This window comes from Syngnathus floridae, chromosome 2 (assembly GCF_059516105.1).
Source record: "Syngnathus floridae isolate MCC-2025c chromosome 2, RoL_Sflo_1.0, whole genome shotgun sequence".
Taxonomy (NCBI): domain Eukaryota; kingdom Metazoa; phylum Chordata; class Actinopteri; order Syngnathiformes; family Syngnathidae; genus Syngnathus; species Syngnathus floridae.
In genome coordinates, this window is record NC_142414.1 from 25,175,001 (window position 1) to 26,127,500 (window position 952,500).

Genomic DNA, 952,500 nt, shown 5'->3' on the forward strand with positions numbered 1-952,500 from the left:
TGCTGTATTTTTCAAGCTAGCACTTAATGAAACCACATGGGTCCAAGCCATACCCTGATCAGGCTTAGGTCTCGACGACAGGACAGAAGGAACACTGTACTTTTCTTTGGCTACACGAGGACTGCTGCATCATCTCATTTTTCTGAAGATACAAGTCTCTTGTTTGATAAATGTCTTCATTTATTTACCTTTATAAGATGTAAAGATGTGGGTCGTTTCTATGTCGTGATTTATGTCAAGTCATGGACTACTGTAGTAAGAATGCGCTGTGTAAAGGCTTTGAAGGCATTGAAGCATTCCAATTTTCCCACTTCAGAAATTATTCTGGCAGATGGTCGTCAAGATATTGGAACGCGGTTGCTGTCCCCCTCCTCCGCTCACTGTTACAGGAGACAAAAAATAGATATTGTTTCTTATTGACTGTACAGTATTTTAAAGATGGAAAATATGGTGCATTTGTCCGAAGGAAGAAAAAAAAATAATGGAAAAATATGGGTTTAAATGGATGGTGCTTGTTCGTTTGGATCTGAGTTGTATATCGCCTATGTTATGTTTATTGAAAACTGACAACAACAAAAAAAATATGATATTGTGCATGACGTGTTTAGCGGTCATAATTATGTCCATTCGTGAATTGTGTATCAAATCAAAAAAAGATTAAAAAAAAAAACAAAAAAACAAATCCGTAGATGCACTTATTGTAAATGTGGTTAGGTTTAGTAGGTTTGACTTCAAGTTCTTGACTGCCTTACACGTTGGGTAGGGCAAGTGGCTCTTAAAGAAATAAAAGAAGACTTGTGGGAGAAGACACAACAGGAAAAAAAACAATAAAGGATTGTAGAATAATATTGAACAATTCTGAAATTGCAATTCTTTTGATGCTTGTGATTATTGAAGATGTACTTTAGAAAAATTTCATTGAAAAGACATGACTGATGTTAATTCTGTAGAATAGCAATGTATACCAAATGTAATCTTTCCAATGTAATGAAGAATTTATACATGAAATTGATATGCAATAAAACCGGTGTGCTTTTTAAATGGAATTTTCACCTCTTCATATTTTTTCCAGGTAGGGAACAAGAAGAGTGTTGTTTCAAGCATTTTGCTGTTTTTTGCTCCCCACCATATCTTGGACCATCTTTAGTATTAGGATACAAACAACTAGCATATGCATAACATTGTTGAAAAAAACAATCGGTATTTTTTTTCATGCCTCCAAAGGGGATCTTGAGGCATCAACTTTGACACAGCTAAGACTTTGCTGACAGACTCATTACCCCCATGATGACACCATATTCATTTGTATCATCAACATTAAGTTAAGCATATTGACTTGCTTATAAGAATCATGTGACTATTACAAATAGGAACATTAAGACACAACCCGAGAATGCAATTTTAGAGAAATTGCACCACAGTTAGCAAATGCAGGGTGAAAAAAATGTGAAACATTACATAGGAAATGATGTTAAAAGCTATTGAGCAATAGGGAATCATGTGGAATGATGAGTAATGGTAATGATACTTAATGTTATGGAAAGATGTGAAATAAAATTAAATGTGGAATCTGAACAGTTTAAGTTTAAAAGTGGAATAGTTTGATTCTGTTAAAATGTGAAAAGTAGAGCTGAAAGTAAGCAAAATCTGAAGAATAGGTTTTCATTTGGGAGTTGTGACGAAAAAGTTTGCATGAGCTCACCACATTAAAGTTAGAGTGGTTTGAATCAGTCCAAAAAACTGGAATGTTGCTTATAAATTTACATTAAATAAAAACTTAATATATAACACCCTATTGGGTTAGTGTTATATGTAGGATGGTTCCAAACTAGGGTTAGGGGGTTAAGGTTAAGGGGTTGGTTGGGGTTTGGGTCAGGGTTGGAATTTCGGGTTAAGGGTTAGGAGGTTACGGGTTAGGGGTTAACAAACCAGAAATTACTCCAATATTAATGGTTTCATAAAAAGATAATGGTACCTTTTTCCTTGCAGATTGACCAGATGAGGCCGTGCGGCGCAGTTAATTGGCGACTGTCCCTTTAAGAAGACGCTCAGAGGCGGAAGTGAAGCAAGCACTTCCACAATCAAAACATTACTGGTGCGCAATGGGCGAGTGTGCTTCCACCAAATAACATTTTGCTTTTCCGTCGAGGAATTTCCCTTCCGCCATGCTTCAGCTGAACGACACGGTGGAGCCCGAGAGTCCGGGAGCCGCGGTTCTCCACCCGGCCGAGGCCGAGGAAGGAGTGGAGGTCGCTTTCACGCCGCCGGAGGCCGGGCGGAGCCTGGGACACGGAGCCACTGCAGCCTGCTGCGGGCCACTGCAAACGTTGACGCCTTTTCACGTGCACAACCCCACCATGCAAGCCAAAGTCAAGGACTATTTTGTGTTCCGGGTACGACGTCCATTTCCTACGCTTCCATTCGTCATGTAAAGAGAGTGTTATATGATGATGGAATGATTGACTGACAATGGCAGTCCGAAGTAAGAGTACAGTACAAATATGTGGTGAGGTGTGGTGGTGGTGATGATGATGATGATGATGATGATGATGATGATGATGATGATGATGATTGTGAGGAAGCTGACTCATCATCTGTTTCATGCTGATGCTAGCCAGGTACCATCGAGCAGGCGGTCAGCGACATCCGGACTGTGGCGCTTCCCTCTGAGGATGGAGAAGTGCTGAGCGTCTGGCTTCTGGCTCAGTAAGTCTCATTCTTATCTTGAACCATTCGCTCATCTTAAGTAGCTCTGAAACTCTTTCATGTGTTATTTCTACTGGAAGCTGGTGTCAAACATTTCCAACTCAAATACTATAATAATATATAATTTTCACAGACGTCTGGGAGAAAGAAATGTTTTGACGAGAGAGCCGAGTTTTGATTCTGGCTTTTGAGGTCTGCACAATCAATGTTCTCAAAAATGCGTTAACTGGCTTGAATGAGTAAGGAGCGCAAGTGTGTTGCTGCTATCGAGTAGTGAGTTATCATGTCAAAGTAAGATGCCAATCATCTGTGCAGGATTGACCACTGGAATAATGAGAAGGAGAGACTTGTCCTCATTACGGACAGGTAAGACAAAAAGCGATGTACTTTCATGTCATCTTTCAAATAAAAGATCCGCCTTTTTATTTTTACACACAGTTAGCTAATACAAATATGTGCCAACGCTGCAACTTGCTTCATGTTTTGCTCTTGATATAAGCTGCATCAAAGAGGTTCTTTTGTTTTTTGGTCATCTGAGAAACTCAATGGTTATTGTTTGTTAGTTGTATGTGCATTAACTGTGTTTCATACCAGTGGGCCAGAAATGCACAACAGCTTGCTCATCAACATTTTTTGGCATAAGATTAATTTAGTTGTTTTAGTTCACACTTAATGAGTGGGCAGTTACACTGTTTAAAGAGTCTATTTTCTATATTATGTTCCCTTTAACCAAAAGTTGGTTTTCCTTCGCATGTGCAGGTCCTTGCTGGTGTGCAAGTACGACTTCATCAATTTGCTGTGTCAGCAGGTCATCAGAATCTCGCTCAACGCCGTCGACACCATCTCAGTGGGCGAGTTTGAGTTCCCGCCTAAATCCCTGAACAAGTATGCATGTCTCATTTGACCCTTAATCAAACTTTATGATTACCAGCATTACGATTCTAATTGATTTGCCTCCATTGCCACTTACAGTAATTGTTAGGTAATTTCGCTTTGAATCTTTGTATTACAATTTCTATTAAGTTTAAGAGACGTTTGAAACAAATTGTACAAATTGTTATGGAGAAATGCAGAGAAATGTCAAGACACAAGGTGCCAAAGACAGGCTTGGCTCAGTCTGCTGTAACACTTGATAAAAGCATGGAAATAAATCAACAACAAAATCAGAAAAACAGTGCAAGGAACTCATAGCAACAGTGTTTTTGCCTGGGGGAAAAAGGGCCCATCTATTTGAAGGAAGCATCATGTGTCTGAAGTAGACCCGGTAACTGGGGCACGACGGCTAGTACAAAGGTTAACATTTCAGGAGGCTAATAGCATAATTGTCATAAAAGTAATTTTTAACATCCTGTCACAAATCTATAAGAATACTAATGTGCTCAATAAAAGTAGTTTATTATTTTTATATCTCATGTGTAGATTGTGAAGCAACTGGAATCTTCTGAATGCCTTCCAGAATGACGTGGGCAATAACAGTAACAAGATGTTACTATGACCCCCTCAGTATTTACAGGGCATTGTTTTTACAGGAGAGATGGTGTTGGGGTTCGTGTCCAGTGGGACAAGCGTCCCCGGGCCTCCTTCTTAAACCGCTGGAACCCGTGGTCAACAGATATGCCCTATGCCACCTTCACAGAGCACCCCATGTCCCACGCAGATGAGAAGGTGGCCTCCCTCTGCCAGGTAATCCCTTCAGACTAGGTTTAATTGGACACGCTTTTTTTTTTCTTTTTCAAAACTTTGGGCTGGTAGTCTAGACTCGTTAGAACCACGTAGCTCTGTCCTGGTTGATAATAAAAGTCGTAGTCTACTTCTTTTTGTTAGCGATTCACAGCGAATGACAGGGTTTACTGTAAAGATCTTTTTTTTCATTGTGTATTTATTTCTGCTCGTCTGTACAGCTGGACAACTTTCAGACCCAGCTTGTACAGGCGGTGAAGAGAGCCCATAAGGAGAACCCTATCCCTGGTCGGGCCAACGGAGTCCTGATCCTGGAGAGACCCCTCCTCATTGAGACCTACCTGGGCATTATGTCCTTTATCAACAATGAGGCTAAGTTGGGCTATTCAATGACCCGTGGCAAGATTGGTTTTTAAAGACAGTTTCTCCAAACGGGGCGGCACCCTTGTTTGTGTTGTGTGCGCAGCTCGGAGATCGTACAAAATGAGCCTTCGCAGGTTGTTTGTAGCAGACAAATAGTCGGCCAGTTGAAGACTTGCATGAACTGTCTCCTCATTTGGTTTTAGCGCCCCAGTCCTTTCAAGAGCTACCATACTAGCATGGGCCCTTTGACTGTATTGGGTATGTGACAAAAAGTTGATGAGAAATACGACGGTGTTTGCTTCTGCCTTTTTCTTATATTCCGTTTTTGTCCTAAACTGGGTGTGTTGCAATCTTTTCCTACTTATTTGAGCATTAACTGTTAAAAGTGGCGTTCAGTGCCAAAGATGTAATGGCTGTGTGCCTGCAGTCATCATGAGACTCCTGTGCGGATTCTTGGAAAGGAAACTATTGTATATTTAGTCACATGATTAAGTGGAATAAGCCTTGCTAATAGGGGAATTGATCATGATGTGCTCTGTCTTTCTTAACGATTCAACTTGTTTACTGTGGAAAATGAGAGAATATTCTTCACAATGAAAACAAATCGTAGGTGACCTTAATAAATGATCTTATGTGACCTTTATCTCTTTTTTGGCAAATTTGCCTATAAATGGGGGCTACAAGAGTATTGTGAGAGCAGTGTTAGAGCAAACAGACTGTTTTGTTTTTATCATACTCCATCTTGTCCAGGGACATGGCCAAATAGAAGTTGTGCACTATTCAAATGTGATTGCACATATGATATACGCATATCGCTTTCAAATCTCTGTAGCTCAAGAATGGGAGGCATTTCAAAATGGACAAGAAATTGAAGCAAACAAAGTAGTCTCCTGCGACTGTATGAAGATTATAGCCATCAGAGGGCCAGCACATTTTTTGTCCATATATGGCAATTTTGTCTGTTAGGTAAGTGTCTTCCCCCAGTAGTGCTAATGAAAAATTGCAGCCCCTCCATCATTCAAGTTGTCCATCTCTGCAGTACATAGTCTTTAACATCTCCATGCTTAAAATACAAAATTGTAATATGAAAAGTACTTTGCCGAATGCACAGAAAGCCTTTTTTTTTTTTGTCCAAAGAACCCATTATGTCGTAAGCTCTCCATCAGGTCCTGTGATTCCACATAACTTGTACCTAATAGGGTGTGTATGTTCGTGTTTTCTAAGGCCCCTTTACAGTATTATGCCAGAGAAGCCAGCTTTCCAGCCACCTCTTGTTTTAAAATTAACTGCAATGAAACACCATTGAAATTATCTGTCAATTTTTATTCAAAATAATGTCATGACAAAGTACAAATGTTCAGAAAGTGAAAGCTTTGTCTGAGCCATCTACCCTCACAGTGTTCAGAACTATAATATATTTACATGTATATAAAACTGTGTTTTGTTTTTATTTATCCAAAAGAGGAATGTCAAGTTTTCCAAAACATTCAGTATAACAAACTTCAAGTAAATTGCACTTGTGGAGCAGAGTGCTGAGTTCTTCCCCATCAGTTCATTGGACTAGATTTCATGTTAGCACACGCTGGAACTGAATTTCAATTCTGTGCCTGCTTGCATCACTTGTTCTCATTGTCAGTGTTGATGTAGCACAAACACAGCTGGTCCTTCCCAAGCAGGATGAGATGATCCCCATGGCAGTGCCACATCAACGAGTGGACCTGGAAACCACCTGGCAGGACACAGACACCAAAGTAAGTTCTAGGAAATATATTTACTTGACAGTGACACTGGGATTCTTTGTACTTTATAATCACCAATCATTTTACCGGGAACTTGAACAGAAACGCATCCTGTTGGGGTCCATAGATAAATGTTTGTGTTGCCGGTGCATATCGCCAGCCGCAGGCGTCTTGGGTCCCACTGGAAGCAGCGCACAGCCGACATCTGCTCAAGCACAGCCTCAAGGCTCATCTTCTGCATGTTCCACACCCAGATAACACTGGCCATGTTATCTGCGGTCAAGAGTGCACATGTTGAAAGCTGGGTTGCAGAATGCTTAGCCCTGGTAATCAAATACATAAGGGGAACGTGATGGCTGACCATTTTTGGTGGCTAAGTAGCGACTGTCTGAGCTGAAGGCCAAAGTAGAGACACCAATCTTGGGGTTTGGTCTGTCTGGGTCTGGTCTGACCACAGGCATTTGAACTGGAGATGGGGGAATCTCATCTGGAGGGGACATAAAGAAAGTTGATGATTACAGAAGAATGGGTTTCACCTGACCACAGAGTTGCTGTAGCCAAATGGGTAAAATACAACATATTTAATTGGTTGTTGTTCTATAACAGGCAAATACTGACATACATTTGCTTTGATTGCCAAAGAGAGTCGAGTCCATTGTTAGGTTGTGTAGAGAGAGTTCTTCATTGCCAGCGGCTGACCTTTTCTCCACCTCCTTATACACAACCTGGCAACAGAACAAGTAGCTTTGGTTATAATTAAGCTCTTTGGCCTAATGCTATGACAGCAATGACGGAAAATACTTGCAACTTTAGTGGTGGTGATGACTGCTGGGTGTTCAAACTGTGCAATCTTCTTCCATGTGATGTGGTTAAGAATGCGTACCTGCAATGTGTTTACAGTCACTATCAATACTATTTGGACATTTGGTAGAAATAAACATGAAGACACTTCTATACAAGGTGTGACTTTCTAAATGTGTGTTCATACTTTTTCGTCATAGCTGCCAATGGCCAGGAACTGACTGCTGGGGCTCCAGGCCACACTCTTGACACCCAACGACCACTCGTAGGCGCTGTAGGTGAACAGCAAGCGGCCATCCAGAGAATACAGCAACACTTTGTACTGCCGAGAGAACATACTCATGAGGCGTTGTGCTCACAACAGGATTGGAGAGGTGAGTTTGACATTTACAAATCCTTCCCTTCTGAGAATTAGACCATTTACAAAAACAAAGTGGGGAAATAAAGACATACAGTACAGTGTAAAAAAACAAGGTAGTATAGAGAACGCCCATATATTTGTAAGAAAAGTGCTTTGCCACCATCTAGTGTCATCTATAGGCAATTACAAACCTTTAAGCAGGCATCACTGGACGTTATGCACGATAATGCATTTAGTATTTTGGATGGAAAAGTCAGCAAGAATGACAATTGCAGCTGTCAATACATTACAAGTTAGCCTACTGAGATGCCATTTGGCTAAGAAATAATTCAGGGTTCTGTAATAGTTTTTATTAGTTCACGCTGGTAGTGTTTAAGACTGAAATGGCATCACAAGTTTGTACTTTTCAAAAACCAGGCGATAACCAATACTGCAATATGCCGTTATGTTTAGCGTCAATTCAGTTTTGAGTTTTAACATCTTGTCACTATGCTTTTACATGATGATCGGAAGTTAACACGCCACCTTACACCCAACGCGGGAGTGTTGCGTGCATAGTCCATTACTCACAGACTTTTTCTTGGTCCCTTTCTCCCATAAATAGTGGCGTTCACGTTTTACATGAAAGCCCATGTCAATAATAATATCAAATTAAAATTTCAGGCTATGAGAAAAATCCTAAATCCTTTGCTCCATTTTTAAAATTATTCCCCGAGACTGTCACATTATTAGCATGAGCCTGGCAATAGAGCAAGCACGCCCCGACCCTGAGGACCTTACCTCCAGACAACTGTCCCAAACAGCCAGAACGCAGCCATTGGGAGACCACTCTAACCCCACAAGGTCCTGCGTCTCAGTCTCAAAATGCTGTAAAAGAATCATAACAATATTTACACTTGAACCAACCAAGGTGGCAAAAAAAAGAACGAGAAAGGTGCTAACTTCCAATACTAACCAAACTAGAATGTAAATCCTATTTGACTCAAGGCTATCAAGTTACGGTACCGTTCGGATAAAATTTGTAAATAGTGGAAAAGCCGAAGTTACGTTTTCTACTTACCCTGAGCAAGTGCCAATCATCACACACAAACACACAAACGTAATCTTTGCAGTCACGACGTTCCGCCAAGGCCATGTAACAGCCATCTCTGCTGAAATCAATACCTGCAGGTAAAAATGAACGGTGCAAAACAATCACTCAGAGTGAAACAAAATGCTAATCCGAATAAATGTGATTTGACTTTGTGAAAAATTAAACGGTGACTTCCTATCGGGTGTTAGGACATTTAAGAGTGAAGTATCCGGGACTTATTATTTACGGCAGCTGAGGGGATGCTTAGGTCATGCAAGGGCACGAACAGAGATGGTAACGGGCCATAATTTTTACCCAGGCTGTTGACAGGCCTGTTATGAAAAGCATGTCCCATTTTCTGAGAGGGGCACAGCTGTCTGCAGGGAGAGGTAGACTTTTTATACATAGCCCGCGAGTTGCTGCAAGGTAAACAGCATGTGATTCGTGAGCATGCTGCTGATCCCGTCCTCGGGTGCTTGTGGTAATAGACACTCGTTACAACAAAAATGATTGCCATACTCACCCTTCTGACAAGCTTTGGGATTCTTGATGTAAGACACTGCTTTGGTGCACAGAGACCACACGGTGATTCTCAGCTGTCAAGGCAGAAGAAAAGTAACAAGGGTGGCTCATCACATCTAGTAAAAGTCATTTCTACATATACAAAAGGTCATTTGACGTCATTTCCAGACCTATGATGAACTTTAAAAATTCAAGTGTGCCTCATAAATGTGTTTATCACTTACAGAAATGTGAACATGAAATAAGAGCACGAAAACATCATCAACAAAAACTTCTGAGCCAAACCTTAGAAAATGTACATGGTAAAGAACATGTAAGCTTGGTGCTTGGACAGTCCGTACATAGAAACGAGTCATTCATTTAGCATTTGGGAATGTTTGCAGCTTTCATCACAGTGTTTAAATGGACATTTGAACTGAGCCAGCGTCTGTCACCGATGCGGCCTAAAATGTCCACCCTGTTTGTTGAAGACATCTAGCTGTGCAGGTCTTCCAATAACACCCCAGTGCACACATCCTTAACATCCCATCATGACATCCAATACCAATATTGCTCAAAACAAAAACACATTTGACTCCTCCACATACAACATAAGAGATGTACATGTAAAAGCAATTACCTCAAATCGAAAAGAATTATATGTAACTGTCAACAATTAGGATGTATGGCAACATCCCAATATAGCTACAGTGCGATAACTCATGTGCAGAAAGAATCATTTAAGATGACTGCAAACTAAAGCAAACTTAATAGCAGCGGCATGAAATTAAGCATGAAAGCGATTTGCGCCTGGGCAAGTGATTGAGAACAGGCAAGTGTATTTGCTGCAATATATTCTCATCTGTCAGCAGAGGATTAGAGCGTAAGCATTCCACATAGAAAGCAGTCTCAAACCGATATAGCCCATTTCTCTTGTTACAGCCTCATGATTCTATCAAGGAACTGGAGCCTCTTCCAGCCAACATACACAAGGTATGCGTGAGCTCTTGTCATCGTGCTCATGTCAGCACTTTAGCCCAGCGGCATTGGTGACAGGTTAGATGCTTGCGTGGCTCCGGCCGTACTAAGAACGCTGATCTGACCACGCCAATCTAAAAGCAATAACATGAGTTGAGTGAGCTTAATGATGTCAAAGGGTGCAGTGGAGCAACACGTAGCGGGTGAAGGTGGACCCGTGGGGATGGCTGATGATCATTTTATAAGAGATTAATAAATGTTCAGAATGCAGGCGTTTTCAAGGTAGGTACAATCAGATCTCTGAAAGCTGGTATTGCTTTGCCTCTTCCAACAAAGTTTTGGGCTTGGTTGAACTGGGCGGCTTTAAGCGATCTCACCTCAGAGGCAGTTACGAGCTAACACTCAAGATACACTCAAAAAGCAACTCGTAAGATACAGTTGTTGTGTGGCAGTCTTAAGAAACACAAGTTTTATTTTCGATGGGATTCAAATTAAACCATAAGGCATTTCAGGATAGCATATTTTGAAAAAATGCAGTCATGCAGAAAGTCCCAGTTCAGTCTTTTAGTCGGTCATATTTTACCAAAAGAATTGCCGATATACGTGCAATAATGAAACGACACTTGACTAAAACACACGCATGGCTAAGCAGCTTTACCGTCACATAGTCAGACAGACAAATGTATACAGAGGCACGATTCACACCACAAGCAGCTGTCCCTAAACAAGTTATTATAGCAGGCTGTTTATGAGTGGCGCTGAAACTCAAGCCTGACACAAACACCAGTCTGGCACAGCCTTAATGAAACTTTGTTCAGGGGTGAAGGTAAGTTCAGTCGGCCCGTTGTCAAGACAGTATATTCAGTACGACTTTGGCTCCGTTAAATTCATTTCCAACTTGAGCGACAAAATGATGCTCTGTAAATAGTCAATCAAGTCTGGGACTTGAGTAAACAAACATTGGTGCAGATGGTGAGAAATATTGTGATGGAATACTGTCTTTCTATTTGGGAAAGTACGGTATCCATCAGACCTTAGTATAGAATTTTCAGAGGAACATTCCTATCTACACTGTATGCAATGCTTACAAAGCAAAATCTTACCAAATGTAATGTGGCATGAGATGAGTTTCCACGTATATTATTGCTGATGGCTACAGCGGGTTTTTTTGTAATGTCCATCTTTTTATTTTACAGCTGGAAGATCCAGACAGACACAAAGCAGACCTGCGTGCCACAGACACATGCACCGCCTGTATTCGTTGGCCCTCCAGTCACAGTTGTGTATTGGCCCCATGACACCTGTCAAATGATTCCCGGAGTCAGGCTCAACTTCGTATGCCACAAAGGGCGAGGGTCGCAGCTCCAGTATACGTATGTAAGCTCTCATCACTCGCACACCATGTGCGACTATGTAGTGAACTACCAAACAGCCGTCAGGAGTTGCAGGTTGGAATGAAAATCATTTTTGACACCTTCGTTGTTGGTTAGCAAACTTAGTTGGAGCTTGACCCGATAATATTTTCAAGGCAAATTAACTGTTTCTGGAATTATTCAAAAGACCTTGGCAGTTTGACAGCAATTCCTAAAGTGTGGTACAAGTACGACTGATGGTCTGCGGGCTCACTCTAGTGGTAACTCGGAAGACACACTGGCCAAGTAGGGTAGATTGTGGCTTATTTTCACATGGGTTAGTTGTGACGTTGTAATTATCTTCTCCACTGGAGACCGAAACTAAAACCAGGAAGGCACATATCTTCCTTTATGTGATCAGGGGTCATGTCCTGTCTCAGGAGAGGATAGCACAATGGGAGCTTAGATGAGCAATAATCGACCACTTTGCACAAACAACAAGTAGAAAATGTTAACATACGTACAAGCATCTTTCGGATAAAATAAAAAAATCCTAGCAGTGATAGATATGAACTTGTTCGAGAAGAGATTCAGGTAGCTTGTCTTATATATCAGAGTGAGGATTTGAAAGCATGGTAATTTGGGGCAACATATCGGAGTCATTTTGGGGTTGCAAAGAATGAGTCAATGATAAATGACCCCCTGGCAAATCGGCTGGCTTACCTATGCCAGAATTGCCATTTGTCATACTAGTGAGGAATGTTGTATTCGTCTGACTACGGTGCTCACTCTCATGTAAAAAAGAACAGAAGTAATTTCGTCTTTTTATATTATATTTACATTATTTATTTGGTTTGTACGTCATTGTTTCCAAGAAATGTGAAAAAGTGTAAAAAAGTAAGACATCAAGCCCCGGTCTCCAGTTCAGTTGTATAACTTTAAAGTTCAAAACATTTGAATCTAATCTAAAAGAACAGTAAAGTTTTTAAACAGTTGACTGTAAACTTTAAGAAGTTCATTTTTATCATTTTTATTCAATGTTTGTGCTAGAAAAATAAATGAATACATTTTTAAGTTGGGCATAGTGCTAATATTCAAGCTGCCTAATGTTGTAGCATCTTAATAATTAATGATTTTATTTTTCATCAATCTGGTGGTACAGGGAAAGCCAAGTATTTTTTTTAGATAGCACTTGGTGTAAAACAAATTTGCGAGTCCCTGTGTCAATACCACAGCATAAAACAAATTCATGTCGAAACTGGGAAGCTTGTATTTCTTCATGAAAAACACCAACATTTACTAAGGCCCTGAGTTTATTTTCTAATCACCCTTTCTCATACTAAATACTCTTAAATGCCTTTGCTAAATCTTAAGGCACTAAAGCTCACTAATAGACCAACCCATGCAAGCAATTCTTGGTCATTCTAATTTCTTCCTCCCCGATGATACCTACCTAGAGGCAACCATAAGACAACATTCGGATTACACCAGACCTACAAGATGTAAAAAAAAAAAAAATTTCCAGAGGCAATAAGAGCAATGTGACAGGATGCTAACAGTAGCTGTGCTCTGAAATCAAGCTGAATACATGCAGCAGGTGAGGGGGGGTGTTAAGGCTCTGGTGTCTGGCTATTTTTGATCCCCCCCCCCCTTCCTAGTAGGCCAGCAACAGTGGAAATCAGACAAGCATATGCATAACACTGCATGCGCAAGAATGCATGCCCGCTGGCACGCACCAACTTGGCACTTACATGGAATTCGGTGGTGTTGAGAATGTGACGTCCATCTGGACTCCAGCGAGAAGCGACCAGTCCGATCGAGCCCTCGTCAATTTTACAGTGCCAGTCGGGCTGTTCCAACGACCACACCTGAAGAGAAAGACGGTGAGCGGGACAGCAGGATAACCATCACTAGTAATGAGACCCTTCACACACAGAGTGAATCTTCCTTAACTTCAGTTCCACAAACTACTTGAAAACATGAAAGACTGGCAATGGATCCCCCTTCAGAGGTAAGATACAAGCCATGCAATTACAACAAAATGCATAATTTCATTTCATTGTTAGAAATCAGGACCAAAACTGTCTTGGAAATACTTTACAGCTGATAGAAGCAAAATAAACACACCAGCAACAGAAATGAGACATTCGCTTTCCGGTCTAAATAGAGTTCGAATACTGGCACCAGTAACTGTTGGGAGATTCACCGGCATCTTCTCACAGCCTACCTGCACCAGTCCTCTCTTGTACATAGCACACAAGATGAACTGAGAGTCAGATGACCATTCCATGTGAGATATCTGGTCCAGGCAGGTGTAGAGGTTCAGGATCTGCAGTGTAATCACGTCCCGTACCACCAATCTGTACTGCACGCAGGTAGCCTGTAAAATTCAATTAAAAAAAACAAGACAATTAAGAGAACTGATGGTGAATGTAACACATTAAAACTTACTAAGTATTTCCCATCTGGAGAAACTTTACAAAGTTGGTTGGATTGCTTGAAGACTTCTGAGAAATTCATGTTGACGATTTCTAGAAAAGAAATTCTAGTTATGACACCAATACCAGTTTGATCCAAGCATTCTCGCCTGCCGGGGGTAATTCCAAAATTCTACACGAGATGGGGACATACGCCCAAAAACTAAGAACTAGATACGGCTTTGAAACTATACACTAAACATGAGAACCATAACACCGAAACAATCCGCGTATGGGTCTATCGTTGAAAGAGGTCAACCACATTACCTCAGTTTAAAAACTATATAATCAGCAAAACGCTACAGGTTTCTAACTGACTCGCCCCCAAAAAATAAGTTATCAATGTGAGAAACGAAACAAATTTAAACCATAACTTAATTTGATCGTTTGTTTATTTGCCCACGGTATTTGAGAAGACATTCGCAGATTAACGGTAAACAAATCAACATGTCGCTAACGGTCAGACAACTTCCACGCTAGCTAAACACGCGTCACCGAATGTAGTTTGCTAACCTGTGTTATTTTCAAAACCAGGGTCGGAACATAATCGCTGGTAGAGGAGACAGTCCGGCTTATTATGCAGTTTAGAAAAGTTAGCTTCGTCTGATAATCATTAGCACACTGAAATAATCACAAGAGCTGGTTTGTTTGTATGCGTAAGTGAAGACACAGAAGTGCTGACCAATCAGCGCATGGCTGTGTTTATTTGTGCATTATGGGAAATGTAGTTTCTGGTTCTTTTTCTTTTCTGCTTAACGATATTAGGCCTACCTGTTATGAATGCGCTAACGCATCTACCCATGTAAACTGCAAGACTTCTTTTAGGTTTGCTCGAGTGCTGCTTTTAGGTATGCAAGATACCTATGTAAAACAATTATTTGGTCTATTTTAATTGCTTTTACACCGCCTAATTGCATCAATAAATGTTCCCGTTTTCCTCACCGTGAAACATTTTTTTTTTTCATATAACACTGGTCAGCCTATCATGAAAAAGAGCCAACAGGCATCCACCTGCGAAGATGGGGAAGGTTTCCCGCTTGTGAGCGCCCAAAACGCGCTGCCTACCGCCTCCCTTCTTCCTTTACCTCCTCCGAAGTCCTTTAGAAAAGCTCACAATTCCCAGAGCACCATGCAAATCAGCTTCCCTGTCCTTATCATTCTTTTCATTTTCTTTCTCCGAAAAGTCAATCCCCTGCTGTAGGTTATTCTTATCAAAGTTAGAGTTTGGTCGTTTGTTTTTCCTCGTTGTTTTCGTTATTGTGCTTTATATGGAGGCTGAGTCTCTGGTTATGTTCAACAATACATACTCTGCACAAAAGACAATTCGCATTGGATTGGGATAATAACACGCATCAGGTAGGCCATTTTATTTATTTTTGTTTGGCTGTAATATTAGCATAATGCCAAACTTTCCTTTAATCGTTTTTTTTTTTGTTTGTTTGTTTGTTTTCAGTTCACAGCAAATGCCAGAGGTGCTCTAAAAAAATAATTGTATCGATACAAAAGTCTCAGCTAAAGAATTTGCTGTCCTATTTTTGGGTGCGGGGTGTTTTGTTATAATCAACAAGATACTTTTTGCTTCTTTCTACATTTGTCAGTACCATAATAATCGCCAATATAAAAGGTTTATTATGATTTTACCTGACAGGATTCTTCAAATGCATTTTATTGTGCCGTCGTTGCGTAATTTTGCCAAAGTGTATATTAATGATTCGAAAAAAAACCTTTGTCAGTTTAAATAAAATTGTTCACAAGGGGTTACAGAGAATTGAATACAGATGTAGCCTATAATTAATTTCTTTTCATTTGGGAGTGCATACTTTTCCCCCATACTGACTCATGGGAAGCAGTGAGTGGTTGTGTATTAGGTACGTGTAAGTTGCCATGGGGGCTGTAACCCGGGAGTTAAGACAATTTGACATCGCCTATATCTGCCATTATGCTGCAAAGTTGCGCAATTTGTTGGTAACAGAAGTTAGCGTGCAGGGAAATAAATGAACTCCAGACTATCAGTATAAATTGTTATTACTAATTACTAATATTTTAGTCCAGACCTTTAGACATGCAAAATAAAAATTTCCGAATTAATTAAAAAAAAAAAAAACACGCACTTTCTCAGTACTTCTTATGTGACCCAAGGCCGAGAGACGCGATCTGCAACTGTTAGTTCTTTCATCCGATTGATTGAAATTATTTTTTGTTGTTTTAAAAATGTCGATTTTTGTTGTGCATAAAATAGGACACATCGCTGGCTTATCTCTAATCAAAGTTTTGAACGCTTGAACAATGTTAACAGTGATGCTGAATAGATGTTTCTTGCTGACATAATAATAATAAAACGTACATGATAATAATAATAATATTAATAATAATAATATAATAATAATAATAATAAAACATACATAATAATAATAAAACGTACATACATACGTACATACATACATACATACATACATACATGGAATATATAGTCCTATATAGTTATAAACAATTGGTTGCTTTAGTAACTGATGTCAGAGCACCTTGTAAGGGTGTGAATCATTTTGGAGAAGGTTGTGATGCTGAGCCTCCTCTCACTGATGAGTTGGCTGGTCCGGGCATGTCCAGGTCCCCTGACACCCTACATTGGATCCATCGTGTTTGTGTGTGTGTGCGCGTGTGTGTGTGTGTGTGTGTGTGTGTGAGCGTGTGTATGTGTGTGTGTATGTGCATGCGTGCAGGCGTGCATGCATGCGTGCAATGTAATAGGAAGTCCTAATATTTACAATATGTACAAATATTCATTTGTGTGTTTCACAGAGTGATTTGCCCTTCGCCAGACTATCCAACCTCCAAAATGTCCCAGACCTCAGGGAATGAAGAAGGAGGCACCTTTGACCACTTGTGGAGCTCCCTGTGAGTATTAGCCCAAACAGCTCTACCATTTCTATTTGATTTTGTACAATAAACCTAAATTCACGCAATGTTGTAAAATGAGATTTCATAACCCCAATGATCTAGCATGTTCACTGTTGCACCAAATATTGAGATAAGTTTGAGCTCAGCACCCCATCATGGACGGTAATGTTTTTGAGAATATTTTAAATATGCGGCCATTATGCGTTCACTACAAACTCTGCAATAGCAAAAATTGGAGGAACAAGCTTGACCGAATTGACCCTATTCACGTTTAACCGCATTTTGTGATAAAAACCAAAACGACTGTCTTTATGAAAATACAAAGACTAAGTTTTGATGGAGGTTTTTGGCAAGATATTATTTTAATATTTTCTACATGCACAATCTACTTCATAATTTTATTTTTTTCTGTGTTGCAATACAATTGATTTCTACCAGTAGCGTTGAACTCATCTGCATTACAGTGCTGTGCTCAGCAATTATTTCTTAATGTTTATGGTCAAGTGATTATCCACCATCTATTGGTTCCTCATCATATTTCAAGGTTCATATATTTTACTAAATCGGCGATCGGTAATCAGTTTCTCTTTGACAATTATTCTTCTCATACATACATCAGTGCAATTTCATTTTTAGTCTATTGTGCCTACAGGGAGCCTGACAGTACCTATTATGAGCTCCCACCAGGAAGCCAAGGAGGTGAGCGTCCCGTACCTTCTACGAGTACTTCAGGGAATCGTAGCAGTACTGCTGAGGTTTCCATGGATGTCTACCACATGAGGGAGATGAATGACAATGTCATGGTAGGAACCAGTTGCAGGATTGCACTCAGTTTTTTTTTTATTGTGACCACACATCCCTCAGTCCACACCCACCATCGCTGCCACACCACACCACACCAGCTTTTTATGGACTTTTTCACTTTTCCCTCCAGTGTTCCCTCCACCGATGATTTCCCTCTCTAGTGCTTCCTTTTCCCTCTTCTTTGTGTCCCCACTGAGATTTCTGAGAGACTGAGGAGTGAGTGCGTGCGTGCGTGCGTGCGTGCGTGTGTGTGTGTGGGTTGGGCTGGGCTGGGCTAATTAAAACTGAGCCAGGGATACCCTTGCTGAATCACTGCAGAGCCATCTGTAGACTAATGTGTCCAGTGTTACAAACATTGACCTAGTGACTCAGAATTTGCAATTTAACAGAGGCCATGACGTTGATGGATGCACCTCAATTGACAATTTCAATGCAAAACAAATATTATTGATTGATATTGACGTTAACACATGGTATCTTGCTTTCGATATGTAAGTTCACATGTATTGGTTAGATTGAGTCTTTTCGTAGGCAAGTCTGGGCCTGCCTAGCCAGTTAATGAATACTCATGACAGATTAAAAAGTGGGCGGGGCTAGTGTTTGTTGTTGCAAGGCTTATTGTGGGGGCCCATTCAGGTGAGAGATAGCAGGCAATGTTATGCATCCTCCATCAAGGTCTTGGCCATAAATGGTTCTTGCAGAATGTCTGCTCCTACTAAATTGACATATAACTGATTCTGGCACTATGTAAATTTTTATGGGGATGCTTTTTAACTCTTCCGGATTGCCAAAATGCTGTGTGTGCAGGTAAGTTGGAATACATTTTTGTTTCCATTAAATTTGTAGTGGACATAATTATTTTGTGTATAAGAGAAGATATTTCTAGCTTCTAACACTTGTGTATTTTTGTACACAAGCATGGGTTTTCTGGATTGACCAGTTTTATTTTAATATATATACTGTATATAACAATACAATGGGGCGGAATGGTAGGGAAATGGTTACCACATCGGCTTCACAGTTCTGGTGAGGTGGTTCAAATCCGGACTTCAGTTTTCCTGTGGGAAGGTAGCATGTTTTTTGTGCTTGCATGGAGTTTCTCTGTGTATAATCTATTGTCTACCACATTCCAAAAACATGCTTGTTATATTGAGGGAAAATCTACAGTTTTCCATCAGCGTGAATATGAGTGTGAATTGTTGATTGTCTATATGCCCCGTGATTAGCTGGCACGTGACAGCACATAAGCTGTCTCACCCAAAGTCAGCTGGGATAGGGTCCAGCTCTCCCCTAAACCTTGTGACGATAAGCGGTGTATACATTTGCAAAATGGACATGTGAATCTGACGTGCAAAAAAATGCTGGTCTTCTTTCCCATGTCCATGCTTGATATTTATGATACTATAATAATCTGCTTTAATTTCGACTGTTGCCTAATATTACCAACAGGGGGCAGAAAAGTCCTCTATACCTCATTTGAACTCTTGCTTCCATTCTTCTTTCATTTTACTGTAGTAAGGCTTGGATTGCATCCATACGATGGCACTGATGTCACTTTTTTTTATGTCATACTATATGTTGGGGATGCTACGTCCCCTATAGCAGTAAGACAAGACAATAGCAAGGGGAGAATGTTTCAATCTACTGCCTGTTGCAGGTATGTCCAAACCCAGTCCTTGAGAGCTGCTGTTCTGCATGTTTTAGATGTCTCCTTCCTCCAAGACATTCCCTATCATTTGAATCAAATATTTTGGAGCAGGGGGACATCTAAAACATGCAGAACAGAAGCCTTTGACGACTGGAACGGGACATTTCTGGTCTATTGTGCTTCATTAATCTTGACAGGTGAGTGTTGCTGTGGATGGCCATTCTCCATTTCTTAATGTTTTTAGACTTTTAAGGATCATCTGTGAGTGGCAGCAAGCAAAACGACTGCCCATAGGCGACATTACATATTGTTACACACAGACGCGCGTGCACACACACTAACATGCACACGCACTTGGTCACACGATGGCGTCAGAGGTTGTGGCTCTGTTTCAACTTGCATATCGAGTGTAGACCAACCTGTGTGCACATTCGCTTGTGTGATATGTGCGCATGGTTGCATGTTGGTGTCTTCTCACATACACTTCCTTGGCTTACCTCATTGCCTCGGACCACAGAGGTGGATTTGAAAGGTAGTAAACAATCAGGTGTTAGACTTGGGAAAATACTTATGTCGCACCATGTTGCAACCAAATATTATAATTTTGGTCATCACGTATTTTTCTTTCTTTTGGAAATGTTTTGACATTGGATCTCCTTAGTGTTTTTGCCTGAATTGTGTGACGAGTGACTGTATGTTGCACCTCGTGTCCTGAGTCAATAGAGCCACATATCAACGTGTGCATACACCCTCTCATCATAAAGTTTGCGTTAAGTCTGGAGCATTGACCTGTCTCTTTGCTTACATCTGATAAAATGCGGCAGGAGAACAAAATGAACTGTACAGATTCCCCATATGCTTCTCTGTCTCCAGTTTTTGTTGTCTCTACTTCAAAACAAAGAAAATAAAAATACTCTTTTTCAGTTTGTAAAAGGCATCTTGTGTTTGCTTGAATATTAGATTTGGACTTTGACCAAATTGTCATAATATTATCAACTAAACTAAAACAATTTCCCCCACTTACAATGTCTACAATGTCTATTACTTTTTCAATGAATAATCCATCTTTAATTCTTATTGAATTAAAAAACATTTATTGCATATGTCACTGATTGTTTTAATTAACGTTTTTCCCCATATGAAATTAATTTATTTGATTCGATTATTAGATGGAAGGCCTTTTAAATTTCAAAGTGTGCTCATTCATTGGTGGAATGATATATGCGAGTGTGCAGTATGTGTAATATCAAATTTCAATATCAAAATTCTCTCTCTCTCTCTCTTGCTTTCTCGCTCTCTTACTCACTCACATACACATGCCCAGACAGTGTTTACTTAGCTCAGGCCTTCACAAAGTGTTTTGTAGCATGCATCCACATGTGTCCCAGCATTGCAGTCTATGTCCAGGCATGTCATAATTGCTGTACCTTTTTTTTTTAGGCTCCCATCCCTATTTCCCGCTCTCCTCTCCCTCGTCTCTGTCTGTTTCTCTCTCACTCTACACACACTCATCCTCACCTTTGTCCTGCCTCTACATATACGTGTGTGCGTGCGTGTGTGTATTGTGTGTGTTTGCAAGAACGAGAGACAGAGAAAGAGCAAAGAGAGAGACAGAGACAGAGACTAACTGATGCGCACCTCACTTGAACTCTGTCTACATGCAATTGTCCTGCACTCATTTTGCTCTATTTGGACGTCCCGGACTGAAGTGTTCTCACATGTGGCTAAAACTTTAGAGGATGTACTACGTGAAAAAGAAGGTAAATATTCCTGGTTTAATGTTTTTTCTACAAGTTGACAGCAGTTCACATGTGAAAGTGTGTTTTTACTCTTTCAAATTAGTTGGCAATATTTTTGAATTGAAATTGAATAGCAGCAGTTATTGCTTCTCTTGCAACTTACTGCCACTGTGAGTCTTTTTTTGAGAGACAAATTGATTGAATGAGCACAAGGTAGGCTTGATTGATTTAAGATCAATGATTAAAGATGGGTCATGCATATATTTGAAGAGCTGTATGACTTTGTGTAGCGCCTCAAAAGGGCCCTGATAGTGCGTGTGCATGCACTTTGACAAGTGACACGAGACGCGCCTCAGAGCAATGACTCTTACTTCTCCCCAAACACTGCAATGGGGATGAGAGGGGGGTGGCACGTAATTAGACAGCACAGATTAGACTGATGTTTTCCAAGTTAACTCACATAGCCCCAAGGTGGTAAATGTGTGGATTGTGCTGCAACCACAACTGACACACACACACACAGATTTATCGCGTAGTTTGACATGAAGTAACTCATCACACTGCAGAGATGTGATCATTGTTACTCTCAAATAGGAATCAACTGTTTGAAAAGTTAATTGCAAAATGGAAAGAAGCTATTGAATTGCCTATTGTTCATCAAGTTTGCATTGTTCGTTACTGCCGACTAGAGGGAAGGAACCGGAAAAGGTCATGTCTCTGATTGAGCTTATGGGGGAGCACTAATGTTGTGTATGGGTGTTTGAGTGGTTATATTTGATAAGTGTACACCTCCCTATCTGGCCAATGGCTTCAACAAACAAGAAGTCCAGTTGCCACAGTTCAATCTTTGTGAATGACTGAGAATCTACACAGGAATATAGCACGCTGAAACCCGAGCTCTCTGCGTGACCGCAAGCCGCTGTCTCTCCAGCATCTCTACCTGTGTCCTGCCTCTGTCTCTCTCCTCCCTCTTCACCTCCCTCATTCTTTCCTCTGCTCTTCTCTTACCCAGTCCCAGTATAACTTGCTCAGCAGCAGCATGGAGAGTCTGGGGAGCAGGGCCAGGCCCGCCAGCCCCTACAGCTCGGAGAACGCCTCTTCGGCCGTGCCCACCCCCTCGCCCTACTCCCAGCCCAACTCCACCTTCGAGGGCCTGTCGCCCGCCCCGGCCATCCCCTCCAACACCGACTACCCGGGATTGCACACCTTCCAGGTTTCCTTCCAACAGTCCAGCACTGCCAAGTCGGCCACATGGACAGTGAGTACATGCACTCTCGATAAGCCTCGGCGTGCTTTCTTCATCCATTCTTTTTTCTCTTCTGCTTTGCCACTATACACCCACCCGTACACGGATGCAAACACTCAAGCGAGCACATGTGCAGGCTTGTCCTTTGCAAGACATCGTAATGGACCATCCAACGGCAACTCTAAAGTGACAAATTGCTTTTCAGGACTTGATATTGCAAAAATCACATGGTTCAATCATCATTGCATCTTTTTTTTTTTAAATCAAGCAACATCTATCTTTTGATCTTTCATTGGTGTTTGTGTTGGTTTGCTTAAATCCAGTCCATTTGTCACACAAAGTAATATAACTAACTATAATAATAACTCCAGATATTTATCTAAATTTAAAAAGAATATGCAAGTTTAAAAAAAAATCAAATGCAAGCTTTATTTTATTTGTCACATGGAGGCCCAAATGCAAGCGTGTCAAGGGTCGTGATGACTTATGGCATCGACATATTGTTTGGAATATGCAATTTGCCCTCCAAGTTTTTTTACAACAAAATAAACTTCACAAACTATGGAAAACGGTGCCAGCCAAATGCTCCTGTCCTATTTACTGTATCTTAGTTAGTAAGTGTGTTGGTAGCTGGGAAAGGTTGTAATACTCGTAAAAAGTAATTTTGTTACAGATTTTTTGCCCACATGAAAAGAAAAAGTCAGCACTCTTTATTTGCTTCAGTGGGGCTCCCAAAAATGATTTAGTGGGCAGGATCTGGCCCCAGGCCTTGAGTTTCCACACCAAAAACTACACGAGTAGTAATATTTTGAAAATGTAAAATTAGTCATTAGTAAACAACAAACACACAATACTTTACAAGTATTCAGATTTACCGAACTTAAATTAACCACAATTACATAAAGTTTCTTACTTGGCTCACACACACACACACACACACACGCACGCACGCGCGCACACACATGCACACACACATACACTCCCCCATACTCCCGTGAACTCTGCGGAAAGGTGTCACCTCCGCCTGTCACACATTAGACTTTCTTAAAAAGAGAAACGGGATACAAACTGGACTTCCATCACTCCGCTTGTGTCTGTTTGAGGGGCTCCTCCATGACTGTGTTTGCTGGAGGCAACCATGCATGGTGGGCTTCTTCACGCAGCTCTCAGTGATGTAAGAAGATCCCTCTGTCGACCGAAGAGTGTGACCTTTAACCTCCTGCTTTTATTCTGCTGTCTCTCTCTTCCTCTGGCCTTAACCCACTTAAGCCTGTCAGCTTAAGCACCATGAATTTCATTGTAGCCTGTCCTAAAAAACATTTTTCAAATTTCCTTTAAACTTTATTGCCCAAGGCGAGTGTCTTTTCACAGTTGAATGTGCAAGCCACATTGATGTTCTGTCTGTAAAAACACTGCAACGTCATTCAAAAAATGGTGGGAAGCCGTTTTACAAGATGCTTTGTAATCCGTCCTACAATTCCTGCATTCTTTGAGGTCTTCCAGTAATTTTCACAAAGAGAAAAAAAATCCAAACTTATTGCTAACAAAAAGAAACCCTTTATATATTTTAAATCTATCTGAACTCCTTCTCCCTTTTTTTACTCGAGCAAAAAAAGTTATCTGAATCTATCAATTTTAGTTTCCAAATATACTGCCGTGTACAGTGTGAATGATTTGGTTTTTTTCATCAGCAAGGACAGAAGTCTGAAATAAGATGAGAATTTTAAACTCTGAGGAGTGAGCAGTGTGTCTGAGTGAAGATAATAATGTTGAGGCATCAGAATAAATCAGTAAATGAATTAACTTTTCACATTTAAATTCTTATTTGAATCATCTTACTCCATCCGCACATGTACTGTAAGGGAGGCTGCTTTACATTTTGTTTACCCCAGATAAACTGCTCAGACAGGTGTGAAGTTGGGACTGCGGTTGCTTTTTTATTAAGGTGCTCTATTTGTAGCAAACTCATTCTCGAAGCAATATGTTTAAGGTATGCAGCATTTAGGAGACTATGGGCCCTATATTGTGCCCAGCACAAATTTATCCCAAAGTGCTGTCTGACTGTGTGTGTAGTTTTCCTTCTTTTGGTATTCTCGTAGACAGGCTCAGTTAGAGAGTTGACTTCAATCTCAGCCGCTTGTAGCAGCTCCCCTCTTTCCCTTTAAATTCAGTGCAGGTGAGGCATGTGGTCGACATGGCGGAAGCATAACAAAATCTGTTTTATTAAGGAACTGCAAGCTCTCCACTTGCGGATGGTGTAATGTTGGCTCGTACATAGTGGGCCTTTCGCGTCAGTATGTGTAATACAAAATAGATTTGCATTTGCATTGAATATGCATTCAATGGAGTGATTTCCACAATAGTACAGATAGTTTGATGTTCATACACTATTGTCATATTTCTGAAAGAAATATGACGATATCCAGCACACATCAGCAGAGCCTATAATCCATCTGCATTTTCCCGGATCAAATCCAGAATTGTGTTATACCATCTACGCCACAACTTTGACCTGGTTTCACTTGGTCTAAACCTTAGCCTTGTCTAGAAACTGTCAGGGGCGCCGAAGGCATGGAATAGAAAATGGAAAGATGTGCCAGTTTTCACACTGAGTTCATGGGCACCTCTCTCTGAAAACAGGGCCTTGTGTGTCCGCTTCTCTTGATTGTCCATTTTCCAGATTCCCCACCATAAGCAATGATTTTTAAGTGTGTAAAGTATGTGTGTGTCTGTATGTCTGTGCGCGCGTGTGTGTGCGTATGTGAGTGCGTGGGGGGGAGGGGAACTGGTTGCGATGCGTTATGGGGTATATGCTCCAGCATGTATTGCAAGGCAGCCTGTCAGAAGTTGCTTTTCCCGGCTATTAGTTCCTCTCCGTTAGGACGCAGGTCCAGACATGTCCCTGCAATGCATCTCCCTTATTCTTACCAAGCATCATCTGCAATACGAATATCGTAGCTGATACTCTCATGAACATCTAAAGAGATTTTAACTTTTTAATTGTTTGTCTCTTCATGAATACTGAGGATAAAACATGAATCATCTAATTATCTTCATCTGAAAGTTGCAAATTGTAACTTTTTGACCACAAAGCTGTTTAATAGTTTGACAGAAAACTACACACTGAGCAGTTTATCAAGCTTCATTTTAGATCTTCAAATTATTCATGAAATGTTTGTCTGTATACGGAAATGTATTGATGTCCCTTATCGACATGACAATAGAAATGTGTGGAACTAGGTGATTTGTCACCGGGCAAGTTGTTTCTTGTGTGTATGGATGGTGATCAAACAATTATCACCCTTTTCCCAGAAGCTTGTCAGGACCTGCCTTTCGTGGACCACAGTGTGATGACATACACCTAATACTGTAAAGATGGTTGGCATAACACCAAATATGCATTTTGACATCAATTTGTAGATGATTTTTTGCAACAGCAGAAATTGCCTTCGCTCAATGAAAATGATAAATCTGTCAATTCCTTTTCACTCTCTCTGGTCAGCAACATCCTGTCTTTGTTCTGAGCTGAAGTTGATCTATCACTCATATTCTTTTGTCTCAACGGCAAGTGACTTTTATTAATGCAGCTCTTCACTTTGAACATTGATGCAGGCTATTTCATGTGTTGTTGGTGTATGTGAACACCAGGCAGGACGGTGAACAAGTCGAGACATCTCCAAAAGCGTCTGAATCGTGAAAGACTGAGAAAAAAAACATGCGCAACTTTTTCATGCACTTAAAGATGTTCTATCATCATGATGTATTAATTTAGCTTGTTAATTTATCCAGGATCAATTAGGAAAAAAAACACAGGAAAGCTCAATTATAATCTTGTTGTGACCACAGCATATAGTTGACAATATTTTCGTAGGATTCATAGTATTATAATAATTGGCCCATTCATCTATTTTATATCGTACTTATCCTCATTATGAAGCCTGTCCTAGTTAAAAGTACGTAATAACAACTATCATCATTTGAGAAGGTGGGGTTGTTGAAACGTGTCAGGACAGGCTGGGGGGCCGTTACGTGGTACACAGGCATTTTCTTTGCCTTCAGTGTTGATGACCGTGTGTGTGTGTGTGTGTGTGCGTGCGTGTGTGTGTTGTGGAAAAAAAGAGGTGGGGGCAAGTGCAGTGTGTGCATTTCTAAAGGCTTAGTAAAGGCGTCACTGCAAACAACATGACAATTTGCCAAGAGAGAAATCACTCTTTCCCAACTGGGAGCCTTGTTCGTAAAATTTGGGGTAAAAGACAAACCTCTTAGTGAACACTTTTGAAGTGATGCACTCATCTTGATAGGCTGTGCTGTCCAATGAAAATGGTCCAATTTTTAACTAGTATTTGAGCTTGGGTGAAGGTATATTAATGTCTTTTTCTCCCTGGTGTCATAACTTAGCAGCGTGTTTATCACTCTACCTCGTGACTGGGTTCTGATCACCTATTTTCCTCTCACCGTGTGCATGTTCTTTGCTCCCCTAGTACTCCCCTCTGTTGAAGAAGCTCTACTGTCAGATTGCCAAGACGTGTCCCATCCAGATCAAGCTGTCCTCCTCTCCTCCCCATGGAAGCATTATCCGCGCGATGCCTGTCTACAAGAAGGCCGAGCATGTGACCGAAGTAGTCAAGCGTTGCCCCAACCACGAGCTAGGCGGAGAGTACAATGAAGGTATGACCACTCAATTTGAATAACAGCCTTTACTCACTTTCCCCAAGTGTGTGTGCCGTTAGTTGTTTCAGATGCAATTCAGATCCAAGAATCTGAATTAATTCATCACTGTGACCCTTTAAGTTTTATCGGCTGGTTGTTCAGGTCAAGCAGCCCCAGCCAGCCATCTCATCCGAGTGGAAGGGAATAACCTCTGCCAGTACATGGATGATCCAGTAACGGGCCGACAGAGTGTCTTTGTTCCCTATGAGACTCCACAGGTATGTGCTTCTTTAACAAACATTAGCATAAGATGCTAATTTAAGGTTTTTGTAGGTTATTTTATTTTTACAGCTCATTATGTAGCACATCTTTATATGTTGGAGCTCACTAAAAGCCTCAGGATAAGCCACATTTGGGGGTTAATTGGAGTTTTGTTTCTGTACAAAATTAAGCATCCAAATGAGATTGTCTTGGAAAATAACCAAACCAAAAGCAGCTTTCCTAAAATTGAAGAGCTCTACAACACTGCCCTCTAAAGGTTGGCTTACCACAAGTAGTGTCAAATTGGAATTTGACTGTGATATAAAATTGTAATTCCTCTAAATAGATTTCCAACACTATAAAAAGGTGTGCAGGACAGTTTAATTTATTATGGCATGTTGCAGGTGGGGACAGAGTTTACCACCATCTTGTACAACTTCATGTGCAACAGCAGCTGTGTGGGCGGCATGAACAGGAGACCCATCCTTATTATTATTACTTTGGAATCAAGAGAGTAAGCCCATCTTTTTCTAATGTCAGCTGCAGAACAATGAGTTGATCTTTACAAGCTGATCGATTACCACTATCCTTCCAATAATTTTCTAGTGGACAAGTATTAGGTCGGAGATCATTTGAAGGCCGGATATGTGCGTGTCCTGGTCGGGATCGCAAAGCAGATGAGGACCACATGAATGGCAATGCCAATAAGCGCAGTAAGTTATTGTCATAAATAACAATAATAATAATGCATAATGTTGGTGGTTGAACTAACAGGACTGAGGAATGTATTAAAGCTACTGTATGCATCTGTTGTCTACAGGTTTCAAACAGAGCCCACCAAATATTTCCAGCCCAAATGTAAACATTAGGAAGCGGCGGCATGGGGATGAGGAGATTTACTATATTCCTGTAGGTGGTTTTTTTATGTATATACAGAATCCACTTGGGAGAAATGTGCTATATTGTTATCACACTTGAAAATTCAAAAACAAACAATAGAGGCCAAACATTTCAAAATAAGGACACATCTGAAAGTAAAAATAAGAGCATTTCTGAGAATAAAAGTGACTACAAAGAAAAAATCATTTGTCTTCACCTAAACAGGGCCAAATTTCCATTTGTATTTAAATGTAGACATGCTCAATATTATTCCAATACATATACTTTTTGCAACCTTTTTGTTTGGTAGCATACTGTAAAATTTTCTTAAGTCGTCGAAATAAAGGTTAAGAAACACTGTCAGACAGATGCTTGTATACACCTTTAACAACAAAGCTATTAAAAAAAAATTGATAGCAAATACTATTGGGGTGCGTGTACAGGTTCGTGGTCGGGACAACTTTGAGCTGTTGATGAAGATTAAAGACAGTTTGGAGCTAGTAGAGCTTGTCCCTCAGCCACTTGTAGACTCCTACAGGCAACAAACACAACAGCAGTTGCTACAAAGACCGTAAGTTATACTTGCTCTCATACTTCCTGTAATGATACGACTTAGTCTGACATTTCTCTTGCTCTAACTGTAATTTTTTTTTTTTCAGAAGTCACATAGCACCACCCTCTTCTCCATTGTCAAATATGAACAAGCTTCACCCGCATGGAGGTCTCAGTAAATCCCAACCAGCCAACCACATGGCAGGGCAACAGCCACAACACCACCCCACTAGCCACACCCCCATGGCTCATATGAGTGAGTGAAAATGGTCAATAATGCTTTGAGAAATAATCAAGATTCTAATGAGAACTTATCCAGTGGTCTTGAGCAATTTGTGATTAAGACGCACATCTCAGTGCTTTTGTTCATATGATGTGCAACATTTATTATATTCCTGTGACTTGACTTGTCTTACAGGCCACAACATGCTCAACAGCCACCACATGCAGTCTAACGGGGACATGAACGGTGGTCACGGCAGTCAGACTTTAGGTTCTGCTTCACATTGCAGCCCACCCCCTCCGTATAACCCTGACCCCAACCTTGTCAGGTACCTCACCCTCCAATGACACTACTTCTCAATTTTCCTCGTGTCCGACAATTTGATTGCTTTGACGTTGGTGTCTTCCTGACAGCCACTTTTGCATATCAGTGTTTGTGCAGAAGTGATGATTGTTATTTTGACAAAGGTTTTATGTCCTGCAAACTTATTGTAGTACATCATGGCTACTGGTGTCATAAATGGCCCATTGGAAAATCGCCCTGTGCTGTGAAAAAAAGACTGTTGGTTAAATCAGTAAAGCTGATAGCTGTGTTTGAGCGACAATGGCCCTGCACAGTGTAAGTGTGTATGCCTACACACGCAAAACTTTCCAAAAGACATTCTCAAAGAAACGGTCAAGCCTTTCTTGAGATAGAATCAGAAAAGATGATCAAAACGGAAGCTTTGTTTTAGTCTACCTGGGCAGCCAAGCTGCAAATATAGTGTCATGTGTAGTTGGCAAGCCATTTTGTGTACTACCATTTTCGTATTCACACTGCACAAGAAAACATTTCATCCTTTTAATGTTGTAAATGCTCTTTTGACACGTATTTTGTTTTCCTGATATCATGTATGAATGCACTCATTTTTACTACCACTGACTTTTTATCTTTTGTAATTTTTCATGCGTAACATTTTCCCATCACTGTATGTTGCCCAAACTTTTATATTTTATGTATTTATAATAAAGAATCTTCACCAAAGAAAGAATGGCCTAATGAATCATTGATATTTAAGTGTGCTTTTCATTTCACATCAGCCATATTTGTCAAAGTGATTTGTTTTGTCTAGTTTTGTCTTCTCAATGTTAAACAATTTAACCTGGACTGCACTTTTTTGTGTCCCCATGCAGCTTTCTAACCAGCCTTGGCTGCCAAAACTTCATTGAATACTTCACCTCTCAAGGCCTCCAAACTATCTATCACCTCCAGACTCTCTCCGTGGAGGTAACAATTCTGTAACTCTCATTTCTTTCCTTCTTGAATTATGAAATTGTCATATTTGTCTCGATCACGGCGGCTTTTACACTTGTTTCACCATCTACTCGACATATTTGACATCTGTTTTTGAATTATTTCCGCTTGCTACCTGCTGTTTCTCCAGGAATTAGGCGCACTGAAGATCCCAGAGCAGACTCGCATTGCCATTTGGCGAGGACTCCAGGACATGAAACAAGGCTCTTCGCTCCAGCTGCCTGCCTCCTCGCACCACCACGACTACCATGGCCAACAACTTCTCCGCTCCAGCAGCAACATGGCCACCTCCACCATGGCCGCCATCGGGGCCGCCAGCGGAGAGCTGCAACGTCAACGCGTCATGGAGGCTGTGCACTTTCGAGTCCGCCACACCATTACCATACCCAACAGGTCGGGTGTCGTTGGGACTTCGGGGATGGTGGCGGGGTCTGACGAGTGGGCTGACTTTGGTTTCGACATGCCCGACTGCAAGGTGGCACGCAGCAAGCACCCCATAAAGGAGGAGTTCATGGAAAGAGATGTTCACTGATCCCACAAACAAGTCCCTACTCTAGTTTGTCAATGTTCTCAGCAACAGCCTTTTCAAAGACTGCTACGACAGGATGAGTGAACATGCGATTCCATAGCCATTACTCCGTGTTGCTTTATTGGATAGGCATTGTTATCGATGTGTATTTGTGAAACTTAGACAGAACCCCCAAGCAACCATTTATTCAACAATCGATTGTCCTACTGTGAAAATATTATCGGCCCTTAGTGAAAACATTGGATACCAATTGTGCACATGCTTCAACAGTATTTTCTCTGAACATCAGATGTGAAATCGGAGTTATGTCATTCTGAACGGCGCCCCTGTTTACCATGACGCCAGACAAAACAGTAGCCGTCATGTCCTTCCTCTTATGCAAAACCTTGCTGGGCAAGGTCTTCCTATGTTAATGCTTGATGAGTGTCTTCTAAATAACTTTACGGCACTTCTTTGTGAATATTTAACTGCAACATTCCAGTTTTGTTTCAGGACATCATGCACAAATTATTATGGTGCACAAAATGTGCCTCAAATGTGGCTTTGTTGTTGTACATATATTGAACTGGTCAAGGGAGGAGCATTTTAATGCTTTAAAAGTCAAACCTTCAATTTTGTGTTAAACGTGCGTGTGATCAGTATTAAGATGTATATAGGGACAATTTTGATAGTCTTGTTTCTATCTGTGTAAAGTTTATTCAGAGGTGTAACCAGTTATCTATTGCTGTTCATTGTTCAGTCTTTTCTATGATTAGGGTCAATGTTTTTCTTGTTAAGTGTAGATGTAGAAATATTGATTGTCTCCATGTGACGAATGCAAAGTTATCAACACAAAAGCAACTTAGTTTGTTTTTGAGTGCCATTAAAACTGGTCGTGGATAAAGCAAAGTCTTAACAATGTCGTTAAATTGTACGTGTTTGGTTTATATTGATTAAATCAGTGATTCTTCATCAGTGGGATGTGAGTGCTCTAGTGTACGCCGTTTTAAAATGTTTTAACTGTGATTAATGTTACATAGCACAGTTGATGCCATGTGCGAGCAAATGTATGATGTCTCCTAATAATTGTATTTATTTATTTTTGTTAAAGGGAAGGTGCGAATGGAAAATTTTGAAACTTAATGACGATATATAACTGAGCTGCCACTGATGCCTTCTTTAATACGGATGTTGCATTGAATTATTTGTTGATGGGGGGAATGCATTTTTTCCCCGTCGATTTGACATGCATTTGTTATTGGTAATTTTGCTGCCTGTTCAATTTTTGGAGGTCAGCGGGGATGTGTTGTGTTGGCTGGTCACACGGATACCTGGGGTCCCTACCCCAATTTTTTAAAAAAATCAGTAGTTTCCCTTGTTAACTACAGCTCAGTTGTATTCAACATCTAAGTACATTACATTTGCATTTTATTCTATTGATGTGTTTTCAAGTACCACTTTTATGGCTTATGACCAATATATTTGAACAAAAACATTTACGTACACATTTTTTCTTCCCTACGTGCAGTGTTAAAATGTACCGTTTAGGAATAAAACACGTTTTCTTTGATATAACATCCATTCTCTGCACCACTCATCCTGTTAGATCTGGGGATGCTGGAGCCCATCCCCAGAAAGGCGGAGTTGTGTACCTGGTCGCCAGTCAGTTGACCAGCATGGCACGTAAACAGTCATACAACCATTCAGACTCACTTTTACGTATTCCATGCGTGGAAACTGAAACTGACGGTCATGTGCAAAATGAGCCCGATAAAGCGATTGAACTTGCATCTGACAGCCTGTTTTCGAGGTTCGACTCGTCTGGTCTGCCGGAAGATCAATCCTCGCGGAAGTTGTGACGTGGTCGCATGAGTTTGGTTCGTGTGACTGTCTACTCGTTGAGGTAGAGCCGGGTAGTGACACAGCTGCTGTATCAGGTAAGAAACTACTAATTTTGTCCATTTTCGGAGCGTTTGTTAAAACAGTCACGGCGCGTGCCCAGGACGTTTTATTGAACAATGTAATATGAATTACTTTGATTCGAGAAATAAATACTGGTCTTATGTAAATACTAAATAATGTAGCGGGTCTAGCTCGCTTACTAGCTAGCACCGCAGAAGCTTTCCGTTTTTTCCGGAAGTGAGTTGTCATGTATTTTTCTGGGATTTGTAGTTCAAGGTTTTCATTGTGCAATGAATTGAAAGCGATGTGGTGTGTGTCGCGAACTACAGAAACAAAGGCTGGTTTGTTAGTATGTAGCACTTGGGAAATGTTGTTCTATGATGTATTCTCTCGTGCGAGCTGCCGAGTAAGAAATACTTTTTAAAAACTACATTACCCATACAATCAACAATTTAGGCCGAAGGTAAATGTACAGTTATGGCTAGTTAGCTTGTTCCATTCTCAAGCTAATGTGAGTAACACGAAACACTATGTATTTGTGCATATCGGTGTAATGCTTTCCTATCGCTTTGTTTGTTTGAGTAACATAGCCACTGGTCGATTTCTCCAATCAATGCTATCGGCGCACACGTTACAATTTCACAGTAGCGTCCTACTGTCGGCATTTTATTAGCTAATGTCACAATGTACCAAAGCAATCGCCTGAGTTACTGTGACTGTAGTGGTGCGTTCAATTCAATATAACTAGAGGCTCTAAATTTGTTAACGTCCCCTTTACTTCGTACTTTTTCTTGTTAAAGTGGGATGCATGATTTGACAATGAAGCGTAACGTATAAAAACACTGGTTCTGCATCATATATGATGGATTCCTAAGGGCGAGTAATACGTCTGTTTGATTGATTGTAACATTGTGGTCCAGATCACGTCCTGTTTGTCGAATGAAAACTACCGCTCTAAATAGTTCCACTGTTTTGGGGGAAACTGGTTGTGTTCAAAAACGAAACTCAACGAACCTACACTTGGTCTCAATTAAAGTCCTGTTTTTATTTACTTCGCCTTTCCACGCAGAATGTCAGAAGGGGACAGTGCTGGGGACTCAATCCATGGAAAACCATCTGTAGTTGCTGCCTTTTTCACACGGGTCGGACAGGTGAGCATTTGTCATGAACTTGCTAGCAAAATGGTTTAGTTGATTTGTGCTTGTGGCGAAATTGAATGATGACAATGCACAATGCACTGCTGCAAATTTCCCATCATTAAACATTTTATGCGTTGATGATCCTGTTTTGATTCATGCAGTTTGGAGTATTTTACTGTACTGTATTTTCCGGACTAAAAGTCGCTCCGGAATATACGTCGCATTAGCCATAAAATGCACAATAACGTGGAAAAAAAACATATATAAGTCGCTCCGGAGTATAAGTCGCATTTTGGGGGAAATTTATTAGACAAAATCCAACACCAAGAACAGACATGAACGAGCAACAACAGGCTAAACGATACGGTATGCTAAGGTGACATAAACACAAACGAAGAGCTGAGAACGGGCCTGACGTAACATTCAGAGTTATTCAAATAACTATTACATAAATAACACGTTTATAAAACCTTTTATGTCACTCCAATTCATTAAATCCATCGATTGTCCTTTATGTTAACAATGCCGGCTGGGTGCACGCCGCTGACGCTGGTTGCACTTCAAAATATTCCACAGGCCCATATAATGATATATAAATTATATATCAAATAACTATTATACAAGCAATAATATTATCAAACCATCTGTGTCACTCCAAATCATTAAATCCATCGATCGTCCTTTATGTAAACAATGCCCCCCGGTTGCGCGCTGCTGACGGCGCTTGCACTTATAAATATTCCACAGGCCAATATAACAATATATAAATTATATATCAAATAACTATTATACAAGCAATAATATTATCAAACCATCTGTGTCACTCCAAATCATTAAATCCATTGATCAAATTCCTGACGTCAGCCTTGTCGTTATTCCACAGATCTAGTATATAACTATATTGTAGCGTTAACAAAGTACCAGGAAAGACGTGGGTTTGGTAAACGGCTCTTTATTTAACAAAACAAGTTCAACGAGCCAACAACTACTGAACTGTAACAATAAAAACATATATAAGTTGCTACACAAAATAAAATATATAAAATAACTATAGCATAATTAGTTCACCGCCACACGGCCCCAAGCACCGGCGTGGACTTCCAGGCGTGTGATGGCGTGGACTTCCATCCCCGGAGGTGGTGCTTCCAGCCACGGAGATGGAAGAGAGCTCTATAGAAATGGACCAGGCATGCATAAAAGCCATGTCCGAGCCCCATCCACCGTACCCGTACAGCCACCCAGCCGAGCGCCGGCCCCCGACTTCCATCCACCGAGGTGAAAGAGTTCCGTAGAGTAGGACCGGGCATGCGTAAAAGCCATAATAGTTTTTCAAACCTTCTGTGTCACTCCAAATCATTAAATCCTTCAAACTCTTCATCCTCCATGTCACTTACAAACAAAGCCGCTCATGATCCCGGAAGTACGTGGGGCTCTTCGTCATCCCGTGATCGAATCTTTGTCCTTTCTGTAAACAACCGCCGCACCACTGACGTCACTTGAAATTCAAATTACAGTAATCCCTTGCTACATTGCAGTTCGTTTATCGCGGTTTCACTTTTTTTTTTTTGAATTATGACAATTTGTGAAAAAATTAACATATAAGTCGCTCCTCAGTATAAGTCGCCCCCCCCCCACCCAAACTATGGGGAAAAAAACGCGACTTATAGTCCGAAAAACACTATGTTTGTCATGTAGTCATAAGCTTTCACAAGTGTTTTGGCCAATAAAGAAATGATTAATTTAGAATAAAGGACTATTATGCTTGATGCTCCGGAAATGTTCAGAATTCATACCAAGTAAATTGACGCAATATATTTTCCAGAGGCCCCTCATGTGATGGTAACATTACATCCACTTCTTTGTGTTTTTGTGTCATGTGAAACAGATCTATCAGTCATGGCTAGACAAATCAACGCCATACTCTGCAGTGCGATGGGCCTCCACACTTGCACTTACTGCGCTGTACATGATCCGAGTGTACATACTCCAGGTAATGTTTTCCTTTCCAGCGTTTACAAAGGCAGATTAAATTTGTGACGTACAAAGGCAGATTAAATTTGTGACGTGGCCTGCTTAATTCAACAATCTAAAAAGAAGTGTTGCATAGTTTATTGGCCACTACTTTTGTCATTTGCCTGCTTCTGTAACTCTCAATGTAAAAACCTGTTTGTGCTGCTCTATTTCATGTTAGCATATTTTTGTTTCCTATCTTGAGATGCGAGACTTGAATGCCATCCAGCTATTTCTTGCATACTTACCGGTATGCTTTCCTAACCTGATTTTTATAAAAGGGTAGGCATTTACTGGACAAAGCTCTGCTCGTTAACAGGCTATATATCAGATCCACAGGCATAAGGCTAACCTTGTTCATGTCTTTTTTTCTTCTGTATAGTGATAGGCAGCTTCAAGTTTGTTTGTAAAAATTCACAAGTCACGAAAAAAAAACTTCTCACTACTGCATAGCTGAACTCTTACTTGGTAAATATCCAAACAAATAGCTCAAACACAACACCGCCCTGACAACAAACATAAGACCTGCATAACTGTTGACGAGTGACTCCTTGCCAAGTTGTTCGATGAAAGTAAAAGGGTAATGTGAGAACGTCTTCACTTCTTTTTGACTGTTGGCCATTCACTTTCATTTAAGAAACACCATCCAGTTCAAACAAAACTGCCGCGGCAGTTATTGTTACAAGTTTACAAGCTAGGAGTTGTTTTGTTTCCTTGTTTCTTTTAAACTGCAGCTGCAGCTGTAGCTTCCACGTCAGATGACTCCAACCAGCCATGAGTCTTGTCCCTCCATCTGCCTTGCAGTGTCAATATATTCCACGTACCTATTAGGGGTGTAATCGTACACGGCAAAATATCAAACCGTTCCGTCCGCTCCGCACGGGACAACACGACCTAATGGACCGCTGGATTTCAGTACTTCATTTTACATGGATCCATTTACAGGCCATCGTTTATGTGCCTATCTGAGCTGGTAAAAAGCTTTCCTCCTTCTGCAAAGTAATATCCGATCACTGGTGTGCTTGGGCCGGCATTTGCGCTCTTGCGCTGGCTGTTGTAACTCTTCGGCGGCTCCGTGCAGCCACGGTTGTCAGGTCTGCGTATCATCGATTACTTTGGGCTTCTTGTTTAGAAACATCACTTGTATATATGTTGGCGGCGGTAAGGTGAGGTTTTTACTTACTTATTCCAAAAGTGCAGCTGGTATTTTGTAAATTTCTTGCACCCAAACCCATCAGAGATCAGGAGCTTGCTCTTTTGTCTCACATTTATTTTACTGTACACAGCTGGCAAAACAGAGCACTTGTCGCACTTACAGAATCGGGAGAGAGTTGACAAAGTTGCGCTATGGGCACTCCAATTGAGCACCACAATAAGAATCCATTGTAATGTTTCTTCTCAAACTTTTGTCTCCATATAGTAAAGAGAATCACAACAAAATGAACTCTAAATTGTGCTTTAACGCTATGTAGTTAACGATCCTCATTGCAAGTAAACTTGTAAGACTTATGATTAGGGGTTATGATTTAAAGTGTCGAAAATATTATTAATTATTTCCAGATTTACAAAAATGCTGCTGAAAAGCAAAATAAAGGAATATTTCAATTTAAAAAGTGTTGTCTGTATCCACAAAAAGGTGTGGCGCAAATACCGACATACAGACCGTACCGTGGATTACCCATACCGTTGCGCCCCTCGTACCTATTGTTTAACCGTCCTTATTCATGACATCGGTGTAAACTGTTTGCAAAAGAACCTTTAATTTGATTTCCCACTGCTTTGCAGGGTTGGTACATAGTTACGTATGCCTTGGGAATCTACCATCTGAACCTGTTCATTGCTTTTCTATCACCAAAAGTGGATCCTTCACTGCTTGATGAAGGCAAGTTCACTCAATTTGTATCTTTGTTTTCTTTCCTCTTCTTCTGTGATTATCAGGATGTAAGATTCTTATTATTTGTAGTGCAATGAACTTCAAAAGCACTTTTCTAAACATTAGTATTTCTTATCAGACATGAATTTGCACTCCTGTCATGTAAATGTATATTTATGCATTCATATCTAAGGTCCTTTGCGTTGTTAACCACATATCGCCCTGCCTTCTCCACAGATGAGGGCCCAGCCCTTCCTACCAAGCAGAATGAAGAGTTCCGTCCTTTCATCAGGAGGTTGCCTGAGTTCAAATTCTGGTGAGTCCAGCAGCAGTCCACTAATGTGCCTTTGACTTAAAACTTTCCTTGTGTGGCTTGTTTTTATGCAAACAGCAGGTCACTTCATGGAGCCACGCCAAAGTAGTGTTTTGCATCAGACGCCATACATATGTAGGCTTGGAAGGGTCATCTTTGTTTCCCTGTGTGAAATATCCCAACAATTAAAAAGTAAATATTGAGAAACATATCAGCAGAACATAACATTTTGCTCATATGCAAAAGTTCTGATAATGAAATCCCGTTAGGTCATTGTTGATTTTGTTCCACACCAACTCCACCCTATGCATGTAATTGACAATGTCCATATCTTGACACCATATGGGTAAGAATTCACCAGGCAGTTCCTTGTTTCTAAATGAACTCTTCTCTTGATAGGCATTCAGCAACAAAAGGCATTGTCATTGCCATGGTTTGCACCTTTTTTGAAGCCTTCAACGTGCCGGTGTTCTGGCCTATACTTGTGATGTACTTCATCATGCTCTTCTGCATCACCATGAAGAGGCAGATCAAGGTAAAGATACAAACACTCACACAGTGCTTGAAATTTATGAAAACTGTTTTTGTTAAGATTATGCACGAGTTTCATTCAATGAAAACACAAGAAGACTTTATTCAAAATATGTTTGTTCATTTCCTTTTGCAAATTGCACTGATACCAGTGTTGGAGCAGATACTGCAGTCACACACTCGACTTCCCTTTTCAAAACCAAGTTGCAGGAGAATAACAAAAAAACGTAACACAATGTTTGAGATGCAGGTTTGTAAGAAATGATTGCATCAATATATGCTATTCTACCAAATGCCTAGATCTAGTCTCATTCCTCAAGTTCAAAAACCTTTTCAATTGTTGTCGATGTTGTACCACCACAAGGATTGCCCACACCGCAAACATTGCTATTGAACTGCTCTACTCTTGAACAAATTAAATGCAACATTTTATAATTTGGGAATATTTTTTTGTTTCAATAAATTAACATTAAGCAGATATTTTGCTTGGTTTGCTTATGGTGAGGTTGTGCCTTCATAGGAAATATTTTTACACTGTTCCGTTGAATCTGATGCATTTAATTTTCCTAGAATATATTAGGCCTTTCTTTAAGACTTCTAAACTACTGATATAAGTCCTTTACCTGCTGTTAACCCCCACTTTCTTTCTTTTCCAGCATATGATCAAGTATAGATACCTACCATTCACGCATGGGAAGAGGACATATAAAGGCAAGGAAGAAACAGGGAAACCTTTTGCTAGTTAAAACCCCCACTTCCCTTTGTCCTTGTATGAAATTTACCATTCACAGTCCATGGAGAGATAGGGGCTCAGATAATTTTTTGCAAGGGGACATTTTCATGATAAGAATAAAAACGACACCATTATTGATCCACGTTTGACAGTGTTGTAAGAGCATTCTCTCGGCGCAGATCAAACAAGTCTGCAAGTGTTGCCTTTGACCACTAGGATTGATGGGAGGGGGTGTTTTTTAGAGGTCTCGAGTCCTACATTTAGATTTGGCCAACATTTGTTAGGAGTCGGTGGGACTGGGACTCTGTGCTGCCGTTTGCCTTTGAAAGCCTGCTGGTTTTGTACGAGCTCACAGAGAACCACAATGAAAAAGCATTTACTCCCCCTCTTGTTAGCCCCCGTTGATTTTTCAATAATATAAATGGATGGATGAGTATTATGTCAGCAATTTGTTTGTTCTATGTGATAAAATTCAATAGTGCCAATCAGGACATGATTAGTTTGAAAGAGGATACATAAATTCAACAAAACCTTTCTAGATTGAACAATTCCATCTCGACAAAACTAATGTGCTCCTGCTCTGAAATGCTTCAGAGCGAAATTTGGATTTGTGGCATTTCACTTGAATTCACATTCATGTTAAAAATCCGACCTTGTTCACCTCTACTCAAATAATTTTGATCACCGTACTGTGTGGCTAGAAAACCATTTTGTTTGAAATGGCTAGTCCATGAATTCGTGTTACCTCCCATTTCAACATTGACTATGGATGTAGAGAGCCACGCATCATCTTCAAAGAGGCCACCTGGGTGCAGTTTTTAAAAGACTCCACGTTGGTGGCTACATTTGAGTGTGACTCTATTTTGGATTAGTTTACTAATCTGTGAATCAATTGGAGGTTTTGTCAAGTCTCGTGAGGCTCCGACATGTTTTCTGAGCACAGGGGTGGGGGTGGTTGGGGGTCCTTAAGAGAAGCAAAATTGAGTCCTGGCCTATTAGTGTTTCAAAGCCTACGTGCCATTATTCTGATTTGTGTAGACTAGCTCCTGTTCTCATTTCTAACCTGTTCTTCATAAAAACATGACATCATCATCATTCCAAGCAAACTGTTGTTCTTTCTTTTGCAGAGGAAACGTAAGAAAACTGAGATTGAGGGCTTTTATTATGTCAAACGGATGAAGTGGGTGGCGATCACACTTTTTTGGTTTTTTGGGTTTTTTTGCGGGGTGGGGCATCCCGGACAGACCTTTTTTTTTATATATATATTTTGTTTTCCAAAATCCTGGAAACTCTTGCCCTTACCGGACTGTGGTCAAGGGAGCAAAACATATTTCCTGTAAAAAGTTGCTTCCAAATGGTTGTCGAAAAGATCTGTAAATATATATCTTTAAATATGACAATTGAGATTTATTTTTGGTTTTTTTTCCCCGGCAACTATGGTAGATATACATTTGCTAGTGTTCAAATAAAGTTCAATTAAAATTGTTAAAAGCAGAACTGATGAATGGAGTTCCTGATTTGGAGCATTTGATCTGTTTCTTATGACTTGCATGTTATTGTTTTCTTGTAACTGTTCAGAACTTGGTTTTAATAACTTAAATGTATTTTTTTCCACCTCAAATGCTATTAAACAGAATATGTCCCTAGAACCAGTTCAGAAATACATGTGCATTGTTTTTGGTCTCGTCAGAGTCACCAAATTACTGTTTGGAAATGATGGATAAGGAGCACATTTCTATGAATTCTACACTTGCCTGCAAAACCGTGTACTCTGAATTAAATTTTATGATACTGACTACAATAAGAGAATCTGAACTAAATTGCTCTCATGAGGGAAAAGGTGCTTGCAAATAATTTGTGTCGGTGCGTATCACATTTGCAAGTGGATGTAACGTGGCTGACTGGATGAATGAATGTACTCTATTTGCTTGTGACCTCGTGCGTCCTTTGACATCATTTAACTTAAGCTTCCACTGCGGTTTCCAGCCTAGTACAATATTATGTTTGGGGAAAAAAAGCATGCAATTATATTTTTGACCAAAGTTGATAAAAACATGTAGTAGTTTGCCTTTGCTGAAATGGTTTTAACCTGAGTTGCAGAGTCTTCACAGTCAGTTGAGATTCTCTTTGCATACTGATTTGGGAGGCCCTCATCCTTTGCTGATGCCAATTCTAATCATGCATTCCAAAGTGCATGGAAATGTTTTGCCAATAGAAGCATCATGTTACTTGTTTAAAGCAGAAAGGTATCATACAGACAGCTTTACACAGGCTTGCGCAATGGAAGTGAAGAGAATGCGACAATTTCTTGTCTCTTGCTATGTGATGGAATATGTTTTACACACATGGTCTCAGTGCAGCAAATCTCAGTTCAACCTGAATGGAGACTATTTGATAGGTGGACTTTTTGACATTCACACTAGTAGCGCTGGCATCCACGAGAGACCAGAGGCCATCCGCTGCTCCAGGTGAGTGTCCAAACATTTGGCATAAAATTTAAACCAGCCGAACTGTGCTTGTGGTTGGCAATGGTATATTGCTATACCACATCGTATTGAGAGCTCTTATTTTGAATGATGAAAATGTCATAGTCAAATTAACTTCTCCTTCCAGTCAAGCCTTGAGTGTGTCAAGTTATCGGCGGTTTCAGCTGATGAGATTCTCTGTGGAGCAGATCAATAACTCAACACAGCTCTTGCCCAATGTGTCTCTGGGCTACAAGATATTTGACCACTGCTCAGTTTCCGACAATTTCCCCGGTATTTTGGACCTCATCTCAAACAAGGGATTGATCCGACCTTGGAGTGAAGAACGGCCGCATGTGTCTGCAGCCTCCAAAGTCGTAGGAGTGGTCGGCCCTTTTACAAGCACCGACACGCTGACGATAGCGCCGTTCTTCATGATGGATCTCATTCCACTGGTAACTCTACAACTAGTCTACCAATATAGCTTAGACAGTATTTGTATCTAATTCTAGTTATCATTCAGAGAGAGCTTGGGCTTCGAAGTTTTTCTACATGCATCATTCCCTTGCCCACAGCTCACCAATCGTCATTGGCGCAAATGGTGTGGATGCTTAAATTTGCACCATACATAGCTTTACTTGAAATTCTCAAGATATTCAGCATTCACGCAATAAATACACTTCTTAGACATAGAACAGTGATCCTTGATAGGCTAGCTTAAAGAGCATAGGACTATTGAAGTTCATATAAAAAGTTGATATTGTGTGTTCATTTATTGTGACTGAAAACTGACATCTCCTCTGTCACCCCTTTAACAGGTCAGCTACGGCGCTGGCAGCTCGGCCTTTTCCGAAAAAGCAAAATATTCATCTTTCCTGCGCACCGTGCATTCCAATCAAGCCAGCATCAAAATGATTGTTGCCATCATGAATCACTTCCATTGGGAGTGGGTGGCCTTCCTAAACAGCAACGATGCTTACGGCAATGACGGTCTGGCGCTCTTCAGGAAGATGATTAAAGATACCGACATTTGTCTGGCCTTCAGCATGGATCTCAAACACAACTCAAATTACTCTGAAATGTTCCACCGTATTGAAGTACAGAGAATAAAAACCATTGTAATTTTTGCACCCAAACTGCTGGCCGAGGCTCTCGTCGTGTCGGCGGTACAGTTGGGCGTCACCAACAAGGTGTGGCTGGCGATTGACACCTGGTCCTTAAGTGAGAAGCTCCCCAAAATGAAAGGCATCCAAAAAATTGGAACTGTACTGGGAGTATCTCAGCCTGTAGTAAAAATACCCGGTTTCACAGAATTTCTTCTTGCGTCCCAAAGCCAAGGTCCTTGTGACAATGCAGAGGAGCTTCAGTTTTGCAATCAGATTTGCAACTGCTCTATGCTGAGCGCACAGGATATCATCTCCATGGACCCGTCCTACTCTTTTTCTGTTTATTCCGCCGTATATGCCATCGCTCACGCCTTACACAACGTCTTGAAATGTGACACGTACAGGTGTCTGGGAAATATTTCCGTCTTTCCCCACACGGTGAGTGACGGCGAGTGAACTTATTGGTTCAAATAATTTAAACTGTTTACATTCAGAATAGTTTGAAGCTCTGGAAATGCTACAACTTCATTTTTATTTCACTGTTATATTTGCAACTAGAAGTAAACGGCATGAACTTTAGTTTGAAATGAAGTGTGCATGCTGTATGTGACCCTATGTTCTTTCTTTTAGGTTCTGGTGGAGCTGAAGAAGTCCAATTTCAAACTGCTCAACCAGCGCATACAATTTGACGAGCACGGGGACCCCAATTTTGGATCTTATTCCATCGTTTTCTGGAACAAAAGCGGGGGCATTGAGGAGATTGGAGTCTATGAATTTCAACCCTCGCTCAGCTTTGCTATCAACGACAGTAGAATTCACTGGCATGGAGATTTGGAGGTAGGCAACGTCTTCATCTTTTCTGACAACTATTTTTTATCACACTAGTTTTGTTTTATTTTTTAGCTGAGAGAGTGACAGTTAGAATCAATGCCTAATGAAACAAATTTCATTCTGTTCATGAGGCTGCTACAATCTTTGTCTTTTGCAGGTGCCAACGTCACAATGCTCTCACAATTGTCCCATTGGGTTTGCAAAGAAGCCGGACGGAATTCACAAGTGTTGCTTCACCTGTGAGGAATGTCCTCATGGAACCTATATCAACATCACAGGTACGTTGGTCTCAACAACCTCATTTGATATTTCATAGTATAAATGGATTGACCTTGTTGGTTATTCCATTGCATCATAGTACTTTGCTCTAAATGTTTTTTTTTTTTTATGATACAGTGTTGTATTGTTGCAATACAGTATACAATTAAATTTGATCTTTCATTTAGTATTATAATTATTGTCGTTCGTATACGTCATTGGCTGAAACAAGTTGCAGTGTTCAATTAGTGAGTCAAGGGTTGATTTAGCGGAACTTTGAATACAATCCACTAATCACATTTTTAAACTCTTCAAGACAACCATAGTTGTGCTGTTCATAAAACAAAGCACAATAAATAAATGGCTAAATAAATAAATTATGTCAATGACTTTTAGTATACAGGAAGTAAACAATAATTAAAAAGTAGAAAGTAGGAGACACCTTTCTAAAAACGTAAGTCTTTGTTAAAACAACAACTTAAAACCCTTACCACAGCTAGAAAAGCTAACTCATAATCCTTGTTTTAAAGCTAAACTGTGTCTCAAAAGCCTAATTTGAATCCCTAACCCTAGCAGTGTTGAAACCTTAACTTCAGAACGCCTACCCTTTTTCAAATACTAGTCCGATTTTAAATCCCCCATTTAAGGGCCTCATTCTAATTTGTGGAAGACAGCTGAGTCTGTTTCCAGATCACGCTAAAGATTAGAAAGTAGTGACTGGTTTTGTGTACACTCCAGAGGACGCATACACGTGTGTGGAGTGTAAGGAGACGGAGTGGTCACCAGAAGCCAGCACATCTTGCACCCTACGAAAAGTGGAGTACGTCTCGTTTGAGGACAGCACTGCTATTTTGATCTTGGCGGGAACATTGCTGCTACTCTTCCTGGGAGTCACCATGTGTGTTATCTTTGCCCTCAACTACAGCACGCCAGTCGTCAGGTCCGCCGGCGGCCACATGTGCTTCCTCATTTTGGGATGCCTCAGTCTGAGCAGCCTGAGTATCATCTTCTTCTTTGGAAAGCCCTCGGTTGTCTCGTGCGTCTTACGTTTCATGCCCTTTTTGTTGCTTTTCTCGATGTGCCTTGCGTGTTTTGTGGTGCGCGCTTTCCAGATTGTTTGCGTTTTCAAAATGGCCGCCAAGTTCCCCAAACTATATGGTTGGTGGGTGAAATATAACGGTCAGTGGCTCGTCGTCACAGGGACGTTTGTAACGCAGTGCGTCCTGAATTCAGTTAGCTTTTGGATTGCCACCCCCAAGCCGTACAATGAGACGACGTGGTCTCCAGACAAAATTATCCTGAGCTGTGAAATCAGTGCCAAGGCGGCCACCGGTCCGACAGTTATGCTCGCGTCTTTGTGCGCCCTCTGCTTCATTTTCTCCTACATGGGGAAGGACCTCCCCAAAAATTACAACGAGGCCAAAGCAATAACCTTCTGCCTGCTCCTGCTGATCCTCACCTGGATTGTTTTTGTGACGATTTGTTTGCTTTATAGGGGCAAGTTTGTCCAAAGCCTGAATGCTCTGGCAGTGCTCTCCAGCCTCTACTCCTTCATCTTGTGGTATTTCCTCCCAAAATGTTACATCATTATTTTTCAACCCCACAAAAACACACCACAGTACTTCCAAGGTATAATCCAGAATTATACCAAAACAATTAGTCAGTAGCACCCTGCAATAAATACCACCTCACAATAACCATTGATTGATTTGAAACAGTTGCTGTTATTATTTTTATAATAGACATTTGGTGTGATGTCAATTTCATTGAACAGCAGGGGGCAACGTGAAATGTCAGCCTCAATGAATGCCAGAAATAGGTGGCTTAATTCTTAAAGCTGAAACCTGTGTTTTAATCACACGTTGATTGTCTGTCAGTGCAGGGAAGCATAAAGACAAAATTCATGGTCTTACTCCAACATACCAATGGGAATTAAGCTGTATTTAAATGAAAGTCATTGGATTTTTGTGGATATTTTATGATCATTTTAATATGACTTGTTCAAGATCGTGTGAAAAATTTCAGAACCACGGAAAGACATCACTTATAACTAAAAGTGCATTAGTACGTTTTTCCTTCACTATTTTGTACTGAAGTTTCACCGCTGAATTTCATGTCATCATCGGCACCTTCCACACGACGTATTTCCATGTCTTTTTCCACCTTCGATTTATCGTATCACCACTTGGCTGCAGTATTGCACTACATCTTCCCCAATTTAGACTTAACCGGGTTTTGACGTGGTGGGATCCGCCCCACAGTTCCCAGGTCGTAGGTTCTAATCTAATCCTCGCATTCCCCTTTGTGGAGGTTGTCCTCGCCGGGCCGTGGATTTTCTCCTGGTACAACTTTGAACTCTATATTTACAGCTTCAATGAAAATATGTTTGTGTTTTGTTTGTTTAAAACAGTAGCATTCAATCAACATTGCACTATTTTTAACCTAGTTGCAAACCTTCAACCAACAATAATTATCATTATTCCTATGTAGGAATCCTTGATGAGCTAAAGTCACGCAGCAGTTCTGTGGGGGAGCAGAAAGGTTTTCCCCGCGGGGGTGTGTGGTCATTTCTGTGTTTCAATTGGCATTTTGTTGCGGCTATTCACCCCTACTGGACGGGGAGGATGAACCGTGAAAGTAGGAACGAATTGCTAAATGATGACACTTAACATGGCATATGGCGCCGTGGGGGAGCAGCTCAATGCTGACACCAACAAATTGACAATTTCATACCAATTTACGACTTACCATTTGCCTGCAGCACACGTTGCTTAACTCAGCGGGCATGATTTGGTGGTTGGCTCTATCGTATTCTTTATTAAACTTTTACTACAAATTCACCATCAATGCAATACAGCAGATCTGGTTTTTGTCAATCTTCAACCTTACACTTTAGTTACATTTGTGAACTATGGGTACTCGATCGGGTTTGATCCTCTGATCTTGTTATGTACTATTTCAACTTTTTGTGTTATTCTAGATTTATCAGTGCAATCCATCCTTTTCAAGGTTATTAAAAAAATTACAATATACAACGTTTTTGGCCACATGCTCTTCATTTGTTGTTGAGGAAGATTTTAGAACAATTTGCTCCTCATCAATTTAATCCTTAATATAATAACTTCTTTAAATGTCAATATATTTTTGCTATGTTGTGACCCTATTTTACCTATTTTATTTGATATGTTGGAAACTCTTTTAAGCTTTTATATGGTGGGAGACTCGCAATATGACTTACTCTCAAGACTTGTGTGATTTTATCCATGATACGCTTCACAGTGCTGCTGCAGCATTCCGTTCACGTTATACACTGTTCATGATTATGCATTTTGCTATACGCAGCAATTCTGTTGCAGCAGCACATTTGTGTGTCCCAAAAATAGCATAAGGAGCGAAGAAAATCGCAGAAACGTCTTTTCAGTTGCACCTTTCAGTTTTCCACCCTGGGAAACCCTTGATGAGCAACTGGTTCTTACGAAACAATAAAACGCTTGAGGTTGCTCCCATGTAGGATTTGTGTGGCGGGAAAAATATCATACCATATAAATTCATGATATGAGTAGAGGTTGATGCACGCAAAATCCCTAATCATTTTTCGGTCAATAATTAGTCTGTGAGTCACTGCTTAAAACCAACGGCATAGAGGGGGTGTATCAGTAAGAAATAAAAATAAATCATGAAAAAGTCACAAATCTATCGAATTGAATAAATGTAAGTTACAAAATGAGCCGAAATGTGACAGCATTACAATACTATATTTTATCTATATTACGATATTTTTGTTGCATATCAGGTTTTATAGCGCGTGCAGTTTCCGTCTCCGCAGTGTTGTTTTACGGAGACAGTGCACTAAAGGGCTGCTGCTTAATTTTAATTCAAATCCCGCTCAAGTGGTTCCAAGTAAATGGCAGATGTTTTGCAATTCAAGGCGCATCAATACCCACACCCATGCGCTTTAGTGTTCAACAATGGCATTCCCCCACTCACCCGCTCCCTTTTTTCTCCCTCTTGTCTTTCACTTGAGGCGCGCACAAAGGCTTCATCCTCCAGCGAGTTATAAAGTTACTTTGCAGTCAGTTCATTTGGAGAACCTTAAGCGATGTTAATGTGCACCTCTGCTCCTTTCATGCGCTCACCCGTGCACACACAGGCGAACCGCGACCATTGTGCGCCCAAAGCAAAGGAAAGAACTCTTTAAATAACCCGAGGAGCAGTCCATAGAAATTCATGATGCGCCTTCCATTTGATGTTTGATCAGAGGTGCTGTCGCGTGGCTTTGGCCCAAATCCTTTGTCTATATTTGTAATATGTATATATTTTTTATTCCACTGCATGCACCTGTTGGTGTATACCTGCTTCGTTTTGTGCACTTGTTGCGCACAACAAAAGCCCTTTGGTCACACCAGCGCAGACTCAAGTGCACCTGAATGGAAGGCGGCAAATCGATTTGCTCCGCTTTCGCTGTGCCAAATGTGGGCCTGCCCTTGTCTGGATGAGACAGAGCCACAGCGCTCATGGGAAGGAAAGACAGACCGTGAAGTCCTCATGACAATAGAGTCACTGTGGACTGTGGATGCGTTGATGGATGCACGGATGGATCAATGGATTGGTTTGCACAAATCAACCAAAAAAATGACTCAAATTGACCCAGGCGTGTCGGTCGACTTTCAGACCAGCAGTTTTAAGGGTGTGTATGATTTCTCACAATGAGGAAACATATAAGTATCAATACTCAGCACTCAATTTCTATAAATCTCCACCATGCCGGCGTCACGTTACATCTTAAAAAAAGGAAAGAAAAAAACGAAAAGGAAATGTAATGTAAGAACTGGTGAATGAGACACGTACACGTAACTAAAGAGCATTGGAGTGTCGATTACAGGCACTTTGTCTAACCATTGACTTGCAAATGTACCCGTTTTCTCCCCAGAAAAACGTAGTTTATTGCAGTAATAGCATAATTGCCTCACTAATTGTTGCTAACAAGTCCCCCAATAGCCCAATCCTTACAGTGAATCCGTCGGAGTCCCCGTCGGCACGGCTCCATGACAAAAGCCCTAAAAGGTTAATGAATGATCTGAGGCTCAAAGAGTAAAAGTGGCGCGAGAGCCGCGTCCTTTTTATAAACATCACTTAACTTGTCGGTAATGGCACATGCATTCTCGCTTCCAACTGGGACACAAGTTTCTCGTTGCGCCATTCTCATGGATAGATGATGACATGCATGGAGACTTTGAAGTGGGGTGCAGGGAGAAACTCTTTGAAAGCTTGGCCGATCGTCCCTTCCCTTGCCTGCATGTTAGCACTCCATTCTTGTTTGCATCGCTGAAGGAGAGGCAACACTAATTGAAATTATGGCGAATAATAAGCGAGGCGATGTCTCTGTTTGTTCTCTGAGGAACAACTTACAGACCCTGCCACGGTGCTGTGTCCAAAGCAAGCGTGAAAACTTTACTAATGTGACGTGGAAAGAGGACAAAAGACACCACAGAGCTGCCTTGGAGCGTAGTACCTCTGCCAGATTTCATACCGATTACGCACGCATTAAATTTGTGCCCTGCAATTATTCGGTAAATTTTACGCAATTAGTGTTGGGGGATTTTATTTCATTTTTTATTTTTTTACTTGAAGCAGGACACGCGTCATTTGCATAGCCGCGACGTGACGTGACAATATAGTCATCCGAATGTGATTGGCAGGCATGGAGTTAACATGTGATAACATCTCACAATTGTATCATCCGCCAAGATACAGAATGTTAACTCAAGTAGAGAGAGTAAAAGCTGATGCTAAAATATAATGCTAAAAAAATACACTTGAGCATAAATCAAATATTTGGGGCGCATTTGATCCGATAAAGTTCTGCATTTGTATTGGTAGGAATAAAATCTTAAAAGGTTTTTACAAATACTAACATAAAGGTTTTTAACACAAACTGACAAATAATACTGGGGTGAAGGTGCACGTGACCTGACAGGACTAATCAAATAAATGACTATACCTAAATATTATAAACCGCAGCATCAGGTTTTTACCTTTGAGATGCAATATTAAGATTATATACATCATGCATCTCTCCCTTAAATAAGAATTGTCAAGCATTAGCGACCAGAAAGCACAGGACAGGACTGGGACAATTTTACATCGGAAAAGGGTCGATTGGTAACTTGCGTCAAATGCAGGGGAGCCTATCCAGTATAATTTAACAAATGTACTTTTTTAGTCTGGTCAAAGCTTGCGAACAATATGTGCAAATTTAGCCCCATACACTTCCTATTAGCAAACTCACGTATGTCTAATTAGAGAAATTGTAACTTGCATGGGTGACATTAGTGCGTGTAGGTGCCAGGAATGGAGAACATTTTTTTTTGTGTGCGTGCAATTTGATGCAGGGAAGGCACCCCTCCGTCTTCAGCTGCATTGAGCGTTCATTGAGTCGCGTGACCCTCATAAAGTACTAAAGCCTCGCCCTCACAAGTCCAAAATGCGGACCCTTGCTCTTGAGTGGCTGATGCCGCGTCTCAAAGCTTCCCGACGCACTCATTGATATTTTCAAAGGCTGCTTTTTGCGTGCGTAAAAGATGCGCAATGGGCCACAGTGAAGTCCACTTTCCCAAGCCAGCTCTCCTTTCAGGGAACAGTGTGAAGAATCGCTAGGCGGGGGACCGAGGACAAGGGGCGGCTCACAATTCTCCTCGGTGCCCCTCTAACCCAAGTACATCCGCAACCCCCTCCAAACAGCTTGGTGTGGAGACAAAAAGTCATGGCGCTCAATAGCCGATGAATAGCAGAGTTCGCTTGCCCAAAGTCCCCTTTGCAATCCAAACAATTTGGTGCGTACCCACAAATATTGTCTCAAACAGGTTGTGTGAATCGAGCATAGTGCAGGTGGAACCTCAATCGGGCCATGTAGTAGCTACCATAAAATCAGGATGCGTGGCGGCACATCGAAAATTACCACGGTGCTGCCTTCAACTATAGCTGGCGTGAAACTCCCAAATTAAAGTGTCAATAGAAGACCAAGCAGAATCTGAATCATGGTCAATTATTTTTCACTTTTGGTTTTAACGCTACTTTTTTTTACCCCACACGATGCCACTGTAATGCGAGTCGTTTGCAATGCCGCAGTCGTTTGCTTAATTTGACTTTTCAATTTATAAATGCTGCACACAACAAAAACAACAACAACAACAACAACAAAGAAATGTGTCTTCTAAAAGATAGCTCCAGCTTGAAACAGGCTACTGGTGCGAAAATATGACACTTGTGATTTTTTTTTAAAGTTTTCAAATTATGGAGATATTAATTACCTTCTCTATTTCGGTATGTACTATATGTTCTAGGGTATTTTGTTGTTTAGGGGATGTCTATTATTTGTGAAAGGCATTTGTTTTTTTATATTTGTCCAGTTTCTTTAATTATGAGCAACATTTTATCTTCTCTTTTTGGGTGTGCGCTTGGTTTTGGCCGTCAAATGACAGCAGTGTTTAGCCATTTATCGTAGAAGGGATTGAGGGTGTTGGGCGTGGGAGGGACGGGCAGACTTCTTGCATTGAGATGTTAAGTGGGTGTGTCTATATAAACCCGCGCATGGTCCACTTTATCTTTCTGGCTGCGGAGAGGAAAAGAAAAACCCTTTAAAAAACAGGCTGAAGACAGAATGGTAGCATCTACTGACTGTGTGGACAAGTCCAATTCAATCACTGCAAATAAGGTACGTCTAAAAAGGTTGTGAATGTAATAGTAAAAAGTTTACTCAAATGCATTAACGATTTTATCTGAATTACCCAGGTATCCAAACCACTGATGGAGAAGAAACGAAGAGCTCGTATTAACAAGTGTTTGGACCAGTTGAAATGTCTTCTGGAGAGCCACTACAGCAGCACTGTAAGGATTTCAACCAGCAAATAGCATATAGCAAATAGCCGCTCCACAGTCTCACAGTTCAATACACATTCAAAACATTTTACAAAAAGAATAAGACAATAATAAACCCTGTCATCATGTTATGTTCAGGCATTGCTTTACCCTTCAAACTGTGGTAATATGTCAGATTCACATAGATATTTAAAAAGAAAAAAAAAAGGAAAGAAAACAACGCAGTTGAAGGCCAAAATATAATTTTATAGAAATTACCCAAAGCAATCCAAACTCATGAAACACATTTTAATATAACAGGCTTGACCAAAGTCCTTAAACCTCACGGAATACAAAACTAAGTCGCATTGCAGTCCACAAGACCAATTGATGGCAGTTATAAAGACAAAAAGCAAACAAGAGCACAATGTTCACAAATCTTGATACGTGATCAGGGGTGAAAAGAAGGAACAAATAATGTTAATTATCATACAGATTTTTTTATGTGTTGAAATATGAGCATTTTAACAGGAATGTTATTTTTTTTTATTTTTCTTGTACAGATTCGGAAGCGCAAACTGGAGAAGGCTGATATATTGGAGCTCACCGTGAGACATTTGAAGCACCTTCAGAAATCTCACACCTGTAAGTCTGCACATATTAATTGCAAAAATTTGACTTTGACGCATTGTTCACATTTGCAGTCCCATCCACGCGTGGGGAGGTTTCCGATTTCCAGAAAGGCTTTCACAGCTGCCTGGCCAACGTCAAACACTACTTGCTGATGGCTGACACAGTGAGCGACCAACAGCGCCTCAAGATGTCGCAGTTGCCCGGAAAACTGGACATCTCCAGAACCACGGATAGCGACACAGTCCTAGCAGAGACGCGTGGCTTGCCGAGGAAAGCCAAGAACGACAACGCGACCTCACATAGGACCCACGGCGCGTCTCACTTTCGCCCGAGTGAAAACACGCGAATGCCCATGCATAAAGGGGCCACACGGTGTGGGCTGGCCACCACCCCCACAATGGACGACCAGAGAATACGAGTTACGCTCAAGAAATGTCACCTCAAAAATCCCAGTGAAGTTGGCAACACCCAGCACAATATGTGGAGACCTTGGTAGAGACGCTGACCGTTTTCACGGAAACATTTATAATTGTTAGTTGTTACACTTGCACATTCTATTTTCGGAATAAAAGTGGCTATAATATGCGACTCTATTCTTGCATTTTTTCATACGCATACTATAAATACTGCAGTGTTCGCCGAGAGCGCTCACAGCAACAGTAATCTCCTAAAAACTTCACGGTATCAATTACACAGGCGTTTTTTATGTTGAGATGTAAGTAAACTTTCCGAGATAAAGTTTACCCCCTGGTTCTAAACTTGCCCTGTTTCTTCTATTATCATTATTATAGTCATAATAATAATAATCATCATCATCATCATTATTATTATTGCCGTGAATATAAATTGAAACAAACTAATTTAACTATAACAAATATATTTCTCTAAAAAGTTATTTGTAAAATAATCATTAGTTTTTCAGTGCTGTTTGTCAAGTTATGCGTAATGTAACAAAATTATTGGGAAACTTTTCATGCTGTGTTTTAATTATTGATTTGGCGTATTTAACTCACACTTAAATAAAATACTCATTTTAAATTGGTTAACTTATTTATTAGCAAATAAAAGAACAGCATTAAACCCAGAAGCAAGCTGATGGGTAGTAAGTAAATATCAACCTTACCGTACTGATGGAATGAGAGTAACTTCTGTGGCTGCAAGGAATGAAACAAAATTAATGGCAAGTTTGCTTTATTGAAGAAAAAAAATCGTCAGGTTGTACTTTATTTTATTTTTATTATTTTTTTTTTTTGCTGCTTCTCCTTGTGTTTGGAGTACCTTGTTTTCTCAATGATGTTATTAACTGCGTACGTGTGTGTGTCTTTATGGAGGCTCTGCACTGAAGGCACCTTGCCGAGAGGAGAATCGCTCTCACGCCCATTTGTCTTTCACACTAGTGTTGGCTCGTGATTGAACGATTTGTTCAAAAGAACGAATCTTTTCAGTGAACGACAGTGAAACATTAACTTCCTAAAGTGATTCGTTTTTCAGTTCATATAACTTCAACCAGTAGGTGTCGGTAATGCGCATTGGAGCTGGTGCCACCTCGCCGTAAAACAAAACGAAGAAGAACATGACGTAACTTCCCGTTCACGAACGAGTTGCGAATTGCATTTCCCGTTCACGAACTGGACGGATGTGAGTGAACGAGTCAGTGATTTGCATTTCCAGTTCATCGCACCGAGGCTTCCGCCAGTTCACATAGCGCAAAACCAATCCCACCGGTTCGGGATTAGGGGGTTGCCTCTCCACCGACACCACTCGAGGCCACCACGAAGGCATGGAAGGCAAGATAGATCGGAGACAGCCGGCGGCAATGACAGACAACTAAGCCGGACGGAAAGGAGAGATCGGTAAAAGAGTTTTTGTAGTGACTGGACTTGACTTGTACCAATATTTATTTACTGCTCTAGAAATGTCTATGACTCGACAAACAACTGCTACAGATCAATAAAAGAAAAAGAATACCTTTAATGAAATTAAGATTTTGAGCCGCTCGTCAAAATCGTCGTCAAAAGGTAAGTGAACGATTCGTTCAAAAGAACAAATCTCTTCAGTGAACGAGAGTGAACGAATCGTAGTAGTTTTAAAATAACGTGTATACCTATGTACGCCTAAATATTGTTATCCAATATATCTACTGCAATTTCACATTAGATTGCTGGTTTGAAATTTGCTTTTAATAATATTATTTTTAATAAATATTTATGTTAAAACTTGTCTGGTGTTTTATTCCTTGTTTCTTTATTCGCCAATTAAAACATAAAAATCAGCTTAATCATGCATTTTTGTATTTTCTTTACCTCGTGTAGTGTACCAAAATATCCCATAATTATCTGCCTAAATAATTGTGACTAATTTAAAACTATTCTACTTGTTAATACCTACAAAATAACATATTCTAACCGGAGATTGCATTGACCCAATTTTCACATGGTCCTTGTTTACATTTTGCATTTGACACTGACAGCTGTCAGTAAGTTTTATTTGTTATGGGTTTTCTTTTGTAAGTTTAACTTTGGGTACTTCGAAAGTGTCATTTTAAATTGTACTTTGCTAGGTGTTTAAAGTTAGGGTTAGAGCTAGAATTAGGTTTAGAGCTAGTGTTAGGGTTGGAGCTAGGGTTAGAAGTTGAAGGGGGCGGTAGGGGGGCGGCAGTCCGAAGTCTATGTAGTCACTACATAGACAACATAGACTACAAAAGCAAAAACTCAGGTTTGTAATTTCAAGCTTGTAATGTTCAGAATTTTATCTTATAATAAAAACCGCATTCTGGCGGTCAACATCATCTTGAGTTCAAGTCAACATGAAATTGGGGACTCGCAAGAACGCGCGTTGTGTTGTGTTGAGCTGGTTAGGGTGGTGCATTCACTGATATATATTGTTACGAATGTACATATATGACTTTGTACCTGTGTGTGCATGTGTGTGTGCATGTATGCGTGTTCGCGCGTGTGTCATTGTGTGGGTGGCGAGGGTGGCGTGCCTTAGATCACGTCCGCCACCATTTTCTGTGAGTAAATGGAAGAAAATGTTTATTTACCATTCTATGTTGCTGAAATGTTAAAACTGCTAAAAAATAAATTGGTTCACAAATACACCTTACTCTTTTTAAATTGCAGCATACCAAATCTGGGGGGGGGATTCACTGGGGAGCCAAGGGGGCGCTAGCCTGAAAAAGTTTGGGTACCACTGAGCTAGGGTTAGGGCTAGGGTTAGAGCTAGGGTTAGGGTTAGAGCTAGGGTCAGGGTTAGAGCGAATGACAGGGTTAGGGTTAGAGCTAGTGTTAGGGTTAGAACTAGGGTTAGAGCTATGGTTAGGGTTAGAGCTATGGTTAGGGTTAGAGCTAGGGTTGGGGTTAGGGTTAGGGCTAGAATTAGGTTTAGAGCTAGTGTTAGGGTTAGGGTTAGAGCTAGGGTTAGAGCTACGGTTGGGGTTAGGGTTAGAGCTAGGGTTAGGGTTTGACCTAGGGTTAGAGCTTGGGTTAGGGTTAGAGCTACGGCTAGGGTTAGGGTTAAAGCTAGGGTTAGGCTTAGAGCTAGGGTTAGGGTTAAAGCTAGGGTTAGGGTTAGGCTTAGGGCTAGGGTTAGGGTTAGTGCTAGGGTTAGGGTTAGAGCGAGTGTTAGGGTTAGAGCTAGTGTTAGGGTTAGAGTTAGGTTTAGAGCTATGGTTAGGGTTAGAGTTAGGGTTAGAGCTAGGGTTAGGGTTAGAGCAAGGGTTAGGGTTAGAGCTAGATTTAGGGCAAGGGTTAGCGCTAGGGTTAGGGTCAGAGCTAGGGTTAGGGTTAGAGCTAGGGTTTGGGTTAGAGCTAGGGTTAGAGCTAGGGTTAGGGTTAGAGCTAGGGTTAGGGTTAGAGCTAGGGTTAGGGCTAGGGTTAGAGCCAGGGTTAGGGTTAGGACTAGGGTTAGCGCTAGGGTTAGAGTTAGAGCTAGCGTTAGGGTTAGAGCTAGGGTTAGGGTTAGGGCTAAGTTTAGGGTTAGGGTTAGAGCTAGGGTTAGGGTTTGAGTTAGGGTTAGAGCTAGGGTTAGATCATGGGTTAGAGCTAGGGTTGGGGTTAGGGTTAGAGCTAGGGTTAGGGTTAGACCTAGGGTTAGAGTTAGAGTTGGAGCTAGGGTTAGGGTTAGAGCTAGGGTTAGGGTTTGAGTTAGGGTTAGAGCTAGGGTTAGATCATGGGTTAGAGCTAGGGTTGGGGTTAGGGTTAGAGCTAGGGTTAGGGTTAGACCTAGGGTTAGAGTTAGAGTTGGAGCTAGGGTTAGGGTTAGAGATAGGGTTAGGGTTTGAGTTAGGGTTAGAGCTAGGGTTAGATCATGGGTTAGAGCTAGGGTTGGGGTTAGGGTTAGAGCTAGGGTGAGGGTTAGACCTAGGGTTAGAGTTGGAGCTAGGGTTAGGGTTAGACCTAGGGTTAGGGTTTGAGTTAGGGTTAGAGCTAGGGTTAGGTCATGGGTTAGAGCTAGGGTTGGGGTTAGGGTTAGAGCTAGGGTTAGACCTAGGGTTAGAGTTAGGGTTAGGGTTCAATGCTAGGGTTAGAGCTCGGGTTAGGGTTAGAGCTAGGGTTGGAGTTAGAGCTAGGGTTAGGGTTAGCGCTAGAGTTAGGGTTAGAGCTAGGGTTAGGGTTTGAACTCGGGTTAGGGCTAGGGTTAGAGCTAGGGTTAGGGCTAGGGTTAGAACTAGGGTTAGGGTTTAATGCTAGGGTTAGAGCTAGGGTTAGGGTTAAAGCTAGGGTTAGGGTTAAAGCTAGGGTTAGGGTTAGAGCTAGGGTTAGCGCTAGGGTTAGAGCTAGAGTTAGGGTTAGGGTTAGAGCTAGGGTTAGGGTTAGAGCTAAGTTTAGGGTTAGGGTTAGAGCTAGGGTTAGGGTTAGAGCTAGGGTTAGACCTAGGGTTAGGGTTAGAGCTAGGGTTAGAGTTAGGGTTAGTGCTAGGGTTAGGGTTTGAGCTAGGGCTAGGGTTAGAGCTAGGGTTAGGGCTAGGGTTAGAACTAGGGTTAGAGTTAGGGTTAGGGTTAGGGTTCAATGCTAGGGTTAGACCTAGGGTTAGGGTTAGACCTAGGGTTAGAGTTAGAGTTGGAGCTAGGGTTAGGGTTAGAGATAGGGTTAGGGTTTGAGTTAGGGTTAGAGCTAGGGTTAGATCATGGGTTAGAGCTAGGGTTGGGGTTAGGGTTAGAGCTAGGGTGAGGGTTAGACCTAGGGTTAGAGTTGGAGCTAGGGTTAGGGTTAGACCTAGGGTTAGGGTTTGAGTTAGGGTTAGAGCTAGGGTTAGGTCATGGGTTAGAGCTAGGGTTGGGGTTAGGGTTAGAGCTAGGGTTAGACCTAGGGTTAGAGTTAGGGTTAGGGTTCAATGCTAGGGTTAGAGCTCGGGTTAGGGTTAGAGCTAGGGTTGGAGTTAGAGCTAGGGTTAGGGTTAGCGCTAGAGTTAGGGTTAGAGCTAGGGTTAGGGTTTGAACTCGGGTTAGGGCTAGGGTTAGAGCTAGGGTTAGGGCTAGGGTTAGAGCTAGGGTTAGGGTTTAATGCTAGGGTTAGAGCTAGGGTTAGGGTTAAAGCTAGGGTTAGGGTTAAAGCTAGGGTTAGGGTTAGAGCTAGGGTTAGCGCTAGGGTTAGAGCTAGAGTTAGGGTTAGGGTTAGAGCTAGGGTTAGGGTTAGAGCTAAGTTTAGGGTTAGGGTTAGAGCTAGGGTTAGGGTTAGAGCTAGGGTTAGACCTAGGGTTAGGGTTAGAGCTAGGGTTAGAGTTAGGGTTAGTGCTAGGGTTAGGGTTTGAGCTAGGGCTAGGGTTAGAGCTAGGGTTAGGGCTAGGGTTAGAACTAGGGTTAGAGTTAGGGTTAGGGTTAGGGTTCAATGCTAGGGTTAGACCTAGGGTTAGGGTTAGACCTAGGGTTAGAGTTAGAGTTGGAGCTAGGGTTAGGGTTAGAGATAGGGTTAGGGTTTGAGTTAGGGTTAGAGCTAGGGTTAGATCATGGGTTAGAGCTAGGGTTGGGGTTAGGGTTAGAGCTAGGGTGAGGGTTAGACCTAGGGTTAGAGTTGGAGCTAGGGTTAGGGTTAGACCTAGGGTTAGGGTTTGAGTTAGGGTTAGAGCTAGGGTTAGGTCATGGGTTAGAGCTAGGGTTGGGGTTAGGGTTAGAGCTAGGGTTAGACCTAGGGTTAGAGTTAGGGTTAGGGTTCAATGCTAGGGTTAGAGCTCGGGTTAGGGTTAGAGCTAGGGTTGGCGTTAGAGCTAGGGTTAGGGTTAGCGCTAGAGTTAGGGTTAGAGCTAGGGTTAGGGTTTGAACTCGGGTTAGGGCTAGGGTTAGAGCTAGGGTTAGGGCTAGGGTTAGAGCTAGGGTTAGGGTTTAATGCTAGGGTTAGAGCTAGGGTTAGGGTTAAAGCTAGGGTTAGGGTTAAAGCTAGGGTTAGGGTTAGAGCTAGGGTTAGCGCTAGGGTTAGAGCTAGAGTTAGGGTTAGGGTTAGAGCTAAGTTTAGGGTTAGGGTTAGAGCTAGGGTTAGGGTTAGAGCTAGGGTTAGACCTAGGGTTAGGGTTAGAGCTAGGGTTAGAGTTAGGGTTAGTGCTAGGGTTAGGGTTTGAGCTAGGGCTAGGGTTAGAGCTAGGGTTAGGGCTAGGGTTAGAACTAGGGTTAGAGTTAGGGTTAGGGTTAGGGTTCAATGCTAGGGTTAGACCTAGGGTTAGGGTTAGACCTAGGGTTAGAGTTAGAGTTGGAGCTAGGGTTAGGGTTAGAGATAGGGTTAGGGTTTGAGTTAGGGTTAGAGCTAGGGTTAGATCATGGGTTAGAGCTAGGGTTGGGGTTAGGGTTAGAGCTAGGGTGAGGGTTAGACCTAGGGTTAGAGTTGGAGCTAGGGTTAGGGTTAGACCTAGGGTTAGGGTTTGAGTTAGGGTTAGAGCTAGGGTTAGGTCATGGGTTAGAGCTAGGGTTGGGGTTAGGGTTAGAGCTAGGGTTAGACCTAGGGTTAGAGTTAGGGTTAGGGTTCAATGCTAGGGTTAGAGCTCGGGTTAGGGTTAGAGCTAGGGTTGGAGTTAGAGCTAGGGTTAGGGTTAGCGCTAGAGTTAGGGTTAGAGCTAGGGTTAGGGTTTGAACTCGGGTTAGGGCTAGGGTTAGAGCTAGGGTTAGGGCTAGGGTTAGAGCTAGGGTTAGGGTTTAATGCTAGGGTTAGAGCTAGGGTTAGGGTTAAAGCTAGGGTTAGGGTTAAAGCTAGGGTTAGGGTTAGAGCTAGGGTTAGCGCTAGGGTTAGAGCTAGAGTTAGGGTTAGGGTTAGAGCTAGGGTTAGGGTTAGAGCTAAGTTTAGGGTTAGGGTTAGAGCTAGGGTTAGGGTTAGAGCTAGGGTTAGACCTAGGGTTAGGGTTAGAGCTAGGGTTAGAGTTAGGGTTAGTGCTAGGGTTAGGGTTTGAGCTAGGGCTAGGGTTAGAGCTAGGGTTAGGGCTAGGGTTAGAACTAGGGTTAGAATGAAGCCTAACCCCAACCCTAGCTCTAACCCTAGCCCTAACCCTAACCTTAGCTCTAGGCCTAACCCTAACCGTAGCTCTAACCCTAACCCAAGCTCTAAACCTAACCCTAACCCTAGCTCTAACCCTAGCTCTAACCCTAACCTTAGCTCTAAGCCTAACCCTAACCGTAGCTCTAACCCTAACCCAAGCTCTAAACCTAACACTAACCCTAGCTCCAACCCTAACTCTAACCCTAGCTCTAACCCTAACCCTAGCTCTAACCCTAACTCTAGCTCTAACCCTAGCCCTAACCCTAACCGTAGCTCTAGCTCTAACCCTAGCCCTAACCCTAACCTTAGCTCTAAGCCTAACCCTAACCGTAGCTCTAACCCTAACCCAAGCTCTAAACCTAACCCTAACCCCAACCCTAGCTCTAACCCTAGCTCTAACCCTAACCTTAGCTCTAAGCCTAACCCTAACCATAGCTCTAACCCTAACCCAAGCTCTAAACCTAACACTAACCCTAGCTCCAACCCTAACTCTAGCGCTAACCCTAACCCTAGGGTTGGGGTTAGGCTTCATTCTAACCCTAGTTCTAACCCTAGCCCTAACCCTAGCTCTAACCCTAGCCCTAGCTCTAAGCCTAACCCTAGCACTAACCCTAACTCTAACCCTAGCCCTAACCCTAACCCTAGGTCTAACCCTAGCTCTAACCCTAACCCTAGCTCTAACCCTAACCCTAACTCTAGCGCTAACCCTAACCCTAGATTTTTATGTTTTAATTGGCGAATATAAAAACAAGGAATAAGACGCCAGACAAGTTTTAACATAAATGTTTATTAACAATAATAATATTAAAAGCAAATTTCAAACCAGCAATCTAATGTGAAATTGCAGTAGATATATTGGATAACAATATTTAGGCGTATATAGGTATACACGTTATTTAAAAACGACTATAAGTGTTATACTACGATACAAGTGTTTACCAGCTCAGTGGCCTAAGAGGAGAGTGTCCGCCCTGAGATTGGGAGGTTGTGGGTTCAAACCCCTGCCAAGTCATACCAGTGACTATAACAATGATACCCATTTCTTCCCTGCTTGGCACTCAGTGTAAGGGGTTGAAATGGGGCCCCCCCCTGCTGCTCATGATCATTGGGACTTTTGGCACTCGGTGTAAGGCAGGGGTGTCCAAGTCCAGTCCTCGAGGGCCGCATTCCTCCATGTTTTCCAAGTTTCCCTCGTTAAACACACCTGATTCAAATGATCAGTTCATCCTCACGTTCTGCAGGAGCCTGATCATTGAATCAGGTGTGTTTAACGAGGGAAACTTGGAAAACATGGAGGAATGCGGCCCTCGAGGACTGGACTTGGACACCCCTGATGTAGATAAACGATTTGCCAAGGAAAGAAAGAACCACACACTGAAACACCACATGAAAATGGCGGTGTACCTAATGGAGTGTCCGTTCACTGGAATGCTCATCACTACAAGCAAACAGTGCAGTTCACCAAAATGTCCACGAGATGGCAGCAACATCTCACAAGTGACGAAGCCTGCGGTAGTGATGCGCATTCCAGTTCTTTTAAGTGAACTGAATCATTAGAATTAGTTCACTCAAAAGATTCGTTCAAAAGAATCGTTCACCGAATCGTTCGAAAAAGACGAGAGTTCTTGGTGATTTCACTTTATTATTGTAGTTTATTTCTATTCACAGCAAGTGACAACAACAATCAGCTTGAACTTGTGCAAATCTGTAAGGAAGAATGGGCAACTACCCACATCTCCCCAATCGAGGTGTGCAAGCCAGGTGACTTTTGAAAACCGTGTTAAAAAAACGGTCTCTTGAACGTACATTTTATTTTCTACTCATGAGAGACATGCCTACCAAATTTTCTCAAAAGTGCTGCCTCCAGGAGCGGGTAACTATGAGCACTCCGATGTTACAGGAATGAGATCTTCGAATTGCTGAAAAATATTAAAGTTTGAAACAATACCTGCTGCGTCAGTCAAAACAAGGAACCTTGGTAAGAACGCGCTTGGTTCTTTTTGAATTGAGCCTTCTCGTTTACCGTAGGCACGCCAGTTGACGCAATGACGTATTGACGTACGTACCAGTGTGCGTACGCTTGACGTATTAGGAAGTAAACCAGAACGCGTCACGTTTTAATAAGTAAATATCAAACGTGTCGCGTTTCATTTGAACTAATTAGCGCCATAACCTGCACATGACTGGAGAAGTGAAGCGTGCGTTTAATTTACCATGTCGGCCAACTACCCCACGCCGCTGTACGATCACGCCGCGCGGGGAGACTTCAGCGAAGTGTACGAGCCGTCGGAGGATTCCTTCCTTCTCATTGACGCCCTGGAAAAGGATGCTGAAGAACTTAAGCGCATGAGGTGACCCTCAGGTGACTGTTCAAGATTTAGCTGAATGATGCTAACTTTTTTTTTTGCTATCAGTGGGCCTTGCCTGTGCGTGGAGGTGGGCAGCGGCTCCGGAGTGGTGTCTGCGTTCCTCGCGTCCCTGCTTGGACCCTCAGCCATATATTTGTGAGTTGCTCCACATCATCTCCTCTCCTCTCCATGTGACCAAGAATGTGTTTCCTAGTTGCACGGACGTGAATCGTGCCGCAGCGCTGTGCACCGCCAAGACGGCATCACGCAACGCCGTGTCGCTTGAGCCCATCGTCACCGACCTGGTCAGGCTCCACTTAGCACATCCGAGACTTAATTTCACATTGTGAGATACTGGTTTGACCACGATGTTCCGTTTTAGGTGGAAAGTATGCTGCCCCGCTTGATCGGACAAGTGGATGTGCTCCTTTTCAACCCGCCATATGTGGTCACACCGTCCAGTGAGGTGACTCAACCTGTTCAAGGTGAAAGGTCATGAAGATTACAGAACACAATGCGTCTGTTTTCTTGGTATGTCAAGGTGGGCAGCACGGGCATCGAGGCGGCTTGGGCCGGCGGGAGGCGAGGTCGCGAGGTCACAGACAGATTTCTACCAATCGTATCGCAGTTGCTGTCCAGTCGAGGGCTGTTCTACTTGGTCACCATCGCAGAGAATGATCCAGGTGTCTGGGATGATGCAGCTTGGTGAATAAATACTTACTTTGCAACTAACAATGGCAGCTGTTTTCATCCTTGGCATCCTAGAGGAGATCATCCAGATCCTGAGCGGACACGGCCTACGGGGAGAGCCACGCCTGTCGACCAGAGCCGGGAACGAGAGGCTCGCAGTGCTGCGCTTTCAGAGGTGCAAACATACGTGAACTTGCCGGCACTGGTAAGTGTCCTTTATCAGAATCTCGATCATCGTGAAGATAGAACAGAATCATTTCCATTGTTGTTTTCAAATTGTTAACCTGCGCTCTGTCACTAGCAAATATTTGGGTGAAAGTAGATTTTGGCGCTGATTGGAATAAGGCAATGAAATAAATACATGCAGGGGAAAATATATCGTCCTCAAGAAATATTTCTTTAATGTGCATGAATTGCATTTAAATGGTAAGCATTGCAAATTTGGAATGTTTTTTTCCCCCAATTTTGCTACAGTGTCAGAGTACGCCTTTCCTACTGCTGTTAGTTGGACCTACAGATGATGCGGCCGTCCTCACTGAGGTGGATGGCCCCGCTGGCGACCAGCTCCATGGCGGCGGGGAAGGCCCTGTGCTCGGCCTCTTTGATTCGGTCCGACAGACTTTCCTCCGTGTCGTCGCTCGACACCGGCACGGCTTCCTGCACGATGATGGCGCCTGCGTCCACCTCCTCCTGACAGACACGTGACGTTTCGTCTCGGCTTTGGCGACGCCCGGACGAATGTGGTTGACTTACTGCGACAAAGTGGACTGTGCAGCCGCTGACCCGCACCCCGGCCTGGAGAGCTTGCTTTTGGGCGTTCACACCCTTGAAGGAGGGCAGCAGGGAGGGGTGGACGTTCAAGAGTTTACCTAAAATGGGACAATGTTTTTATTTTTAGAATAAAAAAAAAAAGGAATCAAGAGTGATTATTACGTGTGCTTCAACTCACCGTTCCATTTCTTGACAAAAGATCCCGTGAGGATTCGCATGAATCCGGCCAGACACACCAACTCCACCCCAAATTCTTCGAGGACTCGGTCGATGGTGCCGTCAAACTCTGCTCGGCTCCCGTACAGTTTGTGGTCAACCACCTCGTGGAAATCAAACACATTTTGTTACTGTACACGGAAACCTCGTATGTCCAAATATGGTTCATTTCAGAGTTTTTCGATAATCCACACTATTGGTTTGTCTCCATGTTGTCTGTTATTTATACACATTAACCAATTTAAAAAGTTGAAAAGAGTTTGAGAACAAATCACATACTGAGTGAATGAAACTCTTTTTCATCAAAATAAATTACATATCTGTGTAAATGCTTTTAAAAATGTAGATTTCTTTTAACCCATACCTTGAAATTATTTAAACATTTAAAATATTTTTTCCTTTTAGCAGTTTTATTACTTTAAATGTCAAAGAATTTTTAATTAGTAATTAACTTTCTCTACCTGTTACGTTTCTGCTTTCGCTTTACCTGCGTGACACACATTGAGTTGTCCTACTGAAATAAAGCTGACTTGCCAAGACTTCTTTTTTACCAATTTTTGAGAAGCGAGCGTTTGGTAAACATCACAATAAAACGAGTACCCGTGTCTGGATGCCGGCCAGTGCGGCTCTCTTGAGACCCTGAACCCCCGGCTTGTTGGAGATGACAACCACGATCTCTGCGCAGCTCGACGGGCGCTTGGCCTGCTCGATCAGCGCTTGAAGGTTGGTTCCTGGAGGAGAGCGCCGATAATAATTATAATCTCCATGACTTCACATCGTAAAATAATCAACAAACCTGTGCCTGAGATGAGAACCCCGACTTTGGTCCTCTTATGAGGAATGCTGCTATCGCAGAGAGAACTGCCGTTTTTAGCGGCTGGACCGGCGTTCAGCAGGCTGTGTTTGAGGTTGCGGACCACCACGGACTCGGCACCTGCAGTACCGCATTTAAATTGTAATATCTCCCATGAGGGAGGTTCCAGAGGCTTGGGGTCTCACCAGGTGGCTTGTGAGCGAGCGCCCCAACAATCCAGGCCTCCTCCTGGGCTTGCAGCTGCCGCAAGACCCTCTGAGCGTCCACGGGGGCAACCACCAGCACGGCACCCAGGCCACAATTGAAGGTGCGAGTCATCTCGTGCTCACTCAGGCCACCCTCCTTCTGAAGCCAGGTAAATACTGGAGGGATGCTCCAACGAGAGGCATCTGGGGAAAAAAAAATACCAACCTATAATATAATATCAAAATAAAATGGCCAAGAAAATATGGTGGTGAGAGTAAGTTGGACCAGAAGGCTGAGTTAAGTTTCAGGGAGAAAACGATGAAATAAATGAACAATAATCTCCTTAAACTTGATTCCACGTCATGTGTGCCTCACCTAAATCGACAGCCAGCTCCTGGGGTAGAACCCGTGGGATGTTTTCCAAAAGTCCTCCGCCGGTGATGTGCGCGTACGCTTTGACAGCACCGCTGTGCAGGATCGGAAGGAGCAGACGACTGTAGATCTTCGTCGGTGTCAGCAAAACCTCCCCTGAAGGTCATTGTGACAATGACAAAAAAGTCCCGAGCGCACTTCTATTAAAAAATATATTGTATTTATCTTAGACTTCTTTTTTTTTTGCAAATGACAAACTTTTTTTTTAGTGTGATGGAAGTTTAAAGAAAAACTTACCAAGAGTCTGTCCCGGGTTGCCAAAAGGTGCTGGGGAGCTGTAGCTGAGTTGCGTTTGCTCCAAAACCTTGCGGACCAAGCTGAAACCGTTGCTATGGATACCGGAGGACGCCACGCCGATCAAGAGGTCCCCCTCGGCGATGTCCGCCAGGCGAGGCAGCAGGGCTCCCCGCTCCACCGCTCCGACGCAGAACCCGGCGAGGTCGTACTCGCCGGCGCCGTAGACGCCCGGCATTTCTGCCGTCTCTCCACCTGGATATCCACGAGGACGACATGGCAGCACGACGGAAATGCCGACGGCAAGGTCTTTGCTTACCTAGCAGAGCGCAGCCGGCCATCTCGCAAGCTTTGGCGATACCCGCGACCACCGTGGCGGTCACATTGACGTCCAGCTTTCCGCACGAGAAGTAGTCGAGGAAGAAGAGCGGCTCGGCACCCTGAGCCAGCACGTCGTTCACACACATGGCCACCAGGTCCTGACCCAAGCTGCCGTGCTGCCCGCAGGCCTGAGCAACCTGAATCAAATCAAACAAATCACTTTTTTTCAGCTTCACTCACAATACCAATGCATAAAGCTTTAAAATATACTAAAATAATTGAAATATCTAAATCACACCTTAAGTTTGGTCCCAACTCCATCAGTGCCAGAAACTAGAATTGGGTCGATGAACCCTGCCGCTTTAAGGTCAAAGAGTCCGGCGAAACCTCCCAGCTCAGCATTACATCCTGGTGAGGATAAAGTGTCAAAACACATAAATTCATTTTTTATGCATATAAAAAAACGGTTAATCTAAACTAACCCGGTCGGGAAGTTGCCCTGGCCAGAGGCTTGATGGTGTCCACGAGTTTATTGCCGGCGGCGATGTCCACGCCGCTGTCCTTATAGGTCAGGCCTCTGTCACAGATACGGTTAAATCACAGCTAAGTTGGCACGCCCCCTAGTGTTTGTGACGCTCATTCCGAGTGAAGAAACGACAACGACGTGATCATCCAAAGTTGGTTTATTCGTAAAACAGGTCAGAAGATGAAATGTTCAAACACACCTGCGTTGCTTCAAATGGGCGATGGCCTTGTGGGCTATGTCGCGGCGGTACACGGCGCCGGGGAAGCCCACGGCCGCCACGCCCTGATTGGCCGCCTGCAGCGCGGCCTCCAGAGAGGGGCAGACCGCTGTGACGGTCAGGACGCGGCCGCCGCTGGAGACCACTTGCTTGTCCTTCAGCGCTGTGCCTGCGTGGAATACTTGAATCCCTGCCTCCTCAACCTGGGACAGACCTGAGGAATCAATCATTGGATTTAGAAAATAAATATTTTTTTTGGCACTATTTATTTCAGGACTTGGTCTCCAACCACTCACCGGTGAGGAGCACCCCTTTGCTGTAAGCGCCGGGATAACCGGCACTCGCCATCACCACGGTAACGGCAGATTTGTCCCGGTGCCACTCGGGGGCGCTGGAGGCCAGCTTGCCGTTGACGGTGTTCAAAATGACCTCGTACAAGTCGCTCTTCAGCAGGGGAAGCAAGACCTGACACTCGGGGTCTCCGAAGCGACAGTTGAACTCCAGAACTTTGGGTCCCTGCTGGGTCAACATCAACCCGGCGTACAGAACGCCTGGAAAGTCACACGGCGACCGTGTTAACGAAAGTCGGTCAAACCGATTCGGTGATTGAATGTGCACTCGCCGACGTAGGGAGCTCCTTCTTGCTTCATGCCGTCCACCGTCTTCTGAAGCACAGACTCTCGGATCTGCGCCAAGAGCTCGTCGCTCACCTGCGTCGCACAAAGAAGTAAATTCTTTAGCAGATTTCGGTTTTGGCTGCCTAACTATAAAACAGCAGTGATTTCCCCCCCCAAAAAAAATTAAAACTACAGATGTGACTAGATCTTTTTTAAATACCTGGCTAAGAGGAGACATACCTGAGGAGTGGGACAGTAGGCTCCCATGCCGCCTGTGTTCGGCCCCCGATCGCCATCTTGCAGACGTTTATGATCCTGAGCTGGAGGCATGGGCGACACCGAGGAGCCATCGGTGAAGCACAGACACTGTAAACACAAGCGGCTATATTTATTTTCAGGTCATGAAACTTGATCGCCAGAGACTGAAATGAGTTTGAATATCGAATGTGTCTCGGTTCACATTTAGACTCCTAATAGTTGGCTGTGGGACAGACACATTTGGAGAGCACTGTTGTACTTAAGTGAGCAAGAACTTACAGATACTTCCTCGCCCTCGAGAAGCTCCTCCACCACAACCGTGTCGCCTGCGGCACCAAACGCCCGGTCCTGAAATGCAGTGATGGGGGGAAAAAAAAAAAAAAATGACAACAATCCACTTGCTCATCAATCATAAAATGCAAAATTACCTTCATGATGTCCATCACAGCACGACAGGCCTCTTCCTGGTCCTGCGCCACAATAACTCCCTTCCCTGCCGCCAAGCCACTGGCTTTCACAACCAGCGCCGGAAAGTCAGCCCTGGGTCACACAAAAAGGAGAAAATTTTTATTTTTTAACGTGACTCTTAATGGATTACCCCAAAAATATTTATATTTTATTTCTAATATTTTACTTTTAATGACACATCAAACAATTCTTTTCTGCTGTAAAATACCAACAGCAACAATGGAAATGTGTTTTTTGATGGGGAAAAAAAAAATGTATTGACAGATATTCTTCAAAGTCACAACTGACGTGCGGATATAATCGCATGCCGCCTCGGGATCCGTGAAAGAGCCGTAGCGTGCGGTGGGGATTCCGTGTCGCTCCATGAAGGCCTTGGAGAAGCTCTTGCTGGCCTCCAGCTGGGCCGCTTTGGCAGTTGGACCAAAACACTGCACTCCTGCCGCCATCAAGTCATCCACGATACCTGGGTGGCAAAACCGATGAGGAGGTTAGAGAGAACCAGAGGAAGACTTGAGGAGAACCGCTGAACTTACCTGCTGCGAGCGGAACCTCAGGTCCAACCACCACCAGCCCCACGTGATGGTCTTTACAAAATTGAGCCAGTATGGCGTGGTTATTCACCGACACCTCTGTCGCAAGAATGATGACGTTATTTTTTATCGTCCACACAAACGAGAAGTCCAATTTGATTTACCCGAGTTACAAATTTTGCCGCAATCGAACGTCCCGGCATTCCCCGGCGCCACTAGGACTTGCTGGATGTGCTGCGACTGGGCCAGCTTCCAAGCTAGAGCGTGCTCCCGCCCTCCTCCACCAACCACCAGCACCCGTTCAGCCATGGTACCTGCGAGATCGGAAGTTGACCTTTCACGACTCCATGCCGTCTAATTACACAAACGAAAGGTCGGGTGGCGAGGAAGCGCTGACCTTTATAGACGATCTAATATTATCTTGTATTGTTACGCTTGGATGGGCTCAATCGGGGAGAACGAAGACACAAAAGCTTCTCGACGGCTTTACTTGAAAAACTGTAGTAAACATTCTGGATTCTTTTTTACGCTTTCGCACTGCATCCTCGTGTTGATAATTCAGTAACGCACAACGGACACGAGCCTCGTGACGTTTGTTTGCCGTCATGTGATTTCATCAGTAAGACGCTCTGATTAGACTGATGCAATTTGGCTTCCTTTTCCCGAGCGAGCGCAACAATTAGGGGCTTTATGTGCAGCCACCACACTCGTTAACCTAAAAGTCAATAATTGTGGAGTAAGAGTTCATCCTAGGCTGAGTGAAGATATTTGTATCGAGAAAAATATATTGTATATGAATGAAAAAACTGAGCAGCATTGCTGGGAAGTAATGAAGTACAAATTCCTTGACTTCATTGTACTTGAATAAAATTTCAGACAGGTTTTTTCTTTTTTCTTTTCTGTAATTGCTGAGCCAAGTTATCCAATGGGGTTAGTCTGTCATTTACAGTAAAAGTTCATTTTTATTTTTGGACTTTAAGACATTTTATCCTGTTCTATTACCAAATTGCAGAAATTAAACTTACGCCATTTTTTTTTTTTAGACGCAAGCATTAGTACCAAGTGAAAAAAAAAAAAAGTATTTCTATAAAGTACCGAGTGAAAAAAAGACAAATCTATAGAAGAACTGAAAATCACTTGAGCAAAATAATCAAAAAGGAAAATTAGAAGCGACTTATTTTTGTACATTTAATCGTGTTCTATTACCAAATTGCAGAAATTAAACTCACGCCAATTTCTTTAAACGCAAGCATTAGTACCAAATGAAAAAAAAACAAGTATTTCTATAAAGTACCGAGTGAAAAAAAGAATAAATGAAAATCACGTTAGCAAAATAATCACAAAGGAAAATAAGAACTTGTAAAAAAAAATAACTAAGTAGGCGACGTGTTACATTCCCGAATCATCGCAACACCAACCTGTGAGTTTTGGACAAAGCGGGAATTAGCCGGAGCCCGGTCAGGAGACGGACGCGTGTTTTCAGCTTGCAGACTGAAGGAGGGGAAGGAAAAAAAAAAACCGTGGACTGCACGAACAAACCGGCGAGCCACACAAACTTTAAAATTGACGCTGGCTAAAAACGCACTCCCATATCTACACACCACGTGGATCCCGTTTATGACAAGGATGCGCTCAGCTGTGCTAAATGCTAACGCAAGTTAAATAAGTTCTTTTGCGTGCAACAAACAACAATGTAAGACTCTATATTGTTGCTATTGATTATTATTTCATAAAAAGTTCCGCATCTTACCTTACTGCGTCCAAACAGGCGTTTGGGGAGAGGTCCTCAACTTCCTTGGGGTGTCACAGCGTGATGCATCTTGGGACTTGTAGTTCTACAATCATTCTCGCCTAGCTTGATTCGACGATAGATATATTGTTTCCCTGAAATGATTTATTTCCGGTCATATAGATCCACAGGTTATAAAGAATAAAACAATAGTTACATTTTCTTGAACTGTACATAAAGTCAACAAATTTGAGCAGTAACAAGATTTTCAGACATGAAACGATGTGGAGATATTTGAATGACATGCATTCAGAAACTTTAAATAGCTTAAAGACTCTGAGATAGACTCACGAGGAAAACAAACCGTGCTATAGATGATATGTAGACTCCTCCAAAAGTATTGGAACAGCAAGGTCAATTCAGTTGTTTTTGATATCTACAGAAGACATTTGGGTCTTTGGTATACAACAAAGGACTTGCCGTACCAATACTTTTGGAGATGAGTGTATTCCCAGCAATAAAATTCACATTTTTGATAGCTCGTACTCCAAATGGTTTTCTTATAAACCTCAATCCCATGTATTAAATAAATTCCACTAAGTGTCCCTGGAATCTGTGTTGTATCATATATCTTTTCTTAAAAAAAAAAAAAAAAAATAGAGTTCAACATCTACTTTCGTTTTTTATGCTTTTGTCCAGCCAAACCGCTGGTGGCGCTTCTCTTGCGGTTCCGGCCTTTGTTCCCTCTGAAGCAAACTGAAGCGCTTCACTTGGTTCCAAGAAAACCGCAAAGGCCTAGCAGCCCCCACGAAGCGACGTCTCCCGTCTTCGTCCTATGATCCAGTTGGAGGTGAAGCCACCTCAGGCCAGCACAGGTGCTCAGTAGCGACCCCTCTGGTTGTTCCTGGACATTGTGAGCGGCAGCGAAACCGAGGAAAGTGAGGACACTTCCCAGTAGAGGGAGCGAGACAGAAAAAGCTGGTATAGGATGACCATGGAGATGGACTGACACAGAATCACGCCAATGGTGACCACCTGCACAAAAAGATTCTCAGGTGGATGCCACTCCTCTGCACGCCCCTGCATGCGTGAGAACATTTGCCACATCTGAAGCTAAAAGGCTGCCAAACCTTCTCCCTCTGGTGCTCATTGAAGACAAATGACGTGAGGACGAGGACAGGATGACAGAGGAACCACAGGAAGGATCCCTGCGAAGAAAACAAAAGAGTGAGGAGCTGCCGGGAGAGCCACGAGTCGTGCCTCGGCGCGGGTGACCTTGGCGAAGCAGAGGTAGAAGTCTCTTTTCAGTGTGCTCCTCTCAGTGGAGATGATTTGGTAGAGAATGGAGGCCAGCAGAAGGGCCAGCGTCACCCTCAGGGCGATGAGCAGAATGCTTGCCAGATTCCACTGGCTGTGATGTTGGCGCTCGGATGCGGAGTAGCGCTCCCACAGCAGAAGCGCCCCCTGCGAGCGGCACCGTCAACATCTCGGCACGGGACCACCTGAGCGAAGCGAGCTCACCTGCAGGAGGACTCCGCAGACGGCGACGGCCGTGGACGCCGGAGACTGTTCCCACTGCAGAGGTCGCGATTGAGGTTTCCGGCCTCGACTCAGGCTCCAGCTCACACACAGGCTCAGTAAGGTGTACAGCATTGACACTTGGGCTGCCATGGCCCAGACTACGCACAGACAAGATGTTACTTGTGTATGCGAGGTTTGATTTGGAGAAATAAAAAAAAATATGACATACACTCTGCGAGGTTGCCCATCAGTGGAATACCAACGCCGTCTCTGGAGTACCTGTTTTACGTCAATATTTCATGTTAGCTCCGCCCACACGAAATGCATTGAGTAGCTAGCTTTAGCTTACAATGCTAACGACAGCGGTTGGTCTTCTTTTACCTGGCCATGTGAATGTACTTGCAAAGGGCCGAGCATCCGTGCAAGGCCAGACTTGCGGTCAGCACCTTCAGGACCGTGTGCATGGGACCACCTTTCCTCAGAGCTTGGTACAGTGGCTTAATGTAGATACAAGACGCTATAAAGTAGGCCAGGAGCAGGAGGAAGTAAAACGTGTGGAGACCTAGACAATGCCAAAAACAAAATAATCAAGTATTTAGACTAGTTTTTCTTGTCTTAGGCTCATAAGCTACGAATCGGAGCTTGACTAAGCAAAAGGATATCTAACCTGCCTCCTCTGCGCTGAAATGCTCCAGAGGGTTTCCTGCAGAATCAGCATTAAGCAGCAGGAGAGTAAATCTGAGGTCACCATGAGAAGGAATGGCTGTATCCACCTGGAGATAGAAATCGTAAGCAGACTCAAACTGCAACTCTTGTCTTATAAGGTTTTGCGAGCGTAAAATATATGGCGTGGCTCAGTAAAAGTTGTAAACTCAGCCTTTTTTTCACTTACCTGACATGTGTATCGATCTGTATAGAGAGCGGTCCACACTGTCGGGGATGACTGCTTGAGAATCGTCTGGTTGTGTTCTTCTTGATTGAGAGAAACTGAAGCAAAGGAGGAAAACCACACAAGTGCACAATGAGCATTGAGTTAATGTTAAAATTAATGTAAAAAAAATGTTGTTTTATGTCAGAAAAATGCTATTAATCGCTGTAAAAAAATTGTGTTGACAATTAACCAAATAACCTCAGAAAATTGTCAAAACAATCACCTCAATATTTAGAATTTAAGGACAGTAATCATTCCTCATATGTTAATTTGTAGTGAGCAAATATGGAGAGTCCCAAATATTAGTACGGTTGTTTTAATATTTTTAGAGGTGGAAGCAGACGTGTGGAGAGATATGCATGTGAATTGTTATAACTGGTTTTGCATTTTTTTGGTGCAACTTCTTACTGATGAACTGGGCACGGGTGAGCCTTTCAGAGCAGCTGAGGTTGTCCCAATCCTCATCCACATTTGCAAATAGAAGCAGTTGGGATTCCTTCTCTGCAGCTAGTGAAGGGTTGTCCAGTTGGCAGACCAACAAACCATCAGCACCTACACACAGAATGTCAAACAGGGACAAGGGGAACGTTTAAATGCGTCTTTCTTTCCAACAGCTTAAAATTGTTTTTGGAAAAACTGTCATTATTAACTTCCATTCCAGAAATAAGTTGAGATGGAAATGAAAATCCGGATGATGACATCAGAGGAAATGAGGAAAAACTAATTTACCTTGATACATGAATTTTGTGATGAATTGGCCTTGATGCTGCCTCGCTACTTCGGTCTTAAAAAGTCCCGTTACAGTTTTCCCGAAAGCCTGTGCAGAAAAGAATACTGCAGCTGTAAGTGCGGTTATTAAACACGACATTTTACAGGCAGTATTTTTTGCGTTTTAAGCCAATAAATGTTAGCTCATCACTTCAATGAGCCACGAAACCAAGTGACATCCCTTCTGCGTCAAGCGACATGCATGGACACAAATAAAGCGGAAGTCAAAGGATAATACTCTTAAAAGTCTCAAACTAGTCCATTTAGGATTTTCGTGATGGTGCGAAGTGAGAAAATAATACAAAACAAGACACCTCAGCTAAATGTACAAACTTGGTTCCTCGTTGGTGACACTATATTTTACCAGGTGTCATTTTCTAAACGTTTATTTTGACAATAAATTTCGGAAATGTCGTTTCTATGTCAGTAAGCTTTGTGGTATGACTTTGTCCAATCACTGCTGTTGATAAAATGATAGATTTAGAACCCACCCAATCAAAAACGTTTTTTCGATAGAATATATTTTCAGCCAATCACAAAGCAGAAAATGGTCATATGGGGGCTCCATTTGTCCAGCCCCTTTTCAACGTGTCAACACTACCGTAAACCATCATCTACTGTCGTGCTTACCATCATGAACCTGTCCTGTCACAAACGTGTTTTTCAAGATTACGAAGTTAGAAGTGAAACCCAAAGACGATCGTGTATAACAATTTCAACATTAATACGCGTACGAGACTAAAAGTGAAGGAACTGATGGACTCCATCCGAACTGTTTTAGTGACTGGGGGTTCTGGGTTTATGTGAGTTGACATCACATAAATCATTCAATTGCAATTATTATAAATGTCTTTATTTACAGTGATTTGTTCCTCTGTCCATACAGTGGCTCTCACCTTGTGTGTTCACTGGTTCAAAAGCATCCCGAATGGAAAATTTTTAACTTGGATAATGTAAGCTTTTGTCATCAGTTTACTGTGTTAAAAAAAAAAAAAAAAGTAAATGCAGAGATTTATACAGCGACAAAATGTGTGTGACATCTTTTCAGCTAGATTACTGCTGCAGCCCAAGGAGTCTGGACAGCATTAAAAACACAGCTAACTACACTTTTATCAAGGTAATAAGTTTTTTGCAGTTACGGACAGTTACCCAATAACCCCTTCCGCCCCCCTTGTGCGTTAAGATGTTTAAATTCCAGCATTGTGTAACAGGGCGATGTATGTAACGCCCAGCTGGTGAACCACATCTTCAACTCTCAAAAAATTGACGTCATCTTCCACTTGGCCGCCAAAACCCACGTTGGTGAGCAGCAAGTCGAATTGTGGCAACCACAACACTATTTCCTACAATGGTCTTGTTGTGTTTTGCCTTAGATTCATCTTTCCAAAGCCCGGCCATTTTCCAGCACGTTAACATCCACGGCACGCGAGTTTTACTAGCAGCTGCCACTCAGGCACGCCACAAGCTTCAGTGCTTCATCTACGCCAGCAGTGATGAAGTGTACGGATCGAGTCTAGATGAGGTTCGGTGGATTTATTCACGTCGTCATTTTAGCGGTGGTATAAAAAGTCTACACACCTCTGTTTTGTAGGAATTTGATGAGAACAGTCCGATGAGGCCTTCCAATCCATATTCTTCCTCAAAGGCAGCTGCAGAGCGTCTGGTCAGGTTGTACTGGGAAAAATATAAGGTACATAGAAGAAGTTGCTTTCGGTAGAAATGTAACATAATTGTATTTGAAGGTATATTAATTTAATTTGCTGTCTTCAGCTTCCTGTCATCATCACAAGGAGCAACAACATCTACGGTCCCAAGCAATACATTGAGAAGGTACAGACTAGTAGTAGTGGTGTGCGAGGTTAACGCAAACTAACCAAATATTTACTCAATGCAATGACAAAAATGACATCCTACGTTAATAAAACTAATGATAGTTAAAATGTCCTCTTGGGTAGTTGCAGTGGATTATAATAACCGGTGTTGTCGTTCTCACAGGTCATCCCGAAATTTCTCACGCTTTTGCAAATGCGCAAGAAATGGTAGGTGATTTTATTCGGAAAATGTCACACCGGGCAACGTCCCAACTTTGTGCTCTGTGCTGCCTCGCCATAGTACCATTCACGGAACCCTCCCCAAATCTCGCCATTTCCTGTTCGTCGACGACACGGTCAACGCCTTCCTTCTACTTCTGGAGAAAGGGATTGTGGGAGAAGTCTACAACATAGGCTCAAACTTTGAGATAGCCATAGTGCAACTAGCTAGGGAACTTGTCAAGATGGTAGGTTGACACGGACAGCGTAGATAGTCTTGGATGTAAACACTAAAAATTTTTTAAGGTAAAAAACGTGCCAGATGCCGAGCTGAACGACTGGCTGGAATTTGTGCCAGACAGGCCAAAGGTCGACATCCGCTACCCTATCAAATGTGAAAAGCTTCAGAAGTTAGGCTGGAAGGCCGAAGTCTCCTGGTCTGATGGTATCAAACGGACTGGTACGGCAAGCACACACAACCAGGCCAATCTGAGACAGAATATTCATACCCGTCTGTTTTTAGTCAAATGGTACCAGGACCACCCGGACTTTTGGTCGGACACACCGGAGGGCCCGGGAGAAATTCCAAGCACGTTAGAAGATACCAACCAAGAGCCGACTGAGTGAAGTCATCCTGCAGTGTACCGCCTTGGACCAACAGGGGGCGCAGTTGACCAAAGCACTGTGAAGTCAACCTGAACACACTTGATATCAGAGGACATTAACAAGTGGTGGAATTTTTACCTCAATTCTTACCTCAACTGACCAGTTGTGTTTACTGTCCATTCCTCCATCCATCTGGGCTCAGGTCGTCCAGATCTTTTTTCCAGATCGGAAACACACGCTAGCAGCTGGGGGGTAAATGTACCCCAGGGGCTCATTCCTCTAATTGCACGTTCCGAGCTTTTCACTTTGCATGCTAGCGTCCGCCAGCAGAAATTCCATTGAGGAGGCAGAAATGTTTTGAGCTAATGAGACAATGTCGAAAGATCCCATCGCCTCATTGACGTTTGAGTTAAGTACGAGAAAGACGAGAATAGGTCGTGTGATGACTTATCTTGGATTTATCTGGGTGACAAGATGCATACTGAATGTTATCTTTTATTTATTCAACTTTTGAGTTAAAGCAATGATTGTAAATACTTTAGGATAATTTTTGTTTTAGGTTTCACAGGGCTCCATAATGGATGAGCAATAAAACTATTTTGGGCATATTTCGATGTGTGCTTCTTGTTCTGCGAATGAGGTAGAAAGTTTTGTAGTATGTTCTCGACATCGACGTATTGTATAAAAAAAAAAATGGACGACTTGCTTCTCACACAGCCAAAACGAACCAAAAGCAGTTTAGTTTTGCAAATCCAAACCTTTAATTGTGGTAAAATCACAATGGATGCACAATATTGTTTTTCCTTAGTGTAGTGCTCCTCTTCGTGCACAACTGCTAAACTAATACATAAAGCAAATACTAACTAGCAGGATTGTGGCGCTGTGTGTCCACCCTGAACTGTCTGGCCAGTCAATAATGGTGACAACATCAGGCTTGCTTCATGCACCGGATATTTTTGAATAAAACCAAAATATTTTTGCCTAGTCAATTCAGTCTGCGTGTTTTACCGTAGGGATTTTTTTTTTCTTCTTCCCCGGATTACCTTTTACAAAGAACTTAAAGGGCCATGAACTTATATTTGCAAAATTTAGTATATAAAAGGCTGCATATGGATGTGCCACCGACCGACGGAGGCATGTCCCGTTGGCCCCGTTGCATTCTGGAGCAAAGAGGCAAAGGGTGCCGCGACAGTTTTAACGGCAAAGGAGAAAAAAAAAAAAAAATCAAGTTATCGTACGTCGCTCGCCCATTGCCTGACTGGCCGGACGCTCAGCGGTGAGCGCAAGAGCACGCTGCGCCTGAAAATATGCAGATCACAACAACATAGCAATAGAACCACAGTAACTTCTGTGTTATAGACTTTTTAACATCCCCACTTGATAGATAATCACACAAAGGGTATCAACAGGAAGGAAAAGTGTCAAAACAAATGAACAACCGAAAAAAAACGGACTTGGAGCGAATCTGGACATGTTTGTACTGCATGTATTGTTTTTTTCTTTTTCTTTATATACAAAATGGTTTTTGTTTCTTACAATTTAATCCAAACCTTGGCATATTCGGTGGAAGTGTCTCAAATTATAATTTTTTTAGGGGGGGCCAATTGAAGATGGCTGCTAATGGTGTATTATTATCATCATCATGATTGGCATCGGAACCCGTTGTACAAACAGGTTGGTGGATCTGATACTGAGTCCAATGAGACTTTGAAAGTAATCGGTTTCTCTCCGTAAATCACATCTGCCGTCAAGCCGGCGACCGGCTCGAAACTGTTTGTTGTCATAACGTGACCTACTCAGAGAAACCCCATTACGCCGTTATTAAAAAGCTCACACTACCCCAGAAAAATAGAAATTTTCACTCATACCAATGACATTCAACATTCATGTGCCAGTGTTTTTGTTCACCGTCTTTTGGTCAAGTCACGTTTTTTTTTTCGTTTTTTTTTTCCTCAAACACTTGCACTAGGCTTATAAAAATAAATATTTCTCAAAAATGTTTGATAAATTACACAAACTAGCGAAAGTAGACTCAAGAACTTTGGGTGCAAACAGCTGAATCTGGCCGTTGTTCTGAACTACAACTCAAACCGGTCCCCGCAGAGATTCACATCTGCAACATCCTTTTCCGAACACACACACACACACGCACGCATTTTCGTACATCACTACCGAGTCGTCCTTCTTTTGGCAACGACAAACGTATGGACCACTTGCCAAGCCCGCGGAGGACCCTGTGCTACAGAAGAACTTTGTAAAAACCGAGTGGGATTTTTCAGTCTTTCTACAAACGGAAGGCCTGCAGGCCGCAGCAAAGGGAGCGTAGCACCATTAAATTGTTCCCCGACACTAAACACCTCTCAAGAGTCTGTCGAGCTATCACAGAAGCGCTGAATTTCCTGCCACCGATACAAACAAAACTCCACGGCGACACGGTATCGAGCGTAACCAACGTGTATTCGGACGATTGGTCTTGAATTTTAAGGCATCGAAAGGTAAGTGATTCTCTATGGAGGCTATGAGTGACGATCTTTACCACGAGATGGCAACGACGGACGAGGAAAAGCAGAAAACCTCACAGCTGTGCTAGAAACTGTGCAATCAGTGCTTTGAGCTAAATGCTAAAAATGAGCAGGCGGAAACCTGCTGGTTAATAAACAAGGTTGCAGGTTGGAGACATTTACGAGAAGTCTCCCGCAAACGCTTCAGTCTGTCAGGAAGAATTTCAAGGCACCGAGCACGTCAGTGTTCATGACAGCAAAGTGCGTACAAGCCATCTGAAGAGCTTTGTTGAAGTTAAATTGGAGTGGGCGGGGTTTGCGCCAGGTGTCACCAAAACCTGGGGAGGTGGAAAACGCGTGATTGATGGAACGACAATTGAACCGATTGTCATTTGCAAGCCAACCTTGCAGCTGAACTACAAGGACTGAAATTCGGAGTAAATTCAGCCCTACACGAAGGACAGAATCTGTCTGACAGCTCCGCAAACCTCATCTTGCCACTAGAGGGCGTAACCACCTCTCATGGGATTCATTCGGAGCTTCTCCCACTGCAAGTAAACAAAAGACTATCTCCCCAATGTAACGCAGATCAATAACACAAAAAGGACAGGGGGGGGTTAAAAAAATATCAGCATTAACTAAAAAACAAAATGCTTGAAAGACTCGTTTTTGCTTGACCAAAAACAACAACAACACTTGCATATGTCCAATAGTCATCACCCACAATTTTGCTGCATGGGCAATTTGGAGAAAATCTTTTTGGGATTAAATTATCCACTGAAGAGACGATATCAATCCCCAGCAGTGAGTGACCCAAGCACATTTCCGCTCGCCAAATTGCAACTATTTACATGTTATCTACATGCAGGATCCTTTCAGATCTCCACGTTAACTAAATACATTCACACCCTGATTTTTGCCATCACACTCCAAACACAAGGAAGGTGGAGGCCTGGTTCCACGGCAGGGCCACGTGCAACGGCGGCAAGTCCTCATTTCGCTGCGTTTTCGTGTCTAGCGGGGCACCTCACCACCTGCCCTATTATCGTCAAAGTGTGGTTTGCCGATCTCAAACCTTGAAAAGTCAACAAGCCATTCCGAACCTCTGCCGGGAAACATTTGGGCCCGATGTATGCATTCATCCCCCGACCGCAACTAATCCAAAAACACTCAACAAAATACTGGAATGACTTTTTTTCTTTTTTGTTCCTTTTGTAAGAGAAAACTCTTTATGTGACTCTCCAGGATAGAGTGAGCAGGGAATTTTGGATCTCTGAGTCTTTTTAGTTGTGTTTCCCCTTCAAAGACACTTTTGGCCAAAAAGGGCTTCAAAAGTTTGTGGGTGGAGGCGGAGTCAGGTTCCCAGAAGCATAAGGAGGCCAAGAGTTGGCACAACAGACTTGGGCACTCACCAATGGAACTTATTAATGATACAGAGTCCGATTCTCCCTCAGTGGCCCGATGACTGAAGTACCAACTTTTGGCGACTATGCGTGGAACGTCTCGACTTCATGCTCAAAGCAGAGCTGCAGGTTTGACATCCGAGTTCGAGAAGCACGAAGCTTTATGAAGAACCGGGGGTCAGATCATGAGGAAACACGTTTTGAGTTTCCTCACGGCAGTTTTACAAAGTTTAGTTTAGTTTTGCCAAGGTTTGATTTAGTTCAAGTCTAACTTGTTTCCTTCCAAAGAGAAATCAAGATAACAAACCCATACATGACATTAAATGTTTTTCACAGAACGGAAATAAGAGAAGCCAATGCTCGAATTCTTGAAGGCACAGTACAGAAACAAAATGATCTTCCTTTGTTGTTCATTTTTGCCAAGTCCTATGATTCTGTTAGCTGACGTTTCAAGTGAAGGGCAAATATGCTTGCTAGCCAATCAAATTTCCATACCAGAATGCCCTGGGTTCTCCTCAGACATCTTTCCGAGACGTCTGCACTTCTGCACTCGGGTTAAAAGAAAACGTATAAAATAAAAATTAAAACTAAGAGCGATATTAGCGGCCTCTCTTCCAGAAGGAGGCCTCAGCCAGCAGTTCCCTATGTCTGAATTTGTTTCATGTCTCAGTGCTGTTTTTTTTGTTTTGTTTTTCTTCCTCAGTCAGTGGACATGCATTAAACACAAAAGATGACTCGTGGGTGGGGGAGAGGCTCACTCGAAGGAAGCCTGTGTGACTGGGTCAAGGCATAAAAAAAAAAAGAATGGAGCCAGAATTGAAATACGGAAAGTGACGCAGAAAGCATCCCACGGCGGGAATGTTGGAAAAGAACCAAATGGAAGAAAAATCCCTTTGCCATGTAGACTGTCTGATGTGAGATTTTACCACAAAATAAAATTCCGATTACACTGTCCAGGGATGATGTGCGGGAGGGAGCTGTATGATGAGTATATTTATAATTGCATGCAGAGAGAGGTTTCTAAATGTTGACTAGGGCAGCAGATGGGCTGAAGACAACAGAGTTGAGAAAGGAAGACAGCTGAGTGGGGAGGGGACAAAATATGTGTGTGAAAGCGAGAAAGAGAGAGAGAGAGAGAAAAAAAAAAGTCTAGTTGCCCCACCAGTCAACTTGAGAGTGCGAGTAGTTGCCGCCGTAGCCGTCGCTTGTGTAGAAGGTTCCGAAACCACCTGCGGAGGCAAAATGGAGGTCATGTGAACGCTCGGCCAGCGCAACAACAACAGTCAGCAAAAAGTACAGCCGCACCTCCTGCAAAGCCACGGGCTCCTCCGTGTCCCGCTTGGTTCCGAACGCCACGCCCTCCGAAACCTCCGGCGTTGCCCCCGGCGGCCGTCTGACGATAGTCGCGTGCTCCGAAACCACCGGCAAACCTGCAAAACCAAATTCCAATTTTTGGAGGACGAGGCGACGCATCTACAGAATCCGACTCAATGAGAGGAAACTGCCTTGGCGGACCTCTTAGAGCGTCCGCGGTTGCTGCTCTTGTGCTGGTGCTCATAAGCCAGGCTCTCCAGCCATGAAGGAACTTCCTGTTTGGCTTCTACCAAAATGTCCAGCAGGTCTTTAGTGATGTTCCCGTTCTTGTCGTTGAAGAATGACGTGGCCAGTCCTGAAGAAAAAAGATGCCTTATTTGAAGCACGGCGACTCGCTATTTAGCGTCCGGTGACACAAACGGACAACCTTACCCAGGTTTCCTACTCGTCCTGTGCGTCCAATACGGTGGACATACTCCTCAATGTCACTTGGCAGGTCGAAGTTAATCACGTGCTTAACGTTGGAGATGTCCAGACCGCGAGCTGCAACCTGAGAGATAGCGACAGAAGCCTCTAAACCAGGAAACTCATTTTTGGTAACAAATATTTTTAAAAAAATTAATGATGATCAAAATATATTTTTTAAAAATTTAAAAGTGAAGACAATTAGTAATTTCAGTATTGACAAATAAAATTGATGCACAATTTGTCCTTGCGGGCCACATCAAATGATGTAGCGGGCCGTATCTGGCCCCCGGGCCTTGAGTTTGACACCTATGCTCTAAACCACATCGTATTTCCCGAAATTGAAATTTTACTTACAGCGGTAGCCACCAGGATGGGGCATTTGCCGGATCGGAACTGGTTCAGAGCCTCCTCTCGGTCCCTCTGGGAACGGTCGCCGTGGATGCTGGTGCAGGCGTAACCTTCTCGGTAGAGGAAGTCCTCCAAGGCGTCGGCGCCTTTTTTGGTCTCCACAAATACCAGAGTCAGCGAGTCCTTCCCTAGTCGGCCAAAAAAAAGAAACAACTGCGAATGAACTCAAATTTTTTTTCTTTTGGCCACCTCGGTTCAAATCCGACAGCTGCTTATGTTGTTGATGACAAGTGACAAACATGCATTGCAGGACGCATGGATGAAAACAAGCAGAAATACATGAAAATAATTGCACGAAAAAAATATGACCACTGATTGAAAAGCCGAGCAGATGACTTTTGGAATCCAAACGGTTGGCGTGTTGGACTACGGATCCGACTCATGCCGGGATGCACGGAACCGATGAGAACTAAAATGGCGATCGCAGGCGGATAGGCAAACTTGCCGTAACAAAAAAAATAAAAATAAAAATAACGTGGATGTGAGTTTCTCTGGTATAGAGCTTACCAGGCTTCTCCATGTTCTCTCCAGTATTGTCCTGCACTTCGCTGGGGATGACTTGGGATAAAACCACACCAAACCATCAACACCCAACGACCGCCCTCGCGCCAGTACAGCAACCACGTTGTGCGTCTTTTTTTTTTTTGTGTGCCCGTGTGTTTATGTGGAACGTCGCGAGCAGGATAGAAGACCGATGGTGCCTCGTGACCATCTCACCTGTAGCACTGAGCAGGTCCAGGAGAAAAGACCTCTTGTCGCTCTCTTCCACCCAAACCACCTTCTGAGTGATGTTCTCGGAGGTGGAGCCCACTCGCCCCACCGCCAGGAAGATGTAGTCATCCAGGAAATCCCTGGCTAGAATCTGTAGGGGCGAGCCGGAATGGCGGCTTTTGCTCCAGTGAGGTTGCTTCCACGTGAGCGTAGAGTCATGGCAAAGACGAACGGACGCACCTGGATTTCTTTGGGAAAGGTGGCGCTGAACATCATGGTCTGCCGGATGTCTTTCGGCGGCATGGTGTCCTGTTCGACGATGCGCCGGATCTGAGGCTCGAAGCCCATGTCCAGCATCCGATCCGCCTCGTCCAGGACGAGATACCTGGAGAAAAAGCAGATGTCCATCTGTCAATCAACATGTGCTCTAAATGTTTTGAATATCTTTTGTGTGATCTTCTGGAATATTTATTTAGGCCTTAATTATCTTTACAACTTCAATTTAATACTGAAATGGCAATAAACACAGCACTCTGACTCATATGAATCTATGGTCTCTAGGGGCGGCCATTTTGTCTTGAATGAAAACTTCAATGAAAAGCTCTCTTGGCGGACGGAGCTCTCGTGTCAGTCCGTCCGTATCTTACTTGCAATAGTCCAGTCCAATCTTGCCCCTCTCCATCATGTCCACCAGCCTTCCAGGCGTGGCCACCAGCAGGTGACAACCCCTCTCCAGATCTCGGATCTGCTGGCCAATGTCTGCTCCTCCGTACACGACGCAAGGACGCACTCTGGACCGGTATGAGAACTACAACACAGTAAGACGACATTTTTTTTCAAAGCAGAGTTTTATTTTTTACATTCTGTTATATGGAAACTTACCTTCCGAGCTTCGTCATATATCTGTAGCGCCAGCTCTCGAGTCGGGGCCAGGACCAGAGAAATGGGGTACTGCTTACGACGGCCGTATTTTCCATTCTCCTACAACACGTCAAAGAATTACCAAAGGATTTTAAATAAGCAGATGGAACTGCAGAAATAGTGACAAGAAGAATTGTCCCATTTAGATCCAATGTGTGGCATCCTTTTTTTTTTTTTAAATAAGTCAGTCATACCAGGGCAGCAAAAAAATTTGCAAAACTTTTTGCTCACAATAGATGAATTAAAAAAAAAATGCAGGCTTCTAATTTATATTTCAGATCCATCTTTGACTACTAAAAGATGAAATGCTGAGCTGGTGTCATTCAAAAAAAAAATTGTTTGAAATTTAAAGGAAAGATTTAAAAGACAAATTAATCAGGCTTAGTCTGCCAGTTTGGTTTAAGTACGCGTTTTTATAAATATTTTTCAAATATTTTCAGTTTACAGTAAAAACAAGGCCTTCTTTTGACGGGGAGCGCAAGTGAAACTAAATTCCATACCTGCCCAGACGCTTTTGCTGCATTCAGAGCATCTCCTGGTCCCTCTGCGTAGATTTGACTTAGAATCGGCAACAGGAAAGCCGCCGTCTTCCCAGAACCTACGCACACAACACGGGAAGATCTTCAACTTGCTTCTGCAATTCAAGACACAAACAGTATGTCGTACCCGTCTGTGCGCAGGCCATGAGGTCTCGCTTGGACTTGACGATGGGAATGGCGTATTTCTGGACAGGGGTGGGTCGGGTGTAGCGGCTCAGCGCAATGTTGCCCATGATAATCTCCCCCATGTCGATGTCCTGGAACTACACAAGAAAGGCGTGTCAACAGGTCACACTTGTAAACAAAATGTCAGGGGAAAAAAAAATAAGACCTTCCATTCGGACTTACACTCTCGATGTGATGAGGGCAGTTCTGTCCAGTGGCCTCGACGGGAATGTCGTCGTATTTCTCAAAATTAATCCCAGTATTGCTGGCGGAGAACAACTCACTAGAGGGTAGAAAAGTGGAGAGTTGAACACAACTTGCGGATTATTGTCCTAAGCGTATTTAACGCGCTCACGCCGGGCCGATCATTGGAGAATTACGTACACGTTCCAAAAAAAAACCGTGGCTTTGGAAATTTTGTGAGCTGGCTACTGCCTAATCCACGTAGGGTTACGCAAGACATTACCAAGAGACGGGATTTTTAGTGCTGGACAAAAACGTGACGAGATTTCCCTTAATTCACCAAACGACACAGCCATCTTGCGTTTCTCCATACGAAACCCGTTTCTCTGTTCCACGTACTGCTCGAGTCGTTCGTTGAGCGGCGTCGGTTTGGACCAGTCTCCATCATTGCAGGCTTCCTCCACCCAGCGGCTGTTTCCTCCCCCGCCACCACTGTAGCCACCATGGTCGAACCTAGCCAAAAAAAAAGAAAAGTCACACAAACGCAACCTTAATCATGATGCGACTCTAATTTCCGATCATCTCACCGTGTACGATTTGCGTTGCTTCTGTCATTAAAGAAAGCCGACTTTCCTCTGTTGTTTCCGAAGCTGCTGTAGGCGTCCTTGGCGGTGTTCCAACCACCAGCGTCTGACGAGGTCCCGGAAGACAACAAAAGGTCGTCAAGTTTCGCCGACTGCACAAATAATTACACGCGGTCCGAACGGGACGGCCACCTTTGTTTTCGTACAAGCCGAAGCCCATCGGCTGAGCGGGGTTGATGGGATTGAAGGAGCCGCCGCCTCTGTTGCCGCGATAGCCGCCCATGCCCCCTCGGCCCCGCTCCATACGAGGCGGGCCGCGGTTGTAAGCGTTCCCGGCGGTCATGCGGTTGTCGTGGTAGCCGTTGACAAAGTTGCCGCGGCCGCCATCCCAACCGACTGGATCGATTAAGACAACAATTAGTTCAGAAGTGACGGCGAGAGATTCCAAGTTGAGCCGAGAGGCTTCTTACAGGCGGCGGCAGGTGCGATGGTGTAGCCTGCCCTGGCAGCGAACACATTTCCTCCTAGAAGAAGAAGACGAAAAAGACGACGGTGGTTTCACCAACGGTTCGGTCGGTTACAAACGACACGATGTAAAATGGTGAGATAGCAGTGAAGCGAATGCATCAAGTTAGCTTTACAAAAACGTAGCATTCTGAGTCACGTTGGGGCCTCGAGGACTCAGAGAAAAGGATTTTGTTGGAAGAAGCACTAAATTGCTGCTCCTCACCATTTTTAGGACCATCTTTGTTCCGTAAATGTGGAGGAATGTATCTTCCTGCAGACACGAGAGAGACATCAGCCTCGTTCTAATAATCAGTAAGTAGGGCAATCAAAATCTAAAAACATCCTCAATGCAACAATTTGTGGCTGAGAATTCACAACGCCATGTTACGGCCCGTTGCGGTTGCCTCGGAGGCATCCCTAACTTTGATCAGAAGAGTTTGTGATTACCGATTACCGGATCAAACTTGCAAGAACATAGGAAGCGCTTACTGTTGGGGCCACCACCTTGTCCGTCTGCCACATTCAAGTCTAGGACAGCAAGCTGGAGTTGGAAACACACAAAAGTTTTTTTTTACATATATCATAAAAATACAAGGCCCTTGCTTGAACTTATCTAACTGAATGTGAGGAACAATATTTGCAATAGCATTAAGCCAAGTGGGTTTTTACAAGGCAATGCTGTGGCTGTTTGATAGACACATTGTGTCAATTCTCTTGGTTTCGTGTTCAGTTTGAATTTCAACTAGGAAAAACAAACAGGTCGACTTGTGACGCAATCGTACCTCAAATTTGAGCTTGCGTCCCGAAAAACATATAAATTAGATCACCCGTACAGTTTTGCAAAAAGGAAAACCCAATTTGCTGGGTGGTTCAGTAAAAAAAGAAAAGAAAAAAAAGAAGTTGGGTCACAGTCCAATTTTTCACCCAAATTAGGTTGTTTTCCACCCTTCATTTTTTAAAGTGTATGACCAAGGCAAATAGTATAAATTTTTAAAAAAAAAATCTTACTACAAAATATGTGCCATATCCTTTGTTTGTCTACCAATGCCAGCAACGTAAAGTGTCGGACTCAAACAATTAAATCTGTCATAATTACATTTTAATTATATTTAATTATATAATTATATATATCATAATTATATATTTTTTACTATTTGGCTTTGGCACAGAAACACTGACTTGAAAACATACATTTCAGCAAAACTGCCTGAATAACATCAAAATGTAAATCAATTTTAGAACACATAGCCAGTATTCTCCATTGACAATTTAACATTGTCAAAATGAATGGTTGGGGAAAAACGATCATTACAAAAATGATCTCAACCAGTGGTGTCCCAAGACTTTTGCACTGTGCCTGGATGCCATTTACCATCCAGTGCGTGGGTTTAAAATCAGTATTAAGTCCTTCACTGAATCATGTTATATTGCAAATGCCAGACATCAAATCTCATTTCTGTAATCTGCAATTTTGCGACTAATATTTAATTAACTGGGCAATACGAGGACTATTTTCGGAATCTTTTGATTTGACTGGTTAACCAAGCACACCGACAGTCGGATGGATGGCTTTTCTTAGTGACGCAGAATAATTGAACATTTTCGCGACGCATGCAAGCACAAAAAAGCTTGTTGCCTTTGACAGCAAAGTGTGACGCGCTGTCAAATGCAGAATTTAGAGCGCTCAGCTCCACAGGCTAAGCTTTAGCGCACCTCCATTTTATTTTGTGTCGAGCTGCAAGACAAACGCAGTGAGATAATAGCGGACGGGTGCGTTGCATATGCTCACCGTGTCGCGCCGACGGAGGCCGCCGTTATTTAGCTATCACTTTTTTCTACATCAAGCATCATTTTATTCTTCGCAAAAAGATGCGTTTGGATAAAAGTATTTGCGGGGGTGTTAAATATAAAGGTTACGTCAAAAATATTGAGGGAAATACGCATAACAGCTTGACCGGTCGTCACTCCTCGTCAGGAAAGTCGCAGACTGAAGCGCTCCCGTTAGCACGATAGCATCTCGCTAGCGGTTGTTAGCAAGTATGCTAACATCATTCTAAGACTTATTTTTTTTCCCTTCGCATGACGCCACGAGAAACATCAAACGAGCTGCTTACCTGTTGTTCTAGACCATGGACATTCTCGACGGACACATGACTCATCACTATGGAATATGGAGGAAAAATGTTGACGTTGAGAAAAAGACCTCTTTGTTTGCCGGGGTTCGATGTAATGTTATCGCCCCTTTGTCGCGTGCCTCGCCGCGACAAAAGAGATATTCGGCAGCTTTGCAAGAATAGTCGACACTTTGCAGAACGCACGCTGAAATTTGCTTAGAATTACACAACGTTGGTCACCAAGGTGGTACTTGATGCAAACCCAGCTGATGTCGATTTGTTCTACAGCTGGGAATGAAGATGTGTTAAGAAAGCACGCGTGAACAAAACAGAAAAAAAAAACATCCGGTGATGGTGGAAAATAAAGGTAAAATAAAAGTCTTGTGGAACGTTTAAAAATCAGCGAAGGTGAGCACAAAATAATAATCTTTTGTATTTTAAATCACCGGGGAGAATATGTTTATATTTAACATAGCGATAAAATTACCCGGATATGCACCGTATTTCCGTGAATTGTTTTTCTGCACGTTATCGCAAAATTCGTTAGCTTGTTTTTGCAATCGCAAATTTTATTTCTCAAGATTGAAAAATACAACAAGGTAGATTTTTGTTCTGGTGCCAGGTCATTTTGATTGTTTGCTGTTGAATAATTAAGCGCATGTGGCTATTATACGGTCAGAATTTTCTACCTTGTTCTCTCTGCAAAAGTGTTTCAGCTCAGCAATACTAATCTGGTGCGAATTGCATTTTAATCTGGTTTAAATCAGACCTTGTCCAATCCAGAAGGTGTACTTTTCTCTCTTAATGTCATTCAGTTCCTGATTTGTTACACCGTGAGTATATTATTATTATTATTATTATTATTATTATTATTATTATTATTATTATTATTATTATCATTATCAGTAAAGCTGTATCATTCATCACAACGATCCAAAAGCTGATTATAAATATTTTGATGGCTAATTTGTTGCAAAAACTGCAATGAGACACTAGATGGTGCTATTTGATTTCAGAACAAACAGCTCCTTTACCATTAATGCTTCATTTTTTCAAATCCAAATCTCCTCTAGTACTTTGTAGTATGTCTGAATATAATGACGAAACGGTCATAAAATGTCACATCATATGTGGTTATGTTGCCGTATGTAGCAGAAGCAACTCCAATAAATTAAGTTCTCTCTCACAACAAACAACGACAAATAATTATGACAGTGTCCATCAAAACTGAGCATTATTATGTTTTAAAGGCAACATTTGAAGGGAAATTAGATCCCGTTAGCTTTTAAAAGCGTAAACTGAGGAGTGTCATTGTAGATATAACACAAGGGGTCTCTTTAACATAATAATGTGACATAAAATTTAATCTACTCGATGAGCAAGCTAAAAGAAAAATGAATGCATTTTTTCCTCCATGGCAACTGTGCAACTCGCTGCACAGTAGATAAAGCGGCTGGGGTGAGTGTCTGTGATCCGTGGTATGCCCCCCATCTTTTCTCACGTACACACTTCTGCATGGACCAGAAGGGGGGCACTATTCTGCAAATAGTCACTGGCGGTGGCAGATGGTGGGAGGAATGAAAGGCAGATGGAAAAATCACTTCCAACAACATCGCTGTCGAGTGTTTTTTTTTTTTTTTTTTTTGGTCCCCTTGGGTTAATGAAGACCACGAAGGAAACTTGCACAAGTTGGATGTGTTAATTTAGATCCAGTCAATTATCTGAACGTCAAATAAACATCATTAGACCACAATTATTAATATTGCATTTTTTAAAGTCGCAATTAAACGTCTGCGATGAATGTATAGCTGTTGCTATGGTTACATGCGCGTAGAGAGAAATTCTGTGAAGACAACATGTCTGGGAGAGAGTGACAGTGAGAACACAAAGTGGCTGAGAAACCAGAGGAACGCACACAAACTTTGTGACCTCTGCAAACACGCGCCTGTCAGAATGAAGCAGACTCCGTGCGCGCGCGCGCTCATGTGTCAGACGCGGGGAGATGAGGATAAAAGGAGAATACTGGTTCTGCATAAGAAAGGTATTAGCCTTGATCTAGACGTAATTGCGTCATCGTTTTACAATAGAATGTACTTGGGGGATTTAAGACCCCAGATGTAATGCTCCTCGGCTTTCTATCAGTGGGATCTTTATATTAAGTCGCACATGCGCGCGCACAAAAATGCTGACACTCCTGACTCAGCATTTTTTGGAAGGGGAAAGCTTGTCAGATGCTTGACAGGGAACGAGCAACCCGTCCTCTCTTTCTTTCTTTTTTTTTTTTTACATTTCTTGAGTTGAAGTTACACTATCGTAATGTAAATTCTGTGTGCATGTTTGTGTGTTGTGTAGTAAATATAGTCTATGCTAATACCCTGTCAGCCATAGACGTCTATTAGACGTCTGGTCTATGTATAGACCTAATTTAGACGTCTAAAATTGGTCTCGGTATAGGCCTAAAATAGACGTCTAAATTAAAAACATCAAATATGATCATATTTTGAAATTTTAACGTCTGAACCAGGTGTAAAGTTGTTTGGATTTGTGTTTAACAAGCATATTGATCCATACATGTGAATAAGTTATTTCTGTCACCTGATATAGACGGAAATATACTTCCTTCCATCTTATATCTTTGCATCACCTCCAGATTACAGCCGAGGGGGGAAAAAAGCTTTTCTGGAGGGTCAAACTGAAAAGAAGGTGGTGGACTGACTGGTCAGGAGTCAGGACGGCAGAACAGAAAGCAATCTAATAGCCTCTGAATTGTAAAACTCGGCAGCACTTTTGGAGGAAGGAATAAAATCCTGCACGCACAATGGAAAAATTAATTGGAAATATGGCTGCAGGCACAACTCGTCCATTGTTGGAATTTGACCCAAGAGAACACGAAGCAGTCGGGACAAAAAGGAAGTTGGCATATGTTTCTGTTCACTTTGGCATTTCTTTTGATGAATAGCACCCAAAAAGAACAAGCCATGTTTAATATTCAAGATGATAAAGGCTGGAAAAGTATACGAAAGCAGCATCCGTATTTTTACGTCATAGAAGTGGTATTTGACAGTTGACAGGAAAGTGGGACGTTTGATTTTTGCGAGATTTTCAAATCCGAAAATCTTGCGGATTTTTTATGATTACAAAAACACTCCAATTTTTGTGTCAAATTTACAAGACATTTATTTCCCTTTAGAGGGACATCAATGACAAAATTCACAAAAAGGAAATAAATTGGCTTCGATTAAACTTTACCTGGTTTATGCAAAGTCTTTTTGCACTGCCCTTACATGGCTACATGTCTGATTTTTATTTTATTTGTTATTTTTTGTTATTGATTTTTTTCAGTTTATTGTTTGTTGTACAGACTTACATATTAAATATTTTTATGTTTTAAATATGTTCGAAATAAAGATATCAATCAATCAATTGTCCCCTTCCAAAAAGTTCATGTGAATAGAAATGTTTCCGCCACCCTGCAGACTTATGTGGTGCAAACAACTTAGTGGGATTTAGGAGATTTGTAAGGTATCATAAAAATAAGGGGAGAACCACGCGACTGGCCAACGTTAGCTTACTCGCATCTGGTAATTCATTGCAAAGCAGCCATGACAGAGTTTGAAAGCCTAAACAGTTGCAGTGATTTTTATTTGTCCGCCCGACTTTGTTTATTTTTTGCCAATATATCCAAGGATGTGTAATGGAATACAGTATTTTATGAGGCGTTGGGGCTGGCGCTCGATGTCGACGTGCTCCCTACCCGACATTGCTTCACTCTCGGGGTTTATGTGAGCGTGAAATCCCATGATTGATGGTGCGCTGGCCGCGTGAACACAAAGATGGCGTCACCGCACTTTCAAGATGACTTGATCCACATTTTGGCTGTTCCGTAGATGCTGAGCGTGACAAGGTTACATTTTATTTTTGTTAGTATTTTCCAAAGCATACACCAAATTGCGCTTAGCAGTTCTGATGTCTGTGATTCAAATGAACCTTTAGATGTTCTACCATAACTGATGAAATGTTTGGAGATCTATGGCGTTCCATCCTGGTTGGTATTTGTGCCACATTAAGACCAAACTCAAGGAGGTTTAGATGTCTATTCATGGGTTGCTCTGTAGGTCATCGGCAGTGTTGTCGAGTACTCGATTAATATCTAGTCTATTCTCAGCCAGAGACACGCCATTCAATGAGATGTCTGCCTCTTCCACGGATCGAGGGCAGAGGCAGGTCAAGCTGGATTTTATGAGCACGTTTACAATCCAACATGCTGAAATTGGAGACACTTTATGTCTGAGCAGCCAATTCCCGCCTCCGTTCTTTGCCCTTGATTTCATGAGACTATCACAAAAGTTGTGTTGTTTTCGCAAACTATGACTTAACAATTAAGTTGGTGACCCTTTTTTCATGAGATAATCACATAACGATGAGATAATAATAGTTCTTTGATGAATTAAATCTCGATGTGTGAATTTTTAGTGATGAGACGATTCGAGAAACTCACAATACATGCTCATTTGAAAGTAAGTTACAAGTTCCCTAGGAGTTTTGTGGAAAACTAGATTTATGGTCATTAATGGGCTACTAGCTAGCTTCAGGCTAAAGTTAGCATTGTTAGCTAATGTTCACCATGTGTGTGTGTCGCTAATACTTAAGTAAACTTTTTGGGGGTTTCTATCATGCATAGAAATGACTACAATGTAAGAAACTACTACGCATTTTCATCCACATAGTTAGTTTAGCGGGGTTGTCTTTGTTTTATGAACTAGTTATAGAAGACTAGGCCCAATCCCATTCTTTGCTCTTAACCCTAAAGCTTTGACGAAGACAGACTATTTTGCCCGACGCCATTTAAGCTAGCTCTATTGCAAGCGACAACTCAGAACACATAATTGTGCCAAAGTATGGATCATATAATCCAACTACAATAAAAATCCATAAATATCACTCACATATTTGTTTCCCCATTTTTTTCGCTCACCATTATTGTTATCACTTGTTGCCGAGGGGCCGGACTGTGTAGCCGTCTTGTCGTCGAGGTAAGTCGGGGTCTGTCTTCATGCTTTAGGGTTATAAATCACTTTTGGTGGCCCTACAAAGATTTACAGAAAATTGAGAAACATCTTGGGTCTCGTGAACATACGAAGATTGTGTTTTAGACTAACTGGGATGATTGCATAAGATTTAAAGTGAGAGGTTACTTTATCATTGCATGGTTCTCCAAAGTTGTTCATGGGGTCATGCACTGCGGAAGTCTTGACAGCTGCGTACGAGTTCAAGTGACTTTCCTCATCCCCTTTCACGTTAATGCTTCCCTGATGGCGTATTAGCTGCAATCTGCGGAATTATAGCTTTAATGTCAATAAAGCTGTTGTGATTAGCGCGGACGTGCGTGTCGAGATGGCGTAACCTCCGCAAAAATGGCGGAATTCAACTGTGACATCTTAATTCCACGATGTCGGATCAATTCCTCATATGCAGATGCTTTTTTTTTTTCCGTCGTACTAACAAGCGTGAGCGCCAATTAGCACAGTCCCCGATCAAGATGCATTCGTCATCAAGTATTAATAACCCTTAGATGAGGTAAGCAGTATTTGCAGCGTGAGCGCAAAACAGTTGCTGCGGGCCAGTCTCTCAGCGAGATATTAGCTGGCGGCACGCCACCGAGACAACCGAGACTCGTATTCACACCAGTTATTTACGTGCACGCGTGTGCATAACAAACCATGTAAGGTTAGCGCATGCCGGATGGAGGTGAGAGCGACAGCTCTGAGAGGCTCCAACCAACTACATGGAGAATGTTTGGAGTAGAGGAAAAAAAAGAATTGGATTCCTGGACCCCGAAATTTGGAGAGAAGAGGTTGAGGCAGGGGTGTCAAACTCATTTTTGTCACGGGCCGCATTGTCGTCATAGATTTTTTCGGAGGGCCATTATGACTGTCAACCCAAATAAATGTATGAGCACCTCATATTATATACAGTAAAAGTCGTTTTCAAATCAGACAAGTAAAAACTGGTCAAATATTTAGAAAAAAGGATATTAAAAGTGAAGACAATTTGCAATTCTAGTAATGACACACAAATTTGATGCACAATTTGTCTTCGCGGGCCACATAAAATGATGTGGCGGGCCGTATTTTGCCCCCGGGCCTTGAGTTTGATACCAGTGGGTTAAGGTGTTAATCCTGACACCTTTTTCTTATTGATTAATATAATTTAAGAGTTTCAATTCCTTGAATGGTGATTTTAGCGTCCTCTACTATAGTTTAAATATGTCAGGTGTCAAAAAGGTTTGGGGAAGTTAAAAGTGAGATAGAATGCTGACTAATTCAACAGGTAACGCAATTATGGAAGGACTGGTTAAATGGGGATTTATTTTATTTTTTTGCTTGAATTAATGAATCTTAGACTCTCTTTTGACTCTGAAATAGATAGCGTTGATGTTAGCTAGCAGGCTAGCTGTTAGCCTTTGTTAAGTGCCTGAAAGATAATCCACAGAATTTAACCTCACTAATTATTTATTTTTTCCTAAATTAAAGTAGGTTTTTTTTCTTGTTTTCAGTTCAGTTGAGGTAAATGTTCACTTGCTTTTCTGGCATCATAACTAAAACATGATAAAAAGATCTTAACTGACACAAAGTAACATTTGTTTTGGGCAGAACATAAAATTCAAGTAAGATCTGCTTGACTAGATAAGCTTCATTTTGTTTCCAGTGAGGAGACTCCACATGATGATGGAGCAGATGCAACTTGGGTGAACATTTAGTCCTGTAAGAAATTTCCTCACCTAGTTTGGGGGGGGGGGGACTCCTCAGAGAAATCCTCCATAGTTCCTCAAGCTCTCCGATGAATGTCTGAGGAACGACGCAGGAGGTGAGCACGACGAGCTGAGAAAGACAACATCTGAAATTGCAACGAAACCACATTACTAAATGATCCATGACAGGAGTGAGCACACAAAGCAGGACCAGGGAAAGTGGGTCAAGTGGACCCGGGGAGAGCAGGCTTGGAACCATGCGCACGCGTACCAAAACGCCACCAGATCCCACTTCTCTCCACATGAAATGCAAATGAAAGCAAGCCGGATGGATGGAGAGGTGCTAAAAAATCAAAGCTCGGGAGAACGGCCCAACCTCATCTGCATTTTCAATCGAGAGTGAGAGGCGAAGAAAGATGTGCAGAAGGCTAGCGAGAGAAGCTGCAAGACAAATGGAGGATGAGAGAATATAAACATAGAATATGAATCCCGTAAGACTAAGAAGAAGATGGAAGACAGTAAGATGCAGCCCAGTGTTGAATTATAAAACAGTAGAGTCGACTTTTTGAAGATCTTCCCAAACGATTGATGGCTTGCCGACAACCAAAGTGGCCCACATTTACTACATCGTGTGGGAACCGCGCTCACCATCACGTCATCAGATCATTTGGAAAAACTCATTTTCGACAAAGCCAGGGTGCAAAACACACTAACCCCACCCACCGCCTTATTTACACACCAATCCATCTCGTCTGCACGACACAAAACACACACGTCAAGAGGCAGCCATTTTTATTCGAACTGCAAGTCGGGGCAAATGGGGAGTTAGACAACAAAATGGAAATCCGCTTTTTACAAATCTATTTATTAAAAAAAAAAAAAAAAACATCTCATTGCAATGGAATGACAGAACACGAGACGTTTGTCATTTGTTAAATTTGGCACAGAATATTTAAATGTATTTTGAATACGAGTGTACAGTATAGAGCTCCATTTGTGCGGCTGCACTTTCACAGGCGCCGTCAATCAGGCCGTGAGGACTCTGGCTCAGGGTAAAAAATAATTAACGACCACATAATATTGCCCCTCCCAGTTTTGCGTGCTTGAAATACTACTTGAAAGCTCTATAAAAGTCCATCAGAGCTGCACACACGGATCAAAAGCAACCTCGCTACATTTGTGCAATCCAACTACGGCGGTGCCTTGAGATACAAGCGATCCCACGAGACCTCAACTCACCTCACCGACGAATTCAGCGAGGGGATATTTGAACACACGTGGACGGACGTTATAACAGTACTCACAGGTATTCTTTATCCCGTGCAAAAAAAAAACAATTACAAGAGCTCACTGGGTCATTTACAGCAGTTGTGAAAGTCATCTTGGTTTGTGTCTTCATAACTGAATTATATTGCCCCCCAGTGGCCAAGCTGCGCACACCAGACGGAGTTGCGATAGATTAATCAAGATACGCAATTCTTTACAGTATATTGAATTATGATCAGAGGTTTTATAAAGTACATTGCAGAGTGCTTTTTTTTTTTTTTTGAAAACTACACGACACAAATTGTTGCTTTTCAGGGGTAGGTCCGGCACGGATTAATGCCATTCCCATTCATTTCAATGGGGAAATATGATTTGAGATGAGCGTTTGGCTTGGTCGGGGAACAAATTCAGGTCATATTTCAAGGCACCACGCAAGATTTAAAAAAAAACACTCAACAAGGTCTACAAATATGGCAGTTTGACCTTGCTTCGATTACACGGGGCAAAGATGGAGGATGCATTCATTGTTGGTGAAATGATCTGAAAAGGTGCAAAATTAAATGCAACATTGAATTTTTAGGGGGGAGAAGGGTTTGGGGGGTGAACACATGACTACAAGTAGTGGATTGACAGCAACTTTTGGGAGTGTTTGATGTAACCCTGAAAACATCTCCCGCTGCTCACCGAGTGCTATAAAATACAACATGCACACTGGCACTGTGCACACAACGCACAAAATATTTCTCAATAAGTGACATCACACACGCACACACACACTGCATGTCTCCTTGGGATGCATAAAAATCTGTCCGACTTTTAAAATCTCTTAATTTTCCCAAAAATAGAGCCGAGAAGAAAAGGTAGTTATCGTCCATTCGTTAAGGTAGGAAGGAACACTCTGGGTCGCTAGTGCAATGCCTCTTGCGTGGGGGGGAGGGCGGCGGGGGGAGACGACTTGCTCCGGAACCGCCGCCGAAACGAGGCTCAGGCTGACTGAACAGTCCACGTTGGTCGGCCGCGGGATTTGACAAGAAGTTTTCCACAAAGCCCAACGAACACATTCTGATGGCGTTCAAAATGTGGCTGAAGTTTGCACGAGGGCAGCACCAGAGCTTTTCATTTGTTAGTGTTTGGTAGATATTTGTTCCCACATGGCAGTGAAATCTCTTGTGCCTGTAAAAAAAAAAAAAAAAATAAAAAAAAAATAAAAAAATAAAAAGAACAACTCCCTGCTCCTCCACTGCAGAGCTGAAATGCCTCTCGAGATACTTCCTTGAATTGGGCTCCCAAGGAAACACGCCCGCCGCCCGTTTTACTCCCAACGTCCTCTACTCGGAAACAACTGGGTGTCCCACAAGTCGTTGACGGGCGTGTGTCTGTTGGGCGTTTGCTGTTTCCTGGGAGCGCTGTAGTGGGAGGGCGCAGGGGAAAGTATTTGTCAGTCCATCTCCAGGTCCATCAATTTATTGCGTGAGCGGGGAGTGTGTGCGATGTCGCGGCAGCAGCACTGGGCGCAAACCAGGCCCAGGACCAGCGAGAACAGGCCCACACCTGCAGAAAGTACAAGAACTCAAATAATTTTTTAGGAATTCCTGCAGCTATTTTATGTGATACCTTCCACTAACTCAATATTTGCAATTTTTATGAACAGAGCCGCTTATTTATTATTATACATTGCAATGCCACATCTAAACGATGCGGAAAAAAGGATATACTCAAGTTTGTTTTACTGATGTGCAAGTCCCAGCACGACACACCAGAGATAAAAAAGCCCCCAAAGCTATAACTTGTGACAATTTCATGCGTACACGTAAAATACAACACACAATTCTTCTGAAGACTGTTCTCCATCTGCTTGCAATATTTCTATTAGTATTGCAGCATTTTGGAATGCACCCAGCGAGAGCGGCGCCACTGCCAACTAAGCAGATTTGACTGATTTGCGTTACTAAACTTCAGCCTGGCTCGTTCCGAAAGCCACAGCACAATAACAACAGGAGCTTTTTTTTTTTTTTTTTTTTTTGTGACAAGCGTGTATGAATACGATTTTACCTATTGATGCTGAAACGCCATACAAGAGAGGCAACTTTAGGGACTCCCACACTGCAAAGCAAACAAGAAAGCAGAAGAATTGGTGAATTTTTGTCTGGAACGCAAAATGTCACATGAAGAGTGCACACGCTCCTTACCGGCAAATCGGACTGTCAGGAAGATTCTGGAAGACGTCAACTCCCCGGCTTGGGTCCAGGCTCCCGTGGAGGCAGACAGGTACCAGGGGGTAGCCACACAGTGGTACTCGCCGCTGTCACTACGAGACAAAAACATGGTGGGATGTTTATAAATCACAAGCAGGGGTGGAAAAAAAAAAAGACTCAGCTAGGACAATGACCAAAATGTACAAAAAAATTACTGATGGGAAAATGAAGCTTCATGAAGCAGTTGTTATATTTTTTGACACCTCTAGATGGCGCTCTCTGTTCAACAATGGGGCTGCCACGCTAACTTTAGCCGTTTCTTAAACAGCCACTTGACGACTCACCTGTCATGGGCGCCGTGGACGTTCAACGTGTACGAGTGCGTGTCCTCACGTTCGATGGAAACGTCACTGGAAGAATTGCGATCCTCTTTACGCACAACCCCGAAGCGGTCCACGCTGGCTACTTGCGTTGTCGTCTGCCCTCCGCGAAGTCGTGTGAAAAACCAACGAACCTCATAGGCGAGGTGATCTGAAAGAAACACAGGCAGGCAAGTCTTCATACCTTGACGTTTCAATCAGACGTGTGAAATTGATTACTAATGAACAGGGCCATTTTTTTTATGAAGGTGATTTTTTTAATCTCAGGCTTTCCTGTTCAAAGGGCAGGTGTGTCTGTTATCCCTCCAAATCCCCTCGAAGCGGAGACATGCTGTCAAACCTGGCATGATCTGCGCTATTTATGCATCTTAAGAAAAATATTTACGTGCAAGAGTCACGTTTTAAAACGGCATCTCATTGTGGTATTTTGGACGCAGCCCTGACGACTGACACGCACAGATCCGTCTGAGTCTTCGGAGCAGCTTAATCATGAACATGTTCGTGGGGGGGCGTGGGTTTTTTTTTTTTTTTTGCTTCTCTCCCAGTGAGAGAAATAAAAGTGATGGATAGGCAGCATAAGAAAAAGGATGCCGCTGATGACAAATGGAGGCAAACAGGGATGAGAGAGAATTATGATAATAGATGTAATCGTTGGAAGAGAGGGGGGGAACTAATTATTTCTAGAAGGGAGGGAGAGCGAGAGAGAGCGAGCGAGCAAGAGCACAAACTAGTCATTAGTGTGTCAGGGACAGGAACTATTAGCACTGTGGTGCCTCCTACACACTGGCGTACACACACAAGATGCATGCACAAACATGCAAAAACACACACACATGCAAACACAGACACGAAGAACGAGATGACACCTTCGGCAGCCTCTGTCATTTTGGAGACAAATAGACAATGCATTTGCAAGCGACAACATGAGCAAAAAAAAAAAAAGGCAAACAATGATGAAAACTATTAAGAGACAGTGGGTGTTAGCGAGAAAATGATGGATGAAGAAACGAGGTGGATGAGAAGAGAATGGAGCAAAGGAATAATGATGAGGAAAAAAGTGAAGTCACCCGAAGCCACGTAATGAATCACATCTCAAATCCTCCCCGCCACGTTTGTTTCTTAAAGGGGAAATCAACCCCCAAATTATTTTTTACGATATATTGTATGTGCCCTTCCCCCACTAGTCTGAACACAGCATTCTGGTTAATATTGAGTTTGTGGAATATGAATTAAGCAGAAAAATTCTCCCGTTTTTATCCATAACAAGGGGGCGGCCATTTTGGCACTTTCTGTCAACTTAAAATGACATCACAGTTGCCAGTCAACAACCAATGACGGCTCAGTTTCGGAAGAGTGGTGACCCGTGATTGGTTGTGACCTGACACCTGGCAACTGTGATGTCAGTGGCAAGATGGCCGCCCCTTCGATGGATGAAAACAGGTGGATTTTCCCTGTTTAAATTCATATTCCACAAACGAAACATTAATAAAAACACTGCACCGAACATATTAAAAAGATTTTAGGGTTGACTTGCCCTTTGAATGGCTTTCAAATTCAAGCGCTGTGAAAAAAAAAAAAAAAGTGGCGGTACTCGTCATACACTGGCCTTTGATTTGCTCTTCAGACTGAGAGCTATCTTGAACACTCACTCAACAAAATGTCTTGACACCTATTTAGTCAATTGTGCCGTGTACTCGTACAGCTGCCACAATAAATGGATCCGCTTGACAGATGGAGCCAGGATTGATTATCATTGAGAGGATAAAATAAACCAGAAGATAAATGTAGCTGTGAATTACAAAACAAGAGCATCACTAAAATGGCTGTGACGGAGGGAGGTGAATTTTTCATTTCACATTTATGCGTAAAAAGTAACTACAGTTCTACAATAAACGGACTGAAATCCAAAAATGTTAACACCTTAATCTTGATCAGACATCCACCTACAGTGTATCCAGAAAGTATTCACAGTTTTACTTTTTCCACATTTTATATTACAACCTCATCCCAAAACAGAACAGCATAATAGAATAATAGCCGCCAGGGGGCAGTATAACACAGCACAAAGACAAGCAAAGAAGAGTTTCACAAATACTCTTTTGTTAGCCCATCTGTGGTGATTTGCTTGTTGGTTAGCATTAAGCTAACTGTCTACATGTGATTCTCTGCTTTGTTTGACAGCACCCTTCAATTGGTAGCACGAAGATTCTTTTGAGAAATATTCACAATGTGCCAAACTGCTAATTGTTATTTATTTAAAATGTTTGCACACAAGTCAAACACAAGAATCCTGTTGTATCAGCTTGTATGTCCAAAAAAATTCAAGTCAGGTATTTGCCTATGCGTTACCAAAAATATAAACGTTCTACTCTTGAAAAAAATCACAATCTGCCTTTCTTGTTAGTGATCAAAGACACATTTCGCACGGTAACACAGATCTGGTCTATGAAGTGAGCTTGCTTGTTTTTGGTGAAGGGCAAGCGTGGTCGAGGAATGGAGCTATATTTAGCAAGCTTGGGCTTTCTTGCAGTTTGTCTTCTCTTCCCCCATCCACTACCGTCTTTGTTCTTGACAGTGGCGATGACTGAGAATGCGCAGCGAGAAGGGGCGGATGGAGCTGGAGGATTTGGAATACTTAGTGAGTGTAGAGATTATTTTGTTTATCACTCAAGCCCAAAAATCATCAGTGGGGAGTCATTTTGGGAGGGGTGGGGGGACACCTTGAGCTTCGAGCACCGCTACTTCCTCCTCCAGGGCTATCCGAGAGTCATCCAGCAGGCTGACTCACTGCTGCGGCCCCATATGGACCCACCGTGTCGGTCCTGCTACATGAACGCACACATTCCTGAGTTGATAAGATGAATGCATTGCCCGCTGACTTTTTCCACAGCGATTTGATATGCTGGAAATTTTTGAACCGTACTATGGAAAGCCGATTGTGAGCAGTGACCTTGTTTTGGTGCCGTAAATGGGCAAATGTGCAAATGTTTCAAGTAGATTGAATAATTGCTTTGGTTTTACACATCTGGCGAGGGAATTTTTTTTATTGTCATATCACGAGTACGCCTACAGATTGATGACCTCCGAAGGTACAACATAACTGATTATTATACGGAAAATCATTTTGTTTTGTCTGCTTAAGATTAGTATTCATTTCTCAGGCATTTAACATAAAAAAATAATGTTGCCTTGAAAGTAAGTATATAATGTGAAGCCCAAAAATATGGACTCAAACTAAATAAATAAAACATGCCTTTGAGTATGACATTTACCACAAAATAATTGAGTTAAAAAGAAAATCTTTATAATAGTATGCTATTGAGTTTTTGAATGAAGCAGAAAAATCCTCCCATTTTTATCCATCTCAGGAGGCGGCCATTTTGTTTTGGCACTACCGCTTGCTGTCAATTGAAAATGACATCACAGTACCATGCAAAAACACAAAACAAATTATTTTATCCATATTTGAACTAGCATTTTTTTTTTTTAGTCGAATCCCTGATGTAGTGTATCTTAAGCATGATTTCAGATGCAGAAATAGAGGCGGGTCCAGTGAACCCGGGTAGAGTAGAACTTCAAGTGCAGGAGCTTGATTACACGCTTTAAAGTGATGCGCTGGCTTCATTAAGCGGAGAAGGAGCAGCGTCGTGATGGCAAGTGAGAACGCCGGCGCACCTCTAACTGACTATCTGGCTCTCGTCTGAGCTCATAAAACTAAAATGGCTGTCTGCGGAAATGAAAACAGCCTGATTGGATTTCTCCCGATTAATCCCCGGAGAAAACTCCGAGGCTCCAAACTGCCTGAAATTCAAACACAGACACGCGAAAGGCCGACAATTACCACACACGCTTATAATGAAAATGGCTGCGAGTTCTCCGCGCCATAAAGCAGGGCGGCGCTGGCAGAGCGGAATCCCGACAAAAAGATAAAAACACCATTTAGCCTCTCGGAAACAAAGCTGCCGGGCGGCGATACGTCCCTCATTAACGGCTGAGCGCTGAAAAAGATCTACAGTAGATGAATTCTGCTTCATGCCTGCTTGCTATGTGGCCGCTTAACTAAGAGTTGAATTTGATATTTTGATATGCTGTTTGAGGTTTCCTTCAAAGTCTTATAGCCTCCTTTCCCTACGCGGCTAATGGAGCGAAAATCATTGCATTCTTCTTGCTGTTCAGGATCCGCTGAACGTATTTAATTAATTGCGTCGTCACTCGTCTTTCTGTTGTTTGCTCTTAATTCACCAGTATGATTGCTTTGGAATTAGAAATAAATAAAGCCCGAGGCGCATGAAAGTTGAATCGGCGTACGGAAAAGCAGTTTATGCCACCTTGGTTGAAAAACATATTGCATTAACGTGACGGGAGACATTTTGCAGCGTGAACGGAATTAAAGCTTATTACTGTAAATCAGGTTGAGATGAGCGGTGATGATTTAACGCCGAGCGATTTCAAGGTGCCAAGTTGCGTCAATGAATCCATCCATCTGTTTCCGGGTTTTTTTTTTATGCTTATGTAATCACCCGCTTTTGAGGTTCATGGAGCTCATCCAGCAGCGGGACGGAATATTTTCCGAATGGCAGTTTTTTTGGACATTATGGCTGGCAAAAGTATTGGTGGGACTCGTCTTTTCCCTCTCAATGAGACGAATTTTGTCCCTCTCTCTCGACAAGCTCTTTCCTCCCCCCCCAACTCTGCAAACTTTTCACAGCGTTCTCAAGCCTCCTCGTCCTCCATTTACTGGCTGGGCTATTCACCACTGTTCACTTTAACAGCCTGTTTAGCGGCCTCCACTTTTGCCTCATTCGCTGCCTCTCCACATCAGCAGCTATTCTTTCGCTAGCTCGTTCCCGTCTCCCCGGCCGGCTAACGGAGCGTGAGATTGGCTAATTAACGGCTGCCTGTCGCCCTAGCAAAGACAGCTGGGTAATTTGGTGAGAGTGGAGAGGAAGGCGAGAAGGAGTCAAAGCAGCAGAAGCAACCAAAGGAGAGATGATAGACTTTGTGAGCCAAAGATGCCGTCGTCAGAGGCGTTCTCAAGCAAACAATTTGGCAGGTGTTAATCACCTGCTTGGAGAATGTCACTGAGGGCGAATGAATGTTATTCGCTTCCTTTTCCATGGGAGCCATATCGGAGGGAAAGATGGAGGAGCGGCAGTTGCACCTTTTGGACCTTTCTTGTAAAAGAGATGGAAGAAATGGTATCCAGCAAATAGCGAGGATTGCGATCATAACCGCTCTAACTTTAAGCTTGAAGTGTGAAAAGCCAAAAGGCTCGCAAGATGCACGGCGCTTTTATCGCCTAGTTTCACAAACGTATAAAAATAGGAAATGAAATGGAAAAGCGGATGTTTACGTGGACGAAATTCCATTAACCCGACCAGAGTTGGGATTAAAATTACGATCAGTCTGACAAACTCAGATTGAGGAAATATAGCGGAAATAGTCGAAGCCGTAGCGACGTCCATCGCTTCGTCCATTTCTACTTGAAATATTATTTTGCATATTCTAGGTGGCGTTAACAATTCCTAGTGGAGCTGCAATGTATCCTCCAGAAGGATAAGTCTCTAAAACTCACCGTGGAAACAAAGCCAAAGTGACAAAGCAGGGAATTAGCCGAAAAGACAAATTGACACTGCAGAGAATTTATACGAGAGAATAAGAAGAACAAAATCTCTCAATGATGACGTTAGCAGTGGTAAACAAACTCGCCGTGAGTCTTGAACACACATTGGCCTGACTGCCAGAACATGCCAGTCATTCCATTTGCAAAGGGCAAGTTAGCAAGTAGCGGCAGGCTGGGAGGCCACATCAAATCTCCAAATAAGCGTATTTGTTTTTTCTTATCTCAGGAAATTTGGAAGATGTTGCAAATTCGGGGAATCAGCTACAAGCCATGCTAATAAGCTACACGCTATGCTAATTGCTAACCTACGATTGACACGCTTGTGTGTTTAATAGTTTGTTTTCACATTAGCAAAATTTCTATTTTGACTTTAGAGATCTTCTCAGAGTAGATCTTGTCTTTGTTTTTTTCTTGAATCAATGTAGCTTTAGGTAAATGGCTCCTACAGGAAAAACTATCATGGTGAAGCGATGAGCGAAACTCCAAATGTGTGCGCACGCCTTTGTATTAATAAAGCTCATAAAAAAACAAAAACAAGCTCCAACAGGAGAGCATTGCATTCAGCGCTCCCTCAGGAATGTAACTGCCCAGTTGCTCAACTGAGTTACAAATGATGACTGATTATGAATGATTACAAAAACACCACCGTTGAACATTTAGTCATAGCTATTTGTCGGAAAATACACATTGTCCAAGAATTCAACTGACTGTACTCGGAGAGCGAGAGTTTGTCTCTTCTTCCACATGGTTGGAGAGAATTTTTGTCCCAAGTATTATTTGATTCCACTGATGGAGGAGGGCGGAGCCAATCATTTGAGTGGCCTATGTTGTTTTGTTGAAGGCTTTTTTTGTGCTTGGCAGTCAACATTGTTCTACCAGATGGACATGAGACTGAGTTCTACAATAGCTTGTTTGAAACTGATTAGGAGTTGATTTGTGTTGTCCGAGGAGGAAGATTCTCCTGTCAGGGTGAGAGGCGGAACTCTGCGGGTATGACTCATTTTTGCTCTATGACAACGTACAGCACTTTGTATGCAGCGGTAAATAATAGTTTTTTCTTTCATTGTAGATGTAAATAAAAAGCTAGTTCGGAGCCTTGACCCCTGGTGATTGTAGCTGGGGGCCGAGCTACAATCGATGAATGGAACATGGTGTGGGTGTTGAGCGAGTCCAAGTGTTTGAAAGCCTTGGTGCCATCATTGACTGCTGTACAGTGAAAGCTAACTGATATGGGAGCAGCAGGGAAAAGGAGTTTCAGCTAATGCTCTCAAAGCAACTTGTAACGATTTCATTTTTGCACTTAGAAAAATGTTGAATGCCTCGAGGGATGATCGTAAAGACTGATAATGGGAGTACATTAAATTGAGTTTCCATTTACCGTGTTTTCCGCACTATAAGGCGCACCTAAAAACCTCCAATTTTCTCAAAAGACCACAGTGCGCCTTATAATCAGGTGCGCCTTATATATAGACCAATATTGAGCTACTACAGCAGGCGTGTCCAAAGTCCGGCCCGCGTCCCAAATATATATATCTTATATATGGACAAAGTTTTAAAATGGGCTATTCATCGGATGTGCCTTATAATCTGGTGCGCCTTATAGTGCGGAAAATACGGTAGTATTTCTATACGGTGCAGGTTTATGAAATAATTTAATATCTGTCATGTCATTGCCTAAAAAAAAATTTCCATAAGCAAGTTGCAAATTGCGCATAACAGCCGCTAGTAATTGTCAGTGAAGCCAAGACACCTGAGGAAGCAAAAGTTTGGCAAGCTAAATTGGCACGCCTCACTTTGAGTCACATGACACCGAGCTGCTTGCTTAACATTCAAGCCGGTTCTCCACTCAATCTTCTGACCCAGGAAGTGACATTCACCTCTGGGAATTTTCATCTGCAAAACGGGCAGGAAAGAAACTCAAAGTCCCTTTTACCGACCTGACGCGTCAGCGCTTTCGACATTATTCAAGAAAAAAGTTGCTCCGAGGGGTTACGAACGTCAAAATTAATAATTATCATCTGAAGGGTGTAAGTAGTCAATGACATTCGCAGAATTGACTTCCTCCCTGTTTAGACGCGACATACATGACTTTCAAATGCAAAGCAACATGTTTGCATATTCTATGTACAAAGAGGAAATCCAAACAAGGCTACGGGCGACGTGTTTGAGTCATTTGCTGGAGGGATTTATGCTAGGAACCATTGGACGGCTGGTGTAGTAAAGAGGCGAGAAATGAGGAGGAATGTTGACAGATGGGTTGAGGGAGGCAAAGGAGTGGCACATGAGCTCATGCGACATGTTTACATTAGCGCAATGGATGCGTGAGGATGAAGGGGAGAGAGAGAGAGAGAGAGAGAGAGGAACTGGATGGGTCTTTAGTAAGCAGAAGGGGATGAAGGCAAGGCTACATGGGAGATGAAAGCAGTATGCCAAATATATTGCGGGCTGGTAGGGGGATGGAAGACACATGAAACAAAATCAATTCTTTGGAGCAGTGTTTGAAATAGTTCTGATACAGTCAGGTGAACATGCAGTGTCTTACGGTATTATTGGAGTACCGTATTTTCCGCACTATAAGGCGCACCTTCAATGAATGGCCCGTTTTAAAAACTTTGTCCATATATAAGGCACACTGGATTATAAGGCGCACCTTCAATGAATGGCCCATTTTAAAACTTTGTCCATATATAACATTTGGCCCGCAGGCCGGACTTTGAACACGCCTGCTGGAGTGGCTCAATATTGGTCCATATATAAGGCGCACCTGATTATAAGGCACACTGTCGGCTTTTGAGAAAATTGGAGGTTTTTAGGTGTGCCTTACAGTGCGGAAAATACGGTAAATGCAACTTGTCTTGATCGAGATCAAAATTGTCAGAGTCAATGACTTCATGGCGTCTGGGTGTGTACGTGTGTGTATTTGGCACTTTTAAACGCAGAGCATTTTTATTAGCGGTGCCGCCGACTGACAGGTGAGCGCGGCACATATGCAAATTGTTGTTCCGAGTATTTCTGTATCTGCGAGCGTGCACGATTTGGAACCACGCAAGAAAAATAACAAACATTAAGTGACTGATTTATGACTCGTAGTTATGAATGGGGGAAAGTCATTTTGCACAGCAGTGGGTAATCATTTTTTGATGTACTTATTATTTATCGTTGAGTTATTATTTATCATTGTTATTTATTATTTTTGTGCACACTCTGGTTGTTAGGACTAAAATAGATTTTTATTGAGGGTTGGGCTTCCGGGGATGACTTTAAATGTATGTAATGTAAGCCTGTGCGAGGGTGTGTGTGTGTGGTACCGGTCTTTGGTGAAGATCCGGAGATGCGGAGGGAACACTTCATCTTGGCTGTCTGCCACGGGTAAACAGTACTGGTGTCTGAATGGATAGCAATGGAGAAGGAGGGTCCTGAAAAAGAAACAAAGTATGTGGATGAGCTTCGAGACAATCATTAACATCGCTCATTTAATCCGACGGACATTATGAAGAGGTATTGATAATATTTTTTGCCATTAACGTTCACCAGTCTACATTTCAGTTCGGTATAATAACAATGAGGGTGATTTTTTTTCAAGGGTGGGGGAGGGGTGGGAATCCAGACACAAATTGGGGCCCCAAGGGTGGAGAATCGGACCCAGGTTGTAAAAACAGACCTCGACCCTTTGAAATTCTTTCAGACCGCAATATTGGGAAAAATAAATCTTTTTGGGATGGGAGAGGAATGTTTTGGCTTTGGTGATGTTGAGGTCACCCCCCCCCAAAATGAAGGATGAACACATAATAGAGCAAGATCATCCGAAATTATTCCTGTGACCAAAAAACAGGGAAAAGGGAAGCAGCAGTGTAGATCTTTGTAGCCGGGGTAAGTGGCCAAAGGGCTTCACTTTGAAGACGTCTCAGGGAGGGAGGGGGGAGAAAAATCCACAATTAGGTGAAAGAAGCCTCTCTCCTCAGAGAAAGATTTGCTTCGCTTAGCTCCTCCTCCTTTCATCCTTCAGACATCGTTGGTGTGTTCCTCAAACAGATGCACGTTTCCTTCATCTCCAACATTTGTTCTGACGGCCTCCCGTTCACATCAAACAAAGTCAAGTAGGCCAGGGATGCGTACGTGCAGAACAAACTTGTTTCACGCCGAGATCCATTGACGAGTGCGGCCGCTCGATTTGCGGCCGAGCCCAACCCTTTCCGTTTGACCAACGTACCGTTTTCTTGGAAGTCGATCTTGACTTTGTTGGACTCGGCGCTCGTGGCTCTGGTCCACGTTTGACCCGGTTGTTGCTTCGTCCACGCGGTGATGTCACACCAGTAGAAACCTCGATCCGACAACTGGACGCCTCCGAGGCGAAAGCGAAACTCAGATGGGCCGGACTTGGTCAAAACCAGACTGTCTCTGAATGGACGGAAAGGAGATTATTTTTTTTGGAGGGACGGTTACGGCACGCCACAATGGCGGCGCTACGCACCTCCTGTTTGGGTCTGTTGCTCCACCGTGTTGAACGACGCTGTCAGGGCTGAGGGTCATGATGGTCCTCACGTTGCTTTCGGGGCTTTCTTGCGATTGGACCAGCACCGAATAACCCGCTTCGCCGAGGTTCTGGGTCACCACCGTGCAGCTCATCTCAAAGGTAGCGCCGCCCACAGAAGCCTCACGGACACGTTTAGCCACCAGGTTCAGCGAGGGACCTGGGAATAACCGGCGGCGGATCAATGAATGGATTTCTCAGCTTTATGAAAGACATGATTCAGTCTGGAAAGGAAGGGAGAAGAAGGCACGGGCCGAACAGGAAGAGAAGCAATCACACCATGAAGCCATTTTGAGTCAGAGCAGATGTGCGTGCCCACAGAGCGACGCTATTACATCATGGCTCAATTAGCTCGAGTGAGGCCATAAAGTTCGGCGTGGGGAAGTGGGGGAGCGGACAAAAGATCTGTTGAGAGACTTCCTCTGAAGTTTGGAAATGATATCAATGAATTTTGGACATTCATTCATCAGATCCAACAGCAGGGTCACTATAACGAGACGGCATGGGATTTTTTTTTTGACACTCGACATCACAGGGTACGACTTTTAGTTTTGGGATAAATAATAAAGAAAAATTGCAGAATATATGACAGGATGATTAAAATAATCACGATTGAAAAACGATTTTTTCCATTGATATCAATTTAACCACTCATATCTATTATCGTAGCCTCGCGCCCTTTATCTCAACATGTTGCACATTTTATTCTTGAACGCTATTTGAGTCAAATACAAAGTGACCTTGTGGACATCATGTGAAATTCAAGACTTTCATTTTCCCTCGGCGAACATCCCCATCTTCGATGCATTTTTTTGCACTCAGTGAAGCTGTGACCTTATCTCTTTGTCATATTTATTATACATTATTTATGTATTATATATTGAAGTTCACAACATGGGGAACCTGATCTTTAAAGATAGCGGGAAGCCAAAATAATTCTCGTGATTAAATTTCACTTCATCGTGTAGCCCATGGATATCAAACTTAAGGCCCGGGGGCTAGATACGGCCCGGCACATCATTTTATACGGCCCGCCAAAACAAATTTTGCATCGGCTTTTTAAAAATGGAGACATTGCTAGCAATTTTTATCACCATTCATCTTTTTAAACTATGTCTCTGATTTCTAAACAAATTATTCCTCAGTTTGTCGTGAAGCCTATACTGTAAATAATATAAGGCGAGGGAAACTGCCGCCCGCGGCAAAATTGAGTTTGACACCCCTGCAATGAAATATGCAGAGATCTTGAAAATAGGAGACGGAGAGATAAGTCCATACGTTTGGTGTCCCATCGCACAGTCAGCGGCAAGCTCTGATGCTCAGCGGTCTTCACCGCATCGCCTTGGCTGTTGATGCTCCACGCCGAGACGGCGCAAACGTACTGGCCCATGTCGATCTCCTGTAGACGACACGCATGGTGTAACCGGCAAATTGAACGAGCCGTTATCGGGATATCGACGTTTCTCTACCTGCGTGCGCAGGAATCGTAATTTGAAGGTGTTGGGCTGGATTTTACTCAGTGTCATCATGCCGCTTTCCAGTCGGTCCGAATACATCGCACCGGGCAGAAGATTGCCGTAGCCGTCCATAGAAGCGACGGATTGTGAAGCCTGAGGTTCACTGGCAGTGCCTGCGGCAATAAAAAAAAAAAAGAAGCAATATTATAAAGACTTTTTCCCCATCACGACTTTATTTTTTATTGTGAGTGGAGTCGAAGTACCAGGAAGAGGAATGTGCTCCCACGTAACTCCCAGCCGGCCTCCCGAGGGAAGGTGTGTAATATTGGTTACATGGCAAGCCAACTCTGTCGGTTCGCCGGTCATCTGGGGGTGAACGATGGTCTCAATATCCAGCTCGAAGCTCGTTTCTGGGGAAAAGGAGAAAATGTTGAATATGCTGGAGATATTGACAAAATGCCAGCGACTCGAAAAGCACAAAAGTGTCTAATATGAATTCCAACTTATATTTCCTTTTAATGACATCGATTGTCAGGTGCACGATTTTTGCTATTATGAGCGGCAATTCCTTGAACAACATCTCGCTTCTAATAATAACACAGTTAGCTGCCTCTGGAGAAATGATTCCCATCCTGGTGGCACATTACTTTCATCTGTCAGTGCCAGGTTTTTGTCCGACGTGGGGCCGGCCGGTCGGACAAGTACAGAGCGGTGATTGCTGCTTTGTGCTTTTGGACCTGAAATCCAAATGGAACCGAGCCACAGGAAGAAAAAGGGACAAATAGCACGGTGGTGTGTGTAGCTCTCCGTCAGCACTCCCAGATTGCATCGTTACACTTCAGCAAACAGCAAACACCTGCCTGACGAGAGGTGATGGGCTTGCCACCTTGTTTGACGATCTCTCTCTCTCGCTTTTTTTTTTTATGCTTAACATCACACACCAAAAAAAAAAAGTTATTTCAAGTATATTGATGTGTTTGGCAACACAGGTTCGGAGCCATGTTGCACCTCATGCACAGTCACCATCTGCTTTAAGACGTAAGCACCATCACGAAGACACACACGCAGGTTTCACGTACACACTTTGACGGATGTGCGAAGCTTCCCTGGCAATTATTCATGTGCCACTCTCACTCACCAGAATGTCTTATTTAGTAAAGCAACACAAGCTGGAATCCCTTCCCCTGGATCAGAATGAAATTGGGCCAAAATGACACTCACAAAAGCTTGCAATTTTGCTTTTCAGGAAAAAAAACAAAGATCGTAGTAACATTCGACATTTTCAAGTACTTCATCAAAAAATTCAACGACGGATAACTTTAAAGATTTGATCTAATATTTCATGTTTCGTCGTTTCCGCTAATAAGATAGAAAAATGTAAATATTCCAAAGTCATCCACTGTAGAACAAATGAGTTTGTACTGTCGATTTAAAAAAAAAAAAAAAAAGAAACGATCGAGGGCAAGGAAAAGACTCACATATTTATTGTGCTCAGATAAAGCAGATGACACATGAATTGTTAAAAGGTGCCATCACTTACACGTCTTTCTTTTGTGTTGCCGGTGGAGCGCGTGGGTGCGACACACTGATTTCATCTGGGTTCTGACAACACCAACCACCCACCCAATTCGTCTTCCTTCACTTTTTTCGCATGTAAAACTGGATGTGCGTTTGCACAACACGCTTACTGAGGAAGAGTCATTTGGAAAACATGGCGGGCGGAGAAGGATGGCACAATGCGGTGGTTTCGCTTTGCCACATCGCTCGATATGTTGTCATAATGATTTAAATATTATCAGGTGCTTATGGCGTTTTTTTTTTTTCCTTTCGAGTTACAGCTGGTTTTTATTTGCCTATTGTGCCAATCATTAACTATGTTGATTCAGGAGCTTCACAAGCTTTATTTTTGAAGTTCTTATTTTAATGGCAGTCACTTAGCTTTCTAGCTACATGCTACAATTGTGGTGCAGTACGGTATTTTCCGGACTATAAGGCGCACCGGACTATAAGGCGCATCATGTCAGATTTTTAATCAAATCATTCTCCATTTTATCTTTTTTATTTCAACTTCAGACGCAACAAATTACTTTATAATCACAAAATAATGATCATAGTCTTTTTGATTCATGATTCATAGTCTTCAGCGGGCCACTTATGATTGATTTCATGACACAATGCTTCGGGCCAGTTTATATTGAGGAATTTGGTCCATATATAAGGCGCAGCATTAATGCATCATGTCAGATTTTTAATCTAAATCAAATCATTCTCCGTTTTATCTTTTTTATTTCAACTTCAGACGCAACAAATTACTTTATAATCACAAAATAACGATCATAGTCTTTTTGATTCATGATTCATAGTCTTCAGCGGGCCACTTATGATTGATTTCATGACACAATTCTTCGAGCCAGTTTAAATTTCGGAATTTGGTCCATATATAAGGCGCACCGGACTATAAGGCGCACTCTCGGCTTTTGAGAAAATTTTAGGTTCTTAAGTGCGCCTTATGGTCCGGAAAATACGGTACTTGGACGGTAAGCAAAAACACCTTGGTTTCACCTGGATTTTGAAAAACTTTGATGTGATGTGACTGAATAAAAACGAAACGAATAATCAGACTACCGCCATTAAGACAAACGCTGTCCATATTACAAAGCAGCCGTTGCTGCCAAAACAACCGAGTGTGGGATGCAACCTTTTGCGTTACGCAAGCGTCTGCGATTTGAAAAGTAGATTAGCGAGGCGGCTTGTGCTGTTCTGTCAACACCCGGCCTGTTAGAAATCGGGTGGCCATCCAGGTGCCAAGTATAAGCGTGGGGTCGTGACCTAGGCACACTTACACAAAAAATATGGGTCATATAAAAAAAAAAAACATTAAGCTACATCGCCAAAATAGCATCGATAGGAAGTCTTCTAATATGCTATAAGGGGGTCAAAAAGTTTGATGCTCTAAAGTTTGCTTGCACGCTAACATTTTGAGACATTAATTGACAACAATTCCAGCTAACAAAGCAACACACGTCAAAGTACAACCCAGGGTGAGAGGAATTACCCCCCCAGAGTGTGTGTACGAGTGACTGTGAGTTCCCCAAAAAAACAGTTTGTGTGTGTGTGTGTGTGAGCTCGGGAGGGTGGGTTGGAGACTCGCGTGTGTGTGCGCAGATGAAGGTTTGATGGAATGTATAGCTCCAGGCTACAACGTAGCAGCTCTACCAGTTAGAACAGTCCCGCGTCCTCAGAATGTGGGGCACATGTGTGCGTGTGGATACAGTACACGTACACAACTTGGCGCACACAAACATGTGCGAGCATATTCCAAGTCCTTTTGGGACTTTCATAAGTTAGTAGGCGGCTGTTGTGAAGCCTGAAAAGTGGCAGCAGGCAGGAGATGCACAGATGTCGCCGATGTGACCAATTGTACAGATTATTAAATGGATAGAGATGTTATTCTATCTCTCAATAATGTGGAAACCTATTATCTGGTTTTTATGGTACTCCACAAGTGAATATAAAAAGTCTACACACCCCTGTTCAAATTCTAGGATTTTGTCATCTAAAAACATGAGATGAAGGAAAATCTTTTTTGGTGAACTAAAAAAAAAAAAAGATTAAGCCCAAATAAAGCGGAAATGTCTGGTTGTATTGTCCTGCCTACATTTTTTTTGTTTTTGTGCAGAAGCCTCAAAGTTTTGTGCCAACACTTATTTCTTTTTGGAACTAATCATAGGTTTTGTGCCAACACTTATTTCTTTTTGGAACTGATCATAATCACCTACATCTTGACAAAGCGCCGATCTAGTAGTAGTAGTATATATATTTTTTTTAATTGTTTTTTTTTTCAGGAGCATCAAATATATGTTCTGGCTCAAAAGTTGAACCTTAATTGAAATGATAAATAATTAAATAAATAAATTATAATAATTTATTTATGTATAAATAAAATACTAAAAAAATAAATTAATTATATATATATATATATTAAAATATTTAAATGTTAAATATTATATATATATATTAAATATTATATTAAATATTAAATATATATTAAAATATTTATAATATTTTTTTAGGTGAGTTATACAAGTCACATCAATGGTGGAAAAGGTTTTGAAATTATTCATTTTTTGTGTGTATCACCTGGCATTGGGGGGGTGTAGACTTTTTCTATCCACAGTATTTTGCACTCCGGTAACATACCCAAATCATCGACAGTGTATTTAACAAAAAAGGAGGAAAAAAATAAAAATAAAATAGGCAAACGATGAAAAATTTGACTCACTGATCTGCGACACCTTCACCATCACCGGACTGGACGTCTTCTCAGCCGCCAAGTGCCATCGCCCTCCTCCCCCCGAACTCTTTCCTCCTTTCTCGATGAAGGCCCGGATGCGGCAGGCGTAAGCTCCTCCGTCCTCCGCGCTCACTTGCCTCACCGCCAACCGGTACTGGTTGGCGCCGGTCCTCTCTATACTGGCCTCCCCGTGATTTCCTTGCGCCGAGCCGGCCGACATATTGGAGATCACCACCCCGCTGCGTTCCATGGTGATGATATCCCGGCCGTTGGCCAGCCAGGACACCTCCAGGGACAGGGAGGGCAGATTGTCGGCAGCGACGGAGCAAAGCAGTGTCAGTTTGTCATTGGGGGTGAGGTGCAGATTCGCCGAGGGGGGCGAAGAAGACGAAGAGGCCTTCACAGTCAGGGACTGACCTTGAAAGGAGAAGAGCAGATGGTAGAGATCAGAAAAAAAAAGAAAGATCTCACACAGACTGTTGACACAGGCAGGTCTTGTAAACTTTAGTGCTGAATAATACAAATGTAACTGCACATAGAACTTAAAACCTTGACAACAGAGAAAGTGAGGAACAAAAATGAGTTCCCTCAGAGTGCAAATTTAAAACCATCAAAAAACGGCAATAATGAAGAATAAATCTTATTCAAGCTGAATATGATCATTTGAACGAATCTGTAATTGTGAAACTGATCTCAGCGCAAAGCCAAATTTAAAAAATATTGTGGCTTAAAATTGGACCCTTTTGTGCTTTTTCAATAAAATCAAGTCATGCAACATTTACCAAATATAATGTTTCCAAAATATAAATATATATATAAATATATATAAATAAATAAATGAATATATATATAAAAATAAATATATATAGAGATAGAAATATATATAAATAAATATATATAAATAAAAAAATAAAAAAATATATATATAAATATATAAATAAATACATATAGAGAAATATATATAAATATATATATATATATATATATATATATTTTTTTTTTTTTTTCTAAATTGATGTATGGCGGTATAAGAAAATGATCAACATCCATTAAACGAATATACTGAAGAAAACGACCAAAGACAAAGTGCCCCTCAAACAGAAGAGGTTCTGCAAATGTCAGATAAGGAAGAGCAATAAATGTATTTTTAACCCCCCTCCGCCAATGTCAAGGTGGAACTCGGACTGCTTTTTTCAAAAGACAGTCAGTTTAATTAAAAACTCTTGCGACTATCTTCAAACCCACAACTTGGGTCTCCAACGGCAACCTGGAGCGCAGCATGCTGGGAAAAGCCTTTGGATGGTGTCTGGAGCGGGACAAAATGAGACAAAGGCTACTCTGTTTGACTTTTCTCATCTTCTTTGCTCAGTCAACAAAGAGTCACGACGGACTCCTATGTGTACCTGAGTGTGTACTTGTACTGGAGATTCATTATAAATCAGTCGGGAGTGTGAAGAGGATATGGTGACCCAGAAGCATAGAAGATATGGTGGCTCCAGCAACAACAATGAATGTGTAGGGGGCCTCACTAAAACACTTGCATGCCCCGCCCCCCATTTATTTTCAACCACCCAACTATTTTCTACTCATTCAAGTTGTAGGTGAAGCTACCCTAGTTGACTTTGGTATTTAATTAACCTAAGAAGTTTTTTTATGTGTAGAACAGGGAGGAAGAATAGCAGGGGTGTCAAACTCATTTTTTTCACGAGCCGCATTGTCGTCGTAGCTTCTTTCGGAGGGTAATTATGACTGTCAACCCAAATAAATGTGTTATATACAGTAAAAGCTACAAAACAAATTCACAAATAACTCATTTTCAAATCAGATGAGTAAAAACTGGTCAAATATTTAAAAAATATATATTAAAAGTGAAGAGAATTTGCAATTCTAGTAATGACACACGAATTTGATGGACAATTTGTCGTTGTGGGCCACATAAGATGGTATGGCGGGCCGGATCTGGCCCCCGGGCCTTGAGTTTGACACCCGTGAAGTATCGTGACAGGAAATCCACAGAAACATGGAAGAACCACTCAGAAAGCAACCACTACTTCCTTCATTCTCAATAAATATAACTTTGAAAATACAAAAAGAATCACTTATTCTTGTGTGAACCTGTAATGACTAGTGTTCCTCTATTTTCATACTTTACGAAGAAGACAGAGGAAAAACGGTAGTTATGGCAACAAGCTTTTTCACAACAAGGATTTACAGTGCCAAAAGATGCATTCGACTCTCGGGAGTGTATTTTTGACTGCAGGTTTTTAGACTAAAAAGAATTTGAACAGAAAGTGGTTTCAATGCCCCACCGACAAAAAAATTAAAAGCCATAATATTGGTCTAAAATAAAAACGCCATGATAGACTGAAGCTGCAATAACCCAAAAAAAAATCTCTCACTGAGCTCAATGATTCATTAACTTCATTTCCACTATGTCAATATTGGAATCAGCTCATCTATTGACATTTCACTTTACATCTGACGTACTATAACAGGTTCAAATGTCAGAGGTCAAGAAGAGGGCTAAAATCGAACGGGTTCTTACCTGTCGGAGTAACAGCAACGGCTCCCATTTCCTTCGCGCTGCCCACAATTTGAATCCATCTACCGCCATTTTCATGTGTCCACTCTGTTCCGTTGCATTGGTAAATCCCTTCATCAGACGTCGTCACTCTGGAAATGACCAATTCAAACAATCCGTTCTTCCCGGGCGCCAAACGGATAGCTCCGTCGGCGTAACGCCGTGCGTACTTGGCCCCCGTCGCCACATCGCCCTGAGGGCCAAAAGTCAAAATGTCCTCCGATGTTCCTCCCCTCTTCAACGACCAGGTGACGGACAGGTAAGTGGGCTGGGTGAGTTCCCGGGTGACGTTGCAAGAGAGCGTGACATCACTACCCTCGGGGATGACAGGGGGCGGAGTCTGAGGGCTCACCTTGAGCGTGTTGGGGATGACTGGGAAAGAAAAAAAAAAAAAGCACAAGCAGTCAGGAAACGTGCTTTTAAAATTCGTATGACGGTTTGAAGCAGGTTTCTTTAACTGGACCAGTTTCAGGTTTTATAAATGCAAAAAAAGTAGTAAACCATCAAACCATACATATAACATTTAATAGATTCACAATTTTTTTAGTTTTTATATATATATATATATATATATATATATATATATATATATATATATATATATATATAAATTTTCAATAATTTATTTCAATGATTTTATTTATATTATATATTTATTCTATACATATATTTATATTTATTATATATATATATATATATATATTTATTATATATATATAATTATATTTATTCATATATATACATATAAAATAAAAATAAATATTTAATATAAATAAAATCATTGAAATAAATCATTGAATGTGAAACCTGATCTCCTTGTTAAATTCCAGAAAGTGCAATAAAAGCCCTTTGAGCATTCAATCCAAAATTTCAGGTTTTATAAATGCAAAAAAGTAGTAAACCATCAAACCATACATATAACATTTAATAGATTCACAATTTTTTTAGTTTTTATATATATATATATATATATATATATAAATTTTCAATAATTTATTTCAATGATTTTATTTATATTATATATTTATTCTATACATATATCTATATTTATTATATATATATATATATATATTTATTATATATATATAATTATATTTATTCATATATATACATATAAAATAAAGATAAATATTTAATATAAATAAAATCATTGAAATAAATCATTGAATGTGAAACCTGATCTCCTTGTTAAATTCCAGAAAGTGCAATAAAAGCCCTTTGAGCATTCAATCCAAAATTTCCACGCTCTCATTAGCATGTGTCTTTTTTTTTATTGTTTTGTGAAGGCGTTCAGATGTCTTCATGTCTCCTTTTTGGAGATGAAATAAAATCACTAATAAAAGGGAGACCACAAAAGAAAATGAAGAGAAGCTCAGTCTTCACCTACCTGTGCCCTACTTTTCAAATTCAAGGAGGATAAATGAGCCTGAGGGAAACGTGAGTTTTGGGTGACATTGGTTGGCTGTTGACCAAACATCTGTCCAACCTTCACGTTATCCTCTACTCCTGTTCCGTGTCGGTGGTAAACCGGCCAATCGTGGGACAAGCCAAACGTGTTAAAAAAAAAAAAAAAAAGTTCGCAATGATTCATGAAGCACAGCGTGATGTTTTGACAAGTTGGAGCAAGAAGTGCAAGATCACATGTTGAGTGGATGAAACACTCCCAAGGGGAGCGTTGCTGACGTCGAATTCTTTTACATGTGCGCTTTGGTCCCCATTTTTAAAAAGCTAATTAGCCAAAATAACTGATCTTTAACTCCTCATTAAGGAATTTTGTGTGAAATGTGAAAATAACGCGGCAGATGTGTGTGAAAACATGATGCATTGCGGGAAGCACGTTACGATGTTTCACCTCCGGGGGGGGGAACAACGCACACCCATTTACGACCGGGCACTACGCCTGAGCTGTAATTATGACTTTAAAGAGATAATAATGCTTGGTACTGACTATTCCATGGAGGTGAAACCAGCATTAAATATCTGCCTATGTGGTTGCTGTGTGTGTTTTTAATATTTTGTAAGTTATTAAGTTTTGCGAGAAGGGTACAATACTAAAATACATCTCACTATAAATCAAACCACTTCAAATTAAAAAATACTAAGAAATGCATGTCTGATGGTGCCAAATGGAACTGAAGAATATTTCTCTTGAGACAAATAAATTTCCAGCAGGTGCTGGATCTCATTAGCTTGAGCAGGATTTTGGAAAACAGCAAAAGTAGATTGACTCCAAAAAAAAACATCTGCACACCCCTGGTCAAATGCAAACAAGCCCGAGATACAAGTAATTCATAATTACTCTATTAATTTGACATAGTATATAATCTGTGTTAGTTCCAAATACAAGTCAGTGTTAGCTTAGTTAGGTGTGTGCTGACTGGTTAATTCTAAACACAGCCAGTTATCAGGGGGTGTGCACACTTGTGCAACATCATTATTTCAGTTGTTTGGTATTAGTTTTCCTCTGAAAAAATATTTTGCCTGCTCTAAATTGAGTAACACAGCTTGTATATGACATAAGATGGACACATTTAGAAAAAAAAAAAAAATTATAAAAAAAATTTAAAATAAAATGGGTGTGTGGACTTTTCCAATTCACAGGATTGCATACCTGTGTTCTGCACCTGACAGAAAGCAAGTGTCGTATCTGGTGATCGCTATCAGAGTTCTATGCATTTTATTGTCAAGAAAAATAATCATGATTTAGCGATGCCACAATTGCAGTCCACTAGTGGTCAGGCTAGCCGTGATGTGAGTGCTGATGACAGATCGCCAAGGCAAAAAAAAAAGAAAAAATACACGTTTGGCACTATCAATTAAAATTAGCCTGAACCGAGTTTTCAAACCCGTGGCGACCTCTATTTCACTTGTTTCTTACGTAACCAACACCCTCATCGGGGAGATAGACGCCGCCGTGTGTGTGTGTGTGTGTACGCGCTATGCACAAGTCTCGACTGGTACACACCCTGCAGCGGCAAATCCGACTCATCATCTCAGCTAACAACCAAGTGCCTCCCTCACACACAAACAACATGAATCTTCTTTGCCTCATGCACGACAAAGTGCACGCACGAACGCACGCGCACACGCACGATCCACATAACAGTTCTGCCAAGTTAATTCAGGTCTAAATTTAACAAGGTGCCAGGGGAGCCCAGCTCGGGAGCAGCTGAACATGATTGTGCATTATGGAGCTAAATAACCTGTTCTCAGGCATCATCGCTTTTTGTGTCAAATATGTTTTCGAAAAGCCAAACACGCATCTTTTTTTTTTTTTTGGACAACAATAGCTTTGCACCAATACAGCCCCGCCCCCCCTACCTCAGAATATTCCGGGTATTTACTTACTGGGTAACTGCAGGCCAGAAACCCAATTAATTTCAAAGGAAAATGCTAAGTAGATGATTTTCAAAATCTTTTGTCGTAAAATAGGCCAAATTATGAAGGACCTGAGCTGGCACACCAATAAATAAAACATATATTTCGAGCAGGCCATTGAAGAATAACAATTTCCTAGGTATCCAGGTAAAGTAAAGATCAGTTCCTGAAGACTGCTTGTAGAGGACTGACAACCCTCCTAAATGAACCCAGACCTCCATTTTTTTTCTTCCCTTGAAGCAAAAGAGGATTCACAGGCCTGCTCATTTTGGTGAGAATCAATCCAAGGTCAAGTTGCAAAGAGTGAAATGACTCTACAAAATACTGCCAAAGTGGGAAGGCTGGAGAGGGCCACAATTTCTACCTACCAGGAAGGCACAAAGGACCAATCACTTCCTAACCAGATGTTTAAAAAGGCTCAAAAGTGCTGAACAAGAAACCAACCGAGTGCAAGAACTCAACTCGTACTCCCCCCCCCCCCCAAAAAAAAAATCAACTCAATAAAAATTGTAATATTACTGAGGTACTGTGTTTGACCTCCATAATCATTCCAAAGCAGCCCCAAAAAGTATAGGGCAATATAAGAGTACAGGCAACTAAAACTTGTCCTCCATCTAGTGGTGACTTGTGATATTACAACTTAAAATTATAGTTATCGTAGTTCGGCACTTGCGGATTTGAGTCTTTTGCGGAGTCATTAAAAAGTTATATATAGATAAAAAAAATATATATATATATATATATACACACACAGTAATCCCTCGTTTATCGCCGGTAATTGGTTCTAACAAGTTAGCAGAAAGATGCTAATTCGCAATCGTGCTAACATGCAAAAACAGACTTCTAAAGGAATGTAAACAAACATTTGGAGCAATACTACATTGTCCTAAAGGTTAGACATATGTTTCCTAAATTTAGAAGTTTTATTTTGACTTTTTAATTTGGAAAAAAAATCTGCGAGAAACGAAACGCGAAGTAGCGAGGGATCACTGTATATCTACACGCACACACAGACACAACTATCAATCACTGTCACAGAGCATATGGGGACAAGTCGTATAGAAGATGAATGGATGGATGTTGGTATAAGTGATCCGTTTCCCGCGTGACACATCCATCCATCTTATCTGACGGAATTCATCGAGATTCTCTTTCAGGCAGCAGCGACTTAGCAAAAGAAGCGATTGCGGCTGCTGGTGTGCTTAGCTTTAAACATGTTCAGTAGAGCATTGCTAAGTCATGGCACTGGCTGTTAAATGAACCGTAGGCAGATAAAGTCAATTTAAAAAGTCAAACTAGCTAGGCATGGTCAAACGTTTTACTAATGGCAGCACTCACGCATGCATGCACACACACAAACACACACATCCCCCATACCGATGAGTTGGACTTGCGCCTCATAATTGCCACTGATGACAGAGTCGGTGCTCGGCGTTTGGCACCAGTAGAAGCCGGCGTCTTGTGACTTGGCCTCGGCTATCTTCAGTTCCACCACGTTGTCCTGGAGACGCATCACTGAGATGTCACCGGACGCCACGCGCTTGCTGAGTGACGCGTGGGAGTAACTGGCGTCAAAGGTTGAGATGATTTTCATACGCTGGCCGTTGGCCTCTCGGGACATCATCCATTCAAAGTCCTGCAGGATGACAAGCCAAAAAAGTCAGAGAAGAAGAAAAAAACATACAAAGAGTTTGTGGGAAAGGTCTCACCTGCTCACGAGGTCCCATGTAGTCATTGACATCGCATCGGATGGAGACTGGCTGACTCTCCACACGAATCAAGGGGCCGGGAGATACCGTCACCACCCGAGCCCAGCACCCATCTTGAGTGGAAAGCAAAAGAGCAATCAATATCAAAAATGAGTTTGATGATCAATGAAAAAGCCTTTGACTGACAATCGACAACCCGAGGTCAAGTTCACAAAAGGTTGAAAAACTTTTGACATTGTCTTTTATGAGACTGGTGCCATGTCATCACTCTTTTTTTTTTTTATGAAAATGTTTTGGGAATATTCTTTTGAAAAAAAGATGAGATAGTACTGAGAACTTTGAAGTTGCACAGAAAGTACATCAAATGTTTTTAGAATGGATTATTCTGTTCATTAATCAAATAATCAAATCCAATTTAATTTGCGTCAAAGTGAATTAAAAACAGTTCTCGCCCCGATCACCATATATTAAAATATTGTTTGTTTATTTGGTATTATTCAGTAACAGTAATGCAATATCACACAAGTAGACATTGTTTTACAAAAGTAAAAAGTCAAAAAATTAGATGAATCAGAAAATTGTTCCTTTAGAAAGCCTGACATCAGAAAATATTGACAATTTTTCGTTAATTTCCCCCCCAAACATTTACTTGATTATTAAATTATAAGACGATGAATGTGATAATTTGTTGTCGATTAATTGATTGCCACCTGAGATCGACGCTCCTCTCTAGTTTACACCACAACCGCATTACACAGTCAGTTGACAAAATAAACACGCATCAACATGCTCACGAGAGAAGAAAAAAAAAAAAAGCTAGTTGCAGCTGAAGGGAGAATTCATGTGAATGATTGTGTCAGCAGATTCCAATCATTGGCCAAGACGCAGAAAACCACAGATGATGTGCTGCTGATGAGACAATTAACTCATTTCTCCTTTCATTAGCGATGGCTAATATTGTTATCCGGATTTACACAGATTCTTTTTTGTCATTCTGATTAAATAAATCATTACGTCAAGCCAGATAATTCATCTTCTGGCTATCACAAAAAAAAAAAAAAAAAAAATCTTCCCACAATTTTCTCCTTTACATTTTTTTGCTCAACACTTTCAGACAATTAAACTGTATTTGCATGTAATCTGGTTGTTATAGTCAGAATTATGCTAACCTAAAATTTTCCCAACTACAGTAATCCCTCGTTTATCGCGGATAATTGGTTCCAAAAACCACCCGCGATAAGTGAAATCCGCGAAGTATGGTCACCAACAAGAAGTACTGGGCAGGCTAACAAGTTAGCGGAAAGATGCTAATTCGCGATCGTGCTAACACGCAAAAACGGACTTCTAAAGGAATGTAAACGAACATTTGGAGCAATACTACATTGTCCTAAAGGTTACACACATGTTTCCTCAATTTAGAAGTTTTATTTTGACTTAAAAATGTTTTTTTTAATTTGGACAAAAAAATCCGCGATGTAGTGAAGCCGCGATAAACGAAACGCGAAGTAGCGAGCGATCACTGTATATTATCCCATTAAGAGCCAACTTTTCAGTCATGTCAATCCGTCACAAGTTGACATCTTCAAAAAAATATTTCAAGAAGAATTATTCCAAATCATTGTTTACATTTGAGGAGTGGTACTAAAAACATTGCTCCGCTCCCTTTCACTTTCCCTCCGCAGCAATGAAACTCGATCTTCTGGTTTTTTCCAGTTTGACTTGGGATGACAACCGTGACCTTTTTTTTTTCCTCAAAATACAGCAAAAGATCAGAAATGTGATGACGCGACTGCAGCTCTCATTTTATAATGCTAGAGTAAAAGTTTTTAGCTTTCTGTCAGAAACTACTGTCCAACGTTATTGAATATATAAATCAGAGTATTCCTTAAAAACAGAACTATCACGAGCAGCCACTCCATCCCGGCCGGCCCGCATACATGAAGAGTGCATTTTTTTTTTCTTTTTTTTTTTTTCCGCTCATTGGCTGGCCTTGTCGGTGTCCATGGCCAAGTGAGTGCTTTCCCACCAAATTGGAACAAGGTAAACTAAGTGTTTTCCCACTGCTTTCTCCTCTTCTCACAAGTGGGGAAAGCCACGAGGATTAACCTTGCCAAGCGGATTGAATGAAAAATGCAACTAAAAGCTGTCTATCATGAGATAAAACCATTTCCACTCATTCGGCTATTTATCTTAGGTATTCCCTTTAATCAAAATCAAGTTTATATTTATAAGTGAGAGTACAGTCGATAAGAGAAGGCTAGCTTCGGGGGTTAATTTTTTTTTAATGAGATTTAAACAAGGAATCGTTGAACTAGCAATCTGCCAGAAGTAAAAAAAAAAAAAGGCAACAACAGCCGACTAGAACAGCTGAAATGTTTTGGAGGTTAACCAGAGGGGACTTTATGTGTGTTGACTCATTTAGTTTGAGTCAAACCAACACTTTTATTCCATCTTGATTATTCCCTGGTACCGATACGAAGTACCGATGCCATTACGATATTTGAATTAATACAATGACAGATGATCGTGATCAAAAGGTGGCAGTGTAGCACCAACTATTGGCAAACAGTGATTACTCTATGTCAGATTTTCTTTTTTTTTTCCTCTTTAAATACCGGTAGCTGTTTTTTGCATTCTACTCGATACACTGAAATGAGGCCAGTATTAGCCCAATATCGATATTAGGTATCGGTAATCACCCAGTTTAAAAGTTAATTCTGAATACAGCCACATGGTACATTTGTTTATTTTTCCTTCTCTCAAAAGTCTGTGTGAGTGAAAAGGTCAAATGGTGGAAATATTTTTCGAAATAATTATCTTGGTCTTTTTTTGTTGTTTAATTACAACTTGACATTTGAAGTGGGGTGTTTAGACTTTTATTATCTCGGAGCAAGTGAGCCTGAGGACACACAGCAAGGGTTCTAATCATGTGAAGAAACAAACAACAGGCATTTTGATGGAACCGGTTTGGCGGACAAAGTGGATTTGCAATCTTACTGCCTTGGCTTGACGCTTGTCTAGTACAATACATTAAAAAACATTTTTATTCTATGGAGTATGACTGAATAAGCATGAGAATTTTGTTTTTATTCTATTTTTGTATGTCTAATTTTTTTTAGCACTTTGTATGCAGCGATGGTTGTTTATAAAGTGCTCCGTAATTCAAATTGAGTTGCATTGATGAAAGAAATGGCAAACTAAATTAAACATGCAGCGAAAAGTGTTATTAAAAGGAAGTAAACATCAACTATCAGGTGCCAATGTTCTCTTTTGCAGAATGACACTCCATGCACCACAGGAGAGCTTGCGACATTTGAGCATCTGACACAACACTAAATTAAGCCAACACCGTCTGACACACACACGCACACACACACACACACAGCTCTGATGACTGAACATATGGTAATGTCAGTATCAGAATGGTGCTTGGCCCTTTGCTGCAAATCTGCCTGATGACTAAGTACAGTAGTCACATGGCCCTTTAGTCCAATTTGAGGGCTGAATTGACAAAGAAATGGTCGAAACACTGGGTTAGATCATGAAAAGCAGTCCAATTAGTGGGAAAATGGAAGCAGAGAAGTGACAGGTGAAATTTATTTAAAAAAAAAACCACAAATTAATCAAATCAGACCTGTTAGGCTTCTTTTTAAAGGTAAAAATGATAATTATGCATGTGTTGATTCCCGTATTGGCCCGAATATAAGACGAGGTTTTTTTTTTCATTGAAATAAAACTGAAAAAGGGGGTGTCGTCTTACATTCGGGGTCTAGACAAAGGCTTTTTTCAAACTTGAAAAAGAGGGGGTCATCTTATATTTGGGTGAATACGGTAGTACATATTTTTACTGAATGTACTTTGGGCTATGTAGGAGGACCTGAGAAATGGCTGAAGCTAGCCCAAATAAAAACGACTCCTTTTAGACACCACAATGCCAACATTTCAGCAGCCTGATATTGATCCATAGCAACAACATACAAATGTAATTGGAAATACAGTGATCCCTCGCTACTTCGCGTTTCGTTCATCGCGGCTTCACTACATCGCGTTTTTTTTTCCAAATTAAAAAAACATTTAAAAGTCAAAATAAAACTTCTAAATTGAGGAAACGTGTCTAACCTTTAGGACAATGTAGTATTGCTCCAAATGTTCATTTACATTCCTTTAGAAGTCCGTTTTCGCGTGTTAGCACGATCGCGAGTTAGCATCTTTCCGCTAACTCGTTAGCCTGCCCAGTACTTCTTGTTGGTGACCGTACTTCGCGGATTTCACTTATCGCCGGTGGTTTTTGGAACCAATTATCCGCGATAAACGAGGGATCACTGTATCCCTCACGGGGTCCCCAACTAACAGGCCTTTGCGTTCATTTTTTTTTATGATCTTTTTTGCGCTCTTGCAAAGGAGGACTCTAGAAATATAACTATGAAAGTAACAGCTTCAGTGTACTGTTATACTGTTACCTGTATTGTCGATTAAAACAAATTACTCAAACATTTCATTTACTTCTGTATTTACTAACAAACCACCTGCTGTCAAGGCAACCAGCACCTAATATACAACACTGAATTTAACAGCCCTGTCGGACTGCCGAACATAGCCCGAATGAAACCTGACTAGGATGTTGTTTAATTCAATATAGAAAAATCACTTCACACGTTTGTCGCTACTTAATAACTAAGTGAAGGATCTAGTTATAGTTAAACAGATTTAAACAGATTGGGAGGGGGGGAGGAGGGTTCTCCTATTGGAATTGAGCTTCCAGGGTGAAGTGGGGCTAACCCGAACTCATTAGCGTGCGGTATCGACCTAAACGCTTGCAATAAAAATGAAATGCGGCGGTCGCAAAGTGGAAACACATTTAAAAAAAAAAAAAAAAAAAGAAGACCATTCGGGAACTCAGACTGGCATCATGCGGTGGCGCGTATCTCGAGTTCATTTACACTCAACAGTCAAGCAAGCTTACCGAATATGAGCGTAGCCAACAGCAGCGTGAAGACGTAATTCTCCATTTTTTTCTCCGTTATTCCAATTTAGCCCCCCGCCCCACTTCTTTCTTTGTCCAGCGTGCGTGGGGGGTTAAAAGTGTCCCCCTACTGCCGCCGCTGTCGGACCCTTCAAGAAACTCTGCCAGGCACTTTTCGCACCACTCGCCGGGGGGAGCCGCAGCACAAACGGGATGCCCACTGTGATTCCAAACCAAGCCGATAAAATCCACACACCTCCCGGACCTACATGTGGTTGGGACACGGAACCGATTGGACTCTGGACGCGGGATAAGAGGCACACGAAGGCAGGTAGAGGAAGGGAGAGTGTGGCCGGAAGTTAGGTGGTTTCAAGGAGGAGTGGGGAGAGAGAGAGAGAGAGGGAGAGAGAGAGAGAGAGAGAGAGAGAGAGAGAGAGAGAGAGAGAGAGAGAGAGAGAGAGAGAGAGAGCTCACACTGGTTTTATGCTGCATGACGTATTAGTTTAATTAGCTTTTATGTGACACATATTGCCGGCGCAGCACGGTCTCCAAGTGATTTCCTTCACTGGCACAGTTAAAAATCTTTTTCCCCCCTCCAGGATGAGCAAACATGGTAGACTTGAACTTTTCAACGGCCTCTTTAAACATACGTCATCACTCACCTATTGGGTGGTTCAAAGTAAGGAGCGAGGGTCATATAGTGGCTGTTGTCTCCTTCACGCTTTGGAGGTTGGTGGTTCAAATCCTGCCTTTCTGTGTGGAGTTTGTATATTCTCATTGAGTTTATGATGTTACTGCCCCAAAAGTAGCTCATTAAAAAAAAAAAAAGTTACCCCCTACTCTAAATTGTCCACGTAATTGTCCATGCCAATGCTCGTATGTCTTTAAGTGCCCTACGATTGGCTTAAATAAATTCCTGATGACCTCAATTTAAAAAAAAGCAGCACGGAAAATGGATGAATGTATTTCATTGTTGATTATATTTTACTCAAATGCTTTATTGGAAATAATGCAATTGAAATATGAGTCGAAAAACCGTCCGTATTTGTTTTCATTCAACTAAACCTCTAAAGTTGGTCGGTGTTTCCAACCCAGTTGCTCAAGAACATGTTCGTCCACACCACACTCACTGAGACAACACTGAGTCACGACGCATGCAACCATAAGCAGGAGGAAGTGCGGCTAGTCAAACGTCACGCTCAAAGGTCATCTAATATTTGAGGATGTGAAGAGAGCAACATCAAGTGTTTGTGCTCGAGTGTACGCGCGCGTGCGTGTGTGTGTGTGTGGTGGCTCCTAACAAACACTCATGAGTCGATTTCCTCTCATAAAACCATCAAAATACTAAATTATATTAAATTAACACAACACTACCACCTAGTGGACATACTTTACAAGTGCAGTTTTTTTTTAAACCTGTGAATAATTCCACAAAACTTGTTACTGATCATTACCAAAAGTCTAAAAATTATGGGAAGATAACTTATCAAACTTCACAAGCAAGATGACCAGTTAAATCTATTTTGTAACAAATCAGCTTGGAGTCACGTGTAAAAAAGTTAACCACCACGCAGAAGCTCAGGACCGTCAACAAGTCAAAAACCACAAACACAACTTGTGCAAAAAATGTGATGCATCTGCTGCGCGTTCAGCTGACAACAGTGCAGAAGCGGACCAAAGTCACAAACCACAGTCACATTATTTTACTTCCAGCATTTCCAAAAAGTTCTGTACGAAGCATATTTAGTCGAATTCAAACACGTGGGAAAGGCAAAACTGTTGAAATGTAGTTTTTGTCAAATAAAAAACAAAAAAACTTTATTGAGATAAATGTTTTCACACAATAAATAATTCCATTAGAACTACCTTTAAAGTACTCTAATTTTATTTTCAAAGGTGTGAAAAGTAAGTAGGCATTGCAATATTTAGTATTGCTGAAATCATTAGCTTCTTTTTTTTTTTTTTTTTTTTTTTAAAAACTCACACCATTAATGGGAAGTTTCTTGTCATTTTGTGTTACTTAAAAAATCAACTTAAATAGTGTGAGATGATGATGATATTAATGACGTCTGAATTCTCACTTTCTTTGTGCCGGATGCTTCTTCCGCGGCTGAGGATGAGGAGGAGCCTGCTGATTTGCACCTGCAGGTCTGGAGCCCTACAAAGGAAGTAAAAAACAGCCGGCAGCCAGTGAACAACTTCAAATGCTGGAAACATTTTGAGAGCTCAGTTTGAGAAGCCCCTTTTGAGAAGCACTGACCGTTTGACCTTCGACCTGCTTTGCTTTTCTGACGTCGGCCTGAGCTTGGCTTCTCGACCGTTGCGGCATGCCGCGTTGACCGTGAGAATGATGAGGACACTGAGGTTGCCGTCTTTCTGGATTGGTCCAACGCAACCGAAGCTCCTCCTCATCTGTTGGAATCGATTGAATGAACGTGTTGTATATTTATTAATGATAGGCAGTGTTTTTATGACCTTTGATTCGTTTTCGTTTTTCTCGAACGGCTCGGACGCAGCAAACAATCAGGATGATGATGAGCAACAGAGCGAGACCTGATAAGGACAAAAAAGGAAGTTGGAAGATATGCTGGAAATCTTGAATGTTTCATTGGTGAAGGAAATTTACCTCCAGTGCCAGCCAGGATGCTCACCATGATCCTAAAATCTAGGCCAAATAATTCTTTGGGGAAGATGGAGCCTTGGATGAAGAGAGGAACGTGTCAGAGGAACAATTTGAGAAGAACGTCATCGTTTGCGCCATACTCACTTGAGTCAATGCAGTTTTGTTTCACGGCCTCGCTGCTCACGGAACTGAGTCGATTGGAAACTTTGCATGTGAACAAATCAGATTTCACATTTTGAACGATTTGTAGCACAGTCTGCTGATTTTTCTGGGGCAGAAGCTTGCCATTCTGAAACCACTCGACAGAGGCTCTCGGTATCTGTGCATTAAAAAAATAAAATCTTCATTTCCGTAATTGTCCTTGTTTTGGTCTTTAAAAATGCTTTTTTTGTTGGATCTCATTTTTCAACATTGGAAGAAAAACAAAAACACTCTTACCTGATCAGACATGCAAGTGAATTTCACATTAGGCAAGGCACATTCCACTTTCAATCCAGGCTTTGAGACAGGATCTAATCAGATTTGAAAGATCAACAATGATTCTCCAAAACTACTGGTACATAAAAAAAAAAAATTAAAAAAAACACCTGACAGGGCACTCATTGAAATATTTAGAAATTCAAATTAAATTTTTTAACAGCAGAAAATAGGTGTAGAATATTTTTTTTTTCCAACAAAAGCTCCACCAGCTGCTTTTAAACATAAAACCATAAATAAAGAAGAAGACAACATGCCGTAGGTGTCAAACTCAAGGCCCGGGGGCCAAATACAGCCCGCCACATCCTTTTATGTGGCCTGTCAAATTGTCAAAATTAAAAATTGTCTTTAAAAACCGAAGATATTATGAGCAATTTTTAATACCATTCGTCTTTTTAAAAGTATTCGAACAGTTTTTACTACTGAGTTTGTTGTGTAGCCTGTACTGTATATAATACATTAATTTATTTATAATGGCCCTCCAAAGGAAACTATGAATATTAAAAAGGAGTTTGACACCTTTTCGAAACATACCCACCCAACACACACAAATACAGCTTCTTGGCATCCGTGACAAGTGTGCCTTTCACATCATAAACCTCGGGGACGTAAGTGCCTTCATTGCTTCTCTTCAGGTTTGTCAGCCTCAGGGATCCATTTTGAAAAATGTCGTTTGGCTTCCCCATAACAACCATGCCATTTCTTTGGTCAAAGATTTTGGTTTTGTTGTGTATCCATCTGAGTTTTTCTGATTTTTGCAGGTTGTGGTAGAGAGGCACAATAAAATTTCCGCCGATGAGGGCGTAAGCTTCACAAGCATCTTGGGAGTCTACGGCACCAAAAAAAAAAAAAAAAAGAATAAGAACATTTAACGTTTTGTAGCCAAGCAGTTTTGCATCAGAAGTTATACTTTCTTGTTTTTAGGTTGGTTGCCTTACTTCCTGTCCTTGTTTTTTTTTTTTTTTCTTCTCAGACTTGTCACTAGCAGGCCATCTTAATAAAACAACATTATCATGCAACATATTTCTTTTCTGAAGATGACACACACAAAATAAATTAGAATTTACTTTTATGATGTGGAGTGGTTGTATGAAATAAAATCAAGTGGATGCAGATCCATAATTTACATCTACTTAACAATTGTATTCAGATCCAAATTAATACTTTTTGTTTGCAACCAATTATAAATAAATAAAATTAGCCAGTTCAACGCACCGATTCTTTTCCCAGTGAACAACACAAGTCTTAATTTATCATTCGCTTTACAAATTTGCCAATTTAGCACAAGGGGGAAAAAAATATATGTATTTTTAAATCAAAGAAGTCATTTTATTTCTATTCAGACATAATAACCATGTGAGATAACTTCTGTAAAAGTTAAAAAGTTACACATTGGCAAAAATTCCAAAAAATCGACCAACTGAAAAATATGTTAGCAATCATCACAGAATAATTTTGATATATTCTTTACCTGCACAGGTAAGACGACAGCCGAGAAGGAGAAGGGAGACGATTGATGAAGGAAGCATCCACACCATCACCTTCAACTTCATAGCTGACTGGCACGAAGAACAACTGCTGGGTAATATGAAGGTTATTTCCTGTCGAAGCAACCAGGACCTCATTTCGCAGTCTGCTCGTAAACGGAAGCGATCCAGGGCCCCCCCCATCTTGACTTTATTTTTTTCAAGTCATCTTTAGTAGTTTTTCATTCAATTCTTTTTTTTTTTAAATTTTTTGTCAGAATAACATGTGACTCAAAAAGAAGGCCGTTCACAAATGAACGTTAGGCAGTTAGCGATGTATGGAAGTAGATTGGGGTCAAAGGTTTTGTACTTAAAAAAAAAAACACATTTATACTTGAAAAAAGAAACCTCGAAACTGAAAATAAACGTGGTGAGCTTGAAACTTGAAAACACTATATTCAAACTAAAAAATACCTTGGCAGCACAGTGGTTAGCATGTCTCTGTATGCCCTGCATGTATAATCATTTATTCAAATATATTTTTTTATTTATTAAAACATCAAATAGTTAATTTTACTCATGCAATTTCACTTTTATGGAGGTAACATTCCAATTACAAGAGCCGTATGGCTACAGCTGATGGTTTAGTTGTACTACTCAAGTGGAATCGGTCAAGCTGGGGCTGTTCCTAATATTTTGGTAAGCAAGTATTTTGTTTTGGGATGCCATTTCCTTAAGTGTACCTAATAAAACCAAGTCGAGACTTTAACTGCATTCGAGTTAGCTGCCGTGCATGAATCAATGTTTAACTGTCGAGGATTTCTTTAGGTTAGTATATTTCAATTGGATTGCGATTTTTTTTTTTTTTTTTTCAAGAAGTGGAGACTTTCATTGAGTTCTCACATCCTGACTGCTTGTGTTCTTGAATGCGACACAGATGACCCTGTTATGTTAAATGGGCCTTTATAAATAGAACAGATATTTTTCCACTGCACGGGTCCAACATCCGACCAGAGACACCACACAAACATTCGGGGTCTTTTAGCACAAAAAAAAACTCGCTGGCACGATAACACCACCGCCACATTATTAACTCCGATCCCATCGAAAAAAGTATTTTTGAAATAAATCACAGCTTGTTGACGCTATGGTGGCAGGTGAATGAAAGACTAATTTATACTTTCTATTCCATAGAACACGTAGTACTGAGATTCACAAATCCATAAATATGAAATATGATAAATCCTGCTCGTATGTGCAGCAGGCCTGTGGGGATAATCCTTCGGTGGGCCTCTCCACATAGACGTTCTAAATCCGGAGTAGAGTAGGAGTGATGTGGGAGATTGGGGAGAGGGGTGGGATTATTTGGGTATTGGGGAGATTCGGAACCAGGCAGAGAATGTGTGTTAAGATGCCAACAGCAGCAGTAGGACCTCCAGAGTACACAAAGATGATCGGGTGGAGCCTGAGTCACCCTTTTCACTTCATCACAACAAGACGGATAAAAAATACGGAGGCAGGCTGGAAAATACATCTGAGAAATATTCTGACAGATTTATGCTGAAGATAAAGAATACATGGCTTAGTAGTCTTGTATTGTCTGTCTACATGTTTTTGCTGCACCGTTTGTGTTCAACCATTTGCTTTCAAACTCATTTTTGTCACGGGCCACTTCATAGTTATTGTTTATTTCAGAGGTCCATTATGTCAACACCTATTAATTGATGAGTATTTTTGAAGTCAGAGCCCAGTAAAAATTGTTTTGATATTTAAAAAAGATGAATGGTAAAAAAAATCTACAAATCTCTATTTTTTTTTTTTTAATTGAAAACAGTTTGTAATTTTAGTATTGCCGCATGAACTCGATGCTCGATTTGTATTTGCGGGCCACACAAAATGATGTGGCGGGCTATATCTGGCCCCCGGACCTCAACTTTGACACCTACGGTTTAAAGCAGGGGTGTCAAACTCATTTTTGTCACGGGCTTCATTGTAGTCAAAGTTTCCATCGAAGGGCCATTATGACTGTCAACCCAAATAAATAAACGCTTGTTTTTTCAAATCAGAGTAGTGGAAACTTTTCAAATATTTCAAAAAGATGAATTTTAAAAGTTAAGACAATTTGCTATTTTAGTATGACTTAAATTTAACGCGCAATTTGTCTTCGCGGGCCACAGAAAATGATACGGCGGACCATATCTGGCCCCCGGGCCTCAACTTTGACACCTTAAAAGGTTAAAGTATCACAATGCAAATGCTAATTAGCTTAGCATCAACTTATATTTAATGGCACCACTATATTCTTTTGCGATGACTTTTTTTTTTAAAGGCTATTAAACAACAAATGGAGTGTTGACATTTGATGTGGTCACGATTGTCTCAATCGTCTACGGTGGGAGACGTGCCGACGTGACAGAGAGACCGCTTCATTCTCTCTCTCTTTCGCTCTCTGTCTCTCTCACCCTCTCACTCTAGTTTCGGGTCAGTCATCTTTTCACCATGTAAGGATACAAAGCTGTGCAGCTCCGGAATAAAAAAAAAAAAAAAGAAAAAAAGGCCATTCTTTGCAGGAGCAAATAAGAGAAGATGTAAAAGCATGTGAGCTGCATTTGTTACGGCCTGCGTAAGAAGGAAAGACATTTTTATTTTTATTTTCAAATCACCAAGCAATAATAAACTTCCCAGCTAATTTCCAAGTGGCTGTTAAATATGTAGAACATAAAAAGTTGAGTTCCTCTCTTCGCACGCTTTTACATTCCAGCCGGCACTAAATCTCTCTTAAGTCTACACAAGCTTTGACAGCTTTGTCTCATGTACCTGCTGAGAAAACATTTGTATTATCTTTAATTCACACAGCACGCACGCTTAAACTAGCGTTTGTCGTCCTTAATGCATTTTCATGTCTGGCTGCAATTTCACAGCCGATCCAGTGGATTAAATTTTCATGTCCAGTCCACTCTTAAAAAAAACAAAAAAAAAGTCAGTGTGTAGTAAGAGTCAAACATTCAGTGATGGATATTTTATTTACATTTTTCGAACGATATTTCTGCGCCATTGCCAATTTTTTTTCTTACAAGTCCCTAAAATTTTTTTTATTTTTCATCTATAATAATTGAAATTGGGATATTTATGGCAACATTGTTTGTTAATGCAACGAAGCTATAAAGTTTTTTACTCCAAAGCAATTTTCTGAGTTATTTTTAACATATGTCTTAAGACATGGGACATAGCAAAGGGACAGATCATTCTGGAAACTCTTATTTCTTTATTGAAAAGCCATGAAAGGCAATTTAGCATAACCTAAAACATTTTGTTGAATGGTCCAACTTATTTTTACTCATTATTTTTAGTGACCCAGAGGTTTAAACAAACACACATACATTCCTTTTGTAAGTTTAAGAAAAGTTTACAAAGTGTAACAGTGACAACATTATTTATTCTTGTTATGGATTGGTCAGTTTTTTTTCTGTTTGAAGAGTAATCTCTCTCTCTCTCTCCGTCCCTCCCTCTCTCCCTCTCTCTCCTCTCCTGCTTCTGTTTACAGCCTTGAATATCCGACATATCTTGGTCTCTCAAACACCAGTTAGACCTGCTCCCATCTGAAAGGTAAGAAGCAACATCCTTGACTTCATCTCGATGTATCCGTCACTTTATTAGGCACACCTATTCAATCCGATGAGCTACAATAGGTGGTGTACCCTAAATTTTGGACTTTTATGAATTTATTAATGATCAATTTTGTCTGTCAGAGAAGAATTGATTCCACAGAATATTAATTTGTTGTTTGTACCGGTGTTAAATTGTACTGCATCATATTTTTTTTCGAAAAAAATAGCTCCAATAACTAAAGCTGATATCAAAAATATTGGAAACACCATATTTATTATGGTATTGCATCATACTAGATGTTTTTTCCTAAAAATAGCTCCTCCAGCAGGTTTCCAAAATATTGGAAACACCTCTAACTAGGATGCAGTACAAACTTTTAAAATTTCTGACATTGTCAACCAAAAGACTTTGCAGCGAGGAGAAAATATTTATCATTTCCAAAACAAGCTTAGTGATCATCATTGTCAAAGAGCTGCGATTATTTAAGAGTGGAAGAAACGTGTTTTGTGTCATAACTTTTCCATCATCACTTGGGAGTCCTCTCTGCAATGCGAGTAGAGTTTCCATAGCAGCTGAAAGCCACTTTGACGGAAACTATGAATGAGTCGAAAGATAAAGAACAGGAACCCGTCAGCTGTTTAAAGCCAGAGACAACAAAGCCCACCTCAGCTTCAACATGGCGGCTGTTCTTTTTCCAACGTCTTTGATTATTTCCTGATACAATCGATTGCGTGTGACTTTTTCGTACTTTCACAAGCAGCCACATGACGCATCACAGCCACGTTGGAGCGATGCCATGTGAAGAGCAGCTAACAATAGCAGCTTGTGTTCATGCCGCCTCTTCCTCAAGCAAAATAAACAAACACGCATGGAAGGCATTTTTTTTTTTTTTTAAAAATGCGTGACGCAATAATAAATCTGTCTGTTTGGCTTCCCCGGCAACTTGATGTTTGTAAACAAATGACGGCTCATGTTGCACACTCAAAAAAAAAAAAAAAAAAAAAAAAGTTGGAGGTTACATGAAGCATTTTTTTCCATCGAGAGCACATCTACTTTCTCTTTTTTCCGTCCCCCTCTCATGACGTCATCCCCCTCTTATTACATCACGAGCCACTTCAACAAGACTCACCTCTGGGTCTTAACAAAAACGACTATAATTACAGGAACTGCATAAAAATAAAATATATGACAAAATAAGAACGTTCCCCTAACTCAGGGGTGTCAAACTTTTTTTTCGCGGGTCGCATTGTAGTCATAGCTTCTTTCGGAGGACCATTATGACTGTCAACCCAAATAAATGTATTATATACAGTAAAAGCTACAAAACAAACTGACAAATAACTTGTTTTCAAGTCAGATGAGTAAAAAAAAGATATTAAAAGTGAAGACAATTTGCAATTCTAGTAATGACACACGAATTTGATGCACAATTTGTCTTCTCGGGCCACATAAAATGATGTGGCGGACCGTATCTGGCCCCCGGGCCTTGGGTTTGACACCTGTGGCCTAACTAAAACCATCTTTTTTCACAGATAATAAAATGATTTTTCAAAACTTCAAGGTTGCAGCATCAAGGCCAACTAAAGTGCCAACCCACAGAGAACTTGCTGAAAAATAAAGATTTCAAATCTATTTGGTCTAGATGGGAGCTAAATTTAGCAGAAGCCTCGAAAGCTCCTCGGATTTCCCGTCAACACTGAATTATTTTCCCTCATTAGCAGCGTGAAACTGAGGATTACTTGCACATTGTTCCACAGAGGAACAGCTGACTATCTTTAATCTTACTCATCGGCCCATTTCTGTTCCTGCCGTGACTATTCCCAAGCGAGAACTATAAAATCATATTTGGATGTTGTGGAAGAACTTTGGCTGTGTTCCTTCCAATGATTTCAGCAATGCATGAGCCAAGCCAGAGTTTGGAGGTGTGAGCACACCAACACACTTCAAGAGTTATCTAGCGAGGATTGAGGCGTTAACATGTCGAGTTATAATCAGCGACTCAAGAGTTGAGGGAGGTGGAGGGGAGGGGGGGGCAAATTTGAACAATAAAAATAAAGTCATGGTACATAAAAATATTTTCAATACTCACTAGCTAGTAAAAATAGCCAAGTGCAAGATGCTGGGTTTTAGCAGCTGCTGCTAATACGAAAGCATGCTCACTTTGTCACATTGGTAAAATCCCGCACGGGATCATAAAAGGGATTCAAAGCCTCCGATGAAAGACATTTCAAATGTCACCCCATGTGCTCGCATTCATCTCCCCATCAAGCTGGGCAGACTTTTTGGCGCGGGACTATGAAACGTGGAAAAGGCGAGGCCACTTTGACTTGACATTGTTGTCATCATATCCGTGTTGTCTGGAATGACGCATCGTCGGACCTCGGCTGGCGCCTCCGGCCGGTTCTCTTATCATGGTGAGCCACAGCTGAGGTCACATGAGCGAAACCGCGGATGAGTTCCAGCTAGCATGACGCTATGAAGCGGAAAATGCTAACTTTGATCAGCAGGCGGGTAACCCTCCTTCCTGTTTTCTTTCAGTATAAAAGCATCCTGTCTCAAAACCAGTCCAGACCTGATCTCCGCCACCTTCATGTCCTGATTCCCTCATCCAGGCTCAACATCACCACGAGACTTCAACGATGGAGCGCGTCCAGCACATCACCAAGTCGGCCATGCGCCGCGCGTCCCAAATCGAGGTGACTCCGCAGGCCAAGAGGAACCTGCAGGAGCTCTTCATCAACTTCACCCTCCTCCTCATCTGCTTGCTTCTCATCTACATCATCGTCCTGCTGAGTAGCTGATGTGTGGAACGGGCGACCTTTACACTTCACTCATCCACTTCATGTGTGACTGCACGTCTCCCTACGGCTACTCCAAGCCCGACTTGGTGTATTGTATACAATTTCAGTTGAAGAACGAGTAAGCCACAGTATGCACCACCTATCTGCAGTGTAGCGTTGGAAAGCTTGCACAATTACAATATGTGCAATGTGTCACGATAACTTTAAAAAAAAAAAAAAAAAAAAAAAAACTCACAGCTACTCTGGACTTCTATGAGTTGGTTTTTGTCCCGAGAAGGAAAGATGAAATCGTCACTTGATGCACACTCTTAAATAAAAAGTAACAATGGCGTCACAGAGAACATCATTTGCTGTTTAATTAAGTTAATTAATTAAGTTGCCTGACATAATTGAAATGGCGTGCAAAGCTTCGTTGTGTTGCAGGAAAAGCTAAGATTTGAAAAAAAAAATTCAGGATATGTCAACTTGACCCAGAATTTCTGAAAGCAAAAACAGTGAGGGGCAAATGAAGCTTCAAATTACTTCATGAAGCAATTCTATTTTGACTCCTCTAGATGGCACTGTTCAATAAAAGGTTTTATGGAATGCCAAGATATTATGCATCATGCATTCAGTTCAATGTTGAACTGAGCGCGCCATTTTGAGGAGTCAAAAATGATAACTGCTTCATGAAGCAAACTCAAAGCTTCATTTTCTCATCACTACTCGTGAAGTCAATCAGAAGTGATATCCAAGCACCAGTGGTGAGCGGCGCTTTAGTGAAAAGAATGCAAAGAGCAATGAATTTTGCAAAGACCTACACAGTCGGCCATATTGTTTGTTGTTGTTATGCCGGTTTAACGATTACAAAATGTTGAGATTTGAAAACGAGTGAAAATTTGATACATATGGATAAGCCTGTCTTGCTATAAATGATTCACCAAAATGGTTTGGTAGGAACTGGAAGCTTACTTTGAGCAGTTGATCGAGTTACTTACCATTTTGACATTTTTAAAATACATGCTTAATATCAATAAATTGCGCAATCCCCCGACCGCATTTCCGCCTTATAAATTAAACTACACTTAAAGTGTGTCATCATTACAGTGTGACTTTGCCTGAAGGTATTTTGGGCTAGTAATTTTCAAATACCAATATAACTTAGCGGGCCAGAAAAGTACATGGCTGGATGTTCTGTTAACTTCTAGCCTACCAAATAAACCGCATTAGTACAATTGAGTTTGGGATTTTAATTTTCTTTTTCGCACACAAATCAAGACACCAAAGCCAAAAGTCACAATCATAATTTTACTGTTTGATAACATACAACAGAAATGATATAAATATAAACATTGTTATAATTGTACATTTACGTCAAGACAAACAAAAGGATATAAGTCACAAGGATGATCCACTTTTCAACTCGAAATGCAAACGTTGAGCAGATGCGTCAGCACCAAAGTCAGGTTGGATCGAAACAGTGACGATAATCGCCTGTTTGCATTTTGACAAAGTGAATGGAAGCAAACCTCGGACTGCATTTTATATAACACCACATAAATAAAAGACTCCAATTCGTTGGAGTTGCCGTTTATGTTTCACAGTCGACCAACAGGTGGCAGTGTTCGATCGTTACGTTTTGAGAGAAGACTTTCACGGGACTCAGCATCAGATGCAGGTAAATATTTTGTATATTGTTATTAAAATGGAAACTAAAAGACGTTTCTTTATACAGTTTTTGCTCGTTGCGATATTTGGTGGAAGAAATGTTGGATAATAATTACAGTCCCTTCGGATGGAAGACGATGGATGTCAGAACAAAATAAAATGGAGAAAACAAGACAAAATTTGAGGTATAAGAGTGAAACTTGGTCTTAACTTTTTTTTTTTTAAGCCAGAGTACTCAAAGTTTGTGACGTTTGTGAACTCGTGAAACTATTCAAGCACAACAGACATGTAAAAAAAAAAATTGGGATGTTCTTCTTGGTCTAAACAAAGGCTTAGAAAACCAACAATTAACCGCCCATCCAAATGGAAAATGAAGTAAGAAAAAAAAAAGTGCAATTCGATGCAAAGAAGTAATAAGACAAGAAACAAATCACAGCTCAGTGTCGTCGTCACAGTGCGCAAAGTGGAACGAACCAACTGTGGTTCAGCATAGGGGTGTATGAAACAATACAATCTTTTGTTTTCATTGTTCTGTTCTCCGTTGAACCTTCATACAAGAATAAATTGGATCACACACGCTTGGGATTCAGACAGATACATTCGGAGATCCTTTTTCTTTTTTTCCAGATTCTTCTAAGCCTTGTTTGTTTGCTACAGAATAGGGAAACACCCAAAAAAGTGCCAGATGGAAGAAATTGGGCTACAGCAAATGTCCATTTCTGTCCCTCAAGGTGCAAATGACCAAACCACAAACTTAGACAGATTCAAGTTCAGTTTCAATCAATGTTTGAGTGTGAAAGAAAACAGAAGATGAGGTGATAGTTGCTGAGGCAGGTAAAACGAATTTAACAAAATGTGATTTAATCTGGCGATATTGGGAGAGGACTTGCCCAATGGGCCAATCAGGGAAGTTCACAAAAATAATTAGGTCACTCAGTTAATCTTTTGAACTTGGAGAAATGTGGAGTCAATTTTGATTTAAGCATCGTCTTTCTCTAGGTGATTCGCTTTTCTACCCGTTTTAACAATAAAACGATTCGTCCGGACAGATGATGATCATGCAGTTGGAAACTGTGCAGGGGACAGTATGGACATGTTCACACTTGAAGGGGGGGTGGGGGGTTGGGGGCTCACGAGAAGTGTGCAAACCTTCAAGTCAACTTTTTTTTTTTTTTTCAAGTGGTTTGAACACCGAGAGACATTTTGTGTGAGCAACAGCAGCATTAGACGTGTGTTTCTGTTTTGGCATGCTTCACCGTCATGAGTGCAGACAGAGACACATAGCAAGCAAGTTCAACGTGCCCCTCTGTGGAACCTGATCGATTAAAACGTGGAAGGCTTGGTAAAAGGTCAACATCCCACATTATGGGCGAAAAAAAAAATCTGGCCTTATGACAGACCATAGAAAAACAGTTTTTGTGTTATATTACAAATATTAGAATTCTAAGAAACAAAAAAAGGTGTCGATGATTCCCCTTCCCCCGGACTCTCACAGTGAGAAATTTGTCAAAGAGGACAAAAGCAGCATTTAAAAGATTCCCGCTTGTCAACTCCCCATGTCCAACGGATTATCGTAATCGGTCGGTAATAACAGAATGAAGAGGAAAAAATTCCCGTCTAGCCCATCCGTGACAAAGACGGCCGTTACGAAACAATTCCGCTACTCTGGCAAAAATCGAATTTAGTGGTGTCCGTTTTACGGAATTGCATTTGGACATCAAAAAGAGAAGTAGTGAGCGTACAGCTCGTCTTTTTTTGCAGCGTAATCTTTGCCTGTCTCCATTGCTTTGTGGTCTGACGCCGCTGCATTTGCCTCATGAAGGCTACGGGAGGGAATAAAAACAGCCGTTAAAAAGACTGGGAGGGAGGGGTGAGGCCGTGTCGTTCTGATAGATAAGTCTCGTGACGGGAAAATGAAGCTTCAAATTTAGTTTGACTCCTCTAGATGGCACTGTTGGTTTCAAGAAATCGAAAGTGCAATGCGTGTTCAGCTTAACGTTGAACAGAGAGCGCCATCGAGAGGAGTAAAAAAATATAACAACTGCTTCATGAAGCAAATTCGAAGCTTCATTTTCCCATCGCTAAAATAGTCCCAAACAAACATGCGCACGTCGCTAGCATGGTCGGAACACACATGCCGAGCATGCACCGAGTTGGTACGTGCGCCTCACATTTACCCAAACACACACACACACACAATGTCCTCCAGATTTACCAACATGCCATAAAAACATAGCACCAAAGAACATTTAGAAAGACACTCACACAAGTAGTTGTGCTCATAAATTGACAAACCCGGGCGGGAGTTGTAACACCTTAAAACTCCAAATACCTTTTTTGCCAGGGGGGTGTAAACTTATGAGAACAACTGGATAACCTACTAGTGCAAAATAGTCTAGCGGATTCAATTTGCTCGATGCTGTTAATGATTGTATCTAGATGATTTTTCTCCTGATTATTTTTGTCTGTCCTTCACAGTTTCCATAATGGATGCTCATAGGTCCACTCAGAGGAAAAAAAAAAAAATCACAGTCGTTATCTTGACTCTCACATTTGCTTTCAATTTGAATTCCCACCGGGAGTGATTTGTGAGTTTGGGTTTCGAATAAAAGCGAAGTATGTCTCAGAGGCTGTAATCTGGCGGAGAGATGGAATTAGAAAGTATAATGGCTGATAAAGTGGTGATTCCTTATCTCAGGCACATTTCAACTCGAGATCCTCTCAATGAAGGTGTCCGCATACAAAATTGGTGACGGGGCCTCTTTTAAGGGTTCGGGGGGGTGAGGATGGTTGTAAGGACAACTAAAACGGGAGGCAGGCAAATGGCGTCCGCCGCCCGCGTTATCTCAAGGCAGCCGAGGCAGCAAGTCACACGAGTTCTCACCTCCTACAACTTGCCTGATGCTGCGGCTCCTGAGGATGAGGAGGATGGGCAAGGGCGTGGCTTGGCGGGGGATGAGGAGGAAAAGGTGGCGGATGCTGAGGGATGTGAGGGAGAGGACGGAGGAGCGGCGGAGCTTTCTTAAGCCGGGGGAGGGAGCGTTGGAGGGGGGAGTGGGGAGGCGCAAATGGGCCCGGTCCTACCTCCTCCACTTCCCGACCCTCCGCTTCCTCGCTCGCACGACTCACGGCGGGAGGGCTGACGAATCGGAGAGCCGACTGGCTCGGGAAGCTGGCCAAGCGTTGGTCTGATTGGCTGCCTGGTTTCGACTACACACAAACATAGAGAGGCGTGTCGGGTTGGGGGGGGAAACTGCAAGAAAGCAATTTTGTATGGAGGTGCCTTTCCACGAGAGCATGCGACTTTTCTCGACACTGCCTATAGAGTGCAAATGGTAAACTCCCCCTAGTGGTATACCAAAAGAATCACTGCCTAGGGTCAGTTCAGTTGTATTTAATGTTAAAGCGCAAATATTTGGATATTTTCTTCCCCGAGACCCACGGTTGTAAAATTACAATCTCATAACATTGAAATAACTATTTGTTTTAAATATTGAGATTGTTAGAATTTAAATATAAACGTTACAATACATTTCAAATGATTTTTGTTTCAATTGAATTTCTCAATTGAATTTTTATTTCAGGGTTTTTTTTTATACTACATTTAAAACTGGTGTTCAAAAGATGTGACAGCACATGCATTCGGAATGTTTCCAGAATGAATGTCTCATTGAAACGCAGACATATTCCCCAAGAGGCCACAAGGTGTCGCCAAAGTCACGTCTAAATGGGAACCAGTGTCAGGGCAATGAATGTCGAAGTGATGAGAGACAAGCTTTGTCTTTTTTCTGGAGCATTTTTCCAAAATCTGTGAGATTAATTTTTAAATGTAATGTTGTAAGATGAGTTTGAAATGATATTCATTTATTTTAGGATCATGTATAGATTTTTACAGAGTACGTCAAATACGCAAACAGCAGGATGCTAGCGGAACCCTAACCAATTATTGCAGAGTCAAACATTGCCGACAATAACAAAATATTTAGTTGTGTATGATTTGTAAGACATGCATGATGTGCAAACATGCAGATACACAGCAGAACACACAATGCCTCTAAACTAGTGCATCTGGCACAGACTGACCATGTCTGACACGGCCACTGACCTTGATAAGAGGGTTGATGACCCCAACGTTGGCACTGGAGTTGAAGACTTTGCTGAAGCCTGTCTCTCTGTTGACCAGCTCCAATTGGTAAAACTTTTTGTCATCCTGTTAAAAAAAAAAAACAACAACACATTCGCACAAAGTGTCTGTTGGACAAAAACATGGAGCGCAAATTCAATTGACTCACCACCAGTTTTTTCACCAAGGCTTCTCTCTCGGAGACCATCTCACGGAGCTCTGCGATAAGATGCAGATCTTCAGGTCTGCTTTCTCGGTTCCTTAATTTCTCTTCTGTTCCCTCCAGACTGGATAAGTAGACATTAGACGCATTGAGGAAGGGGACAATTCAGAGATGCGTTCCTTTCTGGTTCTTACATTATTTGCAAAGCAGTGATCTTGTCTTTGAGAACTTCCTGAGCCTTGTTGAAGTCTGCCAACATGATATGAGTCTCTCTGTGATGGACCACACTAAGCTCTCCCAGCTCTCGCTCTTGCCTTTTGGCAAAGTCTTGCTCATGAGCCCTGACAAACCAAACACACACTTTTGAATCCCATTGAAAAACAGCTTACAGCTCAATCAATCAAAAAAATAATCAATTAATCAACTCTGTGTACAGGTATTGATAAACAGAAAACACATTATGAGGCGGTGGATTGAGATACAAGTTCAAGTTGTTCAGTGACTATGCTGACAATTCCAAACACACATCCCAAATCAAGTTTCCCCATTCAAATGAATAGAAATTCCATTAATCTGTTCCAGCACTCAGATGAGTATTTCAATGACGAATTGACAATTTAATAGAATATAATTAAATAATTTCTGATATATTTTCAGTCAGGTAAATTCATATGTCGGATTTTGTCCTGCAAAAGCTTCCGGAAAAGTTAGCACGCAGTACCGTATGTGATGATTAGCTTCGCTGCGGACCCGTAGCACCTCTTTGCCTTTCAATTCGAGTTCTCGAGTCAAGGTGTCAATGGTCTCGTTCAAAGAGTGGATCTCGTGGTCCAGATCTGTGATGCGGCTGTTACGGGAGCACACCTCCGACTGCAAGTCGGAGACGCGAACCAGTAGTTCTTGCTCCTGTACCACACAGAAGGCGGACGGGAAAAGTCTGGTTAACTTTCTGCAAACGTCCTCAAGATGATAATTAACAAGTGACCTGTTGGCGGCTCTTCTCCATGGCCTTCTCCAGCTCCCGTTTGGCATTTGAATTTTCTTTCAGGTGGATCTGCTTTAAATGCTCGATGGCCGTGGCGTGGAGGTGGTTGAGCTCAGCGCGGAGTGACGCTGCCAACGAAGAAAGTGGTCATCAAGAAAATAACCTTTTAAAACTAAATAACGAGGATAATGTTTGCATGTCGTCATTTACCCAGCTTAGCTTTGCCTTCATCTTCCAGTTCAAATCGCAGCGTCTGCAACTCCTGCTCTGACTGTTGTCTGAGGATGTCCAAGGTCCTCCTATGGGCCTCCTTCAGAGCATGAACCTCCTCTCTCTGCTCCTGCTTCAGACGTTCCTCCAGGGCCTAGCGGCGGCACGGCGCGAGAGGAGAAAGAAGGTATGAAGAGTGAAGGTGAAAAGGAACGGGGAGGAAAAAAAATGTCCCTATGACATCACAAACCTTCTAGAATAGAATAGGATAAAAATAAAATAAAATTAAAAAAATAATAAGCATATATATTTATAATAAAATAAAAATAAATAAAATAAAAACGAAAATAAAAATAAAAAATATGTAAAATAAAATGTAAAAAATATTAAATAAAAATAGAATAGAATAGCCTTCATCAGTCTGACAATACAGAAATTCCTTTTCCAGCAGCAAAGTGGAAAATAATGGCAGTACACACGGGTAAGAAAATGTAATCAAAGTAACAAACACAACTATGTCCATTTTTTATAACAGCCATATATCTCAGCCCGCAGGAAGTGAAATAACATTACAACAAAGAAGAGGGGTGCCCTCAAATCATTTTGTTCAGCGGGGCAGTCAAGATCTCATTAAGTATTCATTGTGCATTAAAAGTTGCTGCCGGAAATGTATTATCCCAGCGCATTACGCGTGAGCCCAACAATGAGCCATCGGGCTCCTTCAATTTTGGAGATCCATTTAGCAAGGAAATGAGGAAAATTAAAGAAGTAAACCACTTGACTTAGTCTGTCCAATCGCTGCAGAATTGGCAATTTCCTCAGCCTCACAGGCTTGGAATTTATTCTCTGGCTTCCCACAAAGAAATTGATTTTCGTAGATTCAATTGATCAACTCAGCTTTGGCATAGCGAGTGCTCCACACTATAATTTCCTTTCTAGAAGCAATGACTATGGATAATGTTGTGCTTCGGTATTTGCATGTTTCATTTGGGTTAAATCGAATTCTTATCGTGTGTGTGCGTGTACTATACTCGAATCTGGTGCTGCCGAGCCTCCTCCATTGTGCTCAGTGCACAGCAGTGAGCCTCTTGTAGTCGATGTTCCCTTCTCTGATGCTCTCTTTGCATCTCTGTGAAACAAACAAAATGGTGGTAAATAATCACAACACTTGAGTTTCTGAAAATATAGGAATAATATTACATGTGATATTTTATCGGTATGCAGTAATCCCTCGTTTATCGCGGATAATGAGTTCCAAAAACCACCCGCGATAAGTGAAATCCGCGAAGTACGGTCACCAACAAGAAGTACTAACGAGTTAGCGGAAAGATGCTAATTCGCGATCGTGCTAACACGCGAAAACGGACTTCTAAAGGAATGTAAACAAAGATTTGGAGCAATACTACATTGTCCTAAAGGTTAGACACAAGTTTTTTCAATTTAGAAGTTTTATTTTGACTTTTAAATGTTTTTTTAATTTGGAAAAAAAATCCGCGATGTAGTGAAGCCGCGATAAACGAAACGCGAAGTAGCGAGGGATCGCTGTATTACAAGTGAAATCGAATAGTTATGCTGGATGTACGTGCGGATAATTCTAATTTAAGACTTGACCAAAATTATGGTTTTCTATCACATTCCTAACCCTTAAACGTCAATCATCCAAGAATGCGCCCTCTGCTGGTGACACGTAGTACTGCTCTACATTTACACATTTCATTAATGGAGAACATCGCGATCATAACTTTCGAACCCAATGGCAAAAAACATTCCCATTTTTCAGGGTTATTTGACATCCAGAATGAACGTCAAAATGTCCGTTCCAACTCGATCAGCAGACCCCATTCAGGCGTTACCTTTGAGTTGCTGGCCGAGTAGCTCCCTCTCCTGGCTGAACTGAGATTGCAGCTGCTGAAGGGCAGCCTGTGACTGAGACAGCTGCAACTCCAGGGACTGCTTCAACAGAGAGATCTGCAGGCGAGGACAACGCACCAGGATTACAAAATGTGACCTGTTATTGGAGAAATATTGATGTGGGGTTTTTTTTCCATATTATTCATAGTGTGTTATTTTGAGGAGCTACTCTCTTAAGGGCCAGTGAAGGGCACGACTCGCCCCCATTCCTCCGGCAGTTAAGTCCTCTGCAGAATTTAGTGCAGCGCGACAGAAATGGGAAGCTGTAGCGTTAGATGGCTTTAACAAGACGAGGGTGAGGAGCAGGACTGGATGGGATGGGATTAGCCGGACAATGGCGATCACCACAGATGGGGGAATGTCATGCCTGTGTGTTCGTTGATACATCCATACGTCTGCGAGTCGGAGTTATATTAAATTTTGATGAGGTACCAAGTGAACATGGGATTAAGAATTGATATATATTTTTACTGCATTGGGGCCAAGTAGGTCAGCTCTGCAGACAGACATTGACATGCTTAGAATTCCGAAGCCTTGGCTGAGGTTGCTCTATGCCAGAGATTCATAATCAGGGTGATGTGAGAGATCAACTGTGCATAAAAAAATTGGTGAAAATATATATATTTTTTTTACAGAAATAAATTGATTGATTGACTGTAGCATTGTGATTTCCCAATCTGCCATCAGTAGTCAGCGCCTCCACCAACTGAGGCCAGATCAGGACGGGTCTCTCTTGGCGCTTGGGTTTGTGACTCAGCAGAGCTGTGACTTAGCCGGGAGGCGTGACGCTCGATATTCGGAGCGGCTCAAGCGCTCTCCTTCCGGAACATAATCACAAATGAGGCTCTTTTCTTGTGATTACAGCTAAAATGCTGCATATGGTGTCGCTTGGGGCAGGGGATTATGCTGTTTTCTCTCTTGCTGCTGCCAAAGAACATTAATAAACATAAATAGCAAAGGAGGTTTGACTCTTTACCTCGATATTTAATGTTGGAGTGGGAGTCTTTTTTGTTTTTTTTAAATGAATAATTTCACAAGCTCCCAGGCCTTTTGGCAGAGGAGCTTCATTTAATGTGACCTGGCTTGCAGCCTGGCCACGAGGACCCATATTGGCTAACATTGATGCTAACTAGCCGGGACATTTTGTTTTGTACCTGTTCGAGTAGGTCCTCCACCTTCCGCTGCCAGCCCTCCCTGGCGGCCATCATTTCCAGCTCCTTCTGCTGGGAGAGCTGAGTCAGCGCCGCCTGCTTGTCGGCGTCGTATTCCTCGTTCAGCTCCTCCCTCAACAGCCGCACTTCTTCACTAAAGAGCGAAGCGCATGATTTTTTAATAAGTCGAAGGATGCAGGGATTCCCGCCGCCTGTGCCGCGGCTCACCGAATGTTATTCGGTTTCATTTAAATGGGGCAAAAATTTGGCAGGAATATGGAATTTCTTTTCAAAATATTTTTGTCAGTGAAGATTTTACCGAAGCGCTTCTCTCCATTTTTGCTCCAAGTTGTCAGCCATCTTGTCCATCTTCTGCTTCTCCTCGGTTCGGATTGACATCACTCGCGCTTCATGCTGCTGCTTCTGGGTTTCAATCTCCTCCTACGAGCATTATGCAAATGAGCCTTTTCGGTTATTGTAAAGTGTGCACAATTCCTGTCGGCCATTTGTAGATTAATTTAGGTCCTCCATCATTATTAGCTCACAAATGATTCTCATTTCAAAAATTTCCGATTGCAGGACTTCTGAGTCCCATCTCGCTCACCTGCAGGTCGGTTAGCAGGTTGCTGGTCTCTCGGACGCGGGCTCGGGTGGCATCCAATTCGATCTTGAGCTTCTCCTGAGTCTCCTTCAAGCAGGTGATCTGGTTCTGTGCTGAGCTCACATTTTGGTCCCGCTCCCTCACCAGCTCCTGGAGGTGGGACACCTGTAAAGGTACAAATGATGTTTTTAGTCTTCTGACTACTTTTAATGTTATCTTGAAATATCTGGACTTTTTACTCCTTATTTTGGTCCCAAAAAGTTTCTTCAATATCTGCAGACGTAAAAAAAAAAATTGCAAAATCATAAGCTATAGTTTCAGGGGTTTTTTTTAAAAAGTTTTTTGTTTTTATTGTATTTCATGAATAAAAATGGGTTTTCAATTTCATTTTGATTTATTTGGTTAGTTTTTGTTCACTGTAATAACCCTGTTGAGATCTTGATCTTGGTGATTTATACGGCAATTTTTTGAAAAAACGGTGTATTTTTCCAGTTGTATTTTGTTCCCATGATTTCTTTTTCTTCTCTGTGTAAGCACGAGAAAAATTATGAAAAGAGGATCACAACTTTTTTTCCATTGTGTCAAGTTATTCAAAAGTGACTTTGAGCCCATTTCCGAGTATGTCCTTGTTGAATCAACCCGTGAGGAATCCAACCAACAAATCACTCCCCAAATGTGCAGTTAAGAAAGTTTTCAGATTCTTACTTCTTGATTGGCCATGTTGAGCTTGGCAGAGAGCTCCTCTTTCAAGTTGTCCAGCTGCTGCTGCACCCGGTCTCGCTGCTCCTCCAGAGACAAGCGTTTTATCTCAAACTCCTGACTCATTTTCTGGGGAGAAGATTGGACGTTAGAAGAGACGCCGCGGAGCAAGTGTTTACACTCGAAGGAAGCAGCTCCGAAAAAAAAAAAAAGGGGGGGGGGGAGATTCTGGGCACAAGGGATGAGGGGAGGATTGGAAGTTTTATTAAATTAATAAATTATAATATATTTGTAAAATATCATATTAAAACTATTTGTAATATTATATTAATTATTTTAAATATGCTTTTACAGGCCAAATTAAAAAATTTAAATCTCAAAAATCTGTATCAAAAAGATGCGTCGGGACACAAAGCCATTTGATTCAAATATGAATACAACTATATAATTAATTATATATGTATTCTGTATATTCTTTATTTAATGCGGGGGCCATTTTCTTTTTTTAGCAGCTCAGCTGCCACAACCTCCTTGATGATGTCCAAGCGAGACAGTTCTTTTCCATATCGGCTGACAAAATAGCTTCAATTAAATATTTCAGGCAGCCGATCACAAATCCTTTCTCCTTCCTCCTTTTAGCAGGATGAAAGCTTTGACAATCTGCATGACAGGTGGTGTTAGCCTAATCCGACAGAGAGCGCCTCATCAACATTCAGAGCACAGAAGCGCTTCTCCTCAAGGACCAGCCAATGATTCGACACGGCCAATAAAGCTGCCTGCCACCTGCAGGCGGATTGAAGAAATTCTGCTGCAGTCTCATCCAACTGGATTTGGAATTAATAGAGCATGAGAAATTAGCGGGATTGCTTTGGAAACTTTTTAATATCTGGCTCGCAGGGATTAAAAGTTTTGGGCCGATTAAATCCGCGATTTAAAAAATGACCACTCCGGTCTGTTAAATTTACGTCATAAGACAAACAGGCATCCATCGAGGCGCAGGCGGTATGAATTATTTTTCACCTCCATTGTATCCATTCATCCCCCGCCCTCGCTCTTTCTGATCCTTTCAGAAAATCTGACGCCCACACGCTTGCACAATGCTCAGAGGCAGGATTTGATGTCAGTGAAAATCCGTCAATTAGCAGTCAGCTCCAATCAGCCTTTGAAGCGGGCACGTCGCGAGACGACTCAAAAGATAAACCCCTTCAGAATTCAATCGCTTTGCTGTCGTGAAGGTGGGCTGATTTCCTGCAGGTCCAAGCGTGACAGCGTCACAGCCCAGCCGAGCGAAAAAAAAAAAAAAGCAGCAAGTTACACAACCCGCGAAACGGTGAGCAATGTTGTTTGGCCTAATTAAAATTGTGCAGTCACAAGAGAGGGGGGGGGGGCGTGCATTTCTTAGCCATACATTTATCTCGAACAAGCATTTGCTGAAGGGCAAACATTAATTGCTGATGCTCCTGCGCAGCTGAGAGAGATAGAAAAGCTCGTTCCCGCATGTTTTAATTACGGCGAACATGCCAGATTTCATCAGCCGGCGATGAGATCATGAGCAAGCGGCGAGTCACCTTGGAATATCACCTATATTGTAATTTTTCAAAAATAACAAACCTTCATGAGAAGTTTCTTCTCTTCCTCTTTCTCTTGTTGCGCCTCCTCCCGCATGACTCGGTGTTTCTCCTCCATCTCCTCCAAGGCCCTGACCTGAGCCTCCTTGTAGCGACGCGTCTCCTCCTCGTAGTGAGCTCTCAGTCTGGAGAGCTCCTTCTCGTAGCCCTGGTGCTCCTCACGTAGAGACTGAGGAGAAGAACGAGCTGTTGAGCTGTCGCGAGGACCATTTTTGAGACGTGCAAACGTACCTGCTCCAGTTTGAGCACTTGCTGTTTGTGCTGCTCGCTGGCTAATTGGTTCTGGTTAAGCAAGGCTTCCCTCTCCTGCTCCAGCCTGCCGATCTTCTCCTTTAGCCGACTCTGCTCTTGGTCCAGGTTCCTGATGGATGCCTCGTGGGCCATCTGGGTGGCCTGGAGGGATCCGATCTGACCTGGGAAACATCAAGCCAAGCAAAATCCACGGCTACTACTGTGTTGATATTTCAGAAGACTGGCGGTTAAAAATAAATAAAAAAAAATCAGAAAATTAGGTACCACTACAAAATCACTAAATTTCGCATTTCAAACATAAAATGATATCTTACTGCTTTGTATCTACGTCAAAGTGAGTGGTCGAGCTTCATTTAGCCAATTGTAATACAAAAGTAGGGTTTTGCCGCCATCTTGTTTCTACAAGCATCAAAAACCTACAGAAAGAATTATCGGCAGAATCGATTGATATCTTGAGAAATAATTTTAGGACATCATTTTATGGACTGACGAGAACCTTTGGAAAGGCTAAAGCTTAAAATGATCTGTGAAGTCCTGCTAAGGCTTGGCACGGCCAGATTAATTTTCATTGTTGATGATGTAAGCCATTGCAAGATCATATCCCAAACCACAGTCAAAGAAAAAAAGAACAAGATCTCAACACATACGCTCTGCCTTTCATTAAATAAAAGCACTGGTGGAAGGAGAGATACGAACTCCAGCCCATATTAAAAAATAAGAATTCATTTTCTCTACAATATTAAAATCGTGATGTATCACATGATTTTTTTTTTTTTTTTTTTCCGAGGACCCTTTCCCATGATTTTCTTGACAAGCACAAATTAATCTTTGGATAAACAATATCAGCGTTACTTTGCATAAAGATTTTGTTCTTATGGGGGCAAAATAAAAGCAAATAAGCCATAAATTAATTTCTTAGCCCTTGCATATGCTTGTATGTGTGTGTGTGTGTGTGTGTGTGTGAGCTTCAGGCAGGTGTCTCACTAGCTTTGTGGAGGATTTCCGTTGCCTGCTGTTGCACTCGTTCCCTGCAGCCCTCCAATTCGTACTCGGTGTCTTTCAGCTGCATCACCCAAATCTCCCCATCCTGGATGGCTTCTTCCAGCTGCTTGTGAAGGTTCTACAGCACACAGCAGATGAAACATTTAACACTTCAGCCAGAAATGCCCGCAGGAAAAGTCGTCAGGAAAAATAACGACTCAAGCAAAACGCAGACACCTGGAACGTCTTGTTTTGTACGTGGATGTTTTTTTTTATGACTCCCCGCCACTGCATTTAAATATTCATCTTCCTTTACCTTGATGGTTCCCTCAGCATTAACCAGAGATGTTTGCAGTCTGTTAGTCTTGTCCCGGTTCTCGCGCGCCTCCTCCTGGGCTCTCTGAAGTTCGCTCCTCAGCTTTGAGAGCGATCGCTGCAACGCCGCCTCCTGCGCCTGGAACTCCTTCCGAAGCTCAACCTGAACAAGAACATTCAGTGGTCGCATGGATGTTGTTGGAAGGCGGTTGATGGGGTTCTACCTCGGTCCTTTTCCAGGCCAGCAGGTTTTCGGTGGTGAGCTGGTGCGTTCGAGTCATGGCCTCCAGCTCACGTTCGTAGTACTCCTGAGCCTTGGCCAGTTTGGCCTCGTATTCCTCAACCACTCGGACTTTGTTCTTGGTTAGCTCTTCCACCCTCTCCATCAATGACTCCACCTGTTGATAAACACATATAAAAATAGGTTGTTTTTTTTTGTGCGTGCGTGTGTGTGTAAAGCCAAAAATCATTTTTTCCTTTTTCAAAATTTCGCCTTTGCAATTTCAAAATAGGAGTCTACCACCACTGGCAGAGGAATTTTTTTTTCCCTTGGGGGGGCCATGGGGTGTCAAAGATATATCAGGGTGTTCACAAAACAAAAATGTTAGTTTTTTCGAAAAAACGGATAAATATTTATTATACGCTCTCTACAGGCGAATAGGGGTAAATGTGGAAAAGAATTCCCCGGGGAAAAAAAATTAAAAAAATCGGAAAACACCCCTAAAGACAGCTGGGCGTCCAAAGCATTTTTCAGGGGTGGCCAATGCCCCCGCGACCCCTCCCCTAGCTCCGCCAGTGTCTACTACACTGTGATGTTAATTTGAGTCATTTTTCAGCCCGACAACAAAGGCAACTTTTCATTTTTAATATTTTTTTTTTATATTAGTTGATTGGAAAAGAAAAATGTGAGTGGGATGACATGCAACAACACCAAAACCCTATCCTTGTTGAATTAATCAATGAAACCACCGACACAGCAATTACCCAGTTAAGTAACTTGCTGCATAAACTATCTCCAAACGGGAAAGTTAGTGAGCTCTTCTCTCTTCCTTTCTGTCCCCACCTCTTGTCTATGGAGCTCAGCCAATTTCTCCTGGTCTTCAGTGGAGGTGGCGCTCTGGTTCTGCTGGCTGTTTAGGAGTTCCTCCACCTCCTGGCGGTGGTTGGACCTCAGCTCCTCCAGCGCTCGCCGCTTATCCGCCTCAAACTGGGCCTGAGCTTGGCTGAACGCCCGCAGCTTCTCCTCAAAATCCCGCCGCATCTCCTCCACCTAGTGAGATCACGGGAAATGTTCTATTCGCTATTTGGAGGCGTGCGAACTGCGAGCCCGACTCCCACCGTGGTTCACTCCAAACGTGCAAAAATATTTCACCGCAATATCTTGACATAAGCCGACATAAGCGAATGCTTGCAGCTTCTCTGGTCCGCCCGATACAAGAACGTTGACACAGACAAGTCACACAGGCATGAGAAAAAAAAAAAAGATATAAAAAAATGGAATGTAAAATGTCATGCCATGGGTGTAAGTCCGCTCCTTGATCCAAAGAAGGAAACGAGGGACTGCTTGCTGCTTTTTGATAATCCCAGAAAAACGATAATATGGAGGATGTGTATGAAATTGTGTCATTTTTTTGTTGCTGTTTTATTTTGATTTGCGTTGGCTTTAGCAATGACAAGCTAGTTAGCTAGCTAGCTAGCTAGCTAAGTGCACGCTGTAGTGGTAGACAAAGAATGTTGGAATCGTGCCAGATCAATACAGATGTCAACAGAGAAAGAAAACAATACAATAAGCCCGAATAGGTGGACGCACTTTTAAGCCACGGCAAAATACAAATCAGAAAAATTGAAATGGTGACAGCTTAGCCAAGCCAACATGCTAACCTCAATTTTGTCATCTATATAATTTTTTATTTACGGAAATATTTTGCGTCAACAAATTACTACATGTGTTAGAATTACGTGTTAATTTTTTTAAAACTAAATTAGCCGTCAGTAAATTACAAGTTAAAACAATTTTGTGCGCCAAACGTCAACTCATATTAGTTGTTCTTAGTCAGAACTATTTTAGCCCTGTTTGATTTATTTCATCATTCCACTTTTAAGTGTGTGTGTGCGTGTGTGTGTGTGTGTCAACCTCTCGGCTCATGGAAACCACTCGCTGTGTGTGTTGGGCTTCGGTGCAGAGCTGCGAATCCTCCATTCTTTGTCTGTACATCTCAAACTCTGCCAAAGCCTGAAAGAGTACAACCATCACACGCTGAGTTAGCCTTCTGTTGCACAACATTTGCGTCAACGGCAGTGAACATGTCGACAAAAAAAACAATCGTGCCCGCTCTGACAACGGCGGACGGTCGAGGGTAATTCATTCATTTTATGCGGCAAATAAAGCGTGTCTACTTTGAGTTCCTCGTTAATGGGTTTTGTTTTTCATTATTTCGACAGTTCATCTGAAACAATAATTTTTTACAGGTCTTATATCATTCCTTAACTCTGTTAAAAGAGATCTTTGACGTCTATAGCCGTCAATGGCAGTGAATGAATGAAATTCAAATTGAACAACGGTAGTATGATAAAATAGTTGCTTGTCATTATTTTCCATAATCTTTCATTTCATGTTTGATTTTTAGGTTAAATTAAAATAATCAAACACAGGGGGAATTGAGGGGCAATGAATAATTACCGTATTGGCCCGAATATAAGACGACCCCCTCTTTTTCAAGACTCAAATTTGAAAAAAGTCTTTTTGAACACCAAATTGAATTTTTATACAGAAATAATGACAGTACATTTGAAACAAATGATTATAACAATATATTCGCGAGAAAAAGGATGTTATTTTGCCTCATTCAAATCGTGCAAAAACTGTCTCCATTTTCTGTTATCTCTTCTCTTATTTTCTTCTCATTTCTTTCTTCCCGCTATTTTTTATTTTTCTTCTTCATGCTACCGCTATTTTTATTTTTATTCTTCGTGACAGGGATTCGCTTTAGCCTGGGGAGTTAAGTTCAGTTAACGATATCTGGCGCCAACTAGCGTTGTGAATGGGTACAATTTCTAGACCCCGAATCTAAGACGTCTTATATTCGGGCCAATACGGTACATTCTAAATATAAAATCTCAATGTTAAGACAAGTAAATGAAGTCTCGTGACCTGTCTCTTCATGTGTTCATGCAGCTCGACAGATTCTTCCAGACTGGCCAGCCGCCGCCGCAGGTCGGCCTCGTCCACCATCTTGCTCTTGTACTGCATGATCTTGTCTCGGGTTTCTGTCACGATGTGTTGCACCTAAGCAGAGAAAAAACGCAAGAGTTATCTTTCCAAGAGAATAAAACTGGACGGGTTGAAGAAGGATTAGAAATAATTTCTCCATCCATACCAAAAGCTTTATTGTCTCTACATTTTTCACAGCAATCATTCCAACATTGTTTCTCCTTACCTCATCCTCATGGGCTTCCTTCAACGAATCGATCTCCTCTTCGTGCTCGTCGTTCTTGGTGTTGAGAGCGTAGATAACCTAGACAACAAGATGACAGAGTGAGGATGGCTTGTGGGGCGTCAATTTGAAATTGATAGCTGCAACAATGCGCTTGCATTATGAACAGATGAGAAATGCAAACACAAACTGGAGACACCTCCTGTCTGGTTCTCTCGCTTTGTCTCTTTTTCCAGCGTCTCATCCAAAGAAATACTGCACACGTTTATGAAGATGTACTCGCCGGCATAACGTCAAAACACTTCCTCAGTCATGCTCACTTCCACAAGCTTAAGCTGGCGTTATAAGCGCTGAAGGTGAATGATATAGAGCTTTTAAATTCAAATAAATAAATAAATATTCAGACAATTGAGGCCTTCACCACTCCCCGTGAAGTTTCAACACAGCTGGCTCATCCAAATTGTGTGAAGAGGAGTTAAAAGTTCGAGTTAAAATTAAAAATAATTCTTACCGAGTATTTTTTTTCCATCTCTCTATATGAACCTTCAAGTTTATTCATTTATTGATTTTTTATGCATTTATTTATTTATCCATTTCATTATTTTTTTTCTATTTCAAGACTGTCACTATCAAATATTTTTAGCATCAATTATTCCATTGATTAATTGAATAATTTTTTTAATTTATTATATTTAATAATTTCTATGTAGCATAAAAGTGCATAACACCATTATTTTCTACCAATGTTCTGTTTATCAACTTGTGGTTTATTTGTTATTCTTAAAAAAAAAAAAAACTGAACATTTAAACAATGTGGGGGAAAAAAAATGGATGCATGTCAAACGTTTATTCTCTATTGTCGTTCTCAGGTCAAAGCAAAAATATTCTGCGATTGCTATCAGGATGTTGTTTGGTTCCAAGCTTCATGTTCCAAATATGAGGCCAGAAGAAAAAGATCCATTTTCAGCCTGGAGTTCAATGCAAGCCTTTGATGGAAGCACGCCCGCCTTTAATTATACATGATTATTGTAATGATGCCTGCTGCTTTCATCTCTTTTCTTCTTCTCGCCTTCCTCGCCGTCTCTCCGAAGGGAGGCGCATCACACGTTCGTGTGCGCACAAAAAGATTCCGACAATAATGCTAATGTTTTCATCGACGCTCTTCTCGTTGAATTTTCTTTCACGCTTTAATGCGGCAACGTTTCAACAAGCATGTTTTGATCCGAAATGAAAGAATGGACTGTTTCATGAAATACTTTCTAATAAATCAATTTATATTGCCTTGGAAATTAACCAGAAATTTCCCACCACTCATTTTGAATTGTCAAAAGTATTGTAAGATGACCTTTAAGTGTCAATCTTGTTGAGACATTTTTGACAAGCCTGCAAAATCATTCGAGGCACACTTGGATGGGTTTTTGTGGAGGAACCCTGACCTCAACCCCATCCAAATTTGTGGAATGAACTAAAAAGGTGACCTCACTAAAGTTCCTTCCACAATTTTCCCCAAAACATTTTTTCCAACAAAACCACATTCCTCTTGTGGAAAACATTATTGCAAAAAAGTCTGTGTGTCATGGAAAATAATCCAGTTTCGCTTTTTTCTCATTTTATGTTTAAGAAAATCATAATATATTTTAATTAAAAAAAATAGCTTTAGCGCAGAGGGAGAATAAGTCTTTTGTTCAACTAAACACATCTGTGCGTCAACTAAAAATGTGCTTGTATAAAAAAAAGCAAAGCACTCACTTTAAAAAGAGAAATGGACTATTTGTGAGAGTGTGTAACAAGATAAAGAAAAGCCCTGCCTGGCTAATCTCTGCACAATGACGACATAGCAGGAAAAAAAATAACCTCCCATTTGAGGACAGTGGGGATGCAAAAAAAAAAAATGTTGGAGTTTCACCACACATTAATAATCCTCGTCATTGTCTTAGTTACTTGCTGGGTCATTTGTTGTCATTATCGGACAAAGGGATTTCGCTCTGAATACAACCAAAACAAACTCGGGCAAAAAATTGGATTTAGCTCAGCCATGCACTTGGCAGCGAGGCTGTCACATCTCCCACATTCACAATTAACTGACCTAAATATCTTTGGCCTGTGGAGCAGGTGATAGAACCAAAGCGTTTTACGCTTGTCCCCCTTTTGTCTGCACGTTATGTAAAAAAAAAAAAAATGCATCCTCTGATTTGCGCTTGCTCGCACTGCAGACTTTGTTTTCACTGCCACCTCAAATCTACAACCACTTAAACTGCTCTCAGGTACAAAGACGGACAAAACCCCTGCACCCCCCTCCCCTCTCTAAAATTACGTAATCCCCTCCTGCATCTTTCTGGTTGCAATGGCCGCTTTGTGGAAAACGTGCACAGGTTAGGTAGTGAATTTGGCAATGAAGGAAATGGTGACAGTTTGGCATCATGGCAGATGCAAGCATCTTCATAGCGCCTGGACTATTTTCTTTTTAGCTGCATCTAACTTGAGCTGCCACACTGCGCCATAGTCACTCAATGAGATGCCATGACTTGTTTACAAGCAACGTCCCACGCCAAAAAAAAAAAAAAAAAAAAAAAAAAAAAGAAAGAGCATCACTCCACTACTCTACGCTACACCGAGCGCATCTCTCACCTTGGTCAACTGCGCAATCTTCTTGCTCATTTTCAAATGGAGATCTTGCGTGTATTCCAGTGTTAAACTCGCGTCGTAGAACATGCTGGATGTGGACGACGGGACGTATTTGGCTCCGCCACCGCTGCTGCTACTGCTGCTGTTGCTGGTGGTGGTGGAGCCGCTCGTCGAGTTTGCGTACACGGGTTGCCAACCTGCTCCAGTCGCCATTTTTTCTCGGGAATATAAATACAAGCGTTCGATCCGAAAAGGGAGAAATTGGATTTACGCGCGCAATTCTGCCATCGCGAGGCGGAAGACGCCAAGCGGGGGGCGTCCCATCGTACTACGCACCAGCTGCTGGAGACAGCGAGAAGCGGGCGCACGCCAGATGTTGCTTATCCGATGGCGCGCATGCACGCTCCTTTTTTTTTCCTCCAATGCGGCTCTCGGTGCCAAGTGTTCATGTGAGGCAGATGACGGCCGACATGTTGACGCAGGACAGCCCGGCCGGCGGCGTCCAAGTCCATCATCCAGTGATGCCTTCAATGTCTATGGGAAAGTACAGAAGAAAATCTCGTCAACTCTTATCATCTACGACACATAGAATATGAATAATACATTACTGCTTACTAATCGTATGTAGGATCAAATACAATTTAGAAATTAAAATGTTTTATACGGTAAATATTTAATCTTCAGTAGTTTACTGACGTCATAAACAGGCGAGCGTTTAAGCCGATGTTGACGATTGTCTTACACTGACATCTTGTGGCTAAAAGCTTGAAATGCAACAAGAATTTTAAAGCAGGGGTCCTCAACCATTGCCAACAAGTGAATCAAGGCACAATGACAATATTGAGAAACAAAGAACACGTTTTTTTTAGTTTTTTTTTAAGTAAGCCTCAAGCTAGTATAAAAATAGTTTTTAAACAATAAATAAGGTCTAACATTTGGAAGGGGTGAAAGAGGCTCCCCTCCAAGACTAAAATTTGAGCCATTGGCTCACGGAGGACATTGTTAAACCCAACATAATCAAAACAGAAGCCTTTCGGACTCTACAAATATACACCTAAGAAAAACAAAATGGCTGCCCACACCTGCAGCAACCTGAGCCAGGGCATGTTGCAGTTAGTTAGGAGTAAACCCAAAGGAATCGCAATTTAAAAGACTAGCTCCGCCATTTTACCTCTCCTCACCAATCAGCAGTCCACACCTGGAGAACACGGAACAGACGGCAGCACCACCCTCAGGCAGGGAGGAAGAACAGCAGAAGGAAACTACAGCAACACAACCGCCCCGCCAAAAAGTGACGCAGAAGAAGAAAAAGCAACTAGCAAGATAAACAAAGCAGCATTTAAATGAAGGATTTAACGCTGCAAATTATTCTCACGCAGCAAGCATGTTCTGTGTATGACTGATTTATGGGAGAGGACGATTAAAAATTAACGACCAGCAGAGGGCCCTATTTTCTCACAAAAGGAGCGTTATTTTAAATATGGGCAACATACATAAATTTATCTCACAATAATAAAGATAATGTTTACCAATGCACGTATGAAATACCCACTATCCAAAACTATTGAGCAAAAAACAAACATTAAAGTGCAAAAACTCATATTGTATATTTTTCACCAAAAACAACTCACGCAAAATTTTAATATTCTTAAGATACAGTTTGCCCTGCATAGCTTTCCAAAAAAAAAGTATATTCAGCCGAGTCACGTGACAGCATTGGGCACGACCCAGTGGAAGCCCAACTAAGACGTGTCTGCATCTAGCGGTGATTGCTGGTACTACAACTTAAAACGACAGTCTGCATATTTGCAGTTCGGCATCTACGGATTTGCATATTCACTCATTCAGCCTTTCCCCCCCGCAATATTCTTTCATATTTTATATTCCTCCAGGATTTTTTTCCTCCCTTTTCCCCAAGCTTAATGGATTTGTACTGACAGTCGAAAAAAAATGTCAAACTCCTCATCTGAGCACATGTGAAGGACACTTCGTTTCCTCCACTTTATCTCTCCATCACCCCCTCCACACCTCCCTCCAACCCCATGAGGCTTCATCAGGCAGGCGTGCTGTGCCGGTGTGCACCTCATGCAGATTGAAGAGAACCCTGCTCAAGCCCATGCAGTGCACAAATGCCCCTGCAGAATCCACATTTGGATTCAGCCAAGTGTTGGGGTGCAAGCGGTGAGCCACCACTTCTCCACCGTGTAACTATTTCACATTCACTAGGAAATATTTACAGAACTGATCAGCTAATTCAAAGTCATTATGCCCTTTTTAGTCAGACCATCAATCAAAGCGTGAAGGGTTGAGAATGACAGCAATTGAGTGAAAGGGTGATTTAGGAGGTGGGGGGGGGGGCAACCATTTAGTCGACAAGGAGAGAGGAGAAAAGGAGAGGAGGAGGAGGAGGAGGATTGCAGCAGCACACCCGTGCGTAAATGTGACCATCCTCCTTGTGGTCTCTCCATGCACCTTTCATCCTCTCCATCCTGCACGGGCGCTCTCTCATCACCTGCTCGGCGGTCGCTGGTCAAATTTGGACCGTGGAGTCCCGGGTGTCGCGGCTCGGCGCCCTCCTCCAGGGTTTAGGAGGAGGAGCGCCGGGAACCACGTCCAGATTTCTCCCGGGCTTCGTCAGCACCTCCGCCGAGAGTCATGGCTCGGAACGCCGGGAAAGACGCGGCTCGACCCGGTCGCGGATGCCCGTGATGCGGGGTCTGATTGCACCACAGAACACCTTCTTGGAAACCATCGCTACTCGCTTCGACGGGACACGTGAGTTGCAAAAATGTTTCACATAATTCGACGTCGTCACTTTAATGATCAACCAATGACAAGTGGCTTTGATTGGATTTCTAATTGAACGTGAATTGATGAATGATGGCACACTCGCAGAACGCGCGCGCACGCCCACAAACATTTATGAATTACTCAGCGGCACTTGAGCAAGTCATGAAGTAAAATCACACCCTGCAGGTCAATTACAAAAAATTAGCTTACTGTACTGTATTGCAGTAGAAATGCATGGGCTGATTTTAATTTATGATTTATGGCGTATTTATCATTCCGGAATTGTGCCAACTCCAAGTGGAATCGATCAACAAGGACTACTTTCATCTAGATGAAAAATTGCTTTTTTTATGGTTTTGCCCACTTGAGCTATTCCACTTTTGCTTTCCGGATGTATTTTCTTTCCAGAAGTAGAACACATTTAACAAATGCGGCCACCTCAACAACTGAGCATGGCCTAGACCTGGTCTGCAGGTTTTTAATTGGATGACCTTGATCTGACATGAAAACAAAGTGATACACACGATTTGGATATTGCACAACTTCTCATAAGCGCTGTCCTTTTATCCAAATGCAGTGTAAAAGTCATTTCTACACACAGATCACGAACAATCAACACTCAATTTGGAGTTTTGGTTGCTCACGTTGTTACGCAACACCAAACCGAAGGTGCAAACTCACAGGAGGAAACGTGTGGATGGATGCACTGTAAATGAAAAGCTTCTTTTTTACACATATTCCGGAGATATTACAGGAAGAAGAAGAAATAGAAAAGCAGCAGTGTGATGACATTTCAGAGGTCACACATGAGCGCAGGATTTCATGCAGTGTCAAAGATTGTTTGTCACATGACGACAAAAAAAAAATCTGCTGGTGATGATCTTCCAGCTTGTTTGACATTCCAAAGTATCTCCTCGGATCTCATGAGGTCCGCAAAACATTTTTTTTTACAAACCCATTTAATCATTCAAGATGTTTTTATATTCAATAGTAAAAATATCATGAGATAATAAAATAATAAAATAGTAAAATAATAAAATAATGATACAGTAAATGAATAATTAAACAATTAAATAATAAAATGACAACTAAGATAAATAAATAAATAAATAAATAAATAAATAAATAAATGAATAAATGAATAAATGAATAAGTAAATAAATAAATACAAATAACATACATACATACATACATACATACATATATACATAAATAAATGAATACATAAATAAATAAATAAATAAATAAATAAATACATAAATAAATAAATAAATAAATAAATAAATAAATATTGTCGGGGCTAAATGAGAAAAATTGGTACATTTAATGCTGATTTCTGCATTTCACAGGACAGGCAGCAAGATTTATTTTGTTTTTCTAGTCTGATTAAAGTCTAGCCGACGCATTTACATGAGCTTTATTGGTGCTTTATTCATGCACGAATGACTTTTTCCTCTCCCCCCCCCCCTCATTTAGTCACTCCACTACAGTTGACATCCTTCAAAGTGAACATTGGGCTCACTCCACATTCACTCATGAATGGACGTTAACGAACCCTCTGGAAAGAACGGCGTACTCGCTCACTCTGCTCCAGGATGAATTATGCACAACTGCCATTCCAGCACGTTCACGTCTACATTTCCCTCTCGTAATTAGTTTGGATAATTGCCACTGGCTTCCTAATACTGGCTGAGCAAAGTACCTTTGGAAAGAACAATAGAGTAGCAAAGAAGTGAACGGAGACAGTTCATTGGAAACCAGCAGGCATTTAGATTTCCCCAAGCAGAACTCTTCAAAGGTTTGAAGAATCCGGGATGACCCAAAAGCCGAGGCAAAGGGGGGAGCGCCGTGCAGGCACTATTAATTGCGTTTTCTTGAAATGACAACATCTTAATAAAACTGCACACAGGCAATCATTGTCTACAATTTCCCTACTGTTGATATGTTTAACTGTTTGCTGACTCAACAAAAACGTCAGGATCCAATTCTGTACACAAACGATAACATTTTTTTATTGTTCTCCCATAATAGTGATTTACAAAAGCAATCAGAGAAGCTCATAATAAAATCCTATCTTTGCTCTCCCCAGACAGCAACTTTGTGCTGGGGAACGCCCAAGTCCAAACGCTCTACCCCATCGTCTACTGCTCCGATGGATTCTGTGAACTAACCGGCTTTGCCCGCGGTGAGCTCATGCAGAAGAGTTGCACGTGTCACTTCCTGTACGGTGGCGAGACCAGCGACCACCTCACCTCGCAGATGCAGAGAGCTCTGGATGAGCGGCGGGAGTTCAAGACTGAAATCATCCTATACAAGAAAAGCGGTAAGAAAATCAAATTACGTCTTGCCTCAACGATGGATATAAAAAGTCTGCACACCCTTGTCCAATTTCCGGGCAGAGTCGCAGATAAACCGATACCCCCAAAATGTTGTTATGGTTCAAAGCTGAAATTTAGAATTCAATTTTGCATGTTCCAATTAACACTCAGTGAAAAAAAAACACAAAAAGAGACTTATCTCTGAACACAGCCACATTCCGGAGGGTGTGCACACTTATGCAACCACATTGTTTGAGTTATTTCAACGATTAAAGATTTCTATTTTCAAATCACATTACTTGTGGGGGAAAATGAATTGATCTTAACCAGCTGTTTGAACAGGGGTGTGTAGACTTTTTAAATCCACTCTCCAACTTTGTGTAGGTTCCAAGTTCTGGTGTCTGCTGGACATTGTGCCCATTAAGAATGAGAAGAGTGAGGTGGTTCTCTTCCTGGTCTCGCAGAAGGACATCACAGAGAACAAAGACCTGGACTTTGACAATGAGTCTGACACCAGTGAGCTCCAAAATCACACTTGAACCATCAAACAATTGTCGTGTATTGATCATCATCCATCCATGCTTTCCACGTTTCAGATGAGGAGACGGGCCTGGAGGTGCGACCCATCAGCCACCCGGCAGGCTTCACCATGGAGCGTCGCCGAAGTCGAGCCGTCCTTTACCAGCTTTCTGGACATCTTCAGAAACAAGATAAGACCAAGAGCAAGCTGAATATCAACAATGTGAGAATCTACAAAAGTAACGACTAACTTGGCTGAAATATAGCAAGTACGCTAACTTGACTTCACACGGCGTTCCTTCTGTCACTTGTTTCAGAGCGTTCTGGGAGCCAATGCCAACCCGGTGCCAGAGTACAAAGTGGCAGAGATCCAGAAGTCCCGCTTCATCCTCCTCCATTATGGCACATTCAAGGCTGGCTGGGATTGGCTGATATTACTGGCGACCTTCTACGTGGCCGTCACGGTTCCTTACAATGTCTGCTTCACAGCAGTGGAGATACGAGAGGACGGGGCTTCGACAGCACGAAACCCGCCAAGTGTCAGCGACATCTTGGTGGAAATTCTTTTCATGATTGGTGAGGGTCTGGAGTCATGATTTCATTTTGGCCTTAACATATACAAATAAATCACATGGTGTCTTCGGGTGTGTTTCAGATATCGTACTGAATTTCCGCACCACCTTTGTGAGCACGTCGGGTCAGGTCGTGTATGACGCCCGCTCCATTTGCATCCATTACGTCACATCCTGGCTTTTTGTGGATCTGATCGCCGCTTTGCCATTCGACCTGCTCTATGCGTTCAATATCAGCGTGGTGAGTCTAACAATGTTTCCCAACTATTACCAAACAGAAATGTAACATATAGATTACATTAAGTTATTAAATCATGATAAATCTTACTTCATTAAGTCATAAATTGACTTAAGGAGTGTTGAATTGGGTTTGTTTAGTAGAACACAAAATTACAGTCTTATGCTTGACGCTTGAACGCGCCACCGATATTCTCCCAGACAATAGGAGGCAGTAAAGAGCATCTACTGTATATGAGCAACACTTCAGTACAATCGAAGTATAAAATAATTAACTATCGTTAACAGTTTTGGAATGAACTGTTCTACACACATTTACTAAAACTAAATAAAAAAACAAAAAAGAAAACTATTGTACTTGCTCGTCCGCCATGATTTCCGCACTGAAGCTTCCGCGTTTAGAAATCTCAACACTTATACCGTGCGGAAATTGGGGGCGTGGTTGAATTAATGACGTCATTTTATAAACCAAGACATTCTGTTGGATGGACACTGGATTTTTCTTTATTGTTCTGACTGTCACTACAGGTTGCTGGCAAATGTAAAGTGCAATATAATTTATTATTATTTTTTTTTAATGTATTATTATTATTATTATAGATAGGTGACCAGTGACACATTATTTGTAGTAAATAAATCATTATCATAAAGTGAATTTGGGTATTGTTTTTTTTCATTCCTTCCATCTGTGCATCACCCAGAACTTCGGGGTGCATCTGTTGAAGACGGTCCGTCTCCTGCGCCTTTTGAGACTCCTGCAGAAACTGGACCGCTACTCCCAGTACAGCGCCGTGGTCCTCACCCTGCTCATGTCCACTTTTGCCCTACTGGCCCACTGGATGGCCTGTGTCTGGTACTTCATTGGCCGCAGCGAGATTGAAAGTAACAGCCCTGCCTCTTGGGATATAGGTTCGTAACTTCATTCCACACAAGCAAAAAAATTCTCTCTTAACTTATATGCAGTGTTAAGCTTGCCAAATTTTCCATTAGCATTTAGTTTCATGATCCAATTTCTTAGCATTGATTTTTTTTTTACAAGCTAAGTCAGGAGATGAGTAAAGTGATTTAATTTCATCATCTGGGGGATTTTAGGCTTTATGACTGAATAAATTGGTGAATGCAAAAAAAAAGTAATGCTAATCATACTAAGCAGTCAAAATCCTCCGCAGACAGGCCAAATAAATAATTTTATCCAGAGAGCATGCATTTGTGAGAAAACCTAATTATGGCGATCTGTCTCACCTCCAACTGTGTTAACGGCAAAAAAAAAAAAAAAAAAGAAAATAACAACAACAATGCTGTGAGTGCCTTGCTGTTATTCTTGGTCACATGAGTCAGTGATTAATTGTTTTGTGCAATGCTAATGTACCACATGCTAGCTACAGCGCTGTGTAACGTTATATTAAGTCAAAGTGCTAGACTGGCCTGTGGTTTGGAAGCCTTGGCTTTTCCCCTCCTGGGTTTAAGATTTCTTTGCGAACTATCACATAGCTGGCATCCGTTACACCTCTTTCAATTTCAAAAATCATTCTAACAGTTATCTTTCATGAACAAGCCCAATTGTAGTCATAGTTTCTTTCAGAGGGCCATTATGACTGTCAACCCAAAATAATGTATGAGCATCTCATATTATATACAGTATAAGCTAGAAAACAAACAAATCAGACTAGTAAAAACTGGTCAAATATAAAAAAAAGGTATTAAAAGTGAAGACAATTTGCAATTCTAGTAATGACACACGAATTTGATGCACAATTTGTCTTCACGGGCCACATAAAATGATGTGGCGCCCCCTATCTGGGCCCCCGGGCCTTGAGTTTGACACCTGTGTGTTAAACGATTCATTGTCAAAAGATTGAAAGGCAGATGACCATAAAAAATAAAAAAATAAAGAGAGCCAGAGAAGTAAGCCGCCAGCAAACAATGACAAATTGAGCACAGCCAAATTAGTGGCCCGGTTTAAAACATTTGTTTAGCAGGGAAATTGCTATTGACCTTTTACCCTTCACCCCCAACAGGCTGGCTTCATGAGCTCGCCAAACGTTTGGGCACACCATACTTCTCATCTCCGCTGACCTCCCTACTGGGAGTTTCCGATTCGCCTCAAACCACCGTGACACCAGAACTGATTAACTCCAGCCACTGGAACAGCTCTGGCCTGGAGCCATTGACCGGGTCGGGTTTGTTCGGTGCAACCCAGTGGAACAGCAGCAGGTCCCGTTTAAGGGCGCCAGGCATGGCGTTAAGCGGTGGGCCATCCGTGCGGAGCTCCTACGTGACGTCGCTGTACTTTGCTCTGAGCAGTTTGACCAGCGTCGGCTTCGGCAACGTGTCAGCCAACACAGATTCGGAGAAGATCTTCTCCATCTGCACCATGCTGATCGGAGGTGTGCGTAGCATCGGGCTGGGCAGACAACAAAAGTTCCCCTGCTGATTCTGCCCTTTTCATTTCTCGTCCGTAGCATTAATGCACGCCGTGGTATTTGGAAATGTGACCGCCATCATCCAGAGGATGTATTCACGCCGTTCCCTTTACCACACCCGCACTAAGGATCTGAAGGACTTCATCAGAGTGCACCGGCTGCCTAAAGCCCTTGAGCAGCGTATGATGGAATGTTTCCAGACAACTTGGTCTGTCAACAATGGCATCGATGTCAGTGAGGTAAAACATTTATTTTTCTATTTATTGAACCGATTAATGGCATTCCTGTTCATTTCAATGGGCAAAGATTATTTAGGATACGAATGTATTGAGTTCCTAGCGTGGTCAGACTACCGTATTTTCCGGACTATAAGGCGCTCGACTATAAGGCGCACCTTCAATGAACGGTCCATTTTAAAACTTTGTCCTTATAAAAGGCGCACCGGACTATAAGGCGCACCATTAATGCATCATGTCAGATTTTTAATCCAAATCAAATCATTCTCCATTTTATCTTTTTTATTTTAACTTCAGATGCAACAAATTACTTTATAATCGCAAAATAATGATCCATAGTCTTTTTGATTCATGATTCATAGTCTTCAGCGGTCCACTTGTGATTGATTTCATGACACAATGCTTTGGGCCAGTTTAAATTTAGGAATTTGGTCCATATATAAGGCGCACTTGAGAAAATTTTAGGTATTTAGGTGCGCCTTATAGTCAAGAAAATACGGTAAATGAAAGTTTGATCCCAAGGGGCCACTATACATATTTGTAGCCACATTCAAGTCAGCCTAATTTTGTATTGTATCCACTCTCCAGCTCCTGAAGGACTTTCCAGATGAGCTGAGGGCTGACATTGCCATGCACCTGAACAAGGAGCTGCTCCAGCTGCCACTCTTTGAGTCAGCCAGCAGAGGTTGCCTGCGTTCACTCTCACTAATCATCAAGACGTCTTTCTGTGCTCCCGGGGAATTCCTTATCCGGCAAGGTGACGCCCTGCAAGCCATCTACTTTGTGTGCTCCGGTTCCATGGAAGTGCTGAAGGATAACACCGTGCTCGCCATTCTGGGTAAGAAAAAAAAACTTTTGTTCTGCTTCACGTGATAATGATAAACCAGCGCACTGATTTTTCAGGACCTTGGAGAGTACCACTAGTTTTAAGACAAGCGAGAATGACAGCGAGAACGCAAAACAAAACAATCCCGTAGAGTTGCATGACCCCGCTGTCATACGGTGTTCCACAGGGTTCAATTCCGGGGCCTCAACTGTTTCTTATATTTTCAATTTCTTGTTTTAACTGTCTTTGTTTTATGTATGCAAAGTTGACTTTAGCCAAGTTACCCTAATGACGACAAATGCTATAGAATCGGATGGATAATAATAATAATAATAATAATAATAATAATAATAATAATAAATTTTATTTGTAAAGCGCTTTTCATAAAAGAATCTCAAAGTGCGACAGAAACAAGACTAAAAATAAAATCAAAAAAGAAACCAGAATAAAAGCATAAAAGCATAGATGGAGTTTTTGCAAAATATATTGTTTGCTTTTGTCCTTGGTGGAAGAAACTGATTGATAATCAGATACTACAACCGGAAAGTCTTTTCATATCACAACACAATATCAATTACCAGTCATTAAATGAATAAAATATACTATTGCAGAGCAGGGAATGAACAACATCATTTACATCTGCAACATTCCTGCCAAACCTTTCCATGGCCAAGTCCTGCAACACAACACTCGGAAATCAGCTCAGCTGTAGATATGAAACAAACTAGCTGGTTGTGTTTAGGGTGTAAATAATGAAGTGGGTGCTGCCCTCATTATTATTTTGGCCTGGGTATATGCACATGATGACACACACACTCACTGGTGCCTCCTGAGTGTTAATTCACAGGGGGTGTGTTGTTCTCCCAGAAACACAACTGCACACACACACACACAAATTGCTTTGGCAGTGCCGCTTTGGATTTACAGCTTAGCAGAAGGGATGCGATGCAGGAGGAGACAGAAAAAAAAAATGGAGATTTTTTTTTTCAAATTTCATCTCCATCCCTGAATGAAGAATAACATTGCAGCCGCTCCTCGTTTGCAGCATGAATGAAAACAGTAACAGCTCCACTTTTAACCAAGTATTTCTTTTCTCCTTCTAGGAAGAGGCGACCTAATTGGTTCTGACTGTCTGACTCAGGAAGAAGTAATTAAGACCAACGCCTGCGTGAAGGCTCTAACTTACTGCGACTTGCAGTATATCAGCCTTAAAGGGCTTCGGGAGGTTCTCTGTTTGTACCCAGACTACGCCCAGAAGTTCCTTACAGAGATCCAACATGATCTAACGTACAACCTCAGGGAAGGACATAGCGCCGAGGTACGGTGAGGCGGACAAAATTATGAATTTACTAGGTGGGGGGTACGCAGGAGACTCACTCCATATAGCCTGAGGGTTGCCAAGATGTTCTCCAACCAGATGGTATATGCCTTAAGCATGTTCTGCATCTGGTTTGGAATGCAAAAATCTAACTGTGTAATTTTCTCAGATTTTTTTTTAGGTAAACAAGAACATCAGTATCGGTTGCTAGAGGCTTCATAAAAAAATCGTTAACGATAACAACGGCCATTTTTGTAAACTGGCTCCCTTCTCAATTTGTTAGAAGAAGCGATGGAGACATTTTATATTCAATTCCATTTAATTTGATTAGTTTTTTTCGATTAAACAGGCCATGAATATTTATGCGGAAATATGGCAGTCTATTTTATAATTGCATTTTCGACATGCAAAAAAAAAAATATTCCAATTAATCGCTGTTATCACCATTCCAAATTCTGCTCCTGCAACGAAATAATCTCATTTTCTAAATGCCTCAAATGAAATCCCCAATCATGACTTGAATCCATCTGTTTTTATTTTTAAGATTTGTCTCAGCTTTCAGCCACATGCTCTTAAATGCAACACTTTGCTTTGGATGGCGTTACACGTTTAAAAAAAAAAAAAAAAAAAAGCTCAGCCATCTGGACTGGTGGTGGGTGAGGGGGGGCAGGATCAAGTCCTCTCCTTGACTTGAAGCCAACGTTTCAAGACGCAAGCTAAACACAATTTCTCTCATTGCCAGACGCTTACAGATGGCTCTCAGCTGTTGCGTGCACATTTTGCATCTCCTCGTCTTGCTAACGAAACATCTCAACTGACTCACACATGGGTAGTTAGTCTTTAGACTTGCTCTCCTGCTTTTTCCATCCAGTGTGGGGGGCTAAATATAGTGCTGGGGAGGGGGGAGGGGTCACCGTGGAGAGGAAGAGGTCACCCCTGACTGGATAATAATAGAACAACATGCAGATGAGCTGCCGTGACATCGAGATGAAAGGATGCTCCAGGGGGAGGGAGGATGAAATTTGGTTCTCCTCATGTTTACTACTGTACACACACCTAACCAAGCACATCATTGTTCATTCGGACATTCTCACACACGCTTGAGGAGAAAGAGAGAGAGACACATTTGCAGCGGCACGTGCAGAACGCACATGCGCTGAGAATGAAATCCCAAACACCCCCTCTTCTTCTCCCCCCCTTTCCCTCAGAGCAAAACCTCAGCTAAATTTAAACCGATCTAAAAATACTTGCTCGCACGTGGACTGGATGGAGAAGATCCAAATGGTGGCGAGGGACGGAAAACAGATGGAAGAGTGAATGGTGCTTGCTTCTTAACGAGAGCGCTCCTTCGATGTTAGTGAATGAAGTGGAGCTCTAGAGGAACGCTGAATGGGGGGGGGAAGCGTTCCTGCTCGGAAAAGCTCAGCAGATTTCGAAATCAATTTAATCAGTGATTGGATTCCATGATGTATCCCTTCTCATATTTCGAAATTTAGGCTGACTGCGAGAGCAATGGAGGGCTCGTGAAGAAGCTGCCCTCCATTAAGGAGGTGGAGGAAGGGTCGAATTCCGAAGGGGAACGCTCAGCTCTCCCAAAGATGCCACCGCTGGCCAGACTGGGCCGAGGTCTTCGCTCTCCCCTGCGTTCCCCTCTGCGCTCGCCGCTGCTCCCGCCGAGACCCTTCAGACCAGCGGGCAACCACGCTCGGCCAGCCGGCCTGCAGATTCCCGTGGTGAGCTTCAGCTGCCTCCAGCCAGAGCTTAGCCCTCGGTACGAAACCAATCATTGCTCTCCAAGCAGGCTGTTGAGTGTATCTTCATTTCATCTCAGTGGGATTCCAGTCTTGTTTTCTTACAGCATGGCCGATGTATAAGCAACCTCATCTTTTCAGAATAAGCCGCAGTTTGGCAGGTCTTCAAAATTCTTCAAAAAGAGGCTTCAGAGTTTGATTGCTAGTTCCAATTGAACTTTATTGACAAAATAAATCTCAAAGAATTACACTATGTACGTAAACTTTATTTTAGGAAACTATTGGATGTCCCTAGGTTGAATTAGCCAGAGTAGCTATCAAGCTAAGTGGCTAGTAAATTATCTCGAAAGCTAGCAAACCAAACTAGCTAGCTGGCGAATACTAAATTAACATTGCGTTTAAACCACGTTTCAATAATGAATTTAAATTTAAACAGAAAAGCTACATCTGTGAGTTTTTCAGTTGTTGCGGCTAAATGGCTAGCTAAGCTGTTAGTCAAAATGACGAACCGACCTTGACAGCCAACAATATGAGATGTCAAAATGTAAACAATGTGAGTTATAGTATGTACATTGTGTGCAGAAAAAAATTGTTCTTCCAGTGATAATTTGTGCCCTCCAGCAAGGTGTGGAAATTTAAATTGAAGAAGTGGATCAAAATCCATCGAAATGATGTCACGACGGTTAAAATTGGTCTTAGGAGTGTATTTTTGTCAAAATGCCGAATCCTTGATATTTTACCATTTACGCTTTCTGTATTGCTATTTTTTTGTTCACATTTCAGCTTTGTAGATGGCATTGAAGCAGAAAATCAAAGCAGTCCGGATGCAAAGTTTGATTTCTCCCCAGATGCCACTCGACATTTTTTATCCGACCCCGATTCAGCCACAGGTAAGCCATGAAGCAACACTTACTGCACAAAGGGATTGCGTCTCATCACTTTCTGCCTCCACAGACGAACACCACGAGGACGACACGATGCAGGCGATCACAAAGCTAAAACACGAGGTGAGACTTCTTGATTTCCCCACCATCTTTCCAAATTTGAACTCTTTGATTTATTTCTCTACGCCCGCACCAGATGAAGGCTCTTTCTCGCCAGGTCACCACAGTGAGTCAGGAGCTTCAGGAAATGACCCGACTTCTCAAACCGCTTTTTCACAACCCCTCCACCTTGCTGATCCCAAGCACCGTAACCCCGCCTCCTAGCATCTCCTCGCACACCTGCTCCCCTGCGCCGCCGCTTTTTACCCAGCACGCAGATGACCAACACCTTCAATGCGTCCTGATAGCTGAACCGTCATCCACTCCGCTCCAATTGGACGCTTGCAAGAGCACACAGTTTGACCACCTTCACTGTTCCGATTCACGAATCATCGCTCCTGGTAATCCTGCAGCTGGGTCACCTTGCTCAGCTCCCTCATCACTTCACAGTTCTCCACCTGAGCAAAAGTTGATGCCGCTCCCCTCCTGGTCCTCCTCCATCCCTTCTCTCTTATCATCCTTAACAGAACCAACATCCTGCAGTTTGTCCCAGTATCAGCTCCACCCTTTCTGCCATTCTCACCCCCAGCCGTCATTTTCCACACACTCACCCCACGAGCTCGACATCCAGAAGGTGACCAAGGAAGGCCTCCCAAGTCTGCCGGGAGAGGCATCGCACCCCGCCCAGCTTAGCTTTGTAGATGAGGGGCGGCCGTGAGTAGAAGCAACGAGCCACAAATCGGCACTGGACTGAGAGTGAGAAACTGCATGAAAATATGTGTGATACTGGCATGTGATTTTTACCATGTAAAAATGGGCCAGTGGAAAAAAAAAAACTTTCATCAACAAATCCCCAAACCACAAAACCCCATAAACAAGGCAACAACAATGCTCAAGGAAGACATAAAAAAAAAAACACTATAAAATTTTATGATCACCACAACACAACCTCAGTAGCGCAATATAAATCAGCAACAAAAAAAATCAATGTTTTTTTTTAAAGAAATGACAAAAACAAGTATTTTTCAATAACTTACCATTGATTAGGTTAGGCCAAATCCAGTCCAGATTCAAAACATCAGGATTGTTATCAGACTTTTGCAAAAACTGGTTTATAAGTTGATCATTTCAATCAGGTGTTGCAGGATGACCCCGCCCTCATCAAATTACTTCATCCTAAAGGAGCAAGGACTCCCCCAAATGGTCGATCGGGGTATCACATTCTTGAGTTCATGATCAAATTAAATCCAAACGGTTCAAACGGCAATAGGAGCTTAAGTTGTAGCATATGTATAGATATAGGGGAGAAATATGAATAAACAAGGTGGACAGCATTTACAATTGTGGGTATTATGATACTACCGTATTTATATTAGCATATTGTATAATTTATATTGTCATATGTATAATGTGTATGTTTGTTTTTCCAAATGTTTTTCATTTTATGCACATGATGAAAGGAATAAAACCAGAAGCAAACCAAATTACCGAGTAAATGGAGCATATGCTGCTCTCTAGCGGACACACAGTGTAATTGCAGCGTGAAATATGTTTCATTGCTGGCCTATCAAGCCTGAGACGCCAGATCCGAACTTAGTGCATTTATTGCATCATAAAGCAGACAAGAAAAATACAGTGTAGTGCAAACATACTCCACGATAGACCTGAGGAGGTTGATAGTCTCAGCCGTGTTTCAGGGCAATGCTCTACTTTGTATTGCATACAGAACCTCCTAGAAGAAAGTGTGCTTTGCGTTTTTTTTTTAGAACCATAACCACGTTTGGGTACGAAAGTTGATAAGCAGGACACTACTGAAGATGTTTCAGTGGCACCTTGAAGTTGGATCTCCGCAAACGTTAGGCAGCTCAGGCCCAATTTCATGGAAGCAAAGAATCAGCTCTGGCATTTTGGAAAACAAATTCTCGGCAGAAAATATATAAGCTGTGTGCTTGAGTCTCGTGAGCTCCAGTAGGATGCCTATCACGCTTTTATTTTATTTATTGTATATTATTAAGATTCTGAATCCTGTTTTAATAAATTGCCGTTAATAGGAGTACAAAGACCTTTTTTCATCAATACCTCATCCTGAAATTTTTGTAATTATATCTATAAACAGTGGCTTTCCAGTTTGGCATCCGTTAGCCTAAATATGTAACAAAAAAAAAAAGATTTGAAACAATCGGTTTGGATTTAAAAGAGGCGAATGCAACCAAAATTGTTCCACTTTAAGACCAAAATTGGAAAGATCGGGGTCCAACTTGGCAGTACCACTGTTTTCTAAAATGTGGAGAGCATTAAAAGAAAACATGCGTTCTCTTATCAGTTTGTGTGCAGTTGGATAATCATTCTAATCAGAACAATTTATAATTCTATTATGTCCATCGTAAATCTGTACAATGAAGCGTTGATAACGTATTTGATAACATTGGATGAGTCACGTGATCCTGCCAAGCCCTTCTGATGAAACTGCAATACAATGATGTCATGCACGTTACATTATTTACAATAATAACCAGCTGATGGGTGTTCCATGACAGGAGGCTAAATAAAAGAAAATATAACATTATGAATTTGTTTACACTGTAAAAATGCATTTCAAGTCATCAAAATGACTAAGTTGTAGTTTCATTCATGTCAGTATTTTTTATATAGATACTGCAATTTGCTACTAGGAGTAGATGGAAAAACTGTATCAACTCAAATATACCACAACAGGTTGTCATCCTGACCATGAATTATGATCACTTTTATGCTTCAAATGATACAAGAAAATGTTTTGGAATGATGTAGCCTATACATACCAAGTCATTTCCAATTTCACAACACAAAATCTCCAAAATCCATTAAAGTGCTTAAGGAAAAGTCATTTCGAATTGGCCATAAATCTTAAAATAGCATCAGATATCAAAGTTTACTCATGTTGATTTGTTGTTGCGGTTTTGTCTGACTAAGCATTTTTGGTTGTTGATATTAACGTTGATATCAATGTTGATTTATGTGACCCTGAATATACATAAACGCCTTTTGGTAGAAATGCTTTGTTTTGAGTTGCTTCTCTGACCTTTTTGGAAATATGACTGACGCCATGAAAGATGCAAATGAGTGAGTGAGGCGTTGGCAGTTGTACATCCATAAAAAGTGACTAATGGCTACCAGGAAGTTTGTTTCCCTTGCTAGTCTTGTGCTTGACATGCATGGCGGTGTGCAAGAAAGATATGTCATCCATGACTACATTACATTTAGTGTAGAAAAGAAACTATACAAAAAAAGGCTACCGGCGGATCGGAAGGAAATCAAGCAACTCGATAAATTCAAGATTCCGCCGCGTTGTGGGCTGCTAGCATGTCGACCGCTAGCGTGTCGACGCCTAGAAACAATTTGTGCCATTTTCAGGAATCGCGTTTGGTTCAACTGGAATGTCAGCTCGGTAGAGACGGAAGACGGAGTTAGTGAGGAGCTTTCACCTGTGTTTGTCGTCTTAAGCCCACGACACATGTTGACAGAGAAAAACGTGCGTGTCTTACTGCTCTTAGCGTCTGCCGTACTCGAAATAGTACTCGTGGTACCTTGGTACTAATAATTTACAGTATCAGAAAAGTATTTGTTAATTAGTAGTATAATGGGATACAACTACAACCACAAGTAGCGGCATTAGTAGAAATATCCACAATTATGATCTACTAGTAGCCACCACACTAAAAAAAGGTGTTGAATTTACTTCATCTTCTGTCATCATCATAGGTATATTTGAAAAAAAGTTTACTTTTAAAAATATATCTGATCCAGATGATTTTATTTCAGTAAATTCAACATTTCCCCAGTGCAGTACAAGCAGATAATCTTTGTAATAGTATTGTTAGCATTAGTAGTAGTAAATACTAGTGATAGTACTACTAGTAGTAGTGGATAGTAAATCAAAATTGGTAGTATAGTACTACTAGGTGCTATTCACGGCAGTTTTTACTAATAGTTGGAGTTGTAAAGACAGCAGAAGTAGCAGGCTACTATTACGATAATAGTAGTTAGTGGTAGTAAATGTAGTAGCAGTAGTATTATTACTACTCCCACTTCAGCGATTACTACTAGCAGTAGTAAAAGTAATATACTAGTCCTAATAGTACTACTGAGTAGTAGTCATTACAATTAGTGATAGTACTAAATGGCAGTAGTAGTAGCAGTTGTAGTAAAAATAGTAGTATTAATTCGAGTAGTGAGGAGTAATAGTAGTTGTTAGTAGTAGTTGAGTAGTAGCTTTTTGTTAATTGGTACTGGTAGTAGTTATTAGTTGTAATGGCGATGGCGGTAGGAGTAATAGTAGTGCTTGTTGAAGTGTTCCCGTCGAGCTTCACATGTGTTGTGGGCTTCATTCTGACAGACAGACAGACAGACAGACAGACAGACAGACAGACAGACAGACAGACAGGTGTCTCATCCTAACCAGTGTCAACTGTCAGTGTGTGTCTGTGTGTAGCAGAAGGTTATCAGAATGTGTACAGAAAGCGACCCTGAGTTGTCATGTGGCGTCGGGAGCAAGTGACTTTCCCCTAGAGGGCAGCGGTGAGCAGGATCTCCGTCTGTTTCACCCCAAACCGTATCTTGTGTCGCTTCCGCACGTTCCAGCTGCTTCTGCCTTTTGTCCCTCTTCTCACTCAGGGTGGAGAGAAGCTGCTGCTGCTACTGCTGCTGCTGCTACCCCATGGTGGCGCTCTAGGCTGCCCCGGGCCTTCCGCAGGAGGAGAGCACATTGCAACATCAGTGAGTTTTGGCCATCGAATGTTGCAGCAGAAGAGGAAGACTCACCGCAAGTGGTCACTCGATTAACTCTTGAGTCTCAGAGAACTAGGAAACATGGTAGTAGTTAGTTACTGCTACTATAACTACTACAAGCACGACTAGTTGTTGGACATACGTCGTCAACATAAATGCTATGATGATGGGCTTGCTAACATACCTGTTGACTGGAGTTAGCGGAAGGAGGGGTGACGACACTTTGGTCCTGGACCGGGTTGACGGGGGCAGAACAAGGTAGATGGGTGGCACGCCAGTAAATGTCCAGATACTCAGCCAGGTGTTCGCACGCGTCCTCGAGTTGATTCTCATCCAGGATCACGTCAAACATCTCCTGGTGGTGGGACAAAATAGGATATGTAATCTCCGTTTGGAAAAGAAATGCTTAAATGAAACTTTGGTCAGTTTGAGGGCTCAAGTGTACGTTGATGGTTGTAAAAAGTAGATGGAGCAAAAGTGACATACAGGTGGACACTGAGCAAGCTTGTCCCCCGCCATCATCTGGACGTTCAGATGTTTGCTCTGTGACTTCCCTCGAGATTTGATCAGCCTCTGCAGAACCTGACAGTGCAGCCCACACAAAAACACACAAGGAGTTACTAAAACACGCATATTGTGGAGGCCTATGAGGTGGCTTTGTGCTCTACTTTGGGCGAGGACACTTTGACGTAGACGACGATGGGGGCCAGAGAGGTTTTGAGAAGCTGCGATGGGTGATTGATGGTGTCTGCATCCAGGACGACTAGCTGCAGAGACTTGGCCAGCTCAAAGATTCTTTCGATCTCACTTTGGACCTCGGCTGAGAAGAAGAATTGTGTGAACACAAAGACATGGCTCGATGGTGATGATGTCATCACTCACCCAGGCTGGAGCGCGTGTTGGATCGCTCCATGATGGCCTTCTTGTTGAGCACCGAGCGCTTGGCCAGCGACAGGTCAGCAGTCACCCGTGTGATGGAGATCCTAGAAGAAGTGCTTCATAAAGTCACATGCACTCGAGGGGCCATAAATAAACTTTTATTTTTCTGTACACACCTGCCGTCAAACCTGTGCTTCAGGAAATCAAACAAGGCTTTCTGCATCATGTCCGTCACCTATAAGCACATCAAGACGAGTTAGGGAAGTCACGCTTACATTTTTTCTTACTTAACACCGTTGTGATTAATGTTTTATTTGTGAAAAATGAATTAAACAACCCAAATGTGCCTATTTTATCCAATTCAGGGTGGCGGCCATTTTACCACTTGCTGAAAATGACCAACCACTCACAGCTCAGCATTTTTCTGAAGCTGAAACGTGATTGGTTGTTGAGACCTGACACCTGTGATGTCATTTTCGGCAAGTGACAAAATGGCCGCCCCCTGAGATGAATTTTGTTGCTTAACTCCACAAACACAATATTAATCAGAACGCTGTGTTGGGACATATTACAAAGAAAATTTAAGGCTTGACTTTCTCTTTACATGTCTCACCTCGTAGCCTTTCAGCGAAGGCCCCACCAGCACCACCGGCCTCATGGAGGGAACAACATCATACGGGGGCACAAGTTCTGTCTACGCCAGACAAAAATCAACACATAGCAGAAACGAATTACTAAATGCCATCATCCGATGCATAGACAGAGCCACTTAAGACATTTCATTTCATGGAAAACACACCTGTTTCTGCTTCTGTTTGGCTTTCAGAACAAAAGGAGCAAACATCAGACAAGAAGAAGTGCATCAAGAAATCCATCATTAATTTGGTTAAGCAAAACCTTAGCATGCTTTGCTAACTGTGGTTTGTAAATGACACAGTGGAGCACTTTGAGGGGCTCATGTGGCGCATGCCTTAAATTTCACATCCTGTTAACATGCGGTACGCGGTACAGCTCTCGTTTGGGAGCCGACTAGCCCCTGAAGAGGACCGACTCGGCAGCTGGACTCTTGCCGCTCTACATACCTGCAGATGGCGGCGTGGATCTCCAACCCCCGGATGACGCGTTGCCTCCTTTCCTGCAGAGCGACAAAATGCTAAGTGTCATCTCGGGCGAATCCCCCCCAGGCGGCAATTTAGAGAAAATCGCAATGCAAAGCCGAGCGATACAAGAAGTAGGCGGGCCAACGGGAACCGTCATTAAAAGGTGTTGTGGAAATGTGGCTTTGGGGTAACGACAGCAGGCCGATGACGTAGAATTCGTCAACTGTGACGTGCGCCGCATTAAAAGTACACGCTCCTTCGTTTTTGTCTGGAACTAAATTGTTTGGATGAGACAAGCAGCAGCACTTCCCTCCATCTGTTGCCGTGTTTTAATATCCGTTGCTTCGAGCGATGTTTCTCAACATTCATCGAGCGAAGTCAGCTGAGTGACATGGCAGAGCGCTCGTATCGGAAGTTTGATCTTACAAGTCAAACCCAAAAAAAAAAAATATGTAATGATGCAAAACTAAATATCACAATACCCAGAATGTACTAATGCAGCTAATTTAACATGATTCTGCAATTACATTTGCCTGTGTGACCTCTGACCTGGCTGCTGCTTTCTGCTCCTGTTTGATCCTGATGGCCTCCAATTTGACGGGGCTGGGGATGAAGGTGACGTCGGCGCCCTCCTTCACCAGTCGACCGATCCACCAGTCATTGTTGTATTTCTGCAGCGCAGAAAATCAGACGTCACTTCGAGTGTCTTGCGTCAAAAAGCGGCAGGGATGGTCATGACCTCTCACCTCTTTTATGTGCAGAAAGTCTTTGGTTTCAAAATTAATGGCTGCGCCTTGGACCGGACAATCTTCATCCAGGGCCCCACAATAACTAACATTGGTTTTTACTGCAAAGGCCACTGGTTTCGACTTAAAAAAAAAAAGTATAAAAATATCAACCGAGCGTCATCAATCATAAGGACAAGTACCGTGATCTCACCTTGGCTCTCTCCAGCTGCAGCTGAGCCTGGCGCTCGGCTTCACGCCGAGGCGCCTCCTGATCGTCCTCCAGGGACAGGTCGGAATCCGAGGGTCGACTAGTATAGGAATCGGCTGAACCCTAAAAAAAAAGAATGGCTGCTTTCAAATACTGGAAGTGACAAAGGCTAGATTCACATTGGACAATATTTATTTTGTTTATTTTATTCTATATGTATTTATTTTTATTATTATATATTTACATATATTTTATTACTATTATTATTTTGTTTATTTTATACTATATGTATTTATTTTTATTTTATTTTTATTTTAATGCCACTGTGAGTACCGACACCTTGAAATAAGGCTGATACCGATACTAATACCTGGTATTGATACTCACAAAAGTGAATTCCTGTTCATGTGCCTTGTATTTTGTACACATGTCCTAAAAATAAATCCAGGGTCCATTTGGGGTATTTTTAGTACTCACTCTAGGGGGTCTAGTTTACTGCAGACAAAACGCTGACTGTTAATGGGTATTAAATTAGAACTACCGCCGTTCCAAACGAATTAGGGTTACAATATGTTGGTTTTAAAAATCCTCCTTTGCAAAAAAGCTCAACAGTGAACCAATCCAAGAACTTCAAAGCAGTTTACCTTTCATCACATCTTTTCCACGGACAACCTCATGAATTCAAACTAGAGCGGTAGAAAAGAAAGCTGAAATCATCTTTCAAGCCATTTAGCCTGTTATTGCAACCGCCCTGCCTTGCTCTTTACAAGCGGCGCCACCGGAAAACGTGTAACTTTGTGGCGACTTGGTCTATATATAGAAGCGGCGGCAGGGGAAGGGGGGGGGGATTCGTGACCGAGAGTCCGCCCGCCTTGCGGAGCAACAAAGACGGCCGGGGCGCATCACAACCTACCTTGTTTAAGATGAGTCCTGTCGCGCTGGAGTCAGACATGATTGCCCCCCCACCTCCCCTATGCTTGCGGAGGGGGGTGGGGGTGGGGGGGGCAGCATCAGCCTAAGTGCTTCACAGCTGTCATTGCTGCTTTGCCTACAGTCATTTCCGATACAAGAGTGATGCAGCGACTGTAAGGCTGCTTGCTCGGCATCAGCTCCACCCCGATGGAAAATCTCAAGCATCTGCCTTTGCAGCATCACACGTTGCTACTATGAGGAGCAGCCAATCGCTCATTCAGGAAGATCTGCTGTCACTTTTACCAATAAAAGGGGACATAGCGTATTTTCTGCACTATAAAGCGCACCGGATTATAAGGCGCACCTTCAATGAATGGCCCATTTTAAAGCTTTGTCCATATATAAGGCGCACCGGATTATAAGGCGCAAAACTTTGTCCATATATAAGATATATTTATTTGGGACGCGGGCCGGACTTTGGACACGCCTGCTGTAGTGGCTCAATATTGGTCCATATATAAGGCGCACCTGATTATAAGGCGCACTGTCGGCTTTTGAGAAAATTGGAGGTTTTTAGTTGCGCCTTATAGTGCGGAAAATACGGTATTTGGATGCGGGCCAGTATTCAGATTCTAATCACTTGAAAATGGTGGATATTCACTCAGCCCAGAAACTAAGTCATGAGCGGAGCAATGGAGGTATTACCGCGATGGCACAATTTGGCAAAATGGAGAACGGCTTGCTGACAGAAAAGTTTTTTCCAAAATAGGAAGCTGAATGAGGATTTACTTCACCCTTGAACAGCAATTAAAAAGTCAAATTTCCATTTTGTGTTCCCTTTTGAAAGGCACGTTGAAGACTGACATCATTGGTCTGCCATTAGTGATGCACAATTTGGCATAAGCTGCGAGAAGGGTGACAAATTCAAGATGAAGAGAGAAAAAGTGATAATAAGGCCAAGCTTAGAAGACATTTTGTGAATCTCTCTGGAATGGCAAACACGATTTGTTTTTTTTTTATGATGGCGCAAATTTCCTTGCTGCGGTCAGGCTGTTGTGTTTATGTTTTTACTTATGGCGTAAAACGTAATTAGCACTGATTTTATTACTATTTACTGATCATGTTCAACAAATTTTGCCACAGAAGGCTTTGGCCTGTGAGTGCTGTTATAAAAACTACGAATTGCTCTGTTACTGTCAAAACTATCAATGCTAACTGTTAGCATATTACTTGTTTGTTAGCATTAAGCTAAGTGGGCTTTTCCAAGGTAAAGATATCCATTATTGCTGTTTTTTCTTGACTTTACAATGTGCAATTCTCTTTCTCCTCAACTGGTAGTGACATTTAATATCCCAAAACTTCTTTTTTGGCGTTCAGTGTTTGCTAAAGTACTGCTTATTGTGTGACACCGATTGAAATGCTCGTATCTCAAGCAAGTACAGGAGAAAAATCGATCGAAGACAGCTCGAATCTGGAAAAAACACTCGTAATCTCAAGGTACCGCTGCACCATTACTTCCTTTAGTTTGTTTAGTAAATTAAATTACGGAATGTCTACGTGGACATTGTATCCTTCCATTTTTCGGCGTGTAGCACTTAAACGAAAACATGTATTCGCTCCTGTCTTGAATATAAAAAAAATAAAACAACCCAGGGCAATGACGATGCTACTTTGGTGTGCATTATGCTGCTAGGCCGCACGCTCTCATCTGCCTCATTTAAGGTTCCTTGCCTAAGAATGAAGTGCACTCCACTGCGGCTTTTAGCAAAACATGTCTTAAGGGCTTTATTCTGACATGTTTTTGAAATAAAAAAGGAACCTGAGGCCCATACGCACACACATTCTTTGGAGTGGACAATACAGGCCGGGGTGACTATTTTCATCATTAGGGCTGAACATGAAGTAGGAGTTGGGGGCGCAATGCCGCCAAGCAAGAGAACAATTGGCGAGAGAATAAAGATAACTAGGCGAAAGAGAAACGGGGAGAAAATAACATCACGAAATGCTCATTTGCTGCTTAATCCAATGTTAAACTAAGGAAAGGGAATGATGACAAGAGGAGGAGAATGGCAGCCAAATGTGAGGAGATTAGCACAATTTGTTTTATTCTTCAGTCAATCTAATTATAACTCAGCATCTTCTCTTCCTCGAGTTTTTCTCCCTCACCTCTCCCACCGTCACCTCCGGGAGGGAGGATTGTCAAAGTTGACTGACTTTTGATGAATTCCCACCATAAAAGAGCAAAACAAATTTGAAACAGGCTCAGCTATCTTGACTTAGTCCATCTATTTGTGAACTAGCTTCCCGTACAGTAGACACAAACAAGAAAAAAAAATAGAATATTACATTGCGCAGTATTGTTTTATCCTCCTGGTACTGTCATGCCGGGTGTGATGCTTTCTTTTTTTAGCACTTGTCACAAGAGGCCCCAAAAAACACACTGACGGAAATAAGTAAGGCAGCGAGAGGTGAGCATGCAGTATAAGTCCATATTGAGAAATTTCGATTTTAAGGGTCTTGAAATCCCAAGATGTGTTTTACACATTAAATTACTCGTGACATGTTACAGAATAGGAGAGGTCTATTGCAGAAGTAAAGTGACGAAAATTTCATATCGGAGCCACCTCGCCCTCTGCGCAAAGGGGAAGCTGAGGCAGCATTCCGGGTAGAGGTGGATCCTCGCATCCCCTGACGATGCAACCAGAGTCGGGTTGAGTGGATCAATAGGAGAACCGCACAAGCGGAGAAGCTTCATCCTGTCCTGAGTAGCTCCACCCTGTTCTTGCTCTAATGTTACCTCGGGGTGATCCTGCAGTTAATACGGCCCCCTCTGATCACAACGTATGGACACCAGAACATCGGTTAAAATATGCAAAAAGAGGGATGATAAAAAAAATACACTTTTTAAAATGGTTTTACCATTCCAGCCTGCTTTTAATTCATCTAAAATTATTATTATTATTATTTTATTATTTCTTTTATATAATATAATAATAATTATTATTATTATTATTATCATTATATAAAAGAAATAACAATAATAATAATTATTAGAAGATGGAAGATGGATGGATGGATGGATTATTATTATTATTATATATATAATAATAATTGTTATTATTATTATTATTATTATTATTATTATTAATATTATGTCCAACCAAAGAGAATTAAACATCCCTGATTTACACAACTAGCTTAATGCTAACAGATCATGTGAAATGTCCTAGGCAAGCTAACAGAGATTAGCATTGATGTTACAGTACTATAAGGCGCACCGGATTATAAGGCGCACCTTCAATGAATGGCCCATTTTAAAACTTTGTTCATATATAAGATGCACCGGATTATAAGGCGCATATAATAAATAACTCAAGGTTGCTCAAACGTGAATGCAATCACAATATAGTAACACTCAAAATAGTGAAAACAATATATCAATAACTCAATGTTGCTCAAACGTTAATATCACACAACACACAAAATAAACACGTAAAGCTTACTTTAATAAATTAGTCCTCATCCACGAATCCATATTGGTCCATATATAAAGCGCACTGGATTATAAAGCGCACTGTCGGCTTTTGAGAAAATTGGAGGTTTTTCGGTGCGCCTTATAGTGCGGAAAATACGGTAATGATGAATCTTCACAAAGCAGCAATATACACACAAATAGAGCATCCAACCATACATGGTATTACTCTAACGGCGCTGCAAACGTTTTTACTGTATAAAAAATAATAATAATGTGTGATGTCGTGTCATTGCATGACCAGCTTCGTTTGCAACCGCTAACAACAAGCCCACATGGTACGGCCGCGCTGACATTTTGCATTAGCCATCTGCAAAGAGTAACGCTACTGATGCAATAAGGACGAGGCAATGACGCGGAGGCTGGCACGCGCTGATGCTTGAATCAGCGAGCAAGCCGAAGATCTTCGCAATTCATTCTCACTGTTGACTTCATCCTTACCAAGGCCAACGTCTTTTCAACCAAGATCTACTTTCCAAGCAGCCAACCTCCTGAGATATAAAATCTTTTCAGAATTGATTTTTCCATTGATTAATCGGATAAGAAAATTTCATTTTGCATTAAAGCTTTTTGTCATATTACTTTTATATTCTATTTTTTCACTCGCTTTCCTCTTCTGCCTGACAGCATTTCCCCGACTTCCCCAAACTGCTATACATGAACGCTGGTGCTAACTAACTAGTCCACATGGAGCTGCATTCAGCTTTGCCCACTGCAGCATCCTTCACTAATTGCACGTGTTTGCAACTTTCGCTGACCCCATTCCGGCTCTGGGTTTGAGTTGGGCCTAATTGGTGCCTCTTGACGAAGGGGAATGTCAGACTTATCAATATGTAATGGCGCCCTACATAAGCGCATAACCTAATATTTAACGTTAAAGCATCCCAAGTGCTGGCTTGGAACATTTGCTGGTGTCTCCCAAGATTTTTTTTTCATGATGCACACAACACATTGGCCAACATTGGAACATCTTTGGTGAAAAGCGAAGATAAACATAAGCAGTGTTTTCAGGCAGGAATTGGAATGGTTAACAATGTCAACATTGCTGGTTCATCAACTTTAATCAAGGCATCGCGCATTGATGCATGCACGCACACACACACACAAAGAAAGCACTTTGCGCCTCACGGGACAGGCTTTTAGTGCTCCGTCTCATGCACTATTTAATTGACCCGGCACAGGAAGCCCTCGCGGTCCCAGATGCACTCCTTCTCCCTCAAGCAAGTACGCCCACCCACCCGCACCATCAGACATCTTCACACGATGCCACGGAATGCCGACCAAAGGCGTTCCCCTCAAAGTTTCGATCCAGAAATGTTTTTCACACATCATCCATGCGCTCCTGATCCACGGGTGGAAATGCAGCAGACGCGGAAGGGAAAGTACTTACTCCGTGGGAGGAGGTGGGAGAGCATCTCTCTCTTGCTCTCTCTTGCTCTGGCTCCGCTAGGCGGTCATGGTGCGCTCTCTCTTCCGAGCAACACTCGAGTGCACCGTTGCATGAGTGGACGCGTTCTTTCTCGTGGACTTGGCAGCCTAGCAGCCCCGCCCTCCACTGCTGTGACGTCAGCAAGCCTCTATCGCTTCTACATATCGTCCTTGCTCTCCTCCCTGACAAAAGAAACACAATTAAAGAGCAAGCATCAGCTTTCTACTAAGAATATTTCTGGAGGCGATACTGGCTTTTATTGATGTTTTTTTATTATCATTATTTAGTTTTTTACAAACAGTGATTGGAAAGTAATGTTTACAGTGCCAACAAATCAGTAACTTAAAGTAGAAATCAAGTCAACATTTTTAAAAAAAATATGTTGTATGTGCCCAGACTCGTTTAAACATGACATTCTGGTTCACATTTTGTTTGTGAAATACGAATTAAGCAGAAAAATGTGCTCGTTTTCATCTACCTCACGGGGCGGCCATTTTGAGACTGGCTGTCGACTGAAAATGACGTCACAGCTGCCTTATGATTGGCTGGCTTTCCACTCACTGTAGATGCAACAGCACTACGGATTGGTTGTGTGTAGTGTGTCTAGAAGTCGTTGCATGGATGAGAAATTTAACACTTTTAACTGTTTAACTAAATCATTTGTCTTTTTCCATGTATGCCAGCTCAAAATCCGCATCGTGTTTATGAGTCTGTGCTAAAAACAGCTCCATCCTTGTTCATCATTCAAGTATGAAAAAAAAAAAATATGAAGTGTAACATAAATCAATAAATGCATACAAATAAAAAAAGATGACTGTGCCAGTTGTGAAACTCACCAGCAAAAATTCATAATTCATAGAATGGGTTGCAAGGAAACAGTGTGGTGGTGGTGTGTGGAGGAGGGGGGGGGGGGGGCAACGAGAAAAGAAGGAGCAAGGCATCCATTCCAATTCCACATGAGCAGTAAATGTGAATAAAACATGAATGAATGGAGGTTTGAAAGTTAAACAGAAAATGGCTTCTGTTTTGGGAACTGCAGCCAAGCATGGCGTGCACATGTCAGTCTGTCTGTCCCATTTAAAGCCTCTGAGGGCAGAGTCCTGCTGCTGGTGCATTATGGATGCGCGTCAGCTATTTTAAGGCACCGGCAGGGTAGATAGAGGGTGGGGTGTTGTTTTTTGAATGTTTGGGAGGGGGGGGTGAGAAAACACCTGGTTGGTGTTGAGTCCTTTCATATCTGATGACTGCAGACTTGAGATGAGATGTTAAACATTGAATATATAGTGAGACTGTTTTTACACTTAACACACAAGGAAAATATGATCGGTTTGCATTATCGTTATGACAAGGCCCACAGGAGACAAACTGAAGCAAACAATTTAATCTCCTTTGTTTTGAGGAACTTTTCTCGCTGCTGGACCGAGCGTGCCGCTCCTTGTTAAACCACTTTCAACAACCTTAAACACAATCCACACCCTTTGACTAAGAAGACTTTTTTAATTTGGAATTGAATTTTGCAATTGAAATTTTCTCCTTAAAAAGTAGAGCATTGCACCAAATTTAAAAGCATCACATAAAATTACGTGAAAAAACGATTTTGCTAGAAAAAGTAAATCACATTTTTGAAAACAAAATCGGCGTTAAAAAACATTTTGGGACATATAAAGCCATCTCTGGAGATCTACAATAATTGGAGTTAGTGTGAAGTTTGTGACCAATGGCGCCACTTGCTGGAAAAAACAACAGCAAAGCGTGAGTAAATAAATATATACGTATTGCAGATTATAACCACTAGGTGGTGCTATTGGCTGTCTGATAGAGAAGGGGGTGAGCGAGAGTCAGAGAGAGAGGGGGGGAGAGGGAGAGAGAGAGAAAGAGAGAGAGAGAGAGTAGAAGCAGCAGACTTCAGGTCGGAGCTCGTAGGCTCACATAGCCGCATCTGCATCCGGATCAGGCTCCAGCGTCGGCGGCTACGTAGAACCTGGAGTCTCGGGGGTGGACCTGGAGCTGCTCCGCTGCGGGTGTTGGAAGATCGACCCTCGCCAAAGGTACACTCCGTGCGTGTGTGAGAGAGAACCTTGCGCTCAAATGCGTCAAAGTGACACTGGCGGAGAAGTGCTGATTAAATTTGCACCGTTCCGCGGTGTTGGCCACTTGACATCTCAGTCCAAACATCCACCGCGCGTCCAGGTCTTTGCCCACACATCCCCGGCCGTGCATTAAGTTGCCCCGCGGAATGTTGGGCTCCGGGACTCGTGAGAGGGCAGCGTGCACGGGGGGGCTGCACGACGGCGTGCACTCGCGGGCGTGCTGCCTGCTGCATGTGAGTGAGTGAACACGGAGAGCTGTCGACCCAGCGTCCTGTTATGTAATAACTGGCCGCCACCATCGGTCTGCCTGTTCCACTTCGCCGTATATAGGAATAGCATGCTTGGTCCAATGGTTGCTCTCACGGATGGGAATATCTAGATCATAGTTTGCATGACAGCAGGAGCTACAGTGGGAATGAGGATCCGATCATGCTCCTGGTGGTCTGCCTCACGTGCACCTTCCAAGTTCCACATGGTTTGTCCTCCTTCATCCAGAACAGAGATTTGCTTATTAGGTTTGGAGGTCGGTGTCATTGAAGCTAGCTTACGTGAGTCATAAGATCTCATGGAAGCATGGACAATTGAATGTGGCTGGAGAGCTCTTGATCTCTGATTGGTGCCCACTCCAGAGGCCTTTGTTGTCAAATGGAGCACACTAATGACAGCAGCAGATTGTTGCGATAGATGGCAGGGACCGGTCGACTGGTGAGAACCGATATACAGGTAGTTTGAAGGTAGTCCAGGTCTGATCTTGATCTGCAGCTGATTTTGTGTTTGTTTTTTTTCCCCCCAGGAGACATGAAGGCCTACAGAGGTAACCGATCGTGTGCAGGGCTCATACATTAATACTTTGGGAGACTGCAGAAAGAACTAACTGAGCCCACAAGGTGCACCTGCTGGCATGAACTAGCCCAAAGAGGAGTCTTAAATCCAACAAACCACCCAGGTAAGTAGAAACGTGCACCTGTAAAATCTATTTTCTTTTTTTGCTTTTCTTATTAGACTCCTCCTACAAAGACATATAAAGTAATGCTTCCTGTAGTCTGTAAAAAAAAACATATCAATTAAAAATGCTGTTAAATTTAACGAGTTGGTGTAATAAATCTCACAATGAATTCATTTTATTCAATATTTAGGGCTCTATTTTTATAGAAAGGCGCATTTGCTAGGTGCTGAATTTGAAGGGGATTGTAGAAGCTGTTTTAATGGCAGGACTGAAGTCGACTGTGTTCACTCCCACAAGGGCGCAAACACCCTTTTCTACCCACGCGTGTCTACGTAAATAACAAAAGAAAACTCCAACCATGCACACAGTTAAGCCGTGCTTTGTGTTGGACTTGCGTTTGGTACAAAAATACGGTCACGCAAGGGGAAAATGAAATCAACCGATAACAAAATGTCAAAACATTACACACACGTAATCACAAGTGTCTCAATTAGCATACATCGGCTAATCGCTCAGTGGCTAGCTACCTAGCTAGCTAGTTTGGCAGTTTGTTGTCACTTTTTAAAAACATCCACACCAATCAACTACACCAAATGAAGTTCTTTTTGATAATATAAAGAAAATAAAAAGAGTGAAAGTACTATTAAGCCAATCGCTATGGGACAAAAACAGAGAGTAGCAACCTACCAATATAAAACCAGTCAAGTGTCTTAACAGAAGCAAAACTTGTGCTGCAGTTCTCAGTCTATCATGAAACCCAAACACCCTGGCCAAAAAAAAATATGCTCAGATTTCTCTTAGAATGAGACCGCACTAACGTCACACTGGATATTCTTCTTGTTGTCATTCCACGAAGGTCCTTTCATAAAATAAAACCCAAACAAACATCTTTTGATGCTAGCTGAAATGACGTCGAGTGAGCAGCGCTGACGGCTCATATGTTTGAAGTTGTTTGAACTTTGAGGCATATTTTCCTCCCCAAATTTGGTCAAACTTCCAACTGAGCAATTTCACTGCTGCACAGCGGACCCCCCCGATATTGCTATCGATAACTCTTCCCGAAAAAAATATGTACATGAGAAAGCTAATTCGAGACCCGTTTTGTGAACGTATGTCTTGTTTGTCCCTCGACAGGATGTCGTGGGCCAGAAGCTTCTTTGTGGGCAGAGTGGACGAACGGAAGACAGCGTGGGGAGAGCGCAATGGCAAAAAGAAGAGCGCCAAATCCTCGCTATGCACTTCTCGCTACATGAGCTGCCTCAGGGACCCCGAGGACCCGGAGCCCCGGAATACGGTCGGCCACCATTACCACACTCGAGCGGGGACTAGCGGAGGGAACTTGGGCCTGCACTGCGGATGGCAAGAGGACCACTACGGGAAAAGGATGGGCGAAGGAGTGGATTTGGGGTTGAAGGCAGTAGACTTGGGCTTTGAGGATGGCGAACCAAAGGGGAGGAAGGAGGATGACTTTGGGGAATCCACCGAAGGCCGGTGCAAGGCCTTGAGCGCCACCGACTGCTGGATGCGAGTATTGTGGGTTTTTCACTCAAAGAAGTTCCAGTCGGCTAAACTGGAGCGTCTGTACCAGCGCTACTTCTTCCGACTCAACCAGAGTTCTCTCACCATGCTGATGGGGGTCCTGGTGGTGGTGTGCGGGGTCATGCTAACCTTCCACTGCATCCAGCGGGCTCCGGACGTGGCCTACGTCACCGTCCTCTGCGTGGCCATGACACTTTTCCTGGCCGTGATGGTGGTGTGCAACCGCAACTGCTTCCACCAGGACTACATGTGGATTGTGAGCTACCTTGTGATCGGGGTGCTGATTGTGGTGCAGGTGTATGGGCTGCTGATGGTGAACCCCCGCAGTGCCTCGGAGGGCGTCTGGTGGACGGTCTTCTTCATCTACATCATCTACACACTGCTGCCTGTCCGAATGAGAGCCGCTGTACTTAGCGGTATCACGCTGTCAGTCATCCACACGCTGACGGCGTGGCAGCGAAATCGAGAGGACGCGTTCATCTCGGAATTGGTAAGTCGCAGTTTGATTGGTTTTAGCCTCATACACTCTCTGGCACGGATAAAACACGACTTATTTATTTGTGTGTGGAGTTTAAATGTTCTCGCTGTGCTTGTGTGTATTTTCTGAATGTGCTCCAGCCTAGACATAACACACACTAGCTAACCAATCAGCGGCTAGCTCGCTAGGTGGCAAATCCTAGCTAGCTAGCTAGCTCAACAGTCTTATGTCATCGCTAATATTTTCAAAACAGATTCCAATTAAGCATTTTACACAAAAGATAAAAAAAGAAAAAATTCTGAGTTTGAATCGGTCAAGAAATGCGAAAAGAGGGAGATATGTAAAATATCTCTTTGTTTGGGAATCCCGCTGTGAAAATGTCGGAATGTTGGGGGAACGTGTTAAATAGTTCCCATGATCTTCTAAATGAGCTCAGCGTTTTGAATAAGCCGGGAAATGCGAAATGGTAAATGCGTAGAGCATCTTTTTCAATTTTGAAAGGTTATCGAGAAATGTGTGGAATTTTGCTCACGTAGGAATTATTATCCTGAATTTTTTGAACTATTTGGAAGTTTGAATGGTTTGAAAAATGGCAACAATATCCAAAAAGTGGGGCAATATTGATAAAAAAATGTCTTCCATTTGCATTTTTATTTTTTTCCTTCAGTTGCTGTTGGCATGTGTGAGCACGAGATAGTCGGCAGGCCACCGCGGCGGCCCGCCGTCGTCAACGTACAATGGAGCACAATGTCGTTACTGTCCTCATATGGAGACGCCCTACTTTCCCTCCGCATCAATATAGGACAAACATTGTTCCAGCTCTTTCCGCGCTCTTGGCATGTCAAAAGTAGATCCTTCCCAAGCTCTCGTCAGTTTCTCCAATGAGATTTCGTTTTTTGCGCTATTTATATATCTTCGTTATACGCTATAGTGCTCTACAGATACAGACAAAAAAAATAACAATAACTGAGATGAAAAATCTGGATGGATTCCTAACATAAAAGCAGAATAAATGAAAAAGTTGATTTATGAAAAGCAGCTGTGAGCACTTTGAGATGTCACGATAGTTTGAGCAGATATCAGCTGCTTGACTTTATTTGTTTCCGGGTCTGGAAACAATTAATAAGCCCGTGGGCTCTTCAAATCTCAGAGGGAAGTCGGACTGCTTTGAATAGATTTAGCTGTGAGACTATTCCGAGCTTTATGGCTAGATTTGCAGCTTTCTAAAGCAGGTAGAGCAGTAGGGTTGATTTTTTTTTTTTTCTGTTCTGTAAAAACTTCATTCCAACTGTCCAATCTATTGAGAAGGAGCTTTTCTGTCTTGTTTGTCAGAAGGCAACTTTTTGGGTGAGCTTTGTGGAAGGTGACTTGGGTTGAGCGAGCTTTGCGGAGGCCTAATCGTGATTATGGAGCGCCTTTATTCTCATTGTGGAGCTACACTATATCGTGATCATGTCGCTCGGTGCCGTTCGGTCCGCAATCCCCCCCCAGCTTGAGACAAGGAGGCCATTGTAGTCAAATGAAACAGGCTGGGATGCTGAGGCCGTACAACCCATCACAAAGAACGCTAGATGAGTCCTTCTATCTGGGAAAAGATCGTGACGATTCCCCCCGATTAATCGATGGAATAATCGGTAGGATAATTGTCACCATCTTACAGACTCGTAGAAAATAAATGACTGTTCATATTTGTCTGTCGCGACAACGTTTGGGTCGAACTTGCCAAGTCAAATGCACCGCAGGTTATTGTTTTTTTTTTGTTTTTTTTTTACCGAGCATGGTGATGAAGCAACCCAGATGACTGCAGGGCCACTGGGAATGAGACAATGTTGACACAACTTCGCCGGTTGAGTGAGCTTCCAGTATGTGCGTGGAGAGCTGCAGACCAGACAGCCTGGCTACAGGCGCACATTTACACATTTGTCGGCTGCCTCGCCCGGCCGGGTCACATTCGCTGCCCCCCCTCTTCCCCCCCCGGGCCCCGATAACAGTATGTTCCACTTCAACATGCAAATCAATGATGGAACGTAAGCTTCGCACTGCCCAACAAGATTGTTGCTCTCTCACTCAAGCTTAAAATAGATGTGGGAGGAAGGATAGCAACATTGTTTGGGCTTGTTTATGACTTGGATGAACCGTATCCAACGTTTATACGCTTGAGTCGCTATAAATGGCAGTGGTGGGAAGTAATCAAGTACAAATCATTTGTTACTGTACTTAAGAAAGCTTATCGGGTAGTTTTAGTGTTTATTTTTTGAGACAACTTTTACCTTACGTTTATAAAAAAAAAAAATCTGCACTTTCTAATTTGTCGAATTAGGCTTACGTTTAGTGATCAAAAAAAAGTTAACTAGAGGGAGGGAGAGTCAAGTAAACCATTGATTAGTTACTTTAGGTCTTGGGGGGAAAAAGGGGACAGCAGTGACACAGAGAAATGTAAACTAGGGCAATAGATTAGGAGAAGCAAGAGTTAGCTTGTTTACCTGCTAGTTGATGAGAAGCTAAAGCCAAACTGCGGCATGGTTTTGACTTTCTCTACCTCTGCAACCTACAAATACAATCTGAAAAAAAACATAGTGTATTTTTAGTCCTTATCGTGACCTAATTTGACTTTTATTTTGTTTGCCAGTTCACAAAATCAGCGAAGTTGAAACAACGCTAGCTAGCGCTTAGCTTAAAATAAAAATAAACAGCATGAGTTATAAATTTCAGTCTGTACTTTTTTTTTTTTACTTTGACTCAAGTGTGAGAGTCGAATCAATATTTAAACAAACATCTATACAGAAACTGTTTCATATTTTGATATTTTTAATATTTAACATTTCGGCATGCCCAGTGGGACGGTGAATTTCCAGAATGGCGGAATCAATATCTGTCTTGTTCTCAGTTTCTTTAGCTGTTTTTTTTTATTTTTTTAACCCAAGTCTTTTCCTACATAAGTATCTGTAGCTCCACTTAAGCACCGAGTGCGAGTACTTTGGCCACCTCTGGCTTTTCTCACAGCAGCGGTATCTCATTGTAAGCTCAATTTCACCAGGTATCCGTCTGTCTGGCTCCAGGCTACTTGGACTTTTGTGAATACAGAGAGAGCCCATTCAGCCTGTCACGCTCTCCATATCACACACATAACCTCACACAAACTTTGTGGCCCCTAGCGTCACATGGCTAGGCTCCCTGATCTGGGAAAGTAGCATTCTCCTTCTGGGACTTCATCCTCCTCCCCAGCTTTCTCTTGTTTTTCCCTTATTTGTATTTTCCCTGTGGAGATGTCCATGCTGCACGTAGAGCTGAGAAGATGTGAGAGTGATGACGGTTGGGATAAAAGTGTTTTTTTTGTGAAAGACCTCCTCGATGGAGCATAGGGGGGGGATGATGGGTGTAATGAGGGTGACACGGATGGAGGGTATGAATAGTGTGGGGATGACTCACCGGACTTCATAAGAGCTGCCTGTCTTTTCTGGCCTTTTTTTTTTTTTTTTTTTTTTAAAGAATCCTTTCTCAAAAGATCCATCTCAAACGAAGCGACCTTTTATTTCCCAGAGAGCTGACACTGAGCTCTCCACACTCACGGCCACTTTCATGTCTCATTACTCGACTCTGAGGGGGTTCGACGGACAGATGAAGATAAAGCGACTCTGGCAGCCAAGGAAGTTCACGTTGGAGGACAGACATTCTGAGGAGATTACCGAGTGTTGTCCTATCGTGAATTTGTAACCGCTACAAACTGGAAAGACATCAACTTTGGGAATCCGCGGCTAATATTCACATGCGCTAGCTAGCAATGATAGCATTTTCACTCACTGTGTACATGTAGTGCGTGAACAAGTGACTCCTCACTGCCACTAAGCTAGTATTGACAGTAAACAAAAATATTTTGAACATTAATTTACTTTTGTACTGAATCCATGCCTTTGTTACATCTCATCTAGACTACTATACAGTGATCCCTCGCTACTTCGCGTTTCGTTTATCGCGGCTTCGCTACATCGCGGATTTTTTTTTTCCTAAATTAAAAAAACATTTAAAAGTCAAAATAAAACATCTAAATTGAGGAAACGTGTGTCTAACCTTTAGGACCATGTAGTATTGCTCCAAATGTTCGTTTACATCCTTTAGAAGTCTGATTTCGCGCGCTAGCATGATCACGAATTAGCATCTTTCCGCTAACTCATTACTTGCTGTTGGTGACCGTACTTCTTGGATTTCACTTGGTTTTTGGAACCAAATATCCGCGATAAACGAGGGATTACTGTATATTATTAACCCAAAGTATCCTATCAAGGGTTAGAGATTTATTGTCTAAGCAGTTTACACACATGCGGGACCGATCATTTGAGCCTCTTCCTCCTTCAAAGTCAACAACGGCCAAAAGCCCGTGACAGGGGCTTGTAATATATAAACATACATGGTGTAAACCAGATTAGTCTGGTTTACAACAGCCCACCTGTCTCTCTTTTGTTCTCAGGCACCAGACACACTTACATGGGAGACATACATGTTCTGTTTTGAAATAGTATATGTATTTCCGTAACATACATATGAGCAGCTGTAGCCTTAACGTTCCCTTAGATGTCTTCAAAGGGATGATGTGATTTATAAAAGCATTGTTTGGGTTCTAACATAACCAGACGCTTGGGAAAAAAAAGTCATGTGGATTTACATTCAAGCAAACATATGATATTCTTTGGCCTGCGGCGGGGATAATTTTGGCTCTCAAATCCCAAACTGGCTGGTCCTTAGAGGGATCTCTTGACGGACGCTTTAGGAGGGCAGTACGGTATCAAAAGTACATCAGGCTGTTTGTTACTGTGTGTTGTTACAGCACGGGAGGAAAAACCTGTTCCTACTCTAGATTGTTGTTGGGTCAGACGGATGCGGGACTGATGGAAACTTACTGATCACTACGCTTAACGAGAAGATAGCCATTGATGAAATGTCACAGATTTGTCATTCATTTAAAGCGGTATTACATAAGAAAAACTTGACTGGCCACTGTAACCATTTATGCAATTAGTGTATTTGGCACACACTCGGGCAATGGTGAAATATGGACTGCTGATGTAATCTTTTTTTTTTTTTAATCTAGATCAGGGCTTCGAGGTCAGCTGGCCACACCCAAGGACACATTCTGTTGCCGAGTAATGGCAACACACTGTGATAGGGGTTCGTTCATGCGAGCTCATTTCTTTTTTTGTGAACGTCTAAGATTTTTTTGATACTGTTAAAAAGATGAGATGATCAGATTTCAAGTTAGAAAATGAAAGTGTTTCACTTAGATCTCAATGCTAAGCACAAAGTCCACATGAGATCGTTCCAGAGTTCACACCTTTATTGGCACTACTCACACAAACACTTTAATGACGAATGACAAAGTACGAGGTCGTATAAAAATCTTACTCATGTTTAGAATTCTGAAGTATGAAATTAAAGGTGGGGTTACAATTTCGTTGGGAAATAAAAAGATGTTTGTTATAGTTCTTAAATTGTCAACACTGGCCCCATTTTGCATCTCTAATTAAAAAAAAACAAATTCTGCACCGATGGAAAAACGAATAATTGAAGAATAAATTTTAGTGTTACAGTACACACAATTACAAATAAGTTTGGTAGCACCTGAGGGTTGCTTATCTATACTAATACTATCTTGGTTTTGCTAGTGCTGCTATTTTATTGAAGCTCGATAAGCCTTCTCTCTGACTAGTTATGATGGCGACACACTTTCATCATCGCATGCCATTATGAAGGGTCATGTTTGAGAACAGTCATGACTTTGGTCAGAGACACACACAGGGATTAGTCGAGTGGGGATACGTTCAAATGATGCTAGCAGTGTTAGCATTGGCTAACTTTTAGGCACTATTGTCACATAAAACCTCAAAACAAACATCAAAATTGAAGCATATGTATATAAATCCATATATTTGGACACGCCTGCTGAAGTGGCTAAATATTGGTTCATATATAAGGCGCACCGGATTATAAGGCGTACTGTTGAGAAAATTGGAGGTTTTTAGGTGCGCCTTATAGTGCGGAAAATACGGTACTTCTACTTAAGTCCAGACTACTTTTTCCACCTCTGATGTTCTGCTACCACCGTAGAAGAACAACCATAAGAACAGTTTGAAATCAGTTATGAATAATATATTGCTCTTAAAACATCGCCAACGAGAAGGAAAATAATAGCCTGGCCTAATAATAGCCGGGTGACTGCAATGCTCGTGGTTTACTAACAACTTGGCTCTGTGTGAAAGTAAATACGTCGAAGCTGAAGTGCCATGGCTGATGGCCAACCACCCAGCACAAATATATTTGGAATCCATTAGTGGCGTTAAATGTTGATCAGCATGGAATGCAAGCTCAGGCTTTTATAGCCTTGTTTCTCCATGAAGGTGAATAGTTGTGTGTCAGAGTTCAGCGTCAACACAAGACAACGGTTACGCTTATCCGTCCTGTGACCCCTCCGCCCATTATCTGTTGCATAGTTAAACAGGCAACAGCAAGTGTAATGGCGAGAGAATGCGCCGACGAGACCGTGTTGTAATTGACAAACATGATTGCCATCGCTGCGCAAACACGGAACAATGTCCTGCTGTTCAAATGCCACGCACGCACACACACAAAGCCAGTAAAGTACATCCATCCACAGTATATATATATATATATATATATATATATATATATATATATATATATATATATATATATATATATATATATATATATATATATATATATATATATATATTTATTTATTTATTTATTTATATATATATTTATTTATATTATATATTATATTTATTTTTATTATATATCTATCTATCTTTATTTCAAACATATTTAAAATTACATATTTAAAAGTATATATGTAATTTATGTTGACATGTTATGTTGTGTGTGTGTGTATATATATATATATATATATATATATTCCGCTTTCAAGAGCTCGACAGGATCATTTTTTTCAGATTATTCAAATTATTTTCTGTATGAAAATTAAATTTGGTGTTCAAAACACTTTTTTCAAACTTGAGTTGAGTTGACAGGGGGGTCGTCTTATAATCAGGGTTGTCTTATATTCGGGCCAATACGGTATTTACACTTATATACAGAGAGAGAGAGAGAGAGAACGAGACGGAGAGAGGAGTGAGTGAGCACTTTGGCCACCTTTGAACAAATCGCTTACCTCGTTACCACAACACCCCTTTATAACAACCCTAAAGCAAAAGGCTTGACAGCACATTCTCATATTGTCTGTGACTGAACATGAGTCATTTCGTCCACATTAACGAGGCCTCCCCCCCGTCTCATGATTCATCTGAAGAAGTCACAGGATCCTCTCTCTCAAGTGCAGAAACCTCACAAAGAATCACGTTGCCTTATCAATTATGCCCACTCACTTGTTGCAATAGCAAAGTAACACAAGACCATTTGGGAGAAAAAAAAAACGGATGTAGAGTACACCAAAAACAATTCATGTGATTAAATGTTTTTGTTGAAACATTGGGAAAAGCACTAAAATGCAGCTACGTCACTTTCAAAACAAGGGCGGTCATTTTATCTTTTATTAGATTATGCTTGCAAAATATTCAATTGGCCTGATTTTCTATTACTTGTTTTCTCCAACAGATTTGGAGATCTGCATGTGATCTACTAAGATTATCCTTTTCTAAAATCCCAATTTACTGGTATTGAATTGTGATTTCACTCACTCACGCATGCAGGGCAGTACCTCAATAATATTATAATTCCAAGTTTGTTGATCATTGTGAAAAAAAAGCTCAAAACTTTTAACTATTTTGTTATAAATGTATATTTATAATTATGATATACAGTAATCCCTCGTTTATCACTGATATTTGGTTCCAAAAACCACCCGCAAAAAGTGAAATCCGGGAATTACGGTCACCAACAAGAAGTACTGGGCAGGCTAACGAGTTAGCGGAAAGATGCTAATTCGCGATCATGCTAACACGCGAAATCAAACTTCTAAAGGAATGTAAATGAACATTTGGAGCAATACTACATTGTCCTAAAGGTTAGACACATGTTTCCTCAATTTAGAAGTTTTATTTTGACTTTTAAATGTTTTTTTGATTTGGAAAAAAAAATCCACGATGTAGTGAAGCCGCAATAAACATAACGCAAAGTTGCGAGGGATCATTGTATATTCAAAATGGCATTTTTGTCATCGTCATAATGTTTTGTTTGATTGAACTCATATTTGTGGGAATTGGTTGTATCCACCACTCCTGTGTAACATTACATTTGAAACTCGGCACCGTGCACTCGGAAATCCGTTCCGGAAGACGCCAGCACTAAATCCTTCATGGCACTGAAATGCTACAGACTCAAGGAAACGCAGAAATAAAAGAAGTTTTGTCAAAGCATGCATGACTCCTTCTTGTGATCGGCTTCAAGTCAGCCCCTCGGTCATTCACAAGCTCCGGAATTGCAAATGCATCCCTTTGATTATTATTGCTCCTCCGGAATGAAAATGACAAATGATATTTACTACTTGGAAATGTTACCATCCATGTTATCGGGATTCATGAAGGTTGTTTTTGGAGCATGTTCGTCTGAGCCCAAGCGCTCACGTGTTGTTCTGGTCACGGTATTGATTTGTATGCTTTGGACAGAGGTAAGAGTAAATATTGTGTATGATCAGAGGCGGGGACCGGAGTTGGAAAGTGAGTTGCTGCTGTTATCTGATGCTAGTGAAACTTAACTCTTGTGTTGTTATTCAGAGCTCCTCTCTCTGCCCATGTGCTCTCATTTAATGTAATTGAATCGTCCTATTTTTATGAGCCCTGTATACTTGTTGTCCGAGGGACTAAATGCACTCCAGTGTGCCTTCCGGTAAAATGCTGGCCCTGGTTTCGTATTGTAGATTGTGCTTAAAAGGAGATGGAATTTCTTGACGTTTATCTCATAGTTTCATATTAAATGGTCTGGACTGTGTCACATAGTTGGGATGAGTGAGTAAGGACAGCAGAGAACTTAATGTTGGTTCTTTGGGTAAGTTACGATCCGGTCATCAATCCATCTGTTTGTTTCTGCTTATCCAGGGTTGGGTTGTGGGAGCATTAGCTTTGGCTGGGAACTTTCATTAACTTGAATAGTATTCATACCGAGGACAGACAAAAAAATGTTATCTCATATTTAAAATAGAAGCAGTAAATTCAGTGATCCCTCGCTACTTCGCGTTTCATTTATCGCGGCTTCACTACATCGTGGATTTTTGTCCCCAAATTAAAAAAATATTTAAAAATCAAAATAAAACTTCTAAATTGAGAAAACATGTGTCTAACCTTTAGGACAATGTAGTATTGCTCCAAATGTTCCTTTACATTCCTTTAGAAGTCCGTTTTCACGTGTTAGCACGAGCGCGAATTAGCATCTTTCCGCTAACTCGTTAGCCTGCCCCGTATTTCGCGTATTTCACTTATCGCAGGTGGTTTTTGGAACCAATTATCCGCGATAAACGAGGGATTACTGTCAAAATTTGTTATCAAAAGTGGGGAGTAAAAATAAAGTCCTTAGAAAAATAAATATTCCAAAAATGTACAGACCCCTAAAATGTCAACTTTACTCCAGTAACCAAATGTGCAAGCGGAAATGAAGGGTGAGTGGGGTGGTGTGTGGGTGGGCTGGGAGCCAATTTGTAGGATGGCTGCTTTGTTGCGGACGAGGAGTGCACCCCCCTTAATGCTATAAAACGTTGATTTTTTTTTTTTCTGTGTCTAGCCAAATCTTAGCACTGGGACAAATGCATACTTGTGCATTCCCCATCAGATTTATGTCATCTACTGACATGTACATGTTGTAGCACTTGTGGTATGTGTCCCATGACAATACAAAAATTCCTCCATAGCAATCCATCCATGAATGATCTCCAAATTGCCTATATCATAAAAAACGTTTTGTTTAAAAGTAACTTTTTTTTTCGCGGGCCGCATTGTAGTCATAGCTTCTTTCGGAGGGCCATAATGACTGTCAACCCAAAGAAATGTATGAGCACCTCATGTTATATACAGTAAAAGCTACAAAACAAACTCACAAATAACTCGTTTTCAAATCAGATGAGTAAAATCTGGTCAAATATGAAAAAAAAAGATATTATTCAAAGTGAAGACAATTTGCAATTCTAGTAATGACACACGAATTTGATGCACAATTTGTCTTCACTGGCCACATAAAATGATGTGGCGGGCCGTATCTAGCCCCCGGGCCTTGAGTTTGACACCTGTGAACTAAAACAAAAAAGTGGATAATGGATGGGAGATTAAAACAAATCAACCATTAATATAAAATGTGAAAACTTTTTTCATACACCGACTCTATATAAAATAAAACATGACACCTCTTACCCTATAACACGCTACATATAACATTTTATATAGTAGCTAACACGATGCTAACATTTAGCGTAGCATGCTACATATAACACCATTTCCCATTCAATGACAAGCTACATAAAACACCCGCCTTACCATTTAACATGTTACATAAGTAACACTTACCACGACAGTACACGTTATCTTTTGATCGCAAGTGACAAGTATATGGCTAGTTTGCTTGCGTGAGAAGCTAACTCGACATGCTCCCTCTTGTCAAACATCCCAAACAAACACTGAGCACAAGATCCAAATAAAAGTTCTTTGTTCGCCAAAATCCGGTCACTGACTTCACTCTAACTTCCTGTGGATTATCTTCTCTTACCACGATGGGCCTTTCAGTGTCACAAAAAGTCAAGGGAAAAGGCAAGAGGCACATGGTGAGTGAATTCTTTGTTGCTGGCTCAAATGAGGTCAACTGAGGTCAAGGCGTGAAATGATGACGTTGTATTTGGTGTTCCAAATCCAAAACAATTTGAACCAATTTGTCAGCAACATTTTGACAAGTTTTGGAGTTGCTCAGTATCAAATTTTGTATTTGTGGAATGAATTCATCAAAAAAAAAAATGTGTTGATACCAATGAATTTGCTTAAAGCAAAAAATACAATATCTTCTTGAATAGTGGACTTTCCATTTATTGTCCTATCTTGATTGCATTACATCCAAGCCGCTGGCAGTTAAGCGGAATTTCCCAAACATAAAATTGCCCCGCAGGATTTTTACACCATACGATGTTTGTGTGGGAAAAAAATATCAAACAGAAGGACCGTTGTCCAAAGTTTTAGAAAATGGCTGGCATTCAATGAGTTAAATCCCCAAATTATACTATACTATAAAATAAAGCTCAAACAGTACTAAAATAAAGTCAAATAAATTTGGGTACAGACAAACCACACTACACCACAGCTGATGACCAGCATGGAGGGAAAGCATGCTAAGCTAAAATGGCGGTTACAGTTTATTTTAACCTGCAATTTTACAGTTCCTGGAAATGTTCTCCTGTTTCCCGCAGAAAGTACAGTCGAAGCTTTAACTCCTCTTTTTTTTACACTTTACAGGTCGAAATAATTCTTTCCGATTCTTTAATCATCTCAACTTGGGTTCATTGTGTTTGTTAGCGTTCATTGATGATGTACAGATGTGGTCCGTACGGAATTGGCCTCAGCCTTTGTGGCCCACTCGGTCGTCTGAGGCTAATTTTAGTTTGGCCGGAGCTGAGCTTCCAGATGAGGCACGCCCACCCCTCAACCACTTTTATGCTTTTCTTGTGTTCACAATTACATATTATGAGCCGCCCTGCAAATAATCGGCTTCAGACTAGCGTGTTGCCGCTCTATTTTTACCAAAACGGCATCGTCACGTTATCGGGGACACTTGTTTTGGGAAAACAACCCTCCTTTTTTTAAAATACCGCTGGGGATGTTTGTAATAAATATATTTTATTAGAAACAGGCAGGAACACCCTCAAGAAGACAGAAAAATGAAACCGATGCTCCCATGAACGACCCTACTAGGAGCAAATTAGGTTTCAGGCAAGTTTCTTGGAATGTCCGTGTTTATTTTTATTATTTTTCAGACAAACTGATGATGTTTTGGCAGCCCCAACATGGCTTATTGGTGGAAATATATTTACGAGTCCCCAGCATAACCCCATAACTCACTCCTGGGGAATTCTTACAAACAAGCCCCAATCAGAAGATATCCTAGACACACTAACAAAGCTAAATTGTGAAGCCATCTTGCCTTTGTATGTATATTTTTTCTTGAGATATTTTTTAAATAACCACTTAATATATGAAACGCACACTAATTTAATCTAATGTTTCCCTAATGGAACTCCGATGTTGGCAAACAATGTCCTCCCACTCTTCAGGTGCAGCCTGATGAATCCAAACTGGACCAGGACTTTATTTGATGGGCCCCATGTGGTTGTTATCATGTTTAGCTTGGCCTTTATCATCACAAGAGTTAATAATCAATTTTGTTGCTGCACCACCACCGGGAGCTACTCACAGACACTTTCCTCAAGAGTCTTTGGCAAACACACTTTATGATAAACTAAATATTTGTGTTGCGTATTTACACTCGGCGGGCTCTTAATTAGGTCCTCAATCTCAGCAGACTCACGCAAGACATTATTTGAACGATCTATTTCTTTTAACGGCAGTCTTATTGCGGTTATAGTTTTGCGGTAATATACAACTGTCGCTCTAAATTTTGTTTAATTGTTTAGCTAAATGAGAGGAGCAAATGTCATTTGAAAAAAAAAACATCTTAATACTTCTCAAAAGTGAGCATTATCGTCGCCTAAGCAGAAGTTGTATTAGTCCTTATAGTATGCATGTGTCCCTAATAAAGTGACCAGTAAGTCAAGCAATCAAATACATGGAAGGTGTTACAGATTATTATTGTTATTGGGTGAATTTTTTTTATGTTTCTAAGTAAAAGAGAATGCTCTCTGTTGTCAATGGCCATGCAAACATTTACCGTATTTTCCGGACTATAAGGCGCACCTAAAAACCTAAAATTTTCTCAAAAGCCTTATAGACCGGTGGGCCTTATATATGGATCAAATTCCTAAATTCAAACTGGCCCGAAGCATTGTGTCATGAAATGAATCATAAGTGGCCCGCTGAAGACTATGAATCACGAATCAAAAATATGGATCATTATTTTGTGATTATAAAGTTATTTGTTGCGTCTGAAGTTGAAATAAAAAAGATAAAATGGAGAATGATTTGGATTAAAAATCTGACATGATGCATTAATGGTGCGCCTTATAGTCTGGTGCGCCTTATATAAGGACACAGTTTTAAAATGGGCCATTCATTGAAGGTGCGCCTTATAGTCCGATGCGCCTTAGAGTCCGGAAAATACCGTATTTATCCCCGGGTTTGGATTTGAATAGGACATCCACATCGTGATTGAGGATAAGCGGTACAGAGAATGAATGGATGGATAATTTGAAGCTTCTCAATGAGTCTGTCTCATGGAAACACCTTTTAGCCATGAAACAGTTTTTCCCAATGCTTTGTTTGATCCCCGCCTGCAGGAGATGCAAAGGATTTCTCGTGTTTGCCAAGCCCAACTCGACTGTTTCTCCTTCATTTATTCTTCAAAAATGCTTCGCAGCACCTTAGCAGTAGACGCACCTTATAAGCCAATGTTTGGAAAGAAGTTGAGCCAATAATCTGAGGGCAGAGGAACGCTTTGGAGATTCTCCAGTCCAAATGTGAGTTGAGATAACAAGTCTTCAATGAAGCTTCGTTTACTGCGGGGGATTCGTTCCAGACCCAGCCGGGAAAATCCTCGATATCGACAGACCATATCATTTTTTTAAAAATAGATTTTTATTTTTGTTTAAACGGATGGATGGATGAACGGACGGGCGGGCTTTAACCTCGATATAGACAGACCATATCATTTTTAAAAAATAGATTTTTAATTTTATTCAAACAGCCGGACGTCCTCTTTTCTATGTTGTCTTCATCCATGCCGGTTGTTTAGGAAGTACAAGTGGCCGTTTGTTTCACGTAGGCTAGCTAACCTCGTTAGCGCACTCCCACTGTTCCGAGCCATCTGTTAGGGATCAATATGATCAGGTTAGGTTGGACAGGCCTGGCTCTCTCAATGAATTATAAACACCACCGGCCAAGTCCTAATTGAGTGACTATGCTATGTAAATTCAATACAGCACTTAATAACCGCTTAGCTAGTTGTGTAAACACATCCATTTTGTTTCTGACCTGACGGTCAGGGTTCGAAAATTATGAGAAGTGACCTGAATCCACAAAATACTGCGGACTTGGCTCGGATGTGGCAGGAAACAGCTTTTCCAGCTTCTTTTCAAACATCACAAAGAGATGGACTCCAAATATTTTAAATGCAATCATCTGTTCACAAAAAGCTGCTTGTGTCCTAACAAGCCAATTTCAATGGAACAACTAACAACAACAAACATCCCTTTGTGTGTATTTTAATTCAGTTCAAGTCAGTTTAATTCTATCTCGAGGGCACTAATTGACCATTTTTATGGAGCCGTTCAAAAAATGTTGTTAATAATCCCTCGTCTGCGTTCCGCCATGCTGTCAATGCCTACCACCGCGGAAAAATTCCTGTCTAATACCGTATTGGCCCGAATATAAGACGACTCTTATTATAAGACGGCCCCCTCTTTTTCAAGACTCAAGTTTGAAAAAAGACTTTTTGAACACCAAATTTATTTTTTATACAGAAAATAATGACAGTACATCTGAAACAAATGATTATAACAATATATTTGAGAGAAAAAGTTCTTTTGCCTCATTCAAATCATGCAAAAACTCAATTTTCTGTTATCTCTTCTCTTATTTTCTTTTCTTTCTTACCGCAATTTTTTATTTTTCTTCTTCATTCTACCGCTATTTTTATTTTTCTTCTCCATGACAGGGATTCGTTTTGATTCGCGTTAAGTTCAGCATTCGCTTTAAAGCTATCTAGCGCAATCTAGCGCATGGGTGTAATGTCTAGACCCCGAATGTAAGACGACCCCCACTTTTTTAGTCTTATTTCATTGCAAAAAAAAGTCTTATATTCGGGCCAATACGGTAGTTATCTGCAAACCCAATTTAGACGAAGAAAAATTTTTAAAAAAAGCAAGGAGGCACAGTCAGCACGGAGAATACAAACGTCCGTCACAGTAAGCGAGTTCAACTCAGGAGAGAGAGAATCATCGAAACGTTCATGTTGTTGCTCCCTTGTGTTTATTTGACTCCTTAGGTTTGGTTAGGCTTTGGAGTAAACAATGGAATTAGCCAGACGTCCGTTTTCTCGTCATGAAAGCTGTCACATGCTTTCGCTCTTGTTGTGGCAACATGTGGCCACCAATGTGTGTGTGTGTGTGTCGACAGTGTAAATATTCTCCCATAAGTGCTTCCCAAGTTTTCTTTTCACAGCTTCGTGCTTAAAGGTTTAACATCCATCTGGAGTCAATTTTATCGGCATTTATTTCAAGGCTGAATGTGCGTGTGTGTGAATCGTACCCTGAATCTCCTCCATCTGCTGTCATAAAAGTAAACGCACGCACGCTGGCGCCCACACACAAACATACACTCACACACACACAAACAACATGGCCGCCAATTATGAGGCTGTTTTAATCTTGAAACTAATAAACTTGATTTGACTTGGGACTTTTTGGAGATGTTGCTTGAGACTTTTCGAAACATGTGTAACTTGATCTCCATCTCTGTAGACTCAATATTAGACATAGTTGGAAATGCATATTGGTCCAGCTGTCATATAAATTATTATCATGAAAACTTGTACTTGTTTGTGCATAAATGTTAAAACACTTATAAGAAGAACTCAGAAGGTCATTATTCAGCCCCATTTTGACTCGGTGATTCCGAAAAAACACTTCATAGTGATATTGACCCTATTAAGACCGATTGAAATTTGACCTTTTCTCATTATTCATGATATGATCTTCAGAGGAAACGCTCTGTGCTGAGGTCAGGGGTCAAGTGACTTTCCCAGGCTGAAGTGCGTTTCTGAGCATGGAGGGGGGGGACACACTGTGTGTTTGTGTATTTGAGAGGGGAAGTCCACAGTTTGAGGCTTCGTTTCTAATGTTCAGGCGAAGCTGCGGTGATCGATGATTCGTCCGAGTCACGTAAAAAGTTGTGGTGATTGAATGAAATCGCACGCTTGTGTATTCATTCACGCGGACGTTGTCAGTTCCTACAAGAACTGACAAACAGATGGATGCTATCAAACACACACACACACACACACACACACACTCAATCACGCACAGCATAGAAGAGGAATGCTTTTAAGGTTGATGACCCCAGAAGGCTAACGCGATGTTCAATCCATTTTAACTGCTGCCATAGATAATACTGTTGGTCACACACACACACACACACACACACACGCACATGGCCTCGGCAATGCACCAAAAACTGCTCTGCTGTAACAGCTCATTGCTCATTTGATCACTTGACAGTCATTTGCTGTGGCACCACACAAAAGTCAAGCTCACCCCAATTTCCCAGGATTACATGTAGCTCCAGTGTGCGTTCATACTAGAATGAGTGTGCAAGTATAGCGAAGAAGCACATTGAAGTTTTTCAAATTGAACTTTTACTTATCAGGCTGAATTGCTGAGATTTTCCTGGAATTTTTTATATTGTTTCCAGAGGCATTTTTGTTGTTTCGGAAGAGAGGCCTTGTGGCGCAACGGTAGCGCGTCTGACTCCAGATCAGAAGGTTGTGTGTTCAAATCCCACCGGGGTCATGCCTTTTAAAAAGAGCGACTTGTCGACTTTGTCTCCCAGCTGAGAGGTCGGAGGGTTGATCCCCAGCCCTTATGACCACGTCCAAGTGTCCTTGAGCAAAACAACTAAATCCCATTTTTTTCCCCTGGACAGAACCTCCGCACATAAATTGAAGCCGTATCCATGCGTCCACTAATTCTGCAAGTATATCGACCATGTGGCGCAACGGTAGCGCGTCTGACTCCAGATCAGAAGGTTGCGTGTTCAAATCACGTCGTGGTCATGATCTTTAAAGATGGAGACTGTGTGGGCTGCTTGTCCCATCCATTTTTTTCCACTCCTTATCTGGAGCCAGTTTGCGCAGTCAGCATCTTCAACAGGGAAGCCTAAAGGAGCGATGCTAATTAGATGCCTGATCCATCTCATTTGGCTCCTTTCAATACGGAAGAGCAGCAGCTCAAGACCCTCTTGGATGGTAGATGACAGCCAAGTAAAGCACGCTGATCTCGTGGCGCAACGGTAGCGCGTCTGACTCCAGATCAGAAGGTTGCGTGTTCAAATCACGTCGGGGTCACTAATTTTAAAAATGAGCGCTGTGTGGATACATTTGAGAGTTGTTGTCTCCCAATACAGAGGTCAGAGGTTTGGTTCCCAGCCATTGTGACCACGTCCAAGTTTCCTCGAGCAAAACATAGAAACCTTAGTTGCTTCTCCAGTCAGTTTTTGTTCCCTAGGTACAGGCATCGAAGCCTGCACCTCGATAAACCCCGGACAGATCTCATGGCGCAATGGTAGCGCATCTGACTCCAGATCAGAAGGTTGCGTGTTCAAATCACGTTGGGATCAGAGTTTTTAAAAATGAGGATTGTGTAAATCAATGGAAGAATGGTTATCTCCCAACCTGTCAAGGTTTTAATAGCAAATATTGAAAAGCGCTTGACAAGGTCCTCGGAAATAGCCAATCATTTATTGGCGCCAAACTCCAGTCCTCGTGGGTCGCATTTCTGCATGTTTTCCAAGTTTCCATCATTAAACACACCTGATTCAAATGAGCCGTTCATCCTCATGTTCTGCAGGAGCCTGATCATGAACATGTTCACTTGACGATGAAGGTTATTTGTCTCTATATGTGCCCTACGACCAGTTCAGGGTATAGTTTGCCTGATGTCTTCTGAGATAGGAACTTCAAGTCTCACATCCAATGTTTGACCAGTATTTCAGTTCAGCCTCATATTTTAGCAAAGTTGATAAATCATGTATTGATCACACCCGATAATGACATGTTTACAGATAAGTGCCAACATTGTCATCTTCCTGTGCACCAACATGATCGGGATCTGCACCCACTACCCCGCTGAAGTCTCCCAGAGACAAGCCTTCCAAGAAACCCGAGGATACATCCAGGCCAGAATTCACCTGCAGAGAGAAAACCAGCAGCAGGTACAAAAGAGCAACACGTGCCATTCTCATTTGTCTAAGCTTTCCCAGGTCGACAATATGTTTAGCGGTATAACGCGCATCAGCGAGTTTCAGAGTAGCACATTCCCACACCCACACACACACACCGACGAGGCAACGTGACTCATCGCACCTTCTTAACGTTGCAAATGCGCCTCCATAGACGTTCTTCTTTCATTTCTCTCGCTTTCTCTCAGGAGCGCCTCCTACTGTCAGTGCTTCCCAGGCACGTCGCCATGGAGATGAAAGCTGACATCAATGCCAAGAAAGAAGATATGATGTTCCATAAGATCTACATTCAAAAACATGACAATGTTAGGTAAAGTCAGCACACCCATGCTTAAAAACATTACCGACAAAATGTCACATGATGCATATTACTCATGATTGTCAACTGACACTCATTCATTATTTTGTATTAGTTCCCACGATGGTTGCAATTCAATATCAGGGCTTTGTCTTCAATGACGCTAACATGCTACTATGGATCGACACAAGCATGGAAAAAAGTCCACGTGATGCAATAATTAGCTTTTTCGATAAGCGAAAAGATCATCTAAAATGAGATTTGTGATTTCTTCACGCTTTTACTTTTACAGGCCGAGCACTCTTTTCACCCGCAACTGAACCAGCCTGAACAATCCGCCTATTAGTCGTGCGATGTGCATTTAAGGTTGCCGTGGCGATTGACGATCGGGAACAAAGAAACGAGGTCGCTGCTTGGTCGCCGTTTAAATGTGACCCAAATTCTATAGTGTGGTGCCAGGTCATTATTTGTTTAAATGTGCCCAAACATTAACTGGTGACCGGTTTGTTCACATGGTAGCTTAAGTGCTACGTTAGCGCTAGCCATGCTTATTGTTTCTGTGTGTGTGTCTGTGTGTGTTTCCATGCAGCATCTTGTTTGCAGACATCGAGGGCTTTACCAGCCTGGCGTCTCAGTGCACGGCGCAGGAACTTGTCATGACGCTCAACGAGCTGTTTGCCCGTTTCGATAAATTGGCATCGGTGAGAGCCTGCACCACCGCAGAGGTCATGTGACCCTGAGAGAGGGGCATTGCGCAACACATCACTTACACTGAAATGAATCTGATGAGTCATCTCTTACATATAGATTAGTTATAGATTAAATTACATTACATTATATTACATTACAATTCATTACATTACCGTATTTTCCGGACTATAAGGCGCACCGAACTATAAGGCGCACCATTAATGCATCATGTCAGATTTTTAATCCAAATCAAATCATTCTCCATTTGATCTTTTTTACTTCAACTTCAGTCGCAACAAATTACTTTATAATCACAAAATAATGATCCATAGTCTTTTTGATTCATGATTCATAGTCTTCAGCGGACCACTTATGATTGATTTCAGGACACAATGCTTCGGGCTAGTTTAAATTTGGTCCATTTATAAGGCGCACTGTCGGCTTTTGAGAAAATGTTAGGTTTTTAGGTGCACCTTATAGTCCGGAAAATACGGTACATTTGATACAACAGCTGTCACAATTCCACCCCAAAGCAGATGACATCTGCAAAGGCAGTAATTCCGAATGTCCTGGCTACTACGCAGGAGAATCACTGCCTCCGCATCAAGATCCTGGGGGATTGCTACTACTGTGTATCGGGGCTGCCAGAACCTCGGGCTGACCACGCCCACTGCTGCGTGGAGATGGGCGTGGATATGATTGAAGCCATCTCGTAAGTCAGTCGCAACGCCGTTTCCTGTCATTTCTCTTCATGCTCTTCTAAAACTTCACATTGTGAGTACTTGAGTTTGTTGTGCCCTGGGTGATTGACAAAAAAAAAAAAAAATTGGGGAATGAACAATTGGCTTATTTATAAAGTAAATAAAAAGCGTCTTTATCATCAGTTACCAGAGGTGGGGGTGCCTCCAGTCACATGACTTAACTCGAGTTTGACTGAACTCGGCAATTTTAGAACTTGGTACTTGGTTGGCCGATAGATGCAGACTTTTTTACCATACCGATTAAAATCATTCTGACTGACCATCTTGAGTCAACTGTTTCCATGTGATGTGGTTTTTTTTTTTTTACATGCGTCACGAGATGAATCCGAAAAGCCGAAAAGACAGATGCAGAATCTGCAGCTATTGATTCTAGTAATCTAGCGATTATTTACATCGATTAATCAAGTAATCGGATAAAACATCCTTTTTTTTTTTTTTTTTTATATTAAGACTTTCCTCAAGATTTTTACTCTTGTATGTATTCTTTACTGCACAACCAACATTGTAACATTTTAAAAGATCAAATTATTCAAATTACTCGATGAATCGTTTCAGCCCTAATTTGGATCAAAGTAAACATAACATGATTTATTTTGTCAATTTAGCACAATAGTCGCCATTGAAGTACAGTGATCCCTCGCTACTTCGCGTTTCGTTTATCGCGGCTTCACTACATCGTGGATTTTTTTTTCCAAATTAAAAAAACATTTAAAAGTCAAAATAAAACTTCTAAATTGAGGAAACATGTGTCTAACCTTTAGGACAATGTAGTCTTGCTCCAAATGTTCGTTTACATTCCTTTAGAAGTCCGTTTTCGCGTGTTAGCACAATTGCGAACTAGCGTCTTTCCGCTAACTCGTTAGCCTGCCCAGTACTTCTTGTCGGTGACCGTACTTCTCAGATTTCACTTATCGCGGGGGGTTTTCGGAACCAATTATCCGCGATAAACGAGGGATTACTGTATTTGACCCAGCCTGGCTATTCCGATCGAACCATTAACATGTCGTCTGTCGGCAGACTGGTGAGAGAAGTGACGGGCGTCAACGTCAACATGCGAGTGGGCATCCACAGCGGGCGCGTCCACTGCGGCGTGCTGGGTCTACGCAAGTGGCAGTTTGACGTGTGGTCCAACGACGTGACGCTCGCCAATCAAATGGAGGCCGGCGGGAAGGCCGGGTTAGTTCCTCGGCACTCATGTATGCTGCCATCCATAGTCCAGTTTCTGATTCTGTGCATGTGTCTTAGACGCATCCACATCACCAAAGCTACTCTTCAATACCTCAACGAGGATTACGAAGTAGAGCCCGGCTTCGGAGGGGAGAGGAACGCCTACTTGAAAGAGAACAACATTGAAACTTTTTTGGTGCTCGGTTGCAGTCAGAAAAGGGTGGGTTGATTTGAAGACCTCCAAAAATGACGCAAAGGATCAACGGCTACAGAATCTTCTGCATGTTTGTTTTCAGAAAGAGGAGAAAGCCATGATGGCAAAAATGCAGCGAGCGCGGGCAAACTCCGCCGAGGGATTGATGCCGCGTTGGGTGCCTGATAGATCCTTCGCCAGAACCAAGGAGTCCAAAGTCTTCAGGCAGATGGTGAGATTCTTCAGACAAAACAAAAACAATTTGAATTTTACATGACCTGAAGTAATTAGAATGTGTTAATCTAATTTAATTTTAGTTAATTAATTCAGTTAATTTTATTGTATTATTTTTCCAAGGGATAAAAATAGTAATAGTTTGCCTTGAAAACATCAAAAAAATTTCCAATTTTTTTTTTATTTTTTTATGCCTCACAACACCAAAATGCAAACAGGCAAGTTTTAGTTCATTAATTCAGTTAATTTTATTGTGTTATCTTTCCAAGGGATAAAAATGGCAATAGTTTGCCTAAAAATTGTAAAAAAAAAAAAAATACTTATTTATTATTATTATTAATATTTATTATTTATTTATTTGTTTATTTATTTATTTATTTGTTTTTGCCTCACTACACAAAATTGCAAACAGGCAAGTTTTCTGCAACTTCCAAACCAAAATCCTTGAATAGGTGAATTTGCATATCCCGCCGGCGCCTCCCCAGCACATTTTTTTTCCCTGGAAAGTCTCCATGAACAAGTATCGTTGGCCTCCTCCTCGTTTCCTTTTCGTCTCTGCGGGATTTGCACCCTTGCGGCAAAGACAGTCTGTAATTTGCAACCTCCGAGCATTAATTAAAACATCGGCGTGTCTCCTGGGGATTATGTAGCTGCGCATGTCTGAGCTGCTCTCTGTAGCCACACCGTAATCTCCATTTGGCGTTTTTCAGGGTATCGACGAAGCATCCAGCAAGGACAAGTGAGTCTTTTTTTTTTTTTTAATGATTATTTTCTTTTGTTTTCTTGCTAACCCATGATGGAAATGTCCTTTGAAGCCGTTGCGCTCAGGAGGCCCTGAACCCCGAAGATGAGGTGGATGAGTTCCTGGGCCGAGCCATCGACGCTCGTAGCATCGACCAGCTACGCAAAGACCACGTCAAGAACTTCCTGCTCACCTTTCAAACTGCTGAATTGGAGAAAAAAGTACGTGCGGCCATTTTAGATCACACCTTTGCTTTCAACTTGGTTGTCATTTGTTTTTTCGTCGTCAGTACTCTAAAAAGGTGGACGACGGCTTCGGCGGCTACGTGGCCTGCACCCTTTTGGTTTTTTGCTGCATCTGTATCATTCAGATGATCGTTTTAAAAATGTAAGCAGCTCTCGCCTTTCCCATCTTGGACTTTTTATCAACTTGATGAGTTCAACATCCGCCCTAATGAGCTTCTTGAATTTTTTTCCTCGTCTCTTCCGCAGAACGCCGCTTATGCTGGGTCTTTATATTAGCATCTTCATCATCTTAACCAACATCCTCTTCATCTGTTCAATCTACTCCTGCATCAAAGTAAGCGAGACATAATCTCACCATCTGGCAGTCGCGCGATTGCAGCTAACGTGGCGTCCGCTCTTTATCTGTCTGTCTGTCCATCTCGAAGCTATTCCCAGTCGCCTTGCAGACGCTAACCAAGAAGATCGTGCAGTCCCGCGCAAACAGCACGATGGTGGCGGTCTTCACCATCCTCCTCCTCTTCATCGCTTCCTTTGCTAACATGGTACGCTTTGACATGTTTTGGTTTCACTCATAATTGATTCATGTCATTTTTCACGTAGCGCGGTGGGTGAGTGGTTCGGATGTCTGCCTCACAGGCAGAGGGAGATGACTCGAGTCCATGTGCACCTTGTCCCTGTGCTTGCACTTGTCTACCATATTTTCCGCACTATAAGGCGCACCGGATTATAAGGCGCACCTTCAATAAATGACCCATTTTAAATCTTTATTCATATATAAGGCGCACCGGATTATAAGGCGCATAGAATAAATAACTCAACGTTGCTCAAACGTTAACGCAATCACAATATAGTAACACTCGAAATAGTGACAACAAGAACAATATATCAATAACTCAACGTTGCTCAAACGTTAATATCACACAACACACAAAATAAACACGTAAAGCTTACTTTAATAAATTAGTCCTCATCCACAAATCCATATTGGTCCATATATAAGGTGCACCGGATTATAAGGCGCACTGTCGGCTTTTGAGGTTTTTAGATGCGGCTTATAGTACGGAAAATACGGTACTTTATCACCTAACGTTTTTTCTAATGTAAAATTCCTGATCTTCTAGTTTACATGCAGCAGAACTGAACTGAAGGACTGCGTAGCTGAGGAACAGCGGAACACGACGGTGACGCTCTGTCTGCTGCACAACCTCACCAAGACGGCAAAAGACGGCCTCAACGTGTGTTCCGGCCATGTCATACCTTGCCCTTTCCCTCAGGTCGGTCTCGTTAGTTTTCAATCTGCTGCTACATTATTCCGTATGTCTGAAGACAGCGAGGTTGTCCAAAAATGAGTCAGATGAATTTAATGTTGACTTTGCTGTGCATTGTGTGGCTGACCGGTGGACCGCCCTTACTGCAGTATTTCAGCTACAGCGTCCTGCTGACCTTGCTGGTCTGCTCGGTGTTCCTCCACATCAGCAGCATCGGGAAGTTAGCGCTCACGCTGCTCATCCAGCTCGTCTTTCTCCTGCTGGTGGAGTGGCCTCAGGTGGTCCTCTTCGACAACGCCGACCTGCTGGTCAAAGCCATCTCGCTGTAAGTCAACAAACACACTATATTTTTTTACAGCGCAATGACGGGAAAGCTAATTTCATGTTTTTGTTTTTTACAGGCCTGCTTTCAATGCAACAGCGGAACAGTGGTAAGTGGACTTGTTATCTTTCGATGCCTCTCTTAATGCTGATGATGAACTGGTGAACTCTTGCCACAGCCTGGAGAGTGTGACCAAAGTGCCGCTGAAGGTCATGACCCCTGTCATCCTGACCGTCTTTGTCCTGGCACTGTACTTGCACGGCCAGCAGGTGGAGTCCACCGCACGACTCGACTTCCTCTGGAAGCTGCAGGTATTTTTAAAAAAAGTTTTATACAAGTTAAAAAAGAAATACCGTATTTTCCGCGCTATAAGGGTTAGGGTTAGGGTTAGCCGCCTTATAATCCGGTGCGCCTTATAGTGCGGAAAATACGGTAATTAAATTGAGGGCACCTTCTGGACTTCTGTGACTCCCTCCAGTATCCAAATAGGAAGTAAACCCTCTGCCTTGTCCCCCCTCCCCAGGCCACTGAGGAGAAGGAGGAGATGGAGGAGCTGCAGGCGTACAACCGCCGCTTGCTCCACAACATCCTGCCCAAAGATGTCGCCGCCCACTTCCTGGCTCGCGAGCGGCTTAACGACGAGCTGTACTACCAGTCGTGCGAGTGCGTGGCAGTCATGTTTGCCTCCATCTGCAACTTCTCCGAGTTCTACGTGGAGCTGGAGGGCAACAACGAGGGCGTCGAGTGCCTCCGGCTGCTCAACGAGATCATCGCTGATTTCGACGAGGTATGAGGGTGATGGGCAAAATGATTCGACTTGGATTACAAGTTGGTCTTGTTAGAAGATGTCACTCTTTTTTAATATGCTTTGTTTTTGTGTGTTGCTGCACCGGTTGTTTGCATTTCCAGCTATGCTAATTTAAATTAGCCCGTCTATGAGGTTTTACATTATATGTTAGCATTATGCTAGCTTTCTTTTGATATTACATTTCTTGGTTGAAAATGTTGGTGTTTAGATGTTATTTTGTGTGGCAGTTTTATTGTAAATTTTATGTGATTATACTTTATGTAAAAAAGAAACCCAACCATTTTTTGGGTTTTGTTTATTAAATGAAATGTTTGATTTTCTTTTTTTGCATTCATAGTCCAGCTAAAAATATTTTAGCTGAATAATTGACTATTTGATGATAAATTTCAATTGCATAAGCAACTTTTTAAACTTTCAGTAGGTTCATCTTCCCTGTTATATTGTCTTATTGTTATTGTTAAATCAAACCTCTGCTTCCCAGATCATCAGTGAGGAGAGATTCCGTCAGGTGGAAAAAATCAAAACCATCGGTTCCACTTACATGGCCGCCTCCGGCCTCAACGTTTCCAGCTACGACCGAGAAGGTCGCTCGCACATCCTAGCGCTGGCCGACTACGCCATGAGGCTCAGGGAGCAGATGAAATACATCAACGAGCACTCTTTCAACAATTTCCAGATGAAAATCGGTAAGCTGTGTCGATTTTACAGCTTGGATTCTGCCATTCGTTTTACTCCAGTCGCCATTCGGAAAGTTTTTTTTTTTTAGTTATATGTTTCTGACAAATTACTGGGTTGTGCTCCTCAGGGCTGAACATGGGACCAGTCGTGGCCGGGGTGATTGGAGCCAGGAAGCCTCAATATGATATCTGGGGGAACACAGTCAATGTGGCTAGTCGCATGGACAGCACCGGGGTACCAGACTACATTCAGGTAACACACTTTTAGAAACACACACTAAGAAGTTTATAAATGAATTCCACTGCCACAAGGAAGAACATTGAGCAATGCTGCCACCTGTTGTACAGAACATTTTTCTCCATTGGAAAGGGACAAGCAGATCTTGAGGCGCTCCATCTTTGGGTGTTGCTTTTAATGACTAAATTTTAAAATCAAAGAAGAGCACAACTGAAGTGTCAGTATAGATAAAGTAGACCTCGTTTAGGAGCTTTCAGATGCTCAAAAGCTATTTTAAATTCATGTGGATGTTCTTTCCCAGGTGACCACAGACCTTTACCACGTGCTGGCCAACAATGGCTACCAGCTGGACTGCAGAGGACTGGTCAAGGTGAAGGGCAAAGGGGAAATGACCACTTACTTCCTGACCAGTGGCCCCCCTAGCAGCTAACCATGGACACCCCCCCTAAAAAAAAAAAAAAAAAAAAAAAAACACCCCACAGGGTTGACAAATGCTGTTAGTGTCTTGTCCCCTACACACACACACACACACACACGCAGGGCTCTGTTGGTGGTGTTTGAAGGCTTTTTTTTTTGCACAAGCGAGCACAAAGCCCAGTTGCCTTAGGACGGGAGTGTGCTTGTTGTGTGTGAGCTGTACAAGTATTTTCTCTGGACTCCTAATTTATTTTTATTTCTTCCGTGCAGATGGTTTTTTTAGTGATGTACAGTACAAAAAAGGATAAGCTAGAAATATTATGAAGGAAGAACACGACCAAAGAACAACACTGAGACTCTGTCCCAAGTATGCTCATTTAATCGTGTTTGTGCCGTCAAGTCACTGAGGGACACACACGCACGCACACACGTGGACGAAATCACCGCAGATAACGAGTGCAAACAATACGCTTGACGTGCGTGTGTGTGTGTATACGTGAGAGTGTGTGTGTGAGTGAGTGAAACAGACTGCTGAACTTTTCCTACGACGAAGCATACTGTAACTTTTCACTGTGAGTTTTTACTATATGCGATCATGCTTTCTTTGCATGGTTCCTATTCATCTCCAGAACTTCTGGTAGATCGCAAGAGGATCATGTCCACTTTGACGCCAATGTTATTCCAAGCAAAAAGATTTCAACGCAAAAGTATATTTTTTGAAGAGATTTAGGACAGAGCGCTTACACGGCGACTTTTTTTTTTTTTTTTTGCCTTGATGTGAACCAGTCGCAATGGACCAATTTTCCAGACTTGTTTTCGTCACCCCCTCAAACTGTCCGTCGAATGTATGTCAGAACAAAAACGTGATATGACCACTGAAGGACACGAGACACTTTGGGATTTCCGTTTGCTGCAAATGAATACAGTGTACTTGCGCTGTACATGCACTGCAATGTTTAGGAGCTGACTTTTTCCGTGGAGGTCCAAAATATTTATGCCTTAAAAGGTGACGCCTTTGCCTGAAAAGTCAACCAAATACCCCTTAATCGTTATTTCTCCGATAGGACCGCAGCAAAATGAATTATTTTTTTTGCCTTACTTGTGTGTCCCTTTCTTGTCTCTTGGTGCACTTCTACAGCACGACTGTAGCATCTATTTTACAAAATAAAAGAAAATTGTCCAACTATTTCTGTGAAATGCTCCACTTTGAAATTGCTCTCATTTAAATGCAGCTCAGATTCAGTAACTTGAGAACGCCTTCCTCTTCTCCTTTTCCCCAAATAAATCCATCTAAGGTTTCAAGAGGCCCGTGCAATGGAGAACGTGTAATTGCTTGCACATGAATTATGCATTTCTGGCCAGCCCGTGGCCAAGTTCTCACATCGCTCCATGCTGTACATTAATTAAGTCTCATAAATTCTCGTTAATCCCCTTGTGAAATAGCCGCCGTGTTACTAGATCACCATGTACTCTTGGCAAATTGATGGGCATAACAAAACAGAGCTTGTTTGACATTGCGAACGAGGCTCCAGTCCAATTTGAAACACAGGTGTCTTTTAGGAGATACTTTTCGCAAATCTACTGATTGATTATTTGGTTAAATGCTAATTATTCACCAAAAACATCCCTAAATTGGTGTTTTCCGTTCCAAGAAAACGACTGGGTCTTCAATTTGTGACGTCACAAAGCCACCCCCATACCGCCCTTCCAAACTAAACTGTCCCCGCGACTAGTTTATATTCTGATTTTTGGTGCGTCAAATAAATTATAAAATGTTTCCACATACTCCCTGAAGTGTCATCATGTAGAAGCCATTTCTATTTGGTGTTGTTTTTACTATGTAGTTTTGAGCTGTCCTACTTTGTGAGCGGTCACTGAACGTATCTTAAGTCTACTGACAAACATGTGACCGGAAATAAACATATTTTTGAAAATTAACATTTTTGCATAAAACTCGCGCGTTTGACCTGTGAGCGGATGTTCCGCTTCGTGCCAGTAGGTGGCGCGCTACCACCACTCCTGTGTAGGTGAGTGATGATCGTCGCTTTCTTTTTTTCTTTATTTAAACCGTCATTATTCTTGTGCAATGCGTCGGGTCACTTGTATAATGCAACTGTAACGATACAATGATGTTTTTATTGATTGTGAGATTACAAGAAAGATATGTAATCGTTTAAAACGCAGTTTTAAATGTTTGGCATACTGCGAATAGCAAATTGCTAACTTTGTTGTCTGCTAGCCAAAACATTGAGCTGCATTGCATTTGTTTACAGAGCAGCTTGACAACTTGTAAGATTTCCTTGTTTCAATGTTTACCCAACATTGTGGGTTCTATAGGGGACTTTTGTTCTAAAAAAAATAAATAAATACAAATGCAAGTTATTTTTTTACTAGCTGTCTGCGACCCCACATTTTTGGGTCCCCATTTGGCCAGTTGAGAATCACTGTTTTGGGTTTCAAGTGGCTAGCATGTTAGCATGTAGCAACCCATTAAATCCTTTATATTTGCTTTAGCCCTCTCTATACTCATTTTCTAATGTGCAACCCTTATTATTTGACCTTAGTGCTTTCTCTTGAAAGAAATATAAATATGTGACTCTAATGAGCACATGCGGCTTCGTAAATGCTAAAATGGATAATTTCATCCCAACTTATTCTGTTTATGTGTTTGTTTTTCTAAGTATCGTCTTTGTTTTTCTTTGAATATTTTAATATGTTAAACAAAGCCGGTCGGTGGCCGCTTTGAATGACACGTGAGTAAATAAATGATGGCCGAGAGTAAGAGTGAGTTTCCGTGTTCACTTCAGACCGCCAACATTGCAGCACTTAGATCCTGTTTCGGCAATCCAGGAAACAGGTCTTGCTGTAAGGCCCAATGGTGTGACGTAGAAGTAGCCACGCGTCAGGTGTCACTTCAGCTGGTCGGGTGGTTGGTTCACTAGCTTGAGCTAGCCTAGCTGCAGTCACGTGGGTCCTGCGGCTGGCAGGTGTGATGTTGAGCAATGCTGCTGCGTTGACACCTGAAGGGAGTCGGTTGAGCAAATGTCACCTTGATGACTCATTTGCCACCACTTCCTCAAATCACTTTACGCAGTCGCGCTCCACGTTGAGGCTGAAGCATGCGTCTGTTCCCCCGACGTCGCATGGCCCCCCTGAAACTGGCTGTTATAGGGGGGGCTTTCTTCATGTTGGCCTTGTTGGTTCTCCAGAAGGACACGGACACCTCGTTATCCACAGAACCCTCGCTGTGGGAACGGGTACCGAAGAACGACAAGGTGATGGTCCTGGTCCGAGAGGCTGCCAAAAACTTGGGCTTCCAGATTCCTCAGCCGGGCGCGACGGGGAGGATCGCTTGCTCCGTTGGTTTATACAGCAAGGATGAGCTCAAGCCTCACATCGAGAGACCGCCTCAGAACCCCAACGCGCCTGGTGCAAATGGAGAAGCCTTTGAAAAAAAAAATCTATCTCCTGAGGAGACCAAGGAGAAGGAGGCGGGCATGACCAAGCATTGCTTCAATGCGTTTGCCAGTGACCGCATCTCGCTTAGCCGGAGCCTTGGCAACGACACTCGCCCTCCAGAGTAAGATATCACTTGGTTTAACAATCTTTGAGTCCCCCGATTGATTGATATCCGCCATTGGTGTGACATCTCTAATTTGATTGGACGTTTCTATTGATTGGAAACACCAACCTTGATACGTAGCTAAAATACGGAATAATTCATTTAAATGTAGAATAAAAGTGAGGACGCTGATTATCATACAACTGCAAGTGCCTTACTTTTTCTTCTAATATTTCTAATGAGAAACGCTAGCAGTTGGCATGCTAACGTTTTGCCACAATACTAGCTGATTGATCGGCTTCATTAGCCTACATATTCACTTCAGGTCATATTTTTCATGGATGAAATGTTAACGTGTCCACTCTGTCCCAGGTGCTTGGCCCAGACGTTTTCCCGCTGCCCTCCGCTGCCCGACACCAGCGTGATCATCGTGTTCCACAACGAAGCCTGGTCCACGCTACTCCGAACGGTCTACAGCGTCATGCACACGTCACCTGCCATCTTGCTCAAAGAAATCATCCTGGTGGACGATGCCAGCACTGAAGGTGAGAGACCAGCAAATGAAAATGAAGAAAGCCACATTATCTGGTTATCAGAAGAAAGGAATTATTCGTGAACGTTTTTCAATTGCGGCAATACCGATACTTTTCAATCTCCTGGTACAGTTTTGCTGATATTGCGCCAATTGATGTGAAAAAATGGCCTTTCTCAAGAGTACCTGCAGAAGCACCTGGAGGAGTACGTCCACGACATGAAGATTGTCCGTGTGCTGAGGCAGCGGGAGAGGAAGGGACTGGTGGCGGCCCGGCTGCTGGGCGCCAGCATCGCCCAAGGCCAAGTGCTCACCTTCCTTGATGCGCACTGTAAGCATTTTACTTTATTACTTTTTTCAACCTCTGAAGAAGCGAACACAATTTAAAAAAAAAAAAAAAAAGATGCAAATAGAGACGACAGAAGAAAAAAATTGGTGATGTTGAGAAACGGTTATGCATAGTTTTTTTTCTTCACTGTGTCTAAATAGCTAAATCAAAATAATATTTTTACTTTTGTACGAAAGCAACAACATTTCAGAATTCAGTGTTTGCACTGAAGTAAAAAGGTGAATTTCCTGCAATATTTGCCAGATTTAAAAGTTGACAGTTTGGAACTTTAATGTTACATCAGACAAACAAAATTCAGAATAAAAGAATCTGATTATAAACCAAATTCTGATTTGATGTACTTGAAGGTGAGTGTTTCCACGGGTGGCTGGAGCCGCTAATGAGCCGTATTGCGGAGGAACCAACGGCGGTGGTCAGTCCGCACATCGTCTCCATCGACCTCAACACGTTTAAATTCAAGAAGCCTGTAGCCAACCTGCATTACCAAACCCGAGGTTCCTTCGACTGGGCCTTGACCTTTACCTGGGAGTCCATCCCCGCCGACATCTACAAGTTGCGCAATAATGACACCTATCCAATTAAGTAAGTACTGGCACTCCACGGCTAATTTGAGTTCTTCATTCAGTACACGTAAAAAGGATTGTTCGATTTTTGCTTCCTCAAGCGAAGTAGCCTACAGAATCAAATCGTTTTTATTCTGGTACTGGCTTCATCCATTTATTCCGTTTTTTTCTTCTTACCTGTGAATATTTCAGAACACCCACTTTTGCCGGCGGTCTCTTTTCCATTTCAAAGAGCTACTTTGAACACATCGGAACATATGATGAACAGATGGAGATTTGGGGTGGTGAAAATGTGGAGATGTCCTTCCGGGTCAGTCTCCCCCCCTTATTCTCTTTACAAATGTCATTTCATGGATTGTCATAGCTGTGTTATGTATGTCCAGGTGTGGCAGTGCGGCGGTCAGCTGGAGATCCTTCCTTGTTCCGTGGTGGGCCACGTCTTCCGCACCAAGAGTCCGCACACTTTCCCCAAAGGCACCGACGTCATCGTTCGTAACCAAGTGCGCCTGGCCGAGGTCTGGATGGACGACTACAAAACGATCTTCTATCGTCGCAACAATAGGGCCAGCGCCATGGCTCGTGAGGTGACCATTTCTTCATGTGGGAGGAGCTTCTAGACACCACTATGTAGATTTGGAGTTCTCCACAAAGGCGTCTACTTTTCAAATTTTACTCCGACAAAAGGAAAAGATACTCATCCAATTTGGAACATTCCTTCACAAGAAGCAAGTTTGTGACTTTTTGAAATTGTTTGCGGAAGTGTTGGCGAAACAAACCCTGACAACAAACAAAATTCGGATGAACAAGTTGTTTTGCTTCCAGGCAAGTGGAGGACCGGTTGGGATTCTAAACGGCCATTCCCCACCATGCCTGCCAGCAACAACAAAATAAATGTGGGGGGACACACCCACCGAGCTATAAATACTCCACACCTAAAAACGTGCAGAAGCTTTTTGTGTTAAAGGTGAATTGTTGTTAACAAACAAGGTGGACCGTTTGTTTGTTGTTGAACCGTTGCTGGTTGTTCCTTAGAAGCATTCACAGTGCTCCAATTTTGAAAGCATGCGACTCATTCGTCACATTAATTCTTTTGTATCTCACATCATGTATTTTTAGAGCGTACGTCTTCCATCATTCTGTTAGTGGGCGTGTTATCAAACTGGAACGTCTCCTCCACTGTGTGTCAAAGCCCAAACTGAGTCAAAAGAATCTCAGAAACAGGACGCTCTTTTGTCAAAATTGTCTTTTTATTTGTGTTTTGAAAATTACAAACACAAAAATGTTTCATGTTCTCGCTATGGGCTGCACTGCCATTGAATTGAAATGCGTTTGCGGTTGTAGCACGCATACGGGAACATCTCCAGTCGTCTGAAACTGAGAGAGAGCTTACACTGCAAGAACTTCTCCTGGTACCTAAACACCATCTACCCCGAGATGCACATTCCTGAGATCCATCCATTAAAATATGGAGCAGTAAGTCAGCTTTGCTTTTATTGCTGCAAGTGGATGTGGAGCGAATGTAGAGCTTCTCCCTCCTTTATTGTTTGCTTCCAGATAAGGAATGCCGGATCTAAAACATGCCTGGACGTCGGTAATACCAACCCAGAAGGGAAATCTGTTATCATGTATCAATGTCACAACCAGGGAGGCAACCAGGTACACAACTCAATGTACTCGCCGTACCTCCAAGTTGGACTTCATTAATCGACAACAAACCAATTATCAAATGAATGTTCTTGTATTTTAATAGTCGAGTAATTGTTTATAAAAAAATTTTTTAGTGGAGGTTCATCCAAATCTACTGATTTTCAGATACTCAAAAAGAATAATTCTCTATTTTATGTAATCTTTCATGAAAGCAGACTGATTTATCTTTTGTATTTAATCAAAATAAGGCATTTGCAAACATCTGCTTTTACTTTGGAAAATAATGGCTATCAAACATCTGTGTGTAATATTGCCCAACTATTGTTTAGTTCTTGTTTTAATCACTAAATAATACCAAATAAACAAAAATAACTGGTAAATAAAAAGTAATCTGGGGGAAAAAATGAACACACTTTAATGAAAAAAAAATTTTATTCGATTATTTGATTTATCAATCGATAAAATAATTAATTAAAAAAAAACTTTTTAAACACTCCATCTATTGTAATAATTATTTTACCCATTTTAATCATTTACTCATTTTAATTATTTGAATCATTTTACCCCCATGAGGCAACATTTAAGCCAGGAGGTATTTGTACTTTGTCACTTGCCAGCAGTGTAATGGAGGCCTCGTCTATGATCTTTCCCAGTACTTTGAATATACGGCCAACAAGGAGCTCCGCCATAACATCCGGCACGAGTTGTGTCTTCAAGTGTCACTTAATCCAGAGGCGGTGAAGATCGAGAAATGTACCCTGAAAAGAGGGGCCTCGAAGTCGTCGGCAAACCAGGAGTGGATCTTCACACAGGTCCGTTTGCCTCCATGTGTTTGAGCTTAGCGACCCGGTGCGATACAGTCTGACGATACTTTTCCTTTCCTACCTCTTCAGGAGAACCTCCTGAAGAATACCATCAGTGGGAAATGCTTAAAGGTGAAAGAAAAGGTGGTCATGATGGACAAGTGTAACGCTTGGAACGACAACCAGCGCTGGAGCTTCAGCTGACATCCTTCAAACAGTCCAACTGGACTCATGAGGTTTTGGCACCAGACTCACATAGATGCACTTGGATTGGCTGCTTTAAAGATAAGTCGGCTTTGGGTGCCTCAAAAGTGGTCATCAGAGTCAAGGCTATTTTTTCTTTCACGATGGACTTCCTCTGGTGGTGGTAGCTGTGATGATGGAAGTACAATAAGTTAAGTAAAATACTGTAATAGACAAGCTAGGAAGACTTTGGCCAGACGCTAACTTGTTAGTGGTTTGATTTTAACATGGAGATAGAAAACCTTCTGTTTTCCATTTTAAAGCATAAAAAGGAAGGAAGTGGAATTGAGCAGCTTTCTCGCAGTGTTATTTTTTTTTTTTGTCTCAGAACAGATATCAGCATGTTCAAGAAAGTCCCATTTCATTTTAGATTTTTGTAAGGGCCACAAGGTGTTCATATTTTGAATATTCTATTTTAAATATGTTTAAAAAAAACTTTTACAGCATTGTCTATCAAAATTATTACGCAATGTGTGTCATTTTTAATTCAGATTGATGATGAAGGCCTTTATTTGAAAAATCATATAACTGTTGGAGAAGTGGTTTAATGATATAATAATAGTTATAAAATAAGATTTGTATTCGACAACGACAAAAATCATTACCTCCAACTTCATGAGGCAACATGGCGTGTCAAAATAGAGAATCGACAAATGTCGGATTCCTGTTTGCTCGCTGTTTGTCTCGTTGACCTATGACTAAACGACAACTGTCAAAGGACCGGCACTCTGCTAAATGTTTGCTCAGCAATTGTATAGAGCAAGAAACATTCCTGACAATTGTGTCAAGTGGAGGTGTTGCAAAACCAGATCCGCCACAACGTGTATTTCCATCCTGCTTGACTAGTGCAAGCAACAGCAGTGTCACGTCTCGTCCCCAGGTTGCCATGGTTTCTCTTTGCGTCGCCCCTCCCCTCCTGTGTCACCTCAATCAATGCAACCGAGGTCACCTGCCTCGTGTTTCGGTTTTTCGTATTTAAGTCCTGTCTGCCCCTCACTCCCTGTCGGATCATTGTCATGTCTTGATTTCTCCATGTCCTGTTGTTTTCTTGTCTCACGTTCCGGTCGGTCAGTCTAGTTATTGTTTTGTCAGTTGTTGTCTTGATGTCTTTTTGGTTCCTGTTGTTCTTAATGTCTTCATGTCTTTTTTGTTTCACGTCTTTGTCTGTTGTTGGTTTTGTTAGTAAGTTATGTCAGTTCGCCGAGTCTGTCCTTGAGTTCTTCAATAAACTCTGGTCCATGCTGCATTTGCTCGCCCTGCTCCATTCCGATCCAGCTTTGATGAACACTCACACAAATGGAGCTAAGTGCTGTTAATTTATTTTAATACATGGAATGTCAAACGTATGTAGCCAAACATTAATTTATTTCAAAACATGGAATGTCAAACGTATGTTTTACATGGTGCCGTCTGTAAGGAAAAATTTTAATTTTGCCACATGGACAGGGTAGTTATTTTTTTTACTTGGCCCCAGATCCTCAAACATACATGTAAAACATTTTTTTAAAAAGCACAAACTATGTTAAAAAGTTTTTGAGGAGAATAAATGAAATGAAATTTTAACTAACTGGAGTGAGCCTAAAATTAATCCTATCATATTGTGTTATCCTTAAAGATCATATTGTAAAAATGGTTGAATAGTTTATATGGGAAGGGTGAAGATAATCATTGAGGAAATTGTATTTGGCCATAATTAGAATATTGTGGCTTGCTGGGTGAGGCCTGGATCTGAGATCTACCACAATGTTACGTAATAATCAGTGAAATAATGATATTGTATGTCATCAGAATTACAGTGAATTAAAAGCGAATCCTATTTAGTCGTAATTGCTTCCATCTGATCAATACATTTCGGAATTGTATTGGGAGGCTTGTAGTCCCCCTTTTCGCCAGTAGGTAGCGGCATAAGCCGTTTTTTTTTTCTTTCTTTTTTTTTTTTTTTTGTGCAAGGCGACGATGACTTTTCACTCTGCTCCTTTGCGTGCCTGTGTGTGTGTCATGTCTCCACAGAGGCTGAGAGCTGATGGACGTGAAAACGAAGGAAAGGAAGAACTCCGAGCCGTTAAGCCGCTCGGAGGTTTTCAGCCAGCTCCGGAGAGAACTCCATGGACACCTTCAATCCGATCATTCCAACATCTTTATCATCCTGGGCGCTTCGGTCAGTGCAATTTTTTTCTTAACCGATTTAATCTTCTTTCAAGAATATTACTTATTCACAGAAGGTCAACCCCTTCACCCAACAATGCAAAAAGAGGACTTTAGATCGCCTACAAAGTTGGAAAAAGTGGCGTGTTCGTATGAATGCGCGTGTATTTACTTGCAAATGGAATGTGGTCAAAGTCTGCAAGTCTGCTCCCCCCCTCCCCCCTCCCTCTCACTTTTTCTCACTCCGCTGACCTTTGGACCTCTCATTCATACCTACTCAACAATTATTATCATTTTGAATCAGATTTAGTCATAACCAATCTATTTGATTCCATAGGGAGATCTTGCTAAGAAGAAGATCTACTCAACCTTATGGTGAGTCTGATGAAAGAAAAAAAAATTCAATTCAATTTAATTTGTTGGACTCAAGTGTGTTCTCTTAGGTGGCTTTTCCGTGATGGCCTGCTTCCAGAAGACACGTACTTTGTGGGTTTCGCAAGATCTAACTTAACAGTGGAGGACATCAAGATAGCGTGCCTGCCTTACATGAAGGTAGCCTTTGTTGTTTTTTTTATTTCTAAAACTTGCCCTAGCATGCCACCAGGCAAGCAGTCATTCCGTACGTTTCTATCTTAAGGTGACTGATGGCGAGGGTGAGCGCCTCTCCACCTTCTTCAGCAGGAACTCGTACCTGAGCGGTCGCTATGACGACGCCGTTTCCTTTCGCAAGCTCGACGCTCATGTGTCCTCTCTGCCCGGCGGAGCTGAGGCCAACCGGCTTTTCTACTTGGCGCTGCCTCCAACCGTCTACCACCATGTCTGCACAAACATCAGCGCCCATTGCATGAGCACCAAGTCAGTTTACACACACACACACACATGATCGATGTGTTTCTGGTTCCTGGCACGTCAGCGAGGACACGCTGACAAATTAGAACGAATGGCCAAAATCAATGATCCACCTCATCACCAACCTTCATGTTCCCAGCAGAGGTTGGAACCGACTCATCGTTGAGAAGCCTTTCGGACGGGACCTGCAGAGTTCCCAGGACCTGTCGGCACACATGGCCTCGCTCTTTGCAGAGGAGCAGATCTACCGCATTGACCACTACCTGGGCAAAGAGATGGTCCAGAACCTCATGGTCCTCAGGTAAGCATGAAGGCAACTTGTTCTCTGTCATGTCTGAACATGGCAAGGAGAAAGGCCAGCTGAGGTTAATATTGATGTGTTCACTTTTATTTCTTGCAGGTTTGGCAATCGCATTTTTGGACCGATTTGGAACAGGAACAGCGTGTCGTGTGTGGTGCTAACCTTCAAAGAACCTTTCGGGACCTATGGACGAGGAGGATACTTTGATAACTTTGGCATCATTCGGTGAGCGAGCCGTGCTGGAGAGAAGTTTATGAATTTGACTATTGTGTTTTGTTTTTATCTAATTTTTTTTTAATATGAACGTAGAGACGTGATGCAAAATCATCTCCTCCAGATGCTCTGCTTGGCCGCCATGGAGAAGCCCACCTCCACCGGGCCAGATGACGTCAGGAATGAGAAGGTAACAGTGGGGATGGCACAATATCAAATCAAAACAAAATCGCTACAGAGAAATTAATTTTAACAAAATCATGCAAAGCAAAAAAAAAAACAGTTCTTTCTTCACACTCATGAACTTGTTCTTCTCAAGGTGAAGGTGTTAAAGTGCATCACTCCCGTGGATGCGTCCCAGGTGGTGCTCGGCCAGTATGTGGGGGACCCCGAGGGCGACGATCTTGCCAAGTTGGGTTACCTTGACGACCCCAGCGTCCCCGAAGGCTCCCGCACGCCCACCTTTGCCACCGCCGTGCTTTACGTGAACAACGAAAGATGGGACGGTAAAGAGGAGACCCTCACTTCAAAATATTTCTTTTACGTTTGTTGCATGGATGGTGACCACCATCACTCATTTATTTTTTATAAATTACATTAAACCCTCCCTTTCTTTTTGCACGATACAGTTTTTGACTGCCGCGACTAATACTCCAGAGCGACAAATATTCCAGAGCAACAAATAGCTGAAAAATCCAGTAATTAGTTTTAATTACTGAATTTGAACTCTAAGCCTTAAAAATGACTTTAATGAAAAATCTCAAGTTAATAATGCAACAATATTGCGTTTGTCAATATTTGAGATGTTTCTCTTTTGCTCCTTCTCAGGTGTGCCTTTCATCCTGCGCTGCGGTAAAGCTCTGAACGAGCGCAAGGCGGAGCTGCGGCTGCAGTTCACCGACGTCCCGGGCGACATTTTCGCAAATGAATGTCAGCGGAACGAGCTGGTGGTACGCGTGCAGCCTGACGAAGCCATCTACCTGAAGATGACCACCAAGAGGCCCGGGGGCCACTTTAGCCCAGAGGAGACCGAGCTGGACCTCACTTACAGAAGCAGATACAAGGTAACCTCCTTTTTTTTTTTTTTTTGATGGCAGCACGGTGGACAAGCGGTTAGCACATCTGCCTCACAGCTTTGAGGTTCCAATCTGGGCTGTGGACTTCCTGTGTGGAGTTGACATCACCTTCACCTTATGCCCCGCCCACATTCTTAAATCCCTATGTTAGCATGAATTCACGAACAAAAACGTTAGAGCCAAGCACATCCAAAGAAACATCTCCCGTCTGGTCCCGGCAGAACGTGAAGCTTCCGGATGCGTACGAGAGGCTCCTCCTGGACGTGATCTGCGGAAATCAGATGCATTTCGTCCGAAGGTTTCCATCACATGCATCACAGCTTGTCTGTTCCTGAAATGTTGTGCGCTCACTTTCTTTTCCTCCACTTTTTTTTTTCCTTAGCGATGAGTTACGGGAAGCCTGGCGAATTTTTACCCCGCTCCTCCACCAAATTGAAGAGAAGAAGACACGTCCCTTACCTTACAAATACGGGAGGTGAGTCATTTTCTCGTATTCCAAATATGATGCATCGGTATTTTCCTCAAAAATAATTTCACTTCTGAATTTTCATGTGCTGTGAAGTGCACCCAGAATCTCTACTAACCAATTTTTTACTTTCTTTTTAATTGACTGTGATTCTTTCTGTTCATTTCCATAATTTCCTATGGGAAAACTGTTTTACTATTGGAACACTTTTGGATTATTTGTGATGTTCCGCAAATAATCATCCCACTATGATTCTCGTTTGTTCTTTTATGCTCAGTCGCGGCCCAAGCGAAGCCGACGAGCTGGTGAGGACGGCTGGATTCCGCTACGAAGGGAAATACAAGTGGGTGCAACCTCACTTGTGATGCGCATCTAGCGCCACTATTGACACATTTAGAAACATAAAGGTCAATGAAAATGTCACTTCTATGACTTATTGTTGTCCATTTTGTTCTGCATACTTCACACATTCACCTCACTGCACAGGAAACATCTCAGTTCCAATGAGTGTCAGAAAAATTCATTTCCTGCACGACCTCGTTCAAAGTTCAGTTCATAAATTTTAAAAATTAACTTGCTCAGTTCATCATTGAAATTTTATCAACTAAGTTCATCGTTCCAAAAATAAAAAGTTCATAGTTCTTTTCTTCCCACAATCAAAAAAAATCCTAGTTTTAAACGCTATCCCTAATTTGAAACCCTACTCAACAGCAGAGGGCGCTATAATATAGAATAAACTTGCCAAATAGCTTTCAGGTCCCCCTGCCTCTCAAATGAGGATAAACACGCTGGGTATATATAAAAATAGTTTATTGAATTCACTGTGGTGGATAAAAATAGCATTTGGCGAACCGCTTCTCGAAAGACTTCCTTTCTTCTTTTGCCGCCATGGTTCTTCACATGAGCCCATTTTCTGGATGCATGGTCGCTGCGTCTTCAATGCCCCTTGCGTAAAGCCGCACCAGCTGCCCGTGAATCCTGATGGACCGACAAGAACATGCTGAATCAATCCTGTCAACTAAAAATGCATCAAGAACTTATCACGAGCTTGACAAAGACGTCACCTGCAGAGGATGTCAGTGAAGGGCAGAATCTCCCCGTCGCAGTTCCACACGGACGTCGTGGGAGCGCTGCTGCAGCACACTCCGCAGAGGACGCCGCACGTCGCTTTGGGTGGTTGCACGGGTTTGGTAGTCAGGTGCTGCTGAGATCCATTCCTGCTTAGGTCCTCCTTGTATTCTCTCTTCTCTTCCTCCTCTTCTTCTTCTTCATCTGGACAGGGTTCTCCCACCTTCTTGTACGCGTCGTCTTCTTCACCAGAGGATACAGAGAAGCGAATTGCCTTCACTCGGTGGACCTCCACAAACGGGAGATCAAACTAAGCACAATGAGGTAAATAAGAAAATCAGCAATCATATTTACTGTTAAATATGTAGAATTTAATTTGAATGTTATGTTTTTCACAAAAGTCTTTCACTTTCACTTATGGGAAAAGGGGATGACGTTATTCAAAACAAGTTTGCTTATTTTCCTCCCTGTAGGGAATTCACACATAACACAATGATAAAAAAAATTTAAAAAATAGAAAAAGAAATTAAAAAATAAGTGATTCCGGCAACCACTGTAAAATATTGACAATTGCAATTTAAATAATAATTTCAAGTATTACTGTAAGTCAACAAAATAATTCAAATGCGCACACTTTCAAAAACTACAAAGACAAATCATCCTGAAAACTAATTTTCAACGAATAGATATGAGGACTACTTGCTGGTATTACCTGGTCCTGTGAGCTGGTGTGCCTGTAGAGGTACTTGAGGAAGCCCAGCGGGTGCGAGTCCCAAACCAGGATGAGGTCGCCCGTTCCGTCGGCCAGGTGAGCCGAGGGCGAGAGGCCCAGAGGGCTTTTGGGACACGAGCACGACATGCAAGTCAGAGACACGCAGCGGAAGCGGCCCTCCACCCTCACCCAGTCACCTGAAGCGGAGGTACACATACAAAAATATTCAGACGGAAATCTTCCGATTATTCTTTTGGTTGTAAGGTGAGAAAAATAGACATTTACGATTCAATGCTGTTGTCAAGTGCGTTTGTGTGAATGTGTGCATGAGAAATTGTGTTACCCTCTGAGTCACTGCTGCTCTGGCTAAGGTAGGAGCTGCAGAGTGAGTTTGAATCTGCAGATTGGGGGAAAAACCTATCCCTGCTCCTGGAACACACATCGCACCTACACACAAAAACGCACAAACATGCAAAACGACAGACGTGTGAGTAGGCACACACGTTAAAATATCAAACATTTTCAATTCCTAATTGGTGACCCTGAAAGGCAGTGTGTCTTGTCCCTCGGGCTGGAAAGCATGGGGTCCGCCGGCAGGAAGTGAACCACGCCCTTGTAGCTTCTGTTGCTCAGGTACACCATAGCGCCTGCGCCGACGACACACGTTGATGAGGTCATTCCAAAGCCTTCACGTGCTTTTTTTTTGTTCGCCACTCTGCGCTCTTACCGGCGTAATCGTATCGGAGCGGTCCCATCCAGCGTTTTTTTTCGCTCTGGGCCAGCACGTCGCCGTAGAAGCCGTAACCCAGCAGGGACACGGAGTAGCGCACCAGAGTGTTGGAATGATGCACTGAACAAACGTCCAAAGGCTGAGAGTCGCCTGTAAACACAACAAAACCAACTCGGCGTCACTGTTTAGCCCTTTCGTACCAAAAGTTATAACTTGGATCTATCTGTCTATCTGTCTATCTCTCCATTTATCCATTTATTTATTTATTTATTTATTTATTTATTTATTTATTTATTTATTTATTTATTTATTTATTTAATCTATCTATCCATTTATCTCTCCATTTATCCATTTTTTTTTAATTTATTTCATTTAATTATCCAATGACGTGTAAAGCTGAAGTGACAATATCATTTATTAATTTAATTTAATCTAATTTAATCTAATCTATCTATCTATCCATCCATTTATCCATTTATTTATTTATTTCATTTATTTCATTTCATTATCCAATGATGATGTGCAAAGCTGAAGTGACAATATCAATTATTAATTTAATTTAATCTAATTTAATTTAGTTATTCTCTACCAATGATGATGTGCCAAGCTGAAGTGACAATATTTAATTTAATTATTCTCTTTACCAATGATGATGTGCAAAGCTGAAGTGACAAAATTTAATTTAATTGAATTGAATTATTCTCTTTACCAATGATGATGTGCAAAGCTGAAGTGACGGGATCGATGACCCCCACGGTGGCGTAGCACACACAGTCTGTGGAGCCTAATGAGAAGGAAAAAAGAAACAACAAAAAACAATGAAGACACTATACTAACATAATCGGTGTCGTTTTTTTGTTAGGCGCCGACCTGCCGGGATGATGCCGATATGGAGCGGACACACTTGTAACACAGCGGACGGCTCGTTCTCGCACAGGCCCGCCTCTTGTTGCGTGCGACCAATCACGCCGTGGAGCACCTCGCTGAACATGCCGTCGCCACCGACGCACACCACGCTGTGGCACGCACAAATATAAATAAAGGCAAGTCACACACACACACATATATACACTTACCCGTCGAAGCCTGTGAGATCTTTTTTGAGGAGGTGGTCTCGAGCCTGATTGGCTCGCTCTGTTACTAAACGAAAAAATAAAGAATGGCATCAGAATATGAATTATATGAGGACCATGGTAAAAATTGGAAACGATTAGGTGTGATCTCCTACCGATGACTTGAGAGCTGATTCCAGCCAGCTCAAAGAGAGGAGCAACCAGAGAGTCGAAGATTTGCTTTCCTTTCTTCTTCCCTCCAAATGGATTGATAAAAACCAATAATCTGCTTGGACGCAAAGGACCTGAAAGAGGATGGAGATTTTATTTTCAACCATACATGCAGTATTGGTTTGAGGCGACTGCTTACAATGAGTTTTGAGAGCCGCTCTCAGATGATTGGTCCATTGGTCTCTCAGGACCCGACTCGGACAGGTAAACTGGGTGTGGCCCAGTCGCCATAGCAACCCCCGGGAGCTCCCGCTGCTCACACGCTTCACGTAGAACACTGATGGGAAGGGAAACGAAATTAACCAGGAGAATTGCTTAATCATGGCAGAAGGTATGTGATTTCAAATCGATGGGAAAAAAAAGGGAGAACACACCAGTAAAGTCTTTGTCGGAGTCCTCTGCCGACTTGCGGGGCAGGACGCTAACTCGCCCCTCCTCCACGCCGACGACATCCGCCACCGACACCGAAACTGAAAACCAAGCGTAAGGAAACACGAGAAAGTCAACAATCTGCTGTTTTCCATTCAAGGCGTGCGGCCATAAAGTACGTTTGATTGACAACACTTTTGCTTACAAAGAATAATCAAAAGTGATTCTGTGGTCACAATTATTATTTTTTAGGATCTATAAAGGAATACTTATGAAAAGTCCACACACCCCTTTTCGAATGTAGTAAAAAAAAACGGATTATGACTAAATAACACATTTTAGAAAGTTTGCTTTGTACCAAAAATAAATCATTTAAATTAACCAATCATTTTCAAACTCCTGGCACCAGACAACACTCAGGTTGCTCTAGTAGGCTTTCCCTTACATTATTTTCTTTTCCTTACATAAAAGTTTCAGGAAGCACGCGCTATTTGGACGGTGTTGAGAGCAAGTTGGGTACTCCCATTGCAATCTCCACCTGACACCTCAGTTACAGGAGATCATCTATCACACTTGGGCTCGTTGATGCTGTTGAACCGGTTGTGCGTGTTTTGCCGCTCTTCCTTCAAGTGCTTATAGTTGACAACCTTATACTACTCTCCAATTACAAATAATACGACATTTCCACCACATGTCGTGGTTTACAACTGCCAAATGCAAAAAAAAAAAAGAAGTGCATGGAAGCAGATGCACAGGGGTTTTGATTCCCGGTTTATTTTGACTAGTTGTGGCAAAAGCATTAAGTGTATAATACTTGGGATTTTTTTTTTTTTTACTATAAATAAAACATTTCCAATCATCCACTTCCAAAACTTATCTTCCCGCAGTTTTCTGCAAACAAAAGTGAGAACATGATTTTTTTATTTTATTTTTTTAATGAGCTCGTTTGTTATAGACGACTTTAGAAAACGAACTGGAGAGTTTTGTGTTTGTCTGTGAATGCGAGGGATGAGTGAAAGTGCGACGTACTTGTTTTGTGATGACGGTTCTTGTGATCAACTCGGGTCCACTTGAAAGTCCAGCCGGTGAGGGAGGCTCGGTAGCGCCTGTTGGCGAGCCACAAGCTCGACTCCATCCGGACGCCACACTTGGCCCACTTGCAGCTTTGCCACCTTCTTCACTGACAAGTTGCGAGCAGGAGCCGCAATGTGCACATGCTGGACCAATGAGTGGGCGCGGTGCTGCAGTGTTGGCTCGTGAGTCAGATCGGTTCAAAAGAACGACTCTTTTCAGTGAACGAGAGTGAACGAATCATTCGTTCTTTTTTCAGTTCATATGACTTTAGCCAGTAGGTGTCGGTAATGCCCATTGAAGCTGGTGCCACCTCGCCGTAAAATAAAACGAAGAAGAAAGTGCCGTGACTTCCGGTTCACGAACGAGTCGTGAATTGTATTTCCAGTTCACCAACGAACGAATCAGTGAGTGAGTGATTCGCATTTCCAGTTCATCGCGAGAACGGATCAGTGAGGGAACGAATGCTGACTTTCCCGTTCGCGAACGAGTCAATGGGTGAACTGCCTTCCTTCCCGTGCATCAACGGATCAGTCAGTGAACGTGTTGCGTGAACTATGTAAGGCAGAATGTCGATTTACGATTTGCCAAGAAAAGAAAGAACCACTCACTGAAACACCACTCTTCTTGTATGCGCGTTTTCTCCAAGCTAACGGCTAACTTTATTGCATGAAGGGATGCGCTGTTGTTTTTTTGCGCTGCTAAATATTGTTTCCAATATATCTACTGCAATTTCACATTGGATTGCTGGTTTGAAATTTACTTTTAATTTTATTATTATTATTTTTAAATAAACATTTATGTTAAAACATGTCTGGTGTTTTATTCCTTGTTTTTATTTTTTGGGGCATGAAAACAAAAATCTGACATTTGGTTAACTGCTTTATATTGTCCACAATTTCTTCAATATGACAATATGTGTAGGTACACCTCATGGACACTAAAAATAGGTACACTACACGAGGTAAAAAAATAAATAAATAAAGAGAAGGTTGATTGCACAATAACAGCACATTTAATTATGTGCTTGCAACGGGGATCGAACCAAGGTCTTACCGAGAAAGAGCCCGTGTCACTCACCAGTGGACTATTTGGACCCGAAAGACAATAGTCGTCTGCACCGTTTTGTACTACTGATGTGCATTCCAGTTCTTAAGTGAGCTGAATCTTTAGAATCGGTTCACTCACCCTAACCTCCTGATTGGCTGTTTGATCTGTGACGTCACTTGGACACTCCATTAGGTACACCGCCATTTTCAAGTGTACCTAATAACAGGCCACTTTATTAGGGAAATATCATGGTCAAAGTTCACAGGTGTCAAGCTCTCGTCCTCAGGGCCGCATTCCAACATGTTTTCCAAGATAATAAAGTGGCCTGTTATTAGGTACACTTGAAAATGGTGGTGAACCTAATGGAGTGTCCATGTGATTCCCTCGTTAAGCGCACCTGCGTGAAAAGTTTTTGGTCACTTTCACGTTCTACAGGAGCTAAAACTTTTCACGCAGGTGCGCTTAACGAGGGAATCACACGGACACTCCATTAGGTACACTGCCATTTTCAAGTGTACCTAATAACAGGCCACTTTATTTGGGAACTATCATGGTCAAAGGTCACGTGTCAAGCTCTAGTCCTTGGGGCCGCGTTCCAACATGTTTTCCAAGTGACCCTCGTTAAGCGCAGGTGCGTGAAAAGTTTTAGCTTCTTTCACGTTCAAAAGGAGCTAAAAGTTTTCACGCACCTGCACTTAACGAGGGAATCACATGGACACTCCATTAGGTACACCGCCATTTTCAAGTGTACCTAATAACAGGCCACTTTATTAGGGAAATATCATGGTCAAAGGTCACAGGTGTCAAGCTCTCGTCCTCAGGGCCACATTCCAACATGTTTTCCAAGATAATAAAATGGCCTGTTATTAGGTACACTTGAAAATGGCGGTGTACCTAATGGAGTGTCCATGTGAATCCCTCGTTAAGCGCACCTGCGTGAAAAGTTTTTGGTCACTTTCACGTTCTGCAGGAGCTAAAACTTTTCACGCAGGTGCGCTTAACGAGGGAATCACACGGACACTCCATTAGGTACACCGCCATTTTCAAGTGTACCTAATAACAAGCCACTTTATTAGGGAACTATCATGGTCAAAGGTCACAAGTGTCAAGCTCTAGTCCTTGGGGCCGCGTTCCAACATGTTTTCCAAGTGACCCTCGTTAAGCGCAGGTGCGTGAAAAGTTTTTGGTCACTTTCACGTTCAAAAGGAGCTAAAAGTTTTCACGCACCTGCATTTAACGAGGGAATCACATGGACACTCCATTAGGTACACCGCCATTTTCAAGTGTACCTAATAACAGGCCACTTTATTAGGGAAATATCATGGTCAAAGGTCACAGGTGTCAAGCTCATGCCTCGGAGACGCATTCCAGCATGTTTTCCAAGATAATAAAGTGACCTGTTATTAGGTACACTTGAAAATGGCAGTGTACCTAATGGAGTGTCCATGTGATTCCCTCGTTAAGCGCAGGTGCGTGAAAACTTTTAGCTCCTTTTGAACGTGAAAGAAGCTAAAAGTTTTCACGCACCTGCGCTTAACGAGGGTCACTTGGAAAACATGTTGGAACGCGGCCCCGAGGACTAGAGCTTGACACCTGTGACCTTTGACCATATTTACCTAATAAAGTGGCCTGTTATTAGGTACACTTGAAAATGGCGGTGTACCTAATGGAGTGTCCATGTGATTCCCTCGTTAAGTGCAGGTGCGTGAAAACTTTTAGCTCCTTTTGAACGTGAAAGAAGCTAAAACTTTTCACGCACCTGCGCTTAACGAGGGTCACTTGGAAAACATGTTGGAACGCGGCCCCGAGGACTAGAGCTTGACACTTGTGACCTTTGACCATGATATTTCCCTAATAAAGTGGCCTGTTATTAGGTACACTTGAAAATGGCGGTGTACCTAATGGAGTGTCCATGTAATTCCCTCGTTAAGTGCAGGTGCGTGAAAACTTTTAGCTCCTTTTGAACGTGAAAGAAGCTAAAACTTTTCACGCACCTGCGCTTAACGAGGGTCACTTGGAAAACATGTTGGAACGCGGCCCCAAGGACTAGAGCTTGACACTTGTGACCTTTGACCATGATAGTTCCCTAATAAAGTGGCCTGTTATTAGGTACACTTGAAAATGGCGGTGTACCTAATGGAGTGTCCGTGTGATTCCCTCGTTAAGCGCACCTGCGTGAAAAGTTTTAGCTCCTGTAGAACGTGAAAGTGACCAAAAACTTTTCACGCAGGTGCGCTTAACGAGGGAATCACATGGACACTCCATTAGGTACACCACCATTTTCAAGTGTACCTAATAACAGGCCACTTTATTATCTTGGAAAACATGTTGGAATGCGGCCCTGAGGACGAGAGCTTGACACCTGTGACCTTTGACCATGATATTTCCCTAATAAAGTGGCCTGTTATTAGGTGCACTTGAAAATGGCGGTGTACCTAATGGAGTGTCCAAGTGACGTCACAGATCAAACAGCCAATCAGGAGGTTAAGGTGAGTGAACCGATTCTAAAGATTCAGCTCACTTAAGAACTGGAATGCACATCAGTAGTACAAAACGGTGCAGACGACTATTGTCTTTCAGGTCCAAATAGTCCACTGGTGAGTGACACGGGCTCTTTCTCGGTAAGACCTTGGTTTGATCCCCGTTGCGAGCACATGATTAAATGTGCTGTTATTGTGCAATTAACCCTCTATTTATTTATTTAATTTTTTTTTTACCTCGTGTAGTGTACCTATTTTTAGTGTCCATGAGGTGTACCTACACATATTGTCATATTGAAGAAATTGTGGACAATATAAAGCAGTTAACCAAATGTCAGATTTTTGTTTTCATGCCCAAAAAAATAAAAACAAGGAATAAAACACCAGACATGTTTTAACATAAATGTTTATTTAAAAATAATAATAAAATTAAAAGTAAATTTCAAACCAGCAATCCAATGTGAAATTGCAGTAGCTATATTGGAAACAATATTTCGGCGTATATATGCATACACGTTATTTAAAAACTACAATAAGTGTTATAAAATCAAGATTACCCAAAGAGAAGATAATCTCCCCGTTGTTTCATAACAGCGCATCCCTTCATGCAATAAAGTTAGCCGTTAGCTTGGAGAAAACGCGCATAAAAGAAGAGTGGTGTTTCAGTGAGTGGTTCTTTCTTTCTTTGGCAAATCGTAAATCGACATTCTGGCTTACATAGTTCACACAACACGTTCACTGACTGATCCGTTGATGCACGGGAAGGAAGGCAGTTGACCCATTGACTCGTTCGCGAAGGGGAAAGTCAGCATTCGTTCCCTCACCGATCCGTTCTCGCGATGAACTGGAAATGCGAATCACTCACTCGTTTTGTTTTACGGCTAGGTGGCACCAGCTTCAATGGGCATTACTGACACCTACTGGTTGAAGTCATACGGACTGAAAAAAGAACGAATCACTTTAGGAAGTGATTCGGTCACTCTCGTTCACTGAAAAGATTCGTTCTCTCAAACCCATCGTTCACTCACGAGCCAACACTAGATTTGTTGAACGATTTGTTTGAACGAATCTTTTGAGTGAACTGATTCTAAAGATCCAGTTCACTTAAAAGAACTGGAATGCACATCACTTCGGCGCTGCTTGTTCTTGTTTATTTAGAAGGCTGTAAGAATACCCATTGGCTGATGACGACGCAGAATTTGAATATGAAAAGAAAAGAGGTGGGGAAACATTTGGCCTCAAGGCAAGGAACATGTCATTTTGAAAACAGAAACACGTGTATGAAAGTACTTTTTTTTTTTTTTAATAAATTGATTTTCCTTGAACAACCCATTTCAGGAAAGCACGAAAAATTAATTAAACACATTGTACAGTAGTCTTGATAACAAACAATCCTAATTCAGTCCATCCATATCCGTATAATGCCCTCGAATGACACGACATTTTGGTTATAATAGTTTCATCTTTTTACTTTATTCCATTCTTTTACTGTACATATTCAAGTATGCTTTGGAATGCACAAAAATGGGGACGCAAATGAGCAGTTGTCGCATATGTCCACCAGATGGCAGCATTTAGCCCTGAGGAATTCGTCCATCCGCTTCTAAGTGTGTCAGTGGACTACAGTGGAAAGGCAGATAAACAATTAGCCTGAAAGATAAAATAAACTTGTCATTTGAAGTTGGAATAGTTTGTACTGGTCAGGAAACATGGAAGCGATGCAAGTAAGTAACCCTAAAAACTTGGGTGAGGGTTTTTTTTTTTTTTTTTTTTAATGAAAGTGAAATTTGGGATTGGAGGAATATGGAAAATAGTTGTCACGGGAAGATTGCAGAATAACGTGTGAATGCTCTTTCGCGTTGACAACGCGTAAATATATTGTATACATGTATATATACATTTTTTTTTTTACAAGTCATTTTCACAGCTTGAATATTTTGCAATTTCATTTTGTATGATTGTGTGCAGCTATTCCAACGCCTCAACACTCCCCTACCCCTCATGCCCTCTTTTCCTTTGGGACGCCTGCAAGGGAGGACGACGAGGAAGTGGGTGACTCTTGCAGCACATGCTTGGACACGAGTTCTTTGAAGACTGAGTCCATTTGGCGGCACACCTCCTGTTAAGGAGGACGAGACAATCTGGTGTGACTTAAACTCTTCTCCCCGTTGGCACAAGGGCATTGTGAACTGAAAACATTTAAGAAGGCAAAGGAGAAGGAGCGCAAACCTTATCTACTTTGACGTCATCCGCAGGGGAGGTGGTCACCTGTCTGGAGAAGGAAAAGATGGCAGGTGATGTTTGGATTCAAATCGTTTTCACTGTCATTAATGTAAATTGGGATGAATCCAGCGTGAATCCATTGTTAGCTTGATACTCACTCTCTGCGTGCAAAACCAGGAGAGTGAGTCCTCCTTGGCCAATTCTGGGGCCCGGTTGGAATCTGGAGGATGACCTTTGACCCGCATGTAGCCACGCTGACCCCAGCCCCGGCTGGTCCCGACGCGGACCTGCGGTGGTCCGCCTGGCCGCTCTTGGAATCCTCGCTGTTTTTCTGCAGGGCTCCTTTTGCCGAATGACTGCGATTGACCGGGTGTCCCGCTTCCACTTCTGTAACATAGCGTGTTACTTTTGTCTTTCACAAACCCGAATGCATGCGATAATCTCTCCTTGCTAGTCAAGGTCTCTTTGCATTTCTCAGAAAGAAAAACAAGCAATTGAGCTCACCAAGTTTGCAGTACTCTGGCTCGCCGTCCCCTTCCTCCACATTTAGCTCACTGTGAGGGGGGGGGGGAAAAAAAACTGCATTAGAAAGCAAAAAAAAAAAAAAAAAAAAATCTTCAAACAGCAATAAATAATGTGTTTTGGGGGGGCAACTGTCTCACCCATCATCTTGTTCCAGCGTCATGCACTTTTCATACACGAGGCCTCGCACCTCGCTCGGCCCGGGAAAGATGCTCTCGTGCTGGACGATGAAGTTCTTGACCAGGGCGTTGATCTGTGGCTGTAAGGTGACGGCGTCGTGCTGGTCCAGCTGCTGATCCTGGTTCTGTTCCCGAGCCCCTCTGACCAGGCTTGGACCGAAGCACACCGCCAGGTTGTAAGGCTGCATCATGTTCTCGTCGCTGTACTGCGACACGCTGGGGACGAATGGCGACGTTAGCGTGAAGCTTCTCATTTAAGGTGGACAGGTGGGCGGGGCTTTGCACTCACTGGTGAAGAAACGCAAACAGGTATCTCATGACAATGATGAGCGGCTCGGCGAAGGACGAGATGACGCTTTTCAGCTGATCGGCTCTCTCGCCGTCGTTTTGGATGTCTGACGGACAAAAGGAACTGTGAAACTATGGAATTTATGAAGGCCTCCAAGAGAAGATCAGTTTTAGGTCTCAAACGAAGACTCCAAATAGAACAAGGGGACGCCGAGGATGAAGAAACTCACAGGTGTACTCCAACAGCCGACTGAGGCTGTCTACGGGGAAAAGGGGATTCTTCAACTCTCTGAAATACAGCTTGAGCACTCCGGCAACCGAATCCAGGTCAGACGTGTGCTCGGTCAGAGGGTCTTCTCCTACAAAACAACAACGCTGGATCTAAGTAAAAGTATTTTGACCATTTTTTTCCCCCACTTTTCTTTTTCACAACAATTTCTAGCAGTTCCCCCTTACCTCGCTCGAATGCATCCCTCAAATTGTTGACTTCCACTTGAGAGCCCGGCACCCGAAATATGCCTTCATGGTGGAGGCCTGGTGAACGGAACCACAATTCAAATCGTGTGAACGCCTCTGACTCTCCCGAGAGACAATGGACGGGGCTCACCTTTGAGATTGATGTAGCGAATGCAACTTTCCACCACAACTGGAATCTGTTGACCTGACGCCTGCAAAACATAGGAAGCAATATAAAACAATGCACAAGAACATGCAGCGTATTTTTAATTTGACATTCCAGTATTTATTTATTTTTTTATATTGACAAAAATAAACACTTCTGTAAGACAACGCGTGTACTGATTTAAGGAAGTGCCAAATTTCATTACCTCCAAGAAGGACAGCATGTCACCGCTGAAAAGTTTGTGGTTGTGCACCAAATTACCACTGGAGGGATTTTTTCGAACACGTGCAGACTTCCCGTTGTGTCTGTACGGAGAAAGAAAGCCAATCATTTGCTTAGGTTGTTAGCCGTGGGCTTAAAACCGGATCAGCCGCAATCAACTGAGGTTGACTTACCTCGGTAGATGTTTACTTGACGTTTGGCCTAGGGTATGGTGAGAAGTAAACATTTAAGTACTCGAACAGGTCATTGTTAGAGAAGTTACATTTGCGCCACCTTTTTCCACCGCCACTTTAAGCAGGTCGTGTTTGGCTTGCAGCTTGGACTCCAAAGAGCTGCTCACCAGATATTCTTTGACTCTCTGGAAGACAAAAGCAGCTCTTGTCAATCATCTGTTCACAAAAAGGAAGATTGTGAGTCTATGGCTTAAAAAAAAAAAAACTCACAGTGAGGTAGAGGTTTTCTATGTCTTGCTGGTTTGTTCTGCGGCGCGCCACACTGGGTCGGACTAACAGGCTGTCTGTGCTCTCCTCTTGGCTGCTGTTGGGCTCCAAGTCCAAGTCGGCCATGGTTTCCAACAAAGACGACTGGGCTGCTAACATGCTCTTGTTTGCCTGCGGCGGTCGGGTGAAAGCCACATTTTGGATATGTTGGAAGTCTCGCCTTGAAGCGAAAGTCCTTACAGGACACCAGTGAGATCGGCCATGTTGGATGTTTGGAGAGAGTACCAATGAGCGTGAAAGGAAGGAAGAGGACGGACGGCGACGCTTTACCTCCCGCGATTCCTCCGTGACGGCTGTCAGCCTGGTCTGGATCTGTTTGAATCTGGTCTCCAGCTCAGACCTCATCTCGTTCTCGGCGCTAATCTCAGATTGCTACGAGGTCAAGCAAATGAGGAGGGAACGAGAGATCTGCGAGAGAAAAAAAACAAAGCACCACCCACCTGGTCGCCATCGTGGGGCTGGTAGGGGAAGCGAAAGGGCAAACAAAAAGTCACGTGGTGGTCCTGCAGGAGATTGTCTCGGTCCCGGCCCTGGTCCAGCCCGGACATGGTACTGTGGAGATGCTGCAGGCTTGAGTCCAAGTTCTGCTGGACCTGGCGCCGACTGGACAGATAAGCTTGCATCACTCGGCCCAGAGACAAGTGGTAGCCCGTATCGGCGCACTGCATGGAGGGGGAAGGCCGCGGCATGTCAAACAGCCATCACGTGCTAATCTAGTCATTTGGAGAACACGGCAAGGTCTAAAAGCGCTCGTCATTGGTTGACGGACAAGTGCGGACTGACGTCAATGAGAGTGGAGATGTCCTGGAGGTAGTACTTCTTCATGGAAACGTTAGCAGCATCCAAGTTGAGCAGGTAATCATTTCTGGCCTTAGTGCACTTCAAGTAGATGCCTTGGGCTTTTCCTTGCCTCTGTGAGAACATGGGGGGGAAAAAAAGAAATCACTTTCACGTGTGTTCTTCCATTGCTCCTTGCTTTCTGTAATAAATTTAAAGTTTTCGCGCTGGACCTTCAGATTGTAAAAAACTCCACGAGGGTTTGTCGGGTGTTTTAGAGCCCAACAGCCAATTTACCAAATTTCAAGAAAGTCATGAGTCAAGTCAAACAATCTTGTTCATTCGCAGTATAAATTATTGGAGTGATAAAAATTCCACTGATCATAACAACGAAAAAAATTCATTTCCAACTCTAAAAAAATATATGAACAATTTATAGCTTCAAATATTAAACAACTTAAGGGGATGAACTTTCATTTATGTACTTGCACTCTGAAGAAATTTCTTAAGAGATTTAAAAAATTTTTTTTTTTTAAATGTAAACCACATGACTTGTCAAGTCACTGAGTTCGCGTCACTTTTTGCCGAGCAAGTCCCAAGTCATAAAATCAGCGACACGATCAATTCGAGTGTGTCACGTCTGCTCGCCTGCCATTTTGTGAAAATCTCTTTTGTAAAGAAAGTGAGGAAGACGACAGGAGTTGACAGCACTTCACCTTCTCGATGAGCCTCTCCAGTTTCTTTGCGTTCTGCTTCTGCTTCTCCTCCTGTTTCTCCGCCTCCTTCAACTTCCCGTCTGCACACAGGTATTCGGCGTGGTACTGGGAGTACGTCCGCCACGCCTGCACCAGAGACACACGTGTCACTACGCACGCTCAAGAAAAACAAAAATGCAATAGAGTTTCTCACTTACAGTCTGCAGCTCCGTGGTCACCTTGAGCAGGCCGTCCTGAAGCTGAGTGCAGATCTCTTTACTCTGGAAACCGAGCAATTATTTGTATCCTGCTCACGTGGATATTTACAAACATGCATTTGAGTACCTTCTTGGCCAGCCTCTGTGTGTACTCAAAGCAATAGTTGAGAGGCTGGATGAGGAAAGAGGAGCAGTTGTCACTCAGCTGGTTATGGTCTTTGCTCTCCTGCCTCGTATGTGACAGCAAGGCCAACCACATCTGGGCCACGGAATGACTGCTCGCCTCTTTCCTGTTACCAGAAACACGGATTTTGAGGTTCTAATATGTCCCGTGTGGAGTTTGCTTGTTCTCCCTAGTGAGTTCTTCCCTCTCTCAGTCCCAAAACATTGAAGATTTGAAATTGCTCTACCTTTTGCTCCGGTTGGTGAACCTTTCGGCCAGTTTGTCCAAGGATCGCGAGTACTCGCTCTCGATCTCGCTCCGTCGCCGCAGGTAGTCGGCAAAATCGTGCAGAAGCTGGCTCTTCTGCTCCAGCTGCACGTCCATGGCTTTCAGTTGGTCGACCAGCTGACAGCGAACCTCTGACAAAGGCACAGGAGGGAATCAAAGACTACAGACAACCCCGATTTGCAATAGTAAAGTGTTTTACCCTTAATTTGTGTGTCATAGTCCACCGCGCCAGTCTTGTCCTTCCTGAGCTTCACATGGGAAGCCATGATTGCCCAAACCAGGTGGACTTCTGTGGAACAAAGACAGCATTGAAAAATCGGGTGATTTGTACAAAAGTCAAAAGTACAGGAGATAGAAAAATAAATAAATAAATGAAATACATTTTTATTTTTGATGGAATAATTCATAACAATTTCACTTGCCTTAACTCATCCCAAAATGAATATTTAATACAAATAATGTGTCCTTTGTTCATCTGTCTGTGCCAGCGACGTATAGTGACAGGTAGAACAATCGCAATGCTCTTCCACTAGATGGCAGAACCTTTGCTTCGACATTTCAAACTGACTACATAGGGTTGTGGGAGATTTGAGACGAAATCATCAGTCGGATGATTCACTGATGATTGTTTTCCGATTTGTCTCCATAGAAATAGTGTATGTCACTAAGCTCTCACGCCTTGTGGCACAAAGCATGAAAGCGTTCACCATAGCGGAGGAGTTAGTTTTGCTTGCTACTTCTGGTCTGCATGCCTGCTGAGGCAGTTCTGAAATGACTTTGCAAATTACAAGGTGATAGTTTCCTTTGCACTTTATTACAAATTTATTTGCAATTCATTTAATTTTGAAAAATGTATATTTGAATGTATTTATTTTGTCACCTTTTTTAAATCAATTAATTGTTTTACATGTATAAATATATACATATCTTTTTAATTATGTTTATTTTATTATAAGTTAAATCTAAATATTATATATTTTTTAATTAAAAAGACTGACTTGATGCTTTAAAAAAATTATTGTCTCAGCTTGATTTTTGCCAGGAATTATCAGCCTGTTCAGAGGGTTGATGTGTGTGCAAGTTTACATACACATCTAATAAAAATTTTGTGATGATCCCATCGTATCACGTCATTCTTCTGAGTAAGTCAACGAAACCTATACAGCTATACAGTCCCTGAACTCGACCACATGATGTGACACAGTAAATATAATACTAAAACCAGGAAACTTAATACTGAAAACATTCAGCAGTCCAGTCATTATAAAAATCGAAAACCATGACAGGCAACATCCTCGCCGACATTGGCCGTGCAGAGATCTCAGTTATTCGAATGTGAAGGAAGATTTACTTGAGTAATTGCATGAAAAAGAGGAAGAGTGCTGTTTTCTTGCATGACCAACACACATTCACACACACTTCCCCATTTAGAAAAGGCACACATGACTCTTCAACATTCTCTTCTGCTGAAATGTGTTATGGCTCTTAGATCGGAAAGTTCAGTTCAAACCACAAATGCGTGCAACACACAAACTCAAACCGCAACACAAATATGAACCCAAACTGCCTGTCATGTACCTTGTTGGGTTGAGTCTCATTTCTTATATGCTTTTACCCTCTTCCATTACAACTAAAAACAAATAAATTCATGGTGGTAGCTGCCACCCCAAACAAACGCTAAGATAATGTACAAATAAAAGTATATCTAATCAAATTATTTCTGTAAACAAAGCCAACTTAGAAGAAACATGTCAACTTGGTAAGAGGTAGATTCCCCAATCGCACCGTCATTGATATAAAGTCATGTAAGCCGTATGTCAGTAACCCCTTCAGTGTTGCCCTCCCTGGTTGGGGGCAATGGCTACGAATTTTTTTTTTTTTTTTTTTTTTAGTAGGAGCTTAGAAACCTTTCATTTACCACCCTGCCATTCCAAAATCTTAAGAACTAAAAGTAATAAGAGCAACTTGAACCTTGTCGCGTTCAACTTTTGAAGACGCCTTTGCCCCATAAACTACCATGTGACGACAGTCAAGCCCACTGACTCACTGTTGGTAGTAAACCAGGAAAAGGCGGCAAAATGGCAAAACCAAGAGCCGAAAGTCGGACTTGGAGCACTTGTAAAGAGGGCACGTATTTCTCAGAGGGCGTGTGTCTGCGTCCTACCTGATGAGGAGCAGGCTTGACTTGTCGCTTGTGTTGTGAGAGTGCGGCAGGCAGGGACAAGGGAGCCGAGTTACGCCACTTAACTCTCACCTCCCCCTCACATGCACAGATGTGGGTGGGGTGTGCAACTCATCCCTCGCTTTCTTGCTCGTTCTTTCGCTCACGCGCGCGCCCGTGCGCGCTCACCGTGAGTGTGACTCACGCTCTGCTTTCCCTTTCGTCACATTTGCACATGTGCACATGGGGAGTGTCAGCAGAGAACGTTGGGGGGCAACTGTTTCCCTGTATACATTTGATTTGCAAACACAAACACACACTGGTTAGTGGTCATCATTGAAATTAACTGCTGTTGGTTTTCGACAGCAGGTACAGGACCAATTTTGGAACTCGTGGCATTTCATTTTAAAAAAGGAAACATGGGAATTCATTATTTAATCTCCCGAGGTAAACGGTTCGCCCAAAATGAATGAGTCATTTAATCTAGGAATGCGCCACACTGGTTAGTGAGGCTATACAGTGATCCCTCGCTACTTCGCGTTTCGTTTATCGCGGCTTCACTACATCGCGGATTTTTTTTCCAAATTAAAAAAACATTTAAAAGTCAAAATAAAACTTCTAAATTGAGGAAACGAGTGTAACCTTTAGGACAATGTAGTATTGCTCCAAATGTTCATTGACATTCCTTTAGAAGTCCGTTTTCGCGTGTTAGCACGATCGCGAATTAGCATATTTCCGCTAACTCGTTAGCCTGCCCAGTACTTCTTGTTGGTGACCGTACTTCGCGGATTTCACTTATCGCGGGTGGTTTTTGGAACCAATTATCCGCGATAAACGAGGGATTACTGCACATCTATATTTGACGACTCTTTAGCACCAGTTAAGACCTTTCAGTATTTTATATTCGAAAATATATTGACAAATTATTTACTCCGTACATCAAGCACATTTTAAACATGAATTCTGCCACTTAAATATAGAAAACAAAAAAGTGCATAAATGTTAGAATTCTCAAGTATTGCAAACACAAATTAAATTTAAAAAATACTCGAATATTTGTTTTAAAATAACCAGTCCAGATTTTGATTATAAAATGCAAATCTACTACTTAGGAAGTTATTCTTTTTACACGCCGCTAGAGGGAGCCCACAGACTCACTGCTCTAAATGACAGCAACAGTTGTTATAATTCCTGAGTTAACATGAACTCACTTAAAATACTTACACTGATGCAGATATTTAAAATACTTACAATAACAAATATTTACAATATTTACATTCAGACAGATTTTATTTGATTTTGCAGTCAAAATAAAAGTGCAGCGCACTATGCTAATTATAGGAGAATGACAGAAAAGAATGATAATAAAGGACTCACCAGAGGAATCGAGGGCCTAAAAATGGTTTACATATGCCCACGGTAATGCGTATATAAAAGTGTGAGGTCATGACGGCACTTTATGAGGATTGATGTTTATGATGGCCTCGGGTATACTCGTGATGCGGCTTCAGAAGTGAATACATCAAATGCTGCTTTGTTGCGCACAATTTAACTGGCTGCTCTCAAGTACCATGACCAAGTTATTTTCCATTTCTGGTGGCTCGTATCAAACTTTTTGGACATTCTCTGGAACTCCTCACTCACTTCCTTCCTCTAAAGTGGATTAAGTTGCGTAATAGAAAAAAAAAGAAAAGAAAAAACGACAATTTGAAAAGGTTGTGTGATTTGAGGAAGTCCTTGAATCTTTTTTTACATGATTCTGACTTTATTTGGGATAAAAATAAATAAATAAAGCAAACTCAAAGTCAGGAAATTTATGGAGATTGAAAGAATCAGAGTAAAAGTGGGAATTTTTTGAAATATTCGTGGCTCAAACACCAGTTGCAAATTTTGCTGGTTCACTTGTTGAACAAGCTTTGGAACATTGAAAAGTTGAACGTTTGCATTCAAAACATTTCAGAAGTGTGTTGGGATGATTGTGCATTGAGGTCTAGAGTATCATTTTAATTTACAACAAAGATTTTTGTCTATCTTCTGTGTAGTGTGCATCATATAATATTTACTATTGCGGATCCAATCTGCGAGGACTGGCTGAAAAACTTACCTCCACTGGTCAAAGCAAAGTTTTATGAACAAGTTGCTTTGCCATCATCAGGAATTATGATGACGTGCTTTGCTGCCATCGTGTGGCCTCTCTAAGCAATTACAAATCTTTTCAAGGGGGGGGGGATTAATGATTTTCACTATTGGCTCGATTTTCAGAAAGGACTGACCTCAAAACAGGTCTTCATTTCCCAAAACGTTTATTCTAATTATTGCACTAGTGATGTACTATATCATATTTATTAGCTTCAGTGTGTTACATGGGCAGACCGGAGTGTATAGAAAAAAAAAAGAAAAAAAAAAATTGGTGTCATCATCCTGTCATGATTGTGAGCGCATTGTCGAGGGAGGGGCGGGCGGGGCATTAAAAAGGAATTTATTCTTTTCTATTATTTCCTTTAAAAAACAAACCCAAAAAAATGCCTACAAGCGTCATTGCGAATCCGAGGAGGAATCTTTGACATCCGTGCTCTCGGTGGCCTCGCTGACTTCGCTCAGCTCTTTGCTCTCTCCGCCGCTGTCTCTCTCGTTTTCTCTCTCTGGGTCACCGGAACCGGAAGGCGCCTCCTGACCCGGCACACGGGGACCAGGCTTTCTCAGCTACGGCATGCCACAGTTGTAGTCAAAATCAAAGTCTACGTATGTTCATCCAACCGATCACCACTTGACTCTGCCCCCCCCCCCCCACACACACACACTTGCAATCTTTTATTATTATTTTTTTTTTAATTACAATGATTGCACAGGTACCTCATCTGCCATATGGGCCAGGTCCCTCTTCATGGCATAGGCGTCCTCCCCGTCTGCGTAGTACTTGGGTTCTACTTCACTGATCCTGCGCAGAAAGAAGCATGATGTATTTCATGTCTTGAGGTTAAAAAAAAAAACAAAAAAAAAAACCGCATACCTAACCCTAAACTTTTGGAGGATTCAAATGAATTCAATGGAAACGGACTTACTGGAACTTGAGTGTGTTTGAGTAGAGATGTAGGGCCGCTCGGTTGCTGCGGTGAGGACAACGGAACGGTTAGTCACGGCGTCACGACGTTTTGAAGGACACACGTACCTTTTGCGTACGTGAAGCGAGACGTATTTGGCGTTGAAGTTCTCAATCATGGCGCGACTGGCCTGGTCCATCAGCTTCTGAGCCAGACCTAGACGTCGATGGGAGCGCTTCACCGCCTGGGAGACAGCCAAGGCCACTGCTTGCTTATTGTTTGATGCTTACAAAGCTTTTCCTTCAACTTGGACCAATTTAACTTTTTTTTTTTCTGTGTGGGTTGCACGAATGGTCCCAAAAACAAACATTACATCTGTACCTTTATGCTGAACTGACAGTGTATCAGATTTGAATCTACAATCAGGATTCAAATCTGAAATCCAATTCCATGACATGATTATGAGAAATATATGATACATATATTGGAATTTTGTCACTTGCAGCATACAATGTAAAAGCAGTTGATTTCAGTGCGTCAAGCTCTTACTCAGACGTACCAGCGATGTGATGTGTCCATGAGGAACATCATCTGGATCTTCCTCCCTAAAAAAACAAAAGTGATCCTATTAACACGAAAGATTGTTCAATTTAATGGCAGTGTTGTGTGTAACATGCTTACATCTTTGCTAGCACGTAACCCACAATTTTTCCATTTTCATCCTCTGCGATGTATGATAACTGAAAAACAAAGAACAGGACAGAAGTGTGATTAATAAAAAAATTATAAAAAAAGACCAACGTAAAATGAACAACCTGGGGCCAGGACAATCCATGGTAAAAGTAGTATTTCATTTGGTAGTTTTCTGGCAGACACAGAAGGTTACAGTGCTGCATGTTCATAAGGTCCTCCGGCTGAAATGAGAGATAGGAGACGCAATTTCATTCAAAGTTTAATTTAAACAAGCAGCACAAGATGTCATTAGACATACATTTGACCACCAGTCTACTTTAAACAAGTATCGGTACTCAATGTGAGTACTTTAGCCACACCTGCATGATTTATACTAAATACATACATCAGATACACTTTGCGTATTCTACAGAACGTACATAATGCACAATATCCAGAAATGAACACTTGCAGTCCAGTCATGGCCACAATGCTAATGAAGTTAGCAGCAGCAGAAGCACGTTTAGTCGGCTATTTGATGCGGCTAGCTGAGCTATACTTCAGCGTGAGCGACATGACAGCGACATGCTTACCCTGGCGTTTCGTATATTCATCTTGTTCAGTTTTCTGTGGTGCGTTAGCTAGACTGCAGCACTTGCACAACTCATAATATTAATAACACAACGCTTTCAAAGGGCTGGTTTAGCTAACTAGTCAGTTTTTTTGCTAGCAGAGTAAAGGAAAGGAAGTTGACGTAAAGTTTGCCAAAATAGTAACAGCCGGTTCCGGTGAGGTTGTGCGAGGACACTTCACAATAAAATCTGTAAGCTTAGCAACAATGTGAGTTTAATTTGAAAAGCCGTTTATAAATAAAATTAATTCTATTCATTGTTCATTCAACCGATACAGAAAACGATTTTGTGTTTTTGAAATGTTAATTTTTGGCATGACAAAAAGTGGCTTTGCTTGTTTGAATTGTTTTTGTAAATTTAAAGCAGTATTTAAAATGATTTCACTTTAGTATTTGTTTCGAACGCTGCAATGGTGCCCGAGTATTAAGGGGCGGACTACAGTGAGAATAATCAATGATAACAATTAAAAAAAATAAAAAAAAAAGTTACGCTAGCAGAGGACAAAAAGAAGTGCATTATTTTTGGTCACCGTTTGATGACGTGTCTAATGCGAGTCTGCGTCCTGCGGCGCATGCGCACTTGCCTGGCAGCCTTGTTTTGCTGATGTGGACTAGTGGACCCCCTTTCCTTTCCTTTTCCCCGACCCGCAGTCACTGAACAGCAGCGTTGTAGAAGAACTTTTCCAAAGCAACACTTAACCTCTCAACGCGTAAAGCCCCAAAAGCTACAATGATCCGGATAGCAGCTGCATTCCTCGCCCTGTTGGTGGTTGCATGCTCGGGTAAGCTAAATGATTGGAGCCGGTGGAGGGCGATGTTTTAAGAGCTTTCCAAATGCTATGAAGCTAGTTCGCTAATGAACTACCAGTCGAACTAGTGTTTCAATGAAAAAACGTTTGAGAATTTAGTCTTAATATCAAAATAAATATCCATGTACTAGTACGCTTTGCACCGGTTTAGAACATTTGTACATAGTACGAGTGAGGCTAAACTGTCCACTGCACGCTACTAGTACTGCTACGGACGTCATAAATGACACTAGTTAATATTTAGCGCTTTATCAGTAATACCAGAAGTGCACAGGGGTAAACTATTCAAGTTTTGCATTAATAGAAAAATAGTATTTTTACTAGTGTACCTTTTGAATTAGGACAAAAAGTACACTGATACAATGGATTTGGAACACGTGATATATATGAAATATCCACGTTATCAAATTGAAGGATGACATATTCCAGGTCAGATGTTAACATTCACCGAATACATACATCGTATCCCTTGACAGGAGAGACCTGCACGGAGCCGGCCATCACCCCGTCGGCCTACACCACCTCGGACGCTGTCATCGCCGCAGAGTCGGTGTTCATCGTGGAGCTCAGCCTGGTTTGTGCCAACGGAGCACAGGTAAGTTCTCAACAAGGCACCATGCAGACACACACTGGACTTCACGAAGAAACGTGAAGCCTTTGTTAACATTTGCTAAGCATTGATAACGACTGCTTACCATTGCTCACTGTCCCTAACTATTGTTAACTAGTAACATTAAACCATTGCTAACCACTGTGACCACCCGGCAGAGCATCACTTTGTATGCTGATGTGAATGGAAGACAGTTTCCCGTGACCAGAGGCCAGGATGTCGGCAAGTACCAGGTAAACCTTTCACACTTGACACGTTTCGATCATGTACTCATAAGTGTGTACTTAACTAGCTGTCTGAGTGCCGTGTCCATTTCCTCCCCATCCTAACTTGGCTTTGACTTGATCTTAGGTGTCATGGAGTCTTCCTCACAAGCAGGCCAGCTCAGGAACTTACCAGGTCAAGTTCTTTGACGAGGAATCCTACAGCGCACTGCGCAAGGTTAGCGCCAGATGCTAAGCTATTTGAGTTATTTATTTAGCTTTTTGGTTGGAATGAGAATTTGTGTCTTTTGTAGGCCCAGAGAAACAATGAAGATGTGAACGCCATCGAGCCTCTATTCTTGGTCAACGTGGACCACAGGGTGAGTGTTGTGTGCCGTTGTATCATCTTTTGACGCTGATTGTCTACTTTTTGTGAAGTTCGAAGCATGCGTCGTTGCAATGTGACTGATGTTGGGCCGTTGTGACTTCAGGGCGTGTGGAGTGGCCCGTGGGTTTCCACCGAGGTGGTGGCAGCCCTGGTGGGAATCCTACTCTACTACGTGGCCTTCAGTGCCAAGAACACCATCCAAGCGTAAAAACATCCACACTTGAATCTTAAAAGACGACGGCGGCTTTGGATTCAGAGACGGTCAGCAGTCTGGAGGATTTTTTTTTTGTTTTTGTTTTTCTATTCAGACTGTGTCTGTATGTGCTAACAGATGGACTTTGCATCAGTTATTTTTCATACTTTCAGACCACCCAAGCTGGATTGCTTGGTAAGCTGTCAAATCAATAAATGAGTGATTTTGGTCTTCCAGTCTAAAGTAACTCATTTCTTCTTAGAGTAAATCCTGCATTTGAGATGGCGGACTTCCTAGAATTGATTATCTTAGCATTATTGACATAATTGGCTTAACGGGCCATGGGTAATTGATGCATATTGAATAAATATTTTGTCATTTAGTAGAGTAATATTTTTGTCGTTTAATTAGACTAAGCAATATTTTTGTAGTAGTTTAATTAGACGCTAACCAATCATGTTGGCATGCTGTGAGACAATAATTGAATTTGACTTTGTTGGTCGCAAAATTTCCGTATTGACACAATCTATTTTTGAACATCCCTCTGTGCCAGTGGCAGAACAATTTCTTTCCTTCGTTGACAAAAGGTTCCACCCATTTCTATTAATTCAGGATGCAGAATGTCACCTCTTTTTTTAATTTCATTAAGCAACGTGTAAAAAAGGGTACAAGGCGCTCACGTCTCCTCCATAGTGTCCGAAACTCCAAGCTCACATGTTTTACAAAGGTTCTCCTCCAGGAATTGGCCCAAGCAGCCGTCAGCGCCGCACATGCACGCCACTTCATGTTGTCGACCCAGCGACATCGTGTATGCGTCGGAAGAATAATTCCACGTCAGTTCGGTGCCTGCCTTCACCATCCTGACACAAAACCACACGAGACGCATTCAATGACATTTCGGCTGCCTCACTTATTTGCTTCTTACCTGTTGGTGAAGAAGGCCACGATGGGGAAGTTGGGGTCATGTGAGTCAGTGAAGACGTTCTGAATAAAAAGATTGGGCTGGCAACTATGCTGCAGGAGATGAGACAAGACGGCAGAGCTCAATATCAAAGGTGGGTCGCTCCATAAAAAGAGAAACATGAAAATGGCCCCATGAAAAAGTCATCTTTGTTTTCTTGTAGTTGCGGTCCACTTACGTTGAGGAAGCGGCTCACGTTTCCTTCTTTTCTGGCATCCAGCAAATAAACGTCCTCTGACTTTCCCGCCATTTTCAATCTCCTTTTGCTGCCGTGGCCATCAGCGTTTGGTGACGTCAAAGCTTTCTTCGCCTTGTCTTTGCTCTGATTTGCGTTGGCCTCGGCGGGTCTCTGGATGACTGCGACGTGCAGCGGCGGCGAAGTCGGGGGGTCGGCGTTTTCCAGCAAGTCGTTTGCCTCCTGTACGGGGGGTGCCAGCCACTCGGTGACCAACTCCACCTCGTCATCGGACGGCAGGTCCATTCTGCTCAGCTTCAGTGGCGGAGGCTCAATGGGTCGCTGGACTCTCTGCAGGATCACGCCTGGGGGATGTCAAAAGGGCTTTTAAATTGAACTTTGGAAATTCAGATTGTTTTAAACACGTGTTGTTTGTGTCACCTGCGTAGATGCACACAAACGTGCCCACGTCCAAGTCGTCACAGCAGCGCACACCCCAGCCACAACGCTCCGTCCGGAAGATTTGAAGACGGACTCGGATTCCTCTCTGGATGACTCGATTCTGACAACGAGCCCGGTCGCAGCTGCACCACGGCCCGCACTCAAACAACCTGTTGATATGCATTCAAATCTTTATTGGCATTCATGGAGCGGTTACAACAAAAATTGAAAAAAATAATAATAATAATCATACTTGGGCTTGAAAACAAGTAGCACCTCATCAATGAATCTCAAATGATTGTGAATTCTAAATGCTCACTGATTGTTGACTGCTGGCTCTTGTTTGCGGTTAACTCACCCGGACGGCACAGGGTGGGAGAGTCTCTGATAGTTGTAGTGGTTTCCTGATCCCGTCATGGCGATGCAGGCGCAGCGTTGTTCGTCCAAGCATCCATCCGTACACTCGCAACACGCGTCAAACACGGGACGTCGGGTCAGGAAGCAGCCATGCGGCCAGCGCTCCTTCCTGTAGCGGAATTCAGGGGGCCGGGAGTCATCGGGGCCCACGCAAAGCTCCACTGGGGACGGCTCGGCTCCGCGACTCAGGTCTATCTCTGGGGGATGGCTGCCCAGGACTATGGGAGGGTCCAACTGCACCGCCATGTTGAAGGAGAAATTGTCCAGCTGAAAGAAAACAGCAATATGATCCTGTTTCATCGATCGTTTTTTTAGCATAATACAACAAAACATTTCATGAAAATGAGAATCCAAAGAATGTTGCAAAGCAGCTGACCTGGAATACATCATAGCTTTTACTGGCCAACAGGAAGCGTATCACGTCGGCATAGTTACGGAGGCTGTGTCCACAGGGGGCTTTGTAAATCACGTCCCAGTGGCTTTCATCTTCCTCCTCATCTTTCCAATCATCATCACTGGGCCCGTCCTCATTGGAGGACATCAGTGGCCTGGCCACCATCCTCTTGAACCCGCACAGCAGCGGTACCTTGAGCGGGTTCTGACTCCAATATGGCAGTTTGGACCGAAGCGTGCCTTGTAAAGAAGGCAGGCACATCTAGAAGGAGGAAAAGCAGATTCAGAAAAGGAAGGGAATGCTGGTGGTCATCTTGAACTTACCTTGGTGCACACGTGCAGCTTGTATGGTGGCTGAATGGGCAGCAGAGGAGGCAGTTGATCTTCGAAGGCAGATGGAGGAGATGTGGGTGTGGAGCTGCAGTGCTCATGCTCTTTATCTGAGCAGGTAAATAAAGGCAGGACTTTATTTGACATTCTTACATTCTGTGCAAAAAGTATTCATACTATAATAATCATATTTCAATTAATATCAAAGTGGAAATTACAGAACATTTCAAAATATATTCTTATGCTATCTGATGTTAATAAATGAATGATTAAGCCTGATTGCATGATTTAAAACAAAGAGGAAGTGTTTTTTTTTTATTTGTTTTACACCATTAATTTTGCATCGAAAAAAAATCGACTTTTAAATATGGTGTCATCATTTTGGAAAACCAAATCAAATACCTTCACACTATGTTTGTCCACTATTATCTGAAATGTCCACTCAGTCAAAAAAACAAAAAACAAAAACATGGCATGTACAATTCTAATACTTCCACTAATTTGAATTCCATTTTGGCAGACTCGATCAAATTTGACCTACAGAAAGTACATACACAAATTTTGTACCATCCACCTTAGAAAAAAAAAACCATCAATGACATTTGCTGTTAAATATTTCATTAAACTGCAAATTCACACAAATATATCGATGGGTTACCTGAACCAACGACCAACTGAATCACCGGAGAGTTGCCCAGCGGAGACAGAACCGTCCACTCCAGACAGTCGAATAGCTTCAAAGCTTGAACCCGTTCTGATTGAACAGAAGCAATTTAGAAAAATCTATCATAAAATTAAAGATAGGCAGATGAGCAAAACCTTTGTCGGTTGCCGTGTTGGCTCTCAGGACTTCCTTCAGGTGATCGAGCTTCTTGAATATGATACTAAACACCTGATCCACGTTCTCCTTGTCCCAAAAAGCTTTGGCCCGATCTAGGAAACACAAAGACATAAAATCACTTTCCCTGCATCATCAAATCAGTCAAACAAAATATAAAATTATGATAATAATTTTTCACATTGCGCGTAATCCAAGTTACTTTAATTTAACTAAATCACAATCTCACCAGCGTCTCGATGGTCGAAGGAATCTTCCATTTTAATTCAAGCGAAACATTTAAATGTTATTTTGAAGTATTAGTCGATCTGATGGACCGCTAAGCTAGCAGTCGCATTTTGACTTAGTTGCATTAGCAAAAAAGAAAAAATAAATTACAAAAGGCGACGTCTAATAAAATAGCCTTGAAGCGGATATTGTTTGTCTTAGCTTCAACGTAATTTGTTTCTCTGCATTAATAAATTCAGCCCAAATGGCTCAGACGTAATGTTGTGTTTCTTCAACAAGCACAGTAAACCGGCCGGCCGGCCACCGTAATTTAGCGGTATTTTTTACCCTGAAGTTAGTCTGGCAGACACCACTAATATTTGACGTTCATACGGTGTATAGCAAAACAAAATACAACTGAAACGTTTCAAATGTCTTTTAATCACTTCAAAAAAGTAATATTTATCCACCAATGAACTCAAGATACTTAATAAGCGGATCCCTTTATTTGCCGCTTATTTTCTCTTTTATATATCTAAAAAAATCTAAAAAATGGAGGCCTGCTGTATCTTAAATCCCCAGAACGACTTTTTTAGGTTGCCGCGTCTTTTTTTGTTTTTATTCTTTAAATCATGTTTAATAAAGATTCATTCGTTCATTCATTTTTATTTGGTTTTTATTCAAGATTCAAGATTCAAGAATCTTGAATCTTGAATAAAAACCAAATAAAATTTTATTCTTTAAATCATGTTCGAAATAAAGATTTATTCATTCATTCATTTTGTTTTTATTCTTTAAATCATGTTCGAAATAAAGATTCATTCATTCATGTACCTTGAATAGATGGACGTTTAGATAAATGTAATTTTTCATGGTACCTATATTTGATGTCTTACGACCTTCATCGGCCACCGTAGTAACTGTTTTCGGCGTCGATTGACCTTCGTCGGCCACAGTAGGAAATGTAAACTACCGTATTATACATGCCTACGGTTCGCGTTCATATTACCGGAATTTATGAATGTACTGTGCGGAGCGTGCTTGACATTCTGCTGTTTAGTCCGGAGAATCCACACAACGATTATTATTTTTTTTTAGCACAGTAGTTTTGTTAATCATCGAACGTTCTCGTGTGGGCGGTGCTGCCCCTGTCATGCTTTTGTAACACTTAAATGGCATGTTACACAACAACGTCTTGATGGAAAGTAAAGCGCGTCTTTGAGAGGTTAGCAATTTAGTTTTTTTTTTTTTAAATTAAGTGTGACGGACGCTTATAAATATATAAACTGTGTACGTTCATAAGTGTGCATGTGTGTTATGTACTCAGACTGTTTTATAACCTGTATATACAGTTTCAAAATGGTTTGGAGTACAAATTATGTTTAAATCCTTGACTGTAAACGTGAACGCATTGGGAAAACAAGAAAACTATATGATATACAAATAAATATTTAGAGTGTGGAAATGAATGAGTACTCAAGAAAAAATAATCAAATAGTAGGATTAAGCAACCTATCAACATTGCTTTCATTTTGAAAAAAAAAACAACCTAATAAAAATCTTTAAAATTCAAATAGAAATCTTGAAAAATGTCTTAGATTTTTTTTCGAAATTAGAACTCCCAAATTAATACTCAAGAAAAAATGTTTTGGTTAATTAATAAGGATAGTCTTTTGCCCTAAAATAATATGAGTGAGCAATCTTCCATGAAGATAGACTAACGAATACACAATATATTTTTAAATTGTTTAGGTTGTGCTCAGTTTTATGAGATACTTTCTACAAATGTGTACTCACTGGAATAAACCTGTCTGCAGCAAGATATTCTTTAACAAGAAACTTAAATTGGACGTGATGTATTTTATTGTCAGAAGCCACCATCGTACAATTTACTGGTTCTAACTCTCTGCTTTTATGATGAATAAAGTTCTGACAAACTTGTGGTAGATGACTGCACTGCGGAGGTCTGTGAGTGAGGCATTATGGGCAATGTGTGCTGCCGACGCCATGTCCATGCCCGTCCACTGGTATTACAACATCCGTGACATCAGAAGGGATTTTGGAGGATGGATATCTGGTTTTAATTCTCCCAGAGTTAAACATCCGAGCAGCATCCTCAGCCTATCCAATACCGGTGAGGATCAGCCTTCCTCTTTTTGTGTGTGATTATCAACAAGCATCTTACTGTGATCATTTGATGAAGCTGGTAGCGGGCGCACTTCCTGGTCGTCTGCACCCGACCGAGTGGAGGTGGTTGGTAACATCATCCTTCATGACAAACTGCGTTTTTGGAAAGCTTCCAGTGGTTCCATCCACTATCACCAAGGTACCAAGGCCACTTCCAGGTGGCAAAAACCAAGGCAGAACTATTGAGGGAACGGGGGAAATGGATGATAATAATAATACATTTTATTTATAAGGTGCCTTTCGAGGCACTCAAGGTCGTCGTACAAACATAAAATAGCATACACAAAACAAAACCAAAAACGTAAAAAAAAAAAAAGACCGGATTGAGTACTAACTTTGGCCTTATTTGCTACCGGTGTACCGTATTTTCTAGACTATAAGGTGCACCTAAAAACCTAAAATTTTCTCAAAAGCCTTATAGTCCGGTGCGCCTTACATATGGACCAAATTCCTAAATTTAAACTGGCCTGAAGCATTGTGTCATGAAATCTATCACAAGTGGCCCGCCGAAGACTCTGAATCATGAATCAAAAAGACTATGGATCATTATTTTGTGATTATAAAGTAATTTGTTGCGTCTGAAGTTGAAATAATAAAAATAAAATGGTGAATGATTTGATTTGGATTAAAAAGTTGACATAGACCTTATAGTCCGGTGCGCCTTATAGAAGGTCAAAGTTTTAAATTGGGTCATTCATTGAAGGTGCGCCTTATAGTCCGGTGCGCCTTATAGTCGGGAAAATACGGTAGTTTGAATTATATGAAGGCTTCGTTAAAAAAAAAAAAAAAGTCAAGTGAGGTCAAATATTGGGAAGGAAGATGCAACACAGGCTTTCTGCCACCTGGAAGTATCTCCCACTATTATTTCCCAAAATTGTGAATTGGTGGTATCTTCCAGGTTTGGAGGCAGGCAACAACACGCTAAATGTCCTGTGCGCCCTGCGAGCCGCTCACACGCTGGCCAGCGGTGACTTTACCGACGTCTCGCATCCGGACGCTCGAGCCGCCGTCCTCGCGGACTACGTTCACTTCTTGACCACACCCGGCACGCACGACGACACCTACGCCGAGTCCTACCACCGATCCTTCTTTTCCGAATGGCAGGACAGCAGACCGACTTCCAGCCAGGAGGTACAACATCTCCCCTCGGGGAAGTTCACGCTCAATCAATCACTGGGCAGCTGAAAATGAATGACTTCAGAAATGTAAACTGTTACACCGGACCCTCAAAACTCTGTGTTCTCAAAAGGTTCTATTGTTTGCGGAGAAGCGCTCCGAGAAGAAGCTAAAATCACCCCCGGACAGCCAGTTGGATGCAATCGGTTGCCTCCCCATGAGCCTTCCCTTCGTTCTGTTGTCGGCCTCGGCCAATGAGGAGCAAGCGGTGCGTACCACGCGAGCACCGTGAGGTCACACGCATCCACTCCTGAGTGGCAAAACCTTCTTTTCTACCACCATAGTGTGAATGTGTTTAATTTTAATCCAAAAGATGTTATGGAAAATAAATTACTTAAAAGGGGGGACGGGATGCAGTAATTAACATTTCAGCGGGTTCACGTGATGGTAATTGACATGACTGGATAATTCATTGTATTTTTATTGTTTGGATTAATGGTACACACATGCTGCTCTTTTGATGCGGGAATGCAAATGGACGTTAGCCATTATGTTATGTTAAATGACTGCTTCTCCAGGTCCTTGCTGCAGCAAATTTTGTGAAGCTCTCCCACCCCCACCCATCCGTGCCTGAGTACGTAGCTATCTACAGCAAGGCACTTCACGCCGCGCTCGGGGGTGCCGGTGTCCGCCAACAGGCCGAGCTCGCCCTCAGGACGTTGGGGGTGTGGGACGCCTGCGAGAAGTTCAGTCGGCAGGCTGCTAGGTACACACCGACAACTGCAGATTTTGGTTTTGGTCCGGCTTCCAGAAAAGGTTTCATTTGATCATATGTCCATTTGTTATTTTCTTTAGGTTTCCAGAAGCATCTGAAGAACGACTGCAGGTCCATCAAAGTGCCGTCAGTAGTCTTGGCCTGGCGTGCTACACAAAAGGTAGGTGATCATTTTCCTCCTGTTGTCTTTCCTAAATGTGATCTTGTTTCTGTCATATTTTTTCGTGACCCTCCAGGAGCTCTTTCCAGCATGTTTTACCTTGCCCACCAGTTTCACGATGACCCTGCAGCAGGAATCCTGGCCAATACTAACTGTGGAGGTTTGAAAATCATTTTTAAGAACTAAAATATAATCTGGATCACATTCTGATAATTACGAGACAATTATGTTCGTTTTCAGGAGAGAATTGTAACCGAGGAGCTGCACTGGGGGCCCTGCTCGGAGCGGGAGGAGCCTACACCAAGTCCACCATCCCGCAGGACTGGAAGGACCAGTTAAGGGATGCTCAGGATTATATCCCAGACATCCTTAAATGTCTGAAGTACTGAAAATCCAAAGAAACCACAACAGGAGTTTACCCCTTCCATTTTCTCTTTTGGTTTACAAATGCAAGGATCAGATTGGATCTGATTCCGTGTGAAACCACTTCAAGTATACATTTCCAGTGTAGTCATGAATGAATCAAAAATGTCAATAATAAATGAGAAATCAAGCTGATGTTTTTTTTTTCAATCGCTTCGAGTGACTTCTTTGATGCAGTGACCAAAACAGATTAGGAGCAAAGTCCAAAGAGACAAAACTAACAAAGCTGAGCCATATTTGGGCAGTTTACACACACGACGGTGTTCTCCTCTTTCAAGTCATTTTTTGACCTTTGTCCAGATCAGAATAAAAATGGCGACAACACGCAGACACACTAAGCCGCTCTTCTTCTTAGGGTTAGTCTTGGCTTGTATCCCAGCATGCATTGGGCTTCCTGAAGGTCAGTCCTCCGCCTTTTCAACCTTTCCAACTCTCCTTTATCTTCCTCCTTTTTTTTTATTTGATTGAAACATGGCTGAAATTTTGTGTTAGCAGATTGATCACGTTCAACCGAGTGTTGGATGAAACATCGGTGACATCGATACCCCGGGTCTCACCCGAGATCAGTTTAGATGATCCAGCTTCCTTTAAACCAGAAACAAGAATCGCGCTAACTTAGTTAAGACTTACTAATGACAGATGTGATTTTCGCATCTCAGACGGTTAGCATCAAAGGCTCAGACGGTTAGCATCAAAGGCTCTTGAATGGAATCAGACGGGAAAAAGGGGATTTCAAATATTTCCGTTCTGCTGCCACAATCCGGTGTGTTGAAACAGGCATGTTTTTGGAGAAACCCAACGCCAGCGTTTTCCTTCATCGAACCCGTCGAGCTAACTATTTCTGGGAGGAACTGAAACAAGGCAACCTGGAGCGGGAATGTCTCGAGGAGAAATGTTCATATGAAGAAGCAAAGGAGATCTTTGCTCTCCCGCAGCAGCTGGTCAGTCTACTTCTATCAGTAGATGTTTTTATCCATTGCCTTCAACTCATGCATTTGTTTTTTTAGGAGGTCTTCTGGAGAATGTACACAGGTAAGTCTGAACGCAGCTTGAAGGTTGCTTTGGATAAGCTTCCTGATGTTTTTGGTTTCTAGCCGAGAATCACTGCCTGTCATCTCCCTGTAAGAACGGCGGCACTTGCACTCGCAAGCTCGACACTTTTGTCTGCCAATGCACGTCTCGATTTCACGGATCCACTTGTGACAAAGGTAAGGCACCACCGGCACAGGCGTGATTGATTACCAACTGATGTATGATTGTCTATTTCTCGGTAGCACGCGTGACCGCCCATGGGTGTCGCTATAGGAATGGGGGGTGTGAACACTTCTGCAAAGAGTTACCCGACCGGACATACACTTGTTTTTGCGCACCAGGATACCGTTTGGATCAGGATAATAGTACCTGTACTCCACAAGGTAAGAGATTGCTAACGTTGCTTTAAGATGATTTCAGATTGGCGCTAAATGTTTGGTTCTGTCCTAGACGCTGTCCCGTGTGGACGACCGTTGGTCCACTTTGGGCCGAGAGTTGTCAACGGAGAGATTTGTCCTAAAGGACATTGTCCCTGGCAGGTAGGATTCATCTTTCATAGTGACAAATGACGATAAAAAAAATGATGACCTCCTCTTCAGGCTCTCCTGACTGAGAACCACCAGCATTCCTGCGGCGCCATCGTCTTATCCGATCAATGGATACTGACGGCGGCTCATTGCGTGTGGAAGAAACCAAATAACATCTTACACGTGGTTGTGGGTAAGATGATCGATCCAAAGCAAAGCTTAGAGCCGCTTGCTGAGGAATTTTTATCTTCTTTTTGCTCCTCTGAAGGCGAGCATGACCTTGAGACGGATGAGAAGACAGAGCAGAAGCGGCGAGTATCTAAAGTCTTGATCCACCGCAGTTATAACCATTCCAGCTACGATAGCGACATAGCCATGCTGAAGCTCCACCGTCCCATCAAAATGGGACTTTACGTAGTTCCTATTTGTCTTCCGGCTAAGAACAGCTCGTTCGTCCGCACGCTAGCGGCAATGCGGCAGTACACCGTGTCAGGATGGGGTCGCTTGTCACTGCACGGATCCACGGCAAGATTGCTCCAACGCGTGATGCTACCACGGGTGCCGCTGCAAGACTGTCGCCTGCACACCAAACTTAACATCACGCGAAATATGATCTGTGCCGGATTCCAAAAGGGTGGTCAAGACGCATGCAAGGGAGACAGCGGTGGACCTCTGGTGACACGCTACAAGAAAACTTGGTTTTTGACCGGGGTGGTCAGCTGGGGGAACGGCTGCGCTGACAACAACATGTACGGCATTTATACCAAAGTCAGCAACTACCTGGACTGGATCCAACATCAAATGAGCAGATGGTAAAACGAATTTGCCAACCGACAACATGATATTTGCTGGTGACTTTTGTTTCAATAAACTAACAAACAAGCATTGTTTTTTTTCTGTTGGTTGTTGCTCTAATTTTGTCCGGCTAAAAATGCGAAAATCTTGATGGTGCTGCGAGATCAGTGCTAGCAAAGCCTTTTTTCCTTTCCCTTCATTTTGTAGCATTTCTCTTATCTCCCCTGCTTATACATGAATGCAGAGATTAGATTTAGCTTTTTTTTTATCCAATCATATTTCAGCAATTTCTTCCTTCTCTCAACATGTTGATTTATTTGTCTTCTTGACCTAACATGAAATGATGTGAAAAAATGATTTTGTGTTTGGTTGATCTCATGTTCAAATATAAACTTCAACTTATCCAATCACATTTAAGCTCTACATGTGTTGCCGTGTCAATCGATAATAAAATGGAAGACATTGTGACAGCAGTGTTGAATGCTCACCAGCAGAGGGCACGGAGAAAGTTTCCCAAACAGCTACGATAAAGGAGGCGGAGTTTTCTCATCAGGCCCATCAGTTTTTACCAACGTTGGGGTTGATGGACTTCAGCCCCATACAGTGCAACCGGCGTTCCCATGGCGTCAACAGCGCGCTTGAGCGTTTTCGTAAACTTGCTCATCGTCTTAAGCTCGCCATCATTGGCCTCAGGTCAGGAGAAGTTCAGGAACCATTCGTGTAATCTCATCCTGAACCAGTTTTCAAACCTGTAGTGTGCTTGCTCCTCAGTCTTCCTGGATCCAGATGAGGCACGCAACGTGTTGGTGCGCAGCAAAAGGTTCAACTCGGGCTGGCTGGAGGAGCTACAGACGGGTGATCTGAAGAGGGAGTGTCTGGAGGAGATGTGCTCATATGAGGAAGCACGTGAGGTCTTTGAGCATCAAGAGACCACGGTTGGTCCTGCTTTTTTTTTTCCATACCCAATTCAGCTTCATCTCCAAGTGTTGATTCAATTAACCATGGCTTTGTGTTTCCTCAGGACGAGTTCTGGAGGATATACAGCAGTAAGCAGAATTAATACGTTGTTATCAAGCCCATCGAAATTGCTAAAACATTATTCGACATTATTTTACATGACAACAATTTTGGAGGTAGAAAATGGTGTCAAATTATGCCAATATTTCAAAACATCGGTACAACTCTTGTAGCATCAGTGCTAACAATGGTGCAAATTTAACAATTTGCTAGGGTTAGGGTTAGGGTTAGGGTTAGTTTTGTTAAGTTTGTTAAGTAGTCAACGCCTCTGTTCAGTAGTTAGTATTCGCGAGTGCGTTAGCATAGCCGACGACTGACACGGCTAGCATGTTGCTACACTTTAATGAGAAGACAACGTTGTGGACTTTACAATACCAAAAAAATTTTACACTGGATGGGTTTGTTCCTCTTGAACACTTTGCCTTTACAGAACTGCCTTATTAATTATTAATTACATTATTAAAAGTGAAGACAATTTGCAATTCTAGTAATGACACAGGAATTTGATGCACAATTTGTCTTCGAAATGAAATGATGTGGCGGGCCGTATCTGGCCCCCGGGCCTTGACTTTGACACCAGTGCTATGAACAAGTGACCCCAGCAGGTGACATCTCTCAGTTCCAGACAGCTGTAAATCGAGTCCTTGCAAGAACGGGGGGACTTGTTCGGTCCTGCCGACGTCTTACAACTGCTTGTGCCCACCCCCCTTCAGTGGTCTCAACTGCGAGCTGGGTAAGGCTACCTCACACGCGTCTTGGATTGAGTCAACCTAGAATCTCGTTGTACTCCGTAGACGACCGTGCCAGGCCAAACTCATGTCTGCTAGAAAACGGAGGCTGTGAGCATTTCTGTAATGAAGATGAGAGGGGAGAAGGAGTCAACTGCTCCTGTGCAGATGGATACTTGCTGCATGCTGATGGTCAGGGCTGCGTAGCTAAAGGTGAGCTGGTAGTTAGCATTTGCAAAGTTTTACGTGATGTCATCGTCAAGCGTCCTATCAAGTTCATATTTGCTTCAGACTCGATAGCGTGTGGCATGACCCCAGTCCTTCAAGATCCAAACAGAGCCAATCAACTTAACCCTCGCGCTCGGATTGTGGGTGGAAATGAGTGTCCCAAGGGAGAATGTCCCTGGCAGGTACTGAATGCTTCTGCACAGAAGATTCTCGCAGGTTCTGGTGAACTCTTTCTTGATGCTTCTTGTAGGTGTTGCTGGTTTATCAAGGCAAAGGTTTCTGTGGTGGAGTAATTATTAAACCCACGTGGATCCTCACGGCGTCTCACTGCCTGGAAGATGTTGATGTCCAGTTTCTAACCGTGGTTGCAGGTATAATATTTTAGGCTGGCTGGCTAACATGGTGACCTGTCAGTCAGAACGACGACTATGATAAAAGTAGCGCTGACGACAAACAGGTTTTACCATCAATTTAGTTTTTTCCATGAAAGAATCATTTTGAATGCCAGAAGCTTTTAGTTTCTATCATTCTTGGAGGCGACAACAACCTTCTCAAGCAAACTCATGGCCCAAACTATTTGACAGGTGAGCACAACACCATGGTGGAGGAGGGAACAGAGCAGATCATCCAAGTGACTCAAATCCTCATGCACGAGAGCTACGAAAAGAAAACGGCCGACAACGACATCGCCCTACTGCGACTGGCCTCTCCCGTGGTTTACACGCCGTACGCCGTGCCGGTCTGCCTGCCCACAAGATCCTTAGCTGAACGCGATCTGTGGGCAATCAGCATTCACACGGTGAGCGGCTGGGGGCGGCGAGCCGAGAACGGACCCACCTCGCATCTGCTGCGCCGCCTCGAGGTGCCTCGGATACGGACGCAACAGTGCGTCCAGGAGAGCGGCGTGCAGCTCACCGAAAACATGTTTTGCGCCGGATACCTTACGGGCCAGGGCGACTCGTGTAAAGGTGACAGCGGCGGGCCTCTGGTGACCCAGTATAAGAAGACCACGTTCCTGCTGGGTATCGTGAGCTGGGGGAAGGGTTGTGCCCGGCCAGGCCACTACGGGATCTACGCTCGGGTTTCCAACTACCTGCCGTGGATACACAACCACATGACGACGCCAATACAGCTCACAAACGACACGCAACTTCCACTGTACAACCGAACCACTTAAGCCAAACTATTTTTGTCACGGGCCACATCGTAGTCACTTTCCCATTATAATTGTCAACGTATTCTATATACAGTATAGGCTACAAAATAAATTGATGAAAAACTACTTTTGAAATCAGAGATGAGTAAAAACTATTTTTAAATGATGAATGGTAGTAAAAATTGCATTTTTTTCCAAAAGTGAAAATTTGTAATTTCGGTAATGATACAAAGTCGATGGAAAATTTGCCTTCACGGGCCACATAAAATGATGTGGCGGGCCGATTCTTGCCCCCGAGCCTTGAGTTTGACACCTATGACCTAAGCGCTCAATTACCCGTTGTCGTTCGCCCTGTTTGGTTGTCAACTTTATCAAGCTGATCCATGGTTTTTCTCAATATGGCCTCTTCCACGGTTTCTTTTTCACCTAAACATATTTTTTTGCACTTTTTGAAATGTTTTAAGATGGCACCAACAGAGGCAGTTTTTGCTTTGTGCAGTATATGCGGCCGCAAAATATGTAAACTTATCTTCATGAAATAAATACTTGGATGGGGAATTTGCACCTGCTTGAAGAGTCGGAAGGATTTTGCTCATAAATGTTCACATGACAGATTTTCAAGGCCACTAAAATAGGACATCTCTGTATTTAGGTGAGGAGGTTGAGGTTGATAGAAAGTGACTGGGAGTGTCCTGGCTAATACATCGAGCCAAAAAATGGAAAACTCCGACTCCAAGCAACAGGTAAGCAGTAAAACGCACAACTAGTATTAGGAAAATAGTAATCGAGGAAATAAACATACATTTACAGACATTAGGGATGAGCTAACTTTAGTTTGGCTTCTTAGTGGAAGGTCATGGCAAGCATATTCGGCACACACACACTTCTGTTGCATATTAATTTTAAAATAATCGAAGCTATTTATTTTTAAGGGAAATTATGTAAAAGGTTTGAGGTTTGTAAGGACGGGAAGAACCTCAAGCAGCATACAAGCAGTCCAGGCCATGATTCCAACCTATCGACTGTGAGACGGACACGTTAACCACTAGAATCATTCAAATACAGAGACGGACAACTTTCTGGACCTGCATTTTCCATCTCTGTCCAAATATCGTGTATGGTTCTTCAAATGTGTCAGCACCCAAATTGGCCAATGAGGAATCAGCAAAGACGATTGAATCTTTTCCGCGGTACGATAAAATAACGCAGCAGACCTTCAAGATCTGATGACCGAATGTTCTGCTAATGTTTTTGTGGAGCGATATTTTTGACTCCCAGTTTGACGAGCAAAAATCCAAATTCAGTTGACCTCTGCTTTGTTTACATGCAAAAAGAGGAACGTGTTTGTTTTGCTGAGTCCGAGGGTCGTAAGCGAGTTCTCGTTTAAAGGCTCTGCCTCTGGTTCGAGAGGATCTGAACCTTGATTTTTGGGAACCGAACGGTGGACATCATGTTGGCGAGAATCTGCTATTTGTTGATTCTGCTGTTTGACATCGCTGCAGCTGGAGGTTTGTCTCTTCAAATGCAAAAAGATGTCATCTTTACATGGATACGTACTTGTTCCTGCCTAGCTAACGTATTATGCTAACAACTTCGGCTAGTCTATGATGCATCATTTGACCGTACGCATTTGGTATCAGTGTTTGTGGAGAAGCAGGCGGCGGACGCGGTGCTGAGCCGATGGCGACGAGCAAACACTGGATTCTTAGAGGAACTCAAGCAGGGCAACCTGGAAAGGGAATGCCTCGAGGAGATCTGCAACTACGAGGAGGCCAGAGAAGTGTTTGAGGACGAAGCCATGACGGTCAGCCGGTGGTTGCCTTTGACCTTCAATTGCTTACATCAATTTATTCTAATGTTATCGTACGATTGATTTCGCATCAGACTTGAGAAACATTCCGAAGATTTTATTCTGAAGATATAATTGCCGTGTTTTTGTTGTTCTTTGTTTCCACAGAGGCAATTCTGGGATACATATGACCGTAAGTTGCGCTTAACTCTGACTAATTTCTCTTCCTGTTCTTTTTGGCTGATTTTGGTGTTCGGATTTATTGCGGTGTGAGGTCGGGACCCCTGCAAAGTCAACCCGTGTCTTAACAACGGCGTGTGCGTCAACACTGAGACGGGCTTCCGGTGTAAATGTCCCGAAGGCTTTGAAGGACGCTTCTGTCAGATGGGTACTGCAGGAAATAATGGAACTTTGCGTGGTGATGACCTCGCTCATTTTGCCGAACCTCTTTCTCATCTTTCAGTTTTTGAAGACACGCTCAAGTGTATCTACCACAACGGCCAATGTCAGCACTTTTGCGACGGCTCGGGGAAACGCCGCAAATGTTCCTGCGCTGATGGCTACATGCTGGGCGAAGATGAACGACAGTGCATTGCTCAGGGTGGGCGTCTGGGAATAATTTGAACATTTCAACCAATCACCTGTTGAAAGGAAATCATCTTAACCAATCAAATTTGATACTCCATCATTGCTAGCTTACACTAACAACACGGTTGCAAAACATCAGCGCTAGTTCACAAAAGCATTTTAGCCACTTGCTGGCCTAGATTTAGCCACTTTTTCCAACTACTATTTTTCAAAATAAGTGACAAAGAATTTGAAGTTCCGCTTAGAAACAGACAACATGAGCTGAATCACGAGCGTTGAACACTGCCCAAAAACATAGCGCTCATTTAGCAGTCCGTTCGAAAGCAGTCATGTACCGTAGTTTCCGCACTATAAGGCGCACCTAAAAATTTCCAATTTTCTCAAAAGCCGACAGTGCGCCTTATAATCAGGTGCGCCTTATATATGGACCAATATTGAGCCACTAAAGCAGGCGTGTCCAAAGCCCGGCCTGCGGGCCAAATGTGTATATCTTATATATGGACAAAGTTTTAAAATGGGCCATTCATTGAAGGTGCGCCTTATAATCCAGTGCGCCTTATAGTGCGGAAAATACGGTACCCTCGTTGGGAACTTTTGACCCGTGCTTACGAGCCACAAATATTTTGCAGAGGTTCCTGTAGCTCTATTTAAAATTGTCTTTCCGTCTTTCAGTGGAGTTTCCGTGTGGTCAGCTGGCTCCAAACAATCAGAGCATGATGAGTCAGACGAGGCTTGTCGGATCCGATCATGGTAACAAAGGAGAGTTACCCTGGCAGGTAGAGGCTCTCGTCCTAAAGTATGACTGACACGAGGTCTGAACCAGACCTTTGGCGTTAAGTGGGCCATACGACTGCATTTTGAAGATAGATAGAAGATAGCGTTACGCTATAACGAAAGTGGGATTTTTTTCGATTAGGTTCTGATTCAATTGAACGGAGCCAGTCACTGTGGAGGCGTTCTGATCCGTCCCAACAGAGTCCTTACCGCTGCTCACTGTGTCTCCAACATCAAACCTGACAAACTTATTGTGGTGGCAGGTAAAGGCAACTACATGATGTCATCCCAAACCAAGAACTTCCTTTGTGTCTTCTTGCTATGCTTTCATCTTAACTTAACGAACGGCCGAACACATTTGACTCGACTGATTGTGTTTCCAGGGGAACACAACCTGGACGCTGACGACGGCACGGAACAAAGAATCCCTGTTTCGACGGTGATCGTTCATGAGAATTACGAGCCAGCGACGGGAGACAGCGACATCGCCCTCCTGCATCTGAGTAGAAACGTGTCGCTAAATAGCAACGTGATAACCATCTGCCTGCCCACCAAAGAATTTGCAGAGCGTGAGCTACTGCTGCTACGCTACCACACCGTGTCCGGTTGGGGCAAGAGGACCGTTGGAGGAAACAACGAAGGCATCGTGTCCGTGGGGGTTCCCATTTCACCCATCCTCCGCAAGATGTCTGTACCCATCATCCAGAATTCCCAGTGCACTGACAGTTCCCGGTTCAACTTCACCGACAACATGCTCTGTGCCGGCTACCTGGCGGGTGACCAGGAGAGCTGCCGTGGAGATGATGGGAGCCCCATGACCACTCTCTATGGCTCCACCCACTTCCTTTCAGGTGTGGTGGGATGGGGGAAAGGCTGCACCATCCGGGGTTACTTTGGTGTTTACACTAAAGTGGCCAAGTTTGTTGACTGGGTGGAGTCTAGGAACACAATGGCACCTGACATGCTGCAACAGGTAGTCGTCTAATGATTTGTCATTGTGTTGTTGATAGTTACAAAGTTCAGGTCTGAAATAAAAAACATCTATATATGGTCATTGAATGTCTTGTGCTCTTAATTTTTTCAAAAACAAAAAAGCTATAAAATGAAAATTAGGAATCAACTAAGGGATTTTTTTTTCTTTCGCTTGTATGACAAAATAACACACCAGACCTTCATGACAGCTAAATGTTCTGTATAAATAAATACACAAAACATTTTAAGACCACAAGCGACCCTGGTCGGAAAATATACAATCACTTTTGCAATTCTTAATTCCAATGACCAACATCTGTTCTGGTTTTTTTTTTGTCTGACTTTTGCTATTCTGAATTATTAAGATTCAGATCGGAACTCCTCACAAAAACACCAATTCGACACAAATCGAGAAAAGGCCAGTTGAGGATTGAACGCGGTTCATTTCAAACTGATTTTATATTTACTAAAACCGCAATAAATGCTTCAAGTTGCATTTGAATGGTCTCACAGAGATAAACAAGAGTTTGCCACTACAATAATCTGTTCAAAGAATAAAACACCGATTTTTGTGACAAGGATGTGGCCGATATTATGAACTGTGTTCAAAATGTTCTCGTCCAACAGAACAAACAAAGAACTCAAAAACCACAACAGCAGATTAGTCTGGTTCAATTTCTCTTTCTGCGTTTTGTCCTGAGGATTTTTCTACATGCTATGCAACTTTGTTTCGTAATAATCATAATAATGTATTTTTCTGTTATTCTCCAGTCCTAACATTCATAACATTCCTTTTCCGTGATTAGTCTCAGATTCCAACGTGTGGTAGTTGTACAGTATGTGAAGCCAACGCAATCTCCTCCCATCCAGATGGGTCCACTTGAACACGTCGACACCCCTTCCTCCCCCCACAGAGGTCATCGGCCTCCCTTCCTGCCCCTGGCTGTGTATTCAGACTTCAGATCATTCCCTCGCCACTAAGAACTTCTTCTAGTCAACTCGCCACCCGACGTGATGTTTTGTTTTGGTGGAGTGTCGCTTGGCGTGCTGTTTTTCCACCTGGCTGCCGCTCATGGTATGTTCAATGGCGAGGGATGTTGGGGTGTAGGATGAAGTGTGTGTGCTTTGTGTGTTTAGTATGTGTATTTGTTTTGTATGCTTTTGTGTTTAGAATATGGAGTGTGATGTCAGCGTTGCCACACCTGATGAATGTTCGATCACCCGATTGGATAAAATTATTCTCAAACTGTTTAGAATTAGACTTTGAAAAAGAGTGATTATTTGATTTTTGTGTGTGTTTGTCTAAAATGCACATAAAAGATAAATTCTTCATATTTAAATTTTAGGCTCAGATTTTGGACTTTGAGTAAGTCGTTAGCACATTTGTGTAAGTGTTTGAATCCCGGATCCGGCCTGAAGTTAGGATTCTTTCTCCAGGTACTCTGGAGACTCCGTGTCGAACTAATTCATGAAGATGATTTCAATAACTATATCATGGCTGGATGGAGGTCGTGGCCTTTCTTGAATGTAGTGGCTAACAAGCTAACCTAGCTTTGCGAATGCTCCTGACCAAACTTAACATGACCGTTTTTCCATTTTTGATCATTCTTGTATTTTTAGTTACAAATTAAAAATGCGTCTTAAAATGTCATTCTCTCGCCGTCCTCAGTGTTCCTCGGCAACGATGAGGCCAGTCAGGTGTTGATGCGGGCCAGACGAGCCAACAAATACTTTGAGGAGCTCAAGCAAGGCGACATGGAGCGCGAGTGTCGAGAGGAACGCTGCAGTTGGGAGGAGGCGCGGGAGATTTTTGAAGATGATGATCAAACTGTATATGCAATTCCAGAAAAACACACTAACACCTAACCTAAAACAAGCCAATCTCAAAGTTAGCAAGCTACTTGCTAGCTCTTGCTAGCTCTTAGGTAAATAATGAGCTTCATGTAGATACTAGCTTTTTTGCTAGCCTTAAAAATTTGCTCGTTAAAATAGTGAATCCCCACCACTTATTCTGACAAGACTCAACTTTTTTACATACTCAACTTTTTTATATTTTGAAATATTTTAAAGTCCATGAACTAGCCCTGCTGCAAACAACCGCGAATAGTTGACATACGCTCAAAAGGGGTTTGCCATTGTGTACCGATGTCACAAGATGGCAGCAAATCACTAAAAACGAAGATAATCATAAAGTACCAACATCACGCATCTAGCGTATACACAATCATAAAACTGCCCAGTACCATAAATCACCATATTCAAAAGTTAGATATTCAACACAAACTACCTCAAACTTATTGAGGCTTAGCAACAGCATTAGCTCGCGGAGGGTGGACATCATAAGACACACTATGCGGAAATTGAGTTGGCAAATAACTGTATAGATTTTGGCAGAAAGACACTAATATTACCCACTAAGCATAAATAGTATAAATAGCTACAGAAATTGAATTTTAATGGACTTGACATGGATACTTGAAAAATCGTTCTGCCAGCTATGCATGCCATTTACTTCCTGATATGGGCACAAGAATTGTGTCAGTGACTGTGATCGGTATCGGCAGACTTTGTGAGTACTCGATATCTTGAAATAAGACCGCCATCATCTGGTAATATTCCGTTGGAAACCATTTTTGTTTAAACACGAGTGTGTCAGTAACCTGATGAAATCTTGTTGCGGGAAGCTAGTATTATTGCTATTGCTAGCCAGGTAGCCTTTTTGTGCACTAAATGTAACTTGACAAAAGTTGTCTTCAATTTACACTTTATAGTAATGCTTTTTGATTTTATCTCGTTCATTTTCAGAACAAATTCTGGGCCGTATACTACGGTAAGAAGTGAGAGGCTTTGCGGAAAATGTTTGTTGTTGTTTTTTGATCCAAATATTATGTGGTTGACCCAGACGGCGACGCGTGTCGAGATATACCCTGCGCCCACAGGGGACGTTGCGAAGACGGGATTGGCAGGTACACGTGCTACTGTGATCACGGCTACGATGGTTCCAATTGTGAAATTGGTGCGGAACGACTCTGCCTGTAGATGTGCTCATCATCTACCTGAGCAGCTTTTAAACCGTCTCCTCGCTATTTCGTTTCCAGTTATTCCTAAAATCTGCGAGAACCAAAACGGAGGTTGCCAGCACTTCTGCAAGGTGGAACAAGGAAACATTGAATGTTCATGTGCCGATGGCTATTTTCTGTCTTCGGATGAAAAATCCTGTGAATCCAATGGTGAGCAGCATTCGGCATGGGTCACATTTTGATACTCTGAGTCTCTTTCCTCACGCTGCAAAACTCTTGCAGAGCCCTTCAAATGCGGCGTTACAATTTCCACCAAAACCAGAACCACTTTCACGTACCTGCGCCCAAACATCACAGAGGGAAACATCACCGAGTTCAACCAGACCCACGTTGAAGGCAACGACACATCCGCTGTCAGTCTAACGGAGATGTCGTCTGCCGGCAACGACAGCAGTGATGAAATTATGTCTGAATATGTAGAGGAGGAAGAAATCACCTCTGACGTTGCAGAAATGAGCCGCATAGTCAATGGGGAAAATTGTCCACCAGGAGAATGTCCATGGCAGGTGCAGACAGTTGATCAACTCACATACCAAGGGCCTGATTTACTGCGGGCAGATATTGCGAGACGAGAATGGATCGATTTTTTGAAATCCCAAAATGATCACGGCGTACGGTCTATTCAGCAAACTTCTGAACAATGTCAAGGCTAACTTTTTCACCAGTCATAGCCTTCCAACAACACTTCCAAGTCCATCACTTTTTGTACTCTCAAAAATAACGGAGAAAAACATCTGAGCTATATAATCCGCTAAACCGCAGGTGTCAAACTCAAGGCCCCGGGGGCCAGATACGGCCCGCCACATCATTTTACGTGGCCCCCGAAGACAAATTGTGCACCAAATTCGTGTCATTACTAGAATTGCACATTTTAATATCTTTTTTTTTTAAATATTTGACCAGTTTTTACTCGTCTGATTTGAAAACGAGTTATTTTTAAGTTTATTTTGTAGCTTATAATGTAAATAACATAAGGTGCTCCAAAAGAAACTGACTAAAATGCGGCCCGGGAAAAAAAACGAGTTTGACACCCCTGCGCTAAACATTCTTTCACGCAATTTCGGATCTTAGTAAATCAGGCCCCGGGTGTTTCCACGCAATAGGTGTCTGTCCATGTGGGATGTCAATCCATAGTGAGTCTTTTTCCCCTCCATTTTGTCAACGCAGGCACTTCTCATGGATGAAAACGACAGAGGCTTTTGTGGCGGAACCATCCTCAACGAATACATCATCTTAACAGCGGCGCACTGCATGAACCACACGCGTTATATCTCTGTGAGGCTGGGTGGGTGCGACTGACCAATCAGAGTCCGTCCGAACTTTACTATTAGTGCTAAAATGACACAATTTCTGTCCATCCAGGTGAGTTTGACTTATTGGTAAACGAGGGGACCGAAGCCACTCACTACCTGGACTCGGCCCTAACACACAAGCTCTACAACCCAGACACTTTCCACAATGACATTGCGCTCCTCAAACTAGCTACGCCCATCAAGTTCTCCAAGTACATGCTGCCAGCTTGTCTTCCTGATCCGGATTTTGCTGAGAAGGTAAATGTTCTTACAATGAACTCTAAAATGTATTGTGAACCAGTCAGGCCAGAATTGGAGTTACATTCTCCAGCTTGAGGGAGGACTGGCTGACTCCAAATGAAATTGCATTACAATAATCCAATAATTTATATAAGGCCCACAAAGTGCTTCACCTTGAATTCACATTCGTCTACTGATGACGCAGTATCAGGAGGAACTTCAGTATCTTATCAAGAATACTTTGACATGGTCACAATGGCAACTTCTGGGTTGGAAGATAACAATTCTACCACTGTTCCACTGCTGGAATCCAGGGACAGGAAATACAATGAGAACAGCAGGGGCTCCAAAATGGAACCCTGTGGAACACCATACGACAACTTTGATGACAGAGGTCACCTGATGTTTGAAGCCTGCTGTTGTCATGTCAATTTTTTGGCATAGTCTTGGTTTCATGGTCAATAATATGCAAAGAGCCTGTTGAAGCTATCCCGAACTTTTTGTGAGTAGTGTACGTAAATTGTTATAAGTGGGCTCCGTCTTTTCCTTGCAGGTTCTCATGCTGCAGAAGGATGGTTTGGTTAGCGGTTTTGGCCGTCTTGGCCAAAATCTGCCAACATCCACCATCCTGCAGCGCCTCACTGTACCTTATGTGCCTCAGCAGACTTGTAAAGAATCCAGCAGTTTCCGTATCTCCGCACACATGTTCTGCGCAGGCTACGACAAAATAGCTATGGATTCGTGTCGAGGAGACAGTGGCGGTCCACACGTTACGGTATACAAAAACACCTATTTTGTCACTGGTATCGTGAGCTGGGGTGAAGGCTGTGCAAAAGAAGGCAAATATGGCGTCTATACTCAAGTCTCCAAATTCAACAAATGGATCCGACACGCCATCAAGAAGCTGTTGCGCAACAACAAAGACGCCAACAGGGTGAGGCGGCAAAGTGAACCAATCAGGAGGCTGTATTTATAAGACGGCCACAGCTTCCTTGGAGACAAGTCGTAAAATCATGCAGTTTGGCTTGAACGCCGAAGCTTTTAAATTTTGTGCATTTTTCAAAGCTCATAAATAAAGTCTGCAACAGCGTGTGTGTGAATGAATAGTAATTATATGAACTAAGGACATTCTAAGAAGAAGAATAGCCTTGTTAGGTTGCCATCAGGAGCTGCCCCCTTCCGCAAATAAAATGAACAAACAAGCTGCTTGTTTTGGGAGGTCGGAGTCCAAGAACATTTCCCGCAGACTATGCTTAATGTCAACACGTGAACATGTGATGGAGACAGACAAACATTCAGCAGGTGACCCTGGGACTCACGGAGGTCATGGAGGAGCGTGTGTTGCCCAGGACTGCGCGAGAGCTTCGCAACCGGGATGTGACGACACTCGTCGAACACTCGGTGTCATGGCGCTATCTGGAGTGTGTCTTCTCTCGTTCAACTTGCTGGCATGCGTCCTTCAGGTCCTCGGAAAAGCAGACGGTAAGAGTTCAACTTGGCGTTACATCTTTGGTTACACAACTTTTTGTTACCTCGTGGAACGTCTTGGTGCTTGTCCAATTAAAAACATGACACAAGCACCGCAGTTATTTTTCAATCCTTCCCGTTCAAGTGGAAGCTTTACCTCCAATTTCATATATTTAAATATTGGGTGATTATCATGTTTCTTCTGTTCTAGAAACAGAAACAAAAAAATCCAGGTAAATTTTTTTTGTTTGTTGAACTGTTTTTTTAAAAAATAGTTTACTTTTGGCATTACATAAGCATTACCGTAGCTTGTTCCTCAAATAAATTGGTCCTCAATTAATCCACAGCTTTACAACTCTTGTATTAATTAACCTTAGAGCACTTTGTACGATTTGTATGAACCATCGCACAGTGCGTCTGTTACAAATAACGCATTCCGATTATTGATCTTTTTGGCGCCATTGTTGGAAATCTCACCTAATTTTTTGTAATGCTCATCGTTTTGTCACGTGGCGTTTCAGTGTTTCTGCATGTGCCGGCTGCACAAAACGTTTTCCTGCGTTCCAAGCGAGCAAATCACTTCTTTGTGGAGGAGTTCCTGCAGGGCAACCTGGAACGGGAATGTCACGAGGAACGCTGCTCCTACGAGGAGGCCAGGGAATACTTTGAAGACAAGGGCGAGACGGTCAGCACAAACAGTAGGACAGCAGTACTTCAGTCTTCGACTTTTCAACATGTTTGTTTCTCCACAGGACAAGTTCTGGGACACTTATCCGAGTAAGTTTATTATCATGAAAAGTTGCTGACTGGTGGTAGGTCAAAATTAAGAGGGGAGGGTTAAAAATTGTTAAAGCATGTTTTACAATATTGTCACACCTACTTTGAGGTGGTAAAAGTTGAAGTTTCTCTGATGGGACCATGAGAAAATTAATTCTTGACCATTGGGAAAATATTGACATATTAATAAAGCAGCTTGGGAAGCAAAAGCCAAATATAGCAAAGCAAAGAAAAAAAAAAAGAAAAATACCAGAACTAATGCTTACCGAGTTTTGTTGAGAAGTCAATCAAGCGGCTGGAAACAAAAAGGCTTCACGTTTGCAGATGTCTTCACTCTTCTTATATATCTCCAGTCAATAGAATTGGTATATATTAGACAGCAATATTTACATCATTTTCTAGTTTTAATATAGTTTTGATTTCTGAATCCAACAGCATTCTTATTTCAAACTAGCAATGCATGTTGTTTGAACTGGATACAGAATGAGCACTTCCTGTTTCCTGAACATGGCAGGTAAACTGGCCTTGATTGGTTGCAGCCAGGCTGAGGTCACGTGACTTGCTATAAAACAAGCACATTTATGACTTTCTCATATCGACTGTCAATAATGCAATCTTGCCATTGTTATTTCCAATTCCAGCCATTTTTGTTTGTGACAGATAAGGACGAGTGCAAGCCCAACCCCTGCCTTCATGGTGGGAATTGCACAAAAAAGGCTTTCGGCTTCCACTGCTCCTGCTCGCCCCCCCACCACGGAATCACGTGCCAACTGAAAGACAGCCAGGAGAACAAAAGAACCCCGAAATTAGCGCCGCAAGTGGAAGCAGGTGAACCTGAGGGATGGTTGAAAAATTATCCTCTCAGATGCTTCTGCTTCAACATGTACCGTTTTTTAGGAGGGTTCCCGTGTCCCACCGAAGGCCCGAATGTTTGTCACCAGCTATGCACGTCGACTTCATATGCCTTCATGTGCTCCTGCGTGGCAGGATTCAAACTGCACAGCGATGGTCGAAGCTGCCTGCCTGAAGGTCTTCTAACAGCAACCGCCACTCACGTACACTTTTGACCTCTGACCTCAATCTGACATCTGGTCTTCCTCAGGGGACTTTCCCTGCGGAAGACTCCCAATCTCGCCTCAGAGAGCATCCATGTGTCACCATGGAAACTGTCCCTGGCAGGTGACATGAACATAACCATCTTTTTTGTTAGTTCAGCTGATATAACATGGAGGAAAATTTTAAAATTATCGACCGTCCACAGGCATTGCTGCTGGGAAGCGGCGGGACGGAACTTTGTGCCGGTGTCTTGTTGGGTCCGCGCGCCGTCCTAACTTCTGCCAGCTGCCTCCTACAGGAACCAGACCCTCAACCCTCCAATTTTTTTGTCATCGCTGGTAACAACGTCAACATTTGTCCGTCGAAATATCTACAAAACCCGATTAACGTTAGCTCTTTTCTCTTAGGTGCCACGGATAAAACAATGTCCGTCAAGGCTATCCATGTTCACAAACGTTTCGTTCGCAACCGGCACGACAACGATCTGGCCTTCCTGGAGCTGAGCGGCCCGTTGCCGCTCGGTTCCTTCCTACGCCACCTGTGTCTGCCCACCAAGGATTTCAGCGAAAACATCCTCATGTATTCCGGGAGAACCGCGCTGGCGGCAAGCATGAACCAACACCTGGACCAGAAGCTCATCTACCTGAGTTTGGACGAGTGTCGCGGCCGGCTCAACGTCTCGCTCGCCCTCAGCAATAAAATGTTCTGCGTGATGGGACGGACTGGAAAAACAGTGATGCAGTCAACCAAGACGGTTAGTAGCGACGGATTAAGATCAACAGCTCCGCAATGTGGCGGCGGCCTGTTGTCCGCTATGCCTCTCGCCACGGTGGAGCGAGGGACGGCGTTTCTCACAGGGCTCCTCATCGTGCCACCTAAAGGCTGTCAGGAGAACGGGCTGGTCTTTACCAAAGTGTCCCGACACCTGGTGTGGATCAGACAGCACCTGGAGGCCGTTCAGTCACATGACCAAACAACCTAACAGTCCAAAAGAAACTAAACTGAGACGACTCATGAGTGGACCCGCTCACCTTCTGGTGTCACATATTTGATCATCAAGGAGCTCCTCTTCTGTATATTACGAGCAAATCCATTAGTCACTTGCCAAATTGTAGTTCAGAGGTCATTTTCATCCTACACACAAGAAATTGTTGGATAACTCTCGAAATCAGAAGGACAACAGTTTGTTCAATCTAGTTTTTAAATCTGTTTGCAATATGCATTTAAAAGTGAGCTCAATTTGTAATTTTATGGATTGAAACGTAAGTGATGTGCTTAGCGGGCCACATAAAATGATGAAACTTTTGAAGGACTGATGGAGATTGTGGTCAGGAAGAGTCAAAATGGTGAAATGTGAATAGCCTTTTTTTTCTTTCCCCAAAACTGAAGGAAAAAATATTACCGTGAAAGATGTTCCTGCTGTGTTTGAATCCAGACAATAAAACCTGAACATTAAATCAATAATCAAGTTAAATGTCTATTCCTCAAGTCATAATGTTGAAGAAAGAGGAACTCACAGAACATACAAAGCTTTCATTTCATGTTTTACAGCACGTTACAAAAAAAAAAAAAAGGGTTTTTTTTGGGTTGATTTTTTTTAGGAGATCGAAGACAACGAAGGGAAGGGATTCTGTTTGCTGACCACGAGCTTCTGGTGCTGATGTGAGATGTAACCTTTGATGTGACCCTAAGAGCAGAGAAACCGTGTCAGCGTTCCTTCCCACGTCCGTCCGTCCGTGTCTGTGCGCGCGCTCACCATGTAAATCAAGTTAGCCAGGATACACTGCACCTCATCCACATCGACATCTTCTACCTTCATCATCTTCAGGGCCACCAGGAATGTGTCCAGAGGCAACTGGTGGGTCTTCAGCAGTAAGTACCTGACCAGAGATGAGAAGTAGAGCTCGGTATCACACCCTCGAGGGGGGGCTCACGTCTCAGCGCATCGCAAGAGTGACGGCGAGACTCACACTTTCTTGAAGAGGTTCCTGTACGTGATGATCTTCAGCTTCTCTAGGATAAGGAAGATGCCACAGCGGATGAAGAAGGTCTCGTGTTTGGACAGCGTCTCGTTCAGCAACAGCAGGTTCCCGTCACTGATTGGTGTACACACACACAGTAATTAGTTCAAAATGGAATACAAAGAGTACTTAGCAAATGTAGGTGAGGAGACAATCCAACATCAAGGATTGCTTGAATGTGAATTTTTTTTTTTTTTTTGGTGAGAAATAAGAATGTGTGTAACTATTTCATATTTGTTTTTCTTATTTGTTAATTTCATGGTTGACAATTGAGAGTATTTAATAATGTGTGCGACTACTTTCTCATTTTTTTTCCCTTATTTGTTAAATTCATGGGTGACAATTTACCGTCACCCTTTGAACAATAATTAATAATTCATTAAATTTGTATAGCGCTTTTCAAAAACCCAAAGACGCTTTTAAGTAATGCCTTGTTAGCGAGCTTATAAAAGGTACGGTATTAATTCCATAAATGCACAACCGACCTGACGGCTTTGGTGACTTGTGCAAACTGCAGGAGGTCGTACTTCTCCAGGAGCTGAAGCGTCGGCATGTGGCCCTAAAACGTTAACAAATGGCGGTTAGACTCTTTCTGACCACAGTTGTCAAAGTAGCTCAAGGGGTAAGCCTTCTGACCAGCAACATCTTGACAGGCAGCAGGTAGATGAGAATCATTCTCTTGTTCTTCTGACTGGCACGATGGCAGTGGCGGAATGAAAAGGACAAAAACTCCTCGGCTACAGGAGGGAAGGGCACAGATATTGCCTTTACGTCCGACGCTTATCCTGATTTGCTCTAATGCCATCGTGAATGAAGCTACCTGGTTTGAAATCACTGTCAAACATGGCCTTGCGGCCCACGTAGTACTTGTAGGTGACCTTCTGAGCGGGACTGTAATCGTTCTTCAAGTTGGAGCTGTCGATGGCCCTGATGAGCGGCTTGCACAAATGCAGTTTATTGATCTGATTCCCAAAACACACATTTGCAAAGCATCAATATACAACGCCACAGTCAAAAATGTAGATACAAAAGACTTGAGACCTTAAAGTAGATCTTGAAGAGCTGGTTGCTTAGAAACATCATGCCCCACTTCTTTGAATCCTCAATCCCGGCTCGACTGCAAGGGAAAGGTTGAATGCAGCGATGAGATCCAGGTAGGGAGAGAATGCCAAATCCAGCGGGTATAAAAAGTCTACACACCCCTGTTCAATTTCAAAGTTTTTGTTCTTTAAAGTAACACAGGTCATAGCTACACAAGTTTCGATTTCCTAAAGGAACATTACCTTAATATGGAACACAATTGATAAAAAAAAAAAGCTCTACAAGTTTGATGTATTATTATTACTGACTTGTCACTGGCACAAACTCGAAAGCAGCTCATAAGTTGCTCGGCTGCTTTTTCCAGCATTTCGCCCGGTTGACCTTTGCCCTTTTGTTGCAACTGCTGCTCTGCCTGCAACCACATACAGTCGATGTTCAGCTTCAATTAAGCTCAATGGAATCAATACATTGACCACAACATTTTTGATTCATTAAAAAGAAAGTTTTTTTGGGGGGGGCTAAAATGTTCACTTACATTGTTGGCAAATATTCTGAGATCCAGAGTGACAGTGAACATTACAGGCAGCGCCCTAAAAGAGACAATATGTTTGATCAGAGGGGTAAAAAACAAAAAAACAAAAAAACCTTAACACAAACCACACCACAAAATAATTGGTCAGAATCATTTTTTAGACACATGACCCGACAATTGGTGGGAAGGAGGTGGGGGAAGATGCTGAAACTGGGATTAATTCTTATTACATGCGCAACCTGCTTTAGCTGCCACTCACCAGTTTTCCTCTTTGTGTGACTGAAATGCTCTCAAAAAGGACGTGAGAAGTCAAGGAAGCGACCGTGACTTTTGTGAGACGAGATCATAACTGATTATTGATTGAATGCTGATGCCGTCAAAAAGGATATTGGACGACAATGGTCTGGAACTTGTAGGCTTCGACAAAGTCATGATTAGCAACTGCATATGTACACCTGGCAAATGAAATATACTACCGTGAGATACAGACTATGATCATTTCTCAATACGCCATGAAGCCAATACCTCAGCCCACCTGAGATGAGCAGCCACCATCTCGTCGTACGGCGGCTCAAGAACCTGTTGACATTTGTCCTCAGGATTGGCCAACTAAAACACAAACGTTGACCAATTAGATGTATTAACGTTATCATTCACGAATTGACTTTTTCTTAACAATGGTAGCCGTCCTAGCTTAATGCTAACGCACAATGCAAATCAACATAAGCAGGCTAACAAACAGCATCAATGTCACTGAATTATAAAACAATATTGCCTCACAAGGATAAATGTTATACCCTCAGCAAAAAATTATTCATGTCAACATGACTGCATCTTACTGAGTCAGTTGTGAAACTGTTTTTCATCGGTGTCTCTATTGCACAGGTGTCAAACTCAAGGCCCGGGGGCCAGATACGGCCCGCCACATTATTTTATGTGGCCTGCGAAGACAAATTGTGCATGAAATTCACGTCATTACTAGAATTGCAAATTGTCTTCACTTTTAATATCTTTTTTTAAAATTATTTGACCAGTTTTTACTCATCTGATTTGAAAAGAAGTTATTTGTCAGTTTTTTTTTGTAGCTTTTACTGTATATAATACATTCATTTGGGTTGACAGTGGCCCTCCGAAAGAAGCTATGACTACAATGCGGCCCGTGGAAAAAAAAAAAAAAGAGTTTGACACCCCTGCTCTATTGTATCCATCTATTTGTAGATTTCAACACACCTGGAGTCGGGGGTTGGCTACGTGGGGGTGTTTAAAGGAAAGCAGCTCAGCACAGTGTGTCCCCTTCTGGTTGTCGATAGCTTCATATGCCTGTAAGGAGGACAAGAAGCTTGTTGATAAATACATCCATGAATGTACTGTACTTCGGTTTCATGTTGTTGACGTCACCTGCTGGAGATACTGGTTGATAGTGATGTGAGCCATGATGCCTTCACCCAAGAACCTCAACCTAAGGAGAATCATATTAAAACCATGGCCAAAACATAAGTCGGCGTGTCAGAGGGTATTTCAATTTGAATAATGATGTATTATTTTATATTTCTTCATAACTGTTAGGGATAGGAAAAGGAATATCTCTCATTCAAGTGAATGGCTACCGACGTTTGAAGTTAAATAGACTGAATGAAAATCAATGTATCCGGTCTGTTAAATAAGAGCAATCGCTGAAAGCGATGATTGTCGTGCACGGTGGTGCTATGAAAAGAGCAACGTTATTTGAAATATAAATTGATAGCTTCGTCAGCGTTTTTTGTTTGTGTTGACGTAGTGGAGCACTGACTGAAATCGTTCTGGTCGCGCGGTCATGTGTCCTAAAAGAGTAGCGGCTAAAAGGCTAAAATAGCACATAATCTCACTGTTTCAAGTAAAATATTAACAAATTACACTCGATCTTGAACATCTGAACTCTATAAACATAAAGTCGTTGAATATATATCATAACGTACCTTTATTCCAACATTGTTTCGAACAAAATAAGTATTCAAACCAAGTTACCGCGGAATTAACATCCGGGTCGTACTAATATGACTTCCGGTATAGAAATCTTCTTCGATGATTTTTAGCGTCCTAGCGACATTGTGGGCACAGCAGTGCCACTATTGGTGAATAGTGGAAACACGACACGGATAAAGTGGACATTTTCATCAACTATTTTATATTTCCATCGAGTCCTACTTCTGAAACTACTTAAGACAAATCCACATTGTATAAAGTAAAAGTCTACATCAATAACTCAACACAGTTATTAGATTTTATTTATTATCATTATATTTTATTACATAGAAACATGGGAAAGCACTGTGCAACAGCTTAACTGGTTTCAACAAACACGACAAACATCATAATTTAAAAAAAAAAACACTAAATAAATTGATTTAGAGCTTGGCTGGGCAAACCTTTGTACACAGAGACCTTGTTTAATTTTTAAATCAGACAGATTTGTCAACGAGGTCAAGATAAATTTGTTAAAATGTGTATGTCAAATACATTCAGGTTTATTCCAATACATAATTCTCATTTGTATAATTACACAAATGCTTCCATCTTAATTTTCTGCCTATATTGGTGTAAAAATGTTTTGATTTTCTCTTCTCTTCAGACAATTTTCATTACCAAGACACCAAATCACACTTGTCAAATAATGTCAGAGGATGCCACACGACACCACAAAACACAAATAGACATCGACACAACTTAGCCGACCTGTATTATGACATCACAGCAAGCTAATGCTAGTATAAATGTTAGCAAATACAAATCCAGTATGTGCTTAAACTGCAGGTCTGCTTACCTACTGGCTTTGAAATGATGTTTGGTGCTCTGGCATCTACGTCATAGAGTTTGTTTTGGAATGGAAATTAGTCCAGCCTTGATGCCTTTTGCTGACAAAATGGGTGAGGGTGTGCTGTATTACTTTACTACTACTAAGTTTTTCCAGAAGAACATAATTTGTGCGTACACTAATGAGAGATGCTGATTAATGATGAATACAGATAAGGCCTGCAATAAATAATGGATATCCATTGGTCAAAGGTGAATTTTGTTCAAGCAATCACGTGCCTTGTTAGAAAGACTGGGCAGGGTCAGAAGCCCACCATGCTCCACCAGCTCGATTACCACTATGAGGTTGCATGACGTACTCGCTGCTCATTGATCCTTGCAAAATCGCACATGGCAAAGGGGAGGAGCTCATCTCACCGCAGCCAGTTGTCCATAGACAAGGATACTGGCTGAACACACACAAACGTTGGTATGAAATTGTGATCTGAAATAGTAGGCGGGGCCTCACCTGGAGTTGTTAGGGGCCAGTGTTGTAGGCATATTGTTGGTCGTTGGATGGGAGAAGGTCGAGCTCCACCCCTCTGGTAACACCTGAACACCTTGATATACAGGAAATCATATATGTTGAAAAATTCTAATAAATATTTTCTTGAAATTCGTGAAAGCATGATCGTAGTATTCTACTGCCACCTGGTGGCCAAGGCAGGAACACCTGAAGGAGCAGCACAATGAATTGCAGCATTAAATTGTGATTTTTTTTTTTCTATTTAATTGCAGTTACCTGAGGGGTGCGAGCAGTGTGGCAGGTAGCGATAGGGTGAGTGTCGCCCAGCGTAACCACGGTGCCGGTACCCGTGTTGATGATGGGATGGAAGTGAAATGCTCCCACCATAAGAAAAAGTTGCACCTCCACCCGGTGAACACAGAGACCAACCTGATGAGATGGCAGAGATTACATTTCAACTGTGAGATATGTCACACTACACATTGAAATAGAAGAATGGAACAAATATAGATAGAATAAATATATTAAATAGGTCATATTCTTTCTTTCACTCTGAAATTAGGAACTCACACGGTGGAATACCAACATTACCGTCCATTTGCTCTGCCAAGACCCGCCCACCCAGGTTCCTGGGTTCAGTAGAACGGAAAAAAAAACATTTGTTAATCATATAGTATGCTAACATCCCGGGTGAAAATTTTATGGGTTAAACACAGGGCAACTTGTTTGTTCACTCTCACCTGTCTTTTGTGTCCAGGAATGCTTTGGCGAAAGGATTATGTTTGATTTTCAGAGCTGTGATCTGTTAAAAAAAAAATAATAATAATAATTAAAAAAATTTAACTTTTTCTGGCTACATCTTCTGATGTGTTTATTAGAAAAAGAGTAAATATTTTGAAGGCCAAACACACATCAAAATCATGTTCAATGGTGATCACGACACATTTTTGCCTTTCATCAACCCCACATAAACTTTTTTTCTATCAGAAGGTTTTAAATGACACATCACGCATAACCGTACCTCTTCGTTCTGATAGGCGGTGACGGCGATGAACTGAGTCTCTTCGAAGGACACGTTGGAAACGAGACGATGCTGCGAGCCCACGCACACTATGTGCAGATGAGGTTCGTATTTATGAAGGGAGTTTAACATAATCTGGAAGACAAACAGAAAAAGTTTGTACAGCATGCATATGCAGACTAAAGTCATAGTTTTTAATCAAAATACTTTTCTTTAAATAAGCCCGAGAATACAATGCTAAAATTGTCCAATTATTCAATCTGGGCCATTTCAGAAAACACAACACAATAGAACAAACAATTTTCATTTTGAGAGGTTGGCTTCATATGCACCCTTGTTGTTGTTGTTGTGCCAGCTCCCCCCCCCCCCCCCCACACACACACACACACACCATGTTAGCTGGAGTGTTGGCTCTTTGAATTTAGTTTATCTTCGCTCTCATCTCTCTCAGACATGATGGGTAAATTAATTTCCCAGTAAAAACTATAATTATCATAATGCACAAATAAGATGAGCAATTATTCAATTACAGCGCAACTTCAACACCACATTACTGCCCGGTCGGTGTGTGTCTGAGTGTGTGTGCGGGATTCTGAGGGATGACGAAGAACCTCAACACAGGAAGTGCATTAAACCGCAGCCAACCAATTAAAATGTGTTTATGGCGTTCCCGTGGTTACGAGGGGGCACGCAGGTGAAGTGTGTCAGAAGAGCTGCTAAAGTGGATTATTACAAGCATTGCACTCTCTCCCACTCCAACTCAACAACAGCGGAACAAGAGCACAAAATAAATAAATGGCTATACAATTATGATAACCATTCATTCTTTGAAATATTCATATTGTGGATAATGGTTAAGATACTTAGAAAAAGCAAGAAAAAGAAAATCAATGGCTAAGTGAGTTCATTCTTGGATACCTGTCCTCCCGCATTGCGTTTGTTGGTTAGTTTGACCTTGTTAAAGGCCACCGTCGCCTTCATCCAATGAGCTCCAAAGTTGGGCGAGTCCGGATGCACGTAGATGCCGCCGCGGTCCCGAGCCGCGTCGCCTCCTTCTGCCTGGCCGGCTGTCAGCCACTCGCCGTTGACGAATTTCCAGCGGCAGCTGTCGGCCGGGATGAAGTCCAGGAGGAAGGAGTACATGGAACCCGGGTCCAGACCTGACACGTTGACCTTCAGGACAGGGAACATGCGTCTAGGACAAGCACATGACAAATGAGCAAATGAGAAATCGCTTTTGGTCTTTATGAATGTTGTTGATATAAATTGGATGACCCTCATTTTTTTAATATTTAAAATATTCAAGTCATGGTAATGTTTAGTATCATTTGTCTGCTCTACGTTTTGCCCCCCCCCCCAAAAAAAAAAAAGGTTACAGAGCTGCAATATGTGAATTTTAACTTTCAAACTGTGATGTTTTTTTAGCCTTGAATGGCTGAAGATGTTTTGAGATAATTGGTGTGGTCAAAGAAAAATAAAGACGTACTAGACGAATGAAAACATAAGTTAGGTGGAATAAAATTTTCAACGCAACAAACTTTAATAATCCTTTTAATTCGACTAAATGTTTTGCTGTTGTAGAAACAAATTAATAAGAGTTCCCAGAACTATAATATAATAATTTAAAGTTCTTCCAAGATAAATGACTGTTTTTAATCGCAAAAAAGTTGTTGTTTTTTTTACTGGGGTCTTCTCCCATCTAGTTGCAGAGCATGTCAGTAATGGTTCTTGCAGTCACTGTACATCATTGGCAAGATGAACGAGCAAGAAATAAATATTTGGAGTGAAATTCCTCCGGATTAATTCAGTTTTCACTACCATGTAGCTTCAGCCGTACTAAAATTAATTTTGTACATTTTTTTCTTTTCGAGCTCTCAGTCTTATTTACCGGCCAGTTTTGGTGACTATCATCTCGTTGGTGATGTGTTGGAACTTCCTCCACAGCTCGGCGTCCTCCAGGGTGACTCGGAGTCCCCTTTCTGTGGGGTCGCCCTTCTCCCACCCGGCTTGAAGCTCATTCTCCACCGCGGTCAGCAGTCGCGATATGCAGGGCTGCGATGAGGTTTCACCATCGTCCTGTCGCCGCTCCACTTTCATCTGCACGACACAATGGCAGAGTTTAGTCACCAATTCCATCTCCAGCTGACTTTCGGAATATCCGAATTTATTTGTATGTAACTGCAAATTTTGTAAAATTTAAAAAAAAATTAAAAAAATTAGAAAAATTTTAAAGTACATTTAAAGCTTTGACTGGGACTTATATACTGTAAAATATATAATATATCAAGCTTCTGAAAAAAAAATATGTTCAAAATTTGGTCCCTCATCTACAGAATAATCTACAAAAACAGAACATTTGATGATACTGATGAAAACAGAAAATATACAAAAATGCATGTGAATGAAGAAATTGTAGATATTAAAAAAAAAAAAAAATCTCAACACATGAGAAGATTTTAACAGTCGAGAAAAATCAGACTTACCTGAGTGCTGAAGAAAAACAATCACTCAAAGAAAATGGACTTGAAGAAGATGAGCGCTAACAAGTGTTTGGGTGGAGATGTGAAAGAGCGCAGTGAGCGACGGAACATAATCCGTCGGCCGAAGCTCCTCCCTCCCTCGCCGCTCTTGACTGAACAGTCAAGCTGCAAACACACCAACAATTACATTCAATGATGGATTCAAGAGCGCATCTATGTGCCCAAATTAAAAAAAAAATTAAAAAATCACATTCCAAAAAGGACTGCTTGTTAAAAACAAAAATTTGTCCTCCTACTTTCATGCCAGTGTCACTTGTTGAGATGCTCCAACAGGATGAAAAGACGACTTCCTCTTGATTTAGCTTTTTTTCGAAGTATCAACGGCAGGGACACACCAACATTTAAATGTCAGCAGAGAACATTGAATGAAACCACACACGCGCGCACACGTGGGCAGAAGTGTGAAACGGACAAGAGGTCAAACATCTGGAAACACACGACACCTGATATGTGCATGTGTGTCGTGCGTGCGATTTAATCAGCGGGGAGATTTAGTGGCTTTAGCCTGTCGGCGGGCATAAAGACGGCGTGAACTAAAGCGGCAGGAAAACATCGGCAGGCCACACATCAACATCGAAATGAATAAATTGACCAACTTAAGCATTTGAATAAAAATTTCAGCATCAAGGAAATGCTGTTATTTTATTTGGTTTGCTTTGAAGGACTTGTCACAATTTCAAATCACATTTTAAGCATTCAGAAATTTTTTGGGGTCATTTTTGAAATGTTCTTCGACAAATCTAAATATTCACAAAAAAGGAAAAGAAAATTTGCTCTGAAATATCTGGACAATAAAGCTAAATGAGAATATATTCCCCAGCAACAATACAAAGCACTTCTACTCTACCATGATATACAATTTGCTCTTAAATAAATTGCCAATTAACCAATAAACAGACTTGATCAAAAACGTAAAAACATGATATCATAATAAATAACAGAAATATGCAGAGGAAATAAAGTGAGCAGATTTTAAAATATAACATTCTATGCTGAAAGCAAGTGGAGAAAGTAACATACAGAATATGGAAATACAATTTGTCTCCATGGAAACCACACCTGGCCAGCATCCTGAATGGTCACTTAGACATTTTAAAAACACACAGAACAACATTTGAGGATGCAGTCCCTGAAATACACAAAGACGACAAATTTCACTTTTGTGTTTTGGACCACTTACAGCTTGGATCCATATATGCATGTATGTGCACGTTACCTGGCGAATGGGATGTAAGACAGGCCATACCTGCGGTAAAAAAGCAGAATTTAATTGTCATTTAATTGTAAAATAAGCTGCCTTCTTTCTATTTGTGTGCATTTTCGCAGTGAACAATGTCTCATGATGAACCTCTGATTTTAGTCAACAATGGGTTCCTTAAAATGTATCATATAAATAAAGTATTATTACTAAACTGAACCTAACCCCGCCAAATCGTGTGCACCAAAGCTTACCAGGTGAACGCCATAAACTGCAAAGCACAGAAGAGCAGTGCAAGGCCGTTGCTCTTCCACTAGAGGGAGACAAACTTCAGTAAATGTATGCAACGTGTCCAAATTGCAAGCCATATTCCGTCATCATATTCTCAAGAAACCTTTTTGGGTCTCCGCTGGGAATTTTTAAAATTCTTGTTATTTAACCAATTGAATTTTTCACATATGCTTGATTTTCTGTAACTGGGCTAAAAAATTTATTTCATTTTCCTGGCAAAAATACGGTTTCCTACTAACATACTGCTTTCAATCTCCAACTATATTTTCATATAATAACTCAAGAAAGAATAATATGTATATATTTATGTCATGCCTGCCAAACATTGAGATGAATTTCTCACCCAGAAAGCTGAACACAACGTCAGCACCAGACACACCTGCAGACAGAAATATATATTTATTGTTATTTCTGTTTTCAACAAAGTTAATGATGATCCCAGCAATTCTTCTCATCTCACCAGCATGATGACCGTGGCCAGTGCTCGTTCTTTGGCAAACATGTTCTTTAGCTGTTTCATCGGTCCAATCAGGAACATGGTGCTAAAAGCACACCAGAAAAAGGCACGTTGGACGATGCATCAAGAAAGCAGCGGTGGTGTGATTGCACGATGTGTACCTGGATAAAGCGCAGATGTTTCCCACACTGTACAGGACAGCGAACACAATGAGACCAAACCAAGGCAACCACAGCATACATGTACCCTGAAACAAATCACCAGCGCAAGAGTTCAAGGTCGACCAGAGATGTCCGAACTATTTCCATGACTCTGCCTGATTTTGAGCTACCCACGACAAGTATGACATCACAGGCAGGCACATCTACTCACCGTAATGGAGCATAGAACCCCAAAAATGAAACAGAAAAAGAAGCCTTTCATCCTTGTCCCCCAAGACAGTGTCGAAGCCTGATTGGCTCTCTGGAAGAGATGACATCATTATTTTGACTAAACACAATTAATTACAGTAACTCATTTGCATTATACTGCTTTTCAGTATTTCCAAAAATATTTTACTACTGCAGTGGCTGTTAGCTCAAAGCCAGAAAAACATGTTAGGTTAATTCAATGTTTGAATATTCAAAATTCCCTCTCGTTTGTATCTATCAGATCCCGCGTTTAATACGTCTATAATAAGTTTAATAAGTTAATAAGTACATAGTGCAGCCAGGAGGGCTCCAACTTCCTTGAAAAACGATAACAGTGACAGAGGGTCGTTGTTTTTCAGCGATCCTGACATTTTGAGCCAAAAAACTGCCTTGAGTGAGGATGTGACAAAAGAAGGCACACCCAGTTCTGACTTTACTTTTGATTCTTTTGAAATTCTAGCCTGTTTTTCATGCAAATATTGTATTTGCCAACTATGTCATTCCGAGTCTACGAACAGCGATTAATGAGGCACATTTTCTCAGCAGCCTAAGAGTTCTTTATCATAGTGCTTTACTTCCTTCTATATTATACATTATATTATTATAATGTTATTAATTTACAGACAGGTTTTTCATACACACAGTATTTGTTGTTATTAAGGTTATTTGCATTCAGATAAATGATATTTCAGCAACTCGATATGAAATAAATGTTACAACGTGGCTATAATATCAAACTGACCCAACTTCCAACTTACTGACTCAAAACAGATTTTTTTTTTTTTGGACTGATTTTGCTATACTGGTTATTCTTTTTTTGAGTAATAATAATATAGAGATCAACTTTTTACTTTGAAGTCATATTCCTCCAAAGTAACGGTACGCTTACCTGAATAAAATTTTTGGCTACTTTAATCACCTCTATTTTACTATTGTAAAAAATGTCAATTGGCTCACACTGTACTAGAGAATGGATGAGTAAATTCCCGTTAGATCGAGTTAAACAAATGGTTGCACTAAAAAGTACAAATGAACAACCCATGCAATAATTCCAAATTAACATCTGTTACGGTTGTATTAGTGGTTAGCCTTTAGAAGCTAACAAGAAGCTAAAAAGAGCTGCGCGACTTGACATCACCTCCAGTATTCCGGTCCCGTCCGAGTTATTATCCACATCTTCACCGCTCAGCACCTTCTTCAGTTTATCCATGAAGTTGCTCTCTTGCTGCCGACAAAAGCAACAACGTATCCGTAAAGTTCCCAGGAGTTGGTGGAGTTAGTTGGACGAATAAGAGGTGAGACGACGTACACCTCAATGTCCCCAACAGGTGGCCAGCTTCCGCTTGCAATACCGCCAATGACCTGTCGTGTCACTGTTTCCTCCTCTATCATATTTTCCAACTGTATGTAGTTTATCAGACATTTGTGACTCAATTAGGGACTTTTGAGATTAAAATAACATAAAAACAGGTATTTAAAAATGGTTACTGTCAATCCTCATATTTGTTTCCACCATTTGCCTGATTTTAAAATGCCAGCAAGATATTTTGATGCTTATTTTTTCTATTTTGTTTTGTTAAGTTACCAAGATTTTGACAGGTATAATAACACCAAGATCTTGAAGCAGTTTGTTCGCAAACGGAAATTTTTTCTTTTGCAATGCGTTACTCTCAATGACTGTTTGTGTGTTGCAATGTGTAAGTTTCAAATGTAGTCCAGTGGTGTCTTATGCTTCCTCTACTTTCAGCCTTTACCAGTAATTCATCGAGGCCTGCGATTGCACACTCGTAAGTCAAATTATTTCCCTGATTATTTTACATTTAAAAAAAAAAAGAAAAAAGTCACTTAAAGTAGATGTATTTAGACAGCAGATGGCGCTGTACGACCGTGAGATGTTGCTGAAAGGCGCCCAAACATTTACTGTGTTTTATGTAGTATATACCACGGAAATTAAAATTAAAAACAAATACAACTGAACAGTACTGCAGGCAGTGACCAAATAATTGCAATTGGTCGAAACCCAAGTCCTGACTTAATTTCACTTGCTCGAAATTTATCATGGAACTCATTTGACTAACTTGATTTTTGACAGTAACTTGCTCGAATTAGGAATGTTGGTACTTTCTGACACTACTTATGCAAAACATTGCAGTGGTCTCAATGAATGGAGGTGTCATAATTTGCAATAAAATGTAATCACCTGCGATCCTAAACAGGTTACATACCATAGAAAACATATTTATTTGCACTATTACCGTTATTAATTATTAATGATATAATCTCGTCTATCTATGGTAGCAACGTATCGTGACAGGCAGAACAATTAAATGTTGTTCCTCTAAACTCCAGAAGGGACATTATCGACATGTTCATCCACTTTTTGCGGCGTTTTTGTTTTGGGGAAATATAAATGAAATATTTGCTGTGGCTCAATTAAGGTTGGGAAACACAGCATCGATGAACACATGTATGACAGCCAATGTGTCCCACGTCCAAGTGACTAATTAGCTTTTGTTTACATGAGACAATGACCCACTTCTCGAATCCGTCTACCCCAAATAACAAGATGTGAGTGATAGTGGGGGGTGGGTGAGTTGGATGGTTCTCCAGGGTTCCCCCAGGTCACATGATCAAAACTATTCTGACCTGATTTTGAAGCTCCACATTTCTCAGGTTTAACCTGATATTCTTCCACACTGCTTCAGGAAGGTAATGCTGGCCCGCCGTACGTCTTGGACCAGGTGGGCTCAGTCAGCCGACACAAACTCACCTTTTTTCTGCTCTAAATCGAATTATTCAGCAATTGTCCACGTCACTGCCCTCTTCGCCTTAAAAAGACCCTTAAGCAAGAAGACGCCGTAACGTTCGCTCCAGTTGTGCTCCCTGGAGACGTGTAATTAGTGCTGCTTTGTGTGCGTGTACATGCATATTCGTGTTTATGGATCCCTGAGGCCGAATATTTCCTCAGTGAGATGTCTGACGTTGTGGTTTTAGGTTGTGTTTATTGTATGCGCAAGTTAATACCTCGTGACATTATGGGTAAAAATTAATAAATATGTTTGGAAGACTATAAACGTGTTTGAACGACTTTACAATATGTTTGAATGACAGTCAAAAATGTTTTCTCCACGCTTCCATACTATAGAAATCAATATCTCCAATAACATCCTGAAGTCGAGACCTTCCCAAGATATTTGCACCATCCTCAATTCTGTGAGCTCATGCTAGTTGATGTTTAGCCGTTGACACTTTCCCAAGGGTTAGCTGTTTCTCACAGCTTTCTACAAAAAGGGGAAGGGCGAAGGAGTGCTAAGTGAATCTGGTTCCAGAGGAGCCCTGAAGACGTGGGAGCCTCCTGGGCTGTCACTCTTTGTGATTAGCCACCAGCTGCCATTTAATGGCGCTTAACCTGTTTTCGAGCAAAAGACAGATCTCCTCCAGACTGATCTCATCCTGCCATGTCACAAAAAGAATGTGAGCGACCATCACCACTTTTAGACACCGCTATCTGCAGAGGGAGAGTTCACTTGAGTGGTTTTCCTCGAAGAACAACAACCAATTATAAATACAAGCTTTCTCTGGTGATTGTTGTGCTCCTGCATGCGACGAATGAATCACAACAGTCATCAGCACGACCTCGACCCAGCCTGCCCCCTCCCTACTCTGATCATGCGACCAATCACCTCGCTGACCTTGCCAGCCGTGGCCATTACATGACTCCGCCTCCTGGCACCAATCTCCCACATAGGTGACACTCATGACCAAATCAAACACACCCAAATTGCAACCCCCCCATTTCATCTTCCAGCATACCTCCGCGATGGGACGGATTCTTATCCGGCCAAGTACTCGGGGACATTTGATTTGACCTTTGACAGAAGGCAAAGATGTCACATTTAAATGACGTCTCGTATGAGTAGGATGGATTTAAATTGGACAGCTTGAGGTACACATTTCATTTTTTTGTCGATTCTTAACTGGCACAATTTGGATTTACATCACAGCAGTTATAAGGGAACGTTGATTGGGTTGAACATTGGCACTTATGTAAGAGATGTGTAAAAATGATGTCAGCGCTAAAATCCAAGCCGGTTAAAAACTCGGCAGTGATTTAATGTGATTTTTATGACTACATTTGGCACATCTTAATAACCTCCATTATTTTTGGGCGGGGACTGCCTTTCTTTACACATCAACCTGGCGACATCATTGAAGGCAATTACATTTGCTCCTGCATTGTAAATCCAATTATAAGCTAAGAGAAAAACAAAATGGCGAGTAAGCCAAGCTCTTCAGAAGATCTCACACGGCGATCCAGAATCCACACCCGGTCTTCACTTCGCCTTCTCCGCCTTGTTCACTCCATTAGCCGCGAGCAGCAGGCCGAGGGCCGAGCTCGTCGCTAATTATGCCACCAGAGCTCATTAGCCGAGCCGCTATCGTCTCTTTCCCTGCTAATGATGTCGGACGCAGCGCAAGGGACGCCTGCGCTCGCTTAGTTCTCACCAGCGCTGGCCATTCCATCAAAGACCCGAGTGAGTGTCCGGGGGGTCAACGTGCCAGTTGACGCTTCCTCTGGATGCCCGAACGCAAGCGCCTTCGTTAACACGATCGGTCACACGGTCGGACGATACCTGCAGCTCAACATGCTCTCAGACGTTTCTTCTGAGACAAGATGGTGAAACAAGGCGACTATTCATCTGGCACTCACGCCAGCGGAAGCCAGCGGGACGAGGCGGCGCAAACCCAATTTTAGCTCGTCACGTCTTATTGGTGTGACGGAGGCCGTGGGTAATAATTGGATAACGAGCATTTGAGACAAGTTGAGATCTAATTTACTTGTCTCAGAGTCAATGTTTGAGCGTCTGGAAGCTTCAAGTGGTGTCTGTCTTTGCCAAGGATGTCTCTAATTCTTTGGGTTTAACACCGGCGCTAGCTTATACTTACCTGCCGGTGGTCAAAGGTGGAGCAGTGTGCCTTGACATTCTTTGGCCTAAAAAGGGGGGACGGTTGTGTTCCGAGTGTAATTACAGTCATTCAGACCAACGCACACCTGCTTGCTGCTTTTTGGAAAGTTGATGTACGGTGATGGATGTCGTAAAGTGTCACCACCTTGACTAGCTATCCCACCACCATGCTAACCGCTAACGTATATTCAACAAATAATGCATCTATCTGTGATAGGCTGAACAATTTAATTCTTTTTTATGTGATAAAAGAGGCGAGAATTAAGATACATTGCCAATCATACAACAGAATAGCTTTGTTTTAATGAACTAAACTGTCCCTCATTTTACATTTGTGAGTAAATTGAGACCATTTCATTTACTTAACGTGCCATTTTTGTTTGGAAGTGCATGTGAGATTTTCCTGATGTAAAACATGCGCCTTGATTCAATAAACGGTTGGGAATTACTGAGACAGCGTTCCCACAGCAATTAGCATGTGGCCTATGATTGACCAGCAGGGGGCACTGTCACCTGATTTCAAGCTACGGATGACACTCCCGTGGCTAGTCTCCTAAAATAGTCACATGACTGAGCGACCACCAACATGTTTAAGCCAAAAACGCTTCTTGTCTTTTTTTATTGTGGTTAATGAAATGGGAAGCACGTTTTACAAACACTCCCCTAAAGATTTCAATTTGAGATTCTCCTAAAAGATTCATCTAATCTGTGAGTAAGGACTTTAAATGGTTGGACAGAGAAGCTTTCAAGATGTAGTAACATCTTCTAAAGGGACAAACTGGAAAGTTTCATCTTTAGGTTTGTGGAAGGTCACAGCTTTGTTTCTTAGGTTAATTTTGGACAATGTAATAGCTACCCTGCTAGTAGATAGTGTGCTATTTCAGGCAGTGGTTAAGAAGAAGGTTAAAATCATTATTCAAGTGTGTGTTTTGCCACTCAAAAGTACGCGTAGCATCATGGTGAAAAGGTCGCTTCCTAACGGGCTATCGTTTTCTTTCACGTCACATTTGCACACTGCCACAGTGTGTGGATATTAACTACACACTGTAAAGACCGAACAGGTACCAATTACTTTAAGCTGGTTGAGGAGGAATAATCACTTTAGATCCAACACCACAAAATAATCGGTAGCGATCATCTGACGATTGGGCCTAAGAAAGGTCGTTGAGCTCCCAATCGGCCCGATTATCGGTCTGCTAGTATCGTAAAGGCAGACTCCGAGAAGCAGGGTGGAGTGTTTGCGTTCAAACTCCCTATCATTGGTAAATGTACACTTTTGACTCACTATATTTTTAAGCCTGAAGCGTCGTCTCGCTGTGTGGCGGCATTCAGGAGCAGGCGTGCGTATGAGTAAACGCAGCTTGGCATTTGGAAGCTGATGAAAAGGTTTGATACCGCCACGCTGCTACGCTTTCACTGAATGGCGGCGAGTGGCACCAGCGCTCAGGGCGAAGACGGCCCCCCAACCCACCCACCCCCAACCCGACCGACCCTTCACGCATCTTTTCCTATCAGCTGGCCGAGCTAGCTAATGGCTTTCCCGCCACGTCCTTGCCACTTTACATGCAGTAATATGAGCGAACATGCCATTTCGTTGTGGATTTAAACGCCAGGATAGGTGGGGGTGGAAAGACAGCCATTTCAACGCACAGCGGTGCCTCGACTTACACATTTATGAGATTTTTTAAATACATGCTGTGACTTGATCATCTTTTTTCTTCGACTTATGATCAAAAACTTGGTGGGAGTTGGATGGTGGGAGAAGATGAAAACAACAAGAAGCAGTTAGTGAACAGTTTTAAGAAGCTGTTTCTCCCGGTTCAAGTTAACTGTCAGACTAATCTTAAAACAGAGAGAATTACACTTGTATTTTACCAAACCATATAATGTTGCCTAACAAAGGTCTGCTAGCTTAATATTAATACATAACTGTTCATACCGTTTGTTAGCATAATGCTAATTTGACTTTTCGAAGCAAATAAGTGTGTCAACAACAGCTCTTATCTTGAAAAACCCAAATTGACTAATTGTACAGTATAGTTTGTCATCTTGTTAATTATGTTAGCACATTAGCCAACAAAACAATATTTCTATAGTTATGAACACTAACAATATAACAATACTCGCTAGCATATATTCTTTGTCCTCTGCAAAAAATAAGTAAAATTACTGCATCTTATTTGCAACTGTCTTCTTTGAGTATGTATTATGTATACATTATACTGCCCCCTGGTGGCCAAGGCACTCACACTAGTAAGAGCAGCACAATATGAGATGCACATTTATATTTTGTTGTTTTTCTGGAGCCTGGAAGTGAATCACGCCATTTCCAGTCAATGCAATGATGATAATGCTTTGCATTACAGGAATTAAACGTGTTAAACTAAAGGTACCGCTGTAATGTAGACCAGGTAAGCATTAAGCCCCACCTTTCAGAGCTGTTCCTCCATATGCCCCCCAGCACCCCCACCCAGCCACCTTGCCACTTTTCTTTCTGTAATGGATGAAGGCAGCACTCGCCTTGCATGCAGGAAAGGTTTAATTAAATCATCGTCCAATCATAATCCACGTTGTTAATTAAACTGGATAATTTATAAGTACAAAAGCGACTATTTATTAGCTGCTGTGCGAAGTGCGGCTGAACATTGGCGTGCGCGCTGGCCATGCGCGCACGCCTACACTTGCAGGCCCGCTGGCCCTCCCCTCCCTTTCCAACCTTTTACTATTGATGCTCTGCATGATTGATAATGAGAGCGAGGCCGCGCTCTGCTCGTCTAATGGCCGCGCAATTAAAATTGCCTGTAAATGAGCCGCGGCTCGTTCCTGCTAATCTATGCGACTTTGATTGAATTTGTCAGCGCTAATTGAAAAATACTGCTATTTAATGTCACCACACATCAGGACGCCTTTAATGACATCGTGTCCCAGTGACCCTTGGGGGGGGTGGGGGCGTTCAAGCGTGCCCTTGACTCAGCCCATCAAAGGAGTGGGGGCATCCACTGGGAGATCCACTCGGGGTCGGAGGTCATGTGGCTACATATGATAATGCGGCGTCGGCGACCATTTGAAGCCGACTGACACTTCAATCTATTAGTTGAGATGTAATGAGGGTTTAAAATGTGTAATTTTCAATTTGGGTGGAGTTTGCATGTTTGGCCGAGCACTCTGACTTATTGGCATCTAAAAACACACGGTAAATATAACTGAAGTGGACTTGGAACACTAGAGCTTGGATTCCAACCCCCAACCTCACGATTATGAGGTGGATGTGCCATGAGCAATAATAATTTAACATAAAGAATGAAAAATGATCAAGTTAAAAACAAAGCGCTACAGCAAGGGCAGAGTCTGGTGCTCAAGAAAGGAAAACGGACCAATAAATATGGGAAATTAATGAAGATAAGCGGTATAGATTATGAAGAAAGGATGGATGAAGTGAAACTTCTTAAATCAATAATCACTCTGTGAAATTTCCCAACTTCGACCGACGCTCACACGCACGTGCAAGTTCAAAACAGTTCCAAATCCTTGTCAAATGCCAAGAGCCGGTTGTGACGTCACGACGCCTAGCCAATCGTCAGCTGGCTTTGTCCGAGGAGGGGCGTGGCGTCAACCAGCGCAATTAAACAGCGGGGAGCGCAAATTGAAATCGCCAAACGTCAGCGGACGCGTCTTTGCTTTGTGGAGGAGAGCGGAAACCTTTTGGAGCCACTTGGTTAGGGGGGAGACCACGGTGAAAGTTGAACGGCGGCTCGGATGGAATGCGTGTACGTTCGGCTCCCCTGAAGCTTCCCGGGCTCCGTCCGTCCGACCGAAGCCTCCCGGGCTCCAAGCGAAGCGTGCCGGGCTTCCCTATAGCCCGCGGGGCTCCGTGGCCCCTCCACCGCGCACAGTGCTCGTCGTCCTGTCACCGGCGTCGTCGTTCCTATGAGTGCGACGTCTAGCCCGCCGTTCGTGGTGATGCAGCGGCCACTCGGAAGCAGCTCCGCCTTCAGCATCGACTCTCTCATCGGGGGGCCTCCGCAGCCCAGCCCGGGACACTTTGTGTACACGGGCTACCCCATGTTCATGCCGTACCGCTCCGTGATGCTGCAACCGCCGCCCCCTCCGCCTCCGCCGCCCGCTTCCCTGCAGCCGGCTGGACATCCCCAGCACCCGCACTCGCACATCCCGGCGCTGCAAGGCGGCTTCTGCTCCAGCCTGGCTCTCACTTCCACGCTCATGGCCTCGCTTCCCGGAGGATTTTCCCCAAGCCAGCAGCACCAGGACGCGGGCCGGAAGCACGCTGAGGACGCCAAGAGTTTGGCTTCGATGCCGGCCAAAGAAGACGCGGATACGTCGGTGCAAGCGGCCGCAGGTACGAATTCTGATAGCATGGGGATTTTTTTCTTTTTCTTTTTATGATTTGAAATTGGAGGGAAGTTACTAAATTGATGTTATTATTCAGTAATTTAGTTTAACAGACGGAGGCCAGTTTCTATTGAGGAAATATGAGGAATTATGGTTATTGTCATTATTAATTATTATTAATAATATTAATTATTACTATTATTTTACAATTAAGGATGCCCTCCGCAGCTTTTGTAAGTATATGTCGCCAGCATATTTAAAACGGCACTGTATCAAAACAATGCAGAAAATCGGGTCAAATTGACCCACCTACTCTAATTGTTATTTTGACCCAGCATTTTGAGAGTTTAAGAAAACCTGGATGGGTGGATACTAACGTCACTTTCCGAATGTGTACTTTTGATATGGTGTCAGCGCGAGGACACGCGAGTCCGGACGAGTCCAAAGAGGACGATTGCGCGCGCAGAGACGAGAGCTTCTCTATGGACAGCGACGCGGACTACAGCTCGGACGACAACATGATGAGCTCCGCGGCGGCCGGGCTGGACGACAGCCTGCACCTCCACGGTTCGGCCGGGTCCGGCTCGGGCCCACCGGGAGGTGGTGGAGGGGGAGTAGGAGCTGGCGGCGGCGGGGGTAAGAACCGGAGGCGGCGGACCGCGTTCACCAGCGAGCAGCTGCTGGAGCTGGAGAAGGAGTTCCACTGCAAAAAGTACCTGTCGCTCACCGAGCGCTCCCAGATCGCGCATGCGCTCAAGCTGAGCGAGGTGCAGGTCAAGATCTGGTTTCAGAACCGGCGCGCCAAATGGAAACGGGTCAAAGCTGGCAACGTCAACAACAAGTCCGGGGAACCGTCGCGGAACCCCAAGATCGTAGTTCCCATCCCGGTGCACGTCAGCCGCTTCGCAATAAGAAGTCAGCACCAGCAGCTGGAGCAGAGCCGACCCTAGGACCCTCGAGAACTTTGTCGAGTACAACTGTCGAGAACTGGCCTCTCTTCAGCCCACTTATCGCTCGTTTAATTTGAAGAAAAGAAAAAAATAAATCAGGCCAAAGCTTAAGTTAAGACATGTAAATGCGTTTTTTCTTAAACAAGTGCAATGGAATCTAAATAAATTCATTTAGGACATTAATGTTCTAATTTAAAGGGACAACATTTGAACAAAATATAATCAACTCCCAACATGAAAGGAGGATGATGATGACACAATAGTATCGAATTGTTTTTTTACGAAGTTTCTTCTTTCCCCAAGACGCTGCTAGTTTATTTAAATCCTAGTGTGCTCAGTGAATTCCAGTGACGATAAAAATAAATACGTGTCAATCAAAAAAACCCCAAATAAGTCTGTCTTTTTCTTTGTGCACATCAGTTTCGTTCTTAAACAGCATCCATTTATGTGGACTTCAAAGTCAATATTTTAGAAATGAAAGTTGAGAGGACCAGTGCGCTTAAGGCCTCAAATGTCCAGAGGATAATAAATAATAATAATAATAATAATGATAATAATAATAATAAATGGACAGTTTTCCCATTGTCTATAAATGAAATCATCCAACGGCAGGAATGTCACATAACCGTTGTTCTTATAGAAATAGTTTTTTTTAGAAATACATTTTTAATTAACATATTTCTATTTAGTTTTGTAACAAAGAATGAAAAATGATAAAGGTACCTAAATAAAAATGAACTAACGACAAATTCCATGACATTCAGACAACGAATGTTTCACTTAAATAATAAAAATAAACAAAATTAGGACACGTGAAACATTCCATCCCTAAAATAATATGACAGTATGCCAAATAAAACAAGGCGCTCACGCGTGCATGCCGAGAGGAAAGAGAAGCGGAAACTTGGATCATATTCAAGTCACGTGAAAATGACAATCGAAATAAAACGAACAAGTTGAAGTCTCTCTCACTGACGTCAAATGCAGACACACCGCACGCCGGACATTTAAGGTTGAAGGCCTTTTTTAACGCTGAAAATACTCATCGAAATATGGAAATCGTTTATTGTTTTGGTTACCGGTAGTGTCAGGGTTTAATTTTATTAAAGAAAAGACGATTTTACTTCAGCGATTCTTTATCCCCATCATATTGGATGAAATTCCTTTTTTTATGCCAATTCTTTTACTAAATTTATTTTCAATTATAATCATGATAATTTGACAGCTCCAGCTTGATCAAATTTTTTGTTGCTGTCCTAAGTTATTTGTTGACATGTTGAGGATTTTGTAAACGTGACGTGATGATAATTTTGGCTTGAGGCAATCACGTCAGTCGGCTGAAAAATGACAAATGAACCCAAAGGGGATGTAACTCATCTCGTCTAAATGTTTACGCATGCGTGGTGCCAGTGGGCCTGTGAATTACTAAGAATGGTAAATTACTAAGAAGTTGGTCACGTTTTGTTACAAAAAAAAAAAAAGGGTGGACAAATGCAGTCTTATTAAGCTTCAAAAATACGTGTCTGTTTGCAACTAATATTGCAAATATTAAAATGCTCGGCTATAATATTTGGAGTTTTGTGAGTAAAACGTCTTCCACGCCACACTACATCTTACTGACAAAGCTATTCTCCAAAAACAAAACTATTGCAGCGATCCCTAATAATTTCACAGGTTGACAAGTCACCCACAAAAATCTAAACAAAAACCGACGTTATTGTTGCACTTACCCGGCGAGTCTTCTCCGGTGTTGTAATCCAAACACATTAACACAAAGTGTGTGCTGCATCGTGTTTTCGTCCGTGAAAAGAAAAAAAGGAGCCAAGCAGGTCCAAGGTCGAGGAGCTCTTTTTTTTTTGTCTGTTTTTCCTTAAATGCGGGTAGAAGGTGGCATTTTTGATGGCTCAAAACAACATTTTTCCACGTGCGAAAGAATTTTCAATGCAATGAGGGCTAATGACTGCTTCAAAAGGTGAGTGTAGCAACTGTTCAAAAACACCGCTCCATTAACTATACTCGTTGTAACCAATAACCGGAAATAAGGTGGCTAAAATACAGGTAACAACCAATCAGCTTGCAGACATTCCATGACCAAAAACAGGTGAGTCGTGATTGGTCGCTACCTGAGCACAAAGCAAACGTGACGTCATATACACATCAAGCGTCGTTCTTATTGAACAAGAAAAATAATAAACTCACCAAATTAATTACTCTAGAGAACAATATTAACTTTTGGGATTTTTTAAAACCTAATCTTTATTTGTAATAATTTTATGAATAATTTTTATTGTATGTACTTGCCCGGTCAGCCCAGCTCGGTGGATAGCTTCTTGTGAAATTAAGTAAACCAAAGTGAGTGAACATCATTCTGGTCTTTATTGAAAAGAGACACATTACAGTAGAAGATTCTCTGTTATCTTACTGTACATCCAACTAAACAATTATTAGAACCACAAGCACATCAATAATGTGTCTGAAGGAGAAATCAGAATATTAAAAACATGGATGGACTTGGAACGAGTTGGGGGGGGCAACCTATACAAAATACACGTGAGAGACGAGCTAACAAGCTAACTTTGAGGTCACGGCTAGCGTAAAACGGCTTTTGTCTGAGAGCTAGCTGCACTTCGCTTGTTGGCCCACATAAAAGTTTATTCACACTGGCTTTTTTTTTAAACTTGTGCTGGCATAGTCGAAGAATGTCCAGCACAGACAAAACGAAGGCTACTTCAAGCCAACGGTAGCCGCGAACCTTGTCCAAAATTAAAGTAAAAGCATCCAATTGCAAATAGCCTCAAGGCTACACGCTAATGCTAAGTGAATTTAGTGCATTTTTTTGACATAAATAAAATAGCATGAAAAAATATAAAATAATCAAAGTTATTTTAAGGAGACATCATGGTGAGGGCGGGGTTTCCACGATCACAGGTTGAAGGAAGGCAGGTGGGTTTCAACAAAGGCAAAAAAAAAATCAACGTTAGAGTGTCTGTGACTTCAAACTGGGCACACACATACCAATCGGGCCGTGTTTGCAGACAAATACTTAACCCAGATACTTCTAGAGAATCCAAAAGAACTTTCGATTATCTGGCAGCCTGTATGCCCCGTGGCACCTCTCACAGGCCAATGTTGGTACTACAACATACATCTGGACCAAGAGGAGAAGACTGTAGATTTATGTAGAGACTTTCAAGGTATTTCAAGATGATTCACATCCGAATAGCGTGACTTAAGCGGTTATTAAGAGGTCATGGTTGAACAAACTGCTCAGATATTAGCGTTTGAGGATTTTAGGATGAGGTAAAACGTAGCTACTTTACAAGTGAACGTTGGATTGCAAACTTTTGAATGCATAGGTTCGAATGATTCAGTGTTTCAGTACAGAAGCACGTGTGTACCCAGCTCAAGATTTATACACACGTTGAGGGTTGAGTTGGCAAAACAGACAAAAGGTTCCCTCCGTTACTCAGCAGTCACGTGGTGAGGAAACACAGCGAAGTAACGGCACATTCAGTCAAATCAACGAGATATGCGAGACGATTTTGGCCATTAAGCTCACTTTGTAGCCCTCAGTCATCCACTAATGCAGCCTTGCTTCCTAGTTGTCAGACGTGACACAGTGAAGCCAAAATAGAAGTAAATAAATAAATAGTCTCCGGGTTGGAGGTTAAACTTGAAGCCGTGGATAAATGAGCACCACCTTCAGTCTAGCGGTTGTCAGCACACCTCAAGGAGGACCGGTAAGATTGTTTTTAAATTAATTTGCACGCAAGAAAAAGCCCTTCCTAGCTCCGAGCTGAAAGGCCAAGCAGGAGAAGATTTCCTGGTGCAAAGCACCTGAAGAGGTTAGATTCCCTTTTTTGCTCCAGAAGGAAGTGACCCAACAAGTGGACACACATGAAAGCACGCAAACTCACTGAGTGTTAAAGGGACGGTGTGTAAATAAAAAAAAAAAAAAAAAAAAAATCATCAGTCTTTTTGAGTGTTGTTTTCGAAATGATGCTAACGTGGTTAGCATTCTCCACGCACGGGACTTTTTGTTAAAGCTGGAGCTTTTTTGGGACACGAGCACAGTACCTTCAAGCAGAGGTGGGAGGACGTTCATCGACTAGTCCAGTCAAGTCATTATTACTTGGCAGCGAGTCCTTCAAAGTCAAATCTTACAATCGTGCTCATTCACTCATTTTGCCACATTCCAAAACCTCAAACCCCGCCCCTTCCACCTCTGCCTTTCAAATGGCGAAGCGCTCGCGTTGGGAGGAGATCTTTGCGGTCTTCACCGTGAAGATGTGCGAGCACCATCTGCACGCTCGCGCTGAACCACCGTGCCCCTGAGCCTGATCCAACATTCCCCGTCCAGCAGTCCAGATAGCAGAAAGTCCAAACGTGCCAGATTTCTCCCCCTTACGTATTTGTCACATTTAACACGGGTAAATTAGTTCACAGGAGTTAGGAAAAAAAATGGAGCGGACACGGGACTGGGAGTGCCGCGCGGGCCGGGAGACGATATGCTTGGGGCGGGGAAAGTGACGCTGCCTGAGAGCAAACTGGCCTTGTAGTGTGTGAAGAGAAGGATGACACCGGCCATCCCGAGTCTGAGGTGAAAGTGATGCCGGTGCAGTACCCAGCATGCTTTGGGTACTCCCCGCGCTCGTCACCCGGTTCGACCAGTCCGACGGGCGAGGTGGAGCCGTTACGGCAGGTAGCGGGCGCTACCCAAAAGAAGGACGACGCTTCTCCCAACGGGGCCTCAAATGAAGGCGCTGCTGCCGGCGGCGCTGCTCGTGCTGCTGCAGCTGTTGTTGCGGTTGGCGTTGCGGCGGGACAAGTTGGGCGTGGCCATGAGCGGGTAGCGTTCATCCGGGCAGCCGTACTGGGCTAGCGTGTCCACGCACTCCTGGCTGTTGGCTTGTCGGGCGTACGCCAGGGCGCTGTTGCCGTGGGCGTCCCTCGCCATCAGATCCACACCGTACTGTACATGGGCACAGAAAAAGGTCAATTTTTAATTTTTTTTTTAAAATCAAGATACGCCCCTCGCCCTGAAAACGCCGCCGTACCCAGATGAGAAGCTGTGTGATGACCACGTTGCCTTTGTGGCTGCCCAGGTGCAGCGCGTTGCGTCCGTCTCCCTCGCCGCACGTCTCGTTGACTTGCTGCCTGGAGCCGTGCGCCAGCAGCAGCACGACGGCGCGCACGTCCTCCTCCACCGTCGCTCGCAAAAGCTGCTGGCCCAGCGACAGCTCGGCGCACGGCAGCGAGGCCAAAAACACACGCCGCTCGTACTTGGCCCGGATCCAGCGTTCGCGTTCTTCCCTGCCGAGACACAGCGAGAGACGCTCGGGTTCACGTGTGGCATGTCATGGCATTCTACGCGATTCCATGTCAGACCCCCGGTGGCTGAAATAAGACGCAGCAAGCGTGGACAGCATTGTTCCCAATCCAGTGTCATCAACTGCTGCCGTGTTTAATCCGGTTTCAATTATCTACCTAAATCCTACCGTGTAAACAGTCACTCATTCAGGCCCATGGGATTAGGGACACTGAGCCCCCCCCCCCCCCTTTTTTTTTTTAGAAAACGTGAGATGAAGGGGAACACAAAAGTGTCTGATCCTGTCGACAAAATTTTGATTGCCTTTAGCATATGGCGCTGTCAGGAACGGATTATTGTCATGGCACTAAAATAAAAAAATTAATTGGGGGAAAAAAAAAAAGAAAACATGTCAAGCCACTTTTAATAATTGTAATATTATCGTTGTTGATCCAGCTGCCAAAGTTTTTCCCTATCTACTAATCCTGCAATCTTTTTAATCAATCGGATAAAAAAAATCAAAATCAGTATTTTAAATTGACAGTGAAAAAAAAAAAAAAAATCTGGTTATTTTCTGTTACAGCTTTGGTCTGCACGATGTCAGAAAATAGGAAAACATGATTGCTGATAGCAAATATTTGCAAATATCTTATTTTGATGGAACGCGACATTCATCGGTCCGCTTTCATGGAGGGAAAAAAACATTTACTGTCAAAAATTGGAATTCTGAGGACTTAGAGAATTTGAACTTAATGTCTCTCAAAAATGACTCGAATCAATTTTCAAAATAAATGCAGATTAATTTGAGTCGATTAGTTGCCCATTAATTAATTAATTTCTTTTTCTCCTCGACTATTGACCCAGTGTCTTTTTTTTTTTTTTTTAACATATGAGAAGTGTGCCTCTTGACGTTCCCGTGCGTTAAGCGTCTTGAGATACCCTCGGCTGACTAAAACCAAAACAACCTGAACCAGACAAATCAACTTGTGTGCTGAGGTGACATTCCAACAATCGAGTCTGAGACTCCGTGTGGGAACTCGCCGCAATCTCATTAACTTCCCGGAGACGAGCAATAGCGGCTAGCATCACGGAATGTCCCGGAGGCTTTCTCTTCCGGTCCAGGAAGGCCGGCCGCCGAGAGCACGGCCCGTGACCCCCGGACAAAGCCCGAGGGGGGGCGGGGTCGCTCGGTGTGTGCCTGCACGCAGCGGGAGGCCGACCTTCTGTCCCCGAGAAGGCAAATGAAGGCCGGCGGACCAGGAAACGCATGCCTTCCTCCCCCCACCACCTCGGTTGCTAAGACCCTCTGTGCGTGTGTGTGTGCACAGTGACTCCATCATTACAAACTAACGAGTCTTGAAAACACACAGCTCTCGACAGTGGAGAGGCTAATTGCACTAATTAACCACAGTGTGTGTGTGTGCGTGTTTATATGTCCGTGTGTATCTTGTGAATGCGCGGCCTCATATTTCTGTGTGCTAATGTGTGTCTCTTTTCACATCCCATTAGGCAGAGCGCTGTTTTCCTGCACTCAGGCATGCTGGGTAGATAATTAAACATGAGTATGGGTGAGAAGGCATACATGCGCGTGCACACACACACACACACACACACAGGCCCAGAGGGGGAGAGTGTGCGTGTGATTTAAATTAATGATAAAAAAAAAAAATAAAGCACCCAGAGGATATAAACCCCCATTTTATGTGTTTACTGTATCTCTAGTGAGTCTGGACCGTCTAATGAATCTCAATTGAGGCTCTTACTTGACTTTTTTTCCATTTTTTTTTTTGGGGTAATTTTTTTTTTTTTTGGATACATTGGTCGACTTGTCCACCTGTTGACTGACAGTGTTGTCTCAGTGGATGCGGAGGTTGTGTGATTCCATCCCTTTGAGGGTCACACTGGGCCCACTGAGATTTTCGCATTTCCTGTTCCTCACATTGTGTGTGTGTGTGTGTAAATGTTCCTTGTGAGCACCTCCTTTGTCTAGGTGCCTTTGCATTCGCGCACACACACATGGCACACACAAACAGGGGCCAGAGGCCATTTGGCTGCTCCCTCGATGCGATTCAAGGGGTCACCTATCCATGACCCTCAAACACACCGTGATAATCACACCCAGCTAATTAGCATAATTACACACTAAATTAATTTAACACCACTTTAACTGATCTTTCCAACATGGGAAGTCCAGATGTGACTATTTACAATTTTGGTATTCTTTTGTCTGCCAAATGGCATCAATAAGTAATTAGGTTATTCTTTTGATTCAAATATTTATTCTGAATTTGTATTATTTATTTTTTATATTAAGAGGCAGAAAAAAATTAAGCGTATTTACCCCTCTTCATTGGAAACACTTTAATTCCAAAAGCTCACTCAATCACGTAAATCCAAAACCCCTCACGAATAAAGCAAAAGGGAATAACTGAGGGGTATTGACTTTCGAATTAAAAAAAAAAAAAATAAAAAAAAATGAAGGCCTTCAGCCTGTGTTGCCCTTTTCGTCCTGACCATCATTCAAAGCCTTCCCTCGCACAGTGGAGTCAATCAAAAATCAATCACCGCCAAAACGAGCGACATTCATACATGTCCGCTGCATTTTGATAACAACGCAATCCACCGCGGCATCAACAACACCCGATTGTCTAGAGCGATCTCACATTTGCACTTTTCCACTCTAAACTACAGTCCATAAAAAAAAGCGGCCTTCGACTTGCCGCAATTTACTCTTTCAAAGTAAAAGCTTTACGAGTTAAAAGGTACAACCTGCAAAAAAAAAAAAAAGCTGCGACTTGAGCTAATAGGCTTCTGTTCAAGGCAATCATTAATTACAGTTGGAGAGGGTGTGTGTGCGCCGCGTCAGAGGTAATGAGCGGTAGGAAACAGGGTTAAGAGTGACACCGTGTCAGTGGCTCCTCTTCTGGCCTAATTAGCCCTCTAATTAATAGATTAATAGATGGGAAAGAGCATCAGCTAACTGCCGAGCTAATGCGCGGTCGAGATGAATCACCGCATCACGTTTTTTTGTCACAAGGTGAGCCGCAGAATGTTCCACTCAAACCTACTGCACGTCAATTCGCCCGTGCCGGGGAGAAAAAAAAAAAGTCAAGACAAAGAACAAGGGGACGAGGCCGAAATCAATTAGCCTTTGCCGGACGGTCGTTAGCTGCCCTCCGATAGGCACGGATCATTAAAGGAGATGAGAGGGGGGAGGGGGCGAGTCCTCGGCGCAACTCGACGAGACGGACGGGTTAACCGATGCAAATGAGGAGAGGGACAATCGGGGGAGAAAAAAAAAAAGTATGTCGGCGGAATCTCTCTCAGGGTAATTTAACGAGCAGATGTGGAAAGCCACGTGAAACCTTTTTGGATCACAGCAGAAGGAAGTCAGACATGAAGACGAGAAACATGAATTGAAAGTTTGAGCTTTTTTTTTTTTTTTGCTAACAAACCAGGGAGGGCGTGTTGCCTTGGTAACATGAAAGTCTGCCCCAATGAGGAAAAAAACGGTGAAATAAAAAATGTCTCAAGTGTTTATCAGCACCTCGTGAACCCATTCAATCCAAACATATTACCCGCAAACGCGAGGAGGGACCCCCCCCCCGCCCCCCAACATGGTATGAGCTACTCGCTGAGTGGGCCAATCAGCCACAGGGTGGGAGGACGCTTACCGGCGGCGCACATATTAGATTACACGTATAGATATACATATTGAGATCCGCCCGAGTCGTGCATGTAGCGATCGTTATTTACTTCCTCGTTACCATGAGTCAGGCATAAAAAAAAAAAAAGCGCTTTTAGCCCACATTAGCGGAACCTCTCGCTGACGCCCAACCATGAAGGGAATCTGATTGGCTCGTGTCAGCCGGTTTAATGTCAATAGTAAATTGGAGGGCTCATTAGGCGAGTCGGAGGACGCGGCTGCGGGCGCCAGCGAGGCAGTCATGTAAAAAATAATGTCTATTAGGACTCATTTAATCAAGGATGAATTAGAATGTAGGCCCAATTATTTGCACTGGCCCGCCTGTCAGGAGGCTTCTTTCTGCCAGCGTGCGCTGTTTAAAATGCAGGCCGAGAGCGGGGGGCCGCGCATAATGGCCGAGGGATTAAGACGGGCGGCCCGCTCACCGTTGGGCGGAAGGGGAGCTCGGCGACACACGAGTTGTTCCAGCGAAGAGAAACGCCGCTTGGTTTGTGAGTGACTTATGAAATGTACTCCGGTAAATCTCGATTCTCGTGCGGGGGTTCCGAATATTCCTCTTCCGATGTGTGTTATGATCAGAGAACCGGGACAGCAGCAGCAGTATCCCCTCCTCCTCCCCCTGCTCTGACCCTGGGGGACAATTATCTCGTGTGGACCCCCCCCACCCTTTTTCCTGGCCGCCCCCATCATGTCCCTTGAGCCCAATCCCACCACCCTGCCGTGGCGGCCACCGCACCTGACACCCCACCTCAGATTAAAAGCAGCAGGTCTCATTTGAAATCTGTTGGTGGTGGGATGGCCATTTTAGGATTGTGGGTGGGGGGGGCATATTATTACTCTTGTATTCATTGACGTCCCTGCGGACAGGACCGCGTGGAATTAATAGCGGCTCAGCATCTGACACGCATGGGTCGCTGTGAAGTCATGCTTCCTGTCTGGAGACACCAACTTCACCTTCCTGGTCTGAGCATTTGTTTGGTTGGCGAGGCTCAAAGTGGGGGGGGAGTCACATGTTTTGAATGCGCGGAAACATGAGCAGAACCAGGCCAAGGCCAGCCTCTGGGAAAACCCGCCAAAGGTCATTATTTGGAAGAAGCGACATGGTCACCTCTGTAGTCTGGAAGGCAGGAGGCCGGTTTAGCGGCGCTGTCACTTGCCGTCCGCCGCCGTCGTTTTAACACGCCGCGTCAAGCCGAGCCCAACGAGGCCCAGGGTGCGGCCGGGCGCGCTGGTGTTGGCGTGTCACTCCGCACGTAATTAAAACAATGAGCTGCGACGCCAAGCCCACAAGCGCGGTTGAAGCGGCCGACCCCCCCCCCCGCTCCAACACGGGCAGCCGGCCCAAACTTAGCAGCCCCCTCAGCTGTGGCATCAGCTGTGGCGCCGATACCGGCGAGCGTGCCAGCTGAGGTGAAGACGCTTGACCGCGGGCGGTCGGAGGGGTTAATGGGAACGTTTAGAGGATGGCGCGGTCTTTTTTTGGCGCTCCGGAGAAATCCTCGCGAAAGAAGCCGACGGCGCGACCGAATCCTTCGTTTCCCTGACGCTAATGTGACCCCGGACGAGACAATGTTGTGGGTGGGCTTACGGCGGGCCGTGAACGGTGGGTGCAAAGCGGCGCTTGATAAAGAGATGATGACAACAGCTGGAGAGCGGCCTGTCACATATCTCATCGGACAGGGGCGTGATCTCCATGAACATAATTTCTCCCTCTGGCCAGACCAGCGAGGGGAGGGGAGGTGAGGAGGAGGTGTTTAATACAGGCAGCCATGCTAATGCACCTCCTTGGCCAACCCTCCTCCATTTCCCCCTGGGCTCCAACCAACCTACTCCCTTTGCCATCCTTTCTTGCATCATTTCTTCCCCGCTCGGTCATTAGGTGGCTCACCTTCCCTTCTTTCCACCTTCTCTCGTTTTCTCTCCTTTGCTCCCCACCTTTGCTCTTTTGCTGAGTCTCCTACTTTCCACCCAAGCTCCAAACAGGATGTGGTTGGGAGGCGTGAGCGTGTTGGGGGCAGACCTTGACAGACAGGAGGTCAGTGTAATTGCTGCTGGCCATATTTAACATTAAGATAATCAGGCCATTAATTACCCTTTGGATCATTAAATCAGCCACTTGCAAAATGAAATTTCGGCCTCTATTACTCACTTGAGAGACCATGTGAGGGGGTGGGGTGAGTGTTCCATCTATCTGTCTCACCCGACTCCCCCCCCTCCCCTCTGGCTTCCCTGTGATCCTTTCAATTGCCTGCACAACAAGGGCTGGCATCCTCGACCAAATATGGCGCCCGGCTGAAGACCGTGACAATGACCTCCCCCCTCTACTCACTCCACCAAAAACAAATTAAAATCAGTTTCAATAAATATTATCTTCGGCTATTTCCATTGCTCGCCATCCAATTATAAATAGCTGGTGTTTCTCGCGTGCGTTTCTCGCTCGGCCCAAGGTTCTCCTAGCACGCAGCCGTGAAACGAGCGTGACGTTCCGAAGGGTATGGATACAGAAGTCATGAACAGGGCGGGAGAGAAAATCAAGGCACTTAAGGAATGGCCTGATAAATACTATCGACGGGGCCGGAGAGGGATGCAGCCGCAGTGGAGCGCGGCAGCTAAATTGAGATAATATTGACTTGCTCTAATCTTTTCAGGGGGAAACATACATCAGATTAATAAATAAATAGCAACATGAGCAACAATAAAAGCATTAGCGCTCTGATGGACTAGGGTTAATGACACGTCAATACGCTCAGTGTGTGTGTGTGTGTGTGTGTGTGCAGTCGATGGCGGACTGATTGATGTTCATTTGCATTTCCACCGCGGCCGTTACACTTTTGCGCTCATTTGTACTCTTGCTTCTCTGTCAATAGCTCTCACCCAAACAGCGCCCCCTACCGGCGTTCCAGTGAAAGGGCAGCAGGTTTGCCTACCTGCTGGCATCCGGTCCAGGCTTCAGGTGACCCTGCGAGTTGGCCTCCCACACGCTGTTGGCAAACTCGTTGCCGATGGCCGACATGACCTTGATGAGTTCCAGCGGCCACTCGTCGAGGTCCAGCGAGCGTACCCGGGACAGGTGGGTGCCCAGGTTCCTGTGGATGCCCGAGCACTCGATGCATATCAGGGCACCGAGGTTGAGGCTGGCCCAGTCTGGGTCTGCAAAGTGGCAGCATTAGTGGCAACTTTGGAATTTATTTTTTTCTATTTCTCTCATGACCCGCGATCTAAAGAGTTCATTCAAGGAAACAATCTTCTCTACTCACTTTGAGAGTCACAGTCGGCACAGCGGCTATTTCCACGAATACTTCGGATGGACTGCAGCGCCATGGCCTCCGTCTGGCTGGTCAGACGAGACTGGAAGAAGGACGCCGACGTGAGTGCACGTCGCTGAGGTGCTCACAAAAGCACCCACCTTGTTTTTGCTGCTCTCACAGGACTGAAGACTGGCCAGGATCTGACCCTCGATGACCTGCACCCAGGCGTCTCGCTCCTCGTACGAAGTGGCTTCGAAATGCCACGTTTGACCCGTAAGTGATACGATGGTGAACTCAAAGTTCTCCTCTTGCTCTGTTGGGGGAAGAGAGAAACGAGTAATTCGAGGAACTCCACCAAAAAGAAATAAATAAAATGTGCATTTTGCATCAAACTGCACTTGGCCATCTTCATTTTCAAAATCTTAAAAGTACATGAGCACATTGATGAAACCACTCCAACTACTGAAAATGATCTTTGGAGATATTCGATTTGATTCGCCGATTCCGAAAGTGCCGCAAACGCCGGATGGAAATGATTTTCAAGTGGGCCTCCTTGTTTCGCGCTGCGAGTAAATCCTCCGTTTTGAGACGGCGCGGCGGCGGCGTCGACGAGCGTATCCGAGTGCTGCCAGACGGCCGCTCGCTCGCTATTGGTAATTACCGCCGGCGCTCTCGGCTACTGTGAGCGACATTCACGCAGAGAGGCGGCGTCGAGGCAATTTGTGAACTCTGACACCGGCAACCTTTAGCGGCACAAACAGAACAAACCAAATACAGGGAGGGGGGGGCGGCATGCATACTGTGCGCCTGTTGTGTATGTGACAGCGGGCCGCCAGGTGCAATGAGAGGGGAGGTGTGAGGGACACAAACGGGGCCTGGGGAAACACAAATTAAAAGCTTAAATGTCAGCGCGCACAGTATTGCTTTGCGACACAGGTCATTACTCTCCATATCAGCGGCCTTTTACTACTTTAATAACCTGGAAAATAGTGCGACGCAAACGCTCACGTGGACACAAAGCTCGGATAATGTCGCCTGATATCCCTTGGCGTGCCTTCCGGTCACAGAAAAAGCGAGGTGGGATCAACAGGTCATGTGACACGGGCCAGGTATAAAGTGGACCGCACACAGACAGCCTAAGCGCTCAGTTGACATCAAAAACCAAACGCTCACATATTATATGTCATTGGTTTGAAATTAGATAATAATTGGCCAAAATGTTGTACAATTTGACAATCAACACTTATTTAATATCCATCAAGCTCCATAAGCAGACTTCTTCTCACACTGGCGGAGCTAGAGAGGGGGCCGGGGAGGTCACTGGGCCCCCCTGAAATATGTTCAGATCTCCCTGGTGCCTAAGCCAGACATTTGACTGTTTTTTTTTTTTTTTTTTTTACATTTTACCCAGTACGGCATAGAGAATAAATAGCTTAATAGCATTTTTTAAAGAATATTTTGGGTTTGTGAGAGAATTTTTTTTTTTTTTTTTGCGGATTTTCTGAAATTTTCTTCATCTACTGCCACTGACAAATTCTCCTTTGTTTTTCCCCGAATAGCAATTGACGCATTATCGATCTTGGGGTCTCCTTAACACATTTGAAGGTCCAGAAATGACACACTGCATACGTCCATTTGTCGTAATGGTTCGTCTATTCTTGTCATTCAGAAAATAGTCGATTAATTATTCAATCTCCATGTTTTGTGTGCGTCTAAACAATAATTTAATGTATTACTTGTAAGTTACCAGCAAGAGATGGAGCGAGACCGTTCCCAAACGTTGCCACTGAGCAGCAACTGTCACGCCTGCTCTTCTTCCGGTAACCAAATCAATTGTTAACTTCAATTTTGACTGCGGCGGGTCTAATCAGGGGAAGCTGGGAGACAAGAGGGCGTGCCTCCCTCATGAATTACGCCGGGCTTCGCTCTGACACGACGATACTTCAGCCACCTGTCCGCCCGCCCGGCGTGACAAGCGGCGGCGAGCCGGCGGCCGCCTGAGAGCGCTCGCTGCTTAATGGCTAAATTGGGAAGACTGTAACGAATCGCTTATTGAATAATGGAAGTGACACGGCGGATAAAAGATTTCAATACCACAGATTATTTATAATATTTCACTTAAGCCTCTCTCGGGAGGGATGAAGAGCGTTGCTGATGAAACGAGAACAAAGAGCAGAAACAGGAGGAGGAGACGTGATGGAATTAGGAAATGATGATGAAGGAAGGAGGTGAAAAGAACCAAAAGACAAACTAGTAAATTTGTCTGTCCGACTATAATTTCCCTCGTCAGCTGCTCGATGGGGAAGCCAACGTTACATCTGCTACGGCTGCTCGCACATCTGTTCTGCATGCGTGCAAGAGATTTTGAGCTTCGTGGCCAAAACGTGTCAAAACACAAGCGAGGACGATGGCGGAAGCTGCCGGTGTTACCTTCGGCGGTACCGGCGAGGCCGTCCGCTTTGAAGTTGCTGGTGCTTTTCTTCCGCCGGTGCTTTTTGCGGTTGGCGTGCGGCGATGGCGGCGGCTCCATCTTGGGACTGGTTGTACTGGAGATGCTGGGACTGGAAGACATGCAGTCGCCCAAGGCCCCGTCTGGAAAGAGACGGACGGAAGCGCCTTAAACAGCTGGAACGTTTCATGAGACGTCGTGGAAATGGGAAATTTTGGAAACATTCCAAATTGAAAACTTTCCATGGAAATTACGAGAATGGACTTTGAAGGCAATATAATCAAGGAAAAATATTTGGGCTGCAACTAACAATTATTTTATGAATCGATTAATTTCTCGATTACTTTGACGATTGATCGGAATAAAAATATATTTTTTTTAATGCCCATCACTTTATTTAAAAATATGACGATTACGATTGGTTAAAAAAAATAGGTAAGAAATGTAGATGATCGTAAACACAGTTTGAAAATGTATGATTCAATACGAAGATATACTTTCATTAAGAACAACATAAATCAGACTTTTACTTTTATAAATCAAAAACTGTGACTCAAAACCAAAAAAAAAAACAAAAAATTCCGATGAACTCCCATGGAAAGTTTCCAAATTTGAAAAAAATTCTCAGAATTCCTTGAAGACACTTTGGATCGAAACAAAAACAAATGTTACAGGCTCTAGAAATCTTAATCATAAAATCATTCAGCCTTGACAAGGTGCACATTTTTTTTCCCTGCATGACTATGATGCTGATTGGAAAGTGAAGGTGGGCCGCATTTGTAGAACACGAGCGGCGTCTCTCTCCGCCCTCCATCTCGATCGCGGCTGCTGACAGCTGTGACTAGCGGCGGAATAAAATAACATTCAGTTTCCATCAATATCACAGCGCGGCGGTGACACTGACATGGCCACAGTATAAGTGTGTGTGTAGATGTAAAAACACACACACACACACGCACGCACGAGCTCACTGGCCGCCACACGGCAGACAGCCCCAAGGACGGCCATAACTTATTTTACAATCGTTTAGTCTCAGCTCAAGTGGAAAATGTGACAACTTATCTCTGCTGACAAGATGCCATCCCCGAGCGCGCAATTAACCGGCGTGGATTAACGGCGCTCCCATCTGCGCGCTGCGCTCCATCCACATCAAACAAGCCCCCCCCCCTTTCCTCCCCCACCAGCACGCAGCCTGGAGACTTCCTCCTTGACTTTCTCCATGATTGTTTCTCTTCAGCCCGTCAATAGTTTGGACAACGGCGGCTTGGCGGGACGATCAGCAGTGACTTTTCGTCCGCTCGCCGTGACGTCACTAATACACCTTGCGAACATTTCCGGTGAACTTAAGTTACGATGGGGAACTTTGGAATTATTGGAAATGATTTGGAGAAATAAAAAAAATTTGCTGAAATGCTGGCAGGTCAAAAGAAAGGCACGGTATAAAAAAAAAAAAAGAAGGGTGAAAGAGCTCGAGAGAAAGCCCTTGTTGGGTGTGTGAGAGCACCCCGCTGAAATCGTTTCACACCTTTAAACATTATTTGTGGAAGGAGGGAGGGCTGGAGGGGCAATATTTAAGATGTAACTGTCAGTGTCAGTCAAGATGATCGTCACTGCATTGCAGCATTCCGGTGTGTGTGTGTGTGTGTGTGTGTGTTGGGCATGGTCCACAACTGGTATTAACGCTCTGGCAGGTGGATCAAAACAATAAGTAGACGTAAAGAAAAAATTTTGAGAAAATGAGTTGGAACTATTTTATGGAAATACAATTTTTTTTTCATATCGCCTGGATTGACGTGCTATGCTAATTGTCACACGTGACGTGCTTAATGCTCAGTTCCGCCCACCGACCATAAATTTTTTTCACGTAGTCTTATTTTTGCTTGCCCCCCACAAAGTCAAACGTCTAAGCGACTCCAACTATCCCACCGGCTATCGTTATTTCTTTGAATCGTTGTGGTTACTAACCTGTGCCGATTCCCGAGTTGGCAATGACGCCGGCGTCGGTCCACTGGTCGGCACTGGAGACGGAATACGAGCGCTGGTGCCCGCCCATGCCGTCCGAGCCTCGGCTGTTAAAGGACATCAAGCTTATGCCGCTCGCCATCTGAGAGACCGACGAGCTGCTGCTCACCGAACCTGTCGAGACACAAAATCGTTTTTTGATCAAATCTCGGCGGGAAGGAACAATAGGGAACCTTCTTTCTGTGTGTGACACGACTTAATATTTGGGTGTGATTCCTCCATCTGACCTTTCACATCATTCCTCCTGACCTCTCGTTCTCTCTTAATAGCCCCCCCCCCAACCCATAAAGCCTTTCCTCACCGACTGCAGCTCATTTCTCGGTGCTGGCAGAGTAGATTCCGTCTCTGATTGCATTAATATTCATGACAATAATTAGTACACGAGTACGCCTCACTGAATATTCATGCTATTAGCTCGGCCTCCTGAACGCGAGTGTGTGTGTGTGTGCTTAACAAACAGACGCGTGTCTCCTTTACGACATCTTTTGTCAGGTGCTAATCATCACTCGCAACCTCCATTCCAGCTGCCTTTATTGATTTCAATGAGAGTCGGAAATGAAAATGTTGATTCTCGAGGATGTCAAATTGTCTACCCCCCCTTCTCCTCACCTGGAATGTGTCCCAGTTGCAGGCTGCTCATATCCTTGGTCAGCCCGTTGGTTTTGGGGCTGGGCATGACGGCGCAGGTGGACACGGCCCGCGGCGGCCGTTTACCCGGCACCTTCACCGTGGTCCTGAGTAGGTCAATCTCTTTCCCGTGGACGTTCTGCATATAGTCCTGAAAGGGATTACACAAAAAAAAAAAAACCTCCACTGACCCTTACATTTGTATTTGAATAGTGACGAGACTGTGACGAACAAAAACCGCACTAATCCCTTTAGATGGGCTCAAGTGGAGTCCAAACTCAAAAGAGGAGCAATGCTACTGATCATGAGGCCTGCTCTGATGTGTTTGGGAGGAACAAGGGGCACTTCTTCACCCCCCCCCCCGGTCCAACCCCATGGTGAGGAGGCTTGGCATTATCGGAGCTTGCTGGAGATGAGAGGTGCTTCGCCACTTTAATGTTGACAAATTGATTCGTAAAATGTATTCGGTAGAACATTTACATCGATGTCGTTACGTCTGGCGTTCTGTATTACTTTGACTGCTTCGAACCTTTTAATCCTCACACACTCGCACACACACTTCCTTTCTTGTCCGGGGCTGACAAAAGGCCAATTGAAAGCCAAGTGCTCTTGATGGCGTCTTAACAAGCCACTGGAGAGCCATCGAGCCGGCAGCCCACTGGGTAAAGCCCGACACACAAAGACACGCACGCGCATTTCGCCAACAGATTGACCGAGGTAATTGAGTCTCCATTTGCATCGGGGTACTTTCATCATCGGCCCAGTTGTCCTCTCGATTGCTCGGCGTCCGGGCCCCGATGTGTATCGACTGGATGCATCAACAGCAGGTGGCCGCAGTAGAAATGTGTGTGTGCGCATAAAAGTGCTGACACAGATGAATCCATACATAGATCGATGGAGACATCATGAAAAAGACAAATTAAAAAAAAAAAAAATCTGTTATGTTAAAAGAGGCGGAGTCAAGGGCGGGGCTACAGGTGAGGACGAAGGGCTCACTCCATCGTGACTTGACAAAGGCGAGAGTTGCCTCGCACTTTCCCGGCCGCCAATAAGCCGTCGTTGTTTCCATCCGCTTAATTAGCGACATTAATGTGATTTCTTTGCACATAGTATGGCAATTAGCAGCGCTGATTGAGTTTCATCCGATTAGCCTCTGCAAACATGCTAATTGACGGCGAGCTTCTCAGGAAAACCAGTGTTTTTGTGCCCCGGGCATTTTGCGTGTACTCATGTGTTAAGTGATGACTTTTCGCACTAATTTACTGCATCAGCCGTTCTAATCGCTGACGGAAGCGCGAGCTTTGCTCAAGTGTGTCAGGAGAAGGCGCCAGAGGGAATCGAACCCACGACCTCGGGGTGCAGTCGCTCGGCTCCGGAGGGCTTCCGACATCAAGTGACACAAGCACGCCAACAGATGACAGAACGAAAAAAAGCAATGGTGGCAGATCGTGTTAATTCACTCGTGGGTCCTGAAATTGGGAAGAATTAGCGTGACTGATGCTCACAGTTGAAACGTGTCAAGAGAGCGTGAGACAAAGTGTTAATTTTTTTTAAAATTGTATTTATTATTTAAAAAATATTTTATTTATTATTTTATTCATTATATTGACCTAATAAATAAACTAAATAAAGACATTTTATTTATTATATTATTATTCATGTTCACCTAATAAATAAATACATTTTTTTAATTGTATTTATTTAAAAAATATTTTATTTATTATTTTATTCATTATATGACCTAATAAATAAATAAATTAACTAAATAGACATTTTATTTATTATTATATTATTACTCATGTTCACCTATAAATAAATTTTTTAAATTGTATTTATTATTTAAAAAATATTTATAAAATATTTTATTCATTATATTGACCTAATAAATAAATAAATTAACTAAATAGACATTTTATTTATTATATTATTAATCATGTTCACCTAATAAATAAATACATTTCTTTTAATTATATTTATTATTTAAAAAATATTTTATTTATTATTTTATTCATTATATTGACCTAATAAATAAATAAATTAACTAAATAGACATTTTATTTATTATTATATTATTAATCATGTTCACCTAATAAATAAATACATAAATAGACATTTTATATTCATTTAAATTAGCCGAGTAGGAATTCAAGTGAGTGTGTGCGCATGTCTTACGTGGAGACTGGGGTGGTAGGTGAGCAGCCCATTGTCGCACAGCGTCACATACTTTTTCTTCCACTCCTTGTTGAGGGACTTGCCGCTCCTCTTCAGCAGCATACCCTGGAGACGAGCACGTATTGAGTATCGAAGCCAAACATGCAACGTGACTGCCCGATGCGGACACAACCATGTCGGAGGAAGCACACACTTGCACAAAAGATTTATTGCTCGCTATCTCGGTCATAAATGAGCGTCAGATCTTCAAATTTTTCTTTAATTTACAACAAATTGCTACAAATTGCCTCGGGACGAAGGATAGAGATTAGCCTACGCGACACTGCAATCTGCCTTTACAGAAGATATATGTAGGAGTGAGATTTACATTCAAAATGTTCCCCATCCCTAAAAAAGAAATCTTGTAGTTCAGTCAAGAGACAACGCTTCAATCAAAAAACATCCACTAACGAGTGCATTTAGTGCCATAATCACGCAATTGTCCGTCTCGGCGTACACGAGCGCCTTAACGAGCTTACGACATTGCCCGGCGTCATTTAATTGTCTGACTTTTTCCCTCTTCAGGCTTGTTAACGTCGCCGCTTCTCTGCTCGCCGCTCCTACGCGCATCAGCCGCGGCTGAGTGAGCAGCGAGGCCGGGCGACCGCCGCCCACACTTCATTTGTGCTCCGTTCATTAGGTGAGAGAGCACGAAGGTCGCGTAGATGGCGGGGAGAAAAAGGCACGGCGAGGGGGAGGAGTGACGGAGGGGTAATGGGAGGCGGCGGCAGCGGATAAAACTGTCCACTGATTAGCAATTAAAGCCGTGCTGCCACGCGTGTCATTCCACTGGACCTCAACAACATTAACACGCCGACACAGGATATTAATAGAGTCCAGCCGTAAAGGGAGGGGGAGGGGGGAGGGGGGGGGAGGCATGCGGCGGCAACACCCATGGAGGAGGAGACGAGGCGCTGCTCTCAACGCTCAGCTTTGATTAAGACAACCGGTGTTTGAGGGAAGAGCTGGAAATGAATTTGGGAGAGCCGGCGGTTGAGGGAGCGAGGGGCAGCGGGGTGACCCAACATTTCCGGCGCTTCGCGGTGAAATCAGAAATAATACATCCTCGAAAAAAAAAACCAAATAAACAATTCAAGTGAAGCCATCAGGTCCACTTTACCAAGATGTGGAATGACTTGATAAACCGATCGTACAAAAATCCCCCAATTTTTATTTATTTTGAGGTCATGTTGGGCTTGAACCCGCAAAACCCGATTTAGTCAGGACGGATCGAAACCAAACGTGGAAGGTGATTCAGAAATATTCAGAAGATTGTCGAGACCTGGGTCGTGAGTGCTCCACTGCTAACATTCCTCACGTTGGCCTCTCCGAAAGACTTTTTTGGGACAGGAGCTATCAGACTCGTTTGAGTCATCCGTCCTACGCGTGACACGCGATCGCTTTGCATGAGGCTAACCGAACGCCGACGGCTAACATGTTTCATTATGCGCGTCTACGGGCTCGGTGACACACGCGGCACGATTCGCCTTCGGGAGCCGCCTGGGCTGTCGTGACGGCGCGCAAGGTCCCCCGTGCGGGGAAATAAATATGTCCTCGGATATACTCACTTGGCACTTCCCCGCCACGTGAAGTATTGTGGCCTAGTGCTTAGGAAAAGGTCGATAGCTAGGGGGAGGGAGGGGGGGGGGAGATGGCGGAGATGATGTCATTTGTTAAACGCCCCAAAAAATGTCCAAAGGCAAATGACGAGCGTCACAGTTAAGCTCAGGTAGAGGAAGCCGGACGGTGAATAAAGACTGAGAAGAAGTAGTGCTTAGCAAAGGTCGCCTGTTGGCGGGGGGGCTGAGCGATGAGGTCATTCATTAGATGACGCATGGTACCTGAGGCTCGTGCGGCAGACAAAGATGTTGGATGGGCCTGAGCTACCTTCCACAAAACTGGGACGTCGCAATTTTCATGTTCAACTTTCTCGAGACTTAGCAATTAAGCCCAAGATTTAAGAATCGGTAATTATTATTTATTGGTTAGACTAGAATCTCATGGGTGTCAAAGGCAAGTCCCGGGGGCCAGATACGGCCCGCCGCGTCATTTCGTGCGGCCCCGCCGAAACAAATTGTGCATCGACTTCAGGTGTCAAATAATAAAAATCGTAAATTGTCTTCACTTTTAGAAAATAGAGAAATTGCTAGCAATTTTTTATTACCATCCATCTTTTTTAAATATCTGAGCAGTTTTGTATGGCCCTACTACGTGGGGTTGCATCTAAAACTGGACAGGGGCTCTTGCGGACCGGACTTGGTGACCCCTGTATTAGATATTAGAGCTGGACTATATATTTTTTTTTAAAAGCAGTACGTTTCGGATGGCTTTAACCAGACCAAGTGCTACTAGCGACATCATGCTAGCTTCTTTTGTGTGAAGCAGTAACGTTACTTTCCCGGTCGGCTCTTAACTAATAGAGTATTTAATCCCTCCATCACCCCGATGTTGCTTACACAATGGACGGGTCCAAAAGGAGATGGAGGCGGCGCTCGATGGCGGCCGAGACAGAGTAGGGACACGCTTTGCACAGAGCAGACGGATCAGTGAGGGGCCGCGGCCCTTTTGTTCGTGGAAATCCCACAAGAGCAGGGAGCTAAATTGGAGGTGTCACCCTTGGACAGCAGACTTGTGGGGGGGTGACAGTGGGTGGGAGGGAAGCTGGACGCTGCCTCCGCTATCGCGCCGGCCATCGAAGCTCATCCATCATGCTTTCAGACAGCGCGTGTGTGCTCGCGGCGAGATTGCGGGCGGCGTGGCCAAACGGTTGATATGTGATGGGCGGAACGGGATCAAACTTTTACAAACTTTATTGGAAATCACTGTGCTAAAAACAGATTTTGAAGATTGGGAAGAAAAAAAAAAAAGGTTGACTCAGGGCTGCTTTCCCCCGAAATCCTTCAATTTAGCGACGGGAGTCACGAATGACGAACCCAAAAAGCTTACCGCAGCGGTTAGTTAGTTTTAGTGTATTAACAGACATAAAACACGAAGAGCCTCGGGCCAGCGGCGGTCATCATGCGACGAGCCCGTGGCAAACAAAAAGTGGAAATGAGGCGTAATGAGTATGTTCTTTGATTGACGCCGGCGTGCCACGCTTTAATTATTCCTCCGACTAAAATGGGAGCGACGCCCCCTGCGAAAATCTCATTTGCAGGGGTGAGCGCGCGTGACAAAAATGTCATCATGGCCAAAATGGCTCCGAGCAGTGACAACCTTTCACGGGGAAATGATATTTTTCGGATCCGGCGAAATGCGGATCGTGTCACCCTCGTTAAAGCCTTGATAGCAGGTCTTTAATATTCACCGTCTTAATTAGGGCCACAGTTAATTTCATTAAATTCTTTGGCTGCTAAATGAAGCAGATTATGAGACATCTTTTATTGCCAAGCGTGAAATTACAGCCTGCGAGTCGCCAATGGCGGCCCAAACTAATGAATTACAGGGTAAATAACATCCGAATTAACCATGCAATTTAACTCCTGACAAAGCAGCAGGCGCCGAGAGGGGACGAGCACACTTGTCAAAACCAGCCAGCCCCGTGCTCGGCTTCAACACGGAGAGCCAATTACGCCGCTAATCGTTTCCTTCCAAGACAGAGTTTCGTCCCGTGTCGGGAAGTACGCCGCGTGTACGATTCGGAACGATCGGTGGGCGGGGTCACCAAAAATTCACCGGTACGTCCAAAGGTTTCCATTTTCACTTTCTCGTCTTGTTTTCTTATCAGTTTGTTTCTATTTTGGGCGAACAGTCACAACGGAAGTGATAATATTAATCCGAAAAAAAAAAAAATCTTATTCAATTGAAATATTGTTATCGGGGAAAGTATGTCATAGAGGATGAGATGATTAGGGAAATCTCCAGGCCCTCTCTCTTCCCGTCAGCATTCTCTTCATCAGACATCATTCATAATCATTCCTTACTGCAAGGCGCACACACGACTTAATGCTGACTGACACCGGTTTGCTTTTTTCATCCGGCCGCGATCTGCTCCTGCCATTATGATTTCAGGTAATGTCGTTGACCTGCAACACGATTTCCCTTCAGAGTTGCCGTCATTTTTGGAATATTTACGGGTTTCCCTGTTTTTTTGTAATTATTTGAATCCTGGCACGATTGGTCAAAATCCCAAACGTGCGTCTCCGACATTTCTCAACGGCAGCCTCGGGCTCCTTTTTTTCGTGAGAGTTTGTCGGTCCGTCACGAGTTCCTCAAACTCCTCGGTGAACTTGCCTGACAAGAGACTGGAGTGAGCCGTTTGCTTTCTCTGCGCCAATTAGCGGCTAATTAGCGAAGTGGAGCAGATGTGGAGGAGTAAACAAAGCTGGATGCATGCGCTGCATTCCAGGAGGGGAGAGGGAAAAAAAAAAAAAAAAAAAATGGCCCCACGGTTTATTATTCAGCGGGACATTTCACTCACCATTAGGTCTGCAGAAACTCATAGCGGAAGAATATTTCACCACACATCATTTTGCCAACAGTTGAAGGAAAACAGCAATCAGAAATACGATAAGTCCGTTTTTTTTTTTCCTCCGACTAGTTGGATTTGACCTCCCTGCGGCTGAGCGACGATAGCGTGACCAAAACGACCTCATCCGCTAATATGCGGATAAATGTGCATGCTTAAAAAAAAAAATCCAAGTGTGTAAACATAATAGGTGCGAGGGACCAATTAGGCCCGACTGTTCCTGTTCCTGCGACCCGAGCACTGCAAACGGGTATTTTTAATGAGCGAGCTTCTCACTCCAAAAAACGCTTTTCTTTAAGAAGAAGGCGGGCTGAAGCGCCGTCACCTCGAGTGGCCCGGAGTCGCTCTAATGAGATCAGGAGTGCTGACAGGTAAGCTCTCCCAGTTCAAACTCCCACAAACACCTCATCCCATTGATTTCCCCTCTAATCTTCATGACTGACAGCTCCTGCGAGGGCGCCCGATCGAGCCGTTTCGTTTGACCTCCCGGGCGAACGCGCGGCGGGACACGACGGAGAGAAACGTAGATTCCGACATCAAGCGGCCGCTTTCATTTCGACGGAGATAATGACGGACACGCGCGACATTTGTTTTACACTCGTGGACTTGGAGATAGCTCCTCTTCGAAACCGAGTGTTTACTCCGACTCAAAATGAACGCCGCCAAAAATCTGGACTCTGCCCACCGAGCCGCATTTTCTACATCACGGGTTCCCAAAAAGACGCCGGGAACGCCATCGGGAAGAAATGAGCGACGCCTCCGCTGCCGTCTCGCCGGCGCTCTCTCTCCCGGTGAGACGTCCCCTAATCAGAGATGCAATTTGTTCATTAAGAGATTACAAACGAGGCTGCGGCGCCGACACGAGGGTCATGATTAGCGCTCGCTAATTGCCTGATATGCTCGTCGGGAGGAAAGCCCGCCGTTGCCGCCGCGACGGCCGCAAATTAAGCGCCGACTCCGCCGCGGCGGCGTCTCGCTCGCCCTCCCCTTCCTCTCGCGCCTTGAAAAACGCTACGGCGGGCGCCAAAGCGCTCAGCTGCAGATGAGAGGGCGAAGGATGCAAAGGAAGCAGCTTGAAGTGCTACACGGCGGCGTCAAGTGGGCGATCAAGTGGGGGAACAGAGGGAGGGGCGGCGCCCGTCTCCTAATGATGCGCTCGGAGGACCCGGGAGAGCTCGGCGCTCTAATTGATGTCAAGTGTGTGTGATTTCACTCTTAATGAAGAGCTCGCAGACAGGAAGTCTTACCTGTTTGATGGGGATGGCTCGCCCGCTGCCGATGCTGTCGGCGCGAGCCTCCAGCCCTTTTTTATCCTTGTCCGTCTCGCTGGTCTTCCTCGACTGTGGAAGAGAGGCGAGGATGATCATTGGCGAATGCTAACCGTGTCGTGGAGGAGCCCGCCCGAGCGCAAACTGACGGTGAAGAGGTTGGAGCGACGCTTGGACTGCTTTCGGACGGGCGTGGGCGTATTGGTGCTCTGCGGGACGTCGATGCGCAGCTCCTTCTGGCTGGTGCTCGGCGTGGACGGCACCGACGACGAGTAGTCGCTCAAACTGCCGCCGCCGTTACTTGTCTGAAACGACCGGACGTTCGGAAAGTCAGTTTGGGCCGTTACACAAAACATCACGGTGTCATTTTGGAAAAAACGAAAAATCAAAAACGGACAGTCGAAATTAAGATATACGTAATAATGTGAAAGTATTGAAAGGGAGGACAATTCCACGTCCAAAATACTACACCATCACATTTACATTCTTCATCATTTTTTTTTTTTTTTTGTGATGACTGCAATTAATGCTGCAATTCAATCTCATGTGGACTGATTTTTTTTTTTCTCAAATTCAAATATTTTTGGTTGAAATGACTTAAGCTGTCACGATCCAATTACAATTATTACACTCCACGATTACAAACTGGCATCATCGTAAGAAAAATTTATTTTAATACGCATTATTTTTCCACAATGTTTGTTTATATTCTTGAATTAATACAGTACATTTACCTAGTTCTAACTTTTTTTTTTTAGACGTTTGGTCCATTAAGGAACTTACACAATTACCACGTTTCAAACAAATGTATCAAAAAATAAACAATCGTTTGAATAATCACGAAACCAAAATAATCATGATTCATGTTTTTGATATTTGAGCAGCCCTCGAGATGACTTTTTAATATGTGGAAAAAGTGACGTGCTGCCTCACTGACCTGGTTGACCGGGACGTTGGGCACCTGGGTGGTGCAGATGGACGAATGACTCGGCGAGTTTGGGAGCGATTTGCACGGGCCTATGGACAGCTGCTGCTTCTTCCGAGAGGCCACGATCTTCTGAGCAACTGCAATACAAAACGATATTTTTGATATCGATGTTTGACCACGGCCGTGAAAGTAAAGCCAGTCCATCTCTGCGGCAAAAGAAAACCCGTCAGCAAGTAGAACATGGCGAACGTGGACGAACGCTGCACACGCTCGCTCGAAAGGAGACGAGTTCAAACTTGACCGAGACTCTGAACCAATCAACGCGGACGATTGTTTTAATTGAACTCGTTAAAGTTGGTTGATGAGGAGCCCAATCGTAAACATTTACCTCCCGCTGACACGGGGCGAGCCAAGGGCAGACGCTGAGAGAACATCTCGGAGGGGCGGAGCTGGCAAAGCAAGTTTCACTCGCCATTACGACTTGTCGAGTTTGTCTGACGTATTTTCCGATGGATGAGACAAAAAATTTCCAGATATAATGTTAAGCATTTTTTTTTTTTTTGCTTACACATGCACATATTATAAAAATCTTAAGAGTTGACTTCCCACTTTAAGAACAGTTATTATAAGGATGCGCTAAACATTTAAACCGCACATTTAACTTCATAATTAACAATTTATCTCTCGCCATCAATCACAACCCTGATGCGAGAGGCGAGCGCTTGCGTTAACGTCGGCGCTCTTATCAGATTTATGGCCGAATGTCCCATAAAGATGGTGGTCGGGGCTGGTGGGCGGAGCCGCTGATTCCGCAGTCTGGAGAGTTCAACTGTGACATTTAATGCTTAAAAATATCATCTCGCAAGTTGCGCCGGTAAAACACAAACTTTAAAAAAAAAAAAACCACACAATTACAAAAACAAAGCGGACAACTTTTTGTTTTCATGGTCGACTTCTCCGAATAGCTAGCACATGTGTAGCCTGCAGGTGAACCTCACGTGTGTATGTGTTGCGCTGGATGAACATTAGCGAGTGCTCATCTCAGCTTGTTAGAGAGTGTGAACGATGTGCTCGCCTTCCACACTCTGACAGATGAGGACGAAGCCACAGACGTGTGTGTGTGTGTGTGCATTTGAGGCTCATGTCGCCGTAATTAGGCTAATTAAATTAGCACGCTGATGGACGAGGACCACAGCGTAGTCAACCTCGCCCCTGCCCCCTCCCTCCCTCACGCAGAGGTCACTTCTCCCAACCGGACGAGGCTTCACTTCTCATTACACGTCTAATGCGCTCGCACGAGGAGTCACAAACGAAAACAAATAAGCCAATCGGCAAAGCATTAGGCAAATGAAAAATAAAAAAATCTTTCAAATATGACGAGGCACTAATTTCACAGTGGCTGCCATGGCAACAAGACGGATCAAATTTGTCTCTCATCCATGTTGATTTGTAATTTTAAGACGGTCTCGCAAATAGCTTTTTTAATAGTTAAAATGTTCCTTTTTTTTTTTTTTTAAAGGGACACAAGCCAAGTCACATCATCTCCAACATGCATTCACAAATAATCACGTTCAAGAGGGGACAGATTTTTTTTTTCTAAACTTTTCGAAACAACCCAACATGGACGGAGCCCAGTTGGACACATAAACTGCAAACGTAAGTTTTAGTGAGGATCAGGATTGTGCGAACGTATGGACGCGGCAGATGTGGTCCACGGAATAGTCGCCCGCCACGTCTGGACCTGGCGCGCCTGTCCTTTAATGGGTCGGTGTTTTATGAATCCGCCCGGGGAAGGCTCTCGTCTCGCAGCGCCCCTCCTTGCCTTGCTCCCCTCGCTATGATAAAACTTAATTGCTGTTCGGTTAGAGCTAAATAGCTGAGCGGGTCAATTTCCCCCCTAATTGACGGGCGATTAAGAGTTGGCGAATGTGCGGCGGGGGAATGTGACCTTCCCACAAGACTGGACTCTGCAATCAAGATTCTCACCGTCCTGGAAGACTCGCTCCACGTTGAGGCCGTAGGTGGCGCACGTTTCGTAGTAGGTGCAGCGCTTCAGGTCGTTGGACAGTCTTCGGGCCCGGCTGTCGTCAATCACCCTCGGGTTGGACGAGCTGATGGCGTCTGTGGAAAACACCTTCGATATCAGCGAATTGATCCAAACTCAAAAATTCATTTATGGTTTTTGTCATTCACGCATTCATATCGAACATCTAGGCACTGTTTAATCAATGCCGAAGTCACAGTCGTGTCGATTTAAGATGCAGTACAAATTGTTATGTGGCGCCATCTGCTGGCGAAAGTGAGAGCTAAGAATCAAAGCAACAAGATTGTACAGCAATTTTTCTTCGAGATGACCAACCAACCAAACAACCAACCAACCAACCAACCAACCAACCAACCAACCAACCAACCAACCAACCAACCAACCAACCAACCAACAAATAAAAGTGCTCTGACATTCTTCAGTCAAGATAATTAATTAATCATCCATTTTGCTTGTTTCTACAGGGGCCACGGGCATGCTAATTTAACTAAATTAATATAAAGAAATTATTAGAATGAATAAAGTGAGTTACGATGTTGATCTGGGGAACTCCATCAGGGGAACGCAATAGGCCACGATAACGCTGTAGTGTACTGTTTGATGCCCTTTGTGTGGCTCCAAGAACTCTCCACTAGGTGGCAGCAGTGCATCATAAAAACATAATTGCAACACGTTTGTGGATGAATGTTTCAGACCTTGCGTGCCAACTAAGACCAGGGGCAGGTCGGCAGCGTTCCTGTAGTTGGCGAGACGGTTGAAGTAATGATAAACGGTTTGGAAGCTGATCTCATCCTCCAGACTGAAGACAAAGATGACTGCATCAACCCACAGAGCGAACTGCAGATGGAAAAAAAAAAAAAAAAAAAGCCAATGAACAATGTGGCTCATCACATCGTGGGCAGATTACACAAAATCGATTGTTACCTGAGCCTCTGGTGGGCCGCCTTCATCCCTGATGAGCAGCAGGTGACTCTGCTCATCAACCACCATCTCCTTCTTAAAACGTCCACCTAAAAGAAGCATTTTGCGCATGACATCATCAGATTACTCATCCTCCGTTGAGCCAACTGGGCTACTAGATCAACTACTTTAGTTGGAATATTATTGGATGGATGAAATTGGGTGTTGGCGACTTCTAATCAGGAGATGTTTGGCTAGGCCAAGGAAAGATTACTTCATCATTCATGATGGCTGATGATGATGAGACGGGGACCGAGAGCAAACTAAGATGGCGGTTGTATCATCCCGACGAGTTGAGCTTGGGGTTTCGGTGTAGTTAATTTGACACCAGGATGGTTTGTCTTAAAGAACCAATTCACGAGGTGATCGAACGGAATCCAAGCTGTCGTCGTCAGGCTGCTGCAACCGTGTTGAACTTAAGAGGAAGGAGAAGAGGATAGTTACCTGCATCCACGTCAGCTAGTAATATCGAGAAGCGAGAAGACAGAGAGGAGGAAAAAAAAAAACACAGGTGAAAGGTGAAGAGAGCAAATCTTCCACCTTTAGGCTGGCTAGCAAGAGAAGTTTGAGAGTGATGCATTCAAATGAAAACGAAAACATTGTCATTTGCCGTTTTCTAAAAATGAGGAAGCACCACGCCGTTTCCATTTGTGAATTCAGAGAAGGCCGCTCGCTTCCAAATGTGCGATTGATTTGCACACGCTTGGCGGTGAAAGACGTTCAATCAGCTGCGCACGCCGCTGGGCCCGCGATACTTTGTTGTCTGAGCGTCCGTGAACACACCGCCGAGCCGAGCCGCTACTGCTTTGCCGGCGGGGGTGTGCAGCCTCAGAATAGTTCTGGTTAGCGGCTTTGTGGCACTGTGGTTGCTGCAAAGCCGCCGTCTCAGCTCTGAATCAATCGGCATGGGAATGGAGGAGACGACGGCATATTTTTAGGCTCCAGGAATTTGAAAACAACACAGAAAGTGATTTTGGCCCTGCGACGGCGCAGCAAAAGTTTGAAGCGGCACACTCGCGAATCAAATCCATAAAAAATGATCACGTTTTCATCAGAGCCAAAAAACTGTTGGCTAGTAGTTAGTTGGGGGGGGGGGGGGGGTCTTTGAGACCTTTTGAGACAAATTTTTTCTTAGGGGCGGAGTCTGCAATGAAGGATTGGGTGCCCACCTTTTGGTACATTACGGCTCTTCTGCTTTGAGATTTTTTCATACAAGGTTTAAGACAAAAAGCTAGCACAGATGTTGGCAGACAGGGAGGTGCAGCTTGTGAGTTTTTTTTCTTCCCCCAGCGGAGGAGTACAAAGAATACTGGAAGTGGCGGTCAGAAACGGGAAAGTTTACACCAAAATATCCCCAGGTTTTGGCCGGCGTGTGATGCATGCTCTCATCGAAAGAAATAAAAACAGTTACGGTCAAAAAACCTCGTCAGAGGTTTTGACCTCCAGTTGGCGAGCCTCGATTTATGACTGACCCAAATTACGAGCTGTGAGATATAAATCAGTTGATTGTTGTGCTCGTACATCAAGTAAACCTAAACTAAAACTTCAACAATAAAAGCCTTTTGTTGTTATTATCCTGTGAACATTTTTGGAAAGTTTCTGACTACCGTAATTTCCCGACTATAAAGCCGCAACAGCTACATGTAGCCTTAAAAATAAACACAAACAGCGTCGAGGCTACTCTTTGCAAGTTATTGATCACCAAATTAATCAAATGAGTGATATGAAAATTCTTTACGAGTGTGTACTCAAGACAGTTTTGCTGATCTACTGTTTGGTAATTTCATAGGTCAGATGTGGAGACTACCATGAAGTTCATTAATAATAATAATAATAGTAAAAAATATAATCAAATTAACTGAGCCATAAGGGTATAAAGAAGCAGGTTGCAGTTCGGAAATTCCAGAACTTCTCTCTTTGTACCTTCGGGTGACTCCTCCTGGACGTACGTTCCTGTCAGGTATCTGTGGACCAACGCCGACTTCCCGCTGGCCAGGTTACCCACAATGCCCTGTTAGCGAGAGCACCTTATTTTCAATAAAGAGGAAACGTCACACATTTGGGGCGGGGAGTTGTGTCGGGGCAGCTCACCACTTTGAGTTCCGGCACAGAGCGACTGAGAGTCCACTCCTGGCTGTTCACAAATGCATCTGAACGAGAAAAAAAAAAAAAAAAAAAAGTTAAGCATTTTATGAAGCACTCAACTGAATAAATTGTGTCAAGGCATCATTTTTTGGATGGACTCGCACACCACCAAAAACTGTAGAGCATCGAATATTCTGCCAATCGGAGAATCTTTCCATGGAAATAAATGACGACAAATCACAAAACTGAAACTTGCCTCTAAATATAACTGTGGAAAATACTTTTGAGCGTAACCCCGACTAAAACGAGCAGATTTGATGCCAAATTGCCGTTTGTCGATCGGGAGCGAACACAAGGCTATTGAGATCCGATTTGTACAATCTCGACTTTATTTTTGGACCAGAGAAGGGCTCCTTTCATTTACCATGTTGAATGGAACTTTTTCAGATATTTTGGGACTCGGCTGCATTTTTTATTTTTTTATTTTGGACGAGGCTGGGTCAGGGGATGAGCAATGCATAACTTTACATATATATTTTTGCACTTCAAATAAAAAAATTGCGATCTAAAATATTTTTCCACTTTGAATTAAATTTTTGGTGATGTCACACAATTTTTTAAAAATGTTTGCATGCGTGTCTACTTAAAAAGAAAACGTCGGTCCACATACACGAAGTAGGCCAGTAGGCCGCACCCCTTCCAGACCTTCTCACTAATTCATTAACCGCAATCTGCGAGACGTGCTAAAAGCCCTCCAGGTACTGAAGATGCTCGCCCGGCTTGCACTCTCAACTCGTGCGACCATTCCAGGAAATATCTAGAACATGCCCTGACCTACAAATATCCATCATTTATGGAGTGATGCACGCCAAGATGCTTTGAGACATCAAACTTGTAACGCTACACTAAACCTTCGCTCCCCGCGAGGGGGGGGCTGACGGCCCGAGGATTTTGTGGAACGATTCCATTCGGGAATTAGATTCATATGATACGAAATGTATCCCGATATATTTTAAACTGGAACCAATCGATTCAGTTCCATTGGTTTCAAGTTATAAGCGATGTTCCGATTCAAATGGTTTTCCCGCCCCTCACGACGACTGCGGCCAAGTTTCCACACGTTCATCTTTATCAGTCTGGACGGAATCCAGGAGAATCCAAACACATAGGAGGACATTGTAGAGGTTTCCACAGATGCCCGCTCGCTGCCAGGCAGGATGTTGATTCAGCTGTTTCCTGTTTTTAGGGACATTTGCATTGATGCGTTCTCATATTAGCAACATTAAAGAGGACATCGTTCTGCCCGCAACGATTTTAATCATTTAACGATTTTAGTCTGTGACATTTTTTTGGTGGGAAATCCCAAGCAGGATTTTCCAAAAACCAAATCTTGTGCGAAATTTTACGAGGAAGCAGATTATTGACCTCTTACAGAGCTTACAACATCAATAATAGAATCGAACTTTGACCTCTACATGCACACAAAATGGCAGCACCGTTTTTAAAGCGGTCCCAAATCCGATCTGTGACCGGCACCGCAGGGAATCCAGGTGACTTGAAAATAGAAAACGAAACAAACTGGCACGACAATTGTGGCGAGCTGAGAGCGTCTCGTGTTGATTGACGAGAAAACCCAACAAAGAGGCTGCTTGGTTTGTGGCTAACAAACGACATTTTTACCGATCGTGGTGTTAAAAAAGCAATCGGGAGGACTCGGCGGGATGTCAAGAAACAGCTCCTATGCATAAATACAGTCTGACCTACATATCATGCCGACGCTCACCAGATCCACCCCCCCCCCCCACCAGCTTTGCACGCACACAGCTGGCACCATGCTAGCCGTTTTCATTTCATGCCGAATCAAACCGAGCCACCGTGACACATTGGCCGGCTGGTAACCGGGTTCACTATGCAAATGACGGCGAGGGTGTAAAGCAATTTTTTTCCTCCGATCGTTAGCTACTCAAGGGCGGACAAAGAGAAGAAGGGAGAGTGATCTCATCACCTGGGTGGATTTGAGCTTTATATACAGTAAGAGCTTTAAGCAGCAGGGGGTGGATTTCGGTGATGCGTTGTTTGCACGCCAGCACGGCTTGGCCACTATTACGTCGACGAAAACAAAGTGTACAGACGCAAATAAACGTATTATAGAATCTAAGCGGCTAACGGCGCGTTCAAGTGGTTTGACGTGTTGCAGGTGAAGCTAATGCTAGTATCGTTGGGTTCCTGCCTGCTTTTAAGCCAGGGAAGTCCAAACTTCTTTCAAAGAATGAATTTTTTTTTTTATTTTTTCAATTATAAAATCAATTTTACAGGGCCAGCGAATGGCACCCGCTCCATCGTTTGAACACACCTGCTCATCAAAGCCTCACGTACGCTCACCACGAGCTCTAATTTCGTCCTGAAGAGGACGTGGTGGTGAGGGGGAGGAGGGTGACCAACACAGACATACCCTTCACACTCTTTGACCTCCACACAACCTCTGGCAAGCCACTTGATAACTGCGGCAGATGGCTAATTGTTAGCTAAGTCGGGACGAGCGATTGCGCGTCCAATCACGTTCGTACCTGTAATCAAGCGAATCGTGGGAATTCCAGAACGAGGAAGGCGTGACGTAACCGAACTGGACGCAAATAATCGTCGACAACATAGAAAAACTGCAATGCCTGGAGTTCTTATCTGGAAACAATAATTTGAGGCGCCACATGTTTTATTTTAGTTGAAAATTGTAGCAATAGCAAAACAATAAAATGGACAACCATCGAGAATGAAGGATGCCATGTGGCTCATTTATTCATTGACAGAGACTCTCCACCCTTCGCTTTTTTTTGTCAAGGATACTGTATATATGAAATTACGAATAAGGGAAGGATGCCTTCATCTTTCTGATCAGATGTGTGTGCATGTGCGCCTCACGTTACTTCTGCATGGTTGTGGATGTAGGTCACACATACACACTCGTTCACACACACACAACAACAACATACTGTATCGACACACCAATGGGGGTCAGTACAGGACGCTCGCTGCTCAAACATTTATCCCACTAAAATGCTTTTGTGGAGAATATTCGCCCTTTGGAGCATTGGGGGAAAAAAAGCCCCTCACTTGCCAGATTTCCTGTCAGGGTTCATCAAGCCCGTTGGGAAGATTTTGAGGTCAGGGGTTGCCAGAGTTGCACACGCCAGCAGAGTGACACTCAAGTGTCACATTCTCTCAACTTAGTGTCTTTTTCTGCTTTCCACGTCAAAGTGGCGGCCGTGTTTCCCCAATGCCCGAAGGCGGTCGGGTCCCTTGACCTGCATCGGGCGGGGAGGTCAACGGTCCAGTTTGGCGACGTCTTGCTAAAGCGGTTTGGTATTGGCGGATCGTAATATTTCGGGGCGATTCAACACATACCGGCAGAATCGTACTCACACCTGAACACGTCTCTCGATTAATTTTTTTTTTTTTAGGTCACTACGGATCATGTTCCGCTAAAAAGTCCAAACTTACATCGTATGGCCTGTTGTTGTAAATAAACCTACTCAAAAAAAAAAAAAAAAAGTTTGTGGAGCCTGTTTTTCCAGCTGCATGGGAGCAATTCTTTCCACTGTCGCTCAGTGATTGAATGACAAACATTTTTCTAATATTTTCTATGGCATCCTATTCTACAAAGTCATTGGTGGATCTAAAATGACACTCGAGAGCAAAAGATGGGAACCGTGTGACTCGAAGCACACACACAGTGTAAATCAACACCACATGGCGAGCTGCTTCCTGTCACCAGCAATGTTTTCTGCTCGCCATTTGGCAGACAGAAGGCTTCTTGGAATTCTACTTCTGAACGATCCGAGTGAGGAAAGCGGCTTTTTATCTCGCCTTGACCCGACGATGCTAAAAGTGAACACCCGTACGAAAAGGTTGGCAGCTTTGACTTTCTCAAGATGCCCAAACATGGCTTCGAATGCGAAGCGTCCCCCATCTCGGGGCTCTTCCTCTTCCCTTATGACCTCATTTTTGCTATTTCGGTTTATTTCCACTTGTGTCTGGAAAATGCTGGTTATCTCAACGTTGTCACCTCCTCACATGCACGGACGGATGGGGTCCTCTTCGACCTGAGCCGCCCCGTGTTTGCACTTGAGATATGAACTCCGTGTAGCTCCAAGTAATGAAAGGCAAACAACGGGGCGGCTTCAACCAAACATCACCCTCCTGTCCTAAACAAACACACATCAACCCCCTCAAACACACACACAAACAAAATGCTTGTTTACCGCCTGGGCTTCCATTCACGCTCTCCGTGCTGGATTGCAGAGGAGTGGTTCTGTGCCGGAGGGAACGGACGGCGCCGGGGCTCCCCACCGGCGTCCAGGTACCGGTCCCGTCCCTGCGGGAGAAGATGCCGCTGAAGAAGCGTAGCAGCCTCCTCTCACCGGAACGTCCTCCTCTCCGAAGCGCCGCCCCGTCCTTGTGCGCGGCCAGAACCTGGAGGTCACTGTTGTCCAGCGTGCGATTCTTCCCGCCGTGCGCGCTCTCCCAGCTGCTGAGCTCAAACACGGGGTCCGTCTTGTTCAGGATGGCACCGACTTCCAGCGTTCGGCTTTTCTCCATGGTGCCGAGGCGAGGGCGGGCGGCGGGGCTCTGGAACTCGCCATCTTGGTTGACCTTCGGGCTTGCCGATTCCAGATCTGTGCGAGCAGAACTGTTTTGCTGTTTGTCCTTCATTAGCGCTTGCAAACGTGGCCGCTCGCTGCCTGTCCAGTGTCGAAAGCTGAAGCTGCGGCGCAGCAGGCCGGCGGGTTCCCGCTGAGGTGGCGTCTCGGGTGTCCCGTTCGGAGGTGACGTTCCGTTTAGGTGTGGCGTCGTCCCGCCGTGGTCGAATGACTCAGGGCTCTTCTCCAAACTCTTTGACTTGAAGAGTTTCTTCATCTTCATCACGCCGCTACTCACCACATTCCCAGGAGAGTCTGTCCTAGCACAGTTCTCCTCAAGTCTAGGTGGAGATTCCTGCCAACTCATGGACGCGGCGTTTTTTTTCTTTGTCATTTGGAGCTGCTGCTTGCGAGCCAGTTTGAGCCTCCCCAGCTCCAGCTGGCCGGTGCTATACGTCCTGAAGTTCCTCATGTGGCTTTGCGATGACAAATCATCAGATTCGTCCTCCACTTCTTCCACTTGTTCTAGCAGGCCACTCCGCTGGGCCTCCAGTGAAGCTTGGTGCCTGAAGGCCCTCACCTTCCCCACTTTTGGCTTGTCCGACGCATCTTGCCCATCCTCCAATGTCTCCTTCTTCACCAGCGTGAGGGAGATGCGGTACACTGTCTTCCTCTGAGCCGTCCCTCTCTCCATCCCTTCAGTACAGTTCCCATCCAGGAGGAACATGGCCGAATTGCCAAGTCCTGCCTCAGAAGCTCAGCACATCTTCGAAAAAGTCTCCAAGAAAATAACTCACATGGTTAAACGATCATTTCCTCAACACGTTAAACTAGTTGATGGAGCATTATTGAGTGACTTTCCGGTCATCCAAAGGCGCAAAAAAGAGGACAGGAAATACATTCCGCCTTCATCCCCATAGAGTTCCGTTGGCTGCGCAAACACTTCCCCAAAAAAGGGAGGAGGAAGAAGAAGAAGAAGAAGAAAAAAACAGCGTGCAGGTGTCCTCGCCTACAGCAGCTCGCAGCTCCACCTTCCTTCGTTGAGTGTCGCGCTGTCACTGCCGCGCAATTCCAAAAGTAGAAGCTCAACGTATTCCCCGGTGCGAACGCGTCTGCTTGCCACCGTGCGCGTGCATCCCCCGCTGCGCCTTTCACCTCCGCTCGGCCGTCATTCTCATTCAAATAAGCTTCATCTCAAGACGAGGGCCATCGTCAGACCCTTCACAACAATCCCGATGCTGTCGCCTCCATTGCGTTCAGCTGTGCGCGCGCGCGCGCACGCACTCGGGCAGGCGCGCACGCAGCGCGCACGCAGCGGCGCAGAGAAAACATGGAATGGATTTTACGCGCAGCATTATCAGCGAGCTACAATTTGCGATCTTTGACTCCCTCCCTGCAAATAAGCACTTTCCATTTAAAACAAAATAAAAAAGCATGAGCGATTTGTTACGATTTCCTCGCGTCATTTTCTTTCCTGCTGAGGCTGACCGAGTTGCTCTTTCGCCCCAGTCCGTCTGCCTGAAATCCATTTGGGGTTTTACTTTGTGCCGAAAGGGGGCGGTATTCTCTGTGCTGTCAGTGAAGTTTGTCAGCAACGCCCGGAGCAGCCTTGCAACAGAGCGACTGAATGAATTACTAATTTGCCAGCGATGAGGGACATGTACAGGAAAAAAAAAAAAAAACGTTTACCCCCGTGTTAAAGTTGAATTCAAAACGAGTAATTATGCAGTAGTTCAACATATGCTGAGTGTTTGGGCATCGTTTGGTGTTATTTGTGATCCCCCAAAAAAGAAAATCGGTGCCTGTTGTGTGGAGCCATGAATCGGCTTCCCTATTTACAACAGTTCTTATTTGCACTTATTGTTTTTGCATTGATCTTAACTGTTTGCAAAATGACAGCATTTCAGCCATTTTTTTAAATTGGAAAATATAGAATAACAAAAATAATTTAGTATGTCCCTTGCTGAAGAGGTCAGCGTTGGAGCAGGTGAGTCATCACACTCCTTGTGAAGTTCTCTAATCTCTGTGGTGAAGCACAAAATCCCCATGTCAAAATCAGACCCGCTGATACGTTCCATCAGCAAGGTCACCTTCAAGGTGCAACTTCAAACCGGGATGCCGTGAACGTTGGGAAATACACGCACACCTGAAAGGTTGCATCGGCAGGAGGTACATCATCTCCCTCCCCCCCGTATTGCCACACCCCCTAGAGACAGTAAAACTGGGTCAGTCAGTCAGCGATGGGAAGAGGGGGAGGGCACGTTGGGGAGTATCTATTGCTGCCAGGAAGAAGCTCATCAACACCAGTGCCATCAAAAACAAAACAAAAAAAAAACCTCATTGAGAGGAAGAATCACATTTCCACATTAGCAACTGTCAATTTGCATAGAAGAAGAAAATCAAGCCTTTCGCCCAACCGGTTTAGACGCGGGGAAATTGCCATGGTAACCAGCCGCCTCGCTTTGGGTGGTAACTGCTCCAAGAGAATTTCTGTCAAATGTAACTGTCGACCTTCATTAGCATCCTCTGCTCCGCGGAGGCTTCATGAAGTCTTTGAGGTAAAATTGTAGTTGGCGTTTCACAGCTGATCTGGAGTTGCAGATGCTCTCCGAGCAACAACAAAAGCGCAAATACGACAAATACATTAGTAATGTGTATGACCTACTTTTTGTGGCCCACATCTTCTCTGAGCTCACCACCAGAAACCCCCCACAGAGTTTACTGCCTTGAATGCTTGTAGGTTATTACAATTCTCTTTTCAGTTACTTCATTAAAAAAAAAAAAAAAAAAATCCAACAAGCATGAAGCTGACATCATTTCCACCGATTATTACATTCACATCCCATTTGTTGGTGTACTTGCTTCTCACCCAGAGAAGATCTTTGGAACAATTGACCTTATCACTTTGAAACTAGAATATTCTGCAATTTACAGGACACAACACATCCTCAGAAGTTTACAATTATTGTTCTATTCAGCTTCAGGTTAAAAGCAACATCTCAACGTGCTATATAAATAAAAATGTATCACTCCGAAACGCCAGCGCATACTCAGGCAGCACACGTTACTAACTGCTGCCCCCTGCTGAGCATCATTCAGTAGTGCACCTCGCCTGAACTATCGCCACAAGATGTCGTTGCTGGATATAAAAGAACGCTTCCTAAAAATAAACGCGTCTCGAAGCAAATACACGTGGACGAACGAGGGCACAGTGACCACAATGAAAAAAAAAAAAAAAAATGTCAGTAAGGGTTGGGAGCCATAGACTGCAGTGTGGCATGTTTAGAGTGTAAACATTGGAATAAAGACACACATCACTGAACCATTTTAAATGAAATAAGTAAAATAAGACCGACACAAAATACACAAAATACTTGTGCGGTGACCCAAGAGAACAAATTTCAGGTTCTCAAGTTAGAGACACTACCTGGGGCTCATGTTCTTCTGCTCATGATTAATTCAAACTGCTTGTGTCTTTTCGCAATCCGAGGGAAACCTCGTCCTTCCACATTTTTCGGCCTTTTCTGTTCCCTCCACAATACTTGCTTCTTGGAGGTGTGGCTCCAGGGATCAGATGACAGATTATCAAAAATACAGTCCACCATATAGTGAGTTGGCGATTTTCTCGTGCCCTTGGAATGTGAAGTGAGTGCTGGTTATCCCCTATAGTGCCTTCAGTGGCTCTTAAAAAATAAAGGAGTGAACAAATGATGGTCATTTCAACCATAGAAAATGAGTGTTGGATTTTCTTGCACAGGACAAATGTCTGATTTGTAGTGCAAAAATATCAAAACATTACAACAATGGTGGACATCAAGAGCTATATTTGCATTTCTTTTTAGCAAAACTGTTGAAATATTATATTATAAGCAATATTAGAATATTGGACGAGCAGTTAAAATCGCCTGAAGGAGGGCAGATTACATTTACGTCAGGCTGGTATCCGCGTCGTGGTATCGGAGCTTTTTTAACAAGTCGCCGCCGTCACAGGAAGATACGGGAGCATTGTTGCGCTGAGGACAGGAAGTCTATTTTAATACCCGCGTGCGATCCGTGTGGGACTAGCCTCTGCTATTGTTTGGGTCGGTGTCCGGTGCTTCCTTTTGGTAGGGGAGCGTTTGGAGAACAACTGCAGCTGCCAACATGACGCATATAACCGCCAGGACGGCAAAAGTCGAGTGTGAAGTTGAACGCTTAAGACTCACAATCGCGTGTAATGAACCGAACGGGCCGAGCCGCAGCGGCCGTGCGAAAGTGTTCTTCGGACGCGGCGATGTCCCGCTTCGGACAGTTGCGTCTGTAAAGGACACGCGGGCGGTCATCGAGATACTAATCGGCTTGTTTGTTTTGGTTTGGTCTTGCCGAGTGACGCTCGCGCTGCCCGCTCAAATGTGCTGATTGAGGCCATTAGGTGCTTCTATGGTTACAGCGTCAGCTTATGAGGCGAAGGGCTCTTTGTGGCTTCCGTTTGACCTTTCGCTTCCGTTTGTTTCATTTATCCTGAAAACATGATAGATGATCCATCGCGGATCAGGTGGACGCCTGAGCGACATCGGAACTACGCCGCCTTTCTGTTTGACCATCAGGAGAGAAGACAGATACTACTGACAAGATAAAGCGAGTAAAATCAAGAAATAATCTATATTGTTTGATTTATTGTGTGATATTGCTTAGCAGTTGTTTTTTATCACTAAGCAATAGCAAATAAAAAATAACTGGGGAAAATGAGTTTTTGGACGTAAATAAAATATATTCGATTAATCGTTGCGATAATCAATAGAATAAATCGATTCTAAAAAAATATTTGATTGTGACAGACCGAGTTTTCATTCTTTTTTTTTGTCACTGAAATGTCTATTACTCCAAAATGGCTGATATTATTACATTTTGAGTTGCAGTAAATACTGGCCCACCCCTCCAAACTACAAGATTACTGCGGAATATTCCGGACAATTTATTTCGTCTGGGTTCACTATAACGAGCGACATCGGCAAAGTCTGATTTGCAAAAATCTATCACGTCCAGATAGAAATGCCATCATTTATCAGAAACTAGTCAACGTCCATTAAAATACTGGAATTGGAATTCCTTCAAGTGTAGACGCTACCACCTGTCAACGGCGGACGTCTGGAGGCGGGACATCGTCGTTCATTGTCACGCAAAACGAGAGGATAGAAAGAAAGGAAAATGTCAGTTAAGCTTAGGCCCCTCATCTTTGGAAGGGGGTCAGGGGATTTGTCATCTTAAAGAACAACACCATTTAAGAGACAAAGACTCAAGACTCAGCGGGGTGCCTGGAACGACACGGATTGGACAGTGGGGGACCCTCAGCGGCACCGCCGCGCTTCCAAGTACGTTAGCATGTTGCTAAAACAACAAACACGCAGCAGCGGTAAACACATCAACATGAATAATCTCGCGTCTCGTGTGAAGCTCCGCTTGGCAACGAGCGTCTGGCGGGCGGATTAAGGAAAAGGAAAAGTGGTGTTTGCCGCTAATCCCGACTCTCTGACTCGCCATCAGTTGGTAACAAGAGTGAGTGACCTCTGACCTTGGTTTAACCTACAGGTTTAACTACATGCTACCGGGTTTGATGACTTCACAAGTGACAAAACTGGATTTAAAATGCCCATCGACATGTTCCCGCCGCCATTGCAATACGGCCGCTGCGATTCGATGGCCGTTACAATCCTCACGTCACGATTCCGCCGAGCACATCCTCGGCTTTATGCGCAGAGATGGGCCTGCAGGGCACCAGATGATGATGTGCAGAAAGTACACAAGCACTTAACGGAGAGGGGAATTGAATGTCTGCGCTTGGCCCTAATCTGCATGGGGGTGGGGTTGAAACTGCATTACGCACAAAAGGTGCAGATATTTCAGCTCGTACGTTACGTAAGCAACTTCCATCATTGCAAAGACGATTTTTCCCTCATGCTCACTCAAAGGTTATGGAAGACAACAAACGAAGCAGTGTTTAACGCCAACTGATGGTCCTCATGCAGAAATGAGGAAGACCAATCAGGACATGACTCATGGGACATCTGCATGTTGCTCCAAACAACCGCGGCAGTATTTGCAGAAAATGTGAGCTCCACTGGACCGATGAAATTAACTGAGATTGGACGTCAGAATATTGTACATCGGATCCATAATGATCTCCCATGTGAAGTTAAACCAATGGGTGGGTGGTTCAAAATTTCCTGTGAATCTCCTTTCCCTTTCTTGCATTTCAACATCACCTCCTTCACTACGCAAGAGCAACTACAGAACCTTTCATAACAAACTTCCCCAGCTCCTCCACATGGCCAGAACATCCCACGAAGCAACCCGACTTCCACAGCGTTCATCAAAAAAAATCCGAAACAGCTTTTTTCAAAACGTTAGAGCAATCCTACCTTCAATGGCGATGACATGCTCCCGGATCTGGGTCTGAAGCAAGGGCTCGTCCACTCGCTCCAGCAGCTCGTAGATGGAGTAGATGTTGGGATGGACGGACTCGAACCTCTGGATCTCGGACCGGATGGCGGCCGAATTGGCGAGATGCTGCTGGTAATTCATCGCTGATGGGGACTTCAGCCAGAGGGGTGGGACGTTTGCTGAACAACTGAAAAAGCAGATACAAGTTATATCAACATGTCTCCTATTCCTAATCATCATGACCACGATGGTACTCACAGCCACTGAGCAGTGCCGTAGCTACTGGCCGCTGCGGGCACTCGGTCCCCGCCGTCTCCCGGCTCCTGACTCGGGGGGGCTGACAGATGTGCAGCAGCCTGAGCAGGACTTCTCCATGTCTCGACTGGCAGAGGAGGAAAAGAGGAGGACATTAGTACCGATTTATAGAGTTCAAAACAAGATTCCAGAGCCACATGCAGTCATGACAATTACTCCACAACGGCCTTGCTGCTAGCGGGCTAGGGTAGCTGCTAGCTGGACCCCAGCTAAAGCTAAATAGCTAGCTGTGGCTTCCCAATTTGGGGGAACTCTCCAAATAAAGTCACTTTGGAGAAGACCAAACACGGCTAATATTTTATCGACACAAAACATCTGGTTCGTGAACAGCTGGTTGGTGGGTCCTACCCGGAGCGGTTCGTTCGCGCCTGCTTCCTCCCGAGCCTTGTCTTGTTTGCCTCCGCCACCCGAAGCTCAGTCTCGGGAACGCGCTTCGAGAAAACACTCCAGTTTCCTTCAAAGTGATCAGTTGGCCAGGTTTGTTGGGTTCTGTTCGGCCGCTGTCCCGTCCCGTGCACCGAGGTCCATCCCCGGTAGACTGGATCCACCGCACAAACGAAGGAGGAACAACCGTTATTGACCACAATGTGCTTCCTGCCCGTTTCAAAATAAACGTCCGAGCGTAGATCGCGTAGAGTAATTTCAAAACACAACTCACAGATATTAGACTCATCACCCAGCTTTGGGAAAACTCCAACTCGCGGTGTTACAGCTCTCCATAAACGACCATCAATCCTTCGACATATTCATTGGGGAATAGCGGCCAGCCTTCATCACGTCTTCTTCCTTGGAGACGAGCAACAACATCTACTTTTCCACTTCCACTGGGATTCGTGTGTTACGTCATATCCTTTAAAACATGAGTAAAAGTGTTGTCATATCACCAGAGGGAGCAAAAGCAGTTAAGTAGAAATGGAGATATTTGTGTTGAAAAAATTAAATAAATGCTTTCTGGTTTATTTTATTTTCTTCCACCTTATCAGGACCTACACACTTCACTTAAGCAATATTTTATTTACTTACAAACGGGACAGCCGTTATTTAATAATAATAATAATAATAATGAAAATAAATAATAATATTTATTGACCTGCCTCTTTCTGGCAAAACATACCAAAGCTGTACCTTGAAGTTTACTCTGTGGACGTGGCCCCTTACACACATCTCGGTTACGCCTCTTTGAATTTGGTAAATTGGTAGGTCGCTTTCTGTGTCTACAATAGATTTTCTGGTGGTTCACATAGTTGACTTCCATGCACTTGGCATGGAATCAAATGCCATTCAATGCCCCCATTCACAATTTGCCTGAGGAGAGTATAAACCTGCTGATAAATAAAATGTCACTGTCCCTCACCTTTTCTGCACGCACACATTAAACACACACATGCAGGTGGCTGGCATGTGCTGACTTTTAGCTTTTATTAGAAAATAGGGGATGACGCAAAGCAGACAAAAATCCCCTTAGTGTCTATTGTGTGTATGCTGGCATTTGTTGTCCATCCAGAAAGTCCAGCAGTAAAATTTCTACAAAGCCGCGTTTCTTCCTCCCACCCTGTCTCCTCGAACATTCGCGTTCTCCGAGAATGAAGTGTGTCTTTGTAAGTGTGTGTTTTGTACAGACTTAACTGGACAGTCACAATAAAGTCCAGTACGCTCAAGCGACACTCTGTATTAATGGAGAAACTGCGACCCCTGGTGTTGGTAGCGGGAAACAACGTGCCACGAGTACTACGTAGTATATATTGTTGTTTTTTGTTTTGTTTTTTTCAATGAGACACAAACTATATTGCATATTTGTCGAGGAAGAAGCGGACTGAAGTCATATTATTATACTTAGAGAAGAAACAGGCAAAAATTAATTAATTAATCCCCTCTCCATCATTGTTTTCAAAAAGAAGAGCAGAAAGGTGAAAATTAGTATATGATGAGATAGCTCGACGGATATGTTTATCCAAACGACCTGGGAATTATAGCAGTAAAAAAAAAAAAAGCATCACGGCTGAACAATGACAACTGCTTCAAAATACAAAACACAAGTGAGTTTCTTTTATTATCAAATCATGTTTTTTCCCATGTTGTGTAGTGAACACATAGATTGATCCCGGCGTGATCTATGTAATATTTAGAAGGTGACCGCTGAAGCGTGGGGAGAATGTAAAATATATTCATTATCAAAAGGTGTGAAACGACGCAGAAACCAAGCAAGCAAATGTCCACAGGTAAATTGACACTTTGGACCGTTTTAGCACAATCGGTGTTCGGATGACAAAAACTGGCCACGTTTTAGGCCCTGATTGAGAAGAGCTGTCTGGGTGATTGTCGTCCGTCAGCAGCATTTGTGTTCTCCGCCTGCTCTGTAAGTGCGTTAAAGAATGCAGCAGCGCTTTTTCTTCTTCTTTCCACTTGGCCCATTTTTGTCCATGCCCTCGGCCATTTTCTTCATGCGCACCTCACGCATCAAGTCGAAGAACACCTGAGAGAAACCCAGGATGATCAGAGAGCGTGCTCGACATGAGCTCCATCAGTGAGTTAAGATGTGGGAGTCTTGAAAATACAACCAATCCCACGCAATTCATTAATTATTAACTATTTTGGGTTTTATATTGGGTGTGTAAGGGTCCATCGCCATTTTTAGTGGACACCGAGTGGGTGTAATGAGGCAAAATACCTGCCCGTGTAAAGAAAAAATTACAAAATACAAAAAAAAAAACACCCAAAGAGCAAAAAGTCACTAAGGGTGTCTAACTTTTGCAACCCTATGTGCGTACCTTATCCACGTTGGCTCTTGTCTTAGCCGAAGTCTCCACATACTGAACGCGCCACTCGTTGACTTTTTCCATCACCTCCTCTACAGTGACTTTTCGCCGATCCTCCAGGTCCGACTTATTTCCCACCAGCAGCATGGGAATGCTTTCCTCTTCCTTCACACGCAGAATCTGTTCCCTTTGGAAAGGAGCCATTAAAATTGCTTGTTTGTGTACCGTATTTTCCGGACAATAAGGCGCACCTAAAAACCTAAAATTTTCTCAAGTGCGCCTTATCGTCTGGTGCGCCCTATATATGGACCAAATTCCTAAAGTTAAACTGGCCCGAAGCATTGTGTCATGAAATCAATCATAGGTCGCCCGCTGAAGACTATGAATCATCAATCAAAAAGACTATGGATCATTATTTTGTGATTATAAAGTAATTTGCTGCGTCTGAAGTCGAAATAAAAAAGATAAAATGGAGAATGATTTGATTTGGATTGAAAATCTGACACGATGCATTAATGGTGCGCTTTATAGTCTGGTGCGCCTTATATAAGGACGACTTTTTAAAATGGGCCATTCATTGAAAGTGCGCCTTATAGTCTGGAAAATACGGTACTTCAGCAGGTGGCAAAATGGCCGCCCTCTCAGATGGATTAAAAATAGATACATTTTGTCGCTTGACTCATATTCCACAAACGCAATATTCATATAAATGCCGAGTTTAGACGAGTGGGGGCATATTCAACATATTGTAAAGAAAATTTGAGCACACCTTAACTCTGCTGTGGACACAAAGGACTCGTATTCTGTGATGGAAAAAACGAGCAGGAATCCCTCTCCGCTGCGGAAGTAGTTGTCCCTGATTGCGGCGTAGTCCTCCTGCCCCGCCGTGTCCAGAATGTCAATCTGGACATCCTCTCCGTCTAGGACCACCTTCTTCCTGTAGCTGTCGGCCTTGGTGGGCTCATAATCTTCCACAAACTGCAAGCAAAACACCGTGGTGACAGACGGAAAACACAAGCGTGGCTAACTGGGAAACGGAAGTGTGGCAATCTTACCTCGTCATACATGAATTGCAGCGTGAGGGCGGATTTCCCAACGCCGCCGCTGCCCACCATGATCACCTTGTGGAGCGCCAGAGACGTCTGGTTCTTGTTTTTGCTCGAAGCCATGACACCTCACAGCGACACCTGCACAGACCAGTGCAAACGATCACACAGCCATTGGGAGAACTGCTTATCAAGATTTATTGAGTCAATGTCTAAATTTAGGATGCACTTGAAGTACACTTGAGTGTTTGCAGGTTCACTTTATTTAACCTACTGTAAACATTTCAACGCAATGTTCAATTGTTAATACAATTTGCTGTTTTCTAACTGGCTGAATTGCAACAACAGGTTTAAGTTCTTCATCTTTTAGTACAGTCATAGTTTCTTTCAGAGGGCCATTATGACTGTCAACCCAAATAAATGTATGAGCACCTCATATTATAGACAGTAAAAGCTACAAAACAAACTGACAAATAATTCGTGTTCAAATCAGACGAGTAAAAACTGGTCAAATATTTAAAAAAATTAAGATATTAAAAGTGAAGACAATTTGCAATTCTAATAATGACACACGAATTTGATGCACAATTTGTCTTCGCGGGCCACATAAAATGATGTGGCGCCCCCTATCTGGGCCCCCGGGCCTTGAGTTTGACACCCGTGTTTTCGTAAGTCGATTTTTTTAAACTATTGCACTGATAAATAAAGAGCATAATGTAATTATGTCCTAGTAATATTCATACAATTTGAGTAAAGTATGAATTACAATATTGGCTGTGGCCGCGATATTTAATGATCCGTTGATAAATTGTAATACAGTCAATGAATCTGCAGTTCATGAAACGAAACGGAATAGCAGCAATCGAGTTGAAATAAAGCGTCACATCGAATTCACGGTGAAAAAAATGGTAAGAGGCAGAATGAATGAATGTATAAAAAAAATGTAATGTTGGGATTACTCAAACAGAACCAATTCAAAGTTTGTGAGTAAACTGACAGCCAATCAACGAGTTTCGACAAGCCCCCACATAGTTTTTACAGGTTCCCGCCCTCAAATCAAAATTCGATTCTGATTGGATCTAAGCCTTTTAATGTACGCCCCCGAGACAGACGATTGGCCGAGACCAGTGACGCTCACGTGACATGCTGGTGCAGATAGTGCTTTCTCCCTCAGGGGGAACCAGTTGAGTTCAAACGACATTACACTTTGTTCGCAAAGCGAGACACGTAGTGAACTGTAACAAAAACACCAGCAAACTCACCTGTTAGTACTTCTTTCACTTGTTTGCAAAGTTACCCGCCATACAGCGTAGTGATAGAAAATCAAGTTGGACGAGCAGCCGACTTTTTGTGCCCCACCTTGTGTTGTGGCCGGAGCAGCCAAAGAAGGAAGAGCGACAAGAGGACTATCTCTTGACAGCTCAAAACGTTACCGCGAGAGTAACTCGCGTTGACTGTAAATTGATAAACATGCCACAGCGTTCACGGCCTCACATTTCATTATTAGGAATTTTACACCCAAAGTAATAATATTTAAAAGAAAAGTGGTTCCCTTTCTATATTTTAAAAATCTGGGAACAGTGCACAGAGTGACACATCTTTTTGTCGTTGGAAAAAGATACGAACTTTGACAGGATATGACGTCGCGTGACGCACCGAGGTGTTCATTGAGTTTTCTCTTCTTAAAATAAACTAATTTTTCACACTTTATCGAGGGAAACGCAGATTGATATTGTAGTTATATTTCTTATCAATAAACATTCGTCTTTGGTTGGTTTTGAGGCATCACGGTCAAGGATTTACATGTTACATTTATTGATAAATTATACTAAGAGCACCATTAGTTTAATGTTTGGGTGATCATTGGGGTAATAAGTATCTAGCGTTGCAGTTACAATACACTCGCCAAAAGGTGGCACTGTTGCACCACACTAGTTCAATTTAGGGTCTACTTCTGATGAATTATGCAAGTATCAGATATGTTGATCAAATTTCACTTCTCAAACTACTCTTGATTGTCTTTAAAAAAAGAACCGTCTAATAAAAATGAGGAAACGAGAACCCTCTATTACACTATTTAAGACAAGTTTTTAAGTTTCTGGGAGAAGAGCACGGTTTGAAATAATCTATAGCATAATTGTTATTAGATACCACAAATGCAATCGTGAAAAAGCAGTAAACTAATATTGCACGGCATTATCACACTCGTTGGATAACTTTTGCCTGTACGATAGAGACGGGTCAAGTCGAAGTCATTGTTCCACCGCTGATAAGCAGTAAAAAAAAAAATGCGAGGAACTTGTGCACCGGGTCTTGTTTCACGTGAGATAAAAAAAAAAAAAAAAAAAAAGAGGTTCAAGTGAAACGTGAGGAATCATTAAGAATTTCTTCTGAACCCCACCCACCAAATCACTGGCCACTCCCACCCGCGTAAAGAAGGACTTGGTGGTGTGGTGCGTCGAGGGTCCCAGATGCCAGAATGGACTCATTCGCTGGCACACCTCCTCCTCCTCGTCCACCTCGTCCTCATCCTCCTCTTTCCTCGGCCACAGTGCAGCAGCAGCAGCAGCAGCCGTGCTTGGGAACTTCTGAAGAAATGGCGCAACTTTTCAAATGGATTCACATTTTGTGGGATACTTTGAAGGGTTCGGGTTAGGTTTCCTTTTGAAGCGTGACTCGTCTTCATCTTTAGAACTGAGTGGCAAAGTGTTGGCGTGATGTAACAGAGCGTTCCCTGGACTTCACTTTGGACTTGATGACTTAAAGTGTGACCAAAGCGGGACCAAAGTTCTTCTATTCATTCTCAAACAGAAAATGACTTGTTGGCTACTCCGATTGGCTCTGCTCTCGACTTGCGTCCTCTGCATCCTCAGCACTGCTTCGCCCAGTACCACGAGCGAGGGTGAGGCGCACGCTCCGTCCCGGGATAGCTGCGCGTCTTGCGGCGTCGCTCAGCCGGAGGAGTCCGCGGAAACGGGCCGGCTGGACGCGGACTTGTTGGAGGCGGTCAAGAGGCACATCTTGAGCAGATTGCAGATGAGGAAGCGGCCCAACATCACGCACCCGGTGCCGAAGGCCGCCATGGTGACGGCGCTGCGGAAGCTCCACGCCGGGAAGCTGCGGGAGGACGGCAGGGTGGAGATCCCCAATTTGGACGGGCACCCGATGAGCAATGACGTTCTGGAAGAGAGCTCGGAGATCATCAGCTTTGCGGAAAAAGGTGCGTTGTCCAGTAGTTCTTCAACTTGGAGGCCAGAATTGGGGAACTTGCACAAAGCAATTTGCTTTGTTGTTCTTTCCTTATATGTTTATATTGGAAGACAATACAAGGAATAATTAGGTCGGTAAACTTCTTTTTTTTATGTGAAATATAAGAAAGAATTTTCAAAACAGCAAAACTTAAAATTCTATTCATTTGTTGCCTTGAAATTTTAAATTTTTCCAATCATTTTAATTTTTTTACAGAGCATGCGTGGCATCCTAATAATAATAATATGAAAGTGAATAGAAATGTGACTTTTTTGTCACACTTGTTGCTGACAGAAACATATGTTATGTTCACATGCTGGAAAAAAAGTTGGACACTCCTAAATCACTCCTGAAAAATAATTAGAGCCGTGACAGCCTTCAGATGTTTCTATCAAGAATGGTTGCATCAGTGGCTTCCAGCTGACTGCTCCAGTTGCGCTCGATCGGACCAAGCCAGTAAACTGACTGCCTCTGTGCATCTTCAGAAACATCACAAGAACGAGTCGTGAACGTGCACTCGCACCTAGCACGTGTGCATGTGCGTGTGTGTGCATTAAGATGTGCATCCAAGTGTGAAGCTTTATGATTATCTCGGGTTCTCAGTGTCACTCTCAATCGGCTCCGCTCAGAGTTCACAAAGTTCACTCTTGAATAATTGCCCTAATCTTCTTCACTTGTCAATCAGCATGTAAACTGTACCTGTGGGCTACTGTGCATGTTTGCTCTGGCCCGCAGATGAGACTGTTCATTTATTTTGGTCGCTGACCAGATGTTATGGTGTCCGTTATTAGGACTGTGAAAAAAAAACTCAAAAAATGCGGTCTCGCATCGCATTTCGCACTACATCAAAACAAATTTAATTGCAAAACTGAGAATCAACCACCGGGACAGTCCCAAAAAGGTTTTGCTAGGCTGGCCACACACTTGCAGAGGTCGAGGCTTGAGTAGCTCGGTGCTACTTGCGCTACAAGTAGCAACAAGCTTCAGCTGGCTTCTGTGGCTCAACACGTTACTCCGAAGTCACTAATCATCGCTGCCGAGAAAAAGCTACACTGTTCTGACAAATATCCCTCTCACAAAGGGATGACGGAGAAGCCATGCTAATTAACACTGCTAGCGTGTTTAATACTGGAATTAAGGGCCTGGGGGAATCCACTTTTCAGACATGATTGCTGTTATACAATGTGAATTGATTATACATATATATATTATATATATATATATATAATTCTATTATGTTTTTAAAAAAATATATTATTTATATAAATATATATTTATATATATGAAATATATATAGTTAATAAAATCCTTGCTTCAGGTCCCTTGGATTAAATTAACCTGAAAAAAAAATCCTCAATTTGAATAGATTTCTGTCAGAATGCCTTAAATCTTTCTTTAGTGGGGCACATAAAATGATTTGGTGGCCCGCATCTGGCCCCCAGGCCTGGACTTTGACACCCAGGACTAAACAATTGTTCTTAATATTCCAATTGGCCACTGGGGGGATCAGTCCAGATGAGCAACACAGAAGAAAAGCCCAACTTGCAAATTCTGAGGTCAAATGTCATCCTAATTTTATCAGTTCTCGTTGTGCCACTTGTTGCAGATGATCTGGTGATGTCCAAGTCCAGTTTGTTCTTCCTGATCTCCAATGAGGGCAACCAGAACCTGGATGTGCTACAGGCCACCCTCTGGCTCTACTTCAAGTTGCTTCCACCGCCCGTCGAGGTGCGCTCGCGGCGGAAAGTAACGGTGAAGGTGTACTACCAGGAACCAGGCCTGAGCAGCAAGTGGAACCTGGTGGAGAAGTGCGTGGAGCTGAAACGAAGCGGTTGGCACACCTTCACGCTGACCCAAGCCGTGCGCTTGGTGTTCGAGCAGGGCGACCGGCGGCAGAACCTGGACGTGCGCTGCGACGGATGCGAGGCGGCGGGCGTGGCGCCCGTCCTCCTCAACCGCAACGACGAGTCGCACCGGCCTTTTCTGGTGCTGCAGGCCCGGCAGGTGGACGCCAAGCATCGCATTCGGAAGCGAGGACTGGAATGCGACGGCAGCGGCGGTCTGTGCTGCCGCCAGCAGTTCTACATCGACTTCCGACTCATAGGCTGGAACGACTGGATCATCGCGCCGTCCGGTTACTTCGGGAACTACTGTGAAGGGAAGTGTCCCGCTTACATGGCGGGCGTCCCGGGGTCGGCGTCGTCTTTCCACACGGCGGTGGTGAACCAGTACCGCATGCGAGGGATGAGCCCGGGTTCCATGAACTCCTGCTGCATCCCGACCAGGCTGAGCACCATGTCCATGCTGTATTTCGACGACGAGTACAACATTGTCAAACGAGACGTTCCCAACATGATCGTGGAGGAGTGCGGCTGCGCTTGAGCTCGGAACCAGGTCTGGAGAAGTGCACGCTCTCACGTGCACTTGCGTATAAGCTTGTACATATATTTATGTTTGTTCATGCGCAGTGGTACCTTGACTTACGAGCGCCCCTAAAAATACAAAAGTGGCTGTTTTAGAACAATTGTATCGCCAAAGGGGCGGTTTTAAAGTTTTAAATTGCCTTACTGTAATTATTTATTCATGGTATTTATCAATTGTATTAATTATTTTTCAAACAACTAAAATGTTGTTGGTTTTTTGGGAGGGGAGCCAACCTCCTTTTTTTTTTATTGGCAGGTTATTTTTTTTCCCCCTCAGCGTCAATTATCCAAAAATTTTTGCTATAATTATTAATAGCTGTATAACCTGTGATGTCACTCACAAGGCCACGCCCCTTAAAGGAGACGCAAATACCACATTATGTGTTTTGGCTGAATTCACACAATCAGTTCTTTATGTTTTCATATTTATCTTTTACAATGCACTCCTATTTTTTTTTTTAAAGTGTTTCCTAAGTCAAGGTACCACTGTATTTGCATGGTTGTACGCTGGGAGTTGACCTCTGTGACCTCACAGCCAATTTTCAAATCACAAACTCACGCTGAGGCTCAGCTCCTCACACGGTTAAGAGCACTTGCGGATTGAAATGCCTCCAGTGAGCATTAGGTGGCGCCTCACCAGTCCAAGACACAAGTGCCACACAAGCTATGCAACATATTGAGCACACAGCAGACAAGCTGAACGCCAGCGACAAACTATCACTATCGGCAATACTTGAAACGTACGCATTGCTTTATCGCTCTCTAGTTTGCTCGACTTGCTCTGCGGAACGTTCGGCACGGTCACGCCTCTCTGGCCCCTCCCATTCGCAACCCCTCCCATTCACCGTTATTCGATTATTTGCACTGAGGAGCTGAGAAGCTGCCAACACGGGACATCAAATTAAAAAAAGTTATTTTTCTAAAACTGCATTCAAGGAACCAAAGAGGTACTGTCTGTATTTGAGTATTGTCATAAGAGGCCTAAAAACACTGTCATGTGGATCATCACCATCTTCATCTCTGCCTTGAAGATGTTTTTTTTTAATTTTATTTTTTTTTAATACACTTTTTACTAGCTCAATTTCTTAGATTCATTTAGAAGCACACATGTACAGTAACATTTCAATGTTTTCGTCATGGTGACTGTTGCAAAAAATAAATGTCTTATTATTAAATTAAATGAGTGGTTTGAGGTTCTTGGGTCATGTGACTCAGACATGCTTCTACAAAAAGCTTGACTGGAATGTTGGGATGGTTTGCGGTTTTCACAGCAGACCCTCAGGCGTCAATGTGGGTGAAGCCACTGATCATGTTAATGTGAAAGGCAATTAAGTTCGAAAGAAAACATTAAAAATGTTGGCACGTGCAACAAGAACAGCTAACTTGGAAGCCACTTAAAAGCTATCATCATCCTTGATGATGTCACAGGGCAAACCAAGTATTGTCAGATCTCTCGAGCAGTGTTTCCCAACCTTTTGTCATTCACGGCACACCTTTTCATTCGAAAAAATCACCACCAACAAAAATCTGTTAAGTGTTACACCAGCTTCGATATTAAAATCAGTTATATTACAACAAAAGACAAATTAGCGAGGTCTGCTAGCTAAGACCACACACTCGCATTATAATTATCGTAGTGACCTTCTCAGAATGTCAATTTTATCATTTTTATTGCAGGCCAGAGTTGTTTTTGAAGCATCGACGGAGGTAGCAAAACAATTTATTTTATTTTTTACAAACCCAAATTTTTCCTGAGAACCTTGATTAGATATTGATTGTATGGAAAAATCAAAAAAGTCAATTGTGTCACTTATTAAATTGAGCACGTTTTCATTGTTTGATCACATTTTGTTTAAAAACAATACAGTGCTAATTTAATAAAAAAATATTGTTGAATTAAAAAATAAAAATTCTTTGGTGGCTGTCCGTCAACAGATGAAAGGCATTTTAAATATTTAGATTTATGTTTCCACCCATATTAAAAAAACATTCACATGAGCTTCTCTGAAGACAAAAGTGCCCATAGGTGCACTGCCCGGCGAACAGTGGAGCTTCTCTCGCCCAAAGACAGTTGGGAAAGTCTCCAGCTCACCCGTAACCCAAACGAGGACAAAGGCTCAAGAAAATTCATGGACGTTGCTCGGTGTTTGGAGGTGAGGAATGTTAGTGGGAGGAACCTCAGCAAAATCATGAGGCTGCACTAAGTTGAGGCAAGCAAGTGCACAGACGTGTTTTAACACCATGCTACGGTTTTCCCAGAAAGCCACCACACAAGACTGACGGTTTGATTTGATTTATGCATCGTACTCGTGTGACAGGTGACTAGGCCACAAGCGTAATAAACCGCACACCCTAACCCACAGGTGTCAAACTCAAGGCCCGGGGGCCAGATAGGGCCCTCCAAATCATTTTATGTGGCCCGCGAAGAAAAATTGTGCATCAAATTCGTGTCATTACTAGAATTGCACATTTTAATATCTTCTTTTATAACAGTAACTTTTACTGTATATAATAAATTATTTATATATTTATTTGGATTGGCAGTCATAATGGCCCTCCGAAAGAAACTATGACTACAATGTGGCCCGCGAAAAAAAATTCCCTAATCTGACTGATTGTTCAAAAGTTGAATTAGCAAACAAACACGCACACATAGTCAATGCAGTACAAAGTAGAAAAATTCCTAAGCTAGTACGCCTGTATATATAACATTAATTTTTTTTCTAGTCACATTTTGATAGATATGGAAAAAAAGGCATGCAGAAATAGCTCCCTCACCCCCCTCCCTTTTTTTTTAATGAATCAAGGGGCCACTTAGAAGTACACCCTGTTCTAGTCTATCAAACGAGATTAAAAGTTTTCCACCTTCTTGAATAATTTAGCACATAATGGCGGGCCCTACCATAAAACAAATCCCATCAGTTTAAAAATCCAAGAAAAAGAAACAAGTAACATTCGGGTACTTTATAACACAAAGCCATTGTTAAGCCATTGATATTATCCCAATGAGAATTTAAATGGTTGTAGCCTGGCAACATGAACAAAACACCCCTACGGCTTGCCCAAACATGGTACAACCTGCTCCTCTTTGCTTTAAAAAGCCATTAGTGGTTTGCTATTTGGACCAAGGGAATCAGAACAGTCCTGGTCCAATCACAGCATGATTGCAGGCGCAAACGTGGCACGGCATCAAGCCGTAAACCGCCACGAGAGCGGCTCACACGTGCTCATTCTGGAGGAGATTCCACGCATCCAAAACGAGGATGGAACGGAAGGACTAGTTCATGCGGAGAGAGGAAGGATGTTGTGCGTCAGCGCAATCAGTTCTCCTTAGTAAGCTGAAAATATTTGCAGGTGTCCAGAAGGAATGGAATGTGCCACAGGTTCAGCAGACAACAAGTCAAGTCGAATAACAAACACATTTGAATTAATAAATTGGAATGAATCAAGTTCAGGTTGTACCTTCACGGAAGTGTCCGTTTGGATAAAATACCAATAAATAAATAAATAAATAAATAAATAAATAAATAAATAAATAAATAAAGTCGTGGATTCAGGCCTTCATCTTGAATTATTTTTCTGATAATATAGAAATAGTATTATTAATAATAATAATAAAATAATAATAATAATAATAATAAAACAATAATTAAAAATATAAATATAAACATATAAAAATATACACAATAAAAAATATATATATATATATATATATATATATATATATATATATATATATATATATATATATATAAATAATAAAATATGAATAAAAATAATTATAAAAAAAACATAACTTCTGGAAAAAGGCAGACTAGATCATCCAACTGGTTGTCTGAGCACATTTGGTATAGAGAGAGACCAAAATGGACTCTCACTTAAGCTCACGCTGACCAACAGCCAAATTTTATTTGCATAAGTTCAAGTTCAATAAGCTAGTTGCACACCGCACACACACTGAAGCAGCTTTGACTCATTTATCGAGCACTTGAAAAAATACCGCAGCTGCATGCAAAGTGCTTTACATAAAGTCAAAATCAGACAAAACGATAAACACCATAAAACAGTCCAAGCTCAGACTGGGCCATTAAAAAAAACTTTCTTCTGGTGAAGCTTATTTCGCATGATTATTTTTTGGGGGGGGGTTGTTAAATTCTTTGTCGTTGGCTCTCTGGCAAAAATGGGCTTGTCTTTGGAACTTATCACAACAACATTCCATCCTACTTCCATCTACTTGACTAAAGCTGTGCTCCGTATAAAACAATAGAGTATACTTTGCAAGAAAAAGTTCACCTTGCTACCTTCCCACAAATATGAAAAATAAGGGAGATTGCTGTTTCATAATGGACACAACCTGTACTTGCCAGAAATTCCTGCAGCTCCTTTTGTATTTTTTCCATTTCCAACAAACAGTCATTAGTAACATCACTACTTTTTAAAAATGTCTCCGCTTCCTGATGAATAGCTTGCTCCATCCAATTCTTTGAAAAACGTTTTGTGGCATTCTACATGATATTAATGGCATCCAGCTGATTTTTGGGGATGCTCACTTCTGCAAGATGCAACAAAAAAAATAAATAAATCTGGTCTTTATTTGGGGTCGATCAATCAGGCTCGATTTTTTTGACCATGAGTTTGAATGTAATTGGTCAAATCCGTGTGTGGACAATTCGAAGAGGGTGTGCGCACTTTTGCAACTGCATTATAATTATAAACTATTGCTTTTCATTTTCATCCAGAAATATTTTATATTTTATTGAATTGTTTCCATGTATATTAACAGCTCAGATTGTTTTTTTTTCTTTTACATAACCCAAAAATATCTAACATTTTTGTTGTGTGTGGACTTTCTCGAATGTTTGCACATCTAAGCGCCTCTAAGCATTTCAGGCAAGTGTAAACGCAAACGAAGCTCACATCAAGTTGACAGCAGCCCAAAAGCACAAAGTTCTTGCCGCCACAGAATGAGTGGAATGTCTCAAAAGATAAGTGACAACTTGTAAACAAACTTTACAGGCACATTACTTGACATGAGTATTAATTTTTCTGATTACTCTTGACCTTTAGTTGAACGTTAAAGAAAAAATTAAGGTTATATTGTTGTAGCGTTTTATTGTCTCGAATAGTTTTATTCAAACTGTATTTTATATTTCCGATTCTTACTTTTACGACAGTGATTGGTATGCAGCTGTGGTTGTTTTTAAAGTGCTCCATAAGTGAAAGCTGAGTTGAGTTTTATTGAAAACAGACATCTGCGTTTTATATTCCTTCCTTTGTTCAAATAGGCTCGTTAGTTTTCTCAACACACACAAAAAGTTTACAAAAAGTTGTAAACAGAAAGGTGAGGTCAGACAAGGTTGAAAACTTGGAGATTCATGGGCTGGAAAAAAAATACCGCAAACCAACAGATTTCGTGAGATAGGTTGGATATAAAAAGTCTACACACCCCAATTAAAATGCCGTTATGAAATGAAAAATGAGAGCAAGCTAATCCAAACCTTAACAACTCAACATTTTTTTGTAGCGGGAAAGTAAAATAGCTGAAATAATGCGGTTGCACAAGTGTGCACACCCTCCTAACTGCGTTTAAAATGAACCGCATTCTACCATCTGTTGGGGATGCTTTTCCCCTAACCCCAAATAAAGTGATCTCTTCCTGACATTTTTTTTATTGCTTTCTAGCAGAAGCCTGAAAATATTACCGCAAAACTGACTTCCATTTAGACATAATTTTACCCATCACATATTTTTTTGGCGTTTGTTTGGGAATTTTTGTGAGTTTTTTTTTACACTGTACACTGTCCACAAGGGCTAGCTAGCTAGGATGAGAGCCTCGGAGGCTTGCAGGTGATGTTTCCTGTCCTGACTCCCGCTGAAGATGAAAATAATCAACATGTGAAGGCGCTCCAGACCAGTCCAATTATCTGCGTTCCTTCGGGCCGACAGACGTTGAACCCCAAAGGAGACCCTCACTAACTCATGAATATTAATGAGCAGGAAAAACCGTGCATGTAAGCCTGATTAGAATTCACGGGGATGACGTGTGGCCCCGATGACTATTCATGAGAGGAAGCGTTTTCCTGCTGTCGACCCCCCCGAGTCCAGCACCTCCGGTAACAACTCCTTCATTCATACAAGCTGCCATCGTTTGTTACCTCATTAAACCCCACGCTCATCCCCAGTTGCGGGTCGGATTAGCGCCCATTCTGGGACGGGACAACAAACTGTAAGTGCACAGCAAACTTTCTGGAATGTGTCGGACAACCCCCCGAGAAAAGTAGGACACGTACGTTTGTAAACAAGACAAAAGGGCCTTGGTCAACACAACCACTCTTGGATAGATTGTTATCAAACGGTTTCTGTTTTGTTTCAGATTTGAAAAACACATTCTCATGTCAGATAAGAGATCAGTTTGAAGCAGGCGGGATTGTTCAAAATATCCATATGCAACATCTATCAGATCAGTACATTTTTTGGGACACCCAGTATCTATATAATTGGATATGAAAAGTCTACACACCCCGTTTTTTTTTTTTTTAAATATAATAAAACGAAGATAAATCGTTTTAAAACTTCAGTAATGTTCTTTTCAAGAGTACAAATAAACGATGCTAATTTGGTAGCACAAGTTTGGACACCCTGCTACAACGTGGTTGTGTTCAGACCCAACCAATCACATTAACTCACGTTAAATAACCCCCCCCCATAAACTGATTCTACCCTCTAAGAGGGTCATCAGGGATGCTCAGACATCCTAATTAGTGAGTTGATCAGCAGAGCGGATATTTGACAAATCAGTGAACAGCAAAGACAATAAAGTCTCAGAGCATGCGTTTCCTCAACTAGCGCAGATCTTTGAATGGCGGGCATGTTGCCTTCACAAGGCAGTGGAATGTTTTCGGAAACTTGATAGCATGGCGATATGGAACAACGCACACCGAAACCAGCAGACATTCAATATTCTTGTATTCATCGCCGTAGCTTCAGCCGTCTGTGTCTCGTCAGTCTTACCGCACTATTGGACACTTGACATGACTTTATGTTTGTCTTCTAAATGTATGTTTTATTTTTGTAATAGTTTTAGAGTGGTTACAAATACTGAAGAAGAATTAGTTGTGTTTTACCATCCATGTAGGCCAATAACTATGATTCTGATTCTGGACAGCTCATCTCTAAGTAGTGTTAATTTTATGAATAAAAACTGGATGAAAATATCAGATTTTTCACAAGACGAGACTAAAAGCCTCCTTTTTTAAAAAAGTTTGGTGATAGTTATTTATAACCTAAAATAAAATCAATGGCTCTAATGTTGCAACAAACTGGCTAATGCTAGCTAGCGTACTAGCTTCTAGCATGTAGCGATAGTCGCCACTTGTTGATATAATTTTGTTTGTACTTGAATTACAACAAACTGGCTAATGCTAGTTAGCGTACTAGCTTCTAGCATGTAGCGATAGTCGCCACTTGTTGATATAATTGTGTGTATACTTGAATTTGTTTAATTGAGAAAATTATACTAATTGGGCAACTACAGTTTGAGTTGAATCGTAAGTATAATTATAGAAGACAGAAGTATGAACCAATCTGAGACCTGGATGCAAACTAAAAACTAAAATGAACTAAAAAAAATTTAGAAAAAATAAACTAAAATTATGCGGTATAATTCAAAGCAACTTTGACCTACTACATTTCATACATGAAATATGTGTATAATATCTACTGACAAAAAAAGGGCGAAAAAATATTTTTGGGCTAAAATGAGATCAAATTGTTGACTAAAACAAGACGAATGAAATTTTGTTTTCTTGGACTAAAATCCTCGACTCACTAAAACTTGCCCGAATGAAAAACAGGATGAAATGATGTAAATGTGCTAAAAACTAACAAGCTCGATTCAAACTGGACTAAAACTGAGAGAAAATTCCAAAATGGCTGATGAAGTGAGTTAAGTCTCTGGGATTCCTGGAGCTCTGCTGCCTGCGGAAAACAAAAACCAGCTGCACGAATGCCATGAAAGGTAGCACTTCATAAGATAGCAGGTGAGACGCCTCTCGGCTCTCCCTAATGATGCAAATGCAAATACCGAAACGTCCTTTGCGGTCACTTTCCCGCAGCCGACCGGTTCCCATGTCACACGTACAGTCAGTCGTATGCAGGGGAGGCGGGCCGGAGCTCAGACCCGGATTAAGTGGGAATGGCGAGGGAGGGAATCCGAATGGCAGCACGCCGCCAAGGCCGTTTTGTGCCGGGAATACCAAGCACCGGCTCGCCGCTTCCGAGACAATGAGAGCCAAGGCGTGCGACGGCAACTTAATTTTCAAAGAGTGAGAGGCGAGCGCGGCCCTTCTCTTTCAGCGCCGAGCAACGGCAGCATAAAGACACATTGTGGAAGAGGCAGAAAGTGAACCGTCATGCGTGGGTCACCAAGCTGCGGCGTGACATAACGCCAAGCCTTCGCAACCTCCGAGAAGACATCAGAGCGAGCTCCGGAGCGAGGTCAACGCTTGTGTGACATGGGTTCTCGTGTCCGAAAGTTGCTCACGGACGGACGCCGTGGAAGTCCTGTAGATGTTCCACTTGCAATTATTTGCAAGCTAAGTTGCTTTTGATGTGATGGAGGTGCAGCAAAAAGTGGAGCTTTGTTTCAAGTTGGTACAACAAAGTGAGGGACAAGCGTGATTTGTATGGTGGGGGGGAGGCGAGGGAGGGAGGGTGGGGGGGGCGAAACAGGGAGGGAGATCATTAGCATAACAAGTACAGCGCAACCAAAAGCCATTTTGCTTCCTTTGTTTCAGTCAAGCAGCTGTCATTTGCAGAACATTTTGCATTTTGGATTCTTCTATGCTAATTTTCAGGAGGGGGGGTGGAATGTTCAACAATAAGCGCTCGGGCATCGGACAGAACCCTTTTGATGGCGCGGCCCGCAGGCGCCCCGCGCCGTGCCAACCCAAACAATAGCTTCACGCTCCCAGCAGCACAACTCGGCCTTCAATGACGTTCCCAGCGTAGTGCGCCCCCCCTCACCCCCCCATAGACTGTCATGATTGTCATCATCAGATTCGTGACATTGGAGCACCAGTTTGAAGGTCACGCCCGTGTGAGTCTTCATTCGTGATCCATAAATAACACATTTGATTTATAGCGTGCGTTAAAAATAAATCTGATGCTTTACAAGAACAGACAAGCAGGAGCAAACCACAAATTACAGCTATGAATTGAAATCAGAAGCACTTTTGGAGTTTGAGAAGACTTTTGAAGGTTGACAAGGTCACGCAGTTCGAGAAAGTTAGCCACAAGTTTCCAAAGAAGCGTTGAAGCTGATTCTCCATATTTTTAAAAAGTTTCTCCATCAAGTGATCAGAAGTAGTTGCAACTCTTTGTGCTTTTTCTCCTCAAATCTGGGACAAAGTCAATCATTTGGGTCAACGTGTAGCCGGAGGAGGTTCTGACAATCAAACGGCGGATACGCCGCCATGTTATGCTGATGAGCAAAGTCCACACCAGTCCGTCCATCTTGCGTGTGAGCGAGCAAGAAGACCAGATTGTTGAAATTTGAGGAAGAAAATAAACCTCTGTGGGGTCTTCTTTGTCCATTGAAGATAAGAGAGGAACATTATTAGGTCGAACGTTCTATTGAGGCTTGGAAAAGAAGAAAGAGGTGAATTTGCGCCGTGCGATGGTGTGTGTTCATTGTACCACTTGAATTGTAACAGTGCGTCGCCCCGGGCCATGGCGCTCCCTCAACGGGAAAAGTCAACTCAAATTGGGTTATTGGAGACCTCAGGCTGAGGAACCGGGCCACCAGGAATCCAAAATAAAGCAGCGGCCTCTTCTCCCGCTAAAATAGAGCGCAGCTGGAAACCAGGTTACACCGACACCAACCCTGTGAGGGGGAACGGCGTCCTAACGCCGATCTCCAAAAATACCGACCCAACCGGACCTGCTTCTGAGATCTTCAACAAAAGAAAGCGGTTTGGAGGTCATTTCTTGACCCCCCGAGGCCAAAATCAATGGCATGGTTGGAGATTTTAGCAGTCCCATCGGAGAATCACAATAGAACATCTCGCCGCTGACCGGACCAAAGAAAGCCCGAGGAAAGGTCACGGCATCCTCATATGTTGTATTTTTATATCAGGTCTCGAAATAAATCGACGCCATGAGAACCGTCGGCTCTTTTGGACTTTTAAAAGCGCACTTCTGATTCAACTTGAAACTTCATGTCTTGTGGCTATTTATTTTTCTAAAAAAAAAAAACCTCAACTCACCATTGAAAGTCACATTATAACGTTTTGGGCAAATTTGAATGCAAATATGCATCAACCTGTATACAATCTAACAATACTCACATGCATATATTCTTTATCCTCTGCAAAAAATGACGAATATTTCTGCAGCCCGCTGAGTCACTTAGAGTAGTCGTTGCGTCCTCACAACTGTATTATACTGCCCCCGGTGGCCAAGTCGTACAAACAATTCGTTGCAATTAATTGTTTCTTTTCATTCGATTTATTTATTTTAAAAATATGGTGTTTCATTAACCTAGGGAGTTCTATTTTTGTTATTTAAAAAAAAAATGGGGAAAGATAATTTGAGTGACGGAACAAAATAAATAAATATTAAGACACCACTATGGATTAAATGTTTTCTCGTGGAAGGCCAAATTAAAAAGGCGATGGTTGATTATTTTGAGGGGCGAGACATAACAAATAAATGTGCAGCAGAATTCGTGACCAAATAAGGTCAGAAACGGGCTTACCCTTATGTCAGCAATGGTTCCCGCTTTTTTTCCTACACTGGATAATCAGGCATGACTTTAGCATGTGGCTTGGGATCATATCACATGTTGGTGTGTGTGTTGAGGAGGGCTTGTCCAAACATCTTGTCCAGCCCAGTGACAGTGGGATTAGAAGCACCTGCCAGGCAGACAAAGGCAAACCCTAAACCAGATGAATGAAGTGCCACTAAACAGAAACTCCGCCCCTCCAGCAAATAAGCGCCCGCCCCACCCCGCCCCGCCCTCCTAATACGACGTGGTCGCCATACTTGTCGGACAGCAGATGGAACAAGTCAACTCTGAACAAGAACTTTTCTCTTCACAACTTCCTGTCGTTAAGTCAGGCATATGAGATGATGCAACAGCGGACCCCCTAAGTTTTTTTTTAGTGGGGGGGTAAAGTAATGGCGCTATTGGGTTTCCATCTGCCGATGTTTGTCCTGCCCCGATACTGGACACAGTTTGTGCTGCTGATTGGTTGATGTTGTCGAAAAGTTATTTTTTGGCTTGCAAATTTCAAAGCAGTCCAGTTGTCATTTCTGGACCCATAAAGTTGCTCACCCAGGTTCATCATCTAACAATTTTCACAGTTTCAGAATGAAAACTGAAAGCCAGAAGGGATTTTTTACTGGAGTAAATATCTTCTTAAAAATATGAAATGGAAGTAAGGAACGAAGTACGTTTTTGGCAATCTTGAAGGCTTCAGTGCTTCATTTGAGAGCCCGGGGTCATTGCCCCTCAGGGTGCTTTCTCCATCTTTGGTCTGGCTTGATGGCTCAAACACCTGTTGTGAATTTCACCTTTCAGCTCCTTGTTAAAGAACAACAAGTGTGAAAAGCACTGAAATATTCAGCAGGTGGCCATGTGGATTCTAACTTCTACAGAAGGTCAGCTGAAGTTCACCATTAAAGCGTGTCATGCATTTTCGAGTCATCTTGACTTTTTCCGGGAAGTCGTTTATATACCACCCTGATTTGTGACCGAGGGTGTATTCAACTAAAAGTAGCGCTACGTCGCTAGGACATTAGATGGCGGACATGTTTGATCCCAGCTTTGCCATTGATTTGTAGCATGCCTTTGAACCGCGACTCTTTCATGTCCGCCATCGGGCTGTCTGAGTTTATCTCTCGCTTAAGTGGTGGAGTCTCACTCATCTTCTTCATGTTCTAATCCTTTGCCCAAGCTAAACCTTGCGATGTCACTTGGGGTGCCTTCCAGGTGTATGGTGAGGATAGCAAAAGCGTGAGATGAAGAGTCCGTAACATACGGACTTAGTTGACCTCTTCTGAAATTTGATCCGTCAGGTTCATTGAGGTTTTTTGTTTTTTTTTTCCGCACGGGACTGGGCTGATGTGAATGCGGGGGTTTCGTTTGGTGGGTTAAAGTAGCTCAATCCACCGTGAAATTAAAAATGATCACGTGTTGTGGGAAATTATCAAATTATCACTTAGATGATCCAAAAATGATTGAAGCAATGTTCATCTAGCTAGAGGAAATCTGGCCCGCTGTGTAATTATATTTGGCCCACGAAGACAAATTGTACATGGACTTTGTGTCAATACAGTAATCCCTCGTTTATCGCCGATAATTGATTCCAAAAACCACCCGCGATAAGTGAAATCCGTGAAGTACGCTCACCAACAAGAAGTACTGGGCAGGCTAACGAGTTAGCGGAATGATGCTAATTTGCGATTGTCCTAACACGTGAAATCGGACTTCTAAATAAATCTAAACGAACATTTGGAGAAATACTACATTGTCCTAAAGGTTAGACACGTGTTTCCTCAATTTAGACGTTTTATTTTGACTTTTAAATGTTTTTTTAATTTGGAAAAAACATCCACGATGTAGTGAAGCCGCGATAAACGAAACGTGATGTAGCGAGGGATCACTGTACTAAAATTGCAAATTGTCTTCACTTTTAAAAAATAGATGTTTCCAGCAATTTTTAAAAATTTTTACTGACTCGTGTCTGATTTTAAAACTAGTTATTCATCAGTTTGTTGTGTAGCCTATACTGTATATAATACATTTATTTAGGTTGTCAGTCATAACGGCCCTCCGAAGGAAATTATGACTACAAAAATGAGTTTGACAGCAAAAATGAGTTTTGTTCATCTTCAGCAGGAAAGCAAAAGGTCTCTCATGTGATCTAAACTGGAGTTGGAGCCTTTTGCCAGCGTTTGACTCCTGTCATGGTGGCTGACCGCAACCATCTGATAAGCTTTCTCCTTTTACATGTGCCTTTATGGGCCCGTCAACAGAGACAAAGTGGCCTCACCTGACCCGACCTGACCTTGAATGTGTCCACTGAAAGAACCATTTTGATCCACAGCCCGATTGCTTTATGTACAGTGTGTGGAATGGAACAATGAAAATGACTTTGGATTAAACCATTATTATAGGTGTGTGAGTGGTATAAACAGGCTGTAAAATTGATTGTAAATTAAAAGAAAATTAGAATGAAATAAAATGTATTTTTCTTAGTAATTATAACAGTCTAAAACTCACAGACACGAACTCTCTAAGTCGTCTAAATTAGATTTTTGGTGGACTAGTACAACCCTACAAATCTCTGTGCGAGAACAACTCCCATAAAGAATCCAATGAATAGAAGATCCATGTCTCCTTAACGCAAAATTTTCTCACGACCTCCATGTTCACCTTCTACCATTTGATAAAAAAAAAAAAAGGACACCAAAGTCACAGCAGGTGAGTGCGACACCACACAAAAAGTTAGCTGCACACATTTAGCAAAAAATGGATGTGATTGCTGCTGACACGGTTGTCCTGGTAACTCACGTCCGAAAAAAGTATTGATCAACACTTCAATGCTGCTCTCACCTTCCTCAAATCCAACCACGGCAACGTGGAAGCATGCGTGGCTAACGGCGGCGGGATGGAGCCCCTTTGTTTGAGAGGACGCGCAAAGACTTCTTTGGCATGGTTGTCCTCCTTTTCATCAGGAGCTGCCTGACATGCATAATATTCTCAGGGCGGGCCAGTTAAGATTCATTTTAAAGTGTTTACGCGGGCTAAACAATAGGCGGCGGTCACGGTTTTTACGCGTGGATTTCTTGCAGCGACGGAGGGAGACACAAGTGGCAGCTGGGACACAAGAGATGTTCTTAAAGATCACTCCTTTTCACCGGCGCCTGTCATTGGAGCCTGCTCGTCATTGTGTTTGAAAATGAGCCAATTTCCATCAGCCAATGTTTGAAACAAGCGTGCGCGGCGGGAGACAATCGTAGACACACAAAAGACGGCGCTGGATTGTCCCAGGAGGACATTCCCCTTGCGGCAGCGCACTGATTTTTGATCTCAGTGTCATACTGTCCATACAGTATAACATTTTCACAATGAGTGACGGAGAAAAAAAGTCAAAACTTCACAAGAAATCAAAGATTTGACAGGGAGGTTGAATTTTCACCTCCTGTTGAACTTTCCCAACGAATGAATAGTTTGTTGCATGCTGAGGGCTAAGCTCATGCGGGGTATTATTATACAAGTAACCCGACTTACAAGATTTTCAAAGTACAAGTCACCACTGAGTGGATTTTACGCTTTGACTTGACAAATGCTGTGTGGTTGCAGAAAGATCAACTCACGTGAAATGCTAAATAATTGATCAAAAAGTTAGCTTCATGCTGTCAAAGGAAATATACCACACAAGTAGCTTAGCTAACTGATAACCATGCTATTTACAAGCTCACGGTTAGCATTGAAAGGCATAGTTTTAGAAGCAACGGTACAGCTAGCTTAATGCTAACACCATAGGCGCGCTAATAAATGGCCTCTACGATGTGGCGGGATTAAAAGACTAAGCAAATATTCACAGGTATATTTATTTTTTATTCTCTATGGAAAATGACAAAAATATTTCCGCATGTGACTGAAGCACTCTTCTTCGTTTGTCTGCATGATTGCCTCCTGGTGGCCAAGAAAGGCACACCAGGAGGAGCAGCACAATGAATTGGATTGCGGCATTAAATAGTGACGCACAAATTGTTTTCTGAGGGGGAGGCCGAACAAGAAAAAATCACATTCATTTCAATAAGATATGAGTTTTTTAAGTTACGAGCTTGCTCAGGAACAAATTCAACTCTCATCTCAATGCGTCCACTGATGTCTACCAGCCAATCCTGCCATGTTATTGCGTGACCAGAGGCTATCTGAGGATACCCAGCAGCTTGCATCAGAACCGTAACGCATTGGGACTTGACGTGTTCACGCAGTCACGGCGGCGTTCATGCACACACACGCGCAAAGCCCCTCCCCCGTCACGCACACAGAAGAGGAGTAAGAGCTTAGCGGCGGAGCGGAGGATGTCACGGACCCCCGCAGTGCTTCACACTGCGATTGAGTGATGCAGTGAGATGGGACATTGCATGACTGGGAGCATAATAATGTGTGTGTGCATGCATGTGTGGCACTAATGTACCCGGCGCGCACACACACACGTAACTGGAGTGGCCCCCTGCTGCGTTCCTATCAGTGTCAGCAGTGAATCAGCTCGCTCAAGCAGCAGCAAATCCCCCCAAATCTCACTCCACTGACCCTGTACGGACAATAGCCCGCATCTAATTAGTGGCACATGCACTGGCAGCACTCCCCGAGCGCGCCGCTCTCCGACCCGGGGCCCACCTTCTCAGAACCTTCCTAAATAATTTGTACGGCGAAGACACGTGAGTGGCCAAATGTGTCTGCCAAGACGGAAAGTTTGGCACGCAAAGCTACCCTTGACTTTTTTTTCCCCCTTTTGAGTCTGTAGATTGGGTCTAAGTTGTGATTTGAGCGAAGGCTTCATCTTGGGGCCTGCGTCAAAATGTTCTTTTTGTTATTGTTGCTGTAAGACTAGCGTGGCGGAAAGAAATTTATTGCAGGAAATGAAAATGAAGTAGGGAGTATTCATGAAGATGATTTAGAGCAGGGGTGTCAAACTCATTTTTGTAGTCATAGCTAGGAGGGCCATTATGACTGTCAACCTAAAAATATATATAAATAATATATTATATACAGTAAAAGCTACAAATCAAAATGACAAATAACTCGTTTTCAAATCAGACGAGTAAAAACTGGTCAAATATTTAAAAAAAAAGATTTTAAAAGTGAAGACAATTTGCAATTCTAGTAATGACACACGAATTTGATGCACAATTTGTCTTCGCGGGCCACATAAAATGATGTGGCGCCCCCTATCTGGGCCCCCGGGCCTTGAGTTTGACACCTGTGATTTAGAGAATCAACGTATTCCCCATCCACGGCTTTTTTTTTTTTAACAAATTGCTGGCTACAAGAGTGATTGGCGGCAACTTTCTGCAATTAAAAAAAAAACCCATAAAAATACAACAAAAATAAAAAATGAAAAATACAATGCGTCTTTTTTAAGTTGATGGCATTGCCTGGATCGGAAATGTTAAAATTTCCTCACAAATGTCCTAACATTAGCCAAGCGGGAATTTTATTTTGAGCCAACGCAAGCTAGCTCTAAATACATTTAGTCGAATTTAGCGATTAAGGGTTAGGGCCGGTAACAGGTGGATTTTTTTCCCGAAGCGTCACCAGTCCTGATCCTCGGGATCCGATGCCCTGCATGTTTTCTATATATTTCTAACCCTAACCCTAACCCTCCTTCAACACACTTGATTCAGGACACCCTAAGGATCAGGATTGGTGACCTCTCACCCTAGCGATAAATTACAACATATGGTCAAATCCGTACTGCACAAGCTTCTATGGGTCAGAACCGTAATACAAAAAAAATGAAATATCAGACAATTATCGTATCTACTCTACTACTTAAGTCGAGAGTATGCGTACTTAAAGTTGTCCCGTTGGGGGATAGAAAATATTTGACATGCCAGGATATTCCCACTGGCAACGTACGTGCTGCGTGGGTGGCGACCCTGATAATGAAATAATTGGCCAATGAGAGCAGCAGGAGGGAGGGGCCAGGGTAAAAATGTATCAAGTGACCTGGAAACAAATACAATAGCAACTTTTGCCTCTTAAGTCGTCCGCGGGAACAATGGCGTTAGTCATCGGCGGTGATGACATCATCGGCCGGGTTATTAGCGATAACTTGTCCCACATTCCTGCCAGCATTTCGACCAGGAAGTTGTTTGCTTCTAATTAGCGCTGACATCTAGAACTAAACGGTTTGGACTTTTCTATAACGATGAGAAAATTATCGTCTTCAGTTATTATCTGGAAGATTTTATTATTATGGCGTCACCTCGTCAGACGTGACCTTTGGTGAGATCAAATTGTGGGGAAAAAAAATGATAAAGAAGGTATTATCATTCCATCAAGCCGCCAAATAAAAACATTTGCTCATTTTGATTTTTTTTTCTGCACCTGTAATAGTTTGCGTGCATCTCATATGACGGTCAGAACGTCATGTGTGTTTTTTAGGGCAGGAACATGTGAACACATGTTCAAGCTGGGAGGAAACCAGCGGATTGGAAGAACCATCTGCTGGCAGAAGATGATCTGAGGATATTGTTCTCCCCAGGTGGGGATGGAAGGGGGATGGGGGGGGGGGGCTTGTAGGGGCCCCTCAGCCCCCAGCAGAGGAGGGAGGGAAACGGGCAGCTTAAGGAGCACAAGCTCGCCGTAATCTTGTTTTCATTCATCGCACTCTGGTAAGCGATTGTTTTCTTTTCCCATTTTAAAATCGGTTCGATCACATCGGAGTTTTTCATGAGTCAGCAGAATTTGAGCTCCGCACGTGAAATCGTGGTTTTGGTGTGTAAACAGAGGTCGGCAAGTTGGAACCTCCTGATGTGCGCAGCTTGAGCATGGTGAGCAGCAGCGGGGATTACTTCCAGTGCTCCGCTGCAACCTGTAATTAGGATCTTCACCATCTTTCCTTGCCTGCCTCATCCTCAGACTCCCCCCGCCCATCAGCCGCCGCCGCCTCCTCGGTGGCGAATGACGGCGGAGTGATGAAAAGGAGGAAACAACAGATTGTTGATGCTGACCTGTCCAAGGGAGCACAATTGTGGCGCGGGATTGAAAATCTAAATCGGCATTAGGGGCTTTTGTTGGGTCTGAAGCAACAGACTTGGCACGAAGGGGACATTGTGCACGCACACACACACACACCCTGAAAACACTCCCTACATCCACGCCAATGCAAAGTCAAAGTGTGTGTTTATCACAGCTATAAACACACAGGGAGAAAAGTCTTCCATTTGTTAAAAGCCCTGTAAACCAAAAGGCAAATATGTTTTGTAAATTTGACACACCACAACTGAAAATCTAATATGACGCCTCAACATGATGGGAAATCGAACCACTCTCAAATGTGGGCGTGTCCACTCAACTGTCAATCAAATGCAATTACTATGATTTGAGAAATTAATGCCGCTTGGTCCTGCATCTTTACGAAGTTTCCACATCCAAGCTTGCAAAATCCAATTCTGAGCTTGAAGACAAACCAATCTCATCATGTTCCTCCCTGTTATAAGCTAGCACAGCCATTTAATGACGGCCCCCAAAAACATAGCAAACATTTTGTCTTTCTATCAAATAGTTAAATCAATTCAGTCAGATAAGTGATAAATTCTTATAAAAGTAGAGGTACTCATGCTACATCAGCGAGAAACCATTTAAGTCACACCTAATAAACAATTAGGAACACAGAAATGGACTTTTCAGACATCATTTTCAAATTTACGGATTGAGAAACAAAGCTATGAATTGACTTTAAATGAGAAGGCAAGTTAAAAAGTAGTCTAAACATTATTATTATGGATTTGTGGAATATGACTTGAAAAGCAAAATCCATTTTTATCCATCTCACGAAGCGACCATTTTGTCTCGTTCTTGCAGTCAACTAAAAATGACATCACGGTGACATCATCAGAATACTGTGTTTTGATTCGTTGTTGGGGGTGGCGTGTTTTGACTTTTTGTTTTTCAAGTCTGTTTTGTTTTGGGCCGAACACTTTGAACGAAGCGAGAAAAAGTTTGAAGCACGTGTGACGTAATTTGTTTATTTGTTTGCGTAGGTTGCTTGTTGTCATATGTGAAAGCATAAGGCCGCTTGAATGCGGATAATCTTGGCCTGGTAATGCGCTGGCCCAGATTGCGGCGGACTCTATCGAAAAGATCAGATCAGTTGTCCCCAAACAATGGCTGGCTGGCCCATATAGGTCATGGCGTTGCCACGAGCAGGGCAAAGCAAACTTTGTTTACAGTGCAGTCTTGGTTTTGAACGCAAAGTCAACAGATTCAAATTGGACCACGGTGAGACCTGTTGGAGCGCAAGCGGGCGGGGCCGTCATATGGCGGCAGATTAATTCAACGGATGCTGCTCATCAAATCAGCGCAAAGACGCTTCTTAGCAGATTAATAGCTGCAACATTAAGCCATTCAAATCTTATCACAGAGTAATCATCTGTCAACCGTTCCATCCAGCGAAGTCACTGGGCGCCTGTCAAGCTAAGTCCTGATTAGCATTAGCAGTCAAGGTGACAGACTGCTCTGCTCCAACCTCATTCATAAGATGATGTTCTGAGCCACTACGATTGACATTAAGTGGTTACCCGTCTGTGGGGCATTTGATACCGGGCCGCACAAATGAACCCAAAATCAATTTCAGCTGTTCTAGTGGGCTGTTCCTTTTTTTTTGCTAGCTAGCAGAAGCTTGAAGGTTTTCTGCTAACCTATTTCGAACTGCTCCTAATAACTTCCACTTTGTCTCAGACCCAGTTTCAGCTAACCAAACCAAAACCAAAACCAACCAAATCTAACCAAAACTCTAACCCTAACCCTAACCCAAACCCTAACCCAAACCCAAACCCAAACCCAAACCCAAACCCAAAACAAAACCCAAAACAAAACAAAAAAAAACAAAACAAAACAAAACAAAAACAAAAACAAAAACAAAAACAAATTAAGTTAAGTTAAGTTAAATTAAATTAAATTAAATTAAATTAAATTGAAATAAAATAAAATAAAATAAAACAGCTGCTTCAAACATGCTACGGTGTTCTTTTATTTGTTTTTACTAATATTTGGAATCACGGCTAAAAAGTTCCGCCTCGGTTCCATCGGACCATCACGCATTTTAAATAACCGAAAAGTGCTCCCCCTATTGGTGAGCGCTGAGGTGTTGGGTGATAGGAGGGTCCGTGTCGAAGCAACAAAATACACCTCGCGATTGCCTTTGTGCGACTTTGATCTGAAGTTACTCTCATGGCGGTGGAAAATATCTCGCTGTACATTTGTGTCGTTGCCCTCGGTTCGGGTCAGAGCCCGCACTCCAACTGTGGCGGGCTTTGTTCACTTTTCAAACAGACTCGAAACACAGTTGCCACGTTGGCAGCGGTGTGGCTTGCACACGGTAACTCAATCCCGAGCGACTGCTTTAAACTTTATCTGCGCCAAGGCGGCTTTTGTAAAGCGTCACACAAAGCGGAGCTCTGTGAAGACTTTCACCTTTCAAGTGACGACACCAGATACGTTTCCTTTCTCCACGTGAGAGCGTTCAACTTTGTTTCTCGGGGTTCTTCATCAGGAGGAGGAAACACCGATGAAGGGAAATCTGCACGAGGGAAACAACGTCGCGTGATGTCACACTTTGCCACAACGAGAAGACCTATTTAACGGAATATTCCCGAATAACATTTAAAAACCGATATCTTGCGTACAACGTCAAAAAGTGGACCGCAACAGAAACACGGATTTGTACGCGCTCACATGAAAGCAGCGGTGTCTGTAACACGTTAGCGGGACTAGCAGCGCGGTGCTAATCAGCTTTGTTTGGACCACTAAAACCAATCTGCCAGGATCAGACGTGCCAGCTGTCTGCACGACAGGACCATTGGATCACAGTTCGAACTCTGCGGAACCAGAAAACCCGCGGGCCCGCCGTCTCGGGCCGAAAGAACCGTCGCGAGCCACATCGCACGTCACACGAGAGACGGCTTGACGCGGTGACCGGAGCGGCTTAATCTGTTGGTGGATTTAACAATTCATTAGCTGATTAGTATAAATCGATTAAGGCTGCAAATGAAAACAAAAGGGAAAAACACACAAACAGCCGAGGTCAGACGGAATCTGCTGGCCCGACGTCATGTCTGAGCAAAACCTGAGGAGCTCTGCGACCACGACTCATTCACACGGCCATTCAGACCCTCTCCGATAATGACTCGCGCGCGGCGGTTCAGGTCAGGGCGAGGTTAAAGTTCACCAGGCCAAAACATCCTCTTCCAATTACGGGAAGTACAAATTTAAAACGTGACCAAGATGTTACGTACAAGGCAGCTTTGTATTTAAAGCGGACTTAAAGTGACTCATTTCTCGGACTCCCAAGCTTACAGCACACGGAATCCCGATGGTACCCAGACCACAGTTTTAAGACCCCTGGGCCTAAAAGTCCAAAAACTCTGTTTTCACTCAGGACTAGAAACCAAAATGTTTTCCCCAAGGAGTAAAATTAGCTTAAAAATGTTTCATTTTGAATCCGATCGGCCAGCTTGGCAAGAGTCATAGTTTACAATTTTTTTTTTTTGCGATTCATCGTCATTTGCAGCAGCATATGTCAAGCACATGTGAATTCGAGTCCAAATGAAGTTCGCACGGCGTGTCTCGGACACCCACTCCCAGACTGTGCACATGTTCACAGTTTTTTGCATATAGTCGGTGGCAACATGAATCGATTTTCTTTTGGCATCGTGACATGAAAAGTGCTCCCCCTTGTGGAGACTTAGTGATTTTTCCGAATAAAAGTTGCGGTGTGAGGTTTGTTGTTCGAAGATCTCCGTGATTATTATGAAAGTTGAATGGGCCCAACAGGACTCTTGTCGGTCGTTGAAAACGTTTCCTCCCGTTTACGTCTCTAGTGGGCGTGTCCCCCGGGGCCGGGTCACAATAGGGTTTTTGTTGTCGTGAGGTGCGGCCGGTGAATGAGGCTTTTGAATCTACCTACGTTGATCTACCTGATGGACCCTTTCCCCATGGAATGCCAAAATTGTTGGAGGCGGATGGATCAAAGCTCCAGACTTTTAAATCAGCAGTTCTTTCTAGCCCGGTTTAACATTTAGCGTGACATCATCAGTTTCAGCCAATGGAGATCACCCTTCAATTTTTCTTCTGTTGTTCTCCCTCATCCTGGTCTTCTTTTCTCCTTTTCTCTTTCTTGCCCTCCTTCCTCATCCTCCTCTTCCCCCTTACCAGATGGACACAAAGTGCCCCCCGCCCCAATCTGCATTGTCTCACTGGACTCTTACAGAGATAAGCCTCAAGGATTTCTAGGCACGCCAACCTCGTGAACTTGACCTCTGGATGAATTCATCACAGCAAAAGCTCCTTCAACTACCCCCCGTGAGGGGTGTGTCCCTTGCCCATGTGACTGTGACAATAGTCAATAACTGTCATTTTGTAACGCAAATGATCATTAAATTTATCTAATTTTTAAAATTAATTAATTAAATTAAAATTAATTTAAAATGTATTTGTTTTTCCCAATAAAAAAAATAAAAATTAGATGGTGCTAGATTCTTATTGGATTAACCTGCACCATTGCTGTACCAAAATTCAGTATACACTGGATACTCGCACACGTCAACACAACACAAAACATTGTTTGATCGAAAACACACACATAGAGAATTATTATCAATTTAGAGGCAGAATTTTAAACATCGCTTGTATTTCATCAGTCCGAGGAAGCCATCTTTAGTCTATGTCCGCTTTGTGTAAACAATACTGTATGTGTGTGTATAAAGTACATGATATATTTTGTGTGGATGTTAAATTGTCATTTGAGGTCATGGCACCTTAAATGCAACCTCACAGACTCGGGAGAAATATATCAAACGCAATCCTATTAGTCTGGATTCTGACTGTGCACTTTGAATGTAAAACTCGGTTGTTTTATGGTCTCGGAAAGAAAAAAAAAACTGTGATTAGCAGCCGTAATCCTCGGCGAATGTTTTACTTTGCTGGAACACGTAAATCTTCGTGCTGCAGCGTGTGGGAAACCCAAAAGATGTGTGTTATCTGCCACGGCTGGATTAAAACTACACAGATAGACCAGTCCACAGGAAGGAAAGCAAACTATCAATATAAATATCAAATAAATACGGAATATACTGCCAAACAGATTTTTTTCGCAGGCCGCATTGTGGTCATAGCTTCTTTCGGAGGGCCATTATGACTGTCAACCCAAATAAATGTATGAGCACCTCATATTATATAGAGTAAAAGCTACAAAACAAACTGACAAATAGCTCGTTTTTAAATCAGACGAGTAAAAACTGGTCAAATATTAAAAAAAAAGATATTAAAAGTGAAGACAATTTGCAATTCGAGTAATGACACACGAATTTGATGCAGTTTGTTTTTGCGGGCCACATAAAATGATGTGGCGGGCCGGATCTGGCCCCCGGGCCTTGAGTTTGACACCCGTGCTGTACACACACACATGCACGCACACACACACACTGCAGCTGTGGTCAGTCAAGAGGAACGAGGCCCACTCAAGGCCGCCACTGCCAGTTGAGATTGAAACCCTCGACTTAACCTCTCAGGCCCGAACAATCGCCGCACTTTGACTGAGTGGACTCATGTGACCCAAGTGGCCTCCGAGCCCTAAAGAAAAATGCCAGCGATGACATGGTGGAGCACCGGACTGGCTTCCGAGCCTCCGCGGCTGAGCTGCGGGGCGTCTATGTGCTTGCTTCTTACTCTCAAAGTTCTTGTCACCAGGGAGGCTGGCTGAGGGGGCACGTCCGCACCACCTCATCATTCCTCCCGGGACCCAAACACGTTCCCCCTTTCGAGGCACTTGAGGGTGGAACATTTGTACGCTTTGCATCAACATTTTTGACAGAGCGTGCCGTCAATCAGGCCTCGGACCGCCTCGGTGAAGACGGGTCGCAGCGGATCCCGCAGAGCGAGGTCTTAAAGAGCCAATAGGATCGCAGAAAGTCGGAGCGTGGGAGGCATGTTGAGGACATTTCCCACCTTCAGACCTTTCTTTCTTGCTTCCTTTGCAAGAGAACCTTTGACCAAGGTGCTGGCTAAAATGTCAGGAGGGTGCAAGTTTCCCAGGATGCATCTGGCTCGATGTATTCATGAACGACCAGTACTCACAAAGAGCAATCATTGTTTTCAGTGAAAAAAAACAACGTATATATATACATATTATATATATAATATATATTATATATATATATATATATATATACATTATATATATATTATATATATATATATATTATATATTATAAATATTTTTTTTTTCTTCTTCTTCTTCATGAAGAAGAATATATATATATATATATATATATACACACACACACACACATTCTTTTAATTATTTATTTAATTATTTAATTATCTATTTATTTTGGAAATATAAAAAAATTATATATATCTATATATTTATTTATGCATTTAATTAATTATTTTTTTAAAAATATAAATATATATATATTTATTTTTTCAAACAAAACTAATTTTGGGAGGACTCAAAATTAAACTCGCAATTTGCTTTATTTATTTATTTATTTATCTATTTTGAAAATATAAAAAAATAATATATATCTATATATTTATTTATGCATTTAATTAAATATTTTTTTAAAAATATAAATATATATATATTTATTTTTTCAAACAAAACTAATTTTGGGAGGACTCAAAATTAAACTCGCAATTTGCTTTATTTATTTATTTCAAAAACGTTTCTAAATTTAGTTGGCCTGACTCACTACGCTAACTTAAAGTGGGCTGCTAATGGTGATAAGATTAGCGGAAATAACGTCCACCCACACGGGTTGCCTCCTCGTTTGCGTACCACAGCAGCCTTCCGCAGCCTTGGACATGGACTTGAGATCGGGACAAAGATATTTTGGTCAGTTCCATTTGGAATAGGGATTGTCAAACTGCAAAATTAACCTTCACGCCAAATACTTTGGGCAGTCGATAAGCACGCTACGTGGCCGTCTCTGATGGCCGTGATGTGCAGAGTTGTTATCTTGCAATCCACGTGGCCTATATTAGGACCAGGCCTCTCACCCAGCAGGGGTGCAGTTGGGGTTGTGTTCATGCATATGTTCTTTGTTGTGTAACTTTGTTTCTTAGAAATGTTAACTTTTACCATGCTTGTCGGAACAGTTAAATATGTCAGTTAAGAAAAACATTTAATCTTACGTGAAGTCTAAAAATACCTGATTTAAGATAAAAAAAAAAGATTGTTTACATTATTTTTTTTTTTAATGCCCTTCACACAGACATTAGAGCCGCTTTCTCATTTTTCCCCAGTTCGTGTTTTTGGGAGTTTTTCCTTGCCCTCCTGGGGGTCAAGGTCAGAGGATGTCATTAATATTTGTCAACCGAGGGCATCTGAAGCCATTTTTGTGACGAGATAAATAAATTCGACTTTTCTAACCATTTCTTAAAAACACCCTTGTAGTTGAAACGAAGGAAAACCACATTTCCTCCATCCCAGACACATTTTGAAACGCAGACGCTCATGAACGTGAACGTCGGGAATGTTCTGGAGTCTCAGTCCAGTCCGTTGTGTCTCATTTCCTCCTTCCCACGTGGCCAACAAGTTCCCGTCTGCCCGGCAGCCACAGACGCACACACATGACATTGAAAGTGGCGCGGAACAGTCTGGATAAAGCTGGGGGGGTTCAAGGCCTGCTCTGAATTACGCGGCGGCGTTGCACGCACGCATCTGGAGGCTGGAACGCGTTTCCTCCGCGACCCCGTTTAGGTGACTGGGCCCCGTCTCTCCTTTCATAAACGTGTGCTGGCGGGACTTGTATTATCTATTAATCCTCCAAACTACGCCCGGAGCTGCCATTAATCTTTCGTCCACCTCCTAAAATATCATGTGAAGTCAGCGACCCCTTGCCCTCGGCACGCCGCTCGCAATACATCAGCGATCACGTCAGCATCGGAGATCCTCCGTGACACGCGGAGGGCCACTCCCGGCCTCCGAGGGCCACTCCCGATTTCGTCGCGCGGAGGGGAAGATGGCGACGGGTTCTCACGTTCCCCCGCGGAAGAGAAAGAGAGAAGCTGATTGATCTCGGAGCGGCCAATCGGACGCCACCTGAACAAAAGGTGAACTTGAAACGTAGCGCGACGGGAGCGCAGCAGGCGCCGAGCAGTCACATCGCCGCGGGCAATGGGCCTGACAGGTGGCGTGGTTTGGCCCGACCGAAATGGATTTTTTTTTTTGCCAATTCCAATAATTGGTAAAATTTTCATAACTCTACTTTTTGAAATATCTTATTTTTAATGCTTCCGACAATGTAAGTATAAATTACAGGCCCAACCTTTGCTCCAAAAACTTTGTCCTTTAGTATTTTACAAAAAAAATTTTGGGTAGGAGGGAATATTTGTTTGAAAATCGGCAAAAATCATCTGGCTGATGCAAGTTTCCATGGCAACGCAGGATAGGGCTGTCCTTCCTATCCTTACACGCAAAACGATAAACACGTGTTTGTGTCCACATTTTTGACACGACGTCAAAGTGGAAAATGAATTATCACCAAATGTTGAAAGGCCCATATTTAGTTTGGGATCGGTCCAACCGGTGTAGTTGAATCCTTTGAGGGGCGGAGCAAGCGGCGGCTTCTGATGAATGGGTGTCAGCGGCGAGTGTGACAGAGACAGTGGGGGAGTCCGCATCCTGCCGCTCGCTGTTTGATGCTACTGACAGATCTCTGTTGGCTGGCGGCCATGAAGCCAAACATTCACAAACATTGACAGGCGGGCGGCACCCTGCCCCGTATGGGAACCTCACAGGCGATGGCGGCCCTGACTATCATGTCATAATCATCACAGATATTTTAAAAATAGATTCTTACGGGCAAATATGTATATATGTTTCGACCTAAACGGGTAAATATTTTCGGATCTTGAAATATCAGGCCGCAACCCACCGTGAGGACTTTGGTCTTGACACAAGAAACACGATGACAAGCGCCCCCTAGTGGTTGATGAGAGAAGACAACCGAGCTGCGTGTAAGGCGCATGGAGTAAAAAAAAGACGGCGAGAAGGCGCAGTCAAAGCAAACAGACGAGACGAGACGAGAAAAAGACCGGGCCACGGGGTTAAATGTGAATCCGACATATCTGATTTAATACGCATTGCAGCAGAAGAAGAGCAAGCGAGGGGGGTGTCTACCAAATAAACTTTGCGGATATTAAAGGTCAAAGGGTCGTCTAACGTGTTTTTTTTGACGACCAAAACAGACCAGATGAGATGGAGGGACGTTTCAGGTGGAATATTTACCCACAATGCGGAACTAACATGAATGAACCCAGATCATGTGACATTGACGGGAGATAAAGTCGACACACCCTTGTTGGAATGTCAGCTTTTTGTCATAAAAAAAAGACAAATCATTTTAAAAGTTTGTCCATCATTAAATGTGGCCCGATATTTTTTTCCCCCACGTGTTTGACTTTCCAGCAGATGGCTTAAGAACACCGACGGGTATTTACAACGATTCATTATTTCTTCTAACGTGACACCAAACACAATCACAGCTGCTCAATTTTCCATCCACCTGGAAACGATTGTTTAAAAAATCATTTCGGTTACACAGGTGATAGATCACATTAATGGTGGATAGCCTGGAAAGAATTTCACTTTTTCTTCACATCACCGACTTTTAATAGCCCGTATCTAACATGACCCCATAACTAATATATAAGCAACATTGACTTGGAACATATGTAACCAAGATTTACACATTTGCTCTCAACATGAAACTTACCAATAATAACATGTGACATAAGGCGTTCCACTCTACGAGTTCACAAAGTTTGTCTGGTGGCGGCGTCTCTGGAGAAGTCATCAGTCTCAGATGGGGATGATTAAAGAAATAGTATTGCCTGAAAGTCCGATTATTTCCACATGGCCCTTTTTAGTAACAGTTATGATTGCGTCTTTTATTTTCATTTCATTTGACTGCTGGTTTTGTCATTATTGACTTGGAGTTGCCAGCTGCAGATGGCGGCGTGAAATTCAAATGTTTGATTTATTTTCAGTCTGTGACTAAAAACGGCAAAATAAATTAACACTCTGGTGTATACTTGTCAAATAGCATGAGGGAGCGAGGGAATACATAATAACGAATAACTAATGTTGCTGTGCACTACGGACATTTTTCCACTAGAGGTCAGCGTTTCAATAAAGAGGAAGCTGGTAATTCCTGGGTTGCAGTACATCATTTTGGCCACTGAGGGGCAGTGTTTTATTACTTAAGATTAAGGCCAGCCAACTTAGTCAATTCGACTTAATAGTTGAATACTCGCGTCCATATTGAACAAATAAAGAAAAACGATTGACTATATTTGTTTTTCTTCGACTGCTGATTCACAATTGAACCAATTCCAAACCGCCTTTCAGGATTTTACATTGAGCGGATTTAGCGTCGTTTATGCAATTGTAAAATTGATTCATTTTAAAATAAATTTATTCACGTAATAATGAAAACTATCGGAGCAGCTAGCAATATAAAATATAACATTAAATTTACCGGTCCTCTAAATTAATTCAAATTCATTTAAAACATTTTTGCTCACGCATGAAAAAAGCGATTCTAACGTAGAAAAAATACAGGCTAAATTGAAAAATAGGAATAAAATAACTAAAAGAAATGCAAGCTTGGAGTTATCTTCACGATGCCTGCACGGTGATTGGTTATTGATGATATCCAAACAGGAGGGACCAGGGGGGCTTGGAGGTTTTGGGGCGGGCGGGGGAGGGGGGGGGGGGGCTCTGACGGGGTTTCGTTTAGAAGCAGCGCGCGCTGAGTCGCCAGCTCATGCCATCACCACCAAAAAAGTTTCACCAATCTACTTGCAGAAGTTGCGAGCTGCGCAGCTCAAAAGTCTGGTCCACAGTGAACCGAATAACGGCGAACTTCTGGATCCATTTGGAAGACCCCCATCCGCTCGTCGTGCGCTTTTCACTTGCGCAGAGAGGCAAACTTTGACTTGAAAACGCGTTTGAACCGGAGATTTAGTTGCCGGGAGAAGAAAACCGGGATTTTTGGTGAGTCCTATGCCTGCATGACCAACTATCAACGCATATTCATTAGAAATGAAAGACAAACTGGAATTATTCATTATTATCATTATTATTATTATTATAACAGAGCACTTGTTATAATTTAGTATAGCTACATCAGTTTTTTTTTCATGCAAACAAAATGTGTGCTGTTTCATGAGAATCCAAGTTATAAATACAGTTTGAGTTAAAAAGGACATTTCAATCATTTTATAAATCACATGTTACTTGGGTGTGATGTGTGAATTTAGTGTAACAATCAATTCTGTGTATTTGTAAATTAGTGCAACAGTGAGTTAGCGGTTAGTTTCACAGTTTTCTTTGGAGGTTCAAAACCGGGCTGTGGCCTTCTTGTGTGTGATTTGCATGCCTCAAATTCCCAAAAAACATACATGACTGGTTGAATGATGACTAAATATTCGGTTGATTTACTGTGACTGACTGGCGACCAGTTCAGGGCACACGTGTGAACCTCATGAAGATAAATGCGAAAAATTCATCAGGCTTTTGACAAGTGTACATGTAAAAAGCTGAAAACTGGAAAAACAGCATTGCGATCATTTGGTGAGCTGGCTCCATGGAAATAAATCTCCACAGATTGGAAGCATGTGATCCAAACACACATTTGAAACTCTTCACATGCACTGGATGTGAGGAGCAAAAGATTTGACAGGACTTGTGAAGACCTCTGGAGAGCGTCTCTTTTTCTCCCGCTTCCCTCTAAGCAGAGCTTTGATGCATACTGTATGTCATAATAAGACAAAACATGTGTGTGTGTGTGTGTGTGTGTGTGTGTGTGTACCTGCACAAAGGAAATGGAGAACTGTGGTCAGTCGTCTTTCTTTATCCTGCATGAGGCAAACTTGTCTGACTCCTGGTGAACAACAAGGTTAATATAGTTAGCAAAAACTAACAAATTAAATTTAACAAAACTGTGTTTAAAAACTAAAACAAAAAATGCATTTTAAAAAACGACATGATTGTTTTTAAAAACTTTAATAGTGGAAATGTTTTGGGTTTTGTCGTATTTCTGTACACAAAAAGGAAGGTCAAACTGTCATTTGTGAAATCCGTCAAAATGGAAAACCAACTCTAATGAAAAATCCCAAACTGTTTTAAACCTGTTTTTATCGACGTGCCCATCAGAGAAATTGTCTCTGAATAAAAAAAAATAGTATTTTATCGTCGATACGTAGTTTGCCTTTAATAATAAACGGCACAGTGCTCATACTGAGAAGAAAAATAAATCATATCCTATCAAAGCAACATTCCCATAGCGATGCTAATGTTGTAAAATGACTAATCAATAATGGCAAATTAGCTGACAATAACAACTGAAACAATTTGGGGGGTTTGTTTTGCCCTTCACGTCCCCCCCAGGAAAAAAAAAAATCATAGCTCCGCCAGTGGCAAGTGCAGATAAGTACTGTTTTGTTTCGAGTAATCACGTAGCTAGCAAGCAAGCTAAACATATCAAAATAATTCAAAAAAAGACATACTTAGTTCTTCAAGCACCATCATAATGATTAAATACAGTAACATACTGGGCCAAGTGTTCATGAAAAACAAGCTAATTATTTTATGACTAAATTTGTCAACACGTGTGATGCGCAGGGTGAACATTAACAGCTCTTAAAAATATAAGAAAATAAATATTCTATAAAAATGTATAGCGCATTAATACAAAATATCTAAAAATTAAATAAACATGACTTGCTCATGTATTGTACAACTGAACTGTTTGTATGATCTCTTTGCCGCGATTCGATTTGAAGCTGAGAATGACAAATTGATTCTTTTTTTTAAACACATTAAATTTGAAAATTGCTCAAGAACCACAAGTAGCTCTGAAGTGCTTGTCAGATGATGTTTGATTGGTCCTATAAATTTCAACGTCATCTGCTTGCCTGTTTTTGCACACCAGCCGCATACGCAATAAACAACTCGCTTCCTTCCAAGCCGCAATCTATTTTCGACTCGGGCTTCTTTTACGGGACCGCTATTATTCAAAGGAGAATAGGTGGCGGGTCCGACCATAAATTCCAGCAAGTGGCCCTTGCGAAGGGGATGCTGGCGAGGAATTGACAGAGATTTTACTCTAGCGCGCCGTGACCTTTTGGGCTGAGACGCGTGCTCGTTTGTTAGGGTGACAAGAGCGCCGTTCATAATTCAACGTTGAAATTCATTATTATTTCCCCAGCCCGATTGCATCTGATTTGTAATCTGGATCTACGACGGTGCGCTGGCAAGACTGGGCTTTGTTGCATATTTAGGTGTGTGTGTGTGTGTGTGTGTGTGTGTGCCACTCACAGCTGGGTCGCTTTGCCGGCCTCCGTGCCACGCCGGGAACTTCGGTTGAAGCTAAAATGGCAAAACAAACCGAGAGTAAGAACACCCGCAGTGGTGCAAGGAGGAAGCAGCTTGTTAGTCATTCAGATCTTCAAGTAGAACCATTCCTGTAATTAATTTTGTATGTTGAAAAGTTCGGTGGGTTTTTACAAGCTTGATTTATAATCAGTGAGATGATTGAATCCGATATTCACAGCATTACATCATCAGTGTTTAATACATCATTTTGTAAATATCTGAACTTTTTTTTTTTTCTATGAGTCCTCGATTCACTTTTTGTTGTTATAGGAACTGAAAGGTCAAATTGTGCACAATAACATTTACATTAGTCCTGACTGGTGATTAGTCCAGGATGGATCCCTGAATCTCTCGGATTCAAAATGGAGATGAAATCCTGGAACTTTTCTGACACACCTCATCCAAAATGGAGATGAAATCCTGGAACTTTTCTGACACACCTCATCCAGCCCAGGGAGAAATTTTCAAGAACTCTTTCTTTTCTTCTAGTTAATTGTTTAATCTATTGTATATTGTTTATTTTCAAAGCAACATTTAAGCACATGCAAGCCACTTGCTGACTGCTAAACTCTCCTTTCAGATGCTCGACCATGGAAGCAACTCGGGCTGAGGAGAAGAAAGACAAAATGGATGGTAGCGGTTTTGGAGACCTCCTGAAGAAGCCACTAGAGACCAGAGGTAACGTTCAACTTTAAGGGGGAGACCGTGAATGTTGTCTGTGAGCGGCTATGGTGGGCCGGGTGATGAAATAATCAAATATGCGGATGAAAGAAAAAGCGCTTGTGGCCTCACAGTCAGGAGTCATCAAAAAAGCGCAAGGTGAAAGTGCATGATGAATGCTTAAGCGCTGATCAATAGGCGACATGGCCAGAGAAGACAGGTGAGTGGACAACTCAAGGACTGATGAGCGCCACAGTCATGATTCAAAGATTTACACACACGTGGGATGAAAGACAAGCAAAGTCTAACTCAAAATTAACGCATGTCCTCAAGTAGATCGTGAATATGTGACGATAAAACTCCAGAAAGCAAAAAAAAATTTAAATACCATATTTTCCGCACTATAAGGCACACCTTCAATGAATGGCCCATTTTAAAACTTTGTCCATATATAAGGCGCACCGGATTATAAGGCGCACCTTCAATGAATGGTCCATTTGAAAACTTTGTCCAAATAGAAGATATATACATTTGGCCCGCGGGGCGGACTTTGGACACGCCTGCTGTCGTGGCTCAAAATTGGTCCATATATAAGGCGCACCTGATTATAAGGCGCACTGTCGGCTTTTGAGAAAATTGGAGGTTTTTAGGTGCGCCTTATAGTGTGGAAAATATGGTAAATAAAAATAAAAAAATAAACCCAAAATATTATCTAAAAATGTTAATTAAGATTAAATATGTTTTTTTTATGGAGGTTGAGTGCAAATATGGAAAAAAAATATCCAAAAGTCAATTATCTTGCCAGGCACCTGGGGGGGTCCAAATATTTTAAGGGGGGGGCAGTGCCCCTGCACCGCACCCTCTAGCTCCACCAGTGGCTGTCTTTGAGGAAGAGTGCCAAGCACTTTTCATCATGATTGAATAAGATTGAAGAACGTGATTTAATGAGGGAAGAAAAAAAAAACTCCCGAGGGAGCAATGGCGAACACGACTGCGACAACGCCGCAACGCTATTAACACCACGACGTTAAGGCATCGACCGCCACGCCACTTTTGAAGTGTAAATGGGTGGTTGTGATGAAGAAGTGGCGCTTTTACAAGCCAAGACGGACACAACCTTGTTAAATATTTCAACGAGGCCAATGCCGGGGGCAGCAGCCGTGTTGCTTGTGGTATTCTGAAGGTCATGTGACACCCACGCAGAGACCCGTGTGGTTCCTGGAATGATGAGAACTTGGAGAGTGTGTCAGATGTGTTTTCTGACATGGACAACTTTCTCAAATTGGCAGCTCCATCCCAAAATTGATCGATGATACTTTTGTCAATCCAATACTTTGCCGACCCCAATTTGAGAAACTGTTCTGAACTTCCCCCTTTTGCGCTTTAATTTGAAGCGGACGACATCACAACGCCTCGGCCGCGGCCAATCAGGTAGCTTCTGACAGAGTCATTACTTACGGAATTTCTGGGCATTATTTTTGTTCTCGCCAGGCGGCGCCTGATAAGTGAGCCAGACAGGGCGAGGTCCTTGAGGCCCAAACTAATATACGGCAGCCGTTTTTATGGAGGAGGGACCCTACCTAAGTCTTGCCCACCTCGAAGCCTCCGTGTCGGCTGTTTTATATTCGCGGGCCGGGTTATTTATTTGGAACAATTTCCTCTCTATCACAGAACGCGGCTAATGCCCAGTTTTAATACCTTATTTACACATGGAAACGTGTGCGGAGGGGAGGAAAATGAATGGAGCCCCGCTCGCCGCTCCGATCTGTTATATCACAGTTTAACAATCTGGATTGCTAATAGAACCATTTATCATGGAGCACTCGTTTATTCCACGGGAGCGGCCCAGGTCTCGGTCCCAGAGGCCTATGGAAATGGGGTGCATGTAATGAAGCTCAAGCGAGAGTCACTTTGTTTAAAATAAAAAAAAAAAAAAGTGGGGATGCGGCGTTCCGAGTCAATTAGAATGGACCCGGGTGCTCACGACCGACCCCTCCCCCCACCCCCCCAACGCGGGATGCCACGCGACCCTCCTCGTTCAATTGGATTTTAAGGAACAATGAGGAGACGGCAAATAGAAGTGGCAATTGCGGAAAAGTGGATACCCGGAGACCCGCCTGCAATTATCAAAAAAAAAAATCCCAAAATCTAACTGCACTGGAAAAAAAATAGAGATTTTCAAGTTTTAATTCAGGAGCTAAACTTAGTGAAACCTTTTAGTCGATCACACCGATCAGACCGAGATTTCTTGAAATCGATTAGCGGCTGTCTCGCACGAACTTGCAAGGTGAGTGGAGGCGGGGCCAGGCTGCTTTAAGAGAGCCGTGTTGGCGATAAGGAGGATAAGATTTGGCGAGTTATTGATGATAGCGAGCAGCAACTGGAGGCCGGCGCTCTGCCGGAAGTGCTCGGGGTGAGGAAGGGGCGATCGGACCTCTGGCAGAGAAAAATGCGTATGGTCAAAAGAGAGGAGCACTTATCTTCCGGCGAGGACGGCGGAAGACGGAGAATAATAGCCGCCCCGCTCAGGGGTCACCGGGATGTCTCATTCTTAAACACAGACTCAAAAAGTAGCTAACATTATTGAGCAGGAAATAAACAATACAGTAGAGTAATCATACACTATAGCACAGAGCCATTTTTTGTGTGTTTAAAAATTTCAATGATTCGTGTATGATGCTAGATTAGAGATCATATATTATATTGATTTTATTATTTATTTATTTTGATATATATTTTACTATCTATATTATTCATTTTATTTATTATTTATATTATATTTATATTATAAAATTTGTATACATGTATATATATTAATAAATTAAATTAATTAAATTATATTAAATTACTATATTTAATTTATTTATTACATTAATATATTACATTAAAGAAAAACACATATTATATCATACTATATTATATGTTATATTATATTATAGCAACAAATAAATTCTTCAGATTTTATTTTGTAGTAGAGAGCAGATTTTGAGTATCTGAGTAAGAGTACACATTTTGTTCAGGATATGTAATGGAGTGAAAGTTTCAATTAACAGAAATATCAATGACAAAGTAAAACGTAGAAATGTCAATATTTTTGTTGGCCCTGGTGATTATGACAGCAGTAAGCCAAATTTCCTCAGTGTGGTTTGCTTTTTAAAGGTAACACACACACCGGAACGCACTGGAAAGTTTCCTCAAGACCGCTATAAACAGCGTAGGCAAAAAAAAAAAATCAGGACGACGTCAAAGTTAATTTTATAGACAGAGGCCGATTGTAAAAGTTGTTGCGTGTGCTCGCACCTGCACAGAAAAGCCATTAGCGCCTTCAGACTAATTGTTGTGCTCTTGTGCTTTGTCTTGTGGCTGTTGGTGGCATTAGCTGGAGCTAATTAGCCACCAAACCAGGCCAAGCGTGGAGTGAAATAAATAAGGTTGTTATTTTTTTGGCACTCTGGTTTCAGTCACCATGCCAATGAAAGCAACTTTACGCAAGTCATTGTGAGTTGTGGAAAAAAACAAAAAATCAAGTCCAGTTTCTGAAATGAATGCATTTGATTGACAGGAGAGAATTAGACTATTATTTATCATTCCAGGTCAAAGGTTATCTATCAATTCATCGCCTTTGGATGTTATTCTTAGCTCCGCTTGCCTTGCAGTGCGCAAAAAGAACTGGGTCTTTGTTTAATTCCAAGATGGCACATTGGAGTCATTTTCCATAATCCCAGGCGCCCCCCTGGCGAGGGTGCCAGTGGGCTAATATGGATGTTAGCTAGGGAGCACCGTGACAGGCCCACAAGCGCCATTTAATTGATGCTATTTTAATTATCGCTCTCGTTCCCCGCCACGCAGGCGTCTCTTTATCACGTCGCGTACGGGATGATGAGGTAATTACTTAATCTAGACAAACCTGTGTGTTAAGCAGCGCTATTAAGGCCGCCGGTCATCAATCAGCCTCGCTGGAGGTGATTACGCCACGCCGTAATCACTCTTTCAACATATGCATTCTTCTAAGTAGCTAAATTATACAAACAACGCAGCGGCGGAGGAAGCCCATTGGCCGTTACGATCAGCGGAAATCGCCTTTTGATTTTATGACCCGGCAGGACTGAATTTGGAACGGGACATAACTTTTTATACAAAACCAAGAAGTGGAACGTGAGTTCGGGCATGACAATGAAAAACAAACACTAGCTTGCGATGATTAATAGGTGGAGCCTAAGCGGGCCGTGAGGGGGGGGGGGGGTCCACTGGGGGTGCATCAGGTAAGCCCGCCTCTGCAGCTCGCATTGTGTCCCTCCTGCGGCGGCACGACAATGGAAATGTCTGGGTGATGGAAGGAGGAGACCCCGCCAACTGCCGCCGTGCCGCTTGGATGGGTGGTCTTCGGAGAAAAAGCCAAGCTTGAGGTTACAAGTGTTTACCTTACCCTTCGACCACTCGATAGTATTTCGCAAAAGGATGGAAAGACCTTCTCGAGGTTTAGCTGGTCCACGCTTTAAAAAGTGCGGCGTGATCAGTGACAACACCAACTCAGTCGGAGTTGAGAGAATATTTGTGTGGCCGTTTGGGGAAGCGCTCAGTCTGTCAGCTTGGCGCAGAGTGAGAAGAATGGACCGCAAATGCTGACGAGGAACCGTAACTCCCTCGATGCTTAGACGAGAGCAGATAATGATCCATGACTGTGACCTCCACGCCGCAAAGTCCCAGGTCACCTTGCGAGTATTGTGTGAGGCCGAATGTAAAAATTCTTAGCCTCACTTTGATCATTTATGACTTTCCAATCTTTCCTTCTGTGCTTCTTCACAGCCTCCCCGCACATCTTCTCATCCTTCCACAAGCCCATGGCCATGGACACACGGCATCATGACGGTTGCCACTCGTACCACTACGAACCGCACGCCGTCCACACCGTCCACAGGTGAGTGTAGAATGAATTCTTAGACTTAGGCACCGCGACCCTTGTGAGGAGAAGCGCTGAAGGAAACGTCTGGATGGAGTGCTCCTCCATTGCAATGCGCCTGGCAACAGCCATTTATCACACGGGCTCGGTTTTGTGTCGGGCGGGGCAGATGTTTGGTGTTGGTGTGGAGGTTTTTACGCCTGTCCTCAGACGCGGCCCCGTTGATTAATGTGATTTGATCTTGACAGTGGACCCCTCATTCATCAAGACCTTGATCTAGCTGTCCCTCCCCATCGGCAGTGCCAAATTCACCTAATTACAACAGCGTTGAGCAGTAAATGAATTGTTGTGTCATTTGTGGCCCGCCGTGGCACTTTGTTACGATGCCCGTGGCACCGTCAGGGGTCTCCTGCTCCGTGATTGCCCAACATGACACCTCGGCGTCATCATGCGGGGACACTGAAAGCGGACTCAGTCGAGTCGAGTCGAGTGAGGAGCAAACGGAATCAAATGACTCAATTTTCCGTCCCTTTTGGCTAGCTAGCACATATAACAAGACGATCCGCAAACAGCTAAAGACAAGGAGGTTATGTGGTTCATAACTCAAGGTCCAAAAGTGAGGGTGCTCCCCCTGGAGCTGTACTAAGCCCACTTGTGATGCGTTTCCTCAAGAGTCCCTGCCTAGGATGCTGATGAACTGTTTCCAACCCAGGCCCGTAGAACTATCAGGCAACCTTGATCTCTCAAATTAGTTAGCTAAAGACAAGGTTCATAGCTGAAGATCCAAGGTGCTCCCCCTGGAGCTGTACTAAGCCTACTTGTGATGAGTTTCCTCAAGAGTCTCTGCTTAGGATACTGATGAACTGTTTCCATCCCAGGCCCGTAGGAATTCCAGGCAGCCCTGTCATCTCTGATATCTCTCTGATCCGTCTATCTCCTGCGTCCATGGCGACCGGCGACTCCCCCTTCAGCCCCCCGCACGTTTACATCAACCCTCACATGGAGCACTACCTGCACGGCGGCCCTACGTTGTCCATGATCTCGGCAGCCAGAGGCCTGAGCCCCACTCACAGTAAGTCTGACCAAAGTTGAACTGGCAACCCTGGCAGGAGATTGTTTTTGCGCCGTGTGTTCGTTCGCTGGATGGTATGAAAGTCCGCCAGCTGAAACGGCGAGCGCGTATAACCTGCTGCAATTCGATCAAAGAAGGTGATTTGCAGGCGGCGTGGAATTAGAACACAAGATTGCGAGACGGCAGTGGACATAAATCTTATTCTGCATTCTGTCATTGTTAACGATGGAAAGATTCAAAGTGCAATAAAGCCGCTAAAGATACCAAGCCGGCCGTCTGAGAGGGTCCAATACTGAATTTGTCTCCGCCTCCTCCTCAGTGGCTCATGACCATTTCAAAGATGGCAGCCTGTTTGGGCTCCCACCACCTTCTCCGACCGGAGTGAGTCTGACCAGGGAGTATTACCAGTTGATGGCGAGCCACCACGGCTCCTACGGTGAGCTACTCATGCAGGGGGCGGGGCTAGCCGCAGGAGCCCACCTCTCAGACTACATGACCCCCATTGATGGTAAGTTACTTCATCATCATCACAAAAAAAATCAAGATTTGATTAAGCATCAGTCTGAGAGAAGCGATATTTTGAAAATCAGGAGATAGTTAGGCGTGCTAGCTAGTCTGCTGTTAGCGGCTCGTTTCAAGGTCAAACCGTAAGTTTTTTACTTAGTGTCCTCACCAGGGCGACAACATGCAAGGACTAAACAGGAAACTGTAGATGAAGTGTTTTCCATACTTTGTAAAAATCAATCAACGCTCTCCTTCCCTCCGAATTGGAATCAATTCTCCGTAAATTGGCCTCATTAAACACGACGCTGCGAGCCTGTCCACGGCTCTATCTTATCTGAGGTAATTATGTGGAATTTTCAATTAGCGACGTCTGAATCCTAATGAGGATAATGTTGGACTTTAGTTGCAGCCGTAATGCAAAGTTAGATGTTGTAGCTTCTCATGTCATGCCAAACTGCCTCAAAATGAGAACATCACACCTATTTGGTTCCTCATGAAAAGTCTCGAGAAGAACAAGGTGACTTCGAGGCTTCTCCTGTCGTCCGCAGTGTCGCGACTGACTCCGAGGTTGAGCAGGAAGAGAACGCTGTCCATCTCACCTCTGTCCGACGCCAGCGTGAACCTTCAGACTATGATCCGCACCTCGCCCAGCTCACTGGTGGCTTACATCAACAACTCCAGGTCCGGCTCGGTCGCCAGCAGCTCTTATGGACACCTTTCCGTCGGAGGACTTAGGTAAGCAGGGTCAACTGGAAGCTTGTCTTCAGAAGTTTGAAAGAATGAAGATGTGACTCGGGTATGTTTGCATCCGCAGCCCGTCCTTGGCCTTCCCTCATCCCATCAGCCCCGTGGCCTACCAGCATCTTCTGGCTCTGGGCCACACTCCGCCACTCATCCAGCCAGCGGCCGCCTACCCCGGCTGCCAGCCCGGGCTCGGATTCTCATCGCCGTCCGTTCCGGTCCACGCCAACGACCTGGCGTCCCAAGTAGGATAAATCCCTTGTTTGGATGATTCAATTTGATTCATTGGAATGGATTCAGTTTCTTCAGTCAAATGTTCTCTTCAGAACCCCTGCGGAGAATCAGTCACCAGCTGCACAGTCGACCCCGTCATCACCAAGAGGTCAAAGGTGAAACCCGAATCCAAAGCACCGAGTTCACTGGTGAGTGCATAGTTCCTCCTATGACCTCCTTGAGAAACATGGTTCGGATTTAGGAAAGTCCACAGCATAAGAGCTTTGCGTCGCCCCGCACCCTCATTACACCCCCCCCCCCCCCCCCCCGCTCTCCCGGGATCGTGTAAACTGTGCCAGTGTACTTCATTTTCATGAAATATTGGCCAGCGGCTTCGCCGTCATGTGAGGATTTTTTTTTTTTTTTCCCGTGACAAATTTCTGCCCGCTTGTGAACGGCGAGGCAAGTTTGCGCGTGATGCATGAGCGCGGCGCCGCGCGCAGGCGTCTTGGGGCCGGCACAATTGATGAAGATCGGGCGCCCGGGGCCAGACACAAACATGCTGCAGTCAGCATGTTCACACGCACGACTGCACATGCGGCCGCTCATCATTTCGATGAAGACTCACACTGACCAAAATGTTCACCTTTGACAAAACGTGACCGTATCTGCAGCGAGAAGGAATTTTTTTTTTCCGATCGCGGCTAATCGAACGTATTGTCCAGTCAAGTAATCAGATTATTCTCCTAAAATATCCAACTTGATGATGTCAATATTTCAAGGGGTAGAACTTATCTCCAGCCACAATAGTTCTCACGAAAAGGCACTGAAGAACTAACAAATTGTGGAACATGACCATGTTCGCTTCTTGTTCTCGGCCCATAGCCGAACAAAACCAGCGTGCCGACGCAGAACCATGAGAGCATCTCAGAACTTAAAGTGGACCATGACGAGTGCAAAGCAAAGCCGGAAACCCCGTGCGAGTCCAACTGCCACTGGGAGGGCTGCAGCACAGAGTACCAAACCCAAGAGCAGCTGGTCCACGTAAGTCTCGGCATCCAGAACTCTCATGGTGGTCCGGTGGGGGTCACTTTGACCCGATGGACTCGTCCCGCAGCACATCAATAACGACCACATCCACGGGGAGAAGAAAGAGTTTGTGTGCCGCTGGGATGAATGTTCTCGGGACCAGAAGCCCTTCAAGGCTCAGTACATGTTGGTGGTTCACATGCGCCGCCATACGGGAGAGAAACCGCACAAGTGCACGGTGGGTAACAGATGCGCCGAAAAATGACCGGACTTGACCTTTGCGTCTCATCTGTCCGCCGTAGTTTGAGGGCTGCTCCAAGGCCTACTCTCGTCTGGAAAATCTCAAGACCCATCTGCGTTCTCACACCGGGGAGAAACCTTACATGTGCGAGCACGAGGGGTGCAACAAGGCTTTTTCCAACGCTTCGGACCGAGCCAAACACCAGAACCGCACGCACTCCAACGAGGTAAAACCCATTTGGGCCTTGTCCTTGTTGTTTTTGAACAAATCAGATGTTCATTTCCCACAGAAACCGTACGTTTGCAAAATGGCGGGTTGCATCAAGCGCTACACGGACCCCAGTTCGCTGAGGAAGCACGTGAAAACGGTCCACGGCCCAGAAGCCCACGTCACCAAGAGGCAGCGGGGCGACCTGCTGACCAGGCTGGCCCCCAAGGACAACAGCGAGAACCAGACAATCCAAGAGAAACGCACAGACAGCAGCGCCCCCGCAGGTGCGGAGGACTTCATGCATGTCAAATCCATCAAGACGGAAAATTCCGTGGTAAGACACTCATCCTTTGGACCATTACCGTCCTAGAAAGTAGTTGATCTGAAATCTGTCATCTCTCTTTCCTTCCAACCAGACCTTGTTAAGGTGAGCTCACTCAGTTTTGGGTTTGTTCCCATTTCAAGCCATCATATGCCATTTTATACGTACCATGGTGCACTGCTATCATAATTTACCATCAAGTGAAATCCCAATATAATTTTTCCTGGCTTTAAAATCGACGTGGAAGGCAGAAGAGCTTCTTTGTGGCTCGGCCCTAATTAATATTGAAGGAACATGTAATCATTAGCCGTATTAGAATACCACACATCCGTGGCATCCGGCGTGAAACCTACAGTGGAGAGGAGAGCCGTCACACAGTCTGAACATGATAAAAGCCACAGCAGGAATTAATATTCACACAGTGGGAATTGCTTTTGCTGCTCTCTGCAAACAGAGTCAACCATCAAGCTGTGATCAAGACGGCTTTTTAGCACTGAATATATTAGCGCCCGAGAGGCAACTGAGAGTTCGTTCGCACGGAAACCGCTATTGACTTCTCGTCGATTCTTTTAATTGGGGAGAACAAACGATGGTAAGGTGAAGTATCAGAATCCATAGATGGTATTTTTGCGAAACAAATCTAGGTGCCGTCGAAGGGAAGATCGGGCAGAAGAAAACATGGTGGCTCGCCCCCTTGTGATGATTGGCCCGTTGCTCTGGCTCGGGCTCAAGCCTCCTTTCATCCTGCCCATTTCCTATTCACAGACAGACTAAGATGGGCTGTAATCTGTGAAGCGCCCCCACCTCTTCAGCCCCCTTTCCTAAGAAAACACTCATTATTTACAATTAAGATGGCCGAGGATAAAAGACCCACTGCTCTCCGTATCATGTTGGAGCAGAGCTCGGTTGATTGGCCTTGGCTGTCATCGTCCAGCACGACAATGACTCATCATCACCACCACCACGGATCATCTGTGTTTGCAAGCGGGCCAAATATCGATGAGCTCATCTGTGTTTGCTCATTTGTAGATGCAGCAGTCCAGCCCTGGTGGTCAGTCACTGCGTAGCAGCGAACCACCACCGCATGGTGGGGCCACCGACAATGACGGTGGAGTAGGAATGGAAGGCTTGAGCGCTGGAAGCCCGCGGGACTTCGACTCGCTGTGGAGTCTTTGGGTGATTCTAATGGCGAAGAAGCAGGATCAGCGAATGTCAGCATCCAGGAGCAGCTCAGCTGTCATCCATATCTGGAGGATATCAAGAAGAAGAGGAGGGACTTCTGCCAATGGACCGCCAAGCCAACATTTGCCGCTGCCACCGGTACCAGCAGGCGGTGAGTGGAAACAAATCGATGAAAACGCTCATCCAGCATCTCACTTTGTTGCCTGATGTTCCTCAGTGTTCCTCTGGCAGAGTGAAGGTATTGGTCTTGGGTCTGCTGAGAAGTCTGAACTCATTCGACACCCTCAGCCTCCGGTCCTCAGGCAACTCCTCTTCGCTACTCCAGTCAGATCTTGAAACATGACCGACGATATCTTCCCGTGCTCGGGCCAATCCGTTGGAGCCTGACCTCGGGCCTCTAAGCTCCAGTCACTGAAGGTTTACAACTGAAACCTCTGCAAAATTCCTCTCCAAGCTTGTTGGGATTTTTTTTTATAGACCATCAAGGCTGCAAGGAACCAGATGGTAGCCTAGCACCTCAGACGACGAGGGCAATACAGTACCCGCTAATGCATCCACCACCTCAAGCATGTTCAACTTGAAGGACGGAACTGAACTATCTCCGAAACCATATCAGCCATACCCCCAAAAGAACCCAAAGTATTCGGCAGACTCCTTGCCAACGAAATTACAACACCCCTAGATATAATAGTCCGACAGGGACCAAATCGTTTTTCCTGGAATAAGTATGGCCAAGGAAGGGAAGCATGGCTCCTTTTGGAGTCCTTTAGAAAAAACATTCCTGAAACTGATGTGCGGCACCAAAGTGTCCATTAAGAAGAAGCCGTCGTTACTGTTGCTGCAATCTGCTGTCCACAATGTATTCTTTTTGACAAGCCATATTCGGAAGTAGCATGTAAACAACAGAACTTTTTCAGCAGTCATGCAAGTGCCTGGCTTAGACACACGTGAAAATCATTTTGACTTCCAAACACACAAAAAGCACCAGAGCGACCATTTTTCCAACCATGTCTATATCCTGTGACAACATCGAAGACCTGGTTTTATGCAAGTAGCATATTTTGAAAAAGTCTTCTGTAGTCAACCGTTATGGGATTTGTTTTGACAACAAAAGAGCTTGTAAGACATGATCAGTGATCTCTGGCCTCACAAATGTTCTTCTGGATGACTGGAATAAAATTCCAAAGACACACAGACTTAAATGTTTTAGCAAGTTAGCAAAAATGGGGAAGGTGTTGCGCAAGCTAACGGCTAACAGTTGCTTTGTTGAAACAATCCACTGTCTCCAGTTTTCAACAAAAGTTAGTCTGGTTTCAAATAAAAAGTTTCTTCACTGTGGCCAACGGACTTCTGCCAAGATTTTATGATACTAATTAGAGCTGTAAATACAATGGGGACGGTTTTTACAGAAATGATATAGCATCTATAAAAGCGGTAGCGCAGTTGCTTTAATCCCACCAGATAGTCTCTCTTGGTTTTAGTGCAAGGCTTTTTAATTGACTAGTGGTTTCTAATCTATCTTGGAAATTATTCCCAGCTCTTTTTTTTCATTGGTAGAAGTCCGAAAGAAAAAAAAAAAATCGGAAGTTCTGAAATCAGTTTGCTTTTCATTCATTATAAATTCAAATGACAGTTGAAAAACATCGTTTATTTCGGCCATTGTAAACAGAATTGTTTTTTCCGCATCTTCCCCAATGAATCCGCTTTGAACCAATTACAGCCGAGGCTAATTAAGTCGGTAGAAAGTCCCGGAAAAAGAGGAGACGGTTCTGCTGAGTGTCCAGAAATTGGCCAACTCAGTCCTCACAGCTTTCTTGTTGACCTTTTCCAAGTCAGCTTTGAATCGTTTTCCTTTGACCTCATCCTACCTCCCCGACATCGTGTCAATTGCGGTTGGGAAAGTGATGAAAAAGGACGCTAACGCGGGAGGGGGGGGTTAGTCGAGCTGTACTTAAATATGAGCTGTGACAGCGCGGCCCAGAGGACGGCGCGCTCAAACGCGCACAACAAAGCGGCGCTCGCACTTGCGGGGAGGCGGCGCTCGCCGCTCGCAACGGGAACAAATGATGGGAGTCTGTCAGGGAACTCAGCCACGGACATGTTTGATCTCAGCTTCCTTCTTCTCTTAGAGATGGGAAGTGGGAGGGAAAATAGCCGCGGGCTCAAGTCCAAGCAGAGGTGGCGACGGGCTAAGATCTCGCTAACAACGCTCTCGTTTATTAATGACAAGAACTTACTTGTTAAGAACAACTCATCGCCGCTCGCTATAAAAGCTTCATCAACACTTTTTTCCGCTTCTCGGAACGTTCAGGAAATGATTATTATTGTAATAGTCAACCTGCTCCTCAAGGCCGGCGCCGCGATTCATCTGACCCAAATAATTCATTAGCTGACAAAAGTGCGTTTTCACTTCACGGGCCGCGTTAAAAGAATTTCAATCAGAATCGCGGAGACACACGGTGGGCAGAGATCCAGCCTGCTTCAATCCTCCACCGTCTCCCGGGCCTCTTCATTAACTCCGCACACAAACAAGATATTTCTTGTAGCTCCAGATAACTCCATTTTATTTATGGAGCACTTTTACAAAGAAACACAGTTGAAAAGAAAGTTCCTGTAAATACAGAAGCTGACATCTTAAGTCGAATCTTCTTTTGATGCATCCACCAATTTGATCTTTCAACCTTCTTCCTTTAGATCTTTAGCCTGATAGCTCCATCCTCATCCCGGTATATCGTAGATACTTCTTCTGGATGTTTCCAAACCATCTAAATCTGATCTCTCTAAATGAGTCCATCTAACCTTGGTTGTCCCTCTGACACGCACAACCAGCTCAGTTCAAATAAATGTTGACGTCTATAGTCGTCATTGGGAGGGAACGAGTGCTCCGGGTAACACCACCATCATCACGTGTGACCCGGCTCGCAATCATAACCACATTACAAACGTGTTGGGCTAACGAGGCTGGATGGATGGCGCTGGTGTCAGCGCCGATGATGGATAGTTTTCGGCACACGCCGACGCCTCATTCATTTCGATTAGGGGAATATGGAAACAACCTCACGGGTTCAGTTACTGATCCATTTCACTTGCCCGGTTGACGAGTGCAGTTCTGGATCGAAGTTTGGGCAGAGCAGCTAGATGCTACGACGCGGGCTCGGTGTCTGATCAAATCAACGCGAGTGGCTAAACGACGTCTGTCAGAGATGATCTAAATCACCTTGCACTCTTTGCATGGTGGCCCCTGAGGGACACATGAATTATTGAAGACGCTCTCATTGCAAGAAGGTCCGCCTCCCCATGTCAGCGCCTACTCAATATTAACGAAGGACCTCGGAATAATGTTCATCCTTGGAATCTGGGGTCGCCGCAGATGAGTCCGAAGGGATAAAAATCACCCGTATGGTTCTTTAAGGACCTGCCGCCTCCGGTCTTTGTAGCATGTTTAACTTTTAGCGTCGGTACACGACAACGAGGGCCGTTTAGCAAACAGCGGTGGAAGAAAGCGGCGCTACGTGGCGAGTCCTGGCAACCCCGGTGTCAGGCGCTAAGACCTCATGCATATTTATGATGTGTGGTTTAGCAAAATAACAGCTGCTTTACAAAAAGCGCACCATATGTTTGGCTAACTTTGTCATATTAGCGGCTCATCACGGCGGAAAACAACCCAACGGCAAAATTTTAGCTCTGAAAGACACAAATGCGGAATAGCTAACTTTAGCGCACTTTTTGACAGTGCTAACAAGCTGAAGGGAAGTCACTTGAAGAAAAATAACCAAGCAAGATGTGAGGCTGAGGTCAAGCATGCTAGAATGGGGGTTAGCCGCTAGACACCAAATTGTGTCTGCAACCAAAACGTCACTATGGGCGGTCACCAAAATTCTGACCGGGTCAGATTCGGATCCACGTGCGGACATCTTGTCTGCATTTCAGGCGGCAGCTGAGGGAGGTCAGCGCCGCCGCCACCTTGCCGCTTAGCACCTTCAGGTCTCTCCTCTCGGGGCTGAGAGGATGGAGGTCCTCATTAAAACCTCCCACGGCTGTGAACTCTCATCCTTATCAGCCAGTCCACCTTCTGGAGGTTTCCAACCTGGAAAGGTGTGCTGGGAATGACAGGTGCTGTATTTTGATGAGAGCCACCACCAGATAATTGTAGAAGTTTGAGGACTGGTAAAATATGCAGCCGAGTTTTTTTTTTACCCCCCCCCAATCTTTTTCAGCTCAAGACCCCAAACTTAATAAAAATACTTAATGTATTGCCACAATATGAATACATATATTATTGATAAAGAACATAATGGGCACAAATTGATTTACAACAAGTCGTCGTACTTGACGATCAATAGAATAGCTTACAGCATTTTACTTAATTGGCAACCCAATCAAAATGGACCCAGACCAAATCTGGGTCCAAGACCAGTTCACCAAGTCATAAAATTGTGTTTTACCGAAACACTATTTGAGAATCTTGTTTGTGACAAGAACATGGAGATCACAGGAGCATCAAACATTCAGCACCTGATGCAAGACTGATGTTTCTCAAAAGTTGGATTCTTCTTCTTCTTCTTCTTCCTCCTCGGCAGGCATAGACATTCTGTTCTCTGCGTGGAGCATAGTTTTCCCCTGCAATTAGTAGCGGGCGGGGAGTGGGGGTACTTCACAACCCTTCCAGGCTTCTTGTGCTTGGACTTAACAGTCAAGTCAATGCCGCCATCGCCTTCTGATGTAAGACTTCAATTGACGTTTCTCTTGGCTGGTCCAACAAAGTGAGCAGAAGCAGGCGAGGCGTCCCGGCTGCCACATTACAGAATATTTATGCTCGGCACAGCTCGGCCTGTCAGCGGCTAATCATGACAAGGATGATGGATGGTGTTTATTTTCTGATGATGGAACGCAACCCTCGCCTGATGAAAATTGGAAGAAAAAGGACACATCACGCCCACTCGGTTATTAAATTATCAAACCATCATTTGCATTGATGGCAGCTGAGAGATGCCTTGTGGGGGGGCGGGGAGCGGGGTGACCGAGGCCAGTCCACCTTGGACATCTCCCGTTGTCCTTGCCCCCCCCGTTAGTCCGTCAATTGATAGAAATTCTCATCGAGGTGTGAATGGTAGAATTTACAGAATAGCCGAGTATCGTTATTAAATTCCCAAGCGGGGAGGTGACACCGTGGAGGAGCCTGGAAGTCTATCGGCTAATGAGCTAGCGCCTCTCGTCGCGAGGACCGGTGGGATATATTCTAGCTCATTGGAGGATTCAGGCAGATATATTTTTAGTGGCTCAAACATGAGTTACAAGACAATGCAAAATCTATTTGAGGCGTGGTTTCCAACATTCAGCAGACACAGCATTTGAGAACGGAGACAACGGCTTGACTTTTTGTGATTTTATTTACGCGCTATATTTTTAATCACTCAAATTTGCTTGCTAGCGAAGCTCTTTTAAATTTAAGACTCATTTATTTACATTTTTATACACGTTGTTTTAAGACTGAGAACTTCTAGAATGAGGGTAAAAAATTTTTTGTGCCATCAGCCTCAAAGTTAGTCAACGTGGATCGGACGATGTGAAGATTTTGAGTGGATGTTTGGACAGAACTTAGCTGAACAGCATCACGGGGATGAATAATGAAGACCGACGTCCTCCCGGGTGGACACGAGGTGTCAAGCGGACAGGTGTCAGTGCAGCTCGCGGATGACAGTCAATGAAGTTGTCTCCATATTAAGCAGACAGTTGAGACCTCTTAAACGGGCACGGTGCGAGAACCTGCCGGGTCTGCATCTCATCAGCCGGGCCTGTGGCGAGCGGTGGGGATTAGGGGGGGGATGAAGTCTTTGGGCCTCTCCATGTCTTCACAAGCGCAAACTGGAAGTGACCCCGCGCCTCTGCCAGCCTCGCCAACCCTTCTCCCATCATGCACCGGGGCCGCACGCAGCTCCCATGAGCCTCGCCTCGCTCCCTGCCATCTGCCGTGATTTATAGAAAAGGGCCGATGATTTATGGGCCAGTCATCACACAATGAAGTTGTTCTCTTTCATTTGCGTGACCTGCCGACCTAGCCGCCACTCGCTGCCAGGTTGGGGAACGGCACGCTAATCATGCACTATGAGGGCTTTTAAACAAGCTGGGGAAGGAGGGGGGCTTGCAAATAGACCCCCTTCATGAAATTAATTCTCAACAGCATGCACGTGCTGATGAAAGACAGTAAGTAACACAAACAAGCCTCTCGCCACTAAGAAAAGGTCCCATCAGGCCTCAATGATGCACGAGTGTGTTTCAAGATGAAGGTGCCAGCTAGTAGGACCTGCTCACAACAACCAACAGGTCCTGTATAAGGAAATTGTCAGAAGCTACAAAAGGTATCTTCAAATGAACAGGAACAGCCACCTGAGATTGAAACATTCCTTCAAAGAAGTTTTAAATGGCGCAAACACACAAGATCTCCAGAATATTTCAATGGAAAAATAGCAGGGCAGATCTTCCTCATAAACTGCATTCTACAAAACTTGTCTTCACTGGGTCCACAGGTGGGCTGAAGCCTTGCCCAGGTGAACCCACACCATAAAGGACAGAACAGCCAAAGAAGGCCGCAACTTGGAGAATAAATACTTTTTCATTCATCATTGTGGGTAAAACTGCTAAAATAATGCAACTAATATCATTCTTGTATTGTAAGCGGTAAATGCATGGTGGGCAAGAGAGCGTCCATTTTGTCAAATTCAACAATTTGGATACAAAAGAAATCAGTTCATACCTACACCTTCATGAAATGACATTATTTGATCACGTGTTATGAATTATTATTGTTATTATTCAGTAAACTCGGATGACTTACGTGGGTTCCAAAGGCCGAAGTCGACGTAATTGTGAAAACCGGCCCGGATGAGTTTGTTTGAAGGGAATCTGGGCAGCAGAGTTTGCCGCCATGTGAAAGCAGCTGTCGCGGTGCATCCTGGGACTTGTAGTTTAATTCAGTGGTTGGGGTGGCCTGTATAAGTGTTGAAACAATTCTACAATTTTGTACTAATTAAAAATATATTGTACGTTACCTACTTCCCAATTTCGTAAAATAGCAACAATACGCAGTGGTATATTTTTTTGTTGAGGATATTTCGACGACAGCGTATAAACTCAGTTAGAATATGCAACGTCAGAGTTTACGAACAAAGAATAAGCCGATAAATTTTTAAAATGTTTTACCAATGTAAACATGAGTAAAATAGGATCATAAAAATCACAAAAAAAATTATCCACCAAGTCCGTTCGTTACATTGTTGCGACACTTCGAGCTCAAAGCGCCATCTGCCGGTGGAACGCAATCATTGCTGACTGATGAAGAAAAGGAAACAATGACAAGTCTGATCTTTTATTTAAGTTTCACTTGTGATGTAACAAATACTTGCAGTAGTCTGCGGAATATAAATATAGTCATGTGTGACGGGTAGAAGCATGCGTGTAGGTGCAAAGGAATTTCATCAGCAACATACTAACAGGTTGTCTTTACTCGCAAAGTTCATGTTTCTCCAAGGCGGACTTAGTTCAGGAAAAAAGAGGCTTCTAACTAAAGGCACGCGTATAAGATGAAAGTGAAAATGGAACATTCAAACAAGGCCGTGGAAACCGTGGCGGCCCGTCGCTCACTTTAAAAATGTGTGATGGCAGGATGTGCATCTCATTTTGAAACCAGTGATTCGGTCCCTCGAAAGTCCAAAGTGTCATTTTAAAAAGGTCGGTTTTAGTCTTCATTCTCCAGATGAGTGTTTCATTTTCACGTCTCACGTCACAATGACCTCCGCAGGCGGGCTCGAGGTCATTGTCACCTCAGCGAGCTTTTCCACTGATTGTCAACCTCACATGATTTCAAAGTTCAAGAACAACTTTTCATAACTTTGCAAGTATTTCAGCTTTAGTGCTATTGACCTTCTTTTTTTTTTGTGGAATTTCGAAAAACATTTACAGTGGTCTGAACTTAGTGGTTCAACAGTAACTGGACTATTCTGCTAAGGGCTGCTAAGCTCGGGACGGCACTGCAGAAGATGGTCGGTGATACATTTTTAGGTGTGTTGCCGAGATTTTTTTTTCTGACAGAGAGCAAAATTAAAAGACGTGCGTAACGGTTTGTCACGAGAGAATCTCGGGGTCACTCGAGTGTTAGTTATATTTGGAAGCACGGAATGTTTTTTTTTTTTTTACGAATGTTGTACAGATGTACTGCTGGACTCCAAAATGCCGTAAGCTTCAAATCATTGGCCAGCCAAGTGATCCTCTGGAAGACACACTCCAGCAGGGGGCAGCAGATTCAGCTCCTGGGGACTTTTGCTTAGCCACTCATCTTCTGCTTCCATCAAGCTCACGGCAGATTTTTTTTGCTGTGTGATAGCAGGACGTATGAAATGGCAGAATGAATATCAAAATGGCGGGTGAAGGTGTTGAAAGCAGGTTAGTAGGAAGAGATGTCGGAGGAGCTGCTGCTATTGCTGGTGGAGGTCTGGGCCCTCTTGATGTACAGGTTGAGCAGTTTCATCTGGAGAGGAAACATCAGCACAGGTTGAGGAGCAGCTGGTGGCTTGCCGTGATCGGTCGCTGGCGGGAATTACCTTGCTACCGGTGAGCTGAGACAGGAAGGGCTTGAGCTCCTCGCCGATCACGGCGTAGATGGCCACGAGGCAGAAGACGCTGGCCTTCCTCACGCTGCTTTCCGTGTCGTCGTAGCCCTGCGCCGGCAAAAAGCATTCAACCCACGGAAGCCAGACGGCTGAGAAGATTGAGCTGGATTGAGAAGTTCCGCTTCACCTGCAGTAGACCCGGAATGATGTCGTGCAGCAGCTGAAGCAACGGCTCCTTTGTGATGCGTTCCACGGCCCTGGTCTGCATCTTGATGGCGGCCAGGTTGATGGGATAGTCGGCCGTCTGCACGATGGGGCAAAGCACCTTGATGCACTGCTCCGGCTGGATGGAGCAGGCCAGCGTGGACGCCGCCTCCTCGGACGCGCGCACCACCTTCGACACACGGATGCCATTAATCGTCCCGATGGAACACAGCGGCACTATTTGTGCTCACCTCCTTGTGCGAATCTTTATGAGCCTCCAGTGTCTTCATTATGGTGAGTTCGGCGTAGTTCTTGAAGCGACCCGGTTGGTTTCTCAGGATCTCCTTCAGGACTCTCAAGGACAAGGCCCGGATCATGTGCTGAGCAGAGTCCGAAATGAAAATGCTGCAACTTGACTCAAAGTGGCTCAAAACGCTCAGCATCAAAAAAAGGTTCAATCTCATTTTATCTTGGACCTGGTGGTTCTTCTACCACTTACGTCTTTATCTCCTAGCATCTCCAGGAGAAGCAGCAACATGGTCTTGAAGTGCTCGTCCCAAACCACCTGCACGTCCTCTCGTGCCACCTTGAGAAGCTCCAGCAGGGTGGCTCGGCGCTCCTCCACGCTGCGTTCCTCGGTGGCACACTCGCCCGCCGGGCCCTGCGAAAGCTCCTTCAGCAGCTCTCCCACCAGCTGCTCGGTAACTCCTGCCAAAGATCACGTCGTCAGCCCAATTCTGTGAGTTGTGACTTCACAATATACATCTACCTGGGATATTTCTGGGGTTCTGGATCTTGTTTTTGGCAGACTCGTGCTGGCGTCCTGCAGGTGACGACAGGAGATGAATTTTAGTCTGGTGTCAAATCGTTCTCGATGGAACGCTCGTGAGTGACGCACCGTTGAGCCGCAGCTCCATGCTGTCGTAGTTGTGCGGGTTGTGTTCTCGGAAACGCTGCAGCGTGAACGAGCGTGGCGAAGGGGTGTTCAGTAACGACGTCTTGTTGTCCAGAGCCGTTCGCCCGGCCTCCATCGAATCACCGTAAAGTTTGAGGTTAGAGTGCGAAGGAGAACCACCTTCAACCTATGGAAGAAGAATCGATGATTAGTATCGGGGGGGTGGCATCAGTGTAGAAGAATAAGATGAACGGTGTGGTCCAATCACCCCAAGGTCCCGCATTCCGTCTCGCTTGTACAGCTCCATGTGTTCTTCTTGGCTTCGGAAGCTGAAGTTCTGGATGGCTTCAGTGACGCCACGAAGGGAACTGTAGATCTCTTCAGAGTTCAGGTTCTCACTATCGCACTCCAGCATGCTGAGGGAACATTTCAATGGATGACAAGATCTTGCGTTCATTCATACAATAAAAGCCGCCATGCGTTTAGAACCGACTGTTCGACTCGAAAGGCAGCTTTCAAAATATTTGACGCCACCTTCTGCAGATTGGAAAACGTACCTGGGAGAAAGCCCTCCTTGCGAGTAGGTGGTGGGCGATGTCAGCGGGCTGCTTCGGCTGCTCGACTGGCGCGGAGTCGTTCGACCCGCCGAGCTGCCGGGAGACGCCTGCGAAACACGTTGGTCTCAGGAAAAAACCGAAATACGCATTTACGTGTGGCGGGATGGCGTTACCATGGCGATGCCGCTCGTGCTCCTCAGGTGGTTGTGTAACAGCTTGGTGGTGCCATCTTGGAAGGTTTTGGGCAAAGCGCCGAGGAGCATGGTGAACTCGGGCGTGTTGAGTTCGAACAGGGCGATGAGCACCACTTGGGCCGCCTGCACGAAAGCATGGAGGCACTTTTTTAGACTCACTGCTCACCATCTCAAAGCTGGTGCTAAAATCATTTGATGAAACTGGGCAAGGAGTTGCAAAAAGTCTTGGAAACTTTCCATGGGAATTCAAATGCACAAAGCTTTATTTAAACTTGAATATGATTCGCAGCTAAATTTCCCATGGAAACAAAAATGGAGAAGCAGATGTAAACATGTCATGCTGTTTTCTACCTGCTTGCACCTCTCCTCCAGGTTGCCCTCTCCAGGCAGAGAGGCCACGGTGCCGGCTCGGCCGGACAAATCCTCCCAGTTATGAAGGGTCTGGGGGTTTGTTGAATGAAATAAATGCTGATTGCGGAAACAAATCCAGATGTGATAACAAAAAACAAAAAAAAAGCGTGCAACTGAACTAGAACAAAACAAATATGGAGAATGTAGAAGAAACTGTGGGGAAAGAGGACGGCGATATCCAAACGGGCCTACCTTGCGGACATCGGAACTTTTGGGTTCGGTGGTCCACGTGATGATGCGCGAGACGGCCAGGCGCGTCTCGCTGGTGTTGACAAAGTCGGCCGGGTCCATCCGCCGGGCTAGCGCCTCGATGTAGCGCAGAATGGCCACCTTGACCTTCAAGTTGGGCGTCTGGGTCTGATCCACGATGAAGCGCATCAGGATGTTGAACTGCTGCTCGTACGGGAAGGATTCGCTGGAGGAGACAAACAAACCAAGCGTCTCATCCAACTGTTCCAACTCGTTTCCATTCCAATCGCGTCTTATCCACACCAGGTGACATCCAGCGCCTTTTGAACTTTGGCCTGGACGGAGCCCAGGAGGTCAGCGCCCATTTTCTTCAGCAGCTGGGTGAGGAGGATGAAAAGCCAGTCGAGCAGATCTTCCCGGTGCAGAACAATGAAGTCCACCAGAGTCTCCAGGAACATGCTGAAGACCTGAGTGCGTTAAAGGACAAAGATCAGTGTTTCACGTGGTCGGTGAGCGAGCAAGCGATGGAGAAGAGCAAAAACTTACTCTCTGGTGAGTCCACACAAGTGAGGAGCCATGCCAACATAAAATGACAAGTTAGTTGTTAAACAAGACCTGATGGATGATGCCACCATGACTGGGATGGACGCTTTGTATTTCATGCGTGTTACCTTGCTGTGAGGATCTGCAAACATCCTGGTGAAGATCTCGCAGAGTCTTTTCAGCTCCACCCGACTGAGACAGACACACGGGTTGGATTTTATAAAATGCTGACTCCCAAAAGGAAGTGAGATAATCGAGCTTGGTTTTTTTTTTTTTAGATGTTCTCAAGCCTGCCTTCGAAGTTCCTAACCTGAGCATAATATGGCTCCTCAGCACGTTCTGCAGTCCCAGCAGGCCCTCCTTTCTCTCCGACCAATTGGCGCTGGCGCAGTGGTTGAGGATTTCAGCCACGTCGTCGGTATGACGCACGGCGCCGTTGCGGGAGCCGTACGAGCGTTCCGAACAGGCGCTGGAGGCGTCGCTGTTGGCGTCGTCGTCGGAGAACATACCCGGCGATTCAAAATGGCGGCGCACTGAGCGCTGCTGCAGAAAGAAGAGTCACACAATTTGATGCTGCTGACGTCTTTTCCGAGATCGGTCGGGCTTCTCATGCGGTGAGAAATATCAGCAGCTATCGTATTAGGACAGAATCACAGATCCATGATCTGATTGACATATGACGATGTTTCATGCTCATGCACACATCAACACTTGTACCTTACTCCTCGACTCTCCTAAGAGCTGAAATGTACAAAAGTCCAGGAGGGAGGAGATCAATTTTCCGACGTACGTCATAATCGATTCCAAGAAACATTTTTTTCGGAAAGGCTTCTCACCAGAGCGTCGGCGACCGCCGCTTCCACCTCGGTGCCCGTGTTGAGAATCCTCATGGCGTTGACGGAGGCCGAGATCCGAGCCTGGTGGGACAGACGGTCTGACGGAGAAAGAGAAAAATTGTCAGTGGGTGCGAGGAAGACAAACTGGACCAGCTACTTTTTAATAAGAAAAAGTCAAACTCAATAAATGCGAATTGCTGGAGCGGATCAGAGATTAACACCATTGATAAGACAACAATTGATTTTGAGTCGGAGCGATTGATCATAGTTCCACACACTGAAGCAAAAGATGACACCCAACCATGCAGGAAATAAAACGACCGGGACAAAGAAGAGAATGTTCAGGAGAGACATTTAGCAACGGTAGTATTTGATTTCTTGACGTACACCTGCTGGGCGGGCGGGGTCACCGATGTGAGCGAGCGCTTACTCACCCAGGGGGGAGAAACCCCTGGAGGGGCTGGTGTCACGGCTGCTCTCGCGACTGGTTTCGCGGCTGCAGCCCTGACTCATACTGAGACGAGGGATTCGGCTCCGTGCTGGAGTGGTGAGACACAGACAGACAGACAGGCGGGCGGACAGACAGACAGACAGACAGAAGCGCAGGGCGAGAGTTTAGCGGCAAGCGTCGGCTCTTAAGCACGTTGAGCTATGCGGGGGAGCGTTAGTCATGCGAGACAAGAAAGAGAGTGTTAACTGCACGGGAAGGAACAACACGTCTTGGCGTATCTTTTGCCCTCAACGAGAGACTCATTACGCTAACATCTGATGTGAATTGTGGATTTGCCGCCGAGATGATTTGCAAGCGGTCCTCACCAGAGCCCGATCTGGTGGGGCTGGTCTCCCGACTACATCCCTGGCTGCGGTGGCCTCGTGGGCGCCGACTGTGACTCAGCCCGCCGCTGGCGGGAGAGTTGCCCACGGGCACCCTGACCATCCTGCCGTGGGTAGAGCCCAGCATTCGTCCCGGGGAACCGGACCTGCTGCCGGCTAAAGCGCGGAAGTTCCGATCAGACAAGTCGACGGCGTGGTTGTTTTATTTCGGCGTCCTTACGTTGGGACTGCGAGACCACTTTCCCTTTGCTGCGGCCCCGACCGTCGGGCACTGACGGACGCTTTCCCGTGCTGGTCTTCTGCGTTCGGACGCGACCTAGAAAGTCCGAAGAGAGGCACGTAGCTTAGCATCTGCTTTAACAAACCGTCTGACCGGCAAAAGAGCTCAGGAGAGACACATAAGAGGGTTAAAGGTCAGGAATTGGCAGGTGGACCGGAAAACTCACCGAGCGAAGCGTAAGATCCGGGAGGGAGCGCGGAGGCGGAGCTAAAGGACGAAGGGGAAGCTTGCACCGCCGAGGCTACCGTGGGCATCCGGGTGCGGGCGCTGGCTGCCGCGTTGACGTCCACGTCGCTGCAGGAACGCTGGAGGGTGCCGGGGGAGGAGGTTCCGGTGGGGGGTCGAGACGATTTGGACGCTTTGGCTAAAAAACAAAAAAATGATCAGGAAAAAATGTTGAACTACTTGATGTGGGCTGGAACACTCAGTTTGTGATTAGGTTGAAACGAGATCACGCTCTTACGTTTGGCCACGTTTCTCCCGGCGTTGCTTCTCGGAGACAAATTTCGACTAGAAACGGCGACGGCAAAGCAAAAACGTGAAAAGACACAAAAAGGAAGAGCAGCATTGAATAGAACTTTAAAGATCTCACTTCAGGCTCTCCTGTGAGGAGGATGAGGAATGATCAGATGGAGGAAGTGACATCAAAGTATCACCGCTCCGCAAGTGAGCCTGCAAAGCCTTTTGATAAGACGACTCCAAGCGCTGGAAGAGTTGCTCCGCCTCTCGACTGAAGTGGCTTTGGAAGTTCCAGTAACACCTGCGGGGACGCCGCCGGATGTCATTTTGGGACTCCGAATCAACAGTGATGGAAACAAAACAAATGTTCCGCACTTACTTCCTGGCCACGGAGCGCACCTCAGCATCTGCGTCGTGAATACCTTTCTTTAGCGTTTCCATCAACACGGCGACGTGCCTGCCGGGTCACACATCAACACATAGCTGTGTGAACGACTCTCCAGGACACACACACACACACAATCCGAGAGCTCCCCTGGTATGAAGGTTCAGCTCACATTTCCCCCATGCGGCAGTGATGGCGGCAGCCATGCAGAAATACAATGTGTCTTTTACACAGGCAGCCTCCCCTCCCCTCCCCCCTGGCAGATTTAGTGTCATGTTACCATAAAAGAATAACCCCCCCCTGCCGATGTCAGCGCTTTCACTCGGTAGAATTGTCACTCTTGCTGCTTTTACTGGGGGACTGCAACTAATGATTATTTTAATAATTAATTTATCGGTATCTTATTCACTTAAGAATCAATCAAGTAGAATATAAGACAAACTGAGGATCAAGCTTCGCATCATGTGCCCTCTTTCGTCATCACACATCGCTCATGTTTCCTCACCTCTCCAGAGAGTTTGTGTGCCACTCCTTCAGTTGAAGGTCCAAGAAGTCATAGCATCGCCTGGGACACACACAGACACAACAAATTTATTATTAATTATTGATTTATTACATATGATTAATTCTATTCTTTTGTTTGAAAATAAAATATAAACATTAAAATTATATATATATATATATATATATATATATATATATATATATATATATATATATATATGTTTGAAAATAAAATACAAACATTAAAATAATGTGTATGTATATAATATGTATATATATATATATATATATATATATGAATAAATACAAATTTGAAAATTAAATATAAGTATTTCTAAACTGACACAGGCAAATTTAATCTTTTCAACTTTTTTGTTGCTAACCTTCTGACAGCCACAGACTTGGAGATGCAGTTGCTGGTGATGATCGGGATCAGACGAGGGTAGTGTGTGTGCTGCAAAACACACACACACACACACACACAGTCAGTTCATTAGTGCTATGTTGCGCTCATTTTGAGAACATCCATTTTCAAGAAGCGGTGAAGTACTTTTAGTATGAGGCGGATGGCAGCCACACCGGAGGTGGCCATGACTTTGGCACTATTGGGGACCAGGTTCAGGAGACTCGGCATGATGGCCTCGGCGGCGTGATCAAAGCGGCTGCCGAGCACTGAGGATAGGTATCTGCAGAAGACAAGCAACTTAGACTTGACAGAACGTTTTGTGTCAAGTCCATCAAGATTTGAGGTGGTCATACCCCAGAGTGATACAGGCTTCCCGAACCACCTGCGAACGCAGATCCTTGGCTGACAGTACGAACGCCGACTCCAGGAGGCGGAGCTGCTGCGGGAAGCCGTCAAACTCCGCCGCTCCGGCCAACATCAGCGAGCGCACCTTCTTCAGCTGAAAGGGTCCGGACCAGGCCATGAAGCGCGGTCGACGACATCGACTCCAAAAATGACCACTCACCGCTGCAACTCGGAGCTCCCAGTCGCGCTTGTCATCCGAGAGCACGTCTCGGATTTTAACCATGGCCTCCTCCACCTCCCTGTTGGAGTAAATCTGACGGAGAACATGCGATCAGCTGATCGTGTGGCAGACAAACATGTAGAAAGTCTCGACTCGAACGAACCTGCATAGTGGGAACGTCCTCGAAGGCCTGAATGAAGTCAGCCTCGTCCACCGCGCCAGCAGTGGACCCATCTCTCCCTGCAACCGACAAAAACACAGTTGACGTGGTGACCTTATTGATTTTTATCTCAGTGGAAAAAAGAGAAAGATCTGACCTGCTGATTTGGAGACGGGGCGTCGCAACGAACCCACGCCGGTCTTCCTCCCGGCCAACAATTCTCCTTTGGATGAGGACGAAGAGCAGCCACCGTCCAGCGAATCGCCATCCTCAGAGTTTTTATCTGGGGCAGGCGGGAAAGGTGAAAGGTCACACGGGGAGATCAGGCACAAGTGTGCATCTCAACAATGTGGCGTGGGCAGGCGTGCCGTGCCCTGTCTGCATTTCTAATGAAAACGTTCCACAAGCAAGAGGACAAGCACATTCCTCCAGCCTCAATCACAACAATCAGTCTTCTGTCACCGGTGATGACAAACTCATTTCGAGGACAGACCACAAACATGGCTAACAAAGGTCAGCAAACAGAAGCCATTTTTTGCAACTCCGCCCGACGTGCTCACACCCAAACACGCAACGGCTCTTTTCCCTTCCTGAACTGTCAGCCAGAGCACAAAGATGGGGATGCTCCTCCCCTGGTGTCCAAAACTACACAGTATGCTTTAAAAAAATAAAATAAATCAGCCACACACAGTCTACGAGAGCCAGACTGCCAGGCTTCATCACATCCTTTAACATCTATCAGCCCCTTCCACTCCATCATTCATCATTTGCTTCTCTTGGCAATCAAGAGCGCTCACAGGAACAGATCCGCCTGCAGACCAGTTTCCTCAGCATGCCGACAGTCAGGTGGTCCCGGCAGTCCTCCGCGGTCCTCTCATCTCCGGGAGGGAAATGGAGTCAGCCCGCTCGCCCCCCACCCTCTCATATTGAAGTCATTATTCCCGAGCAACACATGGAGACCACACGCCGACCTCAGCAAACACGCACGGCGGCGTGGTTGGTGATGGAGAGAGCAGGAAGTGTGGGTGGAGACAATGGGAGGTGTATGAACGCGAGATTCGCTTGTGGGCGGAGCCAAACAGAGGGGCGGCCATTGTGTGTGCGCCTCCGGGAAGGAGGATGGAGAGCGAGTGTGTGTCAGCAGCCGTCGAGCAGCTATCACAACACACACTGCAAAATGCCTTTATGATGACAAAGAAAGTCAAATCCCACAAGTGTGACAAAAAGTCTCTCTTTCCTGAAAGAGGATGAATGGCAACGCCCTGAATTTACCGCAAACGACCAGCAAGGGGCGCTGTTACTAAGCTGTGACGCGTCTAACAAATCCACCAACGATATTTTACGATTTGATCACGTCACTGCCAGGCATTATAAAAGCAATCATCTCCGTGGTGGAATGATTACAATCCCCCACGCGTCCTTTTTATGTTTCAAGTCAAATCACGAACATTGCAATTAAGAGAAATGACAAAAAAAGCAAACAGATGATTAAATCCTACCTGACACAGGTGACAGGACCATGTTCCCCGACCTTTGGACCTCATCAAATTTACTAAAGATGACATTCAACCTGGGAAAAAAAATCGGCATGTTAATGGGCCGCTGTGAATGAAGCGTTGGCGTATGGAAACACACCGCGACTGAGGTAGGCCCTTCTTTCCCAGGTCGATCCTCACTCGCTCACCAACGTGGCGGTAGATCTCAACCAGACAGCCCATGGCTCCATCACGCACCTAACAAAATGATTGTATAGGTTATTATTTACAATATTATGTTACAGTATGGAATTAATAATCTGTGTTCAATTCCTTCTGTTGCAATAATAATAATAATATGCAAAAAAATAACTTTAGCAGGACAAAATATTTTCAGAGGAAAGTCATGTTGTACCTGACTTGTGGGATCTCCCAGGAGATTACAAATGTGAGGAACTATTTTGCTAAGTGTCAGGCTCTGCGAACCAAACCTGAAAACAATTGTGGAAAAAAAAGACGATATAAATATTAACAAGGACTTTTTCCAAAGAATGAAAATGATTTGAACTCAATTTTAATTGGTAAAGACAATTCAAACTAAATATAAGACAAGGAAATTGTTGACAAATGACTTCTTCCAAGAGTTCCATCATGATGTAAGCTTACACATTTAAGGTGGAGATGAGGCAAAGGCAGAGTCCTTCTCGAGTTCGGTTGTTCTTATGTTTGAAGCCTCCCATCATGCGCTCCCAAACATACTGACATGGCAGAAATAAAAGGAATTCATCTTCAAAAATGACACTTGACATTCTACTACGTGCATGCAAATATTATTTCCGCCTCACCTGTGGGTTGGCAGCCTGGTCCATGATTTTAAGTAGAAGTGCTTGGTCCTGGTCACGCACTTGATCCTTGGCATCTCCTAGACGATCCATTAAACTGGGAAGAACTGGGAAAAAAAAAAAAAAACCCAGATGATTTGTAGTTTTATTTCTAAAATGTTTCAAAGTGTCAAAAGGCTCACCTGTTCCAACCTGTGTCCTGAATTTTTCCTGCAGTCTGCTGACTAATGCGGACAGAAGGTCCATCCCCAACAAAACCACCTAGTACACACACAAAAACACCCCTTGAATGACTAAAACACACATAAATAAGACAATTTAATATTAATTCACGGCATCAGTACAAGAGCTGATTATTATCAATTACTTTATTATTATCATAATTATTATTGTAGTAATGGCGGTGATATAGATACAGCATTTTTTAATTATAAAAAAGACATTTTGGTCTTTTGTCCACTTTGGTTAGTACTTTAATCATCTACAAACTTACTATTGTATATATTTGTATTTACAAATTTCAACTATTTTTGAATATTGTGTATTATTTCAGTGATAAGTTTTGTTTTTCACTTTTTAGTGGAGTCGCCTCATTCCATAAAATGCATCTAAAATACCACCGCTAGAGGGCAGAAGCGTAAACGAGATGAAAGCTACGCAGCATTGTGGGTAACAATATAAAACCAGTACTTTTAGAACAGTGGAGTTCATAATTAACGCTTGTTTCTTACAAACACGATATTATTACCATATCTTGGAGTTTACAAGCAAATAAGTTAAGTAAATAAATAAGTCGGGTGTGACGTCATCAAAAACCGTGAGTGAGTTCTTTGCCCACATTGCATTTGTCTCCTACCGGGATCGCGCACGCGCATCAGTCCTCGTCATGGGGTGAACGGGAAACTCAATGAACGTCTAGTGAGAGTTTCCCTGCTGACACCATAACACAACACTTACGCACCTCCCGAATCTCAGATTTGGGTTCTGGTGCAATTTTTGGAAACTCCTGCACATCTCAACGTGCAATAAATACCCAAGAAGTCAATGAAACAGCCACCTACTGGTAGACAGGAGAACTGCACTAACAAATAAACACACTTTCCACTCTTCGTGGCATTTCTGATGAATTCCGATTATTCCATGACGCCTTTTGACATGTAAATCCAGCCTGAAAACATTGACCCACTGTCTGCCATTTCATAAATTAAAAATAGTAATTCATCATCTTTCATTTATTCTGTCAATCAAAATTTTGTTTTCACTTGTCGCTTTTGTGTGGGGGTTTATCTTGATTGTGATTTTATCTGGTTTTTGAATAATCCTTTCTTTGCCTCTTTGGAGCACTTTGGATGTCCTTTGGGTAGAAATAATATATAAATACACTTGGCTTGCCTCTAGTGACCATTATATAAAAAAATATCAAATAACAACAAAATCTACTGGCAATTTTTGAATTGCCTTTATGGGCAGGGAGGGAAGAAAGAGAGTGTCAGCGTGCTTAATTCTTGCACGCCTTGTCAAACACGTGCACACACACACACACGACCAGTGTTCCCAATTTGGCGTGTCTGAAGCTGCAAAGGGGACAAGGCTCTGGTGGCTGTGAGCTTAATTTATCACCACCATTAGCCCGAATTCATCTAGGACTGGCACTTCATCGTTCTTCTCATGAATGTTACAGATCACTTATTCCAAGCCGCTGTGCCGTATAAAACTTATTTACTACAAATAACGTGGCTCTCTATCGGTCAATGTCAGCCACTTGGAATGACAAATCTATTTAAGAATGTCAATCTGATGTGGATTAAGACGGTAGATTCAAGTGTGGAAAAAACTGACCTTGAAGTGACTGGAGTTGACCCAAGAGCTGGCCAACGCCTCCACCATTCTGTCCAGGGTACCCTGGTCCTGCTCAAGATCTGGACATTTGTCCTCTTGCAGGATAAGATCCACCATCTCCTGGCCCGCCTGCAGCCTCTTGCTCAGGTCCTTGAGCATCACCTGCTGCAGCAAATATTCCGGGGCCATCACCTCCTCCTCCTCCTCAGCCATCGGAGGGGAATGGACGAGCGTACGCCAACTTCCAGCGAGCTCCTCTTCCCACGTTCAGTCCAACAAAGTCCTGATAGCGGACGAGTCTCTCTGTCGTGTTTTTAAGCCAGTTACGGTTTTAAGGAGGCAGCTGGCGTTACTGGCAGAGTCTCCGTGAATGCCATAATCCTCCACTTGATGGTCCAATTCGCTCTCCTGTTTGATTCTGCTTGAGGACATGAAAAAATAACTAAGTTAGTGAATGAAGGTTGATAGTTAAGTAATGCTATGTCCATTAAAACGGGATTTTAAAAAAAAATCATAATACATGAGCATCTGATAGGTGTTCAAACTCCCTTTACATTTAAATCTGTTTTAAAAATTATATTTTACAGCTGTTTCAGTTAGTTTTAAATAAATCGAATACATTGTCAATATTTTTGTTCTTCACGTGTGTGATTCTATTATTAAAATGTAATCTTATTTGTAATTTCTTAACCTGTATAAAACACAAGGGATTTGCTTTATGTAGGAATTCTCCATACAATACACATAATATGCCCTTGAATACAAGTTTGGCTACTCGTGACTGTCGGGGTGAACTTATTAATGAGTTCTTTTGAGAGTTAACAGGATAAAATTCAAGTACTTGCGCCACCGTTAGTTGTCTCGGATAGTTTGTTTAGCCGCTAGCTTCCCCGCTAGCAAAGCAGCTAAGCACCGTACGCAGCCTTGGAGCTGAAGTGGCGCAAGTCAGGATTAGTTTAGTTACATTTTAGTTGGATACGCGGCGTGAATTACTCATATAATTATGCGGCGTGGCGTGTATATAAATTATAAATGAATACAGTGACACTCTGGAAATTTACGCACTCACCGGATGGACCAAAGTCAGAAGTGGCGACGCTGCTTCCGTTCATTCAAATCGCAGCCCGTCACATCTTTGGACTCATTTGCAAACAATAATCGAACTATTTACATGTCTTTTAAACCGTTATTATTCCGAAGTTAAAGGCAGTTAAACGCAAGAAAATAGCCATTTTCCAGGCAAAAATAAAAGTTTGGCCTGCATCGTGTGCCGTAGGAAAAGTAGCTGGGAATGCTGCAGAAGGGCGACACCTTCTGGCAGGATCTGGCCGGCCGGCAATGTGGGCGGTCCAGCTGTCTAACCTTTTGTTTGATTGGACGATTTACTATGACGTCAAGACGCACTTCCTCGTACGTCAGCTTCCTTCCACGTTCAAACTATTGCCATAAATCTTGGATATCTCTCCCAAAGTCAGATCGGGATAGATAGACTCCAGCTCCGGGACTTGAATGAGGATAATTAGCTACATAAAAAAAAAAAAAAAGAAAAAAAAAAAAAAGAAATGATGGCTTGATTTTATCTTGCTCAATGTCATGGCACGGACAGCCATTAATCCCGTCTGAGTGATGAAAGTGATGAAGTGCTAGATAAACCTTTTTTTAGTTTATAATAATAATAATAATAATAATAATAATAATAATAATAATAATAATAATAATATTAATAATAATAATAATAATAATAATAATAATAACAATAATAAATTATTATTATTATTTATTATTATTATTATTATTATTATTATTATTATTATTGTGTACTGAAGGTGAAAGCAGAATTGGTGAATTATTATGCAAGCATGCACCAATGAGTGTCCGAATGGTGGGTGGGTTTTCTGTCAGATGCAGGTGGTCCTACACACATTGGGCTTTTCCATGTCACTCTGTCAAGACATCTCATTTTCATTCCCGGAGCCTGTCATGACCCACCGCGCCTACAAATGGCCACAAAAATAATTCATTTTTTGGTAAATGGCAAAGTGGAGCGAGCAGAGTTTAGAGCAGACTGCACGACTGAAGATGTTAAAGGTAAGGGGGGGGGGGGGGTGACTATAATTGCAATTTACTCAAACTATTTCAAACAATCTTGTTTTCTTTCAAATAAATTGCTTAAAATGAAAGTGTCAAAGACTAAAACGTGTACTAGTCACAAGTGGAGTCTGGAGTTGTGTGGAAGGACTTGAACTCCATATGGTGGCGACAGGTCCTCAGGATAAAGAGCTTCATTCTCCGTGACACAGGAACAAATTATGTAGCAACCATCTCTCTTAATCAACCAGAGAATTGGAGAAGATATGCCATCCTGGACTTTGTATATTATTAACTCGGGATTGGTTGCAGATATGAAGCTGCTCATACTCACCTGTCACCTGCAATCACCTCTGTAACGTGGCAGACCTGTTCCGAGCGGCAGCGGAGGCATCTCCTCATCACATCCTGAAGCTGTACAAAGCCAACGGCAGCGTGGTGAACATCTCACCCATGCTGGAGCCCAACAGCCAGGACTCGTATTACCGGCTGGAGGTGGTGGCATCTGATCTTCAGAGTGAGTGGCCATTTTTTGTAGCAGGACCAACATTCGTTGTCTTCTGGAACTTTTGCTCGTCACCATCGTTTTTAAACGATTTTAAGCCCGATATCTTTTTGTGAATACAGCAAACTTTTTGTCCAATCGTAGGCATCGGTGTAAAAAGTGACGTGGACAACATGGAGCGCAGGTGAGTCCGTCACAAACGTGAAAGACAACGAGAGTCTCACTTTGGTGTCTGCGGCTTCAGGTTGTGTCACCTCGAAACCAAAGTCCAGCAAGATGCAGGCAACACTCCAGAAATTATCGATAACCTCAAGAGTCAGGTGGAGTCTTTCAAACGAAAACTCGAGGTTTGTAATCCTGCTCGGAATCTGCTTCTTGCTTCCGAGCTGAAACATTTTTTTTTTCTTGACAGAGCGTCAAGCACCTGAGCTGGATGGGTTTGTTCAGGGATGAGAGTCCACAACAGCTTTCAAAGTTCCCAGCGAAAGCCAAAGGGCTTCAGTTGAACATAGAAGAGGAGCACCGGGAGGTTCGCAAGAAGTTCCTCAACATGAGGTGACCGATTGGACACGCAATAAACCGGACGAAATTGTCGTTTGCTGCTGAAGAAGGAAATATGTTCAGAAGTATTTACTGTGGATTTGGGCTCTTCAGAATAGTCCCATGTTTTGGGTCATTATCCTACTGGAGAACCCAGTTGACCAAGATTGAGAAAAAAAAACGTAGAGGAGATTTGGTTATGTCCCGGCGCTACTCTGATACTTCATAACCAAATCTCAAGACTATCTAGATTCAGAAAAGCTTGGTCTTAGATCCAAGTGATGGCTCCTGGATCCAACAAGATGATAATCCAAACACACTCCAGATAAGTTACAAAATAAGTTTTGATTTCAGCTCGCTGCGGGTGATAGAAGAAGTGAGACAACAACTGAAAACTCCCACGTTTGACAATTGGTGAGTGCCAACACACTCGGAGCGTGCATCAAGCCCCGCCCCCCACACCTATTTGATGCATTGTTGACAGGCAGTGGGAGGAGCCAGAGATGCTGGTACTCCTCCAGGTGATGTTCACCGACCTGGACTTCCTGACAGTGTTTCACATCGAAGTGGATGTTCTCCAGAACTTCCTGTTTGAGGTCTACTGCCACTACAACAACATCCCCTTCCATAACTTCCAGCACTGCTTCTGCGTCACGCAGATGGTACGAACACCAAATTTAATCAATTCTATTTATACCATAGCAGTAATTCACAACGGAAATTTGAATTAAAGTATCTAAGGGGGTTGCAAAAAAAATTACAAGCCCCAAAGATTCTTCAGAGAATGTTGATAAACATTGACTTTGTGTTCCTACAGTGAATAAATGTGGAAAAAGTAATTCCAGGAATGACTAAATAAATAAATACCCAAAATTCAATTATCCAACTAAAATTCTTCAGAGAACATTGACTATGTGTTCTTACAGAGGATGCGAGGAAATGTGGGGGGAAAAAATCCAGGAAAAAATAAATAAATAAAAATTGGAAAATACCAAAAACTCAATTATCCAGCCAAAATTCTTCAGAGAACACTAATAAACATCGACTATGTATTCCAACAGCGGAAATATGGGGGAAAAAAAAAAAAAAATCTGAAAATACTCAAAAAAACTGAATTAACCGGCTTGGCACCTGGAGGGCATCCAATCATATGTCTAGTTGGGGGAGGTGAGTGACCCAGTGACCCCCCTAGCTCCGCCAGTGACTTAACTGCACAAGCAATTGGTGATGCAGTCTAGGAAAATCTTTCAGAAGAAGAAACCTCAAAGAGAACCCAGACTACATTGAAGTTGGGCTAAGATGGTAGCTAGTGAGAAAAAAATCTGACTAGATGGGTGACTAGACCAATCGATGACAACCTAACTTGGAGTAGACCCCAGAACATCAAACTGTGCCTCTTCACAGATGTACGGACTCATTTGGCTGACAGACATCTGGAGCAAACTAGATCCAATGGACCTTCTGATCTTGTTGACCTCTGCGCTGTGCCATGACCTGGACCACCCCGGCTACAGCAACGTCTACCAGGTTGCCTTGCTCCTCTCAACTCCTTTTCAATCTTCTGCGAGATTGTTTTCGACATTTATGTCCGAACGTGACAGATCAACGCCCAGACCGACCTGGCTCTTCGTTACAATGACATCTCACCGTTGGAGAACCACCACTGCGCGGTCGCCTTCGGCATCCTGGCTAAGGTGTAACGTTTTGTAGCTTTGACAGTTCTTGAGAGGTTGCTCAAGGTTCTTTTGTCCGATCTATTCAGGAGGAGTCCAACATCCTCAAACACGTGACCACGGAGCAGTACAAACACATTCGAGCAGGGATGATCAGGTAATAACTTTCCATCTTAACATCTCTTAACTTCTCAACTTGACGTCATGATGGTTCCAGGTGCATCCTGGCCACCGACATGGCGAGACACAATGAAATCCTCAATAAGTTCAAGACCATCCAGCCTGTCTTTGACTTCAAAAACAAGGATCACACTGAAGTGGTAAAGACCTGAACCTTCTCATGGATCATTTCTCACTGGACATCATGAAATGTCAATCTCATTTACATGCTGAAGATTTTTGGTCTTCCATATGTAGTTAATGAAGATCATGGTGAAGGTGAGCGACATCTCCAACGAGGCCAGGCCGATGGCGGTGGCCGAGCCCTGGCTGGACTGTCTGCTGCAGGAGTTTTTCAACCAGGTACTGATGGAATTATGTGATCATCAAATTTATCATTTCTTCAATACGGTGAGATGGCAGCAAAGCACTACTTTTGTCTGAATGAATCTCCTCAACTCATTTCAATGAACTCCTTGACATCAGGAAAAAAACTGTTTGGTCTAAACGAGCATGTCTGGACTGCAGGGGGACGCGGAAAAACTCAAAGGGCTTCCGGTGACTCCATTTATGGACCGGGACAAAGTCTCTAAGCCGTCTTCCCAAACCAGTTTCATTCGCTTTGTCCTGTTGCCGCTCTTCACGGAGATCACCAAGCTCTTTCCCTGTCTGGAGGTAATAATGGTCTTTTATGAAATGAAACGTTCTAACTTCTGACCACTTATGGCGTTTTTGTAGCAACATATTCTGGAGCCAGTGAGGCGAGCCCTGGAGTACTACTCGGACCTGGAGCGAGCCACTCAGCAGGAGGCGGCGGCAAACAAACCCTGATGAGCAAAACGTTCAAAATTATGATTTAGCAAATGTGTGCCAGGGAGGGTCGTGTTGACATAATCACAGAACCCAAATGTTTAGCATATTCAAGATTAACTAAACATTTTATTCTGTATCACTGTATTTACATGTTTTAACCAAAGTGCAAATGAATGATAAACAAATAATCCAGGTGTATTGAACAAAACACTTTGAACTCATATAAATACACAAACATGCCAGAAATTATTTTGGCATTTCAAGACAGGACATTTAGATCAACATTTGCAAATGAGGAATTCAGCATGACAGACGGAGCAGCTGACTTTTTTTTTTTTTTTTCCTCGTCACAACAACAACAACAAAAAAAAAAGCATTAAAGATGCCGCCTCAGGCAAACATCTCAGTTCTTTTTTGTTTTTAATCACGAGACAAATGAAATCCTGCGGAAGTGGAAGCGTGCAGTTTTCCAGTGTCCAGTGTACTTGGTGACAATGCAGAGATTAGATGCATTTGAAGATTAAAATAATCAGTTAAAAATAATGATTATTTAACAGTCTGCCCAACCAATGCCTCCTTTGAGCCTTCAAAAAAAGACACGAGCACAGATAAAGTGGTACCTTGACTTACGAGTTTGATTTGTGACATATTTTCTTTTACAGCGCTGACTTAATATACGAGTTCAGCCATTTATTGCACTGAGTGTGCGCTAAAGTCACGCAGATAAAACTGAAAAAAAGTTTCACAACTACTGTGAGTGACTTAGTAAGCACAATCAATTTGTTTGTCAAAAAAAAATTACAAATATGATTGTGAGTAGTGTTGAATTGTCTGTTTACATGTGTTGCTGCACTGTTTGTGTTCAAACCTTCATTGCTTAAAGCGCCACTTGTATATCAAAAACAGAAAAATGTCCAAGCAACTCATATCTAAAAAAAACAAAAACAAAAACTAACAAGTTGGTTTACTCATATCTCAAGGTACTTCTGCACAGTACAGTAAATAAAGTAACGATGGGCGGAAATTGTGGCATTTGCGTTGCCATCTAGTGGTAGCGTATCTGAACTTCGTAAACATTCATTAGAAAAAAAACACACAAAAAAAACGACGAATACAAGCATTCACAGTACAAGCCTGTTGTCACTCACGCCATGTTGAGCGACGGACGGACCGTTGAGGCTGGTGTGTCCACAAAGGGGAGGGGCTAATTGAACATGATGGACTCAGGATCCTGGTTCATCATTTGCGCCATGTGACGCAGAACGTCCTTCTTGGTGATGATGCCGAGCAGGCGCCTGGCGAGAAGACACAATGAGCCCGGGACAGAATGAACTTTATGACGCCTCCGTCTTACCCGCTGCGCGTGACCAGACACTGGCGGAGGCCTAGCTTGCGGAATATGTCCACGAGCGTCTCCATGGGGGTGTGGTCGGTGACGGTGAAGGGGCTCAGGTTGAGGATGCGGCGCAGCTTCAAGGGCTGCGGCGTGCTGGCCGGCAGCTGCGGCGTGTCCTCGGTGAAGTAGACCACCGAGCTGCTCACCACGCCGTCTTGTTTTTGACGGGCGGTTTCTGTGGATTCGCACAAAAACAAATTCGACATTTTCGTCTACGTTACAATTAGGAGAAGCGAGCGGACTCACTGATGGCGAGCGTGAGGTCCCTGCGCTGCACGAAGCCGATGAGCCTCTCCGAATCCCGAGACACGACCACGGGGAAGCCGTTATAATCCGTGTCTTTGATCAACATCTCCACGTCCTCCACAGTGGTGGCGTCCTGCGTGAGGACGGCCAGCGGCGGGTCGCTCCGACGGGGCCGCATCACGTCGGCGGCTAAGGTGCGGTGCGTGAACTCGTCTCGGACATCAAGGTACGGGTACCCGTTGAGCTGGATGTGCGACTCGTAGATGCCCTCTTTCCCGAAGGCGTCCGCCACCCACTTGCTGGTGACGGCGGCCGCCATGAGCGGAACGATGTACTCCAGGCCGCCCGTCAGCTCGAACATGATGACCACCAAGGACACGGTCATCCTGGTCACGCCGCCTGAAATAATGCCACGCCATGAAGAAGAACGCACCTCGCTTTGGAAAAGGAGATCCTCGCTTACCCAGACAGGCAGCGGCGCCCACCATGGCGTAGAGTCCAGGTGTGACGCAGTCGGCGCCGGGCCGGCACCAGCTTTTGAAGATGATCCAGTCGTGGTGGTGGTACGCCATCTGCTCCACCGCGATGCCGACAATCCTCCCAGCGATGGCGCCCACTGCCATGCTGGGAATGAACAGGCCTGACGGGATCTGGTGACATCACACGGCGGTGTTTTCAAGTCCATTTTTTTTTTGAAGCAAATGCAAACTGAATCGAACTGACCTTCATGCCGAAGGTGAAGATGGTGATGACGATTTTAAAGACGAGAGCGAGCGCCAGCTGCCACAGGGCGTTGTAAACACCCCGGCCGGCCGGGCGGTCGGGAATGTCGTCCACGGGTCGGCTCATGTTGGGGTTGTTGACGTAGTCGCAGAGCTGCGATGACTCCAGCGCTCCGCAATCGTTGAAGAGCTCAGAGATGAGCTCGCTGGTGCTGCGCCGGGTGTACGGGTTGGGATACGCCAGCACGGCGGTGATGCCCGTCACGGCGATGACTTCCAGAACCGGAAACTTCCCCAGCTGGGTGGTCTTCCTTCGTCGGCACCAGGCGATGTTGGCGCGGATGAAGAGGGTCCCCCAAAGGCCGCCGAAGACGCCCAACAGGATGAAGGGCACCAGCTCGGCCATGTACCACGGCGTGTGGTACTCCACGTAGAAGAGCACCAGGCGGCTGTTGCCAAACGGGTTGATGGAGCGGAGCGTGAAAGCGGCGACCAATGCGGCAAAGAAGGAGCGCCATAAAGTCTTGAGGGGGAAGTAGTAGCTGACCTGTGGGAGGGAGACAAGAAGGTTGTTTTTCAGTCCGAGGACCAAGCTAATAAAAATAAATTAAAGAATTAATATGTTGTGTGTGTCCCCACTAGTCTAAAAGCGGCATTCTGATTAATATTGCATTTGTGGAATATTAATTAAGCAGCAAAACTCATCCGTTGTGATCCATTTTAGTGGGCGGCCATTTTGCCACTTCCTGTCGATTGAGAATGACATCACAGCTTCAGAAAACTGGTGAGCTGTAATTGGCTGCGACAACTGTGAAGTCATTTTCAGTCGACAGCAAGCAGCAAAATGGCCGCCCTCCCGAGATGGACGCTGACTGATGTGCACTGCCACCGCGGTTGCAACTTTTTTAACCCTAGTTCGAAAATCACACACACTTCTGGTTGGTGGAAAACTAGACGTACCTCTTCCAGGCTGAAAAGAACCCCGCCGATGGGTGCGCCAAAAGCCACCGACACGCCGGCCGCCGCTGCGGCTGATAACACCTGGAAAGCCGACAATGTGAGCCTACGTGTCCCGACGCATCGCATGGACGGCGATAAGTACCTCTCGCCGTTTCCCTTCGTTCTTGCTGTACTTTGAAAAGAGGCTGCAGAAGAGGTTCCCGCAGCAGCACGCAACATGGACCAGGGGACCCTCCTTCCCCAGACTGAGCCCCGACGACACGGCGAGAACCAGCGTGACCGTCTTGATGAGCAGCGTCCATTTTCCCAGGTAACCGCGGATGATGAAGCCGCTGAGGATGGTCTTGATCTGAAAACAGGTGGGTTTTACCGGCAACGGTCGGCAAAGTTACCTCGCCCGTCACTTGCTCACCTCCGGGATTCCTGAGCCGCAAGCGTACGGCGCAAACACTCGCACCAGCGACACAGCCAGGAAGGAGAAGAAAAGAGCCCACATGACGTAGAGCAAGTAGTTTAACACGTATGCTCCTGCTCCCTAAAAAAAAAAAAAAAGGTCAGATGTGATTTTTTTTGTTCATAGTCACAAATTAATCCAAAATCATTTTAGCTAATAAAGGCTAAATTAGGTGACCAGGGATCATAGAACAAAATGATGTAGACATGTCATATTGACTGACCTCAGAAGTGCCTGTCATTAGCTCCGCCCACTTCTGCCACTGCGGACACTTGTCACGGTCGTCAAACGTCGTCTCGTTGGAGGTCCAGCAGCACTGCTCGTGGCTGTACCAGAAGGCGGACAGACACACACCCTCCTTCAGGTCCGTCATCCAGTCCACCGCCAGGTCGATGACTCCCGCCAGCGTACCTGGACGAGACGCGCTAAATTCATTTTGTGCACTACCTTCAAGGGTTTGACGTGGAGTTCCACGTGCTCTTGACAAACCTGAAAGAAGTCCAATGAGCAGCATCACCACCCATCCTGACCAGGCATCCAGCAGGCTCTTGGTCAGCTCCCAAAAGGACTCCTTACTCTTGCTGGTGATCTTTGAGGGAACAAAAAATGATGAGCCAAGTTTTAGCGGAGGTTAGAGGCAGAAGCACAAGAACAAAACATCTCCAGCAACCTTGCGGTGGCGGTCAGTATCCCTAGACTTCTCCCTCAGCCAATCAATGGTGTGGAAGTCTTCATAAGTAGCCACGTCGGGGAAGGGCTCCTCCAGGAAGTCCATCAAGTTGCCAGCTCCGTTCATCTCGTCTATGGGTGTGGCGCAACTCACACCTGTAGATGGGCAGCACGGTGGGACAGTTAGAACCCGGGGCGCCGTGAAAGTCGCCGGCCATTGCACACGTTGGCCTCCCAAGCATGTTGTTGAAATGTGGGAAACCTACTCACGCAGGCACGGGGAGAACATACAAACTCCACACAGGTTAGACTGGAGCAGGGATCGAACCCTCCACCTCTGAACATGTCGTCCTCCACAAGTCATTTGATAAAACGAGTTGGTTTATTTTGCCCGTGAAACTGCCAAGCTTGACCAAGTTGAATTTCTAAAAACTTTTACTTATTACAATAAATATGAAGTTCAAATTGCTTAAATGTTAGTCTTCAAAGCACTTTACGATTATATCGACTCTAATACCTCTTAAATTTCAATGTGTGACAGAATATTGATATTGAGAGTCCAATCATATATCATGAGTCAACAACAAATTTATTTTAATCTAATGTAGATACGTTTACGTCACAGATTGGTGTGACTAATTTTTATTTACAGAATTCTGACGAAAACTAAAAGGTGTGATACAGCACAGTACCTGTTAATCTCACTCGCAGCATATGTTTGCCATTTGCAGTTATGACCAGTTTTGCCTGCGTGAACAATTTATTATTCTATTTCTATGTCGGTTTCTACAACAGCCTTAAAGAAAATAAGAGGTTTAAGCAACAAATGCATTAATGAAGCTACGTGCAAGTTTTAACAATAACGCTCGACAGCTAGCTCCTTAGCATATTGGATTACCTTCGGCGGCCTCCATTTTAGAGTCCGTCCGGGCGCTCGGGAAGAGAATATTCTAATATGGTTATATTTTATTGGTTAAAATATTTGCCATTTTAGCTCCATGCGTAGAGGTTAAATCCGTTGAAGTAGGAATCGTTTCCGGCTTCCTTCTCCAGAAGCCGTCAACTGAGTTAGTATCGCGAGATTAGCGATACATGACAGATGAGTCACGCTGCCTGAGAAAAACAGATCGATGAAAAGATCTGGTATACAAGGATCCATCAAGAAAAAAATATTAAAAACTCGAGGAATTATTCAATTTACACGACACAAGATATTTTTTGGGGGTGCCAAAAACTATACAATTTATTTATTGATTTTAAAAGTAGTAATCAATATGCTCAGATGAATTTGCCTTCTTTGTAATTGCTAAATTTCTATTTTGTCAATATAGATGAGATGGAAAAACTACATCGGAAACATTTTCACAGCTTCTTCTCCTCAAACAACTTCTCCCAAGCCGGCATGATGTATTTGTAGATTTTCTCAATCTGCAACACACATATAGCAAAATTTTGGACTTTAGCATCTGCTGCCTCACACAGTAGCTCAAATTTGATTGGCATTATCAAAATATTGACCTGCTCTGACTTTTTCACTCCGTATCTAAAGAGTGTCGCCTGGTGTTCACTGTTGTGGAACAAAATGTCAAAGGTCACTTCTTTTCCCATCATGTCATCAATAGCCTGCCTCACGACATTGTAGAAATCTCTGGCCGGGTAGCAATCATCAAGCATGTTGTTCACCTAAACACAAAGATTTTTTCATTTGCATGTTTAAACCGCTCTTACAAACCACGTGGCGGTACGTATCACCTTGTACTTCTTTCCCAGCAACTCAATCGGATCTAATTTCACTTCTGAACGTAGCGCTCGGCCATAGAGGGGAATCTTGGAGTCAGAATCTATGAACGTATGAAATTCTTAAAAAATGAAGTTTGAAATTGAGACAAACGTACAGTGGACATAAGGCAACATACCCCTGTTCAAATCAAAATTTTGCGAACTTAAAAAAAAAAAAAAAAAATCAAGGTTAATCATTTTAAAACTATTTTTAAAACTCCATTGTTTTTTAAAATATTTTAGCACAATGGGGAATTCTAAGAATGCACCGGATTGACTAGTTTTGGTTGATTTTGGCAATTGAACAGGGGTGTGTAGACTTTTTCTATGCACTCTACCTCGAGATGTCAGGTGAGCCACGTAGCGGACGCCATCCCTCTCCCCATAGTAGATGGCAAAATGGGAGAAGTACTTGTTCCTGGGATACTCCACAATGTCTCCAGGGAAGAGCTGGCCTGCGTAATGTTTCGGCAAAGACTGCACGGACAAAAGACCAAAACATTTTGGTCGAAGAAATGATAGACGTGAGGTTCATGACTCACCTGGCCCATGATTTAAAGCTGTCCGTGTCACCGGTCCTGGCTGAAGTGGCAATTTCACAACATGGCAACAATAGCTAGGCCAACATTTGTTTATGCGGGTGTGTTTTGGGAGTTTCTCAGGGTCACCCATGGCTGAGTCTTCTTCACTGCATACAACCCGTGAAGCATCTGTTTCCTGCTCACGGGTGTGAAAGAGGAACTCAGCTCTTTTTCATTCATAGCAGATATATGTAGCTCGGCGCAAAATCCAACGAGCATCTTATTATTTTAATTGGGAAATGACATCAGAATATTTCAAAAGTCAACAGGAATGCTGCCAAAATTTCAAACCAGAAACAATCAAATGCGCACCAAAAATACTCAATTGAGAAGATAATCGGACGGAATTGATATCAACTTTACAGTCTTTAGTAAAGGCGTCAGAGTTGAGCTGTTCCCTGAGATGGAGTGACAGAAGTTCCAGAGTTCATTGAAACCACCAATTTTCAAAATCACCATCTCTGGAAAGTCGAAATTAATCACGCCCTTGGTTCTCCTGATGTTCTTCGACCCAGCCGAGGTCATGTTGTGCCCCCGGCCGGTCCCAGTTGTCCACGCCGTGTTTCCTCTGATGTCGTTTGTAGTTGTCCAAATGTCCCGTGGTGTAGTCGCACTCGCCGCAGGCGTACGGCTTCTCGCCGGTGTGTCGCAACATGTGTCTCTTCAAGTTCATGCTCTGGTTGCACGAGTAGCCGCAAATGTCACAGTGGAAGGGCTTGGCGCCCGAGTGGATTCGCTCGTGGCGCCGCAGGTTGGCTAGGTTGCCGCAGGCGTAGCTGCACGACGGGCATTGGTAGGGCTTCTCGCCCGTGTGCACCCGTAGGTGGCGCTTGAGGTTGTCCAAGTGGGAGGAGGTGTAGGAGCATTGCGGACAGCGGTGAGGTTTCTCCGCGGCGTGGATGTGGGCGTGGCGGGCAAGGTGGTGGGGGTAGTGCGATAGAAAGGGACACAAAGGGCAGCGGTAGGGTTGGTTGCCACCCTGGTGCGACTCCAGAGGCCCGAACTGACTTCTTGAACAATCAACGCCATCTTTGATCAGCGGGTCCAACGAGCAACGATGACACACCTAAAAACAAAACAAGGGTTGAAACTATTGATTTTTTTTCATGTTGACTTCTTGATGATTTCACTGGTCAACACATTTTTCAATTTATTTTTAAATCCCAGATTGTAAGTAAACTTCACTCAATGGATTTTTTTGTGCTGATTCCAAATCTGCCCAGTTTTTTCTCAAGCATATAATAATAATAATAATAATAATGATAATAATAATAATAATAATAATAAAAATAATAATAAGAAGAAGAAGAAGAAGAAAAAGAAGAAGAAAAAGAAGAAGAAGAAGAAGAAGAAAAAGAAGAAGGAATACAGTGATATTGTATATTTACTTATTTATCATATATATTTACTTATATTTTGTGATTAAGGCTCAGGTTCAACAACAGGTGAATCATTTTTCTGACACATCATAACTATAAATTACAAGTCATGGTCGAATTTGAATTGTGGAAGCTTTTCATCAGTCAAACTAAAATCTTAAAAACCTGATGCGTCAGAAAAAGAATATTTTAAAATCAACACCGTAATCATTTCAGACACAAAGACCCAGCTCTGATTTAAATGTGGTGTGTTTTTATCAAGATTTGTTTCTAAATGTGTATTTGAAATAAATATAATAATAATAATAATAATGATAATAATAATGATAATAATAATAATGATAATAATAATAATAATATATCATATTTATAAGGTGCCTTTCAAGGCACTCAAGGTCGCCATACACACATATAATAGCAAGCTTAATTAAAAGAAAAAGAAAAGAGAACACACTTGCGTATCGCTGTCCTCCACGTCGATGGCGTCCAGCGTGAGGCCGCACCGCCGGCAGCACAACGGAAACAGCAGGACAGGCAACGAGCCGGCGGGCGAGCTCAGCCTATCCTGCGCCTGCAGGTAAGCCGACTCCTGAGAAACTTGCCGCATCCGGTTGGAGGCGGCTAGAACAAAGACGAGAAGGAATTGTCGGGTGTGTGTCCAATTCTGACACCGGTGACCGTTTTCTACCTTTATCGCTTTTCCCGTTGACTTTTCTCCCACCGGCTCTCGTGGTCTCCTTGCCCCTCCTCGGCCGCCGATCCATCTCGTGCATGCGTTGGTGCCGGCGCAGGTTGCCGAGGGAACTGCAGGCGTGACTGCACTGATGGCAGCGGTACGGCTTTTCTCCCGTGTGTGTGCGTGCGTGGCGCTTCAGGTTGACCAGCTGCGTGGAAGCGTAGGGGCAAACGGGGCAGCGGTACGGTTTCTCTCCGGCGTGGATGTGCATGTGGCGTTTCAGGTGATTGGAGTAACGGGACGTGAAGGTGCACAGTGAGCAGGAGTAGACTTTAGGAGGAAGCTCGCCAGTCGTGCCCATTTTACTTCGTTTCTTCCCGTCCGACGTACCGACGAAGGATCTGTCGGCCATCTTGGCGTCCGCCGCCTGCCTGGATTTGATGGAGGCCGCACCTTGGAAATCGCTTTCGCAGGTGAGACAGTAGAGGTCCGACTTAAGATCACAGTCCAGTCCTGCAGGGTGGTGAATCATTTTAAAGAAAACATGTCAGTGAATATTTTTTTTTTTGCAAGGGAGGAAGTGACGTTACCATGATCAAACGCTGCCCCCAGTGGTGTGTCACAAAGAAGTTGACCACAACCTTTACATGAGAGGAACTGCGGGAACGCTGTTTCTGTGAGTCCTGAAACATCTTCCTCCACACAGAGAGAAAATAAAGTCACATCTCACACTTGAACATCCGGGTTTTAACAATCCGTGTGACTGACCGGAATCGGCATCCAAAGCCAAAATTTCAGACTTGCCAAAGCCCAAGTCTCCACTCAGCCGAAGTAGACAACCTGTGTTGCCTGCCACGTCGCCATCTTCCAACTCCACTTGGAACAAAACATATGAGTATCAAAACAAGGTATCGATACTCGCGACGGCGGCCGATACTCCTGTGGCTATTTTACGATCAGTAACTAGAAATTTGAAATTAGAGCAATAGAAAATTGCCAAAATTTGGATATATGTGTCTGTGTTTAAAATGTCAGTTATTTGGGGGAAATTTTATGTATCAAAAGGACTAGAAGTATCGTTACTTAGTATCGGTGATTACTCAATCATTGAATACTCGTCCTGCCATTGGTCTGGAAAAAAAATATCGAACATCCCTATTCAAGACTCATGTTTATACAGGTATGTGTTTGTACAGCTTGGCGAGGAGGTGATGGCAGATTGTGTCTCACTCAAGCTTAAATCCCGGAAATGTATTTGTTGTGCGAGTGAAAGCTCAAGTGCATTTTTTGATTGTGATGCTGTCAAATTATGAATCGTAGCAAAACTGGTAGTTGATCTAGTCTGGTTCAGCCATGACTCATGGTTAGCTTCTTGACCTGCTTAATGAATACAAAGAAAAAGTTCTGTTGCCATCTGGTGATATCTTCATAAAACTGACTTGCCTTATCAGTATAATTTTATGAAACAGGAAGTATAAGATAATGCAACGGAGAAAAACCAGTGATGATGTGATAAGTGAAGAAGAGGACAAGTCAAAGGAGGAAACACTTTAGCTTTTTCAGTTTAGAGAAACATTTAGCCAAAGTTTCTTCTGCTAAAATAGTCCAAATATTACATATGGCATGCAAGCAAAAAGAGCCAAAGTCAAATAGGAAGTGATGAAGAAAACAAAAGGGGGGGTTAAGGTACGGAAGTGGAAACAGGAAGAAGTGTGAAGGACAGACAACGTTCAGGTCAGGATGCGATAAGACACAAAGAGGAGGAAGAGCAAGTTAAATCAACAAATAAGTTGGACCAGTCCGACCAGTTCCTGTTCCCTAAACAATACAATTTACAATAAAATTTAAAAAAATTAAATAAAGAGACAAGGAGCCCTAAATCTTATTTTTTTTCGTGATTGACACGCACAAAAAAAAAACTTTGCGACAACTCACATTTAACGGGCTGCGGATTGGATTGTTTCCTCCGCGGCATTTTTGCCTCCTCGCCGCGGGGATCCTTTGCGGCAAATTCGGCTTGACAGGTAAATTACTCCGGCCAGGGCTTCGGCTCCGTCGGGTCGGACGGTCAATTCTCCTGCCTGGCTGCCCGCGAAGTGTGCGCCACCATCGTCATCATTGTCGTCACCTCCTTCCTTTTCCTCCAAAGGAGCGACGAATAAATCATTGTCAGCAAGAACCTAACTATGCAAAAATATGTCACGAGCGTAACTTCTTCTTGTCACTCATCAACACAAGGTGCCAAATAAATATATCACTGAGCGCACTCGGGCTTTTTCTCTTAATACTTTCTCCAACATAAACTGCGCCATCTTGCCAAACACACACCATAAGTTCCATAAATTATCAACACTAAATGAAAAGTGACGTTTGTAGGAGAAAACAAACCTGGAACAATGTTGCAGGAAGAAAACACGTTTGCTGCTCCTCAAGCGCGCACACGCCGCGCAGTTGACTACCCGGTGACGTCAGAGAAAAGTGGCGAAGTGGATTGTGGGTCTTGTAGTCTGTGCGTCCTCAAACAGTGGTACGGGATTGAATCGTGACGACGATTGTTATTAAAAACACATTTCTTTCTTAAATGGACGGGAAAGGTCACCAATTTCACCCCCCCCCCCAATAAATAAAAATAAAGATAAAATATTGCCTTTGTCCTTTTAATAAGGAATCAACTAGCTTTCTCGATGTATTGTGGTGGTGGTGTCCCTGCCTTGGCCACTAAGGGGCAGTATAATAATGCAAACAAACGTAAAAGAACATTGGAAAGTGAATAGGCCTCTTTTCCATGATCGTTTTCCATCTTTATCTTTCTTTCCTTCATGGTTTCCTTTAACATCATCTCCAACTGGCTTTGGTTAACTCTTCCGTGATCATTCTTCTCCTCACCCTTTTAACTTCCATATTTTCCTCGCTGTCACTTTTATGATGATTGTTAGTCAATGTGTTTTCTCACACACTCTCCATCCTCTTCACCTCCGCCATTGCTCTTATTTCTGGCCACGTGTTCAGCCTCATGCGTCATATATTTACAAACGTTTTGTAAGACTTTAATCTCTCAAACGTGATCTTGCTGCACTGACGCCAGCATTTAAGTCTCGAAGCAGAATTTGAGCTTTAAACCTCACATGCGACAACATTATGCCACCAATTATCCCACTGGCAAGAAACCTGATTGTTTACAAATAACGCTGAGAGAAACTCGGACGGAATGTAGTATTGGAAAGTAACGGACGCCATCACAATATAGATTTTTACACCAATGTTCCACTAGGGGGTGCTACATATGAGGTGATTATGCACTGCAGTGGCGTCTTTAACAGTAATGAATTAATTAAGCCATAAAAAAAAAAAAATGAATGAAAAATGAATTACCTGACGTGTTTCGGCGTGTACTTCCGCCATGTCAGGTAATTCAACCTAAATAATTTGTCTGTGATTAAAAAAAAACAGTAAAATAAAAACCTGTTTTATTTTGCAGCCAATCACGTTACACCAAATCCTGCCTCGAATTCAAGTGGGATCTAAATAGTCATTCTTCGCAGAGGATAAAGAATGCAATGAATAACTGAGTGCTGTTATCTGTCTCTATATGTTGCTGCACCATTTGTATTCAAATTCTTGTTTGTTAAAGGGTGAGAATTTGGTGGTTGGGGAGGGGGACACCAAGGAAAGGTGTCCCTGAACCTTTTTGCGCTTTCCTGGATGGGTGACCTATCTGAAAATGATCCACTAGTTATTTTTCCCCTCATTTATTAATGACAAAGCAGTCATTTTTATTTGATCATAAAAAGTATGAATGGTGCATTCAAAGACTAAATTGCGTGCCTTTGTCTTTCCGCATTGATGTCCGTTCATCTATTTTTTTTCCAGTCTCATTTGTTTCCTGTTCAATTTCTCTACGATTTCCATTTTGCTTCCTGCTGCGCCCTCCAAGCGGCGAGCACTTCGTCATCGGGTTCCTCGGCGGCCGCTCGGGCTCTGATCCTCTGCCTGGTTCGGGCGATGAAGGCTTCGGCGTCTTCGTCATCATCGTCCCCATCGGCGTCCCGCCTGCGTCCGCCTGCTTCGTCGCTTTGTGAATGATTTGTGAATTTCCTCGTCTCATCATCCTCGCCGTACGACCGAGTGGCTCGACCGTGGCCGTTATTGATGGAGGCGGCGCCGTTCGTTTTCACGTCATCGTCCTCACCGGCGCACGAGAAGTCAAACTGGGAGGCGGAGCCGTCCAAGTCGTCGTAGGGATCTTCGGCGGCGGCAACGGCAGATCTTCTGGGTGGAGGCCTGACGCTTTTCAGCCAGTCGTCAACGCTGGTGTTCTTATCAACCTCCAGAGCGGGATTAAGATTTAAGCATCCAGAGAGGCCAAACGTCTTTAAAGGTTTCGTTTTCTTTTTCTTTGCCTCTTCGAGGAATTCCTCCTCCTTCCTTTTCTCCTCCTCTTCTTCATCTTCATCCGCCTTTGGTTTCTTTTTCTTGAACATAGTGCTGCGCTTATTGTCCTCGAGGATTTTCTTCTTCTCGTAGGTCGCCATCTTGCCTCTCATTTCGGATTTGATCTCCTTGTCCATGGCGTCCAGTTTGCCCAGGTTGACCTGGTCTTGGAAGAGGCTGAATAGGGGGACGCTGGTGGTGGTGATTTTGGTTTTCCGAGCATCCGGCAACGCGGAACTTCGCCCGCTGACTCCGCTCGAGCCGCCCGTCGAGAAGACGGACGCTGGCCGCCCGCGACCTTGCGAGATGTTACTGGAGTAGGAGCGCCCGCTCAACACGGACGCTTTATCTTCATCTCCAGCACGGCCCGAAATGGCGCTGGGCGGGGCGCCGAAGCTCACCTCCGACCCGGCCAGCGACGGAGGCGGCAGGCTCATCTCGCTCTGCTTCTGTTTGATCGTTTCCGTCACCACATTGGCGATCCAGTTCTGGATGCTGGCCAGGTTGACCATCGGTTCTCCCGATGGACCCTGGACCGTCGGAACCGGGAGGATGGGGGGAGGCTGAAGACCTGAGTGTGAAGATCTTGCACCGCAGGCTTGCGACGCCGACGTGAGGACAGACGACTGTCCGCTGATCATGGACATGTTGTCGTCATTGACAACGCTGGGCGTTCCGCTGACGCCGGCTCCGGCCCAGAAGGCGGAAAGCGGTATCGTCCCGCCGCTAACGCAGCTCTCGTTCTCCCAGCCGCACACGGACTGACTTTCCTCTAAGGTCTTTTTGGAACGCTCCAAGATCTCCTCTCGCCTTTGGCGCCGTTTAATAGTCGCAGAATCCTCACCCCGACTTATTTCCAGAATCTCATCCACGTTCTCCTCGCCAAGTCGCCTCTGCTGCCTCCGTTTCCAAGCTTGATAGGCCGTCAGGTTGACATCTTGGAAGGACGGCGGCGTCGCCTCGGCGCCGTCGCTTTTCTCCTGATCGCCAACAGAACTATTTTCTCCATCCCCTCGTTCTTTCTTGTTCCACCCGAAGTGAATCCGCTTAACCCGCCAGCGCTCCAAGGCCGTCATCTTCTCCTTGTTCTTCTGGCAGTAGTTGTACATGGACGACGAGTCCGACATGATGCTCTCCACCTCCTCATCGACCTTTTTCTTTCTTTCTCGTTCCCGTGCCGCGTCGCTTTCCTCGCCTTCGGCGCGATCCGTTTTCCGATAGCGAGCGGCGGCTTCTTCCTCGATCTCCCGCAGCCGCTGCTTCCAGAGGTCGGCGTAAGTGGTGCAGCTGGAGGTGGAAGCGGCGTCCGTAGGAGGTCGTCTGACGCGACGCTTCAAACGTTCCTTCAGGGCGCGCACGTCCTCGCTGGTGACGCTCTCCACGTCGGCGCACGCCCCAGCCTCCACCACATCCTCCTCGTCGCTGTTCAGCTGTGCCTCCAACCAATCATCGCTTTGATACATCTCATTTCTACGCTGCCACTCGTGGATCATCTGATCCAGACCGTCCTCATCCTCATCACTGTTTCCCAACCGCTCGGACAAGACGGATGTGTCTGGAACATCACATGACGGTTGGACCTCAGGTCTGCTCCGGAGATGCTCAGCCAATGCGGAGGAGGCCACGCTGCTCATCACACTGGTCCCATCTTCTTCCTCCTCCATCATGATGGAGCGCGCTTTCACCTCCACCATACTTTGGTCTTCCTCCCGATCCGTCTCGTCGTCTTCACTGGCCTCGCCGAAAATCCGAGCGCGGGTGCGCGCGTCGATGACGGAACACTGGCTGAGCGTGTCGTCGTCATCGCGTTCCTCCAGAAGGTTCTCGTTGAGCTCTCGTAGTTGTTTGAGGAAACCCTCGTTGGGGTTGATGGGCCGTTTTTTCCTCATGGTTGTCAGAGCTTCCATGATGGTCATGTGCTGGAAGATCATGAGGTAGGACGCCACCAGGACAGCTGAGCGGCTGACGCCCATCATGGAGATCACAGCAACTTTCCCTGCAAGCATAAGGGGGCGATAGTGAGCATTCCACGAGACTCAACTACCATCAATTTGGACCTGTCTGGCAATGATTGAGTTAAAATAACTGATTTTTACATATTTATAGCCACCTCAAATTAAGATGATGTGGAAAAATCCCCGAACTCTGCGAGCACTTTGTTTTCAGCTGATGAACTCGTCACGATTTAACGCTTACATAAACTGCAGTCAAAGATAACGACTGTTTATGACTAGAACAGATTTCATTCCTGGAAAACTCAAGTTCATTTCTTCTGCGTGATTGCAGGCTCACCTTTGTGGGTCAACAAAGCTTCATCCAAGAACTCAGCGGTGGGCCGGAAGTGTGGCGAGATATCAGCGTCAGGGAAGTCATCCACCTCGATGCCCATGTACTGCACCCCCATCCCGGCGTAGAAGGTCTCCCCCGTGTAGACGCCGGTTCCGTGCGCGGCGTTAAGGATGTGCGTGATTCCCATTCGCTTCAGCCGGCCCTTGTTGACGGCGATAGATCTGAAAAACACGCAAAATATTACCAAACAGTCCATAATTTATTTCGCAATCCTCCTCGCTAACATCTACCACTAACTTCTCAGCGATAAAAATATTCGGAAACACTTCATCCACAGGCTGGCTGGGGTGCTCCAAGCGATCTTGAACCATGGCCCTCTGGATATCCAGCACGCAAGGAGTGTTGTAGGGACTACGATCATCAATCATATCCCGTACTCGATTGTAGAGATCCTCCACCATCAGATGCTCGGCTCTTTCGAGCATGGAGTCCGGGACGGATTCAGCGCGGACACCTCGAGGCGGCAATTCTGCGGAGGACCAAAAAATTCGCTTTGACTGAATTCCATTTGAGACGTCAATTAGATTCCACAAGCTTTATTTTTTTTTCCCCAAACGATGAATTTCCAGAAGATAGACAAGCTCATCCGCATGCAGTGTTTGACATCTCATTCAAGTCATCCCCTCAACTCATTAGTAGCTGAAGAAATCCAGACAGTCACCTACTTAAACTTAATTGGCTCATTGAACACAAATCACATTCCTCTTCAGATTTACTGGGCTTATGGCATCTTGATATGAAATCCATGTTTTATCTGATGGCCTTTCAATTATCTTCTCACTGCATGTGCTAGGCGCCGGCATCCCGCCGGCAGCCGGTCACAGCAGGAGCTCCAGTCGCTTATAAATCAACGAACACGGAAAGATTTCTGGATTCTTTCAACTTCAGATCAGAGAGACGAAAATCTTTGATTTGTTCAGGCGGTGACATTTGGTGGATATGTCGGGGACCTCTACGGATGAAATAAGCACTCACCCTCATTGATGATCTTCTTGGCGGCGATGGCGGACGACAAGTGGATCGGCTCCATGAAGATACTGGCGGCATCCGAGCCGGTTATGGCGGAGAACCTGGACTCTGACATCATGGAGAGGCTGAGAAGCACACAGATCGAATCATCTTGCGTTCAATCGGCTCAAAGCGATTCAAGATATTACCTGGGCGACGAGCATCGTAGGTAACGAGACTGGACCCCGTGGATGCTACTCTCCTCGTCGTCGCCGTTCGGCACCGTCTGATTCTCCTCCTCGTTGGCGGACGCCATGTCAGGATTGTTGATGGCCTCCTGTTCAGGAGAACCTGAACCACCCACAAGGTGGAAACGATAAAAAATCTTTTTTCATGATTCCCAAACACTGATTTAAAATAAATCAAACTAATAATCCAACCTGAACGTTATGACTAACTTCGATCATATGATAGTTTGTTTTTCGCTCCACGTTTCAACTCGATGATGATATCTACATCGTTCCAGGCCTGGCAGCAGATCTATTTTTAACCGACAGCTGCGTCACAAACTTCGAGAGCAAACTTAAATGACCGAACACGAACGGACACAAAAAGGTGAAACACAAACAAGCGTTTCGATATGTCGTCTTTTTATGTAAACAATAAATTTGTGTTTGTCTTACCTTGGCAGCCGGCGACGGTGTCCATCGGAGGAGGTCTGCTTTGAGGAGCTGGCGGTGGTCCGGCTAAAGTTAGAATGTCCCTCCACCCCCTCGTGACAGCACTATCACTCGACCATTCAGGGGGGGGTCCGGACACCCGACACCCACTCACCAAGAGGATCGTCACCTTCCTCCCTTATTTCCTTTTCTCATCTTTGCTTCCTTTATTCTGCCCTTACTTTTTGAACCAGCCTCTTGAACAAATCCTACATTCTTAGAAGATTTTTTTTTCCTTACTTTGGAGAACAAAAAGCTCATCAAGAGTTCTAGTCTTATCTAACTTCTCAGAGAACAACGTGGCCTTTGTGAGTCAGCTGACAACATTGTCTGCTATTGATAATGTAAATGCCGCACCATGAATTGCTCAAGGCGAATGATGAAAGTTAGCAATTATTTCCGCACGTGTGGATCAATGTGGCACATCTTTATTTGCCCTGCACAAAAAGCCCCTACAGAGGCAAAAGCGGAGTGGCTGAAAACCTGAGGAAGAAAGTCCACATCGAGAAATGTCAACGAGCACAGAAGACAAGAGATGGAACTGTCAGAAGAAGATTAAAGGCAGTAGAAATATATGAGTCGTCTGAAAAATTCCAGGACTGAAAAGCTATGTTTGAAATTCCGAGCCTTCTCTACCACACCTTCTGCTCATTACGGCCATCTTGATCTCCTGTCCAAAAACATGTTTTTAAAACAAAAATAGATTACATGACACATTAAAAACAGTTTGGTCATTCAGCATTTAAGGATCTTAAATAATAGTTGACAATAAAAGCAAGCACATGTGGTCAGAGGGTGTCACGGTAAAATTTGGACTTTCCATCATGGGGGGGGGGGGTTGAAGGAGGCGGGGCTAAGTGGCATTTTCATATCACAAATGAAAATAGCGTGACGCTATCTGCGAGGGGGGGGGGGGTATGGATGCTTCAGGCTCCCAGCATCTTTCCATTTTTTTCAATCCACATGCTTGTGACGCTTCATTTTTTGTCATTGGTTTTCCACCATCATCATGATGGAACGGGCTCCACGCAACTTGCAGGACTCCATCCAAACCCTTTCCACCATTAGCGCTCAAAGTGGATGCTGCCAATTCCTCTTCGAATCTGACAAAGTCAAGTGATTCACAAAAACAAGACAAACATCTTCTGCTTTTCTGCACATCTTGCTCAGCTCTCTTTGGCTACGTCGGCATCTTTCTTTTTAGCCTGATACTCGGCCAGCTTCTCCTCGTCTTGCTCCTTGACGTGGAAATTAGATTTGGGGGGTGGCGGGAGCTCGCAATACGCCAGCGGCGGGCACGGCACCAATTGAAGGCCATCGCTGTGGTTCATGAGCTGCACGCAGCTGTAGAGATCCTGCGGGGGGCAGCTGGTGGAGGGGGCAGCTGGGGGTGGGATGGGCTGCCCCATCATGCTGTAGCTGTCTTCCGGCATGCTAATAATATTGGGCCACGGGAAGTCTTGAGGAGGAGACGTGCAGTACGGGCTTTGCCTGAACGGCATTGGAGGCTGGCTCACGTGTTGATGAAGAGCTGCGGTAGGCGTTAAGTCGTGAGGGGCGCCGAAGGTGTCCGTCACCTGGCTGGGGGACTCGATGGGGATGGTGCAGTCTTTGCTCGAGGTGAGATAGATGCTGTCGGGGCTCACTGGCTCCCACACATCCGTGTCCATGAAGATGGGAGCTAAGTAGCTGTGGAAATTACTCAGATGCCGGTTGATTTCTTCCAAGTTCCCCTTCTGAGGACACAGAGTAAGGGGGAGGGCAAAAAAAAAAAAAAAGTCAGTGAGGAGCAGCGATGGGGAAAAAAACAAGTAGAAATACTAATTGATGAAAGTCAACTGATGTCGTCAATATTTTTTCAGTACTGTAAATAAACAACAAAAAATAAATACAGTAAAGTAAAATAGTAAAGTAAAATAATAGAGTAAATTAAAGTAAAGTAAAGTACAGTAGAATAAAATAAAATAAAATTAAATAGATTAGAATAGAATAGAGTAGAAAATAATAAAATAGAATAGAATAGAATAGAATAGAATCGAATCAAATCAAATCAAATCGAATCGAATAAAATAGAATAAAATAAAATCAATGGGCCCATCTTTTACCGCCAATTAGATTTTCAAGAAACCACAACGTCTGAGGGAAAATAACCAATCAGGTTGCCCTCGTAAGCATGCTCAAAACAGACACATCCCTACAAGGCTGTGTACTGAGCTTGCTCAAAACAGACACATCCCTTGGGCTTCAAGAACTTTGCTGAACCTGTGGCGAAATACCCACCTCAGGGGGGAGGATAAAAAATGCCCATTCCTTGTTTGCTAACAACAGGGTATAAGACTAAACCAGAAATGTGTTCTCTGTGCCTACTGTGATAACTACAAGAGAAAAGATACGGAGAACAGAACATGCGTTACCTTTAAAAGCAGCGGGTCAATCCCGATGATGCGTGGTTTTGGAATTTGTGGCCAGAAGAAGTCTTTGACTCTGAATGGTCACACAGTTGGATGTGAGATTTCAGGGAAGGATACCGAGGAGCATTTCATCGCGCATAAAAAAACAATGGCATTGTGAATTCTCACCTCGAACATTGCGGAATGACGCGCACGGCGATGGCCAGCAGCGCCACCATGCTGATGCTCGTCACCAGAATCAACACCAAAAGTTTGTCTGCTTCAATGAAAGTCAAGAAGACCAAAAGCGAAGACCTTCATTTACATTTTCATTGTCAAATTTGATATTAGTTTATTCTTAACAGTCTCTCGTGTCATTTTGATGTGGATTTATTTTCTGTTTTCTGCTTCCAGAACATGAAATTGAGTTATTTTTTTCCTCATCATATTTCAGACTGCAAGTGTTGCCAAGTCAATCTAATCTGCCCAGGCTCCTTGCCCGTGATGATGTCATCATTTTTCTTTCCCCTGATTATTTGGAATCTGTCTTCGCTTTAATTAAATCCAGCAAAATCACGTTACATCACCTGCACCACAAATTAGACTCGCTTTTAACGAGTCTAAAATCTAGTCTATTTTTCTGTCACCAAATTGTTGCCGCCAAGATCAAACCTTATTTTCTGCTTTTTCTTTGTCCAAAATACTTTTGAGTGACTCCAACCCAAGTTTTCGAAATTGACTTTTTGTGAGTGATGAAAGGAGAGCATTTTATTTTTCATATGGTAATTTGTGTGTTTACATAATTATAAAACACAATAGTCACCGAGATCTGTCATAATATTGGAAATTGGCTGGCACGCAAGAGGTTCCTTGTTTTGAAAAAGGCTGGCTTTGAAAGTACCCGATTAAATTGCCACTGAAGGCCCAGGTAGCAAATGCAATTATGTCCACCCCCTAATTGCCTCACACAAATCATACCTGCTGGCGCCTGGCTCGGAATGCTCATCAGCAACGGCTGGCTCCAATTGCTCCACAGACCGTAGTTGAGCGAGCGGCACCGTACGCGAAGCACGTAGTCGTTAATAGGAAGGCCGAGTAGCTTGACTTGAGGCTCTCGCAGCGACTGCTTGACCTGCAGGCCGTGGAATAAAAACTCCACTGGAATCCCTGAGAGCACTTTGCCGACTCACGTATTTAAAATTTCATTTACCTTCCACTTGCCAGGCTCGCTAACTTGTCTGTACTGCAGTTCGTAGACCAGCGTGATCCAGCCGTATTTGAGGTCAGAGGGCCTCGGGTACGCCCAGGTGAGGAGTACGTCGTGACCCATCTCGTCCCCGCCGGCATCCGTCAGTTGGTAAGTTAGGTTGATCGGCGCTTCGGTCTGAACTGGAAGATGGACGATAAAGAAAAATATTGGATGGCTGCAAGCAATTAATTATAAATGATTATACTATAAACATTTTAAAAAAGAACTGAATATTTTTTTTAATGAGCTGCGATGAACCACTAATAATTGTTTTCCATTTTATAAAATAAATAGTTAAAACCGGTAGCTGCTCCCTCAAAACTAGAAAAATATATATTTTTTTTAAATGTAAATAGGTGAATCCGCAGGTACCAAAACACCTTTTATATTACGCCAACTTATTGAATCACTTCCAGTAACTTTGAAACTCTTCTTTGATTGTGTCTGCATGACTCTATTATACTGCCCCCGGTGGTCAAATCAAACTCTTACATTCTTCACATTCTTATTAATTATGTTGTTATTGTGTTTATAAAATACATTACGATTGGCTGTAGTGCAATTTCTCTTATTAAAAAATAAATTGAATTTTTTTTCCCCAGTGTAAGCTTCTATTCATTTCAATTGTGAGTCTTTTGAGTTGCAGGCATAAACAGATTAGCTTTTTTAATTTAATAAAATTAAATTGAGTTCAGGCTACGACTACAAGTTAAATATATCATTGAATTTTTTTTCAGGTCGACCTTTGTACGTGCGGCTTTTTGGCGACAACAGTGACCTTGACATCAGATTTGACCTTACCGATGTCGGCGACATCAAAGCAATGTTGAGGTGAGGTAAAATTTCGGCGTGCCGTTATGGCCGTGACGTTCATGCAGTAGATGTTCCATATGAACGTGTGGCTGCTGTCAAAAAAGCAGCTGTTGGCACCTCTGCTCTTGTAGTCGGGACACTCGTGTTTGGGCTCATTGCTGAACGGAACAAAAAAAATCATGTCAATTCCTCCACTTCGTTTTGTCATTTCCAAAAATAACAAGCGTGTCCATACTCTTTAGAATAGGTGAGCACGTAGGTCACCTCCTCTCCCTCCGTCAGGTTGCTGAGCGGATGCCACCAGCAGGTGAACACCTCCATGTTGGGCGATCGGCATTTGTAGATGAGAGGCCTGGTTGCCACGGCAACCTCCCCGACTCGCTGGGAGTCTTTCGGTTAGATAAGTAAGCGGGCGTTATGGTCCGTTCGAATGCACATGTTAACATTCTTATTCATTCGGCCGTGTGAGCTGGACTTGATGGAGGTTAGCCATGTCAAAGTTACGTGTCAACAAACACACACCCGCGCCGAAAGTCCGAGCAAGATTGATTGTCATCCGCAGGCGGTGGGAACACGACGGCCGATATGAATTGATAAACGTCAGAGAGTCGAACAAGCGGAAGTGAGACGTTACCTGGCTTTGAGTTAGTCTCGCAAAAACAAGATTGAAAGCTATGAAAATGTCATTCATGTAATAAATAATCAATTAAAATGCATTTATTCGTTAATTCGTTATTAATTTGTCCACTTAATTGATTTGATGATGCAACAACGTGGAGGGACTCACCTGCTGCTTGTCTGTCCAGCTGTTGCATTGTGTTGCAGGCCAGTGAGGCGAAAACCAGGCAAAAAAAAAGCAGCGGCGGCGGCGGCATCCCGCTACTGTGGCGGCAGCGGCGGCGGCGGCACACGCTGTCAACACAAACAACAATGAACTTCTGGCAAATGTGGGGAAAAGTTGGACAACCGCAACGGGAGCATCCCACAGTCATGAGACGTATCACAAGGATGAACACCCCCCTCCCTCCTTCCCCCTCGTTTTCGTGTTACTAATATTAAATGACGAGTAAAGAAAAAAGTTTTCTTGAAAAAGCAACAACAGTAAACGCAGCAGTGCTTGTTGGAAGATTACAACTCTTTTTTTGTTGGAAAGTCTTGTCCTCCAGGAACTATGCTCTCGTTTTCTCAGACTTTTTTTTCTTTCTAATATTCCAGGAAGATGTTCTTGTCTGACGCATTCATCATCTGATTTAATCAAACAGCACCTATGTTCCACGCAGTACAAAAATCTTGTGTTTTAAGCCTAAAAAAATTGGAAAAAAATGTAAATTACTGACATTTATACAATGTTAGCACAACAAAGCAAGCCAGTTGCTTTGATTTATATACTATATATTCAGGAAAGACAATTTTCGCAACAGCTTAAACTTAAAATGTTATCAAAGTTTGTTGCCTTGAAATTTTGAGTTTAAAGAACTTTTTTTTTTACAGTTTAGCTCATTAATGTGATTTAGGGTTAGCTCCTTACTTAAATCAGCAACAGGAGCATCCACAATGGAACTGGGGCAGTCACCAGGTTTCAAATGAATCTTTGAAATTGACCCAGTTGGCCAGCATGGATGCTCTCCAAACCACAAAGGTCACATTGTGGGTCATATCACGTCCATTTTATGCAATCAAAGCCGCCATGGCGCTAGCAAGATGTCAAATAATGTCATTCGCTTCGAAACATGCATAGCCACGAGTCAGATGTCTCAGAAGATTGATCTAATAAAGAGAGAGGGGGCGAGAGAGAGAGCGAGAGAGTATTTTGGAGACTAAAACTGTAATTTGTTGACATTCATGGCAACGATGTTAGCTAGCACAACAAAGCAAGAAAGTTTTTTACTTATATTTGGGGACATTTCAATGGCTAATACAGTAATGCCTCGTTTATTGCGGATAATTGGTTCCAAAAAACACCCGCGATAAGTGAAATCCGCGAAGTACGGTCACCAACAAGTACTGGGCAGGCTAACGAGTTAGCGGGAAGATGCTATTTCGCGAACGTGCTAACACATGAAAACGGACTTCTAAAGGAATGTAAACGAATATTTGGAACTTGTCCTGAAGGTTAGACACGTTTCCTCAATTTAGAAGTTTTATTTTGACTTTTTTTTAATTTGGAAAAAAATTCCGCGATGTAGGGACAGACCGAGCGTGACGTCACGCCAGAAGCGTCACTGCATGTGACGTAATGAAATCGGCGCAGCACATGTGCGTCGTTTTATAAAGCACACAAAATCAAAACACGTGCACTCACTTCATATTTTGCAAATTTCAACAACACTAAAACATTTCTTTTGTTACCAAGCTCCTTTTTCAATTGAATGGAATCATTTTCCTTGACTTTAAATTCCATCGGTCTGATCCATTGTCATTTGCTAAGGCAATTTAATATTTCACAGTCACACGAAGCAGGATTGCGAAATGAGTTTGACACTTCAAATGTGTTTTCAAGTTCATCCTACACGTTGATGTCGGCTGGTGACTCATTAACAACTTCTGCACGTGTACTGTAAGGCAACCTCGGACAGCCCATAAATTAAACAGCAGGGGTCAAAGTACAGACATTTACTCAATACCCCCTTAATCTAACAATTAGTCAGTGTGCCGCTCCACTCGTCAAAGAGCCTTTGTGTCCATAATCACCCAAATGCCAATTTCCATCGTTAATTTGCTGGAACGCAAATGTTCTAGCAATGTGCTTGGAAACGCCTCGAGTGTCGGTGACCTCTCGCGGTTTCCACTCACAACTCATGTCACATGTGTCGCTTTCAGACAACGCTTGTAAAAAAGTGATTAAGTTCAATTAGCAGCGCCCCCTTGAATAAAAGATTCAAACATCCTGCTCGAGACAGGAAATTGCAGATATCGAATCAGATGATGGCCATCGAACGATTTGGCAGAAGATGGACATTCCAATACGGCGTCTTTAATCTTCAGCATATGGACAAACGTGAAATGACGCGAATGCCGTCAGCAGACAAAAGGTTTTCTGTAGCAACAGGCCTAAGGGTCACGAATGGAACCTATAGTTGGATGTCACAAGATGAAATTGTTGAAAGAGTAAAAGCAGGATGATAAATATACAATACAAGCATGTGTGTGTCATGAAATCCAAATCATGTGATGTTTTTTTTTTTCCTTAGAATGAACTGCATGTACCCGGCGGCGGCTCTCGCTTTCATAAGGCTTCAAGACTTGCTTATGTAAGAATGAAGAGAAACGCTTTACTCATTAAACTCCACTTACTGAATGTTTTGCTTTCAGAACCGGCACTGTCCAGTTTGCTTCTCCCCAAGCATCTTGTCTTTAAAACTATCACATGACAAAAAAACACTGAAGCAAAACATCTTCATTTCATTCCACTTAAGTGACAAAAACACTTTTGTCTTCAGGGAACAACTTTCAAGTGTTCTTACATTGGAGCTGAAATGATTCTTGGAGACACGAGGTCTCACTTTGTTGATGTTGGACCTGCGCAGAGCCAATGTTGCTAAATGATCATCATGAGAGACTTGGAGAAATTCTGAAAATCGTTCGACCCCTGTTCTACAGCATATCTCGCTGGGGACGCTGGAAATTACAAAGATGCCATGAAGGCATCAGAAATCTCAGCAGAACCATCCAAAATCTTAACAGGGGTTTCTAATGAGGTTTCCTTGAGTGCTACAGGTTAAGTCATTCTGGACCACTTTGGGGGGGGGGGGGGGGGGGGTCTCAGGAAAGACAACAAGAATCTGAGATGAACATAAAACCCAACGAGAAGACTCACTCAAAGCCCATTGAGGAATTTTTAAAAAAATCAGATAGGAAAAAAAAAAATTGGTAATTGACAGTGATGGCTTTAAATTAACACTGATGACAAGCAAAAAAAAAAAAAAATCCAAGTTACACCACTTTTTCTACAACCATTTGTTATTAGTTCTCTTGTAAATAATGTTTTTTTCGGGGTGACGTCATCTTATAATTAAAAGAGAATGAAGTTAATTGAGTGGACTCACCTTGCCTGTAGAAGTATTTGTTGCCTCTTCGCTGGTTCAAATTCCTCCAGTTGGTTCCTCTGTTGATGGAGCAGCTGCTGCTTGGCTCAACTCAACTCCCGGAGGACGCGTGAGCGCGCCTGACGAGCTGCGCTTGGAGTGCGCGTGCACATGTGGGCGGGTTCAGTGCCCAGCCCCCGGCTCGAACTTTTGGCAATGTGACGTGAAAGTTTTGTTGTTGTTGTTTTTTCCCTCTTCTTCCTTTTTTTCCCCACGATTTTGAACGCTTATTAATCATTTTCTCATTTTTTCTAATAATTTGAATTTCTGTGACGGGTCAAATTTGCGTATCAATTAGCAGTAAAATGGGCCGACCCAGGAACTCGGGTCAAATTGATCAACCTGAAATTAACCCAACATCCTGGGTCGGTTCAATTTTTCACCCAAATTGGACTGTTTTTAATCCAGTATTTTTAAAACTGTAGTACGGTCGTCGTTCTGCTAGAGGGCGCTGTATAAAAGCAGTCTGGTTCCTTATTGCTGCAAATTAAATTGAGTGTTTGTACTCACGTTGCTGATAGCTTGGAGATGAGATAAGTGTTTTCCGACCTTTATTAAGACAGGGTGAAAAAAAGAACTCATCCAAATGTCACAAAAAGTAATAACATCGAAATAATTACCTTGACTAAATTTACTCCTGATTAAACTTCAGTCAACTCTGGGCCTGGAGTGTGTATCTTCTACCATCTAGTGGAGGAGCATTTTATTATTCTGGCTGTCACGATACGTCATAATTATAGAGAGATCAACGTGCGTTTATTTATTTTGTATGAATTTATGATTTGTGAGCAATAATTTCCAGACCAAAAGAAATCATATTGGAGTGAAGAAGAAGTTAATAAGCTTAAACAAGAATGACGCAAATCTCGCTGCCAGCCTCAGGGACAAATTGCCTGCATTAAAAAAAAAAAAAAAGTAATTACGAAACGAGAAATAAGGACGCCATTTACGTATTGATTGGAGCCATCGTGTGAATTGTCTCTTTGCTTGTTTGAAACAGGAAATCTAAAGCAACTTTGTGTTTGCTTGACGTTTTGAAATCGGCCACTTCCTCCACATCTTTAACATCCGATGTCACCTTCCTCCTCAACGGTCACTTAAAAAGATGAGCGCACACCACGTCTGTCAATCTGACGCCAGGTGAAATCAAAGAGTGCTCAAAACGGATTTCTTCTGTCATGGACGGTGGCAATCAACACGACGTGCTTTCATTGCCTTTAGTATAAATAAGCCGCTGGTGAAGAAATCCCCGAACGTGACATCACGTAACTGATGATTTCAGGAGCGCACTTTTCAGATCCACTTCCCTATTTGCGCCAAACAAAAAAGGTTGAACGGTAGAGAGCGTGCACTCATTCGCTCTTCTGCTTTGCACCAGCACCACACTCGCGCCAGCCCGGACTCGGCATGGGGAACTTGGCAGCCAACGAGGGACTCTCCATCTTTGTCATTGTGAGAATTATTTTGCTTTGTTTTAAAGGTCACGACGCCAAGGAGGAGTTTATTCATTTAAATGTATTTATTTATTATTCCATTTATTTATTTATTTATTTTCTTTTTTTTAAATTATTTGATTTTATTTATTCATTCATTCATTATTTCATTTATTTATTTAATTAATTATTGATTTTCAACTTTTTTATATTTTGATTTCACTCATTTAATTAATTAATTTTATTTTTCATTTATTTATTTATTGCTTTCAAGCAGAATCCTGAACACTGTTTTCTTTTTTTTTAATTATTTGATTTTATTTATTCATTCATTCATTATTTCATTTATTTATTTATTTAATTATTGATTTTCAACTTTTTTATTATTTGATTTCACTCATTTAATTAATTAATTTTATTTTTCATTTATTTATTTATTGCTTTCAAGCAGAATCCTGAACACAGTTAAATTTGACAGCCCTTCCGGATAGCATCTATCCGAATCCCAAAGGGGTGTCCATCCCCACCCAGTCCTCCAGGCCATCTGTCCTGCATGTTTTAGACATCTCCATCCTCCAACACACTTGATTCAAATGATCACCTCATCTACAAGCTCAGAGGAAGCCTGGTAACGATGCTGATCATGTGAATCGGGAGGAGGGAGACATCGAAAACATGCGGCCCTGGATGACCCGAGGCTTCAGTTGGAAAGCAAAAAGAAATAAAAATTCAAATTTGATTTAAACTTTGGTTCATTCTAAACACAATCTCATCTCACTTCAATAATTCCGCTGTTTATATTCTCAACGCCGACAATCACAAATGAGCAGCCTAATTCATTAAAAGTGCGGGAATGAAATCTGCGTTATCAGATGAACTCAGTGTACTTGTTGTCTGCTTCAGCTGGTTTGGCTTGCCATTAACGCCTTCCTCTTCGTCCATTTCTACATGGCCTTTCTGGTCGACAAATGGTTCTACACGCGTGTGCTACTCGGGGTGAGTCCGCCGTCAAACGTCTCCCACTGGGACGATCGTCTGATTAATTTAGGGTGTTTGATTTACAGCACGCTTTGTCGTGGGCTCGAGCTCCGGCCGCCTGCCTCAACTTCAACTGCATGCTCATCCTGCTACCCGTCTGCAGGAACCTTCTCTCCTTCATGCGCGGCTCCATCCAGGTAGGAAAAGGTTCCGATTCGATTCGGCTTCCGTGAGTTTGTCGCTAACTAAAACGAGTAATCAGTTCTGCAGCCGCACAGCCGCTCGGCAGCTGGACCGGAACATCACTTTCCACAAGCTGGTGGCGTACATGATCGCTTTCCACACAGGTGGGATCGCTGTCGACACTAAGCGCCACGTCACCTCTGACCTCATCCTGTGGTGATTTTTTTTTTTAGCCGTGCACATCGTGGCGCACTTGTTCAACTTTGAGTATTTCATGGACGCTCAGCTGAACCGCAACAGCAGCCTTCTGCCTTTCGTCCTGTCGGAAATCGGTAACGGAGACAACGCGTCTTTCCTCAATCCCATCAGGTCCAACGAAACGGTGAGTAAAACTTGTCGCACCAAAAAAAGGCAGCAAATACATTTTTTAAAATTTTTTAACAGAATCCAACCATCGTCATGTTCACCACCATCGCCGGCGTGACGGGCGTGGTCATCACGCTGGCCCTCATCCTCATCATCACGTCTTCCATGGAGGTCATCCGTCGGTCCTACTTTGAGCTCTTCTGGTACACCCATCACCTTTTCGTTCTCTTCTTCATAGGACTGGTACTCCACGGCTTTGGGTAAGGAAATCGATGGTTCACCATCTTCTCGGATGTTCCTCAATATCCGTGATTTTCCGCTCAGGAGGATCGTGAGAGGTCAGACGGCTACCAGCCTGAGGACCAACAACCCGCTAGCATGTGCAGACCACTTTGAGGACTGGGGGATGAATGAAACAGACTGCGCCATTCCAGAATTTGCCGGAAACCCGCCAATGGTACGCAACCTCCTGACTTTGATTGGAATTCCGTGCCAGACTATTTCATCTCGCATCTTTCCAGACCTGGAAGTGGATCGTGGGACCAATGATCTTATACGCGTGCGAGAGGCTCGTTCGACTCTATCGATCCCACCAGAAAGTAGTCATCACAAAGGTAAAGTAGAAACGTGACCTTGTGATGTCATCAATCTGACGGGGTGTGTCGACACAGGTGGTGATGCATCCCTCCAAAACTTTGGAGCTTCAGATGAAGAGGAAAGGTTTCCACATGGAGGTGGGCCAGTACGTCTTCATCCAGTGCCCGTCTGTCTCCAGACTGGAATGGCATCCCTTCACCCTGACCTCAGCCCCCGAGGAGGACTACTTCAGCGCCCACATCCGAATTGTCGGAGACTGGACTCAGGCCTTGTACGAAGCCTGCGGAGGAGACAAAACCGAGCCTCAGGAGGCTTGGAAACTGCCAAAGTATGAAAACACTCTGAAATTGTCACTGATTATGTTTGATTGCGGCTAGCGCTACGTAGTTGTTGGGGGAAAGGCGGCTCTGGCTCATCTTCACGCTAGGTGGCCAATTGTGATGCTGTAATTCTTCCCACTTAAAGAGAAGACGGAATAGGATGCGAGAAAGCGTCAATCGGAACAATCGGATCTGAAATGCTCCGCCGCAATCTTGCTGGGAAATATAAAATGTTTCTCAATTTGGACCAGAAAATATCAACCGGTTAGGCATGCGGAGCGAAATGATTCATCCTTAAAAAGTTCCTCCCCAAAAATTGGAGAACATTTTTGCTTTAAATGGGTTCGGCGGGTTCTTCCAGGGTGGCCATCGACGGGCCTTTCGGTACCGCCAGCGAGGACGTGTTTCGGTACGAGGTGGTGGTGCTGGTGGGGGCGGGAATCGGCGTCACGCCTTTTGCGTCCATCCTCAAGTCGGTGTGGTACAAACGGATCCAGAACAAGGATGTCTTCACCAAAAAGGTAAGAGGCTGACAAGAAAAAATGATTTTTCAAGATGGCGTGAGAACTTCAAACATTGCAACCGGAACTCTTCTTTGTGATGATCACCATCATGTTGAACAACATAAGTTCCTCTTGAGAGTCCGAACCAGAATCTTCTCTGTCCCTGTCCAGATCTACTTCTACTGGCTTTGCCCCGAGACGCAGGCCTTTGAGTGGTTCGCCGACTTGCTGCAGTCGCTGGAGAGCCAGATGGCGGCAAAGAGCGTGACGGACTTCCTCAGCTACAACATCTACCTCACCCGCTGGAAGGAAGAAGAGGTGTGGGAACTTTTTCTGACCTTCCAGCATGGTTTTGTACTGGTCTTGCACTTTCTGGTGACACCAGCACAAAAAGACCATTTTTTCCAGGAGGATGTCTTGATTTATTTATAGGCGGCCCATTTCTGGGTACACCACGAGGCGGAGAATGACCCCATCACAGGGCTTAAGCAGAAAACTCTTTACGGAAAACCCAACTGGGACACAGAGTTCACTGGAATTGCATCTAAGCATCCTGGGTGAGATCACGTCCGTCTTTGTTCATTGATCCAGATTCCAAAAAATATCAGTTTTGGAATAAGCGTGTTGAATTTACGCTTCCACAGAACCAAAGTCGGAGTGTTCCTGTGCGGGCCACCACAGTTGGGCAAGTCGCTGGAGAAACAGTGTTTGTCACACTCGGAAGCTGACGTCAAGTTTATCTTTAACAAAGAAAACTTTTAATGGAGTTGAGAATTTGTCCGAGGTTAGTCTAAAAATTATTGGCCGGAATTATCTTGAGGAATTCAGAATTAAGAGCAACTCAGATAATCTGCATAATCAAATCTGTAGTGTTTCAATATTATTTTACTCGCGCTCTTCAAAAATAAAAGCCCAGAAGCTTTGTTGATGAAGATTTTGAGGAAGCTCTGACATCTACCTCCCACCAGATGTTTTGCAAATATGCCGCTGTTGCACAAAAAGCAAAGAAATAGACCTGCCGGTACTTTCCACGTTGACATTGTTCTGCTTTAGCAATGCTTCAATCGTTGGTTTCACAACCACTTCTGTTTTTCTTCATTCAATCGTTATTTTGATTTCACCGATGTGACACGATTTTCACGTACAAACAAGAAAACTTTCACTTCTTCCTTCAGAGTCAGATGCAGAAGTTCACCAGAGTGATGTAATAAATAAATATACGGAGTAATAAAAATTAATTGCCTTCAGCAACAGCTTGGCAACATTTTCAGATTATAAAAATAATTTTGGGGTATGGCTATAAACTTGGCAAATTTACTCACCATTAAGTCTATACAAATTGATTTTTTTTCTCAGTAATGCAAAATACTATATGAATAAAACGCTAAAGTTGCCAAAAATCTAAATATGAGTCACTTATGATCAAGCAGGTAAGATTTCAGTTAAATAAACATTTTGAGTTTTATCTTTTCTGTGGAAGAGTTTGCAGTTTTTCATCCTGTCTGTTTAAATCACTATCATCAATCCCCAAAAGAAGGTTTCAAACTTAACTACAAATACAAATGAAAAAATTTAAAAAACCACCAAAGGGGTGAAAACTGTTCAATAAATCTTTAACAAATAAAGTCGGGATGCTTGTTCTTTTAATTGGAAAACATGCTTATCAAGACAAATATTCCTTCTGACATTTTACATGCCTAAAATAGATTAAATAATAGAATCGAATAGCGTTGTCACTTTAAGATGTAGAACAAAATTTGTCGCCGCTCATTGTGCAAAGTTTGGAGCTGCATAAAGATTGTGGTCATTATTCCTTTCAATATTATGTACAGTACAGCCCAGAAAGTTCTACACTTACTGTGCATTCACATCCGGAGTGGAAGTGGCACTTTTGTGGTTTTCCCAGAACGACGTTGCTCTCTACGCGATTGCAACGGCAAACACGCTGACCACGCAGTACATGGTGCGGCTTTCCCATCTCACTGTGGAGCTACCTGCAAACATACGACGAGTACATTAAACAAAGTCATATAAGTCAGCCTGATTGTCCTCACGTACCGTCCGTGGTTGTGTCCCAGTAGCAGGAGTTTGCTGTGTGGAGTCCAGCACCAGTTTTCTGCATCAGGGAGCATGTAACTATAGACAAAAAAAAATACATATAATTAGGCATGACAGTGACCCTTTTATTTTAGTAATAAAAATGGCATGGGGCAGGGTAGTCACACAGACACAACTGGAAAAAAAAAATCTGAGGATAAAGAATCTATGCTAAAGAGAATTATATTGTCTATATGCTTTGTGGTCATTTGTGTTCTTGTGAGAAGTGTTGGAGCAACATCTTGTATCCCAAAAATGTGCAAATCAATTCATTCAATCATCACAACTTATCATATAAGTCAAGAAACCACTATATTTCCGAATCAAACGTACCGATAAATTTATACTGTTTTCCCAGTTTGACCAGTTGTATGAGGCAGCGCTCTACGATAGCAGAGGTCCATTTGTTAACCAGATTCTGGTTGTAGTCATCACCGCCCACTACAGTTTCAATACACTGAAAGGCCAAGCAGACAGAGAACATGTCAGATGATAGCACGGGATGCATGAGTCAACAGACCAGAACCATGAGAGCTTCTTTGAACGCCTCAGGCTTCATTCCTTTGAAATAAAATGTGGCATTGAGTTAGTTATGGAGGAGGGGAAACTAAAGTCCATTGCTGTGTCATCCCACAAATGTCAAAAATAGTTTCACACAGTAATATACATATTGGAAAATTTCAAAAATATGAAAAGAGATTACCTCTTTGACAATGTTATCAGCTTCTTCAGTATTGAATGAGCCCTGAAAAAGCAGCATATGATGAGTAGTGTAATATTGTACAAAATATTTTTCTATCAAGCAATGGGGTTTGATAAACGCAAATACGGGTAGTTTTTTGAAACAATTATCTGCGATAAACGAGGGATTACTGTATTATTGAAAATTACGCGGCACGAAAAACCATGAAGCGGATCTTAACACTGTAGTAATAGTAGTAGTAACGCTTTGCTATCCATTAGGAACTACGATAAAAGTGTAATAGACTATGTCACGACTCGCAATTTAAATTACATCAAGTACACAGGACTACGAATTTGGAGCCTAGCTAAACTGATATTAGCAAACAAGTATTTTGCTATCCCGCCTTGAATAAAGAAGGAGAAAACGACGAACCTCGTTATGATATTCGTCCATCTTGTCGTTTTTAAGTTTTGGAGTGGTCACAAAAGTGTTTGTTGTTTGTTTACAACAGCAGAAAATGAAGGGGCAAAATAAACTCAAGGCGTAGCTTTCCGCTATAGCTAGTCAACGACGTGCGATTTGAAGAAGACGCCCGATTCACTAGTGACATCTGCTGGTAGGAAGACCGTCTGGTCATGTCAACTTTTAAACCTGTCATGACGTCATAACGACTTTTAAAATATTTGACTTCAGCTGATATAAAAACAACGATTTAACTCTCATTCGGGTGGCGTCATTTGTAGTAGAATATATATTTGCAAATGTAAAAGCCGCCATATTCAAACGAGCCATATTTAAAGGGATAGATAACTTTATTGATCCCTGGGGGGAAATTTAAGATATTTGATCCCGACGTGATTTGAACACGCAACCTTCTGATCTGGAGTCAGACGCGCTACCATTGCGCCACGAGATCCGTGAGATAAGTCAGATAAATTCCAGGACTGTTGTCACAATTTATTAAGCGTACCCTGAAAAATGTCATAGCATCTGTCCATTTGAATGACTGTTGGTATTTATTTGGATTTCTATCAGAATGCTTTTCTGACATTCCCTCTCATCAAATACATTTTCATCACGGAATAAAATGAAAAATGTCATGAAATTCATCAGTGGCCTATGTTGGCATTTATTCAGATTTCTATCAAAACGCTGCGCTGATATCATCTCTCACTGCAAAAAAAAAACATTTCAGCAATTCCACCACATACAGCTCATATTAAAAGTGCAAATGTGCTCCAAAACGTAGAAAAACAAATAATATTCAGTCGGACGAGACAAAGATAGTGTTGAGCTCAGAGGAGGTTGCAGGCTCCAGAGGACGGCCTTCTCGGTGGGTTCCTCTGTGAGTCAGCAGATGATGGAACCCGCGTCTGGGCCTGCTGAGAATTTGAGCTTGACCGTCGCCTGAAGAGCGACAGCTGAAACAGACCACATGAGTAGAAACGGTCCCAATAAGTTAATATTTATATTCTTAAATATCAAAGTAATTAGTGTGTCCCAAAAATTATTTAGTCATCACCTTCATTTTGGAGCCTGATTGGTTCTCGGAGACGACGTCTGCCGTCCCATTGGCTGGTTGAGTGTCACCAAGTGTCGTTTCTTCAGCGGAGGCGTCGTTCCCGTTGACTCCCGGCGTGGTGTTGAGAAACTCCGGTGCTTGGTCGCGTGGTTCCTCAACAGGTTCTTCCGACGGCTCGTCAACATTCCGTAGCGTTTCCTCCCATCTCTGCGCCGGCACGTCATCCTCGCTCCGATCGGACTCCTCTTCTTCCTCTTCCGCACCTTCGCTGTCAGTCTGATCAGATTCGTTGGCGAAATCCTACCAAATGTTGGAGTAAAGAAAGGAGAGCAGTTGAGGAGCATCTGGCTTTCGGTTGAGCTAGCAGGTCGGACGAGGGTTAAGCTACAACATGCAGGAAGGACCATCAGAAGACTCAACTAATGTGAGCGGAACTCAAGAACCAACAGAGGAGCCGTTATCAAGGCCTCTTCAGGAATTGATGGGAAATAACTAGAGGAAAGGATGGAGGTCACTTGAAGGTTGAAGGAAGAAAACGAGTCCCACCTGCTTTCTGAACGTGGCCAATCATCCTGCGGCAACAGCGGCATGTGATTCCAGATTGAATTTTTGCACTACTCAAGTGGCATTTATAAAGTAAGTGAAATAAAAAAAAAAAATCTAAAATTGACATCTGAAATCATTTCATCGCCGTCAAGGTGCTGACCGACATTTACAAATTATATTCGAATTTATTTACTTCAGCGTATCATTTTTTTTCCCTCTCGGCCAATCAGATTTCAGCTTCCGTGTGTTGTCATGCTAATGTAATCTGCCCACCTATTTGTGCAATAAACAATAGTTTTATATTTATTTTAAACCAATTAGATTTCATATTGATGGACGTGCCCTGATTAGATCAAGCACGATTCATAATTACGCGTAAGTTTGACGTTTATTGTAGTTCGACCAATGTTGAGTTGTTTGAAGGCGACAAATTTGAAAAGAAACTTTGAATGCTTTTTCATTTTTCATTCTCAAATATGCAAATTGCCAATAATGCTCATCAGTATTATTGTTGACAATATTTCTTAGCGGTGGTATTAAAAAGTGGATGAGGTCTGCTATTAAAAGAGCATTTATTTGAAAAACAAAAAAAGAAAAACAACCATTTTAGGTGTGTGGAGTCCCAATCAAAGTAGAAGACGAATATTATGTTCTGCTTATTTCAGGTTGAGATACTGCGGAAGAACATCATCCCAGAAGTCTTCGGCCTCTCCGGCTGCCTGACCTTTGACTCCTGACCTCCGTTTTCGCTGACTTTTAGGGCTTGTCTTTTTGACCTCTTCTTCTTCCTCTTCCTCCTCTTCATCTTCATCCTCACTTTCTTGCTCCTCTTCTTCACTCTCATCATCACTCTCCTCCTCCTCCTCCTCCTCTTCCTCATCCTCTTCTTCATTCTCCTCATCCTCACTCTCTTCCTCTTCACTCTCATCCTCTTCCTCATCTCCGCTTTCTTCTTCTTCCTCATCTCCACTTTCTTCTTCTTCCTCCTCCTCCTCTTCCTCGGCCTCCTCCTCATCTTCTGTTTCACTTTCTGCTTCCTCGGTGCTTTCCGCCTCTTCCTCTTCACTTTCCTTCGAATCTTCCTCCTCACCCTCTTCTTCTTCCTCACTTCTATCCTCCTCCTCCTCCTCTTCTTCTTCACCTTCTGATTCTTGCCCTGACTCATCCTCCGCTTCTTCGGTTTCTTCTCCAACAGCCTCGTCTTTGCTCTCTTTTTCCTCATCCTCCGTTTCTTCTTCTTCTTCACCTTCTGATTCTTGCCCTGACTCATCCTCCGCTTCTTCTGTTTCTTCTTCAACAGACTTCTCTTTGCTCTCTTTCCCTTCATCCTCTGTTCCTTTTCCAACTGTCTCTTCTTCTTCCTCCTCCTCATCTTCTTCTTCAACAGCCTTCTCTTTGCTCTCTTTTCCTTCATCCTCTGTTCCTTTTCCAAATGTCTCTTCTTCTTCTTCTTCCTCCTCCTCCTCCTCTTCTTCTGTTTCTCCTTCAACAGCCTTCTCTTTGCTCTCTTTCCCAGCTGTCTCTTCTTCTTCTTCCTCCTCCTCCTCCGCTTCTTCTGTTTCTTCTTCAACAGCCTTCTCTTTGCTCTCTTTTCCTTCAACCTGTGTTTCTTTTCCAGCTGTCTCTTCTTCTTCTTCCTTCTCCTCGTCCTCCTGAGCACTTTCACCTTCTTCTTCCTCATCTGGCTTGAGAGTGTCACCGTCGTCTTTTCCGGCGACTTGCTCAGAAGTTTGACTTGCCTCCTCCTCTTGCTCACTTGCACTTGTTACCTTCCCAACTCGGTCTTCCTCTTCCTCACCTGGACCTGCACTTGTATCTCCGTCCTCCTCCTGCCCGACTGAGTCCTTCACGCTCGGTCTTCCTCGATTGGTGGAAGGACTGCTGCACGGATTGCTATCAGAAAATGTCACTACGTCAGCGCTGACAAGATGGCCGCTGTCAGACGGCGACGGTAAAGTGAAGGCCGCCAGCTCCTGCAGCAACGGAGCAGCAGCAGCTCCAGCCAGAAGATGCAAAGACGACGGCGCTTCTTCGGCGTCTCTGGACTCAGCCTCTTTTTTGTTTCGCTCATTTTTTGATGTTTTCGAATCTTTGGAGCGGATTTTCTTGGACTTTGCTTCCGCCTCAAGGCGCTGTCCTGGGCCCACTTCACATGCGTCACTTAAACTGAAGCGTGAACCCATTTTTTTGACTTGGATTGGTTTTCTGCTGCGTTGTTTTGAAATGGCTTTTTGTTCTGGTTTTTGTTTCTCTTGCTGACTCCTGGCCGTTGCTTTCTTGAACTCTCCCAAGCCCTCCCGAGGCTTCTCAGAAGCCGTCACACGGTTCTCCTTGTTCTCCTTGGTCATCTTTTGAGAGCGAGCGCTTGAGCTCCTCGAGAGCTTTCCGGGCGCCGCTTTGCGAGCAGCCCCGACCTGACGGTTATGTGATAAGGACGTCGAAGAGAACCCGGGCCGCTCCGAGAGCTTTCTATCTTTTAATGGCTCCTCTTTTGGACTCGTTATGGTCTTACCGTGTTTACCCTTCTTCTATCCCGGGAACCAGAGAGAGAAAGAGGATAGAAAAGAGGCATGCATTAGCGAGTGAGGAAACGCAGGACAGAACAATCATAAAACCTGAAGCTACGCGTCGGCTGTTCTCGAGAAGCCGAAACAAAAGAGAAAACCTCAGCAGAACGTACGATGGAGAAGATGTTTTGTACACAAGTGTCATTAGAACACGTGCAAGTTACCTTCTGAAGCGGAGAGAGTGTGAGTGTTTTATCACCAGGATCCATTTTCATCACATGCGTCTGGCGGAAAGCACAAGCCATAAGCGGAAATACGAAAATCTGTCCGCTTGGCGGCTCGGGATTTGGTTCTCTCACCATGTTGAGGAAGTCTGTGGTTTCTCCCAAACCTTTCACACTGTCCGTGTCGCTCAGGCTCTCCACAATGTCGTCAGCCTGGCCTGCAGGCGCTTCTAATAATGCAAATTATTTTTTTTAGTTAGCAAGCAACAACTAGCAACATGCTGGAGGTGGACCAGAAATGAAAAGGTACTTCATGTAATCCCGTCTTTAATTATTAATATTGGATGTCGGTGAAGAAGATGGAGTGAGGTAGATACCCTTGTTGCCATGTCGATGAGCGCTATGGAGCACCTTTCTGTGGGCCAGTTCTGACGAAGGCAGGTTGCTGTGGCTGGAGGCGGGAAGCTGGAGGTGCTCTGATTTCACGTTGGCTGATGTTCCAGACCGGCCGCCAAACTGTTCCGGTGACTGCTCCTTTGACGGTGCCGTTGAGAAATTCAGAACAAGCCCAAGAACTTATAGTACATGTGTCCAACGCACCCTCTCCCTACGGCGGACACGGGCTGGGTTGGAGGTGTCGCCCGTGTCCCCCAGCAGCTCCACGTAGGGCTTCTCCAGGTAGTCCTCAGTCACGTCGTTGTCTTCCAGCAACACCGCGCCGCAACTCGGGTCTCGGGGTCGCGCCAGCACGACCATGTGACAACCGCCGCAAACTGCCTGGAAATTTGTGAGAGCTTTGCGATGGCAACACATGTGTGAAGGAGAGCACGTACTTCCTGGACGTGGCACTTGATGAAGCGAGGACACAGAGTTGGTTTGAACTGGTTGGTGAAGTTTTCTTCTCCTAGGCCCAGTTTGCCGTTTCTGCCGTCACCGAAGGTGTAAAGAAGACCGCTGTCTGAAAATAGAAGCAACCTTGAAAAACACAAGAGAGGCTGGGATGGGAAGATTAAGAATAAATATAAAAATGAAATGCCAAAAAATAAATTCATTTAATTCATAAAAAAGATATGATTGCAGAGCGAGTCTGTAAAAGTGAATTTTAAGTCAACAATTTAACTTTAAAGGGAAACTAATAAAAAAATAAATGTTTAAAACACGGTGTTCTACTTAATATTGTATTATTTTTGAAAATAAAATATAAATAAATAAAATATTTACTTTTTGTAAAATAATTATCAACATTTTTGCCTTTTTTATGACATGTCATTTACCAAAACCGACTTGTTTATGCATTTTCTGCAGTTTTTAAATGAGTGTCCTATTTTTCAATAAAAGGATGCAAATGAAGACATTTTAAGCTCCGAATCAACGATGAATCCACAAAGTAATGAACGAATGATTTGATTATCATCCTAATTAAATACAGCCCGAGTTTCAAATCTTTCAACGTCATTTCAAAGTTTTAGGTTTGGTTCCCATTTAATTCACGCAAAGCTGTCAGTCACCTGTGATGACCGCTGAGTGGTTCTCGCCGCATGCCACTTGACGCACCCGACCTTTCTTAAAGTGCTCGATTTGGCGCGGCAGGCGCAGTTCAAATATGAACGTCCCGTGGCCCAGTTGACCGAACTGCCCCAAGCCAAAGGCATACACGCCATTCTCTGAAAAACAGCAAACAATATTTCATGCTAGCAAAAAGTCTACAAAACCCAAATCTTGGTTTTCTTTACCTGTAACAGCCACGGTGTGTCCGCCACCGCAGGCCACATGAGTGACCGGCTCAGGCATGCTTTTTACGAGCTGGGGGACTCGATGACGAGACAGCTGATCCGTCCCCAGTCCCAGTTTACCGCTGTCGCGTTCCCCGAATGTATACAAAGCTCCGTCCTCTAGCAATCACAAAAAACCATTTCACAAGAACAGCAAAAAAAAAAAAACGATTTTGGGAAATAGCAAATAATGGGCATGACACCGCGTATAGAACATTTGAAGTTTGCATGAGCTAAATTAATAAATCAGGCAGCTCACCTGTCACATAAGCAGAGTGGTAGTATCCACAGGACACCCATGCAATGGGTTGCCCCGCACTGACCTCCTGTGGCAAGCACGCGTAGCTCTCCTTCCCCAGGCCCACTTGACCCTCTGAGTTGTCCCCCCACATGAACAGCTCACCGCTCTCTTGAGATGGGGGGAAAAAAAAAGAACAGCCATCACCATTTACAATTATCTGCTTCTTATTCTCAGCTGTAGCCGCCATCAACAGCTGACGTGTCACCTCAAGTGTCTCACCAGTGAGCGCAGCTGACGTGTTTGAACCGGCAGCAAGCATTTTGATTGGCCCGTAGGAGTCGAAGAACTTCAGTCGCTGAAACGACGTCCGCTCGTTGCAGTCGCCGAGGCCCAGTTGACCTTCGCTGTTGCCGCCCGTGGCGTACACGTTCCCCTGAGCTAGAGAGGAAAGACAAACGTGGGAAAAATGGCCAAAAATTCTCGATGTGATCACGTGATGCTGACCTGTGCAGATGAGCGTATGGTTTCTTCCACAAGCCACGAGCTGGACGTTCTCTGACTTCAGAGCTGAACACAAAACACACGTGAAGTATCACATTGGCTCGGTATGCTCATCACAAATGGATTAAAAGCAAACCTCTGACACAAGTGGGCTTGTTGACGGTCACTTTGGACCCCAGACCGAGCTGTCCCCAATTGTTGCTGCCAAACATGAAGAGTTTGCCATTTTCTGTCAAGACACACAATAATAATAATAAAAAATAAATAAACTAAACAGAGAATACTGCATTGTAAAAGCCACGGCTATTACTACGCACTTACCTGTTATTAAGGCAGTATGTTCATCCCCACAAGCTATTTTTCGAGGAACATCATTTTTCAGCCAAAATTTACTGGGAATGTTGTCAGCAAATTTACTCTTCCCAAAAGTGAAAACTGCTCCCGTTTCTGCAAGACGATAACAGAGGGATTCTTAGCAGGGGGTGTCAAATAAATGAAAGACTAAATGAGCGCCATTTTTTTTTAGTTGTTACACATTGTATTCTATTGTATCTGAATATTAAATGAGCGAATAATTTGCCGTAAAAGGGTTCGTTTAAAGACTTTGTGACTTTAAGGTTGCTTCCAAACGGGAATTTACTCGCTGTATTTTACTATTTGGCCGCTCTATGTACAGCTGAGAGTAATTTGAAGCGAACACGCGTTATAAGAAGTTTTTGATTATTATTATTTACCAGGTATCTCGTCCATCTCCTCCCCTGCCATCTCTGCGGGACTCTAATCCGCTTTACTTGGCCTCTTGGGCGTGTTTACCCCCTTCTTGTTTGCGACCCGCTAACCCGGAAGTAAACACAACATTGCCTTGGCTACAAACACGTGATCCTTAAAGGGACAGTACATATTTTGAACGTCGTGGCCGCGTTAACGCGCGTGTGACGTCACGTTCACTTTAAATTAAGTTTGTGTGGACATAAAAGTTCTTTTTTACAAGCTAAGTGAGGTTCATTTGATTTCATCAACAATCATAATTGGAAAATGCATTTTCCAAAGAGATCACGTGAGAATCTAACTAATTGTTATAATTCACGTGTTGAATTAATTCTATTTTTTTACTCCCCTCTCACAGCTTTCATATCGACTTCATATTTCTTGTTGAAATATCAAAACAGCAAATTTTCTTCAATTTAAAAAAAATATTGATATATGGCAAGTATTTTATGTCTTAAAAAATTAAATATTTGAACAATTTTTACTACACTCTGAAGGAAATCATTTCTTTTTAAAAAGGCATTTTCAGTAGCACTTTGAGATTTTTTTTAAAATGTAAAGTGCATCATAAATATAATTTATTATTATTATTATTATCATAACTACAATGCATTCCGCGACAAAAATGACTTTGACACCACCGTAAAGCTTAAAATGATTTATTGCCAAATATTAAAGTGTGTAGTTGAATAAGGACAGGAACAATGAACCGATTCATTTGACAAACTCCTTGTGAGGTCTTAATTGCAGGTCACCCAGCAACGGACATGTTGGTTCACCTGAGCTGTCGTTATGCAACCTTACAATTGGAGGAGTGCAGGATAAGCATGACATTGCATTTTGAATTATTGTAATTGATTTCACAGCGACTGGACAATTACTACGCCATGCAGTGAAACACATTTAAATATAAAGAATCACAGAATACCTAACAGAGACACAGTTGTTTTTTCAATTAGTACTCTTCTCCCTCTTCCTCTTCTTCATCCCCGATGGTGTCGGTGCCCACCTCCTCGTAGTCCTTCTCCAGGGCCGCCATGTCTTCTCTAGCCTCGGAGAACTCGCCCTCCTCCATTCCCTCGCCGACGTACCAGTGCACAAAAGCCCTCTTGGCGTACATCAGGTCAAACTTGTGGTCCAGTCGGGCCCATGCCTCGGCGATGGCCGTGGTGTTGCTCAGCATGCACACGGCTCTCTGGACCTTGGCGAGATCTCCCCCGGGAACTACAGTCGGGGGTTGGTAGTTGATACCCACCTTGAAGCCGGTGGGGCACCAGTCCACAAATTGGATGGTGCGCTTGGTTTTAATGGTGGCGATGGCGGAGTTGACATCTTTGGGCACCACGTCTCCACGGTACAGCAGACAGCACGCCATGTACTTGCCGTGGCGAGGGTCGCATTTCACCATCTGATTGGCTGGCTCGAAACAAGCGTTGGTGATCTCGGCGACGGACAGCTGCTCGTGGTAGGCCTTCTCTGCCGAGATGACGGGGGCGTAGGTCGCCAGGGGGAAGTGGATGCGCGGGTAGGGCACCAGGTTGGTCTGAAACTCTGTCAGGTCAACATTCAGAGCGCCGTCGAAACGCAACGAGGCGGTGATGGAGGAGACAATCTGACCAATCAACCTGTTGAGGTTGGTGTAGGTGGGACGCTCGATGTCCAGGTTCCTCCGACAGATATCGTAGATGGCCTCGTTGTCCACCATGAAAGCGCAGTCCGAGTGTTCCAAGGTGGTGTGCGTGGTCAGAATGGAGTTGTACGGCTCCACCACAGCAGTTGACACCTGAGGAGCCGGATAGATGGCGAACTCCAGTTTGGACTTCTTGCCGTAGTCCACTGAGAGACGTTCCATCAATAGAGACGTGAAGCCTGAACCAGTTCCTCCTCCAAAGGAGTGGAAGATCAGAAAACCTTGCAGTCCGGTGCATTGGTCCGCCTGCCAGGGTGAAGAAGGTCATGAGGCAGAAAACACGGTTAGATCCGATGAAGCTCACCAGTTTTCGAACCCTGTCCAGAACCAGGTCAATGATCTCCTTGCCAATGGTGTAGTGACCACGAGCGTAGTTGTTGGCTGCATCTTCCTTTCCTGTGATCAGCTGCTCAGGATGAAAGAGCTGACGATACGTTCCCGTACGCACTTCATCTACAGAAGCATATTGTTTTGCAAAATTTTAAAAGATGGAAGGGTTTGTTATATCAGCAAACTGCTGGTTTCTCACCAATGACCGTGGGCTCCAGGTCCACAAAGACTGCCCTGGGAACGTGTTTGCCAGCGCCGGTCTCGCTGAAGAACGTATTGAAGGAGTCATCTCCACCTCCGATGGTCTTATCACTGGGCATCTGCCCATCCGGCTGGATGCCGTGCTCCAGACAATACAGCTCCCAACATGCATTGCCAATCTGGGCACCAGCCTGGCCAACGTGGACGGAGATACATTCACGCTGCAAAAAGAATGTCGAAAAAGGTCAAGGTCATTTTGTCCTAGGAACGCAATTTGAGAATATCGAATCGGGAGATGTTTGTGTTGACCTCACCATGACTCCTGAAGAGATCTTGTTCACCTGAGACGAGAGCTCGGGGATGTTGTTGCAAGCAAAAGCGGGACGCTGTTTTATAGTCCGCTATCGCCTGGCAACAAGCAGCCATGTTGTGGCAACCGAAGGGAGCTGCGGAAGCAAACACGATTGGAGGAGGAGACCAGAAAAGCTCACACAATTCTGACCTCTTGACAATGGTTGTTGTTAGTAACCAGCAACGAGCTGTGCGGTGAAATGCGACACGGAACTGCTGCCGCGTCTTCTTAGGTTTCACATCTGCCTTAGAATTCAAGTACTGGTTCAAATACTCGTCCAAGAAGCGATTCAAAGATTTAAGATAGAAGTCCCAACTGAAGCCAAAGAAAAAAAAAAAAATCTGACTTGTAAGAATGTTTTTTACTCTCACAATACCCATTGTGATAAAAACTAAAATAACATAACAAATAAAAACAAAATTTTCCTTCTTTGATTCACATTCTTACAAGAGTGATCTTATGTCAATAGTTTTTTTTTTTGTTATTTCAAACAGTTCTTTTTGTCAGACAAGGAAACATTTTAACCGACTCTCACAATACCCACTGTGATAAAAACTAAAATAACATAATAAAAAAAAATAAAAAATCCCTTTTTGATTCACATTCTCACAGTAGTGATCTTATGTTAATATGTTTTTTTTTTATTTCAAACAGTTCATTTAGTCAAGACAAATTTTAACCGACTCTCACAATACCCATTCTGATAAAAACTAAAATAACAAATAAAAACAAAATTTTCCCTCTTTGATTCACATTCATACAGTAGTGATCTTATGTTAATATGTTTTTTTTTTGTTATTTCAAACAGTTCTTTTCGTCAGACAAATTTTAACCAACTCTCAAATGTTTCGGCTACTTCCTGTAGCCTTCCTTAGAAGCGTCACAAGATGGTTGTTGTCTTGTGACGCTTCTGAGGAAGGCCCAAACATGTAAAGTAGTTAAAAACTTTTCCCTATCAGACTAAAAGACCCGTTTAAAATAGTAAATTAAAGAATCCAGTATGAACCTTCACAAACAATCAGAAATGTTGTTAAAGCGCAAGCTAGCATTAGCTAGCTGTGTTTTGTCAGATTACAGAGATTTTTGAACATCACGTTGTTCGTGGCTTTTAGGCCGTTACAAGACCACAACTCATGATCTCAATCGATCAAGATCTCAACTGTGGTTGACTTTACCGCTCTCAGATTACGATTGAGAAAAATAGGGTTGAATTTCACAACGGACTTGATGAGAGCGCCACTTCCATATTGGGTGACACAGTTTAACACTCGCTCTTATTGGCACCTCAAAGTCCTAAAGTAAACAGATCATGTTCACCGGAAGTAGAAGATGTTTGCTTTAGTGCCAATTGGGATATTTGACTTGACTCGTGCCTTCCGAGGTCGCCTAGTAACAGGCGCCATTTGGCTAGCCTGGTTACTTTTTGTTGATTTACACAGTGCAGGGATGAGGAACCCTGGTCCCACAAGATCCGGACCAGGGAGACTTGGAACGAAATCTAACATATTCAACTTGATTTTGTTTTGCGTTACTCGACACCCCTTTAGTCAATTTTCCATACCATTTGTAATAATCACTCGACACGACGGGACAGGCTTCATCAATCTTTAATGATAATCAGACTAATGGAGGTTTTCCACCTGACTGAACATTGGCCAAAAACGTATGTGTCCTTCAAAAAAAAGAAAAGATAATACATGAAAGCGGCAATACTGACATCAAACCAAAAGATGAAATATCAAAAGTTGGAGATTTTCTTTTTTCTATTATTCAGTGAAATCCACAAGTGGCCTCCGTACGAGCTTTAATTTTTACGCGACGTTCACGGACACACTCAATGACTTGCCGTCTTGTTACCAATATTTATGTTCGACACAAATGATGATAAAATACAAAGAATAGGAACTTCCGTGTTTCAAGACTTTCATATCAGATGCGTTCAGTTGGCTTGAATCTTGAACGAGTTCTTCGGACCCCATTTTCTGACTCACAAATTTTCCTAATTGATGTTTTAATTCCAAATAGTGAGCAAAGGAGGAATTTCAAAGCTTCTGCGTGAAATTCTCAGGGAAGACACCTTTGGCTGAAATATCTTGGTTTTGAATCCAAAGCGATTCCTGCACGCCCATGAGCCAGCCGTCGTCCTACGAACATCAACAAATATTAGAACCGCCACGTTCGGATGTCCCGCAAGCCAATCCGGAGTGACATCACTAACTTGCTCGTCCGGGTTGTCGAAAGCTACAACCAGCACGATGTCTCCCACGTTGAGCTCCAGCTCGTCCCCGTCAGTGGCAGCATATTCGTGGATGGCTTTGACCTGGAGCGAGATGTTTGAGTCAGCAGAAAAAAAGTCACGTGATCAATGTGACGGCTCACCTTGTACAGGAAGTCAGGAGGGAGCTTGTAGTCTGAGCTGTTGGATTCAGAAACCTGACAGGAAAGGAAAAGTCATGTGTGCAGGAAAAAAAAAAATTAAAAAATTAAATTTAAAAATATTGCTTGAACCATATTATAGCATATTGGTACCAAGGGATTATGATTTGAAGCTTGGTGATGACAAGATGGCGTCAAAACACTGCTTTTGTCTACATATAACTCAATTCAACATAGTTCCTCAGGATCAAGATGGTGGCTAAGCACTACTTTTGTCCAAATGACACTTCTCAATTCATTTCACCAAGATGTCACAAAAGGGTGCAAAAGCAATATTTTTTTTCACGTTGAAGAAGATGAAGCTGGGAATGCCCGACAGTAAATATGTATGGGACTATTAAATGTGACTTTGGATCCTTGCTGTGTTTTATCCTGAAGTCCAATGTGAAGTGACCCCGTCTCATGAGGTCCTACCTGCACTTGTTCATCATGGGCCCAGCCCCCCTGACCTACGGCGGCGCCATCATAGGACCAAGCGGGGTCAGCGTACAACTCGGCCCCCCGTAGGGGCTGCCTGTCACACTGGGAGCCTCCGTCATTAAAGTCCCATCCACCCTCAACCTGCTCTTGGGGTTCCGCTTCGTCCTTGACAACAGCCTGGTCATGCTACGGGGGTCAAAGGTCGTGGAAGCAAGAGGATGTTGGCGGGAGGTGTTTAGTTGTGATGAGTGTCAACACATGCGGGAAAGGAGAAAGCAACTTTGAATGAGAAGCTTACGTGCCGTTAAAGTCCAAAAGAAGGGAGACCGTTCTTACCCACGAGTCCCAAGATGGCGCCTTCAAGCAGCAGTAAAGACAAATGCATGCATGATCTTAATGAGGCGGTTCGATGACATCACGCTTGCGGAGGATGCTAACAAAATACAAACTCGTCATCACTGTTCTTAAATACAATGTCTATAATATCTTACTTGACTTGAGTATTTATTTATCTTGTTACTTTTGTTCCGCTCTGATGTCAAAATAGTTTATTCAACATGCAACAAATAACAATAATAAATAATAATAATAAATAATAATGTAAACATAATTAAAAGATAATCTGATTCTATAAATAAAATTATACTACTTTAAAACAACGCCTGCAGCACCTCTCCTGTCTTTTTGGCACCTGCTATTCCATCAGTGGCCTGTAGGTGGTCTAAAATTTGCAGTCAGATTCCCTAGAGGTGAAGCAAAGGGGGTGGCCGCGAGGGCTGTGGCCCCTTCTGAAATATGCTTACACCGCCCCTGGCCAGATACTTAACTTTTGGGTATTTTCTGACTTTTCTCGGAATTATTTCTAAAATTATTACTCATCCCCTGTAGAGAGCATATAATAAATCTTTATCAGCATTCTCTGAAGAATTTTTGGTGTTTGTAAAATATTATTTTTGTTTTCCCTCAAGGAAAACATCCTAGCTTTGCCATTGCAAAAGAGTTTGCAAAAAAGAGCTCATTTCACATTGGCATCGTTTAATTCCTTCATGTTCCTCAGTGACCTAAACCTACCTGGAGAACTGGACATGTGATGGGCTGTATAACATCCCAATCCAGCAGGTTGACCCATGCAGAGGGCTCACACCGCTTTACACACACGCATGGACACATACGGGGGTGCACACAAGGGTTAGGGTGGGATACTAAACATCTGGCACACTACGTGGGTTCCGTCCAAGCGTCTGACCTGTGTCGTTGTAGACTCTGTGTTAATGTCAGACGTGTTGTCGACAAGCGGCTCGTCATGCTGCTGAGGCCGGCTGGGCAGCGAGCTGGGCCTCTTCCAATCACGAGCACATGCAGAAGCACAAACGTCAGCACGCATTTTTTGTGGTAGGTTTTAAAGCAACATTAAAAAAAAAAGTTGGGGTCGTCATTCGTCAATGTTAAAAGAAACCATGGGATGCTACACCATGAGGTCCAAGTATAATGAGGATTTTTTTTTTTGTTACCGTCGGTGGCGAGCTGGCTGCTTCGTTGTGGTTGGTTTCCTCGCTGCAAGACACAAAAACGAGAGGAGACCAGTTACACAAAGATATAACACGTACCTACAAAATGACATCACACAAATGAGCACAACCACATCATTGAAGAAGAAAAAAAAAAACACGACTTCTTGGGTAGCTGCAGTCATTTTTCGCAGAGGATAAAGAATATATGCGTATTTTTTGTGTACATTGCACCTCTTCGTTTTCAAATATTTATTTACGTTGTGCGTTAGCATGACGCAAGCACACGTTCAGTCAAGACAAAGTTAATTCCAAGCGTAATTCTTTTATGCTTAGTCCAGCACTTAACTTCAACTGAGTGTCATTCCCAAACACAAATGAAAATGGAGTCAGGCCATGCAGCAAGTTACCTCTTTGCCTGGTCGTCCACCTTACCAGCTGCACCATCATTTCTACAGTAAGGCGTGAGGGACATTACTCTCCGATTCGACACGTTACCGTGATGGCCTCTAAAGTCGGACGGACTTACTTGAGCTGCCTCTGCTCTTCAAGTTTGGTCATGATGTCATTCAGGTTTTGACTCAGCTGAGGGAGAGCAAGGAGGATCATGAAGAGGTTGCGATCAACTCATGGACGGACGGGAAAGTTGGAAACTCACCTTGCTCATTTCTTTGTGGAACTTTTCTTGATGATTCGCCAGATTCTGGAATGTGTTAACATAGACGCCAACACGGCTAACACAAACAAACACACCAGACAAAGTAGTGATTAACTTCCATCTTGTGGCATTTTTTTTTGGTGGCTTTTTGCACAGGTCTCGGTTTCACCTGTCCCACAGCACTGGAAGCTGATCTTGTAATTCCACGTTGAGCTCTTCGAAAATCTTTTGCGAGCGACCCAGCTCTTCCTCGGCCTACATGCACACACAAACGATGATCCAGTGATGCACAAGACTCCATGCATATAATAATAATAATAATAATAATAATAATAATAATAATAATAATAATAATAATAATAATAATAATAATAATAATGCACACAATGCTCCATGCATATAATAATAATAATAATAATAATAATAATAATAATAATAATAATAATAATAATAATAAACAATGATCCAGTGATGCACAAGGCTCCATGCATATAATAAAATAATAATAATAATAATAATAATGCACACAATGCTCCATGCATATAATAATAATAATAATAATAATAATAATAATAATAATAATAATAATGTGTTAAAAATAAAAATGCCCCACCAAATTGGAGCCACTTCAGGCACTTGCACATCAACTCGCAGGCAGTGACATGATGAATTTAGTTTGAATTTAGGGTCAACTTAACTTAACTTAGGGTTAACTTTAACTTCATCACCTGGTTGTAGGAGAGGTTAGTCTGAGCCACCTGGTGGGCTGAGATCAAACCCTGAGCCCAGCTTGGTGCCGCCATCTCCAACAGGGCCGCAGGCTGGCCATGCAACGCACACCATGCAGGTAAAGAGGAGGAAGACGGATGGGGGGGTCAAGGGTTAAGAGGAGCGGAAGTGAGTAGGGTGACGACGGGCAGGAGGAAGACAGAAACCGACAAAAAGTAAATCTTTCCAAACAACTGCAATCGTGTTAGTGAGCTTTTTGATAACACTAAAGAAGTAACAAAGCAACATTTCACAAGCAGCCAACCCTGGAGAATTTCATGATTTATTTCTGTCTCTGATTTTAGCAATTTATCTCTCAAAGACAAAAAATCTGAGGGAGCTTCTGGAGGTCATCCCAGCTGGATGTATTAGGAGACAAAAACCTTTCAGTAAAACCACAACATGCTAACGTAGTTACCTTAGCGATCTTGGCCTCATCCTTTTTCTTGCCTTTCTGTAAGGACGCAAAGTGGTGCCTAGCGCTGTCAAAGTCCACCATCTTGCGGTCTCGCTTTGCAATGCGAGCCTGAAGGGGGCGCAGGTGAGTTGGTGAGTGAAGTCACCACCAGGATTATTATTTTCAGTTCTGTACCGTATTTATATTAACAGAAAAAGTTGTAATATTGTCACATTTAGACTTTTAAATACCTTGATATCTGGGAACTGAGCCAGGTATGAATCAACGGAGAGCATCGAGTTGTCTGTGATGTTCTGATGAAAGTCCAACCACAGAGTGTCTGTGTCCTACAAAACACACACACGAGACATTATTTTGATATTCTCCTTTAAACTTCTACAAACAAGTGTCTTTGTTTCCTGGTGGTTTATTCGGATCGAAATTCTGGTTACTACATTCTGAACCCATCTACGTTTTACCTCCAAGTTATTGTCCAACTCCTTCTCTATCATCTCCTTCAGCAGGAAGGATACGAGCATGCGGTTAAAGCAAAGAAAGTGACAACAGAGTGAAATAAAAGTGAGAAAAAGGCGGGGAAGATTGGCTTAGGAGGGCGGCTCAGGTCAAAGGTCAGGATTCTCACCTCCACCATGGCGTCCATCTCTTCTTTGCCGAACCACTCGGGCTCGTACATGTCGGCCAGGCAGTCCTGCAGCCTTCGCGACGCCTCGTGCAAAGCTGAAAAATGTCAGAACAGGTGGCAGACTCATGAACTAAAGTGTGTTGTTCTTTCACTTATCATAAGCTTGTTTAGGGCTAACATGATAGCAAGCTAACGTGTGTTAGCTAACTTCGCTATTACCCAACATTAGTTGCGAATCTTTATTCAATCAACACCTCTTACTTTTTTTTTAACAAAACAAACTATCAATACACCTTCACTTAAAAAAACAAAAGCTTGAAAATTCTTATTTAGGGCTAACATAACAGCCAAGCTAACATGTGCTAGCTAACTTCACTATTACCCAACATTAGATCTTTATTCAGTTCACGCCATTTACTTTTTTTTTTTTAAACAAAACAAACAATCAATACACCCTCACTTAAAAACATATCAGGAGTTTTTGGTGAGGAATTAGCATTTGAACATGATTAAAAGCTCCAAAAGTGGATTGATGGCTCCTTTATAGCAAACTTAAAAAGACTTACTCAAGTGATATTCCACTAGGTGACTTTTATTTCTACCATTGTTGTTTTCTATTCAAATACTTTTACCCAAGTATGATATTCCGATAATCGGTCCTGTCCAATAATCAACAGATACTCTGGCTTACTCTTCACTGCGGTCATGTACGCTTTCAGATCCTTCTGCAGCTTGGTGCCTTCTCCCTGAAAGTGAGAAAGGTCAAAGAGCGACAGAGAAGTGAAACATAAATATGCTATGTATGTTGTTGTGAATAAAAACGTGAGGGTAAGGACCATCTGCTTGTTGAAGTTGGCCACCATTTCCTCAAACACGACATCTCTAGTCTCATCCGCTTTGCCGAGTTTCTGTAAAACCTGAAAAGCACAGCGGCGGAGACAAAATGTTTTAGAATTTGCATTCAGATCAGTTATGGATTTATTCTCTATGAAGGGGTGGCCAGAGCTTGCCCTCTGGCCACCTCATAGCGCCGCCACTGCCTCAGAGCTTTGAGGTAGGCACACAAACCCATATTTGGTTGCTATCAGCTAATTTTGCAATTTTTTTTTCGTTAACCGGGCCACAAGGTTAATGAAAATGTTTTGATAGCATAAATACCTGTTTTGATTAAAAAATATATATATTTTGTGTGCCGGAGCTTTGTTGTTGTATCAAGTTAGTAAAACACATATTGCATACACTATTTGTCAGTACATATCAATTTTTACTTTTTTTTTTGTTTTACTTTTGCACTGATGTATTTTTTACAATTTTTTTTTTTTTGTCTACATATGTCAAGGAATTGAATCGGTCTTTATCGCACCATTTATCGTTCTACTTGAATACAGATTGCGAATCCTTCTGCCACCTCTTGTTGTGCCATACACATGATGCCTTTTTAAAAATCACCTTTGACCTTAAGATAAAGCCAGATGTGGCTGTGTCCACAGTCCCAGCAAGCCACAACGAGCCTGTCAGGGACTTCCCCACAGCCGGCTCATATTTCGTCCTCTTACGCTACCGTGGGGATTAACATGAGTACTGCATATCCAATCCAAGGCGCTGAACACCAACATTTTTAAGAGGTGTTTGATTCATAAATGGGTCAATTAATGTCCTGGTTAGATTAAAATTGCCATTCAATAGTCTTTTTAATCATGATTATCACATTTATATTCAGTGAGACCAAAACAGCAGCTAACACCAGTCCGAATCATCAAACAGGAAATGGCCATCGTGTCATCAGCAGGTCACACCAGAAATAAAGCCAGACTGTACGAGTCACAGAAAGACACAAGTATGCCCTTGGAAATGTAAAAGAATAATAAAAATAATAATTTAATAACTGTGCTTCAACCAGAAATTTCACCCAAAAGTCCAATCCACCAAACATTTTTTTGGGAAGCTCAGAAGCAACTAGACAAAGAACTGTTTACACTGCCGATCATCCCTAAGGACAAGCTCGAGTTTTCCAGTGAAGCTAACGAGCAAATTTTGTAAATGTGTCTGTAAGCCGGAGTTTCCGAAGAAAGCCCAGAGAGAACATGCAAACTCCGCACAATGCAGGAAGGTTGGCGCTGGGAGTCAAGCCACCATGCTAGCTCATTCTCGAAAACTAATCATCAGGAGCTCCTGTATGTGCGGGTTCAATGCCTCACGCATGACCGCAATGTGCCCGTGTTCAATTTCACAAGCCAAAAATACACACAGACACTTTGTGGTTATAAGAGAAATGGGGAAGCAGGATTGGGGGGGGGGCTATTAATAGTCGTGCATCTCCCCCCTCGGCCCCCTTTCTGGCACGGAGGCATATTGGGACTCCAGAGGGACAGGTGTGCACGCCAAGCAGGGTGATAGATTCACGTGACTCATCTTGGAGAGGTTGAAAACCAACAAGGCCAAAGACTTCATGTTTTTTCTTTTGGCGAACGCGCAGCCAGGCCGATGAGCAATGAGGGCTTTTGTGTCTGCAAGGCAATGCCAGGCAACAGACAGCTGCAGTCCAAGCCCCCCCCCGACCCACCTACCCAAAACGACAGCCGCCCGCCAACACGGACAAGTCTTTGACCTTCGTCATCACTACCCTAAAAAGCTGCTTTCTCTCATCTTACTAAACATAATTTTATTTTTTTTCCACTTAACACTGTCTTTGTTTTGGAGTTGAAACAAGTCAAGTCATACTTAGCATTTTATATTGTAAAGCCAACCCACTATATCTATCTATCTATCTATCTATCTATCTATCTATCTATCTATCTATCTATCTATCTATCTATCTATCTATCTATCTATCTATCTATCTATCTATCTATCTATCTATCTATCTATCTATCGCTAGCTGTCTAGCTAGCTAGTTAGCTACCAACTACTGCTTTGATTTATACATTTGAAGGTTTAAGGCATTTTAAGGGTACTGCCCCATCTTCAACGTTTCTCATTTTCCACAGATTTTTTTTTCTTAAATTGTGGTTAATATTTGTCAGCTATAAGCATGTGAAGCCCTCTGAATTTTTTCTGAGCTGCTTTATCTAAATAAATTTGACTTAAATTGACATCAAATTTGTCTTTTTCCTTGTTTCCTCACTCATCTCCTTAGTGTTAAGTAGTAGCACGTGTCTCCCTCTACTGGACAGAAGCAACACTGCAGCACTTTGAGGGTCTTTTTTTTTTTTTTCCATAAGGGGTTACAAGGAATAAAATTAAAGTGCACAAATGCACACAAATGCGTTTTTAAAAATAACCAATGAGTAGACTGATTTGATGCACGTGATTAACCTGACTAATTTAAATTGAATATTTGAAATTAGGCCGGAGGGGGGGTGTCATGTCAAATGAGTGAAAGCTTGTTGTTTTTTTGTCATACCTTCTCTTGCGCTCTGCTCAACCTCTTCTGGACCGTGCTAGCCAGTTTCCCAGCGGTGACCCCCTTCCCACTGTTCCCAGTCTCGGCCATGACTCTTTGCGTTCTGGGCTGAGGCGGTACCAAGTCAGTACCGAGCGACAAGTGTCTCCCGTAGATACAAAGTGTGCGTAAAAGCAACCGGACGCCAATTTAGCTCGTTGCGCGTAACTTTAATCCCGTTGGATCTTCTTAAAGGAGCAGCGTGTTACTTAATCCGGATTTTGTGCAAATCCACTCGAACAGTGGAGATAAAGTGGTCGCGGAACCGAACAGAGCGCTTCTGCTCTGCTAATTCATGAAGACTTGCACTCTAAATGTGGACCTATTGGGTTTCCTCCTCATCTTGCTCTTAAAGGCGTAGCACTGTTGGTATTATTAGGCGACACCTGGCGTGAGCGGCTTTCCGATCCGTGCACGATGCTTGTTTTGTGCACGCGCACTTTTCCAGTCAAATGGGACGCGCATGCAACATCACCACTAGATGGCAGCAACGCAAGAATGCTTTCATTTAAAAGGGATTTATTTCCACAAAAATAAATACTTTCTCCCACCATAACTTCTTGTTCCATGAACAGGAAAATCTTAAATACAAATTGTCCTAAAATACATCTCAAAAGAGAAAATGTTGCATATCACAGGAAACACTTAAAAGTATACGGAATAAAAATGTAAATGCAGCAATTTTGCAGTAAACATCACGTCTCTCAAATATCGTTAACAAATCTGTCTAAATTTGTTTTAGTGAGTATTTTGGCAAAGTAGAAGTGCTCACTAACTTGAACAGTATTTACGAGAAATATCTCTTTTGTGCACTTAGAGAAAGAACAAGAAAAAAAGCTTGAAATTCAGATGGGAGCAAAAAGTTTCTATTTTTGTTCAGTGTAGTTAGTGTGCAACGTTTCATTTCAGTAGGAAATCATTCTTGATTACATTTCATGTTGATTTTTTTTTTTATCCATTGTTCTATATCAAGACCAGTTCACAGCTATAATCCTTAAGTCACTTCTTTTTTCATTTCTCACGCAGCTTAGCAGCGATCCATCACATGGTTCTGTTGGCTCATCTTTTTCCCAGTTGTGGTCCTCACCTGGAGGCTGCGGTCAAGCCCAGTGGGTGGAAGTGCCCAGAGTCCAACAGCATCCTCCCCAGCCAGTGTAAAACCTCAGCGTACCAATGGACCCCATCGCCACGGTAACCGCTGCTTCCAGCCCAGCTGTGCATCAGCCTGAGTGGCGAGAAGGCCCGGTGAGCCAAAGAATGCCCTTCTACTACCGCATAGCAGGATGCTACCACCCCGTCCACCACTAGGGTCCCCTGCGCCGTTAGAGGAGCGAAAACCCCCTTCCTCTCCGTCACCGTGACCCCCGTGATGCGGGAAAGGGTTCCCGACGGGCCGTCGGCCACCAGCACGCACTGGCCCGGCCGAGCATCGCAAGCGTACACCGTCCTCAGGGAGCCGGGGGTGGGCGGCCCCCCTTCTGAGCAGTTGCCCTTTGACACAAACAGCAAGTGGGCGGCGGTTAGAGAAAGCCGCGCTCCATTTTTTGTCTTCAGGGTGTAGAAGAGCTTGTGCGCCGCCGGGTCGCGGTCCAGGAAAGTCAGGACTTGGCTGTACACCAGTTGGGCGCCAGACAAGGTCAGGACAGGCTCGCCGGGGCGAAGGTCACGGATGAACTTCTGGAGGCCGTTTTCCACAGTGACCAAGGCGTCGCCCGGGAAACAACCTCCGGACCGGGCTGCCACTGAGTGGTCTGAAAGACAGCAAGAGGCAAATATGGCTGTTTGTTGTCAGGGTAACATTTAGATGCAGTTACATTTTCCCTATTGATTTTATTTGTTGCTTTAATTTAGCATTTCCCTCCTAAAATTGGTTACAAACAATGGATTTATTCATGTTTGAGTTATTTGTATTCATTTCTCTAATTAAACAACTTGTGTACTGTAAAAAATAAATAAACTAGTCAAAACAAAATTTTATTAAACAAAGTCATTTGTCGTAATAGTTAATTGTACATAAAACACTTTGTAATTCATCATTTTAAATAAATAATTTTTGAATTCAAGCGGACATACAAACTGATGAGCCTGGAAAAGACTTGCATTGTAATTTAAGATGTTGAAGCGCCCTCTGCTGGTTGCAGAAAGACAGCATGTACTGTATGATTTTTTTTTAATTATTATTATTTTTTAAATTATTTTAACATGCTATGAAATAATAATTTTTATTGATTTAAAAAAAAAATCTCAAATATTTCAAACCCTACTTTAAACTAACCGAGGTGTTACTATGTACGAGGAAAGCGGCAGGCACGACCCTTGGTCTGATCAATACTTTCTATCCTGGACTCAATTAAAGAGGACAAAAGAGAACCCAAGAGGATACCAACTTGATTGGTTGCCCTTGCAATCAGGTCAAGGACTGCATCCTCGCAACCCGATCTGGGAGGAAAAAAGAGAAACAAGGAGGAAAAGAGGGAAAGAAAAGGAGAATCTCAGTTACTACTTTACAGACTGTCATATATGCTTGACCTTGAAGTGGTGTGTCTGCTTCTGCAAGCTTGCGTCTCACACACACACACACACACACTGGAGTTAGTTTAGTAAGGTTGCAGCAGCAGCAGCAGCAGCTTCATGGAGAGGCTAGTGGGATGCAGTAAGGGAAGAGAGGAACGTGCAGAGGAGTTGGTGGGCTGAGATGGTGAAAGCAGGACAGGACAGGACAGAAGAAGCAGCGGTCCAGCTTGTGTTGTCTGACCTTGGCACGTGTTTTAGGCAAGTGGGCTTGAAGCGACATAACATTCATTGTGTTCTGAAAGTGACAACCTTGATAGAAGCCACTTCTGATTTACAGTCCTCAAATATAAAACAGCCAAACCTAACGATGAATCATTTGATCGGATTTATATTGACGTAAAGCCATCGAGTGATTCGGACCAGCACCCTTAGCTCGGACCGTCCATCCGCAAATCTACGAGGGTTGACCCCGAACCTCACCTGACTTGACACTGCAGTGGATGTGAGCCTTGGATTCGTAGTAGACCCAGTCGAAGCCCGCCTCCACCGCCAGCCGAGCCAACATGGCGTATTTGTTCCTATCCCGGTCGGAGGTGGTGATGTCCACAGCCCGCCCCTCGTAGTGGAGCGACTCCTCCGAGTGGTGGCCGTCTTCGTCCCAGCCCTCGGTGACCCGCAGCCTGACCCCGGGCCAAAGGTTCATCACGGAGATGGCCAGAGAGTTCAACTTGTCCTTGCAGCGCTGCGGCACACACACACAAATTTTAGATATTTGCCTTATGCGACCAAATCTACCGTAATATTCAAACTACGGGGCAGGGGCCATTTGCGGCCCATTGTTTGATTTTAATGGCCCGTATCGATTTTTTATTTTTATTTTTTTAAGAGGGGATGTTGAGAATTAATTGATTAGGTGCTTGGCTCAACTGACGATCCAAAGTTTCACGTTTGCTATGACAAAATAAAAGTTGGGCTTGATTGGCACCCAATAAAATTGTAACGTTGCACTTTATGATTGACGTTTTTGTAGGTGCTGTGTGAACCTCAGCTGTCCGGTTAAGCAAACACAAAGTGAGAGGGCCTATTGACTCCCCCCCTTCGTTTTGCCCCACTCGGAAGGCTGCTAATAAAGTTGTCGTCTGGCCGGCCGCTGCTTGCGAACACCTTGACCCGATTGTTCACGCCAGGAACAACAAGATCCATTTCCTCTAAGGTGAGACGCCATTGGCTTAAAGACAGTTTGCTGTTACAGCAGAAAACGCTCAAATTTAGCTTGACCTTAAAACTCATGTTGCCATGTAAACACTGCATACGAGATTAACAAACGCCTTGGACAGGGGTGTCCAAATCACAGCCCGGGGGTCATTTGCGGGCCACTGTTGATTTTTTTTTTTTTGCCGCACATGGCAGATACTAACTTTTTCCATTTTCTATTATCTTTTTCTATTTCTACACAAGGACTTCATCATCATCTGTCAAACATGGCCGCCTTTAATTCCAGATTGTGAAAAGGACAGACGATACTGGGATTGGCGGCCTCCACATTTCATTTTTTTGATCACACATTTGTCAATCGATGCAAAGTGGACGACAAGAGGGGTGGTCCCATCCCTTGTGTAACAATTGTTAAAAATAAAGAAAATAAAAAATCACAAAAAGGCAAATATGGTCAAATGTTTCCACATTTTTGCTGATACTTGAAATACTCTTCAAACATCAAGTTAGTGCATTTTATTTAGAACAGATCATGTCTGTCTGTATGTTGACACAAACAATTTCGGATCGGGGTTACGGTTAGGTTAGCGACACCTCAAGTGTGGAAAAAGTGGGATTAAAGCCAATAAAACATGGCGGTTGTGATGAGAATAGCCCGCGCCGGTGGCCACAGTTGCCTTTTCACAGGTCGCGTGTATTCAACCATGGCTATTTTCCTCTATGCGGTCAAACTTTATAAATTAAACGCTCCATTTAGCACACACGCACAGCGGTTTGAGCACCAAACCGCTGGCTGTCCAAACATTGCACGCGCAAACTGACAATCTTTTTGCGCACCTTTTTTCCTCTGATGAGTGCGTCAACGATGTCTCGCTCTCAAAGTCAAAAGTGTTGACACGTTCTTCTCTGCGGTGATAACATGAATTTGACCGCAGTTAAGTTACACGTTTGTGTCGCTAAAAGTGATTTAGTGAGCTTTGGGAACAGGAGCTTCTGTATGTGCAGGAAAAAGCGAATAAAAAAAAAGGCAAGAGGTGAAAAATTCACTTTCATTACGGCTTCAAAGTGTCCAAGTGCGCTCGCTATTTCGGTCCGAGCGCGCTGAGAAAACAAGCTAAAAGTAACACAGAACAGTCAAAGACAAACAGGCAGGCTTGTGTGCTGCGCACTGGAGCTCGTAAATTACGCGCTTTAAAATAGTATACAGCCTAAAATCATTCCGTGGAATTCAAACTAAAATTGCGCTGCTTGCTAAAAGAACGCCGTTGCATTTTTTTTGTCGGAATTATGAGTGCCAATAAACAAACCGAAGCTAAACGCGGACGGCCACTTTTATTACAGGCAATAATCCTTGCACGTGTTGGTCGGAGAGAGAGAGAGGAAAAAAAGTATCGTGTAAAAAAAAAAAAAAAAAAATAGAAAACCGGAAGTCACAGAGGTGAACTGGCATGTTCGACAGAAACTTGATATGTTTATACGTGACAAATGAAGTGCGCTCAACAGCAAGTATTTTTATTTTTTTAAAATATATTTTACAATTGCTGGCTGACAACTATTGGCCGCGGGACGTTTCGCGACTGCTTATATGGCAGCAAAGACACAACAACGCGCTCTCTCGGCCTTGAGTCAACAAAGAATGTGAAGAAGAAGAAAAAAAAGATAACGCGTCTCAAGACTGGTCAAAGTGCACCATGCAGCAAAGTTCCATGCAAAGCTTCACAATATTCGGAACGGAGATGCCCTCTCACCTGCGTCATCATGCGGTCTGCACCTGTGTTCTCCTCATCCTTGAAGATGATGTCGGGGTTGTAGTTGGGCGTGAGCTCCCTGAAGCGCTCCGAGTTGCGGGTGATTTTGCCTTCGTACCTCCCGCTGGCCCCCAACGTCTTCTCGGCCACGTTGGGGCTGAACTGCTTGTAGGCGAGCGGTGCCAACTTCCGCGGCGAGCGCCTCTTGCCGTAGCCTCGACCCGGCCCGCAGCCCCCGCAGCCCGGCGTCAGGAGCAAGGCGCACCCGGCGAGAACCGCGAGCAGCCTCGGGAGAAGCATTCCAGCAGCCCGGGGCGATGTCCTCCACCCCGGGCAGGTGGTCAGAGGGTCAAATGCTGAGGCCGGACACTCGGACTGGGTTCTTCAGAGCGGTGGTAAAAGAGCAAGACGCCCCCCCGAGTCCCCCGAAGTTGCCATTCCACGCGCGTAAAAGAAAGTGCGCGCCACGGACGAGGTGCAAGGGAGGAACCTGCCAGCGCGCTGCCGACAATCGAGTGTCCCGAGGGCACTTGGAGGCAGGGGCATAAATAGGCGAGGTGAGTTTGTCTTGGCAGACGCCTTCAAAGCTGTCTTAGAGTCAGACACGGAGGCGCGCGGCGGTCAAAGGGTGTCCCCGCAGCTCAATGTTTCAATGTGCGTGGAAGTCTGGTGCCCACCCCCATCTCCTCCCCATCAGGGGCACCGGCGTGCACATCCGAGCTGCCCGCAGGTGAGGAACGTCCTCACTCGTCACGTATGAAACAAGCAGCAAAGAAAATCCGCCTCCAGCAAAACACACACACGCACGATTTATACATCCCCAATCACTCCTTAAGACCCCCCCCCCCCCCGGCACTTTTACATAGGGCGAATCCACAAGGGGGCAAATTCCCCATACAAACGCCAATGAGTGACATGCCTTTACAAACTATTTCAAGTTTTTTTTTTTTTTTACCTTCTCGCTGCAAATCACTTAAAACAGTTCAAAGTCTGTCATTTATATTAAACGTCCATTATTTACAATTTATATTTATTTAAGAACGCACTGACTGTCGACTGAAAATGACGTCACGTGCTCGCGTGTTAAATCACAGTTGAGCTCGCGGAAACACCTTGATTGACATCTCCTGTTATCAGCTCTTTATGTAAATCGGAGGTCACCAACGCAAAAAACCCTGTTTGATTTTGTAATTTCCGAGTTCAGTTCTTCAAATGAATCAATCTACTTTTTTTTCCATCAAATAATAATTGAGTCTCGACTTAATACTGAAAAAAAGTTTAAAAAGGGTGAAGCAAACAAATTGGAATTGGGTTAAATTGTTTTAATAAGTATTTTCTACAGCTGATTCAACTAAAAAATGATTTATTGCGCAGTTTATTAGATTAAATAGAAAATTCATTCATTAATTTATTTAAAATATGAATTCTCGGATTAAAAAGCCTACCTCCCACGATAAAATCATTGCCATTGATTCTAATAGATTAAAAGCTGTTTAAAAATAATTGATTTAAAATGGCGCTCATCGGAACAAGCCCACCACTTTCTTCTTCTTTGCTTTGGAAGACGTTCGCTCAGCACGGCCGCAGGTGATGAGCTGCGGAACATCAAAATGCGTGCGTTCAAAAATTCTGATTTGATTCTATAAACTGCCCCTTTCATTTTTTTATTCTTAATATATGTATATCGGTAATATACGATTATTATTATTACATTTAAATTTAATATGCGAGAAAAAAAAATAGGGAAGATTAGGAGCCATTGCAAAAAGCTCACCTAGAAACTTGCATCTCTATTAAGAAAAACAAATCGTAAAAAATTGTAGACTGTAATTAAATGCTTTTCTTAAGTCCGGGCTGATTTTCCAGATGGCGCTATAACTCCCATTTTACAATCAGCACCTCGGCCTCGTCATTTAATAAAAAGTCAACATACATTGGCGGAGCTAGGATTTTTTTTTTTTTTACTTGGGGGGGCCAAGGGGGTCTGCAAAATCTGAGAAAAAATTTGGAAACTACAACAAAACCTGGGGGGCTCCCCCTCTAGTTCCACCAGTGTGTATACGTACAAGAAAAAAATATTTGTTGTTAAACGTGTGTTTGTGTGGATACGGCCTGACCGCCATACCTGCTGTGCCGGGGCTGTGTGGACGATGTGGTCTCTTGCTTCCGCCTCTGGGCTGCTCGGGTTCTGCTTGTCGTCAGCTTCTCCTCCTTCAGCACACGCTTCAACGCCTGCATGATGCCGAGGCCCAAACACGCAAATGTTCTTCGGGCCTTGCCAAATTTGACAAACCTTTCAGCTTGAACGTCAATGGATTCAAATCACCTAAAATGATGTTTTTATACCCCAAAAAATATATACATTTCTAAAAGGAAGTGAGGAGGACAAATGGCGAGCATCAAAGGATTAAACAAAAGGAGTTCCAGCCCAAACCTGAGGAAGTTGCGGGATCCGGATCTGCTGCAACCAACTGGTCCTGCTCCGACAGTTTGCGTTTGCTTCCGTGTGCGACGATGGCAGTGTAAAGTTCTCGGAGGTCATCTCCGAAGTTCTTCGCGCCGTGATCGTCAGAACAAACCACGGCAAGAGTCTAATGAGGAGAGATGACCAGTCATTTAATGCCAACCGGTGGAGGTAAAAAAAAAAATCATTGTTTTCATTGCACTGAAAATGGGATATACTGATCAAAGCTGCAAGCAGAAGACAGAAAAGCACTCCAGTCTCGAAGTCCTTCGATGGATCGCACACACTCTCCAAATTAGCTCCTCAAATATTGACCATGTGAAATTGGTGGTCTTCTGCTCCCTTTCAGGGCCAAGGGGGCTCCTCAGCACACTCTGGTCAGGCTTGGAGGTTTCGCATTGATTTATTTTTGTGATTTGTTTGTTTAAATACATGGGGACCGGGGGACTTAGTTCTGCTTTGGGCACAGAGAAACCAATGTGCTGAAAGGATGGAGGGCTGTGTAGGGGAGGGGAGTGGGGGGGGGGGGGTTGCAAGCAGAAAGCCAACCTTATACTGTATTTTTATTCACAGCGCCCCCTCCCCTCACTAGCCGACCTGTCCTTCAGCCCCTTTTAGATGATCTGAGACGCTGGGCTCCATTTGTTCTGAACATATGATGCTTGCTTGAGGATGATCACACCCTGGTTTAGACTATAGTCCAGGTCCGGGGTCAATGACATTTCCATTTTCATCAACCAGACAATTCGGCTCTTTTCTCTTCCGGTGAAAGGACAAAGTCCTCAGCAGCTCACCTGGTAGCCACGCCCCTAAATCCTGCCTCCTGTGGTGGGGAAGGTGAGGTGAGGAAGGCTCGAGCCTGTTGACGTTTGGCTATTATTAGCAAGTTAGCAGCTCTGATTTTAGAAGCTGTTGTTTTCTTAAGGGGGGCTGCGAGGAGGGGGTGTGGGGGGGCAGCGGTGGTTTCGCTGGTGCCAGCGAGTCTCACACTCACTCACTTTGTCTCGTCTCTGTTGACGACCTCATGTTTACTCTTTTCCACACGATGTGACCTCAACTTCCCGCCCCGAATCAAAAAAGTCATTTATGGCTCGCTGCTTCATCCCTGAACTAATGAGCAAATTCGACAAAGACGAAAATCAACAGACATCTTGTCGACAATTTGTAGACTGCCCACCAAGGAGGTTAGACGACTAGGTCTGCATCTCCTGTTCAAGGGTTCAAGAGCTATCTTGAGGACAGGAAGTAAAACGGAAACCTAATGGCAGTGGCATGTGGGATCCCGCACGGGTCAATCCCGGGCCCCTTTTTACTCAGCCACGTTGCCCTTTGATCAGTTAATAGGCAGCGATAATGTGTCCTACCATGACTACGCGGACGACACTCAAGATTATCATCTCGCTGACAGCAGGTGAATATGGACCTTTAGACTCTCTCTCCGCTTTATCGTTCCGCAACTTGACTCGGACGAGCCTGGAATCTCTGGAGCGAAAAAGTTAAGGATTGGCTTGGAGCTCAAATTTAACAGCCGCATTAAATCTATTGTCGTCAGATTTTTATTATGTTCAAAACACCGAGGAGTGATTCATCCATGCATTTTTATCAGTACAAATGAGGAAAGGCCCAGAACTTTGCGCTTGCCCCGTTCAAATCCTTTTCCAGCACTGTGCAGCGGCGCGCAAAGAATCTTGGCATATGGGAAGCCACCGAGAATAGCGGAGGTATTCCGTCCCAAAACAGGAAAAACAAGCCCCACAAAGAATTTTGTGGCCTGCATTTGAAGGAGAATTTAAAATCGGGAACGCATTTGAACGGTATGTGGATGTCATCATCCTTCAAAAGGATGCTGGCCTTGGCTTTTAGAAACAGCTGAAGTTACGAAATTAGGAAGTGACTTCAAATCACCATGGGTCACATGGAAGCCCTCCAAGAAGCTGATAAGGACAAGGGGGAGGGGGCGAGGCGGGCTCGTTCAGACCGAGTCAACGTGGACCTGAACAGGATGGAACCGGCACCACGGTCCCCCTTCAATCTCCTCGTGAAAGTTGAGATGAAGCAAAGGTGATTCATGAACGGTCACCGACCACGTTAGATGCGGCGTGATGCCCGTTACTATGGTAACCGAGAATAATGCCGGAAGGGAAGAAAGAAAAACACACAAGCGTGTAGGCCTCGATAAATATTACAAATAAACACCCATCCTTGCACACACTCGGGCACGGAGCTAAATCTGGTTGTCTCTTTAATGCAACATTTTCGAACAACCTTTCGATTTCGCTTGGCTCTGAAGGCGGCCTTGTCACTGGCCGGTGGAATTTGCCACCAGAGTCCAAAGACCAAGTCTTTGTCTGCGCCTTCTTCTGTGGTGTTTACCCACCGAGGCTTGCGAGCGAGCAGCCAAGAAGGGAAAAATAGCAAACGTTAGCACCGCATGCATTTGTCTACCACCAGATGTAATTTTCCATTATCGCTTGTTTTCAAGGCAACATCTGGAACAAACAATTTTTTTTTTGTGTGTTCATTATCATTGAAGTGGACCAAAATACAGCCGGTGGCCTGAAATAAACTTGCCATAAAAAAATAGTCAGCCTGCCACACCTTGGACATTCCTCAAGTCGATATGAAATGTTAGTTCATACGCGCACACGTACACGAAGAGTCTGAGGTCAACAAAGGCAGAGACAAGAAATTCCACACCTCCATTGAGCAAACACTGAGCTGCTACAGATTTGAAGCCAAGAGACAGCGCAAGGTTTTCTCCTCGGCTTTGTGACGCGAGTGCGAAGAAGATGAAACATGGCCCGACGGTGACGCGTGCTGGCCTCTCACCTTTGCCAGGAAACCGACTTTGTAGGTGTGCCGCTCGAAAATGTCTGTCTGCAGACGCGCTGCACACAAGAAGAAACGCTCGGCGTTAAAGTTGGTCGGACTGAAATGGATAGCGTGTTTTCTCGCTGATCTTAGCGGCGTGCTAAGCCATTAAGACAACCAGGCAAACATTTTATATATATTTTTTCCCAATGCAAACAACAAAATGAGTGTCTTACTCACATTGTAGTACAGGGCCAAATAAAAGTCAATGTAGGCGCAATCAAGCTATGTCTGCCATCTAGTGGTTAACAGTGGTATGACAACTTCAAACTTTAGTTGAGCGTTTCTCAACTTGCATATTCGTTGATATTTATTTTTCAGGTTTTTTTAATATATAAATATATATATATTTGGTTTTTTTTCCTGTTTTACCAGGATTGTTTGCCCCAATACCCCCAAAAAAGTTGTACCTCTGCTGAGTGTGGCTCCATTCTCCTTGTAGTCTTGGATCTCGGCATCCTTCGTGACCAGCAACTCTTCCAGCTCTTCCACCTGCTGCTGCAGCACGTGGCTCATGGACACCAGGGGCTGCACCAGATGAAGACATACCTAGGAGATAAAGAACTCCACTCATATTCCATCGCATAGGACCTTCAACCTCCTCACGAAGTACAAATTCAATCAAAAGCCAAAGGTACCACATCAACTGGAGCGGGGGTGCAGCGAAACTCCCAGTAGAACGGCAGCTCCGCTAGCTTGCTCTTCAGCCTCAAGCACAAGTCGCCTCCTTCAGGCCGCATCACGGTGATGCCAACTTGGTTCTCGCTCGGCTGACCGCTGCCGGACAGACAGGGCCGCACCACCTCGCACAGGTGCGAGAAAAAGGCTTTGACGGGGGCTTGCAAACGCTTGTTCAGCTCCTGGCACAACCAATTGGCAAACAAGCGCAAGTTTAGAAGAAGGGAAAAATATTTTCATGGAATCGCAAATTTATAATTCATTTTATATTTGTTTATTCAGAATGTGTCCACCTGAGCGCGGCTCTGGATGGCTGCCGACTGCATGGTCTCCTGCCAAACGCAGCGCATGTCAGTTAGCAGGATGTGGTACGTCGTCTCTGCAAAGCAGCTCTTGACGAGCAGGTTGCAACCATCAATGGCGATGGGAAGCCACGGATGCTGAAGGAGAACATCACTGGAGGCTTCAGTGGTTTCCATCTCGATCAGAGCCTAGTGGGTTTACAAACATTCGCATTTCTTTAATGCAATGAGGAACTAACCCATAGAATCACATTGGAATCGGCTGTTTAATATTAATTTTTTTTATTCTTCTTTTCCAAATTACTTACTAACCTTGCAAAAATGTCGTGCTGGCGCTCAGGTGATTGCACGGTGGCAGCTTCTGTAAACAAGCCATGTCATCTCATTTCATTTGTAAAAACTAAAACAAATCTGGTCAGATTCTAGTTTGACATTAGTAATCAGTGTACTTACAGTTCTGCGCAGGCCAAATTAACGTCATCTCACACAAAAAATGTCGCAAACATTATTTCCATTTCGAAAACAAAAACATTGCTAATTTAAAATGACATATGTGCTGCTATCTATTTTTCTACCTCTGCAGCAATTTTCTATTACTACAATAAAAGTAGCTCAGTCACTTTTAGCTACAGCAGCTTGTATAAAACAAATATATTATTTAAAAGTTTAAAAAAACAAATATTAGCTGACGCCCCAGAAGCTCGTCTGGTTTGTCTATGGCTGCGACGCGTAAAAACACCGGCGTGAAACAAGACAGTCGTTTATCGTTCCGCTTTCATGGCCTGGCTGTCTATGCGTTTTTCCTACTTAAAGTAAATCAAATTTTCATTTTAAAATTATGTTTTCATTGATGATCATCTTCCTTCCAACTTAGCCAAGTTGTCCCTTTAAATCACGTCGCCATGAGACAAAATTGCAATTTAAATGTAAATGTGAAAAAAAGTCACCTTCATTATTCATTTGGTGCGAAAGTCTCTCTAAATAAAATGTCAATGAAGTCTATTAAATTCCTTAAATTTATGATAAAAAAAACAAAAAAAATGTTTGATATTGTTCACAATGTACACAGGCCAAGAAAGGCCTATTGTGCATTCTTGAAGCACAGACAAAGACAAGCAAACATATTGCAGCACTTACACACGAAAATATTTATTTATAATTTCACAGTTATAAAATAATTTCCTCATAGAATAGAATTTCTTTTTTTTCCATTTTCTAAAATGCGTGAGGTATACGACAATACAACCAGTTCAATGGTACACGGACAAGGACACATTTTCTGAAAGTATCATAGGTGGGAAGTCGACTTCCAGCAGGATGACAATAATCACAGACCAATATATTATATTTTACCAATATTAGTAAACCGTACAATGGTGTTAAATTTTCCCAAGCATCTCTGTGTCCAACTTCCTGAGACATAAACTTGATATATGAAACGGCAAAATTTACAACCACACGAGAACAAGCTGAAAGGCTCTCACGAGAAAATCGTCACACCACCTTCAGGCTGGATTTGTGCAGGTGCAGGTGACACCTGAATTTTAACTTGTGGTATAATTCTAAAAGGTCGACACGAGTAAATCGCATCTGAAAATGTCGTTTTTAATGAGATTACTCATGCATTATTTAAATGTCAGTTATAGCTGTGCACCTGTCCAAATCCATCCGAAAGGTTCCATTGACATTTATTTTTGATGATGTAACATCACTGTTAATTTCAAGGCAAAAGGTAGTCAAGAGCGAAAAGGAGGTCACACAGAAGTCTGGTGTCGCTTTACTGAGGCAGAACTTTAAGGATGGCGTTCACTTCCTCGGCTACAGCAGTCAGGGCAAATTCAAATTGGTCCTGAGAACACAAAGTCGGCTAATGACTTTTGATACATTGCGGTAATTGGGAAAATATTATTATAGCATCAAATAAGAACAGGCAACATCTTCAAATTCTGTTATCTGGTTTTATTTGTAAATGTTGTCTTGTAAACAAATGCTCACCTTAGTGCGAACCATCCCAGGCCTCTGGTCACGAATGTGCTCCAGCGTCGCAGCAATGTCGATTTCCTTCACACCTACAGAACAGCCAAAAAAAAAAAAAAAAAAAGTAATCTTGCTCTAGACATTTTTAATGAGGACAAATAATTTGAAATTCAAAGCTCACCTTTAGCCATCCGATTTAAAACCATGTCGATCAGGATGTAAGTACCAGTCCGGCCTGTTCCGTTGCTATGGTGACAAAGACAAATCAAGAAAACCATCATTTAGCACCATATAGCTTTGTGTATGTTCAATTAATAAAAAGTTTTTTTCCATCTCTATTTCATTTGAATGATATCAAACCTGCAGTGGATGATGATCGGGCACGAGCGTCCACGGTAGCATTTGTTGACCTTCCTGAGGAGAAAAAAGAAGAAAAAGGTTCCATTGTGTAAGGTTAAAGTCTTACACTTTGGATTTATTTATTTATTTATTTATTTATTTATTTATTTATTTATTTATTTATTTATTTTGATTCAATTTTATTTAATTTTATTTAATTTTATTTCGTATTATTTTATTTTATTTATTTATTTATTTATTTATTTTGATTTAATTTTATTTAATTTTATTTAATTTTATTTCGTATTATTTTATTTTATTTATTTATTTATTTATTTATTTATTTATTTATTTATTTATTTATTTATTTATTTATTTAGTCATTCATTCATTCATTCATTCATTCATTCATTCATTCATTCATTTATTATAACGTCACTGAGGTTATACCTGCGGAAGTCCAGTAGAGGGCGCGTGGAGGAAGGAATTCCATGAGCCGGCCAGCTGAGGAAATGGAACTGAGTCAGGGTTCGGGTCTCCTGCGTCTGAACGTTCTTCAGGTAGAAGCTTCGCACCAGGAAGTCGTTGCACCAGATGTGCTCGGACACCAGGTTCACCTGGAAATAGTGAGTACAAATAATCCATGACTGAACTTCTACAGATGACTACTTTTGCACACCTCATAGATATGGTAGAGCGAGGAGCCTTCGTCCGGCCAGTAGCGGTCACATTGTTTCTCTCCCTCCTCCACCAGAGCTGTCATCATGACGATCACCGTGCAGCCCGTCTCCCACACCATCTGCACACAGCATTTATTTTCTGATATTTTTTCAGAAGACAGACATCTTTATTTATTTATTTTTGTAGTTTTTTTTTTTACTTCTGACTTTGCCATAATTGCTTTGTTGCTTTTGACATGGATGATGACCTCACCTGCCAGAAGTCCGAGATGGTATGGGACAGAGGACCCTGGGTGGCGATATAGGCCGGCATCCGAGGGTCATGATCAATCTAAAAGGATCGAGGATGAGACGTTGGCTAAGTTTCCATGGAAACCAACAACAATAATATTCACCGAGTGCTTCTGGGTGAAATTTCAGTGTTCTATTCGGACTTAAGTTCTCGAAGTAGCTACTCACGATGGTGCTGGCGTTGATGTAGTCAGAGCGAGAAGGGTTGATCTCCGGTTTCAGCTTCACCCTGGCATGATCGTCTAGGAGAGCCAACATACATTTATGATCGCTCGCATGAAAACGGCCGCTGAAAACGCCGGCGAGGCCTCACAAGGCAGCGAGTGGCTGAAGCGGTTCTTCTTGGTGTTGGTCTTGCTCTGCGCCACAGCAACGCTGCTGGGATCCGCCTGGTAGGAACACAAAGCCTCCCACTCCTTCAACAGACGGTCTTTGTTCCTCAGGTGGTCTTCCATGTATGCCTTTTGAAAAAAAATCAAATCAATTACCCCCTTTCACTAGGTTAAGTTTGAAAGCGTACCAGGATCATGTGACCGGTGGAGATGTCCATGTTGGCTTGGGCGGGTTCCTCGCACCAGGAGGGCGTGCTGCTATGGGAGCTGGGACTGGGTTGGGCTCCGTCGCTGAACTGGGACGACACGCTGCTCACTCTTGAGTCGGCGCCTCCGACGGCTCCCGGCCCTCGCCCGCCGGCTCCTCCGCCCGGCCCCCCCACGGCGCCCAGGGCGGCGGCTTCCAAACGTCCGAAGGCACCTTTGGACGCCATATGCTGGCGACACAGGTCCTGGTGAGCCAGTTTTGCGAGTCTTATTGCATGTCACAAACATCTCTTGGGCTCCTCAAATTCAACCCAAAATACCTTTTTTCGGGGCTTCCCCACCTGATACTCCTGGTGGCTGAAGCTTCCGCCCTCAGCCCCGAGGCCCAGCTTCTTCGCCGCCAGTCGCTGGGCGTGGCGACGCAGGCAGGTGACGCTTAAGGCCGCCGCCAGGATGCCGCCGATGCAAGCGAACGCCACCAGGGTGGAGGAAAGCCAACGAGAACCGGGTTGGACACGCGTAGCCAGGGGTAACACTTTGCCATGAGTCTTCACTTGCTGGAGAAAAAGCACAGAGAAGAACTTTGAAAAACTTCTCTAACTCACATTGGAGTTTCCAATTGAGCTGGAGAAAAGAGGGAGTTGAACCCAGATCTCTTGACTGCGAGGCAGACATGCTAACCAGATATCTATGAGCATGCTTGTTGCTGTCACCTGGTCGTTGGTGTTCTGCAGAATCTTCTGGCTTGTTTCAGGCTGCAGGATGCTCTTATCTGCAAACAACCAAGTGCAAACTTATAAAAACTTAATTGACTTATGAATATGTCAATGTGGCGTAATATGAACCTTCTTTCTCCGACAGGTTCTTCACGTTTGGGTTGCTCCCGTAGGTGATCACTGGATTTAAGGCACTGGGAAAAGGATGGAGCAGAACATTTGTTTAAAAAAAATCTAAAATATCAGCCTTTAAGTGTTTGGTTGGTGGTCTTACGCTTCCGGTTTGTTCTTTCCCGGTTTGGCCGCCATTGCAACGCGAGTATCCTGTTGGACCTCCACTGAGGACTTCTCAATTGGAAGAACATCAGGGGCAGCCATTTTGTACTCCTCAAAACCCTCCTTGATCTGATGAATAAAACATACGATTACAATTAAAAAAATAAAATTACAGACAATGTCTGCGCGTGGATGAAAAATGGCCACAAAAAGCTGAAAGGAAAGTAAAAAGGCAAAATGCTCACCTTCTTCCCGGTGCCGATATTGTTTCCATAATTTTCTGGAAAAAAGGACACATCATAAAATTAGCGATAATTATTTGCGTGTATTTGACTTCAACGTCTCAATATGTCCATCCATCATGAGACCTTTGGCTGCTTTGTGGCCGAAGGAGCTCTCCAGCTGAAGCTGCTTGAGCAGACCCGGCAGTTTGTCTCTCTGCTCGGGGGACAAATCTTGGACGTCCAGCCCGTAGCGGTTCAGCAGCTTATCCAGACGCTGAACAGAGCGAGCTGCAAAAAAATAAAAAATAATAATAATAATAACTAATAATCTAATCTAATCAAAAAACTATTTTTTGAATTCTTTATTGGACTTTTCTTACCATCTAATCCCGCCAGAGGGTCAAACTTGGACACCATCTTGCTCTGCGGCTCCCGGTTGAGACCTCCAATTTGAGAAACGTAATCTTGGTCATAATCGGGCGGGAAGTCGAGCCCCGGGAAGGAGGATGCTAATGCTAACGAGTTTGCAGGCGCCCCCCTGTGGCGGGAAGCAGCCTGGACAGCGGAGGAGGGTGGAGAGGCGAGATAATAGGACACCAAGTTCTGGAGAAGTTGCTCGTCTCTATCCAGAGACTTTCCTCTGGAGCGGAGAGGTGAGTAGCGTTGGAACGGAGAACTTGGATGATCTTCCAGGGAGTTGAGGGAACGTTCAGCCTCATCCTGAAGAGAATAATTAAATTTATTTAGGTGGCACCTTCACAAATTTCCATATTTCTCTACCTGTTGGTAAATGTACGAATCCAAGAGGGGCATCTGCCCATGCATGGAGGACGAGGAGGGGTCAAGTGTCAGGTAGTCTAGGTACTCTTGCATCATTTGAGGGTCATCATCCTCCTCGGGTCTCGGAACCCTCCGCTGACCGAGCAACCTGGAAAGACAGAAGGGAAAAGATGGACTCAAAACATCTCTGGGATCTTGATGGGCAGGTTTCTTACTGTCTGCGCTGGTGAAGCCGTGAGGACCTCACGGAGGGGATTTGGCTCAACTCTCGCCCGATTGTCGCCTGGGTAACGTCATCCCACCAGGTCATGCCTGCTCAGGCAGCCAGCGCATTTCTTAAAGGTGCATTTCTACTTTTTGACACAAAGCAAAGGTTTGGTTGGGACTCACCTTGTGACATCAGGTCTTTAAGAACCTCCTGCAGCTTATGCAGAGCGGGTACGGAGACCAGGTACTGGACCGGGTCGTGGTGGGGAGCCCAGCACTGTCCGAACAAACCATCTGCATGCGACAGATGGCAGGAGATATAATTACCAAGAAACGGAAAGCGAGTTTTACTTTAGATGATTTGTATTTTACGTGTTGTTGTTGCATCTATTATTCTATATTTATATTTATTTATATGATTTATTATTATTTATATTATTATATATAAATTGAAAAATAAATAAAAATCTATATATACTATATATATTATATAAAAATAAAATTTTTATCAATTTATTTATTTAATTTACTTTAGATGATTTGTATTTTACGTGTTGTAGTTGCATCTATTATATATTTATATTTATTTATATGATTTATTATTATATTATTATTTATATTATTATATATAAATTGAAAATTAAATAAAAAATCTATATATACGTACATATTATATAAATTTTATATAAATATGTAAATATATAAATCCAAATAAATTGAAGCAAAAAAAAAATCTGAATAAAAGGCTCGTATCTTGAAAAAGATATATGTCGGGTCACTCATATCTCAAAGCGCTACTGCATGAGAAAAAAATATTAAAAATACATGAAAATCCTGCATGTTTTGCAAACTGGAATGAATGGCTTAAAAAAACAAAACTGATATTGCATTAATATATTGATTTATTGCATATTTTCCTGACAACCGGAATAAAATCTTATTGGAAAAGAATATCATTCACAACTATATTTTAAAATAAATCCACTTCCGCTGCACTTTCACACGTCACATTAACATTCACCGCAGTGGTGACATGACTTGATGACTCATCGCAACTCTGCTCCCACTATCGCTGATCAAAACAAACGCGGGCACACACACACACGCAAGAGAGACACACAGTTGTCAGGCAGGTGATGTCACCGTCACCATAGTAACAACTTCCGCCGGCCGCAATTGGCCGATCGCCGCTGACGGTTGTCGGCGTTGGGCTTCCACCCACTCGGATTCTTTGCGTATGCTGTATTGAATTTTATCGCGCAAACAATCCGCCTCGCTTGTTTTAGTCCTGGCGAGGTTTTATGCCGAGTTGGAACATCGAGAAAAGCATATTGGCAACGTAAGATGGAGGACGTGCAAACTCACCGTCAGTGCACAGCTGATCTGTGGGGCAAAGCCTCTTCTCAAATAAGCAACCTGGAAACAGAATTTAATCTAGATCAAAAAACTGAGATTGTGCTGCATAAGTAGAATTTATAATAAGACACAAATAAATCCACGTGTGTGTTCCACTTGACCTTTCCGAATCTTGCCAGGTGGCAAACAGCAGCAGATGTGAGGCCACTCACTCTGTTCTCATTATTCACACCTTCATTAATCTTCCATAATTAATCCTGCGTCTAATGTCTAATGGGAGGGGAGGGGGCGAGGAAGCAGCAAAATATCCTTTTCCTCCCAAGCCAATCGATTCATTATTGACGAAACCAAGACATCGGGGCGTCTAGACGACGAGAAGGCCGCCACGAGAGAAGATCACAGGAATCTAATTGGGCCCCTGAAGAGCAGAACGGCTTCGGCATTTGCTCACAAAACAAAGAGCAGTGAAATGTGAAATTAAGAAGAGACTGTGGGTGCTCAGAGGACCACGACAGCTGTTGTTTTGTCTCGCTCCAAGCAAGATGGTGCCCCCGCCAGACGAAGCAACAAGTTGAACTTTGGACTTGGTGATCCATCCATCAATGTGATGGCACCACAGTGTAAGAGCAAGCCTCTTGTTGCTCAAAGACATGGCCGAGTACTTTTGTTCCTCCATAAACACACACGATATCGACTCGTGCGCTAATGGACTTCTGAGTGCCTCATTTCCACATTAATGATCATGGGTGAGTGATTGATACCATGAGACAAACGTCACTGCAACTGGTGGGCAGTGATTTAAAAAAAAAAAAAGATATTTTCTAATGAATCCCTTCTTCAAGTGAGCAGCTTTCCAAGATGGGAGAGGAATTTATTTTCAGCTAAATCAAAGCTCCAAGTTGATGCAAAGTCATGGAAGGTCCATTCCTGGTACTTTGTGAGTCTAACTCATTAATTACTCATTGTATCTAAGTGGCTAATAATATTAATATTCTAATAATAATATTATTAAAATAAATTTACTTAGATATAAAATACCTATTTTGGTTTTTGATTAATTCAACCTAACTGCAGAACTGATAGTGGTACTTGGAGCACAAGTATTTTTTATTTATTTATTTTTGAGTGTGGAGGGGAAGTTTGGGAATCACAATAACATTACGTTCTCGTCTTGTAGTATTTCACATTTTCAAAAACTCTATTTTATCATGTCTTCCTGCTTGTTGCGTCCCTGTGCATAAGAAAACCACAAGCCACCATTTGCATCATCTGCACACCCCGCAACACTTGACCATTTGGATTAAACCATTTACAATAGCTAAGCTATTTTTGTTCAATTAATGTTTAATATAATGCAGGGAGTCAATTTTTGAGTGCGCCGGAGCTCCTCTTACCGTGTCGGGCGGCCGAGCTGAAGCGACAGGAGGCGTTGAGGAGGAGGAGGAGGCACAAGGCCACCCACAGCCGACAACGCTTCATGGTCCAGCCGAGATCCGCTGGAGCGAGGAGGGGAGTGAGCTGCTGCCGCTGCTGCTGCCGCTGTTCCCTCCCGTCTAGCAGCTTCCCATTGTCGAGAAGAAGCTAAAAGACGCTGCTCGCCAGCGCTCCTGCCTCTCTTGTGCTGCTGGGATGAAGATAAGAGGAAGCACGTTTGCGGAGCATCACCAAAAGGGGGCGCCAAACAACACGGTGTATACAGGAACCCCTTTTCCATGTTCACCTTATTCTCACGGCTTGAATTATTCAAATAGGGCTGCTGTTAGAATTGTAAATTTGCATGGGGAAAGGGGAATTTGTTAGAATTTGCTAACCTTGGTGAAAAAATCCGAAGAAGACACAGAAAAAGGAAATTGATGATGCCATGATTGGTGCTGCCAGGCCCTCCTGGGAGAAAAACAAACTTCAATGTCTTGCTCAAGGACTCTTCACAAGGACTGAACCCACTTTTTTTTTTTGGTACGTCTGTCACTCGAGCCAAAACCTGCCAGAGACTGAAACTGAATGTGAAAAGAATTTTTGTGCTAAATTGGGAGAAAAAAAAAGTCATTCTTACATTTTCGATCGCCATTCGAAAATGAAAAGACGCCACTGATTATTATGTTAATTAAGCGGGCCTCGTGTATGAATGTGCACAAATTATAACTGTGAGAAAATACATTTCCACCTATCCTGGTGAATGTCAACACCTCAAAGAAAAGCCAGCGTGGTGATTTGTGAGCATCGAACAGTAAAATATCCAAATGATGTCACTGTGAAATGGAATGGCGTGAAGTGCTGTGTTTTCATATAAAATCAAGCAATTGAGTCTTTCAATGCCCTTTATTGCAAGTACCATTACCCATTTCTAATCAAACAAGTCCGTTCTGATTTGATTCCACCTCGTGTTGATTATTCCCATCCTCCTGCTTCTAATCGACCATCACTGTGCTCCTCACACGGGGAAACAACTCAAAGAAAGCCTGCGAAAAGACACATCAGTGGGCATTGTCACGGAGTCGTTGCGGTGAAGAAAAAAAAAAGAAAGAAAAAAATAAAAATGTCTCTTTTGCTGGTGGCTTCAAAAAATGGGAGTTACCTTAAAGAGGGTGGTGCTTTGCAATATGCTGGAGGTGCAGCACATCTCCCGGATGGAGTGCATGGCCAGCTGGGGAGCGCCCATGTCAACTACGGGCACACCGAGGCGAGCGGCCAGGATGGGGCCGATGGTGCTTCCGCACGTGCTGTCGTTTCGGACCAGCACGTCCTGCACGAGACGCAATTCGCAAAGTGAAAACGAGCAGCGTACGGGATAGCAAACGTGACATTCAGCCACCACAACGGTACCTGAAGAGGAACGGCGGCCTGGCTAGCGACTTCCCGGACAATGGCGGCAGTCACGGCGGTGGTGGCGTAGCGTTGGTTGCTGTTGAACTTGATCACTGGACCCTGAAAGAAAAAAAAACATAAATAAAAGTCAAACTAAATAAAAAAATGAACACAATGTAGCTTGTGACGCCTTACCTTGTGAAAAGCCGGGCGATGGTTCTCCTCATGCTTCTCGCTGAAAAAAACGTATATATGATGTATCCCCAAAAAAATTATTCAGTTTATTAGTTGGTGGGTAAAACTGACTGGTAGTTTGGGTGCACAGCATGAGCCATGTCGGCGCTAATCAGGAAGGAGCGTGGCGCCGCCTGCTGGAAGGCGGTGGGATTGGACGAGGAGGAGGCCAGGCGAGTGAGGATGAGCTCCGTTAGGTTGGACTCCGCCCCCTGAGTGCTCTGCGAGCCCACCTATACCACGGAATAAAGGAACAATTTTGAATTGAAGGTTGACTCATAATAGAGTGGAAAAAAATATTTGAGCATAATCCGGATTCACACATGCAAATTCCAGGTAAATCTAATTTTAGGGGAGGGTGGGGATAAAATGACTAAGTCAATTTGGGAACATTTATAGAAGATAATGACAACAGTCTAATGTGAAGGAAGATCAGTCATAGCATCACAAACCTCTTCGTTGTCAAAGAACGTCACCATGCGGATGTTGGGCTCTTGGCTTAGCGAGTCCCCCGAGCAGGACTCAATCAGCCCCTGAAACAAAAGTGGACCACATCAGAAACGGAGCAATATGGCTCTAAAATAAAAATCTAATTTTCCCCTTTCAAAAAAAAAAAAAAAAAGAAAAAAAAACAGTTGACATTATTCAACGGTTTTAAATTTGGGGATTTTTTTTTTTAATTCATATATCCTAAAAACAAATGCAGGCTTTTTTGGGGCTGAATTGACATGAACCATAATAAATTCCACATATTCTATTCTCCTTTACAGAAAATATAAATAATCTAAAATGTCATGTTTTTAAATATTTATCAATTTAATAAATCAACAAAAACATTCCCTTGGTGATTATTATGTTAATGGCAGAAAATATGAAAAAAAGACATTAGTTACTGAATTTTTGTCAACAAAATCCTGCATACAAGATACTAAGTTTTGAATTTTTTTTTTTACTAGCTGTCTGCAAGCCACTTTTGTGTCCTCACCCACCAGACAGCAGGTGCTTAGATGTGAGCGAGTCAGACCTGCAGGGCGCAGTAGCAGCTGTGGAGGTTGTCCAGGCGAGGCGAGTAAATAAACTCTTCATACACACCTCCCAACGCCTGCATACAAATAAACAAACATTACATAACCGCTCACAAGTTTACTGGCAATTACTACGAAAGACAGGCTCACCCCGGGTTGAGTGTCGGCCAGACAGAGCTCAAAGTCCATCAGGGCTTCGGGCTCCACTTGGAGCTCGGAACACAAAAGCTTCACCAGTGCCGGGTGATGCTTGTCTGCCTGAAGACATTCAAGTCCGACATTCTAATTAGATTCTGATGTTGTCAGAAATATGTCGCGTCGTCGCCGTTTTCACCGTGCTGGCGGCGTTGACGGCATCTCCAGATGACGCACTGCCCGTCTCCAGCTCTTCCTGGACGGCGGTGGCCAGAATGGGCACGCTGAGGTGACAAACAGTAGTTAGGATAAGTTGCATCCCACCATTTCTCATCATCCTTTCAAGATACTAACAGGTGGTTCTCCTTATTGGGGCCGAAGGAGTCGTTGATGTCCCTCTGCAGGTGAATGGCCAGGTGAGGGATCCGGAGCAAAGGTCGGGGTACGTGCACCAGCCGGTGGAGCAGTCGGCCATCTCCCTGCCAGACCATTCGTGGAGGGTTGTGACTTTTTATAAATCTATCATCCATGTTGAATATTACCTTAACCATGACACGGCCCGCGATGGTCAGGTCACGGTCAAACCAGGTGTTCCAGATGCCGCCGCCGTAGCATTCCACGCCTACTTGAAGGCAGCCTTGCTTTGTCTTCTTTGACCTCGGCTTCACCTGAAAACCAAGATGTGTCACCCACGTTGGCTTTAAACATCTCACGTGTGTTGACGTCTCACCCGAAGACAGGGGCTGTCTGTGTGGGCTCCAATCATGGAGAAGCCATTCCCAGGGGAGTAACGCCCCCCCACAGCAAAGGCGATGACACTGGAGAAGTTCCTGGTCACAAAGTACTGCAAAATACACAGAAAGTCCACTTTTGAGAAGATCGCGACCATACCATGCAAAGTACAACTTACTTTATTGGATGGCTGGATGTCCCATTTATCCATCTCCTTCAGTTCCACAAATCCCGCCTCCAGCAGACGCTTCCGGCATTCTTCCACCACTGAAGAAGACACATTGCACGGTGATTGCGCAACTCTCATAATCACTACGCTGTATGAAAAGTGCCGGGAGTCAAAGTGCAATGGTGAGAGACAATGAAAGATCATTGTAATCTTATCTCAATCTCAAAGACGTAGTTTGACCTGCTCACAAGTCAATCGATAAAGATTCAAGTTATTGAAGAGCACTGACTCCCAGCTTGTGTGGTGTTAATCGCAATGTTACAAATAGCCAACATCTACAAAAAAAAATAAAAAAAACAAAAAAAAAAACCATTTCAAATGCATCTAAAATTCTCTAGAAAAAAAAACGATTAAATAAAAATAAATACATGACCTATTCTAAAAAATTCTAAAAAACGATTAAATAAAAATAAATACATGACCTATTCTAAAAAAAACGATTAAATAAAAATAAATACATGACCTATTCTACCATCCAAGTGGCCGACATCTAAAAAAATAAGCATTTCAAATGTCTCTAAAATTCCCTAGAAAAAAAAAAGATTAAATAAAAATAAATACAAGTCGATCACCCACGTGTTTCATTTTAATTTTAGTACATGGCCGAATGTACAATTATAATTAACCAGTGAATACATTTTAGTTACATTCTTGTTTGGGGGACTTTTAATAAAAATTTAAGAGAAGTAAAAGAGAAGTATTGTGAAAACAATTGACTGACAGCTCATCAGATTTACCGTGATATGGAGACACGCCTCTGTTAACAAATTGTAAAAACTCTTTCGCTGCTGACTGGACGGCTTCCTTGGAGCTCTTCATTATTACGGACTGTAAGAGAAAACAATGCACATTAAAAAAAACATGTTAAACAAGCAGGATCATTTTTATAGTCCAAGCTTAGGTCCAATAGCATTGCATGCTAACCTTTGCTAGCAAAACTGCACGTCACTTAAAGTCGGGGTTGCGGGCTCTGTCAAAGCAACACTGCCTCATAATGCAATAAAACGAATTATTTTAAGGGAACTTACCTGCATTGAACTTTGAGACCAGTATAACTGAACCGGGAAGCTACGGCGGAAGTAGCATCAAAGAGGAGGAGCCTGCTTACAGCGCCACCTAGCGCTCGGGAGGGTTACTTACGCAAAATTCCGTCTGAGGCCTTTACATTTAAGAACATCTGAGACAAGTCCAAGCATGAACAAAAAGAGTCGTGTTGAAACAAGTTACAATTATGTTGATATTTTTACTAGCATGCCAAAATATCACATTCTTCCATTTTTAACCCTTAAGTGTCTTCTGATGTGGTTTCTGAGTTGTGCGAATGCTTAACGAATCGGTTTGACAAAAGAAACACAACTTAACAGTCAATCAGGAGATGTGATCCACATCACCGGAATTTATTATCAATGTGTTTGTGCATGATTTTATCTACATATTTCTACATATACAGACACGTTTGAGAACATGTTATCAAGAGTAGACAGATGGAGGAGATAAATGGCTTTGTGTGTGGGAAGGGCAGTGTGATCAACACGTACGTGTGTGTAGCAGTGTGGATACATATAATAAAAAAGAATGACATCATGTGTCACCATGACAACACATTGGCCCACAGGAAGGCATGCTTTAATGTTAGAATTGACTACATCCCAATAGATTCCAACCAGAGGATGGAATTAAATAAAACAGAGGAAAAAGATTGGAAAAATCGGACTTGGGTGCATATAGAAGACGTTGAGGGGTTTTGGAATCACGATTAAGGGTGTGTGTCAAAAAGGGAAGGGCTCATGCAATCATCTCATACATTCACTCTTTGCTTTTATAAAGCCTTGTATATATATATATATATATATATATATATATATATATATATTTTTTTTTTTTTACAGAAATTATGCCATTAAGGGGATGTTCACAGCCTTGTCTGCCTCGCTGTCACTGTTGTTAGCAAGCTGCTATCCAACAGATGTTGGAATGTAATGGAATAAACACAACGTGCCTTGAAGTGCATGTCAAAGGTCATCAAGTTTGCAGTATGCGGGAAATGATCCAATTCCACAAAAGTGGTTCAAAATTATGATTCTTTTTTTTTTTTTGTGAATAATTCAGATTTGTTCATCCTTCCTGCCAGTGACAAATAGTGACAGGCAGAATCATTAAATTCCCAATTTAACCTGCTGCTATTCACAAAATAAAATAATAATGAACAAAACAGAGCCGCATTTTTAAAAAAAGATATATATACAGTAATCGCCACTCCATCGCGGGGTTACGTTCCGGACAAGAAGTGAAATCCGCGCTCTAGAAATATCTTATTGAAATACTCTAGACATACTTTATAGCATTTATGGCACTTAAAGTTCTTTCAACATATTTCAAATAATATAAATGCATTTAAAACACATAAGAGAGAAAGCAAGAGCAATTGGTAACACAAAAATATTGTATATCAGTGTAGTGAAACCTCGATGTGTTTATAGTGAACAAATACTTTTTTGCAAATTAACAAACTTATATTCTTGAAATACAGATTGATAATCATGCCTCATAAAGATGTATGAGGATTACAGATGATGACATTCAATGACACTGGTCAACAATAAATTGAAGCACAGATGACTTGATGAGTCCCTAAATGTAGTTTTCAAAAATGTCTTAATTTTTTTTCCCTGCCACATCAGGCTTTTGAGATATTTTCCCTTTTTGTCCAAGTTTCACCCGTAACACTTTGCCATGTATTGTATTTATAGCAATGGTGCTTCAGGAAAAAAAAAATCTTAATTCATAAAGCTTACCGACTAACTATACATTATCATATACTAACTATATTACATAAAATTATTAATATTATGGAAACCTGATGTGCCAGAAAAAAAACAAGGGCTGATTCCAAATCAGCGCAAAAAAAAAAAAATCTAAAATCTTTACTTGTATCTCTGAATAACAAAATGTGTAAAAGTTAATTTCCACTCAAACAAAAATATCAATGAAATTTGCTGAGCTCGAACCCGGAACCAGCGATGGAGGGCGTCTTATTATACATTTCTGTTTGGTAGTGTGTTGTGAGATTTTTTCAAATGGAAAATAAATGGTTGAGAAACTCTGACCTTGATCTCGAAATGATCTTTGGGGATTTGTGACAAATGCAAGCTGCAACTTCCGACGCTTCCGGCACGTGTTGGGAGAGTCGCGGCAAGGCGCCGCCATCCGTATGGCTTTCGAGTACGTGCACGCTCGTCACAGGTCCGTCCAGGCCGTGGTGAGGACGGCGAGCCGAGCCCTGAATCAAATGCGACCCTGTGTGAGCACCCCGAAAGTGGCAAAACAGCCCAAGAGGAGCAAGGCACCCATTACAGCAAAATCCACTTGAAGACAAAATGGTCCAGCACCAATTTGAAAGGTGACAGATGGAATCCAGATGGCACAAGGGGCCTGCAGACTGAGGATCATCATCTTGTGAAGATGCTTGTGCCTGAGGTGGGTCTGCGTTCTGATCCCTGATCTGATGTGAGGCGCTGAAACAGATGTGGACCCATCACACGGTGGCTGCTGTGTGTGTGTGTGTGTGAAATCGTGCAGTGATGCGTGGATACAACTCGCACCGGTGTGCACAAGTGTGTGTCTCGACTGAGTCAAGGTGATTAGGCTCGTAGCGGAGGTCCGGTAGCTCCAGCTAGGGGCGCCGTCGAGCCGGGGTCGTAACCCAGGTCCACTGCGGTGTGCGGCCCGCCAAACAACTGTCCTGGGAAAGGCTGGGCCTGGACCTGCCGGTCACGGAAATTCTGGATGTAGCTCTGCGTCAAAAAAAAAGATTGCAAAAGAATCAGACCTCTGTTATGATAGAAAACTCAAGGCTTAGTTATACACAGTAATTTTTTTTTCCAGGTGTATCCACACTACAAATATAATCAAAATGTAACACTTCTCACAGTCATAGATTCTTTATCCTCTTTGGAGATTTTGTGTTGAAATGAATGGATTAATTGCATTTGACTATTTTCTACATTGGACGGGAAGGCAGGAGATGATTTATGGTTTGTGTCTCCCACTTCCTTGTTTTTCACCAATCACACAATCTGCTGAGTACAGGGGGCGGGGTCTATTCTAGTGGAATTCAGGCTTCCTGCCCACCCAAACATTCTGGAAAAAAGCCTAGGACTGTTTGGAATCTTCCATAGCTTCTACTCACAGGTGAGAGAACATCGGTGTCATAGCGACGGATTGGATTGGGCTTGCGGCGATAGACGGGATCCTGGTGGAATTGCTTGGCTTGGTTTTGGCTGGAGGAGGAGCCCAGATGCTTCTTCTTCTTCTTTTTGTGGCGGTAGCGGTCGTCCCGCTGGCGGATACGCATCACCTGCATCCTCCTCTGCTGACGGCTGATGATGACTGCGGAAGGAGGAACGGGCCTCAGTTAGCAAAATGAAGTTGCTAGCACGGAAAGCGCTAAAGGTAGACTATTTGTGACCCAATTCAGGGGCTGGACCTTTTGGTGACCTTTCAAGACTCAACCCCTGAATTAGGGCGAAGCGAACACCACGTCTCCTCACCCTTAGTATGCGAGTAGCCCTCGGCGGTCACCTTCCACTGGACCACCACCCCCAACAGGGTGAGCGCAGGCCACACCCCCAGCACCACCCAGGTAAGCCAGCAAACGGGCTTCCCGGGGACGGCTTTCATCCGCTCGTACATGTAGAGAACGAGCGCAAAGAGCTCCACGAAGTAGTCCAGGGCGACGGTGATGACGGCGGCGCCGAAAACGGCGGTGGACAGCGTGGTGAAGATGCGCTGCCACTGGAGGGTGAGCACGGCGAAGAGCATGCCCAAGCCAAGCAGCACGCCTAGAGGCACCCAGACCGAGCGTGGCGGGCTGTGGGAAAGCTCCTCCATTCCCACCAAGGTGGCGACGGCCACCAGCAGGCCGAGCAGCAGACCCACCATGAAGAGGCCCACGCTACGAACCAGCATGGTGACCAGGCCGCACAACGTGCCGATGCCCAGGCCGATGCCCACCGAGGCCTCCACGCTCAGCTGGGTGTCCAGCACGCGCTCCTTGTAGCAGAGCATGAAGATGACCACGGAGCCGAACATCAGGCCTGTCAGGAACATCACCGCCTTGAAGCAGCGGTAGCCTGAGGAAGGGAGGGACGGAGGGAGGGGCCACCACAAATGGCTTAAATGGACAGAAGAACATCTTTGTGGATGCAAACGGGCTTATATTGCGTGTTCACCGCAATTCATTTCAATATCTACTATAATAAATATATTTATATTATTATTATTTATATTATTCATATATTTATCTTTAAAATTTAAATATATACTGACTTAAGTTAAAAAGACACATCTCGACTGAGAGACAATTAAGTCATTGATTACTGATGACTATTTTAAAAGTAACTAGAGCCATGATTTTTCTTTTTCTTTCAAAAAAAAAACTGTCCAGCCAAAGTGTGGTGAGTGTGAGGACAGCCAGAACTTCAACTCACCAAAGAAGCAGTAAATGACCCCAAAGAGGCAGCACATGGAGCAGACTACGGAGGGAACCACCTTGTAGCGGCCGGCCGAGTCTTCGCACCCGTTGAGCGGCCGGGTGCTCAGCTCCAATTCGGGGAGAACCTGCAGCGGTTCCAGGGTGGTTGTCATGATGAGCAAAAAAAAGAAGAATGAAGAGCCCAGAAATGGAAGATGGCAGGCCGATCAGATGAGAGGCCGGGGAATGCTGAGAGGATGGAGCGCCGGCCGGCTGCGTGCCTTCACCTGTGGATGAAACACGTGCCTGTGACTGCATTGACGAGACAAAATGTGTAGTCACCACAACAGATTGTCTGTCTGTCTTTTTTGTGTGGTGGCGTTAAGCCATTTGGTAGCGCAGATGCCATCATCCTCTTACATCAAAATCAAAAAAACCTCCCAGATGAATTTCGAGCCCGCTCTACAACATAAACACTGACCCCTTTGGCCTCTCCCTGTCTGTTGCTACGACAACGGCGGAACGCTGACAGACAAGCCGTGATCTGTCTCCTCAAAATGAAAGACGAGCGATTACCATGGCAACAGAACCAGAGCCAATCAGAGGCTTGGCATGCAGCCGTGCACGGATATATCGTCGATGCGCCAGTGTGGCGGTTATTATTGGACAAAAACAAACCATCGCCATACAAATATGTACATACCATAATATCAAGCAAACGCAAGATTGCCACGCCAGCAGACACACACAATGCAGTTGGAAGTAAACAACTCTTGTCCTTAACTGACTCGTGCACGCAGCTACCTCCCTTTGTGCTCTTCAGTCGCCATCTGAAGTCACGGGCGAACAAACGCCGAGTGGCTCGGACGAATTCTCACCGATCACTTTTATTCAGACCGGCCGATGCGGATCAATACGAGGCTTCGGTGGAAAGTGTCACGTGTACGACAGGCCTGAGCGTGACACAGATGACAACGTTCTATGGGAATCCGTGAGAATGGAATTTACAAAAGTGAATTTTGGGGGTAATTCCACTGTCGACCACTAGATGGCAGCACAGTAGTATTTTATAGTGTAAATAAGAACAAAAAGTAGTTTTAGTTTGAATTTACCACAAACTTCCTAAAAATCAACAGAAAATGCCGTTTATAACCTTCTGCACGAGTAGAAAAGGATTTTCACGATCTACTTTTCGTCAACCGCACGATTTCTGCCTTCGTTAGAATTTTGCACAGCTGCAGGTGGTTCACAGGCCACCCACCTCCGATCATCACACTGTAAGCGCCAACCTCCTCCCACAAAGCCTCCTCTTTTCCAGTTGCTTTTCAGCCTGACGAAAAGAACCAAGACGCCTCCGTGCGGCGTGAGCTGAGGAATCTCAATGATGCTTGTTGCCACGGACGACGGCTACCGTTTTTCAAGGGAACGAAACAAACAAAAAGCCGCATGGAAGTCTTGCAAGGATCTCATGCTGGGAAGGGGGAGATGATGTTGCATGACCCGACCAAAAGTGACAACCTGAATTATATTAAAACGAATTCATTTTTTTTTTGAAGGGGGGGGTGTCTTTACTCTTCAATAGTTTTGTGCTGTCATTTTTATGCAGAAGGAATTTTAAAAAAAAATCACAGCATGTTTTTTTGTATTCTTCACATCCTTTGTTGTTGTAGACAGAATCTTAAATATGTGCATTGAGCATGCAATATTTTATTATTTTACTGTAATATACATCCATTTAACAACTCACATGCAATTTTGCCCATTCTTTCAAATCATTTTAGTTCAAATCAATTTAGAATTGCTGTGGTCTTATCTAGCAGTGAAGAAAATTTGTGGGCACTCTATTCTATAAATTTATTCCTGGATTAGTGCAATGCGTTATACTTTGGAGCCCGCCAGCAAATGCTGCTAGAAAATTGACAAGCGCACAAAGCATCTGGAGCCATTGACACAGCTGCACGTAGGCTTGTATGATCTTTTTTATAAAATATGGATATTTTCTCATGAATATTTTGGTGTGTCGCTGTACGGCCTCGATTCTGTAACGAAGCTGATTAAAATGGATTAATGCTGTCAAACCGCCTTCTGGAGAGGCGTGAAATGCTTTGTGCTGCTTTCACGGACCGCTGGGAGACGTCAGTACCCCCGTGTTTGTGCCTCACGTTGCACTGCCATCCATCCATCCATGCTGGGCCACGCACCTTCCCTCGACGACGAACTCATCGACCGCGATGCGGCCATCCGGTAAACCCGGATCGACCTCCATCCTAGCCTGACCTCAATTCAATCCCGAACATAACGATTGTTTCTCACCAATGTCCTCAAAGCATCCGTTGTTTGACAGCAGGTGGTGCGAAAGACGACGGTCAGGACTTACCATCATCAGCTCCGACGGGGTGACGCGCCACCCCCGCGGCGTACTCATGACTTCAGAGGGGGCCACCGCAGCCCGAGCCCCGACCGTGTCATGAACACCCAGTCCAACAAAGGGTGTGTTCCGTCCGTCGGTGTAGGGCGAGACGACGCGTCTCTCCCGTGTCGGTAGATCCGGATGGGACTAGTCCTCCATGACTGGAGCGGTTTCAAATACGACGTCGGAATGGAGCACCGCGGGGAGGTCCGCAACCAAATGTGGAGCGGGCCCCGAGCCCGGATGGACGGACGCGGTGTGTCGCGCTACCCATGAAGGTGGCTGGCAGCCGCTCGTGACCGCGCATTGCCTGTTACACTGACGTGTGTGCAGCTCACAAGCGCCACCTACAGGCTGATAGTATAAAACACCCTCCGTCTTTAAAAAAAATAATAAAAATACTTCACTGTAAGGACGCACAAAAAACAAACCTCCCCTAAAGAAGGACCCACAAAAAATACCTTAAACCCAAGACAGACAACAGATGAATCGTCACGGTCATCACCGTGGTGTCATTTTTTACTCGACAGCTAATGACAAAATGGCCGCCCACTGAACAGGTGGACGTTGCTATTTGAATTTTAATTCTTATTCCACAAAATGCTATGTTTGGACTAATGGGGGCTCCTATTACATATTCAAGTCAGCAATAAAGTCATTTGAATCAACTTGCTAAATACCAAAACAAAATCAGTCATTCGACTTTATGGCAAAAATTAAGGATTATACAAGTTCGGTGCCTAGCAAACAATTTCAACAACATGTGTGTTACATGATTTTCTAGTTAGGAATACATACAGTATGAAATGTGATTTTTTTCTTATGAGGGCAATGTGTTGTTTTTATACACTGGAAAAGGTTTAACTGGTTATAATCTGTATACAGTCATTAAGTTAGTCAGAAATTTGAGTTGAACAGAACGAATAAAGTGATCAGTAATGAGAAAACTAGTTTTTAAAAAATCCTTTTTTTAGTTGTCTTTGTATTATTAAGCACCACTTTCTTCTTTTTTGCTGCGTATCGTGTTTTCGGTTCGATTCCTTCAAGCTCGGTGCAGAAATCGAAGATTGATGGGCTGTGCGGGAATAAGCAGCGTCCGCGTTTTGGCCTGGACGGGGGCTTGGTCGTCTCCCCCCGGCCGGACCTCGTAGCGCTGCATCAGCTGCAAACCGCAATTCAGCGTTCTTGACCAAGTTCTTAGCTATAAAGATTGTGGTCATGTGAGCCAACATGGCGGCGCTTACCCTGCACAGAGCAAAGTACATCTCCATCTCGGCCACCCTCTTCCCCACGCAGCCTCGCACGCCTACGCCGAAGGGGATGAAGCTGTACGGGTGGTGCTGGAAGAAACCTGGCGTCACCTTGTGGCCGGGGCGAAGCCAACGCTCCGGCACGAAGTCGTCGGCACGGGCGAATTGAGCGTGGTCGCGGCTGACCACGTAATGGCACAGGTGGAACTGGGTCTGGAAGCAAACGAGTGTGTCTTTAAGATCTCAGAGAAGCATCTGACTGTAATTTCAATAAACATTTTGTTGCTCCTTTTTGGCGTGTGGATTTTGGCCACCTGGTGGCAGTATAATACAGACGGAAAAGGATATGCATGTCGTCAGTCTAAATGTGTTGCGCCACCATTTATGTTCAATGTTTGTGTTTCTAAAAAATTACAACACAGCAACATTTATGGTATTTGTTAGCCCGTCTATGGCATTTCACATAGTCTGTTAGCATTAAGCTAGTGGATGTTTGTATCAAAATTCAAATGAGTTATATTACAACAAAAGACGTTGAGAATGTGCTGTATAAATAAAGTTCTATTCTATGTATATATGTGGAATAATTGAATAAAAATAATAAATAAATACACTATATTTCTTAAATTGTGTTTTTTTTCTAGTAAAAGGGTGTTTTTTAAAAAAGGTTTTAGACAGTGTAAGGAATAAACTATTGAAAGTCATTGTGATTAAAATCCAAAATAATCAACTTGAAAATTAAAATGAGTTATATTACAACAAAAAACGTTGAGAACGTGCTGTACAAATAAAGTTCTATTCCTATATATGTATATATATATGGAATAATTGAATAAAAATAATAAAAATAAATAAATATACTATATTTTTTAAATTGTATTCTTTTCTAATAAAAGTGAGTTTTTAAAAAGGGTTGAGACAGTGTGTAAAGAATAAACTATTGAAAGTCATTGTGATTAAAATCCAAAATAATCAACATGACTTTGTTTACTGTTTTAGACTAGCTCAATAAATATCGTGACAAGAAGAAATAAATAAATATACTATATATTTAAATTGTATTTTTTTTCTAATAAAAGTGAATTTTTTAAAAAGATTTTAGACAGTGTAAAGAATAAACTATTGAAACTAATTGTGATTAAAATCCAAAAGACTCAACATGACTTTGTTTACTGTTTTAGACTAGCTCTATAAATATTGCGACAAGAAGAACTAGGCAACAGAGACAAGGAATCCTTCCTTCTAAGAAAAAAAACGTGTCTGTACCTTCTTTGGAAACCAGTAATTGTCCACCATCACTTCATTTTCTGTAACAAAGCGTCCGTTGCCAGGAACAACAGGATACAAGCTGGAAAGGAAGAACAGATAGGAGAGTCAGCTCATACCAGAGACTGGAAAAATAACATTTGCTGCACGTAGAACCCAGACTTGGTTGGACGAGCTCACCGTAACGTTTCCTTGATGACAGCCTTCAAGTAGGGCATCGCTTGAAGGTCGTCCATTCCGGGTTTACGTCCGTCGCCGCACACGGCGTTGACCTCGGTGTAGAGTCGATCCTGAGCCTGCGGGTCCCTCGCCAAGTGGTACAAGGCCCAAGACAGCGTGTTGGAGGTCTGCCAGCATATCAACAGGTTCATTTTGGTAGGAGATCATTTTACAGTTGGAAACAGATATTGCTGAGAGTGAATGTTCCGGAAAGAAAAACAAGTTTCAGCCTGATAAGCGATTCACGCAGCTGCTTGCGGGCACAAGTTTTACTCAATCTTGCTCAAAGTATTTGGCTGCAGATTGATTCGCTCACCAGGAAATAATCTGCTCACAAGAAATTTCCCTGTAATCAAATGTTACAGCTTTTGTTTGAATCCAAAAATGAAACTCGAGTTTTTATTCGAGGCCTTTTTTTTTTTTTTTTTTTTTGCTTCTATTATAACAAAGACCAATTGAATGTGGTTGGACCACATTCCACATGTTTGGTGAAGGATTCTGAGGACATTATGGTGGCCGAGAAGTTTAAACCCAATTCCACACAAAATAGCAAATATAACGTATTTACAAAGCGAATGAAACTATGTTTTCGATGTCATGCTTCCCTTTAAATGCAGTGGCCTGTTCACATTCCACACCTTCCACAATGACTTTGTGTTGGAGACGAGCAGCACCACAGTGACATAATGAAAACATTCCCCTTCATAAATTAAGTTAAAATCCTGATTCCTTTTTTTATTGTTATAAGCAACACTGGACAGAATTTTCCCCTTACTCCAAGAATACACAAATGTGCGAACTAGGGCAAAATTAATAAATCGGGTGACATTCACTCTTTCAAAATAGGCAAAAATCGGCAGATTTTTTTGTCGATTTAGTGTCAAATTACGAGAGATAAAGATTACAATCAAATAGCCAAAAAATTGACCAAAAAAATGTCCGATTAGTGCAGATTTTTTTCACTCTGGTGTAGATAACAAATACAATATTGTCATTCATATATTTATTGTCATAAATTTTAAGTAAATATTACGTTTTGTTTTATAAATGACCTATTTTGAAAATTAATCGGCTAATTTTATCCCCCCCTAAAATGATAACCCCAATGCGAACAGTAAATATGCAGGAAAATCGCCGAGATGATCGTGTAAAAGTATCGGAGAAACGTTTCTCACCGTGTCGACTCCGCCCAACAGCAGCTCGGTCACGCTGATGTAGATCTCCGATCGGGTTATCTTATCGCAGGACAGCAGGTAGGTCAGGTATAAGCCTTGCGTGGGCTCACCTCGCTCCATCTGGTTTTGGATTTCAGCCAGTCTGCTGTCGATGAGCTTCTGCGCTATAGCGTCAAAGTTCACCGTGAGCTCCAAAACCCGAACAACTTTCGAGGTAGTATCTTCACCACTCGTCCAACCTACCAGTGTCATAGAGGTCATCCCAGGCCTGGATAAATCGTTTCCAGAAAGGCAGGATGCGGCGGGTCCAGCGTGGAAAGATAACAACAATCTCAGACAGCGTCAGCATGTCGTTGACGGCAGCGATAAAGCGCTCCGTGTCTTTCGGAATGTCCTCCTGGAGGCAACCCAGCCTGGTCTCAAACAAAATGGACGAGATACCTGCATTCGAGTAGAGCTTCAGCAGAGCTCACCCCCCCCCCCCCACCGTTGTCGTCACCGCCGCGCCGTCTCACCTTCGAAGCCGAACTTGTAGAGCTCGGCCGTCACGTCGGGAACGGAAATTCCGTCCGGGCTGCGGGCGCGCAGGAACTCGATGCGTTGCAGGAGATCTTCGACCACCTGGTGGATGATGGGAGCGTAGGCTGACACTTCCTGGAGCTTCAGCATCTTTGGGTTCAGAGCGCTGCGGATCCGGTACCATTCTTCTCCTTTGCTAAAAAGTCATCATGATGGAGTTTTTTGGGGTGGAACTTAGTCTCAAATTTTTTAAAACTAATTTTCACGAGATGTTTGCAGCCTGGACTCACTCTACATGCAGGCCGTAGGCTTGTCCCCTCAAGTCTCGGTATTCCTTCCAGTGCGGGAGCTCCGCTCGCACGGGGTAGCGTCCTTCCTGATGGATCACCTGAGCAATGAGCTCCGGACTGGCCACATTGACGAGATCAAAAGGGCCGAACTTGGAGCGCCAAATGGGCCCGTAAAGATTTTTTTGTGCACCCTGGGGTTAAAGGTCAGGTGAAAGAAAAATAGGTTCGAGATTACAAACAGCATGCAATTGATATAAGAATTTTTTTATATTTTTGGCCTTCAAGGGTTTTTCCACACAAATATATGACTGATAAATAAATAAATCTCACGCTACTTCATCGTAGTTTTCTTCGGCGGGCCATTATGATTGCCAACATCTTCTATATAAAGTATAGGCTACAAAACAAACTAGTTTTGAAATCAGAGACTAGAAAAAACTTCAAATTTCTTAAAAAGACGACTGGTAATAAAAATTGCGAGCAATATATCAAGTTTTTTAAAAACTGAAGATATTTTTTAATTTTAATATTGACAGATGAAATTAATGCAAAATTATATTCGTAGATTCTTTTTTTCAGACAAAAAAAATAATCTACGGATAGTATTCAGAAGACATTATAAAGCTAATCGAAATAATGCAAAATTAGTCTTTGCGGGCCACATGAAATGATTTGGCGGGCCGTATCTGGCCCCCGGGCCTTCTGTTTGACACCGATACTCTACGGCCATAACTAAAATCAATTAATAAGTGTGCCAAGGATGTTATAGATAGAAAAATGGCAATCTAGGAAGAAAAATCACAGCAACGTCCGACTTTGTTTACGCCGCCGTCGTAAAACGAGAAGTCAATGTTCCATTAATTAGATATCCATAAATAGAATTTAAGCTACGTGATAACCACGGAGCTATGCTCTGTATGATTTATTTAAAAATAAATACATATATGAGCATTGGAAAATCGCTAAGTGCATGTACGAAGTGCGTATATTTGTACAATGACCTTCAATTATGCGGTAATTAGACAGGACGCGGTTTTGAAATATAGGTCCGTCGAATCAAACTCCACGAACTGAAAATTGGGACGGTGGTTTTGCTTACCTGCAGCAAGTGACTCTTGTCCGCATAGCCTTTGAAAAATAACCAGAAAAGAGTTTTGGACAAAGAGGGTCCGGGTAAGTCATCGATGGTCTTGAGCTTGGCCGCTTCAACTTCAGCCCTTGCTTGGACAAGTGTTCTGGTCCAGACGGCGACCGAACCTCCGCGTCCGAAGAGTGCAAAAAGGCGAGGTGGAGAGGGGGACATTTGTTTTCTTGTTGTGGGCTCTCTCTTCACTTATTTAGTTCGGAGAACGGCTGGGCTACGGTGTTTTTTGTTTCCTTGATTTTGGGCTTTGGGCGTCAAATGTCAAACTGTTGCGTTTTGTCACCCAGTGGACATTATGTGCAACTGCGCCACAGATTTTTTTTTTTTTTTTTTAAATTCCATTGCAGTACACACAAGTTCCGAGAAGTGTGTGTGTGTTTCAGGGTTTAATATTATTCTTGTAAAAAAAAAATTGGGATAATTAAATAGTACTAACCTTCTCTAGAAATTAGTTATAGTTTTGGTGTGTTTTTAACCTATTGTACGTCTTATCCCTGTTATTAATTTTTCTTATTTCTTTCATTTGTATGACATGTATTAGGATGCATATTTCTCTATCCATTGAAATTTTATTCATATTTCTGGAGAATGCCAATTCGCAAGCCCCTGGAGTTTTTTTTTTAGACATTCTCTATATTTATTTAATCTATGTGCATTTTAAATGTTTTTATACGTGGAAATAAACTAACAAACGAAAAAAAAAACTGCAATGCTCAATTGTTATTTTTTTTTATTTTTTCGTTGATGACCTGCATATCCTGCTATTTTTTTTTTTCTCACAATGTCTTTGTGGTTTGTTCAGTCTAGGGGAAAAAATAACGGTGCAAGAGCCAAAGTGGATGAATAACAGTTTATTTATGCTGTGTGGCTTCGACAAAACCAGTCTGAGAGACTGGAATGTTAATACATTGGGTTACATTTTCATCTGTGAGGTAGAAATAAGGTTGCAATCACTTCTGGGTCAAACAATGACATAAATGTACTGTTTGAAGAAAACCATCCATGCACAATAGCTGAAATCAAAAATGGACATATTGTATGTCATACAAGAAAACTCAAACCCCAAAAATGAAGAAAAAAAAAATCTTGTTCATAGTATTGTTAAAGCCACAACATTTAAATAAACTTTTATCATACAGCATTTAATAAAATGCAATGAGCCACTTCTTCATGCACAACGATGCGCTATAAAATGATGGTTAATAGGGCAGACGGCATAAACATTAGAAAATTGCTTAAAAACAACATGCACTCATTTTAATGAGATCACATGTACAAAGGATAAATTCGCACAAACACCTTTACAAACAGTCTCAATGAGTTTTAAACCCAAACATTACCATTCATATATATTCTTAATTTATTTACTGTAGATTTTCATTGTCATTCATGGATACATTTTCTGACCCATCGTACAAGCAGGAAGCAGCTGCATAAGTCTTGAGACGGGCTTCCAAATCTATATTTTTTGTCTTTTTCATTTTTCTTAAAATTAGGGAATCCTGCCCAAAACGACTTAAGTACACTTAGTATGCAATGAGCAAAATTGTAGTTCTCGGAAAACATACAAAACGCTAAAGTTCAGTCAGGATTGATGTGGAAGAACGCCACAAAAATTGACCGATGTGAACAAACACCAGCACTAAAAACGGTGGCTACACACAAGCGACATGGTATGTAAAAAATAAATGTTTTTTTGATAAATAAACGTACAAAATGGAGACAAACACTGATGGATGTAAAGAAATCATGATTGTCATAAAGGGAAAAGTGATGGGGCGATTGCACAGGATACAGCCATGAAATACAAAAAAAGCACTTACAACCTCAAAGATACTGTTTTTAAAAAAAAAAAAAAAAATCCTATACATAATTAAATAATTTGGCCAATCGAGTGGAAGCAAAAAAATGAAGAATGAAAGCACTTTGCTTCCAGAATAAAACTTGAGGTCTGTTGTGCTGCTGTTACACAAGTACAAATGTGAACCTGATAGATGCTCACTTTCTTTCCAGTTGTCAGTCACATGTATTCATCGGGAAAATAATAATAATAATTAAACGAGAGATAAGTAAAGCCATTGCGATGCATATTTAAATTCCGAAAATTGCTTCCACCAAAAGCGCATGACCAGGTAAGGCAACTCATACGTATTAAAACATACATTTGAAATGCAGGCAAAGGGGGAAGTTGGACGTTTGTCTACAAACTATCTAGTCAGACTCTTCTTCTCTTGACGTCAAATGGAAATTTGAACAACCAGTACCTGAAATGGAGGACACCATTCTCCCGTCACTCGGCGGGGTCGACGTCCTGGCTGTTATACTCGGCCGTCTCCATCTTGAGGATGTAAGGAATGATGCTGTCGATGGAGACGTTGCCGATCAAGCCGGTGAAGAAGAGCTCCTCGGTGATGTTGGAGTTCATGAGGCGTAGCGCCGGGAGACGGGTCAGGATGCGAGTCAACCTGGAGACGCCCATAAAGACAAGTTTTTCTATTTTGCAACTCTAATTGAGGGCAAACTCCGAAATGTTTGATGAGGATAAAGAATATATGCCGGCGAGTATTGTTCCACTTTCCATCCGTCCGTATTTTTTTGTACCTGTAGGTGTCATCTGGATATGTTTTCTGTACATAATCCTGAAGCTCCATCAAGGCTTTCTCCTGAAACTTCTCCACCTGTCCACCGCAGTCCACACCAGGGTGATCTGATGACATCATATGAATATTTTTTTTAACCCCTTTTTATATTCCTCACATCTTTTGACCCTTCACAAATGACTGACCGGGACTGAACAAGACGATGGCCTTCAGGTAGGCGTACTCGTAGTTGTCTGTCTCCAACTTCGTCATGCTGTTGCAGAACTCCTGGAACTTCCAGATGTGCTCCATCACCTGCTTCACCCGCTCCCCTGACAGCTTGTCTACGGGACAACGAGGTTTGGGTCAACCATGCCGGATCACCATCAAGTGTCTTGCACTCTTATCTTGTGATACGGTGGTGCCTTGAGAAACAAGCGACCCGTCTTCCGAGATTGGGCTGATTTGTTTTTACTTTGACTTGTTAAAAAAAAAAAAAAAAAAATGCTATCAAATGACAATATAGTGACCACTTGACCTCTTGCTAACATCATCAGCGTCGAACTTTTCTACCAATTTAGCCACGGATATTTGAACACAAATGTTGGAACAACACATGTAGACAGAATATAACAATACTCACTGCATATATTCTTTATCCTCTGCGAAGAACGAATACTATTACTGCGGCTTACTGGGGAGCTGAGATCATCTCCATGTACAGTACATCTGTATAATAATACATTTTATTTTTTAAAGCGCTTTTCTAGACACTTAACAGTACAAGGGTTGAAGACATACAAAAAGAAACAGATACATATATTTAAAAAATTTGATATTTGCGGGATTTTTTTGCTAGAACAAGTTATGGGCATTCTGATCATTTCAATGGGAAAGGACGATTTGAGAAAAGAGCGTTTTGAGTTACGCAAGTGGTCACGTGACGGATGAAACTTGTATCTCAAGGCACCATTGTGTATCCATTTGAAACCGACATGAACATGTGCCACCTCTGACAGCATCAATGAGTGCAAGGAAGTCATTGATGGTTTGTTCACTTAAGTCGGTGTATCGGATTGACGGAGAATCTCGCTGGTCGGTAATGTTTGCAGATGACATTGTGATCTAGAGATTGACAAGTCGGCGGAAAAGAGGGACCGCCAAAGAGAAGACTCGGCACAACTTGCAGAAGACGCAGAGGACAGAGCAGACCACAATCTGCCCAATGACGGCTCGTGTTGATTTGCCGCGGCGAGCCGTCAATGGCCGAAGGGAAAGAAGAGGAAGGACTAAAAAAACATTTTGGGATTCCGGCCTTTGGCTCATCACTACAAATTTAGTCGTTTTGTCCTACTGTGCCATGAAGAGGCGGGTGGTCCATACCATCCTGGATGCTGCTCTGAAGATGGTTGACGATGGCAGCCAGGATGGTGGACAGGTTCATCACATGAGCGCATTGAGCGAGACCCAAAGTGAAGAGCTCGTTCCAGCAGGCTCGCACCAAACCGGTGTTTTCTTCCTGCCTGGTAAAGACAGACGTGATAAGGCGCTGATTCAGAAACATCTGAGCATGGCCGACAAACGTGCGTGTCTTTACCCAAGGGCTAAGAAGGCGGGGATGGATCGAGCCCAATGCATGGAGAGGAAGAGAAGCCTGGAGGCCGACTCGCAGATGTAATGTACGTTCAGGTACTCGGGCATGGGGCTGGGCATGGTCAGCTAGAAGGACGACGTAAAGACAGCGGTTTGTTTGACGCGTTCCTTGTACTGAATTTAAAATGACAGCAGTGGATTGACACACCCACCTTAAATTTAACATGGCCGTCGGTCAGCAGAGGCCCTTCCACCTCAATGATCGGGGTCTCCTGGTCTTGGCCAATGAGCTGAAAGGTCGTCTCACTGACGCACTTGTCAGTTATTACGCCCGCTTCAGGTGGATTGAGGACTTTGGCCAGAGTGTCAAAGGCACTGCGAACAACACATACAAAAGTCTGTACATAAAGAAGTCAACCCCCAAAATATGTTCTGTGTAGCTCAACTAGTCAAAACACCGTGTTGTGATTAGTGCTTTATTGGTGGAATATGAATTAAAGAGGCAAAATCCACCTGTTTTTGACCATCTCAGGGGGCAGCCATTTTGCAAAATGACATCATAGTTACCAGGTAACAACCAATCACGGCTCACTAGTTTTCTGAAGCTGAGCTGTGATTGGTTGTGAGCAAAGAACTGAAAACTGTGATGTCATTTTCAATCTGAGATGGATAAAAACTGGGAAATTTTGCTGCTTAACTCATATTATGCAAACGCAATATTAATCGGAATGATGTGTTTATACTAGTGGGGGCACATACAACTAAAGAAAAATTCTGGTTTGACATCCCCTTTAAGTAGACACTCCACTTTTTCTGCCTCTGCCCAGCAACACATTTACGAAAAGCAAAATCATAAACTTTGCGAACTGACCGTGTAATCTCTGTTGTGTTTTTTTCCACATATTGGCACTCTGACGAATCTCCATTTTTCAAGTTCTGTTTTAATGAGTCGCTCAGGCTGGCCAGCGATGTCACCACGTTCGCCAGTGTCCCGAGGTCACCGTGTCCAGACTCCATCTAAAGACAACAACAGGAAATGCTTCATATTTGGTCCTGTTCCAAACCTGTGGAAATAGTTTGGCTATTTATGCACAATCCAGCACACTGAGACACGAAGAGCGATGCGATGAACCGATATGCACTTCTCTCATTCACACAGAAAAATGAGGTCAAAGGACCCAAAGAAGAAACCGGAGCTGTACCTTTGAGTCAGACGTCAACACCAGCGTTCCATCGCTCTGCATGAGCGGCTGCTGGATGTTAACCAACATCCCCTGGTCCAGCAGGCTCGATCTGCGCACGATATGCCGAACCCGTATTGCATATGAAACATATCGAAATGTCGAGTCCCGCCGCCGGGGTATTTGGCCACTCACCTGGAGCCGTCCGTCTCTGTGTCCGAGATGAAGGTTGGTGTGGCGATGAGTGGACTGTTAATGTCCTTGCGGATGTAGATTTTCTGGGTGGAGGGTGCGCAGTTGACATGTTTCTCTCTGGGGACAACATCGGCAGGCTTCCTCTCGCTCTGAACGGCTGAGGACAACGAGCAAAATGTTAACCATCCGTTCTCCAAACCGTTTAGGGGTTCTTGGGTGCCTTGAGATATGAATTTATCTCAGCCCTGAGTTCTTGACTCACAGTCAGTCTTCATCCCCATGTTGAGGCATTTCTTCAAGCGACAGAATTGGCAGCGGTTGCGGTGGTGCTTGTTAATGACGCAGTCCTGCTTACTGCGGCAGCTGTAGGTCAGGTTTTTCCTGACACTCCGCTTGAAGAAGCCTTTGCATCCCTCACAACTCATCGCTCCATAGTGACGACCTGGACACATGTGACATGACACTGAGACTCACTTTGAGCAGATTGGCGTAATCTTAGACTGGGGATATCCGAATATAAGACAATCCAGGGCTTGACTATGGACTCAAGTACCTGAAGCCTTGTCTCCGCACACCACACAGTACTCCACGGTCTGCGTCCGACTCAGATCGCCTGATTGAGCGAGTAACTGCTCCACTGACAGTGGATCTGTGACAATCTAAGAGCAAAAATGTGTAGTAATTAATGCAAGAGCATATTTATTTATTGTATCTCTAAAAAAAAAAAAAAAGCAAACAAGTGCTGGCTCATTTTGTGGAAGCTATAATCTGCTTTGACATTTTTTTTATTGATTATTTTTTCTGTAATACCCTAAGATGCCACTAGATGGCACTAAAGTGGCTGTCTGTGTTTAGCAGACACCTGACCAAACTAGCAAAACAGGCTAGCTTGCTTCCTCCCTCTGTAACGGCATTTCAACAGATTGAGGAAGATTAATCTTGTATGTATTACAGCATTTTCACCTGTATCCTTCCTGGCATCAGGCTGTCTGAAGATGTAAAGATGAGCTGCTTTGTGTTGTGGTTGTCCGGAGAGGTCAGAATGAGCTTTCCTGCCCCAGAGCTGTCCGATGTGGTCAGAATGAATTGCTGCTTGGGAGAACTTGAAGGGTTCATGGCAGTCACGATCTGAATCTCCTGACCCCTCTGCTGGTCAGTTACAATCTGAGGAAGGAGAGCGACAGTGCGGCAGTGATACCAACACCGGCACAAAGTCATGCAGGAAAAACGGAGGTGGAAGATACGCTACCTGTATCTGCTGTGATGTTGCTGAAGCCTCACTAGACACGACCTGAAAGCGCTGAGGTGACTGACTCATCGCAGAGTCTGCAGAGAACAATTTGAAATATTGGGGTCTTCATCGCAGAGTTAAAAAAAAAAAAGTGCATGGATTGAATAAAAAAATAACAGCGTGGAGGAGACTGCACTAGAAGCCACACTCACCTCTGCCTCAAATTCTACTTTCTGCTGAGGGAGCAAATTCAGGTTGGCCGTCATGATGATGATGATGTAAGGTCATTAGTGAGGACTGTTTGGAACAATGCAAGGTGCATGATTAATCACCCACAAAATAACACAAGAGCTGATACAATACTTGAGCTTTTCATTTTTGTACAAATCCAGCAGTTTCCCAATCTCGTCATCCCTATCAGACTGCGTATAAACAAATACGATGAAATCCACACACTCTAATAATCTTATCTATCGGGTTTGTTTATGATGAGAAAACTCAGGCCTTGCCACCCGGAAGTAGCGGTGACGTCATTGTGAAACTGTCCTATAAGGGGAGGGGCGTGGAGCTCCACCGGAATTTAGCGATTGGTCGAACCCGATTGCATCAAAACGTGCTTTCGCTACCACATTGCGAATCACAACACAACAAAATGGAGAATTTGGCAAGCTGCCAGTAACACTGGGGGCGAATTGACGAATAGATGTCAGCACATTGTTTCTCACAATCACATTACTGAAAATGTTTTGGGTAGGGAATAAATATTTGTCGAGTCGGTATTATTCGGTATATGCGGGAGAGTCCCACGACATTTCCGCCCCATGTCGCCGGGAAGGCAAAGGTAAAAAGGTCGAGTTGTCTACCGTTAGCTTTCCAAGCTAGCATCACACGAGCACAGCAGCAGCGTGTTCGTCATCCCTACAACAGTGACCCATTAACAGCTCACGTTAGGAACCACCGTACGTCATTCATACGTATTTAAAACCGATTGAGCCTCTGGATGACTCGGCCGTGTCGCGGGACGCGTTTATCGGCTCGAGCTAGCATGCGAACCGGGAGATTAGCGCCGCTATTTTATCATGCGCAATGTCTCGAGGCTTTTGTGTGCTTTTCAAGCACAGTGGCCGAGCCTTACCTCAATGAGTGGTCGAATGAAGATTTCGGAGCTAGGTGGTATTTTATAAAATGGATTGTTTTGCTTTTCTGCTGTTAAAGGTCATAGTTCGTGACCCGTTGATGGTTGGAGGTTTTTCTTTTTTTTCCCTCCCCCTTTCTTCTTCCTCTGTCGCGTCCTGGCGCTCCTCCTCCGGGCGCGTGCGAGCCAGACAGGTGACGTCATCTTGTCTACCAGTAAAAAGGCACGTGTCGCTCGGGGAGAATCCGGACATCGTTCGTATCGTCGATTGGGAATCGAACATCGCATTCCAATAAATGAAAAAAAAAATCACTTATGATTATTTTAACATCTCAGAAAATAAGAATATTGTGATAAAGTTCTTTATTTTCTGAAATGCAATTAAAAAAAACAAAAATGTCATCCATTCTGGATTCATTACAAATCAACTGAAATATTGCAAACATTAGATTATTTTTCAAGTGTTTTTCAAGGCTCAAGAGTTAATTAGATGATTCAAATGATGAGTTGAATACCCTACTTGTATACTTTTTCATGATATTCTAATATTATGAGATAGGATATTTGAATTTTCTTAAGCTGTAAGCCATAATCAGCAATATTAAAATAATAAAAGGCTTGCAATATTTCAGTTGATTTGTCATGAATCTAGAATGTATGACATTTTTGTTTTTTTAATTGCATTACAGAAAATAAAGAACTTTTGTAGGAATGGGGTCGAAATACAAAAAGTCCTGCCTAGCAACAAAAACAGATATGCTCAAACCTCATTGAATAAAGTACATAAGCAGACAAGTATATTCACATATTAAATCAATAAAAGAAAAATTTTAAGTATATAATTATACCTACACACCAAATCAATGAAGCAGACATAATTAGACATTTTTGATAAGTGGTAATGAGAAAGGTTTTTGATCTGATATATATTTCTAAGCACTTTGAAATAAATGTTTTTTGATATATTGCCTAAATAGCTTAATGACCCTTAAGGAACTATTTAATGCATGCCTGATGATTTTCTAAATCACAGACACTGCCAAAGTCTTCTAAAAATGTTCAGTACTCGATTATATCTTATGTTTTGACTAATGCTAGACGCCACTTTTCGATTACAACTGAACGTTCTAGACAGAGGGAAATATTTTGCCTCACAAAAAAAAGATATGGTTGGAAGCATGATTAAACTAAGAATATAAGCAAGTACATGGAGTCTCAAAAGACCAAACAAAAACATGGTAAGTGGTGAGTAGAAACTTTGCATAGTCAGGGAACATGAATAAATTGATGATGTCACAGCCAAAAGCTCTCATAATTCTGTAGAAAATAACAAAATTGAAAAAATGATGAATGGGCGGTGTGTGACAGTGGGCGAAGTGGATGTATATGTGCAAGAGTGGTTTACAGGAAGGACACTTGGAGATAAAACCGGTAGAAGTGCCAGAGGAAGAGCGCCAGGAGGAAAAACAACCAAGAACCCGGTCGCCAAGGCCGAAAGACGGGATGGAACACAACAGCCCCCCACACACACCGAATCGCCCATAATCAGCACCCATGGAATCAAAATCTCCTGCATAGCACAAATTGACATTTTTCAATTGCACTACAGAAAATAAAGAACTTTATCACAATATTCTAATTTTCTGAGACAGTCCTGTATGTATGAATAAATTACTATCCTGTGAGATGGATCAGACAAATATTTTATGGTGGTTAGACAGACATTTTATTATCTAAAACAGACAATTAAAAAAGTACCAACTTCAAGCCTGTACTATATAATTTTATTTAGTTTTAGAAATTTGACTATTTAAAAAAAAATAATCATTTTTACTTATTTCAGAGTCTGTTTTGTATATTCAGTTATTATACAGTTTTTTTTTTTTTACATTAACACGAGTTGGAGCAATACTTTCACCCGAATATATTTTTTCTCTGCAATTTTCTGCACAACGAAGTACGAGTTCTTTTACATTACATGTTGACCACGTTTTTTTTTTTAATCCAATCAACGTGCACCATTCTTCTACAATATAGCAACTCTCAAACTGAGGCTACAAAACCTTCAGACTATTGAGCAATTTAAAAAAATAAAAGTCAAGCGAGCATAAATCAATCAATCAAAAGAAAACAATAGGACTGTAAAAATAGGGTGTACTCTGCATGTAGTACCACCAGATGACCACTAGAGCGTATGCCTTCATACTGTACCACGTTTCAAAGGCTTTCGATTCGGTGTGTTTATGATGAACGCGTTTCATGCGTGAGGACAACACGCAGCACGTTCCTCGAGCGATTCATAAAATCAGGTTAGCCTCCTTTTCTTCCATTATCATCATTCTGGGCCATTTTTTCCGTGCTACATCATCACTGCGGTGGACTAGAATGCGTACACATCGGCACGTTTCCAATAAATGTGTCGCAATCGATCGTTTAATCGATCGTGTCGTGTGCGCAGCCCATTTGAGTGCTGGCCGGCTGCAGCATCCGCGGCGCGAGAAGAGGAGCGGCCACCGCTTGGAGTGATGATGGTCGTCCGGTGGCTGTGGATATGCGTGCCCCGGGTGGGGAAACGAGGGGGCCGCTCCGGATTGTTATCGTGTCTCTGCGCGGCGATCGTGATCGCTGCCTTTTTCGCCCTGATGTTTGTGGACGTCCTCGAGTACTGGATCACGTCCTTGCAAATGAACGCCGCGCCGGTCCCCCACGTCGGCATCTTACCCCCGCTCAACGTCCCTCCCACCAGACCCGAGGAGTTCCTCCTCATGCCGAGTCCGCTGGTATGCCAGCGTGCCAAGCCTTACCTCATCACCATGGTTACCTCGGCCCCTGCGCACCATAGGGCGCGCCAGGCCATCAGGGACACATGGGGCGGAGAAAACAACGTGATGGGTCTGAGGGTCATGACCCTCTTCATGCTCGGTGTACCATCTGACCCGGGACTGGCGAAGATGCTCATCGAGGAGGCCAGGCAGCATGGGGACCTGGTTCAGGGGCGTTACCTGGACTCCTACTCCAACCTGACCCTGAAGACTTTAGCCCTGCAGAACTGGGTGCGCCGCTTCTGCCCCCAGGCTCACTTTGTGGCCAAAGTGGATGACGACGTCCTGTTCAATCCCAGCGCACTCCTGCATCTGCTGAATAAGAGCCACAGCCCGTATGAACAAGCCGACTTGTATCTAGGCAGGGTCCATCTCCGCGTAGCTCCGGACCGGAACCCTGACAGCAAGCACTACGTCCAGAAGGAAGCCTACCCGCCCTCTGTTTTTCCAGACTATTGCAGCGGAACCGCTTATGTTCTATCCCGCTCGGCCCTGCTCAAAATCTCCTTGGCTGCCTCGACGTCGCCTCTGTCCACGGTTCAACCCCCCGAAGATGTATTTGTGGGTGTATGCGCCCGGGCCGCTGGCGTAATTCCCACGCACTCGCCCCTCTTCTCTGGCGGACCGGCGGTTCCGTACGGACGCTGCTGCTATCAAGCCATGGTTTCGGTGCACCACATCGCGCCGCAGGATATGCTACGCTACTGGGCTGATATGCACGCGTCGGGACCGTGCCTCTGGTTGAGCACGAGGGCGTCGCTGTTGATGTGCAAAGTCGGAGCCTTGCTGGGATCAGCGCTGGGCTTGGGGAAGGAGGCATGAGTAGGACTCGTATATTTGCAATTTGGCAAGACTTCACACAAAAAATGACTTTTGTGTAGCCTTTTTGTGAATTGGACTATTTGCAAGAAAGCGTGAGGAAATTGAGGTTTGAGCATTAGCATAAAATACTTGTCTTACTTGTTCGTCAACCTTTGTGAGCCAAGGCACATATTTTAGTTGAGGAAATAAACTTTTAAGCCTGTTTAAATGTATGAATGTAAAGCACAGGACACATTATTTGTAGCTTCTGCCATTTGGTAGCCACTAAGATTTAAAAAAAAAAAAAAAAACACTCCAGTATTTGCAAACCTGTAGGTAAATTTTTTTTTTCTGCATTTTTGGCACTAGTAGAGAATATTTGTTGGAAAATCAAACATTGTCAAATGTGTTTTCTCATGAAATGGAAAGCTCGGCTATCGTAATATTATCGGTTAACACGAATCGAATATGGCAACACGTGCCACAAACCTCGCCGGAATTTATGGTGAGAGCAAACATTGACTGAGGGTTGTGCCAATGAAGCCATATTGGGAAATCTACATTTCAAACTCCCCAATTCAATTGTTACCCCAACAAAGAACAAAGTGTTTTGACGTTCAGGACATTTTTTTTATGAATGCATTATGAACAGAATCATTCAATAAAGGAATCGAAACCTTTCACAATTCCCGACTTTACAAAATGTGTCACGGGCGTCAAAGCACGCTGCTTACATCAGCACTGGGTGTATATTTGTAATAATTAACCAGTGCCAGGAATCAAACGTGAGGAAGTAAGGAAATAAAGTAGTGGCTGCCATTTGACTATTTTGTGTCTTACATTTTATCTCAAAAAACAAAACCAAAAAAAAAAAACCTGATGTGATCTGAGAAAAGTAAGGTGTGGTCTATAAACAATTCCAAAGTACAAAGGCTCTTTGCAAATGCACATAATTTTAAAGTGATTACGTCAAGTCATAAAAACCTTTTGGAGCCACTCAGGCATTTACACTTTGACCTCCGTTTATCAGTTCACTGTCGACCGAAGCGCTTTGACGCTTGAAAATGAGTTGAGCTACGAAAGTACGAGCGAAAGCCGAAGCATGTCATTTTCATGTGCAGACAGGATGTGCCTTGAGGCATAAACGCAGATCTCGCTGCTCATTAAAAAAAAAGCTCGTCAGACGTCATTTCCTGTGTGTGGGTTTCTGGCATGGCCTGATATGCCCACACAGGGTGGGGAGGGGAGGGGGGGCGCCTCGCTCGGAAAAAAGGATGTCGCAGTGCACAATGGCTGCGCTTCTATTTCTGGAATCTGCCCAGAGCGGATTTTTGGCTGGCGATGGCCGCAAACGTCTTGTCCTTTTCTCTCCTTTCTTGCTCCAGCTTCATTTTGTCCTGCATACCTTTCACGATCAGATCCTGCACGGCGAAAGCGACAACGCGTTGAGCGCCGACGCAAACATTTGATTGCCGACGGGTTCAAAGGTCACGGCACTTACCCTCTGGTCAATATTAGCCACCTGCCGCTTTCGCCTTTCCACGTTGCCTGCTGAGCTGCGACCTTTTTTCTTATACCTCGGGGCGAATTTCTCCCTGGCAAGAGGATCAAAACCCTACGAAGAAAAAGTTTTCATTTCTACTCAGCAAAGAATCTTTAAGCTCGACGTGGTGCATTCCAAAACTGACCAGGGCGAGCACTCTGTCTTGGTGCCTCTGCTGGAAGGTGCCGAGGTCGACCTTGCCGACCTGAGTGGGGTCCAGACTGATGAGCTCCGGCTGGATCTTTTCCAGCAGGGCCTTAACTTCCCATTCCTGCCTCTGTTTGACACTGCGGAACGGATTTGAATCCAGGGCGTCGAAGTTTGGCTCGGCCGCGCCTGTGGAAATGAAAATGAAACATTCGTAAATTTCAGATATCTGAAGGTACCGCTGCCCAAATATGGTCAGACCTGGCACGAGCATGCTCGTGAAGCCTTGTCCGTGGCCGATGCCGAGCACATCCTCGAAGGGGCAAAAGCGTAGCTCGCACACTGGAGCCTGGGCTCTGTGGGCCATGTAGGGTTTGGTCACCGGAGTCCTCCACACATCCCTGTACAACTGCAACAGAAGGGGTGCGTTATTTGATCCAATAATGACTGCACAGTCTGCGTTGTGTGTCTGTTACACACCGCCAGGTTTGTGGCCATTTTTGCATGAGCAAATTCAGACGTGACTCACCTGGACGACATCACCCGTGGCCGCCGAAAGCAGCCCCCGCTGGCTCAGCGACAAACAGGAAGCCCCGGCGGGGATGAAGTAAGATTTGAGAAGCTTGAAAGTCCTGACGTCAAACACCTTGAGTTTTTTGTCCATGCCTGACGTCACCATGTAACTGCCAAAACAGATGACGAGAGTTGGCGAAAAAATAGAAGACCATACAGAGACACGATAGTGTTCCACCAAAACTATTCAGACTTTGCCAACTAAATAGTTCTACTTTAGTGATCAGCCCTTAAACACCACAAGGTGGCGACAAAGCACCTTTTTTAATTTAATATGAGTCTTTTTCTGTACAATTTTGTTTTTAAATATTGTTTTAATGATGTACTATATCCTAGAGGGTCTCAAAACACGCTTTCAAATTAAATCTATTATTCTTAAAAGAGAATTGATCCTACTCTCATATTAGTCAGGGCTTTGCCCTTTGGCAACTTGGGGCCAAGGAACTATTTTCAGGCGAGCTCTCGACTAAGAGACAAGTATGTGTGGGAGGAGCAAAGTTTAGCTCAGGCTGGAAAACGTTATGAATCTCATCGGCCCAAGTGCATTTTTTTTTTTTAATAAGGCAGTATTTTTAAAAGGGAATTTAAGATGAGTTTGAAATGGTATTGGACTATCTTTGATCTGTGTGGTATGTTTACATTTGAAATCATGATAAAAATAAGATAAATATAAAAAAAAATGTATGATGGTCAAATGATAATCTATTGATCACAATGCTCACTTTTAATGTGAATCTGTAACTTCTGTTTATGGCTCCTGATTACAACTATTTCAACACTAACGTACAATTCCCATTGCTGCCATCTAGTGGCGGTAATAGGCACTTAAAGTGTAAACTACTTCACAGGTTTTCACCAATCACAGCAATTGCTGCGCAGTAGTCTATGAACAGAAAATCACTTGTTTAAAAAAAAATAAAATTAACATTTAACTTTATCCGGAGTTATGACTCACGTTCCCGTTTTGTCCACGGCGACAGAGCGCACCCCCGCCTGATGACATAACATCTTAGCGAGGGGTTCTTTCTGACTGGGAGCCCAGAGGCTGACCGTGCCGTTGGAGTGGCCCAGATGGATGACGGCGTTGTGGGGGTTCTGGCACATCACGTCCAGGCGGCCCTTCTTGGTGCAGATGGTGGCGACGTCTTTTCCCACAGAGACATCGAGATACTGCAGGAAACCTGTCGCGCTCTGAAACAGAAGGAAAAAAAAATCACACAACATCATGTCAGGATTTCAAATCGTGTTTATATTTCAAACTTACAGCGGTGGCCAAGAGAAAATGGTAGGGCAAAAACTGCATGCGAAGGACGTCGTTGAACTTGCGGATGCAGTGAAGCTCAATTCCGTTGGAGTCGTAGATGTAGAGCCACTTCTTCTGAGCCACCGCAAACATGTGTTCCGTGTGAAGCCATCTGAAATGTGCACATTTGAGTGCATTTTCAAACAACTACAAATTCCTTTGCAGTCTGCAGAGGTCTTACCGGACATCACGGATCGACTCCATCACGTTTATCTCGCACATCAACTGTTTAGATTGCCAGTCGACACAAGCGATGTGGCCTCGCCTCCCGCCGAGCAGCAGATGACTACGTAGAACCAAAGAAAAATATTCACCTGTAAATTATTATTCATCTTCTGGACTGTAACTGTCATGAAATCGCTTTTTGTTCATTCTGACTGAAGGCATATGTTCGAGACAATGACATGGATGATAATGGAAATGATCTAATTGGATTATTCTGAGAAAAGTGTTTGGATGATTAACTGACACTATTAATCAATAACACCAATACAACCGAAACTGGGGCACCTACCGTCCGTTTTTGCTGTAATCCATTTGGTACGGTCCAAATTGAGACAGATTCAGGTCAAAATACTGAGGACAAAATAAATGTAAAGAAAATATCAATGAGCTATTTTTAGAAAAGACCCCTCCCCAAAAAAATAAAAAATAAAAAAAGGCCATTATATGTGAATTTTAGTGGTAATTAAAATACCCAACCAGACCGATGCCCCACCTTGGTCGCCGATGTAATATCCACACACTCTGCGATATCTTGCTGCGAGATCGTACACGTGTCCTCGTCTTCGTCCCCTTCGAGGAACCTGAGAAAGTCAGCGAATGAGGTTAGAACAATGTCGCCTTTCCGGCCAGTCTTTCCGAGCCGCCAATTTTACCCAGCTTCCTCCGTGAGGAGAACGTCTAAGCGGGCAGCTTGTCTTTGGGCCATTTTTGAGACTTTGTTCGCACGAGCGACGGCATTTTTCATCTTTACGTTGTTCTTGATCACCTGGGATTCAAAAAGAAGAAGGCTATGGCCAGCAGCGCAATAGAAATACCAAACGGGAATCTCAAAGTACGAACCCTCTCGTTCGTTTTCCCTTTCCTTCTGTACTTTTTTATACTGGCTTCTGGAGTGGAAACAGGTCCTGGGAAAGGATCGTCGTTCTGAGGGAGTGACAATAATTGGGTCGGACAAATGTGAAGTAAAACCTCAGGAGAACGTTCACACAGTGAAATACGTCAGTGATGATTTTTTTAAAAAAATTTTTAGTCACTGCTCTTGTTGTAATCTGAAAGGAGCCAACTTCATATTTATGACGATTCGACATGCCTTACCTGAAATATAAAGTGTTGTCTTTGGCCATTGTCGTTTGGTTTCTTCCTCTTCTGGTCTGACCTGATTTCGCGGTTCTGCCGTTGTGCAGGAGCAGCTTGTTCTCCATCGTCCGTTCGTGCCCTCCTCTTCTGGTCTGACCTTCTTTTGAGGTTCTGCCGTTGTGCAGGAGCAGCTTGTTTTCCATCGTCCGTTCGTGCCTTCCTCCTCTGGTCTGACTTTCTTTTGCGGTTCTGAGGTTGTGCATCGGCAGCTTGTTTTCCATCGTCGTTTTTATCAATCTTCTCGTGCCAGTAACGAACTGTAGGCTGTTAGAAAGAAGGGTTAGTGTAGTTTAACAGCAGGCATGCGTGGGCTATCCTGAAAATCACTGTTAGCAAGTAAGTTAAGTAGCTCAATGCCTCGCTTCTTTAAAATTCGTCTTGGTCAACATTAACCGAAGACCCATGTAAGTGTAGTTGTGGGCTATCGTCCTTGTAATAAGTTACCTTTTTCGTTTTCGGCACGTGAGAGTCTGTCGCCACGGGTTCGACGGGCGCCGCCATCTTTGTTGTGTGCTCCACCCCCACATTTATTTTCGTGACGTCACTTCCGTGATGACGGCCAAGGCGCACCCTCTCCATAAAAGTGTTGTTTATGTTTAATGTATATCATAACGTGTCACCTATTTTCAACGAAATAAAAAGTGAATGCTTAAAAATAATTATTGTTATTACAGTGAAATGTAGGCAAGGTTACACCCTTTGAGGAAAAACGGTAAAAATGTAATATATTCTTACTTGGGCTATACTTAACAACAAAACAAAACGCTTACTTACTAGCAGGGCCGGTTTTTGCTATGAGCAATGTGAGCGACCGCCCAGGGCGCAATCCACGTTGGGGATGCCGTAGACGCCTATAGCATAGACGTCTAATAGACATCTATTAGACGTCTATGCTATAGACGTCTATGGCATAGACGTCTATAGCATAGATGTCTATATTGTTACACTTTTATATATATATCCACATGTAATCAATTGGCTTATATGAAAAATTTACAATAAATAAATTTTAAAAAAATAAATGCAAAATGTTTTTTTTTTTTGGGGGGGGGGGGGGGGGTCGGGGGCGATGGATGGTTCGCACATTGGCGCAAAAGTAGCCAGGACATCACCACGCCACGCCGTTTTGGATGAACTGGTTTGTTTTGCAGTCTACCACGGCATTAAAATCTGCCGTGATGAAACTGTTCATGCTCACTAACATGCTCTTGCATGCTTGCTTGAGGAGCATTTCGACTTTATACCTACAGGCGGGAGGAGTCTAGCGTGAGTGTGACTCTATGCATAATTCTTTATTATGGCTTTTCAATTGCTGATAGTAAGTACATGTTAAATCTTTTTGGGTGCTTGGCTTCTACATCATAAACTGATTTTATGAATATTTTACTAGTATAATGAGTGCACTGCCATTTGAATTTCTAACATCACTTGACGGTATAGCCGGTTTGGGAAGTCGAGAGATACAGTGTGTATAGTTGAAAACAAAGAACTATTTAAATATATAAATAATAAATAACTCTGGTTATTTTCATAATAATAATAATAATAATAATTATTATTATTATTACTATTATTCGAGGCTCCAGCACGCCCGGAACAAATGGTATAGAAAATGGATGACTGTATTATTATTATTATTATTATTATTATTATTATTATTATTATTAGGCTCTGGAAGATTGCATTGAATGATATATTGGTAATGAATGTCAAGTTTCTGTGATCATTCGAGAGTCTTTTTTAATTGCATGAGCAATTACAACTAAAAACAGACTGGGAGGGATTACACGAAAACTAACAAGTGTGGTGGCATAAATCCGAATAGTTCATTTTAAACAAATCATTTTTGTGTATTTTGTTGTTTAAAAAAAAGAGATGTATACCGCCCGGAATTCCTTCTCCACAAAATTGCCGTAGGCACTTTGCTGGTCTCACCGACTTGTCTTGACTGAGCTGAGTCATAAACTGCATTTTAAATGAGAAAAATGTCACAGAGCCAAAAACCTCACAAAAAAAAAAGAAAACTGACAAATTTACGCACCGAGTGAAACCTGAGTTTATTTAAGCAGAAAGCCACAAGTATTCTGTTGAATGAATAGCAGCAAGTGGCTAAACAAGTCAGTCATTGAGGCGGGCTGTTAAACGAATTTTTCTTTTGTTTTTGTTTGTTTCCTTTTGGAGTGCCATAATGAGGTCCCCAATGTATGACAACAAATTGGTGAATAACTAGTTTTGAAATCGGAGGCAAGTAAAAAGTGTTCAAATATTTTTAAAAAATGAACGGTAACAAAAATTTCTAGCAAGTGAAGACAATTTGCATTTTCATTATTAACACACAAGGTCGATACACGATTGCGCAATTGAATTGAGGAATGACCCGATGCCTGTGCTTACCGTTTTGCTTTAAACCGAAGACCAGATGGAGGCGCCACCTCGACCAGAACTCTTTGACTTCCATGGCGTCCCCATGACCAGATTCTTCACTGACAACTGGGAAAACGTCAAAACCTTCAAGGCCAAACCAGATGACATCGTCATAGCCACTTACCCAAAATCAGGTGAGGTTTTCAACACGAATCACAATTCAAATTGATCACTAAAACACGTTTTCGGCTTACTTACTGTGTATTTTGATTATGACGTCAGGAACTACTTGGGTCTGCTACCTCCTTGATCGCCTGTTTTTTGGAAAGACGAAGCCGGAGAAAGAAACATCTCTCCCTCTGTATATGAGAGTGCCATTTCTGGAACTCTGCATTCCTGGTCATCCCAAAGGTTTGAAAAAAAAAAAAGTCTTATCTGTCTCACATACGTATCTCTACATAGATTTGACAATTGTTCTCTTCCTCACGAAGGAAAAGACCTGGCAGACCAACTCACAATCACTCCTCGTCTCATTAAAACTCACCTGCCGGTCCAGCTTGTCCCCGAAACGTTTTGGGAGAACAACTGCAAGGTAAAAAGTGCGCTATGTCTGCATTCAACCGTGGCAGGTAACAAATGAAAAGCTGAGATTCGTCGCTGTCTTTTTCGAGCAGACAGTCTACGTGGCTCGTAACCCGAAGGACGTTGCCGTGTCCTTCTTCCACTTCTGCCGCATGAACAGCATCCACCCCGCACCGGGAGACTGGGACGGCTTTTTGCAAAGATTCATGGAGGGCAAACGTGAGGACTGTGGGATTTTTTGCTCTTCCATCCTTCTATCCAACATAAATCTTCTCTTCTATGGCTTCAGTGACGTATGGACCTTGGCATCAGCATGTGGTCGGCTGGTGGGAGAAGCAGCAAACGTATCCAAATCTGCATTACATTTTCTATGAAGATCTGACCGAGGTGAAATGTTAGCAATAGCTTCACTAGTTAAAATGATTTAAAGTCCTGGTAAAATGAAAACAAACATATCGTCTAATTTTGCCAAATTTGAATGATAAAAAAAGGTGTAAAAAATTAAGCTTTATAATCATGGCAATGTATTTTCGTTGTGTATGCTAGCTAGCTAGCTAGCTAGCTAACTGTAGTTTAACTCCGCCCTATGGCTCCAGGTCAACTTTTCCATTCCTAACACTAGATAACCAAAAAAATCCAAGTGTAAAAAAAATGAGGCTTCAAAATCATGACAATGTATTTTTGCCGCGTAGGCTAGCTAGCTAGCTAACTGTAGTATGTAAATATATGCTTCATCCTATAGCGCCAGGTCAATGTTTTCATTCCTACCTAACACTATATAACCAAAAAAGCCAAGTGTAGAAAAAATGAGGCTTCAAAATCATGACAATGTATTTTTGTCACGTAGGCTAGCTAGCTAGCTAACTGTAGTATGTAAATATATGCTTCATCCTATAGCGCCAGGTCAATGTTTCCATTCCTAACACTACATAACTAAAAAAGGCCAAGTGTGGAAAAAATTAGGCTTCAAAATCATGACAATATATTTTTGTCGTGTAGGCTAGCTAGCTAGCTAGCTGACTGTAGTATGTAAATATATGCTTCATCCTATAGCTCCAGGTCAATGTTTTCATTCCTACCTAACACTATATAACCAAAAAAAGCCAAGTGTAGAAAAAATGAGGCTTCAAAATCATGACAATGTATTTTTGTCGCGTAGGCTAGCTAGCTAGCTAACTGTAATATGTAAATATATGCTTCATGGTATAGCTCCAGGTCAATGTTTTCATTCCTAACACTACATAACCATTGTACTGACATGGCAAGTCTCGCTTTACATCATTTCCGAGTGGGTAGAGCATGTTGTGAATTGAAAGGCAAATCTTTTGATGCAAGCCTTCCACGTGCGCAGAACGTGGGACGCGAGATCGACAAGCTGTGCACTTTCCTCGGCTTGTCCGTCTCGGCCGAGGAGAAGGAAAGCATCATGACCGCCGTGCAGTTTGAGAACATGAGAGACAACAAACTGACCAACTTCACCAACGCCCCCTTAATGAATCTGAAGGTGTCTCCTTTCATGAGAAAAGGTACGAAACAAGATGGCCGCCGGTTGGAATGCCTTCTGAATTGATTTCTCTGCATTTTTGAAGGGAAAGTTGGTGACTGGAAAAATCATTTCACTGTGAGCCAAAGTGAACGTTGTGATGAGCACTACAAGAAGTTTATTAGGTCTCCTGGACTACGCTTTCGCACCGAAGTGATTTAACAAACCGGTTGGTCTTTCAAGATGTCGCCAAACTACACCGGCAAGCTTTTCTAGATTCCTCTTCTTGTCGACAGTTTTATATAATGTCATCAAACACAGTACACGTGAATTAGGATCTTTTCATGTTTCCATTTTTTTATTTGAATCCAGACATGAAATTCGGCAAAATGAAATAAATGTTAAATGACCCAAATAAAAAGCGCTAATACTGAATATCTGCACTACACATGGATTTATTTTCTATGGCGTGTAAGCTTAAGAGGGAGGGCAACACTGATCACACTTGGAACTTTCTCTCTGGTCTGGAAGAAAATGAAAGGGAACAAACGAGACAGGATCATCTTTGAAATACACTGGAATGGAGACCACAACACAAAACCATTGGACGGAAATCACTAAACAACTTAAGCATCGCTGGGAAAAGTCGACGTCATCCTGTCATGGTCTGATTGGCTAATATAAATCATTCCTGTACTGATAATTAGCCAATAAAATAAATAATTATTTCATGTATGTCTTCTTTTGCATCGTACCAATTGCACATGCTCACTCAAGCTCCTTCCTGTACACTGGGAATATTTTTTTAACCCAAAAATACTTGTTTTAATTTTCAAAGGGAATCGAAAGATTTTCATAATATCAATCAATATTTCAATCCTTAGCGCAGCCAAGAAAGTCCCGATATCAAAACAACAATACAGCACAGTCAGCAAAAAAAACCTTCCGATTGTCTTTCACAGTGACAATCGTGACTATGTTTCAAATATATCTTTATTCAACATAAAAATAAAAGTATTTACATTGTTGCTTCTATAGAATATATTTGAAAGACACTTTTTTTTTCTTAATCTCGAGTAATAAAATACTTCAGTCTAGTGCTTTGATGAAAAGTTAAGTGCAGCCATAGTGTGTTCATGCCAAGCCAGATGTTAATTCTCGGCGCAGTCCTAAAAATCTGTGGCGGGTTGAAATTCAGCGTTTCTATTTGAATTCTGTTATGCTATTGGTGTTACCCAATTCTGATAATCTACTGTTAACCGCATGTAAGCATAGACTACATGTATAAGTGTGAATGTGGTTGTGATTTAAATCAATCCCGTCAATTCCAAAGCAGCCCTGACAAGCAGTAGCATGTTTAGGGCTTACAAATACTTGACAAGTTAATTACCATCGGCTGCGGGTTTACAGAACCATTACAAGCACGAAAAAAAAAGTCATGGATGGCACATTGTTACATAACAGAGGAAAATTGAAATGAAAACTCTGGAACAAAACGATTATCGATATGGACACAGAAACAAAAGTGAACGACAAGAGCTCAGTTTGTCTTTTATCCGGAACAATGATGTTTGGCGATGTTCTCAGGGAACCATTTGATAATCTAATTAGATTTTATTAGGAAGCTTAATGAGTTCAATCAGGAGGGACAATCCCTCGGAACGCAATGTATGCGTTTTCCACGATGTTCTCAAATAATTGACATCATCTACACCAGGACGTTTTTCATTTTTAGTTTATTATTTTTACTATTTTAGCCTCCAGAATCAGGTGCTGGATTCGAGTCAATGGTAGACTGGATGTTTTACCTCGTGTTGGACTAGCATCATATTAGCTTAGCGCTAAGCTAGTTTGTTTGCAAGCTCCCTAGCCAAACAGTCCTCAATAAGATTATGTGGCGGTCGTTTGGTCTCCTCATGCTTGTGTGAGTTTTCTCACATATTTTAAAATAATGCACGTTAGATTTATTGAAGATTTTAAATTGTGAGCGTGAATGCTTCTTTCTTGATATCGGCTAGGCTCCATCTCACCCTTGTAAGAATGAGCGAGACAAAAAATTGAATGCATGGATGGATGTTTTGTTTCATAAGTCAATAATTTCACTGCTCACACTTGCAGAGTCGTCATGTCGGCTGACTTCCAGGTAACTGCGTGACCCGATGGGCCTTGTGGCCCTCCCCCGCCCCTGCTCAGAGTCTGGTGTGATGAAGGGTCGCGTGTCGTCCACTCCCTCCTCCCCGAGATGTCCCGTTGATATTCTGGTGGGGTGAAGCGACACGGGGCAAGACACGGACGAGGGGACGTTTCCCGTCTCGTTCCCGGCCCACCTGTGACCCTGATGGGAAGGTGTGGGTGGAGCAGTCACCTGCCTGCTAGGCACACTGCTGAGAACGCTGCCCCCTAGAGGCATGGAGGACTCTGTGGGAGCCTCGCTGCTCTCGGAAAACGGAGGGTCACTGTTTCTACGCAGCCAGAGCCCCGGTATGACTCCGGATCCGAGGGAGGGCGATTGGGAATTTTGGTTAAAAGGTTGAAACAAGCTACCCCCTTCGAGGAGGTGTTCTCGGTGCAGGGCCTCATCGATGCTGCGGGTGAGGTTAATGGGGGACGGGGGTCGAAGATCAAAGTCACACATTGAGAGGGAGGGGTCTCTGTCGGTCTCCAGACTTCCACTGACGGAGCGTTGCGGAGTCCGTCCGAGTGCCTGCATTTTCAGCAGTGAGCTTGTGGCGTCATCGGATATGCCGCGTTCGGCCGAACGACCTCTGTGGTTTCGTACTCGGTTGCTATCTTTGACGGACTGAGCTTGCGAAGGTGCTTGATCGTGATTATGGTTCCTGATGAGGCTCTTTGTGATGTCCACTCCAGAACGTTCCTGGCCAGCCCAGTTGTTGGGCACCTCTGCTTGACCTCCAGCTCCAACACCGTTACTATCGGACTTTCTGCACGGTTTTCCCGTCAGACTCTGGACTATCTTGGACCAGCACGTGTGCCGCTGAGAGGAAGGTCCAGAATGGCCGGGGGACGGCACGTCTCCCGCGGTTCCTCCATCTCCTGCTCCCCCCTCGTCTCTTCCTCTGCAGCAGTGGGGCCTCCAGAACACCCACGAAGCTAAGAGAAGGAGGCCTAAGCCCCAGGCCAGCTCCAGTAGTCTGGCCCAGAAATGAACCAGCCACCAGCCCCAGTTAAAGCTCATCCAGTCCCCGAGAAGTCCATAGAGCCAAAAGGTGGCATGAACATGTAATCCACAGCAAAGTGCTCCAACAACTGCACAAACCGCCAGCACCTTTCCAAGAATGATCCCTTCTTTCCTACTACCTGTCCAAGCCTTTCTCCTGGCTTCTTCGTTGAGTCCGGGGTGAGAAATGGGAGGGCAACGTATTCGTGGGAAGACATAGAAGAGGAATCCCAGACAGAGACCCAGACCCCAGCATAGGGCGAGAACCTGCAGCGTGACAGGCACCACGGGCGACAGAGCTGGCGAAAACAGATCTGCTGCCAGCAGCAGAGTGCATTGAAGCACAGCCAACACGGCCACAAGGGGAGTACGCTCCAACGTTGAAGGTAAAACCGTCACTCCGGCCGCCTTCAGGGCCAGCAGGGCCAAGGCAGCCTGGGTCCAAACCAGCAAGTGGAGCGGCAAGTTGTAAATAGCCGCAACTGCCGAACGAGGGAGGATTTTATGCGTCCCGTAGGGATCGATCAGGAATAGAGCTGCCCGGAGAGCTCCGACCAGAAACAACAAGGCGTTGGCCAGCACGAGAGCCCCTCGATGAGGACAGCTCGAACCCGGGGACAAGATGAGCCCGAGAGCCGACCCGGCAAACAAAAGCAAGAAAAGGCTCGCCGAACCGTAGACATGTAGCTCCCACGCAAAAGTAAGATTCTGGCTCAGGTCACCCCAGTAGATGAGGCTTCTATTTGGGGAGGGTGCGGGGCTGGCAGACGGGGGCGACATGGAAGCCTGATGAGGACCTACAAATAAAATAGAGCGAGTCTTCGGATCAATGAAGCTGGGTAGGGTGACTGGTGCGACGCTGGTAGCCAAGATCGTCGGGTTAGCTGAAAAAAAGAACCACATAAGTCTCATGTTAGCGCAAGCTAGCTGTGGTCGGTCAGTTGCTAAAATCAACTAGCAAGTGTCTGGTCTTGTAGAAATAGGACCTCGCTCTTAAAGATATAGTCCGACCTTATTCTCTTGCCAACTAAACGCTATGCTAACGCCACTAGAGGGGTGTAGCTGGCCATCCATCACTGTACCATCTGGTCCAATCCAGTCTCATTATTATGCTAGCTTGTCATGTAGCGAACCGCTTGAGGTCTAAATATGATTTCACCACAGGACGATAACCAAATGAAACCTCTAAACTAGGAATGCGAGTATCATGTACTGTAAGTACTTCCTATGTGAGGCCGGATAAAACCAGTTCTGAACAAATTTCAGCCAACTGGGATATTACAGTCAAGTTATGTCATTATGTAATTCAACTAGACTGGCAAAACATCCGACGTATATAATCACAGATATAATCGTATCATGCTAATCATGTCATTAGCGTACCAGACGTAATGCAGAGCGGGTCCTACTTGGAAATTACGTTTCTTAATGAGGGTTACGTTATGGAATGAATTGTGTAACATCTTTATTTGTCAATTTATGGAGATGTAAGCGTCTATATTTTTGGACCTGGAAGGATGTCAAACAGGAATTTCTCATTTTGCCCACTTGGCTAACGAACCATTGTTGACTTCCAACTTCTTCTTCTGGCCAAGCTATTGGGTTGACCTCTTGGTTTCCGTTGACTTCCTTCCTTGCAACTTTCAGGGGTGTGATGTGGACACATTCCACAATGCACAGCTGGGTGTGCTTAACGTACCTCCAGCTTGAAGTGTTCCCCAAACCACACGCACCGTTGGCGTGGATTGAATGAACACATGGAAGTCGTGCAAAATGATGTCTCCGTTACCGTGTTGTTCCTAAACAATCTGCCCATGTGTCACACTTTCCATCTGCTTTTTTTCTATACATCTGCTTTTCATTATTCTCTGAGTTTCTATCGCTTATTCCTTTACCACACATTCACCCAAGGTTTCTGTATTCCCAACAGTCTTTTTTTTTTTTTTTTTTTTTTCTTGAACCCACTTTCCTTTTGTATGAATGTTTTTCAAGGATTCCAGTTATTTCCTTTCCATGCAACCCACCCTGCTGCCATCTGGATCTACCTTCAAATACCTTTCCCTTTGCGTTAAAGTAGTCTTTGGTTGTCAGAAAAGTATTTTATTTTTTATGAAAATGGTCAAACAAAGTTCTTCAGTTACCTGTTGGCTGCAGAGTTGTCCGTGTTCGGTTCCTCTCCAAATGTGTCGTTTTGTTTGTTGCTTTGGTTGGTCTTTTCCGATCCAACTCGGAAGCGAGGAGCGTTCCAGATGTAGTTGTCGTTTCGGTTACTTTCTCGGTTATGATCTTTGGGAGTGAAATCTCGTTTGGATTGGTGACCGGCTGTCTTGGAGTCTGCGGTGGTTTTCCAGTAGATCTGACCGTGGTGGCGTTGGAGGATTCGTTTAAAGTCACTAACCCCTTTTTTCTGTCAATGGGAAGTTCCAAATCACCTGAGAATTAGAAGAAAATATAATGTCAAGTCCAAGTGTTGATTTGAATGTAAATGACTGAACAGGGTTGAGTTCCTCACCAGCAGGGGGCGTGGCCTGTGTTGCTATTTCAGACGGAGCTGCTCGAGAGACAATTTGCGTGGTCACTTGCGGCTCCGTAGCCCGAGCGACCACTGATGAATTGCGTACATCAGCTATTTTAGTCTGCGCTTGCGCTCGATACTGAGCCGATTCATCGATAGTCGTCGGCGCAGGCGCGAGCAATTCCTCCTTTTCGAGAATTAGCGTTGTGCTACCTGATCCGAGTCCTTGCAATTCACGTGTGTCTTGAACTCCAGCAGTCACCGCTTTGTCAGCGAGCACATTTTCCTTCGATGTTTTTCTGAGTGGCGGGCTACTGGAGTCCATCTTGGGCCCGGTTGCGTTTATCCCACGGCTCGTTGACATGGTGGAGTGTATTCTCGGCTTTTGCTGCGCTGCATTTGTTGTTGTCAGCCGATCCCGCGTTGTAACCTTAGCTGGCACGCCACTGCGCCCGCCGGGAGGCAAAGAGGACCAGGATCCATCTGTCTGCTTAGTGGTGGCTTGAGAGTCTTTGGGAAGATCCGGAGGAGAGAAGGAAGGCGACGTGCCAATGACGACCTGGCCATCAGATGGACGGAGGGAGGAGATGAGGAAGGTTACTAAAAGGAGTGGCATGGAAGCCATGGCCTGAGTGGTGAGCAGGGGCTTCTTGCTGTTACATCATCCTCACACTGGGCTTCTGTTGGGGGAAAAAAAAAAAAATTGCTACATTTTACGATCCAAAAACATGACTTCACCAAATGGTGTCAACAAAATGTGCTTCGATTTTGTGTCAATACTACAATTGCCTTAAAATACAGATGTTTCTAATATATTACTATTCATCTTTTTTTTAAAAAATGAATAGTTTTTACTAGTCTCTGATTTCAAAACTAGTTAGTCATCAGTTTGTTGTGTAGCTTACAATGTATATAATTTGAGACTTTCATACATTAGGACAGGGGTGTCAAACTTATTTTTTTCGCGGGCCACATTGTAGTCATAGCTTCTTTCAGAGGGCCATTATGACTGTCAACCCAAATAAATTATATTATATACAGTAAAAGCTACAAAACAAACCGACAAATAACACGTTTTCAAATCAGACGAGTAAAAACTGGTCAAATATTTAAAAAAAAAAAAAAAAGATATTACGAAAAGTGAAGACAATTTGCAATTCTAGTAATGACACACGAATTTGATGCACAATTTGTCTTCGCGGGACACATAAAATGATGTGGCGGGCCGCATCTGGCCCCCGGGCCGGGAAACATGCAAGACAAAGGTCCTTGCTCACCGTATCACTAAATTACGCAAACTCGGGATTGACTACAGGAATACTGAAAACAAATCTATCTCTTAGTTGTCTCGGATTATTCTGTGGATTTGCTCTGCTGAGTCAGCAGTCACATGGAACTTCTACGGGGGGGTTTGCAGACCGGCACGTCATACAAAGGATGCGTCAAGTCGGTTTCATGAAAACTCCCGTTCCCAAAAACTCTCAAAGCCAAATATTGCAAAATTCACCAGAGTTGTGATTGATTGTCAAACAGGCGTCGAGTTTTGTTGTCATGCGGTATGTCAGAAATAAATCAATGAAATATTACTCACGGGATTTGACAGTTTTTCATGTCATTTTGATTTATGATTTCTTCAAAGTGATGAAATAGAGCTTATTAAGAACCCACCGACACAAAGAAACACCTCAAGTCTGAAGGTTTGCACAATCCTCAAAGACCAAACTGATAGCAGCTGCCCTTCGCTCGTCCCAAAAACGATTTTCTTCCTTTTTTTAGCACACGGCTTACGTAAACCTTCCTTGTTCACGCTGGCCTCTATCTTTGACTCACTGAGAGAAACGCCCCAGGCAGATTGTGCAGAAACTAGAGTGTGTAACATTAGGAGCAGAAATGATTCCGTGTGGAGGACTCATTCTATAGCCAATGAGTCACCAAAGGTTCATTCACCCCCGTGAAGACTCGATTGCACGTTTCACGCGAATGACCTCATTCAATTTTTTTATTTTTATTCCACACTTGGAAATAAATGACAGCTCCCAAAGTCAGAAAACGAAAAGTCACAGACAATCGTAATGGAACAATCGTTCATGCTGAGGCATAACAGTAGCCTGCCTCTGTGTTTATTTTGCTTCCCGTCTCAGTTCTTCGACTTTCAGGCTGACTGGCTTGGGTCCAGTTCAACTCCCTTTCCTCTTTTCCACTTCTCTTTCTTGCACAATTCCAGCCCAGCGATACAGCATTCATCGAGAATCATTTTAGGACAAGGGTGGGTAGGCGGGTGAAAGTAGTGGCCCAGTGATGAGATGAAGCTGACAGCAAAAAAAAAAAAAAGGACCGCGGGGGGATGAGGGGAACGAGTGAAGGTTTAAATTTAGAGCAGAAAGGACAGGCTGGTTAAAATTAAATGACAATAGCCATTTAAAAAACTGAATGGGCCATTATGGACAAAAAAGGGGTGCTGGTATCAAATTTTGTTTTAATATCTAATTTCAGTGACTCTTCAGATAAAAATTGATTTTGCAATATTGACATTTCCCTCGTTAAGTCTTTGAGTGTGCCCGGTGAGTGACGTGGGTGCCAGCCAATGAGAACGTTACTAGCTAACTGTTAGCCGGGATGTTTATTTTGTTGAATGAAGCGATTGAAAGTGCATCGGCCGTTTTGTCCGTTGCAATACTTTGAAGGAACGTTCCATTCCCACTCCGGTGAGGTTTCCATTCCCCGTACACGCACGAAATGGCTGGCAGCCAAACGGAAACAATATCATCATTGAGAAATGGCTTTTAATAAACACATCACCGTCTTGTTCCAAAGCACTCCAGCATGCCCAAGCCTGAGTGTTTAGATGAATGAATCTTAAAAGGAGAACAAGACGTACTCGTGGACCTCCTGAATGTTTCTGTCTGGCTCAATGAGTTGAAATGAAACAACCGTGCAGCGTTAATCTGAACAATCCCCAAAGAGAAGGAAATTGGCACATTGGCTTCCGTTTTGGCAGATGGGTGCAGCCAGCCTGAGTATTTCCATCATGTTGTTCTCCCCGGGGGTCAAAGGACACATCATTCTGCTCAAGCGGGGTGTGTGGATGTTGTGGAGATGGCGTCACGCTCTCTTGCACAATATGTTCTTTCTCCAGAACAGGAAATGCTTACAGACAATATGGAATAGTACAGCAGCGAGAGATTACACGATTGTGATCACATGACTAAGTAGCGGAACAGGGGCTAATCTCGTTAACGTTGATGTCATTTCTAATACGAGTAATGTTGGTTAGTTCATACGGAACAGACGGGAAGGTGTGTGTGGAATATTTGAGAGAATTTTTTTTTCTTCTCTGCCAGCGTCCAGACAGCCTGGCAGCAAAATGTTTCCTTTCATATACCGAGAATGTTTCTTAGGACACATAAATTTGTTGGCTGTCAGTATTTTACTGAAAAAAAGTTTGAAATTGTTTTTTTTTTTTGTATTTACTAAAAGTAGTTGTGTTTTGACAATTTTGAGCAGAAAATGTTTATCACAAAACACATCTGCTCTATTTGAATTTTATAATTTATAATTTTAAAGACACCGAGAATGAGTTAGCGGAAAGATGCTAATTCGCGATCATGCTAACACGTGAAAACTTCTAAAGGAATGTAAACGAACATTTGGAGCAACACTACATTGTCCGAAAGGTTCGACACGTTTCCTCAATTTAGAAGTTTTATTTTGACTTTTAAATGTTTTTTCAATTTGGGAAAAAAAATCGTCGATGTAGTGAAGCCGCGATAAACGAAACGCGAAGTAGCGAGGGATCACTGTATTTTGATCTCCGAGTGCCCATCACTTAAGCTAACTCCACACTTCCTTCAAAAACATCTCCAAATCTGAGGAAAGCTACAATAGAAACTCAAGCTAGCAAAGCTGGATGAAAAAGTGGCTGTTTGAATATTCCTGCTGGCCCTTAGCAACGTCGTGTAAGATTTGTTTGCACTGCCTTATGGACTGTAGGTGGACACATGAAGCTGTGAAGCCCAGCGAGAAGCGGGGAAATGGGAGGGAGACTATGTGCGGTTATCTTGGTATGTGGGGTAGTGGGGGGAGGTCGCGGCTATGACCGTTAAAAATTCCACACCTTGGAATAACATGTGGATTGCCTCCATAATATTCTCCAGCTTCTTCTATTTATTTGACAGATTTGCTCCTTTAAAGACCGCTAAAAATTCCATTTATGTTACGCCGTTTTAAATCTCGAAAAATAAACGTGAGGATAATTGATTCTCCTGAAGTGCTGATAGGCAACTATCCCTCAAATGCCGCCCGCTGAGCTTTTAAGGGAGTCCAAAGCCGTGTCTTGGAGGGAGGGGGGTCGGATGTGCTCCCTTCCAGCCGGCAAGGTCGCGCCGGCAGAGGAGACGAGACTCCAAACGCTTTTGATCTCCGTCCGAAACGGATGTTCGTCTTAAAAGTGCTGAGCCTCACCACATCAGATGAAAGGTCACGGAGGGTGGGCTGGTTTGAGTACCCTCCAAAACACACACAGCAAATATTGACTCATGACGGCAGCCGTAGAAGGCTTTTCCAGAAAATTTCATTGTCTACCAGGGGCGTAGCCATCATGGGGGAAAGGAGGGGGGGTGCTGGCGTGCACAAAATGCTTATCGACTCACATTCGGTAGCTCATCTCCATTAAACAAGTAAATAATCAAACTGGTTGAGTTAAAACAATAAAAAGTAGCCAGGCCAATATTCTTTCCATGGCCACACTTATAACTGAAGGTAAATATTCTTTTAAAAAGTTCTTCCTAAACAGAATTGCTCATAAACTGGATCATTCGTAAACTGGGGTTCCATTCAATACCTACGAGTATCGTTATATTGTCTGTCTAGATGCGTTGCTGCACCATTTGTGTTTAAATATTCAATATTTTTTGTGTTACCACACTGCCACATTGATGCTATTTGCTAGCCTGTGTATGGCGTTTCCCATTATGTGTTAGCATTAAGCTAGTGACTTTACATGGTTTTAAATATACTGTGAGTAATACGTTTTGTTTTATGATGATGTCTTCTTTCTGGCTTAAGCAATAAGACATTCATTGCCAACTAAGAAAAGCTGCTGAGCATTTTTCCTTTTCTGTTATGTTTCATATCCAACGCGAAGCCATTCCCAAAATCATATGCGTAACTCATGACGGTTATAGACGACAAAGATATTAGCGTAATTTTCGGACTATAAACCGCACCACTTGTGATTCAGGGTTCAAAATTAGCAAAAAAAGTCACGGCTTATAGTCCGAAATTTACGGTAACTGGGTTGGCAGTGAATGAGTTAAGAATTCAGGTGTCCAAATCGTGGCTCCCACATTCCCAGTGACGCGTACCACAAATGAGCACGCAAGACAGCTGCTAAATCTTGTGCAAGCGCCAAAACACTGTCGGGGGAAAAAGACATCACAAGTCGTCAAGTGTTGGCCTGCAACAAGGGAGGGAAGCAAAAGTCTCACTCGCTTGCAGCTGGATGCAATAAAAGGTGTTAAGTGAAGTGTTGTGCGGCAAACATTTGCCATTGAAACATTTGCGACGGCTATTTCATAAAGCCCAGGATTGTGTTTTAATGCTAAGTGCCCTTTGTTGCTATGCTTTTATTTCTCAGTGGTGACGTTTTAAGACTGCTTGTTTAAAAGCCTCCAAGGTCAGCCATTATTGTAGTCCAAGCACTCGTAATTCAAAACAAAAGGCTTATCTTCTCTCCTCTTCCAGCCAACTTGTCCATGAGCGGCGGGTAGGACTGTCGAAACAAGCTGTAAATCTTTACTGAGCTGCTTTGAAGGAAAGATGAGGCCTCCTTGTCCTGCCAGTGGATCTGGGCGTGTTGTTTTTCTTCTGAATTGAGTTCATCTGGCGGCTCACGCTAGCCGTCCAGTAGCACGTAGAACCAGTTTCCTTTCCCGAATATTCCAGACTAAGGTTCATGTGAATCTTCGGCCACGTTGGCACCCAGACAAACTCGTGTGTTGTGACTGCACACAAACACAACACGGCGTGCACCTGCTAAAACGTCGACGCCCACTTGTTGCTAGATATTTCCACTCTGTGTGCTTGGCATGCTGTTTTAATTTCCTGAGTTATTATCGGGGCTAATTTGGTTCCTTGTGAAACCTAACAAGCTGATGCAGAATTGCCAGAGATGCTCTCTACTAAAACATTCTTTATCATCCTTAACTGCTTTACAACCCATGATCCTTTTTCCATTTTATCGGAATCTCGGAATCAACTCATAAAAAGGTTTCTCAACTGCTACGATATTCTGCCCGTTTGACCTGGGATTGGTAGTCGAGCACATTTCAACAAGATGTTGTAAAGCAACACCCTTCTCAAACTGATACAGTATAAAGAGTAAAAACGTAACGCAGGTTAAAAGGTGAGGCCATTGTAATTGTGGCGCACCACAAACGTAACACAGCATGTGAGCCAAACTCGGATTATTAGCCAGGGCAATTATAAATTTCCTTAATCGGTTCAGCATAAATATTCATGACCTATTTAATAGAAATGGAAAATGAATAAAAGGAAATGCTGCGCTCATGCAGGGATGTCACATTTAATGTGACGGGTCACTTTTACTGCAGTTTTTAATTGGCTTTACTTGGTATGTCAGACAGCACTGGTATTTTTTTTTTAGATGATACAATATAAATAATTAATTCGTTTTAGTTTCATTATATTTTGAATTAATCTCTCTTTTTATCCATTCTGATTAATTTTGCATTTGCGGAATGTGAATTAAGCAGCAAAATGTTTGTCCATTGCAAGATTTTTTCCACTGGCTGTCAATTGGAAATAACATCACAGTTGCTCAGGGCTCAGGAAATGAGTCATGACCAATTGCAGCTCACCTGTTTTCTGACTTTGGTCATGTGACATTTGCAAGCTGCGCCGTAATTGGCCAATACCTGAGCCTTGAGCAACTGTGATGTCATTTTCATATAATACAATATATTCCAATAATTTCTGAATGGACTTAACATTTTTCCTATATTAAATAGTGTTTTTGATGCCTGGAAAGGACTAATTTCAATGAGAAACATTAATTTCATATACAGCTCAATTTATTTCCACCCAAATAATATCTTTAGATTATTAAAATTTGTGGAGGCCACAACTTATTCCCCCACCGCTTAATAAAAAAAATACACGGAAAAAAAAAATACACTGCTTCCCCCCATCAATATTCAAATGAGAGAATCAAGTAGTAAAATATTCCAACGAGTACAATGGTGAGAAATTGACTCCAGTAGCCTCCTATAATGGCCACGACGCTTAGTCACATTGTATCACTGCGCAAAAGTGACGCCGCACCGCAGCCTCCACGACAAAAAAATATTTATATTTGACGTACCTGCTAGCTGTGCGCCTCCTCTGCGCCACGACGCCGGTTAGGACGTTCTCGCTGCGGGGCAAGTGTCCATAGTCCACGGCTGATTACTGGAGGAAGACGAAGAGGAGAGTGAACGAACGCTCGCAGCTCGGCTCTGCTGCAAGCAAGCGAGCGGCTCGACCACGAGTGAATGAGCACGACTGGAGAGAGAGAGAGAGAGGGAGGGAGACGCGCCCCCTCCCAGCGCTGCATCTCTCTCCATATGCCCAACTGTCCATTGCCCCCCCTTAACCCCCCCAGCAGGAGAGCGCAATTACTCACCATGGAACCGCAGCCTACACATTACGCAAGCTTACCAACCCCGCACGGACGCACGCACGCACAAAGCTGGCAAGTGGATCGTGACGTCATATATTGTTACCTTACGGATTTAATTCGACTAAGCTCCTATATTAAATCAATGTTATCTATTTAGTGAAATGCTATCCAAACAAACCACTTTTTTTATAACAATGGTTCAATTTTTTTCACAAGTACCACCATGAAAAAAAAAAAAACTACAGTGATCCCTCGCTACTTCGCGTTTCGTTTATCGCGGCTTCACTACATCGCGGATTTTTTTTTACAAATTAAAAAAACATTTAAAAGTCAAAATAAAACTTCTAAATTGAGGAAACGTGTCTAACCTTTAGGACAATGTAGTATTGCTCCAAATGTTCGTTTATATTCCTTTAGAAGTCCGTTTTCGCGTGTTAGCATCTTTCCGCTAACTCGTAAGCCTGCCCAGTACTTCTTGTTGGTGACCGTACTTCGCGGATTTCACTTATCGCGGGTGGTTTTTGGAACCAATTATCCGCGATAAACGAGGGATTACTTTACCACCATAATTACCAACAATAAAAAACAGGAACATAAGTAGTGAATCAAAACAAAATGGACTTTAGGAAATGCTAGAAGTCTTTTGGGATAACATTTTGTTTGTATTTCTGCTGAAAAAAATGGTGGATGCTGGTCTCTGTGGCACCACTAGATGGCAGTACATTTAACACAGTGTCCCTTTAACACTGTGTGCTCTGATGTCAGACGCCGCCACTCCTATCATTCGATAACGACACTCAACTGCAACAAAACTACTTTTTATTACTTAATTTTAGCAGCTTATTTCCAACGCAAAGCAAAAAAAAAAAGATAGTGATGACTCAAAACATTAACATTTATCTCTGGGGGCTCATTGTAGCATACTGACATTATCCTGCAGCACTAAAATACCCAACCTGGGTTAATTTGTATGATTCACATGACTAGAAGTAGCCTCAACTGCATATTTTAATTGCCGTCTGTGTTTGAAGGGTACGAGGGTAGCGGATAGCGTTGGTGCGCATCAGTGGAGAACAAGCTGGAATATGAGCTGGCTCCCATCTTTCTGCATCATCATGCTGCACCTTGGCCTAGTGCCTGCTTTTCAGCCCGCACCTGCTCACCTTCTGGGGTGCAATAACACTCCTGTTGGAACACGCATGCATAATATAATGAGAAAGAATCATATACTACAATATACACTGAGCAGCTATGTCGTTATATTATGCGAGTGGTGATTTATTTTTTAAAAAATTTATTTCACAGAAGTGGAAAAAGTACTCACAACCAGGCACGTGCTCACGTAGGCACTAGGTGGTGCTCAAGCACATACAATTTTTCCTCTAAATTCATCAGTATTTAAAGAATAAAATATAATATAATTAACCTATTAACTCCCCTCTTGAAAATATATACATAATTTCTTTTAATTATTTTATTGGTCACAGGTTAGCAAATACTGGCAAAAAAGTTTCTGAATATTTATCGGTTTTTTTTTCAATTTTATAAAAAATTGCCATTTCAACAGGGGTGTGTAGACTTTTTTTTAATCCACTGTAATCCTCTTTGATCGATGTACTATTGCATTGATTGTGCAAACAGAAATAAATGCAAAAGTTAAATAACATACTGGTGACACGTGCTTTTTTTTTACCTGCCCCCAAAATGTCTGTCTATGTGTCTGACTCACACTATACTAGAAGAAAAGACACTTTTGTAAGCAAACATCATATATATACAAAAGAGTAAATATACCAACCACATTGTTAATAGCTTGCGGCTTGTGTGCAAGTGTCCTCTTTGTTGGTGGCACACGCGTGAAGCAGAAAGCCACAGCCGTCGTTATTTGTGTCCGTGCAGTGCCCGATATAATCCTAAAATAACCCGTGCACGACACAGGATTGCCGTAATGCCATTACATTGTAACTGAGCCAGCAGGAAACGCCGAGCGGGGTTTAAACATGTTTTTCAAAAACAATAAACATAAACAAAAAGAACCTAATCATTCATAAAATGTATTTTTCTTCTATTATTATTTTTATGAGGACTTTGGAATCATCTGTTGTGTGCTTACCTTCTATTTTCATGGAACCCATTCATTGAATATTTATCAGTGTTTTTGGAAAGAAATCTTGAAAAATTGTTCCACACTGTCAATCAATAACAAACCCGATGATTATTTTAATGGCGCAGGTGTATCTAATAATCCACGCGGTAAATCATATTCGACTGACAGCTATTCTGTCATTTCAATTGATCCGGCTATCGGCGATTCAATTCTGAAACAGGCGTAATTGGCTCCTCCTCAGATTGTACAAGGACTCGGGCCTTCATCACAGTCAGTTGCAAGAAAGTATTAATTGCTGGGAAATTTAATGAGGCCTCAGGTCACGAATAACAGCCAAAATATTCATACGCCAACTCATCAAGTCAATTCTGTCAGTGGGTGTCTAGACTGCAAAGATTAATTGGCGTAACCAACCGAAAAAACTGGCTCCAGCTACATTGGGTTGACCACATCTAAGGTGAATCAACATTATTTTATCCATCTTAGGCAATGTATCACACACACTTGAATACATCTGATACTATTCGGCAGTAATAATATTCATGGTTTTAGAAACTACAGAGTTTTAACCATCACTTGAGCAAAGTGGAATTTAACAAAAATGGTTTAAACTAACTGTAGCTAAAAAAAAATCAAGTTATTAAACAAATGTGATTTGTTGTTTGTCCACCCCGAATGGTCGTCACCATCGGTGCTAGCCTGGAGATGAGTGGCTAAAAGCTAGGCTAACCATTTTGGCTGCTAGCAAGCACGGAAGCTAAGACAGTGATCCCTCGGTACTTTCGTTTATCGCGGCTTCACTACATCGCGGATTTTGTTTTCCAAATTAAAAAAACATTTAAAAGTCAAAATAAAACTTCTAAATTGAGGAAACATGTGTAACCATTAGGACAATGTAGTATTGCTCCAAATGTTCGTTTTCATTCCTTTAGAAGTCCGTTTTCGCGTGTTAGCACGATCGCGAATTAGCATCTTTCAGCTAACTCGTTAGCCTGCCCAGTACTTCTTGTTGGTGACCGTACTTCGCGGATTTCTCTTATCGCGGGTGGTTTTTGGAACCAATTATCCGCGATAAACGAGGGACCACTGTAGTTCATTGTCGTCAACTGAAAATTGAAAGTAACAAATGACAGAGAACATAGAGAAACAATAGACATTTTCATAATTACCCACTAATTGTGCTTGTTCCAACATAAAGGAATTATAATTCCTTGGTCATGTACTAATTCAAACTTGGAAGTGACTGTTCAGGATTTATGAATCCAGATGGGCAACTTTCACGTTTTTATTTGGCATGACAAATTGTGACGCCCCCTGCTGCTGAAGTCATTCACTGCAGTAAAACAAAGCTGATGAGAAGAGATGCCCCATACTCAAGGACAAAGAACCATCTCCCTTATATAACGCTGAGTTGTGCGTTAAGTGTTCGGACATAGCCTTCCCTTTCAAATTCATGTGCCCACCATCAGCATGCATCCACCAAAGCCTCCCTATTTGTTTCATTTTTGCTGCTCTCTTGACTCCATTCTCAGTCTGCTGTTCCTCTCTGCCCTGAAGCAGGCCCCCAGCCCGTGTTTGGCTTAAATGGAGTGGGCATGAACGCTGACTCACATTCATTAATGCACATGGCTGCACACCTCAGCACATAAACAGCACCTCTGGTTGGATGACACATAAACATAACACATGCAAATGTATTCAGGAAGAACCCGACTCCTTGCGTTGAGGAGGAAAATGGAATCTTAACTTGTAAGCCGTGAAGATGCACATACTGTATATTGTTAATGTGGCACAATGGCTGCTGTAAAAAAATCAAATAAAAGGCCAGCTGACTACGTCGAACCAATGCTAATAAACACAAGCGCACTGATGGCACCCAATTAGAAACGCACAGAAATGCTTTTAAATATGAACACAAACGCCATAATGTACATATTAATAGCACATAATGCATTTACTCGGGGAAATCACGTTGAAAATAGTCGAGCAGATGACCCGTAAATGACATTAACGTGTAAAACAGTAAGTGTATACTGCCGTCTAGTGGCCGCAACAATGTTTGCCGATTTACTTTCTATTAGCTGGAACTGTTTGCGGATTGAAATTTTCATTTTGTATTCACCCAAAAAAAAAACCTCGATACAGTACTATTTCTTTTAATTCATGGAAAAATAGAAACAACAATGATTACGCAAACTAGCTTATTTAACATAGTTGTATCAAAATGTAGAAAAGTCCAGTATCATACTACCTGCTCCTCCTTCACGGACATCTTTGCCTTTGTTTGCGACGCTGACTTGGGTTTCCTGTTTTTCACAGTCTTCATATTCGCTCTCTTGCACGTTCCCACACTTTCAGTGTCGGACTCTTCCTTTGGCCTTTTCAGATGTGGCGTTTCTTTCAGCTTTTGGAATTTCTTCAGATCGGCACAGAACAACACCTAAAAGATGGAACGTCGCTCTGTGGTTAGAATGGATCAAATGCGTGGAGATGTTCAACGACACATTCATCGACTTACAGACTGTGCCCACCCGGCGTAGAGACCCCACAGATCTCTGAAGAAATCACCTGCGTACAATAGTACCCATAAGTGAGGTAAAGCCAGTTGAGATACTTCCAAAATACGCTCGAACACAAACCGAGGTCTTTGTGAAGCTTCTCCGTGATGCTTTTGGGTTGGTTGGCCGCGGCGTATTTATAATCGCGCTTGGCGATCTGCCACACGTGCGTGTCGATCGGCACGGCGTCGGCCTTATCTAGAGACATCAGACATACGCAATCTGCCACCTGAAGGAGAACACATCGGGCAAGTTTTAGCTCACGACAGAGTGGTTGCTCATTTCGTCCGTTGTACCTTAGTGCCCACCCCAGGTAGGGCACGCAGAGCATCACGGGCCTCCGAATACGGGACCCTGCGAAGACCTTCGAGCCATTTGGAACCGTGTTGGTCCAAAATCTGTTTTGCGCTCTGTTGCAAGAACCGAGCTCTGTATCCAAAACCGAGTTCCCTCAGGCGGGCTTCTACGCTGCTATCTACAAAACGCAAAATACATTCAAGTTGGTTATGACACCATATAGAGTATATATAAAAAGTCAACACAGCCCGGTTGAAATATAGGTTTTTAAGATGTAATAAAATAAGACACTTTTTCCTCTATTGATGTGGCCATGAAGGCTAAAAAAAAAAGTCAACAAAAGAATCCAAACTCATTTCGAATTTGAATGTGATTTGTATTTTGAACACAACCTTGCCCTCGTTGCAAGAGGGTGTGCACACTTATGCAAAGACATTTAATTTTTTTTTTTTTTTAATTTAATTGTGTGGTAGGGGTGTGTAGACTTATTTTGATCCGCCATACCTAGATTATGAAACTTGAATAAAAGGGGTTTACATTTGCAATCTATTTACCATACTAGTATTATTAAATTGATCTGGCGTGGATTTTCTCTGCAAACTCTTGTTGAAGATTTAAAAAAAAATGCTATGGCAGCACAGGTCCGGAACTTGCAGAATATTTGTGCACCTGCTAATGCGGACAGCGAAGGAAAGTCGTAGTAGGAGGTTTGATCCAGCTTGCAGAGCAGGTTTCCCCGAGCCTCGCACAATCTCTCCACCATGCCTTGGATACGAGAGATGTGGTTGTTGGAGGTGCAAATGAAGGAGAAAAGGCATTCTGTGGGGTCCTGGCGGAGCATTCGTACACCTGTGGAATGAAAATGTGAATGTGTGATGTTAATAAATGAGAGCATCCAAACACTGACCAGTGAAGATATCTGCAATTTTCTGGAAATGCTTGTCCGCTGCTCCCCATTTTCTGTACAGATCCTTCAAATTCACATCCAGCTGGAGGTAATCTCTCAACATGGCCTCGTCCTCCTGCTGGTTTACAGCCATGACCTCCTTCTGTTCCTTTTTCACGGCTGCATTGCATTTCAGCTGTGACATGGTTTCCTCGCCATCCTTCTCCGCCATGAGTCCTCTGTGCTCGTCTTTGGGTTTATAAACATGGTACCACAAAGTGTCCTCGGTCTGAGTCAGAGTCCACACTTGTCCTCCCATCACTCCAGTCCAGTGGCCGTCTGCCGTCTCCCTCCAGCTGTGGAAAAATATGCGGGTTATCTTTGGTTTGAATGGTTGTTCGTTGTAGACGGCAAAGTATGCAGACAGGTAGAACAATTCAATGCTATACCACTAGATGGCAGTAGGTCAGTAATTAAACCGAGTACAGTAATCCCTCGTTTATCGCAGATAATTGGTTCCAAAAACCACCCATGATAAGTGAAATCCGCGGTCACCAACAAGAAGTACTGGGCAGGCTAATGACTTAGCGGAAAGATGCTCATTCGCGATCGTGCTAACACGCGAAAACGGACTTCTAAAGGAATGTAAACTAACATTTGGAGCAATACTACATTTTCCTAAAGGTTATACACATGTTTCCTTAATTGAGAAGTTTTATTTTGACTTTGAAATGTTTGTTTTTTTATTTTGAAAAAAAATCCGCGATGTAGTGAAGCCGCGATAAACGAAACGCGAAGTAGCGAGGGATCACTGTACTATCGACATTGTTTGAGAACATTTTTGTTTAATAATCCCGTACGATTTTACCAATGCAAACTGCAGTGTGCCTACTAGTTTAACTGACGTACCGGAATGATTGCCCACACGCAAGAGTGAGATCCAATCGGAGCTCTGACTTCTCACAGGTTAGAGCCCTCCATGTTTTGACTCCCGATGACAGAACCGCGTGGGTTGCCATCATTTTACGCATTTGTTGGCATGCATCTAAAACCTTATCACAGTGAAAAGAACCTCGACTTGCATATTTGTCGCGGTTGTTTACAGCCGGTCTACCGGCGGAAGTTTGATGACGTCAGAGCGGAAGTTGTCAAAAAATCAAGCTACATTTTTCGTGAGGGTCGATGGAGTGATATACTCGCCTGTTTTGTGTGCAGGAGTTCGATTCCCGCATATAACACATACAAATAAAAAGCTAAATTTTTCGTGGTGTGGTTAACCGCATAAAGATGAATGCACGTAGTTGCCTTGATGGTAATAATGTTAAAAAATATCTCAATGGATAATGCCTGTAAATTAAGTCGCTTTCTCAGATAAAAGCCCAAATTTTACTAAAAATCGTTAGCTGTGTTGTTTTAGCGACGGTGTTATTTCATGGACAAAAAAAAAGTTGCACACTGTTACACTCACGCATTACGCGTGCATTACGGAGGAAACGTTGCGGAATGACAACACAACACGTGTCTTGTGTTCCGTTTCAAATTGCATCTAAAATAAGTACAATTTATAATCCTAAATTCATACTAGAAAAATGTCTGGAATGATTTTCTGACGCAATATTTCTCGTATAGTTTTGGAGTTCCTTACCACTTATATGACATAAACGTTGTGATTGGCCATATTCCACTTAGTAGGCGGTGCTTATATTAAACCATCACACGATTGGCTGACGTTGTCAAACCCGCCACTTCCAATTGGCTTATGTGTTTTTTTGTCCATCCCCCTTTGGGGAGAACAGGAAGTAGTCTCCGTCCCCCTCTCTCTCTCAAAGTAGCGAGCTTGTTGTGCGGTGGTGTGTCGGTGTTCACCTGAACCAGTTGGAGAAAAGTAAAAAAAATGGACGATACATCGAAACTTTTCCTTTCTATTGGACTTAGTGAGCAGAAAGTGAAAGAAACCCTGAAAAATTCAGCCTTGAGTACCACCTTGAAGAGCGCAATCGTTCAGGTTCGACCCCCCCAGATCCATTCGTGGAATTCATGGCAGGGACAGCTGTGACAGCCACACGCTGATCATTTCTTTTGCTACAACAAACTTTTAAAAAATATATTAATTTAATTTCTCGATGAGTACGGACATGTATCTGTTTACTCGAGTGCTTTGCAGCTTATTTTGGCTCACAAAACGTTCATTTCCCAACATATTTATTGGTGATGCTTGTTTGTTGCTGATCTTTATTGTTGTTATTAATGAAGATCACAAGTTGTGTTGTTGATTATTTCTGTTGTGCTTTCAATCATTTCCTTAGGCTCGCAATGTCAATGGGGCAACAGAAGTGGACAAAGCAACGGGGACATTGTTGTACAGCCTGGCCTCTCGCCTCAAAGATACAAAACGTCTGGCGTTCCTTGCAGAGAACATAGCTCTGCGTAAAATCTCCACGGAGCAACAACTTGCTGGTAATGTGTGACATGCTGCAACACCTCACCCAAAAGCAGGGGCGTATATTGTCATCTACTGGCCTCAGGCGAAAACACTTATAGGGCCATCTACATTCTGCACAGACACCAGATTTATCTTTAAAACACGGTTTTTGGTGTTATAGTTCTTAAAATCCTTCTTGAGGATTCTAATTAAACAAGTTTTTCATGTCGACCACTTTAATATTCGCTGAGTAGTTACTAAAAATCATCACTTGTGGTACTCGCCACTTTGTTTCGACGATTAAAACATCTTCAGAGGTCCTCGGGAATGGAAAGTCTGCTGCTACCTCCAGAGATGAGTCACACAGCCTCATAAATCAGCTTTATTGAAATTAATCATTACCTAACCCACACTGATAATCTGCTTTCGATATCAGGCCAGATTGATATTTGACAGAGAAGGCAAGCCGTATTAAAAATTGTTGTTTATCTCACCTGCTTGCACTGAATACATATCTGACTGTTTCTATTCTGCAACATTTCTGACTGCAGCTGCTTTGGAATTTGTTAAGACTCACCCTGAGGAACCCCTTAACCAGAATGAGTTTAATGAAGCCTGTGGAGTGGGTGTGGTCATCACGCCTGAGCAGATTGAAGATGCCGTAAGTACTGCTGGTGCTCACCTGAAAAACTTTAAAACTTGGATGTGATTAGTAAACCCGATTTTTGTTGCGTAGGTGGAGTCTGTGATCAAGAAGCATAAAGAACAGCTTGAAAAGGAGCGGTATCACTTCAACATGGGCCTGCTAATGGGTAGGATCGCTCACCTAACGAGGTGGATATTTTCGAACCAAGCGACATTGCGCAATCACAAGGCTTAAATGGCGGTTTTGGTGTTTGTTGCAGGAGACGTGCGCGCCGCTCTAAAATGGGCTGATGGGAAAGTTCTCAAAAATGAGGTGGACATGCAGGTAGGTCTGGGAATTTTGGAATGAAATGTCACAAACCTCCAACTACCCAAAGGAAATAACTCCGTATTTGGTTTCGAAAGGTCCTGCACTTGTTAGGCCCCAAGACAGAGGCTGACCTTGAGAAGAAATCGAAGGTAAGGTAACTTTCGGAAGTTTTTCCTCAACTAATAATCACGACAAATGTCATTTTCAGAAGTTAGCTCTCGTCATTGTCTTGCTGAAATAAAACAAATATTGACATTTCAATAAAGTTTTTCTCTGAATACAACACAGGCCCCGAAAAATAAAGCTGAGAATGAGGTGAAGGCGAAAAAAGAAGAGGTGGCACTTAATGGTAAGGAGTCTAACTCCACCTAAGTTTCTTATTTATTTATTTACTTTTTGGCCATGCGTATTGTTTAGGTGAGGCCACGTCAGCGGAAGGCAAATCGCTAATGGAGCAGCTCAGGGGCGAAGCGCTGAAGTTCCACAAACCAGGTGACGACCACAAAATGAGATGCGGCAGATTTCTTCCATACTAAGCATCACTTCTGCATCCCTCATAACCCAGGCGAGAACTATACGACCGAGGGCTATGTGGTCACGCCAAACACTATGAACTTGCTCAAAAAGCACATGGAGAAATTTGGTGGACAGGTGAGATCACGCGTGGAGAAGAAGCAAAAGAAAAATGAAATAACCTGACATATTCATTCCTGTAGATACGAACCCGCTTCCCTCCCGAGCCCAACGGGATCCTTCACATCGGACACGCCAAAGCCATCAACTTCAACTTCGGTTACGCGAAGGTACTTCGTCCTTTCCTCCATGTCGGTGTGGATCTCCTTTCACACTTGCACTTTTTTGCCAGGCAAACAACGGAATTTGTTTCTTGAGATACGACGACACAAATCCAGAGAAGGAAGAAGAAAAATACTTCACCGCCATCAAAGAGATGGTCGAGTGGCTCGGTGAGTTGATGACGATTTTTTCGACAGGCATCTTCCAACTTTACGGTTTTGCACAGGGTACACTCCGTACGCAGTCACGCACGCGTCGGACAATTTCCAACAACTCTACGATCTGGCACTGGATCTCATTCGCAGGTGAGCGCAACAATTCTGCGTGTTTGCAATAGCATAATTAGAATAAAGATGATGATTTCTTTTTTTTGTCTTCCCTCAGAGGTCATGCGTATGTGTGCCACCAGAAGGGGGAGGAACTGAAGGGTCACAATACTCCTCCGTCACCTTGGAGAGACCGTCCCGTCGAAGAATCTTTGGTTTTGTTTGAGAGGATGAAGAAGGGAATGTTTGCTGAAGGAGAGATTACACTCAGGATGAAGACCGTCATGGAGGATGGGAAAATGGACCCGGTGGCGTACCGAATCAAATACACGCCGCATCATCGGACAGGAGATGAATGGTTGGCTGCTTTGATTTTGATTTACTTTGAATTCTACTCTACTGGATTCCTGAATGTTTTTCTCCAGGTGCATCTATCCCACTTATGACTACACCCACTGTCTGTGTGACTCCATTGAAGATATCACCCATTCACTCTGCACCAAAGAGTTTCAGGCCAGGTAGACATGGATCACTTTTTTTTTTTTTTTTGACAATCATTACCCTTCTTGGATGAACGTTTAATTCATTCGAAGAGACCTTGTTGTTGTTGTTTTAATTTATTTATTTATTTATTTATAATATTTTATTCCTGACAGGCGTTCATCATATTACTGGCTATGTAATGCTCTGGACGTGTACTGCCCCGTTCAGTGGGAATATGGCCGCCTGAACCTCACCTACACGGTGGTGTCCAAGAGGAAGATCATCAAGTTGGTCGAGACAGGAGTGGTCAGGTAAAATTGCAAAATTAGTGAATTGGTTTCTCTGTTATTTATTTTTTAAAACAGAGGACATTAAGGACAAATAGCCTCAAAGCTCCGTTCGAGAAGAATCGATTTGATATATTCTGTTGTGATTGCAGAGACTGGGACGACCCTCGCCTCTTTACTTTGACCGCACTTCGGAGGAGAGGCTTCCCACCGGAGGCCATCAACAACTTCTGCGCTCGGGTAAGCAGGAAGACTGAAGTATTGGTAAGAGTTGCTTCCAAAACCTTCGTTTCTGCCACGTTTCTAGGTGGGAGTGACCGTTTCCCAGACGACAACCGAGCCGCATCTTTTGGAATCGTGCGTCAGGGATGTGCTCAACGAAACGGCCCCGCGAGCCATGGCCGTGTTGGAACCTCTCAAAGTCACCATAGTAAATCTCCCTGAGGGCTCAAAGGTATGCTTATGATGGGCAAAGATCTTCAGATTCAAATACGGGCAGAATTCCCACAGATGTACTTTTCCATCGTCTAAATATTTTTTGATGATGTAATTAGCTGCCATCCCCTTTTGTCTCAGTCAGAAGTACAAGTGCCAGACTTCCCCGCGAGTGAGTCCAAGGGTAGTCACACTGTGCCATTTAAAAGCACCATCTTCATTGAACAAAGTGACTTCAGAGAGGTTTGACACATACTCAAAAAAACATTCATGGCTGCATAATTCTAACTGTGGATAGATTAAAGTATTTTTATTTTTTTTCCAGGTGATGGAGAAAGGCTACAAACGTCTGACCCCAGAACAACCCGTTGGCTTAAGGCATGCCGGGTACGTCATCGCCGTGAAGGAGGTCATCAAGGTACGACTCAGCAGGATTGGGTTTTTTAGATGACGTTATTTCGGGCAGCGCATGTTCTTAGCCGACATGCTTGGTCGCAGGACGCTAAGGGCAAAGTGGTGGAACTCAAGGTGAGCTGCTGCAGTTCGGATACAGCGGAGAAACCAAAGGCCTTCATCCACTGGGTCTGCCAGCCGCTTGTGTGCGAAGTGCGCATCTATGAAAGATTGTAAGTTGGAATTTTAAATGGCTTCCAGTGGATAGAAACAGTCGGCACATTCCTGTGATCTAAAAAAAATGAGATAAAGCATCAGACAATAACACTATTTGGTTTGTTCTGATGAGAACATTTTAGTAAATTGCTCTCCAAAAAAAAAATCCTAATACAAGGCATATTAAAGTTCTGCTCTTACCATGTTCACAGATTCCTACACAAACATCCAGAGGATCCAGCTGAGGTGCCCAACGGCTTCCTGAGCGACATCAACCCAGTGAGTGACACTCACATGGACGGCCACACGATGTTTCTTGAGTTCCCATCATTGGATTGTAATAATTACATTTGAAAAAAACAACTTTTTTTTCCCCTCCTCCACAAATGCAGAATTCTATGCAAGTGATCAACAGTGCCTTGGTTGATACCTCTGTCAAGGGAGCAAAAGTTCTTGACAAATTCCAATTTGAAAGAGTCGGCTACTTCTCCGTGGACCCCGACAGCACGGCAGACAAGGTACATCCAAATAGATGACTGATGTGAAATATTAGAAAATAGAATACATTCATAGCAATAGTAGAAACTCGATTTCTTTTTTTTTTTTCTCAGTCAGCACCTTTTATCTGCTTCTTTTTTGTATTCACCGTCTCCTTTGTCATTGCAGCTGGTCTTCAACAGGACAGTCACCCTCAAAGAGGATCCCGGGAAGATGTAAACATCTGATTGCGATCAAGCTACGTGTCCCGCTTCCCAAGAGCCCACAGATACATGCCAAAATCATTTGCATCACCTCATGCAGAAAGCCAGCTGCGGCTTTGGTTAAGATCGAAAAAAAAAAAAAAAATCGTTTGAAATTTACACAATAGTCACCATTTTACTGGTGACTCTAAGTACTTTAGGATCTTTGGTATCAAACTTTGTCATGTGAGTGTGAAATTATGAGTATTTGTAATCGCTCACGGTTACCTTTTTGTTTGTGCAGTACAATACCTGAATTTCATAACAATATTTTCTCATGTCTTGTGTAATGCTGTCAAATCCATGACGCATCGTTTCTTTTTGTCGCAGAGGGTGCTCTCGTGTATCAGGGAAAATTAAAATTTATTAGAAAACAGCAATTTGTGTCTGTGTTTCAATAAAGAACAAATTCACCCTCATGAGATGCCATTTTAATGATTGCAGTTAAGATCCATCAAGGGGAAATTCAAAATGATATTAAAATGGACAACTGGGCCAGGTCATGCATATGAGATAGCCCAAATAATAAAAATGTTTAAATGTGTATGAAACATGGTTTATTTCGCTAATATAGTAATCCCTCGTTTATCACGGATAATTGGTTCCAAAAACCACCCGCGATAAGTGAAATCCGCGAAGTACAGTCACCAACAAGAAGTACTGGCCACGCTAACGAGTTAGCGGAAAGATGCTAATTCACGATCGTGCTAACATGCAAAAACGGACTTCTAATGGAATGTAAACGAACATTTGGAGCAATACTACATTGTCCTAAAGGTTAGACACATGTTTCCTCAATCTAGACATTTTATTTTGACTTTTATATGTTTTTTTAATTTGGAAAAAAATCCGCGATGTAGTAAAGCCGTGATAAACGAAACGCGAAGTAGCGAGGGATTACTGTATAATCATTTGTGCTGTGTTAGTATTATTTATAGTTTATTTTGCATTGCTGGAGTAAGAATAAAATCAACTGGCTTGAAGAAATATAAAAAATGCAAGCACAGACGTAAAGAACACAGCTGAACATAAAGTGAGGGTAATTTGACAACATTCGTACAAAACTATTACAAAAAAAAAAAATCTCTTTGTATCATTTCAATGCCAGTTCACAAAACTAAAGGAAAATTTAAGTGACAAAACTTCCCACCACTAATGGACATTAACCCCCAATCAACCGGAGCTTAACAAGAACTATTCGAATTGTCCCATCATCTCAATTAGACGACCTTAAAACCCTGAGATGGCAGTGAACCACTAAGAACAAGTGTCTGCAATTTCAAGCTTTTAAGGTGGACCGCTAACTCGCTTCTCCTCTGTGCCGCTCAGTCAGCGTGTGGCGTCTTTAACGAACGCCAAATTCCGCGACAACATGGCTTCCAAATCTCGCGAGAGCAGGGCAGGTTTACAAATTGCCTACCCATTGGTCTGGCGGTACTGTTGTAAAATGGCGCCCAGCGAAATTTAAGTAGTCAAGAAAGAAAAGAAACTGCCTCCAAACGTGAAATAAATTACAAAAAAGAAAGCGCCTAGCCATAGTGGAATAATATTTACTTCCTTGACGACAAAGAAGCGCTGTTTCGAAGTGGGCGGCCCGAGACTTGCCGCCGTTGAGGAAAGGGAAGGTAGCTGATGCTAGCGAGTCTGCAAACCTTTGCCTGCTAGCTGGGCAGCAAACAAAAAACACAGTAGGTGCATCTTCACCAATATCGGGATGTCGTGCCACTGCATTTAAGAACCACATGCAAACGCAAAAATACTGTTAATGTCGCTGAATCGCTCGCCATTTATTGCTGTCTGAAGCAAACAACATGCGGCTAAAGGCTAAGCTGGCGTGTTGAGTAATCGGCTGCAAGAATATCACGTTATGGTGTCCTTTTCTAGTTGTTAGAAATAACTGTACAAGAAATCGGGGTTATTAAAGGTTTATTTCCGTGGGCTGCTGTGGCCCGTTTGGAAAGTGAGCGCGCTTTTGTCCCCAGCTCGACTCCACGCAGACAGAATTAACCCTTTCGTATTCTCCTACTTGCTTGTTTTGAGACGCCACAGGACGGCCGAACGACAAGCTGCGAATCTGACAGCAACCGGAGTTGAACCGATGGTTGCATTTGGTCCTGGTTGAGGTTAGAGATTCCAAATTAATCTTGATTGGCTGTCAATATAAAACATGTTTACAATCTGTTCTTGTCAATTGATAAATAGCCGGATGATTGTTTTTTTGCATTCAAGTTTATTGCAAAAGAATTTTCCCGATGACTGTTTATTAACAAATGATCGTTCTTTATTTGTCATTATTTAATGATTAAATAACTCACTTTTTTTATGTGATCTATATGAGACTAGTACTTCAGGTTTAAATTTATTCATTTGTTTATTCAAAGAAGTTACGATTAGCAGCCGATGATAGCCATTTCTTATTTTGATTAACCATAAAAAAACTCCTAATAAATATCTCCAATACCCACTCCACTGTTTTTCTCTTTCACGTAAATCCAAGGTGCTTGTCCTATTTTCCGCCACAACTTTGTTAATTCTAATTAGATTTCTTCCAAAGTCATTTGCAGCTCTGTCCTTAACATGATCACGTGACTGATATAAAAAGGGAAAACATAAGGCATTCAAATTATTTGACTATCTTTGTAACGCTGAATGACTGATATAGATTCAAACCAGAGCTTATGTTTTGAAAAAGATCGATCACATACTTGTGACATCACAGATTATTTTTCTTCTCATTCTTTCCACAGCTACTCTTTCGTGAAAGTGTTGGCAAGTATGAATAATTCCCTGGACGGCACAAGCTCCTACGAGGAGCTCGTGCGGCAGAAAGCTCGGAGTATCCCCCAGCATCGTATGAAAGAGTTCCTCGAGTCCTTGGCCAGTAAAGGTCCGGATGCACTGCAGGAGTTCAGCCAGCAAAGTGAAGATGTCACAACCACCACCACCACCATGGTGTACCAGCCCGAGGCAAATTGCATTTACACGGACAGCACCGAAGTGGCAGGCTCGCTTCTGGAACTAGCGTGTCCGGTAAGGGTGATAATTGCAATTTGCTCGGAACCTCGCGTGGTCGGCGGGCAGGGAGCCATCAGAGCTGAGCTCTCCGTCTCTGGTGCAGGTTCAGGTGCAAGTTCAGCCTCAGCAGCAGATCCAAGAGTCAGCAGCTCAGCAGCAGAATGACGACCAACAGATTATACAGGTCCGTTGAATTGAATTTTTTTTCTCACTTTGGGTTTTGTTAAATTGCCGCTCCGATGACACCATCCCAAATCAGGTGCAGATTGGCCAGCAGACAGGTCATATGCTGGGTCAGGTCCTCCAAGTGCCCTCCGGCTCCCATCAGCAGCTTCAAGGTGTGACGACAGCGCAGCTAATTCAGCCGGGAGATCTCACCGAGGAGCAGCACCAACAAGTACTAGCATTTTCCGCCTTTCTTGGCGATGCCGATCCCAACAAAATGTCTTTCTTTTGCGTTCAAGCTCCAAGCCCAGTTGGTGGCGGCTGTCGCCGGGGGACAGCAGATCCAAATTCAAACAGTGGGGGCCCTCTCGCCCACTCAGCAACAGGACGGCGCCGAGAGGAGGGCTCTGGGAAGCGCAGCCCAAGGCGCGGGGGTCCTCCAGCCCGCAAAAAAACGCAAGGTGGACATGCCCATCACGGTGTCGTACGCCCTACCTGGTCAGCAGGTGGCGACGGTCCTCGCTATCCCACAAGGACAGGGTCAACAGCAGAGTTATGTCTCCCTGCGGCCAGACCTGCTGACCGTGGACAGCTCACACCTTTACAGTGCTACGGGCACCATCACCAGTCCCACGGGGGAGACCTGGACCATTCCCGTCTATTCGGCTCCCGCGGGGGCCTCGGGGCGGGAGCAGGTCACGCACATCGCCATCCCCCAGGAGGCCTACGGAACTGTGCAGGTCACCAATTCGACAAGCGTCGCGGCGGAAAACGACAAGTCGAAAAACTCTTCCAGTCAAAGTCAGACGGCTCAGGCGGTTTCTAGCATAACCAGCACGGCGGGGATGGGCGGGCAAGAGGAAGTGGTGCACACGTTGGCCGCCAACACGCTTTTTCCCGCTCAGCTGATGAACGGAAATATTCACATCCCGGTGGCCGTGCAGGGCTACCCGAACGCCACGCAGTCGCTCATCTGGGACCCGCAGCAGCAGGTGTTGCACACGCAGGGTCTCACAGGGCAGGATGGACAGCAGCTACAGGTACACACAACTTAGTAAATAGAAAAAGTCTACACACCCTTGTTCAAAAGCTAAGTTTTGAGACCAAGGTAGAGCTTGTCAAAACTTCTCCCAAAGGTTAGAACTTTTGAATTTTGAAATTGAAATATTTATTGTTTCACTTGGAGATTTTGATTTCCTCTCTCAAAACGATGGAACAAAAAAATTCGAGTCTCACTCAATGTTATGGACATTCCAACAGGGGTGTGTAAACTTTTTATCGCCGCTATCTAAAGACGAGTGGCCTAACCGTTACCAACCATACGTGCAGGCTCAGGCGATCGTCGCCGAGGTCGACGGACAAGGCCAGCAGCAAGTGCAAGTCCAGGAGCTTCTGCTTCCCGCCACTCTCAAACCAGAGGAGGGGCTGGACGTGTGGTCCGCTTGGGCTCAGCGGAAAAATACCGAGATGGACAAATCCGAGAACCATAAATTGGCTCCCATCGGCCGTAAGCACGCGATTCGTTTTTCTCGTCGCCGTCTTCGCTTCAGCTCAGTGAGTTACGTGAATTTTTTAGGACGCCAGGCGCTGCGTTACCAGGAAGACTTGGTGTCTTGCGCTGTGGCCGAGCTCTGCGTTGGTCTTTCGTTAATGACCACAGAAGCCCGTGGCCTGGAAGGAGAGCCCTTCGAAGCAGATGTCCTTTACTATGTCTTTCTGTGCATACAAAAGGTAGCTGGGCTGACGTTTGCCGCTTTGTTCGTACGGACCGCCATTTTATATCCACGCTCTTCTCTTGCAGTACCTGTTTGATAACGGTCGCGTGGATGACATCTTTTCAGATCAGTACTACGCTCGCTTTGCTCAAAGCTTGCACCAGATACTCCAGCCCTGGACGCCGTCTATCCATCCGCTCGGTGAGAACAAAAATGTGTGGACCATTTTCACATTTGTTGCGGGGTTTTGAAATATCATCAAACACTATTACCGTATTGGCCCGAATATAAGATGACCCTGATTATAAGACGACCCCCTGTTTTTCAAGACTCAAGTTTGAAAAAAGACTTTTTGAACACCGAATTAAATTTTTATACAGAAAATAATTACAGTACGTCTGAAACCAATGATTACAACCATATATTCAATATATAATAATATTTTGCCTCATTCAAATCATGCAAAAACTGTCTAATACATCTTAATATCTGTAAACTAAAAGGCAATCACATTTGTAAATGAATGGCTTCTGGTTTTTGAAATGTAAATAAACCTACTGTTTCTCCATTTTCTGTTATCTCTTCTCTTATTTTCTTCTCTTTTCTTACTGCTATTTTTTCTTTTTCGTGCTACCGCTATTTTTATTTTTCTTCGTGACAGGGGTTCCCTTTGGCATTCGCGTTAAAGATATTTGGCGCCATCTAGCGTTGTGAATGGGTAAAATGTCTAGAATGTAAACGACCCCCTCTTATTGCGATGCAAAAAAAAACCCGTCTTATATTCCGGCCAATACGGTATTTCATTTTATGAGACTATCACAATTTTTTTTTTTTTTTAAAACCCCTGACCCATATGCATTGAACGACCATTGTGCTTTTTATATCCCCGCCCACCCAGGCTATATAATCCCCAGTCACGTGACAGAGGAGATGCTGTGGGAATGCAAACAACTCGGCGCTCATTCGCCATCAACGTTGCTCACGACGCTGATGTTCTTCAACACAAAGTGAGTCGTCACGGAGCCATTTTGTCGCCCGCACTCCAGTCACTTCTAACATATCCTCCCTCATAGGTATTTTCATTTGAAGACAATCGAGCAGCATTTAAAGGTTGCCTTTTCCAAAGTGCTCAGACACACCAGGAAAAGTCCAAATAATCCCAAAGACAAGAGCACCAGCATCCGATACCTGAAAACGGCAGAAAGGTTCATCGGACAGAAAGGTAAAGAGAGATCGGTTTGACGCGCTCATCGAGTTTTCAAAGGCTGATAACAAAATGACGGTTTGTTCAGTCACAGACGACATGTACTTGGAGCAACTGGAGGACCCGGAAAATCCTCTCCGGTGCCCCATCAAGCTGTACGATTTCTACCTCTTCAAATGGTAAACAACAATGTAATCCTTCAAAATGAAAATCGACCATCCACCATAGTTGAGCCTGCTCAATAAAATATAAAATGTTTGACTACCTTTTTAGCAGTAAGGTTCTTCTGTCCTTTGTGTAACACGAATACGTTTACGTTCCACTCACACGGTCGTCATTTCGATTTTTATCTGTCTCTCCAGTCCACAGAGCGCCAAAGGACGTCACGACACCTTTTACCTGACGCCGGAACCCGTGGTGGCCCCAAACAGCCCCATCTGGTACTCCACCCAACCCATCCCAAAAGAGGAATTGGAGCAAATGCTGACCCGCATCCTGGTCGTCCGTGAAATCCAAGAAACCATCAACATGGCGGAGAGCGTACGCTAATTGGACCGAGGAAGGGGGGAAAAAAGCCACGAGACCGCTTCATTTTCTTCAGTCGGCCTTTTGATTGCTCATTTAGGGATTCGTTCTGGATTCCCTCCTGTGTTCTCTGGCGGGTGTGTTTCTTCATGCACACTAACTTGTTCATGTGAAATGTACATACAATCAATACCGGCAATTATTTGTCTTATCTCTTCTCTTCCCTTTCTTTTGGCCAAAGGATAATCGGAGCTGATCTCTCTGCTATCATTTGTATATTATTTTTTAATTTTTAATCATTAGCCTCCTATCGGTTGTTGATATGCTTTCCAGAAACAAAATTGTAATATATTTCTTTGCTGCCTTCCTTGGAGCTGTTGATTTTTGTGTGCTGTGTCATAATGATCATTTGATCATGAAGCCTGGGAATTCCTGTGATGTCTTTGTTTTTTTTCCTCCCAACTTTTATGTCTGTCCACAAAAGGGACTTGGGACTCTGGGGATCTTGCTCGACATTGACTATTGAAGCCCCCCTCCCGTATTGGAGTACAAATATTTCTGAGCACTTGCCAAACAATGGATATGAGGTTCCAGATTGATTTTCCTCCCTTCAGCGCATCACCAAGCCCAAACTGATTATGAATTTGTTTTTAACTCATGTACATGAACGAGTCGAACGACTCGACCATCCCTCAATGCGCACTCCCTCACTCACTCCTTCGTGTGTCAAGACTGACTATGCCTGACGCGTTTCTGAAATTTATTTTTTGTACAGCTGCTATACCATCTTTTTGCCTTTTTTTTAGTAAGTCCAGCATCACTTCTGCACTTCCTTAAATACTTCTAGCCTGCATTGTGTCATAATAAAACACTACACAATGATTTTTTTTTCCAACATATTTTTAATTGAGGAGAAAAAGTCACAGTATAAAAGTGACGGTATACAAAAACAAGTGTTTTGATATTGAGATGAATCGGCACCTTTAGCTGTTGAGACAAATGTGCACTTAGCCGCATTGTTCGCTTACGGCAGTGTTTGGAAAACAGGTTAGACATGCTTGGCAGGTTGATCTCATATCTTCTGGTTGCTGACTTTGGTTTCCATGTGCCTGAGCAGGAGTTGCTCCATTCCTATAAAAGTTTTCAGATGTTAATGCTGAAAATAATTTTTTTTTAGGTCCTTTGTCAGTCATGGCCCTCTAGCCCCCCCCCCATGAGGTTAATATCTATGCGGCCCTGGATGTATCTACGAAGGTAGTATCCTCCGCAGGAGCTTCCCAGGTTGCAAGATCTGCTGTAACGGGCTTTGTTCTTGGCCCGCTGAATGTTTCCGTCGATGATGACGATTTCTTCTGGCCAACTCTCGGTTTTTGTACTCCAAGAGGGTTAAACTGTCAAGGTCAAAGGTCAACAGATGTCAGAGAGGAATTGTAATTTTAATAAGTTTGCTATTCATGCCAAAATATTGCTTCTGTTTGCTCACCAAGATGACTTGCCTCCGCTTATCCAGTATAGCAGACACTGGTGAACAAATATGTACTGCTCCTAAAACGTAAAGAAACAATTTGTTTTAACACCCTTCCATTTTAATCAACCAACAAGCCATTTATGAATCTGAAAATTTGTTTTATAAAGCTGTTATGTCCTTTAAAAAAAATATTTTCATTTCTCTTGGCTATGCATGTCAGCCATTGGATCTTTCTTGTTTCTAACAAATCAGATTTCAACTTTGCAAATCACACCTTTAGCAATTTTGACCCAATAATTCAATTAACTCATAATTGAATAATCTGTATCCTGGGTTTTATTTATTTTTGGGGTGATTTTGTTACATATTGATTTTAAATTGCTTCAGTTACGTGTTATTTTTGCATTTTTGTACAGTAGCATTTTCATTAATACCGTGTTGGTATTACAGTAAGCCACAGGGGTCAAACTCAAGGCCCGGGGGCCAGATACGGCCCGCCACATCATTTTATGTGGCCCGCGAAGACAAATCGTGCATCAAATTCATGTCATTACTAGAATTGCAAATTGTCTTCACTTTTTTTTATTTTTTTAATATTTGACCAGTTTTTACTCGTCTGATTTGAAAACGAGTTGTCAGTTTGTTTTGTAGCTTTGCCTGTATACAATATGAGGTGCTCGTACATTTATTTGGCTTGACAGTCATAAAGAAGCTATGACTACAATGCGGCCCCTGAAAAAAACGAGTTTGACACCCTTGCAGTAAGCGATAGATGGGGTCATGACCTGCCACTTCAATACAGTATGAACAAAAAAAATTGCATTTTTTATGCTGCACCCATTGCTCTTCACTTTAACAACTGTGTGACTACATATAAAAAAAATCCCCCCCCCCCCGAGCCTCAAGTGGATTTACCAGCATTTGAACCATCCCCATCCGATGTAATCGTAAATCAGCCACGGCCGCTCGTACATTGGGCCGCACGCCTCTCACGCACAGTTGCATCAACCACAGCAGAGCGACAAAGGTCCCCGATCGTCCAACACCTGCACTGATATACACAGCACAATGAGTACAATCCTCCAGACGGCTCACCACTTCATCACACCACCACCATATCGCCAGAGGTCAAACCTGCAGTGCACAACAGCCGGCCCCAAAGGCGGAATGGCGTCCAAATGCTGCCGCACGTGATCTGTAAAGTTACAGAGCGAGGACGGGTCTTTGGGCACGCCCCGGTCCGGCCAGGATGGATAGTGGTAGTGTGTTATGATCCGATCTGTTGGAAAGTCTCTCTGAAAAACACACAGCTTTAATGAACAGAATCTGAGCGAGAGATGCACACCTCAAAGTAGCAATAAGGAAGATCGATTCTTTCGAACCTGTCTGAGGTTAATGGTGGAGATAAAATAGTCTGGGCCTTGTTTACGTGCCATTGTTGTCACTTGGAATGGTCCGTGATAAACTGTTCCTGGTTCCAGAGACCAATACTCATCACATAGTACCTGCACCCATAGAAGCGTTTGACTTGATTAGTTATTCGGGTTAATCGTACCAGATTGATGGATGGTGTACACTTCCTGGACAAAAAGATAATGTGGCTTTAAATGATCAATTAGGGAATGACATTCTGTTGCATGACAACTGTAGTGATTGATTACCTTCCCAGTATTTTAAGCTGTCAGGAAATTATTGAAGACTACGGAGGTCAGGAGTTTCTCAAACACCTTGACAGTGTGTTGTAATTGTGGGAAAAAATTTGGATTTTTTTTTTTTAAAGGGAAAGGAGACAAATCAGAAATTCCTAACCACCATAACTGCCTTGGGAGGTAAGCCACAAAATTCAACTTCTCATAATTAGCATCATTTCCTCATGCCCATTCATCCCGCAGTTTTTTTTTTTGTCAAGTACAAAATTAACTTCGCAGTTTCATTCTGCTGCAGCCACACCTTTTCTGCACTGCATCCTTGACACATTCAAACCGCAAATAAACATCTCTCTCAATATATATCTTCTTATTTTTTTGTCTATTTATTTTTTCACAAGTCTTAGAACTTACTTGGCTATCCTGGCACCTCGAGTATTTGTGCCAAATATGTATTGGTACAATAAAAATTAATTAAATCCTTGAAAACTCAACTTTGAATATAACTTGTAAGAATAACCAGAAATTAAATTAGCAACACAGGAAAATAACAATGCACTAAAATAACATCGATAGAAAAAAGCAATAAAATAAATGTTGGCTGTTCCTGCAGTGCGCACGTTGGCCTCATCGGGGCAGTGTGGTGCTGTGCGTGCATTGGGTACACCTACAATGCGATAGCAAGAGTAGAAGGAGAAAGTTCAATTGGAGTTTTTTTTTTATAACATTTTTTTTTCGCTAGTTGGGGAAAATATGTGTCTTTGAGTATTGTCATACTATCTTCTTTATTTGTTTAAATATTCGTTATTTGAAGGACTGCCACTCCCGGAAGTCAATGGTAATTTCGCATGAGCAGGTAAACGACATGTTGATTGATTGCTTTTAGCATTAGCACTTTCAACGATTTTAAAACCTAGCATGTCTTGTATTTCAATTTACAATGTGTTAAACTCTTTCAGTTGTGTGTTTATCTTTACAGTAAATACCAACGGGGGTGTCATTAAACAGTTTAAAGCACAATCGGAGTTGGCAAAAAATATGGACGCCACCTGCTCAATTAATATGACTTCAGCAAACAGCGCTGTTTGGCACATTATTTGTTATATTTTCAATACTGAGAGAGTCGAAGTCGAAATGTGGACAAGCAGGAGCAAAGAATCCCGGTCTGCTGTGTCAGCATCTCTGGTGAGTTAGATTTAGTTTTATTGACAGTTTTTATATAGATAAATATGTGATGAGAACTGATACTGATACTTTTTTTGCTTTAGCAAGGGTCAAATACGCAAAATGTCCCTTTTTCTTCATTAACGCCACATGCTTGATTTTGTACATTCTTACACACACACACACACACGCACACACACATAATATTTAGTTATATTATTTCTACATTATTTTCTGAATGTCATTTATACTATTAATATAGTGTTTACATGTTTGAAACTATTATTTAATGTTCTAATGATAACAAATGCACTTACCGTATTTTCCGCACTATAAGGCGCACCTAAAAACCTAAAATTTTCTCAAAAGCCGACAGTGCGCCTTATAATCAGGTGTGCCTTATATATGGACCAATATTGAGCCACTATAGTAGGCGTGTCCAAAGTCCGGCCCGCGGGCCAAATGTATATATCTTGTATATTGACAAAGTTTTAAAATGGGCCTTTCATTGAAGGTGCGCCTTATAATCCGGTGCGCCTTATACTGCGGAAAATATGGTATATGGTTTAATATACACTTATTGATACACAAAAAATGTATATATGTTAAAAATGAGAGGGTGACACTAATTCGTGGATTTTCACATAATCGCGGGTGGTCTTGGAACTAATTATCCACGATAAACGAGGGATTACTGTACTTGATTTTGTTCATTATCACACACGCACACACACAATGTGTCTCACCAAGTCCCTGTCCCTCAGCGCTGTCACCATGGCAATTATCCTGACATTCTGCTCCCACACCATCCTCCAGAAAGCCTCCATGGTCTGGCGCATGGGTGCCTGGGTGCAGATGAAGTCTCTCTCAGATCCTCCACCCTGAATGCAGATGTGGAGACACATGTGTAAACCACTCGGTGGCTTTTCATTTAGGTGAGTGAAGAAAGTCTTACAGGTACAAAACTGGCGTTGATGTAGTCGGTGTTGGGGAAGTTTTGAATGGTCAGCCTCACACGGCAGTGGTCATCTGTAGGTGGACGTTCTTGAGAAAAACAAACTGCTGAACCTAATGTTATGTTAAGCACTTACATGGCAAGATGTATGGGTATCGGTTCTTTTCTCTATTAGCCTCCAAGTCCGCCGTTTTGGTTGGAAGATCTTTACCGACATCTTTCAGCTCCTTCACAAAGACATGATGAGATGTTTATTTTGAGTCCAGACAATGAATGGAAGGGATCAATCGTCATAGTTTTCAAATGTGTGACTTTCAAGCGTTCATAAAAGAAACTGTGACTGAGAAGAAATGTAGGATTTAATAAGAAAGGGTTCTTGCTTGGACGTGCAACAAATGTTTGGAAGTTTGAACTTACCTGAAATTCCTGCTTGAAGCCTCTGTTGTCAGAAGCGGCAAGGGCCTGACATGTAGACTCAAATTCACGCAGGATCTCTGCTCTTGAGGCGGTCTGCACTCTGCAAAACAAACCCGTTTTTAACGTCATTGAACATCTGCAGTGGATATCAAAAGTCTTGCACAAATGCTATTTTGTTAATATGAAAAAAAAGAGATCAAGTAAAACAATTTCAAAACATTTCCACTAATGTGACCAACCTATGCAACTCAATTATATTATATTATATTATTCATTTTTAGATTTGCTAGTTTGATATTATATGCAAATTTTTTGAGTTAATTTTCAATGTATTTATTTCTGTATTACCATTTGAGAATTGTAATTTATCTTAATCACATGACTATTTTTGTGTCTTGCGCTCAACAAATATTTCATAAATTAAAAAAGCTAATTAAAAGCTTATCCAAAACAAAGCTTTTTTTTTAAAAAAAAAAAAAGAAAACTAATAAAAATAAAAAAGGCCCAAAAAACTAACTGAATAAAATAAAAACTAATATGAATTAAAAACTATTATCAAAAATTCCCTAGCTATTTTGACCCTGGTCCCCCACACTGCTACAATCTAAAGCACCTCTCATCAATGTTCTCGTAATCTTGTCCTGACATTTTTTGTTTTTTTTCTTGCAGAACTTTCATGCTAATTGCGACTGGTTTTTGGTGAAAAGAAAGGAAGCCCTGGAAGCGTGATCCTGCTGCCATCATGCTAAAGGTATGTTGTTGAGTTGCGTCAACCATAACGTTTAGAATTAGGACCAAAAAAGTTCACACTTGCTTTAGTCAAATTACAAAACATCCTCCCACATGCCCTTTTATGGAGGATAATTCAAGTATGCTTGAGCAAATCTTCTCAGCTCTTCCACCAATTTTGCTGACAATAAACAAAAACAAAACATTTTCTCTTAACGTTGCAGTTGATTTGACCTCATGTCGCTTCTTCAAGTGGAGCTCTGAATCAAGCAGGATTTTGAAGAGTGATTATTCTCAGTTTCAGTCTTGATGCTCTAAAAAAAAAAAACACATCTCAGAAAGTATCCTAAACATCCGTGCGGTGAAGAAATAGAAACAGTTACCGTTCTTTGGTGTCTCTCTTTTCCAGTCTTTGTTTCTTCTCAGTGTACCTCCAAAAAGTTTTGCTGTTTTTAAAAGAAAAAAATGTGAAGTCTAACTCCTCATGTCTCGCAAAGCCCCGCGTTGCGCCCTACTACATTCTTAGAGCCGAAGCGTGACAGCTCCAAAAAGAAGAAAAACCTGCTCCAACAAGTTTCTAACCCCAAACACCGCCACGGTTTCATTTACAGCTTTTCAGGTGGTATCTCTCGAATCTCGAATTACCTTTTGAGAAGAACGCGTCCCTGAAGCTTTCTCGTGCGCTGCCGACCGACGATAAACCACCAGACTGCTTCAAATCTGTTTTTAATCATTTTTTTTTGCAATCCAAGGCGGAAAGAGAAGTGGTGAGATGGGTGGAGCCACAGGCGCGCTGAGGAAAGGGAGAGGCCATTTAGTTTACCGTACGTCCGTCTTTGAGGAAAATGCCATCCATCTAGAAACACCTGTAGAGTCTAATAAGTTAGCATTGAAGATAAATTTCATTTGAAGGAATTTTTTTAAGCAGCCATTAAAATGGAATGCTTCTGGCATTTGGTTTTTCTTTTTCCTCTGCTTTAGAATATCTAATAATATATAGGCCAGAAGGGACGGTCAGGTCCAGCACGGCCTTCGCTGCTGCTCTAAAAAATCTCAGAACATTCCTAATCTAAATTCTAACAAAAATCCATGACAAACAATGAATAAACTCCATCAGACAAATCTATTAGAGCAGTAGGCAGCGTCATTGAGTGATTCACATCATGAGTGACTCCATCGACTATTTTAAGATTTAATGGAGTTGTTGGAGGTGCTACTTGAAGAAGATGAAAGGTACATTAGCACCAGAAAGACTGAGTGTAACCTGTGACGTAACCATGATGAAAATAATCTTTTGACCCAACCGCACACGGTTATTATCGACACACCGATCCCCCTATACTTACTCAACGAGGCTTAACCAAGCGCTTCTATGTGGTCTCCACCCACTTGGCCGATAGAATTATGCATTTTCAACGCCGGGAGTCATTTGCAATTTTTCACATGGCCGTCGAGCGGCAGTGCGAGTCTCCCTGATGACAATCGTAGAAATATTTGTAGGGTTAGCAGCTCCCTCCTCGAAGGTCAAGAGGTTGGCAGGCTGCCACATACCAGCAAAAAAAAAACTCGATAAAAATCAGAGTCAATGTCACTAAGTTCATTTAAATTTCAAAAGTACATGAATTTGATTGTGCAGCTTTATTGTGCTGCATTGATTTAACCAGCTTGTTTTCTTCCATCTTCTGCACACACTGCAGCATTGTGTAGGTGTGTTTATGTGTTTGTGTGTGTGTGAGTGAGCTCGGGAACACGTTTGTGTGTGTGCCCTAGTGATGGTGTGATGATGGTGACTCATCGCTGTGTGTGTGCGCCGTATATAAGCGAGAGGGTGAGAGGCTGTATATAATGCTACTATTGCCAGCACGGGAATACTGCAGGCTCATATAGCAGCCAGTACTGCTCCATTTTCTTTTGCAAAATAGTTTTCTAATTAAGTGGATACCATGGAAACAAGTCAAGCACAGACGACGGGTGTGATAGAGAAATAACCATGTCATAAGAAAAAAACATAACAATTGTGCACTGTATAAACTCCTCCGTAGTATCGACCTTGGATTTTGCTTTCTTTCCAGCTCAGATGGTTTTTTTTTTTTGGTTTTTTTTTCCGAGTGCATCTCCCGCAGAGACAAGGACAGTTGACTGGAAATTTAAAAGCTTCACCATCTGCTACATTACCAAAACAAAGGCCTATTCTGTTTTTAGATTCCCTTATTATTATTATTTTTATTTTTTTATTGTTATTTATTATCATTATCAGCATTATTATTATTATAAATACAGCATTAATGCAAATGTTTATTATTTATTATTATTATTATTATTATTATTATTATTATTATTATTATTATCATAACAGCATTAATGCAAATGGTTGTCCAAATTATGTGCAATTTCATAGAGGTCAATCATGACCAGCAAGATCACGTGATCCAGCAAGTGGAGATACTCAGTTGACCACACAAAAAGTGAGTTCTGAGACCCACTTTTGCTTCAATGCGGCACCGAGATCTAAAATTAAAGCTTTACACACATTTCTTGGCTGACCCAAACAGTGTGGAGCAAAACAGCAAATGATGGATCACTGCAGCACTGGAGTCAAAACTGAAGAGATGAGGAGGAACGTTCACGTTCATTATTTTTGTGCTCGGAACCTTGTTGACAGTGACAAACACCAGCCCAAAAAAAACATAAAAGCAATCATGGGCCTCAGTCATTGACACAAATGTGTTTCCTCTTCACTTTTGTCGCCAAAACATCCTTGCATTTACTTAACCTGCATGTGCTTGTTGTGTGTCAATGTAAAACTGCTCCACAAAATGTTGCCATTTCTTTAAACCAGAGATCCAAGAAAAATTTGAGATTATTTTTTTGGGTGCTGATTCTGAATCTGCCTTTGTTTTTTTCTCGAACACAATAGTCTATTTATTTATTTGTTTATTTATGTATTTACTTATTTAATATTTATTATTGATTTATTTGTTGTTTACTAATATTAAGCTATGTTTTCTATCTGTTGATCTATCTGTGTGTTTATCTATCTATCTATCTATCTATCTATCTATCTATCTATCTATCTATCTATCTATCTATCTATCTATCTATCTATCTATCTATCTATCTATCTATCTATCTATCTATCTATCTATCTATCTATCTATCTATCTATCTATCTATCTATCTATCTATCTATCTATCTATCTATCTATCTATCTATCTATCTATCTATCTATCTATCTATCTATCTATCTATCTATCTATCTATCTATCTATCTATCTATCTATCTATCTATCTATCGCTCTCTCTCTCTCTCTCTCTCTATCTATCTATCTATCTCTATCTAACTAATAATAATAATATACCAATTCATGAATTAAGGATTAGTTTCAACATTTTATGTTATGAGACCCTTCAATTACAAGAAAAAAATGAAAAAATCTATCCATCCATCCATCCATCCATCCATCCATCCATCCATCCATCCATCCATCCATCCATCCATCCATCCATCCATCCATCCATCCATCCATCCATCCATCCATCCATCCATCCATCCATCCATCCATCCATCCATCCATCCATCCATCCATCCATCCATCCATCCATCCATCCATCCATCCATCCATCCATCCATCCATCCAATCTAAATAATAATAATAATATATACCAATTTATGAATTAAGGATCAGGTTGAGCAAGATTTGGAAATTATACAACACGTGGCAAAATCCATCTGTTCTATCCTTTGGTGAGGCCCAAATCCTCACGGAGAGACATGTCCCGATGCGCTTTGATATACTGTAAACTCAAGTGAATAATTTTATTTTATTTTTTTCTTTGACACGTTTTGATTAGCCGCGCCATCAAACGAGCTCGCAATTCACTGGTGCATTGTTGCAAATCGACATGTGGCGCTTGACTTTCATCTTTTGAGTCATTACCAGCTCATCGTTATCCCTCTCTCGCCAACTGTCTGATTGAAACAGTCCAACTGTTTGCGACCGTTTTCTTTTGCAGGTTCCTCAAAGCGGCCGCAAAACCAAAGCCTGGCAAGGAGGAATCACAGCCAGAGTGGCATAACAAAGGCAGAAAATACAGCAAGGGGAAAACCAAAGATCCCTTAATCGGAGAGCATGAAAGGCAGCCAGCGATGGATGAGGTAGTGTGTCAGTTGCACACACACACACACACACACACACACACACACACACACATCTGGGAGAAGTTGTACTTATAAACAGCTAGACACAAACACTCGAGATTGACAGGGAAGAGTTTGGAAATTGCTCGGAGACCCGCAACGTTTGTTTTCTCTCGCCTTGATATTGATGTGAATGTTCTTATCCTGAGGCGGCTCACTTTGATTTGGACGTGTTACCATCTTTTTGCTTGTTTAGCACACTTTAGCAGCTCGGAAAAATGGCAAACAAATCAATGATGCATCAGCGTGCGATGGAAGGAGCGTATGATTTCCGCTGTTCAAGCATTTTGAATATAAAAAAGAGCCCTTGTTGTGCAGGAAAAAAAAAAAGACGTACCAAATTGAAACTCAAACATTAACATAGATATGATCTTTACAATGTGGCAATACACCAGAGGGATCTTTCATCTGATGCGGCAGCCATTTTGAATCCACAATTGCCAAAAGCAAAGGTTTTACTTGGATACAATTGATTTATCAGATGTAAAAATTCAGATTTGTATTGAATCGAAACGAAATACTGAGAGCCACTCGCTTGGTTTTCATCGGAAAATCTTAGTTTTGCGTGATACTGTATGGTGAGAAAATATTGATCTTTTCTCCCACCTCATTTACACATTCCAGCTCCAGCGCAAAAGATAAACACGTGTTTGCTTGTTATTGTTTGGCCGCGTGTTTTTCACACCCACCCGGTGGACAAAATGGCCTCCTTTTCCACTTCCCAGTTGCAGGGCAACCAAGGCCGCCTGGTAACGGAACAGATAGATCAAAAACTTGTCGGCAAATAACAATTGCACAAGCTTCCCATTGAGTCGCCGCTGCACGCGAATCTGTAATCGTTCCGCAGATGCCATGGAAACGTATTGAGGACAATCATTTTCACAAGATGCTGTGTGCCTGCCGCTCGGAATTCAGCTTGCTCTCATTCGTTCATTAAAGACACAATCATGTTTGCGCGTAAACAAAGGAAAATTGATTTTACCCGATCACAAATGCAGCTGTGTTCGACTTGATTTTCAGGATTCGCCGTTAAAGGTCCGACACACGACGGAAATACGCCTCGTTGGTCGTTGGTAGAAGTACACTTTATTTGAAGTATGTGACAACAACTAAATGACATGCAAGAATCCCTATCTCTACATGATATTATACAAAGAATGATTCTCGAGTTACAAAATATAGAGATATTTAGGACCATATGTACATGACATTTACATGACTATATCCATCGCTTTAATATGTGTATTACTATATAAACATTTAATAGCTATTCTTTTTCATTTCCGTAAGATTCTTATTTGCATGAGTGGTTATTTAGTTCTTTATTGTTAGCATTATTATCTTGATTCATATTTGCCTAGAAGTTACTCTCAAAAAACAAAGCATGTCGCAGAAGAGAAAACGGGACCATACCTGACGTTACTGTGCCTGAATGGTTAAGGAGCAGAGGGGCCACCCGCCCGGGCCAGGCCGGGCCGGCGCTCTGTCCTCGGTAAAGCATGGAGAGTCGGCTATGCAGAGCACAAAGTTCAACAGACTATTTGTACACGGTGCTAACCGGGCTAGCGAGCTAACGCTCCATTCCAGCAGCGTTGCGATTCCACTGACGACACGGCTCGGAATCCAGCACGTAGCCTTCGCTAGCCCGCCACTCTGACTTCCGCATTGTCCACATTGATACATTGAACGCCAAAGTTCGATCTCTGAACGCTGACATCACTCCAGTTTTCTTAATGTACCCGGTAAAGCAACTGTTCGATCTTCCTAGAACATGGACACATGCACAGACAGTCAGGAACGAGTCTTATTTACCTTGACCACATTCGTATTTCGTAGTCAAATTGAGCAGTGCTTCGTCGTCAGGTTGGCATCCAACGTTGTAAACATTCCTTTTGTTTTGTTTTGTGTTGTGTAAGACAACCGAGCTTCCTCTTGCGGTTAGATCATTCCGTGTAGGTGTACACAAACACTACCCGAGTTGTGTAACCTCACAGCATGAAAAATAGGCCTAGTGTCTCTTTACGTCCACCCCTACACACATACTAGCTGTCACTATCTCACACTCAGCTACCCACTCTCTGTTGCTTTTATGGTCTCCTCATCTGTCTCTCTTACCTCATTCACCCCTCCACTTATACCCTGTCTAAAATTTATGAAATGATGCAGTTTTTGCTCTTCCTCCTCTGGCGGGCGTGCAGCTGGCCGTGAATGGGTCCATGCAGTGGTCCGTGGTGGGCGCCCATTCCAGAGGGGCTGTAGCGATGGCGTAGCTCCTCGTTGTTGATGTAGCACAGCGGCACGGGCCGAGGGATAGGTTCGCCCATGAAGTAGCCCTCGTTCTCCTCCGATTCGGAGGAAGAGGAGCAGCTGGAGCACCAGGGGTCCGCGGCTTCCATGTAGCCATCGCCCCAGCATGGCCCGCCCAAGCCGACAGGTTGCCAGCCAGCGTTTTGCAGGGTGAGATCAGAAGTGGTGCGGGGACACGGTCGGTGGGGCTGCTGTCGGCACCCGCTGGACTCCGGGCCGAACAGCTCCCGGGCGGCGTGACCCGAAGGGAAGCGGTCGTAATCCTCCTGGACCCGATGATACGGCGGCTCCGCCATTTGAGCCGGTCGGTCAGCCACCAGATGCAGGGCGTTGTCCGAACGGGAGCGACGGGAGCGTTTGTGGTGGCGGGCGCTGCGGTGCTGCCCCCGATGGTGTTTGCGACGTCTGGGTTGAGCCTGTTGTTTCTGGGACGCCAGTTCCTGCCCGCTTATGAGTCGACGGGGCATTCTGTCGCTCATGGGAGCCATTCGCAAGTTGCCGCTGCTGCCCATCACCCCGACACGACCTTTGCCGTCAAAAGCCAGGGGCTGTGGGCCATCCCAGTACTGCAGTGGGTAGCCCACCCTGTGCGGGGTGTACATGTTGTTGTTAAACGGACGAGAAGAGGACAGAGACTCCGTGCTATGGAACTGGACCGAAGAGCTAAGAGTTCCCATGTTGCTCTTTTCAGACACATTTACACCCGAATCCTTGCTCAGATCAGGCATGGAGAACCTGGATAAATTCTCCTGACGCTTGGTGACCCCATCCAGAGAATTGCCTGCTAAAAACAGAGCACATTTCACATTAGCGTGCCATTTGGAACTAGGGCAGATTGTGCACACTTACCTGTAGCATTCGACACAGTGATGGAGTCCATGGAGCCACGGGGTGTCTGTTCCAATGGAGTCAGCGGCTCATTGAAGCTCATGGCATTGATGGGGTTCCGTCTGGTTAGTGGAGGCCTTCCGTCTCTCTGAAATCCATGAAGGCTAATGCTCCTCTTGTCAGGGAATCCTTGGTTCTGGCTCGACATCTCGTTGAAACTCATTTGGGTGCGTAGCTTGTTAGGTCTGAACTCATCCTGGCTGTGGTGGATCCAGTTATCGTTGAAGGAGTGCCCCCTTAGAGCAGCCATAGGTGTCCTCTTTGAATTGCCTTGCTCTTTCCCCCAGGAATCAGGCCTCTTTCCTGGGTTGGCGGGACTCTGGGCTGGAGGATGAACATTTGCGTTGGGATTGTAGCCCTGCCTGGCGTTACACTGACCCAAAAGATGAACGGATGTCGGGGTGGGGGAGGATTCTCGCTGGGGACCCTCAAAGGCACCAGGGACATAAGGGTCATCTCTGCTCATCCACACCTGGTTAAGGCTCGGGGCCCGACTCGGAGTACGGCTCGGTGTGCGGCTGGGAGTGCGATTAGGCGTCCTGCTCGGAGTCTGGCTGGCCGATACGCTTAAGCGATCCATCTGAACGGTCAGTGGATCGATTTCAACCGACAGACGGTCAGGCATGGGTGGCGGAGCTGAATGGCGGGTCTCCACGTTCCTCCGTTCCTGCTCGGCATTCCTGCGCTCCTTTTTACCAATCTTGGTGCTGTGGCGAGATTCACGGGATCGGGCGCTCTGGAAAGCGGAGTCGGACGAATCAGACTCATCCGGATCCTGATTCAAACAACAAAACAATCAGCGGCTGCGAATAAGTGTGTTCTCAACAGTGTCGTGAGAACTAGTACCTGTCCAGCGCTGCAGGACCGTGAACAGAAGATCTGTCCCTGCTTTGGCAGGAAGGGACGACCGAGCAGAGAACGTTTGCAGTGAGCACAACAAAAACATTCTTCAGTTGCGTGCCAGTGCTGTCCGTCATACGTCATCTGGCCTTGGTCAATACCTTTAAGGAACAACAGAGAACATTAGAAATTTGATTTTCATAGTATGATGAACAAGTAGAACATCTCCGACCTTGCCGCTGATCTCAAGCAAGTAATAATCATTCACAGATCCCATCTGGATACAAGAATGGGTCACACTTAATAAGCATCTACGTCTCATTGCACTGACTCCGCCTCCCCACAGCTGTGGCTTACAATGCCCACTCTTGGATAAATGTCCTCAATCAGAGGTTTGCTTGGGTGTGATTTTAAGAAAAGGCTTGAGACAAGGTCATGTGATGGAAATCAAATCCCACATCGCTTACCTATATGTTCCCCGCACGCGTCGCAGTACTCTGCGTAAAGGGACTCGAAGCAGTTGCAGCAGTGCGGCCGGCCGTCCTTCATGATGTAGCGCTGGCCACCCAGGGTGGTCTCGCACTCGTAGCAGCAGAAGTGCTTCATGTGCCAATGTCTGCCCTCCGCCTCAGTGCATTCATCAGCGAAGATGATCTATGTGGAAAAACACCGTTTCAATTCAAAGGTCATTTCGGACTATTCTATTCCAAGTGAGATACTTTTTTGACACCTGACTGCTGAATTTCATTTTATTTTCCTAAAATCTATTCATCCATTTTCTGTTCCACTGGAGCCTATCCTATCCCAGATGACCTCAGAAATTCTGAAGTCTGTAAGCATTTTTTTTTTTTCATCTCCACCGAAGCCAATCAGCAAAGCATAGATTGAGTATTTAGCTTCGTTTGTGCTTAAACGTGAGCTTCAGATATGATCGTTATGAAGAAAGATGATGTCACTACATTTGGTTTTCTTGCTCCCCTTATTCCAAAAAGTTGCTAGCAGCCAAACAGGAAGTGACCCGGAGGCTTCTTTTCCCCAGTCAGCCAATTGCTCTTTTATCGGATAGGCCCTCCTGACCTCGTCCTAATGGCTCTCTCAAATAGAACTTATTTGAGGACAGATGTTGGGGGCCACCAAGGCATTGCATCCTATTGTAGAACCCAATGAATACGTTCCTTGTGCCTTTCTGTGTGAAAAGACCTTATTACGAGATCTTGTTCGCAGTACGAATAAAGACAATCAATGTGACTCATTTCTTCCTTGAAAAGTTTAAAATGAAGGGTTATATTTAAATTCAACCGACTCTTCATTATAGTGCACTCACCTGCTGTTAATTCTACCATAATAACAATCATTACCGAAGAATTTTATTCTTATGTGAACGTTTTGGAATGATTTGACAAAAGAAAATTACAGATGAATGATTTTTGGTATAATTGCGTGAAGTCAAAATTTCAAGGTGACTCGGTGCCCGGATTTATATTTCCAAACTTCTCTCGTTATAAAAGCAGTCTCGTTGTTATTACTACAACACGTTAATGAGTGATTTTTTTTTTTTTCCACGGAGAATTTGTTGTCGTGACTTGCCTGCTTGCCTCGCATACGGTACATCAAAACACAAGCAGATTTTCTGAGACATGGCAAGAACACTGAGCCATCTTTTCACACCAGACTAGCTCCAAGCAGTTCCAAAAATCAGAGCCTTTTCCAACAGCGAAGGGCACCGGGCCCGGAGAGGCGCACCTCATCACAGGCGCAGCAGCGGGGCTTCAGTCTCTCGGCGTGGTGCCGACCACAGTAGAGCTTGCCGTCCTGGTAGAAGTAGATGAGATCCACCAACATTTCCTCGCACATGCAGCAGACAAAGCAATTTGGGTGCCACCATTTTCCGTGACCCGCCCTGGCGGCAAACACCACGATGTCGCCTCCCTTTAACTGACCACCGCACTGGTTGAGAGGAAAGAGGGACGCAAAGGGTTACAGACTTTCATTAAAAAAGTTCCCCCCCCCCAAATGTACCGTATTTTCCGCACTATAAGGCGCACCTAAAAACCTCAAATTTTCTCAAAAGCCGACAGTGAGCCTTATAATCCGGTGCGCCTTATATATGGACCAATATGGATTCATGAATGAGGACTAACTTATTAAAGTAAGCTTTACGTGTTTATTTTGTGTGTTGTGTGATATTAATGTTTGAGCAATGTTGAGTTATTGATATATTATTGTTTTCACTATTTCGAGTGTTACTATATCGTGATTGCATTAACGTTTGAGCCAGGTTGAGTTATTTATTCTATGCGCCTTATAATCCGGTGCGCCTTATATATGAACAAAGTTTTAAAATGGGCCATTCATTGAAGGTGCGCCTTATAGTGCGGAAAATACGGTAGCATATTTAGCGTTAGCATAAGCAAAGGTATTGTATGCGGTTTCTTTAGCTGTAAGTGTACTTCTTTTTTTTGTCTTTTCTGTTTAGCTCCAAAATGGGAGCGATGTACATGTATTATAAGGATTGTAGCATGGCGCCATTGATGCTATTTAGCGTTAGCATAAGCTAGCAAAGCTATTGTATGGGGTTTCTTTAGCTGTAAATGTCTTCTCTGTTTAGTTTGACAATAAATTTAAGCTGGGCGTATTGTAAGGATTTGTAAATCGAGTCTCTTGCATCTCAAGGTACATTTTCCTCGAGTCTTCATACCTTATCGCAGATGCCCCCGTTAATGGTTAAGGGGAAAGGCCGGACGTTGCCTCTACCCAGGTTGTCCTTCTTGCGTTGGTTGCTGAACAGCTTCAGTTCTCTTTTCTCTTCCTCTTCCAAGGAGTTACAATAACGCACCTGGACAAGACAGTTCAATCCGAAATATATACAGGCACCAACAACGATGGCTTTAAAAAAAGGATTTTGTTGTAAGACTTGCAAAATGCTTTACCTCGTTGTCATGCGGTGGCAACTGATGCAGCAGTTGTTTGATGCGGAATTTCTCCCCCGGGCTGTTAATGTACGGGACTTTCTCTTCTGGTAGAGAGTTGTAATACTGATGCACCTGATACAGACAAAAGATGGTGGCCTTTATTATTTAGAGGAATATACTTGACAAAATTGCGAGAAGGGTAAGTAGAAGTTAATTGGATGCAATATTCACTGTGAAGATGGAGGAAGGAAAGAAGTTTTTACAAACCCCTTTGAGGCAACTATTGAAATAAAATCGGGAAGATTAAAAAATGTGGATTTGAAATGTTTCATGGGAATAAATAGTAGTTAACAAGTGTTAGGCTTTTAAAATGCTGTTTTTAAAACAAAAAGGTCACTTGATATTGGCCTTTTGTTCCATCTTCATCTTTATTGGCACGTTATTTAAGGGAGTGCTTCATTTTCACGACAGCCGTAAATCCTTTCCGCATCTGGAAGTGGGTTAGACTCGATGTTGGCTGCGCCGTTGTGGGAGTGGTCACCTCTGACTTCAGTCATAGCCAATCAAAGTGGCTCCCTTGAGCCCACTCCTGATCCCCCATGTTATATTATTTTTATATCTACCTAGATATATTTTTTGTGATGAATTTTTATATTTCGTTTTTAGTATGCCCTCGAAATGAATCTAAACTTGGCACAACCGCTTAAAGCAACACACACACTTCTTCGGCAATCGATGAAATGAGCTTGGTCATGCGTACGATTAAAAGCAACCGAAACTGCAAATGAGCCCATTCTAGCACGCTAACGCACAAACTCCTTCGCGCACATTTTCAATTAACTATCCGCTCGTTCATCGACATCAAACACTTTCATCCCTTTGGCTTCCATTTTGATCGGCAAGTTTCAAAGAGTGAATCCCTGCTGAAAATAAGAATCATCAATTTGTTTTCGATGCGATGTCTTTCTGTCAAATTTCGATACAAATTGCCCAGTTGCTTCTGGGGAGGAAATTGCTTCTTCGCTCGAGCGATCCGGCGCCATTTGTTCGCGGCATCACAGACTCTGTCGAAACACTGTAATCAGTCAATCAGTATGGGGTTGCTTTTCATTTGGCCACGCTTGTCACTCCGCCTGAATGTGAACTGGGGTTGCTACACAGCTTTAACATTGCCTCCTCAAAACAATGTCATTGCAATTAGTCTTCCACGAAAAGCCTGACAGCTTAGTTGTAGGGATTTGATTGACCCCGCCCCAATCCCCCACCGCTGACGACAAGCCAAAGACTCTTAAAGCACCATGAAGGGAATCAGCGAATTAGCCATCATAGTGTTATTCGGAAAATGCCACACCGATGGGCCAAATAATTAAATTCCTCTCTCTGAATTCGTTCCAGTCTGGTTCCAGGACAGAAACACATTAGCTAATGGAGCATGCGAGAGCGGCGGCACAGCGGTGTCAAATGTGAGATGAAAATCTCCTCAGCGTGGAACATGAATAAGGAGTCAATTGGGCGTGTACCTGTTCCGGGCTGAGGCCGGGCGGGACCCAGGCGTATTCCTCTAAAGCGCAGCCGGAGTCATCATCAGAGGTTGAGTTCCTCTGAAAGTCGTACATCAGCTTGGTGATGGTCTTCTCCATCTCCAGAGACATGGCTGTCACAACATGCTCTGTTGCACACCTTGCTTCAGGGGAGGTTTGCACACCTGGTCGCCACCGAAGAAAAAAAAAAAAAAAAGCAAAAGGGAGTCAGAACTATAAAAACGGGATGAGAGGAGATGGAGGCGCTTTAGTGTTTATTTTCTTCATTTACGAGGCAACATGCGGGCCACGCATATTTAGTGGCAAGCGATAAAAGCACCAAAACGTTTGTGGAGCCCGCCAAATCGCACTGCCAATTCTACATCTGCCCACTAACACAAAGGAGCCATTTGCCTTTTTATATTTAACGGCTAGATTGAGATTGCTGGCGCTGATGCAATGGCTGGCCAGCAAAATAAGTGAGACAAGATGGCACTGACATTTTATGTTATGAGAGCCTTCAATTACAAGAAAAAAATGAAAAAAATCTATCTATCTATCTATCTATCTATCTATCTATCTATCTATCTATCTATCTATCTATCTATCTATCTATCTATCTATCTATCTATCTATCTATCTATCTATCTATCTATCTATCTATCTATCTATCTATCTAAATAATAATAATATACCAATTCATGAATTAAGGATTAGCTTAGACATTTTGTTATGAGACCCTTCAATTACAAGAAAAAATGAAAAAAAAATCCATCCATCCATCCATCCATCCATCCATCCATCCATCCATCCATCCATCCATCCATCCATCCATCCATCCATCCATCCATCCATCCATCCATCCATCCATCCATCCATCCATCCATCCATCCATCCATCCATCCATCCATCCATCCATCCATCCATCCATCCATCCATCCATCCATCCATCCATCCATCCATCCATCCATCCATCCATCCATCCATCCAGCAGATCGATCCTCTATCCGATCGATCATCTATCTATCATCTATCCATCTATCCATCCATCTATCTAATCTAATCTCATTTTAGTTAGCTCGCTAGCCAGCTAGCATTGCTTATGCCAAACCCCCGCGATATTAAAATGATCTCGTCAAAAGCGTTTCCCCAAATATGACAGCGGATGTCAAGCCGATCCGCCGGCCCCCATCCAAGCAAAGCTGAGAACGGTTTTATTCCTCAAACACAAATGCCGCTTATTTCTTTGTCAGCAACGATTACACGTTTGCAACCTTGAAGCTCGAGGCTGTTCTTTTTCAGTCGAGCAACGACAACGGCCCCACTGGCAAGCAAACAACTCGTTTGGCAGCCCCACATCACTTCCAATGTGACTTACCAAAACAAAACTCGAGATTACTCAGCGGCTGAGCACTACGAACATTTTAACACGTTTAATTTCCAATCCTGCAACTGACCTTTCACTTCACTTTGTCTGAGCTTGTTTCCCGATACAGATTAGCTTTCACTTACAAGTGTTTTCGAATTTAATTGTCATCACAAAGTGGATAAACGTCGTGAGCAGATGTTGTTACTCCACAGCTGCCGTCTGAACTTCATCAACGTTTTTCCCACTTGACACCCGAGTTTTCGAACAATAACCAAAGGTCGCCATAGAAGGCTACCAACCTTTCTCAAGCGACACAAAAAGCCAGCAAGCTCGAAAAGTGAATCTCCTCAAGGAGACATGAGTTGGATCGATTCATTCTTCCGAAGCGAGTGGGTGTGTATTTTGGGCGGAGGGTGTTTTTGACTGATTGCCGAGAGTATAGATTGGACATGTTGTGTGACAGTATATGAAATTAGGATCTGCAGACATTTCTCAATTTAATTTCTGACAAGGTCGCTGACGACGGAGGCGGGATCGATTCCAGCTCAGTGGCGGTGCGCAAGTGGGTGTGGCCGGCGAACAGTTTGACATCGGCAACCCCTCGCGGAGCCGAACGGGAAAATGGAACGGTTAGACAATTTCTGACAAGCGAAACGTCTGCCACTTAAGTGTGAGCCTCGCGCCTGGAGATGACATTTGTCGGGATTACGTGTTATCTTCACTCAAATAACTGTAACATTTAAAATCCCTCGTTCCCCCGAGAGCTTCCAATTTGTGTTTATGATTCATCACCGCGTCGAGAAAGTTTCGAAGCGACAAAGCCAACGTGTCTGATGGCATTAATCATAAGCACTTATAGTGAGTGTTTTCAACAATGACTTGCTGCCTTAATATTATTACACAAAGTCTCGGATAGTGCCTTGACATATGACTTCAACTCATTCCGTCACTCTGCTCGTATCGCAAAACATCTTTTCCCATTGAGATGAATGCAGCTTCTGTTTGTTTTTAAACAAGAAAAATTGATAATTGTGCATCATACCATAAATGAGTAGTGTAAAAAAAAAAAAAATCAACTTTTTCTGGTGTATATGACGATAGAATCAAGTCATGAAGTTACAAAGACGAAGCATTTCATAAATCCGATAAGTGATTCTGTAAAATGCGGTCATTTTGGTCATTTCTTGGCAGAGGATAAATAATATATGCCTGTGAGCATGAATTATATTCTCTATGCTACTGATGCAACTTTTGTGTTTAAAAATCCCTTGCTTCCATGTCATTCGATAGCATGTCAATGGCATTTTGCATTGCGTGTTAGCATTAAGCTAGTGGTAGCGTGTGTGTCTTTTTTGTGATTCACTTAGCTGCCTTTTGGAATGAGTTACCGTGATGCCCTTTAAGACTTGAGTCGTAAATGACCCTAAAGAAATGAATCAACTCGTTTAATGATCATTTTGTTATGCGACCGAATCGTTACAATCACAACATTATCGTCTCATGCCGAGAAGTACAAAAACAATATGATTAAAGATCGCTTGACTAATTGCAGCTCATTAAAAGGATCATTTCATTTTAAAGCCGTGTGTGGACATCGAAAGTGGACTTGAGTGAGAAAGTAGCGATGGTGGATCAGTTGGGGGAGAGACAGAAAAAGCTGAGTTGCCGTAGCAACTGGTTGGTGTGGATCATCTCGGTATGTGAAGACATGTACGCGTTACTGATTTAACAAGGAAGTGTGTGCGTAGAGTGACTTGTGAGGAAAAAAAAAAAAAAGCGTCTTCCGTGTTCCTCGTCATGCATTATTGGGGGTATATAATGAGGGACCAAATGCGTATCGTGTTTTACACATCATAAATTCCTATTTAATCTTTCCATTCATCATGATTTTCCTCGCCTCCCCGTTAGATCCAATCAGCACTGCTTTCATTTACACATGAATTAACGGCGATTAATCAACATCATCATCTCTGAGCCCGTGGGGAGATGAGATTCACGGGAGAGCAGGTATTTTTTTTTTGGGAAGGAAGATCAGCTACAATTAAAAATTCTGCAAGAGAAAAGGCGTCAGAACACATAATGGATATGCAAGGGAGGAAAGTGAGGAGAAAGAATGGAGAGAGGGTTGGAGATGCAGCGCTAAGAGCAACGCTTTTCCCTTTTCACGTGTCATGCTTCACCCACCTCCCTCCTTGCCTTCCTCCTCCCATCCTCATGTGCCTCTGACAGCCTCTGTGTGGGTGTGCGGGAGAGAAATCCATGGAGAGATAAAAAAAAAAAAAAAGCTCTTATTTATGTAAAAGATGACATTAGAGGAGGTGCTCGGCTGAAGCTCCCAACCTGACCGATGCTCTTTTTTTTTATCTCCATGTGCTGAGAGAAGCCCTTGCCCAAATGGACAACCGAAATGTTGATTTGGAATTTTAGTGTCTCTTACTATCATATAACAATTTGACTTCCTGTTGGGAAAAATATTTAAAAAAAAAAAAAATATATATATTTAACATTTTATGTATTATAAATATATATATATATTATATAAAATGTTTGATTATTTTGATTATATGATTATAATGATTATAAATTAATATAAAATAAAAAATGTCACATAATAGAAAGCATTTGAACAAATTGCCCTATCTAGCGCTCCTAATTTAATTATCAAGAAAGGTGGCCATTGTAAATGAGAAAGTGTTCTCAATTGGCTTACTTGGTAAAACATTGAATAAAAAAATAAATAAAAAAATAAAAAATGAAGAAACCACCTGGCCTAAAACAACCAATCAGAAATGAATTAGAATTTTAGTTGTTGTTTCCACAAATAATATTCAAGCCAAGATAAAACTCCATTACAAATGAGTCATGCTACTAATTTAGCACCCGCAGCTAATGTCAGCTTGTTTACAGCGCTAATGCTAGCTTAAAAATGCTAGCACTTCTATTTGTTTCCATTACGAATGGCAAATCTCGTCAGCAGTTTGAGCACAACGAACTCTCCATTGAACTAACATTCCAAAAAAAGAATCAGTGACACTACAGATTGCCCATTATGCTTGAGGATAAAGTCATTTAACTTTTCTAGCTTTCAAATGTGTTCCCACCTCTCATGTAATGCACAAAAGAGAATGCAAATCATCTCGACTGTTTATTGGTCGTCAGCTAATCTCAGAGCTGCATGTAGGCAATTATTCCATTGTAAACAACCGCTGTGTGTAATTATCGTTCCAACACATGGAAATTAATCGTCTCTCTCCTGGTGAGGGTTGAGCAACATTCAGGATTTATGAATACTCTCAAAACACTCGCTTTGGTCTTGAAATAACTTGTCCCGATTGCCAGCTAACGTAATACAAAGTCACGACGTTCAGCCATCGCTGCTGGTGATAACACGGTCTCCGGACGCGACACGACTTCTAAAAAAAAAAAAAGTGTGCAAGCACGGTACCGAAAGAGGTTTTTGCTTACTTCGCATTTTCTTGAAATGTTTATGCGCTAGCAGTGGTTCGGCTGCCCCGAGGCCCTTGTTGCAAAACTGTTGAACATCAAACGATTCACCAAATCCCAAAGCAAGATATCAAACCATTGCTCAGCTGGGCAACCAATAGAAGTCGATTTTAGAAAGCTTTTCGTAACGATATGATGAGTTGATGAGCGGGTCGAAAATTCAATTGTGTGTGTGACACCATTTTGTGTGGGAGATTGATCTGGTAGTGTGAGAGCAGTTGAGTAAATTGTGTTTGTGTGAGCATCTAAACGTTAGAGCAGGGGTGTCAAACGAATTTTTGTCGTAGTCATAATTTCCTTCGGAGAAATCGGAGACTAGTAAAAACTGTTCAAATATTTTGAAAAGATCAAAAATTGCTCGCAATATCTATTTTTTTTTTTTTAAAGTGAAGACAATTTGTAACTTTAGTATTGACAGATGAAGTTGATGCAGAATTTTTCTTCGGGGGCCACCTAAAATGATTTGGGGGGGCCGTATCTGGCCCCCGGACCTTGACTTTGACACCTTTAGAGTGTATCAGTTGTGCTTGTGAAAATTAATTGGAAAAAAAAAATCTTGTGTATGAGAGGTAATCCTGGATTACGCCCCTTATAGACTCCATTTTCTTCCCAAGAATTAAATTCCAAACAACACAACATTTGGTGATTCTGCTATAAATAAAGCCATTAAGTGTAATTTTTTATCCCCCCGTTTTGCCACCTTATGAATACACAGTGCGTCTATTTGGAGATCCTCCCTCCTGACCTAGCGCCATCCTCAAATGTCAACCCCTTGGCATTCCTGCCTCCCTTTCTGAACTCACTTATGTTTGATTAATGATAATAACTGCTTTGAGACGCACAATCCTTTCACTCACTCCTTCGACCTTTGTACGCTGCGCAGTGATCCGCCAAACACGATAATGGCCGCATCGGAGCCGGTAGCCTGTTTGAGTAAATACGTTAACACCCGCAGACTCACTTTGATGATAAAAGGCCAGCGGATTGCGGGGTAACCCTTATTAGGTTAGCCAGGGGAGTCATTAGAAACTTTTCAATGGGGTGCCCATGATGGGAAAGAAAAATACAAGCTGGATCAATTTGAAATCAAAAAATATTATTTTATCATCTGTTTGTTTTTGTCTCATAGTCTACTTCTATCTCATGCAAACTAAAAGATAATCAGTGATCATTTTGTCAATCAAATCAAATAAAAAAAAATCACCATGACAAAAATAATCATTCTTCACAATTTTAAATTTTGCTGAGAGTGGCCATGACCAGCCCTAGCTCCGCCCCTGAGAACAACTTGTTAAAAATTCCTTTTCTTCCCCAACGTAATCTTTTAAGCATTCTTCATTCCTCCATTTTGTTTCCTAATCCTTCCGCGCCCGGAAGACGAGTCGGGCATGTTGTGCGTGCAACCGACGTCTGTGTGTGAAAAATCCCGATCGAGATCGCTCGCTACGAGCAGCCTCATCTCGCCTCTTCTCAAAAGTGACCCACCTTCCTCTCAACTCGCAATTTCTAAACTCGACCCACTTGACCAGCGCGGACTCCCTGACACCAAAACCCGAAATCCATCGCCTTTGATTTCAACAATAACCGTCTCTCATGTAGCACCAATCAACTCATAATCCCGTTATGAGGATTAAATCCTTTACTGTGGCTTATATGGATCAGGACTAACAAGAAATTAATTGAAGAGGGGTTGACCCGCTAGGAATTCTGGCTCTGCGGTTCATCTGGCAGAACAGACTGAGAAAAATCTCCGAGTGACTGACAATACCGTCGATATAATTGGGAACATAACACACTCGAATTGGCCGCCCGCATTACTCACAGTAGCTGGAAGGACAGATTTTTTTTTTTTTTTTTTGGTGGATCCTGTATCCAGGATCCTCTCCAGGTAACGTGTGACGTGCTAATTGCTGGAGGTGTGTTCCTGAAATCCAAAATAGGGTTCTCTTACTTGCAGCTGTAGAACAAGAAGCTGAAATGCTGTAATTAAAGGGTGACACATTCAGCCCCTCTCCCACTGCGTGTAGGATGGCCGCAAATAGAATTGCAGGCTTTCAGCACGCTCTCCAGAACCACGCTTCTGACGAAGGGGGAAATGGATTCGCCCCTGGGCTCATAAAGCCCCCCCCCCCATACCCCATCAGATCACTTGACAAGCATAATCAGGTGTAATGGCGGGCGACGTGTTGCTGCGGCAACGCCAAGGTAGCCGCTGATGGCGCAAAGTCACGCGAGGCGACTTTCGACCCCGAGCTCGTGACCTGTGCGGGGCCGAGCGCTCCCTTGACTCCCGTTCACGCACACAAACAAATCCTCTCGTGTGAAGCCATTTACGTGTTTTGCTCGAGGGTGTATCTTGGTGTGTGTGTGGGAGAAAGAGAAGAGAAAGAGTCTGTTGCTATGCATTTTTACACGTCCTCCCACTGCTCACAAAAAAAAAGAAAAAAAAAAACACACATCATTCCGGAGAAGCCGATTGGAGCGCACACTACTTATTGTGCGCAACATTCAGAACACTAAAAAAGCTCTCAGGGACTTGAAAATGTGAACTCTTTGAAATGCTTCTGCCCTTTGCCCAATTCCTGAATTAGAATCACGACAACGTCACCGCCGCGGTGTTTCGATGCCTCCGAGAACCGCTTGACTTTCTCGATAAATGAATGAATGCCGACCTTCTTTAAAGCGCAATGATATTTTTTGGGGGGGGGGAAATGGACAGCGGGAAAATGAGAAATACAAAAATATCTGCTTAATTCAATTTGTGTGCTTTAGGAACGGAATTTAAGCATGTCTGGATTAGCCGAATATCTTTTGGTGACAAACTAGACTTGACAAGAAGTTTATACCACCGACTCTACTTTTATTCAAATGATCCACCCCCCAAAAAAATCTTTTCCCAGAAAGGTTAACATCGTAATAATAATGAATTTGGCTTCGACCCAAAATGAAAATGAGCAAAGAGCCACTTCGGGTATGATTCATTCCAGCTGTCATTGTTCAGTCCCGTTTTTATTATTATTTTTCAAATAGGCTCTTTTGTGCTCCCCGAGTAATCAAGTAATGACTCACACTCGTTGTTCCAACATGAACAAAGCGTACAAGTTGACTGTGACATGACCAAAACAGACAATGGCGGCAAGGAAAAAGATTTTGACGCCATCGCCAGACCTTTCTGGAAACAACTGACATGCTTGCTGTGTCGCTTATCTCACTGAAATTCAAAAACGTTCACGGAACGAGAAGAACGAAAAAAAATAATCACTCCAAACTTTTAACCCGGAGCGGTATCGCTCGTGTTGCCCAAGCTGGCCCGACTGTTTTTTGCCCAGCGACAACAGAAGGCAAACAAGGCAAAGCCAAATAATAAACCCAAATTATAGTCATGTAATTAAAGCTCTGTCAATCAGGCATTACTGAATATTCAGCTTGGATTATGCTGCTTTATTAATTTAGACAACCCGTAATTTATATAATATATATATAATTAAATTATTTATAATCATAATTAAATATGAACAAATATTATTTAATATATTTATCAAAAAAAAAAAATATATATATATAATAAAAGTATCTATAATTATAATTAAATATGAATAAATATTATTTCGCCATAACAGGCTAAGTGTCTCCAGATTATTTATTTGGGGAATGCTAAAGTGAATAACGGCAGAAAAATATAGCGGCTAGGCTACGTTGTGTTATCACTTACTGTTGCTTACACGTAAAGTATAGTCCTAAAAAAAAAAAAAATCCATAGGGTTGACAAAGACATGATCGCATAACAATAATCACTAATGAGAAAAAAAAAAAAAAAGAAAAACACGTCTGTATAGCTGAAAGGCAACAACAAGATGTCCTCCTGAAATATTCTCCAGCACAGTATTGGAATCGTGTGTTAAACTGAGCACAATTATGATACCCACTCAATTCCAGATAAGCGCTGCGTTCACTTTGGAAAAATAAAAGAAATATATAAATGAAGTGGATAGATAAGAGATTTAGCCGAGGGAAAGGACAGAAAGTGCGATGCCGATTACTTGCGGCGGGCGGCATGAAGCGGCTAAAAGGATAACAATACAAAAGAGGAGACAAAGCCTCGGCGAGGGAAAAGTTTTCCTTCACGAGCGAACTGCAGATTCGAAAGCAGTCATCCTTGAAGCGTTTGAATACGAGAGCAGCTTCGCAAAGCTCCGTCTGTCTGGAGCCAAGAAAGAAAAATGCTTCGCCGCTTTATAATTACACCGCACCCATATTCAATTTGTCGAGTATCAAAAAAATCAATTAAAATGTGTCTCTATAGAATGAGAACATCTGAAGAATAACTCTGATCCTTTAACTCACTTCCCATATTGATTCATCCCCCTTGATTCATTTGGAATCAACAGCGCAGACGTCATCTGAAATAAACATAGGCTGTTTCTTCTCTCTGTAAATGTGCAATTGAATCTCTTGAGTACAGAGAGAGGGAGTTGCGCAACCAAGCCATTAGTGACTGATGGAGGCCTTGTCTTACTGATTTTCGAGCCGCCGCCGCTCATCAAGACGGTGGAACAAAATCCGAGTAAGTCCAGGGTGATTCAAAACAAAAAAAAATCATCAAAACCTTGATAGGTGACTGTGTCCGATAATAAACTTTTTAAATTCAAATTGTGGCTTATGTCCCCAAAAGACTCAAATGGAACATTCAAATGTATTACAATGTCTTTTTCTGGCAAACGAGAAGCCATCCGAGTGTTTTGTGGACCATGATGATGTCACGCTGAACTAACCTTTTGGGGATAAAATATCTCCCGTTTCACTTTATCCTATTAGATGCAAACTTACGGCCAGCCTGGCAGACTTTGTGAGGTCACAGTGACTTTGTAAATTCTACTTTTACAAGTGAGACAGAGAGAGAGAGAGAGAGCTGCTCCCTTCCGAGTGCAAAACATTACAAAATTTAAAAAAGTATAAAATGAAGTTTAAGAATAAAAGTGAAAGATCTTATTTACAGTACAGCTATTAGTCTAAGAATGAAGGTTAAAAATCTTATTGACAGTTCAATGTGGGGATATGTATTAACACGAATGAGGTTTGTACAGAAAGTAAATAATAAATATTTATTGTTCGTAGTTTTTAAAGGTGAGGGATGGTGAGATGGGAGGAGAGGAAAGCTCAATTCAATTCTCATTGCCTTAGGCCGAAAACTTGGTGTACATTGTGAGTACCATGGTAGTAGCGAGGCTGCAGGCAAAGTTCTAAATCAGGGAAGGGCGACTGAAATGATAGAAGAGGGGACAATTTTTTATCAGCACTATTGAGGGGGGGCACATTAGGACCACAAAGACAAATTGTGCATCCAATTCGTGTCATTACTAGAATTGCAAATTGTCTTCCCTTTTAATAATATCTTTTTTTTAAAATATTTGACCAGTTTTTACTCATCTGATTTGAAAACGAGTTATTTGTCAGTTTGTTTTGTAGCTTTTACTGTATATAATATGAATATAATATCATAATGGCCCTCCGAAAGAAGCTATGACTACAATGCGGCCCGCGAAAAAAAATTGTTTGACACCCCTGACTTATGTAGTAAAATGAAATCCCCAGTTAATGCAACATAGCATGTAGCTACAATTAAAGCTAGCAATGCTAAGCATTTCTCCATAACATAAATTGATAATAGACTAAATAACGAGGGCCAGGAAGTCAGTTTTGACCACGTAGTGGTAAACAGCAGAGTTTCAACAATAGCCAATCAGTGTGCAGCCGCAATCTCAGTTGTAAGAAAAGAAAAAAAACATTTGCAGGACGACCAAGCGCATGGCAAAGCAGCAGGTGCAACAGCTCCAAACCATAAAAAACACACAACCAGTCAATCATCTATTTTTCTTCCTGACAAAAATAGCAAAGAAAAAACAAAGCGCTAATCCAGCAAGGTTCCGGAATGTTTACATTTGATTCAAAACCCAAATTAGTGACCATTCATTTTCTGTACTGCTTTTTCTGCGCCGTGCCGGTGATGGATTGGCGGTTTCGGAGCTTCGGAATGATTTAAGGGCCGGAGCTTGACGACCGTGCCGCCATTAGTTGAAACGTATTACTAAAATAAATCCAAGGGAGGCATCGGTGTATCGAGTGAAGAGATATTTTTTCGTGGCAGATATGATGCAGCTATCAATATGAATCATCGGGGGGGATGGAATTCATAACGGCTGCCACCAGGGGAGGCTTAAGATCATCCATCTTACTTTTTTTTTTTATAAACAGTATCAAAGAATATCTCATCTCAGATTGACTCGAGTGACATATTAAAACGACATTTATGAAAGTGCTGAGCGGTCGCGTGGAAGGAATTTTTTATTTTTTTGGACATTTATCGTATACAATTGTACATGCGTGTGGGCGGAACATGTTCTTTAACTGCCGGCTCTTTCCAACGGCCTTTGAATGAGCGTGCCTACGCGTCTAAAAGAACCTCTAATGATGTCACCGGTTTGAAGATAGAGCAAGTCGGCAACCTCGGGGCGGCGTAGCACCTCAGAAGATTACCTCGACTCCATTAACAATCGTGACCGAAGGCGGACGCAATATTTACGTCCCACCGGCAAGGCCGGGCGAACGTGGATCAATCCGCATCTTCGGCCGCTTTCCTTCAACTCCCCGCAGGATGCAAATTGTAATTTATTTTTTGGACAGTGTCCCTCGCGCCATGCGTAAACTGCTCATTGATCCACTCAGCATTTTCTGGGCTCCAGAGATAGAAGAGAAAATGCTGATGCGCACGTTGCCGCAAAACACTGCGGTCAATCACATTTGAAACGTCGTACGAGGAAAAGGACTTTCCGAGAGACAACACTGAAAATAAAGTTAGATGCTGTCATCTAAGATGAGGATGTACCGCCTAAAATGTTTGGCACCATTCGAAAGAAGCAGGGAGACAAGATGTATATAAAAATATTATATTTAGTTTAATCGTAGATCGTAGAATTGAAACATTACGTGACATGAGTAACGACAGTAAAGCGGAAAACTAAATAAGCAAACTGACGAGATAACGAAGAGCACTTGGACAGGAAATGGAGGTCGCTGATTGGTCGATACAAAGAACAGGGCTGATGACAACATGGAAAAAAAAACTACATAAACTGAAAACTGCTGGCTCAAAAATTTGGGTATCTTGTGTCGATCTGACCCAAATTGTTCCTGAAATCTGGCTTGTTTTTGTGCAAAACAATATAAAAGTGGGTCGGTCCAATATTTTTATGCAATAGTTTTAAGAGTGAAAAAGTAAGACAAAATATGAAGCAAAGGAAAATTGAATCAAAAAGATGTCATGTCATTTTGTTCATCTACAACAAAACTCCATTCAACTTGGCATTTCTTTTGTGTCGGTATCAGACAATCAGCAGGTGAATTGAAAATTCAAAACTTAAATCTTATTATAACCAATCTAGCATAATTATTGCTCATTCAAACTATTTGTCTTCGAATTTCAACGATGACTCATTACAGAAGACAGAATCCCCGTTGCCCCACATTTAGTCTGTCTTTGCCTTTTGAATTATGAAAAAAGAAATGTTGACTTTCCAGCCGACAAGAACTCTACTTTAAATTTGCCTATTTTTCTATTTAATCCCTCTTTCTGGTGAGATTTTATTTTTTTAAATATTCATGATTTTGGTTTTTTTTTATCTTCATTTATTAATTAAAAAAAACAGATTAGCAATTACTCAGAACTTGAGCCTTCAAGAACTCTACTTTAAATTTGCCTATTTTTCTATTTAATCCCTCTTTCTGGTGAGATTTTATTTTTTTAAATAGTCATGATTTTGGTCTTTTTTTTTATCTTTATTTATTAATTTAAAAAAACAACAACATAGGTTAGCAATTACTCAGAACTTGAGTACCCACTTAAGTAATTACTCGGAGGACTACCTTTTTACGTCTCCTCGACTGCACCCTTATGAATATTCAAACGTGAAAACAACAAAGTGGCCCCGGACACACACACACACACACACACGCAGAGGCCCCTCCCCTACCTGATGTGAAAAGCTGCAGGTGCACCCGGGTATCATATCACACTCTCGCAATCTTTGCCACATCTTTGTCGTCGTCTGTGGCGACTTTGTCTCCGAGATGACACCGTGGGCTCTTTGTTCTGGCACTCCGGTGTCGGGTCTGCAGTCTCGAGCGACGTCAGCGCTCGACGCTGCGGGGCTGGAGAAATCTCTGCAGCCAGCTCGCATTTGTACATATTGAAACGGAAGATACGACCATTTATGGCTTAACTGGATTGGCTTTGATTACATTACTCTACCGGTATGACGCTAATCAATAGGGGGTGGTTTAGAATTGAGCTTAAAGAAACTGTGCGGGGAACGAGTTGCTCTCCATCATAACTTCTCGGGTGAGAACAAATTCCCATTTTAATTTCATCCGGCACAGCGGGACGAGCTCTCGCCGTCCTGCTTGGATAGGCTGCGGCGGTGGAAACAACTTTCATCTTTTGTTCTGACACCTTCAAGTATACGCCGTTTCAAGTGACTGTACCAGCAGCCATCGCCATGGCAACAAAAGCAATCCTTAACACGGCACAAGCGACGGTGATGGGGGGGGGGAAACAAAAACAAAATATAATTACAGCCGCTCGTTCTCGGTAGAACTGCATTATTGAATTGCCGAATCTCTTCGTTTCTGTCTTGTTGTGTTTTGATTTCTCTTCGATAAGCAAAAGGTCACGGCGTATCTATTATTAAATGTTCAGGTCATGGGAGTGTGCATTATTAATAACCCTAGTGTCGTTTCTAAACGCACAGCGGGGTGATTCTGAAAGGAAAACACTCCATCAAGATAAAACAATTCGAGGGAGATGATGTGAGAATCTCCGATAACCATATTGCAGCGAGATAGAAAATGTGGAGCTCATCTGAGACATGTGGAAATCTAGCGAGTATTAACAAGCTAATCCAGTCAAATGGCGTAACACGTCCTTTGAGGGAGGCGAACAAATAGCCTTTGTTGTGTTGACATCGTTGTGTAAGATTTGAGCCAGCCACCTGAGCTGTCAGCATGTCAGGCACATAAAAGCAGCACACAAGCACAAGCGTACTGTGAAAGCACCGTATGGGGCACGGCGGCGAGAACTCGGAGACACCCGCCCACCCTTCCTGAATCAGCCGTTTCTGTGGTGACCGGAGCGCTGATGCGGTGCAGGTGGGAAGGAGGGAGGGAGGGAGGGAGGGAGGGGGGGGTGCTGGAGTGCACGCTCACTCCAACTGAAGAGACAAACAAACATTCCAAATCTGGTGGGAGCGCGGTGAAGGCGGGGAAGGAAGGAAGGATGGATGGATGGATGAGTGGATGGATGGAGGGAGGGAGGGATGCAGATGGATGGATGGATGGATGGATGGATGGATGGATGGATGGATGGATGGATGGATGGATGGATGGATGGATGGACGGATGGATGGATTGGTAGATGGATGGACGGATTGGTAGATGGATTGGTGGATGGAAGATGGATGAATGGATGGATGGCGGATGGATGGATGGATGGATGGATGGATGGATGGATGGATGGATGGACGACTGATTGGTAGATGGATCGGTGGACGGAAGATGGATGAATGGATGGATGGATGGATGGACGGACGGATGGATTGGTAGATGGATGGATGGATGGACGGATGGATTGGTAGATGGATTGGTGGATGGAAGATGGATGAATGGATGGATGGCGGATGGATGGATGATGGATGGATAGATGGCGGATGGATGGATTGGTGGATAGATCGGTGGAAGGATGAATGCCTGCTAAAAAGACGGGCCAGGGTCAGGACAGAGCTGCGACTTCATCAACATAACAAAAACCCTTGACAGGTTGACATTTTGACGGCGCAGCATCTGCATCCAGACTCACAAAAACTCAGCGGCAACGCTCACTCACTCGAGAGTGCAGCCGACATCACGTACGGCTGTGAAATCTCATCCGGTTACGAGGAACCTTTTCCTAACACCTCCCACCTTTCATCTTGAACCCTAAATCCGGCCCGCCTCGTTGAAATTTCAAAAGAGCCCACTCCTACAAGTTGCATACGCCGTTCTTTCTGGCCTTCAACGCGCTGCCATTGCTCAACAGATGACATCCCGTGATGCAACAGCGTCGGAGACAATCATCCTAACATGGAGGAGAAGTATCTGGATTACGATACCCGATAAGATACGAGTTGCTCCTCGCTGGCGTTATCAACAAACGCCACCTCCGCATCCAACAGACGAAAATCAACAAGATCATCTCAAACCACATCGACGCTGATCCCTCCAATATTTTCGGCGTTCCACAATCTCGTACCGCGCAGATTGTCGGTGCCTCGACAAAAGCCTCAAACTAATCTGAAGCAAAGCAGGCAAAACGGGAAATGTAAACAGCTCGGGATTTACCAGACGCTTGTTCCAAGTGTGTCCACACGCTGTGTGTGCACATTGCTTCAAACACTGTGTCCGCCTCAAGCGCAGCATTAAAAAAAAAAAAAAAAAGAAGAGCTCACCGTCTTTATGTTTCCCCCCCCTTTTCGCTTTGTGGAGATAACGCTGGCAGAGCCACTGCTCCAATCCTTCCCACTCCACCCACACTGGGGGGGGGGGGGGAACGGGATATCGGACACGTTGGCTCTTATCTTCGCCCGTGTTTTTCCCCAAAGTCCCACTGGTCTTTTTCACATGTCACTCAAAAGATAAACAAGCTCCTTCCATTTTTTCTGCCTTACGATGGATGGATGGATGGATGCACCTGTTTCATCGGGGAAAAACTTTCAGCGGCGGCATTTCCTAACTGATCTTAACCAGCCCGTTTGTGCTCTTTGTTATTCGAAAAAAAAAAGGCCGACGAGCGTGTCGAGATGCCGCTGAGGAGACTCACCTGTGAGTTGGAGCGAGTCGCTCACGCTGGACTCCGAACGGCTTTACGTCTCTCCCTCCTCGCAGTCCGGGAGACGACGACGAGCTTTCTGCCCGGGCTGCAGGGCTGTCATCAGTCTCTCTCCATCCCTCCCTCCCTTCCTCCTCCTCGCTTTCTCCCCTCCACCGCTCCCTCGCTCTCTCTCTCTTTTGCACTCCTTCACGTCTGGGGAAAAATGCGTTTCTATGAAGTTGTCACCGTTTGCATGTACCTATGTGTGATGGTTCAAACAAGTCACGCAGAAGTGGTTTAAGTCCACGCACGCACACACCCACCTCCTGTTCCCCCTTCACACCTCCAAGCCAACCATCCGCCCTCGTCCTGCCAGCCCCTCAAAGCCTGTTCAAATGAGTCATCAGCTTTCATCCAATGGTGGCAGTGACACTCAGACTCGGATCAGCAAAACACCAGTATTTATGTTCTCGTGTGCTGAGGGGAAGAAAAATCAAACGGAGCACGGGGCTTCGCTTTGCCCACAACACAACCGAGCCCATAAATTTGGCATAATGTACACGAATGACATTTTTGGAGGTGTTGAACCAAAAAGTCGACCAGTCATTGATGTTCGGTGACCAAAAGTACCGTATTTTTCGGACTATAAGTCGTGTTTTTCTCCTCATAGTTTGGGTGGGGGGGCGACTTATACTCAGGAGCGACTTATATGTGAATTTTTTTCACAAAATTCAAAAATACGCGATGTAGTGAAACCGCGATAAACGAACCGCGATGTAGCAAGGGATTACTGTAATCTGAACTGCAACTGCGGCGCATACACGGCGGTGTTTTACATAAAGGACAAAATATTCGATCACGGGATTTAATGATTTGGAGTGACTGATTCTTTGATGAAATTGTTGTTTATAATTATATGGGCCTGTGGAATATTTTGAAGTGCAACCACCGTCAGCGGCGCGCACCCGGCATTGTTGACGTAAAGGACGATCGATGGATTTACTGATTTGGAGTGACACAGATGGTTTGAGAAAGGTGTTATTGATGTTATAGTTATTTGGATAACTGTCAATATTACGTCAGGCCCGATCTCAGCTCTTCATTTGTGTTTATGTCACGTTAGCATACCGTATCGTTTAGCCTGTTGTTACTCGTTCATGTCTGTTCTTGGTGTTGGATTTTGTCGAATAAATTTCCCCTACAATGCAACTTATACTCCGGAGCGACTTATATATGTTTTTTTTTCACTTTATTGTGCATTTTATAGCTAATGCGACATATATTCCGGAGCGACTTTTAGTCCGAAAAATACGGTAGGCTAGATTTTAGACTCACTGAAAGCAGGTTTAAGTAGTGGCGCAGGGAATCAATTTTGGCGATTTCATTTGTAGCTTCCATGAAATCCAATTTTTTTCTGGAATGTTCTGCTGCTCTTGCTGATATAGCAAATTATTGTAATGACTTTGTAAGGTGCTTTTCTCTTAGCTTGCCAAGACTTGACAGTGTTCCCTTACTCACACACATCATTACATGTGGAAATAACATGCATGGAGCCTTCCGGCTCCATTAAGTACTAAAGTCAGCAAAAGACACTTCCGTACAGGTCTTTGGAAGTTCAAACAGAAACAGGGGGCTTAGCTCACAAGGGGCTTAGCTCAGCTCGGCCTCATAAAACTACAGATGCAAGGCAGGAAAGAACCGAGCTCAGATTGTTTCTTGTTTAGGAATCCAAATCCAGTCCGCTATCAATCCATTTTCTACCTCTTAGCCCAATCATAGTACAAACCCACACACTCTCACATGACTTCACAAAGAAAGAGCACCCGCTAAGCAAGTGCGGCGTTGTCATGCAAAGCAATTAGAAAGGACTGATCATTCCTGACAGCTACAAAAATGTTATTAAGCTCAAATGACGGCCCTTTGCTTCGGTAGAGTAGCAATTATGAGGACGATGGGGCTGTCATTTCACTACAGAGGCAATCAGATGGAGAGTATCCGTTACAGGTAACCTCAAAAATGTTAAAAAAGATAGGTAGATAGATAGATAGATAGATAGATAGATAGATAGATAGATAGATAGATAGATAGATAGATAGATAGATAGATAGATAGATAGATAGCATTAGCATTTTAGTCATTTCCTTTTCACCAACTTCACCATAAAAATTTCTTTTTAAAAATGCTGTGGATTACACTGCGATATCGAAGTCAATTAAATTACCGTATTTTCCGCACTATAAGGCGCACCGGATTATAAGGCGCACCTTCAATGAATGGCCCATTTTAAAACTTTGTTCACATATAAGGCGCACCGGATTGTAAGGCGCACCTTCAATGAATGGCCCATTTTAAAACTTTGTCCATGTATAAGATATATACATTTGGCCCGCGGGCCAGACTTTGGACACGCCTGCTGTCGTGGCTCAATATTGGTCCATATATAAGGCGCACCTGATTATAAGGCGCACTGTCGGCTTTTGAGAAAATTGGAGGTTTTTAGGTGTGCCTTATAGTGCGGAAAATACAGTATATAGGAAATAATTTTCTAAAACAATTAAATAAATAAATTGGAAAAGGACAACAACAACAAAATGAGTCTATAGTCGTATAAATAATGTTATGGAGCAGGAAAAATGTGTTAGTAGTTTCCAAGTACTGTTGTTTGAAATTCCAGAATGGAGTTGTGTATTTGTGCCTGGAGCCTCACCTTCAGAATCCCATTTTCACCGGCGGGCTTTGCAAGGCTGCAAAGGATCAATCACAGTAACCTGGCCAGCTTATCTGTTCGCCATCAGAGAACCATTTCACCCGTTTGTTTGTGTTTGAGTAGTTCATCAGTTCTCACTATGAGGTCAGCCGTGATTCATGAGTGCAGCAAAGAATAGAAAGGCAAGACTTGGAAAGTAGGAGGGGGGGGAAATAAAAACAACAGGAAAAAAAAATCGACAGGATGAGTTTCTTCTCACTAAACTAAAGTGCAAAGGCGGCACAGTGTTTTATACGAGCTTAATTTGCTCCTGAAACTTGGCATTTTTTGCAGCCTTAACAACTGCATTGAAATCCTAAACTGTGGCCAATATTCAGAATGTCATGTAAATGGTCAGCATTGTGCCCTCTAGTGGATAAAACTAGCAACAACAAATATGTTGATAGAAAAATAGGAGTGAATATGATTGGGCCCACGGGCTGTATATTTCACACCCCACTATTTTCGCCTTGTGAGTTTTTTTTTTTTTTTTTGTATTGTTTTGTGTCAGAGAACGACAAATCTGTCAATCGCAAACCTCCAGATGTCCCTTTGTGTGGTTACGGAGGTCACAAGGTCCATCGAGATCAATTGGGCCTTGTTAGGTCCATCTTGGAGGTCATCAGATAGAAAGCCCTCATGATCCAAAGCAACTTTTTAACCCCTTTTTGCATTTTTAGGCACAGTGCAGATACTGTGGTAACCTTTTTTTTTTTAAAAAATAATTGATTGGAACTATTTTCCTCACGAATTTCAGCTACTTATTGCCATGGTTGATCGTTTGTCTGTCTCTCGCTTGCTGCACCACAAATGGGGACAATAAAGAACGTCGATGAATGTCGAGATTAAGAGGCATCAACAACAGGGAGGAGGGGGCGAGCTTCCCACTCACTTATGACACCATCCTTCAACGACGGCAGTGGGGGTGGAGCGCAGACTTGTTTTGAGTCAGACAACTTTATTTTGAAGGTCGCCTTGGTCTTTAGATAAACAAGAAAGCGACTGAAATATCAGAAACTGTCAGCAAGGTAAGAGATTTTCTGAAATAAAAAAAAAAAACCAATGGTCTGAACCACTTAAAAAGCATTTTTAAAAGAAGACAAGATGAACGTCCTAGGATCACCTACATCCGTCTAGCGTCAGCTAAGGCCATGATTCATCTCGGTGCTGTGAGTCCACGAGACTAATGAGCCATTGTGAGGTTGGAGCGACGCGAGACGAGGTCAATGGAGGAGGACGATAATGAGGGTGACAATGATGTGTAGCCTTGATTAGAGCCTGCGTGGCGCTAGGTGACCTTTGATATCACCTGGTGACCACTTCCACAATGTAGCAAGCACTTAGCTCTTCGCTAAGTGTGAGTGAGAGGCCTTAAATGCCCTACGCATGGTAAAAAAAAAAAAAAAAATACACAAAGCATCTGTGTTGATAGTCTTTTTTATTGTTTCTAGCCACCTGATCTCGTCTGCTCCCTTTGCGTCAACCCATCGGATTTCTCCGGGCACTCGTGTCTTTGGGTGTGCCTCGTTGTCTCGTCAGTTTTTAGATCCTGGTTTTCTTTCACTCGGTGAATCTCCTTTTTTTTTGGCTACTTTGGATTTCTATCCTTTTTTTTTTACACTTGTCTTTTTGTAACTCAACAGTTGTAATTTCCTGCCTGAACTCTCCTAGGTACACATTCATTCCTTCTTTTTTTTTTTCTTTTTCGCTATTCTCAAGGACCAAGACAAACGTGGATGGATGAAAGTCAAGTGCAAAGATTTTATTGGCTTGTAATCAAAAGCAACTCCTGGTGGGTCGAGCTAAAAGCAGGTACAATTCACACCACTGGCCAAAAGTGTGAAAGAGCTGCCATCTCGTTCTCAGCAAACATACCCGATAACAACAAAAGATGTACAGCGTTTATTTCCTCTGGGCCAAAACACATTTTGCTGTTGGAGTGTGAGCTTTTCTGGGTCACACTTGTTTTTTTATATATATGACCTTTTGCATGGAAGCAAAATATATCCGTTTCCAGCTCGTGCTATTTTGTGCCTCACAAGTGTGAATGTTTACAACTCAATCGAGTGGGGCGATGGGGTGACGATGTCCCAGTGTCCCTTTTCTAATTACCTGTCCGTTTCCGTGCGGGTTTTTATCTGTTAATGTCTACCGACGTGAACTCGTGAGGTGCTGAAAACAGAATTTATTCTTTTTCAACGACTGCTCTTAAATGCAGGACAGAAATATCGACCAAAAAAGATGATTATGTAGCGAGCGTACAACAACTCACAGGTATAGGTAATTGTTAATCATCATGGTCACTTGTTTTTCAACACCGCTGTGGATTGATTCCAAACTTAGCGTTGCAAAGATGACTATGTATTATTTATAAATTGAATGAAAACACTTTGGGGAGAAGGAATTGGATCAGACATGGAATGACCACGTTAAATAGAAACCTTGTGCAGCCCGCTCTCCCGTCCGTCCCTTTTCGTCTGATGCCATTTTTATTTTTCGTGGAATTGTTCAAAGAAAACACACAGCCTTAATGTGAATACATGTCAGCCTTGCGTTTGAGTTTGTGTGACTCAAGTCTTTCGAAAAGTCGACCTTAGAAGCTGCAGAATTTCAAACAAGGGCAATAAAAGACGACCAAAAAATAAAAATTGTTTGGTTTGTTGACATCAAAGTGCTGCGCTGTAGCGGCTAACCTGAGGCTACGGCTGAAATGTAAATAAATTCTACACGTGAAGGCGTTTCTGCCCTTGAGACTTCACACCTCAATTCTGCTGTGAAGGAGAAGACAAAAATATTTGTCAGACATTCTTCATTGTAAGGATGGAAAACATACATTTGTAAATTTCGGTTTCAACGGAGAAGCATATAAAAGTAATCCATCACAATTAAATCACATCGTTATCTTCATAGAGCCAATTTCCATAGCTCTTTTCCGTCTACATTTTTACTTTCATTAAAAAAAAAAAAAAAAGCTTTTCATAGCAACGGCTAAAAATAAAATCATAAAGTCATTTGGTACAAATTTTGTCATCACGACCACCTGAGCAGAGCACCGAATGAAATCTTGTCGAAGCCCCCACCTCGCCGTTCGACATCATTTGTGCAAGATGATGTTTATTTTAGCAACTGGCTAATTCTGGCCTGTCCCCATCTTTGCAGAGACTGTCGAGAGGCCCATCATATTTTTGGCCACATAATTACAGAGAAATGAGCTTATCTGGGCTACTCATTAAATGGGGCGAGAAGGAAAAAGCCAAAGTAGCACAAACGTGTGCTACAGAGAAATTATATCAATGCAGATTTTACGTTAGCATCATCTGGGTTAACACAATTACATTCCAGTAAATAGAGCTGCTGTTTGACAAGCTGTTTTTATTTTTTTCCCCTTGATACTTGGGATGCTTTCAAAATTTAGATGCGTCTAACTGCCGTAAATGAATAATTGAAAAACATTTTCAGGCGAGTGTTCCCAGGCACAAATAGCGCCGCCTGTTTGCGTTTGGGGTGAAACAAGGCGCCTTTCATCAGCAATAGGAAATGGACGCAACAGGGCTCAGCGGGCACTGTGAGATTGCATATGCATAATGCACGAGCAAAGAAATGCCAGTCAATGAGTAATTAATTTCCAAATCAAAATGCAGAGCCGAGTAGACCACACTTCAATTGTTAGTGGTTCAATGGGTTTTCATGCAAGTAATTATAATCATGGTTGTATATTTTTTTCTTAAAATATTTCCGTTTTTCTAAATTGTTTTGTGTACATCCCATTGAATGTGTTTTTTAATTATTATTATTATATAATTATTTTTATATAATTATATATATTTAATTAATATATCAATAATATGAATTTAATTATATATATATTTAATTATTATAGTTATATAATTATATAATTATTCTAAATTGTTTTTATGTGTTCTGTTTTGTGTACACCCCATCGTATGTGTAGTTTTTAATCGACCTTTTATCAGTAATATTTCATAACTGGTGAGTTTTATTTCAAATCCAATGTGAAGCTGTATGAATTATTGAAAAAAAATCAGATGATAAAACTTTATGACCTTACTGTAGTGCAGTGGACCTTTTTTTTTTTTTTTAATCCCACAAAGTCTTGAGAATGGAGTCAATTACTTTCTGTATGTGGATAAGAAAAAAAAAAAGCCGTCTGCTCCACAAAGAGTAGAATCAGGTTGGTGAGCAGATGGAGCAGTGAGCCATGCGAGCCTGTTCTCACCGGTCACGAGCCTCATCCATCATCTGCTGATCTCCCTTGCTCATCATACCTGAGTCTCATTAAGGAAATGAAAGCTTAATTGGAAATTGTGTTAATTTTCCGGCATGTTAGAAACTCAATCCCGGTTTGCATCTTGGCCCAAATTCCCGCCACTCGTGCCACAACATGATTCATGCAAATGCGTAATGAACTGGAAAGCTAAAAGTTTGTCTTCGTCACAACATACGTGAATCGGAATTGTGATGCGCATTAAGAAGATAGCGTAGACCGTAGAAGATTATTGTTGTTGTCATCCTGGACACACACAATGAATATTAATGTGATTTATAATGAAACACAGAAGGCCAAACTATTATTCATAAAACATCCCCCCATATCCGCGCCACCACCAATTTCAATTCGACCTTTAATATCTGCAGCTTCTACTACAAAGTAATATGTAGCCCACTTTTTCAATTCTTCAGACCTTCCAGCTTGCTATCGATGTTATTCAACTGGTGAAAATGAATAAATCAATCAATCAATGAAATTATACTCACCAGAGAAGCATTCATATTTGCAGCATTGTTTTGTATAACTCATAATTTGAAAAGACGAGATACAAAAAAACTATTCCACATGCTAATGTTAGCTTAGCGTTTCGCTTTGCCTTCACTCAGTATTGCTGTAAAAAAAAAAACTCCAAATTCGACACTTTGCTGATTTCCTCGTCACTCTTGAGTGACATCTGCGCCCATAGCTGTGGCCAGCATCCGAAAAATAAATCGAGGCCTCGCACGTTCTCCTCTGTTGTCTTTTGTTAGCATATCTTGTTAGCATTCATTGCGGCGTAGCTCATTTTGACTTCAGGGGTTGGTGATGGAATATATTTATGATATAAAGTATATGACTTTGGTAGCTGTATCATGCTAAATTGACTTTTTTGAGCTTTTACTATTTTTTTTTTTTTATTAGCTCTTACATTGTGCTAAATATTCAAGTTTTGAGTGAGCATTGATAGCCACTACTTTTCCAAGTGCATTGCGGGTCATTTTGAGTGCCCTACATTTCTTCTCCCTAGATATTTGGACACCCCTACAAAATGACGTAACCCCTTTAAAGCACACTGTATCAGGAATAATTTGCAAATTCGACACTGTTGTGATCCAATTTGGAAGACTGCCATTCGTTCAGATGGTTTTGTCGGCGACCTTCACAAATGTCTCAAGTAAATACAAACAAATCCAAGCAAACTATACCGTCCAAGTTGGGGATCAAAAATATTTTTCTGTTTGTTTCAGATATATTTCCGTCAACCTTGGCTGCTGTGTGTGTCTGTCTGTTTTGGAGATGATTAGGGATCAGAATGAGCCTCCGGTTAGAGACGCCCATCCAGCTGAGTCTGGCTTGTCCTTCAAGGTCAGCGTGATGCAAGATTCTCCGTGGTGCTCACATCTACCCAGACTTCAGCTTCGTATCTCAGGTGAGATGTTTCTGTCAACAGGCTGCTCCAAAATAAAAATAAGAACAAAAGACAGCAAAATGGGGTCACGTCTAACGAAGGTGTTTGTTGGGCTCCGCTCTTGTTTGAAGTCCCGCGAGTTGGGTGGCTCTTTAACATATGAATGATGCGCTTTGATAAAAGCAGTTCTGAAAAGTGGCTGATGATTATGTGCGAATCCGAAGCGCTTGTTGTGTGATCATGTGCAGATGAGTGTGTGGGAGGTGTGTGCGTGTGTGTGTGTGTCTTAAACCGAGGACATGACTCGCCACACTTGACGGGGAGTTCAGCCATCTACACATGCACAGTGGATTTATCACTGTAGCAACGAGAAAGATGTTGAATCATGTCGTAGACTGCTAATTTTTTTTGCAATTCGGGTACACAATAGGCTCGAGCAGTCTGAAAAACAAGCACAAATTGTTCTGTGTGCGTTGTGTGCGTCGTGTGTGCGTTGTGTGCGCGTTTGCACGTGCTCAGTGTCAGTGAGTTTAAACATAAAAGACCAGAATGGTGAGAAAGGAAAAGACAAGATTAAGACAGATCAATGGATTGAATGGTGAAGACAAAAGAAAGCAATCTGGGTGCAGTGATTCCACTTAAATTAAAAATAAATTGAAATGAATGATAAATTAAATTAATTAAAATTAAAAATTAAAATAAATAAAATGATATTAACGGGGGGGACTGCAAATTTAAGAAAATAGTAGAAAAGTTAAAAGTATCAGTAGAATGTGTGGATGGCAACATGGAATTTGATAAATATTTTTATTTAAATATTTTGAATAAATAGGTGGATAGTGTAGATTAAATATGGTTAGAAAGGTAAGATTTACGTTAGGTGCGATATAAATATGAGCTATTGTTGTTATATAGTCTGCAATGCAGCAATACTGTATATTTCGCCATATTTATGAATATTTATGAATTATATTCAGCAAGAGTATATGATATTTATATATGTATATTTAGTCATATTTATAAATATTTATGAATTATATTCAGCAGGAGGTCGAATTTTTTTTCCTGAAAAAATCACCGTGACGTCATAGCCTACGCATCGTAAAATGCGTATTGCGCAATCGTCGGGAGTCGCTGATGTACACTGTGAGTTGGATTCCCGAATATGACGGCTTTTATAGGTAACACTTAAAAATTAAAAACATGTCAAAAAGTTGATGTGCGAGAAAAAAGTAAAGATTTATTTGGTGTCAGCGTTTTAAAAAAGCGGCGTCACGTAGCTTTCTCTGAAATGTGCTGATGATCAGCGTTATCTACGAGGCTTCAAGTTCACCTTTGACCCCGTCTTCTCTGCACTCTGGCGAGTGACTCAACCAGGGTGTCATTTTTTTTTTGTGGGAAATAATGGCCTTAAGAAGCTTTTCAGACTTGACACAATGAAAAAATAAAATGAGACGCGGCAAAGTGTTGCTTTGGGTTAGGGTTAGGGTTAGGGTTAGCTTCTCGTAAAAAGCCGCTGTCTTCATTATTTAATCATCAGAAACCTGTCGAATCAATACTGATGCAGCATGAGCTTTTTTTTTTTTTTTTTTTTTTTTATCCCAGTAAACAGCTCCCACTGCTGGCATAGACGCCTCAGGCAGGCGGCACACGATGCAGCAAAGACTTTCAACATCCACCATTTTACATGAAACTGCGCAGGTGGAATCATTTTTATTTATTTTTTTAAAAAATTAGATTGTGTTCATTCACTGCCAACGCATCATGAGAACTGGATGACCAGTGCTACCTAACCAAATAGAAGGCATTGACAACCCCGACACCAGCTGCTGTTATTTTTGTTCCGATGATGTATAAGATGGAGTGCGCCAAGTGTACTGTGGGGGCTGATGGTGTGGAATGTGCCATGTCCTACTTGCAGCCTTCCCTCCTCTCTACCGGTCCTCAGTGAGAGAGAGCATCACACTCTTCCCACTCGTTTGTCCTCTACAAACTTCACTCATCTTTGGATGCAAAAAAAAAAAAATGCTCCTGGACTTTGGTTGCTTGCACCCAATATAAAAAAAAAAAAAATGGTGGGAAAAACTAATTCGCCCCATTGATAACCCTAACCCTAACCCCTAACCCTAACCCCGACAAACTTCATTAGTTTTAACATTCTAGAAAGAATAATTAGAAAAAATACTCATTTTAAAATGCAGCGGTATAGATCTGCACTACATTTTCCTCCGTTCTGGAACAACCCAACTACTGTACCGGATACTGAGAAAGACCACTAGAGGTCAGCAAAGGCAGGATTTTATTTCAAGTCCTTTAGATTTCATAATGACTAAAAATACTGATTATTGTGAAGTGTGAACCTCTTCACCTGGGCCTTCCTCGAGTGCTTGAGAGGGTTCTGTGTGAGGACCTGCTTCCTTTCACAGACCATGCATGCTGGATTCAAGGTTTCAAGTGTAAATGAGAGAAAGTGAGTGACATTTGATCGATCCAGAATGTGGGATGTCTGTGTGAAAAACAAAATCGATTCACCGCTGCAAAATGTAGACCCAACAGCAGTTGAGCAGCTTGAGTGGTTCAAACTAGAGTTAGTGTTAGGGTTTCAAAGTAGGGTCTCAATTAGGGTTAAGAATTCAAAGTAGGGTTTAAAACTCGGGTTAGGGGGTTTAAAGTAACATATCCCACTAGGGTTAGTGTTTAAAACAAGGGTTGGGGTTTTTAAACTAGGGTTTCAAACTAGTGTTAGGGTTTCAAACTAGTGTTAGGGTTTAAACTAGGGTTTTAAACCAGGGTTAGGGTTTCAAACTAGGGTTTAAAACTAGGGTTAGGGTTTCAAACTTGGGTTAGGGTTTCCAACTTGGGTTAGGGTTTCCAACTACAGTTTCCAACTAGGGTTAGGGTTTCCAACTAGGGTTTACAACTAGGGTTAGGGTTTCAAACTAGGGTTTCAAACTCAGAGTTCCAACTTGGGTTTGGGTTTCAAACTAGGGTTAGGGCTTCAAATTTTTGTTTCCAACTAGGGGAGGTGTTGGAGGTTTTATTCTCATCTTTTCAGGTGAAATATGTGCGTTGATGAAAATATTTGTACCTTGTTTTTAACTAAATTAACACCACTTACTGTCACCAAATACATTTTCTCATGTATTAGGAGGAGTTCATCTTCTATATCCCATCCCTGATGTGCAAGCTGCACTAACTAGAAGCCTTCCACAAGTCAGACTACCTCCCCTCCTCCTGATGCTGGCATCTGGCCTTGACCTTGACAAAAACCATGACACAAACCATAGAGGCAATAAAAAAAAAACGGTGTAATGAGGCCGAAAATAGCAACAGGGTACTGAGCGAGAATGACCCCCCGTCCAACGTTAAACCCTTGACAGGCCTGTGAGAGTAACACATCCATAAGCCCCAAATCTCTTTAATACAACACCCATTAGGAAAGTGCTGAGCTCTTCAGCAGCTAAGACGAGCACTTCAGCACTCAGCATTCACGGCCCGTGCTCTACATACCATCCACACTGAAACATAAAAGGAGATATTTATAGAGCCGTTTGAATCGCTGCTCCGTTCGTGATTCGATTCACAACCACGGGAAGAGTATTCCGTGTGAGAATCCAGGTCACACAGGTTAGCTAAATACGCTGGCGATATACGTAGCGTCAGAGGCATCCTTGTAAAACACTTCATTTTTATTTTTATTACGTTCCGATTCAATAATATGACGCGGTCTCGGGTATCAAACACTCCTTTATTGTCACTTTTGGTTTTTGTAGCACCCCACTTCTTTCATATGCCTTTAAGCATTTTCAATAAAGGTAAAAGTGTGTGTGAAATGCTCTATAAACATTTTATTGGTCATTTAATTTGATTTCCAACTGCTGTCTGTGTTTAAATGTGTAGTTATTTTTCTCTAAAGTGTATTTTCTAGGCGTCAGTATTCCAGACCGGAGTCGATAAATTGAATTTAGATTAATGTGAGATATTTCTTTGACTGTTGTAGGATTCAATTTCAGATTTGCTAAAATTGATTAATCATGAAAACTGAGGTTCCAGCGTATTTATTTCTCAGTTTCTGGTTAAACGGGCTCAATTTAATTGGACCTTGATTAGTTCATGTGAAAGTGAAAGCAGATACTTGAACTTTGGAGCAACCAGTAAAACACATTCAAGCCCAAAAAGCATTTCATCTGACAAGATAAACGATTGGTGCTCCTCATCAGGAACGCACGAGTGCAAAGACCTTAATATGTTGATGAGTGGTCAGTTCTGTTTGCAGTCACGGCTGGATTAGATATTAAACGTGGCCTAAATCACTTTGTGCTGACGGATTTGGAAAGCCGTAATCCAAGGTGCGCCTTTTAAAAGGCAGCGCCTCGCCACCGTGGTCCAATCGTAGCCAGGTCCCTTTCCGAAGATCTAAAAGAAACGCCGCACGCACGAGGGCCGACGCTAAGCGCCAACCGCAAGCATGAACGGCACCGAGGGACCTTATTTCTACATCCCCATGCTGAACACCACCGGCGTGGTCCGGAGTCCTTATGAATACCCTCAGTACTACCTTGTCAACCCGGCGGCCTACGCGGGTCTGGGCGCTTACATGTTCCTGCTCATCCTGCTGGGCTTCCCCATCAACTTCCTCACCCTCTACGTCACCATCGAACACAAGAAGCTGCGGACCCCTCTGAATTACATCCTGCTCAATCTGGCCGTGGCCAACCTCTTCATGGTCTTCGGAGGATTCACCACCACCATGTACACGTCCATGCACGGCTACTTTGTGCTCGGACGTCTGGGCTGCAACGTGGAAGGATTCTTCGCCACCCTGGGCGGTGAAATCGCCCTCTGGTCCCTGGTGGTTCTGGCTATCGAGAGGTGGGTGGTGGTCTGCAAGCCCATCAGCAACTTCCGTTTCGGGGAGAACCACGCCATCATGGGCTTGGCCTTCACCTGGATAATGGCCTCGGCTTGCGCCGTGCCTCCACTCGTCGGCTGGTCACGGTACATCCCGGAGGGCATGCAGTGCTCCTGCGGGGTCGACTATTACACTCGGGCCGAGGGCTTCAACAACGAGTCCTTCGTGATCTACATGTTCGTCTGCCACTTTGTGGCTCCGCTTGTCATCGTGTTCTTCTGCTACGGCCGTCTGCTCTGCGCCGTCAAAGAGGCGGCCGCCGCTCAGCAGGAGTCCGAGACCACCCAGAGGGCCGAGAGGGAAGTCACCCGTATGGTCGTGCTCATGGTGATCGCCTTCCTGGTGTGTTGGTTGCCCTACGCCACCGTGGCCTGGTGGATCTTCACGCATCAGGGCGCCGAGTTCGGACCGGTTTTCATGACCATCCCGGCCTTCTTTGCCAAGAGCTCCTCCATCTACAACCCGTTGATCTACATCTGCATGAACAAGCAGTTCCGCCACTGCATGATCACCACCATGTGCTGCGGGAAGAACCCCTTCGAAGAGGAGGAGGGCGCCTCCACGACCACCTCCAAAACCGAGGCCTCGTCCGTTTCCTCCAGCTCCGTCTCTCCTGCGTAAAAGGGCCGTCAAACCCGATCGACGCCGTCTACTGTCCAAGAAGAGTTCTACACGACTGAAGGCTACCGTCTACTTCAACTTCTTTTTTTGTATTTTCACCAACAAGTTGGTTCAAACTAAAGACAGTTGCAGGGAAGATCCGTTGTTTCCGTGTGTACAGAATATTCCACGACGAGAGTTTCCCTTAGCTCGAGGGAAATGTCGGATCCTATATTGATAGGGCTTATCTTTGAACGTAGAGGCATGTAATCAAAGGCAACGTAAAATAAAACGCACTTTGCAAATGACTCGTTATGTTTATGTTTTACTGACTCAAGTGATGATGTAGTTTCTTGTTGCAAGGAATAAATGTGAATACCACAATCGGAATGTCTTGAATCACTTTCTGCTAACTGTGTAAGAATTAAAACGTTGCATTTGGAGTTGCGTCTCGACACACCCTGGGTCACCTTCAAGGACGTGCGGTCTACGCCTCCCCTGCCATCATGAAAAGAGGTAAAACACATTAAATTGTTTTTATTATAAAGTCATTTCCCTTTTAATTTCAATAGTTTTGTATCATTTTGAACCAAAATCGCTGAATTTTTAGTTATTATAATACCGAAGACGATTCGCTCGGAGGAGCCAACTTCCTGTCTAGCCTCTTCTGAGGATTGCGTAATCACACGGCTGCTTATGTTGACAGGCTATGCAGTCTCTGTCTTTATGTCGCTGTTAAGTGTTCAAACACGGTTGCTATATTAACTAATTTCCGTAGTTAAGATGGTATATATAATAGTTTTTTTTGTCATCTGTCTGTAACGTCGTGTTTCTTTAGATGAACAAAACGGAGGCTACGAAAAAAGTTCTCCACCCTTACGACAGAGGGTGCTAGTGATCCCGGGATGCTTCATGCGCCTACCTGTAGAATAAGAAATCTCCAGTTCAAATTTACAGTGAACAACTGAGGACCAGTCGTCCATTTGTTTTGTTTTTACATTTCGTTTCAGAAGGGAGGATTACATATCCAAACGATTTTAAACGATGGAGTTTCGGTCGAAGCAGGAGGTCATCAGTAAAGGAAGAGCAACTCCGGAGTTAAAATGTTTGGGAATATTTGTCATTTTTCCACACGTCCTGAGTGTTAGTCACCTAAATGTTGAACAGAGGCTGTGATGTACCGAAGTCAAATTCCTTGTTTGGCACGCTCAAACATGGCGAATAAGAATTCTTGAAATGTTTAAAAGGTTTGACTGGGACAACGGGACTTCGGAGCAAACGGAGTGGTACGCACGATCGAAAACAAGTTTTTCATTCCATGTGCTTTATTGGGTGTTTTTATGTGTGAAGACTGCTGATATGAGATTTTAATTAAAATAGTTCAAATTAAATAATGAATAAGCCACACTAGAGCAGCGTTCCCCAACCTTTTTTTGTGACACGATTAGGTGCTGGATAGTGTTGGCTCGTGAGTGAACGATTCGTTCAAAAGAACTAACCTTTTCAGTGAACGAGAGTGAGCGAATCACTTCTAAAGTGATTCGGGTTTTTTTTTTTAGTTCATATGACTTCAACCAGTAAGTATCGGTAATGCGCATTCAAGCTGGTGCCACCTCGCCGTAAAAAAAACGAAGAAGAAAGTGACGTAACTTCCCGTTCATTCAAATTTTCAAGAGTTTTTATTCATGAATGAGTTGTGAATTGTATTTCCGTTCACCAACGAACGGCTCTGTGAGAGAATGAGTCAGTGATTTGCATTTCAGGTTCATCGCGAGAACGGATCAGTGAGGGAACGAATCGTGACTTTCCCGTTCGCGAACGAGTCAATGGGTCAACTGCCTTCCTTCCCATGCATCAACGGATCAGTCAGTGAACGTGTTGCGTCTCCCTCCTGGCGTGAACTATGTAAGCCAGAATGTAGATTTACGATTTGCCAAGGACAGAAAGAACCACTCACCGAAACAGCACTTCTTTTATGCACGTTTTCTCCAAGCTAACGGCTAACTTAATTGCATGGAGGCATGCGCCGTTATGCAACAACGGGGAGAGTATGCTTCTCTTTGGGTAATCTTTACTACTTTATAGTAGTTTTTAAATAACGTGTATGCATATATACGCCTAAATATTGTTATCTAATATATCTACTGCAATTTCACATTAGATTGCTGGTTTGAAATTTACTTTTATTATTATTATTATTGTTGTTGTGTTGTTGTTATTATTATTTTAGTAAACATTTATGTTAAAACTTGTCTGGTGTTTTATTCCTTGTTTTTATATTCGCCAATTAAAACATAAAAAGCAGACATTTGGTTAACTGCTTTATATGACAATAGGTATGTTTTACGTTGTTATATGAGTTGGTGTCCCCCAAAATAACAAATGTCGGCATAACGGATTTATTTTTCAACCTTTTATTCAAACACAAATACATTCAGTATAATAACACCATCAACTACAATCCAACAAATACAAAATTAAAACATCAATATCACCGCTGTCTGTCGCTCACTCGTGAATCTTCGCGAACGAACCTGAAGATGGCGGTGCACCTAATAGAGTGTCCGAATGACGTCACAGATCAAACAGCCAATCAGAAAGTGGGGGTGAGGGCGGGTGTGGCACTTTTTACTTTCATTTAAGCTTTGACCATGATTTTTCCCTAATGAAATGGCCTGTTATTAGGAACACCTGAAAATGGCGGTGTACCTAATGGAGTGTCCGTGTGACGTCACAGATCAAACAGCCAATCAGCAAGTGGGGGTGAGGGCGGGTGGGGCACTTTTCACTTAAACCAGGGGTCTCAACCTCCAGTCCTCGAAGGGCCACGTTCCAATATGTTTTCCAAGTGACCCTCGTTAAGCGCAGGTGCGTGAAAAGTTTTAGCTTCTTTCATGTTCAAAAGGAGCTAAAAGTTTTCACGCACCTGCACTTAACGAGGGAATCACACAGACACTTCATTAGGTACACCGCCATTTTCAAGAGTACCCAATAACAGGCCACTTTATTAGGGAAATATCATGGTCAAAGGTCACAAGTGTCAAGCTCTAGTCCTCGGGGCCACGTTCCAACATGTTTTCCAAGTGACCCTCGTTAAGCGCAGGTGCGTGAAAAGTTTTAGCTTCTTTCACGTTCAAAAGGAGCTAAAAGTTTTCACGCACCTGCACTTAACGAGGGAATCACACGGACACTCCATTAGGTACACCGCCATTTTCAAGTGTACCTAATAACAGGCCACTTTATTAGGGAAATATCATGGTCAAAGGTCACAGGTGTCAAGCTCTAGTCCTCGGGGCCGCGCTCCAACATGTTTTCAGAGTGACCCTCGTTAAGCGCAGGTGCGTGAAAACTTTTAGCTTCTTTCACGTTCAAAAGGAGCTAAAAGTTTTCACGCACCTGCACTTAACGAGGGACTCACACGGACACTCCATTAGGTACACCGCCATTTTCAAGTGTACCTAATAACAGGCCACTTTATTAGGGAAATATGGTCAAAGGTCACAGGTGTCAAGCTCTAGTCCTCGGGGCCGCGTTCCAACATGTTTTCCAAGTGACCCTCGTTAAGCGCACCTGCGTGAAAAGTTTTAGCTTCTTTCACGTTCAAAAAGAGCTAAAAGTTTTCACGCACCTGCACTTAACGAGGAAATCACACGGACACTCCCTTAGGTACACCGCCATTTTCAAGTGTACCCAATAACAGGCCACTTTATTAGGGAAATATCATGGTCAAAGGTCACAGGTGTCAAGTGGCCTGTTATTAGGTACACCTGAAAATGGCGGTGTACCTAATGGAGTGTCCGAATGACATCACAGATCAAACAGCCAATCAGAAAGTGGGGGTGAGGGCGGGTGGGGCACTTTTCATTTTTCGTGAAGCTTAGACCATGATTTTTGATTATTTGATGTATAAAAAAAAAAAAAAAAAAGATCAGTGTGTGTGTGGGGGGTGCTCAGTGCCCCCCCCCCCCCCCCCCCAGTAATGCACCTCACCGCACGTCACTGGTCACCTTGGACTTAGAGAATTTGTTCTGGCTGGTGGGGGTAGGGGAGGGGGATTATTTATTGTTAATCATAATACAGTACATGACTCAACAGCACTTATCACGACGAGGATTGATGTGATTAAAAGAAAGGTGACACTCGCCAAAGACGTTCAGGATAAAATGACAGAGGCCATGAATATCTAAATCGGCTTAATAATTAGAATATTATAAAACTAACGAGCAGGTGTTAATGTGATTCTGATTCAAGTTTCCTGAGTTTGGCAGAGTGCCAAGTTGGGAGTGTTATGACCTTCAGGTGTTGCCATAGCAACCACTATAGAAACCAATCTAGTCTGGAATACAGATTTGCAAAAAAAATAGGAGTAGGACGAAGTCTCTATGAATTTGTATGGAAAACTTTATTTTGATAATAAAAATAGCATTCGCAGACTTCTTTTGATAGCTACATATACAGTGTAATCCATCTCAAGGAAAGAAGCTGGATAAGTCAACATCTACTTGTACTTAGACTAATGTTATGTATAGCTACACGGATCAAATAAAGCTATGAACAATGTCATATTTATATATGCATAGTTTTATAATAAAAAAAAAAAAAAAAAAAATGGCCCATATACATTTACTGCTCTTATCAACACATCCACAGTCTGGAGCACATTAGAAGAAATAATGTTTGAAGAAACACAGACTGCATACAAGTGCTCTATAATACAAAGGCAGGCTAACCATCGAGAGATTCAAACAAACAAATAGCTTGAGCGCTCATTCGAAAAGGTCTTTACATACCTGATCCAGAGTAAATCAACATAGTTCCCATAAATCATCAGGTCCATTCAGAGATTAAAAACACATGATCACGTTCTTCATAAATTTCTCTTTTGTACATGTAAAAGGCAACATTTTTATTCCTCCACAGGTTCCTCATCATCACATAGGAAAAATCTTTACAGGATGGCCCAAAAAGGTGAACATAAAAAAAATAGATTTTTTTTTCTTCTTTTTGTGTGGACGACAGTGGTCATGTACTGAAGAATAGAACCATGCTTTAGCCGGGAAAGGAAAAGTCAAACCAAGAGCTCGACCTTCTCGAGAGCTTCGGTCTTGTGTCCTAATTAAGTGTGCCTTCAGTAGCCGATGCAATTTGTTGACAAACAAAACAAAACAGTGAACACGTTGAAAAACAGCAGTCAGACTCCAGTGCGGTGACAATTGTGGCTCAGCATGGCAGTTTGGTCGTCTCCTGTGCTCGGAATCACAAAAAGCAATTCATGTATTCTCATCTGAAATGGGCTTTGTGATTAGATCTTGCAATTTTATTTCAACAACATGCTATGGCTGCTGTGAAGTAGGGGACATTTTTATAGCACATGCTGGCCAAGTTAGCATTATTAGCATTAGCAACTAAGATATTGTTTCTATCTTATTTGATTTGAATGAATTTAATTGGCTCATAGCAACACGCTAATTAGAAAGCTGTCCGATTTCTTAGTTTGGGGAACAAAAATTGTATCAAGCATGCTTTTCCAAAATACAATTTTACCATTTCACCACGCTCACTCAAGAGATGTGCCAAATTAAATAAAAACAGCCATCAGACACACCAAAGAAATAAATTATTTATGAAATCAGCACTCTACTTTAAATCCTCCAGTTCTTCACTTTTGAACATTATCATATTTTTTTCACAGTTCTTGTAAGCCATTGGTGATTTGTGCTATTATTTGTTCGTTAAAATAAAAAAGTTGGGGGAAAAAAAAAAGCACAACTGGAAGCATGTCATGTAGCGTGTGCGTGGGGCAAAACATTTCGACTCAGCAATGCAGACAAAAAGCAAAACCACCAATTTCATACGCAGGCACAGACAATACTTGGATTATATACGACGACGTGTTCATGAGCAACGCAACGATGACAAAACAACCAGTGTAAGCTGATGGGATTGTACTCCTGCTGTTTTTAGGAATCTCTGGATGAGGGTCACAACGAGTCAAGTCGACCATCGGGGAGAGGGGGTCTTTGTGAGTCCGGTTCCAGTGTGAGGGGTCGGCTGCGCTCTAGATGCTGAGGTCTTTGGGGCATTCTTTGTACAGCTTTCTCTTGGGCTCAGGGAGCTGCTTTGGGCTTTGGCAAAGAGTGTTCTTGTTGTGGCCTGTCTTGTTGTACGCAGCATTGTTGTGGGCAGCATTGTTCTTCATCATGCTGTAGTAGTCTTTGAGTCTGGGTGCCGCCATCGCCGCATAGTTCCGCTCATCTTGCCCGTAGTTGCTGTCGGGGGAAGAGTCCCGCTCCGTTCCAAAACGTCTCTCCGGCGTCCCGTTCGCCCGATGTTGCTCGGAGGAAGCGTCTCGCGTCAGGTTGCCGTTCTTGGCGGCTCGATGGTAAGCGCCGACCCCGGGGAGGGACGAGGACTCGGCGCCGTTGTTGGAGCGCGCGGGGGAGGCGGCCTCCGAGTCCTTGAGGAGCCTTCGCTCCAAGAACTTGCGCTCGGGGGTGAGGAACCCGCCGTCGTCGCGCTCTCGCTCGGGCGTACGATCCCGTCGCGCTCGCTCGGCCCTGCGATCCATCGACTTGGCCCGCCTGCGGTCGGGGGAGAAGCTGCGCCTCGGCGTCGGCGAGCGGTCGAGGGAGCCGCGGCGCTGCGCGTGAAACCTCCCGTCCAAAGTGGAGCTGCTGTTTGAGAGCCCTCGGCCCCTGAGTTTCTGCGCGGCGGCCGCAGCCTTCTTCCCCGAGTTGTCTTTCCTCAGCGTCTTCAGGAGCTTGGAGATGCCGCTTTCAGACTCGGACTTTTTGAATTTGCGCCCTCGCATCTTCTTGTTGCCACTGCTACCGTTGCTGTTATCTGGAGACGGCTGTCTGGGGGTGGCGCTGTGATTGTTATTCCAGGTGTGGTGAAGGTGAGGGGTAAACTGTCGGGCTTGGTAGTCCATCTGATCCCACCCGGCCCTGTCCCTGTTCCTGTCTCGCCCACGCCCAGCCTCCTCCCGGCGTGATGGTGTGTGAAGGTCTGGTGGATAACTGGAATCCAATGAGGTGTGATATCGGCCGTTGGCCGGCGGCGTTCTCACTTCCGAAGTGTTTTGTGCCCCGGGTGTGGGAGGGTACCCGTCATTGCTGCCGTCTGAAGGAGAGGACCAAAAAAAAAAAGGTTCAATAGAGGGACACGGCTGTAGTGACACGACGGAACCACTGGGCGGGGATTTAAAGCGACTCATGCATACGAGTGCTCATTTGCATGTAGCGGGTATGGCTCACACTGATACACGAGAACCTTCTCGACACGGAGGTTGCCCTGAAGCCACACACGGCTTCAGTACATTTTGCCTCCGGGGCTGCAGGTGAGATACAAGAGCGGGCGAGTGCGGGGTTATCAATGACACAGCGCTCATCGGGGGAACGGACAAACTAAAAGAAGGCGGGTTCGAAAGATTAGCCAAGTTGCTATGACGGCGGCATCTGATGAGCGAGTTAGTCCTGCTCCTTTCCATCATAATGTGGAAAGTTGGACTCCAGGCACGACATGACAGGAAGCTTGACACAAAGAAGGATGCAGGTCGGGATGAGCTGATAAAGGTTGTGGGAAGAAATCAAAAAAGATGATGGGAAGGAGGAAGGGGGGGATCATGACTGACTTCTGGCTACAAACCGTGGTTTGATTTTGGCCCATTAGGTAGAAACAGGGCTCTCCCATCTTGTCATTCCTCATTGTACCCACAGCGAGATGAGGAGCCATCATCGCTGGAGAGAGCGAGCGGGAAGGAAGAGCCCAGGCAAGAGAGAAAGGTCAGAGAAAGGAGAGGAGAGGAGAAAAACAAATAAAAACAGACAAGAAGCAGATTTACATTTCAAACTAGGAGATAGTATAACACTTTCAAGAAGAAGAGGAAAAGTTGAGGCAAAAATTCAACCTGAGAATAGGACAAACAATGACAGGAACTATCCATTAGAAGAAACGACCACTTTTGGACAGCTATAAAAGCTCAGATCTCAGCCCACGTCGGCCATCGTTCACAATTTGAGAAAGTTGAGAGCTGAGGAAAATGTCAACCTACCGTACTCGGGTACAGATCCGTCCCCGCGTTTCAGAACGAGCCGTGCCCAGCGCCCTCCGTTCTTGATCAGTTCAATGGCACGTGAATGCTTCATGTTCTTTGTGCTCTCGCCGTTAATCTCCAAGATTTCGTCTCCCACCTTGAAAAGAGCAATTTTCTCTTTGTGAGCGATGATGACGAGCGGATGGAAGGAAAAAAAACCCAAAGAACGCTCGGCTAACTTTTCATACCCGCATCTTGCCATTCCTGACAGCAGCTCCGTCTTCGGCTAGTCTCAACACATAAAGGTCCATGTTGTATTCTCGGCCTCCCCTCAGGCTAAAACCAAAACCTTTGCTGTCGCGTTCAAGGTCCACCGAGTAGAACTCGTCCTGCGAGTTACGGAGAGAAAAGATCAAAACATTTTCTTTTGTGCAATAATTTCAAAGTTGATAAGTGAAGCATTCCTCACCTGTGATGTTTGTGTAGGTGGAGGAGGAGGAACGCCTTTCGACTTGGAATTATTCCTTCAAAACCATGGCAACAGTGTTTACGATTTACAAGAAATATATATATATAAAATATAAAAATAGATAAAACATTGCTTAGTATTTAGAAAAAAATAGATAAATATGGATAAATATGTAAACAAAAATAGATCAAATATAAATAGATCAAATAAAAATAGATAAAATAATAAATATAGCTAAAACATTTAGTATTTAGAAAAACAGATAAATATAGATAAAAATATATACAAAAATAAATAAAAATAAAATTAAAAATAGATAAAATAAAAATAGATCAAATAAAAATAGTTCAAATAAAAATAAAATATAGATAAAACATTGTTTAGTATTTAGATAAAAAAATACAGGTAAAAATATAAACAAAAATAGATCAAATAAATATATCAATTCTCTATGTGCACCCACCGAGATTCTTTGGACTGTTGAGGAGTGTGTGTGGTGGTGATAGTAGCGATCTTCTCAGCATTGGTTAGCAGAGAAGCATTGGAAGACTCTGGGCGGGGATCAAAAAGACAACAAGTTGCAGATACTTTTGAAACAATGTCTCATTTGGGGATCGCAAAATAAAGTTGGACGTGATAAACAAAGTCTTACCATCACCGGGGATGATCCTGAGCGAGACGGTGTTTCCAGCTTCCTTGATCAGGTTGACGATGTCCGAGTGGGACTTGTTGGTGATGGAGCAGCTGTTGACGGCCAATATCCGATCGCCCACTTTCAGCTTACCGCAGCGGTCGGCCGGGCTGCCTTCGATGATGCGGCCTATTTTGTGAGGCATGGCCACGCAAGCATTTCCAGCTTTTCAATGTGTTTGTTTATGTGTTGATTGATTATATTGATCAAGGAGGAAAAAAAGAGACAAAGGGAGACAGGAAGACTATCAATTATCTTAGATTCCCCGCAATCAGTTCAAGCTAATGAAATCCCCGTACATGCAAATGATTCCACAAGCAATCCGTCTGACGTGTAAATCAAATCAACGACACACTTTAGGAATCAATGACATCACAAGATGTATTGCCGTCCACCAAGGGCCATAAATATTTTGTGAGGCTCCTCAAAAACATCTCAAGTGGAAGGTCTCACAGGGTTATTCAATTCCTCCATCCTTCATTCTTTTGACATTTGTATCGTGTCACTCCGTCCAGCTACCTCACGGGACATTTCAGGATTTAACACCACATCTGCTAAACACAACACCAAACCCGGGTCACAAGGTGACGATGATTTACGCTTCGTTGTTCCCGCTGAACGACGCCTCGTAAAATGTATTCGTTTTTAACGTTATTTTTATATCTCGACTGGCAATTCTATCGGGAATGTGTCAAGCGCTAGCACATGAAAGTCCGTTCCACTCACGCTCTCTACCGGAGCGAGAAGACGGCAAAACCAAAAAGCCTCAAAGGCTTTGGTGGTATTAAGACGGGTTTGTTGACGAACCCCCCCCCCTTGCTAAGTAACATCATCGTCCCGTGGGAACCTTCGATGCCATCTTTCTGGCAAAGACCTTGGCGTGACTTTGGGCACACGGAGGTAAATCAAATCAAATTTGTCGGAGGAATAAGCTCATCACCGGGCTGAGCATCTTTTGATCGTTGCAATTTTTGTTGTTGACGGCCGTAAGTGAGGTCCGGGAATCGGCCGTGATGATGTTTACGATAAAGCCGCAGCCGGCCTGATCCTGTCGGAATGAGCGCCGCTCATTTCTAAATCCCTAAGCTCATGATAGCAGGGTCGGTGACCTTGGTATTAAGCGAACACCGGTCAAAAAACCACAACGGAGGCAGCGCCTCTTTGCTGAATTAAGCAGCCGGGAAAATAAAATAAAAATAGCTCAGAGACCCAAATATGGCAGCTTTGAAGTAACTGGTGCATAATGATGATGAATCACAGAGTAATGATTTTCCGAGAGATGCCCGAAAGCAGATTAAAGTCAAATCATGACACCTTTAATTGGCTTAATTGGATTCACTCACCAAAGGTAGTGCCCGCGTCGGGCCTGGAAACGGAGGACACGATGACAAAGCCGAAGCCCTCGTTTTCTCCGCGTTGGATCTCCACGTCGTACGGCTGCAGAGAAGCGGGAACCACGGCGCTCCCGCTGCCGCCTCCCCCGCCGCTGCCGATGCCGCTGGTGGAGCCGCTGCCCGAGCTGACCGTGTTGAGAGAGTTCTGGCTTCCTTGCGGGGTCCGCTTGCCTTCCGTCAGGCTGGGCGCTTGAGTGCTGCTGTGGTGGGAGGAGGCCGGCGATGGCGGGATGTCGCCTTCCCCTTTGGAAACTAATGACAAAGCCAAATAAGGCGGCTGCTCTCGGGGGAGTGGTGCCTTGAAAATGCCCACCTGGGAATCCGGGCGTCTTACGTCGGACCGTGAGGTTGACGTGACCCTGCTTAGCCGCCTGCTGCATCAGCTGCACCACCAACTGATGAGACTTGCCCACCACCGCCGTGCCGTCCACGCAGATTAGCTCGTCGCCCGACCGCAGTCGTCCGTCCTCGTCCGCTGCGCCGTACTTCACAATGTGACCGATATAGATCTGCAACAAATCCACGTTAAGGAATTGCACCACGCAAAAACTGCAACATCCAGAAATACTTACCGGCTCCCCAGGCTCATTTCCCCCAAGAATCCGGAAACCGAAGCCCGTATCCTTTCGCCAAAGGAAAATGTCCTGCTCCTGGCAGTCTGGCACTGAAAAACAACAACAAAAAGCAATCATGAAAATGTGCCCGAAAGACGCACAACATTGATCAGTTTGCCTTTACGGTAATCACCGAATGCATTTAGTAGCAATTGATAGCGTCTGACTTCCATTTGGTTTAATTAACACACATCCACGGTTGTTTGTGCAATTATTGATCAACAAAGCGTGTCTGCTTGGGATTGCGGGCGGGCGGGCGGGATCAACAGCTGCTCCTCGCCTCATTGAGCAACGAGTGGATGAGCATGCAAACTCACTGGCTGTGACCTTGTCACACTCGCAGATGTGACGGATCACTAAGAACAATTTCCTTACAACGGCAAATCGCAAGCCTCTGCTGACCACATGAGGTCATTGAGATTCAGATTTACGATTTACTCTGGTCCGCATTGCCACTACATCATGTTAGCGTCGTCGAAGCCATTAGCTTTAGCTTGTTGGCTCGTCCGGTCCCTTGCTCAGCGTCAATTGAAATCAGGGGTGTCAAACTCGAGGCCCGCGGGCCAAATCTGGCCCGTAGTGTCATTATATTTGGCCCGCAAAGACAAATTGTGCATCGACTTTGTGTCAATACTATAATTGCAATTTGTCTTCACTTTTTCTAGCAATTTTTATTAGTTCTTCAAAACTAATTATTCATCAGCTTGTTGTGTAGCCTATAATATAAAACGTCGAACGTCATAATAGCCCTTCGAAGGAATCTATGACGAATTTCCTTTTGTCTTTCCGTCATTCTCGCTGTTTTTAGTATCGACATCAATTTTAACTCACTTTTTTTGGGAGGGGGGGAAAATCTCCTACTTCAGTATGAACTCTGAACACACAGACAGAATTAGGCCTCTTTGACAATCTCTTTGTGTCTTTCTAGTTTCTCATCCCTCCCCACATGACTCTGGATCTCCTCCAGGGGTTATCAAACACACGTATATTAATCAGCAGCAGCTTAAAGCGGGCCTTTCTGGGCCCGGTTAATATTTAATCAGCAGCAGTCCTAGATTCCACAGGCAGCCATGATTATTAAGCGCCCCCGCTTGCACTACTGCTCACGTCGACTGCGGGATCTGTGAGCGAATAATGCAATCACATCAAATGGATGTGGATTGAGGGTTCCCCATTTCAGAACTGATGAGGCCAAAAACGCTCAGGACCTTTTTGTGCGGCAAGACTGACTTCGAGCTCCTAATGTAGCATTCTGTAGTATTCCTATCAGCGACCGTTTAAATATTTGGATCTTTATTGGGCAAGATTAGCTTGAGGCCGGTTGATTCGTGACGTTGATGTCGAACTGGAACATCGTTGTTGTCATGGTAGCCCAGTTCAAGGCTCCAAAGGAGTCGTTTCCGTTCATACATATTGAATAGCAAAAGTGAAACGAACTGAGACTTTGACTTTTGCACAATAAATGTTCAATTTAGCTTTGATTTCAGAAAAAAAAAACGAGAAGAACTAAAAACTGCTGTTCTAATCACACACCCACACACATCCTTACAAGAATGTGCCTGAGTGACTCACTGACTCTTCCACACAAACGTAACTCAGTTGTGATTCACTCGACAATAATTTGTTAAGCGCACCCAAAATATGGAGCACACTTAACTCGATGGCATAAATATTGACACTCACGTCTGCTCTCGTACATGCTCCTCGACTGAGCCCAGATCTTAAAGGGGTCCGGCTTCTTCTGGAGGGTGAGGGTGCCATCCGCCGGGTCCAGAGGGGGCAAGCCCGGCAGCGGCTGGGTGGGGGCGGCGGGGGTTGGCACGGCAACCTCACCGGGCATGGCGTGGCCGGGAGAGTCCGTGTGCGTGCTGCGGTGGCTGCACACGCTGTGCTGGGAGCTGCTCTGGCTATCTTTCCTCTCGAGCTGGTGCTGAATTGCAGAAGAGAGGACGAGAGAAAGAGAAGTCGCTGAGACGTTTGGGGGCAAAGTGCGTCAGTTTGAGAGTGCAAATGTAGTGGGTGGAAAGGTGGCGGCGTTCAAGGCTGGCTCTTTTTCGGCGTCAGCGCTTAAGTGTCTTTCACTCGGAGTAAAAAAAAAAAAAGACTTGGTTGCTATGGTTGCGAGACAAAAACAGTTGAACAATTTTTCTCAAGGTTGGCCGCATTGTAAAAGCCCAATTGTAGAAAGACGAATGACATCTCTCAAACGTCAAATTCATCACACGGTGACTAAAATCATTCATGGGTGAGACCTCTCAAAGTCTTTGTGACAGACTTACCAAAGATTTTTGACTCAGGTGTAAATCTATTTAAGGGTGTGGTAAAGATTAAAAAGAAAAAAAATGGTGATTTCCAGATTGTAATCAATGACAGCGTAATGAATATTTTTAATTATTATTTTTTTAATTTCCTCATGGGTGCAACCACTTATCGTCATCAAGTGAGCGCCTAAAATTTTGCACGGTAAGCGTTAAGATTTCTTTTTTTTTTGCTCTGCAAAAGTTAAGCTCAACCCCCCCCCAAAAAAAAAGGGCCCACTTGGGACCAACTCTTCTAAAGCAAAATTCTATTTATTGTATTAATAACATTTTTTTGCACCTATTTTGGTACAGAAGCTGGATTAGTGTATTAGTAAAACTGATTGGCAGAACTTTCAGCCCATGGTTGACCTAATGCCCCCACCCCCTCCCTCCCCCTGAGCTAGATACGCGTTTCCGCCCACGCTGACTTAGGCTGATCCCAGCAAGTCTTTTTCTCTTTGCATCACGCTTCTCTCCCATCCAGCAGGATTAGAAACACACAGCTGGCCGCTACTGAACAATTCAAAGAAGGCTTTGCATGACTCGAGTGGAGTGGCGAGGACGGAACAGAACAGGGAGGCAAAAGAATCAAAGAGGAGCGGCGGTGACAGGACAAAGAAGAAATGGGAAAGCGGCGGGAAATATTTCGACGTCAGATCTTTCCGGGCGCATGCACACGACAGAATATCTGCAAAGGGTCACACTCACCACCAGTTTTGGACTCCTCTTGGCAGGCACCACTCCTGCAAAGCAGCGGCAGAGAGATAGAGAAATCATTAATGAGCTCTCCACTTGGCCGCCGTTGATAAGAAAAGTCCCGAGGGCCGAAGCGATGGACCAGATACTTCCCGCAGTCCAGGCAGGTCACGGGCACTCGTCTCGCTCCTCTCTGGATGACTCTGCCAGAGTAACAGCGAGCTTCTCGTCTCCTCGCTGATCTAAGTGATCTCCCCCGCCCCCTCCCGCGCGCCGATTCCCGCTCCCCTCGGCGCTCGCTCTTCGCAGAGGAGCTACCTGCGTTTGACAGGCTGACTGATGGCGGCCGCCGCTCGGGATGGCCATACTCGGCCACAGGTCTCCACGTGAGCTCCGACCGCCCACCCCCAAACCCCCCTCGGCACGGCAGCTCGAGGTTCATATCAAAAGCCAGGCTGAGCCGCGAGCCTCGCTCGACTCCATTGGCCATTCCTCTTCATGCCTCTCTTTTTTGCTCGCCTCCTTTACTCCCCCCCCCTCTTCATCTGCTTTGCCACCACTCCCCCTTTCTCATACGGCAGTTAACACACGAGATCAATCTCATTTGTGCTAATGAAATATTAATACTATAGGCAGTTATCAGGGGAGAACGTCGGCGGCAGTGTTGGGAATAAGCCGCGGTCCCGCTTCACCGCTTCATGTTCACATCTGACACACCTCAGCAAATTAAGTACTTGGATTTATACACATGCTACGAATGCTAAGTGACTGCCTAGCCTCCCTTGACTACATACTACACACATACACGTATATACACAGTATATATACACATATATATAATATATATATATACACACACACACATATATATAGACACATATATACATATATACACACACAAACATATATACATATTTACACATATACATATATAGTATACAAACACATACACGCACATATATACACATGTACATACATATACACACATACACACACAAAATGACAGTCGTTCTCCCTGGCTGCTGCCATCTATTATTACAGCAGCACGTGTGTGTGTGTGTGTGGGACAAAAATAGACAAATGAATGCATGAACGAAAAACACGGGAAAACAAAGATCATACAACTGAGGCTTTTTTTTTTTGTCGCTCTAACATAACGCTTCCAAATGTTACACCGTTACGTTATCTCAATGTGGGTCTTATGTGACCAATTTATGCAATTATGACATGCACAGAAAAAGAAATCTAGTAGAAAGTCACAGCAACGTGAACAACGTGCAACCATCTTCAAGCTTTTACTGCTACACTGGCAAAAAAAAAAAAAAAAAGAAATCATGAAATGTTAAAACTGTTGCTGCAAAGCAAGTCTCTCCACATGATTCATAATTCATCCTTGCTACTTCCCCTCTCTGACTCTCCCAGCTTCTCTTTCTCTCTGCCTCTCATCCGATTATGGGATGCCGGCGACCGCGCGTACGTAGCTGCTGACAAGTCTGCATACTTGCAAATGTCCCTCAAGGGTCACATAATAAAACATCAAACAATTCAGGTGAGCTGACCCGGGGTCACTTGCAAAGGTCAACTCAACAGAAACATTTCACTTTAAGTCTTCAGACTAATTGAGAGGTCACCAACAGGATCGAAATCTATCAATGATCAGGTAACGACTTCAAAAGGCTCCGCCCACATTGCCCTTTGCCAACATCTGCAGCGCCTCAATACATATGAGATGCAAATCTTTGCGTCCGCCCGACGTAGATGAGTAATTCAGAGCTGATGAAACATTTATGAGCGTAGCATACTCGTGCAGCTCTGGTGAATTCATGCACGTGTGCAATACACGCTTTGTGTGATAGCAGCGTGTAAGATTGAAAGGGGGAGGGGCAAGCACTTGTGGGCGGAGCAACCTTTCGGCCTTGTGCAAATTCTCCCGTCGTCTTAAGAACTTTTACTCTTAGACGCGTCATTGGCTCTATTAAGTCAAGAGGCAGTTACGATACACACCACAACTACTCATAATATCGTAAAATAGGTGTCATGCATTTGACGGCTTTCTGGAAATTGCCACTGTCATGTTTTTTCTTTTTAAAGCACAGTTTTATGCAGTACACCACCGGTGCTTATGATTAATTTATTGTTGAGCAGAGTCCCAAACCACTATGCTTGGTGACCCAGAACGAAAAAATATTTTATTGAGTTGATCAAAGAGGCGCTATGAGCCAGGATTACAGCGCGCGAGTTGCCACGTTTATGCTAAGGAAGATCGGCACGACGAGACTTTTTTCTTTTTTTGCACATTTGTTTATTATGCTACAACTGCAAGGAATTATTCCTCTTTCCTAACCTGATGTATGACAAAAATGCTATTTTATACATGAGACCTTAATATATTTTATTTTCTATATAATATATATAATTCTATATAATTTTCTATATAATATATAATAATCTTTAAGATTTAAATATATATAAAAATATATATATATTTTTATTTTCTGTATATTATTTTTATTTTATATTTATGTTCTGTATTCACTCTCATCGTACATCAGGAGGGTGTGTGGGAAAATGAAAAGTGAATGTAAATAAAATTCAGGGATAAAAACATACATTTTCTTTATGCTCTTGCGCAATAATTTTTTTTGTAATGATTAATTTTGCATAGAGCAGAGGCAACTGTAAGGTTGCGGTTGTGCGCTCATCGTTATTCAAATGACAAAGGGGAATACGGTGAATAAATTCAACGTGTGCAAAAATAGCACGAGCGGCTGCAAAAGAGGATGTCGCACTCCAGCGGTAAAGAGTCAAGAAGCAAAATTACAAAATCATCTGAGGGATGGAGGCAGAAGCAAATCGGTATACTCCTCTTCCGCAGCTGCGAGCTAAAAAAAGCACGTTAAATAAAATATAACATTTGCCATTTGTGTTCCTGTTGAGTTGAGATGCCCATTATGTTTCACTGACTTCCTGCATGAGTAACGCTTCCCTTTTGTCTGCTAACATTTGTCCTCGCGCCATTAAAGTTGCCCTAAAATACCGCCGCTCTCTCGCTTTATCTCGACATGTGATCGTCTCGTCCCCTTTCAGCCGCCATCATCGTATTTCACTCCTCTCGCGCTCACTAATTTACTCTGGTCTTTTTTTCTGCAGGTTTCTCAGGGGACAGGTGCACCATTGTCATGGCAACTGTAGCGGGAAGACAAGATGGAGGACTCATTGCCGCTTTGCTTTTTGAGGGGAGGAACTGGTGTGTGAAAGAAAACACCAGATGTTGTTATCATCGTGTATCAGGGTTGAACTTTATAGCATAGCTTAGAAGTTGTTGTTTTTTTTTTTTTTAACTGTAGTAGTTTAGCATCCACGTTATTAAAAATAATAACTTCCCATAGATTGCAATGGGGGAGGCAGCAGTCAACAGTATGTTAGCATTAAGCTAGCAGATTAAAGGCTAAATAATGTCGTTGCGCTCCTCAAACGTGCTTATTTTATTTTATTTATTCAAAATCACCCCCACTGGTCTTTGGTCCACGCTGCCACGTCGATGCTATTCAATAGCATGCCTATGGTGCGTTTCATTATGAGTTAGCATTAAGCTAGTCTCTTAAAGGCTAAGTTATGTCGTTGTTGCTGAACTGCATACAATTATAGAATATTCCAAATGACAGTTGGCCAATTTTAAGAGTAGGGCAATATGTATCTGAAGGCACCAGTGTAATCCAATTTATTTTGACCGTGAACGGGCTTCATTTATCAACATTTGGAAGACGTGACGCCCTTTTTGTGCATTCGGTCTCATCAGTTGGCCACTCAACTGGAAACGCAGTAATGACACTGCAGTGTCAAAGTGAACAAAGATGATTTACAGAGTCAGCTCTATCTCCCCCAAAGGATACTACAAAATTCTGTAATCTTATCCTGGATTTCTACGCCATCGTGTTCTGGCCAGATCTCGCTCGCTGGCCCGTAATGATGCTGACATTTAACAAAATATAGTTTTGTTATTGGAGCAGCAGCACACAAGGTCAACTCATTAAAGGGCATAATTAATGTGGGGCGCTTACACCAAACCTGCCGGTAATTGAGATCCGGGTCACGACGTTTAACAACGATGGGGACGCAAATGATGGACTCCGTCCGTCGGCTACGTTACCGCCGGGAAAACGATTCTGGAGTTAACATTTAATTAAAAAAAACCTGTTTTCTATTTGTGACTTCAGGGAGCTAGTCCTTAGCAAGTTAGCAATGTTATGCTAAATCAAGTTGTAAATTCCATTACATTCAATGCAGATCTTTAAGATTAAGATGTTCACTTTTGTGGAATTGATAAGGAACAGAGGAGCATCGGGGTTTCAAGAGCATTGAAGCCCCGCCCCCAATGCACTCCTTCCATTCATCCGTTATGTCATGAGCCACTCTCCTCCTCACCACTCCTACTTTCAAGCCACGTACTCGCACATTTACGACTCAGGCTCCTTCTAATCTTTTTTTTCCGAGCCGCTTGCCATCAGATAAAAAAAAAAATCGTTTCAAATAATTTTCTGAACACAGTGAATGCTATAGCCGTACTTACCTCTTTGAACCAGCATTGTGACTTCACTCCCTCGCGGGCATTTGCTCAGCAGGTCCACCACCTGGTTGTGGCTCATGTTCTGGACGTTTCTTTTGTTGACCTCCATCAAAATGTCCCCTTCCTTGAGACCCCGACAGCGGGGGTAGTCCACGATCTGCTTAACGCGCTGCCCGCCTCCAGTCAGGCTGTCTGCGATGGTGAAGCCGAATCCTTTGTCCCCCTTTTCCATGTGGATGGTGATGAGCTCGGGCTGGGTGGCGATAGACGAGGCCAGCGTGACCACGTCGCTGCTGTAGCCGTGCAGGCTGTTGGACAAAGCCTCGGCGGACGGGCTGTGCGCCCGCGGCTCTCTCTGGCCGTTGAGCGGTCCGCTCGGGTTGGAAGGCGAGTCAAAGGGTTCCTGACCGTTGACGATAATAGGCTCCTTGTCCGAGATAGCCACCGAGGTGACCAGACTTGTGTTAGGGTCGTCGGGGTCGAAGGGCAGCGGGTAGCCACGGCATAAGGCCAAGTCCACCATGGAACCGATGGGGATGGATTGGAAGATCTTCACCACCTGAGCGTGGGTGTAACCCAGCACGATGGTGTCATTCACACTGACGATCACATCACCTGCGTCACAATGAGGACAACGTAAGACGAGGCATATTATCTCAATTTCCACAAATGAAAATATGATATTAGTTAGCCTAAATAACACATCAACTTTAACTTTAAGTAGGAAAGAATTATTTCAAGACCCCTATCAAATAATTCATATTTGATATTTTAATATATATTAATTGATCTTTGCTGAGATGATGACATTTCTCCAGTAGAAATCCATCAGGCTCTTTGTTCCAGATGCTTTCTGAGAGGCTTCAAGTCTTGAGTTCAAGTTGAGCTTGGGAAAGAAAACAGTGCCTCCTACTGATACCAAACGTGTACTGCACCTGTTTCCATCTTTCCATCCACGGCTGCAGGTCCGTCCAGCACCAGACTTTTGATTTGGAGGAACTCATCCGGCTCATCGCCACCGACCACAGTGAAGCCGAATCCGCGTCGGCTCTTCTTCAGCTTTGTGTTGATGAATGTTCCTTTCAGCTCTGCGGGATTCCTGGTGAAGAACGGCTTCCCCCCTGCACGGGTGGTTAAGAGTCATCGATCAAAGCTGAGGTTCGAAATTAGACTGGATAAGATGAACGTGAAACATTTACGTTTGGCTCCTGTAGGGACCGGAGGTAGAGTTGGTGGGACTTGAGGGTCCCTGTAGGTCTCCAGGTGGTTTGGAACGTAGTTTACAAGCGGCGCTGCAGCTGAAGAGTGCTCCTCTATCCACTCTGTAGAAAAAAAAAGTTTAGGTCAGGACTCACGTGTGCAGCACCAAGTTGTATTTTTATGACACACATGACAAAGATACAGAAAAAGGTTCGTGCACCTGCGTTCATTGTAATTTTTTTTAAATGTATATTTACGCAGCAATTTTTTTTTTACTCTAAATTTAACAGGCAAATAAATATTTCAACATGAATTTTGTTGCAGTGATTCCAAGTCTGCCCTTGTTTTTTTCTAATAATAATAAAAAAAAAAAAATTTAATTTTATTAAGTGTTAGGGTGAGCAAAAGTTGGATTTTTTTTCAGAATCTTCAGTTATAAATTACAACGCATGCTAAAAACATTATTGCGCAAACTTTATGTATTATATGCATATTTACGCAATTTTTTTTTTACTCTGAATCAAACACCCAAATAAATATTTCAACATGAATTTTGTTACATTGATTCCAAGTCTGCCCTTGTTTTTTTCTAATAAAAAAAATAACAATAATAATAATTTTATTAAGTGTTAGGTGGATTTTTTTGGAATCTTCAATTATAAATTACAACGCATGCTAAAAACATTATTGCACAAGCTTTATCATTCCACAACAACTAAATGACATGATCCTAAAAACCTGATTTGAAATGAAAAGTACAGACATCTGAATATGAGCAACTCAAGAATGTAAAGTAAGAACCAAATTGAAATGAAATGCAACCTTTGATGGCTAAAACGAAAAGGATGAACAGCCACACCGAGGCTTGGGACGGCTCCAATTGACTAAACACTTCCAATAAATTTGCCCCAATTACCAAGTAAATGTCTTCAAGATAGTCAATTCTAGCAGCCAAAGCCCGGTGAGCACCGGAGGCTCTCACAGACACACAAAAAAAAAAAAGAAAGCAAAAAAGAAATGGGCAGGAAACCAACCTCGAATGTACCGCTCACCTTCTGGAGGCTGCGGCTGCTGCTGCTCCTGCAGGATTTTGCGATGCCGCGCCTCCACCACTGGGTTCTCGTACTGGGTCTTCCTGTTTATATGACTGACACCGAGGGGAGGGGGGGAGGGGCCTCATTAGCTTTGACAGCTCTCAATTTTAAACGCGTCGTCAACTATATTTATAAGAGACAGCTTGATTTCCTCTGGCTGTGCCAACAAGGTGATTTACTTACTCGACGTAGTAAATTCCGTACACTGGGTCATCTATCCTCTCCCATCCCGGTGGCAGCTCTGAAAAGAAACGAGATACAATCGGAGCGTAAAATATTGACCCACAATCAGTCGAGCAGTCAACACAGTGACAGCTACAGGACAGATTGATTATTTGAGTGAACAATTCAGGCGGAAATAATCTTGAGCTACAACCGTTTGTGCAAAGCTGTCACACCATAAATGAAATCAGGGATTTGATTTTGTTGTCATGTCAACGATCAAGCTACTAATTGGCGTGATCGTAAACACTGACATTTGTGTTAGGAATTATTGATATTTTTTTTCAGGTGAAAAGATGGACAATACTGGCATCTGCTCCGCATAGCAGTGGAAGAAAAATGCCATATTTTTGTCAGATGCGGCAGCAAATATAATGAAAAATCCAAGGGCCCCAGAATAGATCCTTGTGGAACACCAAACGACAGAGTGAGCTAGGCTAATACAAAAAGTCCTGCCAGCACAAATAGGATCCAAATTACTCTCGAACGCTACCAGTGATGCCAACCTGGTGCTGGAATTGGGCTAGCCATTTCTAGAGATTATTATTTGAGGTCAATTCTTCATATGTCACATTTATAGAATTTTATTTTTGATATTACAGATGAATTTTTACTGCTACTACTCAACTCTCCATGCACCATCATACGGAGTCAAAAGTCTCGTTTGTGATGAGTGAAGCCCGCTTCTGATGTTGATACAGAACAGAGACATCCTACCTAGATCACTCTCCAGGTCCTCTGTATGTATCCCCTCTTCTCCAAGGTGAAAGCAGGATGGAACAAAGAAAAACAAAATGAAGAAACAGAAAAGGGAAGGGGAGTGGAGGAGAAACGGGAAGGAAGGAATCCGGATAAAGTAAAGATGAAGATGAGAGTGGTGATAGGGAGAAAAATAGGGAACGAGAAACCCCTTAGAAAGTTACAGTATTATACGCATCATCTAAAAAAAAAAAAAAAAAAAAATCTACAGTGGTGGTGTGCTACTTTATTCCCTGCCACTTGATGGTGCAATTTCCCAACGTGTGTTTCTTTGTAAACATTATTCGCCAGCTGCTTGCCAATTTTTCTTCCCCGTTAGCTTTTCATTATTTGACACTGCTGAAGTTCTGCGGCAGCTTACCATCATCGTCGCATTCTTCCAGAGGCCTGGAGGCTTTGTCTCGACATCGAGGATCCAACCATGATGTGGTCTTTGTGTTGTGGCTGGGAAAAAAAAACAAAAAAATAGTTCAAAAGAGATTTTTATCAAAAGCAATCGGTTAAAATTTGAAACATGTTTGCGTATTTATCAAGGAATGCAGGCCTCTGCTGCGAAGACAAAAACACAAAGAAAAAAATGAATCCATAATTCTTACTCTATGAAGTAAAGTTCCCCGTTCTCAGTATACGCCATCTCCCAGTTTTCGGGCAGCGGCCCCAACGCGTCTTCCGGGGAGACCTGCGGTTCGGCCAGGGTCTGCTGCCCGCTGTCCGCTGTGGAGATGGCCGCATTGTTCAGACCGCAGGAAGGAGCGTTGTCGCGCGCGGGGTACGGCCGGAGGATGCCGCCACCGCCACCGCCGCCGCGGCTCTCATCCTGGTCGCTAGGGTTACCTGCGCACAACAAAGGAGAAGGGAAGAGACTACGCACTAAGGATCCTGGGTAACAAAAACAGGCAGGACAAGGAAAAAACACACAGAACAAAAGACGGTTTATAACTCAGTGGAAATAAGAGAGCCATTATTATGCAACATCCAAAGCAAGCCCCCTTTCCCTCCATTGATAGTGTAAGAAAAGACCCCAGGAATATGCAAATTTATCTTCTTTCCCCAACTGTTTTTGACTCCCACCCTTGTTTTTTTCTCATTCTCCATAAGCTAGCTTTCTCAGGCCCCCACACCATCTCATTTAGCAGCTCCAGCCCAGCAGAGTCCCAAGCACTTCCGTGCTCCTTTCAGGCCTGATCAAAATGCTAATTCGACATTCTGGCAGGCTGGCAAGTGGACACAAGGAGGGCACACATGCAGAGTTTTCAAGAGAGGTGGGAAAAGCGAAGAGATTGAAAGAAACTGGAACTGATGGAGAATTGATCTTTCTTTAAAGTGAAAATATTTGCGGCACACCATGAAGAAGAGTTTTGTTAACAATCAAGCCAAATTTCAATGAAAAAAAATCAAATCAAGACCTGTCTGCCGAATGTGCTAAAAACGAATGCTACTTTGTCTGGCGGCTTTCTTATACTCACACAAACATCTATGTTTGAGCTACAAATATTTATTTGCTAAAAAATGCCAATGGTTGCAATATATTCCACTTTTCCACACCACAGCGAGAAGCGCTAGCCACTAGCTAGCCACCAGCTAGCGCATGAGGTGAATGAGTTTGAAATTATTGCATTTTTTTTCTTCCTCCATTTTGTCATTACATTTTTTTTTAGGACCTCTTAAGCATTTTAATCAATACATTAAATTATATTACCATAAACAATATCAACGTTATTCTATACACATGCTAAAATAAAAGCAAAAAGAATAATAAAATACAAATTATCTACTTCAATTAGTGTTGCTAACTAACAAAACAGTTCGACTCGTTCACAGTAACCATGATTGGCATGGGCTTGAATAATAATGAAATAAAATTTAAAAAATAAAATAGTTCCCCTCCCCCTCCTTGCAGGCAGATGGCAGTGTTTGTAAGCTTATGTGCAAAGAACTTATCCTGACAAAGACATGATGTAACCACTAGACACAGAAAATCAAAAAGCGCACATTATCTTCCTCTCCGATGTCGGACAAACACGTCTCGTATGTGTACGCTCCACTCGCGGCGGAGGCGAGCGCCACGAGTGACAGCTGGTGAGACAAAGCGACACAAAGGCAGAAGATGCTTGGTACCTGTGAAAGCGTTGTTCATTTCCGAGGCCTGGTTGTCATCGTCGTCGTCAGCAGGCACTACTCGGACGCTTTGCATGTCATTGTAGGACTTGGTGCGCTTGGGGGTGGACTGCCGGGAGCCTGCATCTCGGAGAATCACTGTCCCAATGACGGGCTGCCTCGGCGGCTTGGGGGTCCCATAATAGTTACCTAGGCAACAAGGAGGACATTAGCATGCTTGAGAGGGAGAAGGAGAAAGGCTCAAGAACAGACAGTAGGTGCAGAGAAAAGAACATTTACCAGTCATCGAATGGAGAGAAGACAGAAAGCAGAATAATTCAAGCAATTGTAGCTCAGTTGCTTAACTTAGCGTTAGCCTAGCTTGCTTTAAGTGATAAACGTTACCTAGATTTATGTCATTTGTATAGAATTCAATCAACATGTTTTTTTTTTCCATTACTGTAACTCTGGAAAATGATGGGAGATTTATTAAAAATGACACATTTTTTATTGTCATTACTGTAACTATGGAAAATAATGAGATTTATAAAAACAACACTGTTTTTGATGGTCACCTTGAATCCAATGAAAGCACACAAAGGATAATAGTGGACCTTTTTTTTTTTAAATAATAGTGGACCTTCTCAGACTATTCTTACGTTACATTTTGAACAGGTCAACTGAAATCAAAACGATCATCAGGTATTAGAATTGCTCCATTTGTCGGCGGGTTTGAAGGGCAGACACTCGATAGAATTTAGTTCAGGGCTCCTTCAGAAGAATCCAGACTTTTGCTCTTCGCCATTCTTAGGTGTTTTATTTCATTATCCACTTAGAAGACTGACAACCAGTGATTGAAATCTCACATTGTGAATGAAGCAAGGCAGCATAAGTACAGTCAGGGTACTCCAAATAATTTTTTATTCCCGAGTTATGAATAAAGACCATCTCCCTCAGTTTGCCGGTCCGAGACTCCCGTGGTGGACAGGTTTGTGACATTGTCGACATGTGTCAAGCGCCAACACAGTCGTGGACTGCTGCCAAGCAGATTAGTGTTGTAACATTGTCTCCCGGACCACAATCACAAAGCCTTCCCCTAAAGACACACGCTTACCGACTTGCGTACACACATGTCGACATTCCTACATGTTAAGATTTAGAGCATGGGAAAAACATGGTCCTAATCGTGTCTAATCTGACTCAATTGTCCAATCTGACAGCCCACCTGCATGTAGACCAAAATTAATTTGGATTACCGTTCCGCTCGTTCTTACTGCGACCGATCGGAACACCTGCCGATTGGCACGGAACGTCGTCCTCACCCTCATAGGTTCCGATTTCGAGCAGTGTGCCGCTCTCTTCGAGTTCTAGGAAGTCATCCACTGACAGGAAGTTGTAATCCACCCCTGGCACCTCTCCGTCTCGGGGGGCGCGCGTGGTACCTGAAGACGAGGAAAAGACAATTAAGTTTGGTGGGCGCCAATAAATTATTGCAATTTACGTCGAGGATAAAGGGAAGGAGGGGGTGGAGGCAAAAGGGAATTTGCTGCCAGCAATAAAATTCTATTGCTTGCGCATCAGAGACACCAAGACAGGAAATGAATGAGTGCTAGGGGGGAAATGATTGGCTCACAGCATCACAGGAAATGGCAGCCTGCTCAATCAGACGATAAAATTAAGATCACCTCTGGCGGCCAGCGCGTGCTAATCTTGTTTTACAGTAGAACCGTTTGGAATTGCTGAGCCGGGAATTTACGATTGCACGAGCAGGTTTCAAATTCTGGGTGCAAGCGTACTCTTCATAATATAAAGTATGATAGCGGTGGCTTGAAATCGATCTTTGACCGTGCTTGTAACTCAAAACATTCATTTCAAATCATCTGTCTCCAGTGAAATGAATAGAAATGCCATTGATTCGTTCCAGCCTAACCAAAAACAAGAAAAAAAATTATGTTTCATAGATTGTAAATACATACAGTAATGGATTTCAAGAATTGAATAGTTTTTGACATTTTTTTATTTCAGTGTATTTTATGCTTCATTGGCCACTTGGAGAAAATTCAAAATTTAGTAAACCGCAATATTCTTCATAGAGGATGACGAATATAAGCTAGCAATATTATTTGTCTACATGTTCTGCTCCAGCATTTGTGTTCATTCAAATATCTGTTGCTAAAACCGGTCTTGATACTGTGACACTAATATTATCTGTTAGCATTGTCTGTTAGCATTAAGCTACACTAAATGGACAAAGCAAAGAGATTTTTAATGCACAACATATAATTTAGACATCAACTGCAAGTGGATATAAACTGCTTGAAGCCTCTTTTAGGAAGAATGATTTCATATCTGCCCGACCACTGCTTGTTGTCAAATGAGTTGAGTTCAACGCTTGTCATTTTTTTGCTCTCAAGTCAAAGCAATTAGAAATTAGACAAAACAGGTAACCGAATGAACCATGTTTTCCAAAAAAAAAAAATCTGAGAAAAAAAGCTTATGTTTGACATAAGACCCAAGTTTTAACCTCACCAATGTGTACAAACACCTCATAAAACGGCTTATCCCCTTACTAATGCTAAATTGTAGCCATTTAGAAGACAAGACAGCGATCCCCAAAACAAATAAATCCCTCACGTAAAACTCCAAAAACACAACAACGCATCTACCCACTTTGCATTCACCTCAGTGGCGCGAGATGAAAGTGAAGTTGTCTGGGAGTTTGACTGGTAGGACTGGGTGGTCCCATAGTGGGAGATGCTTCTAAGCTCTAATGAAGCCGTCTGCTGTTCTTTCAGGCTATTCCCCACAGTGGAGGGCCCGAATGGGATGAATAATTCGGGTGTGCTTATGTTGTAGAATATTGACAAGTACAAAGCTCCAGGCTTTCGCACGGTCTTACATCAGAACATAATTAGCGAGCAACTTCGTATTGTCTAACTTGTACTGGTGATGTTTTCTTAAATCTGTATTAAGGAGCCATATTCAGGACCACCGTTCGTGGTATTGATGAATGCATTAAGGGGGAAAAAAAATTGAAAAACGGGTTTAAAGAGTCTTTTCCACAAAAATGGGACTAACTAAAGAAGTTAATTAAAAATGTATACTTTTAAAACATATAAAATGTTTTTCCCTTATAAATCTGCAAATACTCCATTCTATACAGTGCATATAAAAACCCTTTGGCATTTTTCACCAATAATGCAACAAAGTCAGAATAAAAACTTGATATAATGGTGTTGCATAAGTGTGCACACCCTCTTACAAATGTGGAGTGTTACAGAGCCTGACAAGACATGATAGCAGAGAACTGGAGCAATGCCTCCTTAACAGTAATATCAAATAAAAAATGTAGCCCAACATGCCAGAGAACACATGCAAGCTTTATGAAGCTAGCAAGCAACATGCAGAGTCTTTCCACCGCTTCAAACGAGAGAAGAGCATCTCAAGGATTGCACCACTGTCCACCGATGGACCTTGCTATAAAAAATGCAACACATCTTCCAGCTTGGAATAACAACAAAACGCTCAACTCCGATAAGTAGGGCAGGTTTACTTCTTGTGACTCAAGAGCAAAATTGGCGTAAGTGAGTAAATGCTATGTTTTGAACGTATTTTTCTTTTGCAAATAATTTGTTGACTAAAGTTGAAATATTTTTTTTTTACTGCACAACAACAACTGATCAGTCCCAATCAGACGTCACCACAAGACCAGTGAAGAAATTTCACAAGAGACATATATATTGACATCGCAGCGGCAAAGTGATTTGACGTCGGTGATGACAAGAAGCGTGGCTTACACTTGTCAGATGCTTTTCGATTTTCCACACCACTTGACGGGTTGCAAATGCTAGCCGGCGACAGGCGAAATACACCCTGAACTGGTCTCCAGAGAACTGCAGGACACAACCATTTACAGTCCAGGGGTGTTTCATTTTTTTCGCGGGCCGCATTGTAGTCATAGCTTCTTTCGGAGGGCCATTATGACTGTCAACCCAAATAAATGTATGAGCACCTTATATTATATACAGTAAAAGCTACAAAACAAACTGACAAATAAGTCGTTTTCAAATCAGACAAGTAAAAACTGGTCAAATATTAGAAAAAAAAAAGTAAAGACAATTTGCCATTTTAGTAACGACACGAATTTGATGCACAATTTGTCTTCGCGGGCCACATAAATTGATATGATGGGCCGTATCTGGCCCCCGTTCCTTGAGTTTGATTTACACTCAGTATCTGCCAAAAGGTGTAACAACCGAGAAGGACAACTATGGCGGAATCACGTGACACCCACAACAACCACAACACACGAGTACTTAATGGGCATGTGAAAACCCGAAACAAACAATCCGCACTTTCTCACCGCTCGCTGTCTGACAAACAGCACCTCCTGCTCGTTGCTTTTCGAGCATTTCATCTCGTCTGTACATCGTGTTAGTCCATGAGCAGCGTGTGCTGGACGCAGGTACGCGGGAAGGAGAAGCGTATTGATGTGAAAGCTGCTAAAAGGATCAGGGAGCCCGGGCAACCGAGTCCATTGCCTTCCTTCCGCTTACGTCATCAACATTGTCACCTTCAGGTGCTGCGCAAGGGGTCGTTTTGCGATACATGACAGTGATCCCTCGTTACTTCGTGTTTCGTTTATCGCGGCTTCACTACATCGCGGATTTTTTTCCTAAATTTAAAAAATAATTTAAAAGTCAAAATAAAATTTCTAAATTGAGGAGCCATGTGTCTAACCTTTAGGACGATGTAGTATTGCTCCAAATGTTCGTTTATATTCCTTTAAAAGTCCGTTTTCGCGTGTTAGCACGATCGCGAATTTGCATCTTTCTGCTAACTCGTTACCCTGCCCAGTCCAATCGACTCAAATGCTTCGTGGGAAATGCTTTGTGTCTTGTCCCAGCTGTATTTGTATATGCTGTATTTCTAAGCGACTATAATTTGCATTTTTCAGTTCACAAAGTTAATAAAGCCTTGGGAATGCGTTGAGATGGCGTCAGAATTAAGCCTGCATTATTCATATGAAAACGAATTCTCCAAAAAAAACATATCAGTCATAAAACCCCATTGTATATTAAATTAATATGCAAAGTAATGTAAGTTTTTTCTTTTTATTTTCTAGTGGTTCAATCAATTTGAGTGCAACCGACTGTTGTGTGCATCAAACAGGCTCCTCCTTGGCCTGCCTCACCATAAAATATTGTGCAAATCATTTAAGTACTTTTGGTATCATCTAGTTAACAAACAACTGCAGATTTAAAAGAATTTATGAGACACATCATGACAGGAGGTTTCTTTATACGGCAATTACTCAAACGACCGATATAAAAGCACCGGCTTTGAGATGTTTAGGAGGTCTGCATAAAAAAAATACAGAAGAAATCTTGAGCATTCCAAACGACGTCAAGGAGAGGAGCGTGCAAATACATTTATAGTTTATTCAGTGCTCAAACTATAAAAACATCCCAAATCATCTTTCCTCATTGAAAGGAATTGAAATGTCATTAATCCGTTCCCAAAAACACAATAGAACTCTATAATATTGTATTTAATTTCAGAAAGTATTTTTTGCTTCAGTGCAATGGATATCGTGCTACTCCTCATACACTTAAAATTCATATCTCAAGATAGCCCAAGAGGGGTTGAAGAGTGAACATTTTTAGTCATATACGGTCAGGACATCTGCCTGCCAGAAGCTTCGTGTATATTTACAATTAAAAAAATTTATACGGCAAAGCCATCGATTGCATCAGCGTTTTTCTATCCTCTGATTGGTTGGCAGAGCAAGCAAAACGTATCTCTAACGATCTGCACGCAATCTATTTTTAAGCAGCGTCTCTGGTGAGCATGATGTAATGATGTGACTTATTTCCGTCATGTTTTGAAACACTGATTCTGCTTCAGGTGATGTTCATTGCGTTATATTACATTCTTATACAATTTTGATGGTTTCTATAATCATGACAAGACTGACGGTACGATTTTTTCCCCACGTTACACCCAAAACAAAGCTTCATGTAAATTCTTCAAAGAGTGGCACATTTCGAGGTAGCTGTATCTGGCATCAGACTGAAGACCATTTGGCATTTGAATCATTTACAACCCACAGCTCAATTTGAGAGTTTGGTCTTGATGACTCTCTATAGCGTGACATCACAAACGCTGCTGACATAAATGAACATTTTCAATCATGAGTATTTTCTCCAAAAGTTAAATATGGAGCTGAGAATGCTGCTTCGAAGCTGACTAAATATTTCATTTTTCCCCACCAGTGACATCATCATGTGCCTGTGAGAGCAGAAGGTAGCTGGCTAAAGGGTCCAAATGTGACCTACTAATGGGCTATGTTATAATTCCAAAGAGATTTTTTTTTTTTGAAGGCTACTGTCACACTGCAGATCAATTCCGACTGTTTTGCCCTTGTATGACCTGTATCAGATTTTTTTTCATACAGTATTCCCGTATACTGTATTTCCCCCATGTGATCTCCTGCACAGCTTCTCAACTCCTCAGATGTATGCCAGACATATTTCTTCCAAAACAATGCAATGACAAGCCCACAACTTGCCGCCACACAAGTTCAGGTGGAAAAATGACCCCTGGAGTAGGAACAATGGTGTACTCTGCTGTCATCTGATACCTTCAATGGCCTTCCCGCTGTTTATGGTGCGAGGAGCTTCCACTCATTGTCTAACAAAGGCACGCACACGTGCAGGCGAACATCTGCTGTCTTGAACCCCGGGCGGGAGGGACAAGAACTTCCCATCTGACCCCGAGAGTGAGATAAACCTGATGGAGGGAATATAAACTACCATGATGAGTTTGACAAGTAGAACATGCAAATGTGTACATCATCTCACTTTGCATGTTGAACTAAGTGTCGCATTTGTTTCTAGGAAAAACACATGCAGTGTGTTGGTGAAGTGTGTATTTTGAAAACAGCGGCTCAGAGGTGACGTGGGGTGAGATGACGTACAGCGGAGGAAGGGCCAAAAACGCAAACAGCCACAAAGGGAGTTTGCAAAAAAACTCTCCTGGGCCTCCAAGATTGTTACTGGAGCTTCGTCGACACAAGAATCTGAAGTATTATTTTACAGTATCCCCGGTGTGACTCTTCATAAGCTTCAGGTAAGTTTCTTCCATGCACTTAATAGACCTTCATAACTCGGATGCTCCAAAAAAAAATGTCTCCATCTTCAATATCAATCAAAAGACACTTGAGGCTGGTTTGGATTTAATGAGGTGTGTCAGAAAAGTTCCAGGACAGGACGAATTTCAAATCCAAAGTGCAATTTTTCCCAATTGGAGTCATAATCCTCTCGAAGCCTAACAGTTTCCCAACGTTCTCTGCCACGCCTTCCTGCACTCTTAGAAGGTCCTCTCATTCCTCACATCTTCAAAACGGGCCCCCTTGATGACCCTCTTGACCTTTTGCAAAGCCAAAAACATCACAAGGAACCAGTCCGGGTTGAGTAGGCAGGTTACTCCAGCAAGATGATGCGTTTCTGGGCCAGGAACTGTCAGATGCTCAGGGCAGGATCTCATCGTTGAAGTGCTGCTTGATCATCCGGCCCAGTGAAAACTGGTGGTTGAAAGATATCTTTTGATGGAACAGTCCTGGAACTTTTCTGACATCAAATGAGTTTCCATATTTGAATATGGTCCCCAATTGTACCCTCCCCTCTAAATTCTTACTTTTGTTCGTGCAAAAATGAACTGAAACACAAAGCTCAAATGAAACAGTTGCTTTGCTTTTAAGGATTGTTTGAATAAAAGGGATGATGGAGTTGCCTATTATGGTTGAACAGGAGGACGGGAGAGAGAGAAAGGCCAGACACACAATACCGCTGCCGCCCAAACACAACAGGCCATTCTCTCAGCTCGCGCCACAACACTCCACACAGCTGAGTCCCGGCTGCTATTCTCCTGCTGTTCCCCCCCGACTCTCTCCCCTTTCAATACGGGGGTGAGGAATAAGCGAGAGGGGGGGCTGAACCGAAATAGCGGGGTCGTCAAATGGAAATCTGGTGAAATTCAACAAAAAATATTTTCCTTTCACCTCAATGGATGAAAGTTCTTGGCGTGGAGACCAAGAATGATATTTTAAAAAAGAGTTTAAATGTAGGGAGTGAGGAAAAGGGAGGGGGCGAGGACTATTTCCTCCAAGCAACGTGTGAGTGTCATCAGTGTTTTACTTTAGACCCTAAACAAACATGCCAAAGTCACACACACATATGTGCATCCGCCATCTCACTCAGTTTACACTCGAGAAATGTTTTACCTCTGAAAACACCTGCACAAAAAAAAAAAAAAAAGCCCGCAGAGAGAAACTGCCCCTCTCTCTCTTCCAATCATCATCCCGGAAGCCGAGTAAAAACGCCACCGAATTACCTCAACGCCGCCGCCTCTGCATGATATTCCAGCGATCTACTCAAGAGGATAAATCCATGTTGAATTGTGCTCTCCGCGTTCCCTCCATCAGTCACGCGCTTGCAAGTGCTCCAGATTCCGTCTCATTCAAAGCAGGCAGCTGCCGTTTTTCTTCAGAGCTCCCCACAAGCGGAGCAAATTCCAGGTCCGGCCCAGCTTAGAGGCTTAGCCAATGTGAGCTCTTCGCACTCCAGTTCCCGTCGGTGGCCAATGGCTGCGGCCCGCGCCCCCCTCCCGCCCACAGATGCTCCGCTTCTCGGTCTCACTCTTCTTCGTCATAAATATAGACTCTTGACATTACCTAACACATGGGCTGTCCTGATAAACAGCCTACTTTCGTGTGAGAAAGACCTCTCCAGGGGTGAGAGGCGGGCTAAAGAAGAGTGTGGAGGGCAACGGGATCAAGGATTAGCGTTAGGATTCGCTATTCTGCATGGGAGGGGAGGGCACTGTCACATACTGCAGATTGAAATTAGCCGATTATCAGCATGCTGAAGATCGGCCGGCGGGAAGATCGGTCTGGCCGGCCGGACTTGTCACTTTTGGATTCTGCTTTTGGATTTTTGAGTACGGTGCTTTGACTAAGCTTGATGTGGAGATTACCAGAAGAAATCTCAAAAAGACTTTTTTGATTTGCATGGTCCCACCTCAGTTGACCTCGAGTAAAATAAATCCAGTAAGTATAAAAGATACTGGATATTGTTCTTGTGTGATTTCTTTCATACCGAATTACGATAGCAAAGCTTGATAATCCTTCACGAAGTAAACACAAGTAACTGACTATCTGTGGCTTATCCATCCAAACAACAGGTCTTCTAGAGCTGTCACTATTCAGTGTTAGAATCGATTATTATAATCGGGTAATCGAATAATCGGTGATATAACTTTACAAACATTAAAGTCTATTTGAAAAAACTTTCATGACTACTGTTTATTTGGGTTTTATTGGTATTATTTTGTTATTGAAAAACAACTTAACACCAGGATTGATGGTCATTGTTTTCCAAAAGTAAAGGCAGATTTTAATTCACTGCTTTCATGATTATATTTTTTTGTATTTGAGGAACTGAAAACTAACTCAGATTCAAACCTTATTCCAAATATAACAAGCACAGATCAATCCTTCCTTCCTTCCTTCCTTCCTTCCTTCCTTCCTTCCTTCCTTCCTTCCTTCCTTCCTTCCTTCCTTCCTTCCTTCCTTCCTTCCTTCCTTCCTTCCTCGGTCAAGTGCTATCTTACCTCAACATAAAAGCTGCCTAAAATATTAAAAATACATAAACATAACTCAAGTCTGATGAACGTTGCTGGTTGGCTGTTTCAAGCTCAGCAAAATGAACGGGATTCTCTTTTGCGTTCCAAAATGTGACAAGGCAGTAAAACGCTTAGCTGCATCCAACGCCCGATAATAAAAAAACATGTCCCCCACTTTACTCTGCAATTATGACAACCTTGTTTCAATAAACAAAGGTGATCATCACTTCATTTGTGTAATAATGACAAAGCAAATACAGCATAATCATGAAAATATATGCTCATTCTTTCACAGCTACGAGCCCCTCCTACTACACGAACTATAATCTCCATATTGAAGAAAATTAAAAGACAAACATGTGAAAGAGAATCTTTGTTGATTACGTAATTCCTGGTCACCAAAAGTGTCATCATACTGTCCAAGCAATCAAAATAAATGCCAAAGCAACTCCTGTTCTATCCTGAAAAGGTTACAACAACAAGGTTATCCTTCTCAAATCTTTTCCAAACACACCTTTAATTCTGTCAAGTCTTCTTTTTCTTCCCTCGCACAAAACAAGAGTCAAAAGGGTTCCACTGCGATTGGATCAAATCAAACCGGTGTTTAGTGTGAAAAAAATCACAAGATGACTTTTTTTTTTACATAACACACTTGACACACATACAGTGAAGAACAACAAAACAATTACCGTGATCCAAATTGTATATTCATAAGCCCAGAGAGTGCAAAAAGATTGATTGCATAACAGCTTTTATTCCAGTTTACCTTGCATTAGGTCACAAGTGCACTGAGCTGCTTGTTAAAGTTACCTCCTTTAAGATACGCTAGCCATTTTAAATTGATGCAGTGCAGGGACACACACAGAGTAAAAAAAAACCAACAACCAAAAAAACCCATGTCAACCACTCTTATAAATTCTGTTCTTTCATTGGATTGTGCAGGTGTACCTAATGATGTGTCCGCTGAATATAAAGACCATGTTACAGAACACACCGACGTAAAGTTTGTCGGAATGCGTCATAGGATTACAAATCCACCTTGGGTGATCCCAGATCATTTGAACCTCCGCTCTATTCCATTTCCAAATTTCAACCGAAAGATCTCTCCGCACCTCTCATTTGTTTTCCATTGAGTAAAACCGCTCTACTCCATTTGCCATTCAAAACACTCGTGCACGTTCTATGTAAACACACGGTCGACACCTGTCACCGCTCGGCAAAAAAAAAAATCGGATTCCTCTCGGAGGCATCGTTTGATTCGAGGTGACGTACTGTGTGTATTCTGGGCCTGCTGGGGTGAATATGATGACGAACAAGGAGAAGCCGGCGCCGGTTCCGGGGCCACTCATCCGTTGTAAGAATGAATGGCCGTCATTAGCATGAGGCTCCCCGGCAGCACCCTGCAATGCAGCGACACACACACAATGGCGAGTGCCACGCTTCCCCCTACCGTTCCCCCAGAGAAGCCCTTTTGTTTGGGCAGCATCTGGACCTGACCTCCATGCATTTCAATCTGCTGACACCGCCCCCCCCAAACACATACACGCTCCATTCCCTCTCAGCTAGCTCCTGTTCCCTTTCCAGTCCTCTCCAAAACCTGCCTTGACGCAAATCCCCCCCCCCCATGTCTTGCTTCCTGAAAAGACGCTCTGTGTACTTGCGGGCCTCATACAAAGCCTGCAGGGTGAATCTGAAAAACCCAAGAGGAAAATGCACCAGGGCTACCGGCCATCTGTCCTCTTGGGTTGGACATGCTTGCTCAGAGTGTGCCCCCCCCCCCCCCCTCACATGATCCCCCCCCTCCGATTCCCTTAGCCTATATACACAGCATCGGCTACAAACACACACACGGCTTCTGCCACGCATACATCACATCACATACTGATGGCGGATGGTGAGCGTAGAGGAGACGGAAAGGAGGAGCTGCCACTTGCCTGTGCGCGGAGAGGATGCAACTCAAGATGTAATCCGTTTCTTTGTGGGGACGGCAAAGAGAAAAAAATACGCTCCGGCATTCATTTCCCTGAGACCAGCAGTGGTGGCAGAGAGGAAAACAAGGAAGCGAGGGATCGAAGGACAAGAGGGTGGAGGGCGAGGAAGAGAGGATGGAGGAAGACGGAGCAGCTAGCAGCGAGAGTGTCACAGCCAGCAAGCCGCAAGGACGCCGCCACTCAGGAGGAGGACTTCAAGTCAAAAGGAGGACTGACAGAGAGAACATGAGCGAGAGTTGAAGCGGGAGAGAGAGAGAGAGAGAGAGGGGGAGGGAGGGAGAGATCAGATGGGGGAGGGAGGATTGGTCGGCTGCGTATGGGCTCAAACGGCGGGATAACGTTGAGATAACCCTCATCCCCGAGCGGCAGCTGTAGACGTGCGCGAGAAATAATGGAAGGTAGGAAAAGGAGGGAAGAAGACGCCACCTCGGTGGAGGGAAGGGCACCTGTTCGAGTCAACCCAAGGGGGGGGGGGGGTCAAGCACATGTGCTCAGAAGAGGGGGAGCAGACGCCCTCGCTTTCACCGCCTTTGTCATTCGGCCTCGTAACATTTGCACGTGCGAGAAAGTTGGAGAAGAAAGAAGGAGGGACACCAAAAAGAATGGGAGGGAGGCGGGGGTCAAAAATAAAGGGGGGGCACCAGTCCTGGAACTTTTCTGCCGCAGCCCATATAATGATTGTACTTTGTTGTGAACGACAAGAAAATAACATCTTGATTAAACAGCGTTTTTGAATTCAACGAAAATGTCACCGTCTTTTTTTTTTTGTGCGCCAGCCACAGAGGCCTTTTCATCTTTGTAAGAGCCCAGCATGTTTGCCACGTAATCACGCAGGAATCTATTTTCAATAAATCAGAACATCATAATCCCCCAGCAGGGCAAAAGAGGCGGATTTACCCATCACATGGCAGAGCGAGAGAAAGAGCAAGAGAGAGAAAAAAGAGAGAGAGAATCACAAAACTTCAAGCAGAATTGACTCGGAAATGAAAATGCTACACACACAAACATACACAAATGGTTGGAAATAAAAGGAAGTTGTGTTGTGACCATACTTGACTAATTTAACAACCATTTTCCCAATTGATTCGCTGTGCTTCTTCTCCATGCAAACATTTTTTCGTTCCGCAACACACCAAAATAAGTTTGCCAATGACATTAATGGCAATCAATGAGTTTGAATTAATGCTCATGTTTTTTTTTTCATTTATTAGAAGCAGGAAATGTTTGATAATTTTATACCATCCGTGAAAAGGGGGAAAAAAATGGCCCAAATGGATTGCGGGTGAAAGAAAAGCACATGAGCAGGAATAATAGATGAACAAACAAGATAGGAGCCAAAGAAAGTGGGTCGATCGGCTGAAAATGAGGAAAAGATGCTCAAGTCGCCAAATGGATGATCCGGCGTGACAGAGTCCGTCATGTTGCGGATGTCGTGTTACTCACAAGGCACAGCGTGGCGATACAGATTGGCCCGGATGGTCTTCTGCAGCTCATGGTCAGGGGAAGACTTTTGGAAACGCAGACTCAGGTAGTGCTTCAGGTCTTTGTTTAGCTTGTTACCTGCGAAGAGCAGACATAGGCCGAGTTAGCACATGTGGACACTCAAAATGTTCATTTTCACGCCAGACCAAACTGTAATTATCGTAATTTTAATCATGCTAAATCATCAATGTTGTTTCAGGACAGTCAGTTAAAAAAAAAAAAAAAAAAAAATGTGGGACATATCTGCACATGTTCCGCATATGTTGAAATGTACTGATAAGCTAAATGCTAAAAACATAGCTTTTTTTTTTCCCTGGGGTATTTGCCTTCTGCTTCCAAAGGGAAATCACGCACTGCAGATATAATAATAATAAAAAATAGTACCAATAAACAATGCTTACTTAATTTTCAAACGTATTGGTATAAATGTAGGCCAAATGACACAAGCCGCGTTTATTTATTTTTTAAATCAAGTTCAGTTTGGAGCAATAATTGTGCATTGAATGAATGAAATGAATCATTTCGAACATGATTTAAAGAATAAAAATAAAAACAATATACTTGAAAAGGAGTAGGAAGAAGCCTAAGCTTATTATGTCCTACCCCTATCCATCACTTAGTTCCAAGTGAGAATGGCCATCTTATTATATTGCCTCTACAATCATTTTTCAAAAAGTTCTACATGCTGCTCAAAAAGTCTCTCCACGCTCCTGCCGGCTACAAACCGTACAGTGCACGCAGATGAACGTTTGTAGTAATCGAGTGGGTTGTCCTACAAACCAGTTTCTCATTGGCTAGAATTAGCGGGCCCTCTCTGCATCTGCCCAATGACAGGTGGCGACGATACCGGCTGAAGTCTGAACACGGCACGGCCGCTCACAATGGAGCCAGATGGTCAGGGCTCGCTCTCACGCCAGGCTCTCATTTAGGACCATTTAATGATCTCCAAATTTATCATCCAAGTCTGGGGGAGCTGGCAAGCCCTTCTTGGGGGGAGGAGCCATGTCCTCATGTTGGCCTTCCACTGAAGAGGGAGATTTTCTTCTGGACAGGAGCTAATATGGAGGGGAGGTCATACACTGAGCCAAAACGCTGGTGGTAGAAACTCTAAATGTCCACCTGATCAATAGATATGAAACGGACAAATACAGTATTATGAGCAAGATTTATCAGGATTAAATCCTGTGGGACTCTAAGTAGAAATTCAACCTTCAAAAAATTAGGGGCCATGACAAAAATAAATCAAATTGAAACCAAGGGGTGAGCTAACATGGTAGAGGGGGCGGAGCTTAATCCAGTGGGGAAACGAGACAGCCGTTGGTCGTTGACTTTGCTGTGTTTTTCCAGTCTCACCACAAACACACACAAACACACAACTGTGTAGCTCACTGCAAGCAAAGCACAGTCAGGTAATTGTTACCTAGCAACCAGCCGGTGCTGACGAGCATCATTATGGTCCCTGCTAGGCAAGCGGCAATCAGATTGTAAAGAAACACACACTTAATATGTGCAAACCTTTTTTCAGTGACAGTCCACACTGGTTTGCCGGATTGTAAAAGATAAAAGGATGTAGTTTACGGCAAATACAAAATGGTGACTTCACATGTTTGCATCGTGCATGATGTCAGCACTCCCTGAGACAAGGACCTCTGTGAGGAACAAGCATCTCCTGTGGGGATGCACAGCGAGTGTCACGCTCCGTCAGTGAGAGAGTCATCAAATATTTAATATTTATGAGGATTAATGCCACGTGGATCACAGATTACACACGCGCACGCACGCACACACATGCGGAGTCGAACGGTTGAACCCCACCGGAGGTCTCTGCGGAAGTGGAAGAACAAATTCATCTCACAGTAGATGGCGAGACTCAAGTTTAGCATTAGAGATTACAAATAATGGGGTGAACAGAAGTAAACAGAAGCATTGTATAGAGGGTTTGAAAAGTCTACACACCCCCGTTCAAGACAGGTTTTTGTTCAATGAAATATAAAACTGAGCTAATTAAAAATTGCAATGATGTTGCCTAAAACCGATACAACTCAAATGACACAAGGGCAACTATTTATGTAAATAGCATTATATGGAAAAACAGGAAAAGCCTACCAGAACATCTGAACTTTATTTGGAATTATCGAGGCATTTTAAATTTTTAACATGAGCTTGAATGTGATTGGTTAATTCCAAACAAAGCCACATCCTCAGTCATCAGAGGGTGTGCATACTTGTGCAACCACGTTACCGCAGCGGTTTATTTGAACTTCTCTTCTAGAATGGATGTCTTTTTTCCCAATTGAGCTGTACAGAATGAGTGATTTATCTTTGAATATTTAATTGAAGATTTGAAGCATTTAAACAGGGGTGTGTAGACTTTTTATACCCGCTGTACATATTAGCTATCCTTTGCTCAAACTTGATTTGCGGCAGCTCTATTTGCATTTGTGCTGCTGCTTTTACACTGTTAGTTAGACCTATGTACTTTACAGGTCGCATGTTTTTGGGGACATAGTGAACAACAAATATTGAGTGATTATCGATTAACTGATTTTATTCAGACTTTTGGCCAGACTTCAAATTGATATATCCACCGCGATGAGAATCATCTTCGGTGTAAGCATTCAGGATGAAGATGGGATCTCGTAAGACATTCACGATGACCCGCCATCATTCATGAGCTTGGATAAACAACGATAAAAAATCGAGAGTCGAAAGCGACGCTGCGCTCCTCCCTGCGACGTTTGCGGAGCTGGCGGCTAAAAGACTGTGTGACACAGACCGTTATGCTCCTCAGCCGGAAGGATGCGAGGCCGCTGTCCCCTCACAACCAAGAGAGAGACGGCTTTAACCCAAATAAGAGTGGATTATACCATCCGCCATGCCTCCGGTCAACATTACATAACCTTAAATCTAGTCTCATTTTAGGAGAGGGGATGCTTCGTGCCCGTTCAAATACCTCACGAAATGCTGATTTACGCTTCGGCCTCCTGTCAACGCTAAGACGGCGAAAAAGCTTTCGGAGAGACATTTGAAGCACAAAGTAACATAGTCATCGCTGTAAATCACCGATGAATCATGCCGGTGGATATTAATAATCATTTCCTCGGTTTGATCATCCGGCATCGAAACAAAACGGATGAGTTAGGCAGTGGTGCGTGTCAGCGTGCTTGTTGTGTGTGAAGCTAAGCTCAGCCTCAGCTGCTCATCGGCATTCAGCAGCCGTCGTCCGACTCAACACTGCCCTCTGTGTCTCCCAGCCTCGCCGCTCATCAAAGTCAGCTTCCTGCAGAGCCGTTGCCACGGCAACCGCGGCCCAACCGGCTAAGGAGAGGCGCAAAGTGCAGTTTTTATAGAATGCTGCCCCCTAGTGGTCGGTCGTAATTGACCAAATAGGCTTCGAATGGGATTTTGTTTTGATGATCTTTGCCCCCACACATACTGAGTAGAATATGTGACAGTACACAATTTGAATTATTATTATTATTTTGATTATTTATTTGATTATCTAAACTGTCATGTTTGATTTTTTAATCCATGTACATCACAGTTATGCTTGTTTTTTTATAGTGCTCTTTAAAAAATTTGAGTTAGAAATAATGACAACAATACAACCCACATTGATTTTGATCTTGTTTGGCCCAATAATGATAAAACTACATCTGAAAATAAACAGCAATGTGTGTCATTTATGTCGTATTTCCCTTTGGCTGAGTGAGATAAGGAAGTGGAAATGCAGGCTGTTTAAAGAGTAAATCCAATTGTTTCAGTAGCTTCCTGTAGGTCTCAGGACATCCTGCCAGTCTCCTGTTACTCAAGCAAATGTTTCACTCCGTATTACCTAACAGGACAGGGAGGGGCTGTCTGGAAGGGGTCAACATCAACAGGGATGCAATTGACACACATACTCCCATTTTATTCTCATATCATAAATCCAATCCTCATTGCCTCGTTTCCAGTCGCGGCCCAAAAATAGGACAAATATTAAGCGTCTTCCAACTTGAAGTTAAATCTGCCGTTTTATTTCTGGTTTTGGTGGGATGGCAGAGTGACGAGGGAGTGGAGAGGAAAAAATAACAATCACAGAGAGAGTTTAAAGCGGGCTCTTCTCCCCTTCTCTAATTATAACCAACCACACCCTGGGCTGCTTTCATCTGGTTCTCATCCAAAGCCCGACTCAGTGGGCTTGCGGCATCATGCACAAAAAAAAAAGGCCCAAATGAGAGCAGAACCCGTTTTTTTATGCTTAGTTTTACTTCCATACTCATATATATGACTCAATGCAGTTCCACTACAACGCTCCAATTAAATTCACACCAATCCAATGACATCGTTTTTACAATCGTGAACTGGCAACACGACAAATGAGCTGAAAAGCCAGTTTTAACCACATTGCTTGCTTCGCACATTTCTAATTTCCAGTACACGCTGCTTACTTTGCACATTTTCAATTTACAGTACACGCATTAATTGTTGACAGTCAAAATAAAGTTGGTGTCGCAACTAAAGAAAAAACAGCAATTAAACAAAGGAATGTCTCAGGTAAAATATCCCGACAACTAAGAATGATTTGTATTGTAATACGGACGGTGAAGTGCCCACTTGTGAGTTTTTTCCTCACCGCTGGGCTGCTGAGTCAGAATCAGAAGCGCATAATGGGAAAACTGGTATGACGAAAGAATCGCAGGCAAAGACGCGCGCATGCGCATGCGTGCATGAAAAGCAGAGGCGGCATGTTCCGCTCCAGTGCGCCGCATCTGTTCATTTCTAAATATAACCAGAGGAACCCGTGCTCAACGCTCCCTCCGCTCTGTCTTATTATTTCAGCGGGATGGTAAGAAAAAAAAAAAAAAAAAAAGCCACATCAGAGACAAAGACATGTTTCGTCACTTTAAAAAGGAAAAAGCTTAAGAAGGCCGAATGACGCTGCCACAGAAAATACAGAAGATATTTATGATTTATTATTATCTTTGGAAAAATCCTCAAGAGTAAAACAGACAACGTGATGGATAGAAAGCAGAAATGGGTTTATGGGGATGCCATCAGTTCCATTTGGCTGCCTACTCAAATGTCATTGGCTGCCTGGGCGTCACAGCAAATCTTGCCCCGAGTTATCCGTTTAACTGCAGACAATGAGATGGACTTGAAATCCTCAAGAATACACGACTGCTTGGATGCATGCGGGGCGAGAGGAAATGCAGATAACAACACCAATTTTTCCAATTAAAAAACTAACTTGTGCGGGGGAGAAAATAGTTCTGGTATGAGAATATTTTGTCATATTTTTTTCAATAAAAATACATTTTATTGGGAAATAAAAGTCACAATCTTACAAAATGTAACCGTATTTTGTCAAAATGACATCCTATTATGATATTAAGTTTAACAAGGGAAGAAAGTATTTATAGTTTATAATAATATATAAGTAACAATAAATAGGTAAATAGAAAAATAAATAGAAAAATAAATAAATAAATAAATAAATAAATAAATAAATGTTTTTTTTTTAAAAAAAAAAGCCTTTCCTATAATGTCAAGCAGAAAATGCACTTACTCTCAGATTTCCTGATGGGCACTTATCGTATGATGATGCAAACTACACTTGCCTGTAGGGAAGTAACAATGATATCTTTCAGCGATATGGGTGTTGCCAAGAAGACGAAATAAAATGCAACATGATAGAAAGCATCCTGCTACTCTAACTTAAAAAAAAAAAAAAAAGAAAAAAAAGCACACCCGGCCAGAATGCTTTTATCATTTGACAGTTTTAAAAATACGCTTACGCTTCCATCTTCATTTTCTGCTTTGTGATGATTGCCTGGTGATTCATTTACAGTGATGCTTTATTGCCGAAACACCCGCAACAACCTTTTAACAATTCAGCGAGGCTCTCTAATGAGACCAGATAGCCATAAAACAAGAAAACGGAGTAGGATTTGTATCCCTGACAAAAGGAGCATTAAATAAATTAAGACAAATTAAAAAAAAATTTGCTGACGAAGCAAATACTTCTCTATTGACTCCACTCGAGCGTCACTGATATTTACAACATTTACAGGAATTTAGGGCTGCAGTGCAGCTGGAAGACACAGCCACTGATTTTATAGGCGGAGGCATATGTCACATTGTGGTGTGTGTGTGTGTGTGTGTCTGTGTGTGTGTGTGTGTACATGCCAGGAGGAAAATATCATCTTGGCAGACACACATGCTCATTACAAAGAAAGTCTCCAAGCATCCATGTTGGACATGTGATGGGGAAACGGAAATCTCAATCAAAGACACACAAGCGCCGTAACACAACAATGTCTTCTGGGTATTATGCAAATGTATCCAGCTGCACACACAGCTGTTTATACGCAACACATCAATCCCGCTCCAATGTGCACATGGGGTCGCCGGGCTCGCTCTACTAATTGTTCGACAAAACTATCCGTCTTCGCCGTGACGAATACAAATTAACACGATCGTGCATTGTGCGAAGGCTTCTTGGCAAGAATTTGAAAGTCTGATGGAAGCTTTGATAAAATGCTTTGACACAACCAAGACCAAATAGAATATTACTTACAAATAGAAAAATAAACTATTCAAATAATTCAATTAAAATGTATTGCACAAAAGTAAATGATATACCTAAATAAAGGTTTAGATGTACTTTACTAACAAGTTAAATACAACTGAACAGTGCTTAGGCAGTGATTCTTTAGCGAACCACTAGAGGGCACCTGTGAGGCACATGATGAGAATCATTGGCATACACTCATCGCAAATTTGATAAGGGACATTGAAGTGTTATCAAATGTAGAATTTTTATTTTATTTTTTCAGGCATGACACTTTTTATCATCCTGCAAAAATGATTGAAGGCGGCAGTTGTTAGCTGTTCTCACCAAGAAAATGGAGCACGACAGATATTTGCACATGTAGGGCAAACATGCTGCACCCCCACTATGTGCATATCATGAAAAATAAGCCCTGACATCTTTGCACAGTCTAGCTAGCAGAAAGGGTTTGGAAGTCAGGATGTTTGTGGTCAGCAAAGGGAAGCCATTTTTAAAAAACCTGTCTAGAGCTGTCCAGTCTGGTGTGACGTTTGAAAAGGCTTAAATATTCGGAGAATTATTTATTTAGAGCACGCTGGACGAAGTATAGATTTAAAAGATATATCATTTTTCTCTGCTTTTGAACATTTACTTTTCAGCTAGACTTTTAGACCACACTTTCTGAGAACCACCCATATAGAAAATGTCCATTTGGTGGAATTAATTCAAAAAGTTATCTCTTAAGCCACCTTTTTTTTTTTTTATGGATGCAGTATTTTCTTGACATCAAACCAATGTTCCGCGAAATGTTGCATTGTAACATCTGCAACACGACTTGATGCCTCCTCACACAAGAAGCATTCTTTCAGATTAACGTGGCATCAGCTGATGGTACATAAAGCGTTTTATACACGAGTAAAGCGGGACTGGATCAGGTCAGCCTCTCAAGGGCTTACCAGCAACCTGAATCTGGAGAGATTGACACAATATATGAAGAGTGGATGGGAGCGAGATCAGCCGAGAAATCCTCTAAGGATCATCTGGTAACCTTACTCAACTATTTTTTACAGAGAAATACTCTCATGTGTGGCTGCACTTTAGTTTATCAACAATCATATAAACAAATACTTACTAAGTACTTCATCCTCTAAAATCCTTCTTGATGTCAGAAGGCCATTGAAAAATTGGAGCGTGAGACCACCACGATATTCTATTTGTATTTGAAAGGTGTAATTGGGACCAAAAGAAATGACAAACCTAAAGAAATTGACCATAAATAGAACGGATTCATGTGGGAAAAAAAAAAATGCGTGTAATGGTGCGTAATCCTTTCCAGATGTGTGAAACGACGAGTCGCACAGCTTAAATGTCAATTTAGCCACACTCTTACACTCTTGATGCTTGATTGCAGGTCGGACTAAAATCTGTGTGTGGGGGGGGTATAATAACATTTGAAGAAATTACCAAATGAAACTCTCATATCGTACAATAAATTATAGTAGAGGCAAATCTTTCAACTATTTTCGTTCCCAGTCACGCTCCGTGTGCATAGGTGGAGTCTTCGTTTTTTAGTTATTTTTGTCACGCTGCGTAGGTAGAAATGGGCGTTTGCGCCGTTATGGGAGTGAACACTGCCAGTTTGTTTTGGATGGATGGACGGCCGAACGGACGGACATATTCTTTTATGGGCAAAATTTAAAAGACGGTTAAATGGCTACAAAAACAAAAATAAAAGTAAAAATAACCTGAATAATAAGAATAATATTTTACTTGTAAAGTCTAGGTTAAAAATAGAGAGGGAAAAGGAAGCGCTTCCTAGCAAGAGGAAGGAGAGCAGCTAAGAAATACGTCGATTGTCAAGCAATCCGACAAGCTTTTTAAGTCCACCCGAATGCTGTCAGTTGACCATAATCAAGTCGGACAAATTGCTCCTTTTTAAAAAATAAGTCGCTCGCATTCTGGAAGAAGAACATCACACGGAATCTGTGTCTGTAATGCTCTTACATCCTCACCATGTGTCTGAGCTGCACACAAGCCAACCATTTAGTCTAAATATACAACTCCCAAGTGGCCAAGAATAAAACATAATGTGCATTGGTGGCTGCTCGTCATCATCAAATACCTTTGAATTATTCCATAACCTGCAAAACCCAACCAGCCCAACGAATTTTTCACCACCAAGGGTGTCAAACTCTGGCCCGCGGGCCAAATTTGGCCCGTTGTGTAATTATATTAGGCCTGGGGAGGAAAAATTGAGCATTGACTTTATGTTTTAATACTAAAATTACAAATAGTCTTTACTTTTACAAAATAGATTAAAATACTTTTTTTTTTAATTTGAACACTATTTACTAGTCTGCGATTTCAAAACTAGTTATCAGTTTGTTGTGTAGCCTATACTGTATATAACATTTAACAAACATTTATTTAGGTTGAAAGTATAATGGCCCTCCGAAAGAAACTATGGCTACAATGTGGCCCGCGACAAAAATGAGTTTGACGCCCTTGCTCTAAAAAAACATTATCATTGGAAACTGGAGTCTCTGAAGTAAAGTTGTAAACATTTCTGTAATGGATTTTTAAATAAAGTATGTGCCAACGCTACGTGACAAAAAGATAAATAAAACCTTTGAAATTGGATTTAAAGCCTTTAGCTCCTCTGTGAAATTAGATTTCAAGCCTTTAGCTCCTGTGATTCCTAATTCTTTGTTACATCAGAAAACGATAAGATGAACCTTTGAACTGTCACTGGATTCCGCCGACGATAAAACCGCTATGCTAGTAGGTCAAAGTCCAATTTCTGATGGCAAACAAAAACCACACACAAGTATGTGTCGACAACACAAATTCCATTAAAAAGCAAACTGAAACCAAGTTGAAGAAAAGCAACATTGTCACCCCCCTGTGACAATAAACGTTTGGCATCCCAATGTCAAGTATTATTTACAAAGAGATAAGTCAAGTCCAGAGCACACACACTGTAGCTAGTTTAATGTTCCGGCCTTTCCCATGGAATGTTCCAGCGTGCCATTCAGGTGCTTTTTTTCCTGCATTCCTCTATGGGAGCACACCTGGAGGGCTCGCTCCCTTTCAAACACACCAAGATTTCGTCTCAAGGATGATGAAGCCCGTGTAATTTGAGCCACGTGAAAAAAAAAAAGGGGGACGGATTGCCCCGCAGTACCTCATCAGGTCCGGGATATCACGGCTCATGGAACATAAAGGCTTCCGATGCACAATTAGGCACAAAGGAAGAGTTGTGAGGCTGGAAACGAGACGAGAGTTGTTGAACATAATTAGAGAGCAGAACAATCTGCTGATTCATGCAGGACACTAATGACAAAGCCACAAGGAGGCATCAGCGAATGCTTCAAGTCTGCAAAATGGAGCCCAGCAAAACTTTCACCAGGTTTGATCTTGAAAATCAGATTGCCGAAACCTCTTCCCATGTCTTTGAGCTTCAGAGCCCAATGGACGCCCAGTACAGTCGAAACTAACCTGAAACTCTTATGTAACCTCGTTAATGATTTCCCCGGAGACACTCGAAGCTTTGAGATGTTGTGCTGGCGTGTTGAGTGATCATCTTGGACAGGAACACGCCGGCGATATTTTCACATTTCAGTAACCACTGAGGGAGGCATGATGAGTTTTAACAAAAAAACACAACCGACTGGACGGAGGAAACAAGATAACACAGCATCTGTACTTCTTAGATGCGGAGGCTGCAGACCCTGGCGGATCCAGATCGCGAAGATCCACAGCTGCCCACAAGATGGGCCGGGCCCATGTAAACAATATAGCGCCTTTCATTTCCAATTGATGGAACACAAAGTACAGCAATACTACAATGACCGGAGACAAAACAAATAACACAAGATGATCTTACTGTGCACTTTTGGCCTCATGTGTGATGACCCTGTGTGTGTGTGTGTTTGACAAACAAGTGCAGGGGGGCTGTCACTCTCATTTCTTGCCGAGCTTGTGGGACTTGGGAGGTGCTGTGGAATGAATATTAGGAGCCCCCAAAATCACTGGTGATCCCTCGCTACTTCGCGTTTCGTTTATCGCGGCTTCACTACATCGTGGATTATTTTACCTAATTAAAAAAAACATTAAAAGTCAAAATAAAACTTCTAAATTGAGGAAACCTTTAGGACAATGTAGTATTGCTCCAAATGTTCGTTAACATTCCTTTATAAGTCCGTTTTCGCGTGTTAGCATTATCGCGAATTAGCATCTTTCCGCTAACTCGTTAGCATAGATAGATAGATAGATAGATAGATAGATAGATAGATAGATAGATAGATAGATAGATAGATAGATAGATAGATAGATAGATAGATAGATAGATAGAGTATTGCTCCAAATGTTCGTTAACATTCCTTTATAAGTCCGTTTTCGCGTGTTAGCATTATCGCGAATTAGCATCTTTCCGCTAACTCATTAGCATACATAGATAGATAGATAGATAGATAGATAGATAGATAGATAGATAGATAGATAGATAGATAGATAGATAGATAGATAGATAGATAGATAGATAGATAGATAGATAGATAGATAGATAGATAGATAGATAGATAGATAGATAGATAGATAGATAGATAGACAAAAGCAAATTTCATAGACAAAAGCAAATTTCACTTGAAGTGGTGCTCTTACCTTGACGCACAGTCTTGAAAATGATTGGCCCTTTGGTGCACGTGATGACGGTTAAAATGTCATAGAGGGGTAATCCGGATACGGGTAGCCCTTCAACCTCCAGGATCAGCTCCCCTTCGTTGAGTTTGCCCCCTTGGTAAAGGACAACATCCTCTCGGATGTGTCCAATGTGGGCAAACTGTCCATGTTCAGCCCCACCTCGCAGCTCCACGTTCAGCTGGCCGTACGCGTCGCGCACAATTACGCACTCGTTCACTTTGGTGATCCAGTGGTTCTTCTTTTGGATGACTTTTGCCATGGTAATCCAAGTTTAATCCACTAGTGCCGCCGTGAGATTTACTAGCTTGTTGATGCATAGCCCAGAGGTAGTTGCGACACTCCAAAAAGTTCACAGTATTGCCGGCTCGTTCCAAGTTGGAGCCGTTTTACGCACGACCCGAGCGGAGCCACGCTGCTTCCTTCCCGACGCTCCAATGTCATTTGTTAGTTCCTCTCTTGTTGTTTCCGCTTCTTGAACAACAAACACGCTCTGATTACCCGCGGTGGCATCTAATCCGCTCCCCGACCGTCCCTGCTCTTCTTGCATCCTTGTTCGCCATCCACTGCCCACCTCGTTCATATGTTGTTTTTTTAAAAACTTTAAAAATAAGAGTTCCTAAGCCGGACAGTGCCTTTAAGCAGGTAGCACAAGTTGTGTTGTGCTGTGGTGCACGAAGCGTGCAGGATGAGTGGACAAGGAGCGCGCGCGTGTCCGCCTCCTCGCCTGTCAACGCTCCTCCCACCAATTTCCAAACGGATTACAGCCCCAACAATGAGCCCGACTAAGAGCTTTTACTTTTTCTTCATAAATAATGCAGATGAAAGATGTTTTCTTATGTAGGCTGATGTACGGGAAATTGTTGGATCAAACTCAATGGGTGTCACAACGAACCAAGTACTTCAGGTGTTTGTGTTTAAATATATAATTTTCTGCTCCCTTTTATTTTTTAATTACCTGCATTAAAAAAAATACTGTCTTTAGTCAAAATAAACCGGTCAGTGACTCATCATTTCTTTATCAATTGTCATAAAGTTGCTGATCATTTTCACTTTGTCCTTTTATGATATTCATTTTGGCATAAGACCGATTCCATAATGTATCAGTTGCCTAATATTCTTTTTTCTGTTATGTCAACCTTTATTTTGTCATATAGGCCTGATGACTTCCGTTATATAAAACTCGGTTAACTTTGTGAGAAGTTGTCAGTGCTTCGAGCTTTCTTCCAGGTAGAACGTGTCGTTTTCTGTTTTTAATACTTCATAAAGACTTTAACTGTTTTTACTTTTCTATTCTTTGTTAAAGCACTGATACCAGCAGTACTTTAAATACATAAAATGCCTTCCAAAAAACAAAAGGATCATTGTAAAGACCTCAATACCCAAATAAAGCAATTTTCCTTGAAATTACATAAAGGTAATGGGAATTTTAAATTTTTCCTGTTCATAAGATGTCACAAAAGGGCAACCACGGTTGGTATCGGTACCTTCCCATCATTCCACAAAAATATCACAATTGACATGTACAAACAGGAAGTCTGGGAAAAGTCAATGAAATGAAAATATAATTGTTTAGTGTGACTGATGGTGTGTTTGGAGATAAGCGATAGCCGCAGTGTCAGGTGACAAACACGTCACGGTTAGAAAAACAAAGAGTCTTTCCCTGTTCCAGCTGAAACTGGGCCTGTGTCAGTGTTACGAGGGCAGTGGCCTGAATAGGAACGTTTGAAAGGCAGCTTTCCATCCCATTTCCTCTCAATGTTAAGTGCCTCGACATGCGTGATGGTGCGTCTCTTACTTTCTGTTGGTTTCTTCTCACCTATCATGTTCCTCTCAGTCAGGCTTCTGTTTTCCTGTTCTTGATCCTGCGCACTGGTACTGTATGTGCTTACAAAGCCAGATAGAAAAGACGTTCATAAAGTTGATTTAACATGACATGGTTAATTTAATCAATGGTCCATTTTGATCAAGCCAATAAAAAATACAGATGCCAGGTCTCACGTTGTGTCTCACATACAATGGCCCAGTTGTAATACTGTGCTATACCCACCGGCGGTGCTAGAGGGCGCACCACGTGACAGGAGTGTTAATTGACTTTTGGGTATTTTATGATTTTTCATGGAAATTTTTGCAGACCTCCTGATATATCCTTGGGCCACACATTTTTTTTTTTTTCATGTTGAGTTCAAACTGCACTTAGTATAAATAGTTTCCTTCAGCACTGTATTTGTTTTGGGAGTGGCAATAATCTGGTAACCAAATGAAGAGTCGACAATCCAGAAGAGTCAAATATTAACCAGCTAGTGAAATGTCGTATTGATTCGTCTTGGTGACCAGAGAATAAAGAACAAGTGCCAATTGTCAAGCCTCAATGTGTTCTTTATATACTTCCTTTGTCAGGCTATTTGCTGACACAATGTTTAGGGCCTAAACTTTAGGCCAATCACTCTATAAATGTCTGCTTTACTTATCCTATTACGCCCTCGTGTGGTTGTTTACAGAATGCAGCAGGCTGGATTATGAGAGCGCGCTCTTCATCATCCACTTGTTGAATGTTGCTTTGTTTTTAAATGCAATGCTGCACCCTGTTGGCCAAATACGGTGCAGCATGATTATGCAACAATACATATATGCATCTATTTAAATATTAATTGCTGCAGTTTTGAAGAGGTTTCATATTTCCTTGGTCGTGCCAGAAACATTTTGTGAGGGGGTGAATCAGGTTTGTTTGTTTGTTTGAGAAAGATAACTTCTCTTGACTCCCATTTTTTTCCAAACACCTCTGCTTCACGTCACTCTTATCAAGATGGAAAACAAAAAGATAAATCAAAATAATATTTATTGTGTTGGCGCTTTGCACGATGGCATCAATTGCAACACCTTTGCTCTCCTCTCTTAAACTTCAATCACTGTTTTCCTCTCTGAGGTCAAACAAGGATCAGTCTCCAGAGTAAAAGACATCTGGGATCCTGATGACTGGGTTTTCACTCGACGCGAGCGGCTCCAAGATAACATATGTTGCTCTTACAAAAAAAAAAAACAGTAGAAAAACAATTTATCTTCCTGGAGTTGTACTTTTTCCCATGGCCACCAATCGAATTGCCTCACAAGGGGTGTAAGGCCACACGGGAATGACGTTGAGCTCTCCCTCGGCAATGTGGGAAACGGCAAGCTGCTATCTATTTAGCTTGGGGGTCAAAGGTCAGATGTCAAATGTGAGCTTGTCCCCAATTGCAGGAGAGATAGGCACAGCTCCCATTCCAGCTACGTTAGCCATGTTTTCTCTTATACTGGATGAAAACATTCGAAATAAATTGCTTGACATCTTTAGATCTCGCTCATGTTATTTAGTTCGAAGAAGTCCACTGAGCTTTTTTTTTTTTTGCTGTTACTCCTTGTTTGAACTTTAGTGACCGCCAATTAGCTTGTAGCACATGCGCTGCTCCTCATGGAGGCTGCTCAAGTGAGAGTCCGCCCAAAATAATATTTGGACATGTGCTCTGTTGATTTCGGTTGATTAGGCACACACACGCACACACACACAAAATAAAAATGGATCAAACTGCTCTTACATAGAACAATTTTCAATTTACTTTGACCCATTCATTCTGTTTTTAAATAAAATGTATTTATTTATTATATTATTTATTTATTTATCTAATCAATTATACATTTTGTAATTCATCAATCCCATTTTCAATCCCATTTTCTATTTAAAAAACACTGTCACTTTCCATCAATGTGCTTCTTAGAAAAAGAGCAGAATGCCAATTTTAACGACGTGCAACTACAGCAATCGAATTAGAAGCAGATTTCTGCACAGACTCCAACTCGTGAAATTCAGTTGACCAAGTTCAAGCTTTTATAGCACTTCCAATGTTGGGAAAGACATTTATTTTTGTGGTCCAGTCCATAACAGTGGAAAGCTTCAAAAATATTCTACTCTGCAAAAAGTAAATAAACCAACACTTAAATATCAAGTGTGTCCGGTTGTGTTGTAAGAGAGTTTGTGCGTGTGTTTATTTGTCAGCGTTAATGTGCCATGGAGAGAAAAGTTCCCTGGAATGTACAAAGTGATGTCATTTTTTCTCACATGTATTATTTGTTTTTGATTTCTATTTAAAACAAAAGAAAATTCCAGCCCTGATTAAAAAAATAAGATCACATCTTCCTAATCGTTGAACACCATGAAATAAATCAAATCAAATCCTCCACTTTGTAAGTAAAAGCCATTTGTCAATCTAAGCGCCCCGGCCTTGTGCGTCATGTAGCCACGCTATCTTCTCCTGGAAGGTCTGCCCTCAGTGATCTTATTTTCTTAGAAGCCGACCTCTGACCTCCAGCATGGCCGATGAGAACCTTCCGTATCTGCTCACTCCACCGGGTGGTCAGTACAGTACCAGCACATGACAGGTCAGATACTGTGGGAAGACTAAAACCCGCTGAGAGCGAGCCTGGAATCAAGAGGTGTTAGTTAGTTGCAAACCAGTTGGACATGGCCAAAATCATCATGAAACGCTCACCGTCCGCCAAGCTCACTTGCCAACAACCTCAATCAAGACCTTGCAGTGAATTCACAGATGTTTGCTCTTTAGCGTTCATCTGAAAAGGCAATGCATTAAATTGGGAGTCACTTGGAAGTGAATCCATTGAAAACTCCATTTAAATCTCAGCAATCTGCAAAGCTCTACGTAACCCCCCCTTCGCTAAATAGGATTCATGAGGTCAAAGTTCAGACATCCCACTGGGACCTGTTATCACAGCACGGGCTACGTGACCAATGGGGACATCCCAGGGGTGGCCCCTTGGAAGGCTCCCATCCAAAATCACCGTGGCCTGCGGGTGAAGAAGAGAGCCCCGATGGTATAAAACAGGTGGCATGAGCACGCAAGTCTACCAGAGCCTCGGCTTCCACCATTGCGGGACGCACCATTAAGAGAAAAAGGGGATCTGAGTGTCTTCAATCTTTGAAATTTTCCTTTCTGTCTGCAAGAAGCCGCCATGGCAATGTGGACAGTCTATTGGGCATGCTTGCTTGGCGTGTTAATGGCAATGAGCACGGGTCATACTTTGAGAAGGTAAGAAGATTCCTTTTTACACAAACGAGGTCATAAACAGACATCAATGCGAGAGGGGTCTTGAGTTTTCATTAGTGCTACTCACAATGGGCCAATTTCTAACCAGATGCATGCCAAAAATACTGTTTTAATACTAATTTATTATTTTTAATTTTTTTATTTTATTGTTATTTTGTTCGAAGAAAAAAAAAGAAAATAGACATGTAATTTTTTCCATTGTAAAGGGCTCTCCACACAAAAATCATCAATTAAGGCCAGCAATAAAATGTTAAACAAAAAAAACATGAAGTGGAAAAACTCATTTTGGTCACTCCAAATTGTAATGTTGAAAAAGGTCCTGCATATCTTTCAGAGTCAGCAAAAAATATTAGTCCTACTCACATTGTAATAGTTGAAAAGCAACTGTCTGCCATCTAGTGGTGACTGTTGATATTACAACCTTAAAACTACAGTCAACCCTGGAAATTTGCAGCATATGTGATTTGCATATTTGCAGATTTTATTTATTTTTTTTACTATTGTTTCATCTTTTGGATTCAAGGATTTTGTCACCCATATCAGCATTTTTTTTTTTTAGAATTTTGGGAGGTTGTAAAAATAAGTTATACGCATAATTTCAATTAATCAAGGAATAATTAAGAGTGTGGTACCATGCGGCTGGCCCTCCTTGAGATATTGATATCGCTACCACTAATTCATTCCAACAGTGCCTTGTGAGTAACAACAACAAGGAGAAAAAAAGTTTTTAAAAGGAGCCACATATTGCAATCCGAACACTTTCTTAATCATTACTACTCCGTGGAAATCACATCCAACAAAGCTGTGAGGGTAGACCACACAAATCTCAAAAGCCAAAAAAAAAAGAAAAAACCAGAAGTGATTTTGTTTACAACTTTTGCTTCCTGCAGCTTGGCCTTTAAAAATTTTTTTTTTCTTTCCCTGGCTAGGGATCAGACAGTTCAGTCTGTATTTCATTAGCGGCTACAAACTGGAACGATGACCATTATTTTAGCATGTCACCCTATACGGCCTCACGACGATCATTCTGTTTGCTGTTTGTTTTTCTTCGGACTCACGAGGATTTCTTTTCCCGCTTGTCTGCTTTGCTTCCAGAATAAGCTTGAAGAAGATGCCGTCTATCAGGGAGACGCTGCGGGATATGGGCGTTTCTCTGGAGCAGGTGTTGACTGAGCTAACACAGATGAACGTGCAAGACTTCAGCAATGGAACTGCTCCCACTCCTCTCACCAACTATTTGGATGTGAGACATTTGCTGTTAAGGAATTCAAATCACGTGAAAATATGTCTGTAATCGGCATCATCGTGAAATATCCGTTTCTCTTTTGCGCCAATAGACACAGTACTATGGAGAAATCAGCATCGGTTCTCCAGCTCAGATTTTCAACGTGGTGTTTGACACGGGCTCGGCTAATCTGTGGATTCCCTCGCAAAGCTGCTCCCCTTTCTCCACGGCCTGCTGTAAGTCGATCAACAAGCACGCATGCGGCAGGAGAAATGTTTGTTTAGCGCGTGCGCGGGGGTTCCCGTGACGTCGGTTGACTCAAATGAACTGTGACCTTTCAGTTACTCACAACAGGTATGACGCCTCCATGTCTCGCACCTACATGGAAAATGGAACAGGATTTTCCATCCAGTACGCCTCGGGGAACGTCCGGGGATTCCTTAGCGAGGATGTGGTTGTGGTGAGTCAACGATCCGCAGCCCGTGATTTGCGTCGCCGTCATGTGACAACAATGATTTGTGCAGAAACTACATGCACATATATCATGAAGGTTCACCATCAAGGACCACGTTTAGATTGCCAATATCACCAATTACCACTAGATGGCGCATATATGTACATATACATAAATATATATATATATATAAATGCACCTAAAAACCTCCAATTTTCTCAAAAGCAGACAGTGCGCCTTATCATCAGGTGCGCCTTATATATGGACCAATATTGAGCCACTACAGCAGGTGTCTCCAAAGTCCGACCCGCGGGCCAAATGTATATATCTCATAAAGGGACAAAGTTTTAAAATGGGCCATTCACTGAAGGTGCGCCTTATAATCCGGTGCGCCTTATAGTGCGGAAAATACGGTGTGTATAGATAGATAGATAGATAGATAGATAGATAGATAGATAGATAGATAGATAGATAGATAGATAGATAGATAGATAGATAGATAGATAGATAGATAGATAGATAGATAGATAGATAGATAGATAGATAGATAGATAGATAGATAGATAGATAGATAGATAGATAGATAGATAGATAGATAGATAGATAGATAGATAGATAGATAGATAGATAGATAGATAGATAGATAGATATGCGCCATCTAGTGGTGATTAGTGATATTCCAACCTAAAACTACAGACTCATCTCATTCTCGTCCTTGAAGGTGGGTGGAATCCCCGTGGTCCAGGTTTTTGCCGAAGCCACCTCCTTGTCCGCCATGCCCTTCATCTTTGCAAAGTTTGACGGCGTCCTAGGGATGGGCTACCCCAACGTCGCCATTGACGGTATCACTCCAGTGTTTGACCGCATCATGTCTCAACATGTCCTCAAGGAGGAGGTGTTCTCTGTTTACTACAGCAGGTAAGTTGAAGTCTCACTTTTATTGGTCCAGAAAAGAAACAAAACAGAGGTAAATAAATAATAAACTCTGTAAGCCTTACAGAATTTATTATTTCTTTATTTCTGTTTTGTTACGTTGCCAGCACATTTTTTTGGACACAAGATAGCTCAGCGTGGTTAATTCAATTGAAAGTGAATGAAACATTTGATTGCAGTTACAAAATGCAGGACATTTAGAAACAAAGTAAAGAAATCAAAGCCGCTTACTAAAATGACTAACAGAATTCTGGGATTAACATTGAACAATGAAATGGACTTCAAAAGAACACAAAAAAATCCCTCCGTCAATCCATTGTCAACATTACTTAAGGTCTCAGGGTGTGTGTGTGTGGGGGGGGGAAAGGTCGACCTGAACTGGTCGCCAGCCAGTCGCAGTGCACAACTTTGAAAAATCACCAACTCAAGTCAATCGTGTCATACAATACATTTGACCCGCTGCATCTTCATGTTTGAAGAAACCAAACAAGCAGCTGTAACAGCAAAATCGCTAAACCAAAAAATCTGGCAAAAAAATCTCCTCTGCTTTGTCACACTTAAAGTATTTGATAGGATTCTGGAAAGAGGAAAGAAGCCATCAAATGATGTCTCAAAGGAGGGCAGTAATATTTAACACACTACACCCTATTAAAATCTTTATTTTATTTTTCTATTATTTTATTAATGTTATTTATGTATAGATTTTAAAATAATTTATCATATTATTATTATTATAATTAATGCTTATAATTAATCATTATAAATAATATAATTTTAAAAGGGTGTAATAAAATCTTCCTTTTATTTTTGTATTATTTTATTAATGTTATTTATGTATAGAATTTAAAATAATTAATCATATTATTATTATAATTAATGATTATAATTAATCTATTTAAATAATATAATTTTAAAAGGGTGTAATAAAATCTTCCTTTTATTTTTGTATTATTTTATTAATGTTATTTATGTATAGAATTTAAAATATTTAATCATATTATTATTATTATTATGAGATCCAAAAGGGGCAGATTCAAAATCATTGCAAAAAAAAAAAAAGAATCAAGGAAAATTTACTGGCACCTCAAATTAAAAAAATAGAGCAAAATTTTGTAGGCATAGCTCCATATATCTTTGTGCGTTGATTTCAGGGATCCCCAGCATTCTCCTGGTGGAGAGCTGGTTCTCGGTGGCACCGACCCAAACTACTACACCGGAACCTTCAATTATATGGAGACCAAAGAGATGGGCACGTGGGAGGTTGTGATGAAAGGGTATGTTTTCCCAGCCTAATCGTGCAAATAGTTGACACGTAACATCTGTTTACTGCCCGTTTGCTCATTTACTCTTTTAGTGTTTCTGTGGGAACAGAAATGATATTTTGCGAAGAAGGTTGCACAGCTGTGATCGACACGGGCTCCTCCTACATCACAGGCCCGGCCTCGTCCGTTTTTGCACTGATGAAAAGCATCGGAGCCCAGCTGGATGAAAGTGGGGTAAATTTTTCGGTTATTCTTTTCTTTCAACACGTCCAAAATGGTTTCATGCTGAAAATATTTTCCCTGCCCACCATCTCACCATGACTGATGTTTTTTTTTAATCATTTTTTTATGTCTATCAGTACAAAGTCAACTGTGACATTGTGAAGACGTTGCCAAGTATTGCTTTTCATCTCGGTGGCCTCGAGTACTCGCTGACGCATGAGGATTATATTCTATGGGTAAGTCAAATTTCACGACATTCAAATGTCAATCACGGACGCTTTGCTGTGGCTCCAGCAATCCCAGATCGAGGGGGACGTCTGCATTGTGACCTTCAGAGGCTTGGACGTGCCACCGCCGACGGGTCCCGTTTGGATCCTGGGAGCCAACTTCATCGCCCGCTACTACACCGAATTTGATCGTCGCAGTAATCGGATCGGTTTTGCTGTAGCGGTCTGAAAAGACGGCTAACGCTATTTGCGACTTCCTGCTAGCGTCGGCACGTCCTCCACATATAGCCTGTCGAGGGACCGATTTGCTTCTTCGCTTTTTTGTTGCACTCAACACCTTCTATTTATGAAGCCTTTGTAAGAAGACATATCTGTGTGTCTCGCCTGTAGATGTTAAACTGAAATAAAGTTGTGGGAATTCCATTTTTTGATTCCATCATGTGAATCTTCTGCGGTTTATTTCAGACAGTCTAGCTTTGTTATTGTTGTATGTGGTTCAATAGAAATCTGAGACAGTTTTTGTGGGGTAGGGTTAGTCATGTGTTCCCAACTAGCACATTCACAGTTTAAAAATGTAGCGAATGTGGATCCATTATATATCCATACATGTGTAAAGTTTTATACAGGTTATACTCACTGGAGAGAAAGCTCATCAGTTGTCTGAAGCTAAGCCGTGATTGGTTGTTGACACCCGGCAACTGTGATGTCATTTTCAGTTGACAGCAAGTGACAAAATGGCCGCCCTCTGAGATGGAAAAAAAACATACAACTTATTATCGTCAAGGAAATGTTTGTTGACTTCCCCTTTGAGTAAGGCGGGGATCTGTTAGTTTGTACTCAACTAGTACAACAATTATGACAAAAAATTGCATCAGTCAGTCTGCAAAACAAATATGCTGTATTGTGACTGATTCAAGCAGTCCTCAAAATGATTGGTTCTCCACTCTTCAAAAATGTAAAACCCTCTCAAAAAAGTAAAAAATGTAGGTTAAAAAAAAAAAAACTAGCAACCTTATCAGAATAGGGAGATATCCAAAAACATTCAGGCGTAGCCCAAAAAGAATATCTTAGCTGTGATTGTTATTTCTGGACAAATATGGATAGAATCGTTGGCCTGTGTTTTGAACTTGACATTCCTCTAGTAGAGCCACCCACAAAGGATACTTTATACTTCACGAAGAGCAAAGTGCTTTGGGATTTGTTCCTTTCTTCTTTTCTCTTCCTGTTCAAATGTGTGGTTTTCCTCACCGCCATCACCGGGTACTCACTCATGACAAATATCGGTAAAGTGCTCAACTGAGATCTGTTTATTATTATCTATTGTTTTTCCGACTCAAACTCTGCAAAGCCTTCGCTTCATGCACAAATGTGTGACTTTTGACATCGTGTACATTTCCAAGCCGCAGCTGCGATTACTTCCTGAAAAGCTCTCTCGCTGTCATTCACTCTCTCACTCTCTCCTTGGCAATCTCTCCGAAAGTATTTGACCCACCGTCACGACGTAAAAACTCAATGACTGCATCGTAAGTCACCTTTGGGTTCTCGTCGACTCAGAAAGGTGCAAATGGTCATAAAACAAACCATGCAACGCAAACCTTAACCCACGGTGATTGTTTTAGCCTTAAAAGCGAGAAGCTTAATGGTACCTCGTAAAATGTAAAAAATCTTAACTCAAGGCACATGCTGTGTTTAACGTTGATACTGTGACTTACTTAAACATTGCACCTGCTGGATAGCCAAAGAAGGTCTAAATACTTTTCTCCTACCAAAACGTTTGTCTACTTGGCTCAAAACCAAGTCGAGTGTAACAAGAAAATATATACGGAATTTTTACTCATTATGTCCGTTAGTCATGCCTTAAGACAAATGACGTGACTGCTCATGACACAATCTAACATTTCATAAATCACCGCAATAGCCCCTTTGTGTGAAACATATAAACGTATCCATATTGTCTAAACATAAGTCGAGCGAGTCATGTTGCCAGTGACCTAAAAATAAAAAAAATCACTTGATTTGAAAATAGTCAAAGTATACTTTGTATTTGTGAATCCGGGAAGTTATAGTCATGGTTGAATAAAACAGAAACACGCACATATTGTATACCCTTCTTAATTTTTTGGTCATACATCTGAACGGTAGCATCCAGTTGGGTCCCTCGGCTAACGCTATTAGCCGCTAGCCAGCTAAGTATCCAGCATAAAAACTGTACCATGACTGGAGAGAGAATGGACCTAAGCCAAAAGTCAAAACAAATAATCTAGTTAGGAAGTTTGCCATCCTATGTGGTCCGACCGATGAAAAAGTGAAGCTCCCTCCACTGTTGAAGTTGTCTACACCCGTCTAGCACAATGTGATACGGATGATAAAACGTTCAGGAATCTTTGAGCAGCATCAACACCGCCTATCTCCCGTCGCGTTTGCAGATGCCCACAGAGTTTTCAGTTCACTCTGTTATTCTTTCTCACCAAAATTTCATTGCGGTCAAATATGTGATAACAAAACTATTTGTGGAACAGAAGGGTGCCTGGCCCTTGATCATATTTTTTGCCCTGCAAGTTCAGATGTGGACAAGTATTTGAAAAGAAGGTTGCTTTCCACTGAGATAATTTCACAAACAGATGTTTGATTTTGTGATGCCGCATTCCCATCAAATCAGTGTTAAACAGGTTCTGGTGGAGCTAGCTTTATTAGCTTTGCAATTATAACTGGCATTCTTTTTTACTCGTTCGCTGCGAAAGGAGATCAAAAATACATTTGGATGGCAGTCGACAACCGATTATACGGATCTGAAATAGAAGCCGATATTTTCTTTATATTCGGCCCCTTCTCGCTCTGCTTCAACACAGATGAGATATCCACGTCCGGAAAGTTTGGTTTTAGCTAAAGGTGCTTCGACTCAACTGCAAACAAGACGATTGAGTCGAAGCACCTGTGGCTAAAGTTTTTGCCCTCTGGACCTGGAACAATGGTTATCGCAGAACTTATCTGGTTCGGTGAAACGAGAGACTCTTGTTTGGTGACGGAAAATCAACACGGTTTCACAATGTCGCAACGATTGTTTTGATCTGAAGTACGTAGGAGACAAAGCCCGGGCCCAAGCTACATCTACTGGTAAAGTTTCTCCGAAAACGAATATACCGCAAGAGCAAAAATCAAGTGATCACGAAGAATTAATCTCGAGTTCCAAGCGACTCGTTTCAATAAAAGCAATTCTTGCAGCTCTCAATAAACAACGGCTCAGTGTAGCTTTTCGGAGTTCTTGGAGGAGAACAAGTTGTTCTGCTGGCGGACTTTATTACTCATGTGGCCAATGAGATCTGGAAGACTGCGATTGGGAGGACTATGGGATTTAGGAGGTCGCTGATGCGTACCAACTGGTCAAGCGAAATAAGGCTTTGGTGGTTGTGGAAATTCTATTCCACCGGGTTCTTGGGAGGAGGAAGTCGTCATTTACACTACGGGGTTGGAGAGTAGCTGACCTTGACTTGGTACATTGTGAGTCAGCAGGGAGAGTACTCTGAAGACCTCTTTGAAGTCGTTTTTGGCCTTGAGGTAACTGATGTTGTTAAAAAGCTCCTCAGTTCAAGGGCTGTTAGCAGTTCCTGGATGTTGTGGTTGACTCGAGTGGTGGTTCCCCTTTTGAAGAAATAAAACCTGAGGCTGTTTTAACTCCTGGGAAATCAGGCTCCTCTGTTCTGTTGGCTTTGTCAAGCGGTAATCTTCAATTTGAGCTGAAATGGCTCGCGGCGGAGTATGAAGGTTTTGGAATAAAAAACATCACCTCGGAATCTCACATGGTCAGAATATAGTCCGGATGTCCTCCAGATCCTGCCAAATGGAGGACTGTAAGCAACTTAGGATCTTGTGACCAAAAAAAAAATGGAGCAGGAGAGATGAACAGGCAGACTGATGAAAGGTTTGCAGTCTTTTTGGAGTTTGTGGTCTTTTTGGAAAGCTGAGCCCCAAAAGGCGCTTCATTGATAGGTCAATGTAAGTTCCCAACCTTATCTATGGTCATGAACTGTGGGTCGTGACTGAAAGAACGATATTACAAAGGCAAGATGATGTCATAAATTTCCTCCATAGGGAGTAAGAGTAGAGATGGGGTTAAGAGTTGAGCTACTGCTCCTCCACATCGTGGGAATGCATCGGGACCCCACAGGAAGATGGATGGATGGATGGATGGATGGATGGATGGATGGATGGATGGATGGATGGATGGATGGATGGATGGATGGATGGATGGATGGATGGATGGATGGATGGATGGATGGATGGATGGATGGATGGATGGATGGATGGATGGATGGATGGATGGATGGATGGATGGATGGATGGATGGATGGATGGATGGATGGATGGATGGATGGATGGATGGATGGATGGATGGATGGATAACACTCACAAGCAAACTTATATATACCTAAATATTTTTTTCTGGAACAAAACAAATGGCCCCGCACCATTCATAGATTGACTGGTGAGGCTTCTACCACTTTTCTATTATCTTCAAAAGCAACTCTGTCCCCACACGAAAACCACCAGACCCTCTTGGCCATTTAATGTTCATTTTGGCCATGATGCATTCTATACAGTAAAAAGGCCGTTGGTAAATTTTACATGAAGATTTCCTTGCATCAACGAAAATGCATTTTATAGTCCACATACAGCAAAAACGATCGTGGCGGTCAGGGAAAAAAAACGAGATCTTGTCTGTGAGACGAGAGATGGGAGGTCTGTATAAGCGCTGTCAGCCCGCTGAGACGGTTAGTCTCGCTTTGGACTCTGCAAGAGGAGCACTTGAGCCAGTGCCTTCGAAGCGCGCCACATGACGACGTGCAAAAGTCCCCCAGCAGGAGAGTCCTTTCTGCGGAGTGAAACTCAATATATGAGAAGAATCGCTTTGCTTCAATGTGTGTGACAGAGGATTTGTTTCCCATTGTCAAACACATACCAGATGACCTTCCTTGTGCCAACCCTGACTCAGAGCAAGGCTAAGGTAGGTGAGAACTTATCGCTTCTCTCTTCCAATGCATTTGCATGTGGGCTGATGACTTGAATTGTATCTGATGTGTGATTAATGATACATGCAGGTCAAATGATCAATTGTATTACATTACTATCATTTTATTAGGTGGACTCTTGTGTCTTAGTTTGCAATCAAGAAGGGTTTTATTGCTATTCTGATGTTTTCCCTGCTTCATGAATCACATCAATTTTATCATTATTAAATTAATTATTATTATAATAATAATATTAATATGTTATCATCATTATTATTATTATTATTTATTTATTTTCAATTATGGCTGTCCATTCTAGCAAATACTTCACATCCAACTTGATAACTCATTGTTGCAGGGCATTTAAAGTTAAATAAATTTAAGACCGGAGACAAAGTAGGAAAGCCTCATCATCCCTTGTTGGTTATGGTGCTTAATAATACACAAATAACTAGAAGGAAATATGAAGTGGCTTGTGTTTGGCCCACGGTGGCTTTAAATCTTCGTCTTTTATGTCCTAATCCATCTCAGATGTCGGCCGGGCTTCAAATAAATTGTTTGTCTGCCACCCGTTTATTTACCCTTTTTGTTGCAAAAGCCAAATTAAATGCGATGGTCACGTGGCAGAAAATATTTGCGAGGAGAGTGTGTGTGAAGCACATGTGTTTGTCACCATGTTTTCATGATAAACTTGAGTGAAATGTAGTCCATCTGGCACCCATTTCACAGTCACACTTGCCAAAATGCATTTGGTAGTAGGCGTCATTGAGCACGAGGAAATACGTTTTTTTTTTCTTCTTCTTCTTCTTCACATTTTCTTACGGCAGTCTTGTGTATTTTGAAACCGTGCACCGTTTAGCATCACTCACTGACAGATTTCCAGCGAGGGGCACTCTGCAATTCTCATGAACTCACTCGTTGTTATTCAAGACAACTCGTCCATGTCAAAATATGTAATATTTCAAGTCAGAATCATTCGAAAATGACCCCAAAAAATGGTGCTAACATGCAATCATTCATTAAGGTGTAAATACTTAGAAAAGTGTCCAATACTGTTTTTAACAGATTTTTGAAAAACACTACTGAACAGTCTTCCTTTCACAACAAACACTGTTGCTATGGTTACCGTGACAAATGGAACGCTTTACAAAACGTAGTTACGTTACAGTCTATTGACTGCCAAAGTATGTTAGATAACAAGTTAATAATAACATTCAGCAGATAATAATAACCCTGTTTATTAAAAGGACATCCAGTTTTGCCATTTAACTCATTCATTGCCATTTCTGTTCAAATGAATTTTTGATGTCTATCACCGTCAATGGCAGTGAATGAGTTAATTTAAAGTGCATTTTTTTTTAACAGTGACATTTAAAAATAGTTTGATTTTATAGAAAATAAAGTAAAGACAAACTTTTGGACTTACAATAATTATGTTCATTATGTATATATATATATATATATATATATATATATATATTATACAAAAAAATATTTTTTTTTACTTGACATATTGTCACTGGCCCAACTTACCATTTTTATTCACATTTTTTTATAAATATAATGATTAAATTAAATTTAGGGACCTCCTGTAGTCACATGACTGACTGGGACTTTCTTTTTAAACTTGAATGCATACTGTGCATACTTTTTTAATGTAATATTATTAAAACTAGCTAACACTCGAGTGCACAGCATGAGCAACAAACGTTAATATTTTACTTTTAAGCTGACACACTCCATTGTGTTCACGTTGAGGAGTCAACATGCTGAACACGTCACATGTGACGTCACTCCCTCACACTGGAATGTGAAGTTGAAGACTGATACAATGCTTCGCTATGTTCAAACTGTAAATACCAGAATTTCTCTTTCTTGCGTCTTCCATAAAGCATTTGCAGCGTATCTTCAGTGGAGGATGATGATCTTTGGAATCATGTGGCCTACTGTTGTCTGATTACCGGACTCTAATCATGTTATTGACTTCATACGATGACGATCAATGAATCAACAAAGTTGAGGCATTTGCCGGCGGGTACCATATTGGTGATCCCTAAATTGAATGCCGTCGACAAGACCACACCGGGAGGAATGTTGGACTTTGAAAATGTAGCCTAGCCCAGGTCAACTTTAAAGTACGAGTGATGCATGGCAGGAGATTTCCTGGAAAACAAACTTGTGGCATGGGGATCATGCTTGGAAGAATATGACGTTTTGACGCATCTTTGGCTTCTTTGAACGATACTATAAATCTCATCTTTTATTAGTGCTGCAAAGGTACAGAGAGAGGCCGCTCTTGCACACTCTCTTGCTTTGTAAATAAAGAAGAGTCTGGTATAAAAAGCACATATGGTTCAGCTTGGTGATAAAAAAAAAAAAAAAAATCAACATTAAGTACACCTTGGTGATATCATAAATCTGATTTAAAAAAAAAAGAACCTAACACATGGCCGAGCATCACTTGAGCGTTCACAGCCCATCCGGAGCATATTTGCATGTTCTCATCCCTTCCATTCCTTTTTCTGTAACTGATTGCCCAGTTTTTCAAGGTTATTCTAACATAATGTGGATATATTGGCGGTAAAATAAATAGCATGCCAGAATTACTTTCCAAAGCAAATACTTCACTTGACAATATGTTTCTTATTGCGGTCAACCGTTGTCGTATCAACATTGCATAGTTTGAGATGGTTCTCATTCGGGGGATTTTGTCTAACTAGTTGCAGTAATTCATTTGACTTTGGGAAGGCAGATTTCTGATACAGGGATCTTTACTTTACATTAGTGATGAAAAATGAAGCTTCAAATTTACTTCATGAACCAGTTGCTGTATTTTTGCATACCTCTAGAGGGCACTCTGTTCAAGATTGGGCGAAAAGTATACTCACATATATACAACTTCTTAAATTCATTTATCTAAAAAAAATAGTAAAAAATAAAACTAATTCATGAAGCACATTTGAAGCTTCATTTTCACATCACTACTTTACATAAAAATTAGTAACGCAAGAAAACGTCAGAACATGAAACAATCTAACACGTCTGCCAATTGATCAACACAAAATAGACTCATTCTTCTGCCTTTAGACAAAATGACCCATTTAGAGTGTACTAATAAAACCTTTTCGACGTATTTGATCCCATTTCAAAGTCATCCATGAAGCATTCAGGGCCTAACTAAGTTTGTCAAAGGCCGCCTCAAACGCACAGAATTGTTATTAAATAAATGTCACGTAACCTAACTAAGGGAGTTCACTGGCAATGAAACGCAGTTCTTAAGGCAAGAAACACAACTTGGCTTTCATTCCATGAATTACCATAATTAAGTTCAGCCAATTCTCCTCAAAGACAAGAGCACAATGTCGCTTTTGATCAAACGCAGACGGTCATTTTCCGTCCTTACAACACACAAAAATGGAGTCGCCACACAAAAATAAAAACTTGAATGAAAGGTCATTTGATGTGCAACATGTTACGTAAAGTAAAGCAGACGAGTTTGTGTTGTTTTGTCCCATCTTGGATCGCGTGCAAGATTTGTTTTGCACTCACATGGTTTTTTTTTTTTTTTGACACAACCGCCGAGCTTTGTTGTAAAGGCTAGCATTGTGGCTTTTCGCAGAAATAAAAAAAAAAAAAAAATCTTTTTAGAGGTTTAATCTTCCTCCGCGGTTGAAATTAATCTCTCAAGGGGGAATTTTAGTTTTATCTAAACGACTAAAGATTTTTAGTAGTCGCCTATATGGGATGAAAGTCAAGCCAAAATATTTTTTTCATAGGAATAAGGAATAATAATAATAAAAAATCCAATTTACCGTTACGGTGAATGTCGTAACTAGTTGAAGCTTCACACGATTTTTCTCCGATGATCTCTTCTTGCGTTCCATCAGCTAGCCTGTTGTAAAATGGAACAAATATTAAGCGTTTCTCGGTTTGACTGTTTTGATTTCACTGGTGCTAGATCATATTTCAGGACCAACGTCTACATCTTATGAGACAAGTATTATGACAAGCATGTTGTGAGGCAAAACAACTGGTGAGCTGTTGTGATATGAAGAAAGTTCTTGTTAGTATAGGCCTCTTTGGCACGTGATTAGCTAGCTAGCTTGAGCTACGCCGTTGTCTTGCTGTGACTTTTCTTTTCATATAAAAACATTTTGGTAACAAAGAGGAGTTTCATCACAAGTCCCGTGATCCTTGGCATGAATAATTTCAGACACGCAGTGATCACAATAACCAAAGTTAGCATGGCTAATCGCTATTTAGCATCTTCTAAGAGCCGTACAGATGAGGACTGCGTCATCTTTTTTGTTTTACGATGAATAAATATTCCATAACACATTTCAAATGGACCACCATTTTAATTAAAAAAAGGGAAAATATAAAATGCCTTACTGTTGGTTCACATATGACAAACATGGCACAATAAATCAACGAAAATAAAAACGGCAACTGGCTCGGGAATTTCGTGGCGAGGCAGTTAGCAATGCTTTTGTTGAACAGTAAAACGCAAACACGATGCGCAAACTCACACAGAAGCTACTGTTGGCCAAATCCAAACGCATATGTTTACAAGACATTGCTGAAGTGGTTACTTGGTGGTTTTTGTGACAAGCCCCTCCACGCCCACAGTTTAAATTAAATAAAAACAGGAGAATCGTGGGAAACAATTTTACGCTACAGCCACATTCATGTAATGCAATTACTCTAACGAGCATGATACATTTGCAAACAATTTATACTGTCACTTTAAGTTTGTGGGAAACATATATTTTTTTAATGTTTGACTCACGGGAGAGCTTCACTTTCTTCTGCCCAATGTGTTCTCTGCAGCTTGTGAAGGTTGCTTGTTTCTCATTTAGTAGCCTGTTGGCCTTAGCATGGCTAGCTTTACTAGCACAGCAAAGAATTTGCAGGTGCTTTTCCTCTTTTTCCTTGACTCACTTTGTTTTCACCACCCATGTACTTAATCATGCTTGACGTACATGATTACAACTGCATGCGGTGCATTCCTGGAAGGCTTGTTTTTCTTGGAGGTCGGTATATCATTACAATTACGCGCAATTTTGTCTGAAAGAAAATGCATGCCGCGAACAATGGCGGGTCATTTGGAGTGACGGAACCATCTTTTATATCTTTACGAAACGTTCCCACAAATTGGAATACGTTAATGAAAACAGATGCATCCAGTTGCTTTTTTTTTTCATGTGGGGGAACTTTCATTTTTGTCCAAGGGCTTTCATACATCATGCAAGCACATGAATTTGATGTTTTCAATTCATGTTTACAAATATCAAATGTTTGATTTTGTCAGTTGCAGGTAAAGTGTCTGTGTGTGCTTATGTTCCTGAGCTTCCCGCTGTCCATGGCTGAGGTCCCTGGACCATGCAGGCACTCCATAACTAAGGACCACCTGCTGACACTCAAACATCTGGTAGGTGTTTTCAGAACCTTAAAGTCAGGGAATTTGTGCGCAAGGGCCCCACGCACAAAGGGATCCATTTTATAAAGATCGTTATTGGGAGAAAAAATAAATAGCATGAATTAAAAATGAAGAAAAATGCTGTAAAAGGTCAGTAATGACGTTGCGTTGATCAAATTAAGACTCATTGGCAGAAAGTATGGACATGATGCTTTTGGTGCACGCAAATGCAGCAGATGGAGAGATAGAAAAGGGAAAGGAATCTAAAAAATAACATTAGAACGGAACTTAATAATGAATGGATCCTTTGGTGATGGTTTCACAGCGGTTACATTTAACAGCACAAATAAATTCCTTCACACACCTCGGCCAACACTCGAGCCGGCAGTGCAGCTCCACCACAAACCTCTGAATTTGAAACACCGCTGAGCTATAATGAGGAGCGGAAAGAAAGCCAATCAGATGACACACGATTGTTTGTGCAATAAAATCTAGCAGAATCAAACAAAGGAGCTTGTCGAATGAGAAATCGTTAACATGTGAAAATAAAAAATGGAAGAAGATAAAGCATCTAAAAAGAAGAGGGGAAATAAATCCTCTTTTTTTTTATCTATTCTGAGACGGGCTGTTGTTGAGTGAAAAATAGAATCCCGCCAAGCGCCGGAAATGCATGTGACTCTCGCAACCAGTGTGGGAGACTTGAGAGAGAGATCTGGTTTTAATACTCAACTTTGGGACCCATAAAGTTGGTCACAATCAAGCAAGTGTCAACCGACTCCATTTCAAACATGCTCATTAGTAATTATTGATGATACCCATGCTGATAATCATTTAAAAATGTAATTAATGACACAAGGGTGGTAGTACTTTTTCTTTTAACTCGATTAGTGTTGGGAGGAGTGGAAGGAATGGAAGTTTTTTTTCTTTTAAACAAACTGCTTAAATACTTGAGTGGTAAAAATATTGTTGTGTCGCCACTTTGTCTCTACAGATGGATAACCAATTGAGGAGCGGGTGCTCGATAACCTACACATTCATAGAACAGAAATCTTTGGTAAGGTACTGTTTTTATTTTATGTGGAGGCTTGTTGAAATGGGTATTTGACCAAATCAACATTACAATGTTTTTTTAATCCTAGCAGAGAAATATCAACATGTCAGTCGAGCAAGTAAACACCCGTTAAAATAATTCAGAGATACTAATTTCATTAGCCAGAATAAATTTCCTCGATTCCAGGGATAGGGAAATCTGGTCCCACGGGAGCTATATCCTGCCTGTTTTCCAAGTCTTCCGACAGCAACATCCAATTCAAATGATCATGGTCGTTTCAGGTTTCGACAGAACTCTCTGATTGTTTGGATCAGGGGTGTTACAGCAGGAAGACACATAAAACATGCAGGATACAGCTCTTGTGGGATCAGGCTTCCTAACCCTTGCTCGATTCAGTCAAGAGATTGGAGACTCTCTTGAGAAAATTCTTTACTCTGATTTCAATGTCAATGTTGAATTGAGCAAAATGAAGTCATACTAGATGTCTGTGTGGATGTAGCTTAACTTCCCAGAAAGGACACCACAGTGTTCTATCCTGTCCTGTCCAGTCCTGTCCTGTCCTGTCTTATCCCGTCCTGTCCCGTCCTGTCCTATCCTATCCTATCCGATCCTGTCCTGTCCTGTCCTATCCCGTCCTGTCCCGTCCCATCCCGTCCTATCCCATCCCGTCCTGTCCTATCCTGTCCTGTCCCGTCCTATCCTGTCCTGCCCGGTCCTATCCCATCCTATCCTGTCCTATCCTGTCCTGCCCGGTCCTATCCCGTCCCGTCCTGTACTGTCCTATCTTATCCCATCCCGTCCCATCCCGTCCCATCCCGTCCCATCCCATCCCATCCCATCCCATCCCATCCCATCCTATCCTATCCTATCCTATCCTATCCTATCCTATCCTATCCTATCCTATCCTATCCTATCCCATCCCATTCCATCCCATCCCATCCTATCCTATCCTATCCTATCCTATCCCATCCCATCCCATCCTGTCCCGTCCCGTCCCGTCCCATTCTATCCTATCCTATCCTATCCTATCCCATCCCATCCCATCCCGTCCTATCCCGTCCCATCCCATCCTATCCCATCCCATCCCATCTCATCCTGTTCCATCTGGTCCTATCCTATCCTATCCTATCCTATCCTATCCTATCCTATCCTATCCTATCCTATCCTATCCTATCCTACTGAGGCCGCAAATTAGTTGAGATTTAATCATGAGGCAACATTTGGTCTTGATCGCTTCAAGATGATTTTTTTTTCATACAACGGACAGACCTTATTTACACTTACTCCTGCAATTAGGCCCATCCTTCATTTTAATAGTCCTCCTCCCTGACAGTGTTCATTCGATTCTCCACCAACAGAGCAAGTGTTGCTTTGTGAAAGCTGCCTTACCCTGGATATTGGAGCTCCTCACCACCCACTTCAAATACAACAGGGGTTCGGTCAACTATCGCTACGTTCAGTCTTTGAGAGCTCTCATCCTCAACATCTACTCGCAAAAATGTATTCCTCAGATCAACGAGGAGGTTGAGGTGAGTCACACTAGAACATGCATCACAAAAAAAACTTGGAGGAACCAATCTCAGAAACCATGCAACGGTTCCTGTTCCAGGACAAGCCCGAGGGTTTTGAAGTGCTTTATAGAGGGTCTCCCACAGAGGCGCTGCAGAGAGCTTCGAGGGTGCTCTCTGTATATTTGGAGTTGGTAACAAAGAGCGACACGCCGCTGGACTGGAATTGCCAGTACGAATACTCCAAGATGTTCGGCTCCAGCACGGAGCAACCGCAAGGGTCTTCCACGGAAGCCTGCACAGGTGGGATCATTGATCTTTTCGGGGCTTCTCCCAAATTACTCGGAGATCACAGATTGTGTGTAATCTTCTACAGACAGTTATGTTACGAGGTCAGTGAAGGCTTCTCAGAGAAGACCACTGAGAGACCTGTACAAGCTCGGCTTCATCATCACCTCCATCTTCGGAGCACTACTGCTCATATTTACTCTCGTCTGTCTAATCACACAAAAGGTACCGGTGCTTCTCTTTTGCTAACCCGAATCTTCTGTTTCGCTCCCATCGGCAACGTGACCCTCTCGTGCCTAGGCGTGTCGGTTGCGCTCGTTGACAAAGGCCCGTTGAGGAATGCAGCGGAGCAATTACACAGTGCATTCCATATTAAGGGCTTTTCGGAGACGGCTCATTTAAGATAACGTGTACCATGCTACAACAGAGCCCGTGGTCCTCAAACGCCTGAATGTGCTTTCATCTTTTGCTAAAACCGGAGAATCACAACTTAGTCATGGTCTTACAAAATGGAATGGAAGCGGTGGAAGCTGTGTCGTCAAATGAAAGAAAATCTGCAGCTGCAGTCAATTTATATTTTGTTTTTTGGAGATAGGCGGCGAAGAACGAGAACATGTAATTACACGAAACGATACGGGATCTGGATGGAGGGTAAAAAGACACAGAATGTTCTCAAACATTTTATGGTCAAGGTGTAGGAGATTGCGCTGGTCAGTTTGTCAAGTTGAGTAAGCTCTCGCGCTTGCTCTTATTGTTCCCTGGAGGGTTTGGGGGGGAGGGTTGAAATCAGTCTTTTGCATTTGCGTTCTGCGTCTGGCAGTGTTGTTTTTGGCAGCCGTTTTAGTTTTTATCTTTTGAACAAAAGCGATTATTATTCCCAGCCATCTCTATTTACTCCAGTTTTATCACATTTTTTAATTTTTTTTTAATATTATTATTATATAATTTATTTATTTCTATTTAAATTATTTTTAATGAATGATCATTTATTACATGAGATTTATAATGAGTCATAATTTGTGTAATAATAGTTCCAATAACTATCAAACAAGCCAGACAAAAATATGAGTGCCCAAAATAAAAAATCCATGTGATTTTTTATTTTGGCAATCATATTTTGAATCATAAAAAACCCATGTGATTTTTTATTTTGGCAATCATATTGTTGTCTGGCTTGTTTGATAGTTGAGGTCGTTATTGGAACTATTATTACACAAATTATGACTCATTATAAATCTCATGTAATAAATTATTATTACGTAAAAATAATAATTTAAATACAAATAAATACATGGATTTTTTTATCACTTTGTTGTTAAAGGTTGGTTCTTTTATACATGAACTACACGATGGAAAATGAAATATATTAAGAGCACAACATTTTGCACGTATTTTGTCCATATTTAAAATATCATTTTTGTCATCCACCGATCAAATTTTGCGTGCCCCCTCCTTCATTTCAACTCTTGTTCGACAGCTTGGATTCATGAGTCGAAAATCATCTTAACTAATTTCATTCCGATATAATTAAGACTTCATCGTACAGCTGTGTACATACTTCTTCCGAGGAATGTTGTCAAATTAGATTTACTTGATCCCATGGCCGCACAAGTATTTACTGACCCAAAAAATCAAATCCTCTGACTGTTGCCTGTTATTGACATGTGGCAGTTATTTCACAATAATAAAAGATTGAAAAATGAAAGAACATTCGGGGCATATTTTGGCTTGATTCCATCCTCCCTACTTCCACAATCCCATCTGCAGCCCCGCTTGAGACTCTTTGAATGATGTTTGGAGCGAAAGTTCACCTTGCGACTCCCGTACGCAAACGTATGGTCAGAATTCACTTTGACGTGCTTCCACTAAAATATTGCAGCCTAATTACGAGTTCCCGTCTTTTATCACGGCTTGGCTTTAAATCATCAGTGAGATATGTCAAGTCTGACCAACGCGACCTTCAAAACATATTGCTATCGCTTTACTGCAGGCAAACCCAGGACAGCGTGAAAATCCAAACATATGGATCATTTTAGAATCGAAATCGAGCCAAAGAAACAACGGCTTTGACTCGCCCGTCTTTCCCAGCAGGCTCACCTAGGCTGGAACCCGGGGGCCGACAAGAATTATGCATTAACTAACTCCGTTTTCTCTCGACTACTTTCTTGGCATGAGTTAACCAGCCTGCAGGTGATTTTGTGTTTCAATCAAAAGGTCTTTATCGTTTTATATTATTCTGTCACGTATTGAACTTTCTGTTGGTCACTGCTCCGGGACAAGATGAAGCCCGCTCCAGCTTCTGACTGGGATTCAATTCCACATTATTGTCATGTCTGGGTGGGGTTGGGGATCCAAGTGAAAAAAAAATCACAGACAGTGGCCATTATTCTGCCATATGTTTGTTTTTGAATCAGATTTTGAGCAAAATGGGATTATAAAAAGTATCACGAGTGAATGTTTTGATTGGTTTCATTTATCAGAGTTAATGATGTGTCCTGATCTTTTTGTCAATGTAGAAAATGGAGTCATTTGATGACTAGCCGCGTACGCTTTTGCACATTTGTATCGAAACAATAACATTCCAAAGAGATGATACAAGACTTCAAACAACCGATTGATTTTTTTGGTTGCTCTTGTTATTTTGCTTCATCAACAAGCCGCAAGACAAACATCACCACTCGTGTTCAGTCATTATCCTAAAAAAGCCTTGTTATTGTTGCCTGAGGGCTTGTTTGTTTTTTATGTGTGTTTATGGCTCCCCTAATGACTCTACAAAAGTAAATATTTTGCACCCCCTCCCCGCTGTAACCTTTATTTAGGTACGCTCATGAGCTGTAATATATAGAGACATAACTTAGTGTCTTGTATCATTTCTAAATATTGGGCAATAAAATAATTTGGCAAAGCTCACGCTCAATGCTCAACAAAATAATTTGCGTGTCTGTGTGCATGAGAACAAGAGAAAGAAAGTCTCAAAAGTCATGAAAAGGATTATTTACTGCCTATTATCTTTCTCTCCCTCCCTCAGACACACTCAATGAATTGAAAATGACATCTTTATCTTTGCTTTAATGAAAGATGGTGTGGTGGAAATCTAGCCAGTAGTCATAGCCCCTGATTTACATCCGATGAAAACTGTCTACCACACCCTAGTTCAAGTGTCAAGTGTTCAAGTATACAAAAAAAATCTCGCCAAGATAATTAATCTTGAATTGTTTTCCACCATTGATATGACTTATAAGTTGCAACTATTTCTATATATGCACACACACACACTAAATCTTGATAAATGTGGGAAAATGTCTTCTAATTTGATGAAGCCAAGGTTGAAGATGATTTTGGAACTGCCACGGATTTTTGCAACCAGATGATCGAACTTGTTTACCTTTTTATCTTCTGGCAGAAATATTTATTTATTTTCTCCCCGAGTTGAATTGCACAATGGTGAGAAAAGTTATAAATGATTTGAACTGGGGGTGTGTAGACTTTTTTTGACTTACCGTATGTTTGATTTTAATGAGGTGGTTGTCTGCGTTGTATCGAAAGTCGTCGCATTCGACTAATGATGTCCTTTTCATCACAGAGAAGCCACGTTCGTCACAGATTGGCATCTTGTATGACTTCTAGGTAAGAAGAACACAATGCACAGTGACTTGATTAGATTTTGCTTCTCCCCATTCATCTTGTCATTTTATTTAAAGCAGAGAGCAGCAAGACACAGAGATGGCGCTACAATAATGTAAGTAAATATGATTCCTACGATAAGACATTTACAGTGATCCCTCGCTACTTCGCGTTTCGTTTATCGCGGCTTCGCTACATCGCGGATTTTTTTTTCCACGTTAAAAAACGATTTAAAAGTCAAAATAAAACTTCTAAATTGAGGAAACATGTGTCTAACCTTTAGAACAAATGTCCAAATGTTTGTTTACATTTCTTTAGAAGTCCGTTTTCGCGTGTTAGCACGATCGCGAATTAGCATCTTTCCGCTAACTCGTTAGCCTGCCCAATATTTTTTGTTTTTGCGGATTTCACTTCTCGCGGGTGGTTTTTGGAAGCAATTATCCGCGATAAACTAGGGATTACTGTATATGCATATCTTAAACGAGTGGGAAAACACGAGTTTTACAATTTAATATTGAGTTGTTAAAGTAGTTTGCGGGCATTTTTGAGAACACATTTTCTGTAATGGAGTTGGAATGATGGCAGAGACACGTTCCAGTGTGTCAGAACCCACTATCCTAATTTTCCTCTATGGATTTGATAGCGAACAATAAAATTCTCTCTGTCTTACACATAATCGTCGGCTTTCATCCCTCCCTCTCCACCTAGTTGGCGTTTTTTTCCTAACCAGCTCCATAAATCTTCTATTTGGTCTTTCCTGTTTCCTAGCTGCATTGCCAGCATCCTTTCGAGAGCAATAACTAATTATGTTGATTTGTAATACTGATTTAAAAACTGAAATATTGACTTTGAAAGCTGCTGATGAGACGCAGGAATTTACCACTGACCAAGCCTGATCCAAAAGCAACATGTCATCCTGTCAGACATTTGAGCCAAATACTTCAGAACAGTGGTCCCCGGCTACCGGGCCAAAGACCGAATGGCTGGCGGCCATTTTGGACCACGCTGCGGCAGACCACACAGTTAAAAGAATAATAATAATAGTAAAACAAAACGTTTACGGTTTATTTATTACCCGAGGCTGAAAAGTATTTTATTTTGAAAAATTACTGGGTTCGATCGTATATGACGGACACTTGATGCATGACTAGATGCTAACTGCTTCTGTCGCTAAAGCACAAGCTAGCAAAAAAAGGTTTTAAAAAAAACACATTTGGAAAGTTTTAAAGGGGGAAAAGGCCCAATAAAGAAAAGTGTATTTTCACCCATAATAGGGGAGGATAAAAGTTTGAAAGTATAACGGGAGTGGTACAGGAATGCTTTGGCTATGCACCTCACCCTCGTACATCAACGCAGAAGTATGTCTCTGGCAGAAATCATTTTCCAACACCTGAAGATCTTAAATTGTCAAACAGCGCAGGGCATGCGATGCTTCTTCAGTGTGATCTATAGCTGCCAGGTTGATTTTTTTTTTTTTTGTATTTGCAGTTTTGTCAGCCCGCAGCGGCAGATCGAGCCCTCGTGAGGACCTGCGGTTGATTCACAAAGAACAAACAACATTTCATTGCAGTAAATCTGCCGCGCTGACTAATTTAACTGAACGTTTCCCTTTGACGGGGGAACAATGACGGACATTTGTTGAAGAAAAAAATTCTGCGTATATTATGTGTATGCATCCTATTACAAATACATTTCAAGCCCACTAAAAGTATTTCTCCACTACACACGCTGACTAACGTATCTCTGTTTATCGTCTAATCAATTGTTTGTATTGTTGTTCAAAAAAGTTATTTATTAGTTTGATTCTATACAATTTCTGTATAATAAATGCAAATCCATATTGTACATTTTATTTACAAATCCATCATGTCTATTTGTATTGAGAAGAACTCATGATTCGCTTCAAGCCTAATTTTTGTTTGACTTCATTTTCTATGAGAAGTCCAAAAGACAAAGCTTACTGTATATAATTCGATACGATAAGTCCTTGCTCGGTAGCGTACCACATAGCTCATCAATTTTTGGCCGGGATATTGAGGACAAACGATTCCAGCTGTACAGAAGAAACTGTCAAGTTGCTTTTGACAAACCCTGGAGAACATTTTGTTTTTGGGTTAGAAACACTCATTTCCAAATTTAAAAAAAAAAGAGTTCCATACAACGAAAGTTCAGTTTTAACAGCTTGACAGGATTTGATAGGAAAATGTGTTTGTACAAGCATGAAATTTTACTAAATAGTGCAATGAGTGAAAATTACTGAAAGGCGGAATAGACGTGTTGTACAAGTGTCGCAATTGCATTCCCAAACGTTGTGTTGACTTGGTCTGTTTATTTATTTATTTTAAAAATTCAGCCACAAAGATTAGAATGAATCACTATGCATCACAACTGAACTGGAACATTCTTACATACGTGTAATACGGGAAAATATGTTTTTAGCTTCTACAAAAAAGCCAACACGTGCATTATAATATGATCTACAACACCACTTTATCACTTTTGGCAATTTTCCAACACACAATCAATCACACCACATCGCTCATGAACTTTCTCCCAAAACTGAAACGTTTAGATATTTCCTTTTTCCTCATTGCTTTTTCTCTAATTATAATAACAGTTCTGCCTCAAATACAAACACGTGCGATCGGTTGCACCTGATTCAAATGTATTTAACAGACATATTTTGTGATTTCTAAGTAGAAGCTGGGGAAATGCCCTCGATTAACCATGAATCACATTTTACTCATGTGCAACCAATGGACGTGATCAAATTATGGCATGTGATACAACGAAGCTACATCTTCCCTTCAGGTGTACATAATCAAAAAAACCAGCCCAAAAAGAATTAAAATAATCAAAAGCGTACTGGTAGTCACTTTGAATTAAATAAATAAATAAGTATATAAATAAATACCTGCAACTAAGAGGTAATATCAAAAATATATTTTTTCCACTTGCAGTGAAATTGGATGAAAGTAGCCCAAAAAAAGAATCAAAATAATCAAAAGCGCACTGGTAGTCACTTTGAATAAAATCAATAAATTAATGAATCTAAATAAATAAATAAATACCTGCAACTAAGAGGTAATATCAAAAATATTTTTTTTCCACTTGCAGTGAAATTGGATGAAAAGCTACTTCAGAAATTCTCTGCTTAAAAAGACAGAAACCTTTAACAAACTGTACTGGTTAAACAAAAATGGAAAAAAAAAAATTTCCAGTATGATTCAGAGCTTTTTTTTTTCCAAGTGTGCATCATCCAGACCAAAAAATAAAAATAAAAAATCACGTCCTCAATTTGACTTGCTTACTTTTTTTTTTTACATGGTGCCACATGATGGAAGCAAAGCTCACACACGCAAACAAGATGTAGGCCGAGCCTGACCACAGCAAAAAAAAAAAAAAATGTCACCACTCTTGGTGATTTATTCATTGTGAATGACTTCTATGACTGTCATAAAGGATCCCCACTGTGCAGCCTGCATGAGACACTGGAGAATATACAGCTGCGGCATTTCCTGTTGTCGGATTCTGGAATGTTCCGTTCAATGGATCAATAATAGAAACCCTGAAGGAATGTGCCTTGGTGAATCACTGACCCTGGTCCCCACAAACTATTCCAAAAAATGACTTTGCTTTTTTATGGTTTCTTAAATGTAGATCAAACTCGAGCTCACACTAAGTGAACTTCCTTAAGTTTGAATATTTTTGTTATGTCAATAAACACTACATTTTGGATAAAATTTTACAATATCATGTCATTTTTAAGCTTGTGAAAGATATTTGAGCAGGTAACTTGAGTGCCAAACAATTAACTGATTAATAATGAATGTCACTGATTAATTAAAGCCCTAAAAGCTACACACTAATGTTAATAATTCATATTAATTAATGAATACCTACAAGCAGATGTACGTATACTATATCCTATTAGTTTTTTAAGCAAGATAATAAATAATAAATAATAATAACTTGAGTTTATACAATACTATGAAGCTCTTCATTTAGTTTTGATGTTTTGATAATAATAATAATAATAATAATAACTTGAGTTTATACAATACTATGAAGCTCTTCATTTAATCAAACCAAAGCTCAGCATGGAGTTTTAATGTCTCTTGGTTTGGTTAAAAAAAACAAAAACAAAAACAAAGTAAGGACTTAAGAACAAAATGTTTTCGAAGCTCTATTTAGCTGGGATTCATTAGTCATTGGTGGGAGAACCTCAGGGAGCATCACGCATTAATATTTGGACTGTCACTTGACAAATATTTTCTCTTTTCAGTGCTGTGATGTCTTTTTACGTATCTATTCTTTGTAAGCATGGAATTTAATGTTAATATTGTCCCCTCTTCGCCATAAAATATTTTCAACATGAATTCTTTTTTATTATTATTTTTAAATCAAGCGGCCACTCATGTCCGCAGTAGTCATGGCTTTCTGTGAATATGTAAGATTTGTGTTTAAGGATGAAGCCGTTCAGATATTGGAAATATACAGATTTAAAATTAAGTCAGGATTTTGTGAGTAAATTAAGATGAGATTCACCTTTCCTACTTTGTCATTTAGTTTTTTTTGCTGGTGGGCTGAGATTTTTCTTGCACAAAATGGGTGCCTTATCTCGATAAAGTTTGGAAACAATGTCGTAATAAACTAACCTCGCAAAGCAGGTTGGATTCGTAAACATACTGGAATGTTCGACTATTTTGCCAAGTGTCGTGCTGATATGATTCTGGATCACTCCGTGTATTTAGAAGCAATATAGACGAAAGGGCGATTTCATTGGTTTGCACGTTTCGCAAGCAGTCTGGAACAATAAAATATACCATAAATAATCAATAAAAAATGTTCTTTGATAAAAGCCAAGCACTGGAGCTGTTTTCAAAGACACTGGCACAAGCTAGCACCATTTACTTTAGCATCATGCTTAGTTGTGTATTTACTGTTCTTGGTCTCGGTTTTGGTCGAATGAATGTTCCCCCAAAAATGCGATATTTATATTCTTGCGTGACTTATTGCGGTAATCTCTTTAGTGAAACAAAACATGGATTGTTAGTTGTCTATTTACTGTTCTTGGTCTCTGTTTTGCTTGGATAAACCTTTCCCCAAAATGCGCCATTTATCTTCTGGAGTGATTTATTGCGGTAATCTCTTTAGTCGAACAAAACATGGATGATTGAGTAAACATGAAAACTTTGGTGTATTTTCATGTTCCAAACCATAATGATGGAAGACCTCTCCTAAATATTTTTAGGAACAAAATTCACCTGCTGGGTAGCCAATAAAGTTCATTTGGCTAAAGCTGCCTCATATCTCAAGTTTCTCTCCTGTCCACGTTTTGAAATTTTTTGAGAACACACACCTGCAAATATGCGATCATGCACAGAATTGGTCCATTTCCTGATTGCTGCACTGAACAGCACAGATAATGCCCCCTGTGACTCCTTCCATGTGTGCTTCCCTCATTGAAGACTAAAAGCAGACCAATAAAATCTGGACCTGAAGCAGATGTGGAAATTTACAGGTTCCATGGACACTAAACATGGAAAGCTGGTATTGATCCAAACCTGGCCAAAAGGGATCTGCAAGAAGAATAGAAGCTGGAAGACGCCCAATTGAGTAGACAAGTACTATGCTCAAAGAAAAAAAAAAGAATAAACACTAAAGTATCCCCATTTGGGAGCGGGCTTCCCTGGAGAGGATTAAGCACTTCAGTGATCTTCCTCACTGACCCCCGTAGAATAAATAATGCGTATTAAAAGGGTCAGTGACTCTGTGCAAGTTGAGATTTCACAGCTGTTGTTCCAATTCATCTTCTAATGACAGAATCAAATCTCATATCCACTTTGACATACACATGCATACTTTTACAAAGAATTTTCAATCTCTCCTAAAACATTGGACCTATGGTATGTTCTTAAAGGTCAAGATTGAGATGTGTTTTTATCAGAATATCTGTCAGAACTTTTCTTTTGGTCATCTGTTGCTCATTGTGAAATCGCATGACAACAATAAAGATGCTAATTGATTATCATCTCCTGTCAAGAGCCAAGTTATTCATCAACACATCTATTTCAGTTTTGGTTAATAAAACTATTTGTTTCTAACGACAATAAAAAAAGGAAAACACAATTTTTTACGAACTAATATGCACACAACATCTTCATTTTGAACGTGAAATAAAGGGAAAAGATTTCATCTTAAATTGTAATCTATTTTGGGATTGAGGCAAGTCACAAACTTTCTACTGAAGCTTAAAAAAAAATCAAATTCACAGAAACATCAGGTTCATCTCATGCATTAGATCCTTGAATTTTTTAGTTGTTTATATTTGTAAACCTACAATATGATTAAGTTTTAACATTACAATAATAAAATAAAAATGTCAGGTCAAAAAAAACAACATTTATTTATTGTCAGTGTAGTCAACAAACACTATTTCCAAAAAGTAGGTCATTTATGTTTGGTAAAATCCAGAATTACTTTATTTTATGTAAAAACCATTATTTATGTTATGTAAAAAAAGAACGCCCTGACTTTTTTTTTAAATAAAACCATTATCCTTAAATCAATAAACACACCGATGTTGTTTTTATGCTAAGCAGAGGTGCTTGTTTGTTGAAAGTACCTTACACAGTTTGAAAACAAGTAATCATTAAACTAACTGACTTTTAAACATAACTTTTGAAATTAAGTAATCAGTCAAGTGACTTTTTTAGGGTAACTGTGGCAAACACTATATTTGATGGCATCCCACTAGAAAAAGACAAAAATCTCACTGTCAGAGCATGTGATTTTTTTTTTTTCTGTCACTGTCCCACCAAACATTTGCGCAAGTAAATAAAAAAACATATGAGCCTCCGAACTAGAGACCTAAACTTTGCATCCAATTTGGCTCACAGGTCCAGCAAGCAGACAGATACAAACTATGACGTCAGAGGTTTTTTTTTTGTGATTACTTATCATACCTGAGCAATCGTAACAACCTTTAATTCGCTAGGCCACAACTGGTTGCAAATTTGTTGCTCAAAACCACTGATGCCAATTTAGATTCTATGCAGATTAAGACTCATTCCACACGTTGTTTTCTCTGGAAGCGTTTTTGGTCGATTAGTGCTCTATTTTTAGCCTCGGCGTCAGTACGCCGGATTGGCGGAACTAAACATTGTGCAGTTGTTTCACGACGGAAGTAAATACGCAGCGGACGGTTAAACGGAACGCACCAGTATTTGCAATCTGCTTTTATTGTTATTATAATTATTTCCTTACTGGCATGTAATATATTCTACGGTGTTCTTCCCCTCCGCCACATATTTCATTTTTGATAAGATGTTTGCCAAACCGTTTCGTGTTAAATCCAACATCGTAATGAAAGGATCCGACAGGTGAGTGACAGCGACAGACTGCTTGTTGCTAATCTCAACTGCGTCCACAAAAAAAGCGAAAAGTCAGTTCATCAGTCACCATTTTTGGGAAATGCATGATTATTCTGCTATCTTTAGCATTTAGTGAATTGTAAATCACTGGGTTCTCCCACACAACTAACGCTGTATTTAATTCAGGAGGAAGCTCAAGGCTGACATAGCAGCAGCCTTCCCTTCTCTGTCCTCTGATGAATTATCAGAGCTCGTCCCAAATAAAGAAGAATTCAATGTTGTGAAGATTTATACACACAAGGGAGACGCTGTGACAATATACGTCGGTCATAAAAACCCGCTCTTCTTCGAAATGGAAAAACAACTTTATCCCACAGGTGATTAAAAAGCCTGCTAAGCCACATGGAAATGATGGAATGCTCAAAGTGATGGAGCTCAGTTAAAATGTACGTTTTCAATATTGTAATAGTCTATATGCTTTGGCGCTACCCTGCTGCCCTGCCTACATTCAGGACGTGGCCCCCTGTTCTTCACAAGTTGGTCGGAGGAGCTGGTAGGTTTCATTTTGAAGAGCTTTTTTTTTTGTTGGAAGGCTCAACAAATTTCATCCATCTTCCTGCCCACAGATCTTATGCTTCCTGGTGTGGTAGTGCCTTCTGACGGACTCCCGGATGTAAAACGGGGTGACTCCTGTGCTGTCACACTTGTTAATAATAAGTATGTGGATTTTTTTTGGTTTGTTTTCTGGAGAGCTTATTTGACAGAACTTGACGATTTCAGAGCTCCTGTTGCAATTGGCACCGCTGCAGTTTCCAGTGCGGAAATGCAAAGTTTGGGCATGAAAGGACGAGGAGTGTGTGTCTTGCACTCGTACATGGATCATCTCTGGTGAGTGGCTTCCTTCCACAAGCCACAGCTTCAGTGATTGGAATTTTTATCATTGATAGCATTACTGATGGATCATTCCCTCCCAAGCGCGGTTTTGTGGTAATGCAACTGACTAGATTAAATATTCCGACATTGTAATTTAATTTGTTGATAGATACATTTTAAATTGACGTCAATTGTTTTAATTCAATCTGGGAGGAAATTGGGATTTTAACATTGGAATGTTTCAAATTTGCAAATCGAATGCAGCCATTGGCTGCGCGATGGTTGGAATCTTTAATTGGTGGTTCACAAAGCTTTCATTTTGGGGGGCTGTGGTGAACACACTGAGCTTTTTGATTTGTTTTCCCGACCAGTTCTTTTATTGCACTACTTTTTGACAAACCAAAAATTTCACTCCCTGATCAAACATGAAATTAATGTTTTCATATGTACCCAAGACTTGAAAATTGTAGCCAAAGCTAACTGAATAAAGATGCTAGTATCTTGTTTGATGTCCCTTGCCCTGAATCCAAAACAAGTTCAGGCAACAGATGTTGTTTTTCTGATTTTTGCTCTCCTTTGTTCTCTCAACACGACCCACTGTCATAAGACTGCAGGGTCTTCGTGCTTGTTATGTAGACATTATTAATTAATAAAGCTTCAAACATGCCTTTGGCCCCTGGTGGTTGGAAAAGGCCTTGTTTTGATACGCAGTAGAGCTGAGCACGCATTTGGAATGAAAATCAGGTCAATTTGTGACAAAATTGTAATCTTGATTCAAATTCGATTAATCGTGGAGCCGTTTGTCTGACTCTTTGCCGTACACACATTAAACTCTTATCTCAAGGCAGCACTACATTAAGTTTATATTAAGTCACGTCTTATCTAATTTGTTATTCAGGGCTTTTGGAGAAAAGTCCAGTCCTCCCACGTTACGAGATGCCGAGGGTGGAGCACCTGATCTGAATGATGACCAATGTCTGGCTGAGGAACAAGAAGATGATGAGGAGGAGGAAGAGAAGGAGGAAGCTGAGCATCAAGCAAGCCAGCTGGTCAAAGATCAAGCCTCCCCTGCTGTTGCTGAGCAGGCGGAAGGAGAAGTTGAAAAGGGCAATGAGGAAGAGGAGGAGGCCCACCAAGATGAGAAGTCACCACAAGGTATCAGATTGAGGTCCAAAAAAAAAATCTTCACTGTCCAGTGACTATAAAAAGTCAATCGCTTTCAAACTCATGTGGGAGTCAGCTCACACCTGCTTTAAGCGCCTCGGATTCAAACCAAGTATAGGTCAGATGTTCTCGTGGGCTTTTCTCGCCCATTTTGTGCTATTCGGAACTGTTGATCATTCCCATCTTTCGGAACGAATATTTTCTGCCACAATCATTTTAATGCGCCTCATCTTCACGCGAGATTCCATTCAAATCCAGAAAGTCGCTAATTGCTTGCAGGCTACGCTGCGAGGCACATGAGCACATGATCAAGTTTTGTCGCTCAAAGTGGATAATGCTATTTGCTAATCGCGGTGAAAAGGGGGGCAAATAATGTGACCCTTTTCGTGTTTTGTTTTCGCAGAGGTCATGGATGCTTTGCTTTGGCAATGCTTCCTCCTGGCACTCAAAAGCAAGGTGAAGAAATCAGAGCTCCCTCTGCTGACAAGCACTTTTCTCCGCAACCACATGGTCTCCTGCTGGTAAAAAGCTCGTTATTAGTCACAAAGTGCACAAGAGGAATTCTCTTACTTTCCCCACATTTTTTTTTTCTTCCTCTCAGCCCGAGTGGTAAACACTTAGATATAAAAAAATCCAGCTATAAAAAGGTATTTCCGAATGTGTCAGCCTGCACATTAGTCACTTTATGACTCCGCTTGAATCCCACAAACATTTCCTCTTACTCAAATCTTCAAACAGCTTTCCAAGTTCCTACACGTCATGCAGCAGCAGCACAGCCTCGTACGTGTGAAGGAACTGACCAAGGGCGTGGAGAGCATCGTAGAGGTGGACTGGAAAAGCCCAGAGTGAGCTTCCCAATTACAGACACCCTCCGCTCGGACCCGGGAAAGCAAACTTCAATTTGTCGCTTTTCCGCGTGTCAACTCGTAGACTCCGCTTCTCGGCTCCCGTGGAGACGGTCGTTGAAGCGGTTCCACAAACGGAAGCGCAGTATCATCCTCCCGAGATCACCGCGTTATACTCGGTGTCGACTCGACTGCAGCCTCTTTTTCAGGACGCAAACAAAAGGTGTGTGCAAATGTGTGTTTTCACCGCCAATGTCAGGAAGCATCCACATGTTTTGCATTTCCTCGAATTAGGCTGTGACTCGGGCGGTCGGCCTGGGCTGCGCTGTGGTAGACCTTAACCTCCCCAAAACACTCCTCAAGAGGGTTGTCGGGGAGGGGGATAAAGTTACCACCGCAACCTCAACTTTTTTTTTTTTTTGCGTAAGGTCTCTAAATCACTCCCGCTTTGTTGATTTACTTCCCTCAGATGAATAACTCCGTATGAATGACAAGGTGTAGGAATGTTGCTTTTTTTTTTTTTTACAATCATGTCTAAACCATTAGATTACTTGTACATGTAAGTCATGGGTAAGTAAATGCTCTTTAGGGTCTCGTGACTTTCATTTCACCAATGTGCAAATTGTGAATGGTTTTATGCACACGCGGTCCCATTCCGTCATAAATGGAAAGTTTGCTCGTATCAGCTTGCAGCTGCTTTTATATTAACTAATCGGTTCTTCATGGTGCAAATTAGTGAAAACGTTGCTCTCAGACTTTGGTCGGTGATGTATTTTCAATGTGAGCAGCCATACTGTTAATTGGGAGATTTCAATGTGGCCTCAACTAAAACCAAAAAGATATTCCGTCGGAGTTTAAGCAAACCTCGCCAAGCCCTCGGCAAGAGGTCAACACGATGATTGACGCCTCAAAGGTCTTACCTTTTGTCTCGGACCCACAATGTTCTCTGGCGCTCCCACAGGAAAGGAGTGGCACTGCAGCCCGCGGAGGTGAGAAGCATCGTCACGGAGTATGTGAAGAACAACGACCTGGTGGATGAAACCAATAAAAAGTAAGAAGCGCATCAAAAACCTTTCACCCCACACAATGCTGTTTATTTGATTTGAGCAAGTGAATGATAGAAAAGTATTTGCATTCCATTCCTTTAGTCAGCAGGCAGGAGTGAAACAAAACTTTTGTTCCTGGCAGTCCGTAATAAACATTGGCAGAGTTGAGCCATAATAAGGCCACTGCTTGCTTTGGGGTTCGGTATAAGTGAAGGACAACAGAGTTCACGTCCCTGGGCCAAGTGATAATCGCTTTAATCAAATCAAATGCTACAATGTGACTCTGACTCTGAAGGGGCACTTGTGTTCTTTTTCAGGCCACATCATGTCTTTTTATTTCACGTGCCAACTAAATCGGCGCTACGAGATGATAGCGATTAGCCGGACATGTGCCCTGCATCCAAGTTGAACATTTTTCGGGTTTGTTATCTTCCAAACAGTTACGTGAGAATCAACCCAACCCTGTGTGACTGTTTGCTGGAGAAATCAGAGTACCAGGATGTAGAGACACTCAAGTGGGACGAGCTTTTTAGCAGGTAACATACTGGATTTTACATTGCTACAACTAAAGTCGCACATCCACAGTTTTTTTTTTTTTAAGAAGACAAAGCAGGCCACATAACTGTCAGTAAAATGGCAGCAAGGTATTTTAGCCGGGAGCAATTTGCATTGTGGAAACAAATGCACGTTTTTTTTTTGTTGTTGTTTTTTTTAATTAAAAACATCTCACTTCCCTCCTAACCGTCCCTGAACCCGTTTGTGGGTCTTCATTGACTTCCTTGATTTACAGTGATGCAGAACAGTCTACTTCTCTGGACAATGTCTTAAGATTTCTGCCACAAAAAACAAAAAAATGATTATCAACAGATCCAGAAACTGACAGACTACCTGGATGGAAAGCTTACCACTATATTAGTTGCAGATTTTTGGGGGTTTGTTTCAAATAAAAGTGAATATGAATTTTTTTTTCCACCTAGTTACGTAAAAATTCCAGACAGAACAGTTGCCCATTATTTACACAAATATAAGACTGACTTCTACTTCATGTAAGTTTTATTCATTCATTCTCCTGCTTTTGAGTTGAATTGCTGTGAACACTTTCACATTTTTGCCCGCGAGACAAAGCGACAAAAATCGACCGAGCGAGGGCTTGTATCTTCATTTCACTTTACAATGAAAAAATGAATCCCATATTGACAATCATTCTTAAATCATCTTTTATTAAACGAGCAAGATCTGTAAGTAATAAAACAATTCTTGCTTTCCAGACTCTCTCTTTAAAGTGAAATTCCATTTGAACTACAAAAAAAAATGCCTGTCAGCGATAAATGATGCATATGAGATGAAAGTTCACGGCCTTAGCATATCATTTTAATGAAACTCTAGATTAAAAAAAAAAAAGATCTTTTACCCTGCTTCTGAATATGCGAATAAACAAAATAAACCTCTCTTTGTTACAGAACCTTGGAGAGAATGCAAGAATGCTATCAAATCGCGTATCCTGGACAAACACCTCAAATAAAGAAGGGACATATTGAGCCCATTGATGTCTCTGTGGCTTCCCGAGGATCCAATAAGAAGGTCACCACCGTCTGAGATTCCAATTCATTGATACCCTTTCATTATATCCATTATGTCTTTTGCAACTGTGGTCAAGTTAAAATAGACTTGTTTTGGTCTTAAAATTTCCTCTTCCAATGCATTCCCCTGGAAATTGAATTTGACATCCGTGCTTTATGTTTTCGAAACAGTTTCTCAGTGCACATTTTCGCTGCTCTGTGTTTTTTTTCTTTTTTAAACTGTCTCCCTGATTGATTTAACTCTGATGATTTCCATATGCTACATATAGGTGACTGTAATAAAAAACCTGGAGGTATACGCTTTGGATCCTTCCGCCGTCGCCACCGCGTTGCAACGCAGAGTTCAAGCCAGTTCGGTCCTGCAGGCCGTCCCGGGGGCCAAAGACAAAGTCCTGGTCCAGATTCAAGGCAACCAGATTCAACAAGTCGGACATTTACTGCTAGGTTTGGAACATGTTTTACAGCTTATACAAGTGTTTTGTTCTCGTGTGTAATCATTCTGGCTCGTCTGTCATTTCAGATCATTATGGAATTCCTCGCAAGTACATCCAAGGGTTAGAGAAAGCTTCGAAAGGTGGAAAGAAGTAGCAGCAGTTTAACGCTATACCTGATATACTGTCTCCATGGCTTACAAAGACGCCACACTGTATGTAAACATTCCTCGGGGCCTTTTGTGTAATATACGATCGTCTTTTCACAGCACTCGACATCGGCTGGTGCTCCGCATACGTTTACACGTTTAGCGCTGTCATCTTAAATCAGGCAGCAATCCCAAATGTCTTTCAAGTGTTTCATATCATGGGAACAGATTTTAGCCTAAAAAAAACAGTCAGTATTTCTGAAGGGTAGAATCATCACTATGTAAAATAAATATTTTGTCAACGTAGAATGTGTTTTGCATTTATCATGTCAGTCGGGGAGACGGTGGTGCCAAATAGAGGAGATGAGGGGAAAACCGTGTCGGGAAATGTTCACCCTAATTCCGCTTTTGGATAAGATAACCGGAGACGTGCTATACACATCGTAACCCTGGGCCAATTTTTAAGACAAAGTTGTTTTTTTTTTTAAAACAAAGCACTTGGATTCATATGAGAAGGAACGGCAGCACTGGTTAGCACGTCTGTTCCTGTGTGGAGTTTGCATGTTCTCCCCGTGCCTGCGTTCGTTTCATCCAGCTGGTGGTTTCCTCCCACATTCCAAAAACATGTGTAGTAGGCCTATTGACCACTTCAAAGTCCCCCACACAGATTGTGTCGCTCTCAAAACAAGATGGATATTATAATGGAATGCATCTAGAAACTGAAAAATGATGGCACTGGTTAATGCTAAGAGTCTTAGGCTGTCTTGTATTAAGTGGTTCAAAATGAATTTGTCACATGGAAACTAGGAGTGAATGTACGGAAGCCAAGACTGAGGGGTGTCTCAGATAACAGTACTTGGCACGCAGTTGAATTGTTGATCAAATTCAAAAGGAATCAAAATTGAGTCCAGATTCCGTATGCTCAAAAGAGAGAGTGGTTGGTGATTGCTGTATGAGGCGGCCATTTTGCATTTACACAATAGCAGCGTGTTTCTGAGATACTGTATGTAGGGATTTGTGAAACCATTTTATTTCTTTATTCCTATTGCAATCTTACAAAAACAAGTGTAATCGCTTGAGTAGTTACGATCATTTTCTCAAAGGGTACCTAAGGGCTCAGCTGGCAAACATCACATGACCAAACCTAGACATCAGGTGAGGTCCTGTGATGTCATTTTCAGTCGGCAGCTAGTGACAAAATGGCCACCCACTGAGATGGATGAAAACAGGTGGATTTTGCTGCATAATTCCAATTCCGCAATATTAATCAGAATACTGCATCAATACATTTGTGTTGTTGTTGCCTTTGGGCATTTCATTACCTGGTTACTTGCTGATAAAAGTTGGCAAACAATTTCCCCCCCACCAATTTCTGGAATGATGGCTATGCCCCGTGAGTCTCATGAGTGTGAAAGCGTGGTCTCATGATGAGACTGGATAGACAATTTTATAGTGACTTGAAAAAAAAAAAGGCAAACCTTGGTGGGGAGGTCAACGCAAACGATACAAGGACTCCTTGAAATGCATCATCAGCACAAGATCGCTCCTCCCGGCGGGCTTTGCTGGCTGCTGGTGGGGGCCTGTTTTGAAACAAGGAATGGAGAGAAGGAACAGCATAAATGGAAGGAAAGGAAAAGACCAAACGTTTACTGACGATAAGTGTCAAAAAGACATAAGCAAGCAGATTAGGTGAGGATGAATCAAAATTGTGTGAATGGTTTTCTGTCAGTCGACATCAAGTGGCAAAATGGCCGCCCATGAGATAGATACAAATTTTGCTGCTTATATTTAGGTCAATGTCTGTTATTCAAGGTGCATTAAAAGACAGAAATTGTAGATTTTTACGAAAAATTTGAGATGCAACAACTGTTAATCAGTTTCAAGTGCAGTACTGTACAGTAGTGGGATGTGTCATCTTTGTCGCCATCTATCGCCTACTTTATGACATTACAACCACCACGCTGGGTGAAAAGGATTGACCTGTCTTTTAGCGGCCATTTGATGTAGACTAAAAAGCTAGCTTTAGCTGTGATACATTTATGAACAATTTGAATGTGGAAAATAAAGGAGAAGAATGCCAAAGTGGCCCTGGCTTCCATTTTTTTTTTTTTTATGAAGCCTTTGAAAGAAAACGTTTCAGGTCATACACTCGTCACAACATGGCACTTCAAGTAAACTCAGCAGATGTTACCAGCCGAGCGATGTCATCATGCTGAGAGGATTTGACTCCTAAAACAGGATTACACCATTTGATGTTTTTTCCTGATCAAAACTGCTTAAGCACTTTGATTAAAGACCAAAAAATATGAACAGTTATGAATATTTTTAGGCTATAGTTACATCACAGCAAAAGTGACATGGCGGAAAGATGGTGGAGCGATAGTTGTAGGCCAAGACAGCAACATATATTATTTATATTATTTAGCCACAAATAAAAAAATGCGTGGAAATTCAAAATGTGCGCAATTTATGTTTGCGTACTGGTTATGTTTTTCAAAACTCTTGTACTGTTTAATACAGACAAACTGGCAGTGATGGTTGGTCAGTAGAGGGCGCACTGACAGTGGTCATCACGTTAAACACAATGATAATAAAAATTAAAATATTTTGAAATATATGTATGTGTATGATATAAAGAAACAGGCAAAAAAATATCTGGATAATGATTAGTATATCGAATTGTTTTGTTCATCTCTGTTGTCCGTATTAACGACAATTGGAAACGACTTTCTGGAGCGCGCATGTTGACTTGTTAAAAGTTTGACGTGCAGTAGATCTTCTCGGGCCTAGAAGAAGATCTACTAGAATCTAGGTAATAAATAGAGCACAACATTCTAGCATGCCAGGATGACCCATGTCACAACCTGGGTTGATCCAGTCTGAAAATCCAGACTGTGTAACAGCAATTGAGAAATATTTAATTCCAAAGCCCAGACACACCCAGTGCACATGTGTATTATTTTAAAATGATGATATGAACAAGAGGAGAATCCACTTCTGTGTTTACTTCATTGACCTCAAGTGCGCTCTTTCTGGTTGTTTAGATAAAATCCAGATGTAAATTCCTTTCATCAGATCTTCAACGACCGGCATGTATCCATAAGAATGTTTTTTTTTCTCAAATAGCAGCTAAGCAAAATCATACCATGGTGTCAATAATGATGATTTTTCATCCCAAGGAGAAACTTAATACCGTACAATCCTCCCATGCAGACTCCCCCATAAACTGACTAAACTTGAACCCCACCATCTATTTTAGACATGCTGACTGTCAAGACTGGTAACAAGATTTCAGGTGACATCACCACACACATGGGCACACCACAAGGATCCGTCCTCAGCCCCATCCTCTTCACACATTTGCAGAGGCTGGGTACAAATACATTTACTCCTTTACATGTACTCAAATAACTTTTGGGATATCTAAAACTATCCTAGAGAACAGGAAACAAATAGCGAACACGGATTTTCCAAGTTCTCGCACGATAATTAATCTTGAATGACTCTTGCATATTCATTACAAGTGGGACTGATTGCATCATGATGGAAACGACTGATTAGTGTTTAATGAGTATTTCTCGGAATTTTTTTTTTTTTGATAAACATCCCCAAACTGGAATACAAAAGAATTATTCAAACAAACTGTCACATTGTTTCAGAAAAGGTGGCCAAAAGATGATAAATGAGCCCAATGTGGTAATCATGTGTAATTCGAATAAACCAAGCACGGAAACTTGTCTTTGGGTGTCCTGCTTGGGGCTGAAGTCTTTACAGAACAAGATCTCAAAAGAGTCCTGAATCTTCCTTTTTATTAGAGTGCTGCCAATAATGAAAAACAGGGGAAAGCATTTTGACATGCTGCAGTCTTAAGCGGTGAGTCCTGGTTTATAGACATCTTGAAAATACAATGACTGTCGTTTTCACTTTTTGGTTTGAATCCATGTGGCAAGCACATGTGCCTGATGGGTCGCAAAGGATCCGGCTTTCAATCTCACGTTTAGCTCTTATGTGTGTGTCTTTAGCACATTCCAAACACTCACAGGGGTGAATGTCATTGTGAATGTTTGTGGCACAAATGGGCTACTTAAATGTTGGAGGGGCTTAGAAGGTTTTGTGCTGAGTACCACTGATAAAAAAAATCGTGGCCCCCTCCAGCAACAAAGTTTTGAATTCATGAACAAAAATCAAGTGCAAATTAAGTAATTAAGTGGAACAATATTTACAATTATTTGTAATTTTTTTTTTGGGGTGAATTCAGGGATATCTTTCATGCCGAAAGGGCCCGCAATAAGTGTAAAGGTTTTTTTGTTCTACATCTGTCCACATTTTCGTCCTCTTTTGAACTGAGTCAAAGTGTTAGCTGTAATTTTACTGTTAAAACATCAGTGAGTAGTTCCATTGGCAGCTACCGCAAACATTTAAAATGTTTAAAAACATTAAAATTTAAAAATGTGTGTGTGTGTATGTATGGATGTATATATATATATATATATATATATATATATATACACACAAAATTTTTTTGAATTATATATTTTTAATATTTTTTATTATATATCTTTTTATTTTATATACGTATATATCCATCCATTTTCTGTACCGCTTTATTTATTTATTTATATATATAGATATATATATCTATATCTATATATATGTATATTTTCTTTGACACAGTACTTTATAGTGATACCAATTTTCTTACCCATTAAACATTTTTTTTAGGTGTGACATTACGGTTAAATGTCTGCAAGCTGCCAGAGGAGCTGGATCATCTGAAAGCAGAGTCTATGTTTGATCACAAAAAAAAAAATGGATTTCAGCCCAATGCTCCATGGCCTTAATCTGCAGGATTAGCGCGTCGGAAACTTCACTGCCGTGTTTTTATTGTCTGTCGCGTTCGTGTGAGTAAAAGGTCTTACATGGCGTACTTAACGCAATTGTATGATTCTCCGCCGCGTGTGTCGCGAATGCCTCGGAAGCGGCACAGGTGGGCTCGACGGCATGAACGGCGACATCCTGAGCCACATGTGCCGCAGACGAGATGCAGGCTGGTTAAGAGCTAAAGCGGCTTGGCCCAGTTGAACACGGATCTCGGGCTCTCTGCCAATCAAAGGCTAGCCAATAACTCACTCTGGCTGACACGCTGAAGAGAAGCTTGGCCACACGCATGGTTGATGTACTTTACAGCTGTAAATTTTGCATACGGAACCCCGACCTTAGTGCTATCAAACCGCTTTAGGATAATTACCGCGCTGCAAAAACTCTTTGGCTTCGTACGTTCTTCTGGATGAATGCAAACAAAAACACAGACACACCCCAAAGTCTTCCAATGGATGAACGGTCGGCAACATTTTTTATTTATTGGTCTACAAGGGTTTCACTCATCAACAGGGAAGTATTTTCCGGGAAAAACAATCTTTCTCTGGCAAGTTAAGCTGAGCAGGAGTGAAAAGAAAATGAAAGATTCGGCCAGTCACCTGTTGTACACTTTCAATGGAATGCTGCAACAATCAAAATGCTCAAACATGCTTCTGTGATGATAGCGTTAGATTGCACCCTTCTAATTGGAAATCAGCCAAGTGTGTGGAAGGCGAGATGAAAAATCACAAAAACACGTTCAATGGTAGCAAGTTGTTCCACTCCAGTCCTGTAGGTGGCAGCGATGCTAACGCTAAGCAAAGCCGAGTTTTATCAACGATAAGGATTAGAGGCGGAAACAATTAAATGATTCAAATTTTGGAAAACAATCACAATGTTTGCCTATTTTCTCACTTGAATCATTCATAATTTGTTGGCGCATTTTTCACATTGTAAATTTGGTATTACGTCATGTTCCTGAATAAAGGGGTGGAAATTAAAATGTGTTTAATTCAATTCAGCGATGAATTGACAAAATCATTAACAGCTACAAGCTGATTAACGATACTGTCCAGATTTAGGATTTTTTTTTTTTCCTGTGCCGCTCTATTTTAATCAGTTATGATAAATTGATGACCAATTTGAACACTTTTCCCACTGGAGTTGTTCCCGTGAATCAGCTTTGCGTTCATGTTGTCACAGAGGAGCAGGAGGACTTAGTAACATAGAGAACGTCAGGAGGGACCGAGGTGGGTCATTGAGGATAATGGCAATGTGGACATCTGCCAAAACGAAGAGATCATCTGACCACAGCAGCAATGGCTGCAATGTGACGTAACACACACATGCTCATGGGGTAAAGGCTTTGGGTTTTCATCTTTCCTCCATCTAACGTGTGTTTTCAAGAGATCTTGAGCATCGTTTTCACAGGTTCCTCTTCCACACCTTGTGCTCCTCCAGCTTCCATTTGAAGTTGCCTTAATGTTGCCTAGTCGGGTTTGGGCCTGGGGACCTGCTTGGCCAGTCCATCACCATTCTTCTCAGTTTCTTTAGGAGGGCAGTGCGTGGTCATTGTTGTTGACACAGAAGGAGAGAGACTTTTTGGAGTTATACAAGCTCTGCAGCCTGCAGCACTTCCCACAGACAATCGGTCAGGGCCGTGCACGGAAATATGAAAAGAGAGATTTGAGGTGGGGGTCAAAATAACAAATGAAAAGGATGCATAACAAGTGATGTAGCAGGAGGGCGGGGGGGGGGGGGGGTCTTTTCTTCCCTTTGAAAAGACATCAAAAGCAAAGTCTAATCTCGGGAGGCGGCGCGCTGTCGTCTGATGCGGCTCTCTTTGCATCCCCGTCCTCATGGTGACATGGATGACCGTGCGTGAGCGAGCCAAAAGAGAAGGACGGGAGGGAGAGGGATAATACCTTGTGAATGCATGAATGTAGTGCTTGGGCTTAAAGTGACTTGAGGGCGAGTGGCACACGGGAACAGGGAGAGCGCATGTGTCATCAAGGCGGTCAACTCGCCCCCGTTGACTCCCGCTGCCCCTCGATTGTCCTGCTGAACAGCATCGAGCAAGTCCGAGGGGATACAAAGCCGTTCTTTAGGACTGAGACGTGTGCCACGGAAAGAAGATGCTCAACAACGTGACAACGGATGGCGAGGAAGGAGAGGGGAGTCCTAACAACCAGGGTGAGTGACGCTGGTGAGAGTGCTGCGAGTGCGCATGTGTATTATTTATTTTTATTTATTTATATATATATATGGGTTTTTTTGGCTTATTTATTTATTTTTTTTTAATTAAATTATTATTAAATTATTAAATTTTTTATATATAAATGAAATTATTAGATTATTAAATTATTATTTATATATATATATATATATATATATATATACACATATACATACTATATACACATACATACTAAATTATTTATATATATATATATATATATATAATTTTTAAATGAAATTATTATTTTTTCCCATACTTCATCTAAAAAATGAATGGGCCCTTACATCATGTCTATTTTTCTGTATGCGGCCCTCAGAAAAAATAAGTCTGGACAGCCATAATGCAAACTAAAGAATGTGCTGGAGGAGAGTCAATCACATGACGCAAAACAAAAGTACACATTAGTTTTGTAAAGTAGCAACTGACCTGGTCACGAGTTGAAGCACATCAAACCAGGTGCACTGACATGCGGGTGGATCGCAATCAGTCTTTGCAGGAGTAGCCAACACGTGATGAATCCCGCCAGGGAGATGGCCCTTGATTATTCCCATTCATTCCTGAGTAAAAGAAGCAGGCGAGATAAAAAGTCGAGACAGATCCCACGAGAGGCTCGGGTGATTGGTTGCAATCAATAAGATTGACTGGAGCGACTGCAAGGTTAAGTAAGCAATTTGTCAGCGCTGAACCAACAGCGGTTCAACAACCGACTACCAAACTTTGAAGATCATTTTACCTTGACTTTCCCCTTAATTATCCTGCTATGCGATACCAGAAGAATGGAACACCTACCTGTCATCCATAATTGCACGTCATTTTATTTAAAGATACTTACGGTACAATAGACATTAAAAGTCTACACACCCCTGATCAAATACCTCTTTTATATAATGGCAAAAAATGAAAGCAAGATAAATCTTTATTGAACATAATAAAGCAAAAACCTGAAGAAATGATTTCTAGCTAAAGACTGAAGGGTGTGGGGATTATTTATTTATTTGATTTTTCGCTAACACTCATTTGGAACTTTGTTTTTATTTACACTTTGATTTATTTTTAATACTGGCAGCTGTGGTTCTCCATACATCACAATGACCTCAAGGCTAAAAAAAAAGTTTCAGGATTCAAAATAGTGGAGTGGAGGTTAAGGCCGGTGAACCTACAGTATGTGGCAAAACTCCAGATGATAAGACAAAAAAATAAACAGGTCCAAAATTGAACATCGCGACTGCAAAACCTGACCTTTCACAAAATTATAGATCTCAATAAGGAAATCATCCTCACTGATTTTTTTTTTTTTTGTTGGATCAGCAATAAAGCTGTAGTCCGTAAGAACCTACATTTTAGGGTATTACCAATTTTTCAAAAGGTTCAAAGCCCCTCAAATTATCTGCAGCAGCTTGTGGAAGAGAGCAAAGGTCATTTCAATGACAAATATTTGTCAGCGTTTATATAAGAGCATAAAATGGCAGCATGTGCGCTTAATGTTGGATCAGGGGTGAGGCTTTGCTTCACTGTTATGCAACTCATTCAAATGAAAAATTAATTAAAAATATATTGAATACACAGAAATGTTTCCAAATAAATGTAATTGTACTGGAGTTAGAGTGAAATACACATAAAAGACAGCCATTTTCTTACACAACCTACAGCTTGCTACCACCCGCTGCTTTAATAACCTCTGGTCTGAAACCGTTTCCAGGATTCATCTTTTATTTAAAGGAAACAAACTAATCCACTCGCCAGATGTCCACGAGCATGTGAATAGGAATCCATTTCTCCGATTGCCCAGTAATAATTTTCATGAATGAGGGAAAAAGCCCCATCAAGCCTCATTCGCTCCATTTAGCTCAATGCTAACAAACAACGCTAACCACCAGAGCTAAGCTAACGAGTAGCATCTGCGTCCCAGTGTTACAACATTTACGAAATGGATTTGAAAACTACCAACACATGTGCTCAGACATTTTAACAACAGGCTTATTTTCTTTAACCTCTGCGATAAATAAGTAATAAAACTGCTTCTTACCAGAGGTGTCAAATCCGGGTCAAGAAAGTAAAATGCCGGTTTAGCCACAGGTGCTTGTAATCAAGCTAGCCAGCTGGGAATGCAAAATTTCATCAAGGAATGTGCGGAGGATAAATCTTGTCAAGAGATGTTCAGTAATCCTCACAATGTGTTTTATTCCCTCTTCAATTACTCCACTTGAATGTGGAGTGTGTCAAATCGTGACTTTAATCTATGTCGAGCGAGTAGGTCAGAAAGTCAAAGTTGGATTACAGAGGTCTTGACATATTCTCTTCATTTATACAATCCATTTCCTGTATAGTGGATTAAAAACGTGGTGAGCGCATTTGCCTCACAGTTTTGAGGTTCTGGGTTCGAATCTCGGCATATGAGGTTGCGCTGAAGTGAGGATTATAAATTACAAATAAATAAATAAAATAAAAATTAAAAATGGAACGACTCGTTCATGGTGTTAAACTCAAGGCCCGGGGGCCAGATACGGCCCGGAACATCATTTTATGTGGCCCGCGAAGACAAATTGTGCATCAAATTCGTGTGTCATTACTAGAATTGCAAATTGTCTTCACTTTTAATAATTTATTTTTAAATATTTGACCAGTTTTTACTCGTCTGATTTGAAAACGAGTTATTTGTCAGTTTGTTTCGTAGTTTTTACCGTATATAATATATTATTTATATATTTATTTGGGTTGACAGTCATAATGCCCTTCCAAAAGAAGCTATGACTACAATGCGGACCGCGAAAAAAATGAGTTTGACATTTTTATATTACAAACAAATGGCCCAGTCATAAATCATGTTTACCTCTGAGTCATCACTTGGGTTTCTGTCCTGGTTTGTTTCAGTACTTGAGAATATGGCTTGGCCTTGCTTAAATTCCAAAGTCACTTCCAAGTCACTGGGATCACTCATCTGAGAAAGTTTGTCTGCCATCCAGAAGGAAAGCAATGAGGAGTTCCATTTAATCCTCACACTGAGCTACGACACCAGCCATTTTGCATTTCCGTGGTTTCCGTTGCACGACAATATTGTCTCAACAGACGTGAAATTCGATGAGGTATTTGTGGATCTGACGTCATTGATGTAATATTGATGTAATTCGAGCTCGCTGATTGGTGCATTTTTTTGCTCACATGCAAATGTCGAATTTTGCTTTACTCTGAGGCCTCGGGCAGCTGCTGGATAATCCCCCGGGGCCGACGTCCTATTAAGCTTTTAAAAGCTGGAATAAAATGTCCATTTTGTAAGCGCCGTGTCAGATGAAGGGTACAAATCTGCATCGCATTTTAAGTTCAAACCTGCGCTATCAGAAATATTTTTAACATGGGGCACTCTGGTCCTGGTCAATGTAAGGTGTTGAAGGAGCATCCTGCTGGAACAGAAGATGGCAAAGGTCCATCCTCACACTTCATAGACTTGATTACAATTTTGCAATTTTCGGTTGTCACCTGCTCACAAGCATTCCTTCCAACATATAAACCAAAATAGGATTGACAAAAAGGCAGAGATGAAGTCAAGGTCATGCACATGAGAGTGTAATCAATATATATATTTAAAGACATACTTGTCATTGATTGGTGTCTCAGGTGATGGAAACCCCAAGGAGAGCAGTCCTTTCATTAACAGCAATGCCTCTTGTGATGTGGAGAAGAGCCAGCAGTACGACGGCAAGAACATGGCCCTCTTTGAGGTCGGAGACATTTTTTGGGCCTGCAAAAGTGTCGGAGAGCATACATGGATAGCCCTGTGTGTGTGTGCGTGTGTGTGTGCTTGCAGGAGGAGATGGACACCAGTCCGATGGTGTCCTCGTTGCTCAGCAGCCTGGCCAACTACTCCAACTTGCCAACGGGGAGCAAAGAGCATGAGGAGGCAGAGAACGAGGAAGGCGCACGTCCGTCCAAAAAAACTGTCAAGGTAGAGAAGTGAATGCAAACCGCACAGCAAGAAAAACAAATCTAAATTTGCTAGTTATTAAATTTTATTTATTAATTTATTCATTTTTTGGTCTATTTATTTATTTATTTATTTATTTATTTAGTAGTCTATTTATTTAGTTATTTATTTTTTATGTATGTATGTATGTATTTATGTATTTATTTACTCATTTATTCATGTATCCATGTATTCATTTATTAACGTGATTCATGCATTCATGTATTCATTTATTTATTTATCTTTATTATTATTAAAAAAAACAAAAAGTGACCATTATTTTCCTTTCATGTTGTTCCCCCGTTTGTGTTTGTCAGGCGCCCCAACTGGGAACTCTGATGGGTGTTTACCTGCCATGTATTCAGAATATTTTTGGTGTGATCCTCTTCTTGCGAATGACCTGGATGGTCGGGATTGGAGGCGTGCTCGGTTCCTTCATCATCGTCTTCATGTGTTGCTCCACAGTGAGTGGACGTGCACATCGAACATTCCTAAGCACTGAAATGATCAAATTTGACTAAATTAATTTAAAAATATATTTCCTGACTTGAAGTAATGTATTTTATTAAGTCATCTATCTATGTCTGTGAATTTTAGGCAAAAATATTCAATTCACATTTTTTGATAAATAAAAACCAGACAACTCTCATCACTTCAGTATTGTAAAATATTTTTTTTTGCTGAGCTATTTTCAATAAAAAAAATATGTGCCTTGGCTCAATATTGATTGGCAAACACTCCTCCACATTTCGGTGATTCATGTCAGCTTTGAATAGATCATTTGGATTTATAACAGAAGCGTGTTCTCGACACAAGATGACGTTTTAAGCTACCATGCATGATTTTAATGTGCATTATCCCGATGCTGAAGGTGACCTGCTAAATCCTGATGTAAAAATATTTAGCCACTAAAGCCAGCAACAAACCCACCGTGTCCTTCTGCTACATCTGTCGCAGGCTGCTGGTGTAAAATGAAGGTTTTTGTTTATATTCTATAAAGTTCTTGCGACCACAACAAAATAGCAATATAACTGAGCATTTCCTGAGAATTCCACTTAAATCCTTGCAATCCATGAAACGCTTAGAAAAGAATGTCTCCCGCAATGTCTGCAGTGGATAGAAATGGATTTGTCGGGAATTGCGAGAGCACGTTTTCCGTTATGAGTTACCGGCAAGCATTATTAGATAAATTAGCAGAGTAGGCGAGACAACAGTTGGTTAATTGTCGTCAGGGGCGGAGCTAGTGTAGGGGGGGCCGGCGGGGGCACTGCCACCCCACCCGCCAAAATCAACATTATCAAAGAATGTTTAGGTTTGTAAAAAAAAAAAAAAATGGTGGGCCCCCTGAGATATGCCCCGCCCCCAAGAAAAACATCCTAGCTACGGCAGTGATCGTCAAAGTACTTTCCTTGAATTGACATGTTCTTCTGCCGGTTGCTCCAATTTTATTTTTGTATTGTGTTTCAGACGATGCTCACGGCCATCTCCATGAGCGCCATTGCTACAAACGGAGTGGTCCCGGGTGAGAAGATGTGTGAAATGGCTAATATTTCATTCTGACTGACTGACTGAGTTTTTGTTCTCCTAGCTGGAGGTTCCTATTACATGATCTCCCGCTCACTTGGGCCTGAGTTTGGTGGAGCTGTTGGGATTTGTTTCTACTTGGGCACCACGTTTGCCGGTGCCATGTACATCCTCGGTTGTATCGAAATCTTGCTGGTAAGTCAGCAATGATGATGATCATAATTTGTAGGAGAAAATGACCTTGTGCCACCTTTCTCCATTCTCCTTCCCATGCCTTGAACCATCTTCCCATCTGTCAGATTTATATTATCCCTCAAGCAGCTATCTTCAAGATCGAAGGTCTGGAAGGTCTGGAAGCAGAGGCGGCCCTCCTCAATAATATGCGGGTGTACGGAACCATTGTTCTAAGCTTCATGGCTCTGGTGGTGTTTGTGGGGGTGAAGTATGTCAACAAACTGGCGCTGGTCTTCCTGGCTTGTGTCATCCTCTCCATCGTGGCTGTCTACGCAGGAGTCATCAAGACCGCCATTGACCCGCCGGTTTTCCCGTCAGTCCAATGGACATTTCTGATGATGGATTTTGTGCGAGTGTGTAAGGTGTCATCCATCTCCTTGACTTTGCCTGCAGGGTTTGCCTCCTGGGAAATCGAACTCTTGTCTCCAAGGGATACGACGTCTGCGCAAAGGTGATCGAAATCGACAACGAGACGGTCACCACCAAACTGTGGCGCTCTTTCTGCGATTCCGAGAACATCAACGCTACTTGCGATGACTACTTCAACGACAATAACGTCACAGAGATACAAGGCATTCCGGGGGTCACCAGTGGGATCCTGGCAGGTAACAATCATCCCCCCCATCCCCCTCCAAAAAAATTCAAAAGATCCAAATGAGGAGCTTTGTTCATTCCTCTTCCAGAAAACCTGTTTGGTAATTATTTGGAAAAAGGGATGATTGTAGAGAAGAGAGGCTTGGCATCCCAAGTGGACCCTGACAGTTCTGCTACCGCCACGAACCGCTTTGTGCTGGCTGACATCACCAGTTTCTTCACACTCTTGGTGGGAATTTACTTTCCATCTGTCACAGGTTAGAAGCATGCTTGATATTATTAATTAATATTAATTTGACAGTTTGGTGGCTGAATCTAGACTAACATTTTAAAACAGCCGAAAGCTGGTCTAAATTGTGGCGCAGGTTGTGTCATTCGATTTCTTAAAGTTGGCCCAACATGCAGTACAAATCCAGGTTTTTTCTCAGGTATCATGGCCGGTTCCAACCGCTCTGGAGACCTACGTGATGCTCAGAAGTCCATCCCCATCGGCACCATTGCAGCCATCACCACCACATCTACTGTTTGTATCCTTCACTAAGCAGCTGCAGTTTATAAAACGCATTTCTTTGTTGTTATTCGCTCAACATTTCAAATCATATATTCCTCAAGAGACTTTTGAATCAGATATTTCCTGTGTGGTGCTCTTTGGTGCTTGTATAGAAGGTGTGGTCCTGAGGGACAAGTACGTGGCGCTTGTTGGACGCAGTCCTCCAAAGTGTAGGTAAACCCGTAAATCTTTTATCTTCATCTTTCAGGTTTGGCGAAGGAGTCAATGGGAACCTGGTGATTGGGACTCTGGCATGGCCGTCTCCTTGGGTTATTGTTTTTGGATCCTTTTTCTCCACCTGCGGAGCCGGACTACAAAGTCTAACCGGAGCCCCACGCCTCCTCCAGGCTATCTCCAGAGACGGTATCATCCCATTTCTTCGAGTGAGTAATTTGAGTTCCGACACTACAATGTTTATTCTGCGAGATACGATTTTCCAATGTCTCGTTATTTATCCCTGCAGGTGTTTGGACATGGTAAAGCTAACGGGGAACCTACCTGGGCTCTCCTTCTCACGGCTAGCATTTGTGAGATCGGCATCATCATCGCCTCTCTGGATGCCGTCGCACCCATCCTCTCGATGTAATTTTGTCTTCTCGACAAACATAGCACACATAGTTTGTGCTAACCAGGTCATTTTTCTTTTTCAGGTTCTTCTTAATGTGCTACATGTTTGTTAACCTTGCCTGTGCGCTGCAAACTTTACTGAGGACACCCAATTGGAGGCCGCGTTTTAAGTTCTACCACTGGTGAGTTACATGTTTCAAATTTATGACTCAACGTCTGGACATGGGATTTAGTTACTAAGCCGTGAGCAGAATTCCAACAATAAGAACAATTTGATGAAAAATGCAATTTATTTTTCCCCACAGGGCTCTGTCGTTCCTGGGTATGAGTTTGTGCCTAGCGCTTATGTTCATCTGTTCCTGGTATTATGCCATGGTTGCCATGGGAATTGCCACCTGCATCTACAAATACATTGAATTTTGTGGGTAAGTAAAAGCTACCGTTCAAAAGTTTAAGGTCACTTAGAAATGTCCTTATTTTTTTAAATAAATTATATATTTTTTTCAATTAGGGTAACATTAATCAGAAATACACTGTTTACATTGTTAATATGGTAAATGTCTATTCTAGCTGCTTTTTAATGAATTAATATCTATTATAATACATGATAATTATAATAAATACAGTAACCCCTCGTTTATCGCGGATAATTGGTTCCAAAAACCACCCGCGATAAGTGAAATCCGCGAAGTACGGTCACCAACAAGAAATACTGGGCAGGCTAACGAGTTAGCGAAAAGATGCTAATCGCGATCGTGCTAACACGTGAAAACGGACTTCTAAAGGAATGTAAATGAACATTTGGAGAATTACTACATTGTCCTAAAGGTTAGACACATGTTTCCTCAATTTAGAAGTTTTATTTTGACTTTTAAATGTTTTTTCATTGGGCTGGGAGACGGAGCAAGTTGGAAACGTCCGTCATGAAATAAACCCGCTAAACGAATAAATGACTGTGTAACAGCGCCGAGAAAGAGTGGGGCGACGGGATACGCGGCATCTCTCTAAGCGCTGCTCGATTCGCTCTCATGAGGTTGGAAGAAGGTCCGCCACATACCAAGAATTGGAGGTCAGTCCCAATCAAGTTGCCGTCATTTGGTGAGAACGATCCTCAATGTGTTCATCGCTCCACCCAGGCCTCAGATCCTGGTCCTCGTCAGCATGGACGCCGAGCAGAATGTCGAGCAGCCTCGTCTGATCTCGTTAACCAATCAGCTGAAGGCGGGGAAGGGCCTGACTATCGTTGGCACCTCGGTCCAAGGAAAGTTCCTTGACAACTATACAGAGGCTCAAAGGGCAGACCAGGTCTTTGGCACCCAACAAACATCTCAGCAAGTAAACACAGCATCTCTCTAACGTTAATATTTTTTTTTCAAGTCTTTACGCAAGCTGATGGAGACAGAGAAGGTGAAGGGCTTCCCCCAAGTGGTGGTGTCCTCCAATCTGAGGGATGGGACCTCCCATTTGATCCAGGTTGGAGGACTTGGGGGCTTGAAGCACAACACTGTGATGGTCAGCTGGCCACGTAACTGGAAACAACCCGAGTTCCAACAACAATTCCGAGATTTCATTGGCAAGTCGAATTACTTGAATGTTTCTGAACTTTCTGGGATGTCATCTACGTTGCTCTTCATTGCTGTCTTTTCCTAATGTTTCTATGTAGAGGTGGTCCGGGAGACCACAGTAGCCAGCTTGGCCTTGTTGGTTCCCAAAAATATCTCCAGCTACCCATCCAACGGCGAGCGCTTCACCGAAGGCCACATCGATGTGTGGTGGATCGTCCACGACGGAGGAATGTTGATGCTCCTCCCCTTCCTGCTGCGTCAGCATAAGGTGATACATGCAAACCCACAATTTTTTTTTTTAGGGTCTTCATCTGGCAGTCTTCTTTCTCCACAGGTGTGGAGGAAGTGCAAGATGCGCATTTTCACCGTGGCTCAAATGGATGACAACAGTATTCAAATGAAAAAGGACGTTCTGACGTTCCTCTATCACCTACGTATTGATGCTCAGGTGGAAGTGGTGGAGATGGTGAGATGGTGATCTTTGGTTTTTGTGCTATTATATTCTCCTCATCATGCCTTCCAATCCTAGCACGACGGCGACATCTCCGCCTACACGTACGAAAAGACGCTGGTGATGGAACAGCGTTCCCAGATCCTCAAGCAGATGCATCTGACCAAGAATGAGATGGAGCGAGAGGTGACAAAAAGCTTGTGATTTAAATGAACTGAATTGTTTGGGAGCTAGGCTGGAAAGCTTCCATGGCATTGCTTCATATTGTTACAGATCCAGAGTATCACAGATTCGTCCCGCGGGTCCATCCGGCGTAAAAAATCCTTGGCCTCGCGTTCGCAACACAGCACTGACGAAGGAGCCAGAGTGGCCGAACATCCGGAAGAGGAGGTACAGATGATCTTCTAGCTGTCAGTTTCTTTTTTTCATTGGGTGCGTGTCCCCACCAGGCGCAGCTTATTCACAGTAAGAACGCCTCGACACCGGCCAGCCCCACCAGCCTGACTGCCCCTGCCGGAAGCACCTGGACCGACAATAAGGGCAAGAATCCGGAGACGGGCAAAGACCCATTCAGCATGAAACCGTAAGTGGTTGTCACGCAAAGTCAACTGCCGACCTTTGTTGAATTTGGACTTCAATTTTGTAGTATTTTTATCTTGGAGAAATTTTGACTTAATAATAATAGAAGAATAAAAATAATAATAATAAAAAAATTATTAAAAATAATAATATTAATAGAAATAATAATAATAATGATAATAATTAAAAAAATAATAATAATAATGATTGTCATACAAAGTCAACTGCCGACCTTTGTTGAATTTGGACTTCAATTTTGTAATATTTTTATCTTGGAGAAATTTTGACTTAATAATAATAAAAGAATAAAAATTATAAAAATAATAATAATAAAAAACTAATTAAAAATAATAATATTAATAGAAATAATAATAATAATGATAATAATTTAAAAAATAATAATAATAATTTTCATGCAAAGTCAACTGCCGACCTTTGTTGAATTTGGACTTCAATTTTGTAATATGACAACTTTTTATCTTGGAGAAATTTTGACTAAATTATAAAAACAATGAAAATAATTTAAAAAAAATAAAAACAATAAGAAAATAGAAATAATAATGATAATAATTTCAAAAAAAAATAGTATTATTAATAATCCATATAATTTATAATGCAATTTAGATTTCAAAGAAATCTCAAAGGACTTCAATTTCAAAACATTTGTCTAACCCAACACGACATACACATACATAGATTAGAATCGTAGTGAACTACATCCATTTCATTTGATAAGCATTATGCAATAAATATTTGATATTTGACTTTAATTTCATCCCACTTGAAACATTGGTCAAAATATGAACATTTGTGGTGAAAGTCATAATTCTAACACACAGACAGTTCAAATCGATCTTTGACGTCTACATCCGTCAATGGCGCTGAATGAACCTCAATTCAGTATCTTAGCGTCTCTTCTTTATATTTCAACCATTCTTTTTTCCCATGCCGCTGCAGAGAATGGGAAAACTTGTAAGTATGAGCGTATCTCACCGAGACCAATTTAATCCCAATGGCCGCTGTACGTTGAGTGTTATCCTCCGTCTCAAGGAACCAGACGGACGTGAGGCGCATGCACACAGCGTTGCGACTCAACGAGGTCATCACAAAGAAGTCCAAGGAGGCAAAGCTCATTCTGCTCAACATGCCCGGCCCCCCGAAAAACCGTACAGGGGAAGAAAATTGTATCCTTGCAGGCTTCTACTCTGTTCTTCCATATTGACGGAATCAGCCTTGACCCAGATTGCCTTCCAGACATGGAGTTCCTAGAGGTCCTGACGGAAGGTCTCAATCGGGTTCTCCTCGTCCGCGGAGGAGGACGTGAGGTCATTACCATCTACTCCTGAACATCCCGAATATATTTTCCTCGAGTTCTGCCCTGGCAAAACTTTCCTCAAGGATGAAGCGGCAATTTCTTTACCGCTTCCGTTCCCATTCCTCAACGACGAATGTTTGGTCTTTTCTCATTCTCCGATACAATCGTGTTGTTTGAATGTTTTCAATATTTATTCATCTCAAAATGTTTCTTCCTTTTTGTTGTCTTGAAAGGTTTGTATGGAGGCACACAAGTCATGTGACGATAGACTCAACGTGAACTTCGTAGTCATTTATATGGTCGAGAGTTGGCAAGCAATCAGACAGCGTTGGAAAGTTTGGAGATAAAACCTGATACACTGATTAAAAATCAACAGTCGACAATATTAATAATGTCGTATTATCTGGAGGAAGGTCATTTTTCGTAAACTTTGAGCTTGCGATATCAGAATGTTGCATCACATTGCCGTGTGTGTGTGTGTGTGTGTGTGTGTGTGTGTGTGTGTGTGTGTGTGTGTGTGTGTGTGTGTGCGTGTGTGTGTGCCAAGTGAGAGAGAGAAAACCCGTTGTGTACAGAAAAGTAAATTGTAAATAAATAAATACGTCATGTTAGACTTAGAAATACAAACTGTGTGTCAATTTCTTTTGTGTTATTTTATTTAATTAACAGTTATTGCGTTAAACATGAAGGAAAGGCGTAGATTCATTAAATTACTTTGAAAAAAAATTAAAAGTCTGTTTAATTTACAGACGTATTGATTTTTTTAAATTTTTTTTTATTGAATTTGACTTTTTTCTTCGTATTGAATTTGACTTCAACCAATTAGGTTCAAATGGGGTCAAATCAATTCCGTGATACAAAGTGGGAATTTTGTTAAATTCAGAGTTGGTACTAAAAAACTACTGGGTTAAAAATTTAACTAATTTAAACGTCCCAACTTTGGGTTGTATTGCAAAAGAAAAAATCAAAATTTTTAGGATGTTTTTTACAATTTTTTTTTTTTTTTTTTTGCACAAAGTAGGTTGTTTTAAGAGTGAAGAAATCTCCATGAACAAGCGTGTAAAATGTGCAGCCATTTTTATTACGGGGAGTCAAAGTTCAAACGACCGAATAACTGCACTTGTTTGAGCAGGTGCCGACTTGAACGTTGTCCTCTCTTATCTGCGCTGACGATCATCTCGGCTTAAAATGAAAGAAGCGTCATTTGCTGGAAAACCTCCGACGATGAAAGCGGCGGGCGCCAGCAGCCTGCGCTTCAGGCTGCCCGTGTTTGTTTTTGCGGCCGAGGCCATGATGGTGGGCCTGTTTGCCGCTTTTGTCACATACGACCGCCACGCCGATGCCAGATTTCAAAACAACCAAACCAAGCCCATGGACAACGCATTATACAAGGATTATCCTTTTTTCGCCGACATACAGGTGATGATATTCCTGGGCTTCGGATGCCTGCTGGCGTTTTTCCGACTTTATGGATTCGGTGGGATGGTTTTTAACTTTCTGGTCGCTACGTTTTCCATCCAATGGGCCATTCTGGTGCAGGGCTACTTCCAGTTCAGCCACGATGGGAAGATCCAACTTGGCGTGATCAACCTCATCAATGCGGAGTTTGCCTGCGCGGTGGTACTCATCTCCTTCGGGGCAGTTTTGGGGAAGACCAGCCCGCTGCAGCTGCTGGTCATGGCTCTGCTGGAGGTGCCGGTATTTGCCGTCACCGAATGGGCGGTGCTAAAGTATCTGAAGATAAACGACGCTGGGGGCTCCATCCTGATTCATCTCTTTGCTTGTTATTTTGGCTTGGGGGTCACCTTTGTGCTGTACAGACCGCGCCTCAACGAAGGTCACACAAAGGAGAACACCAGCTATCAGTCGGACATCTTGTCTCTGATGGGCACCTTGTTCCTCTGGGTCTTCTGGCCCTCGTTCAACTCGGCGTTGACCCCGAAAGGCGACGACCAGCACAGGGCTGTCCTCCACACCTTCATCGGCCTGTGTTCTTCCACCATCACGGCCTTTGCGCTCTCCGCGCTCCTCAACAAAAAGGGGAAACTCAGCATGGCCGACATCCAGAACGTGACCTTGGCCGGAGGGGTGACAGTCGGGGCGTCCGTCGATATGATGATTTCGCCCGCAGGAGCGTACGTCCTGGGAATGCTGGGTAGCATCGCGTGCATGCTAGGCTACAAGTACCTGAGCCCCCTCTTGGCACGACGCTTCCGAATCCAGGACCAATGTGGAATTCATAATTTACACGGTCTAACGGGACTCATATCTTGCGCCGCTGGTATTTGTGCAATAATGATGGCGAGCGAGGAAGTCTACGGGCCGAGTTTGTATGACACTTTTAGGCACAGAGCCCCAAAGGAAGGGGACCCCAAGTTGCTTGAGCTCCAGGCATTAATACCTGGTCTGCAGCCAGGTTTGGGTCGGAGTGCTAAGGAACAGGCTCTCTTCCAGGTGGCAGCTATCTTCTCCACTATAGCAGCGGCAGCCATCGGAGGCATCATCACAGGCCTAGTCTTGAAAATCCCTTACCTCACCTCACCTTCGGATGATTTATGTTTTGATGACAGAGTATATTTTGATGTGCCGCTTTACTGTTACTCACCACTTAAACTCAGTAAAGACACAGATAAAGAGGAAACTGTTGCCTAACATGCAGTACTGTTATTGTGGAAATAATGACAAAGAATTTGTAAGTGTGCAAAAAAAAAATATATATATATATATATTGCCGTACTAATGTAATATTTATTTTCAGAGTCATGCTAATGTTTTAAAATAAATTTGAGACAATTATGCGTATGAGTATTATGTTTGTCATAGCGACATGTCACACATTTGGATAGTAAAAAAAGAAATAAAATGGAGACGTTACAATGTGTCCGAATGGAATGATTCCTTAATGCGATTATGAAGGAGTAAAACAAGAAGTATTTGGGCCATTTGTTCAGTTGCTTAGATTTACACAATTACCCCCCAGAATTTGATTGGTTTCTTTTAAAGAACAAAACAACATTCTTAATCAAAAGTCACGGAAAAATCAGCTTTAGCAGCCAAGTGGAACTTGAATATGAGGCCAATTATTAACGAACATGCTCACTCTTAACTGCTTACTGGTGTCAGCATATCTGAGGAATCGATTATATTGATGATACTTAATTAAATAGCATCAATTAAATATGATCAATTATCAATTCCTCAGAAATGCTAGTCCTACTTGTGCAAAATGATATTCCAAAATGTGTCTAAACAGTTCCATCAAGTAACCATCCTAACGCAAGCTTGCCAGTTAATAGACACAATAGTGACATCTAGTGGCCAACATCCGTATAGCTGCAGTATAGGTACAAGGACCATTCCAAGACCAACAAGTGCATGTTTTGTGCAAAACACTGACACTTCTTAGAAATGTCTCAAGTTCAACATCCAGGCAATTCTCACAAATGTTCATTCGGGCCGGATCTCAAACACAATCGGGGAATATTTTATCGCTGTCAAATTTCAAAACAGGTCAGATTTGACCCGATTATTCGAGATACGTTGATTGTGGCAATATTTATTTTATATTTTATATATATATTTCATTTTAGAAAAGAGCCGCTGCTAAATTAACGAACGAATGAATTAATTAATGAATGAATGGGTGGATGGATGAACGAACGAACGAATGAATGCAGCACCCCATTGACAAATGTGACGCGTGAGGCAAAAACGCAGTCCTATCCAGTAGGTGGCGGTAATGCACCAAACGTTGATTTACCAAGCGCCAAATAAACTAAAAACAAGGCGAAGAAGAAGCACGACGCTGAATGCTGAATAGGCCACGACCGTGCCTGTCTTCTCGTTTTTTCTTTCGTGTACTAAACCAAAAAAAAGTCGTCTTACGTAAGGCATTCAATGAAATTATTTATGCCACTTTTAGTGGGATCTATCGAAGAGGAGCTACCCAGAAGATCATCTACAGCGGGACGCTGGCGTTGATATTTTGACTTTTCCTCTCATTTTCACCAATTCCACACGGTAACGTCATTGTCTGCTAAGCGAGCTAGCCAACAGCAGTTAGCTTCCTGTTTTTTTTTTTTTTTTTAATGAGCATCTAGAAAGCGTAGAATTTTATAGGCATTTACGCTAGCCTTGTTGCTTTTATCGCAATATACCTTCGTGTACGTTTATTTACATTGGTGTCGATATCCAGTTGTAGACCAAAGCGAGGTCGTTGTCACAACGGGCCCCAAGCAGCTAATTAGCATTAGCATTTAGCTACAACCGCCATTGAGCCTCTCGAGACTTTGTAGCATGTGTGATTCGGCGACGCATGCTCAACGTTCGTGTTTACTAAATTGTTATACATCGTTTAACGTTAAGCGCCATGGTGTGGACTTTTTCGGCATTTACAAGGCCTTAAACTTTCCATTTAGTGTGTAATATTAAATTAGTTGTGGTGCAAACGAGTAAACAAGCTTACTGTGATTTTAGGATCGACATGGCTGATGATTTTGATGTTGAGGCCATGCTGGAGGCGCCTTACAGAAAGGTGGGTTGAAAGGTCAAAGAAATGATGATGATGTTCTACTCTTGAGCCGTTCATAATACTGTGACCGTTTACATGAATGTTGTGTGGTGTGTTTGAGTAAAAACGCTGTAAGTTTATAAATAAATCCGCATCTATCTCTCTTTATAGACTCCCCTAATGAATATCTCACCTCTACTCCCATGAATTCATCTTTGATTCCACTGTGAACTGTGAAAAAAAGGAAGGTAGTTATTGTGCATATACTGCTGTACTGTGGTTCACCGTAGGACTAAAAAGAGATTCAATCCTAAAACACCCAGGCCCTATTCGGTTACAACAAGGTCAATACCAATGAGCGATAGGCCCGTCTTACCAGGCCGGCAAAGTTGGCAGTATTCAGCTTTATAATCTGCAATTTCAACAGATGGTAAGATTGTATCACTGCCTCGAAACTTTCGGAAAGAAGTTGGTCTGAAGTCGTACACCCATCCCTGTAAATCAGCAAAGGATTTCTTAAGAATCGTGCCAGTTGCATCTTTACATGATTGAATGTGTTTCTTTTGCTTATAAATATGAATACTGCCTCTTTGCCTCATTCAACTTGAATGTGTATCAGCATCTTCATTTTGCATGCTACACAACACCAGATAGCAGTGCTTTCCATTTATAGAGTGGCTTACGTTAGTCAAGACGCTATCAATGGCACACCTTACGATAAACAGTATCTTGTGGAAGATTTTTTTTTTTTTTCAATTTCTTTTTCTTGGGCGTCAATATTACTAAGAAGTGTAAATCCCTGTTTGCTTCAGGGCAAGATGTGTGACAGAGGTGGCATCGAGCTCTTACAGTCCAAGAACGAAAATGGGTGAAGATCACTGGACTGACACCAACCACAAAGGATCTCTTTTAGCCAACCCCCCCGCATCATGCGTGGTCACATGATTAGGCACAAATAGTGACATTGGTACGACTTGCAATTAGGGGGAAGGGTTGAGAAGAGCTGCCAATTGTCAGAGCCTCATGAACTTCGCTAAAAGTTGTGTTGGGTCACCATCTTTGATTAAGAGTACTTTGCAGCCAAGTTAAAAACAGAAGGGGGCCGAAATTGGGGGGATGGACACCTGTCCAGGCACGGCAGAAGGACATTTGGAATTGTTATTCTTAATTGTAATATTTCTGCATTTTTCTCTGCTCCCACCCCTCCCCCTTTTACCATGACGACTTGAAATGTTACGTCTGCGTCCTCACGATGTTCTTCTATCGACCTTGCTTAGGATGAGGTCAAGTCTTCCCATGCAAATGGACACGATGGACAGAACAGGAAGTACGTTTCGCCTTTGCCGCTTTGAACGAACCGAGCGGCGGCGCCACATTAACCCGATTCTCTGTCGAACGGCACGCAGGAAGAGGCGGAGCAAAAGCAGAAGCCCGGCCTCCAAGAAAAGGAGGAGCCGGAGCCGAAGCAAAGACAGAAAAAAAGCCAAGAAGAGGAGCAGGAGCCGGGAAAGAAAGCAAAGCCGCAACCGGGAACACCGGCGCTCTCGAAGCAAAGAGCGAGCTGGCCGCTACAAAGCCAGAAAGAGCCCAATGTAGGTGACCCGCAACAGTCGTAAAAAAAAGTTTGCAACTCACCGACTTCTTCTCCAAGTAGCAACTCTGATTGAAATGATCTTCGTTTCAGACGGAAGCGTTCCAAAAGCCGCACTCCTCCTGTCAAGAAAGAGAAGAGTCCCATCAGGTACAAAGTTCTACTTTGTTATGCTTATGCTCAGGTGGGCTTCAGATTTCGCAGGAGTCGGGGGATTTTGGCCTTAGTGTCCTCCTGTTTCTTATGCTGGTGCAGGATTACCGGTAGAACTCAGCCCGAATGATATTTGAAAGGCTGTAGTGAATTGAGGTTCTCGTGTGTTTTTTAGACAACCTATCGACAACCTAACACCAGAGGAGCGAGATGCCCGCACAGTTTTCTGCATGCAGCTGGCTGCCCGAATCAGAGCTCGAGACTTGGAGGATTTCTTCTCGGCTATTGGAAAAGTGAGTTACTTCGCATTTTAAATTTGGGGGAAAATTGAGGTCTGGAACGTTTTTTTTTTCGTCACGTAGGTAAGAGACGTGAGAATGATATCAGACCGCAATTCCCGGAGATCGAAGGGGATCGCCTACATTGAGTTTGTGGAGTCGTCTTCCGTGCCCCTGGCCATCGGACTGACGGGCCAGCGGCTTTTGGGAGTGCCCATCATTGTCCAGGCATCTCAGGTAGGGGGGGTGCCCACATTTTGCTGTCTCCAAAATGCTCCATGGATATAGCTAATATTTCACACGTGCGTCGGCAGGCCGAGAAGAATCGAGCTGCCGCAGCGGCGGCCAGTAATCTTCAGAAAGGCAGCGCGGGTCCCATGCGGCTCTACGTGGGCTCGCTGCACTTCAACATTACTGAGGAAATGCTGCGAGGGATCTTTGAGCCCTTCGGAAGGGTCAGAACGGACTTGAATGCACACGGGAGGCGGAGCTTGAGCCGATAAATGATACTCCTCCTCTTGTGTCCGTGCAGATTGAGGGGATTCAACTTATGATGGACAGTGAGACTGGACGCTCGAAAGGATATGGCTTCATATCAGTAAGTGGAGGTCCTTTTCACATGTTGGTAACTGTGATGGCTTAAGTTTCAGAAACGTGCACGTGATCGAGTCAAAGATCAATACCTGTTTTCATTTCCAAGTTTGCAGATGCCGAGTGTGCAAAAAAGGCCCTGGAGCAACTGAACGGCTTTGAGCTGGCCGGCCGGCCGATGAAGGTGGGCCACGTCACGGAGCGCTCGGACGCGTCCACCGCCAGCTCCTTCCTGGACAACGACGAGCTGGAACGGACCGGCATCGACCTCGGCACCACTGGGCGACTGCAGCTCATGGCGCGACTCGCTGAAGGTTTGAAATGCAATATTTGGATTTAGAGTTTGGATTATTTTTTTCGCCTTGCATTGACTGTGCGTTTCGGTCCTGAAGGAACCGGTCTTAAGATTCCCCCAGCTGCTCAGCAGGCACTTCAGATGACTAGCTCGGCATCTTATGGGAATGTGGCGCCCCCATCGAGTAAGTCACAATGACCACTTAAATTGATCGCACGATTGGTTGCTCACCATGAAGCTTTTGCAGCTCCCGCACCAAGCCAAGCTTTGAACCTTCCCTCTCAGCCGCTGGCCACTCACTGCCTTCAGTTATCCAATCTCTTCAACCCACAAGCGTAAGTAAGCGTTACAAAATATTGACAACGTTACCACCGACTGCTGACCTTGCGTGCGTTTGTTCTTCTTAGAGAAAACGATCCCAGCTGGGCCATCGAGATCCAAGATGATGTCATCGAGGAGTGTAACAAGCACGGAGGAGTCGTTCACATTTATGTCGACAAGAACTCTGCTCAGGTGGGAATAGTTTCTTTTTCCCACACGGACTGTTACCAGGTGGAAAAAGTCTGCAAAAAAAAAACATCCATTATTTTACAAAAGAGTAAAAAGTGGCTTCCCGCAACAGCTAATCGACAATCAGCAGAAGAAGTCATACTTCCTCAACAAACATCAGCTTTGTGTTCGATTCTACAAGACATTTTAAACAGAGATGAGACTCTTCTTTTAGTAGTGATGAGCCGTCCATTTTGTTTTTGCGCAGGGTAACGTGTACGTCAAGTGCCCCTCCATACCGGCAGCGATGGCCTCCGTAAACGCGCTTCACGGACGCTGGTTTGCAGGTACGTGACGTTTGAATCCAAATGAGCACAAGTATTCCCCGACGGACACGTCTTTTATCCGTTTTGTCCCGTAGGTAAAATGATCAAGGCGGCCTACGTTCCCTTACCGACATACCACAACCTTTTCCCGGATTCAGTAACAGCAAAGCAGCTTCTAATGCCGACACGTCGATAATGAGGCGTGCTTCTGATCTTCAAACATTTTTTTTTTTGCATTGATTAAAATGTTGATGAAAAGGCCTAATTGAAGTTGTTTGGCTCAAGTTCATATGTACGCCCTTAAAAATGGGCACTTTGAGTTTGCTTTCAACTTTGTGGCTGTGTGCTGTCAACTACCACCGAAGAAATCTTACAGGTCTGTTCTTTTGAAATATTCCTGTCATCTGCTTGTTACCTTGAGTATTTGTTGATTTAAAACAAATAGCAGGATTACTTAACATGTGTTGGAAATTAGGGTCTCAAATACCAAAAGTATATCAATGTCTACAATAATGCTTTGTAACTTTTTACAGCCATAAATTCATTTTTAGTATGAAGGCTCTCAATAAACCTTTTCAAAACTCAATTGCTTGATGTGTTCTGTTCATTCACGATTGCAATTTACTTCAATCCAAACTTTGAAATAAAGTTCACGAGCAAAGAGTGACAGAATACAGCTTGGAGCATAATATTAACTTGAAATTCAAGGATTAAAACCTGAATAGGGTGAGTTCAGCACATGTGTCCAACTCAAGAAAATATGGATAATTTGAATATGAAATACAGTATTTACCATTTTCAGCTGTTTCACCTGGACCTATCACCGTTAAAAATTGTACCTGTATTGTTTTGTGACGCAATTTGTTATAAACAAAATTTCAAGCCATTGTCAGTTTTACTTTTAATTTATTGCAAATGATCCCTAAATTTGAGTGAATTGTTTTACTTTGGAACTAAAGTATTTGTCATAAATGTCTGTTTAAAATCTGGTTTAAAAGAAATTTTATGTATCAAAGTTAATAGTGGTTACTTGGTATCATTGGTTACTTAATAATTAAGTAATTGTGCTGGTATTGGTCTGAAGGAAAAAAAAAAAAAAAGTGGTATCGAAACTCACCCGGAAATGTTCCATGTTTGGTTTGTTTTACAGTCAGCGTGCTGCTGGAATGTGTTGAAATGACTCAAGACAGGTTTAATGCCTATATTGTGAACTTTATATTATAACAAAAGATGTTACAAAAAGAAAACAGCTTGCCAGTTCCAGCCCTCATACATTTTTCGTTTTTCCTTCCGTTTTGAAATGAATTTTACTCCTCGAGAAACTTGTCAGCACCTGTAAAGAAAACTACATTGTTAGCTTTTAAATAAACATCCAGATGAGCAAACAGGCAAATCATTTGATATCAAAATTTTTGTTGAAGCGAATTAATAACATTCATTGATGTCAGGATTGCACAAAATTAATACTGTAAGTCAGACATGAACACTTGAGGGAGGGGGGGGGGGGTCACATTAGCATCCATCCACTTAAAGAACTTTAACCGAATCAACATGGCTGACCTTAAATGATTCCTCCCTTTTTTGGGGAGCAGACCTTGGCCTGGTGAGCTTGCAAGACAGCAATGGCCTCCTCCACCTGATCCAAAAGAACCCAGAAAAGAATGATTTGAATGTTCTTGCACAATCAGGGAGCAGTGTGACTTCCTGCCTTGGAGTGAAGCGATTCCGGTGATTCCAGCATGTGGAGCAGCTCCGAGTTGTCAATCTCCAGCAGCATTCCAGTGATTTTTCCGGCCAAGCTTGGGTGAAGGGCATGGATCAGAGGGTACAGACGCTCACCTGTAGCACATTGCGCAATATTTCTTCAATTCAATCATTCACAAAATGCTGAGCAATTGATGGTGAGGAACTGGAATGTTCTTCCAAGGCCAAACCAACTGAATCCATTTTTTGTGATCCATATTTGATAGCACATAAGCAATCGCATAGCGTTTTTGTTTGTATATTAGCGATTGACTACCAAAAAGCTGCTTCTGGTCCACAAGTGGAGCTGTAGCCAACATTGAGGTGGTGAGTGGCTCCAGTCCTTGAGCATGCATGGGTGGCTCCAACACAGGAGCAGGAACAACCTAAGGAAATTTGTACATTTTGTATTTGTGAACAGCTGAGACGAAGAAATGAACGACAGATTTAATTTGGTTGATCGTCAGCCAATTATGGTAGGGAGATGTTTCAGGGTTTGGTGACTTGGCTGAGTACCTGTAGTCTGGTTATGGCTGGCATCGAAACGACCCGCTGTGGGTTCCGCATCGCCGACGAGTACTTGAATTGACCGCTCCTTGACGCAGCGGACAGGTCAGCTCGTCCACATGCCGTCTGGGTTCCGATGTTAACTGCTCAACGAAAGGTGTGTTTAAAAGCGCGCCACCCGCATCCCACCCGGCACATACGAGATGCTGTGACCGACTTGTCTTTTGCGTGGAACTGCAGACGCGCGGGGCCTGAGTCGAAGCCTGTCTCATCGTAGCGATGGGAGTGGAGCCCTGGCGAGGGGCGGAGCCGGCGATATACTGGGATGAGTACGGACCTGAAAAGATGCGGGCAGCGGCGTTTGTGTCGAGCTGCGCCTTTGGCGTTTCACGAGCCCGAGTCATCACCTCACCCTGAACTCTCGGCGGCTGTCCTGTCCAGCGAGGCACGAATCTCATGTTGCTGACGGCGTTTTGCTCATAGAAGCCGCGCGTGGTCGTCTGCTGCCAGATCAATTCAGGTGAAACCACCCAAAAAAAATAATATCCCAAGAAATCAACGTGGGCCTACCTGCGGCACAGTCATGTAGTAATTGGTCTGATGGTAGGAATCAATGACGGGACTGTTCAAGCTCCTCAGAGTGGCCAGTCTCTGCATGTATTTGTTGGTGAGAATGGCTTTCCGCTCCTCCCGCCGCTGAGCCAGCGCCACGTACAGGGGCTTGGTAGCGATGATCCTGCCGTTCATCTCCGTTACCGCTTTCGTGGCCTCCTCGGGTGAAGAAAAGCAGACAAAGCCAAAGCCTTTGCTTTGGGAGCCGTCGGTCATGACCTGCGGTAGGCGAGAGGTCGAGCACAATCCAGGAGTTTGGCACTTGGGTGGTTTGACGTACTCATCTCACATACCTTTGCACTCGTTATGGTGCCGTAGGGGGAGAACTCCTTCCGGAGAATCTCATCATCGATGCTATCGTCCAAGTTCTTCACATACAGATTGACACCCTGAAAAGAGACAGTTGTCAAGTTAACGGCCGAGACGGAAGTGATGGCAATGTTTTGAAATAAATTAAATCATCAACGACCTGATAGCGCTGGATGCGGTCCTGCTTGATTTGGTCAAACCTGCGCTTCAGCTCTCCCTGACGTTCCAGCCGCTTTTGAGCCCGTCCGACGTAGAGGAACTTGCCGTTGAGTTCCTTGCCGTTCATCTCCTCCACAGCCTGGCGGAAAACAAAAATGTGTCACCAAGAGGATTTTGCTTCAACAATCACACAGCAGTCGAGTTGTGGTTTAATCATGACTGTTTCATTTCATTTTGTGAGCTTGCTCAAATTCACTTTTATCATTCATTAGAGTCTTTCAAAAGACTGGATGCATCAGCTTCTTCTCATTTTCTTCAAAGCCAGGGGTTAAAAAAAAAAAAAAAAAAGGGAACTCTGGCAAAATAGCTCCATGAAACCAGAAAAAGCAAATCGTCTCAATCCATCAGCTAACAAGTCGAAATTTTGCTAACCACCCACACAAAAAAATCTTGTGTGTTATTATTGCAGTCTCACCATTTTTGCCGAGTTGCTTTTTCCCTGTTGATGTTTGAACATGGACATACTGGCACAATTAAACAAGCAACCAAAAAGCCAGAAAGTAAAATCATGGACATGAACTGGCCACAGAAACTTGCCACGCTACCTTTTGCGCATCCTCGTGGTTAGCGTAGTTGACAAAGCCAAATCCGCGTGAACAACCTTGCTCGTCCTTCATCACGCGTACACTCAGAGTCTTCCCTAAAAGAAGCATCCAGAGATTGAGCTCATTTAGCACAAGCAAAAGTTCCTTTGGATCCTCACCAAATGCAGAAAAGTCATATTTTAGATTCTCATCTGTGTAGTCTTCGCCAAAGTTCTTTATGTAGACATTGGTGAATTTCATGGCTTTACTGCCGAACTCCTGCTCTCGGTCCTTGCGGGACTTGAAGTGGCCGACAAAACTGAAAGAAAAAAAAAAACAGAATTATTACAAAGCTGACAGATCAATGGAAATCAGATATTATTGTACTCACACTTTTCTATCATTCAACAACATTCCATTCATGGTCTTAATGGCGCGGTTTGCGGCTTCTTGAGTCTCAAAGTGAACAAAGCCGTAGCCTTTTGAACCTTTTTCATCACAAACAACCTAGACGGGAAAAAAACTGCATTTACGATTTAGACAATTCATCAATTTTAGCTTCTCTCCATTTTAAACTCACAAAACACTTTAGGAACACACACACAGGCAATATAACGATACTAAATTGAACAAATTATTTCCAATCTGTGAAAAATGCGTTACATTAATATAGCTTAATTGCAACTTAAGACATTTTGAGCTCAATGAATAATCGCTTTTGTTAGTCGTGACTTCAATCAGATTAATTGTGACTATTATTTATTCCAATATCACCCAGCCCGACAACGTATCAATTTAAACCACAACACGGCACTCACCTTGCAGGACAAAATATTGCCAAAGGCTGAGAAGGTATCATATAATGCCTTGTTGTCAATTGTGTCATCCATGTTCTTGATGAAGATGTTGCCCACGCCAGACTTTCTGAGGCCCGGGTCACGTTGAGACCACATTATTCGAATCGGGCGTCCCTTCAGAACATCGTAGTTCATTGTATCCAAAGCACACTCCGCTAAAAGTCCAAAAAACGTTGGAGCGAAATGACATCAAATATTTATACCGAAGTCTGTTTGAATTTGCAAAAAAAAACAAAATGGAACTTCACCATCCGCTGGTTGCTGGAAATTTATGTAAGCATATCCCAAGGACCTCCGCGTGATGATATCACGACACACACGGATTGACATGATTGGCCCAGCAGGAGAAAACTTTTGGTACAGCATGGCCTCCGTAACATCTGGATGCAGGTCCCCGACGTACAAAGAGGCAAGGGGATAAGTCGGTCCACTGTTGTTCATTGTAGATGTTGGCTGGTTTGAGAGAGGAGGAAAAAAACAAGCACCCAGTTTATCAGCCATGCACTAAAGTCAAACAGAAGCTTTGGTGATGTCAAATATTTGTTTTCATTTAAAAAGGGGCAAATAAAGACAGCCTAACATCGGTGACGGCAAAATTAAGTTATAAATAAAATAGATTCAATGTGATATTTTGATTAGCATGGTTTTCTCCATCACGTGATCGCAAATATCCATTGTCATCGAAATTCATTTAGGCCTTTTTTTATACTTTTAAGAACTAAAACTAATGATTGCCTTTTGTCACTTATACTGGCCTAATTCAAAATTATGGTGTGATGGGAGTAAAACTGTGAAGCTTAAAGTATTTTGATGCGGTTCTACAATAACAAACGATACTTCAGTTGAACTTTGCTAGTAGCCCTGACGTATCTTAGCAAAAAAATTAAAAAATAAAGCTAAATTTAATATTAAAAATTTGGTTTGAAACTAGGTGCGGGTTATTAGAGGACTTTCAACAATTTATTTCTTCAAGGTTAAAAAGGAAAAACTAGCGTTTTAAAAATGCCGCGCCCGAACGAAGACTACATGTGCTAATCATATGTTAATGATACTTGACGTATTCGTGGTTCGGAGTGTCTAATTCGTAAATAAAAGGATAAAACCACAAAATGTGCTGTTACTTACAGCTTTTAAAGAGCCCAAAAGTTGGATTTCGTTGGACATTAAGAGTTTCTCTGGTCGAGACGGAGCACATTTCCTCAAAAGCGGGAGGCTATATTCGTTTAATTGCTGCGGAGGAACACCTGCACGACTTCTCAAAGTCACTTAATATGGCTGCCGACTCCGCAACAGAAAGTAGTCCTTGAAAAACCGCCATTCAAATAGGGCCCCCTAGTGGCGTTCACATGCAAAGCACAACTGTGGCCAAAGTTCCGTTTGAGCTTGCTTTGACCACATTATATAAAACGACAATGGCTTATCTTAAACGAAACTTTATTTCACTGAATTGGTCTTTGACACGTTCCTATGTATTACATGTATAGTGAAACTAGAATGGTTTTAAGATACATAAACACAAAGCTAGAGTTACACCAACCATTGTTTATCTCCAAGTCATCGTTGCTTTTTAAGAACTATTCTAAATTTTCACAACCACGTGTGTGCACTGGGTAATAGACTGTTACAGAAGCAATTTTTTTTTTTTTTAGCCATAAGACTTGTCAGTAAAAACAAAGCAAGTAAATACCAGATATACAGACAGGCTTCGTTCCACATTCACTAACTGCATTTTCATCAAGCATAATGAAATGGACTTTTTCTTTTTTTTTTTTTAATGAACAAAACATTTCAATTCCTTGGAGCATTGTCAGAAGAAACAGCGTAATAACGTGGAATGGTGTCTTCAACTACAAGATGTGGAATGTAGTGGTGATACACAGTATTGTGACACTGAGCCTCTTTCCAATGAGATGAAATTGCACCTTCACGTGATTTTCGCGGGTCATCGTTCCGACTTTGTCTGATCTCAACTGGTATTTGCTAACACCGATGGTAAAAATAGAATCGAGAGGCTACGCCGGACACAAAAAGCATTTTGTTGCCGAGACAACGCCTCAAGATGTCATTCTGAAAGCAAGATTGATTAAAGTGAGGTCAACAACTAGTTTTCTGTGGATATTACACACAAAGGATAAAATAACCTGCAGCCACATTAGACGGTACGCATCACTTACGAGTGAGTCAATCTACTTAAGTTTGCAAAAGAGGGGGGTTGGGGGGCGGGGGGGTAATGCCTTTTTTTTTTTTTGAGAGGGAGCCTCGCGATGCAAATGTCTGAATAATGTGAAACGTGATCATTTAAGGGGTCCCTTTCGGTCGAGGCGCATTCCACTCGGATGTCAGTGTCACAATACAGCCTGCCTCCTTACTTTCTGTATGAGCCCACAGCAGAATTGCAGTTAAGTCGAATATGGGATTGTACGTGATTCCGGGAAAAAGTCAAAAAAACGCAAACTGCTCTTGGGGGGTTTGTGAAGCAAATGGAACACCTACCATCACAGTGTTTGCCAGTTTCATTACCATACAATAAAACCCATACAATAAAACCTGTAAATACCATGATGAATCACAATAATAAAAGTAACAAAAAAGAAGCAGGGGGAGGGGGGAAAATGAGCCACAAACGAGCCGGGACAAAGGAATTTGGAAGGACGATTAGAATTCACGACACCCCCCCCCCCGTACACAAGATGTCTCTCAAACAAGTGCGCGCACACAATTTTTTTTTCTTTTTTTACACTCTCACCCGCTCCCCACGAACGTGCAGACGTACACACAGAGCTAACGAAAAACAATACGAATTTCTACAAAATGACTGAACGTACTAACAACTGAAAATGACCCTGTCGCCTCGCAGTGAACTGAGAGGGGTAAACTAGTTGGTCAGGAGCAATTCAGGCTGCTTGTCATACAGAAGAGGGAGGGGCTGATGGAGTGGAAGGAGGGAAGGGGAGAGGGGGGGGGGGATGTATATAAGCTGTCTGTGTTTTAAGATAAGAGTGTATGTGGATTAACAGTGCAATTCCTTTAGTTTTCCCCTTCTCCGGTCTCCCCCTCGTCGCCCTGATTTTCTGATGTCCACAGCTGCAAAGAAACAAGAGGCACATTTGAAGTTGTCATGTCAGAGCTGTGGAGTGAACGACGAGGCGCCATCGGACTCACAGTCAAGTTGTCCCTTAGTAGCTGCATGATCAGGGTGCTGTCTTTGTAAGAGTCCTCGTTCAAAGTGTCAAGCTCGGCGATGGCTTCATCGAATGCCTGAAAAGGAAGGAGATTTGTTTCTTAAAACGGGAGCAAAGAGTACGTCGTACTCGATCGGTCACTTTACGCCGATATAGTTTCATACTTAAAATGAAATTATTGGTAGGGCATAAGAAGTCTCATTTAATATAGTCAGTCTTTTCCCCATTCAAAGTTGTTAACAATAGTTCTTTGTGGCGTGAGCATATTTGCCTGATCAAACATGGCGCAAGATGGGCGTGACCACAGCCAACCTTTTCATTTGTGTAGCATTTGTTTGCCTCAGTATGTCTCACTTTTGATAAATAGAACGTTTGTTTTGAACACTTATCACACCTCTGTTCGATTATTGTGTTTTTGCTTTTAAAACGAGTCTCGCCTTAGGAGTCACTCGTCAGGCTGCCAACGCTGCCCTCTGTTGGTCAGAGTTAAACATTGCATCCTCTTAACCAGTAATACTGCATTAAAGTCCCCCCTCGTTATAATTATTTTTTTTTACTTCTCTAGAGACATTTTGCCTCGATTGACTGCAGAGGGCACTTGGTGTCATCAAAAAAAAAAAAAGTTCACACCGTCTTTGCCAGACTGCAGGCCTTTTCTGGGTTGTTCTGGATCTCATAATAGAAGACAGAGAAGTTGAGGGCCAAGCCAAGCCTAATGGGGTGTGTTGGCTGCATATCCCCCTTGCTAATGTCGAAAGCTTGCTGGTATGCTTGCTGGGAATTATCGACGGTATCTGGAGACATAAAATTTTTTTTTTTTGTTATGGTTATTGAGAGTTTTACCAAACAATGCTAACAATCACATCCTTCCTTACCCTTCTTAGCATCTCCGGATGCCACCTCAGACAGGTATCTATAATAGTCGCCCTTCATTTTCAGATAGAACACCTTGCCTTCGGAACTCCCGGCGTTGACAATAAGGTACTTGTCCAGAAGCCCCTGAAAAATCAGCGTTTGAGATCGTCAGAGCAAATGAAAGGTCAAAAACGGCATGGGAAAGTCGAACTGTCTTACCAGCACATCGTGGCAGATTTCCTGCAGCTCAGATTCGATCTTCTCCCGATATTCACGAGCCATCTGCTTCTTCTTGTCATTGCCTTCAATTTTCTGCTCAATGCTGGAGATGACGCGCCAGGATGAGCGGCGCGCTCCGACCACATTCTTGTAGGCAACCGAGAGAAGGTTGCGCTCCTCGTTTGACAGCTCCGTACTTTGCTCCGTCACACTCTTCATGGCTGCGGCCATGTCGTCATAGCGCTCAGCCTGCTCGGCAAGCTTGGCATTCTGTACCAGGTCGTTCTTGTCCATTTTCTAGTTTGGAGGATAGAAAATGTTAGTCAATGTAGATCAATGTAAAGTCCATCATTCTAAATTAAATGCATTTTTATTATTGTAGAAATGTCTGCTGTGGAAAATGAATAACTTATACTTAATTGTTGTCAAAATTATTACGAATAACGTACTTTTTAAAACTGGACACTTTATATTAATTAGTGACTTTGTACTTTTGTATTCACTGTGTTTTAAAATCTTGGCCAATTAAAATGATCCTGATAGTATTCCCTTATATATTGATTTTGCTTAGATTTTTCGCATGGGAAAAAATATGTGCACTGCTTTGTAAATTTAGAGAAGCAGTGATTTCTTGAACCCATCAAAAAATTGTACATTCACAAGTGAAATTTAGGGAAAATTGTCCAGAAACGACTACAATATCATTTACGAAAGAAGGTATTTGGTCGAAGAGTGCGGATGAGCGCCGCAAACTGGGCCCCTTGGCAAGTGGGTCAACCTTGCATTTGCTCAAGTTAGCCTCAAGCTAATTACAAGCGCACTACCCAATGGTGTCCGTTAGCTCAATTTTGGCAGGAAAAAAAAATACCAGTCTATAAATAGCTGCTTATCCCGATTCCTTCTATGTAGGAAATACTCGCACGACGAGCTAATTAACATTTTACCATTCAAAAATGAAAAGCATTTCTACAAGCACCCGCATCCATTTTAATGCTGTTCAAAGCTAATGTTGCTAACGGCGCTAGCGTAATGACACATTTGATTAACAGATATTAACGACGTAAATCCGTTTGTTACATTTCCATTGCCATCGAGCATTTAATAAAGGAGACCCAATGCTAGTATGGATGAAATTCGTCCGATGCATGTCGTTCAGCTAACGGAGCGGCCTGATGTACCGAATATCTACAACGTTCCGTTAGCTAGGCCACAGAAATAAGGTGGATTTAAAAAAAAAAAAAAAAACTAACGCAGTCACGTTCTTGACAATTTGTTACAAATATGGAGATAACGGTGCACGGCGCTGCTTGGATGAGGAGTTAAAATCACAGCGGTGGTTTTATTTTTTGGAAATATGAAAACCTTTTTTTTTTCCCCGTCCGCTATCCAACACAACACGGCCCGCTAAGCGAGCGCCCGTCAGTACAAAGTGTCACGGAATCGGAACGGAGGCTATGGTGTCGTTGGCTGGCGAGCTAGCCAATAGCATTAGCAGGCTAGCTAGTGTTAATGCTAACGCTAGTTAGCCTTTGACGAAGCCCAAGCTAGGTTGATGATGATGGCTCCTCAAAAAGGATTCAATTGGCCGCGACGGGGGAAAAAAACAGCATCGGAAATTGGCATCTGCACATAAGACTGTGATTACAGCTACGGTCTAAAATGAAAAACGTCTTCCCCGAGTTGGACACACTTACAATATCGGCGACTTTTAATCCTGATTATTCTCAACTCTCCGTTAGACGTTTTAATGCCTCCGTGCTCCCGTCGCGCTCGGCGTATATCTCAGGGCAGAACCACTTCCGTTATGCCGCTACTTGCATTTCCTCTTTTCTCGCCACACATCTGCCTTACGTAAGACATTACGACGCTCATGACAAGAAATATAGAAATCGGATTGTCCAGCTCGTCACGTTGTGTGTGTTTTTTAAAATCATTATTATTCGATTGCTAATCTCACGAGACGACCTTGTTATATGAACGTCATTTTACTGTTGTCTTTGTACCTTAAAGTCAGACAGTTTATTGGTCACAGCAAAGACATTTCAAAGGTCAAGGTCAGCAATCAGATCTTTAATTAATCTTCTTTTGGGGGAGAGTTTGTTTAAATTGGAGGACATTTCTGCCTGCCAACCGTGCATTCAAAGAAAAACACGCTTGTATAAATTATAATTGTCCTGAGTCATAACATCCATCCATTTTGTACATTGCTAATTTCCACTGGTTTCAAGGGTGACTTAACGAGTTGCTGCTTGACGAGAGGTAAAGTACACCCTGGATTGGTCGCCAGCCATTCACAGGGGCACGTATAGAGATGAACACAGCTACATTCGAGTGAGATCGTTTTCTGACTTTTATTTTTTTGAAAGTATCCAGCAGAAACCTTCATAAGGGACAGGGAAGACATGCTAATTCCATTCAGGAAGCCCTGAGCCTGGATTCAAACAGTCTCAGTGTTTGAGGCAGCTGTGCCACAATGATCACTCAATATTATGCAAAATATCAATATTTGTTTGTCCCTCATTTGATATGGGTCATTCCTGACTATCTGTGCCAATCTGTACCCATTTACTGAAAACATTTAATCATGACACAAAATTAGCACAATATAATACCTATTTTTCTATTGGTCATAATTAACTTGGTTTTCTTTTTCTTTTCCACCCAGATGTCCTTTTAAATGCTCCAAGGCACATTTTTACTTTCAGAGCTATATTTTAGTGATGGTATAATGAAGCTTTGAATTGAATTCATTGTTGTATTTTTTTTTTACTTCCATTCCTAGAAAACCATGAAACATTATTTTAAGCATACTATTCAAAACAATTCAAGCTTTATCATATACATTGTTGATCACAAGAAATGACCAAAAAAATCAACTTAATTTGTCATGTATAATATAGTATATAGCACTTTATTATAGACATTCTTTGCAGGTCTTTGCAGGCGCATTTTATATTTAAAGTCTCATCAACACACCTCACAAATGATTATAAACATACAATGTCATTCATTTAAAATGTGAACTACATAAATGAGAAACTGTGCATGATCGTCCCATAACTTGATGGATTTTAGATGTGTGCTCCTGTGGCAAAATTCCAAAGGATGTGTCCATGATGAAATGTATCAAGTCCACACAAGCGTCCTTCACTTGGCTGAGGGCTCATTCACAGCTGTGCCACCATCTGCTACTTTTTGCTGGTACTCCCTCTCGGATTGTTTTCTTCTGTAGACGTCATCTGATAAGAAAAGAATGTAGATGAGACAGCAATCAAGTCAATCATAATGTTCAGGTGATCCCAGGACATGTTCTGCTACCCACCTCATGACATTTCAAACAATGAATGCACAAAATGCTACCGTTGCAACATTATAGTCAGCCTAAAACAAAATGTAGCTGAAGTAAAAGTTATGATTTGAAATTCCAAATAGTTTGTGTGTTTTTTCCCCTCTTACTCCTCTTATTTGTGTGACCTTGCCAAGTTGCACTTACAGAACGTTTCTTTTCCTATTCTCACGTTGATCATGATCCACTCCATGACACCTCCAATGCAAAAAAAGACTGGAAGAAATCGATACGGACCAAAACGACGTTTCCCAGGAAAGAGACCCAAAAAATACCGTAGTGTTGTACTCCTTTGAAGCATCCCGAACAACCGTATAAGTTTAAATAGATATAAATATGGTATTGCAGTATGGTCGTTTCGTAAATGCTCTTCCCACAAAAGGTGCGCTTGTTTTATTCTCTCACCAAAAAAAGAAACACGGGCGTTATAGGGCTGATTGTGAACGTGTCTTCGAAACGCAGCAACAGTACTTAAACAGTGCAAGCGCACCCATAACTGACGTCATATCCGGCAGCCCAGCGTTTATTTTCCGTTTAAACTAAACTTCTAATATCCAAGCGGGATTAATTCAATTATTGACAGTTTAAACGGTTATATTTAAAATAACCTCTGGCCGCAGTTGTAAATAAGAAATTGTTAATTGTTTGCCTTGGTAAATAAAGGTTAAATAAAATAAAATTTAAAAAAAAACTAATATATTTTATTCGTTATTGACTAAATAGGACTTCCTATACTAGAGAACAGCAATAAAATTTTATTGCAAGTGACAACCGAATTGTTGAATTAAAAAAAAAAAAAAGTTCAACCTTTGATATACTGGATTTATTGATGGCAATTGTAACAGCATGACACAAAACTGCAAACATACATCTAAACAGATACTTAAACACATGCAACAACTACACAGGACAGAAGTACCATTAAGAATATAAACAGCTAAGAGCACCATGGGCTCACCAGAATTGGCTTCCAAGGTCGAGTATATATATTTATATACAAATTTATTTCTAGACGGAATAACGCACGAGGCAAAATGCAACATTTCAACAAAGTGCCACTAGGAAAAGGTTTCCAAGAGCCCTCAAACACAAGAAGGTTGTTGAAGCCCAAAACGAGCATCCAACACTTCCTATTTTTGGCTTCATCAAACGCACCGCACAGCAAGACAAGGGCAAGTCAGACATATAAAAACATCCACGCGCAGGCAGCAAGTCGGCCATTACAACTTTGCGGGGTAATAACTGTGGAATGTATTGCTCATTTCAAAATGTAAAACATACAAACATTGGCATTACATATTGCCTAATATCTTTATCATGGCTCATTTTGTTTCTTTTTCTCAAGGTCTCCTTTATTCATCTTCACTTTGTTCTCAGTCATGTCTTTTTGATCATCTTTTAAACTATTACTTGTTTGACACATCAGAATCGATCGTGGCCAAAAAAAAAAAAATCCCTTTATGATATGACACGGCGGCAACAAATCAATCTTCCACTATTTGAGCCGGTCGACAGAAAGTCCAGTGATGCTCCACCGTGTTCTCGTTGGCCCGCTCGCTCATGTGGTGCACACGCGTGTTTCGAATGGTAAAGCCTTGTTTCATGATGTAGTCCATGAGATGAACCCGCAGGGACACCTCCTGGTGATAGTCACACGGCCCGAAGGTGAAGGACACCTGGCAGTCTCTGGTGTCCATCATGTGTTTGTTCCACTTGGTGAAGTTGTTGGAAATGCCCTCGAGGAGGGCGTGGACCTTCGTGGTGATGGTCAGCTGTGTGATGATGACGGCTACTGGGTTGGAGTACTTGGACAGTTTGCGTGTGCTGGAAAGCTCCACGACCTGCTCGAAGATGTCCGGAGGGTACAGCGGCTTGGGATCGCTCAGGCAATGGATCAAGGGTTCAATTTGATAGAAGTCGGCTTCTTTTCTCAGAAGGTCTGTCTCTGTGAAGTCAGCCGGGAGGGTGAGCTCCGACGTCCGCAGGAAGTTCAGGATGTACCTGAAGAGCGTCCCGTCGCGGTCAATGAAGTAATTTCCCTGGGAGTCGCGGGCTGTTGGGAAGTCTCCCCGGAACATGGCGCCCAGCATGGAGTCGGGATAACGCTGCAGCGTGGACAAGCTGGTTGTGTACAGGTGACCTCCGACGTTTAAGGTGACGGGAGTAGTCATCTGAAGCAAAGGTGAGAGAGGGAAGATCTTTTTGATGCATTTCGACAAGCCAAGGGAATTAAATCAGAAGGGCTGCACCGATATGAATGTCGGTCCCTGCGTCTCGGGGGAAAAAAAAAAAAAAGCTCCGATGCTGAAGCACTGATACCACTTTACCTTACAGGCAGGTGGAGTAGAAGCCATGCCAGCTGTGTTGAAGAACTTAAACCAGGGTTGGGCAACTGGTGGACTGCATGCATGACCACACTTTGAGTGGCCCCTTAATTAATCCATTTAAAAAAAAAAAAAAAAAAGGGGGGGGGGGGGTTGAGTTTGTTGTAATGTCAAAGGATGTAATGTCAAAGGAGTATCTGTACTAGGTATCGGTACGTACTCAAATGTAAATACTTGAGTTTGAGTAAACGTGGTATCTGTGCTTCCCTGTTTATCTAAAATCGACTACATTTTGATTTCTTGTAATGATACCAATAATGCAATTTATTTTTTAGGTGCACAGTATTCAATCAAACAGTAAAATCAAGAATGTAAAGACATGCTTGGATGATAGGGCTTGCAAGTCTCACTTACCCTATGGCCCCAGCCTCCATTATCCATTTGTAGACAAATACCCACTTGGTCAGGACCCGAAACAGAGCGACAAACGTGGTTTGGCTCAATTCACTTCCAACTGTAAAACAAAAAATACAAGCCGGTTGAGTAATGTGATTAATTCATGTGATGTAGCAGTTCAAATTTGTTTCCAAATTAAATGTGCTTATGACATCACATAGCATCAAAAGACAGTAAAATGATAAAATATCAATACGTACATATGCTTAACCTTATTTGAATAGAGGGTGAGGATTGGTTGTCCAAAAATAATTTCACCCCCCCCCCCCATAAAAAAATTAGGTCATGTTAATAAAATTATTTAAGATGATTTTATTGTATTTTTTAAAACATCATAATGTTTGTTTTCTTAATGTTTTTAATGTTTATTATAAGGCATTTTGAATTGTCTAGTCGACTACATGACATGAAGTGTGCTATACAAATATGTCTTTCCTAGTTTTGGAGCTGAAACACATAAATCGTATTTCCATTCATTTCAATAGCAAACAATACCTCGGTTCAAGTTTCAAACGTTCCCATGGACTTCTTAACTCGAGGTTCCACTGTTTGGACAATTTAGATGATTCAATAATCTTAAATATGCGCGTTTTAGTAATACGCGAGATCATCCACAGAGGACGGTACGGATTCGAACCCCCGTCCTCAAAACTTTAAGACGAATAATCAAACCACTAGTCCACTATGTCTCCCACAATCTCTCTTTGCCAATGCAAGCGAATGCTGCTTCGATTTAAGCGCAAAGCATTGCAAATGTGAACTTTTATTGCTAAGGCTACTAGCTAGCCCGCTAGCTAGTGAGGCTAGCGAGCTGATGTTACGGACTCAGAATTCAAGTAGCTCATTTGAAATGTGAGAGAAACGATGAAATTCGAGCTCACCGACTGGCTCTTTTCGATTACGTCCTTTCGTCCCAACAGAGGAGCCCGAGCGAGGTTGACGTTGAGCGGTGCTGATGCCAGCCAGTGAGTGATGTTCACCGCAGCCAAGCAGACATGCACGCGCAGTCGCGTATGCACGCGCACGGATTTGTCCTGCCCGTTTACACGCAGCTTTACGGTAAAGCCGATTTCAAAATAAAAGGTACATCGTACCGTATTCTCTGTGTATCCCAAGTCAAATATAATCAGATGACTTACTAATTTCTTAGCAGGAATTAATGAATGATCTACTTAGCATATTTAGACAAAGATGTAAATTTTGGAGAGCTTTGTCTTTATCCATGTTTTGAGGTCAGGGTTCACACCTGGGCTCCAGCTTTCCTGTGTGGAGTTTGCACAGTCTCCCTGTGCTTGCGTAGATTTTCACCAGCACCCTCCCACATTCCAAAAAAACATGAATGTTCTCTGTGACTTGCTGGTGGACCACCCCAAGGTGCACTCAAAGTGCCCTAAAGTCTGAAGCTGACATTTGAACCCAGAACCGAGAGGCACATATGCTAACCGACAATATTTACCCAGTTACTAAAACTGCAAAGCTGTAATCATACAACAAGAGACTATGCACATGGATTTTATAAATTACCGTAAATTCTCGACTATTGCACAAAGTTCTGCAGTCAAATCAAGCACAGTAACTTTAACCCCCACATTTTCTTTCTCTTATTTATTATTAACTACACAAAACCCCAATTTAATTTCAGGATGATTTCTTTGCGCCTCCTCTCGCTTCTTGCTGCAGGATGATGAACTCGAGGATGAGTTTGGCTGTGCGACAAGGCTTCTCCATCACCACAGAGTGGCCACAGTTCTCCAGCAGGTCCACTCTGCATCCTGGTAACATTTCTGTAATGACCGTGGCTCCAGACACATCCACCACCTGAAGAAACACCCTTAATTGGAATTAATTGGAATTAATAAACCCTGGCAATGGATTTTTTAAATGAATTAATCAAATGTTGCACGTAATCTTCGATCAGTGGCTCATTAAGCGGCAAAATAGAGTTTACTCGACTTTACCTACCTGATCCCGTTTGCCCCATATCACCTGCACAGGTGCAGTGATAAGATGCAAATGTTCCTGTAAAGCATATCTGGATTTCTCACTCACAATCTCGAGAAACACTGTTTAACAAAAGGAAAGGCAATCACTACTGTGTTTCATGGAGACACCAACATTTCAGACCATTCGAATGAACTAACCTTCTTCATAAAAAGAGTTGTGAGGCTCTCGGACATCCACAAGTCCTTGGAGAATCTAAAGAACATGAAAGCTTGAAATGTATTGAACACGTTTTTAATAAAAAAAAAAAAGACTGAATCTGACCTGCTGAGGTATCTTAAAGCGAACATGTGAACACAGCCTGAACATGTCCTGCATCTCCTCAGGTGTGGTTGGGATGAGTGGAATATTCAGTGTGTAATTGCTACGCTCCAGATCTTGCAGATGATTATCAAACTTGGTCTCACATGGATGTTTGATACCTTTAGGAACATCATAAACTTTGATATGAATGGCTACACTATATGTGATTGTTTTAATGAGCCGCCCAAGAATAATTCAGTTGGCATGACAGAATTAGACTCAGTGGATCAAAAAAGAAAAAAAGACAACAAATTTGGTTTAGCACTAAATGATGAAAGATCATCTGAAGGTGTCGTGCTTGTCTGATTGGATCTCAATGCAGCATTTGATGCAATGGCCATGTCTACATTATTATTGGCACATACAAGATATTTACCATCTGGACAAATGAGCGTCATGCTGCAAATTTCTCTTGGGTAAGTGGCGGCGTACACCCCGGCGACATTCCCCCCCATGGAGGTCCCAACCACATGGAAAGGTTTCCGGTTCAAGCGAATGGTTCCCACAAACTGAGAAAAAAATGATGCACCAAAACTGACTTTTACAGTGAAAACATCTCATCAGCCAAATATATTGCGTTGTATATTTTTTTTCCAGTGTAAACCTGATGAATTCTCCTGGCCTGCCCCACGATGGAATAATCCTCTGCGTTGGTCCGGGTCGTACCCTCGTGGCCTGGCATGTCCACGCATACGATGTGTAGATGTTTTGGCAGGTACTGATAAAAAGAGCATAGCTCAGTATATTATGTATTATTTTTAACCAACACGATATTCCCGTACTCTTCAAACCTGGTAACACCCTGAGACAAAGGCCGGGATGCCTCAAAGAGAAGTACCGTATTTTCCGGACTATAAGGCGCTCCTAAAAACCTAAAAATTTCTCCAAAACCAACAGTGCGCCTTATAGTCCGGTGCGCCTTATATATGGACCGAATTCCTAAATTTAAACTGTCCCGAAGCATTATGTCATGAAATCAATCATAAGTGGCCCGCTGAAGACTATGAATCATGAATCAAAAAGACTATAGATCGTTATTTTGTGATTATAAAGTAATTTGTAATTAATGTAAGTAAATGTAAAGACTTGTTTTAACACATTATGTCAACCATTTTTCTGTAAGATGACTCTCACCATGCTACCATGCTAACCGCTATGTAGCCTTGAGGCTAAAAAAAAGTCAATCAAGCTGTCAGCTACTTTCAGTTTTATTTTCACTTGTCTTCACACATTGTTAAATCAACTGTTTAGCTTTTATCTCAGCAAAAACAAACAAAGCTAACAGCTCAGGTTTGTGCTGACAAAATAAACAAAAATTGGTCTTGCATTTTAAGCATGACTTGTCCTTGACCTCCAACATGGAGGATAAACAATCAATCACATTGCCACGTCACTTTTGTCTGACCTTGACAAGTGTGAGCCAAGTGTCTTTGTGAGTCGAGAAGCTGTGCAGCATCAAAATGGAGGGCCTCATTCCGGGCTTGCCTCGGCAGGAGTAACAGAAACGGTAGCCTCGGCAATCTGCATAGTGGACCTGGAGACCCAGAGTCCTCCTCCAGTACCTTCACAAGAGCATCAGAATTTCATACATCACAATTTTAAGCATCCAAACATTCTAATCCGTATTATCCGTGACCCCTTTCTAAATCATAATAAGAAACAGCACGAGTAACTTATCGACCTTACCAATAGTAGACTTTAATGAGTGCCGAGGGCCACAAGAGGAAGGAAGCCACGAATGCCAAAAGTGGAATAGCCAGCGTTCCCCCAGCAATTATCAACAGATTCACAAGGTCTAATTCAGCTGCCATGTCTTTCCTGGGTTAATCATAATGATTAAGCGTGTGATTTATCGTAGGATGATTGATCAAAAGTTTCACAAAGCTTTCCAAACGAGGCTCTAAAAAAAGCCGACTTACTATTCTGTCGATTTTCCTTCCTCGATTGTCGTCACAGGGCAGGATGAACTCTTTAAATCATATTTTTTTCATAACTTGAAAGAGTGTCAATTTGAATTCCAGAAATGTAGAATAGCTTCATCCCTGCGCTAGGCAGTTAGCCCTCGCAGATTATCCCGGCTCTAGATAAACTTATTGATTAATAGTCATCACCAGGGAAGAAAACTGGGCCACTAGAATATTCGCTCGTTCTTTTAAAGTGAACGCACAAGTTGGAACTTTACAAATGATGCCAACATTTTGCAATTTGCTGTTCAAAACTTGTTCATGAAATACGGAATTGTGTTTGATTGGGGATTTTTGAACGATTTAGGATTCAAGTACTAAATGCACCACTGGGTGTCATGAGTGTGCATTTTACTGATGAAGTGTCGCTTGAGGCAACCAGTGTGCTACCTCTATCCCACTTGAGCTATCAAAATAATGGTTTTACAAAATAGTTTTGAAAAAAAACAATACGCACATACTTGCATAAGCTATTTTTAATAATGCTTCATGCTGACTGAATTTTTTAAACACATCTCGTTTAATTGACGATCAAACAGCAAATACAATGTGTTGCGTAATAAACATGGAGTTGAAATAATCCAGTATATTGTTGGAAATTGTTGTATTCAAGCTACACGGCTAAGAATTAGCCTGCTATTTGCTGATGGCGTGCAGAACTGACATTCTGCTGCAACCCTGGACCTCTACTGATGACCTACATACAGAACAAACTGGAGCAGAATAAATGGAGGGATGCGAGCCCAGCATCGGAATTTGTTCTTTTATTTTGGTGTGTCTAGTGTATTTTGTTTGTTATTCCACGAACTGAGCTCCAGCCACAATCTGGCTGTCACATGACAGGGCTAATTCAAACTCAGGCTGCTTTTTGTGCTAAGAAAGTCAGCATTGTTGCGACATCTGAAATTCAGTAACGCATGGGTCATTCTGTTGAGAAATATTCGGCTTCCTCCTCAAGTGGGAGTTCTGCCCACTTTGCGGGACGGACTGCACCGAAAGAATAACTCGGTCATTTCGGAGCTTCATATCAGTCCAGCTGTTGCGTGAACATAGTTTGTCCAACTTCGGATAGCAACCTTGCTAATTGGACTAGCGGCACTGCTTTTAATTGTCTGCAAAGTTCCAAAACTGGAAGTTGATGAGGAGGCCAAATATTGATATTTTAGAATTTGATGAGAGAAGCATAGCAATCTTGTTTTTTTTTTTAAAGTGTTTAATTCACACAGCATTGCACAACAGTGAGAACAAAACAAACTCACAATGCCTGGAGATAAAACTAGTCGTCAGATATTCCATCAGCTCTAAATGGAATGAAGGGTCGCAGTGTTCTAATGAGCTCACTAGAATCTTTTAACGTGACGAATCCTGAAGTGTGAGTCATGTAATCCGTGTTAAAATATGAGGCATCTAAATATAAACCATTGGTTAAGAAAAAAGGCTTGCTCACTGGCTTCTTACAAATGCCCAAAATGTGCAGAGGGGGTGGCCAGGTCAGGTCAAGCCAAAGATTTATGCTAAATTCATACCAAGACAGATTTATTGCTTCTTCCAGCTGTCCATTAAGGTTTATTGGGGATTGGATGTTACGGCAGATATAATTGACATCCCGTAAACAGTTTGTGCAAAGTGCCCAGTGCTTATTTTTTCTGGCCCATTTGAGATGTTTATGCTAGCATGTTGTTTAGCCAAGTGTGCTAGCTAATGCTATGCTAGCGTGCGGTTTCGGTAAGTATGATAGCTAATGCTATGCTAGTGCGTTGATTACGAAAGTGCTATCTTTTAATACCATACCAAGATTCTGTTCACATTAACATCAAACCACATCGAGTTTCTCCGACTTGGCAGTTAAGCAGCGCATAGCTTTGACATTTTCAAGCTACCTCGTCAAAGCCGAACGGTAAGCAAAGCTCCGCTATTAGCATAGATTGGTTAGCTAATAGCGCTATCAGCATTAGCTTCTAATAGCTAATGCAGATCTGTGGCATTAATTGACAAGTGTGAATTGAAAGTCTTAATGTGTTGTGTGTTGGTTAATTCTTTATTCTTTGTGTATTTTGATTGACGAATATCAGGAATCCTTTTTGAAGACACCGTGAACTCGTTTAAATTGTGAACAATAAATCTCCTTTAATGGGCTCATAATTGGTGCATGAGGTCAATAGGTCACTTTATTGAGTGCTTATTGCGTTGACAACTACACACACTATCTTATAAGAGTCTTGAGCCATCCAAATCCTTCTATATAACTACAATTAGTCTGTAGACAACATTTACATTCATTAACAAACAACTTACAGCTCAATATTTTCCAAAATGGTCCAAAAGATAGACCGCTAATACTTTGCAAACATTTATAGAACTTTCTTTAATGAGCACAAGTGTGAATAAAAGTTCCAAGATGTTGATAGAGTGTTACATATGACACCTTCTAATTAACAGTGCAGATAATAGTACGTGTCGCGCATGTCAGTTTCAGTGCGGAGAAATCTAGCTTCATTGTGTGCATGTATGTGCGGCCCTCAGGTCTTAAAGAGCGCAGCAGCAGTCACAGCCGTTAGAGCCACAGCAACCAAAGGCCCCCAGATCATCCACGGCTTCTGAAACAAGTGGTGGCACAAAAATGGAAACATCAGCGTCACCATGTGAAAGCCGCCCTCTGGCACAAGCATCAATGGAAAGCGACCGGGGCGGTGCGACAGAGAATGTCAGTTCGAGAAAAAAAAAAAAAAAAAAATGAAGATGAGCTCATCCAAAAGTCACTGGGAGAAAAGCTTGTTAGTATCCAGACAATCTCATTTCACAAGTCTTGAAAGGTTAGATTGCTGCTGCACAGATTTTTTTTGTTTGTTTTCCCACTGGAATATTTTTTTTTTTTGAAGGAGGAGGGAGCAAAGGGGTTGCTTATTAAGCCATGCGATGATCTGGAGGATGAAAATGACAGACGTGGGCTAGGAATAATGTGTACCTTACTACCACAATGCGCCGAAGCACCATAACAGCAAAGCCAGGACAAGGCCGATGACTATGGCTTGAACAGGCAGCATTAGGGGCGTCTACAGGAGGGAAGTGATATGATCATAATCAACTAACTATTAATAGAGGAACACCCTTTTGGTAAGTTTTTAATTTTTATGGGATTCACACGGCTGTCAATGTTGTCAAGCAACAGGAAACACACCGGATGAGTGATTCTGAGACATTAAATCATACAAATGATACAATTCTTGGAAATAATCAACTAAATCAAACATTTTATATTTGATAATCGATGTCTCAATCTACCGGAGCGAGATGAAGCAACCTGAACGCACCTTTGTTCCTTTCTCTTGCAGATCTTTCATGTTGGCTTTACACTCCTCCAGTTCAGTCACAAGTGACAACTTCTCCTGCTCCATCTTCTCATAGTCGTCCTTCAGGTCAGTCAACTCCGTCTTGGTGGCCTCATACTATAAAAAAATGGATTTGAATTCAATTCAATGGAAAATGGCTAGAATATTTTAGCTAATGCTAACTCGCCGAGACTGTCTGGCTGCTTTTACAGCCCAAATGACTTGAGACAACTTGGGTTCAAGTTATTTATCACTAGCTCTGCTTAAGTTACCTTTAATGGGGCTCGTTGAATGTGTTTAAACCATCGTGCTTGAGTTTGATTACTTACTTGTGTTTTATGAGCGTACTTTTGTAAAACATGATATCAACATCTTTTTATATCGTCATTATTATTATTTCAACAAACTTTCCATCTCGAGCAACGATATATTTATATGACTTCAAAGCCTTGATGATGCAATCACATACTCACGTGCCAGAATGACAAATATTCTCAGGTTGTGACGAGTGCATGTAACAACCTATTATAATTAAATACGGTTTCTGGAGATGGTTGTGGAAAGATTACTAAGGTGGTGAGAGTTTCATAAAAGCTTTGCGTACACACACAAAACTGGTTTCTCCTGATCAGCAGGGCACTTGAGAATTGGCTGATCACAATTAAGACGATTCACCTGTTTGTGCTAGTCTTTCGTTTTTGAAATGACTCAAAACAACACGTTAGCTTTCCGCTAAGCGTATTATTGTTTTCGTCCAGACGAGCATTCCGACTGCCTGCTAAACCTGTCGTGAAAAATCCCTGTCTGCTTGTCAGGATGTTGTCACAAGATGACAAAACGAGTCGTGCCCGTTTGGAACATCAAACACAGTTAGCAGTGTTAGCACAAAACTGTTGCGTAACCCGGGTATCATAATAAGATCTAATGATTTGATCTTGATGTCATCTGAGGCTACAAGGCTCCTTTCACACGTTACATTTTCTTTTCATTTCTGAAAAAAAAAAAAAAGATTAGGATCAAATCATCAGATCACTACAATCATAATAATTTTGTCGTAATGTATAATGTCATTTTTAATCGTGCATCCTTGTTGATGAAAGAGAAACGACACTTGGCGAGCCAATCAAATGACTCGTAAATATTTTTCACACGGTAACTACTTTACAGCGCAAAGATAAACCCGCTGCGGTGAGGATAAAAATAGCCTAGCGAGTGTTTTTATGTGTGAAGCACTGCACGTTTTGACTAGTGAGACAGACAAAAATTACACAACTTTTCATTTTAAAGGCATTGATGAACTTTATGACCTTGGATGAGCGATTCCTTAACAAGGTGTGAAGAGATTATCGGGTTTGCTGCGGGGGATTATCCAATTACACCTGACTTGTTTTGAAAATGATTTACTGACCACCAATAATGTATTTTTGCCCATCTGGTGGCAGGCAGAACAATAAAATTTTACTTTTGGTGACATTTTTTGTTTGGAGGTGTGGTATGAGTTTTCTTCTGGTGTCAAGAACAGAATCTGCCTTGGCTTACTAAAAACTGAGAAGCTGATTTTATCCTCACCTGTCTCTGCAGGGCCTCCTTGGAACGATCAGCTTCCTCCAGTTGGCTTTGTAGCTTGCTGCTATCCTGTTGGTGCTGAAGCTCCAAAGCTGCCAGCTTCTTTTCCAGCTCCTGCTGAGATCTCTCCAGAACTTTCAGGTTGTTGCTCAATTCTGCATTCTGGCCACGTGAACTAGCAGCAAACCAAAAAAAAAAATTATTTCAGCAGATGGTGGTTATGACCTTTGTGACGTCAAAGAAACCAGACAGGTGATCATATCCCAAAACATGGTTGCCTTTATGAATTCTTTTTAAGATGGTGAGAACATGTAGAAGGCGAACTTCTGGGATGGATTCAATTGGCTATCTCTCATAAGATGCGGTGAAAGCCTCCTTAGCACTGACCTGAGAAGCTCTTTCTCCAACTGCTGCTGTTTCTGCTGCATTGCTTCATTTTTAGCACAGAGTGCTACACTTTCTTGCTTCTCTTTCTTTTGGGCCTTCAGGAGTTCCTCTTTCTCTGCCCTGAGGGAAGTGCACTCACTTTGCAGATTGCCCTTTTCTTTCTGATGCTTATTCACCAATTCCTGTTTCTCCGATCGCAGACTAGAACACTCCTTCTGAAGGCCGTTACACTCCACCTGCATGGACTGCACTTCATTTGCTGTAAAAAAAAAAAAAAAAAAAAAAGACCCAGCAAATTATATTCATGTCCATAAGTTAAAATTTACCAACAGATCTGCAAAAAATATATATAAATAATTTAATAATTAATAATATGATTTATAATTAATTTAATAATTAATCATTTAAAAATAATAATTTTTCGCACTCCTCCATAACTATGCAAAGCTGAATCATCAATCAATCAAAACTATCCTAAATACTGTAATGCCTTGAGATACAAGTTAATTTGTGCCATGATCACACACACACAACTCAAAACAGTCGTATCTCAAATCGTTTATCACCATTGAAACAAATGGAAATGTTATTAATCTGTTCCTGATGCCCCTCCAAAAGACATACTTTTATGTTTTTGCTGTTTTAATCAAGAATAAAGACACTCTACAATATTGCACTTTATAAAAACAAAGAATAACACAACTACAAGGTAAAGCATTAAGTAGTTTGTGCCTGCAACTATAGATGCTAAACTTAGCTTGTCAATGGGAATTGACATTATAAGTTAGCATTATGCTATTTGAGGGTAACAGTTTTGTTATTTTAAATACACGTGCAATTCTGTTTGTTTTATGTTTAGTCCGACGGTAAATTTAAACCGAGCATGTCATTGAACAGCTGAAAGCTTCTTTACTGCCAACAAGCAGCGCTCGTAACTCATGCTCGCGCTAGCAAGTCAGAGCAAAAATATCAGATGATTGACGGCTCATTAAAATAAAAAAGGTCGCGTAGACCGTATCTTCAGGTACCATTTGTTTGTTAAAATATGCAGATTTCGGAAATGTGTAATAATAATCATGAGATTGTCAGGATTTCATTTGTCCAGCAGCCAATGAGAATGAACCGATGGATTATTTTGAGGAATAACAATACAACAAATCTAGTATCACAAAATGCTTTTGCAGTCGGAGGCACCTTGTATTTCTGCTGTTTTCTGCCACTGCTTGCCCTGCTGCTGGAGATCCCGCTGCAGGTCATCAATCTCACGCTCGTATTTGCTGGCAGTCTGACGCCATTTCTCCATTTCCTTGGAAACCGTTGCCAGGTTGAACTCCACGGCGCCGACGTCATGGTCCCGCTCGGCGGAAGCTGCCTCCAGGAGGCGTTTCAGCGTCTTCACCTCGTCACGTGAACTTTCTAGCTCGTCACGTAAACCGGAGGAGACGTCTGTCTGCTCTCTGAGGATGTCCAGTTCATCTTGGAGCTGCCGCAGTTGCCCTGTTTAAAGTCATCTTATTATTTCCAACAGCGCTGGTAAGAATCTTTTCAAAATGTCACACATAAAAGGATGCACATCATATTTTCTGTATTGAGCAAGTCGACTGGAAAAGATTTTACCTTCTAGCTCCATGCATTTGTGTCTCTCCATGTTAGCCTGATCCTGGGCCTTCCCAAGTTCATCATTCAAGCGCTGGATTGTTTTTTCATAGTCGCTTGAGGAGGCCATATTTGAGCGGGTGAGATCATCTGCGATAAAGAACAATGGTCAAAATCAAAAGCGCTATTCTAACAAGAGAGTGGGTCGGCCGTTAACGTAAACGTTCCTATCTTCCCACAGACGCCGTGGAATGTCAAGGCTGAACATTTGTCGCGGTCATAACCAGGAGAAGACCATGGCGTTGGGTGTCATCATAAAAATAGAAGGGTAACTTAAAGGCTCTCCTTTTTAATCTGCTCCAGTCCCAAATATGATAATAACCAGAGCTGACACGCCAGTTAATTTCCCAAGATATTAAAACAAGCCTATTACGTAAGCTAATTGCCAACCCAGAAAAAAAAACGAAACGTTAAATTTCCTATCGGATCTAGTCCGTCAGTCATTCTGTTTGGTATTGGCCGAAAACAAGCTCTGCTTTGCGCTTCCCAGCGAATATCTTGATCCACTAATCTGTGTTGGCTAGAAAAAGAGATGACCTCATCTTGGACATTTTAGCAGGGGAGGAAAACGAGTCACAACATTTCGAAGCACGCGCGCCATAAAAGGATGCAGCTGACGAACGCGATGAAGTATTTGCCATGACTCTTTCACATTGCCGTCGTCTTAATGTACCGCACGTTCACAGAGGCGCCGACGGATGACATCGATAAATCCGAGGCAAACAAGGGGGACGACTGGAGGCTGGTGGCACCCTCCGGCTCAAGCGCATGACCAGCCTGCTTGTGCGCCAGACAAAGGCCCGGCCGGGCAAACTGTGTCGTGTCCAATCTGTTTGCATGTTCGCATGCATATTTATGAGTGAGAAAGTAAGTGGGCTCCTTGTTATTAGTGGTGGTCTTTGTCCAGTTGAGAGAGAAGTATGTATAAATAATACATAAATAAGTCAAATAAATGAAATTAAAAATCTACCACAATATCTTTAGCTGACCTATCACGGTCGGAGTGTCAGGCAATCCAAGTATTAATTGGATTAGAATGTATAAAAATACCTTTTGGTGAGATAGGATACTGAGCATCGTGCTGCGTGATGACACACACAAAAAAAAGTAGAGGAATTTCTTTTTTTAGCTCAAGTGCTGAAAGCTAAAGTCATGGCGGCGGCCCAGCTGCCCTGTCGCTTTCCACCCCAATGAATGACACGGCCTCTTTTAACATATATAGAATGAGACTAATCAGTAGACAATGCAGATCATATGGGCAAAGAAGGTTATATAAAAAATTGATTCCGGTAAGACTGAAACACTGCGGGGAGGATGTCACAAACGCTTTCTGTGTTGTGCAGTGAAGCATTGCAAATGCAATCCTCAGGCAAAAATGAATCCACTCGTGAATCTTCTTGAAGATGGAGTCATAATATCACATTATTCTATGATTTTTTTTTCTTTTGAAAAGTCATAGTTAGTCTGCTGACATGTTCTCTGGTCAAGGAGACTCTTCTAATAGGGTGTTGACACATGACACATATCAGATTGTAAAGTCATGGCACTGCCTTTAATTGACAATTCAGAATGATTTATAATTTTGCTTTTCTTGGTTTCAGTGATCGGTCAATGTCATAATTCGTGTGTGGTCAAAGATAACAAAATATTCTGCATTACCTTTAATTCGTGATATGTTGCTCATTGGGTCACTCATTTCCTTTTCTTCCGTGATTTTATCTGCATTAGAATGAGACAAAATAAAAATAGGGGACAAAAAAATAAAGCACAGATGGTGGTTAAAGATTTGAACTACATTAACAACAAATCCAACAGTGCATGTTTATTCACGAGCAAGTTGCACCGTGAGGATATTAATTAATCGCAAAAAAATTGTCAAACTTAATTGAAATAGTTACCTCAATAATCCAGACCAGGTTTGTATTGCTCTGCGGCTCCAGCAGTCCTTGACATGAAGAACTCTTCAACTATCAGATTTTTTCTGATGCTCAACGGAATAGTCCAAACGGGGACCTGGGGCGGGGGGGTAGGTCTCTGCACTTAATGCCAGATCTCGCTAATTTTGCAACAAAAAAAAAAACGAGCGACAAAATTGTGACCCAAAATATATTCAAAAGCAAATAAGTTAAGTCTAATTAAAACGAATTGCTCCTTAATTGGTCAAATAAATCCCCTGAAAAGATGGCACCCCTCTGTTTTGTTGTGGTGTTGGCCTGCCCCTCCACACTAGGTCATGCATCTGAGTCCCGGCCGGCATCACGGAAGCTCCAGCTGCATACTGACACTGAGAGGTTTTGTTTAGAGTGGCCTGCTGATGTAAAACGTCACGGATGATCCTCTTCTGTCCTCTATATATAGTTCAACGCAAAATTATAAAAGCAGTCATAATAAATTGGAGATTGCATTTCATTCTGTTGACATACACTTTTATTTATTTTGCAAAAAAAATCCCTTCAGACTGATGTTAAATTTAGTGCCATCTATAGCAGTAATTTGCTTTGCTATTCATTTAGGCAACTCCAAATCATGTCGGTTTCTTCATCTATCTTTGCTCACCGCATATAGTGTGAGGCAGAACAATTTAATATAGTTCCACTAGATGGCAGTAGTGAGGTGATTAAGCACTTTGCAGGCAACTCAGGTGAATTGAGGGAGTTGAGAGTTCAAACATGGTGCATCAGCATTTAATTGTTATGCTGCAAGCTAATAAGATGCCATCAGATTTGAAGTTAGCCCAAATTGTAAATACTTTTAAATCCAGGGTAAAAAAAACAGTTTTATCTCCCAATGCCTATGATTAAATTCTTTTAGAGCATTTCCATAAGCAACTTTTCCAAAATGATGTTCTTGTGTTCACTTTGCATTTGTCTATTTTCAGTTTTTTAAATATCTTACATTCTTTAAAAGCTATATGTTGTCTTTAAATGGATATTTGCAACTACTATGTGAAGCACATTGAGTTTGAAGCACATTGAACCACATTTGAGACCATTGGAGCACATTCAAAAGTTGACCCAGAGCATGACCTCCTAAACAATGTCAGATGTTGAGCAGTGATAGGTCATCCGATTTTACACACAGACCTTGCCCTTAGTTGGATCCTCATGAAATGGAGATTTAGGATGAGACGTTACTAATCATTGACATATTTCGGTCAATCATCAACTATTGCAGCCTTCACTATTTTCAGTAGATTTGCATATATTTGATTTCAAAACCTTCCTGCTAATTTAACAAACAGGATTCTTCCCTAGAACATAAAAACACGACACGATTCTGTGCGACCTTTGGGCTCACGTTGATGTGTATTGGTTCGCACTGTTGTGTACCAGATTATTATCCTCACTTGACTGATTGTTTGACTTTGCTGCTCTGCTCGTGCTTTCATTAAACGTCACCAACCTGTTTGTGCACCACCAAATAGACAGCAAAGATTCTCTCTTCACATTTCGAACCTAGTTTTTGCAGGTTCATCTACAATCAGCGACGGATATGCACCCCAAAAATGATCATCGACGGTGTGGTGAGGGGATGCTCTGTCCAGTAGCAACACATTTCAATTAGCCACAGAATCACAACGTTAGCCATTGCTTTACTCGAGTCTATGCTATCTAGCCTTGCAGTACGTTGTAGCTTTTTACTGGTGATAAAATCCTGATATTCCAGTTTGGTCCCAGGCTCCAGTCAGATTCTGAGTTTCAGTGGAATCCTCGGCTTCAATCGGTTCCTACGACCACAACCAGTCAGGAGAGCGGTGCTATGCAGCCGTATTGTTGTGTTTGACTATTTGCAGGATCACCAAAATGATATTCTAGTGTGTTGCAACAGTGATGAGGAAACACTGCACGTGACTTTTCTTGTCTGTCAACTTGGCAGAAGTAAGGAATTTATTAGGCTAGACCAAGGGCGTCAAACTCGTTTTTGTCACGGGACGCACTGTTGTCATAGTTTCCCTCGGAGGGCCATTATGACTGTCAACGTCGTCTATATACATACGGTATAGGCGACACAACTATCTGATGAATTTTGAAATCAGAGGTTAGTAAAAATTGTTCAAATCGTTTAAAAAGTCAAAATTGATGGCAATAGCTCAATTTTTAAAAAGTGAAGACAATTTGTAATATGGGTAATGACAAATTCGATGCAAAGATTTGTCATCGCGGGCCACATAAAATGATGTGGCGGGCCGTATCTGGCCCTCGGGCCTTAAGTTTGACACCAGTGGGCTGGACAGTCACAAAATAACAAACACAACACAAAATAACACAGCAACACACTGTATAACTATTTGAGAGCACTTTTTTTTAGATTTGCTAAAGTATAGCGCCTGTACTCGTCAAAACATAGCTAGCTTAGCAAATAGCTAAGGCAGGTAAGGCTAAAGCTAGCCGGCGTTTAGCTTGCACGGTGACTTGGCGGAATGGGCGGGGCGAGCGACTTCCGGCAAGCTTGACTTCTATGAAGGGGGCGGCCGCCCGCTCTCTCACGAGCGTCATTGAAAGTTTTAACTGTGGGTGTCGCCTTTTACGTGTCAAGCTAGCCGCCCTGCACACTTTACTCTTCTGAGTTAAGCGGCGGTAATGCCTACTTAGCGCCCAAGCTGATCTTTTTAGGAAGGAGGAGGAAGCGTAACTTTTTTTGCGACTGAAAACGCTGCCTTGACTCGAGTACAACTCCTGCTTCCCCCGATGACGTCCTCGTTCTCAGCTTGGTTTTGGAGCGAGAATTTTTGGCTTCCCCAAAATGTTTCCTGGGCGGATCTGGAGCATCCACCACCTGGCGTGGATTACCCTCGGGTGGGAGACTTGCTGTACGCCCTTCCGCTATCCGTCGGGATTTTTGTACTAAGGATTCTATTCGAAAGGTAAAACTCGAGACTTCCGTCGACATGTTAACAACACTCGCATTAAGTGCGTGCAGAGCTATATTACAAGTCTAAATTTAGATAACACGAGTGAGATGACTTCAGGTCAACTATATCAACAGAAAACGGTATCTAACAATGTGTTAATCACGTGGTGCATTCGGGCGTCTCTTGAAGAACACCATGTTGTTATGATTGATAATCCCGCGGCCTGTAGAATTTAAAAACAAGGGCTGTTTTCTTTTAAATTGTCGAGTTAAGTCAGGCCCTGACTGTGCTTCTCCCAAATCTATCTTTTTTTCCCCCCATATTGGGGAAAACGATCAACAGGGTGGGATTAAAACGAGTCGGTTGAAGCCGATTGTCTTGTGACATCCATTAAGTTTTTTGGTCCAGGGAGATCCTCCCGTCTCTATCTCCTCACATGACAGGTCATTAGGTGCCACATTCCCAGGGATTTCTTCTTTCCCATGCCTTCCCCAAATCCTCTGCTATGTTCTCCTTCTAACACTTTGTAAACTAAAGAGGCTCACCAGATTGGCTAAAGGTTAAGCTATTCCTTTGCTAAGTAGTTAACTCTTGCCCTGTTTGAATGTCTTGCTTAACTACAGCATTTCTGTGTCCCTTCCCCCACTTTTTTTTTTTTTTTTTTTTGCTGCCTGTGTGTGTAGGCTAGTGGCCAAGCCCTGTGCCCACATACTCCAGATTCAGGCGGGAGTGCAACGACAAGCCCAGCCCAATGCTGTCCTGGAGAAGCTGTATCAATCAAAAACGGTAGTTATTTCGATCAATGTTGTGATCCCGTGGTACCCCCGACGAGCCCGTTGGAATTTTGGACTTTTACGAGATGTGGTCATTCCTGTCTGGTTGTTGTCCTCGCTAGTGTCCAGATGCAAAACAACTGGAAGGACTTTCCAAGCAACTGGACTGGGATGTACGGAAAATCCAGAGATGGTTTCGCATCCGGCGTAATCAAGACAAGCCCAGCTTGCAGACAAAGTTCTGTGAGAGCATGTGAGTTTCAAAATGTGGACATTTTAATCATTCATAAAAAAAAAAAAAATGAATTTTTTTTTCCCCCCTTCAGGTGGCGATTCACATTTTACTTGGGGATTTTTATTTATGCCATTCATCACTTATGGAGGGTGAGTGGAGCTGAAATGATTATCAAGCTGTTTTATCACATTAACCCCGATCGACTTGTTTCTTTCAGTCGCCCTGGATGTGGAATACCCGACGATGCTGGGACACGTATCCCTTTCAGGTTCATATCGACTTTTTCCACATGCTGATATTATGAAATTATTAAAGGTGTTTTTTGTTTCACCCTTTTCCAGCATCAGAGTCATCAACAATTGAATCATTATGTGGCTGAGCTGGCTTTCTACTGCTCCCTGATGTTTTCCCAGTTCACTGACATAAAACGTAAGGTGGGTCAGCACAGGCACGAAAAACTCCTATCGTCACCATTTCATTTCATACTTTTCGTTATTGTCGGAGTGTATTCGAATAAGCCGATGACGGATTTTCTGGTAAAACAGGTTGGGCGACGAGACAGTAGCACGTGGTCGCTCGGCATTTTGCCTCTCGTTGGCCGTTAAGCAGAGGTAGCGAGTCGTGCTTCCTTTAATTGGTTACATTTTCTCCAGGAACTTGTGGGGACAACTTGTTCTTTTCAGAGTTGCTTAAATGCAACATTGTTTGGACTTTGTTAAGAAGTAACATGACCTTTATTGTTACATTGAGCAGCTCGCTATTTTTATCTGCGAGTTTTTGTTTGTTTGCTTTGTCTTGTCGCCTGAGTCTGTTTCAATTAACTCATTCAATACCACTGACGACTATCGACGTTTAAATTCTATTATAACTGACTGAGTTAACTATTTGTGATGTTTGACTCCATTCATGCCATATTTTAAAAAAATCAATCAATCAAAAGGTCACACGTTTTATTTGAATAGTGGATATTCACATGAAGGGATTTGTGTTTTCGTATCATTTTCACACGTTCCAAAGTGATCCACCCATTTTCTCCATTTCATCCACGTCAGGATTTCTTCATCATGCTCGTGCACCACCTGGCCACCATTTTCCTCATCACCTTCTCCTACGCCATCAACATGTTAAGAGCAGGCACTCTGGTCATGTGTGTGCATGACGCATCAGACATCTTCCTTGAGGTAAAGGGAGGATTTTGTTGAAGCATATTTTTGTTGATTTTTTTTTTGAGTCCGTTTACAAATGTTGTAGTCTGTTTGCCAATTTGTGGCATATCCAGAAAATTGTTTAAAAAGTCCTAAAGCATACAAATTTGGAAATTATACACATCGTAAATGTGCTTGGCCTCGGAATTTGTAAAAAAACAACAACCTCAAAATGCAATTTAGTCATTTAATAAGGAATGTTTTTTTTTCGTTATCATCATGCATTTTTATACGACTTTTACTCCAGAGCGACGTTTAATCCGAAACGTACGATATCGTGAACATTCCATATGACTGAATGGTTCGACTGTTTGAGCTTAACGTGATTGTTACGTTGGTATGTTTGACCGCTGAATCATAAAACCTCAGACTTTTCTTCTGATAAGTTTTCATGACGACTCTGAGGACACCGACTTTATCGTGATGCTGATATCATTTCATTGCCTACCAATAAATTGTGATCTGTGTCATTGAGGGACACAACGAGCCTACACGCTTACATAAGCACTTTATTTTTGTTCAAGTCAATCCTATGCTGCTTTGTTTTCTGCCTATGTTACTATTTTACTGTCTACTTTTGAGTCTCCACCCCCCACGTATATTTTTAATAAGAAATTGCTCGTTTGCCTTCACAGGCAGCCAAGCTCGCCAACTACGCCAAATACCAACGACTGTGCGATGGCCTGTTTGTGGTGTTCAGCATCAGCTTTTTCATCGCTCGCCTCGTCATCTTTCCTTTCTGGTGAGGCAAATGTTTATTTTCGTGACAAATTATAACGATGAATTGGCGGCCTATTGATGGATTCAAATATCTGTACGCATGTGTTGCAGGATTATTAACAGCGTTCTATTTGAGAGCTGGGAGATCGCGGGCCCATACCAGGCCTGGTGGGTGCTGAACGGTTTACTTTTGGTCCTGCAGACTCTTCATGTTATCTGGTTCTACCTCATTGCACGCATTGCAATTAAAGCCATATTTAAGGGAAAGGTGAGTTGGGCTCAACATCACGTGTCCTGTGTAGCATATTCTTCACGTTTTAATATTTCCCAGGACTACTTTTCTTACGTACGCCACATCGAAATGCAAATACTGACCTCTGTGTTTGAATTTATGACGTCTCAGGTGGCTAAAGACGAGCGCAGCGACATCGAGAGCAGCTCCGACGAGGAGGTTCATTCCAGCGGCGCTAAACACCCCAATCAGGCAAGCGGCCCCACCAGTAACATCAATGGAGAAAAGCGTGACCGCTGAGGACAAAGTGTGGAAATTCACGAGGGTGGATTGTTCACTTCCGTTGTGCCTTTGCAACTCACCATGTCACTTTTGACCATCGTAGAAGATAACCAAAGAAAAGACTGTGTGCGGGATACAGCTGATCCTTTTTACACGTTGTGATGTTTACACCTGCTTTACGCTTGCAAAAGTGACCAGAAAAAAATGTCGGAGCAAACAATTTGGGTTTGCCTTTTCGTTGTGTACGTTTACGTGCGTGCGTGTGCGCTAGTGTTTGTCAGAAATTGCGAAACAGATCGACACAACTGTCAATACCATTTCATAAAATGAATTACATTTTATTACAGATTGTACCATTTTTTTTTTCTACAGCTAAGAAACAAATCCCAGAATCTTCCTTAACACTTCAGACTTTCAGGATTTCCAAATACAAAATATATTTGCTGTATAAAACACTCTTGTACCAAACCAAACAAGTCATGTTCTAGGAATTGTTGTAATTTTTTTGTAAAATGTTCAGATGAACTTGATTTTCCAATTTCAAAAAAACATTAAATACATTTTGTGATTTGCAAGCCCTCTTTTTGTTTGGAATCATAAACACTGCACTTGATTTTAAGTTTTGAATTGCTTTCGAAGTATTAACACAAGACTCCATTTCCGATATTGTAAATATGTTCACGTTTTAAGGTCTTTACTTTTAACTTTTAGTAAGTACAACACTTGAATTACTTCTACATGTATTTATTCATTTATTTCTTTTTAAAATACATATCTTGTATCTAAACGTCCTCGGTTTCGAGCAGACAAATGCTTGGCAGAGCAGCAGTGCCCTCTGGTGGCCCAAATTATTTTACAGCTTCAGCCATTTCAGCGTCAAGGAATATTAAACTATCAAATGAGCGCAATACACTTCTACGGACCTTTTTAAAGTGTTTGCAAACAATAAATATATTAGTCAGCGTACTTGCGGGTAGCTGAAAATAGTTGGTCAATCCTAAAACTAAACGAGAAGCTTTCTAAAAAAAAAAAAAAAAGAAACTCTTAATTCTGTGTCACATTTTGTAGCTCCTTATGATGACGAAATGTTTAAGATTGTCATTTTATGATTTTTTTTATGAATGGAAATTTAGCGGTGCACTTTGGGCTATTTGCACCTTTTTCAAATATGGTTTTGTTCTGTAAACTAAACTGAACTGAAATTTTATTTCATATCAGAGATTCACATTTCGTAATGAAGGGGTAGACTTGCGCATGCGCATATGCAGTGTTTGGCTTTCCCGTCCCCTCTGAACCTGACAGCCCGTTAGCTTCGTTTAGCTTAGCTGCCGCTGCTCGCCGGTTGGCAATGATACAGCAAACAAGGACTCCATAGGACACACGAGTTGTGCATGACTCCGCTTTTTGACACAGGCGCCATTTAGTTATCTTTGTCAGTTGATTTCTGGTGGAGTGTAAAAATCGCCAAGTTTGTTTTGGGGAAGAGGAGGACGTCTGCGCGAGGAATGGACTCGGCGACCGATTTCATGCGACATAGGTTGGACAGCTCGGAAGCTTCGTAGACCACCTGACCGCAGCCAAACTATTTACGGCTAAATCTTCTTGCTTGCATTTGGCTCTATCTGTGTGATATAAAATATGAATTAAGATACGATAACTGTGTTTAGTGAAACTAGTTGTTCCCGCTGACCTAACAGTGCTAACCAGTGGCTAGCAGGATTTCAAATCAATTTTTTCCAATCTGTGTTTTGTGAGGCGGGTGATCGTGTGCAGTAGCTTCTGAGTTAGCACATCCTAACTTGAAGGACTAGTCATTTTACAGATGGAGCTTGAGCATCATAATCTAGCTAGCATGATAGCTGAGCGTTAGCTACTAGTTGAGAGTCAAAAGCCCACCGGTTGTTTTCCAAGGATCCCCCAAAACCTGAACCCTCCTGTTGGCAGGGATGCATCATCAGGACTTTTGTGGAGACCCACCCCCTACTGGTAGCAGGAAAACTGTGTTTCATTACCGCAGGGGCAGCGGCAGCGGGGCACCTGCCTCCTCCAGTGGTTCTGGAGTAAATGCGCTTGAAGACAGTCCCCCTGCCGGAGCCTCCTCTCCGGGACCCCATCAACAGCCCGCATCCCAAATGCCTGGAGCTCAGGTGAAGAAAAAGAGTGGCTTCCAGATAACAAGTGTCACCTCTGCACAGATCAACGTAAGCGGCAGTAATAGTTTGGCCGATGACACCGAGAGTTATGACGACCTGGACGAGTCCCACACCGAGGACTTGTCCTCTTCCGATATACTGGACGCGTCAGTGTCCCGAGCCACAGACACTGGCGTACCGGAGAGAAGTTCATCGGACGAGACATTAAACAGTCTCCATGGTGTTGACACCCCTGGCCTTGTGTCGCCCAATGAGCCTCCGTATCCACATTCCAGCCAGGGAGCCCAGAAGCATCCCACCATGGTGAACGGGACAGTACCCCATCATTTTTATCCGCAGCAGCACAGTCATCAGCATCACTCTGATAACCTGGGAGGAGGTGAAACGTCAGTGTCAGCTCCGTTGGCTACCTCAAGCCAGCCGCTTTCCAAAACGGGGGCGACCCCATCCCAGAGACCACTGGGGTTGGATAGCTCCAAACCCATAGGAGCAACAACACAACCGTCAGCCCCTGTTGTTGGACGGACAACTGCGGACGCACATCCGAGTCTCCCCTCTGTAACTCCGCTTCCCCCGTCCGGCCAGTCGGGTTTTGACCACACCGGCGTGAGTGGACCACCAGCTCCCGTTGGTGGCGCAACAGGCCAGTCAGCCAGCGCGTCCAACACTCACTCTCAGACTACTACCGGCTCTCGTTTCCGAGTGGTCAAGCTGGACACCAACTCCGAGCCCTTCCGCAAAGGAAGATGGACGTGTACCGAATATTACGAGAAGGATATTCCACCGGCTGCGACCTCTGAGGCACCCAAAGCTGCAGAGTCGTCTGCAGAGACTGAGCCCGCTAATTCGGGCGTAAGTCCGAGTCTTCCAGCTGTCCAGCCGCCTCACACGCTGCAGCCTTATCAGCTGCCGAACCAGGACTTCTCCGGTCCTCATACGATGCAGAGCCCACCGCAAGCTCCGGCCCAACCCAGCACCCTCGCCTACGTGTCACCCCAGGAAGTAGTCGGTGCAGCTCAAACTAAGATGCTCGGGGCAGCCGCGCCACAAGTCGGAATAAACCACCCCCCTTCCTTGGTGTCTCCTTACGCCGTGGAGCAGCACCAGGCTCAAACCACGGGAGGTTATGTTGCACCTCAGCTGGGTGGTCTACAGCCAGACTTTATCCAACCCACCGCTCCGTTCCAAACCCAGGTGCAGCCTCCCGTGGCGCACGTGAGCGTGTCACCGGGCTCAGCGGTCACGGCAAAGCCACTTGGCAGCCTGGCACAGCAGTCGCCCCATCAAGGTCATGTGGCTCCATCTGCCATGGAAAGCTCAGTCGCCGGCCCGCCGCCATCTCGTCCCCTACATCTGGCTCCATCAGCGCTGGGGGCCCCGTACATGCCTTTGACTGCACTTCAAGCCGACCTCCAGCCCCTTCTCACCCCAGGCGGCGCCCTCTACTCGGCCCCTCTGGCAGGAGGGAGCTCCCTTAAAACATCTCAACTGGAAGACGCGCAGAAACTTCTGTTCCAGCACCAGGGCCTGCTGGGACTTCCCAGGCTGGGCGCCGCCGGAGTCGGAGCGACGGCTGCCGACGCCGGCGTCACTGCCAGAAGCCTGGCCCACATGGGGATGTCCGTGGAGGCCAGCGCTTTTGTCGCCGCTGCCGCCGCTGCTGGCTTGAGGACTCCGCACGCTGAAGGAGAGGAGGACAGGTGAGATGAGATCTATCGGCTTCTTCAAATTCTCACATCTATCGAAATAAATCGGTCACGCAATCGACGACCAAAAGAATCTAATTAGATCATTTGTCGGTAACGCAATCGACGACCAAGTCCACCTAGCTACTGTGTCGATGCTTTGAGACTTTGTGCAAACTTCAAATATTCATCTTTGATGTCAGCCTTTTCGTCCAAACACTCGGGAATTCATTTTCTTTTCTTTGCCACCAAAACATCATTAAGATTTTCCGCCATTAGTCTTTGCGTGAGCTTGTATTGCTAAGCGTTTATATTTTTATCTATTTTTTTGCTTTGGCTCCAGATTGTTCGCGTGGAATAATTGCCACTTATTCTATCGGATCGCTTTGAGCAGCAGGCATGTTGGCAGCTTACTCGATATTTTCTGGGAATTGAAAAACAAGTGTGTTTGAAAAGCAGCAGGCAAGGGTGTGCCCTGTCCTGTACCTCCATGCCGTCCTCGAAATCTGTCGGCAGGAATTTGAACCCGCCGGCGCTGATATTAATTCCGCTTTTGGAAAACAGCTGCATCATGTCACAAACATCATTTTTACCCTACGAGATGTTTGACAGCAGTACCAAATGGCAAAGTCTGCCTGCTGCCATCAACCATAAAAGGTCCATTTGTCATTTTTTTATCAGTTTTATGACCATTCAGTTGCGTGGGACAGTTTCTATTGAGTGAGTCATTGCACAAGCTGTTGTGTTGGCTTCAGTTTGTGTTTAAACACTGAACGTTTACATTGGGCTGAACAAACGAGCTTGTGTATGTTTTGCGGCTTTTCCCTAATATAGTTTCTTTATTTGCTTGTTTGACTGGTTTGGGGGGAGTGGTCTTTGTTTTTTGTGCTGGGGATCATTTTTTGCATTCTTTGGATTCTCTGTTTGGGGTTTTGGAACACTTCTTAGGCCCCAATGAATTATTTTGTTGCTGTCGCTTAATTACAACATGTTATACTTACTACGTATTCGAACAACTCGACAAAATGGCGAGCTCGCTATTAAAGGACACAATCAAAGCGGATCGTTTAATTCCCTCCACAGCCATGTTATTCCAGGATTCGCCACACGAGGGCAGTGTCGGCCCTTCAATGCTTCCACTGTGCTTTATATAATAATCTTAACGTGGTTTTTTTTTTGGAGTTGCTGACCTAAATGTGATTTTCTCACCGCTTTGGGGGTTTTCCCTGCACGCAATGCGAGAACGAATCAAATTAGAATCGGGCACTTTGAAAGTGTTTCTATCTTACTGTCAAATTAGTGCTGATTGATTTTAAACTCTTGCATGTGCTTAGAAAGACTTGCCTCCTTAAATTTGGCTTAAGTCTACCAAGAAAATTCGGTTGGAATTATGCTGTATTGAGCCTTCACAGATTAAGAAAAAAAAAGCCTCCCGTGCCAACAAGATGACATTCATGTTTGCGTGCCTCTCCTTCCTGCTTCTCCTTCTTTCTTCATGTTGATGCACTTTTGGATGTTAAAAAAAAAAAACACATCAATTTCTCTGTTTAAAAAAAAAAACCTCACCTCTGTCTAAAATCAATACTTTCTGTTCTACCATTGTGATTTCTCTGTTCTAATCTTCAATTTGCAACCATCTCAAACTTCTTCCCAATGGAGTTTTAGCCACAAAAATGCATGAATTATTTATCCCCAATTCTTGGCATGTTGGTCTCCTTATAAATCGAATGTCTTCCTCTTCCCTCTAAGATGAAATCCTTGCATGGTTTCACTAAAGGGGCAAAAATGTTGGACTTTCGCTCTCCTCTGGTGAACCATATGGCAGCGGGCTGGTTACGTAAAACATTGCGTGCTGGCTCCAGAGGCTCTCGTGAGACGCCTTTGAGATTTGGGCTTTTGCTTATCTGTCTTTAGTGTGTGTCTTGCCAACGGCTGAGGGCGGGCTTGATCCTCGATTGCAAACGGAAGCTTCCTCTTTCTTGCCACAGTTGCTCTCCATCTCTGGAATTTCGTTCCTGTCCTCATCACTCATTGGCTCATCATTGAATATCATTAGGTGTACGACTTGAGGACAAGTTATGGAGAAGTTGACAGGGGAGTGAGCTAATCACACGGGAACGCTCGTAAAAGGAGGGGAAAAAAAAATGGACGCCAGTGTGAGCTCCATTCTTCACCCTCGAACCATATATGGGTCAGCCCTTTATAGTGTTTTGGACGGATGGCCCTGGAATGAAAGAGTTCCATTTGGGCTTCCTATGAAGTCACGGCGTCACGGTCTCACCGTATTGGTTGAGCCGAAGCACCCGCGCCGTCTACGATTGGCTGAAAAGTGGACCTATCTCAACATCGCCAAGATCTCCCTGAAACCGGTTTACAGCCTTTTGTTCTGACAACCGTGTGCTCACCCTCTTTAAAATAACCACACACAGTAAACTCCTACTTTAATAGAAAAAAAAAAGAACATTAATTGAATTATTAATTGAATTATTTTCACCTTGCTGCCACATTTTGAGGCAAGCTGGGTAAACTCTTGTCTTGGCTTTGTCCGCCCGGAACGGCGACTGACTCGCATGGAGATGCACGTGAGGCTGTGTGTGTGTGTGTGTGTGGCCAATGTATGTGCACTAATGCCAAGTGACAGCGCAGCTACTGGTGCACCCGCTAGAACTTAAACATAGACGCGGTCCTTCCCGTTTTGAACATCCGAGCTGGATGTTAAGATGTTTCCTCAGTTGGCTTTTCCACCCAAAACCGCTTCGAGCGTTGCAGGCTTGGGGGTGTCTCAATATTTCTTGAGAGCATCTTGTTGGAAACGAGCAAGCTGGGCGGGGCTTGTCGACGATGATGCGTGCTCTAACTGGGTATGTGGTCAAAAAGGGCTCATCGCATTGGATGGATTGCTCTAATCTCTACTGACAGTTTACATAACAACACAAGGGGAGGTGATGTGAATCCTACTGGAGTGACGTCACACTTGAGCCTCTCACCACGCGACCAGTCTTGGATTCAGACACACGGCCGCCGTAGGGGGGTACACGCGCACCCGCTCCTTTCCCCCCGTCCTCCTCGGGCGCAGTCCCGGGACTACGTAGTGGGTCAGACTCCCCCAATGTGAAGCGCCGAGGGGGAGTCAGGGGGGTCGGGTCTGGAGGACGCAGTGGTGGTGCTTGTTTTGGGTGAGGGGTCGGGGTGGGGGTGCCGTATGGACTTTTTGTTTTTACTCTGAGCATCAATGAGAGAGAAGGGGCTGGCCCGGGCCGGAGGAGCGCAGGGTCGCGACGCCATGGCCGTGAAGCTTCTTTTCTGGGAGCTGGAGAAGCATCTGAAGAGGTAACGATGGAGTTCTTTTGTTGTGCGCTGGTGCCGTTCAACTGCAATTATGTCGGGGGGGGCTTTCAAGTTCGACTTCCTGTCGCAATGTGTCAAAACAAACCCTCAGCAAACGCAGACCCCGACCTGTCTGATCTTCTTTATGCATGTGCAAGCCGAGGTCCCCATCTTGGTCAATGACTGGCACAGCAGAACATCATGTTCAGCTCTCGTGTTAGCGTCCTTATTGCACTGCCCCCTAGTGGCCCAACAAAGCATGTCACTCATCAACATACAGTCAAGGCCCTGTCTGCTCTTTCATGGTATTCATGGATTTATCATATTCATATTATTTGTGTGAAAAAGTCATTTATTCCCCCAATGTTTATTTTGAGCTATTTCTTTAGAATGCCACAAGATGGCGCCCAACACCTAGCTAATGGAAAAGTAGTAATTGGTGGCGATACTGTCATATAAGGTGTTGTTAGTAGATAAAGGAGAAGGTGTTGGAGGCTCTGATGGGAGGATGTGGTTTAACTGGATCCTCCATTCAACTATTTGTGCTCTTTGTCAAAAGCGTTGCCATAGTGATGGCATCAGTCCTACTAACTAGTGACTGATGCAGAAGCAGTGATGTCATCATGCTTTTTATGATTTGATCAGCTCCTTGGGAAATTGATTGTTTGGTTTCAATTCCGTTCATATTTGCACGGCTTTAATGTTTCCAAACAATAAGCAACTGTGATGTCATTTTTAGTCAACAGCAAGTGGCAAAATGGCAGCCACCTGAGCTGGATAAAAATGTGTGCATTTGATTTGATGCTGGATTCATATTCCACAAATGCAATATTAATCAGAATATTGCATTGAGTGGGGATGCACGCAACATATTACTGTAAACAAAACTTTTGATTAATTACACTTTACGAAACAATTTGATTTCTTTACACTCTAATGCTCTTTAGATTTACAACACAGCGTTATATATTTGCCAAAAATGTGTAACCAGAAAATGTTTTGAAGAGGGCACGAACTGATTAATGGCTTTATTTTCGATTAAATTATGAGCAGGACTGACCAGAAGGTGGCGACATTTTCTTTAAGTGTTTCTTTTCAACACCATCAAATGCGTTCATGTATTTCAATAAAAAAAATACTATGCGTGACAATATAAGGCTATTACAACTCGGTATCTCTATTAGATGTCCTGCATAAAATTCTGCTTTCCCCCAAACTGATACTGCCGCGGATATTGTTATGCAAATGAGCCTTGCTTCCAGCCAATCAGGCGGCTGCTAGCGCCCCCCCCTCCCGCACGCATTTTGCGGCCAGGCACTTGTCAGCCCTCCCTCCCTCGCTTGCACCTCAGTCTTTGTGCTGATCTCGGCGGCCGCGGAGCTACAGAATGCGCTCCGGTTTGACATTTGTTCCGCCGGACGTCTTGTGAGCCGGGCCGAGCCGCGGTGGCGCGTTGATGGACCGGATAGCATGAATTCGCAGTGTTACACGGTGGCGATGGACCTTGGCGTTTGCCAACTGCGCAATTTCTCCATCTCGTTTCTGTCCTCCGTACTCGGCAAGGAGAGCGCGTCGGTCAGGCTTGACAGGAGGTAATTATTTCTTTTGCGCTAAAACGAAACACTTTGCGTGCGCTTTTCCTGCGCTTGGTTTTTTTTTGTGTCTGGCTCCTTTGTTGCGTTACCTGCCGCAACAATCGGCCCGTCTTGCGCCATACTAGCGCCTTTCAGACCATCCAGTTGGTTAACGATGTGCTTTAAATTCTGTTTCAGCTCTTCGGGTGCAAGTGTCGTGGCCATTGACAACAAGATTGAGCAAGCGATGGTAAGTAGTTGTCCTCAGGCGCACCATTACCTCGCTCGTGTGAGCTTCCACTGGCGTTACGTAATGCCGAGGCAGGTCCTGCCATTATTTCCTCCTCGTGTTTTTCGCGATATGACTTTGGGGGTAGTTAAATAACCGGGATTATTTAGAATAGTTATTTTAAATGAACCTAGCCGCCTTAATAGGGAAAGGGCATCTGTGCATCAAAAGTCAGGAAGGTAATAACTTTATTTGAATAAGGCTCATCCAGAAACCGGGATGAAGAATAAGATTGTGGCCATGCACTGTCACGATTTGGAAAGATGATGTGGGCCAAGATGAGATTCACACGCTGTATCCCCTCCTCCCACATCCCCATCCCATCCTCTCCTCTCCTCTCCTCTCCTCAGCAGCATGTTGCTAGGCAGGCAGCGGCCTCCCCTCCTGTCGGTATAAATAACTTGGCCAGCGATTGGCTCCTCCCACTCGGCACGGGGACATTTTGTTCCCTGGCTGCACAAAGAGGAAGGGATGCTCAGATTAAAACGTGCTAATCCCCCTTCGGCCATCGTCGTCATCATCATCTCGGTGACGCTGGGCGGACAGCGTCCCGGGTCAAGCTCGCTCGGGATGTTGAGAGACGTAGCCGAGTAAAGGCTGGCAATTTTTAGAAGTTGAAAAGTTTCCAGGGGAATTAATAGAAGAAAAAGTAGGTTTTGTGAAATTGAGGCCTGGCTCTTAGGGAACGTAAATATCCATCCATGGGTGGTGTGTGCATTATTGTTCACTTTTGAATGAGTCAAGATGAGTTTGAGTAAAATTCATGTTTTTATTTATTTATTTTTTTTGTGCAATGAAAGAATTGATTGTTCAATAGAACGTTCCAAATGTGATTAGTTTCTAACGTCAGTCATATTCTTCATGGATATCGTCTGTGTTCACTGTGAGAATGAATTTGTACTTTCTCAAAGTCACGGGCCGAGGTTGTTTTAACGAGTCCCCCCCCCCCCCCACCCCTCCTTTTCTCAGGACCTGGTGAAGAGTCACCTGATGTACGCCGTGCGCGAGGAGGTGGAGGTGCTCAAGGAGCAAATCAAGGAGCTGATGGAGCGCAACACCCAACTGGAGCAAGAGAACAACCTTCTCAAGAACCTGGCCAGCCCCGAGCAGATGGCTCAGTTCCAGGCCCAGGTCCAGACGGGCGGCTCCCCCACCGGCACCGCTCTGCCGCCTCAGGTCCCGAGCTCGGTGGGAACCGCGCAAGCCCTCCCCTCTGCACAGAACTCCGGCTCGTCCGCCTGAAGAGAAAGGATCTCTGTACTGTGACCCCCGCCACCAACTATGCCACCATCCCGAGGATCCCCATCAAGTTTTTTGTCGCACATTAATTTATTCCGCCTTGTCTCGTGACTTTTACCTGCTTAGACAATCACAGTTGTCATGGTGATGGGCAGGTGGTGGAGCACCAAGCGGGCGTGAATTGAAGCCCAGTCAGTGTGGAACATGTGCCAACTTCAGCCCTCCACCTCGACCCAGCACACACATTCCATTTTTTTTTTTCCCCCCCACATGCACATGTCGCTGCTAACGTTAGATGAACTTTACTGGAGGACTTGCAACCCCCCTCGGTTTGGGATTCAGTCATTTCAAGTTGTGATGGTCTGGGATGGCACTTGACTTTGTACTTGGAGGGCCCCGTATTGTTCTCTGGTGTCACGTTGCCCCCCCCTCCTCATCGGCCCCTCCCCTGTTGGAAAAGGAATTCAATATTTATGCAGGGAATCAATGTTGTTGTTTTTATAGGGTAAACCGGGGAAGGGTTAGGTTTTACTTTCTGTTTGCTCTCGTCGATGTGATTTAATGTCCCGGTGATGTACAAAAGAGGAATAACGGAGAAGGAGAGGTTTGTACAGATCAATACACATGTCCACTTCTGCAAAGTGCCTGGTTTCTAACCATAGATACATATATAGTCTCTTTTCAGTTGGTGTACATATATTTGTGTATATATCTATCTATGGTTTGCCAGGTGATGAAGTACCTGTGATGTCAGCTACTCAGGATGGGAACAGATGAGGATCGTTGACCTCTGCGCTGAACTCTGTCTCTCCTGCGGTGACTGTATTGTCACTTTGCTCACTCAAAACAATAGCGACTGTTTCTCTTTGCCGATGTTTGTCTCTTACATTGTTTTGTTGAAGCGATGGAGGATGTTTTACTTTTTTTTTGTTGGTCTTTTTGTGCAGCCAAGTATTTGTGTTGCTGCCTGGACTCAGAGGACATACACACACACTCACCTGGCAAATGGAGGAATGCCTCGTAGAAAATATGTCAATGTTTTGTGCATGTTCCTCAGCCCATCACAAATGTGACGTAACGATTTGCACTAGACAGTTGCACCTCAAATAAAAGTGAAAACAAAGAAAAAATGGACTGTCTTTCTTCTTTACTGGAAATACAATTAAACAAGCAAAAATCCATATTTTAATTGCATCACACCTTGCTAAAAAAATAAATTCATAAACTGCATTCATGTGTGTTAAAAGCCTTTTTGGAAGTTACTTGGTTCAAGAGTTCATACTTTTTTTTTTAATCTATAGATTTGCAAATATTTAGTCAATTTCACTTTGTCATGGGGTGTTGTGATTTTGGAATAAAGCAACATGAACAGATGGATATGTATAATGGCATATTATCATTATTTATTTATTCATTCATTTATTTTTAATATTAGTGGTATTATTGTCTTAAATCCAATTTCTTTGTCACCGACGCTTCAGTCTATGCCGTGGTCCTTATTACGCATGCGCATCACACACCAGAACGTTGAATCTCTGCGATTGGCTGCATAGGAACAAGCCTCCGTATAGATCGCGTGTTGGCCACGCCCCCAGGTCGCTCAATGTCACGTGGACCGTGCACGCTTATTTCTTGATCGGGAACGCGCCTCAGCACGCGAAGACGACACGTTTGGATTCGGATTCCAATGCACACTTAAGATTTGATTTGATCTATTTCGACATCATTCAAAGCCTACTGTCATTTATATTTGATAATAATATAATATAATATATATAATATAAATTTCTTAAGATGTATACCATAATCAGCAATATTAAAATAATAAAAGGCTTGCAATATTTCAGTTGATTTGTAATGAATCCACAATGTATGACATTTTTGTTTTTTGAATTGCATTACAGAATATAATGAACTTTTTCACAATATTCAAATTTTTGGAGACGGTTCTGTATAAATGAATCGGGAACTCTATTCCGAGTCAAAAACTAATAAAATAAAAAAGAAACATTTGTCAATTCTTACATTGTAATAGAAGATTATGCAAATTCCAAGCGGCCTGTGCTGAGCAATATACTGTCGAAGAAATGCTGACTTTGGTCTACCCTGACACATCTTGGTCTAATCTGCTCCAAGGATCATATACTGAGGGGGTCTGGCACTTTCGCAAATCCCATTTCATTGACAAAGGGTGTTTTCTTAAAGTGTGCTACTGCCGTGATCTACACGACGCACGTGGATTATCCCCAGCTAATGCTTGAGACACAAATAACATGGCGTGGAATTGTTGACAATGCATTGCCAACCTGAGCATATTTTACATTAACAACAAATTTCAGAAAACATCACAGGCACTTAATTATGCACAATTGTTTTGGTTGCCGCAATATGTTACTGGAGATGAACATTAATTGGAGATATTTTTCAGATCATTTCCACACCTGATAATCTCTAATGACACACTGGTTGAGAATCACTGATTTATTATGTATGACCTATTGTAGCAGACAAATAAAGATGTTCTCCCAAAATCAGCTTATCATCATCGCCTGGCCCTGACCTCCTGCTATGCAGTTTACAATGCTGAGCGAGCAGGTGGCTTTTCTGATTCCAGCCTGGACAGACCCCAACGAAGACAGATAATCCCAATAATCAGCGCATCGCCGACATGCTCCATTTATGCACACACAGGAACAGCACTGCTGCAAAATAAACAAAAATAATACTAAACTTTATTTAAAATGGCCTTAGACAAAGTGGATTTGAATTAGAAACAGTTTGGAACACAGATTCAGACAACGGCAAAAGAAAAAAAAGCCTTAAATCATCATTCAAGTTATTGATCCTCTTTTCTCAATGGCTACCGAGGAAGTTTTTGTTTACTAGTTGTGCCACCGGGATCATATCACGCCATTCCGGAAGGACGTGCGGCGTCACGGGGAAAAAGTCGATACCCATTATCGATAAGGACAGCGAATGCTGAGTCACTAGAGGGATGTTTTTATTCACAGCTCCATGCAAAATTAGCATAACAAGGATGTCAAGGTCAGTTGAGAACTGTGACACGAATTAAATCCAGTTCATCACGTGTCAGATTTTTTAGGCCAATGGCTGACGATTTGATCCGCCGGTGTCGTTGTTGTGAAAAGCGTGCAAGCCACACAAGTGCAGAACAAATCCGTGACTGTAAATATGCTGAGCTGCCGATGTGTCGCAATGAGAGCCTCACAAAAAATGTCCTTCCTCCTAAGTCTAGACCTTGCCACCTCCAAAAATAGCCTGACCTCCACTCGGGCGTCAGTGAGACGTCTTGCTGGAAAAGTTGTGCCATTCTGAAGCCATGAGTAAATTAATTTTCATCATTTTGAGATACCCAACGACCCTTCTGTCCACCTGCACTTTGCGACACAGCCACGAGAACTTGCAAAGCCTGTCGGAGAATCTCTCAAAACAACCTCCGACTTTGTGGCTAGATCATTTGACACAAGCGAGTGAAAACAAACGCTGACTTTCCCTAAAAGTATATTTATTCTGTAATCATGTTTCAACTCCACAAACAAGCCTGCTCTCAATAGATTATTTTTGTCGTTTGACGTAGTTGCTTCCACTGGTTGATAACGACGAATACTAAACTCTGATCATTTAAAAAAAAAAAGTTTTCTTCTGTCTTTGAATCCTTCCTGTCCTTGAACAATCATCTGGCCTGTGAGTCCTACCACGCAAATATAAACATTGGCTTTCACTGCTTCCTGTTTGTCAGCTATTTTTGTGTCGGTGGGATAAATAAGTGAACAAGGACATCAAAATGTCACCTCCATATTTTGGAATTTAGAGTCTATGTAGCTGGAAATTGGTGGTTGTGAATGTAGCCAATGACTTACAAAACTGGCAATAAGCACGAAATTGAAAAATCATGAGTTTGACAAATAAGCCCCAAAAATATTGCTCATCACACGTTTTCATGGTGGCTTCATAAAAATACTTCCTTGACCTTGTGGAGGTTTATCAAGTCTTGATGAGTCTTTCAATCAGAAGCGCACAATGTAGGACAGTTAATCAACACATGCTGAGTCAATATTTAGGTCAACACCACCGTAGACAATGTAATATGGCAATGCCCACCCCACCCTAACCCTAACCCTAACCCCCTCCCCCCCCACCATGAGCACTCACACTTAAAGCTTTGAGAAGCACAGGATGTTCCAGCGCAATCCGGACTCACACACACAAACACTCATCCGACTTGTGTTTGCTGCCTGGATTACACGAGCCATAAAAGCACACGTACAATTTTATTTTTAGAAATACTAGTTTTGCTCGTGTCCGAATTTTCAGGGTTGATTTTCATGCTTTGTGTGGCAAGAATTTGAATGACATGGCATTTGTGTAAAGTTTAAAAAAGAAAAAAGAATATATCATCAGTGTTTTCTGGAAAAATTAGGATGTGTGTGTGTAAAAAAGTCAATGTTTTGCATACCCACTGAGATATCATTGCCCATGGCCCCCCCAAGGAAAAAAAAAAAAATCCTAGCTCCGCCAGTGACTGTGACATTTGTGATGTGTGACGACAATAAGCTGTTAATAAGTTAACAACATCACAAAATTGTCAGTTTCATGCACCCCAATTTGGAAAATAATCCCACCAATGCAAAATATTAGGATACAGAGATGCAAACCCAGATTGATGCCTCAAATTCCTTCAGAATTGAGCATACCTTTGTTCTCTCTATCAGGCAGGAAATAAGCTTTTTTTTTTTTGCTTGCTAGCGTAGACAATCCAGGAAGTGATGCTCCTCCCACTAGCTGTCCTACTTTTTGACATCAAATGATCCTCTTCCTAGTTTGTATTTTGTGGCATGAAAGGCATCCCACTGTTGTCTGTTCCTTACACCCGAAATTATATATTTGTGAATACAGTTGATTTCCTAACTCACCTTTTAATGATGCATGTTGGTTGTAAAATTTTTGGCTCTTTATTTCTCTCATCGTCATAGTGAGTCAGCCGAAGAAAAAATGCACTATGACTCACACAATTACAGTTGTTATAAAAGAAAGCTCCCTTGTTGGGTCAAAGGTGAGGCCTTGGCAGGCTGCAACCAGGCCTATCAAGGAGCAGCGGGAACAATTAAGTCCAGTGCTTATCGGAGCTGCACCCATTCGAAAAATCCAGCTGATGCGGTTTCCGGGCATGAAAGCAACGGACAACCCTCGTTGACTGGGAAGGTCAGTGGCGGGATTAACAAAAATAATAGCACATATTAACTCATTCATGCCAGCGTCTATAGCTGTCGATGGCAGGGAATTAATTAATTGAACAAATCTGGTGTAATAAGGGGAAATTGTGGAATTTTACGGGTTGGGCCTCAACAGGATGGAGTGGGATAGTGCTGTCAGATCTGAGTGCTTTAATGAGGGCAAGCCAAAAAGAGGCACGGTATAGCTAGCAGCTGGATCCACTCCAACAATGCACCATTCAGGAAATGCCCCCCACCCCCAATTTTTTTTTTTTTGCTAGAATAAGATATTAAAAACCGGCACTTGTATTTATTTACACAACTGGTACATTGACTGTCCTATTAAAGCTGCAGGTGCAAGAGCAACCACAATAATAGATTTTTTTTGTATTCTTTTTTTTATTCAATGAGGGAAGCCAATTGAGAACACTTTCTCATTTACAATGGCGACCTGGATAATTTATTGTGATTCAATCTAACATCAAATCTTGCCTTCATAAAGATGATCTTGATTAAAATGTGATTAATCCGTCTTACACTTCTCAATTTAAAAAAATAAAAACAGAATAGCATGAATACAATGTGCATTAAAGTAACGCTGAAACTTTATTGTATTTTTACAGAACAGAACAAAGAACCCATATAAGCGTTTTGACAGTAATGTGCAGAAACGGCAATTCTATTAATTATTGCAATTTAGTTTTTGCGATATGCTCGACGTGGCACAATCTTGTTAGCCTGCAAGTGGGACTGTCACTTCGCTTTGTACCAGGCGAACCATTCAGGCGGAAGCTGGAACAGTGTGTACCAAAAACATATCGACAGTTGAAGCTTTTGTTCGGATTGCTGTGGTTCCGATGAGCTGATGAAAAAAAAAAATCCTGTTTAATTCGTTCAGAGACAAAATGTATTCTGGGCATATCGATGTAAAACAATATTCAGCAATAACAAGCAAATATATATTGTAGATATTTAAACGCGATCGAATATTAGTCACGTCAGGGTTTTGACCGTATTAGATGATGCATTTATTTGACATTACTGCCCTCTGCTGGTTGGTTGTCGTAACAACTCGTGCTACATGCCAAATTTGATTTAACACTGAGCAGAGTCATTGGACGATCCCAGCTGCCTTTGGAGCTCAGCTTTCCGTCTCTCCATCTGGTTGATATCTCTGGTCAGTAGCCTGCATAGATCAGGGACAAATCGGTGAAACTCCAACATGCAGGTAAAACAAAAATAATATTAAAAAAACTTGAAGAAATGCTCTATTAAGTCTTTACCTGCGGGCAGCCTGGGTCTTGCTGATTTGACAGTGAAGGTGTTTGCTGATGGCGTCAAAGCGCTTGGTTTGCCCCTAAGACAAGTGTAAATACACTGAATACTTTGGGTAGCCTTGAATGTTTCTTTCGCCCTACCTCAATGTCTTGCTTGATCTGAGCATGGGTCTCCAATTCTTTCTGAAGACTTTCCCTCTTCTGCACTATATTTTTCATCATTTCTTCAATCTCCACTCTCAATGCAGCAATCTCTCTCTGGAAAGATAAAATCCAGCTATGTGGAAATAAACCCAATTGTACAAATTTACCTTTGCTGATTGGACATTGACTCCATGTGGATTTTTTAAATCCTCCTTCAGCTCCTCCTTGGCCTTCTTTAGATTCTGGACAAGTGTCCTCTTCTCTTCGCAAGTATCAGTCTGGCCCACCGCACGCAGAACCGCCTGCCTGTGGTCCTCCATCTTTTTTCGATAAAGGTCAAACTGAGCCCGTTGCCTGCAGGCCTTCTCCTCCCCTTCATTTATTTGCTCCAGGAGTTTGGTGTTTTCCACTGTGATGGAGGCACATTGGTCACGTTCAGCCTGCAGCTTCTGCTCTAATTGTATCATGTCGTCCTCCACGATAAGGAGGTCCCTTGCTGTATGTTTCAGCTTCTTCTCAGCCTCATCGCTTTTCTTCTGCACGTCCAATAGAGTCACCTGATAAAACCGAACTCTATTCAAATACATCCAGATATATTCTTTTATTCATTGCAACTAAAATGAATCATTTTAATTATCATGATTGACTGAAAACAAATATTGAGGGGAAAAAAATACTAAAAATATATTTTTTAAAGGTGAACCTGTAGGGTTTTGAGAGTCTCGTTTTCTTTTTGTAGGATTTCAGTCTCTATGATGTTTCGTTGGTTAATATTTTCCAGGACTTGGTCTACTGACAATTGACTCTGAACTCCTGAAAGTTAGATAGGAACAAAGTATTAATTTTTTTCTAAATGGAAAGATAATGTCCATAAAAGGAACAATATCAAATTTAGCATTGTGATTAGAAGGTAAAATGAATGCTAGCGCTAGTAGATGGCAATGCTAATATTGAAAAATAACTTCTTATTTTTTAAAAGAAGATAGAATATTGATTAAATTCTCAAAATGTGTGTAATATTAATTTGTATTTGGTCTCATACCAGCACAGGTGGAAGGATTTGACATTTTATCATCAGCTAGATGAGTTTTTCTCTCAAGGGCCCAAAATTGCCGGTGAAACTACGTCCGCAATAAAACTACAGCTCCCAGAATACTTTGCGGTGGCATGCCCCTTCATTTGCCAAACTACTTCCGGGTTACCAATGCCATGTTTCTGTTTGTTATTGAAGCTGTTGTGATTTTACTCATCACTTTCATGTCCGCTAAAAACTATACTGCCAAATGTTTTCTTGTAGTTTGTCCCGCCTGCGTACCGTCTTACCCCGCGTAGTATACAACAACCTTAAAAGAGGACGACGGAGGACAATATCAAGTGTGACAGTTGGAAAGGCACAACGCCATGTTGGTACATTGGAGACAAGGCGGTTCTTTCACGGCTTGTACGAAAACGATTCTGTTCGAACTTATGTCCGACAGCTCATGGACTATCACAAAAGCCTTGACCAGAAGTTGCACCGCTCAAACGTGAACGAAGCTGACAGGAAATTGATGGTGAAGAAGTACACTGAGCTGCTACCTTTGGCAAATGTCTTTTATAATGTTGAACAAGCGGTTAAAGATCTTGACGAAGTTCGGTCCATTTTGCATTGTAAGTAAAAAATGGTCAAATATTCATAAAAAAGATATTAAAAGTGAAGACAATTTGCAATTCGAGTAATGACACACAATTTGTCTTCGCAGTCCACACAAAATGATGTGGCGGGCCGTATCTGACCCCCGGGCCTTGAGTTTGACACCTATGGCAAATGTCGTACTTTTTCGACTATATTCACACGACATTTTTTCTCCCTATGACTGTAGCCCCGGTTGGGTCCAAAGATGAAGAAGCAGAACAGTTTGCTCAGCTGCTGAAAGAAGAGGAAGCTCTCATCGCAGACAGGATTTCACTCTTAAAGGAAGAGGTACAGTAGGCTGAGCAAATGTACTCCTGTCGAATATTCAATGCTTGAGTATATTCTCGCTTTTGCTCTCTAGTTAATCAAAACTCTCTTGCCGACTGACCCTCTGGACTCTAGTAACGTTTTCCTGGAAGTCGTTTCAGGACGAACAACTGGAGGTTTGTGAATTCTCATTTATGGCTCAGTTGTATTTATGAAACATGCACTTAGAAGAAGTTTTTTTTTTTCTGTTTTTTTTAGGTGATATATGTCAACAATTCACCAGAGAAATGTTTGACATGTACCAGGGTTTTGCCGCTTACAAGAAGTGGGATTTTGAGATGTTGAATTACACTCCGGCAGAATACGGTGGGTTTACTATATTCTGTATATATTTCGCATGCTGAGATACACTGAAGAACTTTTTCCTCAGGTGGTTTGCATCACGCAGCCGCACAGATAGCCGGGGAGAACGTGTACAGACATCTGAAGCATGAGGGGGGGACGCATCGGGTGCAGAGGATTCCCGAGGTGGGCCTTTCCTCCCGGATGCAGCGTATCCACACGGGAACCATGACTGTCATCATCCTGCCTCAACCTGTTGAGGTAACTCCTCAGTAGCTCCTTCAACGGCTTCACGACGACGGATTGATCTTAACGTGCGCTCCAGGTTGATGTCAGCATCGACCCGAACGAGCTGCGTGTGGACACCTTCAGATCTCGAGGTGCCGGGGGTCAAAGTGTCAATACGACCGATAGCGCGGTGCGCATCGTTCACCTTCCTTCGGGTACGCCATTACGACGACTGCCAAGCTTCTCCAGACTTGTAATTGCGGTATTTCCTTTTCAGGTGTCACAGCAGAGTGTCAGCAGACCCGCTCTCAACTGAAGAACAGAGAAACTGCCATGCGTGTGCTGAAGGCCCGCCTCTACCAGAGATTGATGAGTAAAGAGACGGAGCAGAAGAATTTGGCACGGAAGCAGCAGGCAAGCTAACTCCAATTTCTCATTCGGGTTTTGTCGGACTGAATGAACTTAATTCAAAGCGAGTTTGTATTTGTAACATCTAGCGTGTGTCGTGTCCACGGCAGGTGGGAACACGCTCGCAGTCCGAGAGGATCCGGACCTACAACTTCAGCCAGGATCGTGTCACTGACCACCGCAATGGCTACATTTGCAGGGACATTAAGGTTAGCGACAGACTTTAAAAAGAAAGTCACCCCAGGGACGACGTCAGTCATGTTTCTACATGTTCTTCACGTCCACGTCAGGAGTTCATGCGAGGGGGCGAGGCACTCGATGATCTCATCACTGGCGTACTGGAAGAAGCAGAAAGGGAGGCGCTTCTGGACTTGGTGGCCAACAGCAGAAGCAGCAGCGCCTATTCTTCTGCAGACTGACCCACATTGCCGTCGAGTTCGGGTTTGATGGTTTTCAACAATATCGAAAAAGACGTGTCGTGTCGTCACACTGTCTTTATTTTTACATCGCAGGTTTTGCTTGTGGAAATTTTTATTATTTGCAGTTTACTGTACATTGATTATGCCTGTGATTAAATTATTTTCCCTAAAATAATGTGATTACAGTATTTTCCCTAAAATAATATAATTAAGAACCTTTTCTCAGTAAGAAATGGTTACAATTAATATTTGGGAAGCATTTTTATGTAAAAGGTGTCTTGTTTATTATTAACTTTGTACAACCTGTCCCAAGTGGTCACAAGCTGCCAGCTGATCTGTACATCTTCAAAAGTAAGTCAAATGAAACTGATAATTAGACTCATTTACGATTCACCAAACTAAAAAGAAAAAAATTTGTGGCTAGTCATCATTGTCTCTCTGTCGAAAGCTTCTGGATTTTCCGTTCTGTGTTTTGCTTTTCTTGAAAGAAGTGCTTCCGCCTTCCATTCCCAGTGACGTGATGATGCGCTCCTTGAACTTGGGTTTCGGTTCCGGCGGCAACTCTGTCATTACAATCTCCTCGTCTACTTTAGGCAATTGTAAGTCCACGTTGGCGCTGGGGAGAGAAAAAGAGAACAGAGATAAGGTACTGAAATGATTCATGTAAAAGTCAAGACAGGTCCAGCTGCTGAATTCTGAATGGCACACGTACTATGGATCCTTCTCCTCCTTGATCCGTTCCCAAGCCCCGTAAGGGTTCTGCGATTTTGGCCTCTTTGCTTTTGTCACCTCTTCCTCTTTTATCACTATGGGTTCACTTTGGATCTCCTCTTGCTTCTCCTCCTTGACATCCTCTTGAGGCATATTGTTGCTTGTTTGGTCATCTTCTCCCTCTGCTTTCCTTTTCTGAAATAACCCATCAGGAAATTTGACGACAAGAGTGAGATAAATTGAATGTTCTTCATCGTTATTGTTCTTACCCTAAAGCTATCTTCTGGGACGACGGACGGCAAGCTAGGTCTTTCAGTCACTTCTTCGCTCTGCGACAACTGAGCCTCCTGACAGTCGTCTCCAGCAAGTTCCTCCTGAAGTGTTTTGTCACTGCCAGATGCCAAGCTGGATTCGGGAGTTTCATTGGGGTCTTTTGGCTTTTCCCATCTGGACTCTTGAGAGGTGAGACAAATGTGACCAAACGAGATGAAAATTAACTGACCGTTTGAGTTTATATACAATATATAAATATACAACCTCCTGTTTGTGTGTTGTACCAATATCCATATCCTTCAGGGCTGACACTTTCCATCCAAACACTACCTGAAGCGCTCTAGGAAAAAAAAAAAAAGAGCAATCAGATAAAATTGCATTTATAAAGAATGTTGAAGCAAAATACAAAACTTTAAGCACCGAGTTTGAGCTGCCCCGGTAGCCTTTGGGTTTGTCCCACTGAGAGTCTGTGGCAAAATAAATAAATCAAGACTTAGTGAGAGGACATGGCACAAAAAAAAGACCTCTGATCATGCTCACCTCCAGTTATGGTGTTGTAATAATATTTGTTTCCGTCATCTGTCTGTACTTCAACCCAACACAGATTTTGCTCCCCATATGACTTTTTGGGTTTCTCTGTGTTCTTTTGATATTTTTTCCAGTATGGTGGTGGCTCGCACAATACTATGGGAGGTGCTTTAGGCTTTGGCAGTACTGCGGCTGAGGCACAAGGACCTGAAACAAGAAAACACTTTTTTGAACATGTTTTATATAGAGCTGATATTTTCCCCATAATTCCACACACAGTTACCTGACTCCATTTCCAGTCTTTTCAGGTCTTCCTCATATGCCTTCAGTGCAGCCTCCTCCATCGCTGCAAACTGTTTCGATTTACGGTTTTCTTGCTTCGCTTGTTGGACACTCTTCTTTTTAATCTACGAGCACAGAAAGTTAATGTAACCAATAAGATGTAAGACTTCTCAGTCTGGTTCTTATCTCTTCTGCCAGTGATGATGGTGATGCCAAAACTAATTTTTCATAGCTGCTGGTATTCCAACAAAGTTTACACAAATGTTACTTATTGATTAAAATACAAAAAATAAATATAATACCTCGGAAATTTTGGCTGCCACATTTTCTTTGTGATTCTTCCCTCTTTCGTGAAATTCGATGCTCTGCAATGCAAAATAAACTTGAAGACTTGAGAGCATCTCATGGACACTGTCATCGGCAATACACAAATAAAATGAAGGTCACTTACGGGTTTATTGTCGGCAATCCAACACTTGCAGTATTGGCAAAATTTCCTCGGTTGTGACTTCCAGTAGTCAGCCCTGAAAGTAAAAAGGGAAAAGATTAACACCCTACGCTTGAATGTAGCCTTGACAGCTATGTGGCTAATTGCAAAAATATAAATAAATATTCCCTGAAGCCTAACCCTGGGTTATTTCTACCATACACGTTGAATATTAGACAGTTGATACTCACATTGTCGTATTTGAGTGAGACTGTAAGGCAGGAATGAGTTAAAACAAAGAAAACGAGACTTGTGCTGTATACATTTGAACAACACCGTCCATTACTGATGACGTCATCACCCAGCGCCTGTACCCACATGTACGGTCACGGCATAGCTCGATATATGTACCTGCGTGTGATATTACATAGACAAATCAATGCGTAGGTACAGCGTAAAAGAATAAAACATTTAAGTGCAATGATATATATTTTTTTATTTTATAATACATAAAGAATCCATCAGGCTTCAACGTCCCATATGGTCTAGCGGTTAGGATTCCTGGTTTTCACCCAGGCGGCCCGGGTTCGACTCCCGGTATGGGAACACGTTTTTTTGTCCATTATGAAAATTATCGTTGGAATAATCTTCCGGCCTATTGAAATCAATCTCAAAATGAATTTTCAAAGTACTGACGTTGTGAAAAGTGCGCTAAAAAATATTCGACATCGCCAGTATAAAGTGGCATCATGGTAACTTCCGGTCGGCGTGTGAAGTGGTTATGCAATATGACATTTCCGGCAGGAATGATTAAAACGTGACCGAGCAAAATGCTCAATATAAAAATACTTAACTATAATTATACATGTTTAATTATTGGACATTTTTTATCTATCTATCCATTTATCCATCCACCTATTTGAGATTGTTACACAGTCTCCATATCTCTATCGATTTACAGTATCTGTAACAAACAAATCCGAGCTGTTAGGGCTTTGACGTCATCACCAGGCGCCGAAGAGACGAAAAAGGTTGGTGCCTGGCTACACGCCCTTTTGAATTGTCCTGTAGCTGGAGTAGGGCAACCGGGTTTGGGTCCAACTGCGGGGCTTCGGTGCTGCGGGGCTCCCCATGATCAGCACCATGGCTGGGTCGTCACACCGCGTCACGCTCGGGCCGCTGGTTGCTGCCATCGACCAGGGCACCAGTTCCACACGGTTCTTGGTAAGACTGACCAAATGACAAGCGGACACGAGTGGCTTAACCTTATTTTTAATTCTTGGCCATACGTATCACAGAAGGGGCTGAAAATATTAAATAATTATAAGTAAAACTCAGCCCTCCACGTATTTGCTTGAAAATCAAAGTCATACAAATATGATAACTGAATAAAATCCAATGTGACGTCAGAACGTTCGGCAGTGTGCAAGAAGTGTAACTCCCAGTCCAAATGTTTTCCAAGGTGCTGTGGCACTAAATATGAATATGTGTGCTCTTTTGGTAGGTGTTCAATTCCAAAACGGCAGAACTCCTCAGCCATCACCAGGTGGAGATAAAACAGAGCTTCCCCAAAGAAGGGTCAGTGTGTGCTCAAATCCTCCAGAATGAAGAATTCAAATCCTGAATTGTGTGTTTTTTTGGTGCCTCTCAGATGGGTGGAGGAAGACCCCAAAGAAATTTTGCAGTCTGTGTATGAGTGCATGGAGCGCACATGTGAAAAGCTCACGCAACTCAATATCGACATCGCAAATATTAAAGGTATGCAGCGCTGGGACTCTTGTAAGTAAATTTTGCACATTGAGTGACATTTTCATTTTGTTTCTTCCCAGCGATTGGAGTGACCAACCAAAGAGAAACCACGCTCGTTTGGGACAAAGAAACCGGGGAGCCGCTGTACAACGCAATCGGTAACGTTTCTATCCTTACTGTGAAAAAAAAAACAACTTACCAGTATTTATTTCTTATTTTCCAGTTTGGCTTGACCTGCGGACTCAATCCACAGTTGAGAGTCTGATCAACAAAACACCAGGGAGGAATAAAAACCACTTGAAGGTGAAAACCTCACTTAGCGTTTTTCTGGTGTCCTTTCTTCACCCATCCCTAATTGTGATATTTTTAGTTCTTAAAAATTGACCCAGAGACAGAATAGATGTGTTATGAAAAGGTAGAAGAACGTAAATTGATCCCCCTCCTTTTTTTCCACCATCTAGCATAAAACAGGCCTCCCCATCAGCACTTACTTCAGCGCGGTGAAACTTCGCTGGTTGATGGACAATGTCGACGACGTTCACAAAGCTGTGCTTTGTCACCGCGCCATGTTTGGCACCGTGGACTCTTGGCTCATTTGGGTGAGACGTTTGTCTGTCGGTTATCTTTCTTTTCTGGTTCAAAGAAGGTGAAATTATTCTTCAGTGTTTAACCGGAGGCAAATCCGGAGGGGTCCACTGCACCGATGTGACCAATGCCAGCCGGACTATGTTGTTCAACATTCACACAATGGACTGGGACCCGGAGCTGTGCAAGTATGACACCTAGTGGTCGCATGTGTCAGTGCACCACGATCCCTTCACTTGTGCTTTTTCTTGATCCCAATCAGATATTTTGGCATCCCAATGGAGATTCTGCCCCGAGTGAGAAGTTCTTCTGAAATCTACGGCCTCATGGTGAGCCATCATCACAAATCTTTTTTTTTTTAAATATTGCCAGGCCGAAATAACCAGAGCTGTTGCGAGTGCATGAACGTTGTCTGAGAAACTCTTGTCGGCATTATTTTGTGTGCCATTGTCTCCCCTCTCTCACCGGTAGAAAATAAGTTCTAGCTGGGTAAGTCATTTTGTAACTCGCCATTTTCCTCATCGCGCTAAAGTTAGTCACCCGGCCGCTTCCGTTCCGCAAGCTCATTTCCAACTTCTATTGCTGAGCTAGTTGGCTGGCGCAATTTTGAAGAATGCAAAATGTGCCATTCTAATTGAATGTAAACATTCTTACGCTGCCATTTGGAAATGGGCTGTTTCGCTTTGCTTCTCATGTGACCTGACGCTCGCCATCTTCTGCACGAATAAATCTCTTCACTCCTTCAACGCACCTCACAAAGGAGTGAAGACATTGATCCATGTCCACTTGAACACTGCTCTGTTCAAAAATGTATCCTTGTCCCTGCGCTTTATTTTTTTCTGATAAGATGATATTTTTGTTTATTTGTTGAATATTTTACAAGAATTTATTTTGCTGGGCATTTTCCGAGATATTCCTTGTTAAAATTGAACATTGTTTGTGGGGAAAGCGAGAGCTCATACAACCTGCGCTATTTAAATCAATATCACCATAAAGTGCCTTTGAGACGTCCCTCAACATTTTCCATTGAACTTCATATTTATTCTATAAAGTAGATTTTTTACTCTTTCAATTGCATATTGCTTAAACACCCCATTCACTTGAAATAAATGAATCAATAAACCGCATTTGACAATGTACAAAGTTATAAGTGAATTTGCTGACATCCAACTACACACAAATGATGGCAAATTATAAAATGGTGTATTTTTTTTCCAAACTCAAAACTTGTATAACTAAAGAATTGTGATGAGGACACCAGTGGCACCGTATAGCGATATGAACGTTTTTAATATTGCTTTATTTTAATATTGATTTATTATTTGCCTCAATGTGGTCAAATAATCTGGGCAAGGTGGTTTCACATGAGCACCAAAGTTTTGTGTTTGAGCATTTTCGCAATAGAATGGACCTGGGCCTTTCATTCAATGTCACCCGTGAATGTGCTTTAGTCTATTATTATTATTAATTAGTGACAAGAAATAAACGACAGTCCTCTCAATAAATGTTCTGTGATCGTTTGGCAGAAATCAGGAGCGCTTTCTGGCATTCCCATTTCAGGGGTAAGTATTTATTTTATTTTTTCAGCCCATGCAAATGGCCGCCAATGTGATGCTTGTGCTTTTCCTCGTTAGTGTCTTGGCGATCAATCGGCAGCGTTGGTTGGGCAGATGTGCTTCCAGGACGGGCAAGCCAAAAACACGTAAGTGCGCACGCCATGTGGCTAAGATTAAAAAATATATATATTTTACCCAAGTAACATTGTTCCATTTTGTGTTCTAGGTATGGAACAGGCTGCTTTTTGCTACGCAACACTGGCCCCAAGGTGTCGCCACTGAGCTGCAAATGTCTGGAGCTTGTCGTGTTGCCCTCAATATTGAGCAGCTGTGTTTTTTTTTGCAGCCTGTCATGTCCGAGCACGGGCTTCTCACCACCGTGGCTTACAAACTGGGTCGAGACAAACCCGCCTGCTACGCCTTAGAGGTACCAGGAAGACAATTGTTCCGTTTTGCATCCTTGTCCCACACCGTGTGTCGTTCTCGCCAGGGTTCCGTGGCCATCGCGGGAGCCGTGGTCCGTTGGCTGCAGGACAATCTCGGCATCATCCAGTCGTCCGAGGAGCTCGGTATGTCGTTTGATATCGGATATCGAGAGTTCGTCGTACAACGTGTATTATTTTTGTGCGCAGAGAAATTGGCCGCGTCGGTCGGGACATCCTACGGTTGTTATTTTGTTCCAGCTTTCTCGGGTCTTTATGCGCCGTACTGGGAGCCCAGTGCGAGAGGGTAGGACCCAGTTTGGAACACGCTTGAGCGAGACTTTTTTGGTGACGGACATTTTCTTTGTGCCACAGGGTCATTTGCGGCTTGACCCAGTTTACAAATAAGAGTCACCTCGCTTTCGCCGCGTTGGAAGCCGTCTGCTTCCAGACACGAGAGGTGCCCACACACACTGGAACCCTTTTGCTCTTGCTCTTTTGAAGTTGAGCTCCCATTTTTTTTTTTTTTTGCAGATTCTGGACGCCATGAATCAGGACAGCGGCATCCCACTCACCCAGCTGCAGGTGGACGGGGGTATGACGTCCAACAGGTTGCTGATGCAGCTACAAGCCGACATACTCTGCATCCCCGTCGGTAGGCCTCGCCTTCGCCCTCCGCATACTCGTCGTCACCCTTTGACCCCAACCATGTGAATGTTTTTTGTCTTTAGTTTTCATTTGTCTTTAGTTTGCAAATAATCCCCTTTCTTAATTTCCCCTCAGTGAAACCATCCATGCCGGAGACCACCGCTCTGGGCGCAGCGATGGCGGCCGGCGCAGCGGAGGGCGTGAGCGTGTGGAGTTTGAACCCGGACGACTTGAGCGAAGTCACGTCGGAGAAGTTTGAGCCTCAGATCAACCCTGAAGGTATGTTTTCAAAAAGTCCACTCCGCTGTCCATGATGTGACGTTTTTCCACACGTGTGTTCGGCAGAAAGCGAGTTTCGCTACGCCCGCTGGAAGAAAGCCGTTCAGAAGTCAATGAACTGGGAGACCACCGAGCTTCCCACGAACGGAAATGGTAGGGCGGTTGGATTTGATTGGGAGGCTCCTCACTGTGACTCGAACGCTTGTTATCTGGTGGTCAGGTGAATGCAGCATCTTCTGTAGTACCCCGCTGGGCTTCTACATCATGGGCAGCATGCTGATGCTCATTGGAGCCAATTACATCGCAGGTGAGTGTCCGTCTGTTTCATCATGAGAGCGATCGGGGAAATTCCTGAACTTTTTTTGTGTTATCTCAAGGGCGCAACTAGTCTCCTGGCAGCCAGCGAGGACAAAGACCTACTGTTGATTATGCCCCCCTCCCCTCCACTCCACAACTGACAATTAATGGGACCTTCCCTGTATTTTATTTCTGAACTATAGCGGGAGTACGTATGCAGTTTGTGTTTTTCTTACTGTTTTATGAGCTTGCTTACTGCCAGGTGACTCTTGAGCCAGTTTCGGTACATGATGAATTCTGCTTCTTCATTGTTTCCCCAAATTGGCATTTTTCTTCCAAGTATTTTTTGTGCACTTTATACGGTCTTTTAGTTTTTTTTTTTTGGGGGGGGTACGAAGTCTATATGTTTTTCTATTGGAAAAATTCTATTTATGTGGAATCCTCTCGTGAGCGGAATGGAATTCTTTTGTACACTTGAATCCCGTCGCTCCAAAATCGATGAACAGAAAGCACTTGTTGAAAGAATGTAGGTCAGTGTTTGTATCTAAAAAAATGTAAAAAGTAAACATTGTAGACTGGGCCCCAAAATGGAACAATGTGTCAGGAGGGTGGACAATACAGTCATGTCTCACTTTCCCTCACTATGATCCAAAATCATAAATAAAATTGGCTCTAATATATATATCTTCTTTCTTTTCAACTCTGTCTGTATACATTGAAGTCAGTTGATTGGCAAATTATAACATAAAAATGGAAAAAGTAAATATTCTGGCAAAATGTGATTTCTGTTATTTAAAACTCTAAACCTAAAATTTGTAATTAAAATGTCCTGATTCACCTTTATTAATTAAATTCAATAAGCTATTAGTGATAGAATATATTAAAATAAATGTACGTATATATTTACAATTTTTTTTATTTACATTTTTTTATAATTATTATTTTTTATAATTTATTTACATTTTTTTTATAATTATCATTACATACTGTTAGTGATGTATTAGTGAGAATGACTTATTTGATGATTTTTTAACCTCTCCAAATGCCCAGGCACATCTGTACCTTTAAGAAAAAAAAAAAAATCCGGCCCTTGAGCACAATACAATGCACTTGGAACTGGCTCCATAGAGATTGGTAAACAAGGAAGTACAGTGTGGTGTGGCACGCTTTGGACTTATTTCCTCATTACTGGGACCAGGCATAGACAAAAGGTAGGCACAGATGGAAAAAAATGCTCAATCGTCAACCTTCTGCTTCTTATATTGAAGAAATGTACTTTTGTTTTGCTTGGCAAGGGATTCATATCCAAGTTAATCACTGCACAAGAGCTGTCGATGAGTAATGTTGGCTCTGTCAGCTTATCAATACAATCTAATCATGCAGCCTCAAAGTGTTGCGTCATTCAAACATTTCTTTATGGATTTATTTTCTTCTAAATGCTAAATATAAATGGGAAACCGAAATCCAAATGTTAAATGTAAATGTATGATCCAGTGGTCAGACTCTCTTAAATAACCTTTGTATGGAAGTATATCTGTGCCATCAGAGTTTTAATTCCAATTTCTAACGCAATTTTTTTTCAGCATCGAAATTTCTAATTTAGAATTTTTCCAGCATCAAAATTCAATGTAAAAAAAAAGAAAAAAGTCAACATCTCAAAATGGTCAACTGTAAAAATATTTAACCTAAAATAATTCAGTATAAAAAAGTCAGTCTAAAAAATTTACAATGAAAAAAAAATTAAACTGGAAAAAAAATCTGCAAAAAATTGCCTGCCAAAAAATCTGCTAAAAAAAATCTGAAAAAAAAATCTGAAAAAAAAAATCTGAAACATCTGGGTATTGTATTAAATAACACTTTTCAGCATCAAAATTCAATGTAAAAAAAAAAGTCAACATCTCGAAGTGGTCAACTGTAAAAATATTTCATCTAAAATAAATCAGTCTAAAAAATTTACAATGAAAAAAAAATCAGCAAAAAATTGCCTGCCAGAAAATCTGCTAAAAAAATCTGAAAAAAAAAAAAATCTGAAACATCTAGGTACTGTATTAAATGTCACTTTTCAGCATCAAAATTCAATGTAAAAAAACAAGTCAACATCTTGAAATGGTCAACTGTGAAAATATTTAACCTAAAAGAAATCAGCGCAAAAAAAGTCAGTCTAAAAAAATTTACAATGAAAAAAAAATGAAACTGGAAAAAAAAATCTGCTAAAAATTGCCTGCCAAAAAATCTGCTAAAAAAAATGTGCCTGCAAAAAAAAAAAAGAAAAAAAATCTGCAAAAAAAAAAATCAGAACCATCTGGGTACTGTATTAAATGTCACTTTTGTGAAAGTTGCAGGACTTCAAACAAAGTTTCTCCAAACACAGGTAGAAAATTTTCCCCTAGTCATGTCTAGGGCTGACCTCCAGAAAAGGAAACGTTTGCCAGATGAAATCCCTGTTAGTCCACCGAAGATGCCTCCTTGCGCTTACCTGCCTGGTCCTGAGCCACCCCCTCCCCAGGAGTATCAGCTCACATTATTTCAGTGGCAAATCCAACAAGAAGCACGCAAGTATGAAGGCGTCGCTCCCGAGTTGCTGAGCATGCAAGATGGCGATGGTGACACGTAAGTACACCTTCATTTTTCTCCAGCCACTTTGATGCATCTTAGGAATGTCTTTGGACATTTTGTCACTGTTGCAGATGTCTTCACATAGCTGTGGCCCAAGGCAGAAGAGCTCTGGCCTACATGCTTGCTTCCAAGATGGCCGTCTACGGTGCTTTAGAGGTGAAAGAGCACAATGGGCAGGTAACGGAGCTCCTCTCGGTCTCCATCGAGTCTCTTCACAATTTTACAAATGTGTAAAAATGAACAGCGTCGAGGTACGAGTGAAAATATGCATGCCACCTTCTTGTTCGCTTGTGCCTTCAGACGCCGCTTCAAGTCGCCACGGCAGCCAATCAGCACCTCATCGTAGGTGACCTGCTGGAGCACGGAGCAAATGTCAACACCACAGACTTGTGGGGCCGCTCACCTCTGCACATTTGCGCTGAGAAAGGATTCCACCTCTGTCTTCAGGTTTGGAGTTGGAAAAGTTACTTTTTATAACATCAAATTTAGGGAATGCCCTTTTATTGACCTGAAAACTAACCAGGGCCAAAGAGTTGCCTCATATTCAAGATTCAAGATTGAAGAGTTTTTTATTCGCCATGTTTGAGCGTGCCAAGCAAGGAATTTGACTTCGGTAAATCACAGCCTCTGTTCAACATTTAGGTGACTAACAACAACACTCAGGACATGTGAAGAAGAAAGATATTCTCAAACACCTTAGAATGTGCTCCAAATAGTTGCAACTCAACACCCTTTGCAGACTTTTCCAATATTATTATTTTTTTCCTGTTTTAAAAGTTTTTGGAGGGAGGAAACTCAGTTTACAAAATGTTTTTGTTTTCACCCCAACACATTTCAATGGGTGTCAATTAAATGCAGGTTTTGGAAAAGTCGACCCTAACCCTAACCCCTAACCCCTAACCCTAAACCCTAACCCTAACCCCTAACCCTACCCCTAACCCCTAACCCTAACCACTAACCCTAACCACTAACCCTAACCCCTAACCCTAAACCCTAAACCCTAACCCTAACCCTAAACCCTAACCCTAAACCCTAACCCTAACCCGGGCTAGCTTGCAAATTACAAAAATAATGCATATATGACCTCAATTAAATTTTTCAATTAAAAAAAATATTCCCCGTCTACCAGCCACAAAAAAAATCGTCTAAAAACGCTGCTAAATATTGAATACATATTTCCTATGAAAACTAGGGGTGGTCAAAATAATGACAGTATAACAATACTCACCAACATTCTTTATCCTCTGTGGAAAATGACGATTTAAGTCAATTTAGCTTTCTTTGCGTTTGCGTTGTATTATGCTGCCATCTAGTGGTCAAGTTATATAGACTTGAGCTGCAATGACACACTGATTGTCTAGCTCTTTATATTGTACTTAATACTTTTATTCATTAAGTTTGCTATTGAAAACATGACAAAAATATTTTATTTTTTTGTAAGCTGGACACGAATTATTATTTTATGTGAGATAATGAAGTGCGAATGAGTTGCCTACACTCATCTGCCTTTTTGATACTTTGTGCATCCACAGATCATCTGGAGGACTTTCTCCGGATGTTTACAGATGATTAATACAGAAATGCAGAATTTTGAGGGTAAGTTCTTTGTTTCCATCACTGAGCCACAGCAGCACAAGTGTACACTTCCAATACGTCTTTGTATTCCAAAGGTCAAACTCCGCTTCATGTTGCCGTGTTGTCTCACAACGCGGTTGAAAACGAGTGGAGGCAACTAGCCCAAACTGCCACCGGGGGCTGGCACCAGAAAAATGAGCTACTGCAAAGGAAACACATTCATGTCCAATGTGTGGAGGCCTTGTTGTACATGGGTGCCTCCTGTGGGACTCAGGTAAGTTGTGCACAAATACACAAAGTAGATCTCACAATCCTGAGTGCACTTCTCACTTGAGTCACATGACACCGGGAAAGGAAAATGACTCGTAGTTTCACTTGGGGGTGTCATTTTGATTCCAACAGGACTTAAAAAGTGGTTATACATGTTGGCACATGGCAGCCGAAGAAGCCAATTGTCAACTGTTGAGCATCTTCCTCCAGCGGCCGTCTGCTGTGAGCAGCCTCGACCACAAGGTGACACCAATGAGCATTAAGCACGTCGCATGGTGTGATGATGATCCAAAATGGAAATCATCCAATTCACAGTCAACTGAAATACTCTCACTCACAGGGGCATTTTTCATTTTGCTCATAACTGAAACTATTTTTCGTATACACCCTACTTTGAAACCCTAACCCTATCTGGAAATGCTACTTTGAAACCCTAACCTAAGTTGGAAACCCTAGTTGGAAAACTTAACCCTAGTTGGAAACTCTACTTTGAAACCCTAACCTAAGTTGGAAACCCTGGTTGGAAACCCTAACCCAAGTTAGAAACCCTACTTTGAAACCCTAACGCACGCACGCACACACACCTCCCAGGTCAACATGTTTCAATCGTCGTGTGTTAATTGTGAAGAATGTCTCACTTTGTACTCATCACAGAGCTTCAGCGGCAACACAGCCCTACACATCGTCAGCGCCTTACAAAACCATCCCACTCAGCTTCAGGCGTTGAAGCTACTGATGGCAGGTGGAGCCGACCCCACCGCCAGAAACTTGGAGAACGAGCTGCCCTGGCACCTGGCGCCTGCAGGTCCCACTGGTGACATGGTAAGGTCAACCATTTCAGAAGAACATCCACGGGGAGCTTGAAAACATGAAAATCAGTCCCCCTTCTGTTTTCTTCTGTGTTTCTATTATTTTTCTCACGTATTTCTTTCTATCTTCAGGTGCGTCAGATCCTGAGAGGCCAACACCTTGATGCTTAAAACAGACCACTGTCAGTCAGACAGTCCATCATAAGATAATATTTGCCTCACAAGGCAGATGGCGGTTGTTTCAGTGAAACAAATCATTTTGATGTAATACTCAATGAGCTCAAAAACAAACCCTAACCCTAACCCTAACCGTTATGCAAAAACGGGGAGTTAATGCTTCTCTTTGGGTCATCTTGATTTTATAACACTTATAGTAGTTTTTACATAACGGGTACGCATATATATGCCTAAATATTGTTATCCAATATATCTAGTGCAATTTCACATTAGATTGCTGGTTTGAAATGTACTTTTATTATTATTATTTCAATAAACATTTATGTTAAAACTTGTCTGGTGTTTTATTCCTTGTTTTTATATTTGCCAATTAAAACATAAAAATCAGACATTTGGTTGACTGCTTTATATAACAATATATATGAGTTGGTGTCCCCCAAAATAACAAATGTCGGCATAATAGATTTTTTTTCAACCTTTTATTCAAACACAAACACATTTTGTATAATAACACCATCAGCTACAATCCAACAAATGAAAAATTAAAACATCAATATCGGCATAACGTGTGTCGGCTGGCATAGCAGCAACGCTGTCTGTCACTCATGAATCTTCGCGAATGAACCTGAAAATGGCGGTGTACCTAATAGAGTGTCCGAATGACGTCACAGATCAAACAGCCAATCAGCCTGTTATTAGGTACACTTGAAAATGGCGGTGTACCTAATGGAGTGTCCGTGTGATTCCCTCGTTAAGTGCAGGTGCGTGAAAACTTTTAGCTCCTTTTGAACGTGAAAGAAGCTAAAACTTTTCACGCACCTGCGCTTAACGAGGGTCACTTGGAAAACATGTTGGAACGCAGCCCTGAGGACTAGAGCTTGACACCTGTGACCATTGACCATGATATTTCCCTAATAAAGTGGCCTGTTATTAGTTACACTTGAAAATGGCGGTGTACCTAATGGAGTGTCCGTGTGATTCCCTCGTTAAGTGCAGGTGCGTGAAAACTTTTAGCTCTTTTTGAACGTGAAAGTGGCTAAAAGTTTTCACGCACCTGCGCTTAACGAGGGTCACTTGGAAAACATGTTGGAACGCGGCCCAGAGGACTAGAGCTTGACACCTGTGACCTTTGACCATGATATTTCCCTAATAAAGTGGCCTGTTATTAGGTACACTTGAAAATGGCGGTGTACCTAATGGAGTGTCCGTGTGATTCCCTCGTTAAGTGCAGGTGCGTGAAAACTTTTAGCTCTTTTTGAACGTGAAAGTGGCTAAAAGTTTTCACGCACCTGCGCTTAACGAGGGTCACTTGGAAAACATGTTGGAACGCGGCCCAGAGGACTAGAGCTTGACACCTCTGACCTTTGACCATGATATTTCCCTAATAAAGTGGCCTGTTATTAGGTACACTTGAAAATGGCGGTGTACCTAATGGAGTGTCCGTGTGATTCCCTCGTTAAGTGCAGGTGCGTGAAAACTTTTAGCTCTTTTTGAACGTGAAAGTGGCTAAAAGTTTTCACGCACCTGCGCTTAACGAGGGTTACTTGGAAAACATGTTGGAACGCGGCCCAGAGGACTAGAGCTTGACACCTCTGACCTTTGCCCATGATATTTCCCTAATAAAGTGGCCTGTTATGAGGTACACTTGAAAATGGCGGTGTACCTAATGGAGTGTCCGTGTGATTCCCTCGTTAAGTGCAGGTGCGTGAAAACTTTTAGCTCTTTTTGAACGTGAAAGTGGCTAAAAGTTTTCACGCACCTGCGCTTAACGAGGGTCACTTGGAAAACATGTTGGAACGCGGCCCCGAGGACTAGAGCTTGACACCTGTGACCTTTGACCATGATATTTCCCTAATAAAGTGGCCTGTTATTAGTTACACTTGAAAATGCCGGTGTACCTAATGGAGTGTCCGTGTGATTCCCTCGTTAAGTGCAGGTGCGTGAAAACTTTTAGCTCCTTTTGAACATGAAAGTGGCTAAAAGTTTTCACGCACCTGCGCTTAACGAGGGTCACTTGGAAAACATGTTGGAACGCGGCCCCGAGGACTAGAGCTTGACACCTCTGACCTTTGACCATGATATTTCCCTAATAAAGTGGCCTGTTATTAGGTACACTTGAAAATGGCGGTGTACCTAATGGAGTGTCCGTGTGATTCCCTCGTTAAGTGCAGGTGCGTGAAAACTTTTAGCTCCTTTTGAACGTGAAAAATGCTAAAACTTTTCACGCAGGTGCGCTTAACGAGGGTCACTTGGAAAACATGTTGGAACGCGGCCCTGAGGACTAGAGCTTGATACCTGTGACCTTTGACCTTGATATTTCGCTAATAAAGTGGCCTGTTATTAGGAACCACTATAATCTATTGATTATAGCACCTGAGTGTAAAGTAAGTCAATTGAGTTCTTCAGAATTGTGATTCTGTTTCGACTACTGCACTTTTATTTTGTCAATACTGCACAATGTGTATAATGGATTCTTCTCATTAGAATAGTCCCAGAGAAGTGAAGAAAGCACAATGTACGTGTTTTTAATATTCTATTTGATATTTGTTTCACATACGTTACAAATCGATGGCACAAATATTGCTCGGCCAGAACAATAACACGCGAACAATTGTGGCAAAAAACATCCCAAATTGCATCAATGACAAACGACATGTTGCTTGCTTGGCACATCCAGTTTCATGTTTCAGAGGTATTTTACTGCACTCAATAAAATCATCTACTCCAAATCCATCTCGACATTGGCTCTTTTTTTCCCTTAAGGCATGAAATGAGAAACGAGGCAATGACTATTACTGCATCGCAACAGACACACATTACGTACATATTCAATGTTAAACTAGAATATTTCAAAATCAAATAATAAATCACAACGTTGTCGCTTATGACAGCCTGTTGATAATTTCTATTCATTATACTTCATGATATCATTTGTGCATACAGTAACATGAGCTCTGCTAAAATATACATTCAGGTCTACAAGAGAATAATTAAATAATAATATCACTGTCACAGTGTTATGTTGTATATTTTTGTACATTAAAGAGATTTGCTGCTGCTGCCATCATGGGACTATTTCGTGTTACAGATATGGCTGTTGCTGTGCCTATTGTTCATTACGTGGGCTTCAATTGCTCATCTGAGGAGCGCCGTTCTTCATCTGTGACGCTACACGTGGGATTCATCCAAGTCCAGGTCAACGGGGGAAAGAGGGAGTCGGCCAGGTGAGCGGCGAGGCGACGGCGCAGGCAGGAGCGGGGTGAGGAGGGGGTTTTCCGTGCCCTCGTCCTTGCCGAGTCGTAGCGGCGTGTCGCTTGGCGGCAGGAGCGCGGCCGTGTCCGAGTCGCCGGGACTCTCTCGGGTACGCGACGCTGTCGGCGGAGGAGGAACGAGCGAGGTTGGCGGGCTGGGGGCCGGTGTCACGCCCAGCACGGGGAGGGGCGGAGGGAGAGGAGAGGCGGTGCGGGACAAAGGGGAGCTGGTTCTGGAGAGGCTTAGCGGGGAGCAGGGATGGGGAGGTGGTGTCGGGGTGGAGGCGCGTGAGATGGACGGGGGCGGGGAAAGGCTGCTGCGGAGGCCCCACTGCTCTCGCTTCTCCTTGCTACTCATGGTTGGTGCAACCTACCGAGAGAAAAAAAAAAACCTTACAAAGCGATGCTTCTCAAACAGGTTTGGGAAGCCCATCAGAATCACCACCTGTGTTTTTGCGGGGCTGTGAAGGTCGGCGATGACGGTGGCTGATGTGACGGAGGGTACTTCTAATTTGGGAGGCTTGGACACGGCGAGCATGCTCTTCCTGCCTTCAATGGGAACGTCCGCCCCGCCGGGGCTCAAAGACTTGCTGCACGTTTGCGGCCCTTGTGTTTCCGTAAAGGTGACCGACCTCTTTTGGTCCGCTTGCGCTATTGACGACGCACACACACAAGTTCACGTGGTCAAACGTAAGGTCATGGCAGAATGACAAGAACATCAGCAGCAGTCAAGGCAGGGGCGGAAGGCGGGGCTTTGGAAGGGGTGCAAGACAGACATGCAGAGCGCCCTACAGTAACTGGGTGAGCTTGCAGATGGAGGGGCGGGCCATTGCAGGGTGGAGAGGAAAGCTTAAGGTCTCGCGTCTCACCTTCACAGTCCAATAAAGTTTCTTCATTTTGAAACAAAAGGCATGAGACAGAACAGAGTGAGATATGTCAGTTTGGCGTCCGGGGGACACAACAAACATTGGAACAGACACGGGGGAGTGAAAGGTGGGGTGATCTCACAGTGACACCTTTGTTCAAATTTGCTCCACTAATTTGAGCTGATTTAGTCGAGTATATGCTGTGTGCTTCTGAAGATAGGTGTTGTTACCCAGTGGTTTATTTTTGGGTTGGATGCTCCTGCGAGTTGTGGAGAGACGAGCTCCAGAACGACCACGGGGCTCATTCTTTGGAATGGACAGCAGGGGGCGCCGCAGCTACAAGAAGAAAGGCATTTTTCAATTTGGTCACATATGTTTTGTTTCTGCATTCAAATCAAATCATTATTGTGTCACTATTATTTTTTTTTGCATGGTCAGGGTGGGAATTTTTTTTTTTTTTTTTACCTGTCTCAGGCCTCTCTTCCTCCCCAGTGGCGGCTGGATGAGAAGGTTTTGTTGGCCGGGCTCGCTCTGGACACTGGCAACCCTGGTAAAATACACAAACATATAACACGAGTGACTGAGAAGCAAGAAGAGGAAAAAAAAACGCTGGGCCACCTTTGCACCAACTCTTTGAGCACAACTGCAGATCTACTCACTCACTACTCAACACACATTTTGCTATGATTCAAACACAACAAGGGGGCCTGAAGTAGCAACCACTTAACCTGGCCGCCAAAAAAAAAAAGATACTTTCAATCCAATTTCCACAAAAGAGAAAAATGTGTTGGGGTTGCTACCCCAGTCGGCCCCCTTGCCCCGACAGATTGGTATCCACAGTTGGACGTCCAATTTGATCAGCGAGAAGCCTGATTGACATGTAAACAATGTGACACACCATGGCACCGATGATGGCTGGAAAGACCCAGAAAAACAGAACACCTTGACCCCGTGACCCTCAAAGTATGCTTGTATTTGGTGGCGCAGCTTGGTTAGGAGAGTGCAGCTGATGAGCTGAGAAAATGAGGGTCAGTGCGGAGCTCGAGGGGAAAAGGGGGCGGGGTCACAGACAAACTCACACTTTAATGACAGAGAGAGAGAGAGGAGAGAGAGAGAAACAGGTAAGTGGGAGGAGTGTGACGGGCCGAGGTGACTCGATTGGATGCGGATGAGTGATCGAACGGAGAGGCAGCCAATAGAGGAGGGCCGCCTGGAGGCCAAGCCCCTCCCACTGCTGGACAGATGCACACATAGAAAGAGGGTGGGGGGATCACTGTACCTAGAGAGGTTACCCTCCTGCAGAAGGCCCTGGGACTCATCTAGCACATTGGGTTCACTGTAAAAAGGGCGGGGAGGGGGGCGAGAGCGGGAGTTTACGCTGTTAAGTCCACATCCATCAGCACCCATCAGCGTGACTTCCTGGTGGCTTGGCAGCTTTTTAAACATCATTACCAAAAAAAATACAATATTGTGATAGAAAAGCAAAAACAATGCTGGGACGTAACTAGGTTCAAATAATTTATATTTGTGAGGAATCTTTATGTTATTGGAGCGGTTATCTTGCAACATTTTAGTTTTAGTCCCAATGTTTGAAGACTTAATCCTTTCTACTTAGTCCAAAAGTTTGTCACCCTCAGATGATGACAAAAATAAATAAGAAGTATTCTGGATTCAGATCTTGGGGTCTTAAAAAGAATCGGGGAGCAATAAATAGGATAGCATTAGATTCAGATATTATGGAGTTGGTGGCTAAGTAAGATGGTATCATTTGCTAACGAAGCATTTTTGTTATTGTTAACAACTTGATAATGTTAGTAAATCGATTTTGACAGCATTAAAGTTGGACTGAAATGACATTAAAGCAGCATGTCAAATTTCCTTTATCACGACACACAACTATATAAATTAATAAAAGAGGAAAAAAAAATTTTTTTTATCAAAACCACCTTTGCATAAAAAAAATTCTTAAAATTATAATTTTTTTTAACTTAATTTTATTCTACTGGGCAGCTGTTATCAATTTGATATATATTTTTTTTGAACGGTATTTACTCAAATACGAAACGCGAGGCCTTTAGCCACCTGTGACTGACTTGGCGACCTAAATTGTTACCTGTGGCTGGGCAGCATGGTGCTGCGGGGAGCTTCAGGTTGCGAAGCGGCCGAGCCGGTGGCGTGGCTGGAGAATCGGCGTTCGGATATCAGCCTGGGCAAGAAGGCCTCGTGCTCGCTCACGACGCTGGGGATGCTGATGGAGTCGTCTGGAGGGAGAGAGAACCCCAGAGTTCTTATCATACGCAGCGACACCTACGGGCGGAAGTGAGCTTAAAACGGCTCGGACTCTCTTCGTCGTCCTCATCGGTACGGCTGAGCGTGTCCTGCGAAGGCTGGCGGGACGGCTGGCTGTCCTGCTCCCACACCGTGCCGGTGCCCGTGTTGGAGCGCGACATGGTGGCCAAACTGAGGCGGTAGGCCGAAGTGGAGGTGCCCACTGTGCTGATCGACGTCTTGCCCTGGTAGGCTACAAATCAACCGCTTGCTTCAGAACGTGATCAGAGGACACGGAGAAAAACCAGAGATTCTGACCGGAGCCGCTGTGAACGGCCTCCTTGAGGATCTTGAGCTCATTGTTGAATTCCGCAAACAGCGAGCTCTTGCACAGAGGACGAGGGATAAATCGCCGCTCCAGCTGGTCGGCGATGTGGTGACGCGCCGTGATCTCCTCCTGCGAGTCGGCCGGCTGCGCCAATAACTAGACGTGGATGGAAGACGTGAGGACATGTTGCAAAAAGATGAAGGAAGTCGACGGCGGCACCGCTGCGTCACCTTGCACTGTATGAAGGGTCTCAGTAGGACAAAGATGGGGATGCGGGTTCTCACGATGAAGTCAATGAAGTCCCAGAAGGCCAGACCGCCCACCTTCCTGAGAGCCATCTCTTTCACCTGCAGACTCAGACGATACCACTGGTTCCCCAGAGAGCGCTCGAAGCATACCAGAACCACTTTCAGAGCTGTGGAGGAAAGAACAAACCACATCAGAGCTTCTGAAGCATGTTGTGTCATTTATAATGCATACCAAGATACGCCGCCTGGCTGGTGGACTCAGCCAGACCCTCTCTACGAAGGTCCTTCCCCGTGTCGCCGGGGGTGGAGCAGTGAGCCGGCGAAGCGTCCAGCATGAAGTTCTTGGTGCGGGACGTGGAGATGATGCGTGGCGGTAGCAGAATGTTAATGACCGTCTGCAGCAGCAGGAAGATCTCCGGCTGCTCCAGGTGGGGGCTGTCTATGAGAGACACAAGTCGAGAATCATCGTTTTTTTTTTTTTTTGGGCTATATTCAGAAATGAAACATTGAAATATAATAATAATAAATAATGATAATAATAACAAAAACATTCATAATAATAAAAACATCTGAATATAATAATAATAAAAAATAAAACCAAAATCATTAATGATAATAAAATCTGAATATAATAATAGTAATAATAAATAATAATAATAAAAACATTATTATTATTATTAATAATAATAATAATGATAATATAACAAAAACATTCATAATAATAAAAACATCTGAATATAATAATAATAAAAAATAAAACCAAAATCATTAATGATAGTAAAATCTGAATATAATAATAGTAATAATAAATAATAATACTAAAAACATTATTATTATTATTAATAATAATAATAATAATAATAATAATAATAATAATATGTGTGTAAGCTTTTACCTTTGCTCCCAGACCCAACAGTGAGCACAAAGGGGATCAGCAAGTTTAGCAGCATCCCCTCTCGCCTCTCCTGATTGGTGAAAGGTGAGATCATCTGGCTGAGCGGGAAGTCTTCCTTCAAGGCCTGTACGAAAAAGAAATATCAACACCCACAACTACAAGCGCTTCTCAAGTGTGCTTTGAAGAACGCTACCTGGATCTGTAAGGCCACCAAGCGCACCACCGCTGTGCTGAAAGGGAGCGGCGGGGAGAGGTAAGGGCTGAGATGGAGCAGAGGCAAGCCGTCCGCAACACTGGATGGGCCCACCACGCCCATCACCTGTACACAAAAAATTAAATCAAAGCCATCGTAGTGCATTCATATAAATAAGTCATCAAATAAAAAAATGGAAGTTATGCTTTTCATACTAGGTTGACGCAGACGTTGATGAGCGAACGAAGGTGAGGCAGGAAAGAGATGATTGGCTGACGTTGAAGAGTCAGACAGATGCCCTCAATCAGGTTGCTCGCTGCTTCCCACTCCACCTGTCTCCTGGAAAGCACAGAAGCAAGCAGCAGAGGCCGCCGCAATCCCCCCACCCGCCACCACACACACACACAGTCAGACCACACGGATTCCAAAATTTATCTTCCATCATCAATTCACATTGGCGGCCAAGACTTGAAAGCTCACAAAGTAGCAGCAACAGGCCCTGATGTGATGCACACAACATCTGGGTCTAGTCTCAGTCATGGAACTGTACTTTTAGCCATCTTGTGCAATTCAACGTGTTGGTTGCTTCGCCAGTTAGCTGCGAGTGGTTTATTTTTTGATGTGGGAAAATTGTGGAACGGAGCTGTCGAGCTAAAATGGCACGTAGATTAGAAACCGACTGAACACAACCCGCACAATCTAAATCAGATCCAATACAAGATGTTATCATGGTGGTCAAGCACGGCATCATATTTCTGTTGACCTTCTCAAGAAGCTCAATAAAATGACCAAAATAAAAGGAGTATAGGTGTACCTAATATTACGCCTGGACGTTTTTTTGTCACTGTTGCCGTGGTAGCGTGTGGTGGAGCTCTTTGTTTTTTTTTTTTGGAGTAAGGGGGCACCTTATCGGAAATTTGGGTTCTAATGTGCAATAAAATGAAATTCGTTTCATGGCAAAAGACTTGACCCGGCTGGCTAGCCACGTGTGGCTGCACAAAAACACACGACAGCAACGCAAACGAAGGCAGAGCGACAGGGCGGTGCCAAGAAGCCGCATATTGACCGCACACACCACGGCACGGCACGGCACGGCACTGGCACAGCACGATACACTCACGTGGAGACAGAGAAAGGAAAAGTGGGATTGAACAGACCTGGTGCATAATGCCTGTGGGCGAGCGCACCTGAGCGTGGGCATTTTGTGGATCTTGTTGAACATGCGGTCCAGCCTCTTGAGGATGAGGATAAGCGCCGGGCGCACGGCTTCCGAAGACCAGTCGGTGATGGGCAGCATCTCCATGATGTAGCGACGCAGGCCTCGGCTCTCCATGGTCAGGGTGTCGTACGGCGCTAGCTTCAGTAGGGCGTGGGCGATCTCGGCCAGCCTGGGAAGGATGCGGGCAAGTCGGTAAATAAAACCGACTCAACTCCACGTGAGAAAAATAATTGATAAGATTTTAATTTCATTTCAATGAGAAACGGTGACTTGAGATTGGATTTGAGTAATGAGGGTGGTCATGGAGCAAATAAAACTTTTAAAATTCATTTAATTAAATAATTTTTTTTAATTAAATAGTAAAAATAATTTGATGATACATTTTTATTGACTTGAAATTGGATTTGAGTAATGAGGGTAGTCATGGAGCAAAAAAAACTTTTAAAATTAATTTAATTATTTAAATTTAGTTTTTTAAATTAAATAAAAATAATTTTAGAATAAATTTTTGATTGACTTGAGATTGGATTTGAGTAATGAGGGTAGTCATGGAGCAAATGAAACGTTTTAAATTAATTTAATTAATTAAATTTATTTTTTCCAATTAAATAATTAAATAATTAAATAATAAAAATAATTTTATAATAAATTTTTGATTAATTAAAATGTAATAATTTTTTAATTGAACTAAATTGTTGCTGCCAATAAAAAAACAAAATATGCCATGGCACCAATGACACGAACCGTTCGGTCTGAGTAAATTCTGATCATGAATGAGCTCAAGTCAGATGGGTCCTCATCACCTCATGTGTGACTTGATGTCGAGCAGCTCCAGCGCCGTCACCCGCGGCTCCCCGGCTACGTTCTGCAGGATCTTCAGACGCGGGCCGCAGTGCTTGTAGAATTCGGTGCAGATGTTTAGCAGGGACTCCCGAGGCCGGCGGAACTCCTCCCTTGCGATGCGCTCGTCCAGCTCCTCTCTTGGCATGCCCTGGCCTTCCTCCATAAGATGTATGTTGTCCCTGAGCGACACGAATTCAGACCACATTCAGATAGTGATCAGCTCGTTGGCACCATCTAGTGGCAGATCAGCTGAAACTGTCATATTTTTGCTCGTGACACAAAACAATTGCCTTGTAATATAAACAAAAAGGTTCCAGATGCTTCTAGGTAGCACTCATCTGACCTGGTGTTGACTCCTCCTGACATGGTGTGGTTAGCAGTGGTTCCTCCTTTATGGCCTTGATCACAGCGGGACATCTGCGGCGCAGTCATGGGCCTGTGAAGACAATTTTTGTAGATTGTAATACATCTCACATGTCACATGAAAGCATAATCATCATGAAGCAGATGTGTGACCAGCTTATTAAAAAGTTCTATCGTTAGTTATTAATTGCTGGATCTCTTACCTTCAGCAAACCATGGAAAAAAAATCCAGAAGTTCTGCTGTTAAATAAGCAAAAAGTCATCTTAATGGGAACAAGTACGGCACCTTGTAAGGGCCTCTGAGCTGTAGAGCAGCGCCTGCAGGGAGGTGGCCAGAGCGGCAATGGCGGCGATCTCATCCCTGGCAGCCGATGCCGACTCCATGGTCATTGTGTTGCTCTTCAGCTTCTGGAGGTAACACGGAACCAGGGCCTCCAGCACCATCAGCATTTGGAGACTGAAGAAAAAGTTGCACATTTAAAGTCAGACAACAACCACAATGTTCAAACAGGGCGGATTTATTTTTTTTTTTTACCTTCGGAAGGACTCGGGTGCATACGCTGCCACAGTGACGCACAGCTTGATGGCTTCACTAATAGAAAAGGCCAAGTCCTCATTGCCATAGCAGAAATCTGCGACAAAATTGGCACAAAGTTCATATCCATCCATCCATCCATCCATCCATCCATCCATCCATCCATCCATCCATCCATCCATCCATCCATCCATGTTTACCTAGAGAGCGCAAAGGTTTCTCCGCCTTAACCAGCTCCAATGCATCCAAGGCATCCTGAGTCTCGCCTTCCAGAGAGACCAAAAGGTCAAAGAGACACTGAGCTGACACTCCCTTGGAAAGGCCACTACTGGTACTCGTCTGGAGTCAGGAAAGTTCAAACCGTTTCTTCTTTACAAGTGCACAGAAATATTTGGAGTCCTCCAGCCGGCGCTCTTACTGTGAATTCAAGCAGTGGCGCCACACTGGCAAACAACTGGAGGATGAAGGGCTTGCGGTGGAGGATGTAGAACTGACGGCAGCAGAACTCGATTCCTTGCCTCAATAAAGGGTTGCCCTCGTAGTCCGCATAAACCTGCCACCATAACACATTTTCAGTACTGTTCTTACGTTTCTTTTGACACTCACACACCTGCAGCATGGTGGGCAGGATCCACTGATAGCCGCTCAGCGAGAAGAGGTGATTGAAATGCACGGCGGTGTTGATGGCGGTCGCCGTGTGCTGCCTGACGAGGGCGCTGTCCTCTGGGTGCAGTAATAAGGCCCCGTTGAAAACGTTGAGGAACAGCATCATCTCATCTCCCCACGGGTACTCGCTGGGCATTCCCAGAAACATCTCTTCAAGGAGCTTGATCCACAGCACCTTGTGGAGGGTGTCCAACCCAAATAGCTCCTTTCCTGAAAGATAAAGTGGCAGATCTTGGGTTAGTAGCCAAGTTTTTTTTTGTAGGTAGTTTAAGAATCTTTGAGAAGCACAGATATAGAGAATCAAAATAATTTCGATGTACCCTGTGGCTCGTTAAACAGAGAGAACTCGCCGTCGATGGCGGTTCTCGGGAAGGAGGGCAGGCGGAGCAGGTCTTCCTGGAGCAGCGAGACATGGGACTGCTTGTGCACGGCGGGCATGTGCTGAGTGAGGGAAATGAGGAAGAGCACACGGCCCACCTCCTCCAGTTTACGGGAAAACACCTAAAAACAAAGACGGAAAAGAATATGAGCAAGGCAAGGCGTTTCACAACGATGTCAATTCACGGAAAGTTCGCTCAACCTGTTTCTGGATCAGTTCCTGTCCTTTCTCGGGCAGCATGTGGACAAGGTTGAGCTGCGGAGAGACTGATCTCCTAAAGGGGTAGATGTCTCTCACATATGTCTGGAAGAGGTCACAATTACATCTTCAGCGGATTTGCTTGCAAAGATGCTCGCACAGGTGTTTCTGCGCTACCTTGGAATAATGGATGAGGTTCCACCGTTTGTCCATAAGGAAGTAATGAGCCGATCTGGCCTCGGGAATGTTGAAAAACTCCAAACATTCCTAGAGGGGAAAGAGAAGGATGAGAGTCGTTCATAAATATCTGCCAATTGGGTTGGAGGTGGTACCTTTAGCAAAGCTTCAAACTGTGTGTCTTCATGGACTGGCAGCTGTGTTGGGATGTCACACTCGTTCTGTCCATGCACTACCAGAGTCTTGGTTCCTGCACCAAAAATATGAAAAGGTCATCTCTCTCATTCCTTCCAAAATTAAAATACAGAAGACTTTTTTCCCTTTGTCTTAGTAATATGTTATTGTTAATATATATTATATTTATATAATATAATATATAAATATATATATAAAAATATATATATTAATATTGAATAATATAAAATAATAAAAAAATATTATTAAATAATATTATATTATTTCTACTATATTATTTGATTATATTGTATTATTAGATTTGATATAATTATTTATATTATATAATAAAAAATAATATAAAAGCACAGAATATATATATATAAAAAAACTGTCTCACCTGGCATTGACGCCGTGACCAACAGCTTGACTTCACACTGCTCTTTCTTCATGGTCTGCTTCAGGTCTTTAAAGAAAAGCCCTTCTACGTAGCCCACCACCTCCCACAAGAAGGTGAGTGTCGCCGAGATAGCATCCATCCCCCACTCGCACGGGGTCCGCACAAAATACATGATCAGGCCCACCTGCAAGGAGACCACTCGACTCAAAACAAGCCCAAGATCAACGACGATGGTGTTCACGCACTCACCAGGTAGTTGAAAAGAATGTGGGAGGTCTGCGCTGGAAGGTCTCCAATGTTAAGTAGCAGCTTCCTCAACATGTACATCAATTCATCCTGGCAGAGGGAAAGGCAGAGTCACACACTTGAGGTGATTTTGTCTTTGAGGCTGCCGTCTTACCTGCCGGTTGCTCACAGTGAGTTTTTCCAGGAAATGCCGCAGGACAAGGGCGGGATCCTCAATCAGGCAATTCCACAAGATTTGCTGGGCGATTGCACTCACTGTGGAAAAGATGTACAGAATACATTTGAAAAATGTTTTAGTAGACCCTTGCATACATGCAGATTTGCATTTTTTTTCCTCAATATTTTCAGAATATAGTTTCAAAATATTGTGTTTTTTTTTTTTTTTTTGCCCCACCCCAAATTTCTGGAACGGTACAGAACAATTGATGCACACTTAATACAATTACATTGACCTCACATGTCATGCCAAAACCTTTGGCGCCATCTAGTGGCATCTAAAAGCATTACAGAAATAGCACAAAATAGAACATAAATAGCAATAGCAAATGACTGAAGAAAGGTTCAGCTGAAAAATACAAATATGTTTCTTTAGAACTAGCAAGGGGTTCACGCACCGTACCAGTAAGAGAGTGCAAGTGATAAAAAAAAAAAAGGTTTACCAGCCACGCCATCCTCTCGCACTTCGCCGTCCTCCATGAGGTGCACGATGGGTAGCACGGCAGCACAGATGCATGCCGGGAAGACGGCTTGTGGTGGCTGCAGCATGTGGTGTGTGGGGGTGTGTTCTGTCGTGTTCTCCTCATCTGGAAAAACACAAGAACAAACTTTTTTCACAGTTTGGAGTCAAGCATGACATCATCATATTTGCAGCAAAACATTGAACAAAGTGCCTTGGCCCAATAAATGATAATAAAATAATATGATAAAATATAGTACAATATATATAATAAAATAATAAATAAATAAAATAAATAAACGGCCGATTGATGTTGGTGGCAAACGTTCAGCATTCAAAGTGTGTCATACCTTCAGCACTAGCCAACGAGCGAACCGACCACACGGAGCCTCGGCGGAAGGAGTAATTCCTGTGAGAGTTACTGGAGGCGCAGGACGGACTAACGGACAGACGGCGAGATGCCAGGTTCACCACTTCTTCTGCTGGCACCATCAAAGTCAAACAAGGACAGAGTAGAAGTAAGAAAATACATACATTTTGGCGTGCCGTAAGCATGACCGACCAGCCCACCTTCTTCTTCTTGCTCGGCCGGAGGGCTGCACGTGGGCTCGTAGCAGGCCTCCTGCGCCACGGGGATGGCGGTGATGATGCTGGCCTCGCGACCCAGCCGCCGCTTCTCCTCCTCCTGCTGCAGGTTCTTCAGGATGTGCTCGGCTCGCTGGTGAGAGCGCGACACCGCCCGTGCTGAGAAGGATTTCTGTGGGGGTGGGGACCGTGAGGATTGCGCAAGTGGGATTCGCTACACGTATACATGATCCCTCCATTGGCGCTCTGCGTGGATCCCGGGCAGATATACAAAGTAGGAAACTTGCTGCATGTCATGGCATTGGCACACGTGCTCGTACACAGACTACATGAGAACATACACGGCCAAGTCTGTCTCATCGTAACCATGCATACACAGCACAACACAGTCTGATGCATGCTGTTGTTTTTCCCAAAGACGGTGCCCATATTCTGATCAAGATGCAACTGCCCCCCTCTTGGAAATCTCTGAAAAACAAATACAGTGGACCCAAATCGAGTAAAGGGGGGAAAAAAAAAAAAAATCTGGAAAATTTGTATTCCCTGACATTTATGACTTGGGCTAAAAAAAAGATGCATCAGCACAAAGATCTGGACAGAAAACTTACTATGGCATGGACTGACTGAATTAATGCAGGGAACTAAAAACAAAGACAGATAAAATGATAGAGGAAGGTCTTCATCAAAATCTTTAACACTTAAAACAAGCATGCAGAATAACTAACACGAAGAGAAAAGTCATAATGAATGGTTGCGCAGTTTTTTTTAGAATTTAAAAAAAGATAAATGGTTCTGTTTTTATAGAATTTAAAAAAAAAAAAAAAAAAAAAACAGATGGTCATCTGCTGAAATTTTTTTCCGGAAAAAAAATGATTCAAATTTTTTGTTTATATGTCAACACCTTCAAAACACTTTCAAATGTTCTTAAACAGCTTTACCATGTTATGGTTAGAAAATTAGAAAGAAGAAGGACATTTCAATAATTTGAGGAATTATTATTAAAAAATAATACTAAAAAATACACCGGCAAAAAAAAAAAAAAAATCATAAGTAATGGAAAAAATCTTTTCATATTTGTTTGCAGTTGCAAGAACTAAATTGGCTTTTTTTTTTTTTTTTTTAACACTGGATTTTTTTTCCCAGCAATTATTCCATCCTTTGTGGAACAGTGATTGCTTTTTGACTGTTGTAATCTTTAGCAAAATTTTTTACATAACATCAACTTGAACTCTCATAATCCCTATCAGTCTACTGTGGACAAAACAAACCATGCATGAACTTACAGACTGGTCCTCATTGATCGGATCTTGGACACTTCCGGTGTTCTGGGGAACCCACGGGGGGTCAAAAATGGGCACGCACGGCATGCCCAGTATTGGAGATGGCAGGGTGAAGTTTATGCTGGGTGGAGGAATCTAAAACCAACATGAATGAACTTACACCCCTCCTGCCTTTTTTTTAATTTGTAACCAGAATGCTTACTTTGAAGATCTGCTGAGCTCCTTCCTCCATGCGAGGCCAAACCTGGTAGCGGAAACGCCAAAGCGTGTAAAACTTGAGGATAGAGTTAATGCGCTGGCAGGCCTCTTGGTGCTGGAACTCAGCCATCATCATCTCGGTCACGGCATCGGGGACCTTCACCGCGCACAGGAGGAACATGGCGGCTGGAGGGACGCAAAAGAAGAGGACAGGAGAAGTTCATGGTAGCATCGTAGTGAGGTGGGTGGTCATTTCTAAATTTTTCATTTCAAATATAACACGTAAAATAATAAAATAAAAATAAAATATAACACAAAATAATAAAATAAAATAATAAAAATAAAATAATAAAATAATTAAAAAAAAAAATAAAAAAAAAAAAGTTTGACATTAACTTCTTGCAATCTTTTTAATATTGAAGCTGCGAGAATAAAGCTTTCACCAGCAGCGGCTGCCATGTGTTCATCCACGCTGAGCAGAAGCTCCCAGGCTGCAGGTTGAATGTCTCCGTACATGTCATCAGTCAAGATCGGAGCAGCTTTGATCAGCAGAGACAAGGGAGCCGGCGACAAGCTCATCACCTGCCACAAAGTATTTGAACTTTGTTCCATACGTTCCACGCCTGGTCCAAATTTTACAAAACCAAACGCCACACCTGGTTTCTGATGTACTTGAGCATTCCAGTGTCTTTCTTCCCTTCGGTGTTGCTGTCAGTGGGCCTCCTCTTCATGGACGGCGTCCTCAGACACGATTTATCGGAGCACTTGGGGCCAAACACGCTCTCGGTGAGGTGAACAAGAAGAAGGAGTTATAAGAACTCACCTCCTTGTTCTTCTGTGCGCGAGCACCGATGATGCCGGTGGTGGTGGCGGGGGCGGCGCTGTCCTCTTGTAGGCTGTCCACCGTCTCGCCGTAGACAAGCTTGATGGCGCGGACGAGACGGGCACAGGAGCGGTTGTGGTGCTGGTAGCAGCGTGGGTGGCAGAAGTCAATATGAGTGCAGATGAAACTCTGCTGGTTGCATAGGAGGATCATGATCTGAGGAAAAAGGAGAAGGAAAATGACATATGGACAGCTTGTTGTGTCCCTGTCCAAATATGGCTCATTCTAGTTGACGTACGTGAAGCCAAGACATGTTGCGGTGGTAGTTGTCCTCTGCTCCGCTTGAGCTTTGACCTTCAGGCTCAATGCTGGGTTCACTGGTACTGCAAGGACTACCTGTGGGGGGACAAAAAAAAAAATGCCGTGACTGTAACATTATAATTTTATCAAAATTGAAAAAAATAATTGAGATCTAAAGTAACACACAATCCAAATAAAGAGGTCATTTGGATGAGGCTTGACCTTTGAACTTACCGATGTCCGTGACAGTATCTCGGCTATTTGTTTGTGAAAGTATCCCCTCCTCATTCTCCGACTCGGAATCCTGTCGGGACAGTTTGGTGCTCTTCAGGCTGCCCGCCCTCCGGATGGAAGATAAGGACCCCCCTTTTTTGACGCGGAAACTTCGGGCTCCTTTGATCTGAAGCAACCGCGAGCCTCCGATGCGAATCTTTCGGATGGGTGCTGTCGACAAAAGATTATTTGAGCAAAAAAAAAAAATAAATAAATCTGGGCAATGAAGGTAATCTAACAAGAGCTCACCTGCAGCCTCCTGAGCCTTCTTGTCGTCACACACGGTGTCCGACTTGAGAGTGTGGCTGCTGCTGTTGAGCGAGTCGTGACCGTCCTCGTCGTCCAGGATTCCGGCGAAGCTGATTTTCCTCTCGTAGCGATGTCGGCCGAGCTCGGGATCCAGACGCAGGCGGCAGCTTTCCAAGTCCTGCGGATGATGAAAGAAAAGATGGACGGTCACTCGTCTGTCTCCACCAAGCATCATCTCAAAACGGCTTTGTGAAAATCGAACAAAAGATCACATCCATAAAATTACCACAAGTGGTTCTGTGCGTGGTCGCGGCAAACATGGGAAAGTCTCTCGCAGAAAGGTGGTGATTTCCAACAACAGCTGGCAAGCAGCCATCTTGAGAGCAAATGGGCAGCCACATTTTGTTGGATTGACCGTATCTTGAGGGAGAAACAGAACAATCATAACTAAAAGATAACGAAAAAAAACACCATTTGACTTACTATCGTCTAAATAATCCTCTTCCTCGTCCTCCTTCCTCATTCTTCGTTTCGTCTCCTCATCGTAGATGTAGCCCAGGATGTTGGCGGGACTCTCGCTGTCGCAGTGGCACAGTTCGCTAAGTCGCGTGCCAATGGCCTGATTTGAGAAAAACACGCGTAGCAATTTAAGACTCCAATTTTTGGAAAAAAAAATCCCTCCGGAAAATGTTTGAGAACATCGACTCACATCTCCCCATTGGCAGAAATGTTTTGCCGCATTCCACTGGAGCTTCTGATTCCTTTTATTGCCGACTATGGGCGATCGTCCTCTGGACAGGCCTCTTTTGGTGATGTTAACATGATGGCCCTTCATCCACTCTGGCCAGTTGCCACGGTTACAGCGATGGACAAATCGGGCGCATTCAAGGAAGAGGGATGCCCGAGCCACGATGGGCGCTTCCTGGGAAGAGCAGAGGACAAAGTCAAGCCGGGGGGAGATAAATAAAACGGGACTGATGACGACGAGTACCAGGTCCAGAGCGGCGGCGAGGATGGACGCGTCGGGAATGGTCCCGGGCTCGCAGCAGTTGAGAAGAAACTGGAAGCGTTTCATGCCTTGTCGAATTGCACCTAAATTCACCACATTTTTATTTTTAATGGCCTCCTGACTGGCGGCAAGACGCTCCTGGAAACCATGCGGTCCTGGACAAAAAAATAAAAAAAATGGATTTGACTGAACACATCCATTTGACAAAACACGTTTAAGAGCCACTGACAGATGATGAATCATTTTTTGCCTATTTTGTCATTCATCGGAAGCAGAGAAGGCGCTAAAAGCAACATGTATGAACCACACCACACCAGAAAGATGGTTGAAAAAATCCAAATTACAGTTAAGAGCAAATGGGGGGGAGGGAGGGCTGGGGTGTTTTGGGGGATGGAGTGGGACATGCATGCAATGCAACATTTACAGCCCTTTCCAAAAATGCAGCAAGAAGGCAGAGGTATGGGTCGGGGAGGGCAGTGAGTGGGTGAGGGGGAGGGGGGTCTACCATCTTTCTCTTCTGTGTGGTGAAGCTTGGATGGATTCCTCCTGCCAGACCTCCATTTACCGAGCCGCTTGAAGAAATTCTCTTCCTCGTCCCTGCTGTATTCCGGCCCGGCGGCGACGCCCTCTGACAGCTTGACTGCGCTGGTGAACTTCACCTGTTCGTGCAACAGAAGATGAGGATTTTTTTGAAGGCATAACAAAATAATAATAAAAACAAAAGCAGTGTCATCCTTCCTGACCTTTGAACTTTGCCGAATGAAAGAGAGTCGATCGACAGAGCTGATATCCAATAGGTCCTCCACACCGTCGGTAAGTCCAGAAAGAGAGGAACGCTTCAGCCAGTTGCCTGGGGAACAGCATGAATGAAATATATTAGCGCATACTCCGGACTGATGTCAGCTAGAATTTACAAAGCACGTACACGGGCGGCTGCAAGACACCAGCGTGGAGAAGATGGACAGCATTCACAAAAAACATGCAATGGAAAGAAGCCAGACCAATAACGTTAACTAGTTAGGTCATCCTGAATTAAAACACTTAATTTTTATGGGGAAAAATAAGAAGGCTCAATGTATCAGTTGAAGCTGCACTCCGTGGGATTTTCTAATCACTACTGCCACCTGTGGCCGAAAAATGAATTTGAACAGGCCTTTTTTTTTTGCGTGCATGGTTTCCTTTTTTTTATTAGCCTTCTTTGGAGATTATTTATGTATATATATACAATAAAATAAACGTAAAATTCTATCTATCTATCTATCTATCTATCTATCTATCTATCTATCTATCTATCTATCTATCTATCTATCTATCTATCTATCTATCTATCTATCTATCTAAATAAAATAAATATAAAATTAATTAATAAATATATAGAGAATTTTATATAATAATTCCTATTTCCTGATCATCAAACAGCCATAAGATGGCGGATAGTGGTCTCGGCCAACATCGCGGGTACCGATACCAATAAATAAAGCTGGTATCGACCCGTCCCTAATATACATCCATGCATATACAGTACAGATACATAGAGACTCCAGTCTGGGCATGCACGCCAGCAACACCAACACAGACGACAAAGATGATAAGATGAAGATGGATCCACTTGCACATACGGAAGACAGAGAAGGTGAGTGGTAGGTGAGTGCTCCTGCGGCATGCTGAGGTGCAAAAAAGGAACATGTAAGGGTGGACGAGGTGAGCTTTCATGGATGTGGAGAGACATTCCTGAATCTCATGTGAAATGTGATGATTTGGTTTTGGTTAAACACGGAGAAATAGAATTTAGGACAGATACACATGCGGACTGATTGAAGTCATTTGGTTTTTTTTTGGTCATAAAAATCTGGGTGGCTGCACCTACCAATGGGCAATTTCAGTTTCTTGCGAAGTGAAATCCGCCGGGATCTTGATCGGGAGCGACGATCCGTGGTGGTACCAGAATGGGCGGTGGTGCATTCTGAGGTGTCCTGTTCCGATTGGCTGCTGGTGTCGCTGGCGGCACTCTGCGACTTAAACATCTTCCTCCAAAAGTCTTTCCTGCCCAACAAAGCTCCTGGGATCTGCTCCTCACTGGACACACAGATGAAGAGAGTCATGGGGATGTATTCAAACTTCAAAATAAAATTAAATAAATAAATAAATTAAAATAAAATAAAATAAAAACCATCTTCCTCAAGTCAACTGTTTGATAGCAGAGAGATGACAGCCGGCATGACATGGATGGGGCCACAATGATGATGAGGTGAAGACTCACTGTTCGGGGGTCTGGGGGGGTCTGCTGGAGATGTAACTGCGACACTCATCAGCAGCACTGGACACCTGACCCTTCTCCCCGGACACACCCGCTTCTGACCTGCACGCACACACCCCAACAAAAAAACAAAAAAAACAAACAGCGCTCAGGCCACTCATCTATCTGAGATGACCAAAAGACCATTCCGACTCTTACTTCCACCTTTTTTCTTTTTTTGCCCTGCAGATTATTAGTTTCTTCAAGAAAAGATGACACTGCCTGAATCATTAATTCAACAAATTAAATTACCTTTATCTTCAAAATATTTTAAAAACACCCCCACCACTATTGTTGGAATGGTGTCTTCCACAACGCTCCCAAAGTCTCAAAACTAAAGACTAGCATAATACAAAAAAAAAAAAAAAATCCACCCACACGCCCAGTTTGCTCTACACTTTGTCTGGCCAAGGACAAATACACAAACAAGTAGCATTTAGCCCCATGCAAAAAAGACAAACACAAACAGGACAGACAATAAAGCAAGCAGCGATGAGATGCAGAAGAGTGAACGAGAATTCATCTTTTAAATGTTTTTTGGATTATTTGTCTCAACGACGCATTTCTTTCCAGTACCTTCTTGGACCTTGCAGTTTGCTCTCATCTTTCTCATCAGGTTTTTTGGTGGCTGTGACCTTCTCGGCGCTGTCCAGGAGGGCGCTCAGAGCCACTCGCCGAAAAACATTTCCGTGTGCCTCCTTGATGAACTGCACTAGCTGGCGGATGTCACAATACAGGCCCTGTCAAGGAGGAGGACAGCACCATGAAGCAATTTTTTTTTTTTTTTTCATATTGAAAGCATCTTTGCATGGTCCATATTTTTCCAAAATCGAATACACTTATTTTTAAAAATGTGTGTTACCAGGAAAAAAAAAACAGACCAATCAAAAATGCCTTCTCATGTTAATGATGCAGAATCATTCAATTTCATTTTGATGCAGTGAGGAGTAAAACTCAAGCACCCACCAGATTCTCGGGACTGTGAAGCTCATGCGTTGTGGAGGCGCAGCGTGTGATCAGCGACTTGAACATGCAACCCACCACCACCGCCTCCATGTTCTGCGCCAGGGACTTGTTGTCTCCCGTGGTGAAATTATTCCCAAAGCCTGCCTTGTCTGGAGACAAAAAAAACCAAAAAAAAAAAAAAAACCAGAAGGAGTGGAAAAGACCATGGATCACACAGGGGTGGTTTAGTCAGCAGAACAAGACAGAAAACGATTATTGCGTACAACAAGTTGGGATAATAGGGGGCAAAACAAACGGGTCTGTACAGCATATGGGAGGGGGAGGGGGGGGAGCAAACTGAAAAGGATTCTGGGTAAGGAAAGAAGTAATACATGCAAGTGACTAAGGCCTGCTCTTGAGCGAATCATTCTCTTGACGTAAAAAATAGTGATTTTTAAATTTAGACTTGCAGGCGAGATTTGTCACTTTAGGACAGAGCGAGAGGGGCAGCGATGGAAGCAGGTTCTGCTCAGGTGGCTTTATCACAGCTTTAAAAAATCAATGCTCTATTGATTATATGTGTATCTACCGATGTTTCGTTTTTTCGCCCTCCTGGACCTCTCACCTGCGCTGCCGTACTCTGCAAGAGAAAAGAGGCGGGGCACAGGTTGTGATTGACATCAGGCCAGCACAGACATGTACGTGGTGTCAGGAAAAAGACCTCCTCAGAGAGGTCAACCCAGGGAACACACACGCAAAAGTAACACACACACACAAGGATTTCATCATCAAAACACTCATCAGTTCGCTCACTTGCCAAAACATTTCTTTCAATTTTGTAGGATGTCGTCAAGCAGAGATAAAAACGATTGGCAGATTGGACGGAGATGCGATGAGCAAAGCTTTGGATTGGCAAGTGTACGAAAATGAATGAGCAAGGAAGGAAGGAAGGGAGGCAGGAAGGAGGGAGGGAGGAAAGGACTGAAGGAAGGATGCAGCAGGTGGTGGAGGCGGGCGGAGAGAAGCAGGGCGACTGCGGAAGACGGGCACAAGCAGCGAGAGAAACAGAAAAAGCACTGAAAGGCAAAACAGTCGAGATTCATCAAACACATCTTCTTCAAAAATACGACACTTGATGGGTCCCTGCGTAATCCAGAGCATCATTTGCAGTAATAGTACACGATTGATAAATAAAAATATGAATAAAGCCTTTTAAAACCGTTTTGATGGTCTTGATTATTTTCTATTCTTATTTGATTTATTTTATTATATTAATTTTTTTTAATAAACTCCATCACAAGCAACACCAAAAAAATACTACACTAAATTATAAGTGTAATTAATTATAAGCTACAATAAAATCAATAAATTGATATAAATAAATAAAGCAAGCCTTTTAAAACCATTTTGATGCTCTTAATTATTTTAATTATAATAAGTGTTTCTTTTTTTTAAACTCCATCTCAAGTAACGCCAAAAAAACCCTACACTTAATTAACGATTCAATTAAAACGTATTACACAAAAGTAAATGTTTCATAGGCACTTATTCTTTCACAGACCACTAGAGGAAGCTTGCATGCCAAACTTTGAAAATCCTCGGTCTAATAAATATCCAGATGCCCTGTTTTTAATGTTTTACTGCTCCTGTTGACTTCAAGTAACATTCAATTTTGCAGCAATCAAAAAACGATATATAAATATAAAAAAAAGAAATAACGAGTGAGTGACTGACTGAAAGGAAGTGGTCCACCTGCCTCTCTCAAAGGCACATACTACTCACTGTCGGTGATAGGCTCCATGCAGAAGCCCAGCAGAGCGTGAAGGAAATCCACAATGTTATTCAGAGAGTCTTTGTTGACGTAGTCGCGCATCGTCTGGCGGAACTGCAGCTTGTCCAGCTTGTAAAGGTTGGTCAGGCAGCTTTGGGCCTGACAGGACAGAGTTAAAAAAAAAATTATTATAGTAAAATTATTTAGTTTATATTTTGCTGGCTTGTTAGAAGACCCTGACCTGCATCCTCAGGCGATCTCCTGAAAGGCCACGGTGTCCCTCACCACATCCGTAAGCACATCCCAGAGATTTGACGATTTTGATGAGCATGGAAAGAGCCAGTCGATGAGTGCTGAGGCAAGAGCTCTCTTCCTGTTTATCACGAGAAGTATGTATAAGGATGTATACATTTAAAAAAGAATAATTGGGTATGTGGGGGTGAATCAGCAGCCATTTCGGAGAGCAGTCAAGATTGTGTGGATGCAGAGTAGTAGTGTGGCCACACGGTGGCAGTGTGCCATCTACCAACTCATTGTGTAAGGGAGGCGAGTGGATTGTGTATCCATGGCAACAACAGACAGTTAGTGGGTCAGTGAGTTCACTTTTTAACATTTTGGAGTTGTAGGGACTTACAGTAGATTATAAAAAAATATATATAGAAAGTATGTACTGAAAATATATTGTTCTTTCAACTCATGCCAAACCAATGTGCCAGGAGAACGTAGCTGTGATGATTTCCAATTTGAAACTGCATTCCCACCAAATTCAAACTAACCTTTTTGTCATTGTCCTTGTTATTCTTCACATCATCCTTGCTCCCTTGCCCACTTCCTCCGCCGCTACCCCCTCCGCCTCCGCTGCCACCATCTCCGCCGCCGCCTCCTCCTCCTCCCCCGCCACCTCCTCCTCCCAGACTGGGGCCAACTGAGTCCTTGGCTCGCACCTCCTCGTTCTCCTTGTTGTCGGGCTTGGATAGCTTTTTGCCCATCCCAGGCACCACGCCCAGCTGCAGCAGGCAGTCGATAATGTTGAGCGCCACATCGCAGATCCTGGAGCTGATGTCATGGCTGAGGACAGCGTAGAGGGCACGCAGCACAGCCTGGCACAAAAAAGGAACAGGTCACAAGGGGTCCTCGTAAAATAAATAAATAAATAAATAAATCCCATATTTTTGTGACTCACTGTAAGGTCTAACATTCCGTTTTTCAGCACAAAATTATTGGTGCCCTCAATGTTGTCGCCTTCTTCCTGGCATGAGTAGTTGATGCAAGAATCAGTGAGGCTGCGGGGAAGGTTGGCGCAGGCCAGCGGCTCCACGGGCATCTCCGGGACCACCACGGGGTTGCAGAGCCGCTTCATGTGCTCGGTGAAGAAGTCGGCATAGCCCACATTGAAGGACGCCACGGTTGTGTTGAACGCGGCCATGGTGATGGTGGAGATCTGGGAGCGAACTGTCGGTACAAGAAGACCATTCTCCTCACAATTGAATCCAAATACAAAGTTCTGATTTCCGATGCCACACGAGGTCCTCACCTTCTTTAACGGCGTTGTCGCTGTGGCTGTTGGAGTGGTCGGGCATGTCTCGGAGAAGCGAGTGGTGGGAATGCGAATGCTTGGCGCTCAGGCTGTCGGCATCGGCGGCTGTGTCCGTGCTGCCCCGCCGTGTGAATTTACCTGCGACAGAAAGGGATTAAAAAAAAAAAAAGAAAAGAAGAAATTTTGCTGTCATGTAAAAAAACAAAAGTTCGTTATCGTTTTAATTAGAGCTCTAAGCAAACCCATGATGGTGGCCTGCCAGCCGCCCCGGTCCAGAGTACGCCGATCATCGCCCAGGCCAGAGAAGCTCCCGAAGGAGAAGGTGCTCCGAGTGGGCGAGACGTCGAGGTGGTCCTCGTGGAGCAGGAAAGGGACGCCCATGCGACGCTGGCGCTTCTTCCCTGTGTGATGGAAGGGGATGGACCCCTTCCTCTCTCGATCCTCACGCCGATTCTTAAACTGAAAAAAAAAATTGACTTTCCCACTAATAACCACTCTTTAGTGCTTTTGATTAAAAAAAAAGTGTTTATCGGACCTTCTTAAAGATGTTCATGCCAAGGTCGGATGAAAGGTCGGGTACAGCTTGGCGACGAAGGTTAGTTAGGGAAACTTTTGTGAATGTCTCAGTGCTCAAAGATTTGCCCTCCTCGTTGCATTTCAGACTCATGTCCTGCCAAGGTTTAAAAATATGAAACATCACCCTCGTCGTTTTTGCACTGTCAGCGTTTTTGAAGTAGAGTGTGTGTGTGTGTGTGTGTGTGTGTGTGTATGGCATTTGTTGTTGAGTCTGTTACCTGAGTTTTGTGGGTATTGACCAGCGAAGGAGTGGCAGCCACCATGGAGCTGCTCCTCGGGCGCGGCAGAGGAGCCACCAGTGGTTCCGGGACACGTTCGGGCCTCTCTTCCAGAATCTGTCTCAGCCGTTGGCGGTAGTACATCAATGCCCAGTGCACCCCCTCCTCCGTCCAGTGGGGCTGCAGGAGGCAGCGCAGTACCGCAACATCAAAGTAGGTGGCATAGCGGGCGCGCTGAGACAGGGATGGGGGAACACCGGCTGGTGCTGACGTCCTGGAAAGAAAGCAATCAGAGATGAATCCTGAGCCACAAAAATGTCATAAAAGTACATCTTGTGGCGCTATGACAAGATGTTTTGCTACTTTATGGTCTTTGTTTATTTTCACCCATTATCAGAATCCAGAAAAACAATACTAAAATATTAATTTTTGTCACGGGCCACATCATAGTTTCCTTCGGAGGTCCATTATGACATAAATACATAAAAACATGAATAGAAAAAAATAAAATTGCTAGCAATAATTCTATTTTTTAAAACTGAACTCAATTTTTCATTTCGCATTGACACATGAAGTCGATTTGGCTTCACGGGCCACATAAAATGATGTGGCGGGCCGTATCTGGCCCCCGGGCCTTGGGTTTGACACCTATGCATTAGAGAAAAGTGGAACATAAAAGCCAGCCCCCCCCTCCGGCATCATTGGTTCAGCCTACGTGAGTCCATTGTTAATAAGACGAGATGAAGGTCAGCAGCTGCAAGGCGTATCGAGCATCGCCGGGCTAACATATCGATACCACGAGGGCGAGATGGACGACGGCGCTTCATCTTGTCGGCCGCAATGGATGAAACGCTCGATAGCGACATGAATCACTTTGGCGGCGGACGGCAGAAGGAGGTTGCGTCATGTTTCACCCTCGATCTGGGTTGCCATGGATACAGGTTATCAACACCCACCCCGCGGGCCTACTTTAGACACTCGCAGACAAGCGAAAGCAGCCTGCGGTTGCCATGGAAACTGCATCGGCAGTGCGAGGGATGTGTGGCGCTGCGGGATGACTAAGCTGTATTAATCACAGGAGAGGAAATGTGTCCGCTTAAGTGAACATGGTAGATCGAAAAAGACAGATTTGGTCTTTCACCACAAGTTGATTGTGTTTAGGGGGGGGGGTGTAAAATGATTGTGAGGTTAATTCAATTCAAAACTTGCCCTTCAATAGCGCATTTCTCATTTTCACGCTCCTATCCCAGTATCAGCTGTCCTCTTGTGGCCATTTTATGATAAAGCTGACAGATGCCCAATAAGATTAAATTGACTCTTTATATTAACAGAAAGAGAAAAATATAATTGAAAAGTTTCAAGCAATTTTAAAGAAAAACTGCGACATATAAGTCTTTGTCATTCTTCTCTGGGGAAATTTGATCAAGAATACCTGTGGTATCGGTACTTTGTATCGGTCGGTATCTGTGACTACTCAAAACCCGAGTTCTCATATTGGTATCGGTCTGAAAAAAATAAATAAATAAATAAACAAATAAATAAATAAATCCTCACTTTGTCAAAATAACCCAACTTGATCACATGCTCTTTTGCATCTGATATTAAAATCAACACAATATCAGAATTTTTTTTTTTTTTGTGTTGTTTACTTGTATGTAAAAAATGTACTGTCTTGTCACCGCGGGATAGTGGGAACGTAATTTCGATTTCTTTGTGTCTAGGCATGTGAAGAAATTGACAATAAAGCAGACTTTGAAATCCGATATCATTAGATGCCAAGCAAAAAAAGTGCACCGACTGAGCCCAAAGTCTGGCAAGGGAGCGTGCATATTGCCAGACTTGCTGGGGGCAGCCCAAAGCAAGCCAGGCAACACTGCCAGCCGGTTACTTCAGCATAATTACCTCGCTTTTGCGGGCAAATACTGAGGCCATGCGACACGAGGAGACAGCGCCGCTCGGAGCGACAACATTAGCGCAGCTTTCCGTGCGGCCCGGCGGGCCGAGCTGTGCGCTTCGCAGACATTTCTACGAGGCTAAATGCTCAGTCACCAGCGAGATGATGACACCGGCTCCGGGGTCGTCGCGGGTCGCCGCTGTTCCCGGAGCAAATCGCTCATCCTGACAACGTCCGCGTTGGGAAATAATAAGGAACATGCTTTTATTGGATGGATTAACAACGCAATGATGGAAGCGTGGAAAAAAGAAAAAGACAGATTCATGGCGATGGAGAAGAATTAGAAATTAAATACAAGGCCGTGCTTATATTCAATTATTGAGACCTTCGTTCACCAATAATGGTGATTTGTTGTGATGCCATTTCAATTGCAGTGCTCTTAATTTGATTCAAAGCTGTGATTTTTGAGACAATTATTGACTCTTGAAAAATTGAAAAAAAATGTTAATTTGGGGTCTTGACTTAAATTCCTGTGTGAGGCATCTTTTTTTTCCACTCACTTCTTCTTGGACGGTCCTTTGACCGGTGGGGGTTGCTGAGAGGGTCCGCCTTTTTCCACAGAGTTACCACGGCGACAGCTATGCTCTCCTGCGGCTGGGGAGGAGGAAGAATCGGAATGGCCAGCCTCACAAACTACCTGGAAGCCCTGCGGTAGGAAGGAAGGAAGGAAGGAGCAGGAAGGCTGAGCTCAAGAGACAAGATTAAAGACCCCGAATGTTCCGACCCCGGGCTAACCACATTATTGCTCCCGGATGCTGGGGGCTAATCAACGTCAGCATCTCCACTACACAGTCCAAATGACATTTCACCGTATTTTTTAAATATACAGACATATTTTCTTAAAAAACACACATCTACAATCATCAATTTACATCAGTTTTAATTAATTAACTATTATTAATATGAATCATACGGTTAATGGATTTTTCCCATAATGATGAAACAAGGTAGGGAACAGATATGGAATTTTGTAAATCTGTGCAAGTAGTGACATTTTCTAGCAACCAGTTTTTTTTCCGGTATTTTTTTCAAAGTTGGGAAATAATCCATTTAAATCATGAGGTAATAAAATGGAAGATGTTCTAACCACTTTTGCTGTTTTTCGACATCTTTTTGTTTTGGCAAACAAATGGCAAGGCAAATAAAATACATGTTTTAAAGTAGGGACTATGCGTCAAATCTCAATTGTTAGTTGAATAAAGTCAAACTTATCATAATGTGCTAATTCCAAAAGTAAATGTGAAGTGATGGAGTGAAATAATTTGTTTCTTTCCTGAAAAGAAAACTATAACAGACCAAACAATAAAAATGAACTATAACAAAAACAAAGCCCAGAATGTAAAAAATAAATCAAGAAAGTTGCCTAACGATGTTGAGTCATTAAATCATTTTAAAACTCATTTTTGTTTTTTTTTGGCTTTCAACTCAGCATGTTGGTGTACTTACAGTTTTTTGTTATTCATATTACCTGTTTTAATATGTCAGACTATGATTATTTTTAAAATGCTGTAAAAATAAGCGAGGTAGCCTTTGCCTCTTTGAATGTTTTGCAAGCACTCACCATGGGAGCAGGATTTCCAGACCCACTGGGGCTGCACTGGTTGATGACTGGGGACTTTCGCTTTGCTGGTGAAGCAAATGAAACAAAAATAACTCCAAATCTTTCTTTCATCTCCAGATCTGAAAGATGGTTTCCGCTCACCTGTTATGATGTTTCGGATCGGTTTGATCAGTGCGGTGAAGGCGGGAATATCAGGCTGACGGTGCTCCCACATTGGCTGCCAAATTATGAGACCGCTGACCAGGCGGAAGGTCAAGTCGGACTCCTGCAACAAGACTTGAATTTTCAATGAGCCCATTCGGGAAGAATGTCAGAGTGTGAAATGACCTTGATCCGATGGATGAGCGGTGCAAAGAGGAACACAAACAGCTCCACGGTGGCCATGCTTTTGTGGAACAACTTGGTGCGAGCGTGTTCGTCCTCCTCCAGCAGGGAGCTGCCGTGCTGTGGGCCCGACCCCCCGAAGGCGGAGCTGGAGCAAGATCCGGGCGCTCCTGGAGAGGAGCCCTGGTTTCCCACGGCCTGCAGGAAGGCGCCGCCGCCACCGCCGCTGCCACCTGCAGACCAACCGTGACCCAGGCTGGGCTCGTGGTTGCATTCCTGGGCGGCATCCAACAGCATCCAGTGAAGCGTGTGGAGCAGCTTGGTCTCGGCCACGCCCAGTTTGTCCTGATGTCCTGCCAGAGGTCATATGACAACTGTTGATGTTGCCACCATTTTACATACATCAAAAATTTCACTTGCATCTTCTCAGCCTGATAACATAGTTTTGGTTGCATTTATTTCAGGCCTTACCCAATTTGTTCCTATTGGACAGTAAGATGGAAGTACAATGGAGAACGTGCGGCAGGGCAGCCTGGACCAGCTCCCAGCGGGAGATGCTTTGGATGGCCTCGGACAGGTCCGGTGACAAGCCGTGCAGCTTATTCTCCACCAAGACACGCTCAAAGGACTGGAGAGGCAGCCAGAGAGGAACAGAAGACACACATAAGGCACCAACCAAAAGCCTCTTGGTCTCAAGCGAGATGAGGCCCATGGGGGAGACAGTGGAAGCTCTGTGTCCATCCCAGGGGATCTGGCCAGGCATCATTATGGATATGAGTTCTGGCTCCTGGGTAATAGGAGGCAGCGAGCTTGCAAAACTAATTTGCTAAATGCAAAATGAAGAGTGCACTTGATTTGCAGGTGAATTAAAGCAAAAAGAGATTATCTACTTATTGCTCATATGGCAATATTAAAAATGACTTACCACGCAAGATGCTTCATATTTTTTCCCCAGTTTTGGACGCAGAAACGCACTGAAAAAAGACGAGGGAGAGAAAAACAATGACAGTTTAAATGGACGCATTACAGCAATGATGCATTTTATTTTCATTCGCCAATGTCGGTGGTCATTTCCAGCTGTGACATCACCGGTACCGTTCTCCATTGAAAACATATTTTGATGTAGAACCTTCCACCAAACGGATCCTTTTAAGCAGAACGACGACAAACACCTGTTATGAGTCGGGGCTAACCTGGTTTGCCGCCACAGGAAGGTCTGGATGGGGAACGGGATTCCTTTCCCGCACTCCGGCTCGTTATCATCCAAGCTTTTTCTTTTCACCATGTTGCCCGGTCCTCGCCGCCTGTCCGGCCTGTCCTACCGCCTGCGTGCGACCACCGGTTGGCGGCGGCTGGCTCAGGTGAGCGGCGAGCTTCTTTCACGACATGATTGGATTCGTGCTGCGTAAAATGGCTGCAAGTGTCCGTCACCGTGCGGAGGGAGGGAGGGAGGGGAGGGGGGCGGTGGAGAGAGAGATTGAGGAGGAAGGGGAGGGGGAGGAGGTTTTAGAACCGCCCATCAACAGCGACAGCGAAAAGGTCACTGAAAGTCGATGAACGCGCGTGCACGCGGCGAAGAAGACGCATCTGTACACTGGCGTAGCTAGAGGGGGGGGGGGCCGGGGCAGTGCCTCCCCCCTCAAAAAAATGCGCCACAACATTATGACCATACGCGCAATACAGAGATGAATCAAAAGTAATGTTTTTTTAAAAAAAGTCCATCTCTGAATTGATATTTAGGTTTTACCATGTGAACCGAAAATATTATTTACAGCTCTCAGTATGATGATTGACTACAATCAACATAATTAGTATCAATATAGATAACTATTGTTAATCTACACTCTTATGACATCATCCCAACATTTTATATAGCACTTTTCACATCAATTTCTCAGTAAAATGCATCTCCAACATCTGATAAACCATAAACTATCTGTGAAGTATTTTTAGTCTTCTTTATTTCCCTTGTCATTGTTTTCCATGTGAGCATTTACCCATGACAACATTGCAAACATGTTTTTTTTTTTTTTAAATACACATCCACAGGTGGAGATCAACACTGGAGGGCAGATAACAGACATCAGGGCGGGACATTCACAACAGTGAGCGGAGAACACACAAGAACAGTTTGGAAATTATTACACGTCTTCCATGCACTCTTCAGTTTTGGACTGCTTCAATCACATCCACGCTCTCTTAAACGGAATGTTTGGATACAAAACATTTCATTTTCCCTTTTTCTCTGTAGTGGAGTAAAAGCCTCCCCAAGCTAGTATGAGGAGCCTTTTGACCTTTTGCGTACTCAACGACCTTTAAAAAGCAGAGAAACAAGAATTCATTTGCAGGAAATAAAAATCAATGTATTTGAGGAATGCAGCCACAGCCAACGTACAAAACTACCGTGAAATATAAAAACACATACAACACAAACTTCCCAACAGGTCACCATCGCACATCATAAAACCAAATCTTTTGACTTTCAATGCTGCATTTCTTCAAACCGACATGCTCCTCAGACTCTCAGATATGAAGCTAGTAGTTCCTTTTGTCACAGTTTCAAACAGTTTTCTAAGTTGCTGTAAATTGAGTTTACTTTACGAGTGGTCCTCATGCAAGAGCAATGCGGCGATGCTTTAAAAAAAAACAAAAAAAAAAAACTCGCTGTACAATCTTATAGCAGACACGCTCTCTTCAAATTACACCAAAGTCCAACGAAGGAGGAAAACAGTAACTTGTGTAAGGAGTGGATGGACAGTAATTGGAGGATTCTCTTTTGAAATGCCTCTGGAAAGAAGATCCGTTGAGGTGGAGGGTCTGGAGAGGACCATGGAGGAAATGGAGGGATGATCCAAAGCGAGCAGCTCATAAGCCCTGCTTGGCCAGCGCGGCCGTAACATCTTGGGCCAGTGTGGCGAGCTGCGGCGAATCCAGTTGGTTGATGCTGCCGTCGGAGGACAAGTGAGGCGAGGTGCCACCCAACCCCAGCCCGGGGGAGTGGGTGACAACGATTTCCGCACCGTGGTCCACCCGGGCTTTGGCGGTCTCACGGAAGCTCAGCTTGTGGCTCTCGATCTGATGACGACATTGCGAGCGTTCAGAACGAAAAACGCAAAGAAAATGTTGAAAACGTTAAATAAGAGTTGAGTTCCATTTATTCGACTTTCTCTGTCCACTCCTAAACTTTGTTGCATTTTCCATTAACTATCTACATCTGCCAATTATTTTTAAGACTTTAAATCACAGGTGTCAAAGTCAAGGCCCAGGGGCCAGATACGGCCCGCCACATCATTTTATGTGGCCCGCAAAGACAAATTGGGTGTCATTACTAGAATTTTAAATTAATAATATCTTTTTTTTTTTTAAATATTTGACCAGTTTTAACTCATCTGATTTGAAAACAAGTTGTCAGTTTGTTTTGTAGCTTTTACTGTATATAATATATTATTTATATATTTATTTGGGTTGACAGTCATAATGGCCCTCCGAAAGAAGCTATGACTACAATGCGGCCCGCCAAAAAAATGAATTTGACACCCCTGCTTGAAATTAACGATGTGTATCAACAAATTCAAGAAAAAAATGTTATTTTTCCACACCCAGGCCAATTAAAAGCAACATTTTACCATCACGTTCCCGCCACCCGGCATGTGGCTGGCGTTGTCCATTGAGCCGATCTTGGGTTGAGCTTTGTCTTTAAAGTCCAGCTTGACATTCTCAATCCGAACGTTGCCTCCGCCTAAACAACAACGACAGAATGAGGACGGACTAAATGGTTCCGATCTTATCCATTTGGATCGTGTGGGTCTCTCTACCTGGCCTGTAGCGGATGTTGGACATGGAGCCGCATTTGGAAGTGATGTGGCTCAAGTCGATTTTGTTGCTCTGGATTTGGACCTGTAAGAAGCAGTGGCGTGTCCGTGTCATTCTGTGTTTACAGCGTGGGAAAGAGCGGCAGTATGATAGCGGGATGATCTCCGAATAAGCACGGGGGTGGCACGACATGCATGCGGATAAATTCAGATTAATTTGTACTCAACTGAGACAAGAGGTGGCGATGCCAGCGCGTGAAAGCGCTAAAGGAAAATAAAGCTGTGGCGCTTTGTTTATACTTACAAGAATTTATGTACATTTTGTCAATACAAAATACAGACTGAAAATATGTTTAACAAAATATGAATTAAAAAAAACATGTAGCATTGAATGTATAAATATAATATATATTAAATATTATAATATAGTATAGGGAAATAAAGCTGTGGCGCTTTGTTTATACTTACAAGAATTTATATACATTTTGTATTGTACGGACTGAAAATATGTCTAAAAAATATGAATGAGAAAAACATGTAGCATTAAATTTATAAATATAATATATATTAAATATTATGATATGTTATAGAATATATATCAATATTAGTGATGTATAAACATCTTTTTTACACATACATTATATATATTATATATATATAAAATAATATATATAATACATATACATTATATATATATTTAAATATATACAAAAATAATATATATATATATTTAATACATTTAATAAATATATACAAACATAATATATATATATATATGAATAATATATATATATATATATTTAATACATTTCTACATATATTTATACACCACTAATTCCAAAACAGCTTGATGACGACCGTTTATTTTTAACTTTTTGTTGTCGCGTCAACTCACATTTCCTCCGCCCGGGGTGTGCTGGAGTTTGTTCAGGGAGCCACATTTAGCCTGCACGTGGCTAAAGTCCAGTTTAACGCTCGGAATCATGACCTGGCAATGACAAGGTACTTGTTTTTGGTTTTTATGCAGACAAGCGGCAGAGAGAAGGGCCACCCAAGTGGTCTGGGTTGGGCTTCCGGAGAAGCTCCTCCCCCCTGGAAACTATTTCTTAAATCCTCAGAGTTGCTGTTTCCAGCTCAGTTAAACCACACTTGTTTGAACGCAGCATTTTAAAAAAGCAGCCTGCTCATGGAGCAACCCACGGAGGGATTACAGGGTCATGGAAGGACCCGGAATAAAAGGAGAGAAGGAAGAGAGCAAGAAAAGATAGAGCCGTACATACATTGCCTCCTTTGGGCGTGTGCTTCAGATTATCCTTGGAGCCGCACTTTGATTGAACATGACTGAAGTCCACCTTCTCGTTTAAAATTTGCACCTAGATCAAAAAGAAATAATAGGAAAAAAAAATCTATGTGTGCCTCAATGTCAAATGTGCAATGATTGATCAATGTGTTTTAACATTTATTTTTAATATGTATTTAGTGTTTCATTTTTGGTTATACCTCATCAATAAAATACTCTACATGAAGCAATTAGCAAAAAAAGAGAGAAAAAAAATGCAAACAGTGTATACTGTACAAGTGTGTGTCTACACACACATATATATATATATTTTTTTCTAAAATTTAATAATGTAGAGACGAGAAGTTTGAAAGTTAGAATGGGGCTCAAAGGAGGGACAAGAGCAGTGGACTGGAAAGGACTGAAGAGTTTCGGATTCCAGACGCACACTCTTAATATTTGACTAAAACAAATTTGGCAATATTCAGTCAGAAGAGAAGAAGACGTAAGCATTTCTACTATTTATGATTTTTTTTCTAAATATGAAAACAGCACTATTACCTGTCCACCCTTAGGTTGATGTTTAAGGTTGGCGGTGGATCCAATTTTGGACTTGACATTCTTGAGGTCAGGCAAGGGCTGGTTGAGAACCTTCAACTGCCGCTGGGCGGAAGACGGCGACTTGGGCGGGGTGCGGATGATGGCGACCTTCTTCTCCTGGAGAACGCTGAAGGACTTGGGCGTGTGGCTTCCGGGGGTGCGCGAACCGGGCGTGCGGGCGTAACTTGGGGGTGTGCCGGGCGTAACCGCAGAGGATCCGGGGGTCGAAGTGCCGCTGCGAGCTGACCAGGAACGTCCAGAGTCCGTGCCTGCCATGGAAGGAACGAGATGATGATCACACAATAACATAACACATAATAATAACATTTGAAGTTATGATGGAGCTGCCAACCTAACAGTCAACAAAAAAAAATTGTTAGACAATGAAAAGAAGGTTGCGATGATGCTAAAAGGAGCACTACCTGCCATACTAGGGCCCCTCCCAGACCTGCTGTCACCCTTGACCTCGGTGTTGATGGCTAAAGGAGGAAGGAAGGCGGAGGCGTGGAATGGGTAAATATGGTGAGTGATAAATGATTATTTGATTGATAAAATAGAAAAGTGAATTAGTTGTCAATTGATTAATTTTGACAATTTTTGTCTTCACCTTTAAAAATATTCACATTTACTTACAAATTTGTAGTAAATTTAAACGAAATCATCATTATATCTGTCGGTATATTTAAAAACTAAAATATGCGCCTTAGCTCAATTAAGGCTTCAAAACACTGGCAAAGCTTACAGGTTGGCCTGGAGGGGGTGCTGTTGTCCTCTTGTTCAGATGCAGGAAGGTGGCGTGTCAGTGACTTGGACGGCCTGGGGAGCGATGACCTTTTCTCTGGACTACGGTATGTTCTCTCCTGAACGCAAAACAAAAGTTGACAATCATATCACAGGTCTGCTTATTTTCACACACTTTTTTTTCCCCCATTCGCTACCTGTATGTTTTTCTGAGGGGCAGTGCGGGAGCATGCCAAGGTGGGCGGGGCCTCACTAAGCACCGCCTCCACCTGGGGGCTCCGTTTAGGGCTACATGCGGAGTCAGGCCGCGGGGATTGCTGGCTCTGCATTGCCATTTTTAACAGAACGGGTCGCGTGGGGCTCTGGGTGGCGGCCACCAAGATGGAGAGAAGCATGGAAGACGGATGGTGGCGACATGGCAGACAGACAGATGGAGACATTATGACATGTTGAAATACAGTGATCCCTCGCTACTTCGCGTTTCGTTTATCGCGGCTTCCCTACATCGCGGATTTTTTTTCAAAATTAAAAAAACATTTAAAAGTCAAAATAAAGCTTCTAACTTGAGGAAACGTGTCTAACCTTATGAACAATGTAGTATTGCTCCAAATGTTCGTTTACATTCCTTTAGAAGTCCGTTTTCGCGTGTTAGCATGATCCCGAATTAGCATCTTTCCGCTAACTCTTTAGCCTGCCCAGTAGTTCTTGTTGGTGGTTTTTGGTACCAATTATCCGCGATAAACGAGGGATTACTGTATGCCTATTTATGGGTTTTATATCATGGATTTGATTGAATTTTTGCAAACATTTTGTACCTTCTTTCAGACCACACTTTAAATATCGCTTTAGATCTAGCTAGCTAGCTAGCTTGCTGTATCCCAGTGATAAAATAGCACTTTGGCTCCCAAAAGGTCAACGTGTCAAATTTAAAATATTATCCAAAGTCATGGGCCACAAAAAAATGTCATCATTTTAACTTCCCTGATGATGCACAAGACAAAACAAGCTCAGTGAAAAAGTAAAAAAGTGAATGAATGACATGCACACAAACATTTATACTTACAGATGTTCTCTGCCGAGACAGATGCAAGGACAAAGGCTGGCATGCAAGACACAATGCGAGATACAAATGCAACCATGCAGAAATAAAACAAATAAAAAATAAAAAAGTGTTTTCATGCAATACACGTGGCAAAAAGATTGGTGGCTAACTTACAGTGGGTCTCTCCCTGGACTGGTGGACACTTAAGGGCTGAGAGCTTTCTACACCTGCGAAGAAAACATTTTTTTTTTTCATGATCAACGTCAAACAGCAAAGAGAGTCGCTTGGGAGTGGTGGGATTCAAATATTGTATTGACTTGTCCCTTTATAAAGATTAAATGCAAAGTGATGGATCAGCAGGATCATCCAGGTCAGTCTTTTTCAACAAGCAAAACATCACATTGTCCCGGCAAAAATATATGAAAACAACATACTTAAATATGAAGCAGAACTGGAGCGCTTGTGGAGGTTCCAAAAAAAAAATGTTTGTGATGAAAATGAGCAGCACATGATGTTGCCAGCCACACTACAACTGCTTAAAGTCTTAAAAAAAAAAAAGCCACCAATAGAGAGAGAGCATTCCTGAATATTCCCACGACCTAAATTGTGTTTATACACATTGTTTAGGCTTCATGGTGGGAAGCTCTTTTGAAACAACGGTGCGCTCTCTCTATCCACGGTGCCAAATATTGGTGTTCACCTGCGGCTTTGCGTCTGTGAAGCAGAGCTGGCCGAGGATGTTTGACCACAGCTTTGGCTAGACTTTTTCGAGCCTGGAAGGCTGAGACCTTATTCTGGTCCGCCCTGCGTATGATGGCGACTAGCAAAGAGGGGAAAAACAAAATTAACCACATCGTCAAACTCACATTGGTCGTCGCCGATACAAAACGAATCAACGCGAGCAAGGGGGGAATTTGTAACCTTTTTTCTTCTTCATCTCCTCTTTTGGACGAAAGCCGAGACCTTTGCGGGACACTTTATTTCCTCTGCCCGGGAACCGTTTAGTGGGCGTGTCCACCCCGAGGGTGACGCTCTGGGTCGGCGGGAAAGTTCTGATTTGCTTTGTCGTGATAGTTATGTCATCATCTGCAGTGGAGAGGCATAAAAAAGGAACCAATTCTCCATACTGCTAACTTTTCCGATATACAAATACAGTGGAACCTCTCAGGCCAAACTCAGAATTCAACTGGTATCTTTTTGTCGCACAAGAACTTGACCGCCATCAAATATGTCTTGCATTTTCAAAATCAACCCATTTTCATAGTTGAGGTTCTCAGGTGGAAGGTGGTAATTCGGACATCTGCCAGCCAAGAAGTTCTGAAGATCCGGGTTTGAATCTGGGCTCTGGTTTTATGGTGGGAAATATTCTCCTTGAGCTTGTTTGTATCGGTACTTCGGCTTCATGCTACATTGCAATTATTATCTAAAAAAAAAAAAAATTGTACAAAGGGCGTTTTTTGACCTTTGAGATTCCACTGTATGTCGTAAAATATTTATTCTGGGTACCTTTTGAATCAATCCAGCTACTGTCTGTGTCACAGATGGAGACATCTGCTGGAGCTTCATCAATAGAAGCTTGACTGGGGTCTTCTATCTTTTGACTTATCTCCATGGATGAGTGCATACCAGTCTTCTCCTCTTTTATTTCAGTTGCATCATCTTGACGGTCATCATCAGAACATACGGATGGGCTGCAAAAATGGCTCTTCGCTTGCCCGACACGGTTATTTTCCTGGATCACCTGACCCACTTGTGGCTCCTTCTGATCCACTTTGGAGAGCTCAGGCTCATCAACATCACATCTGAGGTCTTCAACAACCTCTTGGTCCTCCTCTTCTTCCACTTGAGGTATAATTATGACTGGAGAGGGAAATTGTGGCTTTGGTGAGCCTTCCTGCAAGTAGAGTGCACTCGTTCCATCAGAGGGCTTTTGGGCTTCAGGGATCTCATCCTTTCCTCGTATTTCTGACCTTGCAGGTGTTCTGGGATCACCGAGCAACTTCTTGCAGTCTTGTTTCTGTCTCTCATGCTCAGTTTCTGGAGATGTAAAGATGAAGGAAGTGTCCGGTGGGATAGGAGAGGCTTCTCTTGAAGGGTCTTTTTCAATGTCGACTTCAGGAATTGTTGGTATCTTCATGTCACCAGGTAGAGCGTTCCCCAAAGGAAACTCAATCAGTATGTCTTTTGGACCAATTTTTGGGATTCTGAGGCGATCTGGTTTCATTCCACTGGTCACAGCTCTTTCCAGTATCTTTGCCCGTGAAGGTGATTTTTGCGATATTCCAAGATTAGATCCTTTATTATCGATTGTTTGATCTCCAAGGTTGTTGACTTGAAAATCCATCAAAGGGTAAGAAGAATCCTCAGGAGAAGGCATGGGGACAGAATATTCGTTAAAGACCTCCCCTTGTTGGTCTTCACCCATCATTTGCTCTCCAAGGGTGAGTTTGAATAAAAATCTTCCAGGGACAGGACACAAGTGTTCAGAAGACATTCTTGATTTCCGTCCCTCCGCTTCATCTTCGCTCTCTTCAGACGTGGTGAGAAACTTAAAGTAGGTTTTTGAGTCCGAGCCCGTATCAGCTTTTACCTCTGCACCAGATTGCGAAATTACTTGGATTGCTTCGACGGTTTCCTCTCGGGTTCCCTCCTTTTCGGTCTTTTCTTCGAGTCGGGCTGTAAGTTGGGGAGGACACTGTACGACTTTGTGTTCAGTCATGTCAACTCGAAGCAGCAGCAGCAGCCACAAAAAGCTGGGCAACCACAGCCAAGCCGAGACCTTGAGCACACAGAAGCTCTCCATTGTCACAGCAGCTAATGAAATGAAGCCATGACTTGCATGATGACAAAAAAAGGAAAGGCGTGGTCAAATTATTCAATTCCTATTGCAATGCAAGTGGCTTGACCAAAAAAAAAAAGTAATTCAACTTTTTTTTTCTCCCCATTGTACGTTCTTACAGAGGAACATTTTGTTTCATGTTCAGGTTTGCACACCAAATCTAAAAAAGTGCTAAATGCTAATTGCAATGTAGCTGGCAACACACAAAGGTCAAGCAACACGTGGTCGAGTCCGACAAGAGTTTCCGCGAAAAGCAAAGGCAACTGCGGAAAAGCACAAAATCATAAGGATGGACGAGCTGCAACAAAGCAAGAAATTATTTGGGATGTGCTTTTTTTTTTTTGTCTCCAATCACACACATGCGCTCAGTCCCACGCTCAGAAAGGAGGAGTCACCCCTTTGCACGTGGCCCCCGACAAACCTTGTTCTGAAGGACTGTGTTCCCTGTGACGACTTCCTCCATTTTGCAGCTCAGGTGTCTGAGCTTGCTCGCGGCCCCAAACCTGCGCTTCGGCTAGCAAATCTTTCTGCTCTAAGGCGCCCGCTTGCCCATATGTCACTTCCTCCTCCTGGCAAACGGCAACTTCCTCCTGCTCATCCTCATCCTGTTGTTGCTCCTCCGCAGAGAAAGCACTGACAGGTTCTAATTTATCTTCTCAGACAAGGGAGGGAGGTGGGTGAGACATGGAGGGAATTGGGGTTACAGGGGGTCACAAGACATTTGGATCTAGAATGGAGACACATGTGATGTAAACAAACCAACGACGAGCGGATACGGAGAAAATCTTGCCAAGAATAGGAAGGAGAGTGGCGTCTTTGTGTCGAATGTTCAAATTAAAGGAGACATGTCATTTTCCAGCACAGTGGACTAGTGGTTCTGCCTCGCAGTTCTAAAGTTGGAGGTTTGAGCACCTCTTCTGTGGAGTTAGCATATTAGTATCTCTCTGTACTTTGGTTTTCTGCAACATTAAAAAACACGTGAATACTTCTAAATTGTCCTTAGCTGTGATTGGTTCTTTCTTTATATTGTATCTGCCCTGTGATTGGCTGCCAATCACTTTGGGCCTCCTGCCCAAAGTCAGCTCATTATTATTATATATCATTATTTATTATTATTTATCATTATTATTTATCATTATTATTATTATTATTATCATCATTATTATTATTTTTGTTACTATTATTATGAAAAAAATCTTTTTTGGGGGGGTTTTCATTTGTTTTTCTTCTTATGTGCACTCAAACGATGATTACAAATATTGTGATGCTGATGTAGTATTTTGCATAAATGTCCGGTGCATTCAGATTTATTCCTTCCACTTCAATTTTATTTTTACGCTTTTAGATTCATCATTTGTTGTGGGTTGTCGGTCGCAACGGGCAAAAACTACCGATGCGGTTTGACTAGCCGATTTGGGTGATTGCATGCGACACAGAAATGGTCGGGAAAATGTGTTACTTTGTCCCGGAGACAATTGTGAAGCTGACTAACGAGATGACCTGTGAGTGTAAACATCTCGGCTTTGACACGGTGCAGACGCTCAAAGTGGTGTCTGACATCATCTGACGCTCGGGTTTACTCTGGCCACCATTTGCGTAGCCTAAAAAGTGTGCATTGGGTATACCTTGTGCCGCCGGCCCAATCTGCTGAGCGGATGGAGAGGGAGGAGGGGAGGGAGGCAAATTGGCTGAGTCATCCACTGTGGAGGGAGAAAGAGACACACACACTGACGAGACATGGGCGGGAGGAAGTCCATGACAAGGCTGAGCCATTCTCTCCTTTTCGGGTGACGTGAGACACATCGGTGATAGCACCACACACGTAGCCACAGACTTCTCGCGGAAGGTTCCAGCACCTTCGTACCTGTTGCGTTAGGATGCGCAGCCGCCCCGCCGTGGAATCCGTTCTCATGGTAGGCCGAGTAGCCGTTCTGGCCGTTGGAGGCCCAATGCTCGTCTGGCTGCCGACTGTCTGCCATGCCTTGACTTGCTTGCCTGCTGGGGATGGGCCACCTGCAAAGACGTTTAAGAAGGAGCTTACTTCAAATAATCGAGTCTTCCTCTCTTGTCTCTTCTCATCAAGACTTTGAAAGAACAGATGAACTTGACTTAAGCTCCACAGCTGTTTTCAACACTTAGCAAATAAAGGCAACAAGGTGCATTGGAGCAGACAAAACAAACAAGCAGACCTCTCGTGTCCTCTCATTAGTGAATACTGATAAGGAGGGTTGTTGTTATGGCAACCGGAGCAGCAGACCAGTGAGATTGTGGAGCCAAAGCTAATTGCCTGATGATACAATCCTGCCATCTAAAGTGCAACACATGGCACAGCAGCCCTCATTAGCGCAAGAAGCAATTTTCGGATATTCTAACAAAGGTGAAAATTATGACCCAATCGGCAAAGCAAGGACAATAAGCAGCATAATATTTCAAATATTTCCTTTCATAACAAAATCCTTAACATGATCGTGCCCACTGCAGTGAAATGATGCCTTCATTGTCATTCTATATTACAGGGAAAATGAAATTTAAAAAATGAAAAAAAGAATTTGACAAATAAAAGCCATACTATCAATAATAACTTAAGCGGGGAACATTCCGGAAAGAAAAGGCCACCATCCGGCTAATATGACCTGAATCACAGGTGCCATTTAAAAAAAAAAAGAGTCATCACGCTCAATCAAGCTTTAAACCTGATCCAGCAGACACACATACAGACAGACAGGTGTCCTCCTTTGGTTTGAGCACGCGGCAGCCCCTGCTGTGCTCAACCTTACCTTCCTGCCCCGCCCGCCATGACCCTAATCCAACCTCACCTCCCTCCCTGCCTCCCCCTCAACCCCACCCCGCCCTTATCTGGGTCACTCGTCACGTCTCCGCAAAGTGCTGCCGACATTGGAATGTCACCACCATCTATTTAGCGGGGAATCTCTGGCAGGGTGTCTCACTAGGCCAACCTTGCTTTAATCCTTCCTGTGCTCGCGTGTGTTCACATATTTTCATCTCCATTTGTCATCATTTTAAACAAACTGGTGAAGAACTAGTTTTGAAATCAGAGACTAGTAAAAATTGTTCAAATATTTAAAAAAGATTGCTAGCAATATCGGTATTTTTTGAAGTGAAGACAATTTGTGGTCGATGCACAATTTGTCTTGGTGGGCCACATAAAATGATGTGGCGGGCCGTATCTGGGCCCCTGGGCCTTGAGTTGGACACCTATGGCCTAGACTCCTTTGCTGCAGCTTCTTTTGGCCATTGATTTTATAATTTGCAGTTTATCATCAAAAACATGAAAAAAAAAATATATATATATATATGATAAAAAAAATAAAAATAAATACTATTTTTAAAATAAAAATAAAAAAATGCACATTGATGATAATCAATACATTTCGAGTAAAATTAATTGTGATAGATTTTGGACAGGAGATGTGGCGGCATTTAAATGGTATTATATTCTGCTTTAAAAGGGTTATTTGTATCCAAAGAGGCAAATTAGAGATGAATTGGATTTGTGAGGTGACTGGTGGATTCTGCCTAAGCCTGCAGCTTCTTTGAGCTCTTATTAGCCCCACCCACAATGATGTCAGCGTTTCCATGGTGATGGGCGGCAAAAGGGAGGGGAGGGAGGGAGGGAGGGGCTGTTGTGGTCAGCAGAGGATGCTGCTGGCAACGCAGTGATCTTTCCCAACGTTATGGATACGGAAATAGGTCAGTGGATGCTGTGGGCCTCTTTGCTGACAAATGGGAGGCGATCTGCTTTAATCCATCAATTTCTAGATGGCGGCGATGCTTGTTATTGATTATATTTTATACCACGGCGTGCTTAAGCAATATTGTGATTAATATTTCCACATGAAGCACAGGTAACTTTTATTCTATTTTGACCAGCTAGTGCTATTTTTTTTTTAAACATCTGAAATATCTGATGTCATCTAAGTCCAGTCTGGCGACTGTTTGCATCGCCTTACTGTTTATGTTTGCAGGCCTTTCATTTTAATTACAGACAAAATGAGAGTCGCATGGCTAAGCCACTCGCACGTGTGCGTAGTTTCCTGCTGTGCAGCTCAAAACAAAAGCTTCAAGTTATTAGACGGCAGGAAGCCACCACTTTGTGCTGGTCATAAATATCTTCTTGTTCTCCAAGCCCCCCCCCTCTTAACTTCCCGTCTCCATGAATGGCAGGACTAATCTGGCAGCCACTTAAATGAGTCATGGGAAAAGCGAGTGTGAAATGTCCAAGTCGTGCAACATATACCGTCTGGCAGCGTTCCAGACGTTTTTTTTTTTTTTTCCTGCCCTATGCAGACTTTGGTTGGGACCAAAATAACTTCAACGAAAGTGCCAGGAGAGCTCGTAGGAGACTTGCGGACTCCTGCGTGTGCACGACCAGGAGTTTGCCATCCTAATGACTAACAGATGCAATCCCTTGACAACAAATCCCAACGGGGAGGGAATCTCAAAAAGCTTTATACGCTTCTGTAATTGCCTATAGATGTGACAACAAGGCGCCAAAGGTCTACTTTTGTAGCTCAAGTCACTTACAATTGTTAGGCCTTAAGATCCCATCACATGGCTCAAAAGCAATAATGGAGGGTTACCCGACCAATAGGTGAACATGAAATTATAATGAGACATGTTTTATCCAAAACTTTAGAAGTGACGCGAGTGCTTACCAGACTCAAAGGGGTGCCTGCACCAACGATGCTGACGAGTCTGATTGGATGTGCTCTGAGAGGAGGACGGGAAAAAAAAAAAAGAAGAAAATGTGTTAGGAAAAATATGCAAATTGTCATTAAAAAAAAAAATATATATATATATATATAAACAAATATATATTTAAAAAAAAAAAATATATATATATATATATATATATAAATAATGGTAGAAATACATTCACGACTTTCCTAAAGGGAATTTTTTTTTCTTTTTCTTTTTTAAGTGTTTACCCAGCAATCACAAGCATTAGAATCCGTTGCTTAGAATCCACCGTCGAGTTGTTTTGATGATTTGTAAAGTTCTTGGAACTGCCCATTGTGGCTGTGCGAGAGTGATGATTTAAAGCTTAAGACACATTTGCGTGTTTCCCCTCTTTGGGGACAGTCAGGATGTCGTATCCTGCTGCGGTTCACAGAGTCAATCCAAACTGCGACTGTGAAGCAAAAATACTTTTGCCAATATTTGGACTTTTGTGGCAAACGCAAACCGTAGGACAGAAATGGAAACACGACACTCATCGTCCTTACATAATATTGAAAAACCAAAAAAGAACAATCATTTGTGAGCAAAATCATCTGCTGCATGTTTGTTAGCTGCTACTGATAACGGCTTATCAGCTCCTCATTAACTCCAAAGCCCGTCTTTCAAGCGTCTCAGTTCGAAAGTGCACAAGGTTAAATAAACACACACTTCCTCCCGAGTCCCTGGGAAGGAAGAACGCTGATTTTTGCTCCTCATCTAGACATCAGTCTTGACCCTCATGGAGCAAAGCGTACGAGGATATATGGGGGCAACATGAGAGGGGTGGGGGGGGTGGATTTTCGGGAACTGGCCTAATCCTCAGATTTGACTTGATCATTGGAGACACAGGAAATGAATCTGCGCAGCTTGATAAACCTCGCCTGCCAATAGGCACAATCTGTGTGTGTGTGTTTTTGATTGGAGCTGTGCTCCAAATCCTGATTTAAAATTAAATATACTGCATGGGAGATGATACAAAGAATCATATCGTACTTCTTGCCTGAGGAAGACAACAATACAATAGTGGTGGGAAACACGCTGCCACAGAAATAGATACTTAAAAAAAAAATGGCTCGCAAAGCGACTCACTTTTGGTTGTGCCCTGACAGCCATGAGGACTTTGAACATGCTGCAAACCGTCACTGCCCTGCTGCAACGTTTGCACGGCATCGTAAAGTGTTAAACATTAATTATACTCCCCGCACGCAAGACAGTTCCGCTTTTCTCGCTTAAACTCTGCTGCGCTGTTTAAATATAAAACATTTCAGTTTGGTTAGCGGTAAGAGGCAGAGGAGGATTGAAGTCACATAACGGACTTAAGTCAATCATTTTAGGATTTGGGACAACTTACGAAAGCCACGAATTGACTTTGACTTGATTCCATTTGACTTTTATTGAAACAACATGAGCTAATTTATTTTGTTTTTGAAAACCAACCAATAACAACCAACTTCATCTATTACTCTAAAAGCTGCAAAGTCAGGTATGCTAAGCTACGTCCTAGCTCACCTGTTGGTCACTAAAGATCTGTTCCGCATTCAATTAATGAGCCAATTAAGAGCCAGGACTCGACTTCCTTGGAACATGCACATGTGACTCACTCCTACCGCGGGGTAGGTTATGCTACACGGTGTCATGCTAGCAACGACCACATTCAACTTTCCAATTCAGATTTGATCCTGAGTGACAGGAACAAGCAGCCGTGTTGACTCCAAAACAACATCTCTCCCTTGAGCGGCTTTCGTTGTGTGGCAGCCACGCTCGCCCAAGGCCCGCATGCCACCATCGCTCGCTGCGTCATGGCCGCCGTTCGAAAGGTTGCTGGCAGCAAAGAAAGACTAGAGAGTAAACCACACTGTTGATAGGGGCATCATGATATGGCATCATCTGGATGTTGAAACTTGAAATAAATACGTCTTTGTAATTCATATGTCAGTAAAAACCCTTCCAATCAATTCCGAGAAGACCTGATACAATAGAAAATAAAATAATCCGTGCAGTAAATGTGGTCCTCTTAACATAAGCTGGGAGTGATTCCTTATGTTTATATTTGAGGGTGGCCAGGGGGAGGGAGAGATGAAAAGAAAAGATGGGATGAGATGAAACGTGCAAAGCAAAACACAAATGGCTGCACAACCGGTATCGGGGGATGGGATGGGATGGGAGCTTCACTAGGTCAAAAGCAAGTGTGTTTGTGGGACACATGAATCCAGCTCCAAGATAAAAGCTAGCCAAGAACTGAGTCAATTTGATCTTCTGCGTGAGATTCCGTCTTCTTGTAACGTTTAGCAGCGAGTGCATCTTGTCAGCCGAACAATTGCTCTGTCCCAAAGCTCATTTGCAGTCACGGCCGAATGTGGCGGCGAGACAAAAGCGGCGAGGGAAGAAGATGGCTGAGGCAAGGGGGGGTGGGGGGGGGCGTGAAAACAGGCCTGCTTCAATGCTTATTACTAGCACAGGAAATGAAATCTTTAGTTTTCTGTGAAGCACAATCCTAATGGACTGAGACAAAAAAAAAAGCAGACCTTCTCTTCACGGGGTACTAGATGTCAGTCATAATGTCCCTCCGACGGAAACTATAAGTACAAAAATGCGTTTGACACCCCTGCCAAACGACACAGAAAGTACCGATACTGTTTCCGTACTGAAATAACGATGAAGAATCTTGGGTGACATGCAAAAAGGAGAGGAAGGAGTCTCTCATCTTTGTCAGCATCAGTGAGCCTCTGCTGCTGACACGTCATGTGACGTCATCACTTCTCCTGCAAGTCACTTTCTGTTTATAATTTCTTCACATTCACAAGACGCACATATGAGCAGAAAGAACACACACGCTTGTGAATATGGTTAGAATTATGTTGGGCTTCAATATTTTGGTGTTTAAATGTATTGTTTATGTCTCTTTTGTTTCATGTGACAGATTGAGTAGGAAATAAAAAGCTTGCATCAATTTGACTCTTACTTGGAGAACCGCACGAGAGCTTTGGATGTTATACAATATTCTCCTATTTCTTGACAGAAAGAGGATGAGGATAAGCGCTAAGCAATAGATGATGATGATAAAGAAGAGTAAAACTAGAATGAAATGTCACTTTAAATCATTTTTCTGGAATAGGTCCTGAACAGGCTCGCTATAGATAAGTTGCGTCAGACATTCGAAGCAGGAAGGCTGCAAGTGTCACTACATCAAGCTTGATTATATTTTTGTCTTTGATTTTGGAGCATCATTGAACGGCATTTTTGCTCAACTTGAAAAGTTGTGTATGCCCTTATCCTGATTATACCGGCACATGTTAATGCCGTCGGCCAGACCTTGACCTCGCCGTCTTGGCAATAACACAGAGGCGGCTAAGCTCGGAACACTCTGGGTTCACACAAGCTAGTCAAGTGTGTTTTTCACAGAAATGGCAAATTAAATAAATAAAGAATTTATTTTCAAAGGCATTAAAGCTACATCTTAAAACTCTTCTTGATCATCTATGGCCTGAAGATCACAGTATGGCACCATTTTTTTTCTTCATTTTTTTTCAAGGCTGTGATGTCAGACATAGGGGCATCACACAGGGTCATTCTGAAGAGCTTTTATGGCCCTTTTTTTTTTTTTTAAATGTTCTAAATGCCACAGGGTGTAGCCTTGCATTCTAAACCCGCCCGGTGCCAAACTCAAACACGGCTACTGTGTGCGACTGAAAAAAAAGAAACCTTCATGACCCTCAGGGAACACTGCCTCTCTGTCACCTCTCTGGGTTCTCTTTCAGGACTTCAGTGTGAACAAATAATACAGTAATTCAAACATATTCTTGCCAACTAATGCTGCAAAAAAAGCTATTCGGTTGCGATCTATGTTGCCTGTTGTCATCCAGGTCATAGTAATGTTAGTATTACTTAACATTGTATTTAAAAAGAAGTCAGCACCAAAATGTTCTTTGTAGGAAAATGTTTTCTGCAGCCCAACTAGTTGAAACACTGTGTTATGATTAATTTTTCATTTGGGGAATATGAATTATAAAATCTAACTGTTTTTATCCATCTCAGGTGGCGGCCATTTTGCCAACCAGCTCACCAGTTTTCTGAAGCTGAGCCGTGATTGGTTGCAACCTGGGAGGCAACTGTGATGTCATTTTCAGTCGACAGCAAGTGGCAAAATGGCCGCCCCCTGAGATGGATCAAACAGGTGGATTTTGCCTGTTTAATTCATATTCCACAAACAAATAATAATCTGAATTTTGCGTTTAGACTTGTCGGGACACATCCAACATATTGTAAAGAAAATTTTTGCGTTGACTTCCTCTTTAAAGATTTATGAAGGCAGCAGTTTGACTCTGGAATGAGTGATCTCTTTCCATTCTTTCTTACAGGAAAATTTGTTTTATATCAAATCCGTCTTTTTAGGTCCTACAATAGTAACATTTCACGCATCTGTATTTTATGATGTTGCGCTTGACTTTAGGATGGACATTAATTTTCTCAATCAGAGCAGTTTTTACGAAGTGCTACAAAGCAGTAGTTTTTATATTCAATACAGAGTTTATATTCCCAGGACGCAGTATTTTAATGGCCTCAACACCACATGCATTACATCTTATCATTATGCACAGGAAGCAACTACAGTAAGTGCACAATTAGCCTGAGTGATGCTGCAGCGGACAGCTGAAGCCTGGCGACGATGACTTCCTGTACTCGGACGAGGTTCTGGAGTGGGCTCGCGCTTCACCAGCTTGTTAAATGCATGGTGGTGATGTGTGATATGCAGTGAATGTATTCAAGAGATTAGATGTGATCATAAATTATATATGATAGATGAAAGCAACAAGAAAAAAAAAAAAAAACATGGCTTCCGTGTTATGGTGCACCAAACATCAGAGCTAAGTTAACTACAGCACTTTCAAGACTCTCCAAATTCACCCGATGACATCACTGAGGATCCTGGCCACTCACGCAAAGTGGGGGCAGATAAATCTCGTCGGCTTCTATTGATTAGCGGTCAGGCAGAAAAACTGCTCTATTGTGCCAAGTTCCATGACACTTTGATGGAGACTTTACTTCTTTCGCCGAGTGAACCAAGGAAGAAATCCAGAGGGTGAGGGAGGCGCTTTGGATTTATGCGAAGGTAATTCTCAGGGGAGGACATTGAGGCGTCATGCTGCTTTCTTCTTGGGTGGAAAAAGCAGATGGCGGTGGATTAGCATGCAGATCCGACAGGGGGGCGCTTTACCCAGGGCGCTCTGGAGGGACACCAATCAATAATTGGCATCCTGCGGCGTGACGACGGCAAAAGCGTGAAAAGCTTGTGGCGTTGACAAAACAGGTCTGAGAAGAGAGCCATAACGTTCCCGTAGACATCACAAAAGATAACATCGGGCAGGAGCAAAAACTTCTGAAGTCTGTTATGCCCTCATTTCCTAACGCAGCCAATCAAGTCCAATTGTACTTCAGTTTTACACACACTGTTTGGAATGATGTTCTGAAAGATATGGATGATAAAAATCTCCCAGAAAATCAAGTCATAAAAATCATACAGGGAAAGAGTTTGGATTCGGGACTCAGCATTTTTCAACTCACTGAGTAGCGAGCGAGAAAGAGAGAGGGAGAGAAAGAGTCAGCGTCCTTCCTTAGAGGTCGTTCACATCTGTCCAAGCTGCAAAACAATGCCAATGCAGGATTTATGAGCAGATTTAATGAGCCAAACTAAGACTGTCAAATCCCAATGGACCACCACACAACCCCCACCCTCACTGTCCTGTGAGACCAGTCCGACTGAGTAAAAAAAAAAAAAAAAATTGAATTGAACAGAGCCCACACTTGTTGGCTCCAGAACAGACAATTATCACCATGGTAACGCCAATTACTGTGGTGTTCTCAGGTCAAAGGTTGAGTCCCACTTGGGGGGTTCCAAGTGGAAATAAGGGGCTGCTCAGTAGCGACCAGGTGAGGAGCGCCACAGGCTGAAGGAATACATGATCGTCATTCCTTTCAGGGGCTGGTTTCCATGGCAGGGGTTGCCTTGGAGAAAGGGGCCCTTCGCCGGACTCGCAGGGCAGTAAACAACACACCACGGTTTGGAGATGCAAGGCGCTGTTAGGCAGATTCGCAAACTTCCAGCGAATTTCAGGCTCTTGGAGATCGTTCGATTCTGAGTTTTGCCTCAGACCGGAAGTTTTTAACCACATTAAAATTGTCGTCGCAGGGAGGGGCTGGATCCTGATGGTGGTCGGGGGTGGCTCTCACACACTCAGCAGCTGCTCCTCGCCGTCACGCTGGCTTGACACATCTACTGTCTCCAAGGTTCCTATGGATCCATGGGTTATCTTGGATACTACCCAACGTCAATTTAAGGGATGCTTAAACCGTGTCAAGCCCCGAGAGTCAATTTTCTCCTCTGCTATTACATTTCCGACGACTCTCCCTAATGGATGGAGTGGAAAACACACGCTCATTGAGATGTAAAAAACATAAACGCTTTTGATGAACCAGATTCCGAGTTGGTACTCCCAACAATTGAGCTCATTCATTCCTCGGGGCAGACCAAGCAGCGCTCTACGCTTGAGGACAAGGAGCAAACAATCGTGTAGTTTAGCCACCACCACATCTGGAAGTCATAACGGCCCAGTGTTGCGTCGCGGAGACGCTAAACGCCGAGCTAGCCGCGGTCTCCGGAGCGGCTTAGCGACAGATGTCTTGCTAGCGATGATAAACTCATACAATTCAATAGACTCTCCAAAAGCATAGAATGGACAAAAAAAATCGACATGACAGCCAAGTTGACACAGCTGGGCGTATATAGCATCAGGCGGAAGCCATAACATTACCCGAAAGACGTCAACGGCACGGTTGCCAGCATTCTTCTCGAGCAAACCTCGGAAGAACATTTTACGACTGACCACATGTCATCATCTTGGACGTGAGCGCACGCGAGAACATATTGTACATACCAACTCAGAAGTGATTTTTTTTTGTTCTGTTTAAATAAAAGACTCCTCCTAATTGGTCAGCCAGAATCAGATTATTAGATGCCAATAAGTGGAGAAGAATGCCCCGGATGAGTGTCCTCTCTGTTGAAGGGCATCGTCCGTGAGGAATGCAATGTGACACTGGCTGTCAGGCCTCGTTTGAGTGGCCGACCGCGAGCCGACCCGAGACGTGGCTGTCAGGGTCCCGCAAGCGTGGGAGGGGAGAGTCCGAGATCCCGAATGGACTTCCGATGAAGAGTCCGATCGAGAACATTGACCTTCAACACATTGAAGCTGGAATCTGAGAGTTCCAAGTTGAGCATTTGAGAGTGCCATAAGCAGGGACAGCAGGTTGCATCCAAGTGACGTATGTCAAGTGGATTAGGGCCTTAATCGTGGAAAAGAATCACCTTGCCAGCTCTGGTTAGACACCTGTTGAGTGAAAAGCATGGCGCGGACAACCAGCGGAAAACATCCCGAGACCTCAATCGCCCTTCTGGTCCAAATGACCCTCAACTGCCAAGAACTGCCAAGAATGATGTGTCCAATCAATGGCCTGACTTTGGACCGGGTCACTTGAAAATTTGAATTCAAAAGACAAAATCAAATGTTTGTGACTGAGGTCATTGTCACTCCCTTGGCAGCGATTAGACTCAATCTGCTCTAAAAGGGGCGTGTCCTCACAAAGAAGTAGGTGAAACCTGTCAACTCAAGGACGGCACGCATGCAGGAAAGACCAACACTGGTAGAAGGTCCACCACACAACACATCCCATGGTCCGAACCCTTTGGTGTCATATGTTGACCTTGACGTGAACCTTGCGAGAAGGCTCTGCAAGCCAGCTGCAATGCAAGTTCAACATCCGGTGCATGGGAATGCATGTCCAGGAATGTGAACGTACAGATTTTGAGTTGGGCATTTATTTATTTTCATAACAGAATGTTTCTTTTTCTATTTAAATCTCTGCCCACTGGGGCGGTAGTGAGGGAGGAAAGACATGTCCACTTGACATTTTTACTTCATTAAATTGTAAAGAAATTAAAAAAAAAATCCACGACAGCTTCTCAATGATTTGATTATTAAAATAATCTAATATTAAAAATATATAAGGGGAATTTTTTTTTTTTTTTTTATCGAGACTAATATTAAGGTGAGGGAGGTATAAATGCAAGGACAATTAGATGCGACAGGCTTGCTCGGATGAATGAGCCTAATCCGGCCAAACATTACGAAGCATAAAAGAGACAAAACGTAAACTACGTTTCATTTATGCGCGCATTTCCATTTTCAGCCCACGGCGGGGAAACACGCCGGTTTCAGCACCTTGCAGGCGTGGGGCAGAACAAAAGGCGCCGGCCGGCCAGCCGGCTGCGGGCTGCCGCGACTGCGCAAAAAGCAAGCAAGACGCCCATCCATCCACCCATCCATGAGGACGTCAGCAACAAATGAACACTTGACTAAACGCCATCCTTCATTAATTTGCGGATAGTGTGGCAACTTCCAAAGCAAGGCTGCTCATTAACACATTGTTGCACATGCGACGCTGTCAATATTTCTATTCCCTCTTATTCATGACAATTGACGAAACTTTTATCATCTTCTATTGCTGCAACAGATTAGTCCAAAAACATATTTGACTAATTGTCGCACAAAGGTTAGGAGGTTTCTTACCTGCGGTTTCGGCAGTGCGGCACAAGCGGCGCGTAGTTGGGTGAATCAGAAAGGGGGAGTGAGTGCTGCAGCCGACAATGAGCGCTGTTGTTGGGCCCAGTGGCCCCTCCCACCGCAGAGACGATCTTTACCGTAAGTGCGGCAGGATTGGGGCAAGGCGATCGCACCAAAGGGGGCGCCTCCGGGGGGGATACAAAACTGGTGACTGCTTGTGGTGATTTGAAATGTGCAAATGACCACAAAGGGACCAAAAGCGAAATGCACTCTTGGAGCGAGCAGGTGCTGAAGCATCAGGGTGTGGCTGTTGCTGAGGGAAGGTTGAGAAAAAAAAAAAGAAAAGAGAAAGGGGGCGAGTGAGAGCAGTGAAGAGGGCAGACGCAAAGAGCAGGGATTGGATGGCAATGTCATTTGCAAAAATGTGATTTACAATTAAAACACAATTGGCAAAAACATTATTGCTACACAAAGCACAAAAAGAGCGACGATATTTATTTTGAAATGAAGGGTTGGTCTTTTGAGTTTGTCCGCGACTCTGCTGCCACCTAGTGGTAGAATTAAAAATTGCAAGTCTGCTGGAAAATATGGAGTTGATTGATAAAATTAATCGGTTGGTTTGCCTTCTTTGGCAGCACAGTCACCGTGACTAGTGGTTGGCATGTTCGCTTCGCAGTTGGAGGTTCGACTTCTTTATTTCTTACATGTCACTAGTTACTTTGTATAAAAATAGACTGCATTTTAATGAATTGATTAAAATAAACTAGTAATTATATTTTGTCTTACAGAACTTTCATTGAATTTTATTTAAACAAATGGAACAAAATGGTTACTTTGTATAAAAATATACTGCATTTTAATGAACCTATCATGAATAAAACAAATTAAGTCATTGCAGATTGTTTTACAGAACTTCCATTGAATTTTATTCAAACAAAATGGAAGACACTAATTCAATATTATTCATCATAACTGCCTTTTCAGTAAAATTCATTGCATAAAGTAAAACAATAATAATGTATAGAAGTCCAAGTTGATTTAATGAGTTTGCCTGTCAACTGTATTGGTGAGACGAGGAAAAAATATTTTTTTCAATTATTTTGTTTTAAAAACAGAATTGGCACAGTTCTGCTTTCTGAATATTCATCAGTCATAGTATTCGATTCCATTTGTGTGTTTCCACAATAAAAATACAAAAAACACCTTGAGTCCTGAACAGGGTGAGCACAGGTCTCATTTCTGGCTGACGATGCTCCGCGCGATGAGCTCTTTCATGATCTCATTAGTTCCTCCGTAGATGGGCTGAATGCGAGAATCCACAAATGCTCTGTAATGAGAAAGGCACAATTCAGGAAGCTTCTTGGGTTGTCCAGCGTCCTGCACGTGCTCAGCGTCGATTGCGGATGGAGGTGTCGTGAGGTCTACCGAGCACTTACTTAGCAATGGGGTACTCCCACATGTAGCCCCAGCCACCATGGAGCTGCAGGCACCGCGTGGCCACCTTGTTCTGCAGCTCAGACGCCCTGGACGGAGACAACGCTAAGAGTGGCGCTCCACACACGGGAGAGGAGACCAGCGCTCTCACCAGTACTTGGCCATGGAAGCCGTTGCGGGGTCCAGCCGCTTCTCCACGTGGAGCTGGAGGCAGCTGTCAACGAACGCGCGGCCCACGCAGATTTCCGTCTTTAGCTCGGCCAGGTTGTGCTGCACGGTCTGTGCAACAAAGTGACTTGAGCTGTCCCAAAATTCCAAAACGCCACGTCACCCACCTGCAGGTGAGCGATCGTCTTTCCGAATGCTTTCCTCTGCAGGACGTAGCTCCTGGTTTCCTCAAACATGAACTCGCAGCTCGCGATGGCCATGTCGGCGATCACCAGACGCTCCTGATCACAGATCACGTTAGATGAAGCCGATGGGGGATGGGGGGGAGACAGAGCGCACACTTGCCTGTGGCAGCTCGTTCATCAAGTAGTAGAAACCCTTGTTGAGGCCGCCCAACAGCGCTTCCGCCGGGAGTCGCACGTCCTCAAAAAAAAGTTCAGCCGTGTCCTTTGGGAAGATGATGAGAGGTAACGCGAGGATAACAAACGTCACCAAAACGAGCGTACCTGTGCCTTCAGGCCAATTTTTTCCAACTTGCGCCCTTTGTGGAAACCACTCATGCCATCCTCCACAAGAAAGAGACTGATGCCATGGGCGGCCGTCTTGGCCTCGCGGTCCGTCACGGCCACCACCACCACCAGGTCGGCCATCCAGCCGTTGGTGATGAACACCTGCAGACAGCAGTTTGTCAACCATTAGGTGAAGGGGATATTTATGGAAATGATTATCTTATGAGGAAAATTTCATTTCTAAAATGTACTTCTTCTTACTTTGTTGCCATTCAAGATCCAATCGCTGCCATCACGCTTGGCGTATGTCCGCACACCTTGAAGGTCGCTGAAAAGGTCATGAAACCCTTGTTAAAACCAAGCAAGCCATTTTGGATTGTTTATGCTGGAGAAAGTGTTTTTCGTGTACCAAAAATAATATGCAAGCTCCCTCTAGAATGACGAAACCAAATGTTCAAACGAGTCAATTCTAAAAAAGTCCCAACCTGCCCGCTCCGGGTTCGGTCATGGCAATGGCGCAAATGCATTTTCCGGCAGTCATCTTGGGAATGAAACGTTCAATTTGCTCCTTGGTACCGTAGTTGATGATGTAGGGCATGACAATGTCGGAGTGAAGCGCAAAACCGGGTCCTGAACAGTTTGAGTACATTCTGGAGAATGAAAACAGAGAGGGCATATGAGAAAGCAAATTTCATTTTGATCAGATGTTTTTGTTTTGTTTCTCTCACTGTTCCTCCCACGTGACAGCAGTTGACAACAGGTCCCCGCCAATGCCGCCGCACTCCTCCGGTGTCATAACTCCCAGCAGGCCTTGCTCGCCGGCCTTTTCCCACACCTCCCTGCTCACCTGGCCGGCTTTCTCCCACTCCTTGTGATGTGGCACGACCTCCTCTTGGAAGAAGCGGCGCACACTCTGCCTGAAGAGGTCATGGTCCTCGTTGAAAATGCGCCGAGTCCCGATGTCCATCATGTTCTTTGCTTTGGATGTCTCCGGGCGAGAGGAAGGGGCCGGTTTTCGAGCATCATTGTGCTGCAATCTGGATGAAAGAATCCAGTATTGAAATAAAAAAAACTTAAATGCTCCACAAGACATCCTCAAATTCTGTACGATTGTATATGTTTCAACAAAATGAATTTGCTTTCTTCAGACATATAAGCATAGTCTGGAAAAACCTTATGGTATATGTTCTATTTGCAGTGTTTTGTAACTTATCTTCTACCCATTCAGGTTTGGTAACTAAGCTAAGCTATCAGACATTTTTTTTTCCATGTCCCATATACTCCATATAGGAGGACATTACAGTATATAGTGTGGTTTACAGTATATACTAGTCAACAATATTTATAGGTTATTTTACCGAAGTCAAATTCCTTATTTGGCACGCTCAAACATGGCGAATAAAAACTCTTGAATCTTAAGTGCTACATAGAATTTTGTTATTTAAATTCATTATATATAGGTTTTATTAAAGTTTGACCTAATTCTTATCTTATCTTATTTTTATATCCACATCATTTGTGAGTGTGTAAAAAAAAGGGTCTTAACTTTGAATAAAAAAATAAATCACTTTTAATAATAGGTCGACCAAATAAATTATAGCTCAAGTGCTATTGCGTAAAAGTGTGTTAAAGGTCGCTGCGAAAAAAGTAAAAGAAAACCTACAGAAAAAACACACAGAGATGAAGATAAGATACAAAACTAATGTATTGTAACAGGTTGAACACCTGTAGGCGCAATTTTGTATTGACATAGTTGAAAAGTCGATAAAAACGGGTAAAAAAATTCAACATTTACCTTGCTGCAGCCGACGGCAGAATCTGTCCTGACAAGGAGATTCGTTTAAAGTTACAACCAAATAGTTTGAATGTATTTCTGACAAACATCGTCGAAAAATTAACGTTAGACGATTAAGTTGAAAACAAATCAAATTATAAATGACAATAAAGCTGTCGTACAAATTATTGTATGTTATGTTTTCTCCCTATTTTCGCCTCTATTGCAACCAAAAATGAAACTAAACGAAAAATGTAGACTAGTTTAAACACATTTCGGAGGTAAAACACAACTTAGTGGGACTGTTACACGCCCCGGCGTCGGTGCTGACGGCCATTTTCTTCTTCGGATAAACGAGTACAGATCTTGGGTTTTAAATTCAACTCTGCCCTCTACTGGTCTAAAGTTGGCATTGCATCTCTTGACGGTTTTTCTCATTTTCTCTTTGTGTTAAAGGTTGTTCGACTTACCATAAAAAAAAAATCCTTGTTTGCACTTAACAAATAATTGAATTAAAATTACAACACTTACTCATAAATACGTTTTTTTAAAGTGTACTTAAGAGTCGAGACGCTACAGACTTTCCCGTTCAATATAAAACCTAATTGGATGTTTCTGTGAATTTAAAAGATATTTTCATGATCATATTTTATAGTATTTGTGTTGTAAATGGACAGATGGGTGGATAATTCTGTGATTCTCATATATAACCCACCAGAGTGAGCCAGAGCACCAGCAGTGCCCTCGAGTTGTCAAACTCGAGGCCCGGGGGCCGGATCCGTTCCACCACATCGCTTCACATGGCCCGCAAAAGCAAATCAAGGGTGTCAACTACCACAATTGTTGTTAAACCAAAAATGTACCAAAAATTCTAATTGTCAATTGTGATAATCTTAAAATATTATGAGAATTTTTATGTATCCAAAAGGCTTTGAAAATCTGTTAAATATGAATTGACTGCATTAAGATAACCAGTTTATTTGTAGCTCTGGAAGAGTGAATGAAAGAAGAAAAACAGCCTGAGCTGGGATGTACTTTGGAAAAATTTATTCTGCAGTGAACAGAATAAAAATAAATAACGGCCTTCAGGGAGGTGGGAGACTTTGGCGCTCGCTCCACTGCTTTTCCCCAGGACCTTTAGCACTACTGGGCCAGTGATGGTTGGACTGAATGAGGTGGCGGTGGGAAGGGAGGGATGGACCCTCACTTGATGAGCGGTCACCCCTTCTCCCCCGTTTCCTCACCTCATGCGGCGAGTGGAGACGCGCCCCCGGTGGGATGCGAATGATGTGGTCTACAACGGAAAGGGGATGTCCCGAGAGAGGAGGATCGAAACGGTAAAGAAAAACAAAATAAAACAAGTGGGCTTCTCTTTGACATCCCTTGAACAAAGTCCTTGTCTTTTCTTGTTGGTCTTGTGCGATGTCCTGAACACGCTCCTGCTGCGCGCTCTTTACACAGACATGATGTGCTTGACGAAAGCTGTCAATCAAACAAGGAGACCGGCATGAGCCCGAGGAAGACGACCATGATGTCCACGTCGCGAGAAACCTACCCTCATAGTGCACAGTGCCGTTCTCATCCTCCTGGCCGGCCATGAGGGCATCGATCTCGGTCTCGTTCATCTTCTCTCCTGTTGACCGACAGCGGCGCTCGTCACATTGTGTCTTTGTGTTGGCTCGAGGCGGGACTCACCCAGGGTGGACAGGACGATACGCAGCTCAGCACCCATGACGGTGCCGTTGCCCTCCTTGTCGAAGACGCGCAGACCCTCAACGTAGTCGTCGTAGGTGCCCTTGGGCAGAGCGTCCGCCTGTTTCAGCATGGGCAGGAAGGCGTCGAAGTTGAGCCTCTTGTTGGCCATTTCTGAGAGTGACGTCACAAACGGTAAGCACGACGCACGGCCGTTCGTCCGCCACCGAGCTTTTACCTTCTGCGCTGGGGTTGCCCAAGATCTTGGCGACGTCCTTGTTGGTTGGGTTCTGGCCCAGAGCGCGCATGATGTCGGGCACCTGGCTGTAGGCCACCTGGTTGTCACCAATTCTGTCGAAGAGACCGAAGGCCTCCTTGAAGTCTGAGCAGGAGAGAACATGAGGATGTTTTTACACCAATTAAAAAAAAAAGTTTGCAGCTATGTGGCACTATGCTCGCTGGCTAAGAAGAAACGGAGGTGATCTATTTTTGACCGTGGAGATGGGTGACGCTTTCATGTTATTTTGCAACTAGCAGGGGGTCGCGACAGCTGTAGCACACACGACGGCACTAAGCCATAGCTACCCGAGGGGGGAGGGGGGGTGCAAACCGATACCCCCCCCTCCTCAACTGTCGCCATATAGAGACATGCTGACGGTAGATGTCAAGGTGCCAGTAGCGAAATCTAAGGCCACAAAAAAAGCAGCCATCTAATCTCCGCTCATCACATTATGAAATAAAACCGGCGGCGAGGATCACAATTTGGATTCCTGACTGTAAGGTGACCTTGCTCATCAAGTCAGGATACGAAACCTTGACCCCGGGGTGTTAACAGTGGCTCGCAGGGGAGCGGCCGGGTCGGCCCCCGAAATAGACATAACTAACATTCCCATGGCAACTGGAGCAGATGACAGTTAATGGGGAGCGTGACATCCGCCGAGTCATGAACAACAAAGGACGTCATTTAATTAATGGACAATCTTTTTCACTTACCCTCAATTTGATCCGCTGTGAACTCAGTCTGCGATAGAAATTCACACACAAAAGAAACAGAAAAAATAAGAACACAAATAGCACTTGATGTTCACTTAATAAAAAAAACTACATGAATCACTGACAACAATTTTACATATCCGCAATTTTCAATTTCTTTTTGCAAAAATGCATCCAACACTAACTGCATGGAAAAGATTCACCACACAAGTGAGTTACACACCATGTTGGAGAGCTGGAGATGCAGGAGAAGGAAAGCAAAAAAGAGGCCAAAGTCCCGAGACAGAGTGGTCCTGAGCCTTGGTTGGAGGGCTCTCTTATGTATTCCGGGGGCGTGATGTCACACATGCTAATGAGGCGCCTCGGATGACACGCTGGGACATCTTTAACTTTCTTAGGGCAAACAGAGAGGTGAGCGCCGCCGCCAGGCCGCCGTAGCAGAAGGGGGCGGGGCTATTTTTAGGCTCAAGACATTGAGCCTTAATATTGGAAAGCGCTTTGGAAACTACAAAAATCTTGACTTGCATTTATCTCCTTTCAAAGAGGCGAACGGGAGGGGGAAAATTTATGAAACCTGTGCAGCCGAGTGAGCCTCTTCACAAGGCCCGGCGAGATCTTTTACACCTTTTATTAACCTCCAGGAGATAAACGGCTCCTCTTCTTACAGTGAATTACAACCACACTGATGATTCCGGTTTAAGCTTACATTATTTCGTTGGAATGATACGACCAACGTGTTCAGCGGTAATAATTGAGTCGAGCGGCTGGCGGCGGTTTCGGTCGCCGCCGTCAGCGCTCTCCATGGTGCTGACAAGCAACCCATTCGCCGCTGTGGGTGATGTCGCCAATCTTTTTCCCCATTCTTTAAAATCTGATTAAAGGCGTGGTTGAGTGGGAAAACAAACAACACGTAGTCACCCTGTGATGCGTCGCCATGGGACGTGCAACATAAATGAGCGACCTAAAGATCAGCGTGTTTGTATGAAAGGGTGAACCCAGTTAGGCCACGCCCCTGCACAGATGAGCGCTATTTTTAACCCTTCCTGCCTGAGGTGTTTGGTTTCTTGGATGGAGGGGCAAACTCTCCTCTTGGAACTCTCGCCCACGAACCCCTCCAACCCCGTGTGTCACGGAGAAGGCCCAAGGATTAAAAAAAGAGCGGTGGCATTGTGTCGCGCTGTGGCGTTTGGGGTGTCTAAAGTGTGAGCCTTATTTGGAAAGGAGTGCTGTGGAGCCACACTGTATATGTTGCACTGGACAAGCCACATATAAGACTTGATCCAATCCCTGAGAAGTATCTTGGATGAAAGTGCTTTCACTCTCTGACCTAAGAGTTGACGCGGTCGTTATTATCTAAAATTTCACCATCCCATTTGTCAACTAAATTTAACTATCGAATTAGCATAACCTGAATAGTGCAAATGAGTTCTTGCAATGGGGACCGTTGCTGCCCCCTTGTGGTGGTTTGTGCCGCTGCACAAGAACAACAAAGGTTGCTGTGAGAAATCACTTATTTATTACTCAGACAATGCAAAGGATCCATTTATGACAGCATGAATACTAAATGGTTAGCCCACCCAAACTGTTAGCCCCCAAAATAACAATATTTCATTTTTGTTTGGACTATGATGAGGTGAATTTTTCAATGGAAGGAAAGTAAGCTGCAAAGACACATCCGGTCTTGTTGGAGATCTACCTGTTGGCTTGAGGTCGGGGGGCAAATCAATCAAACCTCGAAGGCTGGGAACCGTGCTTGCGTTGGCTGCAGGAGGTCGGCCAAAAAGTAGATGGTGCCTGCCATGCCTGCAGGAAGTGACACAAGCTGGTAAAGCGAAGGCAGCGACTCGAATTTATAGTCTTGCCTTGAGTTCAACTGGTTCTACGACCTTTTGTGGCGGAGTGAAATACCTTCAAAAAGCGAGAAGGGGGTATCTGGTGTCCTGCAGCCATGTGAGCCATAGTTCATACACCAATCTGCAAACTGAATAAGGAACATCTCAGTGTAGAATACCCAGCAGAGTACGCAGCTCCATCATTTTCGTGCACAAACCATGCAGGCTCGGTAAAGGTGCTTGGGGTCCTGCGTGTGACGGTACAGAGCCAGGAAGGTGTACGCGTTTCCTGCCGCGCCGTGACACAAGCCGTAGCCTTTCTTCAGCAATCCCCAGCGCCACACAACCTCGCCGCACTGCAGGGCATCCTCCAGGTACGGAGACTCACCAAACACCTGGAACGTTGACTCATTAAGCTAACGGCCACTAGATGGCGATAGAACACGGATGCTATTTTTCATATTTGCTGTTATATTGCTCTTTATACCAACTGTGTAATCGTTCACCTCATCTCAAACATCCAGAAAAATCTCCAACTCACCTTATGCGCCTGCAGGAGCATGTAGATGACGCCCGGGGATCCGTGACACCAGTGCACCAGCAGGTCACGATCATCTCCGATACAGGGAGGGTAGTTCCCAGAGGGGAACTTGAGATGGCGGACATAGTCCACGCTGGGTTTGACCATCCTGCCAACGTTCTCCTCAGCCGCAACAAACCCAGCCTGCCCCGGGTGAGAGAAGGTAAATGTCAAACGGGGGTCTCTCTGGCGATGTTGAGGCTTCTGTTACCTGCATGAGGAAGTAATAGATGCCGGCCAATCCGTGGGCGGCGCCGACATATTGTTCATTGTACCACTCGTACATCAGGGGGCTTTGATCCTGGACACGAATCTTCTTACTGAGGCGCTCGCCTGATGCCAGGATGGCCTCACTGATCTAACGGAGAACATGAAATTGCTAATCAGTGACGACTGGAAGAAAAAGAGCCAATCAATGATGATCATTTGTCACCTGCCGGATGTGCTGCAAGGGAATTCTGTCCGTACCGAGCTGCTGGTTGACAAAGACGAGAGAATAGAGGTAACCCACCCGACCGTAGAGAAGCTCGTCAGGCAACCCGTTGGAACCTTTGATAACTCTCTCGTGATACTGCAGCAGCCTGCGAGACACAAACATGATGCTTTGTGTTTCGATTCCAAAATCAATATCACACATAATTCAATCAGCATGATTGATTTTTCTGAATTTGTCACTACTATATGAGCTTTTCAGTTGGTTTTCAGCAAGGCTGACCTTCTGATGCATTCGTCGGCCTCTCCTGGCATTTGCAGCTGGTGGTAGACGACAGCCGCCACAGCTAGCGGCCCCGCGTCACCACAAAGGAAAGTGACATCATGGCGGCGAGTCAGGCACTTCAGACTGCGGCTGATGTGTTCCAGCGCCTTCTGGAGGAACGCTGGTTGCTTGAAGATACGGTGGATGTGCAGGTAGAGCAGTGCAATGCCTGAAGAAAGAAATAACCACCAAATAGACAACCAGCCTTAATGAATGTGCATTTTGATGTGAAGTACCCGCTTGGCTGCTGAGTCTTGCATCTTCTCCGTACAACTATTTAAGACATCTACTTATTGTTCTCAACCATTGGTTGGACTGGATTACTTTAGATTTTTGTGTTTAAAAAATGGGAGGGAGGCACAAATTAATTAGTAATATTATTTTATATATGGATATATGAGGACTATTATTGCAATCTGTTTAAGGCCTGATCAATTCCCACTTTGTGACGTCACTGTACCTGCCCATCCTGTGTAAGTGGTGCAATCTTTTGGGTCGGCAGCCTTGAGGCCGTTCTCCATGACAGCCAAAAGCTCGTCGATCTTGCTGCTTAAGCGCTTAGCAAACGCAGACGTCAACTACAAAATGCACGACACGTCTGAGTATCTTCATTAAAAACAAGACACAAATGGAAATATTTCCACAGTGAGTGGCTTACCTTGCCATGGGAGTCAAAAAGCGACTGCGTGTGCTCCGGGGTATAGTCAGGATAGGGATTCTTCAAGGCTCTCGTGTCCATTTCTCTTTTGATATGCTTTAAAAAATAAAGATATAATAGCGTATGATTCTGTAGAAACAAAAATTGGGACCGAGGCTAAATATAGCGATGGGAAAACACACCCACCTACACGCTAATGCTGCAAAAGCGCCACGCTAAGAAACGTAAAACATGCACAGTAACTTAGTTTTAAGAAGAAATTAAAGCGATTCAATATTTTAAACGTAATCGATATACTGTACTTGCACAGAAAAATTATTTGATACCACAGCGAATGTTTATGTTTATGTCCACTCTTACTCGTTGACGGGACCCAGAGTGGATTGGAGCACAATGAAACTCTGCTGCCCCTATGTGGTAGGGAAGGAGCACTACACGTGACGGTATCGACGAGAAGACGTCCACTCTAAGCAAAATGGGATTTTGTGGCCCCTTTTTTGACAGTGATATTGATTAATTGATGTGTCTATTATTTCCACCTTCAGGAATAAGAATGAAGATGATAAATGATTTGACTTTTTTCCCCATTTCATTAAAAAATACACTGCAGTTTAGCACTTAAATGTGATACTGAATACAGGTAAAAATAAACCAGCACACTTTGAATTGACTATAAAAGTGTTATCTAGTGTATTCGTTTTGTTTTGAAATAAACTACAACAGCAAGAACAATAACCAACAAAGAACAAATTAAATAACTTCAAAATGTATAAGGCACTACTTTAATGGTGGTCCGTTGAGCTTAGTATTTTTTGGGGGATGCTATTTAGTGTAAAAACTTTTAAATCAGTGGTTGAGTCGAAGGGTACACAAATTAATTTTGGAGCCGTGTGCATAAAATTCTCCTGATGACCATGCAACCTTGTATTTCAAAAATGCAAACAAAGCCAGCAGTTTGACCAGGACCAGATTTGCTCGAGTCATCATGGTCAGTCTTTTGCTTTTCTGTTTACCTCAGTTTTTTCCCATCCCACCTGTCATTTCCATATCAATCGAGTGGACGAAGGCGGTGGTCATGTGACGCTCCCTTCGTGTACCCTGGGACGGTTTTACCTTGCCTTGAGAGACAGGCCATGGAAATGAGGCCAAGACTGTGACAATATTCAGCAAAGGACCTTCAGGCTTGATTAAAGCTTTTCACTATGATGCTGAGAGACTTACTAGGCCAGTGGGAAAACTATCATCAGGTTAAAAAAAATCAATTGGCGGCGATATTGATCATCGGTTCTTACATGCGGACTCTCAGGCTACATCTTGCGGTGTTTCTATGACGACTAATGAAATGTTCAAGGCCACAAAATAACATCGTTCTCAATCTCGCTTGGATCCCACATCCTCGATATTAGCATGGGCGGCACACACTTTCAAAATACAAGACTGACCCAACTCAACTGTCAAGCTGTAGCCTCCAGCAGATTCACTGACTCCCTTTGCAATTAAAAAAAAAAAAAAAAAAAACACCTCAAAGCCGGAGTCTGACTCGCTGCATCCTTCATTTGCTCAATTGCAGGGGCATCCAAACTTATTTCTCAGAGGGCCACTGACAAAATAAAAAAAAAGGACGCGAGCACGTCGCTTTGAAATTCTTCAACTTTAGTTTTTGAAACTCACTACGACCAATATAGTGAAGAAATGATAGCCTATTGTCTCAGTTTGTGCCACACGCGTGACTTTATTTTTTTTTCTAATTGACGACTTGTCAATAGTGTCTGCATCCTCAACCCAATTTTTTATCATGAGTGATAGTCGTTCAGCGCGGTGGGGTGAGGGGGATCATCTGGACATCTAATCTTTTTTCATGCTGCCACCCGTCCATCTTAATAAAATAGCTTCGTGGGCCATGTCAGATGATATTTTTACGATGCTGCGAGCCATAAATTCCTTCTTGGCCATAGTTTGGACAACAATATTGTATAGTGTGGAAGTTAGGTCGTGAATCTAATAGTCCAGATGAACCTCATGACCAAAAAAACTGTCTTCCCGGGACACTGACAAATCGTTTTGCCCCTAATTTGACCTCCGCTTGCTACCATAGAGGAAGTGACTCAGCAGCTGTGGGTATTGTGTCTTCCTTGCCCCCCCCCCATCTGCATTGCCAAGTTATTGAGCTGTAGCAAAAGACAGAATTAAAAGCTCATCAACTCCCCCACCCCCCTTCCAAGTGGACCATATCCATCTTAGTCTCGGGGAAAAGGCCTGACAGCTGAGATAAAGAACATTCTGGACCTTGACAAGCTGCCATGGCCCCATCTGTGGCCGTGCTAAAAATACATACAGCCCCCATACTGCTCAATTTGGGGTTTGGGGCTACAGCACAGGGGCGAGATAATATTATGAATAATGCATACAATGATATTACTTTCCTTTTTAGTATGATTGTGTTTAACTGTCCCTTGTGGGCTTTGCATGTTTTTCCTGTGCGTTTTCAAAGGGTGGGGCAAATGGCCACCAGGGGAGGCATCCAAAGCACAGCCTCCCTCTGTGTGTATTTTCGGTCATGTGGATAAAAGAGGGTATAACACCCCACCCTCCTCCTAGCGGCCAATTTTTTTTTTTAGTGTTCCCACTCCGTACATCAATCCAGCCATCTTCCACCGCTTAAACTCCAGTAACAGGTAGTCTTTAGATAATCACAAAATTAGAAATCGGAATTATATGTGCCCTGTGATTGGCTGGCATCCATTCCTTCGATGCCAAAACATTCCGATCATCTTCCTTCCCTCCGTGTCACCCACCACCGGATCACTCGGCTGCGTTTACAAACTAAAACAACTCTGTCCGCTAGAGGGCGACATTAGCTTTATTTTTTTTCCTCGCCCGCAAATCTGAGCGGACATTAATTTGGATTCTACAGAATAAATTGCAGCCACTTTGGCACATTCCTCCTTTCCAAAAGCTTCTACTTTTCTGCACCGTGGCCAAATTCTCCCAATAGTTAGCGCAAGTCTTATTTTGTGAGCCACAGGGACTGTTTAGGTTGCCTAATTGGAGAGCAAATGCTAAGACGTTCACACAACATCCCTGAGTGGACTTTATACACAGGTACCTCATTAAAGGTAGGCAGAATTTTGATGAGACCTCACAGAATGCAGGAAGGTCTTCGAAAACACAGTAGGGGCAGTGTTTGTGTGTGTGTTGGGGGAAATTAGGATTCTGTTCTGGTCCACAAACACTTTCAAACAGTACACGCAAGATGGTGAGAAAAAGAGAGAATCCATCTTTTTTTTTTTTTTTTTTTTTTATATACGACGTCCTCATTAGTGTTGCGGGTGAGCTGGCGTCGATCCCAGCTCATGAGAGGCGGGGTACACCCTGGGCTAGTTGCCAACTTTTTGCAGGGCACATGCTGGAAAAACAAGCTTCATTTTCACACGTTCTGTCGATGATGACGTCACGCATCCGCTACATCACGTCAAGGGCGAACGACGCCATTTTGAAAAGATAGACAACGTTTAAGACATACGGTGATCCCTCGCTACTTCGCGTTTCGTTTATCGCGGCTTCACTACATCGCGGATTTTTTTTCCAAATTAAAAAAACATTTAAAAGTCAAAATAAAACTTCTAAATTGAGGAAACATGTCTCTAAACTTCAGGAAAATGTAATATTGCTCCAAATGTTCGTTTAAGTTCCTTTAGAAGTCGCATGTTAGCACGATCGCGAATTAGCATCTTTCAGCTAACTCGTTAGCCAGCCCAGTACTTCTTGTTGGTGACCTCACTTCGCGGATTTCACTTATCGCGGGTGGTTTTTGGGACCAATTATCCGCGATAAACGAGGGATTACTGTATTGTGAAATTGTGTTACATGGCCAAATATATTTTTGAGATGTTAAACAAAGCTGGAGTACTTGAGGAAAATACATAAAAGTGCAATAACCCAACAGAAATTCGAACATGGATCTCTGGATTATGCGAGAGCGGCTAACCGCTATTTTTTGCTGCATATCCGATTTTTTGTTGTTATTTGTTTCTTAACAGTCTTAAATTTACTCAACACGCACGTTGTAGTACCCAGAGAAAATTCATGCTCGCACACAATGAGCATGAAAACTCAATTTGTACTGCGAGGCAGACGTGCTGACCGTGTTAACCGAGAGAGAGAATAAACATGAAGAAAATATTTTTTCAATCTTTTACAGAAGGGAATAATAACGTTCACGTGACCACGCAGGGAGTCAAAACATCCCCCATTGCTCAAAAGCGGCTTGCACGCTCACTCAAACACGCTATTGGTACGCCGAGTCACACGCTAACAAACTTCCCATCTGGAGAGTCTGATGACATGATTGGAAGGCGGCGCACGATTCTAATTCAGGCCGCACCGCCTTGAGCCCTTCCCCCGCGGAGTCGGAGATGTAGCCTCACAACAGGGGCGCCCGTCCCCACAGTTAAGCCCGACATCACAGAAGAAGAACATCGCAGTAAAAGATAGGCAAAGAAGACACGGCTGGCAGAACTTTCACTTTTAGTAACAATGACGACAGCGAGCCGTGCGTGATTATTCATGAATCTGAATGTAAAGTTGTAAAATGTCACTTTTTACCTGGAATGGGAAGTCAGCCAACCAAATCATCCGAGTCGGCGGCGTTTTTGGCAAGTCGCTGAAGAAAATCATCTGAGTGCTCTCGGTTGGTTAGTTAGTTGGACTTGTGACACGGGATTCATTATGAAGATTCAAAATAGTGTATCATTTCTGCAGAAAAAAGAAAACTGACATATAAATATGCTGCATCTCAATTTCTTGTTCCCAAAGCATTTTCATCAGGGGAAATTTGGATTCACAAAGTCAAATAATATATATATATATGCACCAATTGCATCAAATCTGGCTTCAGTTCAAGTCTCGCAGATCTCCCCCTGACACATAAAGTAACATTCCAAAATTGAATGTGCATGAGTCATCATCAGTGAATTCCAAAGCGACGGGCGCTCTCTTTCGTCCCTGCCACCGGTCCGCCGAAACACATTAAACTCCCATCAGGGGACCCCTGGGATTGTATTTTCACCCCTGCCGCGTTCCACTAATGGGAGAAGCAGAATAGGAAAAATCCGTCATGGTTTAGCCGCACCAGTGATGGTCCGTGGGTTGGCCGAGCCAAAAGAAGGCCTCAGCTTTGCTCAAAGGCGCCTATTGATCTGCGAGAAGCCGCTGCGAATTACCCAAACGTGGAGGGAATCATAACGAGGGAAAGATGCAAGTTTAGTTTAGCACATTTCTCATGCCAATTGGTGAACGCACACACACACATGCACCGAGAGAGAAATACTCACACATTTGGCATTCAAGTTACCCGAGCCACGCCGAAGAAAATCATCTTGTGAGGAATCCAATTATTTCCCTTCAGCGATGAGACAATCTTGACAATGAATGCAAAATTAATTTGAAGTTGCCTCAAGGTTGGAAGCGCCCCTCTTTGTTCCCACTAAAGATGTCATTGTATTGCCGACCGGCTGGCTGTATTTATTAATTCTTTAGCGCATATTTTATTTATTTTTTTAAAGATCTGCGCTATCATTAGAAATCGCACGTCGCGACATACGCTAACAAAAGCAGATTCTCACTTCCGCAGCTGCACATCTTTTTTTTTTTCTTTCTCGCCGCTGGACCGCTCTCCTCCTGATTGCGCTCGGCGCTTCTGCCGAGTGGGAGGTTGGGCGCCCGCAGCGGGTCGGTGATTATCCGACCCCACGCTGGGCCCCGCTGATGGCAAGAATCGCCTTCCCGACCTTGCTCGTCGATCGCCCAATGCTACCCGGGCTCCGCTCCGCGCTGATCATCCCAACACCGAGTCGCAGTCGGCGTCAGGATGCTGCCGGGAATCTCTTAAGGTGTTTTTTTTTTTTCTTGCGCTTCCCACTAAATATTGAGTGTGGCTTCTGCAACACAGTTCCTGATTTAAGGGCGAGAAAGATTTGACCTGCTGTGTGAACGGTGACTTTACACATCAGTCGGCATTAAAGCTTCCAACTTGTCGCAGACTTAACATTTATATGCAGCTCTTAATAACGTCATCTTTTTTTTTTTCTTCTCCCGTCCCATCCAAACTTCTGTGTGTAATTGCTGGAGAATTATTTTTGGCAGGCGGTATTACAAGAGCTATAAAAGCTAATGGATCATAGATGGAACTGACGAGAGACTGACCTTTCCTTGTACAGTAAGCGGACGTTATTTGAAATACTGCACTTGAATTTTGGCAACTTGGCCGTGGAGTTGGGTGGGTGACGGATGATTGGCGGGATTTAATTTGATGAAACGACGGGGTGGAATGTCAGCCAACAAGAAAGTTGTCTCCAGCAGTGAAGTTTACTTCTTTACTGTAGCCAGGAAAAGTGCTTTCAATTTTTTGAAAATGTTTACTCTCTTTTTAAAAAAGAACATCAGTGTGTTTTCTCAAAAGTCTGCAGTTTGCAGGAAATGCCGAAACTCTTGACAAGGACGAGAAAGTTGGATGAAATTATATCCCAATAGTAGCCAGACGATACTCTCGATGCCATTTCAAGGTTTTCCTACTTACTAATATATATATAAATAAGCTTGACTTGACTTATAAAATATTAACACATGAAAAGTGGATTTTTGGAAAGTAGTTTATGGCTCGAGCTAATAATTGCCACAATCATCTGTGTCCAATTTTGTGATATAATATATCGACTTTGAAGACACAAGTTGTGGAAAAAGGTGGATGAGATATTTAGCATAAAAATTCTGATTAAAACCCCCCAAAAAGTATTGAGAATGTCATTAACCTTTTCTATATTTGATTAAACTTAAATTAAATGCCCCAATTACATCTTGGGAAGGCAAAAATCTCATCTCAATTTTTGCTAACAGCAGCAACAAAAAAGGCGGAATAAGCGTTTTTCAATATAAGGCCAAAAATATTCAAAATATAAACTGTATTAATTATTAAAGCAATGAAGAAACATGAAAATAAAACCTCAATTTTCTACCCAGAAAAGAGCTGCAACAATTGAATGCTTTATATGAAAACATTCAAATAATACAAAACACAGCTGAGGTTAGCATGTTGCCGTAGCGCTCGACAATTATTTTCCAGTTTCCCGTGTGGCCTTTTTGGAAAATTAATTATCCTCTCATTTTTCCCGCCGCCATATTTAAAGACGTAAAATCATCCGTCGCCATTCGTTTCAAGTTTGATGGATGGCAGGGCGCTGTGGGAAAACGCCTTCGCTACTTGCTGATTGGTTGCTCGCCTCGTGCTGTGTTACACACACACACACAAACACACACACAAGTCACACTAATACTTACTTATGCAGCTCCATTGAGGCCCGCAGGTACACGCCGACTTCAAAACCTGCGGAAGCGTCACTTTCTCGACTCAAGGGTCCAAAGGGCCTTCTGGAAGTACAGAAGCCATGTATATAAATGAGACGTGCTTTTTTTAATTAGCTTGTCGCGCAGTCACTTCCTAGCTCAGGGCCAGTCGTTTCCTTGCTGAGGTTGCACTTCTCATAATTCCAGAACATCGACACGCTTTCTGACAGCCAACTGGTTTATCTTAAATCATTCCAAATGCATACATTACAATTTATGGCGATTATTAAATATCTGAAGAGGTCAGGTAAAGGCTGCATAGCAACAACTGCCTCATACTTGATGTTCTTTGTTAGCCTCAAGGTCTTCTATCCCCTTCTTGTCCTCGGGGAGCTAAGGAGGCATTCGGCAAAACAGAGAAGGCGGAAGCCGCGGGGGGTGCTTCTTAATCCGTTGTAATCCATTACAGAAACGCTGCCGGTTATTTTGGAAATGAGCACTTACTCTAAATCCACACCTCCTCCTTGATTTACGCAGGAGTCACCAAACAGATTTAAGAAGTTAAAAAAAAGAATAGAAAATAAAAGGTACATTTAAAAGAATCCAAATGAGATGATTCTTTTATGTGTCCAGAATCAATTCAATGGAAAAAAAAATCTATTGATGCTCATTCATCCATTTTCCCATACTGCTCATTGGCTTTGATATCGTGAGGAGCCTGTGCCAAGATTCCATCTTGGACTGCCCACTAGTCCAACACAAGGCACATACTGTGTGCAGAAAAACATTCACTGAGTGGGAACTAAATCCACGCTGCTTGCTTCTGACAAGTTCCTCTTTGGCACCTTTGAATTTAAGAATGAATGAACGTACAAAGATGTCACATGTCTGTGAAGAAGCCAGATCTTGCTCGATTTTTTTCTTCTTCCTCTTTCACACGGCAGAGGCATCGTCTCCTCATTACGACCCTCTGATATGCTGTCAAGCTGACAAACTCGAAAGCTTCAGGTACATCCAGAACAAATTTCCCATGTTCTGATGACTTCCTCGAACACCCACCATGTCTGAGACCAATTGGAAAGATTACAAAAGCTCCCGTTCCCGCATTCACCGGCCAACGTGATCGTGCCTGAAGATGACGACTGTGTAAAATTGTACACGATGATGAGAAGAAACAAGCGCAAGTGATCCTCAACGTATGCCTGATGAAAAAACACAAGCTGTTCATTTTAAGTTTGTTCCGCTGCCAGATAATTAACTGTCACAACAAGGTGGCAACAATGAGATTAAATTAAGAGTACAGTGATCCCTTGCTACTTCGCGTTTCGTTTATCGCGGCTTCCCTACATCGCGGATTTTTTTTCCAAATTAAAAAATACATTTAAAAGTCAAAATAAAACTTATAAATTGAGGAAACGTGTCTAACCTTTAGGACAATGTAGTATTCCTCCAAATGTTCATTTACATTCCTTTAGAAGTCGCGTGTTAGCACGATCGCAAATTAGCATCTTTCCGCTAACTCGTTAGCCTGCCCAGTACTTCTTGTTGGTGACCGCGGATTTCACTTATCGCGGGTGGTTTTTGGAACCAATTATCCGCGATAAACGAGGGATTACTGTACTGTATTTAGACTTCCGTGTTCTGATTTAAACATGGATGAATTTTACACGGCATCACCTATCGAACACTTCACGAAAATTTCTACGACATAAAGTACAGTCGTCTGAAAGCATTCGCTGTCTAATAACACTATTATCTCGACCATCATCCCATTCCCATGTTACTTGAGCTGACATTTCCACCTCCAGAATGGATCGTTTATTTGGATCTCTCTGATGGCAGCGACCCTTTAAAAGAAAATTTAAAGACAGGAAGTTATTGTGACAGCCAGCCGCCTAATTGCTCATTTGAGGTAATCACCCGACAAGTCAGAGCAATTTCCAACACAATGCTGGAGATTAATAGAGATGGACGTGCTCGCTTGATGAGATCAGGATCACAGGGCTGCCTGTCTGCTAAGTACCAGGGACCCCCCCCAAGAGGCCACCTTCCTTGATACTCGGTAAATTATCGGCACCTTTATGTTAATATTACGAACATCTCCAGCTCGTCATCTTTTCTTAATCAGGCAAGGTGGGGGTGAAAAAATAAATAAATCAAGTGACAGCGAGAATGCTAATACACTTCTATCCCGATGGAAGGAGACAGAAGATGAGCAACCTGCTGGCCTCGCAACGCTGAAAATATGCTGTGGAGCTCTGGCAGCATCTTTGCAAGCCATCTTCTGTGTTTATTATTTTTTGCAACATGTGATGGATGACCGTGCAGCGCCAGGGCGTATTCGCTCTAATTGTAACGTCAGCGCATGTCTGCGGCGGCAACTTCCAATGAGCGGAGACAGACAGCGAAATTGTGTGCGCGCGTACGCGTGCATGTGCAAGCCGTTGACACGACGACACATGGGGGTTTTCAAGCAAGTGCCTGGACCCCCGCGGATTCTCCAGGGACGAGTTTGAAGAGTTTGTTGGAGCTGTCAGAGAGTGACAAGTGTCAGATTTCTTTAGCAACTTGGAGGGAGGGAAACGAAGCCAAGACGCATTTGCAGTTTTCCAACCCAGACAACCGAAAATATTTGCAAAGTGAATCTTGACGTTTGGTCCTACAAGATTCAAGATTCAAGATTCAAACACACAAATAGATGTCGACTTAAACAATCTCACATCACCAACCCCCCCAAAACATCTCATTTGACGCATGATATGTGTCTTGAGTGATGGAGGGACGTGCAGTGACTTGCAAATATCTGCGGGAGGCGCTGTTGCACCTGAGCTTATGAATCACTGCAACGCTCAGATTTCAATTGACGATGCATTTTCAAGCAGGAGCGGGGAAATCATTATTCACTCTCAAGCCTTACAAGGAATTAAATCATTTAAGAAAATATTGTAAAACAACACATATGACTCATTTCATTTAAGGCAATTACGTCGCTTCGGTTTCATTTGTTCGAGCTGCTGTGCAAACACTGCGTTTGTTCAGTGAGTCGGAAATTTCGTAAGGTGTGCAATAAATTCTGGAGGTGTTACTTACGCACATTAATAGAGGAAAGGGGGAAAAAAATCACTCAAAAGGTAAATGTGTTCAAATAATGCCCTGGATATTATCAACTAGCTTAGCATTCCGCTCAGGTTTTGCAAATCCAGGAGTCACGCTGTTTGTGAGAGAGCGAGCGCCAGTTGCGTCTCGAGAGACAGAGTTTGAGTGAACGCAGCGAGGAGTTCTTCAGGGGGAATATGAAATCAGGATCAGACATACTGCTGCTGCAGATTCTTCTGCTTTATTTGGACTACAACGGGCGACAAGGAAGGTAGAGAACTGACCAGAAGCTAGTCGCTCTCTCAAACAATCCAGCTTCAGAGTCAAAGTTCTGTCAAAATCCGTTGCAAAAATCCTCAGGGGCGATCGGCACGCTGATTTATACAGTGCACAGAGCAAGATCACGTGGAAACGATTCATGATTGGTGCAGAATCGGATCACAAGAAGGTGTCAAAGTCAAGGCCCGGGGGCCAGATACGGCCCGCCACATCATTTTATGTGGCCCGCGAAGACAAATTGGGTGTCATTACTAGAATTGCAAATGGTCTTCACTTTTAATATCTTTTTTTTAAAAATATTTGACCAGTTTTTACTCGTCTGATCAGAAAACGAGTTATTTGTCCGTTTGTTTTGTAGCTTTTACTGTATATAATATATTATTTATATATTTATTTAGGTTGACAGTCATAATGGCGCTCCGAAAGAAGCTATGACTACAATGCGGCCCGCCAAAAAAATGACTTTGACACCCCTAAAATTTATGTTTACCCCAAATATTGAGTGACATTGATTCATGTCGCTCTTAACCACAGAAAAGTAGAATGAGCTGCCAAATTACGGACAATTATTAGCGTATGTCGTAGTTAGAATATTAGCATTTTAGCAGATTTATTTGAAAGACCTCCCGAAACTCAGACTGGACTTTAAAAGCTATTTGTCAAGGACATTCCGGAATAAAGTGCCAGACAGGCAGCAAAGCTCATTTGCGCTGTGTAATGGGTACAAAATGGTGTTTGGAAACCCTCGCAGCAAGGACCATGTCATGTATCCTTTTAGTGGATTTGTTTCGCCGCCACAAATCCAGGTTCAATTTCTCGAGCCAGTGACTTGTTTTTGGAGATTTTCATCACCGGGGGATGCGACTCTTGGCAGGTTACGGCTTGAACCCAACTTAGTGGGAAGAGAAATGGTGCAGCAAGTCTTTGTGGTTTGGAGATCCTTGCTGGCAACAAGATCCCCGCTCATCAGTTCTGCCTCACATTTTGTGGGCCGGGAGAAGCCGCCCGCCCGCCCGCCTGCATGACACCGGTCACCGAGTGGGCACGGGGGAGGTCGATGTGACACGCCATCTGTTGCACTCCTCGTTGTAAACAGGCAGCGTAGCTTTGCAAATGCATTTAATGAGCTGCTTTGACAAAAGTCCAATTTCGTGCTACACTGGTTAATTGTAATGTGAACCTTTAGATGTACGATTGTTGATGCACGGTTGGGAAACAAACAAAAGGAGATCCTTTGCTTTCCCTTTATCGTCATTTTTTTTTTTGGGGAACTTTTGAAGCATCCTTTTTGTATTCAGAACTTGCACTAGACTACTTAAAAGCATTCCGAGTGTCTGGGAGAAGAGAACAACTTGACTTTTCAAGCCTTTTTATATACTATACGCTTTTTTTTTTTTTATCGTTCAAATTTGCCCGAGTGGTTAACAACACTTTTTTGCAGTGTGTCAAAGTTAGAAAACATGTTCATCCTACCTGTCCAATAATACGCACACATTTTAGATGTAGATAGAAACTGCAGGATTTTTTTTTTTCTTCCAAATCCCGACTGATGGGGGATTTCTGTATTGTGCGGCTGTCTTTCAATTTTTTATTATTTCAAACCACACACCCAGACTTAAGATTTTTTTTTCAAATTTCTACACTATTTGAGAAATTCATTCTAGGATAATATTCTTTCTCATTCCAAAAATTCCCTTTTTCCATATTGCTTTTGTTTACACCATTTCAAACTTCAGAAAAATCTTCAGAAAGCCAAATAAAGTTAGCGATTAGCAACATGCTAGGCTATGCCTCTGTGCAATCCAGCAACAAAAACTGAGCAAACAAATACCTTTTATCGCACTTCTAAATTCACATCCTATTTCCAATTTTGCAGCCACTTCTCCACAAATCAACTGAACTAAACAATCAAATTTGAGTTAGCGTAGCATGAACCAGTCTTTGAACTGATGTTCAAACGCCTTCCTGAACTTGGCTGAGTTTCAGCTAAGCGCAGAGGAGGATGAAGGCTCGCACCCTGACCTTTCTCAGAAGGGGTCGAGTGAAGGACCTGCGAGGCGCTCGCTCGGCGCACATCCGGAGGGAGGAAGCCGGCCGCCCACATGGCTATCAAAGATGGAGGGCGAAGCACGTGCAGACATCTTGATTGTTTACGAGGGAATAAGGCTTCCATTTATAAATAATCATTTGAGAAAGTCCCAATTGAGTAATACTACTAAGGAGTTTATTTTTTTTCCATTTTTTTTTGTGTGCTTGAGAAAAACACTGCCTAAAGGCATTTACATGGTGTTCTTCATAGTGGTGTTTCTGCCAGACACTTCTACTCGCACTGAAAGCTAGCCAAAGCCCAAATCAATGCCAAACGACTCATAATTGATACAAAATCAACAACTGTGTCCAAGACTTCACAATATGATGCTCCATCTGCTTCAAAAGCAGATGGGCAGAATTAGCAAGCGCTATAAGATGAAAACATCTCGCTGGATGTCATATCAAATGGGACACTTTAGAATAGTGCTTCTCAACCTTGGTCAGTTGCTGAGATATTATCAGGCGAGTCACTTAATCTGTCCAAAAATTAATTCAAATTCATGACAATGTATCTTTTTTTTTTTTTTCCCCATCTTTAGTCTGTATGGGTAGTTCTCCAAAAGTATGGTATCATTGCACGGTCAAATACTGACACACTTATTTTTTTCCGTTTAATATTAATTTCACTGTTTACCCTAACGTAAATTACCGTGTTTTCCGGACTATAAGGCGCACCTTCAATGAATGGCCCATTTTAAAACTTTGTCCTTATATAAGGCGCACCGGACTATAAGGCGCACCATTAATGCATCATGTCAGATTTTTAATCCAAATCAAATCATTCTCCATTTTATCTTTTTTATTTCAACTTCAGACGCAAAAAAATTACTTTATAATCACAAAATAATGATCCATAGTCTTTTTGATTCATGATTCATAGTGTTCAGTGGACCACTTATGATTGATTTCATGACACAATGCTTCGGGGCAGTTTAAATTTAGGAATTTGCTCCACATATAAGGCGCACCGGACTATAAGGCGCACTGTCGGCTTTTGAGAAAATTTTAGGTTTTTAGGTGCGCCTTATAGTCCGGAAAATACGGTAACTCTTAACTTTGGCTCCTGAGTGAATTTTACTCCATCACGATCCAAAATCATATAGTTGTGTTGGTAGCTATCAATTCTCAAATATTTCCACTTCTGCCTTGAAGAAGTGAAAGGCGAGCATAAAGCTCCTTGAACACAATCGCGAAAGTGAAGTCTGCAGTTGTCTCACCAGTTGGTCGTCCCTTTGGCCCGTTTACCCTCTGGAGTCTTTCAATCTTCCATCCCGAGTCCGTCCGTCCCTCCCTTCGACCCGCTGCCGTGTAATTGCTTGTCAGAGCTGTCGGTGTGCCTGCTCCTCTTCTTGCCGTCACACACCTGACAAGAAACACATATTTATGCACAAAAATGAAATTATAGGCATTGTGAGTGCAAGAGGTCCGGGGCGCCGCCACTGCAATCGAGCTGTCCGATTCGATGAAGCTTGCTCGACTTGGGCTCTTTATCGAGTCGGGGAAAAAAAAGGAGAGGGAGATGCGACACAAAAAAATCTTTAATAAATAAATAAATACATAAATAAATAAATAAATAAATAAATAAATTCTATAAAGCTGTTCATTGATTGGGCAGAATTTTTTATTTGCAGATTCCAATCCAGTAGTCCATATGATCTTCTATTTTCAAACCATTTCTATGATGATATTGTTTTAAGAGATGTGATGCAACAAATTGTGAAACACTTTATATTCAGAATATGTTACAATTTAGCAATCAGTTTGTTAGCCACAAACATTTTAGGAGGGGCCTGTGGAAAGGGAAGCCTATGATTGATATTTCCATTAGCGTTTCGACGAGGAAACGACAAGCGTATGATAATAAAATGTGACACATTAATGAGATCGTCCGGCGATCAAAATACTGCAGCGGCTGGCTTGCTACTTCACCTTTGGTCGCAATGACGGAAATTGTAATGTCAACAAAGGTGTCACTTGCAAACATAAATAGTTGCATGAAAGTTTGAGGATATAAGGCACAGAGTTTTCAAAATTCTGCTACTCGTCTATCAATCAATCCTAGGGTGGAATTCTAATATTAACCCAGTCGGGCTCTGAGGTTTGTAGCCTCGGGTTAATTGATGGAGCCAAGGTCTGGAAGTAAACATGGTGAAGCGGCATTTAACTGTTATGCTGCAACAGAACTGTGCATCAAGTGTAAATGCTTTTAAAACAGGTTCAAATCTATCTCTATATCGTAACCTTTTAAAATGTGCAGGACACTGGGCTGAATAAAAACAAATATATTATACATTTTACTTCCTGAGGAGACAAATGACAGCGATTACGTAAAACAGCAAAAAAAAAAATCTGCATTTGTTGGCCAAGACTTTTTTTAAAAGCGGAACATTTTGTCCATATTATGCATGTCAAGTTTTTCAAACTAATATACGTCTATCAAACTCACTTTGCGAACACACTCTTTTTGTTTTGCTGTCATCTCCAAGGACGCCGTGTGCTGTCGGCTTTGTGTCATTCCTATCTGCTTATTAGACTACATTTGCAGTACTAAATTGATTTACTTGCATCGACTCCATCGGGCTAATGACATGTTTTCTCCCTGCACATATTTTCTGGTATTACCATTATTTTCCGACACCTTATGCAAATGGTCGTGGGTGTATATTGATTTAAAACTCTTCCCTCGCCCGCCCCCTCCTGGTTCTTTGGGACGCCAAGCGTGCTCCCGGGGGAGCTCATTAGAATCAACCGGGAGGAGAGACCCCCAGACAGGGTCAGGACAAACTGCGCCACACGCGTTGCATAGTGATGCTTTCCGCTCTGTCTCCATGTCTCTTTGCTTTTGGCTACATGTCAGTTCACGCGGGCCGACGGCACATGAGCGATTGGACTGCGCCGGCACTTGACAACCGGCGTGCACAAAGAGCTAAACGTCCATCCAAAGGAACTCACACATGGTTCTCCGATTGTGATGCGTGATGAGAGACTTGCCACCTCCCTTGTCAGATGTTTCTCGTGTGATGTGCGGTAATAAGGAGCGGGTCACACGAGCCTCTCATTAAAAGCCCGTTAATCTTTTTTATGTTCTTGTAGGTGGAACACTCTTTGGATTGGATTTGCAGGGAGGTGCAACAGGTGAACTGAGCTTGGTGAACTCCATGACGCCACAAATATTTGGAAATTGGATGAGACACTTTGGTGTCATGTTCATTTTCTTAAGGTGGAAAAAGTCAAAAGTCTTGATTTTCCCTCAGAAATGAGTTTTATCGTTTGGCCTGGCTCAGCATTAGTTGCCTGACCGAGTCAATAAATCGTTGTCTTTTTTTTTCTGTTAAAGGTGAAAAATTACTTGGATGTTGCTATGAAATTTTTTTTTTACACCACACTGTGACCAAAAATGATCACAATTATCAGCATTGTCACAATATTTATAAAATAAATGTAAAAATATAGCACAATAGAAAAATAATAGTTGGCATCAGTTTTGGAACTCATATGGGAACTGTTGGTATACAAATAAAAATTGAAAATATACACGAAAATATACCAAGAGAAACAACTTTACTGACCTGACTGAGTCAATAAATCACTGAATCTGTTAAAGGTGAAAAATTAATTGGATGTTTCTATGAAATTTTTTTTCACACCACAATCACTGTGACCAAAAATGATCACAATTATCAATATTAATAAAATAAATGTAAAAATATAGCACAGCAGAAAAATACATCTGTTTTGGAACTCAAATGGGAACTGTTGGTATAGAAATAAAAATCGAAAATAGACACGTGAATACACCAAAAGAACCAACTCTTAAATAAAAAAAAAAAGACAAATAATTTCAAGGCTCGTTCTCTTTTTGTTTGCCGAGAGAAGCTTTGGTAGAAGCCCAAAGACATGTCTACCCTTAAAAAACAATAACCAAAAGACAGTTGGATGAATTTACCAAACAGCGTGATTTGACGCCTGATTAGAAGCAACCGGAACAATTGAATCACTCCATCGCCGTGTAATTAGGTGGCTGAAAATGTGATTGGTTGTCACCACCACTGGCGCCACTCCACTGCTTGAATGTCAACATTGACTGAATGAAAAGCGTCCTCCAACATCGTGGGAGCCGCTGTGACAAACGCTGACACGTTATCAAAGACACGAAAGGGAAAAGAGACACGCTTGGGTAAAAGACGATCCATGCGTTCATCTTGATTCATCTCAGTGGTAACCTCAGCGTTGCCCTGGGTGCTTGTGATAATTAAAAGCCAGGAGAGAAAAGGAACTATTGCTTACTGAGCCTTTTCCGGCACTTTCTCTACAGGCAAAAACGTCACGAATCATAAAAGTGGTTGCTCCAGTCAGACGAATCAAATTGCGATCTTTTTCCTTTTTGTTACCCTGCTGGCAACATCAAAAGCAGATTTTTTTGCTCTTTATAAAAGCGATTTTGTCATTTATTTCTTATTGTACGGAACACACGGCCACGTCATTGTTAGCCCAAAAAGAGGATGAAATGTTTACACGAACTTGAACAATCCGAGATTTGGTACACGAATAAAAAGTTTATTTGCTAAGGGAGTATTGATGAGTTTGGAGGCCAAGATTTAATTAAAAGATAAATGCATTTATTCTCTACTGCTGTTATAATGCACATGTTTTAATTCGTTTTCTTTGCCAGGTTGTTTCGAGTCATATATCATCACTACATTGAAACTTTCTGTAAAATATCTCATTAAATACGGTTTTAGAAATCTTTGGAGAACGCTATAAATGTTTGACCCAATCTATTCATTTGACCTAGATTTTGGGATGAATTAAAAAAACCTAAAAAGTTGGATTGGTCCTTTTTTGACCCAACTGTTTTTCAGATATATCATTTTCGTCAATTTATGAAGATACTGTAGCAGTTTGGGTGTCTGAACTTTAATGGAATATTGCAAAAATGACATTTTGGTCATGAATTAGAAATCATTGCAACTTCTCCAATCCTGTCTGTCAGCCTGACCAACATCATCAACATCGTTGGCAAATTACCTAATTTCTTCAAACCATCTGCTTATCTTCGGGCATCGTTAAGGATTTAGTGGGTGCTGTTCCTTATCACGTCAATATGAAGCAAGTGATTCTGAGCAGCAGGGCCGAAAGCGCTTGATGAACTTTCTGAAAGGTAAAGATTTCCCCTTAAATTTCACAAATACAAAGGTCATAGCACACATCATTTCTCCTCTGCCAAAAACTGAATCCATTTTCACACTGCACTTAGTTTTCATAATACAGGTCAAGGTAAGGATGATGGCGGGCTAGCGCGAGCTAGCTTAGCCATATTTGGCACTGGTGCGGTGGTGCTTTTGAGCATGATGTTGGCGACGTTTTTTCAATTAACTTCATTGAGAAAACGGAATAAATAATAATTGTGGTGTCTCAACACGCCAAGACACATCAAATGATGGACCATGAGTGGAGATCCTGACCATGGCTTGTTTAGAAGTGGTAGTGATTTTAGCTTTTTTAGCATTCACTGTAAAAATCTTAAAGGTAAGGTAAAGGCACCAGGCTAATATTGTTTGCTAGCTTAGCATCCAGTACATATGAAGGACCATGACGTGGCCAAGATGGCGGAGAGTGGAGAACCTGACCATGGCTTGTTCCGAAGTGGTAGTGATTTTAGCTTTTTTAGCATTCACTGTAAAAATCTTAACGGTAAGGTAAAGGCACCAGGCTAATATTGTTTGCTAGCTTAGCATCCAGTACAAAATATGCACACACTTGCGCTGTTGTCCTTGCGTACCTTTCCGTCGAGCAAAGCGATGTCATCGATCCCAACACCGGCACAGAGGTCAGATCTCACTTTTGGTGTCCTCTCGGGAAGACTCCTTCGGCATTTTCCCGTGACCGCAGAAAAGCAATCATGAAGTAAAAGCTCTATCCTACGGCAAATGGGAAACTTTGTGATGGTGATTAAAACTGGCAAGCCTAATATGGATTTGGAATAAGTAGCAAAATTGTGAGGAGCTTCTCTTTAAACGAGGATGGAGAAATTCAATGCGGCTTGCTAATTGAATCACGGCACGCTCGCGAGGGAAACCAATGGAGAAGAGAAGGATTTCTGTTCATAAACAGTGTTTACTTAAAGAACTCGGCTGCCTTATTAGTATTAATAGCAGTGACTTCAGAAGGCTGATATTCAGCCATTGGACAGTACTGGATAATTTATGAGTGGAATGAAAGCCTGAGTAGTAGCGCATTGCAAAAACAATGTTGCCCGCTGCCCGTTTACATAAGCAGCACTCGGGGTAAACAGTGGATTCAGCACGAGAGGGCGGGAAGAAGAAAAAAAAAAAAAAAAAAAACGTGCGTAACGTGTTGTATCCGAGCCTTTTTGGAGATGCAAGAAAGCCGCAGACCGTTTGAAGCGCTCGGTCTTCATCTGCGAGTCCTTTTGAGCTAACATCCCGCCCCGGGGCAAAAACTTCTGCACCCCCAGCCCTGCAAGTCGGGTCAAGATACATGCCACGTCATTTTCGATGCTCTTAATTAAAGACACCATCTGTTCAATTTGATTATTAAAGCGCTTGGCGTAATTGCATACTTTTTCTGCTCTAGTTGCAGTCAGCGGGGGTTGCACAGGAAACGCTGCTTACGGAATCCATCTTTATTTATATTAAATTAAAAATATACTTTGGACAGATTCATGTAGCAAACATGAGGAACAGTACATTTATGATACAAAGCTTTGGGTATGATCTGCAAAGAACACAGAGCGGATAAAGGGACAAAGCAAAAGTTATTGGCCAAGGCGGGCCCCACTCGAAGCATGCAGAAGACGAAAACACGGGCCGCGCCGGCCAAAAGAGGGCGACCATGTGCGACTTGGCTCAGAAACCATTGAGAGGGCCACTTGACGGCAAGCGGGAGAATTTCCGCTCGCGGGAAAGGGTCAACAAGCACGTTAAATATAACCCCGCGCGCCCCCCCGATTTGTCAAAAGGTAAAATCACACAAAGCAAATGTTCGGCTTTTTTTTGAAAAACGCAGGAACTCCAAAGCAACACCTGTCTATTTACAATTTTCCCATTGTCCATTATTATTTCAGTGCTTTTATAAAAATATTATTCACATTTGAAGTGCGTTGGATTCTGTACAGTTATATTTTTTAACCCGGGAAATTAACTTGACAGCAGTGATTTGTGCAATTACTGTTCAAACAACAAAAATTTTTTTCAACATTAAATACTTAGCAATCGGGAAAGAATATCTTCGGAAAAAAAAAAACACCCCAAACAACAGAGGAATCAAAATGATACAATACAGTGTACGAAATTGGGATTTTCACTTTGTGCTCGTGATTTCAACAAAAAACAAGTCATGGGTCAATAACGTCATAAAAAAAAAACATGTCGTGGGTCAATAACGTCATTAAAGATACTTTATGTTGGCACATGGCGGAACACCTTGGCATCTAAAGAAGGAGAGAAGCAATACTGGGAAGGAAATAGCAAAGATTATAAATGAAACAAAAAAATAATAATTCGCAAAAATGTGATGTAAAGGACGCATTTGCTTCGATGAAAGGAGGTCACATGACGTGAAGGAGACACATGCCACTTAAAATTTGGGTTTAAGAAAACATGGATGACGATCACACGGCGAGAAAGGAAACATGGAAGGAGATCACATAACATATAGGAAACGCCAAAAGGGGATTAGACGATGGAAACAAAACAGAGAAGGACGGCAGCACAATGTGGCTCAGCCAAGAGGAAATTATTGCTTCCACGAGGAGTTAGTCTAATTTTAAAAAAAGTTTTCCAGACTGCACGTGACACCAGCAATGTCCGCACCGAGATTGCGCAATCATTTGGAGTACAAACATGCCCGCTTCAAATCACCGTCGTCCCTTTTTTTCACTTTTCCTTGAAACCCACACTTGGCAGTGCCTTCCGTATCATAAACAAGCTCAAACGTGCTATAAATATTTCACACTCGACATTAAATCGTGTCTCCGGTTCAGTTGAGTTGCAGCTCCAAACGGGATTACAAAATACTCCTTCATTAAATAATCATGGTGCCATCAAAGAAAGATTATGACGACTGTTGCGAACAAACACACGTGCACGCACGCACGCACGAAGTAGAAGATTCTTGAAACCGATCAGTTTCCTTCATGAACTCTTGGCCGACGCAGTGCCACTGATCTTTGCTAACGCTCTGAAGTGGTGAACGAGCATATAAACAAGTTGGATATTTCTGGAAGAAGGATCCTTTGATTAAAGAGTTTCATGGGGAGGTTTTGGATTTGAGGATGTACTTTCAAAACACACACTAAATAAACAACCTTAGGAAAAACAGAAGATACAGTCGGGAGCTCCAGTTGATGAGCTGACTCGGTGACAAAGGGGGATCCTCAAAAAGGGAAAGGAACTTGGCAAGCTTGACGACTTGGCAGAAGAAAGAATCATTAATGGCGTCGACAGAATGATTTTTTTTTAACTGTAAATGGATAAAAACGGAAATGTTTTGGCTGTTTATCGTCACGACAAGAACGTTTTGGAAATTCAACAATTCAAACCATCAAAGTGACAAACGTGTGTTTTGTCGTTTTGACAATGACACCTCGACCCCCCCGAACTTGAAATACTTTTTTTAGCTTTTTGTGACCCGTGTTATATTTGACAACATTGATGTATATCTGTATTTATTTTTCAAATATTTCTGTCTGGCTAAGAAAAAAAAAAAGCTGTTCAATTACCTTTAAGCAAGGCCACGCCCCTTTTTGAATACCAAATGAACTCATTCACCGCTAACTCAGTTGAAATAAAGCTTTGACGTCTATATTATTAATAATATTATTTCATGGCCAAAAAAAGGGGCTTAACGATTTATGGAAATATATTCTCACAAATAACGGCACCCTAGAATGTATCTGTGTAAAAATATACTGCAGTATTCCAGCGTTGTCGACTGTCTTGTCTTTACAGATTCTAAAATATAATCCATTACTTTATTTTGTTATGTACACCTTTTGTCTAAATTCACATGAGAAGACTGGTCCTTGAATTTCCATGACACAGCTTTGGCCGGCACAGATTTAAGATCATCTGACTTCTTTGCATGTCTCGTTCGATTGGACACCTACAAATATGACGAATCGGCTTTCAGACTTATTTCCTCCACGTGTTTGTCCTCTTTCGTACTTCTAGCCAAGTAAACGCTTGTTTCGAGTAATTCGTAGTGAGTGTGAAACACGTTTGTGTGCATAAATATCGATATGCATGGGGGGGGGGGAACAAAATCAAAGTGTAGTTCCACTTTTGGAACGGTCACAGCAGAATTGCTGGCAGTGGCTTGAGACAGCAGTTGACCAGAACTCACTTCCTCCACAACCCCCATGTCAAAGATGGCAGTCCGTATCTCCAGGCCCGAAACGTCCTTATCTGGGTCTGCTCGGTGTGGACCGCTTGTTGCTACAGTCTTGAATGGATTGGGGAGGAGGCGGAGTTTGTGGAGTTTTCAAACCACGGTGTTCCTTTGCCGGTAAGGAGGCGGCGGCAGAACCGGGCCAGATTTCAGGGAAAACTCAGACAGGTATTCGGGGTTTTCGGCTACCGCTGGTCGTATGTGTCCGTTCTGCTTGTAGTATAGCTTAGCGTTAGCGGCGGCGCTCTTGGCGCCGTCGGACGGTTTGGGCGGCAGGCTGTGCTGCCAGTATTCCGGATTGTCAAAGGTTACCTTCAGCTTCTTCCCAGCGGCTTTACCTGCTGTCTGTCCGCCGTGCTTCAGCAGGCTGGCAGGCTGCGAGGCGGCGTGGCCCTGGTAGGCTGGCAGACCGCCGTGCCCGTCGGGGGCCGGGACACCTGACTGGCACACCGAAGCCAGGGCAGTAGTTCCTGTTTGGCTCTGCCCGGTGGAAACGGGAAGGCCAGCGGGTTTGACGGCGTGGTGGGCGTGGAGGATGTGGGTCAGTGTACCGTGGTGGCAGGACATAGCAGATGGAGATGGCTGAGCTGCGGGGAGAGGGTAGTGGGGCAGGCTGGTCTGGATGCTAAGCGGGAGGTGGGACCCTGAGGTGGAGGAGGGAGTCTGGGAAGGAAGAGGCAGGCCGTTTCTTCGCAGGGTCTCGGCCGCGCTATGAAAGGTATTGAAGTAGAGGGGCTCGTTGATGTACTCGTCCTCTCCTTTGGGCTGACTGCTTGGCGTGCTGTGGTAGCCCGGGTTGTCCAAGGCGTGGATCTCCCCGTTTTTATGCCGCGACACAAAGGGGTTTTCCTCGATGGGATTCAGGTATTCTGTAGCACATATCAGGGAAGAAGAAGGGAGGGAGGAAAGAAATCAAGGAGGAGTTTGTGAAAGTAGAAGATAAAGTGGTCGGATATGAAAACGAAGGAAGGAATGAGAACTAGATAGCGAGAGGTGAGATAGAGAAGATGGAGAGTTAGGTCACTTGCTAATGAGCAAAGAAGATGGAAAGGGGACATGATAATGGTGATAATGGGAGCCACTCAGGACCAGACAGGCATCTTGCCAGAAGTTCTTTGGCACCGGAATCTCCATCTGCCGGGGGCTGAAATGCCAACAAACGAACTCTCTTGGCTGCTTGCAAGCACGATTATGGCGGGGTGTGAAACCTATTGATTTTGCCCACTCTTGCGCTCCTTGACATCGCATCAGATGCATTATGCTTGGGGCCTTGTTATATTTTGAGAAGCTCAAAAATCAAAAGCGTCAGCAGGAGAATAAGGTCGCCGGGTCGAATTACCATCAGAGGCTGACGAGCGCCGCCGTCAAACGGTGTTAATGGACGTTCAGACATAAAAGAAAGGAATCAAAGTGGGACTATTTCCGCAAACAACGGGACGTCGTAAGATTCCCTGATTCATTTGAAATATTCCTCAAAATATTTTTTAAAAGCCCTCAGCAGGTGAGCACCTTTGATTCTTCTAGCGGAGAGCCGCTTTTAGCCGGTTCGTCCTTTGTTTCGGAAATCCGATTTGACTCCGAAACCGAAATGACATCCTACCTGAAGAGTTCTTGTCTTTCATGGGGGTCATGTATCCGTCCTCATCCTCGTCCCTGGGAACCCTATCCCCGAGGAAGATGGTGGGGTCAGCGCTGTACCTCTGCCCGCCGCTATCTTCAGCTCCAGCTTGCTTCAGATTCTTCTTATGCAAGTTCCCGTTACAACGCTGGTCCTCCATGGTGGACCCTTGGCTTCCGGTGGCTTCTTGTTTGACACCGGGTGCCTGGGCCCCCGTCTGGGGTCCGTCGGAGAGTTTTGGCACTCCTTCCCTATAGCCGAACTTGTTCTGATGAAGACAGAAAATATATTCATGACATAAATATTAAAGCAACCAAAAGAATCCAGCTCGAACTATGCGGGACTTTTAATCTGCGCAGCTGGCAGATGAAAGAATTCCGTGAAAAATTCCGTGGGTGTAGTCGTCCACCTTAGGGAAGCACGAGAGGGGCAGCCAGGCAGTGCAACAATTCGCACACCTGAGCCTGCAAAAAGAAGAAACCCACCACAAAACAAAACATGACATGCAGAGAGAGCCTCGGCTTTTTGTGGAGCTGCGTTAGCTTGCTGCAGGCTAGTTAACCTTGGCCCACTCTTCTGCGCTCAAGCCAACTTCACGTGCTACGGCGGTAATTACGGCAAGTTCCGCTACAAACAAAACAAAGGAAGAAACATTCCGGGGTTACATATCCTCCTCCTCCTCCTCAAGCCGTCTCCGCTTTGGCTCTTTCAAGCATTGTTTCAGACTCGCCTTTGATTTTGAATTGCATCCGCTAACGTAGCGTTAGCGGCACTTTTAAAGCAAACACCAAATCTTTTGACCCAAACGTATTCATTTAAAGGCTAGAACACACAAGAGAAGCAAAGTGACAAAGCACACATACGTAATTGAACGTTTACTGAATAATGAATGAATAATTGGCCTGTTCAGCAGCAAAGATTTTGAATTGGATCCGCTAATGTAGCGTTAGCAAATGTTAGCGGCACTTTTAAAGCAAACACCAAATCTTTTGACCAAACGTAACCAGAACACACAAGATAAGAAGCAAAGTGACAAAGTACACAGATGCAATTGAACATTTAATGAATAATGAATAAATAATTGGCCTGTTCAGCAGCAAAGATTTTGAATTGCAACGTTTGCTAACGCTACGTTAGCGGCATTTTTAAAGCAGACACCAAATCTTTTGACCAAACGTATCCAGAGCACACAAGATACGCAAAGTGACAAAGTGCACATACGACTCAACGTAATTGAAGGTTTTTTTGAAACGTGCTGCTCTTCTGTGTTTCTGGGAATACATTTCTTGATGTTTCCACATTTTTGTCCTTGAACAGGACTAAAATGGTTTCATTGAAGCCCGTCCAAAGGGGATATTTTTGAGGTCGCTTCCGATTATTAGATGTAAACAATTCCGATAACCAATCACTTGGCTGATTTATAGGAAAAAATATAGAAGGGAAAAAAAGAACTACTTAACGCTTACAAAGACACAAATTACAGGCAGAACATTTGTCTATTCGACCATTTATATTTGAGTTGCATTTTCAATATGTGTATTGAGGGAGTTAAACTGAAAGCCAAACTTGTTTAAAAAATGACAAAAAAATTCCATTTTGATTTTATTTGACACGTCAGCCATGAATGCTAAAGGAGGCTTGATATTACTTACTCTGTTGGAGTCAACCCGAGGTCTCGTCGGGTATGACGGATGAGCTGCGTCAAAACCACGAGGCACCAGATATTCCTCAGCATCCATCAGGTCATCCAGATCCTCCTCATCCAGGAGGCTCTGGAAGAACTTGCTATCGTTGGGGCTGGGTAGTTTCATCCGATCGTCTCCCTGAAAGTCGGCCATTTTCCAAAACAGATTTAATTATTAATGCTTTTTGAATTTGATTCACGTCTGTCAACCTACTTGAATGACCAGGTATCGTTGCGGGTCCCGCGCCATCCTGCAGAACTCCGCGGCGAGCTCCTTGAATTTGGGCCGACTGTCGGCATCGATCATCCAGCCTGGAAAGGACAAACACGGACTAAGAATGAAGACGAGAAAGCTGATATTATCTTCCAACGCCAAATGTGCTGCGCGTTCTGGCTGCTGGCAACCCATCTGGTCTTTGCCGGAAACGCCAGCTTGCCCGATCGAGGGGCCTCGCTCAAGGGCGACTCAAAGTGGTAAATTAGGTAAAAGAGAAGCAGGTTTGGCGGGGCCGGGTGTTCGGCCAACTTTTGAATCCACGCGGCCGCAGCTGGCGAAGCCCTGAAGGGGAAGCGAAAGGCCAGGTGGCGTGTTGGTTCTCATTAGACGAGAAGAACTCGCGGTTACTGACGTTCTTGGTGGTACCTTCGAAGTGAGGTTCAGGATGGTAGATGAAGCCTATTATTTGACTTTTTTTTTTTTAATCAGAATGAGGTCAGATGTAACGGATCGTCCCCGAAGGAAATCCTGACAAAGGCGGTTCCATTTGAAGTAAAGTGAATCTCTTTGACCTTACAAGCAAATGGGCCCGGACGTGCATAAGTAAGATTAGGACTTTTTATTCACCACAGGTAGCCGGCGGAGTTCACTGGCATTGCTGGAAGGCTAAAAAGCTGCGGGGCAATGTTTCTTCCCAACTGTCATAAGCTATTTCTGCCGCTTTTACATTTACTGAATAAATATTAGATAGGGTGACATTTCAATTGAATTAACATTTTCATCTTGGGAATATGTTTTGATGTCATGCTCTGAGAGTCCTATCACTTTTTCTGTTGCGATGAGAAAAAGAGAGAGTTCATGTCAGGTAATTGCTGCCAAAGAGAAAAGTCACACCATCATTGTTGAGTGAGGAACGGCCAAGCTGTTAATAACTGCCAACTAGGGTCTAAATCTTGGACTGGATTTTTGCAAATGTCTGACCGCTGCCTGCAAATTTCACCATGGACACCATCTAGCATGTTCTGAAGGAAGCCATGGGAGAAGTGGGCCATGGAATAGTCCAAATGGAAATAAAAAATCATTCCTCCTTATACATCAACTTGACCTCCATTCGATTCATACACAAAAGCTACCAATGAAGTCTTCTTACATTTCACCATAACCATGTAGACATCTATGGTGCAAATAGGCGGCTGGGGCAGGCGCTCTCCTTTCTCCAGGATGTCCGGGATCTCCCTCGTTGATATGCCGTCGTACGGTTTGCCTCCAAATGTCATTAGCTCCCAGATGGTCACTCCTGATAGATGCAAGGGCCCAAAAAAATATTTAAAAAAAAGCTCGCGAATATGACCATGCAAGTGTGAACAGCAAAAAGGGAATAAACAGGATTTCCGGGTTATTTCCTCCACGGGGTTATGAAAGATTGAGATGAATATAAATGAAGAAAGCTTCCTTGCACTCACCGTAACTCCACACATCGCTCTGATGAGTGAACTTCCTGTAGTGGATGCACTCAAGAGCCATCCATTTAACAGGCATCTGAAAAGGGAAACACAAATTGAAAGGTGAGATATAAATATAAAAAAACAGTAGGCTCATATATTTGCATGATTATACAGGTGGTCTCGTCCGGTTTAGCGTCGGTTGCCTGAGCTATCGAGCGGCCGATTGTGAGCGATTGTAGTATTGACGGCGCTTTCAGGCAGCGGCGTTTTGCTCAATATGACTCAAGTGCGGTGAGCGATTAGCTTCGGCCTGAAACTATTGAAAATCGTGTGCGCTTTGAAGGTGCGAAATGAGACGGTATCGGTCATTTGGTGCACATGAGCGCAACAGATGGTAAGTGTGGGCCAGGCCGGAATCAACCAGCACGTCTCGATAAATGGATTAAACCCTGCAAAATTAGAGGCGAAACTATATACAAGTTGAGTGAAGTCAAAATTTCAGGCCTGGGGCAGGCGATGAAATGAACAGATGAAATTTTAATCATAGAATTTTCAGTTCAAGAAAATATTTCAATGTTTTGCTAATCTGAAAATCGCTTTCCCACATTTTCAATAAAGAAATAATTGTCCCTTGTATTGTCCCCCAACTTAAATATTTAACTTATTATATTTATCATATGTTTACTTTAACTTTAATACCGTATTTTCCGCACTATAAGGCGCTCCTAAAAACCTCCAATTTTTTTCAAAAGCGGACAGTGCGCCTTATAATCAGGTGCGCCTTATATATGGACCAATATTGAGCCACTACAGCAGGCGTGTCCAAAGTCCGGCCCATGGGCCAAATGTATATATCTTATATATGGACAAAGTTTTGAAATGGGCCATTCATTGAAGGTCCGCCTTATAGTCCGGTGCGCCTTATAGCGCAGAAAATACGGTAAGCAAAAAACAAATAAATCAGCAAATGATTTTGGAGCAAAATAATTGCTTGCTAACATTGAATGAATGTCAATAATAAAAACAAAAATAAAATTGTTCCAACTTAAATAACTGCTTTACCTCTGAAACAAAAAAAGAAAGTTTTGTGTCTTCTTTAACTGTGTAAACTACATGGCAGCGGTAATAAATCTCAAGCTTCAAAATAAATACTTTTTGTACTTTCACAATCACCAACGATATATTTTTCTCCTTCACCAAACACTTTTGTGCGTGTTGATAAAAGTAAGCACAACAGACTTACGCTGACCTTGCCCCCGTCGGCGTTGTACTCCTTCTCGTCCGCATCCAGCAGCCGCGCTAGGCCAAAATCGGTGATCTTGATGTGATTGGGGGACTTCACAAGGACGTTGCGGGCAGCCAAGTCCCTGTGGACCAGTCTCCTTTCTTCCAGGTACATCATTCCCTGAGGGAATCCAAGAAGCCAAACCATGATCTCATGGAAATAATAATCACGTTACAATGCACTTAAACTGAAAGTCTTTGCATTTTTTCCTCAGCATAACCGAATGTGCATATTTCGATTGAATCGAATCAATCATAGCAGGTAAAGTGTCAAGTTTTTGTGCGCTCATTATATTATTTGATAGAATTGATGTCGGATGCCACATTTTTGTGTTTTGTGACTGTCATTGACGTGAATTTTTTCCACGTGTGTTCTGGACATTTTAATTTGAACCTTGTTTGCGGCAACGTGAAGAAGACGCGATAGAAGGGGAATCGCCGTAGTGGAAGAAGAACATTAAAAAAAAGAAATACAAACCGCCATTATTGTGTCGTGGAAAGAAAATGGATAAAGGAAGTTTGCGTATGAGAGAAACAAAAATCGCCAGGCGGACAGAAGAAACCTTTTTTTTAGCAGCCTTCATTTGTGGCTCAATGGGCTGTACGGAGGAGGGACACACACACACACACACACACGTACGGATCATTACAGACGGGTAAACACACACACACATGCCCGCCGCATGCATTCATGGCTGAAGAAATCTGAGATCAGCCAGGCGAGGCCGATTGAAGTGTTTGAGCCCAGATGTTCAACAAGTTGACGCCACTTTGCAGGTGGATCAATAAAAACACCCTGTCAAGGAGGGAGGCGGGAAACGGTCGTGGCGCTCTTCACACAATACACACAATCAACGACGCCTCTATTGGCACACCGGACTCGTCGCTGAAGAGGACAAGACGAGTGTCAAACCGGATTGTGTTGAGATGGCCGACGTGGCGAGCCGGCTCGCGCCGACTCCTCCCCAGACAAATGCGAGGATAAAAATCGATCGACGGCCGCCCCGCCGCTAGATGAACCCTCATCCATCATCCGCCCGGCCGGGCCTCGCCCAGACAGACAGACGGGGACCACCTCTCCTCCAACCAAAGATATATTTCACCACTTGCTTGTCCGGCCTTTCCTATTGGGAGCCTCACAATTATGTAGCCTCTTTCTTCGGCCCTATTACTGAAAGTGGATTTCAAATAAATTACGCAAACCGAGCTCAGACAGCCCGATCAATAGCCATGTTGATTACAATAAGCCGGAAGACGACCGCGTCGAGCGATATTTATCCCCGATGCGGACATTGTGAGGAATTAGGAATCAATGGGCCACACAGTGCATTAATACACTTCGACTAAACGCGACGGGGCAATGAGGGGAGCCCGGCTCGCTGACAGCACAATGTACAACAGCTCAAGGAGCCAGCCAATTAACTTTCAGCCACGCCGGCCGGCCGGCCGGCCGCCCGGGCGGTAAACTACGACGTCCCCCATAGAGGATGAGGAGGCACGACCCGATTAAAGAGCCCGGCGACACTGGCATAATTGATCGTTCCTGATTGTGTACGTGACACAGAAACATTGGTTCTTTTTTAAAATTTCTTTCACGAGCAAAAAAAAAAAAGAATTGTATTACCGTATTTTCCGGACTATAAGACGCACCTAAAAACCTAAAATTTTCTCAAAAGCCGACAGTGCGCCTTATAGTCCGGAAAATACGGTAATAATGAAAATGTAGATAAAATGAATTTCAAAGCTGCCATTCCACTTCTGCGCTCTTTTTAAAAGCTTGTTTAATGGCTGGAGAAAAGATGCAGTTTGCTCCACTGACCCGCCGGTGACCGGTGCACAGGTAGAAAATTAGCTTTGTTGATTTCTTTTTCTAAAACTTGTACCACGCAAGGTTATGGTAGCGGGCAACCCAGCAGCACCTTCTCTCCAGTGAGGAGAAAAAAAATTGGAAAGTTGAGTCAGGTTATTGGCGTAGAGGTCGGGGGTGACGGGATAAAAGCTTGGCTGGAAACAACGTGGAGAAATACTAAGAAACAGGGTTGTCAGGTGAGAGACTTGAATTGGATTTTGATGTGATTTCATTTTTGGAACAAAAAAGGAGATGTTTTTGAACTTTAGGAGGAGGACATGTTATTTTGCTGCTGAGGATAATAATGCAAGCACTTTTTTTGATGCATGGCTATGCCAACATAAAACATCCATGAATGGCAGGGTGCTTAGTTTCTGAAGCTCTGGTTTCCCCATCCATCTCTCTTTCAAGCCCCTCCCCTTCTGCAAACTCAAACAATGCGAGCAATATGAGCCTGTCTGCTCGTCGAGGACTGGGACCAGCGCGATAAGCAACGAGCACAAAAGGACCGCCCAGGTGGTCCAGGTGGTCGTCTATCATATCCCGAGCCCTAGAACGGAAAGCAAGCGAACAGAGTCACGCTAATTGTATTGCAAAAATACCGCCATGAAAAATGTACAAATATGAGATTGGAAAAGCACATGAGGGCAATTTTCACAAGATAGTAGAGGGGGGAAATAAGTTGGGAAAATGTGCTGTCCTGTCTGCTATTATTTCCCTGAGCTCCAAAATGCCGGATGGTTAATGAACGCTTGGTGAATGTGAGCTATGCTTCTGCTGCACCGAACGTTTCCGCCCATTTGCGCTGCACTCACTCGACCTTGAGTCAAACCGCTGGCGAAAAACGCATCTATCAAGCAAAGATACGGATGTGAGGCAAACAGTACGGGCTGTGCGGGGTTCGTGGAAAATATCCATCCATCCATCCGTCCATCCGTCCATCCATCTATCTATCCATCTATCCATCTATCCATCTATCCATCTATCCATCTATCCATCTATCCATCTATCCATCTATCCATCTATCCATCTATCCATCTATCCATCTATCCATCTATCCATCTATCCATCTATCCATTTATCCATTTATCCATTTATCCATTTATCCATTTATCCATTTATCCATCTATCTATCTATCTATCTATCTATCTATCTATCTATCTATCTATCTATCTATCTATCTATCTATCTATCTATCTATCTATCTATCTATCTATCTATCTATCTATCTATCTATCTATCTATCTATCTGTCGATCTATCTATCTGTCGATCTATCTGTCTGTCTATCTGTCTGTCTATCTGTCTGTCTGTCTGTCTGTCTGTCTGTCTGTCTGTCTAGAAACTCAGGTTTCATAAAAATGTACCATGTACCATTTCATTGACCTTTTTAAAATGGATTGTGATTTAAATAAAAAAAAAAACTAATACAAAAAATAAATAAATAAAAATAATATATAATATTTAATAAAAAATATAAATTCATAATTTAATAATTTAATAAAACATATAAATTCATAATTTTTCGAATAAACTGTGGCAGTGCATAAAAACCAAAATCTAATAAGGTTGGTCATCCTCCAAATACTTATCGGTAATCACCCTCGCCGGTCGATCAGAGGCATTGTATCCGAGCAATAATTAACAGAGCTCCCGTCTGATCCCGTGAGGCTGCGGGTCGCCACCGGTGGTGAGGACGACGGAAATGACGCCTTTCACCTCTCCATTCCGAAGGGAGAGGAGAAGACTCTGTTCATTGAAAGCAGCTCAGCACAAACTTCTCAGTAATGCCTGTAATTTGTCTGCCGCTTACTGTGACACCGAGCGGTTATAATTCTTAATTACCTCGGCTAATTTTCACCGGCAGACAAGATGAGGGAGAAGTTTGCCGTTTTGTCGATTACATCCGCGCGACTGGCGGGAGGGGAAAGCGACATGATGATGATTCGAACGCTCCATGCCTGACAGTGGGGAGGGAATCGAACAAAAAGAAATAATGACCGTACAGCCAATATTTAATTACAGTAGCTAGAATAGAAACCAAACACATCAATCTGGATGTAAAAAAAAATATATATATATTTTTAAAGATATTAATCAGATTTATAATTCAGAGAAAATGAATAATCTTTTTAGGCAGGCACGAGTACTCCTTAACTATCAGAGTGCAAAGGTCACTGGGTCTCTATTTGAGGCTGCAATCAAAGATTTCCAAAACGGTTTCATATCAAGACTATTTCAGGCATTTCAAACTTATATTTCAATCTTTCACAAATTGCTCCTTGAGCCTTTGTGACTTGTCAATATGCATTTCCAGCAAGTTCCGGCCTCATTAGCTTCCAGTTCAGCGACCGCTTCAACCGGAAAGATGCAAAACTAAAAATTTTCGAAACACACAAAAAAAAATCGAATGTTTAAAAATTCCGCGGCGGCCATTCATCTGCATGCGCGTACAGGCCTGTGTCTAATGAGCCTGAGCTGGAGGCAGCGTCGGTAATGGCTGTGCGGGGAGAGAGGTGACCGATCCAATCAGGCATTCTTCCCCAGTGGATCTGGCAGTCAAATCCCTCCCCTTACGCATCCTTGAGCACTGCTGATCCTTACAGATAATTAGAAAGACCCAGGGGGCTTATCCCTCCTCTGCCTGTTCTCCCCATCACCTCTCCCTGAGCCCACTTCCCTCATTTTGTTGCATCAGCAGGGACACGTTCTCTCGGGGAACGCTTTCCACGTCCGCCCACCCACGTGCGTGTCTCGCGCTGTTTACTAAGCAGGACAAACTCACAAAGAATTATGGGAGTGCATTATGATGAAGTCCGGGAGAAATTAATCGCCGGACATCGATACTCTCCGGCCCCTTGGCGGCTTTAAATTCCTTCTCTATAAATAACAAGTTGTAGAGGAAAAAAAAAAACCGAGGTTAAAAAAAAAAACATTTGTTTCAGCCAATCAACAAAGAAGTTGCTCCATTAAAATAACATTTCATTTAGGTTTTATTTATTCAGTGCAACGCCTCGTTATTTTTTGGCTGGGAAGAATAAGCGGTACAAGAGGGGGATTTTTATTTTATTTTTTTCTCCCATCTTACATCTCAGACCCGTTGCGCAATCCCTCATAGCTCAACAACATTAACGGATGGCGCAGACACAAGTCATGTTGCTCCCCACTTAACTAATCATAATTACCTCTCGGCACCCGAACGAACATCTTCATCACTCAGAGTCAATAGCTTTGACGACAGCATGCATTATTTAGACGTGCCAGAATGTAACGAGGTCGCTATCGTCGACTAACACTCACACGCTTCAATATTTATGATCATTTGCATGTATATGCTGAGTAAAAAAAAAAAAAAGAATCATTTAGAATCAATGCTTACCTGCGGGCTTCTAACAAGCTGTTTATACAGATTGAAGAGGGATGCATGGAAAAAAGTTCAAATGGACATCAAACTTCAAAAATGTCCAAAATCTAGCCCGGAAAATATCAGCCGATATCGAGGTTCTAAAATCTGAGCACACACACGCAGATCAAGATTAGACTTGACCCTGTCAGAGAAGGTGACTGCTGATTTTGCTAAACGATGTCGTTGTGTGTGTTGTTTCCTCGTAAATCGTAAATCTAAATTGTCACACCGTCGCCGATGCAGCCTCTCATTAATATTTGACCACAATGGAGTAGTGGACTACATCAGGCTCGCCTCGGAGAAGGTCAATATTTGGCGCCATCATTAGCCCTGTCAATCAACAAAACGCCACCCGGCACATGACAGCTCTGCTTGACGAGATGGGGGAGGGGGGGAGGGGAGGTGGGGTTTCCCCCCGCAGGGCATGTTGTGCACGTCATCTCACCACTAGGAGGGTTCTTAGCGATCTTGCACGACCTCAATGACGATGGTCAAGACGCGCAACATTTTGGCTAGCCGAGCCCGTCAGCACCTCCGATGATGGAAAGCTCGACGAGAGGAACACAGAGAGGAGCCGCGGCGGAAGGACAAGCTAAATGAAATCGGGCCCTGTGGCTCATTCAGCCACTGATTTAAAAAACATGGCCGACCTAATTATTTCATTCATAATCTAAAACCGAGAGAAAAATGACTCAGCAGACAAGAGAATCGGCAAATGACTGATGGTTGGTTCAATTTTAGAAGTTGAGAACACACACACGTGCACGTTCACGCACACACACACTCGATGGTGCAAGTGTATCTTGGGTAATGTTTAAAGGGCAAACTTTGACTTCTTTTAAATAGAGCACTTGGCCTCAGTGGGAAAAAAAAATGGTGTTTACAGGTGAGGAAAGAAAAGAACAAACTAATCAATTAAAAGATTGAAAGCGACTGAGCTGTGCTACATTGTGTGTGTTCGTGTGTGTGTGTTGATGCAAGTGTCAGTCATTGTGCAAGCGCGGCAGCTTTGTGTGTGGCTGTAGATTAATGACAGCCATTATCTCAATGCCCAAAACACTCAGTGATAGAGAGTCAGTGCCTGGCGACAGGCCGTAGCCAATCTATTTGCGGCGCAGCGGTCACCTGCCCGGGTCAGAGCCCACATACGGCTGTTTGTGTACTTGTCGTGGCGCTGGTGATGGGGCTGCGGGCGGGGCTGCGTGGGCCCTTGGAAGGAAATGATCTTTTCTCCCGCCAAAACAGGGTCTTTCATGTTTCTTTAAATTTGTTGAATACAATTTTAGCTCTGATTGGATGGATGAATGATGGATGATGGATGGATGGATGGATGGATGGATGATGGATGGAAGGAAGGATGGCTGGATGATGGATGGATAGATGGATGGATGGATGGATGGATGGATGGATGGATGGATGGATGGATGGATGGAAGGATGGATGGGTGGATGGATGGATGGACGGATGGATGGACAAATGGATGATGGATGGATGGATGGATGGATGGATGGATGGATGGATGGATGGATGGAAGGATGGATGGGTGGATGGATGGATGGATGGACGGATGGATGGACAAATGGATGATGGATGGATGGATGGATGGATGGATGGATGGATGGATGGATGGATGGATGGATGGATGGATGGATGGATGATGGATGGAAGCAAGGATAGCTGGATGATGGATGGATGGCTGGCTGGATGGATGATGGATGGAAGGATGGATGGATGGATGGATGGATGGATGGATGGATGGACGGACGGATGGATGGATGGATGGATGATGGAAAGATGGATGGATGGATGGATGGGTGGATGAATGGATGGATGGATGGTGGATGGATGGATGGATGGATGGATGGATGAATGATGGATGAATGATGGATGAATGGATGGATGGATGGATGGATGGATGGATGGATGGATGGATGGATGGATGGATGGCTGGATGATGATGATGATAATAATTAATTAATTAATTAATTTATTTAATTGATGGATGGAAGGATAGATGGATGGCTTGATGAATGATAGATGGATGGATGATGGATGGAAGGATGGATGGATGGAAGGATAACTGGATGGATGGAAGGATAACTGGATGGGTGAATGGATAGACAGTTTTATATTTGCCAGGTGGCTCACTTTACTTTTGTTACCGCGCCGTCTTTCCAAGGTGAAAATGAAAATGAGCCTTACTCATGCTAGCTCGATGATGTCATTTGTCCAATAAAAACTCATTCAAATGAAATCAGTCAGGCAGTGCGGGATCACTTCATGCGCAACAAGTCACAAAAGATGACTTGCCATCAAGCGCTCCACTCTCCCTCACTATCTTACGAGCAACAGCCACAATCGAATCCAATTACAGCGCTAAGTAGCGGCTTAAGTAACCTGCTCTTCAGGCACTTTGATTCATTTGTGTGTGTGTGTGTCGGGGGGGGTCAAGGGTTAAGCCCTTCCACACACACCTCATCAAACCTATCCTCTGATCACTCATTCGGGAGAACCAGCAGGACCGACCAAACAGAAATGGCAAAATCAATCCCAGCAGTCTTATCTGGTGGCAGAAAATGACCCTGACCTGGCCATGGAATAATCATTGCTGATCAAGCATTTTTATGTATCATCCAATTATTATAACAGTCAGGCCAATTTTGGATTGACATTAAAAGATTCACTGGGGACAAGGGATCAACATCTCAGCCGTTCTTCCAAGGTCTTTACATCAGGATGTCCATCTCAACTTAGAAAACATCACCAGGTAAATCCACCCATTTTCACGTGACCTTAAAACTTTGACAACCAAGATTTTGAAAGAACATGTAAAGTCTTCTTACAAAAATGATCTAAGATGCAGTTTATTTTATTTAGTCCCACCACTTGAAATAAATAAAAAAAGTTGATTATTGAAAATATTTAAAATTATTTTACTATTAAAAATATTATTTTTTATCAATAATTATAATAAATATATAATTTTAATAAAATAATACAAAATAATCATTTTAAATATATAATTTTAATAAAATAATATAAACTAATCATCTAATCATTTTAGAATATAATTGTAATAAAATAATATAAAATAATAATTTTATATGACCAAAGCATGCACGAGGGAAAAAAATAAATAAATCTGGCTTTCCTCCGGATCACCGTCACCTACCTTGGCGATTTGGACGCACCAGTTGAGCAGCAGCTGCGAGCCGATGTTGTCCTTGTGCTCGTGCACGTAGTCGAGGAGGCAGCCGTGCGGCATGAGTTGGGTGACCAGCTGGATGGTCGGGCTCAGGCACACTCCCAGTAGACGCACCAGGTGGGGGTGCTCCATGCTGGCCATGATCAGCGCCTCCTGGGTCAAACACAAAAAGCAACTAAGAGCACTCTCTACTCTCCATTCCGCTCACAAGTTGAACTTTCCGAGTCATCACGTCTATTTGTCAACAAATATCAACTTCTGCTTTCATAGTAGAAACTCGGCGCCCGTCCGTGTATCTATTATGCATGACTACTTGTGCACTATATTCCGAGCGGAGGTGGAGACGGATGCATAAATGAAGATGGGTTGCCGACCAAATTTGCATGCCGCGTCTTGCCCGTGGAGTATTCTCCCAGTTCGAGAAAACACTGCGGAAAGTCTTCAAAGCAGCGCAAACACAACCTTTTTCCATCCACATTTTCACGCAGAGTTTCATAAATGTTGCACCGGCGTCATTAAATGTAGGCCACGGCAGATGTGAACGAGACTCGCGACCTTGCACGCCTCTTTAAAACGCTCGGAGGGCGACTTGGTGCCTTCGGGGGAGGCAGTAGAGGAGCGGTGTCAAAATGTGGCCCGCGGGCTAAATCTGGCCCACAGTGTAATTATATTTGACCCGCAAAGACAAATTGTGCATCGACTTTGAGTCGATACTACCATTGCAAATTGTATTCACTTACAAAAAAGTAGAGATGTTGCTGTTTTTTTATTTATTTCTTATTTTCTTATCTATTTTCTTATTTATGATTTGCCGCTAAAAAAAAAAAAAAAAAAAATTGTCGGTGTATGTCTGTGTATGTTCTCCTGTAGGTCTTTTAGATTGTACTTTTTTAATCTTTTTAATCTTTTTATTCTATTTATTCTATTTATTTAATTTATTTTATGCAGTGATCAGCTGGCACTTTTAAATTTCGTTGTACAAGTGAGACAATGACAATAAAGATCTATTCTATTCTATTCTATAAAAAAGTTAAAAGTGCTCCAACTTCACATTTTTTAACAAATAAAGATAGAGGGAGGAAATGGAGAAAAAAAATATTCAATTATTTTATTTATTACTTTATTATTGTTATTGATTTCTCACTCAACCCTTTTATTTATTGCTACGCACTTTATTTATTGGGATGAATAAAGTTAAGTCTAAGAAGACAAAAAATGGGTCCTGCTATTAAAGCTTCATAGGCGGGACTAAACTCGTGTGTGTGTGTGTGTGTGTGTGTGTGTGTGTAGTGCAGCTGTTTTACTTTCTTCCTCTCCTCTCTCCTGAACATTGACCTCCATTACAGCCAGATGACCCTATTTTCCCATCAAAGTCATTTTAATACACACATCCGACCGACGACATTGAAGAAGTGGACCTCTCCCATCACTATATGCTTTTTTGGCAAATTGCATACACTCAAATAACAAATCCGGCCACTCATATTCGAATATCTGCCAACGCTGGCAAATCAAGCTAGCGCCGCCGCCGCCGCCGCCATCACCTGGGGAACATTTTGTTGTTGTTGTGTTGTGGTGTGTGTGTGCGCCCGTGCATGAGTGAGCGTGTGTGCTCGGAGCTGGCACTCCAGTGGCGGGGCTTCTTAGTAGCGAGGCGTGAGCCTGCCTTTAGATTGCTGTTTAACAAGCTGACGGAGCGAGCATATTGGCTCTGGATGGACGTAGAGTCCCGCTGGGAGAAACAGGAGAAAAGGAGAGATGGGCGAGAGGTGAAGAGAACTCCAAAATGGGACCAGTGAAATCAAGAGAGTGTGAAGAGGAAAAATTGGTAAAAAAAAAAAAAAGAGAGAGGGGAAAAGCAAGGTGGGAAGGGGTGATAAAAACAAAAAGTTCTCCAGCCTGGCGGGACTCCGGCGAAGCGGCGTATCATAAACAAGTGGTGTTTTTAATAGTCTCATCCAGTCTTGGCAGTTCATTTTTTATCCCTGAGATGCTACTTTCATAAAAATTTACAACCAAGTGCGCAATCCAACAAAGTGGCAGGCGACGGGAATACGCACGTCCATGAACTCCACGTTGGCTTTGGGGCCGGTGGTCTCGTTTAGGATTTTAATAGCCACTGGGATCTTCACCGTCTCACCTTCTGGTACCCAGATGCCCTAGGAAATCAAGCAATTAGTGTCATATCCAAAAAGTCGGAAAACACAATACGCAAATTGAGATTTCAATGCGGTTGGCTCACTCACCTTGTAGACCGTCCCAAAAGCCCCCGAGCCCAAAATTTTGACTCTCTTCAACTCCGTCTCCTTCAGGATGCGCAGCTGAGCTTGGTTGGGGGCTGTTCCGCTGGGGGTCAGGGGCTCCACCAGCTGACCGAAAAAAAACCCACAAATCGTGTCAGAACGTCAATCCGTCACTGACGGACAGATGCACATTTTCCTGATAAATGATGAAAAATTAAAAAAATCGGCGGACGTGGTGGAAAAACGCCCCGATTTCTGGGCTGCTAAAAATGACGTCACGTGATTGATGCGTGTCGGAATTATTACGATCGCCACTAATGGTCACTTTAAGTTTCAAGTGCGTTTAAATCAAAGTCAAATATCAGTGATGCTTCACAACTTACTTTTGATTGGTTGTCATAACAACAGAATTTGCAATCTTTGTTGGAGGCCAGTATTCTATTTATATATTTGGAGGTTTGGAACATGGATGGAGAAAGAGCGAAAGAGAGAAGGAGAGGATGGAGAGGGAGGGAGAGAGAGAGAGAGAAAGAGGGAAAAAGAGAGAGAAAGAGAGCAAGAGAGAGAGAAAGAGCGAAAGAGAGAGAAAGAGAGAGAGAGAGACAGAGAGACAGAGAGAGACGGAAGCGTTGTCTTGTAATGGACGTTTAATGAATGTTTATTTCAATAAACATTTGTATGTACATTTATATTTATTGACTGTTTACGTTAGAGAGATGATTGATGATGACGGGATGATTGTAAATATTGATTTCAAATACAATGGGCGTTTCATTGTTTTAGTTTTTCACTGAACATGGCGTGGGGGGGCTTCACCAATACGTGTCAACTAATAAGTAGTAGAAGAAGAAGATCTGCTGGGCCTAAAACCGACTTAAATTTACTGACGCGACAATTTATCTTGCAGACTGACATTTTTCGCTTCCAGTCAGAAATGTTCCTCTTTGAATACAAAAAGAAAAACCACACACATTCAGAGCCGCTCGATTTGTTACATTTGACTTCCGAAGTCGGCAGCAATGATTTGTGTCAAATCAAAACAATCGGTGACTGTCCCATCCCGATACCGAGGATTTTGGAACTCGTATCCAAATTTCACACACATTCTGGAACACAAATATTTCCAAGGTGCTAACATTCCCGACATTAGCTGGAGCGTGCCGGCGCTGAACAAATCTGTCCTCTATCAGCTGCTAGCGCGGCAGAGCGAGAATCGTATCTCACCGGCTGTGCACATAGCAAGCCCGTTCCGTGCCAATGTTTACGACCGGCTCCACCTGGCATCCGGTGAAAGCTGACACCGAGCCGTTCGCCGGCCAGCCGCTCTCCTCGCCACTCCGCAAAACCTCTTCATGGAAACAAGCAAGGCCTCACCTGTAATCGAGCTAACCGAGGGGAAGTAAGAGTCGGACAGAAATCCAACCAAACGGCAAATTGAACAGCCCGTACTCGCAAATATTGGCAAAGTCGTATCGACAACCGCCGGCCACCCAAAGCTCATATGGAGGCACACTACACACATCCCTGCACACAACAAGTCAATGCGTCCGATCGATACGCGTCTTAATGAGCCCATCGCGCTGCGGTTTATCAGCGGCATAATCACGCCGCTCAACCACTGCCATCAAACAATATAATGAGAGCATACATCAGGAGGTCAGCCATTCAAGCGCTCGCTGGACGTGACATAAAACCATCACGGCGAGAAGAGCTGCGAAATCGCCGCCCCGCACACAATGGACGACTTGGGCCTGTTGGTGATTTGTTGCTTGATGGATTCAAGCCCTGAGGCGGAGACCCGCTGTGATGTCACGGCAGGAAGTAGGTTAGCAGGCCGAGCTAGGAAAAAAACAACTTAATCAATTCATTAATCCATTAGACTTCTTAGCTCACCTGGAATGGTAATTCATTCTCTTCCTAATGGAATTCCAACTATCCGATTCTTCAAACTTTTAAGATCAGCTCACCGTTTTCTTTTTCCAATATGGCCGTGCCTGTTTTGGCTCCAGCTCACTTTCTTTTGACTTTGTTTTATGCTTTGTCGGTGTTCTGGACCTCATAAATCCCGTGTTCGGCTGTTAGCGCTCTGTGCTAACACAACAACTGGAAACTGCATGTTGAACAAGGACAAGATGGCTGCCCTCTCGTCTTTTATCGTAGAAACATTAGCGCTAACCCCAATAAGACGGACAAGCTAACAGTGTTGCTTTACTCATTAGCATGAGAGGGACTTTAAAGACATTTTAAAGTGTCAGTGCGACTAATTTTTCTTCAGGAAGCTAACAGCGTTGCCTTACTCATCAGCTTTAGAGGGACTTTAAAGATATTTTAGATTGTCGGTGCTAACAAAGCAGGCTAATCTTTCTTCAGCAAGCTAACAGCGTTGCCTTACTCATCAGCTTTAGAGGGACTTTAAAGACATTTTAGATTGTCGGTGCTAACAAAGCAGGCTAATTTTTCTTCAGCAGGCTAACAGCGTTGGCTTACTCATCAGACATTTTAAAGAGTAGATGCTAACAACGCAGGCTATTTTTTTCTTCAGCGAATAATCCAGTATTGATGCTGAAAAATGTAAATTTCACAAAACAAATTTTTCATGGAAGCGCATCTATTATTGAACAATTGGGATCTCCGCAATGTGAAATATAAATGGGAAGAGGTTTGTCCGCGCTGGTTATCATCCATCAAATCCGCACGACATTTTGGGCATGATTAGCATCCACGTGTTTGATCCCACCGACCACGTGTGACAAGAAAGCAAGAGTGATGCGAGAGGGGAGGCGAAACCGAGTCGACACCGTGGTGAAGCTGTAATCAGAACAAATGGCGACAGGCTGTCGCTGTTATTGTTTCATTAGGAGGCAGCTGGACGGAAGCCACGACGAGAGCCGTCAAGAGAGTGACACGACCGAGCCGGTAAATAGAAAGCACGCCCGTGGCCATAGATGAGATTCTCTCCGGCTCTTCTCGGCTCGCGGCGCCACTTTATTTACTGGCTAATAACGCGGCGTGCCTCGGCCAAATGAGCTCCGCCGGTGCCGCAGTGGCGATGCGAGGTGAGTTTCGTCCGACAAATAAGCTACGTGCTCCACCGTCAAACAAGACAAGGCTTGAAAAATTAATAACCTTCATGCATTAATGAACACACAGGTGTACATTTTCACTGCTCCACTCGGTGATTTGTCGGGATGGAAAGGCGCAAGTTCAAGAAAAACACACTTAGCCCAAAAGAATCAGAACAAAGTTGCAATCATCTTACCCTTTTGGTTTTTTTTTTGTTTTCTATGCCAGCTGCGTTCAAGACATTATCATAATGCAAAACTTGAATTAAAAAATGCAAACGTGTCCAAAATCAAAACAGACAGTGAAGATTAATTACTAGTTGCTCCCCTTTGAATTGATTAAAAATAATAAGGCATCTGGCTGGGATCACATTTATTTTCAAAAATGATTCGCTACATAATTAATGAAGGTGCTGAATCCCAGTGACTCAAATCTGCCACAATATTGGAAATAGATTGAGAAAATATCTTGTAACTCTCTCGGAGACTCAATTTTTGGTGCACTCTGAATAACTTTTCACCAAAGTCGGATGCATATAATTGCAGGAAATGTCGTAATTCAGAGAGAACAAATAGTTTGAGCAAAAAGGATCGACTCCCTCAAACTCTTTCCTCTGCTTACTCAAGCGCTTCTTAACACACGGGAGGCGTTCTTAGGCCTCACTGTCAGTCGGAGACTTTTTTGCAAGGCTGGTGAAATTTCGATCCTCAATTCAAACAAATAACACACCCTGATGACTGAGATCAAGAGTGTCTGGATGAAGGCTCACTGTCCGGGGCCTGTTGGCTTTTTTTTTTTGGGCGTCGAGGGTAAAACAGAGAGCTCACCTCTTGTGTCAGTTGAGAAAAAGATGCCTCCAGTACAAGCTGTCAAACTGGGATCTGAGGACACGGCGGCCATTTCAATATCAAGCGCGCTGTGAAGACTGTTGACTTGCAAAGCACACTTAGTTCATTCCTTTGTTTTGCCATTCGCTGTCTTTCGTTGCTCCATCTCATCCCTTTTTTTTCCTCCCTCACTTTTGATCTGTGAACCCATTTTTATGTCTCCCCCGTGACTCATTCTTCTTTTAACTCCGACTTTCCCCTATCGTCACCTTGAGAGGAGCCTCCATTGATGATGTGAAGTTCAAACATGTCTCTTTGGAATTTTTGAAGAAGCCCCCCCGGAAACCAAACATCTTTTTATGCACAATGCTTTAAAACAAGAGTTTTCAAAAAGATCCTTTTCTGTTCATAAATCAAAGTCCGTCATGAGTTTCCTGACCGGAGGACCAGTGGATGAAGAGGAGCGTTTGGGGAGGAGAAAAGGCCGAAAGTTCCTGCAGCTAACCGACCTCCTCTGCCTCCAGCCTGACAGCTGCCGACAAGCTGCTGCCTTCACCTGAAAATGATCCAAACGTGGAATGACAAGCGGACTCCTATGGGGCAGTGGTGGGGCCTGCGGCGATGACACGACTGAACCTGACCCTGAAGTGTGCAGACGTGCGGAGATACAGCAAGGATGCTCCTCAAGGACAATTCACATGGATGCCTCCTCGTGTGGTTAGGTGTAATTAACAGTAACATTCATCGGTGTCAAACTCAAGGCCCGGGGGCCAGATCCGGCCCGCCGTGTCATTTATATGGCCCGTGAAAGCAAATCATGTCAACTCAGATGATCCTTGATAAATGTAATATTATTATTTTACAGTAATTTGAACAATAATAATAATAAAATAAAAAATAATTATTTCTTACTATAAAAAATATTATTTCTGATTTCAAAACTAGTAATCCCTCCATTTGTTGTGCATATATATATATATATATATATATATATATATATATATATATATATATATATATATATGTATTCATTAAACATTTATTTGATGTCATAACGACCCTCCGAGGGAAATGGCAACTACAAAGTGGCCCACATTAAGAATGAGTTTAACACCCCTGAGCTAAAGTGACTCAAGCACAATACGGCCATTTTGTTTGTATTTTGACCTGATTTCGAAACCGATTGTATGGGGGCGATCTGTCAACAATGGAAAGCATCAATTTGAAAATATCTCGCGCGGGTTGATGATACTTATTAGCTGAAGAACGGAATAACACATTCCAAAAATGAGTACGCCCGGCACACAAAAAAAAACAGAAGAAGAATGTCCTGACCTCCGTCTCCAAGAAGCGACGCAAGGCCCTCTTCTTCTTGATGCTTTTTCGCCGAACATAGACGGCAACACTGAGCGCCACAATGACGATGACGAAGAGGCCGCCGATGATTCCGGCGGCGATGAGGGGCGTCCTGTGGATAGGAGAAGTGGGCAGCGGGGGTGTTGCTGAAAACTCGGTGGGACACACAAAACCGCAGCACAAACAGAATCGAAACGCTGCTTCCTTTGTTAAAGTTAGCCGAAGCGGCTGTGAAGGAGATAAAACGGCTTTTGTCTGCATTTTATCCCGATCTGAGGAAGGCTAAAGACGTTTTTCTTCAACACTCGACCGTGAGGGATGATAAATGGGAATCTTATTGGAGAATTGTGTTCACAAGTAAGGGATATCGGTCTGTTATTAGAGGAAATAAAATATGATATTGGTCTACATCCAAAATGTCTGATATTAGCAATCACGCACAAGCAGTTAATTCCAAAATCCGCTCCTACTCTTCTATCCAGCAGACCCAAATGTTTGGGGAAAAAAATGGGCCATATTTTCTTGTTTCTGACTATTTAATTTTCAACTCATTCTAGAACATCGAATTTGAGGGCCTTTCTAGACTTTTGACTGGTATTGTACCTTTTGCGTTCATGTGTCGCGCTATGCTAGCCCTCTTGTTAGCGCCCCTAAATTATAATCTATTTACTTCATCAGAATCACCATCATAAGGCAACAACTTGATATAATAAAAAAGATTTAAATTGCTGAGATGGACCACGAGGGGATAGCGACCACGCTTGGCTTATACAAAATGGTATTAATGTATTTGGCAATGTCCTTTCCCCTGTTCTTTGTTTTCATTTTCTCGATATCATGAGGTGTGCTAGCTTTATGGATACGATGAATGGAAATCTAAAAAAAAATAAGGACACCTGCTGCTAACTCATACTTGACGTTGAAAACTATTTGTTACAGAGGCCATTAGTGACTAATGGAAGATTCGTGTAGCACACCGCTACGGCGGCGGCGGCGGCGTCGTGAGGTGCTGTATCGATCGTGGCGGACCTAAATAGGCGAGCGTGGTGGTTTGAAATTTACAAAGAGGCTTTGGGTTTCAACATAATGAGATATACGGCCACGTTGTGAATAGTAATGCGGCAGTTTGGGACGATTAGGTGGACGAGGGTAGCCGAGCTAGGAGACGAGAAAAGAATTGAGAGCGGCTGAAAAGGACATGGAAGAAAAAATGAATGAATAAAAAAATAATAATAATAAATAAATAAAAAAGAATGGAAAAAATGGGAGAAGGAAAATGCAAAAAAACAAAACAAATGTATATATATTTTAAATAAATAAATAAATTTGAAAGAGAATGGAAAAAATGGGAGAAGGAACATGCAAAAAAAAAAAAAAATTATATATGCAAAATAGCAGAAAAGGCGGGGTCACGCATCGAGAAAGCAGACAGCAGAAGGGTGAGAAGCAGACAGTCGTCTGGCACAAGGTGAGACAATGGGAAGGACTTCTCTAATTAGGAAGAGAGGATTTACGGGCGACGCCAGGTCACCGCCGGATAAAAGGCGGGAACATCAGCTCTATTATGTGAGCGGAGAAGACCCCAGAGGCGCTCGTTTGTACTTTAATGGATACCCTCTTACTCCTGCGCTGTTTTGGCTCAATTCTAATGAGTCACATTTGCTCTAATTGTTAAAAAAAAACTTTTTTTTAATGCGTACGTTAGTAGAGTTGTGCCACATTGTCCACTGTAGTCTTGTTTACCCTTCGCGGGATTCTCGGTGAGGTCAGCAGGGGCCGATTTTTATTTTTATTTTTTCCATTGATCTAAAGCGGCATTCACGAGGTCTCGTCAACCCTCGATTTATGATTGAGATACAGTCCGTCTCGATAATTTTGTCGATATCGTGTCGTCCAATTGTGCATTTGGACAGCAAATCGGGTTTCCCCGACCAATATGAAGAATGATTTCCGAGATCCCTTACCTGTCCATCATCCCGACACAATCTGGCAGTCTGGGCCCGACGCACCTGCGGGGCAGAGATGTCGTCCATTAAAGCACGGACAGGTTATGAGTAAACCTCTGCTTGTCTTTCTCTTGCGTCACTCAGCTGTCACCGAGCACGAAATGAAATCCCGAGCGTGGCTGACCACTCATCACGATATGACAGGAGGTGAAAGTATGTTGTGGCTTGTTTCACACCAAGCAAACACTGCTGGGGAATGTAAAACGATTTTCATCTGTAATCCAGCCAATAAAGCAGGCAAAAAATCGGTCCTGTGAAAATGTCCTGAAGCTAATCTCCGATGCTTAGTGGCCGACTAGTTCCACCATGTTGACTTATGACCTCTGCTATGCGTGTTGACGTAAATCCAGATGATCTCAGAGCCACGGGAAGAAAAATGAAGACATGACGCACCTGTTGTCATGCCGACAACAGTTGTACCAGGTGTCTGGAGTATTTTCCATGCCCTTGCGTGAGAGACATGAAAACAGGACAATCGTTGGGCACCCGAGCGAGATGATCTTTCTTACCCCTGGGTGCAGTTGGCGTGGCAGGGATGACACTCGTTGTTGGCCTTGGCGTACTTAAAGATGAAACTGTTGGCCCCCTGCAGGCCGTCAGGGCATTTCTCCACACAGTTGGGCCCGTCTTTGAAGTGGAGGCACTTCACGCACTGGTCGGGACCCTGGATCAGGACCATCAATTGGGGTGGCGATAAAGAGAGCCAAAACAAAAACCATAGTGAGCGAAAAAGGATATCAAATTGTCAACGGCGAAAATAACCACTAAAAGTCGCATATGACGGAATCAAATTGAAACCTGGCAAATCCCGTTAACGTGCTCACTTGCTGCCGTGGCTAACGTGGCTGGCGGGTCTGGTGATTTATAACATGTCGAGCGCAAATTGCCTGGAGTGTATTCCAGCGCACCTCCATGTTGAAGGCGGCAATCAACAAAATCAGGTCATGTCAAGGTAGCGCACGGGGGGATGGCAGTGGTGGAGATGACAGGTGGCTACAGCGTAAATGTTCAGTTGCAGCGGCTCATGAATAAATAAGATCGCTGGGTGACTGAGCGGACAAAATAACAGCGGTGCTGTTCATTCGTAGTGTTGGAACGTCCTGATGGACAGTGTCATCTTTGGCACATTCATCCAAATAATATATATAAATTTGCTGTTTGCGTGTGCAACCATAACGGAAATATTTGGACATTTAAATGCGTTCCAGTGTGTCTACAGATGAAAATAATAATAATGATAATAATTGGAGAGTAAATTACATAAAATTAGCCCATGTCCACATCATAAAAAAAAGACAAAAAGACTGAAGGCAAAGCAACACAACAGCTGTCAGATGTTGTTGCCATTTGGACGCTAACTGTTAGCAGTTAGTTGCTAGCCAGCTGCTAACGTGCCGTATCATACAAGTGGTGGAGGAATTAACTAGCAGTTTCTTAGCACGCTTATTTAGAGAGTAAACATGATTTCAGGATGGCATTGTGTTTATGTAGGGCCCAACTGTGATGGTAAAAAATAAATGGCATTACCGTATTTTCCGGACTATAAGGAGCACCTTCAATGAATGGCCCATTTTAAAACTTTGTCCTTATATAAGACGCACCATGAATGCATCATGTCAGATTTTGAATCCAAATCAAATCATTCTCCATTTCATCTTTTTTATTTCAACTTCAGACGCAACAAATTACTTTATAATCACAAAATAGTCTTTTTGATTCATGATTCATAGTCTTCAGCAGGCCACTTATGATTGATTTCATGACACAATGCTTCGGGCCAGTTTAAATTTAGGAATTTGGTCCATATATAAGGCGCACCGGACTTGAAGGGGCACTGTCGGCTTTTGAGAAAATTTCAGGTTTTTAGGTGCGCCTTATAGTCCAGAAAATACAGTAATTTAAGATGAAAACTCCTGACGGTCAAAGTAGCCGTCATGACATCAAAACTTCAACATCAAAGCTTACAAAGGCGTCAATGTACTTGATGAAACTTTGATTTGGAACTTTGACTTTGTCTTGGCGGCGTGTTACATTTATGAATATATTTACAGCTTTCTTGTCATATCCAAATAATGGGGGCCTCGTGTGGAGTCTCAATATGCTGAAAAATTCACATTACTGCTGTGGGTGATTGCTTTATTAATCAACTGAGACATTCAGCCCAGCTTGTCTTACACAAATATCCAAATAAATTTGTCATGTAGTATGTGTATTTTTTATTTCATTTTTTAAATCATAAAAACTGATTTTTGGAGGGAAATCCAATGCGTCAGAGGGACAAGCGTGACTAAACATCATGAAGCTGCCTTTAATGGTGCAACAGGTAAAAGTTTCTTACCTGTCCCAGACACGTCATGGTGTTCCCGTCCATCTTCTCGCACTGGCTATCACACTCCAAACACACGGATCCATTGGCAAATTCTCGCTGTTCCCTGATGGAGAGAAATGGAAGAGATTGCGACGTATGTATAATGGATTTGAAAGCGTGTTGAAATATTGATCTGAGCATACTGAGCGAAGATTTCCACAAGTGCTACATAGGAGCCTTTTGATTTCAACCAAGATGGCGTGACGCATCCCGATCAACTTTCTTTCACCCGTGCCACCTCTCTCTCTTTCCCAGACTTTTAATTGCCCCGCCGTTGAGGGCAGCAATCCGCCACTGACTATTTGATCAAGTTAAAGGCTCAAGATGGTCAATAGGCAGACAGAGAAAGGCCTATGAATAATGAAGGGCTTTTTAAATCGCGGCAAACACAAAGCCGTGGACCAAAGGAGGCGGGAGAGCTGGTGGGAGGATGTGAGCGCACAGGGGCGAAGGCACCGGGGAACGGCCAGTGTTTGATTAGGAGAGGGTGAAGGCGAAGGAAATGGTGCGCGCCGCCAAGCTTTTCTGAAGCTGGAGGAGTCCAGGCACTTTATAGAGATGCGTTTCATACAAATGCTTTTGTTTTTCCATCTCTCAAGGCAAATATTGGCTTTATAGACTATAATTATATCAGCAGGGCCTGCGGGACTATCGGGGACATGCTGCTGAAGGATCTACCTCTCCTTCGTTTTTGTCCAAAGTAGCAAATTATTATTAATAATTTTATATGATAAATTAATCATCAAAATATACAATAATGATAAGAATAAATAATAATAATAATAATAATAAAAATAAAATAAAAAATATATAATATACATTAGAATTAATTATATATATATGATATATAATTATTATTATTATAATTTATAATATTTATAATATACAACAATAATAATAATAATGATAAAAATAAAATAAAAACATGAAATAATACATTTTAATAATATTTTTTTGTTCAGTGGCGAGGTGAGGTAAATAACGAGCGCTGCTGATCAAAAACACTTTTCCCATCAGAGCAATCGATGAGCTGATGGAGACTCACGCAGCACCAAACAAACCGTCTCGGGAGTAGCTCGACAACATACTTTTATGTGATTTGGTGACTCGATGGATCTCAGAGTAAGGAACTCGACATTCACAACTTCAACTGGATCCTATTAAAGAGTCATAAAAGTGGAAATGAAATCCGTGTTTTCCCTTTGGCTATAGTCAGAGTATCTTTTATGAGATAATTTGGGTGATTTGTTACCATTGCAGCAGCTTGTAGTGGCCTTTTTTTTTTTGCTTTCCAACTAAATACATCTTTTTCAAGGTCCCAAAAAAACCTCCCATTGCTAGCTTTACATATTTCTTTCTTTCCCGGAGTAATCATATTTCTCTTTTTTGAGAGTTGCATCCCAGGCACTTTTTTTAGCCAGCTCTTTTGTTAGCGGAGGAAATGACACAGAGAAGAACGACATAGACGTCTGCAGCGATCTTCTCTCCACTTATTTCTATTCAGTCCAACTCGTCCTCCTGATTGGCCCCTTCATGGCCTCACTGGGGGGTTAGCCTGATGAGGGATTAGCCCTGCATTAGACTGTGGCTAGCACCCCCCCCACCCCTCGGCCAACCCACCCGAGCAACTTTTTTAATTAAACACATTCAACGGCTCTCTAATCCACCCCGCAACCCTCAATGGACACCATCAGACATTTCCCTCCTTGCGTGCCTTCTCTCTCTTTTGTTCTTCCTTTGTTTTATTCAACAGAGGAAGAAAGTAATGGGAATAAGTGTCTTTTCTCATTAACAATGGAAAGGCGCAATGAGAGCTAGCAGAGAGGTCAAGGGTCGAAACCTAAACACTAGAAATAGATTTGATAGTGATAGGGGAGTTTATGAAGAACTCGAGAAAAGCAAAAGACAGCAGGTGAGCTCAACATTTACTGGGATGAAATTAGAAAACATGGTTGTGATTGACCTGCTAGTTGAGTTATATGCAGTGCTGAAGAAAAAAAAAAGTAAACTGATTCAAACTGCCCTGCAAAAGTTGGTTATCACTTCTGCAACCAAAGATGAAGCAAGAAAATGGATGGATAATAACAATAATGATAATAATAATAATAATAAAGATTCTCATAGGGTGAAGTGTGAGCTAGAGCTTTTTTTTTAAAAAAAAAAAAAAAACATTTTTTGAAAAAAAATGGATGGATAATAATAATAATAATAATAATAATAATAATGATAATAATAATAGTAAAATAAATATTCTTATAGGGTGAAGTGTGACCTAGAGCTTTTTTTTTTCCTCAAAAAAAACATTTTTCAAACAAAACAACCAGACTTTTTTTTTTTTTTCAATCCAACCCAACGTTGGGTCAAATTGACCCAGATCTTCCTGGGTCGGTCTAATTTTTGACCCAGCCGTTGAGTCTTTCTTTCTGAGGAGCTGCGGCGACTCCCTGCCACGTCCGTCACTCTCTCCCTGTTTTTACCGACAACTTCAAAGCTTCCCTCCCACAAATCGAGAAAGACCGTCAGCAAGTCGACATGACCGAAGGTTTGCGGCGGACCTTTTGTGCAAACGTGACGACTCTCCCCGCTTTGACAAAAGTTATCTCCCAGATTCTGACAGCTTCTTTCAAGTGTCGCCATTCACAACATCTCCCGTTTCATTCATACGGAAGAATCCGGAAGGCACGACTACAAAGTTCTTATTCTCAGGTGAATCGCCCCTCATCTGTTTGATGTACCTCGAGCGGTGACCTGAGTGGAATTATTCATCCCGCAATAAACCATCAAATGTGGCCGTTGTCAGTCATTTTCAATTTCGTTTGGGAACATTTGAATGAAATATTCGAATCCCGCAATAGATTGGAGTTAATTTGCCACAATGGTCAAGTCCACTGTGCACATAACCTACTCGGAATTTCTTATTGGTTCATCTCATTACATTCACAGCAAATGGCAATTAGACTCTCCTTCCGAGCCCTTGAGGACACTTTGAGTTCATTCTCATACATCAAAAGCTGCTTAAATTGATTTTATTTCCTCGGCTTGTTGCGTGTGCCTGTTTGCGAGGGAATTAATGCGTCTTTGGGAACCGTAAAGAGCCGTTGTTGCGGATAATGCTTTAGCAGCTCACTTGTGAACATCATGAATTTTTGCGTCGACTACGCACCCAAAAAAAAGATTGCAGGACTGGACGCAGGTGCGGCCACGTCGGAAGTAGCGGCAGGAGAGACACTGGTCCGGCCCCGGGCCCCAGCAGCCTTCGTCGGAGCACATCCCGTCGCACACCATGCGCTGCTGGGCTGTCAGGAAAATATACAAAATACAATTTGACTGCTGAAATTTGGAATATCTATGGCAGGGGTGTCAAAGTCGGCCCACCACATCATTTTATGTGACCCGTAAAGACAAATTATGCATCAAATTCGTGTGTCATTACTAGAATTGCAAATTGTCTTCACTTTTAATAATATCTTTTTTTTTTTTAATATTTGACCAGTTTTTATTCGTCTGATTTGAGTTATTTGTCAGTTTGTTTTGTAGCTTTTACTGTATGTAATATGAGGTGCTCATACATTTTATTTGGGTTGACTAATAATAATATAATGGCCCTCTGAAAGAAGCTATGACTACAATGCGGCCCGCCAAAAAAATTTGTTTGACACCTCTGATCTACGGTGTTAAACTCATTTTTGTCGCCGGCCGCATCGACTCGTAGTTTTCTTCGGACATTACGAATATCAACAGCTACACAACAAACTGATGATTAACTAGTTTTGAATTCTGTGACTAGTAAAAACTGGTCCAATATTTTAATAAAAATTGCTCGCAATATCTACATTTTTAAAATGGAAGACAATTTGTAATTTTAGCCGATGCACAATTTGTCTTTGCGGGCCACATAAAATAATGTGATGGGCCGTAATTCGGCCCCCGGGCCTTGGGTTTGACACCGATGTTTCATAAAATGTTATAATGGAACGGTGCCATTTAAAAAATCATCACAGCAGAGAAATGAATACCATTCATTTCACTTTGGGTATGTATTCATCATGTCATCGCGCATCTTGTTCTTCATCATTACGCTGCTCAATAAACTCCAGTCATGGGTGAGAAACTTTCAAACTGCGATAGATAATGTCATGTTATTTCCACGACTGTCACCTAATCAATATCGAAAGCGAAAAGCGAAATGACCACACAAAAAAAAGATGCCGCCACTCACTGCATTGTCTGGGGTCACGGTTATTGTGGATGACCGCTTTCTGGGTCGGCGTCCGGAAAAGCGAAGTCCAGTTGACCGTATCGTAGAAGCACAGACGGCTGTTGTTGGAAATGTACACGATGCCGGCGCTGATCTCATCCAGCGACTGGAATTGCAGTGAGGAGATCCAACGTTGTTTCAAAATCAGCAGGGAGATGCCGGTTCCGCTGGAAAAAATGGCGGCCGTGTGACATCGCAGGAAATGAAAATAAAAAATGAATGAAAATACTTTTCTACCTGTAAAGGGATCTCCCGCCGATGGTCACCAGGTTGGAAAAAACACTCAGATCGGTCATGTTCTCCGGCCACGATTGAATGTTGAGGAAACCTGAAGACATGATGAACAAAACTCCTCTTTAACCTCCTCGGAAATTCTACAAAGGTCACTCTTGATGATAAAGAAATGATTCTTTCTTTTTTGACATCAAAACCAGCTTTGGTTGGCATTTGAAGTTCAAGCGAGCTCTCATTCATGAAGGAAACGGACAATACGCGCTAATTAAAAGACTCGGTGGAATATACGGCGCGATTTGTCGAATAGCATTGGCTTTTAATGACAGATAATAAGGCATCAGCATGTGTGGAAATGACATTAAAGGGAGGAAGGCGCCGAAGAGGAGGAGGACGAGCCAGGCTATTGCTCTTTCTTATTGCTCGCCTTTTCATTATGAAAATGCAGTTTCGCTCCATTAGCTGTTTGGCTCAACTGCAAGACACACTTTAATATGACAAAGGCTTTGTATACCAGCCATCGCTCATCCCTTTAGGGCCTTTGCTTGCTAATGGACACGCGCACACACACACACAAACGCGCACACACACACACACACACAGAGACACACACAAGGATAGACAGACAGACACACACAGAGACACACACACGCACACATGGACACACGCACAGACACACAGAGACACACAGAGAGAGACACACACACACACATACACATAGACATGCACAAACACACACAGAGACACACACAAACACACACAGAGACACACACAAACACACACAAGGATAGACAGACAGACACACACAGAGACAGACACACACAGACACACACACACACGCACACATGGACACAGGCACAGACACACAAAGACACACACAGACACACAACTACGCACACATAGACACGCACAGACACACACAGACACACAGAGACACACACAAACACACACAGACACACGCACAGACACATACACACGCACAGACACACACAGACACACGCACAGACACACACATAGACACACACAGACACGCACAGACACACACAAACACACATAGACACACACAGACACGCACAGACACACACAAACACACACAGACACACGCACAGACACATACACACGCACAGACACACACAGACACACGCACAGACACACACATAGACACACACAGACACGCACAGACACACACACACAGACATGCGCACAAGCACACAGACACATATAGACACACAGAGAGACACAGACACACACACTTACGCGCACACACACGCACACACACACACGTGCACACACAGACACATATAGACACACACACATAGACACACAAACACACACACACACAAACACGGGCCATTATTTCCAAAGTCACTTAAATCACCTGTGATCTCTTTGACAGTGCGGAAGATGTTGAGGCGTTCCGGATCCAGCGGTCCAATACCGTGATACTTGTCCCTAAAGACACACGGAGAATCCAATGCTAATCCGCAACATATCGTGCAAGGTCATCTCATTTGCGACGGCAACACTCGGGGGGGAAAGGTTCTCCTGCGATGTAACATTGGGTGTGACTTGCATGAGTAGCTATTGGTCCACTTGAAGAGCTTCAGGTCACCGTGACAGCGCTGATAGATAGCACTGGGAATATTCCTCACCGAACACAATTGCATTTCCACAAAAGAAATACGCTCCTGTTTGCTAGCTCATTCCATCCTGCTCGAGTCCAAATGTTCTCCCACTCCTCCAAATCAATACGTCCATATGAAGTTTTTATAAATCATACTTTGTGTCTGTCACGAGTGGTTTGTAACTCACCCTTTAATACCGGTGATTAGGAAGATGAGGTTGCCATTGATTTTAGTGCAGTTGACAAATTTATCAATATTACTGGCATCCACTGTTTGATGGCTCTGCAGGACGCCCGTCCCGATTCCGTCGCACACTGGCAAGAAAAAGAACACAATGTATTTGTCCTTATGGGAGGTGGGCGTGGCCTCGTTTCAAATAACTCATAAGGCCACCGCTTGAAATTCTTCTGACGGCAGCCAATAATAAATGCATTACATTTGCATTAATTACAATTGCCTTGGCGTGCGTCTGACCGAGGCGAGGAATGGCGATGATGAATAAGGCTGGCATTAAGCGGCGTAACCCCTTTTTGATAATGATTTATACCAGCCAATTTCATATCTGAAATGTTAATTTGTTATCATTTCCCACAGTTCCTTTGGCTATCCCTCATTAACCTCTCGCTGCTGCGTGACGACGGAACCCGAGAGATTAACCCTTGAGCGCTACCGAAGCCTAATTTTGCAGCCGGGGAGGAAAATGTCAGAATATTTTTCTTTAGGAACAATTTAGGCAAGGGCTGCTGTCAAAAAAAGCTGAAATAAGTCATATTTTGGGGCGCAGGTAAGGCGCATAACGCCAAATCATATTTTTATGTAAAGCTTTCAATGTAATTCTCTCAAGCTCGGGATGATCCGATATCGCAAAAGCTATTAGATTAAAACGGCGCAGCTGCTTAAGCTGTTTACAAGCAGACAAATGCAGAAGAGTGGCGGAGGCTGCAGAAGAATGTCTTTAAAAGAGATTTGTCCCGAGTCGGACGGACGGGGTTGATGCAAACACCTCTCGGGCCATCTTTCATCAAACTGGAAGTTGCAAATGTTTATTTCCTATATTATAACATTTCGAGCTGAGCTGTCTTTAAATGTTTTTTGTTTTGGCAGATCTTTAATGTCAGGCGCCTCTTTTCTTTTGTTCGTTTTTTTTTTTAACTACCCAATGTGTCAAGTCATTATTTCCAAATCATGTGGCATTTCATCACCGCTTGTATTCAGCGGCACTTTTCATTTTACGACCGTCAACGTTCGTGCGGTCATAAAAAGCACTGATTGCTTCTGATGTCACTCGCTACGACTTTCGCGGAGTCAGAAATGAAATCAAATGTGTTTTTCGAGCATAGGTGTCAAACATAAGGCCCGCCACGTCATTTTATTTGGCCTGCGAAGACAAATTGTGTCAAAACTAAAATTACAAACTGTCCTCACTTTAAAAAAAAAGAAAATAGAGATACTGCTCGTAATTTTTATTACCATTCAGCTTTTTAAAATATTTGAGCAGTTTTTACTCGTCTCAGAATTCAAAATGGCCGTCCGAAGGAAACCACGATGTGGCCTGCGACAAAAATGAATTAAAAAAAAAATTAATTATCAATGATTTTGATCGTCAACATCGTCGTGATTAGTCCACTAATCTTGGCAGCCTTGTCTATAATTTATGACCAAGTCGAAAGTGAGTTAACCGGTCGACATGAAAAAACATTTCATACTGCATTTATTTTATTTTGACTAATTTTATTTTAATTTGCAAATTACATTGATGTTTGATTAAATTGAACGTAGGCCAATTAAAGTATCAAATAAAATTTGTAGTGTGTTGCTTTTTGTTAAATACCTGCAATACTGTACACCCCCCCCCCAAAAAAAAGTTCTACACACATTGCTTCGTGTCAAAAAGACAACAATTTATAATAATTGTTTTGCTGGCTGACTATGCAGGAAATCAATGTCGAATCCAACTCTGACCTGATCCTCCTCTCCATTACCTTTGGGGCAGATGTCTGTGCAGGGAATGCACTTTTTGATGCGGTTCTCCTCCACTTCCATCTTGTTGCTAGGACACGCTCGGACACAGGAGTTATGGTCCACCACAAAGTTATCTGACGTGAACACACGCAAGATGTTTGCATTCATTATCCTACACGAGGAAGGTTGCCTTTATGGTGGAGATTTGAATCATATTTGCAATAAGATCCAAAACTGCTGCTGATAAGGTCAGCAAAGACGAGAAAAGCAAAACGCTCATTTGGTAATCATTTGAAGTCGGACCGACGTTGCGCATATTCCATGCTTGAGGATTTGTTTTAATCGGTGTTGTGTGATTGAGAAACGCATTTATCGAAATAGGAATGCAACGGCATTGATTTTTCTTTGGCATATATTTTCAGGGGCATGTGCAATATCCTGTCTTTATATCACTTTATTAGAGAGCAACCTGGATTTTTTTTTTTTTTTGTCTAGTTCATGCTTAGAATTTTTCCAGGTGTTATCATTCTATTTCTCAGAACTGAGACCCTGAACAGGATAAGCACGTCCATATTGTCATTTTTTATTATATGCCGATGATCCAGAGGCCTTCAACGAGTGTGGCAGCTCACCCAAATATTAAGCTTGGTGTATTTTTATTTATTTATTTTTTTTTCCTCAAGTGGAGTTGTGAGACTGACAGACGTTGGGTTAGGTGGGGGTGAGATGAGCCTCAGGGCAATGTTCTCAATTTACCAGATGAGCTTACGCTCATCTTTTGTCACAAGCTCTGGGCAGAGAGCAAAAGGACAAGGTCGCGAATATAAGTGACAGAAACGACAAAGATTAGTTTGGGATTGACAAAAGATAAAGAGATTTGCCAGCCCGGAAATTTTTTATAAAATAATTTACCTAATGATGATCCCATCAGATTGTTGCTAATGTTTGATAATGTCTGATTTCTTTATCTTGCTCCAGAAAAGTTCTGATTAAACTTTTCCTCCGCCCAGACTGTTTGCTCGACTTAATTTGCAAACTCAGCTAGCATTCAACGAGTCAAATTCACACATAAAGGCTTTAAAAGTGAACTTACGCGGGCATTTCTTGACACAAAAGGCTCCGTAGGTATACTTGGCTCTCGGATTGTGTTCCAGTTGGAAAGACGTGGGATTATACACGAAAGGCTGAGGGCACTGGGTCACACATGCGCCGCTGTCGTTGAAATTGGTGCAAGCCTGCAAAAAAAAAAAAAAAAAAGACAAAAACCGCGTAAACTAGGGGCTAAACTTGAGGATACAAACGAGCCTTCCCAAGCGGGGCAGGCGAGTTATGGAAGCCATCAGAAGGGTATAATTCTCTCACAGAAGATATTGTGGATGAAAAACGATTACGGCTACGTTTCATTTCCACGGGAGACAAATTGGCGCCATCCATCCACTGGCACCATGTAAATGCTCGAAATGTTTTGCCGTAAAACTCGCAAGTGTTTTGCCGTCGTCGTCCGAAACGCCGGTAATTGAATTGGTTGAGCCTTTTCTGTGAATTACAGCAACAATATGGCACCTCCGAGAAACGGCGGTCCACGCAGGACGGACTTTGGGTGATAAGAGGGATATTAATTGGAACAATGAATCACCAATTTGCTCTTTGAAGAGCGCCGGTGCCTCCGACTGGTACCGCCTTGTGAAATGACAAACAATGCATCACCAGGTAAACAAAGTAAATCATTTCCGGGGAGAATGACAGCGATGAGGACACGAGGAAGGACGGGAGATTTCAGCGGGGGGCTCGTGCACGTACGAAGCAGTCTGTGTCCTTGGGTCCCGAACAGCCGCCGGCGCACTCGCGGTGGCAGCAGTCGCTGACGTACGGCCCGAAGCAGCGACCGTCACACTGCTCTGCGCACACCGTCTTCGTCACTGCCCCGCAAAAGAAGAAAAGATTTAAAGGTCTTCCGCACACGTACACACTCCCAACAAAAGGAGACAATATCACCACCCTCGATACGTTCTTGCTAAAATGATATGAAATTCAGGCAGATACAAATTAGGGCCTTCACAAGCAGAAGGTCACGACGACCAAAAAATTGAACTTTTTTTTTTGGTGTCCTTGAACAAACTGCTGGAAATTCTGCTGCAACATAGAGCTTCGCTGATTCTGTCTGGAAATTCAAATTCTCGTGTGATGGAACCCTGCTGATCCAACGCAGAGGTGTGCGTAAAACAAAACAAAATAAAAAGTGTTTTTATCAGAAGATTAATGCCCCGACTGTGCCGTTCATTCCTAAATAGCGGCGCTATTATGTGCTAATTGTTGCCATGGCGCCCGACTCCTGTGGCTATGACGTGTTCTTGCAATGATAGAACTAATAGCTAATTTCAACCGCTTTAAAATATGCTCTGCATTTTAAACTGGACTGCTTGGTATTTATTGATATGAAATACTCATAGATGTGTTTCAAACACATTATATGTGAAGATAGAGCGTAAAAATACAGCGACCTGGAGATAAAATAATCAATTATTAATCAATTAGTTATTTGAGAATTATTTGGATGCGGTATTTTATTTAAAAAATATCTAAATGCTCGGAATACCAGCTTTTCAACAACAATAATAATAATAATAATAATAATATTCAGGTCATCACCCTATTTGAAAGCGCAGAGCTAAAAGTTGGAGCCTCCTTTCCTTCTAACCCCAATCGACGCTGGCATGATTGGCATCTGTTAAACATTTTCATATTCTGGCAATTTTTGTCCCCTCTATTCCACCCTTCAATGTGCACACTCATCTATTATTGATCGGCGTGCAACTAATATGTCGACAGGGGAAATTCAAGGCGGGCGCTGTGGCAAAAGCAAAATATCAAAATAGATGATTGCAACTTTTACATTCAAGTGGTCATAATCTAAAATGGGTCCTTATTCACTTGAAGGATTTAGTTTGTCTGCCTCCAGCCATCTCATTTTCTCTTAATCATAAAAGTTTATACCGTCTAAAAATACATTTGCACTTACAAGTTTGGCACTGCTCTTCCTGGTGACCCCAACATCGTCCGTTACAAGAGCGATGACAGCGTCTGCCTGCATGACAAACAAAAACGCACAACAATAACACTTCACCGCACGATCAAGTATTTACGTGATGACCAGCTCTTCCGAGCGTTCCTGCAGACAAGTTGGACTTGGCATCTGCTGTCACCAAAGCTTAATTGACTGGCGTTAATAACAGACTAAGGAGAACATTGCGAGCTAACTGTCACAAGGCCCACTCCCATTGCGTGGCTGCCAACGTACATTCTAAACACTGCCTGCCAAGGGTCCCCCATTTGGCAACCTCGACTCCCACGTTCCATTGTCATTTTCGGACACACCCCCTCTAGTCTTTGTTGCTTTTCATCCTCCTCCTTCATTAGTGACTATCTCATCAACCAATGGTTTTTTTTTTTTAAATGTCTCCCCAAACCGGCGCTATGTCGGCAGAACAAATTTCAAGACTCAACAAGAGTACCGTATTTTCCGGACTATAAGGCGCACCTAAAAACCTAAAATTTTCGACAGTGCGCCTTATAGTCTGGTGCGCTTTGTATATGGACCAAATTCCTAAATTTAAACTGGCCGGAAGTGTCATAAAATCAATCATAAGTGGCCCGCTGAAGACTATGAATCAAGAATCAAAAAGACTATGGATCATTATTTTGTGATTATAAAGTGATTTGTTGCGTCTGAAGTTGAAATAAAAAAAGATAAAATGGAGAATGATTTGGATTCAAAATCTGACATGATGCATTAATGATGCGCCTTATAGTCCAGTGCGCCTTATATAAGGACAAAGTTTTAAAATGGGCCATTCATCGAAGGTGCGCCTTATAGTCCGATGCGCCTTATAGTCCGGAAAATACGGTATCCTCAAAACAAAAGGTCATCAGGCTTATTTTTGTCAAATGAACTCAAGTTCAAGTCAACCCGCTAACCGTTATGGCACGCTCAATGTTTGTTCTTCCCAATGGGTTTGATCTACCGCTATCAACTTCTTCCCTTGAAACGAGCCGAGCCACTCGCTCCCAAAAAAAAAAAAAAAAGCCAAGAGGAGCCACTTCTTGTGACATTGAATGTCCGCCAGACAGAAATGCCCACTGTGTATAAAGAACAGCAACCCGGCGGACCGGCGGGCTCAGAGACATGACTCGGCATCACCATCAGAACCTTCACGAGCAGCTGTCAGATTAGCTGAGACTTAAAAAGAGCAAAGCCAGGCAGCGTCTCCGCCGGCCTCGCCGCCGCGCCACCGACAAACGTTCACACGCTGATTTAACACCATGTGATTTTGCCCTAACCGTTGACCGCTAGGCTAACACGATGACTAAACATTTGTTGGCCGACAGTGACTTGCTCGGAATGTGGATCACCTCCAAATAGTGTCATTGTCATTTGTACCACACTCACATCCCAGATTGCTATTGTTGGATGGAACCACCAGGAGCTCCGCTTGGGGGTTCTTGATGATGTCACGCCAATGGATGGTGTCCGCATGGCACAGGAATTTGTTCTGGTCCACGTAAACGCCTCCGTTCAGGATCTCTGCAAGGAGAAGAAAAGTGAGCACACCCCCCCATAAATATATAAGAGTAGTATACAATGGCAGGAAATCGATAGATCAAGGTTAACCACAATAATCTCAGAGTAGCGAGCATCAAAGTGCATCTGAGCGTGAAGATAAACGCTATTGACAGAGCAATTCAATACAACAGTAATATCATAAGTCCTCCAAAATATAAAATTTGACTGTGAAAACACACACAGGAAAGTAGTCTTTTATTCATTTCTTTCTTTTCCGGGGAGATAAGAAAATAGAAACGTCTTGCAAGAATTTCGGGGCTGGTGTTTGTGAAGTTAGACAGGGCGAGCACTCAACCTTAAAAAACAAAAAAAAAAACACATACTACATAAAATCTGATATAATAAACAGATAAATAAATAAATTGTTTTTGTTTTAGCGGCACGGAGAATTGTGGTAAATATTCCGTATTCAATAAATAAATACATAAATAAACAAACAAACAAATAAATAAACAAACAAATAAATAGTTTCATTTTTAGCGGCACAGAAAATAGTGACATACTACTTAAAATCTGATCTAATAAACGGATAAATAAATAAATACATTTTTTTGTTTTAGCGGCACAGAGAATTGATAAATATTCTGTATTCAGTAAATAAATACATAAATAGTTTTATTTTTCGCGGCACAGAAAATAGTGATATACCACGTAAAATCTGATATAATAAACGGATAAATAAATAAATAAATAAATACATTGTTTTTGTTTTAGCGGCACAGAGAATTGTGATAAATATTCAGTATTCAATAAATAAATAAATAAATAAATAAATAAATAAATAAATAAATAAATAACTAGTTTTATATTTAGCGGCACAGAAAATAGTGATAAATATTTAGTTGAGATTAATTTAATTCTGAAACGAATTAACATTATGATTGACTGTTGACTGCGGCCTCATTAACAGGATTAAAAAAAAAAAAAGGATTTCAATTCTATTTGATTTGACACATAAAAAGTTGTCTTTCAAAAAGGGCAAAAACTCGGCCCAAAGTGTTAACATTCAATAAGTGCTCACTTGGCTCTTGACCCGCTTCACCTCACCGAGTACGATGAAGCTCGATTGCACTGAGACCAAAGTCGCCTCATCACGCGCCGTCTGCTTGATAGCAAAAGTGATTCTTCCTTAATAGATGCCTACACATGGAGCGCCGTAATGAATCCTAATCCCTCTTTCTTCTTGCTATTACAGATTTTGGAGAGTGATGAGATGATGCTTTAGTAATCCCCCCCCTCCCCCTTCATTCCGTCACGAGCTGTGACCCCTACGAGAAGGATATAACACCAGCGTCCTTCCCAGACTGTTATTTAACCTAGTTTAGGGATTTAGATGCAATCACCTCTCATCCTCTTCAGCTAGGATCTGAAATACCGCCAGATTCTATACCTGCACACACACACACTTAACGTAGTTCATATAAAACGTAACAATGTTCTTAAGATTAGAGCTGGATTAGCTGACGGGTATGATTATCTCCCCGGGCTGATTATTACCACCAAGAGAGTTGGGTGCACGACTCACACACACACACAGGAAGCTAATCATCAACATCCGACATGATGATTAAAGAAGCGGGGACTCGGTGAAGGCACGGACATCTATTCAAAGCCCTCTTAGAGGTGACATGTCGCTCTGTCTGCCCGCAGCCGCGGCCTCGTGTAATCATGTTCCCGTCAAAATGGACAATTTATCGGGGGTGTTTTACATTTCTGGCTGGGGAGGGGGGGAGGGAAAAAAAACGTGCAGTGGTTCAGCTTTATTCTAATCAAGACGTGCAGTAATGGCGGGTACATCCGTCATAAAATGTAAGCCTGACTAAGGTAAACAGAAGATTAGCAGGTAAGGCGGCATATTTTTAGACTAATTCAGTGAAATTTGATTTTTCCCCGGCCATCTAATGAGGTCTCACGCCACAGTGGCTGGGAATCATCGCACCCTCCCACGACTTCCGATGCCCGCCCGCTGAGCTTCGATCTTGCTATCAGGCTGGTGATCAACACCCAGACACCCGCTTGCCGCCATCTCACCCCCCCCGCCCCGCCCCGGTGGTCATCCACACTCGTGTGATTCACAAGGCGGCTGTAAAAGTGTAGGAGAAATAAGGGGGGGTGGCAGAAAGGGGAGGGGTGAGCACAGAAAGGGAACACTGATATGAGGAACGCGGGAAGGGGTTATTGCTCAAGCTCTGAAAATCGATTCTGATAAGAAATTGTGTGTAACGTAATAAACCTTCACCGTGCAGAATTTTACTAGTACTCTTTTGCGATGGTTGCGAGGTCAGATGGTTAGTTCAAAGACGGTCTGCGAATTGCAGCTCTGCATGTTAAACTCATCTGCTGCTTTTTTTTTTTTTTACTCGTCGCTTATTGGTTTCAAGCTGGGGCATCACTTGTAAAAAGATAAAATAAAAAATAATAGATCTCAGGCCCCAATAATGTCAATCCTGAAAATTGAAAATGGCATTTTTTAGGGCTCATGATGAAAATTGTTATTTCACACCACAAATGGCATTTCATAAATATATTTTAAATAAAACTATATGGACAATCTATTCAGCTCCAAAAGCAACAACAACAGGTGACTTTTGCAACAATAATAGCAAAGTTCCACCCAAAAAAAAAAGGGAATCAGTAAATTTGGGAAATAGCAAACTGCAACAAGTTTTACTGTTATTCAAAAATAAAAACAATATGTTAAAAAAATAAAATAAATTCAGCAAAAAGTCTAAAAGCTAGCCAACAGCATTTTAGGATAGTTTTAGAACCGAATATCAAGGAACGTCTTTCACCAAACTTTGCTCCGTAGCCAATTATGCTCATTTTCCGCTCATTCAGCGGCGCAAAGAGCCGCTATTGCAAAGTCGTTTGTGGACGATGATTGAGCCGCCAGCCGCCGCTAACCGTGATGCTCTGCGGGGAGCTCGCTGATGAGCTTTCATCAATGCTGCTCGCCACTTGTCCCACATCTCTTCCTCGGCCTAATTACGCTGATGAATAAAGCCGTGATAGCGATCCGTCCTCGGCTGATGAGTCCGCGTCTCTACGCTTTGCCGCCATTGTCTGGTAGGAAGTGACACACAGCTGAGTTGCCTGAACGTCGACAAGGATCAGAAGGAGAACAGAGAAGTGGAGTTGGTCTTTTCTTCTTCTTTCTTTTTCGCAAAAGCAGGTACAGTAGACCCTTCAAGCCTATTAGGACGGCTAAAAAAAAAAAATCCACTTATACTCACTTTTACATTTTACGCCAAGCCATCATTAGCAAGGATCCATCTACCAATCCATCCATCCGTCCGTCTGCGCGTCCATCCATCCATCCATCCATCCATCCATCCATCCATCCATCCATCCATCCATCCATCCATCCATCTTCCGTCCACCAATCCATCTACCAATCCATCTACCAATCCATCCATCGATCCATCGATCCATCCATCCATCCATCCATCCATCCATCCATCCATCCATCCATCCATCCATCCATCCATCCATCCATCCATCCATCCATCCGCCAATCCATCCATTCATCCATCTTCCGTCCACCAATCCATCTACCAATCCATCCATCCATCCATCCATCCATCCATCCATCCATCCATCCATCCATCCATCCATCCATCCATCCATCCATCTATCCATCCATCCATCCATCCATCCATCCATCCATCCATCCATCCATCCATCCATCCTTCGGAGTGACCGCCTTTCAGCAGCTGGTCCGTCCGTCCGTCCGTCCTCCATCTTTCAGGTTTTCCCTTTGAACCTTGCACACGTGACGCAAGAGGAGAACAAGAGGAATAATACAGCGTTGGATGCCGTCTCTGTTTTAAAAATCTTTTTCATCCTCCACTGTTGGAATGGTCTCTTTGTAGGTTTTGACTCCAAATGGAAGGAAAACAAAGACATTCCCTGCAGGCATTTGGATTTCTAAATAAATGGGATGTGCCATTTTGGGTAAATATCTGCATGATTAGACCATGCACATGCAATGTATTAAAAATAATAAAAATACATAACTTAAATGTAACTGTGAGCAATACAAACTCCAAAGTACAAATTCTGCCTCGACAAAGATATTATTCACTTCTGACACGGAACGTTATTATTTTTACAATATATTTATGATTGAATTTGCCAGTGATGTATCATTTACACTGCAGGAGACATTTCTGATTTCAAATTTTCCTCTTTCAAGGCCACTAGAGCTTACTCGCCTGTGTAGGCGTAACTATAAAAGTTATATTTGTAGAGCTTTGGAAAAATATCGATTTACTAACTTGTATATAATGATAGACAACGATTACAGCTCAAGGTATTCGAGTGCTTAACAAGTGCTGCGTCTCTGAGGAACCCAAGTGTGGAACTGTGAAGCACTCCACTGTGTGATGCCTCGGAGCATCTTTGCTCAGACGAGCACGGAGGGAGAAGAAGAAAAAAAAAACAGTTGCGAAAGAAAGCACATGATGTGAAAATGACTTCTCTGATCTTATGAATCACACTTTTGACAGGAGACCACACATAAGCCGCCGCTGGGCAATGCAAAAAAAAAATCCGATAAAAGTGACGAATCAGCTAAAACAGCCCAAGAGCAGAGCAAGAGCAAATGAACTGTCAGCCAACCGCACGTACGTTCTCGACGATGCGTTTTTATAAACGTCACCATCTTTGCGAGCGAAGAGTGGAGGAAAAACTTATCTGATCCACACACAGAGAAGGTGAGTCTCTGGAGTCCCATTTCCTCACTTCTCCATTATTAGCTCTGCCAGCCAAAGAGATATTGTGCTCAGTGACAAATGGGAGCAGAGCTGCGAGGCACAGACAACGCGGGGGTGGTCCACCCCCCCCATCCTCGCCCATCCCACCTTATCCACCAATTCACTGCGCATCCACTACCTCCTTGATAATTGTGTTTTAAACCCCCTGATTAAATTTCACAGTCTCCAATGATATTGTTTTTGCCATGAATCCTTATGAAAAATGCTTTGTGCAGCGAGTAGTCGGTGTAGGAGGCAGGAGATGACACTTGGTACACGCCAAGCCTTCAGCGGAGGCTAAATTCTTGCCATCAATCTCAGCGTTCTCCTCCGCCCACTTTTGCTGCGTCTTCTCGGCCACTCTTAAAAACAGACATCAACGCTCTTAATATTGTAGGCCTTCTCTTCGTTTTGGTCAATCCCAACACACCCACAGGCGAAGGCAATAATGTCAAACGATTATGTTTGGGTAACCTTGCAATTTTTTGTTTTTTCCACATTAAATCTCGAGCATGGGATCTTCTTGCGTAATCTTTGTCGATGGCCTATTGCAGGGGTGTCAAACTGATTTTTTTTGTGGGCCGCATCATAGTCATAGCTTCTTTCGGACGGCCATTATGACTGTCAACCCAAATAAATATATAAATAATATATTATATACAGTAAAAGCTACAAAACAAACTAACAACTCGTTTTCAAATCAGACGAGTAAAAACTGGTCAAATATTTCAAAAAAACATATTAAAAGTGACGACAATTTGCAATTCTAGTCATGACACACGAATTTGATGCACAATTTGTCATCGCGGGCCACATAAAATGATGTGGCGGGCCGTATCTGGCCCTCGGGCCTTGAGTTTGACACCTGTGCTTTAAATATCAGTGCCGTAAAAGATGCAAAAGTTGGTCAGAAGTAACCTTTGTTACGTTTCTATGTAAAAAAAAATCTCTATTTTTCAAATGTGTCATTTGAGTACATGGAGTACATGCAAAATTTATGTGGCGGGCCGTGTCTGGCCCCCGGGCCTTAGGTTTGACACAATATGATCTAGTATGCAAGGATGGACTCAAAGATGGATCATTCGGTATAGTTTGCTGAAAAGTTTTCAAAAATGACAGAAAATATTCAACGTGCATCCGAGATCGGACAGCAAACACGTTTCCGAAATGGGACAAGGCGTGTCGAATGACACGTTAGCATCGTTTGAATGCCAGCGCGAGTTTAATCAATTCACCGGGCGGCGGAGAAAATGGCAGGCAACGACAGGTTGGAGATGATTGCGGCTAATTTGGCCACATTTCCCGACAGCCCGCGAGAAAGAGATGCAAGGCGTGCTGGGCTTTACATAACCATCCGAGTGCTTGATATTCCTATTTTGAAATAAATAAAACGATTTTCAACTCTCTTTTAAAAAAGCCCAAGAAGAAAACATTTAAAAAGCGCACTGAGGCTTTTTGTTGCCTTGCATTTTTCCTTTGTGAGCAAAGAAACGTTTGAAGCCATGAGATATGTCTTAATGATCAGCGCCTTAATGATGACACAAGATCCATTATTAATTCGTTCCAGGCCTCTATTCTCTAAAGGCACCAGCAGCTATTGGTATTGCCCTTCTTCTTTTTTTTCTTCCCCCCCAACTTTGTAAATATATAATGCAACACAGTACTTTGAGGAATTGTGTAAAAAGACAAAAAGTCAAAAACTTTGTTGTCATCATGTTTTCAATAACATCTCGATTATTCTTAAAAGTAATAAAAGGTAAAAACAAATTAAATAAATGAAAATAAATTATTAAATGTATTTGTTTCATTATACATAGTATATACATTATATTATACATTATTATTATTATATATACTAAACTTTGAGGAATTGTGTAAAAAGACAAAAAGGTCAAAACTTTATTGTCATCATGTTTACAATAACCTCTATTATTCTTGAAAGTAATAAAAGGTACAAATAAAATAAATTAAATAAATTATTACATTTATTAGTTTAATTATATATTATACATTATTATTATTATATATAATTTAAATTTATTTATAATTAAATAAAAATAAATGATTGACTTAGTAATCTGGAACATGGTGTTATTATATATATTTTTTTACTTCACGAGGGGACAGACACTTTAGCGACCCGTGCATACAAGTCATCAAAGTACCTCAACAACAAAGCAAGACACATTTTGCAGGCCAAAAAAAACCCCAACATACCATAGCTAAATACTTTCAAACAAAAGTATTAAATGACAGTTTGCTGAGCGGCGATAACTGCAATCCATGCAAATTGGATCCAAACATGCTTTCTGCAAGCTCCATCAGGGACGGAATTCAGAGTGGGACAAAGCTGCACTGAAGTTGTTGTTGTGTTGTAAATAGCACAGAATATATTGAAGTCCACGTCCCCGCTGGGAAACAGCATAACAAACAACAAACACTCAAATGTGTACACGATGAGTGTGGAGACAGCGAGAATTATCCGCCTGCCTAATAATGAGCCAAAGATGTCGAAACAGCAAGCAAATTCGTAGATCTGTCCGACTGATACGAAAGAAATCGACTATTTATACCTCAGGATTTGAAGAATCGTTGTGTCACTCAAAGCGAGCCAATTTGTCTGATAAGAACTCAAACTCAGACATTACACAGATTCCAAGAATCACCGAACTTGTGACAATTGATGAAATGATAACCTTGAGAACACGGACAGAAAGATTGTTCTTTGATTCGCAGTTCTCAATTACGAGAAAAAAAGAAAGAAAATGGAGATCAGTGTTCATTTGTACTATAATTACCTTCAGCAAAAACGATTAGATTTTAATTATGTCGGTGCGTTTGTGTGTTCGACGTACGTGATTAAAACGAGCAAATATTGTGACTGTGTCGAGGGACTGAAGTTGAGACGTCAAACAAAGTTTAACGTGGCTCTAATCCAGACTGCATCTGGCTGTAATTTCAAGTTTGAAAAAGAAAATCTATTTAATTTGATAAGAGACCTATACATCTTGTTATTTAATTGTGCTATCAAATCCTGCGAGGGTTGCGACGACATCGAGCCAGAACACTGCCTTTAACTTTTGGCTTTGAAAACAAAATGTACCAAGACGAGGACTGGCACTGAAAAAGATCCAATAGATGTAAATGGAGATGCGACGATTAATCGATAATGATTTTTTGATATTAAAAAAAATCATCAATTAATCCTTAAGATAGCTTTGTTAACGGATCACAATGAACAGCGTCAAAATAAAACATTTGTGTTTTCTTTTTTACAATAATAAGCATTTTTGCCGATTTCCAACATGTTACAAAATAAAAAACAGTAACTGAATCAACGTTATTTCAAATTCTTAGTGTAAAAACACTAATAAATTTTTAATAAATAAGAATTTAAAATGTGTTTTTTATCAGATTCATCAATGAATTGACAAAATAATCAACAGATTAATTGATTATTTAATCAATCTAAAATGTTTTTTTAATCGGATTCATCGATTAATTGACAAAATAATCAACAGAATAATCGATCATTTAATCAGTCATTAGTTGCAGATCCAGACGGAAACAAAGCATTTATTTATCTAAAATATGTTTTTTTAATTGGATTCATCGATTAATTGACAAAATAATCAACCGAATAATCGATTATTTAATCAGTCATTAGTTGCAGATCCAGATGGAAACATAAAGCATTTATTTATCCAAAATGTGTTTTTTTTATAAGATTCATCGATTAATTGACAAAATAATCAACAGATTTAATCATGAATCAATCGTTAGTTGCAGCTCCAGATGGAAACATAAAACAGAATAATAAAACAGACAAATGCGCAACTGGACGTCCAGCAGCTTAAAACAAAATAACATGAAAAGCTCGTGAAAGCAGCAAGTCGGTCGCTTTAGTAGATCTTATCAAGGACATGCAATTATAGCACCTAAGATCCTTTGATACCACTTTCAACTTTTCATGTTCAGCCCGCTGAGAAAGAACACCCCAAGTTATATGCGGCGGATGAATCTCGGTTCCTCCCTAAAGTCCCTTGGGACAATATCAAGCTTTTATGAGAAATCCATGGCCATATATATCGGCGCAAAGTTACAACGGGGCAACAAACAGATCAACTTTGTATCGTGAAAAAAGTTTAGGCCTCTCTCGGGCTTTTGCACTTGGCTGAGGTGACAAATGAGGTGTTATCATGGTTTCAAAAAAAAATTATTATTCCATGTTGTAGTCTTTGACTGGGATGTCTGCTCTCTGTAAGCGTGCACTTTGAGTGTTGTCTCAGGAAAAGGTCAAGTAGACCTTTAGCTGTGTCCACGCACGCCTGATCGCTCTTTCTCACCAGCCGCCGTGAACATTATCGGCTGGTGGTTCTTTTTTTTTTTTTTTTGCTGGCTAGGCTGCTCTTTTTTGAATTTGAAATCAGCGATGTGCTTTTTTAACTCATTCAGTGCCATTGACGGTTATAAAACTGGGTTGGCAGTGAATGAGTCGAAATTTGGGATTATTTTGATTTCCGCATAAAATGTGTTCTGGTCTTCGTATAATTTGCTTACAGTAACGTCAAACTATTTTTTTGTGTCATGAATTTTCTTCACCTCTGAGAATTCTGCATTTTTTTTTTTTTTTTTTTACAAGATGGCTCCTCTTAGGCAGCGTAGCAACCGTGCCATTGACAGTTATAGACGTGAAACTGGGTTGGCAATGAATGAGTTAAAATAAATCCTGAAATACAAACTCTGACCAACACAATGATTGTTAAATAGAAAAAAGAAAATTGGTCAGTAATCCATTGTGTGATGAAAAATAATATTTTTTCAACGTTATCGTCCTTTTGCTGTATCCGGCGTGGATTTAGAAGTTGACACAAAGACAAGCTGCTTTTCCAACAAGTTGTTGAAATTTCTGGCAACTTTGTCGAACACTTTTATTCCTTGGCTGCACTTTGGAGGACAAGCATGCTTGGAAGTGAATTTCCAATTGGCCACAACTTGACACGCTCTAGGATGTTGTTCTGTTCTGACTGGAAGAACACCACCGCAACAGATTTCAATCAAATGTCCCAAAGTCTGCAGAGATTGATGCCAAAAAAAACAACTTTATGTTTGGTTCACACAATCTGGAGCTGGTTGATGACTTTTACGGAGAATTTCTCTCTTGTCTTGAACGTGTGTTAATTAATTTCAAAAGTATGATAAAGGATAATATTGGCTTGCAGCAGCACATCGAAAAGGAGATGAGCTGATTGCGAGTTCACGGCCACAAATTGGTATGGCGAAATAACGCAAATACAATTAAAAAGCAAAGTGCGCGTGCGTACGCCCATACTAAACCCAAAACATCCATTTACGAGCACACTCAGCAAGAGCGGAACAATTTTGAGTGCATAAACAGAAATTTAATTAAAAGGGAAAATAAGGCTTTTCACACATATTTGATCTTTCCATACAAAAAAAATTAATTTGGTAGCAATGACGTGACATCAAACTCTGAGCGCTAATTTTGCGCTTATTAAATATGCATAAGTCAAACACAAGCGGGGGAATTGTGACATTTTTCAAATGAGCAAAAACAAAAATATATTTGTAGTTTGATGGCAACATGAATCAGCAGAGGAGATTTCAATTTCACCATCTGGCGTGAACCAAATTGTGACTCATGAAGATAATTTGATGTTCTTTCTATCCGTTGCAACTTTGTTTTGATTGACAAGGCTTTGTTTGTGATGATCAGATTATGTTAAGATCATTTGTGCAGTATTTCTGAATATGACGTCACCTACCTGTTAGGTTCCGAAGGCCCAGCTGCCTCAATCCGTAGTATCCATCCCGCCTGTAGTTGAGGAAGATGGCAAGCGAATAGCGGCCTTCGTACAGCTTGGTGCCTCTGATGATCCGTAGATTTTCCAGCGGGAGGTAGTCAAACTGGTTGAGAGCCACCAGCACGTAACCAGTCACCTCTCTGATGGACTGCAATGAAGAAATGGAGTCAATGAGCTCTGACATTTTTATAGAAGGTACATTTAAAAAGTGGGAACCACGTGTTAATTTGGCAAAATGAATGTGATTTTTTAAAATATTATTTTTATTTTATATTTTATTATATTATGTGTTTTATTATTTATCATATATTTTATATTATATATATTTTAAATATTATTTGATTTTATATTATTTTTTTATTCCGAATACTCAAATATTCCTGCTGCTTCCTGTTTGTTTGCAGACAAATTCTTTTTTTTATATTATTTTGAATTTATATTTATTACATTATACATTTTATTATTTATCATATATTTCATTTTATATATTTTTTACATATTATTTTTTTTATTCCGAATATTCAAATATGTTTGTTCTCAGACAAATTCTTTGCATAAAATGAAATTGAGGAAGCAAAATAAACACGGAGAAAAAAAAAAAGCCATTCAAAAAGAAATGAGAAGAAGCATAGCTTTACTTTGGTTAACTCGTGTCTTTTTTTTTTTTTTGGATGCATCTCCAAACGATTTATCTCCCTCCCCATTTTACAGCATGAACTACTTTCTTTCAAACCCATATAAAAGTGTGCTCGATTTTTCTGACCGATTCCCGTGACATTGAAAAGTCTCCGGAAACACCTCTTCCGCGCTTGCGTGCAAATTCCCAGGTGACTAATGATGGGTTTGTCACCAGCCTGGCCTGGGAGAAGGCGTGCAGCAGAAAAATGCACGAGTGCAGTCGACTGATAGTTAAGCGCTTGAGGATAATAGCAGGTGTCCCATACAAGCGGCCATAATGTGGCTCACTGCCAGGACCGGCGGTCGGGGCTATTGTAGCACAAACACAAAAGGAAGCAAAACACAAAGTGGAGGTGCTTATTAGCAAGATTACAGCACGTCAATCATCTAGAGGAAAAAGAACAACATCATAAAATAGCAGCATTCATTTCACTGGAGAATTTGATTAGCATACTTATTACAGTGCCTATTGTGAGAAAGTGAAAAAGAAATGTTGGAGAGCAAACAAAGTTGTGGCGTCTTTAAAAAAAAAATAAAAACATTACGTTCTTGCAGGGGTTTCTTGATTCCGCCCCCTGGTAGGAAGTCATTCCCTGCCATTACTTTGACCCCCACTGTGGCCTTGTGTTCACTGCTGGGGGATTGCTGAGCTCAGCCAGCTATCATTAAGTTCCTTCGAAGCCCTCCGGGTCCCCACTGAGGCTTCGTCGCCACCCGACCCGGCTGCTCCCACTGTGCGCCCTTCTCCCGGCCGGCCCCCAAGTCCAGACAACACACACACACACAAAAAAAAAAGAAGATCCCTTGTTGCATAGCAACGTGGGAAAAAGTCTTCAAGTGGGAGCAAGGGAAAGCAAACAAAAACAAAAAAAAAAGCTTTTTTTGTAATTTAATTAAAAGGATTATTCTGCCCATATCTTTGATGTAATTTAATTCTCCGCCGGGATTAAATATACTTGCGAATATGTAGATCAAAGATTTCTCGACCGATAGGGTTTGGTCGGGAAGCATTAGAAGTATTGGGGGGGGGGGTGATTGTGATTTTTTTTGGCCCGCTTGTGTAGCAAAATGTTTTTTCAGCAGGTCAAGCAGCATGATCCAAAAAGTCTGTTTTAAAAAAGTGCAAAAGACACTTGCTGTTCAGACTCTTTAACCTCCGCAGGTATACGATAGCAAAACAAAAAGCTCATTTTCCGACATCAGATATGCCGTGAATACAATGTCATCCAAGGTTGAACTTTTGTAGGAACTCTCAAGCAGCCCGACTATTTCCATCATCTCCACCGAAGAAAAAAAAACAAAAAAAACACACTGCCAAGCATCGCTCTTGTGTCAGATTTTGAGTGTGTACTTCAGTACTCCAAGGGCTTTTTTGTGTTTTATTTTTTTTCACCCCTGTTGAGGATTGCTGCCATCCAAAAGGAGAACTTTAGCAGAATAGCTCACTCGGTCGAGTATGCAGCCAACATTTTACGAACCAGAATTTGGCAGAGAAGACCAAGACCATCTTCTAATGAAAAGACAGAAGACAGGACAGCCAGGTCCTTTTATTATTTATATATTATATTATAAATATTATATGAAATAATATAATATAATATAATATAATATAATATAATATAATATAATATAATATAATATAATATAATATAATATAATATAATATAATATAATTACTTGTACACTGCTGTGACAAGTAAATTTACCTGATGTGGGATGAATAAAGTTCTATCATCATCATCAATAAAATAAAATAAAATAAAATAAAATAAAATAAAATAATATTTTAATTATAAAATAATATAATTACTTGTACGCTGCTGTGACAAGTAAATTTACCCACTGTGGGATGAATAAAGTTCTATAATCATCAATAAAATAAAATAAAATAAAATAAAATAAAATAAAATTTTCGTCCTTCCTGCCAGCTCACCTGGATAAATTTGCTTTTATGACATGATTGGTGTCATTAAGCCAAATTTCCAGTTTGCCTTGAAGTGATCTTGTTAACAATGCCGCCATTTTGCTCAGAGGCAAACGGACCAGAGGTAAAGAAGCTGTCTGACAGCCTCTCAAGAAATCACACTATCATCCCTTGCAGTCACTTAAAGTAGCTCACCTCACGAGGATTCACAAACACAAATTAGCAATAACTTATGCAAGCAAACTGAATAAAACGCTCGTTTCAGGCGACTTTTTCCCAGGCAGCTTGGGAGGCACCTCGCCAGTGAATATGCAAACAAATGTCTGCCTTCTCTTCTCGTGAACTGCCTCGGGGTAGCACCCGGGATTTTCAGACGACGCCTTCATAACATCATTTCAAAAACATTTGGCAAAACCACGCTCGCGTACGATTATATTTTATTGACTGAGAAAGCGTCAAGTCGGAAAACAAGGATGTTAGTGTGAGAAAAGATTATAGTTTATCTCCTCGCATTCTTATTTTACTCAAGTCAGAAGCGCACGGGGGAAAATAATGAGGTACTTAAGGCCGGCTCGCTACGACGGCGCTACAATAACAAAAAACACCTTGCGGCCTTATTGGTACTTGATAACGAGATGCTGGCGGTGAAGATTTTTCCGCAAAGTCGCAAAATTGAGCAAAGTTTAAGGACGCTGAGGCGGGAAAAATCACGTTTTTAAGTAGAATTAATTGCACACCTGCATCTGTCATCCGGATGAGTGGAAGAGTAAACATAGAGGACGGGGGGAAGAAAAAAAAAAAGCAGGTAGGTCTGGGAAAAAAAATGGATGGATAAAGGGCTAAAATCCATCGGGCTGGGGAAAATCTAATAACGCGGTTACAATACAAGAAGATGGGACACATATTATGGTGATTACTGCTCATTTCCATACATATAGAGCACTCACTCCGCCAGTGAGTCAAGGAGAGTGCAGTGGCGCATGTCAGCACAGACTCGCAACAGTTTGAGCCCACCCCATTGGCGGCGGTGCAACCTGAATCCTCCACGTGGCGGCAAAGTCAATGGGCGGGCGGGGACCTGTTTACCAATCGGTCTCAATGGGCTGCGTAAGAGCGCTATGCACCTCTTCACCTCATGGGGCTATTTGGCTGCTAAGTATGCTGAGAGCACTCGGGTGTGACATTCAAGATTTGGAGGAATCCTGTTAAAATACAAAATAAAAAAATAAAAAAATGGCATGCCTTTGAGAGGGCCATTGACTTTGAAAGAAATGAAAAATAGCGCCCGAGAATACGTCACTGTGAAGATCACTTGTCGAGGTGGATGACTTGAGAAAATCTCCCGAATGCTTCCATGCTGAGATGAGCAAAGTTCTTAATTGAAGTACCGTATTTTCTGGACTATAAGGCGTGCCTAAAAACCTAAAATTTTCTCAAAAGCCGACAGTAAAGTTCTTAATTGAAGTACCGTATTTTCCGGACTATAAGGCGTGCCTAAAAACCTAACATTTTCTCAAAAGCCGACAGTGCGCCTTATAGCGCCTTATATGTGGACCAAATTCCTAAATTTAAACTGGCCCGAAACATTGTTTCATGAAATCAATCATAAGTGGCCCGCTGAAGACTATGAATCATGAATCAAAAAGACTGGATCATTATTTTGTGATTATAAAGTCATTTGTTGCGTCTGAAGCTGAAATAAAAAACATAAAATGGAGAATGATTTAATTTGGATTAAAAATCTGACATGATGCATTAATGGTGCGCCTTATAGTCCGGTGCGCCTTGTATAAGGACAAAGTTTTAAAATGGGCCATTCATTGAAGGTGCGCCTTATAGTCCGGTGTGCCTTATAGTCCGGAAAATACGGTAGTAAAATAACATTTTTAACTTTGGACTTAACTGGAGTTTCCCACTAACTCAGGGGTGTCAAACTTATTTTTGAAGCGGGCTTTCCTCTAAGGGCCATTAAGATAAAAATGACTACACATGACAAATATTTTGGGACAGATTTTAGCCGACATCATTGAAGTTAACAGACATGAATGATCTGAATGATCTGAATGATCTGACAGGCCCCCGGGCCTTAACTTTGACCCCAACTTGTGTCTCCATACTTTCGTCCAATTGTTGTCCAAAGTGGCGGTCAGGCAGCATGTTGCGACATTTAATCAAATTTGCAAGACTCTGACTTTGGGTTGACACCCTGCCGGCAATTTTGTGTTTACAAGCGCTGGGCTTCAAGCAGCAGTTGAATTTCTCGCTCCCAACGCTGATACTTATTGTCTCGGACAGGCCGAGCATCAGGCAGAAGATTGTTTTATAAGCGGCTTCTGCGAGGCATCTTGCTTGTCAAGACGCATTCTGCGGTTCAAAAAAACTTCTCAATTGACCAAAAGGGAGTGTGTGATGGGCGTCAACACACTTCCTCAAACGCTGACACGATGACAAAACCTTGTGGACATACACAAGTCACGAGGTGAGGCCAGAGTGGCGATTCTTGTCACATGAGAAAAATAAAAGTGTGAAAAGTTCCAATGAGGAGGTACAAAGCTTAGAAATAGGGATGCAACTAACAATTATTACGATCGTTGTCGATATGTTGCCGATTAATAGAAGAATTGAATAAAAATCACGTTTTAATTTCCAACCCTTATGAAATGTGCATTAATTTATGTTTTCTGAACTTAGAATTTGAAAATGTAATGTTTTGATTTGTAACAAAATAGGCAACAAAAAAAATACTGATTATTGTAAATGCAAATGTTTTATTTTGACTCAACACAAATATAATCAGTCTGCTTTCATGGAGGATGACATATTGTAAATTATCATTATTATGAATAATAATTAATAAAATATTTACAAGATTTGTACACTTTTAAATTAAAATGACTGTCTTAACGATTACCATATTTTCCACACTATAAGGCGCACCGGATTATAAGGCACACCTTCAATGAATGGCCCATTTTAAAACTTTGTCCATATATAAAGCGCACCGGATTATAAGGCGCACATTCAATGAATGGCCCATTTTAAAACTTTGTCCATATATAAAATATATATATTTAGCCCGCGGGCCGGACTTTGGACACGCCTGCTGCAGTGGCTCAATATTGATCCATATATAAGGCGCACCTGACTATAAGGCGCACTGTCGGCTTTTGAGAAAATTGGAGTGTTTTTAGGTGCGCCTTATAGTGCAGAAAATACGGTAATCAATTATTAAAAATCATTCTCCATTAATTTAGTAATCAATAAGCAGTCGATGAATCTGTGCACCGATTGCTACAAGAACTCAAAGTGAAGACCAGCACGGGACACGGCACAGTAGTGTCAGAGGCTAAGTCCGGAATCCAAATGTCGATGTTTCCTCCTAAACGGCCCCGTCGGGAGCTTTGTAAACTGCAAACAAACGCAGCAGCTGTGATGTGAATTAAAACTATCTCCGTGGCGTGTATGTGCATGCTATGCATGCGTGTGGCGTGATTAGGGAGGCCATTTTCCGTCACATGTAGTTGTGACACACGGCACGTTGCGCCGCTGAGCTGCTTCATTACCCCTGAATCAAATCCTAATCGCTGATGGATGTCCCGATTTGTAGCGACACAAGCTACGTGTCTTCGTGTGTGTTTGACTGCAACGCTGGGTGGAGGTGTCAAAGCATTTAGCCAAGATAGTGGTACAATTAAACCAATCAAATACAAGATAGAGAGAACATCTTGCACTTAGAGGATCTATCTATCTATCTATCTATCTATCTATCTATCTATCTATCTATCTATCTATCTATCTATCTATCTATCTATCTATCTATCTATCTATCTATCTATCTATCTATCTATCTATCTATGGACCTCTCTACCTGTGGACCTCTCTACCTATCTACCTATCTACCTATCTACCTATCTACCTATCTACCTATCTATCTATCTATCTATCTATCTATCTATCTATCTATCTATCCTTTTAATCTGGAGCAATGTCTTCATCGAAATCGATCGATCGATCGATCGATCTATCGATCTATCTATCTATCTATCTATCTATCGATCGATCGATCGATCGATCGATCGATCGATCGATCGATCGATCGATCGATCGATCGATCGATCGATCTATCTATCTATCTATCTATCTATCTATCTATCTATCTATCGATCTATCGATCTATCGATCGATCGATCGATCTATCTATCTATCTATCTATCTATCTATCTATCTATCTATCTATCTATCTATCTATCTATCTATCTATCTATCTATCTATCTATCTATCCTGACTAATTTCCCATGTTGTCTCATCTTCACAATTTCTTATTTTTCAATCACAGGCAGCTCTCAATTGTTCATGTTAACACAAACAAACAAACACCTATTTTTGCATCATCAAAACCTAAGCAACATGTCAGACACATGTTCCAATTATTTCACAAAAAAATAAACAGGTGCGTTGAGACAGAAGTATCCAGATTGCGTCAGCATCAGATCCACTTGTGATATCATCAGCTTAAGATGATGTCATCTTCTCACGTCAACACAATATCAGTCTACAGCAAAACTAAAATTAGCCTCACGTTTCCAACACTTTTGGAGACGTTAGCTTGAAAAATGGAATCCTTTCGAGGGAATTCACTCTTTAAGAAATGCGCACGGCACGTTAAGTATCCTGCAGCTACGATTTGCAGCTCCAGTCAGGGATTGTGTGCGCTAAACGGGATTGGATGAGTGCTTTAAATGGCCCTCTTGGCGGCGTGCGTCTGCCGCCATCATTTGCCGTGATGTCGCCATCCCGGTAGGCCACTCTGCACTGAGCCCAGCCATTTTCAATTGATTTAGTGCATTAATTAGGGCCCTGTTAGCAAGTGTCATGGACAATATCTTACAATTTGATAAGCAAAAGACGCACCGTGGGATCATCTTGAGGACATGCTAGGGTTTGATTGCGGCCATAGCTTTTCATTTCATGGAAATGCCTTTGTTCGCCAGTGGCACAGAAACGGCAAGACTTTCTTTCCACTTCGAAGAGAGACCGTCTGCTTTCGTCGGAGTGAGGAAGATACGGACATGACGGTGACGAGATAACGACTGCGTACACACGTTTGTTTTTGCCTCGTCTCCCTGACATTGGCAAAACATAACCTGGGATTAAATAACCAACTGGTGTTGGACATTCTGTAGGTTTCTCATTCTGTGCAAAAATGCATAAGGGGGTCAAAAAAATGACCCAGTAAAGTTATTTTTCTGAAATATCTTCATAATAAAAACTTATTTTTTCATATTCCAGGTATTTCTCAAAAGACATGTTTTTGACACAATAGCATTTCAATTTCTTACTTACCTTTTATACATTTTAAACCCTAACCCTAGTTTGAAACCTTGACCCTAATTTGAAACCCTAACCATAGTTTGAAACACTAGTTTGAAACCTTGAACATACTTTGAAACCTTAACCCTAGTTTGAAACCCTAACCCAAGTTTGAAACCCGACTTTGAAACCCTAACCCTAGTTTAAAACCCTTGTTTGACACCCTAACCCTAGTTTGAAACCCACATTAATGCTGACGTTTTGACAGGTTAGCATGTCAAGCTAACGGCTAACGCTGCTGCTAACACCACTTTTTGTGGAATTATTTGTGTTAGCAAAGTCGGATACCTGTTACTAAATAAATAATAATGTGTTGTTGCTTGCTCTTGTTATTTAATGTTGAGTAAATGTGTAGAAATGTTTGTCAAAGCGGAGGTCGTGATGTTTTGACAGGTTAGCATGTCAAGCTAACGGCTAACGCAGCTGCTAACACCACTTTTTGTGGAATTATTTGCGTTAGCAAAGTCGGATAACTGTTACTAAATAAATAATAATTTGTTTTTGCTTGCTCTTGTTATTTAATGTAGAGTAAATGTGTAGAAAAGTTTGTCAAAGCGGAGGTCGTGATGTAGTGTATAGCGTCTGAGCTTTCATTATCTTTAGCACTCAGCTTGTGGCCTTGGACCTACGATGAGAATCCCCATCGTGATGATATACACTAGAACAGCAGGTCCCTCTCGTGTGATATTTCCCATGTTAGTCATGTACTTGTGTTGGCGTTATGACACTTCATCATATACAGACTGCTTTGTATTTTGTATCAAGTCAAGGAAAAAGTAAAACAGGTGTATTGCATTCATTCTTCCAGAAATTTGATATGCAGCGGTGGAGAAATATGAATTATATTTGGGGGAAATTCATTTATGTCAGCAACAGTATCAAAGAAGTGACTTTTTCTAATTTAATTTAATTTATTGATTTGATTTTTCAATTAAAAATCTTTAGGATGGTTTATTTTATTTTTTCTTCCAGGAATTTGATATGCAGCGGTGGAGAAATATGAATTTTGTTTGGGGGAAATTAATTTACGTCAGCAACAGTATCAAAGAAGTGACTTTCTAATTTAATTTAATTTTTTTATTAGATTTTTCAATCAAAAATCTTTAGGATGGTTTATTCTATTTTATTATCTATTTTTTTCATGAGACTAATGGTTTAATGTTTTAAAAAGCTTCCAGAATAAACAATACAATACATTTGAGGCTCAGTAGTGAAGAAATTAGTCTTTTTTTTTTTTTTTTTTTTTTTTATACAAACCTTCGATTACTAAACCATAAGATGCTGGCACGATGGCTCGAGAAAGCAGGGTGCTAATTTAGCTGCCAAAAAGAGCTCGAATAACGCCAAAAACTGGATTTATTACTACCGATAGTTTTTCCAAGCCATCCAAAAACAGACACAGGTCACAATTATGGCATGATTATTTAGTGAAGGGATGTCGTTTTGGTCTTTCATTGTAAATCCTTAAAGTACACCGATTTTTACATCGTCAAATTTGTATTAAAAAAAAAAAAAAAACATGGAGCATTTGGTATGAAGACATCTCCCTCACCGGTTGGCCTCTTCTGAGACACGCACGGACACGAGAACGTCATCCGTCTCTCCACGTCACTCTCGGCCGGTGCTTGCCATAGATAAGCCGATTGAAAAGTGTTGCTGTCTGCCCGCGACACGCCGCGCACCTCGGCGACCGTGTCCTTCATCCCTCTTCACGACTGTTTGTGTTTGCCGACATGAGAGAGGCGGGCGGGCGGGCTCGGGGATGATATGTGTGCACAAGCGTGTGTGTTTGCGGTAATCCACCGACATGGCCGCTCTGAAGGCAACCTTGGCATACTGCCTTCATGCTTGCTAGCTCTGGCTGCCATATTGATCGGAGTTTAATGAAGAGCGCGTCCGCATAGGTGACACCATTAGCCGCTTGGGGGCCACTGGGGCCACTTGGCGCAGCTCCCCGATTCACTTCTGGGAAAATGGGTCATTGTGAGTGACAGGCAGCCGGTGGCCAACTAACGTGGAGAGTGATGCCAGGCGAAGGCTTGGTGATCCCTTTTGATCAGTGGGGAGCTTTTCACATGGCCTTTTCCGAAGGTGGAGGTTTGAGGAGCTCACCCAGCGTCACTACGCACTGCATTGGCCGCCCTGTTGTGTGATTAAATGATTAAAAAAATAAAAGATTTAGGTATGAAGCAATGTCGGTATATACGTACAAAGTGAATTAATTTTTAAATGTATTTTGGATGTAATTTTGTATTTACAAAAAAGTTTGAAATGTTGCTTTTGATTCAGGAATTTGGTTGTGGAAATTGTGAAAATAATTAGCAATGCAGTCATTAAAAAGTTTGAAAAGTTTGAGTGGTTTGACTCAAACGAGAAATGTTGAACGTTTAGGATTAATTTGTCAAATTTCTCATTCTTTGCAGCAGTAGTAGTGGTGAAATTCTTCTTCGTTTTTGTCTGCTTGACTGTATTACACTGCCCTCTAGTGGCTAAAATGCACACATCAGGAAAAGCCATATTGGTAAATGGTAAATATTTTGTATATTGTATCGCACTTTTCTACCTTTGGCACTCAAAGCACTGCACACCTAATTTTTAAGTAAAATTAATTAGATTAAATTAATGAAAGTATTTTTTTAAAATACTTTGCACATAGAGTCAATCTTCAGGAGGACCTGCTCGTATTATCTCATAGAATGACGGGGAAAGAAAACAAATGTGTAGGTGGGCACTATGGAAAAGTCAGATATCTACTTTGAACCTAAAGTGTTCGCTGAGCCGACCCATCCATCTATCTGTCAGCGTTTGTCCCGTCCATTGCTCTCACCCGCTCCATCACTGCGTGGCTGTGACAGAAGCAACCACCGCTTAACCCCCCCCCCCCCCCCCCCATACACACAAACACACTCAAGTTTGTAATTTTATCACAGCTGCTATTTTTGTCTGCAGTTAAACTGCCACCCCAAAATTTCCTCAGGCGGCCCAAGGCTGATAGTGTGTCATTGGAATGAATTTACAATACAATTTATTCATGAACTGACTGTCTATAAAAGGGATATTTGAGTGCTCAGAAAATAATACTTTAGGTACGTCACATTTGGTCAAATGTGATCCTGTTTTTTTATAATAAGCCTCAGCGAGTAATTATGCGTAAACATTTTATTTTTCAATAAAAGTATGTTTGGAAAAACCGAACATTTGATTCTTCCTCATCCAACTGAGATCACAATGTGCTGGTGGACAATAGTTTTCCCCATCTGCCAACTTAATCATCAATTAACTAATGTATAATCTCTAACAAATTAAATAATCCCAACGAAAGAGCCCGTCCTAATCATTTCAAAACAAACTACCAAATAAAGAGGAACTTATTCATAATAAAAACAGGTGAGCATCAAACGGTGGTCTTCAAGTAATAACGGGGGTGTCTCTGCGACAAATAGTTGCCATAGCAACCGTCTAAACTCCAGATATCTGACCCTTCTCGCATCCACTTAACAATCCCCAGATGTCTAATTGTTTCCCTAATGATGCTGAGCCTAATGGGACTGTTTATAGTGTTCATTTTATAGCGCTGGCCCAGTAATTAGACTGCACGCACTTCATTAAACAGCATGAAGTGAGTGGATGGCGCACACATTTATCTGTCCATGGTGCTGAGCTTTGTGATTCACCCACGGTGGCGGCGGCGGCGGCCCCGGTGACTCTGTCCATGGTGTTGAAACGACAGTGGCCTCAAATTGAACTTTACAAGCCATTGTTGTGATTTAAAAGTTGTCACCCGATTGCGCATACCTGGGCCGTTTAATTCCACTTTGTTCATCGTTAACATTTAAAGCAGCTGCTTTAATTAGAATTTGTGGTCGCGCAATCATAATATTTGGGCGGCACTTTTTACACAGGCAATGTACAGACCATTTTTTTATTTTTTATCTGAATAAAATACGAAGCTGGTCCCCGCTCGGAATATTACAACGGATCTTGCCATGGTTTTCAAATCCCTGATTAGATTATATTAAAAGCAGTGAGATTTTGATTTATGATGTCATCTTTCTCCGTTGAAATAAATGACACAGAAAAAATACGCAGTATTCTACTGTATACAAATTTGAATCTTAATACCGCATTAAATCGCAAGTTAACAATTAAAAAAAATGGTTCATATTTTTAATGAATTAATACGTACATATAAAGGGCATTGTGCTACTCGTGGTAAACGCATATCGGCCACAAGGGGCAGTATATTCCATCCATATCATACGTTGCTATGTTGACTTTCTTGCAGCTAGTCGTGACAAAGTGCCCATATTGACATTCAGTCCTGAATGTACAATTTTGAAGGTCGAAGCCATGTTTGCCTCTTACAATATTTATGACATAACAAGTGAGAGCTTTCCCCATTGTACTGTGAACATGTGTCACTGTCCGTGGTGCTGAAACTCATAAATTATGTTTGTGCTTTTCCTCCAGGGAGGCCAACATAATCCAGAAAGTTGATAATAATCAAGAATTGTCTTCCTACTTTGAGGAAAGAGAGGTTCCGGTTGCGATCGATGCTGGTTATCTCCAGATTGCCCATGACAACTTCGCAGTTCTCGTAGACCTTCTTCAGGGTGCGGTACTGCTGATCCAGATCTGAGAGGGTGCTCAGCTTGTTCTCTGTCCCAGGACAAACTGAAAAGAAAAAAATGCACATGAGTTAAAAAAAAAATGGAACAAGTACTTGGTGTGAGCTCCACACTTTGAAAGCCAGACATTCCGGAAAAAAAGAATCTGAATATGAGAGGAAAGAAAGAAGTACAGACTGTCGTGTGGTTGAAGTGGCTCGGATTTCATACAACACCCATAGCTCATAAACTCCTATATTGCTTTATAGATCGTTTGCTCCGCAAAGATTAGTGCGCTGCCCTTTCCTCACTGGGTGATTCTCCATATTGCTGCGGGTACCCGGGCTCCACCCGCAATGGCGGCGAGGGGACCTGGGCTACAGTGATAAATGAGATTTGCTGACCATGCGCGCTGATGAGTTATTAGAGGGGATGATTTCAGATCAGCTACAAAGAAAGTCTGAGAGAGGATATAAAATGGCTCCGATCAATGAAAATGTGCGTGTGTGTGTGTGTGTGACTGAAAGGTGAGCAGATGTGTAATAAACCATTATTGGAACTCACTTTTGTGTGTGCGTGTATGCGAGTGCGTGTGTGTGAGTGTGAAATCATATTTTTCATATCTTTGTCGAAAAAAAATGTCTGTCAAATTTATTTTATTTTTAATTAAAATGAATAAAATAAATAGATTACATATATTATATATATATATATATATATATATAGATATATATATTAGCTTTAAAAAATATATATATATGTATATATACATATGAATATATAATAAATTATATATATATATATAAATATATATATTTTTTTAATTTGTGTTTTAGGTCCAAAAATACAAGTTGTGTTTTCTGCTGTGTTGAGGAAGGTTATCTCCGCGCTCCAAACGATGACCTGAAAATTCCTGAAAATTCCTGGTTGACGGGTCCACCCACTCCAGTGTCATCGCCTTTTCCATTTCTTCCTCCATCTCTTTTATTTTCTCCTTTCATTCTGGTGCTTGTTTCTCACTGTGTTTGAAAGGCTGACACAGCAAGTTGGACAGGAAATGAAAAGAGAAACAGAAAAGGTGATGACCTCACTGGGTTTGAGCTGGAGAAGCTAATTGAGTGGGCGACGGGCAGATGCCGGGGTCAGACGAGCTGCATGTACACGACCCGCGCGAACGGCCGAGATGTTTCCGAACTGAGGCTCAAGATCAGAGGGCGGGTTTGCCGCAAAAGTCACCATTTGGAGAAAATCTTTCCGCTTAAAGTCACTCCATCGCTTCTCGTCGAAACTCTTCAACACACTTTCAAGTTTCATTACAAAATTAGATGAGAAAAAAAAAAGACCCGACACAAATTTCATTCAAGGCACCCTCAGCTGATGGAACAGTAAAACTTTAATCAGGAATATTAAATTTATGATGGCTTGAGTCGTTTTTTTTTAGCGGAGTTCACAACATGTAGCGATTAGCAGCACATTAAATAGAGTCGGCGAATGTGACCCTATAGGTGCTTTTTTTATGGCGGCGTTTAAAAATTCCATGCATTTTTCGAGAATATAACTCGTCTCCTCTGGAGATTAGCAATCTTGCAAACAAAGATTTTTTTTTTATGTAAATTGTCAAACCCGAGGTCTGGGGGCCAGATACGGCCCGCCACATAATTTTACGCGGCCCGTGCAGACAAATTATGCATCGAAAAAAATCGAGATATTGTAGCAATCTTTTTAAAATATTTGAACCATTTTTTTTTTTTTTACTAGTCTCTGATTTCAGAAGTAGTTTACATTCATATTGGCCCTCCGAAGGACACTATTGCCACGATGCGGCCCGCCGCAAAAATGACTTTGACACCCCGCACTCCTTTTGATGCACTTATTCCCTGGACCTTCCACCACAATTTAAAACCAGCACAAGAAGGAGGGGCTTGTCATGATCCTCAGATCTTGTAACCTTTCATCACTTTCTCCTAATAAGGGTGTGTTGGATTCCAGGAGAATATGAGGTGGAATCGTGCCCTGCAGCTGCTATGGAGCCGGCAGGGGTCCAAAGGTGTCAATCATATTCTTCTTCTTCCCTCTTTACAATTTTTTTTAGAAGTATCTCTGATTCCATATGAGCGGCAAGTGTCTGGATTTTTGTTTAGTGAGCAAGGATAGTTTATATTCTGGCAAGAAGGCACCAAGGGCAACCTGGAGTTGTTGTCTTTACTTCTGTGGGTCTTCTGAATACGCCGCTCATCATTCTGGCACTAGCACGTCAGAGCGGCCTTCGGGGCGGATGGCGATGTAGTCGATGAGGTGTCAGAAATTCAAAAGAAGAATACATCGGTGAATCTATTGAACTTCTTTCTTTTTGACAGAAGAGTTTGCCGGCGATGACAAGATGATGTTGGGAACAATTACTCAACAGCGGTGGCAACTAACCACTCTGACATTTAAGTCTCGGAGGAGTTTGGCTTTTGACAGGATGTAAGGCCTCTTTTTTTTTTTTTCATCTTGTGCTGATGAAGCAAAAACCTTCCACGGTTCTTGGCCGTGGATATCCTGGACCCAACGGGCTCCAAGGCAACCTTCCTGTGCTTCTCAACGA

General features: G+C 42.7%; 95 protein-coding genes, 6 long non-coding RNA genes and 7 other non-coding genes across 246 annotated transcripts in view; 49 read left to right on the forward strand and 59 right to left on the reverse strand.

Annotated features, from left to right (window-relative positions):
- prdm16 (PR domain containing 16) overlaps positions 1-1,046 on the forward strand; it is a 149,263-nt gene extending 148,217 nt beyond the window's left edge. Inside the window, exon 17 of the mRNA XM_088369962.1 lies at positions 1-1,046. This exon is cut by the window's left edge and continues 1,843 nt beyond it. The gene's annotated coding sequence lies outside the window, so the exon portion shown is untranslated.
- Positions 1-2,523, reverse strand: part of LOC148402750 (uncharacterized) — a 5,694-nt gene extending 3,171 nt beyond the window's left edge. The window contains exons 1-2 of the long non-coding RNA XR_015857315.1: positions 1,976-2,523; positions 1-380 (exon numbers count right to left, since the gene is read on the reverse strand). The exon at positions 1-380 is cut by the window's left edge and continues 1,277 nt beyond it. This is a non-coding gene — a long non-coding RNA (uncharacterized LOC148402750). The remainder of the gene's footprint in view (positions 381-1,975) is intronic.
- On the forward strand, positions 2,047-5,386 carry tprg1l (tumor protein p63 regulated 1-like). Its single transcript, XM_088369968.1, has 6 exons — positions 2,047-2,393; positions 2,615-2,706; positions 3,022-3,072; positions 3,466-3,591; positions 4,236-4,389; positions 4,608-5,386. Exons 1-6 carry the CDS (start codon positions 2,166-2,168, stop codon positions 4,800-4,802), a joined length of 846 nt encoding a protein of 281 aa, XP_088226094.1. The 5' UTR covers positions 2,047-2,165; the 3' UTR covers positions 4,803-5,386.
- Positions 5,387-6,051: 665 nt separating this feature from the next.
- On the reverse strand, positions 6,052-14,728 carry wrap73 (WD repeat containing, antisense to TP73). The gene is made up of 13 exons (XM_088369967.1): positions 14,544-14,728; positions 14,005-14,084; positions 13,781-13,933; positions 13,305-13,421; positions 9,246-9,318; positions 8,711-8,814; positions 8,431-8,517; positions 7,477-7,611; positions 7,294-7,371; positions 7,111-7,213; positions 6,850-6,975; positions 6,576-6,761; positions 6,052-6,478 (listed from the first exon to the last, which is right to left on the reverse strand). The coding sequence occupies exons 2-13, from the start codon at positions 14,071-14,073 to the stop codon at positions 6,366-6,368; spliced, it is 1,344 nt and encodes a 447-aa protein (XP_088226093.1). The 5' UTR covers positions 14,074-14,084; positions 14,544-14,728; the 3' UTR covers positions 6,052-6,365.
- Positions 14,729-15,011: 283 nt separating this feature from the next.
- Positions 15,012-31,703, forward strand: tp73 (tumor protein p73). Of its 3 annotated transcripts, XM_088369964.1 has the most exons (14): positions 15,012-15,386; positions 16,830-16,925; positions 17,581-17,731; positions 22,132-22,377; positions 26,847-27,033; positions 27,178-27,293; positions 27,681-27,790; positions 27,883-27,989; positions 28,097-28,185; positions 28,599-28,726; positions 28,815-28,963; positions 29,126-29,258; positions 30,103-30,196; positions 30,354-31,703. In XM_088369964.1, exons 2-14 carry the CDS (start codon positions 16,867-16,869, stop codon positions 30,753-30,755), a joined length of 1,971 nt encoding a protein of 656 aa, XP_088226090.1. In that variant the 5' UTR covers positions 15,012-15,386; positions 16,830-16,866; the 3' UTR covers positions 30,756-31,703. The 3 variants fall into 3 exon arrangements, with proteins under 3 accessions (XP_088226090.1, XP_088226092.1, XP_088226091.1); XM_088369966.1 differs by lacking the exons at positions 15,012-15,386; positions 16,830-16,925; positions 17,581-17,731 and adding an exon at positions 18,393-18,539; XM_088369965.1 differs by lacking the exons at positions 15,012-15,386; positions 16,830-16,925; positions 17,581-17,731 and adding an exon at positions 20,814-21,140.
- Positions 31,704-32,517: 814 nt separating this feature from the next.
- Positions 32,518-40,881, forward strand: rer1 (retention in endoplasmic reticulum sorting receptor 1). 4 transcript variants are annotated; one of them, XM_088369973.1, is made up of 8 exons: positions 32,518-32,668; positions 33,703-33,784; positions 35,658-35,762; positions 37,568-37,664; positions 37,893-37,971; positions 38,368-38,503; positions 39,156-39,210; positions 40,360-40,881. In XM_088369973.1, the coding sequence occupies exons 2-8, from the start codon at positions 33,704-33,706 to the stop codon at positions 40,368-40,370; spliced, it is 564 nt and encodes a 187-aa protein (XP_088226099.1). In that variant the 5' UTR covers positions 32,518-32,668; position 33,703; the 3' UTR covers positions 40,371-40,881. The 4 variants fall into 4 exon arrangements, with proteins under 4 accessions (XP_088226099.1, XP_088226096.1, XP_088226098.1 ...); XM_088369970.1 differs by having other exon boundaries at positions 32,519-32,668; positions 39,156-40,881; XM_088369972.1 differs by having other exon boundaries at positions 32,617-32,667; positions 33,689-33,784; positions 39,156-40,881.
- A 522-nt stretch (positions 40,882-41,403) lies between these two features.
- On the forward strand, positions 41,404-46,831 carry LOC148402755 (taste receptor type 1 member 1-like). Its single transcript, XM_088368221.1, has 6 exons — positions 41,404-41,700; positions 41,846-42,152; positions 42,516-43,241; positions 43,434-43,640; positions 43,792-43,912; positions 44,631-46,831. The coding sequence occupies exons 1-6, from the start codon at positions 41,411-41,413 to the stop codon at positions 45,557-45,559; spliced, it is 2,580 nt and encodes an 859-aa protein (XP_088224347.1). The 5' UTR covers positions 41,404-41,410; the 3' UTR covers positions 45,560-46,831.
- A 3,083-nt stretch (positions 46,832-49,914) lies between these two features.
- LOC148402756 (transcription factor HES-5-like) lies at positions 49,915-52,970 on the forward strand. Its single transcript, XM_088368710.1, has 4 exons — positions 49,915-51,606; positions 51,684-51,779; positions 52,313-52,394; positions 52,454-52,970. The coding sequence occupies exons 1-4, from the start codon at positions 51,553-51,555 to the stop codon at positions 52,876-52,878; spliced, it is 657 nt and encodes a 218-aa protein (XP_088224836.1). The 5' UTR covers positions 49,915-51,552; the 3' UTR covers positions 52,879-52,970.
- An 8,852-nt stretch (positions 52,971-61,822) lies between these two features.
- Positions 61,823-63,793, forward strand: LOC148402757 (methyltransferase HEMK2-like). The gene is made up of 7 exons (XM_088397505.1): positions 61,823-62,190; positions 62,254-62,343; positions 62,402-62,492; positions 62,570-62,653; positions 62,729-62,870; positions 62,953-63,082; positions 63,352-63,793. The coding sequence occupies exons 1-6, from the start codon at positions 62,054-62,056 to the stop codon at positions 63,066-63,068; spliced, it is 660 nt and encodes a 219-aa protein (XP_088253631.1). The 5' UTR covers positions 61,823-62,053; the 3' UTR covers positions 63,069-63,082; positions 63,352-63,793.
- On the reverse strand, positions 63,254-70,343 carry LOC148402758 (trifunctional purine biosynthetic protein adenosine-3-like). Of its 2 annotated transcripts, XM_088397409.1 has the most exons (22): positions 70,218-70,287; positions 69,886-69,958; positions 68,632-68,781; positions 68,471-68,566; positions 68,226-68,400; positions 67,898-68,009; positions 67,749-67,817; positions 67,452-67,577; positions 67,217-67,304; positions 66,891-67,145; positions 66,577-66,808; positions 66,334-66,428; positions 66,150-66,259; positions 65,850-66,048; positions 65,534-65,785; positions 65,240-65,392; positions 64,864-65,067; positions 64,661-64,798; positions 64,465-64,595; positions 63,827-63,968; positions 63,631-63,746; positions 63,254-63,567 (listed from the first exon to the last, which is right to left on the reverse strand). In XM_088397409.1, exons 3-22 carry the CDS (start codon positions 68,774-68,776, stop codon positions 63,379-63,381), a joined length of 3,027 nt encoding a protein of 1,008 aa, XP_088253535.1. In that variant the 5' UTR covers positions 68,777-68,781; positions 69,886-69,958; positions 70,218-70,287; the 3' UTR covers positions 63,254-63,378. The 2 variants fall into 2 exon arrangements, with proteins under 2 accessions (XP_088253535.1, XP_088253544.1); XM_088397418.1 differs by lacking the exon at positions 69,886-69,958 and having other exon boundaries at positions 70,218-70,343.
- Positions 70,344-70,839: 496 nt separating this feature from the next.
- gpr180 (G protein-coupled receptor 180) lies at positions 70,840-73,624 on the reverse strand. The gene is made up of 10 exons (XM_088397485.1): positions 73,378-73,624; positions 73,057-73,200; positions 72,610-72,704; positions 72,385-72,490; positions 72,099-72,279; positions 71,947-71,996; positions 71,718-71,875; positions 71,472-71,660; positions 71,327-71,404; positions 70,840-71,231 (listed from the first exon to the last, which is right to left on the reverse strand). Exons 1-10 carry the CDS (start codon positions 73,514-73,516, stop codon positions 71,076-71,078), a joined length of 1,296 nt encoding a protein of 431 aa, XP_088253611.1. The 5' UTR covers positions 73,517-73,624; the 3' UTR covers positions 70,840-71,075.
- Positions 73,625-74,026: 402 nt separating this feature from the next.
- Positions 74,027-76,660, forward strand: tgds (TDP-glucose 4,6-dehydratase). The gene is made up of 11 exons (XM_088397492.1): positions 74,027-74,219; positions 74,303-74,369; positions 74,465-74,533; positions 74,628-74,718; positions 74,790-74,938; positions 75,008-75,106; positions 75,187-75,246; positions 75,412-75,455; positions 75,529-75,694; positions 75,753-75,906; positions 75,970-76,660. Exons 1-11 carry the CDS (start codon positions 74,173-74,175, stop codon positions 76,071-76,073), a joined length of 1,050 nt encoding a protein of 349 aa, XP_088253618.1. The 5' UTR covers positions 74,027-74,172; the 3' UTR covers positions 76,074-76,660.
- Positions 76,661-76,789: 129 nt separating this feature from the next.
- On the reverse strand, positions 76,790-88,199 carry LOC148402761 (putative ATP-dependent RNA helicase an3). Of its 6 annotated transcripts, none has more exons than XM_088397431.1 (21): positions 87,871-88,199; positions 86,246-86,297; positions 85,980-86,027; positions 85,720-85,773; positions 85,442-85,645; positions 85,253-85,355; positions 85,065-85,178; positions 84,666-84,765; positions 84,445-84,580; positions 84,279-84,376; positions 83,740-83,838; positions 83,505-83,665; positions 83,098-83,242; positions 82,864-83,008; positions 82,654-82,704; positions 82,093-82,274; positions 81,703-81,820; positions 81,472-81,625; positions 81,262-81,386; positions 81,119-81,185; positions 76,790-81,036 (listed from the first exon to the last, which is right to left on the reverse strand). In XM_088397431.1, the coding sequence occupies exons 1-21, from the start codon at positions 87,913-87,915 to the stop codon at positions 80,988-80,990; spliced, it is 2,250 nt and encodes a 749-aa protein (XP_088253557.1). In that variant the 5' UTR covers positions 87,916-88,199; the 3' UTR covers positions 76,790-80,987. The 6 variants fall into 6 exon arrangements, with proteins under 6 accessions (XP_088253557.1, XP_088253599.1, XP_088253574.1 ...); XM_088397473.1 differs by lacking the exon at positions 87,871-88,199 and adding an exon at positions 87,546-87,596; XM_088397448.1 differs by lacking the exon at positions 85,980-86,027.
- Positions 88,200-95,396: 7,197 nt separating this feature from the next.
- ptgfrnb (prostaglandin F2 receptor inhibitor b) lies at positions 95,397-127,375 on the reverse strand. The gene is made up of 15 exons (XM_088358962.1): positions 126,999-127,375; positions 122,036-122,148; positions 121,704-121,962; positions 116,913-117,320; positions 114,356-114,784; positions 110,337-110,483; positions 110,086-110,246; positions 109,895-110,015; positions 108,557-108,776; positions 108,296-108,483; positions 107,394-107,501; positions 98,427-98,613; positions 98,077-98,195; positions 97,940-97,990; positions 95,397-97,438 (listed from the first exon to the last, which is right to left on the reverse strand). Exons 1-15 carry the CDS (start codon positions 127,042-127,044, stop codon positions 97,326-97,328), a joined length of 2,670 nt encoding a protein of 889 aa, XP_088215088.1. The 5' UTR covers positions 127,045-127,375; the 3' UTR covers positions 95,397-97,325.
- LOC148402763 (uncharacterized) lies at positions 126,820-128,959 on the forward strand. Its single transcript, XR_015853827.1, has 2 exons — positions 126,820-127,329; positions 127,598-128,959. It is a non-coding gene; the product is annotated as an uncharacterized LOC148402763 (long non-coding RNA).
- LOC148402764 (T-cell surface antigen CD2-like) lies at positions 128,776-131,716 on the reverse strand. The gene is made up of 8 exons (XM_088358963.1): positions 131,570-131,716; positions 130,637-130,927; positions 130,060-130,133; positions 129,766-129,940; positions 129,625-129,696; positions 129,474-129,551; positions 129,259-129,410; positions 128,776-129,156 (listed from the first exon to the last, which is right to left on the reverse strand). The coding sequence occupies exons 1-8, from the start codon at positions 131,649-131,651 to the stop codon at positions 129,076-129,078; spliced, it is 1,005 nt and encodes a 334-aa protein (XP_088215089.1). The 5' UTR covers positions 131,652-131,716; the 3' UTR covers positions 128,776-129,075.
- Positions 131,717-134,850: 3,134 nt separating this feature from the next.
- pln2 (phospholamban 2) lies at positions 134,851-138,315 on the forward strand. The gene is made up of 3 exons (XM_088358964.1): positions 134,851-134,953; positions 135,109-135,170; positions 137,712-138,315. Exon 3 carries the CDS (start codon positions 137,813-137,815, stop codon positions 137,972-137,974), a length of 162 nt encoding a protein of 53 aa, XP_088215090.1. The 5' UTR covers positions 134,851-134,953; positions 135,109-135,170; positions 137,712-137,812; the 3' UTR covers positions 137,975-138,315.
- Positions 138,316-139,247: 932 nt separating this feature from the next.
- On the reverse strand, positions 139,248-159,917 carry fam184aa (family with sequence similarity 184 member Aa). 6 transcript variants are annotated; one of them, XM_088358959.1, is made up of 25 exons: positions 159,782-159,898; positions 158,703-159,233; positions 156,078-156,155; positions 155,792-155,926; positions 154,775-154,873; positions 153,704-153,910; positions 152,865-153,038; positions 152,642-152,803; positions 152,329-152,464; positions 151,324-151,505; positions 151,076-151,261; positions 149,471-149,593; positions 148,769-148,930; positions 148,484-148,605; positions 148,168-148,318; positions 146,956-147,070; positions 146,134-146,231; positions 145,103-145,256; positions 144,893-145,020; positions 144,629-144,813; positions 144,102-144,248; positions 143,914-144,031; positions 143,727-143,831; positions 142,706-142,831; positions 139,248-141,444 (listed from the first exon to the last, which is right to left on the reverse strand). In XM_088358959.1, exons 2-25 carry the CDS (start codon positions 158,910-158,912, stop codon positions 141,436-141,438), a joined length of 3,312 nt encoding a protein of 1,103 aa, XP_088215085.1. In that variant the 5' UTR covers positions 158,913-159,233; positions 159,782-159,898; the 3' UTR covers positions 139,248-141,435. The 6 variants fall into 6 exon arrangements, with proteins under 6 accessions (XP_088215085.1, XP_088215082.1, XP_088215086.1 ...); XM_088358956.1 differs by having other exon boundaries at positions 139,248-142,831; positions 159,871-159,917; XM_088358960.1 differs by lacking the exon at positions 142,706-142,831.
- A 1,218-nt stretch (positions 159,918-161,135) lies between these two features.
- LOC148402767 (voltage-gated delayed rectifier potassium channel KCNH8-like) lies at positions 161,136-175,783 on the forward strand. 3 transcript variants are annotated; one of them, XM_088397543.1, is made up of 16 exons: positions 161,136-161,474; positions 163,579-163,812; positions 164,192-164,323; positions 164,404-164,549; positions 164,644-164,902; positions 164,982-165,139; positions 165,837-166,044; positions 167,154-167,522; positions 167,598-167,797; positions 168,383-168,632; positions 169,724-169,938; positions 171,435-171,709; positions 172,473-172,579; positions 172,644-172,696; positions 172,770-173,073; positions 173,200-175,783. In XM_088397543.1, the coding sequence occupies exons 1-16, from the start codon at positions 161,399-161,401 to the stop codon at positions 173,388-173,390; spliced, it is 3,177 nt and encodes a 1,058-aa protein (XP_088253669.1). In that variant the 5' UTR covers positions 161,136-161,398; the 3' UTR covers positions 173,391-175,783. The 3 variants fall into 3 exon arrangements, with proteins under 3 accessions (XP_088253669.1, XP_088253664.1, XP_088253655.1); XM_088397538.1 differs by having other exon boundaries at positions 167,154-167,349; positions 167,440-167,522; positions 172,770-175,783; XM_088397529.1 differs by having other exon boundaries at positions 172,770-175,783.
- Positions 163,475-173,908, reverse strand: LOC148402768 (uncharacterized). Its single transcript, XR_015862918.1, has 2 exons — positions 173,710-173,908; positions 163,475-164,504 (listed from the first exon to the last, which is right to left on the reverse strand). It is a non-coding gene; the product is annotated as an uncharacterized LOC148402768 (long non-coding RNA).
- LOC148402769 (voltage-dependent L-type calcium channel subunit beta-4-like) lies at positions 174,259-186,982 on the reverse strand. The gene is made up of 16 exons (XM_088397714.1): positions 186,706-186,982; positions 186,189-186,409; positions 181,268-184,096; positions 180,358-180,477; positions 180,165-180,287; positions 179,968-180,089; positions 179,401-179,453; positions 179,118-179,137; positions 178,932-179,012; positions 178,495-178,553; positions 178,322-178,422; positions 178,108-178,259; positions 177,926-178,021; positions 177,624-177,794; positions 177,473-177,511; positions 174,259-177,395 (listed from the first exon to the last, which is right to left on the reverse strand). The coding sequence occupies exons 3-15, from the start codon at positions 181,304-181,306 to the stop codon at positions 177,482-177,484; spliced, it is 1,167 nt and encodes a 388-aa protein (XP_088253840.1). The 5' UTR covers positions 181,307-184,096; positions 186,189-186,409; positions 186,706-186,982; the 3' UTR covers positions 174,259-177,395; positions 177,473-177,481.
- Positions 186,983-188,104: 1,122 nt separating this feature from the next.
- Positions 188,105-218,648, forward strand: LOC148402770 (adenylate cyclase type 6-like). The gene is made up of 23 exons (XM_088397518.1): positions 188,105-188,275; positions 189,111-189,263; positions 190,398-191,292; positions 209,226-209,375; positions 209,591-209,712; positions 210,290-210,401; positions 210,975-211,102; positions 212,169-212,327; positions 212,397-212,538; positions 212,615-212,743; positions 213,456-213,484; positions 213,561-213,708; positions 213,777-213,874; positions 213,979-214,066; positions 214,158-214,274; positions 214,854-215,006; positions 215,150-215,325; positions 215,402-215,431; positions 215,501-215,633; positions 215,846-216,109; positions 216,612-216,816; positions 216,936-217,060; positions 217,347-218,648. Exons 3-23 carry the CDS (start codon positions 190,399-190,401, stop codon positions 217,473-217,475), a joined length of 3,531 nt encoding a protein of 1,176 aa, XP_088253644.1. The 5' UTR covers positions 188,105-188,275; positions 189,111-189,263; position 190,398; the 3' UTR covers positions 217,476-218,648.
- On the forward strand, positions 207,884-207,955 carry trnaw-cca (transfer RNA tryptophan (anticodon CCA)). The gene has a single exon. It is a non-coding gene; the product is annotated as a tRNA-Trp (tRNA).
- On the forward strand, positions 208,147-208,218 carry trnaw-cca (transfer RNA tryptophan (anticodon CCA)). The gene has a single exon. It is a non-coding gene; the product is annotated as a tRNA-Trp (tRNA).
- On the forward strand, positions 208,438-208,509 carry trnaw-cca (transfer RNA tryptophan (anticodon CCA)). The gene has a single exon. It is a non-coding gene; the product is annotated as a tRNA-Trp (tRNA).
- Positions 208,710-208,781, forward strand: trnaw-cca (transfer RNA tryptophan (anticodon CCA)). Its single transcript has one exon. It is a non-coding gene; the product is annotated as a tRNA-Trp (tRNA).
- A 716-nt stretch (positions 218,649-219,364) lies between the features above and the next one.
- On the forward strand, positions 219,365-226,503 carry galnt6 (UDP-N-acetyl-alpha-D-galactosamine:polypeptide N-acetylgalactosaminyltransferase 6 (GalNAc-T6)). Of its 2 annotated transcripts, XM_088397551.1 has the most exons (11): positions 219,365-219,489; positions 220,672-221,042; positions 221,397-221,569; positions 221,738-221,887; positions 222,253-222,487; positions 222,661-222,778; positions 222,852-223,052; positions 223,810-223,941; positions 224,023-224,124; positions 224,769-224,927; positions 225,009-226,503. In XM_088397551.1, exons 2-11 carry the CDS (start codon positions 220,741-220,743, stop codon positions 225,120-225,122), a joined length of 1,686 nt encoding a protein of 561 aa, XP_088253677.1. In that variant the 5' UTR covers positions 219,365-219,489; positions 220,672-220,740; the 3' UTR covers positions 225,123-226,503. The 2 variants fall into 2 exon arrangements, with proteins under 2 accessions (XP_088253677.1, XP_088253671.1); XM_088397545.1 differs by lacking the exon at positions 219,365-219,489 and having other exon boundaries at positions 220,335-221,042.
- A 577-nt stretch (positions 226,504-227,080) lies between these two features.
- On the forward strand, positions 227,081-230,634 carry LOC148402776 (glucose-6-phosphate 1-dehydrogenase-like). 2 transcript variants are annotated; one of them, XM_088397602.1, is made up of 12 exons: positions 227,081-227,319; positions 227,644-227,681; positions 227,750-227,858; positions 227,944-228,161; positions 228,295-228,456; positions 228,556-228,681; positions 228,766-228,859; positions 228,989-229,175; positions 229,498-229,733; positions 229,967-230,043; positions 230,128-230,220; positions 230,489-230,634. In XM_088397602.1, the coding sequence occupies exons 1-12, from the start codon at positions 227,185-227,187 to the stop codon at positions 230,574-230,576; spliced, it is 1,563 nt and encodes a 520-aa protein (XP_088253728.1). In that variant the 5' UTR covers positions 227,081-227,184; the 3' UTR covers positions 230,577-230,634. The 2 variants fall into 2 exon arrangements, with proteins under 2 accessions (XP_088253728.1, XP_088253738.1); XM_088397612.1 differs by having other exon boundaries at positions 227,083-227,319; positions 228,298-228,456.
- Positions 230,635-231,004: 370 nt separating this feature from the next.
- On the reverse strand, positions 231,005-235,600 carry LOC148402777 (ceramide kinase). Its single transcript, XM_088397580.1, has 13 exons — positions 235,403-235,600; positions 234,379-234,474; positions 234,144-234,281; positions 233,950-234,078; positions 233,798-233,861; positions 233,592-233,737; positions 233,431-233,505; positions 232,719-232,871; positions 232,533-232,638; positions 232,335-232,438; positions 231,992-232,188; positions 231,276-231,589; positions 231,005-231,189 (listed from the first exon to the last, which is right to left on the reverse strand). The coding sequence occupies exons 1-13, from the start codon at positions 235,506-235,508 to the stop codon at positions 231,108-231,110; spliced, it is 1,710 nt and encodes a 569-aa protein (XP_088253706.1). The 5' UTR covers positions 235,509-235,600; the 3' UTR covers positions 231,005-231,107.
- A 4,829-nt stretch (positions 235,601-240,429) lies between these two features.
- On the reverse strand, positions 240,430-248,166 carry LOC148402778 (rho GTPase-activating protein 4-like). The gene is made up of 22 exons (XM_088397544.1): positions 247,836-248,166; positions 245,871-245,960; positions 245,631-245,802; positions 245,348-245,510; positions 245,221-245,283; positions 245,024-245,149; positions 244,314-244,442; positions 243,971-244,192; positions 243,801-243,902; positions 243,474-243,641; positions 243,304-243,388; positions 243,204-243,231; positions 243,014-243,113; positions 242,794-242,854; positions 242,643-242,720; positions 242,417-242,545; positions 242,188-242,293; positions 241,860-242,114; positions 241,702-241,751; positions 241,356-241,584; positions 241,204-241,246; positions 240,430-241,093 (listed from the first exon to the last, which is right to left on the reverse strand). Exons 2-22 carry the CDS (start codon positions 245,935-245,937, stop codon positions 240,974-240,976), a joined length of 2,496 nt encoding a protein of 831 aa, XP_088253670.1. The 5' UTR covers positions 245,938-245,960; positions 247,836-248,166; the 3' UTR covers positions 240,430-240,973.
- A 1,952-nt stretch (positions 248,167-250,118) lies between these two features.
- On the reverse strand, positions 250,119-252,329 carry naa10 (N-alpha-acetyltransferase 10, NatA catalytic subuni). 2 transcript variants are annotated; one of them, XM_088397729.1, is made up of 8 exons: positions 252,139-252,329; positions 251,689-251,787; positions 251,555-251,613; positions 251,433-251,478; positions 251,002-251,117; positions 250,895-250,939; positions 250,686-250,770; positions 250,119-250,502 (listed from the first exon to the last, which is right to left on the reverse strand). In XM_088397729.1, exons 1-8 carry the CDS (start codon positions 252,157-252,159, stop codon positions 250,368-250,370), a joined length of 606 nt encoding a protein of 201 aa, XP_088253855.1. In that variant the 5' UTR covers positions 252,160-252,329; the 3' UTR covers positions 250,119-250,367. The 2 variants fall into 2 exon arrangements, with proteins under 2 accessions (XP_088253855.1, XP_088253847.1); XM_088397721.1 differs by having other exon boundaries at positions 250,119-250,535; positions 252,139-252,327.
- A 423-nt stretch (positions 252,330-252,752) lies between these two features.
- Positions 252,753-254,615, forward strand: ssr4 (signal sequence receptor, delta). The gene is made up of 6 exons (XM_088397743.1): positions 252,753-252,958; positions 253,462-253,580; positions 253,754-253,828; positions 253,947-254,036; positions 254,113-254,178; positions 254,290-254,615. Exons 1-6 carry the CDS (start codon positions 252,907-252,909, stop codon positions 254,392-254,394), a joined length of 507 nt encoding a protein of 168 aa, XP_088253869.1. The 5' UTR covers positions 252,753-252,906; the 3' UTR covers positions 254,395-254,615.
- On the reverse strand, positions 252,801-258,469 carry setdb2 (SET domain bifurcated histone lysine methyltransferase 2). Its single transcript, XM_088397565.1, has 10 exons — positions 258,164-258,469; positions 257,916-258,029; positions 257,755-257,850; positions 257,091-257,206; positions 256,750-257,028; positions 256,315-256,640; positions 255,957-256,126; positions 255,519-255,880; positions 255,305-255,393; positions 252,801-255,239 (listed from the first exon to the last, which is right to left on the reverse strand). Exons 1-10 carry the CDS (start codon positions 258,192-258,194, stop codon positions 255,056-255,058), a joined length of 1,767 nt encoding a protein of 588 aa, XP_088253691.1. The 5' UTR covers positions 258,195-258,469; the 3' UTR covers positions 252,801-255,055.
- A 596-nt stretch (positions 258,470-259,065) lies between these two features.
- On the forward strand, positions 259,066-262,937 carry LOC148402782 (uncharacterized). Of its 3 annotated transcripts, none has more exons than XM_088397701.1 (9): positions 259,066-259,366; positions 260,089-260,275; positions 260,345-260,467; positions 261,227-261,459; positions 261,578-261,717; positions 262,028-262,210; positions 262,300-262,379; positions 262,456-262,539; positions 262,620-262,937. In XM_088397701.1, the coding sequence occupies exons 2-9, from the start codon at positions 260,089-260,091 to the stop codon at positions 262,766-262,768; spliced, it is 1,179 nt and encodes a 392-aa protein (XP_088253827.1). In that variant the 5' UTR covers positions 259,066-259,366; the 3' UTR covers positions 262,769-262,937. The 3 variants fall into 3 exon arrangements, with proteins under 3 accessions (XP_088253827.1, XP_088253818.1, XP_088253808.1); XM_088397692.1 differs by having other exon boundaries at positions 259,067-259,366; positions 260,069-260,275; positions 261,578-261,712; positions 262,023-262,210; XM_088397682.1 differs by having other exon boundaries at positions 259,068-259,366; positions 261,578-261,712; positions 262,023-262,210.
- A 101-nt stretch (positions 262,938-263,038) lies between these two features.
- Positions 263,039-265,246, forward strand: f7l (coagulation factor VII, like). The gene is made up of 8 exons (XM_088397661.1): positions 263,039-263,202; positions 263,580-263,743; positions 263,810-263,834; positions 263,897-264,010; positions 264,077-264,217; positions 264,285-264,373; positions 264,434-264,554; positions 264,630-265,246. Exons 1-8 carry the CDS (start codon positions 263,115-263,117, stop codon positions 265,175-265,177), a joined length of 1,290 nt encoding a protein of 429 aa, XP_088253787.1. The 5' UTR covers positions 263,039-263,114; the 3' UTR covers positions 265,178-265,246.
- Positions 265,247-265,699: 453 nt separating this feature from the next.
- LOC148402784 (coagulation factor VII-like) lies at positions 265,700-268,854 on the forward strand. Its single transcript, XM_088397635.1, has 8 exons — positions 265,700-265,849; positions 265,928-266,091; positions 266,178-266,202; positions 266,793-266,906; positions 266,968-267,114; positions 267,193-267,311; positions 267,380-267,500; positions 267,714-268,854. The coding sequence occupies exons 1-8, from the start codon at positions 265,777-265,779 to the stop codon at positions 268,304-268,306; spliced, it is 1,356 nt and encodes a 451-aa protein (XP_088253761.1). The 5' UTR covers positions 265,700-265,776; the 3' UTR covers positions 268,307-268,854.
- A 770-nt stretch (positions 268,855-269,624) lies between these two features.
- On the forward strand, positions 269,625-272,490 carry f7i (coagulation factor VIIi). Its single transcript, XM_088397649.1, has 8 exons — positions 269,625-269,793; positions 269,926-270,089; positions 270,243-270,267; positions 270,349-270,462; positions 270,538-270,675; positions 271,335-271,438; positions 271,579-271,699; positions 271,820-272,490. The coding sequence occupies exons 1-8, from the start codon at positions 269,736-269,738 to the stop codon at positions 272,419-272,421; spliced, it is 1,326 nt and encodes a 441-aa protein (XP_088253775.1). The 5' UTR covers positions 269,625-269,735; the 3' UTR covers positions 272,422-272,490.
- Positions 272,491-273,311: 821 nt separating this feature from the next.
- Positions 273,312-278,110, forward strand: f10 (coagulation factor X). The gene is made up of 9 exons (XM_088397623.1): positions 273,312-273,483; positions 274,078-274,238; positions 275,214-275,238; positions 275,311-275,424; positions 275,507-275,638; positions 275,711-275,994; positions 276,656-276,773; positions 276,851-277,038; positions 277,574-278,110. Exons 1-9 carry the CDS (start codon positions 273,423-273,425, stop codon positions 277,994-277,996), a joined length of 1,506 nt encoding a protein of 501 aa, XP_088253749.1. The 5' UTR covers positions 273,312-273,422; the 3' UTR covers positions 277,997-278,110.
- A 172-nt stretch (positions 278,111-278,282) lies between these two features.
- prozb (protein Z, vitamin K-dependent plasma glycoprotein b) lies at positions 278,283-281,784 on the forward strand. The gene is made up of 8 exons (XM_088397590.1): positions 278,283-278,502; positions 279,009-279,172; positions 279,240-279,264; positions 279,925-280,092; positions 280,162-280,293; positions 280,367-280,443; positions 280,526-280,658; positions 280,728-281,784. Exons 1-8 carry the CDS (start codon positions 278,298-278,300, stop codon positions 281,300-281,302), a joined length of 1,479 nt encoding a protein of 492 aa, XP_088253716.1. The 5' UTR covers positions 278,283-278,297; the 3' UTR covers positions 281,303-281,784.
- pcid2 (PCI domain containing 2) lies at positions 279,650-285,975 on the reverse strand. Its single transcript, XM_088397669.1, has 15 exons — positions 285,870-285,975; positions 285,313-285,373; positions 285,145-285,234; positions 284,450-284,523; positions 284,304-284,369; positions 284,174-284,215; positions 283,918-283,972; positions 283,691-283,794; positions 283,383-283,458; positions 283,162-283,303; positions 282,978-283,078; positions 282,827-282,900; positions 282,291-282,416; positions 282,077-282,200; positions 279,650-282,007 (listed from the first exon to the last, which is right to left on the reverse strand). Exons 2-15 carry the CDS (start codon positions 285,346-285,348, stop codon positions 281,918-281,920), a joined length of 1,200 nt encoding a protein of 399 aa, XP_088253795.1. The 5' UTR covers positions 285,349-285,373; positions 285,870-285,975; the 3' UTR covers positions 279,650-281,917.
- Positions 285,976-286,306: 331 nt separating this feature from the next.
- LOC148402789 (T-box transcription factor TBX19-like) lies at positions 286,307-290,389 on the reverse strand. The gene is made up of 8 exons (XM_088368612.1): positions 290,119-290,389; positions 289,149-289,425; positions 288,231-288,365; positions 287,950-288,011; positions 287,780-287,838; positions 287,486-287,638; positions 287,213-287,303; positions 286,307-287,153 (listed from the first exon to the last, which is right to left on the reverse strand). The coding sequence occupies exons 1-8, from the start codon at positions 290,364-290,366 to the stop codon at positions 286,988-286,990; spliced, it is 1,191 nt and encodes a 396-aa protein (XP_088224738.1). The 5' UTR covers positions 290,367-290,389; the 3' UTR covers positions 286,307-286,987.
- Positions 290,390-291,393: 1,004 nt separating this feature from the next.
- On the reverse strand, positions 291,394-305,400 carry LOC148402790 (vesicle transport protein SFT2B-like). 2 transcript variants are annotated; one of them, XM_088367243.1, is made up of 9 exons: positions 305,124-305,400; positions 294,265-294,351; positions 293,089-293,178; positions 292,878-292,963; positions 292,720-292,801; positions 292,603-292,638; positions 292,223-292,281; positions 291,987-292,016; positions 291,394-291,899 (listed from the first exon to the last, which is right to left on the reverse strand). In XM_088367243.1, exons 2-9 carry the CDS (start codon positions 294,334-294,336, stop codon positions 291,863-291,865), a joined length of 492 nt encoding a protein of 163 aa, XP_088223369.1. In that variant the 5' UTR covers positions 294,337-294,351; positions 305,124-305,400; the 3' UTR covers positions 291,394-291,862. The 2 variants fall into 2 exon arrangements, with proteins under 2 accessions (XP_088223369.1, XP_088223379.1); XM_088367253.1 differs by lacking the exon at positions 305,124-305,400 and adding an exon at positions 294,436-294,454.
- On the forward strand, positions 301,727-303,770 carry gbx2 (gastrulation brain homeobox 2). The gene is made up of 2 exons (XM_088368250.1): positions 301,727-302,450; positions 302,858-303,770. Exons 1-2 carry the CDS (start codon positions 302,021-302,023, stop codon positions 303,391-303,393), a joined length of 966 nt encoding a protein of 321 aa, XP_088224376.1. The 5' UTR covers positions 301,727-302,020; the 3' UTR covers positions 303,394-303,770.
- A 346-nt stretch (positions 305,401-305,746) lies between the features above and the next one.
- agap1 (ArfGAP with GTPase domain, ankyrin repeat and PH domain 1) lies at positions 305,747-346,900 on the reverse strand. Of its 4 annotated transcripts, XM_088399652.1 has the most exons (22): positions 346,745-346,900; positions 346,435-346,624; positions 346,030-346,153; positions 345,750-345,958; positions 334,724-334,782; positions 334,556-334,643; positions 333,077-333,091; positions 332,597-332,682; positions 332,368-332,509; positions 331,615-331,749; positions 329,638-329,765; positions 328,850-329,005; positions 328,680-328,772; positions 322,926-323,030; positions 320,736-320,904; positions 320,070-320,240; positions 318,086-318,247; positions 315,814-315,968; positions 315,665-315,755; positions 315,335-315,557; positions 308,451-308,706; positions 305,747-308,365 (listed from the first exon to the last, which is right to left on the reverse strand). In XM_088399652.1, exons 1-22 carry the CDS (start codon positions 346,757-346,759, stop codon positions 308,144-308,146), a joined length of 2,994 nt encoding a protein of 997 aa, XP_088255778.1. In that variant the 5' UTR covers positions 346,760-346,900; the 3' UTR covers positions 305,747-308,143. The 4 variants fall into 4 exon arrangements, with proteins under 4 accessions (XP_088255778.1, XP_088255788.1, XP_088255762.1 ...); XM_088399662.1 differs by lacking the exon at positions 333,077-333,091; XM_088399636.1 differs by lacking the exons at positions 345,750-345,958; positions 346,030-346,153; positions 346,435-346,624; positions 346,745-346,900 and adding an exon at positions 338,974-340,722.
- Positions 346,901-348,110: 1,210 nt separating this feature from the next.
- On the reverse strand, positions 348,111-351,300 carry LOC148402793 (ras-related protein O-RAL-like). 2 transcript variants are annotated; one of them, XM_088399697.1, is made up of 5 exons: positions 351,151-351,300; positions 349,898-350,029; positions 349,612-349,820; positions 348,855-349,029; positions 348,111-348,559 (listed from the first exon to the last, which is right to left on the reverse strand). In XM_088399697.1, exons 2-5 carry the CDS (start codon positions 350,009-350,011, stop codon positions 348,452-348,454), a joined length of 606 nt encoding a protein of 201 aa, XP_088255823.1. In that variant the 5' UTR covers positions 350,012-350,029; positions 351,151-351,300; the 3' UTR covers positions 348,111-348,451. The 2 variants fall into 2 exon arrangements, with proteins under 2 accessions (XP_088255823.1, XP_088255824.1); XM_088399698.1 differs by having other exon boundaries at positions 351,186-351,273.
- An 858-nt stretch (positions 351,301-352,158) lies between these two features.
- LOC148402794 (uncharacterized) lies at positions 352,159-404,795 on the reverse strand. Of its 8 annotated transcripts, XR_015863281.1 has the most exons (6): positions 404,663-404,795; positions 386,697-386,747; positions 385,189-385,260; positions 375,782-375,887; positions 366,317-366,473; positions 355,091-355,441 (listed from the first exon to the last, which is right to left on the reverse strand). It is a non-coding gene; the product is annotated as an uncharacterized LOC148402794 (long non-coding RNA). The 8 variants fall into 8 exon arrangements; XR_015863285.1 differs by lacking the exon at positions 375,782-375,887; XR_015863282.1 differs by lacking the exon at positions 366,317-366,473.
- On the forward strand, positions 352,349-356,715 carry LOC148402795 (inhibin beta B chain). The gene is made up of 2 exons (XM_088399684.1): positions 352,349-353,108; positions 354,744-356,715. The coding sequence occupies exons 1-2, from the start codon at positions 352,703-352,705 to the stop codon at positions 355,517-355,519; spliced, it is 1,182 nt and encodes a 393-aa protein (XP_088255810.1). The 5' UTR covers positions 352,349-352,702; the 3' UTR covers positions 355,520-356,715.
- LOC148402796 (transcription activator GLI2-like) lies at positions 384,169-399,045 on the forward strand. Its single transcript, XM_088399672.1, has 14 exons — positions 384,169-384,371; positions 387,334-387,431; positions 392,220-392,331; positions 393,192-393,385; positions 393,705-393,893; positions 394,438-394,624; positions 394,704-394,875; positions 394,957-395,052; positions 395,729-395,887; positions 395,961-396,110; positions 396,175-396,339; positions 396,403-396,657; positions 397,675-397,978; positions 398,045-399,045. The coding sequence occupies exons 2-14, from the start codon at positions 387,344-387,346 to the stop codon at positions 398,161-398,163; spliced, it is 2,190 nt and encodes a 729-aa protein (XP_088255798.1). The 5' UTR covers positions 384,169-384,371; positions 387,334-387,343; the 3' UTR covers positions 398,164-399,045.
- A 384-nt stretch (positions 404,796-405,179) lies between the features above and the next one.
- LOC148402797 (CLIP-associating protein 1-B-like) lies at positions 405,180-419,331 on the reverse strand. 3 transcript variants are annotated; one of them, XM_088359984.1, is made up of 39 exons: positions 419,081-419,331; positions 418,012-418,429; positions 416,355-416,433; positions 416,176-416,279; positions 415,997-416,088; positions 415,746-415,821; positions 415,491-415,588; positions 415,355-415,425; positions 414,013-414,138; positions 413,859-413,935; positions 413,696-413,788; positions 413,484-413,629; positions 413,275-413,410; positions 413,108-413,178; positions 412,726-412,785; positions 412,215-412,292; positions 411,969-412,136; positions 411,840-411,886; positions 411,543-411,740; positions 411,317-411,412; positions 411,079-411,252; positions 410,697-410,801; positions 410,263-410,360; positions 410,144-410,167; positions 409,737-409,969; positions 409,555-409,618; positions 409,187-409,350; positions 408,887-409,109; positions 408,635-408,724; positions 408,263-408,406; positions 408,090-408,196; positions 407,801-407,948; positions 407,536-407,719; positions 407,407-407,460; positions 407,137-407,345; positions 406,889-407,017; positions 406,621-406,827; positions 406,425-406,541; positions 405,180-406,351 (listed from the first exon to the last, which is right to left on the reverse strand). In XM_088359984.1, exons 2-39 carry the CDS (start codon positions 418,222-418,224, stop codon positions 406,268-406,270), a joined length of 4,587 nt encoding a protein of 1,528 aa, XP_088216110.1. In that variant the 5' UTR covers positions 418,225-418,429; positions 419,081-419,331; the 3' UTR covers positions 405,180-406,267. The 3 variants fall into 3 exon arrangements, with proteins under 3 accessions (XP_088216110.1, XP_088216100.1, XP_088216118.1); XM_088359974.1 differs by having other exon boundaries at positions 408,635-408,751; XM_088359992.1 differs by lacking the exon at positions 408,635-408,724.
- Positions 407,693-429,307, reverse strand: LOC148402798 (H(+)/Cl(-) exchange transporter 4). Of its 2 annotated transcripts, XR_015854031.1 has the most exons (13): positions 429,135-429,307; positions 428,238-428,392; positions 428,057-428,156; positions 427,791-427,978; positions 427,526-427,648; positions 427,256-427,462; positions 427,114-427,194; positions 426,155-426,700; positions 425,895-426,081; positions 425,432-425,830; positions 425,144-425,360; positions 424,938-425,084; positions 407,693-407,719 (listed from the first exon to the last, which is right to left on the reverse strand). XR_015854031.1 is itself a non-coding variant. In XM_088360006.1 (12 exons), the coding sequence occupies exons 1-12, from the start codon at positions 429,148-429,150 to the stop codon at positions 424,994-424,996; spliced, it is 2,310 nt and encodes a 769-aa protein (XP_088216132.1). In that variant the 5' UTR covers positions 429,151-429,307; the 3' UTR covers positions 423,887-424,993. The 2 variants fall into 2 exon arrangements, 1 of the variants encoding a protein (XP_088216132.1); XM_088360006.1 differs by lacking the exon at positions 407,693-407,719 and having other exon boundaries at positions 423,887-425,084.
- LOC148402799 (high affinity cGMP-specific 3',5'-cyclic phosphodiesterase 9A-like) lies at positions 415,275-424,504 on the forward strand. Of its 3 annotated transcripts, none has more exons than XM_088360072.1 (14): positions 415,275-415,500; positions 420,412-420,616; positions 420,749-420,788; positions 420,849-420,951; positions 421,017-421,159; positions 421,499-421,558; positions 421,629-421,806; positions 422,549-422,671; positions 422,746-422,838; positions 422,907-422,974; positions 423,035-423,137; positions 423,235-423,339; positions 423,505-423,651; positions 423,715-424,504. In XM_088360072.1, exons 2-14 carry the CDS (start codon positions 420,553-420,555, stop codon positions 423,805-423,807), a joined length of 1,320 nt encoding a protein of 439 aa, XP_088216198.1. In that variant the 5' UTR covers positions 415,275-415,500; positions 420,412-420,552; the 3' UTR covers positions 423,808-424,504. The 3 variants fall into 3 exon arrangements, with proteins under 3 accessions (XP_088216198.1, XP_088216188.1, XP_088216207.1); XM_088360062.1 differs by having other exon boundaries at positions 420,467-420,616; XM_088360081.1 differs by lacking the exon at positions 415,275-415,500 and adding an exon at positions 419,966-420,099 and having other exon boundaries at positions 420,467-420,616.
- On the forward strand, positions 417,047-417,176 carry LOC148402800 (U4atac minor spliceosomal RNA). The gene has a single exon (XR_015857336.1). It is a non-coding gene; the product is annotated as a U4atac minor spliceosomal RNA (small nuclear RNA).
- Positions 429,308-429,448: 141 nt separating the features above from the next.
- plaat1l (phospholipase A and acyltransferase 1-like) lies at positions 429,449-430,711 on the reverse strand. The gene is made up of 5 exons (XM_088360091.1): positions 430,558-430,711; positions 430,354-430,492; positions 429,989-430,077; positions 429,755-429,919; positions 429,449-429,664 (listed from the first exon to the last, which is right to left on the reverse strand). Exons 1-5 carry the CDS (start codon positions 430,564-430,566, stop codon positions 429,599-429,601), a joined length of 468 nt encoding a protein of 155 aa, XP_088216217.1. The 5' UTR covers positions 430,567-430,711; the 3' UTR covers positions 429,449-429,598.
- A 92-nt stretch (positions 430,712-430,803) lies between these two features.
- Positions 430,804-435,197, reverse strand: LOC148402802 (zinc finger protein 513-like). 4 transcript variants are annotated; one of them, XM_088360025.1, is made up of 7 exons: positions 435,040-435,197; positions 434,587-434,792; positions 433,420-433,527; positions 433,242-433,343; positions 432,664-433,164; positions 432,430-432,596; positions 430,804-431,662 (listed from the first exon to the last, which is right to left on the reverse strand). In XM_088360025.1, exons 2-7 carry the CDS (start codon positions 434,624-434,626, stop codon positions 431,072-431,074), a joined length of 1,509 nt encoding a protein of 502 aa, XP_088216151.1. In that variant the 5' UTR covers positions 434,627-434,792; positions 435,040-435,197; the 3' UTR covers positions 430,804-431,071. The 4 variants fall into 4 exon arrangements, with proteins under 4 accessions (XP_088216151.1, XP_088216176.1, XP_088216160.1 ...); XM_088360050.1 differs by having other exon boundaries at positions 434,587-434,786; positions 435,040-435,192; XM_088360034.1 differs by having other exon boundaries at positions 434,587-434,831; positions 435,040-435,155.
- A 959-nt stretch (positions 435,198-436,156) lies between these two features.
- Positions 436,157-441,373, reverse strand: styxl2 (serine/threonine/tyrosine interacting like 2). Its single transcript, XM_088365193.1, has 6 exons — positions 441,063-441,373; positions 440,589-440,730; positions 440,407-440,525; positions 439,669-439,900; positions 439,375-439,592; positions 436,157-439,078 (listed from the first exon to the last, which is right to left on the reverse strand). The coding sequence occupies exons 1-6, from the start codon at positions 441,085-441,087 to the stop codon at positions 436,548-436,550; spliced, it is 3,267 nt and encodes a 1,088-aa protein (XP_088221319.1). The 5' UTR covers positions 441,088-441,373; the 3' UTR covers positions 436,157-436,547.
- Positions 441,374-441,510: 137 nt separating this feature from the next.
- Positions 441,511-450,823, reverse strand: crfa4 (cytokine receptor family, class I receptor 4). 6 transcript variants are annotated; one of them, XM_088365257.1, is made up of 12 exons: positions 450,256-450,823; positions 449,597-450,184; positions 449,015-449,069; positions 448,845-448,910; positions 446,338-446,462; positions 445,786-445,939; positions 445,539-445,708; positions 444,699-444,877; positions 444,467-444,620; positions 443,678-443,768; positions 443,513-443,582; positions 441,511-442,834 (listed from the first exon to the last, which is right to left on the reverse strand). In XM_088365257.1, the coding sequence occupies exons 5-12, from the start codon at positions 446,423-446,425 to the stop codon at positions 442,265-442,267; spliced, it is 1,476 nt and encodes a 491-aa protein (XP_088221383.1). In that variant the 5' UTR covers positions 446,426-446,462; positions 448,845-448,910; positions 449,015-449,069; positions 449,597-450,184; positions 450,256-450,823; the 3' UTR covers positions 441,511-442,264. The 6 variants fall into 6 exon arrangements, with proteins under 6 accessions (XP_088221383.1, XP_088221375.1, XP_088221358.1 ...); XM_088365249.1 differs by lacking the exons at positions 448,845-448,910; positions 449,015-449,069 and having other exon boundaries at positions 450,256-450,322; positions 450,586-450,822; XM_088365232.1 differs by lacking the exons at positions 448,845-448,910; positions 449,015-449,069 and having other exon boundaries at positions 450,256-450,822.
- cybb (cytochrome b-245, beta polypeptide (chronic granulomatous disease)) lies at positions 450,780-455,494 on the forward strand. The gene is made up of 13 exons (XM_088365208.1): positions 450,780-451,087; positions 451,972-452,064; positions 452,133-452,243; positions 452,309-452,393; positions 452,463-452,611; positions 452,674-452,855; positions 452,920-453,052; positions 453,117-453,209; positions 453,267-453,520; positions 453,874-454,033; positions 454,187-454,333; positions 454,448-454,572; positions 454,660-455,494. Exons 1-13 carry the CDS (start codon positions 451,043-451,045, stop codon positions 454,775-454,777), a joined length of 1,695 nt encoding a protein of 564 aa, XP_088221334.1. The 5' UTR covers positions 450,780-451,042; the 3' UTR covers positions 454,778-455,494.
- A 147-nt stretch (positions 455,495-455,641) lies between these two features.
- Positions 455,642-457,398, reverse strand: LOC148402806 (dynein light chain Tctex-type 3-like). The gene is made up of 5 exons (XM_088365279.1): positions 457,230-457,398; positions 456,816-456,857; positions 456,446-456,569; positions 456,074-456,151; positions 455,642-456,009 (listed from the first exon to the last, which is right to left on the reverse strand). The coding sequence occupies exons 1-5, from the start codon at positions 457,248-457,250 to the stop codon at positions 455,936-455,938; spliced, it is 339 nt and encodes a 112-aa protein (XP_088221405.1). The 5' UTR covers positions 457,251-457,398; the 3' UTR covers positions 455,642-455,935.
- A 243-nt stretch (positions 457,399-457,641) lies between these two features.
- On the reverse strand, positions 457,642-457,713 carry trnaw-cca (transfer RNA tryptophan (anticodon CCA)). Its single transcript has one exon. It is a non-coding gene; the product is annotated as a tRNA-Trp (tRNA).
- Positions 457,714-459,420: 1,707 nt separating this feature from the next.
- Positions 459,421-464,971, reverse strand: rpgrb (retinitis pigmentosa GTPase regulator b). 2 transcript variants are annotated; one of them, XM_088362745.1, is made up of 14 exons: positions 464,845-464,971; positions 464,432-464,557; positions 464,247-464,339; positions 464,114-464,176; positions 463,889-464,047; positions 463,628-463,777; positions 463,330-463,488; positions 463,105-463,260; positions 462,430-462,554; positions 462,197-462,373; positions 461,974-462,130; positions 461,732-461,826; positions 461,597-461,656; positions 459,421-461,390 (listed from the first exon to the last, which is right to left on the reverse strand). In XM_088362745.1, exons 1-14 carry the CDS (start codon positions 464,873-464,875, stop codon positions 459,522-459,524), a joined length of 3,420 nt encoding a protein of 1,139 aa, XP_088218871.1. In that variant the 5' UTR covers positions 464,876-464,971; the 3' UTR covers positions 459,421-459,521. The 2 variants fall into 2 exon arrangements, with proteins under 2 accessions (XP_088218871.1, XP_088218862.1); XM_088362736.1 differs by having other exon boundaries at positions 459,421-461,393.
- Positions 464,972-465,521: 550 nt separating this feature from the next.
- On the reverse strand, positions 465,522-467,774 carry LOC148402809 (tubulin alpha-1A chain-like). Its single transcript, XM_088362819.1, has 4 exons — positions 467,414-467,774; positions 467,098-467,320; positions 466,873-467,021; positions 465,522-466,814 (listed from the first exon to the last, which is right to left on the reverse strand). The coding sequence occupies exons 1-4, from the start codon at positions 467,414-467,416 to the stop codon at positions 465,834-465,836; spliced, it is 1,356 nt and encodes a 451-aa protein (XP_088218945.1). The 5' UTR covers positions 467,417-467,774; the 3' UTR covers positions 465,522-465,833.
- A 1,268-nt stretch (positions 467,775-469,042) lies between these two features.
- bin1b (bridging integrator 1b) lies at positions 469,043-478,085 on the reverse strand. Of its 8 annotated transcripts, XM_088362753.1 has the most exons (20): positions 477,685-478,085; positions 475,118-475,198; positions 474,973-475,027; positions 474,282-474,376; positions 474,118-474,153; positions 473,890-473,985; positions 473,660-473,767; positions 473,202-473,294; positions 472,643-472,728; positions 472,474-472,549; positions 472,345-472,400; positions 472,226-472,267; positions 471,819-471,861; positions 471,554-471,646; positions 471,379-471,453; positions 470,644-470,664; positions 470,302-470,493; positions 469,831-469,884; positions 469,670-469,771; positions 469,043-469,595 (listed from the first exon to the last, which is right to left on the reverse strand). In XM_088362753.1, the coding sequence occupies exons 1-20, from the start codon at positions 477,772-477,774 to the stop codon at positions 469,494-469,496; spliced, it is 1,596 nt and encodes a 531-aa protein (XP_088218879.1). In that variant the 5' UTR covers positions 477,775-478,085; the 3' UTR covers positions 469,043-469,493. The 8 variants fall into 8 exon arrangements, with proteins under 8 accessions (XP_088218879.1, XP_088218898.1, XP_088218908.1 ...); XM_088362772.1 differs by lacking the exon at positions 472,226-472,267; XM_088362782.1 differs by lacking the exon at positions 471,379-471,453.
- Positions 478,086-478,276: 191 nt separating this feature from the next.
- LOC148402811 (indian hedgehog B protein-like) lies at positions 478,277-484,370 on the reverse strand. Its single transcript, XM_088369035.1, has 3 exons — positions 483,201-484,370; positions 480,718-480,979; positions 478,277-479,474 (listed from the first exon to the last, which is right to left on the reverse strand). The coding sequence occupies exons 1-3, from the start codon at positions 483,498-483,500 to the stop codon at positions 478,807-478,809; spliced, it is 1,230 nt and encodes a 409-aa protein (XP_088225161.1). The 5' UTR covers positions 483,501-484,370; the 3' UTR covers positions 478,277-478,806.
- A 137-nt stretch (positions 484,371-484,507) lies between these two features.
- nhej1 (nonhomologous end-joining factor 1) lies at positions 484,508-490,245 on the reverse strand. Of its 4 annotated transcripts, none has more exons than XM_088369038.1 (9): positions 489,969-490,245; positions 489,828-489,873; positions 489,507-489,704; positions 489,174-489,395; positions 488,946-489,084; positions 488,494-488,552; positions 485,635-485,791; positions 485,326-485,474; positions 484,508-484,795 (listed from the first exon to the last, which is right to left on the reverse strand). In XM_088369038.1, exons 3-9 carry the CDS (start codon positions 489,690-489,692, stop codon positions 484,721-484,723), a joined length of 987 nt encoding a protein of 328 aa, XP_088225164.1. In that variant the 5' UTR covers positions 489,693-489,704; positions 489,828-489,873; positions 489,969-490,245; the 3' UTR covers positions 484,508-484,720. The 4 variants fall into 4 exon arrangements, 3 of the variants coding, with proteins under 3 accessions (XP_088225164.1, XP_088225165.1, XP_088225162.1); XM_088369039.1 differs by having other exon boundaries at positions 485,326-485,432; positions 489,828-489,876; XM_088369036.1 differs by having other exon boundaries at positions 489,828-489,876.
- A 394-nt stretch (positions 490,246-490,639) lies between these two features.
- Positions 490,640-498,558, reverse strand: LOC148402813 (receptor-type tyrosine-protein phosphatase-like N). 2 transcript variants are annotated; one of them, XM_088362674.1, is made up of 22 exons: positions 498,295-498,558; positions 496,910-496,960; positions 495,728-495,838; positions 495,553-495,649; positions 495,338-495,485; positions 494,938-495,277; positions 494,702-494,845; positions 494,579-494,613; positions 494,332-494,462; positions 494,187-494,251; positions 494,055-494,113; positions 493,683-493,898; positions 493,323-493,586; positions 493,116-493,263; positions 492,971-493,044; positions 492,765-492,842; positions 492,511-492,630; positions 492,282-492,448; positions 491,853-491,906; positions 491,674-491,738; positions 491,511-491,584; positions 490,640-491,364 (listed from the first exon to the last, which is right to left on the reverse strand). In XM_088362674.1, the coding sequence occupies exons 1-22, from the start codon at positions 498,377-498,379 to the stop codon at positions 491,293-491,295; spliced, it is 2,598 nt and encodes an 865-aa protein (XP_088218800.1). In that variant the 5' UTR covers positions 498,380-498,558; the 3' UTR covers positions 490,640-491,292. The 2 variants fall into 2 exon arrangements, with proteins under 2 accessions (XP_088218800.1, XP_088218795.1); XM_088362669.1 differs by having other exon boundaries at positions 493,662-493,898.
- A 646-nt stretch (positions 498,559-499,204) lies between these two features.
- dnpep (aspartyl aminopeptidase) lies at positions 499,205-503,221 on the reverse strand. 2 transcript variants are annotated; one of them, XM_088362701.1, is made up of 16 exons: positions 503,089-503,173; positions 502,985-503,030; positions 502,798-502,888; positions 502,010-502,098; positions 501,830-501,943; positions 501,642-501,767; positions 501,454-501,578; positions 501,299-501,383; positions 501,115-501,222; positions 500,964-501,041; positions 500,392-500,472; positions 500,012-500,172; positions 499,901-499,940; positions 499,724-499,825; positions 499,476-499,643; positions 499,205-499,359 (listed from the first exon to the last, which is right to left on the reverse strand). In XM_088362701.1, the coding sequence occupies exons 3-16, from the start codon at positions 502,877-502,879 to the stop codon at positions 499,309-499,311; spliced, it is 1,410 nt and encodes a 469-aa protein (XP_088218827.1). In that variant the 5' UTR covers positions 502,880-502,888; positions 502,985-503,030; positions 503,089-503,173; the 3' UTR covers positions 499,205-499,308. The 2 variants fall into 2 exon arrangements, with proteins under 2 accessions (XP_088218827.1, XP_088218819.1); XM_088362693.1 differs by lacking the exon at positions 502,985-503,030 and having other exon boundaries at positions 503,089-503,221.
- A 196-nt stretch (positions 503,222-503,417) lies between these two features.
- tmem198ab (transmembrane protein 198ab) lies at positions 503,418-510,271 on the reverse strand. Of its 2 annotated transcripts, XM_088362723.1 has the most exons (6): positions 509,911-510,271; positions 507,550-507,820; positions 506,611-507,192; positions 506,250-506,449; positions 505,663-505,854; positions 503,418-505,575 (listed from the first exon to the last, which is right to left on the reverse strand). In XM_088362723.1, exons 2-5 carry the CDS (start codon positions 507,704-507,706, stop codon positions 505,702-505,704), a joined length of 1,092 nt encoding a protein of 363 aa, XP_088218849.1. In that variant the 5' UTR covers positions 507,707-507,820; positions 509,911-510,271; the 3' UTR covers positions 503,418-505,575; positions 505,663-505,701. The 2 variants fall into 2 exon arrangements, with proteins under 2 accessions (XP_088218849.1, XP_088218841.1); XM_088362715.1 differs by having other exon boundaries at positions 503,418-505,854.
- Positions 510,272-510,428: 157 nt separating this feature from the next.
- cyp27a2 (cytochrome P450 family 27 subfamily A member 2) lies at positions 510,429-516,084 on the reverse strand. Its single transcript, XM_088362680.1, has 9 exons — positions 515,762-516,084; positions 514,663-514,853; positions 514,369-514,568; positions 514,097-514,294; positions 513,854-514,017; positions 512,640-512,806; positions 512,460-512,541; positions 511,188-511,406; positions 510,429-511,105 (listed from the first exon to the last, which is right to left on the reverse strand). The coding sequence occupies exons 1-9, from the start codon at positions 515,963-515,965 to the stop codon at positions 510,986-510,988; spliced, it is 1,545 nt and encodes a 514-aa protein (XP_088218806.1). The 5' UTR covers positions 515,966-516,084; the 3' UTR covers positions 510,429-510,985.
- Positions 516,085-517,653: 1,569 nt separating this feature from the next.
- Positions 517,654-523,886, reverse strand: nr2c2 (nuclear receptor subfamily 2, group C, member 2). 2 transcript variants are annotated; one of them, XM_088368107.1, is made up of 15 exons: positions 523,721-523,886; positions 522,798-522,882; positions 522,604-522,680; positions 522,318-522,518; positions 521,908-522,013; positions 521,617-521,796; positions 521,355-521,511; positions 521,181-521,271; positions 520,850-520,995; positions 520,191-520,353; positions 519,983-520,104; positions 519,769-519,908; positions 518,592-518,729; positions 518,408-518,513; positions 517,654-518,271 (listed from the first exon to the last, which is right to left on the reverse strand). In XM_088368107.1, exons 3-15 carry the CDS (start codon positions 522,670-522,672, stop codon positions 518,097-518,099), a joined length of 1,794 nt encoding a protein of 597 aa, XP_088224233.1. In that variant the 5' UTR covers positions 522,673-522,680; positions 522,798-522,882; positions 523,721-523,886; the 3' UTR covers positions 517,654-518,096. The 2 variants fall into 2 exon arrangements, with proteins under 2 accessions (XP_088224233.1, XP_088224234.1); XM_088368108.1 differs by having other exon boundaries at positions 522,604-522,683; positions 522,782-522,882.
- A 2,022-nt stretch (positions 523,887-525,908) lies between these two features.
- Positions 525,909-528,029, forward strand: b3galt4 (beta-1,3-galactosyltransferase 4). Its single transcript, XM_088368110.1, has 2 exons — positions 525,909-526,029; positions 526,179-528,029. Exons 1-2 carry the CDS (start codon positions 525,980-525,982, stop codon positions 527,362-527,364), a joined length of 1,236 nt encoding a protein of 411 aa, XP_088224236.1. The 5' UTR covers positions 525,909-525,979; the 3' UTR covers positions 527,365-528,029.
- wdr46 (WD repeat domain 46) lies at positions 527,952-532,874 on the reverse strand. The gene is made up of 14 exons (XM_088368106.1): positions 532,716-532,874; positions 532,230-532,535; positions 531,975-532,058; positions 531,788-531,900; positions 531,628-531,715; positions 531,424-531,485; positions 531,091-531,195; positions 530,871-531,021; positions 530,562-530,797; positions 529,563-529,716; positions 529,295-529,442; positions 529,032-529,222; positions 528,845-528,958; positions 527,952-528,764 (listed from the first exon to the last, which is right to left on the reverse strand). Exons 1-14 carry the CDS (start codon positions 532,848-532,850, stop codon positions 528,645-528,647), a joined length of 2,007 nt encoding a protein of 668 aa, XP_088224232.1. The 5' UTR covers positions 532,851-532,874; the 3' UTR covers positions 527,952-528,644.
- A 482-nt stretch (positions 532,875-533,356) lies between these two features.
- On the forward strand, positions 533,357-537,402 carry LOC148402820 (cytosolic sulfotransferase 3-like). Of its 2 annotated transcripts, none has more exons than XM_088368141.1 (8): positions 533,357-533,537; positions 534,686-534,829; positions 534,918-535,046; positions 535,127-535,227; positions 535,310-535,436; positions 535,507-535,604; positions 536,569-536,743; positions 536,807-537,402. In XM_088368141.1, the coding sequence occupies exons 2-8, from the start codon at positions 534,691-534,693 to the stop codon at positions 536,920-536,922; spliced, it is 885 nt and encodes a 294-aa protein (XP_088224267.1). In that variant the 5' UTR covers positions 533,357-533,537; positions 534,686-534,690; the 3' UTR covers positions 536,923-537,402. The 2 variants fall into 2 exon arrangements, with proteins under 2 accessions (XP_088224267.1, XP_088224263.1); XM_088368137.1 differs by having other exon boundaries at positions 534,691-534,829.
- On the reverse strand, positions 537,032-549,923 carry LOC148402821 (proline-rich transmembrane protein 4). Its single transcript, XM_088368128.1, has 4 exons — positions 549,775-549,923; positions 542,391-543,073; positions 542,020-542,310; positions 537,032-540,762 (listed from the first exon to the last, which is right to left on the reverse strand). Exons 2-4 carry the CDS (start codon positions 543,016-543,018, stop codon positions 538,784-538,786), a joined length of 2,898 nt encoding a protein of 965 aa, XP_088224254.1. The 5' UTR covers positions 543,019-543,073; positions 549,775-549,923; the 3' UTR covers positions 537,032-538,783.
- ogg1 (8-oxoguanine DNA glycosylase) lies at positions 549,795-557,063 on the reverse strand. 3 transcript variants are annotated; one of them, XM_088368132.1, is made up of 9 exons: positions 556,829-557,061; positions 555,941-556,275; positions 555,703-555,882; positions 555,033-555,211; positions 554,818-554,965; positions 554,697-554,746; positions 553,238-554,618; positions 551,870-552,108; positions 549,795-549,860 (listed from the first exon to the last, which is right to left on the reverse strand). In XM_088368132.1, the coding sequence occupies exons 1-7, from the start codon at positions 556,948-556,950 to the stop codon at positions 554,421-554,423; spliced, it is 1,212 nt and encodes a 403-aa protein (XP_088224258.1). In that variant the 5' UTR covers positions 556,951-557,061; the 3' UTR covers positions 549,795-549,860; positions 551,870-552,108; positions 553,238-554,420. The 3 variants fall into 3 exon arrangements, with proteins under 3 accessions (XP_088224258.1, XP_088224255.1, XP_088224256.1); XM_088368129.1 differs by lacking the exons at positions 549,795-549,860; positions 551,870-552,108 and adding an exon at positions 550,931-551,256 and having other exon boundaries at positions 554,430-554,618; positions 556,829-557,063; XM_088368130.1 differs by lacking the exons at positions 549,795-549,860; positions 551,870-552,108 and having other exon boundaries at positions 552,166-553,836; positions 554,430-554,618; positions 556,829-557,062.
- A 659-nt stretch (positions 557,064-557,722) lies between these two features.
- On the forward strand, positions 557,723-563,287 carry qars1 (glutaminyl-tRNA synthetase 1). Its single transcript, XM_088369619.1, has 23 exons — positions 557,723-557,924; positions 558,226-558,376; positions 558,893-559,002; positions 559,078-559,153; positions 559,247-559,311; positions 559,392-559,445; positions 559,585-559,645; positions 559,714-559,788; positions 559,862-559,947; positions 560,013-560,099; positions 560,162-560,261; positions 560,318-560,396; positions 560,476-560,715; positions 560,783-560,875; positions 561,014-561,151; positions 561,280-561,367; positions 561,435-561,581; positions 561,704-561,805; positions 561,888-561,980; positions 562,061-562,188; positions 562,384-562,450; positions 562,564-562,689; positions 562,838-563,287. Exons 1-23 carry the CDS (start codon positions 557,814-557,816, stop codon positions 562,886-562,888), a joined length of 2,328 nt encoding a protein of 775 aa, XP_088225745.1. The 5' UTR covers positions 557,723-557,813; the 3' UTR covers positions 562,889-563,287.
- Positions 563,288-564,310: 1,023 nt separating this feature from the next.
- LOC148402824 (transcriptional regulator QRICH1-like) lies at positions 564,311-570,417 on the forward strand. Of its 3 annotated transcripts, none has more exons than XM_088362266.1 (13): positions 564,311-564,599; positions 564,952-565,034; positions 565,659-565,941; positions 566,030-566,110; positions 566,186-566,323; positions 566,391-567,131; positions 567,421-567,598; positions 567,668-567,822; positions 567,893-568,007; positions 568,705-568,813; positions 568,880-569,028; positions 569,099-569,189; positions 569,373-570,417. In XM_088362266.1, the coding sequence occupies exons 3-13, from the start codon at positions 565,687-565,689 to the stop codon at positions 569,557-569,559; spliced, it is 2,199 nt and encodes a 732-aa protein (XP_088218392.1). In that variant the 5' UTR covers positions 564,311-564,599; positions 564,952-565,034; positions 565,659-565,686; the 3' UTR covers positions 569,560-570,417. The 3 variants fall into 3 exon arrangements, with proteins under 3 accessions (XP_088218392.1, XP_088218400.1, XP_088218409.1); XM_088362274.1 differs by having other exon boundaries at positions 564,961-565,034; XM_088362283.1 differs by lacking the exon at positions 564,952-565,034.
- Positions 569,917-576,663, reverse strand: LOC148402825 (receptor-type tyrosine-protein phosphatase eta-like). Of its 4 annotated transcripts, none has more exons than XM_088362313.1 (11): positions 576,303-576,471; positions 576,149-576,228; positions 575,186-575,285; positions 574,905-574,995; positions 574,769-574,842; positions 574,560-574,694; positions 572,386-572,508; positions 572,138-572,313; positions 571,919-572,054; positions 571,019-571,080; positions 569,917-570,926 (listed from the first exon to the last, which is right to left on the reverse strand). In XM_088362313.1, exons 2-11 carry the CDS (start codon positions 576,151-576,153, stop codon positions 570,782-570,784), a joined length of 1,047 nt encoding a protein of 348 aa, XP_088218439.1. In that variant the 5' UTR covers positions 576,154-576,228; positions 576,303-576,471; the 3' UTR covers positions 569,917-570,781. The 4 variants fall into 4 exon arrangements, with proteins under 4 accessions (XP_088218439.1, XP_088218430.1, XP_088218448.1 ...); XM_088362304.1 differs by having other exon boundaries at positions 576,298-576,471; XM_088362322.1 differs by having other exon boundaries at positions 572,138-572,298; positions 576,298-576,461.
- On the forward strand, positions 574,593-620,468 carry LOC148402826 (uncharacterized). Of its 2 annotated transcripts, XR_015854440.1 has the most exons (5): positions 574,593-574,748; positions 575,855-575,936; positions 579,930-580,071; positions 612,614-612,795; positions 620,050-620,468. It is a non-coding gene; the product is annotated as an uncharacterized LOC148402826 (long non-coding RNA). The 2 variants fall into 2 exon arrangements; XR_015854441.1 differs by lacking the exons at positions 612,614-612,795; positions 620,050-620,468 and adding an exon at positions 608,816-612,588.
- Positions 581,177-604,476, reverse strand: LOC148402827 (prickle-like protein 2). 4 transcript variants are annotated; one of them, XM_088362255.1, is made up of 9 exons: positions 604,360-604,476; positions 588,581-588,765; positions 587,079-587,192; positions 586,847-586,984; positions 585,892-586,095; positions 584,616-584,802; positions 584,155-584,309; positions 583,270-584,083; positions 581,177-583,204 (listed from the first exon to the last, which is right to left on the reverse strand). In XM_088362255.1, the coding sequence occupies exons 2-9, from the start codon at positions 588,710-588,712 to the stop codon at positions 582,264-582,266; spliced, it is 2,685 nt and encodes an 894-aa protein (XP_088218381.1). In that variant the 5' UTR covers positions 588,713-588,765; positions 604,360-604,476; the 3' UTR covers positions 581,177-582,263. The 4 variants fall into 4 exon arrangements, with proteins under 4 accessions (XP_088218381.1, XP_088218372.1, XP_088218367.1 ...); XM_088362246.1 differs by lacking the exon at positions 604,360-604,476 and adding an exon at positions 603,882-604,074 and having other exon boundaries at positions 583,270-584,044; XM_088362241.1 differs by lacking the exon at positions 604,360-604,476 and adding an exon at positions 603,882-604,074 and having other exon boundaries at positions 581,177-583,201.
- LOC148402828 (rhodopsin) lies at positions 617,147-618,670 on the forward strand. Its single transcript, XM_088362292.1, has one exon. It carries the CDS (start codon positions 617,243-617,245, stop codon positions 618,305-618,307), a length of 1,065 nt encoding a protein of 354 aa, XP_088218418.1. The 5' UTR covers positions 617,147-617,242; the 3' UTR covers positions 618,308-618,670.
- Positions 620,469-622,669: 2,201 nt separating the features above from the next.
- Positions 622,670-668,804, reverse strand: LOC148402829 (membrane-associated guanylate kinase, WW and PDZ domain-containing protein 1-like). 15 transcript variants are annotated; one of them, XM_088359588.1, is made up of 24 exons: positions 666,776-667,570; positions 655,543-655,659; positions 643,747-643,866; positions 642,446-642,634; positions 640,924-641,206; positions 640,689-640,771; positions 640,286-640,324; positions 639,530-639,587; positions 639,287-639,399; positions 638,252-638,374; positions 637,988-638,173; positions 637,056-637,667; positions 632,498-632,532; positions 631,173-631,419; positions 629,448-629,539; positions 629,189-629,384; positions 628,825-629,127; positions 627,443-627,646; positions 627,254-627,341; positions 626,791-626,845; positions 626,570-626,710; positions 626,340-626,478; positions 625,934-626,025; positions 625,194-625,408 (listed from the first exon to the last, which is right to left on the reverse strand). In XM_088359588.1, the coding sequence occupies exons 1-24, from the start codon at positions 667,071-667,073 to the stop codon at positions 625,352-625,354; spliced, it is 3,870 nt and encodes a 1,289-aa protein (XP_088215714.1). In that variant the 5' UTR covers positions 667,074-667,570; the 3' UTR covers positions 625,194-625,351. The 15 variants fall into 15 exon arrangements, with proteins under 15 accessions (XP_088215672.1, XP_088215627.1, XP_088215596.1 ...); XM_088359546.1 differs by lacking the exons at positions 625,934-626,025; positions 666,776-667,570 and adding an exon at positions 668,631-668,804 and having other exon boundaries at positions 622,670-625,408; XM_088359501.1 differs by lacking the exon at positions 625,934-626,025 and having other exon boundaries at positions 622,670-625,408; positions 627,443-627,610; positions 666,776-667,563.
- A 1,878-nt stretch (positions 668,805-670,682) lies between these two features.
- Positions 670,683-716,784, reverse strand: LOC148402830 (uncharacterized). Of its 13 annotated transcripts, none has more exons than XR_015855809.1 (9): positions 715,713-716,783; positions 714,113-714,243; positions 708,069-708,170; positions 704,305-704,412; positions 693,003-693,125; positions 685,049-685,128; positions 672,966-676,975; positions 671,335-671,413; positions 670,683-671,265 (listed from the first exon to the last, which is right to left on the reverse strand). It is a non-coding gene; the product is annotated as an uncharacterized LOC148402830 (long non-coding RNA). The 13 variants fall into 13 exon arrangements; XR_015855843.1 differs by having other exon boundaries at positions 676,868-676,975; positions 715,713-716,745; XR_015855806.1 differs by having other exon boundaries at positions 671,335-676,975; positions 715,713-716,784.
- On the forward strand, positions 671,722-676,689 carry ren (renin). Of its 2 annotated transcripts, XM_088367782.1 has the most exons (9): positions 671,722-671,889; positions 673,003-673,150; positions 673,245-673,368; positions 673,474-673,592; positions 674,308-674,504; positions 675,671-675,793; positions 675,874-676,015; positions 676,141-676,239; positions 676,298-676,689. In XM_088367782.1, the coding sequence occupies exons 1-9, from the start codon at positions 671,813-671,815 to the stop codon at positions 676,457-676,459; spliced, it is 1,191 nt and encodes a 396-aa protein (XP_088223908.1). In that variant the 5' UTR covers positions 671,722-671,812; the 3' UTR covers positions 676,460-676,689. The 2 variants fall into 2 exon arrangements, with proteins under 2 accessions (XP_088223908.1, XP_088223904.1); XM_088367778.1 differs by having other exon boundaries at positions 676,141-676,689.
- Positions 677,409-696,423, forward strand: csf1b (colony stimulating factor 1b (macrophage)). 6 transcript variants are annotated; one of them, XM_088367815.1, is made up of 9 exons: positions 677,409-677,513; positions 686,548-686,667; positions 687,647-687,709; positions 689,065-689,235; positions 689,316-689,517; positions 689,591-689,727; positions 693,086-693,129; positions 693,204-693,241; positions 694,615-696,423. In XM_088367815.1, exons 2-8 carry the CDS (start codon positions 686,575-686,577, stop codon positions 693,238-693,240), a joined length of 747 nt encoding a protein of 248 aa, XP_088223941.1. In that variant the 5' UTR covers positions 677,409-677,513; positions 686,548-686,574; the 3' UTR covers position 693,241; positions 694,615-696,423. The 6 variants fall into 6 exon arrangements, with proteins under 6 accessions (XP_088223941.1, XP_088223931.1, XP_088223911.1 ...); XM_088367805.1 differs by lacking the exon at positions 677,409-677,513 and adding an exon at positions 680,991-681,236; XM_088367785.1 differs by lacking the exon at positions 677,409-677,513 and adding an exon at positions 680,991-681,232.
- On the forward strand, positions 700,263-706,899 carry eif2d (eukaryotic translation initiation factor 2D). The gene is made up of 15 exons (XM_088367770.1): positions 700,263-700,511; positions 700,689-700,879; positions 700,972-701,055; positions 701,129-701,219; positions 701,283-701,390; positions 702,274-702,530; positions 702,943-703,060; positions 703,141-703,186; positions 703,278-703,384; positions 703,470-703,607; positions 704,346-704,435; positions 704,871-704,966; positions 705,891-706,011; positions 706,280-706,454; positions 706,531-706,899. The coding sequence occupies exons 1-15, from the start codon at positions 700,456-700,458 to the stop codon at positions 706,596-706,598; spliced, it is 1,746 nt and encodes a 581-aa protein (XP_088223896.1). The 5' UTR covers positions 700,263-700,455; the 3' UTR covers positions 706,599-706,899.
- On the forward strand, positions 713,241-725,650 carry slc12a5b (solute carrier family 12 member 5b). 3 transcript variants are annotated; one of them, XM_088367751.1, is made up of 26 exons: positions 713,246-713,640; positions 717,299-717,402; positions 717,489-717,626; positions 717,962-718,108; positions 719,112-719,166; positions 719,233-719,363; positions 719,468-719,715; positions 719,796-720,007; positions 720,086-720,253; positions 720,425-720,523; positions 720,624-720,681; positions 720,755-720,929; positions 721,010-721,128; positions 721,197-721,295; positions 721,419-721,538; positions 722,078-722,182; positions 722,250-722,418; positions 722,491-722,686; positions 722,777-722,946; positions 723,013-723,144; positions 723,208-723,315; positions 723,403-723,519; positions 723,579-723,712; positions 724,666-724,680; positions 724,759-724,892; positions 724,963-725,650. In XM_088367751.1, exons 1-26 carry the CDS (start codon positions 713,583-713,585, stop codon positions 725,052-725,054), a joined length of 3,303 nt encoding a protein of 1,100 aa, XP_088223877.1. In that variant the 5' UTR covers positions 713,246-713,582; the 3' UTR covers positions 725,055-725,650. The 3 variants fall into 3 exon arrangements, with proteins under 3 accessions (XP_088223875.1, XP_088223872.1, XP_088223877.1); XM_088367746.1 differs by having other exon boundaries at positions 713,244-713,640; positions 722,777-723,144; XM_088367749.1 differs by lacking the exon at positions 724,666-724,680 and having other exon boundaries at positions 713,241-713,640; positions 722,777-723,144.
- A 488-nt stretch (positions 725,651-726,138) lies between these two features.
- On the forward strand, positions 726,139-727,904 carry rh50 (Rh50-like protein). The gene has a single exon (XM_088367774.1). The coding sequence runs from the start codon at positions 726,212-726,214 to the stop codon at positions 727,673-727,675; it is 1,464 nt and encodes a 487-aa protein (XP_088223900.1). The 5' UTR covers positions 726,139-726,211; the 3' UTR covers positions 727,676-727,904.
- Positions 727,905-728,797: 893 nt separating this feature from the next.
- On the forward strand, positions 728,798-733,842 carry rbm39b (RNA binding motif protein 39b). Its single transcript, XM_088367771.1, has 15 exons — positions 728,798-729,043; positions 729,500-729,557; positions 730,811-730,860; positions 730,940-731,125; positions 731,218-731,274; positions 731,453-731,570; positions 731,640-731,792; positions 731,870-732,010; positions 732,088-732,153; positions 732,256-732,460; positions 732,539-732,625; positions 732,689-732,776; positions 732,849-732,954; positions 733,199-733,277; positions 733,352-733,842. Exons 2-15 carry the CDS (start codon positions 729,507-729,509, stop codon positions 733,450-733,452), a joined length of 1,488 nt encoding a protein of 495 aa, XP_088223897.1. The 5' UTR covers positions 728,798-729,043; positions 729,500-729,506; the 3' UTR covers positions 733,453-733,842.
- Positions 733,843-734,447: 605 nt separating this feature from the next.
- Positions 734,448-739,312, reverse strand: LOC148402837 (embryonic polyadenylate-binding protein B-like). Of its 3 annotated transcripts, none has more exons than XM_088367768.1 (16): positions 739,153-739,312; positions 738,276-738,480; positions 737,989-738,182; positions 737,562-737,677; positions 737,350-737,489; positions 737,192-737,286; positions 736,588-736,725; positions 736,412-736,507; positions 736,077-736,337; positions 735,919-736,006; positions 735,724-735,843; positions 735,516-735,649; positions 735,277-735,385; positions 734,965-735,095; positions 734,817-734,892; positions 734,448-734,589 (listed from the first exon to the last, which is right to left on the reverse strand). In XM_088367768.1, the coding sequence occupies exons 1-15, from the start codon at positions 739,189-739,191 to the stop codon at positions 734,818-734,820; spliced, it is 1,941 nt and encodes a 646-aa protein (XP_088223894.1). In that variant the 5' UTR covers positions 739,192-739,312; the 3' UTR covers positions 734,448-734,589; position 734,817. The 3 variants fall into 3 exon arrangements, with proteins under 3 accessions (XP_088223894.1, XP_088223889.1, XP_088223884.1); XM_088367763.1 differs by having other exon boundaries at positions 735,919-736,009; XM_088367758.1 differs by lacking the exon at positions 739,153-739,312 and having other exon boundaries at positions 735,919-736,009; positions 738,276-738,490.
- A 132-nt stretch (positions 739,313-739,444) lies between these two features.
- On the reverse strand, positions 739,445-744,146 carry LOC148402838 (14-3-3 protein beta/alpha-1). The gene is made up of 6 exons (XM_088367841.1): positions 743,978-744,146; positions 742,284-742,580; positions 742,085-742,208; positions 741,840-742,003; positions 741,190-741,285; positions 739,445-741,111 (listed from the first exon to the last, which is right to left on the reverse strand). Exons 2-6 carry the CDS (start codon positions 742,575-742,577, stop codon positions 741,055-741,057), a joined length of 735 nt encoding a protein of 244 aa, XP_088223967.1. The 5' UTR covers positions 742,578-742,580; positions 743,978-744,146; the 3' UTR covers positions 739,445-741,054.
- A 1,032-nt stretch (positions 744,147-745,178) lies between these two features.
- Positions 745,179-746,080, reverse strand: uqcc5 (ubiquinol-cytochrome c reductase complex assembly factor 5). Its single transcript, XM_088367855.1, has 2 exons — positions 745,777-746,080; positions 745,179-745,522 (listed from the first exon to the last, which is right to left on the reverse strand). Exons 1-2 carry the CDS (start codon positions 745,928-745,930, stop codon positions 745,431-745,433), a joined length of 246 nt encoding a protein of 81 aa, XP_088223981.1. The 5' UTR covers positions 745,931-746,080; the 3' UTR covers positions 745,179-745,430.
- Positions 746,081-746,430: 350 nt separating this feature from the next.
- kctd6b (potassium channel tetramerization domain containing 6b) lies at positions 746,431-749,448 on the reverse strand. Of its 2 annotated transcripts, XM_088369477.1 has the most exons (4): positions 749,291-749,448; positions 748,368-748,467; positions 747,957-748,059; positions 746,431-747,800 (listed from the first exon to the last, which is right to left on the reverse strand). In XM_088369477.1, exons 2-4 carry the CDS (start codon positions 748,385-748,387, stop codon positions 747,114-747,116), a joined length of 810 nt encoding a protein of 269 aa, XP_088225603.1. In that variant the 5' UTR covers positions 748,388-748,467; positions 749,291-749,448; the 3' UTR covers positions 746,431-747,113. The 2 variants fall into 2 exon arrangements, with proteins under 2 accessions (XP_088225603.1, XP_088225604.1); XM_088369478.1 differs by lacking the exon at positions 747,957-748,059.
- Positions 749,449-749,905: 457 nt separating this feature from the next.
- abhd6b (abhydrolase domain containing 6, acylglycerol lipase b) lies at positions 749,906-752,787 on the reverse strand. 2 transcript variants are annotated; one of them, XM_088369475.1, is made up of 9 exons: positions 752,633-752,787; positions 752,400-752,531; positions 752,119-752,275; positions 751,318-751,431; positions 751,090-751,222; positions 750,675-750,832; positions 750,551-750,605; positions 750,372-750,472; positions 749,906-750,227 (listed from the first exon to the last, which is right to left on the reverse strand). In XM_088369475.1, the coding sequence occupies exons 2-9, from the start codon at positions 752,522-752,524 to the stop codon at positions 750,048-750,050; spliced, it is 1,023 nt and encodes a 340-aa protein (XP_088225601.1). In that variant the 5' UTR covers positions 752,525-752,531; positions 752,633-752,787; the 3' UTR covers positions 749,906-750,047. The 2 variants fall into 2 exon arrangements, with proteins under 2 accessions (XP_088225601.1, XP_088225600.1); XM_088369474.1 differs by having other exon boundaries at positions 749,906-750,240.
- Positions 752,788-754,819: 2,032 nt separating this feature from the next.
- slmapb (sarcolemma associated protein b) lies at positions 754,820-761,617 on the reverse strand. 2 transcript variants are annotated; one of them, XM_088369418.1, is made up of 9 exons: positions 761,514-761,617; positions 761,275-761,334; positions 759,577-759,705; positions 759,154-759,456; positions 757,960-758,218; positions 757,576-757,747; positions 755,989-756,123; positions 755,643-755,730; positions 754,820-755,274 (listed from the first exon to the last, which is right to left on the reverse strand). In XM_088369418.1, the coding sequence occupies exons 2-8, from the start codon at positions 761,309-761,311 to the stop codon at positions 755,647-755,649; spliced, it is 1,119 nt and encodes a 372-aa protein (XP_088225544.1). In that variant the 5' UTR covers positions 761,312-761,334; positions 761,514-761,617; the 3' UTR covers positions 754,820-755,274; positions 755,643-755,646. The 2 variants fall into 2 exon arrangements, with proteins under 2 accessions (XP_088225544.1, XP_088225546.1); XM_088369420.1 differs by lacking the exon at positions 755,643-755,730 and having other exon boundaries at positions 761,514-761,615.
- Positions 761,618-764,057: 2,440 nt separating this feature from the next.
- LOC148402843 (ceramide synthase 5-like) lies at positions 764,058-768,489 on the forward strand. The gene is made up of 10 exons (XM_088369442.1): positions 764,058-764,479; positions 765,151-765,253; positions 765,363-765,493; positions 765,567-765,624; positions 765,693-765,743; positions 765,817-765,909; positions 766,528-766,656; positions 767,316-767,422; positions 767,512-767,668; positions 767,804-768,489. The coding sequence occupies exons 1-10, from the start codon at positions 764,304-764,306 to the stop codon at positions 767,930-767,932; spliced, it is 1,134 nt and encodes a 377-aa protein (XP_088225568.1). The 5' UTR covers positions 764,058-764,303; the 3' UTR covers positions 767,933-768,489.
- Positions 768,490-769,178: 689 nt separating this feature from the next.
- On the forward strand, positions 769,179-779,311 carry LOC148402844 (TSC22 domain family protein 1). The gene is made up of 3 exons (XM_088368934.1): positions 769,179-771,767; positions 776,852-776,903; positions 777,912-779,311. Exons 1-3 carry the CDS (start codon positions 769,861-769,863, stop codon positions 778,182-778,184), a joined length of 2,232 nt encoding a protein of 743 aa, XP_088225060.1. The 5' UTR covers positions 769,179-769,860; the 3' UTR covers positions 778,185-779,311.
- A 4,687-nt stretch (positions 779,312-783,998) lies between these two features.
- ccdc122 (coiled-coil domain containing 122) lies at positions 783,999-785,982 on the reverse strand. The gene is made up of 6 exons (XM_088369289.1): positions 785,879-785,982; positions 785,540-785,649; positions 785,004-785,393; positions 784,834-784,950; positions 784,699-784,772; positions 783,999-784,601 (listed from the first exon to the last, which is right to left on the reverse strand). Exons 1-6 carry the CDS (start codon positions 785,901-785,903, stop codon positions 784,511-784,513), a joined length of 807 nt encoding a protein of 268 aa, XP_088225415.1. The 5' UTR covers positions 785,904-785,982; the 3' UTR covers positions 783,999-784,510.
- A 29-nt stretch (positions 785,983-786,011) lies between these two features.
- On the forward strand, positions 786,012-790,442 carry mtrf1 (mitochondrial translational release factor 1). 2 transcript variants are annotated; one of them, XM_088369286.1, is made up of 10 exons: positions 786,012-786,486; positions 786,699-786,799; positions 786,873-786,954; positions 787,037-787,144; positions 787,209-787,381; positions 787,446-787,563; positions 787,626-787,762; positions 787,867-787,965; positions 788,047-789,348; positions 789,822-790,442. In XM_088369286.1, exons 1-9 carry the CDS (start codon positions 786,120-786,122, stop codon positions 788,173-788,175), a joined length of 1,314 nt encoding a protein of 437 aa, XP_088225412.1. In that variant the 5' UTR covers positions 786,012-786,119; the 3' UTR covers positions 788,176-789,348; positions 789,822-790,442. The 2 variants fall into 2 exon arrangements, with proteins under 2 accessions (XP_088225412.1, XP_088225413.1); XM_088369287.1 differs by having other exon boundaries at positions 786,078-786,277.
- On the reverse strand, positions 788,236-790,805 carry wbp4 (WW domain binding protein 4). Its single transcript, XM_088369288.1, has 10 exons — positions 790,648-790,805; positions 790,421-790,493; positions 790,272-790,334; positions 789,971-790,094; positions 789,700-789,894; positions 789,580-789,626; positions 789,424-789,499; positions 789,156-789,340; positions 788,888-789,081; positions 788,236-788,791 (listed from the first exon to the last, which is right to left on the reverse strand). Coding segments are annotated over exons 1-10 (1,155 nt in total). The 5' UTR covers positions 790,650-790,805; the 3' UTR covers positions 788,236-788,595.
- Positions 790,806-790,930: 125 nt separating this feature from the next.
- Positions 790,931-791,002, forward strand: trnae-uuc (transfer RNA glutamic acid (anticodon UUC)). The gene has a single exon. It is a non-coding gene; the product is annotated as a tRNA-Glu (tRNA).
- Positions 791,003-791,392: 390 nt separating this feature from the next.
- On the forward strand, positions 791,393-796,612 carry LOC148402849 (glycerol kinase). Of its 2 annotated transcripts, XM_088369061.1 has the most exons (21): positions 791,393-791,620; positions 791,901-791,974; positions 792,048-792,154; positions 792,226-792,303; positions 792,369-792,448; positions 792,607-792,744; positions 792,809-792,918; positions 792,993-793,059; positions 793,202-793,219; positions 794,257-794,292; positions 794,365-794,432; positions 794,513-794,555; positions 794,633-794,713; positions 794,777-794,855; positions 794,919-795,015; positions 795,084-795,168; positions 795,243-795,363; positions 795,492-795,635; positions 795,702-795,788; positions 795,856-795,942; positions 796,013-796,612. In XM_088369061.1, exons 1-21 carry the CDS (start codon positions 791,528-791,530, stop codon positions 796,021-796,023), a joined length of 1,704 nt encoding a protein of 567 aa, XP_088225187.1. In that variant the 5' UTR covers positions 791,393-791,527; the 3' UTR covers positions 796,024-796,612. The 2 variants fall into 2 exon arrangements, with proteins under 2 accessions (XP_088225187.1, XP_088225188.1); XM_088369062.1 differs by lacking the exon at positions 793,202-793,219.
- Positions 796,613-796,767: 155 nt separating this feature from the next.
- Positions 796,768-801,713, forward strand: nfkbiz (nuclear factor of kappa light polypeptide gene enhancer in B-cells inhibitor, zeta). 2 transcript variants are annotated; one of them, XM_088369064.1, is made up of 9 exons: positions 796,768-797,143; positions 798,304-798,542; positions 798,620-798,725; positions 798,849-798,995; positions 800,081-800,144; positions 800,219-800,397; positions 800,526-800,636; positions 801,048-801,215; positions 801,335-801,713. In XM_088369064.1, the coding sequence occupies exons 2-9, from the start codon at positions 798,325-798,327 to the stop codon at positions 801,371-801,373; spliced, it is 1,032 nt and encodes a 343-aa protein (XP_088225190.1). In that variant the 5' UTR covers positions 796,768-797,143; positions 798,304-798,324; the 3' UTR covers positions 801,374-801,713. The 2 variants fall into 2 exon arrangements, with proteins under 2 accessions (XP_088225190.1, XP_088225189.1); XM_088369063.1 differs by having other exon boundaries at positions 796,768-798,542.
- Positions 801,714-803,888: 2,175 nt separating this feature from the next.
- Positions 803,889-832,637, reverse strand: unc80 (unc-80 homolog (C. elegans)). Of its 14 annotated transcripts, none has more exons than XM_088368498.1 (66): positions 832,397-832,637; positions 832,129-832,177; positions 831,675-831,831; positions 831,207-831,556; positions 831,021-831,144; positions 830,880-830,944; positions 829,819-829,964; positions 827,365-827,638; positions 827,106-827,240; positions 826,813-827,029; positions 826,568-826,708; positions 826,217-826,485; positions 825,810-826,133; positions 825,275-825,406; positions 825,045-825,192; positions 823,852-823,902; positions 823,284-823,432; positions 822,894-823,057; positions 822,282-822,380; positions 821,889-822,097; positions 820,765-820,871; positions 820,587-820,680; positions 820,004-820,176; positions 819,722-819,934; positions 819,496-819,631; positions 819,299-819,432; positions 819,013-819,190; positions 818,725-818,934; positions 818,489-818,586; positions 818,191-818,406; positions 818,024-818,131; positions 817,811-817,949; positions 817,372-817,553; positions 817,173-817,304; positions 815,875-816,061; positions 815,655-815,786; positions 815,288-815,431; positions 814,783-814,883; positions 814,632-814,718; positions 814,383-814,566; positions 813,964-814,058; positions 813,809-813,898; positions 813,635-813,736; positions 813,375-813,555; positions 812,999-813,264; positions 812,807-812,941; positions 812,589-812,727; positions 812,389-812,485; positions 812,140-812,310; positions 811,834-811,926; positions 811,451-811,669; positions 810,586-810,816; positions 809,644-809,767; positions 809,429-809,554; positions 809,236-809,359; positions 808,573-808,779; positions 808,323-808,507; positions 808,083-808,248; positions 807,838-808,017; positions 807,610-807,757; positions 806,776-806,832; positions 805,962-806,043; positions 805,727-805,832; positions 805,500-805,520; positions 805,076-805,281; positions 803,889-805,000 (listed from the first exon to the last, which is right to left on the reverse strand). In XM_088368498.1, exons 1-66 carry the CDS (start codon positions 832,486-832,488, stop codon positions 804,548-804,550), a joined length of 10,254 nt encoding a protein of 3,417 aa, XP_088224624.1. In that variant the 5' UTR covers positions 832,489-832,637; the 3' UTR covers positions 803,889-804,547. The 14 variants fall into 14 exon arrangements, 13 of the variants coding, with proteins under 13 accessions (XP_088224624.1, XP_088224619.1, XP_088224621.1 ...); XM_088368493.1 differs by having other exon boundaries at positions 815,655-815,783; positions 820,527-820,680; XM_088368495.1 differs by having other exon boundaries at positions 810,616-810,816; positions 820,527-820,680.
- A 510-nt stretch (positions 832,638-833,147) lies between these two features.
- Positions 833,148-854,971, reverse strand: LOC148402852 (microtubule-associated protein 2-like). 8 transcript variants are annotated; one of them, XM_088369882.1, is made up of 19 exons: positions 854,878-854,971; positions 846,193-846,247; positions 843,381-843,529; positions 843,142-843,216; positions 841,938-842,168; positions 840,184-841,353; positions 839,599-839,763; positions 839,378-839,497; positions 838,852-838,904; positions 838,699-838,734; positions 837,833-837,997; positions 837,637-837,754; positions 837,317-837,373; positions 836,856-837,163; positions 836,296-836,388; positions 835,911-836,003; positions 835,019-835,100; positions 834,830-834,942; positions 833,148-834,278 (listed from the first exon to the last, which is right to left on the reverse strand). In XM_088369882.1, exons 3-19 carry the CDS (start codon positions 843,493-843,495, stop codon positions 834,069-834,071), a joined length of 3,204 nt encoding a protein of 1,067 aa, XP_088226008.1. In that variant the 5' UTR covers positions 843,496-843,529; positions 846,193-846,247; positions 854,878-854,971; the 3' UTR covers positions 833,148-834,068. The 8 variants fall into 8 exon arrangements, with proteins under 8 accessions (XP_088226008.1, XP_088226004.1, XP_088226003.1 ...); XM_088369878.1 differs by lacking the exons at positions 837,833-837,997; positions 841,938-842,168; positions 843,142-843,216; ... (1 more) ...; positions 846,193-846,247; positions 854,878-854,971 and having other exon boundaries at positions 840,184-841,931; XM_088369877.1 differs by lacking the exons at positions 836,296-836,388; positions 841,938-842,168; positions 843,142-843,216; ... (1 more) ...; positions 846,193-846,247; positions 854,878-854,971 and having other exon boundaries at positions 840,184-841,931.
- A 71-nt stretch (positions 854,972-855,042) lies between these two features.
- acadl (acyl-CoA dehydrogenase long chain) lies at positions 855,043-859,109 on the reverse strand. Of its 2 annotated transcripts, XM_088369884.1 has the most exons (11): positions 858,778-859,109; positions 857,711-858,019; positions 857,468-857,632; positions 857,244-857,310; positions 856,980-857,144; positions 856,819-856,920; positions 856,641-856,754; positions 856,457-856,584; positions 856,308-856,394; positions 856,075-856,198; positions 855,043-855,184 (listed from the first exon to the last, which is right to left on the reverse strand). In XM_088369884.1, the coding sequence occupies exons 1-10, from the start codon at positions 858,864-858,866 to the stop codon at positions 856,105-856,107; spliced, it is 1,320 nt and encodes a 439-aa protein (XP_088226010.1). In that variant the 5' UTR covers positions 858,867-859,109; the 3' UTR covers positions 855,043-855,184; positions 856,075-856,104. The 2 variants fall into 2 exon arrangements, with proteins under 2 accessions (XP_088226010.1, XP_088226009.1); XM_088369883.1 differs by lacking the exon at positions 855,043-855,184 and having other exon boundaries at positions 855,771-856,198.
- Positions 859,110-859,781: 672 nt separating this feature from the next.
- Positions 859,782-861,778, reverse strand: mylz3 (myosin, light polypeptide 3, skeletal muscle). Its single transcript, XM_088369886.1, has 6 exons — positions 861,665-861,778; positions 861,442-861,469; positions 860,687-860,830; positions 860,452-860,622; positions 860,312-860,389; positions 859,782-860,238 (listed from the first exon to the last, which is right to left on the reverse strand). Exons 1-6 carry the CDS (start codon positions 861,665-861,667, stop codon positions 860,210-860,212), a joined length of 453 nt encoding a protein of 150 aa, XP_088226012.1. The 5' UTR covers positions 861,668-861,778; the 3' UTR covers positions 859,782-860,209.
- Positions 861,779-862,934: 1,156 nt separating this feature from the next.
- lancl1 (LanC antibiotic synthetase component C-like 1 (bacterial)) lies at positions 862,935-883,209 on the reverse strand. Its single transcript, XM_088369885.1, has 13 exons — positions 883,104-883,209; positions 879,293-879,438; positions 872,604-872,693; positions 869,874-870,023; positions 865,269-865,364; positions 865,071-865,188; positions 864,569-864,779; positions 864,287-864,434; positions 864,065-864,211; positions 863,815-863,997; positions 863,492-863,668; positions 863,350-863,422; positions 862,935-863,244 (listed from the first exon to the last, which is right to left on the reverse strand). The coding sequence occupies exons 4-13, from the start codon at positions 869,943-869,945 to the stop codon at positions 863,168-863,170; spliced, it is 1,302 nt and encodes a 433-aa protein (XP_088226011.1). The 5' UTR covers positions 869,946-870,023; positions 872,604-872,693; positions 879,293-879,438; positions 883,104-883,209; the 3' UTR covers positions 862,935-863,167.
- A 1,491-nt stretch (positions 883,210-884,700) lies between these two features.
- Positions 884,701-952,500, reverse strand: part of LOC148402856 (receptor tyrosine-protein kinase erbB-4-like) — a 114,742-nt gene continuing 46,942 nt past the window's right edge. The window contains exons 2-27 of the mRNA XM_088369874.1: positions 949,829-949,980; positions 937,295-937,481; positions 926,581-926,715; positions 925,153-925,218; positions 923,934-924,052; positions 923,227-923,368; positions 922,154-922,267; positions 920,359-920,485; positions 919,925-919,998; positions 918,553-918,643; positions 918,277-918,482; positions 917,221-917,353; positions 914,028-914,121; positions 912,199-912,353; positions 911,648-911,692; positions 909,663-909,795; positions 904,441-904,563; positions 904,255-904,353; positions 902,162-902,347; positions 893,694-893,855; positions 892,469-892,544; positions 892,156-892,302; positions 891,003-891,100; positions 890,757-890,927; positions 889,087-889,372; positions 884,701-888,355 (exon numbers count right to left, since the gene is read on the reverse strand). Of these exons, the coding sequence (XP_088226000.1) occupies positions 887,580-888,355; positions 889,087-889,372; positions 890,757-890,927; positions 891,003-891,100; positions 892,156-892,302; positions 892,469-892,544; positions 893,694-893,855; positions 902,162-902,347; positions 904,255-904,353; positions 904,441-904,563; positions 909,663-909,795; positions 911,648-911,692; positions 912,199-912,353; positions 914,028-914,121; positions 917,221-917,353; positions 918,277-918,482; positions 918,553-918,643; positions 919,925-919,998; positions 920,359-920,485; positions 922,154-922,267; positions 923,227-923,368; positions 923,934-924,052; positions 925,153-925,218; positions 926,581-926,715; positions 937,295-937,481; positions 949,829-949,980 (4,097 nt within the window). The 3' untranslated portion in view covers positions 884,701-887,579. The remainder of the gene's footprint in view (positions 888,356-889,086; positions 889,373-890,756; positions 890,928-891,002; positions 891,101-892,155; positions 892,303-892,468; positions 892,545-893,693; positions 893,856-902,161; positions 902,348-904,254; positions 904,354-904,440; positions 904,564-909,662; positions 909,796-911,647; positions 911,693-912,198; positions 912,354-914,027; positions 914,122-917,220; positions 917,354-918,276; positions 918,483-918,552; positions 918,644-919,924; positions 919,999-920,358; positions 920,486-922,153; positions 922,268-923,226; positions 923,369-923,933; positions 924,053-925,152; positions 925,219-926,580; positions 926,716-937,294; positions 937,482-949,828; positions 949,981-952,500) is intronic.

What these genes read in the sequence shown, in the direction of transcription:
- tprg1l (XM_088369968.1), top strand. Translation starts at nt 2,166, where the DNA reads ATGCTTCAGCTGAACGACACGGTGGAGCCCGAGAGTCCGGGAGCCGCG. An exon ending in AGGACTATTTTGTGTTCCGG is followed by an intron (nt 2,394 to 2,614) that starts GTACGACGTCCA and finishes TGCTGATGCTAG; the next exon opens with CCAGGTACCATCGAGCAGGC. An exon ending in AGCGTCTGGCTTCTGGCTCA is followed by an intron (nt 2,707 to 3,021) that starts GTAAGTCTCATT and finishes TCATCTGTGCAG; the next exon opens with GATTGACCACTGGAATAATG.
- wrap73 (XM_088369967.1), bottom strand. Translation starts at nt 14,073, where the DNA reads ATGAATTTCTCAGAAGTCTTCAAGCAATCCAACCAACTTTGTAAAGTT. An exon ending in TCAACACCACCGAATTCCAT is followed by an intron (nt 9,319 to 13,304) that starts GTAAGTGCCAAG and finishes CTGCCTTGACAG; the next exon opens with CTGAGAATCACCGTGTGGTC. An exon ending in TCCCAAAGCTTGTCAGAAGG is followed by an intron (nt 8,815 to 9,245) that starts GTGAGTATGGCA and finishes TTTTACCTGCAG; the next exon opens with GTATTGATTTCAGCAGAGAT.
- tp73 (XM_088369964.1), top strand. Translation starts at nt 16,867, where the DNA reads ATGTCCCAGACCTCAGGGAATGAAGAAGGAGGCACCTTTGACCACTTG. An exon ending in AGGCGGAGAGTACAATGAAG is followed by an intron (nt 27,034 to 27,177) that starts GTATGACCACTC and finishes CTGGTTGTTCAG; the next exon opens with GTCAAGCAGCCCCAGCCAGC. An exon ending in TTCCCTATGAGACTCCACAG is followed by an intron (nt 27,294 to 27,680) that starts GTATGTGCTTCT and finishes GGCATGTTGCAG; the next exon opens with GTGGGGACAGAGTTTACCAC.
- rer1 (XM_088369970.1), top strand. Translation starts at nt 33,704, where the DNA reads ATGTCAGAAGGGGACAGTGCTGGGGACTCAATCCATGGAAAACCATCT. An exon ending in TCCTTCACTGCTTGATGAAG is followed by an intron (nt 37,665 to 37,892) that starts GCAAGTTCACTC and finishes CCTTCTCCACAG; the next exon opens with ATGAGGGCCCAGCCCTTCCT. An exon ending in CCATGAAGAGGCAGATCAAG is followed by an intron (nt 38,504 to 39,155) that starts GTAAAGATACAA and finishes TTTCTTTTCCAG; the next exon opens with CATATGATCAAGTATAGATA.
- LOC148402755 (XM_088368221.1), top strand. Translation starts at nt 41,411, where the DNA reads ATGCATTCCAAAGTGCATGGAAATGTTTTGCCAATAGAAGCATCATGT. An exon ending in TGATGGATCTCATTCCACTG is followed by an intron (nt 42,153 to 42,515) that starts GTAACTCTACAA and finishes CCCCTTTAACAG; the next exon opens with GTCAGCTACGGCGCTGGCAG. An exon ending in ACTGGCATGGAGATTTGGAG is followed by an intron (nt 43,641 to 43,791) that starts GTAGGCAACGTC and finishes TGTCTTTTGCAG; the next exon opens with GTGCCAACGTCACAATGCTC.
- LOC148402756 (XM_088368710.1), top strand. Translation starts at nt 51,553, where the DNA reads ATGGTAGCATCTACTGACTGTGTGGACAAGTCCAATTCAATCACTGCA. An exon ending in ATTCAATCACTGCAAATAAG is followed by an intron (nt 51,607 to 51,683) that starts GTACGTCTAAAA and finishes TGAATTACCCAG; the next exon opens with GTATCCAAACCACTGATGGA. An exon ending in AGAGCCACTACAGCAGCACT is followed by an intron (nt 51,780 to 52,312) that starts GTAAGGATTTCA and finishes TTTCTTGTACAG; the next exon opens with ATTCGGAAGCGCAAACTGGA.
- LOC148402757 (XM_088397505.1), top strand. Translation starts at nt 62,054, where the DNA reads ATGTCGGCCAACTACCCCACGCCGCTGTACGATCACGCCGCGCGGGGA. An exon ending in GAAGAACTTAAGCGCATGAG is followed by an intron (nt 62,191 to 62,253) that starts GTGACCCTCAGG and finishes TTTTGCTATCAG; the next exon opens with TGGGCCTTGCCTGTGCGTGG. An exon ending in GGACCCTCAGCCATATATTT is followed by an intron (nt 62,344 to 62,401) that starts GTGAGTTGCTCC and finishes TGTGTTTCCTAG; the next exon opens with TTGCACGGACGTGAATCGTG.
- LOC148402758 (XM_088397418.1), bottom strand. Translation starts at nt 68,776, where the DNA reads ATGGCTGAACGGGTGCTGGTGGTTGGTGGAGGAGGGCGGGAGCACGCT. An exon ending in CTGTGATGGACATCATGAAG is followed by an intron (nt 67,818 to 67,897) that starts GTAATTTTGCAT and finishes ACTGCATTTCAG; the next exon opens with GACCGGGCGTTTGGTGCCGC. An exon ending in GCACAGTCCACTTTGTCGCA is followed by an intron (nt 63,568 to 63,630) that starts GTAAGTCAACCA and finishes CGTGTCTGTCAG; the next exon opens with GAGGAGGTGGACGCAGGCGC.
- gpr180 (XM_088397485.1), bottom strand. Translation starts at nt 73,516, where the DNA reads ATGTCGTGTTTAATAACCGCACTTACAGCTGCAGTATTCTTTTCTGCA. An exon ending in CAGATCGATACACATGTCAG is followed by an intron (nt 72,491 to 72,609) that starts GTAAGTGAAAAA and finishes TTCTATCTCCAG; the next exon opens with GTGGATACAGCCATTCCTTC. An exon ending in GATGGGCAACCTCGCAGAGT is followed by an intron (nt 71,876 to 71,946) that starts GTATGTCATATT and finishes GTCTGTGCGTAG; the next exon opens with TCTGGGCCATGGCAGCCCAA.
- tgds (XM_088397492.1), top strand. Translation starts at nt 74,173, where the DNA reads ATGGACTCCATCCGAACTGTTTTAGTGACTGGGGGTTCTGGGTTTAT. An exon ending in CTAACTACACTTTTATCAAG is followed by an intron (nt 74,534 to 74,627) that starts GTAATAAGTTTT and finishes ATTGTGTAACAG; the next exon opens with GGCGATGTATGTAACGCCCA. An exon ending in CTAGGGAACTTGTCAAGATG is followed by an intron (nt 75,695 to 75,752) that starts GTAGGTTGACAC and finishes AAATTTTTTAAG; the next exon opens with GTAAAAAACGTGCCAGATGC.
- LOC148402761 (XM_088397431.1), bottom strand. Translation starts at nt 87,915, where the DNA reads ATGAGTCATGTGTCCGTCGAGAATGTCCATGGTCTAGAACAACAG. An exon ending in CAAAGATGGTCCTAAAAATG is followed by an intron (nt 85,774 to 85,979) that starts GTGAGGAGCAGC and finishes TTCTTCTTCTAG; the next exon opens with GAGGAAATGTGTTCGCTGCC. An exon ending in TCGCACTCTCAAGTTGACTG is followed by an intron (nt 81,037 to 81,118) that starts GTGGGGCAACTA and finishes CTCCCCACTCAG; the next exon opens with CTGTCTTCCTTTCTCAACTC.
- ptgfrnb (XM_088358962.1), bottom strand. Translation starts at nt 127,044, where the DNA reads ATGGAGAATTACGTCTTCACGCTGCTGTTGGCTACGCTCATATTCG. An exon ending in GGTGAAGGTGTCGCAGATCA is followed by an intron (nt 110,484 to 114,355) that starts GTGAGTCAAATT and finishes CCTTTTCCCCAG; the next exon opens with AAACGAGCTTCGAGCTGGAT. An exon ending in CGGATCTTCACCAAAGACCG is followed by an intron (nt 98,614 to 107,393) that starts GTACCACACACA and finishes TGTTTCTTTCAG; the next exon opens with ATCACCTCGCCTATGAGGTT.
- LOC148402764 (XM_088358963.1), bottom strand. Translation starts at nt 131,651, where the DNA reads ATGAAGTTGAAGGTGATGGTGTGGATGCTTCCTTCATCAATCGTCTCC. An exon ending in CTGTCGTCTTACCTGTGCAG is followed by an intron (nt 130,928 to 131,569) that starts GTAAAGAATATA and finishes TTGGTGCCGTAG; the next exon opens with ACTCCCAAGATGCTTGTGAA. An exon ending in AAAACGAAAACGAATCAAAG is followed by an intron (nt 129,411 to 129,473) that starts GTCATAAAAACA and finishes CGATTCCAACAG; the next exon opens with ATGAGGAGGAGCTTCGGTTG.
- pln2 (XM_088358964.1), top strand. Translation starts at nt 137,813, where the DNA reads ATGGAGCGCGTCCAGCACATCACCAAGTCGGCCATGCGCCGCGCGTCC.
- fam184aa (XM_088358956.1), bottom strand. Translation starts at nt 158,912, where the DNA reads ATGGCGACTGGAGCAGGTTGGCAACCCGTGTACGCAAACTCGACGAGC. An exon ending in TGGTTTCCATGAGCCGAGAG is followed by an intron (nt 153,911 to 154,774) that starts GTTGACACACAC and finishes TGATCTCACTAG; the next exon opens with GTGGAGGAGATGCGGCGGGA. An exon ending in AAATGGAGAGAAGCGCTTCG is followed by an intron (nt 148,319 to 148,483) that starts GTAAAATCTTCA and finishes TTCGCTCTTTAG; the next exon opens with TGAAGAAGTGCGGCTGTTGA.
- LOC148402767 (XM_088397529.1), top strand. Translation starts at nt 161,399, where the DNA reads ATGCCCGTGATGCGGGGTCTGATTGCACCACAGAACACCTTCTTGGAA. An exon ending in CTGCACCATGCTGATCGGAG is followed by an intron (nt 167,523 to 167,597) that starts GTGTGCGTAGCA and finishes TCTCGTCCGTAG; the next exon opens with CATTAATGCACGCCGTGGTA. An exon ending in TCACAAAGCTAAAACACGAG is followed by an intron (nt 172,697 to 172,769) that starts GTGAGACTTCTT and finishes CGCCCGCACCAG; the next exon opens with ATGAAGGCTCTTTCTCGCCA.
- LOC148402769 (XM_088397714.1), bottom strand. Translation starts at nt 181,306, where the DNA reads ATGTCTGACTCCAGCGCGACAGGACTCATCTTAAACAAG. An exon ending in ACTTTCTGCACATAAAAGAG is followed by an intron (nt 180,090 to 180,164) that starts GTGAGAGGTCAT and finishes TCTGCGCTGCAG; the next exon opens with AAATACAACAATGACTGGTG. An exon ending in AGCTTGCTCAGTGTCCACCT is followed by an intron (nt 177,795 to 177,925) that starts GTATGTCACTTT and finishes TCCCACCACCAG; the next exon opens with GAGATGTTTGACGTGATCCT.
- LOC148402770 (XM_088397518.1), top strand. Translation starts at nt 190,399, where the DNA reads ATGTCGTGGGCCAGAAGCTTCTTTGTGGGCAGAGTGGACGAACGGAAG. An exon ending in GATATGATTGAAGCCATCTC is followed by an intron (nt 211,103 to 212,168) that starts GTAAGTCAGTCG and finishes GTCTGTCGGCAG; the next exon opens with ACTGGTGAGAGAAGTGACGG. An exon ending in TCGCTTCCTTTGCTAACATG is followed by an intron (nt 214,275 to 214,853) that starts GTACGCTTTGAC and finishes CTGATCTTCTAG; the next exon opens with TTTACATGCAGCAGAACTGA.
- galnt6 (XM_088397545.1), top strand. Translation starts at nt 220,582, where the DNA reads ATGCGTCTGTTCCCCCGACGTCGCATGGCCCCCCTGAAACTGGCTGTT. An exon ending in CACCTTCCTTGATGCGCACT is followed by an intron (nt 221,888 to 222,252) that starts GTAAGCATTTTA and finishes ATGTACTTGAAG; the next exon opens with GTGAGTGTTTCCACGGGTGG. An exon ending in CCAGCGCCATGGCTCGTGAG is followed by an intron (nt 223,053 to 223,809) that starts GTGACCATTTCT and finishes TTGCGGTTGTAG; the next exon opens with CACGCATACGGGAACATCTC.
- LOC148402776 (XM_088397602.1), top strand. Translation starts at nt 227,185, where the DNA reads ATGGACGTGAAAACGAAGGAAAGGAAGAACTCCGAGCCGTTAAGCCGC. An exon ending in CGTGCCTGCCTTACATGAAG is followed by an intron (nt 227,859 to 227,943) that starts GTAGCCTTTGTT and finishes TTCTATCTTAAG; the next exon opens with GTGACTGATGGCGAGGGTGA. An exon ending in ATGACGTCAGGAATGAGAAG is followed by an intron (nt 228,860 to 228,988) that starts GTAACAGTGGGG and finishes GTTCTTCTCAAG; the next exon opens with GTGAAGGTGTTAAAGTGCAT.
- LOC148402777 (XM_088397580.1), bottom strand. Translation starts at nt 235,508, where the DNA reads ATGGAGTCGAGCTTGTGGCTCGCCAACAGGCGCTACCGAGCCTCCCTC. An exon ending in AGCGGCTCTCAAAACTCATT is followed by an intron (nt 234,079 to 234,143) that starts GTAAGCAGTCGC and finishes ATCCTCTTTCAG; the next exon opens with GTCCTTTGCGTCCAAGCAGA. An exon ending in TATCGGCATCATCCCGGCAG is followed by an intron (nt 233,506 to 233,591) that starts GTCGGCGCCTAA and finishes CCTTCTCATTAG; the next exon opens with GCTCCACAGACTGTGTGTGC.
- LOC148402778 (XM_088397544.1), bottom strand. Translation starts at nt 245,937, where the DNA reads ATGGCTTCCCATGTGAAGCTCAGGAAGGACAAGACTGGCGCGGTGGAC. An exon ending in ACATGCTGTCCTTCTTGGAG is followed by an intron (nt 242,855 to 243,013) that starts GTAATGAAATTT and finishes TATGTTTTGCAG; the next exon opens with GCGTCAGGTCAACAGATTCC. An exon ending in ATGACGTCAAAGTAGATAAG is followed by an intron (nt 241,094 to 241,203) that starts GTTTGCGCTCCT and finishes CCTCCTTAACAG; the next exon opens with GAGGTGTGCCGCCAAATGGA.
- naa10 (XM_088397721.1), bottom strand. Translation starts at nt 252,159, where the DNA reads ATGAATATACGAAACGCCAGG. An exon ending in GGTTACGTGCTAGCAAAGAT is followed by an intron (nt 251,479 to 251,554) that starts GTAAGCATGTTA and finishes TTGTTTTTTTAG; the next exon opens with GGAGGAAGATCCAGATGATG. An exon ending in TCGCTTCACGTACGCAAAAG is followed by an intron (nt 250,940 to 251,001) that starts GTACGTGTGTCC and finishes TCCTCACCGCAG; the next exon opens with CAACCGAGCGGCCCTACATC.
- ssr4 (XM_088397743.1), top strand. Translation starts at nt 252,907, where the DNA reads ATGATCCGGATAGCAGCTGCATTCCTCGCCCTGTTGGTGGTTGCATGC. An exon ending in TTTGTGCCAACGGAGCACAG is followed by an intron (nt 253,581 to 253,753) that starts GTAAGTTCTCAA and finishes ACCACCCGGCAG; the next exon opens with AGCATCACTTTGTATGCTGA. An exon ending in AGGATGTCGGCAAGTACCAG is followed by an intron (nt 253,829 to 253,946) that starts GTAAACCTTTCA and finishes ACTTGATCTTAG; the next exon opens with GTGTCATGGAGTCTTCCTCA.
- setdb2 (XM_088397565.1), bottom strand. Translation starts at nt 258,194, where the DNA reads ATGGAAGATTCCTTCGACCATCGAGACGCTG. An exon ending in GTTTGTGTGCATCTACGCAG is followed by an intron (nt 255,881 to 255,956) that starts GTGACACAAACA and finishes GACATCCCCCAG; the next exon opens with GCGTGATCCTGCAGAGAGTC. An exon ending in GTGGCCTTCTTCACCAACAG is followed by an intron (nt 255,240 to 255,304) that starts GTAAGAAGCAAA and finishes GTTTTGTGTCAG; the next exon opens with GATGGTGAAGGCAGGCACCG.
- LOC148402782 (XM_088397701.1), top strand. Translation starts at nt 260,089, where the DNA reads ATGACTGCACTGCGGAGGTCTGTGAGTGAGGCATTATGGGCAATGTGT. An exon ending in CCTGGCGTGCTACACAAAAG is followed by an intron (nt 262,380 to 262,455) that starts GTAGGTGATCAT and finishes GTGACCCTCCAG; the next exon opens with GAGCTCTTTCCAGCATGTTT. An exon ending in GGCCAATACTAACTGTGGAG is followed by an intron (nt 262,540 to 262,619) that starts GTTTGAAAATCA and finishes GTTCGTTTTCAG; the next exon opens with GAGAGAATTGTAACCGAGGA.
- f7l (XM_088397661.1), top strand. Translation starts at nt 263,115, where the DNA reads ATGGCGACAACACGCAGACACACTAAGCCGCTCTTCTTCTTAGGGTTA. An exon ending in CTTCTGGAGAATGTACACAG is followed by an intron (nt 263,835 to 263,896) that starts GTAAGTCTGAAC and finishes TTTGGTTTCTAG; the next exon opens with CCGAGAATCACTGCCTGTCA. An exon ending in TAGTACCTGTACTCCACAAG is followed by an intron (nt 264,218 to 264,284) that starts GTAAGAGATTGC and finishes GTTCTGTCCTAG; the next exon opens with ACGCTGTCCCGTGTGGACGA.
- LOC148402784 (XM_088397635.1), top strand. Translation starts at nt 265,777, where the DNA reads ATGGCGTCAACAGCGCGCTTGAGCGTTTTCGTAAACTTGCTCATCGTC. An exon ending in CTCGCCATCATTGGCCTCAG is followed by an intron (nt 265,850 to 265,927) that starts GTCAGGAGAAGT and finishes CTTGCTCCTCAG; the next exon opens with TCTTCCTGGATCCAGATGAG. An exon ending in TTGAGCATCAAGAGACCACG is followed by an intron (nt 266,092 to 266,177) that starts GTTGGTCCTGCT and finishes GTGTTTCCTCAG; the next exon opens with GACGAGTTCTGGAGGATATA.
- f7i (XM_088397649.1), top strand. Translation starts at nt 269,736, where the DNA reads ATGTTGGCGAGAATCTGCTATTTGTTGATTCTGCTGTTTGACATCGCT. An exon ending in AAGGAGAGTTACCCTGGCAG is followed by an intron (nt 271,439 to 271,578) that starts GTAGAGGCTCTC and finishes TTTTTCGATTAG; the next exon opens with GTTCTGATTCAATTGAACGG. An exon ending in CAAACTTATTGTGGTGGCAG is followed by an intron (nt 271,700 to 271,819) that starts GTAAAGGCAACT and finishes TTGTGTTTCCAG; the next exon opens with GGGAACACAACCTGGACGCT.
- f10 (XM_088397623.1), top strand. Translation starts at nt 273,423, where the DNA reads ATGTTTTGTTTTGGTGGAGTGTCGCTTGGCGTGCTGTTTTTCCACCTG. An exon ending in AAAATCCTGTGAATCCAATG is followed by an intron (nt 275,639 to 275,710) that starts GTGAGCAGCATT and finishes AAACTCTTGCAG; the next exon opens with AGCCCTTCAAATGCGGCGTT. An exon ending in ATCCGGATTTTGCTGAGAAG is followed by an intron (nt 277,039 to 277,573) that starts GTAAATGTTCTT and finishes TTTTCCTTGCAG; the next exon opens with GTTCTCATGCTGCAGAAGGA.
- prozb (XM_088397590.1), top strand. Translation starts at nt 278,298, where the DNA reads ATGGAGACAGACAAACATTCAGCAGGTGACCCTGGGACTCACGGAGGT. An exon ending in GGTCCTCGGAAAAGCAGACG is followed by an intron (nt 278,503 to 279,008) that starts GTAAGAGTTCAA and finishes GTGGCGTTTCAG; the next exon opens with TGTTTCTGCATGTGCCGGCT. An exon ending in CAATTTTTTTGTCATCGCTG is followed by an intron (nt 280,659 to 280,727) that starts GTAACAACGTCA and finishes CTTTTCTCTTAG; the next exon opens with GTGCCACGGATAAAACAATG.
- pcid2 (XM_088397669.1), bottom strand. Translation starts at nt 285,348, where the DNA reads ATGGCTCACATCACTATCAACCAGTATCTCCAGCAG. An exon ending in CGAGTTTGTGCCAGTGACAA is followed by an intron (nt 283,459 to 283,690) that starts GTCAGTAATAAT and finishes TTTCCCTTGCAG; the next exon opens with TCGAGCCGGGATTGAGGATT. An exon ending in TGCCTGTCAAGATGTTGCTG is followed by an intron (nt 282,901 to 282,977) that starts GTCAGAAGGCTT and finishes TTAACGTTTTAG; the next exon opens with GGCCACATGCCGACGCTTCA.
- LOC148402789 (XM_088368612.1), bottom strand. Translation starts at nt 290,366, where the DNA reads ATGGAATTGGTGACTAAACTCTGCCATTGTGTCGTGCAGATGAAAGTG. An exon ending in ATAGTCACCAAAACTGGCCG is followed by an intron (nt 289,426 to 290,118) that starts GTAAATAAGACT and finishes TGCTTGTCCTAG; the next exon opens with ACGCATGTTCCCTGTCCTGA. An exon ending in TAATGTTGGTATTCCACCGT is followed by an intron (nt 287,639 to 287,779) that starts GTGAGTTCCTAA and finishes CCATCTCATCAG; the next exon opens with GTTGGTCTCTGTGTTCACCG.
- LOC148402790 (XM_088367243.1), bottom strand. Translation starts at nt 294,336, where the DNA reads ATGGATAAACTGAAGAAGGTGCTGAGCGGTGAAGATGTGGATAATAAC. An exon ending in CGTTGTGTTCAGCTTTCTGG is followed by an intron (nt 292,282 to 292,602) that starts GTGAGAAATTCA and finishes GTCTCCCTCTAG; the next exon opens with TGGAAGAGCAACGGCCTTGC. An exon ending in TCTTACATCCCATTCGCCAG is followed by an intron (nt 291,900 to 291,986) that starts GTAACGTGCACA and finishes TGTGTATTTCAG; the next exon opens with GGACTGCATCCTCAAATGTT.
- gbx2 (XM_088368250.1), top strand. Translation starts at nt 302,021, where the DNA reads ATGAGTGCGACGTCTAGCCCGCCGTTCGTGGTGATGCAGCGGCCACTC. An exon ending in GTCGGTGCAAGCGGCCGCAG is followed by an intron (nt 302,451 to 302,857) that starts GTACGAATTCTG and finishes ATATGGTGTCAG; the next exon opens with CGCGAGGACACGCGAGTCCG.
- agap1 (XM_088399636.1), bottom strand. Translation starts at nt 340,078, where the DNA reads ATGTTCCTCCTGGATGGGAACTGTACTGAAGGGATGGAGAGAGGGACG. An exon ending in GGTCTTAGTTGGCACGCAAG is followed by an intron (nt 331,750 to 332,367) that starts GTCTGAAACATT and finishes TGTTTTCCACAG; the next exon opens with ACGCCATCAGCTCGTCCAAC. An exon ending in GTCGCTCCAACCTCTTCACC is followed by an intron (nt 328,773 to 328,849) that starts GTCAGTTTGCGC and finishes TCTCTTCCACAG; the next exon opens with TCGAGGAAGACCAGCGAGAC.
- LOC148402793 (XM_088399697.1), bottom strand. Translation starts at nt 350,011, where the DNA reads ATGGCTTCGAGCAAAAACAAGAACCAGACGTCTCTGGCGCTCCACAAG. An exon ending in TGCAATTCATGTATGACGAG is followed by an intron (nt 349,821 to 349,897) that starts GTAAGATTGCCA and finishes TTTTGCTTGCAG; the next exon opens with TTTGTGGAAGATTATGAGCC. An exon ending in CAAGAGCCAACGTGGATAAG is followed by an intron (nt 348,560 to 348,854) that starts GTACGCACATAG and finishes GGTTTCTCTCAG; the next exon opens with GTGTTCTTCGACTTGATGCG.
- LOC148402795 (XM_088399684.1), top strand. Translation starts at nt 352,703, where the DNA reads ATGACTTGTTGGCTACTCCGATTGGCTCTGCTCTCGACTTGCGTCCTC. An exon ending in CATCAGCTTTGCGGAAAAAG is followed by an intron (nt 353,109 to 354,743) that starts GTGCGTTGTCCA and finishes CACTTGTTGCAG; the next exon opens with ATGATCTGGTGATGTCCAAG.
- LOC148402796 (XM_088399672.1), top strand. Translation starts at nt 387,344, where the DNA reads ATGGAAGCAACTCGGGCTGAGGAGAAGAAAGACAAAATGGATGGTAGC. An exon ending in GCCGTCCACACCGTCCACAG is followed by an intron (nt 392,332 to 393,191) that starts GTGAGTGTAGAA and finishes TTTCCATCCCAG; the next exon opens with GCCCGTAGGAATTCCAGGCA. An exon ending in GCCACCGGTACCAGCAGGCG is followed by an intron (nt 397,979 to 398,044) that starts GTGAGTGGAAAC and finishes GATGTTCCTCAG; the next exon opens with TGTTCCTCTGGCAGAGTGAA.
- LOC148402797 (XM_088359974.1), bottom strand. Translation starts at nt 418,224, where the DNA reads ATGGCTGAGGAGGAGGAGGAGGTGATGGCCCCGGAATATTTGCTGCAG. An exon ending in CGGCGGTCGCCGACGCTCTG is followed by an intron (nt 410,168 to 410,262) that starts GTGAGAAGCCTT and finishes TGTACATTTCAG; the next exon opens with CTCTTAGGAGAGTCGAGGAG. An exon ending in GCACGAGCGGCATCGCCATG is followed by an intron (nt 408,197 to 408,262) that starts GTAACGCCATCC and finishes CGTGTTTCGCAG; the next exon opens with GCGTCTCCCGGCAGCTCGGC.
- LOC148402799 (XM_088360081.1), top strand. Translation starts at nt 420,012, where the DNA reads ATGGCCACAAAAATAATTCATTTTTTGGTAAATGGCAAAGTGGAGCGA. An exon ending in GGTGGCATCTGATCTTCAGA is followed by an intron (nt 420,617 to 420,748) that starts GTGAGTGGCCAT and finishes GTCCAATCGTAG; the next exon opens with GCATCGGTGTAAAAAGTGAC. An exon ending in ACTCCCACGTTTGACAATTG is followed by an intron (nt 421,559 to 421,628) that starts GTGAGTGCCAAC and finishes CATTGTTGACAG; the next exon opens with GCAGTGGGAGGAGCCAGAGA.
- LOC148402798 (XM_088360006.1), bottom strand. An exon ending in GCGGCTCAGGAATCCCGGAG is followed by an intron (nt 427,463 to 427,525) that starts GTGAGCAAGTGA and finishes ACCTGTTTTCAG; the next exon opens with ATCAAGACCATCCTCAGCGG. An exon ending in TCTTCACCTTCGGCATGAAG is followed by an intron (nt 426,082 to 426,154) that starts GTCAGTTCGATT and finishes TGATGTCACCAG; the next exon opens with ATCCCGTCAGGCCTGTTCAT.
- plaat1l (XM_088360091.1), bottom strand. An exon ending in GGCTCACCTGACATCTCGAG is followed by an intron (nt 430,078 to 430,353) that starts GTAGAGTGCATA and finishes ATACGTTCATAG; the next exon opens with ATTCTGACTCCAAGATTCCC. An exon ending in GAGTGAAAAAGTCAGAGCAG is followed by an intron (nt 429,665 to 429,754) that starts GTCAATATTTTG and finishes TGTGTGTTGCAG; the next exon opens with ATTGAGAAAATCTACAAATA.
- LOC148402802 (XM_088360025.1), bottom strand. Translation starts at nt 434,626, where the DNA reads ATGCCGCGGAGGAAACAATCCAATCCGCAGCCCGTTAAAT. An exon ending in GGGGGCAGCGTTTGATCATG is followed by an intron (nt 433,165 to 433,241) that starts GTAACGTCACTT and finishes ACCACCCTGCAG; the next exon opens with GACTGGACTGTGATCTTAAG. An exon ending in CAACGGGAAAAGCGATAAAG is followed by an intron (nt 432,597 to 432,663) that starts GTAGAAAACGGT and finishes TCTTTGTTCTAG; the next exon opens with CCGCCTCCAACCGGATGCGG.
- styxl2 (XM_088365193.1), bottom strand. Translation starts at nt 441,087, where the DNA reads ATGGACACCGTCGCCGGCTGCCAAG. An exon ending in CACCGTCGCCGGCTGCCAAG is followed by an intron (nt 440,731 to 441,062) that starts GTAAGACAAACA and finishes TGGGTGGTTCAG; the next exon opens with GTTCTCCTGAACAGGAGGCC. An exon ending in CAAGAAGATCATCAATGAGG is followed by an intron (nt 439,901 to 440,406) that starts GTGAGTGCTTAT and finishes GGTCCTCCGCAG; the next exon opens with AATTGCCGCCTCGAGGTGTC.
- crfa4 (XM_088365222.1), bottom strand. Translation starts at nt 446,542, where the DNA reads ATGACTGTGGGATGCTCCCGTTGCGGTTGTCCAACTTTTCCCCACATT. An exon ending in GCGAGCCTGGCAAGTGGAAG is followed by an intron (nt 444,621 to 444,698) that starts GTAAATGAAATT and finishes CACGGCCTGCAG; the next exon opens with GTCAAGCAGTCGCTGCGAGA. An exon ending in TTGACCCGCTGCTTTTAAAG is followed by an intron (nt 442,835 to 443,512) that starts GTAACGCATGTT and finishes CTGTGTCCTCAG; the next exon opens with AAGGGGAACTTGGAAGAAAT.
- cybb (XM_088365208.1), top strand. Translation starts at nt 451,043, where the DNA reads ATGGGGAACTTGGCAGCCAACGAGGGACTCTCCATCTTTGTCATT. An exon ending in CCATCAGGTCCAACGAAACG is followed by an intron (nt 452,612 to 452,673) that starts GTGAGTAAAACT and finishes ATTTTTTAACAG; the next exon opens with AATCCAACCATCGTCATGTT. An exon ending in AGGATGTCTTCACCAAAAAG is followed by an intron (nt 454,034 to 454,186) that starts GTAAGAGGCTGA and finishes GTCCCTGTCCAG; the next exon opens with ATCTACTTCTACTGGCTTTG.
- LOC148402806 (XM_088365279.1), bottom strand. Translation starts at nt 457,250, where the DNA reads ATGGACGAATATCATAACGAG. An exon ending in AAAACAGTATAAATTTATCG is followed by an intron (nt 456,152 to 456,445) that starts GTACGTTTGATT and finishes TTTTGTCTATAG; the next exon opens with TTACATGCTCCCTGATGCAG. An exon ending in CTGGGACACAACCACGGACG is followed by an intron (nt 456,010 to 456,073) that starts GTACGTGAGGAC and finishes GTATGTTTGCAG; the next exon opens with GTAGCTCCACAGTGAGATGG.
- rpgrb (XM_088362736.1), bottom strand. Translation starts at nt 464,875, where the DNA reads ATGGCAGGGGAGGAGATGGACGAGATACCTG. An exon ending in GGAGATGGACGAGATACCTG is followed by an intron (nt 464,558 to 464,844) that starts GTAAATAATAAT and finishes ATCGTCTTGCAG; the next exon opens with AAACGGGAGCAGTTTTCACT. An exon ending in CAAGCCCACTTGTGTCAGAG is followed by an intron (nt 464,177 to 464,246) that starts GTTTGCTTTTAA and finishes TTTTGTGTTCAG; the next exon opens with CTCTGAAGTCAGAGAACGTC.
- LOC148402809 (XM_088362819.1), bottom strand. An exon ending in CCTGGAGCCCACGGTCATTG is followed by an intron (nt 467,022 to 467,097) that starts GTGAGAAACCAG and finishes ATGCTTCTGTAG; the next exon opens with ATGAAGTGCGTACGGGAACG. An exon ending in TGGACAGGGTTCGAAAACTG is followed by an intron (nt 466,815 to 466,872) that starts GTGAGCTTCATC and finishes TCACCCTGGCAG; the next exon opens with GCGGACCAATGCACCGGACT.
- bin1b (XM_088362753.1), bottom strand. Translation starts at nt 477,774, where the DNA reads ATGGCCGAGACTGGGAACAGTGGGAAGGGGGTCACCGCTGGGAAACTG. An exon ending in GTGGACGACCAGGCAAAGAG is followed by an intron (nt 471,862 to 472,225) that starts GTAACTTGCTGC and finishes TGTGTCTTGCAG; the next exon opens with CGAGGAAACCAACCACAACG. An exon ending in CAGCCAGCTCGCCACCGACG is followed by an intron (nt 471,647 to 471,818) that starts GTAACAAAAAAA and finishes CGTGATTGGAAG; the next exon opens with AGGCCCAGCTCGCTGCCCAG.
- LOC148402811 (XM_088369035.1), bottom strand. Translation starts at nt 483,500, where the DNA reads ATGCTTCTCCCGAGGCTGCTCGCGGTTCTCGCCGGGTGCGCCTTGCTC. An exon ending in CAGACCGCATGATGACGCAG is followed by an intron (nt 480,980 to 483,200) that starts GTGAGAGGGCAT and finishes TGTGTGCCGCAG; the next exon opens with CGCTGCAAGGACAAGTTGAA. An exon ending in CCACTGCAGTGTCAAGTCAG is followed by an intron (nt 479,475 to 480,717) that starts GTGAGGTTCGGG and finishes GCTGTCTTTCAG; the next exon opens with ACCACTCAGTGGCAGCCCGG.
- nhej1 (XM_088369038.1), bottom strand. Translation starts at nt 489,692, where the DNA reads ATGGAAACCACTGAAGCCTCCAGTGATGTTCTCCTTCAGCATCCGTGG. An exon ending in CCCCCGCTCCAGTTGATGTG is followed by an intron (nt 489,085 to 489,173) that starts GTACCTTTGGCT and finishes TTTATCTCCTAG; the next exon opens with GTATGTCTTCATCTGGTGCA. An exon ending in ACACAGCCCCGGCACAGCAG is followed by an intron (nt 484,796 to 485,325) that starts GTATGGCGGTCA and finishes GATGTTCCGCAG; the next exon opens with CTCATCACCTGCGGCCGTGC.
- LOC148402813 (XM_088362669.1), bottom strand. Translation starts at nt 498,379, where the DNA reads ATGAAGCGTTGTCGGCTGTGGGTGGCCTTGTGCCTCCTCCTCCTCCTC. An exon ending in TAAAGACCTGATGTCACAAG is followed by an intron (nt 495,650 to 495,727) that starts GTGAGTCCCAAC and finishes CTGCCTGAGCAG; the next exon opens with GCATGACCTGGTGGGATGAC. An exon ending in CGGCCACAAAGCAGCCAAAG is followed by an intron (nt 494,614 to 494,701) that starts GTCTCATGATGG and finishes CCTTTTTTCCAG; the next exon opens with AAAATTATGGAAACAATATC.
- dnpep (XM_088362693.1), bottom strand. An exon ending in CAGACAGCCCCTGTCTTCGG is followed by an intron (nt 501,768 to 501,829) that starts GTGAGACGTCAA and finishes CTTGGTTTTCAG; the next exon opens with GTGAAGCCGAGGTCAAAGAA. An exon ending in GCTGCTACTGCGCCCTGCAG is followed by an intron (nt 500,473 to 500,963) that starts GTCTGACTCGCT and finishes CTTTTGTTTCAG; the next exon opens with GGGCTGATTGAGTCCTGCTC.
- tmem198ab (XM_088362723.1), bottom strand. Translation starts at nt 507,706, where the DNA reads ATGACAACCACCCTGGAACCGCTGCAGGTTCTCCCCGAATTGGAGCTG. An exon ending in GGGCTACTCGCATACTAAGG is followed by an intron (nt 506,450 to 506,610) that starts GTGAGGAGACGT and finishes CTCCTTCCGCAG; the next exon opens with TCATCATCAGCCGTCAGCAG. An exon ending in ACACCGATGTTCTCTCACCT is followed by an intron (nt 505,855 to 506,249) that starts GTGAGTAGAAGC and finishes TTTTTGACGCAG; the next exon opens with AGCTACATCCAGAATTTCCG.
- cyp27a2 (XM_088362680.1), bottom strand. Translation starts at nt 515,965, where the DNA reads ATGTCCCCCTCTCCACCTCGCCTTTTTGCACTCTTCGGACGCGGAGGT. An exon ending in GCCTACGGCCTGCATGTAGA is followed by an intron (nt 514,569 to 514,662) that starts GTGAGTCCAGGC and finishes ATGACTTTTTAG; the next exon opens with CAAAGGAGAAGAATGGTACC. An exon ending in CTACAAGTTCGGCTTCGAAG is followed by an intron (nt 514,295 to 514,368) that starts GTGAGACGGCGC and finishes ACTCGAATGCAG; the next exon opens with GTATCTCGTCCATTTTGTTT.
- nr2c2 (XM_088368108.1), bottom strand. Translation starts at nt 522,851, where the DNA reads ATGACGGCCAACCTGAATTTGCTCCCTCAGCAGAAAGTAGAATTTGAG. An exon ending in AGAGGTGAGTGTGGCTTCTA is followed by an intron (nt 522,684 to 522,781) that starts GTGCAGTCTCCT and finishes AATTGTTCTCTG; the next exon opens with CAGACTCTGCGATGAGTCAG. An exon ending in TGTTGACGTCTGACTCAAAG is followed by an intron (nt 520,996 to 521,180) that starts GTACAGCTCCGG and finishes TGTTGTCTTTAG; the next exon opens with ATGGAGTCTGGACACGGTGA.
- b3galt4 (XM_088368110.1), top strand. Translation starts at nt 525,980, where the DNA reads ATGCGTGAGGACAACACGCAGCACGTTCCTCGAGCGATTCATAAAATC. An exon ending in CGAGCGATTCATAAAATCAG is followed by an intron (nt 526,030 to 526,178) that starts GTTAGCCTCCTT and finishes TCGTGTGCGCAG; the next exon opens with CCCATTTGAGTGCTGGCCGG.
- wdr46 (XM_088368106.1), bottom strand. Translation starts at nt 532,850, where the DNA reads ATGGAGAGGGTGCGCCTTGGCCGTCATCACGGAAGTGACGTCACGAAA. An exon ending in ATTTTCTCTTGGCCACCGCT is followed by an intron (nt 530,798 to 530,870) that starts GTAAGTTTGAAA and finishes CTTCTGTTTCAG; the next exon opens with AGCGCGACAGGTTTCCTGCA. An exon ending in CACGAGCATGCTCGTGCCAG is followed by an intron (nt 529,223 to 529,294) that starts GTCTGACCATAT and finishes TCATTTCCACAG; the next exon opens with GCGCGGCCGAGCCAAACTTC.
- LOC148402820 (XM_088368141.1), top strand. Translation starts at nt 534,691, where the DNA reads ATGGAGGCGCCACCTCGACCAGAACTCTTTGACTTCCATGGCGTCCCC. An exon ending in TTTGGGAGAACAACTGCAAG is followed by an intron (nt 535,228 to 535,309) that starts GTAAAAAGTGCG and finishes TTTTTCGAGCAG; the next exon opens with ACAGTCTACGTGGCTCGTAA. An exon ending in AAGATTCATGGAGGGCAAAC is followed by an intron (nt 535,437 to 535,506) that starts GTGAGGACTGTG and finishes CTATGGCTTCAG; the next exon opens with TGACGTATGGACCTTGGCAT.
- LOC148402821 (XM_088368128.1), bottom strand. Translation starts at nt 543,018, where the DNA reads ATGGCTTCCATGCCACTCCTTTTAGTAACCTTCCTCATCTCCTCCCTC. An exon ending in ACAGGCCACGCCCCCTGCTG is followed by an intron (nt 542,311 to 542,390) that starts GTGAGGAACTCA and finishes TCTAATTCTCAG; the next exon opens with GTGATTTGGAACTTCCCATT. An exon ending in GACAACTCTGCAGCCAACAG is followed by an intron (nt 540,763 to 542,019) that starts GTAACTGAAGAA and finishes TCTTTTTTTCAG; the next exon opens with CTAACCCGACGATCTTGGCT.
- ogg1 (XM_088368129.1), bottom strand. Translation starts at nt 556,950, where the DNA reads ATGCGTAAAATGATGGCAACCCACGCGGTTCTGTCATCGGGAGTCAAA. An exon ending in TACCTGGGGTGGGCACTAAG is followed by an intron (nt 554,966 to 555,032) that starts GTACAACGGACG and finishes GTTCTCCTTCAG; the next exon opens with GTGGCAGATTGCGTATGTCT. An exon ending in TGTCCGTGAAGGAGGAGCAG is followed by an intron (nt 551,257 to 554,429) that starts GTAGTATGATAC and finishes GTGTTCCAACAG; the next exon opens with GAGTGTTATTGCACCCCAGA.
- qars1 (XM_088369619.1), top strand. Translation starts at nt 557,814, where the DNA reads ATGGACGATACATCGAAACTTTTCCTTTCTATTGGACTTAGTGAGCAG. An exon ending in GCTGAAGTTCCACAAACCAG is followed by an intron (nt 559,789 to 559,861) that starts GTGACGACCACA and finishes CTCATAACCCAG; the next exon opens with GCGAGAACTATACGACCGAG. An exon ending in TCAACTTCGGTTACGCGAAG is followed by an intron (nt 560,100 to 560,161) that starts GTACTTCGTCCT and finishes CTTTTTTGCCAG; the next exon opens with GCAAACAACGGAATTTGTTT.
- LOC148402824 (XM_088362266.1), top strand. Translation starts at nt 565,687, where the DNA reads ATGAATAATTCCCTGGACGGCACAAGCTCCTACGAGGAGCTCGTGCGG. An exon ending in TCTTTCTGTGCATACAAAAG is followed by an intron (nt 567,823 to 567,892) that starts GTAGCTGGGCTG and finishes CTTCTCTTGCAG; the next exon opens with TACCTGTTTGATAACGGTCG. An exon ending in CTGATGTTCTTCAACACAAA is followed by an intron (nt 568,814 to 568,879) that starts GTGAGTCGTCAC and finishes CCTCCCTCATAG; the next exon opens with GTATTTTCATTTGAAGACAA.
- LOC148402825 (XM_088362331.1), bottom strand. Translation starts at nt 576,648, where the DNA reads ATGATTAAAAACAGATTTGAAGCAGTCTGGTGGTTTATCGTCGGTCGG. An exon ending in ATACCCATACATCTTGCCAT is followed by an intron (nt 574,843 to 574,904) that starts GTAAGTGCTTAA and finishes GTCCACCTACAG; the next exon opens with ATGACCACTGCCGTGTGAGG. An exon ending in AGCGGAGGCAAGTCATCTTG is followed by an intron (nt 570,927 to 571,018) that starts GTGAGCAAACAG and finishes TGACCTTGACAG; the next exon opens with TTTAACCCTCTTGGAGTACA.
- LOC148402827 (XM_088362232.1), bottom strand. Translation starts at nt 603,924, where the DNA reads ATGTGCACACACAGCGTGTGGACACACTTGGAACAAGCGTCTG. An exon ending in CCGGCCTCAGCCCGGAACAG is followed by an intron (nt 587,193 to 588,580) that starts GTACACGCCCAA and finishes TGTCTGTATCAG; the next exon opens with GTGCATCAGTATTACAACTC. An exon ending in CACTGTGTCGAATGCTACAG is followed by an intron (nt 583,205 to 583,269) that starts GTAAGTGTGCAC and finishes CTCTGTTTTTAG; the next exon opens with CAGGCAATTCTCTGGATGGG.
- LOC148402828 (XM_088362292.1), top strand. Translation starts at nt 617,243, where the DNA reads ATGAACGGCACCGAGGGACCTTATTTCTACATCCCCATGCTGAACACC.
- LOC148402829 (XM_088359462.1), bottom strand. Translation starts at nt 667,073, where the DNA reads ATGGCAAAAGTCATCCAAAAGAAGAACCACTGGATCACCAAAGTGAAC. An exon ending in GGATGGAAAGATGGAAACAG is followed by an intron (nt 637,668 to 637,987) that starts GTGCAGTACACG and finishes ATTGTGACGCAG; the next exon opens with GTGATGTGATCGTCAGTGTG. An exon ending in CAACAGTCCAAAGAATCTCG is followed by an intron (nt 626,846 to 627,253) that starts GTGGGTGCACAT and finishes ATGGTTTTGAAG; the next exon opens with GAATAATTCCAAGTCGAAAG.
- ren (XM_088367778.1), top strand. Translation starts at nt 671,813, where the DNA reads ATGGCAATGTGGACAGTCTATTGGGCATGCTTGCTTGGCGTGTTAATG. An exon ending in ACGGGTCATACTTTGAGAAG is followed by an intron (nt 671,890 to 673,002) that starts GTAAGAAGATTC and finishes CTTTGCTTCCAG; the next exon opens with AATAAGCTTGAAGAAGATGC. An exon ending in TTAGCGAGGATGTGGTTGTG is followed by an intron (nt 673,593 to 674,307) that starts GTGAGTCAACGA and finishes TCGTCCTTGAAG; the next exon opens with GTGGGTGGAATCCCCGTGGT.
- csf1b (XM_088367785.1), top strand. Translation starts at nt 681,191, where the DNA reads ATGACCTTCCTTGTGCCAACCCTGACTCAGAGCAAGGCTAAG. An exon ending in TGACTCAGAGCAAGGCTAAG is followed by an intron (nt 681,233 to 686,547) that starts GTAGGTGAGAAC and finishes TGATTTTGTCAG; the next exon opens with TTGCAGGTAAAGTGTCTGTG. An exon ending in GCATCTTGTATGACTTCTAG is followed by an intron (nt 693,130 to 693,203) that starts GTAAGAAGAACA and finishes TTTTATTTAAAG; the next exon opens with CAGAGAGCAGCAAGACACAG.
- eif2d (XM_088367770.1), top strand. Translation starts at nt 700,456, where the DNA reads ATGTTTGCCAAACCGTTTCGTGTTAAATCCAACATCGTAATGAAAGGA. An exon ending in AAAACAACTTTATCCCACAG is followed by an intron (nt 700,880 to 700,971) that starts GTGATTAAAAAG and finishes ATATTGTAATAG; the next exon opens with TCTATATGCTTTGGCGCTAC. An exon ending in AGTCGGACATTTACTGCTAG is followed by an intron (nt 706,455 to 706,530) that starts GTTTGGAACATG and finishes CTGTCATTTCAG; the next exon opens with ATCATTATGGAATTCCTCGC.
- slc12a5b (XM_088367746.1), top strand. Translation starts at nt 713,583, where the DNA reads ATGCTCAACAACGTGACAACGGATGGCGAGGAAGGAGAGGGGAGTCCT. An exon ending in CACCACCACATCTACTGTTT is followed by an intron (nt 720,524 to 720,623) that starts GTATCCTTCACT and finishes CTTTTGAATCAG; the next exon opens with ATATTTCCTGTGTGGTGCTC. An exon ending in CCACATACCAAGAATTGGAG is followed by an intron (nt 722,183 to 722,249) that starts GTCAGTCCCAAT and finishes CGCTCCACCCAG; the next exon opens with GCCTCAGATCCTGGTCCTCG.
- rh50 (XM_088367774.1), top strand. Translation starts at nt 726,212, where the DNA reads ATGAAAGAAGCGTCATTTGCTGGAAAACCTCCGACGATGAAAGCGGCG.
- rbm39b (XM_088367771.1), top strand. Translation starts at nt 729,507, where the DNA reads ATGGCTGATGATTTTGATGTTGAGGCCATGCTGGAGGCGCCTTACAGA. An exon ending in AATCTCTTCAACCCACAAGC is followed by an intron (nt 732,777 to 732,848) that starts GTAAGTAAGCGT and finishes TGTTCTTCTTAG; the next exon opens with AGAAAACGATCCCAGCTGGG. An exon ending in TCGACAAGAACTCTGCTCAG is followed by an intron (nt 732,955 to 733,198) that starts GTGGGAATAGTT and finishes GTTTTTGCGCAG; the next exon opens with GGTAACGTGTACGTCAAGTG.
- LOC148402837 (XM_088367763.1), bottom strand. Translation starts at nt 739,191, where the DNA reads ATGTCCAACGAAATCCAACTTTTGGGCTCTTTAAAAGCT. An exon ending in TTGTTGAATGATAGAAAAGT is followed by an intron (nt 737,490 to 737,561) that starts GTGAGTACAATA and finishes TTTTTCTTTCAG; the next exon opens with TTTTGTCGGCCACTTCAAGT. An exon ending in CAGTTCCACGCAAAAGACAA is followed by an intron (nt 735,650 to 735,723) that starts GTCGGTCACAGC and finishes TTCGTTGAGCAG; the next exon opens with TTAACATCGGAACCCAGACG.
- LOC148402838 (XM_088367841.1), bottom strand. Translation starts at nt 742,577, where the DNA reads ATGGACAAGAACGACCTGGTACAGAATGCCAAGCTTGCCGAGCAGGCT. An exon ending in ATCCGGAGATGCTAAGAAGG is followed by an intron (nt 742,004 to 742,084) that starts GTAAGGAAGGAT and finishes TTATGTCTCCAG; the next exon opens with ATACCGTCGATAATTCCCAG. An exon ending in TACTAAGGGACAACTTGACT is followed by an intron (nt 741,112 to 741,189) that starts GTGAGTCCGATG and finishes GTTTCTTTGCAG; the next exon opens with CTGTGGACATCAGAAAATCA.
- uqcc5 (XM_088367855.1), bottom strand. Translation starts at nt 745,930, where the DNA reads ATGCTTCAAAGGAGTACAACACTACGGTATTTTTTGGGTCTCTTTCCT. An exon ending in AATAGGAAAAGAAACGTTCT is followed by an intron (nt 745,523 to 745,776) that starts GTAAGTGCAACT and finishes TTTTCTTATCAG; the next exon opens with ATGACGTCTACAGAAGAAAA.
- kctd6b (XM_088369477.1), bottom strand. Translation starts at nt 748,387, where the DNA reads ATGGAGGCTGGGGCCATAGG. An exon ending in ATGGAGGCTGGGGCCATAGG is followed by an intron (nt 748,060 to 748,367) that starts GTAAGTGAGACT and finishes GGATTAATTAAG; the next exon opens with GGGCCACTCAAAGTGTGGTC. An exon ending in CTACTCCACCTGCCTGTAAG is followed by an intron (nt 747,801 to 747,956) that starts GTAAAGTGGTAT and finishes CCTTTGCTTCAG; the next exon opens with ATGACTACTCCCGTCACCTT.
- abhd6b (XM_088369474.1), bottom strand. Translation starts at nt 752,524, where the DNA reads ATGGCAGCTGAATTAGACCTTGTGAATCTGTTGATAATTGCTGGGGGA. An exon ending in GACGCTCATTTGTCCAGATG is followed by an intron (nt 750,833 to 751,089) that starts GTAAATATCTTG and finishes ATGTTCCTAAAG; the next exon opens with GTATCAAACATCCATGTGAG. An exon ending in CAACTCTTTTTATGAAGAAG is followed by an intron (nt 750,473 to 750,550) that starts GTTAGTTCATTC and finishes TTTGTTAAACAG; the next exon opens with TGTTTCTCGAGATTGTGAGT.
- slmapb (XM_088369418.1), bottom strand. Translation starts at nt 761,311, where the DNA reads ATGAGTGACCCAATGAGCAACATATCACGAATTAAAG. An exon ending in CAACATATCACGAATTAAAG is followed by an intron (nt 759,706 to 761,274) that starts GTAATGCAGAAT and finishes TCTTTATCGCAG; the next exon opens with ATGATCTCACCCGCTCAAAT. An exon ending in TTGGAGAAAGAGCTTCTCAG is followed by an intron (nt 757,748 to 757,959) that starts GTCAGTGCTAAG and finishes GTTTGCTGCTAG; the next exon opens with TTCACGTGGCCAGAATGCAG.
- LOC148402843 (XM_088369442.1), top strand. Translation starts at nt 764,304, where the DNA reads ATGACGTCCTCGTTCTCAGCTTGGTTTTGGAGCGAGAATTTTTGGCTT. An exon ending in CTAAGGATTCTATTCGAAAG is followed by an intron (nt 764,480 to 765,150) that starts GTAAAACTCGAG and finishes CTGTGTGTGTAG; the next exon opens with GCTAGTGGCCAAGCCCTGTG. An exon ending in CCATTCATCACTTATGGAGG is followed by an intron (nt 765,625 to 765,692) that starts GTGAGTGGAGCT and finishes TGTTTCTTTCAG; the next exon opens with TCGCCCTGGATGTGGAATAC.
- LOC148402844 (XM_088368934.1), top strand. Translation starts at nt 769,861, where the DNA reads ATGCATCATCAGGACTTTTGTGGAGACCCACCCCCTACTGGTAGCAGG. An exon ending in GCTGAAGGAGAGGAGGACAG is followed by an intron (nt 771,768 to 776,851) that starts GTGAGATGAGAT and finishes ATTCTGTTTCAG; the next exon opens with CTCTTCGGGTGCAAGTGTCG. An exon ending in ACAAGATTGAGCAAGCGATG is followed by an intron (nt 776,904 to 777,911) that starts GTAAGTAGTTGT and finishes TCCTTTTCTCAG; the next exon opens with GACCTGGTGAAGAGTCACCT.
- ccdc122 (XM_088369289.1), bottom strand. Translation starts at nt 785,903, where the DNA reads ATGTCAAATCCTTCCACCTGTGCTG. An exon ending in AAATCCTTCCACCTGTGCTG is followed by an intron (nt 785,650 to 785,878) that starts GTATGAGACCAA and finishes TCTAACTTTCAG; the next exon opens with GAGTTCAGAGTCAATTGTCA. An exon ending in AGACTCTCAAAACCCTACAG is followed by an intron (nt 785,394 to 785,539) that starts GTTCACCTTTAA and finishes CGGTTTTATCAG; the next exon opens with GTGACTCTATTGGACGTGCA.
- mtrf1 (XM_088369286.1), top strand. Translation starts at nt 786,120, where the DNA reads ATGTTTTCTTGTAGTTTGTCCCGCCTGCGTACCGTCTTACCCCGCGTA. An exon ending in CATCGTTCACCTTCCTTCGG is followed by an intron (nt 787,564 to 787,625) that starts GTACGCCATTAC and finishes TTTCCTTTTCAG; the next exon opens with GTGTCACAGCAGAGTGTCAG. An exon ending in ATTTGGCACGGAAGCAGCAG is followed by an intron (nt 787,763 to 787,866) that starts GCAAGCTAACTC and finishes TGTCCACGGCAG; the next exon opens with GTGGGAACACGCTCGCAGTC.
- wbp4 (XM_088369288.1), bottom strand. An exon ending in TTACAACACCATAACTGGAG is followed by an intron (nt 789,627 to 789,699) that starts GTGAGCATGATC and finishes ATTTTGCCACAG; the next exon opens with ACTCTCAGTGGGACAAACCC. An exon ending in GTACAACACACAAACAGGAG is followed by an intron (nt 789,341 to 789,423) that starts GTTGTATATTTA and finishes TCACCTCTCAAG; the next exon opens with AGTCCAGATGGGAAAAGCCA.
- LOC148402849 (XM_088369061.1), top strand. Translation starts at nt 791,528, where the DNA reads ATGATCAGCACCATGGCTGGGTCGTCACACCGCGTCACGCTCGGGCCG. An exon ending in CTGGCATTCCCATTTCAGGG is followed by an intron (nt 794,293 to 794,364) that starts GTAAGTATTTAT and finishes TTTCCTCGTTAG; the next exon opens with TGTCTTGGCGATCAATCGGC. An exon ending in CATACTCTGCATCCCCGTCG is followed by an intron (nt 795,364 to 795,491) that starts GTAGGCCTCGCC and finishes ATTTCCCCTCAG; the next exon opens with TGAAACCATCCATGCCGGAG.
- nfkbiz (XM_088369063.1), top strand. Translation starts at nt 798,178, where the DNA reads ATGTGCCTGCAAAAAAAAAAAAGAAAAAAAATCTGCAAAAAAAAAAAT. An exon ending in TGAAAGAGCACAATGGGCAG is followed by an intron (nt 798,726 to 798,848) that starts GTAACGGAGCTC and finishes TTGTGCCTTCAG; the next exon opens with ACGCCGCTTCAAGTCGCCAC. An exon ending in GATTCCACCTCTGTCTTCAG is followed by an intron (nt 798,996 to 800,080) that starts GTTTGGAGTTGG and finishes GTGCATCCACAG; the next exon opens with ATCATCTGGAGGACTTTCTC.
- unc80 (XM_088368492.1), bottom strand. Translation starts at nt 832,488, where the DNA reads ATGGTGAAAAGAAAAAGCTTGGATGATAACGAGCCGGAGTGCGGGAAA. An exon ending in GCATGAACATCTTTAAGAAG is followed by an intron (nt 827,030 to 827,105) that starts GTCCGATAAACA and finishes TTTTTTTTTCAG; the next exon opens with TTTAAGAATCGGCGTGAGGA. An exon ending in AACTTTATTGGACTGTGAAG is followed by an intron (nt 805,282 to 805,499) that starts GTGAGACGCGAG and finishes CGTCGTCAATAG; the next exon opens with CGCAAGCGGACCAAAAGAGG.
- LOC148402852 (XM_088369882.1), bottom strand. Translation starts at nt 843,495, where the DNA reads ATGGCAGACAGTCGGCAGCCAGACGAGCATTGGGCCTCCAACGGCCAG. An exon ending in GGAGATGAAGAAGAAAAAAG is followed by an intron (nt 839,498 to 839,598) that starts GTTACAAATTCC and finishes CCTCTTTGCTAG; the next exon opens with TCGCCATCATACGCAGGGCG. An exon ending in ATCAACCTAAGGGTGGACAG is followed by an intron (nt 836,389 to 836,855) that starts GTAATAGTGCTG and finishes TTTTTGATCTAG; the next exon opens with GTGCAAATTTTAAACGAGAA.
- acadl (XM_088369884.1), bottom strand. Translation starts at nt 858,866, where the DNA reads ATGTTTGTCAGAAATACATTCAAACTATTTGGTTGTAACTTTAAACGA. An exon ending in CTGCCGTCGGCTGCAGCAAG is followed by an intron (nt 858,020 to 858,777) that starts GTAAATGTTGAA and finishes TCTTTCATCCAG; the next exon opens with ATTGCAGCACAATGATGCTC. An exon ending in TGATGAACGAGCTGCCACAG is followed by an intron (nt 856,755 to 856,818) that starts GCAAGTGTGCGC and finishes ATCTGTGATCAG; the next exon opens with GAGCGTCTGGTGATCGCCGA.
- mylz3 (XM_088369886.1), bottom strand. An exon ending in TATCGTCCTGTCCACCCTGG is followed by an intron (nt 860,390 to 860,451) that starts GTGAGTCCCGCC and finishes GTCGGTCAACAG; the next exon opens with GAGAGAAGATGAACGAGACC. An exon ending in CGGCACTGTGCACTATGAGG is followed by an intron (nt 860,239 to 860,311) that starts GTAGGTTTCTCG and finishes TTTGATTGACAG; the next exon opens with CTTTCGTCAAGCACATCATG.
- lancl1 (XM_088369885.1), bottom strand. Translation starts at nt 869,945, where the DNA reads ATGATTTTCTTCAGCGACTTGCCAAAAACGCCGCCGACTCGGATGATT. An exon ending in TTTTTGACTCCCATGGCAAG is followed by an intron (nt 865,189 to 865,268) that starts GTAAGCCACTCA and finishes TGCATTTTGTAG; the next exon opens with TTGACGTCTGCGTTTGCTAA. An exon ending in TCTATTACTTCCTCATGCAG is followed by an intron (nt 863,998 to 864,064) that starts GTAACAGAAGCC and finishes CACCCGGGGCAG; the next exon opens with GCTGGGTTTGTTGCGGCTGA.